General features: G+C 37.5%; 23 protein-coding genes and 3 long non-coding RNA genes across 65 annotated transcripts; 9 read left to right on the top strand and 17 right to left on the bottom strand.

Annotated features, from left to right (window-relative positions):
- The first annotated feature begins 11,650 nt into the window (after positions 1-11,650).
- poc1bl (POC1 centriolar protein homolog B (Chlamydomonas), like) lies at positions 11,651-36,431 on the top strand. 4 transcript variants are annotated; one of them, XM_058753876.1, is made up of 11 exons: positions 11,651-11,950; positions 19,285-19,731; positions 26,956-27,125; positions 27,842-28,031; positions 28,117-28,302; positions 29,282-29,399; positions 30,432-30,608; positions 31,415-31,546; positions 31,699-31,809; positions 34,349-34,501; positions 34,655-36,429. In XM_058753876.1, exons 2-11 carry the CDS (start codon positions 19,346-19,348, stop codon positions 34,781-34,783), a joined length of 1,752 nt encoding a protein of 583 aa, XP_058609859.1. In that variant the 5' UTR covers positions 11,651-11,950; positions 19,285-19,345; the 3' UTR covers positions 34,784-36,429. The 4 variants fall into 4 exon arrangements, with proteins under 4 accessions (XP_058609859.1, XP_058609858.1, XP_058609861.1 ...); XM_058753875.1 differs by having other exon boundaries at positions 11,652-11,769; positions 34,655-36,431; XM_058753878.1 differs by lacking the exon at positions 11,651-11,950 and adding an exon at positions 14,426-14,460 and having other exon boundaries at positions 34,655-36,430.
- A 2,843-nt stretch (positions 36,432-39,274) lies between these two features.
- Positions 39,275-54,278, top strand: galnt12 (UDP-N-acetyl-alpha-D-galactosamine:polypeptide N-acetylgalactosaminyltransferase 12). Its single transcript, XM_058754338.1, has 10 exons — positions 39,275-39,975; positions 40,975-41,144; positions 43,342-43,531; positions 43,722-43,907; positions 44,615-44,732; positions 45,674-45,850; positions 47,746-47,877; positions 48,416-48,529; positions 49,515-49,670; positions 51,004-54,278. The coding sequence occupies exons 1-10, from the start codon at positions 39,617-39,619 to the stop codon at positions 51,139-51,141; spliced, it is 1,740 nt and encodes a 579-aa protein (XP_058610321.1). The 5' UTR covers positions 39,275-39,616; the 3' UTR covers positions 51,142-54,278.
- An 18,928-nt stretch (positions 54,279-73,206) lies between these two features.
- On the top strand, positions 73,207-294,494 carry gabbr2 (gamma-aminobutyric acid (GABA) B receptor, 2). Its single transcript, XM_058754343.1, has 19 exons — positions 73,207-74,022; positions 138,100-138,237; positions 204,182-204,352; positions 215,575-215,676; positions 220,839-220,904; positions 221,067-221,255; positions 221,604-221,846; positions 227,978-228,038; positions 232,094-232,174; positions 233,826-233,976; positions 234,932-235,064; positions 236,483-236,590; positions 247,896-248,022; positions 283,068-283,174; positions 285,997-286,221; positions 286,504-286,686; positions 287,054-287,183; positions 287,459-287,573; positions 289,567-294,494. The coding sequence occupies exons 1-19, from the start codon at positions 73,711-73,713 to the stop codon at positions 289,730-289,732; spliced, it is 2,808 nt and encodes a 935-aa protein (XP_058610326.1). The 5' UTR covers positions 73,207-73,710; the 3' UTR covers positions 289,733-294,494.
- Positions 109,100-111,333, bottom strand: LOC131526187 (uncharacterized). Of its 3 annotated transcripts, none has more exons than XR_009267398.1 (4): positions 111,049-111,333; positions 110,520-110,570; positions 109,935-110,195; positions 109,100-109,738 (listed from the first exon to the last, which is right to left on the bottom strand). It is a non-coding gene; the product is annotated as an uncharacterized LOC131526187 (long non-coding RNA). The 3 variants fall into 3 exon arrangements; XR_009267399.1 differs by having other exon boundaries at positions 109,935-109,990; positions 110,123-110,195; positions 110,520-111,333; XR_009267397.1 differs by having other exon boundaries at positions 110,520-111,333.
- A 570-nt stretch (positions 294,495-295,064) lies between the features above and the next one.
- Positions 295,065-300,610, top strand: LOC131525381 (uncharacterized). The gene is made up of 4 exons (XR_009267202.1): positions 295,065-295,114; positions 298,110-298,272; positions 298,371-298,516; positions 300,287-300,610. It is a non-coding gene; the product is annotated as an uncharacterized LOC131525381 (long non-coding RNA).
- On the bottom strand, positions 296,376-318,036 carry elp2 (elongator acetyltransferase complex subunit 2). Of its 2 annotated transcripts, none has more exons than XM_058752902.1 (22): positions 317,756-318,036; positions 317,464-317,542; positions 317,220-317,290; positions 316,449-316,590; positions 314,757-314,834; positions 314,486-314,550; positions 314,327-314,393; positions 313,284-313,439; positions 312,922-313,005; positions 312,636-312,736; positions 307,085-307,213; positions 306,787-306,936; positions 306,510-306,701; positions 305,980-306,049; positions 305,774-305,872; positions 304,777-304,834; positions 302,711-302,783; positions 301,861-302,050; positions 298,850-298,971; positions 298,356-298,498; positions 298,145-298,258; positions 296,376-297,122 (listed from the first exon to the last, which is right to left on the bottom strand). In XM_058752902.1, the coding sequence occupies exons 1-22, from the start codon at positions 317,885-317,887 to the stop codon at positions 296,966-296,968; spliced, it is 2,472 nt and encodes an 823-aa protein (XP_058608885.1). In that variant the 5' UTR covers positions 317,888-318,036; the 3' UTR covers positions 296,376-296,965. The 2 variants fall into 2 exon arrangements, with proteins under 2 accessions (XP_058608885.1, XP_058608884.1); XM_058752901.1 differs by having other exon boundaries at positions 296,379-297,122; positions 313,296-313,439; positions 317,756-317,899.
- Positions 318,037-318,122: 86 nt separating this feature from the next.
- On the top strand, positions 318,123-320,261 carry abitram (actin binding transcription modulator). The gene is made up of 6 exons (XM_058752905.1): positions 318,123-318,297; positions 318,464-318,515; positions 319,121-319,250; positions 319,386-319,462; positions 319,550-319,619; positions 319,720-320,261. Exons 1-6 carry the CDS (start codon positions 318,231-318,233, stop codon positions 319,852-319,854), a joined length of 531 nt encoding a protein of 176 aa, XP_058608888.1. The 5' UTR covers positions 318,123-318,230; the 3' UTR covers positions 319,855-320,261.
- Positions 320,262-320,688: 427 nt separating this feature from the next.
- Positions 320,689-384,403, bottom strand: ctnnal1 (catenin (cadherin-associated protein), alpha-like 1). Of its 2 annotated transcripts, none has more exons than XM_058752904.1 (19): positions 384,081-384,403; positions 356,801-356,990; positions 350,189-350,376; positions 348,699-348,818; positions 345,965-346,054; positions 339,268-339,438; positions 336,802-337,002; positions 332,571-332,657; positions 331,456-331,614; positions 331,016-331,108; positions 329,230-329,380; positions 328,339-328,376; positions 328,200-328,250; positions 327,147-327,301; positions 326,843-326,891; positions 325,237-325,293; positions 324,029-324,148; positions 323,268-323,351; positions 320,689-322,079 (listed from the first exon to the last, which is right to left on the bottom strand). In XM_058752904.1, the coding sequence occupies exons 1-19, from the start codon at positions 384,174-384,176 to the stop codon at positions 321,915-321,917; spliced, it is 2,265 nt and encodes a 754-aa protein (XP_058608887.1). In that variant the 5' UTR covers positions 384,177-384,403; the 3' UTR covers positions 320,689-321,914. The 2 variants fall into 2 exon arrangements, with proteins under 2 accessions (XP_058608887.1, XP_058608886.1); XM_058752903.1 differs by having other exon boundaries at positions 332,571-332,660.
- An 18,625-nt stretch (positions 384,404-403,028) lies between these two features.
- Positions 403,029-407,629, bottom strand: sla1a (Src like adaptor 1a). The gene is made up of 8 exons (XM_058753736.1): positions 407,468-407,629; positions 406,758-406,857; positions 406,559-406,652; positions 406,279-406,365; positions 405,385-405,488; positions 405,139-405,270; positions 404,320-404,449; positions 403,029-404,231 (listed from the first exon to the last, which is right to left on the bottom strand). The coding sequence occupies exons 2-8, from the start codon at positions 406,822-406,824 to the stop codon at positions 404,027-404,029; spliced, it is 819 nt and encodes a 272-aa protein (XP_058609719.1). The 5' UTR covers positions 406,825-406,857; positions 407,468-407,629; the 3' UTR covers positions 403,029-404,026.
- An 11,458-nt stretch (positions 407,630-419,087) lies between these two features.
- ccn4a (cellular communication network factor 4a) lies at positions 419,088-424,121 on the top strand. The gene is made up of 5 exons (XM_058753593.1): positions 419,088-419,315; positions 421,041-421,332; positions 421,590-421,844; positions 422,781-422,974; positions 423,388-424,121. The coding sequence occupies exons 1-5, from the start codon at positions 419,268-419,270 to the stop codon at positions 423,685-423,687; spliced, it is 1,089 nt and encodes a 362-aa protein (XP_058609576.1). The 5' UTR covers positions 419,088-419,267; the 3' UTR covers positions 423,688-424,121.
- Positions 424,122-424,254: 133 nt separating this feature from the next.
- On the bottom strand, positions 424,255-433,529 carry ndrg1a (N-myc downstream regulated 1a). The gene is made up of 16 exons (XM_058753592.1): positions 433,394-433,529; positions 430,457-430,528; positions 430,308-430,343; positions 428,228-428,333; positions 427,987-428,107; positions 427,842-427,904; positions 427,699-427,759; positions 427,376-427,462; positions 427,221-427,277; positions 427,022-427,125; positions 426,863-426,925; positions 426,722-426,773; positions 426,535-426,582; positions 426,127-426,162; positions 425,803-425,854; positions 424,255-425,599 (listed from the first exon to the last, which is right to left on the bottom strand). The coding sequence occupies exons 2-16, from the start codon at positions 430,511-430,513 to the stop codon at positions 425,361-425,363; spliced, it is 1,182 nt and encodes a 393-aa protein (XP_058609575.1). The 5' UTR covers positions 430,514-430,528; positions 433,394-433,529; the 3' UTR covers positions 424,255-425,360.
- Positions 433,530-441,713: 8,184 nt separating this feature from the next.
- LOC131526134 (forkhead box protein H1-like) lies at positions 441,714-445,292 on the bottom strand. The gene is made up of 4 exons (XM_058754257.1): positions 445,180-445,292; positions 442,575-442,839; positions 442,386-442,481; positions 441,714-442,278 (listed from the first exon to the last, which is right to left on the bottom strand). Exons 2-4 carry the CDS (start codon positions 442,728-442,730, stop codon positions 441,748-441,750), a joined length of 783 nt encoding a protein of 260 aa, XP_058610240.1. The 5' UTR covers positions 442,731-442,839; positions 445,180-445,292; the 3' UTR covers positions 441,714-441,747.
- ntaq1 (N-terminal glutamine amidase 1) lies at positions 441,794-445,547 on the top strand. 2 transcript variants are annotated; one of them, XM_058754260.1, is made up of 6 exons: positions 441,794-441,906; positions 444,627-444,726; positions 444,816-444,866; positions 444,957-445,105; positions 445,194-445,318; positions 445,411-445,547. In XM_058754260.1, exons 2-6 carry the CDS (start codon positions 444,724-444,726, stop codon positions 445,512-445,514), a joined length of 432 nt encoding a protein of 143 aa, XP_058610243.1. In that variant the 5' UTR covers positions 441,794-441,906; positions 444,627-444,723; the 3' UTR covers positions 445,515-445,547. The 2 variants fall into 2 exon arrangements, with proteins under 2 accessions (XP_058610243.1, XP_058610242.1); XM_058754259.1 differs by lacking the exon at positions 441,794-441,906 and adding an exon at positions 443,973-444,553.
- A 311-nt stretch (positions 445,548-445,858) lies between these two features.
- psma2b (proteasome 20S subunit alpha 2b) lies at positions 445,859-448,256 on the bottom strand. The gene is made up of 8 exons (XM_058754258.1): positions 448,112-448,256; positions 447,449-447,525; positions 446,853-446,985; positions 446,561-446,683; positions 446,398-446,479; positions 446,227-446,300; positions 446,072-446,129; positions 445,859-445,996 (listed from the first exon to the last, which is right to left on the bottom strand). Exons 1-8 carry the CDS (start codon positions 448,150-448,152, stop codon positions 445,880-445,882), a joined length of 705 nt encoding a protein of 234 aa, XP_058610241.1. The 5' UTR covers positions 448,153-448,256; the 3' UTR covers positions 445,859-445,879.
- A 214-nt stretch (positions 448,257-448,470) lies between these two features.
- Positions 448,471-450,545, top strand: zgc:91910 (Zinc finger protein 706-like). Of its 3 annotated transcripts, none has more exons than XM_058754261.1 (4): positions 448,471-448,626; positions 449,480-449,622; positions 449,746-449,876; positions 449,986-450,545. In XM_058754261.1, the coding sequence occupies exons 1-3, from the start codon at positions 448,518-448,520 to the stop codon at positions 449,839-449,841; spliced, it is 348 nt and encodes a 115-aa protein (XP_058610244.1). In that variant the 5' UTR covers positions 448,471-448,517; the 3' UTR covers positions 449,842-449,876; positions 449,986-450,545. The 3 variants fall into 3 exon arrangements, with proteins under 3 accessions (XP_058610244.1, XP_058610246.1, XP_058610245.1); XM_058754263.1 differs by lacking the exon at positions 448,471-448,626 and adding an exon at positions 448,751-448,902; XM_058754262.1 differs by lacking the exon at positions 448,471-448,626 and adding an exon at positions 448,833-448,902 and having other exon boundaries at positions 449,388-449,622.
- Positions 450,546-452,859: 2,314 nt separating this feature from the next.
- Positions 452,860-460,803, bottom strand: bmp8a (bone morphogenetic protein 8a). Of its 2 annotated transcripts, XM_058752928.1 has the most exons (8): positions 460,765-460,803; positions 457,862-458,999; positions 455,224-455,416; positions 454,870-455,018; positions 453,915-454,106; positions 453,741-453,820; positions 453,367-453,477; positions 452,860-453,261 (listed from the first exon to the last, which is right to left on the bottom strand). In XM_058752928.1, exons 2-8 carry the CDS (start codon positions 458,337-458,339, stop codon positions 453,112-453,114), a joined length of 1,353 nt encoding a protein of 450 aa, XP_058608911.1. In that variant the 5' UTR covers positions 458,340-458,999; positions 460,765-460,803; the 3' UTR covers positions 452,860-453,111. The 2 variants fall into 2 exon arrangements, with proteins under 2 accessions (XP_058608911.1, XP_058608912.1); XM_058752929.1 differs by lacking the exon at positions 460,765-460,803 and having other exon boundaries at positions 457,862-459,176.
- Positions 460,804-461,142: 339 nt separating this feature from the next.
- On the bottom strand, positions 461,143-637,214 carry macf1a (microtubule actin crosslinking factor 1a). Of its 19 annotated transcripts, XM_058752914.1 has the most exons (101): positions 636,998-637,214; positions 631,449-631,683; positions 569,158-569,219; positions 566,736-566,825; positions 564,705-564,800; positions 563,316-563,393; positions 562,586-562,678; positions 553,879-554,045; positions 553,660-553,772; positions 553,429-553,535; positions 553,180-553,299; positions 552,502-552,597; positions 552,105-552,232; positions 551,917-552,010; positions 551,326-551,480; positions 549,841-550,261; positions 549,578-549,655; positions 549,034-549,195; positions 548,593-548,697; positions 546,851-546,946; positions 546,640-546,765; positions 545,183-545,335; positions 543,472-543,626; positions 540,794-540,920; positions 540,518-540,701; positions 540,262-540,428; positions 536,216-536,394; positions 535,970-536,108; positions 534,145-534,338; positions 533,908-534,067; positions 533,740-533,823; positions 533,519-533,626; positions 533,306-533,404; positions 533,044-533,163; positions 532,821-532,912; positions 532,411-532,546; positions 522,990-530,690; positions 522,744-522,899; positions 522,433-522,648; positions 522,187-522,336; positions 521,814-522,104; positions 520,474-520,623; positions 520,146-520,379; positions 519,888-520,058; positions 519,445-519,786; positions 519,165-519,356; positions 518,908-519,084; positions 518,615-518,738; positions 517,666-517,865; positions 517,244-517,561; positions 516,965-517,131; positions 515,455-515,611; positions 515,245-515,356; positions 514,598-514,660; positions 513,404-513,642; positions 512,798-512,927; positions 512,291-512,490; positions 511,415-511,922; positions 510,121-511,115; positions 508,552-509,052; positions 488,515-488,676; positions 488,259-488,429; positions 487,797-487,963; positions 487,473-487,632; positions 486,699-487,025; positions 486,362-486,446; positions 486,051-486,277; positions 485,711-485,917; positions 484,734-484,961; positions 484,278-484,496; positions 483,592-483,795; positions 481,610-481,835; positions 481,289-481,515; positions 480,767-480,889; positions 480,567-480,668; positions 480,377-480,478; positions 480,123-480,296; positions 479,693-479,848; positions 479,409-479,606; positions 479,027-479,155; positions 478,354-478,536; positions 478,069-478,224; positions 476,949-477,155; positions 476,744-476,863; positions 476,449-476,618; positions 476,191-476,350; positions 474,946-475,140; positions 474,581-474,853; positions 474,285-474,473; positions 474,094-474,205; positions 473,470-473,621; positions 473,170-473,332; positions 472,931-473,085; positions 472,761-472,835; positions 472,004-472,021; positions 470,811-470,928; positions 470,323-470,385; positions 467,150-467,361; positions 465,418-465,531; positions 464,869-464,974; positions 461,346-463,227 (listed from the first exon to the last, which is right to left on the bottom strand). In XM_058752914.1, the coding sequence occupies exons 2-101, from the start codon at positions 631,669-631,671 to the stop codon at positions 462,989-462,991; spliced, it is 24,975 nt and encodes an 8,324-aa protein (XP_058608897.1). In that variant the 5' UTR covers positions 631,672-631,683; positions 636,998-637,214; the 3' UTR covers positions 461,346-462,988. The 19 variants fall into 19 exon arrangements, with proteins under 19 accessions (XP_058608891.1, XP_058608890.1, XP_058608896.1 ...); XM_058752915.1 differs by lacking the exon at positions 564,705-564,800 and having other exon boundaries at positions 461,347-463,227; XM_058752916.1 differs by lacking the exons at positions 631,449-631,683; positions 636,998-637,214 and adding an exon at positions 579,500-579,635 and having other exon boundaries at positions 461,347-463,227.
- A 3,805-nt stretch (positions 637,215-641,019) lies between these two features.
- On the bottom strand, positions 641,020-643,268 carry ndufs5 (NADH:ubiquinone oxidoreductase subunit S5). Its single transcript, XM_058753953.1, has 3 exons — positions 643,134-643,268; positions 641,339-641,565; positions 641,020-641,262 (listed from the first exon to the last, which is right to left on the bottom strand). Exons 2-3 carry the CDS (start codon positions 641,552-641,554, stop codon positions 641,158-641,160), a joined length of 321 nt encoding a protein of 106 aa, XP_058609936.1. The 5' UTR covers positions 641,555-641,565; positions 643,134-643,268; the 3' UTR covers positions 641,020-641,157.
- Positions 643,269-643,913: 645 nt separating this feature from the next.
- rnf19b (ring finger protein 19B) lies at positions 643,914-663,459 on the bottom strand. The gene is made up of 10 exons (XM_058754094.1): positions 663,185-663,459; positions 655,469-656,614; positions 651,130-651,329; positions 649,837-649,981; positions 649,593-649,755; positions 649,135-649,249; positions 647,406-647,546; positions 647,114-647,303; positions 646,847-646,981; positions 643,914-645,826 (listed from the first exon to the last, which is right to left on the bottom strand). Exons 2-10 carry the CDS (start codon positions 656,065-656,067, stop codon positions 645,406-645,408), a joined length of 2,109 nt encoding a protein of 702 aa, XP_058610077.1. The 5' UTR covers positions 656,068-656,614; positions 663,185-663,459; the 3' UTR covers positions 643,914-645,405.
- A 1,763-nt stretch (positions 663,460-665,222) lies between these two features.
- On the bottom strand, positions 665,223-670,514 carry ak2 (adenylate kinase 2). 3 transcript variants are annotated; one of them, XM_058754802.1, is made up of 7 exons: positions 670,327-670,514; positions 668,212-668,337; positions 668,001-668,111; positions 667,465-667,559; positions 666,265-666,337; positions 665,983-666,178; positions 665,223-665,423 (listed from the first exon to the last, which is right to left on the bottom strand). In XM_058754802.1, exons 1-7 carry the CDS (start codon positions 670,423-670,425, stop codon positions 665,416-665,418), a joined length of 708 nt encoding a protein of 235 aa, XP_058610785.1. In that variant the 5' UTR covers positions 670,426-670,514; the 3' UTR covers positions 665,223-665,415. The 3 variants fall into 3 exon arrangements, with proteins under 3 accessions (XP_058610785.1, XP_058610784.1, XP_058610783.1); XM_058754801.1 differs by having other exon boundaries at positions 665,931-666,178; XM_058754800.1 differs by having other exon boundaries at positions 665,223-666,178.
- Positions 670,515-671,861: 1,347 nt separating this feature from the next.
- Positions 671,862-687,445, bottom strand: anln (anillin, actin binding protein). Of its 7 annotated transcripts, none has more exons than XM_058754001.1 (26): positions 687,254-687,445; positions 685,933-686,083; positions 685,406-685,816; positions 684,332-684,657; positions 683,802-684,192; positions 683,517-683,713; positions 683,328-683,432; positions 681,870-681,978; positions 681,578-681,664; positions 680,987-681,213; positions 680,760-680,914; positions 680,524-680,668; positions 679,765-679,900; positions 679,480-679,668; positions 679,264-679,390; positions 679,126-679,174; positions 678,970-679,023; positions 678,819-678,881; positions 677,326-677,358; positions 676,511-676,532; positions 676,309-676,421; positions 674,273-674,326; positions 673,907-673,993; positions 673,683-673,790; positions 673,436-673,608; positions 671,862-673,350 (listed from the first exon to the last, which is right to left on the bottom strand). In XM_058754001.1, the coding sequence occupies exons 1-26, from the start codon at positions 687,269-687,271 to the stop codon at positions 673,236-673,238; spliced, it is 3,645 nt and encodes a 1,214-aa protein (XP_058609984.1). In that variant the 5' UTR covers positions 687,272-687,445; the 3' UTR covers positions 671,862-673,235. The 7 variants fall into 7 exon arrangements, with proteins under 7 accessions (XP_058609984.1, XP_058609983.1, XP_058609985.1 ...); XM_058754000.1 differs by having other exon boundaries at positions 683,517-683,716; XM_058754002.1 differs by having other exon boundaries at positions 681,002-681,213; positions 683,517-683,716; positions 687,254-687,443.
- Positions 687,446-689,312: 1,867 nt separating this feature from the next.
- ptp4a2b (protein tyrosine phosphatase 4A2b) lies at positions 689,313-719,266 on the bottom strand. The gene is made up of 7 exons (XM_058753494.1): positions 719,100-719,266; positions 700,939-701,215; positions 700,513-700,621; positions 700,319-700,411; positions 697,295-697,425; positions 690,980-691,054; positions 689,313-690,475 (listed from the first exon to the last, which is right to left on the bottom strand). Exons 2-7 carry the CDS (start codon positions 700,941-700,943, stop codon positions 690,364-690,366), a joined length of 525 nt encoding a protein of 174 aa, XP_058609477.1. The 5' UTR covers positions 700,944-701,215; positions 719,100-719,266; the 3' UTR covers positions 689,313-690,363.
- A 420-nt stretch (positions 719,267-719,686) lies between these two features.
- Positions 719,687-774,003, bottom strand: col8a2 (collagen, type VIII, alpha 2). Of its 3 annotated transcripts, XM_058752471.1 has the most exons (4): positions 773,396-773,413; positions 743,324-743,419; positions 728,135-728,299; positions 719,687-723,865 (listed from the first exon to the last, which is right to left on the bottom strand). In XM_058752471.1, the coding sequence occupies exons 3-4, from the start codon at positions 728,280-728,282 to the stop codon at positions 721,953-721,955; spliced, it is 2,061 nt and encodes a 686-aa protein (XP_058608454.1). In that variant the 5' UTR covers positions 728,283-728,299; positions 743,324-743,419; positions 773,396-773,413; the 3' UTR covers positions 719,687-721,952. The 3 variants fall into 3 exon arrangements, with proteins under 3 accessions (XP_058608454.1, XP_058608452.1, XP_058608453.1); XM_058752469.1 differs by lacking the exon at positions 743,324-743,419 and having other exon boundaries at positions 773,396-774,003; XM_058752470.1 differs by lacking the exons at positions 743,324-743,419; positions 773,396-773,413 and adding an exon at positions 732,764-732,895.
- Positions 774,004-843,519: 69,516 nt separating this feature from the next.
- On the bottom strand, positions 843,520-857,281 carry trappc3 (trafficking protein particle complex subunit 3). The gene is made up of 5 exons (XM_058754520.1): positions 857,121-857,281; positions 855,577-855,674; positions 853,588-853,687; positions 851,435-851,617; positions 843,520-851,344 (listed from the first exon to the last, which is right to left on the bottom strand). Exons 1-5 carry the CDS (start codon positions 857,160-857,162, stop codon positions 851,225-851,227), a joined length of 543 nt encoding a protein of 180 aa, XP_058610503.1. The 5' UTR covers positions 857,163-857,281; the 3' UTR covers positions 843,520-851,224.
- A 5,905-nt stretch (positions 857,282-863,186) lies between these two features.
- LOC131526199 (uncharacterized) lies at positions 863,187-864,796 on the bottom strand. The gene is made up of 3 exons (XR_009267402.1): positions 863,935-864,796; positions 863,784-863,839; positions 863,187-863,590 (listed from the first exon to the last, which is right to left on the bottom strand). It is a non-coding gene; the product is annotated as an uncharacterized LOC131526199 (long non-coding RNA).
- A 28,669-nt stretch (positions 864,797-893,465) lies between these two features.
- On the top strand, positions 893,466-914,735 carry angpt2b (angiopoietin 2b). Its single transcript, XM_058753655.1, has 9 exons — positions 893,466-893,602; positions 893,935-894,081; positions 895,973-896,094; positions 903,477-903,709; positions 903,937-904,061; positions 906,573-906,674; positions 908,563-908,729; positions 912,747-912,877; positions 914,069-914,735. Exons 1-9 carry the CDS (start codon positions 893,594-893,596, stop codon positions 914,227-914,229), a joined length of 1,197 nt encoding a protein of 398 aa, XP_058609638.1. The 5' UTR covers positions 893,466-893,593; the 3' UTR covers positions 914,230-914,735.
- Positions 914,736-1,079,133: the final 164,398 nt, after the last annotated feature.

The following is a 1,079,133-nucleotide window of genomic DNA, read 5'->3' on the forward strand; positions in this document are numbered from 1 at the left end:
TGATTAATCGCGATTAATCGCATTCATAATAAAAGTTTTTGTTTACGTAATACATGTGTGTGTACTGTGTATATTTATTATGTATATATAAATACACACACATGTATATATTTATGAAAAGTATATTACGTTTATATATTAAATACATTTATGTATAATAAAGATTATATATACATAATAAATGTACACAGTACACACACATATATTATGTAAGCAAAAATGGATGCGATTAATAGCGATTAATAGTTTGACATCACTAATATATTGAATTATATTTTTATGTAAGGTTTAAAGCATGGGTTAATGTACAATCAAATGATCATTATCAGAAATAAACACCAAGGTTAGTGCGTTAGCCTACTTATTACATAGTAGCTTACTACTATGTAATAAATAAATGGATATGAAATTTGATTTGAATTGACTTATGATTGAGAGACTGTTTAAGCTGTCTATGCAGTATATTTATTTACACAGTTCAAAATATAAAAAAATATACAATGTAATGTAAGTTATATTATATGGTGGCCAAAATTATTAGAACAACCTGACAGATCTGAATATATTGACCTTTTTTTTGCCTCTAAAACATGATTTAATTTCATAATGTTCATGAAACATGCAGATGTTTCTGAGCGTAACAAATATCAGATGAAGTGATTTGTACTGTTTTTATCCACGTTTAACTTTAATATTTGTTTTGTCCACCTTTACAGCAGCACATCTCTCTGGCATGGTGTCAATATATTTCCTGAGAACTTCAACACTAATATTATCCCATGCCTTCTGCAAATCAAGCCAAAGGCTTTCCTTTGAATGTACAGTAGATGTGTCCAGTTTATTTTCCAACTCGCCACAAATTTGGTCGATGGGGTTGAGGTCCGGACTTTAAGGACTTTCCATCATTTTCAATGTTGCAGCAGATTCCTTCCATCGCAGGTAGTTGCAATGGCCAATTCAACAAAAACAAGGAATAAGGAAACCTCTTAAATCTGTCTGTATCAGGCACATAGTTTGGAGAACGTCAGATATTTAGCACAAGACAAGCCATCAGCCACAGCCGAGACAAAAGCCACATGTGACAAGCAGTGATCTGCATATCAAAGACTCTTCTGCTCGGTGTGAATCGTGAATGTGCGTCTTTGCACCTGGCAGCTGACAGTACATCCAGTCAGAATGCTTTACTGTGACAGACCGTGTAAGTAATGGGTACAACGGTTGGTTTTGTCATGCCCGTTCTCTTGATTACCCTTGCAGCATGGACTAGAAAACGCAGCACTCTCATTGGTAGAGTCAGGTAGCTGGCTCGCTGCCATGCCCTTTAGATTTGTACTTAACCTGAGTCTGTAGCTGCGTTTCATCAAACCGCGTCCAGGTGCTGGTGTGAATGCACAAAACGAAGTCTCCGCTCAGCAGATCTATAAATCAAGCTCTTTATCAGCGATATTCGCTCGTATCTATTTACACATTCAAGGTCAATATTGCATGTTAAGTTAGGGACCTTCAGAAGGAGCGCTGCTTTCTCTATATATCTCAGCCTTGTAAAATATTAGGTAACCTAAAAATGTGCATTAGGTGTTAACATCTAAACTGGTTTATTAAAGTAAAAAATATGCATGATGACTGAATCTAGTTGGCTACATTACTGAAACTAAAGGCATTTTCACCCAAAAATTTTAATCATCATCATTTGAAGAGTTTATTTGCAAAAACCTATTTTTTTTAGATGTTATCAGGTTTTTATTATGTTTTATTGTGTTAGTTGTTTTTTTTTTGTTATTTTTACTTAATCAAAATAACCCAACTGCAGTTTGATTGAGATTAATTGGAATGCACAATGAAAAAACATGATTTGTGAAAATTAGTTATCTGTTAATGCAAATTAACTCTTCATTTGATTCTGTTTATGCATCCAAATTAGTGCAGTCAAAACTAAATGTTTTTGTTTACATAATATATGTATGTTTATTTATTATGTATATATAAATACACACACATACAGTATATATTTTGAAAATATTTACATGTATATACATTTATATTATATATAAAAATATTTAATATATAAACACAACATATTTTTCTTAAATATATACATGCATGTGTTTGTATTTACGTATATATGCATAATAAATATGTACACACACATATATTATGTAAACAAAAACTTTTATTTTGGATGCGATTAATCGCAAATAATCGTTTGACAGCACTAATCCAAATCTATATATTTTACATGAAAGAAGATATGTTTAAAAATGTCTGTTTATTTTTCTCAATAGAAGTCAATAATAACAAAGTGTTTGGTTACCAACAAAAACAAAACAAAATAAAATAAAAAATCTTCTTTCATAAAATGAGGGTAAGAAGCCAGTTTCCACCATGAAAAAAAAAAAAGGTAATTGTGACTTTTTATCAAACAATTCTGACTTTATTTCTCACAATTCCAAGTTTAGTTTATATCTAAACTGCAAGTTTATATCTCTTTTTGTCTGATTTTATATCTCTTTAAAAAAAAAAAAAAAAAGATTATTATTATTATTTTTTTATTAATTAATTAATTTATCTTTGGATGTTGTCAGGCCTTTCGCGTTAAATTATATATTATGGACTGAACAAGCATGGGACACTTTATTTGTATTTAAAAAATTTACATTTATTTTATTTTTGTTTTATTTTTTATTTTTTCACTGTAAACTCTGAAAATTCTGGAATGTTTTTGACTCAAGATTATGTGCCGTTTATTTTATTTTTTTTTTAAGGCCGTGGGTGTGGGGTGGCGGGGGGGAGAGTACTGTTTAAATTGTAATGTAAAAACTCAATAAACAAAATATTCAAAAAAAAAAAGAAAAAAAAGTTGCAATCCCTTTTTCGTTCCATGGTTGAAACAGGCTTTCATATCAGGGTGAGTAAACTATCATGGCCCCTCTTTTCCATACAGTCACAATGAATATAAGTGAAAAGTGAGCAGACAGGTAACATAATTTTCATTTTTGGTGGAGCTGTTTCTTTAAGGCAATAACTGCATGTATTTAGAAGTTTTTAACAGCCTGGAAAAATAATAGTTTCAAATAACAGGGAGAGAGAGTGATGTGGGTTATTAAAAAGAGATCTCTACTCCATTTGTTTCTATGATAGCTGTCTTATGTCAGTGTTAAGACCTTCTGGTGCAGTAAAAAGACTAAAGCATGAGAGAAAATGGGAAGAATAACTGCATGTCCTTGACAAAGCGCTGAGCATTTCAGATGTGTGGGTGAGTCTCTGTTAAAGCATTCAGCTGTGACACAGCGCACAGACTGAGAGAGTTTTATTGCTACCTCTGCACGCCGAAGCCGAGCGCTTGAGTCAGCCTTTGATAACACAAACATCGCCCTGTGGTCGCCTCTGTGGGGCTTATGCCTATAATGGGAGAAATAATGGCCAGTGATTTAGCCAAACAGCCCGCTATTGTACAGTATAATTTTGGAACACAAATTCTGTTATAAAAGCCAGATGCTGTGAGCTTATAAAGGATGGACAATGACTGTCTAGGTCAGAACAGCGAGGCCATTAGTGTGGTCACCAATACAAAGAACTATAGGCAGTGTCTCTGTGAGAAAATAGCAATAAAGGATGTGCTGTTTATATGAGGTGTAATGAAGTGACTTTGTTGTCCTGAACGTAGCAAACAGGCTTTCATATCGACTGATCGTTCCAGTTGTCATCATAAAACATTAAACACTCGGAGTGGAAAGACGACTGCGGGAGGTGCAGCGGAAACACGGGGAGGTGAAATGGAGGACAGGGAAACCAGACAAGGTGACTATCTGTGCCAGTCTCTTTCAGACTGCTGACTAGATCACACTCCCTCTCTCTCTTCTCCATCATGGTTTATTCATTTCTCACCCCAGGGCAGGGAAAACGTATGTCAAGAAGTAGCCTAAATATGCTTTGTGGCAAAAGTTATCTATGTTAATTGAGCCAAAGAAGCAAGATGGCTGTAGTTAAACCAATAGGTCAGTGGATTGTGGAATATATGGAATATTCTGCTCTTAAATTTCTTCATTGTGGTACAGACAAGATGAATAAACCTGAATAAAACAAAAACATTACTCAAAATAAAATTCTGAGATGAACTATGGGCTTTTGATTTATGTCAGTGAACAAAAACGTTCAGCCAGATTTGCTTTTGTACAAATCTACTACATCATGCACTTCCAGAAATGACAAACTGATTTTTTTTTTTTTTTTCAGCTGCTGAGCTGCTATTGGAAAAGACAACAAATACATTAAATAAAGAGTTTTAATAATGTGTTTGTAGTTGTGTACAGCGATCCAGTACTTTATTTCCTTAGTATATTCTTCAGAGTCTATTTCAGACCAACCAGATGTCATGGAAAAAAACGTAACTATTTCATGAGGTGGTGTTTTTGTGTGAATTCATATAATTTAAATCATTTGAAAAATCATTTGAAAAAACCTGAGCATAAAGGCCCACCCCTAACACCCATTAACTAACACAATATCATGGCAATTCTTAACAATTTTACATTTTGGTGAATTGGTGGCTAATTTGTATGAATTTGGATTATCTCATTTATATGTTTCCTTATTTGTTTTCGCCCCATTGATGGTTAAGTTTAGGAGTGGGCCTTCATTCTACTTTTTTGTACAATGTGAAATTGCCATCTCAAAAAATAGTTACACTTTTCTGTGTGATTGAGTTGCCTAAATGTTTCATTTTGTATGAAAATGTGTACAAATGCATTGTATGATTACATAGAAATTAGTTCATTAAAAAAACAAACAAAAAAAAACACTAGTAGAGACCAGAATTGCTTTCTAGAAGTGGGCTTTTTTCTCTAAGTAGCCATGTAGCAATATGGTAGATAGCATCTGGATGTAGCAAAACCCTAACTACCACTCAGAACACCTTAGCAACCACACAGCAAAGCCGTGGCAAACCCACAGATAAAAATGTGTTACAATCATTTTGCTGGTGAAACAACCGTTTTAGTCTGAATGTTGTTGTCTCATGTAAACTCATAACATTTTCCAGACTGATATTTGTGCGAGCGCTGGGGATGTTGGTTTGATGGCCAACAGCCATGAAAGCACCTCAGCGTGCAGCAGCACTGAAGGATGTCATTGTACTCGCTTTTGATAAATGTGAGGGGGAGTGAAGCAAGGAACAATTCCAGCAGTGTTATCAGGAGCAAACAGGCAGAGTCATGGGGCCCCATCTGCAGGAACGAGATCGCAGCCGTGTTGCTCGCCTTCCTGCGCGAGCGTGGACAGGCCGTGACTCATTCAGCTGGCAGAGGGAAGGCGACTCTCCAGAGCATCTCCTACACTGCCATCTTATTTATTGATAAAGACAAGTGACACTATTTAATCAGGCAGCATCATCTTTCCTTATTATCACCCCACAAATATAACCCATGTTTATGCCCATTTATAAATATATATATATTCATGTATAGATATAAACATATATGTATAAATATTTTATGATATGGATTTATATTTATCAATATAATGTAATTGTAAAAATATATGGGGGAAATTCAGGTTAATTGGGATATTTTTCCCAGTCATCTCAATAGCAAAACGTTTCCTAATTTACCTGAATTCACCCTAATAATAATAATACATAATGTATATCATAATAAATCTAATATATATATATATATAATTTATAGAAAATAGTATACATTTAAAAAGTTGTTTAGTTTCATATGAACTGTGCATGACACACTGTTGTCACTGCATATATATATATATATATATATATATATATATACAGTAAAATATAAATAAATAAAATATTGTAAAATATAAAATAAATAAAATATGTATTATTTATATAAAATGATATACCTTTATATAAATGATATACATCTACATATACTGTATGTGTGTTTGTGTAAAAATACATAACATTTTATACATAAAAGTTTCATTTTTGTTACAATGCTTCTAATTTTAATCACCTGCCTGTTTCATCTCATGTTGTTTGCACTTTTGTCTCCCGACAACCTTTTTTGGATGAAAAAAAAAGCTCATGATTATTATTAATGAAATGAATGTGACAGTCAAGAGCCCTTTACAGACTCTCAGTAGAACAACACGGCCTCCTTCGTTCACAGAGGTCTCCTAGCAAGGCTTCCTCTTAGCGTCATGCCTCATTCCATCTACATTTTCACCCTTTGTCTATAATTCAGCACAAACAAACAAACAGTTCTGGCTGTTGCCAGGATGCTGAGTTCAGGTTTCTAGGGTATTTGATAGGGTTTGGGGGTTAATGGTTGAGGCGAACACCCTGAGTGGACTGCTTTTGTCATGGCCACTCTATTTGTTCCCATACGACCCGTTCTGTGGTTTCTTTAACAAGAAGAAAGTAAGAAATGGGGTAAACTATGCTGGTCCTACCTACAATTTCTGTTGAAACAATAATCAGTGCAGACAGCTCTACACAAGATTGTACACAATACTGCTATCCCCGCCTGAGAGAATGACTGCATGGCACGCTGCTTTCTGTAACCCTGGAGCTGCTATGCCTCCTCGAGATTAAGAAAGCCACAGCGACCTCAGTGACCCTTTCTTTAGAAACTGAACACAGAGCGCTCACTGCGATTGGCAAACGTTCTGTTTTCCCTAAAAAAAACAAATAAAAAAAAGTATTGTACAATGAATGTTGACTATTAATATGCAAACGCCTTAGAATGAGAATATCTGCTCCCCTGGGAAATTCATATCGGAGTCGTTCACCGGCTGTGTCCTTCAACAAATAACAGTAACGAGTCAAGTCGCCAGGGCTTTCTTGCGTATGAATATTTTCAGAGTCGGCAAAGTCACAACTTGCATTGTTATTCTTTGGGAGAATGAGCCAAACTCCATATGAGACAGTTCAAACGAACCCAGTAAATCTTCAATAAGTTCATCAGCCGGAGACATTGTTTTGAAGTCTGGCTGTGATTTACTATGCTGTTAAATGCTTGCGGCCTTACATTTCCCAGCATATCTGATAGTATGTCATAGATTTGGCGGAAAAAAGTTGAATATTCTCAGTTAGGCCTACATGCTCTAAAACTTGACGATTTTGCAGAACTATAGATGGGTTTTTTGGAGAATAAAGTTTTCCTTTTACCCTATTTGTTACAGAGATGTCAAATTCTCAACTTCTCACATTATGCTAATTGCATATTTAGTGAAAGGGGAACGGATCTGGTCTACTGCATAATAAAACTGTTAAATGTCATGAGTTTCATACAATAACCACTAGGTGACAGCCTTCACTTCATCAAGATAGCAGAGGAGAGAGACACTTTCTGCAGACAGACAATACAAATTGAAAATTAAACTGAAATTTAAATGGCTGGTGCTTTACTGTAATAAAGTTTTTTTTAATTATTATTTATACTGCAAAAAATATTTCTTACTTAGTATTTTTTGTCTTGTTTTCCAGTTTAAATATCTAAACATTCTTAAATCAAGACACATTTACTTTAAAAGCAAAATTACTTAAAATATATCAAAATTAGTGATTTAATGCTTAAAACAAGAAAAATATCTGCCATTGGGATAAGAAAAATAAAATGAACTCAAAGAGAAAATAAAAGCATTTTTCTTACCCTAATGGCAGATATTTTCTACTTGTTTTAAACAAAAGGTTTTTTGTTTCCTTTTAAAAAATGATTGCCCAGAAAATAAGACTTTATATCTTATGTCGTTTTGATTCTCAAATAAATGTATTTTGATTTAGAAATGTTTAGACACTAAACTAACAGGACATAAATATTGAGTAAATAAAACATTTTTTGCAATATAAGCAGCTGTTTCTGTTAAATATACAAGGTGATATGAAGTATGCAGAATTACATAGTGCTCTAAATACGTTGAGTATTTTTTAACTTTAGTTTGTGAACATCTATGAAGTTTGCCAAAGCGCAGAAATGCACAAACGACATTTGATATAGATGATTACAGGTTTTAGTACAATGATGTTGCCCTTTATATTCAGAAAACAGCACACCTTAAGGTCCAGCACAACTTTGCAGGCTTATTAAGTTTGTGCACTGAAGAAAAGCGGTAATGTAAGACACATACTGTACAATGTGTGCGCCTATCTAGTAAAGGTTGCTGGAGATCTTATCGTGGAAATAGAACTCCTTCTCTTGCAACGAGTTTCTCCCGAGACCAAAAAGGAAAATCAATTGGTTTTGGCATGGAAAAGACAGCAACACAACTGGCAAAATATCAAGCTCTACAGGTTCTTGGCAAACATTAAACCTCAAGGTGCAATCCAAAATCCTAAAGTGAAAACTGAAAACTGAAAACGTCTGGTACTGAACATGCAGTACATCTATAGCTTTAACACCACAATAGTAATTACATATGTAGATACTAGATGTTAAAATCAGATAATATGTGATTCTAAGAATGTCTAGGATGTAATAGTTGACAATTACTCAACTATTCAGCTGCATCTGTGATTGTGAATTTGTTACTTTGAAGCAGAAACTCATTTCATGTGGTGTTTTCTTTAGTGCTCTGTCGCACAGCAGCTCTGAAATGAAGGGTTGTGTCTTTAAAAGCTGTCATGCTTCACAAGCGCCAGATGGAGTCCGGCACTAGCAGGACATGATGGGTAGGACACACCAATCCTTTCCAAAGAAAACAAACTGGGTGTGGAACGTGTACAGAAATGTCATGGTTCATTAGATAAGGATCTTACAATTGCCTTTCGTCACTGTAAGGGCATCGCCGTACATGAGAGACACCAAAGTTTTCTTGATCTTGCACCACAGAAAAATAAAATAAAAATATAAAAATGCAGTTTAAAAAAACAAAAACTTTTCCAGTAAAAGTATATTCTCTTTACACACAGCTCTAAATTCTTGCACTGAAAAATAAAATAAAATAAGATACAAATTCCTGAAGGTCACCCTGTCTGTGGAGAAGATAAAACATACAGAACTGAAATGAAATTTCATGCCATTTTTTTAAGTATTAACTAATTTAGTTTTCTAACTAATGATCTGCTGCACATTTTATAATATAAAAATGTAAGTAATTTAGTAACAATTCTAGTAATTTAATTGATTTTGAAAAAATACTATTGCAGTTGGACAAACAAAAACTAACAAACAAACAAATAAAAAAAACAAAAAAGGGTTGATTCTTAAATTAAAATAAAATAAAAATTATTCTAATTTTCCAGTAAAAATATCTAAAGATCCTTAAAAGAAAAAAATAGCTCTTTGTAAATTTTGCAAGAATTTATTTCAGATAATCTTACATTACATTCCCCATTGGCCTCATAAATCTCACTAAATATTCTAATATGCATGCCTAAACATTTAGAAGAGAATAACAAATATAAAATTAATGTGTAAAAACTTTTTTTATTTTGATTGAAAACAAGACAAAATATAAGAAAATGATTTACAGTGTAATATTGTGCAAACATTGTATATGGTTGTTTATAAATGAATTCAATATTTCCTGTGAAAACCTTATTTTCTCATTTCGATTAGAAACTTTTACTGGAAAACGTGGCAAAATGCTTATTAAGAAGAAGATTTTTACAGTGTCACGTTATAAAAAAAAAAGTATGTGATTGTTTAAATAAATTATAGTGGCAACATCTTGGCTATGTAGTGTCTCAGTGTCCATTTGAATTATGTAGCATATAAAACTATCTGAGACATAGTTCTTAGTTTGATAGCTGCCTTGGGACAGATGAGAATGAGCATAAATGTTTCAGACAAGAGTCATGCAGTGCATTGGCAGGGCAGCGCAGCGCAGCGCAGCTCAGCTTTCTGTTCAACATGCAGCTCTACACCGGCCAGCATGCAGTTCATGTTCTGTCCTTGTCAATAATTACTTTTATCTAGATATTATAGTAACAGTAGCGATCATGTGCAAAGAAAAACTGACATTACAGACAGTGGTTATTTCATGGTGACCACACAATATGATGTGTCATGGAAATAAAATATTAAATATCTGCCTACATGAGTCTGCTTTGGGCTTAAGCTGATTAATATACTGTATTTAGTAAATGTACACTCGTTGGTAGTAACAATAGTAATAGGATTGTGGTTTGTGTGCAGAGCTGGGAATGATTTACACCAGGGCCCAGATATACCAGTTTCACCTGTACAACAGAAAGGTAATAGTGAAGCACACTATTGAGTCTAGATAGAGGGTCATTTACAGTCTAACCTTGAACATAAAAGTCTTGCCACGTTGCTGGATGGGTGGTTCTCTGCAAGTTTAGGGCGTTGTTAGGTCAACATCTGAAGAATTACAACATGCTTACACATCTTGCAAAAACAAAAACTTCAATGTGAAGATTACAATTGGTTATAATTATGTGTGATTTAGACTTTTTAATAATAAAAACCTGCAGTATTCCTTTACAATTCACTTCAGAAATGTTCTCTTAAAATGGTCTTTTTAAAGTAGTTTTTTTGTATTCTCTCCAGAGGCTGAGGTTTATCATTTTGGTCTGTTTTCCATGTGTTCATTGAAACTGATAAAATGTTAAAGCTTCATAACTGCTATATGATGATGCCAGGAATATTATCTGATATATACTGATATTTAAAGGACAATCAATCATATAAAATTCATTCTATTTTACCCGATGTGATTTTTTGCTGAATCCACTCTTGATTTCTGTAAACCCAGACTTTTCAACCTGGGCTTCATGGGCCTGTTTGAGTTCCTGAAGGTCTCTCTGTCTGGAGAAGATATTACAGAACTGAAATGAAATTTCATGCCATTTTTAAGTATTAACTAGTGCTGTCAAACGATTAATCGTGATTAATCGTATCCAAAATAAAGGTTTTTGTTTACATAATATACGAGTGTGTACTGTATATTTATTATGTATATAGAAATACAAACACATGCATGTATATATTTAAGAAAAATAGGTTACGTTTATATGTTAAATATATTTATATATCATATAAAATATAATAATATAAATGCATATACATGTAAATATTTTCAAAATATATACTGTATGTGTGTATTTATATATACATAATAAATAAATACAGTACACATACATTTATTATGTAAACAAAAACTTTTATTTTGAATGCGATTAATCGCGATTAATTGTTTGACAGCACTAGTATTAACTAATTTAGTTTTCTAACTAATGATTGGTTGCACATTTCATAATAGAAATGTTAGTAATTTAGTAAAAATTCTATTCAGTTGATTTAAAAAAATCACAATTACTCATTTGGACAAACAAAAAACGAACACACAAACAAATAAATAAAAACCTGATTCTAAAAAAAAAAAAAAAAATTGCATGATTGGATAAACAACAAATAATGACTGATTCTCAGAAAATAATATAATTTCACATGCAAACAAACAAACAAATAATGATTGATTTCCCCCAAAATCGCATGATTGGACAAGCAAAAACAAACAATGAAACAAATAAATAATTGCATAATTGGATAAATAAATAAATAAATAAATAAATGAAGCCTGATTCTTAAAAAAATGTTTATACTAGGAAAATCTTTTAAAACCTTTGAAATCACAGTGTGAATATTAAATGACACACAGAGGCTCTTGAGTGTGCAGCTGTAATGCACGCACATTGAACTCCCAGACTTCCCATAATGCTCCAGTCACGTGGCCCACTTTATGAAGGCAGACTGTCAAATCTGAAACTTCCTGGGGTGCGATGCAGTACATGCAAGACCATGACATTTACTTCAGCCATGTAACTCGTCAAAGGATCGCGCGTTTGTAAGGAGTCAAGCTACTTAAAGCGATTAGCGTGGGCAGTTGTGTGTGTGTGTGTGTGTGTGTGTGGAGTAGAGTAGAGCGGGTTTGTTGTTTGAGGAGGATGTGTGTGTGCTGACAGCGGCACGAGCGGCAAACCAGCAGCTCCTTATATCTGTGCAAGAGCACGGCATGAAGAGATCAGGTAAGATCGTCGGGTGTTTAGTTACACCAGTGTCGTGTGTGTGTGTGTGTGTGTGTGTGTGTGTGTCTGTCTGTGCGATATAAAGTTGTTTTGCATGTCAACGAGCCGTCATTCACAACACTGATACATTCGATGATTGTTGTTTTGATGGTTCGTGATCCATCCACTCTCATGTTTTTACTCATAAAGTCACAACTCCGTTGTATTTATCTTTGTATTTTGGATTATTTGTGTTCATATGTTATGTACAATCCATATGTTATGAGTTAGCCTACTTATATTGATAGTTTGATGATGTCATGTGTGCTTCTACTGCATCTTTACGAAAAGATCTAGGTCTCCGATTACAGTGTGTGTTTTCTTCTTGGGAAAAAAGTACTGTGGTGGTACCTTGGTATAGTGATAGTGATACCATAGTGCTTTGATATATATCATGCTTTTAAATGATTATCATATGTACATAGTAATTCAAGCTTCTAAAGAATGACATGCATAATGGTACCACCATGTTTTCAATTCTACCATGGTAGTCTACTTCTTGGTACTTTGGCATGTTCTTGCGCGTGTCTGGTCTGATTGTGTGAATGATTTTGAGAGTCAAAATCCAGTACTAATTTGACACAGCTGCTTATTATTTTGGAATTTTCCACTATTAATCTTCAGCTTCTCCCATTTCCTCACAAAATGTTTTTTTTCCTTGTGTAAACCAGCTAAACCAGTTGAGTACCAGTCCAGCCAGGCTGGGTGGACAGCTTAAACGGCTAAGAGTGGTGAACCATCTTTGTCTGGTTTAAGGTGGTGTTTTCAGCATGCTTTAAAACAAATCCTACATATGTACTTTTTTTTTTTTAATTGAATTAAAAAAAGTCTATATTTACAGTTTGTTTGTTGAATTGACATATGGGTTTGAAATGGAAAATCTTCAGAGACTTACTTAAAGGGATACTCCACCCCAAAATGAAAATTTTGTCATGAATCACTTACCCCCATGTCGTTCCAAACCCGGCAAAGCTTCGTTCGTCTTCGGAACACAATTTAAGATATTTTGGATGAAAACTGGGAGGTTTGTGACTGTCCCATTGACTGCCAAGTAAATTACACTTTCAAGGCACAGAAAAGTATAAAAACACATTGCCAAAATGAGTCCATCTGCCATCAGTGGTTCAATCTGAAGTTCATGAAGCGACACGAATACTTTTTGTATGCAAAGAAAATAAAAATAATGACATTTATTCAACAATTCGTCTCCTCCATTTTGGAGAGCATCCGATGGATGCAAAGTGCGTACGCTATTCTCTGTCATCATCAGTAACGCATGGATACGTATTGTATGTTTATTTATGCTTTGATTTGAACGGAAACAGCGTATCCATGCGTTACTGATGACAGAGAATAGCGTACGCACTTTGCGTCCATCGGATGCTCTCCAAAATGGAGGAGACGAATTGTTGAATAAATGTCATTATTTTTATTTTCTTTGCATACAAAAAGTATTCGTGTCGCTTCATGAACTTCAGATTGAACCACTGATGGCAGATGGACTATTTTGGTGACGTTTTTTATACTTTTCTGTGCCTTGACAATGTAATTTACTTGGCAGTCAATTAGAGCTGCACGATTAATCGTTAAAAGATCGCGATCTCGATTCAAACACCCACGCGATCTCATTTCTAAATTACAACAATTCACCCGTGTTTATTATACGTTTTGAAAAAAATCATACTGGAGCATTTAAATCTGTTTTGCAGCTGACACAGAGAGAGCAGTTATCATGTTTAGGTAAGAAACAGCTTCACAAACAGTCTTTTCAACCACAAAATATTATTTCTGTCTTACAATCATTCATATTATCACAGAAATACAGGGATGAACGTTTATAGTTTGTATATAAACGATGTCTATGGTAGCGATCAAAATAGAGGAAATCACCTTGTGAAAGCAACTGCCGCTTCAAATAACGTTTGTCTTGATTACAATGTTTCTCCACTAGATGGCGACAAGTGACTGTTATAAAATGTATTTGTCATTGAATCATTCATTCAAGAGATTCATTCAAAAATGCTGATTCATCCAGTAATGAAACAAGTATTCATGAGTGAGTCACTGAATGCTTCATTCAAACTACTTTTTCCACAATTTTTATAGTAAAAATTGGTTTATTCTTTTTTTGAATAAAGTGACAACAACAACAACAGTGTGCAGATCTTTTTTCTATTATTTGATGTACCTTTTGATCTTGCACCTGGCCACGACATTTTTGGATGTGCGTGCTCTGACCCTTCTTTTACGAGCAATTAATATTTAGTCACAAATTATTTTGTTTTGTTCAGAATCGTGGGAGAATCGTGATCTCTATTTGTGACAAAAAAAATTGTGATTCTCAATTTATCCAGAATCGTGCAGCTCTACAGTCAATGGGACAGTCACAAACCTCCCGGTTTTCATCCAAAATATCTTAAATTGTGTTCCGAGGACGAACGAAGCTTTTACGGCTTTGGAACGACATGGGGGTAAGTGATTCATGACAAAATGTTCTTTTTGGGGTGGCGTATCCCTTTGAAATGGCTGTAAATAGAACTATAAATATAGATAAACATTTTTATTTTCTATTTTTCTTAAGTTTAATATATTTTTAAAACGTATGATGAGTCAGTATGTATGTTATGGTTTGAGGACAAGTGGTTTTAGGGGGAATGTGCAAAAATGTGATGTTAAATTTTGATAAAGAGAAAATAGAAGTGCAACGTTTGTGTTAAGAACAAGCTAGTGATTATCAAGAATTCATTTCAAAGTGGATGTGGCACGTAAAGTTGTGGGACATGTTTTGAAAAAAATCAGACAAATGAAAGGGAACAAGCTGCAAATGGAGTGCACTTGTCAGACAAGTAAATCTGGATGTTTCAGACATTCTGGGCTGGTACTAACTGACCTAAATTAAGTCATCAAAGTCCTGTTGGAAATGTTCATTGTGAGCAATTATTGCTTTCAGCAGGAACTGTAACACAGCTGTAGACTAATGCACAGATGTTCTGACTGCTGATCCACATGTAGCAGCAAAATCCATCTTACTGTAAACAGCATTATGACAATGTTCTGACTAAACTCTCCCTGGATGACTGTACACACAGTTAAAGTTGTCTCATTTTCTCCTGCTTATTAATACAGCACAAAAGTTACTATTCCGTCAACATTTACTCATCCTCATGATGTTCAAAACTTGTATGACTTTTGAGGAACACAAAAAGAGAAGTTTAGCAGAATGTCTGAGCTTCCCTCTTCCCTACAATGACATTTTTTAAGTATCAAGTATGAAATTTAAATCATTATTCACTGACAATTTGGTCTTGACAGCTGTGATCACCATTCACTTTCATTGTATGAATTTCTCCTTTTGTGTAAGAAGGTAAAATGAGTTTCAAAAGACCACACTGTTGTTTTCAAACGCTTTTGTGCACTAAAACACTTTCTGAACCTTGTAATTTAAAAGTAATAATGCCACAAAGGTGATACTCATGCTTCTCAACCCTGAAGAGCTGAAGTTCCTCAGCTTTCCCACATCCATCCAGCCTATCAGGTTTAATATGGAAGTTTTTATGGGTGCCCAGTCAAGGGTTGCTTTCAAAGAGCTCTCCATTTTGTAAGCCCAGAAAGCTTTTGTCCCTTGGCTTGTGACCAGTCTTTTGGAAAGGGCAGCTATACATCTTCCAAAGATCTAAGCAGCAGAAGAAAACGCTCTTTTCATAATTCTGATAGCTGTCGTAAATGATGAAAAAAAAGTAAATAAATAAATCTTTGTTAAAAAATAAGTGCATTTTTGTGTGTGTTGAAACACTTTTTGGGGCCACTGTAGTGTTTTGTGAGCGTCAAAAAATACAGGAAATTAAATAAATAAATAAACCATTGGATTAGTATATATATTTATATGTTAGTGTATATTTTATATATAATTTCTCTTATTATGATGCATATAATTAATAGACTAAAATTAACAATTAAATGGTTAGGGACCTATATTTCTGACAGTTTTCTTGAGTAGATGTTCATACCAGGCATATGGTTTCAAGATGAGGTGTACAGTTAAACATATGTGTGTTACTATTTTTATAGAGCAGTGAAAGCAATTTAAAACAAGCCAATAGATATTTATAGCATCTAGTTGGATCTTCTCAGAATGTTCTGAGTTTGTTTTCATAGATGTCTTCCCCTCTTTTTGCTTGCTCTTGCCCACGTTCATCGAGTAGTTAAGCCAATAGCTGTCATACTGCCAAACATTTTAACCACAGACTCCCAAATATTTGAAGTGCATTGATAGTCCATTTAGATTATTTAGTGTACAGATTTGTTGCATATATGTGTGCGTAAGCGACATTCATCATTCAATAGGGTTAAAAGGTTGAAGTGTTTTGATTGAGGAATGGGATTACTGTCTCAGACTGTCTGTCTGTCACGACCACTGTTCAGCTAAATCCCTGCCCGCTGAAATATTAATGCAGCTCAATTATGTGATTACTCCGTTACCCTCAGCTGATGATGGATTGTCTGTATTCAACCCCTCAAATTCAGCTTCAGTGATTGGAGGTGGCGGTTAGCATGAGGCTTCAGTCAAAACAGCTTGCGATTAAAAAGTAGAAATGGTGCATCTGACCTTCATTTTAATGAATATGAAATCATTGTAAATTGCTGTTTCATTCATCACTTTTCTAATTCTGGACTTGTATTAGAGAAAGTGTTTGTGATTGTTATTGGCAATTTACTGAATCACATCCAGTATTATACTCCATTTTGATTGTTTTGTAGATATTTTGTAAATGGTGTGTTTTTTTTAGAAAGATTAATGTGTGAAAATCTGAGAACTAAAGCCTAAAACCTAAGTGTAACTAAGACATACAGTGGTGTGAAAAAGTGTTGGCCCCCTTCCTGATTTTTTTTTTTTGCATGTTTGTCACACTTTAATGTTTCAGATCATCAAACAAATTTAAATATTAATCAAAGATAACACAAGTAAACACAACATGCAGTTTTTAAATGAAGTTTTTTATTATGAAGGGAAAACAAAATCCAAACCCCCTAAACCTAATAACCTTTATAACACTCTAATAACACCCTTAGCAGCAACAACTGCAATCACGCGTTTGCGATTACTGGCATTGAGTCTTTCACATTGCTGTGGAGGTATTTTGGCCCACTCTTCTTTGCAGAATTGTTTTAATTCAGCCACATTGGAGGGTTTTCGAGCATAAATGGACTGTTTAAGGTCATGCCACAGCATTTCAATTGGATTTAAGTCCAGACTTTGATTTGGCCACTCCAAAACCTTCATTTTGTTTTTCTTGAGACATTCAGAGGTGGACTTGCTGCTGTGTTTGGAATCATTGTCCTGCTGCAGAACCCAAGTGCACTTGAGCTTGAGGTCACAAACTGATGGCTGGATATTCTCCTTCAGGATTTTCTGATAGAGTGCAGAATTCATGGTTCCATCAGTTATGGCAAGTCATCCAGGTTCTGAAGCTGCAAAGCAGCCCCAGATGGTCACACTACCACCAGCATGTTTGACTGCTGGTATGATGTTCTTTTTATGAAATGCTGTGTTGGTTTTACGCCAGATGTAACGGGACACACACCTTCCAAAAAGTTCAACTTTTGTCTCATTGGTCCACAGAATATTTGGCCAAAAGTCTTGGGGATAATCAAGATATTTTTTGGCAAATGTGAGACGAGCCTTTGTGTTCTTTTTGGTCAGCAATGGCTTTTGCCTTGGAACTCTCCCATGGATGCTGTTTTTGCCCAGTCTCTTTCTTATTGTTGAATCATGAACACTGACCTTAATTGAGGCAAGTGAGGCCTGCAGTTCTTTAGATGTTGTTCTGGGTTCTTTTATGACCTCCTGGATGAGTCGTCATTGCGCTCTTGGAGTAATTTTGGTAGGCCGGCCACTCCTGGGAAGGTACACCACTGTTCCGTTTTCTCCATTTGTGGATAATGGCTCTGACCATGGTTTGCTGGAGTCCCAAAGCCTTAGAAATGGGTTTATAACCCTTTCCAGACTGATACATGTCAACTATTTTGTTTCTCATCTGTTCTTGAATTTCTTTAGATTGCGGAATGATGTGTTGCTCTTTAAATATGCTTCACTTTGTCAGACAGGTTCTATTTAAGTGATTTCTTGACTCAACAGGTCTGGCAGTAATCAGGCCTGGGCTAGTGAAATTTAACTCCGCTTTCTAAAATAATGTGGTTAATCACAGTTCTTTCATGATTTAATAGGAGGGGGCAATTAATTTTTCACGTAGGGCCAGGTAGGTTTGGACAGCTTTTGTCCCTTAATAAATGAAATCCTCATTTAAAAACTACATTTTGTATTTACTTGCATTATCTTTGTGTAATATTAAAATTTGCTTGATGATCTAAATCTTTTAAGTGTGACAAATATGCAAAAAATTTAAAAATCAGGAAGGGGGCCAACACTTTTTCACACCACTATGTTTCACACGTATGTTGAATATTCACTAACAATATAAGGGTGTTTAATTAAAGCAAGACCTCTCATACAAGTTTGGTATACATTATATATGTTTATTTATATACAGTATAGGTGAAGGTGACTTTTCTGCTCAACAAAGATACATTTATTTGATCAAAAATACAGTAAATGCAGGAAGATTGTGAAATATTACAATTTAAAATTTCTGTTTACTTTTTGAATGTATTTTAAATGTAATTCATTCCTGTGATGTTAAAGCTGAATTTTCAGCATCATTACTATTCAGTCTTCAGTGTCACATGGTCCTTCAGAAATCATTTTAATATGCTGATTTGCTGCATAAGAAACATTTCTTATTATATTCATGAATTTAGGGTTCAGCAGAGCAGCATTTATTTGAAATAAAAATCATTTCTAACATTGAAAATGTCTTTACTGTTTTTTTTTTTTTTTGTTTTTTTATTTAATGCATAAATAATGGAATAAATAAATAATAGTGCACAAGATAAAGAAAAACAAAACCACATGACTGATTTGGCATTGTTTTTCAGATAGTATTTTAACAGAACCTCTCAAGTACCACTCAAGAAATAATAGTAACGGATTCAAGAAATGACTTATTTTTAGAAATAAGCCAATAAATAAGCATCAGTGACCCAGGTGATATCGCAAGTAAGCAGCCCATTGCATAATCTGTTTAATATATGTTAAATATGTAAATTTACTCCTTGTTTTCTATTTATTTTTGTAAACAGAAACCATGTAATATTTGACAAGGCCCTCAGTAGATCTTTCCAGCCTTTGTATCAGTCTGCCACTAATCTGCACTTCTCTTTCTTCTCTCATCTTTCAGTAAGTTGGGAGTCTGGGGCTCTTTGACTGGTGGTGCTGTTGTTGGTGCTGGCTGCCAGGTCATGAAGATCCGCTGGTCGAGGAAGGTGGCTCTCCTGGCCAAGGTCTGCTTCCTCTTTTCTCTGCTGTGGCTCTTCTACCTTCTTATATTCCGTTCGTCCCCCCCGTCTCTTCCTGATAAAGATGGTCAACACGACATCCTGGTCCGTGATCTTCCATCCATCGAGGAGGAGGAGGAGGAGGACTCCGACAGCCTCCAGCAACCCGTTTATGAGAAGCTCCCGCCAGACCTCAACGCTCCTGGAGAATATGGCCGAGCCACTCGACTGACCCTCAGCACTGAGGAGAAGAAAGAGGAGGAGGCCAGCATTGAGCGTTACGCCATCAACATCTTCATCAGCGACAAGATCTCTCTTCATCGCCATATTCAAGACAACAGGATGCATGAGTATGTCTTGTCACACTGAGGGGCTCATTACACACCCTACCACCTAGCAGTGCCTTAGGAACCACATAGTAACATGCTAAAATCACTTTAGTAACTGTGGTCCTGACAACCACAGAGAACACCCTAGCAAACACAGAGAAACATGTGAAAAACACTTTAGCCCTATTCGGACGGGACTAGTTTTACAGGGAGTCGTTAGAGAAATGTGTGTTTCACAGACGTAATTGGTGATTTTAATCCTGTCCGAATCTGCCACGTCTGTTTTTTTCTCTCACACAACCTCTGTAATAATTCCAGAGCAAATTACCTACTGTTTTTCAGCAAACTCAGTGATCCTCTGAGAAAACTAATCCCGTCCAAATGCGATATCTGTGATTGCCGGTGATATTTTTTTGCACAACGCGTTTCCTTGTGTGTTTTGGCCAACGTGAATTACCATAGACACTCTTACCGCGCTCATGATTGATATATTTGCCTCCCGGCAAAAAAAACAATAATAAAATCAAGAGCCAGATCACGTAACGTTAAACCATTCAGACTGGCTATTGTAATATCTGCGTCAGGTAAAATTACTCGCGTTCCTTTCTGCACTCAATTACATAATGTTTTAATTACATATGCATCTTTATGAAAATTAAACACAGATTTACTACAAATAACTAACTAAAGTAAAACTAAAGCAACCACACATTAACATGGTTTTGCTATACTAGCCATTTAGCTTCACCATGGTATTTGTAGTAAAACTGTTATAATGGAACATGCTAAAAACACTCCAAATACCTTTGTGAATGTGTAGCAAAGCCCTGGCAACCATCCTGAAGACCCTAGTAACCATAGAGCGACATGCTTCTTAGTAACTGTAGGTTAAACCACCTAGCAATGCCTTAGCAATCATCCAGAACAATTTACCTATCGGTAAGCCCCTCCCCTCGAAAGCAGATGAGCCAATGGCTGTCGAGTATCAGTTACACGGGGAGCGGAACTCGGACATCTTTAGGTTTCAGCGCCATAGAGAAACATTGGAGGATCTGAAGCTCGCATCGATTTGATGGTGTTTATGCTACAAAAATGGAAAAATGAAGTGCCTGGGGTACTTGTAACACTGATTCCAGGTATCTTGAGAGGATATGCAATAGAATTTATTTTATTACATTTCCTAAACCCAAACAAAACAGAGCAAAATGTCCCTAAGCATTCAACCCCAATCCCAGTGAAGAAAAAAACAATCATTTTATGGTTGCCATACTCTCATTAAGTTGCAATTTCATCTGCTCAAGTAGAACGTTAATGTTATCTTGCGGTTCAGCAAGGTAATTCTGGCTAAAACTAACATCAAAGTTAGTGAGTCCATGTTAACGTACAAACCTAAATAGCGGACTGTTCTCACATCATGTACAGTGTAGGTCAAAAAATAAACGAAGGTCTACATTTCAGTGCCTCTACATATTAAACTGGTTAAATGTACATTAACTTAATCGTACTCTACGATACATGAACAGTGTTGATCCTGCATGTTGTCATCCGCGATCGTGACGACCGTAATATGAGACTTATCTCGCTTGCATTGTGATCTGTAAACCCTCCTTCGTGTTACCCACCATATTTATTTTAAAATATTTTATATATCCCTCCATGGAATATTTAATTCCCACTTGAATGGTGGCCCTTCTGTGTCATTGTGGGACAAGATTTTCACACTGACAGCTGTCATTGTAAGAGAGTGTGCAGCTCCGTTTGTTTGTCCAAGGGAGCAACAGTAACTAAGGGGGGCGGGGCTTACCGATAGGCCAATTAACAAATGCATAGCAACATTCTAACAACATTCAGAACACCTTAATAACTATAGCAACCACACAGCAGCATGTAACTGCAACTGTATTGCATCCCTGGCAACCACTAAGCTTTAGCAAACATCCATCCAGAAACTGCATAGCAACATGCTAAACAACGTAGTAACTGTATAGAAAAGTGCCTAACAAAGCTGTAGTAACCATCTTGAACACAGTAGCAACCACACAGCAACATCCAAGACTATAGAATACCCAAGACGTGTCACTTATATAGTTTTGAATGGGGAAAAATGCAATATTCATATGGCCGCTCTATCGAAGGAAGCCCTACCTTCTGAATAAAAGAGCCAGTTGTTAATTGGTAGTGGTGCAACGGATCACAAAACTCACGGTTCGGATCATACTACGGATTTTGAGTCACGGATCAGATCATTTTTCGGATCAGCAAAAAAAAAAATTTGCTTATCATTAATTACTAAAAGCTTACTTTAAGTACTTCTATACCCCAGCAGAAACTACTAGCTTAACTACTAAAGTCAGTAATAAAACAATAACAATTACACAAATTACAAGCATAGATGAACAGCCTACAACATAAAATTATAAATAAAGACAGTAACAGTAGTATTCAGGTGCAGAAATGTAAAAACTAAAAAATTAAGTGTAAAACAACACAATAATGCTTACTGCATAAGGTAAATGCAGATTAATCTTTGTTAAAGATGGGGTGTTGTTTGATTAGCAGACAGAAGCAGGTATTATAGGCTGCTGTCTCTTTAAGACTAAATGCACGGACCTAGTACTGACACACATCCGGTTTCTTTCTCAGCTGTATATGTTAACTTAAGACATAACCGACTGTGTTTACCAGAATACTTGCCAAAACGGGTATTTTAACATAACTTTGTTTGTGTGTATGTATCCATCCGTTGAAGCGTTGTCTGAAACGCAGTATCTGAATCGCGCCTCTCTCTCTATGGAAGGCCAAAAGGGCCAAAAACACTTGAATTTTAACGCGTATTTAACATGTATTTAACGTGTTAACAACACTTATTTCAATCAGCGTGTTAAATACGCATATTCAACGTATTAAATGCACATGAAATACATGTTAAATACGTGTGAAATCAGCTGATTTCCCCACAAAATGTTCATGCTTTGATGATAATTTATGTTTGATCATGGTTAAAACTAGAATGTCCGCTAATGTGTTTATTTACAAAAAAAAGCATGAGTGGAGAAAAATGAGGAAATTTTATTTTTATGTAATATTTCCTAAAACAGCAATTTAAATATATTATCTCTATAAGATATACACAAAAAGAAAAAGGGGAAAAAAAGACAAAAGACAAAATAATTAGGCTGAATAAGCTGATCTATAGCATGTTAAATGGTGGTAGGAATGGTCTATGAATGGTACACCCCCCTAAGTTCACATAAATGGTTTGACCCAAGTCTTCAGCAGCCAATGACACTGACCCATTCAAACTGATTTTTAACACATATTTCACGTGTATTTGAATACGCGTATTTAATGTGTATCACATGTTGAATACGCGTATTTAATGTGCTGATTTTTCACGCCTTAAATACGCGTATTTAACACATGAAATACGTGTTGTTAATGTGTGAAATACGCGTTAAAATTCACGTGTTTTTGGCCTTCCATATTTCTCTCTGCGTGTGCGCGCTTCAGTGTGTGCGGCAGCGGCTGAGCACAGAAAACGGTGCGTGAGTCCCGATTCGACTTTAGCAAGACAAAACACGTGCAAATGATAAACTTTCACTCTATGATGGTTAAACTTAACAGTTATTCCGCGAATCACATGCGTGCCGTCCGGATCACGGAACATCTACGATCCGTTGCACCCCTATTAATTGGTAAAGTCAGCGCGTCACTGCAGCTGCTGTTAGAAGTCCCGGTTGCTATAAAAACAGTCTGCGTTCTGAGACGTGCGCTTAGGACTGCGCATGCACAGTGGCTGGTCTAGCCTGAAAAATAAGCTTTTTATTGAACAAAAGAAACATTATGGTACAGTTGTAGTCAGATTTAATTCATGATTTCAAATATGAAATTTAATTGTAAACTTGGTGAACAGTTTTGGAGAATTTGATGTTTCCCTATTCAAAGATATAGGAGCTGCACTTGCAAGCCCAAGAGGCATTTCAAAGATGGCCGCCGAGTGAAATGACTTGCCTTGAAGGGATTTGGCAACATGCACCTTAGTAACTGTATAGAAAGAAACCACCTAGCAATGCCTTAGCAACCAACTAGAACACTTAGCAACTGCATAGCAACATTCTAACAACACTCATAACACCTTAATAACTATAGCAAAGCACCTAGTATCCACCCAGAAAAACTTAGCAACTGCACAGCAACATGCACCCTAGTAACTGCATAGAAAAGCCCTGACAACCACCTAGCAATGCCTTAGCAACCAACTAGAACACCTAGCAACTGCATAGCAACGTTCTAACAACTCTCGAAACAACTTAACTATAGACCATCCAGAGCACCCTAACAAAAACAGCTGCAAAACAACATTTAGAACACCTTCATAACTGTATAGCTGCTGTCTAGCAATGCCATAGCAACCACCCAGAACACCCTAGCAACCGCACTGCAACACGTGACTGTATAGCAAAACCCTGTCAACTAAGAAGAATAACAATTCACATTTTCTTCAGCAAGTCCTCTGTTCTTGCCATCGCAATGTTTATAGAGGCAAATAAATTTTTGTTATACTGCATTACAAATAAGCATGAAAAATAAATAGAAAAGGTGCTTTTTCCCTTCCTGAAGAATTGAAATGATGTTCTGAATAGTGATTCCTTTAGGTGATTTCTACACTTCACCTGCTTACAAATGTTGTCTGTTGTCTGAAATGAACCCATTGCCTTCAGCCGACAACATGATTAAAAAAAAAAACAACAATAGAAAACAGAGCTGGGAGGGTTCCTCCGAACAGCAGTGCTTTTGTATGAGAATAATTGTTTCATGGCTCTTGTCACACAATAACGAGTAGGGTTCAAGCTGCTGCTCTGAAAAGAGAAAGTGTCCCCTTGGAAGACGAGAAGTGAAACAAATTGGATGCGTTTTTTCCCCCGCAGTCTTTCAACTGCACTCCGGTTGCCACATCATAGGCTCTTCTGGAGATCACACACGGCAGTAGCACATTTCTTGGCATAGGCAAGGATTTTTATCTGTTGATGTGAAGTTCTTTTGCTTGCTTTCTGAAATAACTTTCAGGCAAGTTAGTTCTTGTCAAAGACTTAAGCATTACTGCCAGAAATGTTATGCTCTGGACTTTTTTTCTTCTCTCTTTGTAGGGATAATTATTGAATATTTGCTTAAATGTAGTTGCTGTCAGTGAGTTTATAGTCTCTCTAAATATTTGCGGTGAATTTGAAGAGTTCAAGAACCTTCTATGGAACATTATGACTCACTTTATTCAGAATCCCTGCTGAATCTGTTTTTCAACGCCCCATCTTTATACTGTCTCCCCTAAACTAAAAGCAGCAACACTACCAGCATGACTGTATTTTTCAGTAGCATCACAGTAGTTCGGCTGTTTTTAAAACGGTGCAGCTTTTCTAGTATAGCAAGCTTCAAAAATTAGTCGTGTAGTGAGGCTATTTTCTTTTTTTTTTTGGTCAAATTGTCTTGAGTCAATAATTGAACATGCTGAGAGGTCTGATTTATTTTAGCGAATGTATTTGTTTGAATATTTCATTATTGAACTGTTACAAATTATTTACTGATTTATTGGAGTCACTGGGTCTTCTTTTTAAAATATTTTAAATGTATTTTATAGAGGTCGACCGATTCATCGGTTTTGCCGATTAATCGGCACCGATAGTTGATTGCCACAACTATCTGTTATCGGCAAAAATCCTTGCCGATAGTTTTCCGGTTTGCAACCGTTGCTGGAGTGGCTGAGAAGGGTCCGCTGGCATTATACAGTGCGAGAGCGGCCTCTAGAGGCGGAAATCATTGACAGTACGTGTTGTTTATTTTGACACGTGACACTGCACGCTGCACAGAGCGGGAAACTCCAGACTCTCATTTAAAAACAGGCGACAGAAAATCCTGCCGCGGAACAGAACGCCATTCACATAGTTTTCTATTAAATTGCATTATATTTGTCCCAAATCGTTGTGAATGTACATAATGACTTTACCCTAGGCTATAAATTATGTATTGTGCATTTTTCAGCAAAACGTTTCTTTCTTTGGCTCTAATAAAGTCTGTATGCTTCATATAGAGCTGTAATACAGATTGTGCGTTCTCTTTCCGCCTTGCTCTTTTTTTTTTTTTTTAAACACCGAACTTCAAACTCATTTATGCCACAATGTTCATTCTTGAAGCAAACTTATGTCCGTTTGGTTATTAAATAAATTATTTTAGATCGCCACTTGATTTGAACGCAAAGCGTCTGGTGTGTGTGTGTGTGTGTGTGTGTGTGTGATACCTCTGAGTTCTCCTAGACGCAGCGCTCTCTTTCAGTATCCATTTTGAAAACTATCGGTTGATTAATCGGTATCGGCCAGTGTGGTCCAACCTAGCTATCGGTAAAATCCACTATCGGTCGACCTCTAGTATTTTATAATTTATTTGAATAATAATGTGTTATTGTAAGCTGAATTTCAACAGCTATTATTGTAGTCTTCAGTGTTACATGATCCTTCAGAAATCATTCTGATATGCTGATTTGCTGCTCAAAAAACATTTACAAAATTTTTGTGGAAACAGTGAAACTTTTGTAAACTTTTGGTGAATAGAAAGTTCAAAAGACCAGCATTTAACAGTAGTCTTTTGTAACATTATAAAAGTTTTTACTGTCACTTTTGATCAATTTAATGCATCCTTGCTGAATAAAAGTATCAATGTCTTTCAATTTTGAATGGTAGTGTACATTAAATGAGTACCTGCAATTTCAAAGTACTTTTCACTGTCCTTCCATCTCTGTCCTAAAGGGTCTAAAGCTGTTTCTCAGAATGCTGTAAGACATGTCTGGCATGTCTGTTCATCTCCCACCTCTCATTCAACTCTGTTTGTTTACAGAGAATCTGTCACTCAACCAGAAATTTTCATTACAGATTCTGGATTTGAGGAATGAAGATCAAAGAAAAGAGGACACAACTTGTTTTATGAATTGAATGTGACCACATGCATCTTTTTTTCAGCCAGATTCTTTCTTCACACCATAATAATTAATAATTGTCATGTGAAACATTATAAGCAGTCAGAATACTGCAGGATGAGCATATGGTGTCAGTTTCACAGCGATAGATGTTCACATTTGCACTTTATCATGTGTAGTGTGTAACTCTCAGGAAACTGTTTGTCTACACCACATGTTTTGAATACAAGCCAGTTTGCTTAACCGTCTGATTAGTTCTTGCTTTTTTTTTTTTTCAATGTCAGATGCAAAGCTAAGAAATACAGCATCCGTCATCTGCCTACAACGTCAGTGGTAATAGCATTTTACAACGAGGCCTGGTCCACTTTACTCAGAACCATCCATAGTGTGCTGGAGACAACACCAGCCATCCTACTGAAGGAGGTCATACTTGTGGATGACTTCAGTGACAGAGGTAAGGGGACACTTTCTAGGCAGTTTTCACACGTTTATAAATGTATAATTCCACCAGACTAATTTGAAGCCTTTTCCATCCTAGAGTATTTTTCTTATCCTGATTGGTCAGCATTGCTAAAACCAATTAACATGCAAATAATTTTTTTGGAAGCAAGGAAAGCTATTGAGTCTGTTAGGTGCTACACTGATGAATAACAAAACCATATTACGTGTAATTTTACTTTTATATAATGTTGATTTACTTTTAAAAGATTAACCATTTTAACGATTAATGAACTTAAATGACAAATTTTTTTAGATGGACCCATAAAAACTTTTTTATAGAGTTTTATATGTGAAGGTGTTTCTAATTTTCTTCTCTTTTGAATTTTATGAAATGTTATTATTTATTTTATTTTTTGTTAAATGTCGACTCTCTAACTGCAATGTGTAATAGCCTGTGAAGCTGATATGTAAATATTCATATCATTTAAATACAACCAAATACAAGCAGTATTTGCATTGACGTATGCTCACACAGTTGCATATTTTATGATTTCTCTACAAAGCTCTGGATAGCAAGTTAGCTGTAGATATTATTCCATATCGGTTTTTTATTTGCTGAAATAAACTCAATCCAGATGTCTCTAGTAAATCAGTTGTTTTCCTGTTATCCTGCCATTATCTGTTGGATCCTGATAAAAAGTTTCAGTTTTGATTTTGTATGAATTACAGGCTATCTGAAGTCACAGCTGGCTCAGTATGTCAGTAACCTGGAGCGCGTTCGTCTCATTCGCACCAAAAAAAGAGAAGGTCTGGTACGGGCCCGGCTCATTGGCGCCACCTACGCTACAGGACACGTTCTCACCTTCCTTGACTGCCACTGCGAGTGTGTGCCTGGCTGGATCGAGCCACTTCTGCAAAGGTGTGCCTTTTTAAAAAAATCCAATTCAAATGTATCATAGAAACACTTGTGATTGTTAATAATTTTTTTAAATTGTCTTTTTTAGAATTGCCGAGAATGAGAGCACCATCATATGTCCAGTGATTGACACCATTGACTGGAACACATTTGAGTTCTACATGCAGACAGATGAGCCAATGGTGGGCGGCTTTGACTGGAGGCTGACATTCCAGTGGCATGCTGTGCCTGAAATCGATCGCAAGATACGCAAATCCAGAATTGACCCCATTAGGTTGGTTTGTGCTCAACTTGTCCAAATCCAGCTTTGCTATGTGGCTTTCTTGGCCATTTTAAAAAACAGATTAGAAATGTTTAAAGGGATAGTCATGCTCACCAGTAAGTTGTTTCAATCCTGTTATTTATTCTGAGGAACACAAAAGGAGAAACCGGACAATGTTACTATATTTCACCTTATTACTGTTTATAGTAATATAATATGTTTTTAAATGTATTGATCCATATTGGATATTTATATCAACTGGTATTATACATTTAATTATTCATGCTTATTTCCTGTATTTTTACAATTAGATTACTTTTGCAATATCACAATACCGCGCTATTGACGAGCATAACTGCAGAGATCTGTTTACTTCACTTCCTGTTTCAACACGATTTAGTTTCGGTTTCATTGGTTTCTGAATATAACCTCCTTATTGTGTGTGTATATGTATATGTATATGTATATGTATATGTATATGTGCGGTAAAACCGCATAACGAGCTATTGAGCCACTCAAAATTACCACAAGGGAAATTCCTTAACCACGACAGCCCTAAATTTAATATTTGTAACTTAATCATAAAATAATTATCAGCCAAAATTGTAATTTTGAAACATTCCTAAATTATATTCATAAGGGTTTGGAATGACGTGTGTTAACTATCCCCTAAATACATTAGGGTCTCTCGTTCTTCCAGTAAAAACTTTCAGGAAGTTATTTTTTGAAGGAAATGGACTGAAATAGGATTGCAGTGATATTGTGTTGATTAAATTCACTTGCAGTGCAGTGAATAGACTATATTTTAATGCTCAGACCCAGGGGTACTTTCAAACACTGTCCAGTTCTGCGCTAGATTTCTCTCAAGGCTCATCCGAGGGCAGACCCAGAGGCGCTCACTGAAAACTAAGAAGCACTTACCTGCTAGAAAATTGGTGCTAGGGAATATCTCTGATGAATTGCCAATGCTCTGCTGCTTTTCATTTCACAGGTCTCCCACTATGGCAGGAGGCCTATTTGCCGTCAGCAAGGCCTACTTTGAGTATCTGGGCACTTACGACATGGGCATGGAGGTCTGGGGAGGAGAGAATCTGGAGCTTTCTTTCCGGGTAAGACTCCTGTATTCTGTATTCCATTACCTTTTGTACTGGTAATTTGCATAGGCTTCCCATCGGAGCGTGTCGACGGGTTTTTGGTAGCTTGAAAGACTAAGAGCCACTGTTTATAATTAGACACATCTCTCATATTGGATTTCTTTTTTTGGCCTATACCTAGAAATGAAGATTGATAGTGTATACCATGGAGTAATCTTTTATGCATATGGAAACGGAATACAATGCTGTATCTTCCAGGGCCGTATGACGCTCATGTATAATTGATGTGCTGTGAATTGGTATACAGAAGCATGTGGGAAATAAAGCTGGAAAATGGATAAAAAAGGAATTTTGGTGGTGTCTCAATAGATCTAAAGCAATGTTATCATGTCATGTTTTATTTCTGACAGGAGGTGCATTCCTAAGTTTGTAAACTCAAAATGTTGGGTTTGTGTGCAACAAAATTATGCAGGATGAGTCGAATCTCATTTAATAAATGATGATGCTCTAGAAACATGCTGTGGGGTTATTGGCTTTCATTTTAAAGTAACTTTTTCAATGTTAAAATACTTTTTTGTATCTGTTTTAATATGCAGAAATAAAAGACACTCATACTGTAGGTTGATTTTCCCCAAAAAAGTGTGAACGTTGGTCTTTTGTTTGCCATCCTGAATAGACACACAGCCTGTTTGAAAATGATTTATTGTTGTATTATTTATTTAGTTATAATTAATACATATGTAATTACCAAATGTGTTTTTTTATTTATTCATAATTTTATTTTTATATTTATTAATTATTGTTGAGACACTAGTGGTACAGAAATGGCAGTATATACTTCACTTTTTATTATAATTTATTATATTAATAATGTAATATGCAATAAATGTAATGCATAATAATTTTCTATTGCTATTTATTACTTTTTAATAAGAATATTTCTTCAGTACTTTACCTTCCTTAATCTCTTTTAGGATTTGATTCGCTATTTGAAATTACAGTTTTATTGGCTGATTCTTGTTTCTTTTAATATTTTATTTCTTGCAGGTGTGGCAGTGTGGAGGGTCTTTAGAAATTCACCCATGCTCCCACGTGGGTCACGTGTTCCCCAAGAAAGCTCCATACTCCCGATCCAACTTCCTTCAGAACACTGTCCGTGCTGCGGAGGTTTGGATGGACTCTTACAAGAAGCACTTCTACAACCGAAACCCTCCAGCCCGCAAGGTACACCTCCATCGTCCACAACCTTTCATTGGGCGGCACCTCTTTAATATCCTGTGCCGTTGCATAATCTGAGGTATACAGCTGTTGTGTTATTTCCTCATTTAACTGCTTCAGTTGCTGTTAGTGCAAGTGCTATTCTTAAAATTGCTTACGTGCTCACAAAGGGGAAAAACTCTGAAAGAGATAAATGACACTTGGGTTTTGCTTGAGTGCTTCCTGTTCTATCGGTTTACAGTATTTGTTATTCCTTTGGCTGTCTTTGAAAAGCTTATTAGCTGACAAAGATAATAAAACTAGGCCAAACATATATTATATCACCCTGGCTGACATGAATCTGGCATGTAACTCCATATTACTTTGTAGAGAATTTACATTATTGATGAGGCGGAGCTGTGATCAAATAATAAATCACTCTCTATAGCCACGACACCAGATGCCACGAGTAAGAATATTTGTTGTTCGTGTACATCAGGTCTGAATGCAAACACGCCCTTTAAAAGCCTAAATTAATATTATCATGTTTGCCTGATGGAGTTGACACTTGGTTAGTTGGAAGTGTGTCGTGGCAGTTCTTGTGTCAACATTACAGGACAGCTAACAGGAGGTACGTACGTGGCGTTCTGTTTGATAGAAATGTAGTCTAAGAACTTACAACTAGAGTAAAGTATAACAAAGTTCAATAAAGTTAATCTTGTCATGCAAAAGAGACCAAACAAACACATTAGCTTTCACAGACGTGCTACATATGTTCCACTAAATAATCTGTCATTTTTGCCTTGAGGCTTGATTTTTCTTTGCTCCTGTAGGAATCTTATGGGGATATATCTGAAAGGATTGTGCTGCGAAATCGGCTTCAGTGTAAGAGTTTTGAATGGTACCTGCAGAACGTCTATCCTGGCCTACATGTGCCAGAGGACAGGCCTGGCTGGCACGGAGCGGTAAGTGACTAATGTAATCTAATCTAATCTGATTCCCCCCGGAGTACTTTTTAATGTCATTCTCGCTATATATATATATATATATATATATAATTTTATTAATTTTTTTTCCCTTCCCACTGGTTTTACATACGTCCTGGTTTCTGGTGTAGGTGCGTAGTGCCGGAGTCCACTCTGAATGTCTGGACTATAACGCCCCGGACCACAACCCCACAGGAGCTCACCTGTCCCTGTTTGGCTGCCATGGTCAAGGTGGTAACCAGGTAGCTATCATCAGTATTAAGCTATCTCTTACCCCAGTGGTTTTCAGTTTCTTTCCTTTTGCCCACTTTTTTGTGATTCTCACCAGAAAATTGGCCAAATATTTTAGCACTTAGTATTAAGTAATGAAGAAAAATATGACATTTATTTATTCAGACCAAAGTGACTTACAAATGTTGAAAAACAAGCGAAGTATCATTAAGGAGACAACAGTTTTAGCGACAACGCTATTACGTTTCGGTCACACTTAACAATAAGTTTCCATTTGTTGTTAATTTGTACACAACACTTTAGTATATTATTAACTATTAGTAACTATTAACTAGTTGCTTATTAGCATGCATATTATTAATACATTAGCTGTTTAGTATTAGTACTTATTCCCCTACCCAATAACTAAACTTACTAAACTAACTTACTAACTATTAATAAGCAGCAAATTAGGAGTTTTTTGAGGCAAAAGTTATAGTTAATGATTTGTTAATAGTAAGAATTGGATCTTAAAATAAAGTGTGACCATTTACATTAGATTAATATAAACTACAATGAAAACTTTTCATTAATCATAATGTTAATTTCAACATTTACTAATACATTTTTTTTAATCAAAAGTTGTATCTGTTAATATTATTTAATAAACCTGACATGAACTCTACCAATGAACAGTTGTATTATGTTATTTTATTTTAACAGATTAGTAAATTCTGTAACAAATGTATTGCTCTTTATTAGTTAATGCTAGTTGACTAAAGTTAACTAATGAAGCTTATTGTAAAGTTGATAAATGTCATAAACTTCTGTCTGTTCTTTCTGTTTTTGCTATTTTGTTGAATAATAAAAATCATTAAAAAAAATCATTAAAACTCTTTTTGTCACTAGGCCTACATTGTTTCCACAAAATACAATATTAAAACATTTTGATAGCATTTAATTATGGTAAATGACTTTTAAAATATCTATAAATAAATGAATAAATAAAAACAGTACTGTTCTGCATATATGTGCATGCATAATATTTTTAAATGTATCATTCAGCCATATTTTTTTTTTTTTATCTTCTGAACACAAATGAAGATAAAGCAAAAGGATTGTGAAAATAATGGTTGAGCTCTAAAAACGTATAACAGCACCATCAAAGTGTTTCTCACGACTCGTGTGCTAAATTTCTAGTCTTCTGAAGGCATATAATAGCTTTGTGTGACAAATAGACTGAAAATTCAAATCAAATATAACATTGTGGTACATGCTTATGTAAGTCCAGTGCAAATAAGCAGAATATAGAGGAGGAGAATGAGTTAATTGGTTCTCGCACGTATCATTAATATGGCAAATGTGAATCTGAGGAAGTGAATGAGATTTGAGAATAGCCTCCCACAGGGACTTCACTTCACACTTTGGAAGCTGCTGTTACCCCACAGCCTGACGTCTCTAAAATGGATTAAAGGGGGCTTTCTATTAATGCCAGAGCTATCGAGTAACTTTAAAAATGAGCACGAGGTGCATTTCACTTCCAGTTATATAACAACTACGACAGCAGATGCAGGAGATCCTTCAGACCCTGTTTGTTGCGTTTGCAGTGAAACAAAGCTAGCTTTATTAGTGCTGAAATATAATCCTTCCTGAGATGTGCTGCCCTTCTGAGGTTTGTTATTTATCTAGTGTCACAGTTGGAGAAATGAATGAGTTGCAGAGGATGTGTATTTAATGGAAAGGGAAGACTGCACATGTGTCTGGTGGCGTATGTCACTGCTGTGCCTCAAGGGACTCAAGGAAGTAGCACCATGTGTGAGTGAAAATCAATGTTTCCACAGCCAAGGCTGAAAAGGAAACCTTAGCCACTTCTGCTCAAAGATAGATGTCTGTATGAAATATACATGTGGCCAGTGAGACTAATGGTGACTGCAGTTTGAACCGCATAGGAGCCTTCTCTTCACTGAGGTCACATCTGTCCATCTGATAAACACTAGAGATGAGTTATTTCTCTTAATAGCTACACTTTTTAGTTTCTTTCAGCCTCGTTTTTATTTCAGCTTTCGGACCTTTACCCTCGAAGGATCTACTTCTGATCTTCCACCTGGAGAAATTATTTGCTTATGAATTATTAACCCAACTTTGATTGTTAACAACATCCCTGCAAACATCCTTATCAGTTGCTTAAATGACATTTGCTACAGAGCCTGTGTTGTTCTAGAGGCCTGTTTTTAATGAGTTCCATATGCAACAAATTTTATATATATATATAATATTTTTTTTTTATACAATATATATATTTTTCAGCCTTTTGTATTTCAATATTTATGTATTTGCTCGGAAATGGCTTAATATTAAAAAAGTGTAGCCAAGTAGATTTGAATTATGTATATAATAATGCATATATAAAAATGTAAAAATTATATATGCACTACTGTATATATTAAATTGATCATTGATCAAAAGTGACAGTAAAGACTTACAATATGTGAGAGAAAAAAAACAGAAATGCAAATGTTCTTTTCTAACTAAATGTTATTTCTCTCTCTCTCTCTTCTCTCTCTCTCTTAGTACTTCGAGTACACATCTCAAAAGGAGATTCGGTTTAACTCTGTGACTGAGCTGTGTGCTGAGGTTCAGGATGGAATGACGCACATAGGGATGAAGCATTGTCCGCGGGATGGTGCTCCCAGACCTCCCGGCATCATCTGGGAGTTCAGAGATGTGAGTCTGCTCGCCCACAGCTCACACTATCACTGAAGTGCCATCAGCAAACAGGATGAGATAAGAGACAAACACAGTTATTGTATATCAGATCTGCTCTGTTGTTGCAATTCCATGCCAAAAATTCCTTATCTAGCATTTGTGTCTTTTCAGGATGGCAGCATATATCACCCTCATTCAAACATGTGTATCACCACCTACCGCACAGAAGACGGCCGTGCAGATATCCAGATGAAAAGTTGCTCTCCTGGAGACAAACACCAGCGCTGGAGCTTTGAGTGACTTTAAACCCCATGCGAACTTGGATGTAAGTGCAATTATCAAAAAGAACGTCACTTCCGGCTTGGCATTACAAAAAGGAGCGAAGAACAGGCAAAAAAAATGTGACCCATCCCTCCACATAGTGCCTTTGCAAACCAAAGTGGACATACTTGTAGTGCCAATTCTTGCGTTTCCTTGTTAGAGACGTCCAGTGTGCTATTATAAGTACGAAGTGCATATTAATAACACATTGTAGCAAATTCAACAATCCAGCGTGTTGGAACAGCATTTTTTTTGTTTACATTGATGCACTATATGCTTTTAGTGAATCATTTTTAGACTCAGCAGTAACTAATCTTTAGATCTACTGTACAGCGATTTTATTTAATTGTACCAGAAGTGACTGATTTGAGGATGTTGTGAGTGGGTTTGCCTGATTGTCAACTGTTGTTCTCCTTTTGTTATTTTGAGGCTGGTTTTTGTATTACTAGGGTATTTAGGGTCTTTTCACCTGATTTCGTGTAAGCTGCATGGACTATTTTGGCACACTGGTGATGATCGAACTGTACCAGCATTTTAGGTCTCTCTCACACTAACAGCAGTGTTCAAGTAGTTTTTGGTAATAATGTATGTACACTTCAATTTGAAGTAGATTACAGAAACTGTACTTCAGAGTTGGTATAAAATATACAGCAATTGTGGACCAATTTTTTTAAATCCTAAACCGTTTTAGTAGTTTTTCTCTACCACACGTTTGGGAATTGTTTTCCTAGACTCACCAGAAAGTGCCTCTTCAGTCTGACTTTTTAAAAAGGTGCGTTTTCCTTCACAAATCAGAGTATTACAGTACTTTATCATGATGTTGGCCAAAGTAAAATTCAGAAAATTGACTAAGTGCATTTATCACGGGTCTTCCAGCTTTCACATATTCAAAACTGAATAATGTATCAATGCGTTTGCTAAACATCTTGAAAATGCTATATCGTTAATAACCAAACATGGATAACACCTTATGTTTGCACTAAAATGCATTTAAAATGGCAACATTGAAATTTTTCTAGGTCTCATTCTTTGTAATTGTCAGTGAATTAAATGGTTTAAAGGGATTGTGGGAAAGTGCGAATGAAATTTGAATTACTACTGATAAAGCACAGTTTGTGGTGATCATGTATTTTGCTGATCGACTGTAATGAAGTATTTTTGAAACATGGAAAAAAGTACAAAGTATTTTTGTCTCAATGAATTAAATTAATGTTCTAAATGTTACATTGTTGGAGTGGTTGTTTATCTTGATAATGTGACCTGTCCTTGATTTTCTGTTGCTGTGCCATCTAGTGGTGAGGAAGTAAGATGTGAGATTAGAATCTAAACGGTTTTATTTCCGTGTTAAATGTGTTCAGTCAAGATTTGATTAGGTAAAGTTCCCCATTTTACATCTCCTTAAAATAAGGTGTTCCCTGCACAGTTTTACATTTGTGACCTGAGCCTATTATATAAACCAGATCACGAGGAACCACATGAGGTTCTGCCAAGTCAGGCTCAAATGTTTAATGGCACACTTTCCAGGTGTGCCACGCAACTACATAAATAAAGCTGGAGGTCACTGAACATTGTCATGCTGCATCCATAAATAAAGCTGTATTTTCCCCTATGGCTTGTGATTGGATTGTGGGCAATAGGTGCGTGATGAATCCCCTTAAACTGATGCCAATTATGTTAGTTTCTGTTGTTCCTCTGGGAATATCGCAGCAATGAGTAAGATGGCAATTAGACATGAAGGACTCGTCACATTTCCCTTGAGGTCGTGTAGTGGTAGTCCGAACAACTTAATTTCCTCTGCTAAAAGCTGTTCTGTTGATTTACTGTAGATAGGGGGCAGTTTTCTATTAAAGGGACAGTCTGTTATACAACCCTTATCAATAGTCTCATAAAAAACGCAATGGAATAACCTATATATTAGACTGATGTCTGATTGGACATAGAAAAACTGTTTTACACAGTTGTGTGTTCATACTGTATGTGGTAAATGACTGTGCAACATTGTGTTCAGTGTACCATAGATTATTACAACACTCTTTGGATCTTTTACAATAAGAGTGTTCAATCAAAAAACTGTGGCACTCAAATTACCATCTCACCTCTCTGACGGCTTAATAATTAAACACATTAATTTGGATAAACATACATTTTGCTTGCTACATGGATCATCTTACATATTTGTTATAAAATATTGCTGGTAAGAAGTGAATGGATGAGGACAATATTACAACATTTTTGCAGATGTATGTTTGGGTATGGACGTTAAGAAAGTTCTGAAAGAAACTACTGATTAATTCCCTTCAGTATTTCTAGAAACTGTAGTACAGTGACTAAATATAAGTATAGTATCATGTTGTAATTCATACATTTTTATAATAAATAATAAACATGCAATTGGTTTTATATTGTTTGAAATAAAGCTGTACAGGAACCTGATTTTTAAATAAAATGCTTAGTTTCTTAATTCATATATATTTTTTAATCCTTTTAATATTTTTTGATCACTTTTTGACATCGAAGGGAGCAGCCCAATTAAAGCAGCTTTCTTAATCAGCAAAATGGAAACTTTGGTATAATTCACATACTTTCACATCACTAAGTTTGATTTTAAATAACCCACAAGAATGCTGAAAACTAAACTTACAATCTTACTTGAAACCAGTTTCTCTGGTTCAGCAGAATGTATCCAAATATGTCCAAAAGTAAATATTTATCTTAATACAGCACTCCACTTTTAATTTAACATAGAGGTCCTGTATAAGCTCTTTCAAAATATCATTGCTACTACAGTATTTTATTTATTCATTTATTTTTGGTAATTTAGTATTTTTTATTTAGATAATATCCATCAGGTTACCATAGAAAATGTATAACTGTATCATAATATAAACTCTTCCAGGCCCAAATGATGCTCCAGAGACACAAAAATGTTTCAACAACAATTAAAAAAAAAAAAAAAAAAAAGTTGATTTAACTAATTTAATTTCCAGTACAATGAACACTGGTTCTAACACTATATACATGCAATACATGCAAGTGATTATATGGATTAAATTGTATTTCAATAATTTAACACAAACATGTTAAAATCCATTTAAAAGAAACAAAATTGTGTAATATGGCAGAAATTGTGAGAAAAGTGATGTCTACATGAATTAACAAATATACAGTATGACTGAATAGTACTTCTACACAGCTGAAGTTGTGTACACTACAAATATTGGCTTTACATGACTATATATACATACAATATATAGTTCTATATATATATATATGTCTATTCTATATACATAAAAGCTTCAAATAGTGAAAAAGATGTGTGTTGATCTATTGTCAAGATGAACTATTAAAAAGTTAGGCTGGTTGTGAAATGTGAACGAGTCGTTATTATTTAAATCATACATGATTTCACATATTAACAATGATTTTCACATATAACAATGTATATGAACTTTCACAGGCTTGTATATCTAGGCATAACTGTTTATAAAGCGGACGTGTACTAAATGGATTTGGATTAGCGCTCTGTCACAGTGTGTGACCCCTAAGTCTCTCTGTGATTTGACCTGGATTTCTTTCTTTATGCCTCTTCCAGTTCTGCTGGCCTTATCTGACAAACAAGCCTGCTAATCTGATCACGCAAATCCCTCTCTACATCAATCTACAGCCCTGCTCAGTGCTCAGACCTGCAGGACGTGCCACTGTATGGCTGTGGCTCAAAACCATTACATGTTGGAGCGAATGTATTTAAAAAAAGAATATTTATGTGTTCACTGAAACTACTACTATTAAAAAATGTAATAAATATAAACCCGTAATTGCTCTCTTCCAGGGGTTACTACTGAGGGCACTAGCATTAGAGATACAACATGTATTAACATAAACAGTATCACAAACAAAGAAAAAAAAAGTGTTTTAAGCATTAAAACAAAGAAATACCTTCAGTGACCATGTCAAAAACTTTCACCTTGTCAAAGAGGAGTAAAACAATTTAATCTCAAATTTCATAAGCTATTTTCAGGTTTTTCACAAGATTATTAAAATAACTGATGCAGTGGTCTTGTTTATGGATTGTGATAGGCCTACCAGTTGATTGGAGGTTGATGTAAAATGCATATCCCCGTTTATTACTATTAAAGTTAAATATTAGACCTGATCACAATACAATAGAAAATGACGGAGCAGGTGGTTTCATAACGACCTCTTACGCTTTTAATTTACAATAATTTTAATTGTAATATACCACCCCCACAATCTTAACTGATCGCAGTAAATCCGAGTTGAATTGACATTTACTAGCAAAAAAGTAAGTTAATATGTAGCTTTCCTCGTTTTATTTGGCATCTGTGAATATGTATTTTGTTGACTTTCATATACCTTCCGTAGTTTTATATAGTTTCTGTAGATATACGGAAGCAGAGAGTGTTCGGATTGATATTACGCCTCTTCTCAACTCCTCCCCGATTGCAACCGACTATTGTATCCGATCAGCAAAGCGTCGTGCGTTTAATGTCGAGCGCATGGAAAGTGTCCGCATTAACGGATGTGCTTTCAACTCCTCCCCCGTCTGCAACCGGCTCTGCTCGCCGTTCATGTCGATCACACCTCAACAGTTGGTTTCAACCGCAGATTAAATGACCAACTTTCGGTTTGCTTGGATAGTTTCCCCTTCACTTCAGTCAACCTTAAAATGAAATCTGGCACTTTGAAAACGAGATCCTCTTACCTTGAAGAACTTTTTCCGAACTTTTCATGAGATTGAACTTTGGATGACAAACAGTTTAAGGAAACCAGGGCGGACAAGAAGGACACATTATGGCAATATGTGGCAGACGGAGTCGGCCCAAATTCATTCTGTACATTCTCGGGGCGTTTGTATTGGGATATTTAGTATTTCATAGGAACACACACAGTGATGTCGGACTGGCGAGTCGAAGAGAAGTTACAGTCGAGGAGCACAAAAATGTGGACGAGGAATTTCTGAAGAAACCTGTTTACGAGAAGCCTCCTCTAGAAATAAATGCGTTGGGAGAGATGGGTAGAGCTGTTAAACTGGACCTGACTGAAGAAGAGAAGCGAGAGGAGGAGGAGAGCATCAAAAAACACCAGATAAACACTTATGTGAGTGATAGGATATCATTACACCGCAGGCTGCCTGAAAGATGGAATCCACTGTAAGTGCCCATGTTGCACAGGAATGTTTGAAGTTTGTTTGATATTTGTCAGATATCCAGCTCTAACAGATCATTAACTGTTTGGTATAATGGTGTTAAATGTGTTTGTTTGAATAGCATCAGAGCGTAGAACAGGATATACATTATAGTTGATTAGTTTTAACCCGCCCCGATTTATTGCAAAGCATAGAAGTTGTAAATGTTTTGTAAACAGTCCCTATCTTACTCCAGTGCCTTTTGCTTATGCGTGATTAACGATAGGGACCGTCTACAAAGTAACAAAGGAGAAGGAAAACGTTTAATGTGGCGCTCTCACAGAGATGCTGTTGGTCTTACTCATAAAAATAACACACAAAAAAAAACTTGTATAAAATCCCAAGGATATGTGTTATTTTTAATTGGTTATTTCAAGAAAATGCTGACATTTTCATAGCAGTCATCTAGTCAGACCTCTTTGTGGACACACTGTCTAAAAAATTGAAGTCAAACAATAAACCAATGGCCCATTCCAAATCCAAAGGGTGTGCATTGTTATTATAGTTACCCGAAACATTTGCAATTGGTTTTACTCTGATAGGTTAAAAAATAATGCAAAATAAGAATTTTACTGAACTGTTTTATTTGGTAATAAGTTGATTTTCTTAAATTTTACTAGTATTTAATGTGTTGTATTTATTGTTTGCATCATGTTTGTTTATTAGTTATATAACGACCATGATGTTTACTTCATTTATGTGTTTTTAAGTTGCAATTAATATTTTCTTTTATTTATTGTATGTGATATTTATCTTTTTTTTTTTTTTTTTTTACTGTATAGCACTTTGGTGCAGTTTTGCTTTATAAACAGTTTAATTTGTGGTTGCACGTGTCCCTTATTGCCAAATTTGTAATTGCCTCTTGGGTATTAAGATCAAAAAATCCTACATAGACACTGTAAACAAGAATGCAGTGTGATGATATAGCAAGCAAGGCATTATCTAACAAGATCTGTCTATTCAGATGTAGAAACCTGAAATATGACTACCTGAGCCTGCCGTCGACATCAGTAGTGATAGCCTTTTACAACGAAGCCTGGTCCACACTACTGCGGACGGTGCACAGTGTCCTGGAAACCTCACCGGACGTGCTGCTGACTGAAATCATACTGGTGGATGACTACAGTGACCGAGGTATCAGTCTGAATGAAAACTTCTCAAGCTAACTTTGAGCGCACGCTTATCGAGTCAAGTCACCTTTATTTATATAGCGCTTTTAACAATACAGATTGTGTCAAAGCACTTAACAGTATCAAATTGGAGGATAGAGTGTCAGTAATGTATAATGATAAGATTAAACACTCAATTTTCAGTTAAAGGCATTTCATTATTGAATTCAGAGATGTCATTGTCTAGCTCAGTTTAGTTTAAATAGTATCTGAGCAATCAAATCGGCGATAATCGCTAGAAATTAAGTGTCCCCAACTGAGCAAGCCAGAGGCGACAGCGGCAAGGAACCAAAACTCCCTCTGTGACAAAACGGAGAAAAAAAAACCTTGGGAGAAACCAGGCTCAGTCGGGGGGCCAGTTCTCCTCTGGCCAGACGAAACCCACAGTTCAAAAGTTTATATTTCTATTTGAATTTTGTTGCAATTTCTAACAATAGTAGTATTATGTAGTTAGGTATTTTATTATATTTTTAGTTTTATTGTATTTTAAGCAATCTAAGACTTTCCATTTCTTTGCCCTTATAAATTCCTTGACTGAACTGGCAGGGTGTTTTGGGTCATTGTCCTGATGCAATATGAAGCACTTCCCAATGAATCTGGTGGCATTTTCTTGAATATTGGTAGGCAAGATGGTTTTGTACTCTTCCAAATTCATTCTGCTACTGTCATCAAACATTAAGTCATCAGTAAAGTTGAGAGGGCCTGTTCCAGAGGCAGCCATGACACCACCTCCACCATGCTTTACAGATGAGGCTGTATGCTTGGGATCATTTGCAGTTCCCTTTTTTTCTCCACATTTTTGCTTTCCCATCACTTAGATAAAGGTTCATCTTTGTCTCATCGGTCCATAAACACAGTTCCAAATCTCTTCTGGCTCACCTTTGTGCTTTTTTGCAAACTCTAATCTTGCCTTTTTATTTTTGGAGCTGGTCAGAGGTTTGTATCTTGCTGTGTAGCATCTGTAATTCTGTGTCAAAGTCTACAGTAGATTGTCAGAGCATCACCCCAGCTTTCTGGAAGTTGTTGGTGATTTTACAGACACGTCTTTTAGGATTCATTTTCACAGTTTTTATGATTTGTCTGTCATCAACTACTGTTGTTTTCTCAGCCGATCAGATAGTTGTTGGTTGCTGGTGGTTTCCAAACTCTTGATTTCTCCATGCCCTTTGTTTTTGCTATAGTTCTAATTGACTTTTCTTTTAGCATCCAAATTGTTTGCTTTTCTCTCAAAGTCAGCTCCCTCATCTTCATCCTGGTTTGTGTGTGTCATCACCGAATACGATATTCAGAATGCAGAAGTAATGGATATAACTGATACGAAAAATTCCTTGCTTTTAATATCTGAAGAATTAATGCAACAGGACACAGCTGATCACTTAGAAAGACCTGTGATGCAACTGTTCCAATACTTATGCTCACATCAGATAGAGGGATGAACTTCTTAGCTGGTAAAACATTTGTGTTGAATCACCCAATAACAAAATGTGAAATTCTGTAGTTTTGTCTCATATTCATCTTTTAATCATATTTGTGAATGTCTCGACTCCACAGGCAACAGAGCAATTTTGTCTTTACTTCTTCCAATGCTTTTGGAGGGCACACTATATATATATACATATATACATATATATATATATATATAAATGCTGTTCTTTTGAACTTTTTTATTCATCAAAGAATCCTGAAAAAAGTATGACAGGTCCCAAAAAATATTAAACTGTACAAAAATTTCAACACCGATAATAAATCAGCATATTAGAAAAAATTATTTCAGAAGGATGTGACACTGAAGACTGGAGTAATGGCTGATGAAAATTCAGCGCTGTGTCACAGAAATAAATTGTATTTTAAAGTATATTAAAACAGGAAACCAATATTAGAAATTGCAATAACATTTCACAATATTACTTTTTTCTGTATTTATCTGTAAACACACATACCTGATCACAAAAATAATTTATACAACTATTAATCAAGGTTTGAAAACAGATTCTTATCAATGAAATACCACAGCAATAACATAGTCTCAGCTCCACCATGTGGTGAAACAGCAAGTTGTTCCTTAATACAAAAGCTAATTAGCACTTTATTTCTGTCCTAAGTTCTTGTTCCCTCTAGGCCTGCAGCTGTTACTGAGCACTTCTCATGAATTTGACCCACAGATCATTTAAAAGAACCTCTAGAGAACTACATCGCCAGTCTCAAAAAGGTGCGTCTGATCCGTGCAAGGAAGAGAGAGGGTTTGGTGCGAGCGCGGCTTCTGGGGGCGTCCATTGCCACAGGAGAAGTGCTGACCTTCCTCGATTGCCACTGTGAGTGTCATGAAGGCTGGTTGGAGCCTTTACTCCAGAGGTGAGACTGATAAACTACCAACCTAAAACATGCATTATTTTCATAAATTTGCGTATAAATTTGCTCTTTTTTTGGATTACAAAATGTGCTTGCTTTTTCAGGTCACACCTAAGCTACATACCACATCAATGTTTGTTTTGTGAGGAATTAATATTTATCTCCCCTTTTTTAAAATCTCTATATCCTGTAGAATAAAGGATGAGCCTTCAGCTGTGGTGTGTCCAGTGATTGATGTTATCGACTGGAACACCTTCCAGTACCTGGGCAACCCCGGAGAACCTCAGATCGGAGGATTTGATTGGCGATTGGTGTTCACGTGGCACACTGTCCCAGAACATGAACAGAAACGCAGAAGTTCTGCCACTGATGTCATCAGGTCTGTGCTTCATGGATGCACCAAATGGAAAACAATTTGTAATACTAAGGGAAATTCAATTCTTGGTCTCATTCCAGTTTAAAAACAATGCAGCATGTTCAGTCTGAGATTTGGTTGATACGTCAGTAGGTTTTGAGCATTTTCTGAATCATGAGAATGCTTTCAACACATAAAAAGAGCTCAAATGCGCTCAGCAGAGCAGACCATTTTATAGTATACGTTTTTTGTGATCTTTATGGCCATATTTCAGGAAACAGAACCATTTAGGTGACGGTATTTTAATGTTGTTTATTTGCATGAAATGTGTTCATGCAAATAAATAACAGTAAACTATGCATTTATGTAGGATGACCATAGGTTCCTATTTTCCCAGTCATGTCCTAGATGAGAATTGCCTAAAATGTAAGATTTTCGACTGTTTTTTTTAACTGTTTTCATACTTGCTAAAGTTAATGACTGAAAAGGAGTTTGACCAGTAGTGTGCAGGCATTGTACATCATTGACCAATCGTGGTGTGCAAGAAGGTGGGATCTATAGAGAACGGTGAAAACAATCTAAATACGAGTACATATAATGTATAAGGCCAAAACAAAGCTAAAAGCCTGTCTGGAAAAAACAAGATGTATGGTCACCCTACTTTATGCTTTTATTGGAAGTTACTGTAAGTTAGAAGCACAGAAGTATTCCTGTCTGTCACTTTGATCCAGGTCTCCTACAATGGCTGGGGGTTTGTTTGCAGTCAATAAGAAGTACTTCCATTACCTGGGCACATATGACACAGGAATGGAGGTGTGGGGTGGAGAGAACCTGGAGTTCTCATTCAGAGTAAGTGCATTTCTGTACAAATGTTCCTCTCATTTCTCTCCAAGTTTTGGTTTCCTGAGGGGAGAAAGCCTTTGGGCAGATGGTCACAATCTTAGTTTGAAAACTGTGCGATGAGTCATACGAGGTTAAGAGACCAGTCAGCGCCTTTATTAAGTGTCTGCCAGCTAGCATGATGACTAAAGCGACCTTCAATGTTTATGCAGCATTTACTTACTCATTATTCCTCTGATTACTCAGCTCATCCCCTGAAGGTTTCCAGCACTGTTACAAAGACAGCAATGGTTCACTTGTGTGCCTTGAATGCCAGGAGCTGCGTTTTAATCAGATTTCAGCAAGGAAAGCCACAAAGACCAGACAGCTGCTCTGTCAATGCAATATGATAGGCCAACTTATTTATTATCAGGATCCATCTATGGGCACGAACTCTGTGCGATTTTACAACTGTGAAGATATCAGTTAAATATGTTACTATTTAATATGTAAATTGTTACAGTTTAGCACAGTAACCAAATTTGATATTATTACTGTTTAATGTTCTAGTTGAATTAATCATGATGCTTCATAGTTTTTAATTGTAAAAAATTGAATCCAAATCTGCATATAGTGAAAAATCTTTTTATATAGAGAGAAAAATTTAAATAATGTAAATATTTTCCTGATTATATTTTAAGAATAATTTGCTTTAGTATAATGACAAAACGAAAGCCATTTATGTAATTATTTAATTTTAATTATAATATCACAGAATATTTTTCTCACATAGTATAAATGGGTCTGTACAAGAAAATATACACCTGGGGAATTGTCATAGTCGAGGGTCCAAATTGAAATGTTTGAAAACTTTTGGAGGCAGCATTTTTGCTGCCTAATTCCAAATGTACCTATGCTGGCTTTGTATTATTACGGATGGCTAATCTATTTCCTGGCTTGGTGTTTTTCAGATCTGGCAGTGTGGAGGGAGTCTGGAAATCCATCCTTGTTCTCACGTGGGTCACGTCTTTCCGAAGAAAGCGCCATACTCGAGAAACAAGGCCTTGGCCAACAGCGTGCGAGCGGCAGAAGTCTGGATGGACGAATTCAAAGAAGTGTATTACCATCGCAGCCCTCATGCTCGTCTGGTACGCCTACTTGTGCGGTCTGTTGCATAACTCTGCCTTTGCTTGCTTGTCTGCTTGTTTTCAAAGAATACGTTTATCACACTGTCTATCTTACATAGCCCTTGTGAAAGACACACATTTTCTTTGCACGAATCTAGATATATCCTCACCCACTTTCACAGAATCTGCTGATATGCTCTAAATGAATGACATTTAGCAGGTGAGCTGAAACTCCTCAGGTCCTCTCTGTGCTTGGTGTGAAATTACTACAGTGAGAAGTGGCACCTCTTTCAGCCATGTTTGTCATTTAGCTGCCCTTGTGGCGGCTCCCCACCAAGCCCTGTAGTTAAAGAGAGAGGTGCTCTTGGTGACAGATCGGATAACTCTTTTCTCTCTGAACCTTGGAGATGCTGCCAGGTTGGCACCGCCAACTCGAAATCTATCTGATGTGATGCCAGCAGATAAGGCTGCCTCTCTCTTTGGGTATAAACCACAGGCAAACACTGGCCTTGCCAACGTGGATCAGGTTTGACAACCTTCATACTCCGCTTCCACGCAAATTCGTAAGAGGATCGCTCTCTCTTTCACCCTCCGAGTCTCACGGCATATTTTATTTATCGCCAAAATCTCTGTGCCACAGAGTCCAAAACGAGGCTCTGTGATGGATCTCGATGATCAGAAAGCTTCATTTGACAGCCGCTTGATTGAGCGTGTAGCTGGACGGTACGTGCCGCCTCAGGACTTTGTTGAGACTGAAGCCTGATCACAGACCGATCATCAATGGGTGTGATGTTGTGCCACCCAACTGGCATTCACAGCGGGGCTGTACGTTATTGATGATTCGCTATTAAGTTGGTTAATTAGAAGTGCACTTTTTTTCATCCATCTTACTGAAGATCCGATGAAACTCTTCGCCCAGAGCTTTACCTCCAACAGATGTTCCTCATAAGTGTGGACCATCACTCACTAGTAATTCTTGTCTGATGGGCGGTTATGAAGAGATACCACAGCTACAAACATACACAGGAACTTGGCCTTTATCAGTCTTGTTTGTTGAGATGGGGTTACAACATTATTTTGCGACAGGATGTTGCAGCATGTAACAATTTGCGGTGTACCACTGTAGGGTAATTTCTACAGAATGCTTATAAAACAAGATGACAAAATCTGATTAGATGTTTGTTTTTTGTGAAAACAGTTGATTTAGTATGAAGAGAGAGTATTGTCAACAGTCTGTTCATGTGGTGTTTACTAAGGCAGGAATTATTATTGTTTATTCTTGATGGATTCCCACAAGGAATTCACATTCCTTTCTATTCATATTGGGGCCGAATATTTGTCTGTCACATCAGACACAAAAATTAATAAAAAATATAAACTCTGAATGCAGATGATTGAAACAGCCAACTGTGTTTGTGTAAATGATGTCTATGTAAAGTTCCATTTTAGAATGTATGGTTGTTTATAAAGAAAATATTGCCTGTCGTATCTCAGAAATAACTCAAATTTCTTTGCAGAACCACAGCTGTCATAAACCAGTGTTAAAACCCAACTGCTGTCGCTCTACAATTCAGCATGTTGGTGACATAAAAGCTACTGCTGTTGTTTACAAACCTGAAAAATGATATAATTAAAAAAGTTGCAGTTTATGAAAATAAATACTCTTTTAGAAATGTGCAAATAATAAGCTATTTGTGCATACATAATAAATGTGCATAAATATAAACTTCAAACTGCATCAAAGCACATAGGAAATGCAAATCTGCAGTATGTTAATAATTTAATAACTTGCCTTACACTTTAAGGAATTAAACTTAAGGTTGATTTATTTATGTATTTCTACCTGGGTTTATATATCTTAATTAGATTTTTTTTTTTATATAATGTATATAATGTATGTTAAACGCTTGTTTCAGGAGGCATATGGTGATGTGACACACAGACGGAAACTCCGAATGCGCCTTGGCTGTAACGATTTTAAGTGGTTCTTGGATAACATCTACCCTGACATTCAAGTCCCAGAGGACAGGCCTGGAATGTTTGGCATGGTGAGGAGAGACAAACTTTGTATGTTTTCATGCACAACTTTGTAGCAGCAGAGATGAAGTAAAAATTTCCCACAGCAGTTAGCAGGTTGGTTTGGTTTTGAGTGTACACTGCAAGCATAGTGTGACATGATGAAATGAGGTCAGTTCCTTTGTAGTCAACAAAGCTACGCTGTGCAAGCGAGTGGCATAGTGTAGACAAAATTTGAGACTGTTTCGTTTAAAGGGTGAAATAAACAATGTTTTCAGATTTTTAGAAATTCAGAACAAACATATTATGATTTAAAATGAAAAGGAAATACTTAAAAGAAATGTCTATATAATTTTCAGTAACGCTTTAATTTAAGGTGTCCTTGTTACACATTACATGTACTTACTATTGTAATACCAATATATTATGCATAATTACATGCAAGTAACAACATAAGGGTGAATAAATGATGACAGTTTTCATTTTGGGGTGAACTATCCCTTTAAATAAGTAAAAATAGACTTTTGGACCCCGCTGTTTGAATGTTTCTTTGTCTCTTTTCAATTGTAGCTAAAGAATAAAGGAATGGCCAACTACTGCTTTGACTACAACCCACCTGATGATCATAATATGGCTGGTCACCGGGTCATTCTTTACCCTTGTCACGGCATGGGACAAAACCAGGTAACTTTAATTTTCTCAACTGTAACGACTGACAGCCACACTGCTCCAATTAGTGTTCACTGCCACACAATACACAGAGATTCTAATGCGTCCTCAGGAATATACATCAAAGTGTGTCTCACACTTCTAATGTATTATTAAGACGGCATCCTAATACGGCACAGTAAATAGTGTGTAGTGTACTCCACAGCACGCTTGTTTTTAAAGCAACTCGAGCCGCCTGGCACAGCGGCGTGACTTTATTCGTCTCCTCCTTCTCTGTGGGGAGGCAGATGAGCCCTGGAGACTCATCAGCGCACAATATCAACCATATGTACAACACAACAACACTCTTCTAATGGATTCTCTCTGTGAATACAAGAGAAATGCTCTTCTGTTTCTATCTGGTTTGGTACATGTGGGTCAGTCCTGTATAAGACTTAAAAAAAGATGCTTATCTTGTAATTCAAGAAAGAATTTGTATTAAAGGTTATAGCAGACCTTCAGAAATGTGTTCTAGTTGAGATCAGGCAATTTTATTGAATTATAGCTTGATCATTTACGTGATATACGATTATGACATACAATTTTACAAAATGAAATGCTACCAACTAATATCACAGAATCATGTCACTTGCTGAAGGATGATGTGTCTGAGACCCTATACAAAAGACTGACAGAATTTTAGTTAAAAAAGGAAAAACAATCAATTTATCAGAAATTATTCACTTTTTTGCAATAAAAGAATCCATCTCAATCTCAAATTGTGTGAATTAATATTTTAGACATGATATGAAGGTCAAGTAATGCGCAGTGAAATTTTATGGGTGAAATCCAATCTTTGCAATAGGAATCTGTGTGTTTTGGAGTTTTTTCCATTTATCATTTATTTATTCCATTTATTCTTCACAACAGACAATGGTCCTTTTTTGCTCACAAAATAAATAAATATATATATATATATATATATATAAAATATAAATCTTCCTTTCTCTTTTTGTGACAGTTCTTTGAATACTCCACACTCCAAGAGATCCGTTATAACACGAGGGAGCCTGCAGGCTGTGCCGTGGTTGATCCTGTCTCCACATTCCTTACCATGCATCACTGCAGTAAACCCAGGGAAGCCGTGCCTGAAGACCAGAAGTTTCTATTCAGAGAGGTGAGATCACTAACCATGTCAGTACAAACTGATTGTATGCAAATAAAATATTATTCAAATTAATTGCATTAATTAATCTCAAATAATCATATACATAAGGGTTAATAAGATTTTTGTTGAAAGAAATGAATAGCTTTATTCAGCAAGGGCACATTCAATTGATCAAAAGTAACAGTAAAGACATTTATATTGTTACAAATGGTTTCTATTTGAAATAAATGCAGTTCTTTTGAATTTTGTATTCATTAAAGAATCCTAAAATATACATCACAGTTTCCACAAAAATATTAAGGAGCACAAGTAGATTATAATTGATAATAATAAGAAATGTTTCTTGTGCAGCAAATCAGCATATTATAATGATTTCAGAAGACACTGAAGACTGGAGTAATAACTGCTGAAAATTCCGCTTTGCCATCACATGAATAAATTATATTTTGAAGTATATTAAAATTAGTGCTATCAAACAATTAATCGCGATTAATCGTGTCCAAAATAAAGGTTGTTGTTTACATAATATATGTGTGTGTGTGCTGTGTATATTTATTTTGTACATATTAATACACACACATGCATGTATATATTTCAGAAAATGTTACATTTATATATTAAATATATTTATATATAATATAAATATTTTCAAAATGTATACTGTATGTGTGTGTATTTGTATATATACATAATAAATACACACAGTACACACACATATATTATGTAAACAAAAACTTTTATTTTTGATGCTAAATAAATTAGTGACAGCACTAATTAAAATATATTTAAAAAAAGAGACAAAAACACTTGATAAAATCTTACTGACCCCAAACTGAACAGTATTTGATTAAATCATTAACAGACATTAGTGTTTAAATTGTAAAATGTTATCAGATTATAATTAGTTTTTTTTATTTTTTATTAGCTTTAAATTGACAGAATTAGCATCACAATATGGTTCACATTTAGTTAGAACAAGAATTGTACACACTAACATGCAGCTTTGCAGCGCATCAAGTGTCCTTGGAAGCAAACGAAGGTCCAAGAAAATGTCACATTAAAGCGTTACTTGAGAAAGTCACACGGCATGGCAAGAGGTTTCAGTGTGGCTTGCAGTGAAATTTCAGAAGCAAGCCTTAGTGTGAACTCTTTGCCAGTACAGCGAGCAGCGTGACGTCAGCGTGATTCTGTGGGGTATTAGAGTAGGGAGGAGGTGCTGGGGTTGACTGAGCTTCCTGTTCTAGTGCCTGTATAGTATTTGAACAAACCCCTGCCCTTAAGTATATCCAGGATGTGTATAAACTTGGATGTGTAACACTTCTCATAATCTTTGCTTTGGCAGGACGGCTCTCTCTACCATGTTCAGACACAGAAATGCATTGAGGCAGTAGCTCGGACTGACACTGGGAACCCTGGCCCCGCTCTCCGGCCCTGCTCCGACTCAGCCTCCCAGAAGTGGTTGTTTGAAGAGAGAACATAGCAAAGGTTCTCTCTACACCCTTCACCTGCACTACAGCTCAAAGGGCATTTCTTATCAGCTGCTCTGACTTCATACCAGCTTATTGAGCATTCCATTTCCTTAAGGATTGATTGTGCCTTCCTGTTACACAACATGCACAGTACAGATAAATTAAAGAAAATATAGTGTGTTTTAATGATATAACGTATTAGATTTGAACATTTTTGGGTAGTGTGTTAAGATTCATCATTCATAATAGTTATTCAGTTTGTAATCTGAAAACCCTGAGAAGAATTTCCATTTTCGTGCAATGAGTGCGAGTTTTGAGTAAAATAATGTATGCGTGCTGTTCAAACATTTGAGGTCAGTAAGATTTTATTTTGAAAGAAAATATTATTTTTACTGAGCAAGGAAGCATTAAATTGATCAGAAGTGACAGTTAAGACATTTATAATGTTACACAAGATTTCTATTTCAAATAGATTCTGTTCTTTTGAATCCTGAAAACATGTTTTAAACATCATTCATCATTTCTGAAGGATCGTGTGACACTGAATATGCCATCATAGGAATAAATTGCATTTTAAAACAGTATAAAATACAACACAGTTATTTTAAATTGTAATATTTACATTTTTTATGGTGAGCATAAAAGTCTTATTTCAAAAACATAAAAAATTCTTGCCAGCTCCAAATGTTTAAACAGTAGTGTGTGTTGTATAATGAAACGTGAAAGTCTCCAAACCACAGACCTTATTTTAATCATAAATCCAAAACCACCATTCTTAAAGCCCACAGGAAGTTCCTGAGGGAAGCCAGGTGCATTAGTCTTCCAGGTTGGGCTGCACATAGACGTTATTACTATACACCTCCATTTCTCTGCAAGATATAAACACTGTATTTAAGCTCTCATCATAACCTCTGGGTCTCTCTGTCGCAATTGACAATCATTACCATTTTACAAGATGGTAATTTGAGTTATTTTAATCAGTCAGTGCTGCCAGCTCCATCTGCTGGTGTCTCATCCTCCCCTGCTATTCTGCAAAGTAGCTTCTATTTATTAAAATGCTTGACATATTTAACTAATAGTGACTAGCATTTTTAAGTCCTCTGTATTCTGGTACCTGATGTAAGTCAGATATCCTTTGGCAGCCTGGTTTTGTGTGTGTGTGTGTATTGAGGTTACGCTCAGATAAGCAGCCGTGCTGGCGATTGTTTTTCCAACCACTAGATGGTGCCAAATTCTGCGTTTTATTCCATGTCCAGCTTCGTCCTCCATGTTATAACATCAGCTCTTATTTACATGTGTGTAAATTCAGTAGCCCATTGTGCAGTGATTGAGATGCTGGGTTACACTTTTTATACAGTTAAAAATGTACAGTGATTATTACTTACATCTGAAAGCGTATGGCAGCCTACCACTAGTCATTTACCTGCTGTAGAGAATAGATTGTGGGATGAAACAGAGCTGGATGTCACAGAAAATACTAGATTGTAGTGGCCAAATTGCTGTTTTTTTTTTTTTTTGCTTCATATTTCCCTAAAGTTGTAGAGAAACAAGTGTTGGTTAGTTAGTTTGGAGTATGTGGATATAAACCTCTTTAAATTCTGACCGTCTGTGGATCCGTTTCCTATGCTGAATGATTATTTCTGTAAGTCCTTTTATAATGAATTTATTTTATTAACTTAGCTTTCTCAGTTATTTATTACTTCAGGAATTGCTGGTGTCCTTAAAATTGATGGAATGTCGAAAATAGGAAGTAGATTTTCAGTCAGAAATGACCTTTCTGTCATTATTTACTCACCCTTATGTTGTTCCAAGACTGTAAGACTTTGTTCTGTGAAACACACAAAAAAAATTTGAAGATGCTATTTTCCGAAAAAGGATTATGCTGCTATTTTCCCAAAAAGGCACTTTAAAAATATAAAAGTAGTCCATAAAAGTCATGAGCTATATTCTATAAAGTTGTTATTGGGTGAACACCAACAATTCACTTTCATTCTATGGAAAAGAGCAGCTTCTATAAATATCTCTTTTTGTGTTCCACAAAGGGAAATGTTTTTGAAAGACTTAAAGGTGAGTAAATAAAGACATTTTAAAATGTTTTAAGTGCCTTACACAGTGTTCAAAGAAGGACATTTTAAGGGAAGGGAAAAGGGAAGTTTTATTGTTTGGTTTATGGAACATATTTTTTTGTATTAATTTATTAGGTGAACATTGTCATAGGGAGAATTGGTTTACTGATGTGAGAGCATGTGACATTAGCTCAATACTGGACAGATGTTTCCAGGGCCTCCATAGATAAGATGATTGAGAGATTATTTATGTGATGATAAAACTATGAGAACCCATTATGTTTGCGATGATAGGGCTTTTCCTGTTTGGCAAAGTCACAGAATTGACAATGGGTTTTCTTGAAGAGGTCAAAAAAGAGGATATTCTGTATGGATGGATAGATGGCCTTAAGTCCTATTTAGACCTGACTGTGGCTATATGGTCATTTTATCCTAGAAATATCAAACACAAAGAAAGATACATTCTCTATATAAATGTGGTGGTTAAAGTTCATATCATGCATTTTGATCTTCAAACATGCAGAAAAATGAGTTGTTGGGTTAATATGCACTTTTCTTGGAAAAATGAATTATTTTTAATTGTATTTTATCTTACGTTTAATTTTGCTGATGGTAGAATGTTGAAACAATGTTTTGAAATGGTATCAATGCTGGAAGAAAATTCAGGTAACTTTATACTGTTATGTAAGTGACCTTAACATCAGAAATGAAGGTATTCTTTTTTTTTTTTTTTTTTAATGCATTAATTTGGGTTAATAATGTCTAAAATCTTAACTTAAAGATGCACTCAGTATTTTTTTGTTGTTGTTGTTATGCTACACCATTTTATGTCATTTGCAATCAGCTAAAGGTTAGTAGTATTTAACATGAGCCAACCCACTCCATGTAAAATAAAACTGCTTTTATTAGGGTACTGACATGATTGCAGTCTTCATCTCATGTGAGCATACTTAGTTTTTCCTTTCATTTCTTCTGAGTGCACCTTTAACTTGTAATGACATTTTTTTTCTAGATCCAAATTTCCTTTAACTTATAACTGATTTCATGTTTGACTTTTTACACATTAAAGCCATTGAATAACATCCCAACGTGTGCCCGTCTTTCTTTACCAACAGCTGACAACCCCTGGCAATCTTTTTTTCTGCCGTATTACACACTCCCGCCACTTCACTGAGGTGTTACTGTGGAAAATAATAAATTGCAAACTTTTCCCATTTATAAAGCACTAATCTCATTCACCCTCCGAATGCATGTTTGTTCTTTCCATCCATGTTGGTGTCGCAGCGAGACGATGGAGGTGTCATTGGCAGCCTGATCTGATTGGCTTGAAGATGTGCAGCTGAATATGAGGAAGCGCTCATGCCAAGATGCTCCTCACTATGCGCTCTGCCCCGCAGTCATTCTCAATTACTCATTCATGATGTGCGTCTGTTTGATATTTCATACTGTTTGTGGGCTTCTTTTGTATGGTGTCATCTGCCTCGCTCTCCGGGTGCAGGATGGGATTAGTTTGGAACACTCCGGCAGGCTTTAGGGAAACAGGGTCATGGAATGAGGCTCTGGAAGCCGTCAGATCACACCGGCTCTACTGCCAGAGAGGTGTTAGATGTGCCTTCTGCATGAATCACTGTGGAGAACCTTATTTTCGTCTCGCTGCATCTGCACAACTTCTTTCACTATGGCAGCGGCGTCAGTGCCGGTGCACTGTAGTCATCGGCAAATGGGATTACGACCATGTCACTTTTTAGCTTTTGAAAAGGGCATTAAATATTGAAATGATCTCTGTGGTGAAAACGGCTCTCACCTCCTTGTGAAGCGTTTGGGATCTTAGATATGAAGGCAGCTTGCTCGCCTACATCCCATGTGTTGCTTGACAAGGTCTCTCTGTATGCCGAGCTTCTCTTTTCAGAGATGAAAATAAGCTTGATTTGGCAGAGACACTGACACGCTATCGTTCTCTATGCTGTCTGTTCGACTGACAAAAAGAAATGACTGCACAGCCTGTGAACGGCTGATTTCACCCCATTCTCGTTACTTCAGGTTTTTAGTGAGGTTAGGGTGGATCATTCCAAAAAACCCTGATGCGTTTGCGTTGTAAAGCCACGTGTCATTAATGTTCAACACTGTTTCAGGCAATGAAGCTAAAGACAGCATGTGAACCTTTTTCAAAATTTCTGGTGTGAAATATCAACCATTCGGAGGTTAAAAGTGACGAATGTCATGATGAATGTATTGACAGATCTATTCTATTCTGATTTATGTTCGATTTTAAAAGTCTTTGTTAAAGAGATAGAGTATAATCCATGAACCACATTAACTTATATGAGGTGACAATATACTGTATATCACAATATTACAAACTTTGATTTGAAGCAAAAAACTGACGAAGGTACATGACTGTACTTTAATGAGGAAAAGATCTACAATCCCATGAAGAATTGTGAATGACATAATCAAAATAAAAATTAATAAATGTAAAACTATTGATTTAAAGATGTTGATTGTATATAGAAGCAATATATTTTACAATAGTTACAATATATGCATACATGCACTATATTTGAGTGTAGTGAGATTGACTATTATGCCATTTGCAGTGCTTCACTGTAAAAAAAAAAAAAAAAAGTTGAGCAAACTCAAAAATCTGCTGAAGTTGGTTGCCTTAAAATTTTAAGTTGGCTCAAATTTTTTTTTAATTTATTTTAATTTTTTTTACAGTGTTCATATAGGAATGTGTGGTTTCACTATGGAGAAAACAAATGGGATTTTTACTTCTTGGATCCCAATTGTTGCACTCTAGACCTTTTTTAAATTATATATTTAATTATTTTATTATTATCCTTTGCATTATTATTATTATTATTATTATCCCTACATTCATAAACATTATTTTTATTTTCAAGAACACTTCAGGAGATTTTTTTTTTTCTCAAATTGTTTTTATTTATACAACAAAAAGTTGAGAGAACTCAAAAATCTCCTGAAGCTGGTTGCTTTAAACTTTTAAGTTTTCTCAACTTTTGATTTTTTACAGTGAAACAAAATTGAAATGTAACCCTCAATATTTTGCATATTCTTACTTTAGCCTTTACCTGTGTAAATTCATTCATGCCACCTCTGAGCAGCTATAAGCAGTCTGTGTAAAGCCCAATTATCCAATGATAAACAATCCGACTACTGCAAATTAAACTGAATATGGCGCTTATTAAAAATGATCTAAGCTCTCTGTATCCTGCTACATGAGGCGTCCTGTGAACGCATACAAAATGATTGACAGGGAGAGTGCACCTCAAACCATTTTTATTCACTGTACCAATTCTGACTGCAGCCTGCTGTTCAGTTTTGTTTTTGCAGTAGTGGAGGCAGTTATTATATTTTAAGATGCATAATTCAGTGATCTCTGTCAATTAATAGGAATATTTTTGAGTGCTATTTCCTTAAAAATCACTTATACAGAACCTGTAAATATCTGATAGTTAGAACCTCCTTCTGGTTTCCTTGGTAACACTAAACAATCATTTAAAAAGTAACAGAAATGAATACTGTTGCTTTTGTCTAATGATACGACAAATACGATGGAGATGTTTGTGAAGGACATTAAAGGTAAGAGTGTAGTTGTATTGCAGCTATTGTGTGTTTAGATCCAGGTTTGCTTTGTTGTGGCCTGCAGTAAGAGGTTATGCCTCCAAGCTTTTTGAAAATGACTATTGGGACTATTATGTATAATTTAACTCCCAATGGAGTTGCATTCTGTACACTCATTCCCCATTTTTTCTTCCCTTTCTGCTGCCACTTCATTAAATGGATGACTTATTCTTTTCATTTGTTACACACTGTATTCATTTTCAGTCTTTTTGTACTTCTGCTTTCTTTCCAAATTTCCATAGAATTGGAATAATTTACACTCTTTGTGTCTAAGCCGATGTTTTCATATGCTCCAGCTGCAGTAGCATTTGTTTCTTAAACACCTGGATATCACAAACAATTACCTCAACGGCAACATCATTTAATTTGATTTATTTATGGCCAATTGCCTTTACGCGTATCAGCTGTTTGTTTCTCGTCTTAAACTAGAGCTTGACATCTACAGTCATCTTTCATAGGATTTCATAGGAAACGCTGCCATTACGGACACTGATGCCAGACGATCTACAAGGAAAGGTAACTTTGCCTATTCTAGACACACAGACTCTTGATGTGAATTGATTTGATTATTTGCACTAAAGCCTCGGGTACATCTGTACTGAAGCTGCCTGCTGTTCCTCACAATGTCACAGAAGCACAAGATTGAAATTGTACTTTTTGTTTTGTCCTTTATTTATTGTTTGTCATTGAGGTATTCATTGAAGTACTAAGGTTGAATTATGTTAAAAAATGTAAAGGGACCATATCAAGCGTGACCATTTTACACCCTATTTTTGATACTTAGAATTAAATAAATAAACTACATCTGAATGTAGGCTTTAATTTAAACACCCTTGAGAACTTGAACTTGAACTACAGTTCAAAAGTTTAGGGACAGTATTTGAAGAGTTCATTTGCAAAAACAGATAACTCTCTTTTAACAATTTTCAAAAATCATGTTTTTTCATTGTGCATTCCAATTAATCTCAATCAAACTGCAGTTGGGGTTAAAAAATAACTAAAAAATACAGCTAACTAACACAATAAAACAATAAGATAATAAAAAACTTATTTTTGAGTTATCTGTTTTTGCAAATAAACTCATTTATTCATACTTTCTTTCATCAAGGAATCTAGAGTAACAGCTGCTGAAAATTAAGCTTAATTTGCTATCACAAGAATAAATTACATTTTAAGACATATTAAAATAGAAAAACATTGTTTTGAATTGTAATATTATTTTACAAAATTACTGTTTTACTGTATGTTTTTGATCACATAAATGCTGCCTATCTCTGTTGGAAATAATGGTAGCCTACAAAAGCCGTCACTGGGGCGCTTTTCAAAAGGCACATCTCCATATTGCTACCTTTAAGGTACATAGGTACAAAAAGTGTACCTTTTGGGAAGGTACCATCTCAGTGACAGCTTTTGTACCTTTTTTTCTGAGAGTGTTTAATGACAGCCTCTTTGCAACCACTTTTTACTCCTTTTGTTAATTATCGTGGTGTTTAGGATCAATATCTATCATACTTCATCCTTATTACCTCACCAATTCAGAAAGAGCTGTTTTTACAGTCTAGTGTTAGTAAATGCTCTTTTTGGATTGAGGAGAAAGTATTCAGTTCTTGAAGTTACAGTTGAGGAAAAATTCAATTTCTCACTGTTTGACCCCTTTAAGCAGGAAAAAATAGGTTTGTTAGGGTGAAGCTTTAATAGTCGTGTTGTTGTTGGAGTCTTTCTTTGTATTTCATCAGATTTATTGATTTACAGTGCAACTCATATCCTTTCATACCATTTCAACTTGTAGAAAGTAAATTGTCTATGGCATGTAATCACAGTGACTGAGGGGCAATCAGTCTTGAGAAAAGCATATATCTTAGATGTATCTACAGACTTGTTAAAGGTCAAAGCGAATTAAACCCATTTTTCACCATTTTTGTGTTCTTTCAAAAATGTTTGACCTTTCGGTTTAAATGCTGATTTTTTTCTTTTGTCACAGATTGTTTGTCAACGTCTGTTCAAGGACAACTATAAACCGTAAAGTTTATTTGAAAACAGTTGAGGTCAGAAGAGCCTTGCAAACTCTGCGAGGTTGCCGTCCAAAACCATGGAGAGACCTGGTGTTAAGCCCAGCTGCTCTAAGATCCTCCCAAGGCTATGCAATGTCAACCTCAGGTTCTGCACTGGAATCAACCACCTTTCCAGAGACCTTCAAAGTCTGGGACTAAACGCTTGTTTTATCCAATCTGCAACGGCGACGAAAGTGGTTAGTGGGATTAGAAGGTACAAGTGCTCAGGCTGTCTGTGCTACTACAATGAGCTTGAGCAGCTGATGACACACATAGAGCAGGGCTGGAGAGAAGGCTACAGCTGTAGAGCGTTCTACCGTAAGCTGAAGGACATGAAGGACTGCAGGGAGTTACTGGCCGCATATGAAGAAAAAGAAGCTGCAGCTTCTGAAAGCGACCTTCAGACTCTGAGGCAGAGCAGTAGAGATGAGAAGCTGGACATGGTCCTCAGGTGGCTGCAGGAGTGCATGTCAAGTTGCTGGCAATGATTTCATTAAAACATTTATGGCTGTATTTGTTTCAGTTTAGATTTTCAGAAGAAATTTTGCTGAATGTCTTGATTTTTTCAATACATTGACTATGAGGAACAGTGGCTGTGAAGCTCCAAAAAGAAGGGGTGAATTGTTCCTTTTTTTATATAATAATGATAGGCATAAAGGACTCTTCAGAATAGGCAGTTCAGGTTTCTGAATGAAACCCTTAATCAAGTTGCAAGGTTGCATCAAAACCAATAAATTTCCACCACCACTTTATGTATTGTGATGCTGCATCAAAATGTAAAATTATTCAGAGACAATTACTTGCAGTATAAACAATATTACAGTTTCCTGTTTAGGATGAGTCTGAGAAGAGGAGAAATCTGTCCATGATGACAGGGTGATGAGCAGAGTCAGAACACATATCACACTTGCATGGTAAAGTATGGAATCTGCTTGTCTTACCATTCCAAAACCAATCTTCATGGCATTTCCTGTCAAGAATGTTTCATTCTGGGAGGGGAAAAAATCTAGCCGACACATTTGAAACAGCTCATGTCTGTTCATTACAGTCATCTGTCTGTCTATCTGTCTATCTATCTATCTATCTATCTATCTATCTATCTATCTATCTATCTGTCTGTCTATCTGTCTATCTATCTATCTATCTATCTATCTATCTATCTATCTATCTATCTATCTATCTATCTATCTATCTATCTATCTGTCTATCTGTCTATCTGTCTGTCTATCTATCTATCTATCTGTCTGTCTGTCTATCTATCTGTCTGTCTGTCTATCTATCTATCTATCTATCTATCTATCTATCTATCTATCTATCTATCTATCTATCTATTTTCCCCATCATTATATCTATTTTTCTCATCCATCTGTCCATCTATACATCTATCCATCATTATATTTTCCCATCTATTCATCATTATGTCTAATATTCTTATCCATCCATCCATCCATCCATCCATCATTATATCTGTCTAATTTTCCCATCTATTCATCCATTCATCATTATATCTAATTTTCCCATCCATCCATCCATCCATCCATCCATCCACCCATCTGCCATTACAGTATATCTTATTTTTTCCATCCATCCATCCATCCATCCATCCATCATTATATCTGTCTAATTTTCCCATCCATGCATCCATCCATAATTTTATTTAATTTTCTCATCCATCTGTTCATTCATCATTATATCTAATTTTCCCATCCACCCATCCATTATATCTAATTTTCCCATCCACCCATCCATTATATCTAATTTTCCCATCCACCCATCCATTATATCTAATTTTCCCATCCATTCATCCATCCGTCTGTCATTATATCTTATTTTTCCCATCCATCATGATGTCTAATTTTCCCATCCATCCATCATTATATCTATCTAATTTTCCCATCCATCCATCCATCCATCCATCATTATATGCAATATTTCCATCCATCTATCCATCCATCATTAAATTGGTCTAATTTTCCCATCCATCCATCATTATATCTAATTTTCTCTTCCATCTGTCCATCCATCGATCATTATATCTATCTAATTTTCCCATCCATCCATCCATCAATCCATCCATCTGTCAATTTATACAATTTTCCCATCCATCCATCCATCCATCCATCCATCGAGCTTTATCTCCATTGACACACTTAATGTCTTTGGAGGTGTTTTGTAAGGGAGACAGTTGCTTGCAGCAAACAAGACACGGGAGATAAAAGATATTTGTGATGTGTCAGGCAAAGAAAGAGGAGTATCCTCTGACGGTTTTTATTTTGTGGTGGGAGACTGAAGCGCAAGTGCTTTGAAAGCTGTTTTACAAAGAATTCATGTGTCACTCATAACTTGCACATGACAGCCACCTAAAAGATTTGAAGAGATCCACTGCTGACAGGCATGGTGGCATCACTGTAAAGCCCTCATCTATTTTTCCATTAGGAGTACAATCTCTTTGTTGTCGGATAGCATAGATTACATATTCTCTCTTTTGAAAATGTCAAGGATTCCTCAAATTCCAGGGGAGATACTACTGAGACATTTGCATGTGCGCTAAACCCAATGTTTAGGTATTGCTGCTACAGGGCATCCTGTCTTTCTCTGACAGGACGGCTGGTGTTTCCTGCCACAATAGATTGGTTGGCTGTCTCTGCAGTAGGTGAGTGGGCTGTGAAGAGATTGTGTGCAGGGGGTGCCGGTGTCTTGCCAAGACACCGACCTTTTCAAAGAGGCAATCGATGAGGCCCATCACCAGGGCTCCGGAACATTCACGCCTGTCAGGTGGGTGGGAGGAAGTTCATACAGACAGTGGTGGCGTGCTAATTGCTCGGGGTTGCTGGTGCCCCCACTGTTTTGGTGCAGGTGGTGAGGGTCTGTGTCCCTGTGGTGTCCACACCAGCCTTAGGGGGGCTACAATTTCACACTGAAGTCTTGCCAAAGCATGCTTATCTCCATGTGAGACCACACCTATAACTGACACTCTATTAGCAACGTAGCCATGTGCCACTACAAGAACAGATGCTTAAACTGTAGATTGAATAAGATTTCTGTACAAAATGTAAGTGGAAAACTCACTGTTGCTGTGCTGGAGTGTAAGTGGGTGGTTGCTAGGTGGCTGCTAATCGGATACTTACTAGCTCAAGTCTGAAAAAGCTGCATCCAAAAGCATGTACTCTCTCATAGGTAATACATTTGAATTAAAACTTACTTCGCGATTGTTAAAAAAAGTACGGTCTAAGTACGAATATGGAAATTTGCACGCGTTCTTCATCCACCATGCTGTCACTGCCATGTGACTCACCAGCATCACAAATCCTTTCCCGTGGCCTCAGGGGAGAGTAAAGTGTCCATCAGAGACACACTTCAGAATCTTGCTGGAAGTAGTGGGTCATCATTTTCTGACATATACTCGCATCACATACTGTTTTTCGCTTACTATATAGAAATGAAGTAAGCATGTTTGGACACAGGGTCTATGATATTCTGGTCTCTAGATATGGCTTGGGTTTCTCCTTCAGTGAAAAGCCTGTTCACACCAAGACAAATATTCGATGCGATATATATTTTAATTTGAATGAATGGTTGTTAATTGCGTTCAGATCAACACAAACATTTGCATTGCATCAATACATTGGATTTTTTGGTTTACGCGAGGTGTTTTAACATCTTTTTTTCCCACTGCATTACAAAGACAATTAGCCAACTGATAAGATTGCGCAGTTACTTGCATAAAATACGACTTGGTGGCTATCACATTTTGAGTATGAAAGTATTTTGCTACATACACACACACACACACACACACACACACACACGCACACACACACACACATATACTGTACATACATACATACATACATATATACAGTGTGTATATATATATATATATATATATACACTAACTAGATTAAACTGTACTGTAGTTATTATTCATGACATCCTTTCATTCTGTCCATTCTGTCTGTTGCAAAAATAAATAAATAAATAGGGTAAGTCTGCAAATATATTGTAAAAAAGCTTTTTAAGATTAAAATTATTTTTTTTCTGTGTCAGTGGTCGATGCTCTTGGATCAAACACTGTACTGTTGCTCTTGTGGCCGGGTCCTCTTTGGTATGTAAATGAATCTTCTGCGGCTTTCTTCATTCAAGCTCTAAGTGGTAATGTGGAGTCTCCATTTGAGGGAGTCTCTGGAATCAATGCAGCCATTTTCTAAAGTCTATAACATGCTTCCAATTAGAATTCACAAAAAAAATTGTTGTATTATATATGCATTCACAGCTATACTGCTAGCTTCCCTTGGGCCAAAATTTTTTTTTTTTTTTTTAACCATGTAATATCCTTGCTTTGAAATAGCTACATAATTTATCCTTCCTGAATAACTCGGAGTGCCAACTGCCACATACTTCTGTGATTCATAGATCTAAGCCATGTGAATACTAGACTCCATCTGTCAAGTTTTTCCATATCACCATAGGCTTCTGGGCTTGTGCATCGTGGAGTCTGTATTACTGTATCTGTGATGAGGTGAGAAGGATAGTGGCAGGTTGCCTGGCAGTTGGGCTCCTTCTCCTAATGAGAGAAGTCTGCATCATTATCGATTGACCTGGTCACTGGATGCATGTCTCAGACTCTTAATGGGATGATGGGGTGTCGTGCTGAGAGAAGGAAGAATGCGCCAACAGCGGGCAAACGCTGAATTGTGTGTGGGCAACAAAAGAGTGGAAGTGAGTAAAATTATGTGGATGGGTCAGTGTTTTTAAAAGGTTTTCTCTACAAACCTTGTTTCAGGTAAAACATTACAGGTTAATTAATCCTTTTGCAATTTTGGTTGTTTGCTTTTATGGATATTGATTTTCTGAGCAGATCATTAAATAAGAATGAAAGACCAATTTTCTGCACGACTTTAGTCTTATTTATTTACTTACCTACCTCCTGCCTCTTACTTTGAAGGCATTTCTGGTAGGTAGGTAATATTAATATAATTAAATAAGAATGAAAGACCAATTTAGTTTTTTTTTTTTTTTTTTTTTCTAATTTGGCATGATTTTAGTCTTATTTATTTATTTATCTATTTATTTGAATATATTACATGCCTCTTACTTACTACTAGGCTAAACTTAAATTTGTAGCAATGCACACACACGCACACACACAATTAAAATACTGTGTGTGTGTGTATATATATATATATATATATATATATATACAGGTGCTGGTCATATAATTAGAATATCATCAAAAAGTTGATTTATTTCACTAATTCCATTCAAAAAGTGAAACTTGTATATTATATTCATTCATTACACACAGACTGATATATTTCAAATGTTTATTTCTTTTAATTTTGATGATTATAACTGACAACTAAGGAAAATCCCAAATTCAGTATCTCAGAAAATTAGAATATTTACATTTGAGCTTCAATTAATGACCATCCCTACAGTATAAATTCCAGGTATCTCTTGTTCTTTGAAACCACAATAACGGGGAAGACTGCTGACTTGGCAATGATCCAGAAGACGAACATTGACGCCCTCCACAAAGAGGGTAAGTCACAGAAGGTCATTACTGAAAGGTGTGGCTGTTTACAGAGTGCTGTATCAAAGCATATTAAATGCAAAGTTGACTGGAAGGAAGAATTTGGGTAGGAAAAGGTGCACAAGCAACAGGGATGACCGCAAGCTTGAGAATACAGTCAAGCAAGGCTGATTCAAACACTTGTGAGAGCTTCACAAGGAGAGAACTGAAGCTGGAGTCAGTGCATCAAGAGTCACCACGCTCAGACGTCTTCAGGAAAAGGGCTACCAAGCCACTTCTGAACCAGAGACAACGCCAGAAGCATCTTACCTGGGCTGTGGAGAAAAAGAACTGGACTGTTGCTCAGTGGTCCAAAGTCCTCTTTTCAGATGAAAGTAAATTTTACATTTCATTTGGAAATCAAGGTCCCAGAGTCTGAAGAGTGGAGAGGCAAAGAATCCATGTTGCTTGAAGTCCAGTGTGAAGTTTCCACAGTCAGTGATGATTTGGGCTGCCATGTCATCTGCTGGTGTTGGTCCACTGTGTTTTCTGAAGTCCACAGTCAACGCAGCCATCTACCAGGAAATTTTAGAGCACTTCATGCTTCCTTCTGTTGACAAGCTTTATGGAGATGCTGATTTCATTTTCCAGCAGGACTTGGCACCTGCCCACACTGCCAAAGGTACCAAAAGCTGGTTCAATGACCATAGTGTTACTGTGCTTGATTGGCCAGCAAACTCGCCTGACCTGAACCCCATAGAGAATCTGTGGGGTATTGTCTGGAGGAAGATGAGAGACACCAGACCCAACAATGCAGATGAGCTGAAGGCCACTATCAGAGCAACCTGGGCTCTCATAACACCTGAACAGTGCCACAGACTGATCGACTCCATGCCACGCCACATTGCTGCAGTAATTCAGGCAAAAGGAGCCCCAACTAAGTATTGAGTGCTGTACATGCTCATACTTTTCATTTTCATACTTTTCAGTTGGCCAAGATTTCTAAAAATCCTTTCTTTGTATCGGTCTCAAGTAATATTCTAATATTTTGAGATACTGATTTTTGACTTTCATGAGCTGTAAGCTCTAATCATCAAAATTAAAAGAAATAAACATTTGAAATATATCAGTCTGTGTGTAATGAATGAATATAATATACAAGTTTCAACTTTTTGATGATATTCTAATTATATGACCAGCACCTGTATATATCATATTCTTATATATTTTTTCATTAGTATATATTTTATATTTTTTTGTTATTATTATATAACGTTATCACTTTGTCGTTGCTATATCACTTCTGATTACTCCATCTATAATGCATGCCATTAGGGGTATTCCAGTATTTCTATTAATGTACAACAGAAAAGGAGATCTTAATGCACTTTCTGTCTGGGTCTGCTCCACTCTCCTCAGAGAGCAAACACATCAGCACTCCATCACCAATCCATACTGCTAAGTGTTTCAAATTGTCATTAGCCTTTTCTGTCTATGAAATTTCATTCCAGCCATTTAAATCAGATGCCCTTTCTGGAACAAACACTCCTTCTCCTTGGATTCAACTCATTCCATAATTAATGTTTCTGGTTGTGGAACAAAGTGTAAAGGGAAGGACATCCATGGTGCGTGTGTGGAAGGCGTCCTTGGAGAGAGAACTACGTACAAGTGCCACACAGCTGGCCATGGAGCAGCAAATCATGGTAGTGCTTTTCATTGGTCTACTCCAGAAGTTGAGTATCAAACAAGCTGTGAATTAGCAGAGGTCTAAGAGTTATTTACCTGCCTTCCCGCGCTGCAACTCCCCTTGTGTTTCAGCCTTTGTTAATTCCACACGTGGCTTGCTTCAATATAAACTTGTTTGCAGAGATGGCAGAAAATAAATCTGCTCAAATTGAGAGCTGTAAGGTAAACAATATATTACGGTTGAAGGTCAAAGCTGTACCTTAAAAATGATAAAAAATGATTTATTCAGCATTTTATTCATGTGCTGAAAAAGTGATATATATGATTAGTAGATATGATCCAAGTCGCAACGAAGGCAATACATAGAACAGTATTCCACACTATAACAATTTCATGCTCATACAATATGAATCTGGCATCTATGCTGGTGTGACCGTGGCCCTGAGGGGATCTCAGCTCCTTTGTTTCAAGCCGTTGTAGTTTTTTTCTCAGACCCAGCCTGACTGATTCTGAATGCAAAGAGAAAACAGCAGATCTGGAGACAGAGCCCATGATTTGCAGTGGGTTTTTGGAGTTTGTAGTTGGAGCAGGGAGATTTAAGGAGGATGACCTGAATGCCTGGAGGGCTGACAGAGAGATATGTGGCGTGGGCTGGATGGATGCAGGGTTAATTGTCCAGAACCGACAGCCACCGTGAGTGACTGAAGACCACACGACTCACTCCGACATGCCATGTGAAGCTTTTGAGGCTTGTGACATCCGTGGGGTATTTCAGGAGCCTTCAAGTCAGTCACATCATAGCTGGATCTGAATCCCAACCAACCAGCTCAGACCTGTCATCATTCAGCTGTCTGGAAAAGTCTTGAAAACCGAAGGGTGATACATATTCTGATTTCTTTCATTGGATCTTTTTACTGGTTCATTATTTGCTCATCCTTTTGAAGCCATACAAACATTTTGTGCAAAGGTCAAAGTTTGGTAATTACTCAAAATCTCCACAAAGTTCTCAGATTTTTACACTTACATTGCAGATGTCTTACTCTTGCATTGCAGGTTTGCTTTAAGCAAGTTCTTTTACCACCGAGATGGACGTTTAATTTTAACTCAAATTAAATACAATGGCATGACAACTTTAAAGCTGTCAAGATAGTAAGCAAAAAATATATGTAGGCTGCTAATCATTTTCTAAGTCTAAAGGCATGATGTAGTTTCGTAGGCCAAAACCTGCAAGCAAGCATTTTAGCACTTCTGGTTTCACCGTCCAAAAGTCAATGGGATTTTAAATGGTGTTTTAGTTAAATGCCTGAAATAAGGTCTTTGGCTCAAGATATTTTCACACTTTATTCTACAGCATAAAATATATCAGTAATACCCCTTGTGATTTTTTTAAAAAGCTTTTACTTCTCTTTAAAAAGGCGGTTGCTAACAAGTGGCTAAATGGGACACAGAGGAACGTTAAACATAATCATGCTAAACAAGTAAACTCATCTACTCACTAATCTGCTTTCACAGCCTCATGCACACTCTGGCCACTTGCATAAATAATAGAAACAAAAAAGACAAAGACAAGCATCTTGGAGTGCCCAATCACAAAGCTGTGCCTACTACTAGAGGAAGATGATCAACAATGATCATGCCAAAGGAAGAGGCTGTGAAATTTCCTTCTAATGGTTGAAGGGTGAGTAAAATAACGTCACCTCATTGTACCCAGTTTTTGAAAATGATTATTATTGCGTTCATAGAGCGAACCCTTTGCTGATTGTTTACAGTGCAAACAGAAGTTACTCCCATAATTTGTGCAAAGCATCATGGGTGTAGGAAAAAGGTGGATTGCTCTCCTGCACACCAGCTAGCGCTTCACACTCCAATCCAGTAGGTGGCAAAAAAGCACCTTTTATTGTTGGTTTGCCAACTACCATTAACAGCAGAAGGAGCAGGTGAACATCTCCGCCAAACACTAGGCTGAAGTGTGAATTATTTCCATTTAAAAATCAAATTTTTTTATATTTATTTATGTAATTTATTGTTTTTTTATTAATTTCATTATTTTTATTTTTATTAAAAATGTTATGCCTCTGGTCAGAACAAGCGAGACAGTATATCTGTAATAAGCATATATCTATAAACAGCAGAAATGGTAGTGTTGGCAAAGAAACGAGTGTTGTTCTTTTCTATTTTAAGCAGCACGAAACAGGGCAAGCCTTCAGCACATTCACTAATGAACAGAGCATCTGTTTGCTCAAACACATACAGGTCGAAGGCTCAGTATGCTGAAACAGCACTGAGACGCATTTACAACCTCCTCTGGCTCCCTCTGTGCATGAGTTGCTGGGAAAATGAGTTGTCTGCAAATTCATCAGCCTTAACCTGAAGTCTCAAGTTTGGACAGGATATTGCTCACATTAAGGACAGCCAAGCATCTGTCTGAGCGCAGTGGAAGAGTGGAAGTCTCTTACTGATGTTGAACCTTGCAGGTGATGGATGTGACAGTGAGTTGGACTCTACTGGAACTCTCCACAGACACTTAACCATATTGATCATGGTGTTTGTTGGGGGTTGTTGCTGTACAGTCAGTGGGGAAGCAGGCCTCAGGAGGTAGTCAATCTCCCTCTGACAAGACTAAGGTGGGGCCAGAAATTTGAGAGCTTTTATTTTGCTTGACAGAAGAACCAAAGATGATGATATAAAGACTGTACTGACACTCACATCGCCATGTTTTAAAATATGATTGTGGCTGTAAATGGAGAGTGGTCTAAAAGAATTCTTCTAAACCTAAATGCTGAGAGATGTAGGACACTCTCTTGTCTTTCCAACAATTTAATCCTTTATCTGTATATAATCTAGAGAACAGTAGGAAAAGAGTCTCAAAGCAGGATAAATGAAACCACAAAGAAGGTCAGGAAGTGTCATTATTCTAGGGTTAGTCCATCACATGATTGTTGATAGAAAGAGATTGACAGAAAAGTCCATGCACCACCCTACATTTTATACAAACTGTTTGCCTAGTAAAGGACTGTGCTATGGATGTGCACTGGATCTATAATACACATAGTACATCCTAAATCTATTGACAAAATCTATTCAGTTTACCTCCGCATTAAGTATGTGTTTTATACAGCCCACTGTAAACGCGCTGAGAATCAATCACACAGAATCTAGTTGGTATGCATGGAATTCACAAAAACGGGACTTCTGACTCACAAAGCAGAAGCAATTCTTCAACAGCCCTGAAACCTTCCCAACTACATATGCGTGCCAGAAACAAATAAGAACAATTGCACCTTTTTGCCCATGGAAATACATCACAGTTCATGGCTACTTTTTCAATAGAGCACTCTAAATCTCAAGAAGCTGTTTATACTGTGATCAGACCTGTTCTTCAAGGCCTAATCAATTTCATATTCTGCTCTCTAATAAAGTGTTCCTAAAAGTGTGTGTTATTTGTTCTCCTGAAAACACCTTCTCTTTTGGGCACAGGTCTGCTCTGGAAGTGCAAAAGCTGCAGTCTCAGAGCTCAAAAAGGTTTGAAAGCTCTGAGACCGGGGAAGTTAATCACTGCAATTTCATTTTCAATTTTGGTGAGAGACTTGAGGGACCTTCCCCAGAGACGGAAGCTGTCTTACCGGTGGAATCGCAGAGAAAAGGTATGAGGCCTTCAGAATGACTTCAGCAGCTCATAGAGAATTCACCAGAGCATGACCACTGAAATTTGAGCCTGTGCTCAGCTGCTTTGACTTTGCCAGTTCTTCTCTTATGAGCAAAATTTCTGTTTTTCACCCAGAACAACAATGCCCAGGTGACATTTGAGGGTGTCAAAAAGAACTACAGTCTGGTGGCCCAGTAGTGCACAACACCACAAAATCACCACAACACTATGCATAGGACTATTTTTGTTGTGCTGTGCACTACTGGGCCAGCACTACAGTGCTATGAAAGGGCATAATGTTGACTTGATTTTATACACAAACTTCAAGAAGTCAGTGTTAACAGGAATACATTCTGTTCATAGGTTTGTGGTTGTTCAGACTTTTAAAAAGATTTTAACAGTAGCCTCTTCTGCCAGTGCTGATTTTTTTAAATGAAAAAAAGAAAGAAAAAAATAATACAGTAAAATAGTAATATTGTGAAATATTATTAGCATGGCTGTTTGTATTTGAATATATTTTAAAATATAATTTATTCCTGTGATGGCAAAGCTCAATTTCCAGCATCATTACTCCAGTCTTCATCCTTCAAAGATCACCCTAACATGTTGATTTGCTGCTCAATAAACATTTATTATCATCAATGCTGTAAACAGTTGTAGAAAAAAATATAAAAATATTAAATACATGCAATATAAAATATTTTTTCAGAATTCTTTCTGTCACTTCTTATTAATTTAATGCATGGTTGCTGAATAAAAGTATTTATAAAAAAAAAAAACACTGGCTTTAAACTTTTGATCAATATAGTGGAAATTCTACCTCTGTAAGTTATAACATACTACTTATATAATTTATATAACAAACCTTACATTTTCATGATTTTGTAGAAGTGACTTGCCATAAATCACGTGCTTTAATGAATATTTGTTGAAATGATTATCACTTACATTTGATAACATTTTATGATACCATTTCTTTAATAAATGGCTAGATCTTAGCATGGCTTCTTCATAAGGCTTCATTTTTCATTCACGCTTTTTTGAATATATGACATTCAAAATTCAGGATGCATCCAGTAGGAATGCATTGTCAGTGCTGCACTGAAGAATGTCCTCGGGCTGTCCCATTAATCTCTATTAAGTGGAGACATGTCAGACAGGACTGTGAGTGTGTGTGGTAAGTCGGCAGATAGCTGTGTGTTCACCTGCATCAAGTGTGGACTTCACAGGATCTTCAGGACATTAATGCACCCAGGTTCTTTGACACATTTCACCATAAATATACATCTTCAGATGTACTTATTTACTAATTTAGTGTGTAAATTGATATAATAAAGAATAACTATTTTGACAATATACTGTCTGTATCACACAATAGTTTGGGCAAAGTTTGGGGTGAATAAGATTACATTTTTTTATTTTTAAGGAAATTCATTCTTTTATTCAGTAAGGATGCATTAAACTGATCAAACTTGTCAAAGACTTTTGCACTGACATGAAAGATTTCTATTTCAAATAAATGCTGTTCTTTTGAACTTTCTATTCATCAAAGAATCATGAAAAATGTATCATGATTTTCAGAAACATCTCAGGCAGCACAAATGTTTTCAGTGCTAATAACAATAATAAATGTTTTTTGAGCAGCAATTCAGCATATTAGAACGAAAATTCTATGCTGCTGAAAACTCAGCTATGCCATCACAGGAATAAATTACATTTTAAAATGAAATTTAATAGAAATTGTAAATAGAAAATTTGCAATTGCAATAATATTTCACAATATTACACTTTTGTATTTTAAATTGAATTTTATTTGACATTATTATAACTTGAACAAATTTATTTTGGAGATTAAATATGATAATGCAATCTAAATTATTTGTAAATCACACAGATGTGTAATATAGAAAATAAAATAATTAGTAATTTAATCAAATTATTTTATTGGCCAATTAAATACAAGGCTAAATGTATAATCGTTTGGCTTGATCGTCCCACTTTCAGTTCTGAGTGTCCCTGTATTTTAATCCACCACATTTGTGCCTGATTCTTATCATATTCTCTAGCAGAAAGGAGGGAGGTGTCTTGCATAAAGCAAACAGATGGGACAACAACTTGACCTATTTCTTCATCTGGAAATCACACAACAGAAAGCAACACAGACAGTGGTGAAAGACGTCAGCAAAGCTATGTATAGAGTCTCTGTATAGTGATCGAACTAGTAAGATAAGAGCCCTCAGTTTACCAATACACTGATAGTGCACTCCTCTGCTGAGCTGTTTTTATGATTTACTGTATTATGGCTGTATGGTACTCTTATGTATAGTGCTCTTATCATTGGTATCATACTTGGTTAATGGTGTCAGGCCTCCACCATGATGCAGTGAATCTATCTATCTGTCTATCCATCCATCCAATAATCAACACATTTTTGCAGTTCACTTAAATAGTCCTGCTGGTGTGACAAGTGAAATTTTAGAAGTATTAATATTCCTTGTAGTCTCTCACTTAATATTTATTCATGAAAATCTGCATGTATAATAATTTAGAAAAAATTGAAAATTATGTTTAAAACAGCATTAAGTACAGCATGTCATGCAGGGCACATCTGAATATGTGAACTTCTTTAATAAAAAAAATGAATGGTGAATGGTCAAGTTCAAGTAACTTCTCACTGAATACAGTACAAAAACAGTTATTTAAAGGCAAGTAGTATATTGCTTTTATGTTTCCTGCTTAAGTAGGCTAATTGTCAAATGTATGTGTAAAACATATTTAGATATTGTTGAAAATTATAATATATGTTAATACAACCACCTTGGACACAAGCTTTGTCTAATCTCGAGTCTTCAGTCAGAGGTGACTAAGAAGGGTAGGCCTATCATTTCAGTTAAACTGTTGCAAAATTTGTTGCCTGTCATCATTTTCATAGCCAAACAGATCTATGGTAATTAAACTCTAAATGTCTGAAAGGCGCATTTTTGAGCTTAATTAGAAATGATGAGCAATAACTTGAGAGAAAAGTGAACTTTATTCACATACAGGGCTATTATAGCTAGGTGGCAGTGTTTATTTTGCTGTAATGTTGTATGTCGATGGCCAAAAAAACAAAAAAAACAATGTGCAATATGATTTAACTTAATTGTAGAATGTCAAGTCCTTACTCACGACTGAATCTTTCAACGAGCCTAACTAGCTTTTATGACGCTCGACGCCACTCTGGTTATATTTACGTTCTGAATACATATTTTAAAAAGCACTCTATTGGGCTCAGGTGGGCAATTTACCTCACATACCACCTCAGAGGAGACAGTATGTAGGTTATTGAACGCGTTAACAGCTCCCTTGTCGGTCTGTCGGTCTCTTGTTTTTTGAGAGAACATCGCTCGCAGTGAAGAATGCTTTCTGCCTGTGTCGCGCGCGCTCACACACGCGCGCACGCATACATGCACAGCGCGGCCAGCGCGCGAAAGAAGTGAAGCGCATCCGCCGAGGCAGCAGCATCGGAGTCGCACGGATTTCCTCACTCGGATTGCTTTCACATACCAGGGCTCGCCCTCACCTATGCGCTTTTCACATGGGGATGCAACTCCTCAACTGCTTGGAATATATACGGCTCCTACATTTACATTCGCAATAGCGGTCGACTCAAATCAGAGAGCGCGCACCTCTGCGTAACGCACAGGCGGTGGATTGTGATGTGCGCATTCGGTGGTGTATTGGAGGTGAAAGGAAGGATTGGATCAGACAGGATTTGATAAGGACCCGTAAAAGGGGGAGCAGCTTAGTTTATAACCCCTGCGACTGGACACCTTCTGGTTTTACGCATCATTTCTACTCTCGAGATCGAGTGCGCGAGAGCCTGTACTATTGCATATCATGTCATTTCTCTTTGACTGATCGCAGCATCCAAGAGGAACCTAAAGATTGCGATGCCAGGACAGTGAGAAGGTGGATCTCAGTTGTTCGGTAGCATGGCTCCGTCCCGGAGGTACTGCAGATGTGACATGATCTTTCTGTCGGGATGCCTACTCCTGTCCGTCTTGGGATTTCATCCTGCATTGGCTAAGGTCTGCAATGATTACACAAGGCACGGCCTGGACAACAACTGGTACACGAGGGATGGTGAGAAGTTGCCCATCATGGTCCTGATGCCGATGAATGAATCAGCGCTGATGAGCAGCATCAGTCAAGGCATCGAGCCGGCCGTTCAGCTGGCCATCCAGCACATCCGCGAGTCCAGGCAGTACTCCTTCTCGCTCATCACCAAAATCTACGACACGGAGGTAAATGCGTGAGTTAACGTCTACGTGCATGTTGCGGGGCTAAACTGCGGGCAGTGGGCGTTCGGCGCGCGCTCATGTGGAAAACGAGATTTTTCTGGGGTTTGTGCGGTGTCTAGCGATTGTTTCCTATCAGATGTTTGGAGGAGGCATAAACGAGCAAGTTTGTGCTAGTGAAGTGTACACAGGTGTTGCACAGTCTTGATGAGCTGCGCACGTGCCAGTGGCTCGTGCCGTAAGTGCTGCATGTTTTCTTACATCAGTTACGCGCAGAAAATCGGTTGTCGTGCTCATTTGCATGAACGGGTCGGTATTAATCCTCGTTTGTGGCTGGTTTATTCAGCACTATGAGTTCTGCATCTATTAGAAATTCATATAGGGATGTTAATTCATGTAAACAGGTAGGCTATATGAAGTAAAAAACAGCTTAAACCAGCCAAAAATGGTCTACAAATCTTAGCCGGTTTCAACTGGTCTCCCAATCTGACCAACTGAAAAGTGCCCAGGAGTAAGTAGACTGGCCTGGAGAGACCAGCTAAGACCAGCAGTGTGGATTATGCTGGTTGAAGATGTTTTCTCTCTCTCCCTCCAGCAGGGTAGTGTTGGTTTTATGTACACCTGAAGATGGCAGTAATTAATTTACCTGTCTTTTTTCTCTATATGACCCAACGTCTTCGAGGATAAATACAAATTTTGAGTACTTCATACTAATTTTAGGTCTCAGTAATTCAAAATGGTATGAATTTGTTGAATTTGTTGTCATGTCGATGTCCAACCTACAGCACAGATCTTTTAATATGACATGATAGTTCATAGTTCTCCAGCATTGATCACATATATTAAAATTTTGGCTTAGTTAATGAGAAGCTCAATAAATCTAAGTGACTAACTTGTTAATTGACTTACAAAGGTACAACCTATTAAATAACACTTTAGGCAAAGGGTAAGCCCACAGGTAATTCTTTTAATGAAGTGTATATTAAATTTTATGCTCTTATGGGTTGTTTTTAAACAGTAACGACTGAGAAAATGTGAAAATTACTCCTTCATGCACAAGGCACTTTTTGGCCTCTCACCATGTGCTATTTGTGGTAGTGTGATAACCTGGGGAGACTAGGAGCTAATCAATTGGTATTTATCACCATACTTTCATATGTGTGACAACAGGGAAATGAGAAAGCGCGGGAAAACGGGTAGCTAGATGTTTGCGTAATTACCAAAGTGTAAATTACCAAGGCGTTAAAATATCTTTGGAAGCTATCTCGCTAGATTTAAAACAGACTGTCGCTACGTGTTCTGCACATGCTTTGAGCTGAATCGTTTGAGATGAGCATGAAGGTCCATGACCTCTGATGTCCGGTGGTGCTTTGGCAATCTGTTGTGCATTGATTGTCATATTGATTTACCAGCGTTTTGTTAAACAAAACTGTTTGTTCTTACAAACACCCATTGTTGCTGTCTCTACTTTGATTTGGCCATGATACATCTGACTTTTGAGTAGACTTTAGAGTTATATTCCTCTACACTCTCTGTCACAGTCAAAATGAGCTGAATATGTCAATAGTTGGCACTTGGCAGCTAATTTTTACAGCAGCAAGATGAACAGATTTGAAGATGAACAGTCAGACATCTGTAGATCTAACATGTAAAACAATAAGCAATGATGTATGGCCTCATACATAAAAAAACATGCTAACTTTTGTAAAGTCAGGTGCTTGGCATAAAGTTCTTCTGATTGTTTAATTGCAAATATACAAGTTCTTGAAGTTTCAGACATTAGCCCTTTATATATATATATATATATATATATATATAATTATTACCAAAATTACTTATATCAATATAAAGTGAGATTATTAGTTGCAAATATGCAAATATGTATAAACATAAACTGCAGTGTGTGTGCAATTCTAATATAATCCATTATATATTTTGGCATTTGTTGCTAACACAAAACTGTTGGATTTGCGAACATCTCAAATACCGATGAGCTCTTCAGATGTCCTCATAAGACAGTTTATGACGTTTCATTGTATCTACAGCATTATCTTCAAATATTTGGCCCCCGTAAGTATCACCAAACCTGTTTACACACACACAAACTGACACGATACTCGCAAACAGTAAACAAAGCAAACAGTAGTAGCTGTGCGTATGCATGCAAGGATTTAACGGGGCAGATGTAAGTAATCAGTCCCAGAGCAGAGGCGCTTTATCCCTTTATCCCCTCTCAACGCATCCCCAGGCAGGCAGAACCCATCCGCTCGCCTGCGCCTGGGTGCTGCCGGCCGTGCTCACAGCGCTTAGCCTTTCACAGATCCACTTGAAAGATCTGGAGAGAAATTAAAGAGAGGAGCCCACGTAACATTTGCACTGCGAAGGACCCCCTCAGTATCTTCAGTGGACTGGAGATCATTAGCTGTGCTAAAGGTCACGGTTTGGTCTTAGATCATTCCGACAGCAGGGATGCCCATCGTTTTTGCAGGGGTCCGCTTTCATCTGCGGTAAATGATATTGTTTGCCTTGAGTAGTTTTCATCCTCTAAAATAGTGAGCAAGGCACAAATAGAAATGGAAAAGCATTGATGTACTTTTATTGTGCAATTATCTTGAAAAGGCCTCAACGCTTATCTGTTGTAGTGCTTATTTACCTGCATACTGATATATCTTTCAGGTCTGTAGACGCAGTTTCTCATTTATGGAAGTGTTTTTTTCGTCTTTGTGGTATGTAATTGATAATGTGGATTCAATACTTCACATTTAGAGAATTTAATTTGCTTCAGTCTAAATCGCCATGTTCCTTATTGCTCTGTTAGAGGAATGAGAGGCTGTGACTTCACCACTGAGTTTCAGCAAAAGGAAGAGAGAAAAAAAGACCCCAGATCAGCCGCTTAATGCTCAGTTTAAAGCTTTGTGACTGTAGATCTGATGTTCTATGTCTTTTTAAAATGCAAATAAAATTGCAGAAAGCTCTTTCCCATCATGAGGGGGGCTTGACTCCACTGAAGAGATACTCTTGACCTCTTTGAGCCCAGCTCATGCTACCATCCTGGTGTCATGCGTACAGATATCACTGGAGCTTACGCCTCACAGAGGAGCAAATGCATCTTGTCAGATTTGCACACAGAGTGCAGGGACCCTTGCAGAGCTCTGAGCCCTTGCCATACATTTCTGTTATTCTCAAAAGACCAAAAGCCCCAAGCTTATGTAAAGCATCTTGTCGTGTTGTCGCAATGAGTTACAATTCTTCTAAAAAGCATTGCCATAATAGCTCACATTAAATGAAACCGTAATGTGTCTTAAGACGACAGCGTATTGTTTGTTTGAACATCTATACCTCAGTTTTCAAGCAAAATAAAATTGGTCAAAGGAAGGAATTGATTGAAATTTGTTTAAATGATGTGTTTAGTAGTAAAATTGATGTTTCAGGCTGCTATGACGTTTTACCTCTTGATACTGTAACAATATTTGCATGGCAAGAATCAATGTTTTAACTGCATTTTCCCATATTTCTATTTGATGGAAACAATTACCCGTTACAGTTAATATATACAGTAGGCTTGGGCGGTATCCAAATTTTGATACCGTCAAACCTCCTCCCTATTTTACCTCAGTATACGGTATTACCGTGAATAATAAAAAAATTATGACATAAGGCTCAGACAGTGTCACCAAACTGTTGGCTTGTGCCTAAACCGTTCAGAAACTGAATACCAAACACTAATACTGAAACAATAACAAAATATCATGCACAACAATATTAACAACTTTTATTAGCAACAAATAGCAGTTTAGAAAAAAGTGCAAATACAACAGTCAAACAGAATTAAATTAACATAAACATCCAGAACAGTTTTTGCGCAGAGCAGCACACAAATCAATTAAATTAAATCACACCGCCTGAACAACTTTTAATAACAAAGAGCAGCTTATAAAAAAAGTGCAAATAGACCCACAACAGTCAACCAGAGTTGAATTAACTTAAACATCCATATTATAAAAAGTATTGCAAAGCGGCTGTCGGTGGACCTAGATGTTGTTGGTCCTGCATCGGGAGGCGTTGAAACTGTTGCACTGAGTGAACTCGGGTCCATCCTCGCAGCAGTGTGAGTGGATGGTGGTTTCGTATATGCGACCTTAGGTTCGAGGTATTTCCATCTCTCGCGGTCACCTTTTGTTGCACAATTTGCAAATTGCCTTGTCCGTATTTACCGCCTCTCCCTTCTCGTTCGGTCGAAACCCGAAATACTGCCAAACTGCAGAAGTTCTGTTCTTTTTCGAGACCAGGTCACTTGGTGCGCGACTCGCCATCTTTCCCCCCCTCTCTCTTTCTCCTCCACGCTGTCACGTGATGACAACCAAGCATACGCATTTTTAGGCATTAAATAAATTATATTTAATATTTAATCCTCGTCTCCTATATAAGTGCATTGTTTTTTATGACGGTATAACGGTATTGAAACTGATACCGTTGCTATTTTTAGATCCTGTGGTATACCATATTACCGTATTACCGCCCAAGCCTAATATACAGTATATATGAAGAGTTCTGCAAAAGCCTCTGAAAAAAAAGTTGTTCTTTAAAATTAGCATTTCTTTCTGGCTACTATGTATAGGTTTCTATGTAAGTGCTGGTACGTCTGAATGGGTTGAGCGCATTTGAAGTGAAAGTACTTGATGAAAATATACTATGTGTGGAGAGCATTCACTCAGTATCGTTATCTCATTTTTGACCAAGATGGCTTTTAGAGGCTTTTGCATTGGAACTCTTCATATATATATATATATATATATATATATATATATATATATATATATATATATATATATGATTTAATATTATATTATTAATAATAAATTCTAATAACTGAATGCATTATATTATACTTGCTATACATATTATACTGTTCAGTTATTATCATTTTTCTTTATTTATTTTTGTCTTTTTTCTTTATTTTATTTTTTCCACTCCTAACAGACTCCAATTGGATCCTGCTGTGATTTTATGCCCATGGACACATTACAGCATTTATGAGCTCTGTGGTCCTGTCATCCTGTGCTTTTTCTCCTTGTTCATGTGTAATGAGACTATGTGGACATCAGCTAGGTTCCTTAAACTGTTCTTCTGTCTTTTCTGAAATATAGTGGGGAAAATGAGCACTAACCGGTTTAAAGTGTAAAGTAATATCTCTATAGAGGCCTTCATTTATCACACAGTGAGGGAGAATAACAGAGACACCGGAGCCTGAATTCAGTATTTTGTCAAGCTCATGTTGTGATTCAGTGGGTTCAAATAGCTGCCACCCTGTGCTTTTTTGTTCTGCATGCTGATAAACAGAGGCCTTGCCCCTCACAGAGGTCAGGAGGTCAATGATGAGTCATGTGGGTTGACCTGCTGTATAATTTAATGTATTTTGGCTGATGTATTACTTTACTAAAATGTCGCTTTTTGTTGTTTAACTAATAAGTTGATGTTTGTTGTTGGATTGTGAAATAGGGCTCTAATTGCTGACCTTTTAGTGAGTCACACTCATAGCCAGCAGTTATTCTAGTCTTATTCTGTTCTGATGCTCGTTGACCTAGACGGTCACATTTCAAGGACTGAGGTCACTATGCAGTATGATGCTGAACAGGTTTTTAAGCACAATAACATGGCTTGCTGTCAAAGTAGGCAGGTCAGGCAGCCAGGTTCGTTTCAAGCCCATAAACCACTCTTGTATTTAAAATGTAAAAAGGAACGTTACTATTAAGATGCATCAAGATGCTTGTGTGAGTGAACTTCGCCCTTCAGTCTCCATCTCCCAGTCAAAAAGCCTCCATAAAGTGATCTAGTCGATGTCTGATGGATAAAATCAAGTCCCAACCTACTTTTTTTTTTCTCATTGAATATCCTGTTTCATTCAGAAGTGTCGTTATGAAAGTAAATAGCTTGTGACTTATTACACATATTAGCCAACTTTAATTAATGGAAATATACATAATGCAAATCTCTGCTTTAACAATGTTCTTCAAAAACTCTGTAGTGTGTTTAATTATGAACTGGGTTTCCAAGCATATTTTATGGTTTCTCTAACTGTAGCATGTTGGCACGTATTATGGATTATTTTAGAGCTGTAATCCTAGAATTATTGACAGTGTTTTTGCTAAATGACATATTTTAGTGATGGAGATTACTTCAGTTGTGTTGTTTGACAGATGGTTTATATTTGGTTAGAAAAGTACAATATGCACCAGTTCCTTAATTTTAGTAACGGTACACATGGACACGCTCATCCGACACATTCCACAGCTGTTTTTAGAGGTGGCATTGCTTTTTTTTGATTATCCGGCAGGCTAAATTTGCAAATGCTCCAAAAAGTGTTGGTTTGGCACATCTGGTTGTACCATAAATGTAAAACAAACGTCCAGCGATTGTTTCTGCTGCTGAGGGCAGTGAGGAAAGGGACTGATTGGATGCCAGAAGAGGAGAAATGGGGGTGGGGACGTTTCCAAGCTGATTTCTCTCACTGCCCTCCAAAACGCTGTGGGAAAAATGGACACAGCTTGAGTCTGGCTTCTGGTTGAAACTGAACTGATGAACGTCAGACCTCAACCCTCCCACACAGTTATTTTGAGTGTGGCTTGTCTAAGGGTGTCTGAATGCATGAGATTCGTCTGAGGAAACCTGATAAGTGTGCTTTCCACATTTTTGTCTTTGTAGACTATAAATTGTATACTAGTGATTGTGTATTTCTGAGATTCAGAGATAGATATAAGCACTGATATGTGTGGATTTATGCAAGTTAATGGACAGTATGACACACCTGTGTATTAATTCGACTCTCAGTGTATGTTTTTTAACTGTAAACAAACTGAAAGTTAATTGAAATGAGAGGATTTAGGTTTTGCCTTTAGAGATTGGCCAAATGCCATGTGAGTGCTGTCTTTCTCCAGGGGCAAGCGCTGAGTAATAAGCGTAAAGTTTGCCCTTGTCAGTCCTCTAATTACATTAAATCCTGTGTAATTCCTGGACAGCAAAGAAGGAGCCACTGATGCACAGACAAAATGTGTGTGTGCATAAATGGTGTAAGCAAGCCCATGGGATAGGTCTCTCTGGGGACGGACGGATGGTCTGGTCACAGCTGTGCAGTGTGGTGGTCCACAGGCAGATGCTGGCAAGTACCACTGCAAATCCACTGCTCACACGTTCATCCAGTCACTCTCACACACTCAGTACACACTTAGTACACCGAGGACTGATTTTCTCTGAGCTGATATTTTTTTAAACAAAGTGAGTCCATGTTCAGTTTTAGAATTTATATATATACATAAATATGTATATCTATCTACCTATCTATATATATATATATATATATATACACACACACACACACACACACATATATATATAGGCCTATATATATATTTCTTATACAAGCAAATATAATGTCATTTATTAATTTTTATATTTAAAGTAAAATGAAACAAAATAAAATTATTTTAAACCTTACATAAGCTGCGATGTTGTAAGTAGCATGCTGACAGTGTGCTGTGCTTCAACTATATAACAGTTAAATCCCCTCAGAAAAATAGTCTTTAAGTTCATTCCCTTTAAAGCACAGCAGAACCCACTGGTTTCAGCCTGGGTCTGACCTTATGTAGTCCAAAACATCTTGAGACTAGGAGTGTGCGATATTTAAAAAAAATGATATCTCGATTTTTTGGGGATTTTTTTCGATAACGTTAATTAGACGATATTTTGCAGTGTGTTATTGTGCTGATATCTGACTACCGTGGACAGCTGCAGTTTTTGATATTGTTCATATTCTGTGTGGTCAGTTCACATCAGTGATAGAAATTAATCTTTTCATATAAGTTTAAATTGATTTTTACCTTTTATGGGCAATTTTACCTTTAATAAAGCCATTTTTTTCCAAAAGTGTGCATTTTTTGAGTCAAATTGTTACATTTAATCAGTCAATTAGAATAATAAGACATTTAGGCTGTTACCAAAACAAATGAAACCAGTATCAACAAAATTAATCTTTGCAGAAGTTGCATCTGAAGTGGCATTTAGATGTATTTACACACTGTTTAATGCAGCTCAGAGGGACATGGAGTGCTTTAACCTGCAGTTACAAATGCATAATGTTTTGATATTTTAAACATAAAACATTGAATACTGATATTTGAAATTATTTAAAAAATGAAAAGATACTTTAAATGTGAAATTAAAATCGCCAGTAGGTGGCAGCAAGTCACTGTTAACAAGTGAGTCATTGCGACTGAACCGAATAATTTAACGGTTGATTCATTCAGGAACGAAACTGTCATGTTGCTCAGAGACGCAAAACAGCTCTGTGGCCGTGTTTGGAATTATTTTTGTTGGCGAAATGGAGCAAAAACAGGCAGTATGGTGTCTAAAACGTAAGTCTCTTAATATTAACTTATTGTTTTATAAAATCAATATGACATTTGTAATCATGCTTATTTTTGAAGAAAACACAGCACTCTTCGTGTGATTTTAACTATATGAAATGATATATATACATTTTCTGCCCCCATATCTTGAATTTTGTGATCATTTTAATGCATTTTAATAGACTGAATCATGCAGTGAAAAAACACACTCTAAAGGCACACGTGCACTGTTTAACCCACTAGAATTCATCACGTAATGTAACTCCGTAGGGTGTTTTGTTTGGTTTTTGCAAAATACTCGATAATGTCAAATTGCACATCGTTAAAACAACAATTAGCACACCCCTTTGTCAAGAATGTGTCTTATGTGAACCCCAAATCTTCTTAACTATACTTAAAGGAATGAAAATTCTGTCATTAATTACTCACCCTAATGTCGTTCCAACCCTGTAAGACCTTCGTCATCTTCAGAACACAAATTAAGATATTTTTGATGAAATCCAAGAGCTTTCTGACCCTGCATAGACAGCAACAAAACTGGCGTTGAAGGCCCAAAAAGGCAGTAAGGACATTGTTAAAATAGTCCATGTGACTTCAGTGGTTCAACCGTAATGGTATGAAGCTACGAGAATACTTTTTGTGCACAAAGAATACAAAAATAATGAATTTATTCAACAATTTCTTCTCTTTTGTGAGACATGCAGGTTTTACGTCAGAACGTTGGCTCCTCTGCCAGTAGTACCACATGCATACACAAAGGAGGCTGACACAGAAGAGAAGAATTGTTGAATAATGTTGTTATTTTTGTTTTCTTTGCACACAAAAAGTATTCTCGTAGCTTCATAAAATTACAGCTTAACCACTGACGTCAAATGGACTATTTTAACGATGTCCTTGCTACCTTTCTTGGCCTTGAATGTGGCCTTGAGCTCTCGGATTTGATCAAAAATTTCTTAATTTGTGTTCCGAAGATGAACCGAAACTCTTACAGGTTTTAAATGACATGATGGTGAGTAATTGATAACAGAATTTTCATTTTTTTGGGTGAACTATCCCTTTTAAATCTGATTACTCACACTGTTAGATGCATTTGAATACATATTAAAGTCAGGTTTATAAACAAAATCTCTTTAATTGACACACTTTCATTATCATGTCCATTTGCATTCTGTTACTGCAAAGAAATGCAAAGACTAAATGTTAGTCATCCCAGTCCCATCTCCAGCCATAGGATGTCTTTAGTGGGTTCATCCTTAAATGGACAATCTCATAGGCCATTGAGCACAGAGCGCTATGTGATGGATGATGGATGGGGGTGGCTTGTAGAGAGAAAGAAGGCCAGTCTCTATCTAATGAAGTATTACTGGAAAGCTGTTATCCACAGGCCTCAGACTGCCTAGTGGTAGTGGTGTAATTCGCTCATTTATTAAACCCAAAAACTCTCCTTCCCAAAATGACTCAAGGGCTTCACACTTCTACCCTCTGTACCCAGGTATGGCTGCAGAGGATAGATGAACTGATTTAGTAACTTGCACTGTTCAGTTACAGGGCAAAGTCAACTGGTAGAGTGACATAGGATTTTTATTTGTGCCTCTAAAATTTTGAGATTGAATCATGTGTGGTGATGGTTCACATACACTATAAGGGCAACTTGAATCCAAAATTAGGTCCTCTACAGTTTAGGTCCTCAGTGTTTCCTGCACTTCAGTTAGTGGTGCTCCACAGCTGCTGAATCTATAGCAGCATTGCAAGAAAAAATGGTTTTACTGAGCATGTATACTGAATTGAATGCAACGGGATAGAGAGTCAGTGTAAGATAATGACAAGAAAACTTTTTTTTTTATTCAATTGTCCTTATGAGCTGCACGTATATACAAACATATGTGAACAGTGAAGCCTAATTTCTTAAAGAATGACTCTTATGAGCTGTTATGGTCAGTACAATTCATGATCAAATCTCTTTTAGATCTGATCTTTTTTTATGAATAAAAAGTATTGTAACCAGTGCAGTCCGATTCATAAAATGACTCTTCTGAGATAGATCTTTTTAGTCAGTCAGAAACATACAGCGGGACTAATTTAGCGCAATTTATGAGCAATTGACTCTTTAGCCGGATCATTTTTGTGAATCAAAAACATACAGTGTGGTCAGCGTAATATAATTCATTAACAAATGACTATTTTGAAAAACAAAAAATACAGCTTGACCAGCGTAGTTGGATTCACAAACAAATGAATCTTTTGAATCAGATCTTTTTAGTGATTCAAAAACATAGAAAATTACAGGTGTAGTCCGATTCCAGTACAAAAGTACAATTTTACTAACTAACCTAAACCTAACCCTAACCTAATGGTCTAATAATACTCGAGTTAGTTGACATTTAGTTGAAAATTAATGAGAGTTAGTTGACATAGTTACATAGTTGACGTAGTTACAAAGTTTAGTATAGTTAGTGGAATGTCTAAAGTGGTAATGACTCTTAAGACTCATTCAGAAAGACTGACAAACTAACAAGTTGCAGAATTATTCACTGAATGAACTCAATCAACATTTGTCTCACTTAATGAACTGCAAGTTATTTTCAGGGACATTTAGTACGTTTTGTGTATCGGAAACAGAATTCTGTAGGAAACAAATGGGCTTGAAGACCACTTGTATTGGAGTCAGGTGAATTCTGATGTTAGTCTTAACGTCTACCTTGAGAAATGGTCTGCCATTCAAATGCCCCCTCTGCTCATATTGATTTGATGACTACAGATAAAGTAATGGCAGAATGCCTGCAGTTTCTTGGGCTTTGGCCAAGGACACAGAACACCAACAGTTTTGGCAAGTTCATCATCACAAAGCTCTCGGCATACTGCGTCGCACAACTGGGAGGGAGAAGTTCTGAGCACAAGCACTGAACCATAAGCTAAACATATCGCCTGTCTCGCAGTCTATAATTACACAAAATGGTGGGATGAATAATTGCAGAGACGCCGTATAGATGGGCTTCTGACAACGTTTAACAAAGTCCTGAAAGGCGGACAGGCTGGTTCAGCGTAGTCCTTATGTGAGCAGGGTGTATTAAATGGAGGAGTAAAGTCCTGAGGGTGTGTTTTAAGGCTGAGAAACTCTTACCCTTTATTATTACTGACACAGATCAAGTTTTTGGCCAGATTGTGGCCCAAATGAACAGATTTTCTTCAGTTGAGCATGATTGATATCTGAAATGAAACAGGCTGTGGTTCTGCTGGTAGATTGAAGATGAAGGTCGTCTGTTTCTGTAATCTAATAGAAGTGATTGTTATTTCATTACTCTATGTGTTCTGGATCATTCCAGACCATAAAATGCTTCACAAAGAGATGGGGTTCATTCATATTAATTCTTTTTCGTATTCCAGATGCCTGCATGACAATTATATGGTGTCATGGTTTGCCTTGTTTTCTTCATCACAACACTTTAGATAAGATTAACTGTAATGGCTATTTCCTGGAGCCATTAGCGATCCATTAGACCCATTGTAGAGTATATTTTGATATTTAGTATAGATCATCTTCATCTGACCAAAGAAACAAAGTATTAGTTGGATAGATGATATCAGATGGTCTCCATCAGAAACCTACTGCAACCTTTAAAGGTGACCTATTATGCCCCTTTTTACAAGATGTAAAATAAGTCTCTGATGTCCCCAGAGCCTATATGTGAAGGTTTAGCTCAAAATACCCCACAGATAAACTTTTATAGCTTATTAAAATTGCCACTTTTAGGGTGTGAGCCAAAACACGCTGATTTTGAGTATGTTGCTTTAAATGCAAATGAGCTGTTGCTACCGGAGAAGAGGGCTGAGCTTCTAGAGGTACAATGGTAGCTTTAGCAATTAGCCTTACAGAATGCCAAGAAGCTCTTTCAGTAAGGCAATTTGGAAAACAGATACTTACTTTGTCTGGAGCTGACAGTATTCGGTATTGATTCCTAAACATTTACGATGTCCAAATGATTTTTTCCGGGATATTTCCTTCGAAAATAAAATTAACCACAGTGTCCTTGGCTCAGATGGGGGAGGTTATGACGTCTCCTATGTACATTAGTGCATCTCAAAACACAACACTTGTAAAGCCTCTTTGGCGCTGACATTGTATATATCTCCAGTAATGACGGACTGCAGCTTCTCACTCAGTGCAGCGTGTATGCTAATAGGGCAGAGAGCGTCACAAATGGGCGGGACTTTTTCCCCTCTGTGACGTGAACAGAGGGAAAATCTGAAACAACTCTGCTCAGTGTTGTTTTCACACACTGCAGCCACACAACTGTGTTCAACACCTTATAAAAGTGTTTTTTGCATAATAGGTCCCCTTTAATGCATCTTTTCTTCCATGTTGTGATGTACATCCAAGTGAATTATCGAAAAAAGTAGGGTGGGACTTGGTTCTGTCTGTCTGTTGTTGATTGGATGGAGACAGATCTGAATGCAAGATTGCAGAGGATTGTAAGAAAATGGTTGGGGAAATTTTGGAACTTATCTTGGTGTGCAAACGTTGCCTATAGAGTAATTGTCTGATAGAGGAGCTATAGGTTCGGTTCAGATTGTGTTGCATTATATTTTTTTACCCAACAGTGGAAGTCAATGGAAACCAAAACTGTTTAGTTGCCCACATTCTTCAAAATGTTTTCTTTTATGTTCCACAGAGGAAAAAAAACTCATACAGATTTGGAATGACATGAGGGTGAGTGAAGGATGACACAATTTTCATTTTTTGTCCTTTTAAGCTTTGAGGTTGTTGGACTACTTTTCTTGTTAGAGGGGCAATAGATGTGGCTAGAAATAAAATTGTGTTGAACCAGGAATATTATTATGTTCTCATTTTAATATCACCAATAAGATTACTATAGTACATTGATAAATCCTTTTCTTCAGAAACTGCAACAGCTAGTGGGGCTCTGTAGCTTCTCGAACGTCTAACAAACTAGCTCACTTTCACCTCAGCGTTATTATGCATTCTGCTCTTGTCCCACAGACACAAACAAACTGCTTTCAGAGCCCCAAACCATTTTTCCCGCAAACATCACAACAGTGCTTTTACATTTAACCACGGTTATCACACAGATAAGGCTTAACAATCAGTGGTGACGACCTGTTGCCCCTGAGCTTCTTCGTGTAAAATAAATGAGCGAGTCTCACATTTACCAGATCATTGCTTCTCAGATGTATGAATCAGAATTATACATGCTCCCCTGTGGTTGTTTGCATCTGCCGTCTACATAAATATTATTTATGTGCTCGGGCACTGGACTCTTCTGCTCTGTTGACTCTCCCTCACGCAGGGGAGCTCTATTGATTTCTGCCTGTCCTTTATGCTTGCATTTTGAACTGTATGAATTAGCATTTCTCCTCCACTCTCTGTTTTATCTGCATACACCGCTTTGAAGTGGAAATACCCCAAGGACGAGAAGCACCAATAAACGCGACATCAATAAACGGTCACGTTTTGTGTTATTCTGTTAAGGTGTGCACAAAGAATTGAATTACGCAATGACAAAGAACAAAGGGAAAGATGTGACGAGTGAAATGTAGAGTTCATTCAAACCAGTGCCGTGTCATTTCTTCCACCGAGAATGGACAGTTTGGCCCATTGTGACGCTGACAACCTAGAAAATGGATTCTTTCACTCTTACCGCCGTGATTAAATAGCGGTTGATAAGATTGCTGTGAGGATGGTCATTTTTCTGTTGCCCTTTCGAGAGAGATTGTTATGGGAGTGGAGAGATCTAAACCCTTGTTTCTCTTTCTTTGATAGAGGGCAAATGCAAATGTCAGTTATGTCAGGCAGCGGAAAGGTCTAGAAGCCTGGGAGAAACTGCTAAATGAGTTCTGACAGCAGAGGAGGGCCTGAAAATCCAGCCAAGGAACGCAAATACACAAAAACATTATGTGTACCCCAAAAGTGTTCGCTGGGTCAGCGCTTATGCTCAGTTATTAGCTCTGTTCCAAAATCTAGTGAGTTGTTGACATTTAAGACAATATACACGAGCGTTCAAAAGTTTGGGGTCAGTACGATTTATTTTTTTATTTTTTTGATAGAAATTATTACTTTTATTCAGCCAGGATACATTATAATGATCAAAAGTGTTACAATATTCCACAAAATTAATAAGCCACACAACACTGACAAGCATGAAATCAGAATTTTATAGTGATTTCTGAAGGATTTTGTGACACTGAAAACTGGAGTAATGGCTGCTGATAATTCAGCTTTGCTCTTAAAGAAATAAATCATATTTTAAAATATATTCAAATAGAAAACAGTTCTTTTAACCTGTAATATTACTGCACAATATTTCTGTATTTATGCAAATAAATGTAACCTTGTTGAGCATAAGAGACTTCTTTCAAAAACATTAAAAAAATAAAACGGACCCCAAACTTTTGAATGGTAGTATTTTTCAAATTAAAAAAAATTGTGCCATTAATGTTGCTTATTCAGCTCAAATCATGGTATTAGCTGTGATTAGTTGGTGATTGGCTCTTTTAACTCAAAAGCAAGACTTCCATCCCTACAGCTGCTATATTGAGTGGCATAAGATGTGATTTATAGCATACTCCATGTGTCAGTCAATGCGAAGAGCACCACTTATTTCTGGATTTCCATAACACACAGCAATTATCATTGAAATAAGCAAAGGAATAACAGATTTAACAAATAAATGTTCCTTTATTTTAAACATTAAGCTTATTATTAACAAGTACTAAGCTCAGAGAGACAGTCAACAGTTTTGACGAAGCTAATTAGACTTGGTTGGACTAATTACTCAATTAAATTGACTGAATGGCTGAAGTGCTCTTGGAGGGATTCTAGTCCTTCATCAAGATTGCACACCTACTGTAAATAACATTGCGATATTTATCTTATTTAGTAATCACCTGTTTTATTTAATGAGAATATGTAAAGCTCAGCTTATCATATCATATGGTCATCGGACGTGTCATTAAACACCTCGACTGCTACACCTGAGGTGCCATATGTGCGCTATTTTTCCGCCAGCGTGAGAGAAGATGTGCCAGAGAGAAAGATGTTTAACATGCTGCCTTTCTAACAAAACTTTGAGGCCAAAAAAAAAAAAAAACCTACGCAATCACCGCCGCCAGACTTATCTACTACAATGCAGTAATTTCTGAAGAAAAGGAACAGGGACAATGTTAGGACCTATTTAATTCATTTATTCATGAGCATAATTGAAATATTAACACCGGCGGCAGACGGCGAAGGCTTGGCGCTGGGACACGAGTCTGTTCGCAAGGCACTCTGCTCTGAATATTTTATTTAGATGCTCCACTCGTGGCTTCACAGCACAGGTTAATCTATTCACTGTTCTGACACGCATGGGACCCTTGTACTGCCGTCATTAAAGTCCCACACAAGATGTCTAATAATGATACTTATTAGCGCAATACAAGAAACGACTTCTCCGAAATGTAAATTTTCTTCCTTGTTTTGTATCTAACTGCAAAGAGGACTCATTTCCCTCCCTAATAACGATGGGGAAAAAAACTCTCGTTGAAGCTAAACGATTAATCTTCTGAATACAGAGTAGGAGGGCTTTTGGTTGGGAGGGATTTTTTGGGTGATGTATTATGAGCAAGCTCGATGCAGTATGCGTGCCCACACATTCGGCTAATTTTACCCAAGTGTGCGTGAGGCTTTCAGTAAAAACAGACATGGCAGCCAAGTTTTATTCCGTATGTAAATGACTGTCTTGGGTGTTCGGTGAACATGGATGTGTAGATGTCAGGAATAAGGCTAGGATCAAATGGAGACGCACAGGGGGAGTTTACCAAGACGCTCTCTCTTGCCATGTGCTCCTGCTGTCACATGTTGTTGCCACAGCAGCATTGAGGAAAACACCACCCACTGGGACGCAAGGCCTGCGCCGAGGCGTCGGGCTGGCACTCTTTCTTTCTCCTCGGGCTTTATCAAAGGGAAATACTGAAACACAGGGAGATGGAGCTGCCACTAACCATCAGAGTTGCAGCCGTGCCACATTAAAAAGGGAGACTGCATAAATGTCTGCAGGAAAACTGGGTTTTGTGTAAGGGAGGGGATGGAACACTGTGTGTGTGTGTGTGTGTGTGTAAGTTTAGTGTGTAATGCATCACCGTGGCCCATGTGACTCCTTGGGTCTGGTAGAATCCATAGGGCCTGTGGACATGTTCCTGCACGAGTCACGGTTCACACTTCTCACTGTTTTCCTGCCTCCTTCCCCCACAGAGCATCACGGCTTTGCATGTGTGTCCGTAACCATGTGTTTTACGCTGCGTGTGCTCTTTGACTTCAGTTGACATGGGAGGCTTCTGCCCGCAGCCTGGTTTTTGGTATGTTTGTTTTGATTTAAAGTGGAATTCATTTGTTTTAAACTTGGATTTATCATGTTAAGCAGATTTACAGTCAATTCAGATGTAAAAGCAAATGCTTATATCTGTGCAAGCTTGATTTCATGCATTGCTGCATTTCAAAATGTCAGAACCCAATTCATACTGTAGTGCAATGCAAGTGTTTTATTGGTATCGCTGATGCAAAGAACGTTATAGCAGGTAATTTACATTTATTTATTTGCCTGATAATTACAAATTGAGAAAAGAAAGACAAACCTATTCAATCTTTTATTTTTATATAATATTTTGAATAACATGATTTTTTTTAAAAAGGCTGCTGTAAAAACATGTTAGTTTTTTTGGGGTATTTTTCATTAATTTATTATTCCCCTCCCCCAGATTTTGTTCTCTCCTGGTTTGTTTTATTTTGAAGTATATCTTAAGTATAACTACAGAGAATCGTTCTGAGCAAGTTAGTTAAAATGTCAGTATGTTACTGACTAAAATGTTACGCAAACTGTCTCCCGTTTATGAATGTTGGAGTAAATGGTGAGTGTAAATGGCATATACAGACTGGGATCTTCATCGTCGGTGAGTGTATCTCTGGTAAAGGTTAGAGAGAATTAAGGACGCCACAGGAGCCTGCAAAGACCAGGCAATTATTCAGCATGCCCTTTTCACATCAGCAAAACAAGGTGAAATTACACCCAATGCAGCAGGTTTGTGTTGTTAAGGCAGTAAATCTCTTATTGTTTCAAGCTTGAAGTTAACAGAAATGATCAAACTGTATAAACAACAACAACGCGATGATCATAGACATCACTGAACAGTACATATACAGTAGTGATGGGTCTGATTTCATTATATGATTTAATTTTCAAGCTGGTGAGCCTTAGTGAATTTATTTAATATTTGTTGCTATGCAGAAGCTTTCCTGCTGATGTAAAAGTGAGGAATAAGGGAGAACAGAATCAAGAAAACATGAGACAGGCAGCAAGTTATCGGCTATAGACATTTCAGAGCAGGACTATGTTAATAAGAAGACTTGAATTCTGAAGGTCAAATGCCTTCTGTACAGTACAACATGTTTGAACTCTGCCACTGACCTTTTAATACTAATATGTTCCTTCGATCGCAAGTGGATTTGCTGCTTTCTGAAGGACAAGAATTTATGCTAGTTCAAAATGATCAGTTTCATTCAAGCTGTTCCTGCTTCAAATACCAGCTTAGACCCACATGATGAAAGTCCATATGCTGATCAGTGCAAGGGTTCAAAAACAAAAGGTTTTGGCCGGCCCCATAACTACACCATCTGAATAAAAAAAAAAAGGATTTCAAAATCAGTTATTATTATTATTATTATTAATAATATTATTATTCATAATATGTATTTGCAAATAAAATATGCCTGTTGATTCCTGTCTGCTGCCTTTAATGTAGATTGGAATGTGCCAGCCTAGCAACTGCCTTTGAAGTGAATGGGAATGCAAACGGATAGATCCTCCCCTTGCAGCACACCAGCATCCCAAACACAACATATGCTGGCTTACAGCAGGAGATATCTGGTCGTCACCCAAACGGGAACTGCAATGAAGTTGTGACCTTAAAGCATTCATTTAGACTCTCTTATAGAGCTTTATGTCTTCTGTCTCGCAGACGCGTTCCCTCAGAAATTACCATTGATCCCAACTTCCTCTGCAGATGGTGACCCCCTCACAGATAGCAGCCATTGCAATCGCCAGCCCCAAAAAGCCAGAAAGCAACAACCCACAAGAGGTTGAAGATACAACGTATTGTCTCTCCTCCGATCTAATTCACTGTGATGTGGTTAAGTCTGTTTGTTCTGTTGAGCTAAATATCGTGCTCCTGGGTCTTCCCCAAAGGGCAAGTGATTAATGGTGCAGGAGAATGGGGAATGGGAGATGGGGGATCAGTACCATGCTGTTATCGTGCAATCTTGATCGGTTAGCTCCATTCAATTGGAGCCCTATTCACTCATGGTACTGTATATTTATTTTTAGTCTAATTTGCACAAATCTTCTGCCTTAGTTCCGCTGCTCACGTGTGCTTTATAGTACAAATACAGCACCCTTCTCCTGCCTGCAGCACTTTTCTTTCTCAGGAAAGCCCTCTCTTTTCTAAATAACCCTGCTCCATGACAGTACCTCCAGTTCCGGTTTCATATTAGCTAATGTGATCTTTCAGTCCTTTTGTCAGTATATTATTCTCGGTGGACTTTATTTCCAGAATGTGTTCTCAGCACTTGTATATTCTTTGGCACAAAAGCATAATACAATTAGTAAACTACTGTGTAAAAAGTGAATGTGTAATTTTTTACATAAAGGAGTAATTTTTAACCTAATAGAATTACTTTTATTTATGTCATATATATTATGTAACAACTGTACATTTACTTTTATTCACTACATTTATTTATATATATATATATATATATATGTATGTATATATATATATACATACTATTTATTCTTTATTGTTTTTTAATGCATGGCAGAATAAAAATAATATCATATAATATTTTAAAATTATATATAACAGATTGAACTCTATCAATAAGGGCGACTCAAGTATTTTGGTCAGAGTGAAAAAAAAACTGAATCAAGACAATACATAGGAATAAAATAAGAAAATGTTAAGTCTTATTTATTTTAAGTGCTTTTATGGGTTGCTCAGTTTTTTTTTAATGTACAATATATACAATGAAAACATATTTACATTGCTAAACTTCCACACGTTGCGTCTTTCCGTGTAGCATCTACTTTAATCACTGTGTCGTGTCAGATTTGCCATGAATAACTTTGAGGTTAATTATTATCACAGCGAGCTGAATCCAGTCATAAATGACAGGACGGAGATAGAATGATGTTAACCTACGTTTGCAATTCCCCAGCTTGGGACCCCTGACCCCTGCAGAGAAAAGTAGGACACAGAGACCCACCTGATCATATGGCAGTGTGCAGGGCAGAGCAGTTCCACACGAGTGCGTCATGAGACAGGAAACTCTGCTGACACTTGCGTGGAGAAGAGAGGGCTCTGCGTCTGGAGCAGCTTTTAGATCCAAAGCTTGCTGCAGGACTTTAAGATTTCATAGTAAGCTGTTAATGCTGAAGGCCCGAGTGTCTTTCTCACTGACTTATTCATTACGGATAACCAACACAGGCACTGGGGAGTTCTCTTTTTGGAAACTAGTGACTTCTTCAAAGCTTAAGTGAAAACTTTTCTTTCAATGATTGGGTTTTGCACACAGAGGAGTTGTGTGACTCTGCTGACCAAGTAGTATTTGTCCAATATGAGCTGAGGCTAATATAAAGTTAGGCAGCAAATATTTCAAGAAATCTTAAGGGAGTATTGAAAGTAGAAACTCTTTGCACCCTATTTCTGTTTTTGAAATATATTTTCACTCTGTCTCTTTCTTGTACCTGCTGATTTTTAGCATTTTTGTGCTGATTTTAGTGGAAAATCTGGGATAGAAGTAAAATTCTGCAGACTGGATTTAGTGAATTTGTGTTAAATAAAACAAATAGTGCTAGGCATGGACATGTATACAGTATACAGTGAGGGAAAAAATTATTTGATCCCCTGCTGATTTTGTACGTTTGCCCACTGACAAAGAAATGATCAGTCTATAATTTTAATGGTAGGTTTATTTTAACAGTGAGAGACAGACAAACAAACATAACAAAAAAAAATGCAGAAAAACGCATTTCAAAAAAGTTATAAATTGATTTGCATTTTAATGAGTGAAATAAGTATTTGATCCCCTATCAATTAGCAAGGTTTCTGGCTTCCAGGTGTCTTTTATACAGGTAACGAGCTGAGATTAGGCACTGCAAAACATTATTTTCTTACTTAGATTTTTTGTCTTGTTTCCAGCCAAAATATCTAAAGATTCTTAAATCAAGAAGGAGTTTCTAGACAAGTAAAAAGTATTGTCTTGTTTTCAGAAAAAAAGTCAAAATTAAGTGAGTTTTGCTTAGAACAAGCAAAATAATCTGCCAATGAGGTAAACTAAATAAAACAAGATTATTTTGCTTACCCCATTGGCAGATTATTTTGTTTGTTTCGAGCAAAAATTTTGACTTGTTTTTTTCTGAAAACAAGACGATAATTTTTACTTGTCTAGAAAGTCCTTCTTGATTTAAGAATTTTTTGATATTTTGGCTGGAAACAAGACAAAAAATCTAAGTAAGAAAAGCATTTTTTTGCAGTGGGAGCACTCTCTTAAAGGGAGTGCTCCTAATCTCAGTTTGTTTCCTGTATAAAAGACACCTGTCCACAGAAGCAATCAATCATTCAGATTCCAAACTCTCCACCATGGTCAAGACCAAAGAGCTGTCCAAGGATGTCGGGGACAAGATTGTAGAATTACACAAGGCTGGAATGGGCTACAAGACCATCGCCAAGCAGCTTGATGAGAAGGTGACAACAGTTGGTGCGATTATTCACAAATGGAAGAAACATAAAAATAACTATCAATCTCCCTCGGACTGGGGCTCCATGCAAGATCTCACCTCGTGGAGTTTCAATGATCATGAGAACGGTGAGGAATCAGCCCAGAACTACACGGGAGGATCTTGTCAATGATCTCAAGGCAGCTGGGACCATAGTCACCAAGAAAACAATTGGTAACACATTACGCCATGAAGGACTTAAATCCTGCAGCGCCCGCAAGGTCCCAGTGCTCAAGAAAGCACATGTACAGGCCTGTCTGAAGGCCAGTAATTCAGAGGAGAACTGGGTGAATGTGTTGTGGTCAGATGAGACCAAAATCCAGCTCAACTGGCCGTGTTTGGAGGAGGAGGAGTGCTGCCTATGACCTCAAGAACACCATCCCCACCGTCAAACATGGAGGTGGAAACATTATGCTTTGGGAGTGTTTTTCTGCTAAGGGGACAGGACAACTGCACCGCATCAAAGGGACGATGGATGGGGCCATGTACCGTCAGAGCGAGGGCATTGAAGTCAGCCAGGGCATTGAAAATGGGTCGTGGATGGGTATTCCAGTATGACAATGACCCAAAACACACGGTCAAGGCAACAAAGGAGTAGCTCAAGAAGAAGCACATTAAGGTCCTGGAGTGGCCTAGCCAGTCTCCAGACCTTAGTCCCATAGAAAATCTGTGGAGGGAGCTGAAGGTTCGAGTTGCCAAATGTCAGTCTCGAAACCTTAATGATTTGGAGAGGATCTGCAAAGAGGAGTGGGACAAAATCCCTCCTGAGATGTGTGCAAACCTGGTGGCCAACTACAAGAAACATCTGACATCTGTGATTGCCAACAAGGGTTTTGCCACCAAGTACGAAGTCATGTTTTGCGAAGGGGTCAAATACTTATTTGACTCATTAAAATGCAAATCAATTCATAACTTTTTTGAAATGCGTTTTTCTGGATTTTTTTGTTGTTATTCTGTCTCTCACTGTTAAAATAAACCTACCATTAAAATTATAGACTGATCATTTCTTTGTCAGTGGGCAAACGTACAAAATCAGCAGGGGATCAAAAAATTTTTTCCTCACTGTATTAGATGAAAATATATTCAGTAAACTACAGTATTTAATAAAAGAATATGTAAGTGATGCGGGATGTTTGAAACTTTGAATCTTTTTTTTTTTTTCAGAATTCCGCAGACTCAAATTCCATGAGGTCTGGCAATTAGTGATACAGCAGCTCTGTGTGGCTCGGCTCATCTGGGGAATTGTTTTTATTATGCAGAGAGAGTTTTGAGGACGGGTAGGATGCTCACACAAATGTCGATTAGAGCAGCAGCAGGCCTGTGAAGAAATCAATTATCAATGTATTAATTCAAAAATCTAAATTTAAATTAACAAGTAAATGGACATATTAAAAATGACTATTTAATATTAATTTATTAAATATTAGTTCTGAATTAATATGTTGATAATTAATTTCTTCTTCTTCTTTTTTAATTAAAATGGAAAAGGTACTGGTAATTTTCCGCCAGGACTTTTAAACTGTTAAAGGATAGTTCAGCCAAAAATGAAAATTTTGTTATTAATTACTTAACCTTATGTCATTCCAAACCCATAAGACCTTCATTTAAGTTCGGAACACAAATTAAGATATTTATGATGAAATCCGAGAGCTTTCTGACCCTGCATAGACAGCAACTGAACTGACACTTTCAAGGCCCAGAAAGGTAGTAAGGACATGGTTCAAATTTTCCATGTGACATCAGTGGTTCAAACTTCATTTTTATGAAGCTACGAGAGAAAACAAAAATAACTACTTTATTCAACAATTCTCTTCCAGGTCAGTCTCTGCTACCATTCTCGAGAGTACCATGACGCATGCGTGTGCATTCCTCTGCTTGTAAACACAAAGTATTCTCATAGCTTCATAAAATAACGGTTGAACCACTGATGCAACATAGACAATTTTAACGATGTCCTTACTACCTTTCTGGGCCTTGAACGTACAGGGGAAAATACAATTGCACTTCTGAATTCATCAGGATTTAGTTTCAATTTTAGTCTAGCTCCGTGTTCAATCTGACTCCAGTTTCAAGTGATCATTAAATTTAGGCAATATTCTTAATTAAAAACTGATCACAGATATCGAATCCACGGACACAAACTCGTCAGTTCTAAACTTACTCAGAGGGTGCAGAGTGTTATAATACCTTTAAGTGAGCTGCGCCTGCATACTCATAACAAAAAGTGTATTTTTTCCTATAACCACGAGAGCTACACCGTGTTAAGTCAGTGACAGTCAGAAATCCAAAGTCCCTCATAGTATTCCCCATGGTTCATCCATTGGTGCTTTGGTATGATCTGTCCTGAACACAGATTTGCGGAAATACCACCACACATTAATCTACTTGAAAAATTATTTCAGAAGAGATCAGAATAAATCAAATAAAACAATTTATTATTAGTCGGGTAAAAACGTGTCATGCCAATTGCATAATTAAACAATAAGAAGCCAATTAAAAAATAAGAAAATACATGATTTGTTCGAAGGTGAATTTAAGAGTAAAATGTTTACCTGACTTCAGGAAGATACATAGTATGGAGCATATGAAATACACTTCACACTATGGGCTGATCTGGCTACAGAATCGCAAAGTAGTTATTTTGCCACTTCCCTTATATACACAGATAACAAAGACAAAGAAATGTTTAAATCAGTTGTAAAAACCTTTTTTGGTTCTAGTGCTCCAGGGTCACACCTGGATGAAGATGGATAAACATTCCCGCAGACCCCTAAAAGGGGACACACCCCCTCCTCAGCAGAACACAATTCTACAAAAGTTTTCTCATAATACAAGTGACTACTGTGAAATTGAGACCATTTTACCAATCACACAGAGACCTTTAGAACGATACCAAACATGAAAGGGTTAAGATTATGAATTCTTAAGATATAATAAATTCAGTTTGTAAGTCTGGCAACTTGAGTTCTATGTCATGCCCAGTGGGGAAGGAGGGAGCCTAAGAATGGGTGAAGGGACAGATGAGCAAATGGTCCTTCTCGCAGATCTTTCTGTCAGATTAGAAAGTTTATTGTTTTATTGCATGTCATGTGTGCTGCGAGAGTTCCTGAGTTTTTGGCCTCACAAGGAATTAATTTCATAAGGAAATAATTTCACTCCTTGCACTTAATTGGTCATAAATGATACAAGTCAAAGCTCTAAAGTGTGTTGATGACAAACTCTCATAGCACTAGAAGATTAAGTCTAGATTTAGTAGTGCTGGGCAGTATACTGGTTCATGTTTATGTCATGATATGAATTTTTAAAATACAGCAATACCGGTGAATGTCATTTAAACAACGTTCGGAACACGACACTGTTTGAGAGGAGTTCCTTTTCACTGTTACACTGTGGTGAGGACACAGCTGTATGTGTTACCAAAGACTATAGAATACCCAAGACGTGTCACTCGTATAGTTTTGAATGGGGAAAAATGCAACGCTCAATATGGCCGCTCAAACGCAGGAAGCCCCGCCTTCTGAATGAAAGAGCCAATCGCTAATCGGTAAAGTCAGCACGTCACTGCAGCTGCCGTTAGAAGTCCCGGTTGCTATAGAAACAATCAGCGCTCTGAGACGTGTGTTTAGGACTGCGCATGCGCACTGGCTGATCTAGCCTGAAAAATAAGCTTTTTATAATGCTATTTGAGCAAAAGAAACAACATTTATGATACAGTTGTTGACAGATTTCTTTGGTGATTTCAAATATGAAATTTAATCGTAAGCTTAGCGAACAGTTTTGGAGAATTTGATGTTTCCCCATTCAAAGAGATAGGAGCTGCACTTGCATGCCCGAGAGGCATTTCAAAGATGGCCGCTGAGTGACATGACTTGTCTTAAAGAGACTTTGGTGTTACGAAGCGTGAAAGTTCCGAAACTGAACCTGACCAGGAAGAACTCATCCACAATATCCACATTGACCGCCACAAATATCCACAGCCCCTGTCATCAGCTCCCGCGTCTCACACACTAGCGTGACTTTAGCACTAGATTTAGCAACTTTCAGACCCTTTTAGCAGCTTTTTTCCATAAAAGGTACAAACCTAGCAACACAGTCAGTGCACTGCATGAGACAAAAGTTGATTTTATCAGACTATGTCACGATTATAAATCAGAGTGACTCCTGGTTAATATGTATTAATGGGTCGTTTTTAGTCACTATTTAGTGTGGAATTTTTCTACAATATTCACTCATCATGACAGTAAAATAGGGCATTCTAAGTCAATCTACTGCAGTTTTTCCTCTCTCAATCAGTAGAAAATGTGGTTAACACCTAGTCATGCATGGAAAAAAAAAATACCGTCATATACCTGTATAATTTTGAAAAATACCATGATATAAATTTTTGGTCATACCGCCCAGCACTAACTAAGAGTTTTCTAAAGGGGTGAGCGAGATACCGGTTGAAAGCTGACAAGGTGTTCTGGGTGGTTGTTTACAGGCCAAAATCAACAGAGCCCAGCACAAGTTTTTGTGATTTATCCTAGTATGATTTTATTTGCCTGTTTTTTATCATCCACCAGGTGAAAGAAAGTCTGATCGCTTTGTGAGTACCAGCACACTTTTCCTTAACAAGTCTCATGATTTAATGTATAAGTCATGTCTGTAGCACAAATGGTATGATACCTATGGGATTAGGGGTCAGTTAAAATCTCTATCCATAAGAATGAACTAGCACCTCTAGTAGGAAGTAGGATTGAAATATTAAAAGTCAAAGTCAGGCTCCTTTTTTTATTTCCTAAATGGCTCTTTGGCTCCATCCCCTAAAACAAATGAGGTCCTGTCTAATTAAGGTCAAATTAAGGATATGCCCTAAACTGAATCCAGCACCTGATAAATATCAGTTAGTGTGACCTGAAGGTGGGGTCTTCCACTGAAGGCTGACTCATTTCTTGAGTAAAAGAATGGCTCCTGGATAAGAGAGGAAGAGATGTTTTTGTTTTTGTCCTCTGTTTGACCTTTGTATGCAGGAACTGCAGATGAATGGAGCCCAGTGAGGTTGTGCATTTGATGTTTTGTGCGTCCAGAGTCTTGCCTGCAACCATTTCCATTATGACAGACACAAATGAAGGCAATTGTGGTTGCTGTGTTTGTGAAAAGCCTCACATTGAAATGCAGAACTCTGTTGTGCTTAGGATTTTTAACTACATGGAACTAAAGACCATGCACACTTTATGGCCACACAGAGATGGGAATTAAAGAAAAAACAATAACAGGTTTTTACATTTTCTCAACAGAATGTAAGTAATGTTTCCCCATGTCCTGAAATATCACATTTCTTCTCAACAAGAAGTATTATTTGAGGCATCACTGATGACGTAGCACATTATTGTGGATTGGAGATGCTTGCCAAAGTTTTGTACTTAAGATATAGATTGTCTATTGTTAGTAGTAATGTAGCGATGTATGAAGCATAGCTCATACAGAAGGCACTTTTAAACCAAGCAGCTTTGAACACTTGAACACTAGTGAAATCTACGTGGGGAACTTTTTTGCCCCTCGGCCAAAACTTCTGATCAGGAAATGACTGGATTTCAGCAATGATAAATGTGACCGCACTTCTAGGGTTTGAGCAAATAACAGCAATAATAAAACTGATCCTCGTCCTTGTACTGAAGCCCTAAATAGCCACACGCCATCACTGTTTTCTCTATTGTTTTCTTGTGATCTCAACTTTCTCATTTTCGCATGAAAAAAAAACAAAACATTAAAAAAATTATTTTTTAACCATGGGCATCACTAGGGCCAGTCATTCAGGACTCAAGTCAATGTAAAAAAATAAATAAATTCATTCATCCAAGACATCATTAAAATATTGCAGTTAGAAATGGTTTTGTTCCCTCCAGACAAAAAAAATAAGAAAACAGCTGAAAGAGATCTCAACACACATTAACATTACAAGAAAAAATCTTTTATATCAAGATCATGAAAAATTCTGTCTTCATTTACTCACCTTCATGTTGTTCCAAACCTGTATGACTTTCTTCTGTGGGACACAAATAGAGATATTTTGAAGAATGTTGGTAACCAAACAGTTTCAATTTATTTTATTTCCATTGTATTTTTTCGTCCATACAGTGGAAGTCAATGGGAGCCGGAACATTTTGGTTACTAACATTCTTCAAAATATCTCCCTCATTTTTGGTGTGCTATCACTTTTAGTAAAGATCTAAAGATCTATCTAAAAGGATAGTTCACCCAAAAACAAAAATTCTGTCATTATTTACTTACCCTCATGTCATTCCAAACCTGTAAGACCTTTGTTAAATTAAGATATTTTTGATGAAATCATCATGGTACTCTTGTGAACATGCGTAAAATTATGACACAGAAGAGAAGAAATTGTTGAATAGTAGGGATGCACCGAAATTAAAATTCTTGGCCGAAGCCGAACAAAATGGAACACTGGGCCGAAGGCCGAATACCGAACACGGTTTTTCGCATTCTTTTTCCCCAGGCCTGTTTTTCCATTTTTTTTATTTATTTTTTTTGTCACCACTGCATAAATTAAATATCCAAAATGTGCTTTTTACTGTTTTGTCCTGCTTTTCAAAATAAATAAATAAATAAATAAATTACAAAACAACAATTTAAAAATATTTACTTAACACTGAACATTTTTTAACATTCTATCAGACATTATACCAACAAAGCAAAATTTAACTAAAAATTAATAAGTTACTAAAATAATATTTTTGGGCCATTTTTGAGACCTCCTTCTTGAATCAGGCATGTATTTTTTTACTGTACAAATAAATGCAGCCTTGCTGAGCAGAAGAGAATTCTTTTAAAACATACTACAGATCCCAATTTGAACACTATTGTGAATGTTATAATAAATGTATAGAGCTGTTGTAGGGTAATTATTATTATTTTTATTTTACTTTACAGAACAACAGTAAAATTACAATACTAACATTTATGAATGTTGATGGAGTTGTTGCTTTTCTTAGACTTTATTTTGGCAGAAACCCGCTGGAAGATTTTAGTGCTTCTTTTGTTGACAACAGCATGCAGATATTTAAATGATTCTCATTACGAATTTGGGAAGATGTTTGTAGCACTTATCACATTGTCATGTGTCTTTAAAAAAAAATGTTACTGAGCAAAAGACGAGTAGGCTACAGTGTTTTAACGCAGATGTTCCTCGCGCTTTGGACTTTGAACCCTGGCACCGCGAGCTCATGCAGCGCTGTTTGAATACATGCAATCCCTGCTTGTATTAGAAAACATAACATTCTGCAGTTTATTTACTAATCAGTTGAGGCTATTTCGCGATTTCAATCATCATAGTAACCAGCATCAACCACGTCTTCCTCTTCTCATCGGAGACATGAGATGCAGCGCTAAGCATCTAACTGGATGCTTGGAATTATTTTTGCGTCTTTCTCTGACAGTTTTAAATACTTTCACACTGCAGACGTGTTTGCTGCATTAGTGCGCGCCTCTATTTGATCGCGTCACGTCATTGTTCGGTACAATTTATTCGGTCTTTTCGCTTATTCGGCCGAACACCGAAAGAGATTTTTTGGCTATTTTCGGCCGAACAATTTCGGTTGCCGAACATTCGGTGCATCCCTATTGAATAGTCATTATTTTTGTTTTCTTTTCACACAAAATGTATTCTCGTAGTTTCATAAAATTATGGTTGAACCGCGGATGTCACATGGACTATTTTAAAAATGTCTTTATTACCTTTCTGGGCCTTGAACGTGTCAGTTGCATTGCTGTTTATGCAGGGTCAGGTATCTCATAATTTGTGTTCTGAAGATGAAAAAAGATCTTACAGGTTTGGAATGACATGAGGGTGAGTAATTGATGACAGAATTTTCATTTTTGGGTGAAATATCCATTTAAGTTGAGTTCTTGAGAAAACTTTTGTCAGCCTTTAAAAAAACATTTTTGTCAAGATCATGAAAATAAGGTAAAGATCTTGAGAACACAACTTTTGTTGTGTCAGTCACAAGATCTTGAGAAAACCTTGTGTTATGTTGAGAGCTAAAGAATATTTCAGATGGCATCTTGAGAAAACAACTTTTGTTATGTAAAGAACACAAGAAAACAATAATGCATAGCCTCTTATGGCTTCCGTACCTTAGCAAACACCGCTAACACAATTTCAGGATGCAACTCACATCTCCACAGCTGTGTACAAGAGTGTTTGGTATACGCTCCTCTTGTTTAGTCTTTCCCCTGTCTGTTCTCGTCTGTCAGCGTTTGGAGGGTTTCATTGAGGCACCTGATAGTGAAAAACAGCATCGTAACAGTATGTCAAATGTGAGAATTGGCCACTTGCGGCGGAGTGTGTTTTGGCTTCGCGAGGTTTCCCACTGTCTGACACCGAGAGGCCAGAGGGAGAATCTCCCATGGGAGAAACACAACTACTGCAAGCACTTGCCTTCAATTTAAAACATTGTCATTTAAGAAAGTGCACCGTTTATGACTTTCAGCTGCGGCGTAACCATGGAAACAACTCAGACTTGAGCAGAAACACCAGGATTGTGTTTAAAAACACCGACACACACACTCAAACATACGGCATGTTTACATTCCTACATACAACCGTCGAGCTTTCTTTTGTTGTCTTATTTGTTTTGGCAACAAAATTGTGTGTTGCTAATGCGTAGCACTTCTCTTTTTTTAACAGTTGGATCGTTTAACCCCACAACAGGTATACTGTTGCTATGGCAACAACTCGAACTGGGATGCTGGCTAATTCTCAAATTCCACAAATATGCCAAACATCAAGTAGTGCACACTACATTCGTGACCCTTTTCTCCCCTATGATGATGAAACGAGCTGTAAGTTGGCAGGGGTTGTTCCGATCTTTTGCACACTTTGTTCTTCTGCAAGATAGCAACCAGTTTTTCCTCTTCCTCTCTCTTTTTACATCAATCTGTGGCTCATGCAGGAGTGCTTTAATGATTACCGTCCTTATTAAAATGAGGTGGATGATGGAGAGAGAGAGAGACAGAAGACAGATGAAAGACTGACAGCCCAAATCCCTGAGACGAGGCAATGTGGAACTGGAAGAGAAGGAGGAAGTCATTCAAAAGGAGAGAAAGAAAGACAGAGAAACACAGAGATGCATCGGTTCTCCGGGCGCCCGCTTTCTCCTGTGCCCACGCTCTTCCTCCCACATCATGCGCATGCAGTTCTAACCTCTCCCTGCGATTTCTCTCACTCTCTCAATCATCCTCTCGCTCTCTCTCCTTATCTCTCGCTCCTCTCCTCCTCACAGATCCTTCACTACAGCATGCTGGGTGCCCGCCATTACTGAAATGTACAAATACGCTTATATTCCTTCACAGAAACCATTAAGGGTCCATGACTATGATGTTTTGTTGCTACTGCAAGGGAAAATCTCATCAGAGCTGTCAAGAACATGTCTGGCTCATATTTTAACCCTAAATCAAAAGAAAAAAAGAAATGATATTTTTGACTGTTTTCATGAGAAATTAGACAAAATTTGACAGAATTTCCATTCAAATATTAATTAACATAATATAATAAAATATCCTCATAATGATATATTATTAAAATTGTTATTTATGCACCATGGTGGTGTTAGTTGAATTTTAATGGATGCAAATTTATAATGCATGCTAATATTTTAACATAATATTTTAAACATTGTACAGAGAAATGTAGAAATGCATTTAGAGTGATTATTGATTATTTAGAAATGTATTTAGATATTTATTTGATTATTTAGACATTTAGAATGAGAATAGTTTAATTTTCAATTAAAAACCCTATTCCCACTTTATATTAGGTGGCCTTAACTACTATGTACTTACATCAGCGAATAAGTACAATGTACTTATTGTGTTCATATTGTTTTGCAAAACACTTTTGCTGCTATTGAGGTGGGATGTGGGATACGGGTAAGGTTATGGACAGGTTTGGTGGTCTGGGTAGGTTTAAGGGTGGGTTAAGGTGTAAGGGGAGTGTCAACAGTGTAATTATAAATGTAATTCCAGAAATTAATTACAGATGTAATTTTTTTTTTTTTTATTTATTTTTTTTTTTTATTAATGCTTGAACAGACAGTACAAGAAGAACATAGTCAAGGGATCACATACAAATCCAAAAAATAATGACCAATAGTTATAAATTAAACATAAATGACAAACACACACACACACATACACTTTAATAAAATAAAAATTGTTACAAAAAAAATAAATAAAAAAATAAACAAGAAAAGAAATAAAACCATCAGATGTGAATGACTACAGATGTAATTACATGCAAGTATTTTTAAAATAAGTGCATTGTATCAAATGATTTATTTAAATGTAAGTACATACAGTAGTAGTTAAGGCCATCTAATATAAAGTGGGACCAAAACCCTAATGTATAAAAATCTCTGTGCATTATGATGATGAAAATTTTGTCATCAAAATATAACACTACCAAATTTCTTAGGTTCTTAAATGTATTTCAATGCAAAATCCAATTAAGAAATGTAGCTTTTGTTTGGTCTTTATATACTTCAGCTTAGCTGTTTAGTTGTGTTGGGTGTCAGGAATTTCTATAAATCTGCAATGCATTTTGTTGTACTGTATGTGGATTATTAAAATAATAGGGCTGAATACATGTACATGTGTTTTGCAGTGTAGGTGTATTGCAGAGCTGTGTAAAAAGAGAAATCAAATATAAGGAATATCCTCGTAAGATCCCCAGGGGGAGACAGAAGGGCAGGAGAGAGTGAACGGAGGAAAAAAAAGGTGGAGAGTGAAAAAGAAATTGTGAGACTCAGTACAGAATGATGGAAGAGACACAAGATCCTGTTCCCATACTGTCACTGCAAATCTTCATCTAAAGGGCAGACACTTTCTGCACCCCCTCTCACTGTCTCTCTCTCTCTTTCTTTTTTTTAAAACTAATTTCTTTGCCTCTCACTGTATTATTTTTTTTCTAGCAACACACACAGACAGCTGGATGTTTCGGGTCTATTCACGCCCCTCTCACCCCCTTATCCCGTGTTGCTCAGGGAAAGCCTCTGCAGTTTGCGATGCGTGCCGATGTGAGGTTAAACGGGGAGAGTGGTTGACATGTCCCAGAGTTCTTTGCTTCATTTCCAAATGTTCTCAGACTCCACTGGTCTGTTCTGTGCACAGCAGGCTTCACCTGTCTAACCCAGCCAGCCTAACTCTCTAACGCTCAAACTGTCAAAACTAGGGAACTCTTGTGCAAATAGCAAGTCAACGTCAACACCTGGGATAAGCTTGCATGCCAAAAATATTAAATAAAAATATGTTTTCTTTCACACATGATTAAAAGCATAAATTATGGAAAAATACATAGATTTCAGCTGTTGCAAAGGTACTCTGCAATGCTGTTTTATTACAGTCGTTTATAAAATACAATAAATGATATGACTTGATAAGTCAGTGGTTGATGTACACTGAAAGATAAATATATATTCATTATGAATATTCATAATATTAATAAATATGTATATATACTGTATAGTATATACATTTTTTTAATGTGCATTACCTAATTGCAGAGGTGGATTTAAGTACCATTACATTAATGAAATTTTACTTAAGTACAAGTAAAAGTACCAGTCTAAAAATCTACTCAAGTAAAAGTAAAAAGTACAGTACATACTCATTTGAAATTATAAAAAAAAAAAAAATCAAAAAATCAAAAGATACTTTAAATGTGAAATTAAAACCGCCAGTAGGTGTCACCAAGTCACTGTTAATAAGTGAGTCATTGAGACTGAACTGAATCATTTAAACAGTTGATTCATTCAGGAACGAAACACCATCATGTTGCTCAGATATGCAAAACAGTGCTGTGGCTGTGTTTGGGATTATTTTTGTTGTCGAAATAGAGCAAAAACAGGCAATTATGGTGTCTAAAATGCAAGTCTCTTAATTAACTTCTTGTTTATTGAACTGTTGTAAAAAAAATCTATATGTAATCATGCTGATTTTTGGAGAAAAATGGCACTCTTCGTGTGATATTGATTTACTATATGAAATAATATAAATATACATTTTCTGCCCCTATATCTTAAATTTTGGGATCATTTTAAATGCATTTTAACAGACTGAATCACACAGTGAAAGAACGCAGTCTAAATGCGCGCGCGCTAGTCTAATCTACTAGACTTCACGGCACTCTGTAGGAGTGTTTGGTTTTTGGCTAAATACTGATAATGTCAAATCGCACATCGTTAAAACAACAATTACAATATTATCTTAGACGATATATATCGCACACCCTGCACCACTGTCTTTTTGGCAAATTTGTGCAACGCATTTTGCTAAACTGCCAAAGCTTAATTTTAACCACCAATGCAATGATGCAAGTATTTACCTTACCTTTACATGCTTGCGAAGGGTTGATGTCGATATTTTATAAGCTACTAGTTTGGTCTCCCTATAGGCAAACACAGTTTACACTGCATAATAGAGCATAAACATGGCCAGGGCTTCACTTCATTTCCTTCGAGTTCAGCAGAATACGACGGGGTTTGGTTTTCAGCTGGGTCTGCACCATGAACGCCCGTCTTGTCCGTCTGCATCTTTCTTCTGATTTTAGCGCCAGTTTGTTCTCCTGCCCATTATTTACTGCAGTAGTTTCCAGAGAGCAATTTGTTGTTTTTTTTACTCAGTAATTAATGCTTTTTAAAATGTAGCGAAGTACAATACTTCAAACAAAATATACTTAAGTAAAAGTAAAATTACAGATTAAAAAAATTACTTTAAAAAGTAGAAGTACACAAAAAAGCTATTCAATTACTGTAACGCAAGTTAATGTAATTCGTTTCTTTCCACCGCTGCCTAATTGTTGCATAAGAAAGTTGTTATATAGTGTTACTAATAATGATTATGCGTTTCTGTTTGTCTTGAGTGCCGTATACTTTTTGCAGCAAAGAGGACATTTCAGATGTCGACTTGTGCATTTTATATTCCGTCTACTTAATCCGACTGCAAACTGTGTGAATTATACATCTGCACATCTTCCTCCTGGGCTGCAGAGCTGCTCAAAACCTGGGCTTGTTTGGACTCAAAATGCAGAGGCTCATACGGACGGCCGTGCTATTTCAGTACTCATGTAGTGTGTAGGTTGTGTGTACGCCATCAGAAGAGAGAGAGAGAGAGAGAGGGGGAGAGCAGGAGTATAGGACAACGTCACTGTTTTTGTGTATATGTGGTGTGTGTTTGAACATGTTGGCTGGATGGCCAGTGGGTTCAGTCAGAGGAGGTGAAACGTCTACCCAGGTGAAAAAGAAATATATTTAAATTGTGCTTTTTCAGACACACTTAATACATTTATATTATACTGTACTAATTGCATATTAAATGTATTATTTTGAAACAACTTTAAGTATATTAAGTGTATTTCAAGATATGCTTAAGTTCAATTTTAATCTATTTGTAATATATTTAATATATTGAAATTGTGTTAAATTGGAACCACTTTAAGTGCAATTTAAGTGTATTTTTAAAAATACATTTAAGATGTACTTTTAATACTTCATGAACTACAGGTAAGGTATATTTGAAGCATCGTTTTAATGTGCTTCAAGTACATTTCAATTGTATTTCAGCTTATTAGAAATGCATTAGCATTACACTACTAGTATATTATATTATATTTATTAGTATTATATTTTTCAATATATACACACACGTACACTTTGATATTTAGAACACTTTAATGTATTATATACTGTGTACATTACAAATATTCATGAAGTACATTAAAAAAAGTACAGCAGCATATATACTTTGGTGAAAAAAAAAAAACATACTATTAAATGTATTAAAAATGCACTTGAAATACAAGTATGTTTATAGTATTTTTGTATTACTACAAACATACTCAAGTACATTTTAAAACATTATACAAAAAACATAAATGAAAAAAAGACTGAAATGCTATGGAAGAGCCATCTTATCCATTTGTAGAACATTTCAGTTATAGCTGTATTACTGAAAAGTAAAGAATTTTACATCAATGAATAAATAAAAATTACAATGCAATTTTCTGAAGAAAAAAAAACATGTAAAGTGAATAGATGTGTGTGCAAAGACTGAAGATGATAAAGTTCAAGCAAAAGAATAGGGAGGGATGGAGGGGTTTTGGAGGTGGACGAGGAGATGGTGTAGGGATGGTGAGAGGCAAAGGTGCGGGATGATGGCAGGATGTGGCGAAGGGATGGTGATGGGAGGATGACGATGATGCCCTGGCGGCTTAGATGGTGTTTGGCACATGGCACAGACCCAGAGCATCCCAGTGCTGACAACACACGGCGGAGTCGAGGGAGGGAGGAGCCAAGATGTAGATGGTGTGGCTGCCGACATCTGGGGTCCGACCGATGGAGACAGAGCTGGTGGACCTGAAGGCGCAGACTAAGGGCCAACGGAGCTGAGCGTCGTTGCAGGTTCCGGAGACCTGGGCACAGCCTAGTCAGTAGTGCCTTGCAGCTTTAGAAAAAAAACAAAACAGAAACAAAATTAGATAACAGATTTTTACATGAATGACTGAAAAGAAGCACAAATTAGCTACCTGGAATGGACACATTGCTAACGTTTTTCTTCCAAGATTGACCGAATCCCCCTCTATTAGGCCTGATTCAAAAATCTCTATAACAGAGGTGATACGACATTAAAATATACTTACTATTCCTTTGCATGTCTCTGCACTCAGATTTCATTTTGTCTTCTATAGCAGCTGATCTGAAAAACAACAAATGTTAATATTTCTTACACGCACACACACAAAAAAGGCAAATGATGATTGATGATTTGTTTTCTATTTAAGAATGACAGAACAATGTACCTGGTCGGAAATATAGTCAAAAACCTTACCAGTCTCAGCAGTTTCAGATGTACTGTATGCTCTTACAAGCAGCTCTTCTTACAATTTAATCTTTGTTCTTATCTGTAATGAGAAATATATATTAGAAAATAAAGTCATAAGGTTGTCAAGCTTGAACAAATATAAACACCAATCAACCAACACTACCACAGTTTGCTGATCAGCTCAAGACAAAGTAACTGTATGTTCATAATCATGGTTTTTCAAAGATCATTAACCTCATTACAATGAAGCCAAATTGTTCAGGAAATCAGAAATAAATATACTTCATGTTGCAAATAAAAGAATGTTAATGTTAACTCATTTTATTTTATTTTTTTCTGCCAATGCATGTGTCAAAAACATGACAGGTACAGACAAATAACGTTAATTAAATACAAATCTTACCTGAAGTCACAGTGAGGTTCTGAAGCCAGACGCCATACACGCTCGCAGAAGCTGGTAAAAATAAGAACATACCGCTTTATGCCATGGTCTGTCTGAATACTGGATTCTGATTGGCTGGCAGGTGTTGATTAAATTCGTTGAACTGCACAGGTAGTTCCAGGTCAGTTTAATCACGTTCTATATTAATGCGCTTCCTATAAACATTGGTAACCGTAGTAACATACAATTACAGTTGAATAGTAATACAGACGAAAATAACCGTCATTTTTATCGTTCCGGTCAAATATTGCAGCACAAATATTATTAACATCTTTAATATGTGAATGCTGGCAAATGACCATGGCATAAACGGGATAATCAACGGCTAGCTGTGCATTAAACGATTTGAATGCACTCCGCTGCGCGTCGGGCGGTTCTTCACCTCCACGTCGTGCATTCAAACGCACAGCTAGCCGTTGATTATCCCTTACATATTTTCTAATTAATTTCATAATTCCCCCAAAACAATTTGAATTCTGCCATCACTCACCCTTAAGATGCTCCAAACCATCTAAGACTTTCGTTCATCTTCGAAAGAAAAGCGGAGATATTTTAATGAAATCTGAGAGATGAATGTCCCTCCGATGAAAAGATTCATCAAAGATGTTCACGTTTCAAAAAGTTCATCGCAAAAAAACATCGCCAAAGTAATCCATATGAATTGCGTGGTTTCCTCCAAGCGCCCTAAAGAGACACGATCGCTCTATATAATATAACCCTATTTAAATTTAGACTTATATTCACATTCAAGGGACATTTGCACGCACATCATATTTGATTTACGAAGCTCTCTGCTGCGAGCTCATTATCATACGAACCAATCAGAGCCGTTCAATGGCTCTGGAACCAATCAGGTTTAGTCTGTGTTGTTTGAATTTAAACACAAATAAACGTGTTTTTTTTGTTTTGTTTTTTTCTCATTTCAGATATGATGTTGAAATCCTTGTGGGAATTTCAGAAATGTATATTAGAAAATAAAGGCGTCAAGCTTGAACAAGTTTATAAACACCTAGCTTATAACAATTAATGTATCATACTGAACAACAGCCTAATCAACCAAAGTAGCATAACCCATATTAAACAACATATTTTAAATACTGCAATGGTTAATAATATTTGACAAAGGTTTGTACATTGTAAATGTAAAAAATGTTTTTCAAAATATCGTACTTTTCCAAATATTAAAATTATAAATACATAAATATTTAAAATATAACTATCTAGGCCTACTGCAATATAAAGTACATTACATTTTGTTATGTTCTTACACAAAGTACACATAAAATATACTTTAAGTAAGAGTAACATAAGTGTGTTTTTTGTAAATACACTAAAACGTCACTAAAAGTATGCTTGTGTTTAGTATATTCCTTAAAAGTGTAATTAAGCATATATTTATTACCAAAGTATTTCTAGTATACTTTTATAAACACATTAAAAGTATGCTTATGTTTAGCATATTTCTTAGAAGTATAACTAAGCATATATTTAATACAAAAGTACTTCTAGTATACTTTTTAGAAATATATTGAAATGCAATTCAGTATATTTTTAATGCACTTTAAATAAGCATGTTGGGAATACAGATGTATTATAAACATACTACTTGAACTTCAAGTATATTTTTAATATATTTAATACTACGTCTTTTTCACCTGGGTATGTCCCGCTGATATGAGCCCTCAAGAGTTAATAGCACATACTTCCCTCTCCAAAAGACATGTATTAGACATTATTTTAGTTATGGTTGTCTACTTCCTAAAGCATGTCATCCTAGTACTCTAGTTAGATCACCTTCACATACAGCATAAAAAAGTGATTATGTAATCCAGTGAGGGACTGATATGTAGCTACAGCGTATCGTGCATAGAGCTTGCGTAGTGAGCTCAGAGAGTGGAGCGTTTCCCTTGTCAGATGCTCCTGAGAGAGACCGGCCTTGTATTTTTTCCCCCAAGCCTGTCAGTCTAGCTGGTGTGGGATCACTAGTGTTTTTTTGTGGGTGGTGGCCTGGTGCCCAACGTGGGTTCGGGCATCACTCCACTTTCACTTAAGGGTACACTTCCTGTTTGGGTTAAAAGGTGCTGTTTTCATCAAATGGGAGAAACTGGCTTCCCTGTGGTTATGCTGAAGCTCAGAGTAATGGAAGTTTTAAGTCTTAACAACCTGGAAGAACATATTTGTATGGTCACAAGAACTCACAAAGCTTAGAACTGAGAACAGCATAAAGGCCTGCAAAGTTAGCCATTGCCTGCAGAGGTGACGGTGTCTTATATTATGATTAGAAATATGTATAATATATTATGAGCTTATGCTAAAGTTATTTAAAGGGATAGTTCACCCAAAAATGAAAGTTCTGTCATTGTTTGCTCTGCCTCATGTTGTTCCAAATGTATATTAAACTGGCACACTGTAGTGCATGTAAAAACTGGTGCTCGTGCAAATAAGATTATCAGCAAATAACAAATTAATTTTCAGCCTATTTCTCAAACAAATCTGCGTGTTGTATGGCTTTAAAAGACTTTTAATCAGTGTAATTTTAGTATCACTGAGATACTATTAATTTTTTCTTAATAATCTGAATTGATTTGTACATTTTGTAAATTTGTTGTGTGCTTTTTGTCATTTTTATTAGTTTTTAATAGGGCTGCATGATAAATCGCATGCAAATGTCATGCGCATCTCATCAGTTAAGCCGGTTCGGTGATCAGTAGCAAGTCTCCATCACGTACATTCAGATGGAGCGGCATTTAAACGGGTCATATGACGTTGCTAAAAAGAACATTATTTTGTGTATTTGGTCGATTTTTACAAAGCTCATCATTCTGAGAAGCGAGGTGTTCTCCGATTGGCCAGCTATCCAGTGTGTTGTGATTGGCTGAATATCTCAAGCGTAGGACGGAAAGGTTATGCCCCTTACCGTATTGTGATGCCGTGTCCCGGTGCGACGACACAAAAACAATAAAACTTATTACAAACGAGGCATTTGTTGCATCCAATGGGGACATATTTACTGATTATAATGACTTATACTGTCTGGTTGAACTGTTCTGGAACAGTGTTGTAAATACAATTTAACCACTGATTTCTAGTTGTGTCCTCTTTTGGAAGCCCAAACAAAGTAGTTTCGCTTTCACAACAAAACAAGCGTTTCCAGGACATGGCGCCGGTGGCAGCAACAACACTACAGCGAGAATAAAAGTCCCACCCTCTTTCTTTGTGTATACGTTTGGGCGGTGTTTTGCAAATCTCCCCACACCGTGACGTAGACATGTGGGGGCGTGTTTGAATGAGCTGTTTTAGGGGGGCGTGGTCGAGTCTTAACTTTTATAAAGAATATCTCTTTGGTTTTGAGACTTTAGTCTTTGCAACTTCAGGGATCTTATCTATGCATAAACAGCTTGTAACACTCCAAAGAGAAAGGAAAACTCGAAATCGCATCATATGAACCCTTTAATACACAGAGCTGTAGATCACTGACAAGCTACGCAATATCATGTTCATAATCGAAGGAGATTCATCTGCGATTATGAACGCGATATTGCGTAGCTTGTCAGTGATCTACGGCTCTGTGTATTAAATGCCATCTCCATCTGAATGCACGTGATGGAGATTTGCTACTAATCACAGAACCGGCTTTACTGATGAGATGCGCATGATAATTGCATGCGATTTATCGTGCAGCCCTAGTTTTTAATTAATATTTTTTATTTTTTTATTGTTATAAAATAACCTTGCTTGGAATAAAATGTACAAATTATGTAGACTATTTTGGTGTTGATTTTTTGGTGAATAACAGGCTTGTTGCTTGTGTGAACATTATTCAGAGCTTCTCTTTTTGTGTTCCACACAATATATAAAATCATACAGGTTTAAAATTATATGAGGGTGACTAAATTATGACAGAATTTTCTTTTTTTGAATGCACTATCCCTTTTAGTTATGTCACATTCATAAAATATGCTAACATATTTTAACTTTCTCCAGGTATTGTAGTTCAAAACTACTGATAAGAGACAGAATAAATGTAAATCTATAAACTGAGTTGACATGAACTGTGTCTGACAGCGATGTAATCCGACAGTAATGTGTTGTGTGGCATCATATCATGACACCATATGTCGTCAGAACCCTCTGATTAAATCCCTGATCCCTCGCTGGGCAGCAGGACTATAACACTGAGGGGTCAGTTTCCAAGGCCTGCTGTCAGAATATTTCCAGAAACCAGGGCCATTGTCTCCATGTGCCATGCACGTAACCTCTGAGTTTCCCACAAGCTGAGTCTCGGACAACGGCATGCAATAGTGGGCATTTTGTTTTGCATTACTCAGGAAGAGATCGGTATAGCAGGAAATGAGGAAGTGGTTCTATGAAATTTCTCCAGTGAGATGAGAGGATTCTGGGTAGAATAACATCATGAAATCTGAGCTGCTCCGGTGTATACAAGGCCCCGTTCTCTCCAGGTTTGGCTTCTGGTGTAATCAAGACTCAAGCGGCTCACTTCGTCAAATATTAATCTGAAAGAGGAGAGTCAGTGGTTGCAGCTGTTATATACAGTACGCTTGAGAGCTCTGTGTTTGGAGTGTATGGAACAGAAATATTAATCTAATTTGGAAGGTGACCCTGAGAAGGTGTTGCAGAAACACTTCAAAACAACTGAAAAACAGGACAAAGCAATTAGATACCAGCGTTAATTTTGAATTCGAGTTAAAGCCATAGCTGTTTTCCTGCCTGCATAGCTTTGCTGTGTCTGTGCAGCATAGCCTATGTGAGAAAAACAGTGCATGAACAATTAAGCCATCAAAAAGTCAGCAGACAAGCATATGTGTGCTGTAGACTGATACATGTTTGATGAAATATGGAAGAGAGTCGCTGAAAGGCTTTGTGACCTACTTAGGTTGTTGATTTTCACGCATGCTTCTTGACGTGCTTCAAAAACACAAAGAATGAGTTAGGGATTCAAGCAGCAGTCAGCCATTTTGGCTCCGAAGGGTGTTCCTGTGAAGATTTTTTACAAATCATTTCTCTTTCATCTCACTGTCTTAACAGCTGACCTAGACTGCACAGAAGGTCTCGTATAATGAGGTGTTTCTATTTTCAAGCTGATTCTTTTTTTAACTCGCAAAGTTTGTTCATTCCAGGAGGTAGGAAACAGACCACATGGTCTCGCTGCACGCCACTGTACATTTCCTTATCTGTCTCATGTATTGTTCTTGAGGCGTAACCTGAATTTGTTGGAATAGTTAACTTAAAAACTCACTTTTGTCACTCCAAATCCAGAGTTTCCTCTGTGGAACAAAAGATAATATTATTGCTAAAAATGATCCAGTAGGCCTATCCTTGTTACGTTTTATAATGAAAATATCCATAAAAACAAAACGGTTTAAAATAGTTGATCTCATTCTTTTACACAGGTCATATAGTATTTCAATTGTTTTAAACAATTCAAATCAAATTAAATTCATGCAGTTTTGCTGATAAGGTGAACATAAGCTGAATATCTATTTTTAGTGGAAACAGCTGATATAATAGGCCTATATTTTTTGCAGTGTAAATACAATTGTCTGACTCGGCGAATTATTGAAAATATTTTAAAAAGGAAATGTGCAAATCTTACAGTTTTCCTTTAATGGTATCCTTCAAATACAGTGGTATTTTTTTATAATGTTTTATAAACGTCCATGCAGCTGTGGTTTTACAGTAAGATATTATCATTGGTCCTATTCAAACTGGACAATGGATTGACTGTTCGACCACCGTATCCAGTTGTGTCCACCATAATATCAAAGTAAGTGCTAAGTAAGATCATTGTTCTCTCTAAAAAAAAAAATTTTTTTAATTTTCTAATTTTGTTTAGCTTCTGCGTAATGACTTTTTGTAATTTCAGTGCTCATCTCCATCAATGAGAGTGGAATATTTTTTGTAAATGCATATTGAAATGAAAACACAGTTTAAAATCGTTTACTTCATTACTTCTCACTCCAAAAGAGTTTGTACGCATGGTCTAGAATGTCCGTACATATTTACACCAAGTTTATTTTTTATAAATCTGGATATGTGCGTGGAAAATTTCTTACGCATATTATATGGCCATTTTGTGCGTACGCAACATTTATAAAAGAGACCCCAGGTTTTAAGTTATTTAGCCTACTGAAAAATGCTCTTAACCTTTCAGATCTCATTCATGTGTACTCATATATTGTACAACAAACTCAGCATGTTGCAGTTAGTTACAAGATATGTGATAGCCTATTAAATGTTACCTGTTTGTTTGATCTTTTATGTCATAGTTCTTGTTTCTTAGTTTCCTGTGTTGGTTTTGTAGTTCTTTTGTAGTTTTATTTACAAATGGCTTCCTGTAATTGTATTGACTGTTTTTAATTGGTCTGGTCTTCTATAATGCTGAGGAACTCAGAGATGACTAAGAGAGGATCCAAGTGCAGATGAAGTTTAATAAATAACAATATAGAAGATAAACAAGACACAAGAACCACAAAACACGGGATCAGAACTAAGTAACCGCAACAAAAACTATGGAAGGATAGGACCAGGAAATGAAAAGTCCAGAGCTTCAGCAAGTCTAAGAATGGTGAACAAGACAAAGAAGACACAAGATGTCTTTGGTGTCAAAAATGAATTTTGAACATGTGGAAGTGATTTGAGAGCTAGTGAAATTTTTGGCCATAAAGCTGTTGTATGGCTTCAGATGACTCGGAATATAGTACTTATAGAGCTTTTATGGTATCACAAAGAGCAGCGTGAACATTCAGGAAAACATCTTCTTTTGTGTTCCATGTTTAGAATTACATGAGACTGAGTGAATGTTCACAGAATGTTCATTTATGAGTGACCCCTCAAAAATGAAACCGGTTTTAACCATCTTTTTTACAAAACTTTTGGAACAAGACTGTGCCCTAAATGAGCAGCTGACTGGCAGTGTAAGAGAAGTAAAATGTTAAAACTGACTAACCTTCCCTTTAATTTCTCTAAAGATTCAGGCTCCCTGCTCATTCCCTGTAGTCATGGCAACGCTGTGTCTGACATCAGCTCTTCAAATGAGTATTTTCCTCCTGCTCCTGCCGCAGAATTTGTATGGTCACTTGCTTGGTGTACAATGGCCTCAATTGTACAGTCACCTTGATTAAATGCGCCACCAAAAAGGGAGATTTCAAACACAAGAGGGTTTAATGCTTTCCTGTTTATCCATTTTGCTTTGCAGTTCAGCCTACGGTGCTTATGAGGTCAGATGCTTTTGCTTATTATTTCCTTCGGAGAGACAAATCAGTCTTTTCCTGCAAGTTTGTCAGCTACAGGCTACAATAAAGAGCAATTAACTTTCTTTGACCTACTGAGGAAAAAATGCCACCGTGATTTTTCTCCTTAAATTCATTTAAAAGATTAGATATTTATTTTGTTAACTTCAAATTAGGCCCTATACTAGTGTTGCGCAAGCATGCTTTTGTATAGATAGCCCTGAGGACACTAATTATTAAAGGTGCTGAGATGTTTTCTTTATGATAATGTCAATTAAGACAGCAAGTTCCTTGGTCTTCTGCAGTTCACACTTGATCTGGCTTGGTGTTTCATTTACGGTTAACATCTCATATTAGCTAGCCACCTGGTCCGTGGATAAAGCTGTGCTCCTTTGTTAACCGATTGGTGATTGCCGAGGGTCATTGTTGGCTGTCTGTAAACACCCAGGTTAATGCATCTGTGTTCGTGGTGTCGGCTTTGTGCCACACAATCAGAGCTGGGCTGCAGCACTCAAAAGCTCTCCATTTGAACAGGCACTCCAGCACTGCGCATCTCAATGCTGCTGCATAATTCTCCTTCAGAGCAGCAGCAGGCTGCGCTTCATTTCCCTGCCCTCTGACTGAAGGCACGCCACCAGGAACACTTCTTACCATGAACACAGTGTGGAGGCATGGCCGCGGGAACTAGGGGTGCTGAGGGTGCTGCAGCACCCCCCGCCGCAGGGCCGGGTCTGAGATTTTCCTTTTGCCCCTCGATCATCCCCAAGATACTTAATTGGTGCGCGTCCCTACATCTCCCCCTCACACTGACAGAATTTCATGTGAATGTTCATGCGATATTACCGTAATTTTACATTCCGACGTGTAAAAACCATTCACGTCCTCGTTCTTTTTATGAGCTATTTTCCGAAGATTTCTCGCACTCAAACCACTGCAGTCTAATCTGTAGCCTAATGTAATCTATTAACTACGCACATCATAACGTTTTAGGCAAGTAGGCTATCCATATTGTGACAAAATATTTTAATAAGACTGAATTTGAATTTAACCTGATCACGTTGAATAAAAAGACATTTTAAGTTTAATTATAACGTGCATGTCCACTATTATTCAAACAAAGAACAAATTACACAGCGAACAAAGAACATTTACATTATCAAAGAATATTACTGAAGCGTGAGTGTAAGCAGGGGCGATTCTAGGATTTTTTTAATGGGGTGGCACAGGGGGGACCAAGAACCAGCCAGGGGTGGCCCATGGGAAAAGTCATGTGCCCCAACACAAGTGGGATGACATTTAAATGGCACCACAAAAGTGCCTGGACAACTCATCTCTCCTTTTATAAATAAAAACCACTGATCAGACAATACTTGTTCTCAACTTTTATTGTCCAAACAGATTGTGTGTGTGTGTGTGTGTGTGATCTAGTGAACTTTTTGTAAAAATTGTTCATGTTCTGACTTTCACCTGTTGCTGCAGATAGATGGCTGCTGGCCCTCTCTGGCTGGCTCTGACCTGTGCTGCCAGGTTCAGGGCTGCTAATTTGCTGGTCAACTTGGCACTGCCTGGTGGATTGGCTCTGACCTGCACTGTCTAATTCTGTCTAAAAAAAAAAAACTCTTAACATAATCATCAATATTACACAAATATTATATAATCAGTACAGACTCTAAGGATCTTATATATATATATATATATATATATATATATATATATATATATATATATAGGCCTATAATTATAATTTAATACTTACAATGAACAGAGATGTGTTCTGCACCCTGCGAAATCGCACTTCTCCTGTTTGAGCTGTGGAATTGACAGCATCCAATGGTGTTGAGCATTGTGAAATTGACAGCACTCTAATCCAATGGCATCGTATATGGGAAATAATTGGCAGCGAACCAGAGTAGGTGTGTTCTATTTCAAGCGGCACTACGCTGCCGATTATTGTATGACATCAGTGGCAGCTCGTGAGATTTTAAATGCACCCAAATTGCTCCCGTGCTGCAGATGTGACTTTGATCAGTCTGCGCTGTTGGGGAGGCACAAGGGGGGCCAAGCATATATTGAGGGGGGCCAGTGCCACCCTGTGCCCCCCCTCTAGACACGCCCCTGCTCTTACATCGCACGTAGGTAGGCTACATCTGCACTTTATTGTTTCTGATGAGAGAATTCGATAAAGTGCATTGACCAAAACTTTTGCGTATCAGCGATGTTAATATTTAATAAAATCCCCTAAAATCACAAACTAAAATCACAAAAGCACAAATGTACTTATTGTGGTCAAATTGTATTGCAAAACACTTTTGCTGCTATTGAGGTGGGATACGGGTAGGTTAGGGACAGGTTTGTTGGTCTGGGTAGGTTTAAGGGTGGGTTAAGGTGTAAGTGATGAGTCAACAGTGTAATTATAAATGTAATTACAGAAATTAATTACAGATGCAATTACATACATGTATTTTTAAAAATATTAGTACAATGTAAAAACATGTATGTACACAATAAGTGCATTGTTATTAATTTAAATGTAAGTACATAGTAGTTAAGGCCACGTAATATAAAGTGGGACCATGTTTACATTAATAAATGTTCATAAAAAAATTCTACACATCATCACCTGAAGTTATTAAGTCATCTGTTAAAATTATATGCCATTTCAGACAGAGTAAAATGGGTTAAAATATATGAATATAATATGATAAAATATTGACTTAACTGACTTCAGTGTGCTCAACTGCAAAGCTCTGCATTTAAAAAATAAAAAATAAATAAAGTAAATGTAGCATTTTATCATGATACAACATAACTTGTTGGGAAAAATTCCCAGCTTGTTATGTAGTTACATTTAGTAAAGTTAGTTGCATCTGTACTTTTTAGTTAATTGCTCCTTGGTTCAGGATGTCCAATATTATATATAATATAATAAATGTATTATTATATTATATTATATTATATTTATTATATTATATTACTTGTGAAACAGTGATTCAGTGAGTTAATTCAGTGAAGGATTCATCTTTCCCAAACCAGTAACTTTTCACTAATCATTTTGAATGATTCATTTGAAGAACCTGTTGAGCTGTTCACAGGGCTTAATTTGTGCCGGAACAAGCCGGATCCGGATCCGGCACCTCCGAAATCCGAACCTGCACCTCATTTTGTCGGATCCCCCTCCTCGTGCACCAATATGAACGACGTTTGTGCTGACCTATAGTGTGCATATATGAAAAATCCTCTATAATGACTGCGCTTGCGGCACATCTACATTTGAAATAAAGAACCTGAGCACACAAAAGACGCGACATGTGAACTTCTCTGCTCTCACAAGACATAATGCACGGATCCAATAGCCTATACACATGCAATTTCATTCTCAACTGTTCACATTTACTTGAGAAAAAACCTGAATATTCACCAGAACGGCCATTTGTGCGTAATTTTGTGTATTGAGTAGTATATGATACTACTCGCTATGCGGCTTTGGATGTGACTGAGCGCTCAGCCTTGAGACCGCCTCTGGAGCGCGCGAGTACCGATTAGTTTAAAAAGACGTGCATTTTTGTGATGATGCAGCAATGACCCGATTAAACAAGTGACAATTCTGTCAACTGTCCCGAAATGCGAGCGAAAGTCTTGGATCAGCGACAGCATGCAGCAGCTCGTTGTATTGCAGACGAGATGCGCTGATGTGAAGCTGCTTTGAGAGAGTGAAAGAGAGAAGACGCGGTCCAGCTGAATCACTCGCTTTTCAAATGACGGATTTAATCTGCTAGTTTGTGTGGATTTATTTACTCATATAACCTACTTGCTGTATTGAATAAATGTTTGCAGGAATTTCCCTCAATGTAAATTTGAAAGCTGCGGGGATGAGTAAAACTATGTGATATACACACAATCCCCCACGAAATTCTGGACAGGATTGATTATAACTCTATTACAGAGATTTGTGAAATAAAATTCCATTATTATTATAATTTTTTTTTTAAATTATTATTATTATTATCATTATTATTATTTTTTATTCCCCAGGCCTGGAAATTGCTGTTTCAAAATTTCATGGCTTTTTCAGGGTTTTTTTTTTATGTGTGAACCCTAATAAAAGCAACCGATGCACGCTGTTAATCACTTAAACTGGCCCACCATTGTGATCGGCTGAATGCTCCGTTACATCTCCCTCCTCTAATCACATGCTGGATCCGTCACCCCGCTTTGTTCCGGGACCTCGAAATTTACAAATTAAGCACTGCCTGTTCACCTGGTCTTGCTTTATCATTTTTTGCCTGCAGCTTGTGAGAATCATTCAATACAAAGATGTTTTCTTGCCAGTATTTTGCTGTACACTGTCTCTTTATGTCATCGCATTCAATTCGAACTCATTCACAATTCAGGTACTGTAAATGTGATGCCTTTTTCTGTGGCGTTCTGGGAAACACGGACCTGTGCCTTTGTGTGTCACTCTCTCTTCAAATTGTTCATATGTCTGTGCCTTTACTGTACTTTACATCTGAGGATTGTCATGAGGATATTAACAGTATGAGTACAAGTGTCTAGACGTGGAGCTGATTAAATGGAGTTATGTTGGACAGAGGCAGGACATTGTTGTCACAAGACTCCAAATAATGTAAGTCTCAGAGCAGACTTTAATATGACCATGCCAGTCAGCCGTCCGCCCTTTGATCTGCTGCATGTCCACGAGCAGTCAGGTTGATGAATGGCTCCCATTACTCTGAGCATTATGGGCTGAAGCAGATGGGTGGGTATTTGGGCCTTGAGCGAGAGGAGTATTTTCCCCCGACCATAGCAGTGAGATCTCTTGTCTCACAGAATGACCAGCACATGCTCCATAGTCGACATTTCCCCATCAGAAGCCGCAGCATCATTAAGTCCCGCTGGAGAAACAAGGCTCCATCAGACATCTCGCTGATTTCATGCATGAGGATCCGCTGTATGTATATTGTCGCTCGCAAAACATTTTTCTCTTCTCGTTCGGGATGTTTAATGGCCTCAGCCATGGCACCAGGCGTAATGACAAATAAATGGAAGCGGTATGAGCGTTTAGGGTGAGGCTTGCGCTTGAAAATGGGATTTCTGTGTAGACAGGGAGTGGTAGTCTAAGTAATAACATGTCGCCAGCAGAGCCATGGATCAACGGCACGTTAGCTGTCAACAAGAAGCAGGAACTTACAAGTTCGGGTTACTCAGGGTCTCTGCAATGCATCTCTTTGTGGCAGCTGGGAAGATAATTCAGTTGTGTTCACAACTCTTGGCACCTTCAGCCCTAAAAGTGCTCTGTAAATCGCCTTCGCTGGAAGGAATTAATGTATTAATCATGGAGTTATCCACTGACTGAATTTCATTTTATCACGTTTGTTTAAATTACCACTTAAGAGGAAGAGATTTCCATCTGAAGGGCAGTTTTTCAGGCCATGGGACTGCTTTAGGAAAGCACTGCAAAGAAAGGGCTTTTGAGAAAGGGAACTAGATGGCGTTCCACTTAAAGGAACTCTAGAGGGCCGAACACAGGCTCGGAGCTGGCCCGTGTTCATCCCTGACTACGTTCTGCCTTTTATCCCGTCCTGATGCTGTACCGAGTGCCTCATCACCACAATTATCCAAAATGGCAGTAATTACCCCCACCTCCCCTCCCTGGCTCTCCAGAGGAGACATCCTGGGGAGAATGGAGGACCTCAGGCCAAGAAATAATTAACTTGATAATGGCCTTCCTTTCCACAGCCATTCTTCTCGCTCTGTCTCTTTCCACATTTCCACCAATTACAAAGATATATTGTTTTAAACCTTCTTCAGAGCAGTATGCTAATAGCTCTCCTTACTGTTTGTTTGTATACAGTGTCGTTCATCTTAAGGTGGGAACCTTTGATAATCTCAGAGTCTGAAAATACCTTGATGTCATAGTGATGCAATGTGCTTGATGCTTCGTTCTTGCTTAACAGAGCCTCGAGCACAGCTTCCTCTGGAGGTGATGGATTGGGGAAATTTTTAATGCATTTTGTCATTTTTCATCCCTCAACCAAGCCGCTTTGTACCGAGGCCCCCTGACAACCGCAAACCACTAATAATGGTTCAGTGCACTCAAAACAATATGGCTTTTATAGTTCACAACCAATATGGGCAGATCCGGAGATGTTTAGTTTCCAGTCTTCTGGAAAAGATGGCAGTAATTCAACACTAGACTTGGTATAGCCCCCTCAAGCACTATCACCAAAGTTCACGGGTGTGTCATGTTCATGCTTAAGCTGCTACATTACATTTGCGGTGGTTGATTCGCTCGGTAGTGTCAGGTTTTTGCCAATGTGCAGAGAAAAAAAGTCAAAATGTCTTTTAAAAATTTGAATATATGTGAACTATTTATAAGGCAAAGTTAAAGTTGCAAAATGTCAAATGGTACAACTCCCTAAAAATGTAGTGTATTAATGAATAATTGCTGATATGTGTACAAAGGTCAAAATCCTTTTAAAATATCAGAATATACATGAACTATTTATAAGGCAAAGTTAAAGTTGTAAAATGTCATATGGTGCAACTCCCCAAAAATGTAATGTATTAATTAATTAACAAGTCCTTATATGTGTACAAAGGTCAAAAACCTTTTTAAAATATCAGAATATATATTAACTATTTATAAGGCAAAGTTAAAGTTGTAAAATGTCAAATGGTGCAACTCCCTAAAAATGTAATATATTTACTGATTAATAATTCCTGATATGTGTAAAAAAACTTTTTAATACCTTTTTTATACCTTGAATAAATATATTTTATTTATTTTTGAAAATAATGTTTAAGATGTTTACAATCAATGTATTCAAGGTGTAAGGAAATGTATTATTCATTTTTTAACTAATGGTTACATCACATGACATATTAAATCATTATTTAATTAATCGTTAAATCATTAAAAAAATTAAATTTTGTAAAGTCAAAACCATATGAAACCAACATGAATACATGAGTACATCTGGCACCTTTTCCTTGGATGTTCTAATTTGTCATTGATCCATTAACCAATTTCTGGATCATAGCTGTAGTCAGGGTGGAGAATGTGCGTTTGCAGACAAACAAGACACTCTGCTTAAGATTTTCAATGTTAGGAGGGCCAATAGCTTTGTGTTGTCTTGTGTTGTGTGCTTGGCATTAGTCGATCAATACATCCTCTCAGCTATTCCACCGTGTTACCTTACAAAACCAGGGTACTTGGTTCAGTTTCATGCGACACAAAGGTGTGAACATCTCAAGCAAAAATTCCCACAGCAAGCATGGTACTGGTTTGCAGTCACACATGTCCAAAAGCCCAAGCCACTTGTCTTGGGGTCTTAAAAATCGAGGTGGATTTATGCGCGTGAGTGGAGCTGGATGGATCCCTGAGCCCAGTGAAGGGGAACAAATGCACAGGGCTGCTTTTGCCCTCATGCCTGTGTGCTCTAGATGCAATGAGAAATTCAGCCCTTGGCTTTTGGACAGGAACACCGTATGTGACCCTAATTGTCCTCGCTTTGATTTCCCTACTGTACTTGCAGCACCTAGACATAAGGTAATTTAGGACCTTATTTTACGATAAATAATCAAATTGCACAATATCTATGAACAAAGAATCTGTAATAGCAGTGCTATGAATAATAGCCTTATTTTGAAATTGCATCCATTTGAACCATGTTTCCTGTTTTAGAAGTCTTTTTATGCCAGACATCTTGGCAGTAGTTTGACTTGGGTGATGACGCTGGTGGCGGGTGGGATTAGGCCGGTTCCTGCTTTGGAGGGACCGTAACAGGCATCTGCGTGAGTGCCGTGCTGATCTCTTCCTGCTGTATGCTTTTAAACGATGAAATTGGACATAATGACAGCGTTGATTTGATTTCTTATGCTGAACTCTTGATGTGCAATGCTGAGAGTTTGAAAGGGCATCCTTTTTCTTAAGGACAAACAGGAAGGGGAAACATTTTGGAGGGGCTTGGAGTTTTTGGGTAATCACTTTTAGCACCAAGCATAACCTTATATTGCGTAGTATTAAGTAAACGTATTCGTTTAAAATTCTCTTTGCTGTTTAGCCATGTACTGTAGGTCTTTTAACATTTTATTTGCATAAACATAGTAATGAAGTATATTGTATTTTGGTGTTTTATATATATACATATATATATAGAGAGAGAGAGAGAGAGAGAGAGACAGAGTGTTAACAAGTGAGTGGTTTTATACACAGCAAATGTCCGCCCACCAATCACATGTATTTATGCTGAGTGTTTTAAGGAGAAATAAAACATTTTATGAAGCAATAAATGCTATTTATTGTTCATTCTGTTAGTTTTATTAGCTATCACTTACATACATATGTAAATCATTCACTTAACACAAAATACAATGTTTATGACAATCACCTGAGAGATTCTGAATGTTTGTTCTTTCCACATCAGCTTTGGTGTGTATGTAAAATGACCATATATAATGCTATCCATTTATCACAAATTGAGTCAAATTTCCTTAATGTGGAAATAAAAAAATGTGATCATTTCTCCTTCAGCAGCGCCCTCACCACAAGACTCATTTGTGCTGTAGGGTAAATGTTAAACTATGAACGTCAGACTGCAGACTTTTATCTTTGTCTGTTTTTCATTCCAGGAATTGGTTTTATTAACATTAGAAAAGCTAAGAGCAGAAAGAATGCTCAAATTGAACTCCATAACCTCAGAAGGTTTCAGATAAGTATTCAGTGACCATTGATTAGAAAATAGGCCAATGAAAGACCGTTACCAGGTACACTCTCAGAAATAAAGGTACAAAAGCTGTCACTGGGGCAGTACCTTTTCAAAAGGTACATTAGGTTCAAATATGTACACTTTAAGTACTAATATGTACCTTTAAGGTACCAAAATGGACCCTTTAGGTACAAACATGTACCTTTTGAAAAGGTACCGCCCCAGTGACAGCTTTTGTACCTTTATTTCTGAGAGTGTAGAATCTGCAGAGGGAGAAAGGGTTAGTGATTGAAGAAGGAAAATTGAATATGGGGTGTCATTGATGTGCAGGCTACCGAATGAAAGGTGACAAAATGTTTTTTTTTTAAATTAATTTCTTATTCTTTCAGTTGTATATGCATGCACCTTTGGTCATTTTGTGTGTGTCATTAAGCCTTTTTATAAGGAGCAGACTCTAAGGCTGCGTTTACACTGCAAGTCTTAATGCACAGATCCGATCTTTTGACCACATCCGATTTTTTGGCCCGTCTGTTTACATTCACTTTAGACATGACTGGTATCCGATATCTGTGTTTACATTAATTCCAGCCCAAAAGGATTGTCTGCAGTGATCGCTTTACTATGCACATGGTAGACCCTGGGTTTTAAATGGCAGTGCTATTAAAATTATTTATATAATTCATGTCGAATGGGCATTATTATTTGCCAGCATGGACAACGGCTGTCATGGATGTTTTGCAGCAAAAAATCTGACTGAACGGATAAAGACCAGAAAATAATGGTAATTTTAATTTGTTAGACTATTTTATCTTACAGGGGTAGTCGTGGCCTAATGGTTAGGGAGTCGGGCTTGTAACCTGAAGGTTGCCGGTTAGATTCTCGCGCCGGCAGGAATTGAAGGTGGGGATTGTGAATGAACAGCACTCTCTCCACCTTCGATACCATGACTAAGGTGCACTTGAGCAAGGAACCGAACCCCTAATTGCTCCCCGGGCGCTGGAGCAATAGCTGCCCACTGCTCCGGGTGTGTTCACTGTGTGTGTGTGTGCATTTGTTCACTACTCACTGCTGTGTGTGTGCACTTGGATGGGTTAAATGCAGAGCACTAATTTCGAGTATGGGTCACCATACTTGACAATACGTCACTAACTTAACTTATCTACAGCTCGTTAGAGGTAGAATTCTTTAGTGAAATAAAGATGATATTTATTGAAATGAATTCAAATGAATTAACGAGAGAGAGAGAGACAGAGAGCTAATAAACGAACGAATGCATGCACCAACGTGTCAGCGAGCGAGTGATTGTGAAGCATTGCGAACAAGCTTGTCAGTTTAATTACAAAAACGGCTAAGTTATCACCTCATTGCTGAGAAATATAATGTAGCTTTTAGCTGTCGTATTTTCAAAATTTCCGGGGCAGGGGTTGAAAACCAGCTCCTGAATGTGCAATTTCTTACCAGTTTCCATCTCAATAAAATGCGACATACAACACGCCGGCATTAAAACGCCATTAAAAATATTTATGGGCAAACGTGTCGCCGTCACATTGGGAGTTCTGTGGAGAATCGGATATGTGTCTTTAGATGTAAGTCAAATGTCCAGATATCGGATGTGTATCCGATTAAAATCCACATTTGGAAGTGGCTCAAATCGGATGCGAAAAATCGGATCTCGTGCGGGTTTTTGTGTTTACACGTGTGCAACAAATTCCAATCTATGTCAGATGTGAGCGAAAGATCGGATTTTTTGTGCCAGTGTAAACACAGCCTAAGAGACATTCTGCTCCCCATTTGCTCTCACTCTCTCTCTCTCCCAGTACTGAAGTCTTCAGGTTGCATACTTGGGTGCAGTAATTTGCCATTGACTGGCGACAGGTGCAGCTGCTGCCGTTGCCACTGTTAACAAGCCGTTTCATCATGGTTAGCTTGCCGTGATTATCCCTTGTTGTTGCCACAATACCACGGGTGGCCATTTTATGATGCTGAAGATGTCAGAGGAAATAGTATCATTAATAATCTTTAGCCTACTGTCCTTTCCGAGTCATTTGCTTCTGCAATTGCAAATTTATGTGTCCTCTTCTATTTTATTTTCCATCAGATACATGCAGATTAATGAGCAAATCAAGCTAGTGAATGATCTGACTAAAACATGTTTGTTTACAGTTTTGTTCATAGAGATGCGGTTAAAGACGTAATATGTAAATTCTACCAGTTGTCCTAATTACTAATGCTTCCATAAATAACCAGTTTGTTATAGTTCAGTATTTCCTGAGGGAACTGGTTCCTTCTAGAAGGATATATTTGGTGTATTCAATAAACATTCTCTGAATCCACACATAATCGTTGCTTCAGAGCTTGAGATTTGACTTTATATGTTTTTCTCCTCGTCTACTTGAGGTCTAGAGTCTGGTCACAGGAGAGATGGTGTGTCAACAGCAGTAAGTCTTGTGGTCACTGTGCTGGGCTGACTTACCATGCTAATGGCTCGACTGATAGGACTTTGGGGCTCAGTCCTATAAACACAGACTTGCCCTCTGCCATACTCTCGTTGAGCAGCCGGCCCTAGAGGATTGTTTGATTCTGGGTCCAAAATTGACCCAGACAGTTCTAGGTTCAGTCTGCAGCATTTGTGCAATACACAGTAAACTGTACAAAGTATGTTATTTGAAATAAAGCTCAAATTAACCCATAAGAACCAGGACCAATTTCTACTTATAGGAAAATTATGGGGCATATAAAACAGACCAAATGGACCATTTATAACATGTTTCTGCAGTTGTTTTTAAAATACAACCCCTCCTTGTGAAAGATCTGTAATGTTACACATATGACACATATATCAAAATGATTACTTTTCTGGGAAGATAAAACAAAAACATTTTCCAGAAGTAATACAGTTTTTGCATTTTATTTGCTTTGCCACAACATATTTCAAAACTACATAACTGTGACCATTACATTTTACAACAACTCTTTTGTAACATATCAAAATTCTGCCTTTTCAGGTATATGGTTTAACCAGAAATTAATTTTTAGATTTTTTTTTTCTTTCACAATTTGAAAATGTGCAAACTGAATAAAAATAAATAACTACCTCACACTGGAGGTCAACATGTTAAACATGCGTGTAGATTTGTTAAAATATGCTTTGAAATGAGCAGCAGAATAACACTAAAATAATTGAATCAGCTAAATTAATTGAGCAGCTCATTACCATTTTTACCATTTTTCTTAATGTGACAAATACGTCACATCAAAATTCCTCCTATTTTTATAAGGTTAAGAGCCCGATGTGACATGTGTCACCACAATATCTTTGTCACTTGTTTTATATCAATTTGCTCAAGAAATGTATTAAAATCAGGTTAAAAGTAATCTAGGATATGTTATTAAAACATTAAAATTGTTGCATGGGTTGAAACATGCCTTTAGTAACAAAAACAAGCGTTTTAAAAATTACTGACACTGCAACATGTGCTAACCAGACAGGATGCTATTATGGAAATGTTGCCATGGCAACAAAAATGCACACATTGTCACATGACTGTACCTGGGTGTTCATTATATGTCACTTAGGGACTTCCTGAGTTGAAAGTGAGGGATAATGCTTTAAAAAGACCTTTCCAGATAGTCACAAGTGTCTATGGGTTCTTATGGGTTAAATGAAATGTTACTATTAGAAGAAAAACTCAAACTTCAAAAACATGAAAGGTTGAACCTTGAAACTTAACTTAAAGGTTTAGGTTGAAATATTCAAATGACTAAAACTGAAATAAAAATAAAGTAATGCTAAATATATAATATAATATAATATAATATAATATAATATAATATAATATAATATAATATAATATAATATAATATAATATAATATAATATAATATAATATAATATAATATAATATAATATAATATAAAATGTTCACACTTTAGTTTGAGGACCAATTCCTACTATTAACTACTCAATAAACTTTTTCCTCAGTAAAATCCTAATTTGCTGTATACTAATAGTTAGTAAAGTAGTTGTTAGGTTTAAGTATATGATAGGATTAAGAGATCCAAAATATGGTCTTGCTGAATAAGGCATTAATTTGTGCTTGATAAGTACTGATAAACAGACAAAATGATAATATGTATGCTAATAAGCAACTAGGTAATAGTGAGAGTTGGTCCGTAAACTGAAGTGTTACCTAAAAACTAATAAAAATGACAAAAGCACATATCAAAAGTAACAAGACTAAAACTTGGAATAAAATGAAAATGATAACTGAAAACTTAATAAAATACAAGCTAATTCAAAATATTTAAAAATATGGTCACACTTTATTTTAAGGTTCAATTCTCGCTATTAACAAACCATTAACTATGACTTTTGCCTCAATAATCAACTAATTTGCTGCTCATTAATAGTTAGTAAGGTTGTTCTTAAGTTTAGGTATTGGGTAGGATTAGGGATGTAGAATATGGTCATACAGAATGTGTGCTTTTTAAGCACTAATAAACAGCCAATATGCTAGTAATATTCATGCTAATAAGCAACTAGCTAATATTGAGAGTTGGTCTCTATGCTAAAGTGTTACCAAAAATACTGATAGTAAACAATACTAAAATAACTCTGTGTTATTTTATCCAGTGTATTCACTGCTGAAATCTGCTAAATGATTTTGTTTTTGTGATGATCAACATCGCAGGTATGCTATTATATTATGCTTGAAACCCAGAATATTCCTTACATACATCAGTGACTATTAATCCAGTGTCATTATGTTGTTAAAAATGTTTTAGTGTAATCTCTTAAATTCAATGTGTGTGTTCTTTAACAAGTTTAGTGAAGATATATATTCATTCAAATAGTTTGCAATGATGTTGTGGTGGTGGCCTATTGTCATCAAGTCTCTCAGTCTGGCACCAGCTCTGTGAAATCAAAAATTAAGCCCTCAAACTTCACCTCTGAATACTGATTAGTAGCATTATGATTGTAGCAGCCAATCCGTGCTATATCTATCAACGCCGGCCTTGCTTTCTCCTTCATTTAGCGTTCAAAGTGAGGAGTGCGTTCCCATGACAACATGGCCAAAGCCTGCTCTGTAAATCGTGGATGTGCACCTTATAAGGCAAATGACCACGTTGTGATTGTTGGTATTCAAAGGTGCCTTGATTTCAGTGCAGAATGTGTTTCAGTCACATGAGCACCACAATTTCATGGTCAATTACCTCACATTTCGTTCAACGTGAATGTTCAGGAATGGTATTTGTAGCTAGAGCTTCATTACTGACTGAATGATCATGGTATGGTTGAAGACAACAGTCTTGGTCAGTAGGTTGAAATAAAGCTTAAATTGACTGTTGATGATGATGCGTCTAGTTAAATGTTGTCGCAGTGATTCATTTTCACAGTAGTTCTTAATTGGTCGAGGTTCTTATCCGTCCGTCACTTATTACAGCATATTTCACTCCAGAAAACTTTCATTTCGAAACCTGCTGTAAAGTTGGGATTTAACTAGCATCTTGTTGGAGAACAGACAATTTTTTGTTAAACAAGAAGAAAAGGCTGTTTTGGTGGTTACTGATGACCAGAATGAAGTGAATATGGAGGAAATATGCAAATGAGATCTTTTAAAAGCCTGCTGTTTTATTCAGCATTATGAACAGCATCACTTCAATCGACTCTCCCTGCAGTGCCTCATCTCATATTCCTGCTCTTCATACGCCACAGTCTTTTTTTAACACTTCTATTTCTGACGCTGAAGCTCACTGGCTAGTGAGCACTACCAAGTACGATGGAGTGTCAGAAATAGAGATGTACTGCTTGTGTAAGAACGTCTGTTGTATCATCATTGGTTGTGGCCCAAAAATAGCCTTCACATAAATGCTCAAAGGCATACTGGAAACAGAAGCATCTTGCTCGTTCAACCCGATTGGTCACGTGACACCTACGATTTTTGAACAGCAAATTTGGAGCACAACTTTAGGCTTTGATTAAGTTGCATAACTATTTTAGGTTAAAAAAAAAGAAAAAAGTGTTTTTCTAAAATCTCTAAATTTGGCCAGTCTAATTGAGTTGCAAATCTTTGAGTTATTTTCTGTGGAACAAAAATGTTATCATAAAATCATCATCATATCAAAGCTGTTAATTTCCAGCTGTCAAATTATATTTTGCTTACTTTATTAACCCTTAAAGACCTAGAACATTTTTGGGGCACCTGACACGTCTGCACTTTTCTTAGTTTTTTTAAGACCTATTCTAGCAGTCAGCATCAAGTGCCGTATATCATTATAAACAGGAGAACTTGAAGTTTCAGTCTAGCTAATTTAAAGTCACAATTTTGCTTTTGTTTTCTCTAAGAATGAATTAATTTCCAGAATTTTAAGAAAAACGCAAGCAACAATTGGGTGTTTTTTTTCTGTGTACTCAAACAGAAACTCCTGAAGTTTGGATTTCTTTCTTTAGAAAGTTGTATCTGGGTGCTTTACACTTCCAAATAAAATTTTGTCTATATATAACATTCCCCAAGCAAGTTATAACCATTTATTACCATATTGTTATAAGCGCTTTTCAGTGGGGATGTAACGATTCACTCAACTCACGATTCGATTCGATTTGCGATTTTGATTTCACGATTCGATTCACGATTCATGATTTTTTTTAAGAAAATGAGATTTAAGACAAATTATAAATTAAATATGTTCTTTTATTATTGCTTGGACAAAATGCTGCACGTTTCTTTGTGAAATTGAAATATAACACTATAATAATATACTAATATAGCACTTGCATATTATTGCTCTTTTGTTGGTTTTGATTGCTTCTATTGTCCTCATTTGTAAGTCACTTTGGATAAAAGCGTCTGCTAAATAACAAAATGTAAATATAATGTAAATGTAAATAACAACTAAACTGAAATTTTAAAACAAGCCCCAAATCAAATAAATAAGTAACATAAATAAAAGAAATCTCTTCATAAAAACTAAATAAGGCTTTGTCTGTGCTCTTTCCATTTAAAATGAGAGGCAACCACTGCATTTTAATCATGATCCAAACAAAGATGCTGCATACATGCAGCAGGAGCAGTTTTTAACTAAATTAGACTGTATAATTTCGAAATTTGAAGCAAAAACAGAATGGTATGACTTCAGTTTTGTGAAATTATACATAGAAACAGCAGACGAGGTTGAATGAGACTCAGATTCACTTTCTGCCAGCAGGTGGCGCTTTAAGCGTTTCCTTGGTTTCTGCTGTAAACAAAGCAGCTCTGCACTTATGAACTTTAATATGCATTATACAGAGGCAAGATGAGAAGAAAAATACCATCTAAACTTTTCTAAAGACAGTAAGCTCCCCTCAGACATGCATTCATATAAACTACCCTAATTGAATCGCGATTTGTTTCGCATCTCAACCGATTTGAATCGTCACATATTTGAATCGATTTTCAACCGGCTCGCGGTTAATCGTTACATCCCTACTTTTCAGTGAAAAAACAGGTCTATATAGTTTACTAACAATATAGATGTGTCAATATCTATATAAAAAAATGTTTAGGGAGTAAAGATAATGGAATCAGTGTTATATAATAATAAAACACAGTAAAAAAGTGACTTTTTTCCAGAGAAAAAAAGCGTGCATCTAATAATGAAAACAATTGCACAAATTGTCTTCTGCAACAAAAATGCAAATACAAACAGTGCAAATGATTCACAAACTACACACAAAATGAGTGAGAAAAATACAGAGTGCAACAGGAAAAAAATAGTGAAAATGATCTTTATGGACTATATAATTATTTATTTGCATAATATACATAATAGCCTATAAATGGATCGATCCGCTGGCTGTACTCTGCCTCGGAATCGATTTTACAGGGACATCACCTAGCGATGCAAAGACATAAATTCCAGTGCTTTATCCAAAATGTACCGCTGTTTCATCCTTGTTTTTGGTTTGTTTTATATCAAAGTACTCAGTCATGTGTTTTTCTGTGCTTTTTCAGAGAGTTCTCTCATGCAAATGTGTTATTTTGTATTTGTTTTCATGCACGCATGACAGACTTTACTTTCACTTTGCGTTTGTTCAAATTTCCAATGAAACATTGTAAATAGTGGTTCAAAAGACCAAAACCTATATTTATTGGTTTAATACGGGACAGTTTGAACCGATCTGGGCACGGGGGGTGGGACTAAACAACCCGAATTCCGGAAATGTTGGGACGTTTTTTAAATTTTAATAAAATGAAAACTAAAGCACTTTCAAACATGAGTCAATATTTTATTCACAATAGAACATAGATAACATAACAAATGTTTAAAAATTTTGTGCACATTTCAAATTTGATGCCTGCTACAGGTCTCAAAATAGTTGGGATGGGGGCATGTTTACCATGGTGTAGCATCTCCTCTTCTTTTCAAAACAGTTTGAAGCGTCTGAGCTTCGAGGTTATGAGTTTCTGGAGTTTTGGTGTTGGAATTTGGTCCCATTCTTGCCTGATATAGGTTTCTAACTGCTGAACAGTTCGTGGTCGTCTTTGACATATTTTTCATTTAATGATTCGCCAAAAGTTCTCTATGGGTGAAAGATCTGGACTGCAGGCAGGCCAATTCAGCACCCGGACTCTTCTACTACGAAGCCATGCTGTTGTAATAGCTGCAATATGTGGGTTTGCATTGTCCTGCTGAAATACACGTCGTCTGGGGGGGAGCATATGTTGCTCTAAAACCTTTATATACCTTTCAGCATTCATAGTGCCTTCCAAAATATGCAAGCTGCCCATACCGTATGCACTTATGCACCCCCATACCATCAGAGATGCAGGCTTTTGAACTGAACGCTGATAACACGCTGGAAGTTCTCCCTCCTCTTTAGCCTGGAGGACACAGAGTCCGTGATTTACAACAAGAATATCAAATTTGGACTCGTCTGACCATAGAACACTTTTCCACTTTGAAACAGTCCATTTTAAATGAGCCTTGGCTCACAGGACATGACGGCGCTTCTGGATCATGTTCACATATGGCTTACTTTTTGCATGATAGAGCTTTAGTTGGCGTCTGCAGATGGCACTGCGGATTGTGTTTACCGACAGTGGTTTCTGGAAGTATTCCTGGGCCCATTTAGTAATGTCAATGACAGAATCATGCTGATGAGTGATGCAGTGTCGTCTGAGGGCCCGAAGACCACGGGCATCCAACAAAGGTCTTCGGCCTTGTCCCTTACGCACAGAGATTTCTTCAGTTTTTCAGAATCTTTTAATGATGTTATACACTGTAGATGATGAGATTTGCAAAGCCTTTGCAATTTGACTTATTCCACAATCTTTTTACGCACTCTTTCACAGATTGGAGAGCCTCTGCCCATCTTTACTTCTGAGAGACTCTGCCTCTCTAAGACATCCCTTTTATAGCTAATCATGTTACAGACCTGATGTCAATTAACTTCATTAGTTGCTAGATGTTCTCCCAGCTGAATCTTTTCAAAATTTCTTGCTTTTTCAGCCCTTTGTTGTCCCTGTGCCAACTTTTTTTAGACCTGTAGCAGGCATCAAATTTGAAATGAGCTCATTTAGTTGATAAAATTGTAAAATTTCTCCATTTGAACATTTGTTAGGTAACACTTTAATTCGAGTCCACTTTAGACATTCTACTAACAGTAAGTAACTTTGCAACTACATGTCAACTAGCAGTCATCAGAGTATTAGTAGACTGTCTGCTTAATATCTTCTAACACTTTATTTTGACGGGTCCACAACATACAACATACTGACTATAAGAATCTTTGCAAGTATATGTCAACTTATTCTACTAACCCTAAACCTACCCTAACAGTTTACTCTGAGAGTTAGTAGACATGTAGTTGCAAATTAATGAGGATTAGTTGACATGTAGCTGACATGTAGTTAAAAAGTTACTTATAGTTAGTAGACTGTCTAAAGTGGACTATCAAAATAAAGTGTAAACATTTGTTATGTTTTTACAATATATTTAAACTTCTTATTCTAACATAAAAGGTCTTTAAACTTGTGTTTTTGGCCATTATAGTGAATGAATGCAGTGAACTTGTTTATTTCATGTGCTGTGAGTTTAGCGCGTGTTTGGGAACGCAACAGCCACCAGTTAGGTTTTATTTTCGCGGCAGATGATTACAGCATTTCACTAGATTTGTAGTGAGACGCGTTTTTATGAGCATGTTTTCACTGAAGCTGGAGTTTTCCTTCAAAATAAAAGCTCTTCTGCCGATTCCATCAAAATGAAAACTTAAAAGTGCTGTATGAATTGCTGACAGCTAGCGGTTTAAATCCAGTCCAAACTCAAAATATCGCTTTCAAGTGTAGAAATTAGGAAAGAAGTATTGTAATTTCCATACTGTATTGTAAATAAAAATAATATAGGCTGTGAAATATTCATTTTCATTTATTTTACAGTGCAATTGTTTTACAATATATGGCTATTACGGTCATTGTTGTTATTATTATTATTAATATATTCTAATTTGTTTGGCTTCCTAAAACACCAGTGTGAATGTAATTTAGACTGAGACAGTATATTACAAATGAAAAGAGGATTGAGTCCCTTTTAAAGTTCAGGTACAAGTCAATTCACTGATTTAAGATTTCTTAGTTAAGAACGTGGATTGGAGCTCTTAATTTTGACTCTCAAAGTGCATTAGATAGAATAATTTAAATTCAAAATGTACAAAATATTATTATTTTTTTCAATTCTTCATTTGCATTTTCTTTCAAATATCGCAATAAATATTGTATTGTGGACTTCATATCGCGATATTATCGTATCGTGAGATTTTGATATTGCTACATCCCTAACATATACTATAATTTTCTATTTTATAGATGATGATGCCCCTAACTGAAATGTTTTTCTGAGTTTTCATTTATTTATTTATTTGATTATTTTTAATAATAATAACAATAAGCTTTTGCTATATTGATATTGCTATATTAAATCTCAAAACTAAATGTGTTCTTTGGTTCAAACAAGACAAGAAGGCACTTTAGCAAGCGAGGTCAAAAGGCAAGAGGAAATTCTTGACTGGGTCACTTTGTGCAGTGTTGAGACATTTCTGGTTACGATCAGGATTGAGTCAGGTCAAGCCGACTGCTATTAATTGACCTTCGGAAGTGTTTACCAGGTACTGAAATATCATTACCAACATCAGAAAATCAAAGATAAAACAGTTAGAGGCTCACATCACAATCAATAGCTCTGCTACATCTTTTCTTTTCTTCAGCACTTCTACAGAGCCAAGAGCGTTGCCATAGTGATATGAAATGGGCGCATAGTGCCGCAGCAGTCGGCCTCTCCTGTACATCAGACATGTTTTCACATTGAGAAATTCGAGGTCCATGTTTTTTTTCCCATTTCCCTCTTTCTTTACACCATATTATCAAAGAAACATGCACTGGGTTTTTGGTTGTGCAATATGGTTGTACAAATCAAGAAAAAGCTCTCAAGGTTTCTAAGTGAATGAATTGAGAGCAAGTACACCTGCTGGAGTCATTATGATCGACATTACCATTCTATGTATATTTATAGACTTTTCTGACTTAATTTTTCTCCCTTTTTTTCTCTTCAGTGTGACAACGCAAAGGGATTGCGGGCCTTCTTTGATGCAATCTGCTATGGTCCGAAACATTTGATGATCTTTGGGGGAGTGTGTCCATCAGTGACTTCGATCATCGCTGAATCGTTGGAGGGGTGGAACCTCGTGCAGGTTTGTGTCACAGCCAGTATCTGCTTCATAAAACCTGCAATGTGATTAACCATTTGCATAATCATTAACAATTCTCTTTTCCCCTCAAAATGCCATGTTTGCATGTGAGGGTTCTCATACTGGAAGAATTCATGCCATGTATTTGCGCTAATGACTTCCTCTGTGACGTATATAAACACTAGTATCTTTAATCAAAAGTTGGCAAAGCTGGGCCAGGAAAACGTAATCCCAATGCTGATAAAAACTGGAAAAATGAGTAAAATTCCCAAAGACCTCTGTCTTAAGCAGACCCGAGGGAGTGTTTAGTGTGTTAATACTGTGATTTTAACAGGAAGTTAGCGTTCGGTTACTCTAAGCTTATCTCCCCTCTCTTGTTTGCAATATCCAGTGATATCTCTAATCTGTGTATTAGCGCATCACCGACAAAAGTAGTTGCCATCGGCACACATGGCTCGAGGAAGTAATGTAGTTAAAATCTCTCTGATGTGAGGCATGGCGGACTATAAAGGAATTCCACTGAGGAATCTCCTCCGGGCTCCTACGCTTTCACTTTTGTGTTGGCAGATGTGTGGTCAGTCTCGAAGCCAGCTGACATTTCACCAAGAGAACATGGCAATTTTCCAAAACTGTTCCGCTAAAGTGGCTGGTTTCCATGAGAGGAGTAGAAATTTATGTATGTCGTTCCAAGTCGAAAATATGGACAAAAAGCCAAAAAAGCAGAGAAAGGGTAAAATATGTAATTTTAAAACAAGGATATCCGTTATTTTTTCATTTTTACTGTTCTCCCCAGGTCCACATAATGTTAGAAATTAGAATTAAATATTTACAGTAATAATATTCCTTTCTATGACTATTTTTTATGTTCTCTTAGAATTAAGCATGCAGATTTTTTGATGTTTTACTGACCCATGCTAACCAGCCAACAACCAACTCTGAATGAGTTTTTTAGTGCATCTTAAATTTTAATAGATATCTCCGGGGGTGAATTTTTGGGTTCATGCATTCTTATTTTTCATAGTATCATAAACTTGTTTATCTAAAAAGATCAGAGAATGTTTGATTACTCATAATATAACCCCTTTAATTTTCCTGTGCATCTGATTAGTGTAATAACACTTTAAACACATTGAAACACATTAAAATAACACATTGAACAAAATTTGAATACATTATCACACTCTCAAAAGCTAAACAGGTACAAAAGCTGTCACTGGGGTGGTACCTTTACTGGGGTGGTACATTTACTCCTGAAAGGTCCATATTATTACCTTAAAGATACATATTAGTACCTCAGGTGTATAGTACATATTAGTACCTTGATAGTATATTAGATACTTGCTATCTTTTGAAAGGGTACTGTCCCAGTGACAGCTTTGTACCTTTTTTTCTGAAACAATGTGCAAAATTTAGGTATACAACAGATTGTTACTGGTTAAAGGTTCATAGTAATGCCTTACATGGGTACATATTACCATTCTAAGGTACTACGTTTTAGGTGTAGATAAGGTACAAAGTTGTGCCTTTGAGGTACTGCCCAAGTGACAAGTGATTACAAAGGCAATGTTCTAACAAATTTTTTACTTGCTTTTCTCTTTTGGGCAAACCTTTCGGCCACCTGTGCAAAAACATTCTTTATACCAGACCTGTACATGTAGCGCACACAAAAAAGTGCATAACTTTTAACTTGAATGCTCTATTTATTCTGTATTTGATTTGACCCTTAATGTAACTTAATCTCTTCCACTTTGCTAGTTATAACATGTAATAAACATGAATGAACATCAGAAATGATCTTGTTTCAACCACGGAAAGACGTCAATACACACTATATAATATAATATAATATAATATAATATAATATAATATAATATAATATAATATAATATAATATAATATAATATAATATATAAAACAAACTGAAGCATTTAAACTGAGATCTGTAAGTTTAAACTCTATTACATCTAAACATGTAATAGAGTTTAAACACTATACACCTGTGTGTAAATGTAAATTGTAAAAACTGTAAATTTTGTTACTGTTCTGTGCCCATCATCAACTATTTCCACCACTTAATCAAGCCACTCTTGTTTAAAACATGATGCCGCCTTTGCGTTGGTTTTCGCGTTGAGCTATTTCATCCACAACCATTAAACTATTCGGTGTCTACAGCACCTCATTTGGAGGATATCATTCTCTTTCTATGAAACCTGTAAACTGCATTTACTGGTACTAACTGTATAGAGACACCAAATCTATAGTGGTTTGGCAGAGAATTATTTCGCATTTACTAGAATTCAATCAAATGGCTTTCCTAACTCATTGTCGTTTGTGCGCAGCATATTATTTCTTCTGCGTGGTTGAGACGTAAGCAGTTCACATTGGCAGCTTAGAGGGAACATTGCCTAAAGGTATACTTTTTTCCACATTGTTTCTGACAGTGAGTCAGGGAAATATCATAAAGGTGAAAAAAAAAAATCTTGCCATTTCTCTAATTAATATATTTGTGGACTTGGACTGGTCTTGCCTTCCTGAGGATAAGCTTACAGAAGTCCTAATTTGTGGACTAATCTCCCATTAACCCCAGATGAGTAGATGTCTAATTAGCCAGGGTGATGGGAAGGGAACATATCCACAATGGGATTAGCAGTGACATGCCTCAGAAAGGCTTTTAAACCTGGGACAAAATAATAAAACAAACAAAGGGAGGGGGCCCGGCCCATGCAAGGGGTAGTGAAATAAAAGCCAAAAGATGAAAATGGGATGTGGGTTCCTCGTCTTGCAGGAAATGGGGAATGAGATCAGTCCAGCAGGTACAGGGCCGGTTGCACCAGTTGAGTGTAAGTTGCAGCGGTAACACTTTACAATGTGTTGTTTGTTAACATTAGTTAATGTATTAACTAACATGAACAAACAATGAACAATGCATTTATTACACTATTTATTAAGCTTTGTTAACGTTAGTTAATCAAAATACAGTTGTTCAATGTTTATTCATGTTGGTTCACAGTGCATTAACTAATGTTAACAAACACAACTTGTGATTTTAATAATGCATTAGTAAATGCTGAAATTAACTTTAACTAAGATTAATAAATGCTGTAGAAGTATTGTTATTCACTTTTTTAATATTAAGCCTAAAATGTGTTTTAATGTCACTATTGATTAGGATTGTATGATCTTTGATTAATATTGGTGTTCAAATGCAAGATATTTAAAGTGTACCTGAAGTATTCTTGCAATAGTTCCACTTTAGCACAATCAAATATATATTTCAGTATATCTTTAATTGGACTTCAGCACTACTTCTGCACAATTAAAGCGCATTAAGTACAAAATGAGTTGTTCCAGTTTAGCAGACTTCAAGTATACCAGGTTAATCTGCTAATAGTACAATTGCAGGGTATTTTTTTATTAAGCACATAAATATGTATATGTATTTGTAGTTCTTAGCATGAAATAAATGTATTTCAATTACATTTTAGTGTATTTATTTTTTGCTAGGGTTCTGCTCATACATTTGAAGACTGCAATTGGATCATTGAGAGTAAACATTATATAATGCGACTATGCATTATGAAGAGTTTACAACCTACTATGTTCTGTCACCGAATGAAATACAGAGTTAGTTACAAACTAGCTGGTTACTAAGCGTGTGGACTTTTTGTAATCATTTACTCACCCTCATGTTGTTCTAAACCTGTATGATATATTGTAGAATGCTGGTAACAAAACAGTTGTTGGTAGCCATCGACTTCCATAGTATAAATGGATTCCATACTATGGAAGTCATTGGCTACTGGCAGCTGTTTGTTGCTGATGAATTTTCATTTTTGGGTCTATTTTTGGTTTCAGTTTATCCCTTTGATTAAGAACTTATGAATGGCTGCTGCAACACTACCTAGGGGCTAGGGTCACTTCATGCATTCACTGCTGGAATCTCTTTCATGGTGAAAAACCACAGATTTATGGTATTCAGTGGTGAGGCAGTAAGCACCAGGTGCACCTCATTACACTCATCTAGCAGCGTTTCCATTTCCGCGCTCCTCCTCTTGGCCGCACGGCAGTATTATGAGGCTGGACAGAGAACAGCAGAGGAGGGCCAGAGCACCGATGTCTGGAGATTCCTCCATCACACCTGCTAATCCGTTTCGTGGACGAAATGAACATTGAGGCAATGCATTCTCCAACTTCATCAAAACCACACGTCAACACTAAGATTCTGTTCCCTTATTTTTTATTTAAGGCATGTGCTTAATGAGAACGGGAGATGGCATTGAAATGGTGGCTGGTTGATGGATTGTGTAATTACATTTAATGAAAGCATCAGGCGGTTCTGAGAGCCAAAAACGAGAGCGGTTGTGTTTTCACCGATGAAATTATATACACGTGTTGGAACCTCCAGAGATGTGCCAACATGCAAACAGCCCTAGAGTAAACTTTTGACCTCAAGAGCCATTGAAATCTGTTAGGATGTCAGTTTCCACAGGCATTCTGCTCCTGCGTACTGTGTAATTAAATAGTGCTGAGCTTCCTTTGTGCTTCTCAAATCATCACTTGGCATTCAGTGTCTCTGAATGGCTCCCCTGTTATGAAGTGGCTTACATCAGTGCTTGCAACGCGCAGAGATATTAACATGACTCGAGTGCTTTGAATCAAATTGAATGTCACCCAGACTGTGAGAGAATGATTATTTTGAGCTGAGACATTCCTTTCTCCCTAAGCGTTTGGATGATATCGTGCCCTCGTGTGATAGGCATCTTTCGTATAGCAGGGAAAACGATAAACATGAGAGAATGCCTTTTTTGTTACGTGACTAATAGGGAGACCTTATTGCTGGCCGGACTCGCAGGTGCTGTTTGTGAAGATATTATAATGTTGAAGTGGCCCCCATTCTAGCTTTGATGAAGGTAACAATGCTCACAACGTCGTACTAAAAGTGATTAGATGAGATGAAGCATAATGCATGTATTGATATGCAGTGCCAAGATGCAATTAGACATTTAGTTGGGCAAGTAACTACAGACCTCCCTTGATAGAGAAATGAGCATACCTGTAGGAAAGAACAATCACAAATGAGATCTGTTATGTTAATTCATCAGATGCTTCATCTCAAATGAAGAACAAGGCTTCTGCTGGAGTTTCAAAAGAGATAGCAACACTAAATGGGTTTCCATACACATATTTTTATGCAAATTTTGGAATATGTATAAAAAAAACATCATAATTTGAAGGAACATTCCGTAGTTATTTTTAAAGGTGTTTTACCTGTATTTTGAATTTTACACAGCATTAATATACCACATTGCATTGTGTATTAATGAGCCAGTAATGAGCTGCTAGTATTTTACGGATTTATTTCTTACAGTGCATGGCGCAAAAATTCTGTGTTAATTTGCGTTAAAAATTTGAACATAATAATTAATTAGATCAATGCATTAAATCGTTTCGAAAGCCCTAATTTTACTAAGTTACTATATTTTAAATCTACTAATTTGCAACTTCATAATTAATTAACATGTAATTATAAATCTATTGAAATATATGACATATAAGTTTGACATTAAAGTTGCTTTTTTTAGTTTAGCACAAATACATTCAGCAGTACTCCTTAACCTTATTTCAATAGAACTAATGTAAAGATGTACTTAAGTCCTACTTAAATGGGTCAAAATGCATTTGATCCAAATTTAAAATATAGTTCAATTTACTTTTATATAAAATGCAATTAAGACTCTGAAAACATTACATTTAGTTAAGAATAATAATTGAAAGTATATTATTTCTGTAATAAGTATGCTTAACTGTACTTTTTCACAAGGGAATTTCAGCATTTCTTATTAAACTTAATAGATCTTTATACTCTTACTTATTATAATACTCTTACTTATTTTTTATTTATTCTAAGATATAGACAGTTGACACATAACTGAGAACTAAAGGAACTAAAATGTATCTGAGTATCTGAGAAGTTGAGAAAAATAGAAAGCTTCTGCAAGGATTATAGTAAAACCACACAACTCTGTTTGCTGCATTCTGCTTTTTAGCCGTGTCAAAACTGCTTGAGGTGCTTCTTATTTTTCACTGTAGTTTGATTTGGGGCAGCCATTTTGCTGGAATATGTTTCTCGGGAGATGTTTTGGTAAAGAGAACATGGAGTGAGGTACTTCTTTCAAAAAATTTAATTATTTAGAGTTGATGGTTAGCATATGTGCTTTTACATATTTAACTGTGGAGCTAATCTGTAAGTTTGAATCTTGTGATTCCTGTCTCTTCTCCTCAAAATTTACTGTCCTCTGCGCTCTCTCTCTCTCTCTCTCTTATAAAATAATAATAAAGCTGAAAGTGAAGTAAACTAATGGAGCTAATGTCTGTCAGTAGCACTTTATTTGCTAGGCTAGGCTGATATTCGTCTTGATAGACTGTGCCATCACAGTGAGCGTCATAGCCTCAAAATTAGGCCACGAGAAGTATAAATAGATAGCGTTTCTATGATTTAGAGATGTTTACATGGGCGTTTCCTCTCGCGCTTGCATTATTCTTGGTATTGTTGAGATCCAAGCAGTATGTCTTTGAGCCTGTCAGCCTCTCATCTGCTCCCAGCCGAGCATGTGCCAGAACCAGACTGCTGTCGACGTGCTTCAGCAGACGCCGTCTTCCTCTTTGACGTCAACCGCAGGAGTGAGAAGAACAGCCAACTCCCAAAGCTGTTTACATATGGCCGCTTCCCAGACTGACAGAGAGAGGTTAGCACACACAGTTAATGTAGGGCCTGCAACTAGGGATGGGTGGAAGTATTGAGAGGTTTGATCCTCACGTTTGAAAATAGATCGTTTAAAGCAGTGGATTTTAATTTATGCAGCATGAATATAAATGCATATCATAAACTTGCAAGTGAAAAGAGATTAATAACTTACTATAGTTTTTATTATTAGAAATATTGTATATAAAATATATAAATATTATAAATGTATGATATTAGTGATATTAAATTAAATTAAAAGTTTATAAATTATTATTTTATGTGATTATTTGTGAAAGACGTGAAAGAAAGAAATGAATACTTTTATTTAGCAGGGATGAATAAAATTGATCAAAAGTGACAGTAAAGACTTTTATAATGTTACAGAATATTTCTTATTCAAATAAATGCTGTTCTTTTGCATCAAAAATGATGAAAAATGTATCATGGTTTCCACAGCAGCACAATTGTTTTCAGCATTAATAAAAGTTGAAAGTTGTTTCTTGAGCAGCAAATCACATATTAGAATGATTTCTGAAGGATCATGTGACACTGAAGACTGGAGTAATGATGCTGAAAATTCAGCTTTGTCATTACAGGAATTGCATTTTCAAATATAATAAAATATTTCACATTAGTACTATTTTTACTGTATTTTTGATTAAATAAATGCAGTCTTGGTGAGCGTTAGAGACTTCTTTCAAAAGCAAAAAAAAAATGTTACTAACAACAAACATTTGAATGGCTGCGAAAACACTCTTATCATTTGTATTTATGCTTGTAAAATGCTAAAAATAGAGGTTTTCAAATGTATTGTTAAATGGCCTTAATTACCTCTTTTTATTTTCAGAATCTACAGAAATATTGGATTCTGCGTATTGGCCTTGATAGTACTTGGTATTGGAACAAAAAGAAAATCTTACTACAAACCCTTTTTTTGTTTTCATTTTTATAGTGAGTCAGGGAATATGCACAAATGACAGCTTTTTTGAGTATTAAAACTGGCAGGCCAGACAGGCGTTGTGTCATTAAGCATTTAGATTCTCTCTCTGAGGAATATTTACAAAAATGTCACCTGCCTTTTCACATTTGCTGGGAGCAGGAAATAAAAGAAGCCGGCTGTTTAGTTGAATAACCTGAATATCTCAGCTGCTCCAACCATAATTAATTTAACTTGAAACAATGCAGGCAATAATCATTAGTCCATGTCAAACATGATGCCGGCTCAGTGTTGAACCAGCGAGATTCTGCTCTGAGCACTGAGGAATTCAAATTGTGCATACGCACATATACACACCTCTCACATTTCGCTGTGGGTGTTGCCGTGATCAGTTTGTGGGTACCATCTGCCCTCAGATTTATGTAACAACTGATACACAAGCAACTCTCACACATCCTGATTGTGACTCATGTCCCATGATGCCCCAGAATGGTATTAGTGAGAGGTTCACACTCTCCATGCCCGCTCGGTTCTTAGAGGCCTAAACGAAAAGTGTGAGAGGAGGGAAACGGAAACTACCCGAAGGAAGATACAGGCAGGAACAATTGACAAATAAAGGAGCTGGAATGAGTCTGTCGTTGATAAATTTCAGCTATTGTAATTTAAAGGGATGGTTCACCCCAAAATGAAAATTCTGTCATCATTTACTCACCCTCAAGTTATTTCAAACCTGTGTGGGGTTTCTTTTTTGTGTTGAACTCATAAGAAGATATTTTGAAGAATATGGGTAACCAAACAGTTGATGGTCCCCATTGACTTCCATAGAATGGAAAAAAATACTATGGAAGGCAAAGGGGACCATGAACTATTTATTTTTATTTTTATTTTTTTAAATATCTTCTTTCGTGTTCAACAGAAGAAATAAACTTATACAGGGCTGAAGCAACTTGTTGGTGAGTAAATGATAACAGAATTTTAGTTTTTGGGTGAACTATCCCTTTAATCTTTATATTGAGGTATTTAATCTACTTAAAAAGTTTAGTTTCATTCATCTTTTTACATTATGCAATTGTGCTTATATGTAGTGGAGATTTCTGTTATTTTGTGACTTTTTTCAAATCATTTTCGTTACATTTCATAGTTTAAAATTGAAATTGTGCATTGACAAAAGTAAAAAGCTATAAAATCTATACATGTAATACATACCTAGGGAAAAATTGCAAAATGAAATAATGATGGCATGGGAAAAGTGCCCGAGTTGAAGAAACATAGATGTTGTACGGGTCGCTCTTCATTATTTAATGAATGGAGGATTTGGCATGGATTTAAAGATCTTTGCCAACAAGTCTTGGAAGTGGGCTGCTCCAAAAGTGGACCGCCTTTGTCGATCAATTAGCTGTTAGTAGTGAATATTTCATTATCTGCAAGTTATATGCCCATTATAGATTGTGTGTGCCAGAAAGGGTTTTTATAGCACCATAAACCTTTCAAAGCATAATGTGTTGGATCCCGCTTCCCTGTTTTTGAGAAATAATGGCTTCTCTTATAATTTAGAGCAACCACCATCACAGATGTCGATTTCTCTGTTATACTAAAACTAAATGCAGGTCTGAAAAACGGCTTCTGCTGGGTGTGAGAAATAAACTTTGACATATCTGAAAGCAAAACAGCTCACATACACAGCCACTGCTGGAGGTCCACAACATCTCCCATCATTCCATTTGACATCTCTGTGTGGACAACAGCTTTGTAATTCCTTAATCACAAGCAGCCTTGATGCAATACTGAGCAATATCCAATGGGAGGCTGAATGTGATCAAATGTAGCGCAGCAAGAATTATGAACAGCCCGGTAATTCATATTAATTTATGAACATTGTACAGCATGAGTTGTTCTGTTCTTACTTGCATGATAAGCTCAGAACAAGAGATGGATCCTGTCCTTTCTCTCTTCCTTTCTTTTGCACCATAACTGTTTTATTCTTTTGGAAAAGTAAAGCTTTTGCTGCAATTCCTCGGAGTGCCATAGTAAACTCCTAAATAAAACATGTGCTGCTGCTGTGTGCTGCTCAGCCAACGTCAAACCTTTTCTTGTTCACTATCCATATTTCATGCGGTCCAAGTTGAAGTAAAAAAATAAAAATAAAAATCACAGGTTGGTCTGTTTGCAGGGTTGCTGGAGGGCATTTGATGAGCATGACCTAAATGAAGAACTGCATCTGTTGGTGTGGCAATAGAAACTACACCTTAACAGTCAAGTGAGACTAATCAACATGAGTCAAGTTGAGCCAAATCCACTCTGTATAGTAGTTATTGTAGGGAAAAACTTCTTTTGAGACTTTGGTAACACTTTCTATGAAGCCTGTATTTATAATGCATTATTCTTAATGCATTATAGTGCATGCATAATGCTTAATAAACCTAATGTGTTGTATCATCTGATAAATAATCATAACAACAGTTACAATACATTATAATACTTATCTATTTCTGGTTATAACTTTTTAAGAGTATGATCCATTATAAAACCAGATGAAGCCTGCATTTATAATGCATGATAAGGGTATTCTAAATAAATAAGAAATAAAAAACTCATAATGTGTTGTATCTTCTCATGAATAATCATAACAACAGTAATAATATTTGTGATTATAACTATTAAGAGTAATGATTTATAACACACAATGAACACAATTTTATCCACTTAAGTTATAATGGATTATATATGCCATAGTTTCATACTTTCCCAAGTCTCATCTTGACATTGTTTACTTAAGATCTGCACAGTATCATCTTATGAATGGTCTTTTACTGCTTATAGTAAACTGACAAAAACAAAGTTTTCTTTTAAACATACAAAAAGCTTTAAGTGGTCTTTGACTGCTTTAAGTAGCAAAAGTTGTCTTTTAAACAGCCATATGATATAATGAATGGGTTATGACACATTTGCTTTGAAAATTTGTACCAAAATAGGTAAATATTGTTACACTTGTTATAATTATTCATGAGATGATACAACACATTAGAAGGTTTTCTTGTAAAGCATTATGCATGCATTATAATGCATTAAGAATACCTATATTAAAGGGGTCATCGGAAACCCATTTTCCACAAGTTGGTATGATTCTTTAGGGTGTCCTTTTTACCTTGTCAAAAACAGCTCTGTTCACAGCGACCCGTTTCGGTGCATGTCCCTTTAAATGCTAATGAGCTCTGCACCCCGCCTCTCTCTTCCATGGGGTGATGAGCAGTTCTCTGAGACTGTTAATTTTAGCCGCATTCATCGTGGAACTTGGTAACTACCCCATTATTAGCAAAGGTGATTTGCAAAGATTCATGTAAAAAAAAAAAACTTACACTCACTTCTTTTGTTGATGAAGCTGGATCTCAAATGGTTTGAGATCAGTGCTGACTGCTGCATCTCAAATGGCGAACAGACACATTTAGTTCGATCGGGGGGTGCATTCCCCTCAAAAACAATAGTTATCCACTGCGTCTTCAGTGGCCTATGTTATGTGCAAATGTTATGCTTGAATCTAGCATAAAAAACAGCTAGCTATGAATAACAAATGAGAGCAGAACTTGCCAGCTCTTCAAACTCAAATGATGTTACTTTCATTCACTTTGTTGACCAACAGAAAGCTGGTTGGTTTGAAGGTGACTTCTGTGTGCTTCAAACTTCATACATTGTTACAATATTTACAATAGGCAGTAGTCGTCTTTTTGCCTGGGAAATTTTATTCCTTTACACCTTCAGTCTGAGGATGTTTTTACTGGGATGGAGCTTCTCTCAGGCTGTTAGAGTCAGACCACAGGGACAGAAGAGATGCGCTGAAGAAAGCCAATTAGTGTGCGTTTTACAGTATGCACATCTCCCGTTCACAAACACAACAAGATTTTCCTCAGAGCCACTGTACTGCTTTCATGAGCGGCTTTGCTTATTTTCTATTTCATGTTTTGTTATTTCTGCATGTTAAATGAATCGGTCTAACAGCTTAAACACTGTTGTTAAACTAACTTGCTGTTGTCTAACTGGTAATTTGTCACTCACTACTGAAAAGAAGACTGAGTACATGTTTTTATGAAACAGGTCAATGGAAAGTACAACATATTTTTTTGTAGTAGGAAGCATTATAGACTACAAATTAAGATAACTTCAAGGTTCAAGGTGCAATGCCTTGTGGTGCTGAAATTGGAGACAGGTTTTAATCTGTGACAGGTTGGAATTAATACATGTACCGTTACACCTCTAGTTGCTATAATGCCATTCATTTGAACTTTATAGAATCAGGTTGCACTGCGGCAGTAGTAGCAAAGTATCAGAATAGACAGGAATGAGAAAGTGCTTGTGGACTGTACATATGTGAGCTGCACTATTTCTGCAGGCGCTCCCAGCAGTGAGATCTCGCTGTGAGTTTGCACTCAGTCTGAGAGCAGTGTGTCCAGTTTTACACTCATTAGCCACATTAGCAGCCTCCCTGCTGTGCCGCCCTGCGCTCTGTTCTCAATACTACAGCATTTACTCTAAACTACGGACATCGCTTTCACACAAATGAGAATTATATACATGACTGGTTATTGTGATGATTATGTGCTCTGTGAAACAGAAGAAGGATGTAGCACATGCATGAGACCTCATGACATTCGGTGTCAAATCAAAAGCTATTTTATGTGAAGGCAATGGTTTGAAAAACAAAAAACAGAGAAGAAAAAGGGCACTTATGATGTCTGACTGTATTTAGATAATGTATTATTAAAATACAAGTGCAGTAGACATGGATGAAAGAACCGGTCTCATATTTTTTCAGCCTTGTTCTGGTATTGGAGGTTTTTTTTTTTTTGGCTTTGGGATTTTTTTATTTAGGTCACATTTTCTGCACCACTTTGAAGAGCTGGAGTATGAATTATTTACTGGTGGAAAAAGGGCTTTGAACAAGGAAATACCACAATGAATGGATCCTGTGATTATTGCCTTTCCAATATGAATGTGCTTTAATTACACGAAATGTAATGTGTTTACTGTCATGTGATCTGTCAACACTTTCTGGGCACAGTGCTTGTAGGCACGTCAGTTAAAGTCTGGTATGCGTGTTATTAATTTATTTGCAAGCATATATTGCATGTCTTTTATTAAATTCAGTAGGCATTTAATTGAAAGAATAGTATAGGGTGAAGAAATGCTGTGAGGACTTGGTAATTTATGGTTTAAAGTTTAATTTTCATTCCATTTTTCATCTGCACAAACATTAAAATAAAGTAAAAATATAACTATAAACAGTATAAATGAAACTAGGCACGTGCACACACACACATATGCACATACAGTATATACTGTGTTGTTTAATATTAGTTCTGTTTATATACACATATGTTTCATTTATAGTCTTTTGTTACATTTCATATTTCTGCTATATATAATTATATAAAGTATATATATTTCTTTCTCTTTCTGAATCATGCAGATATATTCAAATTACCAAGCTGGTGATGTAACACTGTAGACAGGAACATGTACGAGTCACAGCTCACTGTCTGTGATTCAGAGAGAGAGAGAATGTTAGAGATAGAAAGCATTCTGTTTTAAAGCAACTACATTAAGAGTCCAGCTCACCAGCGAGACGTCAGAGATATAATTAATTTCACACTGCTGTGCAAATTAGGGGCTTGGTAAGCATCCACTGAGCGAACTTCTAGTGCTTTATTAGTGCATTTTCTTGGAAAAGAAACAGAGAAATACAGGTGCTGGTCATATAATTAGAATATCATCAAAAAGTTGATTTATTTCACTAATTCCATTCAAAAAGTGAAACTTGTATATTATATTCATTCATTACATACAGACTGATATATTTCAAATGTTTATTTCTTTTAATTTTGATGATTAGAGCTTACAGCTCATGAAAGTCAAAAATCAGTATCTCAAAATATTAGAATATTACTTAAAACCAATACAAAGAAAGGATTTTTAGAAATCTTGGCCAACTGAAAAGTATGAAAATGAAAAGTATGAGCATGTACAGCACTCAATACTTAGTTGGGGCTCCTTTTGCCTGAATTACTGCAGCAATGCGGCGTGGCATGGAGTCGATCAGTCTGTGGCACTGCTCAGGTGTTATGAGAGCCCAGGTTGCTCTGATAGTGGCCTTCAGCTCATCTGCATTGTTGGGTCTGGTGTCTCTCATCTTCCTCTTGACAATACCCAATAGATTCTCTATGGGGTTCAGGTCAGGCGAGTTTGCTGGCCAATCAAGCACAGTAACACTATGGTCATTGAACCAGCTTTTGGTACCTTTGGCAGTGTGGGCAGGTGCCAAGTCCTGCTGGAAAATGAAATCAGCATCTCCATAAAGCTTGTCAACAGAAGGAAGCATGAAGTGCTCTAAAATTTCCTGGTAGATGGCTGCGTTGACTGTGGACATCAGAAAACACAGTGGACCAACACCAGCAGATGACATGGCAGCCCAAATCATCACTGATTGTGGAAACTTCACACTGGACTTCAAGCAACATGGATTCTGTGCCTCTCCACTCTTCCTTCAGACTCTGGGACCTTGATTTCCAAATGAAATGTAAAATTTACTTTCATCTGAAAAGAGGACTTTGGACCACTGAGCAACAGTCCAGTTCTTTTCTCCACAGCCCAGGTAAGATGCTTCTGACGTTGTCTCTGGTTCAGAAGTGGCTTGGTAGCCCTTTTCCTGAAGACGCCTGAGCGTGGTGACTCTTGATGCACTGACTCCAGCTTCAGTTCTCTCCTTGTGAAGCTCTCACAAGTGTTTGAATCGGCTTTGCTTGACTGTATTCTCAAGCTTGCGGTCATCCCTGTTGCTTGTGCACCTTTTCCTACCCAAATTCTTCCTTCCAGCCAACTTTGCATTTAATATGCTTTGATACAGCACTCTGTAAACAGCCACACCTTTCAGTAATGACCTTCTGTGACTTACCCTCTTTGTGGAGGGTGTCAATGTTCGTCTTCTGAATCATTGCCAAGTCAGCAGTCTTCCCCATTATTGTGGTTTCAAAGAACAAGAGATACCCAGAATTTATACTGTAGGGATGGTCATTTATTCAAACTGAAATGTAAATATTCTAATATTTTGAGATACTGGTTTTTGACTTTCATGAGCTGTAAGCTCTAATCATCAAAATTAAAAGAAATAAACATTTGAAATATATCAGTCTGTGTGTAATGAATGCATATAATATGCAAGTTTCACTTTTTGAATGGAATTAGTGAAATAAATCAACTTTTTGATGATATTCTAATTATATGACCAGCACCTGCAGGGCTCGACATTAACGCTTGTCCGCTTGTCTGCTTGTCTGCTTGTCCGGGACAAGTGAATGTTTTGGACAGGCAAGTGAAAGAGAAATTTACTTGCCCAATCGGACAAGTAACTTGAAAAAGTCAATACCAAAAACAATAATAACTGCCTTTATTTGTGATATAGCCTTTGTTATAGGGGTGTGCAATTATATATCGTTTGTGATAATTTCGTAATTGTTGTTTTAACGAGTATATTGCAAGAATAAGAGTGCACGGATAATTACGTAAAGTCGTCTAGGTTAGACTAGCTCACGTGCATTAATTACAATGCATGAAGAATGATCAGAAAATTCAAGATATGGGGGAGGAAAATGAATGCATTTATATCATTTCATATAGTTAATATCACACGAAGATCGAACGCCGTTTTTTTTTTTTGCTTCAAAAATCATCATGATTACAAATGTGATAACAGTTCAATAAACAAGAAGTTAACATTAAGAGACTTACGTTTTAGACACCATATTGCCTGTTTTTGCTCTATTCACCAACAAAAATAACTCCAAACACAGCCACAGTGCTGTTTTGCCTCTCTGAGCAACATGACGGTGTTTTGTGCCTGAATGAATCAACCGTTTAAATGATTCGGTTCAGTCGCAATGACTCACTTATTAACAGTGACTTGATGCCACCTACTGGTGGTTTTAATTTCACATTTACAGTATTTAAAAAAAAAAAAAAAAAAAAATTAATTTCAAATATCAGTATTCAACGTTTTATGTATCAAAACATTATTTATTCATTTGTAACTGCAGGTTAAAGCTAATAAGTAAATATTAGCATTTTATTTTTAAGTTTACTATAAAATAATTGTATTTGTATTTAATTCTAACTTTTATTTTAAAATATAATAGTATTATCACACTTAATTATTTTGTTCATTATTTCATTTAAAAAGAAAAATCTAAATAAACAATGTGTTTTGTATAACTACAATAAATAATTATATTTATAACTCAATTTAACTTAATTTTTTCTCTCCGGGCAAGTAACTTTTATACTCGGACAAGTAAATGACAAATTTACTTGTCCGAAGGACAATCACATGAGAATGCTTAATGTCAATCCCTGACCTGTATTTTCATTACAAATTAATCAGTTTAGCTCTGTTCCAATAGTAAGCTGTCTACGTCCCTGCATGACTCACATATGAGTCATGGAACCTCATATGTGAACAATTTGGAACATTCTACATTAGTGCGGAATACTTTTATTAACAGTTGATTTCAATAGACTTTGATATTAGCATGTTGCTAAGCTAACAGCATATTTTTTGGCAAAATACTACACATTTTTATTGCACTGAACTATTTGTATCAACACTTTTTACTACTAAATGAGATATGTTTGTTTGTTTAAAATTAACTTTTCTCTTACCGCGTCCTCCATCTTTGATGTTTTTTGATGTCACAATGCATTCTGGGAGAGCCTTCTCCACTAATGATACATGTGATGCTACCTTAGAATTGATTTGGTATTTTTGATCCCTACATTTTGAAGTGTGACTATAATTCCTTAAAGGGTTTGTTCAACCAAAAATGAAAATTCTGTCAGTAATTACTCACCCTCATGTCATTCCAAACCTGTAAGACCTTCATTCATCTTCGAACACAAATTAAGATATTTTTCACATTGGTTGTATTGTGGTCTCTCATGAATGATGGTGGAGACTGACGTGGAAGGGAAGAATTGTTGACAAAAGTTGTTATTTTTGTTTTCTTTGTGCACAAAAAGTATTTTCTTAGCTTCATAAAATTAAGGTTGAACCACTGATGTCACATGGACTATTTTAACGTTGTATTTACTACCTTTCTGGGCCTTGAACGTGGTAGTTGTGTCGTTGTCTATTGATGGTAAGAAAGCTCTTGGATTTCATCAAAAATATCTTAACTTGTGTTCCAAAGAACAATTTCAAAAATGTTCATTTTTGGGTGAACTACACCTTTAAAATGTCTGTAAGAAGTGGACTAGGTTGGACCATGATTTTTTGCTTGCCCTCATGCACATAATTTTTCCTTTTTCCTTTTTTTCTTTCTTTGTGTCTTTCTTACATATGTGTGCGCCAGTGGCGGCTGCTGGTCTTTCAAAGAGGAAGCTCATTTTCGGCCTACATCATAAAAATTGTCCATTTATTTATACGTAAATTCTGCCCTACATTCCTTTTCAAGAAAATGCTCTGTGACCCTGTCGTACCAACTAGGTGTCTTTTCCAGTGACGCTAGCCTAGCCTACTGTATGAATGAATGAATAAATGAATGAATGAATGAACAAACAATCTAAAAAAAAAAAAGATATTAAACTCGACGGAGGAAATGTGGGAATTAGGTTAAACTGAAACAAGGAATGTGGTGTATAATTGTCACGATACCATAAAAATGTCTTACGATACTATACCAGCTGTAGTATCAAGATACCATGCAGTATTGTGTTAATTTATAATTCAATTCTACAAAATGAATCACAATTTAATAAATAAATTGATGTAAGTGAAAACAGACAATATTATTCTCTGAATACTTAATGTGAATGAATGACTGGCTATTGTTATCCATGAAATGATCTAAACAAAACTCATCTTAGCACTGCACAGAAGCTGCATGAAGTGACATTTATTCATTTAGACTGTATTTATAATTGCATAAATAATGTTATGAGATTAATGTTTTAAATACTAAATTCTGAATATAGAAATATGTTGGAAAATAATGTAATATGCCTACTTTTAGACGGGAAACTGAAAAACGGCCAGCAGGTGGCAGACGTTCGTGATTGAATCACTGAGTCATTCAAATGATTCTTTCAAAACGGCTGAATCCTTCAGGAGCGAATCAAATGACTGTTTTTATGAATGGCTCAGTGAATCAGTGATTCTCCCAAACCAACGCGGATTTGGATTCGAACACAAACGAAACAAAAACAGCACTCTTGCTCATGTCGTATTGCCTAAGTGTCAGGAGCATTTTTTGCTCGCATATCTTGAAATTTCCGTGTTAGCAGCATGTATATTTAAACATAACATTATAAATGAATTCAAAAAATATATAATGATTGATAAGAACCAAGTGCAAAGCCGCTATGGGACTGAGCTCGAATAGCTTCAGCGACTTTTTATATAACAAAATCGCTGTTAATCAAACGGAGATGCAGTCTTTCGACAGACCCTCCAATCATCACGCAGAAGCCCGAAGTCCAGGCACGCCCACTCCTCCATTCACCCCCAGAGACGCTGAGCGTCCGTGGGCGGGACATAATCGCAGCATTTATCCAATGACCGTCTAGTTTCGAAGCGCTGAAAAAAACTGTTCAAAGCAGCCCCATTGAAGTCAATGGACGCTGGGCTTCAACAGAGAAATACACTGACGCTACGGGAGTGTATGAGAAGGCAGCCGACCTGCTATATGTAGCTGATTCTGAACGAACTCGTCTTCGAGATGAACGTGTTCTAACGCATTTTTAGTCAATAAAATGTTAACACAATAGTACATATTTGACCATTAATTTTTTTACATTATAGGGGAAGCCGAGCTTCCCTTGCAGTCTTAAAGAAATCCCCACTGCAGAGATGCAATTGCAACAGTTACACACCACTAGGGATGTAACGGTATGAAAATTTCTTATCACGATTATAGTGACCAAAATGATCACGGTTATCAGTATTATCACGGTATTATTAAAATGTGCTGGGGATGTTCAAAAGTACAGACACATAAATCCCTTCACCAAGTTTTATATTTAAAAATCAACAAATAAAATGACTTTTTGTTTGCATAATCACTAAAACAATAACATTACCAATGATGTTCGGATTTTAAATGACAACTTGACTGACAACAGTTTAATAGCATGTTAAAATATCTAATGTAAACGTTAAAATAAAGCTTTGAAAAAGTTTCATATAAAGGTAAACCTCACATTTCAGCCTTTAAATAAAGAAAAGGGTTAAGTCAAAATGATGACTGATTAATAAATGGTTATATGTATTTTATCTGCTCCATAAATAATTCTACATAACTTATCTGAATTGTTTAAATGTGTAGAATCCACATAAGCTTGTTTTTCCTCAACCGGTCAAAATTTACAGCAGGGAATGCAAATTCGGTCATTTTTGGCCAGACAGAAACTGCACACAGGCTGAATGTAAATATAGGTCTCTGTAAATCCACTGTCTGACAGTAGGTGGCGCTTTATATGGAAAGGCTGAATACAGCTGTTTCCCGTAAACTCCGCAGTATTGAATAAATAAGCTTTCCATTGATGTATGATGTATGACTATTTGAAAATCTGGAATCTGAGGGTGCAAAAAACTCAAAATATTGAGAAAATCTCCTTTAAAGTTGTCCAAATGAAGTTCTTAGCAATGCATATTACTAATAAGAAATTAAGTTTTGATATATTTACAGTAGGAAATTTACAAAATATCTTCATGGAACATGATCTTTACTTAATATCCTAATGATTTTTGGCATAAAGAAAAATCTATAATTTTGACCCATAAAATGTATTTTTGGCTATTGTTACAAATATACCCCAGCGACTTAAGACAGGTTTTGTGGTCCAGGGTCATATTTGTATAATTCCCTTAACACTCTTTTAAAACCTCCCAGCTTTTCCGCCGTGTTTTCACTCAAAACTAAACTAAGTTACTCTGCTGCTGTGCGCACGTGAGACTGTTACTGAAAACTGTGCTTTATGCTGGACAGTATTTATTTATCGTAAGATGTTCAAATCGCGGTAATCGAATACGGTTTTAATGATAATAAAAAAATGAAACGGTAATACTAACCGTGGGGAATTTTATCATGATTTATTGTCAAACCGGTAATCGTTACATCCTTAAACACCACATTGTCTTGCAGCAAACAGATCCATTTTCACTCCCCGTGGCTACTGGGCTACTGTGTCAGTAGATCTTTGAGCCTGAGCTTGTTACAGTGCTGGACGTGTTTGTGAAAAGGGCCCCAGATGGGTTCAAGCATATGACAATGTGTTGACTCATGTCTGCTGGGGAAACAGCGACCTGTGGTCATTGGAATGCACTGGCCTCATTCACGCTGTGGGTACTGGTGTCATCATTCACCTCTGAATGCCAGTGCCACACAGTGCCAGGGCTGCCATCTGATACAAGATTGGACTTTGAAGGTCAAAAGCTTCCCTAAATTTGTTCTCAACATGTCACATCCTACAGCGAGTTTGAAGATGTCTCTAAAACTGAGCTTTTAAAAGGGGTAGTTCACCCAAAAATGAATATTTTGAAGTTGTTCTTCTGTGGAACATAGAAGATATTCTGAAGAATGTTGGTAACCAGACATTTGCTGGTCCCCATTGACTTCCATTGTAATGAATGAATAAATAAATAAATAAAAATAATAAAGGAAATAATTTTTGAAGTAATGTAAAAGTTTAGTGTTCCTTTTGATCAATTCAATGCACCCTTGCTTAATAAAATAAATAATTCTTAAAAAAGAAGATTCTTTATAAAGCCCAAATTTGTATGTATATGTACAGATATTCTGGTGTCATTCTGATGTCAAGATCCAATCCCCCTTGGACCCATTTCATTGGCTAAGTCAGCTTTTTATTGGTAATCTATTCAGTGCCTGATTACAAATGATAAAAAATCATTGTGCCATGTATTTAGCTCTAATTATGAAAATATGTTAATTAATGTCATTTAAATTATATATCATATTATAAGATAAGAAGCTAAATAGCAAAATTAAACACTTGCACTTTTCAGTTTCAAGCTAACAGTGCTAACTGCTTAAAAATAGCCCTTTTGATTAGCTAAAAGTATCATTCAATCAGATATTGAACATAAGGATAGGATCTTATGCTGATGATACACAAGCAACTGTTTTTGAGCAATATTGCTTGGGCACTTTCCCATTGAGAATGGGTAACAAATTTCTATCTGGATATTTTAGATCGGAGGGCCCTGTGCCTCACCTGGTTGCCCGTTGACGCCAAGCAACATTGCTCAGCAATTTTTTAGATAGAGAATAGATGATTCATAAACATTTGCATGTCTCTGATTTTGTACATACAACTGCAGATGGGCTTATGCTTCAGAAACTGTACATATTTTAATACCTAGTCAAACATCAAAAATGGCATAAGAATTATTACAAATAGTAATAAGTTAGAGAGTTCATATCTAAAGAACTGCCAAGGCAGATTGTGTCTGCTAAATATACACAGTCTATACACTGATGCGGAGCAACACAGCAGTGATGACCACAAGATACTTGCAATTACTAATGACTTTCAGCCCACACACTCAACAGACTAATTCTAGATCATTCTTTCTCTTCCACGACTACCCATTAGACTCACTGTGGAGGAGATTGAAGGAATGGACTCTTGGGAAAACAGGCAAGGCAAACGCCTTGATTGCAATCAAAAAGACTCTTTAAACTCTCATGCAAAAAACATCTCAGAGAACGAAAGGAAAACAAGTGAAGGGATGGACTTCAAAGTGCAGATCCATTACAATCCATTAAAAAAGTGCTTTTGCTGGATCGAAACCGAGGATCAATAAAAGCCAGTTAAATGTCTGACACAGCTCACTAATATCTGTAACATAAACTGCTATTCAGAGGAGGAGTGCTAGTGAGGAAAGACAAAATTGTATTATAATGGAAGAGTCCACTCCACACCCTGAACACACACACACACCACCCACCTCTCAGCTGTATCTGAATGTAAAACACACAACACGTTCACAATTATCATGCTGAATTTTCACGCCGTAGCATCCGAGGCTAATTCCTGCATGCTTTCCTCCTTTCCCCCCTGAGGGAATCAGGGTAGGAAATGCCGTGATGGGTTATTACCAGATGAGATTCACACTGTAAGACCTTGAATGCCACTATTTTCTCTTAATTTCATTGCCATTCTTTTCTTTTTCTAGTTATTGGAGTCTGAGCAGATTTATTCTGCTTCTCAATGTGGTTCGAAGCCATAAATGGTGAATGAAGTTCTTAGCTAGGCAAACTACTGCATTTCTACTTTAATATTCTGTGCATATATTTCGTCGATGCTTTATGGCCCAAGAAAGTTTCAAATAAACAGTGTTCAGTGAGCAGTACATGGAGAAATGGAAACATTATATGATATCTCATTTTGGATAAAAACATGCAAGGTTATGATATATTGACTTGTGTAGTATACGTCTGTCTTAATGGTCCATTTAGACTATGTTTGGAGACTATTTACTGGACAATTTAGCTCACCTCTCTGCTGTGTCGCCTGGGCTAATGATATACGTTTAGATCTTTATATGCTGCACATTTGCACTTCAGTCGATAGCATGTGGAAATGTTATCATCCTTAACTGTCACGGCCAAATGTTTTGCCTGGAATGACATATTTACCACAGCGCATATGAAATCTTATTTACAAGGGCAGAACGGGTTTTTATTTGGTTTGTGGAAGTGTTCTGGAAGTTTCATTTGTTTGGCTATCAGGTAAATTCAAAAGTCAGAATGATTGGTAAACTTCTATAGAATAAAAATATTCAGCAATGTAAGCTTACATGCCATTTTCTGTTTCAGTAGTTTTATGTAATGTACTGTATCTGTATTTTTATAGGAATTAGCAGGTTCACAAATGAGATCTCTTTAATATCTCCGTTGTTTCTTCTAGAGCAATAAATGAAGATCTCCAGTGTCCAGGGTTATTAGTTAACTTAAAACTAAAACCGTATATATCTATAGTTCTTGCTGGTTCTCGAATCTGATTGGCTGAGAGCCTTTTCCAGGCATGCTGTATTCTAGTGATAACAGAACTCCAACCGTTTCACTGTTTGTATCACTCTGCTTGCAGCATATATAATATAAAAATATAACAAAAGTTAATAAAAACCAATAAAAAAATGACAAAAACAACAAAATATTAAAACTTTAGCAAAAATTTGAATGAAAACAGAAAATATAATATAAAAAGTATAATAGTAACTAATATTATCTCAGTGATACTAAAATGACACTGGCATCTCAGATTTTTGTCTTAAGAAAAACAAAAAACTGTAATTTTACATAATTTTGCCCTGAGTTCCAGAAGTCTCAAACTGTGTTGGGTTTGCCAAGATCTTAAAGTCTTTAATAAAAGTCAGAGATTGCAGTATAAGCTCAACCGTTTCCTCAAATTTGTCTATACTCTAAAGTCTATTCAGTCATGCTATCCTCATTTCTGACCCAGGACCACAAAACCAGTCATAATGGGCAATTTTTCGATTTATACATCAGCTAATAAATAAACTTTCCATTGATGTATGGTTTGTTATGATAGGACAATATTTGGCCGAGATAAAACTATTTGAAAATCTGAGGGTGCAAAAAAAAAAAAATAAATGGAGAAAATCGCTGTTAATGTTGTCCAAATAAAGTCCTTAGCAATACATATTAATAATAAAAAATTATGTTTTGATATATTTATGGTAGGAGATCTTAAAAAGATCTTTACTTAATATCCTAATGATTTTTTGCATAAAATAAAACTTGATAATTTTGACCCATACAATGTATTTTTGGCTATTGCTACAAATATACCCATGCTGCTTACGACTGGTTTTGTGGTCCAGGGTCACATTTGTTTGTTTTTGTCTTTTTCAAAAGAAAAAATAACTGAGATGTATTTCATTATTTCTCTTTAAAACTAAAGTACCTCAGTTACAATTTTGCAATGCCCCTTTGTTTTCCTAAGGTTTATTTAATAGATCTGTTTTAATATTAATAGCTCTCCGTCTTAATGAGAAAATGTGACTGTACCAGAAGGCATGTGACTCTCTCAGTCATCTGCCGCATATTTACACCTAAGTCTCAAGAAAACACAAAAGCGCTATGCCAAGAAAACACCAACTGTCAAAAAGAATTTGGATGAATTGCAGGAGCAGAGCTTAATGCTGTTGAAGGTATCACTATTCCACTGCTGTCCCACAGGAAAAGTACTCAGGAAAGCAGTGTGACTGGAGAGAACACACAAGTGTCTCATATTACACTGCCTAAAATTAGGTTTCGACCGTTTTAGATCAAATGTGCCAGTTCTAGTACACCAACAGCATGATTACACAGCTGTGTCGGTCCATGTGGTTTGAGCAGCCGTGATTGTGTTCACAGCAGCTGTCACTCTTGTGGTGTTGACATAGTTGATGAAGATGAGATCTGATGGGAAGAGCCACTGAAGGCGACCCTCTTGTGGTCAACATGAAATCAAAATGGATTCTGTTTACCTCATTATGTTCTCCTGGTGTTATTGTGGATGTCTTTATTATTGTGCTTCAAAAAAATCGCTTTAAAACAATGTTATTGCCTAATGTTTTTTTTTTTAGTCGTATCCTGTTTCACTCTGAAATCACATTACAGAAGTGTAAGAGGTTGCAAACAACATAATGGCACTAGTAACACCAAGGTCATTGGTTCGATTCCCAGGGAAAGCAAAAACTGATCAAATGTGTACCTTGAATGCAGTGTAAGTTATTCCAAATAAAAATGCCAAATGCATAAATGTAGATTTAGATTTCTTTCTAAATCAAGTCATTCAAAGCAATGAAAACAACATCCAAACAAGGCATAATTGGCAAAGAACAACAGACAATAGATCTGTCGTAAGCAACAGTTTTGTAACACGTATTTGTCTGTGCGCTTTGAGTTTTCAGCAGCAGCGATTCACCAACTACTCCCTTATCTGTTGCCTTATTAGCGCTAATATGTTGCTACACTTAGTTAAACAGAAAATTACAGCAAATGTACCATGATGGTTCAGGAAGATAATATAGACTGTGCTGAGACATTAGATAAGATAAGTATTCCCACAGATATTGCACACTCGTTAGCATATTAAAATATACTCTTTTCTTTTTGTGCACTTTTTTGGATTGAATGTTAGGGTAGCACAATCATGTCCCATCATGCCATGGCTCCATGGGAAGTGCATGTGGTGTGGGCGATGTCATGGACACATTTATTTTTCAAGCTTGAAAACTCCCCTGAGTCACACAAGGACAGTCTGCTGCCAAATGCAAAATCAGAAGTTCCCAGATTTTATCTGCATGTGGATTGAGAGTTCCAGAGAACTACGCAAGCGGCCTCTTAAATGCAGTTTAAATATAAACGGGGAGATGCAGGGATGGTGCAGTCCTGTTTTAAATTTTAATCAAAACCTTTTAGCAGGATGAGGCAAGTGAAGCTAGTTCCAGAAAATGGCCTTGGAGACAAAAGAAAAGAGGCTCATTACAGAACTGGCTGCTGCACCATCCCAAACCACACATGTACACGTAAGCATGCACATGCATGCACAAATGCGCATCCCTGTCCCGCCAGCTGGTGGAAAGTGGGACGGGATGTTCCAGGGATGACGTTTCTCTCAGTTAACTGCAGACCCCTTGAAGTAGTGCGCCCTCTCTGGTCTTAAATCTAAGTACTCAAACCATTATGCACTTAAAATAGTCACATTAGGGAGACCATATGATGAGAAATATTCATTTTAAGGCAGTGAATGGAAAAGCCTTTCCATGCCATACCTTGCTGGATAGCTGTGTCTATTTTTATGCACACTAAAGTGCTCTAGACAGGTTGGTGCTGCACTCTTTGCATTCCGCTTTGGATGAGAGTTTTTAACATGTCCTGTCAAGATGTAGTAGTATAAATTTAATAGTTTTGTCTAACTTGGTTACCTCAGAATGTTTTGGATTTCAGTAATGTACAATTTTACAGACCTTCAACATTAAATTAAGCTGAAAACACAGTATTGTGCATTTGGTGCTCATGTGGGAAATGCATCTGATTTGAATCTGATGTGATGCTCTAATCTTCTTCTTTTTTTCACTTATTGTCTTATTCCATTTTCACTTAGTCTCTGTCAATAAAAAAGATCATTATCGGCCGATAATCACTTTTGGATGTTTGATCGGCAGTCTCTAAAAAGACCGATCTCTTAAACCAATCTCAAGCTGATGATACAGCAGCACCATCTCAGTCTCTGTCAGGCGCGGTTAAATAATTATAATGCTGAAGGTGAGGTACAATTCCTATTTATTCATTAAATAACATATTAAGTAATTTGAAACTTTCTGTGAGACATAATTTCATGTGAATAATTTAATGTGTGAATCACCGTGCGCGCTCACTCTTTCCCTCTCAAAATGCGCAAATGGCTTCAAATCACATCGCGTCTGCACTATAAGCAAGCTGCACGCTGCATAGTTGACACAGGAACTGTCACTTGCACAATAGAGAGGCAGTGTTGCATCGTTATTAAAGTTTATAAATTGTTTTTATTGTTAATTCTTGCCAGTGTTTAACCATTCAGCACTTGCACGCTCTCCTGGAGAGACTGTACGCTCCAAGCGCACACACATAATGCCAGGTTCACATTATTATACTCCGTTTGCAGTGCGTATGCGGTGTGTATTTTTTCTGCGCTCATGTTAACTGATCAGAGCACGTGGTTGTGCGCTCCATGAGCGGTGCGTCTGCTGCAGTGCAGTGAACGTTTCCGCACCGAGTCTATCTTTGCTGTACTGCACGCATTGAATTAAACTGACAGCGCATTGTTTGCGGTAAGTATGAACATGGATTGACACGAAAACGCAATGTTTGGATTTTAAATCAAAATAATGGATAAATGTTGTGTTTGTGGTAAACAGATGGATCAGTAGTGGACTCTTGTGTGAAATCAGGATTGTGCTGTGTGTAAGCTTTTCTGCAACAACTGCATGATTGTAAAAACAAAAATGCACTGGATGATCAAACATTTAGGTGAGATAAAAGTATATTTTTTAAAAAATGTCTAAATGTAAAAATGCCTCCTTCCACCCCTCAAATTAAAAAATCCTCTCTCACAAGAGTCCCTTAAGAGTGGAATTCCCCCCATTTTCAAAAATGAAATTCAGGCACTGAATAAATGTCTAAAAATACTGATTGGAGTATCAATATAAATAATTCTACATGATAAAAAGACGGCTTTAAAAAGATCGGCAGATACTGCTTTCTGTGATCGGCCTCAAAAATTCTGATCGGAGCACCCTAGTATTATATGTAGATAAACTACACTATATTGGATAAGTAGTTGACCATTGTGACCTTTAATATCATGAGCATCATTACATTGATGTTGATGTAAATACAGGGAATTCCTGAGGATAAGCCAGGACTTAAAGATCTATTGATTTTAGTGATTGTTTTAGAATAATAAAAAGATTTAATATCTCCATTCAGAGTTTTTTTTCACTATCTGCTATCGCATTGGCCAGGTCTCTGGATGAAATCATTACACAATGTTATTGATCCCAGATCAATCCTGTGTAATAGTCCCATGGGTTTGTCTGGAGAAATTAAACACAAAATGTATGATTTTGTCTTTTGCTCCCTTTTGAAGCTCAGTCATTGAAAGTGGTTCTTTCTGAAAGTTTCTTTAGATTAAATAAATCATAAGATCGCATGTCTGATATCCACTGAGCTGCTCCAGACACTGTTATTCATGCAGTTGTCGGGGCAGTCCATTGCATTTATATCACTATCTCTTAAATGGTAGGAAAAATCAAGACGAGATGGACCCTTCAACATCAAGCCAACATTCTGTGTTTTTGTAAAGATGTGTTTTCCTGATAATCTTCGGGAAACAGGCGCCTTGAAGCTGCAAGCCGTAAACAATTTGTCCTTTTTCTAGTAATACAGTGGCCTCCAAAAATATCTGGATGCTTAAACCATGATTACAATGTGTGAATATTATCATAGCATTAGATGACAAAATATTAAATGAGACTATGAACATGCTCCACTAATGTTTATATAAATAGGCCTCTATAAATTTTGGGGCAGAAATGCGAAATGAGTTAAATTTATAATATATAATATACTTAATATTACACAAGCAAGAGTATTTTCCCAAATATCAGCATGATTGCAAATTAGATACTGATTTTATACAACAGTTCAGTAAACAAGAAGTTAATATGACTAACATTTTAGACATAACATTGTCAGTATGATCTATTTTTACTCTATTCCCAATGAAAATAGTTCTAAACAAAGCCACAACAGAACCCTTGTGCGTCTCCGAGCATCACACAGAAGTGATTCATTACTGAATGAATCCATATTTTAAAAATGAATCAGTGTAATGACTGATTCAATGACTCACTCATAAAAGCATTCTCTTGCTTCATTCCTGAATAAATCGGACGTTTTGAACAGTTGTTGAATGACTCATTAAGAATATGACTTGCTGCCACCAACTGGTGGTTTAATTTTTAAAGTGTCATTTCATTTTCTAATAATTTCATATTTCCTTTTTTTATATTTTAAAGCTTTAAAAAGGATTATGCAACTAAATTTGGACTGTTAATGCATTTATGCCACCTGTGAGCTGCATTAAACAGTCTTATGTGAATACACCTAAATGCTTACTTCAGATGCATCTTCTGTGCCACTTCTGTGGTGCAAAGACTGTTTTTGTTGGTATTGATTTCATTTGATTGGTCACAGCAATATAGTGTTATTATTCTAATTGATTTTATTCCTTAAATGTAAGAATTTGACATTAAAAGTGATGCATCTATTTAATAAAGTTTAAAAATTGCCCTTGTAAAGGTAACAAAATGCTCTTTGGAATCAGTTTGGAAAATTGTTGAAAGCTAATAAACCTTTTCTGTATTTCTTTAACATAAATGCTACCTGATTTCATATGACATTTTTTAGCTTTAGTAACTTTCCTTTATGCATGTATCACAGCCTATTAATTTACATTCATGTGAATATCTGTTCGCATTTATTTCTTCACTTTACCACTAAACTGCTTCAGGTCCATTATATTCCGACAAACATCCGCCCAGCTTGCCAGTGGGAGAGCAGCGATTTGATTGGCTGTGTTACCTGATATTTGTTGTTTGATAGGTTAGCAGTGGCAGGTCATGGCTTCCTGCGGTGGATCCCACTGATTTACCAGCAAGACTTCCTTTTCCTTGTGTTGGGAAATGCACACAAACAGCCAGCCTGACCTTTAGCAGCAATAAACACAATTAAAAATGAATAAGAAAATAATTGAAAGTAACCCACACTTTACTTGAAAGATTAAAACCCAAGCCAACAAATCCAAGTTGAAAACTTGCAAGAAAGCTGTTGACATTTCCTTTAGCTTCTCATTTAAAGATCACAATACAAATGTCCCAGATATGATGTCAGTGGCGCTACCCTTTAAGCCGTATTTAATTAGCATTTCCGTATAGTGCCTTCATCTCCCACTACAGCAGATAAAACTAGTTGAAAAGAACTTTCTGAGACTCTCCATCCTTGCATAGTAATCTGCACCTTCCCATTACTCTGCCGGAGTGAAGTATTTATTTTTGCAATTGACTGCTCTGTATGAATTTCCCTCCATACAAACTCACCCCTCCCTTCACGTCCCATTAATCAGAGTGACTGAGTGCCAGTGCGATTTGAGGGTAACGCAGTGCAGACGCTCAGGCCCGTTTCTCAGCTCCTTTGGGCTCTCCACCAACCCCGTTCTCTCCTTCCTTCAGCTGGACTTCAGGGACGAGTAGCCAGCAGTTCGGACTGAATAATGCAGTCTATGGCATAAGCAGAAGCCATTAGCTCGCCTTCTGCATTCCCTCATGTTGCTGATTCAAAAACAATTAGCTCCACGATTCCAGTTTCTCAGTGTGTATCAGCAGAGCCCGCGGCCATCGATTGCGTCATTCGTTATGGGCACTCAGGGAGACGCTTCCTGGTTTTTGCTTAATTAATTACCACGTCTATGCAACAGCTCTTTCTCTACACTTGCGGTAAGGAAAAATAAGAGAAAACAGATTAAAAGTAAACAGGACACAATGTAGTCTTTCTATAAAACATTTATCTCGTCTGTACACGTCGCACTTGGCAGCTCTCTTTGGCCTCAACGGTCGGTGGTTTGATATAGTGCATGTCAGAATAAAGCCTGACCTCTTCAGCTCCCTTGGGCTTTGCCAAAGCTTCTCATCTTATCACACACCCTTTTCAGAGACTGCACTTTACCCGCTAACACCTCAGATGGCACACTCAACAGGAAAAGTGTTGGTGCTGCTAAGGGTCAAGTTCAAGGGCCCCTGGATGGCCGTTTCATTTTAATGACAAGATGTTCGGTTACGTTCAGGGCCAGTGCGCACTGCCAATGTTCAGAATGAGTTTTTCAGTGGTTGACGGTTCAATAACAAAATTGTATTTCAAAATAAAATAAAAAATATATTTTTTAAATCAAGTGTGAAATTTAATTTTTTATGTAGTGTAAAACATTCATGCCAAATTCTTACTGTTCATATGATTTTTTAAAAACGTAATGTAACTTTAAACTATAAAATGTATTTATTTTAAAACTTTGATTTTTTCAGAAAAATATTAAATATAATATATTAATATATAATTATATATTAAATGTGTTTTTAATATATTTTATTTAATTGTCATGTGGTGTAACCAAGTAAAAAGTAATACATTTAAATTGTTTAAAAAAAAAAAATTATATATATATATAGTCATGTTTCGCTGTAGAGGAAGCACGCCGGAGGCACAAGTAAAACATTCACAGTCTTTAATCCACAGAACACAGGGGAAATCCACACAATAGGAGCTTGTGCAAAACATTAAGTAACTAAGTAGACCCAACAAACATGAACTGAACAGACTGGGCTTTTAAACTCAGGATAACGAGGGACAAACAGGTGTGGGGAATCAACTAGTAATCAACCTAAACAAGGACAGGAACATGACCAAATAAGGAAAAACAGGAACAGGACCAGGGGAAAACACGACACAGACAGTCCAGATACCTGACATATATATATACAGTATATTTTTTTGTCATTTGATGTGTTTTGTTTTATCTGCATGTTTGCATGTTACTTTGATTTACTGAACAAGAACAAGTTTTTCAAGTATTAGTAATATTTTAACAAATCTGCTTCAATGCCTATTTTAAAAATAAAAGAATAGAAATAATACAAGATTGTACTGAAATGAACCAACTTGGCTTGCTGTCCTTAATGGAGGCTCGAACCCGTGGCTCGGCTTGAGCACTGAGTTTAATCCCTCCATTGCGGTACTACCTTGAGGAAGAAAAACAGAAATAGAGGAGGAGATGGGGAGGTGGAAGGATGCCGGAAGAATTGTCGCTGGGACGGTGTAATGAGTGCTGCTTATAAAGCTTGCAATGATGATTGACAGGACCGAATGATTAGGCTCCTCCTGAACCTATGTTTGGTACTTCATTATAAATATTAAAAGGAAAAAAAAAAACCACTAAACAATTCAAACTACAATCACTGTATCGATAATATATTAATATTTTGGAATAAATTAATAAATTGAAACAAAAAAGGAGACAATGTCATTGAACCTTATATTTGGTTCCTGCTAATTCTGAATATATAATGGCTGCATTTATTGTTGGGAAACAATTTGGGTCATTAACACTCACTGTTTAGCACTTTGGACTTTTATTGCTAAATAAATGATTACATTACAGCATAATAAATATAGATGTGTTTGATGCTGGCAGACCCAAATGTCAATTTCACACAGTGTAGACACTGGCTGAAATACATTAAGCTCTCTTAATTTGATGTACAGTGTCGACTCTTGTGCAGTTAATCTAATAATCTTTTAATCACTTCCCCTTTATATACAACCATCTCTGGAGGGGTAAAGCGAAACGCAACCCATTCAGACCTCACAGTGCTCACGTGACAGGCATGGACACACCTCTGACCCAGGCCATGTCCTGCTCCAGAGGAAGGGTGATAGGATTTTAAATATTTACATCTTCTCTGTGAACTTGTGAGTGCCTGCCCCCTAAGGTCTGGGCAAATTAAAAAAGCAGCTCCAAGTCCACTGCCTCTTTGAAGCTTGAATACCGTAGTAAAGAGTCCTTTGTTCAGATAGGCTGCCTTCTGATTCCATCTGAGACCCCTTTGTGAAAATTAAACTCATACGATTACTGGAGGGAAGGTAACCTGATTGGTACAAGCAAATTCAGAAATGAATTGGGTCACTTTCAATAAGGTGTGAATTTAAACTGAATTGGATAATTCTATCCATCCATCCGTGAGTCTGAATGAGTTAGTTATGAGAATGTGAATTTCAGTTCATTTTAAATCTAGGCTACTTATGTTCACATTGGAACAGCATTTCTCAATCCTGTTTGCTACCTTAATTCAAATTCAGGAATCCAAAGGGCATTCTTAATTCAATTCTGAATGGCACACATCCCCATAGCGCATGTCGCCGGCCTTTGATATGTACCATTGGAGGGGAAATTGAGAAGTCATTATTGACTGAGCAGACTCTGGTTAATTAATTTCTATTCTGTGTTCTTCACTCAACTATGCTCTCCGTGCTGCGTTAATCAATCCCTTCATATCTCTCTATTATCACCATGCCATACATGTGAGAGAGGAAGTGACTGCTCATGGCCTCCATGCACCGCGAGCAAATACCAGGAGAGGTGTGGAACAGACAATTGATGAGGGGGGAAAGAAAATTATCTGTGGCATTTTGAATTAAGGTTTGAATGATGCAGAACCTATATCACAGCTAGAGGACACTCTCACAGGCTCTGAATCAACAGGGCAAAAATCATTGTATTCAATGTCCTTTAATTCCAGACTGTCTAAAACAAACAGGCTGTTACAGACAGATGTGCGCTGGAGTGGGAGCCTGATGGCGCGTCTCACATTGAGAGTCCTTGGCGCCAGTGTGCCACAGATGAGCTCCGATACCCTGATAGGACAACAGGCTCCATTGGCAGCCCGGTCACGTCAGTGGCAAAGCAGGCTAACGCGACGTAATCACGGATCGCCGATGAGCCCCACGGATGAGGAAGTGCAGGTGTCTGCCTCAGCTGGGCTGGGTGTTAGCCCGTAAGATGTGTCATCTCTCTGAGCACACTTCACCCCCCACCATTTCCCCTTGAAAAACACACACAAGAGTGCTTGTGTCCACTCTTAGCCCATCATCTTAACCACATCAATCCGGTGTCTAGAGAACGCCGGGAATTGGCCTAATTTTGAAGGGCAGAAAGTGGAAAAGTGCTGAATCCGGATGTAAAATCCACAGATTTATGATGCACTTGAAAAGAAAAAAACACCGAAATACAAACGGCTGAGGATCGAGACATCCCAGACTTCAGAGTCTTTTCCAAATGATTGTCTTTTTGTCCCCGCACACCGTTCATTGCTCGTGCCCATTGTGTCTGCCACGGGGCTAAACTTTCATGCCAGGCAGAATCACAGAAAACGCTCTTTTTCTTCTTCTGAAGAAAGCAAAACTATTTCGAGAATGTGTCTGGGCTTGGGGGGAACATTGGTTTCTCAGGTTGACAGGCAGAGTCATTTCCCTGGTGAGGAGATATTTCGAGAAGCTTGGCACACTGCGGTGTCTTCAGATGGCAGGCTGAGGCTCTGTTGAATAGGGAGCTGCTGAAGCAACTGGGCCATAAGCTCTGGAGACAGAATGGGGGTTGTAGTCCTAATGAAGTCTGTCTTTTACTGACATGCTCTTTGCACAGTGGTATTTCTTCTGTCAATTGTGGTTTTCCCCTCATCGTGACCTTAAAAGAGGACAGTTCATTGTTATGTAGCAAAGGTACTCAGTTCTGACATCAACAGACTCTCACAGTACGAGAGCAGACAGTTTGGGATGTACAATTGTGGCAAATGGCAATTGAAATTGTAAATGTAATTATTAGATTAGGGGAAAAAAACCTGTTTATCTAAAAAATGTTTATGCATTCAAACACAACGTAACTAACTTTAATTAATTTAATTTATTTAATTATAAAATAATAAATATAAAAATATATTTGTATGCTTGTCTGTGTTGGCGTATTCCAGACTGTGTTAGTGTTGGGTGTTTTTCAGTGAATGTTTCTGCAAGTTACATCGATATGCCAGTAGATGGCGACATGTGACTGACTTTATTAGGGAGTCATTTATTCAGTCTATTTTTCGAAAATGACAATTCACTCACAAACTAAACAAATAACTGATTTTACAAGCGAGTCACTGAATTATTCATTCTGATTAGTTTAAAAAAGCTGTTTCTTCTAGAAGTGATTGATTTCAGAAGTGAGTCACCGAATCTTTAATTCATCTGATTCACTCAAAAAACGCTGATTCATTTAGGATATGAAACACTGCTGTGTGTAACTCGGATATGCACAGTGGACCTACTGCTGCATTGTTTGGAACTATTTTGCTTTGGCAGAGTCTAAAATTTGAGCTACTCAATATGAATGTATTATTTATTGAACAGATGTATAAAAGCAATATCGTACTCTTAATTGCTCTGTTTTTTCCAATATCATACAACTGTTTATATGCAGCACTCACAAATATAGCACTCCTGCTCATGTGATTAATATTTTTATTAATTTAAAATTAGGAATATACATTATGTATTTATTATTATGTATTAAACACAGCTAACATAATTGTATTCTTGCTTATTTATTTGATTATTTGTAGAGTTCTGCTAAGCTTCTTAATGTGTGCTAGATTTTTTTTTTCACTTTCTGCCTAATGTAAAAATTCCACCGTTTCCCCATGTTAAACAAGCTATTTTACCTCATTCCATTCAAACAGTTCCCATCAGGCGATCTTTCTGTGGAATGGTCATCAGCAGGAGTCCCACTGGTTTGACACGTGATGTAGAGTTTGATGCAAACGTAAAGTGAATGAACAAGTGTGGCTCTTAATGTTTCTCATTGCAGTGCCCAAGGGAATGACGTTTAGACGTCAGCCACCATCACCTGCTCTATTTCAGTGCTTCATCACCCAGTGTGGTGTACAAGAAGAACAAGCCTCCTACTGAGGGACAGAATGAGAGAAAGTGAACATGCCCCTAGCTTGGAAAGACAGATACGGTAGAGAAGAAGGAGAAGTAGTTTGACTATTGCCTGAATACAATAGCTAGTCCCACTTGAATACTCCAACGAATCCTCTTTGCCGTGTAAGCTTGTACTGCTGTTCTCAAGATGGGTCCCTGTGCCTTAGGGGATGCTGTGCCACATATGGGTACTTGAAGGACTGAAGTATCTAGAGGAAGTCGGGTTTGGGGTAATGTAGCCATCTGGTAGTGTAGGAATATGATAACATCTTTCATCCAGCCATAGACTGTGAGTTTGTCTTTGAGCGCTTTCGTAAGAGGTGCGAACACTTAGGGAAGACATCACAGAGCTGTTGAAAGAACCAGGACACTTATGAAACCGTGACAGACAGATACACTAACATAAATGAAAACAGCGTTTCACATCATGACACTGAAATGCATGAGATTTAAGTTGTTGAATATTACTGTTTGTTTTCATTTGTCTAGCAATGAGGCACATTTCTGCGTGAGATTAGGGATTTTTCACACTGCAATTAATACCTTATTTTTATCGTCCTAAACCCTGCCTTTAACCCTGAGTAAAGGTACGATTTACACTTGTAATTTAGAAGAGAGCTTAGCACCGCTTTTTACCTGGGGTTATGAGATCCTGCTCTGGTTAGTGTCGCTTTTGCATTGTTAACCCTGCATTGCAGTGCTAAACTTGTACAGTGTAAAATGATGCAGTATTAGAATGTTATGGCTAAATGATTAGCAATAGACAGTGCTTACGTGCTTTGGACAGTTACAGAAACACAGCACACTGCATAATCAGTCGTTTCAGCGTTTCAACAGGGAAAATGTCTAATGGTGGTGGAAAATGTGTATTAAAGTGAAGAGGAGACTGTTTTATTTATTATTTATTAGTACTGTCTAGGGCTGGGCAAAAAAATCGATTTTTCGAATAATCGTTTTTTTTAATGACGTCGATTCGATATCGATTCTCAAAAACCGCGAATCGATCTTTTCCGGTATTTATTTCAGCACACATTCAAAACAAGATCTGATTAATGTGATTCTTATCATTAGTCTTCTCCACTAGATGTCACCCTTATTTACCGATGTACCGATGTTACAACAGAAAGCCTGTCATTCATTCAGTGCTTATCATGGCAGAGAAACTGTTGATGAGAAAGAACAAAGCCATGCACGTGATTCGTAATGCTCCGGTGAAATGAAGCATTTGATATCACGCATAAGGCACCATGATTTCCGCAATGAATGAATGAATGAATGAATGGCGGATGGCGCAACGCACTCTTTTGTTTACGACACACATAATAAGCGGACGACGCTCGCGGTGTTTTCATCTTCTGCCGTCTTACTATATGATGATATTAACACACTGCTGCTCTGAGAGTCATTTCATTAGCATTTTACAGTTTAATTTGAGAAAACTACCATCATATCACATGATACACAGCAGCTGCAAGTTCCTCACGGCAACCTGTCAAAATAAAAGTTTAGTTTAACGTTAAGCACAGTCTTAAGACTCAATGCTACTACTAATAATAAATATTAATAAATCTTTATTTTTAAAGGAATAATCCTATTTGTTTTCTTTTTAATTTTAACAGTAAACCTCTGTTGTGCAGCAGTTTGTTTGCCAAAAAATAAAAGGGTTTAATTTTCAATTGATAAGGATAAATTAAATTAATGTTTTATGCCTTCATCTGATTACCAGAAAAATTAAGAACATTTTATAGGGCTCTATTATTGTTTAAGAAAGGACCCTATACAAAAAAAGAATAGGTTTAAAATACAGACCTGTGGGTCTTAATTTCTTTTTATTAATTCACCATTTGTAAACTGCGTTTACTGTTCATTTTTTTTAGAAATATCAATAGCTTTTGTATTAAAACTGAATGTAATCAACAAAAAATCGAGAATCGAATCGAATCGAATCGAGAGCTTGCGAATCGAAATCGAATCGAATCGAATCGGGACATCTGAATCGATACCCAGCCCTAGTACTGTCGGCAATATAGCGTTTGTTCAATCAATGACACTGACACCACTATTGTACCAATAAGAATGTACTTGTAAACTTGCTTGGTAGCTCACCTGGTACAGGGTTGTACTCAGAAATGACGATTCACATCATACTAATTCAGTTTACTCAGGCTTTAGAATGACCATGGGTTAACTAGGTCAAGCGTAAAAAGCCCTTTTATGTGTTTATTACAACCTTTAGTTGTATTTAGTATCAATTTATTTATTAAAAGGTAATGCTGTCACCCAGTATTCATTCATTCAAAACCCCTTAATGTTTGTGGTCGAGAAATACTGTTCTGATTATAAATTATAATTCCTTAATTAATTAATTCCTTACATTTATATGGCGCTTTTCTAGGCACTCAAAGCTCTTTACATTGTGTGTGTGTGTGTGTATATATTATATAATATATTTTGAAAGCATAAATATGTTTAATGTAGTTTTTAGCATCATGTAGTCTAGCTACTGTAACTTTTTTAAAGAGTATCTTGACTGTGGCTGAACTACTTTAAATCATGGGTATCCCAGCACTGATGACCTGTACTATAGATATATTTCTAAAATCACTGGAAACACATTAACTTCTTGTTTTATTACTTACATTGAGATGTTATTTGGAAAAAAGACCTATCTATTAGGTATCTACTAAATCATTGATTTTCCTTCTGTGTCTGAAAGGAAGGATGGACAGAATAAGGGTGAGGATGGCAGAGAAATGTCTACAACAAGAGATATTGAAAAGAGTAAGGAAAGAAATGGTGAAGTAGTGAGAGAGGGAGACGTATGCTAGGAGTTTGTGTGATGGTCCAGAGTTTAACACAAAGTCGATAACCCTGCAAAACCTAATCACAATGTGTCTGCAGATTCAGATCAGTGTGATCAATGCTGTAGGGGCCGTAGTCACAGCGGCCACAGGAAAATCAAATGTTTTATGTGGGGAGAATCCTTGACGACCATGAGGTTTTTTTTTATCTCCTGTACTAGAACTTCAATCACAATCGTTTTTTTCTCTTTCTTGTCATATGTACTAGTTTATTAGTTCTATCTCTAGTCAGGTTTGTGTTGACAAGTCTTGAATCTTATGACATGATGACACGTGAGTGAGAAAAACAATTTACTAAGGTGGAGCCCTAAACTTCAATGCACAGTACTCACATTTTCATGCAATAGAAATATTGAAAAGAGGTTAAACGTGTTGCCTGGAGAAGAATGTTTTGGTATTTCACTTTGTTTTAATGTCATCCATGAGCTCAGACTTTCTAATGAAATGCAGTTTCCGGAACATCACACATGATGTCTCGGGTCTGTTGGCTGACACTGTGTGAATGTCTGCAGCTTTGATATCAGGCGCCCTTCCACCCATATTCAAGTCGTCAGCATTGATTATGCTGGATGGGCAGCGGGCCTTGCAAAATTGAACATATACCAGATCTCTCACCATCAAAAAAATCTATTTAGTAGTTGCTAAGGCTAAGTCATTTGTGTATTTGGTGTAACTTTACGCAGGATTCAACTGACATGGCTAAAATGTTGGTTAGGTAGAAACTATGTTCAGAACAGCATGCTAACATACAATTTGTATTAATTCTGCAGTATGTTTTTGGAGTTTGTGCAGCTTCCTCATAGATGAATGGTACTTGTTTAACACCTGAGTATTCACAGCTGTTGTTTTTTCATCATTAGCTAAAGAACACACAGGTCAAAGGACCATGGCAGCTTGTTGGATATAGGAAGAAACAACAGAATCCAACAACATAGGGTCCTGTGGCGACAATTCTGTAAAATGATATGGCTACTTGCACATTGCGTGACTCATTCAATATTAAATGTCCAGCGAGAAGTGCTAAAAGTGCATTCAGCAATGCTTTATTGTCTAGTGCATATTGCAGCAGATGAGAAATGAAATGTCCGGTAACTCCATTGCATTTGAAAATGATGCACCACCTACACTAAACCGTACTCTAAACCTAACCGATAGTGTTAACGTAAGGAAATGTGAGATAAGCAATCATGTCAGCGAGTTTTTTTTTAATCAGCAAACTATCTTAAATCGTCATACATGAGCACAATGCTGTACCAGGTGTATTACCAAGCAAGTTTACAACATCAGAAAAGCCATACATATTGGATATTTTATGTTATACAAATGTAAAAATGTTTAATTTACAAATGGTAGAATCTGGTAAAAGTGTTTTAAAAAGTGAAAAGTGAGTATAGCATAGTATTGTGCAAGAAAGTGCACAAAAATAAGTCTTTATTAAGATAATCTGCCTGAGTAATCATAATTTGTGTGAAGAGGAATAAAAGATGCTGGCATTTTACTGCTTTTAGTGTTCATTTAGAATTGTATGTATACGAGTTTTTGTAGTTCCAAAAATGTAACTAGAGGCATGTATTGCTACAAATGGATAATCGATAATGCTATCTAGAAAAGCACCTAAAAGGAAAATCTGCTATAGTGCTATATGTTTTTAATAGGCATTACAAAAGGTTACTTTTTGGGGTCCAAAGGTGATTTGATTCTGCAGTGGGATTGAATCTGGCACACACCTGGAAGGTATTGATACTGCATATCTGCATACCTACAGAGTGTGCTTCATCAATATTTGAGAAGTAAGCTCTTTACTGCATTCAGTACAACACAGGAAGTTGGATGCGACCACCATCTTCTTGAAAACAACAGGCGCCATTGATCAATATATGAAATCCACCTCCGTTTTGGAGCACTTTGTTGGAAATGTATAACAAACTGTGAGGCTTCAGGTGCATCCAATCAAACCTCTTTGCTCACACACTCTTTAGTGCTCCGTTTTATCTGGTTGGGAGGGACGATGGAGAAGTGGGTGGAGGTTTCACCATCACTCACGATTCATTGTTGAATATTTCATAGAAAACACTCTTACGATCCCTGCAGTGAACCTCATCAGCTTCTCTCCGCCCTTTTCAGCTTTCGCTCACTGCCTCAGCAGCCATGCAAATTCCCGTCATCATCTCCTAAAATAAAGCTCTCCAGAGCCCCTCACTCAACCACGCAGCAGGTCTTACATAATTACTCAGGCTGTCAGTAGCACTGCACTGCTGGGCACTGTGTAAGGTTACATCACTAATGCAAAATCTGAAGATCATTTGGGTGGCCCACCTCACATTTCCAAACAGTGTGCTTGTTCTTCGAGCAATGATTTGTCGGATATGTCACTAAAAGCATCAGATTTTTGAGCCAAGTTGTTTTTAAATGTAATTTCCAAAAAAGCTTATTTTGAAAGTAATGTATAATTCTTTGAAAATTGAACCTTTATTTGTAGGTAAAATAATGCTTGTGTCACGGCTTAGGACTGATTGTGTGTGGTTTTCTGTCTTGTGCTCCCCTTGACTTAGTGTTACCTCTTGTATGCCCATATTTGGTTCTGTTCCTGTCCTTATTGTTTCATTATGTGTTAATTTGTGTCCAGCTGTGTTTGTTTAATTATCTTGTTTACATTTATTACTTAAGCCCTGTGTTTTCTATGGTTCTGTGTCTGGTATTAATGTAGATGTTGTGTTTCTGTGAGTCATCCTGTCTTGTGTTACCCTGTTTTGGATTATTTATTAAAGACTTTAGTTTGAGTTTATCCGCGTCTCCAGTGTTCTTTGTTTTGTCACAGTCTGCAATCGTTAAAACTTGTTGAAATTTTTTGCAGCTCTGACTTAATTATTAATTTGCTTTAAACTTAGTATTCTGCCATCATCTGCACACCCTTGTGTCACTTCAGATTATTATTTAATATTATATTTAATATTATTTTATATTTGACAAAAATGTTAAAGCAGATCTGTGCTTATAAAATAACTAAGTAGTTTTTAAACGTTTCCCCTTTAATCATGTTTTATTTTGTCTCCAAGTGAGACGTACTGAAAAAATGATGTCGAAACCATTTTCACTCAAAAATTGCTAGTATATTTCACAATTAATTATAATTTATAACAATTACCATTGTTATTAGTAATTACAGCAATAACTGTAACATTAGATTAAATGTAAGAGTTCTAAATAGAACGTCTGAAAAAGTATATTATAATGATAACAATTATAAAAATAATATTATTGTTATTAATAATTACGGTAATAATGGTAAGTAAGATGTTGAATTAAATGTAAAAGTTCTAAGTAGAAAGACTGAAGTAGTATTTTATAATAATTATTATACAAATTATTGTATTGTTTTTCTTAGATTGCAGGGCTGTCATTGGTGGAAAAAATACACACACATGCATATATAAATGTAAATAAATAAATAAATATATATATATATATATATATATATATATATATATATATATATTTAATGATATCTTTGGATATATGGAAGACTTTGTGTTTCCGTTAGAGCATATGGATGGTGTGTACACTCTCAGAGGTGAAAAGTCTAAAGATCATGTGTCAGAAATAGTTAGTGATATCACGTCCTTTCCTCAGCCCCTTACATTCTCACCTCTGTATGCAAAACAAAAAGCCAACTCTTGCTGCTGTCAGTGATGGCACAAGCCTATACAGGTATATTAAAATAGATTCATTATAAATGCAAGCACATGGCAAAAAGGAACATTTATTGAATTAATTCATGACCATTCTTTGACTCTAAGCATCACCTTCGTATGAGCACTTAAGCATATGTGCGTTTCACATCAGGGCTCAGGTTAAGCATCTGTCTGAACGCTGAGTGACACATAACCCAAACGCAGACCTCCGTTGTGCTGTAATAATCCAACTGGCATAATCCACGGCGCCGAGGCCCGAGCACGTGGCTGGGAAGTGAAGGCAGCGTAAGTGCCTGGGTTAGATATTAAATTCATACATTATTCATGTGGAAGCTGCTGCTCACAAGGATTTTGGCATGGCATTTCCTTTGAAGCCGTCTCCACCAAAGCTGATTAGTATGTGTTGATTTATTTATTTATTTTTTTTCTGGTCAATGTTCAAATGCCCACTAACGGTGTAATATCCGACGACAGGTTTGTATGCTAGAGTACTATCGGAGTGGGCGGTATGACCGAAATCTAGCACTGTGTGAGTCATTTTATATCACAGTTTAGTTCATGTTGTAGGTTTATATATTTTGGTAATTTAATCCCAAAATGTTTTATATATTTCATAAGCATGTAGTAATGTCTATTTTTGGTAGAAAATCTCACTGTGATAGACGTGTATGTGTGTGTTGTGTGTGTATGCCTAGTTAGTATTGCAGAATACATCAGCACAACCCAGCTGTCCCATCAAGATAAGGACTTCCTCATTTGCTCACTTGTTTATTGATTTCCTGATATTCTTCTGTATGAATCGTGACCCAGCAGTGAAGCACGAGTGTGTAAAACACAGCTGTTGATTGACGGAGTGTTTGTTGTCAGGATGTTTGTTTTCTTGACAGGACTGCTTAAAAATGTATTTGCTTTATCGACAGAATATATTTGCTGTTGTTGGAATGAGAATACTGGCCCACTGCCTTCTATATCGCGGCTAAATTACACTAAATTCTTATTCTCTGACTATGAGAACTAGTATAATCCAATAAAAAGGAGTCATCTGACCCTAGTAAAAAAGTTATATATTTAAAATACATTTCATACTAAGTATAGTTCAAATTAGCAATTTAGCAGACTTCCAGTTTAGTATACCAAAAGTCCAATTGCAAGTTTTTTTTTTTAAGTACATAAATATGTAAATATACTTGTAGTATATTTACAGTAGCATGAAATAAATTTAATTTTTAGTAAAATTTGAATGTAAAATTTCAAATTAGTTTTAGTATATTTATTTTTCACTAGCGGATGCTTTTTACTAAGTGAAAATTACCACCTGTTATTTGTTAGAAGTATTTTAGAAATTATTATAAATATTCCAGTATTTAAAATGGAAGAGAATGTGAAAATAAATCATGTTTCCTTTATTAGCTACATTTACTCTATAAAATTCTGTCATTATTTACCTACATTTCAAACCTGTATTTTGAGAAATGTCTCAGTGATTTTTTTTTCAGTGGGTACCAAAACTGTGGGGAAATCAGTGGGTACCAAAACTGTGGGGAAATCGGTGGGTACCAAAACTGTGGGGAAATCAGTGGGTACCAAAACTGTTTAAGTAAATGACTCCAAAAATAATTTTTGGATGAAATATTAATCCAATAGGTTGCTGAATTTGTCAGCACACTGAAAAACTCAAACAGACCAAAAAAGTTCTACCAAAAATATAGTTTTTTATTTTTCATATGCAAAAGTGAAAAAAGTGCAAAGTGTATTAAAAACAGACCAGAGAGCAGACATTTCAGCCCATGCTTTCTTCAGTGCTCATGAAGCAAAATAAAAGCAACACCACACTTATATAGGCACAATTGCAAATTGTTGACAGCTGATCTTAATCAATGAGGGATAATTGTCATGCCAACAATTTCCCTTTACAAAAAACATGCAAAATCCATCTCTTCATTTAATTCTGTTGGGGTTAATGATTTCAACTCAAAAATCCAAAAAAGCCTCTCTTTGTAACAATTTTCTATCACGGTTACTACCTCTCCTATGCAGGAGAACCCTCTCGATGCCCAGGAATTTGAAATCAGAAGAAGAATGTTTTGCAGACTCAAAATGATGAAAAACCGGAGAAGTGTGATCTTTTCTTGCACTCACATGTTCAACAATTATAGTGTGCAATGCACGTTTTGTTTTACCAACACACAGTAAAGGGCAAGAACACAAAATTATGTATATCACATGTGTTGTTTTGCATGTGATCAATTGTTTAATTTTATACATTTTGCCCATTTGTGGATGTGTAAATGACTTGCATTTGAAATAATGAGAACAGGCAACACAATCTTTACATGGAAAATTTCCATGGGCATCAGAGAGGGTCCCAGGAGTGGGGATGTGGGTATCTGCACACACTGATTTATTCCGTAGACTTGGAGGCGTGGAGTAAACAAAGAGAGGTGGATCAATGAACAGGCCTGACAAATCACAATCACTCTGTATGATATGCCAATGATTATTGATTGCCTTTTTGATTTCTGGACTCAAGGGACAAAAAGTAGATTTAAATACACAAGAAAACTGGGTCAAGCTGGTATCTTCTGGCAAAGATCTAATTTTGTCTAAAGCAGTATCGAGCCACTTGATTGGATATCCCCGAGATCTAAGATCTAAGATGAAATATTAATTAATGTTTCCTTTTTTCTCTGATTGTCGTGAAATACAAAAAAAGCACTAGTAATCTCTAGAGTTTAAGGAGATGTCTCAACAGTGTCTCAAATTGTGCTCAAACTTGCAAATATATGAAAAAATATGAGAATCAGAAATACTCTGATAAAATTCTTATCAAAAACAAAAAGATTTTATAGCACTATATTCTATCAACAATTACATTTTTTAATTTTTCTTAAGGAACTTTAAGGGCAACATACTTGACAGTTGAATGAAACCTACTATAACTGACACTTCCGTTAAGTCTCCTGAGGTATGAAAAAGAAGCCTTTAAGTAATCAAATTTTCCTTCAGGGAGTCTTTATGAAATTGTTGAGGTTTTCAGTACAATTGTGTAGCATAACTAATTTAAAAACATGGAAAGTCAAATACTGAATGTAATGAATCTGAGACCTGGTTTGGTTAAGTGCCTCTCGTGACACGTCCAGATGAACTCAAGACAGATCTTTCCATCTTTCTGTGAGGACGCAGCTGATGGACTGTAAATTTAATTACTACAGCTAAGAGGAATGTGTAATGTGTCGTGAGGGCTGTCCCGATCTCCATGACATTAGAAATGAAAATGGAGGATTAGGTTTTTTTGTGAATGGAGGGAGGAAAGGGGCCTGCCAGTTATATTGATTTCAAGGGAGCACTTGTACGGATGTATAACCAATTACTGTCTGAGCCTCCAAGACTTTGACAAGTCATTGTAACTTCTCAAGCACACATTATATTCAATAGCCCGCTAATGCAAAATCTTTGCACACTTCAGAGCTACCTAAGAAGAAAAGAGAGCTCAAGAGTCCACTGTACTTCCTGCATGATCAAATTGAGCCAGGAGATATCTGCTTTCAACCAGCATGATTTCACATTCCCTTCCTATCTTGAAAGTTACCTTGGTTACACTGACTCATAGTCTTGTCAATGCCTCTCTGTTTCCATTTAAAATAACATCAGACTTCTGCACTCAGGCTTTATGGATTCATTTCTATTTGGTTGTATTTACTCATTCTTTCTTTATTCTGCCTTCATCGCCAATTTAATTGGAAGAGGGAAGAGCAGGCGTTCAAACAAACCGAGCCAAATAGCCTCAAGTGAAGATTCCCCTGTTCTGCCTCCTAATGTTTCTCTGGCAAATGAATTAAGAGAGGATGAGAGAAAGAAAGAGAAATCCATTTACAGCATAGTTCATATGAACAACACATAGGCTCCGTTCCAAAACCTAGTGAGCTGCCTACTGCCTACACAAGCAGCTGCCTTCTTAGACAGCACCCGAACTGAAAAAAAAAAAGAACTTCATAAGTGACTGATTATATTATATATATTATATTATATAATTTTTTATGTATACTGTTTTATAATCAATTATAATAAACTTTTTTTGCATTTTTTTTCAAGATGCATCCCATTTTGCATACTTCTGTACTATTCTACACTATTCTGCAGCATAAGTAGCACAATAAACCCTTGTGAAAAAAGTAAAAAGTGTACTTTTTACCAAAATAATACACTTTTAAAGAATATATTTAATTGTAAACTGAATGTAATGTTTTTGGACACTTAACTGCATGTTATTTACAGTTAAACTGTTTAAATCTATATTAAAATCAATACTTAAAAGTTAACTTCAAAGTGACCACTTAGTACTTAAGTAAATCCTTGTATGTAATTTCAGAATCTCTATTATAGTCTTTTGAACTTTGTTTAAAAATGTACTGCTGAATGTTTGGCTAAACGTGCTGATGCTAGCGGTCAAACCAGCACCTGCATTTGAAACATTTGCTTTTGTGTACCAAAGAAAAAAAAAAGTGGTTTATTTGAGATGACACTAGTTGGCAAAGTAGAGAGTTTGCCACAGTGCACTCTGGGATTTCAAGTGTATATGTTATGCTGCCTTCTGGAACATTATGGAGGGGAAAACCATAAATTATAAATGATAAGAATGAAACTGGTGAAAATAAACATTGATGAATAGATTTTTACTCTCGTATGCCAGATCCATAAGACACTGAGATGAAAACATTACCCTCTCCTTTTTCTTTCTCTCTCTCGATAGATGGGGGTTCTGCTCTGAAATATCCTGCTCAGCACAGAGAGATAGCAGCGCATGCATTGTAATCCTCTCCCTCCCTGTTGGAAGGAGTGACGAGGAGAAGAAAAAGAATAATAATGGTTTCTACAGTTCAGCATCTGCTCATTAATCTTTCATACAGACCAATCTGCCAGCAGCGGCAACGCAGTGAGATTTCGGGTTACGCTATCAAATCTCAATTTATAAATAGAGAGAGTTATAGAGAGTGTGATGGAACACAATCATTCATCTCTCTTTGAGCGCGCTGCTTTCATTTTTTACATCTGTTCAAGGGTCAGTGTTTCTATTGCACTGATAACAGGTAATTTGATAAACTGCTGAAAACCACTGGCATGATCAATAGAGAAAACATGAATACACTTTGTGCTAATCCAGAGAGTTAGTCTTTGAAAAACACTTACAATTGAGCTCACTTTTAAAACTTTGTGCCTAATTACAGCTAATTATTCAAACTCTTGAAACGTTTCCTTTTGCTTTCTAGGCCTTAGGGTGAATTCAGAGGGCTGTTGAATGGCTTCTACAATGTATCACCATGTAGTGTCATTTTAAACAATATATTGTTCATTGTAGTGACATTTTCTAATAAGTAAAGGGAATGTGTGTGTGACTTTAATGTGCAGAGGCAACTTTAAGACACTAAAAGGTTAATTTTCCTGAAAAGAGGAAGCACAGTCTCTGTGGCTCTATGAAAGCATTGCTCTATAGAGCATCATGATGATGCATTTCCACAGTTATTAACATCGTAAATCCTAGCAAAGCTTTATTTAGATGTATTTTTTTTAATTATGTGCACTTATGAGACTATAAATTAAAAACTAGTTAACGCTGCCACATGAGTGATTCTAACATAATAGCTAAGGCAGTGACTGCAAATTTAACATCGTTCTCTGTTCTGACCAACATATTCAATCTCTCCATATTTTTTGCTCTTTTGTAAAGTTGTAGAAACTTAATTTTTATTTTGTTATTGGATCAGATGTGCATTTTTTTGATAGTCTACTTTAGACATTCTACTAACAGTAAGTAACTTTGACTACATGTCAGCTAGCGGTCATTAGAGTATTAGTAGACTGTCTGTTTAATATCTTCTAACACTTTATTTTGATGGGTCCACAACATACAACATACTGACTATAAGAAACTTTGCAAGTATATTACAACTTATTCTACTAACCCTAAACCTACCCTAACAGTCTACTCTGAGAGTTAGTAGACATGTATTTGCAAATTAATGAGAATTAGTTGACATGTAGTTGCAAAGTTACTTATAGTTAGTAGAATGTCTAAAGTGGACTATTAAAATAAAGTGTAATATTTGTTGTAGTTTCTGTTCATCACTATAGAAGTTTACCCAACTATGTCGACTTCTGCTTCAGAGAAGCCCAGAAAAGTGAAAAATACCTGACTTTCTTTCTTTTGTGCATATATATGTATATATACACATGAACACATGAGATGGAAATGGTGCTTTATTCGCAAATGTTTTATGCAATATTCAAATTTTCACCACTTTGGATGGAAACATAACTACTGATGTAAGGGACACTTTCTCCAAAATATCTTCTTTTATGTTTTGAAGAAAATAGAGGGTCAAATGGTGACGGAATATTAATTTTTAATTGAACTATCCATTTAAGTTCTTAATGGAAGTACATGACAAGATCCTGAATTAGAATTAGAATGTCTATATTGTCATTGTACAGGTGTACAATGAAATTTTTGGCTGGCTCTCAGTACAAAAAGTGAACATGTGCACATACATATAAAGTAAAGAAAAACAAACAGAGTACAAATAAACAAAATGTAAAAAATGGGGAAACTGAACAGTGCAATATGTAAGGAATATGAACAGTAATAGTGCAAAAGTAAGCATTTACAGTAAACAATGTAAACAGATATGTACAGAATGGCAGGGTAAAGTGCATTAAGTTTATATTTTATATTTATATTTTTTAACCATGTACAAAATTTTGGTTTGGTATCAAACCTCTGAAGTTCAATCGTTCCTCTCTTTTTAATGGCTGCCAGATTCCCAGCGTTCATGATCATTTAAAGGTGATTATAATGGGATTCAAAAGCGTACGACCTGCAGGTCATGCAGCAGCACTGCTGCCCAGATCAATAAGCTGATGAAACGAGGGCTCCTTAGCCCCTCTCTCTGTGCACAGGAGGAAAACTATCCTCATCTTCCAGGAAACTTGGGAGTCTGAAGGACACTCGAGTCACATGATCAATATCCCGGGCTGTTTAACCAGGTCATACGCTTCTACTCCCTCCCCTTCCTTTTCATCCAGAAGAGCGCTGGTGACAGCTAACTCTCCCTATTGATTAATGTTGCAGCTCGTCAAATCACCCATTCCAGACACGCACGGGAAAACACAATGCCACAGATGAATTACCCTGCTGAGAGAGGAGGCTAGGCTGGCCCAGCATATTTATGCCTCACCCTGAGCGCTGTGGATCATTGTGCAACATTTTGTCTCTCTCCAACTGTTGTATTGCAGATGCAGATTTTCTTTCTTGCTCCATTACAGTTTGCAGTGACTCTGTTGACTTTGACAGTATGAAGAAACTGGAATGGTCTCCAGGCCACAATTTAGATGACTGAAAATGCTAGTTTACATGAACATTAGGCATGAAGAGATATATTTTTGCTGTAACGCCTTCAAAATTTGAGTAGTATTTTACCTAATTATTATTATACTACAGTAAATATTATACATAGACATGTATATTTACACTCCTGTTTAGTAATAATAAAAGTTTTAAGTAAAATTAAATACATTTATAATGTTACAAAATATTTAGTTTCAAATAAATGGTTTTGTTTTGAACTTTTTATTCATCAAAGAATCCTGAAAAAATCACAGTTTGCACAAAAAAGTAGCAAAATGTTTTCAACATTAATAATAATAATAATAATAGTAATGAATGCTTCTTGAACAGTAAATCAGCATATTAGAATGATTTCTGATGGATCATGTAACACTGAAGACTGGAGTAATGATGCTGAAAATTCAGCTTTGCATCACAGGAATAAATTAAATTTTAAGATATATAAAAATATAAAGCAGCTATTTTAAATTGTAATATTATTTCACAATATTACTGTTTTTACTGTATTTATGATCAAATAAATGCGTCTTTAGTGAGCATAAGAGAATGTAGTTATATATATATATAAATATCTGATGTGTCCTCAAATAATGGTAGTGGTTATTTCTATCATTGTCACCCAAATCTGATCTCCAGCCTGTTATGAGAACTAACACAGCACGACATTAGTTAGTTCACTGTGAATGAATATTCAAGAACTCACTCAGTCTCTGGCCTAGAATCGGGTCCACAGATTCCATATACCATAACAAAGCAACTTAAACATTTGTTTGCCTCTCATATAGCCTCACTTTTTGTTCAAGAAAACAAGCACTTTTCAAATCCTGATATATTTGTGCCTTTATGCATTGATATGCAACAATGAATTATGGATGAATGGAAAGCTCTTGAACATGGCGCCTTGTTTCTCACCGACATTAAAAGCGCCGTGCCCTCTCACCCCGTCACATGCGCACAATGTTGGCGGGAAATAACGGCGGCGAAATGCAGGGCAAGGGCTGGTCATTTCTGTTGTGACAGGCATCTAAACAACCTGCCGGATGGATCGCAGTAATTGGGGTTAAATGCCCTCAATTAGCAGCGCATTGGCAGAGTTGCGGCGCTCGCTCCTCTGCTCTATCTCTCCGTCGGCCCTGCGGGAGGGGAGGAGGGGGGCAGGTACAGGTGTGGGACTCAGCAGACTCACTCATGTGGCGCTAACGCTCGCAGCGGTGTGGAGAATGAAGCGGCGGCTCCCTTACAAAATCGATTGCCATATCATCATTGGGTCCACATGCTGGGCGGGAGGGGGTGATGTGGCTGCAGATGGTGGAAAGGGAGAGGCATCTTTTCAACGGTGCTCTCTAATGGGTTTTTCTCTGTGTGAGAGTGTGTGTGTTGAGTCTGCTACTTATGAGAAAGAGAGCTTTTATAATCATTGGCCACTGTGATGGCTAGAGATGCCAGCGTGAGATTGATTATGAGAGTGACTCACATCGACTTTGATAGTTTTACTGTTGTGTCGAACCAAAAGGTGTCGGTGAGTAACAGCTTCAATAACCTCCAAATGTGGGAGTAATTATGTTTTTGTTGCTTATTAAATTAATATTTTCCAGTCATCATGCAAAACTCTGGGCAGAGATGAACATATACAGTACTACGGTATGAGTATATTGGATGTGCACAATAACACACTCTAACACTTGTCAAACCGATCAGTTCCATGTCAGCTGATTTGTTTCGTTATTCGCTGTTTAGCAGATGATATTGATGCAACTGGCAGCACAATTGCATGGAATACATTGTTTTAGGATGTGAGGGTTTTACACTATGACATGGTAGATTATAGTGCAGAGTCAGAGGGAAGGTCAATGTCTGTTTCAATGTAATATTCAAACAGATGTTTGCCAAAGTTGTCCGCACACTGGAAAAATGCAATCAGACCAAAAAAAGTCTATCAAAAATATATCTTTTATTTTTCATATGCAAAAGTGAAAAAGTGACAAAAGTGCAAGGTGTCTTAAAAACAGAGCAACGAGCAGACGTTTCAGCCCATGCTTTCTTCAGTGCTTTTTAAATGGAATATTCCAAAAATAAGTGTTATTATGTAACATTATGTAAGCATCATGTATATGTGATTGCCATAGCCACATTAAGATATTCCGGTTTTAAAATTTTGAATAAAACATATGACATGCTGTATACCTAACATATACATTAACATTCAAAAGTTTGGGGTCGGTAAGATTTTTTTATGTTTTTGAAAAGTGTTTTATGCTCACCAAGGCTACATTTATTTGATCAAAGCTGAATTTTCAGCAGTCATTACTCCAGTCTTCAGTGTCACACAATCCTTCAGAAATCAAAAATTTGCTGCTCAAGAAACATTTCAATGTTGAAAACAGTTGTGCTGCTTCATATTTTTATGGAAGCTGCGATTATTCATTCATTCACTCACTCGTTTTTTGTATAAACCGAAAGTTAAAAAACAAAAAATCTTTTTTGTTATTATAAATGTCACTTTTGATTCTTTTTTTTAATTAAAATATTAATTTATTAAAATATGTGATCTTACTGAGCCTACATGGTAATGTACTTTAATGAAGTCACTTTAATATCTAAATATTTATTTATATCTATATTCATTTATATCATGTCGAGTTTTATATTAATTTAATCTATATTTGTTAATATTTATATCATAAGAAGATATGACAACGGTATTTTTGTGTGGTATTAGCATCTGCAGTGTTTCCAGAAGAAATATATCAATATTTATCAATATGCATGCATGGGGAATATGCTTATTACACGTATATAGGAATATTTTAAATAGCTGCAAAATATTTAAACCTCTTTTTCAAAACAAAGGTGTAAAAAAATATGGACCTTATTAAAAAAATGTATGACTTAAAATGCTTTAGATCCTCCAGGATATTCTAGTCCTGCACTGAAACTAGACCATTTGCAGAAGCATCTCCGATATGTAACTCATGTTCCAGCCACCCGACAATAAAAGTATGTTATAAAGATGACAGCGCTCTGGAATAACTGGTAATATGCCTGATATTTCCCAAATGCCTTTATGAATTAGACTCTCAAAACACAATTGGTGAGTCTCAGCCTGTCTGGGGTGTATATTATGCTTTAATGAGCTGGGTTTGTGTGTGTACCAGCCTAGCATTCCTCATGAGCAGCAGATCGTGCTGTGCTATCATACCGAGTGCCAAATGCCTCTCTTGAATGCTGAATATCAAAAGCATCCTTTGTGTGGTCTTCATGATCCTCAGCAGCTGATTAAACCTCATCCCCAGTGTGAATATCCCCACCATGAATATCAGATCTGTAATGACGTAAACAGGATTTATCCTCTTCGTGTTGACTTTGTCTTGCATGTCTAGTGCGACGATGCCATGGACTGCCATCTGCCCTCATGATGGTAAATATTGGGATAGGGAAAAGGATCAGTGCTGGTTAGGGAATTCTGTTGGGTCACTAATAAACACTGACTTTGGGCGACTCCTCTAATCGTGCATTATTGATGTCCCATTGAAGCCCTGCTCAGGTCAATGAACATTGCAACAATTAAGGTGATTAACGTTTAATATTTTGTAATGTTTTTGAAAGGTGTCTTTTATGCTCATCAAAGCTGCATTTATTTGATAAAAAAAAAAAATATATGTTAAAATTTTCTTTCTAAATATATTTTAAAATATAAATTATTCCTGTGATGCAATGCGGAATTTTCAGCATCATTACTCCAGTCTTCATTGTAAATAGTAACTTTAAGTTATTTTAGTTATTGCTGTATTTTGATCAAATAAATGCAGCCTAGTGAGCGTAAGAGATTTCTTTCAAAAACAAAAAATAGGAATTGTTCCAAACTTTTGACTAGTTGTGTATGTCTCACTAATGTTATATTTTATAAATGTCTTTCTGCTTTTGTTTGATTTATCTAATGTTCTTTTCCCATTAGGAAAGGTTACCGTGAAGGTTAATCTATAGTTGGAATGGTTCAGGTCAGGATAAATTGCTTCAGATTATGGGAACGGTAAATAATGAGCAAGGATCCATCATACTCTCTGAGGAGCACTTTGTTTGTGAGTTCTCTGTTATTGATGATTGGGTCTATGGTGAGGATGATGGTTTCTTCCTGTTGGAGGGTCAGAGGGTGAGAACCTGAGTTTCCCCTGTTGCTGTCGGCTTTAAAAACTGCCTTTAACTAATTGAGCCTCCTTTGACCCTGAGATCCAGTTTACTTGCTGCTAGTTCCTCCCTGGAGATACGCCCTGACGTTATCGGTTCATTTTTTATAAAGTATTCTGGTCATGGTAAACTCCATGCATCATGCCTGAAAATGCCCTCTCATTTTTCTGCTGTTTTTTTCTACTTGGTGTACTCTGTGGCCTGGACTCATGGCCGCGGGAACTAGGGGTGCTGAGGGTGCTGCAGCACCCCCCGCCGCAGGGCCGGGCCTGAGATTTTCCTTGTGCCCCTCGATCATCCCCAATATACTTGATGTTTGTGATTATATTTAACTGACCAGAAATATGCAGCTGTATTTTTCTTACCGTCCCGTGTCCCTACATCTGCCTTTCACTGACAGAATTTCATGTGAAATGTTCACGCGATTCATTTTAGATTCCAACTTGTAAAAACTATTTACGTCTTTTTCCTTTTTATGAGCCGTCTTCCGAAGCTTTCTCGCTTCTCAAGACGGCCAACCGACAATCACCTAAGCACAGCTCTTTAATTGCACTCTAGTCTCTGGTAAAACGCGCTCAAACCATTTTGTCTAAAATCACCCACCGTGGCCCCGCGGCTATGCCTGGACTGATGAGAATTTAGTTTGAAAGCCTTTCACCCTAAGATTTTTCCAAAAAACAGAACAGAATCAATCGTTTTAAGTATCTAAACGTCTGTTGACTCAAACTGCTAAATTTGATTTGACTGTAAATCAAATAAAAACCCAGTAAATTGTGGCTTGAATCATCCCAAAGAGTCAAATCTTCACTCATTAGAAGTTATTGTTTTGTGTCTATAGACGTTGTGTGTCATAAATTGCAGTTGGTTTTAATCATATGTTTGATTTATTTGTATTCTTTAAGGAAAGGTTTCATCCATATATAATGTGTTTTTTTTTTTGTGTGTGTGTTGGTTAGTAACTTCTTCAAACTGTAGCACAAGCAATATTTATTTAGCCATAAACCAAACCAATCATACAAGATGAATCACAACCTAAACTTTTATTTGTTATATTTATTTATTTATTGTAATAAATTGAATACAACAGTACAAGACTTTAATGAGGGAATGAACTACAGTTCTATGATGCTGTGAATGACATGAATTATATACACAATATAAGACAATTTTTCCTACAACATTCTCTTGCTGTTACAGTCATATATATTCACATAGATAAATAACTATTTGATGCACATTGTATGCAATACAATGAAACATATATTTACAATATATATGTAAAATAAACAATTTATTTGACCAGATTTCAGAATCTAGATAGCGCAGTCAATGTATAGAATAGCGCGGGGATTATACATATTGTTGTCAACAAATAGGACACTGCACTGCATTCAAAATCTTTGGATATTGACATTTTGGCTTTAATAAAAATAGGCAAGGATGAAACTGGTGTCCTCTATTATTCCTATCTTTTCTGGCAACAAAACCTGAAAGTGACACGTAACTCATAATTACAACTTAAGTTTCCGATTGCATGTGAAGTCGTTGATTAATATTTATTAAAAGTCTAATAGTTTGTTGATTGCAAAGAAAATTTTATATAGTCGCATATATAAGTAGCTTGAGAATAGTTTTAATTAATTCTTTATGGGATCGAGCAGTTCCTGCTGAGTTCTTTTGTGTATGACAGTGACTTCTCTGATTGGTTGCAGTTCAGGATTTTGGATAATGTAGTTCTTCACCAGGAATTCACCTTTTTTCCCCAATGAAGTAGAAATCATAATGACTTTAACAGGAGCATGTCTAGTTGCTTAACAACCTAATGGTAGGTCTGGTCTATGTTTTCCCGGTGGAGAAAATGAATGGCATTTTTATTTCCACAACCCGACTGCAACACTTATGTGTTTTAGGAGGAATGAACATGTGAACAGAAATATTAAAGATACGTTGAGGTGGACAAGCACAGCTGCATTTGGTTAATCTTTTCCATTTCCAGTCAGCTTACAAAGAGCAACGAAGCTAAGCTCATTGCAAGTCGATGGCAGCGTTGCTGAGAACAATGTTGTGCAGTGTTGTCAATATTTCATTCTGCAAGGCCACAGTCTCTGGAATTGGCTAGAAAACCTTAATGAGAATGAAATGCTGTCTATTGACTCAGGCAGCCGGAGTGTCAAGAGAGTCGGCTACACTAGACCTCACTCAGTTAGGCTGCGCTCCCAGAATGCAAAATGCCTTATTCTCTGCCCCACCATTCCTTTTTTCTATAGGTTTTTTTTCTGTCTCTGTTATGTCTCGCACACTCACTCGCACCACAAATACAGTGCCTCCTCAAAGAAACTCAGATGAGATAATAATTAGCAAGAAAGAAAACTAGATTAGAACTGTTCTTAGAACAGTGAACAGATAAAGCTGCATGAAATGTTTATTTAATTATTTAGTTTTTACTGTGTCAATGTAGTTGTAATTTTTAAAGCAATGTAAATGTTTAATACATTGCTTTTTACAAGTTTGGGATCAGTACACATCAAATTGACCAAAAGTGACAGTTAAGACATTTATAATGTTACAAAATATTTCCATTATTATTTTATACAGTTATTTAAAATCATAATTTCTCAGTATTGTTTTGCAATACAATATGTTTTTTGATAAATAAATGCAACCTTGGTAAACATAAAAAAAAAATAATAATAATAATAAATAACATTTAAAAAAATCTTACCCACCCAAACTTTTGAATGGCAGCATATTTAAATACAAATAATGTAATTGAAAATAATATAAATATTGAAAATAAATGTAAACATTTAAATATTAAAAATCAATTTAAGAGATTTATTCAAATTTTAAAATGCTTAAATAGATAAGTTCATTTGAAATTGTTTTCATAGTATTGGTTGATTTAATTATTTTGTTGCTTGATAAATAGTGTCAACATGCACAGAAATGAAACCATCATTTATTAGCCGTTTGGAGATTTTGCCTGTTCATTTGAGGTCCAATTCCACCACACACAGCTACCGTGCACATATCGTCCCTCTCAAACTCCATTTGTCCTGTTCACCTCTAGAGTATCAAAGTCATCTGGTATTTTTCTAGAGTATAAATCCCTGGTCCCTTTTATTGGACTTATTAGGTGAGCACTGTGACCTTCCAGTCCCAGGGCTGTGGAGCTGAGAGGTGTGACAGGCAGTGGCTCTTCTGTGCAGTTTTAATTAACACTGGCACTGGGAGATTGATGGAAAGAAGACGCGGGTTGTCGGCACGTCTTTGCCTCTGGCAGGGGGTGGCAATTAAAACTCTGTGGCGGCACAAGCAACAGGATGAAGGGACAATGTGGGAGGAGAGGAGAGAGCGGTATTAGGAGACCAATAGGATGTTACCTGCCTTTGGCATTGTATACGTGTGTGTTTGTGAGCATGAAAAGGCATGCATCACTATAGAAGTATGTTGTTATGTGAGAAATGTTGATTCTGTTGGAATAGCATGTGTTTATTTTGCTCTAGATATGCATAAATGCATTTGGCGAGAATGCCGATATAAGAGTGAATTATGTACATTTACTTTATACTGTAAAGAGACCTTGCATTTAAATAAGACACTCTGGGTTGGATATCACCTGGAGATGCTGGGCCTCCTGCTGCTAAAGGATCTGTGTGGGAGTGAGAGAGGCTAATTTTGTGTGATAACTTCCTTTCTTATTCTCTCACGGTGAGAAAGCTAGTCCTCACACTGATCATGTGCTCTACAAGAAGTGAAGGGAATCTAATGCATTAGATGTCATTACACAGAGTTCACAGATCAGCTGGCTAGAATTCAGAGAGAAAGGTGCAGTTCAGGCTATTTAAAGGTAATTTTTTTGAATGTTAAAATCCTTTCCTGTTTTAAAATGCAGAGACGGCTGTAAGTAAGCCATGCGTGGGCTGAGTCTCCTGAAAGGTGCCACTGGGTGATTCTCATTTCTTAATTGTGCATCCTTGTTCCTTGTCTTCGTGTCTTAGCTGTTCCATCTTGAGAAGTTAGGGAAGTATGCAGGGATGAAGTGCGAGGAGGGAGGGATTGAAACAAGATGTATTTGTGATATTAGAGATGCACTGATATCCTGAAACATTAAGTTTTAAAGTCAGCATGAAATGGAAATTTTCTGAGTGCGTGTTATGGATCTTATTATGATTAATTCATCCATGCATACGTTTTTTTTTTTTTTTCGCTCATAATTTTTAATCAAAATGTTGACTTTCCAGTCAAATGGCATACTTTTCTCTGGTGATGTATTCTGGATTTTTCCAGTCATTTTATGCGTTTAAAACCTGGCCATTTCTTACAATCGACCTCAGGCTCTCATTCAGATCTGCCTCCATCCACTCAACAACCGATGGATAGAACTAAGTCCCTGCTATTTCACAATAAGTAAATATCTCTAGCTACGTCCATTACGTTGCAGCTTTAACCAAGTAAAGTTGCTCATACAGTAAGTGTTGGATCTTTTTCTTTGTTTGCTAGCAAATTTAGTCATCAGAACATAATGTACAGTATGAAAGATATATTAATTATATAAATATATAAAAATATATAAAATTCCTCTGCAAACTTGCTTTCTTCTCAGGCTTTGCATCCTTGTAGCATTTAGAGAATTGATAAATCTCTCATGATGCCGGACTTCGATTGATTTCCGGGGTCATGGGCTGAAGGACAAAGGAGCGAGAAACATGGAAGCATCAATTAGAATATTGAGAAACAATCACTGGGAAGCTTTCGAAACACTGATAGCACAACAATAGAATTAGTTTAACCAATGGTGTGAGTTTGGTTAAAACAGTTTTGCCAAGAGGTCAGAGTTTGGCTTGTAGATGCATAAACTACATAATTCGGTGGCAATATTTTCTGATCCATCAGTTTATTTTGAATATGAAGATTTTAAAAGCAAAATACAATGGCAGCCTCTCCCTTGTCTGGTTTCTTAAGTCCTCGTGGCTGTATTTGAGTGCATTATGCTCTGACTTTTCCCTTGTGAGGATGGAGCATTCAGCATGTAGGCTAGTCTCCACTAAACAAAGATTAGAGCAACCTCCAAGAGACCCCTTAATGCTCAGTGAGTCCCGTAGGTGCATTTGGATTTAGTGGCACTAGCATGATAAAAATCCTTAATTGGTAGCACTAATCTGTGTGTTTTGAACAACAAGCACTTCACTGAGCTGAGATGAGTGACGGGGTGACGTGGCATGACTCTTATTCTGGAGTTGGACATTGATGTGAAAGCAGGATTACACTCTGATAAAGGCTGTAAATCTGCTAATATTCTGCACAAGAACAAATTGCTTATTAGGTTTGTTAGATATTGAAGTCTTTGATCTCCCATTCGTTAGGGTTGATTTTTTTTTTAAACAAGCACATTCAAATTCACAGTTCATTCACTTTGGATTATACCATATATAGAAATGCATATAAACTATATAGAGGGGATTTTTCTCATTGCAGTCAAAAAATATGATGTCACAATTTATCAAAGATTTAAAACACAATACTTATTAAAAAATACATAAACTACCATTCACAAGTGGTTGGTAAGATTTTGTAATGTTTTTGTGCTCAAAAGTCTTTTGTGCTCACCAAGGCTGCATTTGAAGTGTTCAGATGCAAAAGCCTCTAAATTCCATCTGAAATTTTCTTCTAAAATGAGCATTGTTATCAGGCTGCTATGTTTATTTTCAGTAATTTTACTCTAATGGCAATATATAGGTCCTTTTCTATGCAATTAAAGTGAAATAACTGAACATAAATATAGGAGCCTGATAAAAATGAATTTTAGAAGAAAATTTTAGACGGCACTTAGAGGCTTTTGCATCTGAACTCTTCATTTGTTTGATCAAGAATACAGTAAAACATATTTTATTTTTAAAAAAGTAATCTATTCCTGAGACGCAAAGCTGAATTTTCAGCATCATTACTCCAGCCTACAGTGTCACATGATCCTTCAGAAATCGTTCTAATATGCTGATTTTGTGCTTAATATTAAACATAGTACTTTTTCAGAATTCCTTGAGGAACAAAGTAAAAAAAAAAAAAAAAAAAAATATATATATATATATATATATATATATATATATATATATATATTATTTGAAATCAATTTTTTCTAACATTACAAATGCCTTCAATGCCAATTTAATCTCAATTTAATGAATTCTTAATAAATAAAAGAATTTAAAAAAAAAATTTACTGACTTTAGACTTATGAACAGAAGTGGGATTCCTAATGTTGAATTGATTTACTTTTTGACATTCATTTCTGTCAAAAGTGGCACAATGTAGTATATAATAAAATAAAAAATAAAGAAAAAAATGAGTGTGAGAGTGACTAAATGATGGTAACATTTTAATTTTAAGGTCAACATCTCAAGTCTTTTTAATTGAATGTTCTAGCTTTGACAAGTTCAACAGGCGCAACATCTCTGAGATTGGCTTCTTCTTTCATGACTGTCAGTGAGGAAATGACTTTTTTGAGGAAGGTCTGAAAAGGCCAAAACCAGACCAATCTAGATAGTGTCTATCTGTGAGTTAATGCACACTTGCCTTCAAAGAGAATCACAGACTACTAATCTGTGTCATTATCAGGAATCATAATGTCTTATCTTTTCAGCACTGCAATTAACCCTACGTTGATTAATATCAATAACTCTCCAAGAGGACACAAAATCATTATATTAGATTACTTCAATCCCTTGCAATCCCCTTTCATTTGCTCATGCCCATGTTAGAAGGAAAAATGGATGTTCTGCTTGCCCTCCTTCCTCTTGAAACATACAGCAGGTGGTGTGATTATGCCAGCTGATGTCTGCTGTCAGCTATAGCTTTAGTTCACACATTTCCCGTATAATATAACAGTGAAAATAAATCCTAACCAAATCTGTCTGTTCCCTTGTCTAAATATTCACAGGTCTAAATGTTTCTAACAGGGTTTAATGGAATTCATCGAAATGTTAGACTGTTGTTATTCGCGAGTTCTCTGGCTGTCAGGGTGTGTACACACCAGCGCGCCATTGTGAGATCAGGGAAAGAATTAAGAGCCATTTTTTCTTCTCTGCATGACAAATTCAGCTTGCTTGTATCCATAAGGGGGTTCCACCATGGTAAATTTGTGAAAATGCGTCAAAATGATGTTCACTTCAAGGTGAAATGAGTGCCTGGATTAATCCCTTTGTACATACACATTATTATTTAAAAATCAAAATATCTTCTTTTATGTTTCAACGAAGAAGCAAAGTCATACAGGTTTGGCATGAGGGGGAATAAATTATGACAGAATTTTCAGGATTTTGGGGTGGACTGTTCCTTTAAGCATTGGCAAGTGTTTATTTGTGACATCAAGCAATTGCAAACAAAAGATTGAGGCAAAATAGTCACTTATGAGGGTCCATGATGATTAGGGTGTTGCCTATAGAGCTGGGTAGTAACTGATTAAATGTAATCTGTATAACGTAATCAAATTCCAAAAATTAAGCAGTTGTAATTCCCTTAACAAAAAGTAGTATACTTCAAGTTTATTTTATTAAGTATACTTAAGTAAAGTATATTTTAAGTATATTTTATGTAGTAAGTATACAAATATCAGTGTACTAGTAGTGTACTCTTAAGTGTACTATTTCAGTACTCCTTGGGACTAAATTGGCCCACTTTCTAGTATATAAAAGTATACAGGTGCATCTCAATCAATTAGAATGTCGTAGAAAAGTTCATTTATTTCAGTAATTCAACTCAAATTGTGAAACTTGTGTATTAAATAAATTCAGTGCACACATACTGAAGTAGTTTAAGTCTTTGGTTCTTTTAATTGTGATGATTTTGGCTAACATTTAACAAAAACCCACCAATTCACTATCTCAACAAATTAGAATATGGTGACATGCCAATCAGCTAATCAACTCAAAACACATGCAAAGGTTTCCTGAGCCTTCAAAATGGTCTCTCAGTTTGGTTCACTAGGCTACACAATCATGGGGAAGACTGCTGATCGGACAGTTGTCCAGAAGACAATCATTGACACCCTTCACAAGGAGGGTAAGCCACAAACATTCATTGCCAAAGAAGCTGGCTGTTCACAGAGTGCTGTATCCAAGCATGTTAACAGAAAGTTGAGTGGAAGGAAAAAGTGTGGAAGAAAAAGATGCACAACCAACCGAGAGAACCGCAGCCTTATGAGGACTGTCAAGCAAAATCGATTCAAGAATTTGGGTGAACTTCACAAGGAATGGACTGAGGCTGGGGTCAAGGCATCAAGAGCCACCACACACAGACGTGTCAAGGAATTTGGCTACAGTTGTTGTATTCCTCTTGTTAAGCCACTCCTGAACCACAGACAACGTCAGAGGCGTCTTACCTGGGCTAAGGAGAAGAAGAACTCTACTGTTGCCCAGTGGTCCAAAGTCCTCTTTTCAGATGAGAGCAAGTTTTGTATTTCATTTGGAAACCAAGGTCCTAGAGTCTGGAGGAAGGGTGGAGAAGCTCATAGCCCAAGTTGCTTGAAGTCCAGTGTTAAGTTTCCACAGTCTGTGATGATTTGGGGTGCAATGTCATCTGCTGGTGTTGGTCCATTGTGTTTTTTGAAAACCAATCACTGCACCCGTTTACCAAGAAATTTTGGAGCATGCTTCCTTCTGCTGACCAGCTTTTTAAAGATGCTGATTTCATTTTCCAGCAGGATTTGGCACCTTCCCACACTGCCAAAAGCACCAAAAGTTGGTTAAATGACCATGGTGTTGGTGTGCTTGACTGGCCAGCAAACTCACCAGACCTTACCACCTGAGAATCTATGGGGTATTGTCAAGAGGAAAATGAGAAACGAGAGACCAAAAAATGCAGATGAGCTGAAGGCCACTGTCAAAGAAACCTGGGCTTCCATACCACCTCAGCAGTGCCACAAACTGATCACCTCCATGCCACGCCGAATTAAGGCAGCAATTAAAGCAAAAGGAGCCCCTACCAAGTATTGAGTACATATACAGTAAATGAACATACTTTCCAGAAGGCCAACAATTAACTAAAAAAAAATTTTTTATTGGTCTTATGAAGTATTATAATTTGTTGAGATTGGTGGGTTTTTGTTAAATGTGAGCCTAAATCATCACAATTAAAAGAACCAAAGACTTAAACTACTTCAGTCTGTGTGCATGTAATTTATTTAATACACGAGTTTCACAATTTGAGTTGAATTACTGAAATAAATGAACTTTTCCACGACATTCTAATTTATTGAGATGCACCTGTATATTGGATCACTGTTACACCATAATATAGGATGCATATCACTCTGTCCCACGGGCAGCTTTGGGGCTCTCTGATCACTGTTTGGTTCATCTTATACCAACCTACAGGCAAAAACTGAAATCAGCTAAACCTGTAATAATAACTGTTAAAAGATGGACTAATGAAGCAGAGCGGGATTTACAAGCCTGTTTCGACCTCACTGATTGGACTGTTTTTGAAGCTGCTGCCAACGATCTGGACGAGCTCACAGGGACTGTAACTTCATATATTAGTTTCTGTGAGAATATGTGCATCCCCACCAGGACATTCTTATCATTCAATAATGATAAACCCTGCTTTACTGGGAAACTCAAACAGCTTCGTCATGCCAAAGAGGATGCTTACAGAAGTGGGGATAAAATCTTGTATAACCAGTCCAGGAACAGACTAACAAAGGAGATCAGTGTGGCTAAAAAGAACTACTCTGAAAAGCTGAAAAGAGAGCTTTCAGCCAACGATCCGGCATCAGTATGGACTGGTCTGAGGAACATCACCAAGTACAAGACACCAACCCTAGTCTGTGGAGAATCAACAACTGGCTGATGATCTGAATGTGTTTTACTGTCGATTTGAAAAGGCCAGTCTGACACCCAGCACCCGCTCTGATCTGCACTTCACACATTCACATACCGCCCCTGCAAGGACATGACTGGCCTACCTGAAGGACATGACTGGACCCTTGCTGGATCCTCTTCAGTTTGCCTACAGAGCAAGGATGACGCTGTCAATATGGGACTGCATTACATCCTGCAACACCTCGACAAACCTGGGAATTACGCAAGGATCCTATTTGTGGACTTCGGTTCGGCCTTCAATACCATCATGCCTGACCTTCTCTCAGACAAACTTACACAGCTCTCTGTGCCCACCTCCGTCTGTCAGTGGATCACCAGCTTCCTGACAGACAGGCAGCAGCTAGTGAGGCTGGGCAAACTCACATCCAGGACTCTCACCATCAGCACTGGCGCCCCTCAGGGCTGCATTCTCTCCCCACTGCTCTTCTCCCTCTACACCAATGACTGCACTTCAAAGGACCCCTCTGTCAAGCTCTGTCGAACGACACTACAGGAATCGGCCTCATCAAGGATGGAGATGAGTCTGCTTACAGACAGGAGGTTGAGCAGCTGGCTGTCTGGTGCAGTCACAACAACCTGGAGCTGAACACACTCAAAACAGTGGAGATGATCGTAGACTTCAGGAGGAACCCCCCTGCACTCCCCCCACTCACCATCATGGACAGCACTGTGGCTGCAGTAGAATCATTCAGATTCCTGGGAACAATCACATTGACTCTGTTGTGAAAAAGACCCAGCAGAGGCTGTATTTCCTCCTCCAGTTAAGGAAGTTCAACTTGCCACAGGAGCTGCTGAAACAGTTCTACTCTGCCATCATCGAGTCTGTCCTGTGTTCATCTATAACTGTTTGGTTTGGTTCAGCTACATCGGATAGTCAGGACTGCTGAGAGGATTATCGGTGCCCCTCTACCCAACCTCCAAGATCTTTATATCTCCAGAGTGAGGAAAAGGGCTAAGAAAGTCACTCTGGACCCCTCACACCCAGCTCACTCACTCTTTGAACTGTTGCCCTCTGGCCGGCGCTACAGATCACTGAGCACCAAAACAGCCAAACACAAGAACATTTTTTCCCCCAGGCCATATCCCACCTGAACAACACATAACACACCCCAGTACTGTACATCTGTAAATAACTCATCAAACCTTCATCTGTACATGGGACACATGCACATTCACAGTTCTGTCTATGGACATTTTTCTTTTCTGTATATTTTTATCTTGTATTACTATTGTTATTTATAATTTAAATAACATTTAAATTATTCTGTTCTCTTCATTATTAGTGTTTTTATTACCTTAATTATATGTTGTCTGCACTATGTTTGTACTTTCTTTTCTGGAAGCTCCTAACACCAAGACAAATTCCTTATGTGTGTAAGCACACTTGGCAATACAGCTCTTTCTGATTCTGATGTAGACCAGAGTTGAATAGAACGTGTCACGTTTTTATATTGAGGCTCTTCCTTATGCTCTGGAAATGCAGTTTACTCTGTTAATACTATATGTAAATTGCTGCTTAAATCACCTGCAAATTCAACAAGCCATCCATATAAATTTTCACAAAAACATCAACATCCAACTTGTGAAAGATTACATTTCCATTCACTATTCAGTTGAGATTTTTTTTTTTGCCTTGCAATAAAAATTTAATCGAATTGAATGTGCAGCCACGTAGCTGACAGACATTTTATGACTGTAAGCAAAGAGTGTGCTCCTTTAACAAGTATAAGACGGCTTTTGCTATTTGAACTCAAAGCATTTCCATATGTTTATCTCTGAGAGACTAACAACCCTCAGGATGTATTATAACCGGAGGAACATTTGTTAATCTACTGACGGGAGCACTGGCATAAAAATCATACCATGATGTTCCAGGCTTGTTTTTCGCTCCAGCTGAGGCTTAAAATGCTCAGCCTGGTGTTTGACAACATTAAAGAGGGCATGTTTTGAGCAAAAAAAGTCTTCAAAAGTGTGAAGCCTCTTTTAAACGGTCCCATTTTCAAAGCCTGAAAAGATATATACATGCTTAGCATGCAATATTTGAACAGTACATAGAAGCGTTTTTAAAAAATCTTATTAACATTTATGTTTCTTGAGGCAGAGGAGAGCTAGATGAAGCAGGACTCAACAATTAAGCAGTATAAGAGAGTTTCAGGCCATTCTGTTGGTCACATGTTCATAGGGGCCAATGATTTGCTGATTATGATTTTATGCCTTGCAAATGTAAACATTTGGTTTTCTGTGATGTTTTAGACATTCTTTTGCAAATTATGCATTTTGGGCAAAATTGGTACTTGTGTTTGTATTTGAGTACAGTGTATTCCATTTTTTTTAGGGTTTTTTTAAGGTTTAAATGTTCAATAAAAAAATTGGTTCCTATTAATACTGCTAAAATATTGAAAATAAATAAATAAAATGCACTGTATTATTATATAATAATATTTAATATTATATTTTTGTGTTGTGACCAGTGAAACCTGGAAAAGCAAATTCTTATTGTTGACCACTATGGAGAACAAACACACATTTTAATATTGCATAATGCATCTGAATACACACATACATCTTCAAGCTGATATGCTGAGGTTTACCATCAGTGCAAACGTTAATGGCTCCAATCAACACAGGCACTCACCAAAGGTGTGAGAGCTGGCTTTTTATAGAGATGTGTTAGTATGTTGATTCATTCACACCTACGCTGTAGGCTCCTGGAGTCCTGGCATACTGGCTATGGGTGGCCACTTGCCTTCGATCCAGCATGCTGCTCAAATAGCAAGTTGAAGATAAATACAATATCAGTCCAAACACCATAGTGCTGTATTAAACTTAAAAAGACATTATTTTAATATGGCTTCACAACATTCCTGCAATGCTGCACACCTTAGTCTATGATTATTTTATTTATTTAAGAGTTTTGGAGATTTTGGTCTTTCCTTATTCAAGCATATTAGAAGATATATGTATATACCTGTTAACTACAATACATAGAAAATAACCAAAACGGCCACTGAATTGATTTATCATAAAAGGAGTTTGGCTAACTGTACTTTCTTCTTATTTTACAGCTTTCTTTTGCGGCCACAACCCCTGTCCTGGCAGACAGGAAAAAGTATCCAAATTTCTTCAGGACCGTCCCATCAGACAATGCTGTGAACCCCGCTGTGGTGAAGTTTCTCAACTTTTACAATTGGAGCAGAGTGGGAACCCTGACCCAGGATGTCCAGCGCTTTTCTGAGGTATGTTGAGAAAAATAACTTGCCCTATTGATGAATGTATTTTGAATCAAGATATTGTGACTCAGTCCTTAAACTAATGTTAAGAAAATGTTTTAGAGGGTAGATATTATGTTTTCTGTCCTTATTTATTTGAAGGAATATTTCAGAATATTGAAACACTTGGAGTGGCAAATTAAATTTAGCTCAATGGAAATGAATGGTGCCAATCTGTAAACATTAAAATACTCAAGCACTATTATATACCTCATATACTCTTCATTAAGCTTTACTTCTATTGAACCTGGAATATTCCTTAAAAGGGGTCATGAACTGAGAAACCAAAATTTTGACATATAAGAGGTCATTGTACTATAAAAACATCCTGTAGTTTCAGAAACTTAACTTATCGTTAACTTGTCGTTACTCTAAAAACAGCTTATACTGAAGGCAGTCTGCCAAAACGACAGCTTTTGGAATGTTCTACTCTATGATGTAATAGTGTGGATAAGCACTGCCTTCGCAGAAGCAGATCAACGCCTGCTTTGACATCACTGCCTGTTTAGCCCTGCCCACTGTTTCGTGCATGAAGTGTTTGCGAGAGAGGCAAATGCGCAGGTCTATGCAAAAACCAAACGATAAAGATGGCAGTGAAGACAACAAGATGCTGTGCAGTGCCTAGTTGTGGAAAAACAGTGTTTGCATTGCCTTCTTTCTGATCCCAACATTAGGAAAGTGAATGAACTTTATGAAGATCCCGACCGCGTCAGTAAGACCTCGGCCTTTTGTTCACTTCATTTTACCGCAGATTCATTTATAAACAAGACACAATTTGACACAGGATTTTCAAAAAGTTTGAAACGAAAAGACAATGCTGTGCTGACTTTATTGAATCCGACAGTAATGTCACAACACACAAGTGTGAGTAACTGTTTTTATTTACGTGGTCACTATTGCTTTGTCTCTTCTTACATATCGTTTGATATGTATTGAATTATTTATGCGTTTTTGACCTAAATCACAGCTGCGTCCATCTATGAGGAATGCATGCTGTCAAACAACTATTAGCCAATCATAGCAATGGGTGTTTACTTCCAAGTCTACAATCTGCCACGCCTATTCAAACAGAGCGTCTGATGAGGGGGGTTAAAAACAGGACAGAAAATAGCCTATTACTTCTAAATTATGATGTTTTTGATGTAAAAATCTTGATAACATTATAAGTGGACCTCAGAGAACAGTACAAAGCAAAAAACAAAGGCAGTTCATGACTCCTATAACTGATTGCTTAATCGGGAAAATTAAGTATCGCAGTGTGAGATATTATCTTGCTCCGCATAACTAGCTTCACCTGCCTACCACTTTTTGGAAGAGTACTTCTCAGAAATATAAGGCCTATTGTTTTCTGTTTGAGTGTGGGTGTGTATCATTTTCCTTCTGTTTGTATTTCATATAAATAGACACAGTAAGATTCCCCTGTGGAATTCCTTTTCGATCTCATTTTAGTGACTGAGATAAAGATAGATTGAATTTATTAGTTGAGACATTTATATACAACACGATCAGGAATTGTGTCGTGTGTGTTTGTGTTGACTGTAAGCTTCTGGAAATTCCTTCCTCCAATGGGACACGTAGTTGAAAGCCTCCAGGGGTAGAGAGATATTAGCGTCTCTTTCTCACACAAGCGCTCCATAGTAACCGTTTTCTGCCAGAGTTCAAAGTATTCCTCAGGTGATAGATCTAAAACCTGGATCATCATTACAGATCCACCTAGCCATGGATCAGTGGGACTGCTAGTGCTAGCAAATCCTGCTGCTTTGAGATCTATAACGCTGACACTGCAGTTTTGTTGCTGATAGAAATGTGTGAAAAAGGCCTACAGTGAGCTATGTTTCAAGCTGAAATTAATTGTTCTTACTAGGTTAAAAAATCAATTGAATTTTGTTGTCAGTTCACAACAAGATATTAGATAGGCTAATCTTGCTGTGATGCTAGCTTACAAAAAATTACTTATCTTAAAAAACAAAACAAAAAAAACAATCAATTTGTATGTCAAAGCTGACATGTTGTGGTTGTGACATGGAAAACAGCAGGCGGATTATGGAAAGAGGATGTTCAAGGTGAAGGCTGACTTTGATTTTTACTAATTTTTTTAATATTTAGGCCTACATATCTAATAAAAAATGCAGGGGGAAAAATAAACATTAAATTACTGACTGAATTCTGTATGTTCTTCAATAAAAAAATAGTTATTGATTTTTAGTTATTAATTATTTATTTAAAAATTATTAATAGTTTGCGTAATTTAACATTTAAGTACAATTAGATTATTGTAATGAATATATATTTTTTTTCATTTAAAGGGATAGTTTACCCAAAAATGAAAATTACTCCATGATTTACTCACCCTCAAGCCATCCTAGATGTATATGACTTTCTTCTTTCAGATGAATACAATTGGAGTTATATTAAAAAATATCCTAGCTCTTCCAAGATTTATAATGGAAGTGAATGGGGGTCGAGATTTTGAACCCAAAAAGTGCATCCATCCATCATAAAATTACTCCACGCAGGTCCAGGGGGTTAATAAAGGCCTTCTGAAGTGAACTGATCCAAGAAAAATATCCATATTTTAAAACTTTATAAACTATAATCTCTAGCTTCCACTAACTGACGTAACCACGTTTACGAGAGAGTGGTCGTTTCAGTGGATGACGCAGATGTAGCGTAATCTACACAAACGCATCGCTTTGCTTCAGAAGGCCTTTATTACCCCCCGGAGCCGTGTGGAGCATTTTTATAATGGATGAATGCACTTTTTGGGTTCAAAATCTCGACCCCCATTCACTTCCATTATAAATCTTGGAAGAGCTAGGACATTTTTAATATAACTCCAATTGTATTCATCTGAAAGAAGAAAGTCATATACACCTTGGATGGCTTGAGGGTGAGTAGTAATTTTCATTTTTGGGTGAACCATCCCTTTAAAGTCATCCTGCAGCCCCCTTGGAAATTTGCTGAGATTAAAGCAGATCCTGAACTGCATTATAGTTCTGTGTGATTTTATTTACACTTTTATTTGCTAAAATACTGAAATGCACTGAGGGTGACAGGCAATATGTATTCATACATGCTGTAAATAAATTGCATTGTCACATTTTTATTTCATTTTAGGGGAAGCCAGCTTTCCCACACACTCCTAAAACAATTGCTGTTTATGTGATACCTTCTAAGAGAATTTGTTTTTATTAATCTCTTCCTTTTGTCAGCACATTGTGGTAAAGTTTAAAAGATACATATTTATGTTTTTCAAAACTTTAATATATATTTGAATCTACAGGAAGCATGTTATTGTTTGAGGCAACCCGGGCTCATTGGAAATATGTGCCTCTAAATATATTTCTGCAACACCATTATTTACATACCTTACTGCACATTTCGCGGCAGTTTCAAAGTGAAACGTCCAGTGAGTGGCGCTAAAATGCGGGTTCATTACATGACCCTGGCACGTTTTTGTTACGTTGATATAGGCATGTATTGCTGTGTTTGTATTACGTTGCTTCAGGTACCTATTGCGGTGGTTCAGAATTCAAAAATCCAAGGGGTGTCGCTAAAACTTAATGCTCTATCGTGTTGGAAATATCCCTAACACCAAACCCAACCCTAAACCTACCCGATAGTGTTAACAAATGCAAAACTGGTATAAAAACGCATTTGTTGATGCAGTTTTACGGGGTTCGTACCGGAGCTCTTCATCACTCAAGTGCAACGCCGTATCACGTGAGCTACCGAGTAAACCAACTGAGTTAGAAAACTTATGCATATGAACCTGGAAATTTGACAACACATTCAAAAGTATCAGTTTTCAAACCTTGCAGCATGTTAAAATTGTTTTGAAGTCATAACACAATATTCGAGTAATTATGCAAAAATTAGGCTTTATTGATCGAAACTGTGGACCTGAAAATCATACTTTGTGTGAAAAGGAATGAAAGTTGTCGGAGTTTTACTGCCTCTAGTGTTCATTTCAACTGGAAACTTCTGCGATTCATATGTGTAGGTACGTTTTTTCAGTTCTGCAGAAATGTATTTAGAGACACGTATTTTCAATGAGCCTATGTTGGTTTGAGGAAAGATGGAGAGTAAGTGGTAATGTCATGATTTTTATTTATAAAAAATATAAATATAAATATAAAAATATATATATATATAAAAAATGGCTAATTTGTATTTGCTAATTTGTAATAGAACATTTTAGTGACCGTATGATTAATTTAAAAAGTGAATATTTATTTTTTAAATGAATGGCAGGTAAAGTTGTGCTGTATGTCTAAAGATTCAGTGAATAAATAAATAAATAAAATAAATAAGCAAGCAAGCATTTGCACAGACACTGAATGGCTGAAGAGAGTTGTGCTTTTGCCTTTTGGGAGGTAAGGAGCTCCAGTGAGAGTTGTGGAAGGTGTAAATCCCTTTATCTTTGCCTCTGGATGGAGTTGCTGAACAGACACAGAGGAAGAGCCTGATCCCGTCATCAGCCTGCCTGAGGAGGGCACTGGAAGGCTGATTAGCATGCCGGTGTCACGCTCTCTCACCCTCAGCGGTGCCGTACCACAGGAGAGCTGCCCGCGCTGTGTGATCTGACATTTCAGGAGGAGGTGCATCTGTTGTGTCACACAAATTAGGAGGTGCGGCTGTAGAACCTCACTTGCTGGCCTTTTTTTGGACACTTGGGTTGACTGGGGGTTGCTGGTTTCCCTGAGAATTAATAATATTTTTGTCAAAAGTGCCTCAGTCTAATTGCATATATGGAAATCCTTCCTTTAATACTTAGAATAAACAAAGAGGTTTTCATATGTGTGTGTGTGTGTGTGTGTGTTGTGCGCATGAATGCTCTGGGTTTCTATCTCAGCCCTCATTCTGCTTGTTCCAGTGAAGTAATTTAGCACCTGTCCTGTCTGCTGCTTGATATCTGACACATTGCAGGAGGCTGTCAGTGTTTTGCCTGAGTGTCTATCAATAAGTGGATTAAGGGCTGTTCACACTCCAGCATGAATCACACTCCAGTATGCTGTTTTACAGATTAAGACCCAATCCCCTTTTTATGTGGTAAAAGATTAGATGACTTGGGCCCCGATGAGGAATTAAACCCATTTGTCAGGCCTCGCACTTTGAGTAGGATTGTGTGTTTGTGTGTTTGTATGTATCTACACATAAATTGCTGTGCATCTACAGTAGGTGTCTGTGAGGTGTCCAGCAGTCCAGCTCTCATATCTATATACTCGCTGTTACTCTATTTACGCTGACATAAGGTTGGGTTTGAGTCATTTATCAGAATAAATCATGAGTAAATAGATTTGACAGCTTTTTAATGTTCTACATAGAGGTGCACTGAATGCATTGCTTTTTGCATTAAATGCATGAATGTTATTTGAATGTGTGTCCTGTTAATATTATAGTCATATCTATTTATCTACAGTTTCTCCTCTGTATCTGTCTGTCTGTCTGTCTGTCCGTCCATCTGGAGTAGCAATAACAGCTAAAGGCTTCTTTATCTTATGTATAAAAATATGAAATAACGAAAAATGCTATTTTATAAATGCATTTACAGTATAATATGCATTTTTCACATTTACTTAATTTAAATGTTTAATAAAAAATAAATATTTGCATTGTAAAAAAAACATTAGGACCATTTACTGCAAACCTGAAATATATATATATTTTTTAAGAAGAAATGCATATTTCTTATCATAAAACAATTTTTCCTCCAATGAATGTTAGCCACAATTATTGGCACCCCTAGATATTCTTGTGTGTAAAATATCTCTGAAGTATATTCCCATTCATATTGTCTTGGGGTCAGAAACCTAAAAAAAATAAATAAATCAGACATCCCCTACATCACCACATGTTGTTCGGGAGGGTTTCAAGGAAAATTCTCTTATTCACTTATTTAGTGTTACACATTTAAACTTTGAAAAATAGGTTATGATATTACAGTTGTATTAATGTATATAAGTTAAGTGTGGTTTCATCCCTTTATCTGAAATTCTGAAAGCATTTAATTTTAAACATCCATCCAGGGTACAGCAGTAATTAAACGCAAATGTTTATATGGATATTTTGGTTTGTGTGATTGTCTCACTTGCGTCACAGACCAAAGGATCTTCATCTCTCTCACCGTCCTCTCTCCCTCTAAATGTGTGAAAACGAAGGGAGAAAGCGAGTGTTTAAAGCAGGTCACCATATGGTTTCTCTACTGTACATGCTCTGTCCTCTTTTACACCAAGGTGCTCCATTAGTGACCTATTGGACACTCTCCAGCAGCTTCAGTAATGGGGCTCTATTCAGGTGTGTATGTGTGTGTGTGTGTGTGTGTGTGTGTGTGTGTGTGTGTGCGCGTGTGTGTGTATAATGAAGTTTCTGCTTGTTTGATCACTGATTAAACATTCAAGCAACACAAGCACAATCGGCTGGCTCAGCCAAGCTAATTGCATTCCCTAAGGAGATGATCCAAGCACAAGTCATCCAATCCTCCTTTCACGGATCGGACCTCATGGGCAGTCCTATCTGTGCGCATCAGCTCGTGTGCGTGCGTTCGTTGGCCATTGTGTTGTGCTTTGTGCCTGTTCGCGTCTGTTTCAGTTTAAAGGCTCATTAAAAGCAGTGCTATAAATAGATGCATATGTCCCCTCAGCTGCAGCGGTGCATTAAACGCGTCGGCTTTCTCTCGCTCTTCGGCTGTGTTGTGTCTGACCTATCCTCATGCGTACGTTGCTCCTGGAGGACGTGGGAATCCCGATGCTACGGCACAATCCAGTATAGACTTGTCCACAGCTACATCAGGCTGAATGTGTCTTTTTCTCGCATCTGTCCCCCAGAACACAGGTGCATGAGGCTGCTGGGAATATTTCAATACAAAAATAACACATGGACAAAGATTAGTGCACACAGGATTTCTGTATTTAGGCTTCAAGGGCCTCTTTTCTAGTCTTCACTTGCTTCAAGAGTGCAGGTTTTCAGAGAAAAATGCATATGTATGTTTTCTTGGCTATACTTTGGGGACAAAACTGTCCCCAGAAACTCCCCTTGGGAATGTCCTCAAAGGTAAAATTATAAATATGTATTGTAGTGAGGTGGGTAGGGTTATAGTCAGCTGTATATAAAAGTCTGTAATGTTGTCTATAATGGTGTATCCTCATTTAGATTTTAGAGTTTTTAAACTTTTTGGTCTTAAAATATAATGACAGATGTCTAATATAATGTATGAAAATCATTTTATGAACATCAACAATTTATACTGAGAGAGAGATAAAAAAAATATTAAGAGTGATATTAAAAAGAATACATTTTCTCTGTGTGTTTTGTTTTGTTATGTGTGTATGTACTGTAAATACACACACACACACACACACACACATATATACAAAAATACCAAATATATTATCAATATATTATACAATGTATCTTTATTTAATAGAATAAAATTATTGCAATATGTATGTGTGTGTGTGTGTGTGTGTTTTATGCATATATGTCTGTGTGTGTTTTTATACAGTATGTATGTAGGAATATATATATACTGTATGTGTGTGTAATCATTTTCATAAAATACAGCTTTATAGTATTTCTTACTATTAGAATAAAATTATTGAAGTATGAAGTATGTATAGAAACTGAGATGATTCCACAGTCAAAGAAACCTCTTCTTATCCGCGCAATTATGACAATCAACAGGCAACAACATTGCAACCACTCAGAACATCCTAGCAACCACAAAACAATTCCTAAACTTTATCAATACACTAAAAGCCACTCTAAATATTTTAGCAGCCCCATAGCAACATCCTGACAAACATTTATAGCATTTGTGTAAAAATCCAGTTAATTAACACAATTCAAAATCATAAAAAGTAAACCATTAAAAACAATTAAAAATTAATCTCTGAACAGCTCTTCTAATCTGAGCTGAAATAATATTAGCTTGTGTCCTCAGTGCCCATATACAGATGAAATTTGTCAGTGGCGAGTCACATTATGAGGGAACTGTCCTCTGTCAGACCTCATTGTGCCGTCAGCATCAGAGAGCAGATACCGGCTGACATTCACACACCTTCCTATATATCTCCAAACGCAGCCAATCACAGACTCACGCCACTCAGCCGCACAGGGACCTGAGCAGCGCTGAAATGTTGCTGATGATGGACTGTTGTGGGTTTAGAAAAAGAGGGAAAAATAAGGCAGTGACACAACAAGCTGTGACCCACGCTAGTCCTGTTAATTCATCATCTACACGCCTGGCAGCTCTAAAGAGACCATATTACTGCTTGGAGTTATGATGACTGCTGGATACCTGTGATGCAAAGAAAAAGATCACTTTTGGAAGGTGGGCAGTTCAGCTAATGCTGAAGCTAAAGCTACTGCCAATTAATTAAATTTACAAATAAAATGCATTTTTAGTGTTAATTTAGTATTTATGCACTATTATACTATTTATTAATATTTTGAAATATATACAGTATATTCATTTTTAATTTTAATTTAAGTTTTAGTAATCATGTTTTGCTTTTGTCATTTTAGTCCATTTTTATATTTCTATTTAGCTTTATTTTGATTTAATTTTTTATATTTAGTAATTTTAGTACTTCAACGTAAACTTATTTTATTTCAGTTAGTTGCCAAGACAGCATTTCTATTTTATTTTTTAATTTTCTGTTTTTAATTAACTTTTCTTTTTTTTACGTTTTATTTTATTTCGGCTTTATTTCAATTAACAGAAAACATTTTTAATAGTTTTGTGTTTAGAGAACAATAATAACACTGCAAAAAAAAATAATATTAATATTACTAATATTGATTACACACTGTCAATGGACATTGCAAAAAAAATTGTGTTGAAACAATTTTCACTCAGAAATTGCTAAACATTGTGTGTGTGTGTGTGTGCATACATACATATATATATATATATATATACATATAATTTTTTTTCTTTCTTTTTTTTTTTTCTTTACAGTTTCAAAATATCATTTTAGTCTTTACAGTGTAGTTGTCCTAAAATGTATTTGGTCACTAAAATTTTGGAGTGCCTCTGTACGTACAACCCTTTTGGCCTCGTTATTCAAATAAAAAAATACATATATTAATAGATCATGTTGAAAACTGGATAATGGTCTCCATTTTAAAACATTAAATTGTGGGCATTTAGCCAGTATACCTAGGTGGCTTTGTGTATCCGGGTGAGATGGAGAATAATGTTGGGTTTATGGTAAATTAGCCCGCAGAGCTTCTTGACACCCAGTATTGTGCTCTTGTGTCTCTCTGCTTGATTCATGCGGCTTCCTGTTTACCTTTTTTCTCTGGGTTCATTTGACAGGTCAGTGCATAAATGCATTATGCATTTCACATCACATCATGCTCATTTCTCCTCAGCTTTAGGACAGCTCTCAAATCCCATAATCCTTTGGAGCTCCTTTACTGCACAGCACCCACCCATCCCTCTCTGTGTATGTGTCTCTTTCTCTTTCTGTCTCTCTTTCCTCTTGCTTAAATCTTCCCATCAGGTGGTCTCTTGTGCTCACACACAAGCATACACTTGTGTATTGTGTATAGATCCAAACGTACAGCCACACACACACACACACACACACACACACACACACACACACTTGCTCATGTGGAACGGGGTTTCCAGGATCTGCCAGCATTAAGCTACAAATATGCTCACCGCATCAGTAATCAAGACAATGTGGATCAGCCAGGCTTTTCAGGTAACGTCTGGCAGAATGAGTTCAGGTTTCTGTCACAATCTGACATTGCCCTGTTTATCCTGGTTTTAACATCCATCACGGGTGATCGAGTGGTCAGCTGATAGAGATCGCCATCTTACAAAGCACGTTTTAAATGTAATGAATATAAACACGATCCATCTGAAATCATTCTAATATGCTGATTTGGTGCTCAAGAAACATTTCATCTTATTATTCATGTTGAAAGCAGTTGTGCTGCTTAATATTTTTTGGAAACTTTGATGCCATTTTTTCAGGATTTTCAAGTGAAAGTTCAGAAGGACGGCATTCGTTGGAAATATAAATCTTTTGTAACTTTATAAATGTCTTAACTGTCACTTTTAACAATCCAGTCAATCACTGCTGAATAAAAGTGTTAATTTATAATAAAGTATTTGCTTGATTAGTGCTCTTCTCACTTTTGTATTTTGAAATTTTGATTTTGTTTCCAAAGCACCAGAACAGAACAATACATCTATTTGTCGCAAATGTAATGTAAAGTTTCAGAAGAACACAGGAGTCAATTTTTGCTGAAGGCGAGTAGAAATGAGATACAAATTCTCTCTGCTTGCAATGCGTCTGTCTCATTGTCAGGAAAAAGAGTGAGAAATCATAAATACACAGTTTGACCAATTCATACATCATCAATAATGGTTCAGTTTCATGATTTAGTATGAATCGTACCAGGATGGTTTAGATGAACCATACCACCCTTTTTAGGCAGATTCGGGTACAGATCATGGGTGTACATCCATGTTCAGAAAATACAGTATTTATGGTATGAGATGCTGAGAAAACTCATGACGCAACAGGCAAAGATGTCTGCATTTGAAAGAATGAGTTTAAAGATGGCGCTTCCTTGAGTCTTTTACCATGTACCGTACTGTACTTGTGATCTTAAATAGCACAGCATATTTTGATTTTGGCCCATGTTTATGTGAATTTTTGGGTGATATGTGTGACCCAAATGTCTTGTCAATGGGTTGGAATTTTTGGAGCGATAGATTTGAGAGTATGAAAAGATCCCTTTGTGTTACACAGTACACCGGAGCTCAATATAGTACATGCTTTGATTCTCACGCCATAAATCTTTGTGTAGGGTGGGAGGTATTGAGACTTTATTTGCAAGGAACTGGTCCATTTTTCAAAAGCATCCATGGACAAGGATGGATGAAGTCTGTGGGGAGCAGAGCTGGTTGGAGTCGTGTTTTATCCAAAGCCCAGTGGGACCTCTAGAGGAAAGAGTTCCATGGACACTCCAGGCTGATTGGGATGCAGGGGGAATGTCAGATCGGCAGGAGATTAGAGTGAATTGAGACATGTATCAGAGCAAGGGAGTGCTGCCTTTGATTGGGTGCTTTTCTGGGTGGTTCACCATCCACAAACCCTGCTTTCATTCAGTTCTCTTTCATTTCTAGTTTCCTCTCTCACTCATTCTCTCTCTCTCTCTGACAGGTGCGGAATGATTTGACCAATGAGCTGGAGAAGGCAGACATCCAGATTGCAGACACTGAGAGTTTCTCTAATGATCCCTGTGTGAATGTGAAGAAACTAAAGGTAAGGGAACTTATATAGGCCCTGCCAACAAAATATAGCTAGCTTACAGTGCACAATGTCCCACTCAAATATAAATATATATATGTATGTCTATACTGCCCTACAAAGGCAAAAGACCTTAACTCGCTAGAGTGTGAAACTGAGAAAAATGACTTTAAAGTTTTTTACTTGTCCTGCCAAATTAATTATAGATAGGACACTGGAAATTTGGCAATTAGATGTTTTAGTAATATAAATTATCTACATTAAAAAATTGTGAGCTCAAACTTGATTTTTACCCCTATTTTGAAGTTAATGTACTCTGCTTTTGCATTGTCTGCAAAACGTGAGAAGTCACACCAAGGCAAAAGGCAGTAACTTCCACATTATCAATATTTGGTTGCTGATCACCATTTACAAAATCATTATAGTAACACCTGTATAAAATCTAGTGATCATGGGCTATCTCATAGGCTATTGCAAATAGTAATGTGACTGTATTAATTTTTTATTTTTTTTGACCGTAACAAGCAGACTGAAAGTTAAACATGTGAGTTGATACCGTGGATACCAATTTATTTGCTATGCTCAGTAACATAAAAGAATGCTAGACATAGGATAATTGCTTTTATATTGACTTGTATGAAATAGCCTAACCTAAAAGAACGACTTGTGGATTTATGTGAACGCCAGCAAGCAGGAATATCAGAATAATTGTGAATTAAATATCTCCGACGACGTTCATCGCGATGGATGGATTTTATCGGGTTACAAGAAAAGGTAGGATATGGATTGCGATCTGTTAGGCTATTGATTTTATGATTGATCATGCTAGCAACGGCATTTGAGTCTTTACGGTGCTTTGTTATATGGAGCTGTTTGGTAGATCGCGATCTATCTAATTCGTTTGGTTCTACACTGTAATTTAAATGCGGCAGACTTTAATGGACAGTAAAAAAAAAGGCAGAACACCGTGTAACTCCAAGCCGGCACCATAACTTCATTTTGACGCGCAGTTAAACAAAGGCAGAATGCAGTAACTGATTTTGAGCGTTCCGAGCAAAATGAAAGAGCGGTAACTGGTGTTATATGGTGTTCTGCCTTGGTTTCTCCAGGGCTTTTCGAAGTTACGTTTGAGACGACCCATTATTTTCTCGGAAAAACAACGAAATTGACTCAAGATACTTATGCACATGATAAAGGATGTCATGAATGTCCCAAAAATATCAATAACTAATTTTCGACAAAAATCGAAGTTACGGTCTTTTGCCTTCGCACGGCAGCATACCTTAGTGAAAATAAATGTACTAAAATGTATTTTAAATACATTTATTACTATAGCATACAAATATACTAAAATGTACTTAGTAAGTATACTAAACTGGTATACTTAAAGTCTGCTAAATTGGAACAACTAATTTTGTACTTGTGCATTTTAATTGCGTGGAAGTAGTGCTGAAGTCCAACTAAAGATATAAAGTATATTTGATTGTGCTAAAGTGGAACTATTGCAAGTGTACTTTAGGTACACTTTAAATATCTTGTATTTAAAGACTGATATTATTCAAAGTTCATACAATCCTAATCAATAGTGACATTAAGACACATTTTAGGTTTAATATTAAATTAACAAAACCTCCGCACACCTGACGACAATAAATAGGTGCGTTGGAAACAAAGACCAGCCAGGTCAAAACTAAAAAGCAAAAAACAAATCCTGCACACTATCTATGCAAAAAATATATCAAAATATTTATTAACGACGTTTCGGTCGCATGACCTTCATCAGGAATTTTTTTTTATATATATTAAGGTTTAATATTAAGAAATGTGCATTGTGCACAAGTAGTACTCAAAAAATTATATTTTTATATCAGTAAGTCTTGAGTGATATATCAGTAAATATTTTAATAGATTTGAACTATACTTTGTATAGATGTAACCTTATGTGTTGAATTACAACTGGACAAAAATTGCTAGTTTTAAGCATAAATCTCATTGAATGTTGTTACATTTATAATAAAAATAAATATCTTATGGACTGCTTCTCATCTAAATTTGTCTCATTTTAATGATGTTTGTGCTGAAAATAGACAAAAATATGACAAAAATCTAATCTCATTATTTTTATTATAAAAATGCAAAGTCTATTCCTAGATTTCTGTTAAATCACATTATGCTTTGACAATTCCCTTTTAATATTAATAGGGGGAAAATATATAAGCAAATACAAATATACAAAATATCATAGTTATTAGTAATATCTGCGTACTGCGCACATACATTTGTGTGAACAGTGAGAAGCTGACTCTGTAATCATGTGATATGCTAATGAGATGTGATTTCATTGTTTATGCATTGCATCTTTAGCTTTGGATGTCTCTTAAAGAAAATGCTAAAAAGTTTTCTTAGTCATCATCATAAACACATAAAAAGGCAGGAATGATGCAATGATCAATTTATTCAGGTATGTTTATGATCTGAATAGTCATTGTTCCATTGTTGTCTGCTGCCTCTCTAGCTTTGCAATTTCCACCTAAAGGTTTGTTCCCACCTTTTTTTGCTGAGTCATTTTTTTCACCGTGAAACTATTATGACTTCTATTACCTGCCTGACTTAGTACCTCCATTATCGCAATTCCCCAAATGGCGAAGAACTGCTGAAGAACTGTTTCTTCAAATTCTGCCCGGTCAGATTTTTCACCAGTTGACAGAAACTCTTAGAATCCGTAAATTCAACATTATTTAACTCGGCTGTGCACAAAGTCCAGGGTGACAGTCACCAGTTTTGCATTATATAAACCCATATACACAAACTGTTGAGATTTTTGACACTCACATCCACTGTAGGTGGGTTACCAATCGCTGTGTAAATGTAGGAAAGTGTCGCAACCATGGTCTTGATAAAAGCAAAGCGAGTGGTGACCGAGGTCCTGGGGCAGCCTGGCGAATATCCAGCCTGCATTTTGCCTGGCTGGAAGAAGCTTGTGTCTGCCAGGACTCCAGGACAGCTGGAGCCACTTACACAGCTGGAGGGATTCAGGTTAAGTGCCCACGCCGTCGGGAGCGGCAGCAGGCTTTGTAACGGCTGCTGATTGTGAAGCGAGAAGCGCCTGACCCAAGCGGTTGGTCCTGAAAAGGGAAGCGGGAGTATTTCACACAATAGCTCCAATATCTCAGCATGTTCTTTGGCACCGCTGAAGTGCAGAGGGTGGTATTGTGGCAAATGAGACAGTCTCTGAGAAACGTCTCAAGGAAAGCGTTTACCACAGGCCACACATACACTTTCAAACAGTGTTTGAATGCGGCCCCATCGCAAATGCTGTTTATGTCAACGCTCCTGAGTTTAGAGCAGGTCTGGTATCAGATTTGATGCATCCGCTGTGATCTTACCTGTTACCGCTACTGTTTTCAGAGCTGTCGACAAAACGCTATCCCACCCACTGGAGTCATTTTCACTCCTGCTTGAACATGATAGTTTTCATCTTGAGCAGCTCATTAGCTGTGCATGTTAAATGCTCTTCCTGTAGCCTCGTGTTTGAGGATGACATCCCAAGAGGAAAAAGCAAAAAATAGATTCAGAGATGATTTCTTAAAGTCGCTGGTGGGCATTTTAATATCCCAGCAGCTGTGAGACATCTTTTGATGGATTGGGCCACGACACCCCTCAAACAAGACCGTCTGGCTTCCACTTGAAATTTTCATTGGCAGTTGCTGGAATCAAGGGCAATATAGTTAAGAGGGTGGAGAGGGATATTATTACATCCTGATACGGATACTTAATAACCTCCGAAAAATATGTAGGTCTCTTTGTGTTAGCATGGCCTTTAGCACATGACAGATGCGTTCTGAGCTTTATTCGTTTTTTGTGGGTTTAATTTTGGCTTCATTGTCTTGAAGGTCCTGTGTATAGAAATCTTGCTCCAGTGATGGATTGATTCTCAGTAGCCAGATTTCCATCCAAAGTTGCGAAATTAACTTGTGCGCAAAATTCTAAAGTCGCATAAAACATTTGCGAATAAGCACCATTTCCATCCAACTAGTCAAACAGAACAAAATCGTCACTTCCTGATAAACTTTGACGACAGACTTTGCTCAGGCATTTCGGAATGACCATAACAACATTTCAGATGCTGTGCAACGAGATTGGTCCGCTGGTTAGTCAAGTTATGCTGTCCCATCCTGCAAATCACATGGCATTTTTGATGCACTTGGAGGAATTTATTCGGCAAATGCGTTTCCATCTCCCATTATTCGCATTAACCCTTTTTCGGACAAGTCAAAACTACCTACCGATAATTCAGAATGCGCATTAAAAAAGAGTGATGGAAGCATAGCTAGTGATGCAGAACTGGGCGAGGTGGAGACATTGTGTCTGTGGGCTGAATTATTTACAGACTTAATCATGCAGCGTGAATGCTGGTTACAGATGCAGATCTCTGTTCACACTGCTGATACTGTTTCTCTGTAATACACTTGGTGTTAATATGTCTCACCTAGGAAAGCAAACACATCCTAACTGCATTTTTGGAAGATGCTTAAATTTTTTTTTTTTCCAGCTTTTCTCATGAAAAGCTTGCTTACTTTTATTTTTGGCCATTTTATTAATAGAGACGGTGAAAGAACAGACAAAAAATGATACGGAAGAGTTGGATAACAGGACTGGGAATTGGCCCAAGCCGATGCTAGTGGAGTGTGTGAAACAAGTCATTTTATGCAGTATTGTTTGGTGCCCTAGTTGTGCAGAAATGAAACATTTTACTTGTCATTCAGACATTTGCAAATATTTTGGGACAGTTGGCTTTTTTATTATTATAATTAACATTTTAATTTTAATTTTATGCTATTTTATTTTAGAATAAACCATTTGTGCCACTTTTCATCATAGGTTTTATTGATCATGCTTCATTTTAAGGTTAAGGTTTAATTAACTAACCATTAACTATGCCTCAATAAACCCCTAATTTGCTGCTTATTAATAGCTAGTAAGGACATTGTTAAGTTATTAACGTTGTTATATTACGTTGTTAAGGTATTGGGTAGGAAACAGCCAATATGTTAATAACAGGCATGCTGATAAGCAACTAGGTATTAGTGAGAATTGGTCCCTATACTGAAGTGTTACCGTTTTATTTAAATCTCTTTAAATATCTGTTTTATTTTGTTCTCTGCCCCTCTCTACAGGATAATGATGTTCGGATCATCATCGGTCAGTTTGATGAGAATCTGGCTGCTAAAGTCTTCTGCTGTGTAAGTTAGCTGGCTTCATGTCTCAAATCATGCTTCAGACTATGTACATGTGCCTCAAAAACGTTTAGCTGTGTCAGCACTGAAAAGACTTTTGTCGATATATTTTTTCTTTGGTTGAAATGAGATGTGTGTTGAGTCTCTGATCTTGTGTGTGTGCTCCAGGCCTACAACCTGAATATGTATGGCAGTAAGTACCAGTGGATCATCCCAGGATGGTACCAGGGGAACTGGTGGGAACAGGCAAACTCCACAAACTGCACCACTAAGAAGCTTCTGACAGCCATGGAGGGCTACATCAGCGTGGATTTTGAGCCTCTCAGTGCCAAACAGATCAAAGGAATATCAGGAAGAGTGAGTGTCTGCAATGCGGTGGGATCTCAGGAGTTATGAATGACATTTCTGATTTCTGACAGAAAAAAAAATCCACCATGTGGAATAGGAAAAAATGATGCATTGCAGTTTCACCTACTGAATTTCAGTTTCAATAGATTCTTACTCTGAGAAATGGTTTATGTTGGTTATTACTGATCAATTAAATGCAGCCTTGGTGAGAATAAGAGACTTTTACTTGAAAGTTAAACCATTGAAAGTCATTTTTGTAATTAAAGTCAATGTTAAGTAGAAAACTATGAATGGTTTTAAAAATGTTTGAAACCAACATGTTTCAAAGTAGATTTTTAAAAGATTTCTAATTTTTAGACACCGCAGGAGTATGAGAGGGAGTACAACCGCGAGCGAGAGCAGAAAGGAGTGGAGGCCAGCAAGTTCCACGGCTTTGCCTACGATGGCATCTGGGTGATTGCGAAGACCCTCACGCGCGTCATGGAGCTCCTCAGACACAAGGAGAGGCACGACACGTACCACAACTTCACGGTGGATGACCGCGAGGTGGGCAAAATGGTTCTGGACGTGATGAATGAAACCAACTTCTTTGGAGTGACGGTAAGTTTGTATTACCAGATGATCTACAGCTCTTTTTGGGCCAAATACAGTATCTGGTCAACCTGTTTACTGTGACTTTCACGATTTCGTTTTAGTTTGAGCTGTCAAGTGACGTTTCCTAAAGCTGAAAAGTTGTAAAGGCCATATTGTGATCTCAAAGTCAAAAGAGGGCTACTTTTATTGCTGCAAACTGCCTCCAAGAGGCTGAGGGAGAGCAGACATTTGAGAATGCATCTTGGGATTGGAGGCTAGTAATACTAAACATGCTATGTAGCTGACAGAATGAGAACCAGATAAGAGGTAGGGAGATAGTTGGTATGCAGGGAGTGTCCCGTCTGCAGACATCACTGAATGTGTGTTTGTTTATGAGAACACACTGCTGCAGGCTGCCAAAAGTGAGAATCACAGAGCGCAAAAAGAAGGCAAGTCAGCAAATCTAAAGGAACGCGCTGAAGCTGAACCGAACTATCTCTCTTAACAAAAATGGAAGGAGTTTCGATATTGCAGTAAATGCTGTTGGTTTGGGAAATGAATAGGGGTTAATGGGGATTTTGAGTTTTAGTACAGTATGTCCTCCAGCCCTCCATCTTCAGCTTTTATCCAGCAGTTATCTCTCATGTGTAGCAGAGTGTGTTTTATATTTGTCCAGGCTGCTAACAAACAATGCATGTGCCGCGAGACCTCAGCGTCAAAGCTTAATGGAGAGGAAGGAAAAACAAACACACATAAAAAAAGGAAAATATTGCTGGAAGACCAGTGGAAATATGAGCAGAAAGGCAAACAAGAACAAGTGGTCATTCTTTTCCCTCTCTATAGAAAAAGAGAAGATATATCAGTACAGTAATGGTTTCTGGCCAACATTACATAATTAATTTATTGATATCAGTCAGTATTGTATATTTAATTGATAATTTCCACTATTTCACTTAAAGTGAATCCTTTAAAAACACTAATTATTTCATAATACTGTTAAATGCAATCTTTAGCAAATATTTAAGGCTGAAAAAAATAACTGTTAATAAATAATTTCTGTTATTATTTGCTGTTTAACATGTCAAAAACAAATTAACATGATTAACAGGGCTTTTTTTTAATTCCTGAAGGAGCCTAGCTATGCTAATGTCTTTTACTTACATCCTATCTTTACAGTAGCTATATAATCATGTTATCTGTAACTATGATTACTCATTAAAAAATAATAATAATATATCATTTATCATTTATTAACAAAAATATTATGTATGTGTGCATTTATTTATTTGTTTGTTTATTTATGTGAGAATATACATGATTACAGTTTTTAATGTTAGGAGCAATTAAACAGACTAACCCTACTCAAAATAAATATGTGTGTGTTGCCTAAATTCACTTATAGCATTTGAAATGTTTGTTTTTATTTTTTTGTGATTTATTTTAAATTTATTTAGACAAAATTGAGTTTTAATGTTGTACATTTATTGGTTATCCTCCATAACATGACAATAATTATCACCATTTTAATATCATGCATCACTACCTAATATTCATGATCTCAGATTCGGATTTAAAATAGGACTTCTTCCTATCAAAGCTGAATGATTGCAGAGAATCTTCTGGAACATAGTCCCATAAAACTAGATTGCAATCTGACTACAACAGATTTAGTGGTCCCACAAGGATCAGGTTTGTCTCGTACCGATGGCTGGGTCTTTGTCCAACAGAACGGGCTGTTCTAGCTTCTCCATCAGACTTTGAGTCCTCTGAGAAGAGCTATCGATTGAGTGCCAGCATGCCTCAGGAAGTAAAACATTATCTTAGAGAAGTCTCTGTGGATCATTTTGAGTGAAGAGTGGTGCTGTGCTGCTTTTATTTGGTTTAGAGAGGGTTAGCACAACTTTCTTGATGGTACATTGTAGAAGCAAACATACTTTTCCAATCAGAAGTTTGGGGTCAATAGTATATGTATTTTTAAAGAAATTAAAATGTTCTTGAGCAGCAGAATTGCATATTATAATAATTTCTGAAGGATTATGCAACACTGAAGACTGGAGTAATGGCTGCTGAAAATTCAGCAATAAATAAAATTTCAAAGTATATTAAAATAGACATCCTAAATTGTAATAATGTTACACAGTATTACTGCTTTTACTGCATTTTTGATCACATAAATGGAGCCTTAATAAGCATAAGAGACGTCTTTCAATAACACCTTACTGAACTCAAATGTATGAATGATAATTTAAGGGTCAGATTTCACATTGTTTTCTTGTATAAAGATCCTGAGTATAAGGATGCTGATGAGAATCAAGAAACACTACTGGTCAAAAGTGTTGAAAACCTAATTTGTTCAGTTTTTATTGAAATTTACACAGTTTAATGTACTTACATTAAAGCATACAAAAAAAAAATACTCAACTGGAGAAATAAGGAAATTAAAATGTAATCTAAATTTCTAAACCAAAGCCTCTTTTTGCAGATATAACATCCGATGAAAATATGGTTTGTAAAGCTGTTCTCAGCATTTGCAAAGTTCCCAAAAATGTGTTGCACTTGTACAGTAGGTATAGCATTGCTTTTACGCTTGTGTCCAGTTGAAAATGCTGTGGTAGTCTTTTTGGTTCAGGGTGACACTTACTGTGTAAGTCACAGACTCCGGATCCAGCAAAAGAGTCAGAGACCATCACGCTTCCTCCTCTGCGTTTGACAGTTGGTGTCACATTAAGAGTAGCCATCCTTTCACCTACTCGATTCCATATACAATTTTTATTATGTTCCAGTTTTTGTATCTTAAACATGTTTCTTGGAATATTTACCACTAACTTTTCTAACTTTTCAAGTTACTCAGTGTACTTGGATTGCTTAAAACATCTGCTTCTAAAACATCAATCAAATATTATAATATTAGAGAAGTTGAAAATAGACTATTACACTGCAGATGTGGACTATTGGGGTCTGTATATATATATATATATATATATATATATCTGAATGCATGGAGTCATTGCATCATCAGTAGACAGTTGATATCACTGAATATGTGTGAGATATTTCAGGACAAAACTAGCTGCTATAATAAGTGGCTGTTTGGTTGGTTCAAGAGAAACATCATCATTCGCTTTTATCACCTTCATCACCTCAACACACAACCCCTTTTACAGGCCTGAGGGTGCCTTGCACACCTGTGTGACCTCCATAAGGCCTCCTGCCCGGCCTGTCCACACCTCTGCACAGACTCACACTCACACACACTGATAAAATGTGCCATCAACATGTTTGACCCATCAGCCCACACCTGCAGCGCAACACAATCTATTTTCAGCTGTTCTAATGTTATGAAACCAGTCTAAAAAAAGAAAGTTTGAAGACTTCATTGATTTAGAAAAACTCTCCAACTACAGCTTGAGTCTTAAAGTGACAGTTTATCTTTCTTTCTTCCATCAAACACAAAAGGAGTTGTTTTGTGAATAATGAAAGCGATGGTCCTGAACAACAAAATATGACTGACGTTTCTCCTTGCTGTCTCTACAGTGTTACAAAAATGACATCTTGCTCAGCATATAAATCAAAATGATGTCTCGGAAACTATGAAGGATATGTAAATTTCCATAGGTAGGGCTTTAGAGTCAGTAAATTTCATTTGACAAAGTACTGCAGTTCACATTATATATTGTTTACACACATAATTCTGAATTGCAGCTTTAATGTGTTTTGTGAAGGCGAGCATTCATCCAGCGCACCCACGTCAGAGCAGCTAAACAAAGAATCATATTGCACTGGGACCGCAGTCTGCTCTACACTTCAAAGACAGACGTTTTTAGAGATACGATCGCTTCTGAGTTGCCTCCCATGGTTTTAATGGGCTTCTAATTATTGCCATGGTAATGCAGTATGCCTCTCACCTGTTATTTTATTGGGCCGAGTGATCCCAAATCCTTTTAAATGGCTCATTAGGCAGCTTCAGGGGCAGACAGACAGCAAACCACATTTACACGTTTTCTTTTTTTTAAGACATAATGAGCAAACTAGATAATATTTTGATCCAGTGATGGAGCTTTTAAAAAACTATTTATGTAAAAATGCTATATACCTGTCTGTGCTTTGATCAGATGTCCATGATTAACCTGCAACATCTGATACGACATATTTGAATTCATGATTTTGCAGGAAATTCCTCTGTTAATGATTATGTTTTGTAACTGGGGGATATGATTTATTATTTTTTATTTACTTAAAGGGGTGGCTTGATTGTGTTTTATGGGGTGCAGTCTAACATGTGTTAATGCTTCATTTTTAAAAAACGCATTATTTTTCACATAATTTACCTTTATTCCACACCGCTCTGTCCCTTCTCCTCTAAATGCGCTGATCATTTCCTGGTTTTATGAAGCCCCTCCCTCAGAAATACGCAATGGGCTCAGATTGGTTAGCTGGTCCAGTGTGTTGTGATTGGCTAAACTGCCTCTAGTGTGCATCTAAAGTCCCGCCCCTCAGCTCAGCGACATGTGCTCCGGGTTGTATTGTAAACAATGGCGTCGTCAATATTGCTTATCAGTTTGAGCCCGATTGAGACGCAGATGATATTATTGAAGAGGATCGCGCAGAACCTGTGCAAGCACGGCTTTTAATGGTATGTTTTTTGTTTGTTGTTGTCTCATACTTATAGATATGCTGTTATTTGTAAGTGCTACTGCTTCTGTTAGCTTTTAATATACGGTTTTATCCTGATTAAAGCTTTAATACAGTACAGTAGCCACACGCATGTCCATGTTTAACGCTTGTCATAGCTGTGTGAAAATAAGTGTATAAATGGAACATTTCATTGTTGGAGAGAGAGAGAGAGAGAGATGTAGAGCGTGTGCAGAGCAGGGCGACGCAAGGAACAGGATTGAGAACCGCTGTTTTAGAACATGATTTTGAAACTTGTGAATCCATTAGAATCGTTAGAAGACAGAATCGCGATTCATATATGAATAGATTTTTACGTGCACCCCTAGTTTTCTCTTCCTTTTCTCTAAAGCAGCACAGCATGGCCTCGCCCCCCTTTGTTGCGTGTTACCGGAGGCGGGGTGTTTCTGGGTTCGTGATGTAACAGACCCGGGAAGTAAGTGTAGTAAGTGTAGTCCCTTACCAATCATTTTTGTAGGCATTAAAATGCCAGAATTTTAAAAGACGATATCTCCGTTTGCATTGAACTTTCAGCGCCGCAACTTTGCAGATATTGTTTATGCTCAAACAGCAACATTACACACTAACTAATGTTAAAAAAGTGAAATCGCAATCAACCACCCCTTTAACATTATCTGGCTTCTTCCCCTTTGGAAGATGCATTTAATCCAAAGTTTCTTACAGTGCTCTTTTTGTTGTGTTGATCTCTCAAGGGCCAAGAAGGAACTTTCAAGTTCTCAGTAGCCTTTTTATATTTCCTGGACCGCTGTTATTTTCAGTTGAACCTATAACTTTCCTTCACCAGTGTGCTACTTCTTTCTAAGGCTTTTATTAGTAGTGCTTGCTGAAGTAAGAAGAAATTTACCTAAATTCTCAATTTTATGATCTTGATACAAGATATTTTATGTTGAAATATCTGATAAATATTATGCAGAATTTACCTATTTACATAAAATGTTCAGTTTTATGATACTGATTTATTTTGAAATATTTGATAAATAATATTCAGAAGTGCAACAATATTTAATTTTATAATTTCTTTTTCTTTTCTTTTATTTTTGCTGTATTTTTTGTTATTTTATTTTTTATTATTTTATTTTATTTCTTCAGTAAAGCATCCCAGTCCTCCTCAGCTGGCACAACCTGACAACCTCTCAGACCTCTGTGTGCTCCTTTAATTTAACAAATCAATTGTGCTACAATTAATTATGTTTGCCTCAAGAACGGAATCAATTCACAGATCTTTAATCTAATAAATGGCTTAAAAAAACAAGCCCTGTGCCAGACTTCAAACTATACACTCTCAATTTGTTGCTGTGCCAAGAGTGAAGGATATGGCAACAAGATGGAAAATCAATCTTTTTAAGATATATCTGTCCAACTTGGATTATGTGCCATGATATTAATCATCTCAACTGTGCAATCGAGACTTCTGCAAACTGTCCATTTCCACGTGATAAGCAGTTCTTCGTTGTGTGTTTCTGCAGGGTCAGGTGATGTTCAGGAACGGGGAACGCATGGGAACCATAAAATTCACCCAGTTTCAAGGTAAGTCCATTAGACGGTCATTTTTCATGTTTAAAAAGCCTTTTTTATAGGAAATGCTGGATCAAATATAGGTCCTTCAGCCAAAGTTGATCATCCTCCGTCTTACATGAACATTTCACTCCGTGATAGTGTCATTTCATATAGTATGTGCGACAAATATCTCAGCATGACGATTGTGCCATACATCACGTAGATAGCCGGCATGCTCAGCGGCAGTGTCGGCACCGTCCTGTAGCTTAACGGGGTCAGAGAATTCCCCTGCTCGGCCCACTGATGTGATTAATCCAGTGTGTGTGTGTGTGTGTGTTTCCTGAGGGCAGGGGAGATTAACTCTGGTTTGTGGGATTTAATCTCGGAGCAGGGATTCCCCCCTCGCACCCCACGGCAGCCGCAGGCCAGCGTTCCCCACCCTCTTCAGTCTTATCTGCTTCAGCGCAGAGGCTTCCCCCCATAGTGTGTTACATCACCTCTTCAGACTGTATTTGTGAGCAGGCCGCAGGATCGGAGGGCTGTTTGGCTGAAGGGTGATTGAACTGTCTGTCAATATGAAGGCGAATGCCAGTCAGGGAAAAATAATGAAAAAAAGAAAGGAGACGCTGTTATCAGCAGTGCACTAGAGAGCGTCTCCTTCTACACCGAGAACAATCACAACTCACACTGGCCTAAAGCACAAGCTTGCTTTGGACTCCTTCTTTATTTTGGGTTCTCACTCTATTACGGTGCTTTCTGTCTTTCTTCATCACTCACTCACTTTCATATTCTCTCAGATGCTCTCTTTCTTCTTCATTATTTACTCACAGTAACTCACTCACTCATACTCATCAGTCAACTATTTATTCATGCACTCACATTCTCATTCATATATTCATTTACTCTCACAAGCCGGGTTTCCATGCAAAGTTGCGAATTTAACTTATTCGCGAACTTAGAATATCGCATAAAATTTTGCGAATAAGCACCGTTTCCATTGGCACTAAATATCACTAAAAAAAGTCTAGGTCACGCTGGTTAGTCAAGTCAAGTCAAGTCAAGTCAAGTCAAGTCAAGTCAAGTCAAGTCAAGTCAAGTTACCTTTATTTATAGCGCTTGATACAATACAGATTGTGTCAGAACAGCTTTACAGGTTATGCCGTCCCATAGCGCGAAGTAACATGATAGCTACACATTAATTTGTTTGCCTGTTCACTCATACTCATTTATTCATCCATTCATTAACGCATATTTATTTACTTTCTCATTTATTAACTCATTTATTCATTCAAAATATACTACACGACTTTTAAAATCTGAGCAGATTTTAAAACACTAGACATCACATAGTTGCTGGTTGCAGAGAAAAACTGGTCATCATACACTAAAAGGCTGAGGATCACACACTACCAGACTTTCAAGTTGTTCCAAACAGAACACACTCACACAAAACATGTGCCTGATGGCTATGAGACGCATGACAAATGAAAGCAATATGTGTTCTAAAATTGGCTTAGAATATCAATATGTTTGATATCCTGGATGGAATTATAGTCTGAATCTACACTACATGATTCTGTCAAAATCTGCAGCCTAGATATGACATTTATAAACTAGGATTGTCAATGCCAGTAAATTGGGGCAAAAATCTGGGGAAAAGTTATGTAGCATATTTCAGCTTTGAGTCATTCATTCACTCACTCACTCACTCACTCACTTTCTCGCTTATTCACCCATTCACTTTATTCATTAAATAACTGTGCTTTCAGTCACACACTGACAGTCTTTTTATCATTCACACAAAAATCACTTCTTAATGAGTTTTTAATTAGTCTTTTTAACTTTTTTCCAGTAAAAAAAAAAATATCCCTGAAACAAGATATATTTATTTGAGAAACAACACTGCATGATTTCATTCACTAGTTTTCAGAGAGTGCATCATTAACACAAGTGTATTTTATCTTACTGTACTGGCAGATTTTATTTATTTATTTATTTGTTTATGTTTTTTTTTTGTTTTTTTTGCGATTTTGTTTATTTTTCTAAATTGTTCTACTTGTTTACACTTTAAATAAATGAAAAAATCTGCCATTGCAGTAAGACAAAATAAACTTGTATTAAAGATTAAAAGTATCCAATTTTAGATACTTAAACTGGAAAATAAGACAGATATTTTAAGAATAAGTCATTCAAATTTCCTTGTTAAGGTTCCATTCCTTTCCAACCTCTCTCTCTCTTCCTCCCTCACTGGTAAAGGATAGGAAGGCGTAGCCCAGGCTGAATATTTAAAGATGTTCTGATCCTCAATTGAGCCTGTCATCCATCTTTAGAGTCCCAGTCTGTCAGCTCCTATATCACACCCACTGCCACCACACACCAAACCATCTGGACAAGACACTCAGAGCCATTTCTTAACCTAGTTATTTGACAATGACCTCCTGGCAAGATTGTGTTCTGGCCAAACTGTTTCTTTCTTACTGCATTTTTGACAAAGACGTAACCCTGACCAACATATAAGGCTTTTTAAGTAATTACAGTTGACAACTAGTAACTGAACACTGTCTATTAGTTTGATCTCATGGTCAAAGTACCTGAACGATGACGCTCTCTACAGTAAAAACATGTACACGGACAGCGCTGATTATTCACAGTCAATGATTCTCCTGACACAGCAAGACCATCGAGAGTACAAAACCTAATCTAGTTCGGTGTTTAAATTTTTATTGACATTAAAGTTTGGCCTGGTTGAACCCACAGCAGTTAAATGGGAAAACCTGAAACCATCAGATGAATTGCAATGAGGGTTGCAGAATGTGGGTTGGCATCCCAATTCATATTCATATGGTAAATGTTTAGTCTTGGAAACACATGCATTTCCAGGAGCCAAGTGATAAATATCTTATTTCCCATGTTCTCTGTTTTTAAGTGAGATTTTTTCCCTGTGAGTGCGACAGTCAATACACAAGCAGTTGTGAAGCGCACACCAGGGAGATATATTGAGTTTTAAGATGGCTTTTGGAATTGACTTGCTTTGTATTTGGCCTCTGAGAGTAAGTCTTGTTCTGCTGGGAGGTTATTGACACTAAGTTTTATTTTATCGCATCTGTGGATACGTAACCTTAAATTTCACCTAACCATCCTGTTTTCATCTTTAATACCCAGTTCAATATTATTCTTGTCAACAAGGCCTTTTGTTTTGTCAGCAGTAATAAAACATAACAAAAAAGATGCATCATGGTGATAATTAAGTGGGAAAAAAAAAAACTAAGAAAAAAAATACAAGATGTTAACACTGCACTAATAATGTTTTTAGAAGAAGAAATTGGTATTTTGATACCTGGTTAATTAGCTCATTCCAAAGCTTTTGTTTATACTAGATGAAATTACTAAATATTTATTTGGTCTTTTACAGTCTGGCACATTTTTATGTTTTCATATTCATTATTCATTCAAAAGTTTGGGGTCAGTTTTCAACATTAATAATAACAAGAAATATCTCTTGAGCTCCTTAAAACCATTATTTTAAACTGTAATAATATTTCACAATATTACAGTATTTACTGTATTTTTGATCAAATAAATGCAACATTTGAGTGGTAGGGTATGTCATATTTTGCACTAAAATGTTTTTGTGAATTATATACCATTTCATTCATAGTAAAATTGGCTAAAATTAATGAATATAACAAGACTAAATATTGACTAGATTTAAAGGACATTTTTGTTTTTTGTTGGAAAAATGTACTGTGTCCTTGTCGGTGAAGCTGTTATGTTTTCTGAATAAAGTAAAGCTGTTTTTCTGAGTTAGACATCATGAGACAGTGTTTGTCTCAAATCATTGTTTTTGCAGATTTGCTAATCAGGTGCCTTTTAATTGATGTGCAAATGCATAAGGTTACAATTTACATACTTTTTTAGGTCAGCATCGCCCTGAGCATTTTGGGACAATATGTTGGACTAGTTCTGCAGTGGAGTGCATAGAAACTAAATTTACTGTCTATTGTTTTGTTTCTCTCCGGGGGCCGCCGCCTTTGAACACACTGCTCTTATCACCGCTGTCCTCTTGTTCTTGCTGTTTTTCACAGAGGGTCAAGAGGTGAAGGTGGGCGAGTACAACGCCATTGCAGATGTACTGGACCTTATCAACAACACCATCAGGTTCCAAGGTAGGAAAAGCCCCGTTTGTGTGTGTTTGTGGGTCAGCGTTTGACTGAGAGAGAGACAGAAGGTTCACACGCCTGCCAATGTTGTGTACTCACTGTTCCGTGTGTGGTCATCTGAATAATTCAAGAGTTATTTTTCTATTTGCTCACATTGACATTCTTTTGTTTGTTTTTTCCATAATCCCTGGATATTTCTTTTCTTTTCAAACTGCCTCTGTGGAAAACAGTGGTGGACAAGAAATAAAACATTTTATTGTCTTTAATGGAACTTGTTAAGAGGATCTGAGGGAATCATTTGGCATACTTACTGTAAAGCCTGATATATGAAATAATAGTCAGGAAATGTAATTTTGTTGAAATAGAACAGATTGTTGAACCTAAAATCTAAAGAAAAATGCATATGTGCTTTTTTGAGTATCGTATTCGATACATTTTGGCTCAAATAGTATGATATAGGAGAATACGGAGCTCAAACCCAAGGAGAAAATAACACTCGATTTGAGCAAAATTATGCAAAACATATAATCTAATGCAAGTGTAAGTATAATCTAAAGTAAGTGTTCCTCCATTTTCCATACACAATTTTTTTTTTGAAAATCTAGTCCCAACTTGCTTCCATTCAGCAAGTGTTTATCTTGGCATATTACTAACAATATAAAAGCTATTCTTACATTTACTTTATAAAAAATGTAAATATTTCACTGCAAAAAGAAATATGTACCACAATCTGAAGGAGGAAGTTTTTATAATGATAATAAAAGGCCTTTTACTACCTTAAAGGGATAGTTCAACCAAAAATGAAAATCCTGTCATTCAGAAAATTCACCCATAAGAACTTTGTTCATCTTCGGAACACAAATTAAGATTTTTTCGATGAAATCCAAGAGCTTTCTGACCCTCCACAGACAGCAATGCATGTTCAAGGCCCAGAAAGGTAGTAAGGACATTGTTAAAATTTTATGAAGCTACGAGAATACTTTTTGTGCACGACTTTATTCAACTAATTCTTCTCTTCCGTGTCAGTCTCGTTCACGAGAGTACCACAACGCATGCGAGTGGTGTGGCTGATGCAGGAGCCAGGTTTTTCAGCAATGTTTTGATTATATTGTTAATTTAAAGTCCAAATGTGCATATTAAATGTGGCACAGTAGGCTTTATAGGGTTAAGTGGGGAAAAAAGTTCAAACACTGACCACAACTGAGTTCGACTGAAAAAGATTCTAAACCATTTGCTTTTGAGCTAATAGCAGTAAAGCCTCACAGTAGTACTTGAAAACACCCAGGTTGTCAAGACATCGAGTTTGTTCATGCAAGTCATTTTTGGTGACTCATTTGGTTTAAGTGCTCGACTGTCTTCCAACTTCTCATTATGATGTAAGATCTAATCGCATCTTACATCACAATCACCGCCACCGTTTTTAAGCCAGTCCACAAACATTATTATGTAATCTTGGGCAGAAATAGAGCTAATATGTCACATTAGTGACTAGAAAACCCCATCAATTCTCTCTCTAGTTGGCATGGCATTTTAAAACCTGAGTCATTTAAATTACACAGGAGCGTCTTCCTAGAAGATGTTGAAAGCTTTCTCAGAGGTGACGTTCTTAGAGGTGACTCTGAGACTAACTGACTGTGAACCATCATGACTCTTATAGGTGTTGAACCGCCGAAGGATCGGACGTTTGTGCGTCTGCAGCGCCGGCAAATAAATGTCCCCCTCTACAGCATCCTGTCTACCATCACTATCCTGGGCATGCTCATGGGAGGAGCCTTCCTATTCTTTAACATCAAAAACCGCAACCACAGGTCAGTGCTGAGCAAGGAATTAGTTCAAGAATAAGACCACATTGAAAATCTGGGATCGTTTGTTTCATATGGAAATCAGTTTTTAAGATTTTGATAAATGTAAAATAGAAAAGTTAAGATAGGAATAGTTCATATTTAAGATTCTGCATTCATTTCGAGTCAATCTAGATACACTGCTGTTCAAAATTTGGGATCAGAAAGATTTTGGCTTTTTTTTTTTTCAATGAATAATTTTATTCATCAAGGATGCATTAATTTAATCAGCAGTGATGGTAAAGACACTTATAATGTCACAAAAGATTTCAGTTTCAAATAAATGCTGTTCTTTTATATTTTCTATTCATCAAAGAATCCTGGAAAAACATATAATATTTGAAATGTTTCCTGAGCAGCAAATAAGCATATTGGAATTATTTCTGAAGGACCATGTGACACTGAAGACTGGAGTAATTATGCTGAAAATTCTGCTTTACCATCACAAGAATAAATTACATTTTAAAATATTAACATAGAAAACATAGAAACATTCACATTTTACAGTTACTGTGTATATATATATATATATATATATATATTTTTTTTTTTTTTTTTTTAGATCTATCTGTGTATCTATCTTCTTTCTTTTTTTTCTTTTTTTATTACTGTTCTGTTGTACTGCACCTGAGCCCATTTGGGTTTTGGATGTGCACACCTATTTCCCCATAAATTCTTGATTCCCAGAAGACGTTCTTTGGTTTCAAACTTATTCTGATAATATTACTCACAATGGCATAAATGTGTATAATATTATTACAATAGTGCAAAATAAATGCACTTCTACTAGTGGTTTCGAGCTTTTAGGTCCCGCTATATATAATACAGTCATAGGTGTAGATGCACATTTAATTGCAGTAGTTTATAATTAATGAAATGTGAATATTTAATGTATCAGATGTGTGGTTCTCTCCATCTGCAGGCTGATCAAAATGTCGAGTCCCTATATGAACAACCTGATCATTCTGGGGGGCATGCTGTCATACGCCTCCATTTTCCTCTTTGGTCTGGACGGATCCTTTGTGTCAGACAAGGAATTTGAGACCCTCTGTACTGTGAGTAATGACTCTAAGTTCTAAGTTTTTTCCTGGCTACAAACAACTATAATGGATAAACTGTCACAATAATAAGCAAGCATAATGATTTTAGTGTGAAGAACATTGATAATTATTATACTATAGGACTAATTTATGACATTGGTGTTATGAACATGCAAACCAGTGCTGGAGAAAACAAACTTTTGTGCAACTGGAAATTTGACTTGAAACTTTTTAAAGATTGAGACAACTTCCCCTGAGACAACTAGCCTTGGTCTCCTCTGTATCTGAATCTGAACACTTTTCACCTCTGCTACTCAGACTGTGTCAGCAAACTGAGTAAGCATGATTGGATGTGTCTCGTCACGCTTCCACTGCCTGTTTGCATGTGACCATAATTCACCTTTTAATTACGAGGCTTTGGCTACTGCAGTAGCTTTAGTCTCAGGGGAAATAGCTTACAAATGTGTTGAGCAGGACACATGCTACCTGCCTGAAATTGGTCCGTCTTTCCGGCCTGTAAAGATGAAGGCTTGCGATGCAATATTAAGGATAGAGTAAAACTGTACATTTATTATTCATGCTTTTTTATTAAATAAAGTTTTTTTTCATGTTTGCTCGCTTGCTTTATCCTAGACAAAATGGGTTGAACTTATCAGGGATCAACAATAAGGACTTTTCTGCTAATATTCTTTCAACACTAGCAACCTATTTTTAACTATTTAGAAATTAATTATATTGCTAATTCCAGTAAATAAATAAAAACAGGTACCACCATTTTGTTTTAAACAATAAAATGTGTCAACTATAAATTCATAAATTTGGTGGAAAGAACTCACATATTAATTTAATTTAATTATGATTTTTCAACCCTTCTATGTGTCTAACATGATCAAATTTCAGTCACAATTTTAACATGCATTTGGTGACAATTTAAATCAGAAGAATTTACAACAATGCTCAACACATCACACATAAAAACCACATCAAAACGTAAAATTTACATTATCTTCAAACAAGATCTAGTGACAGCACTGCAGTTCCATAAACTGGCTCCAAACTTTCTAACAGTCTCCAGGCCAGCAGGCCATCCTTATCGTTGATTCCTGCCTTTTACATGCTAAAATTTTCTTTCCCAGAGGAGCTCAGAATAAAGAATACTAGATCTGTGGGAGAGAGCAAGAGAGACAGAAGATGAAGGGAGGACAAAGAGAAAAAATTACGCCTCAGGAACTTCCACAGAATTCACTACACACCCTGGCACCCAATTTGCGTTCCGATAGCGGGCGTGGGATCATTAGATTTTATGGTTTTGCAGTTTCTGCTGCTTTGTATTCTATATACTGGTGTTAGGGTCCAATCTTATTTCAGTGCTTAAATTATAAGAACTTCTGGTTTGTAGCAACCTTGCTTTACTTTCACATTTAATGTTTTAGGTCCGTACATGGATCCTTATTGTGGGTTACACAACAGCGTTTGGTGCCATGTTTGCAAAGACCTGGAGAGTGCACGCCATCTTCAAGAATGTAAAGATGAAGAAGAAGGTGAGAAATGGGCTTTTAAAGCATGTCAGATACAACATTTCACACTATCTACATCTTGAAGTAACCCTCATGGAGCGACATCGCATGCTAACTTGGCCAAAAACACTGGTGCATGACAATGAAATGTCTTATATACAAAAAAAAATCAACAAAAATAGATTTCAAATAATAATTATCAATATTTGAACTATTTGTTTACTGTTTGGGCTCAAAATAAGTTTCTTATGTTCACCAAGGCTGCATTTATTTGTTCAAAAATACAGTAAAAACAGTATTATTGTGAAATATTATTATAATTTAAAGCAGTTTCTTTTTTATTTAATATATTTTAAAATGTAAAATATTCTTGTGTAATTAATTCAAAGCTGAATGATCCTTTAGAAATCATTCTAATATGCAGTGTTGGGCAGTAGCGTCGCTACAAGTAGTGACGCTAGTAGTTTAACTACATTTCTCAGTAGCGTGGTGGTAGCGTCGCTGCTTTCTGAATCAAATAGTTTTTCAGTAGCGAAGCTCTATTTTTGATCAAGTAGCACGGTAGCGTCAACAAAAGCTAACGTTACATTTTCCAAAGCATTTCTGAAACTCGAGCTCAAATCAGAAATATAACTGCTACAGATCACTGATCCTGGATCAGTAAGTGACGCCTCCGCCACTAAACCTCGTAACGCCATTGGCTCCTCAAACTGTCAGTCAAACCTCATTATTCCTCCCGTCTCTCTCGTGAATGAAGTGCGGCACGCAGTTTGGAGCATCAGCTTGTTTGCAGTCTGAAGGTAAATAAAGAACTGTTGATTTAATAAGTACAGCGTTTTCTTTACTCAAAAAACACTATATTTATAAAGGCTAATGTTTGTTTGTTTGTTTGTTTTTAAGTAGCAGAGAGTGTCTTAGTCTATCATTTGTTGTTGAGTCACAGCCAAATAGCTTGTGTGAAGTGCTGAATATTTTATAATATGATATTTTGGCCAAATAACAGAAAAAAAAACTGAGCGCCCACATAGCGACAGAACCGGCAAGTTCATGAAAACGTAAATGTGATGCACGTAGCCTACTGCCTCTGATGTGGCGGTAACGAAGGGGAAAAACATTCGCTGGTCAAAAATTGGTAGTTCACGTTAGTTCACAGTGCATTAAACTAATGTCAACAAACAACTTTTGATTTAAATAATACATTAGTAAATGTTGAAATTAACATTAAGATTAATAAATGCTGCAGAAGTATTGTTCATTCTTAGTTCGTTAACTACACTAGTTCGCTAATGTTAACTAACAAACCTTATTGTTAAGTGTTACCCTTTGTATAAATGTATCTGTATACAATAAATCCACAGTAGCCTACTTCCAGCCGACAGCAAAAATGTATTTTGCCTATGTCACAATATGAGGTAAATCCGGCCCTGTACATAATGATTTTTGTTGACAAATTGGTTTGTAACAGTTGTTGAATAAACAATTAACCAGGGGCCTGTATCATGAAGCTGGTTTAGCTGGCTAGCCAGGTAAGTTTCAGTTTAGTTTGCACCAATCCTGGGTTTTAGGTACCATGAAAGTGGCTTGGCTTTTAGCTGCATTCATTGCCATAGTAACTTACACTCCCATGGCTAACCTGCTCCAGGGCAGGTTATGTTCTGTGTTAGGGATCTCAAAGTGAAATTAGACCAATCAGATGTGAGCAAAGTGACACATGTCTGACACAAAAAAAGTCACTCCCCCAGTTTATCTTCCTACAAATTAAAGGTCACTATAAAGTACCTTATAAAAAATACCTTGTAAATTACAATTCACATATGATTTATATTATTATTAATCCATTACAAACAAGCATTTTTAGTTTAACAATTATTATAAAGCATTTATTTTAAATGAATATTAATATATACAGATAATATGTAATATAAATAAGCGGTAGAATCAACAGATAACACTTAACACTTTAAAATGGCTACATGTCACCTTACATGTTCAAGTCTCTATTATCAACTATATTAACTAACTTCACAAGTTTCACTTGTGACTGCACTGATAGAGCAAGATAATTTCCTTTATTTGTCCTCTTTCATGGACAACTACTTCAGTGGAAATGTGTTTAAATTCCTCATATTCTTTAATCTCTTAACTTTAAAAAAAAAAGAAAAGAGTTTTGAATCTCGCTGGCTCTCTCATGAGAAGTGAATCACACTTGCTCTGTGTTGTGATTGGCTGTTCGCCACTGATGTCACACATTCATGTGCACGCACTCCACAAACTCAGGATCAAAGCCTGAGTTGACAAAGAAAGCTGATGATCAGCATCATGGTACCAATAAAGCCAGACTGGAGTGGTTTGGTTTTGTCAACTCAAAACTAATCCTATAACTCTGAATTTGTTCATCTGCCATCATGGTACAGGCCCATGAACTATTATCCCTGTCTATCTGCTTGACTGACAGTTTTATTGATCACTGAGAGAGCATTGACTTGGTATGATGTTAGTTCAATATAAAAATGATTTTTTTTTTTTTTAAATAGCTTAGATGTAGTAAACTACTTTTGCCATGTTGCTTTAGCTTAGCTTGTTACATTTCCCAGGGCTGTAGCTTTAGTGTAGTGAAGCTTCATTTAATGAAGAGTAACTGTTAGCTTAGCTCACTACATTTTCCAAGTAGCTTGCCCAACACTGCTAATATGTTGATTTGGTGCTCAAGAAACATTATTATTATCAATGCTGAAAACAGTGCTGTTTCATATTTTTGTGAAAACTGTGAATTTATTTTTATTTTTTCAGGATTCTTCGATGAATAGAAATTTAAGAAAACAAACAGAAATAGAAATGTTTTAAATAAAAATGTTTTGCAACATTGTAAATGTCTGTACTGTCACTTTTGATCAATTTAATGCATCCTTGCTGAATAAAAGTATTAATTTTCTTTTAAAAAATCTTTCTAACCCCAAACCTTTGAACAGCAGTGTATATTATCACCTCTAGTCATATGGCATAACTGATTGGGTTCCAGTGAGGCAGAACACACAGGAACTGGAATAATTTGTCATCTTTGTCATCATAATCGTCACACTTCAGTGCGTTTTAATGGTGGTTATTATATAGAAGAATTATAATACTAAAAACAGAACAGAACAATGCAGTTTATACATGGATGTTCAAATGGAGATGTAGATAATGCGATGGAGAAACAATGAGAGAGAGAGAATTAAAGAAAGAGAGACAAGTTCCATGCTTAAAACATCATAGGAAAGCAGCGTCGCCACTGGGTTGTCAGCTGTCTCATTTTTCGACTGCCAAAACGCTAAAATATAGAAATGCTGTCTTCACTGAAGGTCAGTTTGCTGTCTCCATGCTCAGTTTCCTGACACATCCAGAATCAGCCAGCATTGCCAGTGCTAACCAATGAATCTCTGATCTCTTCTAAAGAACAGTGTCTTCCTGCTCTGCTAGACACGGTCTTCACAAGTCTGTGTGTGAATTTCCTCCACAAGAAAAAGCATCACACTGCTATGAGGAATAGTGCAGTGGGTTTCTTTTGAACAGAAGCTATGCACAAGCGTATCCATGCAGCTCTTTAACACAACAGATTCATGCGTGCACACTGACCTCCTTTCATACGCTCTTTCTCTCGCTGCTCTTGTTTTTCAATGCAGTGTAAGAATGTGGCGAGCGAAGCAGCTGATACTGTGTGACAGTGCTGTAAAGGATGGCTAGCCACAGCTCCAGCACCCTGCTGGCCATCTTTATTTATAGAGTTCGCAGCCTACTTCCACTGCTGCTGTAGTCAGAATCAGTGGGATGAGATCAAGAGAAACAAACACAGAAAGAGAAAGTAAGACAGAGGGTGATAAACTTTGCTGCAGAGAAACCTAGCCATAACTTCAAGGTAATCATCCAGGTTCAATACAGTGTTATCTTAGTATTATTTATATACTATTGAAGTATGTATCAATATTTTGAATTAGTTTTTATTTTATATTTTCAGTTTTTATTTTCATTTTTGTTAGATTTTAGTAATTTTATTAGACTTTTGTCATTTTTATTTGTTTTATTTATTTTGCAGTAGCTTTTATTTATTTATTTTAGTTTTTTGTTCCCTTCAACTTATTTTATTTAATTTAGTTGCCAAGGCAAGTTTTCCTCTAATATTTATATCGTATTTTATATCTGCTTCATTTCAATCAACAAATAAGAGTAATAGTTTTAGTTAACAATAACAGTACTGCTTTGTCACGATAGATCTAAATACTTCCATGTCTCCATCCTTCCCACTCACAGGAAGTTCCTGAGGTTTGTTTCAGGGGCGAAGCTTACCAATATCGGGTTTTTCCCTTCGGCCTAGCACTAGTACTTTCACAAAATGTGTGGATGCTGCTCTGGCTCCACTGCGACTCCAGGGCATCTATATACTCAACTACATTGACGATTGGTTGATCTTAGCTCAATCAGAGCAGATGGCGGTTCGGCATCGAGATGTCGTTCTCGCTCATATGAAAGAGCTGGGGTTAAGACTAAACGCAAAGAAAAGTGTACTTTCTCCATTACAGAGATATGCAAGCTGGCGCACCAGATACTCGTGTGGTCCCAGGACAAACTACTCTCGCTGAGGGCAGTGCACATTCCTGGGCATCTCAATGTGGGAGCAGATGCCCTGTCGAGGCAGGGGCCGAGGCCCGGAGAATGGATGCTTCACCCCAAGGTGGTGAAGCAGATATGGAGAATATTTGGCCAGGCTCAGGTGGACCTATTTGCGACTCAGGAGACATTGCAATGTCCCCTCTGGTCCTCGCTGACTCATCCAGCTCCACTAGGGCTGGATGCCATGGTACAGACATGGCCGAGGCTTCATCTGTACGCTTTTATGCCATATACAGCCTCTAGGTCTCTAAGATCTAGTGATCAGTTATTTTTATCTGTCCCCCGTTCACGCTGTAAAACAAAAGGTGATCAAGCTTTCTCAGTAGTGGCCCCAAAGCTGTGGAACAGTCTACCTTTCAACATCAGAGCTTCTCCATCATTGGATGCTTTTAAATTTAGCTTAAAGACTTATTTTTACTCTTTAGCATTTGAGTGATGATGTGTAGGTATTTTGAATAGTTTAACTGGAGTTTTATGAAATTGCATTTTAATTGTTTTTTGATACTTGTTCTTCCTGTTGTCTCACCTTCCCTTTTCTTTTAAATTGTTATTTTCATTGTAAAGCACTTTGGATCAATTACAGTTGTGTTAAACTTGTGCTCTATAAATAAAATTTGCCTTGCCTTGCCTTGCCTTTCCCCCAATCGCTCTTCTGGAGAGCGTGTGCCGGGACGGGGTTCATCTGCTGTTAGTAGCCCTGTTCTGGCCGGGCCGAGTATGGTTCTCGGACCTGATCTAACTCCTCGACGGCTCTCCATGGGAGGTTCCCGTCAGGAGGGATCTCCTCTCACAGGTGGGGGGCACAATATTTCACCCCCGCCCAGAGCTGTGGAAGTTGTGGGTGTGGCCCCTGAGGGGGCACAACTCATAGCTTCCGGTCTCTCAACCAAGGTTGTTGAGACCATTCTCCAATCCAGAGCTCCCTCAACGAGGAAACTTTACGCCTTGAAGTGGATGCTTTTCAACTCTTGGTGCGGAGACCACAAGCTCGACCCAGTTAACTGCCCAGTTGATACAGTGCTGGAGTTCCTGCAGGCCCGATTCTCCGCAGGGTTAACCCACTCCACCCTGAAGGTTTACGTGGCAGCTATAACGGCCTACCACTCCCCTCTTGGCAAGAATCCCCTAGTTATACATTTCCTCCGCGGTGTGCTGAGGCTGAGGCCTCCGGTACGATCTCGTGTCCCTCTGTGGGACCTGGCTGTGGTGCTAGAAGCCCTCTGCAGGCCTCCATTTGAGCCCACTGAGGAGATATCTGATCGCCATCTTACGATAAAGACTGTTTTTCTTGTGGTGATATCATCTCTTAAGAGGGTTGAGGATCTACAGCCCCTTACAGTGGCCCCTTCCTTTCTCGACTTCTCGACGTCTGACCAGAGCGTTTCTCTACCCTCGTGTGGGGTATGTTCCTAAACTTAATTGCATGTGTCCTCCTCGGCACCACGACCTGTTGTACTCCAGGCCTTCTGTCCTTCTCCCTTTAGGGAACCCGACCAGGAGAAGCTTAATTGCATGTGTCCAGTGCGAGCACTGGACGCATACGTCCACAGAGCTGCCCTGTGGAGAAGGGCGAACTAACTCTTTGTTTGTCATGGTCCCCCTAAGAGGGGTCTGCCGGTCTTTAAGCAGACCCTCAGTCGGTGGATTGTAGATGCCATTACTGTTGCATACGAGTCGTCTGATCTCCCCTCGCCTATGGGGTCAAGGCTCATTCGACCCAAAGTGTGGCGGCCTCCAAGGCCTTTCTATCAGGTGTATCAATGCAGGACATCTGCAACGCTGCGTGGTGGTCTACGCCCCTAACGTTCGTCAGATTCTATGACCTAGATTTGCGAGCCACTCCGGGCTCTTCTGTTCTCTTGCCTTAGTTGTGCTCTTCCACACTAGGCAGGGATTGCTAATTCTGGCAGCGTGGGCATCTCGTTCCCATTGCGTTTTCGGACGCAGCTCAAGTTCCTGAAGAGGAACGTCTCTAGGTTACGCATGTAACCATGGTTCCTCGAGGGAACGAGACGCTGCGTCTCGAAGCCATACTTCCAGCATCCCTGCCAGCGCTCACTTCATTCCTAGAAGCTGACGCCGGCTGCACCTCACGTGCTTTTATAGCTTCCTGGTCATTACGTCACCCGCCCGTGACGTCTCGCCCATCTATTGGACTGATTACACATACAATTCAGAGCCAGTCACGTTGAAGGCTTTCCCATTGTGTTTCGGATGCAGCGTCTCGTTCCCTTGAGGAACCATGGTTACATGCGTAACCTAGAGACGATTTTTTTAAAGCTTGTTTATTAAGTATAAAATTGTTGAGGTAACTGAACTTTCAGAGTGATCATTAAGCAATTCTATCACACATTTAAGTCTTAAGGCTTTACTTTTAAAACTGTGTAAAGTATATTTTAATGTTTACTGTGCTTCCATTGTAAGTGGCGTATTGAAACTTTTTATGGCAGCCAATTTTATTTCCCTGATGATATCAATAGAGCTTCATTGAACCCAGATTATTATTTTTAAGTGGCCGTATTTTACACTTTTAGCTTTTCAACATTTTTTTGTATTATTTTTTATAAGTCCACAGATAATGTTTTAACAAAATTTAGTTTTTAATTTTTGCCCTCCTTTTTGAAGCTTTAAAATGTTGGACCAAGTTTCTAAATAGATTGCTGTCCAGTTATCATCTTAAAAATTTATATTTTGACCTTTGATCCAATGTTGTGCAAATGTGTTAACATTTGCCACTCTGATTAAGTGTGCTTTCACACTAGCACTTTTGGTGCCCACCCGGGTTCGATTGACGTCAGAGTTCGGTTCGTTTGGATGATGTGAATGCTGTCTTCCGACCTTGGGTGCGCACCCGCGAACCGTACCCAAGTCTGCTTAAAAAGGGTGGTCTGGGGTACGGTTCATGTGAACTCTGTTACAGTTCGCTGCTGATGTGAATGCAATCGTACTAAATCGCAGAAGTGTACCGCTATTAATGACGTATTATTTGATAAAAATGTAGGTTTGTGTGCTTCACTCACATTCCTGACGAGCATGACTGACGCGCTGTCTCATGTCTCATTTCTGTTCGCCTTCAGCGTTCTTTAGAGCATTTGCAGTATATTCGTAAGACAGACGTAAGTGCCGTTATGCACTGAAGCTTTGTAAACCAAACGAACAGTTCAAAACATCAATATATAAAAGTGCAAAGAGCAATGTTATGCATTTTCCCACGTTCTCCTGCGCTGTCGTTACTAAGCAACGGGGTAAACAGCTGCTGGCTTGATGACGCAAACGAACCGCGGTTCGGACCCAAATAAAATAATATGAACGTAGTCCGGCGGGGGCAGGGGAGGGGGAGCAATCGAACTCGGGTTCGGACCAGGCAATCGAACCAAGTGTGAAAGCAACCTAAATGATTGATAAAGACAGATTGAAGATAAAAAAAAATCTTGTTCGATATTGGAAGTGCACAGTCAAGTCGGGTGCATTGCATTGTATACATAGTATGTCAAAATCTTTTATTTCTATTTATTTTAGAATTAAGGAGCGACAAAAATCCAGTTTTCCCTAATAATGGAGTTACGAACAAAGGTTTAGGAGTATGGGATGTAATTCCAGCTTGATACATTGCGTGTCAGTTTTTTTCCCCCAGTGTCTTCTCTTCAGTTGCACTTTCACACTCAATTAGCAGTTCTTAACTGGACTCACTACATATAAATAAATACAGAGACAGGTAATGCCCAGGCTCAGGGCTTTAATTCCCTCTGGCACTTCAGTGTGCAGGAAGCTGGCAGTGAGCTGACTCCTGCTCCACGCAGTGATGGACTGCTGGGCTTTGGCACTCTAAAGCATTGGCTGCTGTCAGGACTGTGTTTTGTGAGTGTGCATGTGGGTGTGCCATCTCTTTATCAAGCTGAGAAGCAGTCTCACAGTGTGTGACTTCACGGAAAGCCCGTCGCAAATCAGCCGCCGTTCGATGCAGGTCCGGTGGTCCGAGGGGTCTGTTACAGTCTCTCCCTGCCTCGGAGCGCAGCGAGGGCAATGTCAATCACCTCTGCGGATCGTACATCTGCCTCTGCTAGCTTTAAACCTGAGATAGGAACAAAGGGAGATGGAGCAGATACACACTAAAACACATATGCAAAATATACGACATGCTTGTTTCTTGTTTAGTTGTTTCTCTTGTGCACATTTCAGTTGATTGAAGATGCATTTATCTTCTGTAAAATTAGTTGGATGACAGATTATATAGTATTAAAGGGATAGTTCATCCAAAAACTAAAATTCTGTCATCATTTTCTCACCCTCAAAACTAATGTTGTCTAGTGTTGTTTTGGAGACACTTGACTTTCATCACATGGACAAAAACAGTTTAAATGTTCTTCAAAGTGAATGAAATCTGAAAAATATGAAATCTGGTCACTCCTTTCCTTGTAATTAGGCTACATTAAATTGGAACTGAAAAAAAAAGGCAAATAATATATGAAAAAAATGCTATAAAAGCAGTCCGTATGACTTGTGAGCAAGTCTTCTGAACATATGTGATAGCTTTGTGTGAAAAATTAGGTCATTATTCACTGATAATCTTCCTCTCCAGAGAGCTGTTATTGAGTCAGTGAAATGACTTGAGAACAGATCATTCAGAGAGGTTTTGTGAATCAGGTCAGTTGGTTCATTAAAAAGATTCAGTTCTAAAAAATGATTTTTTCATGAATCAGACAATGTTACTTCTCTCAACAGATGTCCAGATGTTTAGTAAATAACTGTTTGTTACTCAAAGCTATCATATGACTTCAGACTTGGTATATAGTGCACAGGTCATACAGATTGCTTTTTGGAAACATTTATGGTCCTGTTACAACTTTTTTTAATGCTTGAAATACATGATGGTGAGTTCACCCACATTTTTGGGTGAACTGTCCCTTAAGCCTTGAATTTCTTTGGTCTATCAGTCTGATTTCTTCTTTTTAGCATATATCTACCTTTTTAAAAAAAATTTTTTGGCTGCCAAATAAGTTTAAATATTCATTATTTTATGGCATACACCTGCATACTGCATCATGCATCATTCAGAGACTCGGACTGCATTATGGAACATACTGTGTCACAAATACATGGCATCAGAGATGTGTGCATCAGTAAATTCAATCAGACACAAGCACATGATGGCCTGCATAACTTAGACTGAGAACAAACACAATCTGACACTAATGCACCACATGCTCTTGTAGACCTGCAGCAATAATCTTGTACAAATGGTGAGCAATTTGAACTCTGAATACAAAAGCTTAAACAGAGCTATTGGTATTTAAGACTAAATGTTATTGGTTTACAAGCTCATAATTAGCCACATTAAAGGTGAAGCATGTCATTCTTTCGATGTTAAAGCACTACTTCCCTGTTTAATGTGCACAAACGTCTATAATTAAGCCGTTTGTGTGTTTGTTCAAAGGAATAGTTCAACCAAAGATGACAATTTTGTCACCATTTACTTAACCTCCAAACCTGTATGACTTTTTTTTGCAAAACACAAAAAATATATTATAAGAGAAAAAAACTATTTTTTTCTCAAAAAGAAGATTGGACCCCATTGACTTTCATTGAAAAAACACTGATACATTTTTAATGTATCTTCTTTTGTGTTCTGCAATAGAAAGAATATCATTCAGGTTTGAAACAACATGAGGAAGATGAGAAAAAGAAGACTAAATTTACATTTTTAGATGATCTATGCCTTTAATTGGTCTGTCATGTCAACTTATTGCTCAACCAATGGTGTGTGTTTGTTAGAGTGGTGTGGAGAGTAAGGGCATTTCATTTAGCTTTTGACATGAACAGTCCAAATTTGGTAAGGTCCCAGTGTGCTGAGGTACAAAGAGTATCTGGCACTATTGGTAGTATAAAGTATAAATGGCATTCGCAAAGAAAATGCTGCTGTTTACACTTACTGTAAATAGCATCTATTGTTTTTTCACTTAGTGCAAATAACCTCTGCCTTAATTTTTAAGTTCATGGGCTATTTGTAGCCGTAAAGTGTGGAGGGAGGATTTTAGGACTGCTATTCGTTTTTTGATCCATCATCACCTTCCGTTTACCAAGATGAAAGGAGATTTTGTGCAATAAAGTGAAGTTGAACGGTCAAATGGACAAGCATTGCTTTCAGTGATTGTGCTAATGCGTTCTGAAGTATCATGATCCTGTGTTATTTCGAATGTCTGGCCATTTAATGAAACCATCAACCTCTGTTTGATTGAAGATAAAGAGCATCCGTTCTGATAGAATTCAGCATGATGCTCAATGGTCGCAGAGTAGCCCACCACCTCCTTGTTTCCCAGGACGCAAGGTTTTGACTATTGGTAAGCCATCAAAAGACATCAGATCAAAACGAGTTAGTGTTTCTATTCTGAATCACGGAAGAATTCGTCCGTTCCCGCCGTCTGATTCCTCTAGAATACACGCAGGCCTCCTCACGGTGACCTTTCCTTTGATTTGGGTTCTGTTCAGGTCAACCACTGTTAAATAGAAGAAAAGAGAAAAAGATCAGACAGGAGCAGGGCTTTCATCCACAAAGGTTCAGAATGCGAGAGAAGATCATGCGTTTGAATTGAGCGAACAGTCCATTGATGGTTTCTGCCCATCTCGGCCTCTTTCTCATCCCTTAATCACCTCATCCATTGCTTTTCTTTTTTTTCTCTTCCAGATTATCAAGGACCAGAAGCTCTTTATCATCGTGGGTGGGATGTTGCTGATTGATTTGTGCATCCTCATATGCTGGCAGATCGTGGATCCCCTGAAGAGAACTGTGGAAGAGTACAGCTTGGAGGCGAGTCTGATTGCTTATTATTAATGTTGTATATAACGATTCAGCAGAATCCCTCGACCGGGTCGTAATGGTTAATCAATCCCAACTAAATCATAGTCACAGGGAGCTGGGATCATAGGGGAGTACGTAGCGGCCAAGGTTTTATTACCATCTGCGTTATTTTTGGTTCAGGAAGTGAGACGTCCTGCCCTGCCCCCACATCCATGGCGGTTGGGGACGCAGGCCAGCTGGAATGTGGGACCTTGGCACAATTGCTTGGAAAAAAAGACACTTGGACGAGCCCGTCCCGTGCTGACACATAGAGGGGGAAGTGTGTGATTGAGCAGGGCTTCAATATAGGCTGGACATTTTGAACGTCTTCTTGCGTTAGTCATGTGCATTTAGTCATGTGCGTTCATGGACTTTAGTCAGACGCTGTCGCAAATGATTGGACGTGTTTAGCTGGAAGCAGAGTTAAAATGGACAATGTCAGGCCTGATTGTGTAGTGGATGGTTGTTAAAGTTACCTTGTTTTGTGTTTTTTAACTTAAAGGGATAGTTCACCAAAACAGGGGAATTTTGGAGGTGTATGATCCCAGTACTTAGTGTGTTAGAGAGTAAAAGGGCTGGCGACTAACAGGCGATGTGGCTGAGTGGACTTTGCCGTCACAGCGATGGAATCATGGCCGCTGTCTCTCTGGAGAACTCTTGCCAGGGAGATTAGTGCAGATTGATTGGTGCTAGGAAAGGGCCCATTAACTTTCCCATTACTCTAGGGTGTTTAGACGAGCTTCTCCTTCCTTCTCTTCCCCATCCTTTACTGTATATGTAGTTTATTTCAGGCCATAAGCATTTCTCAGAGGTCAAATGGTTGAGAATGGTTGTATTTGACCATGTATTTGGTCTTAAAGCAAGCCATTTAAATGGCATTCACAGGGATACTATCTGATGCCAGTATTTACCAGTGAATGTTGGGGACAGTGATTTGTGGTCTGATATTGTTGAGTTGGGTAGGCACAACTATTAGTAACAACCTGGTCTCATAAAAATACATACCTCTGCGCACTTTTTGTGCGACACCGTTTTTACGTACCTTACTGCACGTTTCGCAGCAGTTTCAAATAGAAATGTCGACTGAGTGGTGGCGCTAAAACACAGGTTCAATTCGTGAACCTGGCACATTTTTATTACGTAGATATTGGTATGTATTGCTGTTTTTTTATTATGTTGCTTCAGGTACGTATTGCGGCAGTTCAGAATTCAAATATTCGGGGACTGTCGCTAAAAGTTAATGCTCTATCGTGTTGGAAATATGCCCTACACCAAATCCAACCCTAAACCTACCCGATAGTGTTAACAAATGCAAAACTGATATAAAAACGTATTAGTTGATGCAACCCATTTGAACTTCCTTTTACACAGATTTTAACTGCTTAGTTGAACTGTAGTTACACAGGATTCAACCCAGTGCTTCTCGCCTCCTAAGTCCATCTCCGTTCTCTGCGAGTTACCGAACAAACCTACCGTCTATGAAAACCCATAGATATGAAGCTGGATGTGTGCAATGCTAACGTTCAAAAGCATCAGTTTTCAAATCTCCCAGCATATTAATATTGTTTTGAAGTCATAGCATGATATTCTTCAAGTAATTGTGCGAAAATTACACTTTATTAATTGAAACTCTGTAAATTTGTGTGAAAAGTAATAAAAGGTGTAGGAGCTTTACTGCCTCTAGTGTTCATTTCTTTTGGAAACCAGTGATATGTACTTATTGTTACATATTTCGTGTCACGCTAAAAAGTGCACCCAGGTACATAAATGCCATGAGACCAGGTAGATAAGTAACCAGCAGCACAGCAATTTGGCGACCCGTTAACAGTTGAATCTCTGTCGGTGCCAACGCAACTTTAAATTTAATGTGATTTTAAAGAATCACTCTGCATAACTTTTGGCTCTGGAATAAACCATTGTTCGCTGCTGCAGGACACTGAGTATGTGTTTATTTAAAATTAAGTAATGTCTGTGAGGCTGGAGACAATTACAGTGGACAGTTTGTCAGAAACTTGAAACAGAAGAACGTAAACAGATCTGAGCACAGCGGGCAGCATTGATGTGAACGACAAACTTCTGTGTTTAGAAATTCACAAACTGCTCTGCTGAAAACAGGCATCCATTTCAGCTCCCTCTGATCCACATTAAGAACTCAAACTTTGCAGATATTTGTAAAAAGTAAAAAAAAAAACTAAAAAAAAAACTGGGACATATGTCCTGCATAGAGCACTGCTGTTATAAAAAAGAAGAACTTGCAGAGGATTTTTAAAGTTTTATACCTGTTCTTTATTAAAGTGTATGAGGGTGGTTGACATGTATAGCAGTGTCCTGCAGTGTGACATGCTTTATTTCTTCCAGAACTATTTTAAACAAGCTTTTCTCTAATTCATGTATAATTTTATAGTAGCTTCTATGACCTCATATTAATTAAAGTATGTGAACTTTTTAAATATAATCTCTCACACCATATTTTTCAAAACTATTTATGTGAACAGTCAATTATCATTTAAAAAAAAAAAAAGTAAATCAAAAGTGACAGTAAAGACATTACTATTTGTATTTCAAATAAATGCTCTTCTTTTGAACTTTCTATACATCAAAGAATCCTGGAAAAAAAAAAGCAGCACAACTGTTTTCATCAATGATAAGAATGAATGTTTCTCGAGCAGCAAATCAACATGTGTGACCCTGGACCACAAAACCAGTCTTAAGTCGCTGGGGTATATTTGTAGCAATAGCCAAAAATACATTGTATGGTTTTCTTTTATGCCAAAAATCATTAGGATATTAAGTAAAGATCATGTTCCATGAAGATATTTTGTACATTTCTTACTGTAAATGTATAAAATGAGTAATTAGTAATATGCATTGCTAAGGACTTTCAAAAAATTGACACTTAAGACCAGGGTCACATATTAGAATGATTTCTAAAGGATCATGTGACACTGAAGACTGGAGCAATGATGCTGAAAATTCAGCTTTAACATCACAGGAATAAATTACATTTTAAAATAGATTAAAATACAAAACAGTTATTTTCAATATCTGTGTTTATGATCAAATAAATGCAGCCTCAGTGAGCAAAAGACACTTCTTTCAAAAACATTAACAAATCACATAAATCTCTAGATCTGTAAAGCATCAAAATAGCTGTAGAACTGATCCTGAAATTTTGAGGTAAAAAAAAAAAAAAAAGTTCATTGACATGTTATTTGTCAACTACCCACAAACGGAAGAATCAGAGCAAATGAGCATTTCAGATCATAAATAGCTTGCCAAACAAAAAAATTCTTCCCTTATGGATATTGTTCTAGAATAGAGAGAGATTGTGAGCGTAGGTATAATGTAGATCCTGAGTGTTCCTCTGGTCTGATGAAGGACAAACTGTGGAGGGGCTGATTATCATTCAGCAGGTTTCTCCTGCAACGCTCACCGTTCTCGCTCCTGTTCTTGTGTCGATGCTGCAGCAAGCGCAGTCTGCCTGCACACAGTATTGCAGTGTGGCATTGCCATGGCAACAGCCAAGGTTTCTGACACCCATAAACCAGCCCTGTCACTGCTGATCCCCAAGACAAAAACACAGGGAAAGGCTTTGGACAGGCGCTGTAATGACGGGTACCTAGAAATGCACACAATTAATGACATGTAAAGTATGTAGAATTTTTCTAAGATGTTCAGTGTATCTTGAACAAACTAAATGCAAAAACTTAGAGTAGATTAATATGCTCCTATTCTCGTAATCCAAAGATTAAAATACTTTTACTCTGAGGGTGAATTCACAAAACAGTTTCCACTTTTGCCAGTGCTGAAATATTGCTGCACTGTGAATATTTAAATTAAATCATTGTCATATTTTTTTTAGCACAAACATACCTGGTTTCTATGTAAATTAGGCTCATTATAGCACCGTATTCACAAAAGTCAGCTCTATTTACCCGCTGTAATTAATGGTGAACTATTCCTGCCTGTAGAAAGCAGAAGGTAAACTGAATACTATTTAAAAGAGACGTTTGTGTATATTTTCTATCAATCATGGCAACAGTAATCCATCAAAATATAATGATGGATGAAATGATGACGAAAAGCATTAAGACATGACGTGTGTCCAGATTGCTGAAAAAACACAGGAAAAACACAGGGACACTCTCATTTATTAGTGCTCACTTGCTGCTTAGGCTTCCTGAGTGAAAGTGAGCTGTCTGTCAAATTGTCTGAAGTGTTCAAATCCTAGTTTTCTCACTCTCTGTGTCAGACTGAGGACAGGCAGACAGCCATGAGTCACCAGGTCTTTTCATGTGCAAATGCTTATTTTAAGAGGAACCTTTAATACAGGAAATAATTGGTCTAAACATGTGTGCTTCCATTATGGAGTGACTTAGATAGAGGTCTGGAATGTGGTGGGGTCCGCTCTGACTGTACAACTGGATCCACTTTGTTGGCAGGGGATCCAATGCATAGGCACACATATTCTAGCATTTTGGGGTCATTTGATTGGCTTCTGTTCATTTTATGTTGAAATAATGACCTTATATCCACTAAATCAGTTAGTCTCAGTGGTTGGTTTTGCTTTTATGAACCACATTTTGAAACATGAAACATCAAGTGCCTCAAATACTATAATTGTAGAAAAGTAAATATAAGTAACTTTATAATTCGGTTATCTATCAATTCGGGTTTTTTTTTTTTTACATTTATTTAAAATGTATAAGAAATGTATTTACTTACTTGCTTACTTACTTACTTACATGAACTACATGGGTCCAGCAGTATGGCTTGACAGATTTTGCAAATGCATACATTTTTTAAAGATTTCTCCTTTAAATTCCAATGGTTTCATTTACTGCACAAACCATACCGCATTTTAACATTCTCAGTAAGACATGTAAAGGGATAGTTCACTCAAAAATGAAACTTCTGTCATTGTCATAATCACTCACCCTCATGTAGTTCCAAACTTGTAAGACCTTCGTTCATCTTCGTATCACAAATTAAGATATTTTTGATGAAATCCAAGAGCTTTCTGACCCTCCATAGACAGCAAAGCAACTGACACATTCAAGACCCAGAAAGGTAGTAAGGACATAGTTAAAATAGTCCATGTGACAAAACACAAAATACGCCAAAATACTGTGGATTTGAGGTTTTACTATCAATTTTGGGGACACGTGATATCAAAAATGTGATAAGAAAAGCAAAAGAAAAGAAAATCAACTCAGTGTTTTTACTTGCATAATCAGGGCTCTCAGGCAGGTCATTTTTTGTTTTTTGTTTTTTTATTTATGTTTTCTCTGCTTTTGTCGTAATGGGTAACCACATGCATTATGTATCTGTTAAGCTATCAGTAGTGTGGGGGAGCCACTATATGTTTTATGTACCCTTGAACAACATTCTTTTATTCACTTCTGTTTAAGCATGTCTCAGTAGAGCTCGTAATGCAGGGATAAAAAGCCATCTGTCCATTTGTGTCCTCCTCAGCCCATTTTGTGTATGATGTGTTTGGATATTTGCAGAAGTGTGTGTGTGTGTGTGTACCTGTTTTTCTATTCAGGTGGGGACTTAAACCTGAATACACACAGACTCATGGGGACTCGTGTCACGGTGGGGACCTAAATTGAGGTCCCCACGGGTAAACAAGCTAATAAATCACACAGAATGAAGTTTTTTGAAAATCTAAAAATGCAGAAGGTTTCCTGTAAGGGGTAGGTTTAGGTGTAGGGTTGGTGTAGGGCGATAGAATATATGGTCTGTACAGTAGAAAAAGCATTACAGATATGTGTGTGTGCGTGCGTGCGTGCGTGTTCAGTAATCTGGAAGGCCTTGAAGGACTCTTTATGTTAAACGGCTGTGGTTTGTGCGGGAATCAATGGATCAACAAAACAAACTGGGTCATTTAGGGCTGAAAAGCCACCCACCTCACTCCTCCATTGATCATGTGTGAGGAGCAGCAGGGAAAACCTTGCTTTCAGGAGCAACGAGATCATGTAGACATGGTTATTGTCTGTCGCACCCATCAGTCATTTCAGCAGGAGCTGGTTGAGGCTCTGCTTATGGTGCCAAAGATGTATACAATAGTTGTAGTAGACGGGAGATGATTGATGGCAGTTTATTGAGTGTATATGTAATATAATCCTGAATGTGTCTCTGTTGAATGTTTAATGCGACAGGTCCTATTAGATGCATGTGTTTTGGGCCTTACCGCTAAGCTTTATGAAATCCAGTTTTCTCCTCATGATCCAAGAAAGTGTCTCTCTCTCTCTCTCTCTCTCTCTCTCGCTCCATTTCCCTTAAATCATTCTGTCTTCTCATTGTCTCTTGCATTCATGTGGTCTGGATAAGCAGACTCTGTCTCTTGGCTCACTGTTGCTATGCGACTGCTGATTGAGCATGAGGGGGATGCAATTTACCAATTAGAGGCCTTCTAAATTAAAGATGGTGTCAAGGGTTCCTGTACTTAGAAAGGAGCGCTGTCCGTCAGGGCCATCTGATGTACAGATTGTCAAGGGCCTGAGACCCCTGCCACTGAAGATGACATTGTTTATGCAGCTACTTCAAGATATTTGGAGCTCTCTGAAGCCCGTTTATTATGTACTGACATGCCAATGGGGTGAATTCAGGTCAGTTTGGCCACTGTTGATGTCTCAATGGCAAAACGAAGTCCAGTTTTTCTCAGTTCACCCTAGAAGTTTTGGTATAATTTAATGGATAACTTTATTATGCTTACCGAGGCTGCATTTATTTGATCAAAAATACAGTAAAAACTATAATATTGTGAAATATTATTACAATTTAAAATAACTGTTTTCTATTTAAAATTGTATTTATTCCTGTGATGGTAAAGCTGAATTTTCAGCAGCAATTACTGAAGTCTGAAGCAATTACTACAGTCTTCAGTGTCACATGATCCTTCAGAAATCATTGTGGTACTCAAGAAACATTTATTTAAAACATGGTAAATTTATCTGACTAAACTGCAGAGAATTATGTTTATTTTTCTTACCCCAGTTTTTCTTTCAAGCACAACTCTTTCTCATTTTAACTAATTTTAGCAAGGTTTATGCTTAAAAAACAAATTCTGTGAATATCTAGCGTTATTTTGCTTCTTATTTTCTTGTTTTATGAATGTAGAAAATACAATGAAAATTCTGTCTGTGAAAGTGATTTTTTTTTTTGCAGTGTTATCTAGAGAATGGCATGAGTACTCAAGCACTTTAAAGCAGAACCAGTGATCATGAAAACAATGATCTTTCATGTTCACACATGATGCAACAGAATGCATGGTCTTTAAAATGTACAGTGAATCTTCCCACAAGACAAAGCATGATGCCTTATGTTTGGAGTTCTATTGTAACAAGGCATTTAATAATCAATCTGTGAGACACTGATAAAATCCAGCAAGACACGATACAGACGTCTCAAGTACTCATCGCTCCCCATCATTTCCTGTCTTATTGCTACCATACTAAAAATGTAAAAAAAATTTAATAAATTTAAAAATCAGCAATCTTGAAAAATACCGTGAACTCTGTCTGTCTCTCCTTCTCTCGCTCTCTTCTGGTCCTGAACAGACACTCTCAATCACGGCCCCAGACAGATCCATTACACTCAGCTCTACAGCTCCTCACAAAGAAGAAAATCCATTAGTGTATGTGTGTGTGTGTTGAGAATGAGAGAGCGAACATGAGGGCATGTAATAGAAAAAAAGATGGAGAGAAAAACGCACAGCTGCAATATCTCTGTGTCCTCCATGTGCCTCCCTTACAGCTGTTTTTAAGCATTGTCATCATGCAGATGACAATGCTTAAAAAAAAGTTTCTCTGTGTGTGTGTGTGTGTGTGTGTGTGTGTGTGGGCATGCATGCTGTTTAGCAGTAATTACCATAGTCCTTGTATAGTGTCCATAGTTTCACAGATAAATCACGAAAAGTAGATTCCTTCATTCCATTAATAGTTTAAAATAGCATTTCCAAAACATCATAGTAAATATCATAATTCTGGGGAGCCAAATTCATCCCAATCCCCCCACTAATCACTATCCATAAAAATACAATTTTAGCAACATGTCAGAACATTAAATAATTAAATTATAGTTTATTATTTTTTAAATAATTTTGGAAAAACTATACATAATATTAACAATTTAGTAATGAACAAATGAAATGAACAAAATCGCTTAATTTCAGGTCAGACATGACTGAAAGACTTGCAGTTCAGTGAGTCAGATGGTAATTCAATAATTGTTTTAATGGATTCAGTCAGTTAATTCAGTGAAGGATTCATCAGACTGATTCAAACTAATAACGTGAGTTTATCTGAGTCTTTTCTATGGTTATTCAATAACCATTCTGATGGATTCAGTTAGTTCATTCAGCTAAGAGTTCCTCAGACTGATTCAAACATATGACTCAAGTAATTTAGTAGAAGAACTGACTCATCTATTCATGAATAACTGCATGTTTATTTTGCAGCCAGTGCATTAGAAAAGTCTATCTTTACATTACATCATCACATTCAGACTGCAACTCACAACTTTTGGAAAATATAGTTTATTTTGCTGTGGTGCAGATTTATGTGAAGTTATGAAACTTTGCCTATGGGCCTGTTAAATACAAATGATTGTCACAGGTGGGTCTTTCAGCACTAATATTAAGGAAGTGTTGAGTAAATGTGTGTTTATAATTAAAAGCAAAATGTTAAAATAATGGCATGGGGTTCTGATAACATGCATACGGGGCATATGGACCGGCTGTTACTTAGAGAGTGGCAAAGCAAGGGCAGCAGTGTGAGCTGCATTCTGCTCCCTCGTGTGCACATCTTTCTTGCTGTATCAGCAGTGTGGTGGCAGGGTGCATACAGATGCTGGGTGCACAGCAGCGTTGACTCCATGAGTCCTTGAGGAGATGCTTTTCTCTCCTCGTCCCGTGGGGAAAAGGTGGCGCTCGAGGCAGATCTCATCCGTTAACTCACCTGCTACGTATACGCACTCTATTGAGCAAGATGGAACGGAGCGACAGTGTCATGGCTGGTCAACGTCACACCGTCGCGTGTGACACAGATCACCCTCCCCTGTCCCCTGAGGCATCCGGGACTCCACAGCCTTGAGGCTCAGCTAATTAAACCCTCGGCGGTGGCAGGGGAGCTGGCTGGTTGCCAACCCACCTGGGCATAATGACGCACACAGCTGGTGACACGAACCAGAGAGCAGCGCTCATACGATCTGCCCTCTCTGAGTCACAGCGGCTCTTATATAGAAGTGTTTGCTCATGGTTGCCTTAGTCGCTGACGGCCACCGTCCCTTGAGGCCAGTGCTGCAACGAGACACTTATGTATTCATCCATACATCATGTGATTGTAAATAACAGTGGTAGTGTTGAAGTGTGGGTGTTGGTTTATTTGGCTACTATCAGGGTGATGAATGGGACGTCAGGTTGATTTGTGATCGTGTCTGCTGCATCCTCTGATTATATTTGCTTTGGATTTGGAAACAGTCCTCACTTCTTTAGAAGTGGCAGTCTGGGTAAGATGTTTTGTATAGGGCTTGGATGCAGACCTTGGGGTTTTATTGCTCTGATTTGTGGCCGTAATCCGAGCTTCATAATTGGTAGCCTTGAAATGAGGTGATATTCTTGAAATGCCATTATTAGTGGTGCTTGCTAAGGCATGCTATACACTAACCCTAAGTATTAAACTTTGGCATGGAACTCATCCTACCTCACGTTTGTTCACCAGACATAAATGATACCTTGAATCATGTGGTTTGTTGTGCTGTTGCTTTTCAAAGCGTTTGACCTTATGATTTCCACATGGCAGATCATAAAAGAGGCAAAATATCCTATGGACCTGTACAATGTCTCTACTGGACAGTGGCCTTCAAGGACTGAATTTGAAGAGTCTTGTCATAAGCAAGCAATCATTCAGAACAGCCTAGCATCATGGTGGCAGGTTTTGCATTTTTTACAGAAAATAATAAAATGCAGTTTAATTATACAATGCACAGTCCAAGAAACAGAAAATGGAAATTTGCTGCTCAGACACACTCATAATCTGTCGGCAGCTGTGAGGGGAACGTGTGTTTCTTTGTGCCCCACAGTTCATTACATTTAAGAGGCCTTAAGACTCAGATGGTTGCAGTGGCGGCTGGTGCTTATCCAGAGTGGAGAAGCACAGATGTCACTTATCAGTTGAATTTAGTTGCTCCCAAAAGCTGCTTCGCAAACTGCTACTAAACAGTTCTTATTGAAAATTATTGACCAGACTCAGAACCGCAGTATTTACAAATGCTGGCAGGCAAGAGACAAGATTATGAACGGCAGGCTAAATGTTACCGCAGCCATATCGCCAAGCGATCTACGTAAGACTGAATTTCAGCTGTTTTTATTTTTTATTTTCATTGGTGGCACATGCTGAAATTCACAACATCACTCTTGTTAGTGGGATTTTGCGTAAAGGTGCTGTATGTATTTTTTTGTTTGACTGTATTAAAGCACAAAAATGCCACAACATGTTTGCAGATATTTAAGAAACATGATAAGTTCACATACTTGTTTCTCCGAAAAACAACGCTACTGGGAGTTATTCTAATTCTAAGTGCATGTTCTGTGTCGGAATGTCTGTTTTTGTTTTGGTCTGTGTGATTCCACCCACTGCCAGTTTATCCAATAGGATTTCAACATGCCAGCTGTCAGAAAACACAGCATATTGTACGGTGGACCAGTAGTGCACAACACAACGAAATCTCCACAACACAAAGATATCTCCACAACACATAGGATACATATGACTAATTTTGTTGTGTTGTGCTAATTTTGTTGTGTTGTGCTAATTTCATTGTGTTGCGACTTGTTTCCATTATGTTGTGGCTTGTTTCCGTTGTGTTGTGCTAATTTCATTGTGTTGCGACTTGTTTCCATTGTGTTGCGGCTTGTTTCCCTTGTGTTGTGCTAATTTCATTGTGTTGCGGCTTGTTTCCCTTGTGTTGTGCTAATTTCATTGTGTTGCGGCTTGTTTCCCTTGTGTTGTGCTAATTTCGTTGTGTTGCGACTTTTTTCCAATGTGTTGCGGCTTGTTTCCCTTGTGTTGTGTTAATTTCGTTGTGTTGCGACTTGTTTCCATTTTGTTGCGGCTTATTTCCCTTGTGTTGTGGCTTGTTTCCATTGTGTTGTGCTAATTTGTTGTGTTGTAACTTGTTTCCGTTGTGTTGTGGAGAGTTTGTTGTGTTATGCACTACTGGTTCACCGTAGTATCGCAACCATAGAAGCCAGCAACTTACAACTGACAACTGCGCTCGTTCCTGTTGCGTGTCCTCAATCCGGCAACCCGAATGAGCATAGAATCTGAAGATGAGGGAGCAAGAGAAACAACAATCTCTAATATTTAGAATTTGGACTGCAGTACCCATTTCAATCACTAGCTATCCCGTAAATAATACATCCTGCACCTTTAAATATTTGTACAGATTCATTTCATCTAGTCTTAAAGCAATCACTGTGAACTCAATGCACATCACAGATGGATATCTCAGTGTGGTGGGAACGTCGTCTACCGTCTCTGCCCAGAGCGCCTCGGCTTCCTGCTCTTATCAGCATCAGTCTGCCGCGGAGGCCTTCATCCTCTCTGCGGTCCGGAAACCGAGAGATTTGAGAGCAAGAGCAAGGAGGAGGGAAAGGAAAGAGCCCTCAGGATCAATACGCACACAAGCACTGGAGGAAAGACATGGTGTGAGCGGAGATGTAAACCATATGGCACTATTAAACCCTACACCAGTCACTTAGTGCAGCAGGCCATGGGAGTCCGTACACGAGTCTGCTCTCTCCCCCGCGTCCTCCTCGACACACTCATGCACGGCTGCCTTCCTAATCACCGCTCCTCACCCCGCCTTCTTGCCCTGTCCCGCACAGAGCCTCCGTCCTTCAGGACATGTTTAGCCTGAGATTTCATGCTTCCGCGATCCACGCCGCAGGTGCCTGCCGAACATATTTAACCCCGCCTTTGTCCCCAGTTATGGCTCTCCCCTGCATGAGGAGGCAGTAATAATGCTATTGTGATCGCCCTGGCGAATCCCTTGTTAGGAAAGCTGTGAAATCAAACGTGCTTTTTGCTCACAAGATGCACACACACTCACACGTGAAACAGCGATACGCAGCAGGTGATCGCAGACTGGCTGCGAAGCTGCGCGGGGTGGGAATAAAGTAGATAAATGAGATGTTAAAGGAGAAGGAGAGATGTGAAGAATGAGAAAAGAGGGGAGATGGAGTGGAGGGAGGCGCAGCCCCCCTCCTGACTGCCATCTGCACATTCATTAACCTGCATGCCACAACACACTGCTGCGATGGGACGGGCCAATCAGGAGCCTGTGTGTGTTTGTGTGTGTGTGTGTGTGAGAAAGAGAGAGCGAAAGTGTTTGTCTCTGCTCATCTTCCAAATCTGTAATTAAGATTGTATCTCTCTAAATGTTTCAGAACAACAAAGAAAGACTGCGTTTTTAGGATTTTACATGATGTAAGAGGTGTTTGGAACTATTGTTATGATTTATTAAAGTGCTACATTGTCTTTTCTTGCATAATTATTTTTGTGTTGGTAGAGATGTTTGTGTTAAGCAAGTGGGCAGGGCAAAGAAGACTTCAGAGAGGTCTGTGGCCCCTGATGCCCTTCACATGCACAGCTCCATGGGGCCAGAATAAGGCCACATCAAAGGGCTTCAAAGGGCCTCTGAAGCAAACACCTATTAATAACATATTGTAACCCAGGCAACAGGTTTTTTATGAGACAGCCACTGACATCTTTGTATGTATAATGTATGTGATTTTGTATTTACAAAATATTTGTCTTGCTAGTTTGATCCACACAGCCTTTCTTAAAAATGTTTCCTGTGAATGTGCATGACTAAATAATATGTGAGGTAAATAACTAAAAGACTAAAGTGAATTAAACAGTAAAACAATTTGTGTGTAATGGAGTGCAATTTGTATAAACCAGTGTGTTTATTATTATGATAATTGAAATATGATGATAAATGCCAGTTTGCAACCTCAAGAAGCGTAACATACTGGTTTTGCACAGCTAGGGTTAGGATTAGGGTTTGGGATTGGCTGACACCGGAAGTCTCGCACTGTAAAAAATGGTTGGACCCGTTCTTACATTAAAATAAGGTATACATGTTGCTTAACAACCAAACAGAAATCCTTCATGGGGTAGTCACTTGGCACCAAAGTGTTTTGATTGAGGTATTTCTCAAATTGGCACAGCAGAATTTGACTGCATTCAAACCCTAGGATTTATTGTGGCATCTGAGACATTTGTGCACTGCTAGACCATATCCTTGTTCAGATCTTTACATTTCAAAGGAAATCTCTATCAAATTATTTTTTTTTAAATTATCTGGTAACCATACTTATTACATCCATTGAATTGAACATACACAGTAAAAAGTAGTACTACAAAAGGAGTATTATCACCAATAGATCAAAGGTGCACAACTGTTCCCCAGGTGTTGCAGCATAAATGGCTGCCCACTGCTCCAGGTGTGTGTGCACTTTGGATAGGTTAAATGCAGAGCACGAATTCTGAATATGGGTCACCATACTTGGCTGTATGTCCTGTCACTTTCAATTTATGTACTATTCTATATTGTTTTGTAGTCTAAATAGTGTGAGTAGTGTGTTCACACTGAAAATTCCAAAAGCACACTTTAAATACCTGGATGATGCACTTAAAGGATTAGTTCAGAATAAAAATTTCCTGATAATTTACTCACCCCCATGTCATCCAAGATGTTCATGTCTTTCTTTCTTCAGTTAACAAGAAATTAAGGTGTTTGAGGAAAACATTCCAGGATTTTTCTCCATGTAGTGGACTTCAATGGTGGCCAACGGGTTGAAGGGCCAAATTGCAGTTTCAGTGCAGCTTCAAAGGGCTCTACACGATCCCAGTTGAGGAATAAGTGTCTTATCTAGTGAAACGATCAGTCATTTTCTTTAAAAAAAAAATCTAATATATATATTTTTTAACCACAAATGCTCATCTTGCACTAGCTTTGCGATGCGTGACTTAATGCATTACCTAATCACGTTGGAAAGGTCACGCGTGGTTAGTTCTTCATCAGTGTACTCCAGTTCAGAAAGGTAGGGTTGGGTGAAAAACTCCATCTCATTTTCTCCTCCAACTTCAAAATCGTCCGAATTCGATGTTTTACCTTTTTTTGGAAAGGGTGTTTGACTTTCTTTGCATGTTTGCTTTGTAAACACTGGGTTGGTGCTTCCACCTACGTCACGTGTGACCTTTCCAACGTGACTATGTAATGTGTGAAGTCGAGTTAGTGCAAGTTGAGCATTTGTGGTTAAAAATATATCTAAATTTTGAATGTGAATTTTAAACATTTTGAATTTTGAAAAGTTTGAAATGACCGATTGTTTTGCTAGATAAAACCCTTATTCTCCTGCTGGGATCGTCTAGAGCCCTTTGAAGCTTAATTGAAATTGCAGCTTAGACCTTCAACCCATTGGCTCCCATTGAAGCCCATTATATGGATAAAAATCCTGGAATATTTTCCTCAAAAACCTTAATTTCTTTTCGACTGAAGAAAGCAAGACATGAACATCTTGGATGACATGGGGGTGAGTAAATTATCAAGACGTTTTTATTCTGGAAGTGAACTAATCTTTCAATTACAGTTCCCTTTCATAGGTCACTTCAATGCTGCGGTGACGTCACCGTATTGGAACACCCTTTGGCATGACGAATGTCTGAAGCCCTGTACCATCCCGCCAATCCTATTGGCCAAATAGCGCTTGGCACCGCCTTACGCATGCGTAAGCATAGTATACCTGCGTGCCGCCCAATATTTCGCTCAGATTTCATTTCCTTTAGGAAAGCGAAAGTGAATTTTCTGTGCCCTAGAAAGCATCCCGCATTCTCAGCGATATTTTTTATTTCTCAAGCAGTGTTTAACTCCTCTTCGCGGAGGCGATGAGTCATCGGAAATGTAAGGAGTCGTGTAGCAGGTTTATCATGGCGGGCGACACTCATGTGTGCCTGGGCCTGCATCACGCGCAGTCTGCGTTTAGTCGACATGTCCCCACTGTGACAGCCTGCGACTGAAAGTTCTGCGCTCGAGGGTAGAAGTTTTCTCCGAGGTCGCCCCCGCGTCCAACCCCCGCCGCGTCGCTTCTGAGGTTGCCGAGGCGCCGCACAAGGCGATGGCTTGGGGCGACGCGTGCAACCCGGACCGTGAGGACGGTGCTGCGCTGGAGTTTTCTCCATTTCGCTCGCTCTCCCCCACTCGAGTGCAAGAGGTTAGAGGAAACTTTGTGGAGCCCGTTGTTTTCGCCGACGAGGATCTACAGCCTGCCCCGGAGGCATACAGTACAATCTCCTTCGAGCTGTATGACGATGACGTTTTGTCCACCGCAGCCTCGGAGTCGGAGGATTTACTGGCCGACACATGCGGATCTCTCCCTCCTAGCGGACAGGAGAGACGCAGCTCCCCGTCCTACAGCGAGCTGTTGGATGTGGTCACTTGCGCGGTGGATAAGCTGGGGTTGGATTGGGAGGCAGACGCGGCCAAAGCCCAGTCCCAATCTAAGTTGGACAACCATTTCCTATCTAGTCGTGCACCTGCTCAGCCCCGTAAACTGCTCCCCTTCTTCCCAGACCTCCACCAGGAGGTTTCGAGGTCCTGGAAGCAGCCGTTTTCAGTGCGCATCACAAACGCCGCGGCTGAGAATTTCGCCACCATTACTGAAGACAGTATGATGGCCGCAGATGGAGGCGTGGGAACGCTTGCCCGACATTCCGCAATGGGTATTACGCACAATTTGTTATGGATACGCCATTCAGTTTCGAAAAGGCCCGCCACCTTTCCGTGGGATTCTTCCCACGATCGTGAGTTAAAAAGAAACCACAGTGCTGCGACAAGAGGTGTCATCTCTGCTGAGGAAAGGGGCTATAGAAGAAGTCTCACCCCTCTCAGACGGAGTCAGGTTTTTACAGCCGATATTTTGTTGTGCCCAAAAAAGATGGCGGCTTACGACCAATATTGGATTTACGCCGTTTGAATCTTGCACTCAGAACGAGCAAATTCAAGATGTTGACGGTAAAATCTATTCTGTCTCACATTCAACCAAACGACTGGTTTGTCACAATCGATCTGAAGGATGCATATTTTCATATCCAGATCATCAAGAGACACAGGAAGTAGAGCCCTGCATTTCGTTTTTACGTCCCTAGGGCCGGGCTTCAAGCCAATTTTCACGTCATAGTTCAGACGAGGGCCAGGCCTCAGGCCTGTTTTAGTTTTTCCTTATTTTTATATTTTAGACATCCATCAATTAGTGATGAAAAAAATTGCCGCACTGGTGGAAACAACACGAGACCGTGCAGCGACTGTTAAGAGCGGCTCGATGGTGTTTAGAGTCCCGCAGCAGCAGAGCGTGCGCCGTCAGCGCAGCTGTTCTGCGTTCAAATACATGCAATAAAGCTTGCCTTAAAGCCCCAGCAAAAGTAATTACCATGAATGTGTCAGGGGGAAATAGTAAGGAGATATTTGAATTACTTACTAATAAACTAGTGTTTTCTGTTTCAGTGTTGCATCAGTGTGGATTCATCTCCTCATTAGACGCACCTTTAGAGAGAAGTGCATCTTCATGGATTATGATTATAATGAATGAGTTTTTGTTTTCGATTTGATTTATTTCGTTAAGTAGTAATTAAAAAATTTCTATAGATATATTTATCATGTCTGTGAGGCATGTATTCGCTGACTTTCGGCTCATTTTTGTGAAGCGCTCCTGTTCAAGACGAGATGGCAGAAAGCGTATCGTTTTCTTAAAAACACGACGTTTTGTTGATATTGTGAGTGCACACAAATAAAAGTAGACCCTTTATAGTTCCGAATGATGTATTACTCTTACCTTTATGAGGAAAAATTACGGTCTATTTTAAGTTGTTTCCATTGAAAAAAAAATGCAATTGATTGCGCTGGTGCCTCCATGTCCTGCACTTTAGCTTCGACTCTCCGCACAAACTACTGGATGCAGCGCACGTTTATCTAGGTTTAACCTTTAAACATTGTTATATGCTTGAACTGTTTTAGTATCTATAGAATTTATTTTAGGCAAGTCGTGATGATTTGAGAAGGCTAAATTGATCAAACATGCTATGATCAGCCTGCCGGTCTACCGCTGGCCGCTTGGTCGTTACTTTAAGAAAGAAATAACTTGTTTAACGAACAAAAAATGCTCCAAACGTCAAAATTAACAATAAAAAATAATAAAAACGAAAAAAAAAACGAAATAGAATCACTTTGCCATTACATACAAAACTGAACTATTTTAATAGCTGAAACATGAGCCGTTTTGGGAGAAGGGCTCGGGTCGGACTGGGGCCGGTAATTCTGATAAGCTGTCCCCATCGCCCCTGGGACTGGACGGTCTAGCCCACGAATGGCTCAGAACCAGTTTGTATGCCTTTCCTCCGATTCGGCTAATTCCAGCGGTGCTATCCAGAATACAGTCGGACAGAGTGGAGCAAATGCTGCTGGTAGCTCTGTGGTGGCCCACTCAGCCGTGGTTTGCGGAACTGATCAGTCTGTTAGCAGGCTCTCCGTGGGAGGTTCCCCTCAGACAGGACATGCTGTCGCAAGCACGGGGAATGATCTGGCACCCACAGCCAGATTTATGGTAACTGTGGGTGTGGCCTCTGAGTGAGTTAATATGTCCTGGTCTTTCAACGGAGGCTACCGAGACTATAATTAATTCTAGAGCGGTTTCTACAAGACATTTATATGCCTTCAAATGGAAACACTGTTTACTACCTGGTGTAGATGTCGTGATATGGATCCAGCTTATTGCTCCGTCGCTTCAGTACTGGAGCTTCTTTAAAGCCGTTTTTCAGAGGGAGTAACGCCAGCCACTCTTAAAGTATACGCGGCAGCCATATCCGCTAACCACGCGTACATAGACGGCGTTTCGGTGGGCCGTCATCCCCTGGTCTCTCGATTTATGCATGGTTCACGGAGGCTGCGGCCTTTCCGCCCTGCGTGAGTTCCATCATGGGATCTGTCCATCGTAATACAAGGTCTATCAGGACATCCGTTTGAGCCCTTGGAAACTGTGACCGAAAAAATCCTGACTCTAAAGACAGTCCTATTGTTAGCTTTATCCTCCCTCAAGAGAGTTGTGGATTTACAAGTTCTTTCTATCTCACCTTCGTACATTGACTTCGCACCAGGATTGGTGAAGGTTTTGCTGCGACCAAGGCCTAATATGTTGCTAAAGTCGCTTCTAATCCTTTTCGCTTCCAGCAGGTGGTCTTGGAAGCTTTCTCCCCCACAGAGGCGGGGTCAGAAAATCTAAGCCTTTGTCCTGTGAGGATGCTGAGGATCTATGTTGATCGTACAGCCCAATGGCTTGAGTCCGACCAGCTGTTTGTCTGTTTTGGGTGTAAGAATAAGATTGCAATAAGCATTGAAGTGACCTATGAAAGGGAACATCCCGGTTACGTATGTAACCACGGTTCCCTGAATAGGGAACGAGATGCTGCGGTTCAGGCCGTTCCGTACCATTGATAGCGTTTCCTTAGTCCATGAAATCTGAGTGAAATAGTGCGCGGCATGCAGGTATACTATGCTTACACATGCGTAAGGCGTTGCCAAGCGCTCTTTGGCCAATAGGATTGGCGGGATGGTACAGGGCTTCAAACATTCGTCACACCAAAGGGTGTTCACATACGATGACGTCACCGCAGCAACTCGTTCCCTATTCAGGGAACCATGGTTACATACGTAACCGAGATGTTTTTCTCGATTGCTAAAACACTATAAACTAGGCTTTTGAACTAAAATTTCAAAACCATAACGCCATTTTTCAAAAAGCACACCCATTTTGCTGAACTATAAACACTATTCCCCTGCTTTAACATATGTGTCAGATTTGGTGAACTGTTACTGCAAAACTCTACACACAAAACCCTACATTTCTCAGTGCTTACACCATGTGGTCATTTAGAGCACTAGCATTCAATATTATTCACTCAAGTCTGCACAGTTTGAGTTCAATTAGCACACAATTACCCAAGTGGAAACACTAGGAGTCAAAATTTATCACACACCAATCAGAACCTTCGATGGATAAAGGGCCAATGTCAGCTTACAGTTTCTCTCAGTGGCTTTGGTGCATTTCTCAAATCAGAAATGAAATTCTCAAAACTACTTGTTCAACCTCCACATCATCTAGTCACTTGTGCACATCATAAAAAGTTTCTCATTCTTTTGAACAAGTTGCGATTGCTTTGGTACATTCATGCAACTGATTATGTACATTTGTCTGTGGTTTCCTACATTATCAGTTGCTATTGTCATGTTTGCTCAAAATGTTTTATATAGTTTTCTGTGCTATAGTCTTACCCCTCAAAACATCTTGTCATTAGTTCATCATATAAGTCATTTCGGTAAATGCAAAATGGTTGATCTAGTTGTCATAAACTGTCAAGCATGTTTTCTACACATTTCTTTTAGACTTTTTATAAATTTGACATGAATTGTTCAATTGAATGTTGACTTTCAATAATGAAGTGAATACAGATCAACAAATGACAAACCAGTTCTGTGAAATAGCTCAAATGTACATCCCATGAACCTTCAATTGGAGGGCATATATAGACAGAGGACAAGAGTTACAAATTCTGACAGTGGACTTTCTAATTTTTCTAATTTTCTAATTTTTTTTTTTTGGTCAGACCACTAGTAAAAGTGTAACTGTGACTCATATCCAGTCTTTTTCAATCAATATCCCACATACAGTAATGTGTACATTTGTACTTTTCAAATGGATATATATCATACATAAGAAGTGCAGCCTTCTGCATTTCAATACAGTAACTGTCATCCAAACTGTTGCCATAGTTTACATCAGGTAATACTAACAGAGTGCACTGTTATATTACTGTTATATTATATTGTTATATTTTGTTTGTGAACAATGACACAAGGACATCAGGCATGCAAGAGGATTTTACCCCCGCTGCCTGGCCAGGGCCAGTATAGCCTGTGATGTTGAAGAGGTTCTTTGGCCTGTTCCAGACCAAAGACGTGATAAGACGGGAAAGACTCTACAGTATATTTAATTGAGGAATAAAATATTTGGGTAGTACCACACTTATTATTACCGGTTTTTGTAGTATTGTTTTGAATTTATCTCATCAGTGTGTAAAACTGTGTTGTAGTGTGTGTCATGTCTGAGAGCAAAGTTTGGTTTTTCAGGAAGATTGAGTTGTTTTGAGTGGAGAGCTTAATTTTGACCTGAATATAGTGTTTAGAGTTCCGCAAAAAAGAGGCATAATTGTGTTTAAACAATGTGTTTAAACAATTGAGAAAAACTGTAACTGAAAAATTAAAGTGTGGAATGTCGGACACTTCATGCACTCAACTGTCACAGCTTTAATTATTGGAGGGGGAGGGGCTATCAGACTCAGATGATGCATGACAAAATGACCTTATACATTTCATACACTACACGGTTGAGTATATAGTGCATAAGTAGTGTATAGTGCGTAATTTGGGACACAACTTAAGTTGACTGCTTAACTTATTTCTGTGGTAATGACCAGCTACATGTTTTAATTGTCATGTGTTTGAGTCTCGCCCTCTGCTGGTGAGGATAAGCAGTGTTGTGTGTGGTTCTTTAATTTTGCTCCAGTTGGGCAATAAATTACTCATGGAAGGACAGATGTGTTGTGGAGAACCACACATTATAGCAGGGAAAGATCAAATTTTATTCTGATATATATAGTCAGTTTTGGTCATTTTTTTCTAATCATGGACATGATCAGGAGCTAGATGGAGAGAATGGTCCCATAGCACCCACACACACTGTAATGATCACATCAGAGCTCGACAAGTATTGATTCTGACTGTAATTTGTTCCGCACTGCCATCTCGATATGGCCCATCCTTATCTAGAAGTGGCTGAATGGGCAATTTGAATTTGGTTGCTTTTGCAATGACGATTGAAATCATTTAATGCATAGACTAGAATGCTAGAAGTTCAATGTTAAAGAGTGGCTTTTCTCTTTATCAGTCTGCTCTCTTATGCAATCACACAGACTGTCTGCCCGTTCCTCCTCCCGCTCTCATCAGCTCTGAGATCTCGACAGACTTGGCCTGCAATCAGACCAGCTGTAATGAATTTAAACTCCGCAATGGGTTTCGTTCCTTTTGGGATCCAGATCTGATAGTGCTGCTCGGTGCACACGGTGCAAGTTTTCCGGTCCTTTGCGATTGTAGCTTGTCAGATTGTATGACCCCAGTGTGATCTTGGGTAAAAGCTCTGGCAAACTGTGCAACATCAGCATCATTTATATCAGACTATACCTTATGCAAAGGGATAGTTCACCCACAAACAAAAAGTCTGTCTTCATGTATTCATCATCATGTTGCTCCAAATTTGACTTTGTTTTTTGTTTTTTTTGGACCATACTGATTTTCATTATATGAAAGGACATTTTTTTTACTAAATGTCTTCCTTTGTGTTCTGCAGAACAAGGAAAGTCATACAGGTTTAGAACAGAAGAAAGATTTTGCTCTACAATAAAAGAAATCTTTTTAAAAATAAATTTTTTAGTGACAGTAAGCATTATGGATGAGGTTCAGAGTTTTTCCTCTATTTGCTGATGCTACTTTGTGTGTGATGTCTGCTCTCGTTAAGATTTCATGATGAATTAGCTTGAAGAACGCATGTATTTTTAATCATCCTGACTGGCGCCAAGATCACTGCACCATTCAGATCCACTTGCAGGAACAGCTTTTTTGATTAACCTATTTGATGGGCTTGTTTTCCGACATCGTCTTTTAGCTGGATGTGAGCACAAGCTATATTTATGTTTTATTGGTCCTAAAAATGATTATACAGAACAAACTTCTTACACAACACGCTCACACTGTGTATTACACCCTGTAGCACAGTTTCTTTCTCTCTCTCTAGCCCTAATATGAAGCTGTGTGTTGAAGCTCACACCCCCAAAATGGTTCTGTGTGTGAAAGAGAGGCTGATTTGAAGCGTGGGTCGATAGCGCTGGCACCGCACAGACCTACCGAGCCAGATAACTCAGCCACAAACAGCTCTTCATTACTCTCATAAGACTTGAGTCTCCATGAGAATGAAATGTGTCATTTGGCCGATATGAGAGGCAGGTGCTGCAGCCCGATCTGAGGGATTGGATCGATGTGACAGGCTGCAGGTGGTCCGTCATTACCGCACGACTCCAAATGAGCTGATTTTTTTTTTAGATTCGTCTTTGAGAGAAATTGTTAGATAATTTATGCAATGCTTGCTGTAGGAGTGAGATACAGTGGGGTCTGAAAGTCTGAGACCACGTTGAAAATCGGATGTTTTTTTTTTTTTATCTTTATAAAAACAGCTTTATTTAAAAGGAATTTGGAAAAATAAAAAAGGTTACTCTTTATTTTAAGCTGTCCTTGTTACAGTGTAATTATACATTTAAGTACTGAGTAATATTAATTACATTATGGTTAGGGTAGGGATTATGACTAAAAACCACATGGTGTAAAAATATTTAGCACAAATTTTAAAAAATTATGTAGAGCCGGAAATACTAAAAACTTTTCAACTACATTAGTATGCAAATATAGTTATGGTACAGTTATATATACAGTATATATATAGAGAGAGAAGTATTTATTAAATAATAAAATAGAATTAAAGTGTTTTATAATTTTATCTGGAGGAAATCTGAAAAATCTGGAGTTTTTATTTTATTTTCTGAGATTTGAAAATAACAGAAAATAACAAAGTTTACTTCAAAATGATTTGGATAGGTAAATAAATAATCAAGCAAGCAAAGATGGATGCATCAAATACTACAACATTTTGGAATGTCATGTTAATATTTATTGTTAATATTAATATATGTCATGTTTATATATACCGTATATATATATATATATATATATTTAAATTAAATTAGATGCTTTTAAACTCAGCCTCTCTAGCGCCCCTGATGGCTGACGACCGCCTGCAGCACGGGCCTATGGCACCGGCCTGCTGACTGACACTGTTTCCAGTCTGAGCAGCTGAGACCCGATAACAAACCAGCTCTGACCATCTGACAGTAAGACAGCCTGCCTGGCAGCCGGATGGAGCCGAGCCCCCCTCTTTCGTTTTCAACTGCACCCTCTGACACCCTGCCAGCCCACAGCCTGGAGAGCGTCCAGCAGAGAGTCAGGCGGCCATCAGTACCCCCTGCACACACACACACACACACCAATGCACACTCTCTCACAACTGCAAAACCTGACAGGTACATGCACACATACACATTTAGTACATACGCCACAGATCTGAAGTCACATGGTACGGGCGGCAGCGTGACTAAAGTGAATGCAAATGAAGTGTGAGTGAAAGGAAAGAGTGTAAAACGAGAAGACATCTAGTCATATGCATAATTGCATGTGCGGAGCGTGACTGCTGGATTATTTCATTGGCTGGCTGTGCAGTTTGATGTATCATAAGAAGTGAAGCTAGGAGAGACCCATTATCAATGTTGAACAGAATATTCCAACAGACTCAGAACTGAGCTGCTCGTTTGTATCCATGGAAACAAATTAATAGAGTTCCATACTATTAATCATTAAGTCATTTGTCAGGCTATGATCTCTCTTTGTCTGTATTTTTCTCTCATTCTCTTTCTTGTGCACACGCTGAGTAGATGAATTTAAGACTCGAGCGTCAAAATGTCCTCGAGAACTTGTTCTTTTTTGATAGGTTGAGATGTTCACAATGTTCACAATCTGTCTAACTGCAAAAACACAGTCTGTTCCTCTTTGTGATGTTCTACTACATCACATTTCTGTCTTCTTACTCCGAGATTTACCCGATTCATCAGAATGCAAAAGAACGGTCCTTCCAAAAGCATTTCCCTTTGCCTGTTCCTCTTAGTTAAAGAGACAGATTGCTGGCCTCTCGGCTCGTCTAAAGTGGGCCGATGGGAGGGGAGCGTGGCTGCCGCTCAGAGAAATGCGAATGGGCTGCTCCTATTTGAACATGCTTCCAAATGCAATGGGGCAGAAGCCAAGCGTGTATCCTCTTTTATTTTTTATCTTCCAGTCTCCCTGAACTCAGTGCAAAGTATTTGGCTCAAATGGCCACCTACAACCACAGTAATCCAATTTGGCAGTGAGATGAGCTAGGGAACAAAAACCAAGAGTCTTCCACATCCTGACAATGTGCAGTAGGCAGAAAAGAGCAGTTTGGTGTGGCAGTGCATCAATAGTCCTGAAGCCAGTGAATTTCACTCGCACATAATCCAGCCTAATGGGCTACAGGAGAATATCAGAAGCTTGTGCCATCCCCTGACGTCCATGAGTTGCTGTTGTTTGACTGCGTTAAGGAGCGTTGACAGCTTGAGTAATTTACAGTGAACAGTGATGGATTTTTCTGTTATGGGTGGTTTTATTCAGACTTTGATCATATTAGTCTGATATACTCAGATCAGTCATGTTCCTTCTGTTCTAATGCAGACCTGTCTATCCATCGTACATCATACTGCAGATCCATCTGTCTGCATGCCTCTGTCTGTCTGTATCTGTCTGTCTGTATATCTATCTATCATCTATCTGTCTATCTGTCTGTCTATCTGTCATCTATCTATCTATCTGTCTGTCTGTCTATTTATCTTCTGTCTATCTGTCTGTCTGTCTGTCTGCCTGTCTATCTGTCATCTATCTATCTATCTATCTGTCTGTCTATTTATCTTCTGTCTATCTGTCTGTCTGTCTGTCTATCTATCTCTGTCTGTCTGTCTGTCTGTCTGTCTGTCTGTTTGTCTGTCTGTCTGTCTGTCTGTCTGCCTGTCTATCTATCATCTATCTATCTATCTATCTATCTGTCTGTCTGTCTGTCTGTCTGTCTATCTATCTATCTCTGTCTGTCTGTCTGTCTGTCTGTCTGTCTGTCTGTCTGTCTGTCGTTCTATCATTGTACCGTTCTGTCTCGTAGTTGTCAAAGTTTGTGCGCATTTGCTGTGCTCTTGCTCTTGCAGCAAGTTGTTAAGGTCCAAAGAAATCCTACATATCTGTATAATATCACTCTTCACAGTTGTCATGCAGCTCACGAGCTTCAGAGTTGCCTAGGAGAACAGACAAATGAAAGAGACAGAGTCACATGATCACTATTAGGAGCGTTTACCTGCATGAGGGCCTGCATCTCAGGTGACCTGACCCTGAAGACAAGAAGTATTACATAGTATACTCATGTTATGACAGGTGTTAACATGGTAATTGTGAGGTGTGGATGGAGAGAAAACAATTAACAGAGCAACCAGTTATTTATAATATATATCTATTTTAGTTAGGACCTTTGTGGGCCCGTCTAACAATAAGTGATATTTAAATGTAGGCCTATAGTTTGTGTCCCTTTCGAGTAGGATCAAAACAGTGGGGATTTCTTTAAGACTGCAAGGGAAGCTCGGCTTCCCCTATAATGTCAAAAAATTAATGGTCAAATATGTACTATTGTGTTAAAATTTTATTGACTAAAAATGCGTTAGAACACGTTCATCTCGAAGACGAGTTCGTTCAGAATCAGCTACATATAGCAGGTCGATTTCCTTCTCATACACTCCCTTAGCGTCAGTGTATTTCTCTGTTGAAGCCCAGCGTCCATTGACTTCAATGGGGCTGCTTTTAACAGTTTTTTTCAGTGCCTCGAAACTAGACGGTCATTGGATAAATGCTGCGATTATGTCCCGCCCACGGACGCTCAGCGTCTCTGGGGGTGAATGGAGGAGTGGGCGTGCCTGGACTCCGGGCTTCTGCGTGATGATTGGAGGGTCTGCATCTCCTTTTGATTGACAGCGATTTTGTCCTATAAAAAGTCGCTGACGCTGAAGCTATTCGAGCTCAGTCCCATAGCGGCTTTCCACTTATCAATCATTATATATATTTTTTTATTAATTTATAATGTTATGTTTTAATATACATGCTGCTAACTCGGAAATTTCAAGATATGCGAGCAAAAATGCTCCTGACACTTAGGCAATACGACACGAGCAAGAGTGCTGTTTTAGTTTCGTTTGTGTTCGAATCCAAATCCGCGTTGGTTTGGGAGAATCACTGATTCACAGAGCCATTCATAAAAACAGTCATTTGATTCGCTCCTGAAGGATTCAGCCGTTTTGAAAGAATCATTTGAATGACTCAGTGATTCAATCACGAACTTCTGCCACCTGCTGGCCGTTTTTCAGTTTCCCGTCTAAATGTAGGCATATTACATTATTTTCCTACATATTTCTATATTCAGAATTTAGTATTTAAAACATTAATCTCATAACATTATTTATGCAATTATAAATACAGTCTAAATGAATAAATGCCACATCTAAATGTCACTTCATGCAGCTTCTGTGCAGTGCTAAGATGAGTTTTGTTTAGATCATTTCATGGATAACAATAGCCAGTCATTCATTCACATTAATTAAGTATTCAGAGAATAATATTGTCTGTTTTCACTTACATCTATTTATTTATTAAATTTTGATTCATTTTGTAGAACTGAATTATAAATTAAGCTGGTATAGTATCGTAAGACATTTTTATGGTATCATGACAACCCTATTATACACCACATTCCTTGTTTCAGTTTAACCTAATTCCCACATTTCCTCCGTCGAGTTTAATATCTTTTTTTTTTTTTAGATTGTTTGTTCATTCATTCATTCATTTATTCATTCATTCATACAGTAGGCTAGGCTAGCGTCACTGGAAAAGACCTGATACGACAGGGTCACAGAGCATTTTCTTGAAAAGGAACATACGGCAGAATTTACGTATAAAATAAATGGACAATTTTTATGATGTAGGCCGAAAATGAGCTTCCCCTCTTTGAAAGACCAGCAGCCGCCACTGGATCAAAAGCATTTAAAATATTCATAAAACACATTGTGACTTGATTTAGCTGGTTCCATTTGCCCTAAAACAGTATTTGAGAAATGTTATTTATTGACCAGTGACCTTATCAGTGTTACCCATGAATGCTGTAGAGCACAAGTTTCCTGCTATTAAGCAGCCCATCTGTACTTTCTAAAGTCTGCATAATACAGCCCAGTACACATCACAACACAGGCCTCTCATAGAAACCAAGCCTCCAAGGACTCAATTACTGCGCTCTCAGCTAGCAACGACAGGAATATGATGTGTGTGTGTGCATGTCTGAGTCTGCCAAAGACAGAAAAGGAGAAAAAAAAACAAGAGTTTTGTCTCACTGCTGGAAGTATAGCTTTTTTGAATCACAAGTTTCCGCTTAACTTTCATAAAACTGAATTTCATATTAAATTCAACTCCAGCAGGACCAGCCTAACAGATCTTGACAGCAGCCTATGCACATAATAATCGACAAATTTGTTATTACAACCAGGAACATTCTGTATCTTGTACAAAATTAACACCATCAAAAGATATCACGTTCACTCAGAGCTTTATAATCATGTTTAATTAATGTTAACGCAAGGGGTAATATCCTGGACAGGATGTGCACCTCAATAGAGTCAATGGAGCCGAGGTAAACCGAGAACAAGAGAAAATGAGGTGCGGATGATCCCGGGAATGATAAAGTGAATGAGCCACAAGTGGGACTTCACCGTGAGGATTAGATCAGACAGTGTTTGAAGTGTGCTGGCAGTTTGTTTAATGTGAAGTGCACTGGGTCAGTTCAGACCTCAGATGCAGTGGATTACTGCCGCCCATTTTGAACTTACCGTTTCACCGATAGGTTCAAAGAGCACTTCAATAAATTTCACTGGAAGGGTGGTCAGGATATTTTTCTTAGTAAGTATACGGATGTTTCTGCAGACACAGTCAAGTCTCAGGGTCGATGTCACTTTTTTTTCTTTTTGTTATATGATGGTTATGTCACATCTCTGATAACACTTTAATATAGGGACCAATTCTCACTATTAACTAGTTGCTTATTATAAAGCACATATTCATGTCATAATCATATTATACATCCATTAATCCTACCCGATACCTAAACTTAACAGCTACCTTACTAACTATTAATAAGCAGTAATTAGGAGTTTACTGAGGCAAAGGTTGTAGTTAATTGTTAGTTAATATGTACCTTAAAATAAAGTGTGACCAAATGTCTTATCATGACTTACCACGAGACTATCAGGGCCAACACGATTCAATGATATTTAAGCCATTTTGATATTATATGTGACCCTGGACCACAAAACCAGTCTTAAGTCGCTGGGGTATATTTGTAGCAATAGCCAAAAATGCAGTACATTGTATGGGTCAAAATTATAGATTTTTCTTTTATGCCAAAAATCATTAGGGTATGAAGATATTTTGTAAATTTCCTACTGTAAATATATCAAAACTAAATTTTTGATTAGTAATATGCAATGCTTTGCTAAGAACTTCCTTTGGACAACTTTAAAGTGATTTTCTCAATATTTAGATTCATTTGCACCCTCAGATTCCAGATTTTCACATAGCTGTATCTCGGCCAAATATAGTCCTATCCTAACAAACCATACATCAATGCAAAGCTTATTTATTCAAAATTTCGATGGAAAAATGGACCCTTATGACTGGTTTTGTGGTCCAGGGTCACATATGATAATCAAAATGAATTTTACAGCATTTTGGATGTTTTAATGTTTATATATTTTACATTGAATGTCATTTTCCATCTATTTTGTGAAATTATGCAACAAGTTTGAAAATATTATCTTCAGTGTCTATCTAGGATGCATAAAATGCTAGCTATGAATGAAGCCATATGTGCTATCTTATTTGAAATGCTGTGGAAACAAGTCAGCCATTTCATGTCAGAAATCTTTCAAATATGATTTCCACTACGGTCATTTCCATCACAGAATGTGAACACGAGATATGAGATGTGGTGGAAATAGTTATGATTTTCATGACTTGTGGTGTAGCCTATTTATAAACAATAATAGACATTTTTAGACAACAAGTGAGAGTGTGAAGGTGTGTTTTAAGAGTGTTTTTCATTTTCTAACCAGATCCACAGTGCCAAAAGTGTCCATATTCGAACAAACCGTACCCTTATGTCCACCACACAGAAAGGTGCGTTTGGCTTCAGTAATCATGAGGGCAGCAGAGTGCACCATGATGGAGAGCAGCCGTCCTCCATCACTCACAGTTTGCCATGCCAGCCCTCATGGAGGAAAAAAACAGCGGTCCTAATGAGTTATCAGGACTGATGGCTTATCGTGTGCGGGACCTCTCGGTGTCCTTGACTCAACAAGGATGTATAGATGACCCGAGTCACAAATCTCGATTGTCCCACAGAAAAGAAAACAAGCTTGTAAGCGTTATGGCGAGCGTTCGTGTGTCCGTGACTGTAATTCTGAGAGCGCATCTGTGTGAATACCTCAGTATAGTCCCAGTAGTCACCAGATTTAAATGTTTGCTCATGCGTGAGCTCTAATAACGTTTGACAGTGAGCACTCGAACCCCATTTATGAAGGTTGTTATTCGCAAATTAGCTGCATGTTCATAAGTGAGCGTGTTTGTGTAGGGCGAAGGGTGCGCGGTACAGCAGTCACATGACGGCAACATAGCGAAAGTCATTTGCATCGGAGACTTGCGGAGAGCGAGCAGATGGGAGTTGTGATTAAAACTGAGATATTCCAGAGCATTAGATTAAAGAATGATGTCAATAAAAAGCATTTTAGGCTGCAATAACAAAGGCAATCTGAAACACGGCGCTGCACGTTCTCATTTGCATATTTAAATGCGTGTGATGTTTGGGGTTAGATTCCTGGTCTAATGATGCATTTAGCCTGTAATGAATCAGTGATGGCAGCTCCCAGGCTCAGCCGCAGGGACTGCAGTAGGGCCACTTTGAAGTCACCGCATTTGAAGTGGAGTTTAGAGCGGTGGACTCCAAAAATAAGCACACACCAGAGGGAGACAGATCCGCAGAGCCTCAGCGTGCAGCTGCAGGTTCATCCTCGAACTGGAGCAGGTAGATGTAACCCTGGTGGAGCCACACCGAGATGCTCTTGCTTTCAGTCAGTAAACAGGAAAGTGCTAAACATGGACCAAAATGTACTTCTGCCAGTTTTTATATAAAAAATATATATATATTTATATATATATATATATATATATATATATATATATATATATATAAAGGAATTAGTGCTTTTGTTCTGCAATAATTAAATAAATGTATCAATAAATCAAAAATAATATTAAAAATATTGTATTCATCTATTCATATTCTCAGCATTTATAATAATAACAAATGTTTCTTATGCAAATCTTCTTATTCAAATCAGCATACTGCACTGTAAAAAAAAATCATATTGATTATACAGGTGTTTTACCTGTATTTTGAATTTTGGCTTGCATTATGTTTTAGGGTTAACTGAAATGTCTGTAAAATTAATGAATATGGCAAAAAAATACCAGTACCTTTTTGTTTTGTTTTGTTTTTAACTGAAGGATTGTGTGACAGAAAAAATTACATTTTACAATTTACTAAAATAGAAAACTTTTTTTAATTTTAATTATATTTTTAAACAATGTTACTGTTTTCATTGATCAAATAAATGCAGCTTTGATGAGAGTAAAATTTTAAGGAAAAAAAACATAAATAATCTTCCTTATATATACATATGTGTGTGTGTGTGTGTGTGTGTATATATATATATATATATATATATATATATATATATATAATTCTTTTTTTTTTTTACTACTATTGCATTGAATATTTCACATTGTGCCTCTTTAGACAACCAAGATAAATTGTGTCTTGTTTTGAGTCTCTCATCAGCAGGGTCATCTTGTCATTTTTCATTTAATTTAAGTAATGTACTTTGTTTCAGTTCTGGCCAACTGGCATGTAACTCTATGATATTTACTGACCAAAGCCACTCTTTACTTGGCCAGTGTTGGTTTTGAACCATGGTACTAAACCTTGTTCCTTGGTGTGTGTTATGGCTTTGCTTTGGGATTAGGTCAGTGAAGTATAGCTCGAGTTGACTTTAAGATTAGATGGCTGAATAATTGACTTAACTTCTTGTTAAACAACTCTCAGCTCTATTGAACAATATCTGCCTCTTCATAGTACATTTAAGCAGTGGCACGCAGCCGCCAAGAGATCACAGGACATAGTGTAAAAGGATTACTACAGATAAGAGGTTGTGGTCACAAGAAGCCATGTCAGAGAGAAACAGATGTACAGGAGGGTGACTGACCCATCCAAATGAGTATTATAACTATCATTTCCCTTAAACAAGAGCTTAGTTCAAAATCAAAGGTCTTAGAAAGAGGCTGGATAATAGAAATCTCATTCATGCTGTACTAAACTCCCAATGGAATAAAATATATGCTCATGGAAGCAAACTACCCTGAAGTCTCCGACTCTCTCTCTCTCTTTCTTTCTGTCACTCTCCCTGTCATTTTAGGTTGATTCTGCTCTCTTGTTAGAAAATAACAAGGCATGGCTTTAGCCCCAGACAGCCATTGAATTGGAGTTTATCCTCCACGTTGACTGGCAGACTGTATATTGGCTTTTCCCTTATTTTTTCATGCTCAGATCAAGATATATGGAACACTTTTGTTGAACCGACTTTAATGCATTAAGCTAAGCAAATAAGCAATTCAGCACTGATGTATTACATTGATCAAAAATTACTGTAAAGACAAAAGATTTCTATTTCAAATAAATGCCCTTCTTTTGTACTTTCTATTCATAAAAAAATATTTTCTTTTTAAATGAATAAAAAATGTCAAGACATTTTTTTAAATAAATACAAAATATCCATACTTCACTAAGCAGTACAGTAATTTTCAACTGAATATATATTCCGTTCAAAGGTTTGGGATCAGTACGATTTTTTATGTTTTTAAAGAAATTTCTTATGCTCATCAAGGCTATATCTATTTGATCAAAAATACAGAAAAAAAACTGTAATTTTGTGAAAAATTATTGCAATTTAAAATAACAGTTTTCTATTTTAATGTACTTTAAAATATAATCTGTTCCTGTCAAAATTTAATTTTTAGCATCATTACTGAAATTAGGATCTTCAGTGTCACATGATCCTCCAGAAATCATTCTAATATGCTGATTTATAATTAGGATTCCATGATAAATAAAAAGTTTAAAAGAACAGTGTTTATTCAAAATATAAATTTTGTGTTACAATATACAGTACTGTTCCAAAGTTTGTGGTCAGTAATTTTTTTAAGAAGTTTTTAAAGAAATTAATACTTTAATTAAGCAAGGATGTGTTAAATGGATAAAAAGCGATAGTAAAGACTTACTATTTTGAATAAATGTTGTTCCTTTTAACTTTTTATTCATCAAAGAATCAAATAAAAAAGTATCACAAAATATTAAGCAGCACAACAGTTTCAACACCGATAATAAATCAGGATATTAGAATGGTTTCTGAAGTATCATGTGACACTGAAGACTGGAGTAATGGCTGATGAAAATTCAGCACTGCGTTACAGAAATAAATTATATTTTATAGTATATTAAAATAGGAAACAAATATTAGAAATTGCAATAATATTTCACAATATTACTGTTTTATCAAATACTGTATCAAATACAGCCTTGATGAGCATAAGAGACTCGATTAAAAATATTACTGATCTTAAAATCTTACTGATCCAAAACTTTTGAACAGCAGTGTGTGTATGTATAATATTTCCAACATTTTTTAGACAAAAAAGTGCAGCTTCGGTGAACATAAGACAAAAAAAATCTTATTGACTGGTAGAGTCAGTATATAAAAGAATGTATATAAACTAGGGCTGTCAACTGATTCAAATGTTTGTTAGTTTTTTAATCACGATTAATCGCATGATTGTCATGAGTTAACTCGTGATTAATTGCTACTTAATCACACATTTTTATTCGTTCTAAATGTACCTTAAATTAATACTTTTCAAGTTTTTAATACTCTAATCAACATGGGAATAGACAAATATGGATGCTTTATGCAAATGTATGTTTATTATTATTGAAACCATAGTCAACATAGAGCATAAAGACTAGACATGTTTCAAAGGTCATAGATATTTTTCAAAGAACTTGTTCATGTCTATTAGACACATGAAAAAAGAAATACCAGGTTCCCGTTACTCTATTTCTTTGCACTGAGCAATTTACTTACACAAACCTGTTTACATTTTTGCACGACAGGGCAGCTCACTTCTTCTGAAAATGCAAAATGTACATTTATTATTAGATTTGTTTGCCTCTCTGTGCCCACAAACTGTATTTTGATGCAGCTAAATTCTCAATAAAACTGTTTTCATTGGTATATTTTACAGTTTCTGTTGTCAGACAACGGAATGAATATGAAATAGTGACTGAAACGCAACCCATTAAGACTAGGCTACATAACCAGCTCTCCCTTCCAACTAAGACGTTAATCTGCACAAAAATCCTGATAATCGAGCCGTCGTTTGATGAAATCAAATACACATAAGATAATGACAATAGCTGTGCTGTGATTTCGGCTATACTTGCATGTAAAATTAGAGAAGCGACATAATATCTGTGTTTAACAGAAAGCGCTGCTCCTCTCTGCAGCTCACTCAACAGAACAGACGCACAGAGAGAGAAAGGTGTGTGCGTGCGTGTTATTAACGCATTAACTTTGACAGCACTAATATAAACCAATGACCATTCAAGATAATTTAGTTATTTCTATTTCAATTTCTATGTTTATTTAGGGTTTTCAGTATGCTATCCCTCCTGTTCCCCCACCATGTGTGCAAACCTGCCGCTGTGTACTAATACACACTTAATGGCTGTCTGTTTCCAGTTCTCGGTGGCCATATGGTTCATTCCCGTCTATAAAGTGTGATATAATTCTCTCTTGTCAGCTAACTGTGTCCCTCTTGTCTCCATCTCTCCACAGACACTCTGTCAGTCACACATCCTTCCAGCTTCCACTGAACAATTACATTAGACACCTAATGCAGTGAGAAATAACAGAGCGCACAGCACTCTCTTTAAGCCCAACCCACCGACTGTTGCCTGGCAACACCACACACCTCGAGTAACTACAGCTCAAACTATGATAAAAAGCACAGGTCTTGTTGTTGTGCAGTTGAAAATAAGCGCTTCTTAAGCAAGTTTGATCTTTTCAGTTGTGGGTTTCTGAGGCCAGATGGAACACTTGAATGTTGAAGTAAATTGATTTTAAGTTTTGATGTTAAAATAGTCAGCCTAATAGGCAGACATTCTGTAAGTTATTTCATTACTTTATTCTATTTCTTGTGTTGCTATTGTAGAAGCTCCTTAACATCACATCAACAATTTCCCCATAAACATCTCTAGTAAACTACTTCTAAGACTTCAAGAGTTCTGTCATTATGAAAGCCGCGGGTGTTACGCTCTGTGACTAAGCTGGGAAGTATCGGCGAGACTTAGGGATGCGTTTGGAGGTTGAATCCTTGTCTATCTTTGTGTCCGGGTTGTTGCATGGCAAGCTCAAGGTTTTCCAAACTGGGGCAGCAAGAAAGTGGGTTAGAGCTTGGCTACTTTTAGAGCCAGCACATTAAGGGAAACTCAGTTGAGGTCTTCTCTCTTTTGCCGGACTCTTTCAAGAGTCCAGTCCTGACCTGCTTTGCATATCAGGACTGTAAATATCTCGATCAATATCAAGTAATCGATGCCTGACCCATAAAGAGTTATTGTTAATCGTTAACACTCAAGTGGTATCCTGTAGATGTGACTATATTATTTTTACTATCTCTGTGAAAGTCCATTAAGGTTGGTCTCCCATGGGAGATCAAAAGTTCCCATAATGCCTTTAGCCTTAGTATTGGTACTCAGTGCAAATGCATTTTTGCAAATTTACTTAAAGTCAACCTTTGTATTTAGGCATTTAAAGTCAAGGCAAATAAACCCGGGCTCAGTGTTATTGTTGTTAGTGACAAAGGTGTTTTTAAAGCCAGGATTATTTCCACTCATTGGTTTCCTCACTGCGTCTCCACAGGCAGATCCTCAGGGACGAGACATCGCAATCCGGCCCTTCCTGGAGCACTGCGAGAACACGCACATGACCATTTGGCTAGGGATTGTCTATGCCTACAAAGGCCTCCTTATGGTGAGTGAGAACATTCTAGAGAGCATCAACATGATCGCCATCTGCTCCTGCCGACAACGGCGTCTGAATATTCTGCCACTTCCTTCTACATTTGGTAAATTATAATATATAATATCTCACTGTCACTGTTTAAAATGCATTCACAATATTGGATTCTGAGTCTCTTGTGTTATATCAGGAAATACAAATGCCATGCAAACAGCAGGCACATTTTGCTGATATTCCTCTTTCTTTTTTTCTCCACAATTATCTAATGTTCATCACTTATAGACAATATTATAACAGTGTTAATGGACACAAATTATAGCAAACTTCCAAGGGGTTTGATTTATTTATTTATTATGTCTCATTTAATTAATTCCCTCAACAACTGACATTTTTATTTCATGCAACAGCCTTCCCACAGAATTTTAAATGAATTTAGAATTTCCATTCCATTTTTCCAGGCCTTTTTTTATAATAAATATTCATTCGTCTGGTTATGTCAAGCTCTAAAATAATGTATTTTGTAGAATTAATTTACAAAAGTGTAATCTAAAGAAACTTCTGGAATTTAAAAATTTAAAAAATACTGTTCCGTCATTAATGAATAACTACACAGGAACAAATGACTAATGCACTATTAACATTGTAGTAACTACTATTAACTAACAAGAAACTCTGATTAACGATTTATTAAGTAATAGCGCTAAGTTGAAACTGGTAGTTCAATATTAGCTAACCAATAACGTACTATTTTTTTTCATATATCCTGAGAACTCCTAAGAACTACTTTATACAGGTTCATAATTAATGTGAATTATGCATAATGAATAATTAATTCTAAAATGAAGATCATGGTAACCCACTAGTAATGACTCAAGTATTACCAAATCCTTCTAAAGGAACTACTAATTACTTGGATCAGTATTCTAAAGTGAAAATCGTCATAACTTCCTAATATTGACTGATGTCATTGTGAGCTTTTGAGATCTATGTAATGTTTTGGATAGTAATGACTCAAGTGTTACTACATCCTTCTGAAGAAACTACTAATTATTTGGATCAGTATTCTAAAGTGAAGATCACGGTAACCCACTAGTAATGATTTAAGTGTTACCAAATCTAGCAAAATGAATTACTAACCAGGACCTTACAAAAACCTCAAAAGGTTACAATGACTTCAGTAATTACTAGGGAGTTATCACGATCTTCGCTTTAGAATACTGATCCAAATCATTAGTAGTTCCTTCTGAAGAATTTAGTAATACTTGAGTCATTACTAGTGGGTTACCATGACCTTTACTTTAGAATGAATTATACATTATGTATTATTCATATTAATTATCAACCTGTATACAGTAGTTCTTGGGGAGGTATGAAAAAAATAATAGTTACTGATTAGCTAATAGTGAACTACCACATTCAAATAAGCACTATTACTTACTAATTCATTAACCAGAGTTGCTTGTTAGTTACTAGAGTGATAATATTGCATTACTCGTGTTCTTGTGTAGTTATTCATTAATGATGGAACAGTATTCTAAAGTGTTACCAAATATTTTAATATATTGCTACTCCTCATTTCTGTAAACAACATTTGAAAATTAGCAAATTTGTCTTTATAACATAAGTACCAGAATGTTGGGCCTTCAAGTATTGTGGAAATGGGTGGCCTTGGAGTCAAAAAAGGTTTAAAACCACTGCTGTAAACTTTAACATTGTTCTTTTGGTATTTCTACTGGAAATGCAAATCTAGCAAGCTCACTGACTGGATTTTGACACATTGTACCCATAGGAGAAGAGTGAGATTGCTCTTTCCAATTAACCTCACTTTAGATTACTGGTAAGGTGCCCCAGGACCCAGAATGCCTCCAGTCAGTTAATTGCCCATAGCACTGTCTATTATCTCTGAGTCAATGGTGGCAACATCCTCCAATAAAAACCTGCCCTTCGACTCACTTTATGCTCTGTAGAAATGATTTGTCCGTTTGTTCTTGCTGCTGTAATAGTGGCAGGTGATTCGGTTGACTGGCAGGCCTTTTCCTCCGCCCTACTATAGATGATCCATGTCAGAGTTCAGCTTTGGGCCATGGAGTATCACTTCGTGTCTCTTTCCTCCCTCGACTCTCTTCGTATCTGTGATAGATTTGGTGGGAGGCAGTGTTGGGAAAGAAGTGATCAATGTTAAACTGACGCTAATATTAGTCACCATATCGTAATAGTGTACAAGTGAAAATGCCATCACACTCACATTCTCGTTCTCAGATATGTGACATTTCAGAACTTCCTTTTTTGCCATGTTTGAAAACCTGCTGCTAAATCAGCATGGCTTCACTTACAGCCAACATGTTCCAGTAGAACAAGAAAAGAAAGAGAGAATGAGAGGGTAAACGAGGAAAAAGAGTGAGACGGGCTGAGATTGGATTAGGATTGAATAGATTTGTGGCGAGTGGGTGCAGAATCAAATCTTGGAGTGTGCGTCATTGAGTTAGCTGAGTCATATTTCTCAGAGTTCACTCTAGTCTCACACAAAGGTGTTTTGATTACTGCTCTGACTTCCTGAGAAAGTTGAACAGGTGTTGTTAGCTGCCTTTAGAGGCATTAGGGTGCTAAATAAGTCAGGCACAGTTCATTCTCACTGGCTTTACGATTCATCACTGTAAACTGAGGGCTGCACAGAGTGATGAAGGTGAAAATGGTTGTCTATCGAAGATGTCATATGACCAATCATTTCATTCTGTCTTAAATCTGATGTAAAATATATTTGCATGTAACTGTGCACAGCCTTGTTGCAAAATCTGTAATGATAAGTAATTGTTTGCACTTTTCTCTTTGTTTAGCTGTTTGGATGTTTCTTGGCCTGGGAGACCAGAAACGTGAGCATTCCAGCCCTGAACGACAGCAAGTACATCGGCATGAGTGTGTATAATGTGGGCATCATGTGTATCATCGGGGCAGCGGTGTCCTTCCTGACCCGGGATCAGCCTAATGTGCAGTTCTGCATCGTGGCACTGGTTATCATCTTCTGCAGCACCATCACGCTGTGTCTGGTTTTTGTGCCAAAAGTAAGTACTGCAACGTACGGCCTGATCCAGCCCTATGGGGAAAGAATTGTAGAGGTCAGCGAAAGGCACATTCTGGCATTTGATTTGTGCAAATCCCTAGCAAGTTCACCTGAATATAATTGAGAACAGTGCTTACTTTGCATCCCCTGGAGCTCTCTGGAAATAAACACACTGAAATTTGAAAGACTGCAAAGATTCCACTCTCCCTCTAAACAAATACATCCTACACAGAATCAATGCCAGGATCTCAACAGTATGTCTTTGTCCTCTCTTTTTTGTTAGTTTGTCACAATGCGTACAAACCCGGATGCTGCCACACAGAACCGGAGGTTAAAGTTCACCCAGAACCAGAAGAAGGAAGATTCCAAGACGTCCACCTCAGTAACCAGTGTTAACCAGGCAAACACTTCCCGTCTGGATGGATTACAGTCAGACAACCACCGCCTCCGAATGAAAATTACAGAGGTGACTGAAGTCAATTATAAATTGAAAGATTGTTAAATTCTTTGAATGACAATCTATTTAAACATTAACTAAAATGATGCTAACAATTACTAATACACCACCATGCAGATTAAAGGGGTGTTATAAGACAAATATATTATTATATCAAGACTGCTCCCCAAAATATTTAAATATTTTAAATATTTTGTGCATTTTTGCCTTGATTTGTGATGTCAAACAATGTTTAAGGTATTTTAGATTTCTGAAACATATTACTGTATGTTTCACGTTTTTTGTATTTCAAAATATATATATATTTTTTAATGAACCAGGAATTAAATGATTAAATTAAATGATTAAATAAAGATTTTTTGATTTTGTGTTACAGCTGGATAAAGAACTGGAAGAGGTTACAATGCAACTCCAGGACACTCCAGAAAAGACTCCATACATTAAACAAAACCACTACCAAGATGTCAACAATATCCTGAGCATACGCAACTTCACTGACGGCAAAGGTAAGAGAAGTGGATATCAAACCTCGTGTTCCTCACCTGTCGATCACACACAGCTGTCAGTCTGTGACTCCTTTCAGTATGTGACACTCTTTGCCTCTGTTATTGTCACCCAGAGAAAAAGAACAATTTATTGGAGTGTTATACATTATTCACCCCCAAACATGTCAAGCTGAAGTGTCATATAAGGTGCAAGTACTGACTCAGTTTTCAGCTGAATCCACCGCTGACATCTTGATGGAAAGGCAGCTTTCTGAACATCATGCCTTTGTTTTCAGATGGAGAGAAATCTCTGAAGAACCACTTAGAGCAGAAACCCCAGGCTCAGTGGGGATCCATGGATCCTTCTAGGATAAGCAGAGGTCCACTAGAAGACATCAACTCACCAGAACAGTAAGTTTACACACCGGCATGCACAGTGTGCCGAAAACGTGTTTGGACACCTAAAAATCTATGAATTAGCTTCTTGTGGAATTTATTAAGATAAGAAGCACATGCACACTTTCCAAACATAACATTTGAGAAAAGATTTGCTAGTTTTTACATTATAAAACATTCATTCATTCAATGAAATCAAAATTACATTTTAGTTTTTTTTTTTAAAGGGATAGTTCATCCAAAAATGAAAATTACCCCATGATTTACTCACCCTCAAGCCATCCTAGGTTTATATGATTGTCTTCTTTCAGACAAATGTAATCGGAGTAATATTAAAAAAATGTCTGGCTCCTCCAAGCTTTATAATGGCAGTGAATGAGGGTCGAGATTTTGAAGCCAAAAAAGTTCATACATCCATCATAAAAAGTACTCCACATGACTCTGGGGGGTTAATAAACGCTTTCTGAAGCAAGGCGATGCATTTGTGTAAGAAAAATATCCATATTTAAAACTTTATAAGCTGTAATCTGTAGCTTCTGCTTACTGTTGTACGTGCGTTCACAAGAGTGTGGCCGGTTTCCTCTTGGCTTATATCGAAATCCTCAGACATTTTTCTTTATAAATCCTCGTTTTGTGCTAATTTGTGACCTGTGTTTTGTTTTGCTCTCTCCTCTGCACTTCCACATTCGTCACTTCTCGCCTACGTCATACGTCATCCACTGAAATGCCACTCATGTACTATGAGCTATTTCAAAACAGGGGAAATGCATTAACGCAGGAAAAACTTTCTTTCGTGGTTCTTTCTTTAAAGGTCTTGATTGTCCAAATATTTTTTGGTGCCTATAGATACAACATTCTGTTATATAACCTCATTAACTGGGCAGTGCAAAATAAAGATCAGGAAGAAAAAAGTAAATGAAAGCAAGGAAGGTTCAGGGACAGGGGAAAAAAGAGAGAAAGGGGGGTGGGGGGAGCTGTGGTTACATAACATGCGATTTCTAGTGAGAGCGGAAGGCACTGGACCCTGAAAATAGACAGGAGAGTAGAATTAGAGGACTACAGGCCATCCCAGCACATGAATGTTTGATTGTACAGAGAAGCGATTGCAGTGTGCCACTTCATCAAACACACACACACACACACTTACCCCAGTAGCTGATGGTCCCTTGACCCTGCTAAATAACACCATCTCTGCCATGGGAATATGCAATGAGTAATTTATTGAGCCTGTTCTCTATGTCTGCAGTAAAGGACAAACAAATACATTTTTAGTTTAATGACATTGACATTTTTATTTTTTGTTTTTGCAAGTGAACCTGCAACATCTGACTAATCAATGTTAATTATTTCTAAACACAGAAGACATTTTCCTTAATTGATGTATGAAATTAATATTTAATGGAAAGTAATAACTCAAAAAGGCTCCAATCGTAAAACCAATCGTGAGAGGTGTGGTGTGTGCACTTTATATAACTGCCATTTGGCTTCTGTAATTGATTTAAAGGCCTCCGGCCTCTTGGGGTGCACTTTGAATCTGACACAAGACAGGAATGAAATGGACTTTACTTCAGCTGATCCACACAGTCAGGTACATACTGTACTACAAGAACAAACACAGTCCCTAACCCTCCACTAGTGACTATTTTTAACGTAGCACTAAATCAGCATATTAGACTGAGTTCTGAAGGATCATGTGACTCTGAAAAAATCCTACCAACCCCAAACTTTTGAGCAGTAGTGTAGGTCCAGATGGTGTAGTTATGGCATCTGCCAGCAGGGACTAAAGAGGTCATGCTAACCAGCTAAACCTTGAACCCTTAATTGAGAGTATGTGGCAAAGTCACTGCTGGTTTAAATGTGCTATGTGACTATGTGAAATAATTATAAATTAACTTCTGTTACAAGCATGCAAGTGTCCCCACTGTTAAACACTAAAGAGCATTACATAAAATTAGGAATTTTGTTGGGTCTTTTATGTATAACAACCATTTGTGGTTTGTGTTTGCAGCATACAGCGCAGGCTGTCCCTACAGCTGCCGATCCTGCATCACGCCTATCTGCCCTCCATAGGCGGGGTGGATGCGAGCTGCAGCAGTCCCACAAGCAGCCCGGCCTCCAGCCCGCGCCACAGACACATGCCTCCCTCCTACCGGGTGATGGTGTCCGGCCTGTGAGTCCCGCCACCTGCCCTGCACTCCGAAGAAGCGATCAGCTTTTTTATTTTAAGACAGACTGAGCAATATCAGCAGTTAAACAAAAGCGTGTGAGCAACCCAGGGGGGTCCAACTCTTCATGCATTCGTGACCCCCCTCCCACCATCCATGGCCACATCAGAGCAGAACTGATCTTTCAGGCTAGGAGGGAGGTGACTGGAGGTCCTCACATGGAAACCCAACCCAGACTTCCATCCTCTCGGTCCCGTCACCTCCCGTTCCTAACTCGATGGACTCAACGCCCCCCACCCCCCTAAACAGCAGTGCAGATCAATGGAGGACAGGAGCTGTAGCCTTACCTGGTAAAAAAAGAGACGCTTCCGCCAGCAGCCTTTCCACGTTATCCGTGCACATCGGTTCTGCTGGAACTTGCGGGAAATGGGCAGTGTATGTGACTGAGGACTCCACCTCTTTATTCACCGTGTCAACAGCCATGTAAATACCATATTCGAACATCAAAGTGAGCTTTGAATATGCTGTGAAATGAATTATTCTGACGAGGCCTGGTGCTCGGAGAACTTTACAAACAGCCGACGAACCAGGAAGAGACACATACGCCGTTGCAACCGGTATGAATTTGTTGTATTGCTTCAGTGTCCCAATGGTGTGAAAAAGTGGTTAATGGTAAATAAGACTATTAGCGTCTCAATTTTTTGCTAAAGACAACAAGGGAGTGTTTCAGGGTAACGCGAGCAAACTGTTCTTACCTGGATAGACATGTACCGCACATTGTTTTTCTTTAAAAACAGCTAGCATCATGTAGGCCTATCCTGGTATCAGAGTATCAAAAGTACTACTTTGATTTATCGCAAGTAATGTCACGTTAGAGGTTGCGCATGTGCAACCTCAAAGAGCCACAGGTCCAGCCGAAAGGGACGTAAGAGACAAAAGAGGGTCAGTCTTCCATTACAGCCGAGCGAATTGATCCTGCATATTGGGACTGAAACACATAGATGCAGCCCTATGCTTGGGATGTACGATAGCCGTCACGTGACCGCCTGTTACAGAACAAGAAGACTCACAAATTGCGATAATAACAGGGAAGTGGTACACCATGCAGAGCAAAACCAAAATATCCTCACAGAAAGCTGCGAGGTTACACAAAAGAAGCGGTCCACACAGCAAGACAGAAGAACGATATTGTATTAAACAGCGGGACTGAAAAATTAGCACAAGTGTAATTAACTTAATAAGAGCAAGTCATGTATGAACAAAGCCTCGTTTTGACTTTTCGTGCAGTCTCTCAGTTTACCCGCCCTCTATTTCTTGTTTTTGTTGTTTTCTTTTGGTTGATTAAAAACCCAACATGTGTGAAGCCTCTACGGTTGTAGCTTGGGCTAAAAGGGCTCGGGTCGAGGGTGCGTGTGTTTGCCCGTTCCAAGGGAGAAATGGCAGAAAGGTCCGCCCCAGTATCAGAGTGACATTGTGAAATACATCACCTAGCTCTTAGCAACAGTGAAATTACCTCATAGTTGCTATAGAAATCTTACCGTGTGCAGTGAACTTTGCACAATGTCTTGCAGAGATAGAGAGCATCAGCTAGGGCTGGTGTCATGCTACTTTTGTAAATCTGGAAATGTACTTCAAAATAGGAATTATCGGAAATAAGCTACGTATCATCCATATCAAAGGCAAGAGTTCGTTTCAGCTGATATCTCACCGTCGGTGTCTTGGTTTTAGTTTCTGTCAGATTTGTTACTGTAACGTGTGTCTTACTGGAGCCTGATGGACCGTATTGTGTCAACCAGGTGACAAAAACAGTGACAGCACATATGATCCATATGAAGCCAATGCATCAAGAATTTCTTTAACTTGTGACTTCCTTCTGTATGGCTGTTATCTAGTGATAACGTGACATTCATGGGTATTTATTGTCTCAACTATTTGGGAAAGCAGAAGCAGAAACACAACAGAGGTGCGTTTGCTAACAGCAGTTGTCATAGTACCTCACGCTCACTAATGAGTCACGATGACAAAGACCTTTAAATACAACACCACAAACAGATACGCAAAAATCCCACAACGCCACGGGAGCTTGTCTAAGTATGACGGCCACGACCTAGACTGACGTTTCTAATGCACGATGAGTTTCTCAGTACACAGAGGCGATTGTCTACATTTTGACTTGACTTTTGCAGCTTATGACTATGACTGAGTTTTCATTCTGACTATAATCAGCTCTTATTTCCAAGTTCATTTCAACGTTGTTTATTCTTCAATGTCTTTATGATATGTTGTTTGGCACATTCAGCAGTCAGTATCCCACAATATGAAACATATTTGGCACATGTGAACACTAACATCTAATGTCCAATATTAGAGAGAAAAAAACAGCAGAAAATGATGTACATTGGACATTACAAATCAAGATATTGAATTTATTTGCATACTGACTTTATTTGTTCATCGTTTCTCATTGCCCTTTAACCTCCTTTAAAAATTGTTACAGTAATAACCTACAATAATGTTCATTGATATTTCATTAACAGATTAATTCATGTACTGACATTAATTGATGATCTGTTTCGTCTTGTAATGTTCTTAAAAGATTGTAACTTCTAAAAATATATATTAAAATTTATATTTTTATGGAGAGATAGAGGGTAATAAGCAACAATGAAAATGAAGTGTTAACAATTCAGCTCAGAGAATCAGTAGAAGTAAAAGGGCTAGCTCACATTTACATATTGTATTTCATTTAAAAACCTTACATACAGTATATGGCATATAGTTACAGTATACGCTCAATACAACCTTTCAAAATGAATTAAATAAAACCATAATTTCATACAACTTAATGTCATAAAATAGGCAGTTACTGAAATCCACTGATCCTATTTTATCTTCAGGCTGCTGGTTACTGAGGTTTTAAACACTGGTTTTAAACTTCCAGGCATAAATAGGAACTTTGGTATTCAAATGAAAAAAAAAAAAATCATCATCCAAAGGAGCAACTCAAATATCTATTTTAAATAAATGTCTTTTAGACTGAGTTTGAGTGAATGGGATGTTTACAAGTTATCTGCTCAAGGAGAGGGCATGATTCATTACTCCACATTTAAATCATAACGATGACCATAATATAAATTAGTCCAGGCTACAGAGGCCTAATGAAATGTAATTATTAACAAGAGATTATCAAAATTTTATTCAGAGTAATCATACGGTAAAGTATGTATACAGAATGTATGAGATTTATTAAAAAAATAATTTATTTTTTAATCTTTCATGCATGGCATCCTATGCATACATTATAGATTTAATTTTGCAAATAATTTTACTCAATCATTTCTGACAAATGCACAACATAATTATAAAAGTGGCAATAATAAGCTCATTCAAACTGTATAGATAAGTATATTTACAGTATGTTCTTGATGGTGCATTAAGCTGGAAGGAAGAATCATATCCTAAATATGTTTTACACTACCTGTACTTTTGGTGTATAGCTATGACACTAATGTTGACATTGCACAGGAATTCATCTGTCATGGGGATCATGCTTCTCAGTACAATCCTAACTACTGTCTTACACTTTGAAGTGTATTAAAAACAAACATGAAGACATTCAGAGTGCACCATGCACCACAAACTGTTCTTTTAAAAATGGAAAGGTAAACTCTGGTCTGTCTGCAGTATGTATTCATGTCATTACCGTTATGGGAAAAGTGAATTTGTGACGTAGTCTCATTTTAAGGAAATCACTAGAAAAACACAAAAACTGAATAAAGACCAAGGTAGTGCTTTATATGAGTTCTATTTGGACATGTTCTATACTGTGGATTCAAATCACTGTGTGTGTGCATGTGTTTGTGAATCAAGTGAAACACAAGGTTAACCCGCTAACACATTGCTTTTGAAAATGTATCATGGTCTGTGGAATGCACATCTGGTTGTTTAGGACCGTCTTGGCAATAACCTTGGAAATGAAGGCGAGAGCTGATTTGTTGGACATTTAAATGTTAACTACGAAACTGAAATGATCTAAATGTTGTGTTCTTCTAAAGCAAGAAAACACTCATTTGTGCAAAGAGATTCAGGAATTCAGTCTACAAGATTCGAGAAAATTGTTGGACTGGACTCCATGCGTATTCCGGTGTGAACTGGTCTATCTTTGCATCATATAACAAACAATAGCAAGGCCTTGTCATCACCCCAGGAGAATGAACAACCACTTCTAATGTATATAATGTAAACAACTTATTTTTTTCTGTAGAGGTATAATACAATGATAGTGGGGGATGTTACAAATGACGTTAAAAAGACAGAATGTTAGCAGTGAGCGTGTATGTCTGTTTGCCACTGTGTGAAAACGTGCTGTCTACAAGTTTACACATCGCTATACAAACTATTTATTCTGTGCTGGAAGACTTATCGCTCTTTTTTTGTTTTGGTCTTTTTGCTTCATTTTAATTTTTTATTTGTCATCTCTTTTGAGTTCACAAAACTCGTCACTGCCCATCAAAAAAAAAAAAAAGAGGAACTCCACAACTATGTTTTGTTTTTCTATACAGTGCTTTTTGGAAGTGTACACTTGTGTGCTCCACTGCTGTACCGTCCCGTGTGTTTGCACTGGCACACACACAGACACACAGGAGCTCTTGAACAAATCAAAGTGGATGTGTTCATTTCATATTTCTTGTACCCTTAAACTGCATGGAAATCATAACATTTTTAATAAATTATTGCAAAAAATGTTTTATTAATAAAATAATTAAAATTATTCTATGTTCATTATTTATAAAGCACCTCATTTGGATATTAACAAGAAATTTACTGACATCTCCTTAAAGTCACAAGTTTGTGGATCCAAACCTGTATGATGTTCTTTATGAACTTGTATGGAAAAAGAAAAGCATTTAGATTCCTTCATTTTTATATTAAAAATGTTTTATGTAGCAATATCGCCATTTTTTTTTTTTAGAGGAATAATGCAATTTTCACAATTTTAAATGGTTCTACTGAGTTTACTAAAATTGTTTTGTAAAGATGTTTCACCAGCTAAACTTTTAGCAAAGAACGGTCCAATTAATTTAACACGCTTCTATCACTAGCTTCATAACTTGCAATCCTGTCAAAAACTAGCCTAAATATGGCGCTATTGAGTTGAAGGTATCTTATAATTTTACCAATAATTATCTTACAGCTTCCGCTAAGTAAAAGTAGTCCATTATAACATTCACGGCAGTCAATAAAGACGCAAGATGGCACTTGTATAAAACATAATAATGCATTCCGCGGTGTGATACGAGTAAAAGTAGCGCCGATTTTGATTACCCGGATGAGCGGATTTATACAAGACAGCTGGATGCAGAGCGATCCAGATTTAGAACGACATGAGAGGTGAGTAAATGATCTAAAACTTTCATTTTTGAGTGAACTTTAGCTTTAATTTTGGCATTTTCTCTTTAATTCTCTTCACTGCAATGTTTGCTCTCTCTCACAAACTTCTATACAACCATAAAACGGAACAGAAAGGAAAGGCGGATGAATCTGTAACGGGCGCTTCTGTACGCCGAGTAGCATGAATTATTGAGAGTGCAGGGACTGGATGCTAGCGGATGAAGCCTTCATGTCACAGTCAGCTTTCTCATTCCATCAAGTGCTCAAATATTTAACATGTCAGTACTAGACAGGACACAGAAGACCTTTTCACTTTTCACAACAGCACAACACAGAATGGTCAGATGGTGGCCTCAAATAGCACACAATGAACCAGTTTACCTCAACAGAACAGATTAAAGGGATAGTTAATTACTAGACATTAATTTTACTCATCATCGTGTTGTTCCAAACCCATAAAATGTTCATTCATCTTTGGAACACAAATTAAGATATTTTGATGAAATCCAAGAGCTTTCTGACCCTGCATAGACAGCAAGGGAACTACCACTCTCAATGCCCAGAAATGTAGTAAGGACATCATGAAAATAGTCCATGTGACATCAATGGTTCAACCTCAATTTTATTAAGATACAAGAATACCTTTTTTGTGCAAGAAAACTAAAATAATGACTTCATTCAACGATTTCTTCTCTTCCGTGTCATTATCCATCACCATTAATATGTTTCTGTGCCTTGATCTCTTGTAGTTCCCTTGCTGTCTATGGATGGTCAGAATTCTCAGCAGGTCAGGAGGGTCAGATTTCATCAAAAATGTCAATTTATGTTCCCGAAGATGAACGTAGATTAACATTGTTGCAAGGTGTTCATGTCTGATTTTATGAACCTGTTAATGTGTGTAGCTGAAGTAACAAAATCTGTTCATTAGAAATACTTACATGGTGTCCCTTTCTGGAATTCTTATAAATATAATAGGAAATTTACAGGGGTTACCACCATTATGACAGGTTGACAATTTGCCTACAATCTAGCAAAAACCAAGTTAGAAAGTGATTGCATTACACCATGTTAACAATGTCTTGCAGCAATACTTCCAAAACAGTGAGTATTTTTATCATTTTAGCAGCACTGTGGTGTCTTGCTAAGTCTAAATTATTTTCTGTGGTAATCGAAAGCATGTCACAGATGCTGTCGATACAACTGAAGTTGAATTGGATCCAGAAAACATTCCTTTAATGTCTCAAGGATGAATTTCATTGGTTTCAATAAAGGAAGCGCTCAATAAAAAGGAGCACTTTTCCTAAATGAAACACTATTTCTCCTGTGAATGATTCACGCCTGGTGAGTCTATGGCCCTCACGGCTCATTGTACATCTTATCCGAATGCTCATCTGTCCTTCAGGCACTGGAAATGAGAGGATGTGAGCCGGATTTTCTATTCTCTTACTGTCACTTACGGCTGTAGGTTATTACAAGAGGATTTGGCGTTCATGGGATGTGGGGTGCTTTAAAACAGCCAATAAAAGAATTATGGTTAGCTTGAGATAAATCACTCCTGTGACATTCCATTACTAGAAAAGAGCCATTTATTACAATACAAAGCAATGTTTTTTTTATACATCATAAATAGTACATTAGTTTGTGTTTACAGGTCATAAGTAATAGTGCTGAAATTCGAAGAAGAGAAGCTGATTTAAGGGAATGAGAAAACTGCTCCCAGAATCCCCCATGAAAAACGGTGTTTACAGCAGCACATTTCGCCACACTGGCCAGCTGAAGACTTCACAGCAGTTCATTCGTACTGAATATCAGCTGGACACACTGCAGATTATCACCAGAGGCGGCGTGAAGTCACAGGGCTGATATTTTGATGTTGAAGATTTTGACGACATGGTCGGCACCAGCGCTGGCTAGCTGAACCCAAGCTCGCTCTTCGTTCCCGCCATGGCCTGCCCGGCCCGGCCTCGGCCTCCAGTGCAGCCTCTTCAACGTCAGAGTGTGACTCTGACTGATGGGTGGTTAAGGAAAGCCACAAGCACAACGCTGATTCAAGGCAACACAAATCTCCCCTCGCACACTGCCGCCCCGTTTCGCTTCAGCTCTGCCTGTCCAAATACTTCCAGGGGTGAATATACACTTGCCAATTTCAAAAGTAATACAGGCAGACGAATAAACATACTTCAATCTTGCTTTTCACAACTCACTGCAATACATGGAAAATTTTTACTTGTACTTCTAAGGTGAGTGACTTCTGGGTAAGAGATACGTGTAAGTGCCTACACAGATGGTTTATCAATTACACCTACAGAAGGAGAGAGTTTAGCCAGTCGGGACTCAATCCACTGTGGGGGAGAGAGATAGCTAGCGAGAGGGCTCGGTGCAAACAGAATGCACAACACGGCCTGGCCTCTCTCTGACACCTCATTCTCTCTCTTCACGGATCAATGCGAAACCTGCCCACGGGAGCCCCCGTATCAACCTGAAGCTTCTCCCGAGCAGCGTGGGCCAGCTCAGATACATGCGGCCCTTTTGTTGTCAATTAAACCACCAGCACTGGTCTCTGGGTGGAGGTATGACTGTCGTGTTTAACTTCAGATCATGTCAGTTTCTAAGATGCTAAGAGGAATACTCTGAGATTATTTATAGGGGCTTATGAGGCATTTTAACAGTTCTTAATTATTTTTGACTAAACAGCTTTGAAGAATCTGCTTGCTTCTGTCAAATTTTCTGTGCTGACTGTTAAAAAAAAGGTTCAGGTGTGCTGTATATTTGTGCTGTAGTGTTGCACAATTTGGCCATTTTTCTGTGACTGCATATCATTAAAATAAAAATTACATATAAAATTCATTTTAATTACTATTACTTTTATTAGATTTATGATTGTTGTTATCTTTGAATAAAAATATAAAACAAGAAAAAAAATACTATTCTAATAATCCAAAAAATTTAAATGACAGTAAAACTGCTAATGTTAATGTATTTGGGATTATTAAAGAGTGGAGAGAAGAATAGGAGTGAGAAAAAGGATACCAAGCATCAGTTTCTCCACATCTGCTCCAGTCTGCTCCAGAAGACAAATCCTCAGATGGCCTCCATTTATACAGCACAATTTTCCCATTCTCTAGACCTACAGCCAGCAAATAACTACACAAATACAAGTATAATTCAATATTTGTCCCAGACACATCACATTAATTCTAATGATGGTGTCACAAGATTATGGCTAATAGAATAACATTACCTCTGGTCTGAACAGAGATATGGGCAGACAGACACAGCCGTAGCTGAATCTCCGACATCCAGAACAGAGGAGCAGGGGGTCACGCTTTCACCCTCACATTCTCCGACACCGACTCCAGAGCCACAATGACCCCAGATGATTATCTACAAAAACACAACAAGGTCAGATGTCAAAGCTCAGACCACAGGAAAGAGTTGGACTTAAAAATGCTGCATGCAGTCCTTTTTCCATCATTAAAAAAGTTTTACACAAATAATTATCAGTATCAGTTGCTCAACAGCAGCAGGTTGCATCATGGGGGTAGATGCGTTGAAATCCCATTACCAGCTAAATACTATCTTTATTTTTGCGGTGCCCCAGTTATTGGAAATTTTAGCTTTCTACACTGGATATCAATAACTGAAAATTTTCACGTGTTGCTGCATTCACACCATGTGACTGTCATGCCAACCAGTACAACAACATTTGCTAAATGCATGTTAAACTGGACCTACCTTCTTGTCTCGACTTGATGTCACAAAGTACTTGCTGTCAGAGCTCCAGTCACATGACCAAATAATACGTGTGTGAACCGCTGTGTCCTTACTAGTGTTTGAATAGAGAGAAAAGCTTGCCTCTGGAAAAAAGACAAAAAAAAAATAGTAAAACAAAAATATAAGACATCATATTCACAACTGTATTTAGCTCAGCGGTTCCCAATTCCAGTCTTCGCGCCTCTGCATATTTAGCATGTCTCTCTTAGTTAACACCTGATTCAGATAACCAGCTCGTTAGAAGAGAGCTACGTGCATGAACTGTGTTTCCGATTGATATGCTCCCTACACAGTGTTCATTGCTCCCTACTCCCTGAGCAGGGAAATCCGTTGAAGTTTACTTCACGATTTGCGCTGCGCAGCGTCTTCACACACAGACGAAACTTACTAGAGAAGTGTGACATAATATACCTCTGTAAATAAATACTATTTAAATTCACGTCTCGCACACTTTAATGCCTTTGTATGGAACATATACACTCGTTTCGAACTGGAATCATGGCGGAACATCCGGTGGCGTCCACTTCGCAGGGCGTCATACGTGATAAGAGATACATATGAAATATGCAGAGCGGGGGAGCGTGAGGACTGGAATTGGGAACCGCTGATTTAACTTAAAGAGATAATTCACCTGAAAATGAAAATTCTGTCATTAATTACTCACCCTCATGTCATTCCAAACCCATAAGACCTTTGTTCATCTTCAGAACACAAATTAAGATATTGTTAATGAAATCCGAGAGCTTACCCTGCATAGACAGCAATGGAACTACAACAGAAATCGTTAAATGAAGACGTTATTTTTGTTTTCTTGGCGCACAAAAAGTATTCTTGTAGCTTTACATTGAAAACATTACGGCTGAACCACTGATGTCACATGGACCTTTTTAACAATGTCTTTACTACCTTTCTGGGCCTTGAACGTGTCAGTTGCGTTGCTCTCTATGCAAGGTCAGAATATCATCAAAAATAACTTAATTAGTGTTCTGAAGATGAACAAAGGTCTTACAGGTTTGGAATGACATGAGGGTAAGTAATTAATGACAGAATGACATTTTGGGTGAACTATCCCTTTAATTTATTACTAAATTCCATTACTAAACTCCATTTTAGTCCATTGAGATATTCTGCTCAAATAAAAATGTAATGCATCCAGTCTGTTTTCTTTCACACAGTCATTTGTGCTGCAACTAAATCTGAGAGTGAACAATGCGAGTTGACATTCTCTTAAATTATGCTTATGTGAAAGTCCAGTAATTCTAATGAAATGTAAAAAAAAATACAATGACAATAATCCTGATTATTATTCATGATTATATTTTTGGCCAAAATAATTGTAATTAACCATTTAACCATTGTCGTGCAACCCTACCTCAATGCTTTTTGTAATTTCTCTAGACTGAGTTTGTGATAACCCACAGTCCAGCTATCGAGGACTACGCACCCTGATGACGCCCACCTTGGCCAGTAACCCTCTCCATCCGCATGCCCTGAACAAACCAACACACGCACGCCTCTGCTAATTAAAGCTTAAGCAACCACGGCTGGCCAGCCACAGACTGGAGAGTCTTAACTCATTAACCAGAAACACAAAAGAAAAGGAGTCTGAAAAATGGAGAGAGGGCGGCAGGGGAGGCAACTTGTCTTTGTGATAGAGATTTCTCCACACATGACACCGTTCGACCACAATGCTGGGCTGTTCTCTGATCAGCTGTGACACTGACTAACCTCTCCACATCTGCGGCATACAGGCTGTGAGTAATACCAGCCTCAACGAGAACGGACTGCAGCGTGCCTCAGCCCTCAGCAGCCGGCAATGCCTCGGACACGTCAGAAAATAGAGAAAGAAAAACAGACGCTCCTGTGGTTACCTTGTGTCAACAGTGATTTAGCTGTGTATGCTCAGAATACACATTAATACTGCGTGGCCATTGGGAGGCGCTAGCTGACTCTTGCCAAATGCCTGGAGAATCTTACAGTGGGCGAACATTAGCAGTCCACAAACTTATATTGTTGACAAAGAGAAATTGAGGAAGGTAAAAGCTGTCTTTGAGTAAAGAGGTCTATAAACCCTGGAGGAAGCTGTTAGCTTTCCCATTCATCTTATTGGATGTTACTTCTGTGGGGGGTTTACGTAGGGTTGTACGATTAATCAAAATAAAAACAAAACTGCAATATGATTCACAGTTTTCAGAGCAGGTCAGCTCGGTTTGCGCAAACTCATTTACGCATATAATGTGCATTCTGGAACGCAATATGTGCCAACCACCTTCCCAATCTTTTTTTTTTTTTTTGTATATATTTATTTTTGGCTTTTTTTTTTTTTTACTTTAGTATAGGGCAGTGAAGAAGTGACTAAGTTAAGTGGGAGACAGAGGGGGGGGGCGGGATCGGGAAAAGTCCTTGAGCTGGGATTCAAACTCGAAACGCCTGTAGCGCAACGGCGCTATATGTCGGTGCGCTGGGCACAAGGCTATCAGTGCCAACCCCTTTCCGATCTTTTAAAGAGAAATCGGCTGTCAACAAAAGAGAAGCTATAAGGGCTCCCTGAAGTTTTCACTAATTTAATTTTTGAAAATGAAGAAATTACGACGGCCATAATTATTAGTATTGCAATTGTACTGTTGTACTTTAAAATAAAATTGTTAGTTTTCTTTTTTATTTTACATACTACAATAGTAATATTTTAGTTTAATTTTATCAATAATTATTCTTATTATTTTATAGTCATATTAACAAAATGATGCCAAATTGTGTGGTTTTTCAAACAAGCACAGCAAACATAGAGCTTTTTTAAATCTAATACTTATTATTTTCAATATTACAATGGTAATATTTATATTTATTTTGTTTATTATTATTATTTAGCAATAATTTTTATCTATCTTTTTTTCTCAAAATACACTCCTCAACTTGACCGCTTGTCTATGAGGAAACAAAGATGAATAAGGTAAGAGGGGAGGTATGCTCACCTGAATCTGAGTCAGGGTTTCCTCGTCTCCATAAGGACCAGGTGCGATCTCGAGAAACGGCGAGCAGAAGGCGTCCATTTGGGGAGAACGCCATCTGAGTGACGGTCAGGCTGTGGCAGGGCAGTGACTGAAGCTGTTTCCAGGAAGTTGTGCTCCACAGAAGAATGGCAGCATGTTCTGGTTTAGAGGCCTGTGACACAAGACACATGTAAATCATGTAGATCTTTCACACCAACATCCAAAAGCAAGAAGTTTGTCCTCTTTCTCTGAAGCTCAATCGCAGAGCCCTCCTCCTACATACAGCGGTTGCAGCTCAGCCAGCAGTGGATAAACCTCACATCCACATTAAAGTCATCTGAGCCTGCAGGACCCCAGCAGCAGCCCGCCATCAGCCCCACTGAATAAACCTCACAATCTCCGCTCGAGCGTAAACAATGGCAGGTGACACGCAGAATGTGCTTTCATTCGGAAGGGCTTTGTGCACGATCAGCGTGGGTTTGGCAGAACCACAGGGGCCAGACCGGGACACAAACCAATGATCTCCCTTCAACTGTCTGAGAATGTGTGTCACGCCAGCCGGAGGGCACGTAGGGCTGCCTACCAACCCTGGTCATGCGAGTTCAATGTGTTTTTAATACGACAGGCAGCTCATTACATCAAAGAGAAGCAAAATTAACTTACACACGGATGTCAGGGTCTAAATTGACTTGAGCTTGTTAAAACGGCAAATGACTAAATATTCAAAACCACTCAAGCTTCACGCATGCATGCTTTTCTGTGTCCTGTTATTACAGTCCATGGCTACATTTGTGTGACACTAATGACCATCTGGTTGCCCATGTGATTGTACCTTACATGCCGAGGCCACCACCGTCCTCTCAGAATCCGACGCCAGACAAAACATCTCAAAGCCGTGTCCATACCTGCGGAGAGAGTGCCACGGAAAGAGAGTATGTTAATGAGGGCTCTGTCAGTACCTGCTCACAAATAAAGCCTGAGCATCGTGACAGGTTCAGAGAGACAGTCGGGGCGGTGATTCAAACACGACGGATGCTTTGTGTGTCAGGGCTGCCGTGCGTGCTCTCCTGTGCTTATGGGAGTGGAAGAAAGCCATGCGCTCTGGCAGCCATTAGCAGATCTGCTTAGTAATTTCCAGCGCTGGATGAATAGCTCGCCAAGCCAGGCTGTCAAAGCCCTCATCTGCTCACAGCTGTGTATGTAAATTATTATAGTTTATACAGTGTCGCCTGTGTATCAAGGAAACCGACTTCTTATGAGCAAGTTAAAAAAATGCAAGTCTGTACATTTCAATTGATTGTAAATGCCTTGGGGGGGGGCATGAATATTTAATCATGAAAATACCGTTAGTGTAATAATTTTGCAAAATTCTTGTGAATAATATGCGTATTTTCCCACCATCCAGTGCAAAATGCCACTAAGCATCCAATTCTGTAATATATTGCCTACAGTTTCAGCAAATGTCAGAGTCGTATGTCATTTTAGTGCAACACAGGCATTATTCTGTGCTAACAAAAGCTCAGCAAACTTAGGCCTGAAAATACTGAATGCAAGTAAGCAAAAACAGGGTCAAATGCTTGGCTAATGCAAACACCTCATTGCATTGCTGTGGCAGTAACAATCCTCAGTATGCAAGGGATCAATAGAGACTTCAAATATCTGTACCATTAATCTGGATGCTATTCAGCTATAAACATTTGAACGGTTTAAGCAAATCTGCCGCTAACTGCTGCAGTGTTGTTGATAACTAAAACTATTAAAAACATATATATTTAATTGAAATAATACTGAATATTTCTAAAAACTTAAGTCGGCAACAATAGCCTTGTGGGCAGCGTGCCGACATACAGCGGCACTGCGCTATGAGGGTCCAGAGTTTGAATCCCGACATGAGGAACTTTCCTGTCCCCGGCCACCCTCTCTCTCCCACTTCGCTTCCTGTCAGCTCTGATCTGTCCTATCATAACAGAGGCAAAAACACCAAAAAAATAAATAAATAAATACTTAATAAAAATGACAAGCACAAAACTTAAACTAAAATAAAATCTGAAAATATAACAAAACGGATATCCAAAATATTAATAAATACTTGTTGATAAATATTAATAAATACTTTAAAGATTGATAATAGGAAAAATTACTCTTGGTACGATAAATATTTGTCTAAAGTGTGTTTTGTTTGTGTAAAAATGTATTATTATACCATTGTTTAAAATCACATGCATAAAACAATTGGTAAATATCAGTGACATATTGGTTACTAGACACTCAAAAAAATATTGCTACTGGTTGTTAAAAAAATATTTATCTTTTTTTTAAGATTTATTTTTGGTGTTTTTTGCCTTTATTTTGATAGGACAATTGGTAGACAGGAAGCTAAATGGAAGAGAGAAGGGGGCGGGATTTGAACACAGGACACCCGAAGCGCAATGGCTCTCTATGTCAGTGAACTGCATGCAAGGCTATCAGCGCCGACTTTTATTATTATTATTATCAGTCAGTCTAAAGTTTATTCTAATACCTACTATAACACCCTTCACAGCAGTGTTGAGAACGCTGGTCTGACATTTCAGAGCGCAATGACGACATCGAACTTGCATAACTAGAAGCATTAGCATTCGCATGCTTGCATACAGTATTTTTTGTCTTAGTTTGGATGCAGAAGTTAAGGAGAGGAATAAAAAAAAAAGATATTTAATGAACAATTTTAGGCTTTTCTTGTTTAGTGTCAAAGCATACAGGACGAATGGTTCTTGTCACGAGCTCTAAATACCTATTACACTGCATTATTTATGTCACAGAAGCTGGTTAAGTAATAATGCGGTACAGCATTAGTGCCCACTGCAGAATAGCCAATGAGGGCAGACGAACACAAATGAGAATTGATGGGAAACTCACAGCTTCTGTACCTCTGGCCACAGTGTGTTCTGCAAGAGGTCGTCCTCTGTTGGAGGCTCTGGCAATACACACACAGAGTCACAAAATATAAACAGTTATTATGAGAAATGAGCAGATGTCTATAGACTGTATTTTTCAATAGGCTCATCTTTTAATTTAGCAACAGATACACAGCCGAGCAATTTACTCAAAGCTGTTTGGAACAACGGTGGCTTTATCTACAATTTTCAATGGCCGTTAGCTTTACGACATGCTGTAAATCAAATTTAGCTCTCTTTGTGCAAGCCTGAAATAATATTGTCTCATTTAGATACACAGACACTTATGCAACACATGCCCCAATTGAAATGGAATGGAGACCAGGCATTTTTTTAATTCATCCCTGGTTTGCAGTTTTATTTTAATTATTTCCCTCTTTGCCCCTCCAGAAGAAGCGAGATGGAGGGAGTGGTATTATTCCATTAACAACTCTGTGTCCGCCTCATTGCGCTCCCCATCGCCCAGAGTCATCAATATTTTAACTTTGCAATTATATAAGCCTTCTTTCTAATTATGATTCCAGATTAAGGAGCTTTTTCAATCACATTGACAACGTTTGCCACTGTTTGCCTGGAGCAAGAGAGGCATAAACCCCCCTGCTTCAACACTCACCCTCCACCCATCCCCCCCTTATGCTGTAATAACATTTGTCTCCAGTATCTCTGATTCATGCCCCAGATACATTAATAAACCAGAGAAAACAGTCTTTAATAACTGTTTGTCACAAATGAAGGATATCAATGCATTTTCTAGGAATAACTGAGGAACTTACAGTGTCTACCTGGTGATGGTGAAGTTTTTGACTATTGCCATAAAGTCTGGTGCATATTATATTTAGTTTCAGCAAAGAACTGTCTACTTTGAGAGAAAGAGCCCACTTGACTGAAATGTAAAAATGACCAACCACAGTTGAGAAAAAAGTAGGAAAAAAAGAAAATAAAACTGTATACACAAATACCTGTGAGTTTGAGAGGTTGAAAGTAGGACTCTTTATATTGGACTGACAGGCTACTGAAATCTTCACTGTCCTGTTGAGAGCTCGGAGTTGTGAGGTCACCTGTAAACACATCAGATGCCACAGTAAAGGTTAGCAACTGCCTCACTGCTCTCAGGATCAGCACAATGCAAATTCTCCTGTGGCCAATGAATTCAAAGGGTTCATACCTTGAAACACGGCCTTGTTGGACAGGCCAAGGGCAGGAGTGCTGGCTCCCTCTGGGAGATCTGCTATATCCTGAACACACAGGAGACAGGCACACACTGTAAAACCTCTCTATAGAAACCCGTCTATTATATTATTGACTTGTCAAATTTTGTCTGAAATGCAAAATAACGTTTTATTGAACTGTTGTATAAAAACAAAATGCTGGTCTAAATATGAGCACGGCTGTGTTTGGCTCCACAAGAGGCAAAGCATTTAAGTGATATTCGCTTAATTACTTGAGATCAACCTGAACTGAGAATGCCATTTATATCGTCTCATTTACCATGACCTCAAGTTACAGAAAATGAAACTCATTTAGCTATATATCTGAGAGCATGTGCATAAACATTAGGATTAAGATAATGGAAAAATGTGAGACTCATCTTGAAATCTCTCGCTGATCCAAGACAGTGCAAAGAGTAATTAAAAGCCAGGTTTTATTTGACGTAACTAATTAAAGTTTAAAGATGAGATGATTCTCGGTACTTACATTACAGCCCAGCAGTTTCTCCAGAGAGGTGCATGATATGTTAGCAAAGTTCTCCACAAAATTCCTTGGAGCCTTGAACACCCGCAGGACCTTCTCATCAGCACCGGACACAAACTGAAAACGCCCAACCATACACAGACACTGCATGTCATAGCCGTGAATCTGCGGCCTTGAGATCTCGTGCCAGGTAATCTGCAAACACAGTAAGCTTTGATCAACTATAAAAGCCTACAATGTATAATTATTCAAAAATAAAATGGTTGATATTCGTTTAAACCTCTGAGCATCCGTTTCTGGTCCAGGGTGTAAAGAGTCTAGTGGTTTGGTCTGATCCGACAGTGATGATAAACTCTCCCTCAGGGTCCCAGCTCAAGTCCTGGACTGCGTTAAAGTGACCCGAAATGACCACACTAGGTCTCCATTCTCCCTGTGCAAAACATAAATCTCCATATTCATTTACTCCATTTAGTGTAAAATCATAACATACTTGAATTATGACAATTTTTATTAGGTAAAAAGGAATGCTTGCATAAAAAGCTTTGCGTTACTGGCGGATGTTGTCAGTTATGTCTGACCTGGTTGCTGTCACAGTGCCAGAGGTGCAGCGCTCCATGAAAGGCATGAGCCAGAATCATAAAGCCGTCGGGACTCATCTGGCATCCATAGAAACCCAGAGTATTTCCTCCAACTTCCCCAACACGAACCTTAATGAAGAGTCAACAAGAAATAACAGAGAAACAATAAATATTCAAACAATCTGTATTATAGTGTACAGCACCACACATCAAGACTGAAACATTCTTGTAGGACTACCTAGAAGGACACAATGGTGGACTGGTAACCCATTGAGGGACTCAAACCCTGTGGTGCGTTTCTCATACAACAATGTAATTTGCTGCTTAACTACCTTAATATGATACATTATTGGAGAAATTAACTAGCTAGTTATATACCGCTTGTTAGCGCAAATATCTAATTAGCCAATCGTATGACACCAACTCAATGCATGTAGGCAACTTCAAACCGAGTATTTCAGAAACTGCTGATCTACTGAGATTTTCATGCACAACCATGTCTAGTATTTACAGAGAATGGTCAGAAAAATAGAAGATATCCTGTGAGCAGTAGTTCTGTGGGCAAAAATGCCTTGTTGATGCCAGAGGTCAGAGGAGAATGGCCAGACTGGTTCAAGATGACAGAAAGGCAACAGTAACTCTAATAACCACCTATCACAACTGAGGTTTGCAGAAGAGCATCTCTGAACACACAACACGTCAAACCTTGAAAGAGATGGGCCACAGCAGCAGCAGACCTCACTGGGTGTTGCTCCGAACAGAAAACTGAGGCTACAATTCACACAAATTTGGAAAATAGAAGATTGGAAAAAAGGTTGCCTGGCCTGATATATATTGCTCATTTTGCTAAAGAGCTTGATATATTTAGGTCCACATGTTATACTAAGAAGAAACTGTTTCTAACCACAGAGTGAGAGCTGCAGTTCCAACCTCACAACTTCATGAAGCCATTCGCAAATGCTCATTAAAACTATGGTTTTGAGAAACACTGAATTGTTGGTGGCAAACTTTCTTTTTACCTAACAATACTTTTGGTAAACGCACCCCAGATCTTTAAAATCTAGTCCACCACAGTCTCTTAGTATGGTGATACTGTAGACTGTCATCCACTCTGAAAAGTGGTTATAAACTCATTTTAGGGTTATTTGTTCATTTGATTATACAGAGAGAATGACATTATGTTGTGGCTGTTATGAGTTAATTGCATGGGGTGGCTAAAATCCGATTCCCAAATAGGACATTTATATGAAAACAAAAACCTGGGAACTACACTGCACTCTCCATCATGTTCTTGATGGTGAGTGTTTGATAAGAGAGGCCTTCGCTGGTGTCACTGCCCCTGATAAACTGGCTGGTCAAGCAGGCCGCTAATTAGTAGTCATGAATCCTGAGCAATCCGAGTTGAGAGTCTACAGCTGTGCTCCATCTCCGTTAAGTAACAGTCTGAGGACACCAATTAATCAGGCCGACAAGCGAAAAGCACGATGTATGCAAAGAGGAGACTATTAAATGAGAAATAAATCGTGTTTGCTTCCTTTGAATGCATTAATGTGATGTTGAACGTAATCACACACATTAAATCAAATATGAGCCTCGGAAAGCTGGGAGACAAAATGGTCACATGAAGAATGAATCAGTGTAAACCTCCCTGACTGGGCTGGGCTATGAATACCAAAGCAATGTAATTGTTTTTCAGCAAACTGTAGCATGGCTTGCCCTCCGTCTGGCCCGTGTCTAACATGCTTAATGCTGCTCGAGTGTCTCACGGTAATGGGGGAAGTGAGTCGTGCTGCGGAGCAAGCGGTAACATTGTTTAAAACAAGATAATTAGTCATGATTATGCCATCAGCGATAACCTGCCTGCACTTTTATTTATGGTTGTGTGCAAGCAAAGACTGATGCTCCAGCCTCAACATCTGCATTGCCAATACACTCTCAGAGGGTGAAGAAATATTTTTGTAATTTAATCGAATCACACTTTCAGCTGTGAAACAGAGGTATGAAAATTTCAGTTGACAGCCATCGCAGTGGTGTTTCCTGTTGACCTTGAGCAGGACAAGACATTTCCAGCAGCCGTGTTAAAAGCAGCAGTGAATCCTCACATTCAGGAGTGTCACCGCTCAATGATTCACAGTCTCTTGTCATTGACCAACAGAGCATGTCTCAAAGATATTGCCAGATCAGGTGGCTAGCTTAAGCTCTTCATCAAAACCACAATACTAGACGGACAAATCAGCCGCGCAGGACAGTTCGTACAGAGCCGCGTTGGCTGGAAAACACGGATTCAAAACTAAATCCACAAACCATCAAACGGTAAGGGCTATCGATATTTTCACGCTCCTGTGTACGCCAATAGAGAGACATTTGAGATGCCCTTCACAGGCGTATCCTACGGAGTGAATATGGCGGAACTAATGACTGCGATAAAGAGAGCCCTTCACTTTGAATGGCACAGATCTCTGCGAGCCATTCTGGAAAGAGTGATGCAACATTAACCAGATTGATTTTGAATTCCGTCCACATGGCTACTCATATATCACGACCAAATCTCATGGGTGAAATGTGCAATCACTCTTGTTTAGGGAAGGAACACCAATATGGATTTGTGGCACAATGTGTGTTGTAACACAAACCACAGTGTTTTGGATGGGATTGGTACTAAAGGAAACAATGCAGGAGAGACATGAAACTCTTGAGGATCCTGGAAAGCAAACAGTGCCTCAGTACTACAATGATGTGGTCTAGAAAATCTAGGCCAGTGGCCAAAAGACTGTAGGTTCTTGTAGCTCAACTGGTAGCCATAACCCCACACTTAAAAAAATAAACCACTTCAGATAGAACCAATGAGAAGTGGGAACACGTAGGTTTGAAGCCCAGTAGAAGCAATCCATGAACTATCAGTCTTATGCTCTTGAAAGGTACTTAGCGCCGGTTGCTCCAGAGTGATTCAATAAGTATACTGCAAGTCACGGTGGATAAAAGCGTTTGCTAAATCACTACTTGGATTATCTTGCACTTTATCTTACAAGATAAAGGTAATCGCTACCGGACAAACTAATGCTTTACTCATGGTTCCATTCCTGTGGAGATGAGAGATTCATGAGGCTAAAAAGTGAGCAATACAACAATGATGAGCAGCTTAATAGTACACCAATTCTAGGTGATGTGAGTGTGGATCATGAGGTTAAAGATTTTTCATGGTAACTCATCTGTTCTCTCTTCTGGTCTATCAGGGTAAATAAACCATTAGCACAACATTAATGGCTCACAGAGTTTCAAAATGGTCCCTGCAGTCCCCCCACACTGTTCACTGGCAACATGACTTATTAGTAGGGTGTACTTTACCCAGCAGTTTGCCTGGCCACTCTACTGCAAACCAGCTCTCCAGTAAATCTGACCAATTAGGCTAATCATTATGGAGGAGACTCTTCTTTGTGGATTTGTTAATTAGCCAAAGTGATGCTGGTCATTTTCTGCTTTGTAGAGCACTTGCAGTCAGTCCATAACTGTGCCATGAAGGCAAGTTTTAGATAATATAAACTGCCATATTTATGAACAAGTAATTATTGCAGGTTCAGTGGTTAAGAACTTTTCACACCAAATGCAAGATAAAAAAAAAAAAAAAACTAAATCTTAAAAACTGATATAAATAGTGGAATTTAATCAAAGATCAGCAGCAAAAACTCCTGGTGTGAAATGCACCACAGGAATCCAATGTGTCTGTTCAAAATCTAGTTTATGACAAATATTTGTGTTTATTGTGAAAGGGCCTTTATGCTACAACCTTTTCAGTTTTGTTCTACATAATGTAGTAATAGCCACTTGTAAGTATGCATCATATATCTTGCTTATCTCTTAACCTGAGCTAAAGCTGAAGTGAAAATAGGGGATCAGAAGATGGAAATCAGAAAAGATGTATGATAACCCACATTTATTTCCTTTGCATCCATGAATCTGTCAGTTCAAAGGCGCTCAACCACATCTGATAACCTAGTTCACACCTAGCTCATATCGTATGCCCTTTACGACTCTATACACAAGACACATGCAGTGCAGAAGATAACGGATGCAGAACGACTTCAGGTACAACACAAGACCTGAAATCAACCTCTTTCTTCTTACAACTACACTGTCTTTCATTTTTAATTGGACAAGCAATTAAAAACACGTGCGTCATCGTACCACAACATGCCTGGTGTCAGAATCAGAAGCCATTGATCTGAGCCCAGAAACCTATGTCTGTATGCCAAGATCAAAGTGAGTACCTCTTATTAATCAACCATGAAGTCAAGCCTGTTATCTGCTGCTGCAATGCCAATCAAAATGTCCTATTATGACTGAAGTAAAAAAAACAAAAAAAAAAACATCGTTTTTATCGCCATCCCATTTCTGAAAGGAACTCACCAATCATTCACAGTCCCTCACACAGACGGAAGAGAACAAGCTTATCTGTGCAATTCTCAGTGTGTGGGTTAAATTCGACACAGTTAGCAGAGAATGGGCAGATGTTCCCTGCAAGACCCAGAGAGCGTAACAGAGGAGCTTTTGCAGCACTTCCTGCCCCTGCTGTGGATTCTAGAAGTCCATGATTGGCAACCAGAGAGTATATGAAAGGCAGGAAGGAAATGACCTCAGGATGGGGTTATTTCTTTCCAGGAGCCTGATCTGTACGCTCAGGTTTAAAAAATAGAGGAGATTGAAGCCATTGACGTAGGGTCTGCAATGAGAGACATCTTGTGTCTAGAACTAAAATAGGCACAAGATCTAAAGTCTTTATGCTAGTTTTCATTTTCTTTATTAGTTTATTAGGCACTAATATAATACTAATATATAAACTTTATTAGGCACTACATGTGCTACAAAGTGCTTTCAGTCTATAAATCTGCAAGGTCCCACAGATCATCCGGTTCCTCTCAGATTTGGTGAGGCTGCATTCAGCCATTATGCTCCATGCCAACAGAGGAAATGAGAGGTGCGGAAAATACTGATATTTTTAAACATAAAAATTAAAAACCTAGTTATTTAGTCTGGCTTTTATGTAGTGTATTAATTCTTTTCTATTATTTATGTTTATTTTATTTATTAAAATCATTCAAATGTATGTTCTACTTTTTGTTGATTTTTATTTTATTGTTTTCTATTATTTTACACTTTTATTATAAACTACTTTAGCATTATTTTCATTGCTTGTATTTTATGTCAATTACTTGTTTATGTTTGTAAAGCACTTTGAAGTGCATTTGACTGGATTTGAAAGGTGCTTTATGAATGAAAGTTTGATCTATTTATTTATTTATTTTAATAAAAAAATGTGAAATCCGAGTCATGGCACAGTGGTAGCACAATGTGTTATCAGAGTTCAACTCTGGGGTTCTCTCATTTCTTCTCTCTCTATCCCATAATTTCCCACCCTTTCTTTATTGTACTCATATAGAAACTCTGAAAGGCTGGAACTGAAGCTAGATTTCTCAAGTCTTCTGGAAATTCACATGCATTTTACTGCATTTCTGCAATATCAGTATTTATTAAGTAGTAAACAATGTGACTTTACCAGATCAACCCACATGCCTGAATCCTCCTCTGGCCCCCATAAGATCATGGTCTTGTCCATTGAGGCAGAGAGCAGCTTCAGGGGCTGTTCCACTGAGTCACCTGCAGGGGGGGACACCAAGTTACAAAAGAGAGGAAGACTGGATAAATACAAATAAAAATAATAAAAACAATATAAATCATATAATACATCAAAATGAAAATAATTTCACAGCACATTACAATGATATAAAGAAACAAAATCAGCTCATGCTCACTAATCACTAAATGAAAGCATGCAGGAATACCTTTGACACATGGAGGTTGCCAGTGAATTCCATAAACCCAGTTTTCATGGCCAGCCAACACTGTTTCAAGAGTCACAGCAAACTCTACAGCAGAAAGAAATAAGCAATGAGGAGCATATTATTATCCTCACACATTTTTCATTACTTGCAGTCTTTACTAGACAAAGTCCATTTTATTTGCATTTGGATGCTGGCAAGTTCATTTTTGGACTCTGATTATAAAACACTATACATGTAATCCTTTATTTTGTGTTTCTATAGGCCAAGACATGGTTTCAAAACAGATAATCAAGCAGCTAATCAACTCAACAATAACCAATGTATACAAGTCATCACACAACTAAATTACAATCATGCAAAACCTCCAGCCTCACCATCTCCAGACACTTGAAAAACAGTCTCTTTCATCTTGATAACAGCGTCAGTCTGCTGGTCTGGTTCAGTGGCAGTCTTGGCAAACAGTCTCCACACTCTGATCAGACAGTCCTGAGAACAGCTGGCTAGCCAGAGCTCTCCATCTACACATCCAACAAGCAGTTAAAAATAAAGTAGTATGTGAGGCTTTCCCACTTGTATATTTCAGTTACAGTGCCTTTAGTTGGCAACAAGTGCCTGTTTCATGCATTATGAAAGAATGTGAGTGTGAAAATAATACTGGCTCCTTACGATGGTGCATTTTATATTCTTGGACTATTTCACTGCCAGTGGTCTTTGACTCAACTCTTATGCCAAAATTCATGAAAACATATGCACATCAAAATCACCCCACAATTGATTAGATGTTTTACGTGAGTTAGTTTGTAATTCTGATTATTCCTTAAGACGATGTTTATTGCTGTAATACAGCAATGAGGATCGTCCTGTCACCGCAAATTAAAATCAGTTTAAAATGTGCATAAACACAAACATTTTAATTTACGGCATCACAGTAATGAGAAGTGCTAGCCACAATCTACTTTTCTATGTGGCTTTATCTCCAATTTAAAAAAACAGTAAAAACAGTAATATTGCAAATTATTACAATTTATTTATTCCTGTGGTAACGAAGCTGAATTTTCATATTTCAAAAGTTGTGCTGATTAATATTTTTGTGGAAACCGTGTTTAATTTTTTCAGGATTCTTCAATTGCTAGAAAATTAAAAATAACAGCATTTATTTAAAATAGAAATGTGTGTAAATTTATAAATTTTGTTACTGACATTTTCAATCAATTAAATGCATTTAAAATATTAATTTCTTTAAAAAAAAACTTTGACACCAAACTTTTGAATAGAAGTATAAATAATAAATGTTACAATAAGGACTAAAGGCTACAAAGGTCAAATTTAGTTTTCATGGTGTCCTAAAACACGCTTCATTTTACTTCCTCTAAATATAATACTTCTTAAGCACATTTATTCTTACCTTTAGTGGCCCACTCCACACATCGGACCCAATCCTCATGTCCAGGCAGAGTCAGAAGTCGCTGAAACTAAACACACCCACAGGTAACATCCACACACCCACATGACACACAAAATACGAACAGCATTAATATAAAGCAAAGACACCTGACAGTCTTACCTGTCCATTGAGCTGCACATACAGGTGAACTCTGCTGTCATCTCCCCCACAGGCCAGTACTGGAACTGCATTCACGCGAACACAAGAGGCAGATAAGTCACTAAGTCTATTCACGGCATCTAGAAGCAAAATACAGCTGCAGTCCAGACGTGAATAATGTAAGAGGCAGGCTAATGTCGCCCCAGGACATATTTAAAGCACAGAATGAGATTTTAACATGACAGGGCTGGACAATACAGCAAATCAACACGGAACAGCGAGTGCAGCTTACCTCTGCTGCCTGGCAACAGCGCCAAGGAGACATCCATCATGAACCCGCTCCCAAAAGATACGGTCTGGAGGCATTCAGCTAATGAAGAGAACAGAAACACCTCACATGAAAATGAACCTGTCCAACTCATGATGAATTCTTATTAAAAATTTTTTTTTTTTTTAGTTTTAAATTAGACTATTATTAATCCAAAATATATATTGATATTAGACCAATTGCCCTGAAAAAAAAAACACAGAAATCATCTCCTGTGCCAATTTAAAAAATAATGCACTCAAAAGAAGCTGGTTTCTGCGTGCTGGCAGACAGCTCATTAGATTACTGTCATTTTAATGTTAGAGGAATGATGCAACTCATCATCATCGTGTGACTCAAAAGTTTGTCAAAACAATACAGAAATATTGCATTTACCCTACTCTATATTGCTTTCACACACCACTTTTTAAACAGTCAATGAAATATTACTCTCTTTCTGAGCAGCAAGTATGGACATCAGAAAGAAAGCAGTAGGAACAATCCAATGATGTCTGTGCTTTTACTTACAGTATAGTTTAAGTTTCTAATTGGTCTTTAGGGAGACACATGGAATTAGAGTAGAGACAAATTTTGATCATGACGAGCCTCTTCTTATTACAAGTGAAAGTGACTTCATATATAACTATCATATACATAAAATAAGTCATTTAGTGTAACAAGTTCATATACCAAAAAATCTTGTCAGGCCTATTTAGAACAAGAATCAAACTGGATCAGTGCATCCCCCAAAAACTAATTAATTGTAATTTCAAATCATTGCCATAATCCTTCAAACAATTAGGTTTTACCCATCTGTCAGTAAGAAGGTTTTAATCATTTAAAATATAATAAAATTTAGTATGATGAAGTATTCTTTTATAAATTTTATTACGTAAAGATCAGAATATGTTGTTTTAATTTTAGAAAAATATCTGTTACACTGAATGATGATAGGACATTATTTCACATTTTATTTTTACAAAGGTTATTTGAATCATTTAAGTAGACACTTGCATTTAATATGCTTTTGATATATATATAAAATCACTTTTGTAAATTAAATTTCATGTGGACACCAAAATGGGACATCTGGTCTTTGACCCATAGACACGCATTAAATATATACAAATATATCCAGTCTTCAGTGTCTCATGATCCTTCAGAAATCATTCTGGTGCTTAAAAAAACATTTATTATTATTGAATACAGTTGTGCTGCTAAATACGTTTGTATATTTTTGTGGAAACTGTGATAAATTTTTTCAGGATTCTTTATTGAATTAAAAGTTAAAAGAACAGAACTTTAGTAACATTATAAAACGTCTTTACTGTGAATTTAATGTATCCTTGCTGAACTTGACTTCCAAACATTTGAGTACAGTAGTGCATATTAAATATATACACATATTTAGAATATTTCTCTTTGTTGTACTATTTACATTCTGTTGTTCTTGGTTGCTGACATCCGAGACAAATTCTACTGTATCTCTGTGATGACAAATAAACTGATTTTGAACCACATGCACCGAATTCAAATTTTAAGCACTACTTTTCATTTACAAGAACCAACCAGCAGATGTCAGGCTTGTAGAATTTGAAAAGTCCACATTTAAAAAAAATCTTTAAAAACTTGCATTGACTCTGCACTTTTATGATGAAAGCTCACGTCCTATCTTACCTGTATCAGAGCTGCATGTCCAGAGTTTAACAGTGGAGTCAGAAGATGCTGAGGCCACCAGTAACTGAGAGGAGGACAGAGACATGGCATCCACCGCACACACGGGCCCCGAGTGTCCCGAACACACTGCACATGCTGTGAACTGCAGCAGAAGATGGACAAACACAAGTTAAACAACTCATTTTTTTACTTTTGTGATTATACATTTTCAGACAAATATAACAGAAGATCACAAATTTGAACTCCGTAACTGACAAAGCTGGGTCATTCCTGTTCTGCAGTTCCTTTTGAGCTTTTATCATGCTGATGTCTGTAATTTTATTAAACAGGATGGTTTAGAGTGCGACAAAAAAATTCACTGCTAAAACTCTTGTGCTGTTGTTTTCCCACCAGAAATAATGACATTTCCTGGAGGATTATGCAATTGAGGATCTGCCCAAATTTCAACAAGCCTATTAAGTTAAGAAAACAATTAGTTACATTTCGTTATAACTGTAAGAGTGTTATCACTAAGTGTTTTCTTAACATAAGGGAGTGGTCGCAACTGGCTGTTATTCAAAAGATATTCCAAAAGATGGAAAGTGATATTGAAACGCGGGGTGGAAAGTGATTTTTTTTTTTTAATTCACCTTTATACTTATGTTAAAAACAAATTCATCTTATAACTGTTGAATTATTTAATATTTTATCCAATGTATTGCGTAACAGAAACGACCCAATTATGTTGTCAGCATAAGTGTCCATATTTATTGTTATTGTACACACACATACCTTCCCATCCTGCTTCTCCCAGACAATAACATTATTATCCGACCCACCAGATACCAGCTGGGTTTCCGGACCTGCAGACACAGACAGCTTACGTTTCTACAAGTTCAGTTGGGTCTGACAGTAACAGACAACTGAATAATGTCTATGCATGAAGTAAAAGATTTCACACTTTTTCCAAACCACTGAAACTGAAATATCTGTAAACAGCCTATTTGACATTTATTAATGACGGTGAAGGACTTACTGCAGTCTTGTTTATGAACCCACTGGACAGCATTCACTCTTCCAGTATGTTTATTTAGCACCTCAACAATCCTTATTTCCTGAAAACAATTAATACACAAAATTTAGGTAAGACAAACCTGTCACAATTTCATCAGTTTATCAAACACTACTTAATCAGAATGTATACTCTAAACATAGGTTTGCGTTTACAGTTTACACATTACTGCATTAAAGTATCTCAGTGTAATAATATGCCACAGAGCATCAGCATCATCTCAACTAAATCAAGCGAACAAACATATAGTCAGTACCTGTGGGTTATAAAGGGAAACTGAATTACATGTCCCAAACGCGATGAGACCCCCTCTGCCCCATGACACAACATTAGGAGTGCGATTCGCACAACAAGAGACATGACATGTGTCCATAACAGGCGCTGCCATCTTCCAACGCTGCTGTGTGTTACAATAAAAACCAACCGGGAGAATATGCCACGATAGTAGTTCCTGACAGAGTTATTTAAAATACGTTTCTCTAAGAATATAGTTGAATAACAATTCGTTTGCATTTATTATCAGGTAAAGTAAATTATGCAAGACACATTTATGCAAAACACCGGCAGATACCACAACTTACTGTAACCGGATGTAAATTCAGAGCGGACATTTTTTGTGTAACTTGATTTTTCTTCCGGTTTCAAACATCACTGTTTAAGATGTGATCAGACTGCATCAGCCTCTGTAATATTTTTCTTTTGTTAATTGAATTGCTGTGGTGGATGCTGACATGGAAGATAGTGAAAAGAAAGCCCCATCAGTAATCGATCGTTATTTCACCCGCTGGTATAAAACTGGTAAGATGTTCTGATAAAGTTAATATTGTCTGCTCTTGTCAGTTGTTTTTACTGTAGCTCAATGTATGTTCAAATTAGCGTTCCAACGCGTTTTTTTTTTTTTTTTAATATATACTTTTTAAAGATGTTAAGATTAATTGCTGTGTTGGTGTAAATGCTTATGTAGATCTGAAAGGAAAAGCATGTGAGGATCACTGCATTCTACAGCACTCCAACAGGTAAATATATTAATATTCTCTTCACTGTGTTATTTTCTTCAACTACGTACACTTTTACAGTTTATTTTATTTAAACCAGCGGATAGAAGCGTTTTGTTGTTGTTGATGATGAATATCACATTATAATAACTATTTTAGAAACTTTATTTTTATACACTCCAGATGTGTTTCATGTATATATTTTAATCCAAAAAAAAACTGGTTTGTAAGGATCGGACAAGAGTTGGTCGAGATACAACTATTTGAAAATCTGGAATCTGAGGGTGCAAAAAATCAAAATATTGAGAAAATCGCCTTTAAAGTTGTCCAAATGAAGTTCTTAGCAATGCATATTACTAATCAAAAATTAAGTTTTGATATATTTATGGTAAGAAATTTACAAAATATCTTCATGGAACATAAGCTTTACTTATCCTAATGATTTTTGGCATAAAAGAAAAATCTATAATTTTGACCCATACAAGGTATTTTTGGCTATTGGTACAAATATACCCCAGCAACTTAAGACTGGTTTTGTGGTCACATATGTCCGCTCTTTATTTTTCTATACTTACCTCTAAACGTACCTTTGCTGTGAAAACGTAACTCTGTTTCCTTCTTATCAGGATATGCGTCATCACACTTGCAGAGTCTCATCCTATCCTTCAGAATGGACGAAAAATCAAAAACATAAACTACCAGATAAGTGATGGATGCAGCCGTCTGAAGAACAAGGTGTCTGGGAAGTCAAAGCGAGTGAGTACCTTTGCCTTTAATGATTTTCATACTGTAAATACACACAGTCAACACAGTAATGATTGTGATAATTACTTTTATATCTTAATTTACACTTTCCCTGAACATTATCAGTAAATATTATTTATTCTGCAGGGTGGTCAGTTCCTGACAGAGTTTGCACCACTGTGTAGAATAACGTGTACAGATGACCAGGAATACACCATATTCAGGTCAGTTGCACAGATTGTCACTTGATAAACATCACATTGAATTTCTACAATCATAAAATGATGTCAGTTCAACTCATATTTTCCCAGCTGTATCAGAGGACGTCTCCTAGAAGTAAATGAAGCCATTCTGAACAAGCCAGATCTGTTATTGGAAAAGGTAACCACCAGTACTGCTTAAAATTTTTTTTTTTTAAACCTTTAACCTTTTCCAAATTTAAGACCACATGTGTGAATTGTGTGTTCTTTTTTTGGCACAGCCTTCCACAGAGGGATACATTGCAGTTATATTACCTAAATTTGAAGAGAGTAAGAGTGTCACTGAAAGCCTTCTGACCAGAGAACAATATGAGGAGGTTCTGACAAAAAGAAACCAACAAGAAGAGCCTTGCTGAGATCAACTTGCACTTTGAAGATGCTGACTGACTGCTGAGTCTGCTTTGAAGAATATCTACTTCAAGCAGGTGTCTGCCACTTACATTTCAAAAAACCATCTTGAGAAAATTTGAAGAAATGAAGACTTGTCCGCTGGATCCAGAGCTGTCTTGGATTTCACTGGAGCGCATTTTGTTGGACCACTATTCATGAGATACATAACAATGACAGTGTCATGGGTATTGTTTAGTGTTTAGTTTATTGTTTCATTAAGAACTGGTTTCATTTGAGAAGTAACAGGTCTGTGTCCTCACAGACACATTGTTTCCCTTCTGGTTGCTATAAAACTGCTTATAGCCCTAACTTTTTGGAGATTGTTATGGTTTAAGTTAATGCTAAATAAAGGAAATGCTCCCTTCTGAGTGTATTCAACTGGCTTATATGTTTATGTTTTTATTCAGTCAATTTCTTTTACACAAACTAAGGTCAGTGCTCTCAGAACAATTAACAGCAGTCTCGACATTTTGTCATTTTCCCAAACAGATTGTACAGATTAAAAAAAAATAATTACATACATTTACAAAACATTACATAACATAAAAACTGACTGACCAAAAAACGTACATACAGTGGTGTATGTAAACTTGTATTTTAATATAGCTGATAATATAACCAACAGAATTTCAATAGTTTTGATGTTAGTATGTGCTTTTAATAAATGTATTGATTGAAGATCATATGTATTTCATCATGAGTATGTTTCAATAGTCTGCTTGGATGGCCTTATTTTGGAGGAATGTATAAAATTTAATACGAAATGTTTTGTGCATAAATAAATCACTCAAACATAAATATGTAAGAAAAATAACATATATTTAGATTTTTTTCTGATTTCACAATCATTCAATGGTCCAACACTAATACAACTCAAGGTCATAGCTGCACAATCATCTCTAAAGCTTATGGTTTGACTGACTGAAGTATAAATCCGAGGAACGTTTTAGCAGAGTATCGACTAGCATGTGTGTGTGAATGGAAACCCAATTCTGAAGAGCATTTTAATCTGGGCCGTACTAAAAAGTTCCATACACGACAGCCTAAGCTATTGATTTATATACCGTCTCACTCTAACCTTTTAGGTTAATGTACCAAAGCTTGACTTATATTGTTAGGACTGAAGTAAAAATACAAATCACAGTGACCTACAAGGCAGTCAATACTATTACAAGGCTTTCACTCTTACGCAAGTACATTTAAAGGGCCAGTTCGCCTGAAAATTAAAATTCTGTCTTTATTTACTTGCCCTCATGTCATTCCAAACCTGTATGATCTGCAGTGGAACATAAAAGATGATGTTTTGAAATACGTTTCAACTTTTTTGTCTGTACAATGAAAGTCAATGGGGTCTGAAACAACACTGGAGTTTTTTTTAGACTTCAAAATCACTTATTTTTGTGTTTCACAGAAGTCGGGTTTGGAATGACATGAGGGTAACGATAACAGAATGTTCATTTTTAGGTGAACTTCCCTTTGAAAGGAACTGTCTTTTCCTTTGTCATCGTCCTTCAGAAATGCCTCTTTGGAAAGCAACGTTCCCTGCTGTAAACACTCAAACTTTTTCATACTAATATATCCAAAGTCACTGAAACAGTGTCTCTTGCACAGCACTGAGCAGACTGCCCTGTGTAGGAAGATGATTAAAACTGGATATATTTGGCATCAACTTGAACATGAGGCAGTTATGTTAAATACAGTGTGCAGAGTTTTTTTGCATCAAAACTTTTATAATGTACACCTCAATGTTGGCTAATCACGAGAAACGCAGCTGAATATTCGGTTAAAACCGTAGCTTATTACCAGCCATTACACTTGAAAGAGTCGCATAATGACTTAAACACATGCAATGAAGGTTTTTTTTTCTTCAATATTTTTTGGTATCTGGAATGAGGCTGGTAATGCTAACGCTATCGTACATCACAAAGCGAATGGGCAGAAGCACAAAGAATGGCACGTTGTGGGTGAGTGCATTGCCATGCACTGTGTGCGCGAGAACAGGCAGAAGCGCCTTTGGTTTTCAGAACTATTTGCTCTCCAGGAATGTTAGAGTGGCCATGTGCTGCTCCAGGGATTTGACCCCAAAGCCATTGGAGCCTTTGCCATTCAGAGTTTCCTCGCTGACGGTCGTGCTCAGCTGCTTCTCCCTCCAGTGCTGAGGTGAAGCCAGACAGCTGCGTTCTGATTTACACTGGAATTAAAGGTAGAAGATACAGTTTAATACAAACATGCTCTAAGATTTGATTGTGCACATTCTTATAACTGATAGAACAGAACATAAATCACACCAAAACATTAAATAATAAGTGAGGGTGCACAATATATCACATAAAAAGAAAAATTTATTTAGAGCTTTTTAAGTTGATTATTAACATTCAATATTGTATGTTTATGCATGCTCATTTCCTCAGTTTTTAATTATCTTTGCTGTAATCTAACACTCTTTAAAAGTTCATCTATAATAACAATTTAATCAGCTAGATTTTTAATATTGGTGCATCCATGACATAATAGCGCAACACTGTTTCCTAACCAGCATGGAGATACAATTTTTTTTATTTTACTACGTTTGTATTTTAATATTTTCTGTTGCCATTTTAATTTTGGTTAAATTGTTAGGAATTGTGTTGTGTGCTTTTGTATTTTTTATTTATTTTTTAAAATGTCTATATACTTTTTGTTAATTTTATTTCAGTTTTAAGTTTAGTTTTTACAAGCTGAAATAAAACAAGTTTAAGTTTTTTTCTATTTTATTTCAAGAAACTAGTTTTTTATGGTTTTAGTTTAACTTTAACTTTAACTTTTGTATAACTAAGTTAACTATAGTAAGCCTGGTCTTTATCACAATGCGTTCCTTTACATGTAAATCTTTTTTGTCATGCAATGTACTGCAATGTATCCCTTTTTTCTTTTTGTCCTAACTAACCACAAACAATATTAAAATTCAGGCTGATACTGCTAAGCTGATAATTACTGTCTCGATGGCAGATAGCCATTATAATGTACAGTATAAAAAAATGTATATTCATTTTGAGATTTGCTAATTTACATTTTAAAAATGTCATCAAATTTGCGCTGAGGGCATCCCGAGTTCGAATCCCGACTCGAGGACGTTTCCAGATCCCACCCCACTATCTCTCTACCTCCCACTTCACTTCCTGTCAGCTCTGATCTGTCCTATCATAATAAAGGCAAAAATTCCAAAATCTTTAAAAAATGTCATCAAATTATTATTATTTTTTAAGATTAAGTGAGTGTTAGATGGCGGCACGAATGTAATCTAAATATAAAAATAGAGATAATGAGCAAACACAATTAAATATACATTATCAACCAATACGGATAAAATTAAAAAGTTAATCCAGATGTTGCTACCTACCTTTCTGATGAGCTTATTACAGATGGGCAGTAAATAGACCACCACTGTCAAGATGCCTTTGGTATTCTGTATGGATGAGTCGACCTGAACGAAACAAGGAAAACAGATGGATCATTAGCTGACTAAACTACCCAAAATACAGTTTTGCTAACAAGTACACCATGTACACCCACATTTCAGTCAAGCTATCATTTTGCAGCGACAACAACCTATATATTTCTGACAGGTGATTCGTGGAACAGACTGGTTCACATATAATAAGTTTTTGCGAAATAATATGCTTGGAAACCACGCGAGGGCTCCTGAAAACATGCTGGGAGATCCTGATTGAGCTTGCTTTTCCGGAGCTTGTTTTTTTGGTTCCACAGCACGACGCAAACACAGCCTCTATAAACCTATTTAAACCTGCCTCCGGCTGTGACCTTTGCTTTATCAAAACAGAAGGATGACCCTGGACAGCATGCCATTTTATCAGGTTAAATGGAGTCAGGAAATAGAGTACGGTCAGTGTCTTTGCAGGAGAAAGATTTATTATCTAATCACATGTGGCAGTGACCTGTGACTTTAAACTTTAGTTTATATTGTTCTCTTTAAATGTCTAAATTAAGATGAATCGATATAATTTGAATCCTCAGATTCTAAATCATGAATTTAAGTGCATTAATGGATTAAACTGTCAAGTCAAACAAACAAAAACCCTACTCATGTCTGCTCCATTCACTGATGTACAAGAACAGTCTGTAGCGGTTATACTCTATTACCTTCTGAAAGATGGCGCTCTTGCCCTGAACCGGAGTCTTGGCACAGACCTGCAGCTGTTGACATGCGGCTGACAGCTTCTCAGTCTCAGATAGAATAAGGATTCTGTCTTCATCCAGCAGCTATAGCACAGACACAATATGTGGCCTTAACATTTAAAGTAGAACATTTGAGAGATGAGCAATCTAAACAAACTTTAACAGAGCAGCTCTTTTGCTTAATATAAGGAGAAAAGGCTGTTTTCAACATTGATAATAATAAGACAAGTTTCCTGAGCACTAAATCAGCATATTAGAATGATTTCTGAAGGATCACGTGAGAGGATGGTGAGTGGATTAATGATGCTCAAAATGCAGCTTTGCCATCACAGGAATAAATTACATTTGAAATTTATATATGCATACAAAACAAAACGCCACTCTATCTATATCTATATATCTATATCTATATCTATATATCTATATATCTATATATCTATATATATATATCTATCTCTATCTCTATATATCTATCTATCTATCTATCTATCTATCTATCTATCTATCTATCTATCTATCTATCTATATATATATATATATATATATATATATATATATATATATATATATATATATATATATATATATATATATATATATATATCTATATCTATATCTATCTATATCTATATATCTATATATCTATATCTATATATATATATATATATGTGTGTGTATGTGTGTGTGTGTGTATGTATAGAGTGGCGTTTTGTTTTGTATGCATATAGCATTGCTTTCCTTTCTACGATCCTTTCAGGACTTCCTGCGGCAACAACAAATTTAACAATCTAATAGCCCTAATTGAGACTTTCACCCAAAACTGCATTACAGGTTTGCCAAAGTGAGGTAATTGCTGAATTTGAACTGATGGATAAATAAATGGACGTAAGCAATTTGTATTAGCCGTACTCTGCTTGCAGCTGGGGAAATGCATTGTGGGTCAGGCATGTTTGAGATTATTAATCACACCGTGCAGTGCACCACAAGTGTCAGGCTCTGTGATTATGGATGAGTGACCCCTGTTGGGCCCAGCCAGAGCAGGGTTAACTAACACTGATAGCCACGTCTCTGTGGTCCCAATGAGATGGATGGCAGTCATTACAGTCTTTTATTTACAGGCAACTAATTAAACTGTGGTATATAAGGCCCTGGTGGGCATGTGGGTGCGTTACCTGTGTGGAAAGAGAATGGAGGATGTGGCACAGCTGGAGACCTTGGTCTGACAACACCTAGAAAATAAATCCATAATGTAAGGCTTTACTCTGTATCAGAGTAAATGTTACACAACTTGAATGAAGTTAAAGGTGCATCAAGATTTTTTTTTACATTAAAGAAAGAAAAACCTAAAGAAATTAATAGCGCAAATATACATGTACATATGTTTTTCCTTGACATGTCCTGGCTGGGATTAAAAATTGCCTAAAACAGATGAGTTTTGGCTTTGTTTTCATACTTGCTAAAGGAGACGACTTGTAGTCTGACCAATGGCATGTAGCCACTGTATATAATCAACCAATCGGGGCATGTGATCTACAGAGCCGATACCCAGACATTTTAGGCAATTTAAAATTCAGGACATGTTTAGGACAAGTGGATGTATGGCCACCCTAATGTGCACTGACACAAGATAAAGACTCAGGTCAGGTCACACTTTCAGTGGCCTAGAAGAAATGTATTCTACATACAGGTCTGTTCACACCAAGAACAATAATGTTCGGTTTCTTATGTGCATGTGCAGCAGTTTTGTCATCTGCTGCTTTAAATGCTCAAACTCTTTCTGATTGGCTGTAAATGTTTTTATCATTCATCAGCTGGTAAATTGATGTGAAAGTGATTCCAACAATATTGTTTTTAGCGTTATAGAACTTTCCTATTCTTATAGAATTAGAATGATTATTAGAGTATTATATTTGCAATAATTCCAGGCAGCCATTTCAAGCATCTAATACCAATTCCTACCTACCTGAAATCTACTCACAAAAAATTCCTTTAACATCTCACTGATATTGAGGACTGAAGTCGCAAGAAAATGACAAAAGTGGCATTTAGTAGTCAAATCCAATTATTAGTGTCATGCTGTCATGTCAAAATTATCGTAATTACCAGAGTAGTTCAAAACCACAGAAATTGTTTGTTACTATGGCAATGCTCATAATGTCAAAATTGATCCATGTAAAAAAAAGAAATCCTTAATCGCTATACTATATCCTCTAGCACAGTCTTGAAGAAATCGAAACAGGTAACACTGGGGCATAAACATATGAAGCAACATATGGTCACTGCCTTCTGGTTATTTTTACATGAAGTCACAACGATCAAGTGAGATAACTTGAAGACTTTATGCTATTTCAAATTATGAGTTTCCAAGTTGTAATTGTGTGTTTGACGTGAACTGTTTACTAGTAGGAAACCCATAATTATGGGAATTGCAACATGACGTCAATGCAGCGAAGGCTATAAAAAGAGGTAGACATATTAAAGGAACTTCGCAGTGCTGTTCTGCTGTGACATTGAACAGGTAAGCTCGCTCTGTCAGATAAGAGGTTGTGTTTGGGTGGAGGCCAGTGTGCCCTACTAATAGAACGAAACGCTGCCTAATCAGCATTTCCTCCCCATTCACAGCACACATCCTGCTCTGGATCACTGTATCTCACAGACAAATGACAGCTGGCTTTAATAATATATTGATCCATCTTTTCCAGAGGATTAATTGCTCTTAATGGCACCTTCAATAGATTCAATTAAAAAACCTATGAGAGAGAATGAATGCTGGCGTACCTCAGCTTGGTGGAATAGATCCAAAGTTGTCTTCAGTAGGCCTTCCCCCCTAAATCACAGAGTGCAAAACAGCAGAGAGTTAATGAAACATCCTTAGAAGATCCATAAAACCAATTGTGTAGGTTGACAGAAAGTGCAGTTTCACAACAACATGGTTTTGTCTTCTGAACAGACATTTTTCATAAAGCTTCAACTTTCCAGCACGCAGCATTTTAATTTCCTGTGTAATATAACACTACTCGAACCAATCTGATAATCTGATAAACGGACTATGAAGTTTCTGAGAAGGTTTCCAGTGGGTTACCTGGTGAAGAGGTACATGGAATACGCCATGCTGGATATGATCTGACACAGCCGAACCATCTCGTGGTCCTGCTCGTCCCAACGCTCCACCTCTGAGTCCACATCTGAGGTGAGGAGACACAGTTCCAGCCCAAGCTTGGCGATGGTGGTTTGCTCCTGAATAGATCAACATTAGAAGACTCTTCAGATCATGGCGACAAGGATACCTTCAAGCAGAACTAAATACTGACAAATTACAACATTTTTACTTAAAGGTATATAGCAGAAGTTACAGTAACTAAGAATTTTCCATTGCTTACTGAATTTTAAAGTGCTAAAAAATAAGATATCTTATATATTGCATTTTCAAGCATTAAAAACATTCCCACACTAAGAGATTAAACTATTAAAAATAGTTTTCAGTATGTGGAAAAAAAGCTGAAATTAAAATCAAATATAATTATTAGATGAAAAACTAAAACTTTAAACCTTGCCAAATTTTTATTAAACTAATAAAAATTACAAAAACACAAAATATTACTACTTCTATTAAAATGACAGCTGAAAATATCAAAATCTAAGCTAATTTAAAATATTAATAAATTCTATAGTATATAAATAATAGTAAAATAACAGCACACAATTTGGCTAAGACTGTTCTAAAAGTTATAGATGCAACGAATTGTGGTTTAGACTTTCAAATGTTTTTTTTTTGTGAATTAATACATAAAAATAAACAAATAAGTTTAATCACACTTAGGCTTATCAGTTGTGCATTTTAGTTCTTTAAATCTTAATTAAGTTCAGTTGTAATGTTTTGTGAAGTCTAGGTCACAGAGTTTATCTCGAAAATTAGGTTTTGGGGGTCATGGACTGAAAATGCAAATATTGTAATCTACATTTGGAAATGAAATGGCAAACATCTATATGATTGTCTGGACAAAAATTACAAATAAGGTCAAGAATAGAGCTTGATGGAAAATTTTCAACCCAGTCTTTTCCATCTGACAGACAAAAATGATCATTACTTCATCTTTTTTGTTCATACATCATGTTTTATTAGGAGAAATTGTACCTCTGCGTCAAGTTTGGCAGCCTTGACTGTCTTCAGGTTGGCAGAGTGTTTCTATAAAATAGATGAATCAGTAAATAATGAAGGACATGATATGGTAAGAGAAATTTGTGATAAAATCATAACTGCTTGTGAGACTTACCCCTGGTCTGGGTAGAGACAGATATGCTTTCTTATCACCTAAAATGAGGAAGACATTTTAAGTATTAAAACCAAATATATCTATATACAGGACACTATAAAAAAAAACATAAAACTTGGTTCAAATACATGTCTAGCTGTAAAATGGCTGTGGATAATGATGTGGATGAACAGATACAAAGGCAGGATCGTGGGGGATGACAGTTTGTTTTGGGAAATATCTCGGTCGGCTCTGATGATGACTGGGAGCCTCTCATCTGGAACAAAAACATCTCCCCAGGCACCGGGTTTCTGTCATGTTACTGATGCCTTCCTTCAGACTCTGACAAATTTCGTTACCACATAAAGCTCTTTATGTGCTGCCGTGAGAAAACCAGAGTTTCACTAGGAAGAGCCACCATCGCTCAAACGGATCCTTGAGCGCTATGTCCAAATACAGATGAGTGAAAGGACTTTCACAGACCTGTAATCTCACTGCGGACGCAGCAATGCGCCCTTAACCTTGCCTACAAAGATTTATCCAGCCTCTATTCAATTACCTCATGTGAGGGATGTGGATGCAGTGTAAATGTCAAAGCCGCACATCTTTAGCGGCCGGAAAAGATAGAAATCTAACCACGAGGAAAAAGACCTTTAAAAACCGATATCGCTGCCCTGCCCATAGGCATGAACGAATACATTTTGTGCACCTGGAAACACCTGCTACTGATGCATTCAAAGCACCCACGAAATCCAGATTACAATATTGTGGTAAGTACTGTGGTAAATGCAGATATCCTACATACATAAGGGTCTTTCATATCTTGGGCTGGAAAAAGAAGTTGTTTGAGTTTGAAGTCCTAAAAGTCAGCCTACAAATTGATAACATTACTGAACAGCTTGACTAACGCACCTCTGCGGCCCTCAAATACATCGTTGATCTCCTTCAGTAGGATAGCCATGTCGCACAGCTGGGACTCCCAGGCCTCGCAAAATACATCCAGGTTTTCTTTGGCAATCTTGCTGGTGGGGTGCAGCGCAAGGGTCTGTGCTGCTGAGATGATCTGAGAAGAGAAATTGAGGGGAAATGTTTTTTAACACTATTTTCAAGAACTTTCTTGCCGTTTTTCAATGCAGGACCATTCAAAAGTTTAGGGTCACTGTGATTTCTTTTTATAAAGCAATACTTTTATTCTGCAAGGATGGATTAAAATCATCAAATGTAACAGTAAATACATTATAATCTTAAAAAAATTCATATTCATCAAAAAAAAAAAATGTACCACAGCTTTGCTATCACAGGAATAAATTACATTTTAAAATATGTTCAAATAAAAAAACTGTTATTTTATTACTTGAGTATATATTTATTACTTGTTTTACTATATTTATGTTTAAATAAATGCAGCCATGGTGAACATAAGAGACTTCATTCAAAAACATTAAAAAATAATTTATTATGTATTATTTTATATTATATACATTATAATGCATTATTTTATTATATGCACTACCCTTTATTTTTTAATATAAAATAATGCAATATGCATGTATATTTATTTTATTTTTATAATTATTTATTTATTTTTTGCATGAGAACCTTTCCTGGGTGCATAGATAAGAAAACTTGTCTGAAGTAATGGCTGCCAAAAACTCAGTATTGCTCTCACAGGAATAAATTACATTTAAAAATATGTTCAAACAGAAAACAGTTAGTTTAAATTGTAATTATAATTCACAATATTACTATTTTACTGTATTTTTGATTCAAAATAAATGCAGCCTTGGTGTCATAAGAGATTTCTTTCAAAAACCTCAGTTTACTGTAATTTTTGATGTGACTGCATAATTCGACTCCTGTGCAGCATCTGAATATCAATATTCATCGTTAGTTTCTGTCTAGTGTCCCACAGCATAAATGCACCATCTAACTCTGTCGGCAACTGCATAATTATGATTTACAGCTTACTGGGAGGATGTTTCAAAAAACAAACACAGCGAAGCAGAGCTCGTCTCCGCTGAGGGTGTGGATTCAGCTGGTAATTACCTGTGGCTTTTGGAATTACTGATAAAGCAACTCATTATCATGCACCCCTGAAGCTGCCGCTCACCCGCTGTGCTCTTATTGGCTGCCTGATCTTAAGGCCTCATCATTATTGGTTGGTGAGGTGAGGTCGCCCTCTCTAAGAACACTCATTCCTGCATGCAATCAGATATGCTAATGAAGCGTGCTGATGAAATGCACTGCAAATATACTCGAATGTTAAATATTACATTCTGCGTATTGGCCCAAACTTACCTTTTCTTTTTCATTTCATATTTTAACTACTGTTTGTATTTAAAAAGAAAAAAAAAGCAAGAACCGCAAAGATGATTTTGATGCATGATTTGTTTGTTTTTTTCATCCAGCTGAAAATGCATTTTAATTGCAATTTCTTGCTATTTTATGCCTATGTGTGTAAGTGTGTTTGTCTCTGCTGTTTTTTCTGTAATCGGAGCTGCAAAGTCAACAACAACAGTGCAAAATGTGTCAAATAAGCATTGGTGATTTTTGGAAAATAAGCAGTAACTGAGGCGAATAACAATCGTCTTTCGTTCTTTTATTAACAAAATCTATATTCTGTAAGTCTCTGAAAGCCTGAAAAAAGGTCTCAGTTGCTAAGATTCCTGCTTTACTAGCAGACAACCTCTGTGTTTACCTGAGGTCCAATGACACGGAAAGTTTCCTCAGCATGAATACAGGTGATCTCCAGCGGCTCGGTCCCCGAAATGTGGCAGAGCAAACGACAAGTCTGAAATCAGAATAAATGGCAATACACTGAAGTTCACCCTATAGTGACTTTAGTAGATTATACAACATGGCTATTGTTAAATGCACTGCAATGCACCAATCTGACAATAAGTACTGAATGCACATATTATAATAAATATAATAAGTGTAATAATAATAATAATAATAATAATAATACACATAATAATATTAGTTATTACTTGCTTTTGAATTTTAATAAATTCCTAAAATTCAATAATGGTGTAAACTGCACCTGCTGTTACACTACTACAGAATTTATTTATTTTTTTAAATAAACTGCTTTCTAATTAAATCTTTGTCAGAACAGTGTTAAACAGAACCACTCACCTCCACCAGTTGCTCTTTGTGTTCGGTCAGTGTGCCAGCATAATCAGCCACGGCCTCCAGGTTTCCATCCCCACCGGAGGCCTTCAGGGCCTGCAGCACTAGATGATCTGAATGCAGCTTCAGCAGCTCAGTGGCCCTTCCCACTGCCACCCTATGAAGCTGAACAAAAGGAAAAGTCCAATAACTAAAAATTCCCCAAGTACTGGTATTAATTACATGCAAAGCAAGACAATATTGTTTTAGCAACATACTTCAGTGTTTTCATTTATTATGAGCAATACGAATTATATGAAGTATATGAACAACCAGTCAGCAATTGTCCTGAGGGGGATGTTTAAATGACACCTTCTTCAACTAAAAATAGAAAACGTTTTAATGTGTTTTGGCCATTCATTTAAATGACATCTGGACTATGTTTATTTTTTTTATTGCTTTAGGATACTGTTTAGTATTCTTTTGTTCTGTAATGCCTGTCAACAAATAATTTTGTATATAATTTGTTATGTTACAGTATATTGTTTTGCTGCAATAAAAATGCAAATTAAGTTTCACAAAGTAGTTATTTCGAGACACCTTCAACACCATCATGAAAGTTATGATGACTTGCGAACTAGTAAGTGAATCAGATTCAGTACCCTCTTGGTGCCATTTATATATTTATTTATTTTGTTAGCATTTTTTAAAATAATTTTTTGCCTTTATTGTGACAGGACAGATCAGAGCTGACAGGAAGAAAAGTGGGAGAGAGAGGGAGGTGGGATCGGGAAAGGTCTTCGAGTTGGGGCTGTATGTCGGCGCTGCTCACAAAGCTATTGGCACTGACAAGAATGAACTTATAAGAGTCATTTGTTCGTGAATCAGATTACAGTAGCCTGATTTGTTTTTATATGTTCAGACAAATGCAATAGAAAGATATGCTGTCTTTGTTTTACTCATCTCATGACATTCAAATACAAATTCACAAATTAAGTAAATATGTTATGGCACTGTAAATTCAGCATAAGTGATACAGGGAACACTGGGATGGACACTTCTGAAGAAAGATTTTGATTTTGTTTTAGATGCTTGGCTCAAGGGATTCAATCCCTGTGCATAGCTTGTCACAAGAATCTCACCTCTCGCCTGAGATCACTGACACTCTGACAAGTCTTCAAAACAGAGAGCTCCATCTCGTCCGTGGCCTCTTTGGCTTTAAGCGATTGCTGCTACAGGGGAAAAGAAACCGAAACAAAGATAGAAAAGGAAATTTAACACTGCAAACAGGATGATTTTCAACCAGTTGAACGTGCACCATCCATGCTGAAAAGCCATCAAGTTTCAACAAATGTCAGTGGCCCAAGCAACCTGAAAAATGGACTTTGTTAGACATGACAGTCTTTATCCGCAGTTTTCTCTTCAGAGGACAGGCGGACAGGTGGGTGGGATTGCTTTCAGACGGGATTACGACGGGTGTCAACACAAACACACCACAGAAGCTGTGTGAATGTTTGAAGCGCTCTCATCTTCCGTGCTTTACTCTGAGACATCACACTGGGACTTAAACAGTCATTGCACTTCAGTGAACACATTCCGAATGTTTCTGTCACTGAAATGGTGGACAGGTAAAGTGGGGAACAACCCAGATATTACCATGTAAAAACAATATGGTCTCTAAATAAGTTTTGGCTGATGACAGCAGAGACATATACATAGTCGTAAACATTCAAGGACTCATAGATAGAAGAAATGCAGTGCTTGAGGGAGGAAAATCCATGCCCATGGTCTGTTCATTGAATGTCAAGAGCTTGTTTAAATGGACAGTTCCAACCCGATTGGCTGGTTTTATGGAGTCCATGAGTGATGGTACACAGGTTCTTTCAATTTGGATCAAAGTCATGTTACAAAGGAGCGCTGGGTTGATACATTAAGTTTTCTTAAGGATGAACAAATTACTAGATTTGAAGTCTGGATTTGTCTGAAAATGAACAAGCTAGTATTCTACAAGCAGAAGTGTATATTTCACTTTGTGTTCTGTATTTATTACTTGTTGGAGAACAGGAATTATGATCATAATGTCTATCATTTTAAAAGACTGTTTCAAATTTCCACACGAAGCTATTATTTTGGTTAACCCCTTTCAGACAAACTCTTCCCTAAACAAGCATGTAAAACAAAACAAATTGTCACTTTAGATGCTGGTCTCTTCCTGTCTAAGTGGGCGATTCTTGGGCAGAATCAGCCGCAACGAGGACCACACATCAATCGTCTGGAGACTAATGAAAACTGGAAAACTGTTTTTGGAGGCAGGCATTACATCCTCTAAAACTACACATGAGAAAACAATCAAATGTATAGAAATACAACAAATAAATATAAACAAATCTGGGACCTAACAATCTGTAAATTATTATTTTTTTTATAAAGAAACACTGTACAACAGAACACAAGCAGATAAAGATTCAAAGGTGTTCTACTGGAGTGTGTAATTTCGTGCAGAAATGGTTAAATGTAATAATACACTACTGTAAGTTTGGGGTCAGCTATTTTTTTTAATTTGACCAAAAGTGACAGTAAAAGGCATTTATAGATGATTTCTATTTCAAATAAATTTGTATTTCTATTCTATAACTTTCTATTCATTAAATACTCCAAGATGTATAACTGTTTCCACAAAAATATTAAGCATCACAACTGAAAATTGATAATGATAAGAAATGTTTCTTGAGCAGCAAATCAGCATATTAAAATGATTTCTGAAGGATCATATGACACTAAAGACTTGAGAAATGGCTGATGAAAATTCAGCTTTACCATCAAAGGAATAAATTATATTTTAAAATAAAAAATATTAAAACTGTTATTTTAAATTATATTAATATTCACAATATTACTGTTTTTACTCTGTTTTTAGCAAATAAATGCAGCCTTCTGTAAATCCAGATGATCAAGTGTCTGAAACATTTTCAAAGGTCCTATACATTTTAACCAGTACATTTCCATGACCTTTTTAGTCAGTTGTGATTACTGAAATTTGAAAAATCATTCAAATTCAGACCAATTCCACTATGTGTCATTCAACTCAAAAATGTGGTTCCAAATCAGACTCTGCTTTTTACTACATACCTAAGTGCAATTTCTAGCCTACAAAATAGATCAGCGAATAACTAGCAAATCTTATACTGATAGAAATTCCAGGACTTTTCCTTGACTTTAAAGATTTCATTTATTTCCATGACTTTTCTAGGCCAGAAAAAGAATAAATTTTAAATTCCTTAGTATTTAGGTTTTTCATGATTGTAGGAACCCTGCATTTCATACATTTTAGGCTTCATATTCTCCATGTGTTCTTGTGAGATCACAGTACTAGAAATGCCAAGGTCAGGGTTTTGATTCCCAGGAAACACATTTAAAGCACCAGAAGTCATGTCGGACAAATGTATAAGAACAAAAAGATGTTGACATTTTCCTATATATGTAAAGTGAAAAAAAAGTGAAAAAAAAAAACTGCACTGACTCAATCTTTTTCCTTGAACAGGGTTTTTCTTTCACAAGCCATTCAGTGTATAGCAATGAATACCAAGTCAGTTTACATCAGCCTTCAAATTAATGCTGCTATTAAACCATAGTGAGTGCATGCATTTTTAAATCTTTTTATTTCATGTATTTTCTTTCTTTGTGACTTTTTCCTTTCTTTTCATCCCTCTAAGACATCAGAAGGTTTAGAGTCAACTCAACCCAGAGCCGGCCCAAGGCATAAGCAAACTAAGCGGCTGCTAAGTGCCCCCGTGGACACCAGAGGGCCCCCAAGAGTAGCCTACAGTTTATTTTATTTTATTTTAATTTGTGATATATTATGTCAATGGACAGTGGTAATTATACAATATTAAATAATCTATACAAATAATTTTATTATTTCCATAGCGAATAATTTTGTTTTTCAGCGGCTTTGATGGCAGAGGATTAATTTGCACTTTTTAATAAGCCCGCCTGCTGTTTTTGCTCAGAACAAAAGCTTTCAAAAATTCAAAAGTCAGCCATCCAAAATCTGAAACATTTAAACAGTAAGATATCTTGTGTGCTTTAATTAGAATATTTCTTTACACTTTTGACTCATCCCTTTCCTTTATTTCTTAAAAATAGTTTAAAGTTAAGCTAAAATATGAGGTTCTGTCTGCCACTAGGTGGCGCTTTTGGAACTGTATTGATACAGCGGTTTCCCTGGTAACGGCTGAACACAAAGCAGAACTGTGTTCATAAATGATACTTTCAGACATTATACTGTACCTCGATGAGATGAAATGAAAATGCCAAGGCAGTCGGTTCACTTCAGAGATAAATTAATATTAAACACACCCGCCCTGCATTTTGACTTTGAAATGTTTATTTTATTATTTCACTTTAATCGTGACCGTCTTAACATATTTAATTTAACTGAGAATTGGCATTTTTGCTTACCTTTTACATGACTTGAAAGCGCAGACTCTCCCATGAAAAAAAGCCAAATTTACAGACTTTACATTATTTTAACCATAATTTGTATTTGTTGTTTTCAAGCCAACGCTCACTGAAGCACGTGTTTTTATCTCCCGCTCGGTTCCATCAGAGGGCGCGCGTCAATAAAGACAGACACACTATAGCCACACGAACTCGAGCGGAGCTGTAGCTTATTTTATGTAAAAAAAATTATATTAAGTATTCCGTAAGAAATTTTTTTTTTTTTTTTTTTTTTAAGAAACCAATGCAACTGCATTTTCAAGGATTTCAAGCACCGGTACGAACCCTGTTTATAGTGTGTGAATAATCAAGCTTTGACAATAACCAGTCATATTGGCAGCACTGAGGGTCCCCCAAATAAAATTCTGCTTAGGGCCCCATAAAGGATTGGGCTGGCCCTGACTCCATCTATGCACAAAGTACTTATAACACAGTATCACACACAGAAAAAAATTATGTAAGAATCAATAAAAGTTTTCTGAAAAGTATGCTGCTGCACAATAAAAGAAATCATGGCACAATGACAGGAAATGAATAGCTTATTCAAGAAACCAAAGGCAGGAAAGAATAAACACCTACAGATCTGCACTGTAAGGCTTATTTTTCCCAGTGTATGAGGCACAGTGAGGGTGTGAGGTTCATGGGCAGTTACTCCACAGGAGGAGAGACATGAAGAACATCCTTCACACACTGCACAACAAAGATGTGAAGGACAGATATACAAGCCAAGTGAAACTTTTGTGTTAGGATATGAATAAGAGAGCAAGTTGCAGCTTGGAGTTTTCCTCCTGCTGTTACCATCAAGTGAGACTCAAGTCATACGGTGAATGATTGGTCGGTGCAGTCCCTAATGTGTGTATGTGTCCCTCTTACCGCGTGTCTCCATGTGTTGATGAGCTGTTTGGTCTCCTGACGTGTGATCTGGCAGAGCTGTATGATTGTCTCTCTCTGCTCATGGCTGGTGTAGGCAGAGTCTGTAAAGTCTTCGGTTTTCTCCACCAGAGCTTCCAGCTGAGCCGCCACGGCCTCACAGGACACACAGTACAGAGAGTCTCTCAGACCCTCCACTTTAACCTGAAACACGCATATAAGCATCTGGTGAGATATTGATTCATGATATACCATTTATTGGCTAATGTCTGCATTTTCATATTATATTGGATATTTAATTGTTTCATCCATAATATTAAAATAATTATCATTATCAGTCAAAATTTCTTCTGCTTCTGCAAAATTCTGTAGGGCACCTTAATGGGTGAAGTGTGTAATATCGCAGTAGCACCAAAAAAATATTTTATAAAATTATTTGAATTCAGAAGTTCCTGCTTGGTAAGATTTTGCAATGTTTTTAAGAAACGTCTCTCATGCTTACCAATGCTTAGTTTATTTGATCAAAAATACAGTAATATTGTGAAGTATTATTACAATTTCAAGTATGGCCAAAAATATCAGCACCCTTGGTAAATATGATCAAAGAATGCTGTGAAAATTAATCTGCATTGTTAATCCTTTTGATCTTTTATTTTAAAAATTCACAAAAGTCTAACCTTTCATTGGATAATAAGAATTTAAAATGGTGGGAAATATCATTATGAAATAAATGTTTTTCTCAAATACACGTTGGACACAATTATTGGCACCCCTAGAAATTCTTATGAGTAAAATATCTCTGAAGTATATTCCCATTCATATTCACAATTTTGAGCACTCCAGGGTGATTATGAACATAAAATTATCTAGCCATGGCTTCCTGTTTCACAGAAATATAAATAGGAGGGAAAACAAGGTCCAAATTCCCTTAATCATCCATCACAATGAGAAAAACCAAAGAATATATTTCTGATGTGCAGCAAAAGATAATTGAGCTTCACAAATTAGTGAAGTGGCTTTAAGAAAAGAGCTAGAGCAGTGAAAATTCCAAATAATTAATAATTTCCAATCAACATAAAATGTTACGAAACTTCCTGGAAGAGTACATTCATTCCTACATGTGTCTATATTGTCCTAATGCACGGTGGGAAGGAGAGTTTGTGTGGCTAAAGACTCTCCAAGGACCACAGCTGGAGAATTGCAGAAAATAGTTGAGTCTCGGAGTCAGAAAACCTTTAAAAAAAAATTGTCAAACAGCACCTACATCACCACGTGTTGTTTGGGAGGGTTTCAAGAAAAATTCTCCTCGCTCATCCAAAAGCAAACTCCAGCATATTCAGTTATCAGACACGACTGGAACTTCAAATGGGACTGGCTTCTATGGTCAGATGAAACTAAAAAATTAGCTTTTTAGCAGCAAACACTCAAGATGGGTTTGGTGAACACAGGGATAAAAAGTACCCCATGTGTACAATGAAATATACTGCTGTATTTTTGATGTTGTGGGCCTATATTTCTGCTGGAGGTCCTGGACATCTTGTTTAGACGCATGGCATCATGAATTCTATCAAATACCAACAGATACAAAAATCAATAAGTGACTGACTCTGTTAGAAATCTTATAATGGGCCATGTTTGGATCTTCCAACCGTACAATAATCCAAACACAAACCTCAAAAACAACACAAAAATGGGTCACTGAGGACAAAACCAAGCTTCTGCTGGCCATTCCAGTCCTCTGACCTGAACCCTATAGAAAATGAGTGATGAACTGAAGAGAAGAAGCACCAACATGGAGCTGGGAATCTAAAGGGTCTGGAGTGATTCTGGATGAAGGAATGGTCTCTGATCTCTTGTCAGGTGTTTTCTAACCTCATCAGGCATTATAGGAAAATTTAGAGCTGTTAAACTGGCAAATGGAGGTTTCAAAAAGTATTGAATAAAAGGGTGCCGTTAATTGTGGCCAATGTGTATTAGAGAAAAACATTTATTTCATAGTGATATTTCCCCCCATTTTAAATTCTTATTATCCAATGAAAGGTTAGATTTTTGTGAATTTTTTTAATAAAAGATCAGAAGGATTAACAATGCATTATTCTAACATGCTGATTTGATGCAAGATGCAAGAAACATTTTTTGTGATTATCAATGTTGAAAACAGTTTTGCCTGATTAATATTTTTGTGGAAACCTTTCATGGAAATATGAACAGAATTTATTTGAAATCGAAATCTTTTGTAAAATTATACTTGCATTTACTCTTACAATTGATCAATTGAATGTGCCTGTGCTGGAAAAAAAGTATCAATTTCTTTCTTTCTTTCTTAAAAATAAAAAATTACCCCAAACCTTTGAACCACAGCGTTCTTTCTCACTGGTTGAACAATACTTTTTTTTTAAAAGAAGTCTTTAAAAGAGAAACTTTATCCATTGAGACATCCATGTAAGAGCCCTTGGCCTACACCTGCACCTTAAAGTCTTTAATCCCAGCGTAGATGCTGACAGGAAGTGCTTTGGCCTCCCCACCGCTCCTCGTGTCAGTCACAATCTCAATGACTTGCTCCAGGGCCAGACGCATACGCTGGAAGACTGCTTCTTTGTTGATCCGTGCCGACTCGCAGTCTGGATGTCTCAGACAAGTCTGAGAGGCAAAGAGGAACAAAAATTATCTTCAAAATGCAGAAGAACAACAAACGTGTGGCTGCAAAATTTGACATTTAAACAAGATGTTATTAAATTTTTTAGAATAAGGAAAGGAAAGGAACTCTTTTTAGAGGAATGAACAAACTCAATTATGGAAAAAACCCTTATGAAAAAAAATGTCATTGATGGTATCAGATGGTACAACCCGAATTCTGGAAATGTTGGGACGTTTTTTAATTTTGAATAAAACGAAAACTAAAAGACTTTCAAATCACATGACCTAATATTTTATTCACAATAGAACATAGAGAACATAAATGTTTAAACAGAGAAATTTTACACTTTTATCCACTAAATGAGCTCATTTCAAATTTGATGCCTGCTAGAGGTCTCAAAAAACTTGGCACGGGGGCAACAAAGGGCTGAAAAAGCAACAAATTTTGAAAAGATTCAGCTGGGAGAACATCTAGCAACTAATTAAGTTAATTGACATCAGGTCTGTAACATGATTGCTATAAAAGGGATGTCTTAGAGAGGCAGAGTCTCTCAGAAGTAAAGATGGGAAAGAGTGCGTAAAAAGATTGTGGAATACTTTAACCCTTAAAGACCTAGAACATTTTTGGGGCACCTGACACGCCTGTACTTTTCTTTTTTTTAGACCTATTCTAGCAGTCAGCATTAAAGGGGTCCTATTATGCTCTTTTACAAAGTCTTGATTTTGTTTTGGGGGTGTACTAGAACATGCTCACATGCTTGGTGGTTCGAAAAATCACATTATTTTTGCTTTCTCCCCAGCCTGACACAAACGGCTCGCTTCGTTCCGGGTTTGATGAAGGCCCGCCTTCCGAAAAACGAAATGTGTTGTGATTGGCGAACAGCTTAGACGGTGTTTCAGTACTGCCACGCCCCTTGCCAAAGCAGCAAGTTCGTCATATCAATCCAGACCTCGAGAATATTTAACAAGAGCATCATGCAGAACCTTTGCACTAACGGATATTGCAAGACATATTAAAGTGGTAATGTTATTGTTGTTGTTTTTTTTGGGCTAAATCACGTTTTAGATAGGATGTCAACAACAGCTTAAAAATAACTGCATTGACTATGTACAGATAAGTGCAACGGTAATATGTATGATGTTTATTGTTCTTTAATTCTAACATTATAACATGAATTGCAGTGAAACTGTTATACAGTTGAATTTATTTATACCATAGTCCCACAGACTTACACTATTTGTGGCCGCATATATATATGCAAATGAATTCTCTGCCAGCGGGAGAGAGCGAGGTTTCCCTGGTAACGCTGTACACAAAGCAGAGCTCCTATCACAAATGCGTACATGCAAGATGAAATGAAAATGACATCCGAAATTTTCTGAAAACAGTTGGTTTCCATCAGAAATACAGTGATATAAAAACACATTTTGAAATGAGCAGTGCTCAACCAAGCGTTCTCCCGCCAACCATTCAAATTTCCGTAGGTGGGATTTACAATTTGTGATATCACAAATACAGGAAAACAACTTTGTAGTCCAAACGAGCCGTTCGTTGTAGTTTTTGAAAAGGGATTTTTAAAAAACAAAATATCTCCCTTTGGAGTGGACTTTGAGATTTGTAACTTTGTAGATCGTTTTATGCTCAAACATACACATTGACTAAAATAAAAAGTAAAGTCTCTTTAAGACCAGTCATGTCACTCGGTGACCATCTTTAAAACGCCTCTCGGGCATCCAAGTGCAGCTCCTTTTTTTTTTTTTTTTTTTATTAAACAAATAATATTTACATGGGATACAGTCAAGGCAAAAGAAATACATACACAACCAGAATACAAAACAATATTTACCTAAACAAAAGTAGTAACAAAAAAATAAATAAAATAAATAATAATAATTAAATAAAAATAATAAATAAATAAAAAAGTAAAAATTACACACAAAATGTCAACTTCAAAGAATACTCAGGAGGTAACCTTTACAACAAAGTCATTAATAATTGTTTTTTCCATCAATACGGTTGTTTTAGCAGCTTTCTTATTAAGCGATGAGCAGAGAGATTCATAAAATAATTTCAAATCAATACAGAAAATCCTAAAATTGGGCATACAATCAGTAACTTTACATTTGTGAAGATGAAATAGGCTACAAAGAGTCAAGAGTTTTAACATATCATCCAGCTCCTTTGATCCTGATTCCCAAATCAAAAACAATACATTACTTATTTCAAAACTAAAAAGTTTGTTGTAAGCTGAGAAAACAAGCCAAGACATTCCAAGTGCAGCTCCTATCTCTTTGAATGGGGAAACATCAAATTCTCCAAAACTGTTCACTAAGCTTACGATTAAATTTCATATTTGAAATCACCAAAGAAATCTGACAACAACTGTATCATAAATGCTGTTTCTTTTGCTCAAATAGCATTATAAAAAGCTTATTTTTCAGGCTAGATCAGCCAGTGCGCATGCGCAGTCCTAAACGCACCACTCAGAACACTGACTGTTTCTATAGCAACCGGGACTTCTAACGGCAGCTGCAGTGACGTGCTGACTTTACCGATTAGTGATTGGCTCTTTCATTCAGAAGGCAGGGTATTCTAATAGTCTTTGCTAAAATTCAAAAAGTGAAAAAGCATAATAGGACCCCTTTAAGTGCCATATATCATTATAAACAAGAGAACTTGAAGTTTCAGTCTAGCTAATTTAAAGTCCCAATTTTCCCTTTGTTTTCTCTAAGAATTAATGAATTTTAAGAAAAACGCAAGCAATAATTGGGTGGTTTTTTTACTGTGTACTCAAACAAAAACTCCTGAAGTTTGGATTTTTTTCTTTAGAAAGTTGTATCTGGGTGTTTTACACTTCCAAACACTTTTTTTCCCCGAGCAAGTTATAGCCATTTATTACAATATTGTTATAGGCGCTTTTCAGGTATATATTTACTTTACTAACCATATAGATTTGTCCAAAAACATTTAGGGACTAAAGAAAATGGAAACCGTGTTTTATAACAACAAAATATACAGAGTGCAACAGAAGTAAATTGTGAAAATGATCTTTATGAACTATATAAGTATTATTTACATAATATAACAGCCACATGGATCGAGCCACTGGCTGCACTGCGTCACAATAGATTTTACCCGGGACATCACCTAGCGACGCGAATACCTAAATTCCAGTGCTTTATCTGATATGTACCGCTTTTTCTTCCTTGTTTTTGGTTTGTTTTATGCCAAAGTGCTCTCTCCTGTGCTTTTTCAGAAAGTGCTCTCATGCAAATGTGTTGTGTGTTTGTTTTCATGCATGCACGACACACTTTACTTTCACTTTGCGTTTGCTGCGATTTCCAAAGAAACTTGCTAAACAACGGTTCAAAAGACCAAAACCTATGTTTATTGGTTGAATATGTGACAGTTTGAACCAGTCTGGGCACGGGGGGGTGGGACTAAGCATCAACAATTGTTCCTGTTTGGATCAGAGGACCGAAAATGCATTGGTTTCTTCTGACGAATCAATGTTGTCAAAATGTGATTATGTAATCACGTACGCTACGGAGCCTCTGAATATCCAAATGAGACTATTGCTATATTTCTACTTTCCGACAATTAAAGCATTCAGATAGGATTAGCGGTTCAAAAGTTATTAAACATTTAAGAAAAATTGTTATTTTTAGCTGCGGGCGGCTGTCTCAGTCTTTGAGGGTTAAAAACAACATTCCTCAACGTCAAATTGCAAAGGCTTTGCAAATCTCATCATCTACAGTGCATAACATCAAAAGATTCAGAGAAACTGGAGAAATCTCTGTGAGTAAGGGACAAGGCTGAAGACCTTTGTTGGATGCCCGTGGTCTTTGGGCCCTCAGACGACACTACATCACTCATCGGCATGATTCTGTCATTAATATTACTAAATGGGCCCAGGAATACTTCCAGAAACCACTGTCGATAAACACAATCCACCGTGCCATCACCAGATGCCAACTAAAGCTCTATCATGCAAAAAGGAAGCAATATGTGAACATGGTCCAGAAGCGCCTTCGTGTCCTGTGGGCCAAGGCTCATTTAAAATGGACTGTTTCAAAATGGAAAAGTGTTCTATGGTCAGACGAGTCCCAAATTTTACATTCTTGTTGGAAATCACGGACGCTGTGTCCTCCGGGCTAAAGAGGAGGGAGACCTTCCAGCGTGTTATTAGTGTTCAGTTCAAAAGCCAGCATCTCTGATGGTATGGGGGTGCATAAGTGCATGCGGTATGGGCAGCTTGCATGTTTTGGAAGGCACTATGAATGCTGAAAGGTATATAAAGGTTTTAGAGCAACATATGCTCCCCTCCAGACGACGTCTATTTCAGGTAAGGCCTTGTTTATTTCAGCAGGACATTGCAAAACCACATACTGCAGCTATTACAACAGCATGGCTTCATAGTAGAAGAGTCCGGGTGCTGAACTGGCCTGCCTACAGTCCAGATCATTCACCTATAGAGAACATTTGGTGCACCATTTAACATGGTGCTTTGTGAATACTATGCAGCATACCAAACTCCAAGGGATGTGTCTAAAATTATGATATTACTATGGTAAAAACCATGGCACATGTACAAAGCAGTACAACAATAATATTGTACTTTTTCATAAGACAGACCTAACATTGGATAGATCTTGGACTCCCAGATACATCCGTTTATAAAATAGTATTAATAAAATATTAATTAAGTGCAATTCAGGTGAACATACATAATGGCTCTCATTCAATAATAATTGTGTACAAGTTTTCTTACTTATGCGTGCAGGAAAAGTTCTCATGCAAAATTTCAATATATAATTAAAAAATTGATATATACATAACTTTTTATATATAAATATTTTATTTGATCAAACATTCAGTAAAAACAGTAATATTTTGAAATATTACAATACAAAATAAGTTTCTATTTTGATCTATTTAAAACTCTAATATAATTAATGTGATGGCAAAGCACAATTTTCAGCATCATTACTCCAGTCTTCAGTGTCACATGATCCTTCAGAAATCATTCTAATATACTGATTTACTGCTCAAGAAACATTCATTATCAATGTTGAAAACGGTTGTGCTGACTAATATTTTTGTGAAAACTGTGATACATTTATTTGAAACAGAAACATTTTGTAACATTATAAAATGTCTTTACTGTCACTTTTGATCTATTTAAGCCATCTTTTCTCAATAAAACTATTCATTTCTTAAAACAAAATCTTACTGAACCCAAACTTCTGAAGAGTAGTAAAGTACTATACATATATGTAAAGTATTATATAGATAACCAAATATTATTATATATAATGTGATCACAGTCATGTTCAAAAATATAATATATGTAAAAATATATGGCCACCACAAATGATTTGCTCATTGGTTTAGCTTAAGACACCAAGAACGATAACTACAAAGATAACTATAAAGATAACAATATTAGTGTCCACACAAGCGGACAATATCGACGCGGTCTATATATTCTAAGCACACGCTCGTCTGCCGCTTTAAATTCTCGAGCTGGTTATAGCAGGATTGATTCTTATTGGCTGTAGATGTTTTATTGGCTGTAGATGTTCATCAGCTGGAAAAAAATCATTCTGAAAATGATTCCAACGATATCGTTTCTTCTGTGCCTTTATCGTTATAGTTGTGGTGTGGACTCTGCTATTCTTTAAAGGTGCCATAGAATGCATTGATACAATATTTTAAATTGTTCTCTGATATCTACATAGAAGGTATGTGGCGTAGGTTAGGGAAAAAAATGTCCAGAAACGGTTTTACATGTTCATTTAAAACCCTGGGGTTTGTCCCTAGAATGAAATGGTCTGTTATTACCTTATTTGGAAGGGTCATGAATAATAATGTTGAGCTCTGCTCTGATTGGCCGTTTCACAGTGCGGCTCAATGTTGAGCCCTGCTCTGATTGGCTGTTTTACAGTGTGGCTCATTTCAGTAGCTCACACAGCAGGAAGGAAACAGGGCAAATATATATTTCAATACTTTCAGGCACAGTTATATCGTTGGGTAATTATACTGTAAATAAAATGCGGGCATCAGGGAGCTGCTATATGCAAACGTTGGGGGTGCACATACATATTAGTGATCCTGACTGTACCGTCACAGTCGGTGTTATGTTCTGATTCGCCTATTTTTCAGTGGTCTTTTGCATTCACGAGATTTACATAAGGAGGAGGAAACAATGGTGTTCGAGGCTCACAGTATGTCATTTCCATGTACAGAACTGTTATTATTCAACTATGCCAAGGTAAATACAGTTTTCCATTCTATGGCACTATATATTGAGAACAATTTTTAGAACTATATCTTTAGCGTAATCTGTACAGTTATCGTCCTTGGTGTGAACGGGCCTTTATTCCTAAATTTGTATCTTAAACAAACTTTTTTGACGCCTCATTATTTCTGCATGATAACATTCACACTCAGGTTTTTATGCAGAAATACACACGTTGATATTAACATGTTTTAGACAGCAGATGGTACTCTCTTCCACAATCCTACCTTAGAGGCTGTGAGGAGCATCATGGTGCATTTCTCCAGCACAGCACGTGCGGCGGCCATCCGAGCTCTTTTCTTTTCATCCTTCAGATCCTGAGGAAAACAAGAATCCACAAGACAAATATGAGAAAACATGCAATGCCTCGAGTGCTTTCAAGTGTTCTGAAATCTCGCCTTAGGTTTAAGGCTGGAATTACACTGTGTTATCATTTTAGTTCAGTTAAGATTTCCACAAAGTGCTTATGAAACACATCTGACTGAATCATAATCACTAATGTTTCTAACAAATCAAGTGCACTTGACTTGAATCTTAACCATCTGACGCAGGCTGTCAGGAGATCTACAGAACTGAATTCATTCAAAGTGTTCATTTTTCAAGGTCTTGCTTAGAATGAAGGGTAAATTTGGTCCTTGGTAGAGAGAGCATTGACATAATGCCTTCCACCGACACTGAGCGAGCTGGAATATAACTCAATAGAGCTGCGCTCACTCGACGCGCCGTGAGGCATTAGGGATTTGTGACTGACAGACTGTGTATGTGCATGACGGAGAGAATGAGAGGAACCTGATCTCTCTCACCCCGGCTGGGAGCCATGGTTCACAAAAGGAGAAGTGATTATCTGTTATTATGTTCTTCTGAATAAAACTGAAAAGATGGAGGCCGCAGATTGGCAGGAAAGCTCTGCAGAGATAGGAACGTGATGTGTTTGTGAAACATTATCAAACACATACAGAAGCTTCCTGTTTGAAATGAGACAGCCTTTCCTATCAGTTCTCGGTGTCATTCATATTCATATTACTACTTTCCTAATCATGATGGGACTCCGGAGGAGGCCTTGTGAGGAGAACCGGCCACACACTTCAAGAAAAATCAGTTGAAACCAGTTTCTGATGGGGCTAGTTTAATATGGTTTCATGTGGTGATCAAGCAATCGCGAAGGCCAATATTGAGCCACAATGAGAGCAATAGTGTTAGCACACTTTTGGATCCCAATGTAAATCAGTACTACACTGGTCATAACCCACTCTACTATATAGATCAGGGATTTTCAAAATCTTTGATACCAAGAACCATCCAAAAATTGGGATAACCTTGCAAGAGACTGACTTCCTAAAATATAGTAAAATATAGAAAAATAGTAAGTGTAATAAAGACAACACATTGTTTGCGAAATAAAACTGGCCTTTATATTGTTTAATTATTATTGTAATTATTATTTATATTGTCATTTCACTAAAGTATAAAGCATACTATTTACTAAAATATTATCTGAAAAATATTTGTTGTATTAAATTGACTATGTACTTTCTACAGACTGTTAAGAGTAGTGTGGCATATAAATCTGAAGGGAAATATTTTAATTAAATATTTATTCAATTAAAATTTATTTGTAGAAATTCATAGTATACAAATATAAACTACATTGCCTTGAAGAAGAAATTAAATATTTCTAAACATTTCTACAAATATTTGTAAAAAAAAAAAAAATCCATAAAACAATAGGATTTGATTTGTTTTTATTTATTACTTAAAATCTATGGCTGTCCATACAATTACATTAAAATGTAGTACTTTAAAATGAATAAAGCAATTAATGAAGATTTCCAGTCTACAAAAACAGAACAAGTGGCCCTTCACACAGAACGCATTTTTTCATTCCATTGTTTTTCTATGCAAACATGCAGACGTTTTTGACCATTGCCATCTTTTGCAGCATCTTGCATTTGACGCAATGTTTTAACCCACGATGATTCTTTGTGAACTGCCCCCTAAAATAGTCAAACCTATCTTTTTCAGGCAAATTTTCAGCAGATCCATTAGCAGCCCCATACGGACCCCAGTTTAAAAGCTCTTGCTCTATATCAACATCAGCATCAGCTTTTGACAAACCCATATCTAATCTCCACCCAGCAGCAAAACCAGCTTGACCATATGCAGGTATGATATGTTTTTTTTTCCAACAGAGCATTGATAATGAAAAAAATTCTAGCATTAATTTATAAACAGTACAATTCCCTGATCTTGCATATGTTTTTGCATTGCAAACACATGCTGATATGAGCCTTAAAATTGTGAATTCCTGTTAATAAGCACCACTAGCGTTTCGCTCCATCCATCTGTTCTGCACTGCGGTCGAGTGTATCTTATCCCAAAGGTTTTTATCAGTGGAGTTTGAGAGCTGCTGATTGAAATTGCAGTGTGCAACACAGTTCAGTTCTTATAACTAAAATCCCTCCATTATCTTCCCCTTCTCCCCTCATCCAATGTATAAATCTACACAGGCTATACACATCTGCCATAGGAAGTGTCCTTATCAGTGTTTGATTATCTGTAAAGTGAAGTGAGGGAACGATGGAGGGTGAGCAGGGGGATGGATGTGTGTGTGTGTGTGTGTGTGTGTGTGTGCGCGTTTTTGTGACAAATGAGGACATAAATTTGTATAATGACAAGGGTATGACATAGGTATTACAAGGAGAAGGTGACTTTTCAGGACATTACCCCATGTCCCCACTTTTCAAAATGCTTATAAATCATGGAGTGTATTGAAAATCTGAAATAGCACAAAGTTTCCTGTAAGGGGTAGGGTTAGGTGTAGGGTTGGTGTAGGGCAATAGCACATACAGTTTGTACAGTATAAAAACCATTTCGCCTACGGGATGTCCCCACTTTTCACAAAAACAAACGTGTGTGTGTGTGTGTGTGTGTGTGTGTGTGTGTGAGAGAGAGATCACTTACATTCTGTCTGTCTCCTGTGAGATGGGCAAACTCTACCATCTCGTTCCCAAATTGGCTGAAGATTTGGACAAATTCCTGAAAAGTGCTGACTCTCTCCAGCTGCTCCAGGGTAACCAGCACCTGCACACATACATAAAACCCATGTCTTTCTCAGCTACAGCCCTGAGAAATTTTTTTTTACTGCATAAAGGTTGCTTTCATAATGTTTCATTTAGAAATGAGCTTTATCTCACATGTCTGTCCTAAGAAATAAAAATAGACTCAACTGAGACAACTGCTGATATACGGTAAGAGCATAGAGGCACTGTGGCAAATCTGAGCATAGTGTGTGAAGCTGTTGAGATCGCTTCCAAAAGTCTTTCGATTACTAGGGATCTGAGAATAAAGAAGAACTTTGCTCCATTTAATCTCACTGTATAGAAAACAATTGAGATATGTGTGTGTGTGTGTGTGTGTGTGTGTGTGTGTGTGTGTATTATTATAAACTTTTGTGATAATTATTATTATTGTTATCAAATTAAATGAAACTTTTTAAATTGAAGTTGTCCAACAAAAATTTAATTTATTTTATAATAATAATTATCAGAATGAATAAATTTTTATATATATATATATATATATATATATATATATATATATATATATATATATATATATATATATATATATATATATATATATATATATATATATATATTTAATTTTCTTTACATTTTCTGACAATTATTATTATTATAAAAATAAATTAAACTTTTTGTTGGACAACTGCAACATACAGACATACTTTTAAGTATTTCAATAGCTACAACAGTTGCAACCGTTCCATAACATAGTAGTTTTAACATGGCAAAGTTTCTTAAACAAGAAAAATACTCTTAAATTCTTAAACTCCCAAATTTAAGTTACATATTAGTAGTGGTCATACATGCTGAGTCACACCGCAGAAACTGTGCTTAAAGAGCAAAGAGTATGTGTAGGAAAAAAAAACCTCTTATAATGTACCAAATAGGCTCAGCGGAAGCAGTCCGAGACACTCGCATGGGAGAAAATTGATAAGGGAAGCCTCTATTTGAGGTTAGCTAGCAAGGAGTGGGCGTTATCAGGAATGGTCAGGGACAAATTCAATTGTGTTTCTCTCTAATGGAGAGCTGTTCTGCTGCCTGGCCGTCCAAACATCACTAACTGGACATGATTAGCTCCAGATCTGAGAGCACAAACAGGCGCACACACATAGACACTGTCCACTTCCTCATCTCACCGACATGGATGTTAAGACAGGCCTCCTACTTTATCCTGTGCTATGTCTCTTCAATTATCTCCAAAGCAGAAGGACTCTAAATATGTGGCCATGCAGTGATAGCATCTGAGAGCACCCACTAGCCTGTGTGTGTGCCTGTGTACTCTTGTACTTGACAGGAAAAGATGAGTGCCATTTTGAGTGCTTGTAAAGGCCAGTGCACAAGTACTTGGACCCAGCAGACAATACGTACTTTGTTGCGAGAGCTTATGATCTGTTTGATAACGATGCAGTCTGCAAGCACCAGGACTTTGGTAACAGAGGAGAGCAGCATGCGAGCAGCTTTCACCATGCCAGTCCTGTCACTAAACACCGTGCTGCGCCCGTCACCCTCACACTGCTCCAGACTGGACACATCCGTCAGCTGAGCTATGGCAGTGCCTGCAGGAGAAAAGGCAAGAATGTAAGAAAAGTGCACACACAACTTTTCAAATGGGGTTGGTAAGAATTTTTCATGGTTTTGGTATCTTTGCATTTGTTTGATCAAAAAAAAGAATCAAACAGTAATATGAAATATTATTACCATTTCAAATAACTGTTTTCCTTTTTAGTATTCTTTAAAATGTAATTTATTCCTGTGATATAAATTAAAATGTAATTTATTCCTGTCATTATTCCAGTCTTCATTGTCACATGATCCTTAAAAATCTCAAAATCATTCTAATATGCTGATTTGCTACTCAAGAAACATTTCTTATCATTATCAATGTTGAAGAATACTTATTTTTATGATTCTTTGATTAATAGAAAGTTCAAAGTTATTACAACACTAACCCAAACCATAAAAACTACAAATGTTTTAGAATAAAAAAATAAAAACATTTTTACCTTTTGATTCAGATTTAGCCAACTTTTTGGGACATTTTTTTTTTTAATTCATCCCCAAAATATAGCTGCAATAGGCCACAAAAAGTATTCAGACACTTTTGAGACACTTTCAAATTTATGAATGTCATTGAGGCAACTCTATATAAATCCTCACTAGCACTGAAACTGCCCAGTGAGAAACACTTCAGGTCATGAAAAACAAATACACACACATAACATGGCTTCTCCCTTAATAACAAACACTTCTAGTTAAATAAACAAGCATTCATAAAACTGCCACTGCTTTGAAACAAAAATATGCAATTTCAATAAGTTCATTCAACCTCAGCGCACATTAAGTCACACACCATTTGATTATTTACAAAGCAATCCATCACTCCGGGTGGTCACTTTTCAAAACATCAATAAACATCTCACTTTCCTCAGTGGGCGTCTACTAGCACACAACCCTGTCTAGACACAAATACTATATGCTGGCTTATTTTTGGGCAGGGTGGCAGAGCTGGAGTGTCATGTCCCAGTTGGAACGTGCTGAAAGGACGCTTGATGAGTGCAGTTCCCTGCCTCGTGCCTCAATAAAGCAGTGTTATTCTGAGAGACGGAAAGACTGACAACATTCAAAAGTGAAAGGAGAAAGAGGCTGAGGAATACAGACAGACGTTTTAGACATAGAAATGAGAGTAATTTCTGAGGGGAAACAGCTCTGTTCCATGTTAAATGACACATTTGTCCATCTGAAGACACCGTCCTGATTGCATCCGACAGCTTTTCTTTGTTAAATCTCAAAGCGGTTTTAACAATCAAGGTGCCTTGTGCAGAACGCTGCATTGTGGGGCAAATTACTTTGCCAGTTTGTGCACATCTATCCATAGTCATCTGACTGGGCACAATGCCCACATTTCCTGCTCTGTTGGTTTTCGTCTCTTGTTTAGCAGCGGCCATACTGAAACAGTCTTGTTTCTGGAAGGGATTGTTTGCTGCCTCTGTGTCTTTCCTAAGCTTTGAAGTGGCGTCTTTGTGGAAGCTTATAGCCGAATCCCTTGAGCGGCACCAGAAATGTGGTGCTGTCCTTAGCGGATGGCATTTTCAGCCAACTCTTTTTAGAGAGTTTCCTGCTTTAAAGAGACATGGCCTCAGGCGTTCGGCTTGCATAGAGAGTGAAACATTGAGATCTCTGCACCGATGCCCTTTAAAGATATCGTCTCAGCGTGCATCTGCTGCTTCTGAATGTACTTCATTAATTTAAAGTACTATAGTATCAATTAATGTAGCTCAAAATCTATCTGTCTATATAAGGCCGAGAGGTCCCTGAGAAGCAAGACAAGAAGAAAATAATGCATTCTCAGCAAAACTGTATCTAGAGTTTCCAACATTCAGGTTATGACAATGTTCAACTTTGTTTCAACTACAAATACTTTTATATCCCAGGGATTTTTATTAAAACTAACAGGTTTTCATTTTTTTTTTTTATTATATTAAGAACACATTAAAAAAAGTCTTGATAATTTATTTTTGCTTCTATGGATAGATTTTGTTTTACCCTTGTTTCCGGCCCAGATGTTCAGTCTTAAAAATCAGAAAATATATTTTTTAAAAACTATAATCATTTAAAAGGATGAAATACACATGAAGAATTTTGCTATTTATTTTGTGAGAATTAATTATAGTCATTTTTACACAAATAAGTTAATTCAATAAAACAAATCGATTCATTTTGCTAAACTGAAGTTTGATTGTTACTAAGGAGACAAAATGATCAAAGCATGCTTGAGAAAAATCAAGGTAAAAATCATTTGGCAGACGAAAAGAATATTTTTTATTGTGTGTCAATGAAGCTGTAATTTATTTTCCAAATTCTAATCAAGCTGTAATTCTTTTCCAATTGTGCAAAAGTAAGAAAATATTATTTAATTGTATAAATTTAGAATACATAATGCGAGTTGTGATAAGACAAAGGAGTCGGCTGTTTTATTCATTCATTTGGATGAAAAAAAAAAATTACAAACAACTCCTGGAAATTGCTAATAAACAAAAGATTTATATGTAATGATATTTTATTTTATTTGTAAAAAAACACAAGAAGAAACAACCACAATGAATCATATGCAGTGCACTTTAAAACCACACAGACTTGTACTCAAAACACATCCTCCTCCATCCTTCCTGCCATTGAGAAGATGAAAGCAAATCACAGCAATGTAATCTCTACATTATTCAAAAAAAACTCCTGGATTTAAAGACGTGCAGGCCACTGTGTCACGTCTGTGGTTACACACAAAGTCACAGGTCATTTCTCAAATCAGGGCTTCCCCTTTTCAATGAAAGCTCCCTTTCATCTCCTTCAGATGATGTGCTCTTGTACCTCAGCTGAACTAGTTTAGTTATTCTATAAACAAAAAGATTTCACCACTCTATAACATCTGACTTATTCTCCTGAGAGGAATCTACTTGACTTTTTCCCCACCTGCCTAAATGTGTTTTGGGCTAAACTTTTGCCCGTCACACATGGGCGGCCCGTGTAATAATCAGGAGGATTAAATGCGTGGGTGAGCGTTCAAACACTGTGGGGAGTCTGATAACTAACTTGAAGCCAGTCTAATTCCGGTGTTGTTGCCCTGGGAGGTATGGGAAGGGAGGTGGGAGAGACCACCAACTATCTGTATTTATAGACACAGAACAGCTCCTATTATTTCAGACCAGAGGGACAAATGTAACCCACAACACACTTTGAGTCTTTGAGATAGTCGCATTTGATTGACAGCGCTTGTTTTGTTACTAAATACAGTCATGCAAAAAATTATTTGGACTCGCACTTGAAAGTGTATCAATTCATGACATTACATGATAAAATATCAGACTAAGTGGCATTTATTTCAAAGAAATTGATCAAAAATAAAAATTTAAAAATAAAATACATTTTTCATCTCTACACAATGAAATATGTTTGAAAAAATACTTTGAAACCGTTTTCAGTCAGAAATTTCACAAATGGCAAGTACATTTTGAAGTAGAAAGACTCGTAAAAACAGGCCTATTCCAATAATGTTTTATTAACAACTTCAAAAAAGAATTTTTTATAGTGCACTGCATTAATTCCCAGGGTACTAGTCTATTAAATAAGTTAATGCAGAAATAAGTAATTCTCAGAATCATCTAGTTTTTATACAAAGCCTCACAGATGTCAACTCATATCAAATTTATTTATTTCATAACTGCAGCTGCTTGCCTTTGTAAACCTCTTTAAACCGTCAGAACAGATCAAATCTCTTGGTGCGCGTGTTAGTTATTCTAAGAGCAAGCACAGCAACACTTCATCACAAACGAGAGATATGGAAACACATTTGTGGGGTATTTTTAGGCAAACTCTTGAGAGACAGATGGGACATCGAGAGTTTAATAGAAGAGAAACTGTAGCACTCTCCCTTTCACATACCCCAACAGATTCAGGCATCGCACAAAGAAAAAAAAACTGCTCTTGGTTCCATGCATCTCAAAACAGCAGCATCCATACAGTATGGATGTGAAAACCCCATTTTAATCAAATTATAGGCTTTAAATATATTAAACTGTGCATATTCATTTAAACCATGTATATTCATTTCAGCTTATAATAAAACTTGATAGACCAACTTTTTATGACATTTGGCAGTTGATTTTTCAATTGGCTACATCCCACATAATGACAAACTGATTTGGATAGACTGGAAGTTAATTAGTCTTTCAATTAGTATTTATATGAAACATAAAAATTAAGTTTAAGGTTTAAACTTGCTCACAGATGTCTTTCATGTTGATTGTCTCCATTTTGAGGATGTTAAATTTATTATACACTACTGTACAAAATTTTGAAGTCAGTAAATTTGTTAATAACTTTATTCAGCAAGATTGCATTACATTGATCAAAAGTGTCAGTAAAGACATGTATAATGTTACAAAAGATTTCATTATAATATCCTGAAAAATAAAACTATCACAGTTTCCACAAAAATATTAAACAGCAACTGTTCTCAACATTTCTGAAGGATCATGTGACACTTAAGATTTAAAGGGATACTCCACCCCAAAATGAAAATTTTGTCATCAATCACTTATCCCCCAGGGCTCTTGACTGCGACCAAAATGGCATTTGCAACCATTTTTTGAGAATGTGCGAGTAAAAATTCGCACTTGCTCCTAGCGTCTGCTTCATACAGCGCGTGCTGCAGAGCCGCGGCACATTGTAGCAGGAGTCAGATTTCACTGATCACGTGAAGAGTGGCGCTTTCAGCTCGAGCGCTTCAGGTGTAGAGTCTGGTTTACTCGCCGCTGCAGCACGAGCGCGAAGGTGCGCGCAGCGGACTGAGCGCAACGGAGGATTTGGTTTTCAAACTAAAGTAAAAGACCTCTTCTTAAACCAGAGAAGGTGAACGTTGGTAATGTTGTAGAAAAAAAAAAACATGCAAGTCCTGTCAGCTACAATCAGTTTAGTTTTACTTTTCTTTTTGTTTTTGTTTTGAAAAGTTTGTTATCTTTGCTGTTTACCTCACGTTATGCTATGGAGGCTTTCCTTAATTAATTTTTTTTTATATTATTATTTATTTGATTCCTCAGTGTTTGCTAAACATTCTGTAATTTATTAGTCGGTATATAGTACAGCATGTGATGTGTCCTATGCCATGCCTCGTCTTTTTCGTTTTTGTTAATAAATGTTATGTAAGCTAGTTTGTAATTGTAACTTACTGTTTTATTGTTGTTGTGCTTTTTAATTAAGAATAACAATGAATCCATCTTTTGTTTTAGTCTTAAAAGCTGAAAGGTGTACAGATATAAGCAAAACAGACAATTATCTTTTCTTGTAAAAGGTGACACCAAGATCGCGAATTTGAAAGTGAAAGCGCACACGAAAAAAGGAATTCCTGCTCTCAAAAATTAAATCACAAATAATACTGATGAAAAAGAACTGGTTGAATGTTGAACACTTTCGTTACCATATAACTATAAACTATGATAAAAGTTCATCAGCATGCATTGATCAACATTGATAAAATGTTGTAGCAAAAAAAAAAAAAATAATTATAATAATACTTGCAATCAAATTATGTGCTTGTGCAACTAGCAAAAGTGCCACCAGTGGGAAGAATGAATCTAGAGCCCTGACCTCCACGTCGTTCCAAACCCGTAAAAGCTTCGTCTTCGGAACACAATTTAAGATATTTTAGATGAAAACCGAGAGGCTTGTGACTGTCCCACTGACTGCATAGTAAATTGCACTGTCAAGGTCCATAAAAGTATGAAAAATGTAGTCAAAGCAGTCCATCTGCCATCAGACGTGCAATCTGAATTTTATGATGCAATGAGAAGACTTTTTGTGCGCAAAAAACAAAAACACAATTTCGACTTTATTCAACGTTTTCTGCTAAATTGTGTTCCGAAGACGAATGAAGCTTTTACGGGTTTAGAACGACATGGGGGTAAGTGATTAATGACAAAATTTTCATTTTGGGGTGGAGTATCCCTTTAAGTAATGGCTGCTGAAAATTGTAAAAATTTTGAACATTAGTGTATATAAATGAAATACTCATTTTTGCAGGTGGCATTTCAATGATTGAATATTATCATGATCTTATGTTTCTTGAAGTACCTCATATGTTGTATGTATGATATCATGTTTACTGTTATAAAGAAAAAATAGAATCATTAGAAAATGCATTTACAACATTTTCAGTTATATGTCTCTGAATTTTCCATTTTATTTATACTTCCTTAAATTCAATTTGACGTGCAATTCCTATATGCTACATCAATTAAATTAAATTTGAAAGGAATTTCAAATCAATTTTGCATGGTGTACAACCCTGACAGGCAGTCCTGTGTTTGTTGACAAGTTCCACAATGTTTAACCCAGCTGTCCATTTCCTGTTCCTCGTTGCCTGGTAACTCTACTCATTAAAACTGCTTATGTGTCATTACTCTTCCAGTTGAGTAGTGTCAGACTAACCTGCTCTCCGTGCCTCAAAGCAAGCCAGTCCCATCTCGTCCTTCAAGTCTTCATTCTCTGCTGCAATGGCTTCACCCACCGCCACGAAGCGGCCAACTGCAACACTGACCGCCTGCCCCACTCTCTGGATGGCCCGTAAGGTCTTCTCCGTCTTCTTGAGCTTGTCTTTGTGATTGATCAGTGTGGTAATCTGGAAAGAGACAAACAAAGCAGTGTTTAGCAAAATAATGTTTAATATATGGTACATATTTCAACACAAAAGACAATAAGAAGTTTTTGCATTTTGCATCTTTGAAAGAAGTCTCTTACGCTCACCAAATCTGCATTTATTTGATCAAAAACATGGTAATACTGTGAAATATAAATGCAATTTAAAATAACTGTTTTCTATTTTAACATTTTAAAATCTAGTTTATTCCTCTGATGGCAAAGCAGAATTTTCAATGGAAATGACTCCAATTTGATCAATCTAATGTGTCATTGCTGAATAATTTCTTCAAGAAAAAAAAAAATTGCTGACCCCAAACTTTTAAATGGTAGAGTAAAATGCCTGTACAATGGAGAAAGAACAGGATAACAAAGAGTACAAGAATCACTCTCACACTTTCAGATACAAATCACAGTTACGGTCTTCTGTCTGTGTCAGGATTGACTTCATCAATCATTTACTCAGAGCCCTTTACAATTTCCGTTCTCAAGAGCTGAAATCCCTCACCTCCTGCTGATGGGTAATGGCAGGTGGTCTGCTAAAGGAAACGTTTAATTGGAGTACAACAGCAGGGAGCATGGACAACACAAGTGCCTGAGAATAATACACTAAAACAGGCCACATGAAGCAAACAGGAGCCTACATGTGCTACTGCCAACCAGTCAACAACAATATGACAAGTTTAAAAAAAAGCCTTCACTGAGAAGAATCCTTTTAGAAAAATTATGCAAATAATGTCCTTCCCAATATTTCAAATTTTAGCTTCGAATTGCACATAATCAGCGACAGATTTCTCCTGCTCAGCAGCATACATTTCAGCATGGATATTGAATGATGAATGAATCTCGTACGCTTCATATTTACATTCCTCACGAGTGAGTCATCTGGGGTTTGACGTTTGGCATCATCCATCTATCTTTCCTGAATTCACTTAAAGGGGCTATTTCCCAGCTTACAGGAAACTTTCTGAGTACTTTGGCAAGGTTCTTTCAAAAGATATTTAAGTCTTAAAGGTGCAGTAGCAAAAACAGCCTGTTTAATTCTGATGGTCAAAGATATAGATGAAAATAGTCATGAAAACTAACTTGTGACGAAATATTGACCACATATGGACTTCAGGGAAAGCAATAAAATGGTACACATGTAAAACTGTGGAGACTTCACACTGTTCATTTTGCTTTGAGCTGTTATAATTTGTCATTCTGAGGGAGTTCTTTGAATCATTCCCATGCAGTCTTATGTCGACACCCACATACAGAAGGAGAGAGTGATAAATCGAGGGGGAGGTGTTTCTACGTCATCCTGTGGTCCAGCGCTCGCTCTGTGTCTGACACATCTCCCTGAAGATGGCTGTAATCAGACGCTCAGGTGAGAGATAAAGGGCCCTGTCCCTGCCTCACCGCTCCTCCGACCGATATTGGACGGCTACGAGCTGTCCTGCCAACAAAATGAGGGCCATCCATGAGTCATAGATGGAGAAAAATGAAACATTCCCTGAGGGGGGGAGAAAATCCAGTTGGAGGATAAAGGGTGTGAGGGGGCTGTGAACAATGGAGAGTTGAATGGTTCAATGTTGACATTACGTCAACAGTTCTGGAAAAGCACCACGTATTATGTTTATTCAGAGTTCAAGATGCTTATCTCACAATCTTCGGCTCAGGCGGTATGATGGTATATGTTGTGCAATGGACAACAAAAAAGGAGAAAAAAGGTACTGATCCTGCTGTACTGTTAATATCATGGTATATAAATTGTGCGAAACAAAAAAAATAATAAATAAAAATACATTCTTTAAATTTTATGCAGCATTTATTTGATCAAAAATAACAAAAGCTATAATGTTAAATAAAATAATTATAGTTTCAAATGTTATTCATGTGATGGCAAAGCTAAATTTCCAGCATCATTACTGCAGTCTTTAGAGTCACATGTTCAGAAATCATTCTAATATGCTGATTTGTGCTCAAGAAACATTTTTCATTATTATCAATGTTAAAAATATTTTTTTCATGATTCTGTGACGAAAGAAAGTACAAAAGAATTTGTTTACATTATAAATGTATTTACTGTCACTTTTGATCAACCTTGCTGAATAAAAATATTAATTTAATTTTTAAAAATTCTTACTGACCAAAAACTTTTGAACTATATAGCATATATATCATAATATAAAATCACCCATACCGACTACATATTTGGTCATACCCTTAATTCTGCTGATGGAAATGTTGGCAGGCGACTGTAGTGCGAGTAAATGAGTGAGGGAGTGTTTGAGTCAGTGTGTGAATGTGTGTGTGAATCCTGCATGGCCTCAGTAAAGGTAATGTTGTGGTGACACTCACATGTCCTTCAGCAGTGGCAGTGCTCCAGAGTGAGACACTGACCCAAGACCGGCTCCAGTCTTACTCGCTGAAGTCAGACCACAGAAACACGAGAAAGGTCTTAAGATCCATGCACACAAACTGTTTAAAGCATTGGCACACATGTCTCTGAGTGAGAAGCACAGGCTGAGTGAAAGTGAGAAAGCACCGTGTGTATTTTTATGTGTCAGAGGGAGAGGGTGGTGGCGCTCATAACTTCCTGTTGCTGGATTAGCACATGGCCCACTCTGGCTATGTCAACAAAAAAGACGCTGCATAAAAAACACATTGATTCAACACAGCTATCGCTTCTGTCTAAACGCCACTGGCAGTGCCAAAGCCCAGAGGGCTATTTTTATCTTGTGCAAAGATAAAGCTGAAAACTCGCTTGTTGAAATACTTTTTCTAAACTTGAACAAACACCATATGACATTTGGTTTGTTCAAATAAAGCAAGTCTTCTGTGAACTGCCTTATACAATATGTGCTTATAAATGACACAATGCGCTAAACAAAACCAAAACAGGAAGCTGTGAATCAATTCAGTGTGATTTTTACCTGACAACAATGTCAAGCGAGCTGAAATGATGCTAGACTATATATTTTATCAGTATGTGCACAGTGTGGTCCGTTTCAGCACTAAATACATCAAAGGCGTCTCTCGATTGCTCCAACAACGAAATATATTTCTCTAAGGGCCAGTATTTGACTACAGATCAAGATATTGAACAAAAGCTGGAAATGCCTGCATGAACCTCCCATGGTTTCTGTTAGATTGGGTTTGAAAGAAACGGAAAAGTAAAGAGATGTCTCAAAAATTAGGCTCTATATTGATTTGTAAGAGTGAGTTCTCACTGCTGCACTTTTTTTATGTCTGGGCTGGGCTGTAATAAAAGAAGAATATATTTGCCAGGCTAACTAATCGGTTGATATTATCTGCACTAGCTAATAACCATTCCCACATAGTCGATTAAAAGTCTAAACTTGAGCATGGATGTAAAAAATGTCCAGTTTATTGATACTTTAAATAATCTTTATACATAAACTCCCGGGCCTAGACTTTTAAGACTATTGGTGAAAATGCTTCTATTTTGCATTTTGATCATTTATTACCATTTTTCCTTTTTTAACAAATCATATTATCAGCATAACTTGAGGGACCAGTTTTGTTTTTTGTTTTTTTAAATACACAGACTTTAATTTTATTCTCATGCACAAATGCACTTCTTTGATTTGTAACCTAGAATTATTGCAGAAACTTACATTTTTCTTATTAGTTTTATATCATAATGTTTCATTAATTAAAAAAAAAATCGAATTCACTGTGGGCAGCGCTCTGACATATCAGGTAGAGTTTCGGGTCACCTCGGTTCGAGCCTTGGCTTGAGGTCCTTTCCTGATCCTGTTCCCCTCTCCATTCGTTTCCTATTTCTGCTTAACTGTCCTGTCCAATACAGGCTTAAAATGCCCTAAATTTCAGATTTCCAAAAATTTATGAGCCCCATTACATCAGCCATCATCCACATTGCTTTCTAGATATTGGCATTGCGAAGCCCATTTCCATAAACTATTACTGAGGAGACAAAAAGGCCGCACCATTATGAAAGGAGACATGAAGGACAATCAGAATGTATTTATATTGACATCAGATGCATATGACAGCTGTTCTCAAGCAGCCTATACATCTATCACATTCCATTTTCTGTTGGATGTTTGTTAGCTAATGTTTCATATGAATCTGATCACCCTCATAAAACAAATCACTCTGGAAAGACATCTTGAGCAAAACAAGATTTAGTTACTATGAAAACCATTCCCGTTGATAAGTACAGCAAGATGACTAAACCCTGAATGAAAAACAGCCCTGATAATTCACTGCACAACATAAATTGTAGGTATATGCCAAACAGTGGCAGATGGATTGTGGGCTCAACAAGCTTTATATTAAATTACTTTTTGAAATAGACAACAAAACAAACACAAAGTGCATTCAAAGTTCAATAATAGTGATTTTTAATAAAAAAATGTTTATAGAAATCACATTTTTAAACTGGTTCAGTCTCGCATGCCTGTTTGTGTCCATTCTAACTGCACTAAAATATGAACGACTGCCCTTGTAAGAAGTGGAGCTCAACCTAAATTTTAAAGGTGATGAATACGGTTTGACTAAACGACTGAAATGGGATATCGCAATGGCATGACCCGATACAATGTTATTGCACTTTGACACAAATTACGCAATTCTGCTGCCAAAAAAGCATTTCCCGGGAAAAACGATATGCATTCCACTTTTATCACAGTCTATCAGAGTGAAAGATGAAAGAGATCCTTTTAATTTCCAGAGCTGTACCTGTGGAGAACGAAAGCTCCATCACACTCTTTTCCAATCTCACGCTGGGTTAAAGGACAGAAAGAAGATAAAAGATGAAAGTGATAAAAAAAAAAGGATGATTTAAAAAAATTAAGAAGTGATCACATAAGTTGGCGTGCTCTGAAAGCATCCATGTGACTCATCAAGTATGAGGAGATATTTGTACCAAAAACACATCATGACATTATGACAGCTCACTCAATCATGCCATAGGGCAAAAGCTGTTTAAGCTAACAGTAATTAAACATTTGTCTGACATTGTATGAGGAATTAAGTCATTATCATCCATCTTGATGCATCCCAAAGATGGTCTTCAAGTTAAAAGACTACTGAAAAATTTCTACTAATATAAGATGATTTAAAGATACCTTAGATTTCAATTCAAATCTACACCATTTAATCCTTCAGGTTAATTATCATCAAGTTTTCCATTTCTACCAACAACACTTATTGTGAAAAAAGCAGCACTGATATATAATCGTCCTTTTGGAAATGTAATCATAACTCCTTGAGCATTCAGATGCTACCTGATGCATAGATGTGAGTTTTACACAAGGGAGTAGAAGAGGTCATGAAAAAATGGGCACAATACACTCTGCATTGCTATTGGCTAGGTGAAGGTACATTGGGTTCTCTGGTTGAAATCTAATAAGACAGAAAGAGAGATAATTAAGACCAGTAAAACAGGTAGCAAGTGCCAGGTCTGAATAGGAAACTGGCACATTGGCACTTTGCTTATTTATTGTGACTGGAACTGGACTGGATGAGCTCATCTTACAGTATAAAGCAGATATAAAGTGATAAACACTTTGGGAACATACCCAGACTCAATTTATCTGTTGAGATTTAAAAGCCAACAACAAGTGGACACTTTGCCTTCCCATTAGGCCACAAGAACTTAGATATAAAAAAATCTATTTTAAGTGCCACAAGCGAGGTTAAATGCTTAAATGTGAATAAATGTAAGTTTTGTAAACACATTTCTTTCATGAGAATTCTCAGAAGATTTTAGCATGGTAATGAATATGACAATGTTAATGTATTTGGTGTTGGCGGAATAGATCTGCTACACTTTTGCTGCTGCTGTTGGTTATCGCAGTGGTTGTTGCTGCTGCTGCTGCAAGTACAGGAACTTACTACTGCCAATACATACACCCATACGGTGCTGTGAGTATTTAAAACAAACTGCTGATGCACAAATAGCATATATAATAACCCGTATCAGATCTATTCAGGTGGAGCTGGGGAAGGTGCAGGGTTTCATGACAGAACTTGACATTTATACTACACACCTGCTAGGGTTGCACAGTTCAGGGAAAAATCTAATCGAAATATTATACATGCAAAAATGTAATTTAAAAAAAAAAAACTCAGTTTGCTTGTTTAAAAGACACATTTTGTCCAAGAATTTTGTGATTACACACCAATATGATTATAATAATTATTATAATTATATTTTATTTTTATAGTAATAACAACCACAATTATTATTATTAAATGAAAGTATTACACTAAGAAATGCTGCAAATGTAATTACAATGTAAAAGAAAAGTAATCACCAGAACATGAGCTGCTTGTGTGTAAATAAACACAGTGCTGCGCTTCTCTCTGAAACATAGTGCATATATATATCGTTTTCATTAAATAGCGGCCTTTGAAATTGTGACACTGTATAGGCTAATTATATTTTTCTGTTACAATCACATTACTATCATACTGCAAGTCAACGACGCTTCCACCATCTTTAATTGCTAAAATGACCTCAGGTATCCCCTTACAATAACATACAACACAGGCCCAACTAAGGAATTGTTTTTCTGCTCACATACATACTCTCTTCATGGTGATTAAAGCACAGACTACACCTAAATCAAACCAGAGGGGCTAGTGATAAGGTACCACAGGTCAACAATGTACAAAGACTCACTGATCTATTCCCGTACACTCATTACGGCACAATGTTTGGCTAAAGCCAAACAGGCAGAGCCAAACGTGAAGCCAGAGCACATGTGCACTGTACATCGCAGCGACTGAACTTGCTATATAAACAAAAAGCTAATGAGAAAAGGGTGCTTTTCTACCTTGGCATGCAAGAACAAGCATACCGGCCATTGTTGGGATATCTTCAGGCTCCACATGAAGGCTGCAGACCACCACATTTGTTTTGCATGCATTCCTGGCGTTTTATCCCTTTAACACGCCTGATAGGTTATATGATGGTGGTCTTGTTATTATTAGATTAGGTGGAACCATAATTTCCCAGGCTTGGAAAATTTGCTCATCATGAAAATGTATGTGCAGATACAGCATATCTATGAACTTAAGAGCCATTCAAGTTCACAGAGTAGAAATTAATCATATTTTTCTTTTATTCCTTCAGGTCATGCGGTGAGATTCTGAGATTAATACAGTTCCAACTTTCTATCACAGACATGTATTATTTGAAAAAGTCAGCACAATGGGAAAAGTTCTCTTTGATCTGTGTTTGCAGACTACATCTGAGCTGATATGACAGGAAAGTGTGGTCTCCTGTACCTGCAAACTCAATACAGCAGACATGCAGGGCTCCTTTTCACTGTGATTTAACGCAGATGTGCCTTTGCAGAGAGATGAATGGCTAGATGGGGAGGGAAATGGGAAGAAGTAGTACATAGTGCTGTTGGAATGCTGGGGCTAATAATACCCAGTGATTGGTGAGCTTTGTGCCCTGCCAAGAATCACTGGCTGCACAACAGCACGGATGTCAAACTGCTCGGCCATTTAATCACTCTTTATACGGTCAGCGTTTAACTCTATTTTACCCACACTTGCTCTGCGTTAATGCCATCTGTTAAAACAAGATGTATGGTTTTGGAGTGGCACAACCTAAAATATAGTAGTGAGCATTTATTATCAATACTTGCTATCATCCACAGTGAGTTACAGTACACTAAACACAGGACACTAAAGGGACTTGAAGGGAAGTGCTTGTGGGTACAAAGGTGTTACATCAGGCTTGTGACCTCAGTTGCTCTTCAGTTTCCAGACATTGCATATTTGGAACCAGCCACTTTTGTGTTTGCAGCTCAGATCCTTGAAGACAGCAATCACAATACATTTGAGAGTGAAGCAGAATATTCTATAATAGAGGAAATTATACAAGGCAGGATTTGATTATATCTTTTGGGTTTTGACTGGATATACTAGACTGATATTAGTGGAACATGAAGTCAAAAATTAACATATTTACTTCTCAACACATGAGTGTTCTTTTACGGTGAACACTAAATAATGGTGCATATTATTCCAAAGAAACAAAAAAAATAAGTATTAGGTTTTAAAAGTATTTTCCAAATTTAATATTATTACAATTTTAATCTTTCTGTCATGAGATCACATACTGACAGACATAGTTTTTAACAGTAAGGATGAAAATGAAAACAAATCATGATTCAAAATACTCTAACACTGAGCAGGGAAAAGATATGTTGTCAACTTACTGCTGTAAACATTTAATTAATATCCCTGATAATGTGTCTATTAGTTTAGGCATTAGTACAGTTGCAAGATAAAAACTTCTTAAAAAAATATATATATATAAAAATATTTTAGAGACATGCTATGCTTAATATTTTTCCTGACACAGTATAAAAACATAAGAAATGTATAATATTCTTTATATTTATATATAAAAATATAAGCTAAATGTAGCTATATTTTAAAAAGGGGGTCCCTTGTAAACAATCATATCATACTGTATTTAATATAAAGACCACTTTTCACAAATCACTCAAATCCTGATGTATAAAATCCAGTCTTCTACACATCTTTCTCTTTGAATATCATGTTCCACTTTCATAAACATCAGATTACAAAAGGTAAAATGTCTTCCAAATATCATGTCAATTTTGCCATTATTTTTCCACCAATGCAGCATCTGTTACATCAAAAGCATGCACTAATAAAAAATGCACAATAAGACCAAGGGCATTAAGAAATTTCTGTCTTTCACAAGTGAAGTGAACACATCCTTAAAAAGGTCTGCTATAGTTCAAATATATATGTCATCTGAAATTCATGTGTCCCAGGGCAGACTGATAAAAAGCTTCCAGATCTCTTTGCAGTACATGTCCTCCTCACCGCTCCACGCTCATTCAGCGGATTCAGCGGAGCACAATAAAGCCCTTTCATTCTGCAGCTCTGATGTAAGCGTGATTACCGACTCGAGAGGAAGGGGGGAGCTGGCAACGTGACCGCTCACTGAAACTTCTCTCACAAATACCAAAAGCGCACAGCCACTCTGACCTTGTCATTACTGTAAGAGTACACCATTAAATAGAGGGCAAAGGTGAGGTACATTAAGGTGGAGAGAGCACAGAACAAGCATCCTGAGGTACACTGTGGATTTGCAGAACTGGTCAAACACTCCACACCAACCTTAAGGGTTTTGATCCTCAAGTTCATTCTTTAACATCAAAATGTTAAAACTGATTTTTCATTTTGTAATGCTGTTTTTGCCCTTTTTTGCCTTTTAAATTGCAAAGGTGGCCCAGAAGCACTTCTGAAGTGGCATGTCGGTGTCTTTACACAGACTGTTTAATGCTGCTCAGAACTGATATAAATGGATTTTTACAACAATTACAACCTGGATACTTTGACACTAGGGGCTGAGATGGGTATGGAAGTCTGTTTCTGCCACTGAAAAAAAAAAAAATTAAATTAAAAAGGTAATTATGACTTTTTCTCTCACAATTCTGACATTTTTTCTCAGAATTGCATGATACAAACTCACAATTCTGAATTGTGTGATATAAACTAGCAATTGGAAGTTATGAGGCCAGAATTAAAAAATATAAACTCGTAATTCTGAGAAATGAAGTCAGAAGTGTGTGATATAAAATCGCATTTGCGAGTTAAGTCAGAATTGTGAGATATAAAGCAGCAATTCTTATATAAAGTCTTTTTTCTCCTCAGAACTGGACTTTATAACTTGCAATTGTGAGTTTATATCTCACAATTCTGAGAAAAATTTCAGTCACAATTGCAAGATATAAGCTAAACTTGCAATTGCGAAAAAAAAAAAAAAAAAAAAGTCAGAATTGTGAGATATAAACTCGCATTTGCGAGAAAAAAAGGCAGAATTGCGAGTATATATCTCCCAATTCTGACTTTATTTCTCACAATTGTGAGTTTATATCTTACAGTCCTGAGAAAAAAGTCAAGCTTTCCTGTAGCTCAAATAGTAGAGCATGGCGCTAGCAACGCCAAGATCATGGGTTCGATTCCCAGGGAAAGCAAGAGCTGATAAAATGTAAAAACTGTAACTTGAATGCAATGTAAGTCGCTTTGGATAAAAGCGTCTGCTAAATGCATAAATAAAATAAAATAAAATAAAAATAGCAAGTTTATATCTCACAATTCTGAACTGCAAATTGCAAGAATTTGTGAGAATTCTGAATTGCGAGATATAAACTTGCAATTGTGAGAAAAAAAAGGGTTGTGTGTAAAAAGTCACAATTACCTTTTTTATTTTTTTATTCAGTGGCAGAAACAGGCTTCCGTAAGTGGGTCAAAGCTGGATTAATTTAGTTTGGCTTTTATAGCCTATGACTTTGCGTCTAAATTTTAAGCAGGCACAGAGCAGCCATAACTTGGCTGTGTAAAGACACCTTTAAATTCAAGGGACCAGAATATAATTTGCGGTTGGATGTGCAGCCACCTAATGACCCAAAATGCCCTAGAAACCGCCTTGAACCACCCAGAACACCCTTTAAAATCACATAGCAACGAGCTAAAATCTCTCGAAACACCTCCAAACTCCAAAGCACCACCCCAGAAAGTTCTGCACAGGAAAATGTAAAAATCCCATTTAGGAATAAATATCTCACTATTATTGAACTGAGGATCACATCTCCCCACTATAGCAAAGCTTTTCTTAGTGTGATTGTCATGAGAAATCTCCTTCTCACCCTCTAATGGCTTGGCCGAAAGTGAGAGGTCACGTACGGTACACATAAACCCATTCTCGCCTCCAGCTTTGACAAAGATGATAGTCGAGTCCTCAGAGTTCATGCACCAGGTGTCCCAAAAGAGGGTGAAAATGAGTATACATTTCCAGTTCATCGCACACCAGCCAAGCAGCATTTTCACTGAGCTATAATCCTCATGTGTTCATGAAACCAAATTCACATTTACATAAGGAAGAATGTAAGCGAATACAGTACATGTTCAAAGCATTCTATAATGAACACTTGGTTGCTATGGATACACTAAATATTACATTTGTCATCATACTCGCCCTCATGTTGTTCAAAACCTGTTTGGCTTTCGTTTTTCCATGAAACACAAATGAAGAAATGACAATTGGGCTGGTCGCTTGTTTGTCATGCAATTACAATGAATGAATATGGAAGCGTTTAAACTTCAAAAATGATGAAAAGCAACAAAGTAGTCAATACAACAGTTTTTCTGATTTATGTTTAAATAAAATGACAAAGCTATCGCATTGATATGAAAAAACAATCTATAGTAATGTAAAGGTCTAACAGTATAAATTATGAATGTTACTCTACCCTTGACATGAACTTCATGCCAGCAATTCAGAGATGCAGAGTTGTCAGGCAAGAGAAACACAAGCAGAGGAAAAACAGGTACCACAGAACAAACTCACAGCCCACCACAAGAGTTTTCTAATCAAGCAATAAATTAGAAATGATTTGATACAGAAGATACAACCTCTGACTGGTTCTGCTCAAGATTAAAATTCTATACTACTGTCTAAATACATTAAAACTAAAATCAACCATTTTAAATGCTACAAGTAAATAAATAAATATTCCTTTAGAGATGTATTATTAGTAATTTAGAATTAAATAATCAGTATTTTTACAGAGTAGCATTAAGTTAGAGGACATGACTTCCCTTTCGAGTTCTGTACTATATTGCCCCTGACACTTCAAGTTTCCCTATTTAATATTTTATGCTAGACCCACTGTTTCAGTCTTCACTAACCCTGTCACAAATGCTTAAAGAAACATAAGATACAATCGCTACTTCCTAAGACAAAGTTTCCCTAAAGAATGAAGTTTTCTTATCTGTTTAATTTGCAGCCAGCTATATTCCATCTTGTCAAGCCTCCAGGCTGAGAAGACAACTTAAAATTACAATGCTTCACAGGGTAAGACACTTAAACTCACACAATGTTCCTGCAATAAGGGTACCATAAATTGATTTGGATAAAAGCCTCAGCTAAACGACAAATTAGCCATTAGCAATTTCACAATGCAGCCCAGAGAGGTCCCCAACAGCACAATATAAGACGACTCAACTACACTTCCATTTAAAAGTTTGGGCTAAGTATGATGATTGGTTACACTTTATTTCGATAGTCTACTTTAGACATTCTACTGACTATAAGTAACTTTTTAACTACATCTCAACTACATGTCTACTAACTCTCAGAGTAGACTGTTAGGGTAGGTTTAGGGTTAGTAAAATAAGTTGACATATACCTGCAAAGTTTCTCATAGTCAGTACGTTGTATGTTGTGGACCCATCAAAATAAAGTGTTAGAAAATATTAAACAGACAGTCTACTAATACTCTAACGACTGCTAGTTGACATGTAGTCAAAGTTACTTACTGTTAGTAGAATGTCTAAAGTGGACTATTGAAATAAAGTGTTACCTGATGATTTTTTTTTAAAGAAATCTCTCCAATGCTAACCAAGGCTGCATTTATTTGATTAAAAATGCAGTGATATTGTGAAATGGTATTAAAATTTAAAATAACTATCTTCTATTTTCATATATTTTAAAATGTAATTTATTCCTGTGATGGCAAGTTGAATTTTCAGCAGTCATTACTCCAGTCTCCACATGATCCTTCAGAAATCATTCCAATATGCTGTGCTGCTTTGACTCTTTGATGAGTAGAAAGCTCAAAAGAGCAGCATTTATTAGAAATAGAAATCTTGCTTATGGAAAGTATTCATTTCTTTCACCAAAAAAAAAAAAAAAAACCTTACTGACCCTAAACCTTTGAGCAGTAGTAGTGCATGTTGGGAACAATGACTGGTTTCTCGGTAAGAGAGATAACACAATGTCACGCTGGTGTGTTTTCGCTGGTGACTCACTGCAGAGTGTGGGAAGAGCACAGGCTATTTCGGTTTAAAGAGTATTAGCGGGCGGAGGGGACCTTAAGGACTCGTGCTTCGCCCATTTTCTATTTGGCTGTCATGCCCCATCATCTGCCCAAACTGATGAGGCGTGAGGAGAGAAACAAACTCCTGTTCGCACTCTTATTTGATGGAAGGGGAGATCCTTAAACAACCGATCTGCTTAAGGTAACCGAAACAAACTGTACCACAAATGGAGATAAAGTATACCAAGTTTAACTGAAACTTCAGTTCAGACAAATTTGCAGAAGTTGAACAAAGTCCTGAGGGGTTCTTTCAAGGATTCTGCTCTTGTTTTTCAGATGTGCAACGGCTGACTTCATTGAAACGTTTGTGTGAAATGCACAGGGCTGCCCAGCTGCTCAGTTACTGATAAGTGGATACTCATATAGCCAGCATCACATTCATCTTTAATGCCAGCAATTAATTATTGAAAAGAGCTTAACTTGTGCCCACAAGTCAGATGGGAGAGCCAGAAACTACAGTATAAAATGAATCAACAGCATTTTAGTGGTGTAAATGGGATATGGACATGTTTAATGAGCATGTATTAGTGTCACACAAGCAGAAACTTGTGAAACAGACTCAGTATGCCTGATCAAAAACAAGGCCATTTTAATTAGCCAAGTCATCAAAAACAACGAGACTATAGGTCAAAAGTACCAGTACTTCAGTGCCAATATCAAAATGCCAATCTTGAGCTATTAAAGTAAACAGTGAATTTTGCTGTGTAAATAGTCTTTCCATAGTATTCTTCATCAGTCTAGGAGTACCACATAAATACCATGGTATATGCATACACTCATCTATATGTACCAATTGATATTGATACCATGGCACTACTTCAAAGAAATGCATGAGGGTTTATTGCTAATGTATGATAAAACAACAGCTCACATCAAAGTACCTTTAACCGAACAAAATGCAATTATTGCGGTCTTTCAGCTTTTCCACAAACAATGAGCCCTTTATTATCTTTGCCTTTGCTTTATTGCTGCTATAAACACTCTGTAAAAGCATTCATTCCAAGCTCATGTGCGCATTGTTCTAATACCGCCATCATCCAAAACTCTCACTATACCACATCCATATGTGTCTGAGTAGATCTGTGGAATGAAATACGCCGTGTCTTTGAATTCACGAGGGGTTGTGGGTTTGTTTTATTATGTGACAGGGTGTGTCTTGGCTATAGATTCCACCTTCTCCCTGGCATACTGTTACCTAAGATGTGTGCCTGGTTTTAATGTGGCCTGAATTTTAAAAATGACTCCAGAGCCATAATAGATAAAAGGAAAGCTGATCTCTTTGCAGCACGTGTGGTCTCATAGGTATGTCAATAAATAGAGGAAAGCTTTAAAAGGAGTCTACATCTCAGCAAACATACCTTCAAAATAAGCTGAAATCAAACATGAAGGTACTGTAACTTTATATAACTGAGAATAAACAGGGTAACCTTGATTTGTTCCTGGATCAACATCTTTTGTTAGTCCTGGAACAGCATTTTTGTCAAACAAATATAGTCCTAAATGAGGTAGATATGAAAGTTGTTAGTCCCAATCCTAGCCCTAAACCTAAAATCTGAAATGTTAATAAAAAGATTCACATAAGATGATTTTGGTCCTGGAACATGGCAAAGTCTGGATCTACCAACTTCAACTATTACACTAGACTAGGGTTAGCCTACTTTGTGGATTGCCTGCTAAGAGTGAAAATCAATACCGACCTCTTTCTGTCTAATTCATTATCACCCAGAGTGTCTAAATGAAGACAACACCAAATTGCAATTATCACCTCGTTTTCTTTATAACACGTCTTTGGAAAAAGACAGCAGAAGTCTACTTCAAAAAGATCATCCTTGGTGAACGAGGTGTCTGTCTAAAGCGCTATCAAGGCAGCAGCTCTGGTGCCTGATGACAGAAAGGCAGTGTCTTAGGAAAGGCCCTCAACCATCAATCAGATTTTCATTCCAATCCAATGTTTTTAATCTGCTAATCTCTTAGGAAATCAATTAAGATAGGCCTGAACTGGAAATGTAATATTGATATGATGTCAGGGCTGAATGAGACAGGTGGTACTACAATTTGATGGAGTAAAGAAAAGATTAATCACTGCACGTCACACTTCTGAAACCATACGTGAGAAGGCGGCAAAGAAGTCTTCTTAAAGTAAACATGCTTGGACAGGGCTGATTTATATCTTCAGGAATTGACTGGATCATGAACGCAGATGTTCCATCCCAGAATGGAGACCAGCAATGTGCTTAAAAAAGTAAATAAGGTCAATTTTGATGTCATGTTGACTACAGATCTACAGAAATCAGTTCCAATGCGAAGTAAAAAATTAAACAAGTAGTTATGAGTCTACAATAAGAAACAGTCACAACTTAAAGGCACAGTTACGGCAAATTAAATTATAATTTTGTTATATAAAGTCATATTTTGAGATATAAAATTGTTATTATGTGATGTACAGTCATACTATTGAGAACTATAGGTGCAAGTGTGAGATTAAGTTGCAGTTGTGAAATATGCCATCACAGTTATGAGACATAAAGTTGCAATTGTGAGATATAAAAGTAACATTGTCAGATATAAAATTGCAATTATGAGAAATTAAGAGAAATAAAGGTGCAACTGTGAGATTTTGTGTTTTTTAGGTTTACCTTTTAATAATTATTTTACTCTGAGAAGGAAACATGCTTCCGGTAAGGACAAACAGAGTTTAAAACTGACAGTGATGCAAAAAGTTAATGTTCCTTCATTGGGAAACCAAACCAGATTAACCTCAGAAAACAGTATTAGTTGTGGGTAGACCACAGGCAGTCCATGTAGCCCTCCAATGCCAACACATCCTCATTACACATAACTAAATGTGTATCCAGGTCTAGTCATGGAAAGGTTGACCTATAGCCCTGTTTCCCTCCTAACACTAAGTGAGACACCCACTGGCCACACATAAACATTCTCGTTCATCCAGTGAGAGTGATGAAACATAAGCCTCATTGAGGAATGTAGTGACCACACCAGTGTTTGCACAGTGAAATGTACCTTACCACACACACACACACACACAGAGGGGGCTGAAATATGGACGTTCAACATATGACATGCTTGAACAACCAAGTCTTGTAATAAACTCATTAATAACACTAATGATTTCTTTTAAAAAAAAGTCTCCATGGAAAGGATAATTGCATAAGAGTTTGGAATAGCATGAGGGTGACAAATTTTGACTTGAGTAACTGACCTGCGTAATGAACTGGCTTTGAGTAAAAAACATTGTCTGCTGTCACTTTAACGTGGCCACCTGTCACCACTTGTAGTTTCTGTCACCCTGAGAGGCCATAAAGATATAAAAGTAGCCTCCTAGACCAACCAGGTCTCAGTAAATATGTGTGTCCAGTGACCATAGCCAGATTGTAATGGAGTCAGTCTGCTTACGGGAAAACACCTTGGCACTCCCTTCAGTGAAGCACAAGAGATGGGAAAAGATTCCCAACCACCAACGTCTTGACAATATAAAGTCAACATAAAAACAAAATTGCCCCTATGTACTGTTCTTAACATACATTCCTGGTCTTACTGTGAACAATTCATTGGTGCACAACACGTTATTCCAAAGAAAATAAAATGTAATATCTGACTTGCTCCATCTCTAAAGGCAATGTCACCAAGTCCTCTTATTTCTCAATTATTTTTAGACTTCAATGGTTAACTTTGGCAAGTAAAGCGCTGTCAGTTTTACAGTTGTTTGGTGAATTTTGAATTTCAATAGGAATCCACACGATTAGGATTTTGACATGAGGGCGAAAGATTTCCTCACACAGATTTTGCAACGGGATCAAGTCGGTCACATGGATTCATCACGTCGACCAACAGAAAGCTGCTTGGTTTGAAAGTGACTTTGGCGTGAGCTCTGCTTCATACATTCCTAAACTTGACAATAGACTTTTTTGGCCACAAAATTTTGGTGGACGATATAGCAAAATCTATAATGATAGACACTTCATACCGTCATCACAATATTGTTAAACTACTAAGCCCTACTGCACATTCAGCAGCTGGTAGATGCAACACCACCATTATGTGCTAATAAGCATATTTTTCCATTGACCATATATTGACCATTACATTACAGTAGTGGTTTTCAATAGAGGTTTTACCACAAAACTTTTTGATACTTTTCAATGAAGGCAGTCTTGCTAGCTACTCAAGCCTGGTTGGGAAAATAACAAACCAACATATAAGGAACAGCTCAGGTGACTGGTTCAAAACTAAACAAATGCATCCGAGACTGTGTAACTATGCAGCAAAGATGGCAGCACCCAGGTCATATACTTCCCAGGCAGCATGTGCCAGACAAGCATAAAAGTATAGAAATTGACGCATAGCTCTTTCCAGGTCTATTAGACCTTCTTGGATACTACAAAGTGTAAGTAACATTCAGGAACATCAGTCAGAGTGTAAGAAGACAGCTGCAAAGGCTAACTGTAGCATCATTAATATAGCATTATCAGGATTTATCTGGCCAACAGTATAGGGATGTGAGGCACGAATCCCTTTAGCTCAACGTTGACGTGATTGATGGAAGTAATTACCACAAGGAGTTGCATTTAGATCTTCCTAATGGAGGGAGTGTTGAGGGATACACCATCTGAGAGAATCAAAAGGATAAGCACTCTCCTCCTTACTGTCATGGCAAAATATTCACTTCTCTCGCTTGGTTTTTTCACTGCCTTTTATGTTAGCCGTAAACAAAAACAAACTTTTATTTGTGAGTTCTGGCAACAGTCAACATGCCACAGACATTTACAATGCACCATCTAATTTCAAAAACATTCGCAGTGCATTCCCCTTTTTGACCAGGTGATGTATCTGTGCTTTTAACCACTTTAAAGTCAACATACCCATGACAGGCCATGATTAAGGGTGCCGCTCTAATACGGTCTTCTAAAAAGCTTCTTAAGATAGCTCTGATCTAATTACTGTCTGAACGCTCCAAAAAACTTCTATTGAAATAATGAACTCCTTTTTGTAGTTTAGAAAGCTTCTTTTAACATTTTAGAGAAATCTGGCAGAATGGTCTACTGAGCAGATTTACATTTCGCTGGGGTCTTTTCAGGCCTATGCATGATTTAAATGATGGCGGTTTTACCAAGGCCTGTCTGGAACTTCAGCACCTCAACAGACATGGAAAGGTAAATGCTTTCACAAAGACTCTAGCACATTGTGCTGGTATCAGGTGATTTATTTAAGCTGAGCTTAGCGATCATGAGCCTCCTGGAGGAACAAAGAGCTCAACAGGTGAGAGAATCACCACTTTTGAGAGCAGAGCAAGGAGGCCTAGAATAACTGGACAAAGCCATCCGTTAGCATTCCCATTAATCTCAATGGCAGTTGCTGAGCTAGTGCGGGTCGCCCAGAAGTATGCTTTTGCAGTCAGATGGTATACAAAATCTACCAGCAGGAGCTAATGAGGCCAGGCTAACCAGACAAACCTTGACCCTTCAGTGAAGAGAAGGAGACTGTCTACTGGTCTAAGCAAAGGACAAATGAGTGAATCTCAGAAATAAAGACATTATTTTCATGCAAATTAAGCACATTTTTTAAAAAGAAATTAAATTCGGTACAATAACATGTACTTAAAGGATTAGTTCACTTCTAGAATAAAAAAAATCCTGGTTATTTACTCACCCCCATGTTATCAAAGATGTACATGTCTGTCTTTCTTCAGTCGAAAAGAAATTAAGGTTTTTGAGGAAAATATTTCAGGATTTTTCTTTATATAGTGGACTTCAATGGGACCCAATGGGTTGAAGGTCTAAATTGCCGTTTCAATGCAGCTTTAAAGGGCTCTACACGATCCCAGCCGAGGAATAAGGGTCTTATCTAGTGAAACAATCGGTCACTTTCTAAAAAAATAAATAAAAATACAAATTTATATACCGGTACTTTTTAACCACAAATGTTAGTCTTGCACTAGCTCTACGATGCACGTCCACAACTTCACGCATTACGTAATCACACTGGAAAGGTCACGCGCAGTTAGTTCTTCATGTACTCCAGTTCAAAAAGGTAGGGTAGGGCGAAAAACTCCATCTCATTTTCTCCTCCAACTTCAAAATCATCCGACATCGTTGTTTTAACTTTTTTGTAAAGGTCATTTGACTTTCTTTGCACATTCGCTTTGTAAACACTGGGTTGGTACTAGCGGTGTGCGATATTGACAAAAAATAATATCTTGATTTTATCGATAACGATAATTGGCAATATTTACGTCTGGGGACGTATCTCTCTCTCTTTCTCTCTCTTTTTCTCTCTCTCTCGCTCTTAGGTGACTCCGCCCTAATTGGACGTGAAGACGCATTTGCTGATTCGTCCCGGGGAAATCCAGCGTCTTTTGAAATAGTGGGACGTTGGAAGTGGAAGCCAGAGAGAGAGAGAGAGAGTTGTTGGCATTATTGTGTGTTGTGAATTGATCTTTGTGGTGACATAGTATTGGTCTTTTCTGAGTGAATAATTTGTGCAGTGTGTAATTGAGTTTACTTTGGTCTTTGTTATAGTGTTGATTTATAGTTTCCTGATTTTGTCTTTTTAATGAAACTTATTTTCTTTTGTTTTTGTTACTAATAAGGCTGTAGGGATTGGGTGCCGTTTTTCTTTATTGTAAACTACGTTTTCTCCTGTTTTTGGTTTAGGTAGGGAGTCAGGGAAGAATGCTGTCATTTGTTTCTTTTTTTCTTTACTTAGATTATTTAGACTCCCTGGGCATAGTTAGTGTTATATTTTGTTTGTTGTTTTGGCTTTGCCCACTCCCGAAGAGAGAGCCTTTTTACTGTGTTACTATAAGTGAGATTTAAAAACAAGAAAATAAATTCACCAATACAGAGTATGATCTCAGAATTCTTTATTTATGTTGCCTTCCCTGACCCTAGACCGGGGTCGTAACACAATATTTTGCTGTATGTTATTGCTGGGGTCTATATGTTATATATCATACTCTTCATGTGAAATTGATTAACTAGGCTATATGTGGTAGAAATAGCCTAGGCCTATACATTTTCTGCTCCCATGTCTTTAATTTTGTGATCATTCTAAATGTAGTGAAAGTGCAGTGAAAGAACACACTCTACGCACGCGCACTAGTGTAGACATCACGTAATGAATGCGTGCACTCTGTAGGTGTGTTTTGAATGTTTTTTGCAAAATGCTCGATAATGTCAAAATCGCACATCGTTAAAATAACAATTACAATATTAATCGCAGATGATCTATATCGCGCACCCCTAGTTGGTACTTCCGCCTACATCACGCATGACCTTTCCAATGTGACTACATAATGTGTGAAGTCAAGCTAATGCAAGACAAACATTTGTGGTTAAGAAGTATATAAATTTTACTTTTTTTTTTAGAAAATGGCCAATCGTTTTGCTAGATAATACACTTATTCCTCGGCTGGGATAGTGTGGAGCCCGTTGCTGCAACTTGGACCTTCAACCCGTTGGCTCCCTCTGAAGTCCACTATATGGAGAAAAATCCTGGAATGTTTTCCTCAAAAACCTTAATTTATTTTCGACTGCATGAAGACAGAAAGACATGAACATTTTGGATGACATGGGGGTGAGTAAATTATCAGGAAATTTTTATTCTGGAAGTGAACTAATCCTTTAAAACTTAAATGTTAAATGTTTTTTATTATATTTATTTTATTACAGTGGGACACTTACAACTAAACAATTGGAGAGAAATAACTGCTTGAATTATTTAAAATAATTGTCATGAAAATAGCATCAAAATGCAAAAACAGCAACTGGGGGGGGGTGAAATACGACCTAGGCATTCCTTTACTGTTTCCCCCTCAAGGTTTTCGTTCAGGTGATGGATGTCGCAGGTCAGGTGATGGGTGACTGAGAAAGAAGACGTCTCATAACATTTGGACTCCTCCAGGCTGAAACCTTAGAAATAGCCATGTGAAATTCTTGGGGTCATTAAAATCTCCATTCAAAGTGAGAGAGGCCACTTACGGGGACTCAGCTCTGCTCTGCTCACTCAGCTGCGAGAGAAGAAACTGCACTGCTTTCTTATAAAATCATTATACAGAGGTACCGCATCGATAGCATTGCTTGTGTCGATTGTTGTCTAGGGAGGTTGAGTCCTTGCTCTAGTTTCGCTGTTGTCTCGGGAGAGAATACAAGCCACTGTACAGTACAGAAGAATAATCAGCCTTTTGTAATTACTGTTAAGGTAAGTGGGTATTTTGTCATGAGCCCCTCACATTCCATAAGCACAGCAACTTGAGCCAACACTGTCCCTGTGTCAGTGAACATGGCGGAAAATACAAATGAATGCTCAACCTCACAAACAGAGAGATTCATTATCTCCATGTGTTGTCTGGTGTTATCTAAAGACTGAAGAGCAATACATTGTTAGCACGGCAATTCAACAACCCAGCTAGAATAGAAAAACAACAGGAAACACTAAACGTAGCTGACCTGTTCTTCGAACTGACAGTTTCTTTGTCCGTGAGTATTACCCGTGAGCCCTAAGATCAGTGGTGACAGCGAGACAGCGGGGGGCCGAGGGAGTCCGTCTCTTTCCCAGAATTTTCCCTGAACCTAGCGTGAGCTTAGGGAAAAAGAATGCCATCAAACTTATGCGATGATTAAGATCTCTTCCTGCTCAATGACAGGTCCCGTATCCAAGTAACGTAAATACAGCCTGGAGCACAGCCAAGCTGTCAGTGATGCAGAAACTCAAACTGAGGGGTATGCTGCACCCCTGATCAGACGAGCAACTTCTGAGAGCCACCTCGGAAAGGTTATGCCCACAGGCTATGAATTACCAAATGCTGTGAAAACCAGACGAATCTCAAAATGATCATGAAAAGAACAGAGTCATAGAGTCAACAAAGAGTGATCAAACCTTTCTGACATAAGATCTGATGTGCTCTCAACTAAAACGAGTGAATTATCATTTTTAAGAGGCGAGAATTTTTGGCCAGTGTTGTTTTTTGTCTATACAATGAAAGTCAATGGGGTCCAGTGTCTTTCATAGTATGGACAAAAACAACTGAAATATTCTTAGTCATACAGGTTTAGAACAACATGAGTCAGTAAATGGTGAACATTTTCATTTCTAGTTCAACTACCCTTTTATCTATGAACATGTTGGACTATGTTTGACAACCAGAAAGGGTCCAAATACTTAAAGTTGTATCATTTAAAACAATGGTTCTGGTACGCAACCTTTTTGACTTGAAGGCTCCTCCGTTGTCAAGCAAAATATTCAAAGGCTCCTCATATGACAAAACTTTTTATTAACAGAAACTTGGAGTGACAATAGATTAACCCCAATTATTTTGTGATTGCTCAAGTTTTAAGAACTATATGCTTTTTAATAAAACAATAGTTGGGAAATTTGAAAAATAATTCATTTTGTTTAGATCTTGATTTTATGTGTTTTTAGCATTTTAATTAGGTTTGATACCTTTTGATACAACATAATTTAAATAAGTCACCCTGCGGCCCATTATAAGTTTGCTGAGGGCCCCAGGTAGAGATCTACTGATTTAAAACCTTTAACAAGATGTTTTGTAAAATATTTTGCATTTGCAAAGGTGTGTTTGGTGATCTATAAAGTAAATACCACTTGATTTTGATATTTCCTAATGCAGTGACAGTCATACATTTTCACAGTGAATATTTTTGGGGGCCAATCACTTATATTTGCCATGGTATGAATGGTATGTTAGATCAATTACAGCTACAGAAGATTCTGGATGGGGGTTGTAGTTCACAATACCACTCTTATCAGTTCTGGCTTCCTTTTTTTACACCTCCACTGGTTAAACAAACACATGGAACACAAAGGACTACATGCAGCCAAGTAAACACACAGAACATGCCATCACACATACATAAGTTTACGCATACTGAACATGAAGCTTGCTTTGTTCTGGCTCTGAAGGATATTTGGCCCAGTAATCCTAAGCAGTTTACACTGAGCACATATTCATCCATCTTTCTTGTCACCTTCTCTACAGGAGGCACCAGGCTTACCCTTTCTGCTCGTAGTTGATCTATTATCTTAACAGTGCTCCTTGTGATGTAATTTCCTCCAACAGAAGTTCTCTTGTGATTACATGTAACTCACCATCTCAGTTTTTATGTTTTCCATGTAGGGCAGATGAGATATGTTTTTACAGTACAGCTTTGTAGATCTGACAAAAATCCTTCACTAGGTCATGAGAGGAACGGAGGCTTTGCATATGAACTGTAACTTTGGCTCAATTGTGTACTTAACATGCAAAAAATCTCTCACTTCCACCACATTTCAGAGGTTCACAAAAGTGCAGATGGCACAGAGCTTACAAAAGCACAAGGGCTCAAGAAAGTATTTTCAGCCAATTATTCCTCCAATCTTTTTCGGAAAACAACCCTTAGTCCTGCAGAATAAGGACATGGCTAGCACAAATATGTAATAACAAGGCTTCTTGTCACAGGAGTTTAAAAGCATTCTAATCAGATCAAAGACTTTCATAAATCCTGTCCTGGCTTTGGCTCAAAAATCATATACAGTGAAACTGAAAATATTATGATGAACTATGAACTATTATGATTGTTCTGTGTTTTTTTGGGGGTTTTTTTTGGCTCAACAGCAGCTATACGTCAAGTCAGTGTGTTCAAAAAGTTTCAAGTATGAGCCTAAACAGACAAGTAAAAACATTTATTACATTATTGTTTAATAAATATAATTACATTTTTGGAGTGTCACACCACAATTTTACTACATTTTTCTGGCTTTTGTTCACCCCACACGACTTTATTTTTCTGGACATTTGTGACCCTGGACCAGGTATATAAGTAGCACGGGTCTATTTGTAGCAATAGCCAAATATACATTGTATGGGTCAAAATTATTGATTTTTCTTTTATGCCAAAAATCATTAGAATGTTAAAGTAAAGATCATGTTCCATGAAGATATTTTGTAAATTGCCTACCATAAATATATCAAAACTTAATTTTTGATTAGTAAAATGCATTGCTAAGAACTTCATTTGGACAGCTTTAAAGGCAATTATCTCAATATTTAGATTTTTTTGCACCCTCAGATTCCATATTTTAAAATAGTTGTATCTCAGCCAAATATTGACCGAGACCAATGGAAAGCTTATTCATTCAGCATTAAGATGTATAAACCTCAATTTTTTTTTTTAAATGACCCTTATGACTGGTTTTGTGGTCCATTAATAATAAAAGATTATGCTAACTATTTTATTTGCTTTTCAAATATATTCTTGTAATGATTCTTTTTTCTTCATTATATCATCATCACTCTAACATTGTTGATTTAATACCCTTCAAAAAAAATTTTATTTTATTAAAATAAATTTGAATTGAGAAACTAAAACTATGCTCATCATAGAAGATGTGTTTGTATGCGTGAATAGCGTTTTAATGTTGTAAAAAAAATAAAATAAATCTATATATCCAGACTAAAAATGACATTGACCATAACTGACAATTATCAATGGCAATATAGAAACTGCAGCTTAATAAAACGAGAGGAAGCTTCTCGGCAGTTTTCAGGATCTCAAATATGACGCCTGAGTGGGCCAACAGGCAAAAACGCAGACAGACTGATCCTGGCCTGAGAGGATAACAGCAGTAATTACACAGTTGTGAAAGTAAGACTGATAACAGAAAGGATAACCGGGGGAGAGCAAGCCTCCGTATGTGTGCCTGTGTGTGAGGATGCTCAATATCACAATTGTGAAAATGAGTCACTAAATGAGCTTTGAAACCCTTTCTCACCAACATGAAGCTTTCATTTCCTTCCCATTGTCATGCTCAGCCCCCTAGAGAGAACACACAGGATCTGACCTCTGCACTCAACCTCCTGTCCTTCACACGGTCTTATAGCCTCAGATGTTAATGCACGTTCACATTCAAAAATCATGCAACACAATTGTTGGCTATTCTGTAGTTTGATATTCAGCTCAAATCAAACAACCACCTCATTTTTGGAAACAATTTTAAAGTGGTCTACAACTGTGCTTTCTACATTGCAACTATACCAGACTTGTGCATACAGGGAATTTGGCAGTTGCAGGAAAGACAACATCTTTTACATCAGTATCTGGTCATTAAGCATTAGACTGCTTGACAAAACTGTAGTTGGGGGAAGGGTTCTGACCAAGGCCACTTTGACAATCCATTGTCCAGAATCTGTAAAGCACTGAAAGAAGTCCCATTACCCAAAAGTCCACTGAATGGGCGATTAGCATGTCTTCTAACACTGACCTTTCAGCCTCATTACCATCAGCCGTCCTAGTGAGCACCACTAACTAGCAAACTTTCAAAAAGACTTCTCAAAAGACAGTTCAGCAATCATCTCCCATCACAACACTAAACCAACTTCAATTAGAATGGCACAGCCATTCTCCAAACCACTCATCTCCCCTAAGGTTGTGAGGTAGAAGGGCAAAATAAAAATACATTTTAATAATGTCAGATCTAAAGGCTTGCAAGTGCACTGGAAGGGTTTTGAAAGTATAACAGTTATGCATGTGAAAATCACATGGAAACAGATTTCTCACAGACGCTTCTGAACCAAAACACACACATATGTGAAGTTGTCACCATCACCAAGGTGAATCCTGGTATTTAATGAGGAATGGAAATCAGCAGCTGTGAGCTGTGAATAACTAAAGCTTGCAAGTTACAAGACTATAGCAGCAACTAGTGCTTTAAGATCACTGGAATGTTTCACTGCTTCTATCAATCCAACATTTTCAAAAGTCGAGAGCCTGTTTTCTCTCACTCTTGTATCGCTCAGGAGTGCATTTAACTCTGTCGCACATCTGTTGTTTAAACCATGACACGTAACTGCCATTAATGACGTCACGCAGGTGGTGTAGCAATAACTTAAGCTCATTAATTGGTTCCAAATCAAATTCAAGTTATTGCTCCAAACAGCAACGTGGGATCTAAGGACTATTTTTCTCTTTTCTCTTGCTTATCTTTATTTACACGTTTCAATCTCATGTCATTCAATTAACTTTTAACCACAGATCGAAGTAGCTGGTTTCGGGAAACACAGAATTGCCTACGACCAACTCACAGCCATGCAACACTCATCACCAGAACTCTTGCTGTGTATGAAATTGTCTAATTTCACCTGCAGGTAGAAAGTCAATTAAAAGTAAATAAGGTACAAAATTCCAGCCAAGGGAAACAATAATCAGCCTAAACTAATAAGAAAATTATTATTTTATGAGGTGGCAGTATATAATGAAATCAAATGTGATTCATACATAAACATGATCTTTAGAAGAAGAAAAAAAAAAAGTAAGTTTGAAGGTCCACACCTAACCCTAACCATCAGTGTAAGCAGATTGTAAGGAAATGTATGACTGAAATTGTGCAAATTCTTATAGCCTAAATTAGCCACCAATTTGTCAAAATGTAAAGAATTTATGAACTCCCATGAAACGGTGTTATAAGCAGTACCATAATCATGTTGTCAAATCAAACTATTAAGACTATTATCAACACACAAGTGATATACAAAATGTATTTCGTTTTAAGAGAAAATGACTGCACTGATTTCAGTAAAAATATTTTATTGTAAAAAAATTACTGTTGAATTTAGCAAAATCCTTACAGTTTTTGACAGTAAACTAATGGAGAACCACACTTTCTCAAATAACCAAAAGTTTCACTTCTTATTCATTCAGACCCTGTAGAATACAAACAACACACTTCGCTGACATTAAATTACCATGGCGACAACAGTTTCCGGCAAAATACCACAAATATTAAAAAGATTACTATAAACTGGAACAACCCGATAAATGCCACCACTGCCACCTAATTCATAGAAATGAACCAAAATGACAGACATACACCGACGCTTTTTATACTGTTCAAACTTCAAAAGAGTCTCCATAATAATTTCTTAATTCGCTTTACTAAATGTAGCAGCTATGGCTTTTTGGCGGAAACTCTGGTTAAGTTACCCTGGTGAAGTGTTGCAGTCGAGGGTTCAGACAGTGTTCTAGTTAACCTTTACACATGATACGGAAAAGTTGTTTGTATTTTAAATCCCGCATTCGTCCATTAAAAGGTCACTGTGGGTTTTACAGGATTAATGACCTCGCTGAGAAGTTTCTTTGATCCTTACTCACCTGAGACACGAGCGGAATGAGTGTTTGCTCCACCGAGCGAGTTTGGATCTCCAGCCCGCAATCAAAGTTCCCACCGCCGCACGGAGACGAAGCCATTCCCGCCGATCCGACCCCCACGAGCGCTCACCGCAACACTGAGTTTGCTAGGAGTCTCTCAATGCTGCAAGCGCGTGTTTGGTTTAGTTTGAAAGATCCCTCCGTCTGTTCTCCACTATATTCTCCACGCGCACTCGCTTCTGAGTGAAGGACTGTTCGTGTACATGCAATATACCAAACTACAGCCACAGGACTGACTGACTGCTGCAGCCACTGGCGAGTCAGTATCAGTGAGAGAGAGAGAGAGAGAGAGAGAGAGAGAGAGAGAGAGAGAGAGAGTGAGTGTGTGTGTGATCAGAGGCAGACCGCGCAAGCGGCACAATATGTCTTTGCCTACAACAATAGAGTGTCTCTGTCTCACTAAAATTTTCATTTTGACTTTCTGTTTATTACTGTTTTGCCCTTTTTACTTTTACATTAATATTTCGTCTTTCTTTTTCAATTATTCGTGTTACATTATTCATATCTTATAGGCATAAGTTTTGCTCTAGAGCACATCTGTTAGTTTGATCTAGTCTAGTGTAGGCTACTTAAAAGTGGACAATTAATAATAATAATAATATTAAATCATTAATTATATTCAAATGACAACATTATAATAATATTACAATTATTACGTTTGACAAAACCTAAATGTATTTTTGTTTTACTTCCTAAAAAATAAATGTATTAAACACAAAAAAATTTATGAACATAGCCTATTGTAATCTTTTGACATCCCTAGTTGTGCTACTTTTATTGTAGTAGGCCTACTTTTACATTTATTATTATTTACTACACATTTTATTATATTATATTATATTATATTAAAATAGAATATAAAAATTGTGATTGTGAATGCATTTTTTTTTTAAATGTTCTCATTAAAAACTATATAAATAAATAAATATTTTTAAATACCTGGAATTGGCTAAAAATAGACCCCAAAAAGTTTTTGTCCAATAAAATCTAATGACTTTTGCACATCCTGGCAACATTTGAAAAAAATTCAGCCCAATGTTCATTGCACACAAAAGTTGCAAAAGGTTTTGTAATAAATGTACAGTTATTTGTCGGCCCAATACAGCACATTTAACTGAAATCACTGAGAGCAGTTTGAATTGAGGGCTGGGAAGGTTTTCGCTACCTAGCAAAAGTTTTTTGTAACACGATGTACATGCTGCAAATGTTGTGATTTGAATTATTAATCCCATAACTAAGGTGCATAATGTATTTCCACACATCTCACACCAGCATTTCAGTGGTGCTGCTGAAGCAACAATAGTCCATTTATTAAATGCTAATTGAAGTTACTAATCTCATCACAAATGCAGACCGTGCCCCAAACGTCTCAGCCTGTGATTTTCTCAGTCTCTTTAGAATGAAATGAGGCGATTCAGCGTTGCTCAACGGTTTGCAATGAGCTGTAAACCTCTTCTGCCAGCTTCTAAAATGTTATGCTTGGGATGGACATCTTGTTTGAAGCGGGACAGTCTGTTCACAAAAGCTGTGAAAGTCTATAGTATAGCATTAATGGTGTTCAGATGGTTAGAAAGTGATTCCTCCTGAGATTTCATCAATTGAGTTAGCACTGACCTACTTCTCAGGAGATTAACGGCAAAGTTACTTCAGGTATAAGAAAGGTTATTTAAAGGGATAGTTCTCTCTTATAATAATTCTGTGACATTCTGTCTCCCATGGAACACAAAAGAAAATATTTTTAAGAATGTTTAGACCTTTTGAGCTCCATCTTTAAATAATGTATGCCTCTAACAAGAAATGTTCCTGAAATGTGTGAACTGACCTGTTAGTGTAACATTCTCGAAGAAGTAACCAGCTTTGTTTAAGTGTACAGCAGTAATTCAAGCTTCCAGGGATGTGTGTTTCCTCTGAGTCATGAGTATCAGGTGACATGAGAACACTTCCTCAAACCAGAGCAACTGGAGCAGTGGCCAAATAAACTCCACTACTGAACCACACAGGGACTGTGAGCCTCAAATGTGGTTAGTTGTTATCCAGTAAAAGTACAGAGGTCTACCACTTTGCACACTCTAAGCCAGAAAGTTGACAACAATTTAAAATGTTTCCTTCAGTGGTACTTACGGTGTATGACTTTATTTCTTCTGCAGAACATAAAAAAATATATTTTGAAGTGTGTTGGTAACCAAAGGGTTTCAATTCCCATTCTACTGTATGGACAAAAATTACAACTCAAAGTCAAAGTGAGGCAAAGTCAATTGTTCAGTTACCAAGATTCTTCACAGTATCTTCTTTAATGTTTGGCAGAAGAAAGAAAATCACAGTTTTGGAACAACATGAGGGTGAGTAAATGATGACCGCATTTTCATTTTTGGGTGGACTATGCCTTGTATGCCAGTTTTTTCCAGCAGCTTACACACATTTTCAAAACATTGCCTCTTGTTTTTTTTTTTCAAAACTTTACACACGAATCCAAGAATTGCACACACAAAATGCAAAATGCCTCACATCACTTGCAAAATGAAGCACTGCATTCAAAATATCACAAACACATCTCAAAAGCAAACATTTGCAAACACCTTTGCCATAATATTAATTCCTGTTAGTTTTTGTGTGTGTTACATAGAGAATTATGTGCTGTGTTTTATGGAATTAGTGTTTGGTTTTGCAGATTTGGTGTGTGGTTCTGGTGTTTGAATGTCAGGTTTCAGAAATTGTGTGACAAGTAAAGATTTTGTGTTTAAGCAGTTGAAAAATAACTGTAAAGTCACACGTAGATAGCCAAAATGTGATATGATCATGCTTTCTTCAGGTTTTTGCACATTACTGGTTACCAATACATTGGTATCTGATGAAAGACTGATAATGTGTTAGAGTAACAAATTGGACAATTTATTCTGGCAGTTTGTACTCTCTCTTTCCACCCCAGAATTTTGTAGGGGTATTTAAAGGGTTATATTTCTCTACTTAAAGTTGAACTATGAACAACTTGTGTAAAAAAAAAAAGCAAAAGCATGTTATTGAGCAAGTAAATAAAGAAATCTCTGTTCAAAACTGTGTTCTTGCCTTCCCCCTATTCAATATGCTAAGCCTGCAATAATGCTTTAATGTATTGTGTGGTTGGTTGCATCTTTATGAAAAGGGCCTACATTATTCGTCCTTGCAGGTTTATGTCATCCATGGCCATTTATAAGGGGAAACATCTGGAACTATAATGCACCTTCAATTTCAATGTTAAAATATTTTCTTCTGTCATATTTTAATATTCAGAGTCTGGCTGTGTGGTGCAAGACTATCTTGACCAACCAATGTTAGATTAAGGGAGTGTTCGGGAATTTGCTTGGCGGTGTTAGTAGCACAGAAATTGAACACAAATTCAATATGTTTTTTTAATAGTCTTTTATTCCGCATTATGACACGGATTGTGGGACTTAGTTCTATCATTGGTTGTTGATTGGATGGAGACAGATCTAAACAGTGATGGGCAGTAGCGTCGCTACAAGTAGCGTCGCTGCTTTCTGAATCAAATAGCTTTTCGGTAGTTAAGCTCTTTTTTTGATCAAGTAGCACGGTAGCGTCAACAAAAACTAACGTTACATTTTCCAAAGAAAGCATTCTGAAACTCAAGCTCAAATCAGAAATATAACTGCTACGGATCACTGATCCTGGATCAGTAAGTGACACCACAGACACTAAAGCTCGTAAGGCCATTGGCTCCTCAAACTGTCAGTCAAACCTCATTATTCCTCCCGCCTCTTTCGTCAATGAAGTGCGGCGCACATTTTGGAGCATCTCAGCTTGTTTGTAGTCTGAAGGTAAATAAAGAACTGTTGGTTGAATAAGTACAGCGGTAGAATAAGTAAAGCTAATGCTTTTGTTTGTTTGTTTGTTTTTTAGTTTTTGAGGAGCGGAGAAGAGTTTCTCTAGCATTTGTTGTCGAGTCACAGCTAAATAGCTTGTGCGAAGCGCTGAATCTTTCATATTATGATACTTTGGCCAAATAACAGAAAAAAACTGAACGCCCACATAATGACAGAAAACTGGGGAAAACGGGACACGAGTCAGAAAAAAAAAAAAAAAACATTCGCTGGTCAAAAGCTTCGTATTTGAACTTGATTTTGGTGAAATGTTTATATTAATATCTAATGACACATGCAACGATGCAAATAAACATAGCCTATCTGTAGGCCTAAACATCTATATGGTAACACTATACAATACGATTTAATTAAAATACATTTGTTACAGTATTTATTAATCTTTGTTAATGTTAGTTAATGAAAATACAGTCGTTCATTGGTAGTTCATGTTAGTTCACAGTGCATTAACAAATGTTAACAAACAACTTTTGATTTTAATAATTCGTTAGTAAATGTTGAAATTATCATTAAGATAAATGCTGCAGAAGTATTGTTCATTCTTAGTTCATGTTAACTACACTAGTTAACTAATGTTAACTACTGAACCGTATTGTGAAGTGTTACCATAAATGTATCTGTATACAATAAAGCCACACTACCAACTACCAATAACTGCAGTCACGCCATCTGCGCTTCGGAAAAGCGCGGTCACGCCATCTACTCCGAAAGTTTTGTTGCGCGTCTACGTGGCGTTGCGTGGTAGTGATAGCCGTGAAGCTTCCAAACCTTTGCAAATCATTATTTTTATTTATTTATTTATTTTTTCTAAAGAGTATCAAAATAATAAGCTGATTAAAAACACGTTATACAGGTACTTCTTATATAATGGTATTTTATTTTTTATTGTTTAATTGTATTCATAATGTATTAAATGTTCAATAAAACATTTCAAATGGGTTTGTAAAATGTTTTTGTTTTGAGTAAATTCATAAAGAAAAAATAAAATAAAATAGTTTTCTGCAAATTCTTGTTCTGCATCTCCCCACCTACCACTGTGATGATTTCCATGTTGTTTTACTGTATAATTTTTTTTAAATTGCATACCAAAATCATGAGAAATGCTATTTATTACCTCACTATATCACATATTTTAAAAATGAATAAAATTATAAAATCAAATTGTTTTCTGCAAACTCCACCAGATTCCTGTTCTGCATCTCCCCAAGTACCACTGTGATCATTTTCATGTTGTTTTACTGTATCATTTTTTAATAATTGCATACCAAAGTCATGGAAAATGCTATTTACACTGCTATATAGACATATTTTAAAAATTCATAAAAATATCAAATCAAATTGTTTTCTGCAAACTCCACCAGTTTCTTGTTCTGCATCTCCCCAAGTACCACTGTGATGATTTTCATGTTGTTTTACTGTATCATTTTTTAATAATTGCATACCAAAGTCATGACAAATGCTATTTACATTGCTGTATGGACATATTTGAAAAATTAATAAAAGTATGAAATCAAATTGTTTTCTGCAAACTCCACCAGATTCTTGTTCTGCATCTCCCCAAGTACCACTGTGATGATTTTCATGTTGTTTTACTGTATCATTTTTTAATAAATGCATACCAGTCATAACAAATGCTATTTACATTACTGTATGGACATATTTTAAAAATTAATAAAAGTATAAAATAAAAATAAAAGAATCTGGTGGAGTTTGCAGAAAACTATTTGATTTTATATTTTTAAAATATGTGATACAGTGAGGTAATACATAGCATTTTTCTTGACTTTGATATGCAATTATTAAAAAATGATACAGTAAAACAACATGAAAATCATCACAGTGGTACTTGGGGAGATACAGAACAAGAATCTGGTGGAGTTTGCAGAAAACAATTTGATTTTATACTTTTATTAATTTTTAAAATATGTCCATACAGTAATGTAAATAGCATTTGTTATGACTGGTATGCATTTATTAAAAAATGATACAGTAAAACAATATGGAAATCATCACAGTGGTACGTGGGGAGATGCAGAACAAGAATCTGGTGGAGTTTGCAGAAAACCATTTGATTTGATATTTTTATGAATTTTTAAAATATGTCTATATAGCAGTGTAAATAGCATTTGCCATGACTTTGGTATGCAATTATTAAAAAATGATACAGTAAAACAACATGAAAATCATCACAGTGGTACTTGGGGAGATGCAGAACAAGAATCTAGTGGAGTTTGCAGAAAACAATTTGATTTTATACTTTTATGAATTTTTTAAATATGTGATATACGTAGTGAGGTAATAAATAGCATTTCTCATGATTTTGGTATGCATTTATTAAAAAATGATACAGTAAAACAACATGAAAATCATCACAGTGGTACTTGAGGAGATGCAGAACAAGAATCTGGTGGAGTTTGCAGAAAACAATTTGATTTTATATTTTTATGAATTTTTAGAATATGTCCATAAAGCAATGTAAATAGCATTTGTCATGACTTTGCTATGCAATTATTAAAAAATGATACAGTAAAACAACATGAAAATCATCACAGTGGTACTTGGGGAGATGCAGAACAAGAAACTGGTGGAGTTTGCAGAAAACAATTTGATTTTATATTTTTATGAATTTTTAAAATATGTGATATAGTGAGGTAATAAATAGCATTTGTCATGACTTTGGTATGCATTTATTAAAAAATGATACAGTAAAACAACATGAAAATCATCACAGTGGTACTTGGGGAGATGCAGAACAAGAATCTGGTGGAGTTTGCAGAAAACAATTTGATTTGATATTTTTATTAATTTTTAAAATATGTCCATACAGCAATGTAAATAGCATTTGTCATGAATTTGGTATGCATTTATTAAAAAATGATACAGTACAACATTATGAAAATCATCACAGTGGTACTTGAGGAGATGCAGAACAAGAAACTGGCGGAGTTTGCAGAAAACAATTTGATTTTATATTTTTATGAATTTTTAAAATATGTCCATACAGCAATGTAAATAGCATTTGTCATGACTTTGGTATGCATTTATTAAAAAATTATACAGTAAAACAACATGGAAATTATCACAGTGGTAGGTGGGGAGATGCAGAACAAGAATTTGCAGAAAAAATTGAAAAATTTTATTTTATTTTTTCTTTATGAATTTTCTCAAAACAAAAACATTTTACAAACACATTTGAAATGTTTTATTGAACATTTAATACATTATGAATACAATTAAACAATAAAAAATAAAATACCATTATATAAGAAGTACCTGTATAATGTGTTTTTAATCAGCTTATTATTTGATACTCCTTAGAAAAAATAAAAATAAAAATAATGATTTGCAAAGGTTTGGAAGCTTCACGGCTATCACTACCACGCAACGCCACGTAGACGCGCAACAAAACTTTCGGAGTAGATGGCGTGACCGCGCTTTTCCGAAGCGCAGATGGCGTGACTGCAGTTACCAATAGGAGGTTTCCGGCCGACAGCAAAAATTTATTTTGCCTATGTCACAATTTGAGGTCAATCCGGCCCTGTATTTGATACTGATTATGTTGCCAAATTGGTTTGGAACAGCTGTTGAATAAACAGTTAAACTGAACATGTCTGTCTATCTGCTTGACTGACAGTTTTATTGATCACTGAGAGAGCATTGACTTGGTATGATGTTGGTTCAATAGAATTTTTTTTTTTTTTTTTTTAAATAGCTTGGATGTAGTAAACTATTTCATGTTGCCGTAGCTTAGCTTGCTACATTTCCCAGGGCTGTAGCTTTAGTGTAGTTAAGCTTCATTTAAAGAAGAGTAACTGTTAGCTTAGCTCACTACATTTTCCAAGTAGCTTGCCCAACACTGGATCTAAATGCAAGTTTGCAGTTAATTGCAAGAAAGGGGTGGGGTTTAAGTGGACTAAATTATCCACATCAACAGAGATAAATCTGTCGTATCACCGGAAGATCAGGTTTGATTCAAACTTACACACACACACACACACACACACACACACACACACACACACACACAAAAGTGAATAAATCAATAACAAGCCTTTTTAAAACAGACATGGTGAATTTACATTTCATGCAGACTTTAAAATCTCTCCCCTCATCAGAGAACAGACATTTGCTCATGGCTGCAGCTACTGTAATTGAGTATGCATCCTCAGTAGAACAGACTGCTTTTTTCTGCACTTCCTTCACTCTTCTTAGAAACGCTGACAGCATTTTCTCCCATCTGAGTTCCCTGTGTTGCTCAGCGGCACAAGATGGGGCAATGTACAGAATGTAGACATCATAAATGAAGGGACTTAGGACAGAGAAAGGAAAGTGCAAAGTGAGCACATTCATCACCCTGGAAACATGGATCTGCATTCTAGCAGAGTGTCAGATCCAAAGTGAATCTCTAAGCCCTTCTTTACCCCTTAGTCAAACTGATTACAATACCCGTCATTTGTGGGTCATTGCTAGCAGACAATCTGATATTCACAAACTTAAGTGAATGTAAATTACTTACTGCACTAGAGAAAATCCAACCCAGTGAGTGTTTTGACTAATGTTGGTTAATACAAATGTCTTAAGGCCTTTGCAGTCTGAAGGATGAGTGAATCACCTCCTCAGCAGTGTCAGCAAAAGCCCTCTGAAGTTTATTTAACCCTCAGGCAGCAGAAAAAAGCTTGCTACTAGTAAGCTCTCGTTTTGTTATACATTTCTAATGAGACATAATCATCAATGAAAATCCACACTTACAGACATAAGCTCACATTAGTACTATCTGTGTGTACTTTGCAAATTTGTTAGCAACTTAGATAACAAATGTATCCACAGACGTTAGCTAAATATGACAATCTCCCTATGGTGGTTTAAAAATGATTCATAAATGATTAACTGATAAAACAATGTTTTTTTTTTAATTCAAAACACTCCTTCTGTTGGGAGTGATATGGTTAGCCAATAGCTTTATATAAAAACAACAGAAGTCTATGGTATGTCCTCATTTAGATAGTGAGGTTACATTTACCATCATTCAGAGAATTTCCATGAGTAAAATCCAGTAATTTCAATAGGAATCCATACGATCGAGAATTTCATGTGAGGGCGAAAAGGTTCCAAAATGCAGATTTGGCAATGGTTCAAGTTCGTAACACAGGTTAATTTGTCATGTTGACCAAAAGAAAGGGTTTGCTTGATTTGAAAGTGACTTGTAAGCTGTGCTTCACATACTGTTACATTATTGACAATAGACTTTTTTGCCCACATATTTTGAAAGTGACGTGACATGTGGCCAAGTATGGTTACCCATACTCATAATTTGTGCTCTGCATTTAACCCATTCAAAGTGCACACACACACACCATGAAGACACACACAGAGCAGTGGGCAGCCATTTATGCTGCGGTGCCCAGGGAGCAGTTGGGGGTTCGTTACCTTGCTCAAGGGCACCTCAGTCGTGGTATTGAGGTGGGAGAGAGCGCTGAACATTCACTCCCCCCACCTACAATTCCTGCCAGACCTGAGACTTGACCTGAGACTCAAACTCGCAACCTTTAGGTTACGAGTCCGACTCTCTAACCATTAGGCCACGACTTCCCCATTTTGCAAAGATTTGACCGATCAGGTTTTGCCTACATTGTACCAAATGTTCCCACAGGGTCCCCTACATTGTGCAAATGAATGGCTTAATAAACATACTAAATAATTGATGGAAATCATCCTTTAGGGGTAGCTACCTCTAGAGAAGACAAAATATCATTAGCTCAGCATACAAAAACAATAGAAGTCTGTGGAACGTCCCCATCATCACAGTAAAACTAATGTATGTTTGGGAATGTGTGTGGTCCTGGTAAACCCTACATTAGGGGGACAAAATTTCCCCACAAAGATGGCAATATACAAAATCCTTGTCCTTGTGGGGACATTTTTATGGTCCCCATGAGAAAACAAGCTTATAAATCATACAGAATTAAGTTTTTTTGAGAATGTAAAAAAGCATAAAATTCCTGTGAGGGGTAGGTTTAGGTGTAGGGCGATATAAAATACAGTTTGTACAGTATAAAAAACATTACGCCTATGGAATGTCCATGTTAACCCAATGTGTGTGTGTGTGTGTGTGTGTGTGTGTGTGCGCACGAATGCAGGTGAGTGTGTATTTCCACGTATGTATGGAGTTTGACCTCACATACTTGCTCACCCATCTATGTGGGCCATAATGATAATTACAATACTGTCTCTAAAGCAGGAGAAATAGTTTGGATTTCAATCATGTCTGGAAGAAATATGATGAACTGAAGATAACCTTATGACCCCCAGAGGTTGAATTTCTTTCAGACTTTTGCACTTTGAATCATATCCAACAAGAATACATACTAAAATACATATAAAAATGTATTACATTAATAATGAAAATGAAAAATGATTAATAAAATCTAAATATTGTTCATATTATATTTATAAATACTTATCATATTATAAAATTAAATAAATTATTTTAAAGGGAATATTTATTTATTTATTATCTTAGATCTTAGATCTAGGCCTCTATCCTCTTAGATTTAGAAGATCTTTGAAGGTTCTTTATCTGTTGCCAATTTCCCTCTTCAGTTTTAATAATTTATAAACCTCTACGTTCTCACAGGGATTATACGATTGTTCTTCATAATCCTTATTGAATGAAACAAATTCTCTGCGAGTTCCTCATTTCAGAATCCAAGAACTGTTTGTGACACAAAACGGAGAGTGGTTTACACTTATAGTGTTTGATAATAAAGAGTCAGAGCACTAATAATTCAGGACTCCAGATCAGTTGTCGCCTGGCCTGTTGTCATTAATCATCTGTCTCAAAGGTTCAGAAGCAACCATAGATTATTGTTCATGATCTTGTCAAACAGTCAGCGGGAAACTATTTCTGACAAAACTGTCACAGAGCCTTTACAATCGATGCCTGGCAGCCCTTTTTGGATCAGTCCGTGTCTGACAGAAGAGCTCAGTTCAGACAGGAACTGATATGCGTGGTGATGATGCTTTATATCTGGTCAGTAAATGAAAGTGCAACCAAACTAATTATTTTACACATCTAAGGCAGTTTATAAGGTTCTGCATAAACAGAGTAATTTATAATAGCACCTTGTAAAATGTAAAGTAATGTTCCTTTGTAAAATAGGATGTGACAGGTTTATTGCTCAACTGTAGGATCTTCATAACCGGGGGGCTCAGTGATAATCTTCTTTTCCTTTCAAGTGTTTAAAGCACGTCTGCACCAAAGAGAATTTCAAGACAGACAGATACTAGCATGAAATGAAGGTTTCAAATCACAACAGGCTTTGCAACATAAAGCTTTAGTGTCTTGTGTGTTTTGTATTGTGGTATTTGCTTTATTGTTTATGGAGTCATTTCTATACTTCGGGGTTTGTTGGTAATATGGCAGAATTAAACCAGGTTATGAAAACACATGCATCACATCAGATGCCACCAGGCAATGTAACTTTCTCATGTTGTTATTCCTTCAGTGCACTTGATTCTATTGACTATCAAACAGCGCTTTTATAAAGCATTTGCAGTGGTATTTCTGAATTTATTGTACTTGTGTCCAATCACAGAATTACTGGTCACTGCTTAGTTAATTAGCCTGTATATCTAGCTCCATCTACTGGCGATGGAGTGCTATGACTGTAAATGTCTCTGCACCTGACATCATTGTACTTTATTGGGAATGCTTCACCAAAAAATGAAAATTTAGCTGAAAATGTACTCACCCTCAGGACATCCAAGATGTAGATGAGTGCATTGGAACAAGATTTGCAGAAATAGAGCATTACATCACTGGCTCACCATGGGTGCCGTCAAAAAGAGAGTCCAAACAGCTGATAAAGGCATCACAATAATCCACAAGTAATTCACATAACTCCTGTGTGCTGCGTATTAAACAAATCTGTCTCATTAAGACATTTTTATCTCATTAAGACATTTAAGCTGTTGCTTCCGGTTAAAAAAGCTAAAGTGCTTAACCTCTTTTCCATTCGATGTTGGTTCTTTTTATAGGGGCAGAAATCAGAAACTAATGTATAGAATATGGAGATACTGTACATTTGGTGACAAAGCAAGTACTTTTATAAATTAATAATAAATTGTATAAAATATTGCAAAATTGTCTAGTAGTTCCACATGGTGTCACTGCTTTCCTGTTTTGAGTCACATTTAGAAATCAAGGTTGAGTTGACAGTCTTTTGTGAGTGTTTCTTACATACAGATACACACACAAAAAAAGTGTTTGAAATATATGTTTAAAGTTACACACTCACAAGACTCTTATCAGTAGCCTAATAATACAGTAGCTGTGGAGTGCGTTGCCTCGTGTTGAGGTCACATGACCAGCCAAATACCCCTGACTTCAACTCACCTGTGGACACCTTCGCTTGTGGAATGAATTAATCACGTCTGATTAATTATGAAGGGCAGTAGTGGATTTCTACATTGACATTTGTAACAGAAAACGTTTGCTTTTGTGTGATACTGTACCAACGCCACTAGGTGTCGTTATATGTTTGAGGATATCACAGGTCAACGAAACAATGTAAACACAATTACTGAGTGCACATTTAAAAAGTTGATGATTGTATATGTATTAATCGTTATTATTTTTTATCTCAATAACCTTCTGTACATACAAGTATGACTAACCACAACAAACTGGTCTTAGATTTGAATATCCATAACTGTGGCTTAGCAACAAGTGCAGACAGATGCTGCTAATACCCTGCTGTAATTAACGTTTTTTTAATAATCCGTGTTGCTGAAAACAGGCATAATTTGTTTTCTTTACTGGTGCATTTAATCTAGTAGCTAAATTGCATGCGTCATTACAGGTTATGCAACTAATTTGATTTACAGTCCATTCTCCTGAAAAATTGTTTAATGAAGACCAATATTGAAGCATCCTGACTAAAATTTTACTCATGCTCGGTTTAATTTTTATTTTATGTATGTGCAGTCCTATGTTTTGCGAACAGGATTCTGGCATTTTGATCGATTAGCAGATCTCAAAGGGAAATGGCTGTTTGTGGAAAGCATCAGAGATGGAAAATATTTCAGAATCCATTTATCCAGTGTAAAAATAGAGCCAGTCCAATGTCTTGTCTGAATGCTTCCGGTTATGTGACAGCATTGCCAATTGGGAAATAAGTAATATGAAGGTTTATGTGGAAACTTGTCTCAGATACTTCCAAAGTAAAGTTTTACATGGCTTGCTGCCTTAAGGTTATTTCATAACAGCATTTTCATTCGTGCTTCCTTTGAAGAATTACAGGATTTTTTTTTTTTTTTTTTTAGTGTAATTGGAGAATTTACTGAAATGTGGTCATGTTGACCTCCATGGAGGTATATCAGCCATCTTATCACAGCAGGTCATTGATTATTTACAATCTGCATTTCACAGACTCTTGTATTAAAATGAATCTTTTAGTTTCATATCTTGTTCTTCTATCATAACTACTGATCAAATACCAAAAGAATTAATCATAGACTGTTATGTCACCAGTGGCAAACACAATGTTTAGAGGATCATATTTATACACGTATAGGAAATGAACACCACAGTCTACCTAACCTCGCATATATAAAAAAACATGCACAGCAAGAGCACATCTACAACGTAATTCATATTTAGACAGACAAATAATGACCTTTTCTGGCCCTGAAGTTTCAGATGTCACCAAGTTTCCGTTCTTTAAAATATCATGTCAAGACAGTTGACTCTGGGTAAAATGTTCTCTGTTATATACTGATCACAATATTACCATCTAATTATTCACTATGGTGTACAGTAAATTAAGCATATTAACTACAGTCAAACCAAAGTTTATTCAGACACCTTCAACATTTCTCACATTATATCACAGTTTATTCGCTATAGTTTAGAAAATGGTAATAAAATATGACAAGAACTTAAACTGTCAGAACAAATTCATCTTGATAATGTTAGATAACTTAGATAGAAAGGTATGTAATGATTACAATCAGCCAAAAAATATTCAGCTGTTAAATTTAAGTAATACCATTTAGGTCAACCACTTACCAAGCAATGCTTAATTTTGTTCAGTCTGTGGTGTAAAATGGTTGCATTAGCAATTAAAGAAAAACACTTAAGCAAAACATGGTCAGGTCAAAGTGTAATTTTTTTGATCCCAAATTTTACTGGTAGTCCACTGTATGAAGCATTTTTGGGTATAATATGTCACAGTTCACTTTATTTTGCTATCCTCACTTACATTTATGAACTATAATGTCCTGCACCCACTAGTAAAAAAATATAAAAAATTATATCTGGTGTCTGAATAATGTTTGGTTTGACTGTAGTTCTCAAATCTACAATAAAAATGCTGGTTCCATAGTCATATTTAGATTAAATTTGTTACATCCAGTATAATTAAAATTTCCAATAGCCCTTATCAAGAACAGTATCAGTTCCAAACACTTGAGACGTTTCCTAAAGTTTGAGTTCCTGTCGAGACAAAAACACTATTGATGATGAATTGAACAGAATGACACAGACCAAATCTCAGATGAAGAGAGAACAGATTGTTGGCTCAAACAGAGTTCCACCTGCCTGCCATAAACTACTAAACTAAACCCTGCCTCACTCACCATGCATACGTGGCTGCAGTGACAACCTCTGTTTGCAAACTTCTTATGCTTAGTAGAAGTATTGCTTTATCAGTTTGTAAAGGCATAAGGAAAGTAAATAATGACAGAATTTTCATTTTTGGGTGGACTATCACTTTAAAATGCAAATTTAAGAGCAATATTGTTGATTCCCAACACCAACGTGATATTATTAGAGTATCGATATTTTTAACTCAACTAATATATATATATCTAAATGTTCTAAGTCATATGTTCTAATTTCTAATTTTAATGAAATATCTGCTTTGGAAAAAAATATCTGAGTGGGTGCTGCAGTATAAATGTATTATTTAGAGGATGTTTCTTATACTGAGAATGTTCTTCAGTTTAGCAAATGAGTCAAGCCTATTTTGTAAAGCATAAGATACATCGACCAATATAGATACCTGACAGAGAGGAAGAATATAAATACTCTGTAAGCATATTCACTTCTGCAAGTGATACAATAAGTGCGGGTAGTACAGCATTGCTGTTTTTGTTTCAGGCTTATTTATGATTTGTCGGAACACATCTGGAACACATCTGCTTCCTCAAACGGGAGGAAAAGTGTTTAAATGTGCCTTTCCAATGCATACTCCTAGGTACATGCTCTCTTTCCCCTGTACGGGAAGAGTCATAACTCTCAAATGAACAACAAAATATTTCATCTTCAAAGTTCACATTGCTCTGTCTGAACTCTTGAAAGCCCTGCATCTAGACATCTAGCTGCATCTAGCTTGCAGAAATACGTTCAAAATAAAAACATATCTGGTTATTTATGCCAGAAAAAGGAGTGAAAATGGCCCTGGTAGAATTGTCTTTTTTTCTCCATTTAAATTGTGCTGAAAAGTAGCAACATATATGTAATGTTCAGTATTACATTAAGTTACAGCCTCACATTAAGTGAATTCAGCCTGCAAGCAATTTGAGTATAATGGAAATGTCAGGACAGTTAGGTCATGCCACAGTTGAGATTAATTGGAAAACTATATGGAAGCACTATAGGAAATGTTTTACTGATCACATAGAAAATAACTTTTATGGGCATCTATTATTCATCCTTTCATTTTAAAACGTTTTTTTTTTTTTTGTGATCTGTCACTTGCAGACATGAGACGTGACTTATCTGCTATGATACTTTTTAAATAGCATTGCATGAGAGACATGTATTTGTGGCTTTTCAAATAAAAGGGTGTCAGAGCCAACACTTTATAGCTACTTGACAAAGACTGCAGTCTGAGTATGACTCTCTCCATCTCATTTACACTATCTATACATGACAAAATAAACGGAAGCTGTATATAAATTGGGCAAAGCACAAAACTGCATGTAAATATAATTTTTAGTCTATACGCTCAAGCTTTTAAACAGTTTGTCAAATCTTTGTTGTGACAACACATAGCCTGTTCATTCAATTTACTTTGCTATGTTTTAAGATATTTTAACATGAAAATACACAGCTTCATGTGTAAAAGATATCCTCCCATCATAAAAAGCATTTTCAAGCACCTTTAAAGGGGAATCCAACCTGTTTAATTTTTCATAGTACGCCAGGGTCCATCCTAAGGTTTAGACAGCTGGGCTGGAGGCTAAATTACATCAAACATATTATGTTCAATGACACAAAGTTCAACACTGGCTCTATTCTTATTCACAGTCAAAGGAAGAGCAGACGTGTGCATGTTTTTATAATCAAAGACCTAAACCGCCACATACTGCTTTTGGTGTTTTGCTTGATCCCGAGACCTGTTAGATCATTACACAGATGTTAGAGATGTTACCACAGCAGAAAAGAAGAGGTCTTTATCTTCATCTACCACATCCATCCCATCTGAAGGAAACCTGCCCTTGGGGTGCAGCTCTAGCTACCAACTGTTTAGGAACAAATTCCAGAAGCAGCTCTACCAATCTTAAAACTACTACAATGATAATATCTAATGCTAGAGCAGCATTAGTTGTTGTTTCAGAAGCCTAAATGTGAGATAACATGCTTTTCTTTGGCTTGCTATATCAGAAATATCTGTCTCAGACATGCATCCTTCTGGCCATGTGTTCACTGGCAGTGAGTATCATGGTTTCAGATTTACCTTTGATCTGAATCTTTGATCTCCTCCCACCTTTGGCATGGTATGTTTAACACATGCTATTTGCATTTTGACCTCTTTAAATTGTCAGCCTATACAGATTTTTGGCAACAATTTTAGAAGATCAGTTGAGATCACTCACTGATAAACTGACAACTGTAAATTACCATGTCCATTAAAGTGGCAGCAGGAGAGGGTCTGTAATATATATATATATACATATATATACATGTGTGTGTGTGTGTGTGTGTGACCCTGGACCACAAAACCAGTCTTAAGTGTAAATTTTTCCAAATTGAGATTTATACATCATCTGCTGAATAAAAGCTGAAATAAATAAGCTTTCCATCGATGTATGGTTTGTTAGGATCGGACAATATTTGGCTAAGATACAACTATTTGAAAATCTGGAATCTGAGGGTGCAAAAAAATCTAAATATTGAGAAAATCGCCTTTAAAGTTGTCCAAATGAAGTTCTTAGAAATGCATATTACTAATCAAAACGATGTTTATATATATTTACAGTAGTAAATTTACAAAATATCTTCATGGAACATGATCTTTACTTAATATACTAATGATTTTTGGCATAAAAGAAAAATCTATAATTTTGACCCATAGAGTGTATTTTTGGCTGTTGCTACAAATATACCCCAGCGACTTAAGACTGGTTTTGTGGGCCAGGGTCACACACACACACACACACACACACACACACACATACATATATATATATATATATATATATATATATATATATATATATATATATATATATATATATATATAATTTTTTTTTTTGGTCCCACTTTATATTAGGTGGCCTTAACTACTATGTACTTACATTTAAATTAATCATTTGGTACAATGCACTTATTGTGTACATACATGTTTTTACATTGTACTTATATTTTTAAAAATACCTATATGTAATTACATCTGTAATACATTTTTGTACTTATATTTAGAATTACACTGTTGACCCATCCCTTACACCTTAACCCACCCTTAAACCTACCCATACCACCAAACCTGTCCCTAACCTTACCCGTATCCCACATCCCACCTCAATAGCAGCAAAAGTGTTTTGCAATACAGTATGAACAAAAAAAAGTACATTTTACTTATTCTTTGGTGTAAGTACATAGTAGTTAAGGCCACCTAATATAAAGTGTGACCCATCTGTTTTGTTTTTTTACATCAAACCAACCATGTGTGCACTACCAAATGTGAGCTCCATATGCTTTTATACAACCTATGTGTCACAAAACACAGAAAATGCTTGTTCATAATGCATACTTACCCAATCAAGTGCAATCTGATGAAACAGCAAGCACAAGGCTATTTTTAGGTTCTTGTGGCTTTCTTCAACTAGTTTAGCTGACCACGTGAGAGGTAGTTGTGATCTTTCCATAAAACAAGCTGAGCTGTACAACACAAGGGTATAGTGTTGGCTTTTGTGTAGAAGGTTAAATCTGTTTATTTTGTGGGAAAGTAAGCAAAACTACTTGTTTGTATACTGGAATTACCCAGATTCAGACGCATAAACATGTGAAATGCTCATTTAGATAATCACAATCTGTCAGTGTGAATCAAACCATCCTCTCTTTCAGCCAGCTGACTGAAACATCCTGTGAATGCTGTGAATAAACACATTATAATGTGAACCATCTATAAGTTCATTATTTACTAAAACTACAACTGTAGTACATCTGTTGAATTGTCTAAATTAAACATTCAATGTTGGATACATCATAAAAGTTTCAGAATTTAGGGGAAATGTTTTTGATTGACATTAAAACCATGTCACAGTTATTGCAAAATCTCCTATATTTGCTGAATATTTAATGGTAATGCAATTTTTGTGCGAACTGAAATGTCACAGCCATTGAGAAATGACTATTACATTTATTGCAACAATAAACAGCGCCATTAGATGGTGAAAGGTTAGTGTAATCATTAGTCTTTAATCTAATGTCTTTGTTTCAGCTCTCTTTACGGCCTGCTTGTGTTGCATGAGCTAAATGTTTGATAGGAATAAATGTCTCTAATTAACACTCCATATGGTTACCATTAAGATTTCACTGCAATGCACTGTATGAACACAACATGAGCCAAACAAAGCCATGATATTAAGTGCTTGTTTGTGTGGCTGTTTAGATACAGAGGCTTAATGTTCTGCACTGCAGTTCAGATGTGAAATATTAAACAGTTACCATTTCCAAAGGTTTTCATGTCCAGAAGAACAATAAACTAAATAACACACTGCAAAAGGAAAGGTTAAAATATAAGAGAAAGTCTCCCATCTCTCATTCTTTTAATTAAACATGCCACCTACTAGTTTAAAGAAAGAAAACAGTGGCTCTTTGATAAAGACATACTGTATGTACATTAAATTATAAGTGCTTATGAATTTACACACACCCACAAATATTCATAAAAGGTTAAGTCAAGTATTGCTATAAACTTGTTCCTGTAACATTCTGTTGCTGCATTATTTAGTAACATTTTGGCTTCAGTGTTTTTAAAGAAGAAACTGTGCTTCATAGTGAAGTTCAAAAGTAAAAAAAAAAAAAAAAAAAGCATGCTCTTCTTTGGTGCTTGGCTACATAAAGTAAATCAAGAAAAAAGTAGTGTGTCAACATTTTTCTTGATTTACTTTAATAGTGAAGTTTAATAGTGAAATTTCATATATTGCTAAGAATCTAATGTCTCACCACTGAGAATAATTGGAATTTACAAAAAAAATACTCAAAAGTAAAACATCCAAACACACTACAGTAAATGTGAACAACCATCGTGAAAAAAAAATCACTTTTTTCTATTTGATTTTAGGGTGAAATTTATGGAAGCCAGTTTCCATCACAGAATTTAAAAAAAAGGTAACTGTCTTTTTATCTCACAGTTTTGACTGACTGACAAACTGATCTCACTGAGAATTCAGAATTATGAGACATAAACTCATAATTCTGAGAAAAAAAGTCAGAATTGTAAGATAAAAATTTGCAATTACTTTTTTCATTTTTATTCCATGGCACAAACAACAAAAAACAGGATTATGAGATGTTAAATCAGAATTCTGAGAAAAAAAGTCAGAATTGTGAAATGTAAACGTAGAATTGTGAGATGTAAACTCAGAAGTGTCAGAAACGGCTTCCATAGAAAAGTGACCTGGGCATGTATGTGAAAGATTCGCTTAACCCAGTGCAAAAATATTACAGTCCATAGCAATGTGTTGGTTAAAATTAAAATATTAAAAGTCTGCGCTCATGAGCTAATAGTCCTCATCTTCATTCATATTACTGTGGTCAGGCATCACGTAGACAGACTTGCTCTTCTTCTTTCGGCCTTTGGCGTTCTCTAGCTCAGATACTGATGTTAAAGATAGATAGGCGGCTATACTGCTCCTCACACCGTAGCTCATCATGTTATCTTTGCTGTCTGCATTATCCAGCTCGCTTGGGCTCATCAGCTGTGACCTATTCATGTGGAGACATACCAGTCATTCTATACAAGCTCAGCAAATGGAGAAAATGTATAGCAGGATCTAAAAAGACACAGACGTACTTATTCACTTTCTTCCAATCCAAGTTACGGCGCATTACCACAGGAGGCACTTCCTGGGTTGTGCTCGGGGCAGGGCTGGACAGAGCCAGACACGGAACGCTGAGAACACAACATATTCCATCCGATGAGTCTGAGGAAAAACCACAACATTAGCATTAATGCACTGTAAAAATGTTTAACGGTAAAAAACTCTGAAAATGCTACAGTAAAAACCTGTTAAATGGTTAACGGTAAAAGCCCGTAAACTGACATTCCCAGAATTCCCTGCGTTGCATTTCAAATTTTGTTTGAATTTGATGATTTTTCTTTGAAATAACTATGTTTCTTCTTAGTTTTTTCTTATCAGTTATGTTTATTAGGGTTGTATGTTACATCTAATGTTGTTAAATTAATGTCTATTGTATATTTAAGTTTAATGAGTCTCTGATGATGTTTAGTGCTTGTGTGAATGGCACTGTGCACCTTCTATATATGTTATTATTTAAAAGCTGTTTGTGATGGGCTTTGGTTCATCATGTGACTTTCTCATCACCACCTGCATTTGGTGGTTATCAGTGTATTTTAAAGGTCCAAAACAGATTTTAGTACTTCAATAGGTTGGTATATTAACATTATATCAGTTAATGAAATTACGGTATTTAACTGTAAATTTAAATTAAAACCTAAAATGTTGTTACCGTATTTTTTACAGTAGAATTCCGGCAACCACAGCTGTCGGTTTTTTACCGTAAATTTTACAGATTTTTTTTTTTACAGTGTGTATCACATACTCATTTCACATTACAAGCAGAACATCATAGTTCTGTCTTAAGCTCTCACCAGAGTAGTGACTGACCATGTCCTCCAGACACTGAAAGGTAAGCCGTGGGGAGATGTAGTACCAGCTATTAGTCAGACGGAATATTTTATAGTGCTTTATGGTCCTGTGTCTCACAGAGAGAGAATATACACCTGCAGGGAACAGCATTTATGATCGCAATGTCTTTTTCACTTGCACTAACACTTATCGCTGGAAAACTTTCTGTGGTTAATATGCAACAGCAGAAGACACTTCCAGGCACTTACCTCTTTCTCTCGGACTTTCTCTAATAAGGAATGATCCAACACTGTTACCAGGCAATGACAAAAGCTCTTCTGCCTTCTGTCTGCTAATCCCCTCAAACAGCCATCTTTAGAAACATGAGGAAATAATGTTAACAACTGAAAACAATGACTTCACAATTCAGTATAAATGAAGGTCTTATATAAATAACAATGTTCTCTGTGAATAAATGTTTACTGGTTTTCACATGATATGGTTTATAAACTGTATGCAATCAAATCAAAAGATGTTCACTATTATTCAAAAGTTTTTGGTCAGTATTTATTTATTTCTTTTTTTAAAGAAATTATTAGCATTCAGCAAGGACGTATTAAGCAAATGTGACAGTAAAGACGTTAATCATGTTAAAAATATATATTGTTTCAAATAAATGCTCTTTTTTTAAAAACTTTCTATTAATCAAAGAATCCTGAAAAAAGGTGTTATGTTTTTGACAAAAGCGGCACAACTGTCTTCAACAATGGTAATAATAAAAAAATATTTATTCAGCAGCAAATCATTATATTAGAATGATTTCTGAAGGATCATGTGACAATGAGAATTAATTTAATTAACAGAAAATTATTTAAAATTGCAATAATATTTCACAACATTACTGTTTTACTGTATTTTGATCAAATACATTTTTGAGATTTCATTTGGAAAGAAAAAAAACAAACTTACCGACCCCAAACTTTTGAATGGTACTATAAATAACAAATTAATATTCTGGAAAAAAGATTCCAGGAAATTGTCTCTAGCGTCATTTATCATTCAGTACTTATTGTTTTCTGTCCAGATGTTATTTTGAATTTAGGAATATATTTTTAGGATCATCATGAAACATAAATCAATGAGGATAATTAGTCTAAAATTACCCATGATAAACCTTTGCCACATAATTACTTGGAATGTAATTCTCAGTTCCTGTTTGAAGAGAACGGACTTTCCACCAGCAACCATCTCTGTAAAGCATTGACGAGTAAATAAAAAGTCATTTTATGGGTTGCATGCGTATACATATACAGTATGTGTATATTAATATTAATTCAAATAAAAATGAAATACGCATTTCACAAACTGCTGATGCATTATATATTAGCAGGCATTTATTATTATAGCATCAAACACATTGTATTTCACTGAAAGAACACTTACTCGGAGAGACCTTTGAGTTTCTCCCCTATCCTAAAGATCGGTTCACTAATGTCTCGACATGGGTAATCAGAGAGCACCACAAGACTGTCACAGTCTGTAAATGTAGATTAATAAACAGTATAAATAATGTCAAAGACCCACATTAATACATATTTAAGCATCAGACTTCCCATACAGCAGGTGACGAACCATAGCTTACCTTTGAACATGGTGTCAAAGTTGTTAGGCTCTGGGTTAGTCTTTTCCTGCCTCATCACATTGCCCATGATGGCTGTTTAGAGGCCGCAGCTCTACAGATGCTGGAATGTTAAATGTGCATTTCAGTATGAGTTTTGCGTCTGATAGACCAACCGCTAATGCAACAACTGTTTTAATTTTGCAACTTCCTCTCAGCTAATGTGTTATCTCTACCAAAAAATAGAACAGGGAAGCTGCGGACAGCCCAAGACTAACACTATTTTCCACGAAACTTCTTCCTGACAATGTCAGTATTTAACTTGCATTTCTACAGTGCAAACAAAAAGTTGAGTATATGCGCCATTGAACTTTTATTTTTATTATGGTTATTTACTTACCTTTTTAAAACATGTGGAAAATTTAATCATAGCCATAAATTGCCTTGTTTGTTTGGGTCTCATCACTTAGGCCTTTAACCAAACCTCAACATGACGTCTAAATTTTGACATAAATGCATAGAAGTGGTATGTGCATATTTTTTTATTTCTCATAAATTCTTAATGTAATATTTTGTAAACATCATAAATCAAACCATGCATAGAGGGAGATTACTGGAAGTAACTACTGGAAGCATCCTTACACTTGACACTCTTTCTCCCTGCAGCGAAACACCGTATAAATGTCAAAACTCCTAGCATATTTGTGCTAGGCACATAAATTAAGTTTTCTTACCTCTCACTTGAAGCAGTTAAATATCCATGTTTCCTCCAGAGGGCAAAGCTTCAGTTCTGGTTGGCTGCTCCCAATAAAGTTGAAGCAGGTGGTTCAGAGTAAAGAAATACTGCCCTGGTAAGAAGTAAGAGCAGTTGTGTTGTGAGTGGCCTGCTCTGCTCTGTAAGCTTATCTAAACTGAGCACTGGTCTACTGAAAACAGCACATAGCCACATACTTCCTCTGGTAAAATGAGGAAGAGTTCCCTAACCTTGTCTTCCTTCATCCCCTCAATGTGCACCAACAGAAATGATTACACATTCTTAATGCAAATAAAAATACAGTACAGCAAACCATTTTTTATTGCAAATAAGTACAGTTTGCAATTCTTGCATTGAGCTTTATGATTTGAACGCGTGATTTTGCTGCTCTCAGTATCATAGAGTGCTCAAATGGGTGTTGTGCAACTTCCTGTGTATGGCATTAGTGGGTTAATGTCTGGGTGTGAGTTCGTCTAGATGTGCGAGTTTCTGTCTCAGAAGTATAACACATATAGCTACAAATTAAAATGGCTTTAATGATACAAAATGTAGTGATAAACATTAGCCTTTTAGCGTTAGCCTTAGGGTTTTTATTAGCTTTTTTAAAGTTTTCATATGACCCTGCAGATCCACCTATATGATTTACAATAAAAAGTGGCTACACAACTGAGAATTTAGCATTTGTCCTCCAAATAAGAGGCCATTTTTGTACATTTTTAGACATCAGCTGGAAAAAAGGAAGTGTGTCTGTTCATGCATGAGTGTTTATGCATTCCACATGCTACTAATACATGTGAAAAATTAACACTATACAACCATCCCAATGTGTTAGTGGGGACCAAACCTTACGCCTCTGGAGACCTGCAATATACAATAAACTCCATTTATAATTAAGTTTTACAGCTGATGATGCAAACTGCAAAATGCTTAAGGTGTGCATTCATTTTACTACATTGAAATCACCACCATATCAACCAGTTGAATTCTTTGGACTGCAAAACTAAAAGATACGTGACAGATGACTTGAGAGTGTTTCTGCTTTCTAAATGCCCCTTATTGTGCCGTGCTATGAATATTCAACTAGCTGCTGGCTCTGTCCAAGTACCTCATTTTCTCTGAGACTTGAACTTCTCTTATTTTTATAGTTTCATTACTTTGTTATTAGCATAAACACATAAAATTAAATAAACAGAGTTAAATACGTTAATAGCTTTTACCGGTTTAAACACACTTTTAAACTGTTTTTGAAGAAGTTGATACCTGAAACAACATTTGAATTTGTTGTCAGCCTGACTGCCATGACCTTTCAGTCACATTGTTTCCTGTGCATTTTCAGTTTTAGACAGGTCACAGGATTCATTACCGCTGATGCAGTCATCAAAGTTTTAAATAGAATAAATAAAGCATAAAAGATCAGGTCAGGAGAACTGTCCAATTTTTTACGCACTGGGGTAAACATATAAGCTCAAAACTGTTAAAGCCTAAAAAGATGTGTTCAACAAAATAAATTTGTGATATGATACATTAAGTATCTTGAGTATGCTTGACTGATCTGGTTCAGACTCATATGTCATTGTCTTCACAACCGGAATGCACCAGCAAAAGTATGGATAAAGTGTCAAAGTCATATCTGGCCAAAAACATATTTCAATGATTGTAAAAGTATTCACATTTAATTGTGCAAGTATAAAATAATATGAAATTCCATTTCTGCTGATTATTCAATGCGGAAAACTGATTTTATGTCCTTGGAGTTTTGAACAGATTAAAGTGCAGTTGTGTCTCTTTTCTAATTTTCATAAAGCATCATAATTGGATGAGCAGAAACAGAGGAGGATTACAAAGTTCAGCTCTATCATCACGTGGAGACAACACTTAATCTCGTCATTAATTCGCACTATTTGCTTCGTTACTTTTCTGTATGCTCAACATGATAATTAGCCTAAACCCTAAAAATGATCATGCTGTAGAAAATGCATTTCCAAAGGCTTAGTTGTGGCTTACATTTTAATGTCCTTTTCCATTGAAAAATATGTGCACTTTTTACTTTTTGACAGGGAATTGGAATCAAAAATGTTCTGGGTGATCTCAGTCTGGGAAAGCCATCAGTGCTGTTCTACTGATCAGCTGCATATTATCCACTCACTTCTCACCCATCTAAACTTGATTAATTGCCAAAAGCTACAAACCAACTGATGCCAATACCACAAATATGACTCTCTAATTACATGATAATCATTTTAATTTAAACTCAACAAAAAGTCTACTGATTTAGCCTACTTGAGAAGCACTAGGACATGGAATTAACTTTTTTGTAATTAACTATTTTGATAGTCCCATTAACACGTTCTGCTGACTATAAGTAACGCTGCACCTTTTAGAGTGTTAGTAGAGTATTAGCAGACTGTAAGGGTTAGGGTTAGATTAAGTTGACATTTACTTACGAAAGTTATTTATCGTCAATAGAATGTTTGTTGGGAGACAATCACAACAAAGAGTTAGCAGATATTAAGCAGACAGTCTACTAATACCAAAGTCCCTTTAAGGCTATAGTCTTTGCTAATACTCTAATAAGAGTTCATTGACATGTAGGTGCAAAGTTACTTATTGTCAGCAGAATGTTCAAAAGGGACCATATATACAGTATATAGTTAATCAGTTCATCTCTCTCTCATAAGTAACGCTGTAAAGTCTGATTCATTCAAGTAAATTGATTCATCCTAAATGGTCATCTCTCTTTCACAGTTATTTGTAGCATTAGACCGTCCAATTTGTCTTAAAAAAAATTAAAGGGTTAACAAGTCAATGTACTTATTGTTTTCAGCTAGACTATATAAATTAGGATGTTTGAATTGTATTTATTGTAAATTAACCTGTTCAACTTTGAACCCCTTATTTTTTATACCTATACCAGCAAAACGTCTCTGAGTAAATTATTGTATATATAGCCTAATTAATATTGGATAGTTTTTACTTATAAAACATTTAATGCCCATACTTACACAAGTTAGCCATTCATAGTAAAGCTAACTATTTTTTAATTTTTAATTTTTTTATAATAGTTAGCTTTTGATAACACGCATTAACTTTGCAAGCTACAGTTTAAAGTAGTTTTTAGTGTTAATGTCTTTTTATAATTTTCTGCGAGGCATAATAGGATTGGTTAATGCCTGCAAAACTAGGCTGACCACAGCAGATATGGGCCCCTCATGTAAACTGCATGCAGCCACAATGCATGTAGACTTGAGTGGAAACTCTGACATAGAAGAGGGTGATTAAGTCACAGTGCAAATTAAGCATTGTGGGTATAACATCACGCTGCACACAGTTAGATGGAACTCAGCAGACGCAGCAGTACTAAGGCAGAAACACGTGGCAGAGCTCTGTTAGCCAGGTCTAATGACTCCGAGCTGTCTCACAGTAACAGGCTGCCTCGAGCAAAAACAAAACTACAGCCATCCTGCGGTGAATGAAGCCGTTTTTAAATAGATTCAAAGGACAAGGTCATGTTATTTACATCAAATATTCCCAAATGTTCATCTGCATTTAAGACTGCCCTTAATCAATTTTTAGTGCAAAAACAGATACGGAAGAAAAACATGCACGTTTAAATAAGGCATATACCTAATTTTTTGATTATGGGACTACAATTACTTAAACTGCCTGTAGGTGGATCATTCCTGTTATGCATTAGCTTTTGAAGTCTGTTTTGAGCATTTCTGTGCAGGCAGACTTTCATAAATATGCTCTTTGTAAACTCACATGCTTCAACTTTATTATTTATAGCTTGATTATTTACACAGTGGAAAGGCAATATGAAAGAACTTAACAGGATGTAAATAATGAGCGAAAGTCAACATTGCTGAGCCAGGGATTGGCATGGGGGTGTTAATTCAGATTTTTCCCTCTTCTTTTAATATTATCATCTAGCAGGACAGAATGTTTGAGATTAACAAACTGCTACAAAATTCATCAGATCCACTATGTTTCTGCTGTTGATTTTCCATAAAAGTTTATGTCTCTTAGTGGAGGACAATGTCTTTGAGAAACAGGATGGTTGCAAAACCCCTTGCAAATGTGGGCCCTGGATTTTGGGACATGAAAGTTGTCTTAATAAATCTGCAGATTTGTATGTTAGAAGCACATTGTGATACTTCGTAGTGAACTTATTTTGAACTCATTCACTTAATTGTCCTATCATGTTCAAATAAAATGTTGATTTTATCCAGTATATTAAGGCATAATGAGGATGTAGTTCATGTCAGGAAAGACCTAAGCATCATTCTTTGAAAAGCAGCTAACAGAACACTGGTATTCATTTCTATTTTTGACCATTGACCACTTTTTGACTTCATCCATTAAATATAACAGAGGTATAATTGTGTTAATGAGATGTATTCCACCCAATGCAAATGTTGCCTAAACACACACAATTTTTGCAAGAGCAATAATAGTTGAACAGGCCATTTGTGTGTCTGCCTCTCTTTAACCTGCAGTGTTAACAAGAATATAGAGTTTACAATGAAACCTTTGATTTAGAGCAGCTACAAATGATGTATTGTCAGTTTTGATCTACAATAGTTTGTTTCTTTTGAATTAAACCAACACCTGTCATATGTAAATTAATTGTTTTTACATATTCCAGAATACTGACTAGCCACAAGGCTTCAGAGAGGCTGAACCAGAGTGAATAGCCAGAGTCTCTAGTGCTGTGATCCTTATAATAACAGATACATTAAGATAATATCTGTGGCCTAATCCAGGACTTAGAGATGGTCTGATTTATGTTAACTTGCATTTATTGAAAACACTGGCACAGGTCTATTAATGACTTTCAATGCCTCTGTGGAATACTTGATTCTGATTGGTCAGTCATGCCATTCAGCAGTTTGATATTTCCTAATATTCTCCATTGTCCACGGCAGCATTATAAATCGGATTGCTCATGATTAGCTACTTTCATGCATCACACTGTGGGCTTAATTTCAGCTTTCAACCTTCACTATCACAAAAAAGAAAAAAGAAAAAAACACTATTTGCTCATTATCCCGAACACTGACATACTCTGTCTGGATTTATTTTGTGCTAATGACTGACTGTACATTATTATTCCTACATTAACATCTGTGTATTTCCGTGTTTCTATGCCAGTATTCTTGCCTTGGTCTCAATTATTTTGGGCTGTGTGGAACTTTAGCACTTAATCTCTGCGTTAACAGATGGTGATTTTCTCAAAATGAGGAACTAAATAGTATTTAGGAGTTAAGTGATGTCTTGTTTAGACTGTGGGAGCCAAAACCACTCACACTGTTGTACAATCATGTCCTCTGGAACTGGCTAAACATTTCAGTCTGCATCTGGAACTGGACAGAGGAAAAATCCAAACAGAAGCATTGCACGGTTGCCAGGGCTATTAAAATCAGAAAGGCCATCTTTCAGATCAGATCTAAAATGAGGACCGAAACAAAGCAAGCTCTATCATTTGGCTGAAGTGCATGGTGTGAGCTAAAAAAGTGATATGTGGCTGAATTTGACCATACATGGATGGAAAGAGTGAATTCCTTGGATAGGGAAACACTGAGCAATGTGGCCAGTTGCCGCATTTTTGCATTCCTATAATTTTTTATTGGATTGTGACATGCAATACATTAAATAGCAGTTATATTTTAGCCAGTGCAACATATGTTTACATTGCTATCTTACATTGCCATTTATAAGGTTTGTGGGTAAAAGTACTTGAAGATACTGTCAACAATCATATTCAATTCAATTCAAGTTTATTTGTATAGCGCTTTTCACGATGCAAATCGTTGCAAAGCAGCTTTACAGAAAATTTAAGTTTCTACATTATATTTAGTAATAGCTGTTCCTCACATAAAGTTGTCATATGGCTTCAGAAGACACAAATTGTATGAACTAACTTTGATGATTTATGAGCATGTTTTTTGTATCATGTTTAAATCTTGAAAGTTTTTGTAATTTTTTTGTAACTGTAAATGAGTTAAGATTGTGTGTTTGACTCAAAATTTGAAAAACACTCTTTGTGAACCCAAAAAAACCCATTGTTTTATTTTAGGACTAGATACTGAACACTGACTGTTTCGGTGTATTGTCTATGGTGTCTTTCTTGTCCTAAGTTTTTGGAGCGTAATTTACAAATAAATGAATAAAAACAGAGACTGTTTTCTCTTTGTGCAGATCAGCTCATTCAGTGCTTTGACTAACGGTGTCCATAAACGGAAAAGGATGTGAATATCTATTGACAATCTGTCCAAATATTTAACTCTGCAAACAAACAATTATGGTAGTTATAAAGGGGTGATTCTGGTAAAAATATTATTTTGGCAAAGTTACTGAAAGCAAAGAAAGTGCTACTTTAAACAGCTTTATTTATTTTCCATGAATACCAAACACTTGACTCAGGAAAATCTTAAAAATCAGGCCTTGAGAACTGAGACTTGTCTCAGTCATCAAGCTCTAAATAAGAAAATTTTAAACCAATAAATTCATTCAAGATGCATCCCAGTGAATGGATTTAAAACAGAATTACATGTAAATATTTACTTCACCTTTGCCCGTGAAAATGTTATTTCATGAGTTTGCCTGCCCATCCAGTCTTAATAGTTAATGGTAACTACCTTGGCTTGTTGTCCTCGATGGAGACTCAAACTGATTTCAGGTCAACACATTCCTGTTGTCACTCTCTGACATTATATCTCACACATCATCAGTGTGCAGTTCAGTGGGCTTGACTATAAATTCACTATTTACTGGAAAATTGCACTGGGTTCTGCAGGTGTTTTTAGTAAACAAATATCCTAACCACATTAAAAGGGTGGAATGAGCAGTAAAAGTCTGATGACATAGAGATAAAAGCAGTAAAAGAGACTCACATTATGAAGGGTCTTATTATGAGATAGACTGACAGGTTAACCCACTGTTCTCCACTGGTTTTGCTTTAGGGCCTAGATTTTATATCCTCACCCTCAGGTCCATCAGTTCACATCTTGAGAAATGTTTGTAAGAAACAAATTCATCAAGATGCTTTTTTTAAATTCAAACCGTCATTTCCAGACAAGATACAAGTCCATTATCCATAATAATGCTTCCTCCAGTGAAAAAGCCCATCCCGTGTTGTCCTCTCAAAAATCTCAAAATCCACCAACATATTTGTTTAGAACTCTTTCTGCTTGTAAATGGTGCTTGATCTGTGCATATTTCTCTCCTCATTCAGACGAGACAACCAGTGATAGGAATAACGGCGTTATAAATAAGGCAGCGGCTATTTGCACTAAGTGTAAATAGCAATAGTTGCTGTTTACACTAAGTGCAAATAGCAATCGATGCTATTTACAGTAAGTGCAAATAGCATATTTTCTTAGCGATAGATACTATTTACACTAAGCGCAAATAGCGATGGATTCTATTTACACTATGTTAAAATAGCAAGATTTTCTGCTATTTATGCTACTTATTGCAAATAGTGGCAATTATCTGCGCCTCGGTATTGTAGTACATTATAAAACAGCACGCAATAATAACATATCGAGTGTAAATTCTAGTTTTAATTCAAATTAGGCTATTAAATGGATGCCACCTTATTGGGGCAATAAAGCCCTCCCTAACCCTATCCGATACTTTATTTTCAACTTTTTTGATTGTTTCCTTAATTTTTATTGAAAATAAATGCCTTTCGAACTCGGGTCGATCGCGTCAAAAAGCACACGCCTTACCATCTACGCCACTGAAACTGATGTTGATCAAATGTCTTTTTGAATTTTTGACTATCCGGAGTTAGTGTGAATAGCCTTTGCCAACAAGGCGGGTTATTTGCACTAAAGTGTAAATAGACACTCCGTATAAATAAACGGCGTTACTAACGGCGTTATTTTTTTCAGAAACGACGATTAATCAAACGAATTACTGTTTCCCCCGTTAGAACGCCGTTACCATTACTGACAATAAAATGTGGCGTTACTATAATTTATTATAATATTATTATAATTTTATTTTTCAGTTCATCGGAATGGATGCGCAGTGTAGCTGTATTTGACGTACCATAAACTCTAGTGTGAAGGCGCACGGCTCGCCGTCGCTTTGTCTCACACACGCAAAGGAAGATACAGAGCGAGAGAGTCTTACATAACATGCAGAACTGATACATGTAAACGATATTTTTTGTTGTATTTTCCTGTCAAAATAACGGAGTTCCTTTTGGAATTCTTCAACTTTTAAGAACTGCCGGTTTCTCTGGTAGTGGGCGGAACTAATGCGCAAACGACAATCTCATTGGCTGGCGCTCACCTATTATCGTCCTTCTTTTGATTTCAGCAAATCAATTCGAGCGAACGCAGTCAACGTGATTAATATTCATGAACCCAGCAGCTCATTAATCCTTAGTGCGTTTAATATTGTTATTAGTAGTAGAATTCGTAGTGATTTTATCTTATAAATTTTTCCACCTTTTTTATAGAAACACCAAACAATATCTTAAGCAGCACCACCACCTGTCTTAAGTTCAGTCAACATGACAAATATGCATTCATACATGGTTATTCTAATTACTAAAGTTCTATCATCATATAATGCTAAATTGTCATATTATAATGCTTGACTGACTGATGCTAAGTGTCAGTAGATAAATAGTGTAGATTAATGTACAATGTTTTATAATAATAATTTATTCTATTTAGTGTCCATTTCATTAATTTAACATATTTAATATTGGGGGCATCCAAGTTATTTGACATTTGAATTTTTTTTTTTTTTAAGTAATGCAATAGTTACTTTCCCTGATAATTAGTTGTAATATAATGATGTAACTCAGTTACTAACTCAGTTACTATTTGTGAGAAGTAACTAGTAACTATAACTAATTACTTTTTTTAAGTAACATGCCCAACACTGGAGACAACTGGAAAATGCAATAGCCTATTATGTATAGAGGACTCGTATATTAGCCTGAAGCAGCAGTTTGAAGTTAAAATGTCAGGCTAAATTTCTCTAAACCTTTTCTGACGAGGAAACAAACTCATCTACATCTTGGATAGCTCGAAGATGAGGAAGTTTCTCTTTAATATAACCTTGAGCTACATAGGCCCAGAACTTGTTATATGCTAATTAATGTTATATGCTAAAAGGCTCCAACCCACTCGCTAAAAGAGGAAATTGTAATTTCTCCTTTTAGCATTTAACATGTTAATCAATTGGAAGCAACACTGGGCCAAATATTGGAGTATAAAGCATGTTTTGAAAAATTAAGAGAAATGTACCACTCATTTTTTTTTTTTTTTCTTTCTTTTTTAGAGTCTAAAAGTAACTTTAATAAAACACATTAGAGCTGTTGGGAATCTAATATGTCAGGACAAAAAGTACAGTGTTTTGCTGTTTAACTCTCTTTTGGGTGCAGGGGTTATGCCATCATAGCTTCAGTGCCAGTACTAGCTCTATGTGGTCCAATGGACTGTGGCTTTCTCCCATGCTTTGTTGGCTTTGGCATCCAACCTAGATTCTCTGCCTCATCTAAACCTGGCAATCTGGTGCAAGCCAAAAAGGAAAGTGCAGATCTACTGTGCCCTTTATCATTTTGGTATATGTGTGTGTTTTATATTCACTTTTATGAGAACAAATAAAAATCGAATTGACTTTTATAGTTGCTGTTTGGACATGTTATTTAGCAGATGCTTTTTATCTAAAGTGAATTAAACTGGTCCCCATCTATTTATCTATTACTGTTTTAAGTGCATCTAAGCAAGGGTGAAAATACCTGGCAAAGGGATTGTTAAAAGGTCTTTAATAGGAGAAAGGCTTTGCTTGATGCTCAATGATTTGGGTTCACAGTTTAAATTATTATTTTATTATCATAAATCAATGTTACCTGAATAAAACTCAGAAATGAAGAATGAGCTGACACAAAATAAAGATCATTTTAATTATCTATGTTTATCTTTTCCTTTTAATGCAAATTATTTGACTCAAAGCCAATGTTCAGTGGAATCTGAGTTTTCAAATAGAACACACTGTTATTGTTCACATTGCTCATGCTGGGATGACAAATGAGCTGTCACTAGAAAAAAATGAGATATGACTGGACATTTAATCATAAGCAATCAGAGAAAAAGAATGCAAAGAATTTTAAGTGACCTGTCTGTTCCCCTCTTTGTACTGTAAAGGTTTTCCCCCATGTCTAGAAAGGGTTTCCTATTTTGATTGACTTTGAAGGCACAGCGAATTTCCTAAGTGGATTTTGACTTCTCAGAATGTTTTGATCATAATGAGGCAAAAAGCTTAAGGCAGTCTTATGAGGGCTTTGTGCTGTATTTGACTTAAAAACACAAGATTGGAAATGCTGTTTTGATTTAGCTGATGTACATCACTATCTATTGTGTTCATTTATCTTCTGTGACTTTTTCTCTCTTTACTCTCTTTCTCACAAAGGATGCTATATCAGGTGTCACTTGAGAATGAGAGTTTATATCATGTTTAACTTTACACCCATATATTACAATTCATCCTCTTAAAAGGGTAAAATGCACTTTCCTTTCGGAGCAGAACTACAATTACTCTCAGATCTTTAAGTTGAGCATGCCCGCACCTGCCTATTCTTAAAAACTAACACACTTCACTGACTATGCCAGCAAGTTAGTAACCTTTGTGTAGCTCTGTGTTAGAAATAACAGCCTCTTTGTTCTCACGTGTTCATTAGTCTTTCTGCCTGGTACAGTAGGCTATTTCCAGAGAATAAAGCATCACAAAGCAATTGGCTTTCAGCTACGTAGACATTGTAAAAAGTTCATTCCATTTAGTCAAATAAAGGCATTTATTGACAAGAAACAATGATGTCAGTGTGGTTATGATTTCCATCTGAACATCAGGTGGCATAAAGTGCTATTTAAACTCAAGTCTACTTTAAAGAGACCATATTAACTGGTCAGTTTCACACAGATATACAGATATAACAATGTTTTCTAATGTATTCCCCAGAGACATGAAACAGGCTACAGCACTCTTCAGGGAAAACTGAGTGATATTTGAACTTCAGAATGGCATTTTGTAGACTATGCCAAAGTGAAATCTATTAGGTATATCAGGGTATGAAAAGAGCAAAGGAACTTTTTGCTCTCTTTCTGTTTAAGCCCAATCCAATCTTTATTTTTTCTTAGAGAGGATAGTTCTCACAGAGAAAGGCAAAATGTGCTTCCGTGCTTTAGGGTACGAATTATGGAGCTCGTGTTTGAGCCATGTTTATATGACTCTTTGTATGTATCTACGTTTAACCCCAAAAATGACAGAAGTCAGAGCTGCAATATATCGACGCTCGCCAACAAAATTTACGGTTAGGCGATGGGGTAACCATAGCAACATCTTGCTGCGCTTTATCGACAAAACTCAGTATTTTTTTTTATTACACATTATTACACATTGCACATATGCTATAACAACTATGTCACAAAAACCTTTTTTTAAAAATGACAAAAGACCATTTGGACGCAATTGCACGCGCATCTAACCATACTGACTTATAAAGTCAACCTCAAATTCTAGTTTGGCCAAATCACGTGATCAATTCCTTGCCTGCGGTCGGTTTGTCCTTGGCTCTGACGTCTTTAAGGATCCTGAGTATGAAAACTTTACAGCAGCAGTATCAAAGTGTGTGTGTGTGAGAGAGTGTGTGTGTGCTTCCCTCAGCTCACTAAATGAATGGATCCTGCTCGCGTATGGGCGATTTTTCAAGAATCATCTAATTCTGGATTCAATGCATTTATCACTCGGGATCAGTGATGACTTGGCTTCTGATGTGGGTTCTACTATTTGCTTGTGTACCACAGGTAACAAATATTTTTGTTTATTTATTTATTTTAATATAGTAGGCTATCTAAATTATTAGGTGAAATAATACATAAGCAAAACACCACACTTACAGTTTAATTTAAAACAGGAGACTGTTTTAACATGCGTTGGAAAACTGTATTTTTGACCTATACTACTATTACTATACTACCATTTATAATAAATAATAGCCTATTTTCTTTGCATTAACACTGTAAAAGTTGCTTGGTGCCTGCATCTAAAATTTTCAATTGAAATATTTAATGTGCTCTGTAAAATGAAAAGAAAACAATCCATTTCATAATCCTATTCTTTAAATATATTCTACTTTTTAGTAAAGTGAAAATGAGACACCTTATCAGAGATTGGTAACGTAACAGTATTTGCATCAGTAACTCTAACCCCCGTCTATTCCACATTAAATTCATACCAAATTCATACTCATAGCTTGAGTAATTAAAATTGAAATGCGCTATAGATTATCATTTAATTATATGTGACCGGCATTTGTAACAAATGACCTCATGTTTCACGCATTTGAGGAATGCAATTCCTTAACAACAAATTTAATGTGTGAGAGTATACTGCCGCCCTGTGGACAGAAATAAACATGTTTGTCAAAATGCATATATTTATAGTGAAGTCCTTTATTGGGTTGACCCATTTGAAACTCTTTAAAGCTGAGTTCACTCCATTATGTCTTTGAACATGACAGCCACCCTCTTTGATACTTAGAACTGTCACCCAGAGGGCATACTTATCCTGCTTTAAATTTATGCAACTTTAGCTGTCTCTTCCATCTTCCATATCTGCTGCTTATCTTACACAGGTTAAAGAGGTCAAAGGTTATGATGCCCTACTTTGTGTGTGGTGTGTTACTTAAGTCTGTTGCCACGTCAGTCAGTCATCTTGTTAATCAAACCTGAGGGCCTGAAGCAGTCGACTTTATGTGCCTAAATCATTTATCAACATGATCTGTCATCCAAAACCTCATTATTTACATCAGTTTAAACATTTAGATACCTACCATAAAATAAAAAGTGACTGATGAGGTACAAAGAAAGTGCACTGGAAACCTTAGATTTAATCATATTTAAACTACCCACCCAGCTGTGTTTGTTTCTTGACCTGATGTGCAATGATTATCTAGTACAAAATGAGTCCCATGAGCTGACAGCAAGTCTATAGCTATTATAATTTGATATATGCAGGAAAGTGCAATTAGAACTGGTTCATTACTCTGAGGTATGGGTGATAAATTAAGCTACATTGATTACAAACATAAATGGCATCATAAATTGCGTTTAAAGGTTCAGTTGAAATGTGTTTACATAAAGAACAACAAATTAAGACATTTATCTGATAAAAGCTTGTTTTCCGCCAGGGGATACAAAAATAAAAAGGTTATTGCGACCTTTTATTTTACAATTGTAACTTTTTCTCTCACAATTCTGATATACAGTTCTAGATATATAAAAAACAGAAGTTATCTCAGAATTCAGAGAGATAAAGTCAAAATTGTAAGATGTAAACTCAGAATTACAAGTTTATAACTTGCAATTATAATATATAAACTTAGAATTGTGAGGAAAAAAGTCCCTCTTTATTTTATTATTATTTATTATATCACAATGTCTGTAGCCAGGAGGAATCTTGGAGGGGGGAAAGAATCAAAAGCCTAAATGTGTCATAAACAGGAATCTGTCGGGACTTGTGTCTTACAGATTCACAGAGCGTTTGCCCAGGATTCCTCTAAGATGCTGTCCATACCAGAGCCCGTCGCCCCGGAGCCCTATAATCGCACCCAGCACTGCCAATGGCCCTGCAAATGTCCTAAAACTCCCCCCACCTGTCCACCAGGTGTGAGCTTGATCATGGACGGCTGCAGCTGCTGCAGAGCATGTGCCAAACAGGTGGGGGAGGTTTGCAACGAGAAAGAAAACTGTGACCATCATCGTGGCCTTTACTGTGATTACAGCGCAGACAAGCCTAGGTACGAAAAAGGAGTATGTGCGTGTAAGTGTCCTTGTACTAACACAGCCTTCTTATTAACACTGTGTTCCGGTCTTAGATTAGATTACGATCAAGATTTAAAGGGTGGATTAAGGTGGCGGAACCAAGATAAACCAAGCCAGGGGATGCTGAGCAGAATTATAATACATTCTGTTCACCTTTTAGCACAGCACAACAAATCATATACTTTTCTTGGTAGTGTATCCAGTATGCATTTGATGAACTTGACTTCACTCGTTTTGCTCTTTGTTGCTATCCAGATCTGCCAGGCACTGGCTGTGAGCACAATGGTGTGATCTATCGCAATGGCCAGAGCTTCCAGCCCAATTGCAAATACCAGTGTTTGTGTGTGAATGGGGCGATCGGATGTGTTTCGCTGTGTAATGAGTCTCAGCCTCCCAGGGTTTGGTGCCAGAACCCACGGCGAGTTAAAATCCCCGGCCGCTGCTGTGAGCAGTGGATCTGTGATGAGTCCAGGAGGGGGCGCAAGACAGCACCAAGACACACAGTGGCTGGTAGGCTCTCCAGTGTCTCACAAACTTCCTGCAAATGTCTGGAAACTCATTCTGGGCAAATAATTCGTCAATAATGGTTGGTTTCTATAAACAGAAAAAAACTGGTTAAGACGGTACAGTTTACTTAATACAGATGCTACTTGACAACAGTGAACAAACTAATTAAAACTTACAACAGGAAACATTCTTCTACTCAAAGATAGAAAATTAACAAACAATTATTGTCAGGTTTTCTAATGTCAAAATTTGTGAATTCCAGGCCTCTAAGACTCACGCAAATGTCTATAGTACATATAGCCTACATTTCGTACATTTATATGCTATATTATATATAAAAATTGAAATGTACAGAAGTTTGGGTTTGGATAGATTTTTACTTTTTTATTTATAGAAGTGATCTAAAACACAATAATGCGCTTTGTGTGTGTGTGTGTGTGTGTGTGTGTGTGTGATCTAAACTTTGGGGTTGATAAGATTTTTTAAGATCTCTTATGTTCCTTACGGCTGCATTTATTCAGTCAAAACTACAGTGAAAACAGTAATGCTATGAAGTATTACAATTTAAAAGAGCAGTTTTCTATTTTAATTTTTTTTTTTTTTTAATGCTCATTTATTTCTGTGATGGCAAATCTTAATTAAGAAACATTTCTTATTATAAATGTTATAAATCGTAACTTTATTTCAAGATTCTTTGATGAATAGAAAGTGCAAATGAACAGCATTTATTTTGAAATAGAAATCTTTTGTGACATTGTAAATGTCTTTACTGTAACGTTTGATTTAATTACACATTTACACAATCACATATTAAATTTAATGCATCCTTGCTGAATAAAATTATTAATTTCTTAAAAACCTTACTGACCCCAAGCTTTTGAATGGTAGTATAGAAACTCAGAAATGAGGAAAGCATTCATCGTCTTTGCATTCTTACAGCCCTGTCTAGTGTAAAGGACAACTGGCACAAGAACTGTGTGACCCAGACAACCTCCTGGAGTCCCTGCTCAAAGACCTGCGGCCGTGGAGTGTCTTTACGCATTACTAACAACAACAAGCAGTGTCAGATGGTCAAAGAGAGCAGACTCTGCAGCATCCGGCCTTGCAAAGTGGACATCACAAAACACATCAAGGTTTCAGATTTAGTATCAAATATCAAATTTACATTTGAGAGTGACATGAATGACTATAGTGTATAAAAGGATATGGGTAACACTTTACAATAAAGTGTCATTTGTTAACAAACAATGACCAATACATTTATTACACTATTTATTAATCTTTGTTAATGTTAGTTAATAAAAATAGTTGTTCATTGTTTGTTCATGTTAGTTCACAGTGCATGAAATAATATTAACAAGAACAACTCGTGATTTTAATAATGTATTAGTAAATTCTGAAATTAACATTAATAAATGCGGTAGAAGTATTGTTCATTCTTAGTTCATGTAGTTAACTAATGTGAACTAATGAACCTTATTGTAAAGTGTTACCAGGATATGTTTTGACCCTGTGTCTTTTTGGCCCTTTTTCATCTCTCCACAAGCCTGGAAAGAAGTGCTTGAACATCTACAGGGAAGGAAAGCCACAAAACTTCACTATCTCAGGCTGCACCAGTACAAACACTTACTGGCCCAAGTACTGTGGAGTGTGTACAGATGAACGCTGCTGCATCCCTTACAAATCTAAGACTGTTGAGGTCGACTTTCAGTGCCCGAACGGATCCGGCTTCACCTGGCAGATCATGTGGATTAACGCCTGCTTCTGCAACCTGAGCTGTAAAAACCCCAATGACATATTTACAGATCTAGAACTGTACCATGAGAGAGGTGAGGTTGGAAACTGAGTGTACAAGACCTTGCAGAAAAGTCAATAGAAAGATTTGGGTGAACACCTTTTGTTTTCTTTTCTTGAGCAAGAGTTAATATTTAATTGACCATCATCTTTGGAGGTTTTTTTTTTTTTTGTATTATACGAGACTCTTTTCCTTTTGGAAAAACTGAAATGAACCAATATATCCTAATATATTCTATTTTAAGGCTATGTGGCCTATTGCAACCAAACTGTTCATATATGCGGAGTTATTTCAACCAAGATTATCCCAGTTTTTGTCATATTGCGACAAATCCTTTTGTAAAAATGATGTAAGTATAGCTATGTAAAAAGACAATATCATGTTGACCTCTTTAGTTAAAATCTTTAATTTATACAAAATTTATGTAAAGAAATATATTGCTTTTATGTATTGATAATGTACAGTTTTTGTAATTTCATGCCTTTTTCTACATGTATGCTCTTAAATGACTCTGTAGTCCGTGGAGCAAGGTTTGCTTTATAAAGTTTGGCTTTCCATGTACTAGAACGTTTTAGACCGTTCTCATTGAGCGATAAAAAAAAAACACAGACAAAAAAGTTGAGTAACCAGCTTTTTATTTTCCTTTTTTAAATAAATACAAACTGTTATTCCATTAAAAATGCAGTGCATCAGATTGTTTTACATCTTTACAAAGCAGAGTGCCTTTCCAAGCTGCAAGCATTTGTTTTAGTGTGTGTGGAAGAGCTGGTGAGTTGCTTATATTATCTCTTTCTGAGCAATCCTTCATTTTACTCTTTCTCTAAGCCTTGAGAAAGAAGCATCCAGTCCCATTAGAGGATTCCATGGCACATTTTGTTCTGTTGTGCTTGATTGCATAGAAATCATCATCATCATCATCATCATTATCATTACAAACACAAAACACCAAAAAAATCTCACTAATATACAGTCATTTTCCTGTATTCTTATATCTACAAATTGGTTTTGTTGAATTTAAACTAAATGTTAAGATTGTTTAAAAACATTTGATTCTATAAAAATCATTTAAAATCACTGAGTTACACATATAACCCAAAATAATGGGACACTCCCAACAAGGAAAATGCAAATCAACACATAAGCTTAAACCTTAGTTTTATAAGGTAGGTTAGCATAATGGAAAAAAAAATACCACCGTCTCTTCTCTGTGGTCAACCAATCCCTTTTCCATTCAGTGAAGACCATTTCAACATATACAGATTATACAAATTAATTATGCACTTAAACTAGCGTGTAAAAGTGGTCTAATAACTTGACATAAAATGAATCGCAGACTAGAGATCAATATAAATTTACAAATGTGCCATTCTCAGTGCCCAGCTTACTTGGATGAGGACCATCAAAATGTCTCTGTGCTGCATTGCCTCTAACAACAACAAGACAGCTATTGCGCAGGGTGCAAAAAAGAAGAAATATCTCCATCATCCTGTCCTTCTTTCACTCTATCCACTCCTTCATTAGCGTTTCCCCAGGAAATATAGTCTTAAACGCAAGACACTGTGGCATAAATGCTCTCTGACAAATAAAACAGTGCAAGACCCCTGAGCGAAACAGCGCGGCGGTATGTGGCGGTCCTGTTGCGTGTGTAGTTAGTGGCAGCGCAGCACAGTCAGAACGGAGAGGTTAATGCATGTGTGAGATGGACCGGAGACAAGGTCACCAGTCTAACAGGACACTTCGGTGGACTTGGGAGCCTGGTCCACAGAACTGTCCATGTTGTCAGTGTGCGAACGTGTGCGTTGGTTGTCGGAGGTGTGGGCTCGGGCACGGCCCTCGTTGGTGTGGGAGCGACTGCGGTTGCCCTCGTTAGTGTGCGACCTGCTGCGGTTGCCGTCAAAGGAAGTCACGCTGGATCCGGATGCTGTGCGGGAACGGACCAGGCGGGTCATGCTGGCAGAGGGCACTAAGAGGCAGAGGAAGACAGATTAGGATACATATTTTGCAGTCGTTTAAAAATTATACACTTCATTTTGGGAAAAAAGGTCAAATTGAGCAAGTCAAGTTGAAAATTATATTACACCACTAGAGGGCAGCACAGCCCAGCCAGAGCTGTATGGTCAAATAGAGAGAATACTGAAAAAAAAAAAAGACAATATCAGTACTTACTGTAACCCATTCCTTGAATGAAGTACTTGAAAGCCTCCGTTAGCTTCCCAGGCTAAGAGGACAATAAAAGCAGAAATTTATTTGACTACAAAAACAGCTAATCAGGTCGAGGCGGAAAACGGATTTCCCTAATTACATGTTGTGAAACCGGACGGATTCTAACAGCCGGTAGCAGCAGGTGGCGAGCAGAGTATTAGAACTGAGAACTATATGCCATCGCTGTCTGTAATGAGATTATGGCGCGCTTCATCCCTAATAATCATCCAGTGCCTTGAGCAAACTTGTAAATGAATCTAAATGGCCATAAACGTTATGAATACACACCTGGTCGACCTGGGGCAAGCCTCCACAGTCAGCCATCTGACGAAAGAGAAGAGACATAAAATGTTACTTAAAATGCATGAAAAACACAAATGCGTCACTGCATGTTTCTCATTTCTGTTTTGGCCATTCACACAGGTGTCTAAAACACCTAGCGCGCCATTAACTCCGCTAGTCTCAGCACTTATCGGTGATAAATAGGCCATTTCAGATGCCATAAACCTAATTCTTAGTACACCTGAGGGCGGGCTGTGGAAAATTAGGTCAGCCCTGGAGCTGGCTAGTGTGGACCGCTTCTGTACTACCTGGGTAAATTAGTCACTAGATAATGCTGAGCTATCGGAATCTTATCAGTGCCTGACTTTTCCATGTGGTTATAAATACATGCCAGCTTCACTGGAGTCCACTCACCTTAAGCAGTGTGGTTTTGGTTGGGTCCAGCTTTGTGTTGCACTCAACCTGTACAGACAACATGACATGTTAAACCACTAAATACACATGCAGTGGATATAAAGGGTGGTGCAACAGTGTGCAGAATAATAAAAAGCATGGCAGTAATAATGAAGTGAAGATAGTCCTATATTAAACTTAAACCTACCACTACATCCACTGCAGGGGAACTGTCTCCAACTACCAGGAGTGCAGGACACCTGAAAACAGAAAAACAAAGTCATTACTACAGGAAATTGATCCCGAATTGTCTAGAGGTTTTCCAAAGGTTTTTTTGAATTTTACTTACTTTAGAGTTCTGACATTGATGTGGCCACCAGGTACAGGCCTCTCAATTTCCAGGTCTCTTCGGCTGTGAAATGGAGAAAAACATTGATAAAATATAATGTCAAATGCTAAACTAACTTTTTTTTTTAGCAGGATGTTTGAGTAGCGGTGTTGTGTTTACCTGTTGTAGGACTTGACAAAGAGCTGCAGATTGAACTGGTTCATGTCATTCACAATGTGGTGACGGTATCTGCCAATGAGGTCATGGTTCTGCTGGATTTCCTCCTGGAGAAATAAGAAATAATAATAATAACAACATTGATGTTAAAATAGATTCACCAATTCAAAAATTATCTAGATGGGGTCAAACACTGACTAACCTTTCCAAACAGGTGAGAGATGATCATGTCAGGCATGGCATGAGTCCAACCAGAAATCTGTAATTCAAGAAAAATGAGCCCACAACAGCATGAAACTCTGTACAACTATTTTAATTATAAAATGAGTTAATTATAATAAAGTGGTTAGCACTCACTTTGTGTGCTGCCCAGTCCATCCAGCCCTCAGCGCATGGGTTGATGTTTATTAGCACAAGGCCTTCCACCATAGTAGGGTAATCCAACTATAAAAGGAAACAGTATTTGTAAACCACAAACCCCAGTTTATTAAATAAACAACCCGCAAGTCAAGCAGATTTTTAGTTTTTTTTTTGTTTTTTCACACTGGGCATTCCTCAGCAGCTAAACTAGCTAAATGAATGCCAAAATCCACAGGAAAAGAAACACTTTTAGCTCTTTATCCTGGTTTGATTAAAACTTTAAATCACTTAATAATAATCAAAAAGGAAGTCAAACTCACTGCAAACTTGGAAAGGATATAAGCACCCGCTCCAACAGCCATGCCGATCACACTCTTCAGCCTGTGGGGTTTAAGAAAACTAGTTAAGACAAAGAATAATCTAAAATCTACTTAAAACTTAAATTATTAAACGATCAACTCACCCAAAATGTTTAAGGATTGATGGAAGTGTCTCAGACAGTTGGTCCATGGAAGGGTACTCATATCTATAAAAAATTATTAATTACTCTTCTGCATTAATTTACAATATAGATCACCACTTATATGTCTATACATGATATAACTCACCCAGTGGAGAAGGTGTTTGCTCCCTCTTGCTGCCCTGGTGCATCTACATGACACACAGCAAAGTGCTGCATGATCTCTTGCATATCCTCATGGCTGAACAAGGTGTCAAAGCAGCTTTTATCTATTGAAGAAGCACAATTTATGCATTAAAGCCGGTCTCCCTTAGAAGAACCTCTTGATTAATGTGTTGCAAAGCAACACGAAGAGATTTAGGGGGAATTTTCAACTGATAAAATCTTACGGTTCAGTCCAATATCATGGTAAGTGAGGATGACCGGCCGGTCACCCTTAGGAACCCCTTTCATGGTACAGTGGACTCTACCATATGGAGTCTCCACATCATGTTCCTACATGCAACATGGTAAGAAAACGCTTATCAGCATCTGCTGAACCATCATAAGCAGCATTAATCTGATCTGCAGTACAACGTATTATAACAGCGCATATATCAATAAAAATTTTCTCTGTGCATAACACTTTTTGGTTTTAAGGCCGTTTTAACAAAGTAGCCTTGCAGTTTAATGTAAAATTTAAGAACAGGCACAATTTGGAAACATTCTGCTAATGAAACACAGACCAACTGCAAACATTTCAACACTCAATGCACTTTGGTTTTAAATCTGTAATCTGTAAGATCACAGTCCATGAAAACGGTCTGCCTGATTTCATAATGTTCAACTGCATTACCAATTTCACAAAGTATCAAACCCTAATTAAGACTGACACAGCCAATATTAAACCCATTTTATAAATGAGTGCTGTATGAGATAAAAAAAAAAAAAAGATAAAAAGGAACAAAATGAAAGATTTCTACTAATGTAAACCATATTATCAAGCTCTTATCTATATTACCAAACTCTAATCTGCTAAATCTGCCTGTAAGGCATAAAGAAATTAAGATATTACAAACATCAACATTTAAAACATTGTACATTGTTAAAAGCACTATACAAATAAATCTGACTTGAATTTGTCAAAGTCTAAACTTTACTCTTTACTCACCACTAAGACAATAAAAACAGCCAATGAAAACCTCAAAAAGAACCAAAAACAACATGAATATTTCTACTCACAGCAACTTCTATCTCGAAAACTAATTCCATTTCAGAGTCCTCCAGAACCATGGCTGCCGATAGTAATTAGTAGTAGCGATGAGAACGAGTCGGCAAGATCCTATTGAAAGTAAGCTCCTGTTTGCGCACTTTGCTAATATTCATCTGTACGCAGGGTTTTATACCCCTGTTGCTGTCGCTCGACATAAGCCCCATGCTCCCAGCATGCTTTGCACCGAGATCAAAACAAGTTAATTCTAGTTAACGACATCCGTAAATTGGATCAGCCCGTGGCAGACGCTTGGAGTAGCCACCTCTAGGCCATCGGAAACTTAGGCAAGTGCAGCCAAACAAAAATGTGATGGAGGTGTGCATTGAATAACTGTTGTCTTTCAGCAATAAAGATAAATAAAAATCTGCAATAAAGTGCAATTAAGCTAAATAGAATCTCACATGGTCGAGGCCAATATGTGCTGCTACTTTTAATTTTTCCTTTATTTGTTTCGTTCTTAAAGAACCCAATTCATAAAACTTTTTTACTTTGGAAAGAAGACGTCTTGATGAAAATATCACTTCTAATGAGCATCTGTATTTCTATATTTTTTCCCCACGTTTAAAAATGGAAGCTACATAGCCACTAAAACCAACAAATCATAACTCATCGTCAACGGATTGAACGTTAACTTTCGATTTAACTTTCTTGAAGTTAATTTAACACTAGTGGCAAACAATTACAAATAACCACAATGAACTGCAGAAGTCATTGAGAAAAGTCTTTGAGTGTAAACCACCAGTCAAAGATCAACTGGCTGACACTGCAGAAACTAGTTTCAGCTGCCTCAGGTTGCAGCACGGGCTGCTAAGAAAGTCAAATAACATCTTTAACACTGAGAAGGACATAAACATCTTGGCTCTGTATAGTGACTGAACACAAACATATGTTGTCTCCCTACTGGCACTAATCTCTTTAAACGGGACGAGCCCTACGTGAGCGCCTCGGGCAGATGGCCCGTGTATCCCTCAGCAGCCCACGTCATTGGTCTAGAGGCTGAACACTCTTATTAAACACATGACCTGCAAACTTCAGGACTGTAATCTGTGTGAGGATCAGCACGAGAGGCCTGTTGGATGTGAATCTGTACTGTATCAGTACTGTTGTAATGCCATGGCGTCGGCAAAAAATGACCTCTCAGATTTTTGAATGAAGTCAAAAAAAAAAAAAAAGACAAATCATACAAAAAAAAAAAAAAATACAAGTGAAATGCTTGCCTTAATAACCAACTGCTGGACAGCCTCTCTTAGCCCCTAGAATAGAGGAGAAAACGGTGTACGTTACCACACAATATTTGTTCACTATATTGTCATGTATAAATATGTACATTTAGTACAAATCTTTACAAACATAGTGTTTTACATACTTGCAAATCCCTGTCTGCGATGAGAGGCTTCGACTCAACTACTTGGATATCATCCATTCTCAATGAGGACACCTAGAGGTAGAAAAAGGTGACATAAATACAACATTTATTTGTATTTACAGTTATTCTATTACAGTTGGTGCACTTCAAATAATTTACCACAATCTTCCTTTAAGGTCACAGAAGGAAGGATCAAATTACTAGTTCCTTGTTTCTGTTGTGGTGTAATTCAGCTTTGGCAGTGACTATTTACAAAAGCATTACTAGAGCTCATAAGTGGATTCAAGGAAATAAGATACATTTTTCTCTGGACCGTTTATTTCATAATTTACAATTTTCTATTTTCAAGTTGAAGGTTTTTGTCACATACATATTACATGTGATGCATCGCAGTGAAATGCTTCTGCCTAATCTATCTACAGTGCAACAACTAAGAATAATATTAATAGACTATATCAAGAATATATGACAAATAAAAAGAAAAGAATAAAATGTAAAATTAATAATAATGTGTTATGTTTAATATTTCACCATTAAAACAATCATTTCATAACATTTTTGCAGCTGTAATCTAGGGTACGTTTATTTGATGCTGTGCAGTATTAAATAGTATTAATGTGTGCAATGTATATACGGCTTCTGATGCAGCTTTTGAACTCTTTTGCCGTTTCCCACACATTTGGCACATAACAGATACATTTCTTTGAATTTTGTTTTTTTTTATTATATCCTCAGCTCTTCAAAACAGCCTAATCTGTTTTGGATGATGCAGATCATGCATTTCAAAGGACGACAGTTTGAATGTTGATGCGCATGTAAATGGAGTGGGAGCTTGAACAGGCTCTTTGTCTAGCTGAGGTTTCTAAAGGTCACATGTCAGGCTTTTCCTCTGTAGCAGGCCTGGACGCTACACACAGGAAGCCACTGACACAGCTGCTTCCACGGCTCCTGCAGTCAGTCCCTCCACCCCTTTAACACTAGCCTTTTTTTTTTTTCAGCTTTGCTCCAAAGCCAGCATGAAAGCCTTTGTGTCTTATCATCCCACAGGTTCAAGGAGTTTTCCTGTACCAAGCCCCTATAAAAAAAGCAGCAATTGATTTTTTTGATTCACAGACAAGCTCTAGGAACCAAGCCAAGATGTTTATCAAGAGGAATTTCTGTAGTTCAAAACACATGATTGTGCAGTCCATCATTTGCTGAGGTCTCTACAGCAAACCCCTACACAAATTCCGGACCAGAATCATGTGGGAACTGAAATTACTCATGAATACTAGACCAAGCTAGAAGAAATCAGCTTATTGAGACTTTCTTTAAGAAATATATAATCAGCTATAAAAGTTAACAAGTAACGGTTAGCTGGCAAGTAGGTCACCTGCTTGTTTTTAAGCTGTGTGCCCTTATGGCCTCTTTTGAATAATCTTTTACCTGGGAGTGTCTGTAATGTCTCAGCAGGATATAAACCGGAGCAACATAAGGACAGATCCTGCCCTTCCCATGCCCTAGAATACTCACTATACTTCAAAACATCCACCTGTCCACTTCTCAGGATAAGCATTCCATTAAAGTGCACAATGGTAAATGAGACTAATTAATGTCTTACATAAAATACTAATTTAGGAATTTATCACTATTGGAATGATTCAGACACATTTGTAACAGATGCATTGTGTATTTGTATAAATATACGTGCATATATTTGTTTCCATTAACTTTGAGACACTATAAAGATTCAAAGGTTTGCTTGCTATTGCATCAATGTCAGGACTCAGGAAGTATAATGTTTATGTTGAAACATAACCATCATTGCAGCTGGACCCTGTAGAGGAGAGGGAAATGCTTGTTTCACTTCCCATAACCACTTTTTTCTCCTTCTATTCTGAAATCCAATTCATGGAACACATTTTTATACTGAGAGAGATACTCAATGCACATTAGACCACTCACTGCAGGGGTCCTACAAAATTTCTTCTCCAGTTAAGCAATAACACTTGTCGACCTACAACACTAATCGAAAATAATCTCAGATTTTCTTATTTATGTTTTACATACATGTATGCACACACTATTTTGCTGTGAATTTTGAATTTCGTAACTGCTGTTATAGCTGTTGTATATGAGTAAACGAGTGTTAAACTGTCATTGTCGTGAACGAACTTATATTTAAATTACGTATATTATTTATAAGTCCATTTTTGTGTTTATATTTATTCCTAATTTCATATTTAAAATGTTCATTTCATTAAAACAAATTCAAAGCTTTTATGACAACAAAGTAGTCTACTGAATCTTTATTAGGCTATCTGTGTTTTTTTTGGGGGGGGGGGTTGTATGTTAGCTACATCTAAAATGCAGTGGCAGACTAAAAACTTTAGCAAAACAAACACCGTTAAACCAGCATGTTGTGTCTAACCCTGAAAGCTTGATAAATGATTGCCTCTAGTACAGTGGTTTTCATCAGCTCATTAGGAAAGAGCTCTATAAACTGAGCTTTGAGTGTGACCGATATTAAAAACATACAAAATACGCAGTGCGGTGGTTCCCATGCGTCCAGAAAACCACTAGTTTATGAAGCACATGTCGCACTGTTCGTAGCCTATTTGTTTTCCCACTCTAACTTACTCCACCTTGTTGACATATGCACGTGCAACCACACGCACGCGCGTAACATGATAAACAACATATTAAAAACGGTCGCGTTTCGATGCATAATCATAAACAGTGACAACTATATACGAGTGTTTATTGGTGTCAGATGTTTAATTAAAATATGTTATACCGGATATCTTTTAGTTCAAAGCTGCTAAATATAGGCTACCTTGTTCGATATCATGCCAGAGATGTTTTAGATGCGGACTGCGGTTAATAGATACAGAAATAGACAACATTTTAACATTAAAACGAATTTGAAAGAATAAAATAGCACTTTTTATGACTTACCGGTTAATTGTCCACAAAATGAAAACAAGAAAGTCCAACAAAACTAAAAAGTTTTTCCAGAGTTTGAGAGTTACAACTGACTACGTGCTTCTCGCGACAGGATGTTGCAGGCAATTTTATAAAGATGTGTGTTTAGTCAGTCCTGCCCACTCCTCCTTCTATTGGGCAACCTCACTGAGTCATGCCTTCCTTTCACAGCATTGCATGAAATATGAAAACAGTGTTCACTTGAGAAAACTGTCTTAATTATAGGACAGATCTTTCAAATTAGAATACAACCTATAAAATAAGCTATTACTAGTGAAGAGACTAAAGTTGACTTTAGTAGTATTTGTACACCTGTATTCTTCCGTCCATGCATACTGGCATTTGCTGTAAAAAGTAATACAGAATCATCTCAAAGCTGGTTATTCTTTTCAATCAATAAAGTATTGTTCAGAGAAGTGCATGCCTTTGTATGTGTCTATGCGTGTGTGTCCTCTCTAACAGCACAATGCTTTCACTGTGGTTAGCTAATATGAGCCAGTGATAACAAGCACATTCACAATGGACACATTGCACAGAAACTACCATTATGCTGATCAACTCTCAAGCACCATTTACACCACAAACTGAATTAGACGGCAGAATATATGCAAATAAAATTTGCTTCTAAAGTTGTGTTCAGCATGAGAAACTTTTCATAAATCAAAACTGTCATAAGATCATAGTTATTTTTAGGTTGTTTGATGTAAAGCTGGGCATTCGGCCAGGTGAAATTGTGTTGTGGAAAAATACTGAAACCATTGTTGACTACACAAACTTTTATGACTTTATGATTTTTAGGCAAGCAAAATGCATATCAAATCAAAGAGTTGACTGCTCGGGTTAATAAACTGGGTTAAAGAGAATAATAACTGATAAGGATTGTGGACTTTCACCTGACAGGTTCATATCTCTGTGTACTCTCATGGAGTCTGGTGCTGCACAAATTTGAATCATCCACCTACTGGTTCTTAATTCTTGTAATAATTTTACAAATCTGGAAAAATAAACTAAAATTTAAGACATACAGCTATAAACAAACAAAAAAATACTATCTTACTTGCATGCATTTTAAATTAAATATTATACCACACATTTTAAAGGATGTCATTCTGTTATGTCAGAGCTTTGTGTTAAATTGTGATTTATTTGAGGGTCAAATGTGTACATTTCTCCTCTTTCAGTCAAGTCTCTGTTTTTCACTGAATCTGGGTTCATGACATTGGCTTCTATTTGTGTCCTTGTACTTGAAATACAGAGCAGGTTTCATTTTAAACACCTCATATCTGGTTTGCACAACATGTAGGTTATTGGATGCCTTGAAAAGAACAGATAAACATTGACCTCCCTCTTCCTACAGGCTCTTGGCATCAGACAAATCAAAAGAATAAAAGGAGGTTCAAAACCAAAGGTCGTTTTCTGCAGTGGCTATCCAAGAACTGGACAAAACAGTCATTATGTTATAATTTAAACCACACAGACGTGCCCACATCATCTGAATGAATATTACGGCTGGTATTGGCACACTATGTAACAGTATAAAAGGCCTACACGCCTTCTTTTCAGGTACTGAAAGGTCAGTGGGGGCTAGTTTGACGCAGAAATGTTGACTGACAAGAGTATAGTAGATTCTTTCCTTTGTCCCTTGCCCTTCCTGACTAGGCCTACAACATGCCACCCATTCACAAACCAAACCTTTTCCTGTTAAGGCATTATTTTACACTTTAAACTACATCATTAGTCAAAGAATAAATTCATAATTATATATTAGTAATACCCCAGTCATCCTGTTTCAAACCTCTGTCTAACATGCATAGTCACAATCAGCTTAAACTGCATTAAACTGCTTTAGTGCAGATGCAGTATGTGATGCAACAACCTTAGTCAGATGTAGTATGAATCATACTAAGCAGTGATTCAGATGCACATGACATGAGACTGTCTGAGATGCAGGCCTCACCTCAACATATCACGTAGTTCCTCAGAGCGGGTGCTAATCAGTTCAATGTCATGTATTACTGATTTACTAAAAGGGATAATAGGACGACTTAAAAGTTACACAGTGACAATAAACACTATTTACTGTGCATAATGGGACTGTTAAAGCAGTTTATGGTCATTTTTGTAAGTATTACGCAATGGATAAATCTCCAAAATGCGATGTTTTCAATCACAGACAATGAAATAAACAAGATGCAGAATTAGGTCATGAAGTAGATGCTCAATAAATGATGAACTAGGTAATGATGTGCCAACACAAACTCTTGCCAGTATGATCAAAGTATTATGGATCATACATTAACGTGTGTGCGACTCATAAACAAACAATATAAACAAGCACATGCAAAAGAATTTAAGTTTTACCCCCAGCATATTACAATCAAAAAAAATCTTGACCATGTATTAACTGTGAGAAGGTATTTGCTATCAATTTATTGGTGTCACTGGTAAACATGTGTTTTAGAGGTCGTTTCTGATTGAAACTTTTATATCTGATTTTCGATCAGTTTATCAGTCTTTGTCGGTGGAACAACAATTATAATTGCACTTTACTGCTCATTTCACTTTGATGCTTAGGATGATAAAGTTACTCAATAACTACAGCCATAACTTTTAGGGCATAATTCTTTACTGTGTTTTCTAACTACTTTCTATACTAATATTACACAAATATTCCAAATTTTCAGCCAAAATAATTGCAATCATAAAACCCTTATAAACATTTCCCTCCCTCCGGGGCTTATGCATTTTCTGTGAGTAGTGCTAGATATTCCAGTTGTTTCTTTGTTTCTCGCAGCAGTTTTATCCAGACACACCCTGGGCCGTTCCTCGGCCATATGAGGAACCACTCTGCGTAAATTTATTTTTACAGCTTCATCTTCACAAATTTGTGAATGTGGGTTGATTTTCCTTATTGCACCAGAGCTACTTTCACTTGATACAGAGGGATCACCTGCATGAAAACTCCTTCTGCTCCACCATGTCCACTTTACTCTGACCTGGCAACATGGCAGCATTCCAGCTACAGGTCATTGCCTCTGCTGATAAGATGCAACCAATTACTGAAGTGGAAAATTGCTCTGACCTGACTTTGTTTTGTTTTCCATGAAAATAACCTTTAAAACAGGACCTAAACTCATTCACTAACAACTTGCCGAAGGCGATAGTACAAGGTAACCAGCCACCATCCTGTCCAAACTGAATCTTTAGGTTTCAAATATTGCTTGACTGCAAAACAATAGCCTAGAAAGGTGCTAATTATTCTTGTCAGGCATGAATTGACAACATACATAATGAAGTATAGTATAGGCCTACCCATATTTCCATGTATTTTATTAGATGGGGAAACTGTTCCTGTGAGTGCAAACAGGACCGCTGCACCACAGGAGGGCCACAGATATTGATATTACTGGAAACAGGAAAACGGAGTTTGGAATTTCTGTTTCATCTTCAGCTGGAGAGGCTGAGTTCACAGGCCCCTCTGGCCGAGTCTGTGTAGTGATTGAAAACTGAGTGCCTGACAAATCCCATGATAAAGTATCACCTTACAGTGCTGAGAAGTTCAAAAGAGATGTTTTGCTTTTCTGCAAAGCTCATGATTTACAGTGCTTATAAGTAAAAACACTGAAAGAAAGATTTCGAGTTTCATAGCGAAATAAGTATACAATGAAGAAATTACTCACCCACAATGTTTTTTTTTTTTTTTCTCAGTATAGGCTAAACCTAAGCCAAAGGCAGTGGTAATAATTACTCCATTGCTGAGCTAGATAATGAACACAGCTGCCTTGCTAGGGCAGTGTCTCTGTTAATCATTTTATCCACCATTTGACCTTATAATCAGTCATAAGACTTTGGGCAATTTTCCTCTCCTGTCCACACAACATGATCACAGCATCAAAACAAAAGCACATGATCACATGATCATAAGCCCAAGTTAACTTATTTTCTAATGAAAGGTCAAGTCTTTATCTGAAAATATATTGAGGAGGACAATAAATAAATAAATAATCTCATTTTAAAGTAAAGTTTTCTTTTTTTTTTTTCTTTAATTTTTCTTTTTTTAAATCACGCATCATAGGGTTAATATGATGTATCATTCATGTTAAAGCCTTTGGCCCACCCATGAGATGTAGAAACACCGAAGGGACTAAAAGCATGACACTCAACGCAGCGTAAACCACCTGCACCATAAAACACTAGCGCGAGGAGCGGCTCAAACGTGAGCGACTTCACGTACTCAAGAAGACGTGGCCAACGTGACTGCTGTGTCTGTGAGGGGCGGGGCTCCCTGGTACCGTGTGGAAGGAGGATGATTATCTTCTTACCTCATTGTCGCTGCTCGTGAAATAAGACCGTAGTGTCAATGACTGGTTAGATTAGAGGAATTAATGTGTTAAAAGAAATGTTGCAAAAATATGCTAAATTCCTCTGTAAAGTGTTAAATGTTTGTTGAAGTTTGCCTTGATACAGGGTTTTTAAATTGTTTGATACCAAGACCCCCAAGTATGCTAGGGACCAACTTCCTAAAATAGCTAGCAGGTAGGCCTATATATTAATGTAGCCTATAAATACGCATTTATACTGTGTGAGAAAAATGTTAAACGTGATATTATAAATAGACTACAACATAACAAATTTTGTTTGCAAAATTAAATAACTGCTTTTATATTGTCTAATATTAATATTTAAAATTTGTGCGGTGTTAAATGGTTATGTAAAGCTAAAGAGAAAAATTATCAAATTAAAAAATAGTGAATATTTTTAACAATATTGTGGAAAACCTAAGGTTTCCTGTCGTGTTTCCGCCTCCTCGACTGTACGCAACTTTGTTGGCTGGTGGTGCATACCGTGCATTCACTGCATATAGCAACAATTACAACATTTAGCCTACATTTATTTATTTAACAGACGCTTTTGTACAAAGCGACCATCAAATGAGGACAACAAAAAGATCTAGCTATCATAAAGAATCAAATAAAACACGAGAAGTATCCGTAATAGACGTCGTTGATAGATCAGTGACAGTGACTAAGGAAAAGTCTCCAGGTGCTCACGGAAGAGATGAGTTTTCAGGATCATAACAATATAAAATGATCTTACAATATATCAGTACATTACAATACAAAACATGAGACCGTATAGCCTATTGTCTCATTTATTTATTTATTTATTGTCACTTGCTTATTTTACAAAGAGATCAATTCTACAGCAGACACACAAATAGCTTGTTTTCAGAAACTTTTGCAATCCATGTCAGTCAGTCAGAAGAGTGGTTGAGGTGTCACAATCTGGTTTGGCCGTCAACCTTCACTAATACATGTGGAAGAATTCAGAGGACTGCAAATACTGACAGTCCAAGCATGTAACATCAGTTCCAACAGCACTCTGTCAAACCAAACATCTGAGATAAATATTAATCATGTGATTAAACAAGAAGAATTCTTCCTGATAACACATGTGCTTACTCTATTTCAGTAATGATATCTCTGCCTGTCTGCGCTAAACACCAGAGCACCACTATCACAAAGGAGGAGGAGAAAGAATTTTATAATGGCTGTAGTTACTGTCTACACTCTCTAAAACAACAAGTTTTGCTGTCGCTTCTTTGCATGGCCACTTGTCAGTTGAAATGGCATTCACTGAACAGATTTGAACATCTGCAGAAATATAGGACAGGAATATTTGAATAATAATCACATAGACGAAGTGTTCTTCATCTGCACTGAAAAAAGGTGTAGAAACAATTTTCACTCCGAAATTGGTAGTAAATTTCACAATTAATTACAAAGAAATGGCGAGTGACTAACAAAGTTAAAGTGTAAACAGTACTGAAACAGTACTTTCTTGTAAATCGTATTCCAGTAATCTTTGTTTTATTTACAGCTTCAGAAAATCTTCTTTTAAAGTGTGTGTTTTGGGTAAATAATGCAGAATCATGATGTTATTGGGAGCAGTGGAAAGTTGTTAGACAAAAAAGGTTTCAAGCCTTCAAAATTACTGCTGTAAATTTTTTGTACCATTTTTAAAAATTGCATAGTATCTCCGGCTGAAATTACCCAAAAATGAAATGCCTTTGACTTTGAAACTTAAAGAAAACAGGCCAAAACTGACTTACATTGGCCTATTAATTCATTAATGATATAGACCTAAACACTGTTTGGAAATGAACTGTAATTTGTGTTATTTCCATTTATCTCATTTCTAGTCTTTTAAAAGCTGATGTCAGTTTTGGCCTGTTTTCTGAAACCAGCAGTAACTTTGATGGCTTGAAACCTTCTTTTTGTCTAACAGATTTCCATTGTTCACAATAACACCATGATTCTGCATTATTTGCCCAAAACACACAATGTATATAAAAAAAATCCAAAGTTGTAATATAAAACAAAGATTACTGGAATCAAAGGTTAATGGAATATGTTTGACCAGAAACACATGTTAGCTTAAACTTTCACTGTTTTATCTACTTGCCATTTCTTTGTAATTAATTGTGAAATTTACTACCAATTTCTGAGTGAAAACTGTTGCCATTTTTTTCAGTGCAGATGAAGAACACTTACTTCAGTACATGTGATTATTATTCAAATATTTCTGTAGATGTTCAAATCACATTACTCACTAAGCTCGCATAAAGAATACATTTTTTTTTTTTAAATGTCAGTTCAATCCACAACCTTTATTGTTATTTACTATATGTGACCCTAGACCACAAAACCAGTCATAAGTAGCATGGGTATAGCCAATAATAAATTGTATGGGTCAAAATGATTGATTTTTCTTTTATGCCAAAACTCATTAGGATATTAAGTAAAGATCATGTTCCATGAAGATATTTTGTAAATTTCCTACCGTAAATATATCAAAACTTAATTTTTTTTATTAGTAATATGCATTAATAAGAACTTCATTTGTAATATGCATTGCTAAGAACTTCATTTGGACAACTTTAAAGGTGATTTTCTCAATATTTAGATTTTTTGCACCCTTAGATTCCAGATTTTCAAATAGTTGCATCTCAGCCAAATATTGTCCAATACTAACAATCCAAACAACAAACCATACATCGATGGAAAGCTTATTTATTCAGCTTTCAGATGATGTATAAATCTCAATTAAAAAAAAATCGACCCTTATGACTGGTTTTGTGGTCCAGGGTCACGTATTATTTACTTTTTTGATATATTTTGAAATATATATATATATATATGTGTGTATGTTTTTATAGCAAATATTTACAGTAATTTTTGTTTTATTTACAACTTTACCTTAAAAATATTTTTTACAGTGTGTGTTTTGGGTAAATAATGCAGAATCATGGTGTTAATGGGAACAATGGAAACTTGTTAGACAAAAAAGGTTTCAAGCATTCAAGTTACTGCTGGTTTCAGAAAACAGGTCAAAACTGACATCAGCTTTTAAAAGACTAGAAATTAGATCAATTGAAACAACACAAATTATAGTCAATTTCCCCGAGATTAAGTCTATATCGTTAATGAATTAATAAATCAATGTTCTTTAGTTGCTTTAATGTAATTTACATCAATATTCAACCTTAACATTTTACCGCCACCCCGTGGCAAATGCGAAAATAATCCTTGTGCCGCCAAGCAAACCTTTGTTTTTTTTTACGGGAAAGTAGCTCCACTATTATGTGAACATTACCTTGGATGATGTGCTAATCACCGATTAACATACTGATCGACCTGTTTTGATTGACGAGGACAAACATTATGTTAATGCTGATGCATGTGAAATACATTGTTTTCTGAGATCTCACTTTTTGAAATGTTATGTTAATGTTTGAGATTGATTTAAGTTCACCTGTTAGCCTATAGGCCTCACAAATACCGGACATCAAGATTTTATTTTTAATTTGGTTATATGTTTCCCCCCAAAGTTTTTCTAAATTATAATAACATTTGAGATATTTTGCACTTTAAGCTACAAACTTGGAAAGGTTTCAAGTTAACTTATTTAGTATTGCTGAAATAATTTTTAAAAGATCAATTATTTCATGTTTCTCGGTTATAAGTCATCAAACTGTGTGTTTATTAAAAATATATTTAATGTCAGCCTTTGGATGTGTTCCAAATGTTATCTATTATAGTGATATTCTATAAATAAAATATACTCTGAAGTAGTATAAAAATTAGAATATTGAAATAGATTATATTATGATAGCCTACTATTTATGCTATCAGAAAATGTCTCAAGATAATATCTGCCATCAAGCAAATTAAACCATCAATGTGAAAAAGATTGTTTTATTTTAAAAGAGAACAGCAAAAATAAAGTGCAGTTTCTTCATATTTACTTGTAGTCATTCTGGCTGTTCACCAGCTGACATATCTAGTATCATACATTGAAGGAGAGCTGAAGAGGACATGGTGATTGTATGTGATATGTGGAGGCAGAGACTGTCCGAACTGAGGTCCTGAAGATAGACGAGGTCTTTTCGCTGAGGCCAGTTCACATCCTACTGCTGAAACAGGGTAATAACACTTCACTGCATCATATTCATAAACGTTTTTTCTCTTGGTCGCTCCACGCTGTGCGTGTTCCTCCAAACGCGTGCTGCGCGTGCGCTTCACCTCGCGGTCGCTCTTCAATAATGAATCTATGGAAAAGGGGCCTGTAAATTTGCCTTCACTTTTGTTTTCTGTGACCTTGCAGGCTGGAGTAAGAGGCTCAGTAGCATTAGAACTGTCTTCACACCCATCCACCTGTTGTGTCTGAATCGACAGGCCAGGGAATATGTTGATTAGATATTTGAAATGTCGGCGAAACATTTTTGGTGTAATGCCATTTTCATCCACTTTCCAGAAGTTCTTTTTAGGATTTGGATAATCCGGATCGACTGGCACCTATAAACACACAAAATACAGAAGTCTGTTACATTAGCCTACACATGTGGATTGTTATTCGTTGTCTCAAATTGCTAAAATAAATTGACTAAATTTTAAACACTCACCTTTGCAAAACACCTGTTTGATGAAAGACAGACTCTGATGTTGTTCTCAATGCCCTTTTTGTCTCCGAAGACGAATGGTTCCAGCTTTTTCATTATCTGCACAAATAAAGGAACATGTTTGCGTCAAGATAAGATAAAGATTGCGCCTTATATTTAGCAGATTTACGATTTTTTAGTCGGTCATGGTACCTGTTTGAACGTGAGCATCTTGTCTGGTGAATCTTGAATTGCGTATGCAATAAGTCCGATGTAAGTTCCTGTAGTGTATCTTTTGTATCTCCTTCTTGGAAGGCCGCTTGATTCTACCTGCAGACCGCTGAGTCCTCCGCTCACTCCGTTAGTCATGATGAGCTCCCGGTCCAAACTCAGACTGAAGCCCGAGGAGGTCAGGTCCCATTTATATCCATGCTGTAGCTCTCAATGGTCTCAAGGTGTTGCATTCTATTAGAAAGTGCTGTTCATAAAAACGAGGTGTTAATGGTTGGGCGGTTTCTTAGGATATTCCTCTAAAAACAATCATTGCAACACGAATTGCAGTTAATTGTTGATATACTTTGTTTTTTAGTCTAAAACATTGGGCCTGTTTTTTTTTTTTACACAAAATGAGGTAACCAACAATGCAAATAGTGGTGGAATGTAATTTTACTCCAAATTAAATAGGCTCACAGTGTAAATTCAGTTTGCTAAGCGAACTGAATTTGTGTTAGGCTATAAAGAAGACAACATCTGATTAAAAATAGCTAATGTAGAATTGTTTGTTTGTTTACTTACTTCGAAACCTACATATGCCTTGAATATTTCAACCGCTATTACCCCGCGACGGTGTTTTTATATGCCAAATTTTGTATTCAAATTAGTTATATAAAATTTGAATAGATAACCATGTCAGTTATCTGAATCATGTACACTGTAAAAAAAAAAAAAAAAGTTGAGCGAACTTAAACAATTTTTTTACCAGCTTCAGCAGATTTTTGAGTTTGCTCAACTTATTTTTGTGGGAGATTCTCAAATGTTTGTTGTATAAACTTAAAACGACAAGTTGAGAAAACTCAAAAATCTTCTGAAGCTGGTTGCCTTAAAATTTTAAGTTGGCTGAACTTTTTTTTTTTTTTTTTTACAGTGTAGGCTACATCTTCATTAAAGGCCATACCACTGTTTCCTACAGATAAAAATAGAAAAGTTAAGACTGAATATAATTCCTAGCAAAAATTCCAAGCTATAAAATTGCGAGAAAAAAAAAGTTTAAAAACTTTTGAGATTTTTGAAAGAAGTCCCACCAAAGTTGCATTTATTTGATGAAAATACAATAACAATAACATTTGATGAAAATACAGTAAATACAGTTAAATATTGAGAAAATGTTATAAAAATGTTTTGTTAATATGTTTTAAAATATAATTTATTCCTGTGATATCATTAGGCCTACTCCAGCCTTCAGTGTAACAAAATCATTCTTTGCTGATTTGAAACATTTAGGGCCTATAATTATTATCTGATTAATTTTTTTTTTTTTTGGAAACCTTGAAGCATTCTAGCCAAGATTATTTGAATAGAAAGTACAACAGAGCAGAATTTATGATCATTATAATCGGTCATTGTCAATTTAATGCAGCTGTAAAGTAAAAATAGCCTTGATTTATTTAAAAAAAAAAATCTCTTTCTGACTCCGAACTTTAAACAGAAGTGTGTAGCCTAACACATGCAAATAATAAGAGAAACGTATCTTTGTTGTGAAAATGTAGGTTGGTTTAACCCATCAACCATTTTTAGGCCAGTTTGAAAGAGATGTCTAATTGCACATTATCTTTTGCTAACGTGTTTTTCTAATTGTGCTTTTAAACTGGCAAAATGGTTCAACAATTATAGTGATGATCGTGCACATTACATTTGCAATTCACATGAGGACTGTTCGCGCATCACTGCATTGACACACCGGAACTACAAACCTGTCTAAAGTTTCTTACGGGCAAAATAAACTGTAACAAACGATTGCAATGTGAATCGCTTTAGTGTTGTATTATGCACTGTTTTTCGTAATGTTGTTATAATCAAAAGACATCACAGTATAACATCTGAATGGGAAGAATGAACGAAGAAAGCGCCCCGTCTTCTGAATATACAATTATCAGTCCGTCTAGAAACCAGTGTGTATACACCAGCTGCTACTGGTAAGTGTAATATTACATTAGTAGCTTCATTTTTATTAAATTAACAATATATTTATTGTATTTTATTTTGCAGTGAGGAGAATGTGTGGAAATTGTGTGAATATGTCAAGGATCAGGGCACTTGCTCGTTGGATGAAGTGTATGCAGTCTTTATATCTAATGAAAGAAAAATGGTGAGGCTGATTAACGTCTCTACGCATATATTATAATAATAATGTTAGTGTATAGTTTCTATATATGTGTCATTTTACAATTAATACAGATACCCATTTGGAAACAAAAATCGAGTCGAGGGGATCAACCAGTAATCTGGGTAAGAGCAATTTTTAACGAGGAAAAATATTGTTGATTTTTAACTTCACTTTTACTAATATAAGATTTATTTTTGTGCACTTGCCTTCAGGATTACCATGTTATTCTTATACACGTAAATAAAGAGGGACAGAGCTATATATATGATTTAGACACCATCCTTCCCTTCCCTTGCCTACTTGATGTATATTCAAAGGATTCCTTTCGTTCTGATGAGCATTTAAAACCTGCTTTCTGGAGGTAAGTTGAGAATTGATCTGATCTGAACTGCATTTTAACAAAAGATTTATAATACTAGCTATATCAGTGGTTACCTGCTGTGTTTCAGGAAGCTTCGCGTCATACCAGGCGACACCTACTTGAAAAAGTTTGCTTCTGATCGGTCACATATGAAGGACTCTGATGGGAACTGGCGTATGCCACCCCCACCATACCCATGTTTAGAGACATCAGGTTTGTTGTAAAATGATTTGTCTGTTATTTGCCACAATTCAGTAAATATCATAATTTGAGTTACTCTTCCACTGTATGTGTTCTTTTTACAGAATCTAAAATGAATCTCGATGACTTCATCTGCATGGACGCTCGAGTGGGATATGGAGAGGTTTACAATCTTTCAGACTTTGTTCAACACTTTGGAGTGAAGTAATTTTTTTGCTTTACACCAACACTTCATGTTGAAAAATGTACATGAACTGAGCCTCAGGGAAAGATCCCATTAGCATGGACGAAGCAGGCCTTGAAATACATATCTGTTGCCTGTCAAACACTTTTTTTTTTTTTTTTTTTTAACTAATAAAACAGTTCAGATCCCACACGACACCTTACAAGGTAATTTATAATTACAGTCAGGAACAAAAATCATAGTGAAATAAGCATGATGTAACATTTGTTGATAATATGCATACTTTTATAGAGAAATCAGTTACACAGATGTACAAATAATAAAAATGCAGCAATCAAGTTAACAACCAAACCGAAATAGTAAACTGTGTAAGCACTGTGTAGTGCTGTTCAAGCAATTGCTGCCAGGTAATCCTTCACCTCAGCAGGTGACAGTCTGCGAAATCCTGCTTCATTACAGATGCCCACCTCGATGTTGTCCTCTGTCATCTGACCTTCAAAGCTTTCCTGTAAGAAAAAGAAAACGCTATAGATCTTGTTTTGAGCAATTTGATATATAAGGTTATTCAGAGATGAACCGACCTTCAAAGTTAAGATGGCAGTGTGTATAGCGTCTTCAAGTTCCAGATCTTCATTATATCTGTAATGAAATTACACAAAGCCATGCTGTAAATCTTTTGCAAAATCATTTCCATCTTATACACTACAATAATTCAACAAGTGGATTACTTTGATACCTTTTTTCAAGGAATGTTTTTCCATTCACATAGTTCTTTCCCATTGCTGTGGCTTTCCAAGCGAAGTATGCACCCTGTGGGATATCACCATTCAGACATGATTTCACAACATCAACGGTTGCATGTTGAATTAAGAATATACAGTGATGAAAAGCTTGTTATTTGTTGTACCGATGGGTCAGACTGAAATAAGTACGGTCTGTCTTCGTCCCAACCGGCAATGAGAAGAGAAACTCCAAAAGGCCGCACACCTCTACAAAACATGACACTAATATTATTACAAGAGCTCTAATTAAAGTAATGTTTATTAAAAGATAAAAAGAAGTGGACATACCCAGACTGTGTGTATTCCTGCATAACAGAAGCCACTCTCTGTACCAGCTGGCCTGTGGGGATTGGCTCTTGGTATACCAGGAAATACTGCTGCGCCAGCTTTCTTGCTCTTCTGACCAGCACCCTGTCAAGAGAGATCATTCATTACAGACCACCTACATAACAAATAATAACAGATTTTCCATTTATGGGTGCACTGTTCCTTTAAGAAGGGCTTTTTTTTTTTTTTAGTTTCATTTTTAGAAAAAAATCAACCATCGATTTGAAATGAATACTGCACTCTTGTTTCATACCTGTAGTCAGGACCCATTCCGCTGTACACCATGCCAATGTGTTTGGTTATTGGCTCAACTTTGTGCACGCTCTGTTCATCATACAGTATGGACTTCTGTTTCTTCTCAGTTGCAAGCACAACTCCGTTTGATGCTGCAAATAATGACAAAAGGTCCTTCAAAACAAAGTTAAGTGCAGTACCTATGGAGAAACTGTATACTGTATGTAGCCTGTATACAGTAGTCAACATCTGAAGTGGATCAAAAAGATCATCAGAGTTGTCCTTAGACAAGAATGCATTTTGGTTTTAGGACAACTTTGATGAAAGGTTTTGATCCACTTGAAATGTTGACTACTGTAGTTTAAATCTGGGGTTTTCAAACCCTTAGAAATAAGCAGCTCTGACCCACCACAGCCCTAGTATCAAAGTATATAGTTTTGATTCCTGTTTAAATGCATTTCTGTCTCCTCGGAGTAGCAGTCTGGGCAATGATGACACTTAAATGCCCTTTCAGAAATGTTTCTGCATCAGATATTCCGTTTAAAAATAACCATGTCATTTTGTTTGATCGTGGTTTGTGAAGTTTCTAATGCACTGATCTATATATAAACATACCTTTGATTCCTACAGATGGAGCACCGGCTGCTACAGCGGCCAGAGCATATTCAATCTGCACCAGTTTGCCAGAGGGGCTGTGTTGGGGGGAAAAAATATTTAATAATTAGTTTGACAGAAATACATCTGAAATCATCTGAAACTGAGTGTATAACTTATTTTTTCGACCAATACATAATTTTGATTTTAAATCATTTCAAATGTCATCATGATTTTTATCATTTAAAACAGTGATTATCAGCTTGAACAAAAGCTTCATACTAAATTTTACATGCATTTTAAATATTATGTCACTGAATATAGTACAAACCACAAAATATTAATGAAAAAAAAAATTCGCTACAAAGAGAATTAAACAAAATCTGTAGTAAAACATGCAATAAAACAGGACAGTGAACAATCACTCGGGATAATACAGTAAACAGAGTAATAACTAACTTTAGTAATAAATATTAAACAAAGCACTAAAAGAGATAAATGAGCATAAGTCATAAAGCTCCATAGTAACTAACATCGTGACACTGCATCTCTGATGTGACATACAATTAAGTACGCGTAACACACATATCGAACAAAACACAACTATTTTCACTGAATGCATACAACAAGAGATTTATAATGAAATCTTACAACCATCTTTCAATCAATAAATGACAGAATTACCTAAATGTTGTGAGAGAAAAACTGTATCCCCGTTCTGCCATTTTTGTCTTTTGCTACGGAAGTACACCAAAACAACTTCCGCAAACTTTTTGTGAACAGACTCGTCAAAATAAAAGTGTACAAACTAAATAAACAACAGACCATTCATTATGAATCAAAGACAATTCATCGTTTCGTACCTTTCTGAGTAATACAATTATTTAATAGCTGTGTTAAAAAATAGCATGGACACGAACTTTATTTAAAACTAATATATTTATCATAATTTAAAATGGACATATTCTGCGAAGATTCATCAGTGTGTAAATATAATATGTATAATATGTAGATTTCAAAATGCGGCAGAAATTTCCTAGCATTAGTTGCTTGTTTCTTTCCATTGCGTTAACACGCATGTGACCGGCAGATGGACTCAGCGCGTGGTGTTTCAAGCCAATCATTTCACGAATTAATAGTTTCTTTTGATTCAGACAGCTCCGTTTCTCCCATCACTGAATACTGCAGCCACACAGAGGGTAACATATCTATTACCAAAGACTTTGGTATTACTCAACATTTAGCCTCGCTCATTTTTGTTTGGGAATACTCCATCTTCAAAACACAGTCACATACAATTATTACAATAATAAAAACAGGATAAATAAAAGTACTCGATCAACTTAGCCATCTTGGGCCTGAGCATTTTATCAATTTGAATATTTGAGGAAAGCCTTTATTATGTAAGTCTTTCCGACGGAAGCTGTTGAATAGCGTCAGTCGAGCTTCGCTTCCTACCTTGTCTTAACGCCGAGGTATTGTCTTTAAATATTGATCGATCTGCCACATTTCACCTTATAAATATCACGTTTGTTGTTTTTAAAGGCGTTTATGGTTAATAATAATGTTGTTTTTAATCTGGGCCGTTTTGTGCTTCGCCAATACTCCGTTTGGATCAGTTTTGATTAAGGCGGATGAGCTACTAACGTTAGCTAATGTGATCTTCGCGGTCTCTATGTTGTGATTTTTGGGTTCTCTTCCTGGGAAAGACACTTCTCGTGATTTATACGTTTTTGAACGTGTATTTTACATTGATTATAAATATGTATAACGTGTTTTTACGTTTATGATGTTTTATTTTCTGATAAACCCTGTCGTTAGATTGTCCTGTATATTTCACTTGTGTAAATCAGGTAGTTATCGCTTTAGGCATATTTTAAAGGGACAGTTCTCCCCCAAATGAAATTTGTCATCATTTACTTATCTAAATGTTGTTTCAATCCTTTATGACTTTCCTCAGTCTGTCACCATTCACTCTATGGAACGAAAGATACAATGAAAGGTGAGTGAGACTGCTTGAGTGAGTCAGTATGCCTGATGTATGTGTTTCAGAGAAGGCCATGGCTCGTGGGCAGCAGAAGATCCAGTCTCAACAGAAGAACGCAAAGAAAGCAGCCGAGAAGAAGAAAGGTCAGGGAGCGGATCAGAAGACTGCAGCCAAAGCAGCGCTGGTCCACACATGTCCTGTCTGCAGGGTGAGAAATTTATGTGACTCAAGTTATGGCCGAAGGGTCACTGGTCTGAGTTGGTTCTCTGAGGTATCACTGCATCTCAAACTTCTCCTACCTTATTAAGAAACGTTGTTATTCCTTGTACAGACACAGATGCCAGACCCCAAGACCTTTAAACAACATTTTGAAAGCAAACACCCAAAATCTCCTATGCCTCCTGAGCTGGTGGATGTTCAAGCTTAAAGGACGCAAGAAACCAACATGGACCTAAAACAGGGGTGAGTCTAATACAGACGTCAGAATCAAACCTAAAATATACTGACAAAACGTATGTAAATCTGTCAATATGGCTGTGTAGTCATCTCATAATTATGGTCCAATTTTCAGACCCCGGGGAAAGAAACATGATTCGACTCGGCCGACTGACTCGACTTGCTGTATAACATTGACTATGGACCGTGTGGACACAACGACGAGGAGATCTTAGGACGGACTCGAGCACACCAGCGCACACATATATTTTTTGATATTTTTATATGTGCATATTGCTTCCATCATTTCCGAGTGTGCTGTGACCTAACCGTCTCATTGCCATGTGCTTAAACTCAACATATATATTCACCAGTGCCCCACTTCACAGTATGTCCCTGTATTTTGATTTTTTTTTTAAAAAGGAAAAAAAAAGATTAGGTGCTGCAATGTATAAAAATGTATGTGCCCTGATCTTTTAACTGTGAACCAAAATAGAGAGGTGCACCAATGTGTGTATTATTAATAGTACTGACCAGGATTGGGATTGAGATTCATTGATTGACATGCTCAAAATGATCACAAATGCTGTAAATTTGCACCTGTTCCAAGTAGTCAGAATAATGAGTCAGGACCCACGAATACGCTTTTGTTACTTTGTTTTCTAAAGTTTTCAATAAATGTATATGCATATAGTCCATATGTGTGTCATGGTTACTAGAAAGAACATCAAGAGTAGGGTGTTATTAACCTGACAACTGTGATGGTAACTATTAATGCAAAAATAGCTCTTTAGCATTGGATTTTTCCACACTATTTACAAAAACGTAAAGGGAATTTGGTTAAGTGTATTAAAACTACATTCAGTAGTTGTTTACTTAGCATTTGCAACGCTGATCTTCGCGTACTTTAAGCACTGATACCACAGTCTCCATTTGACTTAACACTGGTACTATTTTTATAGAGCGGTTTACACACACACACACACAAAATATATATATGTACAGTGGTGTGAAAAAGTGTCAAATTTAAATATTAATCAAAGATAACACAAGTAAACACAACATGCAGGTTTTAAATGAAGTTTTTTATGAAGGGAAAACAAAATCCAAACCCACATGGCCCTGTGTGAAAAAGTGCTTGCCCCATCCTGTTGAATCAAGAAATCACTTAAATAGAATCTGTCTGATAAAGTGAAGCATGTTTAAAGAGCAATACATGATTCTGCGATCTTAAGAAATTCATAAACGGATGAGAAACAAAATAGTTGACATGTATCAGTCTGGAAAGGGATATAAAGCCATTTCTAAGGCTTTGGGACTCCAGCGAACCACAGTCAGAGCCATTATCCACAAATGGAGAAAACGGAACAGTGGTGTACCTTCCCAGGAGTGGCCGGCCTACCAAAATTACTCCAAGAGAGCAATGACAACTCATCCAGGAGGTCATAAAAGAACCCAGAACAACATCTAAAGAACTGCAGGCCTCACTTGCCTCAATTAAGGTCAGTGTTCATGATTCAACAATAAGAAAGAGAGTTCCAAGGCAAAAGCCATTGCTGACCAAAAAGAACACAAAGGCTCGTCTCACATTTGCCCAAAAATATCTTGATTATCCCCAAGACTTCTGGGCAAATATTCTGTGGACTGATGCGACAAAAGTTGAACTTTTTGGAAGGTGTGTGTCCCGTTACATCTGGCGTAAAACCAACACAGCATTTCATAAAAAGAACATCATACCAACAGTCAAACATGCTGGTGGTAGTGTGACCGTCTGGGGCTGCTTTGCAGCTTCAGAACCTGGATGACTTGCCATAATTGATGGAACCATGAATTCTGCACTCTATCAGAAAATCCTGAAGGAGAATGTCCAGCCATCAGTTTGTGACCTCAAGCTCAAGTGCACTTGGGTTCTGCAGCAGGACAATGATCCCAAACACAGCAGCAAGTCCACCTCTGAATGTCTCAAGAAAAACAAGATTAAGGTTTTGGAGTGGCCAAATCAAAGTCTGGACTTAAATCCAATTGAGATGCTGTGGCATGACCTTAAACAGTCCATTCATGCTCGAAAACCCTCCAATGTGGCTGAATTAAAACAATTCTGCAAAGATGAGTGGGCCAAAATTCTTTTTTTCACACCACTATATATATATATATATATATATATACACACACATATATATTTTTCCCGTCCAACAAGAAAGAAGCAACTTGGGCATCGCTATTCAAGATGTTCTCCATCATCAAATCTTCACACATTGTGAACACTATACCGAAGTTTACTTTCTTTTTTTTGTCTTTGTTTTCTGGTTTCAAACATTTTCTGCTTCTTCGGCCATACATGTACTGATTCTCCCGTTGTCTCTGTTGGTAAAGTACTTTTGATAAACTGTTACCTTATCTAAGTTTTAGCTTTTGGCATCACCAAACTACACAACGCTACTTGCATATCTACAGAGGCCGCAGCCAATGAACGTGAGGATTTTCTCAGAAATCATTTCAAAAACTTATTTCTTAAAATGGTAGTTCACCCAAAATAAAAATTCTCTTATTTACTCATTGTTCCAAATTTGCATAAATTTCTTTCTTCTGCTGAACACAAAAGAAGCTATTTTGAGGATTGTGGCTAACTAAAGAGTTGACTGTAGCCGCTGACTTAGTATCCCCCACCCCCTAAAAACCCTTCTATTATGATTGTACTCAATGGAAAAAAAAGAAACTCATGCAGGTTTGGAACAGTATGAGGGTGAGTAAATGATGACATTGTTTTCATTTTTGGGTGAGCTAAATTAGCACCAAACTACTGAATGCACAAAATGATTTTGTCCATGTGTTCAGCCTACTCAGACTGAATTAGTCTCTTTTCTTCACATGGGTGTGGGTGGTATGTTATTTTAAAAGCATTTTACCAGTTTTAGATGCAAGGAAAAGTGATGTGAAAGTCAAAGCAATGCAACTTTGTGAGACGTTCCACAAATATAGAAATTTGGACAGTTTAAATGCAAGACAGCTATGCAAAATATGTATTTTTTATTATTATGGGATGGATTCCAATCCTAAATCCACTCACAGTAAAATTGTGACAAATAAGCTGATAAACCATCATGACACTTCAATAATTATCATTTGTCAATCATTTGGGACAGGTAAGAAGGCTCAAATTTGGCTAAATAAATTTTTAATCACTGTATATTACAAATGGTGCCTCTGAGTATTATAATACATCTATATTTGTTTCAGATTTAAAACTTGAATGTACAAGAGGTTATAGACAACCACAGTTCTTGACCACCATATTTCGATGTTTCTTGAGAATAACGTTGTTGTTGTCATCATAGAAAAGCACAGAGATGGGACTGAGTTTGGTTGGAGCACAGCAGGCTTTAGGCACTTCATTTGGTCTTAAAAGGTGAACCTGCCAGAGGAGTCGGTTCAACAATTAGTTCATTTTGAAGATGTCTCCTAGAAATGCAGTTTAGAACATCAAATAACAGAAATGTCAAAAGTACAGATTACACACCAGTAGCTGGATCATGGCATGGTTTGTGGCATTCATACAAGAGCCCAGAGGATAATCACATTCCCCATCACAATAATACGCAGAATAACCTGTAGGGGCCAAAACCCAGTCCTGAAAAAGAATTTTATTAATTAAATATTTAAACAGCACAGAGACTTTCCTGTTTGTATGTGTGGCTGAACCATTCACTCAATTGATTAATTTAAAAACACTTGATTCAGTTCATTTTGCTTTAACTTGTTTAGAACTTTTTCCATTGGCAGAACGAAAATATACAGATCAACTTCTAATACTGTCTAAAATGTAAGTGACTTATAGTTAAGTTCTTGTTTGTTGTTTGAATGTGTAAATGTATAAAAGCCAGGATGTCTAACCTTCCAGCCAAGGTCGCTAAAGCTGACATAGAGTTCATGTTTCTTACAGGCCTGGCGTCCGCTGCTGGCATGATTTTGGTCTGGAACAAGTGAGACGATCGTAGCTCAAAGACAAATCATTTCACATGCTCCTTTAAACACAATCTGCCTCTTAAACCGCTTATTGTGGCTCACCAAATATGCCGGGTCTGTTTGGGTGTGGCAGGTCGTACTTGGGTTTTTTCTTGCGTGGATTGTTGTGTCTCAGAGCACGAGGTGGGCGGCAAGGGGCTTGACTGGCTCTGAAGAACGTCACCATGAAAGGCTGTTTAGAGCGCGGCCCGCGCCGACCCACCAGACCCACCCATGCGGCTGACAATGACCGGTCTGTGAAAACAAGATTTCAGCATTTTACCATTTGACTTATGACACTGAACGTGTTTTGCTTCAATAGGTCAAAGCTTTGCCAAGATACAGCCTGTTTACAGCCTGTTTTTCATAAACGTAGACCAAATGTTAGTTGCTTGCTATAGCAGAATTCAGTACCAGTTGGTTGCAAAAATCAAAAACTCCTTCAGTAACTTTTGTGAGACTTGGTCCAAAGATAAAACAGACAAGATTTGTAGGAGTTGCGGGAAATATTTAACAATATAGTTTACAATATATTTAATGCTATTTTTAATAATTGTTATTTAAGAATATATTTAATGATGGTAAACATTTGTTTACTTTTTTTTATGCATTTGGCAGATGCTTTTGGGGTTGTTAGTGCCATGCTGTACTGTTTAATCTAGAGAAAGGCTACAATGAGCAATTGAATTTAAAAGCACAAATTAAAAACACCAAGTTAAATCAAGTTGGGTTGAGCAACTAAGGCAAAAGAACAAATGTTTTTAAAGTCAATACCACACAAGTTTATTTATTAATATATTTATAATATCTTTTATTTTATATATTATTCTTTTTTTTAAGTAAAAAAAAAAAATATCTATAATTTTTTACTTTATTTTTGTAATTATTTTAATAATTATAATTATTATTATTATTTTTGTGGTGTCACATGGTGTCAAACCTGTAGTGAGAAGCAACATCCAATGATGTTAGTCTGCTATCACAGAGTTATTTATGCTGTGCATAAGGAATAGCTCACCCTCCTCAGTTTCCACATAAAGTCTGATGCCCAAGTTACTCCGAGGGTGGAGAAGCCAGCGATTGCTCGCAGAAGTCACATCAAATGCCAGCCAGCCCTCTTGACCAGCAGGCACAGACTGCATGTCCAACAACACCAGCTCAGGCTCCCTGTCAAACCACAAGATCTTAATGTCATTTCCATTATAATGACCGGCGATGGATCTCAGGGACATTGATGAACGAAGAACTTCCAAAAAAGTATTTCATGTCAATGACTTATGTTTCCTAAACACTAAAATCAAATGATTTCTTAAGTTTTCTGAATCAGATTCAGTACTACAAATCTGTATAAATGATCATATATGACTGTGACCTGTGTCTTTTCTCCCTCTGGATTTCATAGACAGAGATATGGAGGGTGCGGTTTGCACGCCAACCCACGGTAAGAGTTTTATAGATGCGAAACTCAGCAGCGGTGACCGTCTCTCCCTGAGGAAGCGGAGTGAGATCGAAGCGGAACTCCTTCCAGTACGGCCGAGGCTGCAGCAGATCCTTCTCCTGCTCCACTGCGGTCAGAGACAGAGGGCAGAGAGAATTAAAAAACAACAACTACCACAGAGGAGCATTATGTGTGAAGACGCTCGAGATGAAGAAGTCATGTTGGAGGACTGATTGGCAGGAGAAGAAGGGGAAACAAAAAATGGAGCATTTGTTCTGGTGGAGCTCAGCAGATCGGACTGACACCCACGGCCGGGGCTCTGCAGTGGGGTAATTAGAGGCGTTGTGGAGCTGCTGCAGCTCAGCGCACCACCACTAATTACAGTCCAGCGCTGTATTTTTAGAGGAGTGCCCAACAGTATTTTCATCCACTTCATCTCATCTTTTTTCTGCCTTTCAGTGGGGCCTGTAATTCCCCACAGCTGTGTGCCCACTACAACATCACATGGCCTGCGTGATCTGGACTGGCCTTTGTAGATCCACAATAATCAAGATTTACATTTAGAAAAGCACAGAGAAAAGGAAAACACTATATTAAAGACAACTAGCAGGAGAAAGAACTTGACTTTTACGTTTTTTGAAGAACATCATGAACTCCAGGGCCACAATGCCTTGTGTTGTGAGTGATTTGCAATATGTCTGTCGTGTGAAAATAAAGGATCTTCATTGGCATCTGTGGTTCCATGAGGAACACTTAACATCAATGGAAACTTTAGAAACTTTAAGGTTCTTTAGAGGACAAAAAAGGAGATAATTTAAGAACTGATCACTGAAAAGTTCTTTGAGAAGCCAAAAATGGTGAGTCTTTGTAATTGTTGTATAGCTCCTCTTTTAGAACCTTTATTTTTAAGAGAGAATGAACAAAAGGTTTTTTTTATGCAGTGGAAAAAGTTCTTTACATTTTTTAAAGAAATTACATTTTCAGAAATGAATCACCGAAAGATTCTTTTGAGATTCTTTTTTTTGTGGAACTTAAAATGCTTCCATCTCATCACAGCAAATTTTGCCTTTTGGAACCTTTATTTTCAAGAATCTATTGGAGAAAGTTCATTTAGATTATTAAAATGTTCCTCATACTAGTAAAAACTGACCTTTTAAGAACTGTTCACTAAAGGTTTTTGGTAAACAGTAAACCCCTTTTAGAACCGTTATTTTAAGAGTGTCCAATCACTTAGAAAAGCAATAACACACCCTCTCCGCATGATCTGAGGCATCATTCATGTTTGTAGCACAAACAGTTTCATACTTAGGGTTACGGGTTTGTTTAAATCACTAACCCAAGTATGAGCAATAATAATAGTGATGCCTGCCTTAGTAAACACCACTAGTTACATCTGAGAAAGGGGTGATACTGACCAATAATAGTGGGGCAGGAAAGACGTGGAAAGAGAAGCAGTAATTGTAAATAGGATGTTAAACTGTTGTTTGTTTCGTGACAGATAAGTATCGTCTGTGTTTGGGCTGAGACAGGAAGAGATGATGGAGTGATTGTGGGTCTGTCTCAGTGAACAGAATGTATTATCAATACACACTACAAGCCTTGTCAGCCTCTCAAAATCACTGGCAATTGGCACCGCAAATGAATAACTATCTGGCTTTTTGTGCTATGGATTATTAATCTTGCCCCCCCCCCCCCCACCCCACCAAAAAAAACATTAAGGCACTGAAGGCAGACTTAATGTCATTGTATTAGCTAAAATATCAAACCAAGTGGCATTTGCAAACAAATTATATTACACTTGTTCTCATAACTAACCACTTTTTAGTCATTTTTGCAATGACATTTAAGTCAAGGTGAATTTCTGTGGACATATGGAAGTCTGTTACCACCTCAAAACAAAAAAAAGAAAGAAATAAACTAAAAAAGAAGTAAATAAAACATAACAGTGTGATTTTGCTTCTTATTTTATTATTATTATTATTATTTAGTTAGTTTATTAACTTGATCTCACATGGCATAAGGCACAGGCTTTCATATAAACCAGTGTTGTTACTGTTAGCTAAATCTATTAAAAATATATATATTTTTAATTGAAATAAAGCTGAAATAAAATATAAATATTAGACGTAAAGTATTTGAAAAAAATTAATCAAAATATTAAAACAAAACAAAAACTAACAATGACTAAAGCACATAACATAAAAAAAAAAAAAAAACATTTTTATATTAAAAGAATAAAAATTAAAGCTAATTCAAAATATCAATAAAGATAATCTATAAATAAAATAGTATATAAATAATATTAAATTAACACGGACATTAAGTTCCAGTTCCAGTTTGACAAACAGAAAGTGTCCAAAATACTTTTTTGTAAAAGTTTTTTTTGTTGCAACAAACTTCTCATTGTGAAATGTTTAGATTGCCTCATCTTTCTTTAAATTAAATGATATTTGGTTTATGTAATACAGTGACATTTTCAAATGTGGTTTATGTCCACACATGAGCCGCTGTGTAGTAATTAATGTCTTCTGTATAAGTGAAGTGCATTTAACCCTTGCCAGCTGTCACTTACCCAGGTTGACAAAGCTCATAACCGTGTCGGCCTCGCTAACCACTGTGCCGAGGGGCGGCGTGTGCGTGCTTAAGGTGGGCAGCGCCGCGTGACTGACCCCCTCCGGAGTGAAGCCCAAACCTGGTCCATCATCTGCCTCGGACGACACGGCATGGTAAAGGTCCAGCATGAAGAGCGGGGCGGAGGAAGGGGGCCGCAGCGGCGGGTGAGGTCTGGGCCGGCCGGGTAAACCCAGAATGGATAAAATCTCCTTCTGCATCTCCTTCTTCTCACGACCACTGAGTCTGCGGAAGCTGGAATGAACCACTCCTTCCACCTGAGCCCAAACACACAGCAGCATGCAGAGAGGGAGGAGGACGGGCAGAGGAAACAGTCGCTGGCGGCTCCGGGTACGGCTGCCACCGCTGCGGTGTGAGGACACAAACTCAACCACACGCTCTTGTTTGTCCATTGGAGCAGCAGAAGAGCTCTGCTCCATTGCAGTGGTCTATAAAGATCGTATTTGTCCCTCCAAAACCTCTGGGTGTTTACCCGATGTCGGTCTTCTCTGGAATGGTCTGACTACCGTCTTGAAGTTCAACTCTGAACGACACTCAGACGTCTAAGCCACTCAGATTCCACAGCAGTCATCGTTATTTGGGAGAGTGCAATGTTTACTGCTACAAGCCGCTCAGTTTATCGCCTTTTGACAGTCGTTCCTCATGCTGTCACTTTATTTACCAAACCGCAGGGCTTCTCTCATAATCTACAGTGTGCTTACGGAGAGGGATGACAAACAATATCCTAGAAACTGGAAGAGAAAACAAACAGGTCTTCCTAGAAGCTCAACTCCCTTCAGCGGTGATCTCGAAGTTAGAAGGACTAAACACAATGTGAAATTAAAGTCTTTAGCTAGAGTAAATAAAAACAGAGGACCTCACAAACATTAGGTTTCAAAGGTTTTTTCTTCAAAGGTTTCTGGATCAAACACAACACCTGCTTATGCTCCTTTTGAGAAGATGAGTCGCGACTCCAAGCTGATGAAATCCTCAAAGTTTAATTGAAAAACAAAAAGCTACAAAACTCCCTTGCAGTAATCCATCAATGTTGGGGTTCAAATATTTAGGCCTAATCCAATGAGTGGAAATATCCAAGACTCCTGAAAAAAAAAAAAAAAAAAAGATATATTTAAAAATTGTGAGTATGATTTATTCACCAGAATAATGTTACCGTCCCCAAACGTCTTTCTGAATTGTGAAGTTGCGAGATCCCAGTGAGCTGTGGTATTCTTAGCCTGTGTGCTGCTTGCGTTGAAAGCACAATCTGAACACGGGTGACCTCCTTCCCTCCAAGATACACGCTTACGCAGAGGGAGTGTTTCCAATGACTGGATCCTCCGCCCTCTCTTCCCTAAACCCATCTCACCTCAATCTCCATCTACTATCAAACTGTCTCATCTTCTACACATACCTCACAAATTGCTGACAATTATCATGTGGTTTGGCATAAAGATGTTCTCAGATGTGATCCAGCCTTTGCACAGACTAGAAATGAGTTCTTATGGCTATGGTAATATAAAAAACTATATTTATATTCTGTGGTTTCAACAGTAGCCAAATAGTGACAGATCATTGCTGTCTTACTGAAAATATAAAGACAGGGGCGTGTCTAGAGGGGTGGCACCGGCCCCCCTCAAAATATGCCAGACCACATCTCTGTTCATTGCAAGTATTAAAATATAATTATAGGCATTAAATAATTAGAAAATAGAAATCGTTATGCTACGTTTATTCCGGTTGTTTCAAAGATTAAAGGCACAATCACTTTCCTAAATAGTCTGCAGTAACGTGGTAAACACTAAAATGTGGGGTTTTAATAATGTTAGCATTCTGACACTTGGAATTTTGAATAAACAAACGTTTTTGCGTGGTAGTCTTGTATTTTTTTTTTTTCGTTTACAATGTCCAAGAACAGCTTCACATTTAAATGATTTAGTCTTTAATCAGATGAGAACATGGCTATTAAATATACTATTTGTGTAATATTGATGATTAAGTTAGAGGTTTGTTTATTTTTAGACAGACTTTTGTGGGGGAAAAAAACACACAGTCTGTTTGACTAACAATTATTGTCTGTTCAATGGTTTTTATTTATAAAAAGATAGATGCGTTGTCCACTTGTGCAGTGACATTTTTATGTCATCCCACTTGTGTTGGGGCACATGACTTTTCCCATGGGCCCCCGACTGGTTCTTGGTCCCCCTGTGCCACCCCATTAAATAAAATCCTAGAATCGCCCCTGTATAAAGATGGCAATTTCGAGAAATTTGTGAGTTCTACTTGGTGTGTATAGAAAATGAACTCTTAAAACTGTTCCTGCAGACAGGTAGTGAAATATAAACCAGTGACAGAACCGACTTTGCTTCATGTAAACACACACACACACACACACACACACACACACACACACATACACACACACACACAAATTGCCCTAAAACAACATGAAAAATAAAAATATATAATAAATATGTTATAATTTATGTATACATAACAGTACACCTATGGCTGGAAATGATCCTTCGCAGGGAGCTTGATTGACAGGCGGTCTGACCAATCATAACGCCGAATCCGCCTTAAATCCGCCAAACAAATCAGACAGGAGACCAAATTAACGTGGGCGGATTTAAACTTGAAAAATTGTGTGTATGGACATCTTGAAATATAATACCTTCTGATGTTAATTCATGTTTTCTTCTTGTTGTAACTTGTAAGTAAACATAAAAAGATGATCGGTTCGCGTGCTGCTTGAGCTGAGGCACTACAGCGATATGTCTCTACACATCAAAAGAGCCATAAAACGGTATTTATTGTTTGAATTTCTTAAAAAACGACAAAATTTGAAAGCAAGACTTTGTTTCGTACCTACATAACCTGCTCTGTCTTGTCTGTCGGCGTGTTGTCAGTTTCCTCTTTGCTCCGTGATGTGTGGCCTGAGAAGAATGCGAATTTGCGAATGTGCATTTAATATATATTATGAATTAATCACATATATGTAAGAATATTTATAATATATACATTTTTAAATTTGAAAGAGTGCCATTGACATGCCATTTGTCAACTGCGCAAACACACCCATATAAAGTGAGACTTGCTGATGTGTTTTTAATAGGAAAAAAACAGTCGTTTGATAAAAACCCCTAAAAATGCAAAAAGTGAGTGGCTATGTGTATTGCACTCAGTTGATTATAAAAATGAAATGACACTGTAGGACTGTGAGATGCCATGAGAGCTCAGCAGCGGTGTGGATGGTGTTTGGTGGGAAAGGATGTGAGTGGGTTTAAATATTTGTATATAAACACAGACACACAGCTGCAGAATGGAGATGATGGAACACCACCCTTCCCAAACCCCATCCGCTGCATCTGACCACCAAACATACACAGAGTCCAGTACAAACACACACAACTTACGTGTGACCAACACACACGGCACAAACAAAGGTGCTTCTATTCACTCGTGGGCCATTTCTGAATTCCCAAACAACTGTGTAAATCTTCTATAAAAGCACAGCGTGTTCAAATCTCTGCACACACCAAAGCCTCGTCCCTTTTTGAAGATTTAATGGGGTGTGTCATTATCTCTACTGCTTGTAATTACTGTGCCATTTCCTGTTAACTGTGGCATCCCTGCATGCACACACACACACGCCACTGGACAACACAAAACCAGACCGTTTTACTGCAAGCATTGTTTTAATACAAAAGAGAACAAAAAGGATTTATAATCATAACTTCTTTACTTTTACACAATTGCACCCCTTTGTCTCTCAGTCATGTCAAAAGAGTAACACAATCAAAAGGTGGATCCTTTCACAGCCCTCACCTCCCTCCCAATGACACAATAAATAAATAAAAATCACCTTTCTTCAGGTATTCATATACTTCAGCTTGTCAAAGACAAGATTCAAAGCGCCATTTTTAATGGGGGCTAGGCGAGCTGCCCCCATCATTCATTATTTAAGGTGCTTCCGTCACCAAAGAACAAGTAGGAAGCCACTTTTGACGTCTTCTAAAGTGTGTAGTCACCGGCAAAAAGGCCACCATTGGAATCAGTAAGCTTCCTGGTCAGTTATAACATCAGTCGGAGAATTTCATTACATCGGGAGCGGATGTACAAAAAACGAAACCAAGAGTGATTCCGGTTGTGTTAATACTAGTAATTCTTAAGAGTTGATATGATACTGCAATCACAAATAAATACAGCTCTTTACTCTAGAAAAGAAACAACATGTCAGGATTATAAATTAACCATGAAACAAACATTCACAATTGTAATAATTTTTGCATACTGTGGAAAAGCTCTGTAACATGATGTCTGTAACAAAACGACACAACTAGACTGCGTGGACACACAGCAAAGAAGACTGTCGGCGCGAATGTGTGCTGTGCGCTATAGGAGTTCCTTTAAAAGGATCAGGTGTGACGTGAAGGATCCAGTCTTCAAGAATCTTCACGCTGTGGGAAGGCTAGAGATATGTATCCTCCTCCACTTCCTCTCCGTATTACTGCGTTAATTTACCATGACAGGAACTACCACACATACATACGCACAAACATACATGAGTCCAAAAAGTCCCAAGTGTCCAGGAGGAAAATGTCTCTGTTTTTAATTGATTTCCTCTCATTTGCGGTGGCACAGACACTCAGGCGAGACTGGTCTGCAAACACTTGAAAAGGGTGGGTTTGTCCAACCAAAGTGACAACCATGCATGAGGTTTGGAGAGTGACGGGCGGTTGCATATTCATAGCGAAGAATAGTGAAATCCCCTGGTGCAGAACTGACGTCCCTCCCGAGTGTCTGTGTAGATATGTCTGCTCCCACAGGATGTTCTCCATCGCACATTCAAGAAAACGCAATGTCAGTCAAATTAAGGACATGATGTAGAACACAAATAAGGCAGCATTATGGTAGGTATTGATCTGGGTGGTGTAGCAGTGTGCGGCTGTGCTGGACGCTGGAGAGGTTAAGTCTGGTCCTGTTTCGTCTGAGCTGGCCGTTTGAGAGAGGAAGGTGTTGGTGTTCTCCTCCTGCTGGTTAAATCGCAACCACCTCAGAGTCAGTCACTTGGACTGATAGGGTGGAGGCTTCATTTCTTGCTCGCTGGTGTTTTGGGGCTGGGGGCCTTCTTGGAGATGGTGGGGATCTTGGAGGGTTTGGCCCCAGGCCGGCGAGGGGTGTCGGAGGTATCGGAGCAAGCCGAGCGTGTCTCCATGAGCTCAGACGTGTCTGAAGCGTCGCTGCCCCTTCGGCTGCTGGCTCGGCTTCCAGCGCGACTCCCTGCTCGACTGGCTGGGCCGCTCGTTGAGGACGGAGTGCGTTTGGTGTCTGATGAAGAAAGAGGATTCAAGTTTAAGGGAATGGAAAGCCAGATCAAAACACCACCACAATCTGAAATTTAACATTAGCAGAGTTGGGAATAGCAACACCACTACTGTATCTAACCCATTACTGACCAGTAATTGGCTAGTTTATCCAACATGTAGAAGTGGAATGTGACATTTTTTGTGCCCTGTGCTTTAGAGCAGAGCAAGTTTATTAATATTAGAAAATAGGCTTGTTTGGATGGATCAATGAACAAACAGCAACAAAAATTACTAACCAATTTGTTCAAGTTCCTGTCCTAAAGGTTTTCTTTCTTTCTCTTTCTTTCTTTCAGTGTGCTGCAGGAATGCATCCTAAAACATATCAGGTTCCATTGCCCTAATGGGTCAATGGGTTTTCTGAATGGTTTTTGGTTTAGGTCTGTGGTTAACACAAGCTGAAGATATTTATTCTACGACATAAAATACATCAGTAAACCCCCATTTTTGTTGTTAACAAGTGGCTAAATGGGACTACAGAGGTTGTCGGGGACATTATTCGTCATTACCCACAACAGGAAAACACATCTACTCACTAGTCCGCTTTTACAGCCTCATTTTTAAAATCATGCTCTTGCAAACTATTACAACTCAAACTTTCCAACTTGTAGATCTTAAAGATTGAAAGGGTGGTGCTGATGATGAAGAGACACACACCAACAAATTACTGTTAATGGTGAGAGCACTGAAGTTGTAAATGAATATAAATATCTAGGGACAATCACTGATGTAAAACTGACATGGGATGTAAATACAGTTTATAAGAAAGGGTTGCAATGATTGAAGAACAAACTAAATAAAATTGTTAATATGGCTAGTAAGATTGCACGTAGACAACAGCATAGTATGATAAAACTATGTGAATTTCGAGCTGTGAGGAAAAGCCATGCAATTCTTCTTTATGGTGAATATGAGTTATTACCATCTGGTCAAAGGTACAGGGTACCATTATTACGGACTGCCCGTGCACAAAGATCTTTTATATCCTCCAGTATAGCTCTGTTAAATTGTTTTTTGTGATATCACAGTTGTCATTTTACATCTATGGCAGTGGTTCTGTTGTTGTGAAAGGGTTGTAACTTGTTGATGTTTGTTTGTATCACTGAAGAGTTGCCGCAGATACAAAAATAATTTCCGAAAGGACAATAAACTAAACTAAACTGTCATGCCACCGTGTTATAGTTCATTTATAGCCTGCCTTCAGCTTTTTACTTCCGCCGATTGTATTTAGGATTCAAAATTCATAAAAGTTATTTGTGAAGATTATCTTGAATGTGTAATAATCATAAACTTATTGGTTGCAACACTAAAATATACTGCCCTCTTAAATAGCTTCAATATAGTACTTTTTGTTATTAGCTTGTAGTGTAGCTAACACTTTTCCAGAAGGGTCTGCTTGTACTTTCAATTACACTTACGTTCATGTTCATTTGTATAGTGCTTTTAACAATACATACCGCTTTAAAGCTACCTTAAAGAAAATGCTTGTTAAATTTTCAGCGTACTTTGCAATGTTATAATTTCAGTGTAGCTTTCCCAACACTGGAGATTATATTAATTCACATCAGTTTAAAAAGTCTGAGTGAAGCAGTTCAGGGTTTCGTACCGGAGCGTCCAGGTTTAGCAGCGGTTGGTGTTCCACCGTTTTCACCGGTTAAGGAGCCACGGCTGGAATGGAAAGTTGGTCTTTTCAGTTTAGATGTGGAGCCTCCCTATAAAAGCAAACAGAGAAAGTTTATTACAAATAGACATATTTCCCTGTGTAGCTACAGATAATAAGACTAACGGGTAAATCTGGTAAAATGTAGCTAAAAGTAACTGGAATTTGTTTTCTGGAAAAATCCAGCTACTTTTAATGTTCTACCAGATGCTCTACACCATGACCCTGATGAATAAAAACTATCATAAGAAGGTTTAACAAAATAATTCCTTGATGAACATGAAATTAACTGTTTCTCAAGCCAGCTACATCTGTCTGTTCTCAAACTGGAGACTAAGCTGCACAAGGTAACAGTCTACACTCTTTAGCAACATACAAGAGCCACAGAGTCTAGTGAGTCATCTACCTCATGTCCTTCCCATTTGTTGAGATCAGGCCACACTTAAAGCTTTTACTGTTAGTGTGCTAGGGCACTGGGAGGGGGCAGTGTGTTACCTCATGCCCAGGGGTCTGGCTGTGCTCTGGGCAGGACTGGCACTTGGTTGGTGTTGGAGTTTTACTGTGTGCCAGCCAGGGCTTGGCATAGCCACGAGATTGGGATTGGGAGGACTGGGAAATGCGGTAGCAGAAAGGACAAGGAAAAGTGGAGTAGCAAAAAGCAGTGGGAAGAAGCCAGGATAATCGGAAAAAGAGTAAAGTGGAGGGAGGCAATGCAGCATGGCAGAGCACAGTGTTTTTGTAGGTGGAGATGAGCACAAATAGGGAGGAAGGGTGGAGGAAGGCACATTTTCCAAGCAAGGGAGGGGAGAGGGACAAAAAGACAAAGAACAAATAAAAATTTCACAGATGACAATATGATTTTTGACATGCAGAGACAGTAGTGATCATGTCCGGATCCCAAAACAACAAATGTAAACACAAACCACAATCAGAGACAGAAAAACCATCCACCAAAAAGGAGACATCACACTGCTGATATCAAGACATCTTAAGGCAAGACTCGTATGTCGGCCTGGCCAAGTAATTGGAATTGATTTAAAAAAAAACAACAATTTTATATCAAGAAACATTTCTTAATTTTATATTTTATATTATATTTTATTTTAAAACAATAATAATTTTAATCTTAATAATTTTGTGGAAACTTTTCTAATTGAAAGTTCAAAAGAACAGCATTTATTTGAAACAGAAATCTTTTGTAACATTCTACATGCCTTTGATCAATTTAATGCATCCTTGCTAAAAAAAAAAAAAAGAAAAGAAAAAAAAGTAGTGTGTGTGTATTAAAAAAAATCCAAAAAGGTTGGCACCATATTAAACCAGTATTAAAAACTTTGTTCATATTTAATATAGGGCTTAATGCATTAAATGCCAGCAAACTTATAAAAGCTTCTGGGAATCTTATTTTAGATATATCTTTTCAATGTTTAAACTTTAGATGAAAACATAAAACACATGCAATTACACATATTTAAATACTCATGAAACATACAGATGTAGGCAAAGACCATGATGAACATTCAAATATGAAGTATGATGTTATGCGTTATGTGACAAAGGACATTTATTACCAAAGCTTTTGCAAGAGAAAGTACAGTTATGCTCAACTGTAAAGAGTCTGCTAGATCTCTCTCATTACCATTGGATTTTCTCTCATATTTTGTACTGCATATATATGTGCAAAGACCTCTAAGGCATCTAACTTCTTCAGCGCAGTAGTAATTATAAGATTTTATCTCTCGTTTTTGTAAAATGCTAAACATCATTTCCGATTCTGCAAATGGTGTCTATACAAATGCTTGTAAACAAGCACAACTGTATATCTAGATAAATTGATTAAATGTACACAATAGTTCAACAGTTCGGGGTTAGTAAGATTTTGATGTTTTTTAAAGAAGTCTCTGATGCTCTCCAAGGCTGCATTTATTTGATCAAAAATACAATAAAACAATATTGTGAAATATTATTACAGTTTAAAATAACTGTATAAATGTAATTTATTCCTGTGATGGCAAAGCTGAAGTATTTACTGTTACTTTTGATCACATAAATGCATCCTTGCTAAATAAAAGTATTATCATCTTCTTACTGACCCCCAAACCTTTGATACAACACCGAGACTGATAACCTTCAAATTTTTCATGAAGATATTAGTGCAAGCATGCTCCCACAACAAACAATAAGTACGGGTTATATCCCTTGTGGAGTGTAATTTGGTGACACTCACCCTGGAGGAGGCTGTAGGCGTTGCGGGTGCGGAGGGTAGAGAGGCGCAGCTGTGGGCACTGTGCGACGCGGATGAAGATGAACGGGTGGGCGAAGCCGTGCGCGATGAAGGTTTGGATCGCCGACCCCGGGACCGGAAGGCCGCCAAACCCTGCGTAGCTCCCTCTGGAAGAATGAACTTTTCTCGAAGCTCCAGGTTGGTACGTCCACGAGCTGCAGAAGATGAAAGGAGGAGAAATGAGATCAGCTACTTGGCTGTAAGGGACGATGATCAGGCGGAGAGCAGTGTGAGTGGAGAGAGTCAGCACTTCCTCCGGCAAACTGCTTTGACTCAATGCAGACAGAGGGATTGTTTACCCATTTTAAAAGCGGTCAGTGCGTGTGGTGGACACGATGCAGGGGGTTAACAGTGAAGTGAGTCAGAGCAAGCATCTTCAAAACAAGAACCCACTAAAAAACAAAACAAAAGCACAGCTTCCCTCAGCCCACCACGTAAAAATAATCATAAACAGCGTCGAAAGACACCTGAGGGTCATGCCTGATGATGCTTTTAGCAAACACAGAAAACCAACGCAAGCCTCCACATAGCATACTCAATAACAGATACCCAATGCAGCAGCCCTTGCACAACACACAGACCGGAGCAGCCAGCTGAGAGAGAGAATGGGAGAGAGAGAGAGAGAGAGAGAGAAGGGCTGTGCACAATGGCAGCAGTAGCTGTGGTCAGAAGATCTCTGTTATGCCCTGAAGACATCAGTGTTGGGGAGTAACTAACTAAAAGTTCCTCACAGACAATTCAGTTACAGTTTTCAGTAGTGTTACAGTAGGACATAGCATGTAGCCTTACAGACAGGCAAAATGCAACAAACGCTCACTTAAACTGGAAAGTGGGATTCGTTTTAGACAATCGTTTGAATAATTTATTGTGCAAAGCCCCACGTAACATTTTATGTCTACGGTTTTGTAGCAAAATATTAAATTCGGCTGTTCTGTTTTCAACCAAGTTATATAAAATGTAGATATAAATGTAAATGTGTTTCTAGCATTGTTGTTATTAACTGACACTAAAACAAACTATAATTTTTTTTGTTAACTGAAATAAAGCTATATATACACACACATTAAATATTAAATGAAAGCATTAACGTTACATTAATAGCACGCTTAAGTTTAAGTACTAAAATAAAAATATGCTTAAGTTTAAGTACCGAAGATAAAAAAAATGTATAAATAAAAAAAACAAAATGACATAAGCACATTATTAAATGTATAATTTTTATAGCAAATGATCAATAATTGATTACTACATTTACATTTAGTCATTTAGCAGACGCTTTTATCCAAATTATTATTTATATATATATATATATATATATATATATATAAAAATATATATATAAATTATTATTACATTTTATTAAGTTATATTATTATTAGAATTATTATTACTAAATTAAACTACATGAAAATTATATATATATATATATATATATATATATATATATATATATATATATATATATATATATATATATATATATATATATATATATATATAACAATTTAAGTACAAATAAAATAAAAATGAAAACCATAACACTGAAATTGTAAATAATACTGAAATAACAAGGTTTCCAATTGTATTCATAAAGTCAGTTTTCCTCAAGTTTAGCAGTTGTCCTAGCAGATAGGTTCAACTAATTCTTCGTATCAGAAAAACAAAGTGTTATCAAAAATGAGCTGGTGCTATCTTTCTTAAAATAAAATAAATGCCACTTGCTTTGACAATTCATAAACTATTTGAGATCAATGCATTTATTTATCCACATATTGCTCCCTTAAATAGTTTCAGTGCATTACGTTACTGTTTTGTTATTAGTTTGTAGTGTGGCTAATTAATTTTCCAAAAATGTGGCTTTACTGTAGTTGAACTACTTTAAATTATAAGTAGCTTTTAGCTTGGCAAGCTACAGTTTCAAAGTAGCTTCCCCAACACTGCATGACACTCACTTTTCCATCAAACCCAGTCAGAGCAGGGCAGTTGATAACTGCAGCACCATATAATTTCCTCCCCACAAACCAGGTGGGGCCTGTAATTCATTTCTCCATGAGTAATTGCTCTTTAAGAGTTGCTTCAAACAATATTAGAAACCCCAAGCCTGGCCACACCCTGGTCCTGGATGCTTTTTCACTTGCAATATTCATCCAGGACACACATGAAAGGAATCGAGTCCAGGCCTGGCCAAGCCTGGTTTGAATGGTTAGCATGATGCTAGCTGACACATAGACCTCACATAGTCCTCACACGCTCACACACCCCACATATACTAAAAGACACAGCAGTGATGGGATGGACCAGAAGCTGGACATAAAGGTTTAGAGGCTCAGAATGAAATAGACAGACAGATGCCGTCAAACAGGTAAAGAGGTGAGAAAGGAGAGAAGATGAGGTACCTCTGCAGCAGAAATAGCCAGGAGTGACCGTCACTGAGAGACACAAGAGACAACGTGAAAACACACATTCACACCATCCCACAGAAAGAGTCACATACACACACTCACGTTCTGTTGAAAGGGATAGATCACCCAAAAACTAAAACCTTTACTCACCTTCACCAATTCGTTCTAAACATGTATTAATGAGAAATTTAGCAGATGTCAATCACCTCAAATTGATTGACATTAAATCTAGCGTTCATCACATACTTGCATTGTATAGAAAAGAGCAGCTTGAACATTCTTCAAAATATCTTCATTTATGTTTCACAAAAGAAAAAGTCATACATGTTTAGAACCACATTTTCAATTTTAATTTTTGGGCGATCTTTTCTGTTAAGACCTCTTGCTGGGCAACAAACACCATTTTTGGAATATAAATATGCAGTAAGTATCTCAAATCAATATGCAGGAAGTGATGTAAATGACTGAGCCAGAATTCTCAAAGCGCAATTGATCCATTATGAGCTCCAGGCGTGAGGGTCGGGGTCGGGGTCGGGGCCGGGGCCGGGGCCGGGGCCGGGGCCGGGGCCGATTAGATCAGTCTCACGGTCAGCAAAGCACAGCAAAGCAACAAAGAACCAAACGAGGTGTGAGTGAAACAGAGGGAAAGAGAGGGAAACCAAACGAGTGAAAAAGAAGAATAATCTGAACGAGAAGGAGAGAGAAAAACCCAACCTATGCGAGATGATATGGAGCTGCTGGAGTCAGAACGGAGGATTTTAAGTCCTGGATGTTGCACTGGGGAGAGAGAAAGAGAGATAGGGGACGGGGCAGAGAAAGAGGGAGGGAGAGACCTAAGGAACATGCACCATGCACTACAATTGCACAAAAAAAAAAAAAAAAAAAGGAGAATGACAGGGAGAAAGAGAGAAAGGGCCAAATGTGTAGGCCATGCATAGAAAAACAACCACCATGGGAGAGAGGTCAGGAAGTAATAGGTAAATAATGGAAGATGAGATGAGAGTGAACTCGGATAGTACTAAAAAAAAAAAAGATGAGAACACTCATAGAAAAGAATTAAGTGAAAGATGATGAGATAAATGATAAAAGTCTTGAGTAGGAATATGAATAATGCTGTGTCTGTCAGTGTTGAGCACTTCCTGGAATCTTCTTTTTCATGCCCCTAAAGAACAACCTTCCTTCATCGCTTATGTCAGACTTACCTCGACAAGGGTCGTTCTTCACCAGGAATTCATCCAGCGCCATCCACCCTCCTCCAACCCGGACCATGACGGTACTGCGCAGGATTCGTACAAGACGCAGCTGCTGCGAGTCTCCAAACTGAGGAAATGCAGAGGAAAGAAGAGAAAGAGTGGAGAGGAACAAACGTGGATACGAGAGGGAAGAGGACAGACAGAGAGATAAAGGATTATCATTTTTTTCAAAGTCTTTTAAAGGGACAGTCCACCCAAATATTAAAGTTCTGCTCATGTTGTTCCAAACCTGCATGCTGTAATTTTTAGTGTGAAAAACAGAAGGAAAACTTTTCTATAAAATGATTTGCATGAAGATTCTTCAAAATTTTTCCTTCTATATTCCACAAAAAAACCAAAAAAACACTGAAGTTTGGAATGACATGAGGTCGAGCAAATAATGTGAACTACAATGGGTGAACTATTCCTTTAAGATCACATTCAAATTAGTTAATTATACTAATTATATTATGAAGTGCCAGGCAAATCAAAGAAAATCACACTGCGACATGCAGCAAACCACATTTTTTTAAATCTACATGATTTATGTTAAAGCTCGCCCCGTTCAAATCCCATCTCTACAATACACACCACACCACAGCAATTCTCTGGAATTTTTCCCTGAACGTTTGTCCTTTTTTTACTTCAAAGAATTGCTTTGGTTGAAGGTTTATTTTCTCTAAGTCAAGAAATCAGCCATTGGATAGTTTTCCTCCACCAAAAGCCAAAAAAACCTAAAATCGTAACAAAAAGCCCTGTAAATCTGAACCATTTCCTGATCATGATAAATCATTTTCAATAAAAAAACAAGCACATCCCAACCACAACACATAAGCTGAACCTTTGAAATCTGCCTCTGCATTTGGAAGGCGTATATAAATGCATTTAATATTTTGGCAATAGTACTGCAATTTTTGTCTCCCAGACAGGAAATGCCCACTGAGAAAGCAGGAAGGGACTAAAGAAATCCCCATTTCAGAGAGCAGCCAAGAATGTGGGCTGTCCACAGGGAATTCTTAGCTAGTCCATGCAGAAACTGTCCCGTACTGATTTAGATCTGGCTCTCTGAAAAAACCCAGAATAAAAGACCAGCTTCTACAGTGGGAACTGTACAGAGGCAACAGATTTCAGAGGACATGTCACAAACACACTGCTCACTTTACCTGATTCCCAAGGAAGAACTATAAAAAGTCCGGTGCACATGGAGGAGGAATAAAACAAGAGGAAAGAAAAGAAAAAAAGAGTGAAATAACAGATACAGACATAAACACATTAACCTTTTATGCTGGTATAATGATTCACTTCCTTTTAACTATTCCTAAAGATAGCATACAATGGAGAAAATGTCCACGGGGAGCGTGGTGATTTGTTGCTATAAGCAGGGTAGAGTGCTTGTGAATGGTTGCTTGAAAACAAACACAATGAGGACACCACAGAAGGTGAGGTAGTAAAGAGGCAGACAAATACAGACAAACATCAGGATGTGGAGTTAGCATCGTGGATCTGTAGCCTGTGCAATGCAACAAGTTAGTAAACGGTCTTGTCAAAGATCATTAACCAATGGATAATGATGTTGAGGTATGAAAGACCACTCAGTGGTCTTGACTGCAGCAGCCACGTCTCATGGGTTGATCGTTAGTTGGGTGTGAAGTATTATGGTGGTATTGCATACACACACACACACACAAAACTGCCAAGGCACCTTTATTTCAAATGACCAAGTCATACTGATGTAACTGAAAGAGTGTGATGCTGGTTAGAGTCGTAATATTACAATGGCAAGCTCAGGGATGATCTGAATGAGAAGGTGTGGTAAAGCAGCGCTCATTTATATACTTTTATAAATGTCATATTAAATGCATTAAAACTTCTAGACTTGAATTAATTCTTGAGTACTACTATTGGGCTCCAGATTCTCACCCTGTACTTGTTCTCTCCAATCTGCTCCACCTGAAACCTCTTGGCACACTTGCACTGGGCCACTTGTCTGGTGACCTGGGATAAAAAATAAAATAAAAGTGGATTTAATTCAGCTTAAACATATGAAAAGTACATTATCATGCCAAATCTACAAAATTCATCGTCCATACCTCATCTTCGATCTTATCAGCATCTGTTGTGGGTCTGTAAGCATCTTTGTTGGGGTGCAAAGCAGCCACAAATTCATAATAGTCGATGTAGCCATCGCAATCACGGTCAAAGATATCAGCAACAGCTGTCATCTCCAGCTTGCTGGTAGGGAACTCTGCAAACAAAATGCATAGTTAAAGTGGCATTTAAAAAACGTACATGAAAACGAAGATCAGCAGGCAAGTCCATGATGCCATACTTGATGCCAAGATGCCATCTATGAACTCCTGGCGGGTGATCTTTCCATCCTGGTCCTTGTCTATGCGTCGGAAGAAGTCCATGACTCGAGACTTCTTGTGGTTCATCCAGCGCATGTATTTCTTCCTCCACACATCAAAGTCAAAGTTGGCAAATTCTTTAAGCTGAGGGAAGAGAAAGGTCATTATTACTTTTACTGTTCAGATTTCATGAGTTTGATATCACTACTACTACTAGTACACAAAGAGCACAATCAAGAGTTTAAAAAAAAAAAAAATTAGTATAGTAATAGATGCAATACCTCCTCTAGTCTGTCGAGAGCATCATTCAGCTTGCGCTGGCGATCGAGGGCGAGCAGCCACACTTGTTGCCAGCGGGAGCAGAGCTGCGTGAGGCGAGGGTTACCACTGGTTACCTGTACTGAGTGCTGCTGTTGCTGCTGCTGGTGCTTTCCTGTAAGGAGAGCACAGTAAAATATGTTCAGAATAGCATACTACTGTACTAAGTGAATTCTGAGATATATTATGCATACTATGCACAGCATACACATTTATTGTACATATGGAATACATTAATGACTGCATACACAATGCACTGTGCTTGACCTTCAATTTCTATTTTTCTCATTTTTATCCTTTAAAATTGCTTAATCTCTTTCACATCCTATTTTTAAAACAATAGGCAGTATACAGTTTACACTGTACAGTATTAAGGAGTGTGTACAGTTTAAATCTATACTACCGCTCAAAGGTTGCAATAATTGTAATAATATTTCACAATATTTTACTGTATTTAGCATAAGCTACTTCTTTTTAAAAACATTTTGAAAAAATCTTGTACCAACCCCAAAAATTTGAACAGTAGCGTATGCAAAGGTTTTGTGTTTGTATGCAGTATGTGTGCAGATGAGGATAAAGTCTCTTACGGGCCCCTCTCCTGTCTGAAAGGCTGCTGGGATGTTCTGCTGGTTTCCTCTTGTATGTCTTTGTCACTTTGTCAACATCAGGTTGTTTTCGGGTCATTTCTTCCATAAACACCTGATGGAAGACAACAAAACCAATAAGAAACCTCTCAGTATTAAACAATGCAATTAAGATAAAAGACTGAATGGCTCACTTGATGCTCTGTGATTAGTGTCTTCAGTTGAGGGATGTCCTGGGGGAGTGGTTCAGTATCACGCTGCACCAGTGTGGTCTCCGCCCACTGTAGCCATGACAGCAGCTCCTCCAGTAGTGTAGCATTGTTGAGCAATTCAGTCAGAGCCGTCTCCAAGCGCTGCTCGTGCTGTTTGGCCCACGTCAGCACCTGTAGAGCAAACATTATTACATGACTTTTGTATTAAATACACATTTCAGACCTATTATAGCAGGCGGAGACATTTATCTAACTTTTGGCCTAGACAGGCTTCATACCTCCTCAAAGCGAGCTCTGATGATGGTGATCCAGTGTTTGATGGTTGTGATGCAGTCTGGGTGGCACACAGCTAGGATGGCTTCACCCATGCCAGCAGCTTTATTCACATCCACTCTCTTCTCCTCCACCGTCTGCATGAAATCCCGGTGCGTGTGCAGTAGTGCCTGCAGAGTCTCTACCTCCTCTGGCAGGACGCCACGGAAACGCAATGTTTGCTCCGCCTCCGAAAGCCACTCCAGCAACATCTGAACAGCTGTGCGGAACTCTTCTGCCTGCAGAAAAAGAGAGAGAAAATAGATAGTCAGAAGAAAAAATTAACACTACTCTTGGTTTCATTCAAAATCTAAAAAACAGTCAGACGTACCTGTTTGAGAGCCTGTTGGAGCCGGGTCTGTTTGGAAACAGACAGGGCACAGACTGTTTCCCAGCGGTTGCTAAGCTCCTGCAGTTGAACTTTGACCCAGGCTGTGTCGTCCCGGCCTGTCTCCATCAGCTCTCGGGCAGACCGCTTCAGAGCCTGCACACTACCGGTCCTTTTTCCCAGCTCTTTCTGGAAGACCTGAGGAACAATAAATAAAGCACAACCACTTAAATCTCTGTCCTACTTAGAAATGTCCTTCCTAGTAAAAGTCGCATTCAAGCCTCAATAGGTGCGTTTCCATTACAGATTTGCACAAACTTTTGCGATATTTTATAAAAAAAAATTTCCTCTCGCAATAAGTCATGGCGACAGATGTTGGTAGGTTTATGTATATCGCAGCCACTGCACTTGCCATTATTTTTAATCAAAGGAGACGTATGAGTATCTTCAGAGAAGAAGCACGGAGAGCTGCTTCTGAAATGTGCCGTCGCGCAGCTGGTATAAACACAAGCATTGACTATAGAATGGCCGTGGTGGAGCCGTAATGTGCCACAGACGTATGCAGTGTAATTAAGGGTTTATCCAAGCATTAATGGCAAGGAAAGCCCTTATACTTTAGAGTGGCCACGAATGTGGTGTTTCTTTTGAGGTTCTAGTATATTAAAGAATGATCATGTGACTTTTACGTAGGTGACCTGGTGACATGTAATTAAAATGCAAAAAAATTATTTTTGCAGTTTTGCGAAATATTCTATTTATAACTTTTTTGCAATATATGAGTTTTTGCAAAATTGACGTGTCTCCACTGGGCGTATTTTCAATTTTCAATTTCAATTTGCGCAATTTGAAGGGTAATGGAAATGCAGCTACTGTGTCTATAATGATACAATCTGGTAAAAAAAAATATTAAAAAATACTAGGTTGTAAATTGCGGAAGGGATTGCAGTAATGAGAGAAATCACTCAAATAAGTCAACAAATATATGTATTTTCAAAGTTTCAAAAAACTGTGCTTGATTGTTATAAATCAATCTATAAATAAAAATTAATAAAAAATTAAGTATTAGCTTGACATTTTCAGACTGTTCTTGTAATTGATTAAAATGAGTAAAATCTTTATAAATTAATGCTCACAGTCACTATAGACCTTTTTATTAATGACTAAAAAGGAAATTTGTGATGTGAGTCTTCAGATTTCATGTTTGAAATCTTTGAAAGCAACATTTCCTGAGAATCACCCCATTAGTACCTTATGGGAATCCATTAGGTTGGAAACCAGATCCAGATCTCCATGGACCGGCTGGTCCTCTGCAAGCTGAGGTTCCACACGATACAGCCAATCAACAAGTGCCTGGAGAGCCTCAGCAAACTGACCTGAGAACAAGAGGGCTTCCTCCAACTTGTGTTGCCTGAGGAGAAAAACATTCCAAATTATTTTCTTTTCTTCACTTCATTCAACATTCAATCATTACCCAACTGGGCGAAGTCATATGGCAGAATTTCTCACCTCTCCACGCTCTTTCCACAAACTGTGTCCCATTTGTCACGGACCTCGCCCAACAAGTGGTCCAGTTTTTGTGTATCTGCAGGCAGTGTGGCCTTATCTCTCATGGCCTTCCCAGAGCGCACTGTGGTGTCGTACACTGGCTGCTTGGAGCCAAGAGACTTCTGGAACTCCTGCAGTACAGTGATTAACAGATAGAGGGCATAAGAATTAATAAAATGAATAAAAATGTTATTAGCTTGTTGAATAAACATAAATGTTGAACTTCCCATAGCATTTTAATACATGCATGCTGTACCTTGTGTTTGGCCAGCTGGACTTTAATCTTGTCAGGCTCATTAGAGATTTCCAGCTCAGAGTCCAGCCTGCTCTCTGCTTCCTCCAACCAGTCTGTCAGTTTCCTCCAGGCCTCATGAAACTAAATAAGACAAGACTGCCAACTTCAGACACAGAAAAGGCATGATCAGAGCAACACAGACAGAGTGAGGTAAACCAAATTATACCTGTTTGGCTCTCTTGCGGGCCTCATCCAGGTGGCGTCCTCGGTCTAATGATCTCTGCACCAGTTTGTCCCAGCGGGCCTGTACACTAAGCAGCAGGTTCTTGATGAGAACCACATCCTGTTTGAGACTGGCAAACCGCAGCTGAGAGCCAGCTTTCTCTAGAGCCAGAACCTGTTCTCTGTGAGTGTTCACCTCATTCACAAACACCTGAAACATACAGGAACATACAAGGACTTAAGTTACTCAAAAGTAGTAAATTCTATCAAAACTCTTAAAGGGGTCATATAATGCCCATTTTCCACAAGTTGATATTATTCTTTAGTGTCTTAATGAAATGTCTGTAACATAGTTTGATTAAAATTTCTCATTGGTAGTGTAAAAAACACCCTTTTTACCCTGTCAAAAACAGCACTTTTCAGAGCAAGCCATATTGTGTCATTCTCCTTTAAATTTTGCTGAGCTCTGCTGACTCCGCCCCTCTCATTCCGAGCCGCTCTCTGAGGGACTGTTTACTTTAGCCGCATTCATTGTGAAACTTGCTAATTAACACATTATTAGGAAAGGCCATTTGCAAAGATTTATTTAAAAAACCTTGTACTCACTTCTTCTGTAGGTGAAGCTGGATCACAAATGATTTGCACGAACAAAGACACATTTAGGTAGATCGAGGGCGCATTCCCTTCAGAACCAAACCTAATCCTCTTCAGCGGCTCAGATGAAGGGAGTAAATGACTACTGCTATGTTCATTATTACATCCAACAACAAAACACCTCAATCGCTAAGGAGTCATTCTTGTCTACATCTGCTCCGGCGGTGAAATAACTGATGACAGCTAACTCAGGGCGGGTCTGTCAATCAAACTATGGTGGGAGTGGCCTTCATCCGTGTGACATCACACAGACAGATGGCTCGATTTGAGAAAGGGGTGAAGATTTGAGTAGATTAAAAAAAAAAAAAAACACTGGGTGGATTTTTATCATTATAGGGTGGTTGTGTACACACTGCCAACACACATTTCAGTTCAAACAACTTGTAAAAGTGCATGTAGCATTATATGACTCCTTTAACAAAAGCAAAAAATATGTGCAGTACTTAAGCAAGCCACATTTTCTGACCAACCTTGTGCTCATCTATCTGGAATAGGACGGTGTCGAGAATGAGGCTGGGTGGCTGAGCCATGTTGAGAGTCTGCTCTGCCTGTGTCAGCCAGTTTATGGTGTCCTGCAGGGAGGTCTGGAATCCTGTCGCCAGTGAGACAGCTTCCTCCAGTTTACCCTGTGGAAAGAGATGGACACAGAGGCAGAGGCATCTTAGGATTGGAAGGCAGAATAAGACACTTCATTCATGTGTTCATTAATTATCAAATCTGTTATTTAAACATGAATGTAAGGTCATAAATCTCACCCTTCTGTCATCCATTTTGGCATTGAGACTGGCCCACTTGTTCTGTAGCATGGCCAGGTTCTGTTGGGTCTGGGTGGTACCAGGTCCAGCATCCTCCCCGCCTCTGGCCAGCAGAATGGACTCTCCCTGATCTAGTAGCCGATGGTACTGCTCACTCCTCTGGGTCAACTGAGCCTGGAGCTCCTATAAACAGGGTCAGAGCAGGATAGGTTGATTTGTTGCAGTTATTAACTAAAACTACTAAATTTGTTTGTTAACTAAAAAATAAAGCTGAAATATAACTAACTAGATGAAAAACTTCAGAAATGCTGGCAACTAACTGAAATAAAGCCTATAATTTAAAGCTAAATAGACTTTAAATTTAAACAAAATTAATAAAAATGACAAAAGCACAAAATGTCTAAAACTAAAATAAAAACAAAAATCTAATTCAAAATATTAAAAATCACTAAAATAAAACTGTCAACAAATAATAACATAACGCAATTAGGCTTTTCCTAATAGAATGCAAAGGCAACATACTCCTGACTATGTTCTTCATTTAATGTCATTTCTTTTTAGAATTTCCAAAGAATTTTAAATAAATAAAGTAAAATACATGCTCTAATAATAATATATTTGAGAGTGATTTGATATCTAATGAGTGGACTAGAGGTGAACTCATTTTGTGTACCATGTGTTGCTGCAGCTGCTCTCTGGCGGTCTCAGGCAGGCCACCTGTGGGTTTGGCAGCGGACAGCTGACTCTCTGTGCGTCTGAGCCACTGCAGAAACTCCTCCAACTCTCCATGGAAACCCTCCGCCTAACACAGAAACCATGCAGGGGAAAGACAATGAGCTAATTGATCCAACACCTGTACTACAATATTAAAGAGAACCATTCTCGCCGCACAGCAACCCTCCAAACTGCATCCATTTCATTGAATTGACTTAAATGTAATCCATTGCAAATGGTGCATTTCAGGCTACAAACATATGCAGATGCACTTGTTTTTTATTGGTGCTTTCAATCAGATCTCTCTGTATAATGATGCAGTGGTAATATCTAGAGAGCACCTGTTGCAGGGCAGCTTCCAAAAGCTTCTGCCTCTCATCAGACTTCAGCAGAAGGTTCTTCCAGCTGCGGTTGAGCTCATCCAGCTGGTCTCTCAGGTGGTTGATTTCGTCTCCAGGACTGGACTCCAGCAGCTCAGAGCCTGCTCTGTTCACCGTCTCCACTGTAGCCCGATGGGACAGCACGTCGTTTCTTAAAACCTACAAAGACAGCTTGATTAATGGAAACCATTTTAAAAAGGAAATAAAAAAGTAGAGTACATAAAAATGTCCCAAATATTCCATACATGATGCTTAGCCAGCTCAATTTCGATGGCCTTGGGGTCAGAGCTAATGGGTCGTTGGGTGTCCAATGTGGCGTGAGTGTGACTGAGCCAAGACTGCAGCTCAGAGAGAGCATGCTGGAACTGACCTAGAGCCAACAGCGCACCCTCCAGTTTGTGCTGCGAGAGAGAAAAGAGTCAAAATACAATCAAGAGTAAGAGCATTTCCTGTCTGCCCTCTAAAATGCAGATGAACTGAACTTCTCATAAAAATTATGCAAATAGCAATAATAATTAATCAATTCATAGCTCATTAGCCTAATGCTAGGTTGTTTTAAGGAGCACTTGGAGCATTGAACTTTTGCATTTTAGTTATTTAAATGATCTGTTTTATAAGTAATTGTTTCGTAAATGCAAAAGTAGACAGATGATAAACTGGTCTGTATTTCCTCACCTGTCTGATAGTGATTTTGTCCACCAGGTTGTCCCATAGGTGGCGTAGCTCAGTGAGAGGCTCCTGAATCATGTCTCTGTCTGTTTGGTCGCTCACTTTTCTGAGCAGCAGCTCTCCTTGGTGGCAAAGCTTCTCCATGTCAATCTGCTGCTGGTAAATTTCCACTTTATATTGCTGTCATGTAAAAACAAAAAGGGTCAATCTTTTTGTCAACTTATTTTTTGAGATAAGAGTAGATTAGGTCTGATTCAAACCTTGAGCTCCTCGATCTGTTGTTTAACAGTGCTGAGGTCTGTCCCTACAGCTGGCATGTCACACAATTTGATCACAGCGTTGTCCAAGTAGTCAAACATGCCCTGAGGATATATAAAATGATAATTGTGAACATACAGTTGGCTTGATCAATCAGGGCAGATTTTGTGGTACCAATAGAGTTATAGACACCTGAAGAGCATCCTGGTACTGCACAGAGGCGGTCATGGCCTCTTCCAGTCTCTCCATTCTCTCTCTCCACGTGCGGTTCAAGCCTTCCCAGGCTGCATTCATCTGAGCGAAACAAAATCAACAACATGGAGATATTTTGTTTAAATGTGAGCAAAACCAGGGCGTTCTCTACATTGCTTATCACTGCTCAACCCTCTTACCTCATCGATGGTCTTCTTGACCTCTGGTTTCTCAGTCTCTCCGCAGGCAAAGATGAGGTCCGCTCCAAGTGTTCGTACGATCTCCAGTTCTTCCCTCAGCCCATCTGTCTCTGCCTTAATGGCCTGAGTGTGAGATAAAAACATCATGACTACATTCTCTTGAGATCAACATTTTGACACAAGATTATGTAGTTTGAGCTAATCTAAAACCCTATTAAGGAGTGTTTTATTAAAATGTACATGGCATATGTAATATATAGGCTATTCACAGTATTTCTGCTGTAATAATAACAAAGCTGATTGTTTTATAACTTTTATAATTGTTTTTTTTTTAACAGATCCCTTTGAATTTTGCTGATGCCCTCTAGTGGTTGCGAACTGCTGATCTATACAGAGCTTCTTTAAGACATCCTACAGACTACTCAATTTTGAAAATATGTAGTTTTTGTACATCTCCACTGAAAATTTGAATAAACCAACAAAGAAATCATATCTTGCTAGTGACTCTGTTTTTGGACTGACCTCTGCTGCCTCTATTTGTTGTTTTATAAGTGAAGGATCCACCCCTGGGTCCTCCAGATCTTTCACAATGTCCTGAGAGTCACGGAGTGTGCTCAGCAGAGCGGCCATGTCAGCCCAGAATTTTCCAGCGAGATCTAGAACGTCCTGAAGCTTTCCTTCTTTCTCCTCTGCCCTCTGCCTGATCTCATCCCACAGAGAGCGCAGTCGCAAGAGTCGTGAACGCACCGCTGAGGATGGGAACAGATTACAGATTTACCACAACACACAGGATAAAGCATTTCATACAACCATAAAGTGTCATTTCAGACAAAAAAACTTTACCCTGGGCGGCAGGATCATCGTGTGGGGCGCGACCGATGAGCTCTTCTCCTCGGGCACACAGGGCACTGAAAGATGGAAGGAGTTTGTCCAGTTCTAGTCCTGTTGTCCTGTGCTCCGCAAGTTGCTCCCGGATCTTCTCCACCTCAGCCGCCACTGGAGGAGGCTGCCGCAAGCGCTGGACTGCACTTTCCAAAGTTTCCAATAGAGGGTCCATCTTATCATGGAACTTAATGGAGAGAAAGAATACAACAATTGGATCAAATACAGCACACAAAAGTAACTGCAGAAGGACCAGGCATAATGAGGAGGGAAGATTTATCCCAGACACATGCTAAGGGGTAGAGGAAGTTGATGCTTCTGCTAAATACCTTCATGTAAATGATTAAGAAATTAATTGAAATGTACTTTTCCCATCTTCTTGTACTAACAAGATGCTATCTATAGGTCAACTGAAGTGAGCTGAAACTAGTTTCAACATATAAATAATAAAACATTACAGATTAAAGAATTCCTGATATTCAGTCCAATACAGATGTTATATCAGTGGTTAAATCAGTGGGTGATGATGCTCTTACCTCTACCAGCTGAGGGAGTTGCAGAGAGCAGTGATGATGGAGGGATGGACACACAGCACATCCACAAACATGAGTGATGGGTGCATGGATGGACCAAATGGAAATGGGAGGGAGAGGTGCAGGGAATAGGCAAGGGGACAGTTGCAACAAGCAGGAATGGGGGAAGTTTAGGGAATACAGGATATGGAGAGGAGAGGGTGACAGAATATGGGGTACGGGGTGGGACAGGTGGGAGTCACAGTAAAGTAGAGTTTGAAGGGATGAAGGTGGAGAAACAGTACAATGTGTTAATTCAACAGCATGCAACAGGCCAGCAGGAAGAATTAATAACACAAACATTAGGGATGTAACGATTAACCGCGAGCCGGTTGAAAGTCGATTCAAATGTGTGACGATTCAGATCGGTTGAGATGCTAAACAAATCGCGATTCAATTAGGTAGGAGTTTATATGAATGTATATCTGAGGGGAATTACTGTCTTTAGAAAAGTTTAGATGGTATTTTTTATTCTCATCTTGCCTCTGTATAATGCATATTAAAGTTCATAAGTGCAGCACTGCTTTGTTTACAGCGGAAACCAAGGAAACGCTTAAAGCGCCACCTGCTGACAGAGACTGAATCTGCTTCTCATTCAGCTCGTCTGCTGCTTCTGTGTATGGTTTCACAAAACTGAAGTCAGACCATTCTGTTTTTGCTTCAAATTTCGAAATTATACAGTCTAATTTAGATTAAAAACTGCTCATGCTGCATGTATGCAGCATCTTTGTTTGGATCATGATTAAAATGCAGTGGTTGCCTCTAATTTTAAATGGAAAGAGCACAGATAAAGCCTTATTTTGTTTTTATGAAGAGATTTTTTATTTGTGTTACTTATTTATTTGATTTGGGGTTTTAAAATTTCAATTTTAAATACATTTACATTTTGTTATTTAGCAGACGCTTTTATCCGAAGCGACTTACAAATGAGGACAATAGACGCAATCAAAACTAACAAAAGAGCAATAATATGCAAGTGCTATATTAGTATATTATTATAGTGTTATATTTCAATTTCACAAAGAAACGTGCAGCATTTTGTCCAAGCAATAATAAAAGGACACATTTAATTTATAATTTGTGAATCGAATCGTGAGTTGAGTGAATCGTTACATCCTTAACAAACATTAAACCAAAATGCACCTGATGATGTCAGATGTCAGTGATGTTATTTAAAAAAAAAATGCCTTAGTTCGAAACAATGAGTAAATAAAGGTGATGTGTGTCTTGATGTGCTATTAAAATAGCTTGAATATACAAAATGAGTTGATATTGTGCTGCATAATGCTGAACTGTGGGCTGTAACCTTTAAATAAATCACAAGCCAGGGAGCAGACCAAAATAAGCATGATAATATTTTGCAGCAAATACCTGGACAGATTGTGACACTGCTTCATCCAGTGCTGTGGCTCGACCTTTGACCTCCTCTTTGATGCTGAGGTAACGTCTCTCTGCTTCATTATAACGTTGTCTCACTGTTGCCCCTTCCTGGGCACTCAGTTCTGCCAGCTGTGGGCCGATCTTTAGCAGTTTATCTATGTGAGGCTTATGCTCAGCGATGGACTCTCTCAGAAGCTAGGAAGGAAGACATATAAAACGTGTCATGTGATGTCAATACATATTACATGAAATAAAAAATGTTTTGTGGGTTTATGAGTTTTGTGGGTCTTAGTCCATGTCTAATGATGCATTCAAGTTCTCCTGGGAAGTACATATTTATGAGTTTGGGAACCTGCTGGTTGCATTTTTATATTCAATTCATGAAGATGCTGTAAATTTAATCGTTATATATTGTAATTGCACAATACATTGGATTTATTATTGGACTATTAATGCAGATGCTGCATTCACTGTGTCTAAAAAGTTCTCTCAATGACATACCCCAAACTCAGATTTTAGAAAACCCAAAGAAATTCCTTACTTGCAATTTAGACTGTGGTGACGTTCATATGCGTTCAACACATAAATAAGATCTTTCCCTCATGACTTGAATGCATCATATAGCCACAAAGGAGCAAAATGGACTCAAGTCCTTTGTCTGCATACTGCCCACTCACCCTCATCTGGTCTTGCTGTTGTCTGAGTGCTTCTGTGTCGATGGCAGGAGGGGGTAACTGGGTAATCAGAGTCTCTGTCTCGCCCAGCCAGGGTTCAAGTTCCTCATACGTTTCCCAGAACCGTGCTACTAGCACCTGAGCCTGCTCTAGAGCTGAGAAGCGCTCCGCATGACTCTGATTTACTGCTTCATAACGAGCACTTAAAGAGTCCGTCTTCACCTACAGGAGGAAGCAGAAAGAGGTTTTATTGGGTCAACCAAATTAATCTTTAGAGACTGAAAAAACAAGCTTGCACTGTTATTTGTCCCCAACATGACTCAACAAATCAAATCTCCGCCAGAAAATGCATGAGTCACATCAATTCAATTTTCCTGATCTAACCTTTCGCAGAGGAATGATTACATAGCTTATTCTGACCCTTCTCCATCTCTCTCTCTTCCTTATTTTGTCTCTAACCTTCAAAGCCTCTCTTTGTTGTTCGCTGCAGCTCTCCAGGATGTCCTCTCGTGTCTTAAGGAGATGGTCCACGGTGTCTTTGTGACGGATGATGTCGATGTTAAAGGCTCTCTGCACCTGGAGCTGAGCCACAGTCACATCAGGCTCCAGACTCAGAGGCCCCAGAGACGCCAACTTCCTCTCGGTCTCTCCGACCCAGGTCAGCTCTGCATCGACTGCCTCCTCATACTAAAACAAAAACACACAAAAATACACTGTCAACATAAGAAGTATGAGAAAAATAGAGGATCCATCCTAAATCAACAACTTATGTTAAATATTTATAATATTAACAATATTTTAAAATGTATGATGAAGTTGCAAATGTACTTATTATTTTGGACTCACTTTATATTAATGTAATATTCTCACCATTAACAAATCATTAACTATGACTCAATAAACTCCTAATTTGCTGCTTATTAATAGTTAGTAAGGTAGTTGTTAAGATTAGGTATTAGGTAGGATTAGGGATGTAGAATATGATCATGCACAATATGTGCTTTATAAGTACTAATAAACAGCCAACATGTTAAATATGCATGCTAATGAGCAACTAGTTAATAGTGAGAACTGATCCCTATATTAAAGTGTTACCTATATGCGCTTTATTAGTATTAATAAACAGTCAATATGTTATTAATAGGTATGCTAATGAGAAATTAGTTAATAATGAGAATTGGTTCCTATACTAAAGTGTTACCATTATTCTTTTAATTTATTATAACAATTTGTATGTACTTTAAAGTATTAGATCATTCTAAAAAGACAAAATGACATATTGTAAAAGAATTATATAAAAATCACATTTGAATTTCCTAAAAGAAAATACTAATGCCTGCAAGGTATGGAAAGAATAATGTTACATTTTAAGTAAGTTTAGGTTTTGGCTCTGTGTTGATCATACATAAAAAAATGTACAGTATTTGCTGCAGTACCTGCTGTGACCTTTGGATGGCAGCCTGCACTAACTGCACTCTCTGTGTGATGGTCTCATCGGCTTGGCGGTAACGCTGATTGGCATCGGCGACCAGGCGGTCCAGGCCTTCTCGTGCACGCCAGGGTACCAGATCCAGTAAAGCACTGCCCACCTCGTTCACTGTGTCCAGAACTAACCTCTTCTCAGCAGACACGCACTTCAGCTCCTGAGCCAAACAAACACACAATATAAAATAATGAATTCCACTGAAGAAATAAAAAATGTATTTGGTTTAGCAAAAACAAAAAGGAAAAAGCGATTCATGAGTACTTAAGAGATAAAACAGTAATCATCCTCACCTTCTGTCTGTCCTGATAGGCTGGTGCTGTGTCTGGCTCAATGTTGTTAAGCTCCGCCTCCACACTATCCAACCATTGGTTGATGTCATCGTGTGAGCTAGCAAATCGCGTGGCCAACTGAAGGGCCTGTTCCAGAGTACGGAGGGCTTTGCTGCTGCCCGCTGTCATCTCTGCATAGCGGCTTTTGATGCCATCTAGCTTCTCCTGAATCAACAGGACCTCCTCACCTGTCACAGAGATAAAATATGATCAGAGTCAAAGCAGGAATTTGTTGATACACCAATGAACACAGAGGCTGGATGGAAAAGTACCAGTGGTTTGTTTAAGCAGAGCCTGTCCATTCTTAATGGCCTGGTCCACTGTCTTCTTCCTGCTGATAATCTCTTCATTAAGAGCCTGTGGGGAACCAGCAGTAGAACCATTAACTCTGAACATAATTCAAGGAGTTATCATATACACCGCATTGGTGTATGCAATCCATTGTGTTATTTAATCAGAATATCATGTAATTAATTTTAATTGAATTACAGACCTAGTATAGCTCTGACCTTACTAAGTGACAGTTTTTTTTTAGGAAATATTCATATTCTCTAAACTGACTTATACGGTATTGTTGATCCTGGGCAGCTATGACCTTCAGAATCATACCAGTGTGTGTTTGTGTTGCTGCTCTAGTAGCTCCGGCTGATAACTCTGCACTGAGACCTCGGCCAGTCTCTGGGCCACCTCAGCTAGCCAGTTAAGGACTTCCACCTCTTCCTCTCCAAATAGCTGTGCATTGGCCAGGGCCTGTTCCAGCATGACCTCTCTCCGACTGCACCAATCGCGCAGCTCCGTGTGCCCGTTGCGCACTGCCGCCACACGTTCGCCCAGCCAATTACGATCAGCCGCACAGCTGAGCGGGTGCAGTGATTGACTGAGAGTCTCAAGATGGTTTACATCATTCTCCCGAGAGGATACGTCCTCATGGAGAGCCTGGGATTATAGCCCAGAGTAAAGAGGAGACGTGATTGAATGAGTAGAAGGAGAAAAAAAAAAAAAGACAAGGCAAACATAAACAAACATGACAATGCAGAATAATGACAAATCATAATTGACTGATGTGAGCAAAAAATAATATGTGAATCATCAAGATGAGATGGAAACACAAAATCATGAAGAAATTAAACTGCAAAAATGGAAAGGATGTGGGCAGGATCACAACCATGAATTTTGTGCCTTCTTAGATAACTGCACTACTACCAGTCCATTTAAAACCACAGGAGACTGACAATCTGTTCTCTCCTCTGCATCTCTAGTCAGTCTAATGATGCTTGATACTTTGAAAATCGCTTGCTAAAATGATAGATCTTGGTTCGGAAGCAACAATTCTGGCAACTGACTCCTAGGATACATCTCTCCCAGGTGCTGTGTATACTCTACCTTGTGCCTTACAATCTGCTGTGTGATTTTGGAGGTCTGGGTTCCCATTGGCTCAGCGGAGCTCAGGCGTCTCTCTGTTGTGCTCAACCACTCACCGAGCGGCTCCACTGCCTCGTGGAACTGCAGGGCCAACCCCTGCAGCTCCTCTAGTTGCCGCTGCCTGAGGACATGAGGTGAGGAGGAAATCTGTGTTATATTCTTACGACTACTCTGTTTTTATGGCCTTGTAAAGCAACCAAGTGATTGAGTTCTGAGTAAGAGATTCGATTAAGAGATTTTATGGCTGTGTCTGGGTGTCCATATTGCTCTGATTATGGAGTTTACCTGGCGCTGGCCTTTTCCAACAGATTTGTCCATCTCTCTCCTAGGCTCTCAAGTTGTTTCTGGATTTTGTCTCTATCTTGTGTCTCGGCTGTAGCAGCGATACGCTCTCCTTCTGCCCTGATCATCTCTACCGTCCCACGGCGGTCATCCAGCAACCGTTGCAGCAGCTAGGAATATGGAGCCTCAATTAATGTACTTAAACCGGAATTATTATTACATTTTTTAATCTAGCATGATACATTAGACTAATTAGTCTGATAAAAAAAATCAAGGGATCGCAAAGTCTTTCAATTGCATCTACTTTAAAACCATTACAAAATAGATATTTTCAAAAAATTATAATATAATATAATATAATAATTTTAGGTTTTTACTGAAGTATTGAAACTCCTTTAAAAATGGATTACTTTTTTACTTAAAAAATTTGATTAAAAATACTTAAAAATTTGATTAAAATGTAACCTTCTGCTCCTGAATTTGTGCTTTCACCACACGGTACTCAGCAGATGGAGGTTTCTGATTGGCTATGAGCTCCTCTGTGTCACTCAGCCAGCTCAAGAGTGGCTCCAGAGCATCTTGGAACTTCCCACAGTGCAACAGGGCCTCCTGCAGCTGTGCGATTCTTTCAGCAACCTGTGAATACATTTTTTTTTTATTAATCCTAAATTTTCTTCTATCAGTCAACTAAAAAAAAGGCTAAAAATTGATGCAAGCTTACCCTCTTGTTGAGGGAGTTCCAGCGCAGGTTGGTGGTCTCCAAGTCATGTTCCAGGGCCTGAGTGTCAGTGTGTTTGGCTGCACTCTGGATAAGACCTTGACCCACAGCGTTGACATGTTGCAGTTTGGGCTGAATGCTGTCTATCTGCTCCCTTTCTACGGCCTAAAGAGTGAACGAAATGACTTGAGTATATTACTGGACACTTGCTCTGCTACTGGACATGTGATATGATAGAATGTGTCTAAACAGGTCAAGGCTGTACAAACACAACAACATGATAACAGTGGAATGGCCATTTATAAATGGGGAAGCAGTTTTAAGCCTCCACACATTGATTGAAATTAAATACAGCACCTTGGCAGCAACACTCTACAGCTTTACTTCCCCAACAGCCCAACACTACAGCTCTGACACCACATGTGGTTCACCACATACAGGTTGCCAAATACCCCTAACCAATGCCATGACCAGCAGTTACCAAAGTCAACATAAAATCTATTTTAATTTTGTAATGTGACTTATCTCAAAGAAACAGAATATTCAATTGGAATTGGTTGGATCACAAAAAGCGGGCGTTATATACCAGAATGGATTTGGACCTCAATGCAACTTCACAGGGGATTGTACAATTTCACTACTATCAGCACTAGGGATGCACCAATATTTAAATTCTATACTATACCACTAAGCCCATATTTATCTTCATTTTTATGGCCGCTATTAAAGTTTTATACTATAGGTGCATCCAAAATCACATTTTGTCTGAATAGTTACTGCAATAAATGAAGAATGAAGTTCACAACCAATAACAAAGTATATATAGCATGAATGAAATTCTGAAGTACTACATCCGCTATGTTGGCTTTGCTATGTGACCCATGCCGTCAGTTGCATTGCATTTTAAATGTAAATTTAGGCATCCCAACATATAATTTACATTACAGTATGAAAGAAGGATTTCATTTCAATATAAAGAATACAATTTAACAGTGTAATTGAATTATTAGTTTTTAAAGATTAACTTTGAGTGTTAGATGATGGCAAAGGCATCTTATCTATAAAGCTAAGGGAAATCCTAAATCCTGAATCCACTGTGTGTTCACTTGTTTGCAGCTGCCTTGTAGCGAGGGGCTTCATTCCTGCTTCAAACAGGATGTCTGTCGGCCTCAAAACAATGAACCACAGCTTCAACCTGCTCCACCCTCTTGTCGACAGTATATGTGACTGTGAGAATGTTACGTGTCTATGCAACGAAGAGAGTGTTTGGTCCCCTTTTGTCTCTCTATATCCTGTCTAACATTATCCTGAATCCATCATCTAGGCCTCCTTCTCCTCCTTATCCTTGGTGTGTATACTTGGATCCATTTCCCGTTTTTTTAATCCTGGCCATTCATCATATGTGGCACTTTTCACCCACCAGCACAGAAATAACACTATTCATCTGCATCTGTGGCACAACGCGTGCGGCCAAATCAAAGGGAAAGCTGTTATTTATTTCATAGACAATTATATATCTATATTATATATGCTACGACCAACAATTCACAACAGGAAGAGAGGAAATTTAGTTTGTCAGAACTCTGAAATCTAAACAAAGATGCTCACGTCCACATGTAAGTAGGACGTAGCTATACATATCCATACAACAGAAAGAGGTCAGTGCAAACAAGAATCTCTCCTCTCCTTACTCATTCTCTCAGAGAGCATTTGACTCTTGTAATGCAGGCCTCTGGAAAATATCTAGGATGCCTGTCATTCCACTCAAACGCTCTCGACCAATCTGGCCAACAGGCCGGTAACACACACACACACACACGCAACTGCATCACATGTATCTCTCCAGCACTCTCGGTTTCTTTTGTCACCAAACTTTAAACTCTTTTGTTTCTCACTCAAACCCCCACAGATCACTTTTAGCTACTGGCAGTATTCCATCCTACCGCCAACCCACAACATCACTGCCATTGGAGTCTTTTGTTTCTCTCGCTTCATTTCAAACCACAACTCCATATTGCCTAAGCGGGTATGGCCAGACTTTAGTAAAGAAAATATTATAATAGCTGGCTAGGCTATATCCCCCACACTATGTGCTGATTTTTGCTGAGCTTTCTAAACCTTGTTCTGTATCTGAAAGCATCAAGAGAAATTATTCTCATGCGATTTTTGCTTAAGGCAAGATAAAAATCAATCAGAATAAATTACAGAACCAGTCAAAAGTTTGGACACACCCAAATTAATATACGTTTCTCATTATCTCAAAGGCCTTTTGAGACTTAAGTTGTACTTATGTATGAATTTCATACAAAACAGTTGAGTTTTTTTTTAATGAATGACTCCGAATACAACAATTTTGATAAACACCATTTGGTTACTGCATATTTCCCACAATTCCATTTGCATTATTTCATAATTTGGATGGCTTTATTACTATTTTGAAGTGTCTTTTGCCTGGTACTGTATTTGAAATTTCTGTGTTGCTGAGTGGGGGAAAAAAAATGCATGCATGTTACAATGCTAAACATAATGTAGGCTACACTTTGACAAATATAGCATAGGCAGAATCAAGGCATGGCATTTCCTCTTCAAAGCATAATACTCAAAGCATACAATAAGAAATTTAAGGCTATAAATGTCTAAAAACAGCAAAAAACAAATAAAAGTCTATCTTGTCTTGAGGGACAAGTGGAGAAAATCTTAGATGTAAAATTTCTGGACATCCCAGGAAATCACAGGAATATGATTTCTTTCGAATCAATGAAAATATAGCCGTTAGCAAATTTCTTGTTCTATAGAGACTTTCCAAAACTCTCTCTCCAGTCCTACTCTTCCTGTCTTTGCTTTCACCACCTGTGTTTTTCCGGCCTCGCAGTTTCTTGTCTTTATCTCTGCTTCCTATTCAAAGGACTTCGGATGACTTCATTTTATCTGACTCAAATGTTCTAACAAGGATATAATTCACATGGTTCCATTAATAAATACTGAGCAAATGACGTTAAAAACACAGTCAATGAGTTTGCAGCATATGCGACTGCTTTGTTATGGCTGTCGTTGTGCCGACGGGGCTGCAGGGTTTGTTCAAACTCTTTTGTTTGCAACAGTCTTTTATCACAGGTGTTTCCCGCACACTGTCTTTCACTGGCATCATTATCCAAACAATCAAATATACCCGCTGTTACCATACGCCATAACATCAGTGCTCACTCCCTCCCTGATTGCTCTTCCCTTTCCACTGTGCATATCAGTTGGTGCGTCTGTTTACCTGACCGTCTCTAAAACTCTACTCTGGACAGACTCAAATATTGATTGTGGGCTTCAGATGCTACGTCAGACGTTTCTTCTGACGCCCCATGCAGCTCTTATTTTGAGTGCTACCAGGTGTTCTGCCATAGAGACTCTTTGTTCATTCATGATCAGGCTGTTGCAAAATCTTCTAACTTTGCCCTCTAAATCAGCCTCCATTGCAAGTGTGCAATTTCACTAGAGACGGCCCGTAACGGAGAGCTGCTCCAAAAGATTACAAAGATCTTTCCTGAGGTCTGTGGTTGACTCCCTCGGCTTTGAGCATTACAAGGGTGAGAGTCTGGCCTTGCACTGATAGGACTGACATGCCCTTATCATCTATTTATATTTCTAACAACTTTCTAAAATGTTTGTGTGTTACTGGCAATTGTGGCTCCTCTTATAGAGGCTGATGTTTATTTCTCACTTCCTTATCTCAATTGCAGTAACCATCAGACTGCAGGAAGGGGATTTGAAGTGAGAAGAGATTTTAAGTTGGTTTGGCACTGGACGACAGCCACCTCTCAAATCAGTCATTTTGTTCCGCTCTTTTAATTTTTCAGTCCCAACTGAGTTTAAATATCATTTGCTAGCTGATCCTGTTCAGTCCCTCAATTGCTATAATCCTCTCTACCCAAATCCAGCCTGACAGGGTTTCTGCATCTGATTACATCTGAAGGGACGGGGAGTTTTGAGAGTGACCATGTAGAAAGGCAGATTTGGCCAAGGCTGAGGGTCAAATGAGATGTGGATGACCAGTCAGACTGATAGAGACAGTAATGCAATAACTATCCAGTGAGATTAAGAACTAACAGGCAGTCTCTCGGCCACCCGCCACTGTCACTGTGAAACAGAGCAGACACCGGCCTTGTCACGGCAGCCGAGAGAGAATGTCAAGCACACACTCACATTGTGTCAAGAAATCTAACATGTATTTACAAAAAACATTCCTGTCTGTTTTTTGACTCCTAAATCTTTCGAATACATAGACAGTGTGCTCACTACAGACAAAGCAGTGCTCAAACAGGCAGAAAAAGCAAACCCATGCAAATGTGTGCACAAACCCATTTGCCTGTAACCAAACACACAAACGTTCACTAGGGTTTGACTACTTTGGAGTAAGCATGCATTTTAACTCAGCGAGCATGTTTGTGTTCATGTGATCATCACTGCAATAAACAAACAATCCCAGGATACATACACATACCATGCACTCAAAGTTTTCTACCTATATAGACACCTGGAATCATTCCAGACTATAGTAATTATGTGTACTAACATTTACAAACATGGATTAACCAGTCATTCAAAAGAAGACTGTGCTTGGATCTCCTTGAACAAAAACTCACACACATCCCTTCAATCTAAACACAAACACCCTCTTAAGGACCGAAAGGATCAATGCTGAAATATGCTGGAAGATTAACCCATTCCAGGGTAAATTGGAGTTTATTCTACTAGATAACACAAAAATTAAGCAGCATATGAAAATTTGGCTGATCCTTGATGTGATCACGGCAGCAACACAAAGTTGATTCGATGCTAATTTGATCTTATATTTAATATTTCTTAAAATATTGTAGATTTATGTAGCAAATAAGAATTGACAAAATTATATACTGACACAAAGATCTTGTTAATGATCTTCAGTTTTGTTCAAGGTAATTAAATCAACAGCTGTTCGATAACCGAGGAATATGTAGAAGTATGGTATTTGGGGTAAAAGCACCCCTGCTGTTGGGGCTAAAGGCACAATAATTAACATGATAATAAATAGCTCAAAGACTTTTCCATTGATTGGCATGACATGAATTAATTTGGGTGTCCAATTTAGAGATAATCACCATAACAATGAAACCATAATATTTAAAAAATATTATATAAATCATACCATATAATAAAATATTATTTGTATTGTTACTACTTTAAAACTGTAAAGTAAACTGTTACTACTTGTTACTACTTTTGCTGTATTTTTAAAATGACAACCATGCATTTAACAAAATTAAATTAATTAAAACATATTACTTTAGCTATTTTTGTATATTTATATCAATACTGGGTGCCTTTTGCCCCATGCTGGTGAGTCTTTTATCCCAAATGTGGGGTTAAAGGACCCCCTTACAACCAATTTTCCTACAAAATGTGTTGCTCCATCAATGTTCAATAAATTCAATAATAAAAAAAAAATTCTGCAATCATACACTAGCAGTAGTAAAAAGCACAATTACCTTAAGATACCTTTAGACCCACTGAACCCTATTATACAACTAGGACAACATTTACTGCAGCGCTAAATTACGTTATTTCTCTGACTGAACACTAGCAAAAAACATCCGCAAAGCTTTGTGAGGTTCTAAGACCTTAAGTAAAAATCCTCAAGGACAACATTAGTAGACTTCACAGGGATATTGGGGAGGTGATTCTAAATCAGTGCATCTCAAACTGTTTCAGGTCAAGGAGCACTTAAAAAAAACAAATCTGAGGGGAAATCACAAACTATTATCAACAGCTGGGTCTGTACCAAAGAAGCAAAAAAATGTCCCTTAGAATAAAAGAACTAAATGAACAATGTTCGCTAGCTACAAAGTCTAAATGCCTTTTAGACTTAAGCATAACTGACAGAAACACTCTATCACAATTAAATGTTGATACAATCGGTTAATTCACTGTTAGAAGTTATGAGATTAATTTAATTTTGGTTGTTTTTGTCATTAACAATTATTTTATTTATTTAAATAAAATTTTAATATTTAGAGAGTCAACTAATCCGCAGAACACAGTTTAAGAATCACTGCTGTATAGTATTATTTTGGGCACTGGTTTAGAAAACTCAACCTATAAAACTGACTGAAACTATAAACTGAGTTACCTTTGCACTGACCACCTTAAACAAACTTTTTTTTTTTTTTTTACCTTTGTGTCCAAATCAAGGTCATGTTTTAGTGGTGAGATTTCTTCCACAGAACTTGTCTCACAGGTGTCCTCACAGTCATTGTCACGTGATTCCACAGCCTCCTGAGAGCTTGCCTCATTCTCATCCTCGTTAAAAAGGCCATGTAAAAGACCTGGCTCTAGTTGCTCCCACTGGTCTCTCTGTTGGTGCACAGGGTCTAAGCCTGATCCATCTGAGTCCCATTCACTATCCCCAGTCATTGATCCAAGTACAAAATCAACACCTGATCGGGTCTCCTCTGACTCAGAGTCCAAATCCTGACAGTCTTCACAAGCAGAGCCCCCATCGGACACAAGCCGCTCAGGGGCCGCCAGGTAAACAAAACTATCGGAGGAGAGAAATGCCCCTTCCTCTGGCTCAGGGCAGCATTTTGGGAGGGGGCTCGGAGGGGCTGATTCCACTGACGGAGATGAGGGGCAATCCTGAGGATACTGAGGTGGCACAGCCACAGCTAAATAAACAAAACTGTCTGTTGTGACAAAAGCATCAGCATCTTTGCTGTCAAGTCCTGCTGTTCTTGACTCATGTTTAGTGGTCGACAGGGGCAGAGGGGAAGGTGGAGCAGACTCAATACTGATATTCAGAGAGTCTAACTGGGGGTATGAGGCGCTTGAATTTGGTGTACTTGTGGTTTCCTGAACAGCCTCTGTTACTTCCCACTCATGTGAAGATACCTCCTCTTGAACACATACTTCCACAGAGACTGAAATCTCTTCTTTTTTCTCTGATTTTGAAGAAGCTCCCTCTTGGTCAGAGGTCATATCCATAGTTACTTGAGCAGGCTCAGAGGAAACGGCATCCTCATGAGAGACATCCTCATGAGAGACAGTCTCATAGTGACCGTTCTTAACTTCCCTTTCTGCCTCATCTTCCAAGACAGAAAACTCTGGGGACTGTTGAATACTGTCCTCAATTTCCACCCCTTCTAAATTAGTCGTAAAGATGCTGAGATTCACATTACATTCAGCATCTGCATTCAAATTCTCTAAGGGGAGAAGTCCATGCTGTAAGGAGATATGAATGTCAGATGTCTCATCTTGTTTCAATACCTCATCTTCTTGCTGCTCATGATCTGATGAAGCTCCACTGCCTAAATCTGAATCACTCTCTGGTTGCTCATAGCTCACAGTTTGAAATGCATCGGATGGCACAGTCCCATCTTGGTGTGAGGTTTGAATGCCACTGGATTCAGAATCTAAAGCATCTGCATCAACTATGTATGAAGTATAATCATCCTGATCATGATTATTACCCTCACTATTACAGGGAAGACAACTTTGCAGTTGGTCTGGGCTTTGGTCAATATCTTCAACCGAAAAACAGCTTTGCGTACTTTCTGTTAAATTTTGATTCATTTGTGTTACACATGGTTCAATCGGATCTGTGTGCTCTACATGATCTGTGACATCATGCGCTGACATCACAGCACCATCTTCATCATACAGCTCTTTGATGTCACATTCATGTTTGACATCAACTTGATCCATTTTCACCACAAGCAGGTTGTCAAAGGTATCCAAGTATTCAGAAGTATGAGAAAGATCCCTCTGCTCAGAAACAGTTGATTTGTTTGTGTCCTCTTCCAAACACTGTCTTTCCAGCTCAAGAAAGAGTTCATCTGAACCTGCCTCTGAGCTGGGGCAGGGGGAAGCACTGGGGGCCTCTGAGCCTCCAAATCCTACAGGTGGCATCAAAAGGGGCCAGTGGCCTGAGGATGCAAGTTGTTGTGTCTCCCAGTCCTGTAATTGCGATTCCTCCTCTTCTACCTCCCAAGATATACCACTTGTTTCACTGCTCTCCAGTTTCAACACCGCTTGCCAGTTTCTCTCCTCCATCTCTAGTCTTTCTTCCTCTTCTTTCTTTTCTTGCTCTCTATTCATCTCATCCTCCTCCAACTCCTCCAAGATTCTGCGTTCATCTTCTTCAAAGCAAAGTTCTGAGGCGGTCTTCTCTCGTAGCCCGCCAGTAGGAGGAGGCCAGCCCAATAAACCTTCCTCACCACCCTCTTGACTGATACAGGGAGACAGGGGCAACCCCCCATAATTAAGTCCCTCTCCTTCTTGCAGGAAAGGTGATGGAGGATCCAGCAGGTACAAAGATTCCTCATCACTCTCCTCACCAAGAACGGGGGGCAGCGGGGGCAGAATAGGAAGAACCCTCCCATGGCCCAGTGACCTTTTACTACCCCTCATACTACGGGGCCAGGTACGGGCTTTAGTGGGGGGACAAAATACCGGTTTTGGGGGTATTAGCGGAGTGGTGTCTTGGTCGTGTTCCAGTAGGGGTGAGTCTCGCTCATTATCAGAGGTTTTAGTTGCAGTAGTATCCCAGTTTTGTGGTGGTTCTTCGGATATACTTCTAACACACATTGGGGCTTGAGTTTGTTTGCTCTGCTCGCCTCTCTTGCTCTCAGCCTGAGAGATACTAGGACTAGGTTGTGGAGAGTCTGAATGAGCAAAAGTAGTAGTCTCTGAGGGCGGCTGTTCTTTCGAGGGAGAAGACAGAGCAGTAGCCAGTTTGTGAGAGTGCAGCTGGAGGGGATGTTTTTGTTTGAGCAGATGAGGAAGATGGGAAGGAATAGGGCTAACTGTGGGAGTGAAAGATGGAGAGCTGGAGACAGGTGGAGTTTGAGGACCTCCAGATAAGGCAGGGGAAGGTGAGAAAGGTGGTGCCAAAGGTGTCGATGACGTAGAAGGAATACAAGAGGCTAGTAAAGATGGTACAGGATGGAGAGGAGAGACTGGGATTCCAGCCCCAGACAGACGCTTCTCTCCACTCTCTCCAGGTGAAAGCTCTAAACGTTCCGCAAACTCAGGATAAGAAGGGGGCATGAAAGCTTTCCAGGAGCGCCGATTTAGATTGTCCTTCTTGTCACTGCCCTGGTGCCGCCTTTTGGTCACAACAGCTGCCCCAACGGCAGCTGAATTTGATGCAGGAATGACCACTGAAGAGCCGACTCCTCCGACAGGTGACATACTCTGAGGGTCACCGGTGAGTTTCAGAGCATCAAAAATAACTCTTTCATCCAGCTTTTTCACACCTGCATCTGCAGGCCCTCCCCGTGCAACAAATACTCCACCTATGTCGGCTCCCAATGTCCCATTGCTGGAGAGCGTACTCCCCTCACCACCCCCTGAGCCCAGAGTGCTGCGAGAAGGCTGGCTGAGCTTTGAGCCTTGATCAATCTGCTCATTGATGCGCATAGTGTCGTAAATTGAGCGCTGGGGTACATAGCAGTCCTCAATGTATGCCTCCTCATCGTCGCCCTTCCCAAGGCACCTGGGGTTCTGCCGCAAGCAGTCCGGGCGGCTCAGAGGTTTTCCCATCCCAAACCACAGCGCCCTCAAGGGGCTGAGATGGGATGGTTACTATTCCACAAACAAAGCCTGCTGTGAGCAATAGTGAGGTTTTGAACTACTTCGATAGCTCACCCATGAGTCCTGTAATAAAAGCATACATGGTCATGCACTGAATTCTCAGTATACAATGTGTTACGATGCTTAACATCCAGCATGAATATCCGTGTAAGAAAAGGTACGAGCCCTCAATTCAGAGCTACATGGCGGCATCTGCACGTGCAATGCTGATATGCGTTAGTAGTGTCTCTTTTGCACAGACAAATCTTTGAAGTAACATATTAAATATTAAGAAAATATACAAAAAGGCTAGTAAGTGTCTGAATCAGATGTGCAAAATCCATAACAGGATAATAACATCCCTCATGGGAAATATTCCTTTGTTTCCTTTATGAACCACTGAGTCCTAAACCCTCAAAACAAGGGCAAAATCCAAAATCCTTTCCTTCCTTAGTGCTGCTTCCTCTTGACTCTCCTTCACGCTGCCACAACAGGAAAAATCAAAGCGGGGCTTCAGCTACTTTCACCATCTCCAAGAGCAGCAGCCAAAGCTGTAAGAGGCTCCTTTTAAGGTGAGAACTCCACACTCTGTTACATAAAACTGAGTTCAGCAAAGAAAAACAAAAAGTGCCAGTCAAGAGATTTTGTCTCTCATCTCCCTTTTTCTTCTACGTACATAATGTAGTAGCCATAATTCCTTGGAAGTATTTCCAAAAACAAGGCATCTTGACAAAAAAAAAAAAAGAAGAAACGAAAAAAAAAAAAAAAAAAAAAACGCACTGTAAACTTGATAACACTAAAGTATATTTAAAGAAACAGTCATAAAAACCATAACGGACTCACGCTTCCGACAGTCCTACTAGTGTTCCAGCAGTGTATTCTTTATCAATTTCTGCTTCCTCTTTTTAATCCTATAATGAAGCATTAATAGAGCATGTCAGGAAGAGAAGCCATCTGTGCCTGAAATACCTCATCCTCCTCTTTTATCTAGTCCTCTTCAGCAGACAGAGCATGAGGGATTGAAATCAATGAAATCCAACACTCTTTGTGACATGTTCATTTCATATTAAAAGTAAAAAAGATCTTCTTTGAACAAGAAAAAAAGAAGAATTTCTTTTAGGGAATCCTTTCATCCAGAGCTTGGGGGAAAATCCAAAGGTCCAAAGGGTATCTGTGTCCAGGAGGATTGAGGGTATGGAGATCCAATGAGTCCGGTGCAGCCGGTGAGAGAGTGGAGAGTCAGGGGACTGTATCCAGAAGGCAGAGACCCAGACAGAGCTTCATTCCAAGTGCTGCCTTGCACTTCAGGCACTGTGATTTCCAGACAATCCCCGGACACGCTGCCTCTTCCCTTATTTTCTTCTTTCAGTATTCCAAACACAAGAGCTCAGTTAGGGTCCACGCAAGCTCCTTGCTCTTCTTTTCTCTGTTTTTTTTCTTGTGCAGACTTTCTTTCTCATACACGCTTTTCTCTGCGTCTGTTCTAAAGCCACTACACAGCTGAAATGGTTTGCAGCTGCTAAAAAAATCTCCCAGTTTTCCTCTCCCGTTCACTCCCCCTTTCTCTCACATACACTCTCTGCTCTCTTTTTTTTTTTCTCTTGCTCTCTCTCTCTCCCTCCTTTCTCTCTCTCTCTGTGTTTTTGTTTGAATCCAGTTCCGTTTGTTCTGTTTCCTGCTATGGCATTAAAACACAGGAAGTGGTCCAATCATGCCGGTTTCCCCTTCCAAAAAAACACACGAGACAAGGCTAGAGGAGTGAGCCCAAGATAAAGTGTGTGGGAGGAGGGACCATGGAGTCAGTGGGAGTGACCAATCCGGGGATCTGACGTGTTTCTGCAGAATCACTGGATAACGGGAGCAGCTTATCGCATACTAAGCACTACATAAACCATCTTTGTAGATGCAAAATAGTATTGAAGAAGAGAGGCTACAGTAAGAGGTTTTTGTGTGCAGTGAGCTTCAACGAGTCAACAGTGTGACTGATACAGCTCATTTTCATTTTGTATTTGTTATATTCATCACTTTGCTGTAATCCAAACCTGAATCAGCTGGGATAAACACTCCCACTCAAAAAGAGCAAATGCCTGAGGCAAAACACAAACTTAAGATCACAATAAACAGACAGACAGACAAGAAAAGTGAGTGTGAAAATGATAACTAAAGTGGGAGTGGTCATACTGAAAAGGAGGGAGCTTCTGAGAGGGAATTAAAGAAATAACGGCTGCCTTTCTTTACCCCCTCAAATAAACTGCCATACGTGGAAGCAAAAATCCCCTGCACACATTCCCTCTTACTGTTCTGTCCCCTCCTTCCCTCCTTTTTCAGATAGGTCCTCTGTAAAAGCAAAACAATACAGGAGACATACAAAAGTCTGCCATATTCAAACACCCCACTTGTGCATTCCCGTCTGCTACTCTTCTGTAACACAATCCTGTCAGGAGAGACCATAAGGGGGCTGGGGCCTCTGATGAGGGGCTTTAGGATAACGTAACACAAAAATGAATGAACATTCCGCTTAAAAGTGTCCACCAACCCAGACCAACACGAAATGGGAATATAAAGTGTGAACTTTTAATATTTCTATGTGCAAAACACCTCATTTTCATTGTTCTACTGCACAGATCACAATCTGTCTATCCTTTTTTCACATTGTAAAATGATAGTTCATTCTTCTTGGCATTCCAAACCCGCATGATTTTCTTCAGTGCAACATACAAGGAAAATGTTTTTTTTCCAGGCTCTTTTTCATACAATTACATTTCAAAAAGGATGGAAAAGCACCAAGTGAAAAGCCCAATCCAACTTGTGTGCTATGCTCTGAACCTTCTGAAGTTATACAATAGCTTTGTGTGACAAACAGACTGATATATAAATCATTATTCACTGACATATTGGACATTACCACTTCTGTAATGAACTTTCATTAACAAACTTTTTTTAAAGCAATCATATGACTTCAGAAGATGTGGAATAGCTAAAAAGTCCCTGCTGAAAGGCTTCAGTAGCCTACCCCCATTCATTGTGATTACAAGGAAAATATTCCTTTGTGCTCTGTGGCAAGAGTCATATGGGTTTGGAAGCTCAATAAGGGTCAGTAAATGAAGAGTAAATTTTAAACTATTTCTTTAAGAAGTTCCAGCAGAGAATAAACACTGAACGCATATCTGCCCATTCTTCCTAGCACTCAGTCCAAGAAGCACAAATGCATGCAGAAAAATGCACACACTCACGCATGAAAAGGGGGAGGGGCTTGTTCGTCCTCAGTGATCTAACTGTTGCTCTGAACCTCCACGCTCCCCGTGGCCTGCATGTCAAGCAAGCTAAATACTCTGTCTTTCTTATAAACTCTTTCCCCCTCTGTGTCAGTTGGGTTGCAGCTGTCATGGCCGCTTCCAACACAAACCTCCCTACAGGAACAAAAGAGGTTTGTTGTCCATTTTGCTGGTGCTTGTGCTCTCTCCCTCGACCCACATCAAACTAGGTTTCAGTGAGCAGAATTACTTGCCTCATTTAAAATGAAACACGTCCCAGACACAACTGGACAATAAACAGTAATACCAAATACATTTGTACACAAAAGAAAACTAAAAGAGAGACCAAAACAATGAATCTAAACCTGTGCAATTCATCTAAACCTTCGCACTTCCTGATACTAATTAAATTCATGACTGCTTGACTGGTGCATCCCCCACTCTACTTTTCCTCATTCTTTCAGTGACTGGTCATTTGGCCAGTCACGCCTGGTTAAAGAGTCACAGTCTTGAGTCAGACAGGAAGAGGGAGGGGTTCAAAGCCCCAAAATCCCCTTAAGAGACTCTGTCGTTGGAACTGAACTGACTGGCATAGGTAAAGTGCTACTAGTGCTTTGTGGCTAAAATGGCCCCCGTTTAAAGACTGGCTGTCACTCAGCAAAACAAGCATGAGGCCCGAGAACATTATTGACTTTAGAGGGCTATTTGTTGCCTCAGCAGAGCACCTGTTGATATTGTTTTTTTTTTTTCTTTGTCGCTTGTCCACTTTTAATCTTTCTTCTCCCTGCCTGATTGCACTAAAAGTAAAAGGTACTGAAAGCCTCATCTGTTTGTTTCGGTTGTTCATCTACCCCCCCTCTTCTCTCGTTCCCTTTGCCACACTGGTTACTAGGTAGCATGTCTCTCATTTTCTCTATCTCAGCAGTAGATTTATAATTAACCACCAGGCTTTACCTGAATGACTCAATGTGTGCATTGTTCTCTCTCACCACCACCGACACAAAGACATATGGAGCAGAGACAGGAATACAAACACCTCTCCTAAGAATGAGAGAGGAATCTGATCTGGCCACAAAATTAAAGCAATAAAATACGTTTTAAACACATTTACAGCATTAACCTTTAGTTTCACTTTTAGCTAATATTTTGAGATTATTAAAACTATTTGTTATTCTGTTAAAAAAAAATAACATGTAGAATTAAATAAAATACAATGAAAGTCGGCATTAGCTGACTAATAAATCTCTCGTTCCCACACCCAGTCATTGCACTGATTATTATCTTGGTAATTATTTCCAAATGTCAATGGGATCACACTATTTACATAAAGTTCCTATTTATTTCTGTTGGTGAGCTAATTGAGAGTAACTGGAAGGGAAAGTGGGCTATTCTATGGAATGCCACAGTAATGCACAACAGCTGAAGCAATACCAGGCAATGGGAACAACTAGAGCATGACATAACACACACATGTGCACATACACACGAATGCCAGTGTGTGATGTATAGAACAGGGTCAGTTTAGAGAAATTTAGTCATCAGATTAGTCTAATCATGTTATCCTAATTTAATCAACCCCTTAGTGAAGAAAGGAAAAAAAAAAACTGGAAATGAGCAGACTGACAGAAACAGTAACTTTACAGAACTTTCACTCCGAGGTGGAAGAGGTTCCACAGAAACTCTGCAAAAATAGAAGTAACACTAGAATGATATTAAAAATCATGGAGATGGCACAGAAATACTTAAACGCAACGAGCTGTATAAGGCTACAAAAGACTGGTGAATGAGTGAATGAGAATGTCTGTCATTTCATTTTGTGTGCCAAATATATTTACTTGTATTGTAAAAAATAATTGTAATTGTACAATAGTAATATAATTGTTTGAAATTTTCAAAATCTGAAGTTATTTTATTTTATTAGTTTGAATATGTGTAACTCAATATTACTACTAATTGTAAAAGCGGAATAATAGAACAAAGCCAACTGATTAATCTGTGAAATAATCGACGATTAATCGTTGTAATAATCGTTAGATTAATCGATTATCAAAATAAGAATTTGTTGCAGCCCTAAATCATAGCGAAGATACAGATACAGAAATACAGTTATCTAATTACTAGACACAACTTAAAGTTCGATAGGATCTTCGGCTCAACAGGATATCCAAAATGTGCGTAAGTAAGTATGCATCATGGTAGGATTTGTTTGCAGTATTATTTTTATTTGATTCATTTTTATTCACAATGTTAATATACAGTACTTCAACGCAAGAACTTTGCATTACCTTATTGCGAGAGTGAGAAATTAATTCTTCAAGAAAAATAATCAGTGCTAATCTGCTTCATGTGACTGTGAAGCCACAAGATTGATGATGTTAGAGGGAAACCCCTAAGGTTTGGGTGGGGGTAGGGCAGGTCATGACATAGTCGGCACAGTTGTTATTGTGGAGGAAAAGCTGTGATCACAAACTACGTAAAAAGAGGTCGATAAAAATAGACAAACCGGCAGTACTGAGGGAGGGATGGAAAGAGTAAAGGGAGTGAAGATATAAGCGGCGAGGGTGAGGACAGTGTGGACAACCTGATGTGATTTAGAAGCCATTCCCTCATCCCAACAGCCCTGCGAAGGAATTCCCAGTTGGACAAGGGGCCCTCGTTTTACTCCAGTCTAGCACTTCATCCCGCCCCGCCGGCTCAAGCTTCAGCTGCTCTGGGACCGGGCGACATGGGAGCGCACAAGGGTACATAAGGGACAGGAATTTAAGGAGAGGGGGCAACCACACCCTGCTTATGTGAACGAGTGTCAGTGTGTTTGCAGGGTCCAGGGTGGGGAGACAGCTGAGATGCCGGACGCTCCACACGGACTGGAATTAGAAACATTCTCACACATGGACCTGCGGGCACACTCCCACAACATACAAACACACCTTCTGTGTCTACATGTCACCCTATAGCACACTGCTAAATATGAGAACATATCCAGACAGGAAGCATCGGACGACACTGGCAAGACATTTCACAATGAAGTCACAAGTGCGACAAGTTTCCCTGTTTCTCTCCAGCCGATTTCTACGACATCTCAATACGCTCATTGTTGAGAAGCTAAACAATGATACTGACTAATCTGACACCTTCTCTTAATACCCCATGCCCCCCGCAGCTGCCCCGACGGAGCTTACACAACAAAAAAACCTCTCAGACACACACACACAGGATCACCCTCCCCTCTCCGCCCCTTTGAGCAATGACATCATTTTGGATTTGGTGTCTTTGAAATGGAGTCTGGCTTGCGTGGAGCGAGGCGAAAATGAGAGCAGACTATTTCGTGGCAGACGAACGGGCTGCACTCAAATTTATCTTACAATGTTTCATTACAAAGTGGTAGACAAAAGGAGAGAAATGGGGCAGAGAAGATGGAAAATTGACGAACGCTGGCAGCCAAGTTGGATGAATACCAAAGATGTCTTTCTGAACACATTTTATCCGTCTTTCTCTCTTCTTCCCCTTTGTAATGAATGAGATCCCATTCTGCAGCTTCCTAAAAATAACCTATAGACTGCAAATTCATACAGTGGGGTTCAAAAGTCCACTTTTTCAAATGTAATATTTTCTCCTGTTACAAATTATATTCATTCAGCATAGCATTAATATAAGCATAGTTTACGTGAAAAATTAACATTCTCTGAATGTCTCAAATATTTTGCTTTAATGAAAAAAAATATATATATATTGATATACATTTAAAAAAAAATTTTTTTTTTAAATAAATAGTTAATTTTAAAATGACATTTACATGTATTTGTATGAAAATAATAAAAGTTATAAAAATAATTCTATTCATATTGTTTTGCTTTTAGTGTTGTAGCCCACACTGCATCTTGTACTGTCTTCATGAGTTAGGGATCAAGGTTGTCTTTACTTTAAGGTCTTCAAGGCCACAAGACAATGTTAAGAGGCAGTATATAATACCAACGTATTGATGGGATACACTTTTTTATAAGACCTGAGTCATTAGATTTTTCTTTCCATCAGGAAACATCACTAATGAGCAGATGCTTAATATGCTTAATAATCTTTGTTGTGTCTTTCTAAATGCTCAGTCTGACTCAGGTCTTATAAAAAAGTGTATCCCATCAATACGTCAACATGAGTTTTGAAGCCCGCTGTACTTTATATTTTATATTTACTACTTTGTTCTGGTTTTGACTTAATTCTTTAACCCTGCTTCACCCCTGTATTGATTAGACATCCACATGAGCTTCATTGCAGACCATACTGACAACACCCACTTCTTATTCAGCTACGTCTTCTTCCGTTCTCTATTCTTTCCCTTTTCTGGCCCTCTAGCTGTCTGCCTGCGCTCTGAAACACATCTATACAACCTGCTTTTATTTATATCAGAATGAAAAGCAGAAAAGGGGATGGTGTGCATTCAGTTCACCATATCGTTAAAAGATTTGAAAGAGAGCTTTATTAGACTGCTACGCCTATGATGAATTGAAGTAGGAGTGAAGGTATGAGACATGCAAGTGGGTAGACGAGGAGTAGAAAAGCAGAAATACTCAAAAATGGAAAAAGCGTGAGGAAAAGACAGAAGAATTTCTCCAAAGTAATTCATAAAGACAAATTAAGGACATTTCATTAAAAATAAAACATTTAACTAATGACAGACCAATATATAGTCCATAATCCATATTTGGGTATGCATAATTCATATTTGAGCACTGATCAATAACCCTGCCTGCTTCGCTGATTAAAACGGATGCCTTTCTAGTTGACTTTTTCATCTAATTTTCCAATCACTAACTACACTATAGTTCAAAAGTTTGGGGTTGGTAAGATTTTTTTGATGTTTGAAGTCAAAGCATTAATATTGCGAAATGTTGCTAAAACTCATTTTCCATTGTAATATATTTTTAAGTGTAATTTATTCCTGTGATGACAAAGCAGTCATTATTCCAGTCTTCAGTGTCACACGATCCTTCAGAAATCATTCTAATATACAGAGTATATACATATGAATATGAACATATGAATAGAAAGGTAAAAAGAACAGCATTCGCTTGAAATATCTTCACTGTAACTTTTTATCAATTTAATGCATCTTTGCTGAACAAAAATATTTTTTTTTCAAGAAAAAAACACAACAAAACAAAAAACTCTTACTGAACAAACTGAATGCGTATATGGATAGTTTAAACTATTCTATTGTCTCCACCTTTGACTGATATGCAGCAAAGTTTCCCCAGCTCTTTTGTCTTTCTCCACTGACATTTTAAAAAAACCATCAATCTCTATAGTAAGTGTGTTGTAGGTGGATAGATTAGAAATGGGTTAGAGGTTAAAATAGGGTAGAGCTGGAAGTGAGTGGACTACAGTACAGAGGGTTCTTGCACCTGACCCCTTCCTTTCTTACGCTCCCATAATTGACACTGTGGACTGACACAGATTAGCTGTATGGTCAGATTCAGCTCAGTGTCCATCACAGTGCTAACATCGATAATGAGCTCTCCATGTTGGCACTCAATAGTGGGATGCAATACTATGAAAAAAACCTTGCAATGAAAGATTTACCTTGCAGGAAATTAAAACATCTCTGAAGAACGCAAATCAGAGTGACAAATTTCACCTTTCCAAGAACTTCAGAAAGTACTAAATGTTTATTGCCATTTAAAATCTTTAAATCTTCATTTAAAGTTCACTGGACTACCTCAACACCACTCTTTAACTAGTCATACTGTTGTTGCTGAGCAATCAAACATGGCAGAGGAAGGAATGATTCAGTCTCAGCAAGCCATATTTTCTACAGCACTGATTCACTCTCCTGCTCCTGGAGGTCTCTGACACCCACCACATCCGTCATTTCCTCAGCTTTACTCCTTCCCACTTCCACCTACACCTCTTCACTCTCACACTCTCCTTTCTTTCACCAGCCTCAAGAGGTATGAGTAAGAGAGATACAGACATTTCATCAGACGGTCAGGGGAGGAAAGGTGAACTCGAGCAGCCCACTCTGAGGAGCAAGAGCTGACATGTCTCTCCTTATTCTCTTGCCACCATCGCAGAATACGTGATGAGAAGAAAACAGCAAGAACATGTTGGTAAAGAAGGATTTATTAAGAGGGAGAGCTTTCACCCTGCAGTAATCTCAACACATTTTCCTTGCATTTCTCTTTTAAACAAGCATACACAAGAGGCAAGACTTCAGAGAGCATGTATAATGAAGTGGCATGTTTTCTGAAAATGTTCTTGCAAACCTCTCCAAGCAAACATTAGCCTAAAAGAACTGCACAATTAACTGAAATCAACTAAAATCATGCTATGCCTTAGTGCGATTCTAAAAATCACAATGGCAGTGACTTATATAAATATGCAGAATGCGTTTCGGAGTGAATCACAGCACTGTGTTCCTTTATATGCAAGCAGCTCTAAATCTGGAGTTTTCAGAGTGGCTAGGTTTGCAGCAAACAGTGCACCAAATAAATTCCATCTCTGCATGTACTGTAAGTTTGGGTCGCTTATGGTTTAACATTTGAAAATGAAGAATTTTTAGACAGCCTTATATATTAGTATTGTAATTTTTTTTTTTAGTTGCACTGTAAAATAATACAATAATAAAAAAGATAACTAAAAATGATTATTATTATTATAAATATAATAATAATTATTATTATTTTATAGTAATATTTCTATATAGGGTATAGCAAACCAAATTGTGCAGCTCCACAAACAAGCACTTTTTAAATCAGAAAAAAAAACTGCAATTCAATTTATTTCCCCACATCCTGCAACCCTGGCTTGATGTGAATTACACAATAAGTACATATTTCTGAATCAACATTCCCTACTGGTTCTGGAACATCATCCTGCATCATCTGCAAATCATTGTCCACTGAATTCAGGGGTAGGGTGGTTGATTCAGGAACACGTCATACTTTGGTAAACCACATGCTGCACAACATAAGCTTTGCTATACCTTGTTTACATATCGAAAAACCAAGATACAATCATCGTGCCACATGAGCTCATGTTTAGGTAGGAGGGCTGAGACCCTCTAAGACTGAAACTTTAGAACCGCCTGTGGCACACGAGCACTGTTAGCAAACAGTGGTTTGCACAGAATGTAATCTGATATTGCAAATGATGGATACAGTACACACAAAAATACACAGTTTGCTAAATCTTTTCCTACCTTGAATTCCTGAAGCTGCTGTTTGATGACCTCCACTTCTGTCCCCACGACAGCCTGTGTGTTCAGCACCTCCTCTGCACGTCCCAGCAACCCTTGTAGGTCAGCTAGACGGCCGTACAACTCCTTCATACGCTCTTCTGCTGCTTCTATGAGTGCCAGACGGTTCTGGCCTCGCTCTGCCAGCTTGCCTGCCTGTCTGCTCAGGGCTTCGGTCTCTCTCCTGAGGGCCAGAAGATCAGGTGAGCTCCCCTCTCTACGGAGCATAGTCGTGCATTCTCCACCATGACTCTCCAGCTCGGCACGGAGGGCATTGAGTCGACTCAGGAAGCCCCTGACAGCATCAGCCTGTGAGGCCAAGGAGTCAGCATCCCGTCCCACAGGGCTAAGGCTGTCCAACTCATCGTCCAAATCAGCCAGGCGGGAGAAAACATCTCGAACATGTGACTGGACCTCTCCCACACCTTGCAACCGGGACTCCAAGGATGAGCAGCATTGCTCAGTCTGTGGGGGAAAGAGAAGGGACACAACGGTGCTGAAATTATAGGCCATTCCTATGCAGCAGACCAATCCTGTGTTTCTAAATATACTGGATAAACATATTAATATAATAAGTAATATTTCAGAATTAATATATCTGAATATGCATCTGAATAATAATTTCACTCTTTTGGTTTAAGCGCATAGTGTCATTTTGGTTGCATCCCTGAGTGCTTTTAACATAAAGAACTGTCAGTTTACTAAGAAATGCTCAACCATTCCTTAGATGATTCAAACATATGTTCTTGGGACGAAATTAAAATAGAAATATAGGTTATTCCCATTTCTGAAATTTCACTTTCCATCCTGTCAGGCTGTAATGCCCCCTTAACTAACTAAATGCAGTTCCTCAATTACAACATCCTCCAGGAAGTGACATTGTTTTCATGAAAAACTGTACTAACAAAGTTTTAATAATGGATTTGATAAATTCTCTGGTGTTTTTGGTGTTATTTGGTTTCTCAATTTGAAAATTAATAATCCTGTTTTATAACATTGCAGAAATCGAAAAGAAAACATGAAAACTAGTTGATGTGGCTGACTTGCAATCCCTCAATAAGTGAGAGATAACTTTATTTCTATACTTAGAGGTTTTATCCTAATAATTTTCTTGCTGTTACGTAAATACGTTTGCAAAAAATTACAATAAAAAAGTTAGGTGTCTGAGCTTGACCACAGCATATTTCTGAAAGTCTGCTAAACACATTTTTAGAATTACACTTGCAATATAAGTATATTTAAAAAAATAAACCATTCAAAATGCACTGCATAGCAATGCAGTAATGTGCAAACTTTATGTTTTAATCTTAAATACTTCAACTTTTGACTACAAATCATGAATACAAGCTATTAAAAACGAACAAGACAAATCTAGACCAACAGCCAGAAAAAGACTGTGTCTTATTTCAGCAAACACGACATGAGCGCAGACATAAACTACAAATCAGGTTATATATATATATATAACATCCCAACTACTGCTTCAGTCCTGACACATTCCAGAGGCTCCTGATCATGTGCAGATTCTCTCACCTTCTCAGTAACTTCTTCAAACTCTTTTTCCGTATCACGAGCTTGCTGCAACAGCCTCTGGCCACCATCTTCGCCAGCCCTGGAGATCTCAGGCGCATCCTGCAGCAGCCCCTGAGCCAGATTTCGCAGGTACAACACCTGTGGCTGTACAGAGTTTAACAGTTCCTGTTGGCTACGCAGACGCTCCAGGCTTTTGTTGCTACAAGCTTGCGGGCCAAGAGCCTCCTGAACCTCGATCTGATGCTTGGCTGCCTCAAGTCTTCTCTCCACAGCCAGTCTCCCATCTTCAAACTCCTTCAGTCTGCCTCCCAACTCTTCTAGCTGAGCTGTGCGGCCCTGTAGTCGCTCAGAGAGACCGTCTATCCTGCGATTAAGCTGGGCTTTTTCATCCCTCACTTCCTCTTCACCAGTACAGCTCTGTTCCAGCAGCTGATCTGCTGCCGTGTTCAGAGAATCTAAGAGAGGGCGACGACGATCCAAGTCCAGACTCAACTGTCTAGCCTTTTGCAAAGCCTCGTCTAAGGTGGCGGGATCCAGTGATGGGTGGATCTCCGCCTCCCTTTCCTCACATTCTGCAACCCAAGGTACGAGCTCATTGCGATGTTGTTGGTACAGCTCAGCACGGGACAGTGCCTCTTTTATTCGACTGTGTTTATTAGAGGTTTGTTGGTTCATGCCCTCCCAGTCTTGCCGTAAGGTGTTTAGTCGAGTCTGTAGGGCTAATCGCTCATCTCCAGCGGGGAGGGATGCCAGTAGAGATGCCCCCTCGGCCTGGATGAGCTCATAGGATCCACGTTGTTGTGCTATGGCTCGCTGGAGATCCTCTTGTTGGGCCAGAAGGGTCTTTAGAGCATCAGGTTGGCAAGGAAGGGCTTCAGAAACCCCAGCTGTGTGATTCCCAGCCTGCCCGTCCAACCAGCCACGAAGCTCGTCAAACATCTGCTGGAACTGTTGAGTGCTGGACAGGGCGGCCTGCAGCTGGGACAAGCCATCAGCTGAAAGACAGCAGTGAGCGGGACGGTTACTATTATGTACATGCACATTACAGTAGGGGAACAATATTGGGGGAAAAAATGACTTTGTAATATTTTGTTTTTCTGTGATATACATTGCGAAATAAAAAGACACAGGAGTTTTAACTTGAGTAGCTATATTTGGAAAGAATTAATTTTTGGAGAATGCATCTGCATAAAAAAATAAGTCAAGTGATAAAAATGGTATTTTACTGTAAAACTACAATACTAACATTTATGTCTTAATATTCTTAATTTCCAAACTGCAAACTGTTACTCACCAGCCCGTTCTTCTAGGTTTTTGAGGGGGCCGCTCACACTCTCCAGTCTCTTGTGTAACTCATCTCTAAGATACGGTTCGGCCACAATTGTGCTGAGCTCCGCACACAGCTGCTCAGCCTGGGCCAGTTGACCCCGTCTCTGTTCCAGCTCAGAACGGATCTCCCCAGTTTCCTGAAGCCTACGGCGCAGGGCTTCAGGCTGAGCGCTTAGAGAGGCCTGTGCATCCAGCCTCTCGCCTAGATCGGCCACGCTCTGAGACAGCTCCCTGAGCAGGGCCAGGTAGCGCTCACTGGTTCCCTGCGCTTGGTCGATCTGCTGCGAGCGGCCGGTGAGACGAGAGGTGAGGTCTTCCCATTGCCGTGAAATGTCTGCCAGCTCCTGCCTCACCTCCTCTAGGTCCTGTCCATCTCTAGAACCCTCATCTCCAGATGGGGAGAGGATTCCCTCTGCTGCACGAGACAGCTGGTCAAACTGGGGTTGCCGTGTCTCAAACTCACGCAGCATGAACTGACGGGATAAAGAAAGAAATTTAAAGTGATTTTTGGTGAAGCTAAGTTTTGAGAACAAAGCGTTTCATTTGATTTTTTGAGTTTCATTTGACGTTTCAATAAAACGTTCGTATTGTAAAAGTTTGTTTTTTGATAAAATATCTGCATGAACTATTTTATAAAATAACTCAAATTGCCTTTTGAAGTAGGATTACTTTTATTGATGGAAATTATTTTTCAACAATGTAACAGACATTGTCAATGTATTTAAACTGTATTTAACAATCTGTATGCAATGAACATTATGAAAAGACCCCTATAATGTGATATTTATAGATTTGTTGTCCAATCTGTAATTTGGTAGACAAAGCAAAAAGATTAGTTTACCTGCACTTGCTGTTTCTGCGTGTTGAGCATGTTGGGGTCGATACTCAGTGGACCTAATACGCTCATCATCAGCTCTTTCTCTCGTAACCATGGTCCTAGCTGACTGGCTGCTGCAGCAAAATTACCCAGCCTATCAGCACACGCCTCCAATTCAGTCTGCCTCTGTGCTGCAGTCTGATTGGCTTTCATCCACCGTGTGTCTAGGAGAGAGAGCAATATCCTGAATCTGAATGCATTAATAAATATACTAAAACACAACAGATTAAAAAATGCCTGAACAGGTTGCACTTTGACAACACATGGAACACCAGAATAAAAGTTCAGGATATTTGATCTGAAGGTCAGAGCTCTTCTTGGAGCCTACATTATTTTCAGCCTTCCATTTCCTGCACCCAACTCTCGCCTTGTGACCAGCAAATGAATATTACTGTACTATTCTGTTGTTATAGTTACTGTTACAGGGACAAAGTTCATTAAATGAAAATGAACTTAAATCACATCACTGACCTATGTCTTCAAGCTGACGTTTCCAAGTCTCAGCCTCAGGAGAGTCTGGATTATCTGTTATTAGCTGATTGAGAATGTTTTTCAGATCCTCCACTTTCCCAGAATGGTCGGCAAGCTCAGTAAGTAAAACCTGGACACAGGTACCTGTCTGTCAGATGTCTGTCACAATGTAATCACATGGAATGATGCCTAGGGCTACTCTTTTAAGGGGTCATGAACTGAGAAACCAAAATTCCCTTGATCTTTTGACATATAAGAGGTCATTGTACTATAAAAACATCCCGTAAGTTTCAGAACTCAAAACTTGAAAACGTGCCAAAAACAGGACAGAAAATACTCCATTACTTAAAAATTATGATGTTTTTTGATGTAAAAATCTTGATAACATTATAAGTAGACCTCAAAGAACAGTACAAAATAAATAAGAGAGGCAGTTCATGAACCCTTTAACAATCCTTTAGAGTACTATGGGATTACATTAAAGACAAAACTAATTTACAGAAAATGATTTGCCTGATTACGGATAAACTATTTCATATATATTCTGTGGGGGTCTGTAGTTTGATACCCCTGTTACAGAAGTATTCAATTCTCTCAAAATGTTACCTTGGTTTCTTGGGCTTGAGCACGCACCGCCTCTGGCCGAGAAGGTGAGGCAGTCTGCCCTTGTGCCAGACTCTGTTCACGAGGGCCCAGCCACTGGATGAGAGCCTCGGTGCCCTGCCTGGCCTTCTGCCGCAGGCCAAGAGAGGCCTCTTGCCTACCCTTCCTTTCCCTCAGGTCACTGCCCAGCTGTTCATACTTGCAGTTCACATCTGCCACTGCCACTTGGATCTCAGTCAAGTCTGAGGGTAAGAATGAAGAAATGTTGACGTAAGTACAGTCACAGCAGGCCGATGACAAGGCCACATAGTTATAAAACTGCATCATGTTTGTGCTATTTTTCAAGAAATTATATATGAGCTGAAAGTTAGATTTTGACTGTAGTAAATCCATTCAGCTGTAAAGAACAAAATATGGAGCTCTGCACATAATATATTTATTGTGACAACAAATTAAGAATATGCTCCACTACTTATTAATCGTGTGGACATGTTTTATTAATTCATGCCCTTGTTTTATTTAAATCAAGGACACGTTTGATTAATTAGTTCCTTTGTTTTAGGTAAATCATTGCCACATTGTACTAATTTGTTTCCTTGTTTTCATTTATTTTATTTAGTTAATAAAAATGAGAAAACAAATTGTGGCCACAGTTTTCCTAAAAAGAGGGAACAAATTAGTAAGCTGTTGGAACAAATTCTTAAAATCATGGCCACAACATATATATGTCATGCGTGAAGTTCCATCAAAAAACCCTCCAAAATGCAAAAATATAATTTTTGACACTACATTACTCTTATTATATTACATTATTACTATTGCAGTTTTGTTGATGTACTACAATGGGAAGCAATACATTGGATATTGACAACAATGACTGGACAAACTAATTACTTGCAAAACACGAACAGAGAGTCAACAGTCCTTTGTACCAGATTTACATGCACTGTGAGTGAAAGAAAGCCTAAATGATTGGACATATGCACAAAGACAGATGACACCAATCTGCACATACTCTAAAAGCAAACTAACAGAACAGGACAAGAAGCAATGCAAAGAAAAATAGGGAGAGTGAGTAAAAGGGTGAAGAGGAAGAGAGATGAGAGGAGAAAACAAATGCAAATGTCTAATAGAGAAAAGCCTCCAGTGATGAGGATGCTGCACAGCTCATTGGCTAAAGGTGTGGAGGAAGCTCACCTTTACAGGTGTGAATGCCATTAACACTGTTGGGGCTGGAAGCACCATTGAGCTGGGAAACACCTGGGAGAAAGACACACAGACACACGCTCAGACAATGCCACAATAACTCACAGGCATGCTGGCGCAGCACACACATACACAAGCAGCTAGACATACTCAACACAGAGGATTTAGACACAGAGACACATATACAAACATAATATGCTGAAAATTAGTAGTTTGGAAGGTGGCAGATGCTTAAAGGGATAGTTCACTCAAAAACTCTCCCTCATGTCATTCCAAACCAGTATGACTTTGGAAGCACAAAAGGAGAAAATCTGAATAATGTACCGGTTGCTCTTTTCCATGCAGTAACAAAATTAATTGGAAAAGGATACAAAAGCACCATAAAACTATTTTAATCAGGAACACAAATTAAGCTTTTTGGCTCATACTTCATATATATTCCAGCAGGGTTTTTTGTGTTCCAAGAAAGAAAGTTTCACTAGTTTTAAGATGAGTAAATGATGAGTTTTCATTTTTAAGTGAATTATCCTCTAAAAGTAGTGAATTAGGGTCCAAATATTCCTAGCGGAAACACAAAGTACTAGCTACAGACAAAAAAGGAGCCCTGGCCTGAACCTGCGCGATGTTGTTTTGCTTACCAGTCTTGTTCTTGGGAGATGTGATGTTAATAATCAAGTTCTCCAGTTGTGAACTGGTCTTGTTCAACTCCTGAACTTGGCTTCCTTGGTTCTCCCATTCTGAGAGTAGATCCTACAAGTAAATACATGAGACGTGTTAATTACAGCTCACCTCACTAAAAACAGAAACTGATGTCAGAACACTGTAAATAGAGAGAACTACATTCTTACTTTAAGCTGCTGTGCTCTTCTCTGCAGGCTTTCTGTGCTTAGGTTGGGCTCTTTGGCAGGAAGTTGCTCTTGTACTGTCTGCAGCCACCTGAGGAGGGAGCCAGAGCGAGAGCGGAACTCGGCCAGTTGCTGGACACAGCTCTGGATGGAATCAAATCTGTGAAGGACACAGGAAAAAGTCAGATGAATATCAAAAAAAAAAAAAAAACAAACAAACAAAAAAGAGATTCAATTTTGTTAATGGTAACACAATGCTGGCTCCATGTTCCATGTAAAATAAAACCGCTTTTGTGAATGTACTTCATCTTATTTTTCAAATGAATTATTCCTTTCTTAGTTTCAAATGTTTTAATGAGGTAAAGAAATCAGAGTACCTATCTAAACCACCAGAAGAGTAAAATCTCTCGTAAAAGGACACAACCAGACATCTTTGACCTCCTATTAATGTCAACATATTAATATGCTACTATTTTAGGTCATGGTGATAGATCAGGACATTGTGTGCAATATTAAGCAGAGCCAGACTCCACTCCAGACTCTTAATGTGGACAGCATACCTCTCTACCATTGTTAGCAGCAGTTAGGGTCAGAAGTCATGTCCCAACATGTTACCCTTTACATTCAGTTTATACTACAATAATCCCACTTCCCACTCACAAGTATTCCTAGAGATATGTGGAGTGGATTTAGACTTGAACACATGACCAGCTGTTTTATGAGCCGTCTCTGAGGACATCTGAAATGCTTGGAGCCCCAAACTGGCATCTTAAGGAGGGATGTGGCCAAATGGTTTCCATAACGGCGGATACAGTGGTGTCAAACTGGGTTAGCATGATGCTATTTTTTTATGCCGCAGAGTATTCTGACCCTGTCCATACTGTCTTTATTTTTGTCACATGTCAAATGTCAAAGCAATTAGAGTTGGCAGGGCATCACATTTCAAGATGAAACTATGACACAGAATAGCTTAGAACAGACTTACTATTCTACTCATGACTCTAACTGCCATAGACATTAAGGAGGACAATATTACAATATCCTGAATATTTCATTACAGCATTAATTCTTTTTGCAGTCTGGAGAGAGAAGTTAAATGTGGAAGACAGGGTTATTATTGTTAGCTAAAACTATTTAAAATATTTTGTCAACTGAAATAAAATAAAATATACATTTTAGATAAAAAAAATAAAAAAATAAAAAAAATAATAATAAATAATTAAACTATAAAAAAATCAGAAATGTTGCTTTGGCAACTAATTGAAATAAATGTAAAATATGTTGAGGAATTAAATTCATTAAACTGAAAAAATAAAAACAAAACATTTTCCTAACTAGCATTATTTAAAATGACATAAGCACATAACACTGCAAAAATGTAACTAAAATTAAAATGCTGAAAATATAAAAATAAAAGCTAATTCAAAATATTAATAAAAATTATAATCATACAAAAAACAATACTAAAATAACACTGGTTTGATATAATGTTTTCACAACTCTTTCCACTGACCTCTCATTGACATTGGATTCCAAGCGTGCAAAGTCCTCAGAAACCTCTTTGGTTGTGTCCAGAAGGCTTTGCGCATTGGCAAGGATCCCAGACTTGCTTAGGTCTGAACCAAGCTCGACAAATGACTTTAATTGACTCGACTCTTGGGTAATTTCTGATCTCACCTCCTTTAGTGAAAAAGACAGAAATGATGACATTGGACATCAGCCAATAAACATGTGATCTTTCAGAAAGTACGTAAATCTGTGGCCAAAGATGTCAAAAAGCTAATTCTCGAACCTCTATGGTCTGTCTGTAGTCATCCACGCTGCAGTCAGGTTGGCCTACTGGGCTGAGAGCCCTTTCTCGACTCTGTGTAAAGCTGCAGAGGTCTGCACTCTGGCGCTCAAAGCTCTCCAACTTGGGCAAAAGTCCCCGCAGCTCGGTCTCTCTTTCAGTCTGTTTGGCCTGGGCCGCTGTGTAGCGCTGACTCAAGTCCTGTAGTGCCCCCTGCAGGCTAGACGCTGTGGATGCATCCGCAGACTTCAGAAGCTTGGACACAGAGTCCAAGGTTGCATCCACGCTGCCCTGCCTTGAAAGCAGTTCCTGACGTATTTTCTGAGGGGGAAGTGCCATGTTTGTAGAAAACATAATTCCTGGTTAAGGAAAGTTTTTAATTATTTCTGATACTGATGATTGTGATGGCACGTTTAACAAAATACCTGATTTTGTGTCAGGGCATCCTGAACCGCTTGAGCAGTGGGCTGGACTGCGCCAGGTGATAAAGGTAGTCCATCTAACCATGCCAGCAGTGCTTTAAGTCCCTCCTGAACGTTGACTGATTGGGCTACAGCTGTTTGAAGCTGTTCAGCTCTCACTGACACCGAACTAGACAGGGTTTCAAAGCGCTTCTCCAGAGCATCTGAAATGACCAAGAGGAAGTTTAAAATATATGTAAGAGATAATATAAAAAATATCATTCGCACAAAATAAAACCCAGATCATGTCTTGTATTATTTTTAAAAGGTTATTTTGGGATAATGACTATAAATTATACTGTCAATCAAACTAAAATCACAGTGCCTTGATCGACCAGTCAACAGATATTCCAGATAAAAATGAAAATGAAAAATGCCATTGGTTGTCAATAATATAAGAATTTAATAATGTTGTTCTGCAAGGATACATTGAATTGATAAAAACTCATAATGTAACAAAATATTTCTATTTCAAATAAATGCTGCTCTTTTAAACTTTCTATTCATCAAGAAATTCTAAGGAAAAAAATGTATCATAATATTATGCAGTACAGCTATTTTCAACAATGATAACTATAAAATTGTTTGAGTACAAAATCAATATTTTAGAATGATTTCTGAAGGATCACGTGACACTGAAAACTGGAGTAATGGCTGCTGAAAATTCTACTTTTCCTTCACAAAAATACTTTTTAAAATATATTAAAATAGAGAAGTTATTCTGAATTGTAATAATATTTCACAATATTACTGTTTTTACTGTATTTTTTTTGATCAAATAAATGCAGCCTTGGTGAGCATAATAGACTTCTTTCAAAAACATCTAAAAAAACAACAGCAATGCATGTCCATACTTTCCTGGCGAAATGAACCTACAAAATGACACTCTTTCAAGTAAGTTATTTGAAATTACCTGTAAGATTATTAATATCTGCATTTTTAAGAGTTGGGGACTCCTGAGTGCTGACCAGCTCTTTTCCTGCCCTCTTGACCTTCTCAAGCTGTACCGAACGCTCTGCCAACTCATCCTGCAACAGCTGAGAAAAGACAGCAGAAGAAAGAAAAAGGTGATTAATTATGATGATTCCTAAGAGTATGGAAACTACATTTTGCTTAGGTGATCATTTCCATTAGTTTATCCATCCGGTAAAGCTGTTTATAAGCTTTCTTCAAATATTTTAGCCAGAGAAGCATTAATAATCCAACCTGTACAGTACTGAGAGTATGCTGCAATGTCTGAGTGTCCGTTTGCTCTCCGCTGGGTTTAAACACACTCTGATTTTGCTCCTGAGTGCTCAGCCAGGAGCCTAAAGAACCAGCCTCATCTTGGTAGTGTTGGTATCGCTCCAGGAGACCCGAGAGACGGGTGCCAAGTTCTGAGGACTGAAAGAATGAACACACAAGAGTCAGTATGTCTTCAGCCCATTGTTCACTGAAAGAATACAAAGCTGTTTTGTACCCACCTTGCTGTGTAATGAACTGTAGCGCTGTGTGGCATCTTGGAGCTTGACACTCGCTAGGTGTCTGGTTTCCTCCAGAGCTGGATCCGTATTACCCACCTTCTCCAAGGCCCCCTGGATAGAATCCAGAACCTTCTGACCAGAGATTGTCACAAAGCGTAGATCAGCTTTATGACAGATGACATCTTCTGCAAGCTGTAAAATACAGAGAAACACATTATTAAAGTATTTTACTTTCTCCCAGAAATAAATGTATTATGTTAAACATCACCATATTTCATACCTTTTTGTGCTCCTCTATCCTGTCTTTTAGGCCCTTTGCATCAGCTTCCCCTTCCCCGAGTGTATGTAGTTCTCGTTCACTCTGTTCCAACCATGTCCCCAGGTTCCCATGCTCCTGCACAAACTTGGCAAACTCATCTCTGAGGGCATCTGTCCGTCTGAGCCTGTCCTGACAGTTCTGAAGGCGCTCCTGATGCTGACTCTGTAGCTGGTCTAGTTTTGCCCGTAAGCGTTGTTTCTCCTCTGGTGGCACACTGGAGTCGGGTTGTTCTAGGAGAGAGCGGACAGACTGGGCCACCTGCTGAAGGTGAGCCTGTTGAGCTTGTAACTGTTGCAGCTCAGTCTGGTGGAATGAACAAAATGCAAAATGTCAACATGCAGAACTGAATCAAGTTGCCATATTGGTAAAACTGATGATGATCAACATCTATTGAAGAATCTGACCTGAAGCATGTCACTGTGAGAATTCAGAGCATTCTCTGGTGGTCCAGATGATGGGGTGTCAGTGACCGTGTTGCCAAGTGACCTCCTCTTTGAGTCATCCAGTGATGACAATTCTCTGAGAAGTGTGTCTATTGTTTCCTGTGTCTCCTGCATCTGCTCTTCTGCTTTAGCCTTGGGCAGAAGGAAAATAAGATCATGATTAAAAAAATGAATAAGAAATGCTGACAAATTAAAGAGAACAAAATGTGAACTGCTTACTTTTTGTGTGTTCTGCTGCACTGTTGTGACAATGGCAGTGTCTACTTTAGCTAGTGAAGAGCGGACTGAGTTTGTAAGTGAGCTGTGCTGCTCTTTCATTTGTGAAAGAGTCCCCTGCAGTTTGGCCCTTTCTTCAGGACTCAAACTATCACCCCGATCAGACAGGAACTCCTCCACTGAGCGGATAGTCTCAGTCAACAAGTCACTTTTGGTCTGAAGGTCCTTCTCCACCTCCTATAGTTATGGGGTAAAAAAAATAACAATTAACCAAACACTAAAAGTAATAAAAAGGCATTAAGTAAATGTCAGATGTGTCTCTTTATTGCACCTTAAGCTCTTTTTGCTTCTGCTGTAACTCGTGCACATCATCTGACTCCGTTCCAACTCTCTGATTGGCCAGGAGGCTGGCAGCACCAGCCAACCACATTGTGAGATTCTCCAGTTTTTGAGAGCATTCTGCCTTCTGCTGCTGCACAACCTACATCCATGGTACACAAGGATGTAAAAACAGTGATAAAGGTTTGCATTTGATCAATTATAATCATAATTCTCCTAAACTTCTAAGCACTCATAATATTATTCTTTTTACCCCACCAAACTCTCACCCTTGCCAGATTTCACACAACGTAAACAACGTACACTGGTTGAGCATGATGTGTCCAAATTCATCACACAAAGCACCAAAAAAAACACAACAGGCCAGTGAAGCAGAAACATAACATACAAAGACCTTAGGACAAATAATAAAACATTATCGCTAGATATTTTCTTCTTTTTCCAAAAAGAAAGGTTAAAAAACAAGCAAGCTATAAAGTGAGGCTACATTTAAATCTTTAGTGCTTTCCAAATGTGTCTTCTGTGGCAATCTGTAAGAGCAAGGCAGACAGGTTAATATACACGTTATGTTCATTAACACGCAGCTAGCACACTCAAGTTTAAAATGCAGGTGGCTGTAGAACAGAGCTCAACAATAAGGAATTCTATGGATTTAAGGTAATGTTATCTAACGGGATAACATACATGAGTTTGTGTCAAAACTGTGACTTGTGACAGTATTGAAAGCATGAGTTGAGAATTATATTCTCCGAGTTGAAAATTATATACACAAAAATATAACATTAAACATGCACAGCTGTACATTTTCAATACTGTATATTATAGCTGTAAAATTTTCAGGGAGTACAAATTTAAAATAAAAAATGTCATTTCTAAATACATATATATTAATATATTTATAAACATTATATAAACATTTATTTTAAAAAATGATGTTTTAGCCATTAGACTTTAGTGTAAGACAACTAAAACGTTAACTAAGGCTTGACTTGGACAGCAGACAAAAGTCATTATTGTTGAGTCCTGCAGAAGCATTACTGAAATAACAGATCAGCATTATTATAGCACTGTAAAATTAACTGAACAAGTAGGTCATACTGATAATTACATGCATGTGAACATTATTTTAATTTTTTTAATGCAGCATTCATGCTAATAAGTATTCATGCATGCATCAGTAGTGTGGTTAACTGTTACCACAAATGTTCTGTTCTTAATGCATTAGAAGTTTTCCTTTATATCAGTTGAATGATTGTGAGTCTTTTGAAAGCAAAATCGAATATTCTTGTTTTTAATTCGGCAGCACAAGCATTTATTCATCTGTTTGCAAACCTCTCTATCCCTTGCAGTTTGTTTCTCTTTTTCCATTTTCTCTTCTTTTTCTTTCTGTTCTTTCCTCATTCGTTCATTCTCTCTCGCCTGCTGGGCTGATAGTGCCTCTGCCCTGGCATGATTGAGACCAACAGCCTGGTGAAAGACCCTCTGTAGCTGCTCCAGTTGTCCAAGGAGATGCCTGCTCTGATCAGGCAACAGGTCCTGAGCATGCTCAGAGATAAACACTTGAATATTGAACGCTACATTGCTGACTTCATTGGATCGGGCAGCGAGAGAGTTCTGCAACATCTGCAAGGAAAAAAAAAAACGACAAATGTAAATATGTGCACTGTAAATGCTAGCTAAGATATCATCACAGTTGATGTTTTACCTTGCACAACTGTTGCTTATGAGTGATCTCGGCCACCGTTTGTCCATCTACCCCTGTTTCTTCCTGCATTTGCATCTCAGTCTCCTTGAGCCAGCTTAGAAGTTTGTCAACTTGCTCTTGTAAAGATTTCAGCTGACTGCTTACAGCTTCCTATAACAACATAAAAGTCACACAAAGAGATTTAAAAGAAACTTTTCTGTCATGAAAAACAAACTCTAAACTAAATATCATAGACATTTTTATTACGTTTTGTGCATCACGTTGTTCTAGTAACCCTTGCAAAGTATTCTGGGCAAGATCCCTGGCTGCACTGTAAGCCCGAGCTAAGCTTCGCCCATCTTTTTCCAGGGCTATTAGCAGCTGAGGTGGAACATCCTGAGGGTGAGATTCCAGCAACTGTGTGGCTGCTTCAGTCTCCTTGTGCACTTCTGGTTCCAAGTCACTCATTTCCAAAAAAAGCATCTGAAAAGAGAATTAAATGAAAAAACAGCATGTGTAAGCTTAAACAGCCTGTTAAATTGGCTACATATACATTTGCTGTAATACAAATCTTTTACCTCTGTCTGTTTGATTATGTCATCAAGTGTGGAGAGACTTCGACCAACGGACTGTTGCCGCTGCTGCTTTAGGCGGACCTCGATGTGTCTCACCATGGAAAGCAAGGCCACAATCTGTTGGTCATGTTCTAAGCACTCTTGGCGAGCTAGTGAGGACTGAAAAGAAAAGGAAAAGATTAAAAAGAATCGATTTGCAGTAAACAATTTACAAAAACCTCAAGAAAGATCTTCAAAACTGCTGTTTACCTTGCTAGCTCTTGTAGTGTCTTTGCTTATTTGTTCAATATTCATTTGAATTTCTCTAGGCTGCCTTTCCACTAAAGCCACTGCATATTCTTGCACCTCTTCTTTCTGTTTGGTATTAGACTCTGGGGTCACCTCCATAAGGGGTAGACCAGAAACATTACATTTTTGGATAGAAGGTTCATCTGTGGCTTCATAATCACTGAAAGGAGGCTCCTCGATTCTTTGTTGATGAACTTCACTGCTTACCACTTTCACTGCTGTTTTGGTATTTTGTAAAGGAGAACACACTTCACTTGATAGAAGTGCTTTGGAGTCCTTCATTGCTGGGATGTCTAAGACACATTTGAGGGGTATTGATTTAGTAATTTCATGGCTGTCAGTCAATGCAGTGCTTGATGGCAAGGTCACTTCAATCATAGGGTCTATCAACTTTTCACCTGTATATAACGGCTCAATGCTTTGTTCTTCTGCTGTTCTTTCTTTGGTTTCCCCTTCTAAATTCTGGGTTAGAGCCAGTTCTTTCTGGTTTATGTCCACAATGTCATCAGATGTTTTCATAGATGGAATATTCTGATTCATATCATCTCCGCTTAATCCCGTGTTTGTATGCTTGTCATGCTGATCTTCTTCTGGTTTTTGAAGTTGTGCTTTAGCTGAGGAGCATGGATCAATATCAGACCCAGGTAGAAGATTCTCTGCAATGTCTGGCACTGACGTTTCAACCCTTTCATTCATTTCTTGCCCTGTCTGGTGTAGTTTGTTGTCTTTCTTCTTTCTTTGAGGAGGCTTAGTGCTTGTCTTCTCTACAATCGTTTCCTCTTGGGTGGTAATGCGGTATTCTCCATTACTAGCTACTTGACGCATCGCTTCTAATTCTTCAGCAGCTTGTCTTTCACTCACTCCTCGCTCAAACACCTTCCTAAGAATACTTTCCTTAGCTTTCATCAAAAGTATTTCCTTCTGTGCCATTTCCTGATTGGTTTTCTCAAGTTGCTTCATACTTTCTTTCTCATCTGATTGATTGCTTTGAGGTTGGACCTCATGGATCACGGTCTTTTGCTCTTTCTCAGTCTCATCATCTCTTTTCTCTACACCTTCCGTTTCAACAATACACACTTGCTTAACTTTTTTACTTTTGCTTTTCTTCTTTCTCTTCTTTTCTGATACATCAGTGCCAAGGTCCTTAGAGACCACAACAGATTCCTGACTCTGGTCTGTTTTTGCCATGTAAGTCGTGACACTGTGCTGAGTCTTCTCTTTTTGTTTTTCATTGGTTTCATGATCAGACTCATATTTGGGGGTCTTAGATCTATCCACCCCTATCTCCAAATCTTTGCCTTTCACAGTCTCATCACTACCTGTCACAGGTGCAGTGCTACCACTTCCATGGGTTGTCTCTGATTGCTGTACTTCAACCACCTTTTCTTTGTCGTCTTTCAAAATACGCTTTTGACCAGTGGTAAAGCCATCTTGTCCATCAACCTCTGCTTTATCTATAGGTGAAATTCTGGCTGAAGTTTCTGAAACTTGTAGCTTTACACCACTTTCTGTTTTAGCTTGCTTGCCATTTTTTCCTCTCCCTTTCTTCTTTCCTGATACCGTAACTGGCCTTGTGGTTGTAGAAGCATAATGATCCAATCCAGTCTCTTGGCTGTCCTTGATTTTCTCTGGTTTGGACACGGACTCATCTGCTTCTAACTTGAAACTATGCCCCTCTATTTGCTCTATAGATGGGGTTTGTTCCTTGTTTTGCAAGCCATCATCGGCATCTGAGAAACTGACTTCAGAGATTGCAGGTTCACTTACTGTCTGCCTTCGGATCTCTGTCTCTCTTTTTGTTTGCTCGGTAGATGGAACTTGTTCTTTGCCATTATCACTACTTTCTGATAAAATGGCAGTAGTAACTGCAGATACATTGACTGTCTGTCTCTGGATTTCCATCTCTGTGGTGTGGTCAAGTAAAGCTGTTAAGTTCTTAACTTCCACCTTTTGCCATTTGAAATCAGACATCTCTTCAGGTTGCTCAGGGCTTTGGATTGGCTGTGATTTGATATGTTCGCTTTCTGTGGGCTTTATCTCTTTAATGGCCTGCTGAAGTCTTTTTTCTGCTTTCAAGGTAAATTCTGTCAGAGCCCCCAATGAGGTATCATTGATGTCCTGCATCACGGCATCAACCAATTGTTCCTTACTTTCTAAATCAGGAAGGACGTCAAAAGATTCAAGCTCCTCTTTTTTCAGAAGATCTGCATCTTTTATTTCAGCCTCTGTAAGATATGATGGTGGTGATGCTATACTCAATAGACTTTTCTCAAGTGACATTTTATTAGGACTGACACGCTCAGATAACATCTCAGGTACAAAATAACTAGATGTTCCTTTCATTGAGGAGGCTGATATTTTGGAACTTTTCTTCACATCTTCATCTACAAGGCCCATGCTGTGTTGAAGTTCTGCAGCCATTTCAGTAGAAATAAGCCCATATTCAATTGCCTCAGTAATGCTGGAGACCTTCTGTCCACTGGCTGGATTGAGCAACCCCCCTTTAGAGAGTTGATTTGTAGCAATACATTTAGCCATGTCTTTATCAACCAAGCCTTTATTTATAGCCTCTGGAAGAGGCAAACGCTCTCCACTGTAAATGTTAATGATACCCCCTGTATCTGCTTGATTCTGCAATACTCTCACTGCTGGTATGGGATCTATTTGGCCTGCCTTAATTGCCTGTGGTAAGGTCATCATTTCATCAGTTTGTTTATGCGGAACACCCCTGAAAGGTCTCACTTCAAGGAATCTCTGTCGTGTCTCAATGTCAATTTTACCCTGGTTTATCAGCTCAGAGTAGGACACAATACAAGCTTCATGAGGATCCAACAATCCACTTTTCACGTTGGATGAATCCATAGCTTTATTTGCTGTTTCTTCATCTAGGAGGCCTTTAGAAACAGCCTCACTCAGAGTAATCCTGTTTTTTGATGCATCATCATAAATAGAACCAGTAAAGGCCTGAAGAAGTGAAGTGTTTTGATCCAAACTACTTGGTTCTTGGCCTTTGAATGCCTTTTCAAGTTCCATCAACTTTGGAGCAACTGTGTGATCTATGAGACCCATTTGTAGAGCATCCACAACAGCAAGGCGAACACCAGAGCCAGGATGCACAATGCCACCTTCTGCAACCTGCTGACATAAAATTGTCTGAGCCTCATCCTGTCCAATTAAGCCAGTTTGAAGGGCTTGTTGCAGTGGGACAACCTTTTTGGTTTTTGGGTCAACCACTCCTTTCATTTGTAACTGTAGCGTCAACTTGGTTTGCACTGCATTTGGATCTGAACATTTTCCCCGGCATGACTTTTCCAGTGCAAGAAGCTTCTCCTTCCTACACTCTTCAATCAACCCAAGGTTGGCTGCAAGGGTAACTGATACCTTCTTGTCTCTTCGCAGATCAACTATTCCCCCTGACACAACCTGGGCTTCAAGGAGACGAGCAGCCGTATCGGAGTCCAACAGGCCTGCCTCAGCAGCATCTTTTATTGAGCAGTGCCGACCATGCTCCACATCAATCACACCAGCTAAAATCTTTTCTGAATGAAGCACACAGGCCATCAAGTCCTCATCCAACAGGCCTTCTTGCATCACATCCTCAACCCTAAGTGACTTACAGGCATTAATATCCAGAAAACCACCAAAGAGACCAGCTTTTTCCATAAGCTTAATGGCAGTGTGCCCTGGAAGTAAACCCTGTGCCACAGCGTCATTCAGAAGAACTTTTTGGCCACCTACAGTTACAAGACCCCCTTGTTGCAGTTCCAAAGCCATACTCTCAAGCTTCACATCATCATCACTTAGTTCCACTGACAAAGTCTTAATTTCTGAAGGGTATAATTTCCTATCTTTACCAGGTTGTTCAAATATACTTTTATTTTCCTTGTGTTCAACGATTTTCTTCAGTTCATCTGACTGCTCTGCTGTCTTGGCTTCATCTGGATTGACATTTAGCTGATCATATTGTCTTACATTTACAGTATCTTGATGTGAAGTACATGCACTGCTTTCACCCGTGTCAAACATTTTTTGTTCTGTTATCTTCAGAAATACACCACTATTATCTGCCTGTGCCAGGTCAAGTGTTTGCTTATTTTTAGATTCATTTAGTGTTGAATCTCTAATTTGACTTTGAGAGGGTGCCCCATTATCTGATATAGTCTTTGGTAGGGTTGAGCTTGTATGAAAAGGCACTGTCAAGTTTAGGCCTATCCCTGTTGAGGGTGCAAGATACCCCTCTGTCCTTTCTATAGTCTCACCCATATCAGTCTTCTCGCTGGCAATTTTACTTATATTAATCTTGGGTTCTTCATATTGTCCCGATGACAGAACATTCTTTTGCCAGTACTCTTCTTTTGAAGTTTCCATAAAGGTTCTTTCTGAGACTGTCAAGAGCAGAAGCTCTTCCTCTGCTCTTACTTTAGTCTCACCCATTTCAGTGTTCTTCCTGTCAATTTCATCTTTTTTAATCTCAGATTCATCACATTCTCCTGACAAAATGTTCTCTTGCCAAACCTCACGTGAAGGCTCCATAAAAGTTCCTTCTGTGCCTGTTAAGGGTGCAAAAGCTCCCTCTGTTCTTTCTATCATCTCACCCATACCAGTGTTTGTCCAGGCAATTTTACCTTTCATAATCATAGGTTCTTCATTTTTTCCTGACGACAGAACTTTCTCTTGCCAAACAACTTCATGTGTAGGCTCTATAAAGATTATTTCTGAGCCTGTTAAAGCTGCTGCAACATCTTCCTCTGGTCTTTCTATTGTCTCACCTATGTTAGTCTTCTTGCTGACAGTTTCATCTTTTTTAATCTTGGGTTGTCCTGATGAAAGCACTTTCTCTTGTAAATTGTCTTTATTTAATGGCTCTATAAAAGCTCTAGCTGCACCTGTCAAGGGTGCAGGATCATCTTCTGCTCTTTCTATCATCTCACCCATACCAGTGATCTTGTAGGTAATTCCACCTTTTATAATAATGGGTTCTTCATATTCTCCTGATGACAGAACAGCTTCATGTGTACTCTCAATGTAGGTTATTTCTGAGCCTGTTAAAGCTGAAACATCTTCCTCTGGTCTTTCTTTCGTCTCACCTATGTTAGTCTTCTTTCTGGAGGTTTCATCTTTTTTAATCTTGGATTCTTTGTATTGTCCTGATGATAGAACTTTCTCTTGTAAGTTCTCTTTATGCAAAGGCACTATAAAAGCTCGAGCTGCGCCTGTCAAGGGTGCAAGATCTTCCTCTGCTCTTTCTACGGTCTCACCTATATCTGTGTTTGTCCAGGCAATTTTACCTTTTAAAATAGTAGATTCATCACATTCTCCTGATGACAGAACATTCTCTTGCCAAACTGCATGTGAGGGCTCTATGAAAGTTCCTTCTGTGCCTGTCAAGGGTGCAAGATCTTCCTCTGCTCTTTCTACTGTCTCACCTATATCAGTGTAACTCCAGGCAATTTTACCTTTTAAGAACTTGGGTTTTTCATGTCCTCCTGGTGACGGAACTTTCTCCTGCGAGTTCTCTTTATGTGAAGGCACTATAAAGGGTCTGTCTTTACTTGCCGAGTGTGGAACATCTTTCTCTTCCAGTTCGATACTCTCACCCACATTAGTGTTATTGCTCTCAATTTCATCTTTTTTAATCTTGGGTTCTTCACATTCTCTTGATGATAGAACTTTCTCTTGCCAAAACTCTGCATGTGAAGGGTCTATAAATGTTCGGTCAGTGCCTGTCAAGCATGCAAGATCTTCCCCCGCTCCTTCTATAGTCCTACCCATGTCAGTATTTCTGCTGTCAGTGTCATCTTTTTTAATCTTAGGTTCTACATAGTCTCTTGATGACAAAACATTTTCTTGTTGAATCTCTTCATTTGAAAGCTCTGTGATGTTTGTTTCTGTCAATGGTGCTAGATCTTCTGTTCTTTCTACTGCCTCTCCTATATCAGTTATCTTGCTGGCAATTTTACCTTTTATCTTGGGTTGTTCATACTCTTCTGATGATAGAACTTTCTCTTGCAAAACTACTTTATGCAAAGGCTCTTTAAAGGTTCTGTTGGTGACCATCAAGGGTGCAAGATCTTCCCCTGCCATTTCTACAGTCTCTTCCATATAAGAGTCCCTGCAAGCAACAACATGTTGTGAAATTTTGAGTTCTTCATTTTTTTCCTCTTCAATCCCACTCATAGCTTTGCTGTCCAGTACAACTCTAACGTTGTCAGAAATTTTGAGTTGAACTGGACTGGCAATGTTTGCGGTTTTGACATTTCTACATATTAGTTCTACCAATTCTGGTTCTAGTAGGACTAGGCGTTCTCCAGAGTGAGCATTAATGTAGCTGTGTGTCATCACTTGAGTGAGAAGGTGGTTTTGAACATGCTCTTCTGACCTGCCTTCCTCTGTGATGGAAAAGTCATAATTGATATCTGCATGTGAGGCAGGGGGTGATGAAGAGTAGGCAGATCCAGAACTCAATCGCTTCATATATGAGGAACTTGACGGAGACACATGGGGAAGGACATCTGGAACCTGAATGTGTTTTAGGATCTCCACTGCCTGTGGCTTAAGTATCTTCTCAGCTTGATGGAGAGGGACCACCTGTCCACTCTCAGGCAGATATACTGCACCAACAGAATGACGTTTTCTCAGGGCTTTTGCAGCAAGATCTCTATTGACAACACCCTGCTGAAGTGCCTCACTTACAGGAAGCAGCTCGCCTGATTCTGGCCACATTATTGCCATGAAGGACTGGAGAGATTCCAGTACACGCAAGGCTATGCGAGGAGAGAGAAGGTCTCGTTTTATGGCCTCATCCAACTCTAGACGCTCCCCACTGACTGGATCTATTATTCCTCCTGTTTGTAGCTGTCGTGTCATGAGGGTGCAGGCCAAGTCCTGATCCATCAGGCCATGCCGGACAGCTTCATTAACAGTCGATCTGTGTCCTGAGCGGGGGTCTGTGATACCTCCAGCAAATAACTGAGCCTCCAGAAGTCGAACTGTGACATGCCGGTCGATAAGCCCCTCTTGAACAGCTCGGAATATTCCCACCTTTCTGCCAGAGCATAAGCAGACAGTTCCTCCTGGCTTCTGTTTAACTGGAAAGCAGCGCAGACCTGTCTCCTGATTGAGAACACATCGCTGTTGAAAGTCAATCAGACTTAGTTTTTCTGCTGTATTTGGATCAATAAGTTCTCGCCGGTGAAGACAGGATTGCAGCTTTTGACAAAGATCAGGAGATAACAATCCCTTTTCCCTTGCATTACCTAGGCTGACCATTTCTCCATTGGAACCAAACTTCAGGCTACCAGTGCTTATCTGCAGCTCAAGTATACGGAGCCCCACCAGCTCCTTTATGGCACCTTCTTTCATAGCAGTGGCTACAGGTAATTCCTGACCCTCTGCAAATTTTACTGTGTTGACAAGACCAAGGGCAGTCTCTAACTCTTCCAGTAATTGGTAGGCATGTTTATCAATCAAACCACTGGAAAGACTCTTATCTAATGACAGTTTATCAGGGGAGTCAGGCTGGAATAGACCACCCATGACGACCTGTGCCTCCAACAGTACATGACAGGTGTCTTGGTCTATGAGGCCACGCTGTGCTGCCTGGAAAACTGGAAAAGTTTCCATGGTGCCAAGGTCAATTACTCCAGCGATGATTTCTGGGCCCTATGGAAAGAAAAAAATTATAAATTTTAAAAATGCTTCTTATTTGATTTTGCAGTGTATTTTTATTCAAAGTTTATTGGGAGGGAAAGAGAAAAAAGCCCACCACCATAGCTGAAGTAACTTAAATCAGCATAAGAAGCAATCATCTTGGTACTAACATTCATGCATTTATTCATTCAAGTATCATCTTCTTTAAAAACATTACATATTGAACATGCAAAAAACATTTGACAGCACAGCACTGCATTGTGCAAAAAAATATCCACAAATGCACAAACTGAACATTTAAAATACACTAAGAGGCCAAAGAAAAGAGAAAACTGATCTTGAGAACATATTGCTAGGTCAGAAAGAAAGCAACGGTAAGAGAGAAAGCAAGCACTACTTACCGTGTGAGGTGGTCCTTAGACGCACACACACTGACAGGCCGAGGGTTCGGCGGTTTGAGGCGCGACAGGGTGAGAAGCCGGATGTTAGCGATCTGCATGCCACACTCCAGCTGCCTGATATGCTGCCCGGGACTTACTATCTACATTTTCATACCTCTATTACTGAATTTCAAACGCTGAGTTTTTCTAAATATTTGTTTTTAGACTTACCTATGAATGTGAAGATCTTGGGTGGCATATATGCAGTTTTTTTTTATTGCTAATCAACTAAGGATAGTCCTGCATTCCGACTAACACATTTTTTCTTACACCCAATTCTGAGATGATGTCTTACATTTTCTCCCGGCAGCTGTTAGTGATTTTGAAGCAAAATGCTAATTAAATTTCACAAAGAATTACAGTATTAAAGACATGGACTGAAAACAGACAATATCACACATACAAACACACAAACAAACAAACAAACAAACAAACAAACATAGCTGTGATCTGGACACATCATGCTCAAAGAGTGAGGTGGAGGTTTGCATAGCTGGCTTTTTGTGCTCAGTCTATACCAATCCCTAGGAAAAATATTTTGACGACTGCTTTCTTATGAATCTAGCTTGTTTATATCTTTAGCTTCTAGCCATTCAAACACAAACATACCATTCTTCACACAGTAACCACTGCATAATGGCTGATGTATGTATGGGTGCACAGTTCTACATAATGTTTGTGACTGCATGTGGCAACAAAACAATATGAATGTAATGACAATTATGCCTTTACATTTACATGTTTATATGTGCCTTATTTAAATGAAATGAGCTAAACTACAATGTGCATGTGGCTTCAATGGACAGTAAAGTGGCTAAAGAAGCAGTTTCTGGTGCCAAAAAGTCACACTATTCTACTCTAATGAGCCGATGAGTTGCGTTTAAGCAGATGTGCTCGATTAATAATGACAATAAGGAAGATGTTGGTGACATGATATCAGGCATGTTGTAGAAAATAGGAATGATTTAGATTTCACACCATGCTATTAATTTTTTATGACTGTTAAATAAGACAATGTCTGTGAGATGTATGAACGTGGTGATGAATGTTAAACCACACGTGACAGGCAACATAAAAAACACACAAAAATGATTCACTCGCTCTGGCTCACACAAACACACTGCTGTAGCATATCTCTAGCACACTGACAATACTTGACCATAACGAAGACCACTATTTAAAGCAATATAATTCAGAAGCATTTCAAGACAAGCTTTTTGCTGTTGAAGCTCGCTTTGGCAAAGTTGAACACTGCTGTCACTGTTGACTTTCTCTTGCCCCTCTAACTCTACCTTGCGCTTCTCCTCTTTGGCCAGCTGCTCCTCCAGTTGTTGCAACTGTGCGGCAGAACTGTCACACAGTTGAGTGTAGGTGGCCGTCAGCTCATCCAGCTGGGAGACCACCTGGGCGCGCTCTTCAGGAGACAGCCTAAAGATAAATGCGCCTCATTAATAACAACGTATGTGTTTGTGTTTGAGTAAGTGCATACATATTTAACATTTACTGGTACTAAGGGTGGATGTGGATTTAGTGCAGTTGTTCTTAAACTATGGTATACAGAACAACCCCAAGTGGCCTGGGGTTACTGTAAACTAAAACTATTAAAAAATCATATTTGATCAATAAAATAATGCTGATATGGTATGAACTTGGTATGAAAAGTCTGAGAACTGCTGTTGAAGGTCGTATAGTGCAAACTCACTTGCTGGCCTGTTTTGACATCAGGAAGACTTGGGTGCTCCTGATAGCTTCAGCAACTTCCTCTTTTTTAGCTGCTAACTGCTCACTAATAGCCTAGAAGTGAGACAGATACAGTATTTTCAAAGCCACTTAACACATACGATCTACTCAGTGTTGACTGATACACTACCATCTGTAGAGTACTTAAAAATAGGTAATATTCTAATAGACAACACAAAATTTACCTGCTGTGCAGCAAGTGATGGTTCGGCAGATCTGCCAGCACGCCCCTGTAGGCCCTTGACCCAACCGAGCAGCTCTGTGACCTGGCCCACTCGTGCCTGCCTCTCCTCTTCCACCTCTTTCTGTACCACAAAGGGGAAACATTTTCATTAAGCATACATTTTATGATGAAATCTGATGTTGTCTTTATTATCCAAATACTTGTGCATGTATACAGTAGGTAAAAAAAACGTAAAGTAGGAGGCTTAGAAAAGCATAACACACCTCTTCCTCCTCTAGTCGCCGTAGTGCATCACTAATATACTTGACATGTTGCGTTGTCAGTGTAACCAGAGCTGTGTATCGTGTGCGTAAATCCATAAACTAAGACACAGTATAAAAATGTGATTAAAGCAGTTGAAGGCAACATGAAAACTAATATAAATGTTATAAATATATCAAATTAATGTCATATGAGCCTGGTTTTTCTGCATTTACCTCCTGTGTGATGACATCTGATGAAGAGTGCATCCTCCTTCTTTTCACAGGAGACTTTTGGGTTGATTCAACAAAAGCTCTGAATGTCATAAGCTGGAGTTCATAATCCTAATGCATAAAATAGAAGACATTGTATGGTAAGAAGAAATATATATTGTGTAGCAAGTGTTTATGTTTCAGTAAGCAGTAGCCGACACCAGTCACTTTGATAGAGTGGTTACCTTAACAGCAGCGCAGTACTGTTTAGAGTATGTCTGGCATTCATCCAGTTTGACCTGGTTCTGTTCTATCTCAGCCACCAAGGCCTACAGAAGAACAGATACTGAATCAAACACTGATCTGTTTTACAACACGTGGAAGTATTCATTAATATAAGTGTCGCCTCTCACCGTCTGCTGTGCGAGTTGCTCTGACAAAGCTCTGCTGTCCGTCTGCTCGGGTTGCGTGTTCTCCTGTTTTTCAGTGGTCTCCTCTATCCAGCGGATGAGAGAGGTGTGGCCTTCTCTGTACTGCTGCAGCACCGAACCCAGCATCTCCAGATCCACTTGCCTGTAGGACATCATGATTTGTGTTATAATCTGGAATATTACCATAAATATTGGTAGTTTGACTTCGAAACAACTCACCGTGTCTCCATTTGCCTGCACACTCCGCTCCACCTCTCTGTGAGCTGTTGTGCTTTCTCCTGGTAGCGGTCCAGTTCAGGGCTGCGGTCAGGGTGCAGTTGGTTGAGCTGGTTTCCGACCTCTCTAGCCTGTTGGACTTCTAAACTCAGACTCTTGAATATGTGATCCTGCTCCTCCAGCTCTGAATGCCATTTCTGCAACAGTGTGACATACAGAGTATGAAATGCAATAAAAAAATTTAACAGTAAAGTCGCCTTTCCATTGTCTCTGACAAACAACAGACTGGAAGTTATTCATTTTCAGAGCTATGTGGAGTTCCGATTATATGCATCTGCAGAGTTTTCAAATCTGATTTGAGCTTTGGGTATATTGAAATTGAACTTTTGCAACTGAACTCACCAACCAGTTGTGAGGTATTCTAATTAAAACTATGAGCATGGTTAGAATTACCAATAATTTTGAAGTAAACACTATGTTATTCTTTAAATGAGTTATGAAATCTAAATTTCCTTGATCTTTTGACATAAGAGGTTATTGTACTATAAAAAGTTTTTATAGAGCTCAAAACGTTCTCATTAGTCTAAAAACAGCTTATATTGAAGCCAATCTGCCAAAACGACAGGTTGTGGAATGTGCCACTATATGACGAAATAGTGTGGCTAAACCCCGCCTCTGCAGAAGATGATCAACGCCTGCTTCTACATCACTGCCTGTTTAGCCCTGCCCACCGATTCATGCATGTAGTAGGTGAATAACAAGAGAGGAAATGCAGGTCTATGCAGAAACCAAGCGATAAAGATAGCTCCAAAGACAACAAGACACTGTGCAGTGCCAAGTTGAGGAAAAACAGTCTTTGCATTGCCTTTCTTCTGATCCTAACATTCAGAAAGAGTGGATGAACTTTATATTTAATGGAGATCCAGACCGCATCAGTAAGAACTTGGTCCTCTGTTCACTTCATTTTACTGCGGATTCGTTTACAAACAAGGCACAATTCACCGCAGGATTTTCAGAAATATTGAAACTAAAAGACGATGCTGTGCCGACTATATTGGATCCGACAGTAATGTAACAGTAACTGTTTTTATTACGTGCTCACTATTGCTTTGTCTGTTAAACATAGTATTTATGCGTTTTTGACTTAAATCACAGCAGGGTCCATCTATGAAAGATGTAGGCTGTCAAACATACACAATGGTTAGCCAATCATAGCAGTGGGCATTTACTTCAGAGTCTACAATCTGCCACGCCTATTAAAACAGTGTTCTGATGAGGGGGCTTAAAAACAGGACAGAAAATAGCCTATTACTTCTAAATTATGATGTTTTTTTATGTAAAAATCTTGATAACATTATAAGGGGACCTCAGAGAACAGTACAAAATAATTAAAAAGGCAGTTCCTGACCCCATTAAACACTATTTATGTAAAATGGGAGGATGTGATCATGTCCAAAACAGCTTTTTGCCCTAGAAAACGTAATATGCAGTCATTTGTTTGCGTGTTTATACTTTTATTATTCACTCATTTAAGCTTCGTGAATAAGCAGAAGGTAATTGCTTTTGCACAACCATTTTGAAAGTTCTGTGCCACTGCCATTAGTGAATGACAGCGGTAGAGGACGAGCAGCTTAACAAAAACTCTGCGTCACACATCTATTTCTTTTAAGGTAGCACAATCTTCACCTAATAAAAATGTTTTTGAATAAAACAAATATTGTCTTAAGGATAATATCAAATTAACAATATTACATTGGCGATTAGCTGGTTTGGTTGAGATATTAGTCAACTGCTAGCTATGAATGTGTGAAGTGTCTGCACGTCTCACCTTTAACTGCTCTCCCAAGGCCTGGATTGCAGCAGTATCAGCGGGGACAATATCCTCTTCACTTAGTCGACTCTCATACTTTTTCACTTGACTTTCTGCAGCCTGCAGGCTTCTCATCAACACATCAACCGTCTTCAATCTGGCAGATGCAGAGAAACAGACACTCAAATTATGGTTGTTCCTAAGGCTAAACAAGGCCTGATGACTAATTAGAGTACATGAATTGAAATGACTTTGTGTACTAACTTTTGCAGATAAACAGAGGAGAGGGAGTTGAGTTTCTCTATGTGCTCCACGGCCAGGTTAAGCTCAGAGCGTAGGACAGGCACACTGGAAGAGGTAGGTTTCTCCTCAAAGAAGCTCACGCAGCGACGAGACACCTCACCCAAATCTGACTGAATACCTTTCAGATCATGCTGCAGCTTCTGGAAAACCATTAAAAGATTCTTCAGATTACATTTATTTTTTTAAAACTGCATGAAATTTAAATGAGATTTGCAGATTTTAGTCCATGTCTGTTAAATTTGAGGTAATCCATATAGTAATCTAGCTAGTCCTAAAAGTTGACAAAATGAACTGCTAAATTAAATGAAATTAAAAAAAAGTTGAAATTAAATAAATACTGAAAATTAAACAAATATGTACATTTAAGCTACAGTCTTTCTCTTCTAGGAGAAAATTTAAAAATATTGACGACAACTTGCAATAAGAGGCACATTCATAAACAGCCTACTAGTCATGATATATCAACATGATATAGTCAAACGATTAAATCGCATCCAAAATAAGTTTTTGTTTGAAAAATGTGTGTGTTCTGTGTATATTTATTATGTATATATAAATACACATGCATAGAGTATATATTTAGAAAATATTTACATGTCCATATTTATATTCATGTAATTTATATTATAAATATATTTAATATATAAAATAACATTTTTCTGAAATATATACACATGCATGTGTTTGTATTTATATATATGTAATAAATATACACAGTATACACACATATATTATGTAACAAAAACTTATTTAGTATGCGATTAATCGTTTGACAGCACTAATATATATGAAGAGTTCATTTGCAAACATAGATAACTCCGTTTTTAACAATTCTCAGAAATCATATCTTTTCATTGTGCATTCCAATTAATCTCAATCAAACTGCAGTTGGGTTATTTTGACTAGGTTAAAAAAATAACAAAAAAACAGCTAACTAACACAATAAAAACATGATAATAAAAAACATGATTTTTGAAAATTAACAAAAAACAGAGTTATCTGTTTTTGCAAATAAACACTTCATATATATATATACATACACGTATATATAATATATATATACACACATACACGTATATATATATATATATATATATAAAAGGGATGCTCCGATCGATCGGCCGATATGACTCGATCAGTACTCATACATTTGGCCGATCTCACCTACCGATCGCAATTTGGTGACGTCAATGCGTGAGGACTTACATGATGCGTGGGGACATTAATGATTTGGCGGCGCAGTCATGTCATTGCCGGTGTGACAATGTTTTGAGAAACAATTAAAAATTCTTTATTTGTCATGTATGTTTTGCATTATGACTGAATGGATATTTCAGTTTTTAACAGCAGATTCAGTGACGCAGCTGATCTGCGCATCACTGCACGCGTTCCACGGTTTGATTATCCATGTTATGCATGTTAGAGAGAGGACAAAATAAATAGAAACATTTAAACTCCAACATGGAGTTTATATACAGGTGCTGGTCATATAATTAGAATATCATCAAAAAGTTGATTTATTTCACTAATTCCATTCAAAAAGTGAAACTTGTATATTATATTCATTCATTACACACAGACTGATATATTTCAAATGTTTATTTCTTTTAATTTTGATGATTATAACTGACAACTAAGGAAAATCCCAAATTCAGTATCTCAGAAAATTAGAATATTACTTAAGACCAATACAAAGAAAGGATTTTTAGAAATCTTGGCCAACTGAAAAGTATGAGCATGTACAGCACTCAATACTTAGTTGGGGCTCCTTTTGCCTGAATTACTGCAGCAATAAAGCAATAAACAGCAATAAACTGTGGCATGGAGTCGATCAGTCTGTGGCACTGCTCAGGTGTTAAGTGCTCTAAAACTTCCTGGTATACGGCTGCGTTGACCTTGGACCTCAGAAAACACAGTGGACCAACACCAGCAGATGACATGGCACCCCAAACCATCACTGACTGTGGAAACTTTACACTTGACCTCAAGCAATGTGGATTGTGTGCCTCTCCTCTCTTCCTCCAGACTCTGGGACCCTGATTTCCAAAGGAAATGCAAAATTCACTTTCATCAGAGAACATAACTTTGGACCACTCAGCAGCAGTCCAGTCCTTTTTGTCTTTAGCCCAGGCGAGACGCTTCTGACGCTGTCTGTTGTTCAAGAGTGGCCTGACACAAGGAATGCGACAGCTGAAACCCATGTCTTGCATACGTCTGTGTGTAGTGATTCTTGAAGCACTGACTCCAGCTGCAGTCCACTCTTTGTGAATCTCCCCCACATTTTTGAATGGGTTTTGTTTCACAATCCTCTCCAGGGTGCGGTTATCCCTATTGCTTGTACACTTTTTTCTACCACATATTTTTCTTCCCTTCGCCTCTCTATTAATGTGCTTGGACACAGAGCTCTGTGAACAGCCAGTCTCTTTTGCAATGACCTTTTGTGTCTTGCCCTCCTTGTGCAATGTGTCAATGGTCGTCTTTTGGACAACTGTCAAGTCAGCAGTCTTCCCCATGATTGTGTAGCCTACAGAACTAGACTGAGAGACCATTTAAAGGCCTTTGCAGGTGTTTTGAGTTAATTAGCTGATTAGAGTGTGGCACCAGGTGTCTTCAATATTGAACCTTTTCACAATATTCAAATTTTCTGAGATACTGAATTTGGGATTTTCCTTAGTTGTCAGTTATAATCATCAAAATTAAAAGAAATAAACATTTGAAATATATCAGTCTGTGTGTAATGAATGAATATAATATACAAGTTTCACTTTTTGAAATGGAATTAGTGAAATAAATCAACTTTTTGATGATATTCTAATTATATGACCAGCACCTGTATATATAAATGTTCTTAGCCTACAGATTAATAACGCTAAATGATCAGAAACGTCTTGTCACATCTGGTTTGAATACTCTGAGTCATAGGTTATAGTTAGATAAATATAGATAGAAAGAAAAATAACTATATTTTCAGCATTGTTGTTTTCTGCTGTGTTGTAGTGAAAGTAATCTATAATTTTTGCTGCTCACCATGTTTCTGTTGTTGTTAGAATAACCGCGTCATCGCAGCTCTTAAACTTGGCGGCGACGCGCGTCCGGTGAGAGAGAGAAAGGGCACGGTTGAATAAAGCACGTTTGGCTTTAGATAAAAATACTAGAGGATATAGCATATGTTTTGCATAAACACCACGAATATTAAAATGTTAACTGTATAAGGAATCATTTTTGTGATTATTTATTATTATATAAAGCTTGAAGCATCAGAATGGGCATTGGTATCGGCCATGACAAGAAATCGGTACTAGCCGCAAAAATCCTGATCGGAGCATCCCTAATATATATATATATATATATATATATATATATATATATATATATATATATATATATATATATATATATATAAATTATACAAATAAATTATATTTATGAATATAAACAGTATACTATAAATTTATATCATTACATTTCAACAACTGAAAGAAAACTGTGATTGTAAAATCATTGAATGAGATCACTGTTGTTATTGCTAACTAAAAACAGCAACTGAAATAAAGATTAAATAAAATAAAATATAAACAAAATAACTGAGGCAACTAACAAATAAATTTAAGTTGAAGTACTAAAAATTACTTTAAATTTTAAATTACAGCTATACAGACATAAAAAATGAAAAAAAAAAAAGCACAAAACTACTCTGACAGTAAAATGAAAATTGAAAACAAAAATAAAATCTAATTCAATACATTAATACATATTACAATAGTCTATAAATAATACCACAAAACTTGTAAACTATAAACAATTTGAACACTGTTAGTAACACATACTGCAGTGTTCTGAATTTAAAAGCATTTTTGTAGAATTTACAGTATTTTCCATAATTGCAGATACTATGGACTGCTTTATTTATGTGCATCAGCTAAAAATTGTAGTGCAGATTTGAACTAATTCACAGTTATTGAGGTGATTTCCCAGTAGAGGGAGTAGTTGCGCTGATCACTCCTCACCTCTTGCTCTGCTATGTGAACTGCATTGTCTGCGACGTCTACTGATATTGTGCTGGGGTGTGGAGTCTGCATGCCACGTATCAGTCTGCTCTCTGCATCCTCCAGATGGGACTTGATGCTCTGCAGCTCGGAGAGGTAAGCACGAGAAGCCAACTCGTCCTTCTCCACTAAAACACACACACACAAAAAAAAATTTACTTCGCACCATGTCATATGATTGCATCGCAAGTAATTAATACACACAATAACAACTTACCTGTCTCCAAAGAGACCAGCAGTGTTTGGCAATGTTCACGGCAGTTCTCAGCTTCTGTCTCTAGCTCACGCCGTTCAGTTGGCGTGAAAAGGGAGGTCTCGCGACTGTCTGTAAGGAAGTCGGACAAGTGGGCGTCAAGGTTGTCTAAAGCCTGCTGCCTCTCTGCTGGAGCCTGTATGCGCATCTAGAGAAACAGACAAATGTTTATGATAAACCTCTGAAAGTGTTGTGATAAGAGGGTATATGGAAAAATTGGTGAAACTTTGTGGTACTAACTGTGTCCAGACTCCAGGAGGCAATATTTCGTATGTCTTTTTGCAGGTAGTGCCAGGAGACCACGCTCTTCATGTTAACATGCAGCTGGTGCCATAGAGACATGACATTCTGGTACATCTGCTCCATTCTACGGAAAGAGAGAAAAAATAAAATAAAATAAATAAATATCTTGCATAATTTATAAAGTTGATTATGCAATAAAAATGACAATAAAATATAATACAAATACAATAAAAAAAATGTATGCAATTTTTCTTTCTTAATAATTGGTGTTTGTGTTGTAGTGCACAATTCATCATTCTAAATAAATAAAATAAAAACAAAACAAAAACAAAACCGTATTTTCCCAAGAAAAATTAAGCTGTATTTGCCCCAGTATTATTTTAATTAGTGCTGCCAAATGATTAATCGCAAATAATCGCATCCAAAATAAAAGTTTGTGTTTACATACTACTTGTATAATATATGTATGTATGTATGTACAGTCATGGAAAAAAATATTGGCACCCTTGGTAAATATGATCAAAGGCGGCTGTGAAAATTAATCTGCATTGATAATCCTTTTGATCTTTTATTTAAAAAATTCACAAAAATCTAACCTTTCATTGGATAATAAGGATTTAAAAATGGTGGGAAATATCATTATGAAATAATCTCAAATACACGTTGGACACAATTATTGGCACCCCTAGAAATTCTTAAGAATAAAATATCTCTGAAGTATATTCCCATTCATATTCACAATTTTGAGCACTCCAGAGTGATTATGAACATGAAATTATCCAGCCATGGCTTCCTGTTTCACAGAAATATAAATAGGAGGGAAAACAAATCCCAAATTCCCTTAATCATCCATCACAATGAGAAAAACCAAAGAATATATTTCTCATGTGCAGCAAAAGATAATTGAGCTTCACAAATTAGTGAAGTGGCTTTAAGAACAGAGCTAGAGCAGTGAAAATTCCCATTTCCACCATCAGGGCAATAATTAAGAATTTACAATCAACATAAAATGTTACAAAACTGCCTGGAAGAGGACGTGTGTCTATATCGTCCTAATGCACGGTGAGAAGGAGAGTTTGAGTGGCTAAAGACTCTCCAAGGACCACAGTTGGAGAATTGCAGAAAATAGTTGAGTCTCAGGGTCAGAAAACCTTAAAAAAAAAAAAATTGTCAAACAGCACCTACATCACCACGTGTTATTTGGGAAGGTTTCAAGAAAAATTCTCCTAGTTCATCCAAAAACAAACTCCAGCATATTCAGTTATCAGACACGACTGGAACTTCAAATGGGACTGGCTTCTATGGTCAGATGAAACCAAAAAATGAGCTTTTTAGCAGCAAACACTCAAGATGGGTTTGGTGAACACAGGGATAAAAAGTACCCCATGTGTACAATGAAATATACTGCTGTATTTTTGATGTTGTGGGCCTATATTTCTGCTGGAGGTCCTGGACATCTTGTTTAGACACATGGCATCATGGATTCTATCAAATACCAACAGATAAAAAAAATCAATAAGTGACTGACTCTGTTAGAAATCTTATAATGGGCCATGTTTGGATCTTCCAACCATACAATAATCCAAACACAAACCTCAAAAACAACACAAAAATGGGTCACTGAGAACAAAACCAAGCTTTTGCTGGCCATTCCAGTCCAGTCCTTCAGTGAACTGAAGAGAAGAAGCACCAACATGGAGCTGGGAATCTAAAGGGTCAGGAGTGATTCTGGATGAAGGAATGGTCTCTGATCTCTTGTCAGGTGTTCTCTAACCTCATCAGGCATTATAGGAGAAAATTTAGAGCTGTTAAACTGGCAAATGGAGGTTTCAAAAAGTATTAAATAAAAGGGTGCCGTTAATTGTGGCCAACGTGTATTTGAGAAAAACATTTATTTCATAATGATATTTTCCCCCATTTTAAATTGTTATTATCCAATGAAAGGTTAGATTTTTGTGAATTTTGTAAATAAAAGATCAAAAGGATTAACAATGCAGATTAATTTTCACAGCCTTCTTTGATCATATTTACGATATTTTTGGCCATGACTGTATGTACTGTGTTTATTTATTATGTGTATGTATATATATATATATATATATATATATATATATATATATATATATATATATATATATATATATATATATATATATATATATATAAATAAATACACACACATACAGTATATATTTTGAAAATATTTACATTTATATATTTATATTTAATATTACGTATAAATATATTTAATATATAAACATAGCATATTTTTCTTACATATATACATGAATGTGTTTGTATTTATATATACATAATAAATATACATAGTACACACTCATATATTATGTAAACAAAAACTTTTGTTTTGGATGTGATTAATTTTATGTATTAATATTTTTAATTAGCTTTTATTTTTATATTCTCAGTTATATTTTTTTATTCTCAGTTTTGTTATGCGCTTTTGTCGTTTCATTTTTTTAATATTTCTATTTAGCTTTATTTTGAGTAATTTTGTGTGTGTGTGTAATTCATGCCCATAGCATGAACGTAGTATTTCTATGTAATACAATGTTTCACTTGAAAACAAATCACAATACAGAAGACATATTCCTGCTTGTGTATGAGATCCTAATTAACATGTTTGTAAGGAACCTGTGAGGATCTGTGTGCTGTACCTGCTGGCAGTGTCGATGGCCTCCTGATTAGGGGGAGGAATGGTGAAACACACAGATGGCACCATGGCCTCATTTCCTGTAGGACTGATGACCTTCCACTTAGTCCTCTGAGAGTTATCCTCCAGTACACACTCCTCTCCTTTGCTGATCGTGATCTGAGAAAGAGAGAAAGATGGAGAGACAGAAAAAGGGATGGAAAAAACATAACAGGTAAGGAAGAGAGGATTTGAAAAACTGAGCAAAAAAAGCAGAACTGATGGTCAATGTTTATTAAAAAGTAAAGGGATTAAAAATATTAACCAAAGGATGAGGAATAAAATGTTAATGCTAATGGCCTTCATATGAGCTGAAATACATGAAATATGAATTCCATGGAATAATGCCTTACTGCACTAACATATCTTTACAACTGACCTGGCAAAACACTTCTTAATTTTGATGTCAAATTGCAGTTACTTTTTTAGCCTAATTTTGCCCAGGCTAACATGAAAGCTAAAAGGCCACCAATAACCCTCAGGGCAACATAAAATGAAAAGCAATTGATTTACGCATATTAAAAATCAAATTCAAAAAATGTGAGAGCACTTTCTAGTGTCCCACCTCAACTCTCACCCTATCCCTTGCACACAGAGAACATTATGCCTCGCAATATATCACATATTGGTAAGAAATTAAAACTAACAGAGGGTTACCACCTGCTTGTGACTGATAAATACAATATAATTAAAATGACATCGCAAGTCAACATGCATCATGCTCCCACCATGGAAAATAGATGATTTATTGGGCTGGAAGAAAAACACCGAATTCAAGATACTGTATATGCGCTATTTCACATTAACAATGTACAGGATGCCTGAGGTAAAGCAGGGGTCCCTTGTGTGCAGGGCCAGGCCAGAGAGCAAAGGTCAGAGGAGGAGAACGGTCGGCAATAGTACCTGAGAGTTGGCCTTGCCCAGCCCCGCAGACACACATAAAGAGGAAGGGAGAAGGAGGGGAACAGAGAGAGAAAGACGGGGGTAAATGGAGGGAAAAAGGAAAAGGAGGAAAATTGGGGGAGGGCAGAGAAAAGGGGGATGGGACGGGGATAGGGAGGGAGAAAAAGATTACTTTTGGGAATTTTGCAGACCTCGCCTGACTGAGATAATATGATCAAGAAAAGAAACAGGGCCACAGCTGGGAGAGTGAATGAGCGTTTATGAGTATTCTGCATTCAAATGAATATTCAATAAGTGATAGCATCTCATTTCATCATTTAAACAGATTATTTAAACAGCGTCATATATTCAAATTGGCAGATTAGATATGCTATAGCATGTCTGTTCATTACTCATGATATGCCACATCTCCACTTTCCCAGAATTCTTTGCTAACAGCTAAATGGGCAAACATAGGACAGATCTTCTGGATATATTTTGGTCAATGGTACCTTTTCCCATTATACTTGGCTTCACAGCTCCTGTGCGGTTTATGACTAAATATGTGTGGATAGACTCTGGCTAGTGATATAAAAGCTAAAAGACTTTTTGTTCAGGTGGGGTAGGAGTGGGCTACAAACGTAAAACTCAGAAAAACTGAATTAGGATCACTTTAATTTCCCAATTGTGATCTTAGCTCAGTTCTTAAGAGCATAAAGATCAATGCAGGATTGAGATGTGGTAAATTAAGGCAAAGCAAATTGTGATGGTGAGATATCTGGAGCATGTTATACCTCTATTTGTCGGTAGTCACAGATGGCACGAATTGGCGTGGTGGTGCCCAGGTTACTATCTGCACTGCGTGGACGGAGCTGGACTACAGACTTGGCTCGGCCTACAAGGCTGGCCACTGTGCTGCGGTATTCAATCAATTGTTCTTTCTCCTCCTGAAAAATAAAACAGTCAAGCAGCCAAACAGATTACAGCAGTAAAATATGAAGAGTAACTTGATGTTGCACTATTAGTGGCCATAATTAATTTTTTTCTGTGAGCAAAAGAGTCAGAACAAATATTGTTCAATGAACTCTTAATTCAATAAAAAGTTAAATGCACTAATCAGAATATTTCAAATAATTTGTTTTAATTCAGCCTCTGAATAGTCTTCATAATAGAATTTTCTTGTTTTTCCTTGCCATGTGGCAAACAAACTCAACGTAAATGTGCTTTCATGATGATAAATATGCTTTCATGATGAGAAATAATTTGTTTTCTCTCACTATAATAGATTAATGACTTTTGAAATAGCTTTAAGAAAATTAAAAGCCATCATTGATATTCTTTCCTGGGTTATTATTTGCTTAGCTTTCATTGTGCTAAAATTAATGAGTATGTGGTCTGACACTTGCATGAAAAAGGTTAGAATTCATCAAAACCACAGAGGATTTTCAGAGCTACAAAGAGGGTGAAATTATGGCAAACATGAAAAATAAATTTGAGGACTATCAATTGTTACATGGCTTATCAACATCTTTTTGAGACATCAAATGCTTAATTAAAATCATTCCCAGGGAGAGCAAGAAAAATTGGTTTAAGTTGATGTCTAACATAAATATTTTAAATAAATAAAAGTATGCCTAATTCTAATCAAACTCAAATAAATGACTTTTGATGATGCTTGTTTAATTATGAGCTTTTTTGTTTTTAAAGAAAAAAAAAACAAAGCAATCGATTAGTCAAATTTTAATTGGAAAAAATAGTAATAATAGTATTAAGTACAGTACATTTTTTAAATTTAAAATTCAGCTGTGTGAATAATAGTCAGTGCTGGTGGATCACTAGGAATTAGTGTTATTTTTACTAATGAGTTTACTTAAAAAAAAAAAAAAAAAAAAAAAAATTAAGATGATAATCCATCTCAGCTTCGATCTAATTTTTAACTGCATTCATTTTCTTGTTGAACTCCAATGCACTTGTGCCAGACTGGGTCTCTCTTCCGTATGGCCAGAAAGGATATGCCCATTGCTCTGCCTGCACTCGTGCAACTCCTCTCTCATAGTGCCATCTGTCACATTTGAGGACACTCACCACCACCTGTGCACTCACTGTGTTCAAATATTCACATTCCTCAACTACATATAAAGCATAAAATCTCCTACAACCAGCGCTATTTCAGCATAATCAGAAATGTTATTAAATTAATAAAAACAAAATATGTTTAAAGCTTGTTTTTTAAATAAGAAGAAAGACCCACCATGGAGTCCTGCAGCAGGTCTTCCAGTCTACCGAGTCTACTGTTTTTATCACAGGTGTATTGTCTCTTAATGGTGTCTTGTAGTTGACGTAGATAGCTTTCACAGTCCCGTGCATCACTCGCAAACTATAAAACAAAAAACATGTCATTAAAACCCCATGTTAAAAATGTCATTTTGAATGCTATTCAATTGAAAAGCTTGCCTCAGTACCTGGAAGTAGGCAGTGTTGTCCTTGAGATGCTGCTCCACACATATGCAGAGCTCTTTGATCCACTGCCACTGTGTCTGCAGGGCAGCACTGTAGGCCTGTGATCAGAGGGTCAACAGGTCACGACTGAGTTCCAAATCTGATATCAAACTATGGCTGTTTTTACACTGGCACAAAAATTTCTGATTTTTTGCCCACACCTGACACAGATCGGAATTTGTTGCACACGCTAACACACAAATCCACAAAAAATATGATTTTTTTTGCATTTGAGCTGGGCCATTTACGAATGTGGATTTTAATTGGATACATATCCAATATCTTCTCTTTCTCTTGTTAATTCATTGGAATTCATTTAAAGGGGTGGTTTACTGGTTTTTTTCTAGGCTTGATTGTGTTTATGGGGTGCAGTCTAACATGTGTTCATGCTTCATTTTCAAACGCATTATTTTTCATATAATTTACCTTTATTCCACACCGCTCTGTCCCTTCTCTGACAAACACCTCGATTACTTCCTGTTTTTATGAAGCCTCTCCCTCAGAAATACGTGATGGGCTCTGATTGGTTAGCTGGCTCAGTGTGTTGTGATTCACTAAACCGCCGAGCGTGCGTCTAAATGTCCCGCCCCTCAGCTCAGAGGCATGTGCTCCGGTTGTATTGTAAACAATGATTTATAACAATATAGAAACGTCTATATTCCTTATCAATTTGAGCCCGATTGAGACGCAGAGGATATTAGTGAAGAGGATCGCGCAGAACCTGTGCAAGCACGGCTCTTAATGGTATGTTTGTTTGTTGTCTCATACGTTTAGATATGCTGTTAATATCCTACTGCTTATGTTAGCTTTTAATATACGGTTTTATTCTGATTAAAACTTTAATACAGTACTGCAACCGCACACGTGTCCATGTATAACGCTTCTCATTGCTATATGAAAATGTATAATTGGAACAGTTTATTGGAGCTGATCTGACGATCTGAATGAGAGAGAGAGAGAGAGAGAGCGAGAGATGCAGAGCGACGCGAGGAACAGTATTAAGAACGGCTGTTTTAGAACATTGATTTTGAAACTTGTGAATCCATTAGAATCGTTAGAAGACAGAATCGCGATTCATATATTGTATATTGTAGTTCCTTACAAGTCGTTTTTGTAGGCATTAAACTTCCAGAATTTTAAAAGACGATATCTCTGTTTGCATTGAACTTTCAGCGCTGCAACTTTGCAGATGTTGTTTATGCTCAAACAGCAACATTACACACTAACTAAAGTGAAATTGCAATAAACCACCCCTTTACATAAATAATCACCATGACTCTACTTTATTTCAATAAAGAATTCAACCTCTAACAAGCTGTAGATAAAATAACAATCTTTATCCGTTCAGTCAGATTTTGTGCTGCAAAACATCCAAGACAGCTGTTGTCCATGCTGGTAAATAATAATGACCAGTTGACATGAATTATATAAATCATTTTAATAGCACAGATATTCAAAACCCGAGGGTGTTCCATGTGCATAGTAAAGCGAGCACTGACAATTTTTTTTTTTTTTTCAGGAATTAATGTAAACACAGATATCGGATACCAGTTGTGTCTGAAGTGAATGTAAACAGGCGGGCCAAAAAATAAATAAAAACCGGATATGGTTAAAAGACCAGATCTATGCATTAAGACTTACAGTGTAAACGCAACCTATTTTTAGGTCAGTGAGTGAAGATTGTTCATATTGGTCAACAGCTCACCTCCACTGTTTGTTTGGCTGGGTGGTTCTCTTGACACAGGCGATCAGCTGTCTCCTGGAGAGAGCGCATCACTTCCTGTTTTTCCTCCAGCTCTGTCCTCGTGTCCTAAGAGAGAGTAAGGAGAATTATTCCTCAAATCCAAAACAACCTAACGTCCATTAAACATTAATGGTCAGAATGGAAGGAAAAAAATCACCTAATATAATTTGTAAATACATTTTATTGATCTTACTGTGAAAGATTCATCTAATCCATTCCAAAATCCAATCAACAACCAATGCATAGAACCAGGTCCTGCTCTACATTTCTTGTTTTTTGATAATCCATTAAACTCGTTTGTATGTCAAAAGGCGAAAAAAACATCTCTAAATCAGTAAAGGAACATGTAGTGGTCGGAGGTGGTATGATGACTACTGCATCTTTCTATAGATGGAGTCTTACAGCATACTGCTCTCTTTTGGCAGCCATGTTGGTGTTGCTGTCGCTCCAGTCGAAGGCCAGCTCCTCCTCCTCCCTCTCATTGAGCCAGATCAGCTCCTCAGTGCAGTGGGACACAAAAGCTCGAAGGCTCTCTAGGCAACGCAGTCGCCATGACGAATTTTCCTGCGACAACACAAAACAACATACATAACATTGCCCATATGACACAGGCAACCGCTCAGTCTGATGCTTTTGCCGAGGTAAGCAAAGCACCCTTGGCGAATTGGCCTCACAGGTCTTTTGAACAACTGCAGGTTTTCATGGAAAATTGATTTGGTTAAATTAAGGAGACATGTGTGGGTGTGGATTTATTGTCAAGAGCAGGTGTTTTACAGAACTCTTATGCATGTCACACTCAAGCATTCAGTATTCTGCTTTTGTAAGGACACACTCTGTCACACCCTGATGAGATTAGAAAACAGTAATATCCATAATGCACTGTATAATGAACTGAAATACATTCACATATGCCTGCTTATCATAATGCTAAAGCAGAACAACTCACCAGCAGTTTGCAATACTGGTTCTCCAGCTTGGATAGAGTCTCAGAGTAACTGCTACGTAAATTAGGCGAGACCCTTGACTGGGGGAGAGAGAACATGAAGAAATAAATTATTGCTTATGCAAAAGCGTGCAGTATTGCTCCTGGAGTCTATTCACACCAGTTCTAATTTTGGACCCTGTATACAACCATTCATGAGCTTTACTCAGGCCTAAATATTTTTTCAGAGTCACAAATTGACTACATCAGAATTTGTGTTCATGTACCTCATAGTTTCGAGCCTCTTTGAGGCTATTCAGAAGATCTTCCACTGCTGTGTGAATGATGTGGTGGTCTTGCAGGTGCTGTTCTACAGACGGCAGATCAGAACCCCACTCGGCTCGCTCCAGCAGATCCTGCGTCTCTTCCACCCACCCCAGCAACTCGTAGATGAAGCGCAGACTGCCTTCATCCTCAGATGAAGACATGGCTACCAGGTCTGCACGAGACATCGGCCGTCTGAGCAGGGACGCCGCAGCACCCACTGCACCCAGAAGCGTCTGTGCTCCCAGTGTAGCCAGACCCCCTGAGGAACCCTTCTGACCCACATGCTCTCCCAGCAGACCCCCTGTGGAGAAATGGCCCTTCCTGTACACACTGGCACACTGCAGGCGCAAAGAGACCAGCTCCTCCTGCAGACATGACACCCTACAAGAGAGAAAAGACCTCAGGATCATAAATGAAAAACAAATCCTGAAAAACATGTATTGCGGTTTCTACAAAAAATATTAAGCAGCATAACTGTTTTCAACATAATAAATAGAAATATTTATTGAGCACCAAATCAGCTTATTAGAATAATTTCTGAAGGATCATGTGACACTGAAGACTGGAATAATGGTTTAGAAAATTCAGGAATAAATAAGATCAATCAAACTGTAATAATATTTCACAATGTTTTTAATGTATTTTTGATCATTTAAATACAGCCTTGGTCAACATAGTCTTTCAAAAATAAATAAACAGTCAAACCAAAAATTATTTAGACACCAGATATCATTTTAGGTATTTTTTCACTAGTGGGTGCAGGACACTATAGTACATTGATGTAAGCGAGCATAGCAAAATAAAGTAAACTGTGAAATATTATACCAAAAGATTCTTCATACAGTGGACTACCAGTAAAATTGATAAAAAATTTGGGGCCAAAAATTATTCAGACACTTTGACCTGACCATGTTTTGCTTAAGTGTTTTTTCTTTAATTGCTTATGCGACCTTTTTACATCTCAGATTGAACAAAATTAAGCATTGCTCGGTAATCGGTTGACCTAAATTGGTATTATCTAATTGTGTACTTAAATTTAACAGCTGACAGCTTTTCAACCTAATTCATTACTTACCTTTCTAGAAAGGTTATCTGACATTATAAAGATTAATTTTTCTGACACACTTTAACTCTGAGTTCTTGTCATATTTTATTACCATTTTCTAAACCATAGCGAATAAACTGTGATAATTTGAGAAATGTTATCTGAAAAGGTGTCTGAATAAATTTTGGTCTGAACAAAAATTTGAAATGGTAATGTACATTCTCAAAAAGAATGGCAACAATATGAACAAAACTCTTTTGGCTGACAATTAACTGTCATACAAATAATTGTGAATAATCAATTTTAAATAACTGTCAGCAAGAATGAAATCATAGCTATTCTTGCCTCTAATTCCACTCTGTGGCCTTTTGGACATTTTTTTCCATTTTCTCCCTCTTACCTGAATGCCAGCTGCTCCACTTGATAGTACTTCTCATCTCTGAGGACCTGCAGGTCAAGATGAAGCTGTCTGACTAAAGCCTCACAGTCCTGCAGATACATCCCCAATTCATTCTCACACCGTACCGGCTGCCCATTCTCTAGCTGAGACATGTCCTGAGGAAAGACAACAAAACATTTCTCAATGATAACTATCCAAGCAAGGTCACACTTTATTTTAAGGTTCAATTCTCACCTTTAACAAACCATTAACTACGGCTTTTGCCTCAATAAACTCCTAATTTGCTGCTTATTAATAGTTAGTAAGGTTGTTGTTAAGTTTAAGTATTGGGTAGGATTAGGGTTGTAGAATATGTGTTTTATAATAACTAATAAACAGCCCATGTATTAATAATAGACACGCTAATAAGCAGCTAGTTTATAGTGAGAATTGTTAAAGTGTTACCCAGACCTTACTAATATATTTCTGTTTAATTCAATACTGATATATAGAAATCAAAATATTTAATTCTAATTAAAACTGATTATTCTACTCTGTATGTGTGTGCTATCTAGCCTAGCAGTTAACATCAAACTCTACTCCCATACTTACAGCCTGCAAAGTGTTCTTTGCCAACGTGAGTTTCTCCTCACAATCTAGTGCCATGTTCTGGATCTTATTAGCCTTCTGTAGGAGCAGCTCCAACCTAAGAACAAAGTTACGTACAAATCAAAAAATCCTTTCAAACAGCTACAATTCTAAATGCAGCAATCGTCTCTTCTAGAAGTGGACTCACTAACCTCTCCACAGCAGGCCTCAGTGCTTTCTCTCTCTCCAACATCTCCAGGATCAGTTTTCCCCATTCCTCCTCCAGATCATTAGGGTGTAGCCCTTGAGGCAGCTTAACGCGGCCGAATTCTAACCACGCCTAAACAACATCCACAAACATCAATCATTTTAACATGAAAAGAAGCTTTCCTAGTGTTTTTGAGTGTGTGCATGTGTGTTCTCTTTATACTGTCAGTCTTCCACCTCTCCCACATGGCAGCGTTGCGCTCTACATTAGCCTGAATCTGTTAATGTGCAGCTCCACTGTGCCTCTTGTGAACAGTGTCGCCTGCATTTAGCTGCAGAATCAAGGTCAGCCTCAATCTCTCTCTGTCACTCTCTTTTTATCTTCGTAAGACTCTATCTCACCTCCAGAAGCTTGTAAAGGTGCTCAATGTGGCTCTTCTCTCTCTCCTTCGCAGGGATTTCTGTTTCTTTGAAGTGGACATATTCATTGTAAAGTGCCTGGGGAAGACAACACTTTTGGTAAACAGCCAAGTAAAGGACACATTAAATGGTAATTAGCAATTTAAGGCATCACAGGTTTGTTCCAGACACAATGGCGAGTGAATTTGAGTGAATATGCTGCCTTGTAAGAGACCTCTTTTTAGCCAAATTGTAAGGCAGTATCCTTCACAAAAAAGGCAATCCTAGAATGCATAGAAATAAATAATGATGTATTTTAAATGAACATGTTATCCAATACAGAAAATCATTGGATTATTTTACCCAATATTTGTTTGTGCTGTGTATTTTGTTTAGAAGAATATTGTTCTGTTAGCTTAGCAACATGCTAACATCAAAATCTATTGAAATCAAAATTGTGAGTCCCTATTTGTGGCATATTGATTGTTGTATATGTAGAATGTTCCAAATCAGTCACTAAGGTTTCATGATGGTTGGGATGCTGTCTTGAAAGCTAACTTGCTACGTACACTACCATTCAAAAGTTTGCATTAATTTATTGTTGACCCAAACTTAAACCCATCCCTTCTTCATGAAATCCAGTTCTCTTCTCTCAGCTTCTCCTTCCCTCACGTTTCTTACCTTGAGTTCCACAGGATTGTGGGGGAAGCTCCTGTTGGCCATGAGGGCCGTGTGTTGCCTGGTCCACTGCAGCAGAGAAGAGAAGCCAGATTGGTACTCTGTCCATCGCTGGTCAACCTCCTGAACAACAGAAACCATATGAGAGAAAACAAGGAACGAGAATGAAAGACAAAAATTAAATTACATTGAGTACATTAAAGAAAGAGGGTACGGCTTGAAGAGACTGAGTGCACTGTGAAGTGAGCATACATTAGCTGCAATGCCTTCTCCACCCTCTGGGATCTTGGGGAAAGCATCGTAGATGGAGGAGACGTACGTGATGACAGATTTCTCATCTGGCGACGGCACATCAACATCTAATGTAGAGAGAGAATAAAAAGCCTGAGCGAATGATGATCTAAGACAAATGGATTTTAGCACCTAATAATTCCTATATGTAGAATGGATGAAAACTAAAGAGAGATAAGACACCAATGTTACCTTCAGCATCTAGAAGTCGTGTTACACCTAACGACTCTGCAATCTCAAAGGCCTGTTCCAGGTTCTCACGGTTACTCTGTTGCGCAACCACTTCCATGTCAATCAGGTCCGGCCTAAAAATCACAATGCCATGAGATCATGAGTGTTACATGCCTTAATGTCCGTCTATCCTTTTAAATTGAGCATTCATTATGCTTTAATGTGTGTTTGTGTTTGAACCTGTATCTGTGCAGAAGAGCGTTGAACAAGCGTCCATCGCTCCAGCTGGAGGAGAAATTGGTACAACGGAGACCGGGGTAGCCCTCTGTGGCCTGTTGACTCCATATTAGCAGCTTCTCTTTCGCTGTGAGGTCACCTGACTCACCACTCACATAGATCTCAGAAATCTGGTAAATAGAAAGAGCTTATATTGAACCTGAACTTCATGGTTTGTATGTAAAGGGGAACTGATGTTATACTTCCACTAAAAAAGTCTGAGCATTGCTAGTTTGAAAATTTATATTTTTAGGGGTAGCCACTGTAGGCCACAGCTAGGCCATGAACTTTCACTTATCTTTTTCCTCTACATTCACTCACTCTTCCTCTTGACAAAGGGAGTCAGTATCCGCAGTATCTGTCTGTGCCAGGCTCTAATCTGTATTCCTTTGTCATTCCTCTCATATGCTGCTCTTCACATCCCTGCCTGCTTCTTTTCTTGCCTAGCTAGCAAAGAACACTTTAAATCCTGGCATGAATGCAGACAGTTCTGAGAGTGTAGACAGACATAAGAGTAAATCAATCTTCACAAAGTCAATGCAGGCCAAGATTAGCTTGAGCAAATTTGGTAACATACAGAAAAAGAACAGTAACCGTCCTAGCCTGAGCCTCTTACTCTAAAGATGATTAGAAGGTGAGGTCAGACAGATTTCTAACGCCATAGTCCAACCATCCAGGCTCCGAGCCATAAAAATGCACCCAAACATTGCCTCTTCTTTTGGTATCGCCATCAAACATGTTTTCCAGACAAGAACGCTTGAGTCAAATCAGTCTCAAGATGAACCATCCGTGACAGCAGAGATAAATCTGGGTTTGACGACATGCTGAGTATGTCATAAAAACAGTGGACAGGTCATACTGTGACACGCTGGTATTTCCATTAGAGTGCAGATGACTGAGTATGTGACCTTATAATAGAGTAAGGACAGTCGTGCTTTGTGATGAGCTGCAACCCTCAAATAGTCTAATTATATCACAGTTAACACTGAGCACGTTACCGGCAGATGAACACACACACCATTGTGCACTGTAAGAATTTAAAGTAGTGTGGGCATAAAGGATAGTGAAGGAAGTGCTACAATCAGCAATGTAAAAGGGCATTTGATGATGAAACAATAAGTGACATATGAGAAATCAAACAAAACAAAAAATATAAAACAACATAGAATAGCACATCATATGTAATATAACATAGCATAAAGACAAAAAATAAAACAAAATGCAAAACCCATTAAAAATCTAAAATCAACAATTCTACAAGATCAACACATTAAAAATATATACAAAGTTCTGTCATGAAACGCTGGATGTCACACACCGATAAGTAGCTTGCTGCTCAAAATTCATATAGGCTACTTGGTTAGTGCTTGCTGTAGCAGTTGCAGCATGCTTCGGAAAGCTTTCACCATCCCCAGCTCCACCTGTATAGATCTTCTACAGGGTAATTTCATGTATGTTATATATGGGGGTTATTTCATATATGTTAATTGTGAAGCAGCATTATTTCCTACGTGCTCACAGCAGCATGTCTGTGGATGTATTGGCAGTAGTAGGTCTCGGTACTTGCTACGTGCAAGACGAAATAAATTAACATTTCCATGAATATTACCATGCTAAACTATCCAAGTGTCGTCATGACAGAAATAAATGCAATATTATGTAATAGAAAGAAAGGAAAGCAAAAATGCAGATAGCAAACATTTCCCCAAATAAAGTTTGCAGGCCTGATTAATGCGCAATCTTATTTTATATGTAGGGAAATTTCATGCCATCATGACTGCAACCAGCACATACTGTACTCTACAGAAGACAGTTTGCTCTATAGTGAGAGATCATTGAGACTGCATTTAAACACACCACTGACTTTTTGATGTGCATTTCTGGGTGTGCATGCTGGTTTTGGTTTCCACATTTACAGTGTATTTCTTGTACACTGACAGGACAATAGCTGGGTAGACATCACTGAAACAGCATGCACAGTCATGGTTTGACTATGCTTAATATTGAGAATTTAATAAACCAAGTGCAGCTAGCACACTGCTGGAATGTCTATAACGAGGCCATGAAATCCCTCTCCACCAGCCATAACTCTGAAGTGTGCAGGTGGAGCACTAGGCAAGGGAAGGCAGGCAACAGACACAAATATGCAGCAATCACACTGGTGCAGAGAAAAAAGATGAACAGCTGACAAAATGTCTGTGAACATCATTTGTGATCGTGTTTTTGGCACTGCCAGGCAGCTTCACTCGAATACAGAACCTAGAGCATCAGGAATGACAGGAAAGAGAGTGGGTGGTATGAGGGACGGGAAATAATGAGGAATGGAGGGAAGGGAAGGAGGCAGACAGTGAGAGATGGTCTGGGCAGTACTGATTAGGCTCCTGGGAGAGGTTCAGGAAGGATTTGCTGTTTTCTATGCACAGCTGATTGGCTGAGAGAAAAAAAAGCCACATGAGAGATGATAGTAGTGTAGAAATAGAATGAAGTGCAAAACACACAAACACCTATACCCCCCAATACCCCTATGCCTATGCTTTAATCTCTACCCTTTTAAGCTTCAAAAGTCATATGAAAGAGCTTTAGGAAGACAGAGAGAAAAGAATCTGACCTGGGTGGAAGGCTGTACCGGTATCTCTTGGGGGGAGATGGGACTCTCAAGCACAGAAGAATCAAGCACATCAGAGGAGCTCCCCCAGTCAGTCTGAACAGCACCTCCCGTCTCGGGCGAGGTGAGAGGCACATCGCTAGCATAACCTGAAGACTGAAGGTCTTGTGGTGGGTGGCCAACGCCTTCAGCTAGTTGAGCAGAGTTGTCCAACAGGAACTCTTCCCCTTTTTTTCCCCAAGCTGCAGCTGTTGCTGGTTTGGCAGGGTCGTTCTTCCCGGGTGGTCGCCCTTGAGTTGCGGACACTTGTATTTTCATAATGCCTCCAGTAACAGGAGATGCAACTGGAGGTTCAGAAAGGACCTTAAGTTCTTTGTCACGCCAGACGGGCGACCCATAGTCCCTTGGATACACAGTTCGGACCACACAAAGTTGCCCTCCAAACTCACGAATGTGAACAACTCCCTTCTTCTCGGTTTCAGAGGGCTCACCGAACATCAGTTCACTCTGCCCATGTATATCTCCTCCTTCCTTCTCTATTTCCAGGTCACCACGTTTGGAGCGTAAAAGACAGGGTCTCTCTAATACCCCCTGAACTCGCTCTCGAACCTTACAGACTCTTCCTCCTCCAGGAGTTGTGTTGCCTTGCTCGAATTCAGGATGAGACTCTTCGCTGAGTCCCTTTATCTCAAACTGGCGAAGTGCCCCCAGCCAGGCTGGACTGGGATCTGGGGAAAGAATGGCCATCTTGCTACCCCGCAATGTCCCTGTGCTTCCAAATATTGGGGCCATACCAGGAACAAGGACAACATTGGTGGGCGTTTCAGTTTCTGTAGTTATTTGTCCAGATCCCAATTTGACTGAATCAGGGGCTCTTGTCGTAGACTCCTCCGTAACTTCAACGCTTCCACTATCCTTCTCTTCAAGGACACGGCTTCTCTTGTCCTCCCTTTCGGCACCTTTTAACTTCTGTTTGGCCTTTCGTTTTCGCCTGAAGCGAAGTTTTCTTTTGGGTGATAGTGGTGCAGCACCACCTGGTCCAGCATCCCTGGGTTGTTTCACACAACCAAGGGAGCTCCCCATATCTCATAGAGACAGAGAAAATAAATATGAGCCAAAAGGAAATAAAGTGATGTCCACAATGGGAGCAAAACAGTCAGCCTGAGGCTGGTAAGGTGAATTAAAATGTTAAGTTAATGACTCATCTGGAGTGAAAATCAAGACAAGAAGTATTAACCATGACAAAAGGGTTTGGTACAGGGTGAGGTTCTCCCAGGACATCATGTCTCAACTTTAGGTGTGGACAGCAGTCATATCTCCTGTTGCTTGGTCTTCTCGTTCTGTCGTTCAGGCAATGTAGCAGTTAACCTAAACCAAATATCACTTAAGGTCCTAGTAAGCCTCTAGGACATGATGCTGAATATAGGTTACTGTCCTTTATAAAATATTAAAATCCTACGGCAAAGCATTTGATGCACATGATGCAGAGATGATGCAGCACTGACTGAAGAAAAACTGGTGCCTTTTAGCCCATTTCACAAGCTATGTGTTAAAAAGCAGGCCATTTGTCATGGTACTCGAAGACACACTATTATAAAAGCCACTGTAGATATTTCTCAAGTTGAGAACGACAATAAAACTGCACTGCAGACATACAAAGACATACTGATGTGAGCACACACGCACATGCTCAATAACTCTGCATCAGGATGCATCATAAGGATTCACTATTCGTCAGCTTGCACGCAATTAAAAACCGGAGAAAACCCATGTCTGAACATGTATTTATGCGTGTACAGTAAGATGCCTAGAAACACCTGCTTCTCTGAATATCTTTAGTATACATTATTGATCACTGCACTCCGTAGTGCTAACATCACATAGGGTAGGTAATGCATTGGGAAGCAGTCATAAAAGTCCTGTGGGACGCTTACAGTAAAGCTGTGTAACAGGTCCCAGATCAGTTACTAATGGACGAAAAGAGCAGAGTCAGACAGCTCATCTACAATTTAGTCACAACCCATCAGAGCTTAACATCTTTTGTTCCCATCATCACCCAAGGATAACCAGACCATGTCAGACGATGTTTGGTCTTCACACCTGTAGCTTTGAGTGTTTCACGTCCCAGGCATGCAAACTCCATTAAAACAAGTCTCCAGACATTGAAGAGAAAGAAGGGGAGGGGCTAGGTTCTAAGCGTCTCGCCACTGCTGCCACGGGAACTGGCATCCCATGCACTGACTCCAGCACATTCAAGTCAATAAAGAGGACGGTGACTACCATGAGTGAAGACCTCACCTTCAGCCAGCAAAATTCAACAACCACTTTCCCCCTGCTGACATGGGTGGTTATAGATGTGGTTTAGCACAGTCCAGTCTCATATATCAAGTAGACACGGTTTCAAGCCATCCTGTCTTCCTTGTTCCGCCACTAAGAAGTGTACGTCCCTAGATTGGGGTGAGCCGATGAAAGAAAGAGTGATAACTGACAAGGTGCCGCTCCCTGATACTGTCAGCTTCTCTGGCTGTTAAATCTAATTAGAACGCCGCCAGAATAGGGCTGGGCTGGGCAGTTGAACCATGGCTGGAGAAGGAAAAGAAGGAAATCCAGAGGAATCCTCCCCCAACCTTGAGCTGCACTGCTGGCCTCGGAGAAGAGTGGTTGCCCCAGTATTGAAAAAAGCGTAGCTCCATCAGTCAAGCATGGCGTAATTGATCCGATTGATACGGTGCTCTCCTTTGCACAACCTGGGTACAAATTAAAATGTGCGACTTACATGTGTGTGCCTGCAGGGTTCAACGATCCTGATTCTGAGATTGAAAGCATATGTGTCGCTTTATATGTGGTGTGCTTCAAGAGGCCTGCAGGGGAGAGAGGAAACCAGGGGCTCCAGTAATAGCAGGTTGTATGTGTCCTCTTCTCAGTTGCTGGGTAGCTCCTCTGCTCTCACTGGTAGGCACCAGTGGAAAAAAAGAGCTTCATCTCTAGTCTGCTGCAGCCTCACAGAATACGCTGCTGCTGCTGCTTTAGCTTCCTCCTCCTCCCTCTCTCCCTCCTCCTCTCTTTTTCTCTCCTCCTATCCACGTGCTCATCCCTCCCTCCCTCCCTGCTCTGATGCCTGGTGAGCTCAGAGCTCAACACACACGCGCACAGGCACACCAATCAAATTGGTTGGCAGCCTGAGACTGCAAGAAAAGAATGAACCTGAAATTTTAATTGTTGCTCCTTAACATACATGTCACTTCACAGCTGATATTACTGCCTCTCCTCTCTTACATACATATTTATACAGATTAACACACCAACCACAAGACATCTTGACAAAGATAAACAAGGAACAAGGCAGAATGAATGAATTTATCACTGACTGGTCTGAAGAACATGATCAATCTGTAAAGAGTTAAGGAGATGCAGATGAAAGATCTTGCCAGCTGTTAAGATGCATTCACATTAGTTAAATTCTGATCAAATTTCACAGGCTGTAGGGTCAATACTGCACATTTGCATGAGCAATTGAACCCAATGCTTAATTCACATGGGGAAATGTGACCACACCTTAAGAGGCTGTAGACATTCTATAGACACACTCCTACACAAAATACACAACTGTGATGATATTTAGTCATGTGATCAGAAGCAGCATACACGAGCAGGATTGCAAAGGAAGGTAATGAATTAACAAGCAATAAATCAATCAGAACCGTGATACCATGATAATCAGCCAGCTGAGCCCACTTTTTTTAAAGCAGCCTAATTGTCATGCATCCAGAGTCTCCTGTACTGTAACTTTGACAGGGTATGTTTCTGTTTACTGACAGACAGAGACCAGCACCTATCAGCTTTATCCTGCAGATAGAGAGCATAAGATTTCAGCACACTGCAATCTTTGCCAAACAACCCAGCTGGCCAGACAACCACACCTTTTATGTGACTAACATAATAGCCAATCAGATTAGTTGTTTTTGTGACAGAGACAGCTGGCGCAAATTCAGCCTAGGCTAAAACACTGAAGCTTGATTGGTATTTTCCCACAGGATACTAAACATAGACTAAAATATATGAGGATATACAAAACAAAATTCCGAAAGGCTGCTGTTACAGCTGTGGTTTCAAAACAGAGGGAAGTGTCCTAGATTGAGTGTGGGGGAGGTTGGATAGTGATACTGAAGTAAAAGTACAGTATGCATCAAAATAGCACTTAGAGGAGTAGTTTTCGAATGCTTCTATTGACAAACAGCAGCTCCTCCTAATGGCTCCTAATGTGCCTCTGCTGAAATGATTAAATTGGATGATGTTTCACTAAATGAGTCATGCTATATTATAGTAATTTTGGCTGCAACTTGTTCATGACAACAATAACATCATGGATTTCTATAGTGGTCTACCATCACACTTATTATTTCTTCTTCCAACATATTTTTGGTTGACAGAAAATAAAGCTAATGTTGAAATGTTCAACCACAGCAAATTCTCCATACTGTCAGTGGCATGCTCTGCTTTGTGTACTGTTGTCTCATTTCTCAATCAATGTTAAGTATTGCAATTAAGCATGCACGTTTTAAAAGTCCCATTCCTTGTTTTTTCGCCTGTTCAAATGTTTTATTTTTGTTCCAGAGATGCAACAAGTAGTTTACAAGTACTTATTTGTGTGCCAGTGGCCTGCTCTTGTTCTGAACCAATTACTGCAATTTGTCTAGATAATTGATAGTTTGTTTAAAATCTCTGCTCTCCAGTTATTGTTAAAATATACTGGATGTAAAAATATCAAATTCTGTGGGGGAAAGTGGTTTAATTTCTAAAGCAATATTTCTTTATTATTAATATATATATTTTTTTTAGTTTGAACTGATTTGCTATTTCATGAGGCCCATGCTTCCTCCATTCTTTTCTGCTGAATCATGCTGATTGAAAAAGGCTTTGGGGTCATACTAAACACAATCACCTTGGCAACCAGCTGCATGTGTCACCTTGTGATGTAATGCTCTGTTGATAATAACAGTGTCCTCTGCTGGACGATCCTGGGAAGTGCTGCTAGTATGCAGTAAATGATAACTGTATTTTAAGAGCATTTAATAGAACTCTCTTCAATTATCCACAGAGAGTTTGTGAAAAATGCATCAGTTTTATTACTTTTGCTAGTATTTATTAAATTAGCATTGTGGCCTTTTCTCATAGCTGATGGGTGACTAAGGCTATGTTTGGAATGAAATACAACTTCACAACTGTATACTGCACATAGTATGCATTTTTGCGTATGCATACAATGTTCACAAACTGATATACTATATTTGCTAAAACATGAAGACTACAATCAGAGCATATAGTACAGCATACAATGCATTTTCAAAGAATGAACAGAAACAAACTACAGTGATTTGAATATATCTTTCTTGAGTCATTATTTGATCAGATTATAAGCCTTCTACACAAATTTGGATAAAAAAAATTAGCTTAACTGGTCATGTGTTTATTGTAGTACATTATTAATATGGTTGGAACAATCTGTGCTAGTATTCCATTCAGGAGCAAGGGCGAAAATATCCTTTTATTGCTCTTGGATAAACTACCATGCAGGACATTTCAATTCTACCATCCAGCAGTGAAGTACTCATCCAACAAGACCTTACTTCTCTAGCTTGACCCATAAGTTTAGAAAATTGAAGACCATTTCACAAATGTGCTCTGTGGAGCCCATTTCCGCAGATTTTTGTTTCTTTATCAGCATGCAGGCTGGCAGTGCCTGTCTAGAAAGTCTGTCATTCTGCAAAACAGGCAGACTGCCAGGTCTTTTCTATTGAAACACCATATAAACCATTCCCTGAGCATATTCAGAGTCTGAGCTTAGGATTGTACTCCATCCATCACATTCTCCTTGTGCACCATTCCCTCTTGAGTTCTCATATTCTTGCCACGGGAAAATCCCTGTTGCTCAAACTGACAGCTGTGGACACGAGAGGCTGGTAAACAGCCACTATTAGCATTAAGCAGAGTCACCTCTAACTCTGGCATGCTGTGTTGAACATTACATATTCAAATAGGACACGGCTGTGACTAAGGTGAACTTACCTGGAAGTGAAGGATGATGGTCCAGATCAGTCCCAGTGTCAGCTTTGGGTTCCCATCTGTGATGTCATCATTGCGTATATTCACTAATTTAACCTGCATTTTAAAAAAAAGACTCTCATTAGTGGAAAATATCTGAATGAGTTAAAGGTACAATTTGGTGTAAAGGTGTTAAAAAAAAAAGAAGCGATTGCCAATAAAAGACTATTCCTAGGTGAAAACTGATGATGTAATGTAATTTCAGGAAAGCTTTGGCGTTTGTTGTCCTCTTACGCTTACAGCTGTCAGAAACTATGTACTGCGCATTGGGAGAAGGGCACTGGTTGGCATTTTGTCTGGTTTAGGGACCCTGGGCTGGGGTGACAACACAGAGGGGACTGGACAGACTTGCATGGGGCAGAACACATCTATCAACCCCAGGTCATGTTATCTCAGAGCCACGTTGAAGCACAATGAGACTGAGGACACAGACGTCCCAAGCTATCATCTTGTATTCAATTCCCCTAAATGTGCATTACATTAGTTCATTAGTGAGGGTAACTAGCCTAAACACTAAAGGGGGCACGTCCTTCCCAATATTCAGAGTAGTAGTTGATGAATGAGACTTCTTCAACTCTTGTTTTAGCCCACCCAATCTTGAATATTTGGTTACATCCTTGCATTTATAAACAAAGAGCTGACAATCTGTAAAAAGCAACTCAGAGTGAGAAAGTGTCATTTTAGACATTCATACCTGTCTCTGCTTAAGGAAGTCCAAGGCGATCTGCACATTCTGGAGTCGGTGAAATCGCATGCGACCCTTTTCCCTGGGCTATTGAAGACAGGAAGAGAGTGAGAGAGAAAACAGAGAGAGAATGCAGATGAGTGCACTGATAATCTGGGCAAATTGGAGGTCTGTGTGAAAACAGGACAGCTTCATTAGCACAAGCCTGAAAGCAGCAAAAGCAGCACACTGCAAAATAACACAAGACCCTCACAGGATTGTCAGTAATTAATAATCCTGTCTCAGAGTTACAGGGAATAGTTAGCATACTGTGAAAATGTCGTCATTAGCAAACCATTCAAACAGTAAATCTATATAATTATTGTATCTCACACACTTTGTCTCACTTGCTAACATCTGTCTAGTAGCGGGTGACCAATAGCAATATCTAGAGAGCAGGGCAGTAGATGGCCGATATAATGTCAATACACACTACCATACAAAAGTCCAGGGTTGGTCAGATTTTTAATGTTTTTGAAATAAGTATTTTATGCTCAGTAAAGCTGCATTTGTTAACAAATAAACACAGTAATATTATTACAATTTAAAAGAACTATTTCTATATATTTTAAAGTGTAATTTCTGTGATGCCAAAGCTGAATTTTCAGCATCATTACTCCAGTCTTCAGTGTCACACGATCCTTCAGAAATCATTTTAATATGCTGATTTGGTGCTGAAGAAACATTTCTTATAATTATCGATGTTGAAAACTTTTAATCAATTTAATTTATCGTTGCTGAATAAAATAATTGATTAAAAAATCTTACTGGCCACAAACCTTTGAACTGTAAGTGTATATTACAATTTAACAGTAGGAAATAAGATGTAACAAAATTTCCTCAGGTTTCTATCTACTAACAAGGCCGAATGGCTAATTCTATTAATCAGCCAGACATGGCCAAATATCATTCAATTAACTGGCCTGTCCAATATAGCGGTCTATCACTACTCTCTACTGAGGTCATGTAGCAGACTCACACACCCTTACATGCAAAGCATGCTCACTATCACCCACAAATGCAACAGCGTGTACAGCAAACCTGCAAACAGGTGACCAGAAAACCCCCACAATAGGGCAGATGTGTCAAAGTCATCAGATTCAATGTGAGCATGTGATGTGAGCGTTGGCAGGACTGACGTGACGTGTATATAAAATGTGTACGCAAGGCGAGGTCTCTCAAACACCTAAATGTAATAAATCAGATTATGTGCGGCATCATGAATTATGCATCGGCGTGTTAGACATTCCCCTCTGCATATTCATGAAATTGACCGGTCCTTTGAGTCCACGCCATGCAGTGTACAGAGCTGACTGTGTGTGACTGTGTTCATTTCAATAGAGGGGGGGTCACACATACTCCCTGAGCTCCATCCTCCTCATCCTCCCCACCCAGCAGGATGAGTGGGGGTGCGCGTGACACAGACGTTCTCCGCAGAGTCGATGCACCCTTGTGCTGATGACATCATAGAGAGGGTCACAAAGAAAGGATGAAGACAGAAACAGTGTTGAAGGGATGATATATGTATGAAACAGTTTAAAAAATGAAAAGATGGAGGAAGAGAGTGCAACAAATCCAAAACAAAACAAAAGAAGAAAACCCAAAACAGAAAAATTATAATAATACTGTATGTATATATATATATATATATATATATATATATATATATATATATATAAAATAAATCATAAAAAAGATGAGGTAATAGAAAGATGGAGTGAGAGAGCAATCGTAGAGGGCAAGTGGTGTGTCAGCAGTCTGTCTCTGTTAATCCACCCATCATTCAGTCTGCCCCAGTGCATCATGGTCCCCAGCCATCAGACTGGGCAAGATTGAGTGCAGAAATAATGTACTAATGCAGATGTCATTACAACACATTGCAGTACACGTCAGACTCAGCTATTTCTCTGCAGCAAGGTCTGTATCTGCATTCGGCAACATCAGCAACAAGCCAGGACACTTCATGGCATCAGCCTAACCCCCAGGTGAACTCATGTGACATGATCCCCTGGCACTATGTGACTCTGAATTGCATTACGGAAAATAAAGCAGATCTCTGCCACATGAATTACCTGGGAGTAGGGGTGGGCGATTTAACCTCAAAATTATACGATATTTCAAGAATATTTGCGATATTGATATTTATGACGATATACAAAAAAATATGGAACAAGGTTTTATTGGTGATTGCAGCTGGCTGGCAGGCAGCAGCATTTATTAGTGCAAACACAATGAAAGGCATTTTCCATCATTTTCCAATGAGCTACTGTCATTGATGACAGACTACCTAATTCGAAGTGTAAATCTATTGTCATAAAGTGGCAGAAGCAGATTATAGTGCTATAGTGCTAGTGACCATTGTTGGGCAAGTTACTTTAAAAAGGTAATTAGTTAGTTACTAGTTGCTTCTCACAAATAGTAAATGAGTAAGCAACTGAGTTACATCATTATAAAAGTAACCAATTACCAGGGAAAGTAACTATTGCGTTACTTAAAAAATAACATTTCAAATGTGTCAAAATGTGTCAAATAACTTGGATGCCTCCAATATTAAATGTTAAATGAATGAAATGGACACTACATGGAATAAATTATTATTTTTAAACATTGTAGAGAAGAAGGGAATTCTTTTAAAACATTAGAAAATATTACAGATACCAGTTTGAACACCATGTGTGAACGTTATAATAAATGTATTAATAGAGCTGTTGTAATTATTATCATTATTATTGTCTTACTTTTTAATTTTATTTAACAGAACAACAGTAATATTACAATACTAACATTTATGAATGTTGATGGAGCTTTTATTTTGACGGAGACCCGCAGGAAGTCCTCAGTGCTTCCTTTTGTTGACAACAGCAGATTTATAAATTATTGTCATTACTAATATGGGAGGATCCACGTACTGTATCACATTGTCACATGCCTTGTAAAAATTAATAAAAGTGTTACTGAGCAACTGACGAGTAACACAGTTTCAGATTTCCCTCGCGGTTTGGACTTTGAACCCTGGCTAATGAGACAGCGCCGTGAGCTCCTGCAGCGCTGTTTGAATGCAGTCATGCGTGTATTAGAAAACATAACGTTCTGCAGTGTATTTAATTCTTTAAGGCCATTTTGCGATTTTAATCATCATACAGTAACCAGCAACAACCACCCCTTCCTCTCATGGAAGACATGCGATGCAGTACTAAACAGTCTCTCGCTGTCGGTGCTTGATTTTTGCGTCTTTCTCAGACAGTTTTAAATGCTTCCACACTGCCGTCATGTATGATATGGCACACCCCTACCTCGGAGAATTGCATAAAGCACTGGAATCAAATTTGTGTACAACCTTATTTATATCCTGTGTGTGTGTGTGTGATGTGATGGTAGCTGCTTTCTTACCAATGTGACGCCAGACAGCACCTCAAGCAGGGAAATTAGGTTATGCCCATCCCTTAGATCCTCATACAGGTCTGTGATGTGCTTCCGCACCTGGAGAGAAAAAGAGAGAAATACAGTTAGAGTGAGATGTTGAGCTCTTTACAGTATTTAGAGGCCTGTGTGTAAGTGTTTGTATTATAAGCAACAGTTTCAATAAGGTTTGTGCTTGAATTACCATGTGTGTTTACAGGCTGACTTTATATATTAATCTGTATTTAAATGACAATTAGCAAACTAATTTGTTTGGTTGGTTGGTTGCGACCAACAAAAGCAATTTGGATAAAATTGTGAAGTAATTTAGTTTCATAGAGAGACAACTGCAGTGCACTAACTCTAACCAGCAGAGGGCGCCAGACTCATTGAGATGGGCCAGTAAACCAGCAACAAGAAAAACATGGAGGATCTTGAAGTTCTGTACTGAAGTGCACTTGTGTGTGTTTGCGGATTCAGAGACTCTAAGCTGTACACAGCAAAATCCAACACAGCTGCTTCCTCACAGGGCCACAGAGGAACCATCTGCTGAGTATAAAAGAATATCCTGACAACTGTGAGACTCACAATCCTCTCCATTCCCTCCCTTTATTTCAATCAAGATAAAAAATAAAATAAAAAAATACTATATACCATACCATTCAAATGTATGGGGTCAGTACTACTTTTATTTTTAAAGAAATTAGTACTTTTATTCAGCAAGTGTGCCTTAAATCGATCAAAAGTGTTTAAAAAGTCTTTTTATTTCAAATTACATTTACAAATATATTATATACACTGATTATATTATATTAGATAAGTGTTTGTGTAAAAACTGAATCATGTTTTCCAGCATGATTTCAGAAGATTCAAAGAGCATCTTGTACTTCTGTCAGTCTGTATAGAGACATCACATGATCAATGTCACTGATATTGTTACGGCCACATGTGTGTTCCCACACTCCCTGAACAAAACATAGTAATTTCTTTCCACCTCAGTCTCTTCCATGTCATTTCAGTGTTTACCACAGGTGTATTATCATGGGATGCCCTGTTGCCATGGACAGAGAGAATAACAAACTATACTTGGGCACTGGAGTAATACCCAAGCGGTGGAGTATTAAATAATAAAATGTGTCACACTCAAATGCTTCCCCCCCTCTGTAGTCAGCAGTCATTCCTGTAGACAGGTATGTTGTACAACCCCTCTTAAACCAGTTTGCAATGAGGTCACTGTTTATGTTAGAGTGTGTAAAGGACAAATAAACGGACGTGACACAATCTACACACTGCAACATTGCCTCAAGGGAACAACAAACCTGTTCACCTGCCAGAGATGGAGAGAGATGTGTAAACACAATGCTAACAGGTATCATCACCTACTTAGTATCTGCTAATGAGACTCATAACAAACCATGCTAGCTATGCTATAACAACCAAAGAGCCATTTGAATAATTGCACATTTCCGGAAGTAATCACCATAGATAATTCTAGACCTGTCAACTATCAAAACTGAAACAGCATGTTAGTGGGACCTTACGTCACTGAAGAAGGTGGTCTGCAAAACGATTAATCGCATTCAAAATAAAACTTTATGTTTACGTTCTATATGAGTGTGTATTGTGTACATGTATTATGTATATATAAATACACTCACATATATGTATAAATTTAAAAAATATATTTGTATGTATATGTATTTATACTTACTTTATATATAAATCTAACATTTTTCCTTAATATAACGTTTATTTTGAATGTGATTAAATCGCATTGAAGACTGTCTTTTGTTATATGTGGGTAACAAACAGTCTGTCGTCTCTAATACAATATAAAGATGTCCCAAAAGGGTCACAGAGGTCTAGTATATATATAAAACTCACTACTTGTAAAGTCTAACCTTCCAGCAGCACTGTGTAAACCTCTCTCATTACCTATGGTCTGTCTGACCTACATTACAGTAATACCAGCAGAGTTATGACTATCTCTAACCTCATAACTCTGGCCCTTTTGCGTTTGGTCATCTGCCCTGCCCTTGAAATACCCAGAATTCTTTGCTCTCATGATCTGTAGTCAGTGGGGCAGGAGTTACAGAGGATTAACAGACTCACAAATATAGTTCTGGAGCATGATAACATGCTGAACGCCTTTTCAGAGTCATATGGACAAAACACTGGGTCATTGTGTTATTATTATTATTATTAAACTAATAACAGTTTCTGTACAATCGTTGACTTGCAGGTCCCACTGCAAGCGTCCTAATATTAATAAGATCAGTCCCTGAGTCTTATGTGTAAGTGTGAACGTGTGCATGCTGTGTGTTCAGCAGGACTGAAGCCCAGCGGCCAGCAGGCCTTATCATTGTGCAGTGCAGCAGAAAAGACAAAAATAACCCGGCGTGCTGGACTGTACCTTTATGAGATGTTTGTTGACCCATTTTGTGAAAGTTTTCTTCTGCACCCTGTCTCGCTCATCTGTGAAAAGAGAGATAGAAGAGGAAACAGCAGAAAGAGACAGAGAGGAAGAGGCGAGGAGGGGGGAGGAAGAGAGATTGGGTTAATTATGTAACGCATGAAGAGGACTACAGCATCATGCTGTGTATTATTTACAAGCGTCCGTCCAGTCTTGCTTTAAACAGCCTGAATTCAAACACGGACTGTAAAATGCTAAATTGTGTATTTTAATACATTAATATAAATAATACATTTTACCCATGGTCACATGATTTAATAGAAAGCCATATTGTAAATACACTACCATTCAAAAGTTTGGGGTCAGAAATATTAATTTTATTTATTTTTTGTTTTATTTTATTTGGCTTCAATTTGATAAAAAGTAAACTTTCCATTTAAAGAATCTTGGAATAATAAGTATTACGGTTTCCACAAAAATATTAAGCAGAACAACCGTTTTCAACATCGATAATAATAAAGAAATGTTTCTTCAGCACCAAATCAACATATTAGAATGATTTCTGAAGGATCGCGTGACACTGAAGACGAGTAATGATGCTGAAAATTCAGCTCTGCATTACAAAAATAAATTAGGCTATATTTTAAAATATTAAAACAGAAAAAAGTAATTTTAAGTTGTTACATTTCATAATCACAGTTTTTACTGTATTTTTATTAAATAAATACAGCCTTGGTGAGAATAAGAGACTTTCAAAAGCACTTAAAACATTTGCTGACTCCAAACTATTGAACTTGAAAAGCAGTGTGTGTGTGTGGTTATTTTCATTGAATTAAAAAAGTTTTTTTTTTATTTTTATTTTTATTATTATTGTTTTTTTTTTATAAAGCCTTTTAGAAAGTCATATTAAATCCACAATATTAGCAAATAAAATTGACAGCCAAAGCAGGTTACAGAGATACATCAGTATCTGCTATATTAGCAGAGGTTTGGTAAAATTGGAAACTAGGCTGAAAGTTAAAAAAAAAAAAGTTAATAGCTTCATTACCGTTGTCACCTGACCTACATTCTCCACAACTTACTATAACATGTAGGAGGTCACACATGAACACACGCTCAGAACACCATGACAAGTGAATGTTCAGCTTGATGTTGCATCACACCACACTCTATGTACCCAGAAATGCCCTAATATCTTGAACGTTATGCAATTCAGTACACATAATAGGGATCAAAGCTGACATATCACAGTCCTGATCTGACACCTGATGCCACAGATACTGATATGATCTAAAAACAAAGAATTATGGGCAGGAAGTTTTGAATTGAGACATGAACTTCATGTCTGTTTTGTCTTATTCTGAACATGCCAGACTAGTGATGCAACCAAGCACAGAATAGAAATTGATCACACAAGCCTGCTGTTCTAGGAGTTCATTACACTCCTGCTTTATCTGCCGCTTTCTTTCGGCCTCTTACTGTGAGGCTACAGTTGATGTGGTTGCTATAGAGACACAGCAATACTAAGCAACCATGTGGTGCAGACGGCCCACTTCCTCCGATAAGCACACACAGAACATCCCACTCTCAAAGTCACAATAAATATATATGTATAAATTGTGTCTTTTTTTTTAATCGTGTAAATATAAACTACAGTGATATTTTTGCATACTTAATGTTTCCTTCCTAAATGACAAGACAAAAAAAAAAAAAAGAAGGAGTTCTCTATTCTAGCGTGAGAATTGTGTGGGAATCCAACCTGACTTTTGAACAGTTGATACCTTAATGAGTGCAACAAACACACCTTTTTAGCTTTCCACATGCCTCACACCCACTTTTGCATAGTGGAACTGATTCAAGCACACACACACACACACACACACACACACACACTATTGCAAAAGTATTTTAAAAGGAAATGTGTGTGTCAAGTTGTTTCTTAGAATATCTTATTCCCTTTCATCCACAATGTCTGTGACTGTCACACAGAGGCACATTCTCTTGTTCCTCAGTACACTTGAGTCATTGTGTTCACACACCCTACACTGTGCAAACATGGTACAGAAACTCACACCATCATGTTCACACTCAACCACGTGGGCTCGCACACTGATCCAGCACCACGACAATTGTGGACAAACATATCAGCAAACAACACATCCGCTGACACACAAAATCACAGCGCCCATGTGACTAGGTGACGACTTACGCACAGGAACACAAATAGAAACTGACCTGCGCAGCACATGAGCGCGTGCAGATGAGCATTCAGGCTCCGTTCGGTGCAATATTCAGGCCACATTCTGCTGGTGACTTATTCCTTTTGGCTTCCAGAACGATCTACCTTCACTTTCGTCTTCCTGTCATGTCTCAGAGTGTGGCGTTTCGCACCTTTAGTCCAAACGCACTCTGGCAGGAATCAGAAATCTCTCAAGTCCACACTCGAGGAAAAAAGGCTTAGAAATTTTCACTTACTCCTTTTCTGTCTAAAGCTCCCACGTTCTACCTCTTCGTTCGCCGGTCTTCATATTTGCTTGCCATATCAAAGCTCAGCTCAAACATGCAGCTTGGCTCACACGTGCATGTCAAACACTACAAGAGCTCCTCCTTCACTACTAATAAGGAGTGACGTTCCCCTCCTCCCTCAAACCACTGCCACTCTCACTCTCTCAGAGGAGAGATGTGTCGTAAACGCTGTCCTTTCCACCTCTCACAATCTGTGGCTGCTCAGTTTCCTGTGATTGAATGAAGAACCTTTTGTGCAGCAATCCATCTTCAAGAGTCTCTTTAGCAAGCCTACAAATGAGAGATTATCATGCGTCTCTGAACTGTTGTTATGAACTCCATAACAGCATGGTGAGATGAGCGAGCGTCCCCGCAGGATGATGTCATCGGAATAGTCTCTGTTGTCACAAGTTCAACCGTCCCTTACCTTTAAACTGCAAAACATCTGGAGGGAACTAGGCCACGACAACAATGCAAGTTCATATCATAAAAAGGCTTGTGATGCAGGATAACACGGTCCAGTTGAGCAATAAACAAGTGAATGATGAGATGTTACATGATCATTTCCTCTGCAGAGCTCTACAAGTATATATAACAGAATTGAGGAGAGAATGAAAGTGAAAGTGAAAATGAGAGTGAATGTAGGAGGGAGAAAATCCTGGGGACTGCATGGTAACAGTTGAAGTAATAATCATGAAAAATTATAATCATATAAATAGTTTCTTCTTAAATTTCATTAGAATCATGAAGCACAAATAAAGAAAACGTCAACTCAAGCGCAATATTAAAATTAGTAAGAAGCTTCAAAAGCCAAAACAGTGAAATATCGATTATTTACAATAATTCCAAATTATGTCATGACTTTGTATGGTAGCTCAGTAATTGCATAGATTAAGTGCATTTATTTAGCAACCCCAATGCAAACAATGTAGTCACGATTCATGTTTGGATATAGCACAAACATCATAGACGATTATGCTTGAATAATCGAGAGAAACATAAATCGTGATCACAATGAGAATACAATTAAATGTGCATCCCTAGTTCAATCTCACATGATCACCAATTGCAGAAACGGGGTGATCACAGACATGTGAGTCAGCAAAACAGGCAGTGCAGTAACCACCACGATGCTTGCATGATCTCATAAAGCTGCGACCAAACAGAGAGCCACAGCCAATCGGCAGGCAGAAGTGATCTGACATTTGATCCCACGGTGTCCCATTTAAACAGGTCTGTAAATCCCTGCAATGATGCTGGAGGCACGTAGGAAAGACCCTGATTATCCTTTGAGAGTACAATGCGCAACCGGTCCATCACAAATGTTGCCAGCTTTTCTCATTCTTCCTTCCTGAAGGGATAGAACGCAGGTGATTTCCATTAGTGCTCCTTCCACTTATACCATCTTTGTCTTTTCCTCCAGCAGATTTTGAATGAACTCTCTACTTCCGTTTCCCAGTTTCTCATCTGATTTTTTGAAGACACCGTTTTTCGGCTGCTCTCTCCTCCTGCGGCCCTCTGAACTATAAATACCAGGCAGAGCTTACACTCCTAATGCCACACAGAGTGCTTATCCCTCTGTCGCTCTCTCTCCCGCCCTCTCTTTCTTCGTGGTTATCACGTCTAATCTCTCATCAGGTCCAGTTGGACAGAGCTTCCTCCTCCGTGTGTTCTCTTCTTCCTGATTTGCAGTTTTCTGAGCCCAGTTTTTCCTTCTTTCATTCATTTCATTTTTAGATTTGTGTTACTCACTCTCTCTCCCTCTTCGTGGTGGCACTCTGAGGCTGGCACAGCTCGTGTCCTCTTCTCCTCGCTCACTCCCTCCCTCCCTCACTACTTCTGTTCTTCTCCATTTGTCTTTTCTCATGAACAACGAGCTCAATCCAAGGGATTCTGGGAAACGGGGGATGACGCTTCCCATTTTAAACTGAACATGGCAATGGGAAAAAGGATAAGAGCCAGGCTCTTCATATTCTGTCTCTGTATAATCCATGAAATTAGCTGATCTCCCCTCCAGGCAGCCCACTTCATCCGATTAGTCCGATATTAAATTTGGTTTCCTTGTGACCACAGTTCTCTAATGAGTGAAAACCTAGTTAGCATAGTAACATCTGCAACAGTTGTTGACCCTTAAGGGTTTATTTAAATGGCTGATGCTGATGTCTAGAGACCACAGATTTTGGTGAAAACATAGATGGTTAATGGTATAGAGAGAGAGAGAGAGAGAGAGAGAGAAAGATAGAGAGAAAGATAGATAGGTAGGTATATCTGTATTATATTATAATATTTATACATGTTATTTTATTTATACATATATTATATATGACATAAAAAAAATGTATTCAACAAACATTTATCAAATTGATCAAAAGCGACAAAGTAAAGATATTTGTTACAAAAGATTTTAATTTCCAGAATGCATTTTTTTTCTTTCTATTTTTTAAAAGAACCCTGAAAAATCTATATATTAAGGTTCTCAACATTGATAATAGGAAATGTGTGTTTTTTTGGGCAGCAAATCAGCATATTAGAATGATTTCTAAAGGATCATATGACACTGAAGACTGGAGTAATGATGTTAAAAATTCAGCTTTGCCATCACAGGAATAAATTACATTTTAAATTAATTCAAACAGAAAATAGTTATTTGTAATAATTGTAATAATATTTCTACAATATTAGAGTTTTGTCTTTTTAATCAAATAAATGCAGACTTGGTGAGGAAAAGAAACTCCTTTATAAATTGTCTGATATTTGGCCACCAATCTGGAGGACATACTTTTCCATTTACAATACCACTAGTCATTTACAGCTTGTGGTCCAAGAACATCCAAGATATTTTTGCTTGTATTTAGTATGCAAGTTTATACTTAGTTTACCTAGTTTGGTTAAGATTCTACGACAGCATTTTAGGATTTGAAAAAAAAGCTCATCACAAACACATACTGTTTATACTGTATATTTAACTTCATATAGCAGAGGAAGTGAAAGCCAAATGTTCCACTAAGAAAAATTCTCAGGGATAAAGAGGTGCTGGGACTGTAACAGTAAGCCTCTGCAGGAGGAGCCAAAGCACTAAGACCCATTAAAACAAAGTCTATTAGTCTTGAGGTGTTGTAGCGGAATTCAGACAAGCATTAACCTAAGAGGACACTGGGATTGATGGATAACAGTGGGCAGAACTCTGCATGGAGTTTGTTTTGGATTTGTGTTCCAAATAAATCACCCTGACTTGAGGTTCACCACAACTGTATTAATGCGTAACTGACTACAACAGCAAGGACAAAAGGTGGTTGCCAGTGCAAACTAAACACAGACAGACACACACAAAAGCTGATAACGGAATGTGCCCAACCCCGGCGCTTTACCCACACCCATGTTCTGCTACACTTCCTGCTGTTGCTAATAATAACCTCTGTGGAGCAGTGTTGCATCTCTTTCTCTTTTCAATCCACCACCCGCAGGCTACGACCGCTAGCATATACACTAGAGAAACAGACCTTGCGTGACCCAGCGCTTGCTCACCCTCATACACATATGCATGGGTGCAAATCATCCAAAAAAACAGCCCCCCCACTCCACGCAGACATTTCAACAGCTCAGGCCACATGAGAGTTACATAAGTCACAGTCTGTCTGACAGACAAACAGATTTGGGCACTTCTACAATCTCTGCTCTAAGGTTCTCACGATGCCTTAATCACATCTTACGGTATAATACCAGCTAATGTGTCACAGTATCACACATTCATCATGTTGTTTGGATGAGTCGTTCTTAGGGCTGGGTATCGTTCAAATATTTTCGATACCGATACCGGTTGCTGAACGATACTTTTTCCCGATACCGATTTTACGAAATCAGTTTTAACAAGATTACATCATCTCAAACGTTTTTTTTCAGCTTGTTGACATTTATACAGACGCAAAGCCTCATCTCCTGAGCCACTGCACAAAGGAATAAAATATATCCAATGCAATAAATCAGTGCAAATAGTTTTAATAAAGTTACACTAGTGCGTGATTGTTTTAAAATGCATAGCTCAGACAGAATCATCATTTCTATTCATTTATTCTAGGTTGTTAAAGAGTTCAAGAAATTGAAAATCTTTATCCACTTTCATAAGTGGGCGTTTTATTTTCTTTCACCATATGTTTTATTGTTATTAAATTCTGGTGTAGTGCATCTAATTATTTGAATGCATAAAAACATTATTCAAATTTATTCTTAAAATAGCCTTATGAAATGTCTTCTTTTTCCTCAGAAATTCTGCGTTCAAATGAAGGCATAAAACATTAATTTAATTTATCTTTAAATTATTGAAAATCAAAGTTTATTTATTTTGGCAAACAAAGGGGGTTTACTATTAAAATTAAAACATGGAAGAAATGTTGTGTGATTATTACTAAAAAAAATTAAGTTAATAATTTTAATAGTAGCCTAGTAGTAGCAGTATGTACTGTCTGCTGAACAATAGTAATGTATTTCTGCCGCAGTGTCTTCCAAGTTAAACCGAACTTTTATTTTGACGGATTGCCGTAGATACCTTACAATTCTGTGTGTATATGATATGACGCTAGTTTTACTCAAATCAAACAGTAAAAATGCTCATGAAGTGACTCTCAGAGCAGTTCTGGAGATGTTGTTCATGCGTTTATGTCCTCATTTAGTGAGACTGCAGACGCTGAAATCACCGCGAGTGTGTAGTAAACAAAACCACGCGATAGAGAGCAGACTTCTCCGTACGCTTTTGAATCGCTCTCGCGGATATCAAACACTGATCAATCTGCGCCGCGTCGCTGGCTTCTAGCTCAACAAAACCTAGTGCTGCAGGCTTATTGCAGGCCTCACTGACGTTGATGAGATTAACCCCTTAGATATCGAAATTTGGTACCGAATGACAAGATGTTTTTCGATACTCGGTGGTATCGAGGCAAATTCGGTCGGTGCCTAAAAAGTATCGAACTCGATACCCAGCCCTAGTTGTTCTTTATATAGAATGAGGTGGGTATTCTGGTTATATTCTGTAATAACACTACAGTATAATTCTTTACAGTTTACCATGATGCACTGATATCTTTCTGGTCAATAAGCAAATTATTATTATTAACCTGATAATTAGTGATACAACATTTCAATTTTAAGTTAAACGCTACAACCTAAAATCAGTTTTTAAAATGTTACAAGTAAATTTAGGCATCACAACATTATAATGTGCAGTATATAAAAAAAAAAAAAGGATATTAAATTTGGAAATTTGCTAAAGATTACATTTAACAGTGCTATTAAATAAAATACACAAAACACAATATTTGCCAATATATCAAATACGCATCGATACATACTGTTCAAAAGTTTGGGGTCACTAAGATTTATTTAATTTTTTATTTATCTGTTTTTTATGACAGTAATACTTTTAAACAAGGACGCATTAAATTTATCAACCATGACAAGTAAATATATAATGTTACAAAGTATTTCTACTTCAACTAAATGCTCTTCTTTTGAACTTTTTATTCAGCAAAGAATCCTGATAAAAATGCAACACTGTTTCCACATTATTAAGCAGCACAACTGTTTTCAACACTGATAATAATAAGAGTCGGTTCTTAACCAAATCAGCATATTAGAATGATTTCTGAAGGATCATGTGACACTGATGACTGGAGTAATGATACTGAAAAATAAAAATTCAGCTTTATCATCACAGGAATAAATTACATTTTAAACCAGATTCAAATATTTTATGTAATTACAATTTTTATATTCAAACAGTTATTTTAAATTGTAATGCTATTTTACAACATTACGTTTTTTTATTGCATTTTTGATTAAATAATTGCAGATTTGGTGAGCATAAGTGACTTCTTTCAAAAACATGAAAAAATACTGGCCCCAAACTTTTAAAATAGTGCTGTTAGAGAGAGAGAGAGAGAAAAAAAAAAAAAAAGTAATTTTGTCCCATTACTAATAGAACAAATACATTGTGCATCCCTAATACAATGAAATATTTACAATACTACTGTTCAAAGAATTCTATGGTGCCGCCAGTGAGATACTGAGATACTTATGTGGCACTGGTACACCATGTCACACTAATGTGCCCAACCTGCATGGGAACACAACCCCCGCATCGTCCCCATTTGACTTGATCCTTCCTGACTGACAGCAATCACCAATAATGCTCACCAGGACATTCAACATTACCCAGGGCAACCTCTGTCCTTCACCCAAAGCTCTGCAGTCAAAGTCTAAACTAGCCACATAGGTGCAAAACACAAATCCCTATCACACATGCTCAGACTGCGGTCATATTTACAACAGTATTACTGTATGAAATGTGGCACATGACAGTGAGCTGATCGCATAAATTACAGCAGAGCTGCAACGTTTACATGTCAAAGACGAACTTTGCAGTGACAGTTTAACGCTGTGTGAGGCTCATGACTATCAGTACTGCATGAGAATGTAAAATAACATGCCGTTCTGTGACATGCTGACAAGTTTATTACAGCAGGCAGCACAAATATAAAAGAACCTTACAAGTCTTAGAAGCCAACAACAACAACAACAACAACACATTTTTAAAGGTTTGCATCAATCTTTGATTTTAACAACTTCTAATTAAATAAACTACATTGAGTTACAGGAACTTAATATGTAGCATAAACAAATTACACACACACACACACACACACACACACACACACACACACACACACACACACAGTTGTTCCAGCTAATTTCAACATAATTGAGCGATGGCTCTGGAACCAATTCATCTTATCTATTTTAACATAGTACATGCTAAATGTAACTTATTTACATAAATGTAAATGAAAAATGAAAAAGTTAGATATTACTAGTTTGCATAGTCATTGCTTATGCAACTATGGTAACCACAAAAACTTCAAAAACAACAGAAACTCTTAAAATGTCACTGAACACTAACAGGTTTTTCCTTGTACTAAAGTCTATAGTCTTTAGTTTTATCAGATTTATAAAAGACAACGGTTGAGCTAAATAGTCAAGCATGCGCAACTTTCGCGTTGCGATCGTCTACAAGCTGTGACATCGACATAAATAATTCCCACAACGCTGATAACGCTGCGTTCTTTGGGAAGCTGAACAAGGTTATCTTTTCCTCACAACCTTTGGACACATTGTTCAGTTTGTGGTCAAAAAACAAAGAGACAAATCCTTTTTGATCAAGTCCTATGCAGCGCTGCCAACGACTTCCGTAACCCGATCGAAGCACATTGATTGGCGCGCTCTTGCTCTGGTTGATGTGTGTGCGCGCAGGAGAAGTGCCCATGAAAGGAATTATGACCTTTATGATGTCACACAGGGCCAAACGCAAAAAAAAAAAAAAAAAAATTACAAAACTTATATGAACCCTGAAGGAGTGCATTTGGCACAGAAACACGTCATACATCCAACTCAGCTTTTTTATTTTTTGAGACTATGGTCATGTTTAGCATGAGAATCCAACTATTTAGCATTTAAATAAGTCAAAATGCATGAAATAGCATTAGACATCCCCTTTAATGAACTTAAAAAAAAAAAAAAAAAATCAATTAATGCAGAAATTTCAACAGTATTAAGCTGATGTAATAATGTTTGCAACTTGAAAGGGATAAATAAATCAAATTATTTTTTTTAATCCATGCATTTATTTAAGTTGTCCCCTGAATTTCTTTAGACTTCATGTCAACATACTCTACAAAGCATTAATGTAATAGGAAGAGGCGGAGCCAAAAAAGGAAACAAGAAGCCAGGACATTCCCTACTGGAGTGAGTGACAGACAGCTAAAGCGACAGGGAAAGACACATGCATTACCAAGAAGAACAGCTCTCCTGGCGTTCCGGCGTCTACGGCACAACCACACTCCAGTTGCCGTCAGAAGGTGAGCTGCCACAAAGAGCACCGGCAAGAAGACTTCTGGATCAAAAGGGTCCATAACTTGATCCCAAACTCAATCACGTCAAATCAAAACTTAATTTTACACTTCTTGTCCACTATAATCAGCATAGCTTGGATGCCTCCTTTAGCATCCTCTTTTCTCTTCTCCAATTTCTTCTCCGACTTTGAAAAAGTAACTGCTGAAACTAATCATCTAACTCAGTCTTCAACTGTCTCAGCTCCCTCCTCTCTCTCTGACACGCTTACTCTGAATTCCTTTCCCCTGAAACAAGCGGCATGCTTTTAGCTATCGCTCCATGAGCCATTATAAACTCAACATGAGCAAAGAAACAGAAAAACTAAAATGAGCAACCAGGTTTCTCTTCTCTACATCTGCCCACATGGCTGGCAGCTTATGCTTCCTGTACGAGACAATGCATCTACATTGGCGCGTGTTCATGCAACGTGGATGTGTGTGTTTATGCGTGTGTATCTCTGTTGCTATGAGTAAGCGCTGTCATCTCTTCCATATTTACACAAGACCTTCTACGGAGAGCATCCTCTGTAAGCGGCGCACTTGTCTGAGGGGGAAGAGGCAAATAGTGTTGACGGGTGTGTGACTGCCGACCCCGTGATCTCATTTGGGGCGAGCTGCATTCATCGAATGTGCGAATGACATCAGAGCTGTGCATGATGTTACAGAGTTGTTCTGGCATCATCAGCAGACTTGTCTGCCTGTACTGAAAGCTGTATGTGATTATGCAGTGATGCAGCATGACTAACTGCACAGTCAAGGCACCTGGGGGGGTCTTACTGTTCAAGCCTTTTACTGTAAATAGAAGTATTTTAGCTGACCTTACACTCAGCACAGATGGTGCTATGACTCCAATGTCATTTTGGGTGTGCCTAAAGACGTGTGCAACGGCATGAAGCTATCAGTGGGATCGTTTTGGTTTTGCGGAGACAGGTGGGTACATTAGCACGCTGACTAACTGGAATGTGTCATAAGAGGTCGCATGATCATATGGGGGACATCCAATCATATTTTACCAGCGCTATAGTTCTGTCCTCATGTATCTCATTAGTCACCCATCGTCTCCACATTCTCTGCTGTCGTATCATGTATTAAAAAAAAATGAAAAGGGGAAACACAAGCGCGAAGGGGACTTTACAAAATGTAAGTTTATAGCGTGACAAGAGGAGATAAAAAAAGAAAGTGTTTGAGGGCATGTGTGCTAAAAAAATGAGTAACAACTGCAAATCTGTGGCAGCAGTGTTAAACTACACAAGCTCTGGCTGGTAACAAGCATGACAACAAGACCTATATTAAAATGAAAACAGAGAAATGAAATATACATGTGAAAGACAATGTTCCTAGTGAAAAATAAATATACTTAAATGTATTTGAAATATATTTATTTCAAGCTAAGCATACTGCAAATACATTTACATATTTATGTATTCAAAAATACCCTGCAATTTTAGTATTGTAAACTGGTACTGTATACTTAAAGTCTGATAAATTGGAACAACTAATTTTGTGCTTAATGCACTTTAACTGTGCGGAAGTAGTGCTGAAGTCAATCTTCGATTGTGCTAAAGTGGAACTGTTCCAAATAAACTTAAGGTATACTTTAAACATCTTGCATTTAAAGACTGATATTATTCAAAGATTATACAATCATCATCAAGTGTGACATTAAAACACATGTTGGGCTTCATATTAAGAAATGTAGGCTACATTGTGCACAAGTAGTACTACAAATAAAGTTTAATTATAATATTTATATCAGTAGTCTCAAGCAATATGTCAGTAAATGTATTATTAATAGATTTGAACTATACCTAGTATGAAAGAAATGCATTTTAAATATATTACTTTTTTACTAGGGCTGCGTCCCAATTCGCACACTTTTGCACTATTTATAGGGTTAGTTCACCCCAAAATGTCATTAATTACTCACCCTCATGTCGTTCCAAACCCGTAAGACCTTCATTCATCTTCGGAACACAAATTAAGTATTCTCGTAGCGTCGCAAACCTGAAGTTGAGCCACTGATGTTACGTGGACTGTTTTACCGATGTATTTACTATGTTTCCAGACCTGGGAACATTTCAGTTGTGTTGCTGTCTAGGGGAAGGTCAGAGAGCTCTCCGATTTCATCAAAAATATCTTAATTTGTGTTCTGAGATGACCGAAAGTCTTACGGGTTTGGAACGACATGAGGGTGAGTAACTAATGATAGAATTTTCATTTTGGGGTGAACTAACCCTTTAAACCGTTTTTTTAAAATAGTGTGATTAGTGTGTTCACACTGAAAATTTCACAAAAACCCCATCCGAGCTAACAGACAGAATTTTATATAATATTTTATTTATTTATTTATATATATATATATTTATATATTTATTTATTAAGCATTTACATTTTTCATTCCTATTTTAGTTTGTCATTTTATTATATGCTTTTGCCATTTTTATTACTTTTTATTTTTATTTTTATAAAACTAATATTTTCTTTTAATTTTAGTTGGTTGCCAACATAGCATTTCTGTTTTGTTATCAACATTTTTTTTTTTCATACATAACATCCAAAAAGAAAAGAAAAAGCCAACATAGCATTTCTAATTTTCGTCTCAAATATTTATATTCAATAACACTAATTTATAGTGAAAATATATAATAAAATATATTACAAAGTCTATAGCCCACTATGAATGCCATATTTATTATTACATATTTACAATTTTCATGGCAGTTTTCAGAATTACAAACAGTTTTGAGCAGATTATAGCAAAAAATGTCACCCTTTAAAGCTTCAGTTAATAGGTGAAAAATATATATATTTTTTTGTTCTTTAGATTTTTGGTTCAAATATGATCCAGGCATGTTTTGTGTGAGATTCGACCCAAAACACAGACAAAGCAACACACACTTCAATACAGCAGCATGGTCTCTCTGCGAATGTGGTGTTGGGCAGCTGAGATTTTGATTCTGCCCAAAGCAAAGGTCAAATGAATACTAAGAAAATGACAGAAGCAGATGACATAGAAAGCCCAGGTCATAAGATGACGGGTGTTCCTGAAGGTCCGGTTCAAATGCTACTGGGTATACAGAAGAAACACAATGAAGTCTGTTTGCACAGTTCATAGTGCACATCTACAGGACAAACAGTATGTGACGCATGACATCACAGGTAAGCTGTCGGAAAAGGCGTTTCCCCTGAGGGACAGGCACAGATAACGTGGAGAGACAGAGAGGAGAACATGGAGATCTCTTGCAAATTTAAATATGAAATTCAACGAGGAAGCTGACAAGGTCACCCTAACGTCTAAACCCCCCACCCAAATATAACCAAAAATATAATTTGGTGTTCTTGCACTACAGTATGTCATCACCATTTCAGCATTTCACCATTTGCATTCATGTTCCTCCTCCAAATCAAACACAAGGTCACAGGAAATATGCTGACCGCAAACAAAGGCAGGGCATTGGGAGACAGGCGGAAAGAAATACCACTGTGATAAAGCACATTCATGAACAATATGGCTCAAAAAAAGAGAGTTGTGTCACAGATAGCATTATTTTCTGGTACGATCACTAGCTTATCAGTCATTCCCTCCACCTAAGTCTACAACCCGTCAAGGGGCCATTCACACAATGTTTTGAAAAACGTGAGATGTGGGCAGTGGAATGGGGAAAAGAATATCTGTTTTTTTACTATTTGATTTTGAACTTATTTTAACTTAAGTGCAAAAGATGCAAATGCAATGGTCAAACACGTCTATCTAGAATGTGTTTACATAGAAAAAAAAAATGGATAAGTAGCACAACGGAATGGAAAAATGTGTTCTTTGTGAACAACCCCTTAGAATAAGTTGTACATCTCAGCTACAGTCTAAAAAAAGACTTCAAAGACAAATGCGGGCTAGTCACAAGCCATCATATGGCTTTGGAAATCTTAGAATATAGTGAATAAATCTTCTTTTATGATACTTCTATGGTGCATTTTTTTTCTCTCATTTTAGTAGCTTGACAGCTGTGGTAAGAAAAAAAGAAACGTAGGTTTGGATCTTTATTTCTGGTCGACTTTTGGTGTAATTTCCCAAACATGAATGCAGTCTTGCTTGTGGATAATTAAAGTACATAACACTCTAAATACACACAATAATAAAAACGAAAAAAAAAAAAAAAAAAGAATTAAAAATGTTCTCATAATGCTGACTGAGAGTTCCCTGTAATACTAAGAAATACTGATAGGGGGCAGTGTAGTAACAGTCATAGGATGTGAATAGCATGGCTCAACCAGCTCATTATTAAGCCAAAGGCTGCACTGCCACTTGTAATGCCAACAACAGTCAAACAAGACGTAACATGACCGTTCTCAACTCAGATCTGTTCCTTTTCACCCGCCTGATAATGACGACAAACGTCAGTAATGTGCCAGACATGGCACAGGTGAAGTAACACAGAAAATCGCGTGATGAGAGGCAGGTATCATGCTGAACTTTGAAAGAACAGGAAAAACCACAAGATTACTCATTTGGAATTTAAAGAGATAGGCCTAATTCAAGTTACACACCTACAAGATGAAGACAGTAATAGGATTTAAGTCTTTTTAGTCTAAATGAAGTTCTTGAAACTGACAGGCGTACTGCAGAGTAACAGGTAGAATGTGCTTGTTTTGACAAGGTGAATGGGCAGCACTCAGCACGTGTAACCCATCCCTGTTTAAATATGCCATTAAAAGATTACATCAAACTGAGCTGCAGACTGACTTCAGACAAGGGCTGATCTGAGGAGACGGCACACATGCTTCTGCACAAACAAATACAACTGATACGGTACAGAGGCAAAGCTTAACACTGTTTTAATCTCACTGCTTGTTGAGACCATCTACACAAACACTTTGTGCAGACAGTCTGAGTATGCTCTAAATATTACATGAATGAACCGCCCCTGTAGAACCATTTCAGAGACAGTTATGAGCTGAAGACAAAGTATTTTTATTTATTTTATTTTATTATTTATAAATTTATTTTAGGGTTCATTTATGCTTAAAGATGATTATTTATTAAAAATTATAAAGGAGAAATTTATTTGAAAAAGTGTGACCACCAGGTGGACCATGCAGTGCTGGTGCTGACAGATACAAAGTGAGCTAATGCCAGGATTGGGCCTCTTAGACAAATCTGAATGGACCAACATAAATAAACCTACCTAACTACCCCAGCGTCAGATTGAGGGGTCACCCTTTCATTAACTGTCAACACAAAGTTCGTCTTTAAAGTTCATCTGCCATGAAGTCAGTGAACCTAACGTGACGAGCTGAGTGTTTGTGTGTTGGTGTGTGGACACTGACACCATGGCTGCGTCAGAGCCGATGGCTGAGCTGCCTGGACTCCGTTCAATGCTGTTTAAAAGGTCCTTTTTATTGAGCCACTTTGCCACTGCAGCCAGGAAGTGGAGCACAAAGTCATTAGGCAAGCACAGAGAGACGGTCCATACGGTAGGAATGAAGTAGGGGAAAAAAAGAAAAGATTTACTCTTACACCACTGTGGTGAAAGAGAGCAAGTCTCTCATTCCTCTTTCACCCAGGAGCCAAACCTCCCGAGCTGATGACAGGCTTACTTAATCACAGGTTAATAGTGGGAAAAGAATGGAAGAGGGGGAGTGGGGGAGGGGATGTGGAGAGAGAGAAGGTCGTGAGAGAGACAAATTTCAAGAAGAGGTTGGGGATGGGAAAGGACAGAGACCAGGGAAAGAAAGAAAGACAGAAAAGATAAAAAGAAGGGGTGGAATGTAGGAGGATACACAAATACAAGACTTAAAGAAAGAACGTAACCATCACTTCCATTTCCCCCCGGCTCCTGTCATCACCACGGTAACCCATAAATTAGGTACCGGTCTTGCCCTCTGTCAGCCACTTGACCCTTCATAAAAGACGTCTATTTCCCTGTGAGGGACCCAAAAGAGACATTGACTAAAGTCCAGTTGATGCATCTTTTCCAGTGTTGGGAACTTAACTTTGTCAGAATGTTTTCAAAAGTGAAAATCGCACGGTCTTGCTTGCTGCCATAAAGCTGGCTGAAGATACAAGTTTGGGGTGACACAAAAATACTAAAAATAGGGATGTTAATTAAGCCCAAATTACACTTTGGTTTATAAGCATGACGCAACTTTCTAGTGTCCATTTGTCAACCGCGAGTTGTTCACGTATTCGGCTATACGTATATGCCAAGCGTTCGCGTCAAAACTTGAGCATTCTTTGGGCTTTAGGTATGTCCCAAATCAGATGTTAAAGGGTTAGTTCACACAAAAATGAAAATTCTGTGATTAATTACTCACCTTCATGCTGTTTCAAACCCGTGAGACCTTTGCTCATCTTCACAACACAAATTAAGATAAATCGAGAGCTTTCTGACCCTCCATAGACAACAATGCAACTTGAATGTTCCCAGGCCCAGAAAGGTAGTAAGGAGGACATTGTTAAAATAGTCCATGTGACGTCAGTGGTTCAACCGTAATTTTACAAAGATACAAAAATATGTTTCGTGTGCAAATAAACCAGAAACAACAAATTTATCCAATTATCGTGAGTACCATGATGCATGCGCGTGCTGCTGCTGATTTAGAACATGCATGTTTATGAGCAGAGAATTGTTGAATAAAGTCATTATTTTTGTTTTACTCTCATAGCTTCATAAAATTACGGTTAAACCACTGATTTCACATGGACTATTTTAACGATGTCTTTGCTATGTTTCTGGGCCTGGGAACATTTCAGTTGCATTGCGCTCTATGGTGAGTCAGAAAGCTTTCGGATTTAATAAAAAATACCTTAATTACTGTTCTGAAGAAGAACAAAGGTCTTACAGGTTTGGAATGACATGAAGATGAGTAATGACAGAATTTTCATTTTGGGTGAACTAACCCTTTAAAAATTGCTTTAAATTTGTCAATTATTGTGTTTTTCAGTGATCATTGCAGTCACCTCTAAGCATTCAGAAACTTGTGGCCATTCTCAAATGGAATGTGGTGTTTGAGACAGGTTTCACTGGGATGTGGAATGGTGTGGAGCGGGAAGCATTTAGCATGAAGGGATTCACAGCTGAGCTTTGTGTGTGCTCAGTGCTGCCAGTCACCCACTGTACCATGGGAAAGGGCCACCAAGAGTGTCCACTTCAACAAGAAGAAAGGCCTTGTGTCCATTAGTATGAGTTTGTCTGTGTGTATGATGTGAGTCATGCTCATGGGGTTCCGTTAGGATGGACAAAACCATTCAAAGTTGTCGGATTTTCCTCAAAAGAAAAGTCTTATTGGTAAGGAGGTCTAAATGTTGTCAAACAGTAATGCAGGTCTTCTTAAATCGAAAATGCATTAAATGACCAGTCGCCTTGTTAATGAGTCTGACCGCAGCTGCTTCATTAAGGAAAGGTAATCCGTTTTTAACGAGCCACTCTAGGCCTGGAGCCCAAGCCTCGCTGAGAAGGACTGGACCCTTGAGAGCTTCGGCTTGTTTGAAGTTCACCACAATGCCTAACTATAAAGGACAGGAGAGATAGAGGGCAAAAAGGGGAAAAGACGAAGATTATAGAAGCTAAGAACAAGGGAAGCGGTTCTAAAGTGTTTTAATTGTATGTGCTGTCAGCATTAAAATGAAATAATCAATTATGAAAAGTTCTGGTGAAAAAATATTTAACTGGGATGAGAAGAAAATGCTGAGAAGAAAGAGAATTAAGTGAGATATTGGGGCCATGAGAGGGAAACTGAATGAGAGAAGCATGGGGCCCCAACATCCATTCATCTGATCAACAGGCCCCAGTCAGTACAGAAGAAACAAACAAATATCCATGAATGTAAGAACTTTCTCTCTCACACACACGGATAGAGAAATAACTGTTTACAGGCAATGGTTTAGCAGGCATAAGGTTAGGAAAAACCACAAGGAATCACCACTACTCAACTTCCTGGTTTAATGTTCACTATCAATCACTTTTGGTTTTGGAACAGCGCAAGTATTATCATTCCCAAGATAAAACTGCTATCCAAAGCAATAATTCTACTTGACAAGAAGGGGAAGGATGATGGATGATCATCTGTCTTTTGCTCCTCCTCAAATGTAAGGTGCTTACTATCAAGACTCACTTCTCTATCTTTGTTAATCAATGGCTGAGCGATGCCACTAAGCTCTGACTCATTCACTACAATCCTGGTGAAGGCGCAATAGGTGTCATTTTTGCTCATACTTAAGGTTAGGGGTTTTTCCTTAGCAACACATAGTTGTGGCAGTGAGTTTCGCATAGCCTACTAACATTTTCTTGAGAAAGGTCTAGGTTCAGTAGGTTTATACAGAACAATAGAAATTAAAATGCAAGCAAGAAAATAAAATTTACTATTAGAATGATTTGATAAAATGTAATGTTGAAGGTATGCAGTGAAAACTAATCAATCACCCACCATAATGGAAACCTGAGCAATAAGTTGCAGTTCATTGCAGAGCAGTAATAAACATCTGCTGGTATCACTTGATAGCTTTATAAGTGGTTTAGTTTGAGATACAAAGAGCACATGTCAAGGTGGAGAACCAACATACAGGAACAGAATAAAATTGTGTAAGCCAGAAGGTCAAAGGTGTTGTAAACATGTTTTTATTGACATGTTTTTATTGACTGATATGAAATTAGCTTCCCTGAAGGATTATTAAATACATCAGTCACATGCAAGATAACGTACATCAGGTGACCCTCTAAAATTATTATACTGGGTCAAAACTGAATTCAGCTGAACTGAATTACGATTAGGAAAAATATGCACTACAGTCGATATGGAATATCAAAACACCAAAAACAATGCAATAAGCCTAAATCTTCTCAAAACCAACCAAGAAGAACGGATCTATAATTCACAAAAATAAATCTAAAAATAACAAAGACTGGTCTGAAAAGGAAATGACAGGTTTCGAAACCAAAGCCTCAGAGCTGAAACATGGGAGGACTGGCAGAAAGACAAAACTTTCTCGTGAGGGGTCTCTATCAGTAATGCCTCGTTTGAGTCAGCAGGGGAGGAACAGAGTTGCACTATGAAGATGAGCAAGGCTTAGGGGACTGCTGGGAACTCCTACACACAACACAAACACACCCGTATGCATATCACAAGACTGGAACAATAGATCTTCGCACCACAATCTCTACAGCCATAATTACTCTCCAACTATACTCTGTGATTATGGAGTCAGCAACCAGTAACTTAACTTGGTTGTACAACCTTAAGAGAGAGCAGCTTACCACTATATGGTAAGATTATGATATAGTAGAGTGGGGCAGTATACTAGTGTGGTACTAAAAAGCGATATCAAAAATGATTTATATCTGATTCATGTAACATTGTGCTGTTATCCAGAGCAATTCGGCAGTTAAGACAGTGTAATATGAAGTGTTAAAAAAAATTCACTGACACATTAAACTGATAATCTGACAATGACGCGGTTTCATTCTGTAATTTATACACTACTGAAACGTTCACGTGCGCCCAAGAAACTATTTATCTCAATTAGATTAATTCATGTGCATCCATGCTCTTGTTTACTTTGTTGTAAAATGGAAGAATTGACGCAACCGCAAACTGTAATGCGTAAGCTTGCAAAAAGTTTCTCGTGCGCACGCAAAAAGTTTCTCATGCGCACGCGAAAGTTTCTTGTGAGCACACGAAAGTTTCTTGTGAGCACGCAATAGTTTCTCGTGCGCACACGAAAGTCTGTGTATTTTTTTTTATTTTTGCAAATGTCCCTTTAGGGTCTCTGTAGTTTTCTATTTGAATACATTTAAAAAATGTCATTTATTCCATTTATGGCAAAGCTGAATTTTCAGCATCCATAATTACAGCCTTCAGTGTCACATGATATTTCAGAAATCATTCTAATATGCCGATTTGATGCTCAAGAAACATTTACTATTAGTATAAATCGCCAAAACCAGTTGTGATGCTTAATATTTTTGAAAACTGTGATACATCTTTTTCAGGATTATTTGATGAATAAATAAGTTAATTTATTTGAAATACATTATATATTACGTGACATTATAAATGTCTCTGTTGACCAATTTAATGTGCCTTTGCTGAAAAGTATTAAAAGTTAAAAGTGATGTTCATGTGTCACAAATTAACTGCTGAACCAAACAATATTGCATGGCCCGAGGATGAGTAAATTAACAGCAGATTTCAATTTTTGGGTGAACTATTTGTTTAATTCCAAATTATTGACACTAAATCTATTAAATCATTTCATCAGCCACCTGAAGCGGTTTAATTGTTGCCTTAGTTCTAGAGCCTGGTATCCTACCTAAGCCAAAATGTGGCAACGATCCACCCTGATTACACAGTGAGTGAATGGATACACAGAGAAGGTAATGAAATACACACTTTAAAAGAGATCAACTTTAAGAACAGCAATAAGGGAGGACAGCAGAATGAGCCCCGAAATGTACAGTTAAGCCGAATTTAGGACATGCCCACAGAGGGCATGCCAGGACCATGTAATAACGCCTTCATCTTTTCACCAGCAGTGCTTTTGCTGTTTTGAAGTTGGTTTCTCATCTGGGTCTGCCACACCCAGCTGGCACACAGGAGATATGCAGAGTGCTTATCTCTCCGTCACGGCCTCGGCCTGCACGCACTCGCATACTATTCCTTTGCGCCTTCTGTGCATCTCCGCTAGGACTGCAACGACAATAGTTTACAAGGCAAACAATAATCAACAATTTCATTATGATTATTCAGTGCTTTGCACACAGACAACCTCCACCACAGTGGTTGCTTTAAAATGGTGACAACAGATTAAAAAGCCATTAAAATGTTAACTGACATTAGTCAAACATCAATCTAGAGCATGCAGATACATGTCAAATGAAACCAGAGTGGGAGCAAAATCTTATGGATCAAAACCAAATGTGTTGTTAAACATCAAATTTAATCTGTGTTTTATATACATAATTAAAACTTATCATTTGTGGGAACAATTCTATCTGCAATGCATGGTAATTATTCATATTTTCCATATGAACATTTAAATTAGGCAAAAATAAATAATCTGCATGTAAATCAATTAATTACATCTCAGACAAACACACACACACACAATTGCATAAACATGCACACACAAGCAAACAAACCAGTCTGAACTTTGCTCTATGGGGGAAAAATTGCAAGAAACACTTGAACTGCAACACTGTGGAATAAGTCGGTGAGAGATGACCAGGAAATCATCCTTCAGTCACCAGCTGTGTGTCCGTTAAATCAAATTACCTCACATTTTACAACTCTTAATGTAACTACTATGATCCAGAACAGGCACTCTGTCACAGAGCCAGTGACAGTGGCAGAGAGGTTGTGTCTGTAAATTTGGTTGGCCGTGAGGTCTGGCGGCAGATCAAAGGCTCGTTATGGTATGTGATGATATAATCAAGAGTAGGAAACACATCAGGGCTGATAGTTAGCTGATCAGTAACACCAGAACACTCTGGGCCAGAGGGGTTTACTTGAAACAGCCAGGAAGCCTGCAATTAAAGCCAGTGCTATCTGTAGCTTCAGTATGTGTGGCAGACTTACATGAGACAGTAGAAATACTACTGAATACTAAGGGGGATGTAGCAGCATGTGATATGAGGTCATGTACTAACCGAATCAAAAATGTTACAAGGTGACCCAAATAGACGGCCTCTGGTAAAAGGCAAAAGGAAGGTGAAAGTGACACTTGGTCTGTTAACTTTTAACACACTCTGATGTAGGCACTTATTGTTGAATGACAATTTTAAACAGACGGAAACAGTTTTGCTTTCAGAAATGGGTCAATGATAAATAAGAGTGTCCACTGTCCATGATAGAGAAAAGGAAAAATACTTTAAAAAATCTAATTTATTTTATGAATTATATTATTGTCTATAGATTATGGATTCATAAATATCACAGGACATTACCCTGATTTAAAAACAAGAAAAAAAATAGCATGTGAATTTAAAAAAAAAAAAGATGCGCATGGATAAATCATTTATAATAAACTGCAGTATTAGGTATAACGTGACTTGTATTTTTAAAATGTATTACAGAATAAAATAATAGAAATTACGAAAGCATCACAAAGAGCATCATATCACTGACCCAAATCCAATTCCCTGTATCCACCTGATTTCAAACTGATCTGACCTTTTCACATCCTCAAAGATCTCACACATTCCTATTCATCAAACACTGTGTCAGAGCTTTCTGTAGTGTGTGAGTGCCTAAGGCTCATGTTGACATTTATGGACCATCTTTACAAAGCTTTGCAGTATGTAATAAATCGTATGTTTGCACAGATGGGAAGTTGGATGGTGCAAAGCTATTATTCTCTGCCAGCTGTCTGACTGTACATGTGAGAGGTTGGGCGTGTATTTGATGAATAAATGCTGAGTATGAACTCAAGTGAAGAATGCAATCTGTTTTTAGACCTTGGAGAAGCCCAAAAGGCACCACAGCAAAGATCTCAGTGAGTTAGACTGTCTGCAGCTTGGTGGTGAGCTTGCAGAGTCTGAGCCAGGGTTGAGGGGGATTGAGACTAATCAGGGTTAGGTGGATTATAGTTCTGGGGGAGACAGCACAGCAAGTCAAGTCACAGTGACCAGATTTCAAGAGACAAACACTAGCCGTCACATATATACCTGCTGTTCTAATCTACACACATTCATCTACCATCTGTCTTCAAACACAGTCCAGGGGCTCCAACCTGAAACATCATCCACCACAAAAACATACCACAGCTATACCTTGCCTAATTCTACTACACGCTTAAAATAAATGGTCTTTGTTGGCATCTATGGTTCAATGAATAATAATCTTTAACATACACAAAACATTTCCTTTGCACAAAAGGTTCTTTAGAGTGGAACAATGTTCTTAACACTAAGGAAAAATGGTTCTTTTAAGAACCGTTCACAAGAAGTTTTTCGTGGAAAACAAACTGGTTCTTCTATGGCTTAAACCCCTTTTTGGAACCTTTATTTTAAGGGTGAATACCATTTAACAGACAGAGTACACATTACCATCTTTAATGGCCTCAGTATATGGCTTTTGCTGATACCAACTAGGCTGTAGTATCCTCAAACATAATCTTCTTGAAGCTTAACCTGATAAAACTATTATTTCGGTGAGAGTTAAGTTTCATACAATGATCTTTCTCAACATAATATTGGGATTTACCTTGTAAAAGACCTGGCAGGCCTTAGACAATAGCGTTACTGTCTAGTTATTACTAGGGTCCAACCCCACCCACCCCATAGGGCTCCATATGGTCAACACACTTGCATTTGATTCCATCCACTAACAGCCTGTGCAAATGTCGGCCCCATGATCTGGGATTGAATTACAAAGGAAATAAATACCATACTATCTTCAATTAACAATATAACAAATGGAAGGTGACTCTTTGGCACCGTCTGCAGGAAGCCTAGGTTGTCTTCATTCAAGACAACGAGTGTCATTTGAAGGTTCAAACAGATGGGTGCTGATATCCAGGCAAACCAATAAGAAGTCACATGGCTGTCAAGTGATCATAGCAAGAGACAGTCTGAATGAAGGTGAACTACTCCCTTTTAACCAAATTATGACCATTCAGCACAGCTGGAGAGGAATACATTCTACCTGTTCAAAACACACACTCATACAAGTGTATAAACTCAGCCACTAAGCCATTATTGTGGGCAGGATTATCAAACAAACGACACCAACTTTTGACACGCGCAAAGCATCAATTACCAGAACAACCTCAAATGTCATGGCTCAAAACCATTAATAACTGGTGAATGACTCAAAGCTACCATAGCAACGCATTTGAATGCCTTGGAGTGCCTAAGGGAAGGTGAAAGGCTTGAGTTTACTTTGATGTTAATCTCAATAGCCTTGAGTCACATATTGGTGCATCTGCTAAAACCCAGTTGCGACCCTACTTTTTCAATATGACTACAAATCTCCCTTTATTGAAAGACTATAGTTCAAGTATCTGCATGTACATGGTTACTACAGAGTTAACAAGGTAATGTACAACAGCCGACCTCTTTATTTGAATTCTGCCTGCAGTTTACCATTGACTGAGCTCTTATCACGCTCCTGAGGCCAGTCACAAACACACAGGATTTCAACTTACGGAGTGCCCAGCGTGAGTTATCTTTACAAACAACTGTAATAAATGCACTGCCTTAGGAGTATACGTTATGTGGGATATTTTATACAAGGCAAAAGACCAACCAGTGACAAAAGAAAAAGAATGAAACCAACCTTTCTTTTCCTCGAGGTCCTGAAGATACCGTCGGTATGATGCCGTGGCGCTCATTTCGCCACGGCAAAAGAGAAAACAAACCTAAAGAAACTACAGAGACAGACTCTTAAGGGCAGAAATGGAAAGCTTCAAACTGAAAGGAACCGAGACTGTTCCAAGTCTGTTTAAAAGGCAAAGAAGCAGGAGAGGCCACTATGAAAAGCTAAAGGCTCCATGGAATCCAGCAAGTCACCAATCCAAAGCCAGCAGGGAAATCCATTCGCTCACTTCCCTGTTCTTTTCTCTCGCATGTTTTTCTTTGAGTTAACCGCTAAAGTTTGCTCTCAAGTCACTGTGTGTGTGTGCCAGTCGGCTGCCGGGTAGCTCTGAGAGAGCGGCGTGTTTTAGAGCCGGATAGGAGGAACTGTACTTTGACCACAAGACAGGTGATGTCACTGCCAGAGCTCGAGCATGTGTTGCTCTCCCTGTGTGACTCAGGCTCCGTGTGTATAAATCGCTCAGGAAATTTTTGTATCAATAAGCTGGACTGTGTATTGAACAAACAAATCCTATCTCTATTTCATGGTAGTCATTACGTCCTCTGGCTTTATCAATATATGAGAGAGCACATCTAGGACCCGCATTGAATAATTTAATTTAATTTAAGTGTGAGAATAACACTTCTAACATTTTTAATAAACAAGTTACGGTTTAAAACTGAACTCCTTTGAAAGGGCTTTCTCTCATTCTTCATTCACTAAAAATTGGTTATGTAACAACTGACTGCAGTTACTTTAGTTACTTTTTATCTTGGTAGAAGGTAAATAAGCTAGTGAAAGATCTGACAGCCTGTGCTTTCACCTTCTGTCTGGAGTTCAATAGTTAAAAAAGATTCAATATGTCACTCCAAAAACAACAACACTTTTACTTGAGGCCTAATCTACAAAAGAAAAAAAGTGCGCCCTTTGAAGGGATCCGCTCGCCTTGTAATCTGTGCACTTTTGACAAAAACATAACAGAGCTATTCCAGACACAACAAACTGGAAAAGTCAAAGACTTCACAGCCAAAACATCTTAACATTTTCACAACACACGGTTTCAAAAAGCACTCTTGCACAACCAGCAGTCACTAATGCCCGTGAGAATGAAAATCTCATGTAGTATTTAAAAGACTGACTGCAATTAGCAGTGATTATAGCTAAAAGGACAGAAAATCTTTGCACTATTCATCATGTAATGAAAGAGGGATTGGATGCAAATAAACAGCCCAAGGAAGAGAGCAAATATAAAGTGTAACTCCATAATATATAGTACTGAATAAGAGGTTTGTCGTTACATATTTAAGTCAACATGAAATGAAAATTCACCCTGTTTTGTAAATTTGTTGTACCTATTACTGTGAATGATTCATCCACGTACTATATGCTACATTTTTATTTTTCTGTCTTTTAATAAAGTTTAATGTAATGTTTAATCAAAATGTCACAACTTAATATTCCAGTGAATTCCTGCATATGTCTCCAGACTTCTCTCTTCTCTTCTCTCATATTCATTTTAAGTGCAACACCCACATCTCAAAAACCAATCAACAACTGGCGGAAATAACCAATGGCAGGTATGTTTCTGGTCACAATATGGAAGAAAAGATCTTTCACTACTACTGTTTCATTGCAACTAGCATATTATAGGATATTTTCTTAAATCTTCAAGGAATGCTCTAATTCCCACTAAAAATCATTTTGAATCACCCCCAAAAAAATGAATAAAAAATAAATTTACAGCAACACACTGAAAATCGAGGTCTAGAGGGCAAATGTCAGAATAAACATTACAATGCATGTTCTTAAAGTATAGCCACAAGTTTATTTTATATATACATATATACACATACATATATATATCAGTGTTTCCCCTACCATTATTTTAGGGGGGCTAATGTATGGCGCAGACGCACGGGTTTGTTCACTTCTCATACAGAAGCCCACGTGATGCTTGCGGCGATATTAACATCTGCCATCTCACTAAATGAGGACATGAATACATGAACAACATCTCCAGAACTGCTCTGAGAGTCACTTCATGAGCATTTTACTGTTTCATTTGAGAAAAACTATCCTCATATATACACACAGAAATGTAAAGGTATTCACGGCAACCCGTCAAAATAAAAGTTCGGTTTCACTTGAAGACATTGGGCAGAACGTAATAGACTACTACTACTAAAATTATTATTAAAACCTTATCTTTAAGGAATAATCATACAATGTCTTCAATGTTATTATCAATATTAGATTCCCTTTATTTTCCAAAAAATAAGGTTTGTTTAATTTTTATTAATTAAAACATAAATTAAAGGAACGCTTTTATGTCTGGGGAAAAAAATGGAACACCCCCAAATCTTTTTTTATTTTTTATTTTTTTATCTGTACCAGCAGTAAAAACACTTGTTCAAAACAGATCTCGCCATCAAGGCCCAAAGCATTACATTTACATTTACTGACTGATGTGTCAGATTGCAAAGCATCATTTTGCTCTGTCCAATTTTATTTTTGTATAATGGGTGAGTTACCAAAGATGATCTAATGGATTGTTCAAACATAATTACAAACAGCAGGAAAACAAACCAACCAACAATTCAGTGAAAATGCTTTCCCACAGAAACCATTTGGGGCTTAAATGTGAATGCACGTATCGTGTAGATCTGTCTTACCTGATTTAGAGCAACGGCGCAGCATCAACATGAAAGAAAGACAGAAAAAGAAACATGTTAGAATACTGAATTAAGAGAATATCACTACATTAAATTACAAATGACAACAAAGGCATACATTGAAGAATGCTAAAGGTTGTACAAGGTCAAACACACACAGACATATGCAAACACGCTTGAACTCTTGCAAAAGCCAAGTAACAACCTCTCATCTGTCTGGAAAAAAAGCCACAGCCTCCACACAGGATGGAAGTATTGTTTGTCAAAATGCACGTTGCAAAGATGTCGTCTACATGCTGACCAACCTAAAATTAAAAATTCAGACGGAGAAAACCTATCAAACCATTATGGCAAGCCTTTCTGCTCCACTGAACCCATCATGGCATTTTTCTTTTTGGTACATACAGAGGTCAGTGGTATCAGACCTTAATGGGAAAGAGTAATGGTGTGACATACTGGATTCTGCTTTAATATTCTCTGCTACAGCTGCACTGGATGTCCCACAATGCATCAGTGCAGATGTAGAGAAACACTCCCCTCCCCCAGCAAAGCATGCAGCGCTGCACATACAGTGCATAGTACAAACATACTCCACTGCAATTGATATGAACACACATTTAATGTGTCAACATCACTTGTAAAAACTGGTTGACATTATAAATGTCGGGTTTTGACTAGTACACAGGTGAATCATGGGCAGAGTCTGAAAGATCCAAGTGATAAAGTGATTGTCATCTTGAGGTCAAACACACACCCAAAGCACTAGGCTTGATTTTAATTCTATAGATTACAAAAATACCATGATGAAAACACCTCCCTGATATCTGTAAGCATTAGCTAGAACATCAGCTTCAGTGGCACACAAGACTTGGGAAGCGAGTATGTCATATACATTAAAAATGCATAAACACAAACTCAGATGCCCTCAAATACAAAGAAGCTTTCATTAAAAGAGCCCAATGCTGCCTGCTCCAAACTCAAAAATAAAAAACTGAAAAGAACAGAACAGAACAGAGGATGGAAAGAAAAGAATTGAAAATGGACAGGCGAGGATGATAAAACCTCTTCATTGACAGGCAAAGCAGAGGTCTCACATGGCCAGTAAGAGATGAGAGGGGGATGGGGTGAAATCTGGAAAAAGACTGTAAGGTACAGAGAGAGAGAGAGAGAGAGAGAGAGAGAGACACACATGAAGCCACACCTAAATGTAGGTCACGCCTGATTAAGACAGACAGTGAAAAACAGAAGAACGAGAGAGAATAAAGAATCCTATTAAGTTAGAGAACAATGTTTGAAAAAAAAAAAATAATAATAAGTCTGAATAAAATAAGAAAGAGTGATGCTGGTATAAAAATATTCGCCGCTATGATGCTATAAGGTTTAAAGATGTTCCGAGTGTTTTTAGTGGGTTGCTATGAGGTTGCTAAGCTGTTCTGGCCCACTCAAATCTCTACGATAGTCTTATCAAGCTACACTGAAAAGCATAATTGCATAACAAAAGATCAAAATGATCTCAAACAGAACTTGGCTATTTAAAAACACTTCTAGGCATGGAAGAATGAGCACTTCTTTAAGCAGGCTACCTGCTGTCAGGGTGGGCGTCTGTTCAGAGGCATTTTAGGAAATCTCTTTTGAGCGAGCAGCCAAGTCTCTCCTCAAATCCCACCCAGAGCAGATTGCTGTGGATTAGGGGCCCTGCATGGGAGTATGCATTCTTGCTGTCTTCATTCCAGATGATCTGATATTTCATAAACATATAGGTCATGCTCACTGGATTGGAGGGAATGTAGCATGTGAACCACAAAATCTAGTGAGCAATGAGTCTATTTAGGAGCATGCCTTCAAGAAACATTCTCCAGGTCAGATAATGCTGATTCAGAAGTGGGAGGTTTGCTTGGCTGCTCACATAGGTATTGAAACCCCTTGTTGTCCACTAACTGCCCAACTCAGGATTTATTTTGCTTACCTGCACTGATCCAAGCAGCCCCAGTCTAGTCTACAACTGTGTGCATATGAAAACACACACACATATACATTATGTAAGATTACAGCTGCAGTATGGTGTGGTGTTGTTAACATTTTAAAGAGTTGGGTTAAAAAGAAAAAAACAAAAAAAAGGGTAAAACATGCTATGGCTAAACATTGTTTCATATACTATCCATCCTGATTAGACAGAGCATCCCAAATTACAGTATATTGAGAAAAAAAAAATCACTTCAATAGGCTTCCAATATATCATCCCTTGTGAAAAAAGTACACTTAATTGTACTGAATGTGCACTTTAAATATTAAAAGTATATTTTTTAAAAACTGTACTTGCTGATATTAATTAAATAAAAAGGCCACAAAAGTGTGCATAAAAGAAGAATACATTTTAATGGCTGTTTTTAACACTCAAGTAAGCTTTGAAAATGTAAAATTAAACCTTTTACTTAAACGCAAATATTTAGCAAAAATATGCAAAATGGGATCCAGCCTAGGGTTATTATAGCTTTGTAAATAAATATATACACAAAACAAATGCAAATTAAAAATCGCAACATGCAAACAAAATTCTAAACCATACAAATAAAGAATACAATACAGTACATAAGCAAATGTTGATTGGAAACAGTACATTGTTCAGTTCCTATGGACTGTGAACAGCTGCCCGCCGGTGATGAAAACCACTGTGAGTGAACTGTGAAATACAGCATCCACACATACAACGCTATGTCTGGGCTGCTGCTGCTCCTGCTATTTAGGATTTCTGTAACATAGGCTGTGATTTCCTGTGCAATAACCAATCTAAAGTCTGGAACTCAGACATGTGCCTGGGACATACTGGAGACACTGACCCATTTCTGCAGACAGCAGGGGGTAGAACAAAGCACCGACAGGTCAGAACAGACCAAATATTCTGCACAGGCCCTGACAAGCCCCCACAAATCAGCAGATGTGCCGTGGCACTTGGGGATGGGGGAGAAACACCAACCACAAAACTGATTGAGAGATTTCCGTTTGCTGTCAAGGCTGAGCAGCTATAAAAGACGAGAAATACGAGAGACGTCTCTAAAATGGGTGATGTAGACAGAGAATGACAGAGACTGAGAAACAGGTGAAGCAAGGTATAAAAAATTCGTTTTTTTAAAAATCAAGGATGATTTACAGCAACATAAGTGACAGACGAGACGTTTGGTGTGACAGAATCTCGGCGGGCAGCTGGAGTGTTAGCCGTCTATAGGAATGTATCTTAACATAGTTCACAGTCATCCATGGAGTTCAACTGCACAGCTGTCTGCTCAGAAATGAACAGGTGACACCTGCTCCACAAACTCACTATGAAGAACTGCAAGAGAAACTGACAAATGTTGATGGGGCAATATTACAGTAAAATATTATATTATATTATATTATATTATATTATAATATATATATATATATATAAGTGGCGAGCGGTGACTTTTTTTAACCGGGTATGCTGAGTGCTAAGATTAAGGACCCCTCCCCCCCAAGATTTGGACCTTCAACCCGTTGGCTCCCACTGAAGTCCACTATATGGAGAAAAATTCTGAAATGTTTTCCTCAAAGACCTTAATTTCTTTGCAACTGAAGAAAGAAATACATAAACATCTTGGATGACATGGGGGTGAATTATCAGGAAATTTTTATTCTGGAAGTGAATAAAATCCTTTAAGAACCTCAACACATCAGTTAGTCAATAATCAAAATTCTAAATGTTTTCAAGCAAAACAGGATATTTTAAGAAGCAGGAACTATAACTTCACCAAAACAGAGCCTGATTTGAAAGAGTTTGCTAAAACTATGGCAAAATAACTATTTGGGTTAACGTTACCCAACAAGCACAATATGTGGCCTTAAGTCAGGAAATTAAAGTCAAAGTAGGTGCAAGTAATAACACAATATACAAAGACATTCCAAACATTTCACTCAACTATCACTCAAAAGTTTGACATCTGTAAGACCTTTAATGCTTTTGAAAGAAATATCTGATGCTCACAAAGATGCTTTACATCTCGTACTGAACCCAGACATTTGAATGTTGGGTATACTCACACTAGGCATTCTGAACCGTGCCCGAGCGCGTTTGACCCCCAAAGCGTGGTTTGTTTAGCCGTCCATGGCCCGGTTGGAAGAGGTGGGCCAGAGTGTGGTTCGGTTGGACTCGGGCTCGGGACGCATGCAGTGTGAGCGTTAACCGCGCCGGGGCACGGAACAGATACTATTTTGTGTGAGCTACTGTCATCATCACGACCGCAAACAAATTCTGTTACAACTACTTCACTACACTTTTCAATTAATTTAATTCAATCAAGTATATTTAGGTTTATAATGGCTCTGGTACTCAACTTATTGACGAACAGGAAATGTAGCTTGCGAATAAAGCTGCAAATTATTTCATTAACGTCAGCTGCCTCTGTAATAATTCTCTGATACATACAAGTGAAAATCAATACGGCATAAATTATAAATTGATTATTAATTATTCGGCAGAATATTAGCGAAAGTGGTTTTCTCCGTTATCTTGTACATGTAAGCGTGCTCCGGCCTGGAAAGTTTAGTGCAAGTGTGAGTGCAGGCCAGCGGTGGAGTGGGGATAATCGCGCTCGGGCTCGGTTCAAGGCAACTGTGCTTAGTGTATATGTTCTGTAGGTTCAATTTTCATTTCATATTGACTTAAATGACAACTGTGTTTACAGAAATTCCCATATTACATTTGCACCATAACAAACAAAGACCACTTAGGCTCATTTTGCCCACACATCCCCGGCAGGTACGCTTCATTTAGACGATTAACAGCACGGTGCTAATGCGCGAGAATGAAGGTTTGATTAACAGTGGGGCAGCAGATCACATCGACCTCACAAATGCAACCTCAAAAATCAATCTCCGATTGGACGACACGCGTGACCTCATCTCCACTCAACACTCCAGACTGCGTGTAGCAATCTCAGCAGATTTTTTTTAATGACTGCCTGCCATCCTCTGAATTCCATTTTCTCCATCCTTCCTTCCATCTCCTGTTCTCCTCTCTTCAGCAGCTGTCATTCTTCTGTGCAACCACACCATACTAGGAGAAACCACACCCTGATGAAGAAAACCAATACGAAACAGTCGATCCAAAGGCACCCTTAAAATGCTGACATGCGTTTTATGAAACAACTGTGTCTAGAAGAGATGGGCAGGGTGACAGCTGAAAGAAAATACTAAGTGTATTAAATCTCTCCTCACACACATGCACTTCACATCCACACTTTCATTTAAGCCTAGGATCCACTTTTAATTGCACCTGTCTGCTTTTCTGTACTCCCTACCGAAGCAGGAAGGGTTAAAGCAATTACACACAAAAAGACTCTTACATAAACATTGTTATGAAGATGTGTTTGTCACGGGGGACGTTGATCACCTGCCTCTCAAGAGTAAAGGTTCAGTGTCTATAGCTCTCACTCATAATAGAGAAAGATCCTACTAAAAGTGGTTTAAAATAAACACTTAAAACCGGCAGGTGTAGCGCAAATAGACAGACTGAAACAGTTCTTAGTTCACAGGCGTTTTTAACGGACTTGCACTTGCCATTGTTTAAAAACTCAATTAAAGCTTCAACATTAGTAACTGAACTGGGTCAGCATTATAACAGCACCGTGGAGTGTACGGTGTACAGTGGCCATTGATTTTTTTTTAAATTTATTTATTTTTAAATAAAACTGAATGCTAACCAAAGCATTAAATTGAAATAGAAAAGAGAAGAATTACTTTATAAGTGGCACCTGCTAAGGCAAGCATTACTATTAGCTCATAAAATTTGTGCAACAAACATAAATGAGGCAGTGTTATTTTAGCATTTTTTTCATTAATACACTAGTATTTACTCATATTTTGAATTAGATTATTTTGATATCTTCAGAATTTATTTTAATTGTTTTTGTAATTTGTATACATTTCTTTATTTGTTATCTTTATTTTCATTTCAGTTTTATTTTTAGTGCTTACGTCCACTAATTTTATTTTAGTTATTTGCCAAGGCAACATTTTTTCTTTATGTTTTTCATCTAATATTTATATTTTATTTCAGCTTTACTTTAATTAATGAAAACAATTTTGAATAGTTTTAGTTAACACTAATAATGTTGCTTCAGATGGAATGGCTTGTTAAGGAAAGATGCGTTGTTACATTTTCAAGCAATAAGACTCACGATTGTCACTTGATGAAAAATAATTACAAACCATTATATATTAAACTCTTTTAATCTGTAAGCAACCACCTAGCAACCACCCAGAACACCTTAGCAAACACATAGCAATGCCCTAACTAGGGTTGAGCGATGTCTACAAAATTGGCATCGGACGATGTCTACAGTGCAGTGTTAATTTCGTTGTCATAATTTGTGTCAACGACATTTTTTTCACTGACAACAACGAGATGATAACGAACGAACACTCTTTTTGAATGACAAAAATTATGACGTAAATCTATTGACATTTACATCAACGAATAAAAACGAGAAGAAAATGTTAGGGAGGGACGATTTGGGAAGAGATTCATTCAGAACAAATCTGCTCCATAGGAGGTTAGATGCAAACATATGAACCGGCAGCACATAAGCTAAAATACACTTGCTGCACAGCGCATAAAACATTCAAAAATGTCAATATGTGGGAGTAAGAGAAGAGCAGGCATATGTATAAATCTGATGACGCGAGAGAACTCAATTTGGTCCGGTTTTCTGAGCGCAGACACTGAAGCATACACACACAGAAAGCGCGTGAGTACTCTTTCACGTCACAAGAACGGAGAAATACAAAATGTCGTCGAAATGTCCGTTTTGACGAGTATTCATGTAAACACAGTTGATTACGTCTACACATAATGATATGTTGATAATGACAAACTGTTGCCTGTTACATTACAGTACATAAAATTTCACTTGCCACATAAACAGAGTAAGGAGAGATGACTGAGGACGATGGCGAATGGTTTGCAGCACCACTGACAAAGATCTAATCTTGTAAAATGTGTGGCAAGTTCTGCCGCTCCATAGTATAAACAGAGTAACTCACGCACGATCGCGAATCTCGAAAGTGAAAGTGAAACTATAAAGCGAGTGTGTATTCAAAAGCAGTTTCAATGCCAGGCATAATAGCGGCTCCCTGATGCCCGCAATTATATACAGTATAATTACCCAATGATATAACTGCGAGAGAAAGCATTTAAACATGCATTTTCCTCCCATCTTGTATTTATTCCTTTAGGGAAAATAAGTCCAAAACTCTCAATGTCAACATTTTGAACAATAGGGCCCTACAATTTTTTTCCTTTTTTTTTTCTTCCAGAAATTCTTGTTTTATTTTTTCTGATAATCAAATGAAGGCATGAAACATTTATTTATTTTTAATCAAATGAAAATGAAACCATTTTATTTTTTGGCAAACAAACAGAGGTTTACTGTTAATATTAATACACGGTAGAAAAATTGTGTGAATATTCCTTTAAAAATTTTTTTTATAATAATTGTATTTTTTTCTACAATTAAGTGGTTAATGTGGTTGTAATAATTATTTGGTAACACTTTATTTTAGGGTCTCTTAACTAGTTGCTTATTAGCATGCATATTACTACAATATTAGCCATTTATTAGTAGTAATTAAGCACATATTAATGCCTTATTCTACATTCCTAATCCTACCCAATACCTAAACTTAACAACTACCTTACTAACTATTAATAAGCAGCAAATTAGGAATTTATTGAGGGAAAAGTCGTAGTTAACAGTGAATAAGTGTTCCCTATTCTAAAGTGTTACCAATTATTTTTTATAATTTAATTGTTTTATTTAAATTTTTCAGTAAATGGAATATATAAAGACGTACATTATACTGTACAAAAGTAATACAAGAGTAATATATTTCTGTTACACCACACTTTTATTTTGACAGGTTGCTGTGAAGTTTCTGTGTGTATACAGTATGATATGATGCTTGTTTTCTCAAATGAAGCTGTAAAATTCTCATGAAGTGACTCTCACAGCCTGTAAGTTCATGTGTTCATGTAGTGCAGAGTCCGAAAATCACCGCGAGTTCACGTGTGCTTCAGTATTTGTGTAGTAAACAAAACCGCGTCTCCGCCATTCATACATACCGAGGCTAACGGAACATGCAGGATTCATATTTAAACCGTCTTTTTGCGTTTTAATATTCACATACACTAGTTCATATCGCGATTCGAATTAAGTGACAGACCTTCTTTTATTCATCCAACAATTATGAATTCCGTGGCATTCCGCACTATAGAGTAAATTCCGTTTTTATGAATGAACTCCGCCATCCTGTCCTCGTTTTCGCGGAAACCATATGACCCTAGAAATGTAAGCACTTCAGAACATTTCGGTTTGCCCTGTGCGTTGTGTTTTAAAGAGTTGCAGGGGTGACAAGTCACAGGGTCTCGCTCTCTCTCTCTGTCTCTCTGTCTCTCTCGTATGCGCCCAAATGCGTTATCAGGTACCGAAATTTGGTACCGAATGATTTAATGTGAATCGATACTCTGTAGTACCGACGCAATTCGGTCCGTACCCTTAAAAGTAGGGCTGCAACTAACGATTATTTTAATAATCGATTAATCTGTCGATTATTTTTTCGATTAATCGATGAATCGGATTTTAAAAAAAAAGAAAAAAGAAAAGCATTCATTTCCAACCCTTTATTCAAAAACAGAACTAAAATCTTTAGAAAGTGCACCAACATGTTGCTCCTTGAACATCCCTGAGCTGTTATAATAATAATAAAATAAAATAAAATGGACTAACACAAAAACATACACATGTATGCTTTACATCTGCCAAATATATAGACTTTTTGGGGTGCAAAAATTAAATAATTTAACAACACTGCGTCGTTAGCGTTGGTATTGTATCAGACACTTGCACTTAACATTATATGAAAATCAAGCTCAAATGGAGTTAATAATGTTTTTGACCAGAGAATGACGGAGATGGAGTGTTTTGTCTGTCATTAGAACGGCTGTAACTGTTATCTGAAGCAGCAAGTGCATTATGCTTTCATCAACTTTTACAGGTTATATAACTTTGATTGTAGCTATATGGGCGCTTAGTTTTTTCTTGTTGTTTAATACACTTGGCCAAAATCTCAAATTAAGCGCTTATGCACATAATGCACAGGATATTTAAAACGTATATAGACAGCAAATAACTAATTCTTCTCCACTCTTCAAACACACAAAAACATTATCCTTTACTGACATAGTGTTTGAGTAAAGAAAACGCTGTACTATTCAAACACCGATTATTTATTCACCCTTGCATTGCGAAAAAGCAGAGATCTCATCTTCTCCAGGCTGTGCGCGGTGAGTCAATCTGAACGGAGGCGGGGTGAAGTTACGAGGTCTCGCTGAGAGCTCGATGATCCAATGGCATTACGAAGTTTTACTGACGAGTTATTTTAATGCTTATCATTGGTTTACTATTTTTAAAACTCTCTGATTTAAAATAATAAAACGAATTATAAGCGACTCAAGTTTGGATAATTTTTCACAGCACCTGACTGGGCTAGGGTATGGCAACTGCATACTCTGCCATACGCAAACGCCGCCCTGCTCCCACACCTTGGATGACTTGGGTCGCACGGATTTCTCTGCCTCCGCCATGTATCTTTCCTCTACCTCCGCTGGTTTTTTTTTTTTTTTTTTATGAGGCGCCAAACTCTGCTACCATCCGTGCGCGAGAGAGACCGAGTGTGTTCACTCCGCTCCGCTCAACTAAAGTTTTTTTTTTTAATAATCAAACGTCTCCGGCGTCGCGCGACACAACGAATCGATTATGAAATTCGTAGCCAACGCTTTTAGTAATCGATTTTTATCGATTTAATCGATTCGTTGTTGCAGCCCTACTTAAAAGTACCGAGTTCGGTACCCAACCCTAGCAAATAGGCAAGCACATACTACATTTTCTTCAGAAAATGTCAAAATCCAGTTCCAAGTGTGATCATTTTTTGGCATTTTCTCACACATTCTCCTTTTTATCTTCCTTTCCAGTAAATTGTAATCATTTTTTCACATAAGGACACACCTCTTACATTACAACATTCCTTGCTTGGTTTACTGTCAGTGCCTCACGTTACTGACATGTACATGCCCACACAATCCACTGATACATTATTATTACAAAATAAATACATTACAATAACTCTCTCTCTGCTTGTTGAGCAGCGGTGTCCGTTTTGTTTTCATACAGTTCATTCCAGGCAAGTGAAAATGTGTATAGATAAACAAAAAAGCATTGTATGAGTCATTACATAATCCAGAACAGGAAATTTTCAAAAAGGAAATGGTTGAGAAAAAAAAACAAAAAACCATGCAGCAGATGAGTGAGAGATCAGTGTAGACCAGCAGAGGGCCTGATGAGAATGAAAGTACCAGAACAAGAAAGAGAAATAAAAAGACTTCTCAGCTCTCCATCCAGAGAAAGATTTCATTCATTGGCCCCTGACAAACACCGCTACACTTTTCCTTCTCCTCCCTCCTCTTCTCTTTACTGCCTTTGTTCCTTCCCTCCCTCTCTGTATTGATTTAAGGGCAGTTTAAGGTGAATGCAGTGCTGTAATGTAATGACGTGGAACTAGTCTACTCTTCCACCACTGTGAGTAACTGCATCAAGACCCCAGACTCTCAATCAGACATTTAGCACAGGCAGAAGCAGGACAGGCCACATATATCTAGCTCATCTTAACATGGACGGAAAGTAGTAAGAATCTAAAACTATGCCATGAGGGAAACTACTACAATGAGGGAAAGAACTACAATCCTGTGAAGCATTGCAAACAACAATGTAATTAAAAACAATGGAAAAATGATTTATGATGATTAAATGATTTTAAATGATTGATTTAAAGAACAGTTGATGGTCCCCATTGACTTCCACAATATAGAAAAAAAAATACTATGGAAGTCAAAGGGAACCATCAACTGTTTGGTTACTCATATTCTGCAAGAAATCTTCATAAATAGAAGAAACAAAAACTAATACAGGTTTGGAACAACTTAAGGGTGACATTTTACACACACACACACACAAATATTTATATGTCACTTCACACTGAGAGTGGATGGGTGCTTAAAAGTTATTTTGCCAAGATTAGCTTGTTTCAGTTCACTGATTGTTGGAGATTTCTTTGCAGAATCATGGGTAATGTAGTTTTCCACTAGGAATTTTGCCATTAAGCAATTATTTTAACAATAAGTTGAAATATTGCAGACTGATGGCTTCAACAAAAGCATACATCATTTACTAATAACCTCAGCACTCAAAGCAGGTCTGTCTTTAATTTTAATACGTTTTCATTAAAAATCATGAGATTTGACTTCTGGAATCTGACTGTTGCACTCTGTAGCCCACACAATTTGGCAGCAGAACAGCCCAATCAGCCACAATTCCCAAAACAAACCACTATTAGCCTGCTTGATTAGTACAGATGAAGAGATAACGTTTTCAAGTATTTAAAAACAAATCAAATCAAACTTAACCCATTTTACTTTCCTAATAAATGCCTCTGGTGTTATGTTGCATAATCCATCACTGCATAGTGCATATTATTGTTTAAATTGCAAGAAAAAAAAAAAATAGTAGTTTTCAAAATCTTTCATCAAGATGTAATAACTCTGGAAACACACAGGCAGGGAAAATAATATCCAGCTACATATTTAGTAAATGTAAGCGGTGCTTTGTAAAAACCTGTTGCCGCAATTTGTAATTTTGGGTTTTGTTGACATTGGTCTAGAGTGGACCAACTTTATAGGAAATCAAAATCAAAGTCTGCTTATGAAGTCATACTACGTTCTATAGCACAGCAAATAAACGGCAAGTAACCATCTGGTAGTTAAACATCATAAGGGACGCCACTCGCATCCCTGTGGAATAAGGAACAGATTTAATTCCTTACATCATCCATTAATCATCAATGTTGGCCTATTTCCCCCCCACACAACTGACAAATGGCAGAATAACTTTTTGGCAACTCCAAGTTACAGGTTATCATTTTAATTAGGGCAAGTGCAGGCAGCAGCACTGCAATTAAAAAAATGTTCAAAGATGCAAATAAAGAATGGGCGATGATCCAAATATAAGCCTTAAGTGGAAAACACTGCAAAACTGAAGAGAATGCTCTGTGGTAAAACATCAAATGAGCAGGCGCATGGACATAATGGGAAATGGAGAATAAATCTGAGAACACTCCATTAGAGAGACATGGAAAGGAGGGGCAGATTAAATTTAAGACTTGAGCATCAGCGGATGGTCATTAGATAGCCATGTAGCACTATTTGCACATCTCCATACAAGCACAAGGGCCCCTGGGAAACCCACACACGCAGATCTCCAGCATCAATGTGTGAGAGGTCAAAGATCAGCGAGGGGCTTTGCTTATCCCTCCCCATCTATCTTCCTAACTGTCATGTCAGCACAAGTCAATAGATTAATGAAGTTTCATTTTATATGTTAATGCAATAAAGACAGCCATTTCATCCCATTAACCACATCTGTCTGTCTGTAATAACAAACACGGTAAAATAACTGTACACAGTCTCAACTATAGGTGTGGCTGTCGATAAAGGTGTGTGTTAGAAGGAGTGGCAAACCGCTCAAAGCAATGTCTGTACTTTCTCTTTTTATTTCCTTGTGAACCAACTGGGAGCTACACAGAAAGTGTGTGTAGATAAGTGTAACTTATCATGCAGTAGGACAGCAGCCCATCCAAGTGTGCCAAAAGCAGGAGCAGATGTTTTGGGTGTCTCTCTCGGGTATGCAGTCAGTCCACTACCCACATCCAACACGTCAAAACATGACAATACATATGCAGACACATGCAATTCCATCAAACACACATCTCAGAGGTGGAACATATAATCATTTATCTGAAGGCCAAGGACATTTCTTGATTTACAAGAACAGTTTTCATTGAAAAAAATATAACAATACCAAATTTTCTGATTCAGAGAGAACTCCAAAAAAAAAAAAAAATACTGTCACACTACAGAACAAGTGGGCATATCTTCATTTAAGACTCATACACTTTTCCAGCAGTCAGGACAGATGTGTCTACAGACTAAATATTTCAAAACCTTTTTATAAAAATAGACTGTAGACTTGGAAAGGCCTGAGATGGGCTGCCTGTGATGTGTTTGCTGTGAAGAGGATGAAATCAATAACAAAACAGAAAATTATAATAAAATAAAATTGAAATTAAATAATTATAAACTAATAATAATAATTTACTTTTTATTAATCAAAGAATCATAGAAAAATGTATCATGGTTTCCACAAAAATATTAAGCAGCACAACTGTTTTCAACCTTGATAACAAGAAGAAATGTTTCTTGAACATCAAATCAGTACATTAGAATGATTTCACTGACGATCTAGACTGGTGTAATGGCTGCTGAAAATTCAAATAGAAAATGGTTATTTTATTTCAATATTACTGTTTCTGATCAATTAAATACAGCTTTAGCAGACATTTGCAAGAGACGTCTTTCAAAAATATATAAATGCTGAACAGTAGAATTCATAACACTGGAACTTTACGAAAGGAGACCAAATATTGAGGAAAACTTGTTAAAAAGAAAGGTGTCACGTGTCAGTTTCTCTTGAGTTCCTGTTCTTCCTTATTTGGTTTGTTTCCTGTTCCCATTAGTTCATTTGTCTAATTATCATTCAGTATGTTCACCTGTTAATTTATCTTCTCGTTTGCTCCTTTTGTTTCCCTATCTTTATAAGCCTTCTGTTTCTTTCTACTCTTCATCCTGGATTAATGTTTTCTAATAGTTAAGTGTGTTGAGGCTTATTAAAGATTCCTTTCATTTACTCTTTCATCGTGCGCCTTATTACTACAACCACGTACCGTAACAAAAGGTCCAGGCCAGACATTTATCATGTATATTAGAAATGCAAATATTAGATATCCCCAAAGTTTCTGACCCTAGACCATTCACATAATCCCATTTCCAAAAAAAAAAAAAAGAGAAACTGAGACAGACTGAAACCAAATACATTCTGCTTCTTAAAAAGCAATCACATCATAAAGCACTACTATCCATTTCGGTCCATAGACTCCATGCAGACTGCTAAATTTGAGGTCCATTCGAGGCGTGTTTATTAGCAGGGGCAATGGAGCAGAACAGAACTGGCTCTGATAGAGCAGTAGGGAAAGGTCGAGGGCCGAAAGTGGGACAGAGTGATGGGGAGACGCTGAATTGGATGGGCTCCATAAAACAGCTTCATCAGGAGAGAGCGATTTTATCAGCAGGTCTGAGGTGCATAAAAAAGGTCTGTTTCTGGGTAGACCTAACACTAAAGACTAGCTTTTGAAACAGCTGTTGCTCACGAGAATATGAAATATAAGTTATTATATAAACCTTAGGGTTGGGCGATGTCTACAAAATTGGCATCGGACTATGTATACAGTGAAACATCGCAATGGACGATGACATCGGGGGGCGGGGGAGGGGGGAGTTAGGGGGTGTGCCCAAAGCGTGAATACACATTCAGAAAGACACGGGAAACACATAACGATTGCCTGTTACATTACAGTACATAAAATTTTACTTACCACATAAACAGTGGTAAACAAGGAGAGATGACTGAAGATGATGGCAAATGGTTTGCAGATCCTCAGCACCACTAACAAACTACTAGTCTTGTAAAATGTGTGGCAAGTACTGCCACTCCATAGTATAAACCGAGTAACTCGCACGATCGCGAATCTCAAAAGTGAAAGTGAAACTAAAACGCGATCGCGCATTCAAAAGCAGTTTCAATGCCAGGCATAATAGCGGCTCCCTGATGCCCGCAATTATATACAATACAGTATAATTACCCAATGTTATATCTGCGAGAGAAAGCATTGAAATATGTATTTTTCTCCCATCTAGTATTTATTCCCTTTAGGGGTTCCATAATACACGGTATTGGGATGCGGCGGATTGCGGGGGGTACGGTGGGGGAAATCACGATGTCGGCTCAACATCACAATGTCTATCAGCCATCGGCGATGGACGATGGCATCGTCTATCAGCCCAACCCTAATAAATCTATCAAGAAAAAGTGTGCATATGTATAGAAACAGTAAGGCAGTATTAGGGTAGAAAATAATGTAAATAAAGATAAAAATAAAGTCTCCAAAAGAGGCCAGGTAGTAGTGAGAGGACTGGGTTTCAAAACCTAGTGAGCTACCTACCTAGACAGCATGTTTTGGCATTGGAGGCATGTTTTGAGTCAGCTAAACGAGAGTCTGTGTGACCTCAGCTGACTCGAAACATGCCTAAAAACGCTATCTAGATAGCCAGTTTGCTAAACACAGCCAAGATAACTAAACCCAGATGGTATTAAAACAAAATAGGTGATGTGTATGTTCCCAAACAAATGGGAGTTTTATACTGGCTCAAGCAGAAACAGGACCATGTAGTGACTTCCTCCTTCCTGTCACCTCCCAAAACTTGCTGTTATTTCAGGAATGCAGCTCCGGCTGCACTTCTACTTCTAGCTGCAAGCTGCTGTGTCACCCTGACCACTCCTCCACTCCCACTCCTTCAGCTGGAGGGCAACTATACAGTGTGCAGGACTGTTTTTAGACAAACACCTCCATTTACATCCCTCTGCAGCACATCACATATCATTAACAGCCCACTCAAAAGCAAGTGTGTCCGAGGGGCATCTTTCTCTCAGCCTTCCAGTGGATTTACTTCAGTCAAAATAATTTCCTCTAGTTTACTTTCTTTATTAATGCCTCTTGCTACCTCCTGTCACTTCATTATTACTTTCAGTAAAAAAGACAGTAGAAGAAGTGTGGATTGGAGTTGAAAGTTGATTGAGAAAATTTCCACATCCATTAAAAGTGCACATTTAGTCAACCATCATATAATATACAGTAAACATTAAAATCCAAATCCAAACTCTGATTGATCTTTCAGTCTGTGCAAGTAATTCTTAAGTACCACCTTAATGCTATGAACCACAATGCTTTGAACTTTTTCCCTCCAAAATCTCTTTTAACGCCAGACTGTGTTAAAACCTGTTCACGCTAAATTCTATGCGATTAAGTAATAAAGTATAAAACACAATTCCCCACCAAAACTATTTAGACAGAGTTTGATGGTAAACAGAAAAATACTCTCAGGAAACAAATAAAAATAAATACAGGACAATTGTTAAAAATAAAATAAAAAGACCAAGCCTTCAGTAAAAAAAAATAAAAAGTAAATAAATAAATAAATAAATGAATAAAAATAACAAAAAGATTCAATGCACCCTAGTGTATTAACAACTTTTTAAAAATAAATAAATGAATAAATAACTGACCTTTACTGCAACTCCTGAACAGTAGTGTAGGTGCTAAAAATTTTGTTTTGGTATGAATAGGCCTTTAACCTAGACTGGCCTCCTCATGCATGGTGGCACATGACTGGACATTTGAAATCGCTCCGGATGCCCTCAACTCAACGGGTGAGCGAATTACCATAAACACCCACCTGACCCCAGACAGATGGAGTGGGTCATCCTTCACCAGAAGGGCTGACTGACCCCCTCCTTGCTACTGACCAGGCCAGACATGCAAAACACATTAACAAAAAAGAACCCAAGCGACAGAGAGAGCATGATAGCTGTTTACACCTGAACGAGAGTCATCAATCTTTCAGTGGAATCTGCCGAGAAATTTATATGTAACATAATTAAACCACAATGTGTTTGGCTTGATCCAAGCCACAGGCATTACATAACTGGGAAGCATTTTAGGACGGCAATGCTAACAGCTCTGCTGAGTATACATTTTCACTTATGCTGTCATATATTTCCATTGTGTGAGAACACAATCGAAGATCTTGGCCTTCCTTTTTCCTTGATGTAGCCAAGCTTCACACACTTCCTCTCTTTTCTTTATATTTACATTCAAATTAGAATCCATATAGCCTAATCTTTTGGCAAGATGTTTGCATTTTAAAGGTTAATAGCATTATGCCTGGCACAGGTTTACAGTGACCTTAAATTTGTGGATAGTCATCCACATTCACCTTTGATCAAAGGCAGTATATTTGACAAACACATCTGAAAGTGAACAGCTGGATACTGTGCAGACATATGGGAATGTCAATGTTTTGTTCATTTCACCAAACATCGGCCATCTGCCACCTCTTATTTTAACAGAAGCACTTTTAAGGACAGGCTAGGGAGGTAAGGAACATCTAATCTAATAAACAAATTTCAAGACTTTAGAACACTGTAGCCAAATTCCATTAGTCTTCACTGAAAGAGAACAACAAATAGTATTTATTGTCCAAAACCCAAAAGAAGCCAAAAACCAAGATTAAGGAGATACACACTGACTGAAAAAAGCTACAATGGCCTAAATGATTTTGCCGCCTCTCACAGACGTCTTTGTCTCGTAAACTGATAATTTTAGCCACGTCAGTTAGGAGTAAATCTTGTTAACACAGCTCTAGCCAAAACAGATTACAACTCCCAGTAACTAATGACCTACTAATCAGAGTCACTGAAAAAATGTGAGGATGAGAAGACAAAACTGGACACTCTTGGTTCCCAGCTCTGACAAAGAAGAGAAAAGGAATCTCTCACATCCCACATCATGCCCCACACGCAGAAGAGAGAGAGGCACTATAAGGGGTCTGTGATATAACACATGGATTACAGTGATGGACTGTTGTGCTCTAGCGGCACAGTGTTCGCATTTCACGCATTTTGCTTATAATTTCCACACAGGAGAGACTTGGTGTTGTTTACAACAAAAGAAAATATATCAGTATCGGCAATCGGCCAAAATGAGTTGAAAAATATCGGCAAAAATCCAATATCGTGCATCCCTAATTCTATCATTAATTACTCACCCTCATGTCATTCCAAACCTGTAGCACCTTATTTCATCTTCGGAACACAAATTAAGATATTTTTAATGAAACCCAAGAGCACAGACAGCAACACAACTACCACGTTCAAGGCCCAGAAAGGTAGAAAAGACATCGTTAAAATAGTCCATGTGATATCAGTTGTTCAACTTTAATATTATGAAGCTACAAGAATACTTTTGGTAAAACTTTACAATAAGGTGTCATTTGTTAACATTAGTTAACGTATTAACTAACATGAACAATAGATTTATTACAGTATTTATTCATCTTTGTTAACGTTAGTTAATAAAAATACAATCATCCATTGTTAGTTCATGTTAGCTCACAGTGCATTAACTAATGTTAACAAACACAACTTGTGATTTTAATAATGCATTAGTAAATTCTGAAATTAACATTAACTAAGATTAATAAATGCTGTAGAAGTATTGTTCATTCTCAGTTCGTGTTAACTAATGTTTTTAACTAATGAACCTTATTGTAAAGTGTTACCATACTTTTTGTGTGCAAAGAAAACAAAAATAACGGCTTTATTCAACAATTTCTTCTCTTTCATGTCAGTCTTCGCTGCACATTCAGCAGAGTACCATAATGCAGCTGGTGCTAATTTAAATAACAACAGAAATATATATATATATATTAAAGATGAAAGGAATAATTTAGCCAAACAAAATTTCAAAAATAATGCCTAAAATATGACCCAGAAATGATCTTGTCAAGTTTTGTTAACTTCACAATTCACAGGTCTGATTGAATGTGTTGGTTCGCTGCCAGCAGACTCTATAGACCTTGTCTGGAAGCCCTTATCTGTACAAGGAAAGACAGAAATCCTTAAAAAAAAGACACAAAAAGGCACTAAGAGTGGAGCTCTTCGCCAGAGCATTCAGTCAAAAACTACAATAAGTGTAAGCACAGACAGAGCAATAGAGTGTGGGTCGGCCCACTGTGCAGGCGAGGTGAGGAGATGCTGGTCTTATTTGTAATATGGCAATAATTATGTGCAATAGGTGGATAAGTGAGATTAGTGCTGCCCCTGCAGGAGGTCTGACTGTAAGGCACATATCCGGGAAGAGAGATTAGCAACAGGACTGATTTGAATGGCAAATCTCTCAGCTTTCAGGCAAATGCCCTCTCATTCTCTCTCTGGATCATCAACTGTTCATTTACGGTATTACAAGACAGTCCTGTGTAACAGTATAATGAAAAGTTAATCAAGAATACGTAAGTACTATTCATTAATCGGAAGTAACAACTTTAAAGAATTATATACAATGGCTTTTATGTGACAAGCCTATGCATGCAATATTTTATGTAAATCTTATTTGTAGGAAACTTTACTGTCCTCTATAAACAGCAAAATTCCCTTTGAAATTAATAAGGTAATGTTAAAGCTTAAAATACTCACCTGTGTAGAAACTATTTGTAATCTAATAGGGGTATAAAGCTCTCTCAGATCCACACCCTGTTGCAAGACAGTCCCAGCATTCATTGGTGTGGCTAAAGGATCAGATGCCACCACAATCAGCGGGCAACATTCCCACTGCAGCTCTCAGCTGAGAGTCATGCGCCTAACTGCTTTCAGAACATCAAAAACATTCATCCTGTTGAGAAGAGCCTGGCTGCTATAAATCATAATTCTTCACAAGAGTTGAATGATTACCATTCATTGTACATTATCGTTCAAAAGTTTTTGAGAGAAGGCTGTTATGCTCACCAAGGCTGCATTTATTTGATCAAAAATACAGTAAATAATGTGAAAAATTATTACAATTAAAAATAACTGTTTGTATTTTAATACAATTTAAAATTATTCCTGGAATGAAAATGCTGAATTTCAAATATTCACCAGCCCTCTGAAGCTTAAAATATTCACCTTTAAATACTCAAAGATTAAAGTACTCAAACAGTTTTTTTTTTTTTTGGATAAATTGAAAGTTTAAAAAGAACAGCAGACAAAAAATTATTTTGTAAGATTATAAATGTCTTTACTGTCATTGCTTTTGATAAATTTCACCAAATGCATTACTTCTGAATAAAATTTGAGACCATACCTCAAGCCCTTTACTTTATTAATGAACTTAATTTATCACATTCACTCTTCTCAAAGGGACTACAGAAATTGTTAAGACAGCGGATGGAGTTAAAAGGTCTGGAAATATTCTGTACAGACTTTCCTACAAAAGCAAACGCTCTTTCCAAGAGCAGGGGAGGATGAGTGAAGTGAAGTGAATGTCCTTGTTACACACACACACACACACACACACACACACACACAGGTGCTTCCCACCACCTGAAGAGGATAAGGAAATGTCATGTAATCTCAGTTTTATAGCTTACGTCTGGAAAAGTCACACTAGATTGTGTTAAATTCACTTCCTTTCACATGCTTATGAACGCAGGAGATTGGAGAAATGAATTTATTTATATTTTTTACATTGCAAAGCTTTGGTGAACTTTTCCCTGAAAATCCAAAAAGTGAAAAGACAGTTCACCCATAGAGAGAAAAAAAAAAAATTCAATTTGACTAAAGAGGCTGCAAGGTTTGCAGAAGATTGCATAATTCTGAATTTATAATTCATTGTTCATTCAAAACAGAATCACTTCCAATTGGCCATATTAACTGAGAGGTCTGAGATAATATTGCTTGCTTAAAATCTACTGTAATCAGCCCTTCAGATTTACTGAGCTAATCTGACCAGACAATAGAAGAAAACGAGGGGGTACAGAAAACCCTTCAAATGGAGCATGCAAGTATTAAAGACATAAATCATCACAAAAATAAAAGTGCAGCATTTGTAGAAAAGCAGCAAAGCAGGAAATATTCCAGGTAGGATGATTTCACAGCGTGCGTAACGTTGCTAAGCATACAAGTCATCTGCTTTTTGTAATGTATTAAGGGGAAAAATTAGCAGGGCTTCTCTGTCAATCAATCATAAATCAATGTCTCTCCAAGCCAATGTGGCCTCATGCTTTTAACACAACCTTCATGATTAATTCACGATCACAGTATTTCTACCTGGCCATCTTCTACGGCACCCTCATTCACAAACAGCTCTTCAGCTCCTGCTAATTTTCTCCCAGTTTTATTTTTTGGCAGCAACCCCTGAGGCAAAACACAGCAATGAGTGTGTGTGTGTCTAGCAGAGCCTGGTACTAGAGCACAGCAACTTCAGTCTCAAATCTGAACGCCCTGCCACTCTGAGAATCATCAGATATTGTCTTGAAAGCTCAGCAGCCAGTGCCCACCAGCACTGCTCATCACAGCCAACTCCCCCCAGCAGGACGTCTGTGTAAAAAGGGCTAGAGACATTATGTAAAGGGGAATCATGTCAAACACAGTTCTACAAAAAGTTTGTGAGAATACAGTGCAAAAGTAAGTCACCGCAGGAGTTAAAGGTATCCTTTATAGTCAGCTGAGGATTCATTACGCAACAGCCCTTCACAGGCCCGACTACTTCAGAGAGGGGCAGTCAGCTTGCTAATGCACCAAGAGGACAAAAAGCTTAAATACAGGACTAGACCAGCAGAAGAGAAAGGCACAAAATCAGAAAACTGTGTTTCCTACTATAAAAACATGCTCAACTGTAAAGAAGGCTTATTAAGGTGCAGTCAATTTTCCATGCAAAAACAGGTCCATTGTCCACTGTTATAGTGTAAAGATGCAAGAAGCACAGTTCACACAGAAGTCACTTTCAAGCCAAGCATCTGTCAACATGATGTGAGTGTTTAAAGTTGCAATGAGTCAGTGTATAAATTATGGAAAAAGAAGAAAAATGTAGAGCTTGGTTCTATGCATCAGTTATTGATTGGATGGAAGCAGATATTAATGTGAGCTTGCAGTCGATTTTAAGAAAAATGCATGGTTAATGCAAACAAAATGATTGGAGATGTTCAGCATACATCACTTTTCATGAATCAATTTTCATTCATTTCATGCCAACTACAAACAACTGTGGCCCAGTGGATAAATTAATTTGCTCAATCAGGTTTCAAAGTAACATTAAGAACACCTTGCATTTACTCCCATTATATCATTGGTCTCAAACTCAATTCCTGGAGGGCCACAGCTCTGCACAGTTTAGCTCCAACCTTAATCAAACACACCTGATCCAGCTAAACAAGGTCTTCAGGATTACTAGAAACTTCCAAGCAGGTGTGATTTGGAGCTGGTTGGAGCTGAACTCTGCAGAGCTGTGGCCCTCCAGGAATTGAGTTTGAGACCACTGCATTACATAATGTCAATATTTTAAAATGGAATTTTAAATTATAGCTTTATTACTGTTCACATTGTTCATTTGGATCCAAATATCCATATATACATATATCCAATGAATGGAAGACACTTTTTTGACTGAACATGAAATATTTTGCCATTAATGGACAACAATGCAGCCAAACGCTATTTTGGCTACATGCTGCAGCAAGCAGCACACATGTATTCCACTCCAAACATAGCTATCTGAATATCTTTTGAATGAGCATGACGTTTTCAGAGCATTACTTCTCAGATGAATGTAATGAATGCAATGTTAGACACTAATATGCTACATCTGCTACATAGGAAGGATGTCTAATGAGAATTGACAGCACGCCTCCGCCATGTCACCTAACATCCTGAACCAAAGAGGATCAGCCCTCTGACGGCTTTTTCCCCACTGACACAGTCAGGTGCCGGTGCAGAATGTGGCCAAACAGGAAGTGCAAGGAGGGAAATCCTGCAGTGTTGCAGTATAAAGGAGGAAAAAAGAGACAGAGAGAGAATAAGGGAGAAAGGGAGGGGGAATACAGAGGCCAAGGCTGAGGCTGTATGTACTCATGGTCACCGCAGTCTACCGTGAGAGGAAGAATGACAAGTATTCCGGGGAAACTAGGCCATGTGGAAAAATACAGTTGTAACGATCCATCCCCGATCATTTGTCTGCCTCTGTGCACTGCCTCAAGCTCATATTTCCCCTCCAAACCAGCAGAAGGTTGAAGGTTCAATAGACAAACACTGGAATGTTTTTGGGACTTTCCATCTGAAAGAATCAAATCCTATTGCCTCATTTCCAATCAATGAATCAAAATGTAAAGTTTCTAAATAGAAAGCTTAATTTTATTTCATTTTAGTAGTTTAATTGGTGAAACAATAACTTAGAAAAAATATAGCACACTCAATAAGCTTCACTATTTGATGTGTCATTCACATTTGTAACAGAAACAATGCATGATCAGTTACAAAAGTTCAAAGACAGCATGACATCAGTTTATGCTACTGTTCTTATTGTGAACAAATTATTCATACATATATGTGTGTTTTTTTGTGACCTCATTTTTAAATCAAAATGTCATAATCTTCCAATGAACCAACAGACTTCTTTCTGGTGATGTATGGTGGACTTCTTCAATCATTTCGTTCACTTAAACCCCATTTTTATTTATTTATTTATTTATTTATTTTACAATTGCCCAATTGATAGCAAACACACATTCAGATCTTCCTCCATCCAATCAAAACTGATGGATAGAACCAAGTCCTAACCCTACATACACAAACTCGGAGGTACGTCACAATATGGAAAAAAAATAGATCCGTCACTACTCACACTTCATTGCAACATTCTTTCAAAATAAAACACATAATGAAAGTTACATGACAAGCATTCTAACTGGATTAAAGACAAAAACAGCAGGAACATCTTTAGGGTATTTACAGCACAAACAAAGAAACTGACGAGACAGCTAGAAGAAGCTTCCTTCCAAACTGCCACTTCCTCTGGCTCGCTAGAGGAAACGGACACACACAAACACACTCTGTGAAGTCAGTGTTTGTGTGTTTGAGGGTCACTGGGATCAGGGACCACAGGGTGAACAGGCCAAAGGCCAGTAAAACTGAGCGAGGCAAACACTATGGATGGGAGGTAAACATGAGACAAAGCCAAATGACAAGATGGCATTGCACTGGATACGGTTTCAAAACCTTCAGTTATAAGCATCTACATTAAAAATAAAGGAGCCCATTTTCTATATGCATAATCATGAAGGATTCGACTTGTGTACAATCTAGCAAAGCAGTTCTGGTCTGGCATCAACTGTGACTATTTCACAATCTCCAAGCATGCCCCTAGGATATCAACTAGGGCTGTTACTATCGCAATTTTTAACGTGATATTGCCTTGCTCGTCAGTGAACTACGGCTCTGTGTATTAAATGCCGCTCCATCTGAGAGCAGGTGATGGCGATTTAATGCCAATTACAGAACCGGCTTTACTGATGAGATGCGCGTGACAATCGCATGCGATTAATTGCACAGCCCTAATATCAACTGTATCTATCTTAAGGACGACAGCAGACCACCGGTACCAGGGCTGTGTCCCTTTCTGCCATTTGCAAGCTGCTGTGGTTTGTATCCTGAACGAGTCTGTTTTCTTCTGACTCATGGTTCTGTCTCATTCTCATTCTGGACAACAGTTGGTCTTCCATATCCTGCTATTGTCTTAGAGCTTCAGTTAATTCAATGCATACGGAAAAACAACTTAAGCTCAAAACAAAATACAAATATGTTCCAAATAGTCACCACCCTTTTATAAACAGACATGCACTCGCATACAGAGGCCTTTGAATTATTTAATCCAGTATCATGTGTCCAACTCAGATTTCAGCTTCAAGTGACACCTTCACAAGCCACCAAATCCACATTTCTCACATTTCCTCTCCTATTCTTCATGAAACTGCCACAAGTGACAAAGCTGAAAGCCTTAGAAAAACATTAAGGAATATATACACACATTTGTATATGTGTGACCACTCATGTTTCACTGCAAACAGCAGGGGAAGCTTGAAAGATATTGACACAGAAATTTTTAAACTCTGAAAACATCACATGATACTTGATACTGTAATACATAAGTCGTCACAGTTTTGAAACATCTACACATTATTTATTATTAGGCCTAATAGTTTACATATTGCAAATAATATAATAATGTAGTGACCAGTGAACAAAAAATGTAATATCTCAACAGTTCTGCATTAAATAGTATTCCAGTATACGCTGGACTCTTGTTGGCTCCTTCTCCTTTATTATGCAGTCGAGTTTATCAGCTTACCTATAAATAAATAAATAAATATATATTGTAGCAATTAAATTTAGTCACAATTTATATTTATCTAACTATTTTCAAGGATTTAATCATAAGATTTTGGATTGTGCAATCCAGCACACCTATTTAAACATTTTAAAAATATAAAAATATTTTAGTAACAAGTATGTCCAAACTTTTAACTGGTAGTGCATATGTATTTAATGAATCAAAAAATAAATAATTGCACATTCAACCATTACTCAGCGTAAAACAAAGTACACGTCACAAAAGACACAATTGAGAGTCAGTGGGGCGTATAAAGTTAAATCTATTGACCTTTGACAAAGCTAGCCTGGGAAGAAAAGAGGAAGGCTGTCTGCGTCAATACATAAAGAATAAGAATAAACGAAAAGCATAAATAGAATACAAGAAGGAAGTTGAGGGTTGCATAAGTTCAGATCTTGCTGCCCTTAGTCCTTCATTCATCAAAATAAAACAACTCCCTTAGCAACCACTTTGAAAATTTCTGTTGGCTAATGTGGGTGTAATGCATACAATTAATTAAGCCTGATTTACCACGCTCTCTGTGGAGGGCAGCACTCCTGCTCATATTAGCCTTGTTGTTTCAAAAGTGTTACATTGACAAAACGTCTGTCAAAGGAAATACATTTATCTGAATAGACAAACAGTACAGTGTGAGGGGAGCAGCTGGATGCATTAGTACAGTACATCAACAACTGAGCTTTTAGGTTTATAGGCATTATTAGAGGTGGTTTTGTGGTAGTTCTAATGGACATCAGACATTTTTCTAAATAGTACAGAAAAACACTATATTTCCTTTGATATCAAAGCCTTTTCATAGAGATAAGCACATTCTTTACAGATATAAAATGACCAGTTGATACACAGAGGATCCATTAAGATCACAGTCTACAAAACTAGCTCCCAGTGCTATCTTAGGCCCCTGTCCCAATGGCCCGACAGAATCACATTTCATTACAATAATCAATAATTAAAAGGCCCCTTTTCATCAGGGCTGCATCACAGATGCTCTTCGAATCAACTGACATCACTCGCTCTCCCTTCTATTCCCATCACGGTCAATTAGATTTGAGGTATTCATATTTCACAGGAACACTGTCATCAGAAGTACACAAGAGCTGTCTGAGGCCCTCAGGGGTTCACTGCTGTCCATCTGAGGACAATCCTTCTCTGATTCCCAACAACTGGACGTGCTCAGACAGCAGTGGACCACTGGAGAGGATCAGACAGCAGCAGACAACCAGACAAGCTGGGACAGCAGTGGACAGTTGGACAAGATTTCTCAAAAGGGGGTTTGTGAGTTAAGGAAAAGCTAATAAACTATTGCATAAATAAATGGAGCTGCTCAACTAAACAAAATAAACCGATAAGTCCGATATAGCTTAGTGTGATTATCAAATCAAACACTTTGGTTTAATTAAATAAGCATATAGTATGTTGCGCTGCATGTTACGGGCTGAAGTGCAGCACTGGGATCATTTACACGCAAGCAGTTCCTGAGTCTGTGTTTTCAGTGTCACAGAGCTGCTTGGTCCATAGTAAATTCAGTGAAATCAATCTCTGCAGCTGTGCGAACATAATGTGCACCAGTTCCATGTTATTTAAAATAATATAAATAATAATAAATATAAAGAATAATAAAAATTATTATTATATTGTATTGTCATATATTCATTTTTTATTTTACTGTACAACTGAAATTTCACTTTTAATTAGGGTTCAAACTAATAATATAATATGCCTAAAAACAACAACAACATTTATTATTATTATTTTAGTTTGGGTTCATTAACTGGTATCAGAAAACCATGGACATCTGAATGTATTGTTAATTTATTGAAACACTAACACAAAATCTCAGGGGGTACTTCAAGTAAATACTTTTCATCTAGGATTTCAGGCTGACAAAAACGAAGAGTTTGGGAAACCTGCACTAGTGGGAAATTGGACAAACTCATTCATCACAACTACACATACTGAAGGATTCTGGACAAGAACTGGCAACACTGGAATACTGGATAGGCTTGTTGCATAAATTATTATTATTATTATTATTTGTTTACTAATTTACCATTTAGTGTGGCCTCTTGAAAAACACGCAGTCCTCCGTTTTTATTTTAAACTTTCACTTTGAAAAATTGCTAATTAACAACATTCGCTGCATATAACATTGCACAGAAGCACTGGATGGCCTCTGCCCTGTCACAAACCCATGGGAATAGAGACCCACCATCCTCCACTGTCCTTGGACAATTGACAACAAATAGCAAATGTAAAGCAGGCACACAATATCAGCTACAGCAACCGCATACAGACTTTTCCCAAAGTAATAAACAACATAACAAACCAGACCTTTAGTGAGTCATTTACCTTTATATCTCTCCAGCACATCCTCATACGCCTGTGCGAACTCCTTCTCCTGGGAGTGATTCGCCGGCAGTAAGCCCGGGATGTAGCCGGCCATAGCGTCTCTCACTCCCGCTGGCCGACTTACAGCGGCCCGCCGATAGAGTAATCCAGGACGGTGGATCCCGGTCGTCCGACAACAGCTGTCAAGTCCCGTTTGCGTTAAATATCCACAGTGGATAAGGACTTATTCACGCTTCAATATGTTTCTAAAGCGTCTTATATTATATTTGGTGATCGTAAACACGATGAATTAAATAAATCGAGTGATATAAAGCTACTTTGGACCGGCGGTTCCTATAAATGTGCCGTCATAAAAAGATTAGATAAATAACAATACGTAATATCTATGTTTAGAGTAAATATCCCTTATCATAAATGACGGTTAAACATATGAAACGGTTTAAATCTAGATGTACTGCTATATAAACCCATCTTTCATTGGTGTAGATCAGAGTCCCAACGGTTCTCGTATTTAAAGTCCATTGCAGCGCGTGCGGGCCGGTGATTGGGTTTATATGTGTGCGCTTCTCAAGTATGTGTGTGTCTATGTGCGGTGGGCGGTCCGTTCGGCTCCTTCCGAAAGCAGATATGAGGCCTCAGTGAAACGGTATCCGGACAGTGCGTCTTGTATTCCTTTGTCGGTGCGCTGTTGACTCGCCGGTACCCGCTATATTATGTTTTTTCCATCCGTGCTGCTCAATGTAATGGCCGCTTCTATAATAATCACACGGCGTGTGTCTCACTCCTCCCTCTCTTTTCCCCAGCGCGAATGGGGTTCAGGTTTCTCTATTCTTCCCGCAGTGCCTGCGCTCTCTTCCTCCATCCATCCATCCCTCCCTTCTTTCCTTCCTTCCTTCCACAGCCACGCCAGGCACATCCAGCGCAGGAAATTCATGGTGACAATGGCTGATATTATTGAGTCTGATTCTTGGGTTTTGTCGCCCCCGACTGGTTAAAGCAGAGAGGTGCATCTCTCACTACCCCTACCACCTGCTTTATACAGATTAACGCTAATATATTTAATTAAGAAAAAATAAACATTTATATGTGCTGACAGATACGCATTTTATAAAGTATTAAAGTCATACATTTCATCAACACTGTCAGATATGTACGAAAACCTTTATAAAATCAGGCAAAATTAAAGGCAGCCTTTATATTCTTACTGTGATGTAAAAACTCATACAGGCTCTGTTTTAAGTGGTTGTGCTCATATTTTCTGTCACAAACATATCGACTCTGTCACACAAATTGTAAATTAATTGTGTGGGATTTGAGAATTCTTCCTATTAGTAGCATAAATATATGTAGATCATAGTACACTGGGAAAATATTATGTCTACTGAATTTAATATGTATGATTATTTGTCTATGCCATTAGATTTGCTTGTGGTGATAGATGGAACTGATTATCTGAAGTCTCAATTGATTCATTAATTCTTTGAAGGGAATGCTGGCTTTGTAAATGTTTATAATACTTTTATTTTATTCTAACCACATAATTTGTGGATTCGGCAGTGTTGAACCACATTATATTAACACAAATATATCACATTTAAATAAATAAATCACATTTTATTAGAAAATGGAAGTAGCTGGACATCCAAAAATAGGTTAATGCCTCTGAGCATGCTGAAGAGATTAATCCAGAATACTTCCTTTATATACTGACTTTTTTCTCAAATTTGTAGCCTCATTTTGTCCCAGTGTTCAAGAATCAGTGGATAGGCTTTGTACCACATTACCGCACTAGTGCACTGCCACCTTACAGATGCAAAGAGTAATTTCAGGCAAAATAAAGTCACTGATTTGATTCAGATTTCTCTTATCAGTCATGCAAAAAAAAAAAACGTACATGCAAACCCCCCCAAACTCCTAATATAACAATTTCATAAGAAGACCAGACTTTCCAAAACTAGATCCCCTCACCCAGACCAAACCTTAACCACAAGACTCAAACCCAGGCCACGAACTGCTGATCCAACCACTTCAAAAATGTATCACCACTTGAGTTGTTAAACAACAAATAAATCAGGAACTTTTAATATGTGCTTTAAACACAAAAACCTGCCCCTGAATAAATGTAATTTCTTAGGACATTTCTGTGACACAAATCCCCTCCGTCACTTATCGCCTCATAAAAAGTCAATTTGATAGCACGCTTACATCAAGCTGCTGTTATAAACATTGTCTGATATATATCCTTTGCATGTGTTGGGACAAGCATTCCTGTATAATGAGAGCAGGTGTAGATCCATGAAAATCGCCTAGTAGCCGAGCCTTCCTTGGGTGACCAAGAAAGTTTAGTTCCTAATGCTTTTAAAGAGAGTGTTGAAACATTCGCAATACTTCTCCACCCCATTCCTCGATATCCTATACCACAGGCTAATACAGCAAAGATACACACACTTGCACAAAAACAAAGTATTGTGTGAAACCTGGAAGTCACGCATGACCCCACAGAACATCTAACAACTGCTAGCCTGACAGCGGATATTGCTACTGGCCCAATGAGTCCCTAAACACACACCACTGAGGCACATTACACATTCACATCTCCGGGAAACAAGGGCAACATAATTCAATAAAGCAAGATTGCCTAAATATTCTGGCTCTATTAAAATGTATTTTTGCTTTTAAAATAGCTGTAATGTCATTCATTTCTTGCAGGTGGAATTATCATATAAATGATTCTTAAAAGCACAATATTTTTAGGCTCACTGTTATTATGGATTATGTCTCAGGCATTTTACTTCAGTGACAGCGGATCAGTTTACTGATTTGTATATAAATAAGATCTCTTTCCTCATCCAGCTCAGAATAAGAGGATAACATTCTACATTTATAGCATTCACAGTTAGTCTACATTTAAAAGCTCTAAGGGACTATTTATGCTTAGTCACTTCAAGCGCTTGATCGATTGCAATTTGACTAGGTATGCACATTCTGTTTACATTAAACCACATAAATGTGGCTTTGCCAAACAGATACCTTTATGAAATATGCAAAAGAAAAAAATGGAGTTTGGTTCTGTGATTGAGGTTGCGCATAAAAGCTAAAAGCATTACCAAAAAAACAAACAAAAACACGCCATATTATGTTTGGGACCCCTAAACTTTCACATAGGGATGCACCAATAAAATTTTGACCAGTACAGATTATTAAAAAACAATTATTATTGTCATGTTTTGGCTGATAACCAATACAAGGCCGGTATTAAAATACTGTTTTGTCTAAATAAATTCAAAATGAAACATTAGAAACTAAAATTTAAAGGAATAGTTCACCCAAAAATGAAAATTTGCTGAAAATTCAGGCCATCCGAGATATAGATGATTTGGTTTCTTCACCAGAACAGATCTGGAGAAATTTAGCATAACGTCACTCTCTTCAGTGAATGGGTGCCGTCAGGATGAGAGTTCAAACAGCTGATAAAAACATCATAATAATCCACAACATGACTGCAGTCCATCAATGAATGTTTTGTGAAGTGAAAAGCTGTGTTTGTAAGAAGAAAATCCATCATTACAAAGTTTTTAAATTCAAACTGTTGCTTTAAAATCCTCTAGTAATATTGCTTTCTCCAATGAAAAAGTAATCTCGTTTAAATCAGGAGAGAAATATGCACAAATTAAGCACCATTTATAAGCAAAAACAGTCCAAAACAGTCCTAAACAATGTCTGTGGATTTTGATTATGGATTATGGTGACAGTTTAAAGTTAAAACGCCTTGATGGATTTGTTTTAATTGATTTAATAGACATTAATTGATGGACTGAAGTCATGTGGATTACTTGAATTATTATAATTCCTTTAATTTTAAACAAACATCTACATCTTGGATGGCCTGAGAGTGAGTAAATTTTCAGCAAATTTTCATTTTTGGGTGAACTATTAAATGCTACAAGCAATTTAGGCAGTATTTAATAATATAATTTACAGAATGAAAAATAAAATACATTTGCTAATGATTATGTTTCACAGTGTTATAAAAATGTTGTTGTGTTTTTAAAGATTTACTTTAAGTGAGCAGTAAATGAAGGCAAAGGTATTGTGAATATAAAAAAGATGTCTCTACGGAGCCCTGTACATGACATGTGGGGAAAATATAAATATTGTGAAATAATAATTCTCTAGATTTACTAAATCATTTTGACTGAACTAAAACGAGGGAACAAACAACTTCTTTCCAATGGAAAAAGCACACATTTTGTTTCTTTTCTTACTCTGTAGGTGGGCAACAACAATAAACCTTGATGGGAAACACTATGAAAGTGTTTTTCCATTGTGACTCTCCCTGTCATGCCACATTTAAACTGTTTGAAATTATGGCTTCATCAGCCTCTTATCCTCTTTCTTTAGTGTGTACTGATTCAGACACCACTCACAACAGTCGACGGCCACCCAGACTCAAAAGTCTTTGACATCGCTGTGATTTAGCCAATTTATTACCTTTGGACTGCAGCTTGGGTTCGAACAGCTTCACCTGCACGCACACATAAAATGAAAGGTGGTCAGAGCTGAGATCTGTGTGCATAGAGTAGTTTGTGTTTGGAAACTCGCTATGTTTTCTAGGCAACTGTCATAACTGTTTTGCAGCATGGCATTCCAAGACTGAAGTGCTGTAAATCAGACACACACACTTGCCTTCCTTCCAGTTATTACCTCCATGCTCATTGTCTCTCTAACCTTGTCCCTTTAAACACCATTATTTCCCTTCCCCTTTAATTTAACCGCCTCTTTGAACCTTGTCCTTTTTTTGCCCTTTCTCTTCTCTCCTCTCATCCATTGTCATCACCTTCTTTTTATTTTCTCTTTATTCTTTCAATCATTTCTTTTAAACGATTTAAACTTCACGTAACTACTCTCTCTTTTCTGAAACTCAAATTGAAATTCAAACGAGCTTGCTAACTATATCACTACTTGTTTTTCGGGCTTTCGTGCTTTTTGATTCCCTTTCCCCCCTATTTCATAGCCATGGAAACTAAGGGGGACTGGAAAAGCAAACAGGTAACCCATGGCAACAAGGGAATTGAGGGATTCAGGCTGAGTCACCCATTAGGTCCCTCGACACCTCTGTATCTCCATACTAAGTGTCAGAGATAATAAACAATCAGGCAGGCAGTTTTGATATGTCATACTCCTTTATTGTATAATTTATAAAAGTTCAAATGATCAGATTTTAAAAGAATGTTTTTTGCACAGTTTTTTTTAAAGCAGTTTTCTTAAAATATTTTTTCTTCCTAAGAAATAATCAATAATAATAATAAAAAAGATGCCTAGCTACTTTTCATTCTTTTAATGAGGCTTTTTATTTGTCTTAATATCAGGACAGCTATATTACCCAGATTCATATAATTTCACATTTTTAATATTTTACTTGAAATATAAAAATGAATGCATGTTCATTATAGAAGAGATGTACACTGTATTCAAGTCATTGTGTGTATGTATTTTAATAAGTGCTGTCAAAATTAGCGCGTTAACGCAGGTGATTAATTTATCCAGTTTTTAACGGCGTTAAAAATATTTAACAGTAGCAGTTTTTGAAAAGAGGAAAACGATAACTTTTGTAGCTTTAAGGATTCATCTATATTTCATTTAGAATTTAGTGTCCGAAAAGCACAGGTAAATATCACATTTATTATAATAATTGTGAAGATTAAGTCCACTTAAATTAGAAGTTGTTATTTTTTAAAGCCTAATAAATGTTCAAATTGATAGCTCTCAATTACACTGTAATGTTGAATGGCTATAAAATATACGGTCTTTATGTTGTTTCTACATTAGTTTGAAGATTACATGTGAAATTATTGCAATATAAAGGTATATTTGAAAACTTTAATGTTAGGTGGGATTAATTGCGATTCATTTAATCACAAAAATGTGTGATTAATCAGTTACTTTTTTTAATTGATTGACAGCACTATTTTAATGTACTTGTATTTTTGGATAAATTAATACATCCAGACAAAAAGAAAAAAAAGAAAAAAAGAAAATATGTGCAACATATCGTTGACTCTAATGTAGACTTCAGTTATGTTATGTCAAGTCATTGTATTTTAGGCTTATGATTATGCAAAATTCATCAAGCTTGTACAATTTCATCCAGCATTCCCCTATAACAACAAACAAGCTTTCCAGACCAAAAAGAAAGGCCCAAACGTTGATGGAACAAACACAGATTATGTCTGACAGAGGCGAATCTAGAGGGACACAAGCTCGACACATGGTCGTAAAAAATGTGAGGTTAGGATTGGCAGGGAAAACTCTGTTGAGGCCGTAGCGTGACAGTCTGCAAAGCATTCCAGATGTGCCTTGGATATACTTTTTATAAACCTAGTAAACACTGACTAGTGTTTTCTCACACTTTTGATCGCATATATACCAAGTCACTAAAAAGTAACTAAACCTCTTTCCCTTTAGCCAGTTTTCTCTCTGTATTCAACAACTGTTTAGTTCAGCAACACAGACACGGTCTGTCAGGAGTAATGAAATCAGCAACAGCCAGCGTGTCTAAAAAGAGTCTCAAAACAGTTCGGCTCCCAACATTTGGCCTCTCTTCTCCCACACGAGCCCAATCACAGTTTATTTCACAGAACTCGATCCACATGCAGCTGCATGTATCAATGCTGAATCCCAGAACACTAATGTTATACGGTATATCTAGAAACCACTGCGTGTCCTCCTTTCCAACTTTAGCCAACTGCCAGACTGCTTTAAATCAAATCAATGACTCAAGACACACAAAACAAGGGATGCTTGCTTGGTAAGCCTAATTTATAGATTTGATTTAAAGTGATTTCATTATTTTGCTCAAAGGGATCATTTTAAAAATGTATCAGTGTTTTCTATCCATATAATGCAAGTCAGTGTGGTCCTTTGTTGTTTTGGATCTCATTGAATTTCATTATATGGACAAAAAAAGTTGAAACATTCTTTTTCAGTCTAAAAAAAAAATATACTTTTGTGCTCTTTAGAAGAAAGAGGGTCAGTTTTGGAACAACATGAGGGTTAGTTAATGATTCCTTTTTTTATTTTTGGGTGAACTATCCCTAAAGGTCAGATGGTGGATCAGCACCTAGAGATGACCTCTACAGCCCTGAACGTCAGCGGAGACCAGGACAACTAGATGAGCCCCAGAAACTGATCCCCAGTGAAGACCCTGTCTCCTAGACGGCCATCGGGACGAGACCACATGAACCAGATGAGTACTCTGCACAATCTGACTCTGCTTCAGCCTAGATTTAAACTGCTGATTTTTTCTGGCTAGAGGAGAATGACACTATTTCCCGTCTAAATACTGTAAAGCTGATATATCAAGCTGATGTAAAGCTGCTTTGACACAATTTGCATTATTAAAAGCGCTATACAAATAATAGTGACTTGACTTGACTTAAAGAACTCTTTCTGAACACACACTTCTCAGTGTCACAGTCGAATTTCTTACCTGCGACTCGCACAACTGCCCTCTCTGCAGGGTCCAGCACTGAATCCTGGCTCTTGCGCTTGCGTCTCTCATGTTTGGATAGGTTCCATGGCAGAGTGTCCCCTTTGGGCCCGGCTGTGCTTTGGGTGCAGGGCGAGAGAGAGCCCCCGGACCTCTCGCTGCGGAACGAACGCTCGCTCACACACGAACGTTCGCTCAGGCTCTCCTCGTCTGAGGAAGACATCTCGCCAGAGGGCTGGGAGGAGGTATATGAGGGGTGGCAGGGTAAAAAGGGAAACAGAAATAAGGTCAGGACGGACGCAGAAGCATGTAAGTGTGTGAGATGTATAATTCATCACCAATAGGGCAACGTACTCAGAGCCGATCCTCCCTATACGCAGAATACGCAAGCTGCGTAGGGCCCCCGAAATACTTGCTCTCAAAGATGTTTTAATTTTAGTTTCGTTTTTATAGTTTGGTCAGCGGTTATGAAAACATGAATGATCATTTCTTTTAATGCGGTGCGCTGTCCCCTCTCTGCGTAAAAATCAGTCAAATCATGTAACGTGAATGTCGTACAGTCTCAAGACTACCCCCCTTTTGCGTGGGGCCCCCAGAAGTCTAGGATCAGCACTGAACGTACTACTACTATATACCAGAGAACATGAGTAGAAAATATGGCTGGATTTGTGAGAACATATCAGTTGAACACTCGCAATAAAATGAAAGTAAAAGAGATGAAGACAGATGATTCTGGAGATCAGGTGAACAGCGCTGACTCACTTCAACAATGATGATGAGAAGGAAAAGTGGCAGGAGGATCGAACTCTCTTTTCAGTCACAGTACTATTAAAACATTGGACATTGCATTTGGCTGGGCCAGACCTCTCTGATGTGCATTCCTCTGTGATCAGCTGGAAGAAATGGGGCCCAAGGGGGCTAGAGTAGGTTCCTGTCCGTCACATTACTCCACACCAGCTGAACTCATCAATACAAGTGAGGTCAGTGAAAGCTGTCTGGAGATGTGCTCCCCTGTCCAATCTACTCATGTCATTCATGAAAGGCTTGCAAGAAGAGCTATGGCTACTCTGGGACAGTATTTATATATTTTTCATATTTTATATACATATATATATATATATATATATACTAATATTTACAATTGCAACTGTATTTTAAAATTAAAATGATTTTTATTATTTTATTATTAAAATGCACATCAAATTCTTGCTGTGTATTTGTGTTGGTGTCATATGGTTTTTAAAAGCTTTTATACCATTTTCAACAAATGCTTTGATTTAATAACTCTAGAAATGTGGTGGAACCAGGGTCGTTGTCTGGGTGACAGCCGGGAATGTTGTCCCAGGCCATGTGATGAGTGGGTTTTCTATGGTATAGCCTACAAATTAAGTCGGGGGGAAGGGGGTTCGCACATTTTTTATTATTTTTTTCAAGGCAACGCTTTGGGTGTAACCATAAATATTTTACAACATTTTTCTTGAATTCATTTTCATGAATTTTTGATATTTAGCCACAACAGTGGAAAAACTCTTTTATCAAAACTATTCTCTATTTCCTTTAAAATAGTACAAATTTAATTTATTTATTTAGTCTTTTTTTCTTTTGATTAATCTTTTGTCCTGCGACCAAACAGAGTTAAATGGATGGATGGATGCTCTATTACCTTAAAAATACTAAAATAATAAAAAGAATATTGCAAATTACTTTTTGATTTATATTTATGTATTCATGCACCTTTTTTTTTTACTTTCAATGATTTTTTTCTTACCATTTAGTTATTAGTTCATACTAAAAATATGACAAAATCTATAATATCATATTGCATGTTGTTAGAATGTCAGTTCCTGTAGCTCAAACTGTAGCGCAACCCCAGGGTCATTGGTTTGATTTCCAAATAATGAATAAGTTGATAAAATGTATCTTTGTGTTGTGTAATGAAGTGTGAGCTGCTTTGGATAAAAGTGTCAGTAAAATGCATAAATGTAATGTTACCCTAAAAGTCTGTCCTGGAAACCATATATCAGAACGCGTATAATCCCTGCATATAATCAGCTATGTCCTTTACTGCTTTTCGAAAGCAGGACTAAGTTCACTCAAAACCATGTTGCTGAAGCTAGATCTCTTTACCATCCTGCTGTTGCCTGACAGCATGGTGGTTCGGTGGCAGCCAACAGATATAAATAGAGGCAATGCTGTTTTCAAAACCTTGCTATGTCATTATGCCTGTGAAGGAAATAGGAGGAAACTACTGCTCTCTTTTTTGCATGATTTCATCTCTCATTTCTTTCCTTCCACCACACTAAGTAAGTTCACGACAGCTGAATGCACCCAGTGCACTGACAGAGTGCTGTTGTGTTGATTTAAAGTCTCTGTGCAACTGGGTCTGCATTTGCACAAAGAGTCTGGCTTCCCACAACATTCGCCAAGCACGTCCCAGAACAGCCTTAGTATTGCACCACTGCTCCATTTCCCTTCGAGAGAAATGATAAGTTTGTGGAACAGAGGCTGGTGGCATTTGTTCTCTTGCTGTGTTTATACTATGTGTGCAAAGATGTGTTCATGCGCATTCACCCATGAGGAGAGAAGCATCTGCTCTGAGTAACACTGACACATCACTATAGACACACTCACTCAATAATGACACTTGCTGGGAATGGTTATGGAGGAGGGGATCTTATCATAGCAATAAATAATGGCTTTACATTATTCAGAGCACTGTGAGCATTTAGGTATTAGTTCTTATGGAAAATATGACATTTAATCTGGGCATAATATCACGTGGTCAAGCATTCTGCATGTTTAGAGCAGTTTGTGCCTTTATATATTAGGGGCTCTATTGGTTTTGCTTCAGGGCCCATCAAAGTATGAACCAACAAAAAATCATTTAAGGAATAGTTCACCCAAAATGGAAAATTCTGTCATCATTTACTCACCCTCAAGTTGTTCCAAACCTGTATGAATTTCTTTCTTCTTTTGAACATAAGAGAAGATATTTTGAATGTTTGCACAATGGTAGCCACTAAGTTCCACGAGTCAATGGCTACAGTCAACTGTTGATGACAGAATTTTCATTTTTGGGTGAACTATCCCTTTAAACCTTGTTCTGTGCTGAAAATCCTTTACCTAAAAATGACCAGCCTTTTTAAAATTGCTTGTAAATCTCTCATTATGCTAAATTATTACAAAATCTTGGACTCAATCTTTTTTGTTTTTTCAGCTTGTTTTCTTTTAGCATAGGTTATATATATATATATATATATATATATATTTTTTTTTTTTTTTTTTTTTTTTGTAGTAATGATAATTTTGGCAATATTTACTCAAAACTGTGGTGCATAAACTCAGATAATGCCTATGATCAATCAGTTCCAAAAAGAAACACAAAAACCTGTGCTAATTGAAACAAAACAAGGTGATAAAAAGATTGAATGAAATATTTGGTATTAATATAGCATAACAAAAAAAAATATTATAATAAAAAATTATAAGCACATTTTTGTAGGTTGGTAAATGCAAGAAAAAAGATATGACCAAAACACAACATGAGGATTAAAATAATCATTGAAATGCATTAATGTAGCACAAATTACATAGTGGTAAGTACGAGTTTATTTTTGTTGTGGACCCATAAACCCCATAGTCTAGGTTGTTGTTATCCTATGGTTAGCTGCATGTTACTTTCATTTAGTTTAATTTTCACCCACTCTCCACAGAAAAGACCTGTGGCCCATTTTTTTGGTCGAAACCCACCAGTTGAAAACCACTGGTCTATTTCAACAAATCTGACCTGGGAACATGTCCTGCAAAAGACAGATAAAGTGCTAAAATAGACAATCCTGCTTGCAAGGATAGTAGCATTTTTTGATTACTGGCTAAAATGTTTGATCGGATTCAGTTAGCGCTGGTGTCTATTAAAGAAATCACAAGACATGCCGCAATCACAGACACTATTTGTCCTATTTTTGAGGTTTTGCATGTTTGCCAAAGGGCAGTAGCTACAATAAGCCCCATTTGATCAGATCAAGGATGGATTACGTACCAGGCCAATGGGGCCAGTGCCCGAGGCCTCTGACTGTCAGGGACCTCGAGATGTAAAACTCATGTCCGGACAATGCTTGAATGTGGTGTAAATGAAAAATTAGAAACATTATCAGTGTCTCTGAACACTTTTCTATAGCTTTGATGTCGTAATTGCAACGTCCTGACTTTTTATCTTTCAATTGTGATTTCTAATATTTGTTACATAAATTATTATTATTTAGACTTAACATGTTGCAAAAACTGTGAGGTAATGGTCCTGCAAGGCAAAAACCATTGACAAAAAAAAATAAATAAATAAAAAAAAAGAAAGAGATTTGATAACTTCGAAGCATCTAAATGTATCTTTTGCAATGTCTGAAACTGAAATGAGCAGAATGGTTACACTCACACAGCAGGCAAACATGGTCTATGTGCATCTCTACAGGAGCACAGGGCAGGAAACCATCTGTGGATGTTGTTAGAAATATCCTTTACCCACTCGACCTTCTGTACTTTCACATTTTAGCCCAGGAATGGTTGTGATTATGTAAAGACATTGAGAAAAAGCCTTTTGTTCGTCTCTCGAAGACATGAATGAATATTCACCATTTATGAAGGGAAAGACGTGCATAGAGCCATAAATATTTCCCTAGGAACGCCCCTTCTTTCAACACGTACCCTACTACTGCAAAGTGATGGAAAATCCGATTCATTTCGCGAATCGGTTCTTTCGAACAGTTCATTTAAATGAATCGAATTTAGCTGTTCTTTACGTCATGACGTAATTATTCTTCAAATTTCTGTATTCAACTGGTCAGTTGTATCTAAAGAAAATATCTGTATGTGCAATACTAAAGTTAATCTACTATAACCACCATAGTTTACATACAACGTTTTGTGTAAGTTTTCATAAAATGCGATTTATTAAAAACAAAACTCCAATACAAAAGTCAAACAGTCAATAACCATATTTCCTACGTTTTACTTGTAACATTGTCAGCGTGTTGTTGATTCGAGAACCGCTCATGCGGATTCAGTCCAATTCGTTCAACCGGCTCAACAGAACCGCTGAAAGATCCGACTCCAAACAACGATCCGTTCACACATCAGACATCGCCGGATCGTAATGTGGCGGAAACCGAGGAGAGTGACCACAGAGGTGTGCAGAGCCTCTTTGTCCAAACACACCGAATAACGGGCTGTTTATAAAGACCCATTCATGCGGGCGTGAGATGAATAAATCATTACCTTTTTTGTAATTAATTAACGTGAGAAATTAACACCTCGGTTCGCTCCCTGTAGAGAGAAGCACTTCCGATGTCCGATTATTAAATGGAAATGAGGATGCTTGTAGGAAATCTAGGGGTTTTACATGATGCTTAACCGTTTACTATTCAAACGTTAACATTATAACAAACACTAGAAGCTAAAATGGTGACACACATGTATAAGAAAAAAACGATGATTATCAGACACATACACCCCGAAGCTGACGGACAGAATAACGACGGACATTTGGACCTTCTTACCGTATAACGGCAGTGCCCGTTACCGCACGCAGGGTGACAGAGGCGGGGATGCGCTGGCTCTCAATCCTGGCAAACACGCCTCTCAGCCGGCCACAGAAACACTGACTCTCGGTCCGTTTTGCACCGACCCGGTAGACAGAGGAGCAGTATGGAGACTGTGATTCGGTAATGGCTGTCTATTCCCCTCCTTTCATATCCCTCCTTCTCTCCCGCTCTCTCTTTCTCCGGCCCCCTCCTCCTCCTCTTCCTCACTCTCTCCAGTCCTTTCTCATCCACCCTTAAGCCCAACCCTCTTTAATGATGATGATGGTTTTAATAATGCTTCATTATGAGCATTACATAAAAATCACACAAGACTAATCAAATTCAATTAAAATTCCTATCAGTTAAATCTGCTAATCTCATTTCAATCTGAAATTCAATATGGCTGCTTTACATCTAAATCTAAATTTTTGTTATCGGATGCACAAACTTTAAATGTAGTTTTTAATCAGTTTCATCACTGTTGAAAAAGAGGCATCCTAAACCAGTGATGGTTTAAATGATGGTTTGCTGGTCTCCCAGTCTGGACTCTTGACTGGTTTTAAAGGTTTTTTTTTTTTACACTGGGAGACCAACCAGGTTGTGAGACCAGCTAAGACCAGTAAACCAGTCAAGAAGACTATCAGCAGGCATCCTCTGTGATAAATGTGGCCACATTTCCAAGATTCCCCCTTTCAAACACACTAATGACAATATTTATTTATATATTTTTGTTTTGTAGTTACCCATAAAAATAATAAAAGTTTAATCCATAATGAATCTGCCTGTCCTCATTGAGCTGCAGTGGAATTCAGTGTGACAGTGAAGGATTAACTGCTGCTGGTGGACTGATCAAACAAAACCCATCACAGAGGAGCAGCCCCGCTACAAATACCAGTGGACACATCCTGTGGACATTCTCTCCCAAATTTGAACTCTAGTAAGATTATTATCACGTGAAGACAAACAATATCTAAAATGACGTCAATTTGTATAGAGCCAGCTTTTGACATTAAACAGGCTAAACTGAACCCATGTGATGGTCTGCACGTCTTCATTCCACTCGTGCACTCGACTTTACATTTGAACTTTACTCAGACAGAGCTGTTCTAGTGTCTCAACAGAAATATCTAGCACTTTAAGAACCATATTCATCCAATTATTCAAGCAGTTTATGAGCCATACTCATCCATTTATTTGGAAAAATGTCTCGGTAGTATAAAAGTAATTTCCCAGTTGTCCTATTTCTAGTGTGATGCTTCGTTTATTAGTTTTAAATCAACAGTTCAAGTTAATTGAAGCTCAAAAATAGTGGTTTGTTACTGCCACCCACTGACCAACATACCAAATAACTAATCTCGGCTTGGTAATGTGATTGGGATGTCAAATGGATTGATGTATTCATATTAAGCTTTCATCTGGAAGCTGTCCCATGGGAAGCTTAACCAAACCACTTAAAGACAGTTGCATTCAGTTTAAAACCAGATTGAATGTACTGTACCAAATGTTACAAATAATCAGATGGTCTCATGCTACCTGAAGGATAAATTAAAATGAATTCAAGCTTTTAAATTAATAAATCAATATATATACTGTATACAAATACACAGTGGGGAAAAAAATCCCCTGCTGATTTTGTACATTTGCCCACTGACAAAGAAAAGATCAGTCTATAATTTTAATGGTAGGTTTATTTGAACAGTGAGAGACAGAATAACAACAACAACAAAAAATATCCAGAAAAATGCATTTAAAAAAAAGTAATAAATTGATTTGCATTTTAATGAGTCAAATAAGTATTTGACCCTTTTGCAAAACATGACTTCGTACTTGGTGGCAAAACCCTTGTTGGCAATCACAGAGGTCAGACGTTTCTTGTAATTGGCCACCATTAGGGGCCTGTTTCATAAAACAAGTTTACCAAATAAGCCAGGCTTATTTCAGTTAGTCTGACTTATTTTAAACCAAATCAACTGACAATAAGTCAGACTAACTGAAATAAACCTGGCTTATTTGGTAAACTTGTTTTATGAAGCAGCCCCCAGGTTTGCACACATCTCAGGAGGGATTTTGTCCCACTCCTCTTTGCAGATCCTCTCCAAGTCATTAAGGTTTCGAGACTGACATTTGGCAACTCGAACCTTCAGCTCCCTCCACAGATTTTCTATGGGACTAAGGTCTGGAGACTGGCTAGGCCACTCCAGGACCTTAATGTGCTTCTTCTTGAGACACTCCTTTGTTGCCTTGGCCGTGTGTTTTGGGTCATTGTCATACTGGAATACCCCTCCACGACCCATTTTCAATGCCCTGGCTGACTTCAATGCCCTCGCCCTGACGTTACATGGCCCCATCCATCGTCCCTTTGATGCGGTGCAGTTGTCCTGTCCCCTTAACAGAAAAACACTCCCAAAGCATAATGTTTCCACCTCCATGTTTGACGGTGGGGATGGTATTCTTGGGGTCATAGGCAGCATTCCTGCTCCTCCAAACACGGCCAGTTGAGTTGATGCCAAAGAGCTGGATTTTGGTCTCATCTGACCACAACACTTTCACCCAGTTCTCCTCTGAATCACTGGCAAACTTCCGGCCTGTACATGTGCTTTCTTGAGCACGGGGACCTTGCGGGCGCTGCAGGATTTAAGTCCTTCATGGCGTAGTGTGTTACCAATTGTTTTCTTGGTGACTATGGTCCCAGCTGCCTTGAGATCATTGACAAGATCCTCCCGTGTAGTTCTGGGCTGATTCCTCACCGTTCTCATGATCATTGAAACTCCACGAGGTGAGATCTTGCATGGAGCCCCAGTCCGAGGGAGATTGACAGTTATTTTGTGTTTCTTCCATTTGTGAATAATCGCACCAACTGTTGTCACCTTCTCATCAAGCTGCTTGGCGATGGTCTTGTAGCTCATTCCATCCTTGTGTAATTCTACAATCTTGTCCCCGACATCCTTGGACAGCTCTTTGGTCTTGACCATGGTGGAGAGTTTGGAATCTGATTGATTGATTGCTTCTGTGGACAGGTGTCTTTTATACATGTAACAAACTGAGATTAGGAGCACTTTAGGAGATTATCAACTCCTTACCTGTATAAAAGACACCTGGGAGCCAGAAATCTTGCTGAATGATAGGGGATCAAATACTTATTTACTTTATTATAACTTTTTTGAAATGCGTTTTTCTGGATTTTTTTGTTGTTATTTTGTCTCTCACTGTGCAAATAAACCTACCATTAAAATTATGGACTGATCATTATTTTGTCAGCGGGCAAACGTACAAAATCAGCAGGGGATCAAATAATTTATACATATATATATATATACACTATAATCTTAATTAAGATGTTGAAAAACACAAACAAAAAAAATTGTCTTATTTCTATTATTTATATTTCTCTTTCCCCTCCTAAATAATTGTTCTTACTGAAGAACATACTGTTCTGCAAATTTCTGGAATCACACAACAAATTATGTTTAATCTATAATTAATCTAATAAATAAATATTCCCATTTTTTAATAAAAAGAAAAAAGCAGATTTGTCATGATATCAGAAATATTGTAGCTTATAGGGGGGGCCTTTGAATATTGCCCTAACCCTTTGAATAAAAAAAAAAAATGTTGAGAACCACTGCATTATAATCCATTAGGTTTTAATAATAACTTGTGTAGCTCTTTTAAAGAAGCACGAAGCCATGTCACAACAAGAAAGAGAAGTTGTTTAAAAAAAAAAAACTATGAATACCTAAAACCGAATCATTTTTTACCTATGAAATTATGGAATTATTTAATGGAGTAGCACATTACCAATTAAATTTTGGAAGAATGTTTTCGTGATTATTGACTGAAAACAAAACCTCAAAACGTCGTCTTTTGTGTTCCATAGAAAAAAGAAAGCCATGAACGACACGGTAAGTAAATGATGACAGAGGGACAAAATGAACTGTTCCTTTAAAACTCGTATTGCATATTTACACTAAACGAAATAACAGACAGTGTACAGACAATAACAATTACACGGAATCATTATATTTATTTCTCGAACATTAAACAATGTTGATACAGCAATAATATTATAATACATAAGTGAGGAAGCAACTGTACAACAGTTTGACTGTGTTGAGAGTGATTGAATAGGGTTGGATTCAGGGCCGGGCCTCCTTGTTGCCTGTGTGGTGTGGAGGGGGTGTGTAAGTTCCCTCTTTAATCATCTTCTCCTTTTGCTTACGGACCTCATATAAGCGCTGTTGCTGTAAGGAGTGATAATAGTGTTAGCAATGTAAAGAACCTCAAATACATTGCTTGAATATTTACGAATATGCTTACAGTCTTTCGGCGCTGCATGCACTCGTAGAAGTCTTCCAGCTCTAGTTTGCATTCCTTTTTGGCCCGGGTCTGGCCGATGCCGTGGGCACACTCTATCCACTCCTTCTCAAAGGCATGGCAGCGAGTGACCCGCTTCTGTGGCTGTTCCCCGCTCTGAGCCAAGAGCCACTGGTCCAGATTAATACCCAGCTTTGACTGGAGGTCAATGAACGGCATGATTCTTGGAACTGGAAAGAAACAATAATGCAATCAAGCTTAAGAACACTGAACAAAGCAGTTATTCATTTTTATATTAAATTACACCTCAAGGTTTATAAATTGCTAGAACTTTAAATTAAGCAAATAAAGCAAAGTGGTCATATGCAACTACTGAATATCTCCAAAACTTGTTTATTATTGACATGCGACATGTTGATATGCTTATTGCTGACAGAAGATATGCCTAAATCATTATTCCATATATTATAGCCATATGGTTTTATGAAGGTAAATGTAAAACTTTTTAAAGACGTTTTCAAGACCAAGCAAATAATATTTAAACAATAAGTTGAAGGGCACGCAGTATGTCAATGTTCTCAAAATGTATTAACAACAAATGGTTAAAACTAAAAAACAAGCCTCCATTAATTTTTTTATTAATTTCACACACGCGCGCGCGCACACACACACACACACACACACACACACGCACACACACACACACACACACAGAGTACTTCTGTTCCCAACAACTCAAATATGGAAATAACTATAAACTTTTAATGTACATGTAAAAACATGATGTTTTTTTAAACATTTTTTTTTCTTAGTTACATAAATCAAGATTAGTGACACAAGGACCTGGATTCACAGACGGGGCTTATCTTAAGCCAGGACTAGGCCTTAGTTAAATTAATACATTTAAGCAGCTTTTATAAAAATGCCTTGGAAGAAAACATTGCAGGTGTGCATCTTGAAACAGAACAATGTGACTGGCATGTTTTAAGGTATGTGAGAGCAAGATATTTTTAGTTGAGACAGCTCAAACATGCATTTTAGTCTAGGACTAGCCTTAAGCCTTGTCTGTGAAACCGGGGGAAGAAGTTTTCTGAGAAATTGATGAGAATTTTATTATAAACATCTTCCAATGGCCTGAGAAAAATCTGAAGAGAAAAGTTTTTACACCGGATGACAGATTTGTTTTTGACTTTAAGTATAAACTCACTTGGTCAGAGAAAAAAATAAAAATAATAATAATAATAATAATAATAATGTATCTTGATTTAAGAAGCTTTAAACATTTGTATTGTAAAACATTTTTTTATTATTATTATTTTCAGTACATGTAATATTTATATCTACATTTTAATTTAGGACATTCTGCTCCAATTTACGATCTTTTTAAGGCCTTAATTTGTGGAAAGGCGAATTAAGAGCATTTTAAGACCAAGACAGAAATAAAATAACAAAAATACATCTAAAAATGTATCTAATTATTAGGATGTTCATTAGCAGGCGGTAATTAATTAAAAAAAACAACAACAACAAGCGATCTGTCAGGTTAGTTACTAACGTTTGCAACATAGACTTGCTTATTTTATATTATCATTGCAGAATAACACAAGTTGTGCTGATAATCGTACTCCTGCTGCTGGCTAACAGGATAACGTTAGCCTAACGACAGGCCTAATAACGATACACCACAGTGCGTTTATTCTAACGTAATGCATGCAAATTACAACGAAAGGTTTACATTCGTGCTGGTATATTTATAAATGGTACACGAATGATACAAATTGTAAATACAAACACTGACCGTTCGATTCAGAGTCACTTTAACCTTCCTCGGGCCCACAGTTCACACACGACCTCTCAGCTGCCGTAAAGCAGGCTTGTTTTGCGTCACTGCTGCAAACATTTTGACGTCGGTGTCGCGCACTCACGGTAGGGAGCAGTATTGGCACATTTTTGGATTTTGAACTGAAGCCAGAACCAGTGTAATTTTTGTAATATTTATATAATAATAAATAAAATTGATATGCTATCGTTGGGTTAGCTTTTAGGTTTGTATTTTAGTTTTCATTTGAATTTCAGTTATTTTTAGTAGTTAGTTAGCCTATAGTAGTTTTAATAGTTTAGTCATTTTTAGTAGTTTGGTATGTGCTTTTGTCATCTTTAGTCCTTTATATATTGTACTATAGATAGATAGATTTATTTCTTTCTACCATAACACATTTCTTATTTTCTTTTAAAGCTTTTGATTCGAAACATTTTTATTCCAGTCAACAAAAATGATTTTCAGTTTTATTTTCAGTTTGTTGTAAGGTTTTCACAATAACAATATACCTCAGGTGCATATAACTGACTTAGAATATTTACAGATGATTTTAGTAATATTTAGTTTTTTTCTGATGCATTTTACAACCAGTTTTTCAGCGTTTACTGAACCTGAGGGTCTTCTTAGTGTTGTATTTTGTGTTTTAAGCTTGAACTATAATGTAGTACCCAATGCGGTAATGTTAATATAGTGTGTATCTATATATATATTACAGAATTCTATAGAAACCCATCAGCATATATGCAAATAAAAGAGCTGAATAAATAAGTCAAACTTGCCACAAAGGAGGAAATGTTTATTTTCATGTCGATTCAAACACTCACAGCCAGTGCAGTTTTCTTTGTGGAGATGTACAAAACAATGCCAGATTTAACACACCTTCTTTTCAGCATATTGCTTATGTAACTGAATTTAGTTAACACTCATTTCACCATAACCAGTTTAAAGTTCAAATTTACCAAGTAGTTTTCACAATCCGCTCATAAACCTGAAAATAAGAAAGCATCGTCACACAACCAAAAAAAAAAGAAAAAAAAAGAAAAAGATGTGACAACTACAAATCCTTTTTTTGTGATTACAAGACCAAACTAATCCATCATTACATGTAAAAACCGAAGATTCTCTTTCTGCAGCCAAGTACAATTATGAGATTCAGAAAGCATAGCATGTTAAGAATTCAAAACAATTACACCCAAAATTAAATAAAAAAAATCATGACTACACCATTCAAATGTTTCCCAGAGAAGCTCCAAAAGAAAAAAAGGAAGTGCATAAATATAAGCCTACAATGTAGAACGATGATAAATAGTGGGATAAAGTGCAGGAGTGCTCATCCATCCAATCCATCTCTCTTCTCCATCCATCCAGCTAGCAGGAAAATTAACATAAAAAACTACAATTGCGCAAAATAAAAATTCAAAAGCCATGTGCTTAGAGATAAAAGATAAAATAGGCCAAAAATCTGAATTAAATAATATTAATAACAACAACAGACATGCATGTGAATGGCAGTTCCATCCTTGATACTATATGATTTTAATACCCAGCAATAAAATCAACACTGGTAAACATCCACACATACATCCATCTCTCACGTCTCAGCTCAAGAGGGCACAAACAGTGTTGTCAGTGAGTCACAGACAGTGTAAGGGATCGGAGTGCATGTGCTCTGTCTGTAAGGCAGGCAGTCAGTGATTCAAGTCAAACTGTCTGCTAGTGAATTTCGGATCAGTCTCCCATCACACTGACCTTACTCAATCTTAACTGTGTGTGTTCTTCTGTGCAAACCAGGCCAGCGCGACCAAAACAATACTAGCATGCGGCAAATCATACAATTTCCGGGTTGAGTAAAACAAACATACAAACAATACTGTAATGTGTCATCCATACACAAACCACTCAAAGCCTCTCACGTATACATGTGCTTGGCGACATTTCACATTATTTGTCTGTTTGTTTGTTTTCCCAAAAAATTCTCCTGGTCGCGATAGTACCGATTCAGCGCTTTTTTTGCTCAAGGCATTTCCGCAACATCAAACAACGAATAACAGTATGAATTTCTGAAGAGGTAGAGGACCTGTCCGTGCCTGTAACAGCCAGACGGGACAAGCGAGCAAGAGCGATGAGTTCAGTTCCATGAGCTGTCTGGATGCCATTACGGTGTTTTAATAATTATAAAAAGCAGCAAATGAACAGGTAAAGCGTCGAAAGCTCAGAAACGGTTGGCTTTGTGCAATGTTGAGAGTCTCTCTCACACGTACAGAATGACGTTGTCGGGACAGTGCAGGCTGTCGGTGGGGTTCAAGGCTCTGCAGGTGGTCTGCGGCGGGGGCGCGGCGTGGCATATCTTGGGGCGGGGCGAGTCACAGTCGTCAGACGTCAGCTCTGCGATGTCGTCCGACTGCGTGTCGGACATCTCTAGGTCACTGCGGATACTTTCCGGCTGAGCGAGGGTGACGTCTCGGAGACCCTCCCTGAGTGACATCCCTGGCGACAGGCCCAGAGGGGAATCCATGATGACCCCGCTCCTGCGGGAGCTGCAGTCCTGAGGCTCCTCCCCCGAGCCGGGAGCCATGGCGGCAGTGGGCGGAGCCAGATCCTCTTCAGTGGTTAGACACAGATGGCTCGGTTTCGTTTCAATGTCCACCTGGATCTCAAGGTTAGTGCCCTCTCTGAAACACAACAGATCATAGAAAAGGTGAGACAAAGCATCACTTCCAGGAGTTTTTAAAATCAAGGTTGCTATATTTTTATATTTTGTTGTATGAATGCAACAATATGAGCTAATAATTATTTTCATGTTACGGCCAAAACGAATAATGGGCTATTGGTAACACTTGGTTTTAGAGTGTCCTTGTTACACGTTACATGACCATAAATTATGCGCGATTACATCAACTAACCCTAAACCAAACCCTAATCCTAACTCTAACCCTTTAACATTAGTATTGCTCAGTACTTCAATGTATAATTACACTGTAACAAGGACACCTTAAAATACAGTCGAACCTAATATTTAAATGTCTAAATAAATCTAACATGTATGTCTTAATATATGTCAAAATAAACTAAAAATAAAACACTAAAAACTAAAATCAGTCATTTTAAATGTGAATTAAGGTATGTATTTATTTTGAGATTTGATAAATACATTTGACAGTGTGGTTTCGTTAGATGACAGCAAAGGTAATCTAAATCTAAAAAGAAGAGAAATTATTATGAACAATTAAATATCCAATACTGAACAATAATGATGAATTATAAAACTATTTAAAAAATATATATATATATTAAATTCTAATTTATAATTACACTGATAATATCTCTATTTTAAATAAATGCTGTTCTTTTGAACTTCAAAATAAAAAAAGTCAATTACAAATGTATGGCTGCTTCCAACTTTGTTCAATATTGATTATAAAAATTAATGCAGCAAATCAGCATATTAAAATGATTTCTAAAGGATCATGTGACACTGAAGTAATGATGCTGAAAATTCAGCTTTGCCATCAAAGAAATTTAGAACTGTAATAATATTTCTCAATATTACTGTTTTTACTCAAATTAAATGCAGCCCTGGTGAGCATAAGAGACATTTTTCAAAATCATTATACAACCTTACTGATTTCTTTTGAACGGTATTGTGCATTCATTCGTTAAGCAGTTGCTTTTATTGTAAGTGATTCACACACCTGTCAGGTAAGGTGTAAGAGGAAGTGATTGACCCAGCCATGCCCCTAGTGCTGGCACAGTCACTGGCCGCTCCCAAGCTGCCCGTCTCCCTTCCAGCACCTTCCTTTCCCAGCTCTGTTGCCTGCACCTCCAGCCTGAAAAATAAACATGTTTCCATGAAAACAAGAACATTACCCATATTTACAGTGGAGCTCTTGTGTATTTACCATACAGTACAGAGAATAATCCAGTATGCCCTTCTGCTGACATCCCACATGCCCTCATACCTGCTGTATTTTCCTGTCCTTGCACCAAGTGCTCCTCCTGCGAGTGTGTTGAAGTGGGGTGTGTCTCCCAGGCCCCCTGGGGCAACGGACAGACCCTCGCTGGGAGAGGTGGTGCTGAGGCCGCTGGCTCCTCCCTCCAAACTGCTCTCGCCCAAGCTGGGTGACTTCAGGGCTCGCCATGCATCAGCAACTACAGAGAGCAAGTGTCAGATTTATAGTTCAATACAATAATCAGCACTGCTAAGTTTTTTTTTTTCTGATGATACACTTGATCAATCATCTTTTTTTTTACCTGTAATAGGCCCGTCATCCTCATCAAAGTCTATCCTAACACCTCGTCCTTTCCCCCGACTGACCCCGCAGCCCCCGCCGCGGCACAGAGAGATAGGCACAACACCATACACATATGCCAACATGATGGGGACGCCAATGCCTGTAGGGAAGAGATATGGAGCTATAGTCAATCTCTGGTTGAAAGGATAGATAATATGCTTAATTGCACTCTTAAAAAACATTTAATATTATCAATGTTGGTAACAGTTGCACTTCTTAAATATTTTTTTGGAAACCGTGATACTCTATAACAAAATTTGAAGTAAGAAAGATTTCTATTCCAAATAAATACTGTTCTTTTGAATTTTCTTCCATTTTTTTCAACACTGATAATGTGAATTATTAATGTTTGATCACCATTAATGATTGATAATAATTGAGCAGCAAGTCAGCATATTGATTTCTGACGGATCATGTGACACTGAAAACTGGAGTAATGGCTGTTGAAAATTCAGCTTTGCCATCAGAGGAATATACTACATGTAAAAAATAAATAATTTTTTAAAAATCCTCATATGGAGATATATATGTATATATGTATGCGTGTGTGTGTGTGTGTGTAAAACAGTTATTATAAATTATAATGATTTTTCACAATATTACTGTATTTTTGACTAAATAAATGCTGCCTTGGTGAGCAAGAGATTTCTTTCAAAAACATTACAAAAATCTTAATTACTCCAAATGTGTGACCAGCAGTGTTTAACAACATTTTAGTACATTAAAACATAACTTTATATTAATGAGTTCCATTAATGAGTTAAATATTTGTAGTGTATAGGTGGATCATATCAATACTGCTGTGACACTTCCTCAAGATTGAATTGAATTGTGCTTCTTTTTCCTCACAATTAGTATTTCCATACATTGTACTGCACCGGAAGTTGCGGTCACCACTGAGGCTAAATAAATGCAGAAGCAATTGTCTATAGAGTCGATTATAATGAACAGGAACTGAAGCTTAAGCTTCACAAAGGATGCAAAAACACCAAGAATGTCAGAAAATCATATAAGTAGTCTGTACAGCATCCATTTTCTACATTTCGAAGCCGTATGACAATTTTGTGTGATAGACAGAAACTGACTTCACTGATTTGCTGTGACTGAATCACTGAGACAATGGGCTGAACTAGAATGCAATGTACCAGTCGGATTCACGAACATGGCTAGAATATTCCCTAAAACTTCACCTTTTGTGTTAAACAGAAGAGAGAAAGTCTAAAACAATGTGATTAAGAATAAAATTAAAGTCACAAATCTGAAGCAAAAATGTCTTCAAGTGATCTATAACTATTTTCTATATACATTCCATTGTAGTAAAACATCCAAAAGTGTGGTCACATTAGCAAAATTTTGCAAACAAAAAAGGTCCATTGTCTATTGTTATCAGTGTAGCGATATATGAAGTCCAGCTGGCACAGAAGTCACTATCAAACCAACTGGATTTCTCAGTGCAGCGAATCTGCATGATCAACTTGAACTTTCTGCAAAATCTATGTGCGTAAATCTTTCGTAAAATTCCCAATTGTGTGGATTACTATTGAAATCACTGGTTTTTACCTCTGAAACATTAACATTACCATCATGTAAGGACGAATTGCTTTGCAGCATTCTTCATTTGTAAATCGCTTTGAATAAAAGCATCTGCTAAACTAATAAATGTAAATATGAACGTCAGGAATACTCACCCACGCTGACAGCAGCGATGACTGGAGCCGTGACGATTGACAGAGCCACACCACCAGTGATAGCGAGATTCCTCCTATGATGGGACGTTTTCTTTCCCTCGTAATGCGAGTGGATCTGAGACAAACAGCAGCTGTGTTACTGCACTGTCACAAATGTGCTTTTATCTGCTAAAATCAAAGATCTCAACTTAAGTTTCAAAATCTGAATCAAATCTTTGAAACAGAACAAAATGTCTTTTGTAGCATGGAAATAATGTTTAATGCCCACTCTGTATCCTACACCAGGAAGTCACGTTCAATATCAAAAGCAATTTAGCTGGTTGAGCAACACGGCTGACTAGAGGGAAATTCCCAGGCTTTTTAAGGGATATTCTCTTCCTGATTGCAGCCGATAAAAGTTTCCGTATTAACCTAAACTGTAACGGTTTAGGGAAACGTGTGATGTTGGCATTCCGCACCTTGCGTCCAATGTAAACAGGAATGCCGATAACCATAGCAGGAACTGCGATGCCAGCAATTAGAGTGATGCCCACCGGTGCACCAATCAAAGTGCCCAGCTGCCACAGAATCTTCTTCTTGCGACTCCATGGCTTCTTTCCCCAGAACGTACAACCTGATGGACTGAGAAGACACAGAATATTATTATTTTTCGATTCGAGCAAGTAGTTTGAGAAATTCCCACTGATGGGAGGCAGAAGGTACCTGAGGTAGTGCAGGTCTGAAATCTCCTTCATACAGAGCCAGCAGAACTCACAGCCGCACACAGCACAGGTCATGTGATTACAGCTGCCGTCGTTCATCTTGATGATGTAGGCACCGCATCGGGGGCAAGGCTTGATGTCATCAGCTGAGTGGGGATTAGAGGGTTGGGATTTAGAATTTGTACAGGCAGACGGAATCTGCTGTAAACAATGTGTGCTGAGGAAGCGCTTTCTGAACGCCAGACAGGGAATAAGAGACGTCTCCTGCTGGAATTCAGGAGAGAAACTAGAGAGAACTTGAGGAGGAGGAGGAGGAAAGAGAAACTTCAATAATCTGCAGTGAACACTGAAGTGCGCAAAATTAAAGCGCTCAAGGGGGAAGCACACAGCAAATCAAATGATATGAGTGGCTGATAGCACTCTGAAACACAATAAACCAAACAGAAAGCACACTAGAGTTTCGACAGTTTATTTTTATCCACTAATTTGTGATAGTCTTTTTCGAAGGGATAAACACTTTGCGATACGTACTTAGAGTAAACAGTGAAGGACTAATATACTGCTGCCTCGCAGCAAAACATATATGTTTTTGCTACAGTGATTTGAGTGGTTTCTAGTTTACGTGTCAAAATGCCAATCTTTGCCCAGTAGGTTGTAAGTGAAAGCAAACAGCTGAGAAAGAAAACACATGTGTAACAGTATATTGGATCCTGGCAGCTCTTAAAGTGACAGCAGTCTAATATGCCTGCTGTCTGCCATTCCTGTTAATTAAACAACAAAAGAGAGAAAATCTCTCACTGCACTTGGCTAAATCAAGTTTGTATCTTTAATAAGAAGTAATATATATTTAATTTACACAGTGAAAAATATGCAGTGTTTTTATACATTTGATTACTTTCTACAATGCATGTATCCTTTTTTATTTATTTGTTCTACAGTAGTTTTTTTGTCCTACTGCTTGTGATTACTTATTTAATCATTGACTATTTACTTGTCTTCAGTAAGCTTGAGGTTTTTTTTAAATTTCGGCTAGTATTTTGTGATATTGACACTGGTGACAAGAATAATGAAATTTCTATGGTATCAAAAATTTTGATATAAATTGTTACCGTGAAATAAAATGACTCATACTGTGATATAAGATTTTGGTCATATTGCCCACACCTAGTTTCTAGGTTGTTGCTATGTGATTGCCTCCTTGCCCAGGTACAAAGAGCCTAACCCCAAATGATATTACAGTCTCTCTCGGTTTATGAGACAGAAAAGAGTGGTTGGCTGCTGGTTAAACACTCACTGTGTCCCTGCTCGGCCGTGTAGCTGGGTGAATGGTTACTGTGCGTTCTCAAGGACAGTGCCCTCTGCTGACGGGCCGAATCACAGGTCTGGTTAGGATGCCAAACTTGCTTGCAGTGGTAACAGAACTCAGCACCACACCCTTCTCTTCGGCACACCAGCCTGGGGCAGCTGGCACATCCAGAGGCGATGACTGCGAATCTGGCAGGAGAACAATGCAAACCAGGTCATCAGACTCTCCTAGAAAATCTATCATTTAGGTAATATGAGATATTCATTAAACCTAGTAGCATGCAATCTACCGTTACAGAAGTACATGGTACAAAGATGGTATCAGACGATAATAGTATGGTACTCTGATATTTACCATGGTACTATATGATTACCATATTCACAAACAATGGTATTTCTACGGTGCTAAAAATAGAAAAAACAAATGTCCAAAAAAGGACTGTCATAAAATCATGTGGCTGAGCAATATGTGGACCATGTAAATATCTCAGGCATTTTAGACTCCAAGGACACACTCATGATCATGCCCACAGATAACATTTATTAAGGCCTTGTCCACACTAATACGTTTTCCTTTGAAAACGCATCTTTTTCTCTCCGTTTTGGCCTTCCGTCCACACTGAGGCTACGTTTACACTAGTACTGCAAAATAACATTTGCTACGGTTACGCCTGTTGTTTACACTACTCTGGCATTTTCAACCCTTGAAAACAGAGACTTTTGAAAACGCAGCACACCCCTTTTTTGTCAAGGAAAACGCTCTCTAATGTGGATCAATTTGAAAATGCCATTTTCGTATTGTATTGTGGACTGTGAAAACGACTGACATGTTTTTAAATCACGTGACACATATTGTGCCAATAGATATCTATGTGTATTGTGCCTGTTATGTGCTGTTCACTTTCACACTGTTGCTAAAGATATATTACTTTGTACACTCTTCATATTACAATCCTGCAAAGATGACAGAAAATTTACTCAGAATTGCTGTCCTGTGGCAAAACATTAGGGGCAGTTGCGTTTTAGATAAAACATACAATGGCGCAAATTGGACTCGTCAGTGAATGATGAGATATTTTCATAAAATAAAATCCTGTCAGAAGAATTGCATGAAAACTTATGTATGTCCCGTCTGTATAATCCTTTATGAGAATTTTACACATGCGCAACCAGGCGAATTTAACATTTTCCGACGTTTCAGTGTGGTTGAGAATCTTTTGGGAAAAGCTAATGTGGACAGAGTGGTTTGAAACGAAAACGCAGTTTTCAAATGTATCCGGATTAATGTAGACTGAAATTACATAAATGGCCCCCAAAATAATCACATACACCAGGATATCAATGTGTTCCCTACTCGGATTCTTTGTAATGTCAAATTCCTTTTAAGGTTAAGGAAAACATTAGCAGGTAAAGACACTACTAGATTATGGAAAATGAGAAGAAAGATTTATTGCAGTCAATATGTTCCTGTCGTGAGAGTTTCCTAGTATTCCAGTAGCATTTTATTACTTTCCTAAGAAATTTTATTGGCTGCCAAACTCTACTTCAGACCTCAGAACAATAAGCACAATAATTATTAACAAACATATTTTTAAATCTTTAAAAAAAACCTTTACACTGAATAATTTTAATGATTTTATGGCTGAATAAACACTGGCAGTAGATCAACTGGGTAGCTGGGTTTTTCCAGTGAAAGAAAAAGCTGATTTTTCCCTTCGAATCAAAATAAAACCTACCCAACTTCCCTGTCTAACGGTAGCTTATGCGTGACAAAAACAATCTCTTTCATTTTAAGTGCATGTTTTGACCTGTTGGCCGAAGTTAAAGCAGGTTCTGAAGAAAACATTCCTCCTCCAGCCGACACCTCATTATTCAGCTCAGTTGCAATGGAGAAGTCTAATGTCCTATACTAAGAGCTTCCAATTACTTGCACGTACTGGCACACACACCCTACATGTTGAGTCAAGCTGAAGCTGACTTCATTACACATGATTATGGTATCCCAGAACACTCAGAGCTCACTAGGATTAAAAACAATGAAATCAACACTCTAATTTGAAGCTCACAAAGACACCGTGGCATGCACACACAGTCAAGTGAGTAGCCAATGATTGTCTTAATCAAAGACCAGTCTCAGTTACCCATAGCAACTCTATCTCTGTGCCGCATCTCAGTTGCCACAGCAACTTATCACTGAGGGAGAGAGAAACAAGCTGTTCCTGTCTCCCATTGGCAGCTCTAGACTTTCAATCAAGCTGAAGCGAAGCTGGTTGGGGGGCTGATGGGTAATAAGCAGCACCATGGACTGGAACCGAAATGCAAAATATACTGGGGAAGCTTTTCCGTCAGGGTTGGTTTCTGTGGTTCTGAGCTCAAAACTGTGTTTTTAACATCTAAGGTGGGAGATTCCTAGTTAGTCTACAAGTAGGCAAATCTGGGTGAATGTCAATGTGACCTACAGCAGAAAACATCAACCTTTCATTTAATAACCTCATATGATGAAACCAACTAACCAACTAGCCAATAGTGTGATCTCTAATGGCCTTTTTTGAAAAATTCCCAGTCCATCTGAAAACCCCTTATCATCAGTCGTGGGCCTGATAGGAAGTGGCAGTGACTCAAACAAGCAGAGAAGCAGACAAAATCATGTCCCTTAAATGTAGGTCAATGGCGCATCATAATGATTGACAAACCTTGGACAGGTTGTAAAAGGCCTCAGAAGTAAATCTCTCAGAATGACACATCAGCTAAACTAGGCTAAGTTATGACTGTCCAAATGCCTCCTACACTTGTCAAAGCACACAGAAGGTTAACAGAAAATGTTAAATACGTCCACTTACTTCTATTGAATCTGACAATGATCTGAAATACATGCATTTAATACACTATTTGGTTTGTGGACGCCCAAATACCACACCCTTGTTGAGATTTTAGTTTCAAAACCGTTGGCTTTAATAAAGAGCTGGTTAGTCCTAACAGCTTCTAGTCTCCTGGGAAGGTTTTCAGATAGATGTTGGAACATTGCTGGATTTGCTCCCATTCAGACACGAGAGCATGTTGGGCGAGAAACTAGAAATCTCTCAACCAACGCTTGGGCAATTTTAGGATGCCTACACAGTAGAGTGTTTGACGGATATGAATGCGTAAGCTCTGTGTTGAGGGTGTGGGTAGAGCTGTATTAGGCTGAAATCAAGGGAATACGGCAAATTGGTTTTCCGAAAGCTGGAGCTGATTCTGAAATTCTCATTACCCGATGGATGCTTACGTCTGGGGTGATTCTAGGATTTCAGTCTTAAGGAGGGGACAGTCCAGCCTCAAAACATGAGCTGATGTGGCTCAGTGGAGTGTCTCTTGCTTTCAGTACCAGAGTGCAAATTTGAAGAACTAAAATTCAAGTTTTCACTTAGCCAAAAACTCAAACCGAAAATTGCGTAATTGGGTAACTGACCTCAGGATGCTATTCAAGGTGTCATGTTCTCAGAGGATACATTAAACCAGTCATAGTAAAGTTCCTCATTCTTTGTTACAGTGAAGTGTGTCCACACTGCTTACACTGCTGTACCTCATTTAGGAGTTTCTGTCAATGATTTTGGCCATGTAAATGTATTTTTTCACAGTTTTGGCCTAATATTTTGGGTTGGTGAATTTTTGATGCATCACTATTTATAATACCTTCTGATTATCACTAGAGGCTATAAATTTTCGCTAAAACCAAAACATTGGAAATGGAGTGAGACAGCTGTAGGCAGGGCAGCACTTCATGCCAAATTTTGCCGCCCTATTTCACCTAGATATCACCTCAGATATCAGGAAGAGAACAGGTCAGCAGTCATATCTAATATTATGTGGCAGAGAAAATAGGAAATGAAACTTGTGATATGAGGGAATGTTATTTCCAGACCTCTTTCTGCAATGCAATGTCATAAACACAGACATTTTGAATATGATCAAGGTCCTTTAATTGCTGGTTTGTTTAAAAAAAATATCACAGGGGTTCAGATCTGGGCTTTAGGCTAGTCATGTTCTTCCACATCATTTACTCAGTAAATCATTTGTATAATGACCTCACTATATGCACAGGGGAGTTTAATACTGGAACAGAAGTTCCTTCCCAAACTGTTGCCACATCCCACAATTCCCTATAATGTCACTGTATGTTGTAGTGACACATCTTCACACTGGAATTTAGTAGTCTTGCCAAACTCATTAATTAGAAGGTCCCGAACCTTTGGCCATGTAGTGTATATATAAAGCAACATTTCCAATTCAATACAAGCAGGTTATTGTGTATATATTTTATAAATCCCTAACATCCAAACCAGTCTTACCCACAGTCCGGAGCTGGACACCATCGGCAATCAGGGTCCGACGCCAGGCAGCGGCGCAGCAGAAACTCTTCATACTTCTCCATCAGGTTGGGATCATCCAGGATGAGGGCCACCTGCCTTGGGACAAGTCGTTCGGCGCACTCCGGACAGCTGAGCTGCACTCGGCTCTCCGTGATCTCGATACGCAAGTACTGGCGTAGACAGCACAGGCAAGACCGATGGCTGCATCCCTGGAGCTCAGGGAGCTGCTCCGCAGGTTGCCGCACCAGGCACAGGGGACACTCTAGGAGTTCTTGACCTCCTAAAGAGGCTTGGCTAGCGGACAACGGTTCAGCCGGGTCTGCCGTTGAGGGGTCTGACGAAACATTAGTGGGAGTGGGGGGCTGGAGAAGCTGCTGTTGCTGGAGCTGTTGCTGTTGGTGCAGCTGTTGCGCAAGAGGAGTTCCCACATTAGCCTTGTTCCCCCTGGATCCGCGTTTGCTATGGAAGAGACTATGAAAAGAGATCCTGCCTTGCTTCTTGCCCGGCCCTCGGCATTTCGGATTGGGAATGCCGCTAACAGAGGAGTGGGGTGATTCAGAGTCCTTTTCGGATCCCATTTCCCAAAATCGTGTAATGTTCTTCCACTTGAGTCGTTACGAGAGGTCAGGGAGTTTGGGTTAGAGGAGCTCGTGTGAAGCGTCTCAGTTCCTTCCACGGAATGATTTCAATGAAGCTCTAAACCTCAAGGACACGGACACTCCCGATACACAAAAGAATGTTTGTGAAGGTCTCAACAAATTCCAGTTAGGAACATTCTATTTATGAAGTCATAACTACAACAAGGATTCTTGTTTAAACAATAAACTGAAAGATAACTAGACTAATTGAGCCAAAAGGGAAAAGGATGGGGGAAAAAAGTCCTTTCACTCCAACAATCTTCTCGTAAATAGAAAAAGATGTGTTACGAACTACAAAACTGACAGATACTGTCAATTAAAAACGGGGCGTTTAAAGACAACTAGGAAGTTTAAGTTGTTAGTAAAAAATGAATCTGGCAATCCTTTCTGAGGGCTCGTCCTCTTTTGGCTCCGTTAAATTCTCTTGCTCGCAGAGCCGAGATGTGTGCGCTCCAGTTTGCTGTTCTCTTCTTCTGAATCGGCCGGTCTGTTAAGGAAGAGAAATAGCACAGGAAGTTAGCACAACGCACAGACAGCCTGCAGGAGGAGCATGCTCAGTACAAGCTCACGTACACACACACACTCCTCCCCTCTTTTATTCTCAATCTCTTTTCATTTCACAGTTAACTCTTCATTGCACCCGACTCACGAAGTGACTGCCAGACATAAAGCACTTACCAGCCGTTTAAAAACGAGAAGTAATTGATTCTGTAACTTTACCCGGTTAAAAATTGATTTCTCTTATCACATTTTCTGTCCTTAGATTTTACTTCTCTCATTTTCTTTGTGTCTCACTGTTGATGACACCCTCTCATCCACACTCTCTCACATACTCGAGCGCTCCCTCTCCACTTCACACTGCGCTGCTAGTGCAGTTGCCATGGAGATTCCCACTATGAACACAGCAAACAAGGACCCTCACAGTGACTCTGGCCCTTATGAACACATATACACACCCGGCAGATATTAACACCATACATCACATAATGCATGAGTGCATGCCTGCACTGGACTTTATTCATTTATTTTTATCTGAGAGGAACATCAATACGGTACGCAAATGCCATCCTGAAGCTGAGGAAATGGTTTTGTAGGCCAGCATATTCTGTCAATCTCTCTGGTACATAGGCTATTCCTACTCAATAAAAACACATACTACAGCTACACAAACTCATCTAAGACTGATGTGGCCTGGTTTTCTGCTCTGATGACCCTTGGACTAATGCCTGCGTAGCACAAATCTGTTTACTTGTGCAAGGGGGAAGGGAAAGAGACCACTATGCTAGTGTTAAACTGACAGTCCACTTATATATATATTATTTGTTTTATTAGTGTTATGAAAACATAGTAAATTGTTAAGTTTGTTAATGGGTCAATGACAATTAAGTGTGTCAATGATAAAGGAGGAATTTAAAAAACAAACAAACATACGTTTATGCCAACTATTTATTATTCAATGAAACACATAAAATAATGATAATAATAAAACGGGATGGTTTACATTTACATTTAGTCATTTAGCAGATGCTTTTATCCAAAGCGACTTACACATGAGGACAATGGAAGCGATCAAAATCAACAAAAAGAGCAATGATACGAAAGTGCTATAACAAGTCTCAGTTAGCTTAACGTGGTACATGTAGCAAGGGTTTTTTAATCAATGAAAAGAATAGAGTAAGCTAGTGTTAGAGGCCTTTTTTGCTGTTGTTAATTGTATAATAAATAAAAAGGAAATAAATAGATAGAATACAAAAAGAATAGAGAAGCTAGTGTTAGTGTTTTTTTTTTTTAAAGAAAACAAGCAGTTAGTAAATGAATAGAGTGCAAGTCTAAAAGTCTCTTTTTTTATTTTTTAAAGAATTGAATTAGAATAGAGAGTGCTAGTTTACTTTTCAAGACCTTCATTCTTTTGTCTTCATTATGATATCAGGATAGTTGTATGAATGAACCTGACTTGATAAAAAAAGATGTATTCAAGTCACTTTATGGGTGAATTTTTAAATTAATTTTCGCATAATTTAACAGACAAGTAAGCAACATTATGTCTATACCACAGAGCCCTATGTTGCACTGTAATTCCTAGACAACAACTCATCAAAACCACAAGTAACAGTAACAATAATGTACATGCCTTATTAATAAACTAAAGTTTATTTAACTTATTTAGAAGGACATTAGACACTAGTTATCCAACTATACATGTATATTGTAAGTCTTTAATTTATTTTTAGAATAATCTTGCATTATTAAAACAGAAATATAATGAAATCATTATCTACTTCACTACATTTGAAGCCACAGCCATCATGAGTGTTTCTGTATGATGTAGTGTCAGGTGCTTCAAGCTTTCAGAAAATTCAGTACAAGTTTTAATTACAAATTCAACGAGGACAGAAGGATGGAATCCCGTAATTATGATAATCATGAATGCACCTATAATAATGAACAATGATAGTATTAACATATGCGATGGCGCTTATGATAGATTTAAAAAAAAAAAAACATGGTATTACTATGATCTAGTATTTGCAAACACAGTAACATGGTACATGTTTAAAAAACATCACTGCTGCTGCTAGTTAGCACTGTATTTGACCAAGAGAGTAACAGCATAAAGCACAGTAAACTAAAGCAGCCTGTTTTCTGCTGCTGTTCATGGATCTGCAAGGTACGCAGTGACAGCAGTCAGTATGACCCACTTTTCCACAGAGTGCTTTCGCATTGCTCACAGCCACTGTCCTGATGTCTTGACCCATTATGACAAGAGGACGCAACAATCATCAAGCACTACGTGCTCTATACTGTACGTGACCGAGAGCCACACATAGTAGACGCATTACAAATGCAAGAGTCTAGTCAACGGAAACAGGAAATTTCCATACGATCTCAGCCGATCTGCCTATTCTAAACAGGCAGATTGAAAAGGTGGTGTTGAATCATAGCAGGTTAAATGAAAAAGAGTCTCTCATCTATATATATAACTTAGGGCTGAGATGGTAATAGCCCTCCATTCCACTTCAGCAGCCTCTGCTAATGCAACTGCTGACACATAATTACCATCTTTGCTCTCTGAGGTTTAGTGTGTGAGAGGGATGCTAGCGGGTGCACAACAAAAGCTGTTTTTGGAAAATCTGTGTCACATCTCGGCACCATAGTGCAAGTTTACAAAGCAGAACCCACTGTATGTATATGTGTGTGTGTGTGTGTGTGTGTGTGTGTGTGTAATGGGCGTGGCTGCGTTTGTTGTACAACAGAAGTTGCTCTATTATTTATCAGCTGTGAATGACATGTCGATTCACAAGAAGCTGTATTCTGCTTACACTGCTGCAGCTGGAAATTAGCAGCCTGCTTTTTCCATTTGGGAAAACTTTGAAAACAGTTGGAACAATCCACAGCATAAGCTCCCTGGCCTAGTTTGTTGAAGGATGGATCCCTGTTTCCACAAGTTTGGTTTAAGTTTCATCACTACAGTCAGTGTTTGTAACTAGACGCAAAGTATAAAACACACAAGAAAGAAAACATCAAATAGATGTCGATCATGGAGAAAGGGGAAATTCTATATCGGTCTGGGATTTTTTTTGGTTTGTTTTGTGGTTCATAGGTGTGAGGAACATGTTCTCACACGTTTTTATTTACAACAGGGCATAAACAAGATATTATAATATAAAATTATTAGTGCTGTCAAACAATTCAAAATAAAAGTTGTTGTTTACATGATAAATAAACATACATACATTATGTATATAAATACAGTATATATTTTGAAAATATTTACATTTATATATTATTATACTTTATATTATATATAAATAGATGTACTATATAAACATAACATTTTTCTTAAATGCATGCATGTGTTTGTATTTATATATACATAATAAATATACATAGTACACACTCATATATTATGCAAACAAAAACTTTTATTTTGGATGCGATTAATCGCGACAGCACTAAAAATGATATATAATATAAAATAATATAAATATTTAATATAAAATAATAACCACTAATAGTCAATCAATTGTAATATTAAATGTAATACTAATAATCAAATTGTTTATTAAATTATATAATTTGTATTGACAAAATAAGTTATATTTACTATATATAATGGGTTTATTACCTTGTTAATACAATTGTAGACCCTTAATAATAACTTAATTTAGCACGTAATATTGGGAAATGTACCACAGTGAATTATTTATTTTTGTTTTATTCCATTTATTTACATATTGGCTATAGGTTTTCATATTGGAAATGGGAAACAACTTCTGATTAAATGAAAGCAGATCCTTACTTCAGACACTTACTGTAAGCGGCATCCCTTATAAGGAACAGGAATATTAGTTTCATAATTTCTTACTGTAAAGTTAGGTTTCAGAATGAATCATGTTTTTTACAGACCATTTATCAACATGACAGAGAACACAGAAACCACAATTATTAACAGAAACCACAAATGAACCATGAAGGCTACAAATCAGCATAGGTTTGCAAACTCTTGGGCTATTATGAGAACACAGCAGAGAATGAGGACACAACACAATTCACACAAACACAGAATAATAAGCTAAATATAATTAAACAATCGGCAGAGCATTGAAAGAAAAAAAAAAAAAAAAAAGAAAATAATTGCGCATAGTTTGGCCTCCCGCCAGCGCTTTACTGCACAACCCATCTAGACAAACTCATTACCGGAGAGATAAGACAGAGCGAGACTGACACTGCCTCAGCACCTCCGCCCGCGACAGACCCTGAAACCGCACCTCAGCACTTTCATATCATGGCTCAGTCTGTCTCTATCTCACACACACATGGACACACACACTCGGACCAGTCACATGGACCAGTTGGTGTACAGGTGGGCTACTGGATCTCTAGCCATTACATAACCATTTGAGTCACATTTGAAGCTCCACTGAGGCTTATTGTTCTTAGCGAAGCCTGCATGTGTCCTGCTGTCTTGTTTTCCGTCTGCATCTTTATCATATTACACAAAGATATGACGGATATGTCACAACAGAGCGTTGTTGATTTCCATTAATAGCAGTAACTTTACCCACAAAAACTAACTTGTTATTATTTACTCATTTTCTTTATTTTGTGGGACAAAAAAGAGGAAATTTCTCAAAAGTATTTTAAAAGCAGTTCAAATGGCTTGTAAGCTATATTTATAGTCTTCTGAAAACATATGACAGGTTTGTGTAAGAACCAGACTTAACCCTGATAATCTCAAAAAAATGGGATATCACTAAATTAAAAATAGTGACAAGCACATTCTTCAAAATATCTTCTTTTCTGTCCCGCAGAAGAAGGAAACTCATGCAGGATTAGAACAGTGCTATGATTAATAACGAAATATAAAACTATATATAAAAAAAACATTTGTTAGTTAAAAAAGCTGAAATTATATGAAAAACTCACTCTTAAAAAGATTGGAGATGAAAAATGTTGGAGACTAAGTGAAATAAATACATTTAAGTTGAAACACTAAAATGACTAAAGTAAAGTACAATTAAAAACAAAAACTAAATTTAAAAAAATGACATCAAAAACACAAAACTACAATTGAAAATGTAAAAGGCTAATTCAAAATATTAATAAATACTATAACAGGATATAAATAATACTGCAATAACACTGGTTTTAGAATGATAAGATTGTAATGTAACGTAATTATGACAGATCTTTGTGGTGTAGGGGTAAACTAATCCATACACAGAGGATTTAGTTAGACAGAACTGTCAGTATTCTGTCAGGTTTTGAGCACACGTACGCAGTTTAACGTCTCCATTGTGACGGGGAGGGCAGGAAGTACTGACAGACGGTCTAACTAACCCATTAGATGAGTTGTGATACTTAAAGAAATCTCTTTAAGCTGTGAGACTGTGTGAATGTCTGTGCAGAGCAGGTGCTTGTGTTGATCCACCATGTCCCATTCTCGCTAAGAACCAGGCTGTTTGTTCTCCAGCTAACCTCATCCTTTATTGTATCCTCACAGAAGTCAAAATCTCACATTACGTCTCATGCGCTTGTACAAAGGCTGACTAACAATCTTCAAGACAAAACATGACGTTGATGTTTCACAGGAACCTGTGGATGTTTTTCTTTTGTACCAAAGAACTCGATTTTATCAGTTCTTAACAGTCACATGCTGGTTTACAGTAAATTGGATAGCCCCCAAAAAAAACAAGACAAGAAAGACTGGAATGCTTGCTGACACGAAAGAAGAAATGAAACCAAAGTCATTCTGTGCATTCCTTACTTACTCTAGAAGAGTTGCCAAAACTTCTAAAACCCGCACAGTTACAAAGAATTCATGAAATACTGTAAATTTCATGATGAACCAGGACACACTCTATATTTAGAAAGGTGTTACCGAGGAAGGAACACCACAAAGGCAGGCCAGGCCTCGGCCAGAATCAACAAAGCAGTCCAGGAAGGACAAGAATCTCAATTCACAAAAACGGACATGTTATGTACACATGAAAGAGGTGACTAGATGTCCACATGTCTACATTTAAAGCTGCTGAGGGAATTAAAAATAAATGTAAATATTAGCTTTTTGTGCCCTGCCTAGTTCAAGCTTAACCTCTGAAACATATAATATATACTAAATTTTGTCCCTAAATAGTTTCATTTAAATATAAGCTTAACGTAACTAAATTAGCAATGTATAAAATAGCTCATTTATATAAATGGATGGATGGATGCGTAACTGCTGAAACCCGTGTTCATAAATATTATACGTACACACACATGCGTACATACATACATACACTAAACTGTCCCTAAACTGTGTCTTGACTAGTTTAAGGGTGACTACTGAATCATAACTAAATCAGCAACGTGTACAAAATATCTTTATTTGCTGCCCTTATTAAAGAACGGTCTACAGTAAAATAAACCAATCTTGATTAGGTCCAGGTGGCCTGTCGACCAACTGGGATGTATACTAATATCAGAACACTTTGATAACACTATTGTATTTTAAAATCACAGACCCTTATAAGACTAAAGCGTAACCATGACGACAGATCTGTTGGGCACTTACCGTACAGATGGATCTGATAGCGCTGAGATCCAGTGAAGCAGAATAGGGCGGAACGCAGTGAGCCTCGGGGCTATTGTACACCATGTACATTCAACCAACTGTCCTGTAAATCTGACAAATCTCACCCTAGAGGCATCCGCTACTACATTCCCCGAGAATCAGTCCGAGGGGAAGCTGTCAGCCCTTTTTCCCTGCCCTGCACGAGATATCGCTCAGATTATGTCCGCAGCTTGATTCTCTTTTCCATTCACGTCACCGAGGAAAGCCCCTGCGTATGACGCCACTCGCGTTCTAGGCGGAAGCCCCGCCCACTGACGTCACCTCAAAACGGAAACGAACGGCCGCGCGTTTTAAGACACGTCCTTCGAAATTCACGTCCAATTCAAAACATTTCTGTATTTCTGTATTTATTATTTAAAATAATTTAAATAAGGTCATGTAAAACAGTGGTTAACCAGGGGACTGGGGGCCAATATTATTATAACCATAGAAACGTACTAACTAATTAAGACAGAGGAAGGGCTTTAAATATTTTCTTGGACAAAGGGGAGTCTAGGAGTCAAAAAGGTGTAGAACCACTTATTTATACATAACAATGTATATTCTTGAAATAGTTTAAATTCTAGTAGTGTTCCCACACTTTAGACCAGGGGCCTGTACCATGAAGCCGCTTTAGCTGGCTAGCCAGGTAAGTTTAAGTTTAGTTTGCGCCAACTTTGGGTTTTAGGTACCATGAAAGTGGTTTGGCTTTTAGCTGCGTTCATTGCCATGCTCCACAGCTAACCTGCTCTGAGGCAGGTAATGTTCTGGTTTAGAGAGCTCAAACCGAAATTTGACCAATCAGCTTCAAGCAAAGTGACGCAATAAAGCCACTCCTCCCGTTTCTCTTACTCCAAATTAAAGGAGGCTACGTAGTAAAACACTTTTAAAAGATAAAATCATCAGATTATTTAGAGATGATTATTTTTTATAATTATTTTATATTATTTATATAATTTTTATACCCTTAATTCATTACACAAGCCAGCTTAGTTTAATAGTAACTATTAAGCTTTTATTTAAAATCAGTGTAAACATATAGATAATATGCAATATAAATAAGTTTTAGAATCAATAGCTTTAAGCATGACTACATATGAGCTTCGATGTTTAAGTATTTTTATACCTATAAACATTATCAACTCTATAAACTAACTTTACAACTTTTACTTGCACTTATATGGTAGGATTTTTTCTTTAAGTTTTCCTCATTCATGGATAGATCATTTCATGATCGTGCTGTGTAAATGTGTTTAAATTCTTCATATTGTTCAATCTTTTAATCTTCGCACTGACTCTCTCACAAGAAGTGAATCATAGTTTTAAGGCATGTGATTGGCTGCTCGTTACTGATGTCACACTTTCATGTGCATGTGCTCCATTAACTCAGGATAAAGCCTGAGTTGACAGAGAAAGTTGATGATCAGCTTCATGGTACCAATAAAGCCGGATTGGATTGGTTTGGTTTTGTCAAGTCAAAACTAATCCTGTAACCCTGAGTTTGTTCAGCCACCATCATGGTACAGGCCCCAGTTGTCTGTGATTATGATATTATAAACATTTTTAAAAATCGTTTATGGTTTTTGATTCAGAACATTTCAATTAAAATTATTCAAATGAACAATACACACACACACAGCTTAAAGGCACTATCTAGCAATATGGATTAAACATTTTTAAATCAGAGCTTAACTAGAAAACAAATGTTTATCGGAATTTCCTTGACTTTTCTAGATTTGGAAAAAAAAATAATTTCGAAATTCAAAACTCCCCGATATGTCTACGTTGTCTATGACCAGGGGAACCCTGTAATGCACATTATACACTGGTCGGCTGATGTACTAAGAGAAGTCACTTCCCTTTTTTCCCCCACCGATTATCATTGTACTTCTGTCACAAACTTGTGAAAGTGTCTTCAATGTAACATCAAACGGAGAAGTGGATGTAAAATCTGGGCACTGGGGCAGTAATGCAGAAACAAAGAATCGACCTCTTCATGTAAGGTAGTAGAAAATAGTCTCCCATGTTTATTGGAGGTAATCAACTGGGTTTCAGTTAAATCGGTGTTCATTACAAAACACATTCACTACATGGAATGATCAAAATAAACATCTGAGTCACTTCCAGCTCCCCCCTTTCCCCCCATCCATTATTTTCACATCTGGATCAACCTGGATGGGAGAAACTGGATTTCATACAGCTGCAGAAAAAAAGGAAAAGAAAAGCCCACAAGTAAATTAATGACAACTCCGAACATGAATTAGAAAATATGAGCTAATAAAGCAATTAATAAAGTAGCTTCTTCCATTCAGCAATTAAACCAAGCATTCACATGACCTCTACTGGATATCATGCATTACTACAAGATCTACCAGATCTTCTAAAGAATTATAAATGGTGCAAATGACATAACCATACCTTTTAACAGGTGTCTGGTTAGAGTTAAAAAAAACATGCTTTCATTATATTGATGCTTATAACCAAATCAGTTAGTATTAAAACCTGTATATGGTCTTAATCAATAAGACATTACAATTAGCTTGGGTTCTACATTCAGTGTTTAATATTTCAAAGGCTTTTTTTCTCAAAAGACTTCCGTTACCCATTGTACAATAGGCAGCAGATGAATCAAAACCATGTCTAAAGACAAACTCACGAAGACAAATACAAAACATAAAAGGAATCAAATAGGGTTTATAATGCATACAAGGAAAGAGTGGATGTAGAGATGATTCAGACAAAATAAACAAGGTCTTTACAGGTAGCAGCAGAGAAGGCAGCAAGGATGAAGGCAAAGACGAGTTCGGGGGACTGAGAAGCATCAACAGCTGCATGGAGGCCGCGGTCACTGTAGTACTGCACTAAAGGGGCCGTCTGCTTGTGATAGGACTCTAGTCGGGAGCGCAGAGTGGTCTCGTTGTCATCACTACGGCGAATAAGAGGCTCCCCGGTCACCTGTGGACACATGGATCAGACCAAACCTCTACATCGATGCTCATAGTGGTCCTGTTAATTAGAATAAGATGGTTTTTGGTTCTCACATCATCCTTCATTGGCTCTTTGGGAGGGTTGAACTCTTCATGGTAAGACCGGCCGCTGGGCTGATGAATGAGTCTGAGGAATGAAATGGATTATGTTCAGTTACTGTACTTGAGTACATTTTTCAAGCATCTGTGCTTTATCAGAGTATTTTATTTCCGAGTATAAAATCATACTTTTTACTCCACTATATTTCATTTAATTTCAACTAACTATCATGAACTGAAGAAAATGCTACCCGCTCTGAGAGGCAATAGTGATGTCGGATTTATGAATGAGGTAATTCTTTCCGAATGCAGCTGTTCTTCCGAACTCACTGATTCAATAATCCGGTCAAGAACTGGGAGCTTAAATTTACAGTGCGTTACTAAGTCTGAGTTTTTAGTATCGATTATTGAAAATTAAAATCATATTGCAGTCACGAGAGTTTGTTATTTGGGAACTAATAGGGGGAAGTTGTTTAAGCTTATTAAAATGCTTGAATGTGGACATATCTGAATTTCTGTGTCACTGTCTGTACAGGATAGGCTTTTTAAGGCCAAATAATGCTAATAACATCCATGTATCCTCCCCCCTGCTGTAGTAGTCTGGTATGAAACTAGTATGTTTGCATAGCGTTCCTCTTAAAATGTTTCAATTTCCTTATTTTTAAAATACTATATGGTGTCCTTTTACATGTTTGCATATTTTAAATGGATATTTTAGTATATTCAAATTTAATGCTTTTATACTGTATAATATGTTTTGGTAACAAAAAAAAGTTTGCTTCTTTGCTGATAAATAAATATTAAATGTCTGTACGAATCTTTATTATTATTAGTAGCAATTGATTTATGTATCAATTACTTGTGCATCAAGTATTTGTCCATTACTGATTTTTACATTTAAACAAAAGAGTCATTGTCATGCTTCTTACTAAAAGGAAGGAGGAAGTAAGGAGGTACACTTCCTTCTTAAAATACAATCAAAACCACAAAGGAACATTTTCCTGCCACCTCCTCCATTAAAGACAACAGAAACAAAAGTGTTTGACAGCTATTATGTCCTACTTAGAAAACATGTCTTCTCTTATTCCTGAAATGAGTGACATCTTTTCAGTATATTCTGCATTCATTAAATTAAACCGAGCAATTAGAAAACATTGGCAATGGTGGACTACAATACTAAGTTCCAAATTTACAGGACCTTCCACATCTTCATACCTCCCACAGATTCTGCGCACTAGCAGAGAGTCATCAACTGAGAATTCAACCACGGAGTCCAGTTTCTCACTACGCTTCTCCAAGAGGCCGTCCAGCTAGAAATAAGAAAGAGAGACGCGGGCTGACTGATGCATTCTTGGGCTCCCATTATAAATGGAGTAGGGGTGTAACGGTACACGTATCGTGTATCGAACGGTTCACGGGCAAGTTCCAAATGGAAGTGATCATCCCTATCCCCTTGGAGTGGGGACTTTGGAGTGAGCAGGGCACATGCGAGCCATTATTTAGTCGTTTGGAATGCACTTGGCAAAGGGAGCGATCTAATTTCCTCATTATCTTCAGCTGGGATGTTCCTGTGACAACGCAGCACGTTGTCCGTCAGCAGATCACTTCCATTTGGAACCGTTCGATACACATACCGTTACACCCCTAAAATGGAGTACTTCAGAGAGTTCCCTTTTTATTATTACAGAACACAGATGTATCAGACACATATGGAGGGTCAGTTGTTTACAGATTTTAAAAAAAGTCCTCACCATCTCTGCCTGCTTGACAGTGCGGGGGAAGCCGTCCAGAAGGAATCCATTTTTGCATGCAGTCGTGTCCAAGTTGTTGTCTATGAGCTCCACCACCATCTCATCACTCACCTAAAGGAAAGATGACAAAACAAAGACTCAGGACTTTATCCCTCCAACCTAAAATACAAATTTTAAAAGATATAAAAACTAGAACATCTATTCATTTTACCAGTTTGCCGGCATCCATGGTTTCCTTAAGCCGCTGACCGAGCTCTGAGCCAGATGCCACCATGGCCCTCAGCATGTCCCCAGTGGCTAAATGACACACACAGTACTTCTCTGCAAGCTTGGGTGCCTGTGGAGGCCGAAATTAAACATTTATGGAAATAACCCAGAAGCAATAAAAAAAAATTATTATCGGATACATTACATGAAATAACATTTAGAATATAAGGAAAGCCAAAGACTTGTTCATCTAACAACCTTTCATGGGAACAATTAATCCATAAACTTTATATTTTTAGACGGTGTTGGGCTAGTTAATATATTACTCATTACTAGTTACTCCTTTCAAAAGTAATAGTTACTTAACGTATTACTTTCTGGCAACAGCAATTAGTTACACTACTAGTTAAATTACTTTTTCTTCACGCCCCACAGAAGTTGTGTATCTTCCACATTAAAATCTTCTTGAATGTTACTAACAACATATTTCTGCCTCATCATTTGACCAAAATCCACATTGAATCGCAGTCAGAAGTTATTACAAACACTCAATAGTGATTAACAGTGACATTCAAGTAGAAGTGTTATATTCATCTCATTAATTGTCATGTGTAGCTTGAAGCTAATTGTAATTTTTCCATTACCCATATACGTTTATATTTCATAATGTATTTTATCAAATCACATAAGTTTGTAAACCGTTTAATTTTCCAAAAAGATTTTTAATTATAGTAATATAATGTACCACATGCTGATCAGAGGGATGTGGGTGGGATGTAAAGCCAGAGTAAAGTACAGCCACAACTTACACAACAGTGTTCAGATCATCTTTTTTTCTGACAAAATCAATATAATGCAATATTTCTATCTGCTGAATGTAAGCTTTTCCATATTCCAAGCTTGCCTGCTGCACTGGGGACATCACATGTATGTGCGAGTCGTGAAAATTATGAAAATAAATCTAGGAATTATTTGATTGTTGGATTTTGATTGTTGGGTTGAGGCATCAGAAGTAACTAAGCTGTTTTATGGATGGCAACTGTAATATTATTACTGAAATCTTATTAGTAATTAGTTACATTACTAGTCACTGCAAAAAGTAATATTACAGTAACTAAATTACTTGTAACTAGTTACTGTCCAACACTGTTTTTAGATAACATTTGTCTTGAAATAAATAAATTTAATAAACAAACAAACAAACAAAAACCATTAAATTGATATCTGTAAGATTAAAAAAAATTATAATAATAATTAATAGCTTTTTCAGCAAGTGTGCAATAACATTGATCAAACGTGACAGGGAAGACTGTATTTAAAAAAAGCACTGCATTTCTATCGATATAAGAATTTTGAAAAAATATTTATCACATTTTCCACATAAAAATATTAGAAATGTTTCTTGAACAGCAAATCAGCTTATTAGAATAATTTCTGAAGGATCATGTTGACACTGAGAACTGCTGAAAATTCAGCTTTACAATCACAGGAATAAAATACATTTTAAAATATATTAAAATATAAAATGGTTATTTAGAATTGTACTAATATTTCACAATAGCAAATAAAATGCAGTCTTGGTGAGCATAAGAGACTTATTAAATAAAAAAAACACACCTTAAAATCCGACCAACGCTAGTGTCTGTATGAACAAAACCATAAAACTCAATCACTATTCTGTCATAACCACATTCATAAGCCAAGTTTGAACTCTTTTACTGACATTCAAAATGTGCAGCAAATATTGCTTAATATCAGCAAGCAGTATTGCAAACCAAGCTGACTGCCCTGTAAGCTGATATGCCTATTCTTTATGGTCTGTTGAGTTACATTATCACCCAACAGGACAGAAAGATCTACAATTTTCCCAGTGGTCACCAATTCACGTGTGTTAATTGTCATGTTAATAAGCTCAAATGATCTGAGCGACATGGATATTAAATAATAATTCCACAATTGCTCTGAATGAATAATCTGATCAGAAAGATTCTCTAAATGCCTAGGCTGTTCCTTTGTGGGTGAGCTAACCCTTGACAACACAGTACTTACGTTATCTATCCCGCTACTGTCGGACAGTTTAATCAAAAAGAGCCACGCGGCCCTTCGCTTGAACTCTCACCTGCGTCCCCTTCCCCGCACCGGGCGGGCCGAGAAGAATGGCTCGAATGCCTTTCCTTACACTGGAGACTGTATCATCCACTTGCGTGCTGGGGGCCATGGTTACAAGTTGTAAACGAACTAAGGACACTTCTCTCCACTACACACTTCGTGTCCGCAAACTCACTAGGAAAGGAAGTGGTAACGCCTCCGTTTGCTGAGTATCGCTTCAAAGCCCCGCCTTCTAGCACAAAGTCATCCATCTGATTGGCCAATGGCACGCCGTTTATCTACAGCGCGAGCTCATTGGATAAAGTAAATACCTCAGTATCGTCTAATATCCGGAATTTGGCCTGAAGTGACACATCGCACATGAAGGAGATGTGAAAGTTTAGATAAGGAAAATTGAGATATCCGTATCTAAAATTACATTTTAATATTTACATCAGACTGTACAAAGGTTGTTATTCCGCTTTTGTACTTACGACTTTATATTAACCACACAGACCATAATTTAGAAGCACCGTAGTGGTCACTCTAAAATGAATTCAACGAACTTTTCTTTTAACAGACGGTCGTTCAGTTGCATTTATGTATTTTATTATTATTATTATTATTTTTAATTTTTTTTCAATTTTGGACCTTTTTATAATTTATTTTATAACTGGTATCTTGCTTTTGTCATTTATTATTATACTTCTATTTCGCTTTGATTTATTTCAGCTTTAGTCATTTAAATAGTTAAAACATAAAGAAGTCGAGATCAAGAGCAAAGGGTGTTGAGACCAAGACTTGAACAATGCAGGGCAAGACCAAGACCAAACCAGCACTTCTCAAATTCATCCACATTTACTGCCTGATAAATTTGTTATATTTAATCAATAAATGCAATTACAATAACAGGACCGATCAAATGAAATCATGAAGAACAAAATTCATCTTTGCACTATAGAGGCGGCACATGAGTTGCATCTGAATTGGTACAATTACAACCGCATAAATGTTGAGATTTGTGTTTTAAAATTAAATTTTGAACAAAAATATGATGGGGAAACAAAAATAAAAGGGTACTTTTAAATGACTAAAACCGCCAGTAGGCCAGGTAGCGGCAAATCACTTAATGAGTGAGTCACAGATTCATTTATTCAACCGATTCATTCAAAGCAAACAATTCATTCTGTAACGAAACACCGCTTTGAGTTGCTCAGAAACGCACAACAGATCTGCTATGGATTTGTTTGGAACTATTTTCGTTGACGAAATAGTAAAATCCGAGTTTAAAAATGATCCTAAAATGTAATTAAAGTTACTTGTTTGTTCTTGACAGGTCTTGAAATAAAATCCCGAGTCTGAGACAAAGACCTTCAAAAATGTACTACAACAATACTAGGCATTTCTAATATAAATTTAAGTTCTTCATCTAATTGCTATACTTTATTTTTACATGATCATACAGTAATGATTTATTAATACTAAATATTTCGAGCCTAACTAAACGTTGGTAAGATACAAGGCAGTTAAACAAACAAAACAGTAAGAAACTTGTGAGAAGTAGGTTGGCAAAATCTTGTTTTATTTAAACTGCAGCTCTGCGTGATACATGGAAGCCACATTTGGAGTGTTTTAAGATACAATAACACACAAAACAGCCATAACACTAAAGTGCCTTAAGATTACAACAGTGATGGGGGGCTATATTTTGGTATTGTGTATCACAAGGTTAAGAAATTTGTCTCAGTCAAGGCAATATGACATTTAGTGTAAATTAAAAAAAGCTTTTGTAGATGTCACTTATTCAAACACATTTGGATATAGATAAATAAAGTTAGTTAGAACCATTAAAATGATATAAAATGTTCATATAAAAGTTACAAAGCAAATCCACAAGAATATATATATGGCGTAGAGAGCTTAGAAAACAGGGGATGTGCATGATAAATATTTCAACTCAATTGTGAAATCATCTGGATCTGGGTAAAGAAAAAAACAAAAAACAGGTCTTGGGCCATTTTCCTTTTCAACAAAAAAGGGAAATTTATATGGCAAATATCAATAACATTTGTATTCTTTTGAAGGCACATATCCCTCATAGTGTTATTGCTGAAGCTGAGCTGAAAACAGGTTTGGTGACATAGGGAAGGATCTAGTTGTTTTAAATGGTCTGCAGCTTTTTAACCACAGATAGGACCAACACTGCCCATAAATGTCACAAAGGAGGGGGAAAAAAAAAACCATTCCCTTTCATTATCCAAGTGAGCTCTCGACTGTGTACTTCAAGAAACTGATATATAAATAAATCTCAATTTTCATAACTCTAATCCAACCAAACCCCAAAATATCTTTTTCAAATAAACTTCTGATTCCTGTGACATGAGCAAAAAAAATGTAAGTGATCCTTATAACAGCAAATATACAAATATAAAAACCGATCATGGGTTTTGGCAGTACTTAATATGAAAATCAAACTTGTCACCACAAAGTACTGACATTAAATGTGTAGTTCATTTAAAGATTCAGACACTGCCTCCTGTCTTGCTTAACAAATATTCTGAGAAGTCTGACTACAGCAGGTATCGCAGCAGACAGCAGTCATGCAAAAAAACATTTAAATATGCATACACAAATTGACAGTCTAATAAAGCAAACAAACTTGCATTAGTCTTTAAGCAATCCTTGCTAAATTACACAGACAAAAGTATCAAAAACATACCTGAATACCCTTGTAAGGCAAAGCATTTTGTCCTTTAATTGAAATGTCTTTTAATTTATGGCTTTTAACTTTTGTCAAATTTATAATTACAAACTTGTAAAATGTATCTGTAAACACTGTGTAACTGATGCCATATTGCACTTCCAAATCAGACATATACGCAGTCAATGTGAAAGTCAGACTAGAATACTTTTGGCCCTTGGTGCCTGATGAGATCAGGCTTACATGGGTTTGTAGCATGAATCTGGCTGCCATGTGCGCAGGTCTATCAAGATCTGGTTGAGCTTCTGCATCCACAGATTCCTCTCATCCTTAGTGTCAGCACTCAGCCAGTTCCTGCACATTACAAAGGGATGTTCCGATTTAAAACTTGATCTTCTCCATAAAAGCACACAAATTCACATTTTCAATTGGGTCTTACTTTGTAACACACAGTGTGTCCTTGCACTGGCTGACCAGGGTCTCTCTGTCATCCTCCCTCTGTGGTCTCACAGTGATGAGCTCAAAGGTATTGGGCCGGGCACAGAACTCTCTGTTTGCCGGCTCTACTTTACGACTGGTACAGTTAGCTAGGTTAATGCGACCAATCGGATTCTGTGGGAAGAATAATAACCTGTTAACTTGAATTAAATGCATCTCAAAAATTATCAAAATTATAGTAGGCCAACCTTTCGTTTTTCATCATCAGGGTAGGTCCAAAAAGAGATGCAATATCCAGAAAGGACACACCACCTCCTGTGCCAGGCTCCAAATCCACTGACATCCTCAAACATAGTCTGCAAATAAAAGACACCTTCACTAGCATCACTCAAAGCCAAGTGTAACAAGAAAGTGTTTAATAATGACTATTACTAATCTATCGTCTATCATTCTTTCAGTATAAAAGACTCACCAGGAAGCCTCTTTCCTCTATCCGTGAGCCAACCTCGCACTGCATTTTCAGATAAACGTGCCCCTCCAAAGGACAAAGGAAAGGTACCTGTAGCAAAACGGGACACTAAGGACTAGAACACAAACATATCCAAGAGAAGCATCGTTTGCAGCAAAAGCGAGCCATAAAGGAAGTAGCTACACATTTGCCTGAAGGAGTAACAAAAACAGCTGGTATACACCCAAATACAAAGGCAATGATGTGCACACAATTGTAAATAAGCTTAAAGTGACAGTTAGTTATCCCCGAAAAGACACCAAGTCTTGTTAGCCAAATACTCAGACACACAACAACCCGTGTTACAAAACACAGAGCAAATATAGCAACCTTTTTGTGAAACATGTCACTGAGCAGCTCTCTTTCAACCCCTTCATATTTGATCTAAAAGAGAGAAATGACTGCATGTGAAAGAGTCTGGCATACGCAAACGGCAGCACTGTGCAAGAAAAACAAGAGTAGTGTTAAAACTGTATTAAGCAGGTGTGAAAACTAGTGCTGTGGTTAAACCTCTCCCTCTCTGACGTTAGCAAGCAACAGAGGGTATGCATTGGCATCACTTTCATGACAGAACACACACACTCAGTCCGACTGAGTGGCAAACACCCTGCAACTTGGCTGGCACTAGCAGTTGGACTCAGCGATCCTTACATCTTACAAAAAAAAGAAAAAAAAAAAAAAAGAAAAAAAAAGGTGGACACTGACATGTGGCCAAGAATAGGGTTTCCTGACACACACACATACATATATATATATATATATATGTATCCGAATTTGATGCCAAAAGAAATAAACAAAGCTATACAAAAGCCTTCACACTTGATCTTCTAGACCAGTGGTTTTCTAACTTTTTACTGTGGCATACCCCCTGGGGCATTTAACATTCTTCTGAGTTCCCCCACTTAGACCGCAGTCACATCTTTTCCATTAATGGACAATATTTGCCCCCTTAAATTGATTTACAGGTGCATTTTTTTACCTTTAGGGAGGCAAAGTTTTTCTAGCCTTATTAATTGTATATTATGTCATATTCTTAACATGCCATTAAGTGTATTATTAATATAATAAATAAATATAGCAATAAATGGCAAAACAAAGAGAAACCTGTAGATTTAAAACTAAAATCGCCAGTAGGTGGCACTGTCTTAATGAGTAAAGCATCACGTCATTCATTCATTCATTCATTCCTGCAGTAACAAAGCAAATGGCTGTAGTTATAAATGGGTTATTAATCACTGACTCTCCGAATCGTTCAAAGCTGCAGATTCATTCACTAACGAAACACCGCTGTTGTGGATTTTGTTGGAAATATTATTTAGTTGTAAAATATAACAAACAATAATTGACAATATTGTGTTTAAAATGTAGGCTACATTTAAAATGTAAACTGTTCACTTAATATCCTACCTTTTTTGTTGAACTGTTATACAAAATAAATGTCACAGTTGCAATCGTTTGAATATTCAGGGAAAATTGCATTCTTGGTCACATTTTAAAGATGAAAAACAATAACTCGCACAGGGTATGTTTCTGTATCGAAGAGTTTCTTAAATCGATCTCCATGTATAGTCCTTGTCAATATTTGTTCTTCATGCTAAGAGCTACAAATCTACATTGAAGATACAATGAACAGCAGCGTGATTTGCTAAAGCAGCATTATCTGCGGGCATCCTATAATACGCATGAATGCAGTCAGTTTTGACCGCAAAAGATGAGGTAATTTGATGTCATTTGACCGTTTACGGCACTCCTGTTTTGTATTAGAAGCAGCATTTTGCTTGTTAGAAATACATGCTCAGTTTTAATATTACTTTAAATTGGTGTAGAATTAAATGAATGCTAAAGCTCAGCAATTTGTTTGTGTACCCCCATCTGTCACCTCGCGTACCCCAGTTTGAGAACCACTGTTCTAGACAATAATACAATACAGCTAGATCTAAATCTGAATGATCACTTACATCGTTTTATATTGTTATTTCACCCAGCAATAAAACTTTACAGAAATAACAATGTGTATTATGAAGCGCTGTATTGTGCTGAAATCAAAGTCGTGAGAACATCAACGGATATTCTGGTTGTTTCAATCCATTTAGTAGTAACTTTTAAAATTACCTGCAAAACCGTCAGATGATACAGAGTTCTCCATTGTGACTATCAGTCAGAATTCTTTTAATTTTCACTGCGTTCAAACTGAACACTACGTTATGTTGCCACTCAGCAGGTGTAACCGCAGTCACTTCCACCTACTGTGACGTTGTGTGCATACCCTCTATACATTCAGTGTGTATTGCCAAGTGATGGTGTTAGTATCGTTTGATTTGTGGAAGAGTTATGATGTAGAGACAGAACCAAAGGGAGGAAATTACCTTCTCCAAGGGGAATTTGTTTTTCCCAATAGAGGCAAGAGTTAGCTTGTGTGATCCGACAAGTACAAAGCTACTGGTGCGCACTGCGTTTGGACCACCGGGGCTAGCCACAACTGAAAATGAAGAAACAAAATGAACAAAAATTAACTGTTTGAAAACGTTAGTTGAATTGAACAGCTTTTAAAAGCTCATTAATACTCACCAGGTGTTTGGAGGTTGCTCTTCTAAAATAGATAGAGAGGACACAAAAAAAGAAGTCAGAACTTTAAATTTTTATATTGTTTATAACAAATGAATGTTATGGTACTGTATTACATGTTACAATATTACATTACAAAGGAGAAGAAATACACGATTAAATTAAAGATAGAAGAGGCCCTGTAGGCTTATTCAAGCAGTTTTACATTCTTCAGTTTCACTGTTTATATACTGATGGTTTGTTTTTTTGGGGAGACAGATTTTATAAAATAAATCTTTGAGATTTGGTGCAGTCTAGGTTTCTGACATTGAATCCATAATAAAACCTCAACTCAAGATGAAAGTTGGGGTGTGGAATTTTCCCCAGAGGACAACAGCTTTTTGATCATTTTGCAAGTCTACCATTTTAACTGATTATTAATGATTGCATTTAAAACATGAGTCACCCCCATTTTCTTTTGAGCATCATATTTTCCTCTGAACATAAAGAATAGTAACAGTGTAACTGTAGTGATATATGGAATAATGTGCTTCAGAAATCATTCTAACATACATGCTGATTTGGTGGTGCTCAGGAAACACTTCTTATCTATCAATGTTGAAAACAATTGTGCTGCTTAATATTTTTGCGTAACCCCTAATACAGATAATGATACATTGATTAGTAAAAAAAATAAAAAGAACAGCTTTTTTGTAACATTGTAAAATGTCACTTTGATCAATTCAGTGTATACTCGCTGAATAAAACTATTTAAAAAACAAATTGACCCCTTTTGACAAACTAGCACGTGTTGAGGTTAAAGTGAACAGACTACTTACAGAGATAGCAAGGAACCTTTTTGGTGTGATAGCCTGTGGAGATAAAATTTTGTTTCAGAGTAAAATATAGTGGACAATACTTACACCAGCTTACTATACACAAACACAGCACTAATGAGTACTAGAGGTCGACCGATTCATCGGTTTTGCCGATTAATCGGCACCGATAGTTGATTGCCACAACTACCGGTTATCGGCAAAAATCCATGCCGATAGTTTTCCGGTTTGCAACCGTTGCCAGAATGGCTGAGAAGGGTCCGCTGGCATTATACAGTACGAGAGCGGCCTCTAGAGGCGGAATTCACTGACAGCACGTGTTGTTTATTTTGACACGTGACACTGCGCGCTGCACAGAGCGGGAAACTCCAGATGCGCATTTAAATACAGCCGACAGAAAAGCCTGCCGCGGAACAGAACGTCATTCGCATAGTTTTCTATTAAATTACATTATATTTGTCCCAAATCGTTGTGAATGTATATAATGACTTCACCCTAGGCTATAAATTATGTATTGTGCATTTTTCAGCAAAACGTTTGTCTTTCTGTGGCTCTAATAAAGTCGGTATGCTTCATGTAGAGAGCTGTAATAGATCGCACGTTCTCTTTCCACTTGCTGTTTTTTTAAACACCGAACTTCAAACTCATTTATGCCACATTGTTCATTCTTGAAGCAAACTTATGTCCGTTTGGTGATTTAAATAAATTGTTTTAGACCGCCACTTGATCTGAACGCAAAGCGTCTGGTGTGTGTGTGAAACCTCTGAGTTCTCCTAGACGCAGCGCTGCGCGACTAACTTTTTTTTTTTTTTTGATTAGATAATTATCAAGTGTTAAAAAATAGAAGCAAATAAGGTGTGCGAGTACACATACAATATCCATATGCATGTAATTTTAATGCTATGGCCGTGTGTAGATATTTAAACATGGCCATCTTTAAGCATGATTGTTGAAATTAAATGGTAACATTTAACAATAAAAGTCCATTCGTAGCATTAATGAAAACTGTAGAAGTATTGTTCCTTGTTAGAGCGTTTTCATTTCAACATTCACTATTAGCTACTAATAGGCTATATTTTTACATTTTAAAGTTTCTTCTTTTAACATTAGCAAATTATGAAATAACTTTAATGATTAATATAGTAAATGATATTAATATTTTTATTCATTTACAAAGTATGGTTCAATACTGTTGCTGCTTTTTTTTTTTTTTTTTTTTTAAATAGTAAAGCACTAGCTCTCTTTCAGTATCCATTTTGAAAACTATCGGTTGATTAATCGGTATCGGCCAGTGTGGTCCAACCTAGCTATCTGTATCGGTAAAATCCACCATCGGTCGACCTCTAATGAGTACTACTGGGACTGAGACAAAAGGCCTTTTTAAGTTAAGAAATGAATAAAAATACCCTTCACCGTGCACTTTGTTCAGACTGACGAGACTAGACATAACCAACTGCTTGCACACCAGCAGGTGAGGATTTTAAAACACAGCATACCAACAAGCATGTTTCCATGTCATGGAAATGCCTCAGGAGAATCTGGACACGCTGACTGCTGCTCTTTAGAGTAGCGTTCATTAAAACTTAGTGTTACACACTACACTTCTTTGTACACAGTCATTTTAATCTAGCACGTCTATGAGTCTACCTTTGACTTGTTGGGCTTTTTCCTCTTGTCAGGGTTCAGCTCCCGTTTCTGAACCTATGAGAAAAACAAACATTTACTAAATCTCTTTGATAAAGGTTTAATTTGTGTTCAAAAGGCATGAATTTCACTTGAAAGCGAATTAAAAGCTGTACTTACAAAACAGTAGACCTCAATATCAATCTCAAAGTCATTAGAGACGTCAGACCTGCACATCAAGGATTAATATTAATATAATAAACACTATACTGAGCTTATAGGGATGTCAAGAATGGCTTGATAGGAAGTGACACTTACAAAGTGAATTTTGTGGAGAAGGTCAAAGCATCGCCACTTAGGCCAGTGCGTGTGCTGGCTAGAGTCGTCGCCACTGTGTTCTCAGCTCCAGCACGGATCATCACAAAGTAGTAATGGTTTCCACATTCTTACATCAAAATTAAGACATGAGTGAGTGATTAGGCATTAAGGCATCAAACAAAAAGTATCTATATATAAAAGCAGAAACATTCTCACCAGGCTTGTTGGCAGAAGAACAGATAAAGTCAGCCTTCAGAGGGAGTCGCAGCTCCAGCAGTGAGATGGACCCTTTAGAAGCAGGTATACCCATATCCACCTGGGCACTGCTTGTGCTTTTCTTTTGGGCTGTTGGACCCTCTGCTTTTAGCCGGTCCAGTTCAGCCTTCAGGGCAGCCCTCCTTTCAGCTGAGGCCGAACAAAAGAACAAAATTAGTCAAAGTTTAAGAAACAAATCACCTGAAAATTCACCCATGTAGCGAAAAAAAGGAAAATATCACTTACTGGCAATAAGCAGCAGTCTCTCAGCCTCAGCCTCCACTTGAGATCCTTTCCCATGTTCTTCATCTGTGCAGCAGTTGAGAGCCTGACTTGCCTGATGGATCACTGTCTGCTGCAGGTTCATCTCATTGGTCAATATCTGAGAACACAACTTGGCATCATAAATTCCATTCAGATCAAAGACAGTTCACTCACGTTACTATGACTAGGAGAAACTGCAATGCGCAATAGGGCAAAATAAGTCCCGCCTTCTATATAAAAGAGCCAGTTGCAATTGGTCAAGTAATTGCATCACAGCAGCTGTTGTTAGAAGGTCTAGTTCCCATAGAGCCCTGTGACTCATGCTGCACATGCGTACTGGCAGGACCAACCTAAAATACACACTTTTTTAACATTGTTGGAGCATAAGAAACAACATTTATGGGTCAGTTAATGTCAGATTTTATTGCTATTTTACTGTTTGCGCTTCTAAATGATAATTTATACATCGCATATATTCTTCTTTATCTCATCTATAAATTTCTCCTGTTGTAGCTTGTTTCCATAATCTAGCTTTCTAATAAACCTGGCATACTACAAAGATTGTCTGGCTCTGGGACGAATTGCTTAGGTTCCTCTACTTTAAATGACTTGATAAAACTGTCTGCTAAACAGGTAAATGTAAAATGCAAATATAAGGCATACATAACTCATTGCTAAAAAGAAAATGTATAATTTTTAAAGAACAAAATAATAATAAATAAATAACATTTTTGAACAGACCTTCATTTTCTGCTTGATGTTGATGTGACTGGAGCTCCCATTGGTCTCCATTCTCTGAGACACATCCTCTTTCCTCACTAACACCTGTTTAACATGAGGTCTCTCTGACTCAGTCTTAACCCTTGTGGATCTGTAGGCATCAATGCTGAAATCAAACAACCATGCATTAAATACAAATCATACTCAACAAATCAGTTTGAATGTTGCTTGAAGAGAGACAACGAGCAGATGCACACCTGTACAGAAGGTTCTGGTTTTGCGGCTCATCTATGGCATCAATGCTGTCAGATGATCCAGCTCGTAACATGCGTGCCCTTTGGAACTTACTGGGTCTGGATACACTCTCAGGGGTGGAACTCTTCTCAATAAATGAGCTGGCAGGAGTCGATGTCTGGACCAAAATAAAAGTTAAATCGAGATTTTCCGATTATTTGGCATGATCACTGTTTAGCTAAGGACTTACATCCCCAGGGCTCACCATAGGCTTTCTTTCTGGGCTCTTGACCACAGCTGCTACAGTCTCTGCAAGTGGAGCAAGGAGAGACATGGAGGAGATATTCAGAGCATCTTCATCCTCCTCATCACTTTGCTCCTCGCTCTCATCCAGGACTCCATCAAACAGCTCATTTATCACCTCAGAGTTAACGGAGCCATCCACATTCATCTCAATCTCATGCACTTCATCTATTTCTACAATGTCAATAAGAATGTTCATGATCAAAAACATGTAATGGAAATTAGCGATATAAGTTTTCAAAATATATTCGTCATGATATATCATAATGAAAGTACAAGAGACAATACAAAATGTAATCCATTGATATACAAAAAGATATTCAATATACAAGATGCATTTTAAATATCTTTAAAATGCTGAATAACATCAAGATATGATCACCAAGCCCTACATATACAATAAAAAAAGCAAAAATATTTAATTAGTCTTGTCTTTTGACACTAAACAGTGATAAACAAAACAGTTTAAACCGTTAAAGCAAATAACACCTTGACATGAAGAACAACAATCTACAGTACAACTTTTTTTTTTCCATACCTTTCACTTCCACTTGCTCTTTCACCATTGTTATATTTTCTGTAAATTCCACTTCCTTTGCAGGGCTTGGAAAAGCACACTCCTTGCCTTAAAAAAAAATTACAATCTACTCATATTCCAAAAAAATTACAATCTACTCATATTCCAAAAAAATATGAGGACCACTATGCCATTACTATGAATAAAACAACATGAAAATTCAGCAAAGCAAATATGGCTAATTAAAAATTAGCAGTGGGATGATTTAGAAGAACACATTTAACTATATTATATAGTTTTCATAATAAAATACCTTTTTCACTAGATTTAGAAGGGCTGTTGAGTACTTCAGGCACTGGCACAGAAGGCTCATTATCATGCACTGGCACAGAAGTCTGACTCTGTACAGACAGTTCAATTTCCTGAGGATAAAAAAAAAATTGGTTGCATTAAATAACATTAAGTTCTTTGGCTTCCCATTCCTATCATAAAATTAAGTACTGGGTTTATAAAAGAGGAACAAAACAGACTTTGGAAAAATTAAGAGTTCAAATAAAAGCCATCATTTATATTGCTATATTTCTCTTCAGTATCATTGTGATTAGTATTAGTAGTTTTATTTATTTGGCTGTGTCATGTCAGCTACATGAAAAAATAAATAAAACAAAAACAACTAAAAAGAGGTAAGACAAAGAGATTGTGATAAAACAAATACAGGAAAATGCTGCTTTCCTTCCTCTTTGTTTTTTTATTGCTAAAACAGATTTTTAAAATTATTTTATTTTTATATTATAGAAAAATATGGACTATAATCTTACACAATCAGATTGTGTTGCACTTAGGGCTGTCGCGATAACCGCAATATCGCAATACCGCGCTATTGATGAGCATAACCGCAGAGGAATGCAACAACCGCGATATTTCAGCGTTTTCTTTTTCGTAAGGTTACGCCCTTCTTGTTTTACACTTCGTGCATGTGTACTGAATATTAGTAATGATAACAATGTGTATCATGCTGATTTGCACAGAGGCTCAGTAAATTTGCACTTAACAAGCCTAAACAGACTGCGAATGAGAGAGAGATCGACTGATCGCGTGCGATTACCTGCGTCTGTCCTTCAGGCCAAATCATATGTGAAAACAGGTTTTCATGTCCAAGGAAAGCAAAATCTGTCTTAGCATCGACGCTCTGCTGCTCAGCTGAGCCTTTAAAAGTGGCGCTCAAAGTTAAAATGATTTAAACAGCGTGTTTCATTACAAATCTCTGAATGAATCAGCACTTTTGAACGTGTAGTTGAATGAACGGTTTAAAGGCTCACTCAAAGACAGTCTCTTGCCGCCACCTTGAGGCGAAACAATGAAACTGCACTGACTGACAGCCGTCTAGAACACGCAGGTGAAATAATCAACAGAAAAAGTCTCTTGTCCAGTCAGATGCGAGGATCAGAACTAACTGTATGTATGTATATAGGCTAACAATATACTAATGATCTTATTGTCAGGTTTAAGTTTTATGTGGACCGTTATTTTGTCATTCTCTTCTGTTTACTTCACTTCCTGTTTCAACGCGATTTAGTTTCGGTTTTATTGGTTTCTGAATATGACCTCCTTACATCGTAACACATACACACAGATTACACACACACACACATATATGCGGTAATACCGCTATTGAGCCACTCAAAATTACCGCAAGGGAAATTCCTTAACCGCAACAGCCCTAGTTGCACTGTTCTATTTACAAGCAGCAGCAGGAAACATGATAGCAAACCTTGTTTTCAGGGTCGTTCTTGACCTCACTGAGATCCTCTTTGCTCCTCAATATGTTGCCTTTTTGAAATCGATTACGAATTTGTGCCAGCTCTGCCTCTCGCTCCTATTAATAATAAATAAAAGATTAGTGCTGATATTTCATATGCAATTCAACAAATATGCCCTTTAAATAGTAAAGAATACATGCCATTTTCTGCTTCTGAGTGAGGACAGCTGTGGTGGAGGTGGCCTGGGTGCACCCCAGCCTCTCCTGAAGCAGCCTGGACTTGGGGGTGGCAGAGGGAGCAGCCACAGGTGTTTGTCCTTGACCTCCTAATGCAGAGGGAGAATTCTGGTTGCGCTGCTGGCACCTTTCTCCAAAACGCTCCAAAAATGACTTGACGCCTACTAAAGGTCAAACATAAGCAATCATAATTTCACAGACCTACACTTCAGTGTAGAAAAAGAAACCAAGAAGAGAAACAGCACTGACCAGTAGTTCCAGCTGGGCCTCTGTGCTGTAAGGGTGTCGTGTCCTTGGTAAACCTCTCACGAGTCTGATGTATGACAGAAACATCAGCAGTAGAAGAGGGTTTAGGTGTCAAAATTGGTTTTGCTGGGCTTGATTTAAGTGCTACTCCAGAATTCAATTTAGATGGGCCCTGGTTCTTCAGGGGGCTCTGAGAGATGTAACCTCTGTGGGGACTGGAGGGAGATGCTGTCAAAGATTTAAGTGGACTGGAGGGCTGAGTGGAGGGATAAATCTTCAGTGGGCTGGAAACAGGAGAGGGATCTGCTTGAGCCAGTCTGGGCTGAGGAAACTCTGTCTTCTGAGGACTAGGTGGAACCACCCTGGTTGACTTGACTGAAGAGTAAACTGTTGGCTATAAGAACAAACATTTTTATACCTTTTTACACAAGATTCCCCCCGCCCCCGCCGAAAACATTCAGCGCATGTAAACCCACAACACAACCTTGCATAATAAAAAGGATAGAACAGAATCTGTTGTTGGCATGACCCACCTGCTGACCGCTGTTAACAGACTTTTGTGGAGCTGGTTGGGCAGTCTGAGGTCGTTCCACAGCAGGACTTGCCTTGGTACTGTTATTAATCACTGTCCTGACAGGAGGGCGCACACAGGCCGTGCCAGGCTGTGCTTGTGCATTGTCCCGACAAGTGGGCGGGTGTCCAAGGTCATCTTCCCAGGAACCAATTGTAGCAGCAAGGTTTGCCAGTCTACCCTTTCTTCCAACGGCGTGCTCAGAGTTTGTTGGGGTAGCAGAAGGGAGATCCACTTTGTGAGACTTCAGAGATAAACCTACGTTCTCTGGGACTGTTTCTGAGGTCCCTGAAAGCACAATTTTGTGTAGAATACATAGTTAGCTTACTTATTTGTCATTCTGAGAGTCATATTATATACTAGGATCACATATTGTCTAGATTTTTGTCTTCTGGAGGACCTTAAATGTGTACTTGCACTTTATCAAAACATTAAGTTAAAAACAGTACAATTTAAATAATTCGAAGCGGTCAATAGGTTTTACACTACTCGTCCATTTTAAATACACGATACACACTTTTCTTTTTAATTAAATGATTGTTTGTTTATAAGATATTTCATTTCTTCAGAATATATAAAAACAGGCAACGTGGATTTTGAAATTCTGACTTCCATTAAAGGCTAGAAGTCAACTGATACAGCTTTTTTTTTTAATGGTTGATGGTGATAATTTAGAGTGCAGGGTAGCCAATGGCCAATATAGAACTGATACATTTGATAATCACAATTCAGTATTCAACAACATATTCATAACCATTGCTGCAATTTGGAGGAGTTTGCTTATTTTCTGCAATGTTATGATTAAAAAAAATTTTTTTTTTAAAGTATAGTGTTTGCCTTTGTTAGAGCAGAAAAGCCAGATATCAGCCTGATATATCAGTCAACCACTACTAATGGCACAAATGGCTGATGCAGTCGCCACAAATATGCACCAATTAATCATCCTGAAGCAATATATTGGGCTTAACTCAATATTATGAATGGTCTATAAATCTGTAATTAAGTTCTGTGCACTCAGGATGTGAGAGCTGCCTACCCTCAGAGTCCCAGTAATTCCTTTGATCAGCCAGTCTCTGTAGACGAGATCTCATGTTGGAGAGGCCTGGGGTTGGTGCATCTTTCTGTGCCTCTTTGGCTCCATCTAGAGCGGCGTGCTTCATTACACTATCTGTGCTTTTTGCTGGAGATTGAGGAGGGCACATCATCTTTTCAGTGTCTGGAGGAGGTCGAGTGCTCAGCACTTCTGGTTCTGGTGTACAACGAGCAGACCTTTGCTCCACGGGCATGGGACGAACACTGCTTGGAACCAGGGGTGGCTTCTTGTCCGTCATAGGCTCAGAGGCTGTCATTTGCGGGGCCATTGGTTGCTTGTTTTCTTCTCCAGAAAGGAGAGTATTTTCATCTGAACAGCGACGCTTTGAGGGGGATGGCTTGGAAGAGGGAAGTGCTATCCAAAAAAGAAGAAAAACTTATTTTTAGGTTATAGAAGAAAAGTAATGAAACATCTAATGTTCATATGTCAAAACAGGCATGCAAGAAAATAACATTTCAACAAAACCAAACCTTTTTCAATGGTTGGCTCACTTATGACACTGTTTGTGTCTGCAAGTGGCTCCCTTGTCCTTTTAGCCATTGGACGGTTGGCCGCCGTTGGTCTCTCCGCCATCTTCCTCTGCAGATTTTCTCTACGAGCACGTGTGCGCTCTAACAGTTTCTGAGTAATCAAAATGACAAATTAGCTTTGCAAAGTGCTCATTACATTACTAAGGCCTATATGACAGTGTTAATGAGAAACAGATCTCTTAAAACACATAAAACGTAAGAATATGCAAGTACAATAAATTTTATTTCAGAGGTCTACATGATATGCATGACAAAGGCAAAAACTGCATTCAAGTATCAAAAGGTCCAAGTTTCAGTTCCTTTTTTTCATGCATGGGTCCTGTTTATCTGCGCTGATCATCTCTGAGTGTGAACAAACCAGCGGCTCATTCTAGCAGAACATCTCACACTCATGATTAACAGCCCTGTTACTGAGCAAGACCAAACACATTCCTGCAGTGTGGTTGTTGGTTGGCCGTCTCCCAGGGAATGAGTGGAAATTTCAGTTAGAGAGGATTTCATGTCCATGGAATTTTGTCATGTGACCTTGCAGACGAATCCTATTGGCTAGAGTCAAACCAAGCTTCCTGTATTCAACCAGCCACAAGTTATGGCCACAGCCCTGATAGCAATTGTTTTTTCCTTATTCAAAAACGTTTTATATTGAAATGGCTGATATTTACATATATCATACAATATCATAAGGATTGAATGGACAGTGCTTATTTAGAGCCTACTTTGCATTTTGACACAAAAATCTTTAAAAAAAACGTTAACATCGGCTATGCGAACACAGAAACAACTAACGTATAATCAAACAATGGACAAAAAAACAAGATCTAACAGATATTAACTTAAGTGATTTAAAGTCACACACGTAAGTTATAACAGAAATGTGTTTTTAAAAAGCGAATATGACTGGCCGAAAAAAAACAACAACATCAACACATTTTCATCAACAGTTCGTTTAAATTAAGTTATATTGCAAGTAAAAGTAATGCTGGCTTTATTATATTCCAGATTATGATCAAGTAGAGAAGCATTAGCTTTACACAAACGTTACAATGTAAATAAAAACTGCAAATCTACACGTTATAAGCTAATAAGTAAATAAACTTAAGTAAATAAAATAATAAGTTAATAAGTAACGTTAACGACGGATTACAGCACTTGATTCCTATCTAGAAGTAATGGCAGTTGGTGCACAGCGAACTGGTACTAGTTTATATCAATACCCTCCCTCACCAACTAACGATTAAATGTTGTCATAAAGGGCACTCACCTCCGTGAATGGGTCCATCCTGATATACACTACGACAAACTTAAATTAAAGCACAATCCTCTTTGTTTTTCTTCTTTATTTGCCTGGTGAGGGAGTAAAAGTCTCTCCGCTCTCTCTGTCACGCCACGAGCTCCTCAGCTGTTTGAAAATTTTGAATTTAGCGCTTGCTCACTTCTCTCTGTAGCCAACGGTCGCGGACACGTCACTGCACATGAGCTGAACCAATGAGCGCCTAGTCCGTTAACTCAGCCACGCCCACCCACTCTAGACTCACCAAAAGAAAACACTCACATTTAAAATCAGCTAAATTGAACTACAGTTTAACGAGTTTGCTTAATTGCATTATTTGCGTGTGCACTGAATCTAATAGCTCTTAGTATTTATATTTTCAAATGACAGGTTTTTAGTCTTTTTTTTTTTGGAATAAACTTTAGGTACTTTCCTTTCTTTTGTGTTTGATGACATTTAGGGTTATTACGTAACGTTTACGTTATTAGCTGCACGCAGTTTGTTTTGGGCACCAGATGGTTAGCATTTCATGTTCCTAACAATTAAAGTAAAGCAGTTTAATAATTGCATTTTTCAAACAGATAAATGAAGACATCTCCTCCTACGAAGTGATGAAAACTCTTATTTCCTTTTTCTATTAAATTATCTCTCTGTCTAATCAATCAATCTATCTATCTATTTTAAAGGGTTCTCATTTCAATCTTGAAGATTAGTTTACATGCAATTTATCAACATAAAATCGGTTAAGCAAGGTTAGTAGTAGATCTCATGTCTAAAGCTCCTAGAATTAAATTCTGTGACCCATCTTCTGTTGAAGACTGACAGCTGATGTTGCTCTCTGAAGAACATCACTGGGCGATAAATGGATAACTATAATTATCGCGATGTAATTTTCCTCATAAAACGACAATAATTGCAGCCGAAGATACGCATCATCGAAGTCAGGCAACACAAACCTGTTTCATGATTTGAAACAATCACTCAGTAGAACATGCAGAAACTAAGCAATTCATTTCTATATTATTCTATATCTATAAGATATTTATTTTGTTAAGGAAAAATGGCTGGAAGTGTGTAAATAATTCAAGAATGTGAATTGTTAGTCATGTTCTGACCATAAAGAGTTTAAATTAACGGGTTGATTTCTAACTTCCACTTATGCAAAAAAAATCTTTAAACTCAAAAGAAATATCGATTTCCACTGATTTTTATCGTGATAATTTTTGGCCATATCGCTCAGCTCTACAAACACATTTAAATGCGATTCTAACTAATAACCTCACCAGCGCACGAGCAGATCCAGCAGATGGCACTGCAGATAAAGACAGACCAGCTCAGGCTTGTGCAATCTGGATAATCGGAATTCCATCTTTGTACCTTCGCTTTAGTGCTGTGGTTTCCTATTTAATTTGATTATGCATTAGAACTCAACAAATAAATGATAAACATTCTGTCCTACATCTGACTCTTCATATAACAGATTCCAGTGGATTATGTCAGCAGGTGTAGAGATGGAAAATAAATAGGTCATTTCCCAACTTCCTGTGGATTTCTACCATGTGACTGACTTAAATATTTCAAGAGTTTAGTCATCTTCCATCTGCACTATCACTCTTCACACTAGAAATGCCACATGAGCTGTTTCCTTTATGTACATGAGTCATTGATCAGTCAGGACCTTTCTGGCCATAAAGTCCTGGTGTGGAAAAGCCTCATGGAGTCAAATGAGTCATATTTGGTTTGTCTTTAAACGACTATTGAGAGTGGTACATTCTGGGTCATGTACCGTTTAAATGGACACACACACATCTTTTTTTCCTGTCTCTTTTATAGAACAGCAATCACACAGATTGATTGATTTCTCTTTCAGCTGCAGGTGACAGTACACATCACTTTCACCAAATTACTTTTCACATTATCTTCCGCCATAATTTCGCATGTTATCTTGAAGGTGGCCATAAAAATCAGTCATCACGAAGTGACTCATCTGCCAAGCACAGTAAATAAATAACATATTACAAGAAAGAACACAAATGAAAATAGGCCAGAATCAATTTCAGTTCATTTATTTGTCTTAAAACCAAGATGGAAGTGGGGGTGTTTTCAAAATGGGCACAACGATTAAAACAAACAAACAAAAATTAAAATAAACCCAGAGCTGACCAGTCTCCTGCCTCACTTCCTTCAGTGTCTGTGGGCTGAACAGTAGGGTGACAGATAAAGTGTACTCCTTATGTGTGGGTGTCACAGTCAGGCCAACAGTAAAGCATTTTACTGAGCAACTATAGAGAGTGAGTACCTAAGACAAGCCAAGTATCCTCCTGTATTTGAATTTGGATGTAGGACGGTCCTAAGGGTGAGGGCTTTTCTAAGCTGGACTGAATATTGCACTCCCCAGAGATAAAAGAAAACGAGAGAAAATAACATGGCTCCATGAAAGAAAGAAAAGTGTCCTGACCCCACCCACACGCCTGACAAGACACACTAATTATAGTGAATAAATACAGCTGACATATTTAAAACCCAGGCTAACCCTAAATTAAAAGTGATTTCAAAGGGGGCAATTGCTGCATTGGAGAGGAACTTCTTAAAAATTTTGTTTTGTGCAAAAATATAATATGCCTACTTTAGAGTTGTTTCTGTAACAAAATTGGCTATTGTGTGGGGAAATAATTACAAAAAAATAAAATAAAATAAATAAAAAGGAACATGCCCAACAATAAAAGTTTTAATAAAAATCAACAATGACAGCAAATGTAAATCTTTTCATCATGGTTCAAAGTACTCTTTCTGAAATAACACAAAATAAAAAGTCATCCCATTATCGGAAATTTGGGAAATCAGGGGAACTTGTGAAAATTCTTGCCCGTGACTGTTAACGCTGGTTAACCAACCAGGTTGTGGGCTCATCTGTGTGCTTTGACCCTTCTTTTTGATACTGCTGGTGAATCCATAGATCAGCTTTCATTCATTACATCTCTGTGATCGATTAGCCATGATTCATTTGATAAAATCACCACAATTATAACCCACAGCTCTTGCTCCCCTCTACCCTGGTTGAACTTCCCACTGTTGTTTTGTATGACTGACAGAATGACGCACTACTGGACACAGCAGTTGTGACCGTTGGCATCCTTGAACCGCAGACGCATCTTGGGTCTGTATTTTTCAAGGTAAAGAAGCTGCTTGGAGTTGAAGGCTCCACGTCTCTTCCTAAAAAACAAACAAAAACATTAGGTCAGTTTAAATCTACTAAAGGCTGAAATGACTTTTGACCAGATTTATGTGACACTTCAGTCCACAGGTGTCAATGCTAGTTGCAGAAAGTTAGCCCGTCTGCAAATATTGGGCAATTGGAATGAGGGGCACAGACTCAGATTTTTTTTTTAGCTTCGGGACTATGATTCCATCCAGTCAGAGAATATCAAACTTGTTTAAGATTTTGAGCCAATTGTAGAACACACTGTTTTCATTTGTTATGCGTCTTCTAGCAATGAGGCATGCATTTCTGTTTGTATTTGTGTTCACAACTACTTCAGGTAATGGTAATGCATGATCCTCAGTCAACTAATGCATGATGCACAGTTTTACCAAGTGTTTGATGTCTGGTGTTTTAAAAACTGCTAAGATTTAAAACATTTTGTGGTGTATTCCAACCTTAAAACAGACGTTAGAATGTCAAATGTATATCAAGGAGAAATCATCCAAACTACTTACTGTCTTATAAACTGCACCGCATCTTCATACTTCATTCCACACTCAATTAAGGCTAAAGCCACCAGTACAGGTGCTCTATGAAAATGAGACAAAACAAATTTCAATACAATGCAAGTTTTCAGTCAAATTAAACTTATAGCTTGATGGAAAAAAAAAAAAAGATTAAAAAAAAAATAAATAAAAAGTGTTACTCAAAAAATTCTTGTTTTTTAGGATCATGAATTTTTGCAACTGCATCAACAATGATCAAATCAGTGTGTACCCTCTTTGGGAGCTCATAAACAAGTGTGCTTGTGTTCATAGAGAAAACTATATTCTGAGATGCTTGTGTACATAAAAAGGTCAAGAGCTGAGAAGGCAGTCTGTAGTGGAGTTCTCACACACACCCTCCCCAAAAAACGCTGAACAAACAACAACAACAAAAACACTTCTGCGCTTGGAGAGCAGTATGACCACAGGCTTGTTTTAAATGGTGCTGCTGTTTTTCCCTAAAGGAACTGGTGTAAACTGAGCTTAGGAAAATGAATGCAAGAGTACAGAGTGCACTGTACTGCCCACAATGTTGGTTACACCATACTAACAACCGGCAGGTCACAGACGCTTACGTTCTCAAGTTTAGACTGGTTACTGTTATGTGTGTGTGTGTCAGCAAGTGTTTGAAGAGTTTGAGAACTAGGGCTGTGACGGTGGCAGATTTGTACCACCGCGGTGGTAATGGACCAACTACCGCCGGTGGCGCGGTGTTGTGATATTAATTATATATATATATATATATATATATATATATATATATATATATATATATAATATTTTGAAACTCAAAAAAAATAAATGAGACTAGAGATCTATTAACAAACGTATGTGTTTATTTTAGCACTTCCGTCAGTGAACACGCAGCCTGCAAAGCACTAAAATAAATACCAAAGAAATAATAGTTAAATAGAAAAGTTAAATAGACTACACCCTGTCTAAGGGACGCGACCGGCGCGGCGAGTCACGACAAAATAGGACAGTGATGCTGTCTACACTGGATGCTGCGCGACATGATACGAAAAATAAAACCCTACAGTAAACTGCCTCGTCCTATTTATGACATACTGACACAAAGTTCAAATGTCATGTAGACAGACTCAACCTGTTGGGCGCGGAGTGAAAACGGTCACGTACGGTAGACACTGTTCACTGTTCCGCCACCAAGCAAGCGGTTGCGTTAACTCCTTGTCTGCACACGCTCTCTGTGGAATAGGAATTGCGGCATATGTTGCCACATTTCTTGTTAGCATCTTCCATTTACCACCGTCTCGTTTGTATTTGGCCAGTTTGGAGCCTCACCAATACAAACCTGACCAGCCGAGCATTTGCTATCGCGTGAACTTGAAGACACTTGTACAAACGCGGATGGGTGACATGAATGGAAATGATTCCAGATCGGCGATGTAGTATTTGGTTTCCCAACAAGGTCCATCCCTCAACACGGAATAAATTTGCTGAACGCAGAATAAACATTTTCCTGCGCTCAAACCTGCCAATCTAAAGGAAATGCCGTGTATAGTGTTTGAGGTAATTTGTGAATTAGCATAGACTTCTAGTCTAATAAAAACGGTTTGCAACAGTTACTACTATTACACTTGTATGCAAAACTTTGTATTATGCTTGTTATAGAGTGCGTGACGTCACGTACACTACCGCCGGTGGCAATAGACATCGCGGTTGTCATGGCGACCGTCACAGCCCTATTGAGAACACAAGTGGGTCTCATATGCAGGCTAATTGTTACACAACAAATTTTTGACAAGTCATGGGCTGCTTGAGCAACTAATCAACTCATCTATCTTAACTAGAAGCCCAGTATAATCAGGCAGGTGTTGGGTTTACCTGACTGAGTAAACATTTACAAAAAACACATTCTGGAGTCAGTCTCACCGTCTAGTTGGTTGTTACCCATTCCTAGGGTGTACAGAGTGGAGCTAGTACACCTTATGAATGTGTTTAGCATTCTTATGGTCTTGTTTGGGCTCAGTATTTTTTTAAAGAAATTGTTTTAAATAAATGTTGTTCTTTTGCACTGTTCTTCAAAAAAATCCTGAATAAAGATTATCAGGTGCCAAAAAAAAAAAAAATTATTAGGCAGAACAACCGTTTTCAACACTGATGAAAATAAGTTGTTTCTGCATATTAGAGTGATTTCTGAAGGATCACCTGACACTGGAATTAATTAAATTTCATAAAACATTCAAATAGAAAACTTATTTTGAATTAGGGCTGCACAATATATCGTTTCAGCATCGATATCGCGATGCGCACATCCGCAATAGTCACATCGAAGGATGTGCAATTTTTAGTATACTGATCATTTTCGCAACTGGACGCAACAAAGAGACCGCTGCAAATCCTTTGAACTTTGGGTCAGTACGCCATAAAACGAATGAGGGATTTACTCTCATCTGTGCCTGAAATGACATACGCGCGAAACTGTCAAAATGCATGTCTCTGCAAGCATCCTTGTAAACACAGTTGCTTATGGCTTAGGTGAAGGTAAACAATTGATAAAGAAAATGGATAGTATATTGGTTTTAATTGGCTTTCCTACCTGCCTGTCAACGTATGTATTTGATACCTCTGCGCAACCTGCAGGATACGTCATCAGCGCGTTCACGCACACTATTGCAGACAGAGCCAGAATGGCAGGCAAACATCAACAACCCGATCTTCCTTCCTGGTATTGTAGTACTTTTACTAACTGTGCTATAAAGTTTTCTCACTGGTGAATGACATGTTGTAGTCCAGCAGTTTCTAATTCCAGTCCTCGTGCCCCCCGCTCTGCATATTTTGCATGTCTCGCTTAGTTAACACCCGATTCAGATAACCAGCTCATTAGAAGTGAACTACGTTCATTAACTGTGTTCCGACTGACATGCTCCCTACACAGTGTTCATTGCTCCCTACTCCCTGAGCAGGGAAATCTGTTGAAGTTTATTTCACTTCGGAACATTTATTCACGGATTTGCGCTGCACAGCGTCTTCACACACAGACGAAACTTAGAGAAGTGTGAAGTGTGACATAATATACCTCTGTAATTAAATACAATTTAAATTCACGTCTCGCACACTTTAATGCCCTTTGTATGGAACATATACACTCGCTTTGAACTGGAATCATGGCGGCATATCTGGTGATGTCCACTTCGCAGGGCACTTATGACTTACGGTCGAATAGAACAACTGTCGGACGTGATAAGATAAACATATAAAATGTGTAGAGCGGGGAGGGCACGAGGACTGTAATTGGAAACCGTTGATGCAGCCTATTGCAGTAATTTAATGTTGTCTCTGGTATTCTGCTCTTTGAGCTCATGTGCATTCAGGGGGCGTGGCTTTGGACGGCGATTGCAGGGAGGGTGGGACGTTCGTTTTCAGTGCTATCAGGCTAAAGTTAGCATTTTCCGAGATCTCCTATTGCACCTTTAATCAAACAAAAAAAAACACAAAGGAGGAAAATCACTTTAGTGTCTTTAACACAGATTTATTAGATTTAATTTATACAGTGACGACTATGCAGTGTTATTTTACATTTGATTATTCAACCAGTATACCTGAATACTTTTAGACCAGGGGTATCCAAATTACGGCCCATGGATTAATTTTAAGCGGCCCGCAGCTGTCTTCTATAGTCTATTATTATATATGGCCCACCAAGCATAATTTACAAAATAGGCCTATGCAGTTTCACAATGTCAACACAAGATGGCAGCACAAAATTTTAGACCAGATGTAGCAGTAAAACGCGATTGATAATCTGATAACTCATATGCGCTCTCATTTCTTTAGCGCACGCGAATTCCTAAACGCGCCAAAAGCGGAAGAGCGCGACTCGTTTAAAGCGCTCTGCACGGACCGTTATTAGCTCTGCCTAAAGACAACGCAGTGCGAGCTCAGAACAAATGCATTTACTCGCTGACTGATCTCGATCATGAGACCACTAACGTTAGACGGCGCTGTGAGAAGCGTTTGAGTTTGGAGCAGAGGTTTCCATACAAACCACAGATGTCAAAAGCAGATGAAACAGCGCTGACATTCTCAACACTAATGCGGAAAATAGGAGAAACATTGTGCGACAACAATGCTGTAAGAATACTTCTCAATCCACAAATCACTGACATTTACAATTGATTTACTGTAGTAACAGTAACTTCTTATATTATTAATGTAGATATATAGGCCAATTGAATATAATGTAAGGGAGTTATGAAATGTCAAATTATAGACATTTTTGATATAAGAAGTTTTGTGCTTTCTATTTATACCAAGTAAATGTGTTAAGACTAAATACCATAAAGCCATTCTATGTTATAATTATTAAAGCTTTAAAAAGATATTTACCGATTTTTATGTCCTCAACAAAACTCAAGCTACTGCTACTGTCAACTCAAGCTACTCTCATGTATGTATGTGTGTGTATATGTAGGGCTGGGCGATATGGCCAAAAAAATTATCACGATACTTTTTTTCATATCAGTCGATATCGATAATTATCACGATAAATGTCAAATCTTTATTTCTTTCAAGTTTAAAGCCAGAATTTTGCTCCAAAGTGAAAGTTGTAGAAACTAGACCATTAATTTTTCTTAACAAAATAAATATTTAACTAGAAAAATGTATTTTTTAGGTGCTGCATGTTCTAATGAGTGATATTGTTTAAAATCAAGAAACAGGTTTGGTTTGCCTGATAATATTAATAATAATAATAATAATAAAAATAAGCACTTTTTTGTCTCTTAGAAATTCACATTTGACAGTAGCGTGAATTAGGATGCAGAGGTAAATTTTTGTTCATTATCAAAATCAGTAACATCTGTACAAATTGTAGTAACCTCAGTTTTATACGGTTAAATTTATTCTGACCAAGTGTTTTTTTTTATTTTTTATTAAGCATTGGTCTCCCATAGTAGCATACATTTAAATCATGATAAACAGTTAAAACCACACATATAACACCTCAATACCATGGTAAAAAAAAATATAACTATATGGTTTTTAGGTAGCCTGTATGAAAAACAGTAGTATAAAAACATTCAGTATAATGCACACATGCTATAGCTTAATCACAAATACATACTACAATTTTACACCATTACTCCTGTAATAAAATTCAATGCGAATATCCCACATTTCTGCCACAATACCATGGTGCAGTGAGTGTTACTGCAGTAAATCCATGGTAAATGATGGCGATGTGTAGACTTGAAAGCCTTCTGACTGTCTTGTTGCACATAGTGTTTCTCGTGTTTGATTCTAAACTAGTTTAAAATCACAGAATAATGTGTGTTCATTGCTGAATGCAATCGCTTCGATCTCACAGCGCTGTTTACTGCTCGCGTGACGTCTCATCCGCGAGTAAACGCATCTGCTCTAGTGAGCTCGCGCCGCATGGCAGTTTGACTTTGATCCGAGTGGATAAACGGTCCATGTTGCATGATTCAAATCAGTGGCGCGGTTTCGTTCCGCTTTTGGCGCATAAACATTATATCGAACATTTATCGACCTCTTCATATCGTTTTATCGAGGAAAATTTATATCACGATAATTATCGTTATCGAATTATCGCCCAGCCCTATGTATATGTATATATATGTATATATATATATATATATATATATGTATATATATATATATATATATATATATATATATATATATATATATATATATATATATATATATATATATATATATATATATATATATATATATATATATATATATATATATATATATATATATATATATATAAATAAAGTATGTATAGGGAGAAGCATCCGCCCCCAGTGTTTCCACATTGTCAAATCCAGCCCCCTTCAAGAAAAGTTTGGACACCCCTGTTTTAGACTTACCGGAAAAATATAAAGTACTGTTCATTTAATTTATATCTTTGTTCGATTATATTTATCTCCATTTGTAATTTGTTTATTTTTCTATGCTGATTTACTCACCTACAAAATCACCCCAAACATGGAATTTTTTTTTTTTACTTCAAATAGAGCTTTTCAAGTCATCTGGTGGTTTTTTTTCCCTTTTCTCCATATCGCAGAAATACAAAATATCGCAATGTGAGTTTTTTCTAATATCGTGTAGCCCTATTTTGAATTTCACAATATTACTGTTTTTGCTGTATTTTTGATCACATAAATGCAGCCTTGGTAAACATAAGAGACTTCTTTAGACAATACATGTGTCATATCACTAGAGCTATTGAAGGAGGGACTAACCCTTTTCTCCTCTGAGTTACAAAAATCACATTGAAAATAGAACACTAACCGGCCCAACCCCGCAACACAGTGAACAGCGATGCAGCATCCTGGCTCCTCTCGGAACTTAGTCTTCAGCAGGTTTAACCAATCATCTACGATCTGGGTTGGGGGCGGAGCTCCATCATCAAAGGGCCAGTCCTGCAGCCATGAAAAAAAACAAATACAAACAGCAATTTAGATTTTGCTGAAACAATTTAAATGTCTTGTGTACATCTCAGAGCACTGGAGGGAACATTCGCAAAGTCAAACAGCTGAAGAACTTGAGATGTTTCACATTAGGCCTTGCAGAATTTGCCTGTGGAGCAAGGCATTGTGGGAGAGCAGAACATTCTCATGAACTGTTTTTGGGCAGAAGGCCACAGAGTTCTGGCCTTCTCCCAGCCAAACCGCACAACTAGCGAGAAAGGGCTGAGAGGAGAGGAGAGAAATATGCCAAGACAAAGCAGGAGAGGACAGACCAAGGAGATTAAGATATAACGTGAGGCTGGAAAGAGAAGATCAATAAGGAGAGCCGTCAGGAGGAGTGCAGAGGACAGAGAGGAGTTTGCGGCAAGACGTATCGGGTTCGCCGAAATGACGCACAAGTCTAATGTCATCCTTAGGGAGTATGGTGGTTTTCTGGTAAATCCATTTGCATCACTAAACACAGCTTAGGACAGCATTAATTATCAACAGTTTCATGTAGTTATCTCGGCCTGCTTTCAATTTCTTCTTCGAATATACCAAGATCTGAGCGTGTGAGAAGACTGGTGCTTTGAAACGTTAAAGAGAAAGCGTGTGTGGGCGAGTATGACAGATAATGGAAACGGACTGTCTATGCAGCTGTCTGGGCTGCTGTGCTCCTGCTGACCCGCAGACAGCTTCAGTTCACAGCAGTTTCTCACTTTCTATGCTTCTTAAACATGCAATCCCTAGTTCCCCATATTCTTTCTTTATTTAGCTATTCCCTGTGTCAATTGTGAGTGAGCCACTTCTAAAGAAAAATGGACAAGGTGCACTGTGTTGAACTTGAATAGCAGGGATGCAAATCTTTTCTCAGGTATTGGATTACAGCTGCAGTTAGATGCCATGGGCCATGCATCACACACACACACACACACACACACACAAGTTGGTATTTGTGGTTTAGGGGGATTCTCCATAGGCGTAATGGTTTTTATACTGTACAAACTGTATGTGCTATTGCCCTACACCAACCCTACACCTAACCCTACCCCTGAAACTTTGTGCAATTTTAGATTTTCAAAAAAAAAAACCCACCATTTAGTATGTTTAAGCCTTTTGAATTATGGGTACATAGGCTTGAGATTCATAAACCACCTTCAAATTGTATTACTTCTGTCATAGCCATGTCATTAAACAAATTTGTGTCCCCGTAAATCACAAATACCAACACACACACACTATGTTGACTGTGACCACCCTACTGTGACAGCAAAGTTTAAACTGCTCTGTACCTTCTCTTTAAGGAAGTAAGGATATTGTTCCCCTTCTAACACCTTTGCTTCCTTATAATTTCCAAATAACATTCTGAAGGTCATGGAAAATGATCAAATACATAAAAGGGAACAAAAGCAAAAGGTTGAAATTTCCTCTTTTAAATAAGAAACTTTGACTTGCCTACATCTCCATATATAGCTGCTTTTAATACATTTGTAGCTGTCAATATATCTTCTGTTTACCAACCTAGCATGCAGAGTACAGGTGATTACAGATGGTAAATAAACTGGGAGGCCTATCTATCTATCCATCTATCTTTTCCAGCAGGGTCAGAACAAGATAATGTCAAGTGTAAATAAAGACTCAACACGCTGAGTAAGTTTTTTTCACAGGCCACTAAGAATGAGATGTCTTTATTAGACACACCCGCATACAGCACTTGTTGGTGACATCAGTAGAGCACTGGGTGAAATGACCTACTTGATCTGAAGAGGGAAAGGAGCATGTTTGAGATATTGCTTGTTCAGTTGCCCTTTTGAGATCAGGTCACAGAAAAGACCATTGCAAAATGGACAAAGCAATCACTAAAATTGCAGCACAGTTACTGTAATCCTCATTATACAATACCACGAGTATTTCTATTTTCATGGGGAAAATTGTAAAAATGTGAAACATCATGTTGAATTTTTTTAGCTTGACATGCTTTCGGAGCACATCAAACTGAAAATTAAGAGAAAAGAGTAACAAAAGCTTTCTGACGTCTCACGCTCTCACTTACACTCTCGTTCAAAATTTTGTGGTCTGTAAGATTTTTTTTCATGTCTTTAAAAGAACAATCTTATGTTAATTTATTTAAACAAAAATACTGTAAAAACAGTAATACTGTGGAATATTTGTACATTTAAAATAACTGTTTTCTATTTGGATATTTTAAAAATGTAATTTATTCCTGTCATAGCAAAGCTAAATTTTTTGCCATTCCTCCAGACTTCTGTGTCACATGATACTTCAGAAATCATTCTACCATGCTGATTGGCTGTTAAATAAACATTTCTTTTTATTATTATTATTATTATTATTATTATCATCATCATCATCATCATCATCATCAATGTTGAAAACAGTTGTGCGGATTAATACTTTTGTGAAAGCTGTGATACTTTTCTTTCGGGGTTCTTTGATGAAAAGAATGTTCAAAAGAACAATTTACTGAAAAAAATTCTTGTCTTCTATCTTATTGACACAAACTTTTGAACTGCAGTGTATATGAGCTTAATATTTACCATTTAAACGTAAACATAAAAGGCACAGTAAATAGTAATGAACAGGGCTTAACAGTAACTATGGCCTGGGGCCAGTGTGGGAGATCTGGACTAGCTGGCTGAAGAAACTAGTTGCCCTTTTGTGCCGGTGAATTACCATTGGGAGTTCCCAAGAGTGTAGCCTAGGCATACATGTGCCTTTTTAATCAAGCAAGGACAGCTGATCTTGCAGAATAGCACTGTGTCATTCTGTGTGGCAAAATAAGTGCCTTTTCTTTCCTTCCTCCCCCTAAACACTGTTCTTCAAATCTTCAATTATATTTACTCACCAGGACCTGGATGCCCTCCTTCTCCACTGGTGCCTTGTCATAGGTGGCTTCACATACTCTCACCAATGTGTTCACCCCAAACTTCTTCAGCTCCTAAGGAGGGAGGCAGAGTGAAACATGCGAGTAAGGATATTTGGGTTTCCCCTTTTATGACAAGCTCATTCACAAAAGGGGGATCTAGACGGATTTCTTACCTCAGTGAACTTGTTGAGAGTGGAGTTGGTGGGGTTGTGTGTGATGAGGAATCTCATGCAGTCATAGGAAATCTCAACAGCGGCAGGGCGGTTCATGTTGGCAAGACGTCTTTAAAACAATTACAATGAAGTACTTATAATTCCTGTTCCTTTGTTTCTTTAAAAAAAATCTTTGGCTCAGTTTTCAGCAGTATGAAAAAAATAAATACAGACAAAAAAAAAAAAAAATATATATATATATATATACTGGGTGCAATGGAGGGTGGACACTAGACTACTAGAAGTACAAACAAAAGTCAAAAGGAGGGTGATCTAGTCCACGATGTTCAAAAGATGCATAAAAAAAAGGGATGAGAAACTTGAAAGGAAAACTAAAGAAAAAAGGAGACTATCCTTCAGTCATCCAATTCAGACAATTGAGATTACCCCATTCAGGAGAAGAGTTTCTAATTGGCTACAGGGAGAGAAAGCTGTAGGGAGGAAGTCAGGCGGGCGTGTTTGAGGACTACACGGGATCCCAAAAGGGTATAGAAGAGACAGACTGGGCCCAGTGTGCTGGCTGTCAGGGAGGCTTCTGGGTAGCGTAGTCCCGCGGGTGGCTAACAATTCACTTGTCCACAAAGGTGAGGTGCTGAGCCTGGCAGAACTCTCCGCAGACGGTCACAAACGCCATATATGTGTGATCCGAATCAACACAGAAATGCTGGAGAGAGGGAGAAAGAAGATACAGTTAGAGGAGAACGAAATATCTTTGAATGAGCAGTCATTTAGATATCCTGTAAATCCCTTTGAACATCTTAAAGAGTACTACTGCTCAGCTCTGACTGATGATTCATCCTTGCTGCTACGCAAGCCAGTGACTCGTCCTATTGAAAAAGGCAATTTGAAGCAGGCAGGTGATAACAGCAAGTCTAGAACATCAAGACACCTACATCCTGATGTGGCACAAAACACAATGTCTTGTGTCATGCAAATGCAACATTTGCCTCTTAAATGCAGTCTTTTTCAAATCAAAAGCAGTGCACACTGGAGAAAACAAGGGTAGAGAGCGATTGAGAGGTTGACATGAAAAAGGACAGTACAGGGAGGGCTTGTTCCTGAGTTTTTGAAAACTCTAAAGCGTTCGCAATGATTAAAGTCAGGCAAAGCTTCAAACAGCCTCAACTGTTTCACAGTCCCACGCTTCTCTACTCGACTAGCCACCCCCATCCACACTAAAAGGACACCCATCAAAGTAACCAATCCATCTTGGCTCCCTGTTCTTTAACAGATTGAATAACCCACATTAAGAACAAAATAGGACACACAATGCGAGTCTTTACAATACGAGACTTGGACATGTTGAGACACACAATTAAAAAAAAAAAAAAAGGAACATCAGAAGACTTGGACTGTCAACAAGTTGCAATTCTCAGAAGGAAAGAAGCAGTCTTGAATGCTAGATCCAACAGATGAGGCTAAATAGACGGCAACAAAAAGAGAAGAAAGTGGTCTCTTCAAAAGAGAAAAAGCAGCAAGACTAGGAATGTGATTATCTTATCAAAAGAGGACCAGAGCTAAAAGGCTCACTCAGGACTAGAAGACCACAAGTGCTTTTTTAAAACATTCCCCAAGGGCCTGATGGTAAACCAATGGTTCAGACAGGATAATTGAGCTGCACAAGGAAGCACAGCCACACAAAGGAATAGGACGGTTGGAAAGAGATGCTATTGTGACGCTGAGGTGAAAACGAGACAATGACCCCATTTACACCAGATATTAATATCAGTCTTGGTTGATCTGACCATAGTGTTAACAAGTGTCTCCTGTGAAGTCTGTGTTGTAGACAAAAGCCCTATTTGGATGGTAATTGTTTCTTATGTGGACAGCTGCAAAAATGGCACTTCAACAATAAAACGTATGAATTCAAATAATTTATTCACAGTGGAGAAGCTAGTTCTGTCATCCTACGAACCCGGTAATGCGCTGCTCTGTAAATAAAAAGTCATATGCTTGGTATAATGAGAATAAATTCATATTTAATAATATCCTATTTATTATCTGTTTATTAAATCTCCTGTTTAAAAATGGGAAAATAGACACGTCGGTTTAAATAATTTTGCATTCTCTCTCTCAAAATGATGGATGTCATTAAAAATGTGGAGATTAGCAGAAATAACAATACAACCTCTTATTTACATAAAAACAAAGCTGCTTGGTATATTTTATGTATATAATTGTATATAATACATTTTAAAATTGTATTGCATACCTTTTGCTGCCATAATGACCCATTTCAAATGTTTACATGCTTTTCATCTTCTTTTTGCTCTTAACAGCTTCCACTCGCTGTGGTGGAGCAGTTATGAAATAATATTCATGTAAATACTTTCCAGCATTTCAATAATAAATACGCATGCAAATTACAACTAAGTGCAACAGTTACCGTACAGTGTTTGGCAGTGGTCAGAAAGAATTCTAACAGTGAATTTTGAATCAATTCCATCACGTAAAATGTGGATTCAGATGGCAAATAAATTACCACACGACCTTGGTGTTTGTCAAAAACAGCAGGTAATTCAGTTGGGGATTTTTACACTGAGAGAAACAGACAATCTGGATTTGGACGGCAATAAAAATCACAGACTAACCACTGTAAATCGCTTATGTCCCCACAAGAGACAATCCCCATTCAAATTGGGCCAAAGTTTGGGAGTCTTTCAACTGATTTGAAAAACAAGATTCATAAGAACAAAGTGTTTGCACTTATACAGATGACCCGTTTCTTCATTAAATGTTTGATATTTATATATTAAATGACTTGAAATGAATAAACAAATAAGTGATATTAGCAAGGAAACATTGCTAAATAAAAGCATTACTATGTAGGTGTGTGTGATATTGAAAAAAAAAAAAAGATGTCTCAATATTTTTTCGATAAGGATAATTAGACGATATTTTGCCGAGTGTTATTGTGCTGATATCTGACTACCGTGGACAGCTGCAGTTTTTGATATTCTTTATATTCTGTGTGGTCAGTTCACATCAGTGATATTAAATTGATATTCAAGTTTAAATTGATTTTTACCTTTTATGGGCAATTTTACATTTAAAGTGGGTGGTTTACTGCTTTTTTTCTTTGCTTGATTGCGTTTATGGGGTGCAATATAACATGTCTTCGTGTTTCGTTTGTTAAAAAACGCCTTATTTTTCATATATTTGACCTTTATTGTAAGCCGCTTTCTCCTCTGTCATTTGAACGACCGGTTGACTTCCTGATTCTCTGAAACCACTCCCTCAGAAATGGAACTGCTCCATGTTTTAGTAATAGTTTCTGTGTGAATCCGGCATTGAACTCTGAACTCTCTTGATTCTGGAAGCGGTCTTCCGTAAAATGCGCAGCACAGAGAGCTAAATTAGGATTGTAATTGTCAGGAACATAATCAAACATAAATTTTAACCATTGTTGACGAACTACAGCGTCCGTAGGAAGCCCGAACACAGAAGACCTGACAGCTGGGTGAAAATAACACCGTTTCGACGGCATGGCTACAACTCTCCACTATAACTCTTCCTCTTCGACAAAGCCGCAGAACATGGCCTTGCCCCCTCTTTGGCATGTTCCGGAGGGAGGGGTAGATGCAAATTTATGTTTTTTTTACGTATGCAACCCGGGAAGTATCCCGTTGTAGTCCCATATGAGTCGTTTTTGTAGGCATTAAACTTCCTGATTTTTAAAAGACGATATCTCCGCTTACGTTGAACTTTCAGCAAAGCAACTTTGCAGATACTGTTCATGCACCAACAGCAACATTACACACTATTTAAAATGAAAAAAGTGAAATCGAAGCCATGCTTTTCTAAAAGTATGTGTTTTTTGTGTCAAATTGTTATATTTAATCAGTCAGTTAGAATGAAAAGACATTTAGGCTGTTACCAAACAAATGAAACCAGTATCAACAAAATTAATCTTTGCAGAAGTTGCATCTGAAGTGGCATTTAAATGTATTTACACACTGTTTAGGACATGGAGTGCTTTAACCTGCAGTTACAAATGCATAATGTTTTGATATTTTAAACATAAAACATTAAATACTGATTTTTGAAATTATTTTAAAATGAACAGATACTCTGAATGTGAAATTAAAATCACCAGTAGGTGGAAGCAAGTCACTGTTAACAAGTGAGTCATTGCGACTGAACAGAATCATTTAACGGTTGATTCATTCAGGAACGAAACGGTCATGTTGCTCAGAGATGCAAAACAACGCTGTTGCTGTTTTTGTAATTATTTATGTTGGCGAAATGGAGCAAAAATAGGCAGTTTGGTGTCTAAAACGTAAGTCTTTTAATATTAACTTATTGTTTATTGAACTGTTGTATAAAATCAGTATCACAACCATGCTTATTTTTGAACAAAAAAACGGCACTCTTGGTGTGATTGTGACTATATGAAAATAAATAAATAAATATATATATATATATAAATATAAATATATATATATATATATATATATATATATATATATATATATATATATATATATATATATACACACATATATATATATATATATACACATATATATACACATATATATACACATATATATATACACACACACACATTTTCTGCCCTCATATCTTGAATTTTGTGATCATTCTTAATGCATTTTAATAGACTGAATCATGCAGTGAAAGAACACTCTAAATGCGCTCTAGTCTAGACTTCACGTAATGAATGCGTGCTCTCTGTAGGGTGTTTTGTTTGGTTTTTGCTAAATACTCGATAATGTCAAATTGCACATCGTTAAAACAATAATTACGATATTAATCACAGACGATATATATCGCACACCCCTATTACTATGTAGTAACCACTTATAGATTGCGGAACTCAGTATGACAAAATGTAAATACAAACAAAATGTAAATGTTTGGAAATGCAGTTTTATAAAGCAGTCCTCCTCTTACATTTTAACACACTTAATTCTGTGAAGCTACAGTACTTTCACACGTTCCTCCAGAAATCATTCTGATGTACTGGTTTGGTGCTCAAGAAACATTTCTTATTATCAATGTTAAAAGCTTTTTTTCTTAATTTATTGACAGCATTTATTAACATTTTTTTTTTTTGGTAATATTACAAATGTCTTTTCTGTTACTTTTAATCAGTTTAACATAACGTATTTAAAGCACACAAAAATACAAATGTCAGCACACTGTTGCTACCAAATATAGTTATTTTATTTAAGAATTATTTTACATTTCAAAGTCTTTGTTTTAGTGTTGATTTATAGGTGGGAGTATTGCTTATTAGGGACACATCAGAATGCAATCATGTTTACACTAAAAATACGACCACCTCACAATGAGGTTTTAGACAAAATGTTTTCAATACTGATCGCCAAAAGGTATGCAAATACCAAGCGTAAGCAATGCCAATAAAAGCTCTATAAGAAGCCATACAGTCAGGGATGGAGCGGTGTGAAATGGCGTTCCTATGAAGGCCCTACTTCCTCTTGCTCTACTTTTACCAGGAACTCATGCAAATCAAACCACATTTGCAAGCCACTCCTGTAATTGCTACTACCAGAACAGATGGGGAAAAAATGAGTGCAAAGTAACAAACAGTAAGACACAAAGAAAAGAAAAGGCAGATGGGCAGAGGAGAAATAAAAAAAGCAAGTTTTGGTTACAAATCACTAGGAGCTTTCTGCCAATAAATTCAGTTGGTAAATCGCAAAGCCAGCACTAACACACTACTCACAATCTTCTCTCACAAGACCCTTCTAGCGTTTAGAGGTCACACGTTCAAACTAGGCAGAACTGGAACTGTCCGGAAAGACATTCAGTTTCTCTTTAACACCGGAGGCGAGCCAGTGTGAAGGCTCTGCTGTGTCACACGTTCACCCTGCTCAGTTCCCCTGCTGCTTATACAAACACTCACACACATCAGCTGCCTTGTGCATGAACGAACAGAGGACTGGAAAAAAGGAAGACTTCTCAGAAATGACAGTTTCATGTTGCCCACTGTTTTGTGAAATACTGTTGCTTGTTATCTAGATGAGAGGTCACTGGGTACAGAACTCTGTCTGTCCATCTCTTCATTTGCTCTCTTCCATGCCTTCCTCCATCTGAACCCTCTTTCCCTCGACCCTATGCAGCTGGGAAAGTTTGAAAGGCCATACGGCTGCTCTTGTCATAATCTAGGAGTGTAGTGTACATAGTGATATTGAGCGCTTTATCAGAGAACACAGCAGCCCAAACAGGTGATAGAAGCAGTACAGACTGTTTTACGTAGCGTGACTGAGCATATCCCATACTGTAAGAGCATCTTAATTTATTCATGTTGAATTAATTTTAGGGATTTAGCACTACTACAAAATGCATTTGCAGGAACAGTTGCAGGAAAGTGTGACTCATGTTGTTACATAAACACTAAGGTAACAGGGTAACAGGAGTGTTAATATTTACATATAATTTAACCTAACTATTTATGGCTTTGAAAAAAAAAAAAAAAAAGAGCTAGGGATCACAAAAAATATTTAAAAGCAGCATTTGAGAACATGCTAACCCTGCCAACATCGTCTGGATGCTCCTCAGCCAATGAAACAGATTACGGGGCTTTTGAAAAGCTAATATGCCAACAGCAAAGCACTGATCCTTTTCAGATCCCTCTGATTTGAGTTACAAATCCAGCTGGGCCATTGGAGCCGTGTCTTCATTCTTCATGATAATTCCAGTCAGAAACCTGCTGTAGATATGGGCCAAAGGGTCTGTGTATGGATGTACATAGCACAGCATGTCAGAACACAGAAATAGGCCATGATTAAAGCAACAAACAGACTCTTGAGAAATGAAAGTCATTTGACTGGGAAAAAAAAAAAAAAAAAAAAAAATCGATAGTGATACCTATGCTACATTTATTTCACGTTTTTCATTTCTACTTGATACAGCATTTTTGCTTTTTTTCCTCCCTAGAGTTCAGTCTGAGCTATCAGAGTCAGTTGCAAGGCCTCCCGCTCTCCTTCAGAGCTGTCAGAGGATGACTCCGAGATCACGGGCCTTGGGCTGAGGGATGGAGAGAGTGATCCCAAAAGAACCAAAAGATAAGAGCTGTGCCAGCTCATGCTTTGCTCAAACCTCTGGCTATATCACACACTAGGCTTATATTAACAAGTTACAGCAACTGCACATAGCCTTCAAGTATATCTCAAATAAGTAAATATTGCGTCACATTTTTTCCAGTAATTATTCAAGACAAATAAAACAAATGATCTAAAAAAGCAACATCAAACAGTAGTATCAAATACTCTCAGAAACATTGAGAAACTGGAAATTTCATTAAACTGGTTAACAGAGACAGTAAAGACAATGTTACAAAAGTTTGTTGGCTGTTCTATTGAGCTTTCCATTCAACAAAAAAAAAAAGTTTTTGTGGAAACCATGATACACTGAAGCTGCACAACTGTTCTCAACATTGACGGTAAAAAATGTTTCTTGAGCACTAAATCAGCATGATTTCTGAAGAATCATGTGACACTGAAGACTGGAGTAATGGCTGCTAAAAATTCAGCTTTTAAGAATAAACTACATTTTAAAATAGAAAAGTTATTTTAAATTGTAATATTCCACAATAATAGTGTTTTTACTGTATTTCTGGTCAAATAAATGCAGGCACACACTTTCCAGACTTCCTGCAATACAGACAGTGTCATGTTCAACTAAGCATCTCATCAAGACAGTGCTAACATAATTGGCACACACATATGTACTCCACCCTGCTGAGAGCAAACATCCACCCATGCATTGACAATTCACAGAAAAACTCACAACAGCACTGACACATGCTATTCCCACCCCAAAAAACACAGAATGAATGCATGCGAGCACAAGAAAAATGTCCCTGAGGTGACAAGGATTCCCTGGAGATTTGCCATTGATTGCTACTTCTGTCTGCTTGCCACTTAGACGAACAGCAGCATACTGATCATCTGTGAATCTTGCATGAGAACATGAGTGTGTAAGTGTTACCACTTGCCACACTTTACAACAAAAGTGCAAAGGCTTCGCTTGTCATCTCACTCTCACTAGAACTTCCGCAGCTTCAAACATGCACCGCTGCTAAACACACTCTACTCATTTTCCACTACAAAGTATACGGAAGATATCAAGCAGTGAGGGAGCGAAATGTGAGGATACACCTGCTCAGATCTGCACGACTTGTTGGCATGACCAATGCTGTACTGACTTAGTGGAGGCCACATGTTAAAGTTCAGCGGCAACTCAAAACGCAAGAGCAAATGCCTGAACGCTAGATAAGAGAAGATAGCTCAAGTCCATCCTAAGCAGGACGCGACTGATCTGAGGCCATTTAGCAAATACCACAAGCAGTAAACTTAACACTAGCTCCAGAAAGGTTTATATGCAGAGTCACGCAGGTTTCCACAGGCCATGCCACAAGCATTCATATCATAACAGCTGCAAATATGCTTTAATTTTAATGGTATGGCGTGTAAGAGAAAAAGCAAGTTGGATCAAGTTGAACCACCACAAATGTACACATGAGAAAAGGGGTCCACGTTCCTTTACCAATTACTGTAATAAGCAACAACTGCTTCTGAATTAAACTCCCTGAATTGAAACTGCCAATGAGTTTCACAGCTTTGTTTGCTGCATACCAGGACATTACAGATGAAAAAGGTAGGTCTATTGACACTCTCGTGAGATCAGAAAAAGAGGTTTGGCTGTGCAGATGTAATTCTATCACTGGCACTGTCATAAAGGGATTCACACTGTTTAACAAGTAGTAAAAATGGAATGTTGTTCAGCTGATAACGTACAGGTAGGGCTGAGCGATACATTGAATATTCACAATAATTTTGTCGGAAATATAAATTTGAGCAACAATGCGAGTATGTAGCTTTTACGTTTCTGGGAAAAAAGGTTGTGACATTTTTTATATATTAAAATATTCTGGTGAAATATATTTGGAGATAGTTACTGCTGTTTATCAAGCATTGCTTCATGTAATGTTGCTGAATATTAATGAAAAATTTGTGAAAAAGTTGAAAAAAAAAGTTAACAATTTCAGTTTTTGCTTCGTGTTAATCATTTTGAGTCTACATGGCAACAATAGTTGTTCAAGGTGGTGGGGAGTAAAAAAAAAAATACCCTTTTGAGCCATTTCGGAGTTAAAAAGTTTTTTAAAGTTTTAAAGTGGCAATGTAACGTAAGTAGCACCAGAGGTTCTCTCATTGGTTGTTGACTGGATGGATGCAGATCTGAATGCAGTCGATTGTAAGAAAGGGGTGGGTTTTAAAGGGCACCTATTATGCAAAATCCACTTTTACACGGTGTTTGGACATAAATGTGTGTTGGCAGTGTGTAAACACAACCACCCTACAATAATAAAAATCAACCCACTCCTTTTAATCACCTTTAAACCAAGTCAGTCTTACTAGGCTTGCCATTTTGATTCTCACCGCAGTGTGATGTCACATTTCGGAGAGCTGGGCCACGGGGTTGATTGACAGCCCTGCATTGCTATAGTTTCCACCCTCAGCGGTTGTAAATTGTCCTTCATTTTCTCTGCACTCAAGCAGATGTAACGTCAACAATAGGTGCGTTTACATGGAGCATTGTAATCGGTTGAAAAGTCTAAATCCGAATGAAAATGCTCCATATAAACACCTCAATCGGAATAAGAATGCCCAAACCGAATGAAATTGTAATTGGTTTGAGAGGGGTGGGTTAAACCTTTCTATAAAGCGAACAAAATTAAAACTCTGCCATGTAAACGCGTTAAACCGATTACTCTGCATCTACGTCATCACGTCAAGAGGTCGGGTCGTCAGAACGTGAACGTGATGTCGGCAACAGTACATTCTGTGATTTGGGGACACCGACACTACAGTAGAGACTGGGTAATAGTGGAGGTATAAAGTTAAAATTTCAATTATACAGTTAAAAACACATTAGAATGGAGAATGCTTGCTATCTGCTCTCATGCCCGGAGTGAAAAACGGATCTGAAATGAAGCACAATTTTCTGCTTTTCAGCTTAGAAACAACAGTGATGATAGTGAAAGTATAGCTCAATGAAAATAAACAACTTGACCGAAAGTTGCCTTTGTCATTTGTATTTACAGCTTAATAATTTTTGATCTGCTTGAATTTACAAGTGCTCACGCCATGAATATTGCACAAAAACACATTTGGAAATGTTATGTGTGAGACAGTTCGTTGCGTGTCAATCAATCAATCAATCTGTGTTTAGAAACTCCTGGTAGAAATTAGGGATGTGCGGGACTAGTCGACTAAACAGTAATCAATAGACACTGAAATCAGTAGTCGATTACACGAGAGAGAGAAAAAATTACCATAAATTTGACGTTACATTTAAAACATTTTAAAAGCTAGAATAAAACTTTTGAAAAATAATAAATATCAAAATATTTAAATATATAAATATTTTTAAAAGCATATCTGGGCGGAAACTACATTTTTTACCTCAGACCTCGCATGCCTTTTCTTCATGTCAGTTGGTGTAGGACCAGCAAGGTGTAGGATTATTTTGAATTAGAAGGAAACGGAAAAGTTGTGTGTAAACTGTGTAATGTCAAATTGGCTTACAATAACTCTACTGGAGCGATGCGTAATCATATTCAATACAGGCACGTATGCGTTAGCTTGGAGGCTAGCCAAAGCCAGCAAATGTCAATCATGTCATACACTACAACCCGCCGCTGCGGTCCGCGATCCCATCCGCGCCATCTATTCCTCTAAACGAAGACCCACTTCGGTGGTGGAGCGGGATTTCCAGGCTCTTTTCGAAACTGTCTGCTTGCTTGCAGTTATCTCTCTGCGTGCCTGTAACTTCAGTTCCTGCCGAGCGTGTTTTTTTTTTCAAGTGCAGAATCGCCTCTAGTCCCGTCTTTCGCCAGACCACGTTAACATGTTAAATTCACTGAACAAATGCGCATGGTCTGAGTAAGTAAAACGAGCATTGTTTAATTTTTAGACAATATAGCCAACATGAAGTACATTTTTAAAAGTCGTTTTAATGCTATTCCTTGATAAACTTTCCTATTGTTTTTGATTTGTGTTTTAATATGTTGGCTAACGTTATATGAAAATGAAAAATTCTGTCAGTCTATTTTCCATTTCTGCATTGCTCCAGCTGATCTGAATAAATAAGCTATGCACTGGTTTATGTTGAGTGTACGCTCTTCCTTATTTTCTGTTTAACGACCGCCTAAAATTAAATGATGATAACGTGAGGCAAGCATACGGCATAATCGCGACCTATTTTTAGCAGATTTCATTGAGGGATTTGACAGTGTGATGCAAAGATTAAGTATTTCAAGTGTAGGCTGTTATACACGCACAGTTTTTTTGTTTTTTTTTTGCCATTTTTGGGGGGAATGTCGTTATAGTGCTTAGCGTTTTAACCATATTTGTGTGCGTACATTAAGTATTTTTAACTGATCAGCGCCGTGCTTGTGAGATTAGTTCACGCCGTTCGTAGAGCGAGATTCGTTCGCGCGGCTCGGTCAGTTGATCCATGCTGATGACAGGTCGCAGCGCGAGCTCTGTAACGTCGCGCTGTTTTATCCCACTTTCAGTGCATTTGACTCCCCATATGTACGGATAAACACCAGTTCTTTCGCTCTCAGTTATGTTGCGTCTACCAGCTGTTTATTGCTGTAGGTATGCAAAGCAGAGAGATTTATACGTGACGCCCTCTTCTGGAGATGGGGCCAGCTCATTTGTATTAAAGCCATACACTCCAAATCAGCTTTTTTAGACACACTCCAAAAATGACATTTTCCAGCTGTTATAATAAATGATCTGTGGGGTATTTTGGGCTGAAATTTCACAGACACATTCTGGGGACAACCAAGGCCAATATTACATCTTGTAAAAAGGGACATAAGAGGTGCCCTTTAAGCGGAGTAATTGACTGGAGAAATCCAGTATGCCACAGCAAAGAGGTAAAAAAAATGGGTTAAAACAAATGAAACATTCACAATAAGATTATTCACATGCATTTATAAAATACGTAAGGTGAACTTTATAACCAAGCTCTACATTCAGCCAAAGACCTGGGTTGAAATATTACTTTTTTTTTTTTTTTAAACAATAGATGGCTCCTCGGGTAAATATCTAACCGTGAACTGACAAAAATCACTATGATTTTACACCTAATGACACCAGAAGGTCAAGAAGTCGTGTTACACAGGAAAACCGGACACACAGAGAATGAACTTCGCTCCTTCAGCCTGCTAGACCGGAGCCACTCAAGAGTGTGGATTCTGGGTATTAATAAACATTAAAGAGGCCACCGGTGCCATTCTCAGAAAACCAGAGGAAATATGGGTCCTGCTTCAAGACAGGATAACACAGTGCGAGAATAAATGGCCCATCTCTCCAGGTGTTTTTAAGTTGCTAAGAGGAAAAGTCACTTTCACATAATTAACATGTCTGAACCACACCATGCAGAAAGTAACAAAAGACAAAGGGCATAAAAAAAAGCAATGGTCATCAAGTTGAAGTAGCTATTTAGCCTAGCTGTTTAAATAGCACATCTAATTTAGAATACGGGACACTTTATGTCATAAAGGCCAGAAATAAAAATCTGTGTAAAGCATACTTAGTGGTCTATAAATACACCTGAGGTACACACTGAATGCCACACACATTCTTGAGGCCTGTCTGTCTGCATTCCTCACCAGTCTCTCAGAAGAGCGCTGGAGAAGGGCCCACTGAATCATAGATTCATTAACTCACCGTGGATCAATGATTTGTATATATGCATTAGGGATGGGACGATACACCTACCTCCCAATTCAATACTATCATGATACTTGGGTGCTGATACGATATGTGCAGAAAGAATTCTGGAAGAGATTTGATTCTCTGCCTCCGTCATGGTTTTGCTTTCTCGCGCCGACTTTAATCATATATGATAGGGATGTAACGATTACCGGTTTGACGATAAATCTTGATAAAATTCCCCACGGTTAGTAGTACCGTTTCATGTTTTCATTATCATTAAAACCTTATTCGATTACTGCGATTTGAACAAGTCACGATTCATAAATAACGTGCAGCATAAAGCACAGTTTTAAGTAACAGTTTCACGTGGGCAGAGTAGTTTCGTTTTGAGTGAAACTTGGGCGGAAAAACTGGAAGGTTTTAAAAGAGTGCTAAGGGAATTATACAAATGAATTTATGAATGAATTAATTATATGAATGTACCTCTGAAGGTTCTGACTGTCTTCAGAAACTATTTTTCATCTTCGCTCCATGTAATACCTAAAGGAAGTGATCTTAATCGCTCTGCTTTGTCCACTTGTAACACTTTTCTTTATTTAAAGGCTGAAATGTGAGGTTTACCCGTTTATGAAACTTTTTTTTTTTTTGCTTTATTTGAAAATTTACATTAGATATTTGAACATGCTATTAAACTGTTCTCATTTAAAATCCGAACATCATTGGTAATGTTATTGTTTTAGTGATTATGCAAACAAAAAGTCATTTTATTTGTTGTTTTGTTGATTTTGTAAATATAAAACTTGGTGAAGGGATTTGTGTGTCTGTATTTTTAAACATCTCCAGCACATTTTAACAATACCGTGATAATACTGATAACCATGATAATTTTGGTCACTATAATTGTGATAAGAAATTTTCATACCGTTTCATCCCTAGTATATGACGGTCATCTAATGTTGCGGCACTGCGCACACAGAACGATCGGTGTATGACAAAAGCACCACGAGAGCTACAGATAACAGATGGCTCTCGCGGTACTTTGATGTCATATGCTAATCGTCTGTGTGGTGCTGCTCCAAGTTGAACAAACATACATTGCTGGAATTACAAAGCGCTAACTTCTCCCCACCACCTCTTAGGAAAAATTAAATAATTTAATAAAAATCGATTCTGAGGTAAACCAATCGATTTTTAAATTGTTTTAAAAAGAATCGTGATAGTTCGTTGAATCGAATTTTTTCTTCCACCCCTAATATGCATCATATGATAATATGGCAGTGATGACGTTCAGCCAACCCACAATGACAAAAAGACAACTCCCTTTACATAGAAATGTCCTTTATCATGCCCAGACTTGACTACTGAGCAAAGCTTAATAAATTGTTAAAAAATAAAATCCAGTTAAGGAAAAAGGTATTTTGAAAACTCATCTAGACCTGACAGACAAAATAAGTGGTTATTCAAAAAATAAATAAAAACAAATTTATAGAGGCCTCTAGGAATATCCTCTCTACTACAATCTTCTAATTGATTATGAGAAGTGTTATATAAACTATACAGCTACCTAGAAAAGAACTGACAGTATAACTTTTGTCTAAACCAATTTTTAAAGGGTCAAAAAAAGTTAAACAAATGCAGGTTAAAAATCGTGGCTGTGAATTTACAGAACAGTCTCAGAACACAAAAGACATGCCGGTTTATACACAGAATCTTATTTGTGAATTTGCACGCTGTAACAGGTATAGCAAAACCGACGTGTCAACAAGACTGCACCATGCAATCACACAAATTATACTGTGACAAAACATTGTGCTGTTTCGGACTGCATCAAATTAGTTTGATAAGCCATAATATCTTGTCACAAATCTAATCAGTTTTGAGGTCAGCTCAAGACACAAAGCAGGGGACCTTTTTTTATGCTGAAAGCAGGTGGTATGAAAATGTGCATCAAAAAGACAGCAGTGTGCTGGAAAGAAAGAAATCTGCTGCCAAAGCCAGGGGCTCAGTGCAGTGCTAATCTCACTCTACAGACAAGGCAATAAGGTACAGCTAGAAGCCATCATCATTCCTGTGTTGTGCTTTGCCATAGTCACAATGTTCCTCAAAAACAGGAAGCCATCTTAAAAGGGAATGAATTCGATAAGGTAGGCTATATGTTTCATGCACCTGCTGCTTTTGTCTTCCCAGTCATATGTCAAACAATTAGATTAAAAAATGGCCAAGAGATAGAAGTGATGCTTTGGAAACAGTAAAAAGAATTACATGCACCTTGCAAGCTGCCTGTGGTCAAGTTAGAGATGCACTGAAATGACTAAATTAGGCTAACACAACCACCACCGCCTAAGTGCTTCTGCATCAGCTTTGCAATTTGATTTCTTAATACTCGTGAGCCAAAACCATGTCTTAATGTAAAAATTTAAAATAAAAATCCTCTTAGATTTACAAACTTTTAGGCCTTTACAAAATGTTTGCTTAAAAGCTAGCCATAAAAATGTTCTTAAAGAATGACTTTACAAAGGCCTACTCTTTATCAGCTGGTGCAACAATGGCTGACGAAACTCATGTGCAAAATAAAGTAAAACCTAAGAACCAAAAAAAAAAACCACCAACCGCCATATTAGTGTAGAAGAGGCGCTGAGAGAAGACAAGAAGCCGCTCAGTGGAAACTCCGCTAAGAGGGTGGAGACTCCTGTAAATGCTGCCACAAACCTGCCCACTTCCTGTCAGGCTGATGCTTAACATTGTGACTGTAGACTTAATAGAATGACTCAAATGACAAGACAGACAGTTTATGTTATTCAACAAAGACATCTTAAAAATTGACTGTCTTCTCAAAGGCCACATCATGCAGCATCTACGGAAGCCATACAGAGGGTGCAGATGTCTGTCAGGTCAGGATGAGACTGTGGTGAGCACCGTGCTCATTCATCAAGGGTTAGCAGCGCTCCTGCTGGGTTTGCAATGCCGGCTCAAAGGCTACAACAACTCCTTCAATATTTAAGCAGACAAGTTGAAAAGACAGTGGGAGGAATGGGAGTCATGCTGTTGCCAGTTGTGTAGATGTTTTAGGAGAGCCTGCTGTGAGGCACAACTCGATCCATGTTTGTTAACAAGCTGTGAACTACTGCTACCAGTGACATTTAACATGCTGCCCAGTAAGAGTGGCTACTGACAGCTCTGTTCAACCAAAATGCCAAACAAGCTATAAATATGGTCTAAACACATCTAATGCTGATCAAAAAAGCCATGTTTGTACTTTAGAGTTCTGAAAGGTTATGAGGCATTTATATGGCACAGTCTTTATTAGTTAATAATGAGAAAGCTTTCAGCAGACTTTTCAAAATACCAATCCTCTACAGCGAAAGCAGTACCATGCTGAAGGTCTACCTATACTATGTTTTACTCAGTCCTGTATTTGAGTCATTAAAACAGGTGCATTCACACACAAATTTTGGTTATTTACGGGACTAATTAGCAATCTCCAAACTCACAACTGTATTTTCTGCAAAGCCCTGCCATGTGAACAGAACCATACAGGACAACTAGAGCCCATGAGTATATACAGGGGAGCACACAGGATAAAGCTGGAACAGATAAAGCTGGAAATCACACTCAGTTCAATGTAAAGTCTAATTCTTTTCCAACTTAATCTGTTCTGGAAACCAGTGTAAAGACAAAACTTAGTCTCTAGCCTATAGAATGGCTAAAGCAGTATGATGGTCTGATTCATGAACAAAACTTTCATGAGCTGCTTTTTTAATATCAAAACCAAATTTAAAAACCAAATTCACAGTCACACTCGGTATCATTCTGAATCAATCTGGCAAATCCTTCACTGAATAAACTCCCTAAAAATTAACGCAGTTACTAAAACGGAGTTAACATCTGACTTATTACAGCAATTTATCATAACTTGTGATGAATATTCCTGCTTCATGAAACTTAAATCTGTGTAAAACTGACTAATTGTTAATGGAACAATGTGTAGCCTAGTTACAGATCTGCAAGTGCTTTGAAACAATATTTTAATAAAAAGTGTAGATAGAAACATTGTATTGGTACACAACGCAATGAAGATTAAGACAATATATAAACATTTGAATTACATATGGTGAAGAGCTCAGTTTCCAGTATATTTTCATAACCACATTATGATGTCAGGTGGATTTGATTTAAAAAATAAACATTTGGTCACTTCAAAATAACCTAGTTGTCCCTCAATTAAATGTACAGAAAGGATCTAAACAGAAAGGCAACTATCCAAGATTTAGTTTACTTAAAAGTTATTTTGCTCACATTTATTTAACATTGTCCCAATGTAGCACACAAAAATATTCTGTCAATCTATCAATGAAACGTCCATATATGTACATTGATTATATGGTGATAAAATACACTGTAGCATTATCATATTCAGACACCAATAAATTGCTTCTCCAATAAATATGCCCACACAAAGGTATTCATTTTATTATTCAATGTAGATAAGGGAAGGTTAAAGTGATAAAAAGCAACCTTGTCACAGTTTCAGCACTACAAACAACAAAGCTTCACCCTACAAAAGCAACAAAAAAAAGCCCCTGTCACATCAGGTGGAATCGCTCCTTATATTATGCAGATACCGCAAGCTCTAAAACAAGTCCTGACTTGTTCCCACCTGGCAATTTTACAACTTCCAGATTCTGGCAGGAATGCCTGCATGTCCATCTCAAAGACAACAAGGCATAAGCCACTGACCAACACTTGTACACTTTTCTTGTATTAATTACACAGGAACAAGGGTGAGAACAGGTGGAGCTTGAAACCAGGTGACTCATCAAATACCCGCATACCACATTTAGGGTCATGCCATGCCATCAATAAGCATCTCTTTCTAGGCAAAGGATGAAATCAGATTCTACCCATACATCATCTTACCTGTTCTACAAGCTTGACATTTCAGTACTGTTGGCTTACCAACTAGTTTACTACGCAGTTTAGCTCTAATGCTAGATCATCAGCTTACAGTTTAACCAAGTGCTGGATACGGGAACGATCACGGGTCGACCATACTTCAAATAGAAACCATAAGGCAGATTGACAGTTAAAATAAAGCAAAGGTGAATAAGAAGAATCTAATTACACGCACGTGAACGGGCAAGGCTTGTGTGGCAAATTTTGTGGTACACTAAAAAGAAACTAAAATTAATGACTCTAATCTTCCACGCTTTGCATAACCATTGAACCACTGAAATCAGGAACATTCTGGAGTGCGACGACAAATTGTTATCTGACTGGACTGACAGTTATAACATTAGCTCCCTGGCTAACAATTCAATCTCACCCTCTCTGAGCCTCACAGCCGCTCAAACCGTGAAAAAATGACCAAGTGATCATTGTGTTTTACGTCCAGACACAGAATTAAGCAATTATCTAAATTTATAATTACAGCTATAAACTGTCTGAGTAACTTCTTGACACGGTCTCTGGCTGGTGATGAGACCGCTAGCAAGCGGCTAGTCAACGCAGTCCAGGACAGTTGGACAGCCTGAGGAGAACCCCAGACCCTTCATTTATCGACAACAAATATAGGAATGACCGACAAACTCTCTCTGACCCCGTTAAAAAAACGTCTAGCCGTCAAAACGAATAAAACAGGCGAGTATGGAGTTTCCGTTCAAACGTACGCGGGCAAATGGCTGCCACCCTCGCGAGCTCCTTCACCGGCTGAAGCGCGAGCTTTCACAGCTACACTAGAAACGGCCAAACAAACGACTAGGGTGCTCGTTATTAACGTCTTCCTGGCATATTAGAGGCGGAAGGCGAGTGATAATAAGAGATACTTACAAAGAACGGGCCAAACATTGAAATCCCTTGGCAAACCCCGGAGAAAGTGCACGTAGAGCCGTAACCGCTGTGAGGGTGAAGTGTTTGTCGTTCTCTCGGTGAAACTGAATTGAGATGAACTGAAGAGGGAGGAGTCAGGCGGCGACCGCGTCGTCTTTGCGCAAGAGCCTGTTGACGTTTTACGAGGACTTTATTCCAATACTTTGCGGAACATGAAATATTGATTATTTAATCCAAGAAAACAAATGTGTGACCACCTAATTAGATTTGAAACTGGTTTAGATATTCACAAAATGTAGAAAGTGGATGAATGCTTATAGGTGTGATGCTCGTGAAGCATTTTAGCCACCTTTATATGATTACAAGGAACACTAAAATGGATGTTCACTCCCCCTAGTGTTAGTCACGAATTTCTGTACACTGAAAAATGCTTTCTTCAGCCTAACATAGCCTACACACTAGGTTTTGTATGTGAATTTAAGTATTATAGCATGGGCCTGTAATATGCCACTGGTATTTTAAGATTAGGTTTTAATTCACATATTAGCCTTGGTCTTATTAGTTAAAGAGAACAACAAAAGACACCATTGATCAAGAAAGTCTTTATTGATGTTGCATCAGTACTGTCAAGTAGGCTACTTGTAGATTTTGTACGAGCTGACAAAATATGTTCAATCAAAGAGTGCATTTAATACCCAAAACGGATTGCATAAAGTGAATGCAGTATGACAAAAGTCCTATAGATTGATAGATACATCATAAAAGAAAGAAAGAAAACAATGGTAGTGTGTACTACAAATTCCTCGATGCTGTTAAATATAAGGTTATTTGTACGTTCAGGGTTTCGGTAGTTGGACATTCCTTGCTGGACTATCACAGATGTATAAATATGCCTTCATTAAAATTATGTGCAAATGGGATTGGTTGTTTCTTTTAATTTGATTGAACATGAATAAATATCCCGTGGAACAGAATCAAGGCTTTTTTCTTTTCTTTTTTGTCCTGGTTTGTTCTGAATAACAAATGGAAGCAACATAGTCTAAGCAGTTTTGCGAAATTGCAGCACAACGAATTTTCAAATCTTCAATCCATTGCACAAACACAATATACACTCATCATAGAAAATATTGGTCACAGTGTTAATATACCATAAAAAGGTCAAATACATGCTGAAATAGGAAAGGTCTGGTGCCAAAACATCATTCAAGAGTAAATAATCTGAACAACGTCATCCAACAAATGTCATGTAACTGTGTACTGAATATGCAACCTCAGTGAGTGGGTGCAGTTATGTACTGACACTCCTCAGGTTACATAATTCTACATATTGGTCAAACAAACAGAAGTGAGAAAATGTCTTTCAAGAGGGTCTTCAGGCCTCATTTGCTGTTTTTCATTCACTTCAGTAAATGTGCCAGGAACAATTTCTTTGTTTGAGGATGTTTACATTTTAACCTTTCATAAACACCACTGGAGCAGTGCTATTACAGTGTGATGTATCCAAATCATGTAACTTTTTGTCAAAATGTAAAAGATTAGGACATGCATTGACTCATGTTAGTGTCAATCATGTCTGTGTAATTACAAGTCTCAGAAGAATGTAAAAAACAATCAGTCAATTGTGTCATTGTTAAAGCAGCAATAAGAAAAGCGTCAGAGAATGTAAAACGTTTAGAGTACACAATGCAGTAGTTTGGATTTTGTGTTGGAGAATTGATTTGTTATATATAAAAAAAAAAATCAGAATTATATTTTCATTTTCTCAATCTACTAGTAGTCCCTTACTCACCAATGTACTCTAGGCTATCCTAAGATTTTGATGAGAAGCTATACGCTATGTATTAGCTTTGATGTCATGATTTTTTAAGTACACTCTCAGAAATAAGGCACAAAGGTGTACCCTTTGAAAGGTTACCGCCCTAGTGACAGCTTTTGTAACTTTTTTTCTGAGAGTGCATGGAATTAGTGTCACAGAAATTGCATATTTGTTTTTATTAATGCAGGCACTGTTGTACAGCAGTCCTCTTGAGGCCTTCAGGATCACTACTGATTTAAACCTGCCATGTTTTGAGCAAAGAACTCAGTAAATCATCAAGTAAATTCTTTCTTAATAACTCTCAAACACAACGTAGTTGTCGCAGAAACAGACAGATTAGCACATAATTTTTGCTTTAACACAGTAAATCAAACAAAACATACATACCTAATGACTAAAGCAGATAGATATTCACCTGTCTGGCATTAATAAGAAATAACAATATGGAACTGAAGATTATTCTTTAAATTACGGATGTATTTAAACATACAAATACAATAACAATGCTGTATAGAATGTCTGCATTCTAAAATGTGAAATGTGGCACAAATCAAGTAGCCTGTGTTATATGAGGGAAAGATATAGGTGAATTCGACTGCAACCAGGGGAACACACAACCCCAGAGTCAACGTGATGGAGCTCAATGGGAGTCAGAACATTTGGCAACGTGTGCAGTCACATGGGTAAGTCTTTACCTACACATTGCAAAGTACTTAATAGTCTGATTGCGATAAACAACAACAACTACAACAACATCAATAAAATAACACCAATACATCAACATCGACAAAAATAACATAACAGTTATAATAAAATTATCATATAGGCAGAAAATGACAACACTTGAAAGTAAAACAATGATCAAATCGGACATTTGAAAGAGAGGGTGAAAACAGAGACACAGCATGAATTCTCCATCCTCTGCTTCGAACTCAGCCTCTCTGTCGTTCAGCAAGTCTTTCTTGTAATCTAGTCGCTTTTATCCCAGATGTTACTGCAGGGCACTTGAGCAAGCAATTCTCCGCTGAGACGGACCGTTATGTGGGGCACAGGAGGAACCCTGAGAAGGACGAATGGATGTACTCAGTGGAGTAGAGCCCATTTGCTTGGTCAGAGGGCATTTGCACCCAAACCTGGTCATTCTCTTTCAGCTCCAGTACCGCACTACCTGATGCCTGGTCCATATAGCCCTTCTTGTATTCATCATAGGTGTATGTGGCTGGCACATTGTTTTTATACAGTGCCACCCAGAGGCTGGTTCCCTTTACATGTACATGATAAGCAAAATAGTAGACTCCAGGCAGTGGGCTTGTGAAGATGCCCGTGGCAGGGTTGTAAGCATTTTGCCCATTGTACAGAGTTCTGTCAAATTTGATCGGCATTCCAGATGGTGGAAATGGTGTCGTCAAAATGGCGGTAAAAGCAGGAGCCACGGAGGCAGAGAGCTCAGCCTGACCAAAATAAGGTTTCTCACCATTTGGCTTTGGAATGGATTCTCCTACAATATTTGGTCCTTGAACCGCTAACTGATTTATATCACCATTTGGCGGGCCGGGAGGCCCAGGAGGTCCAGGTGGACCTGGAGGGCCCTGCATACCGCTAAGTCCAGGAGTGCCAGGTTTTCCTGGAGGTCCTTGTGGACCAGACATACCTTTGTCTCCAGGCTTTCCAATTCCTTGGGGGCCCGGTGGACCTTGTTCGCCTTTCAACCCTGGAACACCTTGAGGTCCCATATGACCAGTGGGGCCTGGGAGTCCAGGGATCCCTGAATTGCCACGTGGCCCAGGGGGTCCTGGTGACCCATTCTCACCTTTTGTACCTGGTCCCCCAATCAAACCAGGATTACCTGGCAGTCCGATGTGACCCGGTTCACCTTTAGGTCCAGGTTTGCCTGTGGCTCCATTGAGACCAGGAAGGCCCCTATCTCCTGGGAGGCCAGACTTTCCTGGGAGCCCACTGGGACCCTGATCACCTCTAAGCCCTGGTAAGCCCGGAGGTCCTTGTGGGCCATTCTCTCCCTTTAGACCAGGCATCCCATGTTTCCCTGGAAGACCCATAGAACCTTGTGGACCTGGAAGCCCTGGCTGTCCAGTTGGCCCTGTATCTCCTGGTAGACCATCCATCCCAGGTTGTCCTTTGTCACCAGGGGCTCCTTGTAATCCACCAGGACCTCTATCTCCTTTCTGTCCTACAAGCCCTGGTTTACCATAGCCAGGGGGGCCAGGAAACCCAGGAGTTCCCCTGGGGCCAACCTCACCCTTTGAACCTATTGGGCCTGGGTTACCTGGAGCACCGTCAAGTCCAGGTTTTCCCACACCAGCTGCCCCCGGCTGACCTTGTAGTCCAGGGAGACCAGCTTCCCCTGGAACACCTTGAACTCCTGGAAGTCCTTTATCTCCTTTTGGCCCTGCAGGCCCAGGCAGCCCATCAATCCCTGGTTTACCAAAACCAGGAACACCTGGAGGTCCTGGAGGTCCTTGAAGGCCAGTGGGTCCCCTGGGACCTGTTGTACCTGGCTTTCCATTGCCATTTTCCCCTCTAGGTCCTTGTTCACCAGGAATACCACGTCCGCCTTTAGGCCCCGGATCACCTCTTGACCCTGGCGGGCCTCTGGTCCCAGGTAACCCTGGTTTGCCATTCAACGACAGACCTGCTGGTCCAGGTGGTCCTGGCTGACCTGGAAGTCCACGTGGACCCACCTCTCCACGAGGCCCAACCTCACCATTGAGTCCAGGAGGTCCTTTAGGTCCTAATTTTCCAGGTAATCCTGGTAGTCCTGGTTTTCCAATCCCAGGGAATCCTGGAGGCCCTGAAGGACCTGTTTGACCATTGAGACCAGGTTTTCCTATACCTGGTTTCCCTGGTAATCCAGGAGGCCCAGGTGGTCCCCTTGGTCCTGGCTTCCCTTGAGGACCTGGCTCCCCTTTAATGTCCGTCATGGGTGGAAACTCTGCGATAAAAAAAGAAAAATGAATAACTTCATAACTAAAATCATAAAAGAAGATTTTACCAATGTGAGAATTTAAAGACACAAATTTTATTGTCAATGAATCACTGTGCCATCAAAAAATATTGTTTGTTTCCATGTAGAGGGGACACTAAAGTGCTAGTGAGACTACATTTGTGCATTGTGTTTTACTCAACATTATGCTAAAGTGTCTGCTCAATGGCAGCTACACAGGTATGCAATGAAGGCCTACAAGGGAAAATGAATGCGTTTATGGATAAAACATAAACAAAGGACAAGGACAAAATTCTCAATAGCATTTGACCTCACTGGAATTTCAGCAAGGGAACTGCAGTGATGACGTTTGACTGCCATGTTTGTACTAGGAACAACAAACTGTGCAAGTGAGGAAAATGCAGCAAAGATGCATTCACTTCAGTTATCAATAAAAGTTCTGAGAGATGAGTTCAGAATTAACATTTCATTACATTTAGCCTTTAAAATGGTCCATTTCACTGACCTCATGACAGATGTGTCCTGACATATTCAAAAGCCCATGTGACATCAACATGAGAGAGACAAATCCTTAGCCTCATCTTCAGCTAAATTGGCCAATGTTAAAATGTGCTTTATGCTTTTCACTTCAGAAACCATACCATAACACAAACACAAACTGTATATGTCATTTCTAAAGTAATTTATTTGAGGAATATATTTAAACAATAAGTTAAATGAAATATAATCTACCATAATTATCTCATAGATGTTATGGCTCTTGAGTACCTAATATATATCTAATCTATCAATCCACTTTTTTTTTTTTTTTTTTTTTATTGCAGTAATAAAGAACAAAGATTACATTACGTGCAGAACAAACAGAAAAAAAAAAAACAGTACGTACAAAACATAAAATACCTTTCAATAATAAACTACTCATGGATTAATAGATAACAGAAAAAGCAATATAATATAAAAATTCTTAAGAAATGGACAGAAAGGATTAAAAAAATAAGTAAAAGAAAAAAAGAAGAAAAAAGAAAGAAAGAGAGGGCACACAAATAAAGATACAAGTTACATTTATGGACATAAAACTTTCCAATAAATAACAGGAGGTTTATACAAAAACCTGCATTAAATAGATTCTTATCTTTAGCATAAAACCCAAAAAGAATGTGTTTATAACATAAAGAGAAATCATAAAGAATATTTTTGACAATCAGAGAATTAACATTATTCCAGAAAGGCTGAACAAAAGGACACTCCCAAAGCAAATGAGCTACAGTTTCAGACAAAAATTCACAGAAAGAACAAGATGTTTCAATGTCACTTTTAAATTTCTGCAAAAAATGCTTGACAGGTTAAAACATGTGAATTATTTTATAAGATATTTCTTTAACTTTATTTGTTAAGAAAAATTTCTGAGGGAGCGACCAAACAAATGCCCACTTAATATCATCAAAAAGGTTGTTCCAATAAGAAATAGACGAAGAATTAGAAGTAGCAAGGTCCAAAAATAAAGACCTTATTTTGTGATTAGATTTTTGAACAGAGAAACAATAGAACTAACCACAGTGGATTCAGGACTGGGAGGGCATACAGAAATCAATGAGCCACTGTTATTATTTCTAAAGAGAATACAAATTTCCAGAGCGATGGCCTTTAAAACTGTATTATCCATCCACTTCTTTGTAAATATTTTTTATATCCTCATCTGTATACGTAATAGAATAGTAGCCTATACTATATTTGTGAAGCGCCCTCAAGTGGTAAAATGATTTATAGCATAGGCCTAGTATTCAACATATGTCTCAACTGGTTTAGAGGAATAATTTAGATCATTACACTTTACATAAATATATAAATACAAAATTACACAATACAAAATCATATTCTGTAAATTCCATTTACTTAATTCATCTGATACCATCACTGCACCACCTTAAATTTCATGCTCCAAAAATAAACAGACAACTACAGGGAATCTCCTAAAATACATACCAGTATTGGACAGAAGTCAGTGGAATTTAGAAATGGTCAGCAGGGAAAAAAAGCGCAGAGTACATGTTTCTCTCAATAGTTTCAGCACAAATGTTTATGGGAGGACTTGTTTTAGGGAGGTTGGCTCTGTATTTTAGAGAGGTTGGTTATCTATACCCAATAGCAGGTTTTATTTAGTATGTTTTTGTTTCTTTTTTAATGAAATTTATTAGGTTAGGTTTCAACTGGATTAGCAAAGTGTAATTATATTACAAACACTTCTCAAAAAAAAAAAAACTCTCTGTGTTTCAGTGCATGTCTTCCTTTGTCCACTAGATGGTAGTAAGCACACAGCTTTTCTTTAGAGATGTTTTGAATCTTAATTGATCTCGAAGGTCTCCTATACACTTAACTTGATAGTTTGTTTAAATTGTTCAAACTTTAAGTACATTAATTACAGGACACAAAATGTAACACTTCTGTGAGTTCTGTGACTTTCCTCCTTCTGCGGAACAGTGTTTTCAAACAGGTTAGGAACAACATGATGGTGGGTAAATGACTGAATTTTCCTCTTTGAGTGAACTATCCCTAAAAACTGAACTATCAGCAGCAGTTAAACCATCACATCCCAGGAAAACGTATCTGACCACTTCTTGCTCTTTTCTCTTTGCTGTATTTTATCCTTCTCCCTTTACCCATGAAACAGAGACCTCCTATGTATCTTAAGCACATCACAACAGCTTCCATTTGACATCTACCCTGGATTTCTCATCAGCTCAAGACTCTCTTGACCCCTCCTGCTTGTTTCTGACACTGTTCTGACACACCCTTTGATTCCCTTCAGGTTTGGACTATATGGACCTGTGATTAATACCGCTCAGAAGGGAGGTAACTTCACCCCACCCTGTCCCTCTTCTATCTCTTCCTGTGACACTCTCACAATGCCCTCTCATATATCATAGAGTGGAGACGAGTCAGCGAACTGCAAACCATTCTTGTCTTCTCTTATTGTTCATATCCAGCGCTTCAGTCTGACAGACTTCTGGCTCAACTCCCAAACTCTTTCTCTCCCTGAAGAATCTCAGTCATCCAGGGCCTAAAAGGATGAATACACTAAACCACTGTGCCACTTTAGTGCAAAAAATGATATATATGAATCTTACTTACTAACCTCTTGCAATCCAGTTTAACCAGCCAAATTCATTTATTCACGAAATAGGTGTTTTTATGAGTGATTAGCTGTTTTTTAATTAATCGAGTGATTTATTCACATGACTCATTCATAAAGACAGCCACGTATTTTGCTCCTGAATGAATCTGTACTTTTGAACAAATCAGTTGAATGAATAACAATGTATGCTGCAAGAAAGAGTAACTAATAGACACTGCCAGTATGTCCTCAACAAACACATACACATAGAGTGATACGAATAGTAAAAAGTCTCTGTGCTGTCTGATCAGAACTAATTCTTATATAAATGGGCATCAGATGTGGTGTAATCGAGTGTACATATATTTTTAGGCATGTTCATGTTGTTACCTCCTACTGTTCAAAAGTTTGTAGTCAGTAAGATTTTATTTTTAAATAAATTAATTATTTTATTCAGCGAGGACACATTAAATTGATCAAAGTGAGGGTAAAGATATTAGTGTTACAAAATATGTCTATTTCAAATAAATGCTGTTCTTTTATTTTTGATATTTTCTATTTATCAAAGAATCCTGAATGTTAATAATGATGTACCCTTTTCACAGACTGCGATATAGCATTTTAATTATATATATATATATATATATATATATATTTTTTTTTTTTGTACATGTATGTACATTTATAACACTTTACTTTGTATTGTATTACCTTTACATTAAATTACAAAAAAATAGTTTTGTAGTCTCTCATTCACCGCTACACAAATTTACCCAACTATAATGACTTCCACTGCTGAGAAATACGGAAATGTGAAAAGGTCCATAGAATCTAAGAAGGTAAGAAATGTTTATTGAGCAGCAAATCAGCATATTACAATGATTTCTGGATCAAATGACGCTGAAGACTAAAGTAGCTAATGCCTGCTGAAAACGCAGGTTTGCCATCACAGGAATAAATTACATTTTAAAATATATTTAAAAAGAAAACAGTTATTTTAAATCGAGTAGTTTTTCACAATATTAATATAAATGTGAGAATAAAGCAAATTACATTATCATTTGAATATGGATGGATGACAGGATGGATAGGAAAAACATATAATGATGGATAGATGGATGATTTTGTTAATTGCAAACACTTACCAAGATACTGGCCCTTGCCTTCTCTGAAGGGTGGCCCAACAGGCCCCTTCATCATGGGCTGCACATATTTCATCTGAGGCATGGGGGCGTAACCTCCCCCCAGGACATGATTCCCCAGCGTTAGCAGGACACAGAGCACTGTCAGCATTGTCACTGGCTTTCAAACTGCAAAAAGAGAAAGATCATTGATTCACTGCTTTTAGATCAATCAACTGAATTTTTCGAAATTCAGATTTATACATCATCCGAAGCTGAATAAATAAGCTTTCCATTGATGTATGGTTTGTTAGGATCGGATAATATTTGGCCGAGATACAACTATTTGAAAATCTAGAATCTGAGGGTGCAAAAAAAACAAAATATTGAGAAAATCACCTTTAAAGTTGTCCAAAAAAGTTCTTAGCAATGCACATTACTAATCAAAAATTAAGCTTTGACATATTTATGGTAAGAAATTTACAAAATATCTTCATGGAACATGATCTTTACTTAATATCCTAATGATTTTTGGCATAAAAGAAAAATGGATAATTTTGACCCACACAATGTATTTTTGGCTATTGCTACAAATATACCCCAGCGACTTAAGACTGGTTTTGTGGTCCAGGGTCACATATTACTATTCATAATATTTTACTGTAAATAAAATTGAATATTTAAGAAAAATAATAATGTAATGTTTTTGTAACATTGCAACTGTACAATTACAATACTAAATTATTTAAACTTTTATTTCAATGGAAATCGTGCAGCCCAAGAAATATTAAGTTTTTTGCTGGGTGTTATAGCAGGCATACGTTACTCACTGCACATGTTTTCGTCTCCTTTCAAAGACTGAGTTCTTTACTCCATGTTCTTTACTCCTAATCATTTTTGGATACCCGTTCATTTTTTTTTTTTTTTTCACGTTCCCGTTTATGTTGGCCTTACCAATGTGCTCGGTTGAATTTCAAAGTCCTACGCCAGTCAGCATTACTGCCAATAGGTGTAATACTGAGTGACAGTGGCATACATAAACAGCTCTCCATGTGCTAGCCTGATCAGTGATACCTGGCACGGGATACATCACATGAAAGGCCTTCTCGGCTACCATATAGGCTACAAAACACTGAGAAAATAACCCCTAACACCGGTCCAAAACTGAAAAAGCAGAAGTAAAGCCCTTCAGGTTAAACTTTAGAAGTGAAATGTTATTTTAGGCCTTGTTTCAGTACTTCGTGGAAAAATCACAGAATCTATGGGTTCAGTTTTTGGTGCAGACAAGCAGACTTGTCAGAGGTACATGGTTTCACTCGAGGGCCTACAGAGATGCTTACAAGAAGAGCCAAGAAGATCTAAACGGCTGGCCGTCAGACGGGTCACTGGGTAGAGTTATTGACCCCACACAAGTTACGCCTGGGCGATGAGGTATGGATGCCAAAGCCTAGGTAGGGCTCAGTGCCTCAGCGTTTGTTTAACTAGTCGTTCCCTAAGACAGCTGCAGCTGTTTGCTTTAATTTACTGCAGGAAGGAATGATAATTTCATCCTCATGTTACTCGCACCAAATATTTACACAGATTTGATCAGGTGCATGGGAGAGAGCACTGGCTCGGAGAAGAGGGGTGCTGATGGCATCAAGTTAGGGTCTAACAGTGGAGATATTGAGAATGTCAGATTACTTGTGTCTAATCATGCATTCTCTTGAGTGTCTAACATCCACATCAGCAGTTGTCTTGAATGTCTCTTTTTACCTGTTTTCATGGATTACATACCAGTTGATCTCAATTGCTGCTTTCTCTTCCATTTTAAAAGCTGACTCGTTTTCTTATCTTAATTATCAATGATTATACGTTTAGTTGCATTTAGCATTTTTCCTGTAAACCCATCAGAACTGGGCTGATTCTTGAAACATTCTTAAAGGCATAGCTCAGCCCCAAAATAACATTTGTCATCACTGACAGATGATAACAAATAAACAAACAATGTCATTCCAAACCTGTATAACAATCTTTCTTATATACAATATAAAAGATTTTTTAGATTCTTCTCAATATCTTGTTTTAGGAAAGTCACATGTTTGGAACAACATGAGAGTGAGTCTTTTTCCCGTCTTTTCAACAAATGCATTCGTAAGCTTCGGGAAATGTTGATTATCAACCTCAGGAGAGTAAACTAAATATTAAAGTACCTGTTTTATTTTTTGTATTATTTCTCCTCTTTCCTACTACTTGTTTCACTTCTGTTTTACTTTTTATAACCATTTCTTACTATGTGTAAGTAAGTTGTTGTTTTTTTAACGTGTGTTTGGCTCAGTGTTATTTTTTAGGATTACTGATAAACTAATGTAGTTTGATTTGTATTTGTTATCTATTTTAATTTTAGTTACAGTTGTAGTAATGTTTGTCATTTTATTAGTTTTTTATTATGTCTGTATAGGTTTTTTATTAAGTTTTAGTTTTTTTTTTTTTTAAATTTGAGTTATTTTAGTACTTCAACATACTAAATGGATAATATATATTAAATAATATATATATTTCATTTATATATACATATATGTATGTGTGTGGTTGTACATAGTGTTGTTAGAATCATAATTATACTCATACCTTTTGTTCTTTTAATATTTTGATTTATTTTTAGCTTTATTTTTGGTTTTCATTTAAATGGTTAGTTTTGAAATGTTGTATGCATTTGTCATTTTTATTTAATTTCTTTATTTTTTAAAATGTGTGTATATATAGTATTTATAGAGTTTTAGCTTTTAGTTTTAGTTACTTTTTCTTATTTGTAAGTCGCTTTGGATAAAAGCGTCTGCTAAATGACTAAAAGTGAAGTAAAGTAAAGTAAAGTAAAAGTAAATGGTGACAGAATTTAATTTTGTGTGGAATAAAATAAATAAATATAGGCTTATTAATATATAATATAAAATAAACATATTTCTATATTAAAAATAAATAAATACACTTTTTTATTTATTTCCAGGATTACTTATAAGAATATTGATATCTTGTTTTTAAAGACAAAACTTAAGAATTTAAAAATACTTCAATCAGATTCTTGAATGTTCTTAAACATCATCATAATTAACTACCATGAATTCAGATAACCTCCAACTTTTCTTATACCCCTTGTCTTGAATTTATTGGGTTGTTTCAAATATAAAACACTAGTTACAATACTATACCAGACTTTATTTTGTATAACATAGCAAATAAATTCTGCAGGTAATGTCATTAGATTATTCATTTTAAAAATCTGGTCTAAGACCTACAACTCATTTATGACCATTTGTGGTCTCTTCTAGACATCACACCTGGATGAGCTGTCCTGGGCTCTGCCTGAATTTGTCAGGTAGTTTATTGACTGAATCATCTCCCAGTCCTTTATTTCTGCACACTTTGTTCTCCCAAGAGTGCTGAACCTGCGAAGCCTGAGGGATGGAGCTTAAAGTATGCTGATCTTAAATTCTGTCCAAAAGCACATGGACATCCTATCCGTGGCCTTCACAGTTCACAGGTTTTGGTTCGCCGTTCTCAGTGGACCTGGCCAAGCCAAGACACATTCATAACCTACCTCACTTCCTAATTCAATGTGCTGTGACAGCTGAACTCTCTCTCATAACCGCAGGTTTGAACACAGAAACCCACTAGTCAGCCCGACTGCATCTGCAAGCATTAGACCCACAGGTCAGATCAACTTTCTCCACAGTGCCACAGCTCAGCAAGAACCTCTTTAAATTCTAACCAAAGGTTAATGGTGCCCCTTTCTCAAATATAAACCCTTTTCACAGTTTAAACAGTAAGAGGCTCCTGTAAGGACCATATCAGAGACTGTAATCATTTGAGACACTTTCCATGAATAAGGTATGAAACTTTTTCAAATGCCTTTTTTTTCTGCTGCTTTCAGCAAATGTTTAGTGAAAGGAGGTCCTTAAACATCAAGATTTAATTATTATCAAGTTCAGGAGAGCAAACTTACAAATTTAAATTTTTAATGTATTTATTTATATTTTTGTAAGTGTTAGTAGTTGGATGGATGTCTAAATACAATAAAACATTAATTTGTGTAACGTTTGATAGTTTCCCCCTAGCAATAAACATAACATATATTTCACTATATATTAAAAACATTATCAAAAATAATTTATCGAAAATATAATACATTTGTTGTTATAATTTTTGGTCACTACAAGTATAATTAATAAATATCTAAAATGAATTAAATGTGAATTGGATAATTATGTCAAAGTAATATAAAAATATTTTTTAATTATGAGAAATAATATGATTTCTTCCCAGAGAGAGACAGACACATATATAGTCTATTAAATTGGACTATGAATTTAATGCTAAATTATCAAAAATATTATACATTTGTTTTTTTTTCATTTTTGGTCACTAATATTATAATTAAATAAATATATACAATGAATTCAAATTTCTCAATAGTAGTGTAAAAAACACCTTTTTAAACCTGTCAAAATCAGCTCTGTTTTTAGCAAGCTATTATAGTCCATGTTGCTTTAAATGCTAATGAGCTCTGCTGACCCCGCCCCTCTCTTCCGTGGGGTGACGAGCAGTACTGTTTACTTCGGCCACGTTATTAGGAAAGGCGATTTGCAAAGATTCATAAAAAACCCTTATACTCACTTCCGTAGGTGAGGCTGGATCACGAATGATTCGTGCGAACATAGACGCATTTAGGCAGATTGGGGATCGGTGCATTCACTTCAAAGTGAAAGTACATTAACGTTAATCCTCTGCGTCTTCAGCGGCTCAGATGTCAGGAGTAAATGACGACTGCTATATTCATTATTACATCCAAAAACAAAGCACTCCAATCTAGCGATGGGAGAAACAAAGCTTTTCAAAGCTTCGAATCAATTGAACCAATTGCTTTGCAAAATGATTCATTAGGTGCGTTCGACTTAACGCAGCGCAGATCGATCAAATTCTGATTTGAAGCAGTGCATGCCGGTTAGAAATTTTGTCTGACTTGAGACGGCGCCCGACACCACGTGACTGTCACGTGTGGCGTTAAAGAGCATTTCGAGAGCCGACTCAGCCACTGCAGTTTCTCCAGAGCGACTGCAGGAGCGCTGATGACGACACAGCTGTTTCACGATTGGCCAGATTCACCGCATGACAATGATCACCTGTGTTTCACGTTTATTCTAACCTTTTCAATTCCAATAATGCTCACAAATCTGTGTTTTTTTGAACAGAAAAAGCTTTTTTACTGGAGTTGCAATGTTATATTGAGTCACGTTTATCATAAAACACTGATGAAAGCATATATACCCCCACTTTATTTGCATTTAAATAGCATATATTGACGTTGAACTTTATTCTTGAACAGATGGCGCTGTATTATGCAGTATATAAAAAGTGTTTCTGTTGCTCATGAAAACGTTTCTGAAACGTCTGTGTATTTGACAAATATTGCATTTTATTCACTTCATCTGTGATAGAGTATGCAAACACCGCATGAACGTCACTAACGGGAGCAGAAAGTGTCCGGCTTGACGGCTCCGTTTTCAACTCCGCCCCTGACTGCAAGCGGCTACTCTTGTTGATCGCCTGTAGTCTGTAGCTGTGCTTCAAGTCGAACGCACCTAGTATTTCAAAAGCGGCCATCACTACTCCAATCGCTTAATCCAGCGTTTCCCAATCCCAGTCCTCGCGCCCCCCCTGCTCTGCATATTTCTTATGCATCTCTTCTCACGTACGACGTTTGTTCTATTCGACCGTAAAGTGCCCTGCAAAGTGGACATCATTCAGCCATGATTCCAGTTCGAAACGAGTGTACAAAGGGCATTAAAGTGTGCGAGCCATGAATTTAAATTGTATTTATTTACAGAGGTATATGATGTCCACTAGTCTGCATGTAGCTCTCTTCTAACCAGCTGGTTAGAATATGCAGAATATGCATGGGGGGCTGTTTACAGCTCACTCAGCTCACTGAGGGCGGGTCTAAGGTAAAACGGCTTGTCAATCAACTATCGTGGGAGCGGTCTGTACAGAACTACGTCATTCTGACAGGAATCTCAGAACAGCCTGATTTGAGAAAGGGATTTTAAAATAGGGATTTAAAAAAAAACACTGGGTGGATTTTTATCATAATAGGATGGATGTGTACACACACTTCCAACACACATTTATATTCAAACAACTTGAAAAGAGAATTTAGCATCTGATGACCCCTTTAAACAACAGTTCAGATAACATATAGATCAGTTCTAATAATAATAATAATAATAATAATAATTATTATTATTATAATAATAATAATATTATTATTATTATTATTATTAATAATAATAATAATAATAATAATAATAATAATAATTATTATTATTATAAATAAATAAATAAATAAATAAATAAATAAATAAATAAATAAATAAATAAATAAATAAATAAATAAATAAAACGAACAAACAAACAAACAAACAAACAAACATATTCCTTAAAAATTAATAATAAAAAAATTTATTAATAAGGGAAGACCAAAGTTCACTTGTGTATTTATATGAAGTGTCTTTGTCAGATACATGAAATGCCTGTGCTTACTTCAAAGGAAGTCTGCAAAAGCAGCATGCAAATGGTGGAAAGTTAACAACATTTAGTTTGTGCCTGTGTTGCATCAGTGAAAATCAAAAAAGAAAAGTATGGCAGAGCACATGTCCATGTTAAACCACATCTGCAGGGAACCTGGTCCAACTGCAGCTCCTGCACTATAACTGGCCAGAGAGATGAGGAAAAAAATCCAGACATGCTCAGCCTCGCTGTGTTTTCCCAATCAGCAAGACTCCAAACGGGGCACTCTGCGCCTGTTTGCTTTGCCTAATTCACTGTGGTTCACTGGCGTTTCCCTCTTTTATCATTTTCGATTTTCATTTTTATTGTTGTTCTTACTGGAATTTCGGTTCGGGGCTCTGCTGGGCTCCAGCAGGACAATTTTGGGCTTTGCTCCGACCTTGAAGCCCTCCTACGGTGTACGGCGTAGTGCGATGCTTTTTCGCAACCGTGAGCTTATAGCGCTGCGGTTGCCATCTTATTTTACTGCCGCGTAAAGATGTGCAGTCCCAAAAACCATGAGCGAGCCTGTATAATTAGTCACGTCTGTGTGAGCATCTGTATTTGCACTCGATAAAAAACTTGCTTCCTCCTAGTTCTCACATGTAGCCGTTTCCCCCTCCAGGAAAAACACGATCACAAGTCACAGGGAAAACAGGGAGGCCAAGAGTGAGAACGACAGAGTCAGACAAACATAAAATGGGCAAAAACAGAAAGCGACTGAGAGCATTGCTGGTACGGCCAATTTAGTTAGTTGTTGAATAGTTGGCTGTCGTTGGTGGTGGTAGGGGGGCGGGTGGCTGAGGCTTTTTTGGGGGTTGTGGTATTGTGGGGAGGATAATTTAGACGTTCTTGACCATGTGCCCTGCTCTGAGCAAGCGTCTTAACACTCGAAACGATCAGCATCAGACATTATCCCTGTTCCACAGGCCGGCACAATCTGTTTATCTAATGTTTTTCTTGAAAAGCTCTGCAGATGCAGTAAAAAAGTCTCACGCAATCCGTCTGGCCAAGCACTCGGCCATGCATGCGCACTCTCTGTGTTTACAGTGCACAGCTGAGGTCTAAAACATAGATATGCACATAAGGATGGGCGACTGCCAAACATCTATAACACAAAAAATAAGGAGCTTCTGAGTAACTAAAGCCAGTCACAACCATTGAAGGTAAAACCATCCGAAAGAACAATAAAAAAGGAGCAATTTGGCAAACGCTGTTTATGGTTTATCTAAAACAGATTTATAAAGAAGTTGTGCATAAGAATTTACGGTAACAGCTACCAAAATTCGAAACAGAAATTGTTCTAAGAGCAAAAAGGGAAATAGGCAAGTATTCGTCCCAGACATTACAAATTTTATGGCTTTCCTATAGTAAGTCGGCCTCCAAATCAGAAAATAACAGGGAATAATAATTCACCAAGAACGAAAATGAGCTTTAAAAGCATATCCGTGTAATTCATGTCTAACCAGACTTGTGAAACTCAATCAGAATGTGGAATGTTCTCATACAGGTCCTTGTATGAAAACAGAAAAAACAAACACATAACGCATTACTTTTCACTATACCGCTTACTCTTACTGCACACTGGCGGAAAATTAGGCAAAACACTGCAGGGGCCAAAACCTACTAGCAGTAATCTCTAAAAACAACATGGCAGCTCAGGTGGCAACCAAGACACCAAAACTGAGTGAGCCACAAGTAAATAGCTCAAAAGAAAGCTATTCCCACTTTTCATCACCTTAAAACAGATGGCTCTTTCTATGATGGTTGTGTAATGTACACTTTGGTTCTCCACTAAAACCCACAAACAGCCCACAGGGCCCAGTGTAAGACTCAGTAAGTTCACGTAATATTGTTGACAGCTTAAAAACAAGACAAATATGAATGTTAAAATTAATATAACAAAATATTTGTTAAAAATTTTTTTTCAAAGAAATAAAAATATTATGTGTATGGATAATTAATGATGATGATGATAATAATAATAATAATAATAATAATAAACATTTAAATTTAAAATAAATAAATAAATAATAAATACATAAGTAAATAAATAATAAAAGTAAAAAAAACAACAAGAGACTAAAAACAAGATAAACATTAATGTTAATGTTAAAATTAATATTCATTTAATTAATAATATTATATTATAAATATTTAAATAATATGAATTAATTAATATTATTAAGCAGTAAGAATTGTTTTCAAAGAAATAATATTATTATTAATAATAGTAGTAGTAATAATAATAATTTCTTATGCAATAATAATATAAAATATAACTAACAATAAAACAATTTCATTTCAAATTTTAAATGCATACACAAGTAAATAAATAAAAGTAAATACAATTAAAAATAATTTTACTTTAGAAATTAAAACATGCTCAGCATACAAGAGGTGTATTCAAGTATATAATAATAATACAATGTAATAATAATAATAATAATAATAATAATAATAATGTGTGTGCAATAATAATATAAAATATATCAATAACAATAAAACAATTTTATTTAAAATTTTTAAATAAATATATAAGTAAATAATAATAATTTTAAAATAATAACAAATTAAAACATGATCTTCATACAAGAGGTTTATTCAAGTAAATTGCATTAAATAATAAATCCAGAAAGAAAATAGTGTTATGAACTTAGAGGCATGTTAATGTAAATGAAAGTGTGTCTGTGTGTGGCTTGCAAGAGCATGTGAGTGTTTGCACAGTACAGGCACACTTCTATTTGATAGGCACCATGCTTATGGAGTCAGTGAGAAAGGCGGAAATTGGGTCTGAGAGTTTTATTCCATAAATCAACTTTTCAGCACGAGTTAAATCTCAGGAGGGAGTGAACGGTGCTTAACCTGTAACGGCCTCCCTGTCTGCCAATCTCATATCGCTCCTTTTCTCCCCATATGCAATCGGCTACCTTAGTAACTATACAGTGCTGCGCAAACATTTAAGAACGCGGTGCTCATTTTCAATATGCTGCACGTTTACTCTCTCTGATTGCATGATGTATTAGCAGCCACCGTGACCTGAGCCCAGTGTGGATATTAAAATGGAGGTTTGGCTAAATTGGCTCTTAGACAGCATTTTTCAGACACATTGACCTACAGAGCAAGTCTCAAAAGCCAACGGGTAATATGCAGCCGTAACCCCGCTGTGACAACATTTAACAGAATCGTACAATAAATCATCCATTTAAATGCTGTCAGGGTCCTGCTGGGGTGTGACTTAAGCTGTTTACGCTGCCATTTTGTTCCTCACCCTTCACTTTTTCCATCAACGGGGCCTCCAGCCTGCGCCAAGGGCCCCATAGATGTTATGCAATGGCCCTAAAGCTAACGCTTCTGTCAAGTTAACTGACAGATAAACAGTGAATTCAAGTGCTGCACTTCTACTGTTTAACGTCTTCAAATAGGGTTTGTGGATACTGTGGGAACACGTTTTTCTCAGGTAGCTCAGATGAAGCTCCCTCTAGCTTCCCCCTGAGGAAATGTTCTCTTAGACACAGTAAATAACAGACACTATTCATCGTAGCTGTCTCGGTTTCTTGGCTGTGTGAATGATGCACATACCTTTCACGGTCTTGGGAATACAGCAGCGTGTTTTCTTGTACAGACACACACATGTAGCATGCACAAGAAGCGAGTGTTTAGGTTACACCAGCTGGACCATTGGCACAGGTGCTCCTATAGCTTGGGTTATTATGACTTTCTGTTTAGGTTTAATCAGAAATTGGCCACTAGGGTGTCTGGAGTGCCTCGTCTGAGACCATACTGAACATACGTTTTAGTCTCCCCTCTCAATTTGACCTTTTATTGCTCATTCTCTTTAGATTTAAAGCTTTAGCATGATAAACAAGGGACTGCATTGCTAATGCATTAGCTAACATTACATACAGCAATGGAATCTAAATACAACAAATACAAAATTGAAAAGACACTATGTATCATTACCATTAACAGTACCATTATAATGTGATAAACAAGCATGAATCATGGTGCTCTCATGAATGCGTGGCGAAGACTGACACAGAAGAGAAGAATTTTATTTTTTTTGTTATCTTTGCACACAAAAAGTATTCTCATAGCTTCATATCATTATGGCTGAACCATGATGTCACATGGACTATTTTAATGATGTCCTTACTACCTATCTTGAACGTGTCAGTTGCGTGTCAAAGCACTTGGATTTCATCACAAACAGATAAACGAAGGTCTTACGAGTTTGGAATATGGATATGAGGGTGAGTAATTAATGACAGAATTTTCATTTTTGGGTGAACTATCCCTTTAAATAAAGAAAACATGCAGATAAAGCGCACTTGCTGAAGCACTGTCCCATTTTTTAATGCTTTGAACTCTTTTATCGTGACTCATGTTACACGGGACTCATTCCTGAAGACTCTGTTCGCAAGTGCCAGGTGAGGTACCGAGCAAGTTTACAGTGTCAGAAGAGCCATACGTATGTAGGTGGTTATGTGATGTAAACGTTAAAAATGTATTCGTTTTCAAATCATGCACTCTGGTAAAAGTGTTTTAAAGTCATAATACAGTATTATGCAATAAACTGCAAAAACTATGTCTTTATTATACTCGTGAAAATACACCTTTGATACTCTGACCCATAATTATATATTTTTTAAAAGGATTAAAACTTTTCCTGCATCTAGTGTTAATTTTAGAATTCCATTTTGCTCTGTTTTGTTAGATCAGCCCACTGTCTTAAGTATTTTTCATTTTATGTATTCATAATTTGATTTAGTCCAATTGAGTTCTGATTCCAGGGCTCAGTCAGATATGTTTTGGTTTGTGAACATAAGACTAACTGGCTGAGCGCATCTCTTTAGGGGCTTGTGGAGGGTCGATGTGTTTAGGTGAGTAACCTCTTTTTTGTCACACATTGACCTGATGCACTGATATTTTTCCAGCTCATAATATATTTAAAATATGCTGTATTTGAATCTATCAAGATGGAAAACAAAGAAGGGCATTTGAGTTGATGTTGATGTTGAACACTTTAAGAGACAGAAAAATGGCTGTGGAGAAAGAAACAGTAATAAGAATAAAGCCCAGTCTCCAACTGAGAGGCACTTTGTTTAGTTAATTGTGGAGAAATATCTGATTAAGACAGCTCCAAATACAATCCAGGTGTTAACTTAAAAAATCATCTTAGCTTACAGGAAAGCGCTCACATTCTTTCCTATTCCACATGAATATGAAAAACGAGTTATAAAGGCACCGTAATCAGGACTGATACCTGGAGGGACAGTTTTCTTAGAGCATATAGGAACAAATATTTGATAAATAGAATGAGGGCATTGAATGTGCGTACAGACAATAGAAAGGAAATACATGCTTAACTGAGATGAAATCATTTAACATTAGATTAGTACGGTCTGTTTGTCCCTATGATGTCTGTTCTTACAAAAACCAAATCAAAACATAAATAGACTGGTCTGGAAAAATATTCCTCTTGGATAATGCATGTGTATCACAAATAAATCTCAGTGTATGTATTTTATAATTTGGTTTAAAGTAATTTTTTACAAATACAAATAATAATATACCAAATTCTAAAAACAATTAAAAAAAAAATAGATTCGTAAGTAATAATTCTAGCAGGAGCACTGTTTGGTTCAGTGACATGACCTGTGCTCTGGCAGTATCCCTGCTGAGTGTTTCTGGGTCTGTCTGCCCTCCTCTCTCCCCAGACACAGACACAATCTGATCCCCACGTCCTTCCTCACCTGCTCTGTCAACAGTCTCTGTTTTTCCCTTTACCACTTTTTCTTTCTCACTTTCTATCTCCCTTTCCTTTTCTCTCTCAACATCTCTCTCCTCTTTCCTATTATATGTCTTTTTTGAGGTTGAGCTGGCAGTCACTTCTCTCTACTAAATTCTCTTTCCTTTTCTCTGATTTCTCTTGCTTCTTTTCAACAAAAATAATTCTTAGTCAGGATTTTTGTCTCGTTTTCTGTTAAAAATATCTAAACGCCCTTGAACAAAATTAAATTATGTAAACAGGAAATTTTATGCAAGATAATAAGAGACGCAAAAATGTAATATTTCTTGTTCTTTCTTTTCCTACCTGTTTTTAAGCACAAAATTCTTAGATTTATACTTAAAAAGAGACTTAATTAAACTTAATTCAGTATAAGTAGATAAGGATAGTGCACTCAAATATTAAAATGTAATCATCATTTACTCACCCTGTTGTTCCAATCCAAGCAATTACAATTTTTTAAATAATTTAATTTTAAGAAATTGTTTTAAGATTTATGATGAACACAAAAGAACCATTAAAGTAGTCCTTAAAACCTTGACATCCATCCCTGCTCTCCTTGGCATGTCCAAGAGAATTCATAAGAGAAGTAGTTAAGTCCATTTTGAATCATACTTTTGCATATAAATATAGTGCAAAAATTATGTGGACCACTTTTTTTTTCTTTGTGTCCTTTTAAAGTCTCTACTCATTGTAACTGCATGGACAAAAATGACCAGTTTGTTCTTCAAATTGTTCTTTACGTGTTTCAAAGAATTAAAAAGGTTTTTAATAGGTTTTTAAAGAATTAAAAATTAAGAATTAAAACTCATTAAAAAGAATGAGTTTGAAATACCAAAACGGTGAGTACATAACAGACATTTTCTATTAAATGCCTCGTAAACAAATCTATCTTGTTTGAAAAATATAGATAAAGAATACATTTTCGTTCAGTGTTCTCTTTCATGGCACAGCACATTACTTATGCAAATGCTCTTATTGTAGTTTGCCAAGGCCTGACGATGCAGGAGGCTTTTTTTCTATTCACGTCTCTCTCATTAAACACAGACACGTGCTTGCGGTTCACACACATTGTCCCTGGGTGATACAGAAAGAACAGAAGCAGTAGAGAGAGAAAAGTATCGATGGATAGACGGAGGAGAGAAAAACACTGGAGTGTGTATAGTAGCAGACGGGACAGAGCGTTCAAAGAGCAGTCATCAGCTGGCTGTGTTTTGTCTCCGCAGCCTGTGCCATATATTCAGCCTGAATGACGAATGGCCCGCTCTACTCCTCCATGTGGGTGGCACTCGTCAGTGGAGCAAGACCTACATGTGTAGGTGAACTCCTTGGATGCATAACATGTACATACCTATGTCTGATGTGGATGTGGGGCCCCAGGATTCTGTCAAGCTAAAATTACACCGGGATTCTTACAGAACAAGGCACAGTCCTCCTCCTCTCCAGTATGCATTAGGAATGATAAATGAGTACCGTACTTAAATCTTGCCCTTTTCTCAGATCATCCAAATATTTTTCATTCAGCTCATGCTGTCACAAATGACAAGCTTTTCTTGGTATAAGGAGGCACAATCTGACGTTGGAAACCAGGCCAATGGCTACATGGATTTAGACTTGTTTTAGCTGTGCAGGGTGTGAGCTTATGGAGTACCTAATAATTGGCTTACACCAGGGAAATCACACTTAATCCAAAGTTTCACTGTTCTCCAGGGCTGGAAAAATTCAGACTTGGTCGCAAGTGAGAATCGCTTCCAGAAGGAGAGTGAGTGACCTGTGGGTTTATTTCTATTGTGAAATTCTGATCCATTGCTGATGCAGTGTTAAAATGCTTGCTAAACTATCGTGACTAGTGCAGCTCTGAGCTGTTGGTGTTGGCCGATGCAGTCTGCTTGCTGACCATGGCAAAATAGAAAAGTAACTGTTAGCTTTTACACCTCCATCGTCACCCATTGCAGATATCTAATGGTGTAGTGGAATACTTGGAATTTGTGCTCTTCATTTAACCCGTCCGAGTGCACACACACACACACACACACACACACACGGAGCAGTTAGGGGTTTGGTGCCTTGCTCAAGGGTCTCACCTCAGTCGTGGTATTGAGGGTGGAGAGAGCACTGGACATTCATTCCCCCCACCTACAATCCCTGCTGGACCTGAGACTCAAACTCATGACCTTTGGGTTACAAGTCTGACTCTCTAACCATTAGGCCACAACAATGAAAGTAAATGGACACCAAGGGCTTTTTACAAAAGAAGCAAAAAACATAATAAGGCATCATAAAAGCAGTCCGATACAACTCATACACTATATTACAAGTCTTCTGAAATTATACAATAGCTTTGTGTGAGGAACAGACAAAATTTTAAGTGGTATTGAATGAAAATCTTGCCTGAAAATTGTGCTCAAGTCAAATTTATTTGTGTAGCACTTTTCACCTTCCACATTGTCTCAAAGCAGCTTTACAGAATATCATGATATTAATGTTTATAATATTTAAATAGCTTACATTTTGCGACAATACAAGCAATGAAGCAGGTGAGATTGCTAAATAGTATATATCGCTTTATGTGAATATACTGTGTATGCAGATAAAGTTGGATAACATGGTTTACATTTTGCAATGATATATATGGTCACCTTTTACTTTCATTGTATGGAAAAGAAAAGTTTGGACAATAAATACCTCAAGTGCTTTGGAGTAACAAAGACAGTTATTCAAGTTTTGAAAGAAGTGAAAACATGAATAATGACAGAATTTTCATTTTTGAGTGAACTATTCCTTCAATCCCAACTTGCTCTAGGGGAATGGATAAAAGTGTCTGCTAAATGGCTACTTACAATCACTGTATCACTGTGTCTGATGGGTATCCAAGACACATGGAAATCCTCCGCTGTATTCTCACAGTCTGGATGGCAGAGAAAAGGATTCAGGCTCTGCGATGAGAGTGAAGGGTGAGAGAGTTTGGGGATTATAATTTAATAAGAGCCAGGAAATCTTTGTCAAACCCCCTCAAGGGGATGAAAAGATGTGGTGTTATGCGGCAGACAGCAGGATCTCAGACGGTGAGACAGGTCTGCTCCTCTGACACAGGGATGAAAGACCAGCTATATTAGCATCACAGGTCGCAAACCACAGCCAAAGCCATGGTCTGAGGTGGGGATACACTGTTCTGAAGCCTCTTCCATCATTCCTAGGGAGAAAAATATGGGAAACCGCATATTGCAGGATGTTGACGCATCTTACTACTTAACCAATGCTTTCTGGAGTCCAAGAACACATAGAATGATTTTTCGATCTGCTCAAGTGTTTGTCAGCACACAACACTGTACTGAAAAAGGCCTTAGAGAAACATTCAAGCATGAATATATTTTGTCCAGAATCTCTAATTAAAAAAAATAATATGTGTAATTAACTTTAGAATGAGAGAATGACAAAATAATGATGATTGACAAAGACAGACATACGGATAGACAGTCTGAACCATAGACAGAGAGACAAAACATAAGAACAACAGAAAAAATGACAGATAGTCTTCAAGAGAAGCAGAGCTCTACGGGTTCACATTAATTCTGCTCACAAGGGTTTATATATTGGTAACTTGACTGACACCTTCCACCCCACCCATCCGACAGAAACTAATGTATGAAGGATTATTGCACTAGACTGTGAGCCCCATTTCTCAAACCGTGTGTGTGAGGGGGTGTTGTGGTTTGGGGTGGGACTGTGTGCGTGAGCATTTGGTATGAATTATAGTTTGCTCTCACCTCTGTGCACATATACACTATTGACCAAAAGAGTGATCAAAAGAATCCACATCGGACATCTATCGTTTGAAGCGTGCTTTTTAGTGTTTCCTGAAGAAGTGTTTAGCCATCCATATGTTCCAAAACTTGATTTAAACATGTTTTCACACGTGCATCTGTGTGAGAGAGTGTGAGTGGTCAAGATTCGATTTTGGGAATGCGATCATTGACACTTTTGTCCGGATGGGGCGGTAAGAGGAAACTTGGGATCAACATCTCATTTCCCCAAGCTTCTGGAATCTGCACTCTCTCCTCCATTTCCTGGAGGTGAGGTTTTCATTCCCTCTCTGCTCTTAAACCTCACCCTTTCACAGGACCTCCAGTTGAGATTAAATAGATGCAATTGAAAAAACAGTGGGTTTGTTACCAGCACAAAAGTCCAACTGCCAGTTGGACCTGGAAAGTGGAACAAATACAGATCCCGAGAGGCCGGTATCCCATACCAGACGTTACTGTTCCAGCTCTTTAATTGTTGTTCTGACTTCCATTTAGCTTACAAGAACTTAGCGTATCAATGCCAGGCTTCTTCACCGACTAACTTCTGCAATTTCCTCAACAGGCTTTAGCTATTTTGACCTATCCTGGCACCAGTACATCATTTTAGTTGGGACTAGGGATTCCCCTTGACCAGTCCTGTCAAAAGAGATCCCCGATCGCAGTCCAGCACCCCTCGGAAGATTAAGCACTGCATTGTCCGAAGTGCACGTTGTGTAAGACAACACCTCACCCTGACTCTTAAAGGCCTGTAAAAGCTCTGTGTAAACAGCAAAAGGAATGAAATCTTACCACCATGGTATACTCAAGTGAAGGACAGACACAGTGTGGGGATTAAGCAAGTGAGAGGAAAAACATAGGATAGTGAGGGGGGCGTGAGAGATGAAGAGGAGGACAGAGAATGAGAAACATTCAGGGATCACTGAAAGCTCTTTGCCATTTTGATTATTTACTGAATATTGTTACGATGACAGGCGGAACAGAGTCGCAAAGGGATATGTAAAATGTGGAAACATCTTTGCTGGAAAAAGGAAGATGGTGGGATCTTAATCTTTAATTGTCCACTAGGGAGGGAGCAACAATTGAGGACAATAACTTTGAATGATGGCAGGGTGGTCCAGCCAGCATGTGCAGCATCTCTGGAAAAGAATCATAAAATGTAATAAATGTGCTTTCTACAGGGAATCATGTAGTGTTTACAGTGTTTAGACCTTCACAGTGGGAATCTCTACATGTGTACTGATGATAAGAATGGCTTGATTTAGAGATCCACCACATTCAAAGAGGTCTGTATCCTGGACTGATATGAAATTAAATAAATTCAAATGTGTAAAAATGTAAATAAATGTCATATGACTGTCATAGTACATATTTTCAAGTTGTTGGCTAAATAACATGCAAAAGAAAAAAATACAATACACAATACACTACAGTGTTTTTTTCTAATATTCTAGTAAATAATCCTTTCAAAAATTTGGGCTCAGTAAGATGTTTCAAAGATTAATAGCTTTATTCAAAACAGACGCATTAGTCAAATGTGACAGTAAAGACATTTATAATGTTACAAAATGCTTCCATTTTAAATGGCTATTCTTTTCAGCTATCCTGACTAAAACATTGATTTGTGACACTGACCAAATCAGCATATTATAGTGATTTCTGAAAGATCATGTGACACTGAAGAATGGAGTAATGGCTGCTGAAAATTCAGGTTTACCCTCACAGGATTAAATTATAAAATATATTAAAAATATATTAAATATATTAAAACATTATTTTAAATTTTGATAATATTTCACAATATTTGCTGTGTTTTGATGAAATAAATGAAGCCTTGGTGAGCAAGAGAATTATTTCAAAAACATACAAATAATCTTACTAACCCCAAACTGCTTAGTTTTACAGACTGGTGTGTCCACTAGGTGGCGATGCTCACAGACAGCGTTTGCTATCAAAATCTAGCCGAATAAGATGAAATACATTACAAAAACAGCACTTTGATGAGAGCATACAGTACAAATGCAAGCATCTTCTGACCTCCTTGCACAACTGAAAAGTATAAAGATGTCTTAACTAATTTGTCTTGTAAAACAGAAAGGCACAACTCCCTACTGTCCTCTGCAGGTAAAGTACCGTAGTTGTAGTGTGTACATGTCCAATGTATTCAGAAGGCCTCAAACGTGTGTTCAAGCTTTTCATGATATATGCTGCTTCAGATGCTCTGTTTCTCTGAGGGAAAAAAGGTGAGCATTCACTCTATCTGCTAACTGGTGACCTTTGTTTAGACTTTGAATCTTGTAATACTGGCAGTGGAGATGTCAGTTGGACCCTTAAAGGGATAGTTCACCCAAAAATGAAAATTACCTCATGATTTAGTCACTCTCAAGCCATCCTAGGTGCATATGATATGACTTTCTTTTTTCAGACAAATACAATTGGATTTATATTAAATAATATCCTGGCTCTTACAAGCTTTAGAATGGCAGTGAATGGTGGTCAAGATTTTGAAGCAAAACCACTAACTGTCGTACTCACGTTCGTGAGAGAGTAGGACGTAGGTATAGTTTGCAACAGTTAGCGAAAGCTAGAGATTACGGTTTATAAAGTTTTAAATATTTTAATATAAAAACACTTTGCTTCACTTCAGGAGGCCGGAGCCATATGGAGTACTTTTTTTGATGGATGAATGGACTTTATTGGACTTCAAAATATCAACATACATTATAAAGCTTGGAAGAGCCAGGATATTTTAAATATAAGTCTGATTGTATTCGTCTGAAAGAAGAAAGTAATATAAACCTAGGATGGTGAGTAAATGATGACTGAATTTTCATTTTTTGGTGAACTATCCCTTATATCCCTTATCCTAATGTCTCATGTTTTAAGAAAAAAGCTGGATAAGTGGAATAGCAATAACATTCAATGAAGAGTCTCTGAAATCTATTACCAGAGACATAACTGATATTTAATTTAGCATTGGGCAGCCTGCATATTTAACTACAAACACAATATTTACTTCAGATAACAGCAGCACTATTGGCAGCGCATTTCTGTGTGGGTTTCTCTTATGAGTGAGCCATGAACAACCCCCTTATGAATAATCAGACCTTACAGATTTCAGAAGGAAAAACAAACATGACGAGGCAAGAAGTTGTACATTGCCACTGAACCATGAGCAGAGGCCTCATTACTGACAATCAAAGTCTCTATTGGTAAGTACATACAAAATAAGACCTTGTTCCTGTTCTACAGCTGGAGGAAGGAGAGAGGGAGCAGGTTTTTCCCTTCACTGTCATGTGCTGAGCACCAGATGTGCCTAAACCGTGAATATGAGAAAAGATGGAGGGGAAAGAGGAAGGAGGGGCATAAATCTAAGCCAAGCCTGGAGTCGGACAGGAGGGGTTAACGCGATACTTCCGCCCATATTCATCTGCATCCTGTCCTCCTATTTTCTCACAACCTTCACATCTTCGTTTCCTGCCCCTCCTCTATGGCGAGGTCCACTTCTGCCTCCACCTAATGAGGGAATGAATGACGAAATAAGCCTGGAGACACTTTAACATTGGCAGTGGATCATTTCAGCTGTAACTCATAACAAGGAATTCGTGTCATTCATTGTGGATGAGATATGGAGCGGGAATGTCACAACATGATATGATTCAAGTCACAAGTCTGACATCCTGAACGTTAAGTGAGTTACGATGTAATACCAGACCATTGTTATTAAAGTGCATAGAGAGGCGAAGCCTGCCAGAGAAGGTGAGAAACGCTCGTTTCTAATTACCACAGAACTCATAAATGCGATTTAATTCGAGGAAGGCAGACGTGAAATCATTTTCACATCTGTTCCAGTCGTAAACAGACCGGAATTAAAGCAAATTTACGGCTAATGGGCTGTTTAAAGATCTGGGGCTCTCCCAAACCCCACTGAAAAACAAAACAAAACAAAACAAAACAAAAAATGGATAGATGGACTAAACCAAGACAATTACACCTTCAAGAACTCATTTCCACCTGTTCGACTGCATTCTTGCAATCACGCCAGACCATATAAAAGGGCTTGTGTGTCTTGTGTGGCCCGGCTACACGTAATGACTGTCTGATTATTCATGCACTAAATATCCAAATGTTGAGGGGAAACAAAGAAGTGCCTGCTGACCGGAGGAGAAAGCTTCCAATGAATCAGATCGTATCGTACTAACAAGTACAGGGAGCAAAACTCTGACCGTTGGCTCAATTAAGACCGTAAATGCATCCACATTGATTTGAACAGAAGTTTGGAAATCTAGCAATGCACCTGGGATGTGTAGACTGCACTCGACAACTCATTACTTTCTTCAGTGTGACAGAAAAATGTGGGCAAACACAGCTTTTTAACTCATAAAGACATTCAGGAGAGGTCTTGTCCTCAAACTACAGCTGTTGAGACTGTTATAGTGGAGAAGAGAATTAATATAGTGTGGAATGTCCTGGTCATATTTACCAGGTTTCTCTATGCGTTGTTTGTGTAAATAGCTATAATGGCAATGATGTGAAGAGTGATCTGAGTGACCAAAATCAGCCAACCTTGCACGGTAAATCACATGGGCAGACCCTCATACCCTTCCCGTAATATGATTCACCTATGTCAGCAACCTGGAGCGAACAGTGCTGGCCTACAAACCTGCTCCTTAATGGCTTTAAATAGCACTTTGTGCCATGTTCTACTTCTGCTGAGGTTTAGAAAACGAGGGTACTTTGTACAGAAAGACTGAGCAGACTGGAGACACCTCACATGACATATACCGAAATATTGTTGGTATATGGTTGTTGAGACGAATTATGCTGTAAGTGACTACATTACTACATAACCTGCCAACAAACGAACATAGCACAGGGTTTTTGTTTACGAGGCTTATTGTTATTGACATTTAAAACATAACATGTAAACATACAAAAAAACTGTTTTATTTACAGAATAAAAATGTAATTTTTATGAGATGACATATACTGTAATATTTATTTTAGATGAATAAGGTAAATAAAGACTGTCTGAATATTGAGAGCATATTTAATCATTTATAGAAATCAAATTTTATAAATATTATATATTATTTTGGACATATGTTGGAGATAAATCATATGACTGCTGTGCTGTAAAATGAATGTGTCTTGCATCAACACATCAAGCGTTTCTATAAATATTCATTGATTTCAATGGGGAATGCAAAAACTCTGAAGTGGCTCCAGTTTTTCCTGGGCCGGATTTGGTGGAGACACACAGAATTGTTCCTGGTTGGGCACCAGCACCCTGGAAAAGGGGCACATGTGGTCTGTTTTAAATGTGTCCTGTGTGAGCAGCAGTAGCCAGTTATGACTAAAGATAACCAGACAGAAGACAGGACAGTATGTGTACTGTTTCAACTCAAAAAGCTTGTTGAAGTAGTTCATTTGCCATCCATTTAGGAGCAAAAAAGCATGTCTGTTTTTAAACAAAGAAACATAAGGAAGAAAAAGAGAAACTGTGGAGCACAGCTGACAAAGTGCAGGCTCTGTATGAGAAAAACAAGCCTGTTTTACTGACCGTGGGCAGCGACATGAAAGCTATTTCGTTTGATCTCGCAGCTAAATAATACCCCTCACAATTTCTACCACCTCTTGCATTTCCAAAATTTCCCTCTTTGATTTGATATGAGGCCTTTATATATTTTAATACAAATTTAATTCATAGATTATAAACATGCTCATTATTGAAGAGGTGTATTCAAGTTGCTGTATGTATGAACTGCATTTTTAATGTATTTTTTGAATAAATTAATGGATCCAGATAAAAACATAAAATAAAAAAAATAAAAAAAACATTATGCCACTGACAAAATAACTGCAAAATAAATTCCTTTATGATATATATATTACATATGTGGTGCATTTTCCCCCATACTGTATTCTCTGGAAACATTTCTGAGAACTGTCAGTTTTACGAGCTTGTGACGGTCAGAGGAATGTGACCTATAACATTTTGAGTGCTGAAGAGGAGCTCATTTTTTACACATTATTGGGCCTGGCCTCCACTGTAGATATATATATATCACCAGCCCTCAGTGAATAAAACACCTGTCATCAGACCATCACAACACCCACTGGACGCACTTGTTGACATAAGCCTGGGACCTGGGAAATGGGACTAATTATACAAAGCTAGCTTGCACTGAGGAGGTTCTTCTCCTTCTCCATACAGTGACCCATACTTGCATTTAACCCATCTAAAGTGCACACACACCTGGAGCAGTATCAGTATCAAGGGCACCTCAGTCATGGTATTGAGGGTGGAGAGAGTGCTGTACATTCACTCCCCCCACCTACAATCCCTGCCGGACCTGAGAGTCGAACTCGCAACCTTTGGATTTCGAGTCCGAGTCTCTAACCATTAGGCCACAACTTCCCCAAGTAACACTGTTAAAAACAGGATGATAGCTGAGGATAAGTATGAAAGTCGACCACACACATAAATGAGAAATTTTTCAATTTTAACGGTTTAATAATTTGTAAACCAATTGGAGGTAGTTCTTATAAAAAATAAATAAAATAAAAATAAAATAAATAATAAAAAGATCAGATAAAGATGTAATTTGTTACTTGTTTTTTTCTTGTTTAAAAAAAAAATCACGTTTAAATTTTTTTTTTTAATTCACATCTATTATAAACATGCTTTTAATTTTTGAATTTAAATTAATTTAGATATTTTTGGGGGTATAAAGTAAAAATGTCAGGGTGGTACAACTGTCTAAAATAAAATAAATAAAAATAAAAATCAGGCTGTAAAATGTCGTCTAGTGCAACTCTTTATGAAAATATTTATGAATGACTATTTATGATGTCATTAGTGATGAGCATGTTTTTAATTTTTTGAATTCAAGTATTTATGAGGAAGAACAAAGTAAAAAATGTCAGAGTGACACAACTGTCTAGAATAAAGTAAAATAAATCAGGTTTTTAATCTAAAAACCTACATTATGAAAATACTTAAGAATTACTAATTCATTACATTTTTCTTTTTTTTACCTTTAAAAACATTCATTTTACTGATGAAAATACTGATGTGCACACTCGCATGGAAAATATGTTATTACTTTTTACTTCATTTGGGGCATTCTTATTTGTCACTGACCCATGATCAGTACTAAAATGCTTTAAAGACATCTGTTCCAAATACTAGATTCTGCTTGGCTGTTCTCTGACACTAATGGCTTAATGACACCTTTCCTTAGCACTTGTGGTGTCAGCCACTGTTTTATACCCGGTAAAGTGGTCTGGATTCCTCCTCTCACACAGAACAGCTCCATTTGGTTTTCACTTCATCTAGACAGGAGCTTTAAAATAATGAGGCTATAAACGCACCGCCGTTACTCAATGCCGACACCGCACAGCCAATTAAAAACAAATCAAGCCTTCACTCCTCATGTCAAAAACCGCTCAGTCTTACACAGTTCAGCTCCTCTTAAATTCCCTTGAACAGCCTCCTTCCTCGTGCTTACATCTTCCTCCCTTCACCCGCAGTCTGAGGAGCCTAACAATAATTTGAGCTCCTATCACTGCAGAGCAGCAATTGATAAGCCAGAAGATAAAATGCCAAAGACACGTTTCCACCCAAATAAAAGCTCCAGCCAAAGCGCGCCTCTCAGGGGAGGGATGAATGATGGTTGTTGTGCAACTCCGGGTGGAGGCAGACTGCCCTAGAATGTGCGGGCCAGTCACTATTAATGAGATTATGATCAGCCTTATTCACTTCAAAAGGTCCTGGGAAGACTGTGTATCACTGGTTTAATGGTTTCCGAGGCATGGCCTGTTTTCATCATAGATGACAAGATCCATTCTAATGTAAGCCAAAGAAAGGCCTCTGCAATTGGAACCAAGTAATAGCATGTTCAGGTAGAGAGGCAAATCTGGCAAAACATCTTGCTTAAACTAGTTCAGGCCAAAGTGAATTGCAACTCCAGACTAAACAAAAGACTAGGAAGCCACTGGCTCCTAAAATGCAACATAAAGCAAACAATAAACATGAAGTCTTTTCTACTTTTTTCAACACCAATTAGACCTTATTATGCTAAACAATGACCAACAATATATTTTGTAAAGTATTAATGCTTTTAAATATACTAAGTTGCGAATATAATATATTAGCACTATTTTTTCATCAATTTATTTCCCTGTTGTTAAATAATGCTGCTGTTGATACAAAAATAAAACCATGTTTTTTATTGTTGCAATATAAAGATTTTAAAATTGAAATTGTATTTTAAAAATTGCTTCTGTATATAAGTTATCAAACATATGAACATGCAATTACTGGTATGGTTTTAAAAATATATCAGTTAATCTCTAGTCAAAAACTACACATCACAGTAACAATTTCTGGTTCAATTATAATCATAATCAGAAAACTTACTCCACTGAGTCATTTGTGAACTTGGTAATGGCTTTGAATGATTCACTGGATGAGCTGAGTCTGATTCAAACTCACTCAACTCATTTTGACTGACTCTTTAAAAAGAACCAGTTCATGAGAGTCATTTATTCGTGTATCACCATACCAAACTGAGGACACACCAATCTCCCATATCAAAGACCATCCATCTAAAACACATCATTTTCAGCACTTTTGTAAATGTATATTGTAAATGTTTCAGACTCTTGTAAATGCTCATCCAAACAGGTTTCTTTGAGGCAAATCTGTGCCACATACTCATAATGAAAATGGTTTAATATATAAATATTAGGATAAATAGTACACATTTTAGGACGTTTTAAACAGTGAATGTCACTTTATGCTGCAAAGTCTGTTGTATTCGTTTATTAAGGTGTGAAAATGACCTGTGGACTCTCTCTTGCAGCTCTCTGATTTGGAAGAGGAGAGACAGACCACATATGGGCTGAGAAAGAGAGTAGAGTGAAAGAGTTGAGGAGAAAGACGGGATGAGGAATAGGTGAGAGGGGGTCAGTTCTGCTAGAACAATTATCTTGTTCCTGAAACCTGCTATTTAATGGAAATCCTCGGTCCCTGCCAAACTACACGCCTGCATCTTGGTATGAGCCGTGGTGCAGACCTTCTCTCAATCACTCCCTTTCTTGCTTTTCATTTTTGATTGGACACTTTACTCAGACGGTTGCTTTGTAAGGAGTGGCCATTAGTCTCAGAGATGCAACAAAAGGGGAACTCTGTTAAAATTCCTTGCACACATTCCTTCTTTTCTCTTTCTCTTTTCATTCAGTGTATTTGCCCTATCTGTGGACCAGCACTGGGGTCACCCTCATGCTCACCCTGACAGCAGGTGCCTATAGAGGGGAATACAGCTGAGAAAGTCCATTGTCGACACCATATCAGGGGCTTTACTTTGTAGCTTTGATTAGTGAGCCATAAACGGTTAGATAAGTTTCTGCTGCATTTCAGGACAATTATTCTGGATGATCACTTTTCCAAACTATTCATTTGGATACTTGAATTCTGGGTTTGTAATATTGAATACTGCGCCGCTGGGGTCTCTGGCATCTGTTATGAACGGTGGCACATTCCTTTAGAAGTCTGGGTGGGCACTGCTGGAGCTCCATTAAATAGACGACCCATTGTTTATCAATGCAGCACAATAGCTATAGAAAAGCCCTTGAAGTGGACTGAAACATGGAGGTGAAAAAGACCACACGTAACCTTCCCAAACAGCCTCTTTGAGATTGAATTCACTGTGTTCTCATTCATCATTCATACTTGTACATATAAAACATTAATGCAAGCATTAACGCAATATGTAAGAATGTCATGTATATACATAAAAAATACTAACAATTAAACTATCATGCAAAAGCTTTGGGCTGGTAAGATTTTAAAAAGTGTTTTTAAGGCTGCATTTATTTGATCAAAAATATTGTTACAATTTAAAATAACCATGTTCTATTTTTTATATATATTGCAAAATGTAATTTATTGCTGTGTGTAATTTTTAGCATCATTATTCCAGTCTTCAGTGCCAAATTATCCTTCAGAAATCATTCTAACATGCTGATTTGATGCTCAAAAAATATTTCTTATTATTCTCCTGTTTATTCACACTTTTGGATGGTAGTGTATGTGACATATACTAATCAAATATTTTATAAATAATAAAAAAAGTATTCTATTAACACATTGCAATTAAACCAGCTACAACAGGGGTTAACATTACTGTGGCCATATACTGTAGGTACAGTATAGAAAAATGAAAAGAAACAAAAGAGAAAGAACTGACAAAAGTAACAGATTTATTCACCCAGAATGGAAATGATCCATATTCATTCACCCTTACAACCATCCAGACCTGTAAAAATTCTTCTGTATATTAGCCATTTTTAGAAATCTGCTAAACACCATTAAAGTCTTCTGAAACCACACTGTTGCTTTGTTATTCACTGATAATCTTCTATGTTTAACAGCTGGGGTCACTATAAACTTTATGTGAAAGATCTGCAACAGTGTCTTCAAAATATCCAGAAGAAAATAAAAGTTGCAGGTTGTGATAGTAAATCAATGAGAGTAAATGATGGTATCATTTCCATTTACAAGTGAACTGTTCCTTTAAGATCCACATCTGTAGACAAAAACCTGAAATCACTACAAACACACAGAATGCGCAAAATAACATTTGGCAATGATATGAAAGTATGTACTACCCGAGAGCAGAAAAATACAGTGTTATGTACAGCGCTATGTATGTCTCACAGATTCAAATACATGAAACAAAACAGAAGGTGAGAACGTGCCGCCCCATTGAGTCTAAGGATAATTAATTACGCCACAGCCTGTAAATGAGCTCTTCGTGACACAAAATAAAGTACATGCAAATTACCCAAACAGCCCTTTCTCTAATCATTCACGAGTTGCTGACCAAGAGCTCTGCTCTTTAGTATGGTTTGGAAAAGAATGTGTTTACTTAGGTTTAGGGAAAGGGGGCTAAAATCAATGGACCACAGCCACAGAAGGAAAAAGCTATGAGAAAACCACTCCTTGCCACTGAATATGGTGCAATCTGTTTTTACATGCAGATGGGAGAAGAATTAATGAAATGAAACAGCATCTGACAAATTAGCAGTTTTATAGCAAATCGACCATTTGCTTCAAATGAACATCATGGCAGAAAATAGCCTTTTAGACCACAAGATCCTACTTTCAAATGGCACAAGGGTAAAAAGGGTTGTCAGTAGGCAAATGAATTATAAATCTAAGCACAGCCGTCTAATATTCCTCTTCCTGTTTTAACAATCTGCGGCCTGAAGATAAAAATATCACACTAAATAACACCATTCCCTGCTCTAAAGCTCATGAAAGATCATATGAACTGAAATGGCTCCAATCACTGAGAGCTTAATGGTTATAAGCAATTTTTTAGTGACTGCCATGTTCGGTCTTTTAAGCAAAGCCAATAGTCAAGTCATGGACGAGGCATTACAATTCGCTCCATGCAACCACCATTTTGTGGCTTCTGTGGGGTGGCAGAGGAATGCCGTTTTAATCCCTGTTGGACTCATGCCCCTTTTCTGGACAAGACAAGGCTTCTTTGGTCCTCTCGTCTGGCTTTGTAGATCTTTTCAGACTGGGCATGTATCCATAGACACCCTGGAGCTCGACAAACCTACTTTTGAGATGCAGACTAAGGAGCCTCCATGCTTAGACATAATATATCAAAGTAAAGCAGACTGCTGCGTGTGTGCGCTAATCGAGGATAATGGCTACAAAACAGCATACCACATAACATTTTCAACCAAAGCAATGGATATTCATGGAAAGCGTTTGATTTCGACTGCATATATTGTGTTTTGGATGCTAGAGTGGCAAGTGTAAAGTTTTAAAGCACCACTTTAGAAAAAAAATGAAAAATACAGACAGACATAAAGCTTTGTCTATATACTGTAGTGAAAGACAAAAGGATCCAATACAACATTAGATTCCACTGACTTTCATTGTATGGAAAATAAAACACTAAGGCATTCTTCAAATGATATTTTTGATTTTCTCCAAAGAAAGAAAGTAATACAAGTTTGGAACGACATGAGTATTCCTTTAACATCCTAAAGACTATATTGGCTGAAGTATTAAAGGTTAACAGTATGGTTACGGTAGATCAAGCTAAATTGAAGAACAGACTGGCGTGACATTATTTTGAACAAAATCAGGTCAAAATGAAGTTTGTTTGTTTCAGGAGTTCAAAACAGCTTGCCAAAGTAAACTTTCTGTAAAAATGTGCTCCAGCTGGTAAACGCCTACGAACTACCATTGATCTGTGGCGAATACGTAATAGGTAGGTGTACACTGGGGATCTGCCTTCTTTGACGTGGAAATCATCTCCAGTTCATTTCTTGTATTTAGGCCGTCAAGGTCAGGCATGATTAAAAACATAAACACGCTGAAAAGCTGCTTTATAATAGAAATTGAAGTTATATTTCTAATTGAAAGTGGCACTGACACTGTTTTATGTTTAAAGGGATAGTTCATCCAAAAATGAAAATTCTGTCATTAATTACTCACCCTCATGTTGTTCCAAACCCGTAAGACTTTTGTTCATCTTTGGAACACAAATTAAGATATTTTTGATTAAATACAAGAGCTTTCTGATCCTGCGTAGACAACAACGGAACTACCACGTTCAAGGCACAGAAAGGACATCGTTAAAATAGTCCATGTGACATCAGTGGTTCAACCGTAATATTATGAAGCTACGAGAATACTTTGTGCGCAAAGAAAACAAAAACAACAACTTTAGTCAATAATTTCTTCTCTTCTTTGTCAGTCTTCGCTGCACGTTCAGGAGAGTACCACGGACGCATACATGTGATGCTGCTGATGCAGGAGCTGCCGTTCTATTTTTGTTTTCTTTGCGCACAAAAAGTTTTCTCATAGTTTCATAAAAGATGTCACATGAACTATTTTAACGATGTCCTTATACCTTTCTGGTCCTAGGCCTTGCTGTCTATGCAGGGTCAGAAATCTCTCAGATTTCATCAAAAATATCTTAATTTGTGTTCTGAAGATGAACGAAGGTCTTAAGGGTTTGAAATGACATGAGGGTGAGTAATTAATGACAGAATTTTTATTTAATACTGTAAAGCTGCTTGCTTTAAAACAATCTAGCTTTAGATGTCAGGATGTTTCCTAACAGTTTTCTGCTGTTCAGATTTCCAACATCCAAAATTTTTACGTTTAAGCAAACAGCAAAAAAGAATTTCGTCATGAGTATGTCAGGGCCTTAAGGTGGTCCTTTCAGAAAGGATATGATAGACAAAGATGAAGTGTATTATCAATAGAAAATGAGTTACCTGCTAATGTATAAACACTGCAAAACGTGATGAAACCTCAGGAATAGTAGGCTGATTTGTATGGCGTGTGGAGCTAATGGAGCAGATAACTGCCTCTGTCTTTCAAGCAATAGGAACATAATGCAAAAATAATAGTGCTGGAATGTTCGGCTCTACAAGTGTGTGTTGTTACTGGGTTTGGAGGAGACTTTGAGGCCATGAATCAAGCAGATGAACCCCACTTGAAAAACTTGCCTGGTCTAGACAAGACTCCTCCATGCAGTTTTATCGTTTCTGCAAGAAAAATGATTCAAAAATGGGAAAAAATTATGTTAGTGATATAGCATATTAGTGTTCCCTGAGGGGAAAAAAGGCAATAAAGACTGCATTTTTAAGAATGGGGAAAGTATGAACTTTTCACACCCTCCTACACAGACTAAATCCCTAAATCTAGACAACGACATCCAACGCCTTCGCAAAACCGACAGGAAATAGACACAAAGGACAGACAAGAAAACAAACACAGTCTAACTCTTTCTTTGCTTTTCCAAAATCTTTTTCTCGTGCCGGGTGCCGTTTGCTGAATCGCAGGCTGCCTAATAAGGAGACTGTGGTTTCTGCTGGAATGACTTAACTAGTGCTTAAAATGCTATTTTAATGATTTGTGTGAGAGTCTGTGATGGGAAAGTGAGAGAGAGGCAAGCGAGAGACGATTGTACTAGTGTCTGTGGGCACCATGGTTCAGGATCTATTTCCATGCTAAATGCCAAAATCACTCTCATCCCCCATATCTCCCCCAAAGATGAATAATTCACTATAAATGTACTCTAACAGCCTCATTGAGCTGCTTAGTTCACTAGCACAGGGTTTGCAAACTTGTTAATGCCAAGGATCCCCCAATATGATGATCTCGTTAGGAACCCACTGCCTAAAATATAAAGGCAGCTATATGTTTTTATATATAAAGACCCATTTATACTTTCACAAATTAAATACAGTATCATTGTATTAAATCCAATATGAATCATCAAAACTTTTTCTGTGGATATGTACTTTCTATTGAGTTAAATTACTTTATGTTAGCTTTTATCTTTTTCAATTCAGTTAAATAAAAAAATTAAATAAAAAATACTGTTCCCAAGCAGCTATTATGAAAACACGCAACAGAAGTAGTTAGTAAGAGGAGACAATAGCAAGGAAAAACTCCCTAGAAAGAACCAACATGAATAGATTTCTCCCTAAATAAACAAATACTGTAAATGATATGCTGTTAAAGTACACTTTGTATTTTTTCTCATTTTGCATTTTCCTCTTGAAGGCCTGTGGGTCCCAATCCCAAATGAAAGGTGGGAATCCACTGAGATCCACTTTGTTTGTAAATCAAACCACTCTCTCCCAACTTCCTGCGTATGTGAATTAAATTTGCCTGAGCCTAATTTTGTCTCAACGACTGTAGTTATGACTGTAGTTATGTGTGCAGTTTGTGGAAGGGTGACTTAAATTGCAGTATTTTTCAGAAACACATGGCTTTGTTTGGATTACTGAACTACATTAGTATGGCCCTAAGAGGACACAAGACGGTCATTAATACTGCAGAAGAACATTTGCAGTCCAGTTGATGATCATTTTTATGCAGCAGTATTTCAATCGAAGGACAGCAGAGGTACTGTTTTGTCTGATGGGATTCAAAACAATTTAGTCAGCAGTAAGGCACGTTACCAATTTTTGCTTCTTTTTCAGTGAATAAACTGATTGAGTTTTTGGAAGGGAAAGTAGATTTCATGAAGAGCATTTCGTCCCTGTCAGATCATCTCTATGTCTACAAACCTCTTACCTGTGGATGATAATATTATACAGCTGCAAAAAAAATAAAAAAAATAAAATAAAATAAACTAATGCATGATAAAAAAAAAAAATATATAATAAATACAATAAAACAACATTTTAAATAAAATTTATAAACATACAGCAGACTGGGGGAAATACCAATACTTTTTTTTATGTTGTACAATATTGTATATTAAAAAGTGTAAATTAAAATAAAAATGGCAACACTTTACAATATAGATGCACAAATATGCATTAAATAATGCTTAACTAATGCACAGATAATCATGAGTCAGTGTATAACTCATGATGAACTAAACCATTTATTAATGATTACTGCGTCAGCAAATAATGAACATTCGATATGGTTCATAGATTAAGTAATCAATAAATTGTTATCAGTTTAATGTGTCATAATGTATTAATTACCTAATATTAACTTTAATTACCTAAAATTAACTTTAATATTAAAATTAACCTTATTTTATTAACTAATGAAGTAAATTCATATGTTAATTACCACATTGGGTCGAAGCCATGCCTTTAAACGTCCAGTTGTCTGCTTTAATGAATCATTAGCTAACGATTTGCTAAGGTATCATTATGTTATGACTTTACTTGTTGAGGCACATAACTATTAACTAATTGTTAAGTGATATGTCATTGTGGTTATAGATTTTGAATTAGTTAGTTAGTCATGTTCCTCAAAAAGTAAAGTCACACCATAATGATACCCATGCAAATCATTAGCTAATGATTAATTAAAGCAGACAACTGAAAGTTGAAATGCATGCTTGAACCCATTGTGGTAATTAACATGTGAATTTACACTATTAGTTAATATAATATGTCATTAGGGAATTAATAGCCTACTTTATGACACATTTAACTAATAACTATTTATTGATTACTTAATCCACGAATCATATAGAATGTTCATTTGTTGCTGATGCAGTAATTGTTAATAAACGGTTTAGTTGTACATTAACTCATGATTATCTGTGCATTTGTTAAGCATGACTTAATGCATATTAGTGTCACCGTATTGTAAAGTGTTACCATAAAAATAAATTGTTTATGCTTGTGCTTTTCCTTAAGTCACTTTGGCCAAAAGCCTCTGCTAAATGGTAGATGTAAATATGAATTATTCAACTTTGGTACATCACTGCAATACCAATAATGAGGCTAAATGAAAACATTCCCCTGCAGACTCATCTGGATTCCATAAATACCTAATAGAGAGATTTATGCGATGACTCTGTGGGACGGTGTGACCAATGCAGCTATTTGCAAACAGAAACATTCCTAATTCACTTACTGTTAAACCCACACACTCATATGAGCTGCCAAATGCATTGCTCAAGCATATGGTGGCACTCTGTTCTGCAGAGCATGATGGGATGCAGGAAGTGTGTTTGGTTGCTTAAGAACTGCCACACAATACCCTCCAGATTTAATATCCTCTTATTGAGTCTCGGCTGAATGTAAACGGATTAGCAGTTTGCTACTTGGACTCGATCACATGTGTACTGGGTCAACTCAGATACTGCAGGTTTTCTTTCTCCAGATTCACCTACATTTGGTTAAAGCGGGTGCGTTAGTCCTGCAGGGGTCACACTTTGTATTGTTTCGACTGGGAAGTCAGATAGAAACCCCCATAGGGAGTCTTTGCAACGATATGAGCCTATGAAGGCTGGATCATGTTCATAGAGACTTGGGCTCCACTCAAACAAGCTTAATAGTTCGACTCTTTCTAGCTATGCCAGGAAAATAAATCTGTGACAGGGATAACTATGTTTGGACCAAAGGAAATCACGCATTGTCTTTAGAGTTGGGTCATCTTCAAAAAGGACAGTATTCAAGTGAGAGGACATGTCTGGAAGTGCCTGGTTTGGAAGATCTGTATTTCAGAGCAGGATAACAGGAACAACTCGGTCTTTGTCTTGTCATGGCTTTGTATTACAGGCTGCTTTGAACTCAAGACTCCCCTGGTTTCATTTCTCATCAATTCAACAAGGTTATGATGATGACATCTGGATGTCAGGATTAGTTATCCAATCTAATTACCAAGTGAAGAGACACACAATGCACAAAACGAAAAGGACTTCTTCTTATACTTGAACAAATGATATTCAGAAAGGTGTTTGAACTCACTTCATGGAATCATTCAGATTTATGTGTTTGTCAGAGAAGAAAATGGGCATCACAAGCTGAGTGGATAAGCTGAGGATGACCTTCATCTGAGCAGGCATGAGCTAGCAGCTTTTCCAGACATGTGGCTCAGACAGGAAGTTCAGAAGAAATCCTCTTGTTGTAATTATTTGGAACAGGCGGGCTCTCACTTTACACAAACACTTGAAATGGAAAAAATATGAGGGATGTATAGTCTGTCTCTATCTCAGAGTAATATAATAATAAAAAGTGTATCTAACAGCCTTTATATATATATATATATATATATATATATATATATATGCACTGTTCATATTTTTTTGTGTGTTTTTCTGAAACATATTGTGGAAATATTATTACAATTTAAAATATATAGTTTTTAAAAAAGTTTTCTATTTTAGCATATTTAGAAAAATATTAAATTAAAATTGATTTGTGTTTGCAAAGCTGAATTGTCAGTTTTCAGTGTCACATGATCCTTCAGAAGTCATTCTAATATGCTGCTTTTAATGCTTGATAAACATTTTATTATCAATGTTGAAAACAGCTGTGCTGCTTAATATTTTTCTGGAAAGCATGATACACTATTTTTTCAGGATACTTTGATGAATAGAAGGTATAAAAGAACAGCATTTATTTGAAATAGAAATCTTTTGTAACATTATGAATGCTTTTACTGTCACTTTTGATCAATTTAATGCATCCTTGCTGAATCTCACATTTGACTTTATTTATTACTTAAAACTATTTCACAATAGCCTTTATTTTTTTTGTAGAAACAAACCTCTATAGGTATATGTTGCCTATAATCAAGTCAAAATCTCTTGAATCAAATTATGATCAAACAGGAGCTGCCAAAAGGGACGTGAAAAAGGATGTGAATGAGGATGGGGTGTCTCTGAGAGAGACAAACCCAAATCCTTTCCTCTCTACATTTTCAGCAGCTTTAGCTGGGGTAATGCGATACAGTGCACCTTTTACACGAAGGAAAGAAAGTGGGCCTTTGAGATTTAGACAAATAGCACACTGATCTTGATTGCACAACCGGTGCAAGCCAGGCACGGGACATTCTGAGACGAGACAAACAAATTGCAGGAAACAAAGGTTGCAGGTGGGACGGTCTCCTTAATCAGGCAAAAATCTCCAGCTAGAGGCGAAACTAGCGAGCCTATACGTTTCTATGCAAACCTTTTAAAACCTCATGCTGATCAAAGCACTAAAGCCACTCCAGCTAAATTATTGCACAGGCATCAAACCACTTGAAGATGAATATCACGCAGTCTCATAACACATGGGAAAGTTTTTTCCTTACACTTCTATAAAGCATAAAAAAAAATACTGACCATGGGGCAGGAAGTGCTTGTGAGCCACACTTGGATCAGGTACGACAGTGTCGCTTATTGGCAAGCCAGTAAGCAAACGCTCTGGTTTGCATTAGCAAAGCAGCAAAAAAAAAAAAAAACCAAAAACAAGGGTTTTAATGGATAAATCTTAATGAAAGGAAAGAGAGAACAAGGACAGAGTGTTTAATCAGTTGTAAGTCTCATTAAATGCAAAGTAATTCAATGAAGAAACTGAATATAGCATCAAACTGATTGAAGCAATATCAGTCTTCAAATAAACAGATCAGAAATTACATTTGGATGAGTTTAAAATTTTCGGAAACTTTTTAAAGGGATCGTTGGATGAGCATAGTGACCAACTTATTTATAGTCAACATGTTCCATCTTTCTTCAGCAAGTGCTAGCATATGTGAAAGGTCAACCACGCTGCATCAGGAGCCAGTTCTCCATGCTAACATGAATCTCTTCCTTGCTGTGGTTAAGGGAGAACACAAGCGCTCTGTTGTGCTTGGGAGTTGGATGGTGCACGGCCCATTTGAGCGCTCTCATCTTTGGCCAGCTTGTCAAGCTCCTCCTTCATTCTGTCACACCAAACTGCCCGGAGATGCAGAAGTTTACTGGGCAACGGTAAAGCATGAGGCGGGGGGAAGGGGGAATTTAAAATGATAATTGTCAGCGTTTTGGATGCGTATGAAAGCGGGACTTCTAGAAACAGGATGCGATAGGATAACATGAAATGAGACTTTACGGCAACCAAATGCTGACATTAACCAAATAAGACTGTAATGAATGAATATGTCCAGTTTTAATTACTAATCTATCTATCTATCTGATTTTTTACTGTTTTTGAAAAAAAAAAAAGAATAGCATTCATTTGAAATAGAAATCTTTTGTAACACTATAAATGTCTTTACTGTCGCCTTTTGTCAACTGCATCCTTGCTGAATATAAGTATTGATTTCTTTAAAAAAAAAAAAGAATCTTACCAACCCCAAACTATTGAATAGTAAACTTTTTTATGCATGTATATTGTTTCTATCTTTAAGGCCTGATGCAATGCCTACTGTCCATCTTTACTCACTGCATAAAAATTCAATATATATTTTTAAGGATTTATGTGGCCTATATGTTAAAGATGCTAAAATAAGCTATATCAAATGAACTACCTGCACTGAAAGACATGATCACTATGACAGAACCACAAATCATTCCTAAAATAATGTAATGTTACTAATGTACTTCTGGAAGAATCTTACTTAAAAGTGCAAGGGTAACAACTGGAACTGTTGTCGGTAGAGTTCTCAATTCCCCTAAGAAGTTGTCAGATGAAAAACTGGGAACACATGTAAAGAAATATTATCCAAGACTTAAGCTGAAGTAAATAACCTCTAAAGCCCTATTCCCATCTCTGCTGTTGCAGACCATCCATCAACCCTTCCCTTAATGTGAGAAAAGAGGGTAAAAAATCTTGGCCTGGGAGGACAAAGACAAAGTTATAACTGGAGTTTTATTTTAAGGATTTGACCCAGAGAGAAACTGGCACTGTTCTGCGTCTTTCCTGTAGTCTTGGAGTCCCTCATCAGTTTGGCTCCCAGATGCTGAACAAGACTAATGAGAAAGCCGGTAAAATCAAATAGCATCCAATTAAAAGAAATCAAGTCCCTCTGAACCTCAAAGCCCATCAACTGATGTCCCATTACGATTCAGTTGGGTTCGGTTGTGCAGGTAGAACTAAACCAAACAAGGCCGTAAGTGCCTCCAGCTGGATTCAGCTCTTATTTTGATATTTTGTCAATGGCTTCAATGTTTTCTTAAAGTTTCCATGGAAATGCACTGCAAGATTTAGGAACATCTTGCACGCAAATAAAGATTTTATTCTGCAAAACACAAAGCAAAAATATGCTATTTTGGCTGCAAAATTAAAACATAGAAAACCAAAGAAATACTAAATGTCTTATTTGGTAAAACTCCATTAGTTTGTGAAGTCCTCTGTGAAGCTTCTGGGATTTCTCCTTCCTTCCTTGTGTACAAATAATATTTTGAGTCACAGAATTTGACCAAAGGCATTTTGGTTTTCAGTGTGCCAAACCATGAACCACTGTTTCATCACAAACATCAAATAAACTGTAGTATGAGTAATGAGTCATAAAAAAGGGGGGTAAAAGTGAGGATCAAACATAAATCTATAGTAAAAAAAAAAAAGAAAAAAAAAAGAGCCAAAACATGCCTCATATCTTTCTTCTTAAGACTCTTTCCTCAGTGTTTCATTCAAATTCTTCTACGGTCCAGAAGAACCATGGCAATCAATAGCTGGCAACCATTACACAAACAATACAAACAAATGTTGGATGAAAATAGGTCTATAAAAATATACTGTTTCTGTTTACAATGTTGTCTGCAATTAACTGTTGCAACTAATATTCAGTACTGGTGTGAACATGCCTTTACTGTCTCTCTCTCAGTTGGCTTAGTCCGTCTGTAAGTGTGATGCTGATAAGACAGCTTCAGATTGTGATTGTGGAGACGTTTGCTGGGTCTGAATGACAAAGAGGCTGCTGAAAGAGCTGATACTGTGCAAAAGGAAAAATAATAACAGTCGCTTGCCAAGCTTCCCCATTTCCTTCTATTGCCAACGGAACGGAAAAACTCATCCACGTCCAGTGCATTTTCAAGAGCCAGGGGAGAGCAAATGAGGGAATGCAGCGAAGAGGGGAATGTGAAAATGAAAGACTAGGAAGACAAGATAGATAGATAGAAAGACAGATAGCAACTTTATTAATCCCTGAAGGGAAATTTAGTAAAACTGCAAGATTAGTGGGAAGCCAAAAGTATAACTTAAGTAACAAAGGTTGAGGGGCGAGATGCTGGTTATTGTTTTATTCTTTTCTTTTTCATTGTGGAGAAAAAACAAACACAATGCATGGACTGCAAACTGGTTTAATTATATCGCGTTTTTCAATAAAAATATCTGAACCTTGCTTAATACTGTTTTTACTTGCTAGTTGTTTTGACTTAAGCATTTAAATTTATGTATATATTCTAATTTACAATTACACACACATATTCATTACATATATATAATGATTATATATATATATATATATATATATATATAATACTATATATAATATTCATATAAATTAATGAACTTAAATATTTTCTTTATGCTTAAAGTATAAAAGTATGTATGTATGTATTTATATATATATATATATATATATATATATATATATACTGCCCTACAATGGCAAAAGACCTTAACTCGCTGTGTGAAACTGAGAAAAATTACTTTAAAGTTTTTTACTTGTCCTGCCAAATTAATTATAGATGGGACACTGGAAATTTGGCAATTAGATGTTTTAGTAATAAAATTATCTACATTAAAAATTGTGAGCTCAAACTTGATTTTTACCCCTATTTTGAAGTTAATGTACTCTGCTTTCGCATTGTCTGCAAAACGTGAGAAGTCACACCAAGGCAAAAGGCAGTAACTTCCACATTATCAATATTTGCTTGCTGATCACCATTTACAAAATCATTATAGTAACACCTGTATAAAATCTAGTGATCTCATAGGCTATTGCAAATAGTAATGTGACTGTATTAATTTCTTTTTGTTTTTTTTGACCGTAACAAGCAGACTGAAAGTTAAACATGTGAGTTGATACCGTGGATACCAATTTATTTGCTATGCTCAGTAACATAAAAGAATGCTAGACATAGGATAATTGCTTTTATATTGACTTGTATGAAATAGCCTAACCTAAAAGAACGACTTGTGGATTTATGTGAACGCCAGCAAGCAGGAATATCAGAATAATTGTGAATTAAATATCTCCGACGACGTTCATCACGATGGATGGATTTTATCGGGTTACAAGAAAAGGTAGGATATGGATTGCGAACTGTTAGGCTATTGATTTTATGATTGATCATGCTAGCAACGGCATTTGAGTCTTTACGGTGCTTTGTTATATGGAGCTGTTTGGTAGATCGCGATCTATCTAATTCGTTTGGTTCTACACTGTAATTTAAATGCGGCAGACTTTAATGGACAGTAAGAAAAGGCAGAACACCGTGTAACTCCAAGCCATAACTTCATTTTGACGCGCAGTTAAACAAAGGCAGAACGCAGTAACTGATTTTGAGCGTTCCGAGCAAAGTGAAAGAGCGGTAACTGGTGTTATATGGTGTTCTGCCTTGGTTTCTCCAGGGCTTTTCGAAGTTACGGTTGAGACGACCCATTATTTTCTCGGAAAAACAACGAAATTGACTCAAGATACTTATGCACATGATAAAGGATGTCGTGAATGTCCCAAAAATATCAATAACTCATTTTCGACAAAAATCAAAGTTATGGTATTTTGCCTTTGCACGGCAGTATATAGGCTATAATAAATAAAGAACTGTCTTTAGACAGTTTATCTTGATAAAAAATATTGATTAAGAAAATTATTATTTTTTTCAGTGCATTCACATAGTTGAATGTGATTTATGATATATTAAATCAGCCCTGAATCTAAGCCCAGATCTGTGCCGCATTCATCAGACTTAAATTAAAGCTGTTAATTTCCGCAAGCATGTGTTCAATTCTGTCCTACTGAGAATAACAAAACAGCCACATCTGTTCAGGGCAGTACACCTTTCCACTCACTCAATCAAACATTTGACATCTTCACACCCTAGCGCCCACAGAATAAACCCATTGGCCTTCACAGATAACCTCCCCTTTCCTGGATGTGTTTGCACCTCTTTTCCTGTCCAGACCAATTCATGCACAACCCACTGGAACGAAGCCTCATGCAACAGGATGTTTGATTGAGCGACCGGCGGCATTTTTCGTTAAGGTCTGAGATGTTCACACACACACTCCCTCACAAAGGCACGCACCCTCATCTAATCGGCGACGCAGGCTAAGCACGTTGCTGATTGCAGAGTCGGCTTATGCCAAAGTGCTGTTTCCGACAGCTTTGAGAGTAATTCCTCATTCGCTGTTTTTCTTTTGTCCGTCATACCTTAAGTGGAGAACGGGCGGAAGGAACGAAGCCTGCAGAGCCCCATCAAACAGACTTTGGGGAAAAGCACAGTTCCTCAAAGGAATGCGCCGCTTGCCTTGTAGCACCATTGAACAGGACTGTTTTTCCTCTCTCTTGGTGAGCGAAAAATAGCTAGAAACAAATGGTAATGGTGAGAGATGGGGGCGTGAGTTCCTAGAACGTTACACAGTCAGGCATATGCTTTTCCCGGAGCATGAGTGGTATTCTCCCTCATTTCTTGTTTAAAGTGAACACCAAATAAAGGAGGTATGAAGGTTACCACACGGTTGATGAGAAGAACCTTTCTGCCAGCATTAATGGGCTCAAAAAAACATGTATGACAGGGTCGTAGGCCAAACAAAGCGTGGAAAATTGGTTACACTTTCAATAATGCATTAGGTATCATGAACTAACAATGTACTGTTTTTCATAATACATTAATGTTAATTTATACAGTGCAAAAAATCCTATTGATGAATATTTAAAGAGGCCTTTGTCATCTAAAATTTCTGAGGTGCACACACAGCACCAGAGGCACAGACTGTGAGCCTGTATGTGTTCCTAACATTCCCATGTAACAGGGTTTGTGGTTGCACAGTCAAGGTCAGAAACTCTGCCCTCTAGTGGCACTATATATAAATAAATAAATAAATAAATAATAAAAAAAAAACCTATGTGGATTACTGGTCCTCTCACTAGAGAAGGAATACATTTTCCGGTTGGCAAACAAGCATCAATAGGTTTATGAATAATGTAAAAAAAAAAATTAAAAAAAAGAAGAAGATTCTCCATATGACAGTACCAGACAGTCCACATACTTTATAAGTTTGACACTCTTCTGTCCTACATATAGCCTACATTTATTCCTTCACCTTTGGTGAGGGTCCGCTGGCCACAATACAAGACATCGCCTCTCATAAACCTGAAGTAAAAGTTCAACCTATTGGTGTGTCCAACATTTCCCATATGCTTCTCAGTCTGCATTGGGCCAGATTCTCTGTCTAGTCTCTCCCACTGATTGAGCATGTGTAATGGATTTCGTATCATTTTCCTCCGTTGCACGGTAAAAAAATAAAAACTCAAATGGGAATTGAATCTGCAGCAAGCCATTACAAGCTGAATGAAAAGAGACATCTATAATGGTTTGGATAAGCTTTTCTTCTTTTTATTTCTCAGATATGGCTTCTCCAGGGCACACATTTATATCCACCTTGAGATAAAGGATCTAAAGCACAAGGAAATATGGTTTTCAATGTCTGCGATGGACAAGATTATAAACAAGATTCAGTGACTGAAAATTGCCCCAGAATTAACATGGCAGATGGTTAAGACATGGACAAAGGCTTACTGACCAGCACAACCAATAAGCGTGCACCAATTATGAATGGTCCATATATTAAAGCCTCCGACAGGTTGGTTGGAGCCATGTAATGTAATAAAGAAAGAAATGCATTTCATCAGGCCTAGCCTGGCAGAGCCAACCGACATCATAAAAAGCAGTCAGCAGAGTTATTAGGCCATCCCAGAGGTGGGCATCCATGGTTACAGCATTGCCTCGCCATTAAGACTTCACACTGCCAAAGTATTTGCCTTTGTGTACTTTGCCCAAGCAGTCAAAAATTGAGTGGTTAGCCTGACCCTTTTAGCCCCTGCTGGTAGATGCCATAATTACACCATCTAGACCAACCCCATTTCATAATGTTAAAGCATAGACTGTAAAAAAAAATGGACGTAGTGTCCGTGACGTCACCCGTAGGTTTCTGTAAAGCGTTTTTGAAGCCTAAAGTGGGCGGAGCCGACCGCCGCCATCTTGAAGCGCGTCACCGCGCGTCACTCCCGGATAATCGAAAATGGGCAAAAGGCGGACGTGGGTGAAGCTGAGCTGAAACCACGCCCTCTATAGTGACAGCAGTGCTGCCGTGCAAAGACAGAACACCATAACCGTTTTGGTGAAAATGAGTTATTGATCATTTTGGGACATTAATGACCTCCTTTATCATGTGTTTAAGTATCATGGAGAAAAGCCCCGGAGAAACCAAGGCAGAACACAGTATAACATCAGTTACCGCGCTTTGACTTTGTTTTGGAAAGCTCAGATAAGTTACGGTGCTCTGCATATGTTTGCATTCGTTCGTCAATACTGTGCCAGCCTGGAGTTACACGGTATTCTGCCTTTGTTTTACTGTCCATTAAAGTCTACCGCGTTTATTGTGTACTTCTATATCTGTTGGCACTTCATTAGACAAACAAATGAGAGAGATCGCGATCTAACAAACTGCTCCATATAACAAAGCACTGTAAGCAATAACGATTAAAAAACATCTAATTGCCAGATTCCCAGTGTCCTACCTATAATTATTTTTTTCTGTACAAATACAAATCATTAAAGCCAGTTTTCTAAGTTTCGCACTAGCGAGTTTCACACTCTGGAGCGCGCGGCAGTCCACCTGTCACTCAAGTGGCCACGCCCTTAATTATGCAGAACTTTAAGGCTTAATATAATTTAAACGGATGAGTTATAAAAAAATTCACCCCCCTCACAGTTGTCACGAAGGGCAAAATTAGCTATATAGACCAAAATAATTTTTTGTACCAGGCTGTAAACATGTTTTTTTCTGCTGTAAAGTTGGGCATTTTAACATGGGGAGTCAATGTGATTGACTCCCTTTTGGAGCCAGCCTCCAGCGGCCAGTCGATGAATTGCAGTTTTAGTCACTTCCGTGTTGGTTTCACGAGAGAGAGCGGGAGGTTGCCGCTTGTGTTAAAGCAAAATATATTAAAATATTTTTATTAACTGAAATAAAGCTGGAATAAAATATAATATTGTTTAAAAATCTAAAAATAAAAAACCTGTTGAACAAAAATTAGAAATATTGGGAAATAACTGAAATAAAATGTTCAAGTTGAAGTACTAAAATTGCTAAAAACTAAAACAGAAAAAAGAGAAAGAATTAAAGCTAAACAGAAAAAAAAACTAATAAAAATCAGAAAAGCACATAAAAATACTAAAACTTTCATTTAAATGAAAATAAAAAATAAAAGCTAATTCTAAATATTTTTAAATACTGTAATAGTATATAAATAAAACTAAAATAACAGTAGTCCAATGTTGTTTTGGACCCAATTGACTTTCGTTGCATGAAAAAACAAAACAAAACAGCTGAAACATTCTTCAAATGTCTTCTTTTCTGTTCCACAGAATAAAGAAAAACATACAGGTTTGGATGAGTAAATGACAGAATGTTCATTTTTGGGTGAACTATCCCTTTAAAATCTTGAAACTGACTAGTCATGATGTCATATTCCTGCAGCTCCAGGAGAGATTACTCACATGACATTTACAGCTCAGGTGATTGGCTGAAAAATGTCTATGGTCCCATGTGCAAAATGTCAGATTTCAAATTGAAAAATAAACTGCGAAAGCAAAGAAATAGCTTTCACCAGGTATAACAGATCTCATTGGCTTTACCTAACTGAAATGTGCATGTGGGGAGAAGGGTCAAAGTATGTGTGAGAAGGAGTGAGGTGTTTGGTGGATTGAAGCTATCGCTGTAATTGCAGTCAGAAAGGTGGGGCGCTGTCTGCTGCATCTCCTGATAACAAGACCAGATGAGACACATTCATCATAAAATCACATCATACTTCACAGCTGACTTTCCCGTCCTCTGAACTAACCACAGAAGACAGCATCCCATCTAGAAGCCTTGGACCACTTCCAGACGGAGGAATCAGAAGTGTGTGAGGATGATGGGGCCTCTATCTGTGGAGTGTCTTGGACACGTTTTCTCTAACCTCTCTTTTCCACTCAGGGGTTCAGATCACGTCGAAGGCTTGTGTAATGTGGTAGCCCTAGCGGCACTGACGCACAGGTCCACAGTCAGATCTCAACCGCTTCTCCTCCTGAAAGCCATCATGTTGAGGCGCCAAATGTTTTTAGAGGAGAGCATGTCGTCTTTTCCAGACTGGGTCTGTTTCAGTTCTGTAGAAGCTGGGCCCTGCTACTCAGACGAGAAAAAAGTATTATTGAATACTATTCCCCAGTGCTCTTGGTGAAGAATGTATTATGAAAGCACATTCCCTTCTCTCTCTCAGTCCTCTCTCACTCTCTGTCTGAAATTAAGACTGCTGCACGGAGCTCATGCCATGTGCAGTAGTTGATTATGTGTGGAAAAGCTCTTTTAGACCTTTTTTGTCATATTATGACAAAACATCATGTACAAAACTTGCTGAGGTGAGAAGCTACAGCTGACAAAGATACATCAAAAGTTGAAAAAAACAACACTGGATATTTCCATTCAAGTCAACATGAAATGCCTTTTGTGACATAATCGGACATATTTTTAGATTGTTTAAAGAGAGAAATTAAACATGGCAAGATTTTGTCTGTTAAAAACCGATTGGCTCCTAATAAATGGCCATTATTATTACTATTACTACTAATAATTATGGTCCATTTTGTTTTAACCTCTGAAGTGAACTATAACTGGCAGATCAAAATGCAACACTTTCTTTATAATAATAACAATAATAATAATAACATACAGGGTGCATTTTGTTTTCATGTCGACTTTAAAAGTGACGATTTAACTTCTGAAGTGAAATATATACACACATGACAGGTCAAAATGCAACAGTCCCATACAAATAATACTTATACTACTACTAATAAACAGGGTTCATTTCGGTTTCATGTTGACTTTTAAAAGAAATTAAAAGGTTTATTGTGATGGTCAAAGCAAAGAACAAGAACAACAACAATAATAATAATAACAACACCCATTTCGGTTTCATGTTGACTTCAAAAGAGCCGATTTAATGTGACATTTTAACCTCTGAAGTGGACTATGTCTGACAGGTCAAAATGAAATGCTTTCAGAAGTTGAAAAGTGGGCATGGACTTCAGAACACTGTGGGCGGAGCTACATTTAAGTGAGTGGCACTGGTGCGCAACAGAGTGCAGACCAAACGGTCCCAGGTGTCAGTGAGAGCGAGACTGCTGCAGTTATATAACTCTTTCCCTCTCCAACTCCAAAACAGCTGTGAGACCTACCACACTACCTGAACCACACAACCTATACAGCCACAAGCACACGCAAACCACAAACGCACACAAGCAACATCAGCATTAATGCAATGGTAGCCACATGGCTCTGTTTAGAAAAATGCGCCACATATTTTGCAGAGATTAATGGGGGTAGAGCACTAAAACATTCTGTTAATCTGCCTTGTGTGTAGCAGTGCGCTGAGAATTATGTTGGTCTCATGATTGAGATGTGAACCCGACTGTTTTTCCTCCCTCTCTCTCTCTCTCTCTCTCTCCCTGTCTTGCATTTGGATTCAATTGCTGTGAAGCAACGGGATATGAAAAACATTTTCAGAGATGACATATGCCTGCACCCGGAGGGGAAGGAAAATGAAAGATTCAGATATGAACTTACCTCACCCTTCTGCTTCACCTCAATTACTCAGGCAGGTAACTTCTGCAGGTCAGGTGGCTTCTTTTCTGCGTTCCTTCTTCAGACAGTCATCTCTGGAGAAATAACTTGAGAAGATGTGACGGGATCCCAGCAGACAGGGAAGTCTCGGGAATGTCTTGGCACTTGGTCGCAGTCAAATATTGTTTACATACGCGCAGAAAGAACGAACACAACTCTAGAGAAAGTTCTGCTTCTCAGTGGCAGGTGCCAGTCTGCTTCTTATTCTTATTTCTGTCTCTGGTGAAAATTAAGTCCACGTGCTTGCCGCAGCAAAGGGGGAAAAAGTCCTTGTGGTGCTGTCTCCAGCCTGGATACAAGTAGATTTCAGACGCACCTTCTGAATCTTTGTGCACTCTCACAGGGTGGAAAGTAGGAGGGAGAGAGAAAGAAAGAGAGAGAGGGAGAGGGAGAATGTGAGAGGCAGGGTGCTCAACTTCACGAGGCAGTGGCTCTCCTGACTCCAGGCAAGAAGAGGACCTCCTTACAGGGCTTTTAACTGGGGGCAAAGCACCTGGAAGCTCCCAGTCTCTTTTCTTGCAAGTATTTTTTTTCCAAACAGAGAGAGTGGATTGTTTCTCTGGTTCCCTCCATACAAAAGGCAAGTGTCTGTGGCCAGGCAGAATAAGGAAGCAGTATAGAGGATGGGGTGGGGTAGGTGGAGTAAAGGGATGGATTTGCACCCCTCCTCTTTTCCCGGTAACCATTTAAACCCTTGTTTTCCCACCTCCAACATAAACATCTGCAAACAAATGCTTGCACTCACACAAACAGACAAATCTTTCCCAGAAAGTACCTTTTGGAAAATTCAGACTATGCTGGCGCAGCTCACAGTGCATCGATTTCACCTCGGCGAAAGCATTCTTTCACAAAACGGCTCAAATTTGCTGTCCCAAACGTTCCAGCACAAGATTATAAGCACGTATGCAGCAGCAAGTACAGTGGAAGTCTGTTTTTGTGTAATCTTGCCAGACTCTCAGCCAATTAAACCAATCAGTTTTATGAGATGAGATTAAATTTCTTGGCTGACTGATCTAGACTGTGAACCACTTAGCAACAGTTCTCAAGTGGAACCTTTCCCGGATGAATTGCTACGATAATATGTACAAATGCTTAATTCAGAATGTGTAAAGCAGCGTTTTGAGGATACATTCGGAGATACGCATTAGCAAAGTTAATGGCCTCTATTACCCGATTCGAATTAGAATTCTAATAAAAAATCCCTCGATTATCTTGCATAATTGTGCGAAGGTTGTGTAAGAACAAGCACTGTTACAGAATCTATCTAGACCTAAATTAACCATCATCGCGGTGCTTTGCTCCTCATCTGATACGCTTTTCCGGTAACCGTGAGCTCATTCAGTTCCAATTAGCCACTGTGCAACATATACGATCTGTAGATAATTTGCAACGCCAACTTTATCGTAATATCCAATCATAAAACCCAAGATTAGATTGAGTGCGCACTGAAAAATGGAGGATTTGAAGCCTCGGGAAGGGCCTGATATGGCTTTGGATCATGCCAGAGGAGACGGAGCAACAAGTGGGGCATTGTGCTCAGAGGGAGCTACGACTAAGACTAGCCACTGGATACCTTCCATCCATGCAGCCCCTGACATGGCTGGATATTAGGTGCGTTATCAGATGCTAATCTGAGTTTGTGTGTCTCGTAAGTAATGGAACAGACAATAAAGAGGCACGCGGCTAATTACTGACCTGTTTACATGCACTGCGTTCATATGGCAGGCTTTGAAAGTTGGACCCAGTGATCAAGAAAACACATTTGCGTTTGTGCAATTCATGGGTTGGGTCTTGACAAAGCCTGATAGCGATGAAACAAAATTATATGCTAATTCCAATGCTATCTCACTGCCAATTCGTACGTATTTTACAAGGTGGCTAATTTGTACGAATTCATATGACCTCACTCGTACAATTTTGTACGATTTCTGTGACGGTCAAATTTAGGGGCAGGGTTCGGTGTGGTCCTTCATACGAATTCCTACGAATTTGCCACCTCGTAAAATACGTAAGATTTTTCACAAATCATATGAATTCGTACGAATTAGACACCTTGTTTTTAAATTTTTTTTATAACATTGTATACTTTTTAAAACATATAGCGTTGTTGCCATGAAAACATCTAAAATCATAAAACAATAATAAAAATGACAAGAACAATTTTACAGCTCAAGTAATACACACGTTTTAACATAATAATGGTATAAAAGTTATAAACTTCTCAAACTTCACCTCTCTTTTAAATTCTGCAGAAATTGGCCCCATTTGCTTCCATTGTTTGCACCTCGCCATAACCACAACTTTTCTTCTCTCTCTTTTTTTTTGTAAATTATTGTTTTGTGGCAATCAACATCATGGCAAAAATGCTGTCAACTTGTACTGAACCCAAATACTCCTTTAAGAGTCGATTTAGGGCTCTCGTGTGAATTCAAACCTTTACTAATGCTGGATAAATATAACCTATTGTGTTCTTGAACGATGTTGTTGGCTACCTCTGCATATGCGTGATTAAAAGGAGTGAGGCGAGACTAAGCTCTTAGTTTTCATGACCAGGTGAACTGTTTCCTATGAGGACAAGCATATTTTTGTAATGACCGCTCTCCTCAGTGGGTTGGGGGCTTTGAAGACCATCATTAGCCACAAACTTTAATAGCAATGGCTTTTCGTGTTCTTTACTGGTTCGTTTGATCTATCCAAGCAATTTTCTCAATGAGAGTCACTCAAAGATTATCAGATATTGAAATGAGTATGAATAGTGCTTTGCAAAGGGAAAACAGACCTCGGTTTTGCTCCCAAATGTAATAATCTTACTAATCTTAACTCATGATCATGCCATTAACCAAAGTAAACAGTCAAAGATCCTTCAATGAACCACTTAAGGTCTTCATTCCCATCATGTCCACAGAAATGTTTTGCTCTTGCTATGGCTGATGGAGGACCTATGAAACTAATTAATGTCACTGTTAAAGAGACAGTTCCTGATTCTGTCATCATGTACACACCCTGCAAAGTTACACAAAATAAATATCTATATATTTTGAATGTTTCAACCGTTTCTGTTCATACAATAACAGTACACTACCGTCTCTTGGCTATTTATACAAAAGTTAACTATTCATAAAAAGTACAACTATTCACAAAAGATGAATCACTGTTTGGCCAACTAAGAGTTTGAGATAGAGATAAAGGTTTGGATCATGAATTTTAGTAGTATTACAGTACATTGTGAGTATATATTACCACCGTATAAATAGTACGCCAAATAAAAATGAAAACTCGTGGTATTGATACGCAAAAATGGACTTTGGTGTGTATATGCCATGCGATGGTTAGGAATAGGGTTGTGGGGTAGATGCGTATCATATGTATGCGAAAACTGCGTATCATATGCATGCCAACAAATTTGGTATCATATGCACATGAAAACTGCGTTTTATATGCACGCCAAACATGTTCGTATCATATATACGCCAAAGTTCGTTTTTATTTGGCGTACTTTTTATACGCATTTTCATGAGACTGGGCTTGTTGTTTGCTTTTGGGATCTGATAGAATCCTATCTCACTAGGATCCTGATGCAGAAAGGTCATGTTTGACATCAGACTTTGCAAGCAGATAATTGATTTATGGGTGAACTATCCCATTAAAAGAGTGGTTCTCAACCAAAGGGCCGGGACCCACTACACTGTAAAAAAAAAAAAATTTTAAGGCAACCAGCTTCAGCAGATTTTTGAGTTCGCTCAACTTATTTTTGTGGGAGATTCTTAATTTTTTTTTGTATAAACTTAAAACGACAAGTTGAGAAAACTCAAAAATCTGCTGAAGCTGGTTGCCTTAAAATTTGAAGGTGGCTCAACTTTTTTTTATTTTTTTTTTACAGTGTAGGGGGCCTCATAAAACTTAAAATGGGGCCTCAAAATGACTTAAAACAAAACAAACAAAAAACAAGCCAAAACAACTAAAAATATAAATATTACAATAATTATTAAAAATAATAACATTTCAATAATATAATTTTAATTCCAACAACTTTTGGAACCAGGATTCTTGAAAAAAACAAAAACAAAACAAACTCTCTATACGATATATCCTAATTAGAAGGGTGAGATTTCAGTCATGAAAAGTCATAAATTAATACAATTTTATCACTTAATTGGCATTTTTATATTGAATTTACATTTTTTCTAGTTTCCAAGCTCTAAAATATTTTACCAAGCTGAAATTGTGCTGAAAACTGCTCACCTGCTGCTTTAACAGAATAACAGATCTGTGTAAGAAAAACCTTTAATGGAAAGAAGCATATCCAATTTTGAGGATCCTGGATCAACAACTGTCGTAATATGGGCTCATTAATCATACGACATCATCAGTGTCAACTAATGTGAAATCGGAAATTCTTACTTGCATTGAAGAGGCCCTTACGGTCTTCACAGACTTTATGGAGGAACAGATGAGTTTTCCGGGCGTCTTCTTGTGATGTCATCAATAGTATCCTGTGTGTTTTGAGTTGTAGGCTGCCATTCACACCCAGGTGTCAGGGTATGTTTTTTTTTTTTACATCTCAGTAAAGTGATCTGGAGAGCAGGAGAAGGGGCGGCCTACCACTGGAGCTCATTCACAAACCAACTGACCTCACCACCTCCACCCTGCCTTTACAAGGTGAAATCGCCCCATGGAAACTCTCCTGGTAATAAGAGTTTCCCCCTCTCTTTCACCCTGCTATGTTCCGTGAGCGAAGTATATAAAAATAAACAGCCATCACAAATCTGAATGCCATGGCATTGCAGCAGAAAAGCTGTTTTGCTTTACACGTCTGCCAGGGGCTAAAAGTAAGCGGTGACACCTGCGACGGTTGACACCCCACCCAAGGCTCCAGTTTGTTGAATCAGAGCTCATGTGTGGGCCTGTGTGTGTTTTACTGAAGGCCCCACTGTGTCCTTGTATGTTAATATGTTTTGGGTGGAACCAAGCACTTTCACAGCCCATTACCTCTCAGCAGAGCTATTAGGAGAGAAGAACCAGAGAAAAAGGCAGACACCACCACACCACTAGAGGCGTTAGTCAAACACTGAACTCCAAATGGGTCAGGATCAAATCCAAGATGGAAAGTTCTTCATCATTTAAACTAATGTAAAACAAGTGTCTTGAGGGCTTTTAAACGTAACAACCAATGAACACTAAAACGTCAGAAAGGATGCAACCCACCATCATACCTGTCAACACTCCCGTTTCTCCCAGGATTCTCCCATATTTTACCATTCTATCCCGCTATCATCCCGTTTAAATATTTTCCCATATTTCTCCCATATTTTTAATCTTTCTATAAAAAAATCCCACTGGGCATATTTGATATGTTTGCTATAGATTTGCCCCCGGTAAAACTCCTGTAATTTGTATGGCCCAAACCTCATTATATGAATAATCACGTCAACATATTCCAAGGTTGTCCAGTTTCCAGATCTTGTATGAAACACATCCTTCTCACACAATCGACACATCATACAAATTTCAACCCATTTGTGACCTCAACTTGGCAACCTACAACCCAGTGGCGCTGTTGATATCTGCGCAGTTAGTAGCGCGGGAAGGAAACAAGCATTACTAGTGGAAATGGGTGGAGAAAACTCAGGTGGTGCTTTGGTGAAATGTAAATTGAGATAGAGCTTACACTTCAAAAGGCTATTGTTTAATGGATCAAATATGAGCATTGCAAGTTTCAAAGTCAGGTGCTGCTCTGCTTTGTTTACTGCGGTTATCAGGGAAACGGCTGCATTTCTGCCGTTCCGAAAGTGCCACCTGCTGGCAGAGAATGAATTTGCATTTGTCAATAAGCCCTTCTGCTCTTTTTGTTTAGACCAAAGCCAAAATCGACCCTTATTTTTACGCAGAAAACACGCAGTTGTAAATGTGAACCGGTGGATCAACAAGAAGATAATGAATAATAGAAATCTAAAGATATAGTCAACACTAAGATATATTTATATGTTACTAAATGAATATAATAGTTTAATAATAATTGTTTAAATTAATGTAATTACAGTGGTGTGAAAAAGTGTTGGCCCCCTTCCTGATTTTTTATTTTTTTGCATGTTTGTCACACTTTAATGTTTCAGATCATCAAACAAATTAAATATTAATCAAAGATAACACAAGTAAACACAACATGCAGTTTTTAAATGAAGTTTTTTATTATGAAGGGAAAACAAAATCCAAACCCACATGGCCCTGTGTGAAAAAGTGCTTGCCCCCTAAACCTAATAACTGGTTGTGCCACCCTTTGCAGAAACAACTGCAATCAAGCATTTGCGATAACTGGCAATGAGTCTTTCACATCGCTGTGGAGGAATTTTGGCCCACTCTTCTTTGCAGAATTGTTTTAATTCAGCCACATTGGAGGGTTTTCGAGCATGAATGGACTGTTTAAGGTCATGCCACAGCATTTCAATTGGATTTAAGTCCAGACTTTGATTTGGCCAGTCCAAAACCTTAATTTTATTTTTCTTGAGACATTCAGAGGTGGACTTGCTGCTGTGCACTTGAGCTTGAGGTCACAAACTGATGGCTGGACATTCTCCTTCAGGATTTTCTGATGGAGTGCAGAATTCATGGTTCCATCAGTTATGGCAAGTCATCCAGGTTCTGAAGCTGCAAAGCAGCCTCAGACCATTACACTACCACCACCATGTTTGACTGCTGATGTTCTTTTCATGAAATGCTGTGTTGGTTTTACGCCAGATGTAACGGGACACACACCTTCCAAAAAGTTCAACTTTTGTCGCATCAGTCCACAGAATATTTGCCCAAAAGTCTTGGGGATAATCATGATATTTTTTGGCAAATGTGAGACAAGCCATTGTGTTTTTTTGGTCAGCAATGGCTTTTGCCTTGGAACTCTCCCATGGATGCTGTTTTTGCCCAGTCTCTTTCTTATTGTTGAATCATGAACACTGACCTTAATTGAGGCAAGTGAGGCCTGCAGTTCTTTAGATGTTGTTCTGGGTTCTTTTATGACCTCCTAGATGATTCGTCGTTGCTCTCTTGGAGTAATTTTGGTAGGCCGGCCACTCCTGGGAAGTTTCATCACTGTTCCAAGTTTTCTCCATTTGTGGATAATGGCTCTGACCATGTTTTGCTGGAGTCCCAAAGCCTTAGAAATGGCTTTATAACCCTTTCCAGACTGATACATGTAAACTATTTTGTTTCTCATCTGTTTATGAATTTCTTAAGATCGCAGAATGATGTGTTGCTCTTTAAACATGCTTCACTTTGTCAGACAGATTCTATTTAAGTGATTTCTTGATTCAACAGTTCTGGCAGTAATCAGGCCTGGGTTTGGCCTGGTTAATCAAAGTTCTTTCATGATTTAATAGGAGGGGGCAAGCACTTTTTCACACAGGGCCATGTGGGTTTGGATTTTGTTTTCCCTTCATAATAAAAAACTTAATGTAAACTGCATGTTGTGTTTACTTGTGTTATCTTTGATTAATATTTAAATTTGTTTGATAATCTGAAACATTAAAGTGTGACAAACATGCAAAAAATTTAAAAATCAGGAAGGGGGCCAACACTTTTTCACATCACTGTATTGATACTCCCCCCGCTCCCTTTAAATGTGCTGACACTATGCCAATATGGCCATTTTGTGAACAAACACAACATTTAAATTGTTATTCACTAGCAATAAATAAACAAATACATTCACAGTAAAATTTTGTTTGAAAGAAATTAATACTCTTATTCAGCAAGGACTCATTACACAAGTAAAGACATTTGACATTACAGCAAACATTCTATTTCAAATAAATGATGTTCTTTTGAATACCATATTCAAACAATTATTGAAAAAAAAAAAATCTATCATGCTTTCCACAAGAATATAAATATAAATTTTTGAACATTGATAATAATAAAAGTTTCTTCAGCAGCAAATCAGCATATTAGAATGATTTCTGAAGAATCATGTGACACTGAAGACTGGGCTAATGACTGATTAAAATTAACTGAAAATAGAAAACAGCTGTGTTAAACTATAATACTATTTCACATTATTATTATTATTATTATTATTATTATTGTAAATTAACCCATAATCTCTGTTCCACTCCATCGCTATATCATGATAAGCCTGTGGCCTTGGCTTAGCTTCAATGTGGCATATTATTCGCGTGATGGAGCTCAACCTTTATCTCCTATAACCTTAAAGTGGAATGCCTGGCATCTGGTAGCTGGTGGAGCTGGTAGAGGTGGATGAAGGGGGACTTTGGGGGGGAGCACTGGCTGGCCACTGAAACTGATATAAAGTTCTCCAAGAAATTCCTTTATGTACAGTTAGTGAGATTGCCAGGGCTCAGGCTGGCACAGGAGAAGAGAAGAGTGATGCTCTGCTCTGCCTGACCTATCTTGTACCTCAGTCATGTTTCCTCAAGGTAATTATTATACATTGATAAAAGGAGCACTAAAGAGGTTGAGAGATATGGAGGACAGAAAGGACACTGTCTTTTCTTTCTGGGTTAGAAGTGCACGATAGAGATTAAGAGAGCGGGCAGGTAAACTTCACTTCTGGCTGGATGAGAAAGAGGAAACAAGCACTATGGCTAGATGACAGGAACCATTAGGGAATTCCTAACAAGGGAGGGGAAAAAGGAGGGGGTTTACATCACTACCGATTGCACTAAAAGCCTACTTTCAGCAAGTCTGATATACTAAAAGACAAACAGTACTTTGTTGCCATCTTTAAGGCCAGCTATTTTGTAGTTAATCTTAAATGGATAACATTCAAATGAGCATTCAGACAACAAAAGAGACCCTCACTTGACCATAAGTTGGACAGATAAGTTGAACTGAATTTGTGGGACCACATACACTTCATGCATTTTTACTGATCAGATAGCTGTTCAAATGTAAAGTCCTCTAGATGCAACAAATACCAAATCACTTAAAACAAAAATGTAAAAAAAAAAAAAACCACACTAATAACTGTTAAATGTAATCTTTAGCAATTTTACTTTAGGATAAAATTAAACATTTAAAATTGTATCTTTAATTTAGTTAAAATAGTATAGGATCTATTGCATTTGTCAGTTATCAGCCATTTCTTAAATAATGATCAACTTATTGTTATTGCCAAAATGTTAATATAGGCGAATCTGTATTTTTGAGTCACTTCAGGTACAAAAAAATTGGCATTAGCATCATTTTGGAAATATAAACAAATGTTCCTAAAATTTAAACAACTAAGTAATTCAACTCCCCAATTAATAAATATTTACATATCTAAAGGCTGGAATACACTACACGATTCTTGCCAAGATTTCCCCCCAATTTCGTCTGCTCAATTTGATGTTAGTTGCTGAAAGTCAGAGCCAGTCTGCAGATTTGAGATGACAGATTTAATAGAAAATAGCGTAGTGTGTGATGGTCACTTTGATTCCATCCAGTCAGAGGATATGAAACATGTTTAATATCTTGAATCAATTTTAGAACGCATATTGTTTTCATTTGTCATACGTCTCCTAGCAACAAGGTGCACATTTCTGCATGAGTTTGTTTTGATCAGAATGACTTGAAAGTCTGGTCGCTTAGTGTATGATTCCCACTTCTTCCTCTGTAACTATTTACAAAGTCGGCAAGTGTATGATCCCTATAGTGTTTAAAATCCTGTTCAGATTTTAAAAGCCGTGTAGTGTATTACAGCCTTAAAAAAAGAAAACAAGAAAAAAAGATAGACACTAAAGTATGCGAAGGTTATTGCCAAATTTTTAAATATTAGGGCAACACAATATTATTGTCTGTTTGTATGCAAATTCTGATCTAGTCTATTAATCTTGAAGGGATAGGCCTAGTTCACCCAAAGTTACCACAAGAACAATAACAGTAAGCAAATACAATTATTTAGTTATTTTGTTCATGGGTGAGTGAACAGTGTAAAGTGAATTAATGGAGTATGACTAGACTTTATTACTCTACTGCACAGAAAATTACTGACAGGCAGAAGCAGACATGCATGTACTCACATGCAGGCATGCACATAAACTGTAAATGTCTGGACGCTGCCGATAAGCGTTGCACTTTCACTGATTGTTCAATCTCAGAGCATTGAATGTTTCAGCTTCTTTTACCCCTCAAATGTTTATTCACGTGCGACACAGGATGAGAACAGCAGCCGTAAGAGATAATTGGGATTGAAAAGGTTCAACAACTAAAAAAAATCAAAAAGTTGTATTTTGTTTTTCTTTCAAAAAATAAATTTCTATTTCCAAACCAGCAGGCGAGAGAACAATTTCCTCCACGGCAGGGGCGATGAAATCCAAAAACCCAAACAATCATGTTAGAATAAATAAGGTAAACTCCCTGAGTTAAAAATCCCAGGCATAAGTCCAAATTCCTCACATGGATGGATTTTAAGGGCCACAGCTTTTATTTTACTGCTTATGATCAAACTTCCAAGTGTGGAAAAGACAGAAGAAAAGCACATCGCAGGCACCAGCACTGTGGTTTGAACTCTGCACACAAGGGGGCAACATTTTTGAAAAACATTCAACAATAATGCAAGCAATCGGACCATTCTGATGCCCAGAAATCCTTCCTGACTAGACAACAAAAATGACCAAAACAAAATGGAAAATTATCTACAGAACAAGTCAGTGCAACAAACCCAGCAACAGATGTTAAGAACAAAGCAAGGGCTTACAGTCCATTCTTCATGTCACCAATATACACTGAGCTGCTTTGCTTGACCAGCAAATAAAAGCATGACAATCATCCTCATCATACACCCAATGCAATTCACCCAACTGACCCACTGGGACAAACACTGACCTCTGTGAATGTCTATGTCCTGATTTGGATCATACATGACCCTGGATGACTGTATCATCCTGTAACGATGCATCAACATCCATCCAAGTGCAGTGTCCGGTCTCACCTGATTTCCTGAGAAACCATGTCAACATGGCCTGGCCTCAATGACAACAGGAATCCCTCCCTAAACAGCTGCTTCCACTAACGTCATTTTACCAAAACGAGATTTTTTTTTTTAATATTCAGATTGTCTAGGATAGAGAAACTCCAGAATAACTCCTTTGTCATTTATGAAACTGTATCCAAACACAAACTTTAAAATGCTAAAAAAGTTGTGTATAATGTCTGTGTAAGAACTGGTTTGAAACACATCCCAGAAAAACTGACTGAATTCTTAACTAACTAAACTTATATTTCAATCAAAAACAGAAGCGATATGAAGACAGAAATATATGTGTGCACTACTTGAAACAGGCTGTCAAAAAAGTTGAATAAATTCTGCGCTGTCAACATACGTGTAAAGGCTATGCCAACAGACTCTGTTTTATGTGGGGAGAATGAGGCTGACATTATAAAGGAACATTTTTGAAAACAGAGATTTGTTCTTCAGAAAAAGGCTGTGCAAAAGAAAAGCCCACCAGTCTGCTCATTTCTCAGAGCTGTGAAAGACGTGCCAGAAAAACAAAGTGCTCCAACACTGCGCAAACACCAAACATAAAAAATGAACTTTAGACCACCCATGGAGGTGGCAAACTTACAAATGAGCCCAAGCAGACTTTCTGTGACCAGTACAAGGCTGAGAAGCTGGGTGAAATATCTGGAAATTTGCTGTGGTTTTCCAAATGAGCATATCATCTGCAGCGTACAGCAGTGTTATCCATCTCAATTTGAGAGTTTGAGTTCATGATTGAATTAGGAGGGCCTGACTCATGGTACTTAGCGAATTAGTGCCCACTGGAATCAGAACAATAGCTTTAACCCTTGTTGAATGTGTTTGTATATTATGTGCTACAGAGAAATGACGATTCAGAAAACAAACACAGACACTTCACAATGTGATTTTAGGTGGGCAACGAGTTCATCAGATGTGCCTCCATCAGTATCCTGCAATGAAAGGTAAAATATCAACATTTTTGTCCACTACTATAGGGGTGCATCAGCTTGTCACTGGGGCAATACAAAGACAACTTTATACCTTATCTATCCATAAATGGTGCATATTAGCACCTTTAAGTAGTAATATGTACCCTTAATGTACTACTATGAATTTTAGGAGTAAATAAGGTACAAAGTTGTTCCTTGAAGTGACAAGCTGTTGTGCTTGTTTCGTATGGCACAAGACTGTAAAGGAAACTATGCATCAGTTTAGAATTATTTCATTTATTGTGGGCATTCTTGTTAAAACAAATACATAAACATTATAAATGAATCAAATTAGTTTTATAGTTGTCATTAAGTCTTCAGTTGTGAGCATGATTGAGAGCGTCTTCTAACACTGTAAAGCAATCCCATAAAAAAGACCTAGTCTATATATTTTTATGACTGTCACAGAAAATTTAAATGTAGTCACAAGTCATATAATTCAACCACACTACGTTATGAAATCTGTGACGCACAGAAATCACCAGATTTCTGCTGAATTCTTGTCTAGCCACAAACATAGTCATTTGTAGACCGTGTTTGTTTGTTTGTCTCAGGGTGGTTTTCTCTCCAAAAGTATTTTGCAGTGTTGCACTACAGCCACCACAAACGTAACGGGTTACAGGTTTGAAGTTTCTAAACAGTATGAAAAACTTTAACTTTTAAGCTGAGAACTGTTAATTAATCCCCACCCTTCTCCAGGAGTATTTAGCAAGACAATTAGTTGGTAAGTTGTCAAAACAGTGCTACTAAAAGAAGGTTTTAATAGTGGTTGTCAAAACCAAAATGCCAATGTTTTTATAATGTTGGTGTCTAACGTTTTGACAATGGAGATGAAGATTAGAATGGTTATTATTCTGATTGATGGTTTCAGGATATCCTTAGCTGTTAACCTGATCTTATCTGCGGCTCGTACCTCTACTGATTAACTAGGCAGTATGCAGAAGAACATCTGACATTCTTGGTGCCAGGAACCCAATGTTTCTATATGTCCTGGTAAAGAGACAAGCATTCTCTGGATTTTAAGTTTGGTTTCAAGAAGATAATGATCTGTACACAAATAATATCAATTAACATCTGGAAGGCATCAGAAAAAGGTACAAAAGGTGTAACTGTGGCGGTACCCTTTCAAAAGGTTCTAATATGACCATTTAGGTACAGTACTAATATACAAAGGTGTCCCTTTTGAAAGGTTACTGTCCCAGTAACAGCTTTTGTACCTTTTTTTAGAGTGTACACTTGGTATTTACGAAAAAGAAAATGGTTTTATTTGTTTGTGGATCTTCATCTTCTTGTTAAACAGATCTTTGCAAATTCACAAATACAGCATATGGACATAATTTTTGTGGTTCAAAGGGTTAGTTCACCCAGAAATGAAATTCTGTCATTAATTACTCACCCTCATGTCATTCCAAACCCTTAAGACCTTTGTACATCTTCGTAACACAAATTAAGGTATTTTTAAGGGCTTTCTGACCCTTCGTAGACTGCAATGCAACTGAAATGTTCCCAGACACAAATTGGTAGTAAGGACATCGTTAAAATATTCCATGTGACATCAGTGGTTCAACAGTAATTTCACAAAGCTACGGAATACTTTGTGCAAAGAAAACAAAATAATGACTTTATTCAACAATTTTTCTTCTGCCATTATCGAGAGTACCATGTCGCATGCGCTGCACCTTGTTTACGAGCAGAGGAATGCATGCACACGCGTCGTGGTACTCTCGATAATGGCGGAAGACGGTCACTTGGAGTAAAAGAAAAGTAAAGTCGTTATTCTAGGCTTGATTGTGTTTTAGGGGGTGAAGTCCAACATGTGTTGATGCTTCATTTTTAAAAAGCGCATTATTTTTCACATAATTTACCTTTATTCCACACCGCTCTGTCCCTTCTCCTCTAAACGCGCTGATCATTTCTTGGTTTTATGAAGCCCCTCCCTCAGAAATACGCAATGGGCTCAGATTGGTTAGCTGGTCCAGTGTGTTGTGATTGGCTAAACCGCCTCTAGTGCGCATCTAAATGTCCCGCCCCTCAGCTCAGCGACATGTGCTCCGGGTTGTATTGTAAACAATGGCGTCGTCAATATTGCTTATCAATTTGAGCCCGATTGAGACGCAGAGGATATTAGTGAAGAGGATCGCGCAGAACCTGTGCAAGCACGGCTTTTAATGGTATGTTTTTTGTTTGTTGTTGTCTCATACTTTTAGATATGCTGTTATTTGTAAGTGCTACTGCTTCTGTTAGCTTTTAATATACGGTTTTATCCTGATTAAAGCTTTAATACAGTACAGCAACCACACGCATGTCCATGTTTAACGCTTGTCATAGCTGTGTGAAAATAAGTGCATAATGGAACATTTCATTGTTGGAGAGAGAGAGAGAGAGAGATGTAGAGCGTGTGCAGAGCAGGGCGACGCAAGGAACAGGATTGAGAACCGCTGCTTTAGAACATGATTTTGAAACTTGTGAATCCATTAGAATCGTTAGAAGACAGAATCGCGATTCATATATGAATAGATTTTTACGTGCACCCCTAGTTTTCTCTTCCTCTTCTCTAAAGCAGCACAGCATGGCCTCGCCCCCCTTTGTTGCGTGTTACTGGAGGCGGGGTGAAGTAACTCGTTGTAGTCCCTTACCAGTCATTTTTGTAGGCATTAAAATGCCAGAATTTTAAAAGACAATATCTCCGTTTGCATTGAACTTTCAGCGCCACAACTTTGCAGATATTGTTTATGCTCAAACAGCAACATTACACACTAACTAATGTTAAAAAGTGAAATCGCAATCAACCACCCCTTTAACGATGTCCTTACTACGTTTTTGGGCCTGGGAACATTTCAGTTACACTACTCTATGGAGGGTCAGAAATCTCTTGAGTTTCATCAAAAATATATTAAATTGTGTTCTGAAGATGAACGAAGGTCTTACGGGTTTGGAACGGAATGAGGATGAGTAATTAATGACATAATTTTCATTTTTGGGTGAACCCTTAGAGATAATACAGAACTAGATTACCATCAAATTCAACTCCCTGAAAGCTGATTAAACTTTACATTTGCATAAGGTCAGTTCTGTAGATAGGAATATATGTATACATTATCTCTCAAAGGACCTCATAAAGCTTTGAAGACGAAGGGCAGGAGACGATGGTCAGTCCATATGGTATATTCAAATATTTACACTGCATGCAAATTGTTATGAAGGTCATTTAAAACTTGCCCACTACTTGGAACCGATTGACATTGGAAGTGCCAAGTCAAAACTGTTGATCATTTAAGAAGTTTACAGAACGTGCACTATAGAGACTATGAAGGCTCTAAATGAGTAAGAGCAATAACAAACACATATACATTCTCCTGAGATCTGAACATCAAATAAGCCATTGTCTACCAGGACAGCATGAGGTTTCACAGAGGCATTTTGATTAAAGGTGGAGCTAGGGTCAACTGAATAGGCGGCACAATGATGACCAAGCTGATCACAGTACAAGCACTCTTATAATATTCTTTTTGTTCACTAAACAGAGCGTCAATGTTAACTGAGCAGACCTACATGGGCTCTGACAAACCTGAAAGGACCTTAGTTAGAAAATTAGATCGGTGAGTTCCCCTTTTGCTCAAATTCAATAATCATTATGAAATGGATGAGCTGGATACCGAGAGAATAGGATAAGTCATTTTTATGGGATGTCTTGTTTATCTTGTTCGTCTACTCTAGAGCATATTTTTTGCAGCTGACCATCTTCCCCTATGAATTATCAATGTTGTCCAGTTACTGAATGAACAAAACATTCTAACAACTGACTTTCTGTTCAGATGGTCATCACTAGCTTTAAATAAACCTATTTCATGATAGTTCACACATAAATTAAAATTCTGTCATCAGTTACTCACCCCCATGTCATTCCAAACCTGTATGATATCTTTGTTTTGTGGAACATATAAGAATTTTTTTTTTCTTTTTTTCATCCAATGGAAATAAAAAGTCACCAAACTGTTTGCTCATCAATAAAAATATTTTGTCTTCCAGGGGAAAAAAGAAGCTTGGAGATAAACTTTGCTGGTAATCGGCCCTCAAGGAGCAGGATTGGGAACCACCATGAGAACTAGTGGCAGCTAATTTCCATTATATGAAGGTAATGGGGGAGACAATGCCAGTTTCATCATGTTATTTAAGCATTTGTCCCTTTGAATTTACTGTATCAACAGAACTTTACACACAAATCACAGAAGATGGACTGCGAGAAACGCAAAGAATGCAAGCTGCTCTCCAAAGCCAATTTATTCAGAGACAAGCAGCTAAAGAAACGCTTTATGCTATAATTAGTGTGATCGGGAGCATCCAAAGATACAAATTTTGACACATCATGAAACACATCACTTTGGTGATGGGATGGATTGGTTTCTTATGAATTGCAAAGTGTACCAAAGTTCATATGAACTATATTCCTGCCCATGTTTTTAAGCAGACTCAAGGTTCATTTTCAGTGGCTATTTCTCTAATGCACACCTGAGTTTGAAACCACTTGACCCCTGCCAAATGAATCGAATGCTGACATCAAATCCAAAACTGCACCCAGTTTGCTACCCCATTTTAATTTTAAGAATTAAATTAGAATTTTAAAGCCATTAATTTAATTCTGAATGGTGTGCATCACTGTCATCAAGTGGGCAGAAAAAGCTCCTGTTAGCTGATGTCCAATGTACTGTTAAAACAGCGTTGAACTTCAAAGCAAAGTCAAAAACATTCTGTTGTTAACCTTTTGCCATTAGTGCTTTCTAATGTGGCAAAATGTCCCTTTTATCACTCATTTTATCCTGTCCAAGGGGTTAGCAGTCCTAATTCTTTGTCCATATGTAAAACATCATTAATTCTTTGCCCAATTGACAGACTTTAGCTATTATCATACCTCCCGTGCAAGGCATGCAGTAGAGATACAGAAGATTGTGTTGTCTTTTTGATGTCAAGAGCCATAAAAACCAGGAATAGGGATTTAACACAGCCAAATGCCAGCACAAACAAACACTTTCATCTGCATCTATCTGTACTCTGTTCATCTGGCTGAGTCTGCGTAAATAACTTGTAAAGCAAGCAATATCCTTGACTTGAAAGAATGACTTTCATAAACCAGTTTGAAAGACGTTTCATTGGCTAAACTCATCTGAATGAACTTGAATGCCACTTCTAAGAATGTATGAAAACATTTCATATTCTATTATTTATTCAGTCTAAATAAATACAAATATATGGATAACATTTTACCTCAGATAAAACAGTATACCTGACCAGATTCTTGCACAGCTGACATTTCTATTGTATTATTATTATTATTATACATTTTTTAAACTTACACACATTTAAATAAGGCAAAAACCTTAATGTTCTCACTCATTCTACATGCTTCTTTCCCAGTCATTTTAAAACCTAATCCATGGCCCAACCATTGGACTGCATTCCCCTCCAGACCATTCACATGGAACTGGTTAGAACAACATTCCTTCCATGGAGAAAATATTTGGCACACTTTTAATACAAAATCATAAACGGGAGGTCTTCTCTAATCACATCCTGTGTCATTTTCTCTCTCCTTAATCTCTTCCTAGAGTTTTCACATTCTGTAAGAAAAACAAGGAAGAGACTACTTTTTTTTTTTTTTTTGTACAGGAAAAAAGGACAGATGATTTTGCTTTTCAGCTGACACCGGGAGGATGGGAGTGTTCTAAAGGGTGGAAAATGTTCAACCTCTTGCTTTCTGTGTATACAGCTAAAGAGACTGAACGAAGCGTAATTGTCTTGTGTACTTTGGCCTGCTAATGTTCAGATGAAAAATGTTCATGCGCTCATAGCCGCAGCACAGCAATATGTTACATGAGTAAGTTGGCTTTGTGAAAATATACAGGGCTGCTAAAAATTACCCTTCACATTCAGAGGGCATTTCTTTCTCTGTTCACATTTTCTTGTTCTGTTTGACAACCGCAATTACATATTTTCCAGCAATAAGAGCTTCCTAGAAATGCAAGGACTGGGATAGGCCTACCTCGATCTATATGTTTTTAATATAGCTGCAACAACTATTTTATAAAATTGTTAATAACAATAAAAAATAAACAACAAATTTCATTATCCATTAGTTGGGTCTGTGTGCAGTGCATGTTACATTTCCATCAGTCAAGTCACTTTACAAACCCAGGTTCATTGGAAATACGTGCCTTTGGCCACATGTCTGTAAAATGATATGTTACACGTTTCATGATACATTCAAAGTGAAATGTCTTGTGTGTGGCACTAAAAGCATTGTTTTATTTGAAACACATGAACGTGAATCGGACAATATTTTATTACATTAGTTCTTGTACCAATCATGGGAAATGTACTGTCCGATACACCCGATGTTCCCAAATATTTGGGAAATGTAATGTCTGATGAAGGTTAATACTCTATCATGTTTGAAAATAACGTACCACCTATACTTATCCAAAACCTAACCCTAACCAATAGTGTTCAAAAGAGCAAGCAACCAGTTTGCTTCTACAAATTTTTGAGCTCTTTTATCATGTCTCGTGTTTCATAGGTCTTGCTTTGTAAGTGCAACACTGTACCAGGTGAGCTACCGAGCAAGTTTACATCAGAAAAGCCATATACAGGTGCTGGTCATATAATTAGAATATCATCAAAAAGTTGATTTATTTCACTAATTCCATTCAAAAAGTGAAACTTGTATATTATATTCATTCATTACACACAGATTGATATATTTCAAATGTTTATTTCTTTTAATTTTGATGATTATAACTGACAACTAAGGAAAATCCCAAATTCAGTATCTCAGAAAATTAGAATATTACTTAAGACCAATACAAAGAAAGGATTTTTAGAAATCTTGGCCAACTGAAAAGTATGAACATGAAAAGTATGAGCATGTACAGCACTCAATACTTAGTTGGGGCTCCTTTTGCCTGAATTACTGCAGCAATGCGGCGTGGCATGGAGTCGATCAGTCTGTGGCACTGCTCAGGTGTTATGAGAGCCCAGGCTGCTCTGATAGTGGCCTTCAGCTCTTCTGCATTGTTGGGTCTGGCATATCGCATCTTCCTCTTCACAGGTTAAGGTCAGGCGAGTTTGCTGGCCAATTAAGAACAGGGATACCATGGTCCTTAAACCAGATACTGGTTGCTTTGGCACTGTGTGCAGGTGCCAATTCCTGTTGGAAAATGAAATCTGCATCTCCGTAAAGTTGGTCAGCAGCAGGAAGCATGAAGTGCTCTAAAACTTCCTGGTATACGGCTGCGTTGACCTTGGACCTCAGAAAACAGTGGACCAACACAAGCAGATGACATGGCACCCCAAACCATCACTGACTGTGGAAACTTTACACTGGACCTCAAGCAACGTGGATTGCGTGCCTCTCCTCTCTTCCTCCAGACTCTGGGACCCTGATTTACAAAGGAAATGCAAAATTTACTTTCATCAGAGAACATAACTTTGGACCACTCAGCAGCAGTCCAGTCCTTTTTGTCTTTAGCCCAGGCGAGACGCTTCTGACGCTGTCTGTTGTTCAAGAGTGGCCTGACACAAGGAATGCGACAGCTGAAACCCATGTCTTGCATACGTCTGTGCGTAGTGGTTCTTGAAGCACTGACTCCAGCTGCAGTCCACTCTTTGTGAATCTCCCCCACATTTTTAAATGGGTTTTATTTCACAATCCTCTCCAGGGTGCGGTTATCCCTATTGCTTGTACACTTTTTTTCTACCACATCTTTTCCTTCCCTTCGCCTCTCTATTAATGTGCTTGGACACAGAGCTCTGTGAACAGCCAGCCTCTTTTGCAATGACCTTTTGTGTCAATGGTCGTCTTTTGGACAACTGTCAAGTCAGCAGTCTTCCCCATGATTGTGTAGCCTACAGAACTAGACTGAGAGACCATTTAAAGGCCTTTGCAGGTGTTTTGAGTTAATTAGCTGATTAGAGTGTGGCACCAGGTGTCTTCAATATTGAACCTTTTCACAATATTCTAATTTTCTGAGATACTGAATTTGGGATTTTCCTTAGTTGTCAGTTATAATCATCAAAATTAAAAGAAATAAACATTTGAAATATATCAGTCTCTGTGTAATAAATGAATATAATATACAAGTTTCACTTTTTGAATGGAATTAGTGAAATAAATCAACTTTTTGATGATATTCTAATTATATGACCAGCACCTGTACATGGAGCAGATTATGTGATGCAAACAGCAAAATGAATCAGCTCACAAATCATCCACTATGAGACAAGTTTTCCCTTGCACATAACTGACATCTTATTGTTATTAACTTATTTGTAGATTTTAGGAATTTATGTATTTAAATTTATGTATAAAGTTTTCTCCAGACAATAAGTGAGTCTTTCACTACACTTCACTGAACCAGTGTCACCATGCACATGCGCATCAAAGAGATGGAGCCCAATGGAAAGATGCCCTACAGTTTCCATAAACAAGCCTCAGTTAGTTCAAAATACAGAGGCCGGAGTTCTTACCAAATTAGGAAAATCTGAGCATGTCAAGCATGTCAATTTCTTCACCTTGCCACCTGTTGGGTTTTAAATCTATTATAAAACACTATTCCTCAAATATAAGGTCACAAAGCTTAGGTCTACCATTAAAGTCATCTGACAAACATTCAGTTGTCTTAGGATGGACTCTAAACCAACAGTTATTATATTTATTTAATGATCATTTTAACACATTATTGTAAATATTCTATAGCCAATTCATATCTGGCCTTTAAACAATTTGTTTAAATATGTGCAAGCTCCTTTGAAATTTGGTTCCTCTCAAGGTTTCTTCCTGATCGTACTAAACCATTTTACTGTTTTCCCTGGCAACTGTTGCCTTTGGCTTGACTTTATTCTCCTTCAAGCTATGTGAAAGTGTATTGTGAAAGTGCTATATAAATAAACTCAATTGAACAGCACTGGCTTAATGAAAACTGGCAAGAACTGGTGGGTAAAAAAATACAGAAACTGTACAATAACCAAGCTTTATATTAACAGTCCTTGTCTTGGATGACAGACCCATTAGCTGTAATTACTGAGGTAGGCATGCATGTAAGCAGAAGGTCAGCCAACCCTAATCTTCCTCTAAAGCAATTTTTATCCCCTTAAACAAAGACAGAGAGAATGCAACTGTTCATTACAGGATATCTTTTGTGAAATCCTCAACACAGAACTAACTAATCTTCTCCTTTTAATATTTTGTATCAGAATCAATAACAATCTTAATATTAATCATCTCATCTCTTAATTATACAATATTTGCTGTTAAATATAGGCAATATACACTATTTCCTAAATATAGGTCATGTTATGTCGTCATACTGTAACGTTTAAGTGTTTGTGTACTAATTTGATACACTTTTGTTTGGAAAACATACCTGCAATATAGGCATTCACAAGATGCATGTGCAGAAAAATCATGAAGATCGTCTTCGGATAGGATTTATTTACAAAGGTATGGTTTCACTTGATCGCAGGTACATACCCACTTCATCCAGTGCTTGTTTTCTGGGGTACGTATCAGTTTGTACTGAAAGAAGCCGATTCAAACAATCCAGTGAGTGAGTGAACTGCCCTAATGATCAAACTGCATTGCTAACTGATTTGGTAGAAATCTCCGGGCCACGGATAGCTACTAAAGATTCATCGAAAATAATCAATTCATTGCCATTTATTAAGCATCGTATTGGGCATTTCTGTCCTAATAATTCAGATTAGCAAACCGATTAGACTGTTTTGCCTACCTATTTGACAGTTCCTGTATTCCATTCGTAAGGGCTCATCCCTATGCCCTAATCCCCTCAAAGGGTTTACTCTCTGGAGTGAGAGCTTCGAAGGGTTGAAGGGTGTAGGGGACCAAACAACTGTTTCTTAAAGTGCCCTTCTGCGTCATCACCCCGTGCCCATACAGGGGTGCCGTCATCAATCATTTAGATGATTTAAGAAGTTTATACAATTCTTCCTCTTCTACAGTAGAGAATGAATGGAATTGTTCCTCAGGGGACCTATAGTGCGCTATCTGATGCGATACTGTAGCTGACGGCTGCAAGGATACAATTTTATCTCTGATAGTATCGATCTTGGAAGTAAAGTAGTTCATAAAGTCATTACTGCTATGCTTTACATAATGCATTACATAATGCTTTATTTTTCGTTAATTTAGTCACTGTATTGAATAAATACCGAGGGTTATGTTTGTTTTCTTCTAGAAGAGACGAAAAGTAATCAGATCTAGCAGTTTTGAATGCTTTTCTGTAGGATAGGGTACTTTCCTGCCAAGCTAAACGAAATACCTCTAGTTTAGTTTTCCTCCAGCTGCGCTCCATTTTCCAGGCTGCTCTCTTTAGGGTGCGAGTGTGCTCATTATACCACAGTGTTTGACTCTTATCCTTAATCTTCCTTAAGCGTAAAGGAGCAACCGTATCTAAAGTGCTACAAAAGAGAGAGCCCATAGTTCCTGTTACATCATCAAGTTGTTCTGAGCTATTGGATATGCCGAGGAACTGAGATAAGTCAGGAAGATTATTTATAAAGCAGTCTTTTTTTGTGGTAGAGGTAATCGTTCTACCATATTTGTAACAAGGGGTTGGCTTTACAGCTTTAGCTATATGGAATATACAGGAGACTAAATAATGATCTGAGATATCATCGCTCTGCTGCAAAATTTCAATGCCACTGACATCAATTCCATGTGACAGTATTAAATCTAGAGTATGATTTCGACAATGAGTAGGTCCTGACACGTGTTGTTTAACACCAATAGAGTTTAGAATGTCTATAAATGCTGATCCCAACGAATCTTTTTCATTATCAACATGGATATTAAAATCACCAACAATTAGGACTTTATCTGCAGTCAGCACTAACTCCGATAGAAAATCAGAAAATTCTTTAATAAAGTCTGTATGGTGCACTGGTGGCCTGTATACAGTAGCCAGTACAAACATCACAGGGGATTTATCATTAATAATTGTTTCTTTGGATAACGTTATATGAAAGCACCATTACTTCGAACGAATTATACTTGAAACCCGACCTCTGAGAGATACTGAAAATATTGCTATAAATTGTAGCAACACCTCCCCTTTTACCTTTTGGCCACGGTTCCATGTTTGTAACAGTAATCCTGGGGTGTAGACTTGTTTAAAGTAATGTAATCATCTGGTTTTAGCCAGGTTTCTGTCAAACAAAGCACATCTACTTCATGGTCAGTGAACATATCATTTACAAAAAGTGCTTTTGAAGAAAGGGATCTAATATTCAATAAACCAAGCTTTATCATGTGTTTATCTGTATTATATCGGTTTTTTATTTGTTGAACATCAATTAAATTGTTACTCTTACTTTGGTTTGGATGTTTTCTGTATTTTCTAGTTCGGGGAACAGACACAGTCTCTATAGTGTGATATCTAGGTGAAAAAGTTTCTATGTGCTGAGAGTTAACTGACTTCTGTGACGTGAGGCGGCTAGCAGACGGTCGGTTTAGCCAGTCTGTCTGCTTCCTGACCTGGGCCCCAGATCAGATCATGCAAAGAATCATGCAGATCATGCAAAGAATCTGTGCAAAGAATCATGAGGGGCCGAAGTGTCCATCAGTTGTACCCTTCGAAATTCTTCAGTCTAAAGGGCCCTTTGAAGTGACCAGTTTTGAGCACTTTGGTTTGGAACGACTGTTTGTTTTCACTCCGAAGAGCCCTTTGGAGATCGATATATCCCGTTTGGAACACACCATAATTAATTGGAACAAAATGACTCCAACAGTGATTTATTCACGATTCATCACAATCTATGATTTGAACGTTCTGAATCATGACTGAATCACGGACCGATTGAGATAATTTTGCTGAACAGTTTGAATTGCTATGTTGAAAGGAATTAACCAACTAAGAATAGTGCTTTATGTACAATTTTCAGATTCGCTAGAAATGAAATTAAAACTACAAATTAAAACAAGAGGGCTGTTAAAGGGATAGTCCACCAAAAAAATTAAACCGTTGTCATCCTTTACTCACCCTTATTTCATTTCAAACTTGTATGACCTTATTTCTTGTGGAAAGCAAAAGAAGATATTGTAAGGAATGGTGACAAACCAACTATGGTTACTACTGACTAAAAAATACAAAAGAAAACACATTTCTCTAAATATATTATAATCCACAAAAGAAAAAAAGTCATACAGATTTGGAAAAACATGTGGGTGAGTAAATTATGACAGCATTTTCATTTTAGTGAACTAGCCTATCTGTTAGTTTTGCTTTATTTGCACTGCTTGTTTTTATTTTATAGCAAACTAGTTTTACCTTTGAATAAATATATAAATTGGAATTATTAAAGTCAGTAATTGCATTTTTGCATGGAGCGACACATAAGGTGAATGAGACCAAAATGATGTGTGATTCCTCATTGTGAAAGCTGTAAATTAAGGAATGTAAGCACATGGAAAATAAGGATAGATGATTTTCCAGAGGGCCTAAAAACATTAGCAGATATTCATGCTGTATATTTCTGTTGCAAAATGAAAATAAGTATTAATGTGGACCCAAGGCCTTTTGGCAGACGGAGCTGTCTGACTTTTTGTCTGCCTATCTTTCAAAACAGTCAATCAAATATATACAACATTGTCTAATATGGGGTGAAACATGTCCTTGACTTGTTCATTCATTGGTGAAAACCACACCTCAATTATGAGAACCAGTGAGTGAATTAAGACACTGATGTAGCCATTTACAAATTATGTAAATAGTCTTTGTGGCGGCTTGTATCGTGATACATTTCTTATTCTTTATTATGCGTCATTATGTGTAATTATTCTTTGTTAAACTCACAAACAAAAATAAACACTTGAACGCTTGAACATTATGTCTTTTTATCTAGTATGACAACTCGTCTTACATGCTATTGCATATGCTATATTTCATATTTTTCCTCACATAGCCAATGCAAGTAGGCATTTAATTTAGGATTATCTTTAGCCATATGAATACGAAAATGGATCACATTTAAAATCCAAACAAATGAGATGATTACATAAATGTGCTTCCAACAGCAGACCTCAGAATCGAAAAGCATAAATAAAAATGAAAATTGGAGGCAGACACAGTTTCCAGCAAAGTCAAACAAATGTTAATGAAACCACAGCAAGAAATCTTATTATTTGTCTGATTCTCAGCTGATAGGAATCATTTGACATGCTCTCAATCTCCTCGTACAGTTGCTAAGACGCCAGGCTGTGTGTGAACGCTCTGGAGGGGGTGTGAAATCCTGCACTAGGGTCACAGACTCCATTCGGGGCTGTTACGCCCTCTGCAACAATGGCCATATTGATACACCCCTTCATTTTGTACCCACTTCGGTTTGAGTCATCGCTATAGGCCTCTAATGAAACATCCTTTATCCGGTTTTCCAATGGCTTAACCTGAACCCCCACCTGGTGGAAATGACTCACCAATTAAAATGTAGAGGGACGCTTGGTATTCACAGCAAGAAATTTAATTAACCTCATTCAAATACAGATCTGAGAGAATAATGTTAGTAACAGGAATCTGTAGTTCGCCTGGGTCAGATTGTGTTTGCATGTGAGCCAAATATCAGACCGCATTAGGAAGAGAAAAATGCTTTAATCATAAAATCTTTGCATAACTTGTGAACCATGTTTTCAGTTCTCACTATAATGTAATCTTATTACTAAATTACCAAGATACTCATGGCTAAATGGTTCACATGCAAAGCTAATCACCACTGATACTAGCAGTGATAGACTGCTAGAATAACAGCTGAAAGCCAACCAGATCAGACCTCTGATAATAAATGGTTTTAGCAACATAAGGAGGATGCTATTCCAACAGCCCACCACTATTAATTTACAGTAGACTTAAATGGTGAAAATGTATCCTTTTTTTAAACACAAATAATACATCAAGTCTTCAATGGTCCATTTATCCAGAGAAGGAAATTCTCCCGAGCTTTATTTTCTTAGTGAAAGCAGGTGGGTTGAGCTAAATACTTCAGAATGTAACATATCTGTCTCCATTAATGGTGGCAGAAGCTTCCATGTCAAAGCATTCTGGGTGGGCCCCGCTTGCTTGGAGAAAAGGTAGCATCTCCACATGCTTCGGACTTTGCTGTTGTGTTTTGTAAAAGAAAAAGGTTGTTACTGCAAGAGAGAAAAAAAGAAGAAAGATGGAGCGCAAAACAATAGTGCCTTTGAATTTCTCCTGCTCATTTGAATGTTAATATTGGCAAAAGTCAGGCAGTCAGTGTTTCTATTTGTATTGGAGGTGTACCACTCATGGATAATTTGTTTGAAATATCCCTAGAAAATTAAACTTCCTTAGAAAATAAGGAAAATTAATTAAGGGAATAGTTGACCCAATATTAAAATTTTACGTTGTTCCAGACCTATATGATTTGTAATTTATTCTACAATTTTCGAAGAATTCAGCTCTTTAAATTAATGAAACATACATATAACATATATTAAATAACCCCCATATACAGTATACATGAATCACCCTGTAACAGATCTATACAAGTGGAGCTGGGGAAGGTGGAGGGTTTCTGAAGCTCGCTGCAACTGCTATAACAAGCACTATAGCCAAGTATTTGAATGTTGAGCAATAAGCTCATTGGCTTTTGATACAAAAAGAACCAATGAGCTGCGCCATGTGATAATGATGTCATTATGTCAGATTGAGTTAGACCAATCGGACTGCACCATCTGGATCTCACAAAACCGATGTACACTGTAAAAAATGACTTTTTTAAGTTGTAATTAAAGATTGTTAGAGTACGTTTTACAAGAAAATACTATTTTAGTGTTCTACTTCAAAATTTCATGTTTAATTCAATGTTTCTACACCATTTTCCCCCCAGTATACATGAATCATTCATGAAGCTTACTGATTCCTGACTTCAAACCACAAAATGATGACTCATTTTCAGGACAACTGTGCATTTTAAATATTTATTGTAGAACAAATGAGATATTTGTGACTTACAGTTTTAAAAGTACTACGAAACTATACTGTGAAAGAAGAAGTGTGGTACACATCAGCTGTCTGAGACAGCATGGATCTCATAAATGCATGTAAAGATTTGATCAACAAAGGGATGTATACTATTCAGGGCTGAACTCTTGCTACCCTTGGGCAAAAAACATATACCTCATTCTACATTTTCTCTTTTCTTATTTGCAAACCATGTCCTCAAAATAACAGAAGCATAGAAGCACATAATCTGTCCTAGCCTCTGTGCATCTGATCATGTTGAGGCCATCTAATCGTATTTAAGATCTACAGAGAGAACAGAGAAGCTGGACCTTTCATCCTACACCAAAGTCAACAATATGGGATTTTTGGGAAGCATTGCTGACATTCTTGAAGGCAGGAAAAAAAGATGAACCCCTCTTTCCCAAACTTTACAGGGAATGGATAAAAAGGTGCACGTTCTTGTTTGACAGTATGTTGATGAAATAATAAATTGTAACCACATTGGCCCTTTCTTTCTCTTCTCAGACAAGGGTGGGGGCGGCTGGTGGTTGTGGCGAGAAGTCTACGCTGTAAGTGGGCGTCAGAGAGATTTATGGTCAACTTGGTCGAGGGCCCTCTGCAGACAGGGCACACGTCCATGCGGTTTTTACCACACTGAATGCCTCCAGTCAGCTGGAGTCAGATGGAGGGAGGGGGATCAGATAAATCCTTGGCAAATGACTGCGGTTAATTAATAACTCCCCTCAACGAGGTGTTGTTTACACAGATGGATCCCTTTCTTTTGAACTGGCCACCCGTTCGTGTTGCTATGTCCTCTTCTCAATGCTGGTTATCTCATCCATATATAGATGGCAGTGGCTACCTCTCATCCAGCGTTTATCAAGTCAATCAAATCACTACTAAAGGATTTGTTTTTTTTTTACCTTGTTTGTGATGATGAAAATATTATGTGCGACATGACATGAGAAAAACAGATATTAACAGTGCACTAACAAAAAACTAAATTTAAAACCAACCATAATGTTGTGCTCAAGCTGAAGGGTGAAGTAATACACTTTGCTAGTGGGTTAATGAACTCAATCAAACCATATCAGACCTACTATTTTAATATTACATCTTTCATCTACACAATTTGAGTCACATTTCCATAACAACACTTTAAAACATGGACAATGTTATTTCAGGAGTTCATCATGTTTTTGTTTTTTCTCAGAAACAACAGTTTTCATTGTATTTTTTTGTTAAACATTGATACGTTTTTTTTTTATTAATATACACTACAGGTCAATGTTTTTGAAAGAAGTACAGCTTCATTTATTTAATGAAAAATACAGTAAAAATAGTCATGTTATTTCAATTTTAACATAAATTAAATGAAATTAATTCCTGTGATGGAGGCAAAGCTAAATAATCAGCAGCTATTTCTATAGTCCACAGTTTTCACAAATATTAAGCAGCAAAAACATTTCAAAATTGATAATAATTTTTTTTTTTTCTTGAGCACCAAACCAGCATACTAGAATAATTTCTGAAGATCATGACACACTGAAGACTGGAGTAATGATGCTGAAAATTAAACTTTGCCATCACAAGAATCATAATAATATATATATACAGTGGGGCAAAAAAGTATTTAGTCAGCCACCAATTGTGCAAGTTCTCCCACTTAAAAAGATGAGAGAGGCCTGTAATTTTCATCATAGGTATACCTCAACTATGACAGACAAAATGAGAAAAAAAAAATCCAGAAAATCACATTGTAGGATTTTTAAAGAATTAATTGGTAAATTCCTCGGTAAAATAAGTATTTGGTCACCTACAAACAAGCAAGATTTCTGGCTCTCACAGACCTGTAACTTCTTCTTTAAGAGGCTCCTCTGTCCTCCACTCGTTACCTGTATTAATGGAATCTGTTTGAACTCGTTATCAGTATAAAAGACACCTGTCCACAACCTCAAACAGTCCAACTCCAAACTCCACCATGGCCAAGACCAAAGAGCTGTCAAAGGACACCAGAAACAAAATTGTAGACCTGCACCAGGCTGGGAAGACTGAATCTGCAATAGCTAAGCAGCTTGGTGTGAAGAAATCAACTGCGGGAGCAATTATTAGAAAATGGAAGACATACAAGACCACTGATAATCTCCTCAATCTGGGGCTCCACGCAAGATCTCACCCGTGGGGTCAAAATGATCACAAGAACTGTGAGCAAAAATCCCAGAACCACACGGGGACCTAGTGAATGACCTGCAGAGAGCTGGGACCAAAGTAACAAAGGCTACCATCAGTAACACACTGCGCCGCCAGGGACTCAAATCCTGCAGTGCCAGACGTGTCCCCTGCTTAAGCCAGTACATGTCCGGGCCCGTCTGAAGTTTGCTAGAGAGCATTTGGATGATCCAGAAGAGGATTGGGAGAATGTCATATGGTCAGATGAAACCAAAATAGAACTTTTGGTAAAAACTCAACTTGTCGTGTTTGGAGGAGAAAGAATGCTGAGTTGCATCCAAAGAACACCATAGCTACTGTGAAGCATGGGGTGGAAACATCATGCTTTGGGGCTGTTTTTCTGCAAAGGGACCAGGACGACTGATCCGTGTAAAGCGAAAGAATGAATGGGGCCATGTATCGTGAGATTTTGAGTGAAAACCTCCTTCCATCAGCAAGGGCATTGAAGATGAAACGTGGCTGGGTCTTTCAGCATGACAATGATCCCAAACACACCGCCCGAACAGCGAAGGAGTGGCTTCGTGAAGCATTTCAAGGTCCTGGAGTGGCCTAGACAGTCTCCAGATCTCAACCCCATCGAAAATCTTTGGAGGGAGTTGAAAGTCCGTGTTGCCCAGCGACAGCCCCAAAACATTACTGCTCTAGAGGAGATCTGCATGGAGGAATGGGCCAAAATACCAGCAACAGTGTGTGAAAACCTTGTGAAGACTTACAGAAAACGTTTGACCTCTCTCATTGCCAACAAAGGGTATATAACAAAGTATTGAGATTAAATTTTGTTATTGACCAAATACTTATTTTCTACCATAATTTGCAAATAAATTCTTTAAAAATCCTACAATGTGATTTTCTGGATTTTCTTTTCTCATTTTGTCTCTCATAGTTGAGGTATACCTATGATGAAAATTACAGGCCTCTCTCATCTTTTTAAGTGGGAGAACTTGCACAATTGGTGGCTGACTAAATACTTTTTTGCCCCACTGTATATATATATATATATATATATATATATAAAATATTTCACAATATTATTGTTTTTACTGGTTTTATTATTTTTAGAGCATTTTACTTTCATCAAATAAATGCACCACTGGTGTGCATAAGAGGAAATTTTTTTTTTTGCCAAAAGTGTGCATTACAATGGAGCCCTGCAAATAACATGTGGAAGAAAAATAGACGTTAGAGGCTATAAATTAAGCATTCATTCCCATGACTTATTAATTTGTGGCCATGTTGTAATAATTTGTTCTCTTGTTTTAATTTAGTTATATTGTGGCCACAATTTAAGTAAAACAAGGGAACAAATTAGTACAATGTGGCTACGATCTCTTGTTTTTTTTTTTTCCACCCACGTCATGTGCCGGGCTCAGTGCATTATGACCGTAAAACACATGCAAATACTAAAGTCTATCAGAACCTAATGGATCAACCCAAAAACCTCCACAAGCTAGCGTTCCAGAACACTCGATTCTACATTGTGTCTCAGAGCATAGCAAACACTTTAGGTCTCTGGGGTCACGTTAGCAAAACAAGGAGAGGAACACTAAAATCAATAGAAAGAGACTATGGGAGAAGAAGGGAAAATTTCGGTATCAGGACTGCCAAAAATGAATCACAGAATTACTTGGCTTGGGCTTTTGTGGTGAGAATGGCAAGAGTTCAAACTCAAATTCAGAGCCCACAATGGCTGGCCTTAAAGGTTCTCTCATTAGCGTTCTCTGAACGGGAGCACCAGGGTCGTAGTAATGTTCCAAAGTGGGTGCATGAGAGGCCCTTAAAACAATATGCTTTCCTTCTGATGTTGCTGTTTCATAAACCTGAGTACACACATGTAGAGTCGGACATGAGGCGGTTCCACCTCAATTTAAAGGTCTGAAAAAAAGATGCTGTTAAACTTTTTGCTTATTTGGTTCAGTACGAGAAAAAAGTTTTGTCAAAATTTACAAACTGTGGTATCCTCTAAATTAACTGGTTCATTAAAAAAAAAATAGTGAATCAACCTAACTTCATTATGTTATATTTATGCTTTTGGCAGAATTTGTTTTCCAAAGCAACTTACATTGCATTCAAGATTCAATTTGTCAGTTTATTCATTCCCTGGGACTCAAACCCCATGACTTTCACAATGCTAAAATCCTGCTCTATAGTTTGAGCAACAAAAAATGTTGGTTAATGTTTGGATCTTGTAGAAATAACTCCTTAACGGTGAAGTGTGTTCTTTTTTTGCACCACTAGCAGCGCTACTGTACACAAGAATTGCAATGTTTGTTTGAGAGGCCAGACTGGGTTGGACATAGTGCTGGGCGGTTTGACTAAAAATCTGTATAATGTTTTTTTTTTTTTTTTAGGATTCTGCCGGTTTCATGGTTTATCACGGTTTGTCCCTGACTGTGCCTTTTTATGAATCGGACTGCATGAAACGGTTAAAAAAACCACTGCATTTTAATCACGATCCAAAGAAACATGCTACACATAGTATGAGCAGTTTTTGATGTAAATTAGATTGTATAATTTAAAAATTTAAAGCAAAAACAGAATGGTTTGACCTTAGCTTTGTGAAATTATGCTAAATAATACATACAGTATCTGCATGATACTGAAGCAGCAGACAGACTGAATGAGATTGCAAATTCACTCTCTGACAGCAGGTGGCGCTTATGGAACAGCAGCAATAGAACATTTCTTTGGTCACCACCGTAAACAAGGCAGAACTGTGCTTTTAAATACTATATTAATATGCATTATATATGGAGGACGAGTAAAAAGAAAATCCCATCTAAACTTTTCTGAAGACAGCCAGTTTCCCTCAGAGATACATTAAACCCCCAATTCAGTATTTAGGATTTTCTTCCAATGTGTTGCTTAGCCACTTGTACCGGCTTGTATTTGTATGCTGGTTTAAAAAAAAAATCATACCGTGTGTGTAATTCAAACTGGTTTACCGTTTGAACTGGTATATTGCCAAGCACTAGGTGGACATAATGACACTAGCTGAACCATAGGTGTACGTTTGGGGTGGGGCTACCTGTTTGATGGACCAATGGTTGTGGTAGTCTGTTCTGCATAGCTAATGATACAGAAATGACACACTTCACATTTAAGGCAATGGTTCTCAAACTTTTTTGGTCTGACCTTAAACCTATAAAAATAATCTAGAGTCACATCCTTTATTGTTATAAAAATACCATGAGCTGCATACAAAACACATACAGAAAATATAGCATTATAATCATGTCTATTTGCTTTCATATTTCATGTGTAGAAAAACGTTTCACTCGATTTTTTTAATACGGAAGATCTAACATTAGAGAGTAACCGCGCTCTGACTCATAACATTTGCGCACGTGGGAGAAAACGGACACTCCAGAACACATAATTTAGTGGAGAATTAATAGAAATTATATTAAGAACATGTGAGAATAAATAAGTTCTCAGGAACCAAAGATAACAATAACTAGGCATCCACTCTCTTCTCTCTCAGAATACTCTTCTCCTGTGTTTGTTTACACTGGTTTTCGAAACAGCACTGAAGGTAAAGTCAGTCCATTGTCAGAAGTGTAGCTATGCATGAAGCAAAGCTTACTCATAGGTCACGTCCAAACCAAGCAACTTTATATTGGTGAATGCAGTAAATGCGCATGTTCAAAGTTCAACAATCTTGAATCTGATTTAATTCGCGAGAGGGAAGGTTTTGCCTCTCGTGTTGCTTACCCAAAATTCATGATTGTGCAAATCCTTATTTCAGAAGATTTCATTTTGCTTGCAGAGTACTGCACCTTAAAAGCAATTACTAAGGAACTCTGTTTTCACCTCAAAGTCAAGCCCAAAGTATACTTTGGTTTTACATACATGATAAGATACAGCATTTGTGACACAAATTTTATCATCAGCACAGTATGCACGTAAACAAATATACTTTGGGCATAAAAACAGGTAATTGTGACTTTATTTACCATAATTTCAACATTACATCTCGCAGCTGCAACTTTGTTTCTCATAATTGTGACAATGCAACTTTGTATCGTACAGTTATTTCTTATTTTCAACTTTATTTCACAGATACTATTATTTTGGTACAAACTCAGGCGAAAACAGGCTTCCATAGAGAACAAGATAAAAATCAAGTGAAAATATTACATTAAGAGTCTCCATTTCGGTCTCTGTTGTAAATTGGGTTTTGACAAACCGCACATAATACATCAGATGAATAAAAACAGTAAGAAAAGGAAAAACTGGCTGTGTGTTCTTGGACACAGGTTTATAGATGAAATTGAGTTGGCTCTAGGAATTCAATGGAAGCTTGAACTGGAGAGGAGGCCTTGAAGGAATTAATGTTAAATCAAGAACAAAATAAAGCCTTTGAACAACAGCAAGTAGTTTTGAAAGGATGAAACAGGCTTCCAGCAACAATGTATACTACATTTTCTCTGGTGTACCGCAGAAGAACACAGGAGAGGTTAACAGTAACACAATGCTAATGCTAAACAGAGCATTTACTGCTTAAGGGTAATATATTAACCTCAGTGACATGGGGCACGTGCTTCAGACTGTCCAAACCCCCAGAGGGAACAACTTTGCTGAATCAAGAGCACCAGACCCCCACTCCTCGCACACGCTTCATCAAAGGGGGCTGCCTCTGCTGCTTCTCCCGTCCCCCGATGATACAGAAAGTACATCCCAATAAATCACATTCTCTGATCTTCCTGCCAGGAATTCCAGCAAAGATTGCGTTTGTCACACCATTGAGATCCGTGAAATACGGAAACACCGGCCCCGCTCCCCAAGAATCCAGGGAATGCCATTAGAATCCATTCGCCTCTGAAGAGGGCGGTGAACTAAGTTCAGAGATATTTTTGATCACTCAACAATTGAAAATAATCGATTTCTAACTATGTCCACATGTTTTGGTCTGGTTGGACCACACACATACACACACATGCATAGACACAGACAAACAGAGGTTTGCTTTGCCAGAGACGCTCACATGTGCGTAGGAGTGGAACGTTGGTGTGTTGGTGGGAAATTCTTATGAGGACATTATTCAAATAAGACTACTGTTGATTTAAAGTTATAGTTCAAACAAAATTGAAATTCTGTCATTTGCTAAACCTGTATGACTGTTTTTTCTTCTTCTAGTTTTCTAATTTTGGACCCCATTGCCTTTCTTCATATGGACAAAAGCAGCTGAACATCCTTCAAAATTTCTTATCATGCAGGTTTGGAATGACACGAGGGTGAGTAAATGATGAGAATTTTAGTTTTCTGGGTGAACTGTTGCTTTATGCATTATGAAGATGACTGACAGAAAACAGTTCTTCTCAAAAACCTGTCACATTATTCTTCTCAGTTTTCTTCAGACTTGTTCCATGTGCATGAAAGGAGGAGGAGGAGCGGGAGATGAGATGAGAGCTCTCTGTAGTCATGAGAAAAACTGAAGAGTTAAATAATTCCAAATGTCTGTTGCTGTGCCCGTGTGCTACTGGGATAAGAGCCGGTGTTCTCTGTAATATTAAAAGAGACACTGATGGCACTCGAACAACAGGAATTTGTGAGGTAAAGCAGTGGAAAACAATCAAAACGACTGATCAAAGGCACGATGAATGACGTTTGGCATCTCAATTTATACTAAAGGGTTTTGGTTTCACACTCAAACCTTTAATGTGGTATGGCCGTGCATTAGTCTTTTACACCATGGAAGGAATCACATCCAACTCGCCAGAGAACAAAACCACATATGGTGCATGTGAAGGTGAAGAGTGTCATGTTAGAGAATTTTGTGTTATGGCTGAAAATCTCAGGTCACATCAGGTCACAATGTACACTGAACAAAATTATAAACGCAACACTTTTGTTTTTGCCCCCATTTTTCATGAGCTGAACTCAAAGATCTAAGACTTTTTCTATGTACACAAAAGGCCTATTTCTCTCAAATATTGTTCACAAATCTGTCTAAATCTGTGTTAGTGAGCACTTCTCCTTTGCCGAGATACTCCATACACCTCACAGGCGTGGCATATCAAGATGCTGATTAGACAGCATGATTATTGCACAGGTGTGCCTTAGGCTGGCCACAATAAAAGGCCAATCTAAAATGTGCAGTTTTACTGTATTGGGGGGTCCGGGGGGGTCTGAAAACCAGTCAGTATCTGGTGTGACCACCACTTGCCTCACGCAGTGCAGCACATCTCCTTCGCATAGAGTTGATCAGGTTGTTGATTGTGGCCTGTGGAATGTTGGTCCACTCCTCTTCAATGGCTGTGCGAAGTTGCTGGATATTGGCAGGAACTGGAACACGCTGTCGTATACACGATCCAGAGCATCCCAAACATGCTCAATGGGTGACATGTCCGGTGAGTGGATGAATGGCACAACAATGGGCCTTAGGATCTCGTCACAGTATCTCTGTGAATTCAAAATGCCATCAATAAAATGCACCTGTGTTCGTTGTCCTTAACATAAGCCTGCCCATACCATAACCCCACCGCCACCATGGGCCACTCGATCCACAACGTTGACATCAGCAAACCGCTCACCCACACGACACCATACACACTGTCTGCCATCTGCCCTGTACAGTGAAAACTGGGATTCATCCATGAAGAGAACACCTCTCCAAAGTGCCAGACGCCATCGAATATGAGCATTTGCCCACTCAAGTCGGTTACGATGACCAACTGCAGTCAGGTCGAGACCCTGATGAGGACGACGAGCATGCAGATGAACTTCCCTGAGACGGTTTATGACAGATTGTGCAGAAATTCTTTGGTTATGCAAACTGATTGTTGCAGCAGCTGTCCGGGTGGCTGGTCTCAGACGATCTTGGAGGTGAAGATGCTGGATGTGGAGGTCCTGGGCTGGTGTGGTTACACGTGGTCTGCGGTTGTGAGGCCAGTTGGATTTACTGCCAAATTCTCTGAAATGCTTTTGGAGACGGCTTATGGTAGAGAAATGAACATTCAATTCACTGGCAACAGCTCTGGTGGACCTTCCTGCAGTCAGCATACCAATTGCACGCTCCCTCAAAACTTACGACATCTGTGGCATTGTGCTGTGTGATAAAACTGCACATTTTACAGTGGCCTTTTATTGTGGCCAGCCTAAGGCACACCTGTGCAATAATCATGCTGTCTAATCAGCATCTTGATATGCCACACCTGTGAGGTGGATGGAGTATCTCGACAAAGGAGAAGTGCTCACTAACACAGATTTAGAAAGATTTGTGAACAATATTTGAGAGAAATAGGCCTTTTGTATACATAGAAAAAGTATTAGATCTTTGAGTTCAGCTCATGAAAAATGGGGGCAAAAACAAAAGTGTTGCGTTTAATTTTGTTCAGTGTATAGCTATACATGTTTTTGGAGTAGAGTGTCAGGTGCGGGTGAAGGGATAGAAAGCGAGGACTCAATTGCAGGAAACAAGGGCTTTTTATTAATATAAGCAAAAACAAAAAACAAACAAAAACTACCTCGAAGGGGAAAACAGACTGGCAAGGCAGGACAAGGCTAAACAAGGCCGGGCAGGACACAAGGCACGCACACACACAACACTCGACGATGAACTCACATGGGACTGCAAACACAAGGAGATTAAATAGGGAGCAAATTAGGAGGGTAATGAGGGAAACACAGGTGGGGCAGATGAACCAATAATTAGGTAACAAGATGGGTGGGGTCAAGACAATAGACATGAGCACATGGCACATAGAACCAAACAAGACAAGCCATGTGCTCACACAAAACAAAAACACAAGCACCTGGCCAGCAAAACAAATCACTAGCCATGTGCAAAACAGGACACGAACACGCAGCTAATGAGGATACTCATAAGCCGCGTGTTCACTCAAAACATGAAAGCATGCAGCCAGTGAAAAACAGGGCTCTGTCACAAACCCACGAATAAACTAGACCAAAGTGACAGAACCCTGGCGTCCCTAATAAGGACACCAAAAACAAGACAGGAACATGACACAATACAAGACTAGCACAAACATGACAACACAAAATGGAAAGGGGTCAACAAACAGAGACAAGGAAGGGTGGGAGGGAGGGAAGCCAAGCCAGAGCCAGTAGATCAGCCCAGGAAGTCTTTAGAAGAGTCCAGGGAGGGACGGGAGGGCTGAGCCAAGGAGGATCAGGCAGTTCAGGAGTCCTGGCAGGGGGCCAGGGCGGAGCCGGAGGGATGAACCAGCGAGGCTCCAGCAGTTCGGCAGTCCTGGCTGAGGGCCAAGGTGGACCTGGAGGAACGGATCAGTGAGGCTCCGGCAGGGCAAGGAGCTTAAGCGGTTCCCGGCAAGGCATGGAGCTTGGGTGGTGCCGCCAGGGCAAGGAGCTTCGGAGGCGCCGGCAGGGCAAGGAGCTTGAGAGGCACTGGCAGGGCAAGGAGCTTGGGCGGCTCAGGGACGGCCTCCTGGCCAGCAGCGGGCTCTGGAACGGCCTCCAGGCCTTGAAGGGTGGAAGAAGCCTTCTTCCTCTTCCTCCTTTTAAGAGAGTGGGGCGCTGTATCGTCGGCCACCTCTGGGGATACTGCAGCTTCATCGCCCACCACTGGGGGTGCTGCAGCTCTGTCAACTGGAGGATCTCCCTGACGAGCCAGAAAAATCAACAAACCCTCCGAACGTCAGGTGGTCCAGCCCCCTCCTCCTCCACCAGTTGAGGGGCTCATCAAGGGCACTATTGAAGAGGTCCTTGAGGGCCGCATCATTGAACCCCAACCCCTCTGCTGCATCGCTGAACTCTAGAGCAAACCTCATCACGTCAGTGCCCTGCTGACGGAGGGAGCTCAGGCCCTTAAACTGGAGAACGCGCTGGTAGAGGGGGCTGGAGAGAGTGGAGGCTGGAGGACAGTGCAAGCCCTTCTTCCGCTGAGTCCTCATCTGGGCGAGTTCGTTCTGTCAGGTACGGATGAAGGGATAGAGAGCGAGGACTGCAAACACAAGGAGATTAAATAGGGAGCAAATTAGGAGCTGCGTGCAACAAAACAAGACAACGAAAAAGTCGAACCCGAACCGCGTGCCGAACAAAACACAACACACACGGACAGAGGAGCGCACGGCCCGAGCAAACTCAAGACCGCATGCTCCCACAGCAAGACCAAACCTGGAGCGTGAGTGTCCGAACCCCAACACGAAACCCAAACAGAGCCTGAACAAGACATGAGTGCCGGGATCCAAACACCACGCTCCAACATGAAACAAAGCACGCAGACGAGAGAGCTCGCAGCTCGAGCACACTCAAAGCCGTGTGCTCACAAGAAAACCAGACAAGAGGGGAGTGTCAGGGCTCTGTCACAAAACCACGACTAAACTAGACCGAAGTGACAGAACCCTGACGTAGAGAACCAGGTTCGAATTCAGCTTTTCATATTCCTTGCCAGGTGTTGGCTCATTGTTTCTTCTCTTCACTCTCATGTTTATGTTAATAAAATGGAAAAAGATTTTATAATAATGTATATTATTAGACATGGTGTACAGTATTAGTATTTACACTGTGGTGCAATCTTATTTCACCAAGAACACAATGTAAGTCATATGGAGACCCTAATGGGACATGGTAATATAAGAAAATATATATTTCAATACTCTTGCGTTCACTTGCAAAACATTTTCTTTCCCTGAAAAACTGTTTACTTGAAATTTTTCCGTATCACAGTGTCAGAGTCAGGACACTGCAAAAAATAAAAAATACAACAGAATAAAATAAAATACTCTGTGTCTCACACTCTGTGGTAGTTTGACCGATAAAACCTTTTACCTACTAAACACCTTTTAGACAACAGCTCGGCTGTAATATGAACACAGAACATTAAGCATGGAACATGAATTCAAGCCCATTTGCAGCAGAGATAATGTGGAATTCTGAGCCCACAGTTAAAATTCCTGAATGTTTGCAGGGTTCTGCAAGTGGAGATTAATGTTAAAATAAACAGTATATTACATGTAATTATAAAGCATCGTCATGCTTGTCAGCGTGATGCAGAGCAAAATGCAGAGTCAGACAGTTTATAATACTGTTTGCTGTTGTGTCAAAACACTGCCAATACTGAAGGACGTTTCATCAAGAAAGTTTCTGGAAGCCATGCAATACTGCACATACAAACAAACCAATTGTCACGAACGTCATGAATAGCAATATTAAAAATTAATGTGGTGACAGGACACAAGTCCTAATAGTTCTACTAAGAGAAAGATTCTTGGCGCTCGAAAGACCTGAACTCTCAATGACCTTTGCCTCAAAGATGAGCTCTGGTTTGCTTTCTAAGGAGCAGGAATGAGGGTCCTTTTATTGTTCTAAAGTCTCATAAAATACATATACCTATCAGTATCACATGTTAAAATACACAAACACAAAGCTACTGCTTGTTTTTAAAAAGTGTTGACTATAGTTTGTGTTACCATTCATACCATCAGTTTAAAACAGTTCATTATGTCTCATAGAAAGGTCACTCACACCACAGTATGAGGTGATTAAAAGTAGATGGTTTTATTAGATTTTACAAGCTTTAAAATGGGGAAAATGTAAGGAGATATAGGGTGAACTGGGGTAAAATAATGTGTGATTTCTAAGCAATTATGACTTTTTTTTTTCCACAAGCAAGTCAAATACCGTGTTCAAGTCCTCCTGGGAAATTCATACATCATAGTTCCATAGTGTGTTCAAGTGAATAAAATTAATAATATATAATACTAATATATGTGTATAATATAAATATATCACAGTAAGCTTTTTTAGCAGTAATGCAGCCCAATGCATAGCAAACATTTCACATTAGGTGTATAATTAATGCTTTTTCTGGATATTTTATCATTTTCAGGCTACCACAGAGAATGATTGGAAATGTAGCTTTGTAATGCAGAACTGTCAGCTAATAAACCGGCTAAATTAGTAATGATTACTGGCAAACTTTCACCATTCTTCATCAACAGAACATGAAAATATATTGCTAGCTAGCTAAACAAAACCATCTTCATTTACAATTACTAAATTACTAAACTAACATACTAATTACTTAAGATCAATATTTACATTTATGCATTTTCTAGGAATCAAATAGGAATACAATGACAATTTTTCAACAAAAAGTTGTAACTTAAAGAAGGCAGCTAGTTCTCCACTATATTATAGTTTAGCATGGCTTCCAAACAGTATAATTTAGTATAATTTAGAGCAAAGCAACTTCTAATAAATGATCTTTAATATGTCAAATAATAGGAATATAAGGTCTTCTCCTGTATTTCACCCTACCACCACCTAAGTTTGGAGCAAGAAGCATGGATAGCAGCACCACAGTCAATACATCATGAGGGTCTGCAGAGGGGGAGCATGAAAAGAGGTGTTTGCAAAAGGAAATGTGCCAGACTGGGAATCTGGAACCTTATTTTATTGTGCGTATAGACTCTGGGGGTCTCCACACTCGACAATGCCAACTATTACAAACATCTCATAGGCACTCTTAACAGTCGGTGTAGCATAATGTATCCCAACCTGATTTATTTGACTTTTACGTACAGGAGTCCAGACATGTGCCTTGGTGCCCATTGCATTAGTGAAGAATGAAAAAGACAGAAGGGGATTATGTCTCACAAGTCCTAAAAAGGAAACAGACAGACACATTTTTGCAATAGTTTCAAGTCATATAAACTCCAGAGAGAGGGATAAATGTTTTTGAAAATGGGAAAGGGGAAAGTATTATGGCATGGTTGAGGTAGCATGGGTTTGGGACTGTTCAGCTGGTGTTTCAGTATATGGTTTTTCCTGAATAAACATAAGGTTTAGCTTAGCCTCATCACTTGCATAGACAAGAGAATCCCTTTTGAGAAAAATTTATAACATTACTTGTAATATTGGGGGATAGATTTCCTCCACACCAGATGTGGTGAGGATGTCTTACAGAGACACGTGCACTGAAACACATATCTAGATGGGGATTCTTGAACCTGGCTGAATGAAAGCACTTGAGAACTCAGAGCAACATCACAAAATACAGATTTACAATGTTCAGCAGTATTCATTTTAAACACAGGCTCATTGGAAAAATGTGCCTGCAAATTTACAAAAATGTACACCTATACATGCAATTTACTGCAGTTTGAAATGAACACTAGAGGTAGTGAAACATCACTAGCTTTTATTCCTTTTCACAATTTATTTTTGCGTAGTTCCTTGCACAATACTATTTATAACCTTAAAACACTGTTAGGAAAGGAAAAGGAAAGGACAGGACGTGACGTGTGGCCAAGTATGTTGCCTCATACTTGGAATTTGTGCTCTGCATTTAACCCATCCAAGTGTAGTGAGAAGTGAACACACACACACGTTTGTTTTTGTGAAAAGTGGGGACATCCCATAGGCGTAATGGTTTTTATACTGTACAAACTGTATGTGCTATTGGCCTACACCAACCCTACACCTAACCCTACCCCTTACAGGAAACTTTGTGCTATTTCAGATTTTCAATACACTCCATTCTGTGTGATTTATAAACGTTTTGTAAAGTGGGGACATGGGGTAATGTCTTGAAAAGTCACCTTCTCCTTGTAATACCTATGTCATTGTACAAATTTATGTAAAAAAAAAAAATACAACTGGGGAGCAGTTGGGAGTTTGGTCCGGTCTCACCTTAGTCATGGTATTGAGAGTGGAGAGAGCACTGGACATTCACTCCCCCCCACCTACAATCCCTGTCGGACCTGAGAATCAAACACGCAACCTTCGGGTTACAAGTCCGACTCTCTAACCATTAGGCCACGACTGCCCTCCACAGTGATCTATAAAAGAGTGAAATAAACCATTTCAATATCTATTGTGGAAATTATAAATTATAGCTTTTTTTTCTGAAAAATTAGTTTTTCCACAAAATTATTAAATTATGTGAATTTAGTATACATAAATTGAGCTAGTTTATTCCAACTTTATCTAAAATGTTCAACCACAGAATGAAAGAAGTACAATACACTTTTCAAGATGTGGTTGAAATTACACTCTGGTGAAATTGGAGGGAAAAAAAAGAAGAAGAAAAAAAGAAGATGACAGAATTCTACAGTGATGCATGTATATTTACTGTCAGGCACTGTTAATTGTCAAACTAAACAAGTGAGAGCAAAAAATCTAGGATATTGAGCTCAGTTTCTGGCTATTCAGGTTTGTTCATTTATTTCCTTGTGGCAGATTTCCTTAACAGAAAAATACCATCTGATGTAGACCAATCTATTCTCATTGCTGTGATCAAAAGGAAGAAAAGGATCGCTTTGCCCTGGAACTTTACACGGTCATTGCTGATGGCCAAATTCAGAATGGTTCCCTGCCCATGGCTACAGTCCATTCTGCTTCCTGCCCTATCGATCAACCTCACAAAACAAAACATTTCCTAAGCTGTGAACTTGGACAAGCACCTGTGAACATTCCCGAAAAAAAGATTTTGATAGGACACAAGTTTGGACTGGGCACATGCTAAATATTTATCTAGCCGCCCCTGGGAAGAGAAAAAAGAAAGACGTCTAAATACTCGCAGAAGTTCAAGACTCAAGGAAAAGAGTAGAATGTAAGCTTGTCCTTGGACAACTGAAGGTGAAAATATGTTTCTTATAGAATATTATTAAACACCATAAAACCAAAACAAAGTCTTTTCTCTTCTCGCCCAAATATTAATGTTTATAAGCCAAAATACCATTTGAGGGAAAGAAGTGTGAAATATATGATAGTTCACCCAAACATAGAAACTCTGTCACCACGTCTTTCGAAATTCATATAACATTTTTCTTCTGAGGAACAAAAAGAAATTTAGCAGAATGTTTGTTTTTTCCAAACAATGAAAGTGAACCACAGCTGCTGAGTTATTTATTGCATGATATATAGCAAATAACAAAAAAACATTGTACAACTTTGGATGGCGTGGAATATAGTGCACAAGCTGTACAGCTTACTTTTATAATACTTTTATGGTGATTTATGTAATTTTTAGAACTGGATGCATTCTGGTCCCAATTTACTTCCTTTTTCTATTGGAAGAGAGCAGCTTGAACATTTTGCTAAATGTCTCTGGTGTTCCACAGTAGAAAGAAAGTCATACGGTGTGAGTGTGAGAGAAATGTGCCTGTTACGCTAAATACACAAGAATCCAAAACTCAATTCATGGGCAGTTTAGAGGAGCTGTAAGCCAGCCAGCCATTTTTGGAATGCAGCATGGATATAAGATAGGCCCAGGTTGGAAATTCAAATATCCAAAGGAATGCTAATTACAGTGGAAATCAAACACCATCAATTATAGAGTTTCAGCATTACTGCTTGTCTTTTCCCCCCACTCTCTCAAAAAGCCATTCCTCATCCAGCCATCTCTTCCGGCCATTCTTTTATGATGGGAATAGGCCTGGGGAACAGGATAAAATTCATGTTGTGCTTTGTTCACTTCATCATCATATACTTCATCAACATTTACAAATATTAGCAAGCATGGGGGAAGAGATGCCTTGGAATGTCCCAGATGATAACCACGGCTCTAGAAATAATAAACAGATTATTATTGATGAAAGGAGACACGATAATTCCTGAACTCAAATGCACTTTGGACACACATATTTTGAATATTTAAGTCATCTGTTGGGTCTGTTTGAGAATACTGTTCTACCACAGTGTCGCACCAAACCAAACACCGAATCACTGACCTCTGCTGCAGAGAATTCCTACAAGATTTACTCTGCATGGACACCACACATGACTCTCTTATACACAGCTATTTGGCTAATGATTGCTAACAAGCCAGTTTATTTTCTCAGGACATGTCTTTGTGCAAGAAGAATGAGTTCAGCTCTCAACAGTAAAAGCCTTTGTGTTTTAACCTAATATGTAGCAACTTGAAAACAAAACAAAACAAAACAAAAAACAGGGTAAAGTTACTGATTTCGATTTATGTGCATGCAGAATTTACTATGAAAATATATTTGTTTATTTAAAATCAAGTAGCTTTGATTACTGTAGATAAAAAGATAATAGAAAATTCTGTCATTATTTAATAGCATTGCCCTTTTGTTACTGTAAACTTGTATGATTTTTTCCCCATGACACCAAATTGTCAGCATTAGACGTCAAGGTTCAATTTTACAACCATGCTAGATCAGTAATTGAACCCAGGTACCTTTTTATGCTAAACCAAAACAGCACCACTAGACCATCCTGTCTTACATTTATAAGAACAATTATGCCCCTTCAAAAAAATAAATAAAAATAAACTCCTAATTTTGCCTCAATAAACTCCTAATTTGCTGCTTATTAATAGTCAGTAAGGTAATTGTTACGTTTAGGTATTGGGTAGGATTATGGATGTAGAATATGCAGAATGTGTTCTTTATAAGTTCTAATAAACAGCCAATATGTTAACAATAGGCATGCTAATAAGCAACTAGTTAATATAATTGGTACCTATACTAAAGTGTACTATACTGATTTGAGCTAAAGAAGCAAACTTGATACATTTGTCAGATTTTTTATTTTATTTTTTAAATGTAATCTTAAAACGTAATATGAAATGTAATAAACCCATTTTTCTTTCCCATGTTCTTTCCCCATTCATGTAGATAAGAGTTCTACTTGTACTGTAACTATCACCTGTTTTGGGGCTTTATCAAGATGACCACCAAGTGACTGACTTGCCTTAAATTGACTAAATCAGGTAGATTAAAAAAAACTATGGAAAATGACTTTAGTTAATCTAAAACTACCCAAATTCTTCACTAAATTGCATATAAAATTTGTATATTATCCAAAACATTCTCTGCTTAGTTGACATGGTTGCCCATTGAAGCTACTGTATGCAATATTCAGCAGAACAAACCCTCCTAACTACCTTTTTCTATTTATTATTCATATTTTAGGAGGACATTTAAAAATGGAGTCAGTGGTTTTTGAGGCAAAATACAGGGAAATAAGCTTAATGGTGTCAGTAGCTGAGAAAAATGTGGGAGTGTGGGATTCTTTCTCAGACCTTCTACTGAGTTTGTGTGAACGGTGCAAGTGCATGCGAGATTAGTGTGCATTTCAGAGTGTGCAGAGGTTGAGCAAACGTCTAGGCCAGTCTGTGACGGGAAAGCGCTTTACGAGTCCTCTCTACTCAGCTCTTATCGGTCATCATCTTTGCACACTAAATCAACCGTCTGTCTGTGAGAAGACATATACCACGCGGAAAAGACGCATTAACGGCTGCACTCGAAGCCCTGCCAAGTGTCACTAAGCGTTATTGTCACAGCCATGCTTTAAAACCATACTGCCGACCTCCATTTCCTGTTTCCTGCCCCTAGAGGGCCTAAACACAATCTGAGGAAATTATTCTGCGTCGGCCCTGCAGAGGAAGGTGTTCATTTAAACAAGAGGCCTGGGCACATGTGAATACTTTAGGGTTTGAGGAAAAAGCCCCCACCGGTGTTATAAACTAAGCAAATAATGCATCCTACTACGTTGGCCGAGAGACCTCAACGTGCTGCAACTTCAGAAAACACATGCAAATAGAAAAAGCACAAGCAAATCAAGAAAACATCTTTATCGATTTGACAGCAGGTGGTGCAAATGCTCACAGCACAAACAAATAAAGAAACGCACTGCAAATGCTCACAACACAACCAAATAAAGAATTTTATTTGCAGCGCGTTTCTTTATTAGCTTGTGTTGTCAAATTGATGTAGTTGTTTTCTTAATTTGCAGGTGTTTTTTTCTATTTGCAGCGCATTGAGCTCTCTCGGCCACCGTATCCTACCCATAACGCACATGTGGAAGACAGCAGCACAAGCTGAGAATCATTCATGAGGTTGTATAACTGAGCTCTGATTGATTCTCAGGATTTGTAGCTGATGAAATGACAGCCCATTCCACGAATCTTGGCATAAATTTGTCAAGAAAAGAAGAAAATTAAAGAACTTCAAAGTAAAGCAAAGATCTGCAACTCATATACAACAACAGAGTGGAAATGTTACTATTTGTCTGACTCTAAACAATCCAGAATGAAAATAAATGTTCGTTCATCAGGCTTACGTGACTTTCCTACTTAGAAACAGCATCAGCTGAATGTTATTTAAAAACAGGGCATTTTCTCCCATCTCCTGAGGCTATATGACAATCATCAGCACATCAAACCCATCGCCTGCCCTCTTTTTCTTTTTAAAGTCTGTCTTTTAGAAACATGCGACTGGGTTTGGAGCCAGAGGTTTGTGGTCCCGGCTAACAACGCTCTCACATGCCACTCATCTTTTATAGGTGCAGCTGACCTCTAAATAAATCATCGCGCATGCATGCGCCGTGAAGCATGGGGCTAGTACAGGAAATCAAAGCAAAAGGCTGTCACTCGATGATGACAGACTCAAAGAGGCCTCAGCCTAAAACATACATGTTTAATGTCTGCTCCCATGGTTACCCTTCAATAAGCTGCCATAAAAGATGAGAATGATCCCTTTGAATAAAACACACAACATCCAAAGTGGCCTTTGATTTATATCGCAGACTTGTTAGTTTTTATTTGAATCGTTCTTTCTGTTCCGTTCCCATGTTCAGGAGCCTGGTTGTCTGTAGCATGCATGGTGGTACATGCATGATGTGAGGTATTTAAACTGGTATGCAGACTTATTTGAGGTCCCATATCTGGCAAGGCTGGTTAGCATGGGCCCCTCTTTTAGATGCATTAATATGCGTTATAAATATTGTGCTCTGCTCCCCTTTCCCATCGGTCAGTTTAATGCCATTGACCTATAATGATCACCAGTATGTGTATTTACTTCCTTCATAAATCCAGGTACTTTAAAATCTCCCATTTAGCTGGAGTAACATCTACAGAATATTCCATGAAATATCAATTGCCATTGAAATTATAAAGCAACAATGTTGAAGACTTCTAAGGTTATAGGGGTTGGGTGAGGTCTAAAGTCAGTATTTTTGCACAAAACTATTCTGATAATGTGGAAATAGTCACCATGATTCCAACACGCAACACTTAAAACCGCTTATTCACTTGGACTTCACTGGAACATTCCCGGGAATCTATGTTTTGTATTTCTGACTAAACAACACACATTTTCAGACTTGCAATTTGATGTTGTGGCAAATTAGATTAGAGAATCGGAGATAATGACGACACATACATCTGGAAATCTCCAACACATGCTCGCAATCAAAATGTATATGTTCTACAGAATAAGACTAAATAAATAATTGAATAAATAAATAAACCTTGAGATTTACGAACAGCAGTGACCGAAAAAAATATTCTTAGATCAAATAAATAATGCTAAGAAACTCAAACACTGTTTTAACTTCCATTACATAACATTAATGCAACTCAACGCAGCTTTTCTGTTATGATTTAATCTGTTTAAATTGAACTGACAGGACTTGGTTTGAATTCAATCAATGATTGCATGTTTTAGTTAAAAACAAACAAACAAACAAAAAAAAACACACTAATGTCTGTTGTGGCATTCTTTTCCACAATCGAGCAAAGATTCAGGCCAGTACAAAGAAATTAATACTTTATTCAGCAAAGATGCATTAAATTGGTCAAAAGTGACATTTATTCATCAAAGAGAACAAATTATCACAGTTTCAAATTATCAATCAGCATATTAGAATGATTTTTGAAGGTTCATGTGACACTGAAGACTGGATAGTATTTTTAAAAATACATTCAAATAGAAAGCATTTATTATAAACTGTAATAGTATATTACAATATTATCGTTTTTCCCCCCTGTTTTATACCTTTTTTTTTTTTATACAAATAAATGCAGCCAAGAGACTTTATAACAATTTTCTGCTGACCCTAAACTTTTGAATAGTAGTGTGTGTGTTCAGTGAGAAGTTCATAATATTCAAAAGAGAGATTTGCATAAAACTCCTGTTAAGTTAATGCAACTTTCAATTCAGTTCACCTTTTGTCAAGAAATACATTTAAATAAGATGAATTCAACTCCACAAAGTCTTGCCAACTGTTGCCTTCATTTTTTTAAGTTCAGCGAACACCTCATTTTTTATAGTGTGACCTTTGGTTATCCAGAAGAGCATATCACATTGCATCATCTCGGTCTTCTTGTTCCTCTTCGTGACATACTGGGCGTCCACAGAGCTCTCCACAGCAGCACTGGGAGTCCTACATTTCACTGAATGATCATCTGTGTCTGCTGGCCCATCTTTCAGCCCGGCTAAAAATAAGAGGGAGCTGTCTGCACAGTTGTCTGGCCTGGCTGGCTTGGTTGTGTTTGGTTACCTGATAAAATATTAGCTCAGTGAATTGCGGGGGTTATGATGCAAGGAGGGGTTAGCAGCTTTTTTATGGTACAGAGATGCACACATTCAGTACATCTCATCCGTCTTTCTAGCGATTCTGCTGCAGCAGACACTGAACAACGTTCAGCTGTTGTCCAGATGTGCAGAAAGAACAAAAAGGGGAAAATGGTTCTACTGGCATGTACCTCACTGATAGCACAGAGGTGTATAACAGACTGTCAACTATCAGGCCTCTCTGGAAGCTATATATTGGCATAAATTTAGCTTCAATGTTTAAATTTGGTCTGTATTAAAGAAAGCTCTCAAAATGCACCTGGGGCATTGTTATCAGACTGTAACAAATGTTTTGCACACGTTATTTACAAATGGTCCTCACAGACCCATTTTGATTTCAGAAGACTTGATATATTAATACTTCATACTCAGATATTCAAGGCACTTGCAATTATATTACAATAGCAACAATCTGTTCCAAGACACTATTCAATAGGCCCTGAAATATTCTTTATGGATAGTTCACCCAAAAATGAATATTAAGTCATCAGTTACAGAACTCAACCTCATGTCATTCCAAACCTGTACTACTTTCTTCTGTAGAACATAAAAGATACAGTTTTTGAGCATTTTGTCCATAAATGGAAGTCAATGGTCACCAAAACGGTTTGGTTACCAACATTCTTTTAAATATCATATGTGTTTTTCTTTTAGCAAACGCCTGTTCATACCAAGTGACTATAATGATATAACTAAAGTTTGAATGATTTTTCTAATTCTATAATAATAGAGGAATAATTCATAATGAAATGAAAAAAAAAAAAACTTTAGTTAGTTATTTTAAACTTTATTGTTCACCACTGTGGAAATTTGTCTTTGGCTTCTCATACGACAATTACACACATAATACAAAAGAACACACATAACACAAAAAAAAATTATAAAAATTCCACAAAGAGTTGCTTACCTTTCATTTAACATTCTAACTGCCACTGGTACAAATGAATGCTTATAAACCATTCTAAGATATTTGGGGACCATACATGGCTTATTGGTCAGAGACTTAACTTGAACAATCTAATCAATCAAAGATATATTTTGGCACCCCTGCAAATGTCTAAATATTAGTGAAGCAGCTAAATATAAGCGTACTTAATTTTTCAGAATGAATAATGTTTTTTTTTTTTTGCATCAAATAAACTTCTTTCTCCCACATGTAACCCTGATGAAAGAATAATAAATAGACTCAATTTGATCAAATAATCTAGAGTTTAAAGTTAATTATCCAAAAACCCAGCCCTGCTTAAGTCTACAAAATGACTTTTGCTGGCTGAAGTTCTTTCACAATCATTATTTGGCAAATTATAGTATAGTTATTTACAATCCCATCCTCTGCAGTTGCCATGTGGATCATTTAGACAAATGCGATTACCTCTAAAAACACAAAAACTAGAGGAAGCTCTTCTGCGTTCTGATTTCCGACCTTGCTGAATTTCATAGCTTCCAGTTGAGAAGGAAGCAGACACATAACTCTCAAGTCTCTCCTAAAATAACAGCTGTCGTTTTCTCGTGGGCCGATCTGAGTCAGGCACAGCAGGCTGAGTGAATGAATTCAGGTGGGGAAGGTATTTTAGCACAGCCCGCCAGACACATGCCTGATCGTGAATAAAAGCATCAATGGGAGTCCACCAATTACAGTCATCAATCCAACAGCAGCGACCTGGTGTCATCCTACGGTTAATGTTCAAGCTTACGCTGTCTAAGTAAGCTACCGAATCCATTTTTCCCCACAAATGAATAGTCTGTTGCTCATAATTATTATGCTCCTTTCCATATACAGAAATACAAATCAAAAGTGGAAAAAAGAAAACGTGAAAACAGGGACAGCACTTTCCAGCAGATGAATTTGGCATATTTTCCAAGTGTGTAATTGGGAAACGGTAATATATCACCAGGAAGGGAGATTAAATGAGAAGAAAACTCTATGCTTAATACGTTTTTGCTGTTTGTACGAGCCCACCGCCACTTCATGGTCAATGCATCATGTCATTACATTACATTCAGTTCTTTCTTACAGAGCAGACATTTTAATGTTATTCATTACATCAAATGTTTATTAAATCCACATGCTTAATCCTGAGGCAACCGTCCTTTGCGAAATCAAAATAATGTTTATAATGAATGTTCAACAATAGCCAAACTATACTCACAGGCCACTAAGTAATAAATGGACGATATATCAACAATATGCTCTCTCTGGTGGACACATTCACTGACAATTTGATGTATTGAGCTTTAAATCACGGAAGTTTAAACTATGCCTTTATGGTACACTTTAAGTGCACTTTCAGACGGGGAGACCACTGGTATATCTGAATTGATGGCATGAGGTCTAAAACTCAATGTATGTCTATGCACACATTAAGATTTACATGAAATACCTGCATTACCTTGTGCTAATAAAACAAAGACTGAAAGAATATAACTTTTCCACTGTCTTACTTGTTTTACAGCTCACACAACGTGTAATGAATTGTGAAACAAAGCTAAAACACGTTAAGTATGGAGCCGGCCCCAGAGTATGGTAAAAAATCCACTAGTGCCTTGGTGACTGTATGGCTTGATTTTAATTACAGTGAAGGGAGCTGCTTTTGAAAACAACCCAATATTTTGTTATATGGTCTGTGGTCAAATAGATTTTTCTTCCCATATTCTAATGAGGTTTAAATGAAAAGAGAAGACATTAATGACATTTCCACCCAGCTCTAATTTCAGTTACAGCTTGGCTAAATTTCAGAATCTAAATTTGACAGTAACAGATGTTGCTCATAAGTGACACACTCTCAGGGGTTGCAGTGCGTTGTATGTAGAGAATTGTGACAAGCAAAAAAATAAAATAAAATAAATAAAACCGAAAAAAATACTATTGCGTTATGTTTAGAAATATCTCAGCTCTTAAATTCTGTCAGTTTTATTACAAAATTCTAATTCATGAGTGAACTAATAATCTAATAAATAATATAATAATAATAAATAATAATAAAACTAATAATATATATATATTGTTAAATACACTACTGTTCAAACGTTTGGAGTCAGTGAGTTTTTAAAAAAAATTTTGTTAAATCTTATACTGACCAAGACTGCATTTCTTTGATCAAAAATACACTAAAACCTTTATAATGTGAAATATTATTATTTTTTATTTTTATTTTAATGTATTTTAAAATGTAATTTATTCCCATGATGTAAAGAATTTTCAGCAGTCCTTACTCTGTTCTTCAGTGTCATGTGATCCTTCAGAAATCATTCTAATGCTGATTTGCTGCTCAATTAACATTTATTATCAGTATCAATGTTGAAAATGGTTGTGGTGATTAATAAGCCATGATACAGGTTTTTTTTCATGATCTTTTCCTGAATAGAAAGTTCAAAAGAACAACATTTGTTTGAAATAGAAATGTTTTGTAACATTATAAATGTCTTTACTATAATTTTACTATAATTTAAATATAAATTGTATTACTGACTTCTATACTGAAAGGTAGTGCAAATGCACTATATTATTTTCCATTAACTATATTATTTCCTAAAAATAAAGACTGAAAAAAAGTGGCATTAACTATAATTAGCAAAGTGCAGAGATTCTGCAGCTAAAGAAAGGAGCGGCCTGTCTTACAAGCTGGAGCATTCATGTTTGAGTAAAATCCACCCATTCTCTCTGGAGTGAACATCTGGAAGAGTCTCTCCATGTATGTGTTCCAGCGAGTGTGTCCATTTTTGATTTTCACGTCACACTGAAGATATTTTCATTCATAAGAGCAATACTGTTTACACAGACGCAGCAGTAATTGCGTTCATATGCGACTCGAGGGAGACGTGTACAGTGTGTTTCCACATGTTTGACATCTAATACCTCACACTAATTAATTGGATGATCCCTTTCACAGATCCTGCTTTCAACATCTAAATGCGCAGGCATGCCTGAGAAATTCTTTTTCATTGTTTTTCCCCCCCAAATTGTTTACATCTGCGAACAGAGGCTTTGTGCAATCCATCTCTTTATCCCCTCATTTTCACAATAATTTGCTTTTATATGACATTTTATACATCAACTGTTAGTCAGAGACTCATGTGTTTAAGCTTTCAGGTCTTCTCTAAAAGCTAAATAACAGCGTATTTATAAAACCGTGTCCAGGTTGCCAAGAACAGGATGAAATTGTGGATATCTCAGCAAATACCTGACATGAAATAGTTCACTATTTGAATCCAGGCTTGAAATTGCACTAGAAATATTTGTATAAAAGGCTACAATCACTGTGAATTACCTCTGACATGTTTGCACACTTGCAAAAGTCGGCTTCACGAAGCCAAAAATCAAAACACATTGCATTATTTGTGTGTGTGCATGAGAGAGAGAAATAAAGGGATAGAATGAGACTAAAACGAATAAAGCAAGTAGAATAGGGCAGGATGGGCTGAGGGGCTTTTGTTGGTGGAAGGCATGCAGAAAGTATGTGGTTTTCTCAAGGACAAGTTAGACAGGGCAGGCCACCTCACAGAGGGAAGCTGGAGTCTCCATGGTACCATGTGGAAAAAGGGAGGGAAAAAATCCGGGCCAGAATGAAAAGAGGTAACCCTAGCCGCTGAGGTGGCCTGATAGAAGTCAGAGGCCAGGGTATGGCTCCCCCTTTTCCCCATCCACACCCACTTTGTGTTGTGTTGAGTGCAAGGAAGAAACTCCTCTGCTTAGAGCCAAGATAAGCAAATATAATGGTGCCACACATTAGGTTACTGTAAGGAATGAGAAAGAGAGAGGGAGTAAGCGAGAAAGTGAAAGAGAGAGTGTGTCTTAGTTCTATCAGTAGTCCAATCGGCTCCTCCTTTTCTTGACATTTAAGAATAGGGAGCCATGCGATAAGGAGATCTTTCTCAAGCAGAACTACCAGAAAGCGGCAGCTGAAACTACGGTGTGTCAAGGCTTCACCATGCTAAAGAATATAGGCCAAAAATAAATCATCTCAGAAATTTCAATATGAAACCTGTTCAATACGGTTTATAAATCTTATTGTTATTCTGCAATAAGTATAATTTTTTATTTATTTTGATTTTTATCATAAATATGAAGAATATTATATATATATATATATATATATATATATATATATATATATATATATATATATATAAATTCTGAAATAATATTAAATTATTCAATTATAATAGTTGTTGAAATATATTTTAAGAATATACATAAATATTATATTTAAATATTAATAATTGTATTACATCTAAAAAATTTGTGAGAATAATAAAATAAAAATTAATTAATAAAACATATATAAATGTGTGCACTGTAAAAATTTTTTGAATAAAACAAAGATTATTGTTGTACATTTCACAAGAAAATACTATTTCAGTCTTTCTACTTCAAAATTTCATCTTTAATTAAATGGGCTACTTGCCATATGTTTGTAAAATGAATTACAGTTTCACAGTGAATCAAGGCAAATCCTGCACCATTTTTGTTTTCAGTGTGAGCAACAATTTTATAACTATTTATCTTGGAAATATTAAAGTGAAGTCAGTGGCTATCACATCTGATCTTGACGTGTGCATTTTGATGAGGTTTAAAGAACACAGCTTTACTGTGTATCTGTCTCACACAACTTGTGTTTACATACCTGTAGACTGTAAAACTAAGGAAATGCATATCTGTGTCAGCCATATGCTAAGTGCAACAAAGGGCCATAGAAACAAACTAGGTTGAAATAACAGATGTAAATAATAGGATGTAGACTGTATCCTGTTGAGGAAATGCATCCCTAAACTGGCATCATTATCTGAACTGAGGTCAGAGAGCGAGAGGCGACAATGTGCTCCTGGCCCAGGATGAGCTGCTAATATTTACTTTCAGCACAAATGGGCTTCCTGCACATTTCCGTTTTAATGATGCAAACATAAATATACAATGAACGCAAAAAGACTACTGCTTTATCTGTTTTAATTAATCTTATTAATACTGTTCTATAAAAATAAAAGTGGTTTACCTTGTCCAGCACAAAGAAATTTTTCAGTGCATTTAGCTAACTGAACAAAGCCACAGAGGCATGTCAGGCCAAAATTAACACCCACCATATGCAAGAATAAAAAATCATTTCGGCAATTAAAATAAACAGGCTGGCTGCCTTTCGAATTAATGCAAAATAATGCCTTGACTAAATCAAATGAAAGAGATTCAAATAAATAAATGAGAGAGAGAGAAAAAAAATGTATCTTATCATAAGTTTATCTGGGAGGCCAAACCTTTTTTTCAGAACTTATAGTGACAAAACATTATTATTAATAATAAAATAAGCATATAATGCACAATACAGTTTCAATGCTGGTAATAACATATTCATGGTCAGTAAATTTTCTCAATTTACCACCACTGTATGCTAGTTAATTTTGGACCCTGGATGTATGTGTTCCATCAAATCATCTCCGTCTATAAATTATATGACATCAACTGAACCCACATGTCAAGTCAATATAAAATAAAAGAAGAACGACACCAGATTCACAGATGGAATAACTTGCACACTGTAAGCTTTACAATTCCAGACAACCTTGCATTTGATACATACAACTGCAACCTGATATGTACAAAGTTTGAGCAAAATACATAATTAGGCCTCTGTTGTAAGTGGATCAAACTTTGGACTTTGGATAAAGGCATCTGCTAAATATATAAATTTAAATGTAAATGTTAATCATATCCGACTAATAAATGCCTACAACAAGACGAAGGAAGCTTCTCTGTTTCACTACATTAAAAGTTAAGAAAGCCATTTTGGTTAGTAGATGATCCAAAACACTTCATCAGCCAGTCAGCAGAATCTCTGGCTTGTATTTCAAAACAGGATATGAGTTAATCGTTTCCCTATTTACCATCATAAATATCATCTTTCTTGGGATACATACTTATTTGTAGTCCTAAAATGATCTTCTAGTTTACTTTACCGAAGAACTGTTTGCATGTTTGACTGATATTACATCTGACCATTTGTGATTCCAATTGTTACTGCAGCAATATGGTGCCTGGTAGGGCTGTCTGGAGAAAAGCAGTTGGAGTACATTTATCAAAACCTTGTTTCCAACATGGTTATGTAACTTCACACACTCTGCCCAGCATCGCTACAAAAGCTCCCTCAGGCCTCCGTAACGTGCAACTACACTACACGCAGACATAAAATACTAAAAGGAAACGAATACTAAGCTTCAACCTCATATACAGTGGAGAAAGATGGTCACCGCTGCCAATACATTTCCTTTTCCCTATTCTAATTGAAATATGCAAGCTTAATAATCAATAAAATGGCCTCAGAAAGGTTAATTCACAGTTTTTTTTAGGAATGGACTCCCTATATTGGCCAGAGATGTTCCAGCGGTCCTGGAATGAGAGAATGTATATACGGCTTTCCTGTGGTTTCTCTTCATCTGCAAGTCATAATTAGACCCCGAAAGAGTCTCGGCTCCTTGCCCTCTCTTTCCACTGCCAAGTAAACGGCAGGGCAAAACATTCCCTCTCTTAATTTCGCCATGTCCATCTTGTTCTTACCGGTGTAGTTAATATTTACTGAGCATAGAAGCAGAAGTCACACTCAGAATTTCCAAATGGAAACAAGTGTGGTAAATTTTCACAGACATGCTGTCTTCGAGCAGTGAAGTCATTCTAACCTAGATCAACCTTGCTTTCAGATTCAAATTTACAAAAAAAAATATCACATGATCCATGTGGTTCAGTAATCAAGAACCAGGTCTGGTTGGGTTAAGAAGCATTTGTTGCCATTTCATCAACATAACAGGAAATAAACAAGGGGGAAAAAGAAGGAAACATCTTTTCCATGATTGCTTACATGGGGAGACCCAGTATAATATGCTTGAAAACCGTTTCAGAGTTTGACATCTGGGAATAGCACATGAACTCAAAGCAGCATGTTTAATTTCTGTAAAAAGTACAAAGTGAGGTTCGGAAGTCTTTCTGTTTTCCCTAAAAAATCTTAACAGCGACCATGTGGATGGGCTCCCAGACGACTCAATTGCCAAAGACATTGATAACCATTGTTCACCGGTGCTGTTTGACAGCTTTGTTTGCCCTCACTCATCCAAATTAGGATAATAGAAGGCAATTATTGCAGATCAGTGACCGTTAAATGTCTGTCTCTTAGTCCAACGACAATTACCACCAATTACCACGAGTTGATATTTGCTAAGTATACAAGGTCATGGCACAGTCTGTCACAAGCGAAACTGAGACCTTATCTGTCCACAAACAGGCTCTTTTCAGGTAACACGGCCCGTAGAGGACCTCGCAATTTTGTAAAACACTGTAATAACACACAATCTGCAGTATTAGGGTGTTTTAAAGATACAAAGGCCAATTCAGGCACAAAAAGACAATTATTCATATCAATGAAATGACAGGAAAAGGAAGCTAGCTTACTTCCTAAGTTCAGGAAAGACTTCAGTGAACTCCACCCTTCCTTTCCTGTGTGTCATGGGTTGTTAGTCCAGCTGCCAGTAGCAGCCAAGATCCCTCAAGCGTTCATTCACAGAGGAAAGATGCATCCTACTGTCCTGGAAATGGGTGGATTGCTTTGTCCATATTTTCTAGCAATACCTACAGTTCATACCACTGCCATTTCTGATGAATAGGACTAGAAGTTTCAATACAGAAAAAAGAAAAATTACTTGTTAATAAGCGAAAAGCACTTGTTAAACTTTTTTGTACGCTAGATGAGAATCAGGTGTTTTCAGTCACAAAGATGCTGGAGTGATGACACACAGTTTACACAGAAGCCAAAGCAGCCAAATAGTACGCCAAATAAAAACGAAAACTAGTGGTATTGATATGCAAAAATAGACTTTAGAGTACATATGATACGAACATGTTTGGTGTGCATATAATACGCAGTTTTTGCATACATATGATACGCATCTACCCCACAACCCTGATCCTACCCATCACAGCATATACACGCCAAAGTCCATTTTTGCGTATCAATACCACGAGTTTTCATTTTTATTTGACGTACTACTACTACGCACATTCATGAGATCAGGTAGCAACTTGAACCTGTTGCAAAATCTGCCTAGGGAAATTTTACACTCTCACACGAAAATCTAGATTGCATGGATTCCTACTGAAATTACTGGATTTAGCAATGGTGAATGTGGCTGCACCTTAAGTGTGGTAGTTCCACTTTGCAACAATTAATTATTTTTTTTTTGGGTGGAGCTGTACAGTTAACGCTTTGCAGATTTAGGGCCAGATTTACTATCAGCTTGTGTCAACTCAAACCCTAATTTGGCATTAAAAAAAACTATTGTCAGGATTTACTAAAGACACACAGTGTGAAATTGGCGCTGAAAAGGTGTGGACAGTTAATTTTGCGACTCACCTAATTGAATATGCATTTGTAGGTGTTTCCCTTTTTATCTGTAAATTTATGGGAGGAGAGTATTAAAATGAACCACGAAACACGATTTACTAAGATTTGCACTCGTCAATTGATTGGTATTTGTACATTATTCAACGTCCCAAAAAAGTATGTCTTAAAGCAGGTGTTAATTTGCGCTGCTCTTGGTAGATTGCACTGGTCTTTATGAAAATGAGATGTTGCGTTGCGTTCTTTAATGTGCACCTTGCAAGTAAATCACCCACACAATTTTACACTCCCATCTGCGCTTTTATGGAATTGCACTCTAATGCTTAAATGCCCTTTAGTAAATCTGGCTCTAAATTCCATGTGAAATTAAGATCTGAGAGTAAAACATGGTACATACCTCAACATACATCTCTTCAGCATTAAGATATTTGATCAGAGACAAAATACCTGGATTTCTCAGATCTACTCAGAAGAACATTGAGAAGTTGTCATCAGTAAGAAGTAGCAGCCTACAGCATGTGATCTGTCTAGAGTTGGTAATATTCTCATTTTTCTGCTATTAAAACAGCTCAATCCATCATTAATAATTCTAGTAACTGTTTAAATTATCATGTACCTTATTTTCAGACCAGTGATATTGGGGCATTAAAGCAAAAACAGCTTTAATATTACTGCAGTTTTCATGTGCAAGAGCTAGTTGCCAATGTAAGCACCTCAAATTAAGTTAAATTGCATACATTTACATTCCTGAAGTAACTGTATGATGTAGCAGTAGGCCTATCACAGGAGAAGAGTCCTGTATTTCTGAATATCAACAAGATTCAACTGGCAACACAAGGCTGCAGACCTTACTATAGTGAACTGTTATTCAAAAGTTCAATACTACATGTTAATAATGACTAATTAAAAGTTTTGACACATTATTGCCACTTAAATTGTCTGTCTTTTTTTTTTTCTCCCAGCCAACACAAACAGCAGCAGCAGAACTGGGGTGTATTCCAGAAAGCAGGTTATGTGACATACCCGGGTATGTTTGAGGATAAGTGAGCGGATAACCTCAGCTTTCTGTTCCAAAATCAGCGGTTACTTTCAGGGTATGCAAGTAACCATAGCAACTTGCTCTCTGAAGATAACCTGCTCCAGAGCAGCTTATGTTCCAGGGTTAGTTCACTTCAGCGCTATCAGAGCATGACAGATAATTTGACAGAAGCATTATGGCGCGCTTATTCTTAGCGTCTGTTTCCATAGTGACTCGTCGATTCGTCGCTCTGTTGAGAATGTCTCGAGTCTTAACCAGGAACATACTCTGAGTTGAATGAACTTACTCCCGGACGTGTTTTTGGAACCACATACCTCGAGTAAGCAAGGTTTGGGGTTAATCAACCGAAAGTTCAGGGTTTATCTGACGGTAAGTTAACCATGCTTTCTGGAATAAACCCCTGGTTGCAGCAGCTTTAAGTGAAAGATTCAGTGCAACATTCATATTCACTTGTTTCATTATTGAAAGAGTCAGCGTTTTGAACAAATCAGTTGATTAAATGATTCAGTGACTCACTCATATTCACTTGTTTTGTTCTTGAATGAATCAGTGTTTTTAAACAAATCGGTTGAATGAGTGGGTCACTGATTCGCTCATAAACAAAGTCATTTGTCGCCATCTAGTCACTGAAAATCCCCACTGACAGTCTGTCTGGAACACATTTCTGTATCATATTTTTACATTCACACATTCTGTACCTATGCATTGTTCTTTCTGTAACATTTGTAAGTATACAAGCCAAAGGTTTCGTAATTAAACACCTGCCTTTGGCATACTATTATGGTCATAATGGATTGCTTAATGTCTTACACTTTAAGGTAAATGAGGTTCTTTATTGCCAAACCTTTAGGCTAAAACCTATACAAGTGAATGAAAGCTTTCCAGACAATTCAGGAAATGAATTCATACTGTATGAAAGGTGATCTGGGGATAATGCCAGAATAAGCTCTCAGGGGCATCCAATCCCAGACTGTACTTCTAATGGGAAAACTGTGCAGGTTGGTCTGTTTCAAAAATTAAATGGGCTTCCTTTACCCTGTCTCAGTGATAGAGGGGATAGAATATCAGTAAAATACTATACAACGGTTTCTCTCATGAATGAATAAACTAACATCTTTCTCCCTAATGTGTACAAGAGACTCATCTGAAGCTAAAACAAACTCCCTTGATCGAAAAATAGGTTAACATAAATAACAGGTGTGTAAAGCCCCGTTAATTTTTTTTTATTTTCAAATCTATTTATACCATACACACATATACAAAGCTAGAAAACTGTATGTAAATAGGCCAAAAATAATAATGTCTTAAAAGATGCTCGGTAACACTTTATTTTGATGGTCCCTTTTGAACATTCTGCTGACACTAAGTAATGTTGCAACTACATGTCAACAAACTCTCATTAAAGTATTAGTAGACTGTCTGCTTCATATCTGCTAACTCTTTATTGTGATGGTCTCCAAACAGACACTCTACTGACTGTAATTAACTTTGCAAGTACGTCAACTTATTCTAACCCTAACCCTACCAGTCTACTGACACACTACTAACACTCTAGTGAGAGTTAGTAGAAATGTAGGTGCAATGTTACTTATAGTCAACAGAATGTGTTGAAGGGACCATCAAAATAAAGTGTAACCAGATGTTCATATGAAAATACTTTGTAGATACTGTCAATATGTCTGTATTACACATTTCAACATATTTCCAAATACAGAAAATATTTGAAGCAGGTGTAGCACATCTTGTTTTTGTAGGGTACGTCTGGTCAGTTTTCTCAAAGCAAGAACCTCTTGATTTCCTCAACATTCTCATCTCCTCTCAGACTTCATGTTAGCAGCAGCAAATGAAGATTTTGCTCATGCACCCTGAATGAACTTCTGCACAACCTTGTTTTTGTACTGTTTGTTCTTTGCTTGTTGGATGCATGGCTCATTTAACCTTTTTGTTGAACAGTTTTGTTTCCGCTACAGATCCTGTTTAAACACTCTTTACTTTTCACTGGGGATGCCTCTGGGCTGCTTTGAGTTTGTTGTTGGGAAAATGGCAATCAGTTTTGTGGATATTATTGAGTCCACACAGAATGTTATGTTATTGGTGATGGTGGGAACCTGCTCATCCAGGTTGGAGCTTGTCTTCATGAACAGCTCCCAGGTGGTACAGTCAAATCAATGTTTGCCAGCTGCTTACATCACCACCTTTACCCTAAAACACTAACATTTATACATCAACAGGGAATATTACACCTGTGAGATGAACCCTGGATGGTTCTTTCTAGGTGATGGATCTATGTCTTGCTCTCTTTCTTGGTGTAAAAAAAAAAAAATTGGCATGCATTGCTTAGCTAAATGAGGCTAAATGTGTTCTGTTCATGGTCAAACTAAAGGCCTAAAGAGCTTAACAGAGAGAAAATACATACACATACTGACTGCAACTTGAGTATGTTGACAGATGAACATGACCAGAGGGAATTAAAAATGTATTTTAAATCCAATGATCTTACAGATCTTTTTTGAAAGATACAATTTCACTTACTACCTTTCCAGTAGAGAGAATGCTATTTCAATATGTCAGATTTGACTGATTAGTGATTAATAACTAAAACAAAAATAAATAAACAATAAAACAAATGATAGACTTGACAAAAAGACATGGCTTGGAAGAAATTGTCCCAAACAGGTTTCTGGACATTGAAAAGAAGTTAAGAAAGAACAAAATGTGCAAGACAAGGTTCAAATGTGCTTCTGTTAGAATTAGGGCAGAACACTTTGGTTTAATCACCCCAAAAGGTAGGTAACAATTGCCAAATAGATAGTTGATCACCTGAAAACGATTCAGAGAGAACGTGAAGCTGGGGAGCACATAAATTTACTCTTGCTTTGAGTTATGGAGCCTCTGGTGACTAATAACTAAAAATGTTAGGCTGAGCAAATCACAAAGAGCATATGATTCATGCGGTATGTGATGGGAGCCCTAAAAAGGATATAAAGTGTTTATTTATGTTATAAATCATGACAAGTGTTTATTTTTTCTGAAGTATAAAGAAGAAAGAGATGAAAGTTTGTCACATACAGTATAAATTACAGATTGAGCTCGTTCTAATTAGCGCCTTGTTTGACAGATATTTAAGTCTCCTTCTGTCGTTCAACTTATGCTTTTTTCATAGCTTTACATGCACCCAAAACAAAATGAAACAAAAAATGAAAAACAAAACAAAACTCTTTGTTTAACTCTTCATTCAGAGTTGCTGTTAGGTTCAATTTACTTGGATACGAATCACAGATGAGACTTAGGAGTTAGGTCGCAGTAAACCTGTGTTAAAATCTCAAATGGATTTTAGGGCCGGAGGGTTTCTTATTTATTTGTCTGTAGCATTAGAAAATCATTGTTCATTTGTATGAAAAATATTACACACAAAGGAGTGCATCAAAGATCTGGATCCAAATATCTGGTAGCATTACAATATAGCTGAAAAAACATCATTTGAACATTTTGTCTGAAAGCTATCAGGCAGTAAGTATTAATGTGATTAGGGAGCAAGTATAACTGTACACGTGTTTGTAAAACACAGAACCAGCACTCTTTGCTGTTGACACATGCCCTGCTGAACTGCAGTTTGTATAGCTGTTTCTGTCTAAGGTGTGGGAAGACTAATGAAGCCCAAGAAAACATTTCCAGAATCACGGTATTAGGTATAAAGTGTTATAAAAACAATACAAACTGTCAACACTTCATTATCACCAGGGTCAAAATAAGAAGTTTCAGACTTGCAAATTCAGGGTTCAACCACCAGTGTGAAAGGGCCTGAAGTATTCACCATGCCAGGCCTAACATGTGTCAAGTTCAACCCACAAGATGGAAGTTTTGGGTTTTCCAACTTCCTCCTCTTTGCACATAACACCAATGGCTATTTGTACACTTCATCTTTGAATGGAAGGACTCATTTGGCCAAATTTTACTCTGCATTCAGGTGCAGTTTTTGGCCAATAATCATATTTTAAAAGCTTTGTATTGCTTTGCTGAATTAGAATAAAAATTCTACCTGGTTCTTTAAATGACAGCTTAAACAACAAACAGAAGCATCTGCCAACTGGCTGCATTGACTTATCAAACAAACATGCTGTAATAATGATAAGCGTTAAAGACAAGATTGTGGGGTACAGTGATAAAGAGATAAAGTGATCTTTTTTGTGGTCAGAGAAGGTAAGAGCAGCCTAATGGCTGTATTGAAGTAATGATGGTACTTTACAATAAGGTTCATTAGTTAACATGAACTAAGAATGAACAATAATTCCACAGCATTTATTAATCTTAGTTAATGTTAATTTCAGCATTTACTAATGCGTTAACATTAGTTAATGAACTGTGAACTAACATGAACTAATAATGAACGACTGTATTTTGATTAACTAACGTTAACAAAGATGAATAAATAGTGTAATAAATGTATTGATCATTGTTTGTTCATGTTAGTTAATACATTAACTAATGTTAACAAATGACACCTTATTGTAAAGTGTTACCGTAATGATGGACCCCACTTTATATTAGGTGGCCTTAACTACTTTACTTTAAATTTCACATTTAAATTAATATTTGATAAAATGCACTTATTGTGTACATACATGTTTTTACATTGTACTTACATTTCAAAAATACCTGCATGTTATTACATCTGTAATTACACTGTTGACCCATCCCTTACATCAGGGCTATTCAATTGGCGGCCCGTGAGCCACATGCACGGAAGCAACCTCCAAATGGCCCAGCCCGTGGTCCCGCCAAAAACGCACATCCCTACATAAATTCATACAGTAGTACAGACCACGTAGCCTAGCAACACGCAAACAATGCAGAGCGTGCTGGTAGCCTAGATTACTATCAATATGTCTTTCTCAACACTGAAACGTAAAATTGCCAATGAAAACCGTCAGTTTAACCCTGCCTGGACTGACAAATACTTGTTTATTTTACCGCCACATCCAAACGCCAAACCGATGTGTTTAATTTGTAATGAGTGCGTTGCAGTACTTAAAGATTACAATATGCGGAGGCACCACGTTGAGAAACACCAGACTTTCCACACCAATTTTCCAGAGGGATCTCAAGAGAGGGCAGCAAAAGTGCAGAGTTTGATTGCATCTTACAACCAGAGCAGTACTACCATGGTGCAGTCATTCACAGCCCAAGAGAGAGCTACCGCAGCATCCCTTCGTGTTTCCTGGATATTGGCAAAAAAGAAAAGGCCATTCACAGACTCTGAAACCGTGAAGGACTGTATGCTGGCCGTCGTGGATGAGGTGATAAATGACGATAAAATTAAAACGAGCGTGGCATCTGCTATAAAAAAAACGTACCCCTGTCAGATACTTCCAACATTCGTAGGGTTGAAATTCTTGCTGCAGATGTGTATGAAACGCTGTTAGGAGACCTGATGAAAGCTGATACTATGTCTATAGCAGTAGATGAGTCCACAGACAAAACTGATACTGCTCAGTTGTGCATATATGTCCGTTTTTTTGACAGCAAATGCTTCAGAGAGGAGCTGCTCTGCCTACTGCCGTTAGAAGGACACACAACGGGCGATATAGTCTTTGGGAAAATTTCCGCTTTTTTTAAAGACAATGGTCTGGATATGACGCGTGTGTGCATGCTTGTGACGGATGGGGCTCCATCCATGACAGGGAAAGTGAATGGTTTGGCAGCACGTTGATCCGCTGTTGCATCTCAGTTGATCTCCTTACACTGCATTGTGCATCAGGCGGTGTTGTGCGCAAAACTAAGCGGAGCGCTCAAAACGACAATGGACAACGTGATGGCTACAATTAATTTTATTCGCTCTACATCAAGCCTCCAACACTGCTTGTTCCGCATGCTGCTGTCAGAAATGTCTGCTGAGAACCACGACCTGCTTTTGCATAATGACGTGAGGTGGCTGTCCAAAGGCAAAGCACTGGAGCGTTTCTGTGGTCTCAGAGAGGAGATCATAACTTTCCTCCGCAGCAGCAAGCATAAAAAGGCAGAAACGCACTTGAGTCGCATACTGGACGACAACTTCATGGCCGATGCCAGCTTTCTGAGCGACATATTCAAACACCTGAATGATCTCAATTTGGCACTACAAGGCAGAGACAAAACTGTCATCGACCTTGTGGAACAGATGCGCACATTCCCAGTTAAACTGGACCTTTTCGCAACTGATTTGAGCACAGGCCGAATGCTGCATTTTCCGACACTCCGCAAATTCATCTCATCCCCCGCACAAATCACGGATGTGATGACAGATTTCATTGCGAGGCTGAAAATGAACTTTGCTGGTCGATTGGATGGACTTGTTCTGCCCTCAGAGGTGGCCCTTTTTGTCAGAGACCCGTTCACTGTTGCATTAGAAGGGGACTTATCTGCCAGAGCAAAGCAAGTGGTTCCTTCCATTGATGAGGGGAAATTCACACTCGAACTTGTTGACATGCAGTCATCTGTAACCATGGCACAGGAGCTTTGCACTAACGGGCCTACAATGTTTTGGACTGATGTCAACGTACATCAGTTCTCTAACATTAAGAAAGTAGCGATCGTCATGCTCAGTATGTTTGGATCAACATACACATGTGAGTCAAGTTTTTCACACATGAACTCCATAAAGAGCAACTATCGTTGCTCCCTGACTGACTGTACTCTCCACCAATGCCTTCGGATTGCATTGACAACTTACGAGCCTAAAGTCACTGCTCTCGTTCAAAACAAAAAATGCCACTTCTCCCACTAAATCAGCTGGGTAACTGTAGCCTACATCAATATAATGTTGGATGTGTAACAAAGGCATGCCTAATTATAAATGTGGTGATTTAAAATATGTTCCCTCAGTATGTGCAGTAGTCCACCTTGTATTCATGTGTTAGTTATAGCCGTGAATACTGTGCACTTTTTTATTTTATGCACTTTGAGATGTTCCTGGGTCAAATGGGAGCAAGATGTTTATTTTGTTTCAAAAGGAAACTTAATGTTATTGCTTATCTACTACTGTGCACCAGGCCCGGCTCCAGGTACGAGTTGAAGGGTGGGCCAAGTGATATTCCAGGTGGGCAGGGGTTATGATTTTTTTGGGGGGATATAGGCTACTATTTTTATGCCCCCATTTTTTTTTTAAAGTGAAAGGATGAATGCCTTATAAACAGTGACATTTAAGACTTGCATTTAATTCACCCCAAAATGGGCCATTTGCACATTTTCACGTAAGTTCTGCTACTTCATGGAGTAAGGATAATTATGAAATTAATATTAGCCACAACAGAGGTGCAAATTTTGCAATACATAATTCAAATTTTAAAAATTAAATAGACCGCAGCAATTAACATTTTGTCAGAACCTCTAGTAAATTACAAGCTATTTGTTTAGTTGTCTACTGAGAATCATAGGAGAATATGATCTCTATTTGAAAAAAAAAACAAAAGAGATACATTTTTCCAGAATTGTACATATTCCTATGTTTGACTGACTGTTTCTCCCATGGCAGTGACGGGCAAATGTAATCCCTCCCTCCCTCCCCCATACCATTTACAATTTTTATATATAGTGAAAAATCCATTATAAAACACTCGTGCTTTTAAGCCAACTACAAGCTGAAACGACTCTCCGCAATCTCTGATCTCGGTTTTCTGTATTAGAGCTGTTTTAAACTTGCTGTTTGAACGCTGCTCGCTTTACTGGATCCTTGGACTGAAAAGTTTACAGGAGTTTACCGGTTTAAAAATATCTGATCGCAAAAACCTGGTCCTTTTGATTTTTCTTTTCATATTATAATGTACTGATTCAAATTAGAAATCAATAATTAATTATTATTTTGCCATCTTGTCTGGGGACAAAGCAGGCGCGGGCGCAATCATCAATCATATTTAAAGGGAAGCCGGCGCGTCCTGACCGCATCACTGTCTTTACTGGGTGTTTTTAGGGAATATTTGCATTTATTCACAGACGATTTGATTAGCGAATCATGTGGTGGACTGTCATTATTTTGGCTAATGCGAGACACCACTGAATGCGCATCAGAGGGTATTTAGAAGTAGGTATAGGCTACGCAAAGCCGACTGATAAGCCTTATACCTGAATATACCCTGCACTACACCACTGAGACTGACGAAACCATACATCAACAGATTCTTAGCTTATTGACAAATATCTGATCTTGTAAGATGTTCTCCCTTTACACAGAGCACTGTCCCACTAAACATTAGACGTCTGACGGACGTGCAGATTATGTCTATATTGCGTCCGTCGGTCCAAGACCAATTCTGCACGTCTACACGACGTGCAAACTAGGTCCGCTATTTGGATGTCTAACCAAGACCCCATTTGGACGTCAATATGCAGTTCTACATTTGAACGTCGGACTAGGTAACTTTTTTTGGACAGAAAATTGACATTATTAATGAATGTAATATTTATTTTATTTAAGACAAATATCAACATTGTTCTTATCAGCATGGTTAATGAATATCAATATAGGTTACCTGTGATGAAACATTATTTGTTATTTAAATATTTATTTATTGAGTACATGATGTCTAAAATGAGTTTAAGTTTGATGTAGAAAAGACGTCCACAAAGACCACATTTGGCCTACAATTAGCCCTTATACAGAGGTCCTGTGGACGCCAATACTGGACGCTCATTAGACGTTGGAAAAAGACGCCATCTGGCGTCACAGTCTGCACCTTCAGGGGACCAAAATTGGACGTTCAAAAACGAAGTACAAAAGACGTTGTTTGGACGTGTCTTTGCTCAGTGGGGTACGCGTGATCGCCAAATCGAAAGTGAAAGTGAAAGGCGCGAGCGCTCATTCAAAAGCATTTCAATTTCGCGCATGTTGATAGCGGCTCCCTGATGCGCGAAAATACAGTATTAGCACGTATTTGGGTGTGGGCGGTAAGAAAACGAAAAAGAAAAAATATATGAACCTCCATTGAATATCACAACAATTTTGTGATTGGCTGTTATGTGTGGGGCCAGGGCGGGCCAAGCTTCTGATTGGGTGGGCCAGGCCCACCCTGGCCCCCCCGTGGAGCCGGGCCTGCTGTGCACTATTTTGTTTTATGCACTTTGTGATCAGATAGGTCAGATATGTAGCCTAGGTAGGCCTAGGCAAGAGGTCAGTTTTTTTTTCTTTTGTAGTAGGGGCTACCTCAGATTATGTTCAGTTAACTCTTTTATTGTATTTTTAAGCACCTTTTGATGTGCAAACTGACCAAAGTTAAAAGAGAAACAATGAATAAACCTTACATGTATTCAATAAATTTGTTTGTGTTGGTTTTAAAATGTATCATTACGAGTTGCTTCGCCCCTGAAATAACTGGCCCAGCTAACCTTCTTGGTTTAAAAATCTGGCCCAACTGAATTTGTAATTGAATAGCCCTGCCTTACATCTTAACCCACCCTTAAACCTACCCTGACCACCAAACCTGTCCCTAACCTTATTCGTATCCCACCTCAATAACAGCAGAAGTGTTTTGCAATACAATCTCAGAAATAAAGGTACAAAAGCTGTCATTGGGGCGGTACCTTTTCAAAAGGTACATGCTGGTACCTAAAGGGTCCATTTTGGTACCTTAAAGGTACATATTAGTACTTAAAGTGTACATATTTGAACCTACAAAAGTGTACCTTTTAAAAAGGTACTGCCCCAGTGACAGCTTTTGTACCTTTATTTCTGAGAGTGTACAATATGAACACGATAAGTACATTCTACTTATTTTTGATGCAAGTACATAGTAGTTAAGACCACTTAATATAAAGTGGGACCTAATGATGCATTAACATGTAAATTGCTGTTCAGTAATTGAGTCACATGTTGATTCAACCCCTCTGACAGATTTGGAAAATTCATTCAGTGAAGCATTAATGAGACTGATTTAGCCTGGCTCTTTTCTAATGATCTGTTTAAAGAATCAGTTCATATGAATCATTTGCTAATGAATCAGGCTACACATGGGTACACACTATACAGTGCGGTATGTTTGGGCCTAAATGATATCCTATCATTTATCATGTTCAGGAACTAAAAAGTGCAAGATTTTGACAAAAACTTTCCAATGCAAGTTAAATTGTTTAGATATTACATCTAGTATAACATGTTGTGAATGTGTCCGATCAGACAGTCAAAAGTTCTACTCACATTTGCAGTCTTTATGCCAAGCTCTTGGGCTACTGAAAGTGGTGCGGGAAATGCTGCTGGGATCTATGATGTGTCATGTTATGCCCACCTACAAACTTGTTAATTGACATTGAGAACTTCACATTTCTGGTAAGGCATCATTCTCACATAGATCCCACTTATTTCTACTCAAGATCCACAGCTTGAAATCCGCTGCGTTACATCACCTAATTGACATTCATGAGCCAATGTGTTTATAAGGTTACTTAAGGGTTGTGGTCGTGAGTTGCTGCCTCCACATTTTGGTTTCTGCTCACAATATGAGCACTGTAGTTGAATATGAATTTAATATGAAAACAGATTTAATGGCTCGGCTCTTCAGAGACATGCAGAAAGCACCATTTCTAAGCCATTTATGTGGTTGTATTGATGTGTGCGCGAGAGAGAGTGTTACATCTCAGCAAGGTGGTGAAAAGAACCCTGTGGAACTTCATTTTTTCAATTAGAAATAGGATTGGCCCAAGAGTCATGAGATTCAAATCTGCCCCAGACATAACACCCGGCTTTCAGATTTAGCTCAGAGAGGTTCTGCAGAATATGTGCCATTGACACCCGCCTCTTGTCGTATTCTTGGACCGTCGCCGGCACTCTGTACTGAAGGTCAGTGCGTCTGTTCTCTGCCCTGTCATCGGCCACACAAATACATCTACTTGCAATTATGCAGCAATAGCACACTCATATGGTTCTATTAAACAACAGTAATACTCAATGGATCTGAACTCTTGAGAACTCTTCTTGCTTTTAAGCTCAGCTGAGGAATCGCTTTGTTCATGGCCGGTTTATATAATCAGACGCTAATCAATGTTTCTTGGTGGCCCAAGAAGCATTCGCTCCTGGAGGGCTTTCGGTATGGGCCAAAAAAAGAAAGAGATCTTTCAGACAAAGCAGCGCTCTACGACATCCTTCTGTGAGGGGTAGTTTATCACCATAGTTTAGTTTAGTTTACTTTTATTTAAAGTTTGACACGACAGAATATTGCAGCACAAAACCCTGAAATGTGTCAAACATACACATACTCCAAGACAATCATGACAATCATATATACACATACACACGAATAACACAGATTCACAGAAAAGGCATCCTAATCAAAGACCTGTGAGTTATCTATACAACCATTTTAGAGCACGGGGAATAAAGGAGAGTTCATGAAGTTTAGTCTTACTCCTGGGTACAACAAATGTCTTGTGCCACCAAAGAGAATAAGTAGGTGTTGGAGCCATAGGCAGGAAACAATGCAGTGGTGATGAACTGTCCTTGAGTGTTTTAGTAAGAGTACGTATGGTGGCTTCCTCACGCCTCTCACTCAATGTTGGGAGAGTTGAAGTCGGAATGACTATTATCCGACAGCATCGCTTTCGGATCCTCTCTAACTCCTCAGAGAGACCTTTAGGTAGACCACCCCATACTGGACTAGCATACTCGAGAACTGGGCGTATAAAAGTCAAGTATACTTGCACTAAAACATCACAAGGAAGACCCGCTTTTTTTGCAGCACAAAGATAGTATATTCTGGGGCGCACTTTCGAAATCATGTACTTAATGTGGGCATCCCATGACAAGTCAGAGGATATTTGAACTCCAAGCAATTTAAAGGTGGAAACTCTACTAATTGCATGTCCTGAGATAACAGGAGAGGGAGTGGAGGGAATGTTGTCCTCTCTCCTGGCACTAATTACCATGTCCACAGTCTTAGACTAGGTTCACACTGCAGGCTAAAGTGGCCCAAATCCGACTTTTTGCCCAAATGTGACCCATATCTGATTTTCTTATGACAGTCTGAACAGCACAAATCCGATTTTTTCAAATCAGGCCTAAAATGTGGTCCTACATAGCATACATATTCGATGTTTTGCAATGCGACTTCAGTCTGAACGGCCATGTCGCATTTCATGCGATTTTTACGTCATTGAAATGCGACAGACATCACAATTCTGCGCTGGAGGAAATCGTGCTCTCCTTCTTCTTAATATTCTTCTTATCACTTTGTTATTTAAGCTCCGATTGCACATTAACTTAAAAATTGCTAAACACGCTCTAACACGAGCAGCATCCATTTTTATTTCTGCAATCACAGTGAGCTGCGTCTGATGTCACGTCTTCTTCTGTGCATGCGGGTCACTTCAGGGCTGTATACGGTTCACACATGAGACTGATGGCAGTCGCATTTAAATGACATTGTGAACAACAGCGCAAAAAAAAAAAAGGATTTCAGCAAAAAATCCGATCTGAGCATTAAGACCTGCAGTGTGAACTAAGCCTTAGCTCCATTCATTGCCAATGTAAATTCCTGTCCCCATTCCATTACAGAATCCAAGGCCTTCTGAGGGAGTCCAGGTAAAGACCCCATTAGAAACTCTGCGATTGTTAGATCGTCAGCATATTTCACAGGTATTACCGAAGGAGGCAAATATGAATCCAGGCTATTTATGCATATGACAAAAAGCAGAGGGGATAGAAGTCCCCCTTGAGGAACACCAGCTGGAACTGGAAAGGAGTTAGACACACAGGAGCCCCACTTAACCCTCTGCTCTCTGTTACTCAGATAGCTCCTTACAATAAGCCAAAGGGGTCGTCTGACTTGCAAGTCAGCTAAGGAATGTAGCAGTCGACAATGTTCAATTGTGTCAAAAGCTCGAGTGAAGTCAACAAAAACAGCATGTATATCCATTTTAGGGGAGCTGTTAAGTGCTTCATGCCAGTGCTGCAGAATTTGAATCAAGGCAGTGTCAGTTGATCTGTTCCTCATAAAGCCGTGTTGTGATGGTTCGATCTTAGTAACTGTATCCTCGAGAATGGCATCTCTGAGGATTCCTTCAAACACTTTGCCAACACAGCTGAGTAGTGAGATCTGGCGATAATCTGCTGGAAAACTAGGCTTTGCTTTTTAGGAACAGCTTTGACTATAGCCTCCTTCCATTGTTTTGGAAAAATGTTATGCTGGATGCATATATTGAAGATGTCACATAACACTGGTGCCAACTCCTCATGTAAAGTCTTTAGCACCCAAGGCCATACATGCCAAAAGAATTAGCGCCGCTTATGCAAAGGGTTCATCCACTCGTGTTATGAACCATTAAACTTAATGGGGCAAAAAATGTATTTCAATAAACACATCTATAGGCTGTGTTTTTAGCACAAAAAGAAAGAAACAAAGATCAAACCACCATGAATCCAAACATCTCATTATATGGCATCATTTCTATACACTCCAGAACTCTCCCCTCCCAACAGAAACATTCAAAGGGTGCCTCTATTTGTGTAAAGAGCGTGCCCATTGAAAACACAGTCTCTCGTAAGAATTGTACTTTTCTTCTCAGTTCGCTGGGCACACATGGCGCAATGTGTACACAAGTTACTCTGGAACGTTTCGACTGTTTCCATAGTGACTCATTCATGTGGGTCCGCTTGAGCATTCCATCTCCTCATGACAGAAACCGCTCTGGTCTCCACAGCCCATCCTCTGTTCCAGAACATTCTCTCTTTCAGATCGACTCGGGACACACAAAATCACAAGCAAATTAGAGTCGAGCGAGAGAGGGAAAACTGGGAGCTAAATGGCACTTCCTGCAATTTCGAGATTTGGGCAATTTGACTCTGTCGGGTGGTTTGTAATCGTTTTCTACATGTATAAAAATGTGTAAAATGCAGAAAAGGCTCCGTCTGTTCGGAAGGGAAATAAATAAATGAAAAAGCTTTATTGTGATTCTTCAAGCGAGCATACCGAAATATGACTAGACCTCCACCCAGACCTCCACTGCTGAGTGTATGTGCATTTATTGCAGTGAAAGGCTGGGCTGTTATAACCTCATTCGCTTTCAAAATGGGTTAAAAGGGTGGGTCTGGTCTTGGACCTGGTTTATTACACAATAAAGAACTCAAAACATACTTGACTGCTCGATTGGAATGGCAGCTTTGACGTGGGGAATATTCATGTCAAGCAGACTAGTAATGACATCACCATGGGCCATGTTCAGGTGATGGAGTGCTGTGTCATGCTTTGTTTGGTTTTCCAACAGAAGCCATATTAATTAAAACAGAGACTGAGAAAAACATGTCAGGAGGACTATTATGTATTCAAGAAATGCCATTCGTTGGAAAGCTCCGTAATTAGTTTGGAACATGCTCGGTTTGATTTTATAGAACTGTCCAGTCTGCAGTGTCAATATACAAATGAACAGCATGCATTTTCATACATTAATGCAGCTTTGTGCAGACCTGAGTGAGGTAAGTGTATCCTGTCACTCAATAGCAAAAATAAATATAACTACATTAAGCATACACCATTGTACCAGTTACCAAATGTTTTTATGTTTGTCTAAAGGTTTTATTCCTAAAACGCTCGTGTATAGAACTACTTCCTCATCTTTAGTCTATAGACACAGCTAAAACTGAACATGGCGCAGTGATACTCAACTTTAATTCGTTCAACAAACATGGAACTACTTAATTTTTACTTAAGTCTTAATTTAAGGAAGTTTCACAACCAATCAGAATCAAGAATGCTGACTTTCTTTTGTTGTATAAACAAACAGTGGTCCCAAATGTTTTTGGACACTTAAGTCATGTGCACACAGATGTTCTAGTAGAGTAACTGCAGGTGTAGTTCATCACATTAACTATGAATGAACATGGTCCACTAATGTTTGACAACTAGAATGCTACCAAATATATGTGCATTTGAACAATTGTATCAAGTAAACCTTAAAATGTAAAGTATGTTTGTGCTGTTTCTTTAAAATGAATGCTACTGTATGCATTGGTGCTTTTTAATGTTGCCCTGTATGTCTTTTTAAATGCTAAAATCTATGTCAGTGCCTGGATGTGGAAATTTGTTTCTCTTATGAGGAAAGATCCACTTATAATTGTTTGCATTAATTCTACTTGGTTTGATAATTTGTTATATAACATTCAGTCATTTTTTTAAGTGTGGTGTAAGTGTTCAATTTTTCTTTGGGCCACTATACAAGTACACAACAACATATGACCTTAAGCAAACAATGGCATATCACTGAAATTAAGCAATTAAATGAATTATTTTAATAATTCCCATCAATCCTCTCAAAACACTGAAACTCACTGTGATATGATCTATTAGTCTGGGGATACAATGGAAAAAGAGGACCTTTCAAGTACCATTTAAGACATTGGCAACAGGTCCAGAGGTTGCTGTGTGAGGCAGAGGAGTTATGCTCTCTATTTGTCCCAGATGTGTTTGATTCAGATCAGCATATAGCAGTAGTCATGGGAAAGTGGAAGTAGCACATTTTACATGTTATAAATGGTGACCTATCCAAGATAATCCTCTAAATAGTGGTCTCTAAAAAAAAAAAAAAGTGAAAAATCTTTGTTCAACAGAAGATTTTATGAATTAAATAAATAAGAAACAAACAAATGTTTGAGGACTAATAGGAAAAGTCTTTTACATATGGCGTTCCTCAAGGATCTAATTACATCTTTTCTTGACATCTTAGAATTACCTCAGACGAGAGGGTTTGTTGCATTTCCATCTCGGATCCTTTGATTTACTGTCTCGTGACCTTTACTGGAAACAGTGTGCATGCTGCTGTTCCTGTGAGCCAGGGAAGATCATCCATTCGTGTGTCATCTCCTTTATGCTCCAGAACAGCTGTGGGAGACTTGGACACCATGCGATGGGCTGTGATGGCTCTCCAGCATTGGGTCGGTTCTCCGCGCTCCAGGGCATGTTGATATTCCCACAAGGTGTGTTTTTGAAACTCACTCGGTCTTGCCCTGCTCTGTTTCCCTTTCTGACCTCCCATCATCTCGCTGCCAATCCTTTCGTCCTGGCAAGGCTTGAAAGTGGGGGATACAGTGGAAGAATCAGAGAAAGAAAGTGAGAAGAAAAGAAAGACGGAAGAATGGATGAGGGGGATTCAATAATGGTGAGCCAGCAGCAGGCCATCCGCAGGATTTTATTGTTTCAGCGTGCCATTCAGCATTTGTTTCTGATATAGGGCACATGGTTGCATTTAGAGGGTTTAAATGAGATTGGTGTGTACCGTCTCGTTTCCAGCATACGTAACTTTTGCTACTTGTATGCTAGAACTGTCCTAATAAAATTCTTAAAGGGACAGTCACCCCAAAATAAAAAGTCTGTCATGAGTTACTACTCACACTCATGCTGTTCCAAACCCGTATGGCTTTCATTCTTCTGTGGAACACAAAAGGAGATGTTTTGCAAAATTTTCACTCTGCGCTATCCCATATAATGAAAGTGGATTGGCAACAAGTACTGTCAATCTGTTTTCTAAATGCATGTTATAGACATTATGAACAATTCATCCATGCATACATTTCATTTTATTAAGTTTTGACCTTGTGATGTTTAATCAGAATATCATAACTGGAACGTTCTGTGAAAACGACTCATCTCTGGTGATGTATGCAGAACTTCTCCAATTATTTAGTCTGCTTAAACCAGTCCCTTCCACAATCGACTGAACGCTCACATTGATTTTTAAAGTGCAACATCCACATCTAAAAATCCAATCAAAAACCGATGCATATAACAGAACATACACAAACTGCATGAAGTTTCAGGTGTCATTTCTTTCATTTGCTGCCACTGACCTGCCTTTAGACGTGAAACAAAAATAGCTTGTAAAAATCAATTCCTTATGGTGGAAAAGAGCTTCTTGGAATTCTTTTGTGCCTTATGAAGAATTTCAGTATTGGCCTAGTATGGTGGCCACACCGACATGAACAGCTTATACAGATGAGGAAAAACATACAGCATAAGAAAGATGAGGAGGAGGTCATCTCATAGACTGGAGTCCATTCTTCTTCTCATGCCAAGATTCATATTGGTTAAAGGTGATCGTGATGGTTAATGAATACTGACACATCACTTTGTTTCGGATGCTTTGCCAAGGAGATATCCTGCATTGTTAAGATGGGAGAAAGAAGGAGCGAGAGAAATTCCTGAGAGCATATGGAAGAGTGATACAAGTTTTCACACAGTACACAATCCCAGCTGTATATCCCCATGATACAGGGGTCTAATTCTGCCAAATGATTTACATCAAATGTCTGCGCGAAACCATTTCCTCTTCCCTCGCTTTCCAATATACACATTGTACAGAATACATACATTGTATGCATAATATAGCAAGAGGGGACGAGGGATTCGGCCTGACAGGGCTCTGCATACGTTTTCCACTGTTTTTCTTGTAAATGTCCCTGAATTAAGAGCGAGTGGATAAGGAATATATTCCACGAAATAATTTCCCAGCCCCAGAGATTCAAAAACAAGCAGTTGGTGGACCCCGTGAGCAATCAAATACCAAATTAAAGAGAAACACAGAAAAATCCATGAGAATGGAAAGAGAAAAAAAGGTCACCCACCACAATGCTCACAGCTACCTCTAGTGGCTCGATGTAACAAAACAATACACTTGCACAATGAATGCATTATTCAACACATCAGTGTGAATCAAATCACATGGAAACTGCATCTGAAAGGGCTTAAGTTTATAAAACCGAATCTATACACTAGCTGATGGGAAGTAGTACTAGAAGCAGTAAACTTCTTTTCATGTGACTGACGAGGTGTGGAATTCTGGAAAAAGAAGCCCAGATCATGACGTAAGGCGATTAACAGGTGTCAGGAACGAACTTTGAGCTGCTCCAGAAAAATGAATGGCTTTCAGCGAACGGCCTTCTCCCTTCCCACTGGTCAGCACGACCGTGAACCCCTCGGCTACACCATTAAAACGCACTGGCTCCCAAAACAGCCCTGTCCTGCACACGCACCAGTGAACCTCCAGGCCCTGATTGCTTCCACGTTGCTTGAGTAAACATCTGAGACGAATTAGGCCCTTGTTATTGTTGTTTAACTCTAACCACATCGTGCTGCCGCGTTGTAGGAATAACAGTCCCACGATGCAAGGGCCAGTACACGACAAGTCGAACACGGCTGCCGTGACACTTCATTACATACGTGTGGAGGGACCTGCCACAGGCTCGGCACACACAGGTCCCATTATCTACATACCTAGACCCCTCCCAGACTCCCCTTAACACCACTGGCCCTCTACAAAACATGTGCGTCTCACAAGACTACGGCTCTGTTCTTGGCGAACATGGGGCCCTCTCTTCAAATGTTGGTTTTAGATTAGCCATCTAAAGTTGTTTTCGATACAAGCATTATGGACATTAAAACAGCAGTGTGATATGGTCCGCTCAAATGAGCGCTTTATTGCAACTTTGAACAAATATTAGTTTGTGTCAAAGGCCTATTGAGTAGAAGAACGATAAATGAGGGGATCGGCCACAGTTGTTGGTAGTTATTGATTTATTCAATCCGATTACGATACTTGACTAAATAAATTAGACCTTCTGTGCCGTATGTATCAGTTAAATGCAAAAAGAATAACAAAAAAGTACACTAGAGACAAACTGACATACAAAAAGAGACTTGAGAAGGTATTTGTATGAAATAAAAAACATGGACCAGGTGGAAAGAACATGTCAACCTTGGTGATACATCGAGAGAAATCTTCTCGACAGTGAACTCTCATTGCAATACTTACAATGTTTGGGGACTGGTTGGTCTTCTTGACCAAAATAGACGTTTTTGGTTCCCAAACCAACATAAAAAGTCTCTCGAAACAAAAGTCTCTCAGTCTCATTCATCTCCAGCTGGCAGGTTCTCCTCGATCCTTTTGATGAACTTCATGCGAATTTCTGTCACATTGTCACCTCTTAGTGTGTCCTGAGAGAATCGCACATCCACTGCCATTTGAACCTGCAGGAGTAGAAAAATAACCTTAGTGTGAATGGTAATTGAGGGTTAGCAGAAGATCTTCGATTCATCTCACGCAAACATGCTCTTCACCATTTCAAGAGCTCCTCTCAGCACTCCACAGAGCAGGTTGGAGTAAACTAGATTACTGTGGTTGTCAGGAAGCTCTACAAAGTCCACCAATGGGTTGCTTTCGAGGATAAGAGAGAACTCATCTCCAGCAGGACTCCAGTTGGTCACGCTGGGGGTGATACCCAAGTACATCTTGAAGGCTACCTGTTAATGTGAAGACAAAAAGGCCCTTGAGTCTTCATGTTAACTCGCTTGCCTACATCTATGATGTCAGGGCCACATTAAGTGATTTTGCAGAGCTGCCACATTCTTTTTAGGTGCTGTATTCACGACTCTGACACTGAAATGACTTGTTTTTTGCACAACTGCACAGTACGGGTTTGAAAAGACATTTTGAGGACAGGCCATAAGAAGACCAAAATCTTGATCATTTTACATCACACTAACAGTATATCACAATGTGATCATTTTTGCTGGAAATTCAAGTAACTTTAAAATTAAAAACCATTTAAATAGTAACAATACTAGGTAATCCAGTGAATTAAATACATCAAAAGAAAGTTACTGATTTGACAATGTATTCTTTTTATTTTACAAACCTGGACACAAACTAAATAAGAAAACAATAAGATTACTATAAGGTAGAATAAGATATTTTAAGGATGCATGGCACCGGCACCATTTTGATTATAGGCTGATACTACATTATTTATTGATAGTATTACTTTCTTTAAATTGATATCAGTTTAGATTGGATGTTTACTTACAGTACAAGTATGTAGCTAATTTCTCAATCAAATCTCAAAATTAATATTTATTTTTCATACTGTACAATATGTTGTGATGCCTAAAATCACTTGTTGCAAGTGCTATTAATTGTGAGCTATTAAATATAAAAAAATGTGGTAACTGAAATAAAGCTGAAAAAAATATTAATACTAGATGAAAATCTTTAACTTAAAAAAAAAAAAACTAAAAAAAACTGAAAAGATTAGAAATGGCAACTAATTGAACTAAACAAGGTCAAGTTGAAATCACTAAAACTAAAATTTTAATAAAAATGAATTAGCTATTGCATAAATATTAAAACCCCAAAACGAATAAAATGACAAATGCACATAGCAAACTTACTAAAACATGAACTATAATTTAAATGACTAAAATTAAAGTAAAAATATAAAAATAAAAGCAATTTAAATAATAACTGTAATAGTCTACAAATTATACTATAAAAAAACAGCTTGAAGCATTTAAAAGCAATTCCTATTTTTTTAAGGCAATACTAAAATGAATGAATATTATAATGAAAACTATTATTGGCTTATATTGAACTATTTAAATACTGTGCATCCCTTACATCCTCAGAACATTAGTGCAAAAACAGCTTCACAGTAAGTAACTCCATAATAAAAAGGCTTTGATTCTAAATTCAGAATGGATGTGCCCTGTTTGAAGCCGTAAAATAGCCAAAATACCTGTGAACGCACATCATTTGAATGCTCCCAGTCACTGCATTGCTCAGCAACCAAAATCCTTCACATTATAACCCTCATTAAAGTGACTTAATAAAAAAATTGTTTTAAGACCCATAAATTTAGGATTCTGATCAGAGTCCCAGCAAAGCAATGCATTCTGGATTAACATTCGACAACGTGGCGCACGTGGAGGAAAGTGAAGAAGGGAAAACAGAGAAAACAGAAGAAGAAAGGAGAACAGACAGACAGACAGAGACCAAGCAAGCATGGACAGGTGACGGACAGGGGGAAGAACGCTCTGTCAATCCTGTCAGTGTGAACCCTATACGCTTGGGGTGAGGTGCATTGTTTCGTAAAAAAAGCAGAGTCTGTGGCTCTCGCAGACCAAAGAAAACAAGCCGAGAGGAACACAAGTGTCTTGGTTCACTCGAACACCGCACAGACGGCCCGCCAATTGGCTTTGCGATAGCATAGCGTGGATGTTTCTCAAGCTGTGTGACTCTGAAAAATTAAAAACGGTAGAAAGATGTGATGAAAGCTAAGAAAATATATGGGCTACTGCAGGTTGAAGTTCAAATTCCAGTCACTTGCTTGCGCATTAACATGCTTGCCTGCTTCCTGATTCTCTCTTTCTCTCTCTCGCTTGGCCTAAGGGAGGGCTCAGCATGCGCTCTGATTGGCTCCAAGTACTCACGTTACCTTTGCAATGACATCGGCCGTTTCTCGGAAATCGTGACACCTCCCCACACTGGACCGAGCCAAGAAGTCCTCAATCAGACGCACTCCGATATTGTATCCCCTGGAAAGGATGGAAGAAGAGAAGGGAAACTGTGAAACTGTGTCACTGTCAGAGCAACTTCGCTTTCAATCGCTCTCATTTCACCCACCAACGCAATCATAAGAACTACAATCTCTTTTTACTTTGAAGGTCTTAGTGAAAGGAGAGATACAAACTTGTTGGATGGAGAGAAAGTCAAATCTTGCTTTTGCTTATATCATATTTGATGCTTTAAAGCAGCAAGAGGAAAAAAAAGATCGAATTTCAGACATGTTGCCAAACCCAATATCAGTGGGACTACTGGATTAGTTCAAGGCATGGTTTAAATGAAAAGACCACTCAGCCAAAGAATACACACTGCCCACTGATTCTCTAAATCACAACCGCTGGACTCCGAGCATCTCAGGGCTTTCCACGCATCCTCACTGCTTTTCCCACAATCTTTAAAACAGAGCTTCCTGACTGGTTTTGATTCAGGGCTCAGATTTTACACTGGACATCAAGTGGCGAACCAACACGGTAGCAAAATATTTCTACAAATAAAAGCAAGTACAAATATGTACTTACTCAAACATAAAAATAAATTAATACAATTATTTGCACAGGCCCAATAATATGCAAAATTATTACTAGAAATTTGGATGGTAAATATGAGATATGCACAGCAATTAGAGCAGAAAAATATTCAGAACTGCTTTTTAATAAGTGCATGTAAATGTACTGAGTGAAATTTCAGTGCAATTAACACCAAAGAAAATAAATGAAAACACAGTTATTTTTAATTTTTTTTACCCTGTGTAGTTTACTTCAAGGTTTTGAGGATGAGTGCATTGGAATCTGCCTAATTTGATTAGCTTCCACCAAGTGACAAACGGAAATTTTGATTGGACATGGAAGGCATTTCTCTTTCCTTTGAAAACTTAAGGCTATTTATTTTAAAATTATAATTGTTTTTTTTAAATTGTCTAGTCATCAAAGATCCTAAAAAAAAGTACCACGGTTTTCGCTAAAATATTACAACTGTTTAAAACATTGATAATAATAAGTTTTTTTTTTTTCTTGAGCATCAAATCAGCATATTAGAATGATTTCTGAAGGATCGTGTAATACTGAAGACTGGAGTAATGATGCTGAAAATTCAGTTGCGCCATTACAGGAATAAATTACATTTTAATATTGCAATCAAAAACATGTATTTTAAATTGTAATACTATTTCAGAATATTACTGTTTTTTTTTAACTGTATTTTGACTGAATAAATGCAGCCTTACATAAGAGTCTTCTTTTAAAAACAACAATAGTCTACATGTTTACATACATTTTATTATTACATATTATAACCCACCAGCTGAAAGAATCAGTGCAGTACAACATAAAGACTATCAACACCCTCATCCATCTCTTTCATCTGGATCCACTCTAACAGTGGAATTGAATTTGAGGAGTAAGCCAAGTGGGGAACAGAATCATGCATCTGAAAAACCAGGGGTGTAACCTACAGCTGCACGATTCATTTAACAGGGTGGGGAGAGACAGCTCTCGAAAAGCCTAGAGTGGCACATTTTATACTCTTTATACCACCCAACCCAACTTCTGCAGACCGGATGGCACAATCACCACACCTAATATAACAGCCTACATCCAGCTCAAACATTGACAATAAAACATCCACACTAAATCCACGTTTCATACAATTTAATACAAATACAAACTGAAAATCAGAAAGTGACAAACGTAAAAGAAATGGTGACCAGTTACAGCACCTAATAATATAAACATATTCCTTACACTTTCATAGTCTGTTTAATCTACAATCTTAGAAAAGAGAAAAAAAAATAGGTAATTTGTAAACTCTGTTTAATGTGACCAGATTGGATGGATAGGTGAGAAATGGAGAAAGAGAGACTCACATTTTATCCAGTTGTTTGTTGACTTCTTCATCATTTTCATAGTCCTTACACAACTGAGTGACCAAGGCTCCATAAGTGAGAGTGAATAATTCTGAATTCTGTTCAAGGGAAAGACAAGACAGCCCAAAATTACTCACCACCATGTTCACAACATTCACTATGTTTACCTGTCAACCACTGTTAAAACTGACAATGAATGCAAATACAACATAATGATAATGATGATGATGATAATAATAATAAAAAATATCTTTGACATAGATACAAACTTTTCATGAGACAATAATGTAGCCTTTCTTCATCATCTTTTTTTTTGCTTTTGCTAACAGCAAAATGTAATAGTAATGTTTTAATGAAAAAAGAATTTCTACAGAAGATCATTCTTTTCTTTTCCTTGCATTAATTTCCATTTACCATACAAAAAATTCCAACATGCCAGTGAACCACCTTTATGTACTTGCTAAATAAAACAAAAAGAACAATATATGTTTTAAAATTCATTTTCTTAGATAAGAAAATGGGAATTTCATAACAACAGGAAACTAGCATGTTATAGTGGGGTCCAAATATCTGAGATCTCTATTTGTAAATTAATACAATTGCTTTATATTTCAACATTTATTATAAGCATAATAATTTGAGCAAAACATTTACATTGGAGATACTTGTAATAGCCCCCTTTTTCTTTAATGACAGAAGCAGGTGGGCTGCTTGAACAACCTAAAGATCGTGCGCTGCTGCATGATTTCAGAAGATCCAAAGAGCACTTCATGCTTCAAAATGAGTACAAGGAATTCACAGGGTCACAATGGGCAAAAAATAAATTTTAATATGGTTTCAGACTTTTAAAATCCACTATATAGAATGCAACAAACACTCAGATCTCCTGTGTATCATTATGGGTAATCAGGACTGATTTAATGAGGGCAGATAGTGGTCTTGAGCGCCCTCTCACGGCACAACATGAGGTTGTCACAGACATGAATTATTATATGTCAAATTGTAGCCAAAACGTCATTTCTACTAATGCTTGCATGACACATCTGGATAATTTTTCTCTGCTTTCATTACTGTATTGTTTAGTCCGTGTTGAGAGTGTATCAATGCTTCATATAACCTAACGTTACTGCCCAGTGCAATAATACTTGTGCAAAAAAATGTATGACACACAATGCATAATGCTTTGAAAGCATGTCATTCTAACCAATCATTATAATATCTATATCATTATAATTCCCTCGAACGATTATTTGTTTAAAAACAAAATTTTAAAGTTTTTTAATTCAAAAGTCAGCCACGATTGACTGACTGACTGAAAGTCTTATGTCTGTGCAAAAAAAAAAAAATTAAACAATTTAAAAAAATCACTTAACTAGAGGAATAAACTAATGCACGTCTAGGTAACAGGTACACTACGCTATATTTATTTGTATGCAAATATACAAACACTGCTCAAATAACCTTATTTTCCGATTATTATAATAGCATGTTAGCTAGCTGCCCTGCACTTAGCTCAGATCTGCGGAAACACAAGACACACTCACCATCTTCTTGTTGTCCGTGGCTCTGTTTGACTGCCTAGACATGTTGTCTTATATTACAGGTGTGTACAGATCAGTTACAGGTAATATTTTATTAATCTGCTCAGAGCAATGAGAGTCCCGTGATGTTGTTCCTGTCACTAAAATGGATTTACTTCCTGAATCGCAGCTGACTCACCGGAAGTGTTGATTTCTCTGGATTGTGGGTTTTGTAGTCAAACTGTAGTTCTGACTAGTTAAAGGTTTCTGGAGTTCACTGAATCATTGACCATGTGTTTATATGACATTTAATCACCACCAGTCCACAACATTACAGTGGTATGGAGCTTGGAGTCATAGGAGATTGGCATGTAGTGTGGAGAGTCAACTTATCATTTCAAAATTAGGATGCCTTTTTGGCACGTTCCAACCTCAAATTTAGATCAAACCAAAACATAACATGCTGGAAGCCAACAAAGATGTACTTGTGACTCTATGTGCTCTGTAGAAGGAATAATGGAATAAGTTAAATTCAGATCAATATTTTTTGTCCATGTCCATTAGGTAAGAGCCATACTAAGCAGAATAATGTACAGTTAGATGGTCAGTGTTGCAAAGTAAACACTGACATGTTGATCAGGAGTTTGAATTCTGTGTTCCTGGACATTGTGATGTCTCTTCTCACCTGATAAAATAATTTCAACTCAAATTAACTGATTTTATTTCAATTTATTTATTTTGTCAGTGTCTCTAGGAGTTGGCATCTCAATTGCATTTCAGTTCAAGAAAGGACAAGAGAACTGAAGCAGTGCATTCTGAGATGTTCCCATGTTAGGGGCCATTTACACAAAATGCTATGAAAAACCCAAGATGCGAGCAGTGGAATGGGGAAAAATGCAATGCCTCAAGGCTAGAAATCCACATTTCCAACATGGTGTCTTATAAGGGCTCTGTGATATTTTTGATCAACCAGAAGACCTTAAATTAATCAATCATATTGGTGTAACATTGTGATGTGCGATATGCTGCCAAAGATGAGAGATGCGAGCACAACGGTCATACACGCCTGTTATGTTAACAAAAACAATTAAACTCAGGCACTGCATTTTTAGAACACAGTGTAATGTGCGAGATGCTGCAAAATATGCGAGACGTGAACACAAATGGTTATAGGGGCCATTCACACAGAACAAGATTTTGCATTGAAAAACGTGAGAGGCGGGCAGTGGAATGGGAAGAAAACGCATGGTCTCGAGAAGGTTTTTTTAAAAAGTTGAACTGTATCATGGACATGAACGTGTCATATTCGAGATGTGAAGTGCAATGGTCAAACACATCCGTCTAGGGCATGTTAAAGCAAACTTATTTTAACTTGAGTGCCACAATTTTAGAACACTGTAATGTGCAACACATTGCAAAAGACAATGCAATGGTCATGGGGCCTTTTGCACATCTGTCTAGCACTTGTATACATAGAAAAACAATGGAAAAGTAGCAAAGTGGAATTGAAAAACGTACTGTGTGAACGGCCCGAAACATGCTTACATAGAAAAATCAATGAAAGCAAAGGGGAATGCAAAAATGTGAGACTCAAAGTGAGGAAAAACCGTCAAGTATAGAGAGATGCACTTTTAAATGTTGAACTTTTAACCTGTCCGCTGCATGGCAAACTTTTAACTCGAGTGCATTTTTGGATAATAGTGTAATGTGAGATGCTGCAAAAGATGCAAGACGTAAAAGCAATGATCTAACACGTCTGTCATATTAACAGAAAAACAATGGAAAGCCATGTTTTTAAACATGCAATGGTCAAACACATTCACCATGTTAAAAGAAAACAATGGAAAAGCACTTTTTTTAAAAAGTCTAACTTTTTTTTAACTTGAATGCTGTGTTTTTAGAACACTGTGCAAGATGCTGTAAAATATGCAAGATTGAGTGCCATAAGGGGCCATTAAAAAAGATAAGAGGCGGGAAGTGCAATGGGAAAAGGTTGAGATGCTGCAAAACTTGCAGGATGAGAGTGCAACGGCCGAAAAAAACTCTGCAAAGTCTGAAATTTTAACTTCTGTGCCGCATTTTCATGTGCGAGATGTGCGTGCAATGGTCAAACACGTACGTCTAGTGAATGTTAACAGAAAAACAGTGGAAAAGCATGTTTTATAAAAGGTCAAACTTCTTTTTAGTTGAGCACCACAATTTTAGAACACTGTGTAATGTGCCAGACATTGCAAAATACAGTATGCAATGCAAAGATCAATGGTTTTTGTCTTGAGACTGCGAGAGGCTGGCAGTGGAATGGGAAAAATGCAAGGTCTTGAGGCACGTTTTTTAAAAGCTGAACTTATTTTTAACTTAAGAGCCATGTCATGCACGAAATGTTGCAAAAGATGCAGGACGAGAGCACAGCGATCAAACAAGTCCATTTAGAGCATGTTTACATAGAAAGTCAATGAAAGCGCAGCACAGGGGAATGCAAAAATGCAAGATGCTGGGCAATGAAAAAAAAAAAAAAAACGTGCTTTTAAAAGTTGAACTTTTAAAAACGTGAGATGCGGGCAGTGAATTGGTCAAAAATGACCTCAAGAATCAAGATGCTGTTTTTTTTAAGTTGAACTTTTAACTTGAGTGTCATGTTTTTAGAATGTTGTGTCACGTGCAGGGGCGTAAATTTCATCTGACAGTAGGGGGGGACAATAAACGTAAAATTTCTCAAGAGCAATTTTTGAAGGGGACACAAATAATACAGCCAAAATTGTACTTGCAAGGATAGATATGTGTACACAGCATGGAGACCGTGTTTAAATATGAGTTCATGGTTCACCACGGGGTCATATTATAATTATTATTTTGCATCATCCATAGTATTTTAGGTTTCGTCTCTTTCGCATTAATTCAACCGCATTAAACCCACTGATCTGCCACTTAACATCATAGTGAACGAAACCCAACACATAGGTCTACAATATTAGCCTAATATCAGTTCACACACAGCCTTATCGCCATGTTAGTTGTAGTGGGTGACAAGCTACGGTATTAAGCTTGTCAAACTTATAATCGCTCATAGAAAATACATCGGATGTCATAATTTTTTTGTCATGACTAATTTATTAATGATCCAGCATCATCTGTATTAAAAATAAAGAATCATTTCACTCGATGTTTAAAGAGAATAAAATAGCCTTGACAGCCTACTTACACATAACTAACTTGCTCTCTCTCACCAGACTTGTGTGTGTGTGTATCGGTAAAGAAGGAAAGCAGGCAGTGGACCAAACCACTGTGAGGAAAGGGAGGGGGGAATCAAAACATTTCTGAACTTAAAACGTTTTTTCTCGACCTGACTGCAGTTGGTCGTCGTAACCGACTTGAGTGGGCAAATGCTCACATTCAATGCCGTCTGGCACTTTGGAGAGGTGTTCTCTTCACGGATGAATCCCAGTTTTCACTGTACAGAGCAGATGGCAGACAGTGTGTATGGCGTCGTGTGGGTGAGTGGTTTGCTGATGTCAACGTTGTGGATCGAGTGGCCCATGGTGGCGGTGGGGTTATGGTATGGGCAGGCGGGTGGTTCTGTCCACACACTGCTAAGATACATTTATATGCAAATAAAGATATTTTGCATCCAATGTCTCCTATAATATTAAAATATTATAATCTTAATTCAAGTGACGAAAGATTTCGAAAGTCTGACAGTAATCAGTAAGGTTAACCCTGTTTGCTTTACATATTTGAAAATGATTAACAGTTGAAAACATTAGAAATTTAGAAAAGTAATCAAAAAGTAATCAAATGTAATCAGTTACATTACTTTAATAAAGTAATTGAAAAGTTACACTACTTATTACATTTTAAGTAGGGTAACTTGAGAGCGTATGTCAGTCACATAGATATATAGTATGTCTATGCTATGGTATGTAATATGATACTGTAAACAGAAGTCTTATCATGGCAGAGACTGCCAAATTACTTTAACTCACCCTTCACTTTACAATAACGTCCTGTTAGTTAATGCATTAAGTAACATTAACTAAGCAATATTTTTGTTACAGTATACATTAATCTTTATTGAGGTTAGTTAATATAAATGCAACTGTTCATTGTTATTATTAGCTCAGTTCCATTAAATAATATTAACAGATACTTTTGATTTAAATAATGTATTAGTAAATGTTGAAGTTTACAATAGCAAAGATTAATAATACTTAAGAAGTATTTCATTGTTAATTAATGTTGACAAATGAAACCTTACCTTAAAGTGTTACTAATTTATTTATATAGTACCGTAAGAACTCAGTACCATATGTGTGATTGTCTTTGATGTTTTCTTTTACACCTTCATAATATGTTCATATTCTACATCATAATCATTTATTTTACCAGCTGTTTATATTCCACTTCAGATACAATTTTTATATATATATATTCTTTATAAACCAAATATACTTTTCAGACAGAGCAAATATTGCTTTTCCTTGTTTGAAATTTCCTGTCAGGCACTGTTTAAAGTAACATTTCTTACAACAAGCAAGAGATAATGCATAACATTGTTTTAGAGTTTGCTTTAAACCATTGTAGCCTACTATGTAAATGCCTTTCTTCAAACCTTATTTTTAACATGTTTGAACAAGTTTGTTCTCTATTTTATCTAAATCAGTTGTCATAAACTGGAGTGTCTTCAACAAAGAAAACAAGGAGCAGTCTCGAATGCCTTAGTACATTGGAGATGGCAAGCGCCGAGTCCTGTGATTCATCAGACCAGGCAAACATCTTCCATTGCTCCATGATCCAGGCCTGACACTCATGTGCCCATTGTAGACACTTTTGGTGGTGGACAGGGGTCATCATGGGCACACTAAGCAGTCTGTGGCTCCACAGCCTTATACACAAACTGTGATGTACTGTGTGTTCTGACAACTTTCTGTCATGGCATCAGGACCTGCGCCAGACAGCTTCTTCCCTCAGGCTATCTGACTGCTGATCTGCAACTGATAATTTACAATACAATCAGTCAGACAGACTACACTGTGTCATATGCTGTGTGTACTGTGAATATTTCTGTGCTACTGCCCTACCATCAATCTCTTGTGTATTGTTATATACGTATATCATACAGCACGTCCTGATTTTGCTGAGTTAGATGTGTTCCTAGGTCAACATATTATTCTGGAACAACATTTTAATCCAAAAAGCCTTTAGTCTTGACCATCTCCCTACACCTAAACCTAACCTTAACCATGAATAATCCCTAAAATCAGAGGAAATGATAGATGAATGACACTGATGTACAAGCACCAAACACTGATTGTAAGCCTACCCAGGTGAAAAAGAAATATATTTAAATTGTTCTTTTTCAGACACACTTAATATATTTATATTATACTAAGTGCATATTAAATGTATTATTTTGAAACAACTTTAAGTATATTAAGTGTATTTCAAGATATGTTTAAGTTCAATTTTAATCTATTTGTAATATATTTAATATACTGAAATTGTGTTAAATTGAAACAACTTTAAGTATATTTAGTGCAATTTAAGTGTATTTCTTAAAATACATTTAAAATGTACTTTTAATACTTCATGAACTACAGGTAGAATATATTTGAAGCATCGTTTTAATGTACTTCAAGTACATTTCAATTGTATTTCAGCTCATTAGAAATGCATTAGCATTACACTACTAGTATATTATATTTATTAGTATTATATTCAGTATAGACACATGTACACTTTGATATGTAGAAAACTTTAATGTATTACATAGTGTACATTATAAGTGTTCATAAGTACATTATTCAAATTCATACATTCATAAGTACATTAAAAAAGTACAGCAGCATATATACTTTAGTGAAAAACACTATTAAATGTATTAAAAATGTACTTGAAATGCATGTTTATAGTATATTTGTATTACTACAAACACACTCAAGTACATTTTAAAACATTATACAAAAAAACATTATAATAAATGAAAAAAAAAAAAGACAAATGCTATGGAAAAGCTATCTTATCCATTTGTAGAACATTTCAGTTATACCTGTATTACTGAAAAGTTAAGAACTTTACATCAATGAATAAAAAATGCAATTTTCTGAAGAAAAAACAAAACAAAAAAATGTACAGAAAAACAGTGCAGAAGTGAATAGATGTGTGTGCAAAGACTGAAGATGATAAAGTTCAAGCAACAGAATAGGGAGAGATGGAGGGGGTTTTGGAGGTGGACGAGGAGATGGTGTAGGAATGGTGAGAGGCAAAGGTGCGGGATGATGGCAGGATGTGGTGAAGGGATGGTGATGGGAGGATGACGATGATGCCCTGGCGGCTTAGATGGAGTTTGGCACATGGCACAGACCCAGAGCATCCCAGTGCTGACAATACACAGTGGAGTCGAGGGAGGGAGGAGCCAAGATGTAGATGGAGGGCCGATGGAGCTGAGCGTCACAGCCTAGTCGTCCTGGCATACAATATTTTGCACAAGTGCCTTGCAGCTTTAGAAAAAAACAAAACAGAAACAAAATTAGATGGATTTTTACATGAATGACTGAAAGGAAGCACAAATTAGCCACCTGGAATGGACACATTGCTAACATTTTTCTTCCAAGATTGACCGAATCATCCTCCATTTGGCCGGATTAAAAAAATCTCTATAACAGAGGTGATACGATATTAAAATATACTTACTATTCCTTTGCTTGTCTCTGCACTCAGATTTCAGTTTGTCTTCTATAGCAGCTGATCTGAAAAACAACAAATGTTAATATTTCTCACGCACAAAAAAGGCAAATGATGATTGATGATTTGTTTTCTATTTAAGAATGACAGAACAATGTACCTGGTCGGAAATATTGTAACGTGGCTGACGAGACGCGAGACATGCGGATCCATGTGCAAGCTTTTATTTAAAGGCATGGTCATAAATACAGGCAGGGTCGAAACAATGGCAAACAGGTATGGCAGGGACAAGACAGTAAACCTAGGGCAAGCGTGGGTCAACGATCGGCAAACAGAATCCAATGGGACACGGCAGAGAGATAATTCAGGTACACGAGCTAATATCCAGGCAAGGGAAATAATCAAGAGTCCGAACAGGGAGACGGGGGTAAACACTAGGAACAGACTAGAAAACAACAAAAGTTCCATATCGCAGCTAACACTAGGGGAGTGAAAAACACAGAACAATACAGGAACTGAAATGAAACACGGAACGGCACAGAAAGGGTTAATCCAGGAAACACGGGTTAGAAACAAACACAGGTGAACAGGTAATCCAAGACTATGATACTGACAAGGGCTCTGTAGAGTAGCTACGGCTAGGGGAGCGGTAAACGCATACAATACTCGGCCACGAGGGAAACAAAGTCCAGGGTTTATATAAGGTGTATGATCAGTGTGTGCGTGGGATCAGGTGTGCGTGTGATTAGTGCAATGAGTGATTGGTGACAGCTGTGATCAGTGTTGGATGATGGGAAATGAAGTCCATTGTTATGTATGGTGTGAAGTCCATGTGGTGAGCGAGTGACCTCTGGTGGAGGGTGAATGGAAGTGCAGACTGGATTCGTGACAAATATAGTCAAAAACCTTCCCAGCCTCAGCAGTTTCAGATGTACTGTATGCTCTTACAAGCAGCTCTTCTTACAATTTAATCTTTGTTCTTATCTGTAATGAGAAATATATATTAGAAACCATCTAAGACTTTTGTTCATCTTCGAAAAAAAAGCGGAGATATTTTAATGAAATCTGAGAGATTTATGTTCCTCCGATGAAAAGATTCATCAAAGATGTTCACGTTTCAAAAAGTTAATCGCAAAAAAACATCGCCAAAGTAATCCATATGAATTGCGTGGTTTCCTCCAAGCGCCCTAAAGAGACACGATCGCTCTATATAATACTGTTTAAATTTAGACTTATATGCACATTCAAGGGACATTTGCACGTACATTATATCTGATTTACTAAGCTCTCTGCTGCGAGCTCATTATCATATGAACCAATCAGAGCTGTTCAATGGCTCTGGAACCAATCAGGTTTAGTCTGTGTTGTTTGAATTTAAACACAAATAAAAGTTTTTTTTTGTTGTTTTTTTTCTCAGATATGATGTTGAAATCCTTGTGGGAATTTCAGAAATATATATTAGAAAATAAAGGCATCAAGTTTGAACAAATTTATAAACACCTAGCTTATAACAATTAATGTATCATACTGAACAACAGCCTAATCAACCAAAGTAGCATAACCCATATTAAACAACATATTTTAAATATTGCAATGGTTAATAATATTTAAGAAAGGTTTGTACATTGTAAATGTTAAAAATGTTTTTCAAAATATCGTACTTTTCCAAATATTAAAATTATAAATACATAAATAGGCTATTTAAAATATAACCATGTGTAGGCCTACTGCAATATAAAGTACATTAAAAACCTACTAAAAGTGTAAGCATTTTATGTTCTTACACAACAAAATATACTTTAAGTAAGGGTAACATAGCCTATGTTTTCTGTAAATACACTAAAACGCCACCAAAAGTATGCTTGTGTTTAGTATATTCCTTAAAAGTGTAAAGAATATATTTATTAACATAGTATTTCTACTATACTTTTTAGAAATATAGTAATAGTGTGCTTGTGTTTAGCATATTCCTTAAAAGTGTAATTAAGCATATATTTATTACCAACGTATTTCTAGTATACTTTTTTATAAATACATTAAAAATATGCCTGTGTTTAGCATATTTCTTAGAAGTATAACTAAGCATATATTTAATACAAAAGTACTTCTAGTATACTTTTTAGAAATATATTAAAATGCAATTCAATATATTTTTAATGCACTTCAAATAAGCATGTTGGGAATACAAATGTATTATAAACATACTACTTGAATTTCAAGTATATTTTTAATACATTTAATACTACGTATTTTTCACCTGGGTAAACTTCACAAAAACTGTAAACTGGTTCTTCAAATCTGATTGGTTAATCACAATATTGTTCCAGGGTCAACAAAGATGTTGATCCAGAACATGTTGCACTTGGTAAAATCAGGTTCTGCATATCAGCATATCATGTTTTATACTCTTTGTTTCTGCTGTCAGCACTTAGTATATTGTTTCTCAGCATATTGCGTTAAGTATGTAAACTTAATTATATAAATGTGCATTGCTATGTCCCCACACACCCCTAAACTTTTCACACATCATTTACTTGTAAATGTTCTTTTGTTGTTGTTACTCCGAAATCGCAGATGTCTTCACTGATTCTCACATCTTTATATAGTGTCTGGCAACTGAGTGCAGTATATCAGCAAAGAGTAAACTAAATTAAGTGAGGATCCGTTTGCAGTGCATTCCGCGAGCTCTTTTGGAGTCGACTCCAGATCCCCATGCAATCGATCTGTTAAACGCCTGCGCTACCTTCATGTGTCAGTATCACTCCGCCGTCTTGCTCTAGTTCGCTCACTCTTGTTATTCAAACTAATTGCTAATTTTGTGTCAAAATGAGCAAATAAATGAGAAGATTGGACAAAAAACAGGAGTAAGAGGAAGACAAGTAACGTGGTAACATATAAATCGATATTTTAATTGACGCAGTGTTCGTTTTGTTGCTAGGCCAATGCGTTCTATTGTTATTGACTTTTTAGCATGGACGATCTATATACTATAAGTGAGATAATAAATCATATTCAACTGAAATCAATAATTTATTTGGTAAATAACCTTGGAGTAATGCACAGCGGGCTGTTCATAAATATAACAAAATAAATCCCTTTAGGATTCCTGATCACACTGTCGAAGCCTATTTTGTAATAATGCTTAGGTCACTTTACATAATCTCTTATAATAAGAAACTTTTTTTCTTCACTAGAATGTTGACCAGTCCTTGACACCTTATCTAAACTTACGTACTCATCATAAACTGAAAACGGCAATTCTAAAACCCACCCAGAATTTCGCGAGGGAAGCCATTCCAATATTTTCTTCTTGGGTTTTAAAACTACAATCCAAACTGCTCTATTTGTCTTTACAGATGCGGATCTAAGGCATTTCTTTCTTCTTCCACTAGATGGCTGTGCAACAACATGTAAGTTTACAGGTGATGTAGTATGGCGTTATCATGAATTCAAGATACTTATACAGATATATTCTTATACAGTATGTTCTTATGAAAATATCTGTTCATAAACTGTACAATCTACGATAATAAAAACCATATAGACCACAATGGCCTAGTAAAAACATTAAAATGTCCATACATGACCACTTCTCTTAAAAAGAAAGTTTTAATTAAAAACTTAAAAGTGTTTAATTTAGTTCAAAGTCTAGGTTTTAATTAAATGTGTAGATGTCATTTTGGATTTTCATTATAGGTCATTATTGTATCCACTGAGATACTCAGAAGTGCAAAGATATTTTAGCTATGGAATTATATAATATTTGTTTTGTCATATTAGAATTTTTAAATACCATAATTGGTAATTAATTATATTACAGGCCACTGCCATTGTACATTTCCACCGTTTTAGAATAATATCTATGACTGCATTAGAGTTTATCATGAATTTGCTTAGCAGTATTCATATCCTGCAGGAAGAATTGTGGGTTATTTCCTTAAAAAGATTATTTGCAGAGCTCCAAAAATTGAGATTTGGACAACAACACTTAATGTCACGCTGTGCTGAGTCAGTTGATTTCGCTCAAGGAGAAAAATTCTGTTTCTGCCTGTTCAATAGCAGCTGTCTCATTTTCTCTCCCGATGTTTTCTTTCTCACGCTGTTCAGACTGGAAATGATGGATAAGCTCCTCAGAACAGACTCGGAATAACTTAATGCACTCAGAGCAAATACCAGCGAAACCTCAGAGTAAATACCAGCAAACCCAGCAAAACGATATTAGTAGCTTGTGCGCCCACTCGTGTGATCATAAGTAGCAGACGTCATATCACAATATATAAATATTCTGTAGCTATTTGGCATGTCATTACCGAATACCCAGGGTATTTCGTGCAGGTTTGGAAAAGGCTGGCTTAAATTTATAGTGGCACTTTATTTGGGATTCTTTCTCTTTTTAAATCTTAAGTGACAAAATTATGGTATACAAAGTCAAATTATTAGTCTGTGTGTAATCATTTGTGATTTCTTAAGGCCTGTAGGAATCATTTCTCAGAGTAGCGATTAGTCATTCTGCCATAATGTTGCTTGGTCCACCCATCACAGCGTGCATCTATATGTCAGTGATCTCTGGCTGAACTTCTTGGAATGTTGCTTAGCAAAGAAGCAACACAGAAACAGTACAGTCTGGCCGTTGGGAAAGGTATTATCCTCATTTCACAGGATATATTCTCACAAAAATCTCTAAAACTGCAGCTTTGAAGGAAAGCAGTTGCTACAGGCTAAAGTCTGATCTGGAATAGTTGCGGGGCAGCCAGTGGCAGTCTGAAAATCAATGATGTGCCTGTCAGGTTTTGTTTTAAGTTATGTAATACGTGATAATAATTTCAAGATGTAGAAATGCACTTGTAAGCACCAATGCTATTTTTAAAAAATGTATTATTTCATTTTTATACAGCTTACTAAAGAGAAAAAAGTTCTGTTGCCATTTTGCATGGAGAGATAATCAAATTTCAGGCATAATATTGTAAGGAAAGGGTTTGAGATTATGTTCGTTTCACTCTTGCCACAGATATTTAATCTGCTGCAAATGCAAAATATCTTTAAGGACTATCACCTATTACATTAGCTACAGTGAGGGTGAGCCAGGATCATAGCCCCCTCTCATGTGTTATCATTTGGCACCCTTCTGGCAGTGTTATAAATCCAGTCTCTTAAGCGCAAAGATCAGCAGAAAACCGAACAGGTTCTCACCCTATGCAGGAGGCTTTTGCCTTGTCAGATTGAATCTATAGTATGCAAAAGTACAAGGTCTAAAATTTAGATTGAATTTATGCTTTTTGGCATGACTGCATCTTGTAATGCTTCCAGAGCTTCACTTCTTAAATTCAAACCAATATAGTAGAGCACTATAATCAACTTTATTTATTCAAGCTTTTTTTAAATTATGCTGTTTTGATGTTGCTTACACCACCTGTTTTTAAAGCTGGCATGAGATGAAAATTCACCTTCTAAATGCATGTTTATCTGTGCATGTGTTTCATGTCTTTAATTTTTTTGACCTATTAATCAAAATGTCATAACTTGATCTTCTGTTCAAATGAGAGACTTCTGTCTGGTGGACATCTCAAATCATTTAAAGCCTTAGCTCACCCAAACCCATGAATGCTCAGCAGAGACTGACATGGAAGAGAAGAATTGTTGAATAAAGTCCTTATTTTTGTTTTCTTTGCACACAAAAAGTATTTGCGTAGCTTCATAAAATTACAGTTGAACCACTGATGTCACATGGACTATTTTAACGATGTCCTTATTACCTTTCTGGGTCTTGAACGTGGTAGTTTCGTTGCTGTCTATGCAGGGTCAGAAAACTCTTGGATTTTATCAAGAATATCGTATTTTGTTTTCTGAAGATGAATGAAGGCTACGGTTTTGAAGCGACATGAGGGTGAGTACACTGTTAGACATTACAAAGGGTTTTTACAGTAACTTACTGGCAACACTGTTGCCAGTAAGTTACTGTAATTAAGATTTACAGTAGCAAACTGTATTTGATTTATCAATATACTACTGTAATTCATTCATTTTAATATAGATTTCATTAGATTTTATCATTTTATATATAGAATTCATTTTAGTTTTACTCTACATAGGTACTACTGGCATTCAATTAAAACAGACACAATAATTACAAAATATCAAATTCTTTATTTAATACATTGCATGTATAACATTTAAAAATACAGACTTCCAATGCTGGAACAGTGCATCTTCACCATTTCTCCTGTCTTAGGACGTTTTGCAGTGCATTATGTTGTGTCCTCTGGATTCAGCCTCACAAAGAATCTTTAGGCAACAGAAACATAATGGGAAAAAAGACAAACAGCCAAAGACAAACATCTGCAAAACCCAGGTGCTGCTCCAAAACGTGGCCACCACCTTTGCTCACCATCCACTTTGACAGAAATGTCTTCTCTGAAAAACAAGAAGTAGAAATAGCACACTTTTAAAAGGCAAACCTCACATAGAATACACAAAGCTCTCAAAACCATAGTTGTTCTCTTACCATGAATTATCAGTCTCAGGTTGGCTGGCCTGCTCATGTCTTTCTTGATGCTTCATTGCAGTTGCCTTTAAAACACAAATACAAAAAATGCAGTAAATCTTAAATTTCATTAAAAACTATAACAAACTAATTATAAAACTAGAAAGGCAGCTAGCCATAAAACTAGTTTAACTTAGCTAACATAGGATTTTATTTTCTCAATAGGCTACTGGCTAATAACTACTAACACCTGAACTAAATTTCACATTAGTTAACCTAATGTTAATATAAGATAAGTGTTGCTCGTTAAAAACAATTTTAATTCGGTAACTTAATTCAATAAGATGACAAAAGTCGTTTGAAACGGTAAGCTTCTGTAACCGCCATGTTGACGGGTAAATGTTACTATGGGTTAAACTGGTGTGCAAAAATCTGACACAAACACACAGACAAACGTACATAGGCTATATCTTTACTTGCTTGCTGGTCTTATTCTCTCATAGGTTCCATCGACACACAGCGCAGATGTTCTCCTGAGCTCTTCCACTCTCGCGTGTTCATCCCGGGCAAAACCCACGGCGCTGCCCCGCTGCTTCCGTGTCTTCCTCGGACGCGAGTCCCATTATATATATTATCTACAGTGAATGCAGACAGTAAACTGATGCCCCGGTATATTTCTGACGTGCAGATGTACTCCAAGCGCTCGCACTGTTTTTGACATGAAGTACAAACGGATTTTCCAATCATTAGAAGCGATGTAACAAATTCTAAACTCAGTCCTAAGCCGCTGCGGCGTTGTAGACACGGTGCAGGGCAAATTGTGTCGAACCAAATGTAAGAAATGAGGAAAATAAAACGACCTCAGTATAATGGCGCCAAAGAGACCGTTACAGTAGTATACAGCAATTTTAAAAAATACAGCAAGTCCCTGTATGTGGGGTCTGACGTCACAGAAAATTCCCATGATGCAAAGGGTATTACAGTTATTTACTGTAAAGGGAATTTGCAGTATTACACTGGGTGATATACAGTAAATAACTGTGGAAATTACAGAAATGTCTAACAGTGTAATTAATGACAGAATTTTTATTTTTGGGTGCACTAACTATTTAATCTGCTTAAACTCCACCCCTTTCTTACAATCAACTCCAAGCTTGTGTTCAGATCTGCCTCCATCCAGTCAACAATCAGTGAATGAATAAAGTCCTTCCCTACATTCTTTTTCATTGTGGATCACAATACAGATGAAAAGACTACTTTGGTTTCATTGCAACTTTAAAGACTGGTTTTCCAGAAAACGTCTGCAATTGGTTAGTCTCGCCTCAAACTCTTGTCACTGGTTTCTGTGTCAAGCTGGTTGGGATGCTCAAAGAAACCGAACAATGTTGGATAGCACAATGTTTACACTTCTTAGGCAGAACTAATTTTAGGGGAACTAATCTTTTTTATTTTCTGCAAATAAAGCTGAGCTAGACAAAAAAAAAATGCAATATCAAAAATTACACTTCACTTTTAAAGAGATAGTTACTAAAAAGAGGAACCATTCCAAGTATCGTATGATTTATTCTGTGGAACAGAAAAGAAGATATTTTGAAGAATGTTTTCAATGTTTTTCAAAATATCTCCTTTTGTGTTCTACAAAAGTCATACAGATCTGAATTGACAAAATGTAGATTTTTGAGTGAACTATCCCTTTAAACTACATATAGCAGAGCTCTTATGCTAGAGTTTAAAAGGGCTCACATAACTCTAATCACACAGCAGCATCTTTAATCTTTGGTCCAGGAACAGTGCCTTTCCTGAAAATGAGACCATCTGTTTGGGAGAGGACTGTGATGTCTGTATTACGCTGGCTGATTTTAGAGTAACAGAGAGAGTGCTGAAAAGGGAATATCACACTACAAAATCGCAGCCTCCAGCAGGGGAGGGTGACCGGTGCCATGAGGAAATTAGAAAGCACAGAAGGAGCGAGAGAGTAAAAGAAAGCTGAGGATGGGGTAGACACCACAGCTGAGGCTCCATGGCAACCAGTGTTTTGAGTAGGAGGACTGAACACCATGCAGACCTTAGTCAGGCTTCCTATCAAAGATTGCTTGCCAGGGAAAGCTCTGACGGTCACTGCCTGAATGAGTAAACCTCTCACATGCTGTTTGTAGATATATTTTTTATATTGGGCAGTGTTAAGAGGGCGGAATCAGTACAAAGTAAATGTCAAATAAAGTGATAGAACATACAAGAGAATTATAATATGATGACTGTGCTGGGGAACAGCTGTACTTTTTTAAGCTACTTATATTTTACAGTTAAACTACAGTCAAACTACTCTTTTGAAGTAAATTATTACACTATATAGGCTATTTGTAAAAAAAACATTTTTAGACGATGGTTTTCCTAAATTATACAGCATAAAATACCTTTCAGAAGCATAAAAACAATATAGATATTGTGAAATATTATTACAATTAAAAAAACTTTTTCTGTTTTAATATATTTTAAACTGTAGTTTATTCCTGTGACCGTAAAGCTGAATTTTCTGCAGTCATTATTCCAGTCTTTAGTGCCATATGATCATTCAGAAATCATTCTAATATGATAATTTGCTGCTCAAGATTTCTTATTATTATCCATGTTAAAAACACATTTTTTGATACATATTTATTATTTTATTTCATTATTTTCTTCAGGAATCTTTCAGTGTTTATTTGAATTATAAAAATCTTTCATTACAATTTATAAGTCTTTACTGTCACTTTCGATCAGTTAAATGCATCCTTATGCTGTCAGGGAGTCTCTGTCACCAGTCACCAGCTCTAGACTCCATGTCCCAGAATCCTCCTGGCTCACACCTGTTCTCAGTCACGATCACCATCACCTGGAGTTCTAATCACCCGCACCTGCTGTCTTCAATCAAGTCACCTATTTGAGCACATTCTTTTCAGTTGCTGTCTTCTGTTCATGTCCCTGAACTCTAACGAGACTCTCTATGTGTACTTACCTGTGTTTACGCACCTCAGATGCTCCTGTTCTCCACCGATCCCCCTATGGTGTGGCAAGGATCAAGTTACCGCAAGCTAAGCCATTCAGAAACTGTCTCACAGTGTCATACTTGCCAAAGAAACTTTGGGGAGGGCTATAGGGGTCAGGCCATAGGAGCCGGCCCGAGGGTCAAGGCCAAGGCTACGGAGGCTGGTTTGCCATGGCTCCCAAGACTGCCTGTCCTACCATGGCGCCCCAAGCTCCCTGTTCGGCCATGGCCCCTTGGACTGTCAGACCCGCCGTGGCCTCCCGAGCTCCTGGCTCCACCGTGACCTCCCGAGTTCCCTGATCCGCCTGGTCCAAGACGGAGACACGGGAGGCCTCCAGGGCACCCACCCCGGGAAGCGCCTTCCGGGAGGGGGAGGTAATGTTGGGGAGTCTGTTACCAGCTCTGGACTCCATGTCCCAGAATCCACCCTGGCTCGCACATTCTCTGTGTCTTCAAGTTACTCATTTGAGAAGTCACTCACCATCCGGTCTACTGTTCACGTCCCTGAACTCTAACCAGATTCTCTACATGTACTTGCGTGTTTACTCACCTCAGATGCTCCTGTTCTCCACCGATCACGATCCTCCTACGGCGAGGCGAGGATCAAGTTACTGCAAGCTAAGCCATTCAGAAACCGTCTCACAGTGTCATACTCTCCTCTCGACTGCTCCTGCTTTCCGTCTCATCAGTCAATAAATACCCCTGTTTGATCGTTTACCTCTGTGTTGTGACGCATGCAAGTATTAAAGTGTATAAATAAGTCTTACTGACCCCAAATCTTTGAACGGTGTTATATGCATGAATACATTTTTAATGTGAACAAAATATAACAGCTGTTAACTTATTTTATTTAAAAGAAACAAAAATAGATTTTTGTCAGAATGACAAATGTACATTCATTATAAAATCAATAATCCTATTTATAAAGTGTACACTTTGGGGATGTTATACATGTTACAAACTTGCTGGTAAATCAAAATATACTGTGTATAAGATTCTAAAACATCTGCTACTGCTTCAGTGCTTTGATCTGATTGTAGGCAGTTCTAAATGGCAGAGCATTACGATGCTGTTCTTCAACTTTCTAACTTAGTTCGTTTCGGACCAGTGCCCAAAGTTGACCGGCTGAATTTAGGGTGAGAAATCTCAGAATAAACACAATATATCCAGCGGGATGCTTGAAGAGGAGGCTTGGCCTTGTTTGGACAACTGGATAAGCAATACAGTGCTGTGGCCGCAGCCCACATGATCTCTGAACCGTGGGAGTTCCAGAACCATGTGTTCTTAAAGAGCTGTTTAATATATACATTTGATAATCTTTTATAGATTAACTAACTGAGCTTAGATGCATTCTGATGTAATAATTCTCAGTGTCTTTCACTAATAATTGCATTTTTACTCATGTGCTGCAGGAAAAATTCTGCTGGATTCACAACAGGAATTTGTTCTGCTGGGAGGATGTGCCTCTTATGGAAGCCTGTTTCCACCACAGAAACAATAAAAAGTTAATTGTGACATTTTACCTCAGTTCTTTTTGTCACAATTTTGAGTTTATATCTCTTAATTTTTCTTGCAATTCTAAGATGTAAACTTGCAACTCTGAGTAAAAAAAAATTATAATAATTGCAAGGTTACATGCTATTGTGAGTTTATAACTCGCTTTTGAAAGATATAAACTCACAATTCTGAGAAAGTCTTAATTATGAGAAATAAACTTGCAATTGAGAGAAAAAGTCATATTTAATTATTTGTTGCAGACAGAATTGCGAGATGTAAAATCAGAATTCTTAGAAAAATGTCAGAATTGTCAGAACTTGAGTTTATATCTTACAATTCTGGTTTTGTTTGTTTGTTTGTTTGTTTGTTTCTGCCACAGAATAAAAATAGAAAAAGTGATGTGTTCCTGTGTTTATAACAATTCTGTCTTTCCTTTGTGAGAGCAATTACCTTTTCTTATTGTTTTTCTTATTCGTATTGCGTATTTCCATAGCCTGCAGATAGTATTTCGTGTAATACACACCCAAACTTCCATAAGGGAAATATTCTGTTCTATAAAGATGCACCCTTTTACTCTATTATATAGACTTAAATTACATGTGATTTGATATTTTTGTGCCAGACCTGTGAATTGTAGAACCATTTAGTTAATACATTTCTCATTGATATTTATATTTTTATACACATTTATTTGCAAATGCATTGATGAATCCCGATTTCTTTGTGAAAATATTCAAACAGCTTTATGTAGACACAGTAAATGAGACTCAACGAGTGGTGCAGAATTTGTTCAGGGCACTGAGATGTTTACTTGGAGATTGTTGAACACTTTATGATACTGCTCAGTGTATATCGCTATCTGTGACAGCACCCCACCGCTAAATATATTATCAGCCTGCCTCAATTCCTCCCATGTCTCCAAAACATGATTATCCCCTTTGACTTGTCTAGAGCTATTAGATACATCACACACCTACCACTTCTCTAAGTACTTGTCATGCGTTTGATGAGAACCTTAGGATATGGATGGATTTAAACAATGTTTGCAAATAGAAATTGATCTTGTAAATACTTTCTTCAGTGTTTTTCCAGAATTTACAGGAAGCTGTGAATGTGCACATTAAACTAATCTAAGACTTTGCTTTGCTTATACAATGTAGTGAAAGCTGGGCTTCAAAATGAATAGTTCCGGCCGACAGTTTGTCATTGTAAAGCGCAGAATTTACATTTACTTTTCATGCACTGCTCGGACGTGAATGTGAACGCACTCATGCACACAAATTGACTTTCACGTACAGCTTGAATGTAAATGAGGGGATTTTCACGTGTTTTCACATCTGCCGAGTGGGATGTTTTCTTGGCAAAACTCATTTAGAACCACAGTGCATTCATGAAACAACATCTGCATTCATTCAAGTGGGCATTCTCTGAAATGTCTAATTTTCTTTCTTGCTCTGCCTTGATGTTGCAGTTCAGCATTTGTGAGCTGCAAAGAATACAGATACAACAGAGAAAAATATACAAAAATAGTTTAATTTATGGGGTTCTTTTGCGATGGATACAACTTGGTGTAGAAAATAGATTAGTAGAATTGAGTTACATAGCAATTGCACCTATAAATTCTTATTTAGTGATGAATGTTCTTATTGACACTTCAACATAGACCTTTAAGTTATTTACAAGGTTTTATTGGTTGTATTTGTTAAAAGTGACATTATAAGTTCAATTCTCCCATGCCAACCATTTGAGGCAGTAAGGGAAGTACTTTGTTCCCTGTATTAAGTCCTGTCACGTTCATGAGTGAGTAGCATGCATTGAGAAGAAAAATGTTGAGTGTGTGGTGGCCCCTGACCTCTAAATATGTTTATGTAAACCACAAAGACCCTAATGAATGCCACAGGGACCAGACTGAAAGATGAAGGCAGAGGAAACAATTGGTTAAGTCACTTCTGAGCTGGGTCATTAGCCTCATCCAGTAAGGGCATATATAATATTTGAATGAAAACCACTGGATTCTCCTTTTCTGAAAATGAATGTGTGATGTCTCTTTTGAAAATGAGAGATAATGCTGCTTCTTGTACTTTCTTAAGTGAAAATCCCACCTGAAATTGTTAGATTATGCATATATCTCGAAGCTAAGCATTAACTAACCCATTTTCATGTAAAGGGTTTAATAACTGAATCTGTGTACTTTCATTACCTACACTGTTTTTCTAAAATAGAAGAGTGTGATATTTATTAGACAGTCCATTTTCAAACCGTAGTAAATCAATAACATTTTCAATTTTGGAGGCTACATGATTCGCTTGATGAAAACCAACAAATAATTTCACAGATATCAACAGCACATCGATTAAAGCAGCTGTTGCAATAAACAGACTCATTTTGTGCACATTAAAATCCAGGCTTTGTGTTCTTCTGTAAATACCTGCAGACCAGTTTGATGCCCAGCCATAAAACATGCCCTCATATTTGGCAGAATAGCCAAATTAATGGACTTTAAGGTGTGTGATTTATAGTGCTGTACAAGCAAATGATAATGAACAGCCCTCGAATGAGTTTCTCTATTATTGGCAACCATTGTACAGAAGCTTAACCCAAAGATTTCTTTTGTTACCTGAACTCTGGTCCAAACCATTAAAACAGCAGGACATGTTTCTTGGGATGTGATAACACCCACATATTACAATTAGAGAGATCTGCTCCTATTTCATCATCATCAATCTGTCTTAATGATTTCTTGCTCATTTTCTCTCCGCCTCTCTCTCTCTCTTGATGAAATCATCTTGTGAGGTTCCACAACCTATTTGAGGAATGGGCTGTTTGCTCCGAATGGTACATTAAAACGATAATTCACTGGGAACACGATGTTCACCGAATTCACGCCAGTCTTGCAGAATTTTTTCTCTGTCAGAGCTTTGTGACGTATGCTGCTAATATCTTAATCCACAAAAGCAACACCTTTGAAACTTTTGGTCAAACTCTGAGATATTTTGTTCATTTTCAAGTCACCTGTACACATCGTTGTCTACTTAATTATGATGACTTGTGTTGAAAACGTTTAATGACAGATATTCAATTAAATATCCAAGAGATCTAGTCTCCTTTTTCCCCCTAGTAAGTCTGATCATACACTGAAAAATGTGTTTTAATATTATAAGATAATTGCAGGTACGATTATAGGGTATGAGATGCTATAACCTTGTTTTTGCTACAAGGGGTTGTGGATTCACATTGACAGTTTCTTTTATAAACCAACTGTGGCTGGACTGTATTGTATATTTATTTAAAGGAATAATTAACCCAAAAATGAACTCACCCTCAGGCCATTTAAGAGGAAGGGTTTGTTTTTTCATCAAAAAAAGATTTGGAGAAATTTAGCGTTACATCACTTGCTCACCAATCCTCTGCAGTGAATGGGTGCCGTCAGAGTGAGAGTCCAAACAGCTGATAAAAACTTCACAGTAATCCATAATTAATCTACTTGTCTCCAGTTCATCAATCAGTGTCTTGTAAGGTGAAAAGCTGCATGTTTTTAATACACAAATTCATCATTAAGACTATTTTAACTTCAAGCCATTGCTTAAAATCGCATACATTTTTGACAGATTCAAAGTGAGTAAAACAAGTTTACATTTTTGGATGAACTTTTCCTTTAAGGAAAAGGACACATTTGTTTGCATTGTATTATGTGATTTCACTACAATGAAACAGAGAATATGTGCATTGTACTTCACATTTTAAAAGGTGGTTGAGTTAAAAAACAGAGACTGAAGTGCTCTTAAATAGTGTCTAGAATCGGCTATGATTCATTGTAAATTTTCAGGTTGGCAGCCACAGTACCTTGTAAAAGTCAGAAATAATAAATTTAAAATATCTCTTGAAGCTGCTTTGTGCAGTATATAGAATCTGTACAGTAAAGAAAAACTACTTTATTTATAAAGCAGATGGAGTATTATTTTTTTTATCAGTACACAGATACTTTGTGATTTTCTGTAAATTAAAAGTTGCATAAAACCCTTAAACTTCATTGCATCTTACTTCTGACGGTTGTGCACAGGACGCAACAAATGTAATTAATCTAATAAAAGGATATTTTTTGTAATTGGGACTCTTGTATACAATATATACACCTGCTGCCGATGTGGCATTAAATCTCTGCCATGGCATATACTGTATGTTACTTCAGATGCAGCTTCTGTGTTGTTTTTACAGAGTGAAGACAGTTTTGCCGCTGTCTGTGTATAATAACACATTCCCGGCAGCCTGTACAGGCCGGAAAAGTGAAAACAGCTATGTGGGAACAGAGGCACCGTGAAACAAACCCCAGCAGGATGCAAGGCAACACTTGTTCAGGAAGATACAGTTGACACCATTAGAGGAAACTAAAAACACTTGTTAACATCAGAGTAAAAAATCTGACTGGGAGCTTAGCAGTCTTTTCCCTCGGACCTGTAGAGTTACTTGGCTGTGATCTCCATGCCGCTTGATGTTGCATAGCTTTCTATAAAGGAAACGAGCATGTTAGTGTTTATTTTTTGAGTTGAATACACATGTGTATTGCACAAGGGTGTTGTGTATTTAGTCATTCGAGAACCTTGATAGTGCTAGTTGTGTTGCTAGTTATTTGATACTGTTCTGTGAACTTTTGTACTGGACTACTCCTGGAATTTGTGTTTAGAGCTGGTTTGTTTAGTTTAACGTTAAAACGTTAAAAAAAAAAAAAAAAAAAAGTTATTTTACTACTTCCATGTTGTCACCAACACCTTTTTACCCCCTTCCTACAAAAAACACTTCAGTGCCTAAAAGCAATTCTGGTAATTGGGTGTTGTGAAAAAAGTAAATCTAGTTGATGCAATTGATTACAATTTATAGAGGAGTTACTTGAAGGTGTTTTTGTTACGTGATGTATTGGTTTTTCCTTACAATCGCTTAGCCAGGCAACTCATTATATTAAAGTGGGAGGGAATGGACAAAGTCTGTTATACAAGGTGAAAGATGGGAACAGATACAATACGAAGCCACAGTTCCCCCAGAGTGTTCCAGACAATGTTGGTGAGAAAATCATCCTTAAAGATTTGATCAATCAATACAAGGCTTTTGAGAGACAAATAACCAAATTTGATCAGCAAATGCTGGAGAAAGAATCGGCAGACATGAATTTTCTTTGATGGAATCGGAATACAGTATTCGTAGTTTACAATTCATGTCTGTAGGCCATTATATGCACTGTCTTGTGATTGATGGGAGGGCAGAGTACAAAGACTCACTATCCAAAGCCTCTAAAGAGACCTGACAGGAGTTTCATAATAAGACCAGTTGCAAACATTTTAGCACCTCTTGAACTGGACATTTGCGTCTGAAGGAAAACCCCCTGCTGTGTTGGATCCTCTTTGTGCTCCTGTCCAGGGCAGGTGTTACAAACTACAACCACTTTGCAACTACTTTGCTCGTAGCCAGGAAGAAAACTACTGATGAAGAGTCAAAGTGAAAAACAAAAGGAACAAAATGCTGAAGGCATGTAAAAATACATATAATTCCATAGTACACAAAAATACATACATTCTATATCTATTTCAGTACACATGAAAAAAAATGTGGTTAATTGAGATTAAGTATCTTTAGAAGATGTTTTGTAATGTGTCACACTGTACCCTATCTCAATATCCTAAATTGCATTTTGTTAAATGACAATTTGATAATTAATATGCCAAATATAAAAATTACACACACACATCTAGTTATGTCAAAATTTTAGAAAAATAATATAAGATCCTAAGAAAGTTATATGATTTTTTTTTTTGAAAGAAGTATCTTATGTTTACCAAGACTGCATTTATTTAATATAAAAATGCAGTGAAAACAGCAATATTAAAATATAAAAATATATAAAATCTAAATTTTTTTTTTTTTTTTTTACATATATTTTAAAATGTAATTTATTCCTGTTATTGCAAAGCTGAATTTTCAGCATCATTACTCCAGTTTTCAGTGCCACACGATCCTTCAGAAATCATTCTAATATGTTGATTTGCTGCTCAATAATTATTATCAATTATTATTGGTGCTCAATTGATAATGCTTGTATTATTATTATTAATGTTGAAAACCGTTATTGCTCCTTAATATATTTATGGAAAAAAAAAATCAAGACACTTTGATTATTGAAAAATTCAAATAGACAGTAAAAAAGAAGATATTATTTGTAACATTTTAAATATCTTTGCTGTCACTATTGATCAATTTAATGCATCCTCACTAGTGTATTTTTGCTTTTTTTTTGTAGTGTTCAGCAAAAAAAAAAAAATTCAGCACATATATACAATACACTCACATTACATTATTTATAATTTTTTGTTTTGGTTGAATTTTAAAATAATCTTAAATACAAAAAAGGCTGAAGTCATGGTCACTTAAATGTATTTTACCTGTTTTACAAGCAGCAAATGTGTGAATGTATAGATATAAACCTGATCAAGCATCAACCCCTGGTTGCACATGTATGTCGTCCCCTACAGGCACACACATCAAAATGAGACAGATCTTTTGAACACACTCCAGGACATTGTGTAGGGAGGGTAAAGGCTACAAAGGTGGGGGGGCTACGACTTCCTGATTCACACACAGCATAAAGAAAAATACAGCTGGCTCTAATAAGCTCTCTGTCCATAAAATGCTGCGCATTACCCAACCACCATTGAACCAGCCATTCGTACAACATGTGAACCACATTAAAGTTCATTATGCCTTAAACATGACACATATGTTCAGGGCCACTTCAGGTCCTCAGCTGAAGAAACATCCATGCTAGATTAACATGCTAGACAGTTTAGCATGACATGAAGTGTGATTATGTTTAACTGCTTAGTTCCTTCAGTTACGACTGCATAATCTAATCCAATAACAACTATTTACAGAGAGATTAGCGATATTATCATTGACGACTCCTTTTGACTCCTCTAACAACCAGAATTAAGAATAACAGATCATTTAGGCTAAGTTGTTAGCATTGAGATCTTCTAGCCAGACAGATTAGCATGCAAACACTAAAACATTACGACTGCATTTCGCTTATTGCTTTAATTGCTTGGAAACCACTTTAAGATGGTTTGTGGGGGCAGTTTTTTCTTTTTTACAGGCGGCTTGCTGTGACTAATGAGGACTTTTAGGAGTTTAAAATGGAGCAAACGGCGATATTTTTACAGCGCGGCGATCAGAGCAGTTGTTGGTCGTAATATAAAAAAAGAAAAACAGATATGCTTACACCATCCTGACAGAAGTATTGAATAAAAGAGTGCATGATATATGTCTGATATCTGGCAGTGGCCTTGGTTAAACCCCTCAAATATAGTTTCAACAAAAACCAGAAACATTCAGTCTCAAGAGAGAGAGAAGATCATCATAAATGCCTGGAAAATCTGGATCCCCTTTTGGTAATGTCCTGTTTTACTGGCACTATTAAACCTGTCTATTTGCTATTACGTGATCTAAGCTTCCAGGTAAAGGTTCATTTATTGTATTTTTAAATGTCGTTCAGAGGGTTCACATGAGTTTAGAGGGCATTCACGTTATCTTGCTATAATTTAAGAAAATGCATTTTTTGGAGAAGAATCAAGTTCTCTGCAGGACGCTATGTGTGGCAAGATTTTTAGATCTTGTAATAAAACTGTCATTTTCACAATTCACAGACAAGACAAAGGATCATAGTGGTTTTTCCCGCCAAGACCTGTCAAAGGTGAAATTACCCTGGCTCTGGAAATCAGAGCCTTCATGTAAGTGTTGTCCTGTCCCCATGGAAATAAGGGCCTGTTTGTGTAGAAACATTTGTGGGGTCAGAGGTTAAAGGCGTTGCATGACTTCACCATTGCTATAGTTTAGGAATATGTTTTACATGTATTTTTCCTGTAAATTAAAAACTGATGCTAAACATGCAATTCTGTCATGACATCATGCAATATTGTGAATTTAAAGCTTTTTTAATAATTTTGGTTCATTTTCTAGCCCTGATAGCAGTGCAATAAATGTTTGCAATACCTTCATTCACAATCACATGACTGGCCTTTATAGTAACAGTTCATAATTTAAAAACCATCATGTCTTTAAAAACTGTATTAGGTTACACTTTATTTTAAAGTGTCCTTGTTTCAGTGTAATTATGCAATTAAGTACTGAGTAATTTTAATTAATATCCTGTACATACGATTAGGGTTTGGTTTAGGGTTAGTTGCATGTAATTGTGCATAATTTACTGTTATTGCTATATTAAGTAGGCTACATGTAGCACACTTTATAAAATAAAGTGTATATGACTCTGTGGCACACAGATAAAGCTATTTGAAGCAGAATGTCCAAGCTGCTCCTTCCATTGAAAAGGAATGGCGGCCATGGCTGTCGAGCAAGAATTTCAGATTAACAACTTGTATTTTCTTTTTTTTTTTTTCAAAGAAAGCTAAAAATGATTTCTTGATGCTTTATAGTGTTTTTTGTACTTTTTGAAGCTTGACAATCTCTGGTCACCATGCACTTTCATTTTGTTCCTCCACGTCTTTTTTGTGTTTCACAGAAGAAAGAAAGTTATGCAGGTTTTGGAATGCTGAGCAGAATTTATACAACAATAGGGATAGCGGCCAGTGATGATTTGTTCTTGTTAAAGGGACTGTTTTCTGTCATCTTTGCATGCTGTGAGAGCTGGTTTGGTTTGCTGTCCGTAGAGTGACAAGTCTGCCGAAAGAGACATTATATGGCGACTGATATTGCCCTGAAGGCTTGTTTCTTTCCTCCATGCTGAAATAATACTCGCCTGCCTTTTGACAGGCCCAAGAAAGAAGCCAAACACTTTCTGCCCTGATAGAGAGGCCGGTTCACGTCACTTTGCGAAAGGACTAGTTTGTCTGATTTGGAACCTTTGGGGAGGTTAGTAAAATATTAGCCCTTTGACGTAGACAAATCCCAATGCACTGACTGGGCTGGTTCTCTAAGTACTGGCAAATTTATTTTGTCCCTGCTCATCGAGACATTCTGCCCTGATGCTTGCGATATGAGCTATATGTTGCACATATTATACATTAATCAATTAAAATAAATGAATAATTTAATAAAATTATTAAAATGTACATATTTAATAAACATTTAATACAATTATTAAAAGTATATATATATATAGGCACACACACATTGCACATATATAAGCACACATGCTTATTATTTTAATTTTGCACAAATTCCCATGTTTTTTGCCATAAAAATCACACTGTATTAAAATATTGCATTAATATTATTTAAATTATTATTTGGTTAATTTAGTATGCTTTTATTGTGAAAAACATTTTCAATAAAAAAACCATACTCCCTGTGGTTCAGTAATACCTAATTTTCTGAGCCATTCAAGCTTGATATAATGTCAGTTTTAAGCTTTATAATATCAATTCAGTGCTGTTGTCTGCCACAAAAAATGTAATTTGCTTGAATGCTTTAATTTTGGGGTCCATGATTAATTTGACAATTTTTTTTTTTTTTTTTTTTTTGGAATATCAAGTGAAAATGTAGTCTTTGTTCTGTCATTTAAAAAAAAAAAAAAAAAAAAAATATATATATATATATATATATATATGCGTGAGTTCATGTTGTGATAATCACTTCATTTTTACTCAAGCAAAACATCAGCACATGGTTCTCAGTGTGAAAGTGAGTTTGGCAATGATGAAACAAGACTATTTTCACCAGTCAGAGTCGTAAAATGAGTGGTATGTTCTGTTACGATGAACTATTGAACCTAAACAAACCATATCATATTCTGAAGCCTCTCCGCATGCATCTGCACAATTGATCATAGCTTTTAGCTTTCGCTGTGACCTCGACTACCCCCTCACACCGCTATGCATACTTTGATCAGTTTCTGCGATGGACACTGTGACAATAAAAGCATTCAGAGAGTTACAAAACATCGCCCACACACTCTTTAGAACACCCTGATCCATGAGGCATCACATCATTACCAGCAGACTGTTCTTATTTAGCTGCTGCGCTAAAGAATTTAGCAAGACAAATGAACCCGGTTCTGTTGGTACAGACGTGAAGGAAGATAAGGAGAGGGAGGGAGAGGAGGAGACAAACTCCTGTCAAAGAAGAGACATGTATAGACAATTCATTTCTCTTTGTGTTGGCAACTTAATCCCATTATATACCCACAGGATTTTTATAGCTACTAACTTTCCATTTAGCGTAAACCATTTATGAATAATGGCATGGAAAAGTGTAAAAGGAAACAGTTTAAGTGAATGGGATTGACTCTGTTAGATTTTATCCTGCGTCTGGCAAAAGCAAATGAAAGAGGGAGGAAGATTTAAGCTCTCAGATGTTCCTGAGAGCTTGTGCTATTCATACCAGTTACTGGTACGCAGTCTAAAGGCCAGGCTGTATTAGTCAGCGGGAACTAGTAATGGAAGGATGACTTTAATAGAACACACAAGTCTACATTGTAAACTATGAGAATAATGGCCAGGGGTTAAATTGGGTCAGAGCGATCCGGAATGCTATTCCACCAGGTTAGATTCAAATAACTTGCAGACTCTTTGTCAATCAATTCTATTTCATATGTAGTGCAGATGTGGTTTGATCCAGTGCACATCTTTCAGCTTTATTTAGCAAGCTTCATTACATTAAATATTAACCTTCCTCTAATGAGTGGCAGACCCAATCTGAGACCACAACACTGTAACTTTTACAGAAAAAAGAAAGAACTTCCCATTTATGGTTTGACATATGTAAAAGTAATACTGTAAAATAATTTATTTATTTTTTATATATATATTTTTTTGCAAATAAAAACTAAGATTTACCTTATAATTTACAGTAATAACCAGTTAAATTAAATTCCCAGAATTTCCTAGATGACACATCACATGTGATTTATACTTTATATAATTTTTTTTTTTTTTGTCTCTGTAATTTGCATTAGGGTGTTTTTTGGTTACATTACTGTAATTTAGTGAATGTTTATTGCATTATTTTAGTGTCATATATGTTAACCTGATGGTGTTTTGATTTTGTGTGTATGGCTCTGTGCTCCCTCCGTCTCTTTTATGGATGAACTCTGACTTATGTGACTCTCTGTTTTATTTATTCATGCATTTTTTGTGGTGGTTATCAGCAAATTTTAAGGTAATTCAAGTAGACTGGCATATTAACATTAAATAATTATAAATTTCAGATTTTAGTGACCTAGAAACTAAAGTGCAGAATTTTTAAGTGTATTTAAAAAAAAAAAAATAAACTCACAACTTTAAAATTAATCTTTTAAAAAATGCTATTACATTTATTTATTATTTTCTCAGACTTTGATCTCAGACTTTTGGACCTCACTGTATTTTTACCAAATTATTTCATCCAGGATCACCATCAGATCATAGCCTCCAAACTTCAAAAATCCCAGTTTAACCCCAGTAACATCTCACATCAACATGTCCAGCTTCTTTTCCCGTGTTGCTGTGCAGGTGTGGACCCATAAGCCATTGCTCTGAAGGAGAGATGGCAGGAGGTAGAATGAAGAGAGAACATGAGAGAAGGAGGGGGTTAATGAAAAGAGAATGTTCTCTGTTTGGGTTTTTAGTGGTGGTTGCTGTGGGCATTTTTGGAGCTTCCATCTGAAAATACTGAGAAAGGGAAGGGGGGAGTATGTAAGAGACGGAGAGAGAGAGGGAGAACGAAGGAGGGGGGTGAGTGATTATGTGTCAAAAGAAGGGTTTTAGATTCAGTCTTTAAAAAGCTCTGGCACTGAGTTCACAAGTTCCCAAACTCAAAACTTCCAAACCTGGACAGTCACAACAAGTGAGTAAGGACGGTAAAAAGCCAGAGCGGGAAACTGAAAAACATTTCAGAGGGTAAATAAACAGAGAGGATGTTTCTGGTTCTGAGCTGTGCTGAGTGCAAAGTAAGCGAGGAATAGGAAACAATCTCCCCCTCCAGGCTGTCGTCTGGACAGTGTTGCTTTTAAATCTACTGCATTTTTTGGCAACCAGCACTACAAGTGTGCTGTTGTAGAATAAGATCTCCCTGGAACAACTCATCAAGCAGAGAAAAAGGGGGAAAAAAAGAAGCCTGGAAGCAGAACTTGAACTCCGAACTTCAGAAAAGTTTGGACAAGTGCAAATCTGAGCGAAGCGCTCTCATCCGACCTGCTTCTAGAGGAGTGCCCACGCGATTTCATCCTTCCCTGGATTAAATCTTTCTTACCGTCAGCATTTTCCTGGGATGGGCTGGCTGCTGTGTCTGTGTTACCTGGCAGCAGCAGTGGCTGTGGCGATTGGCTCGGAAAGACGACAGCACCAGGTGCAGCATGGCCCCTGCCGCTACACTTTTATCCTTCCAGAGGTGGAGCAGTGCCGGCCTGCGGGAGACTTCCAGGTGACTAACTCCCTCCAGCGGGACTCGCCCTCGGCTCCGGAGTCGCCCCACGCTGAACCCACCTGGCAGGAAAGGAAGCTAGAGACCCTAGAGAGTGCCACGGAGAACAATACACAGTGGCTGCAGAAGGTATAGTGAATTAGCTTCATCCACCTAAACCTCATTCTGTCTGTTTCGCTCTCATCTTTTTTTGCACCAGTGGTTCTCAAATTATGTTGCATATTCGTCCTGCTCATGTACAGCTAGAAAAATTAGCTAAATACTAAAATGAAAAAAAATAAAAATAGGGTTTCCCAAATGGAGGTTCGTGAGGGAATTGCGGGTGTTCATGGGTTGATGAAAAGCAATTAATTAAATCAAATATAAAATGTTAAATAAATGCAATATAATTTTTTGCCAAGGTGCTGCAGCTTCATATTAAAAAAATAAATAAATAAAATGAAATGAAAACAATTAAAAGAATAAGCTTACTAAAAAGAGATTAAATATTTTATCTGTTTACTTGCATGCTATGTGTTCATTAACTGACATCTGAGAACCGTGAATATGCAAATGTGTCATTAAATGATTGAAATACTACTTTTAATTTTCAGGGGGGACTTCAGTATTTTACATCTAAGGGGTTCGGCTTAGTTTGGGAACCCCTTTGCTAAATGATTACTATCCAGATAAGTTAGCCAGATAAATAGGGTTATTAACTTTTAAAAGGAAGTAGAAAACACTATAATTTTTGTTGACATAAAAGGCTGCACATGCAATCAAACTTTATGGTATTATGCTGCAAAATTTGGTATGGCTAAGCAGATCACATGGTTGGTGTTCCAAAACTGCTTGTTTTAGCGACCTAGTAACTAAAGTGCAGCATTTAAAACAAAAACTAAATTCATCTTGGTAGAAGGTTGACAGGTTGTGTGACATCCACGAAAACCATGAACAAAGCTGTGAAAGGAAATACAACCCAGACTAACATGGTTTGTGTCGACCACAATGTATTCATCTAGTGAATTACAGGCAGCCAAGCATGAAACTGTTGAAATTTAGACATTTAGAAACCAAACTGTAAATATTTGTGCTGTTCTGACTACATCATGGATAATTTTGGAGTTCTTGGAAGTATTAATTTTTAGTGTTTGATTGTAAGGGGATTTTGTTTACTTTCATACGATAAATAATTTTGATGCTTTGCTGGGTCGCCACTTGATGTCTAATGTGAATTCTGCATTCTGAAGCCAAACCACTTGAGAACAAGTTTATGTGCATTATTTATGCTTGTGCACTATAGATGTGTCCCAATCTGCATTACACATTATCCTCACAAGGTTATTGAATTTGGGAAGGAGAGAGAAAGAGAGGTAAATCTTGAACATGTTTAAGCAAGATTTCCTGAATGTGTAGATCTTTTCAAGCTGGCGGACAGTTTGTCAGTATCAATTTTAAAACACAGATTTGGCCTCCATTAAGAGCCAGATCCATTTCTCTTTCTGTCATATTTTCAGAGAATAAAACAGCAGCATCGATTCTGCAGTGTAAAAAGAAGTAGTCTATCTATTTCTACCTGATCTAACCCCTTAAAAATAACGTTTGCTGATGTAATCGAATGAAATGAGGTTGATACTACAATTACATTTATTCATTTAGCAGGTCCTTTTATCCAAAGCTTGAATAAAAAATATTCCTGTCATATCATATAATATATTGACTCTGATAAGTCTATTTAACTTCTCTCCATTTTTTTTTTTTTTTTTTTTTTAGGTTTCCTGATAAACATTGTTACAGTGTGCTTCTGGCTAACATAATTCAAGCTTATCTCAGAAACATTCTGTTTGACAGTGATATTGCTGTTTATAAAGATACCAACAGTTAAAACCTGCAGATTATTGTTTGGAAGTTTGAGATAATGTTGTTTTTCAGTGAAGGTCTTTTAAAGTCTGATAACATTATGGCACAGTCATTTCCTACAGTAATTCAAATCAATTGTGCGTTTGGAGTCAGTTTATCTCTATGCCATTTGCACTACGTTTCAAAGAGAAGGTCATTACTTGTCACATCACAAATTGCAGATTCTGTTATTATAATATATGCCTGTTCTTTGCTAAAAAAAACACACAAAAAAAACACATGGTCTATATGTTACATGTCCCAGCGTTGGTCTGCTCTGTTTGTCACCCAGACTATGGGCTGTCTGGAAAGTCTGTCTCGTTACTCATCCCTCCTATTGGTTTGCTCCATAAATATGGAGAGAGAGCGGGCTTAGTATCATACGTGCACAACAGAAATGTTCCTGCTCGCCAAAGGATTATAAAAAAGGGTCAAAACACTCATGAGTTGGCTCACTTTTCATTTTACAGGCCATACATCTGGCATAATATGCATTTAACTGACAGTAGAAGGTATAGGGGAAAAAAGTGAAGTGGCTACTATATCTCAGAAACAGCGGTCCAGACAGACCCTCCTGACATGCCTATGTGCATGCTTTCACCAGCGGGCCAAATGTTGTATAAATTATTATTTCACTCCCTCTCCGGTCATTGAGTGCAGTGCGCGGTAGGAGCAGCAGCTTCCTGAGTATTAGAGAGCGTTGACCTCTGGCCCGCTGCTGAGTGGATTGTACTGGGTTTTCAACACCACAGACGATCTGCTTTGCATATGTATTACTAGACTTTCCAGCCAGAGGCCACACATGAGACGGTGTATTTGTATCACACACCATACTCCCACATGATTATCTGACCCCCAGGGTCTTCGAGAACCCCCCTAAAGAAAACATGAGCTAATCTTGGATGTTCCTCAATGAAATTCCAACGAGGGGACAAGCATGCCGAATTACATGTCGGAGTTCCTGATTTCTGTTGTGTCACATTCATCCTGTGGGTGGTCAATAAGAGGTGTTTATGCTGTTATTGGTTAAATGTATGAGAAGTTTTGATCAAAACAAAGTACCCTCTCCAAATTTTAGGTCTTCATCAAAGCAGTTTGCAGCTTATTTTTCCTGGACTTTTTGCAATTCATATTAGACTTATATGATAGATGTAGTCTGGTTCTCTAAGCCAACGTGGTAAAAGAATGAGGTTACATTTTTGCAATTGTTGGGGAAGCTATTTTTAAACTTTAGCCGTCAAAAGTAATTTAAAGTGGTAAAACTACAGTCAAGACATGCTTTAGGAAAAGTTACTGAGAAAAATTACTTCATTTAAGTTCTTTAGAGAGCATTTAAGATCTCAATTAGGATCACGGTTGAAAAAAAAAAAAAATCTGCAAGATATATAACTGAGTAGAAAACAATGATGAACACCAGCAATTACTGCTTCAGGAAGGCAGACATTTAAATTAATCAAATAAATTAAAGAGGTTTTTTATGTCTAGGAAAGAAGACCCTTATGCTCACCCATAGGCTTTAGTTGATCAAAAATACATTTAAAACAGTTAAGCTATATTGTGAAATATTACAGTTTAAAATAACTATTTTATATAAATGTAATTTATTTTTGTGATGGCAAAGATGAATTATCAGCAGCAGTTACTCCAGTCTTCAGTGTCACATGATCCTTCAGAAATCATTCTAATGTGCTGATTTGGTGTTCAAGAAATATTTCTTCTTATTATTATCAGTGTTAAAAACAGTTTATGAATTTAATAAATAGAGAGTTTAAAAGAACAACATTTTTAACATAGAAACCTTTTGTATCATTATAAATGCCTTTACTGTTACTTTTGAATAAGTGCCCATGCTGAAAAAAGTATTAAAATATAAATAATATACTGTATATCTTACAGATCCATTTTGAACGCTGATGTGTGTGTGTGTGTGTGTGTGTGTGTGTGTGTGTATTCCATGCACAATCAGATGGCACAAATTTCATGAATGGTTTGAGTATAGGATGTGATTCATACATGGGTGTAAAACTAAACAAACCTATTATAAACATAGTAATTAACACAAATCCTCTTGCCCCAAAATTTTTATCCACACACTATTCAGAAAAGAGAGAACAGCAAACAAGAAAAATGCAACAAGCTTATTGTGTCATAGTACTGGCACAACAAACCAAAAAAATGTTTTTTTTTTGTTTTAGAGGTGAATAAATCACCTCTCTTCCAGGCAAGAACACGTCTTGATGTGAAATATACACAGGCAGTTGCAGTTTCTTGGCTTCCCAACATCCGTTCTTAACAATGCGTTCTAATCCAAAATAATCTTCTACGACAGATCTGCTGCTTGCTTATGCAGCCTTTGTCTCTCAGTTTAAAGCAGCCAAGATGCACTGACATGTCCTGCTAAAAAAGAAAAGGAGTGAGAGACAGAAAGACGAGATAGAGAACCATAGGAAAAACTGAAATAAAGGAATAGTTCACTCCAAAATATGTTCCAATGAAAAAACACTTATCTACATCTTGGATGGGTGAGTACATTTTTTTTTAATCAAATTTTCATTTTGGGGACCTATTCATTTAGAATTACTTCAAACACAAAATGAAAGGTTATCATTTTCCAAACCTGAATCCATTTTTTATTTCTATTAAATGATAATTCCATGGCTTTAAAGCTACTAAAAAGTAATATAAAAGTAGTCCTACTAATTTGTATACTAAATATGGCACCATTAGTGTAGTTTGGATGTCAGTAAAAGCAAACGTCATTGATTCAAAAACCAAATGTCATAATGTCAAAACTACTTTTGTAGTTTGTTTCTGGATCTTGACAGTGTGTGAGCACTATGTATGTAAAAGATGTATGTGAATGTTCTCTACCAAACCTTTTTTTTTTTTTTGTGTGTGTGTGTAGAGTTGTGTATACAGTTTTTTAAAAATCATGGGGGTGAGTATAATAAAAAAAGTTCAGTCTTGCACAATAAAATAATTCTTGCTCAACTGTCCTAGAGTAGACCTATCTATTGTTTTCAGTAAAGCTTCACAGAGAGCCTGGAGTGTTCATGTTTGGCCCCATTTTATAATAAATCTAATTTTCCAGGAAATGGAAAAATACAAATGGACTTGGCCACTTTTGAATTCAGTTCCGTTATAACGACTCGTTATTTAACTCAATTAAAACCCTTTGAATGTTCATTACTGAAAGTGGCGGAACAGCAAGATTAAAGGTGGTTTAATCAATGCTTCTTTAGCTTGCTGCGGACCTCACCTACTTAAAGACTGGCAAAAAATGGTCCTTGGAAAAACGTTGAAATTATATGGTACGGTGAAGATATGACAGGATTTCTCTTCCCTTTTGTTATTTTATGAAAAGGCCACATCAATCTGAGATCTGTTTATAACTCTCAGATGCCAATTGGTGCCTTGATTTTATAGTTCGCATAAATGGTCATGATCTTTATTTATTTACTTTTGCCTCCCCTCATATAACATCCAATGAGGAATTAAACTGAGTGAACAAAACATCGTTTACCCAAGGGCGCTCACGCCAGTGTTTCAGCACGGTGGTACAGTAGTTGTGGCTGAAAGATGCCATGTATTGTGCATATGAAGCACACAGTGTCATGGCCTAAGTGTAGGATGGTGTTTGTTTGCGGACAGTGGCACTGAAGATGGATGAGGGTGTATTTGTATTGCCTCATTAGAATTGTACAGTGTGCCCTGATGTCCATTTGTCCGAAGGGAGTCAAGTACTGTCAGTAAGATTGATTGTACAGTACTTGTTTTAGCGTTGATTTCCGACCATGCATTTCATATTGATTGTTTTTGTGCTGTTTTGGCCTGTTGGCAAACTTCTCAAGAACTTTTCAAGATTGTATAACTTTATTACAAAAGACAGATGGCATCAACCACCGACAGATTTCTTTTGTTGGTTTTGTCGGATCAGTGTGTTACCCCTCTTGGCATCTCTTGACATTGATTAATATTTTACACACAGAAATATAGATATCATGATACACACACACACACACACACACACACACACACACACACACACACACACATGATTTGGTTTGGTGCTCACACTGAACATAGTGTGAACCATTAATTATAACTATAAAACAAATAATTATAGTAATAATAATAATAATAATAATAATGCACTTTATTTATTTTGTTTAAAAAATAATAATAACAAAACAAATAACAAATAAATAAAATAAAAAGTGAGTATTAAATAAAAATACAATTATTTTTATTGTAAACTTAATAATACAATGCTAATATATAATCTTATTTATTTAAATCAATTTACATAATTTACAAACCTAAAATCAGAAAGCTTTTATTTTGGCGGGTTGACGGCATGTGCTGCTTTGAAGTGCATTATTGTATGAAATGTCACAGTTTTGCGATTTGCGCTGAAAGCCACCTGGAAGCAGCAAGCAGTAGCCTACTAGTTTTATGCCTTCAGTTCAAATGGAAATCTTATACAATATTACAGTTAGTCGATGTAAAACGGTGATTGTACATTAACAGCCAACCATGGTGACGGTACGCAAATGTACAAAATTACTTTATATTTTGTAGAGAATCTTTTATTCTTTATAAGATCCAATAAACTATGCCTCTAATAAGTGCTTTCAAGCTTCACCTCTCTACTGCATACTTGGCCAATTCCCATTCCATTCCCATGTCAATTATTACAGTCTCTGGGGGGTTAAATAATTTTGATTGCAACTGTATACAGATCCATAAACAATAGGTTTTAAGTTAGCATGCTTTAACACTGCCTATGCAAGCTTATGATCTCTTGTGATGCTAAAAGCTTAGTAGTTGGCGATGTTGGTGTATGTTTGTTGAAATGTCTTGTGTCATGTTTACAGCTGGAGAGCTATATACAGGAGAACGTGCGATCAGAGATGGAGCGGAATGTCATTCACACTCAGACAGCCACCATGCTGGAGATCGGAACCAATCTTCTAAGCCAATCAGCAGAAAACACACGCAAACTGACAGATGTAGAGACCCAGGTGAGGCTGATCAAATAAGACTGACAGCATCCAGACAAAGAAAAAAAAACAACAACAACAACAAAAAAAAAACAATTGCACCTCTTCTCTAACTGCAGCTTCTGTTTGTCTTTGCTGTGACATGCTTTTTCTCTAATTGCTTAAACCACATTATGAAGACAAGCAGCCATGAAAAGTGGGCACTTCTCATGTCGTCATTTGTCCAAAATTCTCTATTATAATAAGCAAACTGCCCAATAATTTGCATTGGTGGCTCACAATCTAATTAAATTCTTGGAGCTCAATGGCTGAGAATTTTTAATCTTGTGCAGTGAGTTCACAAAATTAGGCCTCAGTGCATCACATTTGACACTCAAAGCATTGCTGCCCATTTTGGATAGTGCGTGTGTGTGTGTGCTCGTGATTTTGTGAGAAATGAGGACATACATTTGTATAATGCAAGGGTATGACATCATAGGTATTACAAGAAAGTTACTTTTCAGGACATTACCCCATGTCCCCCACTTTTCAAAATGCTTATAAATCACACAGAATGGAGTGTATTGAAAATCTGAAATAGCACAAAGTTTCCTGTAAGGGGTAGGGTTGGTGTAGGGCAATAGCACATACAGTTTGTACAGTATAAAAAACATTACGCCTATGGGATGTCCCCATTTTTCACAAAAACAAACGTGTGTGTGCGTGTTTGGTTTTTCACTCATCTGAATTCATGGCCAATAGAAACAGGGTTAAGTGGCCATGCAGAGTAGTGTTGGAAAAGAATCAGAGAGACAGTGAAAATAGCCCAACTAAATCAGCCATAGTGTTTATCCTCTCAAAGGGTGATTGTTTCACACTGCTATGTTTTGCTTTCATTTTTTCACCATCAGCAGTTCATTGAACATCATAGTGCAGCCTGAAAAAATATTGGGCTGCTTTTGTCAGGGCTTACAGTATGTTTGCTGTGTTTGAGCTGCTTGAAAAAACATGTAGCTGTTTGAAGAAACAGGCATGATGGGATAATCACTGCTGATCTATGTGTGACTTTTGGAGGGTTTGGATCACTTGATTATGGCTTGACAAACGTAAAGAAACAGTTCATCCAGAAATGAACCATCTGTCATTATTTTCTAACCCTCATGTCGCTCCAAATCCATAACGAAGAAGGAAATTCTTCTGTGGTGCACAAAAGGAGAGATTTTGAAGTCTTTTTATGAAGCTACAATGAATAGGACCTGTCCAATTTGTGAACATTCTTTTGAGTTGAATCGTTTCAATAAATCAAAAGATTTGGTCACAGTGGTTAACAGCTTATTAAAGGGGAAGATTGCGAGTAAATACATGAATGTTTCAATGTTCCTAACACAAAAACTATCATATAGTTTGGAATATAGTGCATTAGACTAAGGGGCTTTTTTAAATTACATTTTTAAGGTGCATTTGCATCCTGTTTGAAGCTTGAAAGCTTCAGTCCGCGTATATTGGTAATTGAATGGAAAAGTGTGACCAGCACAGTCTATGGATTATTCCTTTTTGTGTTCTGTGGAAGAAAGAAAGCAATTCGGATTTGGAACAACATAAAGGTAATGACATAATTTACATTTTTGGGTGAACTATTACTTTAAACCTGATTAAAGCTCATTAACATACTGTATTTGTTTCCAGCAATACTTCAAACATTGTTCTCAGATAAAGCTGGCAAACCTAATGTTGCAGGGAAACATCTGGTACTACCTTCAACATTTAACTACAGCGTTTTCTTGGAAAAAAGTGAAATCCTGTACATTTGCATTCAAGCAGAGATGAAAACCATGGTAGTTGGACAAGAAAAGCGCCATCATTCTCCCATGTCTTTGAATATTTTAAAGGTAATCTCTCTTTCCGCTTGTCTGTCATGTGGGCCTGTTTGCAGGTGCTGAACCAAACCAGTCGTCTGGAGATCCAGCTGCTGGAATACTCTCTGAGCACCAACCGGCTGGAGAAGCAGCTCTTAGAGCAAACCCAGGAGGTCTCCCGCCTCAATGACAAAAACAGGTGAGTCGTCTGGAAATGTGCAGCATCTTAGTCACACCTTCCTGTACGTGAATGCTGTCTCTAAAGTTGTTACAATGTGTATTTTTGACTCAGGATACAAAGGCAAACGGGTTGTAAGATGCAAAAGACCTGTGATATTATACCTCTGAAGTTGTTCATACATACCAGTTTATTCAAAAAGATGAAAATGTGTCTGTCCTATAATTGCACATCACACAATAATACTTATAAATATTAATTAAATCATGTTGCCTCTTTACAGCTTTCTTTTTATATAGTTTTTTTTTAAAATAAAATAAAATTCACTAGACCCCATGTCCTCCTGTATTTAACTCTAGTATTAAACATTGGTTTGACGCACATTAATGGGGCATATCAAATATAGTAAACAGAAACTAAAACATGCTTGCTTGATGTGCAAGAACCAATGAAGTTTGTTCTTGTGCATCAAGCAAGTGCATTTGAGCTTCTGTTTACAATATCTGATATGCTCTATGTATGTACTTTGATCAATGCTTATATGCAATTAAAAGACGGTATCTTGGTAGTCCAGATGGTATCTTGGACTTTCAATGGAGGGACAGAAATCTCTTAGGTTTCTTTAAAAATATCTTCATTTGTGTTTTGAAGATGAACAAAAGTGAGTAAACGATTAAAGAGCACTGTCACCATTTACGTATCCTCATGTCATTTCAAACATGTGTGCATTTTTTTCTTGTGTGTAGCACAAAAGAAGAATGTTAGTAAGCAAGAAGTTTCAGTTCCCATTGACTTCCATTGTATTTTTTGTCGATACAGTGGAAGTCAATGGGAAACAAAATGTTTGGTTACCAACATTCCTCAAAATATCTCCTTTTTTGTGCTACAAAAGAAAGACAATTATACAGGTTATGAAACAACACAAGGGTGAGTAAATGATGACAGAATTTTCATTTTTGGCTGAACTATCCCTTTCAGCTGTATATCAGCTGTAAACAGGCCCCAAATCATCTCATCTTCCTGTTTATTCCAGGTGTTTACTAGTTTATATACTGAAAATAAGTTATAAAACAAGCATCACCTGTTTCACATCTCTTTTATGACTTTATAATTGCATTCAAATAAACAATGATGCTGCAGAGCAGCAAGCACCTTTGACACAAAAAACAGCACTCTGTAACAGTAAATTGGCTGTCAAGAGCCAGTAATAAAGGAAATGCATTTTCATCTTTCACTGTTGGTCTTTAGGGAAGTATGGCTCAGTAATTATGCATCTTTCTGCTAACCCAAATTAAAATATGCAAGCTTTTTGTGGAAACTTAAACTTTCTGTCTGAAAATGGGACAGTAAGATAATCTATTCAGGAGTGAAATATCGTTGGATTTTATTTTGAGACAAGCTGCTTTACAATAAAGCTGCAGCTTAACAACACCAATGTTTCATGTCCACAAATTTAAGTAACTTAAAACAATTTAGTGTATTTTCAGACAACATGACAAGGTATACTCAAGTGCAGAGCTCCTTGAAAGGATGCATGTTGGAAGAACAGAAACAGCAAGCAAAGAGAGATTTAGGGAATGTTTCATTCGACTAGCTGAAAGTAGCTTGTTCAATCTGTGTGGGTGGATCGTTTCAATAAAAAAAACTGCTGCAAAGTCATTAGTCTGACTCATAAAGATCAGGCCTGTGGGATTTATTGTCTTTATTTGGGGCTTGGTACGGTGCCAGCTCACACAGCCTGTCAGAGTGTTGATTTTGATTTTGATAGAGAAGCCCAGGCAACAACACCATCTGTGAATGGCAGCGGTATCCAGGTGTTTACAGGTCTACCAGCCTTTCAGGCTCACAGAGGTGTGTGATGTGGAATATGAGAGGCTTGTTCAAGGGTGTAGTCTGTGTTGAGAGCGGCATGAACCAACAAACAGCTATTCACACACAGAGTGAAGTATTAAAAATTAGGTTTTGATATGATACTTAATATAGCAAGACAAAACAATTGTGTCTAAAGGCACGATTTATGTGCTTCCCGTCCACATACTGTAGCCTGCTGGAATAATACAAATGGTAAAACATAATTCTATTATTAATAAATTTGCTATTAAAAAGTCTTTGATCATTTACTCATAAATGAGAATATCACTAGGGTATCATATTTGAATGTGTTCAGGGAACTTAGCTATTGAAAATTAGCCATAGTAATTTAATTTAACTCTACTCAAATGAAAGAAATGAACAAAGTGATTTGAATAAAAGTGAGTTCATTTTGCTGAACGAGATCAAGCCAGTAAAATGATTCAATCATCTTCTTAATATTTTGAACCATAGGGACTTTGACTGAACTCAATCACTTGTGGCAAAGGTTACAAAAATTTCAGGGCTGGCTGGTCTTCAAAAGGTTCATAAAGATATGCATCTCTAAAGTTGTGCACACTATTTACATTTAAATGCTGATACATTTTAAATGTTGATATGATGTATATGTTACAGCATCTAAAGAAAACATGAGAATGAGATCACTCTGAATATCCTGAGGTGCAACAATTTAATTATGTTATGCAGTTTAGTGTTCATTTGGTGATACAATTGTATACTAAAGGTCAACAAGCAAGAAGTTAATATTGAGAAACATTTTAGACACTGAATGAATCAATGTTGAATTAATTGATTGAGTGAAGTACAGTGATTCACTAAAGTGGTTTAACTTCTGAATTAATAAGTTGGTGCATACTCTCCGAGTAGGTTAACAAAGTATGTTAACAAAGTATGTTCTATATAGTAATAAAATGTGTAGTGTAATTAAAATCTGGATGTACTACATCTGACAATATTGTCATTGTCATGTGACTCATGGTGTCAGTTGTGTCACTTCACTGCCATTCACAACTCCTATCCTGTGGCCTACTGGGATAGTAAAATATTCAGATGTGCTCTTCGAATCTCAGCAGATGTAGTAGTTCCCTATCAGTCAGTCACATTCGACTGACGCAATTGGGATCTCGCCAGAGAGCCCATTCACCTTCAAGTGTTAACACAACAAGCCAAAGACAGTTGGCGTGCGTGCTTTGCATCGTGCACCCCGCCCCGCAGCGCGGGTATAAAAGGAGAGCACGTGCAGACACACATCAGCTTTTCGCTTCGGAGCCGAACCTTCCTGCTTGTGCAATAACCAAAGGGAGTGTCTACAGACAGTGAGTGTGTTGGCGTTACGGCGCGTCGGCGGGGATTGCCGATCCACTGCTGCTGCTTTTCTTCTTGGATGGCGTGCGGCAGCACATCAAACTGCAGTTGCGTCGTGACCTCCCCTGGGCGCTTCAGCACCTTTTCTAAAAGAGCAATTCTAAAAGAGCAATCTAAAAGAGCTCCACGAACGACGCGGCGTCTTTTAAAAGATGGTGGATAACATTGAGAGCTTCCCCGTCGAGTGCGTCTCCGCGGGCCTCTCAATCTGCTAGCATTTCGCACCCTCTGGTGTTCCCGGATGGGGTGGCTGGTTCCCCGGACAGGGCGGGGCCCAGCATCTTGTTCGGAGTGCCAGCAGACAGCCGGATGTCGATTGCTGCACCGGGGGGCGAGCTAGGCTCTGGAGATGATGATTCGGCTGTTCTGCCTCCGCCAGGAAGAGTGGCGCTGCGCGAGTCAGATCCAGAGCTGACCCCTATGCTTTCCCGGGTTGTCGAAAGCATCGGGCTGCACTGGAGACCTCCTCCTTCTCCCGAACGCTCGAGGTTGGATGATTGCTCCTGGGTGTGCAAAACGCTGCCGCCTGGCGGGGTAATCCACGCCTTCCGTCCAAGGCCTGTAAGATCTCGTCCGCTTTAACGGCCAAGGCTTACAGAGCTTCTGGACAGGCCGTTTCCACCCTGCACGCCATGGCCCTCCTGCAGGTCCACCAAGCCTAGGTGTTAAAGCAGTTGTACGAGGGTGGTGCTGACCCAGGTGTGTTGCGACGGACCTTGCCCTGATGGGCGACGAAAGTCACAGCACGGTCCCTGGGTCAGACGATATCCACTTAAGTGGTCCAGGAGCATCACCTATGGCTGACCCTGGCGGATATGAGAGAGGCTGACAAGCACCGCCGCACTGAAGCAGACTGAGGCGTTCCGACACATCCTGCCCCGGCGGTCTGCTGCTGTCTCCATCCCACCGCTGGCCGCAGTCCCTCCGCGTGCTCGTCGCCGAGGGCGCCCTCCTGCTGCCTCCACATCCGCTCCAGCTCGGCCTCAGCAGCAGCCTTCACACTGGCTGCAGCGTGGAGCTGGTTGCAGGAAAACGGCGCAGCCTGTCTCCCAAGTTCAGGGGCATTCGGTTCACCTCTGTGCTGAACAAAGATGCTCCTGTCTTGCATGCAGAAATCGCGGTCCTGCTGGCGAAGGACGCGATAGAGCCGGTCCCTCCAGCAGAGATGAAGTCTGGGTTTTTCAGCCCTTACTTCATCGTACCCAAGAAAGGCGGTGGGTAACGACCAATCTTGGACCTGCGTGTTCTGAACCAGGCCCTTCACAAGCTCCTGTTCAGGATGTTGATGCAGAGACGCATTTTTCAATGCATTCGTCCTCTCGATTGGTTAGCAGTGATCGACCTGAAGGACGCGTACTTTCATGTCTCGATCCTCCCTCGACACTCAGGTAGACCGGTTTGCCTCCCCGGACACATCCCACTGCTAGCTGTTTTTCTCCCTGTCCGAGGGGACCCTCGGTATGGATGCACTGGCACACTGATGGCCTCGGGTTCTACGCAAATATGCATTTCCCTCAGTGAGCCTTCTCACTCTGTGCAAGGTCAGGAAGGACGAGGAGCAGGTCCTCTTAGTGGCGCCATTCTGGCCCAATCGGACTTGGTTCCCAGAACTGATGCTCCTCGTGACAGCCCCTCCTTGGCAAATTCCTCTGAGGAGGGATGTCCTTTCTCAGAGAGGGAGCACCCGCGTCCAGACCTGTAGAATCTCCACGTATGACGGTCCCTGGATGGGACGCGGAGGTTCTAGGTGGGCTGCCTCCAGCGGTAGTGGACACCATCACTTCAGCTAGAGCTCCGTCTACAAGGCAAGCTTACAGGCTGAAGTGGAACCTGTTCATCGTTTGGTGTTCTTCCCGCTGGGAAGACCCCCGTAGATGCCCGATCGCGCTCTCTTTTCTGCAAGAAGGGTTGGAGCGAAGGCTGTCTCCCTCCACTCTCAAAGTGTATGTTGCCGCTATTGCTGCATATCACGATGCAGTAGACGGTAAGTCTGTCGGGTAGCACGACTTGGTCATCAGGTTCCTCAGGAGGGCGAGGAGGTCCTGACGGCCTTGAAGGAGGAGCCCTTCGAGCCTCTGCAGTCAGTAAAGCTAAAGTTTCTGTCGTTAAAGACAGTACTCCTCACTGCTTTGGCCTCTGTATTAGGGTAGGGGACCTGCAGGCATTTTCGGTCGGCGATTCCTGCCTAGAATTCGGACCGGCTAACTATCACGTTGTCCTGAGACCCCGGCCCGGATATGTGCCCAAAGTTCCCACCACGCCTTTCAGGGATCAGGTGGTGAACTTGCAAGCGCTGCCCCGGGAGGAGGCAGACCCAGCCATTGCTCTGCTCTGTCCCGTTCGTGCTTTACGCATTTATGTGGACCACACGCAGAGCTTCAGGACCTCAGACCAGCTCTTTGTCTACTTTGGAGGACAGCAGAAGGGAAAGGCTGTCTCTAAACAAAGACTTGCCCACTGTATAGTGAAGACTATAGTCCTAGCTTATCAGGCCCAATGGCTGCTGTGCCCCTTCGGAGTAAGAGCACACACTACGAGAGGTGTTGCTTCTTCTTGGGCATTGGTACAGGGTGCCTCAATAGCAGACATCTGTAGAGCTGCTGGCTGGGCGACACCTAACACGTTTGCGAGGTTCTATAATCTCCATGTAGAGCTTGTGTCCTCCAGTGTACTTGCCTCAGGTGGCCAGTAACACCAGACCCGCTCAGTGTCATTCATGCTTGCTGCGCCACTCCCTCTACGGACTGGATTCTCTGCTTCTCAGTTCAGTTCCCCTTCTTGGCGAACCCTGTTGAAGTTCCTCCGGCACCATCGGCGGCCAGGCGTGGCGGAACGCCAGGCGCCAGGCTCAGCTCTCGTGTGTCTGCCCAAGGTCAGCCCTTGTGCTGGGCTAGGTGCCCGTGTGTAGTGATTCCCCTTCGGGTGATCCCACATGTGTATTCTTCCACAGTACGGCTCCCCTCACAGTGAGCCCGTGTCTTTCCCTGGCAGAGACCTTCTGCTGTCTCTGCTGTGTAGCATCTCACCCCAGGGTGGCTGAGTCTACCGCAGGGACTTACATATGTTGTACTGCCCTTGGCCAGTCCATATGTGTAATATAATAATAATCCACATGGTACCTCCGCAGGATGTGACTTCCGTAGCGTTCCCCTACTCGGAAGACGCTTCCCAGTGTTATCCAGTATCCACTGTACGGAACAGCAGTGGTTGCATCTCTGCCTAAGCCCTGTCCTATCTTCCATCCCAACTGGCGTGGGGGGACTTGCCGGCTTCCGCAGGGCACTGGAAGAGGTCAGCAATAGTGGTGTTTTTGTAGGGATCCCAATTACGTCAGTCACTCTGACGTAACGTCGAACGTGACTGAGTGATAGGGAACGTCTCGGTTACGTATGTAACCCTCGTTTCCTGAAGGAGGGAACGATGACGTTACGTCCCGTCGCCACAGTTGCTGTTCCACCGCTGTACGGCCGAGGCACATCGTCTCGGCTCCTTAGCGAAAAACTGATGTGCGTCTGCATGCACTCTCCTTTTATACCCATGCTGCGGGGCGGGGTGCGTGATGCAAAGCACGCACGCCAACTGTCATTGGTTTGTTTTGTTAACACTCGAAGGTGATTGGGCTCTCTGGCAAGATCCCAATTACGTCAGTCACTCTGACGTAACGTCTCCATTCACTCTTTCAGGGAACGAGGGTTACATACGTAACCGAGACGGTCATCTGGGTCCTTTGCGTCTACTTTTTTAATGAATACTATGAATTTGGACATACTACTGATTTCATTTGATGCCTAATGATTCAATGACTCACTCATTAAAACTAGTCCTTAAGTTGGAGTACACTAAACAACTTTTATAATCTGACTTTTTGACTTTTAGCAACTAGCACAGACTCATCCAGACAAATTGTGGCAATATTCTGTGTAAAAATCATGTAGTGTATTCCAGCCTTAAAGGTGTATTGATGTATCCTCCAGACAAAATTCCCACAACTAATGCACCGACTGACAGTCTATCTGGAACACAGACAAGTGGTGTGATACAAACAGTGAAAAATCTCAATGCTGTTGGACTGTTATATCAGAAATGTATAAATAGTTTTCTAAAAATGTTGAGCTTGTAATATGCAAATAGCAAGACAATATATGAACCAGCCCGTTTCTTCTCAGCTATCTGGAACAGCGTTTTGCTGCCATGGAGGCCAGGCACAGCAGAGAGCTTCAGGCCATCCAGCAGGAGAAACAGCAGCTGTTGGAGCTGCTGGACAGACAGAATCACCTGGTCAACCTGCTGGAGGGAGAACTGGCCAGCTCCACTCATAACAGCACACTTCTCCAACGACAGCAGGCCACACTCACTGACACAGTGCAGCAGCTACTGGCTATGGTCACTCACTGTAATGGTTAGTGCCAAATTCACATTATCAAAGGCTAAGCTGCATACGACCAGCTCAGTGGGAACAAAAGAGTCTCTCTAAACTGGGCAACTGCTTAAATTCCCAGAAGTGGTCTGTCAAGCAATTTTCCAAGATTGCGGTGTAAATCAATACTGATTAAGCCAATCAAAATAGGACATGGGTATACTATTATTTCTTTTTCCCAAACCTAATAATATCCTATGTATTTCCAGATATTTCCACTACAGTTGAAAAGGAGATGTTGAAGTTTAGAGACTGTGCTGAGATATTCAAATCTGGAGTTACAGAAAGTGGGATATACAACATTCATCTTCTTAACTCCACCCAGAAAACTAAGGTTTGTAGTTTGTAACCATTTTTTTTAAGTATCACTTTGATGGAATTCCAGGTAATACTTTAGTGTAGGGACCAATTCTCACTATTAACTAGTTGCTTATTAGTATGCCTATTATTAACATATTGGCTGTGTATTAGTACTTATAAAGCACACATTCTGCATTCCATATTCTACATCTCTAATCCTAACAAATACCTAAACTTAACAACTACCTTACTAACTATTAAAAAGCAGCAAATTAGAAGTTTACTGAGGCAAAAGTTGTAGTTAATGGTTTGTTAATAGCGAGAATTGGATCTTAAAATAAAGTGTGACCAAATTCTATTCATATATAATTTAAAAAAACAAAAACATATTGCATACAAAACAAAACCATTTTTGTAAAGCATGAATCTTGGCATGTATCTTGATTACTGAAGAAACTGAGCTCTCCTGACATTTAGTTCTTTGTGTTGTTTTTGAGGACTAAATTATAATCTGGAAGGGCAAAATGTTTTAATATACTGCAATTTCAGTACGTCTTTGAAAAAAGGCTAAGATGAAAATGTCATGTGGATCAGAAAAGCAAATCAAGAAATCACAGAAACATTTCCTTCAGGCCAATTCTCGGTGCATCTAACTGTGAATATGCACCCGTATTTATTTCAAAATCTTGCCCTACTGAACCACAAGAAAACCTCTAAAGGTTTGTATTTTGCCTTTGACTTCCAGAGTCAAATCTAATTTCTGGCAGGCTCTTGGGGTGATGAACATTTTAAAAATGTGGCTAAAATTGTTTTTGTTATTCATTATTTTCCTGTGCACTCATTCGTCTTCCCCTCCATTTCCTGTGGGCATAGGAGCCAGGTGTTTGGCAAAGATTCGGGAGCTTCCTGCCAACACAGGGTTTAATGCAGCAAGTGAGAGCGAGCTGGTATATGTAGCATCACCACCCTTTCATTCTGTGCCACCCCTCTGAGAATCACACTGGGTGGCTCTTTTCATTTAGAGTTCAAATTGCTCCTTTTTTCAACCTCACTTTGTTTGCATAATGATACAAATCAACATATTTATGAGGGATATTGATCAGTGCTGATTGAAGTTTATTGATAACAAATGGTTCCTTTTGAAAATCTTGACTGGTGATGCTCATTTATTAAAACATTACTGTGAAAGTTTCAAATAGGTTTTTGCTGCCAGAGACAAGCTAAAGTTTTAGAAGAAGAAAAGACTCCCTACATCTGCTATGCAAAGGGAAGGATATGTTGTTCCGAATAAGAATTAAATCAATTCATACTCCCCAAAAACAGATGTCATTAATACAAGTGCTTTGTCTTTAAACCCTGATTAGCCGTTTAAAGTTTCATGATGGACAGTCTCATGTGTTGCTAAATGAGCTGGTCCCGCCAAGGGATGGAAATGTACGTTATCCCACTTTTTGTTTTTGCCAAGAAGAACTTATTGCATTTTGCCTTCTCCTTAAGCTTAACTCTTCTCAAAAACAGCTGGGGAAATTGGAGAAAAATCATACAGAGGATATTTACTTGGAATGTTTTCACTTGACACCCACAGGCTAGAAATATTTAATATTTCAGAATAAAATCCTTTACGGGATTGGCTTTAATTAGTTTTGATGGATTCGGAAGATGGAATTCAATGATTTGGCCTTTTATTATTTTATTTTGCTTCTCGTAGCTCATACTAATTTGCTGTTTTTGCCACAAAACAGTAAATTATTAAGTTGTTTTGTGTTCAATACCAAATCAATGGTTAGTAAAAGATTCAGTGAAGTTGTAAAAAAGCACTGAGTGTATATTCAAGTGTTTAATCTTCACCGAGACCAGTGTGCTCATGTCCCAAAAATGTCTACATCAGACTTTGTTTGAACTATATGGTTAAAATTGGTACAATTCATCATTGGCAAGTTTATTGCACAGTGGTTAACCAAATTCAAAAGCTAAATACAAACCCAGCAGTGTACTCATATAGCCTGAAGACCTACAATCTCACTATGGGCAGGAACAGAATGTCCTGCTTTGGAGGTCCTAATGTGGTGGTCTGTGATCCAGTCTCATTCTCATGCACATTTAAAAAGGATTGTGGACCACAGTTTTTGTTGATTTTGTGATGACTCTTAAAGTTCATATTCTGCAATTTCAGTTATCAGTTAGTTTATTTTGTCAGTGTAACCCACAGAGATAAGAAAGGTCCTTATTCAAAACATCATGATTTGAGATATGTGCTTTGTGGCATATCCTGGGAAATTACAGTAGTTTGAGCAGTCAAATATCAAAAGTACCACTTATTTTCTGAATAGTGTGAGAGTATTTACCAAATTTGGACTAAAATATTACTGTAATAATGAAATTATGGAAAATTAAAATAGTTATCAAATAGTTTTGTCACAAATATTACCTGAGAAGAATTTCATTTAGTTCCTTAGGTAGCTCATACAAGTGTTATCTCACTCTCTGTCGTTAAAAGTATATTTATATTGCATGTATGTGTTTCTGTATGGTTGTTTCTGACCAGGTATTCTGTGACATGAAAACTAAAGGGGGAGGCTGGACTGTCTTTCAGCATCGCTATGATGGATCGGTCGATTTTAACCGTGGCTGGAATGATTACAAACTGGTAGGAACAACTTGTCCAACACCAATTAGAGCATTTTACACATTTAATCCATTTAACTGTATACGTAAACTATAGCTTTGGGAGCAAGTGTGGTAACTTTCCACAGTTTGGCTTCAAATTCTCTTAAATGAAATTTCCGATCTCTGATCATTTGTTTTATCACAGACATCTGCATTAAGCAGGTCTTCATATATCTAATATCTTGAGAAAGATTGAAATAAAAAAAAAACTCATCTGGTAAATTCCACAATATCAGTCATGTTTTGGAAAATGGCACATATCGCCATGCATCATATCTGACAAGGTGAACATTGTAAAGTACCTAGCTAAAGGAATTTGATTTCGTGCCGTCATTAAAGATTGCTTAAAAATAATTTTGCTTTAGACAATGAAGTATGATCACTCCTTTAATGAAGACATACTGTATAATTTACATGTGAGCCTGTCTATCCCTTATTGAGATTTCTTGATTTATGCACACTTCTGCTACCATTAATCTGAGGCGCCTAACGTTTAAAACACATATTTAACCTGCACTGATGGAGAAAGTCTAACTCATGTGTGGTGTCTGATGTGTATAGCCATAGAATACTGATACGTTGGTACCATTGACCTTTCTTTAAGGAAGAGAATTCTGATTGGCCGTCTCTGCATTCCAAAGTCTCCCTATGTTGTTACACCTGCATTCCCTCCCTATCTGGGAGGATAAGTATATATTAATTCGGTCACAGGGTCATTTGAAGAAGAAAGATAAGAAAAGACATTCGAATTTAAGTAGGATGTCATCATTCACGCACTGCGTCCATTATTTAAAACAAGTTATAGAATATAAGGAGAGCGCATATTGTTAGTACTCGCTTTAAAATCAGTATTTTCTACCTGGTAAAGTAACAGCTCCCTGGAGAGCGGATTTGTTTGGAAACTATTGAGTTTTAAATGCAAAAACAGTGGTAATTCATCTCACCTGGGCCACTTCAACAGACAAATTGCTATGGCTGCTCTGGGAGTGCGTCAGAACCGCACAAGTTTTGTTTTCTCTTTTCCTTGTTGTTTTCCAAGAAAAATGTTTTTACAAGTGAATGATAAATATTTGGCCCCAGATGGAGCGTGGGAGTGGGGAGCCCCTGTAGATTGTTGATAACGTGTGCATTGAAGCATTTGAATGCCCAACTGCACTACCACATCTCACAGTGTTCAAATGTGCCGTCTCATTTGCTGGTCCAAACAGATGGAAATGTAGCGTTTTCCTGTGGTTACAGGAGGAGGTCTTGTGAAATGTTTACTAGTATGTGAAAAGGAACTCCAGGATCGTTCTTCTGAAGCGTCTTTCTGCTATCAGTGTAAATAATTATGTAATACTTACAAAATAATCATTGCAGACATAATTATTCAAAATTGTCTGTTTTACAGAATACAAAAATACTGGTAAAAATTTACACCTCACGCTCTTAGTTTTGCTTATAATAATACATCACATCCTGTCTGGTAGTCACATACAGTCTAGCTGCAAAAATTAGAATATTTCATCGCACTCAAAGCTTACAGTTGGATCTAAAAATGATGCATTCACAAATAATATGAACTACACACCTCCCGTACAGTGTAAATAATGATTTTTCAAAGTTGTAAACAAAACAAAAAAGATTATGTGAGTACATTTGAAAAGAAAGTATATTTTAATTCTTTGTACTTAAACATTTAGTAAAATATACCAGCAATTTGAGCGAAAATAGTTTCTATAGTAAGTAAATTGTACACTACATTTTTTTCAGTGTATAATCTACGCTGGAAAGGAATGACTTCAGGTTGTTTGTCGGAGATTGTTAAAATGAGATGTATGTCAAGCAGGTAAAGCAACTTTTTTGTCTTTTCTTCACACATAACGTAGGGATTTGGAGATCCATCAGGAGAACACTGGTTAGGAAATGATGCCATCCACCTGCTTACAACATCAAAAGATTACACTCTCCAGGTCCACCTCAAAGACGCCGAGGGACAGCAGGCTTATTCTCAGTATGACCATTTCTACATTGATGAAGAGGATAAGAAATACAGGTACCAAAATATTCCTTGTTCTTTTGACTCTAGATGTTGTGATGCATACAAATGGGCGTCACTTTGCTTACAAAAGTTGTGGGAACAATTTGGGGGGGTGCACAGTGAAGGTTTGCAATCGAAAATGCTTAACTCATGAAAATTTATATAATTAGGTTATGTGCAAATAATATAATGTTTTATTTTTACTTTGATAAATAATCTCAGTGATGTATTGATCTGGTTTAGAGGCTTTTCCTATAAAAAAAACTACTTAAAAATCTTTTAAACCAATTTCAATAGCACACTGAGTGGCTGTTTTTACACAATTATTTGAGGAACCAGTTATTTTCCCAACCTTTTCTGTTTATTTCACATTAACTTGGGCTCAGATATGATCGGTCTAATGGCAGTGCTTTTGCTTTTAGTATGAGGGGTTCCCTAATATAACCTTTCGTTTGAGTAAACCAAAATCAGCAACGGAAAAACATTTGGTTGCATTTTGTTTTGTGATTTAGAGCACAGAAAGTGTGAGAGTGAAAATAAAAAGTGAAAGGGAGGTGCAGAGCAGTGTGTGGTAGAGAACATTCCCACCAAATGCTTTCCTCCACTGATCGCAACTGCAACAATCACTCAACAAAACATTAAAAATGATGAATACGAGTGCCAGACTCATTATAATACCCTCTCACAAATTGAAAACTCCTGCTCAGCATTTGAAGATGCTTCCTACGTATTAGCATCCCAGACGTGAGCTATTTCATAAAGTGCTGGGGATAAAATTGGCCATGGCGGACACATCCTACCAGTCTCAATCGTAAATACGCCTAGTGGATACAAGTGACTTTGGAAAAAACAGATTAGCAGAAGATAAAATCTCCAGCATTTTGGGTTTTTCATCACAGCCGTGTTTTATTCTGTGTGTTAGTCAAAGTCAGACTGAACTGAACTGGTGGGAGTAATGCCGTTTATTTTTATACATTGAGTGTCATTTAAGTAGAATATGTTCAGTATCTAATTGTTCAGAGTTCAGAATCTGATTAAGACTTGATTTGCATTCAGATTTGCAACGTGAATCACATTTTCAGCATGTTATTGACACATTTAATTTCTTTTTTTTTTTGGCTTGTCTTTGTCATTTTCCTGGGATAAGAGACACTTGTGTGATTATGTCCACAAGTCAAAATGATGAGCTACATTTAGGGTAAACCAGCATTTCTCCCAGAATCATTATTGCTTCTGGTCTGCCGATCCCAGGAGCAGATCTGCCTACAAAAGAGAAACAGGGCAAACAATTTCAAGCATGAGGCTTTGCCAGAAAACTGCCGAGTTAAACAAATCTCACACCTCTCTTAAGGAATGCAATTAAACATGCAGCATTGCTTGTGGGCATACTTATACAGTGAATGAACCAGAACCAGAAATATTAAATTTAACTCAAAATAAATGATTTGGAATACAGCTATAGAATGGGAGAGTGTTGTAGCAGTGGTATCAGATGGAAAAGCCAATGCGTGTTTGTGTGCGTGTAAACAGGTAGAGAAATTGCTGAACAAACACTTGCCAAATCCCACCATGTTTGTTTTCTAGTTTACCTCATATGGTAAGTGTGCATTTTATTAGCACTCTGAGAATCCTGGCATGGTCTCGAAGGTGTTGGGCCCGTTTGGGATTAACCAGCCAAGCAACCTATGGTGCAAAAATGTTTTCATGCCAACACAATCTCCTGCTGTTCCTAGCTGTGTGGTCCTTTCTCTGGCACAGTGTGTTCGCAATTCTTCCTGGTGAGACATCATCAACAATGAATTGTGGATAATGGAGGCTGAATATCTTTGGTATACACATTAATGAGTCTCAGAGCTTTGCGAAATAAGAAAGAGGAAAAGATAAATCACTTAGGAATATCTTATACAGGCTCGCAGCCGGTCCAATTACTGGGGTTAACAGTGGATGTAATAGATGTAGACGCTTTCATCTGATTATGTAAAAAGAAAATAAAAAACAGTGTACGTTAAAGTGATCCTTTGTGTATAGTATTTAAGTTAATTTATCTAAAACAGGATACGTGTCGGCGCTGATTAAGCAAGCTAATGCTGGAACTCGACATAGGCCTACACGAAGTGGCAAAAAAGAGAAGGTGGTAGTAGCAAAGTTTCCTGGCACACCTTTAGCCATAGATTACCATAAACATTTTAGGGGTAGATTTTAGGACTAAGACTGCATGATAGGAAAGTTTATGCAAATATTTATTGTACAAGTATTGATTTTCAGGGGGTTACATCCCCAGCGGACCATGAGGGTGCTATAGGGGTCTGGGAGAACTTTTGTGAAGCAGCAACAACAACAACAACAAAAACATCAACAATAAAAATAATAATAATACATCTGAAATGATTACAGTTTCATTCTACACTTGTCACTGGTTTAAGATCAGTCAAATTATTTTATTTGAATTAGACAAATTAGAGAAAAAAAAAACTAAACAAAAAACCCAAAACATTGTAAACTTTTTAAAAAATATTTTAAACATAAAATGTAAATTTTTACCCCATAATATTTATACGAATACATGAAAATACCCCTCAAAGGTTTGGAGGAGGTGGGATTTTTTAAATGTGTTTTTGAAAGAAGTCTCTTTATTTCTTTATTTGATAAAAAATTCAGTAAAACAGTAATATTTGGGAAAAATATTACAATTTAAAATTAAAATAACAGTTTTCCATTATATATATATATATATATATATATATATATATATATATATATATATATATATTTAACTCTGATTTATTCCTGTGATCAAAGCTGAATTTTCAGAAATCATTCTAATATGCTGATTTGCTGCTCAAGAAAAAAATATTATTTTTATTATCAATATTGAAAACAGTTGTGCTGTTTTTGTGGAAATGGTTGTAATTTATTATTATTATTATTATTTTTTTGTATTGTTTGATAAATAGAAAGTTCAAAAGATTAACTTTTTTTTTTTTTTAGATGTCTTTACTTTCACTTTCATTTAATGTATCCTTGTTTAAAGGTCCCATGGCATGAACATTTCACTTTATGAGGTTTTTTAACATTAACATGAGTTCCCGTAGCCTGCCTATGGTCCCCCAGTGGCTAGAAATGGCGATAGGTGTAAACCGAGCCCTGGGTATCCTGCTTCGCCTTTGAGAAAATGAAAGCTCAGATGGCCCAATCTGGAATCTTATCTTTATGTCGTCATACGGGGAAAGGTTACCTCCCCTTTCTCTGCTTTGCCCGCCCATGAGAAAGTGAGCTACTAGTGCGAGGCGAGCCCAATATTTTTTTTTCCTCGAGAGACATCATGGCTTGCAAACGAGCGAAGCATGACAGTTGCTCAGTGTTTGGATGTACAAATGAACACCAAAGTATTTTTTTAGTTCCTTCATCCGAGCCTATGGCTAGCATTAGCTACATGATAATAACTGTAACAGCATACATAAACAAACCAACTAAAGTACCGTATCCAGACACAATATTTTAAACTAACCATTCAGAGACTTCCTGCTGTAGCAGCTGATCAGATTCTGGGTCAAACTGAAAAGCTTGAATGACTGCGTGTCTATGAGCCATTGCGATACATCCACTGTCAACATTAGCGCATGGTAGTGCAAGCTGGTTAAGGCCACACCCCCACCCTCCAACTTGCCCCGCCTCTCTCATCCTTAAAGCTACAGACACAGAATGGCACGTCCTAAGAAAAGCTCATTGTGGGACTGGCTCATAGCGGCTGAAATTCTGCACCAAGGCTGAATTTCGGCAAACAGACCTCAGATACAGTATTAGGGACCACTTAGGCCTGTATAAAAGCATCCAAAAAGCAGCATGTCATGGGACCTTTAATAAAAGTATTTATAAAAATTAAAAAAAATTAAAAATGGGTCACAAGGTGATCACCATATTTGGGAGTCTGCAGCATCAAGGATATTAAAAACCACATTTTGTGTATTGTTTATTCTGTATCCATCCATACAGGTGTGTTGAAATATTCAGTATTTTTCTCTTTCTCTTCAGTCTCCATGCAAGGGGTTTCAGTGGTACAGCTGGACGCACCAGTAGCCTTACCCACTCAGGAACCCTGTTCAGCACAAAGGATCAGGACAATGACCAGTGCAGCTGCAAGTGTGCTCAGATGGCCACAGGAGGTATCACATTTACATTGTTTCTAACAGTGTATGTAATTATGAAATTGCATATAATGAAAAACAATTTTCCAGCATCATCCAAAACAAGAACTACAATAATGTTAAAGTATCAGTATTTCCATTGCAACTGAGAAAGTAGTTGTAGAGTAATCTCTTAATTAAAACAGCAGTTCACATTTACTTTATTTAAATAATGATCCTGATGCAAACAAAATATGGCAAACAATTTTTTGTTGTTGTTGTTTGTTTCTGCCATGGTATCAAAGGGGCCATATCATACATTTTTGGTCCAAATGTCCACTGGTGTTAGTCAGGTAGGTTTGCTGTTGGGTTCAATACAGTTGGTGGTGCCTTATACCTTGACAGCAGCCTTTTTCCAAAGCTTGCATTACACCTTGACAGAACCACAACATGATCCTCACTGACATGTGCTGCACAGACTCTGAAGGTTGGGCGGATGTGATCAGGGACCTTGTTAAAAACAAACTTTAGACAATCTTTACTAAAGTCAAGCAAAGCCACACATCTGAGTTGCTGGAACCAAGCTCCCTCCTTTCCTCCAGCAGGTAAAGGTAACTCACAAAACATCCATGTATCCATCCCTTGTGTGCTGCTTACAATACATCAAAACAGTAGAAGGTTGTGTAAAAATATCTTATCAAACGTAAAGCATATCTACTATGTTATTTCAATGCCAAGTCAATTTGATGCACCTCTGCAGAGTCCTGTGCAGTTACTGTCTGACAGAACCTGAATTTAAAAAGCCTATATTCGGTGTTGTTATTATTAAAGTGCCCCTATTATGGATTTTTGAATTACAGTGTGTAACACAGCTCTTAAGTGAATTAAAACATCCTGCAAAAGTTTAAATCTGAAAGTGCACCGTGTATAAAGTTATTGTCTCTGAATCATTGAAACAAGTCGTTTTTAAAAACGAATCCCAAGCTGTTTGATGTTGACATCAACATGAAACATTAGCATATTGCCCGCCCACTTGTTGCGCGCGCAGACCTGGGAAAACTTGATTTTCGCGATACATTATATAAATAAAACCACTTCAAAACCTGCCGCTGCTTTTTTTAATTTCATAAGTTCAAAGAAAATCCGATCATTATGACCTTTTAAATATTAATGAAGGAAATTTAAACCAATCACAAAATAACTGAAATCACTTCCCTTTTGTCCCTGCAGGGTGGTGGTTTGAAGCTTGCGGTCCATCCAATCTCAATGGGATATACTATTCTGGAAGCTCCAATGTGATACGGTATAACAGTATAAAGTGGTACTACTGGAAAGGGCCGAGCTGGATGGCGACAATGACCACTATGATGATACGGCCTGTGGACTTCTAAAAGCAGGAAGAGACTCTCACAAATGGATCATTTGACTTTACTGACAGCCAAATCATCCAAACAAGCTGGTGACATCAATGAAAATTATGAACAACTTGAGCATTGGACAGCTTGTGCCCATGTCATTGTAGCCATTCAATCTGTCTCCGTTTTGTTTGTTTAGTCTGGCGAAACAGACACAAATTGCACCATAAATGTTTTATCTCCCTGTATAGCAAACTCTTCCAATGTAAAATGCAATGAACTGGAATGGCTGATTTGTAGTTGATGTTTGAGCCCAATGTCTGTCTGGTAAAACACTAACCTATCTTCCTCCTCCATCCAGTGGAACATCAGCTCTCCTGAGATTTCTTCTCCCATTCTAGTGCTTTTAAAGGGTTTAAGAGAGAATACCTCCATAAAAGCGCTCAAGACACTGAAACAGGTGTATGTTTTATAAGCATACCTTTCATTATAAATATATATTTGTAATAAAACAAGACATCAAATCAGACTTTGCTACAGAATTCTGTTCCAACCTTCCATACAATCTAGGCCTATAGGAATATTCCTTCTGGACAAACTTACATGTTTAATGATATGTAAATATGTAATATGTTAAATTTATGTTTATCAAAAAGAATGTTTAATCAAACAGAAAAAATGCAATACTGACGTGACTGAAAATAATAACTTATGAATACCGTGCAGTAAAGTAGGTGAGAAATATTGATTCAGTAAATGCTCAATCAGTGGCTCAATCAGAGTGAAGTGAAGGATTCATCAACTGATTCAAACCGGTAAGTCATCAAACTATTCATTAAACAACTCATTCATTTGGGAATCAGATTGATATTTATTTATTTACCCAAACAGAACCAGTAATTTGTTTGTGAGTCAGGCTATACTGGTTGTGGTGTATGTTTTTGATTCGCTAAAAGAAACGATTTAAAAGACATTCATTCGGGAGTCAGGTTACACTGGTCAAATTGCATACTTTTGATTCATTAACAGGTTTGTTGGAGTCATTCATTCGGGAATCACGTTTGAAGGTTTTTATTGAATCACTTGAAAGAACTGGGTCATTTATTCAGGAATCTGATTACACTGGTCATGGGTTTTGATTTACAAACAATGTAAATCAATGGTTCTTAAGAGCCATTCATTTGGTAATCACACTATACTGTTCACACTGTATGTTTTTAAATCACTCAAAAGAACCGGTTCATAAGAATCATTCATTTGGGAATCAAACTAGACTCACAGCGTGGTTGTTTTTCATTCACTAAAAAGAAGAGTTTCAGAAGAGTCATTTGTTCGGAAATCAAACAACATGTAATACGCACTAAGTGTTCTCAAAAGGCGGATCTAAAAACATCCAACTTTTGAGGAGTCATATATTAGTGAACCACTACACTGGTTTGTTTTTACAACAGCTCAACAAAAAGACGTTTCTTGGCATTATCTCGCAGTACGGTTCTTTTTATTGCATTCAACACAGACCACAAACTCGCTTATTTTGCTTTGGTGCTGGAGATTCAGCAGCGGTAAGAGCTCTGCTGGAACATGGGGCAGGAAACAGCCTCAAAACCACTATAAGGTAATTACTGTGGTGTTGTCTACGCTTGCACTCTGCCATTTTCATAATTGCAAAAGCAGCAGGTTTGGTTTAAAGCTGCTGTGGAAGACTGACCATCCATGCAGCGTGTTAAGATTCTATATTAGCCCCGCTTTTATGCCAGTCGCTTGATGAATCATTCAATAAAGGCTGTTCCTATGAAACACATCTCAGAGGCTGGCTCTCTTGGCCTGCTGACCTGTGTTCACACTCAGCACTTAGCCATGCTACTACTGTCATGATTTAATGCTCTGGTCTACAACCCCCATTCATCCATGGCCAGAGAGCGAGAAGACTTACCTGCCGTGCTCTTTCACATGAGATTCTGCATTGATTTGCCAGAAATATACTGCAAGGCATGTATAGATGAAGACATTCCCCATGCGCCATAACAACTAGCACAACTTTATTACGGGTCCAGCAGCAGCAGCAGCTGTGATAGATTACTGCTGGTGGAATGAGGGTTAAGTTTGGGGGGGGGGTTCCATCATATTTGGATTTAAAGAGAGATCTGGACAGCTGGCTCCTCCCGGTTTAGAGCACGTATGAAGCTCGGCTTGGAGCATGTATTATTTGTTGACGCCATCATAATACCGACTTGGTTCAGTGTGCAAATGAGATGCCCTACACTGACAAGGGGTTCCGCACCAGTAGAGCCTTTGAGCACCTCCAAGAATTTATCATCTTCTTGAGCAAGAGAACGGAGAAGAAAGCAAGCTCAGTAGGGAGGGTGTGCATGGTTTCCACACATAAATCTCTGTCCGGCCTCAGTTCCACATGGTGGACTGGATGTGAAGACAGGTGAAATCAGGGATCTGCCATAATGAATCTAGGGGACAGTGTGATACTGATGGCTCAGCAGAGCAGAGACTACTGGCCTCGAATGAAAACGGTTTTTGTATTCTCTCTCAGTTTGTTTGTTTAAATGTAGCATGTTTAATTATGTTTGCAGACTAAATGTTTCTTGTTGCCAGCAGGGGGCACTGGAGACACAGAAACAGCACACACACCATGCTTCTAGAACTAAATAGAAGCTGCGTATTTGGAAAACAGAACTGATAGGGAGTTTGTCTCCACTCTGCTTTGCCTTTTCTCTCTTATCATTCTGTTTTTGTTGCAACTTCTTATGCATGTCAGTTATAACTATTGCGAGGCGACTCTTTTATGCTGTTGTCTCAAACAGATGGCCGAATGGAGGGCTGGAAAAAAGGGACGATTGATGGGGGAATCGTGTGATACTTGCTCATAAGGCATCAGAAATCTGTTAATGATTTGTGCACTAACAAGTGAGAGTCAAAAAGGCTGGAAGACCATCAGAATGGGCTTGTTAATGCTGCTGAAACACAGAGAACATATTGTTGCTGCAAATGCATCTGCAAACCTAGTCATCTGTCAGCGTTGGCTTGGTAATGATCTAACCTATTAGCACTTCAAAGTCTAGGGTCTTTCCTTCTCTGTGGTGGGAGTGTCTTCTTATGCTGCATATGCAAAAAGAAGAATAATATACTGTATTTATTTATTTCAGTTGTTTTTCATCTCGACTCTTAGATTCTGATGATAATTGGTTAAGCTATTCAGAGCAACACCTAATGAACTGAATGTTATATTGTGGTAAATCATCCACTCCATTTGTTCAACCTTGATTCCATTTCATTTTACTTGAGCTTATTATTTCCAACAGCATATTTACATATAAAAGAGTACCGACTCTGGCATATGCACTCTGCTGTTGTCATTCCAAAAGGAGGGGTCTTTCTCAAGAGGATGCACGTGGAGCAATAATGCCTACACCTAGTGTTCGAATTATGAGGAAGGCTAGAAGGGGGCCAAGATCTGCTTGAGAGGGGGCTCCTCAACTGCACTTTGAAGTGTCATTTCTGAAAGGAAACCAACAATACAGTCTGCTCATGTGCTCTGCTATATTGACAAGATGATTGGTGGTGCATGTGAAATAGCAATCTAGATGTGTTTATGTGCAGCAGACATCATCAGGGACCTGTTTACAGATGAATTACACTACAGTTCAAGTTAGGGGTTGATAAGCTTAATGTTTTAAAAAAAAGGTGCTCAACAAGGCATACAAAAACAGCAATATTGTGAAATATTATTACAATTTAAAATAACTGTTTTATATTTGAATATATTTTATAATGTAATTTATTCTCAAGATAGCAAAGCTGAATTTTCTCAGTAGTGCAATATGCACAATATCGGTACCACTTGGAGCTTTTTTTAATTTATAAATATATTGGATTTTTTCCCCCATAAATTCTAAGTATCTGTCTGAATGTATAAAGCCAAATAATTGTGCATGCTTATTTCCCCTGTTTTTAATTACCTTTGTCTTCATTGAATGCTCATTTAAACGCAATCTTTCAAAATACTAATAATTTAATAACAAATCTTATGAAATCTCAAAATGAATATCCATTTTTCATACTGTATGGGAGCTAAATACACGTTTTAGTTTTTAGTGTTTTATGTGTACTTTATTTTGACAAGATAGTATAAAATAATATATAATGGAATAACAATAGAACAGAACAATTTTATGACATTTACTTTAGATTATAATTTACTTACATGCTTAGCTTATGATCCTAGCTGCAGAACAAGTATTGTGTAAATATGATAACATAAGTAAATATCTAAAAAAGTAAACTTTTTAAAAATATTTAATAACCTACTTTCTTGAAGCTTTAGTATAATTAGAACCCAGTCTCCAGTTCAACCCTGACAGCTGAGGTGTCTCCTTCTTCTTCCACCTCAAAGAGATCTTAGGGAAAAGCGTGAAAAATCACGACAGAATCTATTAAAGCAAGGCACAGACTTGACCCAGGGCACAAAATAAATATTTGATTCCGACGGGAAATGCAGGCCATGAGTTAATAGGCTTAATTATTTATTTAGCTCCTTTTTTAAACTCCCCTCTTCCAATAGCATATGTATTAGGAGCGAACATGAAGAGCAAATAAAATTGTTGGTATGACCCCTGGCTACTTGTTGACTGGCTCCCTCCTGTGTGTGAGGAGGAGGCAGGAAGAGAGAGAGAAACCAATGCAAGGAAGCAGAGGAAACTGTATTAAGGAATAAACGTTATTTTTCTTCTGTCGTGCTTGGGTGTCTCCATTGCGGTGTGCTGAGAGAGGAGAAATAGAATGCAATGAAGTAGGTCTGTCGACTGAATGGGTACATAGAGCCTTGAGCTTGTCAACTTCAAATTCACTACACCACCAACCGTCAATCAAAATGTCAGGAAAAAGGGAACATTGCGTTTAAATTCAAGTTTTAGTTGAAAAATAAGACACTTTGCAAGAAGCATATAGAGCGATGGGAATAACGGGGTCCTGCAGACCATGCTAATTGAAATGCACAGTACAGTAAGTCCCACAGCAGATGTTGTGCTCACAATGCTTCACATCAGAGTTTGCCATTTATAATTTCAGTGCAGAAAACCAACGATCACAATTTATTTAGAAATGCATTTTAATAACCTTTATTTCCTTAAGCACTGCAAATGGCCCTGTCCGTATCCGCTCTCCCCATGACTCACATCATGAATTTATCCAGAAGGCTCAATTAGAGCTAATTGCTGCTTTGACATTTATAAGTTTTAATTTCCCAATGCATTTCAAGAGAGAAAAAGTTGGAAATCTACAAACTAAGAGTATTTCTGATGGTCTGGTCTTATCTGATGGTGATAAGATGATGATCCCTAGTTAAAGCATCAACCATAAACTTAAACTCACAAATGCGCAATTATATGAATGGACCTAAAAGTTCAAAATAGTTGGATGCATGGACGAAAAACTTCTGAAAACTTCTCCATTCTAAGTTTCACTTCTGATTCAGAAATCTATTGCTCAGCCGACCCTCTCCAGCTTGTTTCTAGAAATAGAAATGATGGTGAGAAACTAGCTCACGAACTTGAACATTCTCGTTTGACAGATCTTTCTGCACCACATACATTTTTGTTAGGTTTCAGTGTGCCATTGTCCCCATTAATGAGAATATTTTAAGCAGGGAAAATATTGGATGTAAGAAGAGCATGTTAGGAATTTAAGTTTTCAGTTCCAGAGGGCCAAGGGAAAATAGAGCCCTTTATACATTTTTCATCTTCATTAAAGAAATCCATCAGGGACACAATAATAATGTACCCCTCATAAAATATTACATAAAAATAATAAATATACACTGATGTTTAAAAAAAATTAGATTAGGTAAGATTTAATGTTTTTGAAAATCTTATCCTCACCAAGGCTGCATTTGTTTTATAAAAACACAGAAAAATAGTAATATTGTGAATTATTATTATGAATATAGCTCTTTTATATTTTAATATATTTCAGAAAATAATTATTTTAATTAGATATTTATATTTCACATTAATATTTAATATAATTTTTGTTTATTTATTTTATATACTATTTTAATTGTTTCTATGTTTAATTGTTTGTCTGTCTGTTTATTTATTTGAGAAACCATGATACATTGATACAAAAAAAGCATTTGAATTGACTGAATATTTTGTAACTGTCTTTACTGTTACTTTTGATTAATTTAATGCCTCCTTGCTGAAAAGAAAATTCCACTGACCCTAAACTTTTGAATGATAGTGTAAACAAGAAAAAAGTAAATAAAATAATACAATTTGTCTGTTCTCCATAAAGTAAAATGTAGTCATTTAAATACTGCCTTACACTGAATACTGGCACTTATTGTAAAGTATTCCATTATGCTTCTTTGAAAAGCTTACCAAACTAAATTGGAAATATGTATTTATTCTTACATTAGCTTTGAAAAAACATACCACATTGCACTTATTTCACCTGGGCACAGATGCACGCATTACTGTCATAACAGTACAGAGGGGCTGGGCCATGGCCAATGATTAGCAGTGAGCTCACGCTGCGCTAACATGCACAGTTGCCTTAGACCAGAGAGAGGTAATGAGCTTTGGCTACACAGGCCATGTTGTCCATCATTACTCATCATTACAGAAAACACCCTATATTTAGAGACACACGGTCTGTTTATCATTAACCAGATGTATGTGAAGATGAGCTTGTTTGCGTATAATGAATAAACACATTTATTTATGTATTTATGAACTGTACTATCAATGACTGTCAGTGTGGGCAGGGGTCAAGGTTTCCCTGTTTGTTTGCAGAGTAAAGTGGCTCTTTGGGACTGCTGTTGAAGGGTCAGTGGAAGAGAAGGTGGGTTTTAAGTGACACCTCTCGGACTCTTAATGTGGATAGAGGTCAGTGCTAGGAGATGGCCCACGGCCGTGAAAGCTAAGCTGAAGATGATCTCGAGCAGGCAGGCTGATGTTTTATTCAAACACCTTCAGGCCTGACATTTAAAAAGATGGGAAGATATCAGACGTGCAGATGCATCAATGCAGCAATAGACAATGATTCGTCCATTGGACACCGCTGCCTCTCCTTTGCCCCCCTTGTGGTGCTCTCATGCTGCTGCATGTGTTTCCTGACTGATGCAACCCTTCGGGGCTCAAGTGGCAATTTCAGTGACCTTGGGTGTTTAATGAGGAGAGATATCATTCTATTTTAGGTTTCTATTTCAAGTTTTGCCATGGCTTTTAAAATTCTCTCAAATTGACCGAAACAGTTGTAGTCAAATGAAAAGGGCACATTGTCCTCAAGGTCACATGTTGTTTTGCTCTATTGACCTTTGTATAACATTGGTGATTGAACACAGTAAAAATGCTCGTAATCAGTGCTCTAAGTGGGCCAGTTTGCAGTACAGCACTTCTATATTTATTCTCTTCTCTATATTCTATTCTCAGAGTCAAAATGTCAGTGTCTGGGTTAGTAATGAGACTATATAAATCATACTATCTGGTGTCGGTGCCACTTTGGCCCCTGTGCCCTGTGGTAAATAAATTTATCATGTACCAGCAATACCTCCAAGTATTTTTTAATGCATTGTAAAAAAAAAAACAATGATTTGCAAATGCCAGCCTGTGCACAAGAGAGTGCCAGCACTTTTTCCCACTTAAAGCACTGCCTTCATTTGATATGAATTGCACTTCTATAGTGTACATCTCTTTGCACGTGACACCTGTAAAGGGCGCACATGCGATGAGCACATGCTGCTAAGTGTATGGTTTGCCTGTGGCAACAGACAGGGGAAAATAACAGACATTATTAGGAATTCATTGAGGAGGAAAACAAAAGTCTCTCTGTGAAATGTAAACGTCCCCTAAAGTAACTTTCTGCCGCTGTAAATTTAACACTGACGTACAACTTATCAGAGCATAGGTCTATATAAGTAACTGACATACAGAGACACTTGGCTGCACATGCAGATTATGGAACATAAGCGTTGTGCATATGCTCACAAAAATGGGTTGCTCTCTTGTTTTTAAAGTGTTTGTGGGGGAAATTTAGTAAACTTGCTTAAGTTAACCCAGTTACTCAAATAATTGGTAAACGGCAGTGGACTGCTATTTTGTAACTTACCTGGCACTGCTCATTGGGAAAATCCTCAGAATATTCCAAATTCACTTTCTGTCAGCTCGCTCTCATTGTGAAATGAGCCGGGCATGTCTAAAAACTGTTCTTGGTTCAGTGAGTTGGGGACACAGATTTGCTCCGATTCTGATTCTTGAATGAATTGCTCAGAGGTTTTGTGAAAAGTTTTAACCGATTTGACAGAAACCATCGATGATGATGTAATCTGAAATTATTTACTAAAATAAAACGGAAAACCTTGTGAATATGTGCATTTAGTTTTCTGTGCAGATATATTTTAATTGAATTTTCAAAAGTATAACAACAAATAATTACAATTAATGTTAAAGCGTTTCCCTGATAGCACACATACATCTCGGAGACGTCTATTTGACGTCTGCATTTACATGAATGAATGATGCATTTATATAGCGTTTTATTGTGTATTGCTGTACACCCAAAGTGCTTTACAATCATATGAGGGGGTCTCTCCTAAACCACCACCACCTGGATGTTGCGACGGCAGCCACAGTACAATGGCGCCAGCACACTCACCACACACCAGCTACAGGTGGAGAGGATATTAATATAATATAATATGCAATTTTAATATTATTATTTAATATATTTGAAACAATGTATAAAGTGCTAGAGATAAAGGTGACGTAATTTGACTTGATCGGAAAAGTGCCATAGAGATTAAAGTACAATTTATGTCCTGCTAATGATATTGTTTTTAGATGCACAGCGAGTTTGTAGTTTACATGTATATGTATATACGTACATATACAAGTCTTGTATTTATAATTACTATTCCCGCTTCCAGTTCACTCACGCGTTTGAAGGTGAAATGTCACACGGAGCACGTAGCTTTCTGGGAAACAGTATCCCGGAGAAGCCGAATATTCACCAGAAGAGACGGACAGCAGCTCGTAAGTGTTGCGATACTTAGTCATAGATCTGTTGTTTCAATTATTTACCTGCTGTTGGGAAGGAATACTTTCGTTTCCCTTCTATTTCTATTCTGCATTTTCGTTGAGGTTTCGTTGTTTGATTGCACTTTCTGTTAATTATAATAATTTGCACCTCGGCTAAGAAGGAACCTGGATCATTTTCAGTGCTCCTTGCTAGCGAAGTGTTAGTTTCGTCTTGAGTTATTTGCACAAGGCTATTGGCTGGGCCAATCAGAAGCCGCCACAGCGACTGTAAAAGTATTTAAACTGCCTGTTCGCTATTACAAGTCGGGAGAAGCGAATATTCACCAGAAGAGACGGACAGCAGCTCGTAAGTGTTGCGATACTTAGTCATAGATCTGTTGTTTAAATTATTTACCTGCTGTTGGGAAGGAATACTTTCGTTTCCTTCTATTTCTATTCTGCATTTTCGTTGAGGTTTCGTTGTTTGATTGCACTTTCTGTTAATTATAATAATTTGCACCTCGGCTAAGAAGGAACCTGGATCATTTTCAGTGCTCCTTGCTAGCGAAGTGTTAGTTTCGTCTTGAGTTATTTGCACAAGGCTATTGGCTGGGCCAATCAGAAGCCGCCACAGCGACTGTAAAAGTATTTAAACTGCCTGTTCGCTATTACAAGTCGGGAGAAGCCGAATATTCACCAGAAGAGACGGACAGCAGCTCGTAAGTGTTGCGATACTTAGTCATAGATCTGTTGTTTAAATTATTTACCTGCTGTTGGGAAGGAATACTTTCGTTTCCTTCTATTTCTATTCTGCATTTTCGTTGAGGTTTCGTTGTTTGATTGCACTTTCTGTTAATTATAATAATTTGCACCTCGGCTAAGAAGGAACCTGGATCATTTTCAGTGCTCCTTGCTAGCGAAGTGTTAGTTTCGTCTTGAGTTATTTGCACAAGGCTATTGGCTGGGCCAATCAGAAGCCGACCACAGCGACTGTAAAAGTATTTAAACTGCCTGTTCGCTATTACAAGTCGGGAGAAGCGAATATTCACCAGAAGAGACGGACAGCAGCTCGTAAGTGTTGCGATACTTAGTCATAGATCTGTTGTTTAAATTATTTACCTGCTGTTGGGAAGGAATACTTTCGTTTCCTTCTATTTCTATTCTGCATTTTCGTTGAGGTTTCGTTGTTTGATTGCACTTTCTGTTAATTATAATAATTTGCACCTCGGCTAAGAAGGAACCTGGATCATTTTCAGTGCTCCTTGCTAGCGAAGTGTTAGTTTCGCCTTGAGTTATTTGCACAAGGCTATTGGCTGGGCCAATCAGAAGCCGCCACAGCGACTGTAAAAGTATTTAAACTGCCTGTTCGCTATTACAAGTCGGGAGAAGCCGAATATTCACCAGAAGAGACGGACAGCAGCTCGTAAGTGTTGCGATACTTAGTCATAGATCTGTTGTTTAAATTATTTACCTGCTGTTGGGAAGGAATACTTTCGTTTCCTTCTATTTCTATTCTGCATTTTCGTTGAGGTTTCGTTGTTTGATTGCACTTTCTGTTAATTATAATAATTTGCACCTCGGCTAAGAAGGAACCTGGATCATTTTCAGTGCTCCTTGCTAGCGAAGTGTTAGTTTCGTCTTGAGTTATTTGCACAAGGCTATTGGCTGGGCCAATCAGAAGCCGCCACAGCGACTGTAAAAGTATTTAAACTGCCTGTTCGCTATTACAAGTCGGGAGAAGCCGAATATTCACCAGAAGAGACGGACAGCAGCTCGTAAGTGTTGCGATACTTAGTCATAGATCTGTTGTTTAAATTATTTACCTGCTGTTGGGAAGGAATACTTTCGTTTCCCTTCTATTTCTATTCTGCATTTTCGTTGAGGTTTCGTTGTTTGATTGCACTTTCTGTTAATTATAATAATTTGCACCTCGGCTAAGAAGGAACCTGGATCATTTTCAGTGCTCCTTGCTAGCGAAGTGTTAGTTTCGTCTTGAGTTATTTGCACAAGGCTATTGGCTGGGCCAATCAGAAGCCGGCCACAGCGACTGTAAAAGTATTTAAACTGCCTGTTCGCTATTACAAGTCGGGAGAAGCGAATATTCACCAGAAGAGACGGACAGCAGCTCGTAAGTGTTGCGATACTTAGTCATAGATCTGTTGTTTCAATTATTTACCTGCTGTTGGGAAGGAATACTTTCGTTTCCCTTCTATTTCTATTCTGCATTTTCGTTGAGGTTTCGTTGTTTGATTGCACTTTCTGTTAATTATAATAATTTGCACCTCGGCTAAGAAGGAACCTGGATCATTTTCAGTGCTCCTTGCTAGCGAAGTGTTAGTTTCGTCTTGAGTTATTTGCACAAGGCTATTGGCTGGGCCAATCAGAAGCCGCCACAGCGACTGTAAAAGTATTTAAACTGCCTGTTCGCTATTACAAGTCGGGAGAAGCGAATATTCACCAGAAGAGACGGACAGCAGCTCGTAAGTGTTGCGATACTTAGTCATAGATCTGTTGTTTAAATTATTTACCTGCTGTTGGGAAGGAATACTTTCGTTTCCTTCTATTTCTATTCTGCATTTTCGTTGAGGTTTCGTTGTTTGATTGCACTTTCTGTTAATTATAATAATTTGCACCTCGGCTAAGAAGGAACCTGGATCATTTTCAGTGCTCCTTGCTAGCGAAGTGTTAGTTTCGTCTTGAGTTATTTGCACAAGGCTATTGGCTGGGCCAATCAGAAGCCGCCACAGCGACTGTAAAAGTATTTAAACTGCCTGTTCGCTATTACAAGTCGGGAGAAGCCGAATATTCACCAGAAGAGACGGACAGCAGCTCGTAAGTGTTGCGATACTTAGTCATAGATCTGTTGTTTAAATTATTTACTTGCTGTTGGGAAGGAATACTTTCGTTTCCTTCTATTTCTATTCTGCATTTTCGTTGAGGTTTCGTTGTTTGATTGCACTTTCTGTTAATTATAATAATTTGCACCTCGGCTAAGAAGGAACCTGGATCATTTTCAGTGCTCCTTGCTAGCGAAGTGTTAGTTTCGTCTTGAGTTATTTGCACAAGGCTATTGGCTGGGCCAATCAGAAGCCGACCACAGCGACTGTAAAAGTATTTAAACTGCCTGTTCGCTATTACAAGTCGGGAGAAGCGAATATTCACCAGAAGAGACGGACAGCAGCTCGTAAGTGTTGCGATACTTAGTCATAGATCTGTTGTTTAAATTATTTACCTGCTGTTGGGAAGGAATACTTTCGTTTCCCTTCTATTTCTATTCTGCATTTTCGTTGAGGTTTCGTTGTTTGATTGCACTTTCTGTTAATTATAATAATTTGCACCTCGGCTAAGAAGGAACCTGGATCATTTTCAGTGCTCCTTGCTAGCGAAGTGTTAGTTTCGTCTTGAGTTATTTGCACAAGGCTATTGGCTGGGCCAATCAGAAGCCGGCCACAGCGACTGTAAAAGTATTTAAACTGCCTGTTCGCTATTACAAGTCGGGAGAAGCCGAATATTCACCAGAAGAGACGGACAGCAGCTCGTAAGTGTTGCGATACTTAGTCATAGATCTGTTGTTTAAATTATTTACCTGCTGTTGGGAAGGAATACTTTCGTTTCCCTTCTATTTCTATTCTGCATTTTCGTTGAGGTTTCGTTGTTTGATTGCACTTTCTGTTAATTATAATAATTTGCACCTCGGCTAAGAAGGAACCTGGATCATTTTCAGTGCTCCTTGCTAGCGAAGTGTTAGTTTCGTCTTGAGTTATTTGCACAAGGCTATTGGCTGGGCCAATCAGAAGCCGACCACAGCGACTGTAAAAGTATTTAAACTGCCTGTTCGCTATTACAAGTCGGGAGAAGCCGAATATTCACCAGAAGAGACGGACAGCAGCTCGTAAGTGTTGCGATACTTAGTCATAGATCTGTTGTTTAAATTATTTACCTGCTGTTGGGAAGGAATACTTTCGTTTCCTTCTATTTCTATTCTGCATTTTCGTTGAGGTTTCGTTGTTTGATTGCACTTTCTGTTAATTATAATAATTTGCACCTCGGCTAAGAAGGAACCTGGATCATTTTCAGTGCTCCTTGCTAGCGAAGTGTTAGTTTCGTCTTGAGTTATTTGCACAAGGCTATTGGCTGGGCCAATCAGAAGCGCCACAGCGACTGTAAAAGTATTTAAACTGCCTGTTCGCTATTACAAGTCGGGAGAAGCCGAATATTCACCAGAAGAGACGGACAGCAGCTCGTAAGTGTTGCGATACTTAGTCATAGATCTGTTGTTTAAATTATTTACCTGCTGTTGGGAAGGAATACTTTCGTTTCCCTTCTATTTCTATTCTGCATTTTCGTTGAGGTTTCGTTGTTTGATTGCACTTTCTGTTAATTATAATAATTTGCACCTCGGCTAAGAAGGAACCTGGATCATTTTCAGTGCTCCTTGCTAGCGAAGTGTTAGTTTCGTCTTGAGTTATTTGCACAAGGCTATTGGCTGGGCCAATCAGAAGCCGGCCACAGCGACTGTAAAAGTATTTAAACTGCCTGTTCGCTATTACAAGTCGGGAGAAGCGAATATTCACCAGAAGAGACGGACAGCAGCTCGTAAGTGTTGCGATACTTAGTCATAGATCTGTTGTTTAAATTATTTACCTGCTGTTGGGAAGGAATACTTTCGTTTCCCTTCTATTTCTATTCTGCATTTTCGTTGAGGTTTCGTTGTTTGATTGCACTTTCTGTTAATTATAATAATTTGCACCTCGGCTAAGAAGGAACCTGGATCATTTTCAGTGCTCCTTGCTAGCGAAGTGTTAGTTTCGTCTTGAGTTATTTGCACAAGGCTATTGGCTGGGCCAATCAGAAGCCGCCACAGCGACTGTAAAAGTATTTAAACTGCCTGTTCGCTATTACAAGTCGGGAGAAGCCGAATATTCACCAGAAGAGACGGACAGCAGCTCGTAAGTGTTGCGATACTTAGTCATAGATCTGTTGTTTCAATTATTTACCTGCTGTTGGGAAGGAATACTTTCGTTTCCTTCTATTTCTATTCTGCATTTTCGTTGAGGTTTCGTTGTTTGATTGCACTTTCTGTTAATTATAATAATTTGCACCTCGGCTAAGAAGGAACCTGGATCATTTTCAGTGCTCCTTGCTAGCGAAGTGTTAGTTTCGTCTTGAGTTATTTGCACAAGGCTATTGGCTGGGCCAATCAGAAGCCGCCACAGCGACTGTAAAAGTATTTAAACTGCCTGTTCGCTATTACAAGTCGGGAGAAGCCGAATATTCACCAGAAGAGACGGACAGCAGCTCGTAAGTGTTGCGATACTTAGTCATAGATCTGTTGTTTAATTATTTACCTGCTGTTGGGAAGGAATACTTTCGTTTCCTTCTATTTCTATTCTGCATTTTCGTTGAGGTTTCGTTGTTTGATTGCACTTTCTGTTAATTATAATAATTTGCACCTCGGCTAAGAAGGAACCTGGATCATTTTCAGTGCTCCTTGCTAGCGAAGTGTTAGTTTCGTCTTGAGTTATTTGCACAAGGCTATTGGCTGGGCCAATCAGAAGCCGACCACAGCGACTGTAAAAGTATTTAAACTGCCTGTTCGCTATTACAAGTCGGGAGAAGCCGAATATTCACCAGAAGAGACGGACAGCAGCTCGTAAGTGTTGCGATACTTAGTCATAGATCTGTTGTTTAAATTATTTACCTGCTGTTGGGAAGGAATACTTTCGTTTCCTTCTATTTCTATTCTGCATTTTCGTTGAGGTTTCGTTGTTTGATTGCACTTTCTGTTAATTATAATAATTTGCACCTCGGCTAAGAAGGAACCTGGATCATTTTCAGTGCTCCTTGCTAGCGAAGTGTTAGTTTCGCCTTGAGTTATTTGCACAAGGCTATTGGCTGGGCCAATCAGAAGTCGCCACAGCGACTGTAAAAGTATTTAAACTGCCTGTTCGCTATTACAAGTCGGGAGAAGCCGAATATTCACCAGAAGAGACGGACAGCAGCTCGTAAGTGTTGCGATACTTAGTCATAGATCTGTTGTTTAATTATTTACCTGCTGTTGGGAAGGAATACTTTCGTTTCCTTCTATTTCTATTCTGCATTTTCGTTGAGGTTTCGTTGTTTGATTGCACTTTCTGTTAATTATAATAATTTGCACCTCGGCTAAGAAGGAACCTGGATCATTTTCAGTGCTCCTTGCTAGCGAAGTGTTAGTTTCGTCTTGAGTTATTTGCACAAGGCTATTGGCTGGGCCAATCAGAAGCCGGCCACAGCGACTGTAAAAGTATTTAAACTGCCTGTTCGCTATTACAAGTCGGGAGAAGCGAATATTCACCAGAAGAGACGGACAGCAGCTCGTAAGTGTTGCGATACTTAGTCATAGATCTGTTGTTTCAATTATTTACCTGCTGTTGGGAAGGAATACTTTCGTTTCCCTTCTATTTCTATTCTGCATTTTCGTTGAGGTTTCGTTGTTTGATTGCACTTTCTGTTAATTATAATAATTTGCACCTCGGCTAAGAAGGAACCTGGATCATTTTCAGTGCTCCTTGCTAGCGAAGTGTTAGTTTCGCCTTGAGTTATTTGCACAAGGCTATTGGCTGGGCCAATCAGAAGCCGCCACAGCGACTGTAAAAGTATTTAAACTGCCTGTTCGCTATTACAAGTCGGGAGAAGAATATTCACCAGAAGAGACGGACAGCAGCTCGTAAGTGTTGCGATACTTAGTCATAGATCTGTTGTTTAATTATTTACCTGCTGTTGGGAAGGAATACTTTCGTTTCCTTCTATTTCTATTCTGCATTTTCGTTGAGGTTTCGTTGTTTGATTGCACTTTCTGTTAATTATAATAATTTGCACCTCGGCTAAGAAGGAACCTGGATCATTTTCAGTGCTCCTTGCTAGCGAAGTGTTAGTTTCGTCTTGAGTTATTTGCACAAGGCTATTGGCTGGGCCAATCAGAAGCGCCACAGCGACTGTAAAAGTATTTAAACTGCCTGTTCGCTATTACAAGTCGGGAGAAGCCGAATATTCACCAGAAGAGACGGACAGCAGCTCGTAAGTGTTGCGATACTTAGTCATAGATCTGTTGTTTAAATTATTTACCTGCTGTTGGGAAGGAATACTTTCGTTTCCCTTCTATTTCTATTCTGCATTTTCGTTGAGGTTTCGTTGTTTGATTGCACTTTCTGTTAATTATAATAATTTGCACCTCGGCTAAGAAGGAACCTGGATCATTTTCAGTGCTCCTTGCTAGCGAAGTGTTAGTTTCGTCTTGAGTTATTTGCACAAGGCTATTGGCTGGGCCAATCAGAAGCCGGCCACAGCGACTGTAAAAGTATTTAAACTGCCTGTTCGCTATTACAAGTCGGGAGAAGCCGAATATTCACCAGAAGAGACGGACAGCAGCTCGTAAGTGTTGCGATACTTAGTCATAGATCTGTTGTTTAAATTATTTACCTGCTGTTGGGAAGGAATACTTTCGTTTCCCTTCTATTTCTATTCTGCATTTTCGTTGAGGTTTCGTTGTTTGATTGCACTTTCTGTTAATTATAATAATTTGCACCTCGGCTAAGAAGGAACCTGGATCATTTTCAGTGCTCCTTGCTAGCGAAGTGTTAGTTTCGTCTTGAGTTATTTGCACAAGGCTATTGGCTGGGCCAATCAGAAGCCGCCACAGCGACTGTAAAAGTATTTAAACTGCCTGTTCGCTATTACAAGTCGGGAGAAGCGAATATTCACCAGAAGAGACGGACAGCAGCTCGTAAGTGTTGCGATACTTAGTCATAGATCTGTTGTTTAATTATTTACCTGCTGTTGGGAAGGAATACTTTCGTTTCCTTCTATTTCTATTCTGCATTTTCGTTGAGGTTTCGTTGTTTGATTGCACTTTCTGTTAATTATAATAATTTGCACCTCGGCTAAGAAGGAACCTGGATCATTTTCAGTGCTCCTTGCTAGCGAAGTGTTAGTTTCGTCTTGAGTTATTTGCACAAGGCTATTGGCTGGGCCAATCAGAAGCCGACCACAGCGACTGTAAAAGTATTTAAACTGCCTGTTCGCTATTACAAGTCGGGAGAAGCGAATATTCACCAGAAGAGACGGACAGCAGCTCGTAAGTGTTGCGATACTTAGTCATAGATCTGTTGTTTCAATTATTTACCTGCTGTTGGGAAGGAATACTTTCGTTTCCTTCTATTTCTATTCTGCATTTTCGTTGAGGTTTCGTTGTTTGATTGCACTTTCTGTTAATTATAATAATTTGCACCTCGGCTAAGAAGGAACCTGGATCATTTTCAGTGCTCCTTGCTAGCGAAGTGTTAGTTTCGTCTTGAGTTATTTGCACAAGGCTATTGGCTGGGCCAATCAGAAGCCGACCACAGCGACTGTAAAAGTATTTAAACTGCCTGTTCGCTATTACAAGTCGGGAGAAGCCGAATATTCACCAGAAGAGACGGACAGCAGCTCGTAAGTGTTGCGATACTTAGTCATAGATCTGTTGTTTAAATTATTTACCTGCTGTTGGGAAGGAATACTTTCGTTTCCTTCTATTTCTATTCTGCATTTTCGTTGAGGTTTCGTTGTTTGATTGCACTTTCTGTTAATTATAATAATTTGCACCTCGGCTAAGAAGGAACCTGGATCATTTTCAGTGCTCCTTGCTAGCGAAGTGTTAGTTTCGTCTTGAGTTATTTGCACAAGGCTATTGGCTGGGCCAATCAGAAGCCGCCACAGCGACTGTAAAAGTATTTAAACTGCCTGTTCGCTATTACAAGTCGGGAGAAGCCGAATATTCACCAGAAGAGACGGACAGCAGCTCGTAAGTGTTGCGATACTTAGTCATAGATCTGTTGTTTAAATTATTTACCTGCTGTTGGGAAGGAATACTTTCGTTTCCCTTCTATTTCTATTCTGCATTTTCGTTGAGGTTTCGTTGTTTGATTGCACTTTCTGTTAATTATAATAATTTGCACCTCGGCTAAGAAGGAACCTGGATCATTTTCAGTGCTCCTTGCTAGCGAAGTGTTAGTTTCGTCTTGAGTTATTTGCACAAGGCTATTGGCTGGGCCAATCAGAAGCCGGCCACAGCGACTGTAAAAGTATTTAAACTGCCTGTTCGCTATTACAAGTCGGGAGAAGCGAATATTCACCAGAAGAGACGGACAGCAGCTCGTAAGTGTTGCGATACTTAGTCATAGATCTGTTGTTTAAATTATTTACCTGCTGTTGGGAAGGAATACTTTCGTTTCCCTTCTATTTCTATTCTGCATTTTCGTTGAGGTTTCGTTGTTTGATTGCACTTTCTGTTAATTATAATAATTTGCACCTCGGCTAAGAAGGAACCTGGATCATTTTCAGTGCTCCTTGCTAGCGAAGTGTTAGTTTCGCCTTGAGTTATTTGCACAAGGCTATTGGCTGGGCCAATCAGAAGCCGGCCACAGCTGTTTTCACGGTAGTGTGTTAAGGCTGTATTTATCAGAGGTCCGAGCGCTGACGGAAGCATCAGCGGAAGCGTTCAGCCTCCTCGTGTGAAGACCGACGAGGGTAAAGACCATCGACTTTTCCTGCGCGACTTTAACCGAGCAACGACACCGAGCGACACACTTAAGTATCTTTTCTTTTTTCCCCCTTCCCTTACACACTCTCCGTTTCCATCCTCTTTCCTGCCACCTCTATCATGTGTTTCCAAACTATTCCGGTTCTCTCTCAACCACGCTCTAACGTCCCACGCAGACGGCAACGTAATCCTGCTAACCTGCGCCTTATCTCTACCTCCTTCACTACACCTCTTTCCTTCTCTGTGGGTCTCTGGAATTGTCAGTCAGCTGTCAACAAAGCTGACTTCATTTCTGCTTTTTCTTTAAAATCCACGCTCAGCATCTTGGGCTTGACTGAGACCTGGATTCGTCCAGAAGACTCAGCAACCCCAGCTGCTCTCTCTACTAATCTCTCTTTCTCTCACACCCCCCGGCAAGTTGGCCGGGTGGAGGCACTGGTCTGCTCATTTCTAACAATTGGAAATACTCAACCCGCTCTTCCCTATGCAATTACAACTCATTTGAATCTCATGCCATTACTGTATCAGCTCCGATAAAACTCCAGATCGTGGTCATTTACCGTCCCCCTAGCCAAATTCTAGCCACCTTCCTAGAGGAGCTGGACGGGCTGCTGTCCTCTTCGTGGAGGATGGCACTCCACTCCTAGTCTTTGGTGATTTCAACATTCACCTAGACAAGCCTTATGCTACAGACTTCCATGCACTCCTAGCTTCGTTTGATCTCAAACGCCTTACCACTACTAGCACGCACAAATCAGGCAACCAACTTGACTTAATTTACACACGCAATTGTACTGCAGATAACATTCTGGTACAACCGCTACATACTGGACCATTTCTTCATTACATTTACATTACACTTTGCTTCTCCTGTGCCACCAACCCCTACCAGTTACTTTTAGACGAAACCTGCGCTCCCTTTCTCCTTCCCATCTTTCCTCTGTGGTATCCTCCTCTCTTCCTTCACCCACCCATTTCTCATCTCTGGATGTAAACGCAGCTACTGAGACTTTATGCTCTACCTTAACCTCTTGTCTAGACGACATTTGTCCTCTCTCCTCTAGGCCCGCACGGGCTGCTCCTTCCAACCCCTGGTTATCCGAGGTTCTTCGTGAACATCGGACTACACTCAGAGCGGCAGAGAGAAAATGGCGCAAATCAAACGATCTGTCGGACCTCAGTAGGTACCAGTCTATGCTCACATCCTTCTCTGCTAAAGTCCACACTGCCAAATCCTCACATTTCCGCAACAAGATCGACAGCGCTCCAGACATGCGTAATCTCTTCAGAACATTTAATTCCTCCTCTGTCCCCTCCACCTCCTCCCTCCACCTCTATTACAGCTGATGACTTTGCCACTTTCTTTACAGACAAAACTAGATCAATCAGTGGTCAGTTTTCACCTCCACGCACACAGGACCCTCACCCTACCACATCCACTGCTAAAACTCCCATCTTTTCTTTCTGTCCACTCACTGAAGCTGAAGTATCCAAGCTTCTCCTCTCCAACCATCCTACAACATGTCCTCTTGACCCAATCCCCTCACACCTTCTCCAAGCAATCTCACCCACACTCTTACCTGCACTCACACACATCATCAACACATCCCTACTCACAGGTAACTTCCCCATTGCGTTCAAGCAGGCTCGGGTAACCCCACTGCTCAAAAAACCTACATTAAACACTTCTCTTATAGAAAACTACAGACCTGTCTCTCTCCTTCCGCTCATAGCGAAAACACTTGAACGAGTTGTCTTCAACCAAGTCTCACTGTTTCTTTCACAGAACGACAAACTGGATGCTAAACAGTCAGGTTTCAGGAGGGGCCATTCAACTGAGACTGCGCTTCTCTCGGTCACTGAAGCCCTGCGAATTGCAAAAGCCCATTCCAAATCATCAGTCCTCATTCTGCTGGACCTATCTGCCGCTTTTGACACTGTCAATCATCAGATACTCCTGTCCACCCTCTCATCACTGGGCATCTCTGGCATTCCACTTCGCTGGTTTGAATCCTATCTCACTGGTAGGTCTTTCAGGGTGGCCTGGGAGGTGAGGTATCCAAAGCACATACACTGGTCACTGGGGTTCCTCAGGGATCAGTTCTTGGACCCTCCTCTTCTCCACATACACTACATCACTGGGTCCCATCATACAGGCACATGGATTCTCATACCATTGCTACGCTGATGACACACAGCTCTACCTCTCTTTTCAACCAGATGATCCAACGGTAACTGCAAGGATCTCAGGTTGCCTGGCGGACATCTCGGCATGGATGAAAGAACATCACCTGCAGCTCAACCTGGCAAAGACTGAGCTTCTTGTCCTCCCTGCCACTCCGACTCTACAGCATGACTTCACGATCCAGTTAGGTTCATCAACAATAACCCCATCAACTTCGGTCAGAAATCTTGGTGTAATCTTTGATGATCAGCTGACCTTCAAAGACCACATTACAAAACTGCTCGATCTTGCAGGTTTGCACTATATAACATCAGAAAGATCAGGCCCTTTCTGACAGAGCATGCTGCACAACTTCTTGTCCAGGCCCTTGTCATTTCTAGGCTGGACTATTGCAATGCTCTTCTGGCTGGACTTCCGTCTAATACAGTCAAACCTCTACAAATGATTCAGAATGCAGCGGCACGACTGGTCTTCAACGAGCCCAAAAGAGCCCATGTTACACCTCTCTTTATCTCCCTGCACTGGCTACCAATCACGGCTCGCATCAAGTTCAAGACACTGATGCTTGCATATAGAACAACCACTGGCTCAGCACCCGTTTACTTGCACTCTCTATTAACAAACTACATCCCCTCCAGAAATCTGAGATCTGCTAGTGAGCGACGCCTCGTGATACCATCACAGAGAGGCGCAAAATCACTCTCTAGATCATTCTCATTCACCATTCCTGGCTGGTGGAACGATCTTCCCACCTCTATCCGGAATGCTGGATCCCTGTCAATCTTCAAGCAACAACTGAAAACTCATCTCTTTCGACAGCACTTGACTTCATCCTAAACTTAAAAAAAAAAAAAAAAAAAATTATCTTTACTTATTCCTTCCTTGGGTAGTTTGTATTTATTTGAACAATGTCTGAGACTTGGTGTTGCAAGCACTTCGTATGTCTGATTGCCTCTTCAAGATTAATCGCTCGATGTATTCCCCAATTGTAAGTCGCTTTGGATAAAAGCGTCTGCTAAATGACTAAATGTAAATGTAAATGTAAATCCCATGCAGTGTCTTCAGATGCATACATCAAATTTCAGCAAATGTAGCAGGTAATCTGCACATTCCACGCATACAGAAAATTCACATACTATTCACAGTATTCACACAGCATACTGCAATAACAGGAGTTGTATGATAGTATGCCATTCGGAACACAGCTTCTGTACTGATTTCAGTGTACTTGAGTTATATTTAGCAGACTCTGGCAAATATAGTAGGTCATTCGGGTATTACATGCATACAGAAAATTTACATACTATGCACAGCATGAATAATGGATGCTGCAGAAATAGTAAGAGTAGTATGATAGTATGGCATTTCGTACACAGCCATTGAAAGAGAGCGAGGTAAGATGGTAACATGTTTACTCAACTGTTATACGATAGAAATGTTAAATGGCCGACTGTTATATTCAGTGAAGCAAACTGCTTGACTTTTTTTCTCAAATATGCCCATTTTAAGAGAGAGAGAGAGAGAGAGAGAGAAATGTGAGGGAAACATTTCTCCCCAGATTTGAAGCCCTGATCCCATCATTTACTGAACTTAGTGATACTGAGAAAATGCCCTTCTTACTTGGAGAAGATGATAACACAGCTGCACTAGCTGCTAAATATGTATTAACCATTCACAATGTTAGATGTTAAACATGATTAACTCTAAACTGACTTACTTTATCTTTTCATTTATTTAGATGGATTTTATTTATTATTATTTATGTTGTTATTTATGTTGTTGTTATATATATGTTAATGCTTTGGCAACATTGTGTTACACAGTCATGCTAATAAAGCTGAATTGAATTGAATTTGAGAGAGAGAGAGAGAGAGAGAGGGGGGACTAAAACTGAATCCTTTTGAAGTAGGACTAAAACTGAATTTAGTCCTACTTCAAAAACACTTCGTTGCTGAGAAATATAATGTAGCGATTCAGTATGGAAACTATTTTATTACAATAAAAGTCAAAATTATCGTTTTTTCTTTTATGCCAAAAATCATTAGGATATTAAGGAAAGATCAAGTTCCATGAAGATATTTTGTATATTTCTTACCGTAAATATATCAAAACTTCATTTTTGATTAGTAATATGCTTTAAAGGTGATTTTCTCAATATTTTTATTTTTTTGCACCCTCAGATTCCAGATTTTCAAATAGTTGTATCTCGGCCAAATATTGTCCTATCCTAACCAAACCATACATCAATGTATAGCTTTCAGATGATCTATAAATCTCAATTTCGAAAAATTGACACTTAAGACTGGTTTTGTGGTCCAGGGTCACATATGGCTGTGGCTGCAAGATGTACTTTTTAGAGTATTTACTCATCTGCAATACGTCTATAGGACATTTCCTATTAGATGTCAAATAGACATTTATTAGATGTATTTAAGATGTTTATGATTTAGAATATATGTAAAACTGAGATCTTAAAGATGTCTGTAAGATGTTTGTACACAGCAGATGCTTTCCAGATTAAGTGATATTTAACAGACATCTTACTGACATACGTGTGCTATCTGGGTTGGGACACGTGCTGAAAAGATCTCGGTATCAATAGGCTAGTTTGCTTTATTTCAAATTCTGAACTTCTAATTGGAGCTTTCAGGACTGCAATAGTCTACATTAAAAACTGTATTAACTTTATTAACTGTTAATGTGTGCAGCATGATTCTTTTTTTTATTCTGGAAAATGCTCTTCTGTTTCTTACACTGTAAAAAAATTTCCACCTATTTCAACTTAAAAACGTAAGTTTTGTAGCTGCCTTAAATTTTTAAGTATAAACAAATTACAAATACAAGTCATTTCAACTCACTTTGTAAAATCCTGACTGGCGCTGAACTGCTCTCTGTAAGTTGATTGGACTTCAGTATTAGTTGTTTCAACTAATCATGTCAAGTTAAAAAAAAAAGTAATCACTTGTGAACCTCAACAATGGTGACCATATATATATAAAAAAAATCATGCAGCAATGCATGCTGGGATCCATGGATGAGTTTTGTACTATGCTAGTACCCAGCATGCATTGCAGCATGAATTTTCTTTTTTTTCTTGTTTTATAATGGTCACCATTGTTGAGGTTCATAAGCTGATTCTTGATGTCTGTGTGAGTCTAGATGCTACCATAGGTTAAAACTTTTTGTGGACAAACTGTTTGGAAAGTCCTTTCTATTAACTGACTATCACGGAACCACTGGCTCTTAGAATCACTTTTACTATAATCAATACAACATCCATTTAATCAGAGATTAGACACACAATGAGATCAGTTCGCTAACAGATGATTGTCATTATAAACACATAACAACCAACTACTGATCATTTTCTCTGGGCTTTTGAGTTGTAACAAATATGTTTGAGAAACACATGGTTACAACAGCCAGAGAAAAAGAGAAGGGAAAAAAGAAAACTAAAACAGAAGTCAAGGGTCAAGAGCCCAACTAAAGCAGACACTGATCTCTAACATGGTTACTTCAATTGAAACAATAAATCAACATCTAAACCTTAGTTAATTCTCAATATTATTCAACATCTTATTAATTCTCAATAAGATCTTCTGTAGATGTCTGACAGAAATAAAGTCAGTCTGGTTATTAATAAGTGGAGCTGGTGATGCTGTTTGTGGGGTTGTTTACTCAGATCTTGAGAGATTTAATGTATTTTATTTCAGTTGATTTCATCTAAGGCTGTGACTAAAGTTAGTTGTTCTTGTGTTTCTTTTTCTTCAGTGATTATGTTTGTTAACAGCAAGTGTTCATCACTAATGCTCAATTATTACTCAATTAATCACTTAATTGCAATGTGTGTCTTATTTTAGTGAACTCAACTGAAATAAGTTCAGAGCACTCATAATTGTTAGTTTTAAAAACTTAAATGGTTTAAGGCAATAAGTTTACTCAAACAGTTTGAGTTAACCTAACTTGTCGGGTTTTACAGTGCACAAAAATAAGTCGAGCAAACTTTTAAGTTGGCTCAACTTTTTTTTTTTTTTTACAGTGTGCCAGTAAGTTAGAACTTAAAATGTTAAGTTCACTGAATTAAATTGGTCTCCTTGAATTTCAATAACATTAAACTGACTTAAAAAATCAAGTTGAATCTAGCATAATTTACCAAAATTTTTTGAAATTGCTTAAATTATTTTTATGAGTTAAAGTAACTTTAAAACATAAGTTGTCATGACTTTTTCATCATATCATTTTTCACTGTGTGACTCTTTCCAATTACATGATTTGGTTTGAGCTGCCACAATAGCAAAAATGGTAAGAAATGTCATGTGACAACATCAAAAACCTGTATTAGCTTGTGTTAAAGTGCAGCATTTTTTTTTTTTATTCAGGTAAATCACTGTATTTCTGAACAAGTTCTTCTCTGATTATTTCTTTGCATGACTCTTTCCAACTACATGTCATGGTTTGAGTCGTCACAGTGGTGAATATAAATCACATGACAGCAATAAAGAGTGATCGAAGTGGGCCATTCACACAGCTGCACAGTACCGGCACTTCTATATTTAAATCTTTAGCGTACCTTTACTTTTTTTGTGTACTGCCATTTCTCACATGTTGCTGATACTTTAATTTGCAACTCAGGTGTCAATGCGTCAGTGTCTGGGTTATTAGTAATGACATTATATAAATCACACTACCCAGGAGGGGCACTACATGAATTATTCTCATCTCGACAATGCACATGAATGCAAGCAGAGTTGGTCTGGTCTACCCTACCGCCAGACCATCTCTCCTATCACCGATGAGGACTTCCATTATCACAGATGCATGCACACACAATAGTATCAAATCTGATGTTTGGCAAATGGTTGAAATGTAGAAATTTTAAATGTGATAATGATTTACATATTCCAGCCTGCACGTTTTTTCCTGCACTTTTTTTTTTTTTTCCATTTTAGGCATTGCTTGTAACAGATTTTCTCTAGTATTTGTGCGTATGATGCTGTGCACCTTCTATGACTATGTATTAGTATTTACCTCACTTTGTGGAAAAGCTACTACACGTTGTTTCATCACATGGCTTTTGCATTTACCATCTGTGTTTTTAAAGGAATATTCCACCCAAAAATAAAAATTTGCTGAAAATGTACTCATCTTCAGGCCATTCAAGATGTAGATGAGTTGATTTTTCTTCATTGAAACAGATTTTGAGAAATGTAGCATTACTTCACTTGCTCACCAATGGATCCTCTGAATGGGTGCCGTCAGAATGAGAGTCCAACAACTGATAAAAACATCACAATAATAATCCACGACATGACTCCAGTCCATAAATTAATGTCTTTTGAACTGAAAAGCTCAGTTTTTTTAAAAGAAGAAAATCCATTGTTAAGTTGTTATAACTTTAAACCATTGTTTCTGGTCAAAATATGAGTCTCCAGTGAAAAGTCCATCCCCTGTTGTCCTCTCACATTAAATTCCATGAACATTTGTTTAGAACTGTTTTGACTAGTTTCTCATGTAAATGGTGCTTGATCGCATATTTTTCTTCTTATTTAGACGAGACGACTTTTGGAGAAAGCAAAATTATGTTTAACCAGTTTATTAACAGATTTTAGTGATTTGGTATATTTTATCAGTTAATGTTTATGTTAATCTGTTTTTATAATGTACATTTAATTTCAGTTTGTAAAATTTAAAATGTTGCTGCCATTTCATGTTAAAGTTTTGTTCTTCTTCTTTTTTTTTTTTTTTTTTTTAAATAGTGCAGTTATTGCATCCAAAGAGGGTCTTATAATTGCAGAGACAAATACAGGTGATATATGACCATTACACGTGTACTTTTCTTATCCAGCCGATGTCCCATACACTCACCGAATAAATTTTACATCAGCTCCATCAGGACCCATTCCCATCAAATGCCCTTCTCTTGACACCATTTTGCCTCAAGCATGTGAGTCTCAGGCTTGTTTCACCTATTTACCAGATGATTCAGGACAAGAACATGCCAGCTTTGCTGTTTTATTCATGTTTTGTTGCTTCGGATTTACCAGCGAATGAACAAATGCAGCTTGCCTGCCACAGCGTTTGTGGAAAATCACACTGAAACAAGAAGTAGAATCAGGTCTAGCGATAACAAGTGATGAGCATGTTTGAAGCATGAAGATCGAAGAGTCTTTTGTTTTACAGTGCTGACTGAAGCAACTGACTGAAGGTGCATTCAATTCTACCATACTGCATTCTGCTATGTTAAGTGAGATTCCATTGTGAGATTCCATTCTATGTTAAACCTTGACCTGGGTTAATTGAATATGTCATTGCATTGAATACTTACACTTAACGTACAGAAAAGTATTTCATTAAATAATATTTTACACTTCTAAATATTAAATAAAATAAGTAACACTTTATTTTGATAGTGCACTCTAGACATTCTACTAACAGTAAGTAACTTTGCAACTACATGTCAACTAGCAGTCATTAGAGTATTAGTAGACTGTCTGCTTAATATCTTCTAACACTTTATTTTGATGGGTCCACAACATACAACATACTGACTATGAGAAACTTTGCAAGAATTTGTCAACTTATTCCACTAAACCTAACCTAACAGTCTACTCTTAGAGTTAGTTGACATGTAGTTTGAATTTAAATGAATGAGAATTAGTTGACATGTAGTTGCAAAGTTACTTATAGTTAGTAGAATGTCTAAAGTGGACTATCAAAATAAAGTGTAACCTAAAATGAATATTTATTATACACATGAATGTATTATATACAGATGTCCTATTTCTGTTATATTTATGTACAGAAGTAGCATGACATCATACTCCTCTAATATGCATGACTCAAGTGTTGTGTGTTTGGGATAATGTTGCAGGGTGTTCCAACTTCAAATGAACGCTTTTTGTCAAGTGAAGTGAACTTCAACAGATACCATATGCTCAGGGAGTAAAGAGCAGTAAACACTAGGGACCCTGTGAATTGGAACACAGTACAAGATACTAAATTTCAGCAGCAGAGGCTTCGTTACGTGTCACTGGTTTGAATTAAAAAAACTAATCTTGAATCAGTTTAAAGGTCTATGTGGATCTTAAATCTTATTTACTGATATTATGCATTAAAGTTTAAAGAACACATTTGTAATACACAGTAGCTTTGTGGAACAGTGAACATTTTTGGGGGCGTTGTTGGTGCTTTTAGCGTATAATGCCTTGAAACAGTGAATCGCTTTTGTGAAGCAATTGGTTCTGTTGATTTAAAACTTTTCTTTACCCGTCGCTATAACCATATACCAATAACTACTAAAGTGGACAAGTTCACAACACAATAATCATATTACTAGTATATCAGTATCTTTTTCACATAAGTTTCCTGTTAAATATTGAATAGTGGGTTGCATACTTATAGTAAACTTTCCATCGCAATCTGCATTGAATGCTTCAAAGTGCCTCTGAACTGCAGAAATAAGCCTCACGGACAACTTGTCATGGCATATTTGATGGCTGGATGAAATTAATTCAAGCCCATTGATTTTTTTCCCCCTTCTCATGACATTTTCTGCTCTCTTGCTGTACACACTGCAGCTCATTGCCGGCACTGTTCCTCAGCCATTTTGTGCTCCTGCACTTGACCCTCCAATATATCCCTTCTCAATTCATCCCAATCCTTCAAGTGGAACACGCACGGCGAGAGGAGAAGGTGCTGATAAACCTGGCAAAAACACCATTAGCTCTCAGAGTCAGCTTCCTAGAGTGACCTGGAGATGTGAGAACTGGTGAACTGGTGGAAGAGTACTGATGCATTTTAACTTTGTGTGCTGGTGCACTCATTTGTTTTTGAAAGCCTGAATAAAAACCTCATAGCCCATCAAACTTGCCCTCTCAACAGGGACTTTGTCAAGTACCAAAGAGTGAGATTTGATTTGATTTTAAACCTCTTTTATGGTTGGTTTCTATGCATAGCGTTCTATTTCCCACAGATGTGTCTGAGCTCATTTGCAAGTCATGCTGAATTTTGGTATTCTTCTCCAAAGCACCGGTCTTCTCATAAGCTGCAAATCCCTGGGCGTAATATTATCTGTTATTTCAAGCTTTATATGGCTTTTTCAAATCAACAGTCCACAGAAGAATGATTTCCTCACTCTGAACTATAGCACAATTGATCTAAAACCAGCAGAGCATGTTTAACATATATTGTTTGTAGTACAGCAACTAACACAAGGACCAATTCTTCTTCATAAAAATGTTTTATTTAAAGATTGCCGAACATGATGAAGAATATGTTTGTGTTACAACAGCTCTTTTCTGTCACGTGAAACTCCAAAATTCCTGAGCAGATGGTCTGGAGAAGTACATTTTGGCAGGCGATATGATACATTATGAACAACCTAATTTTGTAAAAGGAAGCCAGAAACATTTACTCAGCCAATCAGGTTGTAATTGATGACCCAACTTAATAGAGTGTGTTTATAATAAAAAAGATAAATCACTGAGTAAAAAGCTTGAGCATTCAAGTGTATGTAGCCATGGTATTAGAAATCTTTACTATTCAATATTTTATTAATATCCATTTTTGTTTTTATTCTATTTTTAGAATAATAGACTTATTAATTGATTTATTTATTTAATGGCGTTCTTATACTACTGTTCAAAAGTTTGGGGTCAGTAAGATCTTTCTTTCTTTCTTTCTTTCAACAATTATTACATTAAGTTAATCAAAAGTGACAGTGAATAAATACATTTATAATGTAATATAAGGTTTTGATTTCAAATGTTGTTCTTCGATAAGAAACTTATCGACTTGGAGCGGTTTTGTGTACCTCACTCCGCTGCAGTTTGTATGGGATCCATTATGGACAGCAAGTCAGATCTGTTTACTTTCATTTCTGTTCAAGTATTCAAAACTAAATTCATTTGTTCATATTTACATCCCTCCTTAGAAAAATGTGGCAGCTCAATGGTTCAAGTTCTGCATAAACTGTTAAGAAGATGATATCTGATATATGGTAAGATATATATGCTCAGCAATCCAAGTCAAATGGAAAAACTACAAGCAGTAAATTTGAAATTAAAAAGATCCACTAGATTTGAAAATGGAAGTGGTTAAGTATTTCAGCCTTAGCTGTCATCTCGCTAAGACTTTGCTGCCATGTCAGTTCTTGACTTAAGGGCCAGATGCCATAATGTCCTCCACATGACTGCCTCTCTCTTCATGGCAGAAGGGCAAAAGTAAGTGTGTGTAAAGGCCTCTGGCACACATCACCTGCTCTGAGAGTCCAAAGCTTCCAAGAGAGACTGAGAAACAGGAGGAAGATGATGAAGAAGGGGTGAAGCAAATGAAACAGAATTAGTGTTTATATAGCAGGTGGGCGGCACATCTGCTCTGCAGGGTCCTTTAGCAACGCTTAAGGTCTCTGATGGGCTTAGGGGACTTCAGGAAGAATGAAGAGAAAACGTATTCACGGTCAGAAGAGTCTTAACTCCAGAACTCAGCTTAGAAGAGGCAAATGAGAGGAACTGTATTTGACCCCAGCTAATTTTAGGTGAGGAGTAGCATGATAAAATATGCCTATGAGCATTTTTAATTTGCACTAGCATACAGCAGCTGTGCAGAGAGAGGGAGTAAATGACACTCCTCTAGAATCCACTGAACCATTTCAAATTTGCAAAACTTCTCATTCAAGAGTCCCAGTATAAATGAACCTTATGAGTGTGTTCCACAGTGCATGCTATTCAAAGTTCATTAGTGAGTTTACAGCAAAGTTACTCTTTGTTTTATACTTTATACTTTTATACTACTGTACCATTTAAAAAAAAAAAAGTATTATTATTTTTTTATTTTCTTTCTTTCTTTCTTTCTTTCTTTCTTTCTTTCTTTCTTTCTTTCTTTCTTGTCTATTGCCAGTGTTATTTAAGGTATTATATTATGGCTTTTATTAATATTTTCAGTTAGCTTTTATTTTTATATTTTCAGTTTCATTTGAATATTTATTACATTTTTAGTAATTTTGGTATGAGCCTTTGTCATTCCCTTTTCAATATCACTATTGAGATTTAATTTATTTTAGTTTTAGTTTTACATAACTTTTCATTTGTATTCATTTCCAGTTTGTAATTTTAGTGATTCAACTTACTTCAGTATAGCTTTTCATGGCAACATTTTTCATTTTAATTTAAAAGGATAGTTCACCTAAAAATTACAATTTTGTCATCCTTTACTCACTTTCTTGTCACTCCAACCCTCTATGACATTCTCTCTTCCGTGGAACACAAAAGAAGATATTTTCTTTGTTTTTATGTCCATCTAATAGAAGCCAGTGGAAACCAGAATGTGATTTTGTTTAATGACAATAAACCTGTTTTTTACATTGCTAATTATAACATTCTTAGCTTTTTTCAGTCTCAAAAGACTTAAATTACTTCTCAAATGCCAAATAAAAGTCAAACCTGATTTTGGTGACTAAATAAAACAAATAATAGAATTAATCACCAGTAGGTTTATTAGGAAATGCAACATAATAAATGGTTTAAATTGAACAATAAACTGATAAATTATACAGTATTTGCAATAAAGAAAAAGAGAAAGTGATAGTGAAAAGAAAGAAATGTGGAAAATTATCCTCATATATTTTTCTAGGATGCCTAGAATTTTTCTCCCAAACTGAAGTGTCAACACAATGGATTTGTGACAGATTCAGTTTCAGCAAAAGATGCATACTCATCCTGTATATAGTGCTGCAAGTGCTTTTTTGCATAGAAAAATAATTTTATTCATTATTAATAATTAATCATTTCACATTGCTAAAGTAATTTCATTACTTTATGGACAAAAATATTTTTTTCATAAAAAATATGTAAAATACAGTTTCATGGCTGAGTTTCATGGTTGTGTTGAAAGAGGAGAGAGTTGTTGTTATGAAAGTTCCATATAAGGTCTGCCAGACTGAACCCTAAGGACTTAAAGAATTCAAGGCTCTCACAATTTATGTTGGGAGAGTGAAAACTGCAATTTAAATATGTTTGGACTTCTGGGTGTTTAGATGTGCTGCAGAAACATACCTCAGGGCCTGTTTGTCACCGAGCCCTTTTCTATGTCCATGAAAGTCAGATTCAGTGATTGAGAGGTATGAGTGATTGTTTTTCACACAAACACTCATGCAAGTGAATCTGTTCTATTGTTTAGCAAAGTGTGTTTGACTCTTAACCGAAGAGCATCATTTGAAGGCATTTTTGATGGATAGCAGCCCAAGAGGAAATGCTAATTTATAGCCACTTTAGCAGTTTGTTACTGTGTTCCAAACCAGCCAGTATTTCAAAATGAATTCTTATGAACTTAGCTGGGTAGTTTACTACAGCGTGACTTGTGGCAGTTCTCCTGGACAAACCAATGTGAGTTAAGAAGGTGAATAATGACATCTCTTGTACGTGTAGTAGTAAAATGCCCACCGGGAGTTGACCTTCAAATTACAGCTAAATGTCCACCACTGCAGGCCAACAAGAGTCAGTATTGTGCTCCAACTGAGCCCTAGTTTTTAAAGTCACAGTAATTAGGCTCGATGAGTCTGTTCTTAATGTCAGGGGAAAACACCAAGTACTATAATCAGTTTCGTTTTAACAAAGCTTATACCTTGCAAAATGCAGTGCCAAAATAAAATAAAAAACTGAACAAACAAAAACTGAGTCAGAGATGAAACTCTCTCCATTTGTGATTTCACGGGTAAAAACCTAAGATGTTACCCATGTTAATATTATATAATATAAAGTATTTTTTAACATACAAATATGCACCATTTATACTGTGATGTTTTATTCAAAGTTTATCTACAGTACATACAGTATCTCTCTCTCTCTCTCACTGTAAAAAATGATCCACTATATTTACTCAATACAATTGAGGTAACAATTTGCACTCACTTTGTTTGAGTAGATTCTATCCGATATATTGAGTAAAGAGTACCTAAATTTTACAGCTATGACAAACTAAAAGAAATTAGGTAATGTCTACCTAATATTTTTCATTAAATTACATAACTAATTACTTATAAAAATTGAGTAACATTAACTCTATTGTTAGTAGGCAACAGTTCATCACTGTAAAACCCAAGAAGTTAGGGTAACAAACCGTTTGAGTAAACCGATTGCCTTAAAACATTTAAGTTTTTAAAACTAACAATTATGAGTGCTCTGAACTTATTTCAGCCAGACATCTACAGAAGATCTTATTGAGAATTAACTAAGGCTTAGATGTTGATTTATTGTTTCAATTGAAGTAACCATGTTAGAGATCAGTGTCTGCTTTAGTTGGGCTCTTGACCCTTGACTTCTGTGTTAGATGTTTGTTTTTTTTTTCTCTGGTTGTTGTAATCATGTGTTCCTTGAACGTATTTGTTACAGCTCAAAACCCAGAGGAAATGATCAGTAGTTGGTTGTCATATATTTATAATGACGGTCATCTGTAAGTGAACTGATCTCATTGAGAGTGAGCACAGACTCGTTGTGTGTCTGATCTCTGGTTAAGTGAATGTTGCATTGATTATAGTAAAAGTGTTTCGGTGACAGTCAGTTAACAAAGGAGTTTCTAAACAGTTTGTCCACAAAAAGTTTCAATCTATGGCAGCAACTGGACTCACACAGACATCAAGAATCAGCTTGTGAACCTCAACAATGGTGACCAATAAAAGAAAATAAAAATCATGCTGCAATGCATGCTGGGTACTAGCATAGTACAAAACTCATCCATGACTCCCAGCATGCATTGCAGCATGATTTTTATTTTCTTTTAATGGTCACCATTGTTGAGGTTCACAAGCTGATTCTTGATGTCTGTGTGAGTCCAATTGCTGCCATAGATTAAAACTTTTTGTGGACAAACTGTTTAGAAATTCCTTTGTTAACTGACTGTCACAGAAACACTTTTACTATAATCAATGCAACATTCACTTAACCAGAGATTAGGCACAGAACAGTCTGTGCTCACTCTCAATGAGATCAGTTCACTTACAGATGACCGTCATTATAAATATATGACAACCAACTACTGATCATTTCCTCTGGGTTTTGAGCTGTAACAAATATGTTCAAGAAACACATGATTACAACAACCAGAGAAAAAACAAACAAACAAAAAAAACATCTAACACAAAAGTCAAGGGTCAAGAGCTCAACTAAAGCAGACACTGATCTCTAACATGGTTACTTCAATTGAAACAATAAATCAACATCTAAACCTTAGTTAATTCTCAATAAGATCTTCTGTAGATGTCTGGCTGAAATAAGTTCAGAGCACTCATAATTGTTAGTTTTAAAAACTTAAATGTTTTAAGGCAATCGGTTTACTCAAACGGTTTGTTACCCTAACTTCTTGGGTTTTACAGTGATGAACTGTTGCCTACTAACAATAGAGTTAATGTTACTCAATTTTTATAAGTAATTAGTTATGTAATTTAATAAAAAATATTAGGTAGACATTACCTAATTTCTTTTAGTTTGTCATAGCTGTAAAATTTAGGTACTCTTTACTCAATATATCGGATAGAATCTACTCAAACAAAGTGAGTGCAAATTGTTACCTCAATTTTATTGAGTAAATATAGTGGATCATTTTTTACAGTGATCTGTCTGTCTGTCTGTCTATCTATTAAATATATTAAATATTACTATTGAGATTTAATTTTTAATTTGTATTTCAGTTTTAGTTTGTATTTACTCTCAGTTAGAAATTTTTGTTATTTCAGTTATTTGCCATGGAACATTTATAACATTTTCATTTAGTTTACATTTTTCATCTGATATTTATGTTTATATTTTATTTTAGTTTTACTTTTATTCCAGTAAACAAAATGTTTTTTTTTTTTTTTAATTGTTTTAGTTAACAATAATAATCCTGTCTATTGAATCATTATTTATAACATTCCCAGTAGCCTTTTTCCACAATCTGAACAAGTCTAAAATGACTTGCTAATAACTGACTTTGGTGAGTATTTAAAAAAAAACAAAAAAACAGTATAATAAAATGTTTATCTACACGCTGTGATAAAATGCACATATTTGAGTGACTCACTTAATGATTTCATGTATATTCGGTATCTTTTTTATTTTTTTTATTTTACATGCTCTTGTATAATGCTTTTATCATCAATTATTAAACGGTTCAGTATCATTATCATGACTCATGAGTTTCCAGAAACCCTGTAGAGGTCAAGGTTTCATTCAATGGCATTGCATACTAAATGATCACATTTTTAATTTCTTTTGTACAAGAAAAACAAATATAGTAATCAAATTATATATATATATATGCATGCAGTGTGGGTTAACCCCTTTTGAACAAAGTCCAATTCATACAAAAAGGAAGATATTCAGAGAACTGATGATTATTATATAATGACAGACATAAGAGTTCACCAGCAGGGTGCAACCCATTCATTTATTAATTCATTCACTGTGACGGTAATTGTGATTTCAGCAGAGCTCATTAGCTGGAGATGAGAATAACCAGCCATAGCAGCAATATGTTCAAGGACATTAGTTATGCCCCCCTGAAATGCATTGCTCTCTTCTAAAACAGTAGGAGAGACCCCTTAAGCATATGCACTTCTGCTGAGATTATCTCAAGAGACCATCACATCTCCATTTCCCAAAATGGAAAGGGACAAGCTTGCAGGTGTACATACAGTATATGAATTCAAGAAGACGCTGATTATAAACTTCATTTTCACGGCTCCATGTGATGTTTGGCTGCTGAACTATGATTCAACCAGCACAGATGCAGACGATTCCTTCAGCAGACTGTGAGGCCTTAGGGAACTCGTGTTGGATGAAAATTTCATATTCTTTTCACATAGACACACGTCTTGTTCTGCCAAACCCACAAAGTAAATGCTTGTTGCCTGTGAAAACATGGCATGCAGAGAGAAAAACCAGGTTACACCATATTAGAAAGCTCCATTTTCCCAGATTATTTAGTCAGCCACCAATTGTGCAAGTTCTCCCACTTAAAAAGATGAGAGAGGCCTGTAATTTTCATCATAGGTATACCTCAACTATGAGAGACAAAATGAGAAAAAAAAATCCAGAAAATCACATTGTAGGATTTTTAAAGAATTAATTGGTGAATTCCTCGGTAAAATAAGTATTTGGTCACCTACAACCAAGTAAGATTTCTGGCTCTCACAGACCTGTAACTTCTTCTTTAAGAGGCTCCTCTGTCCTCCAAGAACTGTGAGCAAAAATCCCAGAACCACACGGGGGGACCTAGTGAATGACCTGCAGAGAGCTGGGACCAAAGTAACAAAGGCTACCATCAGTAACACACTGCGCCGCCAGGGACTCAAATCCTGCAGTGCCAGACGTGTCCCCCTGCTTAAGCCAGTACATGTCCGGCCCGTCTGAAGTTTGCTAGAGAGTATTTGGATGATCCAGAAGAGGATTGGGAGAATGTCATATGGTCAGATGAAACCAAAATAGAACTTTTTGGTAAAAACTCAACTTGTCGTGTTTGGAGGAGAAAGAATGCTGAGTTGCATCCAAAGAACACCATACCTACTGTGAAGCATGGGGGTGGAAACATCATGCTTTGGGGCTGTTTTTCTGCAAAGGGACCAGGACGACTGATCCGTGTAAATGAAAGAATGAATGGGGCCATGTATCGTGAGATTTTGAGTGAAAACCTCCTTCCATCAGCAAGGGCATTGAAGATGAAACGTGGCTGGGTCTTTCAGCATGACAATGATCCCAAACACACCGCCCGGGCAACGAAGGAGTGGCTTCGTAAGGAGCATTTCAAGGTCCTGGAGTGGCCTAGCCAGTCTCCAGATCTCAACCCCATAGAAAATCTTTGGAGGGAGTTGAAAGTCCGTGTTGCCCAGCGACAGCCCCAAAACATTACTGCTCTAGAGGAGATCTGCATGGAGGAATGGGCCAAAATACCAGCAACAGTGTGTGAAAACCTTGTGAAGACTTACAGAAAACGTTTGACCTCTGTCATTGTCAACAAAGGGTATATAACAAAGTATTGAGATGAAATTTTGTTATTGACCAAATACTTATTTTCCACCATAATTTGCAAATAAATTATTTAAAAATCCTACAATGTGATTTTCTGGATTTCTTTTTCTTCTCATTTTGTCTGTCATAGTTGAGGTATACCTATGATGAAAATTACAGGCCTCTCTCATCTTTTTAAGTGGGAGAACTTGCACAATTGGTGGCTGACTAAATACTTTTTTGCCCCACTGTATAATGTTATAATGCAATAAACATAGTAGACCAGTTAATATAAAAAGAATAATGCATTAGATTTCTATGAAAATTGTGAGCCCCGCAGATGATTTGGTTCTCAAGTAACATTTCTTCATATTATCAGTGTTGAAAACAGTTGTGCTGATTAATATATATATATTTTTTGTGGAAACCATGATACATTTTTCAGGATTTTTTGAGACAGTATAGACAGTTCAAAGAACATTTCTTTACTGAATAAAAGAAAGAAAAAAGATTTGTATCTGTGATATTTTGGTGATTATTGTAATGATAGATAAATAAATAAATACAAACAATGTCATTATGCTCCTATCCTCATATCACATCAACGTTTCTGTTGCAAATTCCATTTACATTTATTTATCTATCAGATGCTTTTACCCAAACCAACTTACAAATCTCAGATCAATATCATCCTATTCTAAACCTTTTAATGGTACCCTTTCTTTTAATATGACAAACAAAGATATATGTGTTATCTATCTGCGGCAACTAATGCAATACTCAAAATGCAACTGTCAGTACCAACGGCCTTTATTAAATGGCAACAGTGAACAAATTCATACACATCTTTGCTCAGATACATAATGAATCTCTCCATGACTCCCGTCCCAGACAGAATAAAAGAAAAATGAGCTGCATATGATGTATTTGATACGGAGGGTCATTTAGCCATTTTCTTGACTGAAATTTAGAAATCTCGTATGATTTTATGTTCCTATTACGTTTGCAGGTTGTGATTGCTGCGCATGACAATCTTGGCATCTGAGAAGATGCAGGATATGAAGTTAATAAAAATGTCAAGAGGGATAAGAATATTGATTTCCTAATCTGCACTCCAAAAGGGGGACAGATTCGCACTCCCATCAAACAGGCCGGTGCTGCTTATTGGCTGATGCGATTGGCGAGCAGTCGTAGTGTGATTGCTGGCACCGTCTCTGAAATGAAGAGAGTGCAAACAGACTGAAAAATTCAAGTGTCAGTATAAAAGATTAAATATAGGTCTCTGATCTGCATATCTCTTTTTACTCCAAACTGTATTAGAAGGGAGGTTTGAGACGCTGAAACGCCACTTGAAAAGACTAACGTTACTCTCCGGACCCTGACAATCTTCTGAAACCAACGTGATCTCATGATAATTCGTATGTATTTTACGTAAAATGTGGTTCTATAAAACGTACATTTAATTACGTTTTTACAGGCACTAAAACGTACAATACTTACGTATTTTCAGCATCTAAACGTACAAATATTTACGTATTTTCAGCATTTAAACGTACAAAACTGACGTATTGACATCTAAAAATAAATCCTTATGAATATTGAAATCGCTGCATTAATTTTATTAATTGTTTTTAGTTGTCATATCAATTACCTTGTTTTCAGTTGCATCATTAAATAGTTTACTCGTTTACTCAATACGAAATGATAACATTTCGTTTTGTGATTTCTGCTGCCAGCTCGTTTCCAAGAATAGGCCTACATAATGTTAAACAAGACTTCACTTTAAACCTTAAAATAAATAACATTTGAAATCGTTTAACCTTTACTTGTCATGTAATGTTTACTTTGTTTGCCATGGGCCACAAAAGGCGTTTTCTCCGACATGCTGTGACTGACAACAGAACTATAAAAAAACATCAAAACCACAACATAATTACGAAATGAAGTAATTTAGTTTATTCGTGCGCTGTAATCCAGATCTTCAGAACCCATACGACTGCGAGGAACAGACCCAAATCCAAGCCTTTATTCGACGATCTTCATCTCCATCCCGAGCAGCGAGTCCAGCGACCGTAAACTTCAAAGCCCGCGCTGACTGATGAGTTCGTTACTAATTCAAATGTTGCCGCTTCAAACGACTGGTTTTACAGCAGGATAATCGAACGCTCATTGGCTCTCGCCTGCATTCGTCACAGATCGCGACATGCAGTGTTTCTGGTGATGTTTATTTGAATGATGCTAGCACGCTCGCCTTCACGAGTTCACAGAGCGCGAGAGGCTCAGGGAAATAATCTGGGTAATATTTTCAGCGATTAACAACATAAATTCTGCTCTGCACCTCACACAAACCTACTGTATTCCGCCAGAGAGGACTGCGGCTGTAACGCATCTTCATTTGGATTACTTTTGGTAGTGCTTTTGACATTTTTGCAATAAATAAATAAATGATTGTAATTGTATTTACCTGTCTGTCATGTTTTTCTTATACTGTACAGAAATATCTATGTTTAGGTTTAGATGTAGGAGTGGGATTAGCGACTATAAAAACATTTTTAATGCTATTAAAGTTATTTTCCTGCATGTTTCGGTCAATTGCGTTTGATATCCTTTTATATTCGCTATAAAATGGGTAGGTTTAGGTTGGGGGTAGGGTAAGGGTTCTAAAATCTAAATTGCTTATTAATAAAATTATAAAAATGCATATTCGCTGTAAAATGGGTAGGTTAAGGGGTATAAAATCTAAATTGCTTATTAATAAAATTATAATGCATATTCGCTGTGTAGGTTTAGGTTTGGGGGTAGGTTAAGGGGTCTAAAAGTCTAAATCGCTTATAGATAAAATGATACAAATGCATTGATTCGAATATCTTAATGATATAAAAGATACGTAAATATTTTTACGTTTTATAGCTAAAAATACGTATCGATTTGTACGTTTTAAACGTTGAAATACGTCTAAATTGTACGTTTTAGCATCAATAAAACGTACAAAAATGTACGTTTTGTGTTTGTAAATGTTACGTATTAATACCTACGTATAAACATGAGACCAGGCTGCTGAAACACGATTCCATGGGAATTAATATCAATAAGATATACCAGCAAAGATGTCTTGAGAATGGCAGAATCAGCTGCATTAAACAATGTCTCTCCACAAAGAATGACCCATTTCACGCAAGACAGAGAAAACAGAAAAAGCAGTGAAGGTTTAAGTCAGTCAGTGACAGTGTAAATGCACTGTTTTACATGGCACATTTCCCTAGCAATATACTTTACACAAGGCCTGCCATTTCATTTCTAGCAAAATCTTTATGTACGTTAATTCCAAAGCATCTCTACCCACACAAAATGCAAATCACCCTTACATATTGCATGAGAGGTTGCATTAACTGAAGCGTTTCCATTATTTAACGAATTTTTAAAAATTAATGGGCAATTTAAAATGTTTTTCATCATATCCTGTGTTTACCTTCATCATAAAACTTCTTAGTAAAGGATGCAAATAGGGATTAGAAGTGAAGAAAAAAGAGAGACCTGTTTTCAGGGGAAGAAATGAGAAATGTGCGATTCCAAGTGTACTTAAGTACAATAACTAAATAAATAATCAGATATTAATGATTAAGATAATAGATACTGTACTTTTAAGATTTGCTCACCTGATTAACATACTGTAACAAGCAGACATCAGATTATCATTTGAAAGTTTGGAATGATTTTTAAAAGTCTTGTATGCTTATTAAGGCTGCATGATTTGACAAAAGAAAAAAGCAAAACAGTACTACTGTGAAAAATTATATCATTTTTTAAACAGGTTGTTCATTTTTCAGTATAAGATTTAAAAGGTGATTTATTCTTGTAATGGCAAAGCTGCAGAAAAAAAATGCTGATTTGCTGCTGAAGAAACATTGCTAAATAAAAGTATATTTCTTTCTTTCTTTCTTTCAAATAAAACAACAGCAACAAAAAAATCCAAAAACAAACAAACAAATAAGTAAATAAATGTTGTACTGTTCAGTAAAGTGTTACATCCCAGGTCTCAATATTGTGTCTGCATGATGTAGTAAAGAGATATCTGTTTTGTCCCACCTCAACCTTAATATCCATTGACCCTGTTATGGTCTAAGAACATGGGAGGGATTCTTTTGCATCCATCTCGCTGTCCTTCACAAACAGCCCTGCCCTATTCCTTACGTCAAACCTCTCGAACCGCAATTTCGGTCTACAGATGATAAACCTTCTGTGAAACTTCAGGAGGGTCATGGCAGCATCAAACACAGCAGGCTCATTGATGAAAGGCCCAGGTCTCTTTGACAACTTATTTTCCTTGGTATATCCGTCACCCATGTTGATTCCATTAGCTGTTGCTGACAGAGAGCCTGAGCAGCTGGAAATATATCAGTCTGGTGTCAGGCAATGCAGAGTGACTGAACCTTTAAAGCATCGCTTTCTTCTTTAAGAGGCCCCGGAGGTCTGCTCCACTCTGAGAAATATACAAGTGAGTGATGATGGTTTCAGTGCCAATGTGAAAGAGAGGATTACACACTGCCTCTTATCTGCTCTTGAAGGGGGGAGGGGGAGGGGGGGGGGGGGGGGTCGTCAAGGTAACAATAATTATGAAATGGTTGTGTTGTGATACCAACCATGAGTTTCATCCAAAGCTATGTCACTTCTACTCTGTGGCCCTCTTTACAAGAGGTTAGGGGTCAAAAGTTAATTAATTCATTCATTCATTTTTTTATTTTATTTATTTCCAAAGAAATTAATGTTCATTTAGTAAGAATGCATTAAATTGATCAAAAGTGACAGTGAAAACATTTATAATGCTACAAAGGAAAATATCTTGTTCTGTCCAGGCTGGACAATTGCAATGCTCTCTTGGCAGGTCTTCCAGCCAGTTCTATCAAACCTCTACAATTAATCCAGAACGAGGCAGCAAGATACATTTTTAATGAGCCAAAAAGAATGCATGTCACACCTCTGTTTATCAGTTTGCACTGGCTACCAATAGCTGCTCGCATAAAATTCAAGGCATTAATGTTTGCCTACAGAACCACTACTGGCTCTGCACCCCTTTACCTAAATTCATTACTTCAGACATATGTGCCCTCTAGAAGCTTGCGTTCTGCAAGTAGATGTCGCTTTATTGTGCCATCCCAAAGAGGTACAAAATCACTTTTACGGACTTTTAAATTAAATGTTCCCTCCTGGTGGAATGACCTGCCCAACTCAATCCGAGCAGTTGAGTCCTTAGCCATCTTCAAGAATCGGCTAAAAACACATATCTTCCATATTTATTTGACCCTCTAACTCTAGCACTCTCTATTCTAATTCTATTCTTAAAAAAGTGTCCCTTTTAGACTTGCACTCTATTCATTTACTGCTTGTAGTAAAAAAACCCAAAAACACTCTAACACTATAGCTAAGTCAGTATCTAAATGTAAATTTCAAATAAATGTTGTTCTTTTAACATTTCCATTCATCAAAGAATGATGAAAAAATAAAATAAAATAAATAAATAAATAAAAAATAAAATAAGCAGCACAACACTAAAAATAATAAGAAATGTTTATTGAGCACCAAATCAGCATTTTAGAATGATTTCCGAAGCATTGTGTGACACTGAAGACTGGAGTAAAGGTGGTAAAAATTCAGCTTTGTTATCACAGGAATAAATTACACATTAAATTGTATTCAAATAGTGTAATATTATTTCACAATATTACTGTTTTTACTGTATTTTTGACCAAATAATTGCAGTCTTGGTAAGCAGGAGACGTCTTTCATAAGAGGCTTCTGACCCCAGACTTTTGAGTTTCTGTCCTAAATCTCTCACATTTCAAAGCTACATTTGTCTATTATAGTACGCAGCCATTTATGTTAAGCAAAAATTCATGTTAAATACAAAGCATTTCAGTGTTAAAACCCACTCCATTACTGGTTAACACTTGTTGTAATTTGTTGCATTAAGGAATATGAAAAAGAAGCAAACATGTAATTAATAGTATAGAATAGTCTGGATGAACTAGTTTGCATATTCATTTTTCTTACCTTCTGGCTGCTATTGTCTATGGACTGTTCCCTTTCACCTGTTGTAAATGTTTGTTATATATGTACAGTGGGGCAAAAAAGTATTTAATCAGCCACCAATTGTGCAAGTTCTCCCACTTAAAAAGATGAGAGAGGCCTGTAATTTTCATCATAGGTATACCTCAACTATGAGAGACAAAATGAGAAAAAAAAATCCAGAAAATCACATTGTAGGATTTTTAAAGAATTAATTGGTAAATTCCTCGGTAAAATAAGTATTTGGTCACCTACAAACAAGCAAGATTTCTGGCTCTCACAGACCTGTAACTTCTTCTTTAAGAGGCTCCACTGTCCTCCACTCGTTACCTGTATTAATGGCATCTGTTTGAACTCGTTATCAGTATAAAAGACACCTGTCCACAACCTCAAACAGTCCAACTCCAAACTCCACCATGGCCAAGACCAAAGAGCTGTCAAAGGACACCAGAAACAAAATTGTAGACCTGCACCAGGCTGGGAAGACTGAATCTGCAATAGCTAAGCAGCTTGGTGTGAAGAAATCAACTGCGGGAGCAATTATTAGAAAATGGAAGACATACAAGACCACTGATAATCTCCCTCAATCTGGGGCTCCACGCAAGATCTCACCCCGTGGGGTCAAAACGATCACTAGAACTGTGAGCAAAAATCCCAGAACCACACGGGGGGACCTAGTGAATGACCTGCAGAGAGCTGGGACCAAAGTAACAAAGGCCTCAAATCCTGCAGTGCCAGACGTGTCCCCCTGCTTAAGCCAGTACATGTCCGGGCCCGTCTGAAGTTTGCTAGAGAGCATTTGGATGATCATATGGTCAGATGAAACCAAAATAGAACTTTTTGGTAAAAACTCAACTTGTCGTGTTTGGAGGAGAAAGAATGCTGAGTTGCATCCAAAGAACACCATACCTATTGTGAAGCATGGGGGTGGAAACATCACGCTTTGGGGATGTTTTTCTGCAAAGGGACCAGGACGACTGATCCGTGTAAACGAAAGAATGAATGGGGCCATGTATCGTGAGATTTTGAGTGAAAACATCCTTCCATCAGCAAGGGCATTGAAGATGAAACGTGGCTGGGTCTTTCAGCATGACAATGATCCCAAACACACCGCCCGAACAGCGAAGGAGTGGCTTCGTAAGAAGCATTTCAAGGTCCTGGAGTGGCCTAGCCAGTCTCCAGATCTCAACCCCATCGAAAATCTTTGGAGGAGTTGAAAGTCCGTGTTGCCCAGCGACAGCCCCAAAACATTACTGCTCTAGAGGAGATCTGCATGGAGGAATGGGCCAAAATACCAGCAACAGTGTGTGAAAACCTTGTGAAGACTTACAGAAAACGTTTGACCTCTGTCATTGCCAACAAAGGGTATATAACAAAGTATTGAGATGAAATTTTGTTATTGACCAAATACTTATTTTCCACCATAATTTGCAAATAAATTATTAAAAATCCTACAATGTGATTTTCTGGATTTTTTTTTCTTCTCATTTTGTCTCTCATAGTTGAGGTATACCTATGATAAAAATTACAGGCCTCTCTCATCTTTTTAAGTGGGAGAACTTGCACAATTGGTGGCTGACTAAATACTTTTTTGCCCCACTGTATGTGTTGTTATAATAATAATAATAATAATTATTATTATTATTTAATAGCAATATGCTATGAAAATACACATTTTACAAAAATTACCTTTTCATCTCAAAATAAGAATAAAGTCAGTAATCATGTATTATGTCAGAAAAGGAAATTGCAGACTGGACTGAGTGGTTACTGATGTGCAGTCTGGGGAACACATCTTCTTAGAGGAGAGCAAGGACAACAGAGTTTAAAGTCAAAAGAGTGATGTTGCCAAAAGAAGGGCAAGGGTACGCTCAGAGAGGTTAAACCCTGGACTGAGGTACTGGGTCCTTGAGGAAATTAACAGACTGAGACTTTATAGGAGCTAGCGGGAAGTGTTCGATCGGTGGGAGCCATGGCGCTTTGGTGGAAGATATGGTAGACTTGCTTTGTGGATGAAAATTCATCCCCACAGAACCAAACTTTTATGTATGTCAAAAATGAACCAAAGCAACCCTACACGAAGTGCCCTCAGGTAGTCTGGATGGAAAAGCAGAGGCTTCAGTGAGGCATTGTTGGGAAGCAACTAATCTAAACTAATCTTCAGTACAAAGAGTAGCTTGTAATATTGTAGCTTTTACAGTAAGCTACTTTATTCATGCTATAGTGTAATATGATGAAAACATGAGAAGGTTTGAGTTGAATCAGTGCATCTTAAACGGTCCTCTTTCTCATGGTACTGAAGGAAACTGAAGGAAAGAGTTATTCTTGAAAAGGGATTCATTTTAAATGTTCCTCTCCGTCACACTGTAAAATATATGATCGGTAAATCAATGAAACATATGGTATATATATATATATATATATATATATATATATATATATATATATATTATGTAGCATTATTACAGTTTGTTTGGATGATTAAAAAAAAATCACAAAAATGACTGAACAATTTTAGTTTCAGTTGACCTTATGTAAATTATGATGTTCTTATAGTATTTATTACAATTTTACCTTTTCAGTTTTGATACTGTAACTCTGTTCAACTCCTCATTGTTTTTGAATAAGCAAAAATATGATTCAGTACTAAATATTATTGGATAATTTCATTCTAAACATATAGGCCCGGATTCATAGACAGGGCTTAGCTTCAGCCAGGACTAGGCCTTAGTTAAATAAAGGTATTTAAGCAGCTTTTATAAAAATGCCTTAGAAGAAAACGTTACAGGCGTGCATCTTGTGACAGAACAATGGCCCTGACATATTTTTACTTGAAATTATGAGTATTGTGGATTAAGGATCCTCAGCACTGTAATGGTAACATGGTTTTGACAGATAAAAGTTAAGAGGTAAAAATATGTTAAAAATAGCATACTTTTAGAAAGAAAGAAAAAAAGAAAGAAGAAAGAAAGAAAAAGATCTTGCCTTGATGATGATCTCCCACTCATGATGGTGCACCACTCTGTTTTCTCTTGATCTTTGGGTTTAGAGCTGTCTGAACTCCCTCGATCTTTTATATCTTTTTTATATTTAACAACTTCACATACTTTGACCTGCATTTCACTGTCAGATTCTGGTTTTGTTGCCTGTGACCTAAAATAGCAATTCAATAGTGCAGGCAAACCTCGTTTAATTGTTAGAGCGACACTCAAAACACTTTGCATACATTTAGTAGGTCTTTAGTAAATGGCCTGTGTAAACAAGCGCTGACTTTCATTATTACTGAGCCTGCAAAGATCAGAGCCTTTAAAGGAATGAAATCATTCCCTTCATGATCTAGTAGGTGCAGCATCAGAGATGTACAACGCATGTCTGTGGGGTAAAATAATAATGGAAAGGAAAGGCTATATGCCGTAATATAACATATACATTTTCCTCTGAGATTAGGTTAAACTTAAATAGTCAATAGTCATTTGCAAGCGTACATGTTCTAACTTTATCTTTTAATTTTAGGATTCACAATAATCCTGCTATTCACAGACAAAACTGAGGTTTGTGAAATGAATAACAACAACCAGCCATTGAGAATTCTACAGCAAAAGGTAAATATATATAGATAAGCATAGATAAATAAGTTATTTAATAAAAAAACGATGATCAAAATTTTATCTTGTTATTATTATGAATAATAATGTATTGCTATAATCATAAATAAATTTAATAATAATTTGTACAGTATTTTAATTATATATATATATATATATATATATATATATATATATATATATATATATATATGAATTCTGGAAATGTTGGGACGTTTTTAAAATTTGAATAAAATTAAAACTAAAAGACTTTCAAATCACATGAGCCAATATTTTATTCACAATAGAACATAAAGAACATAACAAATGTTTAAATGGAGAAATTTTACACTTTTATCCACTAAATGAGCTCATTTCAAATTTGATGCCTGCTACAGGTCTCAAAAAAGTTGGCACGGGGGCAACAAAGGGCTGAAAAAGCAAGATGTTTTTAAAAGATTCAGGTGGGAAAACATCTAGCAACTAATTAAGATAATTGACATCAGGTCTGTAACATGATTAGCTATAAAAGGGATGTCTTTAGAGAGGCAGAGTCTCTCAGAAGTAAGATGGGCAGAGGCTCTCCAATCTGTGAAAGAGTGCGTAAAAAGATTGTGGAATACTTTAAAAACAAGGTTCCTCAATGTCAAAATGCAAAGGCGTTGCAAAATCTCATCATCTACAGTGCATAACATCATCAAAAGATTCAGAGAAACTGGAGAAATCTCTGTGCGTAAGGGACAAGGCCTTTGTTGGATGCCCGTGGTCTTCGGGCCCTCAGACAACACTGCATCACTCATCAGCATGATTCTGTTATTGACATTACTAAATTGGCCCAGGAATACTTCCAGAAACCACTGTCGGTAAACACAATCCGTCGTGCCATCTGCAGATGCCAACTAAAGCTCTATCATGCAAAAAGGAAGCCATATGTGAACATGGTCCAGAAACTCCATCGTGTCCTGTGGGCCAAGGCTAATTTAAAATGGACTGTTTCAAAGTGGAAAAGTGTTCTATGGTCAGACGAGTCCCAAATTTGACATTCTTGTTGGAAATCACGGACGCTGTGTCCTCCGGGCTAAGGAGGAGGGAGTCCTTCCAGCATGTTATCAGCGTTCAGTTCAAAAGCCAGCATCTCTGATGGTATGGCGGTGCATAAGTGCACACTGTATGGACAGCTTGCATGTTTTGGAAGGCACTATGAATGCTGAAAGGTATATAAAGGTTTTAGAGCAACATATGCTCCCCTCCAGATGACGTCTATTTCAGGGAAGGCCTTGTGTATTTCAGCAGGACAATGCAAAACCACATACTGCAGCTATTACAATAGCATGGCTTCATAGTAGAAGAGTCCAGGTGCTGAATTGGCCTGCCTGCAGTCCAGATCTTTCACCTATAGAGAACATTTGACGCATCATTAAACTAAAAATACATCAAAGGCGACCACAAACTCTTCAGCAGCTGGAAACCTATATCAGACAAGAATCAGCCAAATTCCAACACCAAAACTCCAGAAACTCATAACCTAGATGCCCAGACATCTTCAAACTATTTTGAAAAGAAGAGGAGATGCTACACCATGGTAAACATGCCCCCATCCCAACTATTTTGAGACCTGTAGCAGGCATCAAATTTGAAATGAGCTCATTTTGTGCATAAAATTGTAACATTTCTCAGTTTAAACATTTATGTTATCTATGTTCTATTGTGAATAAAATATTGGCTCATGTGATTTGAAATTCTTTTAGTTTTCATTTTATTCAAATTTAAAAAACGTCCCAACATTTCCAGAATTTGAGTTGTACATATACAGGTGCTGGTCATATAATTAGAATATCATCAAAAAGTTGATTTATTTAACTAATTCCATTCAAAAAGTGAAGCTTGTATATTATATTCATTCATTACACACATACTGATATATTTCAAATGTTTATTTCTTTTAATTTTGATGATTAGAGCTTACAGCTCATGAAAGTCAAAAATCAGTATCTCAAAATATTAGAATATTTACATTTGAGTTTGAATAAATGACCATCCCTACAGTATAAATTCTGGGTATCTCTTGTTCTTTGAAACCACAATAATGGGGAAGACTGCTGACTTGGCAATGATCTAGAAGACGAACATTGACGCCCTCCACAAAGAGGGTAAGTCACAGAAGGTCATTACTGAAAGGTGTGACTGTTTACAGAGTGCTGTATCAAAGCATATTAAATGCAAAGTTGACTGGAAGGAAGAATTTGGGTAGGAAAAGGTGCACAAGCAACAGGGATGACCGCAAGCTTGAGAATACAGTCAAGCAAAGCCAATTCAAACACTTGGGAGAGCTTCACAAGGAGAGAACTGAAGCTGGAGTCAGTGCATCATGAGTCACCACGCTCAGACGTCTTTAGGAAAAGGGCTACCAAGCCACTTCTGAACCAGAGACAACATCAGAAGCATCTTACCTGGGCTGTGGAGAAAAAGAACTGGACTGTTGCTCAGTGGTCCAAAGTCCTCTTTTCAGATGAAAGTAAATTTTACATTTCATTTGGAAATCAAGGTCCCAGAGTCTGAAGGAAGAGTGGAGAGGCACAGAATCCATGTTGCTTGAAGTCCAGTGTGAAGTTTCCACAGTCAGTGATGATTTGGGCTGCCATGTCATCTGCTGGTGTTGGTCCACTGTGTTTTCTGAGGTCCACAGTCAACGCAGACATCTACCAGGAAATTTTAGAGCACTTCATGCTTCCTTCTGCTGACAAGCTTTATGGAGATGCTGATTTTATTTTCCAGCAGGACTTGGCACCTGCCCACACTGCCAAAGGTACCAAAAGCTGGTTCAATGACCATAGTGTTACTGTGCTTGATTGGCCAGCAAACTCGCCTGACCTGAACACTATAGAGAATCTATGGGGTATTGTCAAGAGGAAGATGAGAGACACCAGACCCAACAATGCAGAAGAGCTGAAGGCCACTATCAGAGCAACCTGGGCTCTCATAACACCTGAGCAGTGTCACAGACTGATCGACATGCCACGCCGCATTGCTGCAATAATTCAGGCAAAAGGAGCCCCAACTATGTATTGAGTGCTGTACATGCTCATACTTTTCATTTTCATACTTTTCAGTTGGCCAAGATTTCTAAAAATCCTTTCTTTGTATTGGTCTTAAGTAATATTCTAATATTTTGAGATACTGATTTTTGACTTTCATGAGCTGTAAGCTCTAATCATCAAAATTAAAAGAAATAAACATTTGAAATATATCAGTCTGTGTGTAATGAATAAATATAATATACAAGTTTCACTTTTTGAATGGAATTAGTGAAATAAATCAACTTTTTGATGATATTCTAATTATATGACCAGCACCTGTATGTATGTATATATATTTACATTTACATTACATTTAGTCATTTAGCAGACGCTTTTATCCAAAGCTACTTATAAATGAGGACAATGGAAGCAATCAAAATCAACAAAAGACCAATGATATGGAAGTGCTATAACAAGTCTCAGTTAGCTTAACGCAGTAGAAGTAGCAAGGTTTCTTTTTAAATTATATAATAAATAAAAAGACAACAGATAGAATAGAAAAAGAATAGAGCAAGCTAGTGTTAGAGGCCTTTTTTTTTTGCTTTTGTTGTATAATGAATAAAAAGAAAACAATAAGATAAGAACAATAAGACAACAATAAGAATACAAAAAGATTAGCAAAGCTAGTGTTAGTTTTATTTTTTTTTTAAAGAAAACAAGCAGTAAATGAATACATATATATATATATATATATATATATATGTGTGTGTGTGTGTGTGTGTGTGTATGTGTGTGTGTGTGTGTATATATATATATATATATATATATATATATATGCATGTATTTACAGTGGTTTTTAATGTAGCCTTCTTTCACTGTGTAATTTTGCTTTACTCTGTACAGATCTATTTGCATTAGTTCTGCACACAGTACTTTGAGATTAGTAAGAAACTCAGAGAGGTACTAAGTAGGTCAAGGATTGCATTCACTGTACTGCCTGCACCAAGACTGCTTCACCCAACCATCAGGGGTCACTGTAGATCCATAGATATACAGGTGCAGTCCACCCTATTGTTCTCCATACATTACAAACACTGGTGTAAAACCAGCAGCTGTTCAATATAACCTTCTTGACAAGATTAAAACTCCACACAAATAAACAATCTACATTTTACAGCTGATCGGTCATGTGCATCTTTCTGGTTTTTGAGGCAGTGGAGAAAGAGAGAAGGCAGTCAGAAAGAGCATCTTGTGCTCTTATAGATGCAATCTTCTGGCAAAACAGGAGAAGCAACCTTTTGTTTTCCGGTCTGCTGTAGGACATTTCACCAAGAATTGGAAAGTGATAGTCTGCAATAGTGAGTACATGCTGCGTAAGGAATTGCTGATATACACTTGCCAGTAGGGCTGCTCCTCGGGCAAGAGAACAACAGACAACTGGAGTTGTAGGATTAGTTGCTTTTTTTGCAGTCAACAGGAACACCAGTGCCCAAAAGTACAGGGTATTAAATAATGCAACAATTTACAGCCAGTTTGAGGGTAACTCGGCGCACCTTGATTGTATTTGAATCTCGCCCCCTTCTGTCAGAGGTTCATAACAACAACCTGATGAAAAAACATAGGAATGTTTGTCATAGGAACATATGTCATAGGAATTCATACATTGTGATTTGTACAGAAATGTATGATTTTTCTAGAAGAAGAGGAAGAAGACAACGAATGTGAATTGTACAAATTCATACTATTCGCCAAAACATAAAATCAAAAGTTGCCATGAGAGTATGGTCACATAGTCTGCCTTTTAAGAAAGGAAGAGGGGTGACACACCGAAAGACCGAAAAAAAAAACATATGTCCATACAGCTTCGGTGAGAAAAGTAATAAACCACAGAAATACATTGCGCGTAAAAGCTCAGTTTTGACCGGTTCATTGAATTAAACCGTCAGAAAGAACCGGTTCGTGGAAATGTATGGCCATCGGCGATTAAATTTGGTCTGTTGTCGAATGAATTCAGAAGACCTGGAATAGCATGCATGTTTCAATATGGACTACTTAAGTGTTTTCTCATTCCTGTTTTTCACGAATGAAAACGTCATGATTTCAAATAAGGTGATCGTGAGTACATTATTCATTAATTTATTTCGGGATATTCTAAGAGCAATTTTTGTGTAATTAAAATGTAGGCCTAATTGTAACTGAAAACAACAAAACAACTTTCCCGGCCACAGCCTCGAGACTCCACAGTAAACACAGCAAGTTTATGTGCGTGTGCACCTGTTCCAGCAGATAGGCTATTTTGCGTGAGAATCTTTTCCGCACGCATGATTTTGTATTATTACTAATACTTACAATGACCTGTCATTTTATGTGCCATTAAAATCAACTGGCAATCAGAAAACACTTTAGGAAGAGTGCTCTTTTGTTCCTTTGGAAGTGCCGCTAGTTCATGCCCTCATATCTTGGCCCTCTTCTGCAATTCACTTCAGTAAACCTTCTGTCTTGATGTGCTGGTGACAGGTGGCATGTTCCAGAGGTTGGCTTGACGTCTGTCCAGCCTTAGGCGGCCTTTAGCTTTGCCTCAGTGACTGAGGACAGAGAGAAGGTGATCTGACTGACTGCTGACCTTCTCAAGCACTGTCAGCTGAACTTCAAGCAGCCATATTATATCAGAAAACAAGTCCATCAGTTGTCCCGTTAACATGTCAAAACAAACAAATAAACACAAAAGAACACAAGCCAAACACACTCTGGTTTCGAAGAGCTCAGTATGAAATCAGTATGCATTTCCTCTGTTCTATTTTCTTTAGGCTATATTTCTCATCAGTGTTTGTGATTACATACATGTGAGCCCAAAATTAGAATAGAATAATTTATTAGAACAACATCTTTTTTTTTTCAATAAAAGCAGCCAGGTGCATAAGAGACATATTACTGATCACAAAATTTGGAACGGTATTGTACAAAACTAAAACTGATGTCCAAAGTTTTCTGATAGTGTTAAGTTGTCACAACGGTGCTCTTTGTACTTGACATTAATTCTTAAGTTGTCGGTTTTTAAACAGCTTTAATTTGTAGCAGATGCATGTGGGAAAATTAAGTCAGCATCTGAGATAAATAGAGCCACAGACAATAAAGCAAAAACTGTTTCAACCATTCCCTGTCTCCAATATTTCAGCAAAAAAACAACAAAAAACAGTTCAGCACAATTGGGTTTTGCCTCGTAGGACGACCCTAATCAGCCATCAGAACTTGGCACTGGCAGCCACCCAAATTTAGCCCTGTCAGCCACCTAAACTTAATCCTGTCAACCATCCAAACTTAGTCTTCTTGCAAGTAGCTTTTTTAACAATATATGACATGCCAGAAACCTCTGAGCCGCTGTGACTGTGAGAGTATTGGGTGAATGAGTCATCAGCCAGTTTGGTCTGTTGTGGAAACTACTGGAGCACCGCTGTGTCCATTTATAGAATCCACTCACTTCAAGCCTCTTAAATATAAGAGAGACCATTATAAATGTGCAATTGTTCAGATGCCCTCTTGAGACATTAATTTTTACACTTTTATCATGTTTTAAAGATGCTGAACTTTTTAGTTTACCATCTAAATCATTTAAGATGGTAAAATATTCAAAATGGTCTTGCTTTCTTTAAAAAAAAAAAAAGATGAATGTTACAGAGAAAAGCGCCTGCCGAAGGGATTTGGTAATCCAGATGTTTTACTGCGACACCTTTACAGGGTTGTGGCGAGACTGAAAGAGAGAGGGAAACCGAGAGAGTCTTTTGTCTCTTGATGATTTTTAATTATCAGCCTTTCATTTATTTGGCCGGCATCCGTTTAATGCTTTGAGGAATTGCGTGCCCTCAATCAACCTCCCCTTCAGCAGGGACCTATGTTAAGCATCCTCAGTCACATGTAATTGACTTTTCATGTTTGAGAGGCAATAAAGTTTATGACTATTAAACAAAACATCAAGTGAGCTGTCTTTTACCAACTATTAACGAGGGAAGCCACATTGTAAAATGATAATTAATTGCTTACTCTGGGACGCCTAATTACCAATTGTTGGCGGTATTAGCTTATTAGCAGCACAGTTTGACAGTTTTGAATGCATGTCACTTGCAATAGAGAACTGTATTGGAATAGCTGACATAATTGAGTTTAATTTGGCTGTCAGACTGCTCTCTTCACTACTAATGATGTGCTTGATGCCTGACATGTGACATTAAGAAAACCTAGCAGTTTATTTATAGAACAGGTGCTGATACAAATTGGGCAGTCCCAATTTTGAGAGTTTGTAGTTCAAAAGTTTGTGATCTGTAAGATTTAGTTATTTATTTTTAAAGAAATTAATACTTTTATTTAGCAAGGATGCACTGAATCGATCAAATGGGACAGTAAAAAGACATTTATAAGTGTTACAAAAAAAAAAAAAAAAAATGTTCTTTTGAAAAAATATTAAGTAACTGTTTTCGTTTTCAAAATTTGAGGAGGAGGATGATGATGATAATAATAATAATTATTATTATTATAAATGTTTCTTGAGCTCCAAATAAATTAGAATAATTTCTGAATGATTATGTGACACTGAAGACTGGAGTAATGGAGTAACTGGAGTAAATATATTAAAACAGAAAAGAGTTATTTTGATTTTTTGTTTCTTTAAAATATAACTTTAACATTTTTTTCAGAGATGATTTCAGTCCTCATCCAAAGACCATAATCATTCTTCTGAATCCTTGTAATCCACAAGGTTACATTTAACTGCTTTGGGAAGTCAGGTTGGCTAGACTTCTGGTTACATCTAGAGCAGGTGGTGTGAGAAGATTGGGTGTGATTGAGGACACAAGCGTCAGCAGGGAGTCATGAAAAGGGGGTAAGATATGGTAATTAGGTGGGAGATGTAAACAGTATGAAACCAGATTGATATGTCTTATTACTTTGAAGGATTCTTCATTCCTTGAACTGAGTTTACGGCTTGGGACATTCAGAGCAAGATCTCTAGTAAAGAGCCAGACCATCTGTCAAAGTTGGAAAGTGGGTGCTGGTCTGCATCTGCCATCTGTTTGGATCTTCTGGTGTCAAACAGCACATTGTAACCTGACATGATTTGCCTCCCAGTTCCTCTCGCTGCAGCACATACTGTCATCCACTTCTGGAACTTCAGAAGATTCCCCAGATCTTGGAAAGTGAGTGTCCAGAACACAGTAGGGATTCCAAACCTGTTGATGAGTTTGTGAGGTAAACAGTTCTGCACACATTTGGCCCAGTGTCTAAACCTACTCAATTCTCAGTGTCTGTAAAATGACTCTAGGAATCTCCATATTCAGATGTTCCTGTAGATGGTAACCACTTAGTGCTCCTACTGGGTAGTTAGATTTTTATAGCGTAATTACTAATAACCCAGACACTGATGCATTGATTCTGAGTGGCAAAATATTAGCAACATGTGAGAAGTTTGCCCCACTTCAAGAACTGATTATTGCTGTCATAGATGTGATCTATCTTACAATATTCATCATTGTGATGACTCAAACCATGGCGTAGTTAGAAAGGGTCATGCAAAGAAACAAAATACAGTGATTCTGCACTTCAAACCAAGTTAATACAGCCTTTTGATGCATTCATATACAGAACATTCAGTTTTGACTTACCTTTTATTGCTGTCATGTGATGTCTTACCATAATTACCATTGTGATGACTCAAACCATATCATGAAGTTGGAAAGAATCATGCAAAGAAAAAAAAACAGAGAAGAACTTGTTCAGAAATACAGTGATTTTTGTTATGTTGTCACGTCATCTTTCTTACCATATTCACCATTGTAGCAGCTCAAAGCATGAAGTGTAGATGGAAAGTATCAAGCAAAGAAAGAAACAGCAAAGAACATGTTCAGAAATACAGTAACATTTTCCACATGATTCATTCTGCACTTTTACCTCCATAACAAGATATAGACAGATATCCAGTTTGTTTGGTCCCCACAATGTAGCATAAACAAGTACACACACACACACACACACACACACACACACACAGGTAACACTTTAGAATAATGGTCCGTTGTTAACAAGTAACTATGCAGGAAGTAATAGGTAGTACTACATTAACACTTAACATAATACTGTTAACTAATAGAGAAGCAAGATTAATTAAGCAGTAAGTAGTAACAATTTTAGGACAAAGGTAGTTCCTACCTAGTAGTTCCACTACTTGTGAACTATGACCAATTAATAAAGAACAACCAATTAATTACTGATCACAACAGTAAAGTCTTAAAAGTGAACAATTGGGTTATTAATTTATGAATATGATTTCCCCCAAATAAGTCGGCTCCATTTTAAAATTGTGACTACTACTCTTACCAAAGGATGGATGTTTTCTGTTTATTTCAAACAAAAACACAGAATAATAATACAAATAATTCATTAAAAAATGTTAACAATTAGGAAGTGTTTGAATTAGTTAACAATTACGAGCTCTAGTTCGTGTCTGTTCAGTATGCCTCTGACACCAAAAGACCTAGTGACAGTAGGCTGGGGAGGACTTTTGTTGAATATAAATAATGATGTTCTCTTGACAAAAACAATTCACATCCTTAATGAAGGCATCGACTGCATTTATATTGTGTTAAGCACAAAACTGCATATTCCAGATTACAGTGTCTGGTAAAATATCACTAGTGCCTCACACAAATGTATGACTGTACAGATTGTGTCAGATTTAAATATGTTAAATAACTTATTAAATTACTTAGTAATTAAGGTGTTTTTCACTTTAAAATAATGGTCCAGATCACTAGTAGTTCCTGCAAGCTGACAAGCTAACGTTTGAGTAATTAGTGAGGGGTTCATGTATTTTTCACTTTAAAGCTAAAGTGCTACTAAGGAACTACTAGTGATCTGGACCATTATTTTAAAGTGAAAAACATGCTAAAACCTCAGTAATTACTCACGTGTAAATTAATAAGTTATTTAACGTTTTATACCGGACACATACTGTACAGTCATACATTTGTGTGAAGCACTAGTGATATTCTACCAGTACATCATTTGGAGTGGGATACATATTGAACTGACATAAAACAGAGTTCATAATGTGAACTAATTCAATCATGAGCTTGTCAGCATCACTTCCTAATTATTAAAATTATTAAGTGAATTATTGTTTTTATTATTATTCTGTGTTTTTGTTTGAAATAAACAGAAAACATCCATCCTTTGGTAAGAGTAATAGTCACAATTTCAAACTGTAGCTGACTTATTTGGGGGAAATCATATTCATAAATTAGTTTCCACAAAGAACCCAATTGTTCACTTTTAAGACGTTACTGTTGTGATCAGTAATTCATTGGTTGTTCTTTATTAATTGGTCATAGTTCACAAGTAGTTCTCAATGATGATATTTTTATTTAATAATTATCATATATTTAATAAGGAACTACCTTTGTCCTAAAATTGTTACTACTTACTGCTTAGTTAAACTTGCTTCTCTATTAGTTAACAGTATTATGTTAAGTGTTAATGTAGTACTACCTATTACTTCCTGCATAGTTACTTGTTAACAACGGACCATTATTCTAAAGTGTTACCCACACACACACACACACACTGGTTTCCATTTCTTGTGGGTGCTCTCCATAGGCGTAATGGTTTTTATACTGTACAAACCGTATTTTCTATCGCCCTATACCTAACCCTACCCCTTACAGGAAACTTTTTGCTATTTCAGATTTTGACTTCATGATTTTCATACTGAAGTTGCGCATGCACTGTGAGGGGGAAACAGGGGAACTGAATTCACCAGAACACCGGCTGCATCTTATTTACAAGTTGAACGCACATGAACGCCACCACAATTTGCGAGTCGGTGCTTGCGGATCTCGAGTCATCAACTGACCAAGAACAGTTTTCAGACATGTTCTTTTCGTTTCGTGAATGCGAGCTGATAATTACAAAGGGTGATTTGGAATACACAGAGTATTTACCGATGAGCAGAGCTGGTAACAAAAACAGCAGTTCACTGCTGTTTATCATTTATTTGCCCGTCAGTGTTAAATTTACAGTGGCATGCAGTTATTTTAAGTGACGTTTACATTTAACAGAAAGACTTTGTTTTCCTTCTCAGGGAATTCCAAATAATGTTTATTTTCCCTTGCCAGTTTCCACAAGTAAACCATATTCAGCAGCACGTGTTCATCGCTCACCCTTTAGTTCAAATGTCATGTGCAAATAGATGTACACTATATAAGCCCAATTCGTAAGTGATACAAAGTGAATTTGGGCATAGTCACAGACAGAGTAGACATAGCAGGCAGCTTGAAATCAGCGCTGATATAGTCTGTATGGTAAGTCAGACACAAGTGTGACATTGTGTTTCTCAACTAAACTGTGCAGTGTGGGCCAGTTACTTGCATGACTCTCTGAACAATTTAGAGCAGATTCACTGATACAACATGAAAAGTGTGGTGTAGTGCTTGGTGTTTTTTTTGTTTGTTTGTTTTTGCACATTGTGCTCAAAATAATTGATGTGGAAAATTTTGATGTGATGTTAAAATTATTTTTAAATTGCACATTACTGTTTCAAAAACATAAAGAAAGAGTATGCACAAACAGAAGAGTGAAATTCATTCTTTAAGAAATTAGCAGTTTTTCTGAACACCTGAATGCCTTTTACAAAGCTCTTTATTGGCACTGACAAGGACAGTTGTGACAAACTTTGACAGCTGACATTTATTCTTAATGTTGATGTTACATCCTTTGTATTATGTTGTGCCAGTTAAAAATGAGCCTGAACCCAGAATTTCCATATTCAGGAACAGTAACAGTAATGGTTTGTACAATGAAGTCTGTAATACCGATAATGAAAGCTACCATTTAAATTCATCTCAAATGCAGTTGTTTATGGTTGTGCATGAAAATCTGGATTTATGCAATTTGAATTCCACCATCTTTGCAGATTTAGAACTGCAATGTGTAAAAACAAAGAAAAAATAAAAATAAAAATCTAGGTAAATATTTTTAAATAAATAAGGTAAAGACATTTTTTTATCGTGCAGTTTTTCTGTAGATTTTTCAAATTATGCAAAAAAGTGAAAATGTTTGAATTTATGTATTTAATATTGCAGTAATGTAGTTTGTTTTCTAAAAGTCCACAGGGCCAAAGTGCCCATAATCAATTTAGGAAACCTTAAAGGATCCTGTTTTACCAAAATCTTCATGCTCTGTCTAGCACTTTCAAATGTTTCCCTAAAAACTTAAATCAGATTAATTGACCTTGAAAAACTTTTTGTTCCTGAGAGAATTAAACAAAACAACATCTAAGAATATAATTTCACTGGTATATGTTTATGGCATCCACATATGCATACAGATACAGTAATAGATGTTAACAGTGTGTCAGACAGGTCTTAAACAGGCTGCTTTTACATGTAGTAAAGCTCTAATGTGACTTGTTACATCTGTAGATTTTATGTACTTCAGGGCATTTTCTGGGTGGTGTGGTGAAGCGGTTGCCCTTCTGTTCACTTCTTTCTTCCCTTTGCTCTTCCCCCTTCACTCGCAAAACATTCCCTGAATGCTAATCCAGTGTTACTCTCTCTCATCTGTGAACAGTGAGATAAAAATCATTCATAATTCAATATCTTTCCACCTCTCATTTCCTCATACAGTCTGACAGAGAGAGACAGAACACCAAAGCCCTCTCCAGCCCTCCAGGACTGCATCTTCAACTTCACGCCCCCCTAAGGATGGGGCGGGAGCAGGGGACCATCTCTATTCCAGGTTGCACCTGCTGAATCATTCATGTAAAGTAAGGGAACATACGCTGTCTGTCTCTCCCCAAGAACTGTCTCAATGTTTTTAAAAGAAAAACAGATTTGAGCCATCTTGGTTTTAAGTGCAAGCTGAAAGTGTGTTAGAGAAACCAGTCTGGCAGGGAGATGTGGAGAACGTCTTGGGCAGTCAAGATGCTTTTCTCAAACCCCCTCCTCAACTCGCTGAAATGTGTCATTTTTTAGCTGTGAATATCCCAGCTTGTTACCTTGTACAGTGTTTCTGTAAAGATACGCCCAGCCTGTGAGCTGTGCTTTTTGTTGTTCATTGTGTGTGATTACCATAAAGTCCAACTGGGAAATAGGTCTACAAAGAAATGAAGTAAATTTTATCCTTACACCCCCAAAACTGGTCTGGTGCTGCTTTAAATGTGTTTTTAGTGTATTTTTGAAGCCTTGGTATTCCTCTGTCCTATTTTTTTGAGAATTGTGTAAATTATGAGAATTTAAATATGAGAATTTCATTGTCATATTTGTAAATATATTTGAATTTTGTGACATGGCGCACAGCAATTGAAATCTGTTCAAACAAATCGTATGATACTGTAACCAAAAATATGAACGAGTCTCTTCTGTTTACATCTGTATTCTATGCGATTCAAACAAGCGATCACAACCTCAGACAGATGAACAACAGATGCAACAGACAAACAGACGACATCTGAAAATAATGGAGGCTTGTCAGGATTCACCAAAACATGGTTGTTGTGAGTTGTGTGGAGCAGTTAAAACATTGAGCTAAAGATGTATACTTGTGAGAGTGCAGTAGCAGGGCTGTCTGGGAAGTTGTGGCCTAATGGTTAGAGAGTTGGACTCGTAATCCAAAGGAATTGTAGGTGGGGGGAGTGAATGTACAGCGCTCTATCCACCCTCAGTACCACGACTGAGGTGCCCTTGAGCAAGGCACCGAACCCCCAACTGCTCCCCGGGCGCCGCAGCATAAATGGCTGCCCACTGCTCCGGGTGTGTGTGTTCACTGTGTGTGTGTGTGTTCACTGCTGTGTGTGTGCACTTTGGATGGCTTCATTGCAGAGCACAAATTCTGAGTATTGGTCACCATACTTGGCCGTATGTCACGTCACTTTCAAAATTTGTTCAGTTCATATAATATTGTAACTGAAAAAGGTCTGTTCTGTCTACATCTGTATTCTGTGTGATTCAAACAAATAAGCACAAGTGTCATTCAGGCAGATTCAACAGATGAATAAATGAAATCTGAAAATATTGCTTGTTAGGATTCTCCAAAACCATTTAACCACCGTTTCGGGGGTGTATGGTTAAACGCTGTGAGCTATATAGTTGTAAACGTATGATGAGTCAACATCTATTTAGAACATATTTGAATTTACAAGTGGATGGTATTATTGCTTACTGTTTTTTTTAATCTGTAGATTTGATGTATAAACCTACTTAAAGTCAAAAATGCTATCTACTAAATGCTACCTGTTGTTAAATAATTCAATTTAGCATTATTTAAGCATTTTTAAATTATTTTATTATAGATAGATAGATAGATAGATAAAATTTAATAATTTAGCTACAGAAATATATATTTCTATATTGCCTATTTTCACTAAGGATCAAATTGGCTTTCCCCTGACTCCAGTAACAGCATTCCTGCCTGCAGATACTGGCAATCCAGAGAAGCACTTCCATTCAAGTGTGTATATCCTTGATAAATACAGTGCCTGTTATCAATATAGGCCTTTAGTGGGATTGATGTTCTGTCGCTAACGGAGAGGAGTGTGTACCGATGAGGAAAATCAGCACCAATAAGAGCAGATTTAAATGGCTGCCATGGCCCATGATGGGCTCAGCAGATGACTCTTCAGTACGGCAAATCAGCCGGCGACCTTGGCTATGAGTGTTCATCACTCTTTCCCTCCACACCCACATCGCTCTCTGGAAACTTCCCTATCCATGAATAGACCACAGAGCTCAGCATGGTGTTTATTTCTGTAAATATAGGCCTATGTTCTTGCTTGTGGTGTTTTGATTTTGATATAGATAGAGATTTGTTTTATTTATTTATTTTAGGGACTGAATTATTGTGCCAAAATGAACCGGCAAAGACATTTTACAAAAACGTCTGCAGCATATTTCCTTTACATTGGTGTTGTTTCTTTTTAGTGCTTATTTTCACTCAATTAACTACAGTAACCTCTCATTGTAAAACTGTCAATACATGTCACTCTTATGTTGATTACAAATGGTTCATTAAAAGCTCTTTGCTGTGCAAAGAAATAGTTAGCATAAGCCACTTTAAGATGTCTATTGCAGTATTTGGATACAATGATCATTTTGGCATAATTTCAAAATGATATTGGCTTACAACTAAATGATCCAAAAAGCTCATAGTGCTTGGATGCCAATACAAACGACTGGAAGACCATATCTGGATCAATTAGCTTTATCTTCTAAGTGGTTAGATCACTTGCGCACCTTGAAGGATCTTGGCTAATAAACTTCCTGGCTCTGCTTGAACGTCTGCAATGCAGACTCGTTCATGCTAAAAATGTAAATAATTTTCTCAAACATCATTACAGGATCTTTAAATTGCATTTATTGAATGCCTAGCCATGCTGGTATTTGGTGCCAGCTATATGGCATGACAACAAAATGCTTTTAAAGCTAGTCTCACCACATCAAACTGTGATCAAATCACAGCTTTTAAGGTCGGCAGGCGTAGAAACGTGCACAGTACCCTAATGAACCTCTGGCACAAGAGCTGCCCACCTCGCTGCTGTGCCAGTTTGTGCGGTAGCTGCAACAGTGAGCTGGCTCTTCTTAATTACAACACTTTGAATCCAGCACTCAGCGAAATAACAAAAAGCGCCTTTTGAGAGGAGTGCCGACTCTCCTTTTCAGAGTGGTAGAAGAGGTTGTTTTAGATCTGCCAAATATTTATTTAAGTTTGAACAGTGAAGCATATATCAAAAATCTACAAATATGCAGTTTAAAACGATCACAAGAGTGTTTCCAATAAGATAATATTTGTTGAAAATGAAGTCTCACCAAGGCTGCATTTATTTGATAAATAATACATTTTAAAATAACTGTTTTCTATTTTAACACATTTACATATGTAACTTATTCCTTTGATGGCAAAGCTGAATTTTAAGTAGCCATTACTCCAGTCTCCAGCGTCACCTGATCATTTAGAAATCATTCTAATATTGGGTGATCACAAAACAATTTTAATTATTAACAATTCTGAAAATGACATTAGTAAGAGAAAGATAGGACATCTTTTAAATAACAGTTGATTCAGGTAATTTTTATATGTATAACAATGTCTTGGGCGTACCAGCATATAGCATCTAAAAAAGTCTTTTGACATTCTGATTTAAGGACCAGATATTCATTTTTACTGCCAAAGACAATCATATCCAGAAATGGATTACCCACAGTGGAAGATAATGTGACATTTTTTATATGAATTGATGGAAGGCAGTTCTGCAAATGCACTCACAAGAGACAAGCACCTGGTTACTAGGGAGAAAATTGCAGGCTCACAGTGATTGCTAGGACAGTTGACTGACAATATCTAAACAGTTTCCATCATTAATATGGTAGGCCTATGCAAATGGAATACAAAGAGGTATTTTGTAGCCGCTCTGTGTATTAAGCCATTCTGGTCATGACAAAGAGGGAACTCAGTATTCTTGATATAATTTGCAGCAAACGATTATCATTTTCCTGCATGTCACAATTTGATTCCAAATCCTTAAAATACATAGAGAAACAGTTCACCCATAAATTAAATATTGTCATCATTTACTCACCCTCATGTTGTTCCAAACCTGTATGACCTTTTCTTCTGAGCAACACAAAAGAAGATATTTTAAAGTGTCTTTCAATGCCGTTTTTATTGTCCATATAATCAAAGTCAGTGGGGTCCAAAACAACTTTAGAAAGTCATCAAGTTTAAAATGACTGTATAATTGACACACAATTAGAGGGGGGGGGGGTACTTAATGGAAACCAATGCCATCAAACACATACTACTTCAATAACATTGAGGGATGCAGCAAAGAGTGCAACATGTCCAAGAGGACAATCTTGCAGAATATGAATGAGTGTTTCACTGACAGCATGTCACTTCCTGACACAGTGAAGAGAGCAAATCTATATTATTAATGCATGCAGCTGTAAACAGGTCCACCTTTAACCCCACCACTATGTCTGAGTGATGGCTGAAACTGATATGGATGGGCACATTCCCAAATTACACACCATACTGACTCACTGACTTAATTAATTAAGACTGAAACTCAGCGGCCTGATGCTTCTTCAAAAGCAGCCTATAAGGTTCAGACAGAGTGCAGGATGCATGATGGGAAGAAAAAAGAGGGAACAGATAAAAAGAGATAGGATATAGAATCACTTCACTGCACTGCACGTTTTAAAGCAAGGGTCATCAAATTTGATCCTGGAGGGCCGATGTCCTGCAGAGTTTAGCTCCAACATGCCTCACACACCTGCCTGGAAGTTTCAAGTATAGCTAGTAAGACCCTGATAAGCTGCTTCAGGTGCTTCAAGCTACTTTCTTCTTTGAAACACAAAATTACAGTGACTAGAGCTTTTAAACTTCCAGAAGTACTCAAATACACCTTAAAATGCCATAAATTATCATAAAATTGATCCATGTTACTTCCCAAGTCATTTGACAGTCTATTGTGATGAACTGATTGAAATTTAAATCTTTATTCAATGATTATCTTTCACAGTGGTTTGTGAAGGAATAATTTAGAACATTTATTGAATTGGATCAACTGATTTGTTAAAAATATCTGACTTAAAATGATTCATATATATACTTCTCTCATTGACATGCCAGGGACAAGTCAAGTTGGTCTGTTTCTTACACAAAGAGCTTCAGAAAACTTGCATGTGCCATGTGGAGTACTTTGTGGTATTTTTATGGCATTTTTTTTTTCTTTGTTCTCATTCATGTTCATTATATTGAAAAGAGCAGTCAGAATATTATTCAAAACCACTTTTTTAGAAAGTTAGTAAGTCATGGGGGTTTGGAACAAAATGAGGGTGAGTAAATGATGACAGACTTTACATTTGTAAAAGTGCAGTTAACATCCAAGCCTCATTACAACCCAATTTAGGGCAGACATTTATACTCCAGTATAAATCTGACATGAAACAAAAAAGGGAGTTTTTCAAGAGTTTTATTGCACCTGTTCTTTTCAGATACATTTTCAAATAATGATAGTGATATTTTGTGTGTGTATGTGTGACAAAAGTGATAATATTATGTTTAATGGCTGGCTATTTTGGTGTTAAGGGGCTTCTTACAGTACTGTTATGCTAGTAGAGATTCATAAACTGCTCTCCTCTTGCTTGACTCTGTCATATGCTTCTGGTTTGGTATAATGAGAGCATTTCTTTCCCGGCAAACTGCTTTGATATGCTAAAGCAGGTCTGATCTCGTAGTTCTGGGGAAAGAGCACACTGGTCCCTAGGGCTCCTCACATAAACCCTTGGAGAGGGAGGGAAAGAGACCATGACAATATTATTTGTTGTTGTTAATGTCGTTAATTTTTCTTGCAGAAAAAATAAGGTCTGACAAGATATAATTAACAAAAAGTAAAAAAAAAAACCTGTTTCTAAAAATTCAATTTCCAGGTGTTTTCTGTTTATACATTTCTTTCTCTAGGTTTCTTTCTTTGTGTAATCTCCATTTTTGTCATTAAAAATGACAGAAAAAGGCAACAAATTATTGCAGTGTCCAATACAATATTGATCAATACTCTCATCACTTTCACAGATGGAGTTATTGGTCAGAATTAAATAAATGTCATGTTTATTTCTGTTTAAGGTTCCTATTTTTGATTCAATAGTGAGCACTTTGCGAACTGCTCATGCTACACAACCAATAAATATTAATTTACCTCTTGCTATTCATCAACATTTTACTTATCTCTTGATTTAAGTAGGCCTTAAGGGATGTGTCTAATAAATAAGCTTAAATGAATAAGTAAAGAAATGCATAAACAATATTTCATAAATTAATTCCTTGCTGTTGTTTTGTTTATATTTTGAAATGCCTTGCAGGAAAGAGTAGTCATGACAAGACTAAAGACCAACTGTTTAACCTGGCATCATATTCTCAGTTGTTTGGCATAATGCACACTTCCTTTGATCAGACATGTAAAATGCCTTGCAGTAGCAATAAAAAAGTTCAATCATGTTTACCAGCCCAAGGCCCGGGGTAATAATGATTTCTCAGAAATAGCACAGGTTTTTCAAGTCAGTGACCTCCCAGCAGCCATTCAACTGGCAGGGGCTGCATGTAATAATAAAGTGAGAGGAGTTTGTTGTGCTGTTTTCTGACTTGAAACAAAGTACAGCATTCATGTAAGTACCTCAGCCACTACTGTACCTAGGGCACCTGAGGTGTTTTACTATAACATAAACAAGTACCTGACTATGCAAAAGGAAAAATGAAAAAAAGGTCTGAATTGCAATAATGACCACATATACTCCCTTAGCTTTAATTATTGTTCAATAAAATATGAAAAACAGAACTATCATGTAACCAACATTAAGTTGGAGCTATAGCTTAGCTATAATGCTAATCGACAGAAACTTGAATATTTCAAAACGGTGTGTTTAAGGTGTGGTCAAATTAGCAAATTTTCATGGGCAAAAAGGTCCATTGTTTATTGTCAGTAATGCAGTGACATGAAACACAGATTACACAAGTCATTTTGAAACCAAGCATTTTTGCATTGTATGCAAATGGAGGGTAAAGGGAACCAAAGTGTTGGTTCAGAGGGTTAGGATGGACGTGAAATTCATCCGCAGCGAGCTTATATATGGGACATAACATTATACATCAATCAGCTGGAGGCCAAGGCCTGGACAACACATGCAACCTCCTTGCCTGCCTCACCTGTCGCCTGAGGTAAAGGTGGAAAAATAGAGTAGGCCATAACCACAATCACTCAATTACCCATGGTGGTGTTGTTTTACCAGAAATAACATGAGTGCATTCCTCAATGTCCCACCAGTCCCCATGTTCTAGCCACCTGTGTTATAATGGCACCTAGTGAAGAGGGCCATTTCGGTTGAACAGGTTTTAGGATGAATTACACCAGGCAGACTCCCTGACAAGGCTAAAACAAAATGGATTTGTTTTCGGGACCATATATTAGGTTCGTCAGTGAGAAATGGTTGATTACTCCTCCCATTGAAAAGGCATTTTTTTCCCCCCTCAGCTAATAAAACTCTAAATTCCCATATTAAAGTTTAGATAGTATTATTCTTTCCTCCTACGTCCAAATCTATGACATCCCCTGATTCCTCCTAGATGGTTTTTCTACAACATTTTAATATGAATTTGATGATTTTTATGGATTTGTAGGTGTAAAACGTACACTCCTGACAGAACTTAACAGGAAGCCATGTTTCATTTGAATATCTGTGTGTCAGGTATTACATATTTGTTGTCGTATTAAAACCTCAAAGTTGAGAACGAGAGACAGCTAACTATTCTGAATTAACGTGATTGAGTATGCTAAGCAGCTTTTCAGGTAAACCTACGGGAATGCCAAATGAGTTGCTCTGTCTCAGAGATACTCTGAAGCTCTTGGATGCTGCATGGGAATCCAAATGAATGTAAATGGCATGTATATTTCAGTGCACTCAAGAGGCATTGCAACATCTCACAGAAAAAACACACACAGAAGTAGTGTAGCTCAAACTCCATTGTTTGTCCTCGCTGCTGCTATTGCATGCACATGCCAAGACCACCGGTTAAACATTCAAAATTGATTTAGAGAAAGGAGTTATGATATCTAAGGCATACAAATTGGTCAAATCTAGTGCATATAGTCTCACTGCGCAAGCTGCTTGGTTTGTAAAACAACAAAATTGATCCTATTTACTTTCATAATACATTTTCCAGGTGTTACTAAGAACAATTCATCAGTGCATGTTATTCTCAGGGAGGTCTATGAGAAAAAGCTATTCATTAGCGATTCATATACTGTGATGGTTTCATCTGAATACATGGCTACATTTGGAACAGCCATCACTGGAGAAAAATGTTTTTTTTTTGCCCCTGGCATAGTATAGTTATGATATGTACCAGCAGGGGTTTGGTTATTTCGAAGGAACAAAGGTCTGTCCTCATAAGATTTCATCAAAATGTAACATAAATGTAAAATGTGAATATTCTCCACCTCTGAAATGACTTTTTTGTTCAGTTGATGTCACCAAGCCCTATTATTTTTCAGCCCTTTCCCTCCAACCACCATGTATCGAATCAATTCCTTATGAATAAAATCAAGTCACGCTCTACATTTTTCTGTTCTCTTTCATAGGTTCAAGGAGACGCTATCTTTGGCATTTCTAACTGCAAGTACTGCAAGAATTTTACTCTAAAAACCTTGTGCGCTAGACTCGCGGTTTTTGATCGCGAATCTACCGTTCTCCCCCGCCGCGCCGCTCCGGAGGCCTCCTCCCTCCACGAAGCCACGGCCTGGAGTTCGGATGCGGAGCTCGAGGCTATGGAGAGTGAGCAGTTTTCACTTTCTCTCCCTCCAATGCCTGGGCGTCACCGCGTGAATTCTCTGGTCAAGTTTTCTCCCAGCTGTCTTGCACCCAGCCCGAAGGCACAGGAAGTCATTTCCTTCAGGATGGAGGATATTTTGTTTACCGCGGCCTCCGACTCTGAGGATTTCGGAGCCGCGTCACTCGACGCTCTCCTGCCTAGGGGCCAGGAGGCGCGGCCTTCTCCGGCCTATACTGAGCTTGTTGACGTTTTAGCGAGCGCCACTGAGAAGTTGAGCTTAGATTGGCCAGACGAGCCTCGCGAGTCCCAGTCATCTAAGCTTGACGAGCGTTTCCTCAGTGGCTCTGGTTCGCCACTGCCTTTCTTCCCCGACATGCATCACGAGATCTCCAGGTCTTGGAAGCAGCCTACCGTCTCACTAATGCGGCAGGGTGTCTACAGATATGAACAAGTTAGATTTAAGACTTTTTAAGACCTTTTTAATACCACCATATGTAAAATTTAAGACCAAACCTGTGAAGGAAATACACATTATATTACATACGTAAATGTAATATTTAATGTGTTTTTAAATTTAAAAAGAAAACAAAATATCATCACTGTCAAAAATGCTATTTATTATTACGATATACAGAGAACTTTTCATATCTGAAGACAATATCCCATACAAAATATCCCTCAAAAGCTCCACATCAGCAATATTTTTGGTGGTGTAAATGAAGCAATATTTTCATCAGTTTTCTATTCAGCATTTACATATTTAAATCTGCATGTTTTTAATATTTACCCCAGGTTGTTATTTACCTCCATAAAGTCCAATATTTTTTAACCTTATTAAATGTATGCGTCATCTTTCATGTCAAATTCGTACAACTGATGAGGAAATGTAATATACACAACAGGGCTGTTAGCAATCAAATTAAATAATTTGCACTACAAATTTACAACCGCAATAAATAATGTTATGAGATTAATGTTTTAAATAAATTGTTTTGAATATACAAATAAGAAATGTTGGTGGAAAAATGCATACTTTTAAACTAACTAAACCACCAGTGGCGGTAAGTCAAATTCATTCAACCGATTCATTTAAAACACTGAATCATTCAGGAACAAAAAGGCAAGTGCTGCTTGGAGAATGTGCAATACTTCTGATCTTTGTTTGGAACTATTTTCGTTGGTGAAATAGGACAAAACAGTCAATATTCTGTCTAAAATGTAGGTAACTACTTGTTTCTTGAGCCAAAATCAATGTAACATTTGCAATCATGAAAATATTTAGCAAAATAGTCCCCTTGTCATGGTATGTTATCATCATCATGTTATAAATAAACTAAACATTTTGAATTTTTACCTCAGTATGTTTGTTCTGGGAGTTTCTTTATGTTTGCCGTTATGCTCATTTGATTTGATTTCTCCATATAAGTCTCTCACAGAGACGGACAGCATGAGCCTCAACAGCGCAACATTGATACGAGAAATACACTATCCATTATCAATCGCTGTTTATGCTGAATGTAATAAAATGTCACTTAAGTTTTAATCAAGCTATTTGTCCCGTCGGGCAAGTAAAATCCTCAAGCAATTTTTCAGTAAACTTGCATTAACCCATTTAAAGCAGCTAGGAGGCTTGTCAGCAAGCTGGTGGTATTCGACCTGCATTCTGCTACCGCAATTCTCTCTGATGACGCAGTAACTACGGGGGGAATCTTCCATCTGTCCAATGATTGTAAACAATAACTGGGTCCATCAAACTGGTGAAACTTTTGCGGTAATGAGACTGGAGATATTTAAGACCCACTGAATCTGAATTTAAGACATTTTAAGACTTTTTAAGGCCTTTTTTAAGCAAAACTTTATTTAATACATTTTAAGAATTTTTAAGGACCCGCAGCCACCCTGTGCACTGACTTCACCAACCTCGTTGGTTCTGTGGAGCAGGGGTACGGCGCAGTCCCGGTGATCGAGGACACGCTCGCTGCGCACCTCTCACCGACTTCCGCCCCCTCGTGGAAGTCCCGCCCTCTTCTTCCGTCTAAGCCGTGTAGGACTGTCTCCACTTTGATCGGTAAGTTCTACATGGCAGCTGGACAGGCAGGTGCGGCTCTCCACACTATGGTCATCCTTCAGGCCTACCAAGTGGAGGTACTGAAGGAGATGGATGAGGGGGACGGTGTGACCCCCGAAGCTGTTAAAGGGATAGTTCACCCAAAAATGAAAATTCTGTCATCATTTACTCACCCTCAAGTAGTTCCAAACCTGTATAAATCTCTTTGTTCTGCTGAACACAAAGGAAGATATTCTGAAGAATGTGGGAAACAGAGCAATTCCGGGGCACCATTAACTTCCATAGTATTTTTTTTCCTACTATGAAAGTCAATGGTGCCCCAAAACAGCCTGGTTACAAACTTTCTTCAAAATATCTTCCTTTGTGTTCGGCAGAACAAAGAAATTCATACAGGTTTGGAACTACTTGAGGGTGAGTAAATGATGACACAATTTTCATTTTTGGGTGAACTATCCCTTTAAGGAGCTTCGCAGGGCTACCGACTTGGCCCTTCGTGCTACTAAACATACAGCGCGGGCGGTTGGGCGCAGTATGGCAGGTTTGGTGGCGGCTGAGCGCCACTTGTGGCTGAATCTTACAGAGATCAGGGAAAAGGAGAAGCTTTTCCTCCTCGACGCCCCGGTCTCCAGCTCTGGCTTATTCGGCGACGCGGTTAACACCATCATCGATAAGTTCAGGGCTGCTAAAACGCAGACGGCTGCATTTAAGCAGTTCATGCCACGACGTGCGCATGAAGCAGCCTCTGCCTCGTCCTCCAGGGAGCGCCCGTCCCCCAGAAAGGCTTCTTCGGGTCACTCCTGATATGCGTATCAGGAAGAGGAGAGCTTCCCCCGCCTCGTTGGATTGCGACAGACCGCTAAAGCGTATCTGTCCATCTCCAAGATGCTCTCCTCCACCGACTGCACCATCCTAGCTGCTAGAGACATCTCGAGGAGCACAGGCCATTTCCCCTCTTCGGCGACCGCTGAAGGTAGGAGACACTCCAGGTTTTCTGGTAACTCCAGGTACACGCGGTAAGGGAAACCCAGCGTCAGTATCTCCTGCCCTTGCCTTTACGGCCTCATCAGATCATGCCTCCACGCACGAGAACGCTGTGAGCTGTAGCAAATTAGCTTAAAAAGGGAATTATTTATAATTAATTATAACTGGTTATAATTAATAATAAATATTTAGATTAGATCTTAGAATTAACTGTAGCAGAATCGACAATACAATTATTTGATGTGTCCGTCCACTGAGCAGACAATATAATTATTCATCAATTCTAGGAAGATTATTTTCCTGGCCAAGGAACAATAGCCTTCCTACTTATACGGTGCTAGCAGTAGTTTAGCATGTAGCGAGGAGCAACATTCAGTGACTTTGAATTGTGAGCGGAACACAGAGACAATCAATTGTGAATATAAGGGATTTAATAAATGAAACTATAACTAACATACACCTAAACTAAGCAAAACATATGTATACAGAATGAAGAAAAGTAAGGAAAAGAGAGAGAAGAGCAAAGAATGGCAGTATTTCACATCAATTAACCACAACCTAAATTAGAATCATCAGAGACACAATTCACCTTAAAAGGGGTTCAAACTTAAACACGCATCTAATTAGTTGTAAATGGTTACTTGCATTGGTTTGTTTCTGAATAAGAGTCTTGATGCGGTAGACGAGGTTCTCAATGATTTCTTTAGGAGTGAATTGAAGAAGTCCACAGCAAGTCCACAAAGTTACTTGAAGGTAAACACTGCCAGAAGGTTAAACTCAAGAGGAGAGTTTTGGAGTGTGATCGTCTCAAGAAGAAGAGTTTTTGAGCGTTGATTAGTCTGCGTTCGGAACTTTTGATAGTTCATTGCTGCACCCATTTTGTGGGTGGAGTGGCCAATCAGAGGCATGCATTTTGAGCGGGAGAAGCTTCCTTTGTCTCCGTTTATGGCCCATTTACATTTTATTGCTGATCTGGAACGCTAGTGCAGCTTTTAATTCAAAACATAGTAAGAATTGTTTGATGCATTTCACGATCACATAGTGTACATCATTGTGTGAGAAATAAAGAGGAGGTCATTTTGATACCAAGAAAGTAACCTCTAGACGATATTAAAGCAGAGATACACTCATACACTTGAATATAGGCATTTAACGTCTAACTAATACAAGTAAAGGGTTTTAACTAAGTTAATATAACAGGGGAATATACATACAACACATGCATATAGCAGATACATTTATAACTGCTTAATTATGGCCTAAATAGTGTAAATGTCTTTAGGTGTGTGTGTGACGTGTATTGGAAATTGTGGAGACAGACAACTGGTCTGGTGCCTGGCACGGGGGGTCGTTCCCTCCTCTGTGGAATGTGTTTGAAGCTTGATACAGACTATAGGACACAGTTGTCCTGTTTAGCATCCTTTTGATAGTGAAAAAGACCATCTGCAATTTAGCACCCATATAAATATAAACGGTGAGGCCAGATCAGTAATTTATATGCAAATGTCAAAAGGCTAAAAGGGTTTTTTAAAACAAAGTGTAATCAGCCATCACTGATCCTACACAGATGTTACAGAGCTTTCCTCTGCTTCGGCCGGATGCATGTCCCACCCTTCAGGGGGACGTTCAGAGCGAGGACCCTGTGTTGGTATCCCCCTTGAAGTGCTCCACTCTGCTACCTCTGTTGGCCTTCCACCATGCCTTGAGGGACCTGCCTTTCTCCGCACCCTCTTAGTGTGGCGGGACCCCAATTTTCTCCAGAGAGGAGTGGAAGTGGGGGTAGTCTGCAGTCACCAGATGATAACGACAGATGCTTGCCTCTCAAGTTGGGGGTGGTCTTCGAGGGGAAGGCTGGCTCGTGGTGTCTGGGCGGGCAAGTACCTCGCCTGGCACATAAACAGCCTGGAGTCGAGAGCGGTTCATCTGGCTCTCATTCACTTTCTTCCCTTCTAATTTTTGTCACTGAGAGTGGGCCATGTCCCAGGGGTCCTGAACCTAGCGTCGGACTTTCTGTCGAGACAGGAACTCAGGTCAGGGGAATGAATGCTGAACCACCGCACAGTGGCTCAGATTTGGGAACGATTCAGTGCGGCAGAGGTGGACCTCTTTGCGTCTCAGGAGTCGACCCAATGTTCCCTTTGGTTCTCCCTTTCTCACCCTACCTCTCTAGGGATAGATGCGCTAGCGCACCCCTGGCCGGACATGAAGCTGTATGCTTTCCCTCCGGTCAAGCTCATCCCAGCAGTCTTGTCGAGGGTGAAGACGTGCAGAGTCCGCCTTCTCTTGTAGCCCAGTTCTGGCCTTCCCAGACATGGTTCTCGGAGTTGGTCTCCCTTCTGGAGGGCGATCCGTGGGAGATTCCAATCAGGAGAGACCTGCTGTGTCAGCTACAGGGTAGAATTTGGCACCCACATCCAGAGATCTGGAAGTTGCGGGTATTGCCGATCAGAGGTCGCCCATAGCCTTTGATCTCTCAAAGAGTCTGTGAGACCATTAATAGTGCGCGGTCTGCCTTCACCTGTAGACATTAGAGCTCATTCTACCAGGGGGGTGGCCTCCTCCCAAGCTTTGTTTAGAGGAGTACCCCTAGAGGACATTTGTATGGCGGCAGGTTGGTCCTCTCCCCATACTTTTGTCAGTTCTATAACCTTGATGTGAACACGGCTCCTGGCTCCCAGGTTCTTTCTGTTTGAGCCAGCTGTGTTTTTCTTAGTGTTCTGGTCTGTAATGGGCCAGACCTGGCAGCGCGTTAGCTTGGCGTGTGTGGTATATCGTTCCCATTGCGTAAGCTACGCAGCATTGAGTGAACCTATGGAAGAGAACGTCTCGGGTTACTTACGTAACCCATGTTCTCTGAGTAGGGAACGAGATGCTGAGTCCGCTGCCAAGCTCCTCTTGGTAAGATGGCACAAACGCGGGTCTATGTCAAACACGTATGACGTAGGGGCGGTATCTCACGCCATCAGCCAATGAATTGGCGTGATTCTATAAGGGCTTCAGACAATCGTCACACCTGGGGGTGTTCCCATTGCGTAAGCTACGCAGTGTCTCGTTCCCTACTCAGAGAACATGGGTTACGTAAGTAACCCGAGACGTTCTCTCGATCGTCTCTGAAATGTGTGATTATGGAAGTAAAATGGTTATGAGCACTGTTTCATGTTAACTTTAAAAGCCTCCTGGATCCACTGTCAAATACTTTGAATGTGCATATAACAAGTGATCCCATCCTATTTGTGTGTATGTATTCATCCAATTCTCTTCATCTGAGGTCACTGTCAATGTCCAATGCTGTTGTAGGTAGTAAGACACATACTTTATGCAGCCTTTCATTGCCTTGCATGCTCTATTGTTGTCTTCCTAAATAGCACACCATCAGAATTCCTTTGCATTGTCTTTTTCATTTGTTCATTGTGTTACAGATGAGATAAAGAAAAATATATATATTTTTTTAACTTTAGAATGTTTTCTGTGATCTTACCTTGAGCAAAACTTGGCTGGCAGTGGCAATAGGTTATAAAAGAATATTCTGCTTGTATAATTAAATTTTTTTTAATTAAATTTTATTTACATGTTTTGTCATGTTTGGAGATCATCTGGAGGCCAATTCAAAGTGACAAGTCTGATGATCGCATAGCCACATGTTAACATGCCAGATGTGCAGGTATAGAAAACGGTTTGAGCTCAGGCAGGAGGCCTTAGCCGTGCGTGTTGAAAATGGTCCTGTTCATCACTGATACCAATCTTCCTGTTATCAGGGATATCTCTAATGAGAAGTGTATAAAGCATGATCTCTGCCCCATCCAATGTTCTGTTCCCACCCTCACCATCTGGAAAAGGGCTAAAAAGCCTTCAGGACAAAATATCTAGATTAAGGAACAGTTTCTTCCCACAAGGCGCCAGACTATTCAACTATCTTGCTGGAGAGCACTTCATTTTGTTTGAATTAACTGCTTTGCAGAACCTTGGAAACCTTTTCACATTGCACTTAAAGTCAGCATGAAATGGCTGATCTTAACAATCTTCTTGCTCTCCCTCCCTCTATTTTGACATTTTTAATCAAAACATAACTCGATCTGAGATGACAGACTTCCCTCTGACTTCTCCAATCATTTACTTAAACTCCACCCCTTTTTTACAGACAACTGCAGTCTATCCAATCAACAGCTGATGGACAGAAGCCTTGTGTTTCACTTGGATGTACATCACAATGGAAAAAAGAAATCAATGCAGTGAAGTGCAAAATTCAAAATACAGGTAAAAAAAAAAAAGTTAGTTGACAAAGCAGCATTTCTCATTTTCATTTAGTTTATCTTGAACAAAACTAAAACAGAAATGAAAATGAATGAAATCTATATAGACATTTAAAATAATAAAAATGACAAAAACACATCAAAATTACTAAAACTTTTAAATTAAAATGAAAACTGTAATAATGTTTTTAATGAAAATATTAATAGTCCATGTAGAAGGACTGACAGGGAAGAGAATAAATTGTTGAATAAAGTCATGATTTTTGCTTTCTTTGTGCATAAAATGTATTCATGTAGCTTCATTAAATTAGAGTTGAACCACTGATGTCACATGGACTATTTTAACAATGTCCTTACTACCTTTCTGGGCCTTGAACGTGTCAGTTGTGTTGCTGTCTATGCAGGGTCAGAAATCTCTCAATCTCTCGTATATCTGATAGTAAAATAACCCTGGTCACTTTTTTGTTACATTACGACTTTAAAGCATAGAGTTAAAGAAACATAAATGTTTAATTGATTTCTATTTTTGTTCAGTGGCTGTATAATGTGGTTACCACTGATACCAATGGCATGGTTGGTCCTCCTCCATGTGGAAGGCAAAAGAGAGAGTGTTGCTTGGACTGGCAGAGAATTTCGCTGCGCTAATGATTTGCAGTCATTTCAGTGAAAGGCCAGCTCTATTAGGTTTGGGGCAGGAGGGAAAGGATGTGCACCGCTGCGAGAGGGCAGAGGAGAAAAAAGAGGCAGGGGGTCTCTGCTAGCATTTTCAGTCAGTTGCACTAATGGAACAAGTAAAAGAATAAACACATTCTATTATTTCCCCACCCTGCTGGGCGTTGTGAGGAATACAACAAACAGATGAAAAACAATGTCACTACAGACATCGTTCTTCTGCTTAGAGAGGTATTCAGGACACCTCAAAAACAAATTAATGGATAAATGAACACATCTGCAGTAAATAAATGGATAAATGAATGCATCAGTGGTGTATTGTGTACATCACTGGTTACTCAGGAGTAAATTAAATTTAAGTATCATTTTCATGTCTCAGATAATCCTCCTAAAAATAAACACAAATAGACAATTATTGATACACAATACAATAAGCTACACAGAATGTGGATAGAATTCTTCCAATAATTTGGTTTTGGATAAATTTAATTTAAAGCTGCAGTTCGTAACTTTTGGCGCTGTAGCTGTTTTAATAAACAGAACTGCATGCATCTTGCGGAAGAACACATCCGGAGCTACTTCTCTCTGTTTATGTCTATGATGAATCATGTAGATACTGGGCACTGCAGCAGTACCTACCTGAACCAGTCTAAAATAGTCTGAATATAAACATTTATTATAGGTTTACCGTGATTCAGGACAAGCCAAAAACACAGTTTACAACTTTATTCAACAATTCGTCTTCTCCGCATCACCCTATAGCTCCATTTTGGAGAGTATAACATGCGTAAACAAGGTATGTTGTTCTGTGTCAGCAGCACCGTACGCGAATACGCTGTTTATGTTGTTTATGCTTTGATCTGAACGTAAACAACATATCCGGGTACATGTTGCATTATGTTGTTTTCGTATGTGATAATCTCCATAATGGCACTATAGGGTGACGCGGAGGAGACAAATTGTTCAATAAAGTCATTATTTTTGTTTTCTTTGCGCAAAAAAAGTATTCTTGTAACTTGGTCAAATTACGGTTAAACCACTGATGTCACATGGATTATTTTAACGATCTCCTTGCTACCTTTCTGTGCCTTGATCGTGTAAGGACCCTTGCTGTCTATGGGAGGGTCAGAGAGCTCTCAGATTCCATCAAAAATATCTTAATTTGTGTTCCGAAGATGAACAAAGGTCTTAAGGGTTTGGAACGATATGAGGGTGAGTAATTAATGACACAATTTTCATTTTTGGGTGAACTATCCTGTAATGACCTTCCCCTTTAACTCGCTTTGTTTTGTGTCACCACTAGAGGGAGTAATAAATGTATAGGATATAAGTGAAACGAAGTAGAGCAAGATCAATCCACATTTGTTCACAAGCTAACAGGCATAGCTCGGGATAATGATTCGTGGTTTCAGCTAGTATCCCTTCGGCAAGCAAAGCCAGGTTGTTGTTGTTTTTTTTTTCTCATGTATTTCCTTGGTACGATATTGTTGATTAATTTGAATATGTTTAGTCAATGCAGTGAATGCTTGTTTATTTTCTTTTGTTTATGTTTGTTTCTTTATTTGTTTTCTTTATAGTTTACGGTGCTGTGATCTGATTGTTATGGTGCTATGAAGTCAATCAATGGTTGTGATGCAATGACACAAAGAATTGAGACGAAGAATACTTCAAATGAAGTTTATTGCATCTGAGTAAAATAAATCGAAGGCACCAGTCAGAAACTCTCTGCCTCATTTGTTAGAAGCTGAAGGGCTGCTACATATCCCCTTTAACTATTAACTATGAATTTGCCTCAAACTCCTAAATACTGGCACAACAGGTAGTTGTTAAATTTAGGAATTGGGTAGGATTAGGGATAGAATATGGTCATGCAGAATAAGTGCTTTATAAGTAAGGAGTTAATTGGTTAGCTGACATTCAGGAGCAGGGCCACGCCCCAAACGATCACCTGACTTCTCGAAACCTCCATATATCAGGCTGCCTCATACGTACTGTTTGTCTCTTTCTCTCGAACCCACCCTTCCCTCCCTTTCTCATCCATTCAGCCAACCTTATCCCACATTCTCTTCTTTCAGGTTGTATCGGGGGTCCTAATTGTCCGGCCTAAATATATGATCGAGACGGCACCCCCACTCTGAGTCTCTCTGAGCCATCAATTCTAGATGCCCTGATCAACCTGACCATCATCCCATTCCCTCTACCCCTTCATCCTGCTCTACTCTTCCCCAACACTCTGTTCAACTAACTATTTCATAGCTTGTTTGTGGCGTGGTCCTAGTTAGTGAAGGGCTGCACGATTAATCGAACACGATCACATCCCGTCAGTAAAGCCGGTTCTGTGATTAGAAGTAAATCTCCATCACCTGCTTTGAGATGGAGCAGCATTTACTACACAGAGTCGTAGTTCTCTGACAAGCTACGAAAAAAAAGGAAAATGATATCTTCGTACGATTATGAAATCTTTCGCGATAATGACAGCTGTTTGCGTAGCTTCTCAGTGAAATACGGCTCTGTGTACTAAATGCTGCTCTATCTGAAAGCACATGAAAATACCACATTTAATAACATGCTTTTACTCCAAACTCCAAATATTCTAAGCAGTGATAAAGGCTGTGTTGATTAGGGTTGGGTTTCGTTTGAATTTTATCGATTCCTAGTTTCGATTCCAATAAGATAAAAAAATCCAATATAAAAAAAATTAAATCAACCATTTAGATGTACAACATTTATTCTGTCTTTTGAGCAAAAATCGGCAGCCTACAGGACACTGCAAGAGGAACTTTGCCTATGCTTTTAACAAAATTACCACAGCAAAAACAACTAGATTAATATAAATTTCAAATATTAAAGTGTTAAAGAAAAGTAAACAGTCAGTAATAAAATAGGAACAAACAAATCAATTAATTAAAATAAATACAACTGAACCATATTTCAGATACAGAAACTGTAATTAAAAGTTTAAAACACTGCATAGTTTTCTTTTCATAAATATATAGATTAATTAAAGTTATTAAATATATTCAGTCAAGATCAGTGAATGATTTTCTTTTTTTCTTTGATAAACATTAATGACAGGCAGCGCTTTTATTAGGCTGCTGTCTCTTTAAAACGAACGCACGCAGATCTAAAATACTGTACACGTGCGTTTTCTTTCTCATCTGTTTATGTTTGCTTAAGACAAAACGACTCTTTATGATGATATACTGACACAGTTTTCTGCATACTGGTCGATAAATATGAAAAGTTAGTTCTGGCCCGTAACAACCTTTTCTACAGTGGAAATGCACGGAACGGTTGGAGAACAGACACAAACCTGCTCAAAGGCTGTTTCTCATTACCAAATATGCAAAGTTCGGACTTAGCAAGTTCGACTCGGGGGGGGGGCGGCGGACTCGAGGACGGGAGGACACAAGTCCGGTAATTCTGCAAATGGAACAGCAGCGTACTTGATAAGGTCAGTCAGCTCGCCTATGCTATCTACACTGTATTACAATACGACAAATAGGATATCAAAGACCACTGCCTCTTTTTGTTTTCATGTAATCATATTAATAGCCGCAAAAATGTAGTTCAGGGAACGCATATTACAGTGAAACGAAATATTATATCAAACAGCGTTGCCTCTGTTTCATTTAAAATATTAATAGCCACAAAAATGTGGTTCATGCAAGGCATACACGCGTTATAATAAAACCAAATGATATCAAACACCACTGCCTTTTCGTTTTCTTCAAAATGTAAACACAACCCTCTTTTCATTTTCATTTAAAAATATAAAACATTAATATGTGGTTTAAGTAATATGTGCACACATACTCCGATTCACTATGTATAATAAAATGAAATATGACAAGCACAAATCTGCCTTTTTTGTTAAATGTCAGTTTTAATGAACCATAATAGCCATCATAAAAGTGTAGACTTACAGTATGTAATGGGAAATAAGACAAAAGCAGTCAGGTTAACAAAGTAAGCGCTGTTTTGTTAACTTTGTGCTAAGAAATGAGACCAAAGATTGCCTGTTATATATACCCAAAATGAATTTTACAAACTTATCTATAATGACTGGATCGCTTGTTGCGTTCTAAACTGCCGACAGGCAGTGAGCCACCGGAAGTGTTCGATCCGCCATCTTACTATTCCCTACCAGCAGAGAGTACCATTGATTCACATGCAAACCGATGACCTAAAATCACCTGATTTGAAGCGAATCAGTCAAACAGGATTAGTTTTTATGTGATGTGTATGTAAATTAATTTTTACTTCAGATGTTATCTGCAATATGGTCTTTTTGGGCAGGATAAGCAATATATTTAAATTGTTTAGGTGGGTGTGTCTGCTGCAGGTAATGTTAACTGATCCAACACAAAATATAGCCTATTTCTATATGTACGTAATTATTCAGGAATCATTAAACATGAACGTATTAGTATCAGAAATTGATTTGAATATACAATGAATAATTGTTACTATATTGCTCTATGTTGTAGGCTACTGAAATGAAAAGCTTAACTTACCATGCATCATCTTGAAATAAAGCTTCTTCCGTAGCCTACTCTAAGTTAGTCAGTTATTTCTCTGAATAAATTATGTGTAGGCTATATTTTTAATGTCATGATTGAGCAACATCTATTTCAGACTCTCCAAGATCGTGCAAATGTTTACTAACGTTACCGTTTATGTAAAACGTAAGTTATGCTAAATTAATAATTTATTTAACCACTGTTTAAATAATTACCTTCTTCAAAACGAATGCTGTTAACAAAATCATTGTTGAAACATTTGCAGTTGGCTTACTGTACGAATAAAAACACTATAACAAAATTATAAACAACAAATATGTATATACAAAGCATAAATCTTTCTTCAGATTTCAGAATGAGCACTTTGTGATTTGGTATATGTTGAGGTCGTGTCCGTCTGATGTTTGTTTATCATGTTCATCTGATGTTCGCTACATATGAACGTAACTTTTTCCCGACATTTTTTAATAATAACCGTTTACATGCCTAGGGAGTTTGCATTGCAAGAATGCACAGGGATACTTCAGATTTAAAAACGCTGACTTGTTAGGTGATGTTTTCTCATTAAATTAGTACGATTTCCTATTATTTCAATAGAATTTATGGGAATACCAATATGGCGGCGAGGCGGCTTCACTTTCATGACGTCATGAGCAATCCAGTTCTCTATTATAAATCAGTGATTTTACCTCATGTTTAACAACTACAGAGACATCAGAGCCAGCGGCAAATGTGAGAAGGACTAGCCTGCTGTGAGGCTGCTCTCAGCAGATACATGAGCACTGAGCGCCCGGTGATCGCGTGGAGCTCACGTCTCCGAAATCGGCGAAACAAATTTTCAAATAGGCGCTATCTTTATAAATAAACCGCAGATTTGAGTTTTAAACAACTACATTCTCGTCTGAAATACTCTTAGAACGGCATTTCATGACACAATAACAGTAATATTTTGAAATTTTGGGGTTTTCCCCTCCGCCGTTAATGCTCGCTGATTGGTGCGAAATGCATTCTGGGATACCTGGCTGCCTCAAGTTCGCACAAGTCACCTCTGGATGCACCCTTGATAAAGGGGGCGGAGCAAGAACACATCCGGGGATATGAACTGTACTTGGCTAGACGTGAACTTTGAATTGGAACAGTACTTGGGCGACGACTGATGACGTTTCACAAGTACACAAGAACACAAGTACAGACAAGAACGCATAATGAGAAACGGCCAAAGACCGCTGTTCTCTGTGCTCCCGCTTGCGTTTCATGTGCGCTGCATGCAAACAAGGCGCAAGTTCTTTCCGTTCCTGCACTTAAATCATTTTAAATCAAATTAAAATGCGAACGCAGGAATCGTTAAGCAAAATTTAAATGAACGCGTCTTATTGGATACCCGGTTCTTGGTTCTAAAATGAAACCGGTATTCGATACCCAGCCCTAGTGTTGATTAGCATTGCATTATAGATATACATTATTATAATCATAAATACTCAGATAAACCATATATTGCCGTAGTCGTGTGTTTATTAGTCACGTTGAATCAATGAAAGCTAGGGATGGGTACAGAGAATTGGTATTTTTTTGGACCGGAACGTAATTGCGTCAATACCGGACTATATGCTTCAGGACAAACGATACTTAAGTTGTTTTATCTCCGTATACTTCAATGTTAATGGCGAATTAGAAGCTGCCGCTTGGCATTTTCCTTCACTGAATGATGTGGCTGACACTTGCTCAACATGCGTGTGATATCCACGCGCATGTGCTGTGTTTGCAGCAGGAGTGAAACGTTTGAAAGTATGGGTTCACGTTACAAAACTAAGCCACACCAGTGTCAGATGCAATATGCAGTAGTGTAATAGTGAACAAAGGAGGCAACACCAGTAATATAATGAAACATTTACTAACAAAACAACATCTACCTCAAGCAATGTGCTGTATTTACTATGTCTACCGGCTCCAGCTCAAACTGCAACTCACAAGACACATTTACATCAAATGTTGATTCAGCGGTAGAGTTACACTCACGAGACACTGCACTTATATGCAATCACAAAAGTACATTATTTGCGTGTGCTTTAAAGCCTTGCCGGTTAAACATTTAATTTGCATGGTGTTCTGATGTGCGCTTATTCAGAGCACGTGCACCTGATCAATCAGGTCAAACAGCACCTGATTACTTAATTATCGTCTGATTGCACTAATACTGTCAAAAACACACAAGGTTTACATATAAACACAGTTAGTTACGTCTAAAATGAAAGTAAACATTTGAGAGAGAAACCGATGCATGCAGGTCTTAAAGGGACAGAACTGCTGCAGATTGTCATTAAAGGGATAGTTCACCCAAAAATTAAAATTGTCATTATTTACTCACCGTCATGTTGTACCAAACCTGTATTCATTTTATTCTTGTGCTGAACACAAAAGAAGATGTTTTGAAGAATGTGGGTAACAAACAGTTGCTGGTCCCCACTGACTTTGATAGTAGGAAAAAAGTAATAAAATAACTTGAAATTTTCAACAACTTTTCACATCATATCTTTTTTGCAGCAAATAGTAACAATAACATTATCGAACAATACTGGTATCGATAAGCAGTATCGTATCATAAAATGTAAATGATACCCATCCCTAATGAAAGCATTTAAATCTGTTTATTCAGCAACCGCTATAGGCATTTCCTGGGTTTCTTTTGCAGGGCGTATTTGTAGTTTCCGCATCAGAGTGCCCTCTGGCCTTCGGATGGAGATTTACTGCTGATCACAGAACCGTGCTTCACTGAAAGATACGCATGACAAATCGCAGCTTCTGTTTAATTTTGATTTCACTTCAATTTATTGTGCAGCCCTATTTAGAAGTACTAATAAATAGCCAATACGTTAGTAAAGTGCACGCTAATAAGCAACTAGTTAATAGTGAGAATTTGTTCCTGTACTAAAATGTAACTATTACGTTCCCCAGTCTAGGGTTGGGAGTGGGAGTAACAGGCTAACTAAAACTTATAAGGAAGAAATCAATAAAACGTGGAGGAATCACTGCAGTCCTCTGCCCCAGAAACGCAACAACCACTTAGTTTGGCAAACTTAGTTTAGAACAGCAATAATCATGGAAGCAATAAATGTCTTCATGAGAGGGCCTGGCCAAAACAACAAACAAAACAGCAGCTACTAACAGGAGAAGTACTAAATAACCGATCCAGGTAAAAGAAAATCAACAACAAAAGCTTTCCTCGACTCCCTCACTAAACAAACAAAAAAAAGGGATAAACAGGAGTAAAAAATAAAATGGCCTTGTCTCCCTACAGCTTCCAATCTAACCATAAATCAAATAAACAAGATGTATTAAAAAGGTATTGTAAGTAAGTTTACATACACTACTTGTAGTTTCAGCACACACTGGTCAACAGGAATACAACTTACACCCAGAAGTTATCATTCAACAGATAACTATTCAAGTTTGCACCACAGTCAACAGAAAGAGATAGGGGTAGGCGATATGGCAAAAATATAATATTACGGTATTTTTAAGAAAAATCACGATTCACGATTTTATCACGATTCTTTGTCATGTTGGTTTTACTATTTTGCAAGTTGTCTGAGCATTACAGCCAAACTAATTTCCCTATTATAAAGACAAAACCTTTCAAGATAATAAAAATATTAAAAAAGAATGGTGGATATTTAGGCCAAAGTGGGCGAAGATAATCTTTGTCATTATTTTATCTTTGTTATTAAAAAATGAGAACAAAGATACACATTACAAATACACATACTATACAAATAAAACAGTGTTTTATTTTCAGGTACAATAGTATGGAATTAGATTTGTGCCAAATAAAATGAATGTAATTTTTCAAGAAATGTATGAAAATATAAATTGAAACTGAATAAAATGTCTTTGAAACTAAAAAATAAATAAATTACAGGCAAAATCTTTGACCACGTTTTTAATATACTGCATGTTTTACAACTGTTTTCTCATCTTTCATTCGCTGATCTGTACTTACAAATGCATTTTCCAGAGTTTTCGTTTACGATTCTGAAGATTTCATTTACGCTTCTGAAGTTTTCGTTCGCCATTCTGGCACAAATCTCTCGTGGGGGCGGGGCTAACAGCGGTGTGTTCTTCTCATTGGCTACTGAGTTTTTGATTGACCGCTTCTTGACCTGGAAGCGTCTGTTAGCGGCTTCCCATTTCATTTTAATGATATAAAGTTAGGAGTTTTGTTTTTGAATTAAATCTGTATTTATCTGTTGCTACTACTCTGTCAACATAAGCTTTTAGGAGCACGAGAAAACGCGTGAGAAAAAGAAGGTCATATTGAGGTTTAATTATTAAAGTACTGTAATACTGGAAATATTGTATAATGTCCAGTGTTCTCTTATTATATTTGTTTATTGCTCTTGATTCTTTTGCATTGTAGGGTCTAATTAGGTTGAGCTGTTACATTTGAAATATAATACTATCCTGTTATATATTCAGACGTCAATAAAGTCTCACTCCAACCAGGCAATCAAGCTTATTTTATTACATATTCCACACAAAGAATGTTCTTGCTGCCAATTGTTTTTATCATGCTGATCATTTTGTTTAGTTATTTTATTTAGTTAACATCATCATCTAACATTTAAAATTGAAATACATTTTTAACAATCATCAACTCTTTCAAGTGTGACTTTTATAAACCAGTTGAATGAATGTAAATGAAAATATGAATTCAAATAAATTGACATTCTTTCTTGTCACTATAGCATACACAAGTATAAAAGTGAAAGTCTTGGATGCAATTATGTTGTGACAGGAAAGACCAGAATCCACAAAACACTAACTGCATAGTATACATAATGCACAGTATTATTATAATTTACATTACCACACAAAATGCACAAGAACATAACATACAGAATGTTTTCATGTTTTAAACACTGCAATGATCCTTTCAACAGTTCCTGTTACAGTATAAGTTACAAAACAGTGAATGAGTATGTAATGTACTGGAGTGCAATATCAGTCTTTACAGGGATAGTCTACGCCAAAAAAAGAAAATTCTCTCATTTACTCACCTTCATGCTATTCCAGATGTATATAACTTTCTTTCTTGACACAAAGATTTTTAAGAAAATAATCCATCTCTGAGAATCCACATAACACAAGTGAACTGTAACCCATGCACATTTGACAGTTGAGTGGAAGCGATTATTAAGTGTCAAAAGTTTATATTATTAGTGTTTTTCTTATCTGTTGTTTCACTTCAAAAGATACTGATTTAACCACTAAGGTCAGATGGATTACTGTCACTGTCACTATGTGTGGTTTTTAAAGCATCTTTAGGACTCACAGAGATTAATTATTTGCCTAAAAATCTTAACTTGTGTTTACCTGTCCAGTAGAAAGAAAGTACAGTAATATGCATTTGGGACAGCATGAGGGTGAATAAAATTTAAAAAAAAAAAAAAAATTTATTTTTGAACTATCCCCTTAACAACCGTATGCTGTTGGTATGCCAATCCAAGATCAGCATAGACTAGTAAGAATAAAGTGCAACCTCTTGTGTACAGTGTTTGTTTTATCTAGAGCTCCAAAGAAATTCTAATATTTGCATAATATCAGGTGTCTGAAGATCAAGATCCCAGTCATTCAAAGGTGATGTGTCTTGTCTGATTCTGATAAGACTCTTGTCTGAGGGCAATGGGCTCTGGTACTATCACTACATCCTCTGGGTCAGCATCAGAAGTTCATGGAAAAGTTGCTCCGCTCCCTGGAAATTGAGAAAGGACATGTATCATAGTCTAACAATACAAACTGCTTTGAACTCCCATGGCACATTTCAAACTTAAAATATTTCAAACAAATAAATACACAATATAATTATTTAATATATATTAGTATTAACTAATTTTTAATTAGGTTTTGCATTTGGATATATATTTAGGCATTATGTCAAAGTTTGTTTGTTATTCCCCCCGAAATGTTCATCTGAAATGACAATTTTTTCATTATTATTACAGTCAAATCTGGACACAGAAAAAGCATGGTAAAACGGCTTACCTTGCTAAAGTTGACAGCGCAGTGATTGACAGCGCGCTTGTAAAATAGCATTGGTTATTGTCAGATACAGTAAATTTAGTACTGTCCACTCTATGTGCTGGGGGAAAATATGAACTAATCGACGCAAATATGATCTAATTGAAGACTGTAACTGTGTGTAGATAACCAGGTCCTGTGATTGGACTAAATCAAGACAACTTACCGTGAGTATCCTGATAACGACGATGATTGATGATCATGATGATTATATCATTCATCTGTGCTATTCCTAAGAAATCATCTCATCAATGTAGTGTAGCAGCAGAAAAATACTGATAAAATAATAATAAAAAATCTTTATATATCATTTTATATCATTACAATGAAATAGGAAGCCGCTAACAGACGCTCACATCCAGACAGGCGCAACAATACTGACGCCTTCACTTCCAGGTCAAGAAGCTGTCAATCAAAAACTCAGTAGCCAATGAGAACACACCGCTGTTAGCCCCGCCCCCACGAGAGATTTGTGCCAGAATGGCGAACGAAAACTTCAGAAGCGTAAATGAAACCTTCAGAATCGTAAACGAAAACTTTAGAAGCGTAAATGAAAGCTCTGGAAATGCATTTCTAAGTACAGATCAGCGAATGAAAGATGAGAAAACAGTTGCAAAACATGCAGTATATTAAAAACGAGGTCAAAGATTTTGCCTGTAATTTATTTATTTTTTAGTTTCAAAGACATTTTATTCAGTTTCAATTTATATTTTCATACGTTTCTTGAAAAATTACATTCATTTTATTTGGCACAAATCTAATTCCATACAATAGGTGTATTTAGCAGGAGCATTCAATAAATTGAATCAACAAATATAAAAATAAAACACTACATAGATTGATTCCTATTAAATCAACTGTATTAACGTTTTTCAGTCAAGAGTAGCGAGTGATTTTTCTCTTTGTGTTTTGTTTTATTAACATTGAAGGAATAATTAACCCCAAAATAAAAAGTGTTTTATATTTATACCATCATTTACTCACTCAAAAGTTTCTTTAAACCTGAATGAGTTTCTTCTGCTAAACATAAATGCTATTTTGAGGAACATGGAAAACCAAACAGTTACTGGTCCCCAGTGACTTATTCCATAGTATTTTTATTTTATTTATTTTTTTGTCCTTCTATCAAAAGTCAATGTGGACCAGATATTTGGTTAACCACATTCTTCAAAATATCTTCTTTTGTGTTCAGCACAATTAATACAGGTTTGGGACAACATGCGGGTTAGTAAATAATGACAGAAATTAAATTTTAAGGTGAACTATCCCTTTAATGACAGTCGGCAGCATGTTCAGTACTGCCCCTTTAAGACATGCACGCATCTAATATACAGAGGCACGCATCCGTTTTCTCTCAGCTGTTTACTTACTCATTTTAGACATAAGCAACGGAGTCTATACATAAACCTTGTGTTTTTGACAGTATTAGTGCACAAGATAACTTAGTTCAGTAATCAGGCGCTTTTTGACAGGCTTTAGCACGCGCGCTTCGGGTATACGGGCTCAGAAAAAGCGCACGTCAGACCGACGCATGAATAAAACATTTAACCGGCAAGGCTTTAAAGCAGATCCGAATAATGTACAGTATATTGAGACGGAGGAATAAGAACCGCAGCTGATAGAATGTGCGCTGTACCACGATATTTCTTCAAAAGCAGATCGTGGAGACATTTTTATCGTCCACCATCAAAAATCGTCATATCGCACACCCTAGAAAGAGACTTAAAAAGAAACGCCAGTGTTGCAAACTGCTTTCATTTGAAAGTAGCTAAAATTGGTAGCTAAATGTCACTAGATGACATCATAATTGCAAATTCACTGATCTATATAAAGATGAATAGACCAGTGGGTAAGATAAAAACTTAGATAAGGTTTGTCCAAGAAGTTTATACATTTGTCCCTAAACTTTTGAGGAAAAAAAAAAAAAAAAGTCTCAAAAGGGGTAGCTAAATCTAGCTACAAAAATAGCTAAATTGGCAACACTGAGAAACACCCAACACAAGTCTGGAGCAGGGGAGACGTTAACCTCTTCCAGCATTCTTCTTAGTTTTATGGCAGATTGCACTCATGACTTACCTCTTCCAGCAGTGTTCACTCTGCTCTTTTGTAGCAGCACACTCTCTGATGAGCACCACCTGTGGGCAATTTCCAACTGCCAAGCGACCAGAGAGTGAGTGAGAGAGAGAGAGCACACAGGGGAAACACAACCACACCCAAAGGGGCAGGAAAACACACTTTAACAATGAATCTTTAAGTAATACATACAACCTTTGGATGTAACATAACCAACTGATTTTTAAAAAATATTTAACTTTTGTTTGCAGACTTTTGGCAAATCCAATCACAGTGTGAGATGTTGAGATCTTGGACTCAGTAAATGAAGTAGCAACATACATTTTCTTCTGTATTGTGATAAAAAACAGAAGAAAAACAAAGCTTTTTGTTCTAGTCCTCAGATGTTGAATGGATTTAGAGGAGTGGATGTTGCACTCAAGAATCCCGCATATCACCAAGGAGAAGTTGTTTTACCGGAAGATCCAGTTATTGCATTTTGTTTAAAAAATGTGAGGTTAAAATATAAAAGCATATGTATGTATGTATAAATAAATAAATAAATCATACATTGATTAATTATTCACATTAAGATCAATAACATGTATGTAGAAAATACGAAGGGTGAATTTTAATTTCATTCTGATTTTAATCTCACTGCTGTCTTGGAGAAACAACCGTGATATTAAAGAAGTCTCATTTGTAATTACTCTTTCCTGTGGGAGTGTTCAGAGAATTAAATGTTTTTAACGACAAATGAGATCTTGTCAAATGACCTAACCACAGCTATATTAGAGAAATGAGCTTAACTCATCATGTTTGTAGCTGAATCTAAGGGTATAAGAACATTGCACTCAGAGATATTGTGACAAATTTTGTTGCTTGTGTCGATTTCAAAGTCTTGAAACTGTGAGCCTATAGTAAAAGAAAACAAGAGCTCTGATGAGCTCTAATTGTTTATAATGATTTTAATTAGTACTAATCCTGCAATAATGGTATAGATTGAGAACAATTTATCTCCTAAACACTGATGATTCATGTCTTTGGTTGCACTGTAGTAAAATTTTAATCATTTTCAATAGCCATCCCTCCCACGGCTATAGTTCACAAACATATTTGTCTAATGCTGCGGGTGAAAGCTCCCGCGTGTGTGTATGTACACAAATAATCCCAAATTCACTCCATAGCTGAAAGCTTTCCAAGATGTATCAAATTATACACAGAAAAAAAACATGTCTGTTATCCACAGTGATTAAGGAACAATACACATTCTTCAAAGAAGTATAATCTAACTTCTATTTTCCCATGCTAGGCTAGCTAAGCTGTTTGTTACTCATATGTATTCTATAGATACCCACAAATCCAGTGTATTTGCCAACGAAATGAATGTGCCTTTTCATATCAGCGGACCTGTTTTCGAAAGCATGTATTTACACAATATTTTTTGCTTTTCTCCTCACTTGGTCCCAGGAGCCGCATTGCGTGCACGGTTCTGTGGGCTACAGAATCACCATGCATACGCTAGCACAATTTACCGTGAAATGGGCAAACAGCGAGGAGGCGGCTCTGTTCCACTTTTGGCATCATTTGAAACTAGATGTGTGATACGAAGACCATCAACATCACTGGGAGCCATCAAGAATTCCTCTCAGGCTGGAGCCAAGGAGTTTATATTTAAACAGCAGAAATAGTCAAATCATACTCAGTCGAATAGCGTGTGGTTTTTCAGGGAAAAGGGGATGTTAGGAAAGATTTTGTGTGAGACCAATTAATGCACGCTTTATAAAAGTTATTGTTGGCTTTGCTAGTGTGTTTTGCTAACATTGTTTTGTTTAGTGTGTTTGGGATCTTCAATGTTAAAGACCTAGAATGTGGCACAACAGTAAGACAGATGCATGTTTATCTGAAAAAAGTATCTGTCTTTTAACTTCTAAATCATATTCTTTTGTCTTCACAAGGAAATATAGGTAGCAATGAGCAAGTGCAAGTGTTAATATAAGGTCGGTATGACTGCAGATTGTTAAAACTCAGAAAAAGCCTCAGGCAAGTGAAATGTTTAGGACCTAGCAGCTTTGATTACACCTCTCCGGCCAGCCTATTATCTGTCTGAAGGACTCTAGTTCCATCATTTTAGCCCCTTGGAAGAAAAGAGCCAGCTGCTCCCTGTATATTCATTTTAAGACATACTTTATTGTTGTCCTTAAACCTGGGTTTAGCATCTGTCGATGATTAACTGTGCACTATTATATGTGTTCTGGTAGTCCTCAAACATGGCAGTATGAAAAAAGGGGCAATAAAATGAAAATTTCATGAATATGAAGGATTTCACAGGGCCCTAAGGTGTGTCCGTGATTAAGTGACAGATGGACAGGCTCATCTAAGTGCATTTAGGCAAGATGTATTCAGAAGATCTACATTTAATTACAATGAGCACTTTGGATGGAACTGCAATAACTGTTAGGTCCATTAATCTTGCCTAGTTGGCATGAATACAAATAAAATAGGCGGAATACACTTTTGTTTGCAGCTCTAGTCTATGGATATAGTACTAAATCCTTACACCAGGAATTAGTTTTGGAAGATAGTCATAAATTACTTCACTCAGTTTAACCAAAAAATCCCTTTGAAGCTATTTCTCGATAAAACAAATATGAGAACTATGCAAGATTGGTTTTATGATAGAAACTGCACCAATAGTATATTTTCTCCAATATCTAGAATATATAGAAAAACGATTGGTGGTCTAACTTAAGAAAGGTGAGTCAAACATATCTTATGAAATAAGACAAAAAAAAAAGGCAAGACAGCAGACTCAAGCTAGATCTTAAAGGTCCCATGGCATGAAAATTTCACTTAATGAGGTTTTTTAACATTAACATGAGTTTCCCTAGCCTGCCTATGGTCCCCCAGTGGCTAGAAATGGCGATAGGTGTAAACCGAGCCCTGGGTATCCTGCTTCGCCTTTGAGAAAATGAAAGCTCAGATGGCCCAATCTGGAATCTTATCTTCATGTCGTCAGACGGGGAAAGGTTACCTCAGGGGTGGCGTTTCCGTATGGCAGAGTATGGCAGTTGCCATACCCTAGCCCAGTCAGGTGCTGTGAAAAATTATCCAAACTTGAGTCTATTATAATTCGTTATTATTATTTTAAATCAGAGGGTTTTAAAAATAGTTAACCAATGATAAGCATTAAGAAGAGCTTGTCAGTAAAACTTCGTAACGCCATTGGATCATCAAACTCTCAGCGAAACCTCGTAACTTCACCCCGCCTCCATTCAGACTGACGCGCCGCGCACAGCCTGGAGACAGATCTCCGCTTTTTCGCAATGAAAGGGTAAATAAGTAATTGATGTTTAAATAGTACAGCATTTTCTTTACTTAAACACTATGTCTGTAAAGGATAATGTTTTTGTGTGTTTAAAGAGCGGAGAAGAATTAGGTTATTTGCAGTCTAGCCAATATACTTTTGTACGTTTTAAATATCCTGAAAATGTGCATAAGCGCTTCATTTGAGATTTTGGCCAAGTGTATTAAACAACAAGAAAAACTAAGCGCCCATATAGCTACAATCAACGTTATATAACCTGCAAAAGTTGATGAAAGCATGTAATGCACTTGCTGCCTCAGATAACAAACAGTTACAGCTGTAAAACACTCCATCTCTGTCATTCTCTGGTCAAAAACATTGTTAACTCCATTTGAGTTTGATTTTCATATAATGTTAAGAGCAAGTGTCTGATACAATACCAACGCTAACGACGCAGAGTTGTTTAATTATTGAATTCTTTTCACAATTTAAAGGTATCCATCTCAGTTTTATTGTAAGAGTGGGTTCAGCCGTTTTACAAACTGACCCTACAGAGAATAAGTGGTTTGGAGAATGGATAGATGGATGGAGTTATCTTTTTTAATTAAATTAACTTTTTTTTGTTTGTTTTTTTGATAATTTGGAATTTATCAGGAGTACGCTAAAATAATAATCTTGTTTAGAGTACTTTGTGTTTTGTGTGGTATGCAAGCAGACGGACCTCATACTCAATCATCTCTTTGTCGAGATGAGTAAAGATGTTCTTCACACCAAACATTGATCAGCGGGTGCACTTACAATACTCTGTGGTGTGAAATGCTTCAGGAAAGCAGTTTTCTGCTGAGAGGAACAGCACACAGTCATCCCCAAGCTGAGAAGCTTATTGAAAGTTAAATAAGCCTTTTTTGGGGGGCCAGGAGCATTGATGCTGTCCGGTACAATTTCCTGTGAGACCACCTGCAATAATATGGTTCCTCTTGGATTCCTCATGAGCCAGACAAGCCCTTGTTTTCCACCTCCATGCTAAGGATTTACTTGCAGAGCAGCGTCCGTGCCGCGGTGTAAATCTGTATTGAACTCGGCCTCATGGTTTGATAACCAGACGTTTCTCTAAGCACCCCAGACAGCCTTTATCCCTCAGCTTAATGTCCTTGCAGCTGAATGTAATGTGAGGAGATGGATGGCTCCAGCCCTCTCCCCACACCACACCGGGCTGTGAGATTGCATGTCTGATACCGTCCTCCATCTCGTCGGCCGTTGGCATTGTTCTGATCAATACGGCTCCCCGATTCGCCGTCCGTCAAGCCTGGAGTTGAGCAATATCTCCGAAGAGCATAGAGAAGGGTGGGGAAGGAGGGCGAGGGGGGCCTTTAGCAGTGACCCTCTCGTTCTCACTCAATCTTTCTCAAGATTGCCACTCTTGAAGGAGGGAACTCTGTTTTCTTGGTCGTCTTTCCTAAACTGTCCCAACGCTTCTGACAGTTTGTGATCTACCGGGTGCCTCTGGAGTTCAAGCGGTTACCTTTACTGTAGCTGTACAAAAACAGTCTGTTATGCCGCTTGATGTTGCAAACTGCAAATTTCATATTAATTTATTATTGTAATCATAAACACACTGATTACACTTTATTCTTCTAGTTATTTGCCTCTAGCAAGAAGAAACTCTGTTTACTTGTTCTACTTTCCTAAACTTTTCAAACTAAATCTATCTATCAGGTGCTTTTGGAGTTTAAGCAGTGACCTTCCAGTTATTTTAGCTGAGAAAAACAATCCGATGTGCTGCTTGATGTTGTAAACCGTTACTTATCATCACATTACTTAAATTTATCATATTAATCATAAACACTAATTGTAGCACAAAATAGTCTTACCATTTACTACACTTCGTTATTCTTCTAATTATTTACCTCTAGCAACAACGCTCTCATTCTCACTCAATATATCCCACAATTACTGCTCTTGAAGGAGCGTAATCTTGTTTTCTCAATCCTCTTTCCTAAACTGTTCCAACTCATCAGTTTGTGATTTACCAGATGACTTTGGAGTTTAAGCGGTGACCTACCTGTTATTTTAGCTGCACAAAATCAGTCCAATATGCTGCTTGATATTGCAAACTATTTAAATTTATAAATAATAAATACATTGATTGTAGCAAAATTGTTCTACCATTTATTGCACTTCTAGCAACGATCCTCTCATTCTTGCTTGGTCTATGCCATGATTTCCTTTCTTGAAACTCTGTTTTCTTGGTCCTCTTTCAGTCATCTGACAGTTTGTTAGGTTACACTGTATTTCAATAGTCCACTTTAGACATTCTACTAACTATAATTAATTTTGTAACTGCATGTCAACTAATTATCATTAATTTGCAACTACATGTCTACTAACTCTCAGTAGGGTAGGTTTAGGGTTAGTAGAATAAGTTGACATACTTGCAAAGTTTCTCATAGTCAGTATGTTGTATGTTGTGGACCCATCAAAATAAAGTGTTAGAAGATATTAAGCAGACAGTCTACTAATACTCTAATGACTGCTAGTTGACATGTAGTTGCAAAGTTACTTACTGTTAGCAGAATGTCTAAAGTGGACTATCGAAATAAAGTGTTACCGTTTGTTATGTACCGTGTGCTTTTGGAGTTTAAGCGGTGACCTTCCAGTTATTTTAGCTGTGCAAAAACAGTCTGTTGTGCTGCTTGATGTTGCAAACTGGTACTTATCATCATCACATTATTTAAATTTATTATATTAATCATAAACACGCTTACTGTAGTTTAACAGTTTACTACACATTGTTATTCTTCTACTCATTTACCTCTGGCAACAATCATTTCATTCTCACTCAATCTATCCCATGATTGTTGCTCTTGAAGAAGGGAACTCTTGTTTTCTCATTCCTCTTTCCTAAACTGTCTCCACCCGTCTGACATTTTGTGATCTACCGGGTGGCTTTAGAGTTCAAATGGTGACCTGGACTCTGTGAGAACCCCTCTCCATCACTGCCGCCACCATTTCTCTTCCTCTCTGAGGGGAAGTGCTGCTTCTCCATTCCCTCTCATCTCCAAATCAACTGCTCTCGCACAACATCCCATCATAGACTTAGGAGGAGCCTGGAGGGGACAGCGATAGTACAGTGGGATTTTTCGCCGCTGGCAATCTTCAAATTCAGAATACGAGCCCGGTTGTAAATGAGCCTTTTTGACTCGCTTGAACGGTCCCTAAGCAAAATGACTGTTCTTTTCACCTTAAGGGTATCAGTCCTGTTCAGATAGCAGTGTAGCAATGTCAATAAATCAAGCATGATATAATGTGACAGGAGAAAAATGAAGCTTTCTCTCAATGCCATCAGACAAAAGGGTCAAAAGTGGAATTAAATAACCCTACCTCCCCTTTTTTGTATGACGGGGATGTACTAATGGTGTCGGCCTGATCCCCAAGACTTAAAGTACAATACAGGAATTGCTGCTGAGTTAGTCCATCTGCTTCTCCTTGCACAATACATTATGCAAAAGCACAATTAGGGTGATTTATAAAAGGCGCGATTGGATCTTTAAGGCTGCATCCGCTCCTCGGTGACTGAGGGTTCATGGCAGGCACTGTTTCTTTTAAGTGTGCTGAATTTATTGTGAGCTTTAAAAGCACATTGATTGACATGACACAATGAACCAAGAAAATATTATACAAGCTTCTTCAGATGAGTCACCATGTCTATCTAAAATTGCACATTGTGCATACAGCTTCTTTTTTTTTTAAATTATTATTATACATGTATGTATATTTTGAAGATGTGGAAATGAATAAAACAGTAAACATTGGTTCTTCTATCTGTTTACACAGGTACAATTCCAAAGATATTATGAAGAAACAACAAACCTAACTGCGCTGAACCTAAAAGCAACAGGCAATCCCTTGGGAAAAAGAAGTGTGCACTTGTAATGCACTTCAAATCTTGCAGGTTATATATTAATGAAAAAAGGCAACTTAAATGTACTTAATTGTACACTTTCATATGTTTCTTAAACTTAAGAACGCTTTTAAAAAGTGCACTTTGCAATAGCGTCAAATTAAAAGTTTTACAGTAATTCAAAGTATTTTAAATCATTGTTTAAGAATTTAAAGAAGTACACTTATTTTGATGTGCTGACTACATACATGTACATGTACTTGATTATAATAATTTATAACTTATTTAATTGCAATTAACATGAAATTAAGTGTCCTGAAGCTATTACATTCAGTTTACACTTAAGTAGGCTACATGTATATTCTTTCAAAGTACATTATTTCTGTAATAAGTATTTTAAATATAGGCCTACTTTTTTAGTATGCTAAAGTGTACTTTTTTCAATAGGGGTTTGGAAAACTAACCCTACAAACAAAAAATTAGTTCATTGCTTCTGCCTTTGATGACCTGTTAAACATGAAATAATAAAGCCCATTGCTGTTTATGACAAGACAAAGCGATTCTGCACTGAGTCGGTGTTCTATAGTCAGCTGAGTATGCACTTGTGGGCATTTAGTGGGTATCTTGTCACATATGGTTTCAGAAATTACAGTTCATATAAGAGGAGGAAAGGCTTGAGGGGTGATACTGGGAATGTCAACCCTAGAGCGTGTTGTGAAAAAGAGATATTTCTTGTAAATCTCCAGCAGATGGGGGGCCGATAAAACTCACAAACACAATCACCAGCAGCTTTATTACAGCCTACACATCTGTTCCTGGAGTTAGCCTACCTCTGCATCTCCTGAACTCACAATGGAGCTGTGTAATATTTCACTTATTGTCTTTTAATGCCACTGGATAGATCTGCTAGGATTCCCGTGGCTCTGTGGCTGCAAAAAAGTCATCCAATCAGGATTATAATTGAAGCACCATGCTACTCTATCTTCCTCAGAAGCGATGTAATTGTGAAGTGCATCACAATATTGCCTTTGTTTTAGTGTATAAGATATGATTTCTTGCAGAAATGAAAGAATAGCTCACACAAAAATGACAACAAAAATATGCAGAATATATTGTCATTCCACATGCTCATGTCTGGTGGGGATTTTTCTTTGAGCATGTTTACATGCACACCAATATCCTGATAACAACCAAAAATCAGTTTATTGAAATTACCTGTTTTACATGCAAATCAATAACCCAGCAAAGCAAGTAAACCGTATTTACAAGTTTTATTTAAAAAATCGGGTTTCCTGGTGGTGACATCAAAACGTAAGCATGTATTGTACTCAGAGTATTCCATTTGTTATGTGAGTTGTTAAATAAATTTGGAATATTCCAAAATGTCAGCGGGAAACTTGCACTCATTCTCCTCTCATATTTGAAGTTTCTACAACTGTACTACTCGTCCTATGGCTGCATGAGATGAGAACATATATACACTGAACAAAATGATAAACACAACACTTTTGTTTTTGCCCCCATTTTTCATGAGCTGAACTCAAAGATCTAAGACTTTTTCTATGTACACAAAAGGCCTATTTCTCTCAAATATTGTTCACAAATCTGTCTAAATCTGTGTTAGTGAGCACTTCTCCTTTGCCAAGATACTCCATCCACCTCACAGGCGTGGCATATCAAGATGCTGATTAGACAGCATGATTATTGCACAGGTGTGCCTTAGGCTGGCCACAATAAAAGGCCACTCTAAAATGTGCAGTTTTACTGTATTGGGGAGGGGGGGGAAACCAGTCAGTATCTGGTGTGACCACCATTTGCCTCACGCAGTGCAACACATCTCCTTCGCATAGAGTTGATCAGGTTGTTGATTGTGGCCTGTGGAATGTTGGTCCACTCCTCTTCAATGGCTGTGCGAAGTTGCTGGATATTGGCAGGAACTGGAACACGCTGTCATATACGCCGATCCAGAGCATCCCAAACATGCTCAATGGGTGACGTGTCCGGTGAGTATGCTGGCCATGCAAGAACTGGGATGTTTTCAGCTTCCAGGAATTGTGTACAGATCCTTGCAACATGGGGCCGTGCATTATCATGCTGCAACATGAGGTGATGGTCGTGGATGAATGGCACAACAATGGGCCTCAAGATCTCATCACGATATCTCTGTGCATTCAAAATGCCATCAATAAAATGCACCTGTGTTCGTTGTCCATAACATACGCCGGCCCATACCATAACCCCACCGCCACCATGGGCCACTCGATCCACAACGTTGACATCAGCAAACCACTCACCCACACGACGCCATACACGCTGTCTGCCCTGTACAGTGAAAACTGGGATTCATCCGTGAAGAGAACACCTCTCCAAAGTGCCAGATGCCATCGAATGTGAGCATTTGCCCACTCAAGTCGGTTACGACGACGAACTGCAGTCAGGTCGAGACCCCGATGAGGACGACGAGCATGCAGATGCTGAGACGGTTTCTGACAGTTTGTGCAGAAATTCTTTGGTTATGCAAACCGATTGTTGCAGCAGCTGTCCGGGTGACTGGTCTCAGATGATCTTGGAGGTGAAGATGCTGGATGTGGAGGTCCTGGGCTGGTGTGGTTACACGTGGTCTGCGGTTGTGAGGCCGGTTGGATGTACTGCCAAATTCTCTGAAATGCCTTTGGAGACGGCTTATGGTAGAGAAATGAACATTCGATTCACGGGCAACAGCTCTGGTGGACATTCCTGCAGTCAGCATGCCAATTGCACGCTCCCTTAAAACTTGCGACATCTGTGGCATTTTAGAGTGGCCTTTTATTGTGGCCAGCCTAAGGTACACCTGTGATCTTGATATGCCACACCTGTGAGGTGGATGGATTATCTCGGCAAAGGAGAAGTGCTCACTAACAGATTTAGACAGATTTGTGAACAATATTTGAGAGAAATAGGCCTTTTGTGTACATAGAAAAAGTCTTCGATCTTTGAGTTCAACTCATGAAAATTTTTTGGATCAAGAAAGAGTTGGAATCCTCCAGTATAAACACACACTGTGGCTGAATTCACAATCTTCCATAAGGACACTTTCCTGTCATATATTACAGTTCATATATTACATCAGTAAGCTGACAGAATGCAGCGTAAGGCATTTACATGGCGGAAGAAATTGAATTAATGGGCAAAAATCTAGCTATGTCAATCAGATTATGCTTTATCTCTTTATAGCAACGATCAAGGAAAATGGTATGTTTTGTCGGCTTAAGAATAATCAGTTTAGGAATGTGCATGTAAATGTACTTAGTGACACTTTATGCAGGCTGAGAAGTGCTTGTCTTTATGAGAAAGTCATTGACTGATTTGTTTAAACACTGATACATTTAGGAACTTTACATTGCACTACTGCTATGTGTTGCTTGACACAAGGTTGATTCTGATTTGGCTTTGTTTGGAACTATTTTCATTGACAGAGTAAATATAGACAAAGTAACTGTCAATATTGTCTAAAATGTAAGTTCCACTATATTAACGCCTGGTGTCTTAAACTATACTGTTTATTGTATTATAATAACTGCTTCTATTTTAATATATATTTATAATATAATATGTATGTGATATATTGACATACACATGTACTGTCACTTTTGACCAATTTAATGTGTCCTTGCTGAACAAAAGTATAAAAATTAAAAAGAAAGAAAGATTAATATGTATCTGCTTTGGGTGAAGGATTAGAGCATCATTTTGTGTTGCCTCAAGCAGTGCCTTAGCTGTATCTTTCATAAATTCTCAAAATAAACATGGCATAGAAGGCTACTTACACATTTCTCCACAAGATGTACCTTTCGGCTGCTGTTGTCTGGCATAAGCAGCAGGCTCTTGTGAATTTAATTGTTTCCATTTCCTGTGACCCTGTAGAAGAAGCAACAGCTTAGGCAGAGCGATGCGTCAGAGCAAAGTGAGGAGTGAAGGACGTGGTAAGTGGAGAGGGCGTCAGACCACTGCAGACAAATGGCAGCCTGCTGCCGATGAAGGTAAGCCTGTGCCATCTGCAGCACTCTGATGAGCTGACAGCAATTTCTCACCCCACTGATGCACAACCCCTCTGCCCCTCTGCCTCCATCTTTCACTCACTCATGTTCTTTATCCCCCCCTTCCTCATCTGTTTTTATGTCTGCTATACCTCCCCCTGCCATCCACAACTGTTTCGCACTCTGCTGACATACACAAATTCTGCTTTAATCAAATTAACTTATTCTTGCCTACCGGAGCTGCACAGTGTTAAAACAGTTCATCGAGTACCGGACGCAGGCGTGAACATGCTTACAGCTGCAAGTGGGAGGCAGAGGTATAAAACGGAGGTAGGTCAAAGTCATATTATAGCAGGTTAGTGTAATGACCTGCCTGGGGGAATGTATGTCCAATCTCCACTACATACAGCAGGACTATGACGTTGAGTTAAAGGGAATGAGCCGCTCAAAGAGTTGTTGCTTGACAGAGTCTGATAAACATCCAGTGAGGCTGAGAGGGAGATTTTATCAGGAGAATAAAACTGTCCAGGGGTGATGAGACTTTCTTCTACATTACTCCATTTACCAAAGACATCTCTCTTGGCTGGTGTCGGGGTCTGGACATCTTTCTTTCTCCTTAACTGATTTTATTTTCACTATTAAGATCAGCACGTACAATCTTTTTATGAATTATGACCTTTTTTTTGTAAACCTGCCTCTACAATCAGATAAGGCATTCTGGGTAATGATAACGGATGAAGCTACTTTATGTTACCTAGCTTTGATGTTCTGTGAACACCAACAATTAAACAGTATTCTGATTATTTCAGGACCATATACAGTATCCAGCATATTTTTATATGTGGAAGTAAGCTATTTTCTGTGAGATTTGCGTGATTTATGTTAAGCTATTTACAGTATGTGAGATTTTAGATTCATTATAGCCACAGAAAATTACTAGAAGAATAACAAAGCACAGTAAATGTTAACACTATTTTTCCACAGAACCGGTGTGTTTATGATTATGACAATACATTAAAATAATAGGATAACAAATACTAGTTTTCCTGCATAACTGACTGTTTAAATACAGATAAAATAACTGAAGCGGCTGACATCAGAAGCCTTGCACAGTTACAAATGGCTGGGTCTGCTCTTACAGTCCTAATTTTGTACTTATTTTTTCTTCTGGGAAACATGTAAATAACTTATGTGGCTCCTCGGGGCCTGTACTAAATTAAAAAAAATATGATCTTTAAACAAAAAAAGAAAAATTACAGGTCATAATACTGTTCAAAAGTTTACACCCCCCGCCTCTTAATGCATCATATTGCCTTCTTGAGCATTAGAGAATGTTTTCACCAAGATGGATCTCAAAACCGTGCAGTGACTGTTGGAAAGGGTTCAAACATTCAGAAGATGCTAGAAAACCAAAGAATATGCAGGATCTGGAGGATTTTTTTTAAGAACAGTGGCAGTTTAACTGCTCAGGACAAATGAACTACTATCACAAAACATAAAAGCAATCTTTGACCATCCAGTATTACGATTCAAGGGTATGTAAACTTTTGAACTGGTTAATTTCTGTAAATTCAGTTATTATTGTGTCTTCTGGAATTCATGTAAACATCTGTTATGTGAAATAGCTTATTCAGGACAGTACTCAAACATACAATTATTAATCAAATTAACTTGCATATTCTGCGAGGTGTATGTAAACTTATAAGCAGAACTGTATGTTAAAAAATAAGGGTTGATAGCATGTGTTCCAGCTAGATATCAGATCATATTGTTCAGGTTTTGCCCATGCAACTGAAAGAATGAAATAGCAATATATTTGCATCGGTTCCATGGTTACCATAACAGCTTTATGGATTCAAAATTGAAATCCAACCTGACATAACCAATTGTGCTGTTTGAAGTGGCTCTATACACTATCTAAAGAGATAAAGAAATACAAATTTGAATAGCCTCACTGAAATGTATGCAAAATGATAAAAAATAAGGCAAATGCTCCATTTGGACGAGACCAGATTTCCCTGTGGAAATTAGGTAAATTTGTGCTTCACAGATGTACTTTGTGATTTTAATCCGATCCAAATCCTACAAGCCTGTCTTTTCTTTCTCATACAACCTCAGTAAAAAATTATGGAGCATATTACCTATAGTTTTTCAGGTAACTCAGGGGTCCTGTGAAAAATCATAGCCCCTCCAGATAGTAATGTCTGTGATTTCTGTGATTATTCTGTGATTGTTTTCTTTAGTGCTTGTTGAAATTAATTGTGCATTAAACTTTAACAGTTGGTGTTTCAATTACTGTTGGCATCTCATTAGATTAATTATTATTAATTTTTTTTTTTTTTTTTATTCTGATCACCTGCTGATATGGCACATACAATCCTCATTATAATTAATTACTTTCCTTAATTATATACATAGTTGTATGCGTATTTAAGTCTTTATATAAATTCAGTGTTTTGTGATGTGCACATTCAGTGCATAACTTTCCGTAATGCTTATATCCAGACAATAGACACTTCTGCAGTAATACCTCAAATCAGTACATGAAATCATATATGTCCTATATTAATAATTGTAATTCTTTTATTAGTTTGATAAACTAATCCGTCCAAATAGTGCTACAGTAAGTACACAGCTGAAATACTGAGGGTGCTTTGGAATACATCTCAGAAGATCCTTTAGTTTCTAACTTCTAGTGGGATTATATCTATTACTAATACCTACTTAATCTGGAAGACAGATAAAATCATAAAAATGAGGTAAAACAGGATAGAAGCTGATTAGAGGGATATTCAGCGATGCCTGACATTTTATCTTATAGATTTGATCTTATAGCTCTCTGACTTCAGGTCTCTCTCTCTCTCTTTTTTTTTTTTTTTCATTTGCAGATCTTCAAGGTTATTGCAGAAACCTTTTTTTGGTGTTGCATAATTGACTCCCTGATGAAGGATAACTATGATTTACTGAGACTGTCCATACATATTCTTCCATGTTTCAACTGTGATTAACGGCATGATAGACTCAGACTGATGGGTGTATCATACGTCATGCAAAGCAGTCAATCATGACCAGGCCATTAGTCAGTATGAAACCTGACAGGACGGCCAAGGAGAAAGTCTGCTTCTGGAGCTCTTTGCGATCCACCTAAAAAAGGTTAAATGGAGAACTGTAGCCTGGGATTATTCAAATCTTAATAACTCAATGTATAATGTATATTTATGTCTATTTAAAATAGTTATGTTGGGTCTTGCAGTGACATTCCACTCACAAGGGAAACTATCTATAAATGATACTCATCATCTAAGTCTCTGACTGGCAAAAGAGCCATTTTAATGATGCACATTACTTTTTTGTCATATATTTCTGAAATTGCAGCGCATATGTATACAGAGTGTATTTTCATCTATTATTTCCCATCTTAACCTTTCTTGTTGTGGCTGTATCAGCTTGTAACTGCAGAACAGCAGATACAAAGGTCATTTCTCATTTGCATTCCATGCGTTTCTGCTCCATGCTGAGGAAAAATATCATAATTAATTGCTTAGTTTAAAAAAGTCAACCAGTAAATCCGTAAAACAGAGTCCAATGGATTACAAAAGACATCATTTGACGATGCATGGAAAGTGTGTTGGTTTATTTTTGCACATTGTTATTGTCTTTTCCAACAGCAAATTTGAATCAAAATAATTTTTTTATCCATTTGAATTTCATACCCGTATGTCTCTGCTTAATCTACTAAATGTTTTCAAAATGTTAGCAAACAAATACCACCTACACCAAAGAACAGTTTTTATTAGCATATGTTGGTCTTGTGTAACACCTACCACCTGTCATTTGTGTATGATTGTATAAAATTGACAGAGGTATGCACCTAAAATTTAAATGTATTTACATATTCACAGCTTTAAAAACTTAAATATTAAATGAAAATCTCAAAATTTATATAAATTAGCAACTAATCGAAATAAAATAAGTTAAATATATGTTTTTGGTCCCTAACCCGGTACCTCTCAGCAACAGTTTAGAGCACTGTTGGAAGCAATACAAGAAACAGCCTATACTAAACATGGTATGTTTGTCTAAACCTCTCCCAGATGCTTCCAGATGCTCTCCATGTGGTAATAAAACTGGAACAGTGTATAATGCAACAGCTGTCTTTGGCCAACTCAAGCCTCCGTCCATGTAGTGAAATAATTCCAAGAGAGACAGTCCACATGAAAGCAGGGCTACTAACCCCACTTGGGGGGAAAGGGAAACACAGTGAGAAACAAGAGTGGCAGAGCAAATACACATCTGTCATCAGCCTGGCAGAGGCGAAAGACAGATCTGGATGAAATCACATTGAGAAAAAGACAGAAAGAGGCTGTTTCTTTCTGTTTGTTCTTTGAACTCTGTTTTCAAACAATGTTTTCTCATACATTCTCATACACAGGAAACTCGTGGAGATGTTACTCCATGTGCCAATTAGGGAGATGGAACCCTGTGAGTCACTCCATCAAGATGCTATTCGTTAGCAAGAATGATGTGTGTATCGGGCTGGAAAAATAAGGTAACAACACCAGTGAACAAGTACTTACGTATTTTCACAGTGTTTATATGAAACTAATGTGACATCACAAGACATAAACGTCTAACATTTAATATGTCAAATAAATCTTTGTATGTATATATTATTATTTATTTTAGGATATGTGCTCTGATGTCATGAGTTGGCATTTGTTGGCGAATTTTATTTCCCATTAACTTCAGTCTGCAATCTGACTAATTATCAAAGCACAAGAGATCACATAATTTTTTTTTTAATTATTTGATCAGCTCAAGACTGTGATTAATTTAAGTCAGTTTATACGTTTTTTAGCAATAAATATCCAAAAGACCATAATAACACAAAAAGAATGTTAAAGAGATATAGTTTGACCAAAAATGACAAAGTGCTAAATTTACTCACCCTCAGGTAATTCAAGATATAGTTTTTTGGAGAAATTTAACATTACATCAATTCCTCTGCATTGAATGGGTGCCGTCAGAACCAGCTGATAAAAACATCACAATAATCAACAAGTAATGTAAGTAATCGACATGCTGCATATTAATAAACAAATCCGTCATGAAGACTTTTTTTAAATGTTCTTGAAATTCTTGAAATGTTGCTTCCAATCTTCATGCATATTAATATTGCTTTCTTCAGTGACAAATTCATCTTGTCTGAATTAGGAGAGAAACATGCACAGATCAAGCAACGTTCACAAGTTTTAAGGTCAAAACACCTTTGATGGATTTGTTTCTTACAAACTCCCTGCTTTTCGCTTCACAAGATGTTAATTGATGGACTGGAGATGTGTGGATTACTTGTTGATTATTGTGATGTTTTTATCAGCTGTTTGAACTCTCATTCTGACGGCACCCATTCACTGCAGAGGATCCATTGGTGAGCAAGTGATGTAATGGTATTTTTATTTTATTTGTTTTGAAGAATTCAAATTCAAATCCATCTTGGATGGACTGAGAGTGAGCACATTTTTAGCAAATTTTCATTTTTGGCTGAACTACTCCTTTAAATCATGGCATAAACCTTGCAGTAATTTGCCCTGAATGCTCTGTTGATGTGATTACAGCCTCAAACATCTATTTGAATAAAACAGGATGAACACATTTAACCTCGCTCTGAACACTGGCCAATTTCATATACCCATGTTACCATATGCATAATGATCCTGGTCAGGACAACAGAGCTAAGGGTCCAGATGCACACAGGAACACATTTGCTTTTTTATTGTTCAATCGGCATCAATAAATGATGGGTAAATCGCTGCTCATCCTTTCATCTTCATTATTTGCATGCATGACCATTCATAGCTGCGAGACCAAAGCCTGAGGACAATGTCAAGAGCAACAATGCTAGCATGTTAACATTATTTTTAATGAGAACAAATGGCGAAGTTTTAAATTGATAAGGGAATCATTTAAATACATTGGCTGTCTCATCCATTTATCTATTTTTATTTTTTTCTCCCCAAGAGCTGTCAGCTATGCTAACATATGTTTGAAAGACAGCATTTACATTTTAAGAGATGTGGATGAGGAGCATCTGTTTATGACTTCCGTAGTTTGAGCAGTTTAAGTTTCACAGTCCATTAGAGCCAAGAACTGAGACCAATAGCCGACATAACACAATCAAGGTAAAGCAATTAACTCATTTGTTTACAAAAAATAATTAAATAAATTGATAAAATTTGAATGTGTTTTCACATAAGTAATTAAAGGCAGCTTTAAAAACAAATTTACATTTTGTGAAGGTGTTTTGATTGAACGTTCATGAATATTCATGAAGATGGACTCGGTAAACATTTAATTTCTATGTTGGTGCTCTTTATTAGTCTTGTTGGATTAGTACTCTGAGGTGGATAACTAATTTATTCACACCAAATTCCACAGTCAAGAAAGAGAAAGATTGTCTGTAAATATGATGATAATACTCTCCACAAAACAAATGTGGTAAGTAAGAAAATGCAATTAATGACGCCTAAAATCAGTCACATAATGAACACTGGACTCTTGATATGTTAATAATTATGATAAACATACTAGAGACCGTGAATATCAAACCATTCACTCAACACGACGATCAATGATAATTACTGAAGTGTGTAGACACAAGCTGTTGACGTAGACAGATTATCTAAACAACTTCAGTCTGCATATTCTTGATATCTCAAATGGTGATGCTATTAAACTAATATTTTGTGTTCAATTCAAGTTAAGCTCAATCAACAACATTTGTGGCGTAATTTTGAATGTGTTTTATTCTTCCCTTTTTAAGAAAAATATAAACATTACAATGAAAGAGAATGTGGTAAATTTTTGGAGGAATTTGAAAGCAGAAATGTGAAGCTAATAATTTTTTATAAAAGTGCCTATATTATATTTCGGTTAAAACTTGTGTATTCTTTTATCTGTGTTACATTGTTCTCGTTATTTTTTGAATGTACACAGAGAAGGTTCGTAAGACACTAAGATCATGTTAATATGCATATTGTTTACATATTATGTATATACTATTGAAACAGTAAGTATTTTAACATTTTTAGGCCCACAAATGGAAAAATATTTTATTTCTTTTTGTTAATCAACATTATGCCACAAAAGCTGTCCATTAATCTGATCTTTAAACCTCCTTCATTTGCATGCCCATACTTGCAAGTGTTTTATAATATAATTTTCTATAAAATTATTATAGCTATAATCAGTGGATAAACACATTCAGTACTCCATGTCATGTGATGCAGTTTGACACCCTGCATCATTTCCTGAAATATATCTCAGTTGTCTAAGTCTGTTTCTGAAATGATGGCTTAAACTTGAATGTTTCGTGTTAATGGAAAACTGCGACTGAATGCCAAATGGTGGCTTTGCTCTGATGTGGAATTATTTGGCTGTGCCGTTTATCAGTCCATTAACAACAGCATGAACTGATGTTAACCATTAATATGCATAATTTTCACACGGCACAAAGCCACAAATTAAAAAATAATTAGCCATATTCGAAGAATGAATGAAGTTTTATAATCTCTTCTGGATAAAATAAGCATTCATGTTAAGAAAGCATTACATTATAATTCCAATTAAAAGGTGTTCACGGTAGTACAACACAAAGCTGAACTGGAATTAACTGGCATCACAGACTGCGTTTGGCAAATAAATGCCTAAAAGAACACCAGAAGGCTGATTAAAGATTAAAAATCAAAAGGAGTGGATGCCTTCTACAGACTTAGTACTCAAAAGATAGATTTAGTGCATAATGTATAATTCATGAAATAAAACTCGAAATGTTTTTGTCTTTTGATTCTATCTGAGGTCAGCTTTATGCCCTAGTTTCACTTTCTATAGTCACAAGTTATTTGTCTGAAAAATAAGTTTCACAGTATTTATTTCATTTGTGAGGGTTACATTTCCCCCCCAGATTTTTCCATCAAAAGTTCCTTACAGGGTTTAATGATTGACAAGCAGTCAACAAATAAACAGCCTTAGTCTTGTTTCATACAAATAAGCCTGTATATGTTTAGCATATAGCCCAACTTTGGAAAATCAAACCGTATAAATGCATCATGCTTTCAGTGCATGGTATGATAGATAAGCTTTTTATTTGAACTGATTTTGACACAGGTACATTAGTTTATTCCTTACATTATTTTTCTACAGTTTTATTACTCTTTACAGCCATTTACTCTCTCAGAACTACATAATAACCAAATGTTTCCTAGGGCTTCTCTTTCATCATCTAGCAGCCAGTATGACCGTTATTTTTCATCGTTTGGACATAAACAAAATAAAATATACATGTGATAGTGAGATGCTGGCAGGTGAGACAATGTCATACATTTCATATCTACGCACAAGGCTAATCCTCTCCTGTTTGGATGCCAGGATCGTGGGGCACAAATGCAGATGTACTGCTGGAGCTCATTATTCTGGCTGTGACTAAATGAGCCTAACAAGCTGACAAAGACACCTCTGAACTCACAGTCCTCTTGAGCCTTGAATTTAAGACACAAGTTGCTCAGATGAAAAAAACTGCCGGGAGTCAAGTTGCTTCGATTCTGAAATACTACATTGTCACCGTTATTGTGTTTTCAGAAACCAAGCTAGCCTGATGAATTGTTGTTTGGCTCTATTCTGGCAGTTGGGTAAATTCGCACCAAACAAGCCTCCAGCGGTACACCAGTCTTGGTGTCAATATTGTGGTCAGCGGTTGGATTGTTTTGAGGGGAATTTGTCTTACATCAGCTTACTTTGGAAAATGTTACATAATGTGAAAAAAGATGTAGAATTTGTCCCTGCTGTGTTTCTGAAACTGAATCAGATGCCTGGATTTCTGTTTCCCATTTTAATTCTGTCATGTGACATTTTTCAAAATGAAACAGGATATTTGATGAGAAAAAAAAATGTTCTGAACACTGATCTCTCAAGTTGATTGTACAACAATAATAGCAAATTCAAATATTGAAAAAAAGTGTACACTTTTTAGTCAATTGGTTTGTGCATCCAAATGTAATAATGCATTTTTTCACAAGTGCAACACAAACAAGCAAAATCACTCACTGAACTGAATTAGTCCAACAACCTCATTAGCTGCCACAACAAAAGAGAAATGATTCGAATGTTAATGTAGATGACAACCCAAAATCTAGCTTGAACAGCAAATTGAAACAGCAACTGGCTTGAATCCACAAAACCTCTCAGTATTGTCTGATTCAGAGCCATCACTTCCATTACAACTTATTAATATTAAAACATTAATATGCTAAAATAAAACAGTTCTGTAGAAGCTGGGATGTTTCCTTTGAACTTCATAAAAATTGTACAAAAAAAGAGAGTAGATTTATAAACTGTTAGTGCTTGAGCATCACCCCAATCCTATTTTCATAAATTTCTGGCAACAATTTACATTAATAGATACTGTAAGGCAGGCTTTCTATATACTACACTAAAAATATAAAGAAAACAGCTCTTATACAGTATGTCATTATGACATACTTAGGCATAGATAGACAGACAGACAGATAGATAGATAGATAGATAGATAGATAGATAGATTTTTTAAAAAGACACATGCCTTATTTAAAGCAACTCTTGTTACGTGGCCATGACATTGGTCATGAACATCACTGTCTGGCTGATTTTTTAAATTCCTCATCTTTCTTTGACATCTTCAGATCTTCATGAAAGCATGCCATGCCATGTCTGCATAAACAAAAGATCTGCAGGGTTTTAACAATGGTGAACGAGATTTGAACCCAATAGTCTCATTATTTTTAATAGAGGCTTACTGTTAAGAGGAACACACTGCTGCAGGTCTTTAAAACACCTTCATTTCTCACCCTCCCTGTGGTATGACAATACCAGTTATTTTATCGATCCGACAATAAGTACATGCTCAAAGGATGTTAGGTTTATTAGAAAACAAATGTGTCTATAGTATGAACATAAAAGTCTAACATCTGCTCTGTTTAATAAAGAAATTACCTTTTGCATGGAGACAGATACATGCAGAAATGAAAAGATTTAAGACTCCTTACTGTACTTACAGTAGTCTTGTTTAAGACATTTTTAAGTCTGCTACTATAGATACTGTAGGAGGTTAGGTTTAGACAATAAACTGATTTACATCGCTTGTCTTATTATCCAGTTATGCTCAATTAGGACACAGTGTTAGACTGATATAACAAAAAGATCTATCTTTTGCATAGCACAATGTCCATTGTGGAAGCAGCATTGTGTATTATCAGTTCTAATGAACTATTTTGAAACAATTATCAGGAAACAAATTTACATTGAAAAATAAGTGCTGCTGATAAACAGCACACGGGACTTTAAACAACTTCCACTAACAAAGTCATCAATTCCAGTTTCTAGGTCAGGCTTGCTCTTGAGTCACTCTGCAGATGGTAATTAAATCTTTAATTGTTGTTGGGGGAAGGAACTGGCAAACAAATTTACTTATCAACCTCAAAATTATAGGCACACAGATTCTACCCCATCCCTGATCTGACTCTCTCCCCAATACCTACGGCTTTAATAGTGCTATTTTATTAGGAAGAGTATCACTGAGGACCAGCCTGTGCTAACCACAACACACATTTACATACAGGGGCCAGCTGCATAAACTGTTTAGACTAGTCTTAAAAAGTTAGTTTTTAAGGGGATTGCTGATTTTGCTCTATTTCGTTAACTAAAATAGTTTCAAACAAACTCACACAGCGTTGTTTCGTTTGTGAATGAATCTGTGTTTTAAACGAATCAAGTGAGTCAATTCAATTACTCATTCAAAAAGCCAGTCACTGCCTATAAGTCCCAATGTACATACTATCCATCCTAAATTCTATGTGATATTAGTAATTGTCAACACTATTTAGAGCAGATAGGGTGGATAGTACTGCATGCACATTAGGACGCAGGGGGACTTGCTTTGTTCCTTAATGAATCAGTTAATGAATCAATTGAACGAATGATTCATTGGTAAAATCAGTAACTTGCCATCACCTAATGGCAGTTTTAGTTTCATTTTTAAAGTACAATTTCAGTTATTTAAATCGTTGAATATTTCTATATTCAAAATTTTATATTTAAAACATTAATCTCAACATGAATTTATGAAGTTAATTGCACTCATGCCACCTCTGAGCCTCATTAAATGTCTGTAAATACCTACAAGCCACTTTTGTGTTCTTCTGTGCCACCTCTGTAATGCAAATGAATTTTGTTAATACTGATGTTATTTGCTCGGTAACTTATTCTTCTTATTGCATTGTTTTAATTTTGAAAAAAGCTTATAAAAATACACTTTTGAATTTGACATAAAAGATAACACTAGAAAAAAATGCCCCTGTAAATCACTTTAAGGTGTCCAATATTACTTCGTAATGGGAAGGCTAATTTTTTGTTATTGATCAGAAGGTGCTCCTGAATTTTTTTACTGTGCTCCTAATTTAATTTTTTATTTTTTTATTAGCAGCACAAGTGCTCCTAAAAATAAAAGTAAGCATAAGCCCTGTTTAGTGAGTGTGGTGTTGCTTATGAGGGGCTGCTCTGGGACGGGTGAGTATGAGGTTGGGAAGGAAAACTAGACTACACCACTGAGTATATCTAAATCAATATCTTAATTAACAACTTTCTTAGTCAGATTCATCCTAATCTAGGTGACATCCCAGACAGTCTACATTCAAATATGTTTTACCAGTCTGAGCAAAGTGAGGTTTGAATTACTCATTCACATCTGATATATATATATATTAGACATATATACATGGGCCTGTTGTCTGTATAAATATAGACAACAGGCCCACTGCCAGCTCCCCTTTGCTCCTGCATCACTGCAGTTCTGCAGTTGATCTCGCCGTGAATGTTTGTTTTACCTACCAATGCCCTCAATTTGTCCAAAACCACAAGAGGCCCTTTTAAAAGGGGCATTATGTGAAAAGACACCACTTAACATTTAGATAGATGGATCAATCTATACATACTGTAGTGTTGGGTCTGGGTCTGAGTCTGAGTCGAGTTCTAGTCCTTGACCTAATGAATCTGAGTAGGAGATATTTATTAGACTTTATATCTTAATTTTATGTTGTTACATTTTTATTTTTATTTTTCATGTTACACATCACATATTTTTCTGTATACTGAAAAATTAAAAGTCCAAAACATCCAAGTCCATGTCAAGTTTAAGTATATTTTCACCTGAGTCCGTCCAAATTCATTCATAATTGCAGTCCGAATCTGAGTCCAACTCAGTACCCCAACTGTACTAATGCATAAACCCATCTGACAAAAAAAATTGATCTTATATATATTTATAGTTCAAAAAAGCTAATACAGACAAAATTTTGGAATAATTATGATTTTTATTATTTTTGAAGATGTCTCTTAATGGTTTAACAAGATTGAGAGGAATTTGTGGGTTGGAAATTCTTTAGTTTCTAAGAATTCACTGTGAAAAATTAAGCCACCTACTCCCTTTAAAATAAAGCCTTTGCCATAGGGAATGTTGAGCTGTTCAAACTGTGGTGCCCCATTAAAATTTTGGGTTGTGAATCTGGTCATTAAAGGTGCACTAATGGACCCGGTCGACAATTTTGCTCTGGTGGACGGCCCATTATTCTGTCAATGAAGGGGAAAGCAGGCAGCACACCCGCCGTGATGAGGTGTGGAATCTGATCTGATGGAGGTGTTTATCACTAGATTTACATTTCACACTTGCACAATAATGGCCCATACATCAGCCATCATGTCTAAAGCACAATACAGTCAGTGGGGTTGACCTGCTGTTCATAAGAGCTGAGTAAAGTTGGTAGAGATTTATTATATACCATGTGATACACCTATAGATTGAAGGTCTAGCAGTTCACCCAAGGCTGACTGTCTTTCCAAACACAGACTTGAATTGCATGGGAATTTCGTCACTTTACACACACATGGTGTGTGAATGTATTGTACTGTAACATTACCAAGGTGGTGCAAAAGTCAAAATTGTAGAATTGGCTTTAAATCATGAGTGTGATTTAGTACTGAATTTGAAATTGAAGAGGAATGACAAATTGATAGATCTATTTTGAACTTTAAATCTATTTTGAACTTTATGTTATGAATTTTAAATCTGCGTCCTGTTTGCTACCTTAATTTCATTTGAATTCAAATTCAGGAATTGAAGTGGAATTTTACAGGCGTTCTCCATTAAGTTCTGAATATTAAAGATATAGTGAAACCTTTTGATAATTTTTAAAGCATTCATCAAATGGAAGAAATATGACTAAATATGCTAGATTGAGGCAAAAATGTATCTGTTCATCACTAATGATGGTAAATGGCTCACAGACTAAGTACCTACAGCCATCAAGAGCAGCGCTAAGACAAAAATTCACATTATTAGTAATGTGATAATGGGTGCACTGCAGTTTATAATTCACAGACAAATGATGCTCTTATAAAACACACGTCTCCATAGCTCCCATCTCTAATTGTCCACTTTCCACAGTTATAATAGTGCATCATTCCCATTTTCTCATAATATGTGTCTAGATGTAACAAAAAGACTACAATGGATGCAAATGAGGATTTTTTTAGAATACCCATGTCCAGTGTCAAACCTCTGAATGTCTTAACTCTTTGCTAAAAAGCTAAAACAGGCAGACACCATATGGCAAAGTTCGCTGATGATTGATTTATTTGTCATCAACAGGGAGACACATCGCATCCTTGTAACCTTCTCTGAGTAAAGTCTCAATGCCCTTGTGGCATGACCTGCTGGCCTGCCCATCCATCTCCTCCTCATTCAACATATCAACCCAGACAGTGTTAAATGATCGCTGTCTTTCAGTAAACATCTACTCAACTGAACAGTAGATCACAGGAAAGAGCAAGATATTTTTATTCTTCTTGCTATCTCCAGAGAACTAATTACATTTTTGAAGGTTGCAAATAGAGTTTGTGAAATTATCAGTTCATTCAAATGAGGTTTAGGTTTGTTATAAAAGTTCTATGCTTCCTTGAGAGTTTTCTTGTCAAAAAATCTTAAAACCAGCATATTGATTGCCCATGAGTGTCCAAATTTATTTTGATAGCTGCTAAAATATAGTATAGTTTGTTACAACAATATAAGAAATAAATGTAAAAAGTTTGTTAACCTTTACAGAAACAGAATATTTACATTTTATAGAAACCTTGGTCTTTATAGCAACCTTGGTCTTGATTTCATACTATGGAAGTCAGTAGCTACCATCAACTAATATCAAAATATCTTCCAACAGCTGAGGGTGTGTAAATGATGACAGAATTTCCATTTTTGGGTAAACTATCCCTTTAAGACGACTTTAGATTCAAGGACCTTGTCCTTAAATGTTGTTAATGATGTCTAAAAGTTGCTCAATATCTTGGCTGTTTTCCACTTTTGAAATGTCTCATCTACTTAAGAAAACTACTCATCATATAGCTTTTATTTCTCCCAAAATGTCAAAAAATAAGTAAAACTGTTATTTGCATACATATATCTAAGCTATAGACGCTGCTAAATTTATCAAGCATACTGGCAAGTAATTTCTACAAGCTCAGGAAGAAGGTTCATAGTTGTTGTTAGTGATTAAGATTGATTTATTTTTAAGCAGTTGGATTGGATCAGGGTAAAATATGCAAAAGGTTCAGAAAAAGGAAGACAACATTTACATTGCAAATTGCAGGGTGCTTGCAGTATATGCCTATCCAATTTAGGGTCAGAAAAATCTATTAAATACCAGCCTGTGAACACTAACAACTCACTACCATTAAAAAATGAGCTGAGCAGGAAAACAGGTGAAAATCAGGGTAGTTTGCATGATGAAACAATTGAAGCAATTGTGCAAAACAGTAGCAATCAATGTAGATCATATGTGTGATAACTTACTACTCAAGATCCAAATTACTGGGTCTGTGAACCATCTGGAGTCATAATATTTAAAAACTCAATGTAATAATTCTAAGGAAGACAGAAATAGCAAAGAAACAGCTGAGACATCCATTTAACTGGGCCTTTCTGTCTCTAAAGATGAGGCTAAGTGTTTGGAGACACAGAACATCCAAGAATTTTTTTAAAGTAACAACAATGAAATATATATTTTTAATTGTATCTGATTAATAACAATTCAGAAACAATATGCCAAGCAATCCATTTTGGATGCTATTTTGTGGGCAAAAACTGTCCATGGAAGTTGCCAGGGTAAAATGATTTGCATTCCACCAGCTCCATTAAATTAAAGCTTTTATTAGGCTATTGACATGACTCGAGTCTTGCATTTGATTGTCTTTACATATATTTCTCAAATGCATTATTGATTTGTTCCTGAGTGCACTTTTAAAAACAGAATTTTCCAACTAAATGTCTGTTTGTATGAGCAGTTTTTCACACCAGACTGATAATATCTACACTGAGGACAATCATACATAATCCTTGTGAATTTTCTGCTATTTTCTCTCAAATACACCCATTGTCCCTTACAATAACATGTAACATGAGTATCTCGAAGCACGCTGTGTTCTCAGCCAGTTTTAAACCATCCACTCAGGAAGAACAATATTACAGGTGTTCCCAAACAAGCACCATTCATTTTCTAAATTAAGGTCTCAGATATAGGAACACTAGAGGGCTCACATGTATCATAAAAGCAGAGCTTGGCAGCAGAACAAGATATTAATAATAGATTAGATGTAAGATTGACTTTTCCTCACATAGCTTACATTTCACATGCGATAGGCACTACAGATATATATATATTTTTAAGATCTTTTATGGTGTCCTACTCTAAGCCGAAGGATAAAAGGTAGATTGTGCTTGTGTTTTAATTGAGCATTTGCATTTAGGTCATGTGGTACACGAGCAGCTGGCCTACCCTGCAGGAGTCATTAGAACAGAGGCTCTTCCTTTTGTCAGACACAAGAGATTGCACAGCTTAACCCCGAGTCTCACTACAGGCATAATCAGTAACAAAAGTCTATACCTGGGCGGCTTCCTAACTTCAATGCCTGTGCCTCGCACTGCCAAAGTGGAGGGGGCTTAGAGTTTGACTCGACTTTCATGATTGAGGCCCTCTATCTTCCCTATTCTACGTGACAGAGATTATACAAACATGAATGCATGAAAGTTGGTGAAATGCTGAAAGACATGCTTAGTGACTCAGCCGTTAGCCATTTATAGCGCCTGAATTGTTATTTCTTTCACCCTCTTGAATCGTTTTTCCCTGCTCTCCATCGCTGAACGCATCAACAAAAGGGTGAAGCTCAATTGCTGGCCTAATCTCTGCAGTGGGGATGAGAATGGCTTTATGATCTCGTAACTTTGCTGTCTTTGTTTCATTTTCCTCCATTCTACTCTATAGTTTTTACCACCAAACTCATTAAAGGACTTAATAAGCAATACCTGACCTCAATTAGTCCATGCTAAGTCCTATATAACAATGGACTATACTGATCATTTGACAACCACTACAGCTATCAATACTTCACATTTTATCATTTCTGGTAAAAAAGCTAAAGAACACTCTTGAAGTTTGGAGTAGTTTCTTCCACAAGGTATAGATATGTAGAAATGAAACATAACTATGGATTTTCCCCTGCAAATAACATCTGAATGGACTTAATGGGAGTGACCGTAACACAATTAACCTCATCATTTGTCACGCCAATTGATGTCCACGGGGATTTTAAAATTGGCAAACCTGTCATCAGCACTCATCCTACAGCTATAATGAAAACAACGTCTTTGACTTAAAGGATGATGGTTGGGTAATCTCTCCATCATTCACGGGGTCACTGGTGAACCATTGCCATAAAGAGTTACTTGAAAGCCTATAATGAACGACTCAAAGATTCTCCAGCTGTATGCATTACGAGCAGACAGCGGGAAGTTGCACCATCTTATGAGTGCATGAAATCATTGATTTTCCCTGAAAGCCATTTTTTTTATCACCCATAATGGCCTAGGCATTAATTGTAACAGTGTTAAAAAAAAAGCTCAGGATTTAAACACTCTTATAAACAATCAACACCAATTAACAATTTATATAACTTATGAATGATTTTAGCTGTTGCATAAAATGTTAGAAACTCATTCATTCAAATCTTTAGACATTTGATATGTTAAAAAGTGCATGATAACACCGGGATTTGTTGTTTTCAACAATACAAAGGATGCATCTAATCCCTCTTTAAAGGCAATTTGGTTAATAATGCATTTGAACATAAACAACAACGACATTTGATAAATAACAAATACTGGATTAGCATATAATGCAACAACATGCCATGATATTTATTGGCATGGAAGTAATTTGCTAAATGATTTGAGGCACTCGCAGTACATCTGCCCAATATTAAAGTACATTTCTCTAATATTCAACAAGCCCTTTTTATTCAAAGGGAAAAGAGAAAATTAGCATTTTAGGGCTTACATTAAATAGATACTGCGCTCGATACAGCCTCTAAAGAGATGACCTTGCATTTGAAGCGTCAGTGAGTTCTTTCTGCATTAGGTGAAGGTATAGTTTCCATTAAACCAAGGACCTTAAATTAATGTACAGTAATATGGCTAAAACCTGATTGTATTCTGCATGAGTTGCAGGCTGTTCTTCCATTTCAAAACCTAATTCGTTCAACAAAGTGCCACAGTTGAAGAATTGTCCACAGAATCAGTAATTCAGATTCTTTATGCCAACATATGTGTGAGGGAAACCGGTGAAGAATATGTTATAAAAACCAGGCACACTGTAATAATGAAATAATTCTTTAGGCCCGAGACTGCCACAGTGCTGAAAACCTCTGGAGAACATTAAGGTAACCTTTTGAAATGACCTCAGATATCCTATTTTGTACTCACCGAACTTCCATATATATTTCAAGTGCCTCAAAGCCTTTTCCTTATGATAAGGTTACTAGAAGAACCAATGATGAGTTCTAGCAGGAACTCATGGGTTGTAACCCCATTTTGTAATTTCTTCACAGAATTAACCTTGTTGAAAGAGGTTATCCAGAGTGTTCTGCCAGTGTAGTGATCTGATGAAGCCCAAATTGTGCACATATAATTATGATAATATGAATCTTTTATAAGAATCATAGGACTGTGATGAGCAAGTATTTTGATTCATTCAAAAACACTGATTCATTCAGGAATTGTAACAGTTACAAACTACACTTACTAGCTCTGCCATGTAAAGATATACGGCAGGGTTCCTCAATTAGTTTTCGCCGTTGGCCAAATTCTGCCAACAATACCAAGCCAAGGGCCACTGACCTATATATATATATATATATATATATATATATATATATATATACACACACACACACACACACACATATAGCCTATATTATTCTTATTATTACAATTAATATATTATTGTTGCTTTTGTTAAAATAGTCACAAGATGGACACAAGATAAATATTCAGATTTTTTCTCCCAGTAGTCTGTTTTATTTAAACAATTATGAACATTTTTGCATTTAGATACAGAAGAACTTTGCCTGTTGAATATTAAAAACAAGCGAACAAACAAAAAATCTGGATCTCCATGTCTGCCGTTCAAATCAACTGTTCCTGCTCATCTCCAGACTGGATCTCTTCTTTCCACTTTCCCTAATTGCATATTCAATTATTAGATCTGTCAGCATTAATATTTTTACACTTAGATTTTTTGGGGGGGATCAAACTATCGTAAAACACCATGTGTCCCAACCAGACGTGACGCGATGCGATAAAAAGTATCTTTTCCATGTAATTTTTGTCCTAACCACCCGCGACAGCGACACGTGACAATAAGTGACACAGAATTCTATTTTAGAAATTTTTTTTTTTTTTTTCTGTGACGTCGCGGCAGGGACAACATTCAAAATATGACAGTGATAATCTCAGGTAATGATTATGTGCTTTATTCAATGTTAAAAGTGTCTAATGTGAGTTTGAATATTATTTTGCGTGAGGTTTATAGCCATAGTGAAAGCAACAATAGACACGATGTAAGTTACTGTTGCTTTCTGATGCTGCGTTTGAATTTTCATGCCACATTTTTCTCTCGCGGACCGCCTATTGAGGAACCCTGATAATACGGGAATGCTTTTTATTTTTAGAAACTATCTTTATAAGTCTTTGATTTATTACTTCGACCAGTTTGTTCAAAAGCGCTGATTCATTCAGGAAGTAAACAACAACAGTATTGCTCGCTGCTGCAACAGTTCTGCTGTGGCTTTGTTGGCAGAGCAAAAACAGACAAATTAAATGGCAATATTGTGTATAGTTACTCAATATTAACTTCTTGTTTATTGAACTGTTGTATAAACTGTGCACCAGGGTGTACTCTTTAATTATAGTTGGGCGTGCTTATGTGCTCCTCTAAGTTTTGAAGAGCTTCTTTTAAACCATATTAGCCTCAAGAATGAAGCAATCAGGGTTTATGTTTATAGAAGCCTTTACATCACAGGAAAACTTTAATGATTTTTAGCAGAGGCACATTCATTAGTCTGGAAAACATTCTGAAGAGAATCTTTGAAATGATATCATGATGTTTTTCTCAATCTCATCTATGAGGGCCCTAACTGCTGTGCGTTCCTCCTCTGTGCCTGATAAGGTTGAGTGAATGCTCAATTTATATCTCAGTGGGAAAGACTTTCCACATGTCAATGTATGCTTTTTGCAAATCTAAACCATCTGGCAATTCAGATGTTGCATATTTCAGTCATTTGTAAAAGGATATTGCAATTTCCCAAACCCAAATACCATATACGTGATACTGGATTTGAATTTGAAGAAAAAAGTATTTGTTTTGGAATATTAAAGGAAGTGCTAAATACATGTCATATCCCCTTTTCATCCAGATAAAAAAGCCAGTCAGTCATAAAAATAAAACTGAAAGAAAGAAACATGTTGTATAATAAAACTCAAAAAGTCAAATGACAGTCAAACCAAGCCATCTGAAAACCAGTTATGAAGATTGTTACTGTATAATATTGCTGAAGAGATAGCTAAAAAAAAATAATAATAAATGGTTACTGCAGTTATTTTCAGTCTTTGAGTTCTGAGATAAACAGATTTCCTCATTTTAGGAGCAGATGGCTATGCATTTCATTGGACCTCTAAAATATGCCATTAAATCGACTGTATCTCGAAGGACATGTTCAACATTTATAGGCAAGCAAGGAATCGTCATTTTCACAGCGTATCCTTGGCTGTAGTGTTTGTCCAAGCCGCTGACAAACCCATGACATATAAAGACCTTGATCATCTGGGTATGTGAGGCATGGTGATTCAACAAAAAACACAATTTTCAGTTATTTGTATCGTTCATCATGAGTTTAACAAGCTGTTCGTACCGCCACCATCCGATATTGCTAATTCTGAACGTCAGAGGCAGGAGAAGGGAATACGAAATGAGTTCAGGGAGGATACATAATTCGGACAGGCTTGGAAATTACATTTTCCAGTGATTAAGCTATCATGCCTTGGCCTCAAAGTGCCACTGCAGGCAGATAAGATCGTAATTGTGTTAATCATACAGAACAACCTTGATTTAGATGGAGGCACTGATTAATGTTTTAAACGAAAGAGAGAATGTATACAAGATCCGATTTTTACACTCCCAGGGAATGTTAGAGGTTTAGGCTGCAGTAATTATTTTCAAGCAAAATCTGACCTAATACAGAATAACTGGTTAATTCATTGTCCAAGTCAGCATTTTCTAATGAGTATTAAGTGGGTTAATAGTTATTAAGTATGAATTCCAGAAAAATCTATCAGCTTTGTGGTCTCTACATCAATCTATCTCAGTGGTTGTTCTCTTTCTGACTTAAATAGCCGTTGCACCATCCTGTCTGTGTCATCGTACAGCCAGCAGTTAAAACCCAGACTGTACAAGAGCAGACAGTTATGTGAGCTCTATATAACTGTAAAATAAAAGGCTTTTTTTTCTTGTCTGGGTCTCTGAAATGGCCATATAAGAAGTGGATCTGGAGGACAGTGAGTGTCCCTTAATCACCAAGTTTCAAAGTCATTTCAATGTCATCCAAAACCACATTAAAAACACATCAGCGGATGTAAAATCAGGACTTCCCAGGAATTCAAGGCCTTTTTTTTAAATTCACAAATGAATAGACCACTCATTTAGAGCTAGGGATACATTAGCCACCTCATAAGGTCTTTATTTGCTATCACATGATGTCCTGCACTCGATTTCTTCTAGAATATTGAAAAGATTTCTGCAAGGAAATGCATGATTCTTTGCTGTAGCTCTGTTATTGTCAAAACGACAATATGTTTGTTATATTTTAAGGCGTTTTCAGTATTCCGCTATAATTATTTTTGTTCAAATCTGAAACATATTTTTGTGGCAGCCCTGAGCCATTGCTCCTGTGTTGTAGCATATCAAAGTAAAAATGGGGATGCTGTGACAAGAACTGTTCCTCAGCTGAAATAGGATTTAGACTGAATAGATTCAGTCTGATAGACTGTGCATGCAGCCAGGCCCTGGCCCTGGCATCTCATCTCTCTATGTGATTAAATGGGAACCAATCACACCTGATTTGTCAATTTATCAACATATAACATGCAGGGGCCTAGGGAAAAATAAATCATGTTTTGTCAAATATGTGTATGCCTGAATTAGTCTCAAGAAAGAATCCTAGAAATTAGTCATCCAGCAAGGCAAATAACACTTGATCTTTACCACAGGACCCATTAGACAAACACACATATCTTGCAATGTCAGGAGAAATGACAAAACAGAACTATTTCAGCAGGCATATAAGATGACAAGAATAAGAAATGTTTACAGGAAGAACATTACCCAGAATTTGTGACTCTGAAAGTCGCTTTCACTATAGTGAATATAGTTATATTGCATGGGTAATTAGCACATATTTATAAACATTTCACTGAAGAACCAGTTGAAGCATCAATCCCTTGGAAATTTTTTCTGTGTCATGTTCAGTTATGCTTAGCTAGTATATGACTAATTCACCGTAGGTTCTAATTACCATAAGATATTTCACCATATGATACAACAAAGTTTGGACTGACAAACAATTTTCCAATTTTGAATGAAACACTGTATTAATTCCAGGTACAGCTGGCAACTACCCAGAGACCAAACGCTGCCTGCCTTCACAACACACCATTGCAAAAGCATACAAAGCCTCTAATCACTGCAGCTAATGAAAAGATTTGTGCAAAGATAAATTACTAAAACATCCATGCATGGACGTGCCCTTCCTAAAGAACATTACTGATATCAATCCCAGTTACTGGTGGCTGTTTCATAATGCTCTAAGTAAATAAATCCGGCATTATCTTACCCTTAACCATTCCACAATATGACACATCCCTTGAGGGGATTAATAATACACGGTTCCATTTTAATAAGATTACCTGCTCCCTATGACATTACCAATGTAAAACACTAGCCTTTAAAAGTACAATACTAATGGAATGTGTGTAAAAACACCCTAGGCCTACTAAAATACTGTCCACAGCAGACATAGTACACGCGCTGTATTTCTTAAATGAACTTTAAATGAGCCAAGTAAAGACACACTTCATGTACATCAGGGCCCCTGCTAAAATTCACAATTTTTATTAATTGAGCCGCTCTCCCATGGACAAAATGAGAAGACTATACCTCCCCTCTGCTGACGGCCCTGATTTACATAGTACCAAAAGAAGCAGAACATTGTGTGAACGGTCCTCAGTTTCTGATAAATGGACACTCAGCTCAGTTTATGATGATGAATAAGGATTGTGCAATGAGAGCAGTAACCAAGAAAAAACTGCCAAAATGGACAGCATTAGAAATCTGATGCCTGCTTGAGCACATGAATTTCTGCATGAATTTTTCAGTCCATTTATGAATTGCATGTGAAATGGTGGCGCTTCTTCAGCCTCTTCAAAATACTTTTTTTCCCTTTAGGAAACTTCTGTAATAGGCTATATCTAGAAAACAAAAGCTGAGTATACTGGGCTACTAACATTTCCTTAGAATGAATGGAGCTCAAACACTTTAGATGTGGTCAACAACAATTATAGGCTGTGGTGTTTAAACAATGCTCAGTTGGTACTAAGGAAATACATTGGAGCTAAGGAAAGAAAATATCCCTCACACCATTACACCACCACTACCAGACGGAACCGTTTATACTTGGCAGGATGGATCCATGCTTTAATGTTGTTTACGCCAAATTCTGACCCTGCCATCCGAATGTTGCAGCAGAAATTGAGACCAGACCAGGTAACCTTTTTACAGTCTTCTGTTGTCCGATATTGGTGAGCCTGTGTGAACTGTGGCCTCAGATTCTTGGCACTTACCCTTTAGTAGTTTCTAAAATACTCAGACCAGCCCATCTGGCACCAACAACCAACGTTGTATGTGCATATTCTTTGGTGTATTTGTGAGTAGGGGTGTTTAAGGTGCACTGCTGCTTACAGGCGGGCTGAGGCATGCGACCTCGCTTGTCATTGGCTGTGTTCTGTTTCTAGTCTCTGTAATAGGCCATGGTCGTTTGTTTTGATATGGGAAGCTATTGTCCTTGGCCTTGAGTGTCCGTCTCCAGCAAAGTGACATACACAGAGGCTCTGGTGCCCTACTATGCAAATAGCATCAGGGAGATTTTAATAAAAATGAACCAGATGAAATGAGTGTGGCAGCCTGCGGGAATTATGCTGTCTTAATCACCGCCATCCCAGCCAGATAATAAGGGTAAAACACTGTTTAAGAAAATGAGTAAAGAATAAAATAATGAACTAAATGTGGTCGATTTCATTCAAAAGCTTAAATTATTTCTATAACGGTGGTGGTATAATTAAGTAACATCTTTCAAAGTGGCCTAATATTGGATTATTATGTGTTTGGGTGTCGCTGACAAAGGACCCAGATGTGAAGGATGCATGACTTTCACAGAAAGCATTTTATTCAGAATTAAATATAATCTGCTTAATTTGGTGTACATAACATTAAAGCCAGTGCAAAATGAGGTAATATTAGCTGAAACTGAGAGTTTAGGGGGTATCATAACAGCAATGTTTTGTTTTTGAGTATATGCATTTTTTTTTTTTTTGGATTGAATGGTGTGATTATGACTAATTGCCTAAGTACATTTATGTTGCCTCTGTGCATTAAAAATGTTGTTGCCTCCTAAAGTACAAAACATAAACTCTGGCTATGAGAGCTTTGCTCTTCAACATCACTGAAATGCAAGTAGCATGCTCTTGAGATTTTACTCTGAATACTCTGAAGAACACACTCAATTTAGAACGCACTCCACGACCCATGCAAGTGCACACACACACGGGCAAACTGTCCCTGCTCACCCTCAAGTCTACCTCCCAAACCTCCTGCCCAGACACCAGCGCTGCCTCATGGGAGAACACACACAGCTTGAAAATGAAAGTAAATAAGCAGGCAGATGTAGCACCCAGATGCTGCCAGCAGACTGCAGGATTATCAGCCTAGTCTTATTTCATTTCAATATAAAATGGGCTGTCAGTATGGACAGGTTCACTGCTAGACACAGTACTCATGCACAACAGTCAAATTTAGAACTACAGTTCACTTGTTATTGAATGCGAGGAAAAACAAATAGGCAACTTTACAGTTCATCCTGATATTTATGGAGAAACTGAAAAATTACATTTGTTTCAAAACACCAAATGACAAGAAGCATTATCAATGCAGAGAGAGTGATAGATAGATTGAGAGAGAGAGGGAATATGTAGGTGTAAATGTACACAAATATAAATCTAGATGTCTAAAGTATGGAGAATTTCATAAGTGACAGAAAACCACAAAAATGAGCAACATTGACCAAAAAGGCGACTAATGAGGCAATGCCTGAAGTGAGAAAAGTGCTGGAACAAGAATGAATAAAATAAAAAATAAATAAATAAATACTTGTGAAATATTGCTGGTACAACATAAATGTATTTACTAAAGGAACCATTTGCCAAATATCTGATTTATGCGTGTGTGCATACACGATAATGGAAGTCCTCATCTGTGATATCAGAGATAGTCTGGTGATAGGATAGATAAAGAAAAAATATATCTGCACACTCCCTAAAGCACTGTTTATTAGTTACTGGAGATAGGATAGACCAGACCAATTCTGCTTGCATTCACATTCATTGTTGAGATGAGAGGTAATTCACATAGTGCCCCTCTTGGGTAGTGTGATTTATATAGTGTCATTACTAATAACCCAGACACTGATGCTTTGACTCCGAATGGCAAAATATAAGCAACATGCGAGAAGCGGTGGTATGCTAAATATTCAAATATAGTGTGCATTACTGTGTAATGGTGTGAACTGCCCACTTTGAGTACTCTTTATTGCTAATTGCTGTCGTGTGATCTCTTACCATATTCACCATTGTGATGACTCAAACCATGGCATGTAGTTGGAAAGAGTCATGCAAAGAAAGAAACACATGAACATATTCAGAAAAAAAAAATCCAGAATAAAAGTTTCATGCTGCACTTTAAAACAAGTTAATAGTTTTTTATGTTGTCACACGATATTTATGTTATTATATACATATTAATGTTTTTACATTCATTAGATTTACCTTCATTAATAGACAGATATATTGTTCTTCCTAGTCAAACACATGATCCAGAGTGACTACAATACTGCTGTTTAAGTCTATGACATCATAAAAGCAACAGAATGTATACGTATGAGTCAATTAACAATAACTGTATGAACACACAACTGATGTCAGTCCCCTATTCTATCTGACGTGTAGCCATCGTGACAGTGACTGAAGTAAATATCAAAGATGGTGATGGTAGTCACAACACACACGCACGCGCGCACGCGTCTGGTCAGCTCCTTGTAGGGACTCTCCATAGGCGTAATGGTTTTGATACTGTACAAACCGTATTTTCTATTGCCCTACACCTAGGCTTTTGTACCCATTCGCAGTCACAAAAGTACATTACTTGCATCTGCTTCAAAGACTTACTGGTTAAACTTTCATTCGTGTGCTGTTCTGATGAGCGCCTTTTCTGAGCACATACACCCAAAGCGCGTGCTCTAAAAAGCCCGTCAAACAGCGCCTGATTACTGAACTAAGTTATGTTTTGTGCTAATACTGTCAAAACACACAATGTTTATGTATAGACTCAGTTGGTTATGTCTAAAATGAAAGTAAACAGCTGAGAGAAACGCATGCGTGCCTGTATATTATGCTGCGTTCACGTCATATCGTAATTACCGTAATTCCGAGATGACAACACGTGACGTTCAACTCGGGGCTGTTCACATCATAGAAATAATATACGTAGACGCCTCATGACATGCTGGAACGTATTCCAGCGTCGCCGCCATATTGCTTGGGTCTCCTCGCTCTACGATAGCAGCGGAGTCAACGGAGAGCGAGCAATTTATGCCCGTATTTTGTGCAGTTTACTGTTGCAATAACCCGCGCAGATACCAGATCGCGTGGGATTACCTTTCACAAGTAAGATTGAACAATAATTTTGGTTATTTTACCATTTATAATATTATGTCATCGTAACTAACGTTACTTACGTGTAACATTATTACAGCAGGAACTGGTACTCTCTCTCTCTCATTATCTCTTGCTGTTTTTTTTCTTTTCTGTTCTTCAACGTTCAGAGGATGTGTTCTTACTCGGGGACATCATTTCATGCTTGTGTCATTTGTGGTCAGTGGCGCCTGCAGGTATGCGGCTGTACGCACTGTGTGTACCATGCGCTCAGACTGACCTGAGATTTGCCCGCAAACATTTCAGCAGTAGATTATAGCCGTATTTCTATCGACTATCTACCCGTAAAATTTATAGTGAAAAGTTCTTTAAAATCATCTGGATTAAAGTAATTTTTACAGCTGTTTTTAAAGCATTTTGCTGCATGGATAAAAAAAATAGGCTAATAAATAATTCGCATATCATGCAGACAAAATTTCGTTGCAGAAAACCCTTTAAATGTTAAGGAATTAAGAGCAGAGCAACGTAAAAATCAGAAAAAATATAATCGGGCCTGTTTTAGGCTTTTCTTTATTTTTATATTTTAGACGGTGATGAAAAATGACTTGCCATCTCCTCATTGGACGAGCCTTTAGAGAGAAATGCATCTTTACGGATTACATAATGAAAGAGTTTTTGTTTTCGATTTGAATTATTTCGTTTTAAAGTAGTAATTTAAAGCTTTCTATAGATATATTTATCATATTTGTGACTCAATTCGTTTCAGTTCATGTGAAGCGCTCCTGTTCAAGACCAGACTGCAAGCGCATCTGTTTTCCTATTTATTTTAATAAAAGCACAATGTTTTTTTATATTGTGAATGCACACAAATAAAAGTAGACCCTTTACAGTTCCGAATGATGTATTACTCTTACCTTTATGAGCAAACATTATGGCGTATTTTAAGTTGTTTCCACTATTATTTTAAGTTCTTTTCACGTGTGTGTGTGTGTGTGTGTGTGTGTGTGTGTGTGTTTGAGTGTATGCGTGAGAGACAGAGAGAGAGAGAAATAAATTCAAATGAACAATCAAACTTGTTTCTTTATTAAAATATAAAATTCATTCATTTATCAATATGCCATAGCCTACCAAATTTGTTAAAGAGCATAATACAAAGTCTTTTAGCATGAAAGCACGTATTTTTTAATGTGTGACAGCGTCTAAATCTAAAAAACTAAATCTCTGCAGTTTGTAACAAACCAAACCGTGTGAAAATCCGGTAAAAATTCAGGGAGTTATGATTATTGTAGTTGGGGATACACATTCCTCAGTAGAAATTAATGCAGGGGGGGGGGCGCATTGGAGACCCATCCAAGATGGCGGCCGCGCTGTACGTCAGCTCCAATAGGCAGCGTCAGTCTATGAGGCGTCTATGTCTATGGTTCACATCCTCCAACTGGGGATTATCTGTTTCTATAGCGACAATCAACAAAATGAGCCCGCGAAAGAATGTTGAGAACAACAACAAAATAACAGTACGAACACGGTATGTTTTTTATAGTACATTATAGTATTTATATACATGCATCTATTTTCCTCTTTTTTTGGAGCAGTAATATAGCTTTCTTTGAAAGCGCCGGTATTTTTCTCTGGTTCCACGTTAGGTGTAGCGGTCACATGGTACAAGCCATAGCTTTCAGAAAGTTCCCAGTTCACAAGTTGTAATTACGAGTTCTGCGAGGATGTGAACGCTTTTTACAAGTTGGTATCTCGTTATTACGGTTATTACGATATGGCGTGAACGCACCTTTAGATGAGTGCAGGTCTTAAAGGGACAGTACTAAACATGCTGCCGACTGTAATTAAAGGGATAGTCACCCTAAAATTTAATTTCTGTCATTATTTACTCTCACATGTTGTCCCAAACCTGTATTAATTTCTTTCTTGTGCTGAACACAAAAGAAGATATTCTGAAGAATGTGGCTAACCAAACAGTTGCTGGTCCACACTGACTTGAACAGTAGGGAAAAAAAATACTATGGAAGTCACTGTAGACCAGCAACTGTTCTACACATTCTTCAAAATAGCATTTATTTTCAGCAGAAGAAACTCGTTCAGGTTTAAAACAACTTTTGAGTGAGTAAATGAAGGTATAAAAATAAAACACTAGCCTATTTTAATTTTGGGGTGAATTATTCCTTTAATGTTAATAAAACACCAAACACAAAGAGAAAAATCACTCACTACTCTTGACTGAAAAACTTTAATACAGTTGCTTTAATAGGAATCAATCTGTATAGTGTTTTATTTTTATATTTGTTGAATGCTCCTGCTAAATACACCTATTGACTACCTGAAAATAAAACACGGTTTATTTTATTTATATATTATGTGTATTTGTAATGTGTATCTTTGCTCTTATTTTTTAATAACAAAGATAAAATAATGACAACGATTTTTATCTTCACCCACTTTGGCCTAAATATCCGCCATACTTTTTTATATTTTGTTACCTTGAAAGGCTTTGTCTTTATAGTAGGGAAATTAGTTTGGCTGTAATGCTCAAACAACTTGCAAAATAGAAAATCCAACATGACAAAGAATTGTGATACTATTGTGAATCGTGATATTTAAAAAAAAAATTGTGATATTTTTGCCAAATCGCCCACCCCTAGCAGAGGGGGACAACCCCCATTTTGCCCCTGCCCCTCCGGAGGTCTGTGCATGCCACTGCACACACACACACACACACAAATATATATATTACACAGTATAAATGGGGCTACATGAACATAGCTGCCTTTTAAAAAATATCTGCAGAACAAAGAATGGAGCTTTTTGAATATATACAAGTGTAACTATATTATATTAGCAAATTATTTCCTTCTAAAAGCATTGTGTTTTTCTTTCATGAATGGGAATGAAGATGAGGAGTCCAGGCTATAAACGCTGAGCTGTTTAACTTTAATTTCTTGTGGTGGCAGTCAAAGTCAATATAATGGTCAATGGCCCATGCATCCTGAAGGTTCATTGACCCTAATTACACTACATGCAGCAGGTCTATGTTTAAGTCTGTCACAATTAATATAATACACAGAGGGGGAGGTAACAGAGATGAAAGGAATGAATAGAAGTACAATTAAAGAATGTAGTATTTGTCAGAGGATGAAAGGTCAAGACAATACATGTAGCTAAATTAGAGATGAGGCAGGAATTAATTTAATGAGCAAAACATCCTTTATTTATGGTCACCAAAGGACTAATACTAATAATTTCTGATTAATAAAACTGTTTAAGTGTTGTCGCATGCCATTTTCTAAATTAAATAACTGTGTATAGTAAACAGAACTCTTAATAGTTTGTTTTTTATGTAGTTTATTTAACTGATAATGATCTATGATATTCTTCAAAACTTTTTTTTTCTTCCACAGATATTTTCTTTTTATCACTGATTGCACCCATATCACTTACAACATTTACGTTTTATCATTTAATTTTAATTTTAATTAATTTTGTCTCCTTTCATAAATATTTTTAATATAATCTTGCTAATATGCAAGATTAGATTTTTTTTGTGTGTGTGTGCTAATTAGGAGACTGCCAATTTTGATTCAGATTTGTTGTTAATTGTTAAACGGTAAAAAAGGATAGCAGAATCATTAAATGGTTTAGCAAGTTTATCAGAAGCTTTTATCAATGACTCCCCAGAAGAAACACAAGCATGTGACAGAGCATCAGCACTGATCTAATGCTAATGCTGTTGGAAAGTGGACAGGGCCAATTGAACATTAGTACTATCCCTGCTTAAATGGTCATGTAAAGATCAATTTCATCCTTGAGAAGTAAAAGTGTGTCATATCTCATTACATCTTTATGCAGATGCATTTGTATTATCCTCGGGCCTGTGGGTTTCAGATTCAGCGCTGACATATTCTCATTTGGGAACCAAAACCATAAACCCTAACAAATGAATGTATAATGTCATGTTCGTGTAATGCAAATTGTATTTTGTTTTATTTTGCCCGTGACCTATTAGATTGTAGCACTCTGCATGAAAGGGGAGATCCATCATAATCAAATGCCTTGCATATTAAAATGCATAAAGTTGTTAAAGATATGGTGCATCATAGTGAATAACTGCAGCAAAATTACACATCAGTTTCAGGAAGGTCTGTTTATTTAGATAATAATAATATTGGATTTTTAGAACCACATTCTTATGGAACCAAAACAATAGGTTTTTCAATAAATTAACAAATCTCATTTGAGGTGACAGCATTAACTGAACAAGTAGTCTGTTAGCAGAAAAATAAACATTTTTAAAACTTTTTAACTGCTATTACTCAAAATGTAAAGTAGCATTACTAATTAGTTACTGCCTAATACTGATTCACATACACAGCATTTGGCATCAATATGTCCAGTAAATAAGTGTCAAACACTGTGAAAATCAATAGCTTTCGCAGTACAACTTTAATTTTAAATCATTCCCTGAAGCTCATCTCTTCTGAATCACATTGACTTGAATGGCTGCTCTTAAAAGTGCTCGGAAGGAAAAGAACACCACCAAAATCTAGTGAAGTATCTGATCACAGCAAGAGAGAGGACTGTGTTAGATTCAATAACAGGAGATAAAGATTCACCTCCTGGCCTTCTGCAAAGAGGTTTAGAAAGTGAGTATCAGAGGCTTATTTTCACTGTATTACTCCTAGCCCTTGGCATGCTATTTGAGTGCACTAAATGGTCAACGCAGAAAGACTTTGGCACGCATGTTTTCAGATTTTTTTTCAGAAATGTGAAAATAAATGTGCATTGTTAATCCTTTTGATCTTTTATTTTTTTAAAATCACAAAAATCTAAGCTTTCATTGGAGAATAAGAATTTAAAATGGGGGGAAATATCATAATGAAATAAATGCTTTTTTCTCAAACACATGTTGGACACACTTACTGGTATCCCTAGAAATTCTTATGAGAAAAATTCTGTCATCATTTTCTCACCCTAAAGTTGCTGGTTGCCATTGACTTCCATCATATTTTTTCATACAATGGAAGTCAATGAGTCAATATTCTTCAAAATATCTTCTTTTATTTTCAGCAGAAGAAAGAAATTCATAAAAATTTGGAACAACATGATGGTGAATAAATGGTGACAGAATTGTAATTTTTGGGTGAAATATCCCTTGAATGTTATTCAAACAATTAGCATGAAATTCCATGCCTCGACTGTCTGCTTATCCCAAAATGTTCTAAAATCAGTGTTTAAAAGAAAATATGACTCACAAATTCAAGCTGCTTTAGCCTTCTGAGGAAAACAACTGGGCTTTGGTGGTGCTTCTGTTATCATAACACTGGCCATATGGCCATCAGGCAGAGTGAACAGGATATGATGCGCTCTCTGATGTCTTTGTATTTCCTGCATCTATTCAGTGCTTTGTGAATCATGGCCTTTGGATATGAATGGTACAAACCACTTTGGCGGAATCTGTCACGTTCAGAAAGGTTAGAGTCTCTTGGGCTGAAGTCTTGTTGGATGTGTTTGTCTAATACTCTGCCATGGCTGGTGGCCATCTTAAGCAAACTAATGTGGCACGCCATTGGATAGCTGGCCACCAGAGGGACACTCTCCAGCTGTTGTTTGGACCACTTCTATGAGGCATGCTGCATGTCCATGCACTTCATTAACCTCAGTCGTAATATTGCAGACTGGGGCCAAATTAGGTAAACACAAAGTTTGAGAAAGCAAGAAATATCCAAAAACAAGCTTTCTTGCTGCATTAAGTCAAGGTAATGTCATAGCATAATTTGGTGGCCATATGACGTCAAAACCATGACCTAAAATGTATCAATATTCTGCTATACCGTTTATACTGCACTATACACTTATGCGATCAAGAATTGACCTGAATCACCAGAAGAGTACAATCTATTCTGGAAACAAGCTACTATTTTGAATCTTCAACGTGATCTCATGAGAATTCCTATGTATTTTACGTAAAATGTGGTTCTACAAAATGTACATACGTTTACATACAGTGAGGAAAATAAGTATTTGAACACCCTGCTATTTTGCAAGTTCTCCCACTTAGAAATCATGGAGGGGTCTGAAATTGTCATCGTAGGTGCATGTCCACTGTGAGAGACATAATCTAAAAAAAAATCCAGAAATCACAATGTATGATTTTTAACTATTTATTTGTATGATACAGCTGCAAATAAGTATTTGAACACCTGAGAAAATCAATGTTAATATTTGGTACAGTAGCCTTTGTTTGCAATTACAGAGGTCAAACGTTTCCTGTAGTTTTTCACCAGGTTTGCACACACTGCAGGAGGGATTTTGGCCCTCCTCCACACAGATCTTCTCTAGATCAGTCAGGTTTCTGGCCTGTCGCTGAGAAACACGGAGTTTGAGCTCCCTCAAAGATTCTCTATTGGGTTTAGGTCTGGAGACTGGCTAGGCCACGCCAGAACCTTGATATGCTTCTTACAGAGCCACTCCTTGGTTATCCTGGCTGTGTGCTTGGTCATTGTCATGTTGGAAGACCCAGCCTCGACCCATCTTCAATGCTCTAACTGAGGGAAGGAGGTTGTTCCCCAAAATCTCGCAATACATGGCCCCGGTCATCCTCTCCTTAATACAGTGCAGTCGCCCTGTCCCATGTGCAGAAAAACACCCCAAAGCATGATGCTACCACCCCATGCTTCACAGTAGGGATGGTGTTCTTGGGATGGTACTCATCATTCTTCTTCCTCCAAACACGTTTAGTGGAATTATGACCAAAAAGTTCTATTTTGGTCTCATCTGACCACATGACTTTCTCCCATGACTCCTCTGGATCATCCAAATGGTCATTGGCAAACTTAAGTCGGGCCTGGACATGTGCTGGTTTAAGCAGGGGAACCTTCCGTGCCATGCATGATTTCAAACCATGACGTCTTAGTGTAATTTCTTAGGATCATTGAGACCCCACGAGGTGAGATCTTGCATGGAGCCCCAGTCCGAGGGAGATTGACAGTCATGTTTAGCTTCTTCCATTTTCTAATGATTGCTCCAACAGTGGACCTTTTTCACCAAGCTGCTTGGCAATTTCCCGTAGCCCTTTCCAGCCTTGTGGAGGTGTACAATTTTGTCTCTAGTGTCTTTGGACAGCTCTTTGGTCTTGGCCATGTTAGTAGTTGGATTCTTACTGATTGTATGGGGTGGACAGGTGTCTTTATGCAGCTAACGACCTCAAACAGGTGCATCTAATTTAGGATAATAAATGGAGTGGAGGTGGACATTTTAAAGGCAGACTAACAGGTCTTTGAGGGTCAGAATTCTAGCTGATAGACAGGTGTTCAAATACTTATTTGCAGCTGTATAATACAAATAAATAGTTAAAAAATCATACATTGTGATTTCTGGATTTTTTTTTTTAGATTATGTCTCTCACAGTGGACATGCACCTACGATGACAATTTCAGACCCCTCCGTGATTTCTAAGTGGGAGAACTTGCAAAATAGCAGGGTGTTCAAATACTTATTTTCCTCACTGTAGATACTGAAATGTACAATACATATTTACAGCATCTAAACGTATAATACTGACATGACAACAACCTTACAGACTTACAAATTAATTCTTATGAATACTGATATCGCTGCATTAATTTTTATATTGTATTTAGTTGCCATATTAATGGCATTATGTTTTCAACTGCATTTAGGCCTATATGAAGTTTACTCATTTACATAATATGACAAAATTTTGTTTTGCTCTGTGTGATTTCTGCTGACAACTTGTTTCAAAGAATACCTAAAGTTAAACAAGACTAGACTTTAAATCCTTAAAATTAATAACATTTCCGCAATTGTTAAACATTACTTATCATTTGTTTGCCATGGGACACAAAAGGCATTTTCTCCGACATGTTGACTGACAATACAACCATAAAATACATCAAAACCATAATATATTTACAAAAGGAATCAATTTTATGTGTGCTGTAATCCAAATCTTCAGACTCCATATGACTGCAAGGAACAGACCCAAACTCAAGCCTTTATTCAGCGATCATCATTTTCTCCATCCTCAGCAGCAACCATAAGCATCAGAACCCGGGCTGAAGCACTCGTTACAAATTCAAAAATTGCCGAATGCTCATTTGCTGTCACCTACATAGATATGCATAGTGATATGTATAGGTATATGCCCTATTAATAAAGGGTGTCATTTATATAGAACAAGGTAAAAAGTAGGAAGAATGGAATCATCTGAAAAAAGTTTTAGAGAGCAAGCAATCATATCAAGGATGAGATTCGGACATACTGGGTTAAATAAAACAATGTATTTATTGAGAAAACATCCATCAGGTTTGTGTTACTGTGGAGAGGAAGAAGAACATGTGGTTTGTCACTGTATTAAGTATGAAACACAAAGAACAAGATTAAGGGAAGTTTTGAAGAAAGTTGGGGTGAATGTTCTTTATTTGTCTCTTTGAAAGAAACTGATTTAATAAAGTGAATTTAATTAATGTAATTAGCCTATTTCATGCATTTATAAATTTTTATTGATTGATTGATTTTCTTCTTAAAATAATAAAATAAATTAATTAATAAAAATAAAAGGAAGGAAAGGTAAGGGAAATTAAAATCTCTGGCCCACACACACTGTAAAAAGTGAAAGTTGACTTAACTTTAAAAAAATGAGGCAACCTGTTGCCTTAAAATTATTAAGTACATAATAATAATAATAAAAAAAAAAGTTAAGTGAACTTGACAATTCAATTCATTTATTTTTTTAAATTATCATTTACTTAATTTTAAGGTAACGGGTTTCCTCAATTTTTTTAAGTTAAGTCAACTTATCACTTTTTACAGTGCAGTAGGTGCACCTTAAAAGTTAGTTGCCACCCACCATTAAAGAAGAAGAAGAAGAGACTGTTTCTATGGACCAGTGTTGCCAGACGTATGATAATTATCATATTTGTATGATAATTTTGACCTCTGTACGATGTACAATCAATAATGAAAAATTTCCATAACGTTCGATAATTTCAGAATTTTGTGACACTTCAAATGATGGTCGTTTTAATCATAGGGCTTCTTATACTCATTGATTGTGCGTTAACAATGCAGGAGGGTGCCCTGCTTTTAAGCAAACGAACACTATGTTGTGGTCCATGACAGCATCAAATCTGTACAGCAAAAGGATACCCGCCCTCAACGTCTGGCAACACACAGGCGTCCGATGAGGTGGAGTTTGGACCTTCCCAATAAAATAACCTAGTTATTTATCTATTATGGCTCTTTATCTATTATTTGCAGGTTATGTCAAGTTGTTGGTAAATAAATAGCTGTATTCTCTACGTTTGACATGTGCACAATAATTTTCTTCCAAATACGATAATTTTGAGCTTCTGGTATGATACTTGGACATTTCCAATCTGGAAACACTGCTATGGGCCGCTATACTGCCCTACAAAAGCAAAAGACCTTAACTCGCTAGAGTGTGAAACTGACAAAAATGACTTTAAAGTTTTTTACTTGTCCAGCCAAATTAATTATAGGTAGGACACTGGAAATTTGGCAATTAGATGTTTTAGTAATAAAAATTATCTACATAAAAAAATTGTGAGCTCAAACTTGATTTTTACCCCTATTTTGAAGTTAATGTACTCTGCTTTTGCATTTTCTGCAAAATGTGAGAAGTTTTTCTGCGGAATTGGGCTACTTTAACGCTCTTTCCCACGTTCCGGGATGTCTTTCATGTCCGCGGGTTGAAACGACCCCAGTAACGTGATATTTAGCCCCTGGAATGCGACTTTTATCAGGGGGGCTCCGCCAAAAAATGTGTATTTTACCCCACCTGAACGCGATTTTTACTGGGAATCCCCACTGAAAAGTGATTGGGCTAGTTTTGAGTAGTAACTGGGCTGGTTTTGCTGAGAAAACCTGGCAACCCTGAAAGGCAGTAACTTCCACATTATCAGTATTTGGTTGCTGATCACCATTTACAAAATCGTTATAGTAACACCTGTATAAAATCTAGTGATCATGGGCTATCTCATATAGGCTATTGCAAATAGTAATGTGACTGTATTATTTTTTTCTTTTTTGACCGTAACAAGCAGACTGAAAGTTAAACAACCTAAAAGAACGATGTCACGTGTGTCTTGTTCCCCATGCCCATATTTGGTCCTTCCTGTTTTGGCACTGTGGGTAGGTGCTAAAGTCCCACTGGAAAAGGAAATCAGAATATCCTTAAAGCTTGTCAGTAGATGGAAGCATAAAGTGCTCCAAAATCTCCTGGTAGACGGCTGCATTGACTTTGGACTTGATAAAACACAATGGACCAACACCAGAAGACGTCACGGCACCCCAAATCATCACTGACTTTGGAAACTTCACACTGGACTTCAAGCAACTTGTATTCTGTGCCTCTCCAGTCTTCCTCCAGACCTTGATTTCCAAATGAAATGCAAAATTTACTTTTATCTGAAAAGAGGACTTTGGACAACTGAGCAACAGTCCAATTATTTTTCTCCTTAGCCCGGGTAAGATGCTTCTGACGTTGTTTCTGTTTAAGAAGTGGCTTGGTAGCCCTTTTCCTGAAGACGTCTGAGCGTGGTGACTCTTGATGCACTGACTCCAGCTTCAGTCCACTCCTTGTGAAGCTCTCCCAAGTGTTTGAATCTGCTTTGCTTGACAGTATTCTCAAGCTTGCGGTCATCCCTGTTGCTTGTGCACCTTTTCCTACACAATTTCTTCCTTACAGTCAACTTTGCATTTAATATGCTTTGATACAGTACTCTGTGAAACTCAAATATAAATATTCTAATATTTTGAGATACTGCAATTTTGACTTTCATGAGCTGTAAGCTCTAATCATCAAAATTAAAAAATTAAAAAAAAAACCTTTTGAAATGTTTTACTTTACATGTAATGAATCTAGAACAGAGGTGGGTAGTAACAAGTTACATTTACTTTGTTACATTTACTTGAGTAATTTTTTTGGGTAACTAATACTTTTAGAGTATATTTAAAGGTGGGTACTTTTACTCTTACTCAAGTACATTTTAAGTGAAAATACGGTACTTTTACTTCGTTACTGTGGGCGACGCTCCTCTCGTTACTTTATTTTAATGCAATACAAGTTAAAAATGCTTCAATTTATTCCAAACGCGCCGTCTACTTTTCTCTGGTCAATGAGCGATGCCCATTCGTGAATGATTCATTCTTTTGAGTCAATTCTGTTCAAAGGCTTGATCAAACCAGTTGGCAAACCAGTGAATTGGTTCACGAATCAGTTTGAATGATTCGTTCAGTTCCCTGCCACACGTGCTGAGTCGTCTGAAGTGGTTCTCACTCAAGAGTTGTAACAGAAAGAGCGTTGAAGATGTGGCTTTGGATCTACAGTCAATTGAAAGCAAATCTGCAAAGGCTATTGTTTGCTAGCTATGAAGATCTTTATTAGATGAACACCACGTGTGCTGTCTATGGTTCCACAGGTATAGATAGGCTATATTTGATTACAGTACACGATACCACTATGACATTACTGTAACATCCTTTGGTCTCAGAAAAGAAAGATCGCGGAGACAAGAAGTGTTGGTATCAAACGTGTAGTTTACTTTTCTTATCTCCCCGCCCGCTCCGTGGCAAATCACACAAGCCTAGTTATTTCGTCACTCTCAACGTGCTTACGTGCTTACGTCAGAGTTAGGATGCTGAACAGAAAAGCTGGAACAGGACTATATGCAAACACTACATGTGGCACTACATTGATCCTGGATTCTTTCGCTCTGTTCCGAAGATCTGCATATCTTTTCATTCGTTGTTTTGCAATGTGGTCAGTACTGCTGAGTTCAGTTTTTTGCCTGACCTGTAGATTTGTGGGTAGTGCGGTACTGATCTTTCTTCCGAATAGTAGTTCTGCTGGTGACTTTTGGGTGGTTCCATGTGGTGTTGCTCTGTAATTTCTTAGGAAACTATACAGGCACTGCTTCCATGGTTTGCCTTCTGCGTTCGTGGTCATGACTGACTTTTTGAGTGTTCGCATGGACCGTTCAACTTCTCCATTTGCTTTAGGCCAATATGGAGTTACTTTTCTGTGTTTGAAGCCAAGATACGCACTGAAATTCGCAAAGCAGTGACTATTGAATGGTGGGCCATTGTCGGTTTTGACTATTTTGGGTATGCCAAAAGTTTAGAATATCTTATCCAGTTTGGGAATCACAGCACTGGCTGCTGTAGACTTGACTATCTCCACTTCTGGATATCTGGAATGATCATCAACTACTACCAACAAGTAGTCACCAGACGGAAAGGGACCAGTAAAATCCACTGAGACTTCCACCCATGGCTCTACTGGAAGATCGGACATCCTAAGGGGTTCTGTATGATGTTGGAGTGTGGCTGCTTGACATGGAATACATCCTTGCACAGCTTTCTCCACCTCTGCATCGATGCTGGGGAACCATACCTTTTCTCTTATCAACTGTTTAGTCTTCACGATGCCCATGTGTCCCACATGCAGGGCCGGATTATCCATAGACGGGATTGGGCGAGTGCCCTGGGGCACCAGCCAATAGGGGGGCACCAAGTGATTACAATAATGACAAGACCTTTAAAATATTTTTTCATGTTTTGTATATATTATTTTGCTGGAAGAGATACAGATGGGTAGAAAATGAACAGTTAATGATACAATATACAGAGAGAATATCAAATATATGCACGCATATAAATAATTGCGATTAGGTCAGGTCACAGTGTGCCCCATCCCCAGTCAGAGTCCAGCATATTTATTCTCAAATGGATAGGCAGCATCAATTTGGCGGAATAAAAAATTAAAAAGAGAAAATATCACGACACATTGCCAGGGCTATACAGTGCGACTGAAAAGTAGCTACTGTGTGCGACGATCAAAAAATATTTAGGAGCACCTGTGCGACTAACCCGATCAGCATAGGCTATTTGTGTTTGCGCTGAGAGGAGCTTCAAAGATTTCTACTTGCGTGTTTGTGCAGCGGTGAGTAATGTATCGCAGACATGATTCCTTGAATGCAATGTTAATCAGAATCCACTCACTGCTCAAAATACTTTTGTTCATTGCTGAGTTATGCAAGCTCACAAATCCTCTCATTATAACAAACAAAGTGTAGACAGTGTAAATAAGAGATTCGTTGTGCAGTGTAGAGCGCTTCATTGATTATAATGGAGTTTCGTGAGATTGCGAGACTGAAGTGAGTAACAGCTTTTAAATATTATTAAAGGAGTTTGTAAATGTGATATTAAATTAATACAACAGCTCAATAAACAATAAGTTATATAAAGTGATGTACATTGTATGACTTTTAACAATATTGCCTGATTTTGCTCTATTTGGTCAAGGAACATAGTTTCTAACAGTCACAGCTGAGCCACTGCTCATCATTCAAACACAGCTGGTGTTTCATTTATGAATGAACCTGCGTTTTTAAATGAGTCTAGTGAGTCAGTGATTCAATTACCCACTCATAAAGACAGTCACTTGCTTCGTTTCTGAATGAATCACCTGTTCAAACGAATCAGTTGAATGAATGATTCAGTGAAAAAAATCAGTGACTTGCCGCCATCTACTGGCAGTTTTATTTTTATGTTTAAAGTGTCCTTTCAGTTATTTAAATCATTTCAATCAAACAATAGTTCTATATTCAAAATTTTATATTTTAAAACATTAATCTCACAACATTGTTATGAATTTAAATCATCCATGCCACCTCTGAGCCTCTGTAAATGTCTGTAAATTTACGTAGCCTATATGCCACTTTTGTGTTCTTCTGTGCCACCTTTGTAGTGGATTTTGTTATATGATTTCTTTTGATTAGTAACTTATTCTTCTTATTCTACCTGTTCTTATTCTATTTTTTTTATTATTAGAAATTTTTGAAAAATATACATTTTAAAATTTGACAATGACATAGCCTACCTTTAATAAAATTAAGGGGAAAAAATGGCATTACAAAAAAAATGCCCCTGTAAATCACTTTAAGTAGTCAAATATTACCTTGTAATGGGAAGGCTAATTTTGTTATTGATCAGAAGGTGCTCCTGAATTGGGGTTTTGGGGGCACTTCAAATGTGGTCACCCTAGGGCACTACACTGTGTTAATCCGGGCCTGCCCACATGTGCAAGTTGAATGGCTTTTTGATACAGAGAGGTAGGCAAAACAAGTCTGTTTCCCCTGAGGACAATGTCTTGTGATGCATTGACTGTGAGCTCATGTCTCAGCTTATGGAACACTGTTAGCTTTGCGTGTTCTAGATCTGACATGGTCTGCTTCAAGTGTGTCCAGACTTTTCCCTTCAGCTCTTTTATCACTGTCTGCAGGACGGAGTCTTTTTCTGTTTCACGTCGTACTTCATCCAAGGTTATTGGTTTTGGAACTGTGTTGTCAGTTATGAAGTTGACATGACTTTCGACATTTTCTGAACAGTCCGTGTGTTGTCCATCCACAGGATGCCTCGACATGTAATCAGCAAGATTGCCTTTCCCCTCTTTGTACTGGACTGTAAATGTATACTGTTGCAATCGCAGCCTCCAGCGTTCAAGCCTGGCTGGTGGAGATGCTCGAGGGTTATTGAAAATGAGCTCCAGTGGATTGTGATCTGTAATGACTGTGAAGTGTGAGCCATACAGGTATAAGTGGAAGTGTTCACATGCCCAGACTATTGCTAGAGCTTCCCTTTCTGTTTGTGAATAGCGTTGTTCTACAGATGTGAGCGCTCTACTGGCATATGCAATTACTTTGTCACCAGACCCGTCTGTGCCTGGCTGACTCAGTATCGCACCAAGACCAACTGGGCTTGCATCAACAAGAAGAGTTGATGTCTTCTTTGGATCAAAGTATGACATTGTAGCATTCTGGATGAGTTGAGATTTCATCTTGTCCAGTGCTGCTTGTTGTTCCGGTCCCCAGTTCCAAATGTGGTCTTTCTGAATAAGTTCACGCAAAGGCTGTGTGGTTGTTGCGTAGTCCTGAATGAAACGTGAACAGTATGTTATCATTCCAAGCAGACTGCGTACCTCGGACACATTCTGTGGGGCTGAAAGGTTCTCAATGGTTATTATCTTTTTCGGATCTGCAGAAATTCCTTTGTCTGAAAACACATATCCAAAGAAATCTAGTTTATTCTTGCTGTACTCACACTTATCTTTGTTGAATGTGAGGTTTTTCTCTCTGAGTCTTTTGAATACAGCTTGCAGACTGGCGTTGTGTTCTTCTCGTGTTTTCCCATAGACTATGATGTCATCACTCATTTGGGATGCCATGAAGGACTTGCTGAATTGTATTTTGGAACATCTCGGCAGCTAAGCTAATTCCAAAATTCAAACGAGTGTACTTCCAGAGCCCTACATGAGTTGTAAATGTCGTTATGTACCTGGAGTCTGGATGTAGTTCATGCTGATGATATCCAGCATTCAGATCCAATTTTGTGAAACATACAGCTCCATTTAAATCATGTATCAGATCATCCACTGTCGGGGTGATATGACGTTCTCTTTGAATGGCGCAATTGGGCAGTCGCATGTCTGCGCATATGCGCACACTGTCAGGATTTTGGGGTTTCGGTGTCACAACTATGGGTGACACCCAGGGCGTTGGACCACTGACCTTTTCAATGATACCTTGTTTTTCAAGTTTTTCAAGTTCTTGTTCCACTTTCTTTCTGATATGGAACAGAATTCGTCTGTGTGGTTGTGCGGCTGGCTTTACAGACTCATCTATGTGTAGCTTCACAGACTCATCTAGGTGTAGCTTCACTTGAAGATCTTTTAGCTTTCCGATGTCTTGAAAGAGATATTTGTACTCTTCTAGCAGTTGATTGACAGTGGGAATTTCAGCTGGTTGGTCAGACACTGCGCTGACTATTTGAAGAATTCCAAGTTCTGTTGCGGTGTTGTAGCTCAACAGAGAACCAGAGTGACCGTCAATTACGTAGAATGTGGTTACTGTGTCTTGGTTGTTGGAGTTAATTTTTGCTTGAAACTTTCCTTTCAGTGGAAGTGGAGTGGACGAGCCATATGCAAAAATCTTTGCATCAGATGGGTTTATTGTGATATGCAGAGGCATCGACAATATTTACGCTTGCACCAGAGTCGATGATGACCTTCACTGGCACTCCTGCAATCTCCACTTGTGACTGAGGTTGTTGTGAATGTTGAACTGTGTGTATGACATATACGTAGTCTTCATCTGAACTTGTTGATGCTGGAGGACATGTTTTGTGCGCCATGTCATCTGTATGCACAGTGTGTAGCTTTTGAAATTTGGGCTTCGATGGATTTGAGTTACTGGTTGTATAGTGTGTTGACCTGCAGCATTTTTGAAAATGATTTAGCTTTCCACAGCCTTTGCAGATTTTCCCTTTTGCTGGGCAATTTTTCTGTCCACCTTCATGTGGAAAATGTCCTAGTTACTTCGTCACTCTCGACGTGCTTACGTGCTTACGTCAGAGTTAGGATGCTGAACAGAAAAGCTGGAACAGGACTACATGCAAACACTACAATTACCAGTTTGTTGTACATGTACCTTATACATTAAATACAATGTATAATTTATACATTAAATAAGCTGTCACAGAGTATGAAATGAACACCCGCCAAACCCACGTTAGCTCTGCGCAGCAGCACGCGACCTGTTCCAGGAGGAATGCCCATTTTCACAATATACATTTGTTTACATTTTGCAAAACAGACGGAAGAAGATCCGTCAATGTGCATTTGTTTCATTATGTTCAGATGTTCGGTAGCGGTCATGTGAGGAGTTTTCACTATTCTCCGTGTCAGAGGTTATATATAGGTTACATATATAGGCTACATAGATAATACATAATTAATATACTTTAAAATATAATTTAATTCAGTGATGCAAATCAGAATTTTCATCAGCTGTTACTGTTTTCAGAGTCATAATATTATGATCCTTCAGAAATCATTCTAATATATTGATTTATTACCAGTGTTGGAAACAGTTTTGCTGCTTAATATTTTTTTGGAACCTGTGACATATTGTTCAGGATTCTTTGATGAATAGAAAGCTAAAAAGAACAGCATTGATAATAAATCAACATATTGGAATGATTTCTGAAGGATTATGTGACACTGAAGACTGGCGTAAAGGTTGATGAAAATTCTGTTTTGCATCACTGAAATAAATTACATGAAAAAAGCATTACATATATATGGACTGCCATGGACGAGTCTGAGCCTGATCCTGCGATTCTCAGGGAGCTGAGAAGTGCAACAGATCTGGCACTGCACGCCACCAAGACCACCGCCCAGGCTATAGGAAGGTCCATGGCCAGCCTAGTGGTGCACGAGCGCCACCTGTGGCTCACGTTGACGGAAATCAAGGACGCGGACAAGGTCCCCTTCCTTGATGCCCCGATTTCCCCCAACGGCCTCTTTGGACCTGTGGTGGAAGGATTTGCTGAGCGCTTCACAGAGGCACAGAAGGCGTCACAGGCCATGCGACACTTCCTGCCAAAGCGCTCCAGCACCGCAGCTGCTTCGAGTCGACCTAAACCTGCGCCGACTCAGCAGCCAGCGAAGCCTGCACCTGCCGTTCCTGCCCCTCAGTCTGCCAAGACCCAGCTGACATGAGGACGTTCCCGCTCGGCCAGACACCACCCCTTTCCGAAGCGCCAGGGCTTATCAGTGGCTTATCAGTACACGGTCCTCCCCTTTGGACTGTCTCTGGCCCCCCGCACTTTTACGAAGTGCATGGACGCGGCTCTTTCCCCTCTGCAACAGATGGGAATCCGCATTCTCAACTACCTCGACGACTGGTTCATTCTGGCCCAGTCAGAGGTGGAGCTACTCTCACACAGGACCCTCCTCCTCAGCCACTTAAAGTGCCTGGGGCTCAGGGTCAATTTCACCAAGAGTGCACTGTCCCCCAGACAACGAGTATCGTTCCTGGGAACAGTTCTGGACTCGGCTCAGATGAGAGAGGTGGTAGCGCCAGAATGCGCTCTGGCCATTCAGAAACTCGCAGCCTCCTTCAAGAGCGACACCGCTCGCCCCCTCAAAGCGTTTCAGAGAATGCTGGGCCTCATGGCCGCAGCATCGCCAGTGTTACAGCTGGGCCTGCTTCGCATGCGGCCCCTCCAACGCTGGTTGAAACCACGGGTTCCACCCCACCCATGGCGTCACGGACGCCTGCATATCAGGGTGAGCCAGGCCTGTGTGACAGCCCTGGCCCCCTGGAAGAACCCACGATGGATGGAGAAGGGCGTGGCTATGGGAATGGTCTGCAACAGGAAGTCTGTCACGACAGACGCCTCCAACACAGGTTGGGGGGCGCTGTGCGAAGGCAAACCGACCTTTGGCCATTGGTCGGAAGTGGAGAACGGCCTCCACATCAACTGCTTGGAAATGCTAGCAATATGTCGAGCCTGCCGTTTTTTTCTGCCAGACCTAATAGGACGCCATGTACTGATTCGCTCAGACAACATGTCCGTGGTGTCCTATATAAATCATCAAGGAGGTCTCTCCTCGAAGCGCCTCTTCATTCTGGTAGAGCGCCTTCTGGAGTGGGCTCAGCGCAATTTGCGCTCGCTAAGGGCAGCACACTTGCCGGGCAGAATGAACCAAGGAGTGGATATGTTATCTCGGAGCAATGTCCCCTCAGAGGAGTGGATGCTCCATCCGCATACGGTTCTGATGATCTGGAAGTTCTTTGGCAAGGCAAAAGTAGATCTTTTCGCCTCCAAAGACAGCTCTCACTGCCCAATTTATTATTCGAAGGTCAGGGACGCGTTGGCCCACGATTGGCCCGACCTCCTCCTTTATGCATTCCCTCCGATCGCCCTGATCCCTCAGGTCATCAGGCGGATCAAGGAACAAGGACACAAGGTTCTATTGGTGGCCCCCTTGTGGGAAAACCAACCTTGGTTGTCAGAGCTGGTTCAGCTGCTAACAGCAGCCCCCTGGCCCGTGCCCCTGAGACGGGATCTCCTCTCTCAGGCGAACGGAATAATATGGCACCCTCGGCCCGAGCTGTGGGCTCTCCACCTGTGGCCGCTCGACGGGAGCCTACCAGCCTCCCAGAGCGGGTGTTAAACACCATTTCTGAGGCTAGAGCCCCGTCTACAAGACGCCTCTACGCCCCCGAGTGGTCTGTTTTCTCCACTTGGTGCCTAGACTGCGGTGAAAACCCGTCTACCTCCGAGTTAGCGGTGGTTCTGTCCTTCCTGCAGGAGCTGCTGGATAAAGGACGTTCCCCCTCCACACTCAAGGTGTTCGTAGCAGCTATAGCGGCCTTTCATGCCCGTATAGCAGGCCAATCGGTAGGCAGAGACAACTCAGTTGTCCATTTTCTGAGGGGAGCCAAGAGGCTGAATCCGCCTCGGCCCCTCACCGTTCCTTCCTTTTGAGCCGCTTCAGTCTACGAACCTTCGGTCGCTGTCGCTGAAAACTGCTCTGCTACTAGCACTAGCATCGGTTAAGCGAGTAGGAGACCTACAGGCGCTCTCTGTTAGCCCTGCCTGCCTGGAATTCGGGCCCAACGACTCCAAGGTCGTCCTTAAACCAAGGCATGGTTACGTACCCAAGGTACTTTCAACTCCATTCAGAGCTCAGGTCATCACACTCTCCGCTCTTCCTCCTTCTGAGGAGGACCGGGAGTTGTCCTTGTTATGCCCTGTCAGAGCTTTGAGGATCTACTTCGAGCGTTCTGCCTCATTTAGGTTTTATAGCCTGGATGTACCAGCCTTACAGGCTAAGGTCCTCTCTGCTTAGATGAGCGTACATGTATACGTTATGGGAACAATCCTGACAGAGAATTCTTGACCGCAATGCGCTCAAGCTCTCTAGTTGGTTCCTTGCATACCTCGGTCCTGGAAGTACTGAGTATGTAAGAGTCATAAGGAATGATCACCCAGGCCGAGCATAACCTCTATGAGTTTAGCTCACTTAGCCTGGAGCATACTATTGAACTTCCCTGTGGGCATTAAATGCTTATGGAGTAATATTATGCAGTCGTTCCTGCCTTAGCACGGCGTGATTGAATTGAGTTCCCATATGCGTCTTTATCAAGATGCAGTACGAGTGGAGTATCGACAGGGAACGTACTCGGTTACTGTCGTAACCTCGGTTCCCTGAGATACGGAACGAGTACTTCGTACTTTGCCGTGCTAAACAGCTGCACGCTTCAGTCAAAGTAACCTGAGGATCCTATGGCGAAACGGCCGCTTATATAGCCAGATGCCCCGCCCATTCTGGCGGTCTTTGGCGGGCTTCGTCGCCATAGGCTCGTGCAGCTCCGCTGCCGACACATTGGTTAGTTTTTTACACACTGCACGAACCAATAGTTGTGCAGTTTCACTGCGTGATTGAATAAGACTTCAGTTCAGGAGAAAAAAGGCTTTTTCCCATATGCGTCTTTATCAAGACGCAGTACTCGTTCAGTATCTCAGGGAACCGAGGTTACGACAGTAACCGAGTACGTTTTACTTTTTGAAATACGTTACAGATAAAAATTCTTTCACGATATTCAAATTTTTTTAGATGAACCTGTATATATATATATATATGTGTATGTGTATATGTGTGTGTGTGTGTGTGTGTGTTTGTGTCACTGCAGAGTAGGACAGAAAGTTGGCAAGATCTCGGAAGTCACATTATTCATAGAGCAACAGTGCAGTGCAGCTTGAGGCCAGAGAAGCAGCCAACTGTTTGCAAGCATCACTCCGCAAGATTAATATGCACATCCCCCATCTCTCAGCTGGCACCCAGCAGCACACAGCTCTGTCCTCAACCGCTCTACTGTAAGTGGAAATAAATGAGATTGATATTAAAGCATAACAAATCATCATAAAAATAAACGATACTAACAACATGAAAACTATAACAATATCATATCCGAGAAACCTTAAATCAACTCATAACTGATCGAATCATTTTTCAAAAAATTATCTTTGCTAGTGTGGAGGGCTTTGAAATGACTCAGAGGGAGCTGTAACAATATGAAAGTAATAAACATGAATCATCAAATACTCACATTAATGCAAAAACAGCACAACATATTCTATTTGAAGTACTTGAACTAATTAGTTTAATAATTTAATTATTCATGAGGCCTTAGCACAGCTAGAACTTTTTTACAAATGAATTACAAATGAAAGAGTCCCACTTTAGGCCCTAAGTTTTCTCTTGGGGTTCTTGTCTATTTTGTATGCTCTATGAATTCCTTTGCTTTATTATCTACTGTATCTCTTTTCTCTCACAATGACTGAACTCAGCCAGAATCATTAGCTGCTTTGGCTGTGTGGTCTGCGGCTGGACAACAGCACACTGAAGCTGGACGGCTCATTGGCTGGATGTTATCCTGATATCATGCTACTGGGCATTGAATGGTCCAGCATTGGAAGCTGTACTGTTAACGCTGATGATGAAAGCTATGAACAGCATGCTATCATATCAAGTTTGATATGTGGATTTTTTTGTGTTCAGTTCATAGAACTCTGTACTAATGAGCTGATGAGTTACTCCTGAATCCGGCTCGGGAAACAGAGATATTGCAGCGATGTAATTATTTCACAGATTGTGAAACACTGATATTTTAGTGCTTCCAAAAGCCTTGTAAACAGTATAATGACAACAACATTTGCACCTTATATTTTGAAAAGAGCATTGCTGGTCAAGTCTTTGTTTGTCCACAGTTGTGCTAGTGGCTTTACAAGGCAGGCTTCTTAACTATTGAAGTAATAAAGAAAGCATGCACATCCAGAAAATAAATTGTGTAAGTAAGCAAGTAAACACTTTGCTAGTGAACTACATGGCTATGATTGTCCAAAGTTGCACTAACCAGCCAGGACCAGCAGGGAAATTCATGCAGGCCTAAAGTGTTATTTTTAAGGTTAACATTCCAATAAAAAGCTAGATATTGAATTTTACAAGACATGGCGACACAAATCATGTCAGGATTTCTAACTGCAGACTGTAGGCTAAGCCACATGGTGATGAAACTTTGTTACATTCCCGCGCTCCACTGACAGCTCAATCATCTGGAATGGCTAAATTACGTGGTGGTGTGAGATGACATAAACATCTTTTAGAAAACACAGGAGCTGAGGTATACACTGGCCATCTGCACTACTTGCAATACATCTTCAGCATTTCTAGAAAACCAGTGGAAATTGAAATCTTCTTATTTAATATGCAAAGCATGGATTATGAACCCAGTGACAGTTTTGTTTACTCAAGATGATTACAAGATCTGGATGTCAGCTATACTTATCTGCCTTCAAGTAGCTGCTGTTAATTTTCTGATGCAGCTCAGTCCATAAGCCATGATTTTGTATGAACTTACATATGCTCACTTTGTTGTTTGCAGAAGCCAACTGAATTCACGATGAATGATTGGCTCACCAGTATCATGCAAGTTGTTTGATATGCTCCACGGTAGGTGTAATCATGTGGATAATTGTGTCACGCTTTTTATTTCACCTGTCAGGACTCGAGATGTTGGGCTGCATCAATAAAAATTCAAATCAGAGAGACATTAACAACACCTTGAGTGAGTGAACTCTATTTCAGGTCCATGTTATACTGAAACTGACGTTTTTGTTCCAGCATAATACTATGTTGTCATGTCAGGTTTTGGCGGAACAGGGCAGCTTGGAGTCTGTGTGTGATCATGCAAAAGAGAAATCATTTAATACTTTGTTTTCCAGCAGAGCTTCGACTGGATAAAATACCTGACCTGAAATTTAACAAAAGAAATCATTTGAATAGAGCATGTATCTTTATAAAAGAGATTAAAAATCAATTTTACAGAAATGTCCTGGCAAAATAGCAATATGATAACGTTTTAATGACACCAAATTATGTAAATGATGTATGCTAAAATTTTGATTAAAAAGCCCAGGTTTTGTGGAAGGGGGTTGAGATTGAAGTGACAGAAATTCACTGAGGTCACAGCATCATTTTCATATCATTATACAATTTGACTTCATGTTTAGAATCAGTATTCAAACACTCACTCTTCGCTTTAACCTGTCACCGATGACAGCATTTTAAATAGCACAGTATGGATTGATTCTTGAACCATCATAATAACTATCACACAGTTTGCATTTCAAAAGAATTAGTCTCCGCTGGAGGTTTTAAGTGGTGAGACAAGTCATAGGGTGATGTGATGAATTGTAGGTGATTAAAATGCAATGCAAATGAAAGTGTTTGGGATATATCCATCAAATTAGCAGGCTTCTGTCATAAGTCAAAGTGCTACATGTATCTGTGGATTTAAAGCCATCATATGGGAGTTTAGTTTATTTGTTTTATTCAGAAAGCCTCGTCTGGTTTCCTTCTCATATTTCAAAATTAAATAAAATAAAATAAAATATAATGTCACTCTCTGGGACAAGTAAGTTCTAAAAATAAAATAAAAAGTAAAAAAATAAAATAAAAGACTAAGATCATGTTATATTTAAGTGATAAATGTTATACTATACTTTGTTTAGACAAATGGAAATAAATGTTTTATTAAACATTTTTACGAACAATAATGTCTCACATTAATTCACATTGTGCTCATATATATTTATAAAAAATAAAACAAAGATTACTGCAGTATGTTCTACAAAAAATCTATTTCAGCCATTCTTCTTTAAAATTTCATTAAAGTTTTTTTGTGTGGGGGATGGGGGGGAATGGATTGTGGAAGAAATAGTACAGCACCTTAAATCGTCAACCTGCTATCTTGACACACTTCCCACATCTTTTGTGTGCTTAACTGTTTAGAAGCAGATCTCTTAGAAGTGGACTTTTCCAAACTCCCTGAAAACTGCAGTTGTTAAGCCTCTTCTGAAAAAGCGCAATCTTGATAACACCATGTTGAGCAAATATAGACCAATATCAAATTTTCCTTTCATAGGTAAGATTATTGAAAAGGTAATTTTTAATCAGCTGAACAACTACTTAAAATCAAATGGATACCTGGACAATTTTACTGGTACTACTAGATCTTAGTGCTGCGTTTGACACGGTCAATCATAACATACTTCTAGAGAGACTGGAAAACTAGGTCGGGCTTTCTGGGATGGTACTCAAATGGTTCAGGTCATATTTAGAAGGGAGAGGTTATTATGTGAGTATAGGAGAGTCTAAGTGAACGTCCATGACATGCGGAGTCCCACAAGGCTCAATTCTTGCACCGCTCTTGTTTAGCCTGTATATGCTCCCACTAAGTCAAATAATGAGAAAGAACCAAATTGCCTATCACAGCAATGCTGATGATACCCAGATTTACCTAGCCTTATCTCCAAATGACTATAGCCCCATTGACTCCCTCTGCCAATGCATTGATGGAATTAACAGTTGGATGTGCCAGAACTTTCTTCAGTTAAACAAGGAGAAAACTGAAGTCATTGCATTTGGAAACAAAGATGAAGTTCTCAAGGTGAATGTATACCTTGACTCTAGGGGTCAAACAACTAAAAATCAAGTCAAAAATCTTGGGGTGATTCTGGAGACAGACCTTAGTTTTAGTAGTCATGTCAAAGCAGCAACTAAATCAGCATACTATCATCTCAAAAACATTACAAGACTTAGATGTTTTGTTTCCATTCAGGACTTGGAGAAACTTGTTCATGCCTTTATCACAAGCAGGGTGGATTATTGTAACGGTCTCCTCACCGGCCTTCCAAAGAAGACCATTAGACAGCTGCAGCTCATCCAGATCGCTGCTGCCAGGATTCTGACTAGAACCAGAAAATCTGAGCATACCACACCAGTCCTCAGGTCCTTAACACTGGCTTCCAGTTACATTTAGGATTGATTTTAAAGTACTCTTACTCGTTTATAAATCACTCAATGGCCTAGGACTTAAATACATTCCAGATATTCTCACTGAATATAAACCTAACAGACCACTCAAATCATTAGGATCGAGTCAATTAGAAATACCAAGGGTTCACACAAAACAAGGGGAGTCCGCTTTTAGCTATTATGCCGCCCGCAGTTGGAACCAGCTTCCAGAAGAGATCAGATGTGCTAAAACATTAGCCACATTTAAATCCAGACTCAAAACTCATCTGTTTAGCTGTGCATTTATTGAATGAGCACTGTGCTACGTCCAAACTAATTGCACTGTATTTTATGTATAATCATTTTCTATTCTGTTTTACATAATTTCCTTGTTTTTATTGTGATTTTTTTTTAAATTCCTTGTTTTATTGTTGCGATTTTTTTAATGACTATTTCACTTCCTTTTATGTAAAGCACTTCGATTTACCACTGTGTATGAAATGTGCTATATAAATAAACTTGCCTTGCCCAATTTGATCTGTTATTTGGAGTTTTTTGTAATTATTTATTATTAAAGTATTTATTAAAGATTTATTACTGTAGCAAATTTCTTAAACAATTACAAAGAAACTGCAAGTAACACATTGAATTAAACATGAAATTGAAGTATGATGATTAAAAGAGTTAATATATATATATATATATATATATATATATATATATATATATATATATATATATATATATATCTTTTCCACAGTGTATGGTTTATGGCAGTGAAATCTTTCTATTTTTTGCTTTGTACTTTTGCACTTCAGCAATACAGCAGAGGCCAGTGTTCGACCCGGCCCATCTGATGAATGTTGCCAAAAAGAGTGGAGAGGTCATCTCCTCCATCAGCCAGAAGGGTCACTGTTATAGTGCAGAACTGACAAATGAATGTCTCTGCTTTAATCCACTATACCTGCCAGACCGGACACAGAGTCAACAAACCTAGATAACCAATCAGAGCGTGCAGACGAGTGTGTTCTCCACAGGTAACAGCTGTAATTAAATCAAGAAGCCAGAAAGGACGTAATCACTGTGTCAGATTGTGAGTGGGATAGCTCCAGGATGAAGAAGGGACCCCATTAATGCTGTTTGACTCTGGATATTTCTTGTTGAGTGATTTTGCATTGCATTATTTAAATAGCCCTACTAGTTATCTGTAAAATCAGGAGTAGGAGGCTCCTCAATTTCACCTAGGTATCATTTAAATGTATTATTACAGCAGCAGGTCAACACCTCCATGACGTCAGAGTAAAATAATGATTTTACAGAAACATTGGTTTACCACGGGGGGAAAACAAATCCTGTTTACCATAGAGACCCACTCATTTCCAAAAGGATAATGAAGAGAAATATCCAAATAGATCTGGTCATTATTTTAGATATGACAATAGGAATATTTAGATGTTTTGCTTTGTAAATTAGTGACAGTGCAGGTCATGGAGTCACTCACAGCATGATGTATAAGATGAGTCAGAATCCGTCTTGCGGTGAAACTGCCCTTGTCGAAAAACAGAGAAGACCTATTGTGATTTTGTTCATTATATTTTCATTTCCGTGGCTTAATGTGAGTTATAGTTCACATTTGTGGAGTTCAGGGGGTAAGAAAATGTTTTTTAATAGATGGATTGTGTCTTTGATTTGAATCGCTTACGCCACATATATCAGTGAAGGTCAGAATACAATTCATAAAACTTGATTTAGACCACATACTGTGTTACCTTTTCTAATAAAGTTACAGCAAGTTTCACTCACCTTGAGTAAAACTTTATCTTGTCCATTTTATTACAGGGAAATAAATGCAATTGTTTCCAATCACAGTAAACCAAAGCCCCATTATATGATGTGCTGAGACTGAATCAAAGGCTATATGATATTGATGTCGGAGTTCAGTGTTCTGTGGCATTTATTATACTTTTATGAATTTCACTGTTTTGTTATTGTATACGGACTGGGTGGTGTAACTAGTTTAGTATCAGGTTAGTCTGTTCAAGGAACACAATAAGTGTTTAACATTCGTTTTTACATGTTGTCATAAATTAAAAATTCAATTAAATTAGCCCTTGTTCCAAATACAGCCCAGTTTCACTGCTAAAAAAAGACCAAAAGCCCTCACACTGTGGTTTTATGGGGTCTTTAACATTAATTGTCCATGTAACCGGATAAAACTCTCATTAGTTTTATGGCACTGTTTAGAAAACTTTCAGTATAGAAATGTTAGTGAATTTGACAGTCGATGTCAACACCAAAATAGACTTTGAGCCAGTGGGGGGTCAAGTTTTTGGTCACCAGACCTCCAGAATTAAACATCACTATAGGGATGATGAGAGTAGGTTAATGTAACATACTTGAGGTTACAACTGATATGAAAATGATCGAATTAGCATGCTAGAGTGATGTGTGACACGTCACAGTTAATGGCTGGCACCGTTCTCATTTTGACATCTGTAAAATCATTTTCAAGTCACGACCACTCAAGTGCCAGTGACATTTTTTGCTCTCTGATTAGAACTCCATGCCTGCCACTGGGAGTACAATGCTTTGATTTTTTTCCTACTTCATGGCAATAAGCCACGTTCCCCTGTAATTACCACAGCACTCCGCTGAAATGATGACTGGATGATGCCATAATAAGCCTCCTTGCCACCGCAGCCCTGAAACCCATTGAAAGCCTTCAGTACATTGCGCCAATCTCCCGACACATGCAGATTCCTGACAGGCAGCTCACGCACCGTGTATCCCTGTGGCCTACGGACGCACTGTTCATCTGTCAAAGAGCCAGGGATCCATCTCCCTACTGCCCCTATTAAACACACTGTGTGCACAGCACTCTAATTACATTGATGAATGCTTTTGTCTCCTGCTTCACTGCTGGCAATTTATGGCTGAGGTGACCCAGGTCACCGATACGCATGACGGGAGACATGCACAGGTAGAAAGCACCACACATGATCAGCATTTTGCCGTCAGATAAGTCAGCAAATCAGCCTTCTTTAGGGGTTTTATTTTTATCTGTGATCGCTGACTGTCTATTTGAGTCACATCAGTCATGAAACAGCTGTAACCTCTAAGAGTACTAGCATATAACACCTCTTTTCAGAGATACACTGCATGTATAATACTGTATCCAAACCTGGTTGACTTTATTTCTTTTAAGGAACATAAAAGAATGCGCACACATTTGAAAACAATATTATAGCCACAAGCAACAATTATTATTGTGGAAAACATGACCAAAATAGCCAATTTTGAAAGATTTGATCTCTTTGTGTGTGTCACATTTCATCTTTAATGCTAGTAGTTGCACTGTTAGGGTTGTGTTAAGTTATAACACCCCCTAGCATTGAAAAAAATGTTTGAAATTTGGTAGGTTTCTTCAAAATGTCCTGCTGTCCATGTGTACCAAGTTTTGTGAAGCTTGGATTTTTTAGTTACAAGATATATAAAGTCACATATTGGCCTATATTTGCTAAACGATTAACTGAATCAAAATTATTTTGATACTTTTTGTTAGAAGCATCATTAGATAATACATCTAAATTTTAATGTAGATTGAACGAACGGCCTAGGACGAGTTTGAAAAAGTAGGACAAAAGTATAAAAACAATGTTTTTTTGGATTTGGTGGCACTAAAGGATTCATAAGAGTGACGCATTTTTATTCTAGCCATAATGTTTTTAGAATTACTAGCTAAAATGAAAATGTTTATCTTAGTGATCGTAAAGGATATTTTGGAATTCATCCCAAAGCATAAACACAATTTTTGACTTGACTGATCATATGGTTGCAGAGTTATGAGGGTTTTTCAGGTGTTGCCTCATATGGCAGAACTCGGGTAAATCCTCGGAATGTCCTATGTGTATCATGTTTTGCACATCGCCTATTACATATACACACTTACTCAAAATTACATACAACTTATATACCAAACTCCATGTAGTAAAATGACATTTAAAATTCAACACGTCAAAGTTCAGAAGAAGCTCAATATAGTTAATTACGTGGGGGGCACACACATACACAAACACTCTTAACACACCCATCACTCATGTTACACTTTGTTTCCAGGCAAAAAGCCTGTGGATGAGTGAATACTTTGATTTCAGAAGTGTCATGACAGTGGTTCAAGCTTTGATATAGTAATCGCACCTGCTAGTGAAACACGAGGTTCAAAGATCCTTCATCCCTGGTGAGCAGAGACGGTTGCTTTTTTCAGTTTGCACCTCACAGGACAAATTACAGTACATTTCATCATTTGTTCTCCTCCCAAGACATGCATTAGAGGATATATCTAACTTGTTACACAAATTGAACACCTTTTTTAAGTTCACGATTTTAAATTATTTAAAATTACTACTCTGTCTAGAATGAGCGGAATGCTTTTGCCAGAATAATCATAGCAAAGGCATAAGAATTAAAAAAAAAAAAAAAAAATGTCCTCCTCTCGTAGTGGCTTCATTGGGCTGGATATACAGGTGCATCTCAATAAATTAGAATGTTGTGGAAAGTTCATTTATTTCAGTAATTCAACTCAAATTGTGAAACTCGTGTATTAAATAAATTCAGTGCACACAGACTGAAGTAGTTTAAGTCTTTGGTTCTTTTAATTGTGATGATTTTGGCTCACATTTAACAAAAACCCACCAATTCTCCATTTCAACAAATTAGAATATGGTGACATGCCAATCAGCTAATCAACTCAAAACACCTGCAAAGGTTTTCTGAGCCTTCAAAATGGTCTCTCAGTTTGGTTCACTAGGCTACACAATCATGGGGAAGACTGCTGATCTGACAGTTGTCCAGAAGACAATCATTGACACCCTTCACAAGGAGGGTAAGCCAAAAACAGTCATTGCCAAAGAAGCTGGCTGTTCACAGAGTGCTGTATCCAAGCATGTTAACAGAAAGTTGAGTGGAAGGAAAAAGTGTGGAAGAAAAAGATGTGGAAGAAAAAGATGCACAACGAACCGAGAGAACCGCAGCCTTATGAGGATTGTCAAGCAAAATCGATTCAAGAATTTGGGTGAACTTCACAAGGAATGTTGGAGGCTGGGGTCAATGCATCAAGAGCCACCACACACAGACGTGTCAAGGAATTTGGCTACAGTTTTCGTATTCCACTTGTTAAGCCACTCCTGAACCACAGACAACGTCAGAGGCATCTTACCTGGGCTAAGGAGAAGAAGAACTCTACTGTTGCCCAGTGGTCCAAAGTCCTCTTTTCAGATGAGAGCAAGTTTTGTATTTCATTTGGAAACCAAGGTCCTAGAGTCTGGAGGAAGGGTGGAGAAGCTCATAGCCCAAGTTGCTTGAAGTCCAGTGTTAAGTTTCCACAGTCTGTGATGATTTGGGGTGCAATGTCATCTGCTGGTGTTGGTCCATTGTGTTTTTTGAAAACCAAAGTTACTGCACCTGTTTACCAAGAAATTTTGGAGCACTTCAAGCTTCCTTCTGCTGACCAGCTTTTTAAAGATGCTGATTTCATTTTCCAGCAGAATTTGGCACCTGCCCACACTGCCAAAAGCACTAAAAGTTGGTTAAATGACCATGGTGTTGGTGTGCTTGACTGGCCAGCAAACTCACCAGACCTGAACCCCACAGAGAATCTATAGGGTATTGTCAAGAGGAAAATGAGAAACAAGAGACCAAAAAAAAAAAAAAAAATGCAAATGAGCTGAAGGCCACTGTCAAAGAAACCTGGGCTTCCATACCACCTCAGCAGTGCCACAAACTGATCCCCTCCATGCCACGCCGAATTGAGGCAGTAATTAAAGCAAAAGGAGCCCCTACCAAGTATTGAGTACATATACAGTAAATGAACATACTTTCCAGAAGGCCAACAATTCACTAAAAATGTTTTTTTTTTTATTGGTCTTATGAAGTATTCTAATTTGTTGAGATAGTGAATTGGTGGGTTTTTGTTAAATGTGAGCCAAAATCATCACAATTAAAAGAACCAAAGACTTAAACTACTTTAAGTCTGTGTGCATTGAATTTATTTAATACACGAGTTTCACAATTTGAGTTGAATTATTGAAATAAATACTTTTCTATGACATTCTAATTTATTGAGATGCACCTGTATGTTAGATGGGAGAAATAAAAGAAAAAAATATTGTGGGAATAGGAATCAAACACACAAAAAAGAAAAGACTAAACGGGCAGAAAATGTATTCATTTTAAGATCACCCTGGGATGGGGGCTGTCACTGTAACAAACAACCTATAACTATACTAAGTTGCTGAACTTAGACTTAGGCAGCACTTTAAAAGCATCATGGACAAAATCCTTTTGCAGCCAGATGGTTTCGAACACTTTTGCCTGGCATGGTCTGAAGATCATCTGAGCCAAAACCAGATGATGAGAATTAGACAGTATCTCGGAGTAGCAGCAATGAGACAGAACTAGGAAAAGGCATATGACAGACTTCTAAAAAACAGATACAAGTTGATTTAAGGATTGCAATTAATCAAGCAGCAATTACACGGAAAAGCACAATCACACTGAAAATGTAGCAAGAGTAGTATGAAAAACCATTGAGACAAAAAAATTTAGGCCTAATTTTTATAAAGTTAAAAATGTTAGATGACTTCATAATCTAATTTATGGATATGTTACAGGATGAGTATTAAATATATAGGATAACTTTTAGGTATCGTACGACTCAAATATGAAAAACTGTGTTTATTATTTCAGGCAAACAAATACATAAATGCATACAGTACTTTTGTGAGGCTTGCGTTGACAATGTCAGCCAATATAACTTCAGGCAAAGAAAAAAATCGAAACATAATATTTTGCAATTTGAGACCATCAAGATGGCAGAAATTGAAATCATTTCAAAGATGAATAATATTAAATAAATAAATAAATAACAGACTCACCCAAATTAGTATGCCAAATTTCAATTGCCAAATGCCAATTGGTTTTGGGCCAACGAGTCAAAAAAGGAGGCAAAAAAGGAAAAAAAAATAAAAGAAGACTAACAAATACAATAGAGGCTCAGCAACCGCTAAGCCCAGGAAAAAGAGAAGAGAAAGAGAGAGGAGAGACAGAGAGGGATTATGCTTTTCAGATTTAGCTTGCAGCATGTGTCAAGATAAAGGCAGAGCTGTCAGTGGTCAGAGCAGGGTGAGATCTTATCACACTTGAACACAGGATCATTCATATGTCCATTGTGAATGGACGAGGCTCTGTGCAGTGCTGCTCGGGACCGCTGGCTTCTCCCTGACCCCGCTCTCCCATCTAGCCCTCTTCAGGAGATAAAACTCACTCTCTCCAGTGTATCCCTGCTGTAATGCGGTCATTACCACACAGTTTCCCAGCAGCCAGTGCTTCAAATTGCGTCTGGCTGCTTTACAGCGCAATGGATTGAGGGAGCTTATGAGTGCAGACAGTGAGGTGTGTCAAAGTGCTTTGCTGAGCATCAAGAAACTGCCACTTCAGTGTGTGTATGTGTGTATTGCTGTGAGAATGTTGATGGAACTGTCTCAAGTTCCGACAGCAATGGCCAGCAGTAATTGTGACATGTGTCAGAGCTCACAATGCTTTTGGAAAATAGAAAACATGAGCTGTAAACATTAAAAGCAAGTGGGAAAAAAAAAAACTTTTCATGAAGTTGAATGATTATGTCAATTCCTCAAACCTGAAAAGTAGTCGCCAAGTTACTTCAGAATTATAATGTGGCAACCCACTCAAAACACACTTGCTTTCATTGTATAAAGTTGTTGTTTTTTATACCTGCAGTCATTGATTCATTTATTTGGAGACTGTCAGTCAGCTGTCTGAAACTAACAGGTTAAAATACTCACCAATCTGCTGAAGCCAAACATTGAATTCTGTTGCAACGGTTCTTCAAAAACCACTCAAAGCTCCACAGATAGCAAGATCCAGTGAGTGTAAAGGGGTTGATTTAACCGTTATAAGAAAATTAATAATTAATGTAATTAAGCAAAGCTGTGAAGCAAAAACAGTTAAGTTCAACTGCATTCAACACTTTAATTATTCATATTAATCAATTAAATTGTTAAAAACAAATCAAAGATTATCGCAGGGGTTTATTATATTTTCTTTTTCATGTACCAGATTTTGAGGTCAGTGTGGCGTTTATGCAAGCATATTTGATTTCTTTATTAATACTGATTAACAATGAGCTTAGAGTAATTTAAGCAACTTAGAGTTACTTATAGGAGTTATGATATTTTACATTGTTAGAATTATAATTTATTTAATTCTAAATAATGGCCATACAGTGTCTATACCAAGTCTATTATCCTTCCGTCCTTAAAAATAAATAAATAAATTAATTAATTAAAAAAAGCTGCAGCGGCAATGTAGCAACTGTAAGACCTAGTAATCAAATGGAAAAGCAATATAACTTCTACAACAACCTTTGTTTTCCTTTTCTGTACTTTTGAAAAAAAGTATTAAATGATACAGGGGGAAATCTTGCTTCAAGCTATCTTTCTAATAAACAAAAGGTAGAGAAATAACAATGACAGTTTTGCTGTATGCAAAACATTGTTTACAGTACAAGGGGTGTTAAAAAGAAAAGGAGAATACTTTTCCATATTCATTCGTATTCCGTTGTTCTTTATTTATATGCTGACTTTTTTTTTAAGTTAATTTTTGAAAAAGAATTAACAATGGTTTCAGAGTGATGTTGGGGCAAAAAGTGGAGGAAATTAATAACCTACAAACATGGACTCTATGCCTCATAAAATCTTATTTTTATATTAAAATAACAAAATGGAAGTTCAGAGGTGCTAAGCCATGGGGATTTCAGCTCACAAAGCTTGGATCAGCTGAATTTAATTAAAAAAGTATTTAACATTCTCTCATCTCCATAAATAACTGCCTGTTTTATATATGCTATTCATAATTTTATCTTTAGCACCGAAGCCCCCAGTGTACATTCTTCTGAAAGGATCTTGGACTTAACAAAGGCCACCAGTCAGGTGTCTTAACTCTTTCAAATCCAATTTGCACTGAAGGATAATCAGAATATTCATTACAATTAATTAATTTCTGAACATTTTATTGTCACATAGTGCAGTTTTTGCTTTAAATGTCCTCTAAAAGTCTATCATTTTGCTTTCCGTGTGCAGAAATGATCTTTCTCTGGCAGAATCTGAGAAGGAACCACAGTGTCAGATGGGGATAATTCCAAAGGATGTTATATAAATGTTCATTAAATAAACATGTTAAATTCAATTTCTGAGTCTTTCTGGTAGAACAGTAGTTCTACACTGGTTGTGACCCAAAAATCCGTCATAGGGTCTGTAATATTTAAAAAGAACAAAATGCTTCCTATATCTTTTACTGTTAATATTAGAGGCGGCATTCAACCAAAATCTTTGAAATAAATTCATGTCACCTGGTAATAGGGTTAACTTGCATTTACAGAAATTCCTTTTAAGTCTAGGAATGTTAGTCATTTTGTGCATTTGATCTACATGCAGTTCATTTGAATGTATTACCAAACATTAATATCAATTTAGTTTCAGCTTTACACAACAGTCACCTAATAATTTAGAAAAATACAAACAAGAACATGCATCTAAGCAAGAAATTGTTCAGACGTTTGAGCTCCGGATCCCAGTGTAGCACGGTGCCAGTTGCCATGACACTGCATTTTAGGTGCATGCCACGTTATATTCAATTTGACGGGGAAGTGGTGCAGATCGCTGGTCCTGCCAGTCTATCAATTCCTTGTCTGAATGAGCGTGTCCTTCTGATTAGAGAGGAGAAAGTCTGAGTCCAGCAGGCTAGGGCCAGCTCAGATGGACCCTATTCAACCCAGATTTAATGAAAAACATTCAAAATTTAAAAGCCCTGTATCCAAGCGGACACACGAGCCTGCATGGAAACGAGAATACCTCTCTGAGAATTTACCAATTTTAGGGACAGGAGTATGAAAGGAACAAAATCTAATGAGTGCTGTGAACAAATAAAAATATGACAACATTTACTCGTCCCGTTACTAATTGCAATGGATGGACGGATAGACATCATTTCTTATTGGACTGGGGAGGATGTGGTCAGTAAGTCAAGCTCTTTTACTGAAAAATCTTTCCTATTTTTTCACCCACCTTCACTTGAATAATGACTTCTAATTCAAAAAACAAACATGAACCTATTGACTCTAGAGAGTAATTACAGTCAAGGTCTGCTTGTATAAAAGGATCTATCAGCTCATTGTGAGCACATCCATAATGACTTAATTGCATAATTGTCACACCAATCCCGCATCTTTCTCATTTACCGCTCTCAGGTGCTTCTGCCAGTCTCTATTCTCAAACTAACACAATATGAACAAACAGAAAAAGATACAAGTCTGACTTTGTCCATTAGGTAATCGTAGACTTTTGAAAGTCAAATACAAAAGGCGGTGGTATGACGGTATTGGGACATTTTAACCCATTACTGCACACCACAATAAAATCCGTTGGAGATTTTCGTTAGAATGGAGAGCTGGGATGGGTGTGTTGCAGTGGATGGTGGGCCGTCATGGCTGTGATTAATAACTGCCAAGAGCAGAAGGAGCCAGTGGTGACTAATGACCTGGTGTGGCAGTTGATTTAATCAATCAAGAGCGGAGTTTAACCTAACCAAGCACCCGTCGCCATCAGTCGCCCATTAGTCACTTGACTTCCAAAATAAAATTGGAACAAACCTGTATGACTTTCTTTATTCTGTGAAACACTAAAGAATATATTTTGAAGAAGGTTTTTTTTTTTTTTTGAGCTTTTATTTTCAAGCATGAACAATGCAGATCAGCAGGATCCACAAGAACATTGGACCACACTGTTTTATTACTGTTTTATTACTGCACTGAATTGATATTGAACAGACATTTTTCAAAATATATTTTTTCCATAGAAGAAAGTCATACAGATGTGCTGGTTAGTAAACGATGAAGAAATTTTTATTTTTAGGCAAACTATCTATTTAAATTGATGCTTAAACCAAATATCAAGTTGCAACTTCTAATAAATTGGCCCCCAAATTCATTTTTTCCCCACCCACTGAGGACAATTTTTTTACATGCATTTGGAGTTCGAGTCCTAATTTTGGCTTTGCATATGATCTCTTATTTCCACCGAGTGGTATGGTTCAGTACAGTACAGTACAGTCTGGTACATAATTATGTCCGTTTCCATTGTCAGAAGTTGTGAATGGTACCAAAGTTAACTAACTGTTCTGTGCCACTTTTTTGGTTCCCTTCCGTTGGGGTACCTAGCACAGTAGTTTGGTACCTAAAGGGTAGAGCTAGACTCACTGCAAAATGTTGACTGTTTGAGGTAAGGGTACTGTTGCCAGCGGAAACACAAGCCATATCAGGGTGTACTGTCTGAATCGTACTGTACTGTAAGGTACTGACTCTTACCACTTGGTGGGAATGAGCCATTAGCGTTTGAAGCAGACGGTGAAAACTAATGAGAGTTCTGGTATCCAATTACAGACTTATACTTGGTTTGGCTGCTGTCCTGCTCCCAGAGAAACTAAAAGTGACACAATGCACAAGGAGATTCACGACCAAACATACCTTAATGAATTAGACCCATTTGAAAAAGCCTCCCATTCTGAACGGGAGTTAATTTTGGTGAATAAAAGTTATTAACATGACACTGGCAGCAAACAGATTCTCCAACTAGATTCTTTGTGCTGCGTGGGAGGTGCATGGAACCCTGGGAGATCTGTGCTGCTTTTTTACCTTTAATTATACATCCCAGGCATGGTTTGACAAAACTTTAAGCCTACTAGATGCTATTGTTGCAAAAGTTTGGATAAAAGTATGCTCCCTCAAGCTACTACTGAACACGAGCGGGAAGACACTAATGACAAGAACTGAATAAATAATAAACGATCAAAACGCCATCTGTACTCCCACAGTATTTGTATTTCCTAGAGAAGTGGCTTCTAAAGAATGTTATTACACCCAGAGGCTTGGTGTCATACAGCAGGGATTCCCAACCAGGGCTACATGTACCCCAAAGGGGTAGTTAAGCAGGTTCCAGGGGGTACTTGGAATGATTTTGCTTTGTTAAACCAATAAAAGTGAAATTTCGACTTTATGGCTGACAAAATATTCAAACAATTAACCATTAATCAAGAGCATCAAATCACTGTGTCGCCTGAAGGTGATATTACAGAAATGTTTGAAGATAATTCTAGCATATAAACACTGCAAATAACTTTACTTTTAAACGTTCAGTCTGGGTTTCATTTCTAAATAAAGTTAGGACTTTCTCGGGGGAACAAAAAAAGAAAAAAAGTGTCTCAATGTTTGTCCCCAAAACTGTCAAAACTTGTGAAAGACAAACCAGCTCAGGTGTCTCATTAAAATGAGAGCTGGGAGGAAATCTGGTGAGACTCTTTTTCACCCACAGTATCAACTGCTTTTAGTTTAAGAGGCAATCATTGTAACAATAAGCATTTTAATAACGGTAATTATAATGCTAAATGATATCCGCTATAATTGAGCAATATTGCAAGACTGCAATTATATTACGTTAACTGAATATTAGGTTAACCAGTCTGTAAGCAGACATTTTATAAATGTGTATACGATATTATACCTAGTTGTTTCTGGGTGGATGGATAAATACATATCTAAATAACAGGGTCAATGCACAACAGGTACATTTAAATTGTTTATCACTTACATCAATTGTTTAAAAAAAATGATTTAGTCAACTGAACATTGGTGAACCACAAAAAATACTCTGTGAAACAAATTATGCATCACTTTACAATAAATTCACATTAATTATCTTTAGTTAATGCATTAACTAACATTGCCTAACAAATGAGCAAAACATTTTGTTAACATTAGTTAATAAAAATTCAAGTTAGCTCGGGTCTACTAATAATCTATTAGTAGAAATTGGAATTAACTTTACCTATGAGTAATAAATGCTTTAGAAATATTTTTAACTAATATTTGAACCTTAATGTAAAGTGTTACCAAAACTTAAAAGTTGAATAATTTATGTATTTAAAAATGTGTATGCTTAGCTTTTCTTAAGGTAAGGTCACCATATTTTTTAATGGAGGCACTCACTCTTTTAGCTTCAGTATCAATTCATACTGTATAAGCCATATAAGTCTTTATTAAAGTTTGTAATTAGCTCTGGGAACTATTTCCAGTCATGCAAGTGCAGCCTCTAGCTAACATTCATTAGGCAAGAACAAAAATCTTCAAATTAATTTTTTAACCGAAAGGCCTTTATGATGAGTGAGATGAATAAAAGTTACTTTTTCCTCCCATTCATCCTTGAATGAATGGACTTGCCTCCTCCTGATACAGTCTCCAGCAATTTAACAGTGCATGCCGGACACTCATCAGAGCAGCACAAGCACCCGGAGCTTTCCTATAAAAGCACTTAGGAGTCATTTAGGGGCAAATCATTACATAACACAACTGTAGAACATGAGAAAGAATGACATTTCAGATAGTAGAAACTGTACACGGGGTGCTTTTTGGTTACATAAATTTACTGTCAATCATCATATGCTCCTCTGATTTACTGAAAGAAAAAGAAAAAGAAAAAGAATCAACATGCACTAGATTACACAGGCCAACACTGCTCCATATGGAGTTGAAAAATTGTTAAAGGGTAAAGTGACCTGTCAATCTCACTTGTTATTCACATCCATGAGACAGGAATCTGAACAGAGAAACAGCACTGTGACGAGGCCCTGGTCACAAATAAATAATAAAGCCATAGTTCTACAATAACTACTACTGAGCAACAAGACTCAACATGCTACAGGATTGCTATAAGGATTAATACATTAGGGAAATCAACGATCAGATCTGCCATTGATTCTCATTCATCCTCACTGCCCTTAAACAGCAAGACATTAAAGGCAGCATTTTTGTAAAAAGGTAAGAAAAATGGTTTCAGATTGGTTTCCAAGGCATAACCAATATTCACAATAGACTGCTGTATTTTAAAGGCCAACCTGGAGGTTAGTTTTACCCTGGTTCCCTCGACAAAATCCCAA

Source organism: Onychostoma macrolepis, chromosome 19 (assembly GCF_012432095.1).
Source record: "Onychostoma macrolepis isolate SWU-2019 chromosome 19, ASM1243209v1, whole genome shotgun sequence".
NCBI classification, from domain to species: domain Eukaryota; kingdom Metazoa; phylum Chordata; class Actinopteri; order Cypriniformes; family Cyprinidae; genus Onychostoma; species Onychostoma macrolepis.

Bases quoted from the DNA above. Each gene is read 5' to 3' on its own strand.
- ptp4a2b (XM_058753494.1), bottom strand. The intron at 697,426-700,318 runs GTGAGTAAATAT...TCATGGCTGCAG, and splicing joins AGGAGGGCATCCAGGTCCTG to GACTGGCCCTTTGATGATGG. The intron at 691,055-697,294 runs GTTAGTGTTCTA...TCATTTTCATAG, and splicing joins TGTGTTGCGGGGTTGGGCCG to AGCACCTGTACTGGTGGCTT.
- psma2b (XM_058754258.1), bottom strand. From the start codon at position 448,152: ATGGCAGAACGGGGATACAGTTTTTCTCTCACAACATTTAG. The intron at 446,301-446,397 runs GTACAACAAATA...GATATCCCACAG, and splicing joins TATTTCAGTCTGACCCATCG to GGTGCATACTTCGCTTGGAA. The intron at 446,130-446,226 runs GTATCAAAGTAA...ATTTCATTACAG, and splicing joins AAAACATTCCTTGAAAAAAG to ATATAATGAAGATCTGGAAC.
- ntaq1 (XM_058754259.1), top strand. From the start codon at position 444,462: ATGGGAAGAATGAACGAAGAAAGCGCCCCGTCTTCTGAATATACAATT. The intron at 444,867-444,956 runs GTAAGAGCAATT...ACTTGCCTTCAG, and splicing joins GGGATCAACCAGTAATCTGG to GATTACCATGTTATTCTTAT. The intron at 445,319-445,410 runs GTTTGTTGTAAA...TTCTTTTTACAG, and splicing joins CCCATGTTTAGAGACATCAG to AATCTAAAATGAATCTCGAT.
- ndrg1a (XM_058753592.1), bottom strand. From the start codon at position 430,513: ATGGATGATATCCAAGTAGTTGAGTCGAAGCCTCTCATCGCAGACAGG. The intron at 427,278-427,375 runs GTGAGTGCTAAC...CTTGAATTACAG, and splicing joins TGGACTGGGCAGCACACAAA to ATTTCTGGTTGGACTCATGC. The intron at 426,583-426,721 runs GTAGGTTTAAGT...TTGTCTGTACAG, and splicing joins CCCCTGCAGTGGATGTAGTG to GTTGAGTGCAACACAAAGCT.
- trappc3 (XM_058754520.1), bottom strand. From the start codon at position 857,162: ATGTCTAGGCAGTCAAACAGAGCCACGGACAACAAGAAGATG. The intron at 853,688-855,576 runs GTGAGTCTCTCT...CATCCTTTCCAG, and splicing joins AACAAACAACTGGATAAAAT to GGGATACAATATCGGAGTGC. The intron at 851,618-853,587 runs GTAACGTGAGTA...TCACATTAACAG, and splicing joins CGGCCGATGTCATTGCAAAG to GTAGCCTTCAAGATGTACTT.
- poc1bl (XM_058753875.1), top strand. From the start codon at position 11,705: ATGCAGTACATGCAAGACCATGACATTTACTTCAGCCATGTAACTCGT. The intron at 19,732-26,955 runs GTATGTCTTGTC...TTTCAATGTCAG, and splicing joins CAAGACAACAGGATGCATGA to ATGCAAAGCTAAGAAATACA. The intron at 27,126-27,841 runs GTAAGGGGACAC...TATGAATTACAG, and splicing joins GGATGACTTCAGTGACAGAG to GCTATCTGAAGTCACAGCTG.
- ccn4a (XM_058753593.1), top strand. From the start codon at position 419,268: ATGACTTGGCTTCTGATGTGGGTTCTACTATTTGCTTGTGTACCACAG. The intron at 419,316-421,040 runs GTAACAAATATT...TGTGTCTTACAG, and splicing joins TATTTGCTTGTGTACCACAG to ATTCACAGAGCGTTTGCCCA. The intron at 422,975-423,387 runs GTTTCAGATTTA...TCTCTCCACAAG, and splicing joins ACATCACAAAACACATCAAG to CCTGGAAAGAAGTGCTTGAA.
- angpt2b (XM_058753655.1), top strand. The intron at 904,062-906,572 runs GTTTGTAGTTTG...GTTTCTGACCAG, and splicing joins ACTCCACCCAGAAAACTAAG to GTATTCTGTGACATGAAAAC. The intron at 912,878-914,068 runs GTATCACATTTA...TTGTCCCTGCAG, and splicing joins TGCTCAGATGGCCACAGGAG to GGTGGTGGTTTGAAGCTTGC.
- ndufs5 (XM_058753953.1), bottom strand. From the start codon at position 641,554: ATGCCGTTCATTGACCTCCAGTCAAAGCTGGGTATTAATCTGGACCAG. The intron at 641,263-641,338 runs GTAAGCATATTC...CACTCCTTACAG, and splicing joins GCATGCAGCGCCGAAAGACT to CAACAGCGCTTATATGAGGT.
- elp2 (XM_058752902.1), bottom strand. From the start codon at position 317,887: ATGGCAGCGCCTGTTATGGACACATGTCATGTCTCTTGTTGTGCGAAT. The intron at 302,051-302,710 runs GTACAATCACAT...CTTGTGTCACAG, and splicing joins TGGTGGCCTCGGCATGTAAG to GCCTCTAAACCAGAACATGC. The intron at 298,972-301,860 runs GTGAGCATACCT...TCTTTTTTCCAG, and splicing joins AAACCCTGACTCAGATTCAG to AGGCAAGCTTTTCTCTCTAT.
- anln (XM_058754000.1), bottom strand. The intron at 684,193-684,331 runs GTGGGTCATGCC...TTGTTCTTATAG, and splicing joins CTGTTAACAGCGGTCAGCAG to CCAACAGTTTACTCTTCAGT. The intron at 679,391-679,479 runs GTGAGAATGTTT...TTTTGATGTAAG, and splicing joins TTCTTCTGCCAACAAGCCTG to AATGTGGAAACCATTACTAC.
- abitram (XM_058752905.1), top strand. From the start codon at position 318,231: ATGGAAGATAGTGAAAAGAAAGCCCCATCAGTAATCGATCGTTATTTC. The intron at 318,516-319,120 runs GTAAATATATTA...CCTTCTTATCAG, and splicing joins ATTCTACAGCACTCCAACAG to GATATGCGTCATCACACTTG. The intron at 319,620-319,719 runs GTAACCACCAGT...TTTTTGGCACAG, and splicing joins CAGATCTGTTATTGGAAAAG to CCTTCCACAGAGGGATACAT.
- galnt12 (XM_058754338.1), top strand. From the start codon at position 39,617: ATGGCAATATGTGGCAGACGGAGTCGGCCCAAATTCATTCTGTACATT. The intron at 43,908-44,614 runs GTCTGTGCTTCA...ACTTTGATCCAG, and splicing joins TCTGCCACTGATGTCATCAG to GTCTCCTACAATGGCTGGGG. The intron at 45,851-47,745 runs GTACGCCTACTT...CGCTTGTTTCAG, and splicing joins GCAGCCCTCATGCTCGTCTG to GAGGCATATGGTGATGTGAC.
- ak2 (XM_058754801.1), bottom strand. From the start codon at position 670,425: ATGGCCCCCAGCACGCAAGTGGATGATACAGTCTCCAGTGTAAGGAAA. The intron at 668,338-670,326 runs GTGAGAGTTCAA...CGGCCTCCACAG, and splicing joins GTGCGGGGAAGGGGACGCAG to GCACCCAAGCTTGCAGAGAA. The intron at 667,560-668,000 runs GTGAGGACTTTT...TCTTATTTCTAG, and splicing joins CTGTCAAGCAGGCAGAGATG to CTGGACGGCCTCTTGGAGAA.
- zgc:91910 (XM_058754261.1), top strand. From the start codon at position 448,518: ATGGACTCAGCGCGTGGTGTTTCAAGCCAATCATTTCACGAATTAATA. The intron at 448,627-449,479 runs GTAACATATCTA...TATGTGTTTCAG, and splicing joins ATACTGCAGCCACACAGAGG to AGAAGGCCATGGCTCGTGGG. The intron at 449,623-449,745 runs GTGAGAAATTTA...TTCCTTGTACAG, and splicing joins ACACATGTCCTGTCTGCAGG to ACACAGATGCCAGACCCCAA.
- bmp8a (XM_058752928.1), bottom strand. From the start codon at position 458,339: ATGGAGCAGAGCTCTTCTGCTGCTCCAATGGACAAACAAGAGCGTGTG. The intron at 453,478-453,740 runs GTTAGACATCCT...ATTCTTTTTCAG, and splicing joins TTAGCGACCTTGGCTGGAAG to GACTGGGTTTTGGCCCCTAC. The intron at 453,262-453,366 runs GTGTGTAATCTG...CTCCTCTGGCAG, and splicing joins ATGCCATGATCCAGCTACTG to GTTCACCTTTTAAGACCAAA.
- sla1a (XM_058753736.1), bottom strand. From the start codon at position 406,824: ATGGGCAATGTGATGAGGCAGGAAAAGACTAACCCAGAGCCTAACAAC. The intron at 406,653-406,757 runs GTAAGCTATGGT...CTACATTTACAG, and splicing joins CTTTGACACCATGTTCAAAG to ACTGTGACAGTCTTGTGGTG. The intron at 405,489-406,278 runs GTAATTTTAGAC...ATGTTTCTAAAG, and splicing joins GTGGCAAAGGTTTATCATGG to ATGGCTGTTTGAGGGGATTA.
- gabbr2 (XM_058754343.1), top strand. From the start codon at position 73,711: ATGGCTCCGTCCCGGAGGTACTGCAGATGTGACATGATCTTTCTGTCG. The intron at 74,023-138,099 runs GTAAATGCGTGA...TTTTCTCTTCAG, and splicing joins CCAAAATCTACGACACGGAG to TGTGACAACGCAAAGGGATT. The intron at 221,847-227,977 runs GTAAGTTTGTAT...GTGTTTCTGCAG, and splicing joins CCAACTTCTTTGGAGTGACG to GGTCAGGTGATGTTCAGGAA.
- rnf19b (XM_058754094.1), bottom strand. From the start codon at position 656,067: ATGGGATCCGAAAAGGACTCTGAATCACCCCACTCCTCTGTTAGCGGC. The intron at 651,330-655,468 runs GTAAGACTGGTT...TTCTCCTGCCAG, and splicing joins TGTCCAGCTCCGGACTGTGG to ATTCGCAGTCATCGCCTCTG. The intron at 646,982-647,113 runs GTATGAGGGCAT...TTTATTTTTCAG, and splicing joins AGGACAGGAAAATACAGCAG to GCTGGAGGTGCAGGCAACAG.
- col8a2 (XM_058752469.1), bottom strand. From the start codon at position 728,282: ATGCTGACAGTGCTCTGTGTCCTGCTAACGCTGGGGAATCATGTCCTG. The intron at 723,866-728,134 runs GTAAGTGTTTGC...TTTTTATCGCAG, and splicing joins AGGCAAGGGCCAGTATCTTG to AGTTTCCACCCATGACGGAC.
- macf1a (XM_058752907.1), bottom strand. From the start codon at position 557,602: ATGGGGAGCTCCCTTGGTTGTGTGAAACAACCCAGGGATGCTGGACCA. The intron at 511,923-512,290 runs GTAAACTAATCT...TTATCCCGTCAG, and splicing joins CGCAGAAACAGCAAGTGCAG to TTCATGCTGCGTGAGTTTGA. The intron at 472,836-472,930 runs GTATGGACGATG...TTTTTATCCCAG, and splicing joins CTGATAAGATCGAAGATGAG to GTCACCAGACAAGTGGCCCA.
- ctnnal1 (XM_058752903.1), bottom strand. From the start codon at position 384,176: ATGGCTTCGTCTCCGTGCGGCGGTGGGAACTTTGATTGCGGGCTGGAG. The intron at 327,302-328,199 runs GTACAATTTCTC...TGATCTATTCAG, and splicing joins CTGCCAAACTTGACGCAGAG to GAGCAAACCACCATCGCCAA. The intron at 325,294-326,842 runs GTACGCCAGCAT...TTTATTTTCTAG, and splicing joins ATCTATTCCACCAAGCTGAG to GTGTTGTCAGACCAAGGTCT.
- LOC131526134 (XM_058754257.1), bottom strand. From the start codon at position 442,730: ATGACTAACGGAGTGAGCGGAGGACTCAGCGGTCTGCAGGTAGAATCA. The intron at 442,482-442,574 runs GTACCATGACCG...TTATTTGTGCAG, and splicing joins AGATGCTCACGTTCAAACAG to ATAATGAAAAAGCTGGAACC. The intron at 442,279-442,385 runs GTGAGTGTTTAA...GTGTGTTTATAG, and splicing joins CAAACAGGTGTTTTGCAAAG to GTGCCAGTCGATCCGGATTA.